This window comes from Chiloscyllium plagiosum, unplaced genomic scaffold, assembly GCF_037043375.1.
Source record: "Chiloscyllium plagiosum isolate Xiang-an unplaced genomic scaffold, Cpla_swu_hap1 HiC_scaffold_2, whole genome shotgun sequence".
NCBI classification, from domain to species: Eukaryota; Metazoa; Chordata; class Chondrichthyes; order Orectolobiformes; family Hemiscylliidae; genus Chiloscyllium; species Chiloscyllium plagiosum.
This window is the reverse complement of record NW_028270140.1, coordinates 144,993,415-146,065,914: the sequence shown is the minus strand read 5'-3', so window position 1 is coordinate 146,065,914 and position 1,072,500 is coordinate 144,993,415. Positions and strand designations below refer to the sequence as shown.

Sequence of the window (1,072,500 nt, the reverse complement as noted above, 5' to 3'; positions counted from 1 at the left end):
AAAAGGAAAAAGGTAGCTCACATAAGGTGGAGGTAGCTAGGGTCAAGCTCAGCTCTACAAGACTACAGGCAGGTGAGGAAGGAGCTTAAAAATGGTCTGAGGAGAGCAGGAGGGGGCACGAGAAAGGCTTGGCAGAACGGATTAGGGAGAACATAAAGACATTTTACACTTATGTGAGGAATAAGAGAATGGTCAAAGAAAGAGTAGGGCCGATCAGGGATAGCATAGGGAATTTGTGTGTGGAGTCCGAGGAGGTAGGGATGCCCTAAATGAGTTTTTTGCTTCTGTCTTTACGAAAGAAACGAACTTTGTAGTGAATGAAACCTTTGAAGAGCAGGTGTGCATACTGGAATGGATAGAGATAGAGGAAGCTGATGTGCTGAAAATTTTGTCAAACATTAAGATTGACAAGTCGCCAGGCCCCGACCAGATTTGTCCTCGGCTGCTTTGGGAAACGAGAAATGCAATTGCTTCGCCACTTGCGAAGATCTTTTCATCCTCGCTCTCCACTGGAGTCGTACCTGAGGACTGGAGGGAGGCAAATGTAATTCCTCTCTTCAAGAAAGGAAATAGGGAAATCCTGGCAATTACAGACCAGTCAGTCTCACGTCTGTCGTCTGCAAGATGTTAGAAAGGATTCTGAGGGATAGGATTTATGACCATCTGGAAGATCATGGCTTGATTAAATGCAGTCTACACGGCTTTGTGAGGGGCAGGTCATGCCTCACAAACCTTATCGAGTTCTTTGAGGATGTGACTGGAAAAGTTGATGAGGGTCGAGCTGTGGATGTGGTGTATATGGACTTCAGCAAGGCATTTGATAAGGTTCCCCATGGTAGGCTTATTCAGAAGGTCAGGAGGAATGGGATTCAGGGGAACATAGCTGTCTGGATACAGAATTGGCTGGCCAACAGAAGACAGCGAGTGGTAGTAGAAGGAAAATATTCTGCCTGGAAGTCAGTGGTGAGTGGTGTTCCACAGGGCTCTGTCCTTGGGCCTCTACTGTTTGTAATTTTTATTAATGACTTGAATGAGGGGATTGAAGGATGGGTCAGCAAGTTTGCAGATGACACAAAGGTTGGAGGTGTCGTTGACAGTATAGAGGGCTGTTGTAGGCTGCAGCGGGACATTGACAGGATGCAGAGATGGGCTGAGAGGTGGCAGATGGAGTTCAACCTGGATAAATGAGAGGTGATGCATTTTGGAAAGTCGAATTTGAAAGCTGAGTACAGGATTAAGGATAGGATTCTTGGCAGTGTGGAGGAATAGAGGGATCTTGGTGTGCAGGTACATAGATCCCTTAAAATGGCCACCCAAGTGGACAGGGTTGTTAAGAAAGCATATGGTGTTTTGGCTTTCATTAACAGGGGGATTGAGTTTAAGAGTCGTGAGATCTTGTTGCAGCTCTATAAAACTTTGATTAGACCGCACTTGGAATAATGCGTCCAGTTCTGGTCGCCCTATTATAGGAAAGTTGTGGATGCTTTGGAGAGGGTTCAGAGGAGGTTTACCAGGATGCTGCCTGGACTGGAGGGCTTATCTTATAAAGAGAGGTTGACTGAGCTCGGACCTTTTTCATTGGAGAAAAGGAGGAGAAGAGGGGACCTAATTGAAGTATAAAAGATAATGAGAGGCATAGATAGAGTCGATAGCCAGAGACTATTTCCCAGGGCAGTATAGAGGGGATATCAGAGGCGGTTCTTTAGACAGAGAGTTGTGAGAGCATGGAATGCGTTGCCAGCAGCAGTTGTGGAGGTAGGGTCATTGGGGACATTTAAGAGACTCCTGGACATGTATATGGTCACAGAAATTTAAGGGTACATACATGAGGATCAGTGGTCGGCACAACATCGTGGGCTGAAGGGCCTGTTCTGTACTGTACTGTTCTATGTTCTATGTTCTATACACACACACATACACATACACACACACAGACACACACACATTAACACACACACATACACACACACACATACACACACAAACAGGCACACACACATACACACATACAGACACACACAGGCACACGCACACACATATATACACACACAGGCACACACACATACACACAGACACACACACACACACAGGCACACGCACACACACATACACACAGAGTCAGATACACACACACATACACACACACAAACACACACAGGCACACACGCACAGGCACACACATACAGGCACACACACACATACTCACACACACACACACAGACAGACAGACACACAGGCGCACACACACACATACTCACACACAGACACACACACACACAGGCACACACACACACACATACACATACTCACACACAGACACACATACAGGCACACACACACACATATTCACACACAGACACACACACTCACACACAGACACACACACAGGCACACACACACGCACAGACACACATACTCACACAGACACACACATACTCACACACAGACACACACAGGCACATACACACACACACACACAGACACACACACACATACTCACACACAGACGCACACACACACATACTCACACACAGACACACACACTCACACACAGGCACACACAGGCACATACAGCCACACAGACGCACACACACACACAAATGCACACACACATGCACACGCACACACACAGACACATGTAGCCAGACACATGCACACACACAGCCAGACACATGCACACACACACAAACACACACAGACATATAAGTATACAGACATATACACACACAGACATATACAGCCACACACATGCACACACACAAATGCACACAGACATACACACAGACACACACACATTCACACAAACACACACACAGACAGAAACACACACAGATACACACAGTTATACACACAGTTATATGCACACACACAGACAGACACACACAGATACACACAGTTATACACACAGTTATACACACAGACACAGACACAGAAATGAACACAGACAGAAACACACACGCAGAGACACACACACAAAACACACTCACACACAGGCACAGACAGATACACACAGTCATATACACACTCAAACATACACGCAGTCATAGACACACATAGACAGATATACACACACATATACACATTGTCTAGACAATGGACAGGGCCATTGATCTCAGGATCTGAGAGGGTATTTTTACTTGTATTAATGAGAAGCTGATATGAGATCCATTGGTGATATCCCAAGAAATACTCTCTGCCCAGGATAGGAAAGTTGCCACAGGCAAGAGACTTCTGCATGGTGGGTATGATAAGATTTTGTAACTCAATCCTGGGACCTGTGTTCAAATCCTATTATGACAGACAGTGAAATCTGAAGACGATCTAGAATTAAGATTCTAACTGTGAGCATGAAACCAATGGCAATAGTTGGGAAAAACTCATCCGGTTCACTAAAATCCTTTAAAGAGTGAAATTTGCCGTCTGTACCTGGCCTGACCCACACATGGCACCAGAGCCACTCTTAATCACCCTCTGAATAATGATGGAATGGCAATAAATGATTCTCACATACCGTGAATGTATTTTAGAAAACAGCTGAGTGGTCTGATGTGTGATGCATCAAGGGAGCAGGGTGAGGACGAATCTGCAGTAGACAAAGCCATCACTACATGCTCCAGCCAGGGATGTGTGATAGGATTGGTCACGGGAAATCAGGCAGAGAGTTCATTCAGTAGAGTAGCCACCAGGAACAGTCTCCTTCACACGGGATCTCACTGAACAGTTGGTGTTGCAAAGATATACTATTGCCTTGTGAGTGCAGGAAGGAGTTCCCAGGAGGTAAAGGCTGCTTCCATGTTTTGTGTCATTGATACTTAGAGTAAGGGGTAAAGACGTGGGAGAGCTGGTTTAAAGCCTTACAAGATCATAACATTCTTGCAGTGTAGTGATGGGACAGTGTTGGCAACAGTGAACTAACTCTGACCTAACTTGTGTCTGTTATTTTCATTTTCAGGGGTGTGGGTGTCGCTGGCAAGTCCAGCATTTGTTGTCAGTACTCTGCATTCCTGTTACTCCTCCCAAAGTGAATCACCTCACACTTTTCTGCATTAAACTCCATTTACCACCTCTCAGCCAAATCTGCAGCTTATCTATGTCCCCCTGTAACCAACAATATCCTTCATCGCTATCCACAACTGTACCGACTTTAGTGTCATCCACAAATTTACTAACCCATCCTTCTATGCCCTCATCCAGGTAATTTATAAAAATGACAAACAGCAGTGGCCCCAAAACAGATCCTTGCGGTACCACACTAGTAACTGAACTTTAGGATGAATATTTCCCATCAATCACCACCCTCTGTCTTCTTTCAGTACTCCAATTTCTGATCTAAACTGCTAAATCATTCTCAATCCCATGCCTCCATATTTTGTGCAATAGCCTACCATGGAGAACCTTATCAAACACCTTACTGAAATCCATGTACACCACATCAATCGCTTTACCCTCATCCACCTGTTTGGTCACCTTCTCTATAAGGTTTGTGAGGCACAACCTACCCTTCACAAAACTGTGTTGACTATCCCTAATCAACTTATTCCTATCTCTTCTAACCCTTTTCAACACTTTATCCGCAACCAAAGTAAGGCTCACAGTCCATAATTACCAGGGTTGTCTCTTGAACAAGGGGACAACATTTGCTATCCTCCAGTCTTCTTGCACTATTCCTGTAGAAAATGACGACATAAAGATCAAAGCCAAAGGCTCGGCAATCTCCTCCCTGGCTTCTCAGAGAATCATAGGATCAATCCCATCCATCCCGGGAGACTTATCTATTTTTACACTTTCTAGAATTGCTAACATCTCCTCCTTATGCACCTCAATCCCACCTAGTCCAGTCGCGCACCTCAATCCCATCTAGTCCAGTAGCCTGTATCCTGATATACTCCTCGACAACATTGTCTTTTTCCAGTGCGAGTACTGATTCATTTAGCTCTTCCCTACCTCCTCTAACTCCAAGCACAATTTTCCCTTGCTATCCTTGATGGGCCCTAATCTTTCTCTAGTCATTCTTTTATTCCTGATATGCCTATAGAAAGCCAAAGGGTTTTCCTTGCTCCTATCCGCCAATGACATCTCATGTCCCCTCCTGGCTCTTCTTAGCTCTCTCTTTAGAACTTTCCAGGCTAACCTGTAACTCTCAAGCACCCTCACTGAGCCTTCACATCTCATCCTAACATAAGCCTTCTTCATCTTGACAACAGCTTCACCTTCCTTGGTAAGCCTGAACTCGACCATTTCCTCCCTCCCTGACAGGTACATATTAATCAAGGACACACAGTAGCTGTTTCTTGAAGAAGCTCCACATTTCAATTGTGTCCTTCCCCTGCAGTTTCCTTCCCCAGCCTGTGCATCCTGAATCTTGCCTAACTGCCTTCTTAAACTGCCACAGTCCATGTGCTGTGGGTTGACCATAATGCCTTTCAGGAAGGAATTCCAGGATTTTGACACAGCAACACTGAAGGAATGATGATATATTTTCAACTCGGGATAGTGAGTGGGTTGGAAGGGGATTGTATTGTTCCACTATGACCTTCCAGCTCCTGCGCCACAGTCATTTAATGGCAGGATGCTGTATGCCTTAATCTCCTGCTGTTTCTGGCCTGTCAGCATCAAGGAGTATTGTATCAGTCCCCTCTGTTCTGCACAATTTCCAGTCCATTCATCCCATCGTGCCTGTATTGGCTCTTCACATGAACATCTTACCTAGTGCCATTGTCCTGTCTTGCCCCCCTGTTACCATTGAATTCCCTTTCAAATGCTTCGACTGAACCTGCCTTCACCTCAGTTTCAGACAATGCATTCCAGACCCTAACCACTTGCTTCATGAAAAGTTGTTTCCTCCAATCTCAGTTTGGCTTCTTTTACCAATTGCTGTAAATCTGTGCCCTTTCATTCACAATCCTTCCAAGCCTGGGAACATCTTCCCTCTGTTTACCCTGTCTAGGCTTCTCATGATTTGGAAAACGTCCCTTCAGATCTCCCCTCAGCCTCTGAGGAATACAACGCAATGCTCCTCAGCATCCGGCCTTTCATTGTGCATTTCTTTGTCTTGTTTACCCGCCAAAGATCCATTCTTTGGAACCGATTGCCACCTCCCTGCCCTCCCTGTGGATGATCAGTCCATTGATAACTTCATCCCTTAGGGTCAACCACAATCTTGTTAAACACACCAACTCCACCTAAATCCAACCATGATGTGGAGGTGCCAGTGTTGGACTGGGGTGGGTAAGGTCAGAAGCCACACAACACCAGGTTATTGTCCAACAGCTTTATTTGAAAACACAAGCAGGACTTCACCTGACGAAGGAGCAGTGCTCCGAAAGCTTGTGATTTCAAACAAACCTGTTGGACTATAACCTGGTAACTGATGACCTAAATCCAATTAGTCATTGATAAAACACCATGAGCAGCAAGGGAGCTGGTTGGCACGGGCTGGTTGGATTGAAGAGTCTGTTTCTATGCCACACGATGACTCTATGTCCCTTTCTGTCTGAAAAGCAAACATTTCATCCAAGTTCCACCCTGCCCTCAAACTCATTTGGTCCATCTCAGATACCTCCCTCCCCCTTTCTTGACCTCACTATTTCCATCTCTGACGGACGTTTACTATCAAACCCACAGACTCCCATAACGACTTGGACTACACCTCCTCCCACCCAGTATCCTGCAAGAGTTTCATCCCGTTCTTCCAATTCCACCGCCTGCACTCGGACAAGGAGACACTCCACTCATGAGCATCCCAGATGTCCACCTATTTTCAACAATGTGCTTATATCCTTCTGTCATTGAGACAGCCCTCCACCGCACCACCTCCATTTTCCGTTCCACTGCTCTAAAAGATCCTTAAACACTTCTGCCTAGACCCCACCACTAAGAACATCTTCCCCTCCCCATCCCTCTCTGATTTCTGCTAAGAACGTTCCTTTCGACAATCCTTAGTTTGTGTCACTCTCCCCACCAACCCCCAGGTACCATCCCCCGCAACCAGAAAAGATGCAAAGCCTGCCAGCTCACCACCACCTCCCTCACCTCCATCCAGGGCCCCAAACAGTTCTCCCAGGGGAGACTGAGGTTCACCTGCCTCTCTTCCAACCTAGTAAACTTCAGGTGCTCCTGATGTGGTCTTCTCTACATCAGGGAGACCAAACATAAACTTAGGGAACGGTTTGCCAAGCATCTCAGCCGGGCCCGCAGGGGCTGACCGGACCTCCCAGTCACCGCCCAGTTTAATTCACATTTCCACTCCCTTTCCAACATGACCATCCTTCGCCTCTTCCATCTCCAAAATGAACCACAGTGCAAAATGGAGGAGCAACACCTCACCTTCTGCCTGGCAGCCGCCAGCCCCGAGGTCTCAACATTGAGTTCTCCAAGGTGAAAGTGAGGACTGCAGATTCTGGAGATCAGAATCAAGATTAGAGTGGTGCTGGAAAAGCACAGCAGGTCAGGCATCATTGAAGGAGCAGGAAAATTGACGTTTCAGGCAAAAGCCAAAAAAACGTCAATTTTCCTGCTCCTCGGATTCTACCTGACCTGCTGTGCTTTTCTAGCACCACTCTAATCTAGACATTGAGTTCTCCTATTTCAAATAACCTCTCTACCCATCCCCCGACTCCCTTTCCAAGCCTCTCCCCTCCCTTCCACTGTTCTCTGCCACCAACCAGATTCATCCCTCTCATCGACCAATCAGGTCATACCCTCTACCTGTGTTCACTTATCCCCATTTCACCACCCTGCCCCCATCAACCCCTTTACCTGCAGCTCCCCCCACACCCACCCCAGTCCTGAAGAAGGGTTACACCTGAAATACCGACCTCTCCACCTCCCGATGCTGCCTGGCTTGCTGTCTTCTTCCAGCCTCCTGCCTGCCTATTCTGGATTCCAGCATCTGCAGGTTTTTTTTTGTCTCTAACCAAGTTTTATTATCATGGCAAACCATTAAATAATTTTGTCTGTGAATATCAGTTTCAAAGTTTGACCACCAGCAGGAGCAAAGTAAGACAATAAGCTTCACTTAATGCTAGCTTTGGTTCATTTTAAATTCCTTATCGCACAAAAATCCTCTTGAGTCTCACCAATGCTCAAAGAATTTCCAAGAACGATTCACAAAACATTTCCCTGCATATTAAAGTGGGTTGATGCAATCTTCCTGCCAGAGAGAGATTCCGAAATAAAGTTTCCATTAGGAAGTGTAAAATGCTGGCTTAGCCATGAATGAGATCCTTCCTTTATCCCATCAAACGTCTCTTAACATCCAGATGAGGCTCGAGGGAATTGGCTGAATTTTCCACTGATAAACCTTGATAAAGACATGCATCGCAAATTGAAGGATTTTTCAACTTCAGACACAGTTTCAGCTCTGCAATGTCTCCAGCCTTCAGATGGTCTGCTGAATTACTCAGGGCCAAATTGCTTGCTTTGTTGAGGGAGATCGGAGGACTCTCTGTGGAATGGTCGTTTCAAGAATTTTCTTTTTGCTTTTCCATTTGAAGCTACTTAACTTCTGTTGGGGATGTGAAAAGACAGGCACATTAAACAGACACAGGAAAAGCTGGAGAAATTCTGCAGCATGGAGAGAGAGAGAGACAGACAGACAGAGAGACAGAGTTAACCTTTCGAGTCCAGTATGACGGTTCCTCAGAAATGAAAGTGGTTGTGAAATGGTGGCTCTTATACTTTTGACAGAGGTGGAGGAAGAGTGAGGGGAACAGATGGCATGGAGGCACAATGTGAAATCAAAGGGGTTGTTCATGGTGAAAAATATCAGAGACAAAAGTCAGTGAAGAGTTCCACACTCAGTCACTGACTGATTGTCCTTGTGATGTTCACTCAGGGGCAAGGGGCCATCAGAGTCAATCCCCTAATGCTCACTCTAACTCCCAGCTCATCACCTGGTCCTTCCAGGTCTAGTGTTAGGTGAAGGGGAAATGTAGGGGAATGGGTCTGGGTGGGTTGCTCTTCGAAGGGTCGGTGTGGACTTGTTGGGCCGAAGGGCCTGTTTCCACACTGTAAGTAATCTAAGTAATCTAATCTAATCTAATCTATGGCTCTAACTACATTTCTTAAATGACTGTGTTTGAAATGTTATATCCTAAAACAAGTCTATTCAATTTACATTTGAATAGACCTTTCCTCACCAGATCTCCTGGGGCGCTCCTGTTCCAGAGATTGACCAAGTACTCAGTGAATGGTCTCTCTGCGGATGAATTCAGGATCTGCCTCCTCATTATTAACCACCCTACCCTGCATTTTCATTGATCTTGCACTGATTGAGGGCATCATTGGCTCGCCCAGCATTTGTTGCCCATCCCTAATTGTCCTTGAGTTGCCACTTCCCAGAGCTGATGTGTATCAACCATATTGCTTGGCATGCAGATTGGTGTGGAGAACAGCCTGAGGAGAGAGAGGGAGAGAGGGAGAGATTTCCCTCCAAATAGCAGATGAGTGAGCCAGATTGGTTTCTCCAATAACTGATGAAAGGTGTTATGGTCATCATCACAGAGAGAGTAAAGGCACAATTTTCCAATCCCTGAGGAGGAGAGAATGGGTGTTATAACTTAATTGCTCAAAAATCAGAAATCTCACCATCAAGATAGCCTGCCTCCTGAGATAGCATCAGACAGTGAGAGGCCCATGTCCACGCATTTACAGCTCATTAATTATGCAAATCGCCTGAATTATCTTCCCCTTCTGATTTAATCTCTTGCCCAATCAAGAGTCTCGACAGAAACTGACTGGCTGGGCTAAATCCAAAGATGTGCAGGCCAGGTGGGTTGACCAAGGGAAATGTAGGGTTACAGGGAGCAGGTAACTGGGTGGTCTGGTTGGGATGCTTATTTGGAGGTGAGAGGTTGGCGCTGAAAAAGCACAGCCGGTCAGGCAGCATCTGAGGAACAGGAGAATCGACGTTTCGGGAGCCCTTCGTCAGGAAATCCCCCCCAGTGAGACCGATATGAGCAGGCCAATCCTGAGTCTCTCCCACACCCCCCCCTACTGGAGCTGCCTCCACACTCTCAATGAAGCCACAGACAGATCACTGAAACACCGCCCACTCGCCCCCACTCCCATCCTACCAACCTGAGTCTGATCTCCAGCGTCTACAGCCTTCACTTTCTCCTGGGCTAGCTATAGGCTAGGGGGTGGCTCATCGATTGGTCCAGTTTGTGTTCAGGGATCTGTTCAGTCCAGAGATTGGTCTCAGGGTCAGTCCTGAAGGGCAGAAAAAGTCAGTCCAGTTGTTGGCAGCTCTTCAGTCAGTGCCAGCTCCAAGGTTATTCATGGGCAGAGTTGCCATTGGTCAGGGCTGGGTTACAGTCAGTCAGGGTGGACAAGCTGGGGGAGGCTAGGAGGCCAGGGGGGTCATACCTAATTGATAGTGGGGGGGGGGGGGGGGTTAGGAGTTTCAGCGATCTTTCCATGGCTTCATCGAGAGTCTGGTGGCAGCTCCTTTCGGGGGGTCGGGTAGGATGGGCAGTGGGGTTGGCCTGTTCATATCAGTCTCACTGAGGAAATGGCTGCCATCATGGTGGCAGTGATGGGGGGGTGGGTGGGGAAATTGACTGACTGTGGTTGTGTGGGGTTCTGAGGGGGTGAAGGGTTATCGAAGAAACAGGAATGGTGCTGCAGCCAGAGACGTGAAGAACAGGGGGGAGGGGCAGGGTTGGGGGAGCTCACAAATCCCGTGGATGAATCTGAGGTCTGAAGCTCACGTATTGATTCAAACATTAATCACCTTCTGAAAGGGGGTGAGGATGGGGTGAGTAAACAGGACACATTTTTGGAAAGGGACAGATTTCACGCCAGGAATGGGAAATCACTAAAGGTTTGCCTCCAGTCGTCAGGAGCCCAGGGATTAGTCAACACGAACCTTCGATTCCTACTTAGACCGTGTGTCGACCCAGCTCACAGCACCCAGTCACTGGCCCACACAGGGTCGGCGTTGGGGCCACAGGGTGGGTGACTGGGGAACAGGTCCAATTTGGTTTCATGTCCTTTTAAAAGACCATCCTTTTACCTGCTGAAGATGAGGTATTGGGGGGTGCAGGGGTGATGGTGTGGTAAATCATGGGCCCCTCCTCGTGGTTCTGCTCCTGGCTGAGGTGGGGCTGTTCGCGGGGATCTCTGGGCCTAACTGCTCCATCCCTCTTTTATGGATACCACCATCCCCGTGCCCGGCTGGCCTTGGTGAGCAATGTGCTATGCCCACTCCCATGTTCTAGACTGATGGGCACTGCAGCGGGTGGAGTACTCACAACGATTCAATTTATGTTCATTTGAGGGCTTTTGTTTGGTTCTAGTGTTTTCTACACAGGCCGATGTACTTTAATTCAGTTAAAATGGATTTCATTGAATCATTACGGTGCAGTAGGAGGCCATTCAGCCCATAATGGCTGCACTAGTTCTATCCCTCAGTGCCAATCTCTTGCCTTTTCCCCATGTCCTTGAGCACCATTTCCATCCGAATAATCATCCAATGACCTCCTGAATGCCTCAGTTGAATCTGCCTCCACCACATTAGCAGGCAGTGCGTTCCAGATCTTTCCAGACGGGCTCACTGTGTGATAAAGGTTTCTTCCTCTCACTGCCCTGAGTTTGCTGATGCACGACTTAATTTTATGCGATGCATCATCCTACCATGTTGTGCTCTTTACAACAGGAGCAAGCAGGGAAGGGATGTGCTGAGAGAGTCTATAGGGAAGGGTGAGAGTTACTGGGCAGGAGGCACATCACCTTCAGAGTGCAGCTGTAATGGGCCAGACAGGACTTAACAGACAGCCAGACCCAGTCAATGAGGGCTGGGTGTACAGACCACTCACTGACTGCCAAAACTGTTGGCACTGACTCAGCACCCAGTCCTGAGAGGCACATTCAGCCTCTAATTATCCGATCAATTCTGGCGTCAGTGAGTAAAATGAATGATTTGAACATTCCCCTGTACCCGATCGTCCTACATTGTACACGCAGTTGGCTGGTCAAGGAGATGTGCCAACACTGTATGCCATGGGTGGTGTCGGTTTGCAGTTGCTGTGACAGTGAAGGGCAACTTTGAACTTGCCAATGCTTGACCGGGTGTGTAGCTATGGGTCAAAAATGGTGGGCCAGTGCCAGACAGTCAACAACACTGAGGACGTATACTCACAGGAAGTGAGAAAATCAGGCTACCATTGGACAAGAGGGGTACTATATTTTTATTTTATCAACCCCCACACTATTGCCAAACAGCGGTAGTGCTTATTTCCCCCAGCATCCATGTTGTGTGTGTGTGCGTGTGCGTGTGTGTGTGTGCATGCGCAGGTGTAAAGGGGGGTACTAGAGTAGTTAATTAATCTTGTTAACTTGTTTCATGTTCATTTACAGGATGAGGGCATCGTTGGCTAGGTCAAGATTTATTGCCCATCCCTAATTGCCCAGAAGGTAGTTGAGAGTCAACCACATTGCTGTGGGTCTGGAGTCACATAGAGTCATAGAGTCATAGCGATGTTCAGCATGGAAACAGACCCTTCGGTCCAACCTGTCCATGCTGACCAGATATCCCAACCCAATCTAGTCCCACCTGCCAGCACCTGGCCCATATCCCTCCAAATCCTTCCTATTCATATACCCATCCAAATGCCTCTTAAATGTTGCAATTGTACCAGCCTTCACCACTTCCTCTGGCAGCTCATTCCATACACGTACCACACTCTGCGTGAAAAAGTTGCCACTTAGTTCTCTTTTATATCGTTCCCCTCTCACCCTAAACCTATGCCCTCTGATTCTGGACTCCCCGACCCCAGGGAAAAGACTTTGTCTAGTTATCCTATCCATGCCCCTTATAATTTTATAAACCTCTGTAAGGTCACCCCTCAGACTCCGATGCTCCAGGGAAAACAGCCCCAGCCTGTTCAGCCTCTCCCTGTAGCTCAGTTCCTCCAACCCTGGCAACATTCTTGTAAATCTTTTCTGAACCCTTTCACGTTTCACAACATCTTTCCGATAGGAAGGAGACCAGAATTGCACGCAATATTCCAACAGCGGCCTAACCAATGTCCTGTACAGCCGCAACATGACCTCACAACTCCTGTACTCAATACTCTGACCAATAAAGGAAAGCATACCAAACGCCTTCTTCACTATCCTATCTACCTGCGACTCCACTTTCAAGGAGCTATGAACCTGCACTCCAAGGTCTCTTTGTTCAGCAACACTCCCTAGGACCTTACCATTAGGTGTATAAGGTAAAAACAATGACTGCAGATGCTGGAAACCAGATTCTGGATTAGTGGTGCTGGAAGAGCACAGCAGTTCAGGCAGCATCCAAGGAGCAGCGAAATAGACGTTCCGGGCAAACGCCCCTCATCAGGAATATAGGTGTATAAGTGCTGCTAAGATTTGCTCTCCCAAAATGCAGCACCTCGCATTTATCTGAATTAAACTCCATCTGCCACCTCTCAGCCCATTGGCCCATCTGGTCCAGATCCTGTTGTAATCTGGAGGTAATCCTCTTCGCTGTCCACTACACCTCCAATTTTGGTGTCATCTGCAAACTTACTAACTGTACCTCTTATGTTCGCATCCAAATCATTTACGTAAATGATAAAAAGTAGAGGGCCCAGCACCGATTCTTGTGGCACTCCACAGGTCACAGACCTCCAGTCTGAAAAACAACCTTCTACCACCACCCTCTGTCTTCTACCTTTGAGCCAGTTCTGTATCCAAATGGCTAGTTCTCCCTGTATTCTATGAGAACTAACCTTGCTAATCAGTCTCCCATGGGGAACCTTGTCAAATGCCTTACTGAAGTCCATATAGATCACATTTACTACTCTGCCCTCATCAATCTTCTTTGTTACTTCTTCAAAAAACTCAATCAAGTTTGTGAGACATGATTTTCCATATACAAAGCCATGTTGACTATCCCAAATCAGTCCTTGCCTTTCCAAATATATGTACATCCTGTCCCTCAGCATTCCCTCCAACAACTTGCCCACCACCGAGGTCAGGCTCACCGGCCTATAGTTCCCTGGCTTGTCTTTACCGCCCTTCTTAAACAGTGGCACCACGTTTGCCAACCTCCAGTCTTCCGGCACCTCACCTGTGACTATCGATGATACAAATATCTCAGCAAGAGGCCCAGCAATCACTTCTCTAGCTTCCCACAGAGTTCTCAGGTACACCTGATCAGGTCCTGGGGATTTATCCACTTTTAATAGGACAGGTAAGGATGGATGGGTTTTTCCTCACTGACAATTGATTCATGATTATTATTAGACTCTTAATTCCAATTTATTAATCAAACTCATATTCCACCATCTGCTGTGGTGGGATTCAAACCCAGAACACGATCTGAGTCTCTGGATTAACAGTCTAGTGATAATTCCACTAGGCCATCACCTCCCCTTAATGAAGTATGTTTGGAATGATAGTGTGTGAGAAAACTCACAAGGTCTTTGTGGAGAGAAACAGCCTCCCCCACAAATGAATCTCAACAAAATTGACATTTGGGCCGATTGCTGGAAAGAATGATCTGTTTGTCTTTAGTGCGTGTGCCCCTTTAAACGCTGCCCAATTGGTTAATCCGCTTTGACTGTTTTGTGAGCTGATCCCATGAAGTGGTGAACACTGTGGTCTGATTGACATCTGCTGGAGGCCGGGGTGGGGGAGGGGGGTGTCACTGACAGGGGGAAGGTGAAGGGGCAGGGCACTGTGGGAGACTATCACTCCACCTCCCTGTAGCTGCCTATCAGTACCAGCCCATCTGTTGAACAGGACGGGCCCTCGGACTGAGGCCGAGATAGTTCATTCCCCTATGGCTTTGAGGCCAAGTGTGGACAGACTCCTCCATCGTTCAGGCGAAAATGAGGACTGCATCTGATGAAGGGCTTTTGCCCGAAACGTTGATTTTCCTCCTCCTCGGATGCTTCCTGACCTGCTGTGCTTTTCCAGCACTGCTCTCATCTACTCCTCCATCATTCATTCCAGCTTGCATTAAATCCAAAGACCACACAACGTAGCAGCAGAAATGGGCCACTCAGCCCATCGAGTCCATTCAGTGAGATCAAGGATGATCTGATCATCCTGAGCTCCATTCTCCGGCCTTTTCCCCATAACCCTCAATTCCCTTACTGATTGATAATCTACCTCAGCTTGAATACACACAATAACCCAACCTCGGCAGCTCTCCTTGGTTAAGAATTCCACAGATTCACCAACCTCTGGGAGAAGATATTCTTCCTTATCTCTGTCTTAGATGAGTGACTCCTTCCTCTGAGAGGGCCCTAGTCTCTCTGGAGGAGAAAGTGAGGACTGCAGATGCGGGAGATCAGAGCTGAAAATGTGTTGCTGGAAAAGAGCAGCAGGTCAGGCAGCATCTAAGGAGCAGGAGAATCGACGTTTCGGGCATAAGCCCTTCTTCAGGAATGAGGAAAGTGTGTCCAGCAGGCTAAGATAAAAGGTAGGGAGGAGGGACTTGGGGGAGGGGCGTTGGAAATGCGATAGGTGGAAGGAGGTCAAGGCGAGGGTGATAGGCCGGAGTGGGGGTGGGGCGGAGAGGTCAGGAAGAAGATTGCAGGTTAGGAAGGCGGTGCTGAGTTTGAGTGTTGGGACTGAGACAAGGTGGGGGGAGGGGAAATGAGCAAACTGGAGAAATCTGAGTTCATCCCTTGTGGTTGGAGGGTTCCTCGGCGGAAGATGAGGCGCTCTTCCTCCAACCGTCGTGTTGCTATGGTCTGGCGATGGAGGAGTCCAAGGACCTGCATGTCCTTGGTGGAGTGGGAGGGGGAGTTGAAGTGTTGAGCCACGGGGTGGTTGGGTTGGTTGGTCCGGGTGTCCCAGAGGTGTTCTCTGAAACGTTCCGCAAGTAGGCGGCCTGTCTCCCCAATATAGAGGAGGCCACATCGGGTGCAGAGGATGCAATAGATGATGTGTGTGGAGGTGCAGGTGAATTTGTGGCGGATATGGAAACCATCTCTGTACATCTAACCCGAAGAACAGTGTACGTTTCAATAAGGTTCCCTCTGACTCTCTGAAATTTCAATGAGTTTTAACTTGAATTGAAATTGAATTTTAACTCCACCAGCTACCTTGGGGAATTCAAACCCCATTAAACTGGATATTACCAGGGACAGTGAGATTAACACAGCCCCTCCAATCACGCTCATCCAATGTTTCTGTAAATAAAATGGAGTTTCTGCAAAATGTCTCAGGAATAAAAAAATCAGGCAACTGTTGATAAAGTAAAAAGCACAATTAATTTGGCAATGAAGGGTTCTACCAAGCTGCAGGATGGTGCATCAACTTATGGCAATACCACCCCCTACTGTGCAAACAGGGAACTGAATGAGCAACAGTCTAACTGAGATGTCTTTGATTCAGACCAGTTTGTTTTACTCACTCAGCCTTCGCCCATCCCTCACCTCCCCTCACGCACCCTTCATTCACCCTTCACTCTTCCCCCTCCCGTTACTCTCCCCTCAACCCTCACCCCTCACTACTCCCTTATTCACCCCTCTCCCTTCTCACCCCTCACTCTCCCCTCACCCCTCACTCTCCCCTCACCCCTCACTCTCCCGTCACCGATCACTCTCCCCTCACCCCTCACTCTGCCCTCATGCCTCGCCTCACTCTCCCGTCACCCCTCCCTCTCCCCTCAGCCTTCACCCCGCACTCTTTCCTCTCTCCTTTTTCTCCCTTCACTCACCTCTCTCCTCTCACTCACCCCTCTCTCCCTGCACTATCCTTCTCACTCTCCCCCATACTCTCCCCCTTGACTTCCCCTCCCCTCTCCTTTCTCCCTCTCACTCTGCACTCACCCTCTGTTGGAAAGAGATATAAGGGTCTGAAAAGGTTAACACTGAGGGCTGGTACCTGGAAGGTCAATGCCCTCTTTGTAGTTTCCATAATAGTGTCAATCCCAGTGTGTAACCTCGACATTGTTAACCTGCAATAAACCACATCTTGGTTAAGGCCAAAGCCTGTTATTATTTCCCTCTACTACACCTTTGGGCTGTGTAGGTGCCCATCCAAAAGCAGCAAACCAACCCCACAGTGAGCTCCAACACTAACAGCCATATGGCACCTGGCAGTCAGTGATAAGAACTGCCCATTCAACATGGTGAGCAGAGGGAGAGGGAGAGAGAGAGGGGGAGAGAGAGAGAGAGAAAGAAAGAAAGAGAGAGAGAGAGAGAGAAAATGATAACTGCAGATGCTGGAGATCAGAGTCGAGAGTGTGATGCTGGAAAAGCACAGCAGGTCAGACAGCATCAAAGGAGCAGGAGAATCGACATTTCGGGTATAAGCCCTTCTTCAGGATTGTGGGCGGTGTTGTGGTTCTGTTCGCCAAGCTGGGAATTTGTGTTGCAGACGTTTCGTCCCCTGTCTAGGTGACATCCTCAGTGCTTGGGAGCCTCCTGTGAAGCGCTTCTGTGATCTTTCCTCCGGCATTTATAGTGGTTTGTCTCTGCCGCTTCCGGTTGTCAGTTCCAGCTGTCCGCTGCAGTTGTCGGTATATTGGGTCCAGGTCGGTGTGTTTGTTGATAGAATCTGTGGATGAGTGCCATCCCTGGCTGTTCTCTGTTCGGCTTGTCCTATAATAGTAGTGTTGTCCCAGTCGAATTCATGTTGCTTGTCATCTATGTGTGTGGCTACTAAGGATAGCTGGTCGTGTCGTTTCGTGACTAGTTGGTGTTCATGGATACAGATCGTTAGCTGTCTTCCTGTTTGTCCTATATAGTGTTTTGTGCAGTCCTTGCATGGGATTTTGTACACTACGTTGGGTTTGCTCATGCTGGGTATCGGGTCCTTTGTCCTGGTGAGTTGTTGTCTGAGAGTGGCTGTTGGTTTGTATGCTGTTATGAGTCCTAGTGGTCATAGTAGTCTGGCTGTCAGTTCAGAAATGTTTTGATGTATAGTAGTGTGGCTAGTCCTTGGGGTTGTGGCATGTCCTCATTCCATTGTCTTTCCCTTAGGCATCTGTTGATGAAATTGCACGGGTATCTGTTTTTGGCGAATACATTGTAGAGGTGTTCTTCTTCCTCTTTTTGGTGTACTGCAGTGTGTTGTGGCCCTTTTGAACAGTGTCTTGATGCAACTTCTTTTGTGTGTGTTGGGGTGGTTGCTTTTGTAGTTCAGGACTTGGTCTGTGTGTGTGGCTTTCCTGTATACCTTTCTGGTGAATTCTCTGTTCGGTGTTCTCTGTACCATCACGTCTAGGAATGGGAGTTGGTTGTCCTTTTCTTCCTCTCTAGAGAATCGGATTCCTGGGAGTGTGGAGTTGATGATCCGGTGTGTGTTCTCTATTTCTGTGTTTTTAATGATTACAAAGATGTCATCAACGTATCTGACCCAGAGTTTGGGTTGAATTTGCGGTAAGACTGTTTGTTCTGATCTTTGCATTACCGCTTCTGCTATGAGTCCAGAGATCGGTTAGCCTGTGGGTGTGCCGTTGATTTGTTCATATATTTGGTTATTGAATGTGAAGTGTGTTGTGAGGCACAGGTCCAGTAGTTTGAGTATGCCGTCTTTGCTGATAGGTTCACCGTCTTGTTGTCTGTTCTGTATGTCCAGCAGGTTGGCTATTGTTTCTCTGGCTAGGGCTTTGTCAATAGAGGTGAACAGTGCCGTTACGTCGAATGAGACCATGGTTTCTTCCTTGTCTATGTGTATATTTCTGATGATGTCCAAGAGTTCCTGTGTTGATTGTATAGAGTGTCTGGATCCGCTGATCAGGTGTTTCAGTTTCTGCTGTAGTTCTTTAGCCAGTTTGTGTGATGGTGTCCCTGGTAGTGATACTGTGGGTCTGAGTGGGATGTCTGGTTTGTGCACTTTAGGTAGTCCATAGAATCTGGGGGTGTTGTTGCTTTCAGGTTTCATTCTTTGTAGGTCCGACCTGGTTATCTGTCCGTTTTTTTGTAGGTTCCTCAGTGTGTTGTTTATCCTATTGGTGAGCTGTGGGGTGGGGTCAAACTCCCTCTTTTGGTAGGTGTTGGTATCTGCAAGTAGTTGTGCTTTCTGGATGTACTCTGCTTTGTCCAAGATGACCGTCATTCTGCCTTTGTCTGCTGGTAGTATGATTATGTTCTTATCGTTTCTTAGTGATTTTAGTGCTTCCCTCTCCATCTTCTAACTATGTTTTAAATGTTATGAGGGTTGCAGCTGGGACAGACTGGGGTATAAGGACTGCAAATCGAGTACTTTTTCTTTCTTTTTATTCTTATCTTAGATTTTGTTTATTAATATTTCAATTTTGTATCAAATACATAAGTATCTGTACCCAGGTACCCCGTATCTAAGATGACACCATAAGTGGCAATATTTTAAACTTTTTACAGCACCCATTAAGTGCATGTGACAATGAAGCTAATTTAATTCAATTCAGCCCAACCATCCAGTGAGTTCTAGATTATCACCACTTTCTGACTGAAAAATATCCTTCTTTAAACTTCCTGCACTTTACCTTAAATCTATGGTTTTTGACGCCTCTACTAAGGGGGAATGTTTCTTCTTACCTTCTCCATCTATCCCCTTCATAATTTTGTCTGCTTCAATCCAGTCTTCCCAAATTTTCCACATTTCCCTTGGTCTCATGAGGTGTTAGCCCCCAACCAGCCTGCGGTGAGAGAACTTATCAAAAGCCTTACCAAAGTCCATGCAGATTACATCCACTGCACTATCCTCAAAAGTACCTCCAGTCACCTCCTCAGAAAACTCAGTCAAACATCTCATGCATGATCATCTCCCCCTTGCTGATTATCCCTGATTCATCCTTACCTCTCCCACTCCTGACATTCTCCTTTGGGATGGCTCAGTGGTCAGCTAGGGACCTGGGTTTGATTCCAGCCTCGGGCGACTGCCTGTGTGAAGTTTACATGTTCTCCCTGTGTATGCGTGTGCGTGAGGGTGCTCTGGTTTCCTCCCAAGATCCAAAAGTGTGCAGGCCAAGTGAATTGGCCATGCTAAACTGCCCATAGCGTTCAGGGATGCATAGGTTAGGTACTTTAGTTAGGGGAAATGTAGAGTAATAGGGTTAGAAGGATGGCTTATTCTTTGGAGGGTAGTTGTTGGGCCGAAGGGCCTGTTTCCATGCTGTAGGGATTCTATTTAAAAAATCTGTCCCACAGACTGTTTTGCAATACTTACATTGTGGCTGAAATTTTTCCCACTCCCCTACAGTTCCCTAGTTTGTCCCTACCACCGTTCTTGAATAATAGTACCACATTAGCTGTCCTCCAGTCCACTGATAATTTTCCTGTGGGCTGAAAGGATCTGAAAGTGAATGTTGAGACCCCTGCTTTCCCCTTTCTTGTCTCCCATCTGGGCCTGGGGATCTGTCCAATTTTAAACCACGAATATTTCCTCCCTCCCAACCCTCATTATTAACTATCCAGCCCATCCCATGATACCCCACCTGTCTGATGCAGTGCCCGAATACTGAAATAGCTCACCATTCATTGGATTTTCGGGACTGGATCAGCATTCCTGGCGCCATGTTTAGAAGGCAATTGCTCGCCAGGCCGAGCACTGATGTTCTGAAACATCCGTGTGTGTTCTGTCACCTTCTCCCTGGACGCGGTAGATGAGTGGAAATTGGTGTCCCACCTTGCAGACAGGGTTCAGGAAGTCCTGTTCAATGGAGTGGGGCACAGGAAGGATGCCCTCTTTCCCTAGCACCAGCTGAGCAGGCCACCCCACCAGACGGCCAGATTGGGCTGATGTGAGGGTGCCCGTGTGGGACAGGGGTGGACAAACTCAGAAGTCATATGATACCGGGTTATAGTCCAACAGGTTTATTTGAAACCACACAAGTTTTCGGAGCGCTGCTTCTTCATCAGGTCCAGAATTCACCATCAGGATCAGTACGGTCTCTATAGTGCAGTGAAACACATAATACTGCCATGATCAACATCCTTGGGAGTTACCTTTGACTAGAAACTCAACTGGACACAATGGCTACAAGAGCCGGTCAGAGGCCTGGGATACTGCAGCAAGTAACTCATCTCCTGACTCCCCAAAGCCTGTCCACCATCTACAAGGCACAAGTCAGGAGTGTGATGGAATACTCCCCACTTGCCTGGATGGGGGCAGCTCCAACAACACTCAAGAAGCTAGACACCATCCAGGGCAAAGCAGCTGCTTGATTGGCACCAGATCCACAGATTCTGGATTAGTGGTGCTGGAAGAGCACAGCAGTTCAGGCAGCATCCAAGGAGCAGCGAAATCGACGTTTCGGGCAATTCCTGATGAAGGGCTTTTGCCCGAAACGTCGATTTCGAAGCTCCTCGGATGCTGCCTGAACTGCTGTGCTCTTCCAGCACCACTAATCCAGAATCTGGTTTCCAGCATCTGCAGTCATTGGTTTTACCTAGCATCCACAAACATCCACTCCCTCCACCACCCACACTCAGTAGCAGTAGCTCACTTTCTCCTACAAGACACACTGCAGAAATTCACCAAAGATCCTCAGACAGCACCTTCCAAACCCATGACCATTTCCATCTTGAAGGTCAAGGGCAGCAGATACATGATAACACTTCACTGTCATTGGGTCAAAATCCTGGAATTCCTTGCCTAAGGGCATTGTGGGTCAGCCACAGCAGGTGGAATGCAGTGTTTCAAGAAGGCAGCTCATCCCCACTTTCTCAAGGGTGACTCAGAACAGGCAGTAAATGCTGGGCCAGCCAGCGATGCCAATGAATGAATGAAACAACCACAGTGAAGAGGTAAAACCTCCTGTGGGCTCCCGATCCCTGGTGACTCTTGGCCATTGGCTGGTTGTGTGCTGTGCACCTCACTGTCCCAAACATTGCTGACCATTTCATTCAAGACCAACCCCTTTGGCCACTGAGCCTAGTGAAACAACAACTGAGGCCTTTGTAAAGACAACACAGACCTTGCCTACACATGGCCCCAGCAGCTTCTCAATCAGGTCTGGCTCCATTATGCATCATGTACCATCCAGGATGTCTGACCTGATAATGGGGACAGTCGATAACGGTTTTCCTTGTGTCCGGCAGCAGGGTAGAGATCTGTGAATTAGTGAGGGATGGTACCACACTATTGATTATGTTAACAGATAAACCATCCCCGGTAATCCCACTGAGTGAGAATCATCTCTTGACACTCGGATCTTCATCAGAGTTGGGCCCAACATCAAGATAGACCTCATTGGGCCTCTCACATGAATCTCCTGCCATAGCCCACATCGCTGTAAGATACCACCCACACAGCACTGACCAGGATATAGACATCCCCTCAAATACCAGCCGAAGAAGAATGGGCGGCAGTCCATCAACTGGTCGCCCCAGCTACGTATCTTAATGAAATTTCATAAGCAGCTCACAAAATGCCCGCAGAAGTTCCGTTACGGATTAAGAAAGGCCAGGCTAAAATGAGCCGGTGTTGTAACTGGTCTGGGTTATGTAAAGATGTGGCAAAATTTAGCTAGATGTGCCATACCTGTCAGATCGTGGGGAAACACCTATCGCCGCTCAGTTTAAAGCTATGTCCCCTTGTGCTAGCCATCACCATCGAGGAAAAAGCCTCTCACTGTCCACCCTATCTAACCCTCTGATTATCTTATATGCCCCCACTAAGTCACCTCTCAACCTTCTTCTCTCTAATGAAAACAAACCTTATTGAATTCTTTCAGATGGTGAGGGTAAAGCGGTTGATGTGGTGTCTATGGATTTCAGTAAGGCATTTGACAAGGTTCCTCATGGTAGGCTATTGCACAAAATATGGAGGCATGGGATTGAGGATGATTTAGCGGTTTGGATCAGAAATTGGCTAGCTGAAAGAAGGTGGTTGATGGGAAATATTCATCCTGGAGTTCAGTTACTAGTGGGGTACCACAAGGATCTGTTTTGGGGCCACTGTTGTTTGTCAATTTTATAAATGACCTGGATGAGGGTATAGAAGGATGGGTTAGTAAATTTGCGGATGACACTAAGGTTGGTGGAGTTGTGGATAGTGCTGAGGGATGCTGCAGGTTACGGGGGGACATAGATAAGCTGCAGAGTTGGGCTGAGAGGTGGCAAATGGAGTTTAATGTGGAAAAGTGTGAGGTGATTCACTTTGGAAGGAGTAACAGGAATAATGAGTATTGGGCTAATGGAAAGAATCCTGATAGTGTAGATGAGAGAGAGATCTTGATATCTATGTACACAGATCTCTGAAAATTGCCCAGATTGATAGGGTTGTTAAGAAGGCATATATGTGTTAGCTTTTATTAGTGGAGGGATTGAGCTTCTGAGCCATGAGGTCATCCTGCAGCTGTATAAAACTCTGGGGCATTGCGTACAGTTCTGGTCACCTCATTGTATGGAAAGGGTTCAGAGGAGATTTGCTAGGATGTTGCCTGATATGGAGGGAAGGTCTGACAAGGAAAGGCTGAGGGACTTGAAGCTGTTTTCATTAGAGAGAAGAAGGTTGAGAGGTGACTTAGTGGGGGCATATAAGATAATCAGAGGGTTAGATAGGGTGGACAGTGAGAGGCTTTTTCCTCGATGGTGATGGCTAGCACGAGGGGACATAGCTTTAAACTGAGCGGCGATAGATTTAGGACAGATGTCAGAGGTAGTTTCTTTATTCAGAGTAGTAGGGGCGTGGAATGCACTGCCTGCAACAATAGTAGACTCGCCAACTTTAACGGCATCTAGATTGTCATTGCGTAGACATATGGATGAGAATGGTAGGTTAGATGGGCTCCAGTTAGGTTTCACAGGTCAGTGCAACATCAAGGGTTGAAGGGCCTGTACTGCGCTGTAATGTTCTATAACATTCTAAGTTCAATGTAGGTTCTTGATTGTTAAGGGGATCAAGGGTTACTTGGAAAAAGCAGAAGAATGGGGTTGAGAGACCTACTAGCCATGATTGAATGGTGGAGCAGACTGGATGGGCTGAATGGCCTAATTTCTGCTGCTATGTCTTATGGTCTTCTGGTCTTAACTATTAGGTTCTGAATTAACTGTGTTGGACATCCAGCTGAAACCCAGATATAGGACTATGTATCAGTTAACAGCTATGGATGTGTTGACAGGACTCCATGACACAGCAACTTTAGCGAAAATTATGACAAAAAAAATGACAGCGGAAGCATTTGTTCATTTATTTTATTAGATGTGAATTAAAGAGAAATTTATAAAGCAAAGCTCAGAGACTATGCTTCCCAGTCTATGTTTCCAGTGTCATAGAAACTATTACCAAAGTATAAGAGATACAAAAGGCATTTGAAATGTCATGGAGTCAGAGTTTTTCTGACAGAGGCCCTTTGACCCATTGTGACTCTTCTGGTCATCAAATATCAATCAATTCTAATGACATTTTCCAGCATGTTTTCTAGCCTTGGGTGCTATGATGTTTCAAGTGCTTATCTAAACAATTCTGAAGTACTTTGAGAGTTCCTACCTCTACCAACATTTTAAGGCAGTGAGTTCCAGATACCCATAACCCTCTGGGTGAAAAAAATATATTTCCAAATCCCGACTAAAATCCTCTTCCAAACTTTCAAACCTGCTGCACCCCTCCCCCCCGGTTGTTGATCCCACCACTGAAAGGAAAACTGTCTCCTATCTACCCTATCCATGCCCCTCATAACATTGTACACCTCACTCAGCCACCCCTCAGCCTTCCCTGCTCTTAGGAAAACAACCCAGAGTATTGAATATCTCTTCATTGCTGAATCGCTCCATCTGAACAACATCTATCAAGCCAGATGCTGGAAATCAGTAACAAGAACAGAAATCACTGGAAAATCTCAGCGGGTCTGGCAGCATCTGTGGAGAGAAAGCAGAGTTAACATTTAGGGTCCAGTGACCCTTTCAAAGATATATCGCCCCTGAAGTCCATCCAGTGCAATCATACCCTTCCTGTAGTTTGGTCGCCAAAACTGCCCACAGTACTCCATGTCTGCAGAAGTGGCTACTGCAGATGCTGGAGATTAGAGTCAAGATTAGAGTGGTGCTGGAAAAGCACAGTAGGTCAGGTAGCATCTGAGGAGCAGGAAAATCAACGTTTCAGGCAAAAGCCCTTCATCAGGAATGGGCTTTTCCCTGAAACGTCGATTTTCCTGCTGCTCGGCTGCTGCCTGACCTGCTGTACTTTTCCAGCACCACTCTGACCAGTAACTCCATGTGTGTCTAACTAGTGTCTTATACAATTCGTAATCCCCCTGCTCCTATACTTAGTGTCTGGACTAATAAAGGTGAGTATCCTATCTGCCAATTTCACCACCTTATCCAGCTGTCCTTGAGCTTTCAAGGATCTGTGGTCATGTATTCCAAGTACTCTCTGGCTCTCTGTACCATCTCCCGTGCAACACATACTCCCTTGTCTTACCCGTCCTCCCAAAATGTATCACCCCCACCCAAATACAAGATTTATCACCAACATTGACATGAGTGAATTCAGAGAAGATGTGTGACTGCCATCAGGTCCTCATGAGAATTTTCTGGGGCATTCATGGAACAAGGTGCTTATGCTTTTGGATTTATGGCAGCAGTATAAAACACATTAAGCATTCATTTTCGCTTCAGTTGATTAAAAACATAAATCATCAGGGCCTTAGCTGCGAAGATTCAAGAGCTGAGTTCTGAAGCACGTTTCACTTTCTCTCCTAACAGCAGAGTCGAAATCCTGAGCGCATGCTCATCGTTGCTGAGGTCAAACCTTCCGACGTCAGGGATATTAGCTCCAAACGGCCTCGAACTTGCTTTGGTAGCTTCTGTGCAGTTGCTGGAATGCCATTACGACAGGGTCACTTTCATTGAGGCACAGGTCTTCGAGAGAGGTGCTGCCGAAACAGAACACCCTTGTGACTAAAAGGCATCAATGGCTACACCAGGAGTTACTTCATAGAATGGAATCGTAGCATCCATACAGTGTGGAAGCAGGTCATTCAGCCTGTTAAGTCCACACAAACCCTCCAAAGAGCATCCCACCCTATCCCTGTAACTCTGCATTCCCCATGGCTAACCCATCCAGCCTGCACACTCTGGGGTAATTTAACATGGCCATTTCATCGAGCCTGGACATCTTTGTGACTGTGGGAGGAAACCCACGCAGATACAGGGAGAACATGCAAACTCCACACAGACAGTCACCCAAGGCTGGAGTCGAACCTGGGTCCCTGGTGCTGTGAGGCAGCAGTGCTAACCACTGTGCCACCCTTGACATCAATATAGAGTTATAAGAATGTAATGTATAAGGGCAGGATACAGTCACCAGCCACTCAAACTTGTTCATTTTCAAATTGTTTCATGGGATGTGGGCACCACTGGCTAAGCCAACCATTTCTGCCTATCCCTAATTGCCCCAGAGAAGGTAATAGCGAGCTGCCTACTTGAACCGCTGTGGGTCCTTGAGGTGTAAGGGCTGTCTGGTAGCGAGCTCCAGGATTTTGTCAGTGAGCCAACAGTTATAGACGATTCAGTCAGAGGTGGTGGTGCAATGGTAATGTCACTGGAGTTGTGAGCCGAAAGGACCCAAGGTGATGATGCTCTGGGAAAATGGGTTCAAATCCTACAATGCCAGGTGGTCAAGTTTGAATTCAATAAAAGTCTGGAAGAGGATGATCTTTGATGTGAAGGGATTGTCCTATGAGCAAATGTTACACAGCTGCAACTCTACTTTCTGGAGCTCAGGAGCACCATCGAATAGAATCCCTACAATGTGGAAGCAGGCCATTCAGCCCATCGAGTTCCACACTGACCCTCCAAAGAACATCTCACCCAATCTCTGTAACCCGGCTCTTCCACCTGGCTTGCACATCTCTGGTCACTGCAGGGAAATTTAGTATAGCCAACCTACCTAACCTGCACACCTTTGGAGTGTGAGAGCAAACATAGAAAAAATTTGCAAACTCCACATAGACAGTCACGTGGGGCTGGAATTGAACCCAGGCCCCAGGCACTGTAAGGCAGCAGTGCTAAACACTGAGTCACCACGATAAGAGAGGCCATCACATTGCAATATATGGGATTCTTAAGGAGCTTGACAGGGTAAATGCTGAAAGGATAGTTCCCACCATGAGTGAGAGTAGGACCAGAGGGAATACTCTTGGAATTAAGGAGCACCAATTTAAGACTGACATGAAGAAGAATTTTTCCCTCTTAGAGGATTATATACTTTGGAATTCATTGCCACAGAGGGAGCTGGTGAGGGCAGAGTCCTCATGTATATTTAAAGCTGAGATTTTGTTTATTCACTCATGGATACGGGCAACATGACTCAGCATTTGTTACCTGTCCCTTGAGATGGTGGTGGTGAGCTGACTTCTTGAACCGCTGCAGTCCATGTGCACACTGCCCATTGGGAGGCAATTCCAGGAGATAGATAGGTCCTTGATCAGTCAGAAAATCAAGGGTTACTGGGAAAGGGCAGGAAGGTGGTTGTGAGGAGTGTCAGATCAGCCATGACCCACTTGAATGTCGGAGCGGGCTTGAGGGGCCGAATGGTCTATTCCGGTTCCTATTTGTCATGGTAGGAAACTAGGCTAATGGTAATCACTGCCGATTGTTAGAAAAACCCATCAGGTTCACTAATGTCCTTTAGGGAAGAAATCATCGTGGTTGACCCTTAACTGCCCTCAGGGCAATTAGGAGGGAACAATAAATGCTGGTCTATCTCCAGTGACACCCTCAGACCTTCAACAATTGAGAAATGAAATTTCCAATGCAGGGCTGGTGAGGGGCTTGGAATGTGCAGTGGGTAGTGCTCCCAAGTATCCGGGATCTGCTTGCCCCTGTCCTTTAAGGTGAGAGGTACCTAACCTGATCTCATGTGCCAAACCACGCCACCCCACAGGCCGCAAGGATATATTTCAGAAAACCTCACATAATTGTAAAAACTATGAAGATACTCACTAATGTTTAATGTCCATAAGAATATAAGATATAAGAGCAGAAACTAGACCATTCAGCCCATCAAGTCTGCTCTGCCATTCAATCATGGCCAACAGGTTTCTCAACCCCATTCTCCCTCTTTCTTCCCCATAATGCTTGATCCCCTTGATACCCAAAAGCCCATCTATCTCCATCGTAAATGGGCATCACGATGGCTCAGTGGTTAGCATTGCTGCCTCACAGCACCAAGGTCCCAGGTTCGATTCCAGCCTCGGGCAACTGTCTGTGTGGAGTTTGCACGTTCTCTCTGTGTCTGCGTGAGTTTCCTCCGGGTGCTCCGGTTTCCCTCCCACAGTCACAAAGATGTGTAGGTCAGGTGAATTAGCCTGGTTAAATTGCCTATAGCGTTAGTGGCATTAGTTGGAGGGAAGTGGGTCTGGGTGGGTTACTCTTTGGAGGGTCGGTGTGGACTGGTTGGGCTGAAGGGGCTATTTCCACACTGTAGGGAATCTGATCTAAATATAAATAATGACTTGGCCTCCACAGCCTTCTGTGGTGATGAATTCCATAGATTCACCACTCTCTGCCTGAAGAAGTTTCTCCTTATCTCCGTTCCCTTTACTGTAAAGCTCTGCCCTTGGGTCCTAGTCTGTCCTACCAATCTTCCCAACATCTCCTCTGTCCACGCCATTCAGTATTCGGATGTCCATCAATTTGAAATCAGTTTACTAACATTTTATGTACTTCAATTTCTTTTCCTCCTCTGGTTCATATGACCATCTCTATTTAAAATAGTTTTATTCATAGATACTGTCTAACTCTTCATTTTACAGAAGGTGAAAAAAATAGAAAAACATCTGGCCTGGTCAAAAGTTTTATGCTCTCCGAATTATTGAGATTTCTGAGATTGTCTGAGAAATGGATAACACAAGGTGTTGGGAGCTCACTGTTCCATTTTGTTCATTAAATAACAGTGCATTCACCAGCAATGACACTGAGTACTCACAGGACAAAGTTTAACCAGAAGCCACAGGAGACATGTAGATATAGGGAGGGGTTGGAGAGGTTGGGGCTGTTTCCCTTGGGACACAGCAGGTTGAGGGAGGACATGATTGAGCTATACAGGATTGTGAGGGATGGAGGAACCTGTTTCCTGTTGGCAGGGAGTTCAAAAACCAGGGGTTTCAGGCTATGTGGCAGAGACATTGGAGGGGATGTGAAAAAAAAATATTTTTACGCAGCAGATGGTGGGTATTTAGAATTTGCTGGGGGACACAGAGATCCTAAACTCTTTTAAAATTAACTGGATCCACACTTTAAGCTGCAGGGCTATGGGCCCATGTGCAGGGAGACGGGATTGGAAAGGGCATCTTGGTTACTTTGGTTTGGCATGGTCAAGGTGGGCCGAATGGCCCACCACTATGGTGTATCATTTCCGTGGTTCTGCGGTAAGATGCAGCATTTGTGAAGATCTCCCAATTATGTGGCACCATAAGAGAGGAGGATTGGAGCCATTCTTCAGTCCAGGGATGAGGCGGCCATTTCCATCTCCACACCACACTGATCGTCCATTTGCACTATGCCAGGTCCCACTGCAGCCCAACCCTGGCTTGGCAGAATGGAAATATGGAAGCTGCGCTGTGCCAGTCATGGTTACTATGTTGAGAGATGGCACAGGTTGGGCCGTATAAAACATTTTGCATATAAGGCCTGCAGGCTCTAAGACAGGATCCCTGATTCCAGGTGGCAGAGGTCTTGGGTTTGGGAGGTACTGACAAAAGAGTTTTGGTTTGCACCTTGGGGCGGCTCAGTGGTTAGCACTGCTGCCTCACAGTACCAGGAACCCGGGTTCAATTCCAACCTCGGGCGACTGGCTGTGTGGAGTTTGCACATTCTCCCCGTGTCTGCGTGGGTTTCCTCCGGGTGCTCCCATTTCCACTCACAGTCCAAAAATGTGCAGGTTAAGTGAATTGGCCTTGCTAAATTGCCCATAAGTTTCAGGGATGTGTAGGTTAGGTGCATTAGTCAGGGGCAAATGTAGAGTAATAGGGTAGGGGAATGAATCTGGGTGGGTTACTCTTCGGGGGGTCGGTGTGGACCGAAGGACCTTTTTCCACACTGTAGGGATTCTATAATTGTCAATGGAACGCACCACTGCTAAAAGTACACCGTGGTGGGAGGGAGTAAATATTCAAGGTAATGGATGGGGCATCAATCGAGTGTCCTGGATGGTGGATCCAGGCAAGTGGGGAAGGTAAGATCAATAACAAGAGTAAGTCATTCAGCCCTTTGAGCCTGATCCGCCATCTTACACAACCAAGACTGATCTCATCTGGCTCTCAACTCATTCCATAACCCATAACCCATTCTCCATAACCCGGCACGGTGGCACAGTGGTTAGCACTGCTGCCTCGCAGCGCCAGAGACCCGGGTTCAATTCCCGCCTCAGGCGACTGACTGAGCGGCACGGTGGCACAGTGGTTAGCACTGCTGCCTCGCAGCGCCAGAGACCCGGGTTCAATTCCCGCCTCAGGCGACTGACTGTGTGGAGTTTGCACATTCTCCCCGTGTCTGCGTGGGTTTCCTCCGGGTGCTCCGGTTTCCTCCCACACTCCAAAGATGTGCAAGTCAGGTGAATTGGCCATGCTAAATTGCCCGTAGTGTTAGGTAAAAGGGGTAAATGTAGGGGTATGGGTGGGTTACGCTTCGGCGGGTCGGTGTGGACTTGTTGGGCCGAAGGGCCTGTTTCCACACTGTAAGTAATCTGAAAAAAAAAACTGACTGTGTGGAGTTTGCACGTTCTCCCCGTGTCTGCGTGGGTTTCCTCCGGGTGCTCCGGTTTCCTCCCACAATCCAAAAGATGTGCAGGTCAGGTGAATTGGCCATGCTAAATTGCCCGTAGTGTTAGGTTAGGGGTAAATGTAGGGGTAGGGGTATGGGTGGGTTGCGCTTCGGCGGGGCAGTGTGGACTTGTTGGGCCGAAGGGCCTGTTTCCACACTGTATGTAATCTAAAAAACCCATTCCTAATCTCCTCCTCAAGTTAATTCGGCATCCCAGCATCCATCACAATCTAGGGTCCTGAATTCCATAGATTCACAACCCTTCAAGAAAGTAAGTTCTTCTCATCTGTCCTAGTTCTGTCACCCCCTTTTCCTCAGCCTATGACCTCTCATTCTCGGTTGCCTATGGGAGAACACCTGCTCTACATCTACTGTATCAATCTTCTTTACTATCCTATCTGCCTCGGTTAGATCTCCTCTCATCCTTCTAAACTCGAGCAAGTATTAGGCCTAAACTACTCGATCTCTTTACATAAGACAAGCCTTTCATCTCTGGAATGAATTAAGTGAGCATTCTCTGAACTGCCTCCAATACAATCACATCCTCCTTCAAGCAAGAGGGACAAAACTATACAAGGTATTCCAGACGTAGCCTTAGACAGTTGCAACACTTCCCTACTTTTATACTCTATTCCTTTAGCAATAATGCCACACTCCTGACTTGTGGATGGTGGACTGGTTTTGCGGAATCAGGAGCTGAGTTGTTTGATGCAGGATTCCTCACCACTGGCCTGTTCTTGTAACCACAGTGTTCAGTGTGATTCTGGCTGACCTTCTACCTGACCTTCCCTTCCTCCCTGCTTCCTCGTTTCCTCAAATCCCTTAGTTTTGAAGAATCCATCAGGCTTAGCCTTGGCTGTGCTCAATGACGGAGGTATTGAGTGAAATGGAACCAAGGGAAGTGGGGGAGTTTAGAATCAGATAACATGGAGGGTGAGCAGAGGGGAATCACCAAGATGTTGCCTGGGACCTCAAAGGAAAGGAGCCATTAGGAGGGAGTGACCATAATATGATAAGTTTTAATCTACAATTTGAGAGGGCGAAGGGAGAATCGGGAGTGCCAGTATTGCAGTTGAACAAAGGAATCTACAGAGCTATGAGGAAGGAGCCGGCCAAAGTTCAATGGTTCAATACCCTAGCAGGGATGGCAGTGGAACAACAAAGGCAGGTATTTCTGGGTATAATGCAGAAGGTGCAGGATCAGTTCATTCCAAAGAGGAAGACAGATCCTCAGGGGAGGCAGGGGCGGCCGTGGCTGACGACGGAAGTTAAGGACTGTATAAAGATAAAAGAGAGGAAGTATAACATAGCAGAGATGAACGGGAAGCTGGAGGACGGGGAAACTTTTAAAGAGCAACAGAGGGTAACTAAAAAGGCAATACACGGAGAAAACATGAGGTACGAAGGCAAATTGGCCAAAAATAGAAAGGAGGATAGTAAAAGCTTTTTTAGGTATGTGAAAAGAAAAAAAAATGGTTAAGACTAAGATTGGGCCCTTGAAGACAGAAGCGGGTGAATTTATTCTGGGGAACAAGGAAATGGCAGAAAAATTGAATAGGTACTTTGGATCGGTCTTCACTAGGGAAGAAACAAGCAATCTCCCAGATGTAAAAGTGGCTGAAGGGCCTAGGGTAATGGATGAACTGAAGGGAATTTATATTAGGCAGGAATTGGTGTTGGAGAGACTGTTAGGCCTGAAGGCAGATAAGTCCCTGGGACCTGATGGTCTCCATCCCAGGGGACTGAAGGAGGTGGCTCGAGAAATCATGACACATTGGTGATCATTTTCCAATGTTCTATTGATTCAGGATCAGTTCCTGCGGATTGAAGGGTGGCTAATGTTGTCCCATTCTTCAAGAAAGGAGGGAGAGAGAAAACAGGGAATTATAGACAGGTTAGCCTAACGTCAATGGTGGGAAAGATGCTGGAGTCAATTGTAAAACATGAAATTACAACTCATTTGGATTGCAGTAACAGAATAGTTCCGAGTAAGCATAAATTTACGAAGGGGAAATCGTGCTTGACTAATCTTCTGGAATTTTTTGAAGATGTGACTATGAAGATGGACAGGGAAGAGTCAGTAGATGTAGTGTACCTGGACTTTCAGAAAGCCTTTGATAAGGTCCCACATAGGAGATTAGAGAGCAAAATTAGGGCACATGGTATTGGGGGCAAAATACTGACTTGGACTGAAAAATTGGCTGGCTGACAGGAAGCAAAGAGTAGTGATAAACAGGTCCCTTTCGGAAAGGCAGGCGGTGACCAGGGGGTACCACAAGGTTCGGTGCTGGGACCACAACTGTTTAGAATATACATTAATGATATAGCTGAAGGCATTAAAAGTAAATATTAGCAAATTCGCTGATGACACAAAGCTGTGTGGTTAGGGTGAAATGTGAGGAGGCTGTTATGAGAATACAGGGTGACTTGGACAGGCTAGGTGAGTGGACAGATGCATGGCAGGTGCAGTTTAATGTGGATAAATGTGTGGTTATCCACTTTGGTGGCAAGAACAGGAAGGCATCTATCTAAAAAGACTCAAGTTAGGTAAAGGGGCAGTACAATGAGATCTGGATGTTCTTGTACATCAGTCAATGAAGGTAAGCATGCAGGTACAGCAGGCAGTGAAGAAAGCTAATAGCATGCTGGCCTTCATAACAAGAGGAATTGAGGATAGAAACAAAGAGGTGCTTCTGCAGCTGTACAGGGCCCTGGTGAGACCACACCTGGAGTATTGTCAGCAGTTTTGGTCTCCAAATTTGAGGAAGGACATGCTGGCTATTGAGGGAGTGCAGCGTAGGTTCACAAGGTCAATTCCTGGAATGGTGGGACTATCTTATGTTGAAAGATTGGAGCAACTGGGCTTGTATACCCTTGAGTTTAGAAGGCCGAGAGGGGACCTGATTGAGACATATAAGATTATTAAAGGATTGGACACTCTGGAGGCAGGAAGCATGATTCTGCTGATGGGTGAGTCCAGAACCAGAGGACACAGTTTAAAAAAGGGGGTAGGCCGTTTAGAACAGAGTTGAGGAGAAACTTCTTCACCCAGAGAGTGGTGGGTGTGTGGGAATGCTGTGCCCCAGAAGGCAGTGGAGGCCCAGTATATGGATACTTTGAAGAAAGAGGTGGATAGAGCTCTTAGAGATAGTGGAATCAAGGGTTATGTGGATAAGGCAGGAACAGGATACTGATTGTGGATGATCAGCCATGTCATAATAAATGGTGGTGTAGGCTCGAAGGGCCGAATGGCCTATTCCTGCACCTATTGTCTATTTAAGAGATGGAGAGATAGAGGCTGGATAAGCTCAGGTTGTTTTCTTTGGAGTAGAGAAGGTTGAGAGGGGACATGTTAGAGTTGTATGAGATTATGAGGGGTTTAATTAGGGTGGGTTCCCTTTAGTCAAAGGGTCAATAACAAGCAGACATAAATTAAAGGAGAAAAGCAAGAGGTTTAGAGGGGTTTGGACGGAAAGAAATTTCACCCAGAGGGTGGTGGGGGTCTGGAATGCACTACCTGGGAGGGTAGTTGAAGGCAAAAAAACTGCAGGTGCTGGAATCCAAAGTTGACAGACAGGAGGCTGGGGGAACACAGCAAGCCAGGCAGCATCAGGAGGGACAGGCAGGAGGTTGGGGGAACACAGCAAGCCAGGCAGCATCTGGAGGGACAGGCAGGAGGCTGGGGGAACACAGCGAGCCAGGCAGCATCAGGAGGGACAGGCAGGAGGCTGGGGGAACACAGCAAGCCAGGCAGCATCAGGAGGGACAGGCAGGAGGCTGGAGGAACACAGCAAGCCAGGCAGCATCTGGAGGGACAGACAGGAGGCTGGGGGAACACAGCAAGCCAGGCAGCATCAGGAGGGACAGGCAGGAGGCTGGGGGAACACAGCAAGCCAGGCAGCATCAGGAGGGACAGGCAGGAGGCTGGGGGAACACAACAAGCCAGGCAGCATCAGGAGGGACAGGCAGGAGGCTGGGGGAACACAACAAGCCAGGCAGCATCAGGAGGGACAGGCAGGAGGCTGGGGGAACACAGCGAACCAGGCAGCATTAGGAGGGACAGGCAGGAGGCTGGGGGAACACAGCGAGCCAGGCAGCATCAGGTGGGACAGGCAGGAGGCCGGGGGAACACAGCGAGCCAGACAGCATCAGGAGGGACAGGCAGGAGGCTGGGGGAACACAGCAAGCCAGGCAGCATCTGGAGGGATAGGCAGGAGGAACACAGCAAGCCAGGCAGCATCAGGAGGGACAGACAAGAGTCCGGGGGAACACAGCAAGCCAGGCAGCATCAGGTGGGACAGGAAGGAGGCTGGGGGAACACAGCGAGCCAGGCAGCATCAGGAGGGACAGGCAGAAGGCTGGGGGAACACAGCGAGCCAGGCAGCATCAGGAGGGACAGGCAGGAGGCTGGGGGAACACAGCAAGCCAGGCAGCATCAGGAGGGACAGGCAGGAGGCTGGGGGAACACAGCGAGCCACGCAGCATCAGGACGGACAGGCAGGAGGCTGGGGGAACACAGCAAGGCAGGTAGCATCAGGAGGGACAGGCAGGAGGCTGGGGGAACACAGCAAGCCAGGCAGCATCAGGAGGGACAGGCAGGAGGCTGGGGGAACACAGCGAGCCACGCAGCATCAGGAGGGACAGGCAGGAGGCTGGGGGAACACAGCAAGCCAGGCAGCATCAGGAGGGACAGGCAGGAGGCTGGGGGAACACAGCGAGCCACGCAGCATCAGGACGGACAGGCAGGAGGCTGGGGGAACACAGCAAGCCAGGCAGCATCAGGAGGGACAGGCAGGAGGCTGGGGGAACACAGCGAGCCACGCAGCATCAGGAGGGACAGGCAGGAGGCTGGGGGAACACAGCAAGCCAGGCAGCATCAGGAGGGACAGGCAGGAGGCTGGGGGAACACAGCGAGCCACGCAGCATCAGGACGGACAGGCAGGAGGCTGGTGGAACACAGCGAGCCAGGCAGCATCAGGAGGGACAGGCAGGAGGCTGGGGGAACACAGCGAACCAGGCAGCATTAGGAGGGACAGGCAGGAGGCTGGGGGAACACAGCGAGCCAGGCAGCATCAGGTGGGACAGGCAGGAGGCCGGGGGAACACAGCGAGCCAGACAGCATCAGGAGGGACAGGCAGGAGGCTGGGGGAACACAGCAAGCCAGGCAGCATCTGGAGGGATAGGCAGGAGGAACACAGCAAGCCAGGCAGCATCAGGAGGGACAGACAAGAGTCCGGGGGAACACAGCAAGCCAGGCAGCATCAGGAGGGACAGGAAGGAGGCTGGGGGAACACAGCGAGCCAGGCAGCATCAGGAGGGACAGGCAGAAGGCTGGGGGAACACAGCGAGCCAGGCAGCATCAGGAGGGACAGGCAGGAGGCTGGGGGAACACAGCAAGCCAGGCAGCATCAGGAGGGACAGGCAGGAGGCTGGGGGAACACAGCGAGCCACGCAGCATCAGGACGGACAGGCAGGAGGCTGGGGGAACACAGCAAGGCAGGTAGCATCAGGAGGGACAGGCAGGAGGCTGGGGGAACACAGCAAGCCAGGCAGCATCAGGAGGGACAGGCAGGAGGCTGGGGGAACACAGCGAGCCACGCAGCATCAGGACGGACAGGCAGGAGGCTGGGGGAACACAGCAAGCCAGGCAGCATCAGGAGGGATAGGCAGGAGGCTGGGGGAACACAGCGAGCCACGCAGCATCAGGACGGACAGGCAGGAGGCTGGGGGAACACAGCAAGCCAGGCAGCATCAGGAGGGACAGGCAGGAGGCTGGGGGAACACAGCGAGCCACGCAGCATCAGGACGGACAGGCAGGAGGCTGGGGGAACACAGCAAGCCAGGCAGCATCAGGAGGGACAGGCAGGAGGCTGGGGGAACACAGCGAGCCACGCAGCATCAGGACGGACAGGCAGGAGGCTGGTGGAACACAGCGAGCCAGGCAGCATCAGGAGGGACAGGCAGGAGGCTGGGGGAACACAGCGAGCCACGCAGCATCAGGACGGACAGGCAGGAGGCTGGGGGAACACAGCGAGCCAGGCAGCATCAGGAGGGACAGGCAGGAGGCTGGGGGAACACAGCAAGGCAGGTAGCATCAGGAGGGACAAGCAGGAGGCTGGGGGAACACAGCAAGCCAGGCAGCATCAGGAGGGACAGGCAGGAGGCTGGGGGAACACAGCAAGCCAGGCAGCATCAGGAGGGACAGACAGGAGGCTGGGGGAACACAGCAAGGCAGGCAGCATCAGGAGGGACAGGCAGGAGGCTGGGGTAACACAGCAAGCCAGGCGGCATCAGGAGGGACAGACAGGAGGCTGGGGGAACACAGCAAGGCAGGCAGCATCAGGAGGGACAGGCAGGAGGCTGGGGGAACACAGCAAGCCAGGCAGCATCAGGAGGGACAGGCAGGAGGCTGGGGGAACACAGCGAGCCACGCAGCATCAGGACGGACAGGCAGGAGGCTGGGGGAACACAGCAAGGCAGGTAGCATCAGGAGGGACAGGCAGGAGGCTGGGGGAACACAGCAAGGCAGGTAGCATCAGGAGGGACAGGCAGGAGGCTGGGGTAACACAGCAAGCGAGGCGGCATCAGGAGGGACAGACAGGAAGCATGGGAACACAGCAAGCCAGGCAGCATCAGGAGGGACAGGCAGGAGGCTGGGGGAACACAGCAAGCCAGGCAGCATCAGGAGGGACAGGCAGGAGGCTGGGGGAACACAGCGAGCCAGGCAGCATCAGGAGGGACAGGCAGGAGGCTGGGGGAACACAGCGAGCCAGGCAGCATCAGGAGGGACAGGCAGGAGGCTGGGGGAACACAGCGAGCCAGGCAGCATCAGGAGGGACAGACAAGAGGCTGGGGGAACACAGCAAGCCAGGCAGCATCAGGAGGGACAGGCAGGAGTCTGGGGGACCACAGCAAGCCAGGCAGCATCAGGAGGGACAGGCATGAGGCAGGGGGAACACAGCAAGCCAGGCAGCATCAGGAGGGACAGGCATGAGGCTGGGGGAACACAGCAAGCCAGGCAGCATCAGGAGGGACAGGCAGGAGGCTGGGGGAACACAGCGAGCCAGGCAGCATCAGGAGGGACAGGCAGGAGGCTGGAGGAACACAGCAAGCCAGGCAGCATCAGGAGGGACAGGCAGGAGGCTGGGGGAACACAGCAAGCCAGGCAGCATCAGGAGGGACAGGCAGGAGGCTGGAAGAACACAACAAGCCAGGCAGCATCAGGAGGGACAGGCAGGAGTCTGGGGGAACACAGCGAGCCAGGCAGCATCAGGAGGGACAGACAGGAGGCTGGGGGAACACAGCAAGCCAGGCAGCATCAGGAGGGACAGGCAGGAGGCTGGGGGAACACAGCAAGGCAGGTAGCATCAGGAGGGACAGGCAGGAGGCTGGGGGAACACAGCAAGCCACGCAGCATCAGGACGGACAGGCAGGAGGCTGGGGGAACACAGCAAGCCAGGAAGCATCAGGAGGGACAGGCAGGAGGCTGGTGGAACACAGCGAGCCACGCAGCATCAGGACGGACAGGCAGGAGGCTGGGGGAACACAGCAAGCCAGGCAGCATCAGGAGGGACAGGCAGGAGGCTGGGGGAACACAGCGAGCCAGGCAGCATCAGGAGGGACAGGCAGGAGGCTGGGGGAACACAGCAAGGCAGGTAGCATCAGGAGGGACAAGCAGGAGGCTGGGGGAACACAGCAAGCCAGGCAGCATCAGGAGGGACAGGCAGGAGGCTGGGGGAACACAGCAAGCCAGGCAGCATCAGGAGGGACAGACAGGAGGCTGGGGGAACACAGCAAGGCAGGCAGCATCAGGAGGGACAGGCAGGAGGCTGGGGTAACACAGCAAGCCAGGCGGCATCAGGAGGGACAGACAGGAGGCTGGGGGAACACAGCAAGGCAGGCAGCATCAGGAGGGACAGGCAGGAGGCTGGGGGAACACAGCAAGCCAGGCAGCATCAGGAGGGACAGGCAGGAGGCTGGGGGAACACAGCGAGCCACGCAGCATCAGGACGGACAGGCAGGAGGCTGGGGGAACACAGCAAGGCAGGTAGCATCAGGAGGGACAGGCAGGAGGCTGGGGGAACACAGCAAGGCAGGTAGCATCAGGAGGGACAGGCAGGAGGCTGGGGTAACACAGCAAGCGAGGCGGCATCAGGAGGGACAGACAGGAAGCGTGGGAACACAGCAAGCCAGGCAGCATCAGGAGGGACAGGCAGGAGGCTGGGGGAACACAGCGAGCCAGGCAGCATCAGGAGGGACAGACAAGAGGCTGGGGGAACACAGCAAGCCAGGCAGCATCAGGAGGGACAGGCAGGAGCCTGGGGGAACACAGCAAGCCAGGCAGCATCAGGAGGGACAGGCAGGAGGCTGGAAGAACACAGCGAGCCAGGCAGCATCAGGAGGGACAGGCAGGAGGCTGGGGGATCACAGCAAGCCAGGCAGCATCAGGAGGGACAGGCAGGAGGCCGGGGGAACACAGCAAGCCAGGCAGCATCAGGAGGGACAGACAGGAGGCTGGGGGAACACAGCAAGCCAGGCAGCATCAGGAGGGACAGGCAGGAGGCTGGAAGAACACAACAAGCCAGGCAGCATCAGGAGGGACAGGCAGGAGTCTGGGGGAACACAGCGAGCCAGGCAGCATCAGGAGGGACAGACAGGAGGCTGGGGGAACACAGCAAGCCAGGCAGCATTAGGAGGGACAGGCAGGAGCCTGGGGGAACACAGCAAGCCAGGCAGCATCAGGAGGGACAGGCAGGAGGCTGGAAGAACACAGCGAGCCAGGCAGCATCAGGAGGGACAGGCAGGAGGCTGGGGGAACACAGCGAGCCAGGCAGCATCAGGAGGGACAGGCAGGAGGCTGGGGGAACACAGCGAGCCAGGCAGCATCAGGAGGGACAGACAAGAGGCTGGTGGAACACAGCAAGCCAGGCAGCATCAGGAGGGACAGGCAGGAGTCTGGGGGACCACAGCAAGCCAGGCAGCATCAGGAGGGACAGGCATGAGGCTGGGGGAACACAGCAAGCCAGGCAGCATCAGGAGGGACAGGCATGAGGCTGGGGGAACACAGCAAGCCAGGCAGCATCAGGAGGGACAGGCAGGAGGCTGGGGGAACACAGCGAGCCAGGCAGCATCAGGAGGGACAGACAAGAGGCTGGTGGAACACAGCAAGCCAGGCAGCATCAGGAGGGACAGGCAGGAGTCTGGGGGACCACAGCAAGCCAGGCAGCATCAGGAGGGACAGGCATGAGGCTGGGGGAACACAGCAAGCCAGGCAGCATCAGGAGGGACAGGCATGAGGCTGGGGGAACACAGCAAGCCAGGCAGCATCAGGAGGGACAGGCAGGAGGCTGGGGGAACACAGCAAGCCAGGCAGCATCAGGAGCGATAGGCAGGAGGCTGGGGGAACACAGCAAGCCAGGCAGCATCTGGAGGGACAGGCAGGAGGCTGGAGGAACACAGCAAGCCAGGCAGCATCAGGAGGGACAGGCAGGAGGCTGGGGGAACACAGCAAGCCAGGCAGCATCAGGAGGGACAGGCAGGTGGCTGGAAGAACACAACAAGCCAGGCAGCATCAGGAGGGACAGGCAGGAGTCTGGGGGAACACAGCGAGCCAGGCAGCATCAGGAGGGACAGACAGGAGGCTGGGGGAACACAGCAAGCCAGGCAGCATCAGGAGGGACAGGCAGGAGCCTGGGGGAACACAGCAAGCCAGGCAGCATCAGGAGGGACAGGCAGGAGGCTGGAAGAACACAGCGAGCCAGGCAGCATCAGGAGGGACAGGCAGGAGGCTGGGGGATCACAGCAAGCCAGGCAGCATCAGGAGGGACAGGCAGGAGGCTGGGGGAACACAGCAAGCCAGGCAGCATCAGGAGGGACAGACAGGAGGCTGGGGGAACACAGCAAGCCAGGCAGCATCAGGAGGGACAGGCAGGAGGCTGGAAGAACACAACAAGCCAGGCAGCATCAGGAGGGACAGGCAGGAGTCTGGGGGAACACAGCGAGCCAGGCAGCATCAGGAGGGACAGACAGGAGGCTGGGGGAATACAGCAAGCCAGGCAGCATTAGGAGGGACAGGCAGGAGCCTGGGGGAACACAGCAAGCCAGGCAGCATCAGGAGGGACAGGCAGGAGGCTGGAAGAACACAGCGAGCCAGGCAGCACCAGGAGGGACAGGCAGGAGGCTGGGGGAACACAGTGAGCCAGGCAGCATCAGGAGGGACAGGCAGGTGGCTGGGGGAACACAGCGAGCCAGGCAGCATCAGGAGGGACAGGCAGGAGGCTGGAAGAACACAGCGAGCCAGGCAGCATCAGGAGGGACAGGCAGGAGGCTGGGGGAACACAGCAAGCCAGGCAGCATCAGGAGGGACAGGCAGGAGGCTGGGGGAACACAGCGAGCCAGGCAGTATCAGGAGGTGGAGAAGACAACATTACATCATCATTCCTTCTCGAGGCAGGAAACCTCACAGCCTTTAAGAATTATTTGGTTGAGCACACGTAATGTCATAGCATGCAAGGCTTTGGGCCTGGTGTGGGAAAGTAGGATTAATGTAGATTAGATGGGCCAATGGGCCTCTTCTGTCCTGTATGATTCTGTGTGATTCGATAAACCATGATCTAATTGTCTAGCAAGACAGTCTTAAGGAATGTTTAACCTCTTCTGTAGCTGTGCCTTATAATCCTGTTCCTTCCTATATTCCTACTTTCAATTCTGTTAATCATCCATTAAATATATTTAAAATAAAACAAAGTTAAATTAAATATGAATTAAATAACAGAAGGAGTCTTTCTAAATGGAAATGTTTTGGAAGAATGAAGATGTTTTACCTGATTGAAGCAATAACCAGCAAGAAATCTTTGATCAGATTGAAGGCCTCTCCTCGATTTAACCTGATCGATTGAAAAGGGAATAACAATATTACATTACAGTTGTTAAAAATGATAAGAACTTATATTTGTACAGTGTGTTCCATACAGTAGGAGTTATCATCAAAAACAATTTTGGACACATCAGGACATATTAGGTCTAACAGCCAGTGAAGAGTGAAGTGTGTCTTAAAGAAGGTAAGCAAGATAGAAAGAGATGGAGAGAGGTGAGTGAAGGATGTGGATCTCAGAGGTTAGACCTTTGACAACTGAAGGAATGGTATCAATGGTGGTAACTAAGACCAGTAATATACAGGATGTGGGAAATTAGGGCCTCAGCAAATTGTAGAGTTGGTTAAAGAACAACAAGGCTATGGGGCAATTGGAAAATAAGGAAGGGACTCTTGGCTGGATTGTGAGCAAGTGCAGGCCAGCAAGTATAGAGGCAATGGCTGTTGGTTGGCTCAATTGGCTGCCTGTGGAGTGATGCCAACAATGTAGGTTCAATTCCCACAACAGCCAAGGCCATCATGAAGGTCACACCTTCTCAACTTTGCCCCCTTGCCTGAGATGTGGTGACCCTCAGGTTAAACTCACTGCTGGTCATCCCTGTCTCTAATGAGGGAGCAGCCTATGAGGACGACAGGAAACAGCAATACTTGCTTTGAGCACTGTTCTGAGGAATAGAAACAGGTCAGATCAGTGTGTGTGTGTGTGTGTGTGTGTGTGTGTGTGTGTGCCACTTGCAAACTTCATGGGCTTCCTCTCCCCATCAGGGTTACCTTCACGATTGGGGAAGGAGACTGGTGCAGGTTAAGATAAGGGCAGAAGAGTTCTGGGTAAGTTCAATTTCATGGAAGATGGAAGGCTAACCAGGAGACTATTGAACAAGTCAGTCAATGAGTTAAGAAAGGCATGGAGGAGAGGTTTTAGCAACAGAGGTACTGAAGCAGGACAGTGATAGACATGCACAGTTTGCATTGATTAAGGTATCCAACGATGGGATTTTCTTTTTATATGGTCAAGGGATGTGGGAAGCTCTAGCTAGGCCATGATTTATTGCCTATGCCTCATTGTCCAGAGGGCAGTTAAGAGTCAACCACATTGCTCGAGGTCTGGATTCATATGTAGGCCAGAGCAGGTAAGGATGGCAGATTTCCTTCCCTCAGGGAAATTAGGGGACCAGATAGGCTTTTCCAAACAATCAACATTATTAGACTTTTAATTCCAGACTTCTAATCATTCCAAATTCCATCCATCTGCCGTGGCAGGATTTGAACACAGGTCTCCAGAACATTTGCTGAGTTTATGGATTAATACATGAGCAATAGTCCCACTAGACCACTGCCTCCCCCATATAGCCAACGAATACAGGGTGATATGTTGATTTGAATTCTATGTGACTTAAATAGTCACACTATAGCTTTCAAGGCATAAGGACTCTGCAGGCTGCTGATACGGGAGAGACAGCCAGTTCCGACACCATAGCCAGACCCAGTTCTCTGACATATTACAGGCTTATCAAGCTGCTACTGTGAACGTGTTCCCCTCACTAAAACATTCATACACAACTTCATTTGGTTCCTCATTCTATATAATACCTAAATAGACAATCATTACTCACCCATTATCGGTGTGTAGAGCATCTAAACAGCCATGCTTGTAGAAGTCAAGGGCATAAGCATTCAGGTGCATTCTCCTGCCTTGTTTGTCAAAGCACTTCAGTTGCAGAACCGGAATGTTGTTTGTATGAATTCCAAGCGTGCGGAAAATTATCTGGAAGTGGCAGAAAGTGCATCCACGTTGATACAATGTGAGGTATGATGCCTCGGGTGGCTGTTACATATTGGAGAGCTGCAGTGTGTAAGGCAGACACTGTGGGATCTCTCCCCAGGCGATACCCACTTACCAATGTTCTCTGTGTGTGGGTGCACAGCTACACATCAGGAGAAATAAACACATGTGCACCCCATGACTCGCTGTGGCTACACGCAGCCCAGGCCGTACTCGGTATTCATGCAGCGGTTTCCACGGGGATCGGGGACCCAGGTGCTGATCAAACTTAAGGCCGTTTAAGTGAAGCAGGGGTAAGTTAGCTCAGGGGCAAGTTAGCTCAGGGGCAAGTTAGCTCAGGGGCAAGGCAAAGAGGCCAGGCTGCAACTCAGAAGTTTTAGGATTGGGGAATTACCAAATGTGGGCAAAAGAGCTGAATTCCAACGGTGAGGTGACAGTGACAGATCTTGACATCAAGGCTGCATTCAACTGAGTGCAGCATCAAGGAACCTTCCTAAAACTGGAGCCAATGGGTATCGGGGCCAAAATCTCTGCTGGTTGGAGTTATACCTGGCATATTGGAAGATGGTCATGGTTACTAAAGGTCAGTCATCTCCGCTCCATGATCTGCCTGCAGGAGTTTTTTTAAATTTATTTATTTGCGGGATGTGGGTGTCGCTGGCTGGGCCAGTATTTATTGCCCATCCCTAGGTTCCTTCTTCAGAAGGTGGTGATGAGTTGCCTTTGCAAATTGCTATAGTCCACCTGCTTTGGGTACACCGACAATGTCCTTAGGGAGAGGACTCTCGGACTTTGACCCAGCAAGAGTGTAGGAACAGCAATATATTTCCAAGTCAGGATAGTGAGTGGCTTGGAGGGGAACTTGCAGGGGGTGGTGTTCCCATGTATCTGCTGCCTTGTCCTTCTAAATGGAAGTGGTCATCAGCTTGGAAGGTGCTGTCTGAGGATCTTTGGTGAATTTATGCAGTGCATCTAGTACACACTTCCTCAAGGAAATGTTCTGGGCGCAGCTGCTTCATCAATGACATCCCCTCCATCATAAAGTAAGAAATAAGGGACGTTTGCCAATGACTGCTCAGATATGGAAGCTGTCCATGTCCCTGTGCAGCAAGATCTGGACAATATCCAGGCTTGGATGGAAAAGTGTCAAGTAACATTTGTGCCACACAAATGCCAATGACCATCTCCAGTGAGAGACAATCAAACCACGGCCCTTTGACATTCAATGGTGTTGTCGTCACTGAATCCCTCACTGTCAATATCCTGGGAGTTATCGTCGACCAGAAACCCACATGGACTTGCCATATAAACACAATGGCTACAACATCAGGTCAGGGACTAGGGATATTGTGGTGAGTAAACCCCCTCATGACTCCCCAAAGCCTGCCCACCAGCTGCAAGGCACAAGCCAGGAGTGTGTTGGAATACTATCCACTCGCCTGGATGGGTGCAGCTCCAACAACACTCAAGAAGCTTGACACCATCCAGGACAAAGCAGCCCGCTTGATTGGCACCAGATCCACAAGCATCCACTCCTTCTCCTACCAACACTCAGTAACAGCAGTGTGTGCTATCCAGAAGGAAAAACAGAAGGCCACTCAGCCCCTCTAGCCTGCTTTGCATTGAATATGATCAATGTCCCAACTCCGAGAGCTGGCCTTGAACCAATAACCTTCTGACTCAGGTGAGATGTTTCCTGCTAACCCGAGGTAACATCTATTCTGGTCTTGGGTACAGTGAATTCTGCTCTGACAGTTATCGTTCCGACTTACTGATGTAGAGGTACAGTATCTCATCGAGTCTAAACAGGCACAGAGGGAGGTGTTTGGTACAGTGCCTCGGTTCCAGGTCTTACAATGAGCTCTGCAATCATTCCTTGGGAGTTTCTCACTTCTCAACTTCTGCCCCTGGTAATGTAGCTATTAGGTCCATAAAAATACTTACTGGATCGATATCATTCTGTACGAATAGGTCAAGGTCAGTGTGTCCAGATAAACAGACGAATGGTGACAATGCAGAACAATTCACTGTTTTGGCCAACTTCTTAGTGATGACACTGGCTTCAGGTAACTTGGGACCCATAAACGCTGGACCAAAAAACATGAATATTGATTTCAGAAATTCACCAGCAATTATAAACAAATACATAACTGGATTACTCAATGAGCCAGGACGTAGCTACAAGGAAGGTGTCACAAAAGGTATTCTATTCTCAAACATAGGAAACAGGAGTAGGCTCTTTGAGCCAGTTTCACTATGCAATACAATCAAGGCTGATCGCAAAACTCAATACCCTGTTCTCACTTTCGCCTCATAACCTTTGACCCTAAGAGAAAAAACAAGTTACTATAGGACAGTTGCTTAATAATCATTAGTGGGAAAACGTTGGAGTCTATTGTCAAGGATGTAGTAGCAGAGCATTTAGGAAAATGTGATACGATTGAGCATAGTCAGCTTGGCTCAATGATATAATAGTCAAGGCAGCTGGTAGTGTAGGCAGTGAACTTACTTCTCACCAGCTCATGCTCTCACCACTGCACAAGCAAGAGACGGGATATACAACAGAGGTGTTGCACAATGGGTCACTGAAGCGGAGTTAAAAATCACACAACACCAGGTTATAGTCTAACAGGTTTAATTGGAAGCACTAGCTTTCGGAGCACCGCACCTTCATCAGGTGGTTGTGGAGGACACAATTGTAAGACACAGAATTTATAGCAAAAGTTTACAGTGTTATAGTTTTGCTATAAATTCTGTGTCTTACAATTATGTCCTCCACAACCACCTGATGAAGGTGCGGTGCTCCGAAAGCTAGTGCTTCCAATTAAACCTGTTAGACTATAACCTGGTGTTGTGTGATTTTTAACTCAGCTTCAGTGACCCATTGTGCAACACCTCTGTTGTATATCCCGTCTCTTGCTTGTGCAGTGGTGAGAGCATGAGCTGGTGAGAAGTAAGTTCACTGCCTACACTACCAGCTGCCTTGACTATTATATCATTGAGCCAAGCTGACTATGCTCAATCGTATCACATTTTCCTAAATGCTCTGCTACTACATCCTTGACAGGATTGCAGGGTTACAGGGATAGGATGGGTTTGGGTGGGCTGTCCTTCAGAGGATCGGTGTGGACTCGCAGGGCTGAATGGCCTTTATCCGCACTGTATGATCTTAACTAATCAGTATAACAAAAGCCTGCGTCTGAACTGCATAGACTGAACCAGCTCTGGTGTTAATAAATAGAAATTCTTACATGTGCCTGAGAGAGGAAGCTTGTATTCATCTTCCAACCTGCACTGATTGGAGACAGAGAGCAGGAATTTCCCAAAGACCTGACGTGCTGTCTTGTTGTATTCTTCAATTGAGGCTGCAAACTCATCAGGAAGATCATCAAGAAATACCTAAAAATATAAATTCAATGAGATACTGTCTGTGATCAGAATCAAAGAAAGATGTCCATTTCTCCTCACTTGCAAGCTTACAGAAATTTTAAAGCGGTGAGGTACATAATTGAGCCAATGCAGGGTCTTCACAATTCAGGTTAATGGCAATTCTGTCATTCACTGTGACCGTTTGAAGTACTCCCTGACAACTAATGCACCTTAGTGTTAGAAAGAATATCTTGATAGGAAATGAAAATGACCCTTAAACATAACTATTCATTATTTATTCATTCACGGGATGAGGGCATTGTTGGCTGGGTCAGCATTTATTGCCCGTCCCTAATTACCCAGAGGCCAGTTAAGAGTCAATCACATTGCTGTGGGTCTGGAGCCACATGTAGGCCAGACCAGGTAAGGATGGCAGCTTCCTTCCTTAAAGTACATTGGTGACCCAGATGGTTTTTTTCCAACACTTGACAATGAGTTCATGGTCATCATTAGACTCCTTAATTCCAGATATTTATTGAACTCTGATTTCACTATCTGCCATGGCAGGATTTGAACCCAGGACCCCAGGACATTACCTGGGTCTGTGGGTGAATAGTCCAGCAATAATACCACTAATCCACTGCTTCCCCTTTTTCTTCAGGGGAGGTGTTCAAAATGCATAATATATTCTACATTTTGCAAATTGGATTTTAATGTAGAGACAAATGGGTGTGGGTATGTTCTGTAATATACTCTACATTTTGTAAATTGGACTTTAACATAGAGACAAATGGGTGTGGGTATGTTCTGTAATATACTCTACATTTTGCAAATTGGACTTTAACATAGAGACAAATGGGTGTGGGTATGTTCTGTAATATATTCTACATTTTGTAAATTGGACTTTAACATAGAGACAAATGGGTGTGGGCATGTTCTGTAGGTTTTACTTTCAAAGGTCAGAAATTCAATTTGGAACAGTGACAAAAACAATAATTTCTCTAAGATAGTATCTGACTGCAATTAGTGTGTTGCGTTAGTGACAGGCAGAGTTTACTTTTGACTTCAGAAAAGAATATTCAAAATATTTTGTTACTAAGAACTCAGAATTCACTTCAGATGAGAATAACCTTTCTCTTGGCAATAGGACTACATTTTCAGTTCATTTCAGTAAAATAAGTCACTTCAGAAAAAGTAATGTCTACTGTACGGAGCTTCCAAGATGGAAGAATCTGAATATTGAATATTTACATTCAGATTCTTCCATGTCCTTACCTTCCCCTCTCACCTTTAACCTATGACCTCTAGTTTTGCACTCCCCTACCTGGAGAAAAGATTGGAAAATTTGAGAGAGGAATGATATTTCTTCAGGATTGAGACCTGCAATGGATATTACTGGAGCGGGAGAAATGCAGGTCAGAAGCAATTGTGTTAAACTTAAATAAGGGTAATGAGAATGGACTGGGAGCACAGCTAACTGGAGAGGACTGAGCAAGGATATTAGGAACAAAAACCATTGAGGAACAATGGCACGTATTTAAGAAAATAGTTCATGGCTCATAGCAAAGTTGTGTCCCACTAAGAAAGAATGGCACTATGAAGGGAATAATGTAATTATGGTTAATGAGGGAACTTAAAGAAAGTATCAAATAGAAATTACGTACAATGTGTCCAAGATTGCTGGTAAACAGGATGAGCTAGCATTATACAGACAGCAAGAGCTCCTTAAATTAAAAAGTCAGAGAGAAGCCAAAGTGAACATAGGGCTCTTAGAGAATAATGCTGGAGAAATATAAATGGGGAACCAGGAATGGCAAACAAAATGAATAAATATTTTGCACTTGAGAAGGTACTAATAACACTCCAAAAGATCTTAATAATCAGGAAGTATAAACAGGAGTAAATAAATGTAATGACTATCACTAGAGAAAACGTACCAGAGAAACTAATGGGGCTAAAGACCGATAAACCACCTGGACCTGATGGAATGCACTCTTGGATTTTAAATGGAGTAGCTTCAGAGATCATTGTGGGATGGTATTAATTTACCAAGTATTCTTAGATTCTGGTAAAAATTTCAGAGGATTGGAAAACTGTCAATGCAACATCTTTATTCAAAAAGAGAATGAGATTAAAAATGATAACTATAGGCCAGTTTGCTTAACATCTGTTATTAGGAAATGTTAGAGATTATTATAAAGGATGCAATAGTATTTAGAAATATGCAACATAATCAAGCAGAGTTAGCAATGGCTTCACAAAGAGGAAATCGCATTTACTAGAATTCTTTTGAGGAAGCAACAAACAAGATTGATAAAGAAGAGGTAGTAGATGTAATATATTTTGAGTACCCGAAAGCATTTGGTAAGGAAGCTCACGTTTGGCTACTCAAACAAGTGCCCATGATGCTCAAGGTACTATATTAGCATGGATAGAGGATTAGAAAACAGAGAGTTGAGCTAAGGGTGCCAATTTCAGAAGGTTTTAACCAGTAGAGTGCCGCAGGGATTGGTGCTGGGACCACAAATATTGACAATATATATTAATGACTTGGATGAGGAAAGTGAATATACAATATTGAAATTTGCAGATGACACAAAAATAATTGGGAAGATAAATGGTGAGGACGACACAGAGTCGATAGAGGGATAAGCGAGTGGAGTAAAAACTTGACAAGTGGAATATAATGTTGGAAAATGTAAAGTCATGCACTTCAGTAGGTCGAGTAAAGCAGCTGATTATTAATTAAATGGAGAACGACAGCAGAAAGCTGCTGCTCTGGGGTGTTTGGGAGCTGTCATGTTTGATTCACAAAACATTAGCATGCCTGGTCAGCGGGTAATAGGGAAAGCAGGGGAATGTCAGCCTTCCTTTCAAAGGCAATGGACTATATCAATCGGGAAATCTTGCTCAAACTATACAAAGCACCAGTTGGACCACATTGGAATACTGTGAACAGTTCAGGTCTCCTTACCGAAGGAAAATTGTACTGGAATTGGAGGCAGTCCACAGAAGGTTAACTCGGATGATCCCAGGTATGGAGGGACTGTCTTATTAGAGACATTGAGTAGGTTGGGTCTGTACTCAATGGAGTTTAGAATATTGAGTGGGTGACCTTATTGAAATATGCAAGATTCTTAAAGGGCTTGACAGAATAGATGTGGATAGGTTGTTTCCCCTTGAGAAGAGGGAGAAATCTCAGACCAAGGGCCCATCAGTTAGAACAGAGATGGGGAGGAATTATGTTTTGTTCCATTCCACATCATGGTAGGTGCTTGTGCACGTGGTGTCAATCAAGTGGGCAGCTTTGTCCTGGAAGGTGTCAAGCTTCATGAGTATTGTTAGAGCTGCACCCATCCAGGCAAGTGGGGAGTATTCCATCACACTCCTGACTTGTGCCTTGTAGATGGTGGACAGGATTTAGGGCCAGGCTTTTCTCTCGGAGGGTAGCAAATCTTTGGAATTCTTTATCACTGTTGGTTGTCAACGTTGGGTAGGTAAGTGACTTTAAGGCTGAGACAGATGAATTTTTAATCAGAAATGCAATCAAGGATAAGGGGAAATGGCAGGAAAATGATTATCAGGTCAGTCAAGATCTCAGTGATTGGTGAAGCAGAATCAATGGGCAGAATGGCCTACTTCTGCTCTTCCCTCTTATGGTGTTAACTACACTTGAATGGTGGCAAAAGTGAGGACTGAAGATGCTGGAGATCAGAGTCTAGATTAGAATGGTGCTGGAAAAGCACAGCAGGTCAGGCAGCATCATTCCTGATGAAGGGCTTTTTGCCTGAAAAGTCAATTTTCCTGCTCCTTGGATGCTGCCTGACTTGCTGCGCTTTCCCAGCACCACACTAATCTACACTTAAATGGTGTCTCTCCAATGTCCTGAGCTCAAACCCTTTTGTATCAAAGGCCAACATAGCATTTGCTTTTCTGAACCTGCATGTTGGAATCTACAGTGAAGGAGCAGATCACCAAAAAAAAGAATTATAGTTCAATCAAGCAAAGTCAGCATGGTTGTTTGAAGTAGAAATCATGTTTGATGAATCAACAGCTGTTGTTCAAGTGTATAGCAAGCATGGTGAATAAAGGGAGGAGGTGTAGAGGTGGATTTTCAAAAAGCAATTGATGAAACATCAGAAAAAAAACAAGCTTTTGTTAGTGAGTGTGATCTATTGACATGTATAATTAAAAACACCACCTAACGTGAAATAGAGAGTCAGGACAACTGGGGAATTTATCAGATAGCAAACTAGAACAAATGGAGAGCTCCAGGAAAAATTATGGTGGGGGGGGGGCAGGGTAAAGCAACGATGGGGAACACAGCTCTTTGCTTTCAAGAAAACAAAGCTTTCCTTTGAAAACCCACCACCAAAATTGAAATAGCTGAACAGGAACAATTAAACACTGCTCACCAGGGGCAGATTGCTTAATCATCCTGTTCAAAGATGTGACTTCACACTTTAGAACAGATGGGACTTGTACCCAGGCCCTCTGGATCAGAGGTAAGGACACTACCACTACACTACACACCCTTCAAATTGCAATTTCTTCTCTCTCCTGCCCCCTCAGATGAAATGAGTTTCTACATGGCTACCATTGGGTTTAGCTTTATAATTCTAGTCTTTTAAAAAAAGTTGATTTCAAATTTCACCACCTGCAACGTCAGGACTGAACCCACAATGTTAATGTTAACCTGGGATGGATTACTGCTCATGCAATGATGTTCCCATCACATTCTCACTTGGCCTCAGATCCCAATCTGACAAAATGTTCTCACATAGCCAATTTCTTTCTCCCATCACCAAGTCACCCATGGTGCTTGCTCCATCTATTAACCATTGTCAGTAAATGTCCCCAATTTCCCAGTTGATTAATTCCAATTTCCCCTTAAGGATTTAGCAGAACACTAAAGATGAGGGAGAGGTAGGGAGATAGGGGGTGGGATGAATTGGATCCCAACAAATTTTTTTCTTAATTCATCGCAGGTTATAAACGTGGCTGGTTAGAGCAGCATTTATTGCCCTCTCCAAATGCCCAGTGGGCAGTTACGAGTCGGCACGGTGGCACAGTGGCTAGGGCGGCACGGTGGCACAGTGGTTAGCACTGCTGCCTCACAGCGCCAGAGACCTGGGTTCAATTCCTGCCTCAGGTGACTGTCTGTGTGGAGTTTGCACATTCTCCCTGTGTCTGCGTGGGTTTGCTCCGGTTTCCTCCCACAATCCAAAAATGTACAGGTTAGGTGAATTGGCCAGGCTAAATTGCCCGTAGTGTTAGGGGTAGGGGAATGGGTCTGGGTGGGTTGCGGGTCGGTGTGGACTTGTTGGGCCGAAGGGCCTGTTTCCACACTAAGTAATCTAATCTTAAAATAAAGAGTCAACCACATTGGCGGCTGTGAGTGTGCAGTCACATGTCAGTCAGACCTTGTAAGGACGGCAGTGTCCTTCCCGAGAGGACATTAGTGAACCAGGTGGGGCTTCCCAATAATTGACAATTGTTTCATGGTCATCATTAGACAGGTTTTTATTGGATCCAAATTCCACCATCCCACCTCATCCCATGATGAGATTTGAACCCATGTCTCGAAATGTTATCTGGGTCTCTGGTTTAATAATCTAGCAATTGTATCATTAGGCGATCAACTCCCACCAGAGCCAACTCATTTAATGCTTTTTTGGTTCAGATCTCAATTTTTAAAAAATTCATATTTCACCATTTCCATGGTTGGTGTCAAACCCATCTCCTATCAAATATTATCTGGGTGGTCTGGAACGTTAGTTTAGTGATGTTACCACTGCCTCAGTTCTGGAAACCTGACTCATTGTCTCTCTCTTTTTTATTTTTTTCTCTTCAATGTCCAGAAGTGCTCTTACACAAGTTGAACTTCCTTTTATCCCCATTGCCAAACTGCATTTTTTTTTTAAATTAACCACCACTTGTGTTTCCCAAATGATGAATTCATATGCAAAGCCAGTTCAAGACAAGGCAAGCCATCAAACATAAGAGAGAGGTAGGGAGAAGGGCAAGGGGATACATCAAAATGGAGTTGAAAGTTGGGAGGCATCCCATTTTTCAATTCAATGTACAATGAGCATAACCTGCTCTCAAACAAGTTTAGAGCTGTTCAGCTTGACCATATAGAGTCATAGAGATGTACAGCATGGAAACAGACCCTTCGGTCCACCCCGTCCATGCCGACCAGATATCCCAACCCAATCTAGTCCCACCTGCCAGCACCCGGCCCATATCCCTCCAAACCCTTCCTATTCATGTACCCATCCAGATGCCTCTTAAATGTTGCAATTGTACTAGCCTCCACCACATCCTCTGGCAGCTCATTCCATACACATACTACCCTCTGCATGAAAACGTTGCCCCTTAGGTCTCTTTTATATCTTTTTCCTATCACCCTAAATCTATGCCCTCTAGTTCTGGACTCCCCAACCCCAGGGAAAAGACTTTGCCTATTCCCTCCTCAGGTGACTGACTGTGTGGAGTTTGCACGTTCTCCCCGTGTCTGCGTGGGTTTCCTCCGGGTGCTCCGGTTTCCTCCCACATCACAAAGATGTGCAGGTCAGGTGAATTGGCCATGCTAAATTGCCCATAGTGTTAGGTAAGGGGTAATGTAGGGGTATGGGTGTGTTGCGCTTCGGCGGGTCGGTGTGGACTTGTTGGGCCGAAGGGCCTGTTTCCACACTGTAAGTAATCTAATTTATCCTATCCATGCCCCTCATAATTTAGTAAATGTCGATAAGGTCAACCCTCAGCCTCCGACTCTATGACTTGCATTTCTAAAATTGACATGGCACGTAGTTCCCAAATGAGGGCTGGGGCAAAGTGTTGTTTGAAGAGTACCTTGTTTAGAATCACTACAGTGCATAAAAGAGGCCATTTAGCCCATTGAGTTCACACTGACCCTTCAAAGACCATCCCAGCCCATCCTCTTAACCCTGCATTTCCAAATCCAACATCTTCAGTCCTCACTTTCTCCTCCCTGCATTTCTGATAGCCAATCCACCTAACCTGCCCAGCTTTGGTCTGTGGGTGGAAGCCAGAGCATCCCCACGCAGACAGGGGGAGAATGTGCAAACTCCAGACAGACAGTCACCTGAGGCGGGAATTGAAGCCAGGACCCTGGTGCTATGAGGCAGCTGTGCTAACCACTGTGCCACTCTGATATGGAAGCCCTTAACCTAACAGCCAAGCTTCCCTTAATTTCTGGTCCTTCTGTCAAAGAATTAACTTACGAGAGGGGCAGAGGAATGTATGCACGGACTGTTAACGACATTCCCACACCCACCACTCACCTTCGACTGTTCAAACGTAAGCTTCTCTTTTTCTAAGCAGGGTGGGAGATATCTTCTTCCAAATAGGTTTGCCAATATGAGAACTAAGGTTTCCATCACGTTTTCTGAAAACTGTTTTGAATCTGTTCATAGGATTAAATAGTAATCTTTTAAGTTGGAAGCTGCTATTAACACAGGCTGATGTCACATCATCAGTGAGACATCTCATCCATGATCAACTAAGACTGTGAAGAAGGATGATATCAAATGGAAAGAAAATATACACAATTTTTTTTTAGATTACTTACAGTGTGGAAACAGGCCCTTCGGCCCAACAAGTCCACACCGACCCTCCGAAGAGCGACCCACCCAGACCTATTCACATTTACCCCTTCACCTAACACTACAGGCAATTTAGCATGGCCAATTCACCTAACCTGCACATTTTTGGACTGTGGGAGGAAACCCACGCAGACACAGGGAGAATGTGCAAACTCCACACAGACAGTGGCCTGAGGTGGGAATTGAACCCGGGTCTCTGGCGCTGTGAGGCAGCAGTGCTAACCGCTGTGCCACCGTGCCACCCATGTGGTGAAACTTAACAGCAGCTCAGCAGTCCAGAAGGACCCTCACCAACCGTTATAAATGCACCACAGATTGATACGATAACTGCTCTGCCTAGGATCATAAGAAGCCAACCTCCCACCATCACAGAAGCCAACCTCCCACCCCCATGGACTCCATTTACACTTCTCGTTGCCATGGAAGGTAGCCAACACCATCAAAGGCCCCTCCCACCTTGGCTGCACTCTCTTCCATCATGCAGAAGCCACAAAAGCTTTAACACACGTACCAACAGGTTCAAGAACAGCTTCTTCCCCGCTGTTCTTGACTGGGTCCCTCAAATTTCAAATTTAATGTTGGTCTTGCTTCTGTGCACCTCCCGTGGAGCCATAAGCTTATCTGCCTCGTTCTGTCTAAGCACCCTGTGATTTGTATGTCCTTGTGTGTTATGATCTGCGTGTACTGCTCGCAAAACAAAACTTTCCACTATACTCAGGTCCATGCAACAACAATAAATCAAGTAAATAAAATAAAAGTTTGGTTAAGTTTTAGAAACCAGCAAAGGATGATGAAAATATAATAAAGTGGGAGAGCTGTAGGAGATAAAGTCAGCAAGAAATGTGAAAATGGAGAGTAAAAGCTTCTTCAAGTAAATAGAAAGGAATAGATTAACAAAAGTGAGCATTGGTTCCTTAGAAAGTGAGTCTGCTGAATGAATAATGGAAAGCAAGGAAATGGCAAAGGTTTTGAAGAGGCATTTTGTATCCATTTTCATTGGAGAGAGGACAAAAACAATTCCAAGAATGAAGAAGTCCTTTGATCTTAAAAACATCTACCTATCCACAATACAAATTCAAATAGAACATAGAACATAGAACAATACAGCACAGAACAGGCCCTTCGGCCCACGATGTTGTGCCGAACATTTGTCCTAGCTTAAGCACCCATCCATGTACCTATCCAATTGCCACTTAAAGGTAATGCAGCAATAAATTCTCAAAACTATGGAGAGTCATTCAAGCATCTTCATTTCAGTTCAATTTCACATCCTCGCCAATGCGCACTGATATTTTGGTTGTGTGCGTGCGTGTGCGTGTGTGTGTGTGTGTGAGAGAGAGAGAGAGAGAGAGAGTATCTGTCTGTGTGTGTGAGGGTGAGTGTGTGTGAGAGAGTCTGTGTGTTTGTGAGGGGGTGTATGGCTCTATGTGTGTTCGTGTGTGTGTGTGTGAGTGCGACTGTGAGTGTGTTTGTGTGAGAGTGTGCCTGTATGCATGTGAGGGTGAGTGTGTGTGTGTGTAAGAGAGTGAGTGTGCATGTGTGAGAGTGTGTGTGTAAGAGAATGTGTGTGTAAGAGAGTGAGTGTCTGTGTGAGAGTGTGTGTGTGTTTAAGAGAGTGAGTGTCTGTGTGTGTGTGTGTGTGTGTGTGTGTGTGTGTGAGAAAGAACTGGGCCAGCCCTTCCTAACTAAGACAGAGATCAATCTGATGGAATGCTTGGACCATGAATATGATTTGCCTGGTGGGGGGTTAGGATAGAAATTCTCAGGAATTCTGTTTTTCCCCTTTAATGGCTCTCCTCCCATTCTCCCCTTTTCTTGTGGGAAGTTACATGGAAGTCGAGTAATCTTCATTCAGAACACGCAGACCCTGACGATGCTGAAACAGCTTTGAGGGACCGTTTGAGCTCACCGGCGATCCCGATCTTCCAACATTCAGGAATATTTCTTCCGTGCTGTGCAGAATCTTGTTTGGCTCAGTCTCTAGCACTCATACCTTTTTGCTGAACAGATGATGTGTTCAGGTCTTGTCCAGCCAGGTTAGGGTTACTGCTGTGAGAGAGCTGCATTGCTGAAAAGGCACTGCCTTTGAGACAAGGCTACAATCTCAACCACATTTCAGGTTATCTATTCGATAGCCTGACCAGAAGCGGGGGAGGGCTGGGGAACAGATTCTCAGTTCAGTTACCCTTTCCATCCTTTTCCCATGGGGCAGTGGGGTGTGAGATGGAGACCTTAAAACACAGCAGGAGGCCATTTGGCCCGTCGTGACTGATAGAAACACCACCTAACACGTGCATGCAGTATTTCCAATAATGTGTTCCTTAGCCCATCCCCAGGAATTTCCCAACAACTGTTTTTAACTCACTTTTTTTCAGAGGCCTACAGATTTTGTGCAGCAGATGCTCCACCAGGAAGTGGATGAAGACAAAGTTGGCTGGTTCATGGTAGTGTGTGTGCATCAACAGGCCCGCAAATCCCTGAGGCTGACCCTCTCCATCCAGATAGCTCTGCAGTGACAAATCATTGAATTCAGATAGCGTCCCGTTAGCTCAAATCACAGTACTACTATTCACTTCGAATGTACATTTTCTCTGATCAAAAAGAGAAAGACTCAAAAAGAAGTGATATCCTAAAACATGTTCTAGCCAAAATTATGGAATCCCTACAGTGTGGAAGCAGGCCATTCAGTCCATCAAGTCTACACTGACCCTTAAAAGAGCATCCCAACCATGCCTAAGTCAGCTACTTTACATACACCTGGACAAATTAGCACAGCCAATCCACCTAGCCCACAAATCTTTGGACTGCGGGAGGAAATCAGAATAATAGAATCCCTACAGTGTGGAAACAAGCCCTCCAGCCCAACACATCCACACCAATCTTTCAAAGAGTAACTTACCCAGACCCATTCCCTTACATTTACCCCTGACTAACGTGTCTATCCGTGAACACTGGCCAATTCGCCTAAGCTACACATCTTTGGACTGTGAGTAGGAAACTCACACAGACATGGGGCGAATGTGCAAACTCCACACAGATAGACACCTGAGGGTGGAATTGAACCTGGGTCCCTAGCGCTGTGAGGTAACAGCACTAACCACTGAGCCACCATGCCGTCCAGCAATAGCCCATGCATATAGACAGTGACCCACAGCTGGTATCAAACCTGGGTCTCTAGCGCTGTGAGGTAACAGCACTAACCATTGAGCCAGTTTGTGCACAGCAAGCTCTCACATACTGCTTACACAAACTAGGAGAAAGTGAGGACTGCAGATGCTGGAGATCAGAGCTGAAAAATGTGTTGCTGGAAAAGCGCAGCAGGTCAGGCAGCATCAAAGGAGCAGGAGAATCGACGTTTCGGGCATAAGCCCTTCTTCAGGAAATCCTGATTTCCTGAAGAAGGGCTTATGCCTGAAACGTCGATTCTCCTGCTCCTTTGATGTTGCCTGACCTGCTGCGCTTTTCCAGCAACACATTTTTCAGCTGCTTACAGAAACTGGCTGAAAGAGCTGCCCAACATTGGCTGAGAAATAATAATACCCTGCTGGGGTACCAGAGATAGTTTCTCCCTTTCTTTTGTTGTGTTTTCACCGTTGTGTTTAAATAAATTGTATTTTACTTAACGTCGAGTGGTTTGACCAGTCGCATTGCATCAGGAGAAAGGCATTTCAACTCTACCTTTAAATAAGAAAATGTTAGGGTCTCAGCTGTCTTCTTAACATCTTCTGAGAGGATCTGATCTGGTCCATTACACCTGCCATCGGATTTGTAATGGTGTTGTACAAGTATACACAAGGTTTGGTCAATTGCAAACAATGGTGCAAAGATTGGGGTTTGGAGCTGGTGTTACGAGACTCATCCATCAGTGTGTTATTTACAACCTCATTTTCAGATGTAACGGACAAATCCGGGTTAACTCTAACTTTTGAAAGTGGCTTTCCCTCTTCAGAAGGGATTGAGAGGTAGTGTTACATTCACCTGGGAATTCTTGGAGCTGATGCTCTTGTCGCAGCTTTAACTTCACGGGAATGTTACATGAAGGATATTATTATGCTGGAGAGGGTTCAGAAGAGATTTACCGAGATGTTGCCGGAAATGGAGGGTTTGAGCTGTGAGGAGAAGCTGAGACTTTTTTCACTGGAGTGTAGGAGGCTGAGGGGTGACTTTACAGAGGTTTATAACATCAGGAGGGGTATAGTTAAGATAAATGGAAGGTAACTTTTCCCTAGCCTGGAGGGGTCCAAAACTAGGGGGCATATTTTTAAGGTGAGAGGAGAAAGACTGAGAAAAAGGACATGAGGGGCAACGTTTTTACACACAGTGTGGTTTGTGTGTGAATAAACCTTCAGAGGGAATGGTGGATGTGGTTTCAATTACAATGTTTAAAAGACACATGGACAAGAAGTGTTTGGAGAGAAATGGGACAGGAGCAGGCAGCTGGGACAAGTTCAGTTTGGGATTATGCTCGGCATGGACTGGTTGGACCGAAGGGTCTGTTTCCATGCTGGATGACTCCATAAGTGAGGAGATTGGGAATTTAGGTACATTTCCAGCAATGGAACACCAGGAATGGAAAGCATAATCCTAACTATTTGAGGCAGAGCGTTGCAAAACCCTGGGAAATCTGATGAGGTGATAGATTTTATGAGAAACTGATCAACTCACTTGTCTAAGCAGAAACTGCAGAGCGAACAGGAAGTAGAATTTAACAATATTCTGCTTTTTGGGTTGGTTGAAGGTCATCATAGAGTGTTGCAGGACTGAGAGTACCTGTCAGAACAAAAGATTATTTTAAAAATGAACACTGTAAGATAAACTTCACATTATTGAGAAAGACATTCAGTGTTTCACCAGTTTATCCCATTCATGACCTCAGCTGTCTTGTTCTCCTTCTGAACTCTTGTGGTTCCCACTACTCTTCCCTGTTCTCCATCCACCTATCTCCCCTCCTTCCTCCCATCCTGCTACTCATCCATAACCATCCTTTCATTCTTAGAAGTGCACTCACATTCAGACAGCAACTCTCATTCTTGCCTTCACTCCAAACTATTAGGCATCGAGGAACGAACAAGAGAAAGAGTGAGAGAGAGAGTGCGTGACAGTAAGACTGAGAAAGAGAGAGAGAAAATTGAAACACCCTCCCTGTTGGCATTATGAGTCAACCTATCCTATTGAACAGAACAGGAATGGCAAAGTGATAAATGTTTTAAAAATGTTCACTTTAATAGCACCAAAGGCAGCGCTGCAGAATTACCATAGATAAATGACCATTGACAGTCAGAATGCGAGAGGTAAAGAGTGCTGAAAATTAGCTCAATTAGTCTAGACACAGCAATTATAGAAAGTAGAATTACTTCAGACTAATGCATAGTGATAGGACACAAGGGGTACATATTCAATGTGTCATCACAATATGGAACAAATTGAAATAGCTTTATTGGTATTTGGGGGAAATTTTCTGCATTTGAATAGCAACTTTTCAGGTCAGCAGTGTATCCTCAGGGTGCTTTACAAGTGCAACAAATCTTTCCCCATTCATTATTTGTTCTATGTTGCGATGGCAATTTGAGTCTGTACACCTTATGTCCCATCATTATACATTGATCTGAAGTAACGTAAAGCCAACAAAGTACTTCCAAAGTCTGGTCACTGTTGTACAGCCCAAAGCAACCTCCAACATAGCTGGTTGTGTCAAAACCCTGGAATTCCCTCCCTAAGGGCGTTGTGGGTCTACCCACAGCACAGGGACTACAGCATGTTCAAGATGGCAGCTCACCACTAAAATAACTCCACATAGTATCCTGTCACCCAGTCACCCTTGACTTACACACGGAGAGTCCTTGACACAGATCCAGCTCCCTCCGAGCCAACTCTCAGAGCGAAGAGGGTCTCTAAATCTCCTGATCATTTCTGTAAGCTGGGGCTCCCTGATTGGACCAGGTTAACAGCCCCAATCAGGGAACTCACACTGTCTGAGGTCCACCTGGCTGACCATGTTACAATCACAACAACCACCATCTAGTTAGGAACAACTGCGGACAGGCAATAAATGCTGGCCCAGCCAACGACACCCACGTCCTCTGAATAAATTGTATAAAAAGGAAGTGTGAGCCTCAATCACTTGGCCTGATAGAATTAATTAGGAAGAAACAAAGAAACATACGAAGCAGAGAAAGGTCATTCAGCCCCTCATAACAGTGATGGTTAACCTGCAGCTTAGCTCCATCTGCCCAACGTGATTCACAGCCCTTAGAACCTGACCTGACAAAAATCCTTCAATTTCTGTTGAATTTACCCAAATTATGAAAGGGGTAGAGGTTTAATGTCACAACCAGTCCTGACTTGATCTTTATCTTCTGCACAAGTCCTAAACCCTAACCGTAAGACCATAAGACATAGGAGCAGAAATTAGGCCATTCAGCCCATTGACTCTGCTCCACCATTCAATCATGGCTAAATGGTTTTTCAAATTCATTCTTCTACTTTCAACCCATAACCTCTGACCTAACGACATGGTGGCTCAGTAGTTAGTACTACTGCCTCACAACGCCAGGGATCTGGGTTCAACTCCAGCCTTGGGTGACTGTGTGGAGTTTGCACATTCACCCGGTGTCCGTGTGGGTTTCCTCTGAGTGCTCCAGTTCCACAATCCAAAGATGTGCAGGTTGGGTGAATTGTCCATGCTAAATTGCTCATAGTGCTCAGAAATGTATAGATTAGGTGCATTAGTCAGGAATAAATGTAGGAGAATGAGTCTGGGTGGGATACTCTTCAGAGGGTCAGTGTGAACTTATTGGGCCAAACGACCTGTTTCCATACTGTAGGGATTTGATTCTATTCTAAACACCACTCTGTTTTAAACTTCATTCACTCAGTGGAAAACAATCTGTAATTATGCCATTTTTTATGGAGTGAATCAAGGCAAGTTGCTTCGCTAGCGTGGAGACAAATAAAATTTGGCACTAAGCCACATGAAAGGAATAGAGGAGTGAGATTGTGAGGCTTAAGGAGGGAATCCAAGGAGTTAGTGTCCAAGCAAAGATTGCAAAGGCAGAATGATTCAAAATGGAGATACTGGAATTGGAAGAGAGCAGAGGTGATGCTGAGCTGAGACTGGGAGATGGGGGCAAGGCCATGAAGGGATTTGAAAACAAGGAGAATCATAAAATTGAGGCTTACTGGACAGGGACCAGAGGCATGACAGGTTTTTTTTGGATTTGGTGATGGAAAAGTAGAAAGGGAACAGGAAAAGGACACGAACAGAAGGAGAGGAGCACTGAGTAAAATACCTTGGCCTGAGCATCCATCTTGTCATCAGCTCTAGCTGCTAATAACATGAGACGGAGCACAAACGTTATGCTCAGGGGGAACTGACCCTTCAGTTGAGGGACGTTAGCTTTTATCAGTCGCTTTACTTTAGGCAAAGGCACGTTCAGGAAAATGACCTTCCCGATATTATCCATACCACGACGCCCAGCTCTTCCTGACATCTGGAAAGTGAAGAAACATAATTATATTTCACACTTAGGTTGTGAGGGAAGAATAGTCATCAAGGATTGATATCTCCAAGCACATTTCTTCCCCTGTCGATGCTGGGTGTCTGTTGACCTGGGCTGGACAGACAAGACGAGTCATTGAGCTAGGGTAAGGAGCTGGCCATATGAGGAGAAATGTCTTCACTCAGAAGACCGAGAGTCTTTGGAATTCTTGATCCGAGAGTGCTGTTGATATTCAGTCACTGAGTAGCTCAGTCATTGATTCAGTTAGAAGAACAAGAACACAATGGAAGACCCCTAGGATTGGTCTAATCATTCACCTAGTGGGAAGAGGTATTTGGGGTAAAGAAGTAATCTCGGTGCCAAAAACCTAGTGAAACCTTTTGATGGGAAACATCAGGGTGAGAGAGGGTCAATACCACCTAGTGAGACCCAGAGAAAACCTGTATTGTTACCATGCACTCCACGGGCCCCATATTTTTATGTTGGGTCATACTAGAGATCTGTATTGGGCTCAGGACCATGCTTTAGCTGACAACCCTCCCCCATGTAGAAAATATCACTCTTCGCCTGCATTTAGGGGAGGCCATGGCACGGCTGCAATGTCAGTAACCCAGCATCCCCGAGGTCTGACCTAATTCTTGAGGGGGGACATATGTTCAAATCCCACCACGGCCAGTGGTGAAATCGAATTAACAAATATTGAATATTTGTTTTAAAAAATAAAATGGTCACAGTGACACTATTAATGACTGTTGTCAAAAAAAAAGTTTGACGCTAATGTATTCTATGAAGGAAATCTGCCATCCTTAGTTAGTCTGACCAATGCAATTCATTTTACCTGCCCGCTGGGCAATTAAGGATGGGCAGTAAATGCCCATAAATGTTGGGATAGCCAGTGACTCCCACAGTCTGTGGAGGAATAAAGAAATGATAATGATCTGACCACAACCTGTATCGCCTACCTGTCTGTAATTGAGGGAATCCAGATACATGGAATCTTGCAGAAAGACAGTGGTCTTGCAAGGCATATTAATCCCCAAAGCAAGTGTCGATGTAGAACTAACCACCTTAACAAAAAAAGAAACAGTTTTAACCATTTTCATTGATATGAAGATCTAATTGGCATCTTCTCAGAGCTTTGCATGAGTGAGTGGCTGTTTTCATCTATAAATTTAAGCTATTTCAGACAATTAAAAGAGTTCAGAGGCAATTATTGACTTTCTTGCAAAATAATTAGACAGAAGTTGCTGTAATTGCCAATAAATGTGTAGACAAATAGCTATTACTGTAACTAACTACACGTAGGCTCAGTGTCAACTGTACGGTGCAAGGTTATCAGTGAATTCAATTTTCAATGAAACTGATGGGCTGTAAGTTTTATCACACAGTGAGTAAAGTAATATATTCTAATGCCTCCCCAGCCCTACACTTTGCACTCTCTCTTCATGAGAAATTTACATGTCATCTTATTCAGACTTCATTTTCACAAGAATAACAAATGGGTACATAATGAAAAGCCTCCACAGTATGCTTCTTTTTTTCAGCAACTCAAGATCTCTGATGCAAGTCTCGATTAAAAATTAATATCACAAGCTAACCATCCCTTTGCACTTGGCCCTATCCAACCTTTCCCTAATGTTTTGTAATTCTCAATGCCTGAGGCCATTTTGTACGTTGTTTAAAGAATAACGGCGAGTTTTATTTCTCCATCAGTCAGCCTAGGAGATAAAAACACAGAAACAAATAAGATTGACAGACAAGGAAAGACTGATTCTTCTGACACACTGCCTCATGCTATGGTTCCTGGAGTATTGGTATGAAACAACAGCCATGATCCTCGAGCAGGCCCGAGGGGCTGAATGGCCTTACTCTTTTTGCTATTTCCCCCATTCCCCAAGACTCACCTCCCCAACCATCTCCCGCAATCACGTAATCTCCTGGGGAGCTGCAAACATACTGGAACAGCAGCAGGAATGTCTGCCATGTGCTTCCTCTAAGTGAGAGAGACAATTTACTCCAGGGACTGACTCGGAGCTGGGCTGGGCCCAGCGAGTGTACTGTGCACAAGTAAATAAAGGGTGACTTGGTGATGCGATACCAGCCTCTGTGTAGTTCTTTCACATATGAGGACCACAAATTATCCACTAGGCCACTCAGGTGATTAAAACTCATCCAGGAGATCACATTGACTAGGGCACTCATTACTTTACATGATGCTATCTTAAAGGGTAGTTTGAGCATGGAATGAACATCCTGGTTAAGTACATGAATAGGAGAGGTTTGGAGGGAGATGGGCCAGGAGCAGGCAGCTGGGACTAGTTTAGTTTGGGATTGTGTTCGGCATGGAATGGTTGGATCAAAGGGTATGTTTCCGTGTTGTATGTCTCTATGATTCTGATTTCTCTAGAGCAATGGCCTAGTGGTTTTATCGCCAAACTGTTAATTCAGAGATCAGGTAATGTCCTGGGGATCTGGATTCAAATCCCACTATGGCAGTTGGTAGAATTTGAATTCAATAAGCAATAAAATCTGGAATTACAATCCAACGATGACCATGAAACCATTGCCAATTGTCGGGAAAAACCCATGGGGTTCAGTAATGTCCTTTAGGGAAGGAAACTGCCATCCTTACCAGGTCTGGCTGACATGTGACTCCAGGCCCACAACAACGTGGTTGATTTTCTGGGTAATTAGGGCACAGGCAGCCATGCCCACATCCTTTAAATGAGAAAAGGAAACCAAGTCTGGCATTATCCTGAATGCAGGTGGAGAGTTAGCAACCATCACAGAACCAGCAGCTTACGTAAACACTCACGCACAGTCCTGGGAAAAAAGATCCCAATGTCCAGCCCAATCTTCCTCTTGGACGGGTGTGCCCTCTTAACTGGGAGTCAATGAGATCGATTCACTAATAATCCCAGAAACCCACGCTAAGGTTCTGGGGTCAAGGGTTCGAATCCATTTGCAAATGATGAAGATTAAATTCAACATAAAAATAAAATCTGGTATTTGAGGCTAACCCAACGATGACCATGTAACAATCATCGTAAACACCCTGTGGTTCACTGATGCTCTTTCAGGAAGGAAATCTGCCATCCTTATGTGGTCTGGTCCACAGAAACAGTACTGACTGTTAACAAACACTGACCTAAATGGTGACATCACATCCAAAGCACAAATGAGAAAGGAGCCAGTCGGTCCTCAGCCTGTTAGTCCGAGGGCCATCCATAACCCCTCAACACAAGAAAGGTTTTCAAATACTGCAACGTTAAATACTTACTGACCTTGATATAGCCTCGTCTGAATAACATCTCGACAGTTTGTTTGATCTTGTTATTCAGTGACGCATGATGACAGCCAATGCCTCGGAAAAACATTGCCTGAAAATATTTGGAACTGTTTGCTTTCCGCATACGGAAGAAGATCTTATCCCGGAACTACAAGAACAGAAGTGGGATTGTTTGATTAAACTTTGTTATTTAATTCATTGTTTGTTCCCTGTCCACTCCCCCACTGTCGAGCTACCATAAAGTTCCAGATCATCTCCCTGTTTCATTGACTCTTCTTCTTCCTGCTAATTCTATGGGTCTGAGATCTGGTCACAAGACACTCAGGTAACAATCCAGGATGCTCTCCTTGAATTGTCTCTTTTGTTGGTTGTTACCATACCCTTGGTGAGGCCAATATTTTTTAACCTGCCAAATCATTTCCCACAGGAAACCTGATTCACTCTCTAATTTGTATCACCACCACATTACATCCTCTCTACTGAACAAAGTCCATCTTCCTTCCCACCTATCCACTCACCCTCCTCTCCGACCTATCATCTTCACCCCCACTTTCATCCACCTATCGCCTTCCTAGCTACCTTGCCCCCCCAGCCCCACCCCCCTCCCATTTATCTCTCATCCCCCTTGGGCACTCCCCCACCCCCCACATTCCTAATGAAAGGCTTATGCTTGTAACATCGACTCTCCTGCTCCTCTGATGCTGCCTGACTTGCTGTGCTTCTCCAGCACCACACTTTTTGACTCCGATCTGCAGTCCTCACTTTCTCCCACTCCATGATTGGATCAAGGCCGTAATGAGGTCAGGAGCTGAGTGGCCCTGGTGGAACCCAAACTGGGCGTCACTGGGTGGGTTGTTGCTGAGCAGGTGCTGCTTGGTAGCTGTTGATGACACCCTCCATCACTTTACTGATGATCGAGAGTGAGACAGATGATGCGGCAATTGGCCCGGTTAGGTTTGTCCTGGTTTTTATATACAGGACATGTTGTCAGGGCCTGTAGCCTTCACAGTATTCAGTGTCTCAAACCATTTCTTGATATCATGTGGAGTGATGCTGGAGATCAATGGGGGAGAACGAGATAGATCATCTACTCGGTACTTCGGACTGAAGATTACAGTGAAAGCTTTAGCCTTACTTTTGCACTGATGTGCTGGGCTGTTCCATCATTGAGGATGGAGATATTTGTGGAGCCTTCTCCTCCAGTGAGTTGTTTAGACCAGACACTGGTTTTAATCTCCGTGAATACCTCTAATTACTATTTCCTTAATAATTAACTCCTCTGGAAGACAAATCTTATCAGCCAATATCAGTAACTAATTTGGTCCTGTGTCACTCAATATCTGTGATTCTAGTGAACCAGATGTGTTTTTATAACAATCAATAATGATTGACATTAAAACATTTTTGTACCCTGTTTTATTGAACACAACAGCTCCCATGGTGGGTTTTGAACCCATACTCCCAGAGCATTAGGCTTGTGATGTGTTAAGTTTAGCTCAATTGGCAGGATTGCTGGTTTACAGAGCAGTGTGATGCCAACAGTGTGGGTTCAATTCCCATCATTGGTTTGAGGTTACCATGAAGGACTCTCCTTCTTAAGGTCTGGTGGCCCTTGCTCTCATAAGAGAGCAGCCCCTATGGTCTGCTAAGACAATGGTGACACAACCACAGGCTTGAGATTCTGGATTATTCATCCAATGACATGACCAGTACAGCTTCACCTCCCCAGACCCTTTCAATGGTTCTACGTGCACTGTGAGGTTTCCTCCTCCATCACGATCTAGCCCATTACCTGCTCATCAGCTGTTGAAATCTCTGCAAAAGTACAGCCTGGTGGCAGCTCACAAAGTTTCCGATATCTTTGCTCCAACATGTCGTATTCGGTGCGGTAAAGCACGAGTTGCTCGCTTTGCTTTCGGGTGAGGTCAGTCCTTTCGAAACAAAAATGAACAAAGAACCAACCAGATGACCAAAGATCCAAGGCAAGGACTTGAAGTCAGCGATTTTGGTGGTTGAGAATTATGAGCAACCTCATCCATCAGAGTTTCACCTGCACTTCCACACATGTCATTTATTGTATCTATTGCTCCCGATGCGGTCTCCTCTGCATTGGGGAGACTGGACGCCTTCTTGCAGAGCGCTTCATGGAACATCGCCAGGACACCCGCACCAATCAACCCCACTGCCCCCTGGCCTAACATTTCAACTCCCCCTCCCATTCTGCCAAGCACATGCAAGTCCTGGGCCTCCTCCATTGCCACTCCCTCACCACCCAACGTCTGGAGGAAGAACGCCTCATCTTCCGCCTTGGAACACTTCAACCCCATGGCATCAATGTGGACTTCACCAGTTTCCTCATTTCCCCTTCCCCCACCTCACCCCAGTTCCAACCTCCAGCTCAGCACTGTCCCCATGACCTGTCCTACCTCCCTTCCCACCTATCCACTCCACCCTCCCCTCTGACCTATCACCTTCACCCCCACCTCCATCTACCTATTGCACTCTCAGCTACCTTCCCCCCAGGCCCACCCCCTTCCCATTTATCTCTCCACCTCTGAGGCTCCCAGTCTCATTCCTGATTAAGGGCTCCAGCCCCAACCATTGATTTTCCTGCTCCTCGGATGTTGTGCTTTTCCAGCAACACACTCTCGACCTAGTCTCTCCTACCAATGGAAACATCTTCCCAACATCCACTCTGTCCAGGCCATTCAGTATTCTGTATGTTTCAATTAGACCAGCTCCCCCCATCCTTCTAAACTCCATCCAGTATAGACCCAGAGTCCTCAAACGTTCCTCGTACGTTAAGCTTTTCATTCCTGGGACCATTCTCATGAACCTGCTCTGAACATGCTCCAGGGCCAGTACATTCTTCCTGAGATATGGGGCTCAAAAATGCACACAATACTCCAAATGTGGTCTGACCAGAGCCTTACGCAGCCTCAGTGGTACATCCCTGCTCTTATATTCAAGTCATCTCAAAATAAATGCCATCATTATATTGTCTTCCTAACTACTGACTCAACCTGCAAGTTTACCTTGAGAGAATCCTGGACTAAAACTCCCAAGTCTCTTTGCACTTCAGACTTCTGAATTTTCTCCCATTTCGAAAACAGTCCATGCCTCTGTTCTTCTTACCGAAGAGTATGACCTCATGCTTTCCATCTGTCACTTCTTTGCCCACTCTCCTAACCTGTCTAAATCCTTCCATGGCCTCCCCACCTCCTCAATGCTACCTGTCCCTCCACCTATCTTTATCTCGTCTGCAAACTTAGCCAGAATGCCCTCAGTTCCTTCATCTGGATCGTTAATATATAAAGTGAAACGTTGCAGTCCCAACACTGAGCCTTGCAGAACACCACTTGTCACCGGCTGCCATCCTGAGAAAGACCCTTTTTATCCCCACTCTCTGCTTTCTGCCCGACAGCCAAGCTTCTATCCATGCGAGCACCTTGCCTCAACACCATGGGCCCTTTTCTTACTCAGTCGCCTCCTGCCCAGCACCTTGTCAAAGGCCTTCTTGAAGTCCAGGTAGATAACATCCATTGACTCTCCTTGGTCTAACCTGCTTGTTACTTGCACAAAGAATTCTAGAAGGTTTGTCAGGCATGATGAAGCCATGCTGACTCTGCCCTATTTTACCATATACTTCCAAGTATTCAGAAATCTCATCCTTCACAATGGATTCCAGAATCTTACCCATGACCGAGGTTAGGCTAATCGGTCTGTAATTTTCCATCTTTTGCCTTACTCCCTTTTTAAACAGGAGTGTCACATTAGCGATTTTCCAGTCCTCTGGGACCCTCCCTGATCCTAGCGATTCCTGAAACTTCCCAAAAGTACATTAGAGAATCAGATAGGTTTTTCTGACAATTGATGATGGCTTCATGGTCATTATTAGACTGTTAATTCCAGATTCTTATTTAATTCAAATTCAACTTCCTGCCATGGTGGGACTTAACTATCTGAATTAGTGTTTGATTCCTTCTGGGTCCATAAATTGGTCAGATATAGGAGCAGAATGAGGCTATTTGGCCCATCAAGACTGCTCTGCCATTCGATCAAGGCTGATACGTTTCTCATCCCCATTATCCTATCTTCTCCCATAACCGTTGATCGCCTGACTAATTAAGAACCTATCTATCTCTGTGTTCAAAAGACTCAATGACCTGCCCTCCATATCCCTCTGTGGCAATGAATTCTACAGCTTCACCACCCTCTGGCTGAAGAAATTCCTCCTCATCTCTGTTCTAAAAGGTCATCCCTTCACTCTGAGGCTGTGCCCTGTCTCTCCTACTTATGGAAACATCTTCTCCATGTCCACTCTATCCAGGCCTCTCAGTATTCTGGAAGTTTTGGTAAGACTCCCCCCTCATACTTCTAAACTCCATTGAGTACAGACCCAGTATCCTCAACCAATCCTCATATGACAAGCCCTTCATTCCCGGGATTAGTTTTGTAAACCTTCTCTGGATCCCCACCATTGGCCAATACATCCGTCCTTAGATATGGGGCCCACAAAATTCTGACAGAGTCAGTGCTCCTGTTATATTCATCAACATCATCAAATTGTGACTTCAACTATGCCCAGTACCCGAGAAAACAGTAGGGGTGAATGTTTTCTCCAATAAAAGACTTACGAGGTATCTTCCTTCTCCACATGTTTTGCCAGCTTCCGGAGTTTATTTTCTAGTTTCTGTTTCTCCTTCGCATCATTTGGTTTCCTTTTGCTTTTCGTCTTTTCCATCAAGTGTGTCAGCAGCTCAGCGGCAAAGCCCTCAACCAACGAAATGTCAAATCTACAACAGTGAAAAGGCAAAGCAGCGTTTGAAACCAATATTACGCTGTCGTAGCAGCAGCAGGGGATGGTGGAGGTGCTGAAGAGTGAAACAACTTTCATTCACGGTGGCTCGGTGGTTAGCACTGCTGCCTCACAGTGCCCGGGGCCTGAGTTCGATTCCCGTCTCGGGCGACTGTCTGTGTGGAGTTTGCACGTTCTCCCCGTGTCTGCGTGGGTTTCCTCTGGGTGCTCCGGTTTCCTCCCACTATTCAAAGATATGCAGGTCAGGTGGTTTGGCCACGTTAAATTGCCTATAGTAGTGTGCAGCTTAGGTGAATGAACTATGGGAAATGCAGTGTTACAGGGATGAGTGGGATACCCTTCAGAGAGTCAGTGTGGACTCAATGGGCTGAATGGCCTGCTTTCACATGGTAGGGAATCTATGGTTATAACCTCTGGACATCCCAAAGCACTTTACAGCTGATCAATGCTCACAGTACAAGGGAGGCGTTCAGGAGTGTGAATCTGACCACAGAAGTCTTCAGGAGATCCAAGAAATTCGCCTATGAGAGAAGGTCAACCCCCACCCCAACTCCTTTATCTCCTTATCCTCATCCTGATAGGAGGTAAATAGTGCATCTCCAATCACTGACTGGTTCTCTCCAGTTCTCATTGCTGATAGGTTAGCCCTCAGCAACAAATGTGGGAGTCCAGAGAAGGTTCACTAGGCTGATTAGTCCACAAGGCCATAAGACATAGGAGCAGAAATTAGGCCATTCAGCCCATCAAGTCTGCTCCATCATTCAATCATGGCTGATAAGTTTCTCAACCCCATTCTCCCACCTTCTCCTGATAACCCTTGATCCTCTTGATATTCACGAACCTATCTATCTTAGTCTGAAATATAGTCAATTACCTGACTTCCAAAGCCTTCTGTGGCGATGAATTCCACAGATTCACCACTCTCTGGCTGAAGACGTTTCTCTTTATCTTCATTTTAAAAGGTCTTCCCTTTACTCGAAGGCTGTGCCCTCGGGTCCTAGTCTCTCCAACCAATGGGAACACCTTCCCAATATCCACTCTGACCAGGCCATTCAGCATTCTTTAAGTTTCAATTAGATCCCTCCTCATCGTTCTGCACTCCACCCAGTATAGACCCAGAGTCCTCAAATGCTCCTCATATGATCCCACATATGGGGGAAGATGTGAGGAGAGGTTGAGTAGACTAGGCCTGAGTTCATTGGAATGCAGAAGAATGAGAGGCAACTTTATTGAAACATAGAAGAGTCTTCGGGGACTTGACAAGGAATGCAGAATGATTGTTTCCTATTGTGGGGAGAGTCTAGGACCACAGGGTACAATTGCAGAGTAAGGAGTCACACATTTAAGACATAAGGAGGAGGAATTTCTTCTCTTAGAGTCTTGTGAATCTGTGGAATTCTTAACCTCAGAGTGCTGTCGAGGCTGGGTAATTGAGTATTGTCAAGGCGGAGATAGACAGGAAGGGAATCAAAAAGTCATGGGGAAAAGGCAGGAACAGTAGAGCTGGGGATTATCAGGTCAGCTATGATCTCATTGAATGGCAATGTAATTTGGATGGGCTGAATGGCCTACATCTGTCCTATGCCCTGTGGTCTGATTGGATGAGCAGTGGGAAGTTGGTAAGTAAGTGGTAGCAATGAGGTAGTCGCCAGTGAAGACGTAATCCAGAGGGCAGGAACAGCAGATAGTGGTTGGGTTGGGGTGCTGAGGGTGGGTGGGGGCGTGGGAGGTTTGAGGAATGCTCCCTTTGTTGAGCCTAGGATTGGGATCCATCTCAGGCCAAAAATGACTGACTATGAGGTGGGGAGTTGCCACTCAGTGATTCCATCCAGGCCTTTTGACAGATCTAGAGTCTCTCTCTGTCAGGTACTGGGGGATTGGGGGACGGGTGGGGGGAGGCATTATGGAGTGGGTGTTGATGGTGGAGAAAGCTACAAGAGGCGTTGGGAAGGGAATTGTGGGAAGGGATGAGGTAGGGATGGGGGAAAATGGAAGCTTAAGGTTTTAAAGAACATGGATTTAAGTTCAAATGATGCTGCTTGCCTGTCTCTTGGCATTCGGACAGCCAATCTGTGCCATTTATGTAACTGTGTTGGAGGCAGTTCAGGAAAGCTTCAATGGACCAACTCCCAAGGTAGTGGGTTTGTCTTATGAGCAGAGACTGAGCAATTCCCATGGTGAATCTGTCTAACCTGCATGTTTTTGGACTGTGGCAGGAAACCGGGGCAAACTCACACAGACACAGGGAGAGCATGCAAACTCCACACAAACAGTCCCTTGAGGCTGGAATCGAACCCAGGCCCATTCCCCTCTGAGCAACCGTGTGAGGGGTTTTGGAACAAGAGGCCACAGTTTTAGGATAAAGGTGGCAGATTTAAAACAGAGATGAGGAGAAATTACTTCTCACAAAGGGTCATAAATCTGCGCAATTTGCAGAGTGGTAGATGCTGAATAAATTGAAGAAAGAGATAGACAGATTTTTAAATTAGTAATGGGTTATGGAGAGTGGGTAGGAAAGTGGAGTTGAGGCCCAGGTGAGGTCAGTCATGCTTAATAAAATGGCAGAACAGATTCGAAGGGCTGAATGGCCTACTCTTACTCCTAATTCTTACATGGGATGGGGGGGGGGGGGGGATTGTAAAGCTGCCTCTGATCTTATGATGGACCAGCTGCCGAAGCCCCACAGAAATTCAGGCTCCACACACATTGTGAAATAAACCGCGTGTTTTTTTCAAACGGTGTTATCATTTCCCTCCAGCACAGCAACAATTCCATTGCCCCCCCCACCCCTCTCCGCCATGTGATAGTCCCAAGGTACTTACGCAAAAAATAAAGCAGGTAACAAATCCATCTTTTGAAGCGTTTCAACCACAAGTGGAAAGTTTCTCTTCTCATTGATCAAAAATGTCCCTTTAGCTTTCGGATTCAGTGAAAGCAGCACCCTCTCCACCTGGGATAAACAGCACAGACATTTCATAGCTTCAATGCAGATAAGTGTGAGGTGACGCATGTTGAGAGGAAGAACATTGAAAGACAATCTCATGTAAGAAGCACGATTGTGAAGGGGGTGCAGGAGCAGAGGGAGCTGGCTGTTATGTGTGCACAGATCATTGAAGGTGGCAGGAGAGCTGCAGAGCGTGACTAATAAAGCAAACCCTACCCTTGGCTTTAGGGACAGGGGTACAAGAGCACAAAGGTGATGCTCGACTTTGTGTAGGAGACATGGCGGACCTCAGCTGGAGTGTTGTGTACAGTTCAGGGTGCCACGCTGTAGGAAGGATGCGATCACGTTGGAAAGCAAGTTACAAGAATAATTCAAGGAGTGAAGAGTTTCAGTGATGAGAACAACTGAAGATGCTGGGACTGTTCACCTTGGAGAGAAGAAGGCTGAGAGAAGACTTGGTGGAGTTTCTTTTTAAAGAGTCTTCGGAGGGTGGTGTGGACTTGTTGGGCCTAATGGCCTGTTTCCACACAGTCAGGATTCTATGATTCTATGCTCTGGATGGAGTAGGGAGAAACTGTTGCTGTTTGTAAAGGGAACAAGAGCAGGAGTTGCATTTGCAGTAACCTGCAAAAAAGACAATGGTGATACGAGGAAAAATGTTTTCACTCAGCGAGTAGTCAGGGTCTGGGATACGCTGTCTGGAAATGTGATGCTTCAATTGAGGCCTTCAGGAGGGCAACGGATGGTTATTTGATTAGAAATAGTGTGTAAGAATATTGGGATAAAGCCAGAAATTGGCATTAGGTCACAATGCTCATTTGAAGAGGCAGTGTAGGCATGATGGGCCAAATGGCCTCCTTCAGTGTGGTGACAATTCTGTGATACATAACAATATGGCATCTCCAACTAGCAATCCTGAAGAGATGGGCCTTGTCTTCTCTGGAGACCCAAAATACACAAGACACCAAGGTCCATCTATCTTTCACTATCCTAGGAATCACATGATAAAATACAACGTGAATTAGAAGCAGGAATAGGCTACCTGTTCACGATGACCTACTCCATTGTTCAATAAACTCAACGATGATCTCATTGTGGTCTCAACTTCACATCTACTCAACACCCAATGGCTCTCTTGTTAGTCAAGAATCTATCCATCTCTGACACAGAAAAGTAGTTCAGGATGTTGTCTCCACCTCTGTCCCAACAAGCAACTTCCACAGACTTATAACCCTCTGAGCAAAAAGACATTTCTTCTCATTTCCACCTCAATTATTTAAGGTACCAACTCTGCTTAAGCATTTTCCCCAGAGGTTTCATCATATGGAACCATGGCACGGTTACAGCACAGAGACAGACCATTCAGCCTGCTGTACCCATACTGGCCCTCTGCAACTCTCATCGTCCCATCCCCAAGTCCCTCCCCTTTCAAATTGCAAATAGTTTCGTTTTTCTCTCTGCCAGGAATCCAATTTCAAATACAAGGGAAAGAACTGCAGATGCTGGAAAACAGAATCGGAAAACCAGAAATTGCTGGAGAAACTCAGAAGGCCTGGCAGCCTCTGTGGAGAGAGAAAGAGAGCAGAGTTAACATATCGAGTCCAGTGACCCCTCTGCAGAAAGGGAAGTTTTATAAAGAAAGGTTACACATTTTTAACTTGACAGTCCCTGTCTGGTTATTATATCAAAAAAGCTGTTTAGAAGAAGGGTTACAGTACCAAAAATGTTATCTCTGATTTCTCTTCTCAGATGCTGCTGGACCTGCCGAGTTTTTCCAGCAATTTCTGTTCCTGTTTCCAATTTTGAAATCTTCGGTAAAGTCTGAATTGCAGGAATTACACTCTAGACCCTAAATGCTTACTACATAAAAAGATTGCTGTTAATCTATTCACTTTCCTATGTGCGTCAGAACGCGGAACAATAATTAGAGATCACTGAAAGCAAATAGAAGCCTCTTCAAGGTAAATGCTATGGCACATGCTAGAAGTGATCCAAGCTGTCATCAAAGGGGTGAGACTTTGCGCTGAACTCTGAGGTGCAGAGGGACCACACTGAGCAGTTCACTGGGGGCCCATCGAAACATTCCCATTTTGGAAAGGGTTTGACAGGAAGGAGGATGAGACATTATTTCCACTGGGAAGATAAAGTATGGGCATCCAACCTCAGGATAAGGTGCTAATCATTTAGGACTGAGATGAGGAGAAATCCCTTCACACAAAAGGTTGTGTATCTTTTGACATTTTCTACTATCCACAGCCAAGGATGCCCCTTCATAAAAGCTTGAATACGTGCACCAACAGATTCAACAACAGCTCCTTCCCCGCTGGTATCAGACTTTGTCAGACACCAGGATTATAGTCCAACACGATCATTTGAAGTCACAAGCTGTTCCTTTGTCAGCACCACCCATCATCATTATTAGATTGCTGAATGGAGCTCGCAAATTTCACACCTAATGTTGATCTTGCTTTTTGTGCACCTTCTTTGCAGCCGTAAATTCATATTCCTCGCTCTGTTCAATCACCCAATGATTCTTTATATGGTATGATCTGCCTGTACTGCACACAAAACAAAACTTTTCACTCTACCTAGGTACATGTGACAATAATCAATCAAATCAAATGCACAAATCATTTGAGTTTGGGATAGTTGGACCTCTGACCTCTCAGGGAAATGGAGAGCAGATGGGAAGTTGGAGTTCAAGCCCAAGATCAGCCACGGTCGTATGGAACAGCAGAGCAGGCTCAAAGGGCTGAATGGCCTATCCCTTTTCCTATATCGGATATTTTGGGGATTTTATGTATTTGTAAGTAGAAAGAAAATGCTTATAGGGCAGAAGAGAGATCAAAGGTGGTCTATGTGTAATGTAAACGCAAACATGGGCCTTTTATACTGTTCATTCTAGGTATTGCTACCTAATGGGGAGATGGTGGTGGAGTGGTACCATTCCTTGCACAGTAATCTAGAGAGCACAAAGAATCCAGAGTAACAGTGGTTCAAGTCCCACACTGTCACTGATGAAGTTTAAATACAGTGAATAAATGTGATGCTACAGTCTCTGATGGTGGCTGTTTTGTTTTTACTTAAGCAAGATCTGGTGCACTAATGCCCTTTAGGGAAGGAAATCTGTCATACTTACCTGGTCTGGCCGAACTGTGACTCCCAACCCACAACAATGTGGTTGGCTCATACTTGGCCTTGTGAGTCACTCAGTTCAAGAGCCTTTGAGAATATTGACAAATACTGGCCTTGCCAGGGCGGCACACATTCTAAGAAAGAACATATTGAAATAATCACCTTGACAACGAGAAAACCTACTTTGTCTTTCCATCCTGCTTTCAACCATCCGACAAATTCTCTCTTCAGCTCAGCTTCATATTCCCTCACATCGCTCTTCCTGATGATGACTTTGTTCCTGAATGACTTGTATTCCTCGGGCTCAAATTCCTGAAATAAAACCAAGATCATAAACGAGAGGCAAAGACAACAGTGACCACGCAGTAGAGAATGGTTCTGCGGATGGTTAAAGGAGCAGAAAGAGAGTGTTTGGAAATTAATAACAGAGTCATGAACATTGCTGACAAGATACATAAGATCATCTTGTATTCGTTAGTATAATTCGCAAGGAGACAGATGTATAGGAGACAACGATAGTTAGACTCTGTTTGTGGCTAAGTGGTCTTTGATTAGTTAAGGAATTGCCATCTGAAGGCACTGGTGAAAGGTGGGTGCCAGTGAACTTCAGGCTTTGTTGAAATTTTAAGCTAGGCATGTTAACTCTAATTGCTCAAGGCATACTCAATGATTATGAGTATGTTGTTGAGTTGAAATAGATGCGTGCGTTTACATACTTCTACATCTGTGAAGAACAAGAATCTGTCTGTTAATAATGTAACATCCAGTACATGAAAGTGCCCTACACTACAAGCCTGACTGACAATCTGAAAATGGCTGCCAGCATAATTCTTCACACACTCAGGACTATTGAGCAAAATGCTCTCCAATTGCTGAATCATGTCTAATATTGGATAGTGTGCTGCAGGTTTTACAAGAGAAGGCTGATTGGGTATAGCTGGTAACATTTGAATCAATCAGCCAGTCTTTGTGATACATACATCAGCACTAAAATTCACATACCATTTTACTAATGTTATCACTTGACGTTAACATCCTGTTGGGTGAACACCACTCATATTATGGTTGCAGCATCTGTTGCTAGCGTCATCTGTTGCTCAAAATTCAGTGGGTTTTTCATGGCAACACCTCTACCAATCAGAATCCACTTAGCAACCAATCAGCACTCTCCTGTCATTTGATTCCCTCCCCCCACCCCCCCTCCACTTTTAAATCAGAATATGGCCCTGACAGATGCAACTTGCAAATCTTTGGCCAAATCTCTATATTATTTCAACAAATCTCACCCTCTGTACAACTAAACAATTACAAATGGAATCTGGCTGGAGTGTTAATGTTGGTTACAAATTCCACTTGATTTGAGTCTCTCGTGCTCGTCATGAGTTGAATGAAGTGAGGGGGAGGATAAATATCAGTCAGGAAATCAAGCAAATTCAGTAAGCCAGTCACCCACAGCACCCTCAAACAAAACTATGGGGCCAGATATCAACTTCAAGATATCAACTTCAACCTGAGAGAAACCAGGATCAGTTTCTTTTTAACATAGCATCTGCGGACACCAACAATCTGACACTGAATGCCCAATGGACTGGCTCCCCTTCCATTTCTTCAATCTGCACATACGCAACATTTTAAAAATCAATGAAAATTCTACTCTGTTGTTGAGCTATAGGGGGAGGCTGAATATGCCGGGGCTGTTTTCCCTGGAGCATTGGAGGCTGAGGGGTGACTTTATAGAGATTTATAAAATCACGAGGGACATGGATAGTGTAAATAAACAAAGTCTTTTCCCTGGGCTTGGGGAGTCCAGTACGAGAGGGCATAGGTTTAGGCTGAGAGGGGAAGCTTTAAAAAGGAACTAAGGGCAACTTATTCACACAGAATGTAGTGCGTGCATGGAATGAGCTGCCAGAGGAAGTGGTGGAAGCTGGTACAATTACAACATTTAAAAGGCATCTGGATGGGTATATGAATAGGAAGGGTTTAGAGAGATATGGGCCAAATGCTGTTAAATGGGATTAGATTAATTTATGATATCTGGTCAGCATGAATGAGTTGGACTGAAGGGTCTGTTTCCATGCTGTACATCTCCACGGCTCAATGACACTGAAGGAACAGCAAGATATTTCCAAACCAGGATGGTGAGGGGCTTGGAGGGGAACTTGCAAATAGCAGCATTCCCATATATCCACTGCTTTTGTCCTGTGGAATGGAAGTGGCCCTGGACTTGGAAGGTGTTGTCTAAAGATCTTTGGCGAGTGGCTGCAACACATCTTGTAGATAGTACACATGATTGTGACTGACCATTGATGGTGGAGAAAGTGGGTGTGATACCAAACAATTGGCTGCTTTGAACAAGTTTCTTGAGTGTTGTTGGAGTTGCACCCATTTAGGCAAATGACGGGTGTTCCATCATACATCAAGGAAGAAATTACTTTGGATAATGCAGCACTCCCTCAGTTATTGTATTCAAGACTCCATGTTGAGACTGCACACACATGACTGAGTTGATCTTGCAAGGTTTTGAATTTCATAGAATCCCTACAATGTGGAAACAGGTCACTGGTCCATCACCAACACTCTGAAAAGGATTCCACCCAGACCACCCCCCCAGCCTATAACCCCACATTTCCCCTGGCTAATGCACCTAACCTACACTTCCCTGAACACTATAGGCAATTCACCTAACCTGCAATCTTTGGATTGTGGGAAGAAACCCACACAGACGTGGGGAGAATGTGCAAACTCCATGCAAACAGTTACCTGATGGTGGAATCGAACCTGGCCCCCAGGTGCTATGAGGCAGCAATGCTAACTACTGTGCCGGTGAAGTTCATGTTAATGGCCATCAGACAGTTTTCACAATTGGAACAGTGGGGGTGGGAGGGTGATTTGAGAAGAGCAACATTGAATCCAATGGTTGATATCCAAGAGGCAAATATGAAACTACTAGTATTGTGCTGAATGCCCTCTCTCTCTCTCTTTTTCTCTCTCAGCAGTAAATTCTAAGTTTTGGACAATTCTGTGATGCACTGTTTTAAGATAATGTACCTGAACCACAGTAGATTGGTACCCATTTTTCACTTTTCATACCAAAATGTTTTTAAAAGGACTGCTCCAGAAAAACTGAGGATTTAAGTTCGTCACTTTCTGAAAAATCCCTGTGTGAAACGCAGGAACTGTCACACCTATAAGCTGTGAGAAAAACCTCAAAACAGGGAGAGACCAAACCAGAAGAGACAATGAGGGACGGTTCACTATCTCTGCCCTTCTCAGCAGAAAGCCACTTCTTACAGACATAGCTGTTTTACCTGCCAGCAATGCAGAAATACAAGGCCTAAAGAGATAGTTTCAACTCTACCAGAGTTGACTAGTGAGCCCAAGTGCTGTCACGTGTACCAGCCTGCATTCAAATATCAGTGCTCTGTGACAGTGTACCCTAATTAACCCTGTGTAGCAGGATTACAGAAGGAAAACCCTCTTCCACTCTGTGTGCTGCATTTATAGAAGAGCGATCAGGACAAAGAAATTCCAATCAGCTGACAAAACCACGAATGGCAAGGTCAATGCTGCTGAAAACTCTAACTGCAACATCCTTAATGTTCAACTATTCACTGTTCATCAACAATTCAAAATCTGATCTGTATATCTGTTTTTTTTAAAACTTTCATCTTTTTGGACTCGCGTCTTAATTCTAGAGAAACGGGTCTAATTTGTACAATCTTTCCTCATAACTTAACCTCTGAAGTCCAGGTTTCACTTTTGTAAGCTTGCATTGTACTCCCTCCAAGACCAATATGTCGTTCCCAAGGTGTGGTGTCCAGATCTGCGCACAGTACTCCAAGTGGGGTCTAACCAGGGGCTTGTTACTGGTTGGTCTCCCAATGGCTTGCCTGAGTAATCACCTTCACAGGCGTTTTTACGTATTTTGATCGGCTGTAAAGTTGGTTGATCCTTCTCATGGTTGCCCCTGGTAACGGCCTGGTGGAGGAAGCTCAATAAATAGATGAGTGGTTTTAACTATTTTATCGTGGTTTTTTTATCAGCTTGGATTTTATCTGTGTATTGATTTTAACTGCGATGACTGATTTTAGCTAATTCATTCCATTTCCAGAGTATTACTCTTTCCAGGTCGGCTAATATGACCTCGAAGAAATACAAGATGGCTGGTGACCTTATGGTCAATTTTTGTATCTGGAAATAACCCTTGTTGGAAGAATGGCGATTATGCTTAATTCTCCATTTTCCGGTTGGGTGGGAAACATAACCGTCCCGCCTGGTTGCTTTTGGCAGCACCGTGTGCCAAACGTACTTGCTAAACAAGGAAACAGTCATCCGTTGCTATGCAGATGGAAGAGGCCGTGAAGATACTCTCAGTCTGGCTGCCTTCGGGCAGTCACAAGGTAGCCCCGATGATGACCGAGAGAGAATATGAAAAGGAGGAACACCCTGGAGAGATGGCCCCTCCCAGATAGTCTTCTTAACACAAAGATGATTTTTTTAACACTAATTTTAAAGGCCATTTGATTTTAAGACAAACAAAGAGCATAAAAGTGTGGAGGCGTATACTTCTAGTGAGTCATTAATTGTAGAATCAATGCCTGTTAATAGCGGTAAATTAGATATTATTATCGAATACCCTTTAGATAATTTTAGATGTGATTCATGCCTAAATCTTTATAGCATGGTAGGGCAGTTTAGGAAACAATTGAAGAGTTGCAATGGAATTAAATCTGTAAGGGTAAGATGTAGTAAATGCAAATGGGAAGCAGAGTACCATGCAGTGGCATACCATTATTCAAAATGAAATGGTACTAAATATAATAATATAAATGAGACTTTTCAATGTGAAATTTGTCCTCTTAAATTTAGTTCAGCAATAGGCTTGGGGCAGCATGAAAGTCATAACCATTCTGCCTTTAGGAATAATAAGAGAATTCAAAATGCAAAAGTAAATAAGAATGATCATAGTAATCACAATAAAAATCGTAGTAAAAATAAACAAGGAATCTGGACTAAGGAAGAAACAGATAAACTGATAGAACTTGAGAAGAAATTCTCAGGAAGTAAATTTACCAATAAAATGATTGCTGAACAATTAAAGAGTAAAATCCCTAAGCAAATATCTGAGCAGAGAAGGTTGTTAGTAAATCAAAAGAATAAAGGCTATATAGGAAATGAATTAAGTTAGATAAACAAATAAGTAATCAAAAAGTAGTGGAATCAGATATGAGTGATAATGAAGGGGAAATCGAAAATGGTGAAGAAAATAAAAATAGGAAGGCAGAGGAAACATTATATGATAATAGTTATAAGAATAAAGAATCAATTAATGATCTTCCTGATCTAATAGAGGAAAATATTAATAATATTAAACGAAATAGAGCTAGTATAAATAACAGAATAATGGATGAGGTACTCAATAGAATGATGAAAAAGGAAGATAAGAAAAAGAAGCAGAAAATGATAGTTAAAGTAAATAGAAGGCCAATCAAGCAAGGACATAACTCTAGAATAAATAACGCTAGGAAGAGACACATTAAAAAGAAGTGTAAGTACAGAGAGGCTCAAGTTTTACTCAAATTTAAAAGACATTACTTAGCAAGAGAAATAATGGGAGCACCCACAAACCGTAATTGTCCCCTTAAAAAAGAAGAGCTAGAAGTGTTTTTCGCAAAACATTATCAATAGTGAATGATAGGTGCAGCATTAGAAACTTTGCTAAGTACAGAAAGGCAAATCAAGAAGGAACTTCCCTAATCGACCAGTAACTGCAGAGGAGATGAATCAATATATTTTAGCAATGGATCCAAAATCTGCTGCTGGACTGGATGGCATGGGAGTTAAGGATATAATTGCAGTGTTTAATAAAGATAATAACATAATACCCAGAATCTTCTCGATTTGGATAAAAATTAGCAATATTACGGATTGGACCAAAGTTAGTAGGTCTGTGCTCATTCCCAAATCAAATAATAAAGAAGGACTAAAGCACATAGATATTGGCCCCATCCTGCTCAGGATATTTACTAAAATAATGGCCAAATGATTAAGTCAGGTAATAAAATTGAATGAAAGGCAGAAGGAATTCCTGGAAGGAGTGTCCGGCTGTGATCAGAATATTAAAATTTTGAATAATATTACAGGAGCTAAAAGGAAGAAATGTGAGCTGTCTATAATATTCATTCATGTGGCCAAGGCATTTAACTCAATCGGATGCAAGCCTATTGCAAAAGCATTTAAATAGGATATCAGTACCAGTGGAATTTATTAAGTTAATAACTAATTTATATACTAATAATCATACAGTCATCAATGGGTTTAAGTGTAAAACAAATAAGATTGAGATTTTGAAGGGGGTGAAGCAAGATTCCTTGTCGCCGATTCTTTTTAATATAGCACTAGATCCACTAATAAACGCATTAGAAGAGAGTAAGAAAGGGGTGTTTTTAGATCCCAATGACAACAGGAGCCACCTCACTTGCCTTCGCCGATGGTATTGCTCTCGTCAGTAATACATAGGAGGGCATGGCAAATAATTTAAAAATAGTTTTAAAATGTTGTGAGAACACCAGTCTAGATATTAACATAAAGAAAACTAAAGGATTTCACTTCGTCTATACAAATAGGTCGATTATCTATAATAATAAAGAAAATTGTAAATTCAATGGAAATATAATAGAATGCATTGCGCCAGGTCGCATAGAAAAGCATCTGTGAGCAAAAATCAATCTATGGATAGGGGTAGCACCAACGAAATGGCTTGAGACACTTAGGAATTGGATGGAGAATTTAAAGAAATCATATTTAAAGACCATATAGAAAGCCGAATTATTTAAAACATATTTTATTCCAAGAATGAATTACTACCTAATACTGTCCAAGGCCCCTCAAAATTATTTAATGAAATTGGATGCAATGATTAGGGTTTTTATAAAAGATATTTTACATTTGCCGCAATCTATTACTGACGGCACATTATATGCCTGGAATAGAGAGGGGGGGGTGTAAGGATTAATAAATTAGAAACAATGATCCCAGTTGCAATTATCCGAAAATACAAGGCATATGAAAGATCTTCCGATGAAGTTTTAAAAGAATCATTTCGTTTTAGCGAGACTAAGATTTTAAATAAGATAGTAGAATTAAGTAATTTAAAAGTTTTATCGGAGGTTTGGAATCCTTGTTTAAATATTCAATCAGAGAGATCTATCATTTTGTGTAACGCAATAAATGAGGATGATATAAAGGATAATATTAGCAGTGATTATGACAAATGGAGAGAGGTGGCATTTAGGAGCTGGGTAGCAATGCCTTGCCAGGGAACAGGCAGTCAATATTTTAAGGGTGATAAATATTCAAATAATTGGATGAATATATGGACAAAAATGAAAATACCGAAGGTTATTAATACTATCCTTCTCAGAACTAACCTATACCCCATCAAATCCACTCTGTCGTATAGAAGACTTCTCAATAACAAGAATTGTAGAAGATGCAAGCTAACTCTGGGGACAATAGCACATATATCGGGATGGCTGTCAAAACTATGAGGATTAAAATACATTATAGAATAATATAAGTATTAGTAAAATTTGTTAAAAGGAACGGTTGGACCTGTTATATTGAACCTCGCATTAAGGAGAAGGAAGATAAGTTACGGATACCCGATCTAATCATAACAAAAGACACTCAAGTGATGGTAATAGACGTAACAGTTAGATTTGAAAACGACAATAATTCACTAGAGCAGGCATGGGAAGAAAAGACTGCGAAATATCAACATCTAAAGGAAGAAATTGTGGACTTAACAAAAGGAACTAATGCTATGCTTCATTATGGGTGCAAGACGAAAATGATACAGGAAGAATAACAAATTAATGAAATCGCTTGGGATAAAACATTTTAAAACTTTTTCCCAAAAAATGAGCAGTCTGACAATCTCCCTTACGTTGGAACGTCTACGGATTTTTATGGACTCTTAACTGGACTAATTTATGCTCCCTAATGTTTAGATTTATATAAGTATCTTTTTAATATTTTAAATAGATTGTTTAATTTTAATTATTTTAACTATTTTGGATAAGTATATAATTTTAAATTGTTTCAGTAATAAAGTTGATTGGTTTTAAGCACTGTAAGGGTGGAGGGTAGATTGGGTGTTAATATTAAATCTCACCAACTACACAACAAATGATGAGGAGAAAGTGAGGTCTGCAGATGCTGGAGATCAAAGCTGAAAATGTGTTGCTGGAAAAGCGCAGCAGGTCAGGCAGCATCCAGGGAACAGGAGAATCGACGTTTCGGGCATAAGCCCTTCTTCAGGAAGAAGGGCTTATGCCCGAAACGTCGATTCTCCTGTTCCCTGGATGCTGCCTGACCTGCTGCGCTTTTCCAGCAACACATTTTCAGCACACAAATGATGCTGACTAGTGGTTATTAAACTGTAGGTCCTGTAAGTCTGGCTCACTTCCCGTTTGGTGCATCTGCTGTGATGATAGGAACCATTCCCTGCTAAACAACACCTGGCTGTGGTAAAGCTAGATAGGGGTCACCAAAATACGTCAACAAGCGACATTTTAAAACTCGAAAAGAGGCATGAACCATTCATCGAGTGTTCATTATAGCATAACATTTGCATTTTTACTCTCCAGACCTTTAGATATCAAGCCCACCATTTCAACTTGGGGGTAAGTGATTTTTAAAATTCCATCATAGGATTGGTCATCGGTGGCTGTGCCAGTGTTTAATTCCCATCCATAATTTCACAAAAGGAGCAGTTGCGAGTCAACCAGTGAAATAAAGAGGAGCTGCTCCATTCTCCTTCACCCTGGGAGCTAAACAACTTGGGATATTCTATCTGGAACTGTAGCAAATTGAGGAATCTCACCCTGAGTCTGGCCTGAACCATTGTTTTACTTACCTGTGCTCTGGGCCACTCAGGGGACACAAGGACCATGACATCATAGAGTCTGAGAGACTCAGATGGAGTAAGTGCAAGGTCAGATGGAATCCCATAGCTTTCAATCTAAAAGACAAAAAGGCACCTTGGTTATAATTGCCAACAGGCACAATTGGATAAGCAATGTCACCATCTAATAAGGAGAATATAAGAACCAGGAGCAGGAGGAGGCCATTCAGCACCTCGAGACGGCTCTGCCATTTAATACGATCATGGCTGATCGCATCCTAGCCTCAACTCCACTTTCCTGCCCCGCTCTCCATAACCCTTCAACCCTTCACTAGTTAAAAATTGGTCTGTCTCCTCCTTAAATTTATTCAGTGTCCCAGCATCCCTCGCACTCTGGGATAGTGAATTCCACTGATTCCTGAAACTTTGAGAGAAATAATTCTTCCTCATTTTTGTTTTAAATCTGCTGGCTCCTATGTGAACACTGTGGCCTCTCATTTTCCCACATGAGGAGACACCCTCTCTACGTCCACTTTATCAATCCATCTTAGCATCTAATACTCTTCAATTAGACCTCCTCACATTCTTCTAAACTCCAGAGAATGTCGACCTACACTGCTCAATCTCTCCCCATAAGACAGATGTCTCATCGCTGGAATCAGTCTAGCAATCCTCTTAATGTCGTACTCCTTCAGAGAATCAGAGACAGTACAGAAGATGCCTGTCCAATTCCAAACTCACCTCCCTGCTCTTCTCATCAATTAAGTGACTGATAAAGGTAAAATGCCTTCTTAACCATCCTATTAACCTGTCCTGCTACCTTCAGGAATCTGTGGATAATCACCCCAAGACCCCTTGAGCCCAGTAGCTCAGTGGTTAGGACTGCTGCCTCACAGCGCCAGGGACCTGGGTTCGATTCCACCCTCAGACGAATGCCTGTGTGGAGTTTGCACATTCTCCCTGTGTTTGCTTGCGTTTCCTCCCACAGTCCAAAGATGTGCAGGTCAGGTGGATTGGCCATGCTAAATTACCCATAGTGCTCAGGGATGTGTCGGTTAGGTGGATTAGCGATTGGGAATATAGGGGTAGGGGATGGATCTGGGTGGGATGTGCTTTGGAGGGCTGATGCAGACTCATTGGGCTGAATGGACTGTTTCCCCACTGTGGGGATTCTGTGGTCATCCCAGAGTCCTGTCATTGATTGAGTACTCCCTTGTCTTGTTGCTTCTTCCAAGGTGCATCACCTCACACTTTTCAGGATTAAATTCATTCTGCCACTGACCTTCCCATCAGACCAATCTGCTCATGTCTTTACTTCCTTCAGTTAACGATAACCAGCCAATCGTTCACAAACAACAGTGCTCAGAATGAGTGAAAGAGTCTTGCCTCAGTTTGTTTCTCATGCTGCCTAATCAGCTCCCAGTCCATACAGTCGTAATGATCTGCTCTGTGGCATTTCAAACTAAATTGACATTGTCAAACCATTGCAGTGAGATACTAACTCCCATCCTTCTCAGACTACGTGTTTAAGGCCCGTGGATTACTAAAGCGGTATCGCAAAACAACATGTGATTATCAGTCCAGCCAATTTCAAACTTACATGGTTCACTGTTAAAGCAGCACAGGGGTGGTAGGGAATGAACTTGCATTCATTGTTTTCAAAGTCACAGAGAAATTTTTCAAGGTCATTGTATCGCTCCTCATATGTCACTGCAATTGGTTAAAAGACAAAGGAACAAGTCAAAGTTACAGAATAACACTCCTGCTGACATGAAAGAGGAAGAAAATGCCCATTACTTTTTGTTGAGTGCTTTTATGCCCATATCCATCCGTTTAAGTTCAAGACAGATCAGTCATTAAGAGGACAAGGTCAAGAATTGTCTTTGGGTTTGGATTTCTTTATAACACTATCAGAATCAAAACGTGTGGCGCTGGAAAAGCACAGCCGGTCAGGCGGCATCCGATGAGCAGGAGAGTCAATGTTTCGAGCATAAGCTCTTCATCAGGAATATGATGTCACAGAGCTGCTCCTCTTTGGAGATAAATAGTACAGTGTGGGTGGAGTTGGAGGAGAAACAATCTTTCCCCTCTCACCTTAAACCTATGCCCTTCAGTTTTCAATTCCCCATCCCTGGGAATGGGACTATAAGCATTTGTCCAATCTATGCCCCTATGAATTGATATGGATGATAAGTAGGTTCTTGGTGATGTATAGAGACATGAGTTGGCATGGAGGGCATAAGGAGTGCTGAAGTAGAGTTGGCATGGTGTGGGAAAGAGGGATTCCACTTCATGGGGCATTGGCATCAGTTTTGGAACAGAGGGGATCTGTACCGTTGGGACGGTCTCCACCTGAACCGATCAGGTACCAATGTTCTAGCGAAGAGGATAAATAGGGTGGTCAGTAGGACTTTAAACTTCTGAGTTGGGGGGAAGGGAAAGTGAAAGCAACAGGGAGTATGGAGGTAAATGGCAAGATTAGCAGCAGGATAGAATGTTTCCAGGCAGATTTAAAATTGAGGCAGACTCAGAATGCAGTAAAAAGCAAGGAGAACTTAGGACATATGACTTCCAACATCTCTAATGATAAGGAAGTTAGCATTAAGGCACTTTACCTGAATGCTCGTAGCATACATAACAAAGCCGATGAACTAATGGCACAGATAATAGTGAATGATTATGATGTAGTAGGCACCACAGAGACTTGGTTACAGGGGGGTCAGGACTGGCAGTTAAACCTCCATGGTTTTTCAACTTATCGAAAAGACAGAGAGGTGGGCAGAGGGGGTGGGGTTGCCTTGTTAGTTAAGAACAAAATTAAATCTATGGTATTGAATGACATAGCGTCGGATGATGTGGAGTCTGTGTGGGTGGAATTGAGGAACCACAAAGGCAAAAAAAACATAATTGGAGTTGTGTATAGACCTCCTAACAGTGGTCAGGACCAGGGACGCAACATGTACCGGGAAATAGAGAAGGCATGTCAGAAAGGCAAGGTTACATTGATCATGGGAGACTTCAATATGCAGGTGGACTGGGTAAATAATGTTGTTAGTGGATCTAAAGAAAGGGAATTCATGGAATGCTTACAGGATGGCTTTTTGGAACAGCTTGTCATGGAGCCCACAAGAGAGCAGGCTATTCTGGACCTAGTGCTTTGCAATGAACCAGACTCTATAAAAGATCTTAAAGTAAGGGAACCCTTAGGAAGTAGCGACCATAATATGATAGAGTTCAGTCTGGAGTTTGAAAGGGAGAAGGCAAAATCAGATGTAATGGTGTTACAGTTGAATAAAGGCATGTAATGGTGTTACAGTTGAATAAATAATATGAGGGCATGAGAGAGGAACTGACTAAAATAGACTGGAAGCAGAGGCTAACCGGGAAGACAGTAGAGCAAAAATGGCAGGAGTTTGTAGGTATAATTGAGGACACTGTACAGAGGTTCATTCCCAAGAAAAGAAAGATTAACCGGGGAGAGATTAGACAACCTTGGCTGACAAAGGAAGTCAGGAAATGTATTAAAGAAAAAGAGAGATCCTATAAAGTGGCTAAGAACAGTGGGAAATCAGAAGATTGGGAAGGATACAAAAGCAAACAGAGGATAACAAAGAGTGTAATAAGAAAGGAGAGGATCAAATATGAAGGTAGGCTAGCCAGTAATATTAGAAATAATAGTAAAAGTTTCTTTCAGTACATAAGAAACAAACGACAGGCAAAAGTAGACATTGGGCCACTTCAAACTGATGCAGGAAGCCTAGTGATGGGAGATAAGGAAATAGCAGGAGAACTTAACAAGTACTTTGCGTCAGTCTTCACAGTGGAAGACATGAGTAATATCCCAAAAATTAAAGGGTGTCACGGGGCTGAGTTGAGTATGGTTGCCATTACGAAAGAGATAGTGCTAGAAAAGTTAAAAAGTCTTAAAATTGATAAATCTCCTGGCCCCGATGGGATACACCCTAGAGTTCTGAGAGAGGTGGCTGAGGAAATAGCAGAGGCATTGGTTGAGATCTTTCAAGAGTCACTGGAGTCAGGAAAGGTCCCGGATGATTGGAAGATGGCTGTTGTAACCCCCTTGTTCAAGAAAGGATCAAGGCAAAAGATGGAAAATTATAGGCCAATCAGCTTAACCTCGGTTGTTGGTAAAATTCTAGAATCCATCATTAAGGATGAGGTTTCTAAATTCTTGGAAGAGCAGAGTCTGATTAGAACAAGTCAACATGGATTTAGTAAAGGGAGGTCATGCCTGACAAACCTGTTGGAATTTTTTGAAGAGGTAACAAGTAGGTTAGACCAGGGAAACCCAGTGGATGTGGTCTATCTAGACTTTCAAAAGGCCTTTGATAAGGTGCCACACGGGAGGCTGCTGAGCAAGGTGAGGGCCCATGGTGTTCGAGGTGAGCTGCTGGGATGGATTGAGGATTGGCTGTCTAACAGAAGGCAGAGAGTGGGGATAAAAGGTTCTTTTTCAGAATGGCAGCCGGTGACGAGCGGTGTCCCGCAGGGTTCAGTGCTGGGGCCACAGCTGTTCGCATTATATATTAACGATTTGGATGAGGGAACCGGGGGCATTCTCGCGAAGTTTGCCGATGATACGAAGTTAGGTGGACAGGCAGGTAGTACTGAGGAAGTGGGGAGGCTGCAGAAGGATCTTGACAGGTTGGGAGAGTGGTCCAGGAAATGGCTGATGGAATTTAACGTGAGCAAGTGCGAGGTCTTGCACTTTGGCAAAAAGAATAAAAGCATAGACTACTTTCTAAATGGTGAGAAAATTAATAAAGCCAAAGCACAAAAGGATCTGGGAGTGCTAGTCCAGGATTCTCTAAAGGTAAACATGCAGGTTGAGTCCGTGATTAAGAAAGCGAATGCAATGTTGTCTCTTATCTCAAGAGGGTTGGAATATAAAAGCAGAGATGTACTACTAAGACTTTATAAAGCTCTGGTTAGGCCCCATTTGGAGTACTGTGTCCAGTTTTGGTCCCCACACCTCAGGAAGGACATACTGGCACTGGAACGTGTCCAGCGGAGATTCACACGGATGATCCCTGGAATGACAGGTCTAACATATGAGGAACGGCTGAGGATACTGGGATTGTATTCGTTGGAGTTTAGAAGATTAAGGGGAGACTTAATAGAGACGTACAAAATAATACATGGCTTGGAAAAGGTGGATGCTAGGAAATTGTTTCAGTTAAACGAGGAGACTAGGACCCGTGGACACAGCCTTAGAATTAGAGGGGGTCATTTCAGAACAGAAATGCGGAGGCATTTCTTCAGCCAGAGAGTGGTGGGCCTGTGGAATTCATTGCCACGGAGTGCAGTGGAAGCCGGGACGCTAAATGTCTTCAAGGCCGAGATTGATAGATTCTTGTTGTCTCGAGGAATTAAGGGCTACGGGGAGAACGCTGGTAAGTGGAGCTGAAATGCGCATCAGCCATGATTGAATGGCGGAGTGGACTTGATGGGCCGAATGGCCTTACTTCCACTCCTATGTCTTATGGTCTTATGGTGAATGTAAGGAGCCAAGGGTGTGGGCTGGAATGAGGGGTATTAAGGACCATAAGGATTGGGTGAGAGGGGCATGAATTAGTCTGAAAGTTATAAAACGCCATGAGCAGGGCAGGTGGTATAAGAGATGGGAAATGTTATAACAGAGGCCCATCTCAGTACTTAACGCTGCCGACACTCTGCTTCTGGGTTTGGCATGGCCAGCACTAACCAGCATTGTGCCCACACCACCCAGAGCAATGATCACAACCTTTTCCCAATGCAGATCAGGAAATTTCCTGACCGAAACTTCAGTGACAAAAAAAAATCCAGGTCTCATGGAGTCACAACATAGGGTCTTTCCCTTGTGAAGTGGGATTTCCACTCATTATGAACAAAGTGACTGGTTCTGATGCTACGAAGTACGTTCACCACAGTGAAGTGCAAAGTAATGATGGGAAACATATTGACAAATTTGGGGAGGACTATTTTCCCTGAACATCAGAGGCTGAGGGATAACCTGACAGAGGTTCATAAAATCATGAGGGGCATAGTTAGGGTGAATAGCCAAGGTCTTTTCCCCGAGATGGGGGAGTCCAAAACCAGACAGTACAAGTTCCAGGTGAGAGGGGAAAGATTTAAAGGGGACCCAAGGGGCAACGTTTTCACACAGAGGGTGGTGCATGTATGGAATGAGCTGCCAGAAGAAGTGGTGGAGGTTGGTATAATGACACCATTTAAAAGGCATTTGATAAATGGGCTATTGAAAAGAAAAAGAAAAAGAAAACAAAAACAAAAGAAAAACTAAGACACCGTGGTTGACACGGTGGCTAGCACTGCTGCCTCACAGTGCCAGGGACCTGGGTTTGATTACCACCTTGGGTGACTGGCTGTGTGGAATTTGCATGTTCTCCCAGTGTCTGTGTGGGTTTCATCCGGGTGCTCCAGTTTCCTCTAACAATCCAAAGATGGGTATATGAACAGGAAGGGTTTAGAGGGATATGGGCCAAATGCGGGCAAATGGGATTAGATTAACGTGGGATATCTGGTGGGAGTGGCAAAATTGGGCTGAGAGGGGCGTGTTTCTGTGCTCGAGAGTGTGTTGCTCGAGATGAAGGGCTCCGGCCCGAAACGTCGATTCTCCTGCTCCTCGGCTGCTGCCTGACCTGCCGTGCTTTTCCAGCAACACACTCTCGACTCTGATCTCCAGCATCTACAGTCTTCACTTTCTCTGTGTTTCTGTGCTGTACAGCTCTATCCCCTCTGACCCTAAGTTATGCCTTCACTTTGAACACGTCCCTTGTGTCCATACCTAGTCTCACTTTGAAGGACTGTCTCCTTTTGTGAGCTTCAGTCTTTTGTCCTTTTTTGCTTTTCTTATTCATGTTTGTTGAAGCTGGTTTGTCTGAGCTGCTTTCCACCCCTTGCCAGTATGTCTTAACTGACTGCAGCCATCTGTTAATAAAAATCATCGCGTTAGAAAAGCTTTGTAAAATGTTCGTGTCCTTAACATAAAATTAACAGCACTTAGCAGCAGCAGAGTTTAAAGGAACCCGGAAGGCTACAGCTAAGGTGAGACAGTTTGTTTTAAAATTACTTAACGGTAGCGGGCAGCGGTGTTTTTTTTCTCTTCACAGAAAGAGCGGGAGCAGCAGGGGGAAGTGACGAAGACCAGAGGGGCTGCTGGGACCCGGAAGCAGGTATAGCATATGCTTACCTGGGTAGGTTTTTTCCCGATAAAAGCACGCAGGAGAAGAACCCGAGGCACTACAGAGGTAGTGCCTACCACCCGCCCTCCTCCTCTAACCTAAATAATAAGACCCGTTGTGGTAAGGAGGTAAGTGCTGCATTTTGCTTGTTCTATTCTTTAGACCCAGTTTTTTTTAAAAAAAAGGTTACTTTCAGAGGAATGGCAGTGAAGGCAGTGCAATGTTCCTCTTGCAACATGTTTGAGGTGAGGGATGCCACGGACGTCCCTGCTGATTACACTTGCAGGAAGTGCACCCATCTCCAGCTCCTCCAAGACCGTGTTAGGGAACTGGAGCTGGAGTTGGATGAACTTAGGATCATTCGGGAGGCAGAGGGGGTCATAGATCGGAGCTTTAGGGAAGTAGTAACTCCAAAGATTGCAGATAGATGGGTGACAGTGAGGGGGACTGGGAGGAAGCAGCCAGTGCAGGGACCCCCTGCGGCTGTTCCCCTCAAGAACAAGTATACCGTTTTGGATACTTGTGGGGGGGGGGGGAAACGACTTACCAGGGGTAAGTAATGGGGCCCAGGCCTCTGGCACGGAGCCTGTCCCCGTAGCTCAGAAGGGAAGGGTGGAGAAGAGCAGAGCAATAGTAATTGGGGACTCGATAGTTCGGGGCACAGATAGGAGGTTTTGTGGGGGCGAGAGAGACTCACGTTTGGTATGTTGACCCCCAGGTGCAAGGGTACGTGACGTCTCTGATCGTGTTTTCTGGGTCCTTAAGGGGGAGGGGGAGCAGCCCGAAGTCGTGGTCCACATTGGCACCAACGACATAGGTAGGAGGAGGGCTGAGGATGTTAGACAGGCTTTCAGGGAGCTAGGTTGGAAGCTCAGAGTTAGAACGAACAGAGTTGTTGTCGCTGGTTTGTTACCCGTGCCACGTGATAGAGAGTCGAGGAATAGGGAGAGAGAACAGTTAAATGCGTGGCTACAGGGATGGTGCAGGAGGGAGGGATTCCGGTATCTGGATAACTGGGGTTCTTTCTGGGGAAGGTGTGACTTCTATAAACAGGATGGTCTACACCTGAACCTGAGGGGCACCAGTATCCTTGGGGGGAGGTTTGCTGGTACTCTTGGGGGGGGTTTAAACTAACTCTGCAGGGGCATGGGAACCGAGACTGTAGCTTTAGGGTGCAGGATGTGGAGTTTAGGGAGATTAGGAACATGGCATCAATCTCAAAGGAGGGTGCCTGTAAACAGGAAAGTGGCTTGAAGTGTATATACTTCAATGCAAGAAGTATACGAAATAAGGTAGGTGAACTTGCAGCGTGGGTTGGTACCTGGGACTTCGATGTTGTGGCTATTACGGAGACATGGGTAGAACAGGGACAGGATTGGCTGTTGCAGGTTCCAGGGTTTAAATGTTTTAGTAGGGTCAGAGGTGGGGGTAAAAGAGGGGGAAGGGTGGCATTGCTGGTCAAAGATCGTATTACAGCGGTGGAAAGGACGATGGATGAAGACTCGCCATCTGAGGTAGTTTGGGCTGAGGTTAGGAATAGGAAAGGTGAGGTCACTCTGTTAGGAGTTTTTTTACAGGCCTCCTAATAGTCCTAGAAATGTAGAAGAAAGGATTGCGAGGATGATTCAGGAGAAGAGTGAAAGTAATAGGGTGGTTGTTATGGGAGACTTTAACTTTCCTGATATTGATTGGGAAAGCTATAGCTCTAGTTCGTTAGATGGGTCGGTGTTTGTCCAATGTGTGCAGGAGGGTTTCCTGACACAATATGTAGATAGGCCAACAAGAGGTGAGGCCATACTGGATTTGGCTCTGGGTAACAAACCAGGCCAGGTGTTAGAATTAGAGGTAGGTGAGCACTTTGGGGACAGTGACCACAATTCGGTGACTTTTACTCTAGTGATGGAGAGGGATAAGTGTGCACTACAGGGCAAGAGTTATAGCTGGGGGCAGGGAAATGATGATGCGGTGAGGCATGACTTAGGATGTGTGGCTTGGAAAAGTAGACTTCAAGGCAAGGGCGTAATTGATATGTGGAGCTTGTTCAAGGAGCAACTGTTGAGTGTCCTTGATAAGTATGTACCTGTCAGGCAGGGAGGAAAGGGTCGTGTGAGGGAGCCGTGGTTTAATAAGGAATTGCAATCCCTTGTTAAATGGAAGAGGGCGGCCTATGTAAAGATGAGACGTGAAGGTTCAATTGGGGCGAATCAGAGTTATAAGGTAGCCAGGAAGGACCTGAAGAGAGAGCTAAGAGCAGCAAGGAGAGGACATGAAAGGTCCTTAGTCGGTAGGATTAGGGAAAACCCTAAGGCTTTCTATAGGTATGTTAGGAATAAAAGAATGACTAGGGTAGGAATAGGTCCAGTCAAGGATAGTAGTGGGAAGTTGCGTGTGGAGGCTGAAGAGATTGGGGAGACACTGAATGAATACTTTTCGTCAGTATTCACTCAGGAACAGGACATTATTGCCAATGTGAATACTGAGTCACAATTAAGTAGAATGAATGGCTTTGAGGTATGTAGGGAAGAGGTGTTGGAAATTCTGGAAAGGGTGAAAATAGATAAGTCCCCTGGGCCTGATGGCATTTATCCTAGGATTCTCTGGGAAGCAAGGGAGGAGATTGCAGAGCCATTAGCATTGATTTTTATGTCCTCGTTGTCTAAAGGAGTAGTGCCAGAAGACTGGAGGCTAGCAAATGTGGTTCCCTTGTTCAAGAAGGGGAGTAGGGATAACCCTAGTAACTATAGGCCGGTGAGTCTCACTTCTGTTGTGGGCAAAGTCTGAGAGAGAATTGTAAGGGATAGGATTTATGAACATCTGGATAGGAATAATGTGATCAAGGATAGTCAGCATGGTTTTGTGAAGGGCAGGTCGTGCCTCACAAACCTTATTGAATTCTTTGAGAAGGTGACTAAGGAGGTGGACAAGGGGAAAGTGGTAGATGTGGTGTATATGGATTTTAGTAAGGCGTTTGATAAGGTTCCCCATGGTAGGCTACTTCAAAAAATACGGAGGTATGGCATTGAGGGTGAGTTGGAGGTTTGGATTAGGAATTGGCTGACTGGAAGAAGACAGAGGGTAGTAGTTGAAGGTAAAGATTCATCTTGGAGTGCCGTTACTAGCGGTGTTCCGTAAGGGTCTGTTTTGGGACCATTGCTGTTTGTCATTTTTATAAATGACCTGGAGGAGGGGCTAGAAGGTTGGGTGAGCAAGTTTGCGGATGATGGAGTTGTTGACAGTGAGGAAGGATGTGTCAGGTTACAGCGGGATATAGATAAGCTGCAGAACTGGGCAGAAAAGTGGCAAATGGAGTTCAATGTAGATAAGTGTGAGGTGATTCACTTTGGTAAGAGTAACAAAAAGATGGGGTACTGGGCTAATGGTCGGATACTTGGTAGTGTGGATGAGCAGAGGGATCTTGGTGTCCATGTACACAGATCTTTGAAAGTTGCCACCCAGGTAAATAGTGCGGTGAAGAAGGCATATGGCGTACTGGCTTTTATTGGTAGAGGAATTGAGTTCCAGAGTCCTGAGGTCATGTTGCAGTTGTATAAGACTCTGGTGTGGCCGCATCTGGAGTATTGTGTGCCATACTATAGGAAGAATGTGGAGGCACTGGAACGGGTGCAAAGGAGGTTTACCAGGATGTTGCCTGGTATGGTAGGAAGATCGTATGAGGAAAGGCTGAGGCACTTGGGGCTGTTTTCATTGGAGAAAAGAAGGTTTAGGGGTGACTTGATAGAGGTGTACAAGATGATTAGGGGTTTAGATAGGGTTGACCATGAGAACCTTTTTCCACGTATGGAGTCAGCTATTACGAGGGGGCATAGCTTTAAATTAAGGGATGGTCGGTATAGGACAGATGTTAGGGGTAGGTTCTTTACTCAGCGAGTCGTGAGTTCATGGAATGCCCTGCCAGTAGCAGTGGTGGACTTTCCCTCTTTATGGGCATTTAAGCGGGCATTGGATAGGCATATGGAGGATAGTGGGCTAGTGTAGGTTAGGTGGGCTTGGATCGGCGCTACATCGAGGGCCAAAGGGAGTGTACTGCGCTGTATTCTTCTATGTTCTATGTTCACTAAGCCAGGCCATTCGACGCCAATGTCGCAACATTTCACCTACTTCTCTAATCAATCTCTTCAGTGATGTCATTCCACATTTCTGGAGCAGATACACCTTGAACACAGGCCTCCCAATCCAGAATAAGGGACATTACCACTGCACCTCAAGAAGGCCCACTGTTGTACTTTGGTGCTTAGCTTCACATGACCCTTCTCACACCTTTGACCCTGTCAGCATCACATCCTCCAACATTCTGCCCCATCTTTATCTGGCTTCTTTCTTTACTGTAGATTCCCTACTGAATGGAAACAGGCCCTTCGGGCTAGCAAGTTCACAACGACCCTCCGAACAGTAACCCACCCAGACCCATTCCCCTACCCTATATTTATCCCTGACCTAACCACTATGGGACAATTTAGCATGGCCAATTCACCTTACCGGCACATCTTTGGACTGTGGGAGGAAACAGGAGCACCCAGAGGAAACCCACGCAGACACGGGGAGAACGTGCAAACTCCACACAGACAGTGCCCGAGGCTGGTATCAAACCCAGGTCCCTGGCGCTGTGAGGCAGCAGTGCTAACCACTTAGCCACCGTGCCACCTACAGTGTCTTAGTTTTTCTTTTGTTTTTGCTTTTCTTTTTCTTTTCAATAGTCCACTTATCAAATCACCCTTTTAACAAGGTAAACAATTAGTGGGAGGAGGGGGAAGGAGGGGAGGTTCAAATTAAAATGAAGCTGGAGTGGGAGACAATGCACTCCAGCCCCCACGGGGCCCATCTGTCTCTAAATACCCCGAAAGGTGTTGCTGGAATCCCATGCTCCTTCTCCAAGGATACCCGGGTGCAAGCATAGCAACAGAGATGGAGGCAGCTGAGTGGTTAGCCCTGCTGCCTCACAGCGCCAGGGATCCGGGTTCGATTCTAGCCTCGGGCAACTGTCTGTGTAGAGTTTGCACATTCTCCTCTTGTCTGCATGGGTTTCCTCCCACAGGCCAAAGATCTGCAAGTTAGATGAATTGGCCAGGTTAAATTACCCATAGTGCTCAGGGATGTGTGGGTTAGATGCATTAGTCAGGGGAAATGCAGGATAATATGGTAGGGGAATGAGTCTGGGTCTAGTCTTCGGGGGTTGGTGTGGACGTGTTGGGCCAAAGGGCCTGTTTCCACACTGTAGGGATTCTATGATTACTTCAGATCCTATCGACTCACAGTGTACAAAGATTTCTCATCATTATATCACCATTTCTCCTTTGTTGAGAGCTGACCTTATAGAGGTTTATAAAATAATGAGGGGAATAGATAGGATTAATGGTCATTGTCTTTTCCCTAGGATGGGGGATTTCAAGACTGGGGGCACATTTTAAAGGTGAGAGGGGAGAAGTTTAGAAAAAACATGAGGAGCACATTTTTAACACAGAAGCCAGTTTGTGTGTGGAATGAAGTTCCTGAGGAAGTGGTGGATGTCGGTACAATTATAATGTTTAAAACACAGCTGGATAGGTAAATGAATAGGAGAAGTTTGGAGTGAAATGGGCCAGGAATAGGCAGATGGGACTAGTTTAGTTTGGGATTATGCTCGGCATGGACTGGTTAGACCGAGCTGTATGACTCTATGACTCTATGGTTGTCAATCCTTCCACGTAGAGGAACAACTCTTTCTTTCCATGCTTCATTTTCACATTCCTGGCCTGGGTTCTGGAGGAGGTCATGGCAAGCTGCCTTCAGGGTCATAGGGTGGAGGAACCAGTGTTGGACTGGAGTGGACAAAGTTAAAAATCACACAACACCAGGTTATAGTCCAACGGGTTTATTTGGAAGCACTAGCCTTTTGAGAGCTGTTCCTTCATCAGGTAGCTGTCATCAGGTCACACCTACCTGATGAAGGAGCAGCGCTCCGAAAGCTAGTGCTTCCAAATAAATCTGTGGGACTGTAACCTGGTGTTGTGTGATTGTTAGCTTCAGTATCATAGAATGATCCAGCACAGTTGAAGACCTTTTGGCTCATTCAGTCTGTGCCGGATCTGTGAAAGGACTATCCAATCATTCCCGCTCTCCTGCCTTTCTCCAATCCTGCTTTAGATCTGATTGATTGATCGAATATTTTTCCAGTATCCTTTCAGCCAAGAATTCCAGATCACTGCAGGGCTGGGCACACTGGTGAAACCTGGGTAGTGAGGGCTTAATCCCTACTATGCAGATATGAAATGAGACATGAAATGGGGTAGCTAACTCTAGATGATAATGTAAAATGGTTTGTCGCGAAATTACTCAGTCAAATCTTCTGGATTGCTGATAGTTGCCGACAAAGCCAGAAAAGGACAACGGATCAAGGCCAAAAGATGTTCCCAGACTTCAGCACCAATCTCTCCACCCAAACAGTGAACCTGTAACACAAAAGTTTTCACATTTTCACATCACACAGTCAATGGTGAGGAAGCAACAAGAAAGATTCATGGATAATCTTGCGTAAGACTGTTAAGAAATACACAACTAAGGTTTTTCTTCTATTTATCCATTTGTAATATATAATTGTGGGCGGCACGGTGGCCCAGTGGTTAGCACTGCTGCCTCACAGCGCCTGAGACCTGGGTTCATTTCCCGCCTCAGGCGACTGACTGTGTGGAGTTTGCACGTTCTCCCCGTGTCTGCGTGGGTTTCCTCCGGGTGCTCCGGTTTCCTCCCACAGTCCAAAGATGTGCATGTCAGGTGAATTGGCCATACTAAATTGCCCGTAGTGTTAGGTAAGGGGTAAATGTAGGGGTATGGGTGGGTTGCGCTTCGGCGGGTTGGTGTGGACTTGTTGGGCCGAAGGGCCTGTTTCCACACTGTAATGTAATCTAATCTAAAAAAAAATCTAATCTAATCTAATTAATGACTTGGACGAAAATGTCTGACTAGTAAGACGACACTAAAATTGGTAGAGTTAAGGTGAGTGAAGAAGGTTGTCAAAGGATGTCAGTTGGAGAAATGGCAGATGGAGTTTAATCCAGATGCATTTTGGGAGGTTAAATGCAAGAAGGAAGTCTACAGTAAATGACAATATTCTCTGGGGCATTCATATACAGAGGATCATTGGGTGTAAGCCTATAACTCCTTGAAAGTGGCAACACAAGTGGATGAGGTGGTTAAAAAAGAAGTGTACAGCAAGTCATGTTGGCAAGTCATGTAGCAGCTGTACGAAATTATAGTCAGACCACACTTGGAGTACTGTGCGTGGTCCTGATCGCTGTGGCGAACGTAAAGGCTTTGGAGGTGGTGTCGGAGAAGGTGTAAAAGAGCTTTACCAGGATGTTGCCTGGATTGGAGCATATTAGCTACAAGGAAAGGTTGGACAAACCTGGATTGTTTTCAGTAAAGCTACAGCGACTGAGGGGGTGACCTGATAGAAGCACATAAAATTATGAGAGACATGGATGGGGTAGATAATCAAATACTTGGGGGCATAGGTTTAAGATGAGAGGGGAAAAGTGTAAGTTAAAAAAAGCAAAGAAAGTTTTCTACACAGAGGGTGGTAGGTGCCTGGAACACATTGGGAGAAAGTGAGGACTGCAGATGCTGGAGATCAGAGTTGAAAAATGTGGTGCTGGAAAAACACAGCTGGCCAGGCAGCATCCGAGGAGTAGGAGAATTGACGTTTCAGGCATAAGCCCTTCTTCAGGAATGCACATTGCCAGGGGAGGTAGTAGAAGCAGATAAAATAGCAACATGTAAGAGACATTTAGACAAACACATATACAGATAGAGAATAGAGGAATATAGACCAGGAGCAGGTAGATGGGGTTAGTTTAGATACATGGCTGGCACAGATATAGTGGACCGAACAGCCTATCCCTGTGTTGTCCTGTTCGATGTTTTATGTTATATATTAAGGCATCCCCAGCAAAACCAGCATTTATTACCCATGCCTAGTTGCCCTTGAGGGGGCGATGGTGAGCTGCCTGATTGGTCTGTTGCAGTCCATGTCATATAGGTTAAGCCACAATAAATTTGAGGAAGGAACTCCCAGTGATGTGTGAACATGTTTATGGGGAGGTAATGGCCTAATGGCATTATTGCTGGACTACTAATCCAGAGATCCTGGTAATATTCCTGGGATTCGGGTTTGAATCCTGCCATAGAAGATGGTAGAATTTGAATTCAGTTAAAGTCTGGAATTAAGAAGCTAATGATAACCAGGAAACGATTGCTAGGGGAAAAACCCATCTGGTTTGCTAAGGTCCTTTAGGGAAGGAAAATGCCATCCTTACCCAGTCTGGCTTAGATGTGAATCCAGACCCACAACAATGTAGTTGGTTCTTAACTGCTCTCTGCGTAATAAATGCTGGCCCAACCAGTGATGTCCACATCCCATGAATGAATTTTTAAAAATCTATTGGATGTTGATAGGTATGTGTAAATAACCTTTTTGATCAGAAACTATTATGTAGAAATAAGTAATTAGCACCTTATTATTGGCAGAAATAATACAATTTTTTAAAAAAATATAAAGTTAAAGCTGTATGGCACCTTTTGATGGGTACATCTCCCAGGCATGAATGAATACATGTTTAAACTGGTCTAAAGAGGAACTAAAGGTTAAAGGTCACTCTTTCAGAAGGATTATGAGAAAGAGCAGCAGTTACTTCTTTTTACAGAGATTTGTGACAGTGTGAAGGTAGCTTCCAGAATTAATGACTGAGGCAGAAACTGTAGCAAGAGAGTCAGGATTAGTTGGGAGAGATGGATGGAGCACTGAAGGTTGACCATGTGCAGGAATGGGGTTGGTAAATGGGGATTGGACCACCTGTAATCACCAACAAAACTGAGCTGTCTCTACAACATCTAGCAGGGTTTCAACTAAATGACTAGCAAGAGCAGGAATCCTGCCACATTTGACCCTCCCTCCCCTCGGGACATCAGTTGCTGCAATAACATCTCAGCTGAACAGAGCAAACTGAGCAGAGATCAGGAATCTCAAACAAAACTACTGTTACACACAACCAGAGCCTGACTGTTAGGAAAACTAGGAGTTACCTTCAATGGAGAAGACCAAATGAGCTGGAGCTATTTTCTCCAGTCAGGACCAGGATAAGGGTGACCCGATGTAGATTTTGAAAACTATGAAAGGGTTTTGATGCGGAGATGCCGGTGTTGGACCGGGGTGGACAAAGTTAAACATCACACAACACCAGGTTATAGTCCAACAGGTTTAATTGGAAGCACTAGCTTTCGGAGCGCTGCTCCTCCATCGGGTGGTTGTGGAGTTGTAGGTGACAGCGGAATATGGAAAGATAGTAGGCTACTGCAAAAAATACGGAGGTATGGCATTGAGGGTGAGTTGGAGGTTTGGATTAGGAATTGGCTGGCTGGAAGAAGACAGAGGGTAGTAGTTGATGGTAAAGGTTCATCTTGGAGTGCAGTTACTCGCGGTGTTCCGCAAGGATCTGTTTTGGGACCATTGCTGTTTGTCATTTTTATAAATGACCTGGAGGAGGGGCTAGAAGGTTGGGTGAGCAAGTTTGCGGATGATATGAAAGTCGGTGGAGTTGTTGACAGTGAGGAAGGATGTGGCAGGTTACAGCAGGATATAGATAAGTTGCAGAACTGGGCAGAAAGGTGGCAAATGGAGTTCAATGTAGGTAAGTGTGAGGTGATTCACTTTGGTAAGAGTAACAAAAAGACGGGGTACTGGGCTAACGGTCGGATACTTGGTAGTGTGGATGAGCAGAGGGATCTTGGTGTCCATGTACACAGATCTTTGAAAGTTGCCACCCAGGTAAATAGTGCTGTGAAGAAGGCATATGGCGTACTGGCTTTTATTGGTAGAGGAATTGAGTTCCGGAGTCCTGAGGTCATGTTGTAGTTGTATAAGACTCTGGTGCGGCCGCATCTGGTGTATTGTGTGCAGTTTTGGTCGCCATACTATAGGAAGGATGTGGAGGCACTGGAACGGGTGCAAAGGAGGTTTACCAGGATGTTGCCTGGTATGGTAGGAAGATTGTATGAGGAAAGGCTGAGGCACTTGGGGCTGTTTTCATTGGAGAAAAGAAGGTTTAGCGGTGACTTGATAGAGATGTGCAAGATGATTAGGGGTTTAGATAGGGTTGACAGTGAGAATCTTTTTCCACGTATGGAGTCAGCTATTACGAGGGGGCATAGCTTTAAATTAAGGGGGGGTAGGTATAGGACAGATGTTAGGGGTAGGTTCTTTACTCAGCGAGTCGTGAGTTCATGGAATGCCCTGCCAGTAGCAGTGGTGGACTCTCCCTCTTTATGGGCATTTAAACGGGCATTGGATAGGCATATGGAGGATAGTGGGCTAGTGTAGGTTAGGTGGGCTTGGATCGGCGCAACATCGAGGGCCGAAGGGCCTGTACTGCGTTGTATTCTTCTATGTTCTATTCTATGTTCTATAAATATAAGATAATGACTAACAAACCCCGTAGAGAATTCGGGAGACGCATCTTCACCCAAAGAGTGGTTAGAATATGATGCAGGAGCAGAAGTAGGCCATTCAGCCCATCCAGTCATCTCCATTGTTCAATGTAGACCTTGTCAACGCAGGGAGTAGTTGGATGAATTAACAGATGCAGTTTAGGGGAAGCTAAGCACAGAAAGGGGAAAGGATACATGGATGAAGTTAGAAGATGAATAGTGGGGTGGGAGAGGGGGAGAAGGGGGAGGAGGGTGAGCCTGATGCTATCCTTTAATACCAGCATGGACCGTTTAGACCAAACGGCTTGTTACTGTGCTGTGAATTCTTTGCAAACTTGATTCAGTGGATCCACACAGCTGTTCTTATTCTGGAAATTCACTGGTAAATGTAGGCCAGTACCTACTCAAACCACAGGATAGGAGGTGGCATTTTACCGGCAACAACAAATTAAGAGGCTGCCACTAGGACCTGTGTCCATCTGAGGAGGGTACCAGCACCACTGAACACTGCCAGCTCCGTCAGAGGCTGTTGCTACATAGGAAGCCATAACAGAGCCTTCAGGACAGGCAGTCTCTCAGAGCCGGTACAATTTATTACCGACTGTTCCGGGATCAAGAAGGTAGATTTCCTCCTCCACCCCCAATACCCCTTCCACCCCACCTGGATGTTGTCGGGGATGCTGGGGGTGTGCAGGAAAGGGGGCGCCATCCCAGGAAACCAACTGGGCGGCCATGATGGTTGTAAGACATAGGCAGGCAGAGGTAGGATATTCAGCCCATCAAGTCTGTTCTGCCTTTCGATGACACCATGGCTCATCTGATCGTTCTCAACTCGACTTTCCTGCCTTTATCCCCAAAGCCCTTGATTCCTTTCTCGAGTCAAAATCTGCCTGTCTCAGCCTTCAATATACTTAATGACCCAGCCTCAACAACCCTCTGCTGTAAAGAATCCCATGATTCACAATCTCGGAGGGAAGAAATTCCTCCTCATTTCGTTGTTTTTTTAAAATTCATGCCCCCCCCCCACTTATTCTGAGATGACGCCCTCTGGTCTTTGACTCTCCCACAGAGAGAGAGAGACAAACTTTCCACATCTCCCATGTGAAGTCTCCTAAGGATCTTGTGTGACTCAACAAAGTCCCCTTTCATTCTTCTATATTCCAACACGTTGAGGCCCAATCTCCTCATCCTTTCCCCATAAGACAGTCCCTCCATCCCTGGGGTCAGTTCCGTGACCCTGCTTTGGACTGCCTCAATGCCAGCACATCTCCCCTTAGATAAGGGGCCCAAAACTGTCCACAGGACTCCATCTGGGGTCCGATGTGTGCCTTGTACAACTTTAACATACTCCAAAAGACCAACATTCCACTTGTCTTTCCTTACCTCATCAAAGATGACATATTGAATCCTTTTAACCCAGTCCTGTAGATGAGGAGATAACAGGAGAATTTCTAGACACTGCGGGACTGTTACGAGGATCTGTAAGTAAAGGATATGTCAACACAGAGTTCATCATCGTTTACCACAAATCTTTCATTCTCCACAAAAAACAGGCTTGTGATCCAAAATAAGGAGTGAATACTCGTGGGATATTTGCAGAAAAGTTGCCCAGGTAAATAATTTGGATACACATAGGTTCAAACCCCAATATGGTTACCAGTAGAATTTGAATTCAATTGATACAATCCAGAATTGAAGCTCAACTCAGTAATCGTGATAGGCAAAGCATCGTTTAGACCAGAATGGTGCTGGAAAAGCACAGCAGGTCAGGCAACATCCAAGGAGCAGGAAAATCGATATTTCGGGCAAAAGCCCTTCATCAGGAATTTTCGGGCTTTTGCCCGAAACGTCGATTTTACTGCTGCTCGGATGCTGCCTGAACTGCTGTGCTTTTCCAGCACCACTCTAGTCTAAACTCTGGTTTCCAGCATCTGCAGTCATTGTTTTTACCCAGGCAAAGCATCACCAACCACTTACAAATGCCTTTTGAGGAAGGAAATGTTTAGCTAGTCTGATGGTGAAAGCCACTGAAAGCCAGGGGACAATAGGGCCACTCTCTCTTTAGAGAGAGAGAGAGAGAGAGAGAGAGATGACTCTCAGGCAAGGATCAAGGTTGAGAAGGTAAAGCCTTCATAGTGACCTTAACCAATGGAGAAATTGAACTGTGAATCACCTGTCAGCTTAATGACAGGCTGCCCTACACGTGACTCCAGATAGCCAGCGATGTGGTTGACTCTCAGCTGAACACTGAGCTTCTTTCCACTGGCAGGTGATGCTGGAACTAGAGGACATCGTCTCAAAATAAGGGGGAGCAGATTCAGGACTGAGCTGAGGAGGAACTTCTTCACCCAAAAGGTTGTGAACCCGTGGAATTCCCTGGGCAAAAGTGAGGACTGCAGATGCTGGAAACCAGAGTCTCGATTAGAGTGGTGCTGGAAAAGCACAGCAGGTCAGGCAGCATCCGAAGAGCAGGAAAATCAGCTGTTGAGGTTACCTCGTTGAATGTTTTTAAAGCTAAGATAGATCATTTTTTGAACAGTGAAGGAACTAAGGGTTATGACAAGAGCGAGGGTAAGTGTACCTGAGGTCACGAGAAGGTCAGCCATGATCCTATGGAATGGTGGAGCAGGCTTGAGGGACCAGTTACTACTGCTCCTGTTGCTAATATTCTAAAGCTCTGGAATGGCCAAGCAATCTACTCAGGTCAGAAAGGACCACACCTTGTTTTCCAACAGCCTCTTGCCCACCAAGCTTCACTCAACTCCTAGTCTCTGCAGACCTCCATTTCCCAATTCGGTCCTATGTTCTCAAGGCCCTCAGCATCTTCATGCTCTCAAGTTGTGCTGTCTCCTTTTTCAGGAGAAAGTGAGGACTGCAGATGCTGGAGATCAGAGTCAAAAGGTGGGGCGCTGGGAAAGCACAGCAGGTCAGGCAGCATCCGAGGAGCAGGAGGGTCCACGTTTTGAACGCAAGCCTCCTGATGAACAGCTTATGTCTGAAACATCAACTCTTCTGCTCCTCGGATGCTGCCTGACCGGCTGTGCTTTTCCAGCACTGCACTTTTTGACTCTTCTCTCTTCTTTCAGCCCGCCAAATAAACATCTCAGTTCGTGCAATCCTGGGGATCCCCTGCTTCCTTCAGCCAGCTGGGGCTGCAGATGCCCAGATCACAAACTTCGGAATTCTTCTCCAAAAATAAATTTCAAAGGGCACTTGAGAACGAGGAACTCACGGGGTTACTGATTTTAAAAATGGGGATTGGGGGTGGGGGAGCAATGGTGGATGGGCAGATTGACGTCCTTCTGTGCAATGCATTTCCAGGGTTCTAACTCACTCCTTACAATCGCTGTGATTGATCACCCCATTCTCATGGAACAGCAGGCGATGGAGAGTCAGGACTGCTGGAATGGTCTTTCACTGGGAAAGAAAAAATGCTTCTGGTGGAAAGGGAGAGTAGGTAGACAAACAAATTCCTCAGCACAATGCAACCTATATAATGGAAATACTGCTTTGTCATCCTTAAATCCCCTTCTGGTTTGTAATTACCTGGAGCTAGTGGAACATGGAAGCACTGTTTTGTGACCTTTTTACTTTTGTTATATTCAAATCTTCCATTAGATTAATGTCAAAAATTTGTCTGATCATACTGTTGTGAAGCATCATGGGAAGTTTGACTCTGGTAATGGTGTTATATGAAGGCAAGCTAATGTTATTATAGCTAAGGATTTATTACTATCATTGTACTTGTCTGTATTTTTATATCTATTAATCATCATCAGTAATTTGTGTTTTGTTTACACCACAGTGAAATTAGAAATAAAAGGCATGGCTGTTGTTGCCCAGAGGGTCAGCAACTCAGAGATCCTATGCTCATAATTTAAGATTACTAGGGCAAAATAACAACCTGATTGCTTAACAAGCCAGAGGTAGTTAATCCCTCTCCAGTCCAGATGTGCTCATGACTCCAGACCCACATGATAGGGGTTGAGCCCATGGCATCGCCATGGTACCGGTAGGATTGGGATGCACATACATGAGCAACTGTTGGCACTTCTCGGTCTGCTCCACCAATCCGTGAGATCAGTCAGCGAATAGTTCGGGTCTGGAATGCACTGCTGGGAAATATGGTGGAGGTAGGGTCAGTAAAGCAGGCATTGGGTGGTTATTGGATGTGTGACCGTATGGGGGGGGGGGGGGGGGGGGAGAGTAGGAGATTGGCAGGAGATAGCAGAGCAGGCAGAGTGGGCTGAATGGCTCCATCTCCAGTGTAACAATTCTGACCTGATCTTGGTCTTGACTCCTGCCAACTCTGATACCTTTGACCCCTTCCTTAGTCCCGATACATGTGGGTATGCAAAGCACAATTATATTCAAAGCGTAATTGGATTCGGAAGATTCTTCTACCTTTGGGAAGTTAGAACCATCCAACCGACTGTTGTGTTCTGTGTTAGAATCACGAACGCACCTGGCAATCATGAATATGATCACGATAATCTCTTGTGAAGTATCCACACACTACCATTCCACTGGGTAATGATTTGGTAAATCTTCCATAGACAGTTGCCACCACTTGATTGACAAGGGCCTAACAAAAGGAGGCAGATGATAGAGTCATAGAGTCATAGAGCTGCACAGACCCTTCGGTCCAACCCGTCCATGCCGACCAGTATCCCAACCCAATCTAGTCCCATCCGCCAGCACCTGGCCCATATCCCTCCAAACCCTTCCTATTCATATACCCATCCAAATGCCTCTGAAATGTTGCAATTGTACCAGCCTCCACCACTTCCTTTGGCAGCTCATTCCATACACGTACCACCCTCTGTGTGAAAACCTTGCCTCTTAAGTCTCTTTTATACATTTCCCCTCTCACCCTAAACCTATGCCCTCTAGTTATGGACTCCTCCACCCCAGGGAGACCTTGTCTATGTACCCTATCCATGACCCTCATGATTTTATAAACCTCTTTAAGGTCACCCCTCAGCCTCTGACGCTCCAGGGAAAACAGCCCCAGCCTGTTCAGCCTCTTCCTATAGCTCAAATCCTCCAACCCTGGCAAAATCCCTGTAAATCTTTTCTGAACACTTTAGGTATCATAACATCCTTCCAATAGGAGGGAGACCAGAGCTGCACGCAATATTCCCAAAGTGGCCCAACCGATGTCATGAGGAGAAAGTGAGGACTGCAGATGCTGGAGATCAGAGCTGAAAATGTGTTGCTGGAAAAGCGCAGCAGGTCAGGCAGCATCCAGGGAACAGGAGAATCGACGTTTCGGGCATAAGCCCTTCTTCAGGAATGAGGAAAGTTTGTCCAGCAGGCTAAGATAAAAGGTAGGGAGGAGGGACTTGGGGGAGGGGCGTCGGAAATGTGATAGGTGGAAAGAGGTCAAGGTGACGGTGATAGGTCAGACTGGGGTGGGGGCGGAGAGGTCGGGAAGAAGATTGCAGGTTAGGAAGGCGGTGCTGAATTCGATGGATTTGACTGAGACAGGGTGGGGGGAGGGGAAATGAGGAAACTGGTGAAATCCGAGTTCATCCCTTGTGGTTGAAAGGTTCCTAGGCGGAAGATGAGGCGTTCTTCCTCCAACCGTCGTTTTGTTGTGGTCTGACGATGGAGGAGTCCAAAGACCTGCATATCCTTGGTGGAGTGGGAGGGGGAATTGAAATGTTGAGCCACGGGGTGGTTGGGTTGGTTGGTCCGGGTGTCCCAGAGGTGTTCTCTGAACCGCTCCGCAAGTAGCCGGCCTGTCTCCCCAATATAGAGGAGGCCACATCGGGTGCAGAGGATGCAATAGATGATGTGTGTGGAGGTGCAGGTGAATCTGTGGCGGATATGGAAGTTTCCTTTGGGGCCTTGGAGGGAGGTGAGGAGGGAAGTGTGGGCGCAAGTCTTGCACCTCCTGCGGTTGCAGGGGAAGGTGCTGGGAGTGGAGGTTGGGTTGGTGGGGGGTGTGGATCTGACGAGGGAGTCACGGAGGGAGTGGTCTTTACGGAATGCTGATAGGGGAGGGGAGGGAAATATATCCTTGGTGGTGGGATCCGTTTGGAGGTGGCGGAAATGACGGCGGATGATGCGCTGTACATGGAGATTGGTGGGGTGGTAGGTGAGGACCAGTGGGGTTCTGTCCTGGTGGTGGTTGGAGGGGTGGGGCTCAAGGGTGGAGGAGCGGGAAGTGGAAGAGATGCGGTGGAGGGCATCATCGACCACGTCGGGGGGGGAAATTGCGGTCCTTGAAGAAGGAGGCCATCTGGGATGTGCGTTTTTGGAACTGGTCCTCCTGGGAGCAGATGCGGTGGAGTCGAAGGAATTGGGAGAATGGGATGGCGTTTTTACAGGGGGCAGGATGGGAGGAGGTGTAGTCCAGGTAGCTGTGGGAGTCAGTCGGTTTGTAGTAGATGTCCGTGTTGATTCGGTCGCCTGAGATAGAAATAGAAAGGTCGAGGAAGGGGAGGGAGGAATCTGAGACTGTCCAGGTGAATTTGAGGTCGGGGTGGAAGGTGTTGGTGAAGTGGATGAACTGTTCAACCTCCTCCTGTTCAACCACCTCCAAACGGACCCCACCACCAAGGATATATTTCCCTCCCCTCCCCTATCAGCATTCCGTAAAGACCACTCCCTCCGTGACTCCCTCGTCAGATCCACACCCCCCACCAACCCAACCTCCACTCCCAGCACCTTCCCCTGCAACCGCAGGAGGTGCAAGACTTGCGCCCACACTTCCCCCCTCACCTCCCTCCAAGGCCCCAAAGGAAACTTCCATATCCGCCACAGATTCACCTGCACCTCCATACACATCATCTATTGCATCCTCTGCACCCGATGTGGCCTCCTCTATATTGGGGAGACAGGCCGGCTACTTGCGGAGCGGTTCAGAGAACACCTCTGGGACATCCGGACCAACCAACCCAACCACCCCGTGGCTCAACATTTCAATTCCCCCTCCCACTCCACCAAGGATATGCAGGTCTTTGGACTCCTCCATCGTCAGACCACAACAAAACGACGGTTGGAGGAAGAATGCCTCATCTTCCGCCTAGGAACCCTCCAACCACAAGGGATGAACTCGGATTTCACCAGTTTCCTCATTTCCCCTCCCCCCACCCTGTCTCAGTCAAATCCATCGAATTCAGCACCGCCTTCCTAACCTGCGATCTTCTTCCCGACCTCTCCGCCCCCACCCCAGTCTGACCTATCACCCTCACCTTGACCTCTTTCCACCTATCACATTTCCGACGCCCCTCCCCCAAGTCTTTCCTCCCTACCTTTTATCTTAGCCTGCTGGACCAACTTTCCTCATTCCTGAAGAAGGGCTTATGCCCGAAACGTCGATTCTCCTGTTCCTGGATGCTGCCTGACCTGCTGCGCTTTTCCAGCAACACATTTTCAGCTCAACCAATGTCATGGCCCAACAGCCGTAACATGACCTCCCAACCCGTAAACTCAACTCTGACCAGTAAAGGAAAGCGTACCGAAGGCCTTCTTCACTATCTGAGACTCTACTTTCAATGAAAGTTTAATTGTGTTTAGATTAGATTACTTACAGTGTGGAAACAGGCCCTTCGGCCCAACAAGTCCACACCAACCCTCCGAAGAGCATCCCACCCAAACCCATTCCCCTACATTTACCCCTTCACCTAACACTATGGGCAATTTAGCATGGCCAATTCACCTAACTAGTACTTTTTTTTTGGACTGTGGGAGGAAACTGGAGCACCCGGAGGAAACCCACGCAGACACGGGGAGAATGTGCAAACTCCATACAGACAGTTGCCTGAGGCGGGAATTGAACCCGAGTCCCTGGCGCTGTAAGGCAGCAGTGCTAACCACTGTGCCAACCACACCGCCATAAGGCAAGTGTTTCTGCTGGGACTGCTGTTGAGGAGTATATGAGAGGAGCACCCAGAGGAAGTCAACGTTAATTTACCAGGGAGCAGCATTCCACTAAGTCATTTCCCCTGAGTGAGCCCCCAAGGTAAATTACGAAAACAAAATGTCAATACTGCGAGCAACACTGATTTGCCAACCAACATGCGTTGATCCCCGAGATTCACATACATTTGGCACAATATAGAGGGAACATTGCCAGGGAGTCAGCATCAGAGAAATGTGAGGGAGCAGCTCAGAACAGTAAGCTGTGTAGAGTGGCCATACCTTTTTGAGGCCGGCATCACTTACAGAGTTGGAGAGATTAAACCATTCAACTACATGCATCTGGTCTACTCTGAGTTCAAAGGGAGAGTAGAGAAAAAAACATTCAGGACATCACAGAAAATCTACAAAGTCATTGGTTGGGAAGACAGTGTTGTTCAGGACTGTTTTAGAACTGCTGCAAATGTTAGAAGTGTACTATTTTTAAAGAAAATTTCATTGAGAAACTCAAGAAATTAGGAAAAAAAGTCAGGGTGAATGTAATAAAATCATACAAGTAATCCGAAGTAGAGTAAAGTTAACATAATGGAAGTAATTGTAAGATATGGTAGCTCAGCTCAGTCGAGTGGAATGCATGGCCCATAATTAAATAGGAAGTCATGGATACTACCAGTGTCCTAGAAAAACGCTTGCTGCAGAAACATGGGATCCAGTTTTCAGAACTCGAGCAATAGCTAGAGACACCATGGTACGTCCGCCAGATTTAATGATGTGTGGACAGCATATTCAGAGAATACTAACAGCACAGCTCTTCGGAGAATTGGTGTGGATTCGACAGGCCGAATGGCCTGCTTCCACTCTGTAGGGATTCTACAATTCTCTGACTGAGTGTTAAGTATTCCTGGGTACAAGGTGATCAGCAAAGAAAGAAATATAAGGGGAAGGGTAGTTGTGTTGATTAGGGAGAGGACAAAGTTAAAAATCACATACAGGGTTATAGTCCAACTGGTTTATTTGGAAGCACTAGCTTTTGGAGCGATGACACAACTACCTGATGAAGGAGCGTTGCTCCGAAAGCTAGTGCTTCCAAATAAACCAGTTGGACTATAACCCGGTGTTGTATGATTTATAACTTTGTCCACCCCAGTTCAACACCAGCTCCTCCAGATCTTGATTGAGGAGAGCATAGCAGGCTGGAGAAAGAGGAAGTCCAAGAAGATTCAAGGACAGAATGGATTTGTCTCGAGCTAAGAAATGAAAAGCGTACAATTACATTGTAGTCCGTAGAGCACCCACTGGAGGAAGGATGTAGAGAAACAAATCTGCAGGGAAATTACTCCATTTCCTAGATTACAGCAATGACTGCACTTGGAAAGTACTTGCTGTAAAACACTTTGACTCATAAAAGCTCTTTCGCTGTCGCCCAGCTGTGTTTGGGAGGAGACTCCTTACCTTGGTAGGTGAAACGTACACCACAATGCCAGTGTCACTGCTCCTCAGTACTTTCTCCATACAGTAGTATGATGCGTAGGTTTTCCCTGATGAGGTTGGTGCTACAATCACTGCAGATTCATTGTTGTCCACAGCATCCAACAGCTCCCTCTGAAATCCAACCACAGAAACATCAGGGAACACTCAAGCTTATCACGCATCTTCACCACCCCCAGTGTGTCTGTCACAAGAAGGGAGATTCTGTTATCTTTTTATTAATTTGTGAGATGAGGTCATTGCTAGCCAAGCCAGCACTTATTGCCCATCCCTAATTGCCCAGAGGCCAGTTAAGAGTCAACCACATTGCTGTGGGTCTGGAGTCACATGTAGTCCAGACCAGGTCAGGATGGCAGTTTCCTTCCCGAATGGACATTTGTGAACCAGGTGGGTTTTTCCAACAATTGACACAGGATTCATGGACATCATTAGACTCCTAGCACAATTTCTTTTTAAAAAATCAAATCCACATTCCACCATCTGCCATGACAGGATTTGAACCTGAGTCCCCAGGATGTTACCTGGGACTCTGGGTGATTAGTCTAACAATAATACCACAGGCTATCGTTATATTCATGTTCTATGCTAGAAGCAGATATTTTTGTGGATGAGGTTTCCTTGATGTGAAGTATGTTTTAGAGGGAAGTGGAATTAGAGCCATTGCAAAGTTGGGGAAAGGGAGCAAACACATGATTTGAACAACTCAGTTTCTGCTCTCTGCAGAATAGTGCAATCTCCTGAAGTCCTTCACTCCTGGTAACAGTTTGGTCAATCTTCCAGCACCTGCCTCTTGTCATCATAGAAAAACATAGAAACCTGGAAGATAGGTGCAGGAGTAGGCTGTTTGACCCTTTGTTCCTGCACCATCATTCTATATGATCATGCAATCTCAGTATCCCTTTCTCACTTTCTCCTCATGCCTGTTGATCCCTTTAGCCACAATATCCAGCTCCCTCCTGAAAATATCTAATGAACTGGCCCCAACAGCTTCCTGTGGGAGAGAATTTCACAGGTTCCCAGCTCTCTGAGTGAAGACATTCTTCCTCAGCTCAGTCCTGAATGGTTTACCCCTTATTCTTTGTCTGTGACCCCTAGTTTCAGACTTCCCCAACATCAGGAACATTTTTCCCACATCAAGCCTATCCAGTCCAGTCAGGATTTTATACATTTCCATGAGATCATCCCCCAACCCCACAATTCTTCTAAATTCCAGTGAGTACAAGCCCAGTTGATCCAGTCTTGCCTCATATATCCGTCCTGCCATCCCAGGAATCAGTCTGGTGAACCTTCGCTGGACTCCCTCTACAGGAAGACTGTCCTTTCTCAAGGTACGAGACCAGAAGTGCACACAAAGGGGTGCTCAGGGCAGGAGATGTTGCTGGTCTCCACGAAGGCAGTGTGTTAGCAAGTTTCAGCCTAATTTTTGATTGAGCAGCAAAATTGGAACAGGGTGTTTCTGGGATCCTGAGATTTAGTCAAACTTCTGGATCCCGACCCCAAATTCATTCTTGCTACACTTTGTAATGGTATAATTCCAGGGTGTTGGGGATGGAGGTGGGGGTCTGGGTCTGGCAGGGATACGCATCGATGGGACAAATGGCCTTTTTCCACAATGTAGGGATTCTATGATTCTAATGAGGCAGGAGGTGAGCTCAAGAATCGCTTAGTGACTCTGTGCACCTCCAGGGGGTTTAGGAGCTGCCTGACCAATCCTAGCAGCCAAAGTAGACAGCAGCCATGTTGGGGACTCCTCAAATTCCCTTGTCAGTGATGGCCAAGGCCTTCAGTTGCCTTCAGAGTTCCCTCCCTTTCTGCCTTTTAAACTCTCTCTAAATAATATTCTGCTCCTCTGGCCAACATTTTCATGATCTGGCTGGGGATGTAGCTCAGTGTCAAAACCTGATTAATGATGATACTGTGAAGCACCTTGCAACAGTTTACAACATCAGGGATGTTTCACCTTTTTAATTCGTTATTGAAAATGGGCCTCAAACTTGTGAAATATGAACCACATACTGTTTCATCAAACAAGGAACGCCAACATTTATTGCAAACAGCAGGGCAGCTGAGTGAAACTCTCAGGAAAAATGCAGCAATTTGATTTTCTTTGTTCATCTCGAGTGGCGACTAATGTCCCCTACACCTGTTCAACTCCAGATGCTGTCGTTAACCCCGCTTAAACCACAATCAGAACCATCATTAAAAATCCATCCTGCAATGTGTTAAGCACCTGCCTGTTGTATGCGCACCTTATCTTTAAGAGAGGAATACAACACGAAAACTGACCCCTCAGTCCAACTAGTCCATGCCAACCATGTTCCCAAGCTAATCTAGTCCCACCTCCCTGCTCTTGACCCATATACCACCAATTACTTTTTTATTTATGGACTTATTCAAATGTTGTAACTGTACCTGTATCCACCACTTCCTCTGGAAGTTCATCCCACACACAAACCACTCAATGTGTAAAAAAGCTGCCTCTCATGTCCTTTTTAAATCTTCCTCCTCTCGCCTTAACTATGCAGGATTCGGTTATCTGTCTGTATCTACAATGCTGCGATACTGCCTGCCATTTGTTCCGCTATTGGATTGCAGTGCTGCATCCATAAAAATTACTGAGCTGTGGTAATGACTGCTTTATAATATACATTAGAGACATTAAATAACTAGGAGCAGGAATCGGCCATTGTGCCCCTCAAGCCTGCTCCGCCTTTTAATATGATCATGGCTGATCTCATCTCATCCTCAGCTCCACTTCCCTGCCCGCCCTCCATAACCCTTTAACCCATTACTAATTAAAAATCTCTGTCTCCTCCTTAAATTTATTCAGAATCCCAGAATCCCCGGGACTCTGGGGGAGCGAAAGCCAGAGATTCACGACCCTTTGAGAGACGCAATTTTTTCTCATCTCGGTTTTAAATCTGCTGCCCCTTATCCTAAAGCTTCCTTTTTCTCGTTCTACTCTGCCCCACGTGAGGAAGTGTGTCCTCTTTATAGCTACTTTGTCAATCCCCCTTCAGCATCTCACACACCTCCATTAGATCTCCTCTCATCCTTCCAAGCTGTAGTGGGTGTAGGCTTAACCTGCCCAAGCTCACCTCATGAGACAAACCATTTTATTTGCTGTTTTAAATAAAGTAACCCACAGAATGGATCAATCCTTGAGGAGCGATTGATATTTAGACAATTATCACCAACATGCTTCTATTCAGGTCACAACTCAGAAAGATTTTTGACTGTTCAAATGAGTGAGCGGTGGTTTATAAAAATGCTGTGCATTGTTCTACTGAATGCTGTACTTTACCTGCCATGAATCTGGTATAAAGTGCAGAACCCTTGGATCCGGATCTTTCCTCTCCTCCCGGAATAGATAAGGACCCATATTTTCCAGCTGAAAACGGGCTGCCCCCACACCGACTGGAAACCTGGGATCATTCTTCGATTTTGTTTTCATTTCTTGTTTCTGTGGTGAAATTTTATGAAGTGTGAGTTTACTGTGATCTGGATTGGCAAACAGAAACGCGTCAATGCCTTGTCTTTAATCTTCTGTGAGACATGAGCCAGCACTTGTTGTCCATCCCTGGTTGCCCTTAAACTGAGACATCATTTCACAGGGTTGTTAACGGTCAGTAGTTTGGTCTGGAGCCAGGTGTAGGCCAGACTGGGGTCAGGATGGCTGATCTCCTTCCCTTCACTAGAGGGCATTAGTGAACCAAAACCAAAACTGAAATTGCTGGAAAAGCTCAGCAGATCTGGAAGCATCGGTTGACAGAAATCAGAGTTAATGTTTTGGGTCCAGTAATGGGTCACTCGACCCAAAACATTAACTCTCGATTCCTCTCCACAGATGCTGCCAGACCTGCTGAACTTTTCCAGCCATTTCTGTTTTGGTTTCTGACTTACATCATTCACAATTCTGTCGGTTTTCATGGTTCTCTTTGATGGTTTTCAGATGGTTTTCTTTCCACATTCAAACTTTCACAGAATCAGCTTAAATTACACAATAATCGCTACTACAACATCATTTTTATTATCACAATCATTGAAGTTAAACATCAAGGATTTGAGCCTGTGGTGACATAATATTTGGGTTGCTAATCTAAGATTATAATCTATGAATAACTGTTATCCCTTTCAATTGCAGCTATAAAGACCATGTATTTTTATATTTGTGATTTCTGAAACTGAAATGAGAACAAATTGTTTTGAAACCCAGTGATTTACAAGGATGGCTTTGTGATTTGAAAGGAATTCAATGCTTATTGTGAACCCTGTCTGTGTAGCTGTGTTCCAGCAACGTGCAGACGAACTGGAGCCAATGGGTAGTGAAGCTGATTGGTTTATCAAAGAGGGGCCAGTTATCAATGACAAAGGGTCTTCTGCCTGGCAACAGCTATGTGATTGACTGTCAGGTAGCTGAGCAGGTTGGGCTGTGAGCAAGACAGACAGAAGCTCGTTCAGGCCAGAGGAGAACCCAGTAGATCTGTGGCAGCTGGGAACTCTCAGTTCTCTGTGATATGCCACTTTAAACCTGAAGAAAACCAGCTTATCTCTCCTTCAGCAGATGCTCCAAGCTGTAAGTTTGAGTTAGATAAATGAAAGATCTTTCATAAGTGACCCAGCTACCCCGTGCCTCTTACAAACAAGTAGAAACATTCGTAAAAAGGAAGGTTGAGGAAAAATCTCCGAATCAACAAAATCAACAGATCTTGTGAACAAAACCTAAGGAACTGTTTTACCAGTTTTCCCTCCACCCAAGTGTTTTTGTTTCTTCTCTGTGTGTGTGTGTGAGAGAGAGTGAGTGCATGTGTATGTATCAGTGTGTGTGCGTGTGGGTGTGTGCATTTGTGTGTTTGTATGTGGCTGTGTGAAAGTGTATGTATCTGTGTGAATGGGTGTGTATGTCTGTATATTAGAGTCTATGTGTGAGTGTGCATGTGTTTGTGAGAGAGAAAGTTTATAAGAGGTGATTTTCTTTTGTTGTGTTCTTAGAGAGAGCGAGTGAGTCTGTATGTATATGAGAGACAATGTGTCTGTATGTGTGTGAGTGTGTGTGTGTGAGAGACAGAAAGTTTACAAGAGGTGATTTTCTTTTGTTGTATTCTTTGCTGCCAGTTTATAATTGTGTACTTGTAGCTAGATTCCAATAAGCGTTATTAAATAGTGATTCCTGTTCAGTACAGAAACCTGATCTTTTCTCTCAACCTGGGTCTAAGGATCCAATAGTTTGATGAGTTTGAGTTTTTCTTTCAAAAAAACTTATCTGTGATGACTCCAGGAATATTGGGGGTTGATTTCCAGCACATTACCCAGTGAGGAGTGATACAATCTATGTACACAGGCTTCTCAGTCACTTTTAAGTTAAAATAACTGCCTATAAAGCAGTTAACTTAAGGGCCTAGTGGTAATGTCACTGGACTAACAATCCAGAACCTCAGGTTAATGTTCTTATTTAGTCTGGCCTACATGTGACTCCAGGCCCCCAGCAAGGTTGTTGTTTCCTAATTTCCCTCTGAACAATTTGGAATGGGCAATAAACGCTGCCCTAGCCAGCAACCCTCATATAGTGTACTAACAAATAAAATACTGGAGATTTGTTCAGAAACAAAATGATTAACATTTTGCGTCACTCTCTGGTTGTTACAGTAAAGTTTTCAGTTTGTTTTTAATGAGCCAATTTTGGGCAATTTACAGAGAGGAAAAGAACTGAAATTGAAGAGGTGACTGTGGTAGAGTTCAGAGTGGTGTAAATGAATAATATCGCCTGGAGGAGAAGATTATAACTGTTTCTCTGGCTGTGGTCCACTACTTCAAGATAGCCCATAGAGGCTTGAAGCCAACTAAACGATGACTACACATCAAGCTGGTAGAGTTAGGCTGTGGTAATAATGTAGTTGGACTAGTAGACATCACCACACGCTGCATCCGAAAGGCTAAGAGCATTGTGGAAGACCCCACACACCCCTCACTCAAACTCTTTTCCCTCCTACCATCTGGCAGAAGACACTGGAGCATTTGGTCTCTCACGGCCAGACTGTGCAACAGTTTCTTCCCCCAAGCCATTAGGCTCCTTAACATAGTTAGATCAGACTCTTTCCCATCTGAAATTCTTTGCATGACTTTGAATTGCTGCTAGAACAATGTCTATTATTAATCATTCTTCTATTACACTGTAACTTGTGTGTTTTGTACTTCTCAGGTACGATTCTGTAGTTTGTGCTGTCCATGCAGCACCCTCGGTCCTGGCGGAAAGTTGCCTCGTTTTTACTGTATCAGTTGTATACAGTAGAAATGACAAATAAAAAGCTACTCTCTCTCTCTCTCTCTACTCTCGTAACTTGTAGCCTCAAGAATTGAAGAGATGGGTTCAAATCCCACCAGAGCAGCTACTGGATCTCAAATCCAGTGCTGGCGATGAAGACCACAATCTATCACTGATTAATTTCGAAAGCATTTAGATAAAGGTGGCAAGGTGCTCAGTGGTTAGAACTGCCACCTCACCGTGCCAGATACCTGGGTTCTATTTCAGCCTTGAGTGACTGCCTGTGTGGAGTTTGCACATTCTCCCTGTATCTGCGTGGGCTTCCTCCCGATGCTCCCGTTTCTGCCCACAATCCAAAGATAAGCTGGTTAGGTGGATTGGCCATGCTAAATTGTCCCATAGCATCCAGGGATGTGCAATGGGTGGGTTAGCCATGGGAAATGCAGGGGTTACAGAAATAGGGTGGGATGCCCTTTAGAGAGTTGGCGCCAGATGTGATAGGCCAATTGGCCTCTATCTGGACTGTAGGGATGATATGAATGCAGGTCTTGCCGGTGGTAACCCTTATCCCAGGAAAGAAATTTAAGGAATGGGTTAGATAATCTGGCATTGTGGTAGCTGATGTTGAGAGAGACGTAAATATTGGCCAGAACATCAGTGATGCAACGCAATCTTTCATATCAAACTAAGAAAGCAAAAGGAGTCTCTTTTGTTAAATTCATTGCTGGGATCGCTGAGTAGATCAGCATTTATTGCCCGTCCTTAATAACACTGGAGACGATGATGGACAGTCATCTTTTTGAACTACTTTCATGTCAGAGGGCAGTTAGATGTCAGCCATATTGCTGTGGGTCTGGACTCACATGTAGGCCAGACCAGGTAAGGACAGGAGGTTTCCTTCTCCAGAGGACACTAGTGAACCAGATGTTTTTTAAATGACAATTTGCAATGGTTTCCATTATTCTAGATTAGAGTGGTGCTGGAAGAGCACAGCCAGTCAGGCAGCATCCGAGGAGCAGTAAAATTGATGTTTCGGGCAAAAGCCCTTCATCAGCCTTTATTCCTGATGAAGGCCTTTTGCCCGAAACGTCGATTTTCCTGCTCCTCGGATGCTGCCTGACTGGCTGTGCTCTTCCAGCACCACTCTAATCTAGAATCTGGTTTCCAGCATCTGCAGTCATTGTTTTTACCTAATGGTTTCCATTAGACTGGCGTTGTAGTCCAGAATTTTTGTTGAATTCAAGTTTCTCTGTCAGCCATGGTGGGATTCGAAACCACGTCTCGAGAACATTACTGCGGCATTCTGGATTAGTAGGCCTGTCATATTACCACTCAACACCACCAGCCCTCTGAGATACTGAGCATTACCTGTTCTTCGTCTATCATCTCCAGAACTGTATCTCTTAGGTTCAGGAATCCCAGATTTTTGAGGTAACGCGCCAATTCATTGAGTTCTTTAGGGCTCAGCTGATCCTTATGTCTGTACAGAACACTATGAATTCTTCGCATCAAATGCACTGCGATCTTCACATCTGTTGAAGCACCTGCACCTCAGGAGGAAGAAACAAATAGCATTAAGTTTGATTTGCTTTAAAATTCTGTGAGCTTTGGGCATCATTGACAAAGTCAATGGTTGTTATCCATCCCTTTTTGAGTTTGAACTGAGTGGCTTGCTCGGCCATTTCAGCCAAGAGTCAGTCACATTGCTGTGGGTCTGGAGTCATGTGTAGGCCAGACCAGGGAAAGGAAACAGATTTCCCTCCCTAAAGGGACATGGGTGTTTTGGATGACCGTCACGGAGACTAAATTTCAACTCCAGATTTTAGAAGTTAGAATTAGACTTAGAATTAGCTTTATTGAGTACAATGAAAAGCTTACAATGCTGCCTTAGGTACAAATTCCCTAGGTACAGATTATTCAGTGACAAAATCTTAGAAAAACAGAGAAATAAATAGTCCAAGCATTGCAGAAATAAACGTTTCAGAAGTATGGTCTTCCAACCCAACCACACTGGCACCAGGTCCACATCGGGTCTTGGCTTCAGATTATGCCAGGTTTTACCTGGAGGTTTGTGAGGCTGGGAGGTCACAGCTCAAGACTGGGAGACCATCCTGAGGCCACAGCAGCTCAAGATTTATTAATGGATTTAAATGTGACCAATTGCTGAAGTGGTATTCGGCCTCACCATGTGCACTGAATATTAGCCGGGCCCCTCTGGATTACTCGCCCCTCTCTAAAATCAATTCAACAGTCATTCAACAGCTTTTACTTCCCTCCGTCATTAGTCCACGCAATGGATGATATTATTGTGCTCGTCAATCTGAGGGTAGACTCCGAGTCTGATAGGGATTCCAGGATCATCCTACAGTCTCTCACCTCATCAGCAGGGCCCTGCTCTGTGAGAGGCTCAGTGAGCTCACTTGGCTGGGTTGTGATGGACAATGATGCCAGCAGCATGGTTTCTATCCCCATCGTCGGCGGAGGCTTCCATCAAAGACTCTCCATCTCACATGAGGCATGGAGACCCTCGGGTTAAATCAGCTGTCTCTCTGTCTCTGTCTCTCTGTCTCTCTGTCTCTCTCTCTGTCTCTCTGTCTCTCTGACGAGACAGCAGCCCCATGATCTGGTAGGACTCTACAAGTATCACCCGCTATCCGTAAAGCGTTCCTGTGAAACCTTTCGCAAGCCGAAATGACGCAAAGCAAAGAAGTATTCACTTACATGGGAAAGATTTCACCTTTTTTCATAAAAATAAAAATCCTCTTTGGATTTTTATCGGTTAGTGTTGGCCTTTCTTAATAACAAAGTGCCATAAAATGAACTTTCAAAAAGTGGGGGCTAACTGTACTTTTACAGGACAGAAAAACCATGAGTGTACTTGAAAAAGTATTGTTCCCTTGTAAAGATAAAGCATTTCTGTGGGCAACTCGCTTTATTGGGTGTAGAAATATCAGACCTAGGAATCAAGAGTGAGCCAATTTGATGCTAAAGGATCTAGTTGCTCTCCAATTGCTGTGAGTAACAGCGCACAAGTTTACAAACCCAGCGACTCCTCTGGTTTCCTTGACCACACTTCCTCACACTCTTCCTTCTCCAAAGATTCCATCCCGTTCTCCCAACTCGTCCCTCACATCTGTTGGAATGGTGCCACCTTCCAGGAGACTGACTTTCTCCTCAACCAAGATCCTTCCCCTCCCCAGTGTTATCGACCGGGTCTTTAGCCATGTCCAACTCATCTGCTGACCTTCTGCCCTCACCCCTTCCACTCCTTTCCAGGACAGCAACTGGGTTCCCCTGTTCCACCTCACTGGTCTATAGGATCATCCTCTGCCAGTTCCTGCGGGATGCCACATCCAAACACATCCCCCCCCCCAGCGCTGGTAGCATTTTGCAGGGGCCATTCCCTCGGTGACACCCTGGTCCATTCCTCCACCACCCCAAACATTTGCTCATCCCTCTGAAACACATTCCCGTCCAATCGTGCCCGTTCACCTCCGCCTCTTTGTCCAAGGCCCCAGACACACCTTCCAGGTGAAAGCAGGTTTCACTCGTACTTCTTTCAAACTAATCAAACTAATTTATCCACCACTCACACTGTGGTCTCCTTTCCATTAGCAAAACCCAGCACTGACTTTGTGATTGATTCATAGAATAGAATCCCTACAGTGTGGGAACAGGCCCTTCGACCCAACAAGTCCACACCGACCCTCTGAAGAGTAACCCACCCAGACCCAGCCCCCCCCACCTGATACTTACCTCTGACTAATACACCTAACCTACACATCCCTGAACAATATGGATAATTTAGCATGGTCAATTCACTAAGCTGTACATCTCCGGACTGTGGGAGGAAACTGGAGCACCTGGAGGAAACCTACGCAGACACGGGGAGAATGTGCAAACTCCACACAGACAGTTGCCAGAGGCAGGACTCGAACCTGGGACCCTGGTGCTGGGAGGCAGCAGTGCTAACCACTGAGTCACCGTGCCACCCCATTGAGCCACTGTGATGCCCACTGAGGCATCATGCTGCCCTGTGGAACACCCCCACTCTGTCGGAGTGACCCCTGACCTTCCGATATCAGTTTCTCCACCATGTGACCTGGAGCTTGACACTTGCAAGAGAATGTTTAGGGTTAAACCGAAACAAAAACACAAAGAACTTGCATTGCAGTAGCACCATTCACAACCTCACAACACGCAGGCCTTTGACGGCCAAGAAGGTACTTACAAGAAGAAAGCTTGGTTGCCATAGGAACCTCGGCAGCCATTTTACACAATATTACACATCATTGAAACCGAAGTGACTGTCGTTCTTACCTTTAGATCTGCAGTGTTCAGCCCAAGCCTTGTAGCAGTATTTACTCGCCTCCATCTCAGCGGTTACTTTCACACTATCACTGGCACAGGTCTGCAGGAACCTCTCCAGAGTCTTAATCCCTTTGTCGATATCATTGCTCAGCTCCTTCTGAATTGAGTCTTGCAGTGAGCTCCAGCGTTCCTTGGCCTTTCTCTCCTCTTCTTCCTTCTTCTTCTTCTCATGAGCTTCGATGATGAGTTCGGAACTTTTCTTCTTCTTTCTCAGAGAAAGTTTATACAAAGCATGTTAGTTAGAGGGGGCAAATTCATGGCTGTTAACATTAGCTTAACATGTAACAAAATTGTGGAGCATTGTGTAAACTAATGGCCCTTAAAAGAGTTAACCTTAATGTTGGACTAGCTCTACCCAATCTGATGGTATCATACACTGTCTTCGAGTGGGAAGAGGAAGTCCTGATGTTCATAAGGAGTAGATTTATTCAGGTAAGCTCCCAATGGCCCTTTGTAAATATGTCTCTCCGGTAATGTAAGTTGGCACTCCAGCCCGGCACCGCCTTCCTGACCTGCAGTCTTCTTCTTGACCTCTCCGCCTCCATCCTACTCCGACCTATCACACTCACCTTGACCTCTTTCCACCTATCACATTTCCAACTCCCCTCCTCCAAGTCCCTCCTCCCTACCTTTTATCTTCTCCTGCTGAACACTCTCTGCTCATTCCTGAAGAAGGGCCTGTGCCCGAAACGTCGAATCTCCTGTTCCCTGGATGCTGCCTGACCCGCTGTGCTGTTCCAGCAATAAAGTTTCAACCATGCAATAAACCATCTTGTTAACTAGGACAACTGCGCCTTCTGTTTGAACTCACCTGTGGCCTATTCTCTCACCACTGATTATTAGACAGGCCCCAGGCACGGTATTGACAAAGGAGGATTGGTGTCAGCAAACTATTTTAATCAACCTTTACCCTATGCTACAGTCCAGCAGAGATGACAGATACAATGAAGTGGGAGACTCAGGGCAAATATCCCATGGAGAAACACAGAGAGTGTGAAAAGGTGGATTGATAGAAGCCAAGGGCTAGGGCAACAGGCTTCATGAGACAGTGAGAGTCAGGCACAAGTCACTATGGGCTGTTATCCAGGGACAGGGCGTGTGTGTGTGTGTATAAATGGGTGCGTGTAAGTGAACGTGTAGAAGTGAGTGTGTGTAAATGAGTATGCAGAAGTAAGTCAACATAACATGTGTGTGTAAGTGAGTCTGCATAAGATGTGTGTAAATGAGTGTGTAAAAGTGAGTGTATAGGATGTGTGTGTGCATAAGTGAGTCTTTGTAAATGTGTGTAAGTCAATGTGTGTAAATGAATGTGTATAAGTGAGTGTGTGTAAGATTTGTGTGTGTGTGAGTGTGTGTAATTGAGTGTGTGTAAGTGAGTGTGTATAAATGAGTGCGTGTAAGTGAGTGTGTATAAGTGAATGTGTGCAAGTGAGTGGGTATAAGTGAATGTGCATGAGGCTGTACCTGTGCCAGTCTGTACCCCACATGTGTGTGTATGTGCACGTCAGTGAGGCACCATGCCAGCCCAGCTCCACGGAGATGATTTAATGGGTTTCTCTCTGACAATTGGCACAGGGTCATGGCTCCACCCCCTAACTGGGAGCAAGGTGTGTCTACATAAGCTGCAGGCCATTGCCAGCATGAGTGTTAATTGCCACTTGTCAGCCCGAGCCTGGATATTATCGAGATCTTGTTACTGAAGCAGCGCATGTTCAAATGTACGCGAGAAGTCGTGAATGGTGCTGAACGTTGTGCAGCAGCAAACATCCCATTTCGGAACATGATGGAGAGAAGGTCAGGGGTTTGACCTGCTTGTGATCGACTAACCAGCCTGGAGGAACGGGCGGAAGTAACCAATTGGAACTAGTTGTAGGGGCAACCATTGGGCATTGGTGACTGTCTAAGAACCCATCCTGTCCCTTCCCCAGCACTACCCTCTCCTCTAGCCCAGCTGGGCCATGTTGAGGACTCCAGAGTTTCTCTTCCTGCTTGTCCAGGTGGCAAAGGCATCATCTGCCTCTGGTACAATCCCAGCAATGATGGGGTGCGGTGGTCAACTGGGCATCAACTCACCACGTCAGCCTATCAGTTAGCTGAAGGGCGGGCAGGCCATCTAACAGCTCACCCAACACCAGCAGAACTCCAGCAGGAGGGAACTGAGTGATAGCCATGGCACATCTGCCATCTAACCTGATCTGACCTTACCCACCAAATGACCCCACCACTCTCACTTCTCATTTCTGCCCCACAGAACCCAACTACCCGGGAAATTAAATTAAATCAGGCCCTTTAATGTGTGAGAGTATGTGTGGGATGGGGGGGAGGAGGTATCTGTGTCTGTGTGTGTTTGTCTGTGTGTGTGTGTGTGTCTGTCTGTCTGAGTGTGTCTGCATGTGTGTGTCTGTGTGTGCGCACGTGTGTGTGTCTGTGTTTGTTGTGTGTCTGTGCTTATGTGTGTCCGTGTATGTATGTGTGTGTGTATGTGTGTGTCTGTGCTTGTTTGTGTATGTGTGTATGTGTCTGTGCTTGTGTGTGTCTGTATGTGTGTGTGTCTGTATATGTGTCTGTGCTTGTGTGTCTGTGTATGTGTGTGTGTTTGTATGTGTGTATGTGTGTGCGCTTGTGTGTGTCTGTGTATGTGTATACGTGTGTGTCTGTGTGTGTGCGCCTGTGTGTCTGTGTATGTGTATACGTGCGTGTCTGTGTGTATGCGCCTGTGTGTGTGTCTGTGCTTGTGTGTGCATGGGTGTGTCTGTGTGTGTGTGCCTGTGTATGTGTGTGTGCGTGTGTTTTTCTTTGTGTGTGTGTGTGCGCCTGTGTGTCTGTCTGTGTGTGTCTGTCTGTGTATGTGTGTGTGCGTGTGTGTACATGTGTGTCTATGTGCGTGTGTGTCTGTGCTTGTGTGTGTATGTATGTGCTTGTGTGTGTCTGTGAGTGTGTCTGTGCTTGTGTGTGTCTGTGCGCCTGTGCGTGTGCCTGTGTATGTGTGTGTGTGTGTATGAGTGTGCCTGTGTGTGTGTGTGTATGAGTGTGTCTGTGTGTGTGTCTGTGTGTGTATGAGTGTGCCTGTGTGTGTGCGTGCGCCTGTGCGTGTGCGGGTGCGTGTGTGTGTATGAGTGTGCCTGTGTGTGTGTGTGTATGAGTGTGCCTGTGTGTGTGTGTATGAGTGTGTCTGTGTGTGTGTGTATATGAGTGTGTCTGTGTGTGTGTGTATGAGTGTGCCTGTGTGTGTGTGTGTGTGTGTGTATAGGAGTGTGCCTGTGTGTGTATATGAGTGTATCTGTGTGTGTGTGTGTGTGTGTGTGTATATGAGTGTGCCTGTGTGTGTGTGTGTGTGTGTGTGTGTGTATGAGTGTGCCTGTGTGGGTGTATAAGAATGATATTGTATGTCTTGTCTCTTGCCTGTACCAGTGAATATGGCCTTTGCATTGAGTCGAATACCAGGCTTGGCTCTTTTGTCCCTCTATCATAGCCTAAACACAGTTTCAGGTCTTGCACACATAAGCGGTCACCCAGCAACCAGCCAAGCCCCAGCGAGGAGTCAATGCCTTTCAGGACAAAGGAGAGTTGAAGGGGAAATGGCCAGCGGGAGATGCTGGTGATTGACCTACCGCTGCTTTGCTGCCGTTTCCCTTTCTCGGCTGATGTTGCTGCTTTACCGAGTCATCAGTGACCGCCGACTGACTGGTGACAATTGTCACCGCTGCCTTTTCATCCAGGGATTCGGCATAAAATCGCTCAAATGCAACAAGCTTTTGCTGACTGCGTAGCTGGTTTCTCCATTGCTTTGGATCTTTAACAGATAATAAAGTGGGTAAGATTGGGTTAAATACAAAAGCAAGTCAGATGTTTGACTTGTTAGAAAACAGCATACACTGGACAGACACAGATCACAGCACACTGCCTTGTGCTGATTGACGGGAGAGAAACCTTTTTATCGTTCATTCATTCACTAGGCATGGGCTGGTTAGGCAAACATATCTGCCCATCTCTAACTGCCTTTCTGTGCACGATCAGAGAAAGTGAGGACTGCAGATGCTGGAGATCAGAGTCGAAGAGTGTGGTGCTGGAAAAGCGCAGCAGGTCAGTCAGCATCCAAGGAGCAGGAGAGTCGACATTTCAGGCATAATGTGATGGTGGACTTTCTTCTTAAACAGCTGTAGCCCACAGAAGGTGTACTCACTGCTTGCCACTTGTCAGCCCAAGCCTGGATACTGAGAACTATGAACTATACAAGTTCCTGGATTATTCAAAGAAGCCACAAGGCTTGAACATATCCCTTTTGTTTGTGGAGGACGGGTCCCTGCATATGAATGTGCCTCACCTCTAGAAAGTGTACATCAGCCAATTTACAAGATCCTCGACTTATCTTAAGTTGATTGGTAATTCAGTCGCAGCCAGATGCACTGTGCTATCATCGGGAGTCATATTTAGTAGAAAATACTGCTTTGCCCAAGGCAATGCTGTGGCTAATTGATTGGATTTGCTTTTTTGTTGTTAACTGTACCTAAGTACAGTGAGAGGTTTTGCTTTGCAAGCAGTATAGCAAATCCTAACCTACAAGGTCATACAGGTCACAGAGTGATTGAACGGAGCAAGGCATACAGAGTTACAGCTGTGCAGAAGGTGGACAAAAACAAGAACAACATTCGATTTGAAATTTGAGAGGCCCATTCAGAAGTCTAATAACAGCAGGGAAGATAACTGTTTGTTGATATGTGTCTTTAAGCTTTTGTTTTTTCTGCCTGATGGATAAGGTTGGAAGAGATTAAAACCAGGATGGGAGGGGTCTTTGAGGATGCTGACTGCCTTTCTGAGGGAGTGAGAGGTGTAGATGGAGTCAATGGATGGGAGGTTGGACCGGTCTGTGTGCACAATTCTCTGTAGTTGCTTCCTGTCCTGGGCAGAGTAGCTGCAGTATCAGGCTGAGGTGCATCCAGATAGAATGTTTTCTGTGGTGCATTTGTAAAAGCCAGTGAGGGTCATTGTGGGCATGCTGAAGTTCCTGAGCCATCTGAGGAAGAAGAGGCGTCGTTGTCCATCCCATCTCTATGGGTAGTCCAGGACAGATTGTTGGTGATCGTCACTCCTAGGAACCTGACACTCTCATCAGTTGCAGTTCTGTTGTCAACCAACCAGCATCCTTACTCCTTATAAACATTGTGATCGTCTGAAAAATTGGCATTCTTACATTTGAAGAGTACAAGGTGGAAAGTTTCAGCTTTGTCACTCTCTGCTCAGCAATGTTCATGTTTGCTATGACCAAGAGATTATAATATAAATGTATATACACATATCGAAGATAAATTATTTACTTCTCATTGGTTCCTTCAATTTCTCACGATGCTCTTCGAGAGTAGTTAAGATGGGTTTTTTGGAGTGCCAATGTAAAACCTCATCAAACTCTTTCAGCTTATACTGTGGTTCATGTTCCAGGTCCTCACTAAGGGCAGAGAGAATTATGGTTGGTTATTAAGGGTGAAAACACCAAACACAATATCATCAGCCAGTCATCTTTCATTTACCTGCTCAGTTGTGGCAATTGTTTGAGTAAATCCCCAATGAATTCTTCAACTAATGTTGACTTTATTGGTATTAACCCAGTGGTAGGAATTTTCTGCATGGATGCATCTGGATAAAGGAAAGCGAGAATGAGAGTTGTGACTCGTCACCATAGCGCAGAGTTCTAAGTCAAAGTCATCTCCATTTTTAAACTTATTGGGCTTTTGGAGAATTGGAGGTGACCTTACGCTATTCGCAGCAGCGCAGAAGCAGAAATTTCTGGTGAAACCCAGCAAGCCTGGCAGCTCTGTTGAGAGAGAAACAGAGTTTCATGTTCTGCCAAAGGATCACTGAACTCAGAGTCATGGTCATAAAGTCATATAGCACCGAAACAAACCACAATCCGAACTAGTCCCACTTGCCTGCAATTTGCCCAGATCTCGCCAAACATTTCATACTCATCAATTTATCCAAATTTGTTTTCAATGTTGTAACTGCACCCACATCCACCACTTCCACTGGAAGCTCATTCCACACACATGAAAAAAAAAATTGCCCCTCATGTCTTTTTTAAATCTTTCTCCTTTCACCTTAAAAATATGCCCCCAGTCATAGAGTCCAAGAGTCACAGCACAGAACAGACCCTCCGGTCTAACCTGTCCATGCCGACCAGGTATCCCAACCCAATCTAGTCCCACATGCCAGCACCCGGCCCATATCTCTCCAAACCCTTCCTTTCATATACCCATCCAGATGCCTCTTAAATGTTGCAATTGTACCAACTTCCACCACTTCCTCTGGCAGCTCATTCCACACCCATACCACCCTCTGCATGAAACGTTGCCCCTTAGGTCTCTTTTATATCTTTCCCCTCTCACCCTAAACCTATGCCCTCTAGTTCTGGACTCCCCCACCCCAGAGAAAAGACTTTGCCTATTTATCCTATCCATGCCCTTCATGATTTTATAAGCCTCTATAAGGTCACCCCTCAGCTTCCGATGCTCCAGGGAAAACAGCCCCAGCCTGTTCAGCCTCTCCCTGTAGCTCAGACCCTCCAACCCTGGCAACATCCTTGTAAATCTTTTCTGAACCCTTTCAAGTTTCAGAACATCCTTCCGATAGGAAGGAGACCAGAATTGCACGCAATATTCCAACAGTGGCCTAACCAATGTCTTGAAATCCCTCACCCTAGAGAAAAGATAACTACCATTCACCTGTCATGATTTTATAAACTTCTCCAAGTTTATTGCTCAACCTCCTACACTCCAGTTAAAAAAAAGTTCCACGCTGTCCTTACAACTCAAACCCTCCATTCCCCGCAACATTCGGGTAAATCTCTTCTGAACCTTCTCCAGTTTAATAATATCTGTGAAATGTCAACACTGTTTTTCTCTCAACAGATGCTACCAGACCTGTTGTGTTTGCCCAGAACTCTTGTTTTTATTTCAGATTTCCAGCATCTGCAATCTTTTGTTTTTATTTTAATATTCTTACAGTGTTGGAGAAACTCAGCAGGTCTGGCAGCATCTGTGAAGACAGAAACAGAGAAACTGAAACAGTTAACATTTTGAGTCCAGTAATCCTTCTTCAGGACAGGTTTATCTGTTCTACAGTGCATGGCCATGTGTAATAGTGGTGGCTCAGTGGTTAGCACTGCTGTCTCATAGTGCCATGGGACCTGGGTTCAATTCCAGCTTTGGACCATTGCCTGTGTGGAATTTGCACATTCTCCCTGTGTCTGTGCAATTTTGCTCTGGTTTCCCTCCTATAGTCCGAAGATGTGCAGGTTAGGTGAATTGGCCATGCTAAATTGCCCCTAGTATTCAGGGATGTGGAGGTTAGGTGCATTAGTGAGGGGGAATGGGTCTGGGAAGGTTACTCTTTGGAGGGTCGGTGTTGAGTTATAGGGCTTGTTTCCACACTGTAGGGATTCTATGCTTATATAATAGATTGAATCATTACCTCTCAGTAGCTACGAGTGACTCTTACCAAGTATTAGTGTAATTAACCAGTCTTAAGGCTTGTTCCTTAATAATATAAGTTACCCCTTGTGATTCTAGTATGTGCCTCTTCTGCTGAGAATATATTGGTGGTTAATTGACAGAATATATGAAGAGGTTGTTTCACCCTGTGGGAGCTTCTAGGACCAGGGGCATCAGTTCAGAATAAAGCTTCACACATTTAAGACTGAGAGGTGGAGGAATTTCTTTTTTCTAGTGAGTAATGAATCAATGGAATTCTTTACCACAGAGGGCTGCCGAGGTTGGGTCGTTAATGTATCCAAGGCTGCGATAGAGAGATTTTTAGTCAGGAAGGAAATCGAGGGTTAAAGGGCAAAGGCAAGAAAGTGGAGCTGAGGATTGTCAGATCAGCCATGACCTCATTTAGCGGCAGGGTAGACTCAATGGGCTGAATGGTCTACTTCTCCTCCATTTTCCAACCTTGTATTCACTCACGGGTGTGGGCATCGCTGGCTGGGCCCAGCATTACTTGCCCGTCCTCTAGTTCAATCAGTGGTGCTGAGCTGTCTTCTTGAACCAGGGAAGTCCAGACCTCTGTATACTCCAGTCAAATGCTGATTGGGAAGTGGAACATGAATAGTGTTGGGCAAGAGATACCTGCAGTTGACATTTGGCTATGCCAGGGTAGATCGGCTGCCATCAATTCTTCTTGTAATACAAATTGACACATGAGTACTCATATTAAATGGCGAACAATTAACCACTAATGTGTCCTGTGGATTCCCTGCCCAGTGAAGCAGTTGAGGCTAAGATAGCTGGATCTTTGATCAATAAAGGAATTAAGGGTTATGGTGAGAGGGCAGGTAAGTGGAGCTGAGTCTTTGAAAAGATCTTATTGAGTGGCGGAGCAGGCTTGATGGGCCAGACAGCCGACTCCTGCTCCTGGTTCTTATGCTCAGCAGAAGACCCATGCACTTGAATAACACAATGTAATTAATGATATAATATTAAGACAACTGCTTAAGACTGGTTAATTACATTAATACTCGGTAACAGACACTCTTATCCCCTGAGAGACAATGACTCAGTCTATTATACTTGGTCATAGACTGTATAACCAATTAACAGCTGGAACGGACCTGAAAAAGGGCTACTGGACTCGAAATGTTAACTGTTTCTGTTTCTCTGTTCTTCTCTCTCCACAGATGCTGCCAGACCTGCTGAGTTTCTCCAGTGATTTCTGTTTTTGCTTGATTCAGATCTCTGGCTTTTCTGTTTCTCTGTATTTCCCTGTTGAATTTATGAGTGGCTACTCCCGGCCTCTAGGTTTTATTTCAATATATAAACATGGGAGTAGGCCGTCTGGTCCTTCGAGCCTGCTCTGTCATTCAATAAGATCGTGGCTGATCTTTCGTGGCTGCGCTCTCACTGCATCCCTTAATTCTTTACTGTTCAAAACGTTAATCTACCATTGCCTTAAAAACATTCAACAAGGTAGCGTCAATAGATAAGATGGAAGCAGCGAGGTTATTTCCACTGGAGGGTGAAACTAGGACAAGAGGGCATGGTCTCCAAACTAGGGGGAGCAGGTTTCGGACTGAGCTGAGGAGGAACTTCTCCAACCAGAGGGTTGTGAATCTATGGAATTCCCTGCCCAGTGAAGCAGCTGAGGCCACTTCGTTGAATGGAAACCTCTCCTGTACGTCTGAGCTATTAAATGTTTTCTTGTTACCGTGAAATCTTGTATTACATCGCGCCCCCCCCCCCCCCCCCCCCCACTACCCCACCCTTCCCTGTGCTTCCTGAAATAAATCAATTACACTATCTTGTGTGATAACGCTTTTATGAATGAGATAGTTTACTATGTGACAGGGCAACGTTGCTATAGTTACTTGAGGAATCACGCACAGATGGGACTGTTTAGATGGCTTAGGGGGGTTGTTCTCCTGGATTTTCCTAGATTCCTAAAAGCAGTAAATTATACTCACTAAATGGAGTGTCTAAGGTTAATGAAAAGTAAGAGTAAGAGTGCTGTTAAACATACCTTCAGGCTTTGCTGGTTTCAGAAATACCGTTGAAGTACATGTCACTGGGAAAGCATGTCCTACATCGAGTTCAGGTGATATCTTAGCGACGGTTTCCCAGATATGTCTGTATTCACTTCCAATCTTACTGCCTAACTGGTCCTCTGTGTCTGTTAAACAGAAACCCATGTGAGGGCGATCATTATAATTGTACTGCAGTTACACCTCATCAATAAGCACTCCACACTAATCAGCAGGTATACCTCACAGGATTATTGAACCACTCCAACCACCTCACAAACCAATGTCACAGACAAAAAAAATCATGGCGGATTTTTGCAACCAGCAGCTGGTAATGTACAATGTTTGCGTGAAGTGTAGTCACAAGATTCATTAATGACTAGATGACTGGTGGGTATTTTCAGATGTTGGTTAAGGGTTAAGTCAATTGAATGCAGGACTTTAAACTCACACCATCTCAACTCAGAGAAGAGAGGGCTATCTCTGGGCCTGTAACGACGCTAGGCCACACTTGACTCTTCTGAAGGTGAATGTCCATTTATCTACATCGTATCCAACTCCAGCTCATGCTGGGAAATTGCCATCCATTATAGACCAGAACTAAACACTGTCAGATCCCTGACCTCCAATGAGAATGTTCTTCCATCTTGGATGGGAAATGGAAGGTGGGCAATATTTTAAATGATCGGTGATACTTGTTAACTTTAAGATTCTTGCACGAGTTGCGACACACTGTGTCAGCATCTATTGCCCGTCCTTAAATGCTCAAGAAGTTGGTTCGGAGATGTTTTCTTGAGCCACAGCAGTCCATTAAGTAGTAGGTAGACCCACAGTATAGTGATTTTGACCTGGTCACACTGAAGGATAAGTGAAATATTTCTAAATGAGAATGGTTGTGACTTGGAGGGGAAACTGGCAGAAGGTGGTGTTCCCATGAATCTGCCACCCTTGCCCTTCTCAGTGTTGGTCTAAGGAGCCTTGGTGAGTTATTGCAGTGCATCTCCTGGACGGTAAACACCGACAATTAGCCAATAATATTCTGGAGATCGGAGTCTGAATCCCGCCATGCCAGATGGTGACATTGGAATTTAATGATAATGTGGAATTTGGAGTTTAATGATGACCATGAAACCATACTTGATTGTCCATCTGGTTCTCAAATGTCATTCAAGGAAGGAAATTGGTGTCCTTACCTGGTCTGACCTAATGTGACCCATAGCTATGTAGTTGACTATAAACTGCCCTCTGGGGAGTTAGGAATGGGCCTCACCAATATTCATGAATGTTCCCACATTCCATAAATTATTTTTTGTTTAATTCATTAATGGCTGAGGGTGTTGTTGGCTGGGCCAGCATTTATTGCCCATCCCTAATTGCCCAAAGGACAGTTAATAGTCAACTACATTGCCGTGGGTCTGAAGTCACATGTAGGCCGGACCAGATAAGGCTGTTGGTTTCCATCCCTAGAGGACATTAGGAAACCAGATGGGTTTTTCATGGCAACTGACAATAGATTCATGGTCATCATTAGACTCCCAATTCCAGTTTTCTATCAAATTCAAATTCCAGCATTCATTGTGGGACGTTTCATACCCAAGTCCCCCAAACATTACCTGGGTGTGTGGATTAGTATCCCTCAGCCACTGCCCTCCCTGTGTATAAAGTTAGCTACAAAGTAAGTTTGGAGATGTTAGGGTTTCTCTCCTTAAGCGGGGATTGACAGCAGATCTGATAGAGGTGCAAGATTATGGCCAAGTTGGAGAAGAAAGGCTTTTCCCATTAGATACAAGGAGCAGAGATTCAGCTTTAAGGTTTAGGAGGAAGAGAAACTCAGTGAGTGGGTGGGAGGCGGAGCTCAATGCTTGGGTGGGAAGTAGAGAAGAAATCAGTAACCCAGTGTCTGGGAGATTTACCGGTACAACGTGGCATTTCAGAACACATTTTTGCGACAGTCCTTAACAGACGCCCATCGTTCAGATCACTCAGATAAGTCACGTCAACTTTCCATCCAGTGACCAGCAGTGTTTTCAGAATGCAATATTCTGCCAGTCTTCTCTGCAAAGAAAAGAAGTGATTTCCTGCTGGTTACCAGAATCTGGAGTACACTGTCTGCAGGAAGCAGATTCCATAGGAAGTTGTGAAAGGAAATGCAATAAGGAATTGAACAGAAGGACAGTTTCAGGTCAGGGCTAACAGCAGGGGGTCAGGGGCGGATGAGGTGTCAGTGCGAAGCTCTTTCAGGACAGAAACTTTACCTCTTTAATGAGGATCCCAACCTCATACTTAAAGGTGACGTGAACGCTCCCAGGATCACGAAGGAGATCGACACCTCACTGGCTACTTCTGAGGCTGCAGGCCCAATCAGGAGTCTGCAGACCTAGCAGGGTATCAGTTCCAATGGTGGAGGTAGGCACTGCTATGGCAGGAGGTGCTTGGGGAATGGTGGGCAGAGAGGGTGTGAGGGAAATATCACCCCCCCCCCCCCCCTCAATGGCCCAGAGACCAACCAAACCCCAAGGCCAGCGAGCTGTTGCAAGACACTTCCTGCTGTTGGCTTTCTGTGATATGATCCAAGCAGGAGGCCTGACCTGACCGCAAATGGAAACTTCATTATCCAACAGAGCAATCAGATGCTTCTGGCTAAGGAACTAATACACTTGTGAGACCCCCACCTCTCCCCTCCCCCACCAATGCCACCTCTCTCTGGTATGGTTGTCCAGTTGAGAAGGGGGGGGGGGGGATGGTGTGGTTTTCCCCTATCCTCACAGACATGAATCTCCTCACGTTCCCAATGACAACTACCAGGTTGGAGAGATTTCACCCTCAAAGAGCTGATACATGTGCAATTGTTCAAATGGTCACTCTCAGTGCATCATTTTCACGTGGGTGGTATGGTGGCTCAGCGGTCAGCACTGCTGCTTCCCAATGCCAGGGACCCAGGTTTGATTCCATCCTCAGGCAGCTGTCTGTGTTGGGTTCACATGTTCTCCCTGTGGGTTTCCTTCCACAATCCAACCATGTGCAGGTTGGATGGATTGCCCATGTATCCAGGGATGTGCAGGCTGAGTGGGTTAGCCACGGCAACATGTTGGGTTATAGGGCCTGGGTGGGATGCTCTTTGGAGAATTAGTGTGGACTTGATTGGCCTGTGGGAGCATGGAGCTCCAGTCCTGGAATGGAGCTCCAGTCCTGGCGTGGAGCTCTAATCCTGGCGTGGAGCTCTAGTCCTGGCGTGGAGCTCTAGTCCTGGCACGGAGCTCTGGTCCTGGCACGGAGCTCTGGTCCTGGCACGGAGCTCTGGTCCTGGCACGGAGCTCTGGTCCTGGCACGGAGCTCCGGTCCTGGCGCGGAGCTCCAGTCCTGGAGTGGAGCTCCAGTCCTGGCGTGGAGCTCTAGTCCTGGCGTGGAGCTCTAGTCCTGGCGTGGAGCTCTAGTCCTGGCGTGGAGCTGCTGGAGCTGCTGTCCTGGCGTGGAGCTGTTGTCCTGGCGTGGAGCTGCTGGAGCTGCTGTCCTGGCGTGGAGCTCTAGTCCTGGCGTGGAGCTCTAGTCCTGGCGTGGAGCTCTAGTCCTGGCGTGGAGCTGCTGTCCTGGCCTGGAGCTGTTGTCCTGGCGTGGAGCTGTTGTCCTGGCGTGGAGCTCTTGTCTCTGCATGGCTGTCTAAGCCTCGTTTTCTTGCGTCTCCCGATCCCTGGGGCCGTTAATTGATCTGTGAAGTTACCTCTTTTCCTTTTTATTTATGACTTCTACCATTAGCTTGGGTACCGCACTGTGGTGACATGTAAAAGATTTCATTGTCTTCTTTTTGGAAAAATACACGTGACAATAACTCGCTGTTCTGTTATCTCAGGAAAGATGTTGTTAACATCACGGGAATGCAACATAAGTTTAGCAGATCTGTACATGGGTTGGTGGGACTACCCTATGAAGAGAGATTGGGCCTGTTGTCTGTCGAGGTTTAAAGATCTGATTGAAACCAACAAAATATGAAAGCGATAGACAGGTCAGATACAGTTAAGCTGTAAGTTGAGAACCAGGGAGAACAATTTAAAAGTAAGGGGAGATGCTATTTACCCCATTACTGTGTTTTGTCCAGTGCCAGCACTTACCTGCAATAAGAAGTGGTCAGCAAAATCAGTCCACGGAAAATCTTTTTGGAGGGCTCTGTGGGATAAGGGTAGATTACGTAGCAGTGTCACATGGAGGCAGTATATCCTGCATAGGTCTGCTGCAGACTGAACAGCCAATTCGTTGCGTCCTTCCTGTTTCGAACACACAAGCAAGAGCAGTTGAAACTGAGTTCAATGTCCACCTCACCCTTTATAGAAGATGGTTCCAATGTAAATGTTCCTGTCCATCCACCATTAACAATAAAAGAGATGCAATCTGACCGCTCCCTCAGCTCACACATTGCCATTATCCGATGTTAAAGTGAACCCCACAAGTGACACCTCTATTGCAATCCGCCTGGATACAAAGGACCGATCTGAATGACACATTCATGGAGATATTCTGCGGCTTTGCAGGGAATGACCGCTTGATCTCCGCCTCATGTTTCTTGGAAAGTCTCACCCCCACACACACACACAGCAGTTCCAAGTCCCACCAACTTTCCACTCGGACCAACTCAGTTTCACAAGGGGGCGCTCTGTGGGAAGAACTGCGCAGGTGTCAAATGGAATTCACTGGAGATCTTGTGGAAGGCAAGCAACCCATGCAGCCCATCACATCCATGCCAGCCTAATCATTTATTTTGAAGCCACCTCCTTTATGTAGTCTTAGGCTCGGACATCACTGGAAAAGGTGACCAAAATTGCCAACCCTCAGTTGCTTTCTGAAGGTGGCGACAGGGGAAGTTTTTATTAGGAACATGGGAATTATTTGGCCACGATCCATCTGAGTCAAGATTAGTGTAGCGCTGGAAAAGCACAACAGGTCAGGCAGCATCCGAGGAGCAGGAGAATCAACGTTTCAGGCAAAAACCTTTAATCAGGAATGAGGCTGGGAGCCTTGGGGTGGGGGGGAAGAGATAAATGGGAGGGTGGGTGGGGCTGGGGGGGGGGGAAGGTAGCTGAGAGTGCAGCATGTGGATGGAGGTGGGGGTAAAGGTGATAGGTCGGGGAGGAGGATGGAGCAGATTGGTGGAAAGGAAAATTGACAAGTGGGACAGGTCATGAGGGTGGTGCTACAGGGCAGAGGAGATGACTCGGGGGGGGGGGGGGTGCAGTGAGGGAGATACTGAGATTCTTATTGACACAGGAGGAGAACTTCTTCAAGGTAGTTGGAAGAGGATGGTCTCTATGAAGTTGAGGACACTAGGGGACTTTAATACAGATAATACCCTGGAATAAAATGCTGATCATGTGAGCACTACTAATCTGAGTCACTAATGTCCTTAAGGGAAGGAAATCTGCCGTCATTATCTGGCCTGGCCTACATGTGACTCCTGACCCACCAATGTGGTTGACTTGAATAAAAGAAATGTGGATGCCGCAAATCAGAAACAAAAACAGAACATAGAACAGAAAACAATACAGCACAGAAGATGCCCTTCGACCCTTGATGTTGCACCGGCCTGAGAACTATTGTCAGCTCGTTCCCCTATCCCATCATCATCCATGTGCTTATCTAAGGATTGTTTAAATCTCCCTAATGAGGCTGAGTTGACTACATTAGCAGGTAGAGTATTCCACGCCCTTACCACTCTCTGAGTAAAGAACATGCCCCTGATGTCTGTCTTACATCTGACACCCCTCAATTTGTAGTTATGGCCCCTCGTACAAGCTGACGTCATCATCCTAGGAAAAAGTCTTTCACGGTCTACCCTATCTAATCTCTAATCATCTTTTATGTCTCTATCAAATCCCCTCTTAGCCTTCTTCTTTCCAATGAGAACAGACCCAAGTCTCTCAGCCTTTCCTCATAAGACCTGCCCTTCAGACCAGGCAACATCCTGGTAAATCTCCTCTGCACCTTTTCCAATGTTCCACATCCTTCCAGTAATGGGGTGACCAGAACTGTACACAATATTCCTAGTGTGGCCGCACCAGAGTTTTGTATAGTTGCAGCATGATATTGCGGTTCCGGAACTCAATCCCTCTACCTATGAAACCTAACACACCGTATGCCTTCTTAATTGCTGGAAAAGCTCAGCAGGTCTGGCAGCATCTCTGGAGAGAAATCAAAGTTAACATTTCAGGTCTGGTGGCCCTTCCTCAGAACTGATGGTAGCTCAGAAAATGTGAGTTTATAGGCAGGGGGTTAGTAAGGAATAAACAGTAGGTGGGGATAGAGCCCGAAGAGAGAGAGGAAGTGTCGGACAGACGAAGAAGTGGATAACGATCTGGTTTGGATGGTGAATAACTGTTAATGGGGATTGTTAATGACTAATAACAGGTAGTGTGTAATGGCAGGCTTTGTGTGATAACAAGGCTTGGTGTGTGGGGTAGGAAGCTAATACATGGGGGAGGTCAAGCCCCAAGTTATTGAACTCGATATTGAATCCAAGAGGCTGCAGGGTTCCCAAGTGGAAAATAAGGTGTTGTTCCCCCACCTTGCACTGAGCTTCATTGGAGCACGGCAGCAAGCCGGAGACAGAGATGTTGCCGGGGACCAGGGTGCTGTGTTAAAATGTCAGCAACTGGAAGCTCAGCGTCTTTGTTGAAGGCAGAGCATTGATGTTCTGCAAAGCGGTCACCCAATCTAAACTTCACTTCCCCAATGGAAAGCAGGCCACAGAGAGTCATAGAGTCATAGAGATGGACAGCATTGGGAGCAGCGATTGTAGTAGACTAGACTGTGTTAGGTGCTGCTTCACCTGGACGGTGTGTTTGGGCCATTGCACACTGAGCAGGGAGGAAGTAAATGCACAGGTGTTACCACCCCAGCGGTGGCAGGGGAAGGTGCTGTGGGGCTGTGGAGGAAGCACTTGGTGCCCTCCAGGGAGTAAATGCTAGCGCAACATGTTTTGTGAATGAATAGGTGGGAGGATTTGAAAACGAGGAGCAGGGCGGTGGGGTTGATAGCTGGATGGTGGCCATGCGGTAAGTTGGCGGGAATGTAGGACACACCATCCAGAGCTCCACTACTCCGCCCGTTCCTCTTCTCCTTTCTTTTTTGTCTTCATTCTCTTCCCTCCCGTCTCTCAGCCTCGGACTACCCAGCCCTGCCCTCCCACTGCCAGCCTCTGAAGTGAAGACAGCAGCAAGCCGTGGGAATGCCAGTGTTCCAGGGCAGAATGGAGGGGAGTGGTCTGGTGTGGAGTGGGGGGTGTGGTGTCCTAGTGCAGAATGGAGGGTAGTGGTCCGGTGTGGAGTGGGGGGTGTGGTGTCCCAGTGCAGAATGGAGGGGAGTGGTCCGGTGTAGAGTGGAGTGGGGGGTGTAGTGTTCCAGTGCAGAATGGAGGGCAGTGGTCTAGTGTGGTGTACTGCTCCAGAGCAGAATGGAGGGGAGTGGTCCGGTGTGGATTGGGGGGGGCTGTACTGTTCCAGTGCAAATGGAGGGTAGTGGTCCAGTGTGGAGTGAGGGGTGTTGTGTTCCAGTGCAAATGGAGGGTAGTGGTCCAGTGTGGATTGGGGGGGCTGTACTGTTCCAGTGCAAATGGAGGGTAGTGGTCCAGTGTGGAGCGAGGGGTGTTGTGTTCCAGTACAGAATGGAGGGTAGTGGTCACATGTGGAGTGGGGGGTGTAGTGTTCCTGAGCAGAATGTAGGGGAGTGGTCCGGTGTGGAGTGGGGGGAGTAGTGTCCCCGTTGCAGAATGGAGAGGAGTGGTCACGTGTGGAGTTGGGGTTATTGTGCTCCAGTGCAGAATTGCTGTTAGTGGTCCGTTGTGGAGTGGGGGGTGTAGTGTTCCAAAGCAGAATGGAGGGGAGTGGTCACGTGTGGTGTGGGGGCGGGGGGGGGGGGGGGTGTACTGTTCCAGTGCTGAATGGAGGGTAGTGGTCCAGTGTTGGGTGGGGGGTGTACTGTTCCAGTGCTGAATGGAGGGTAGTGGTCCGGTGTGGAATGGGGTGGGGGGGTGTTGTGCTCTAGTGCACAATGGTGGGGAGTGGTCTGGTGTGGAGTGGGGGTGTACTGTTCCAGAGCAGAATAGGGCGACTGGTCCGGTGTGGAATGTGGGGTGTACTGTTCCAGAGCAGAATGGAGGGCTGTGGTCTGGTGTGGAGTGGGGGGTGCCGTGTTCCAGAGCAGAGTGGAGGGTAGTGTTCTGGTGTGGAGTGGGGTGTGCAGTGTTCCAGTGCAAAATGGTGGGTAGTGGTCCGGTGTGGAGTGGGGGTGTGTAGTGTTCCAGAGCAGAATTGCCGGTAGTGGTCCAGTGTGGAGTGGGGGTGTGGTGTCCCAGTGCAGAATGGAGGGTTGTGGTCCGGTGTGGAGTGGGGGGGTGTGGTGTCCCAGTGCAGAATGAGGGGAGTGTTCCGGTGTGGAGTGGGGGGGTGTGGTGTCCCAGTGGAGAATGAGGGGAGTGGTCCGGTGTGGAGTGGGGGGTGTGGTGTCCCAGTGCAGAATGGAGGGTAGTGATCCGGTGTGGAGTGGGGGGGTGTGGTGTCCCAGTGCAGAATGGAGGGGAGTGGTCCGGTGTGGAGTGGAGTGGGGGGTGTAGTGTTCCAGTGCAGAATGGAAGGCAGTGGTCTAGTGTGGTGTGGGGTGGGGTGTACTGCTCCAGAGCAGAATGGAGGGGAGTGGTCTGGTGCGGAGTGGGGGGTTGTACTGATCCAGTGCAAATGGAGGGTAGTGGTCCAGTGTGGAGTGGGAGGTGTTGTGTTCCAGTACAGAATGGAGGGTAGTGGTCCGGTGTGGAGTGCGGGGTGTAGTGTTCCTGAGCAGAATGTAGGGGAATGGTCCGGTGTGGAGTGGGGGGAGTAGTGTTCCAAAGCAGAATGGAGGGGAGTGGTCACGTGTGGTGTGGCGGGGGGGTGTACTGTTCCAGTGCTGAATGGAGGGTACTGGTCCAGTGTTGGGTGGGGGGGTGTACTGTTCCAGTGCTGAATGGAGGGTAGTGGTCCGGTGTGGAATGGGGGGTTGGGTGGGGGTGTCGTGCTCTAGTGCACAATGGTGGGGAGTGGTCTGGTGTGGATTGGGGGTGTACTGTTCCAGAGCAGAATAGGGCGACTGGTCCGGTGTGGAATGTGGGGTGTACTGTTCCAGAGCAGAATGGAGGGCTGTGGTCTGGTGTGGAGTGGGGTGTGTAGTCTTCCAGTGCAGAATGGAGGGAAGTGGTCCGGTGTGGAGTGGGGGGGCGAAGTGTTCTAGAGCAGAATGGAGGGTGGTGGTCCAGTGTTGAGTGGGGGGGATGTAGTGTCCCAGAGCAGAATAGAGGGTAGTGCTCCAGTGTAGAGTTGGGGGGTGTAGTGTTCCAGAGCAGAATGGAGGGTAGTGGTCCAGTGTGAAGTGAGGGTTGTAGTATCCAAGTGCAGAAGGGTGGGTAGTGGTCCGGTGTGGAGTGGGGGATGCACTGTTGCGGAGCAGAATTGGGAGAAGTGGTCGGGTGTGGAATGGTGTGTGTAGTGTTCCATTGCAGAGAGGAGGGTAGTGGTCCGGTGTGGAGTGGGGGGTGTCGTGTTCCAGAGCAGAGTGGAGGGTAGTGTTCTGGTGTGGAGTGGGGGGTGCAGTGTTCCAGTGCAGAATGGTGGGTAGTGGTCCGGTGTGGAGTGGGGGGTGTGGTGTTCCAGAGCAGAATGGAGGGTAGTGTTCCGGTGTGGAGTGGGGGGTGTGGTGTTCCAGAGCAGAGTGGAGGGTAGTGTTCTGGTGTGGAGTGGGGGGTGCAGTGTTCCAGGGCAGGATGGAGGGTAGTGGTTTGGTGTGGAGTGGGTTGTGTAGTGTTCCAGGGCAGGATGGAGGGTAGTGGTCCGGTGTGGAGTGGGGGGGTTGTAGTATCCAAGTGCAGAATGGAGGATAGTAGTCCGGTGTGGAGTGGGGGGGTGCACTGTTCCGGAGCAGAATGGAGAGTAGTGGTCGGGTGTGGAGTGGGGGGTGTAGTGTTCCATTGCAGAATGGTGGGTAGTGGTCTGGTGTGGAGTGGGGGATGTAGTGTTCCAGAGTAAATTGGAGGGGAGTGGTCCGGTGTGGAGTGGGGGGTGTAGTGTTCCAGAGTAAATTGGAGGGGAGTGGTCCGGTGTGGAGTGGGGGGTGTAGTGTTCCAGTGCAGAATGGAGGGTAGTGGTCTGGTGTAGAGTTGGGGGAGTGTAGTGTTCCAGAGCAGAATGGAAGGTAGTGGTCTGGTGTAGTTGGGGGAGTGTAGTGTTCCAGAGCAGAATGGAAGGTAGTGGTCTGGTGTAGTTGGGGGAGTGTAGTGTTCCAGAGCAGAATGGAGGGTAGTGGTCCGGTGTGAAGTGGGGGGTTGTAGTATCCAACTGCGGAAGGGAGGTTAGTGGTCCAGTGTGGAGTGGGGGGATGCACTGTTGCTGAGCAGAATTGGGAGAAGTGGTCGGGTGTGGAATGGTGTGTGTAGTGTTCCATTGCAGAGAGGGGGGTAGTGGTCCGGTGTGAAGTGGGGGTGTGTGGTATTCCAGAGCAGATTTGCCGGTAGTGGTCTGGTGTGGAGTGGGGGGCGAAGTGTTCCAGAGCAGAATGGAGGGTAGTGGTCCGGTGTGGAGTGGGGGGTGTAGTGTTCCAGAGCAGAATGGAGGGTTGTGGTCCAGTGTGGAATGGGGGGTGTAGTGTTCCAATGCAGAATGGAGGGTAGTAGTCCGGTGTGGAGTGGGGGGTGTAGTGTTCCGGAGCAGAATGGAGGGTAGTGGTCCAGTGTGGAGTAGGGGGGTGCACTTTTCCACTGCAGAATGGAGGGTAGTGGTCCGGTGTGCAGTATGGCGGTGTAGTGTTCCAGAGCAGAATGGAGGGTCCTGGTCCGGTGTAGAGTGGGGGGATGTAGTGTTCCAGAGCAGAATGGAGGGTAGTGGTCCAGTGAGGAGTGGTGTGTTGTAGTATCCAAGTGCAGAAGGGTGGGTAGTGGTCCGGTGTGGAGTGGGGGGATGCACTGTTGCGGAGCAGAATTGGGAGAAGTGGTCGGGTGTGGAATGGTGTGTGTAGTGTTCCATTGCAGAGAGGAGGGTAGTGGTCCGGTGTGGAGTATGGGGTGTCGTGTTCCAGAGCAGAGTGGAGGGTAGTGTTCTGGTGTGGAGTGGGGGGTGCAGTGTTCCAGAGCAGAATGTAGGGGAGTGGTCTGGTGTGGAGTGGGGGGTCCAGTGTTCCAGAGCAGAATGGAGGGTAGTGGTCCGGTGTGGAGTGGGTTGTGTAGTGTTCCAGGGCAGAATGGAGGGTAGTGGTCTGGTGTGGAGTCGTGGATGTAGTGTTCCAGAGCAGAATGGAGTGGAGTGGTCCGGTGTGGAGTGGGGGGGTGTAGTGTTCCAGTGCAGAATTGCCGGTAGTGGTCCAGTGTTGAGTGGGGGGGTGGGGTGTAGTGTTCCAGTGCAGAATGGTGGCCGGGTATCCAGTGTAGAGTAGGGGGGTGTAGTGTTCCAGAGCAGAATGGAGGGTGGTGGTCCAGTGTGAATTGGGGGGTTGTAGTATCCAAGTGCAGAAGGGAGGGTAGTAGTCCGGTGTGGAGTGGGGGGACACTGTTCCGGAGCAGAATGGAGAGTAGTGGTCGGGTGTGGAGTGGTGTGTGTAGCGTTCCATTGCAGAGAGGAGGTTTGTGGTCCGGTGTCATAGTGGGGGGTGTAGTGTTCCAGTGCAGAATGGAGGGTAGTGGTCCGCTGTGGAGTGGGGGGGGGGGGTGTAGTGTTCCAGTGCAGAACAGAAGGTAGTGGTCCAGTGTGGAGTGGGGGTTTGTAGCGATCCCTTGCGGAATGGAGGGTAGTGGTCCGGTGTGGAGTGGGGGGGGATGTGCTGATCCATTGCAGAATGGAGGGTAGTGGTCCGGTGTTGAGTGGGGGGTGTCGTTCTCCAGTGCAGAATGGAGGAAAGTGGTCCAGTGTGGAGTGGGGTGGGCTGTCGTGTTGCAGAGCAGAATGGAGAGGAGTGGTCCGGTGTGGAGTAGGGGGGTGTAATTTTCCAGAGCACAATGGAGGGTAGTGGTCTGGTGTGGAGTGGGGTGGTGGTCTAGTGCCAAGCAGGGGCTCCAGTGGTTAGGCCATGTTGAGGTCACCTATGCTGATCTGCTGTGGAGAACCCTTGGACAGAGACTGGCAATCAAGAATCCATCTACCGCTGCCGTGAAAATATTTAAAAATTCTTCATCCAGTGCCTTTTGAGGATAGCAATTAAATGTATTTCCACATCACTGTTTTAAATGGGTTGGCCTCTCTCTTTTTTAATCTCCGACACCTATTTCTAGATGCTGCTGCAGGAGGGAACAGCATCGCTCCATCAGAAACAAAAACAGAAATTGCTGGAACAACTCAGGAGGTCTGGCAGCATCTGTGGAGAGAAATCAAAGTTATCATTTCAGGTCTGGTGATCCTTCCTCAGAAGATTACATCCAGCCAGTCAAGTCCCCGCAGGGTGCTGGATGTTTCAATTAGGTCACCTCTGACTTTGAAACTCCACAAGACCATAAAATGAAGGATTCTAGATTAGAGTGATGCTGGAAGAGCACAGCAGATCAGGCAGCATCCGAGGAGCAGGAAAATTGACATTTCGGACAAAAGCCCATCATCAGGAATACAGGCAGAGAGCCTGAAGCGTGGAGAGATAAGTGAGAGGAGGGTGGGGGTGGGGAGAAAGTAGCATAGAGTACAATGGGTGAGTGGGGGAGGGGATGAAGGTCATAGGTCAGGGAGGAGAGGGTGGAGTGGATAGGTGGAAAAGGAGATAGGCAGGTCGGACAGGTCCGGACAAGTCATGGGGACAGTGCTGAGGTGGAAGTTTGGAACTAGGGTGAGGTGGGGGGAGGGGAAATGAGGAAACTGTTGAAATCCACATTGATGCCCTGGGGTTGAAGTGTTCCGAGGCGGAAGATGAGGCGTTCTTCCTCCAGGGGTCTGGTGGTGAGGGAGCGGCGGTGAAGGAGGCCCAGGACCTCCATGTCCTCGGCAGAGTGGGAGGGGGAGTTGAAATGTTGGGCCACGGGGCGGTGTGGTTGATTGGTGCGGGTGTCCTGGAGATGTTCCCTAAAGCGCTCTGCGAGGAGGCGCCCAGTCTCCCCAATGTAGAGGAGACCCCATCGGGAGCAACGGATGCAATAAATGATATTAGTGGATGTGCAGGTAAAACTTTGATGGATGTGGAAGGCTCCTTTAGGGCCTTGGATGGAGGTGAGGGAGGAGGTGTGGGCGCAGGTTTTATAGTTCCTGCGGTGGCAGGGGAAGGTGCCAGGATGGGAAGGTGGGTTGTAGGGGGGCGTGGACCTGACCAGGTAATCACGGAGGGAATGGTCTTTGCGATGAAGGAGCAGAATTAAACCGTTCGGCCTGTCGAGTCCACTCCACCATGCAATCATGGCTGATGTGTTTCTGAACTGAAAATGTGTTGCTGGAAAAGCGCAGCAGGTCAGGCAGCATCCAAGGAGCAGGAGAATTGACGTTTCGGGCATGAGCCCTTCTTCAGGAATCAGTCTGTCTTAAGGACATTCAATGACTTGGCCTCCACAGCTCTCTGTGGCAATAGTTTCCACAGATTTACCCCCCTCTGGCTGAAGAAGTTCCTCCTCATCTCAGTTCTAAAGGGTCATCCCTTCAGCCTGAGGCTGTGCCCTGGGTCCTAATGTCTCCTCTTGGTGGAAACATCTTCTCCATGTCCACTCTATCCAGGCCTCTCAGTGTTCTACACGTTTCAATCAGATCCTTGTCATCTTTCTAAACTCCATTGAGTACAGAATCCTCAACCGCCCTATATATGACAAGCCCTTCATTTTTGAGCTTATTCTTGTAAACTTCCTCTGGACCTGTTCCATCAGAGAAGGTACAGAAGCCTGAACACACACACACACCAGCCGGTTTTGTAACAGTTTCTACCCTACTGTTGTTAGAATACTGAATGGACTCACGAACTCTTAACAGTCGCCTGTACCTGTGTTTTTGTTTTTGCTGCTGTTTACCTATTATTTACTTATCCATGCTACAAAGCTTTTCACTGTGCCTCGGTACATGTGACAATAAATTCAACTCAATCCAATTCAAATCCAAGCACAGCACATCCTTTCTTAGATATGGGGCCCAAAACTGCTCATGATATTCCGAATGCAGTCTGACCACAGCCTTCCATAGCCTCAGATTTTGTACATCCCTGTTTTTGTATTCTAGCCTTCTCGGACTGAATGCTAATATTGCATTTGCCTTCCTAATTGCCAAGTGAACCTATATGTTAACTCTCAAGAGAGTCTGAACTAGAAATCCCAAGTCCCTTTGTGCTTCAGATTTCCAAAGCCTTTCCCCATTTAGAAAATAGACTATGCCTCAATTCACAGCAACAATAGAATGCCAACTGTGTGGGAATAGAAGGTGAGGGAGAACGTGAGGACGGCAGATGCTGGAGATCAGAGTCAAAAAGTGTGGTGCTGGAAAAGCGCAGGAATGTTCCTGATGAAGAGCTTATGCTTGAAATGTCAACCTTCCTGCCCCTCAGATGCTGCCTGACCGGCTGTGCTTTTCCAGCACCACACTTTTTGAAACAGGCCATTCGGCCCAACTGGCTCATACCAACCCCAAACAGCATCCCACTCAGACCCATCCCCCTAATCTATATTTCCCATGGGGAGAAAGTGAGGACTGCAGATGCTGGCGATCAGAGCTGAAAAATGTGTTGCTGGAAAAGCGCAGCAGGTCAGGCAGCATCCAGGGAACAGGAGAATCGACGTTTCGGGCATAAACATTCGGGCATTCCGGAAGAAGGGCAACACATTTTCAGCTATATTTTCCATGGTTAACCCACCTAACCTGCACATCCCTGGACACAATGGGCAATTTCCCATGGCCAATCCATCCTAACCTGCACATCTTTGGACTGTGGGAGGAAACCGGAGCATCCAGAGGAAACCCACACAGACACAGGGAGCATGTGCAAACTCCACACAGACAGTCACCCGAGGCTGGAATCAAACCCAGGTCCCCTGGTGCTGTGAGGCAGCAGTGCTAACCACTGAGCCACCGTGGCGCCCATCTTCCTATCGAAGTGCATAACCTAACACTATCCCACACTGTAACCCACCTGACACCTTTTTGCCCGCTCTTCTAACTTCCACGTCCTCCTGCAGCCCCTCCCCTGCACCCTCAGCAGTACTTCTACCTTCGCCTGTCACTGAGGCCAAACCTGTCTAGCCTTTCCTCAGAAGGCAATCTGCTGGTTCCAAGTATTAGTCTAGACATCCTTGTCTGCACTGGTTCTGACTCTTCATTCTACGGGTGACCAGTACTAGGTGCAGTACTCCCTGTGCGGATTGAATCCCACCATGGTAATGAAATTGGAATTCAATCTGGATTGCTAAGGTCCTTTATGGAAGGAAGTCTGCCATCCTTACAAGGATGTGGTCTACATGTGACTCCAGACCAAAATGGATGCTTCTGAGCAGTTAGGGATGGACAATAAATGCTGGCCCAGCCTGGGATGCCCATGTTCCATGAATTAATTGAATGAATGACATTTTCCACGAACATGTGAATGTGGTTTCAACCTCTTAAAGCCAGTTATCCATCCAGGAAGCCAACCACTCCTTGAGGAACTTCTTGGTCCAAAAATATTTCTCAATAATTACAGGTCTCGAAAGGCAGAGTTACCTCGTGAGGTTCTGCCTTTCCACCTTTTTTGGCTGCAGACCCAACCATCGCCAACTCCTGAGCGTACATCTTCAGAGCCACTGAGCAGGACACAACGCAAAGAATTCTGCTGATGTCGGATCCCTGGGGCCATATACCTTTCAGCTGGGAGAAGCTGTGCTGAATCTGAAAGAATACAGAGTGTCGGTTTCTGACTGATGTGCGTGAAAGAGATTGTGCTCCCACTGTTAGTCAAATGCAGTAAATTAGATTACAGTCACAGTCATTGAGATGTACAGAACGGAAACTGACCCTTCGGTCCAACTCATCCATGCCAACCAGATATCCCGACCCAATCTAGTCCCATTTACCAGCACTTGGTCCATATCCCTTCAAACCCTTCCTATTCATATATCCATCAAGATGCCTTTTAAATGTTCCAATTGTACCAGCCTCCACCACTTCCTCTGGCAGCTCATTCCATACACGTACCACCCTCTGCGTGAAAACGTTGCCCCTTGGATTCCTTTTATATTTGTCCCCTCTCACCCTAAACCAAGCCCTCTAGTTTTAAACAAATTAAATAAATAAATGATGCATCAAGGAAACAGAACATTCACCTTATCTTTTTCTCCACATGAAGTGTCCAGCCTGATCATACTTTCCTGTCTGTCTCACACAGCCACTTGTCTTTCCTGGGCAATATTCCATTGAGATGACTGCTTTATCTCCAGGCTCCTGCCCCCACAATGAATCAGATGCTTCTGGGTTCAAGCTCCCAAATCAAGAAATCGGGCAAAACATTCCAGGGTATTCCCACCCGCCGCCACCCCCACCCCACACCCCCACCACCACCAATTCCCCTCACCCAGTTTGGTGACAAAATTCACCTCGTGTCCTGTGGGGAACATCAAAGATGCCGAGACATTGCCTCGAAGGAGTGAAAGAGAGTCCTTGCCCAGTGCTCTCAACAACATTTATCCCTCCAACAAAGTCACCAAGAGAGATCAGTCAAGTCTCTGTTCATGGGATCTTGCTGTACCTGACACTTACAGCTGTGTTTCTCACCTGGCAAGGTTGACTGCCCTTGGGCACTTGCACAGGGCTTGGAGGAGGTTAGTCTGAACCTGGGTCCCCTGGGCGCTGTGAGGCACCAGCACTAACCACTCAGCCAGTGTGCTGCCCATCTTCCTATCAAGGTACATAACCTCACACTTTCCCACACTGTAATCCACCTGACACATTCTTGCCCACGCTGCTAACCTCCAAGTGCTCCTGCAGCCCCTCTCCCGCACCCTCAACACTCCCTGTACCTTCGGCTATCGCTGTGGCTGAACCTGTCCAGACTTTCCTCAGAAGGCAATCTGCTGGTTCTGAGCATGAGTCCAGCCAGTCTGAACACAAACCAATAAGGAATGGAAACAGGCCCTCAAACCTGCTCCGCCAACCAGTAGGACCACACCCGATATATTAGCGCCTAAACTCCACTTGCCTGGCCCAGCCGCCCATAACCCTGCAATGCCTTCTCAATCAGCAGTCTGTTCGATTCAGACTCAATTATATTCAAGGGGAAGAAATTCCTCTTTATCCCTCCATCTAAGCTGCTGCTTGAGGTCACCTTGCAAGCTCAGGTGGAGTATCCCTACACAGGTTCGACAGAAAGGTTTACCAATCCTCACTGACACCTGCACTTTCTGAGAACTGCCAACAAACACTGGCCTTACCACCAGACGGAGTGGCATTGGCATTGCTGCATTGGCCCAGGGTGAGTAGTTGAGGCGCCCAGGCTAATGTTTTGGCGACCATGTGTTCAAATTGCTTGAAAAGCCCACCTCAATGATTTTACCATGGCTCTGTCATTTGTGCAAATTAGTAAGCCATTCAGACCCCTTCAGACTGCTTCACCGTTCAATAAGATCACGGTTGATTTGATTCTAACCTTAACTCCACACTCTTGTCTACCACAGATAACCTCTCATAACTCTGCACATCACCAATAATTGGGAAAACCCATCTGGTTCACTAATGTCCTTCAGGGAAGGAAATCTGCCATCTTTACCCAGTCTGGCCTACACATGACTCCAAACCCACAGGAATGTGACTGCTCCTTAACTGCCCCATGAAATGACCCTAGAAAGCTATTCAGTTCATGGGCAATTAGGAATGGGCAACACATTTCCCATGAAGGAATAGGTAAAGTGTGAAAATGAGAGCAAAACACAGACTGAAAGATGCAGAAAGATAATTCATAGAATCCCTACAGTGCAGAAACAGGCCATTCAGCCCATCAAGTCTAAACTCACCCTCCAAACACAATCCCACCCAGACCCACCCCCTCCCTGCATTTCCCATGCTCAATCCGCCTAACCTGCAGATCCCTGGATGCAATTGGCAATTTAGATTATATTAGATTCCCTACAGTGTGGAAACAGGCCCTTCGGCCCCACCAGTCCACACCGACCCTCCAAAGAGTAACCCACCCTGACCCTTTTCCCTCTGACTATTGCACCTAAAACTATGGGCAATTTACCATGGCCAGTTCACCTGACCTGCACATCTTTGGACTGTGAGAGGAAACTGGAGCACCAGGAGGAAGCCCACGCAGACACGGGGAGAATGTGCAAACTCCACACAGATAATTGTCTGAGAGTGGGATCGAACCCAGCTTCCTTGAGGCAGCAGTGGTAACTAGTGAGCCACCATGCCACCCCCATTGAAGGAATGTAACTTGACAGAGAATTATAAAGAAAGACTTGGACTTGCATCATACATATGAGGATCTTCGGATATCCCAAAGATCACCCAAGAGAAATTTGAGGCGAGTTATGAAGAAACAAGTGATAATGTTGAAGAAGAATGGGAGCAACCGTAGAGTATATGGGAAAAGAAAAGAGCCGTTTCTCAGATGCAAAAGATCTTAGTTTTAAATAACACAATTTTCATGCTTCAGTCAATGTTTCACAGTTAGACGGAGAGCAATCCTACCTCTTTCTGCACTTGTTTCACCAGTTTTTCTTTATTTGGGATACGAAACACTTGATTGTAGATGGAAGGGGCAACTTGCACCAGCCATTTCTGGGCACTTTTTAAATCGACTGCATGCTGCAGCATTAGGGAACGAAGAAAAACTCCAGTCAACTTGACAGCTCGGCAATGAAAAACACGTTCACTTGAAGCATGTACATTCTGAACAACACAACACTGCGGCGCAGAGAAAGAGGAGACAACTTACTTGAGCCTGAGAGACAAGAAAAACTCAGGTTGTTTTCCCTGGAGCGGCGGAGGCTGAGGGGAGACTTGATAGAAGTTTATAAAATTATGAGATGCACGGATAGGTTTGACGGTCAGAACGTTTTTTTCCCCCAAGAGTTGAAATGTCCAATACTAGGAGACATCCATTTAAAGTGAGAGGGGGAAGGAGATGTGAGGGGCAGGTTTTTTATACAGCGTGTGGTAGGAGTCTGGTGCTGGAGGCAATACAATAAAGGCTTTTAAGGGGCTTTCAGATCAGTACATGAATATGCAAGGAATAGAGGGATATGGACCCAGGGTGGGCAGATTTAACACCAGCTTGAAAACATGAATGAACAAAGCTGGAAATGAATGTTAATATCTGAAAAAAAAAAATGGCCATGAAGCTGTTAGATTGTTTCAATGGGCTGAATGGCCTACCCCTGTTCCTTTGCCTATGTCTTATGGCCTTCTTTAAGGAAAGCAGCCTGCCATCTTGGGCTGCCACCCAGGTTTTACCTCCTGATTGGCAATGCTTCTGTTAGCTCCCATAACATTAAAATCTGCATGGGTAACATGTTACTGAAAGATTCAACAGACACTTAGTACAGGTCCTGGTATATACAGATATTATACGCACAGACACTTCAGCATCTGGGTTAATACTGAGCTGTTCAGTTACAGACAGTAGTAGGCTCCCTTCAGTGTGTCACACTTCAGGTTATGATGGGGTCTGAGACCTTTACCCCCTTAGGTCACATGCACAGATACGGTGATAATTTCATGAACATGTCTCTTGAAGGTACACTGCGTGATAACTGTGAAACATAAAACAAAATTTACTTTCCTAAATCAGAGTTTTCATATGAAGATAGGAACAGGAGTAGGTCATTCAGCTTATACAGCGTGTCCTGTCATTCAGTAAGATAATGCTTTGCTCACGCTTTGATGTCTTTTACTCATCCGATCCACAGTATGCCACTGATAAGCAGAAATCTATCTAACCTTAAACACAATCGAAGACTAAAGCTCCACAGTCCTCAGTGGGAGAGAATTCCAAACTTTCATAACTCTGAGTAAGAACAATTCTCCTTCTCTCAGAACTAAATTAATTACATTAGCTTAAAATTGTGTCCCCTTGTTCCTGACTTCCCAAACGGCTCTATAAATGCCGGAGGAAACATCACAGAAGCGCTTCACAGGAGGTTCCCAAGCACTGAGGATGTCACCGAGACAGGGGACGAAATGTCTGCAACACAAATTCCCAGCTCGGCAAACAGAACCACAACAGGAAGAGATATCTTGCCTGAATCTACTGTTTATTTATTTTGTATTTTTAATCTCGCGTTCTTCGAAACTGTAGGGACTACATGCCTAGTTTCTCTTCAAGTCTGGTGAATCTTTGCTGCACTCCCTCTATGGCAATTATATCTTTGCTGAAATAAGGAGTTTAACACTACACACAGATTCGGTCTAACCAAGCTCCTATACAACTGGAAGGAAAAGCCACTACTCCTGTACTCAAGTTCCGATAAAGGGGAACATTCCCATCTGCCTTCCTGCGAGTTCAGTCCGACACCATCCTGGTGGAAAATGTATAATCCATCAGGTTAATAAACAAATAGGTACATAATTAAATCAGCTGGGAGAAAGTGAGGACTGCAGATGCTGGAGATCAGAGTCAAGAGTGCGGTGCTGGAAAAGCGCAGCAGGTCAGGCAGCATCCGAGGAGCAGGAGAATCTGCGTTTCAGGCAAAAGCCTTGATCTGGCATTCCTGATGGAGGGCTTTTGCCCGAATCGTCAATTTTCCTGCCCCTCGGATGCTGCCTGACCTGCTGTGCTTTTCCAGCACCGCACTCTTGACATAATTCAATCGGTCAGTCCTTTAATGGCTGGTAGGCAGAAGGAAAGGCAAAAATATTTCAGGATATTTGACATTTTCCTTCTTCTATACTAAGTAATAATTGACTTCCTGAAGTCCAAACCAGTCACTGAATTCTCTCAGACTGCTCCATCAACTGAAGAGGAAGACATCAGCGCCAATTTCTTAAGGTAAGATATCTGGAATTTCTGATGAAGGGCTTATCCTCCTTGGATGCCGACTGCGCTTTTCCAGCGTGACACTTTTTGACTCTGATCCCCAGCATCTGCAGTCCTCACTTTCTCCTAAGGAGCAGTGGGTATTGAATGCTGGCCGAGCCATTGATGTCTGCATCCCAAGAACAAATATATACAAAGGTGATAGGAGATAGTGAGGACTGCAGATGCTGGACAGCCAGAGTTGATAAAACATGGAAAAAGCACGGCCGGTCATGCACCATCTGAGGAGTCAACGTTTCAGGCAGGACCCTTCATCCAGACTCCCATATACAAAGGAGATATTGACTGGAGGTATTCAAAATCATGAGGGGTCATGACAGAATAGATAGGGAAAGTCATTCCTAATGGTCAGTAATACAGTATGCCTTTCAGAGACATCTTCACAAGGTCATCACCGCATATAGACCTAAAGGAATAAAGGTCTCAGACTCCATCTTAACTGGGATAACTTGAAGCTTGACCTATTATGAGAAACATGCTCTCCTGCAGTGACTTAATAGACTAATTGCAACTCAGACACTGATGTACCTGTGAATGTAGTAGCTAACTGCAATAACCATAAAAGAATCTCTGCAGTGTAGAAGCTGGCCATTCAGCCCATCAACCCTCCAAAGAACATCCCAGACAGACCCATCCCATCCTTGCATTTCCCATGGCAAATCCACCTAGCCTGCATATATCCCTGGATGCTATGGGCAATTTCCCATGGCCATTCCACTTAACCTGCACAAGTTTGGACTGTGGTAGGAAACCAGCACACTTGGAGGAGATCCATGAAGACACGGGGAGGATTTGCAAACTCCACACAGACAGTTGCCCAAGGGTGGAATTGAACCTGGTTCCTGGCACTATGTGATAATAATTGAACCACTATGTCACCCAACTGGATCTTTTAATACCACATTATCTACAACTAGTTTCTTATTCCACAAGAGGTACCGTGAGCACTGCTTCATCATGTGGCATACCCTAGCTTTCTACAAAGAAACAACTCCAACTGAAGGCTTGAGGAGGTAAAGTCAGAGATTGAAAGTCCTTATCAAAAGAAATAACGATGGTTCAAGCAGAAACCTGTTCACACAGCAGGGTGTGTGGTTAGGATCTGAAACGTGTAGCCAGAGAGTGTGGTGAAGAGGGAACTGGGCTATTGTCGAAAAATGAGAACAGCAATTTGCTACTGAGACTTTATAAAGCTCTGGTTCAGCCCCATTTAGAATACCGTGTCCAGTTTTGGGCCCCACACCTCAGGAAGGACATACTGGCACTGGAGCGTGTCCAGTAGAGATTCACACGGATGATCCCTGGAATGGTGGGTCTAACATACAATGAACAACTGAGGATCCTGGGATTGTATTCATTAGAGTTTAGAAGGTTGAGGGAAGATCTAATAGAAACTTACAAGATAATGCATGGCTTAGAAAGGGTGGACGCCGGGAAGTTGTTTCTGTTAGGCAGGGAGACTGGGACCCATGGGCACAGCCTTAGAATTAGAGGGGGTCATTTAAAATGAAAATGAGGAGACATTTCTTCAGCCAGAGAGTGGTGGGCCTGTGGAATTCTCTGGCACGGAGCGCAGTGGAGGCCGGGACATTAAATGTCTTCAAGGTAGAGATTGAAAAAATCTTAGATGGAAATGTGTTGCTGGAGAAGCGCAGCAGGACAGGCAGCATCTAGGGAACAGGAGAATCGACGTTTCGGGCATTAGCCCTTCTTCAGGAATGAGGAAAGTTTCCAAACTTTCCTCATTCCTGAAGAAGGGCTAATGCCCGAAACGTCGATTCTCCTGTTCCCTAGATGCTGCCTGACCTGCTGCGCTTCTCCAGCAACACATTTCCATCTCAGATCTCCAGCATCTGCAGACCTCATTTTCTCCCCATTGAAAAAATCTTAATCTCGCAAGGAATTAAGGATTACAGGGAGAGTGCAGGTAAGTGGCGTTCAAATGCCCATCAGCCATGATTGAATGGCAGAGTGGACTCGATAGGCCGAATGGCCTTACTTCCACACCTATGTCTTATGGCCTTATGAAAAATATGTACACGTTTGGCTTTACAACTTAATTTAGTTATGGACCTGTTTATATATATCAATCCCCTTAGTAATTAATAGATAGAAAGTTAAATATATATCGAGTCATAGAGATGTACAGCACAGAAACAGACCCTTTGGTCCCAACTTGTCCATGCCAACCAGATCGCCTAACCTAATCTAGTCCCATTTGCCAGTATTTGGCCCATATCCCCCCAAACCCTTCCTATTCATATACCCATCCAGATGCCTTTTAAGTGTTATAATTGTACCAGCCTCCACCACTTCCTCTGGCAGCTCATTCCATACCCGTCCCACCCTCTGTGAGAAAAAGTTGTTCCTCAGTTCTTTTTGAAAATCATTTCCCTCTCACCTTCAACGTATGCCGCCTTGTTTTGGACTCACCCACCCTAGGAACAAAACCTTGGCTATTTACCCTGCCAATGCCGCTAACGATTTTATAAACCTTTATAAGGTCACCCCTCAGCCTCGTACACACCAGAGAGAAAAGCCCCAGTCTATTCAACCTCTCCCTATAGCTCAAACTTTCCAACCCTGGCAGCACCCTTTTCTGAACCCTTTCAAGTTTAACAATGTCTTTCCAATAGCCGGAAGACCAGATTTCAATACAATTGTTGTTTACCGTCTGAAAACTCGATCTCAGGTATGAACTGCTGCAAATATGATACCCATAAACTCGGAGAATGTCCCAGCTCATTCCAGAAGAGAGGACGATGTTTATTCCTGCCCCTAGCGTGTGGAGCATAAAGATGTGGAACATTCCAGATGCACACTTGCTACTCCAACCACTGGTGAAAGCTTTGTCTGACATCACCACGAAATACGGATGGTTCTCAACCAAAAAGTCCTTCCATTTCGGATCAAAGCAGTTCGAGAAGTCTGTAAGGACTGGGATGTTGGTGTTGTGTTGAAGGTGGAGAATCAGTGCAGTCCTTACAGAGAGGCAAAGGCAACTTTGATTCCACATACATTCAGCATCCTATAAAGATACGGTGGGGAAAACCAAGATTAGTTAAATCAGGATTCTTTTCCTTTTGCTATTTATTCAGTGTCATTGGCTGCGCCAACATTTGTTAGGTGAAAGTGAGGACTGCAGATGCTGGAGATCAGAATAGAGAGTGTGGTGCTGGAAATGGACAGCAGGTCAGGCCGCATCCGAGGAGCAGGAGAGTCGACATTTCGGACATAAGCCTTTCATCAGGAATGTCATTAATTACCATCTGACCTGGCCCAGCAAGGCTGCTCAATCACTCGAAAGTCTCAAGAAAGGAATGAAACTGAGTGGACCACTTGCCATTGACCTAGGCATTGGAAATGACATCGGTGAACACATTCCTGTCAACACTGCATATGGGAAAAGAGCTGGGTTATAGAGTCAAAGAATCCTACAGCACAGAGCCAGGCTCTTTGACCCAAACTGGTCCGTGCTGACCAAAATATCCATCCACACCAACCCCATTTCCCTGCACTTGGCCTGTATTCTTGCTCTCAAATGGCAGCTTCTGAACTTGGAAAGGTTCCTCCTGTTGTGCTAAACTCCTGATTAAACCCCTGTAAATTGCTGAAAGCTTTTTCTTAATGCCTATTTCAAGGTTAGTCTTTTTAAACCTTGCACTCTTTCAAAAGCTACCTTCCTGTGAAGGCAGCTGAAACATTTGAATATTTTGAAGTGAACCTTTCCAACCCTAAGGAAAGGGAGCAGGCAAAGCAGTAGCCAAGGCACTATGGGCTGAGTGGCCTCATTCTGTAAGATTCTAATCCTGTGCAAATCCTTCATACGGTTCCCAGAACTGTGTCCACACTTATTTATATAAAACCACGCAAGTACACATTTCTTACCTTAAAGAACATAATGATAAACTTTGCCTTCTTCTGTGTCAAGTCAAACAAGAAGCTCTCCACCAGATAAAAGAAATGTAAATTTTGCCCAGGGACGAGGGTAGTCTCATGGATGTATGTCATCATTAAGGAGTCACCGTCAATGACAAAGAACTCAGACTCCACAAAGTCACGGAGCAAGCTCACGTTCCTGGTCAGAAGAGATAGCAACATGGAATCCACTTGTAAGAGCTCCAAACAAGAGCAGAGAATGAATGAATGATCTGTACCGTCTTCCATCCATAATCACACTCACAGTCACAATATCTCAGGATTGAATGCTACAGCAGGAGGCCATTCTGACCAAGAGCTATGCTAATTCCCCACCCTCTTCCCCGTAGCCTGTCAAAATCCTCCTTTCCAAGGATTTCTCATATTCCCTTTTGAAAGATGGGAAGAATTTGATGTGCCCTCCACCAGGGAAGAGGAGGCAATAAAATTCTCCCACTGTCTTTCCTGGTCCTTTCTGAGGCACCCCAAACCTGTCTTCAATGTTACTGTGGTCTTGTTGCCTACTGTATCAGTGAGTCTGATCCAAATCTTGATGGCTCTATGTAAAGAAGAGATCTCTTTCATCGGTTAATTTTTTTTTTCTAATTTAATTCTGAAATTATTTGTCCAGCAAATTGGAATAAACATTTTTCAGGACCAATCGGTTGAATACTGTTGACAAACTTTTTCTTTGCTATAAGCTCATCTCTAAGGCTTTCTCTTCTAGACAGCAGAGGCCAGATATCCCCATTTTCCACATTATTTAAGCCCCTTAAAGTCAGAGTTCCAGTTCCATGAGTTCTCTCTGCTCTGCCTCCGATAGATAAACATTTTCTATGTGCTGTGTCTCCTAAAGCAATGACAGTTGCCTAACATTAACGACCAGGTTTTGTGTGATTATCTGACAAAGCTTTGTTGTAAAGTGCATCACACTGAAACCTGCACTGTCAACAATAAAAAATAAGCTCAAAATGTAGGACATTTTATTCCAAATGTACCCAAAAGAGTTTAGTTTCAGCATCATTCCTGATATGTTTCCTTCTCCTTTTCAATGTGTTTAGTTTTCCATCTTCATGCCTTAACCTTCATCTAAAATTACTAGGGCTTGAGTGAAGGAAATCATCTATCCCTCCCTGGTCTGGCCCACATGTGATTCCTGACATGAGTATGGTTAATTCTTAACTACTCTCTGAAATTGCCTAGCAACCAATTCAGTTGTAATTAACCATTACAAAGTCCAAATAAAAGAATGAACATGGGTAGCTAACAGCAGTAAGGGCATCCCTACAGTCCAAAGACTGCCTAACGTTTGAAGAAAGTTGCCACCACCTTCACCAGGGTAACCAAGGATGGGAAAGAGCAGAGGATCATATCCTGTGGAATGGAAACTAAACTGCTCACCAGCTGCTTGCCCTGATATCACATCTTCTCTCAGTTTGGTTTCAATATGAAATCTGATCACACCACATTCTTACACTGTCACTAACACACACACACACATGTACACACACACACAATCTTACACTGCATTAGCACATAGTCACAAACGCTCACAATCTTACAGTGCCACGGACACACGCTCACACAATCTTACACTGCCATTAACATAAACACACACACACACACACTATCTTATACTATTAGCGATTTTGGAGAAGATTTGTAGCTCAGGTTGATAAGCATGCAAGTTAGCTTGCTGTGCTGGAAGGTTTCTTTTCAGACGTTTCATCACCATAGCCAGGTAACACCATCAGTGAGAGTCTCTGGTGAAGCGCTGGTGGTATGCCCCGTCTCTCTATTTATAGGTCTTGGTTTCTTAAGGTGGGTGATGTCATTTACAGGTAGATCGGATCTAAATCGATGTGTTTACTGATGGAATTCTGATTAGAATGCCATGCCTCTAAGAATTCTCGTGCGTGTCTTTGTTTCACCTGTCCTCGGATGTGTGTGTTGTCCCAGTCAAAGTGGTGTCCTTCTTTGTCTGCATGTATGGAAACTAGTGAGAGTGGGTCGTGTTTTTTGGTGGCCAGTTGGTGTTCATGTATCCTGGTGGCAGGTTTCCTGCTAGTTTGTCCGATGTAGTGTGTTTTACAGTTTTTACATGGTATCTTGTAAATGACATTAGTTTTCGCATATTATCTAGTGGATCCTTTCGGTTCATTAGTAACTGTTTAAGCGTGTTGGTAGGTTTGTGGGCTACCATGATGCCAAAGAGCCTGAGTAGTCTGGAAGTCATTTCTGATATGTCTTTGATGTAAGGAAATGTGGCTATAGTTTTTGGTTGCATTGTGTCTGCTCGTTTGGGTTCACTTCTGTGGAATCAGTTTATTGGTACCCATTTTTCTTGAAACCGTTGCATTCATATATTCTTCTGCTTTTCGTAGTTCTTGAGTGCTGCAGGTGCAATGTAGCTCGTTGAATAAAAAAGGAAGGAAACACACTTATTGCTCAAGAAAATAACACCTCAGGAATGCTTAAAGATGACAAAAACATGAAATAATTCCTGCAGAACAAGGGATACACGACCGTTATTTTAAACAAAACCAACTACCTTAAAAGGGCAAATGCTCTGCTTGCAGATACTGACACTTACCAACAGGTGGCAATAGACCAGACCCCACAACTACTAAACAGAACCTCATCCTTTCTAACAGGACTTCAAAACTCAGGAGAATTAAACAGGACAGACTTCCAAAATATGACACCAGATGGGTCCAAGACACCATGCTTCTGCAGATTACCAAACATACACAAACCTGCCCCCCCCCCCCCCCCCCCAGACCCAAACATACACAAACCTGGGCCCCCCCCCCCCTCAGACCCAAACATACACAAACCTGGGGCCCCCCATAGACCCAAACATACACAAACCTGGGGCCCCCCTCAGACCCAAACATACACAAACCTGGGGCCTCCCTCAGACCCAAACATACACAAACCTGGGGCCCCCCTCAGAGTCATAGTCTCCCTACCTGGTACACCAACACACAGACTAGCCAAGGAACTCCACCAAAATCTAAAACACCTAACTGAAGATTCACGCCACTCCATTCACTCCATCCAAGAATTCCTGAAGACCATCAAAGACACCAAGATAGAAGAGGATGAAATAATGGTCCTCTTTGATGTTACAGCCCTTTTCACATCAATTAACATCGACCTGGCCAAAGAAACACTGGCGATAAGAATCCAAAATCAGGAATTAGACTGTTGTCAGGAGTAACCATTTTATGCATGCTTTTATTAACCACAAAATGGCTTCTCAGTGCAGAGTAACATCACAAAATGGCTTCTCAGTGCAGAGTAACATCACAAAATGGCTTCAGGCTGCAAATTAACACTATGTTTAAAATGGCTTCTCACCCTGTGAAAAGCCGTATTCCTGCCTTGCTAAGCTAACTGAATCAAAAGATAAAGCAGACAATGGAGCCTTCACAGTATGGAATTAACGAGGCTCGATAGGATATTACTAACCATCTTAGCTAACCTTGAAAAGCAGATACAGTACAGTGAGATAATGTGTAGGAAACAATGTTGTTTCCCAGGAAGTATCATTGGGTTAACCTACTGTCCGTTATATCATTTTATTGGTTATATTCTACAATTACGGCTGTATTATTTCTTAAGAAACATACAAAAATTGCCTTTGTTCCAAATGAATTGCGCAGTTTCTCCAAGGAACACAGAAGCTTTTAACCTCTGTGTTGCTGGGCAAACCTGTGCCCGGCTGTTAAAGTGTGAAATCTTGCTAAAGCAGACCACACTCCTGTTGATTATTTGACTGATCGCAGAACCGAGAGACCCCTTCCGGGGGGTTGAGACCTTCAGCATCACTAATAGGAAAACCGGGACCACATATACCAGATGAACACCAGACATCAACAAAGACAACATCCTGAAGCAAGTGGACCTGTGCTTCACCACCCACTTCACATTCAATAGCAAAATCTACAAACAAGTCAACAGAACACCCATGGGATCACCCAATATCAGGGCTCAGAGCAGAAGCAGTAATGCAGAGACTTGAACAAACTGCCCTCCCATCTACCCAACCCAAACTTTGGGTCCGCGAAGTGGATGACACCTTTGTCATCGCAAAACGGAACAAGTTAGAAGAAACATACAACACCATCAACAATATCCTGACAGGCATAAAATTCACAGAAGAGGAGGAGAGTGACAACGGACTCCCATTCCGAGATGTGACAGTTGGACGTACAGTTAATGGAGAGCTTCAAACCAACGTCTACAGAGAAACAACAAACACAGACTAAATACTTAACTTCAGAAGCAATCATCTCAACACCCACAAACAGAGCTGCATCAAGACGTTATTTCATTGAGCTACATCACACTGCAGCACCCAAGAACTACAAACAGCAGAAGAAAACTATCTATGCAACATTTTCAAGAAAAACAGGTACCCAATAAACATAATCCGCCGATTCCTCAGAAACAAACCTGAACAAGCAGACACAATGCAACCCAAAACTATAGCCACATTACCTTACATCGATGACGAATCAGAAATGACTTGTTGACTACTCAGACCCCTTGGCATCATGGTAGCTCACAAATCTACCAACACACCTAAACAGTGACTAATGAGCCTAAAGGATCCATTAGATACCACCTGCAAAATTAACGCCATTTACAAAATACCATGCAAGAACCGTAAAAAACACTACTTGGACAAACTAACAGGAAACCTGCCACCAGGATACATGAACACCAACTAGCCACAAAAGACACGACCCACTCTCACTGGTTTCCATACATACAGACAAAGAAGGACACCACTTTGACTGGGACAACACACACATCCTAGGACAGGTGAAACAAAGACACGCACGAGAATTCTTAGAGGCATGGCATTCTAATCAGAATTCCATCAGCAAACACATCGATTTAGATCCTGTCTACCTTCCCTTGAAAAACAGAACTGGAAATGACATCACACACCTTAAGAAACCAAGACCTATAAATAGAGAGGCGGGGCATACCACCAGCGCTTCACCAGAGACTCTCACTGATGATGTTACCTGGCCATGGTGATGAAACGTCTGAAAACAAACCTTCCAGCTCAGCGAGCTAACTTACAGATTTATCTTATATTGTCATTAATATACACTCAACTGTACACTGCTATTAATATACACAGGCACACAATCATTAATACATACAAACACACACATACAATTGTACACTACCATTAATATACACACACATACACACGCACACACATCAGACCTTATACTGTCATTAACACAAAATACACACTGATGAAGGGGATACATTCCTGATGAAGGGCTTATGCCCAAAAGGTCAACTCTCCTGCATCTCAGGTGCTGCCTAACCAGCTGTGCTTTTCCAGCACCACACTCTTCAACACACACACATTCACCCTTACACTTCTATTAATGCACAAACACACACAATCTTACATTGCCATTAACACACACCGACACACACAGACACACATTCATATCCAACCTTATACTTCCATACCCAACTTTACACAACCATTATTATCACAAACACATGTAGATGCAGTCTCCACTCCCATACTGCTGTGCAGTGCCATTCACACACAGACTGGCTTGCCCTATAAACAATTGCATCTCCAATCGTTTTCAGCATAAGGCTTCTTCATAAATGTGCAGCTGGCCTTTGAATATAACCAACGTTTCACTTACCGGCTTTTTGTAAAGTTGATGAGCAATAACTGTGACAAATAATGTAAAGTCTTCTGAGGTTTTGATACTTCTGAAAAGTAATTAAAGAATGATGATGGTTATCTTCTGACATGCATTCAGTCAAATTCAGAATCAGAGTTAATGTAACTCCCCAAATTACGACTTAAGTACTTATGGAGGAATACAAATATTAACAGAACTAAACTTTACTGATTTCTATTATTGAATGAACCTGATTCAAGCAACTTTTAAACTCTTTTCAATCAACTCTGATTCTATGATTTCTATGGTTCAAGGCATGTTACCACACAGGTCTGTTGCAGCTGGGGCTTGAACCCAAACCTTTCAGGGCAGAGATAGAGTCTTAGAATAAAAACAGACCCCAACTTGTCCATGCCATCCAGTTGTCACAATTAAACTGGTCCCATTTGCCTGTAGATAGGGACATTACTGCTGTGCATTGAGAGCCCATTCAATTCACCTTTTAGCTGAGCCACATAGGGATGTATGAGAGGAGGCGGCTGAAAGTTTGGTCAAGCTAGATTTTAAGAAGAATCTTAAAGAAGGAAACCGAGGTGGATAGGAGGAAATTCCACTGGGCTCAGGGGAATGGATGCTGAAGAAGCCAGAGTAGGAGGAAGGCAAATAGCCTGGAGCTGTGTGAAACTGGAGGATATTACAGACATGGGAAGGACTAATGCTGTCGAGGAATTTACTGACAAATTCAGCAGGTCCAGCAGCATCTGCAGGGAGAGAGAGAGTTAATGTTTCTAGTCTAATATGACTTCTTGTCAGACCGCTCTCATTATAAAGTGAGCTTGAAGCCCCAGGCGTTAAAGGAGGAGTGATGACGTGAATGTCAGATTGGAGAAGCCATGACTGTTGGTGGGTTGTTGGTCTTCGAAGAGAGATGTACGTTCAATGGGGGTCAATGGGAATCCCTGGAGCTCTGTGGTATGTTAATGCATTGTTAGGTTGGAACAGTTTCTGTAACTCTCACAGACTGCTCGCTATAAAACTCTCTAAATCGAACATCACATTGATACCGTTGTCAGAACATCCCCTTACTGATTGCAAGAGTGCATCTCACTTTCCTGGATACTAGAATATTATTGTTAACGTTTATTGAACACAGTTTAGCTGTCCATTGCAGGATAGCCATTAGAACCAGGGCATTTTGCTCACATATATAAATAATCCTGATTCAAGAATGCAGGGTATCTTTGCAAAATAAATATGGTAAGCAAGGAGGAGGATAGTAACAAATTTTAACAGGGCACAGACAGTTTTCCATTGAATCATTGGACTGTCTCTCCCCTTACACACCTTTCAAGTTTCTCCAGCAATCTCTTTTTTCAGGTTGGCAGCTCTTTATTTTATTTTAGAACATAGAACATAGAACAGTTCAGCACAGAGCAGGCCCTTCAGCCCACGATGTTGTGCCGACCACTGATCCTCATGTATACACCCTCAAATGTCTGTGACCATATGCATGTCCAGCAGTATCTTAAATATCCCCAATGACCCTGCCTCCACAACTGCTGCTGGCAACGCATTCCATGCTCTCACAACTCTCTGTGTAAAGAACCCACCTCTGACATCCCCTCTATACTTTCCTCCAACCAGCTTAAAACTATGACCCCTTGTGTTAACAATTTTGCCCTGGGAAATAGTCTCTGGCTATCGACTCTATCTATGCCTCTCATTATCTTGTATACCTCAATTAGGTCCCCTCTCCTCCTCCTTTTCTCCAATGAAAAAAGTCCGAGCTCATACTGAAGAGTGACATAGCCAGAGTCATATAGCATTGAAACATGGCCTTCGGCCCACCATGTCTACACCGCCCAACAAACATCAAACTACACTAATCCTATTTACTTACACTTGCTCCGTAGCCTACTGTGCCCTGGTATTTTAACTGCTCATCCAGAGTGGCAAGAGTACCCACCCCCACCCTGGTCTCAGGCAGCGCGGTCCATATATCCACTAGCCTCTGGGTGAAAGCATATTGCCTCAGATCATCTCCAGACCACTCACACCTCATCATGTGTCCTCTTGTCTTCAACAAGTCAGCCAGGAAAAGATTCTCATGATCTACTCTGTTGGCGCCTCTCAGAATTTTGGTAGGACAATTGAATGAGATGAGACAATGGTTACAATTTTCAAGGGATTGTAGAAACAGAGAGGGTCCGTGAGTGCAATTCCAGAATCTTCAAGAGGTGCCAGGATAAACAAATCGAGAAGTTAAAATATGTGCGTGTGTTAAAGTATGTATGTACAAATTTGACTGAAGAAAGTACAAAAGCAAGAAAGCTGAGGAAGAGGGTGTTTCATAAACATCCCCATCCTCAACGATGCCAAAGACCAACAGATTAGTGCAAAAGAAAAGGCTGAACCAGTCGCAACAATCGTCAGACAGGACTGTCTCCTCCAGTGGAGACCAGGCATCGACCGATTTGATTCACTCCAGGTGATGTCAAGAAACAGCTGGAGGAACTGGAAAAGGCTACAGGCCCTGGCAGACTTCCAGCAATGGTGCTGAAGACATGTGCTCCAGAACTCGCCACATGTGGAGGCATCGCTCATACAAAGGAAGATGGCCGTAGTTGTTGGAGGTCAGTCATCTCAGCTCCAGGACATCTCTGCAGGAGTTCCTCAGGGTAACGCCCTCGACCCAAACATCTACAGCTGCTTTATCAGTGATCTTCCCTCCATCAAAAGGTCTGAACAGGGGATGTTTGCTGATGATTGCACAATGTTTAGCACCATTCGTTACACCTCAGACACTGAAACAGTCCATATTCAAATGCAACAAGGTCTGGACAATATCCAGGCTTGGTCTGACTATCGGCAAGTAACAGTCGTGCCACACAAATGCCAGATAATGACTACCTCCAATCAGAAACAATCGAGCTACTGCTCCTTGACATTTGATTGCAATGTCACCGCTGAATCCCCCACTGTCAACATTCGGGGGGTTACCATTGACCGGAACCTCAACCAAAAACATAATGGCTACAACAGTAGGTCAGAGGTTAGGAATACTGCAGCTAGTAACAGAGAGCATAGAACAATACAGCACAGAACAGGCCCTTCGGCCCTCGATGTTGTGCCGACCTGTGAACTATTCTCAGCTCATCCCCCTACACTATCCCATCATCATCCATGTACTTAGAGTCACAGAGTCAGAGATGTACAGCATGGAAACAGACCCTTCGGTCCAACCCGTCCATGCTGACCAGATATCCCAACCCAACCTAGTCCCACCTGCCAGCACCAGCCCATATCCCTCCAAAACTTTCCTATTCATATACCCATCCAAATGCCTCTTAAATGTTACAATTGTACCAGCCTCCACCACTTCGTCTGGCAGCTCATTCCATACACATACCACCCTCTGTGTGAAAATGTTGCCCCTTAGGTCTCTTTTATATCTTTCCTCTCTCACCCTAAACCCATGCCCTCTAGTTCTGGACTCCCCGACCCCAGAGAAAAGACTTTTTCTATTTATCCCATCCATGCTCCTCATATTTTTGGAAATCTATATAAGGTCAACCCTCAGCTTCTGACGTTCCAGGGAAAACAGGCCCAGCCTGTTCAGCCTCTCCCTGTAGCTCAGATCCTCCAACCCTGGCAACATCCGTGTAAATCTTTTCTGAACCCTTTCAAGTTTCACAACATCTTTCCAATAGGAAGGAGACCAGAATTGCATGCAATATCCCAACAGCGGCCTAACCAATGTCCTGTACAGCTGCAACATGACCTCCCAACTCCTGTACTCAATACACTGACCAATAAAGGAAAGCATATCAAACCCCTTCTTCACTATCCTATCTACCTGCGACTTCACTTTCAAGGAGCTATGAACCTGCACTCCAAGGTCTCTTTGCTCAGCAGCACTCCCTAGGACCTTACCATTAAGTGGATAAGTCCTGCGAAGATTTGCTTTCCCAAAATGCAGCACCTCACATTTAATCTGAATTAATATCCACCTGCCACTTCTCAGCCCATTGGCCCATCTGATCCAGATCCTGTTGTAATCTGAGGTAACCCTCTTCACTGTCCACTACACCTCTAATTTTGGTGTCATCTGCAAACTTACTAACTGTATCTCTTATGCTCACATCCAAATCATTTATATAAATGACAAAAAGTAGAGGGCGCGGCACCGATCCTTGTGGCACTCCACTGGTCACAGGCCTCCAGTCTGAAAAACAACCCTCCACCACCACCCTCTGTCTTCTACCTTTGACACAGTTCTGTATCCAAATGGCTAGTTCTCCCTGTATTCCATGAGATCTAACCTTGCTAATCAGTCTCCCATGGGGAACCTTGTCGAACGCCTTACTGAGATCCATATAGATCACATCTACTGCTCTGTCCTCATCAACCCTCTTTGTTACTTCTTCAAAAAACTTAATCAAGTTTGTGAGACATGATTTCCCATGCTCAAAGCCATGTTGACTGTCCCTAATCAGTCCTTGCCTTTCCAAATACATGTACATCCTGTCCCTCAGGATTCCCTCCAACAACTTGCCTACCACCGAGGTCAGGCTCACCAGTCTATAGTTCCCTGACTTGTCTTTACCGCCCTTCTTAAACAGTGGCACCACGTTAGCCAACCTCCGATCTTCTGGCACCTCACCTGTGACTATCGATGATACAAATATCTCAGCAAGAGGCACAGCAATCACTTCTCTAGCTTCCCACAGAGTCCTCGGGTACCCCTGATCAGGCCCTGGGGATTTATCCACTTTTAACCATTTCAAGACATCCAGCACTTCCTCCTCTGTAATCTGGGCATTTTGCAAGATGTCACCATCGATTTCCCTACAGTCTACATCTTCCATATCCTTTTCCACAGTAAATACTGATGCAAAATATTCATTTACTATTTCCCCCATTTTCCGTGGCTCTACACAAAGGCCGCCTTGCTCTTCTTTGAGGGGCCCTATTCTCTTCCTAGTTACCCGTTTGTCCTTAATATATTTGTAAAAACCCTTTGGATTCTCCTTAATTCTATTTGCCAAAGCTATCTCATGTCCCCGTTTTGCCCTCCTGATTTCCCTCTTAAGTATACTCCTACTGCCTTTATACTCTTAAGGATTCACTCGATCTATCCTTTCTATACCTGACATATGCTTCCTTCTTTTTCTTAACCAAACCCTCAATTTCTTTAGTCATCCAGTATTCCCTATACCTACCAGCCTTCCCTTTCACCCTGACAGGAATATACTTTCTCTGGATTCTTGCTATCTCATTTCTGAAGGCTTCCCATTTTCCAGCCATCCCTTTACCTACAAACATCTGCCTCCAATCAACTTTCAAACGTTCTTGCCTAATACTGTCAAAATTGGCTTTTCTCCAATTTGGAACTTCAACTTTTAGATCTGGTCTATCCTTTTCCATCACTATTTTAATACGAATAGAATTATGGTCGCTGGCCTCAAAGTGCTCCCCCACTGACACCTCAGTCACCTGCCCTGCCTTATTTCCCAAGAGTAGGTCAAGTTTTGCACCTTCTCTAGTAGGTACAACCACACACTGAATCAGAAAATTGTCTTGTACACACTGAAGAAATTCCTCTCCATCTAAACCTTTAACACTATAGTAGTCCAGTCGATGTTTGGAAAGTTAAAATCCCCTACCATAACTACCCTATTATTCTTACAGATAGCTGAGATCTCCTTCCAAGTTTGTTTCTCAATTTCCCTCTGACTATTGGGGGGGGGGGGGTCTATTATACAATCCCAATAATGTGATCATCCCTTTCTTAGTTCTTAATTTCACCCAAATAACTTCCCTAAATGTATTTCCGGGAATATCCTCCCTAAGTACGGCGGTAATGCTGTCCTTATCAAAAATGCCACTCCCCCTCCTCTCTTGCCTCCCTCTCTATCCTTCCTGTAGCATTTATATCCTGGGACATTGAGCTGCCAGTCCTGCCCATCCCTGAGCCATGTTTCCGTAATTGCTATGATATCCCAGTCCCATGGTCCTAACCATGCCCTGAGTTCATCTGCCTTCCCTGTTAGGCCCCTTGCATTGGAATAAATGCAGTTTAATTTATTAGTCCTACCTTGTCCCTGCCTGCCCTGACTGTTTGACTCACATCTGTTCTCAGCTGTACCACTCTCAGATCGATCTCTTTCCTCACTATCTCCCTGGGTCCCACCCCCCACCTTACTTGTTTAAATTCTCCCAAGCAGTTCTAGCAAATTTCCCTGCCAGTATATTAGTCCCCTTCTAATTTAGGTGCAATCCATCCTTCTTGTACAGCTCACTTCTCCCCCAAAAGAGATTCCAATGATCCAAAAATTAGAATCCTTCCCTCATACACCAGCTCCTCAGCCATGCATTCATCTGTTCTATCCTCCTATTCCTGCCCTCACTAGCTCATAGCACTAGAAGTAATCCAAATATTACTACCCGTGAGGACCTCCTTTTTAAATTTCTGCCTAACTCTCTGTAATCTCCCTTCAGAATCTCAACCTTTTCTCTTCCTGTATAGTTGGTTCCAATGACCTCCTGCTGGCCCCTCTCCCCCGTGAGAACATTCTGCACCCTCTCTGACACATCCTTGATCCTGGCACCAGGGAAACAACACACCATTCTGCTTTTTCTCTGCTGGCCACAGAAACGTCTGTCTGTACCTCGGACTACAGAATCCCCTAACACAATTGATCTCTTGGATACCGACGTACCCCTCGTTGCATTAGAGCCAGTCTCAATACCAGAAACTTGGCTGTTCGTGCTACATTCCCCTGAGAATCCATCACCCCTTACATTTTCCAAAACAGCATACCTGTTTGAAATGGGTATATCCACAAAAGACTCCTGCCCTAGGTGCCAACCTCTCTCACCCTTCCTGGAGTTAACCCATCTATGTGACTGTATCTGAGACTTTCCCCCCTTCCTATAACTGCCATCCATCACATACTGTTGCTGTTGCAAATTCCTCATCGCTTCTATCTGTCTCTCCAACCGATCCACTCGATCTGATAAGATTCACATCCAGCAGCATTTATGGCAGATATAATCCGCAGTAACCCTTAAACTCTCTTTAAACTCCCACATCTGACAAGAAGTACATATCACTACAAAGGCCATTTTTGCTCCTTCACAATCTACAGACCCAGAAAATAACACCATCTTATTCCTCTACAAACACTGCCCCAGGTTAAATTAATAGTTATGGCTTATATTTTAAGTTTAATCAAGAGACTTATCTCCAAAAACATATAATCAAGATAGAATCCACAATACTCACTACTACAGCCTCTCTCTTGGACAGACTTAAAACAACAATTAACTTATCTGATTCTGTGCTGTGAACTTCACCCAACAGTTCCTCCAAGATTAGTTGTGAATTTCACTGTTTGTTAAGTTTCCCAGATGCACTCCGATGTCCAGCAATACATGAATTCAAACAGCAAAGGCAGTAACTGTGCAGGTTCTCTCTCTCACTCTCTCCTGCACTGTCCTCACCATGTCCTTCCTTTGTCTGCTCTTCTCCCTTTAAAACTGCTGTTATTTTGACTTTTGTTTTCCAAAGTTCCAAAACAATGCAACAGTATATAAAACAGTAATTGCTGCTTCTGGAATTCGAGGAAATCACCTCCAACACCTAAAATACCTCAAAAAAAGGAGCAGCTCTTACAGCCAGAAATTTTTCCTGTCTTCCATCTTGGATTACCCAGAATCCTACTTATCCAAGGATTGTTTAAATCTCCCTAATGAGGCTGAGTTAACTACATTAACAGGTAGGGCATTCCACGTCTTTATCACTCTCTGAGTAAAGAACCTGCCTCTGATATCTGTCTTAAATCTATCACCCTTCAATTTGTACTTATGCCCCCTCGTATATGCTGACATCACCATCTTAGGAAAAAGACTTTCACTGTCTACCCTATCTAATCCTCTGATCATCTTGTATGTCTCTATCAAATCCCCTCTTAACCTTCTTTTGTCCAATGAGAACAGACCCAAGTCTCTCAGCCTTTCCTCATAAGACTTTCCCTCCAGACCAGGCAACATCCTGGTAAATCTCCTCTGTTTCCAATGTTTCCACATCCTTCTCCTGTACACTGGAACTACACCACGGGTTCCCATCCCCCTACTGAGCTAGTTTAAACCCACCCGAATAGCACTTGCAAATTTCCCACCCAGGATATTAGTGCCTCTCTGGTTCAAGTGAAGACCGTCCTGTTTGTACAGGTCCCACCTTCCCCAGAATGAGCCCCAATTATCCATATACCTGAAACCCTCCCTCCTGCACCATCCCTGCAGCCACATGTAGTCCCTGTTCCTCTCCTCATGTGGCACGGGTAACAAACCCATGATAACAACTCTGTTTGTTCTAGCTCTCAGCTTCCACCCTAGCTCCCTAAAATCCTGCCTTACATCCCTATCCCTCTTTCTACCTATGTCATTGGTACCTACATGGACCACGACTTGGGGTGGTCACCCTCTCCCTTCAAGACCCCAAAGATACAACCTGAGACATCACGGACCCTGGTACCTGAGAGGCAACACACCAACCGTGAGTCTCGCTCGTTCCCAACAAACCTTCTATCTGACCCTCTAACCATTGAGTCCCCAATGACTAACACTCTCCTCCTTTCCCTCCTTCCCTTCTGTGCAACAGGGACAGGCTCTGTGCCAGGGACCTGGGCCCCCACTGCATACCCCTGGTAAGTCATTCCCCCAACAGTATCCAAAGCGGTATACATGTTTTTCAGGGGAATGACCACTGGGGATCCCTCCACTGACTGTTTTCTCCCTCTTTGAACAGTCACCCAGCTTTCTTCATGCCTAGGAGTAACTACTTCCCTGTAACTCTTATCTATCACAGCCTCTGCCTCCCAAATGATCCGAAGTTCATCCAGCTCCCGCTCCAGTTCCCTAACACGGTCTCGGAGGAGCGAGAGTTGGATGCACTTCCGGCAGATGTGCTTGGACAGGACACTAATGGCGTCCCTCACCTCAAACATCATGCAGGAGGAACATTCCTCTCCCTGCACTGCCATCCCTGCTAGTCCCCTTATCACAAAGTAAAAAAGAAGAGACGCTTACCTGATGTGCCCCTGGCCTTTAAGGTCCTGACTCCCCAAATCCTATCCACAACCTACAAGGCACATGGACTGCAGCGGTTTGAGAAGGCAGTTCACCCCCATCTCTTCTTGAGGCACCCAGGGATGGGCAATAAATGCTGGCCCAGCCAGCGACACCCACGTTGTAAAAATGGCTTTTATAAGAAACCATCAATCACTGCTTTGGAATGAATTGGCGTTTTCACTTCAGGCTGCTGCATTTTAGAAAGAATATCCAGGCCATAGAGACAGTTCAGAGGAGAGTTTCTAAAATGACTCCTGGGATCTTTTAAGAAAATATAACTCTTTCATGGGCTGTGCGTACGAACCGCAGCGTTCTCTCTCAACTATGTACCCACTGGGAGCTCTGAGACTGGTGAAGGCAGTGATTCCTGGTACTGGATGTCAATGCTGCTGTCAAACACCACTCTTGAAATGTGGGAGTGACTGTGCGCATGGCCACCCTGCTCAGGGGGCTTGGTGGACAACTGGCAAACTCAGCATTTATAGTCCACCCATAATTGCCCTTAATCTGGGTGGCTTGCTCAGCTGTTTCAGGGGACAGTGAAACATTGAACATAAGAGCAGGAGTAGGCCATTCGACCCTTTGAGCCTGCTCCACCATTCAATATGATCATGGCTGATCATTCAACTCTGTCCCCTGTTATCACTTTCCCCCCCCCCCTCCCCCCCGACACCCTTTGATCCCTTTAACCCTAAGATCGATATCAAACTCCTTCCTGAAAACATTCCATGGTTTGTCCTCAACTGTTTTTGGTATCTGTGAATGCCACAGGTTCACCACTCTCTGGGTGAAGAAATTCCTCCTCATCAGAGAGCTCCCCTCTATCCTTGAGCAGTGGCTCTGGAGGCTCTGTCGTCAGCAACATCCTTCCTGTGTTTACTCTATCACATCCTGTTAGAGTTTTATAGGCTTCAATGAGGTGACCACCCACCCCATTCTTCAAAACACCTGTGAAGGTAATCCTTACCGATCCAATCTCCCTTCATTCGGCAGTCCCTCCATTTGGAATCAGTCTGGTAACCCACTGTCGCAAGCCCTCCATCACCAGAACACCCTTCCTCAGATAAGAAAGTACCTAAACCGGACTCAATACTCTGAGTCATAGAGGTGTTCAGCACAGAAACAGACCCTTCAGTCCAACTCGTCCATGCTGACCAGATATCCTAAATTCATCAAGTTCTATTTGCCAGCACTTGGCCCATATCCCTCCACTCCCTTCCTACTCAGATACCCATCCAAATGCCTTTTAAATGTTGTAATTGTACCAGCCTCCACCACTTCCTCTGGCTGCTCATTCCATACACGTACCACCCTCTGTGTGAAAAAGTTGCCCCTTTAGGTCTCTTTTATATCTTTCCCCTCTCACCCTAAACCTATGCCCTCTGATTCTGGACTCCCCGACCCCAGGGAAAAGACTTTGCCTATTTACCCTATCCATGCCCCTCATAATTTTGTAAACTTCTATAAGGTCACCCCTCAGCCTCCGACGCTCCAGGGAAAACAGCCCCAGCCTGTTCAGCCTCTCCCTGTAGCTCAAATCCTCCAACCCTGGCAACATGCTTGTAAATCTTTTCCAAACCCTTTCAAGTTTCACAACATCCTTCAGTTCAGGTATGGTCTCACCAGAGTCAACCATATGGCCAAACCAGGTAAGGATGCAGAATTCTGCCTTTCAAGGGCTTTAGTGAACCAGATGGGTTTTTAGTTTCATTCATTGTCACCATTAGAATCATAGAATCCCTACAGTGTGGATGCTGGACATTCAGCCAATGGGTCCACAGCAATCCTCTGAAAGGGCATCCCTCCCAGTCCAACTCCAGCCCCATCCCTGTCGTCTGCACTTTTTGCTTAAATGTATTTTTATTTTAAAAATTGTTTTAAAATAATACAACAAATACATCTTAGCACTGAGCACCCTCCTCTTTGTGTCGGATTTGGACGGATCAGTCAAAAGTGTAATTTTTTTTAAAATAAAATCCCCAACTTGAAAAGAAACGAAAGTGGTGCCTGTTAGCTCGTATTTCCGTGCTAACTGATCGAGGAACATCATTGTGTCTCCCTCAAATAAATCGCCCATGCAAGACACACCCCTAGCTGCCCAACGTTTAAATCCTGAATCTATCATCCCTGGTTGAAAATCTGGTATACCGACTACAGGTGTAAAGGAAGCTGTTTTGCCAATGTTGCCTTCCCTCTGTGGAATTGCCCTCCATGCTTTAACAGTATTGATAACTATTAGCTTATGATAATGTTCCCTAACTGTCCTCATATTGTCCAGAAACAGCAAGCTAGTAAGGGGACACCTTGCCTGGGAGGTTTCACTATCTAACCACAGGCCCAATCACTCACGTAGGACAAAAGCAAGCTTGGTTGGTAGCTTTTAATGTCCGGAAGATCCACTCCCCCCAGTCTGTGATGCAATTACAGTTTAGCTCATTTAATGAGGGGCCACTTACGATGCCACATAAAGGAGCTGAACCAGCTGTTCAGTCTCCAGAATATTTGCTTATTGAAAATCAGGGGAGCATCCGTATAGAGTATAGCAAACGAGGGTGAATATTCATCTTAATAAGCGATATCCGACCCAACCACGAGACCGGAAACGCCTCCCACCTTTGAAGGTCTTCTTTGATTTTGTCAAATAATTAAACAAAATTGGCTTTGAACAGCCAATCCAGAACTGTAATAATGAATGTGCCCGAGTACACAAAACCCCCCTGTGACCATCAAAATGGGAATCGATATTCGCCCTCAAGACCTAGCTCCTTCGTAAGACCACCACTGGCATAGACTCTGATTTTGCAAGATTAATCTTATACCCTGAAAAGGTGTCAAGCGTGCAGATACATTGTACACTGAGGCATCGAAACTGCTGGGTTTGACAAGAAAGTTCGGACATCGTCTGCACACAATGAAATCTTATGTAATTTTGATCCCACATTTGGAGCTGATATATTGGGATCCCTACGTGGGCCTCTGCCAATAGTTCAATCACCAACGTAAAAAGCAGTGGTGAAAGGAGACAGCCCTGCCAGCAGTCCCTGAAAATGGTAAAACTGCTTGATCGTACCCCATTGGTGACAACCACTGCCACCATAGAGAACGTTTACCCATCTTATAAAGACTTCGCCCAAGCCAAATTGCTTCAGAGTATAAAAAAGGTATGGCCACTCAACTCTGTCAAATACCTTCTCTGCATCCAGAGAAATCACCAATCCCTGTATCGACACGCTTGAATTACATTAAGCAGCCTCCCAACACGACTGGAGGATCTGCAGCCCTTTTAGATTAGATTAGATTCCCTACAGTGTGGAAACAGGCCCTTTGACCCAACCAGTCCACACCGACCCTCTGAAGAGTAACCCACCCAGACCCCTTTTCCTCTGACTAATGCACCTAACACTATGGACAATTTAGCATGGCCAATTCACCTGACCTGCACATCTTTGGATCGCGAGCCCCCGGAGGAAACCTGCACAGACACGGGGAGAATGTGCAAATTCCACACAGACTGTCGCCCGAGGCTGGAAATGTCCCTGGGACCCTGGTACGCTGAGACAGCAGTGCTAACCACTAAGCCACTGTGCCGCCCTGTAAAGCCTGTCTGGTCCTCTTGAACAATAGAGGTAATGCAGTCTCCAGCCTTAACGCGACAGTCTTAGAGAGGATTTTAAAGTCCACATTTAAGAGTGAAATGGGCCTGTATTAAGCACAGTCCTCCGGGACCCTCCCTTTTTTAAAAATAAGCAAAATATTGGCCTCTTTCAGAGATGGCGGGAGACGATCATGGCTGTATGAGTCATTAAACATATTGAGCATCAGGCCTGACAATACACTTATAAATTCCGTATAGAATTCGCTGGGAGGTCCATCAGGACTGGATGTCTTTCCACTCTGAAGCTGCTTCACAGCCTCCTCCACCTCTTGGGGCATTGAGAAAAGATTCTTGTTCAGGGGTCATGCCCAGGAGCTCCAGATCCTTAAAAAAAATTTAATTTTGGCCTGTCTCTCCTCACAACCCTCAGATTGGTATAACTGAGAGTAAAATCTCTGGAATACCCCATTAATCTTTTTGGAGTCACATGTTAGGTTCCCTAATCACCGTAATGGCTTGAGGGGCACTCCTTTTCCTGGCGAGATATGCTAGGTATTTGCCTGGCCTGTCACGATGTTCATATAACCTTTGCTTTGCAAGAGTAAGCTCCTTCTTTGATGACTGTGTGAGCACGGAACTGAATGCAGACCGCAGCACTGTAATCCTCTGTAGCTTGACCAACAAGGGCCTGTCAAAGTAAGCCTTCTCGGCTGCCTTCAACTGTGCTTCGAGGAGACCTTGCTGCTCACCATTCTGCCACTTCCTATTGGTAGAGTAGGAAATAACTAGCCCCCTGGCCTAGGCTTTGGCAGTTTCCCAAAGGACAGATGGGCTACTAACCGAGTCTGAGTTAATGTCTCCGCACGCCTGAAATGCCCTACAGAAATACTCCACAAACTTATTATCCTTGAGGATAGAGGGATCCATTTTCCAGTACCTCAAACCCACTGTAACGTCCTTAATCTTAACCAACAGGTACACTGGAGTGTGATCAGAGATAGTAATATTAACAATGTACAAGATGCCACCCAGTCCAGTGTTGCCACAGGGGTCAGAAAAAAATCAATCCTGGTGTGACATCTGTGTGGATTGGAGAAAAATGTAAAATCCCTGCCTGTAAGGTGGAGACGCCTCCAGACATCCACCAATCCTAACTCCACGCACAAATCCACTAATTGTTTAATTTGTACAGAGGGTATCGGAGGGCCTTTGGGCAACCTGTCTACTGTGGGATCCATGAGACAGGTAAAATCTCCCCCTGTAATGATGTGCCGGGACTTGAGACTTATCAATTTAGAAAATGCATCAACCAAAAATTTGAGGGGATGAGCTGGCGGGCAATAAATAGTTATAACATCATGTTCTTTCCCCATTTATCAGAGCTTAAAGAAGTACAAACTTCCCGAGTGTGTCTTTAGCAGACTCCATTAACTTAAATGGGATCTTCCTCCTAACCAATATAGCCACTCCATTACTACTGGTATTAAATGATGAAAAGTAAACCCAACCAATGCCATTCTGCTGTAGTTTCAAATGCTCCCTATCATCCAAGTGTGTCTCCTGTAACAAAGCAATATCCACCTTCTCCTTTCTAACACTCAAAAGTACTTTCTTCCTCTTAATTGGTGAGTGACTCCCCTTGATGTTCCAGGTATACCAATTAATCAAGTCATTAGCCATAATCTTCTCCAGTAACATTTAAATTCCAGAGAGGAGGAACTCAACCACAAATTGCTGAGCCTTAGTGTCATATGATCCATTGAACATAAAAACTACATAAACTAAAACCATTACATTTAACAAAACTACAAAACAATCAAAGATTAAAAACAACAAAAACCAAAAAAAAACAAACCAACATATAAAACACCAACAGCGCTGAATACAGGAACTCACCCCCGACCAAAGGGGGCAACTACCCATCCCAAACTGTCTGTAAGTAGGCATCTAGCCATCCCAACCATTTTCCCTCCTCCTAGCTAGAGCTGCACCACAAATACAAGCAGCAAAGAAAGTATGGAATAGCAATATGAATAACAAAAATATTTTTAAAAAGAAAAGGGGTAAATACCCCACCCATCCTCTGGTATAACTTAACTTAGAAATTGAAAGTAAACATCTCAACTGCCACCAAACCAAATTATTACTAATAATAAAGAAAAAACCCAACCAGACTTCCTGTTTTAATAAAAACAAAGACATACCCAAACAACACTACTATTTGTACATACTAAATTGATCAGATTAGGTTAGCTTGTCCACAAAGTTTCTTGTCTTCTCCGACATATCAAAGAGATGTATGGATCTATCTAAGGTGATCTAGTGTACCACTGGATACCTCAGAGAATATTGGGTCCCAAGCTCCCTCAGTCTTCTCTTGACATCATCATAAGATTTTATTTTCTGAATCACCACTGCTGAGAGGTCCTGGAAGAATATGATCCTACAGCCCTTGGAAATTAGGGACTTCGGTCCTTCCCCTGGATTCTGGAAGCTTCCATGATTCTCTCCTTTTCTCTGTAGTGATGGAACAGCACCAGGAGAGAAGGACATTGACCCAGACCTGATCTCCATGCCATGATCCAGTGAGCCCTCTCAAACTTCAAGCCTCTCATGCCAGCCTCCAAGTTAAGGAATTTTGGCAACCAGTCCTCAATAAATTCTACTGGCCACTCACCTTCCTAACCCTCTAGCAGACCGACAATCTGAATATTTTTTCTTCTGCCTCTGTTCTCAAAATTATCTGCTTGGTCATGCAAACTACAGACCTGCACCTCCAGGGCTTGGATCCTATCCTTGGAGGAACTGGGATCAATTTCTACCACTATGACCCTATGCTCCACCTCATCCATCCTCTTTTCCAGGTCGCCCAGCTGCTGTTCATGCTTCTGCAGCAAGATGGAGATCAGGGCCAGCTTCTCCTCTATCTGTTTACACAACATCTCACGAGATTTCATGAGCTCCTTCACCAGGACCTGGTAGGTAATCGAGTCCAAGGATCCAGCAGGCTGGGCCGTGGGCCAGACCTCGGACTCTCCTCCTCCCTTCTTCAGCATCTCTGGATGGCAAAACACAGTTTCCTGGGATTCCATGACCTTTCGAGAGCCTCAGGATATTGCGATGGTCTGGGATGGGCGGGTTAGAAACTTATCCAGCTTCTGCTGCAGTGCAGAGCTCCGCAACACGAACCTCCTAGATCGCCGCCATCTTGGATCCCCCTGCACTTTTTTAAATTTATTAATGGGATGTGGCTGTGTTGGCCAGGCCAGCATTTATTGCCCACTCCTAATGCCCAGAGGACAGTTAAAAAGCCAATCACATTTCTGTCGGTCTGGAGTCACATGGAGGCCAGATCAGGTAGGGGCATCAGTAAACCAGATGGATTTTTCCGACAATGGTCATCATGAGACTCAATGCCAGATTTTTGTCTTTTGAATTCAAATTCCGACATTTTGCCATGGGCCGGATTCAAATCCAGGTCCCCAAATCATCCTGTGGATCAATGGATTAACAGTCGAGAGTCTGATGAAGGACCTTTGCCCGAAACGACGATTCTCCTGCTCTTCTGATACTGCCTGACATACTGTGTTTTTCCAGCACAACACTCTCGACTCTAATCTCCAGCATCTGCAGTTCTTACTTTCGCCTCAATAGATTAACAGTCCAGCAACTATGCAATTAGATCATCACCTCGTCATGGCTAATCCGGCTAGCCTGCTCATCATTGAATCTGTGGCAAAATTTGATCCCAGATTTTTTTTTATTAATGGAATTGGAATTTTACCAGTTGCCTTTACCATATCCTGAGTTTGCATGTTACTGGTCCCAGTGTTATTCGCACTAGGAGGGGTCTGAGTTATGTGAAAGCCTGTGGGACAGGTCAATGGGAATGTTCAAAACCACCAAATCATGGAGGAAAAGTTTGAAAGGAACTTCCAACAACAGACTGGATAAACACTTAAAGAGGAATAGTTTACAGGAGGATGGGTCTGATTGGATAGCTCTTCCGAAAGACCCCACACTGACATATTGGGCAAAATGGTGATCTTCTGAGCAGCATCATACCAATCTATGCCTCCACCGGTCAAAGCAACCAATATTTCAATGGTAAAGGGCAAGTTACCATTGTTCCAGAGGACTATCTTATTCAAGAGACATGACTGGTGATGCGTTTGACCTGAGAGTCACCAATCTTCAGACAAGGGGTAAGACTTCAACAGCAGGATTTTCATGATAAGCTCATGTGCTATGGAAACTACACCCACTCCGTTGGCATCATTCTGCATTGTAAACCATCCAAGCTAACTGACCCCCCCCCCCCCCCCCCTCCCCTAGTTGGGCTAAGACAAAGTGCAGGGCCTTTGTCATTCCTCCTGCTGGGAATACGTCAGCTTCCATAGGGCATTCCGGTCAGTCCCATTCACCAGACCAATTAGCATAGCCCAACAAATCTCATTCCTTCATCACAGCATAGTATGGCAACTGCAGTTCCCAAGACCACAAGAAACAATGGAGAGTTGTGAACACAGCCCAGTCCATCACACAAACCAACGTTCCATCCATTGGCTCCATCTATAATTCCCGCTGCCTCGGGAAAGCAGCCAACATACTGAAAGCCCTTCCTTTCCATCCTCTTCCATCAGGTAGAAGATACAAAAGTTTGTACTCGTACAAACAGGTTCAAGAACAGCTTCTTCCTCACTGTTATTGGACTTCTGAATGGACCTCTCAAATTTTAAATTGAATGTTGATCTGGCTGTTTGTGCACCTTGCCTCTCACCGTAACATTGTATCTGTTCTATTACCCGATGCACTTTGTATAGTACGTATTGCATGCAAAACTAAACTTTTCACTCTACCTAGGTACAGGTGACAATGATAAATCAAATCAGGTGCCTATCCAATCCCTTTGAAATTGTTTGGCTTGTCCACTTTCTCAACCCTCTCTCGGAGCAGTAGGTTCCTGGTCGTTAACACTCACTGCCGAAACAGGTTCATTCTCACACGAGTCAAAGAGTGTGGTGCTTGAAAAGCACAGCAGCACAGGTAGTATCCGAGGAGCAGGAGAATCGACGTTTCAGGCATAAGCCCTTCATGCCTCTTATGCCTGTAATGTCGATTCTCCTGCCCCTTGGATGCTGCCTGACCGGCTGTGCTTTTCCAGCGCCACACTCTCCGACTCTGATCTCCAGCATTCTGCAGTCCTCCCTTTCTCCTCATTCCCACACTACCCAGCAACCCATCCTTCTCCCCAATCCCGCATCTCTCGCTCAAAGTTCAAAACTTGCGCCCTCCCAGATCAGTCTGATTGTCTCTGTCCGTGTGAAGCACAAGTGTCGTTGTTGCTGGGGAAGCCTGTATTGGAAGAGAAAGGAAGACGGATCTGTGTGGGAAGGGAATCCAGTAGGTGATGGGGCTGGGAAGAGAACAGAAACCAGAGCCTGGGGTAGGTGCTGTAGAACAGAGAATCTTCGGGGTTCAAAAATGTAACTCTTTGAAGTTTGCGTCACGTACAGATGGGATGGTTACAAAGACATTTAGCACACATGCCTTCATTGCTCACTTCTTAGAGTATAGGAGTTGGGACGTTATGTTGAGGGTTGTACAGGACGTTGGTGAGGCCTATCCTGTGTCTCGTTCTGGTCTCCCTGCTATAGGAAGGATATTATTAAGCTGGAGAGGGTTCAGAGGGGATTTACCAGGATGTTGCCGGGTCGGGAAGGTTTGAGTTATAAAGAAAGGCTGGGACATCTTTCACTGGAGCTTAGGAGGTTTAGGGGTAACCTTAAAGGGGTTTATAAAATCCTGAGGGGTCTGAATAGGATGGAGAGTAGGTGTCTTTTCCCTAGAATGGGATTTCAGGACCAAGGGGCACATTTCTAAGGTGAGAGGAGAGAGATTTAAGAAAGACAGGAGGGGCAAATTTTTCCCACAGAGGGTGGTTCACATGTGGAATGAACTTCCTGAGGATTTGGTGGACGCAGTCACAGTTGCAATGTTTAAAAGACACTGAGATAAGTACATGAGTAGGAGAGGTTTGGAGGGATAGGGACCAGGAGCAGACAGGCGTGACTAGTTTAGTTTGGGATTATGGTGGAAGTGGGCTGGTTGGACTGAGGGGTCTGTTTCTGTGCTGTATGACTCTATGACTCTGTGCTCCCAGCAACTGGACCATTGGAGATGGAATCTTGTAGCTGCAAGAGGTGGCTGACCAGACAGATGCCATTAAGAAGGAATATCTCGACATAATAGGACTCTTGTGATGCGCTGACTGTGTCCCTACCCACCTGCAGAGGCTAGGTTCAAGTCCCACCCCCTCTAGCAATGTACCTTAACATCCCTGACCTGGTTAATTAAAATAAAAATCTGCAGTAGCATGATGGATCTGCTTCTGGGCAAATAAAGCAAGGCTAATGATCTGAGATATATTTAAATCACCCTGTGGGCAATAGAGTAGGCATCCACAACCTCAAGAATGACTTTAGAAAGAAGAAATGTGTTGGTACACCTCCTAGCAAAGACCTTGATTCAATGGTTATAGGCACAGCAAATGCATAATAAATATTTGTGCTACCTGATAAGGCCTGGACGATGTGGACCATGGGTTGCACAATGCAACAAGACATTAATTGGATATCTAATATCGCACGTTCAAGCTTGTTGAAAGAGTTCTGCTTATCAGATTCACTGTGGAAATCTAATCGATTTGGACCATAATGGTTTGGAAAACAAACATGACCCGTGGAACAGGCGCCAAACTCTCAGACAGTTTATTACCTGCCCAGCGAGCCAACCCAATCAATAAGTCTGTTAGAAACAAACGTGGAAAAGTCACACCGGAGCAGTTCCTGACTGGAGAGAAACCAAAGGGTAGAACAAAAATATGTTTCCAGAGCCAACAGATGTGAGGCTGGAAAAGCGCAGCGGGTCAGACAGCATCCGAGGAGCAGGATGGTCAATGTCCCAGGCCGAAAACCTTCACCAGGACAGGGGAGGGTAAAGGAGCCCAGAAGTGAAGTAGAAAGGGAGAGGAGTGGGGCTAGGGAAGGGTAGGTGGGATGGTGATAGGTGAATGCAGGTAGAGGGTGGTTGTGATTGGTCAATGGGAAGGGTGGAGCTGATAGCTGAGTATGAAGGCTACATTTCCAGTGTGTCAGCTCCAATAGAATCATCAAAGGTAAGGACTAGGAGAGGGCCACTCAGCCCATTGAGCCTGCTCCACCATTTAATACAACCATGGCTGATCTCCTCTCGGCCTCAACTCCACTTTCCTGCCCAGCTCTCCATAACTCTTCAATCCATCACTAATTAAAAGCCTGCCTACCTTCTTCCTAAAATTGACTCAATGTCCCAACATTCACCACACTCCAGGCTGATACATTCCGCAGAGCCTTTCAGGAAATTCCTCCTCCTCACCGCTATATATCTACCAAACAATGGCCTCTCATTCTAGATGAAAATTTTAACACTTAATGAGGCCATTTGGTCCATCATATCCTTGCTGGCTCTCTTTTACCTCATTCCATTTGCTCACCTTCCCATGACCGTTCTTTTCCAATTCAGATAATCATCCAATTCCTGTGCAAGATGGTGTCAGGTAACTGGGCTGCATGTGGGATGTTGGCCAGGCCCCGCTGTTCCCACCTGCCTTCCTTGATTTTACCTTTGCCCCTATTCCTTTCTTGTGCTTTATTTTCCTTTCCTTTTGGTGTTGTTTCTTTGTTTCTGTAGTGGGTGTGTTGGCAACACGGACGTGGCAGTGACAGTGTGCCGCACCCAGAGTGGCGGACATGGCTCCTCCCAGTGATCTCAGATGGGGGGCAATGAGATCCTTTTCCTGGCATTCTCACGGGGCCTACAGTCCTCCAGCGATCGAGGACTGGGGAGCCTGGGTGGGGTAGCTGGGGCCTTTTCAAGATGGCGGCACTGGCAAGGTGACATGTGCAGCTGCAGTGGGACTCGTGGGCTGGCTGCTGGTGGCCTGGCCTGACCTGTTGTGGGCTTGAGTGTAGGTTCAGCAGCATCAGCCAAATAGGCCCACTGGCAAAGAGATGGCACCTAAAGTGGGTGGGCTTCTATATTGGTGGGTCGGAGGCAGGTAATGGTGAGGTGGTGGAGGTCTCTCTTCAGGGCTAGGTGCTGGCATGGGCTGGGTCAAAAAGACTGATATTCTAAACTTTTTGCTTCTTTATTTATCTAACTTATTCCCATGATCTATCATGCTGGACTGCATCAGCTCTGCTACAATACGTCTTTCATTAATACGAATTGGATGTAACGCAATTGGGTGAATAGAGAACACATTTCTAAAGCATGAACTTTTAAAGTGTGTGTTGGCTAATGCGGTTACAAGACCAACACTTTAAGTATATTTGTACTGCACAATGTTTGTATCACGCGGGGTCTCACAGGAACGTGTTCTGGAAGAACTGATTGTATTTATGTCTTTACTTTCCTAATTTTACTTTGTTTCCTAAGCATTTGATTTTAAGTGTCTGTATCCAGGTACCTTTGTCCCTAAGAGGATGTTGTAATGCTGCAATCGTAAACTTTTCACTGTACTGATTTGAGAACATGTGACAATAAAGCTCATCCAATTAATTTTTTTTAAGGCATAAAATGCAGATAGTGCAACCCAGATACAAACTGTTGCAAGAGGGGGATTTCCTCAGGCCAGTATCGTATATTAACATCCTTCTTGTCTTTATTTTACTGCCAATGGAAAGGGTGCTTAGCAACTCTATCCATATACTTTTCTGTCTCAGTTGGTTTTGTTCATTTGATTTGAAATCACATCGGATCACCAAATTGTTATGGCACAGCCGAATGCCATTGAGGCTATTGTGCCTGCTATTCCCCAGCACCAATTTCCTGCCTTTCCCCACCTCCCTTCATGCTAGTTCTACTCAAATAAGCTTCCAATGCCCCTCTTGAATGCTTTAACTGAACCTGCCTCACCACGTTTCCAGGCAGTAGAGTCGAGACACAGCCTACCCATGTTGTGAGGACGTTTTTCTCACATCACACCTGCTTCGCATGCACATCACGTTAGATCGATGTCATCCCCTTCTTGTTACTTTTACAATCGGGAACACTTTCTCCCTATCTATCCAGCCTACTCATGATTTAGAAATCCCCCATCCGATCTGCCCTCAGCTGTCTTCAAGTGTACAGTTTGTCAGATTGAACCCGGGCCCTTGTTTCTCATTCATTCACGGGATAAGGATGTCCTGGCTAGGCCAGCCTTTATTGCCCATCTCTAATTGCCCAGAGGGCAGCTAAGAGTTAATCACATTGCTGTGGGTCTGGAGTCACATGTCAGCCAGACCAGGTAATGATAGCAGATTTCCTTCCCTAAAGGACATTAGTGAACCAGATACAGACAGTCAACATGGTCATCATTCGACTCTTAATTGCAGAATTTTATTTGAATTCCAAGTTCACACTCTGCCATGGCAGGATTTGAACTCAGCTCACCAGATCATTGGCAGGGTCTGATGATAATGCTACAGAGCCATTGGTGCCTCTTTTACCCCAATTTGGAAACACTATTGATCTCCAATTTCTAACTCAGAACTTGGTAAAAAAACAGTTAAGGTCAGAACCTATTGCCTTCTTGCCCTGTGTTTCTTTCAGTCCAGATGAACAGATCTCTTTGACCAACCTGGTTTGATCTTTGTTTACTTGTGCAGTATGGGGGGGTGGAGGGGAGGTGGTGGAGTTGGTAGGTTGTTGGTGGGATGAGCTATAATGGCATTATCAGGATCTCTGGGCCTACATTCTAGTATTGGTTGAGGGCTCTGAAACCAGGGGATTACAATCTAAGGATAAAGGGTAGGCCTTTTAGAACTCCAGTGAGGAGGAATTTCTTAAAGTGAGGAGTATTATAATGTTGATGGCATGTATTATACCTTGAAGACAGAGTGAATACTGTTTCTCACTAAGAGCTTACAAGACCTGTCAAATGACTAGCTAGCAATCTCAGAGTGTAGTGGAAAATTGAAATTGCCTAACATTTGGCTGTAAATTGGATACCTGAGTGGGTTGCTGTTTTGACAACAATTCAAATGTAACCAATCAGTTTAAACTATGCCCCAGGATTCTAAAACCCAACCAAGTTTGAATTTATTGTTTTGCGAACATCAAACCAATGAGACGATCCAATGTTGGGGATATAAAAACGGCAGGCATTTTGAAAATCAGACAGAGCAACTGCCATCAACAGAGACCCAAGAAATTAGGAAACACTATCTATCAAAGGTACCTTTTCATATGAAATATATTCCCAGTAAAAAGAAAGAAGATGATCCAGAGATATTTTCAGCTGGAAGAAGAAAGACTTTGAAGATGACAGCCACTATACGATTTTGAAATTAAGTTGATGTTATTTTAACAAGTGTTTTATTGGAACAGTATATTGTTATAGAGTTAGAGACAGATAATAAGCAGTTAAGAGAAAGGGGGGCTTCGAACTGTGAATAGTTGTTGTTTAATGTTCACTTTTAGAGTTAAAGAGTAACTTGATATTTTCTTTAAATAGTGGAATTTCGAAGTTCTCTGTCACACATATCTTAACAGATTATGAGGCGAGGTGAGCTTTTCTGGGTGCTCGGTTTAATTAACAGAACGGTTCACCACGATGTCATAACAGTTTGGAAGCTTGGGTCCGTGACTTAGACAGGTTTGAACAGATTTGGGGTATGAAAGGTTCAGTAGATTTATACACTTGCCAATTAGTGCCCTAGATCATTAAATAAAATGTAGGTGACACAATTTTGTTTAATTTTGGTTACTTGTGGTTGGTTAAACTGAAAGTCAGTGAAATGGCTGTTAAGATTGCTAGAGGTTCTAGGGTTTGAAGATGCTTCCCAAATTTGCCAAGAAAGTTTAGAAAGACAGAGGAAGGATATACCTTTAGAATTAGCAAATAGTTTAGAATTGGGCTTAACCAGGGGCAAAAGGAATGCTGAAATTGTAATGGAGTTGGTCAAGCACTTAGGTTTGTCAGAGAAACAGACAGGTGCAGCAGAGTTAGAAAAATGTACTCTGCAATTGAGGCAAATGGAGTTAGAAGATAAAGAAAGGGAAAGAAGAGCCGTGACAGGAGAAAGAGAGAAAGAAAGAGGGGAAAAACGGAGAGAAGGTTCTTAGCTGAGCAAAGAGAGAAAGAAGAAAGAGAAAGGAAGAGAGAATTCGAACTTCAGAAGTTGCGAATCCGTCAGGAAACTCAAGTTAACAAGATGGAGATGAAGAGAGAAGGTAGTAATGTACACAAATATGTTACAATATTGCCTCATTTTGATAAGAAAGATGTCGAAGCTGTCTTTATTTTGTTTGAAAAATTGGCTAGGACTTGTGGGTAATGCTAGTTCAGACTAAGCTGGTCGGCAGAGCGAGTGAGGTATTTGCAGCGCTGTCAGATGAGGGATCAAGAGGTTATGAAGATGTCAAACAGGCTATTTTAAGTGCTTATGAATTAGTACCACAAGCATATGGACAGCAGTTCAGAAACATAAAGAAGGAACCAGGTCAGGCTTATGTTGAGTTTGAAAATACTAAACATAGCAATTTTGATAGATGGATGCGGGCCTTAAAAATAGCTAAGACCTGTGAGGCTCTAAGAGAAATTTTTCTGCTGTAGGGAGTTTAAAAACTCACTTCCAGAGATGAGATGAATTCATGTGGATGAACAGAAAGTTTAAGAAGTGAGAAGAGCAGCAGAGATGGCAGATGAATATTCATTGGTGCATAAGGCAAAGTTTAGCTTCTGGCAAGAAATTCGTCCTGTGAGGGATAGAAATTGGGAGAAGGGGAGATCCTACACTACAAAACAAAGAGTAGAGAACACTGGTAATAGTTTACCACAGCTGAAAGAAAAAAGCCCAACAAGGTGAAAAGGAGGTGAAAGGTCTCAGGTGTTTTCACTGTGGTAAGGTGGGACACATAAAGGAGAATTGACTATGCTGATGAAGGGCTTTTGCCCGAAACGTCGACTCTCCTGCTCCTCAGATGTTGCCTGACCTGCTGTGCTTTTCCAACACCACATTCTCGACTCTGATCTCCAGCATCTGCAGTCCTCACTTTCTCCTGCGACACGTAAAGTCACAGTGCTGGTCGTGAAAGAAAGGCACTATGGGAAAAGATATGGTAAAAGAGGCTAAGCCCTAGCAATAGTGCAAGTAGTAAAGGAAACTCCAAGAAATGTCAAGGAGCTGCAGGAGAGTGCACAGCCTAAGCAGGGGCTGGGTATTGAGTTAGTGCCCAATCTCTGTAAAGACTTTGCCTCTGTGGGTAAAATTTACTCAGGAAGAACAGGGTGAAGAACAAATTATAATTTTAAGAGACGCAGGATCTAATCAGCCTTTAATAGTGAAAGATTTGCATTCTTTCTGATGTGTTACCCGAGAGAGTGGTAATTTGTGGAATAGACGGACACAAATTTAGTATTTCCCCATGGAAGATCAAGACTTGGGAACTAACAGTGGGAGTGATTGACAGAGTGTCAGTTTCAGGAATGCACTTTGTTCTTGGGAACGATTTAGCAGGACCCAAAGTGGGAGTGACACCCCTTGCTGTGGAGAAGCCAAAGGAAGACCAGGGAACTGAGGACTTAAAAGAAACATACCTAGGAATATTTCCAGACGGTGTAGTATCAAGATCCCACTATCATTAGTCACAGCGAGAAGATAAAGGCGAAAGAGAAAGACAAAGAAGTTGAAGTTCAGTTAGCAACCACCGAGAAGTGAAGACACCCCTGGGACCACCAGGAGAAGATAGCCAGATAATCATCGCCACGTGGATCACAATGAAGATCCGGTGTGATGGGAAATGATCATCCAGAGTGAAGTTAAAGCACAAGATAGTTAATTAGATATATAGTGTAAAATGTTAGTTTATAGTGTATTTTGTTGTTATAGTATTAATTGTGACAAATAAATAAATATTATTGTTTCTCACTACAATAGAGTCACAGAGTCATAGAGATGTACAGCACAGAAACAGACTCTTCGGTCCAACCCGTCCATGCCGACCAGATATCCCAACCCAATCTAGTCCCACCCACCAGCACCTGAGCCACACCCCTCCAAACCCTTCCTATTCATATACCCATTCAAATGCCTCTTAAATGTTGCAATTGTACCAGCTTCCACCACTTCCTCTGGCAGCTCATTCCATACACATACCACACTCTGTGTGAAAAAGTTACCCCTTAGGTCTCTTTTATATCTTTCCCCTCTCACTCTAAACCTATGCCCTCAAGTTCTGGACTCCCCTACCCCAGGGAAAAGACTTTGTCTATTTATCCTATCTATGCCCCTCAAGATGTTGTAAACCTCTATAAGGTCACCCCTCAGCCTCCGACGCTCCAGGGAAAACATCCCCAGCCTATTCAGCCTCTCCCCATAGCTCAAATCCTCCAACTCTGGCAACATCCTTATAAATCTTTTCTGAAACCTTTCAAGTTTCACAACATCTTTCCGATAGGAAGGAGACCAGAATTGCACGCAATATTCCTACAGTGGCCTAACCAATGTCCTGTACAGCTGCAACATGATCTCCCAACTCCTGTACTCAGTACTCTAACCAATAAAAGAAAGCATACCAAACGCCTTCTTCATTATCCTATCTACCTGCGACTCCACTTTCAAGGAGCTATGAACCTGCACTCCAAGGTCTCTTTGTTCAGCAACACTCCCTAGGACCTTACCATTAAGTGTATAAGCCCTGCTAAGATTTGCTTTCTCAAAATGCAGCACCTCACATTTATCTGAATTAAACTCCATCTATCACTTCTCAGCCCATTGACCCATCTGATCAAGATCCTGTTGTAATCTGAGGTAACCTTCTTCGCTGTCAACTACACCTCAAATTTTGGTGTCATCTGCAAACTTACTAACTGTACCTCTTATGCTCACATCCAAATCATTTATATAAATGACAAAAAGTAGAGGTCCCAGCACCAATCCTTGTGGCACTCCACTGGTCACAGGCCTCCAGTCTGAAAAAAAACCCTCCACCACCACCCTCTGTCTTCTACCTTTGAGCCAGTTCTGTATCCAAATGGCTAGTTCTCCCTGTATTCCACAATATCTAACCTTGCTAATCAGTCTCCCATGGGGAACCTTGTCAAACGCCTTACTGAAGTCCATATAGATCACATTTACTGCTCTGCCCTCATCAATCCTCTTTGTTACTTCTTCAAAAAACTCAATCAAGTTTGCGAGACATGATTTCCCATGCACAAAGCCATGTTGACTATCCCTAATCAGCCCTTTCCAAATACATGTACATCCTGTCCCTCAGAATTCCCTCCAACAACTAGCCCACCACCGTCATCAGGCTCACCGGTCTATAGTTCTCTGGTTTGTCCTTACCATCCTTCCTAAACAGTGGCATCACGTTAGCCAACCTCCAGTCTTCCGGCACCTCACTTGTGACTATCAATGATACAAATATCTCAGCAAGAGGCCCAGCAATCACTTCCCTAGCTTCCCACAGAGTTCTCGGGCACACCTGATCAGGTCCTGGGGATTTATCCACCTTTATGCATTTCAAGACACCCAGCCCTTCCTCCTCTGTAATCTGGACATTTTGCAAGATGTTACCATCTATTTCCCTACAGTCTACATCTTCCATATCCTTTTCCACAGTAAATACTGATGCAAAATATTCATTTAGTATTTCCCCCATTTTCTGTGGCTCCACACAAAGGTTGTCTTGCTGATCTTTGAGGGGCCCTATTCTCTTCCTAGTTACCCTTTTGTCCTTAATATATTTGTAAAAATCCCCCTTTGGATTCTCCTTAATTCTATTTGCCAAAGCTATCTCATGTCCCCTTTTTGCCCTCCTGATTTCTTTCTTAAGTATACTCCTACTGCCTTTATACTCTTCTAAGGATTCACTCGATCTATCCTTTCTATACCTGACATATGCTTCCTTCTTTTTCTTAACCAAACCCTTAATTTCTTTCATCATCCAGCATTCCCTATAACTACCAGCCTTCCCTTTCACCCTAACAGGAATATACTTTCTCTCGATTCTCGTTATCTCATTTCTGAAGGCTTCCCATTTTCCAGCCATCCCTTTACCTGCGAACATCTGCCCCCAATCAGCTTTTGAAAGTTCTTGTCTAATACCGTCAAAATTGGCCTTTCTCCAATTTAGAACTTCAACTTTTGGATCTGGTTTATCCTTTTCCATCACTATTTTAAAACGAATAGAATTATGGTCGCTGCCCCCAAAGTGCTCCCCCACTGACACCTCAGTCATCCGCGCTGCGTATGATGAGTCAAAGCACAGTTTCAATGCTCAGAGTTAAACACACTGGGGTCCATGTAACCTGTTATTTGCACCTTAATGTTGTATATTCACCAAGGAAGGGATAGAATAACCAACCCACACCTACCTAGTGAAACAGTGCCTTGTTTACCCGAAGAAACATTGACATGCTCTCTGAAGCCCTTACCTCCCTTCTGTGAAGGGTCACGCTCTCTAGTCGTGGTCCTTTGGAGTAGCTCATCCATCCTCGCCTCCTCTCCAGCATCACTCAGCTGCCTCAACTTCATCTTCACCATGGCCTCCTCATCGAAGGGTTCTGCCTCATCCTCATCCAGACTGTCTTCCTCACTGAAGCTGACATTGGCTTCCTCGTCGGAATGGTCGCTCGCCTCCACGAGACCCTGCCATTGTTGAGCCTTACCCCTCCTGCGCATGATGGAGGGTTCTGACCTGGGGGGATGTTTCAGTCAGCTTCCAGACCCTCCCGTCAGCCCTCTTCCTCAACACGAATGTCACTTGGAGACTCAGACCCCCAATCCTGTCCAAGACTCCCCCTTTCCAACTGCTTCACCTCCTTATTAATTGCAGCAAGGACAGATTGCACGAACTTGCCTTGATTCTCCACTGTACAACAGTCAGCAATAGCCCCAGACTACACCCTCCTTCCTTCTTTGCTGACTGACTAATCCTGGTTATGCAAGCAGTGACTTTGCTGAGTACAGTGTGAGGGTTACTGCAGGAGTTAAATGCACTCAGGAAAATGAAACTGAAGCTGTTTACATAATGCATGATCTTCGTAAGTTTCGTTTCACTTCACCAGCTTCAACGATCCAATGTTGGGGATGTAAAAATGGCAGGCATTTTGAAAATCAGACAGAGCAACTGCCATCAACAGAGACCCAAGAAATTAGGAAACACTATCTATCAAAGGTACCTTTTCATATGAAATATATTCCCAGTAAAAAGAAAGAAGATGATCCAGAGATATTTTCAGCTGGAAGAAGAAAGACTTTGAAGATGACAGCCACTATACGATTTTGAAATTAAGTTGATGTTATTTTAACAAGTGTTTTATTGGAACAGTATATTGTTATAGAGTTAGAGACAGATAATAAGCAGTTAAGAGAAAGGGGGGCTTCGAACTGTGAATAGTTGTTGTTTAATGTTCACTTTTAGAGTTAAAGAGTAACTTGATATTTTCTTTAAATAGTGGAATTTCGAAGTTCTCTGTCACACATATCTTAACAGATTATGAGGCGAGGTGAGCTTTTCTGGGTGCTCGGTTTAATTAACAGAACGGTTCACCACGATGTCATAACAGTTTGGAAGCTTGGGTCCGTGACTTAGACAGGTTTGAACAGATTTGGGGTATGAAAGGTTCAGTAGATTTATACACTTGCCAATTAGTGCCCTAGATCATTAAATAAAATGTAGGTGACACAATTTTGTTTAATTTTGGTTACTTGTGGTTGGTTAAACTGAAAGTCAGTGAAATGGCTGTTAAGATTGCTAGAGGTTCTAGGGTTTGAAGATGCTTCCCAAATTTGCCAAGAAAGTTTAGAAAGACAGAGGAAGGATATACCTTTAGAATTAGCAAATAGTTTAGAATAGGGCTTAACCAGGGGCAAAAGGAATGCTGAAATTGTAATGGAGTTGGTCAAGCACTTAGGTTTGTCAGAGAAACAGACAGGTGCAGCAGAGTTAGAAAAATGTACTCTGCAATTGAGGCAAATGGAGTTAGAAGATAAAGAAAGGGAAAGAAGAGCCGTGACAGGAGAAAGAGAGAAAGAAAGAGGGGAAAAACGGAGAGAAGGTTCTTAGCTGAGCAAAGAGAGAAAGAAGAAAGAGAAAGGAAGAGAGAATTCGAACTTCAGAAGTTGCGAATCCGTCAGGAAACTCAAGTTAACAAGATGGAGATGAAGAGAGAAGGTAGTAATGTACACAAATATGTTACAATATTGCCTCATTTTGATAAGAAAGATGTCGAAGCTGTCTTTATTTTGTTTGAAAAATTGGCTAGGACTTGTGGGTAATGCTAGTTCAGACTAAGCTGGTCGGCAGAGCGAGTGAGGTATTTGCAGCGCTGTCAGATGAGGGATCAAGAGGTTATGAAGATGTCAAACAGGCTATTTTAAGTGCTTATGAATTAGTACCACAAGCATATGGACAGCAGTTCAGAAACATAAAGAAGGAACCAGGTCAGGCTTATGTTGAGTTTGAAAATACTAAACATAGCAATTTTGATAGATGGATGCGGGCCTTAAAAATAGCTAAGACCTGTGAGGCTCTAAGAGAAATTTTTCTGCTGTAGGGAGTTTAAAAACTCACTTCCAGAGATGAGATGAATTCATGTGGATGAACAGAAAGTTTAAGAAGTGAGAAGAGCAGCAGAGATGGCAGATGAATATTCATTGGTGCATAAGGCAAAGTTTAGCTTCTGGCAAGAAATTCGTCCTGTGAGGGATAGAAATTGGGAGAAGGGGAGATCCTACACTACAAAACAAAGAGTAGAGAACACTGGTAATAGTTTACCACAGCTGAAAGAAAAAAGCCCAACAAGGTGAAAAGGAGGTGAAAGGTCTCAGGTGTTTTCACTGTGGTAAGGTGGGACACATAAAGGAGAATTGACTATGCTGATGAAGGGCTTTTGCCCGAAACGTCGACTCTCCTGCTCCTCAGATGTTGCCTGACCTGCTGTGCTTTTCCAACACCACATTCTCGACTCTGATCTCCAGCATCTGCAGTCCTCACTTTCTCCTGCGACACGTAAAGTCACAGTGCTGGTCGTGAAAGAAAGGCACTATGGGAAAAGATATGGTAAAAGAGGCTAAGCCCTAGCAATAGTGCAAGTAGTAAAGGAAACTCCAAGAAATGTCAAGGAGCTGCAGGAGAGTGCACAGCCTAAGCAGGGGCTGGGTATTGAGTTAGTGCCCAATCTCTGTAAAGACTTTGCCTCTGTGGGTAAAATTTACTCAGGAAGAACAGGGTGAAGAACAAATTATAATTTTAAGAGACGCAGGATCTAATCAGCCTTTAATAGTGAAAGATTTGCATTCTTTCTGATGTGTTACCCGAGAGAGTGGTAATTTGTGGAATAGACGGACACAAATTTAGTATTTCCCCATGGAAGATCAAGACTTGGGAACTAACAGTGGGAGTGATTGACAGAGTGTCAGTTTCAGGAATGCACTTTGTTCTTGGGAACGATTTAGCAGGACCCAAAGTGGGAGTGACACCCCTTGCTGTGGAGAAGCCAAAGGAAGACCAGGGAACTGAGGACTTAAAAGAAACATACCTAGGAATATTTCCAGACGGTGTAGTATCAAGATCCCACTATCATTAGTCACAGCGAGAAGATAAAGGCGAAAGAGAAAGACAAAGAAGTTGAAGTTCAGTTAGCAACCACCGAGAAGTGAAGACACCCCTGGGACCACCAGGAGAAGATAGCCAGATAATCATCGCCACGTGGATCACAATGAAGATCCGGTGTGATGGGAAATGATCATCCAGAGTGAAGTTAAAGCACAAGATAGTTAATTAGATATATAGTGTAAAATGTTAGTTTATAGTGTATTTTGTTGTTATAGTATTAATTGTGACAAATAAATAAATATTATTGTTTCTCACTACAATAGAGTCACAGAGTCATAGAGATGTACAGCACAGAAACAGACTCTTCGGTCCAACCCGTCCATGCCGACCAGATATCCCAACCCAATCTAGTCCCACCCACCAGCACCTGAGCCACACCCCTCCAAACCCTTCCTATTCATATACCCATTCAAATGCCTCTTAAATGTTGCAATTGTACCAGCTTCCACCACTTCCTCTGGCAGCTCATTCCATACACATACCACACTCTGTGTGAAAAAGTTACCCCTTAGGTCTCTTTTATATCTTTCCCCTCTCACTCTAAACCTATGCCCTCAAGTTCTGGACTCCCCTACCCCAGGGAAAAGACTTTGTCTATTTATCCTATCTATGCCCCTCAAGATGTTGTAAACCTCTATAAGGTCACCCCTCAGCCTCCGACGCTCCAGGGAAAACATCCCCAGCCTATTCAGCCTCTCCCCATAGCTCAAATCCTCCAACTCTGGCAACATCCTTATAAATCTTTTCTGAAACCTTTCAAGTTTCACAACATCTTTCCGATAGGAAGGAGACCAGAATTGCACGCAATATTCCTACAGTGGCCTAACCAATGTCCTGTACAGCTGCAACATGATCTCCCAACTCCTGTACTCAGTACTCTAACCAATAAAAGAAAGCATACCAAACGCCTTCTTCATTATCCTATCTACCTGCGACTCCACTTTCAAGGAGCTATGAACCTGCACTCCAAGGTCTCTTTGTTCAGCAACACTCCCTAGGACCTTACCATTAAGTGTATAAGCCCTGCTAAGATTTGCTTTCTCAAAATGCAGCACCTCACATTTATCTGAATTAAACTCCATCTATCACTTCTCAGCCCATTGACCCATCTGATCAAGATCCTGTTGTAATCTGAGGTAACCTTCTTCGCTGTCAACTACACCTCAAATTTTGGTGTCATCTGCAAACTTACTAACTGTACCTCTTATGCTCACATCCAAATCATTTATATAAATGACAAAAAGTAGAGGTCCCAGCACCAATCCTTGTGGCACTCCACTGGTCACAGGCCTCCAGTCTGAAAAAAAACCCTCCACCACCACCCTCTGTCTTCTACCTTTGAGCCAGTTCTGTATCCAAATGGCTAGTTCTCCCTGTATTCCACAATATCTAACCTTGCTAATCAGTCTCCCATGGGGAACCTTGTCAAACGCCTTACTGAAGTCCATATAGATCACATTTACTGCTCTGCCCTCATCAATCCTCTTTGTTACTTCTTCAAAAAACTCAATCAAGTTTGCGAGACATGATTTCCCATGCACAAAGCCATGTTGACTATCCCTAATCAGCCCTTTCCAAATACATGTACATCCTGTCCCTCAGAATTCCCTCCAACAACTAGCCCACCACCGTCATCAGGCTCACCGGTCTATAGTTCTCTGGTTTGTCCTTACCATCCTTCCTAAACAGTGGCATCACGTTAGCCAACCTCCAGTCTTCCGGCACCTCACTTGTGACTATCAATGATACAAATATCTCAGCAAGAGGCCCAGCAATCACTTCCCTAGCTTCCCACAGAGTTCTCGGGCACACCTGATCAGGTCCTGGGGATTTATCCACCTTTATGCATTTCAAGACACCCAGCCCTTCCTCCTCTGTAATCTGGACATTTTGCAAGATGTTACCATCTATTTCCCTACAGTCTACATCTTCCATATCCTTTTCCACAGTAAATACTGATGCAAAATATTCATTTAGTATTTCCCCCATTTTCTGTGGCTCCACACAAAGGTTGTCTTGCTGATCTTTGAGGGGCCCTATTCTCTTCCTAGTTACCCTTTTGTCCTTAATATATTTGTAAAAATCCCCCTTTGGATTCTCCTTAATTCTATTTGCCAAAGCTATCTCATGTCCCCTTTTTGCCCTCCTGATTTCTTTCTTAAGTATACTCCTACTGCCTTTATACTCTTCTAAGGATTCACTCGATCTATCCTTTCTATACCTGACATATGCTTCCTTCTTTTTCTTAACCAAACCCTTAATTTCTTTCATCATCCAGCATTCCCTATAACTACCAGCCTTCCCTTTCACCCTAACAGGAATATACTTTCTCTCGATTCTCGTTATCTCATTTCTGAAGGCTTCCCATTTTCCAGCCATCCCTTTACCTGCGAACATCTGCCCCCAATCAGCTTTTGAAAGTTCTTGTCTAATACCGTCAAAATTGGCCTTTCTCCAATTTAGAACTTCAACTTTTGGATCTGGTTTATCCTTTTCCATCACTATTTTAAAACGAATAGAATTATGGTCGCTGCCCCCAAAGTGCTCCCCCACTGACACCTCAGTCATCCGCGCTGCGTATGATGAGTCAAAGCACAGTTTCAATGCTCAGAGTTAAACACACTGGGGTCCATGTAACCTGTTATTTGCACCTTAATGTTGTATATTCACCAAGGAAGGGATAGAATAACCAACCCACACCTACCTAGTGAAACAGTGCCTTGTTTACCCGAAGAAACATTGACATGCTCTCTGAAGCCCTTACCTCCCTTCTGTGAAGGGTCACGCTCTCTAGTCGTGGTCCTTTGGAGTAGCTCATCCATCCTCGCCTCCTCTCCAGCATCACTCAGCTGCCTCAACTTCATCTTCACCATGGCCTCCTCATCGAAGGGTTCTGCCTCATCCTCATCCAGACTGTCTTCCTCACTGAAGCTGACATTGGCTTCCTCGTCGGAATGGTCGCTCGCCTCCACGAGACCCTGCCATTGTTGAGCCTTACCCCTCCTGCGCATGATGGAGGGTTCTGACCTGGGGGGATGTTTCAGTCAGCTTCCAGACCCTCCCGTCAGCCCTCTTCCTCAACACGAATGTCACTTGGAGACTCAGACCCCCAATCCTGTCCAAGACTCCCCCTTTCCAACTGCTTCACCTCCTTATTAATTGCAGCAAGGACAGATTGCACGAACTTGCCTTGATTCTCCACTGTACAACAGTCAGCAATAGCCCCAGACTACACCCTCCTTCCTTCTTTGCTGACTGACTAATCCTGGTTATGCAAGCAGTGACTTTGCTGAGTACAGTGTGAGGGTTACTGCAGGAGTTAAATGCACTCAGGAAAATGAAACTGAAGCTGTTTACATAATGCATGATCTTCGTAAGTTTCGTTTCACTTCACCAGCTTCAACGATCCAATGTTGGGGATGTAAAAACGGCAGGCATTTTGAAAATCAGACAGAGCAACTGCCATCAACAGAGACCCAAGAAATTAGGAAACACTATCTATCAAAGGTACCTTTTCATATGAAATATATTCCCAGTAAAAAGAAAGAAGATGATCCAGAGATATTTTCAGCTGGAAGAAGAAAGACTTTGAAGATGACAGCCACTATACGATTTTGAAATTAAGTTGATGTTATTTTAACAAGTGTTTTATTGGAACAGTATATTGTTATAGAGTTAGAGACAGATAATAAGCAGTTAAGAGAAAGGGGGGCTTCGAACTGTGAATAGTTGTTGTTTAATGTTCACTTTTAGAGTTAAAGAGTAACTTGATATTTTCTTTAAATAGTGGAATTTCGAAGTTCTCTGTCACACATATCTTAACAGATTATGAGGCGAGGTGAGCTTTTCTGGGTGCTCGGTTTAATTAACAGAACGGTTCACCACGATGTCATAACAGTTTGGAAGCTTGGGTCCGTGACTTAGACAGGTTTGAACAGATTTGGGGTATGAAAGGTTCAGTAGATTTATACACTTGCCAATTAGTGCCCTAGATCATTAAATAAAATGTAGGTGACACAATTTTGTTTAATTTTGGTTACTTGTGGTTGGTTAAACTGAAAGTCAGTGAAATGGCTGTTAAGATTGCTAGAGGTTCTAGGGTTTGAAGATGCTTCCCAAATTTGCCAAGAAAGTTTAGAAAGACAGAGGAAGGATATACCTTTAGAATTAGCAAATAGTTTAGAATAGGGCTTAACCAGGGGCAAAAGGAATGCTGAAATTGTAATGGAGTTGGTCAAGCACTTAGGTTTGTCAGAGAAACAGACAGGTGCAGCAGAGTTAGAAAAATGTACTCTGCAATTGAGGCAAATGGAGTTAGAAGATAAAGAAAGGGAAAGAAGAGCCGTGACAGGAGAAAGAGAGAAAGAAAGAGGGGAAAAACGGAGAGAAGGTTCTTAGCTGAGCAAAGAGAGAAAGAAGAAAGAGAAAGGAAGAGAGAATTCGAACTTCAGAAGTTGCGAATCCGTCAGGAAACTCAAGTTAACAAGATGGAGATGAAGAGAGAAGGTAGTAATGTACACAAATATGTTACAATATTGCCTCATTTTGATAAGAAAGATGTCGAAGCTGTCTTTATTTTGTTTGAAAAATTGGCTAGGACTTATGGGTAATGCTAGTTCAGACTAAGCTGGTCGGCAGAGCGAGTGAGGTATTTGCAGCGCTGTCAGATGAGGGATCAAGAGGTTATGAAGATGTCAAACAGGCTATTTTAAGTGCTTATGAATTAGTACCACAAGCATATGGACAGCAGTTCAGAAACATAAAGAAGGAACCAGGTCAGGCTTATGTTGAGTTTGAAAATACTAAACATAGCAATTTTGATAGATGGATGCGGGCCTTAAAAATAGCTAAGACCTGTGAGGCTCTAAGAGAAATTTTTCTGCTGTAGGGAGTTTAAAAACTCACTTCCAGAGATGAGATGAATTCATGTGGATGAACAGAAAGTTTAAGAAGTGAGAAGAGCAGCAGAGATGGCAGATGAATATTCATTGGTGCATAAGGCAAAGTTTAGCTTCTGGCAAGAAATTCGTCCTGTGAGGGATAGAAATTGGGAGAAGGGGAGATCCTACACTACAAAACAAAGAGTAGAGAACACTGGTAATAGTTTACCACAGCTGAAAAAAAAAAGCCCAACAAGGTGAAAAGGAGGTGAAAGGTCTCAGGTGTTTTCACTGTGGTAAGGTGGGACACATAAAGGAGAATTGACTATGCTGATGAAGGGCTTTTGCCCGAAACGTCGACTCTCCTGCTCCTCAGATGTTGCCTGACCTGCTGTGCTTTTCCAACACCACATTCTCGACTCTGATCTCCAGCATCTGCAGTCCTCACTTTCTCCTGCGACACGTAAAGTCACAGTGCTGGTCGTGAAAGAAAGGCACTATGGGAAAAGATATGGTAAAAGAGGCTAAGCCCTAGCAATAGTGCAAGTAGTAAAGGAAACTCCAAGAAATGTCAAGGAGCTGCAGGAGAGTGCACAGCCTAAGCAGGGGCTGGGTATTGAGTTAGTGCCCAATCTCTGTAAAGACTTTGCCTCTGTGGGTAAAATTTACTCAGGAAGAACAGGGTGAAGAACAAATTATAATTTTAAGAGACGCAGGATCTAATCAGTCTTTAATAGTGAAAGATTTGCACTCTTTCTGATGTGTTACCCGAGAGAGTGGTAATTTGTGGAATAGACGGACACAAATTTAGTATTTCCCCATGGAAGATCAAGACTTGGGAACTAACAGTGGGAGTGATTGACAGAGTGTCAGTTTCAGGAATGCACTTTGTTCTTGGGAACGATTTAGCAGGACCCAAAGTGGGAGTGACACCCCTTGCTGTGGAGAAGCCAAAGGAAGACCAGGGAACTGAGGACTTAAAAGAAACATACCTAGGAATATTTCCAGACGGTGTAGTATCAAGATCCCACTATCATTAGTCACAGCGAGAAGATAAAGGCGAAAGAGAAAGACAAAGAAGTTGAAGTTCAGTTAGCAACCACCGAGAAGTGAAGACACCCCTGGGACCACCAGGAGAAGATAGCCAGATAATCATCGCCACGTGGATCACAATGAAGATCCGGTGTGATGGGAAATGATCATCCAGAGTGAAGTTAAAGCACAAGATAGTTAATTAGATATATAGTGTAAAATGTTAGTTTATAGTGTATTTTGTTGTTATAGTATTAATTGTGACAAATAAATAAATATTATTGTTTCTCACTACAATAGAGTCACAGAGTCATAGAGATGTACAGCACAGAAACAGACTCTTCGGTCCAACCCGTCCATGCCGACCAGATATCCCAACCCAATCTAGTCCCACCCACCAGCACCTGAGCCACACCCCTCCAAACCCTTCCTATTCATATACCCATTCAAATGCCTCTTAAATGTTGCAATTGTACCAGCTTCCACCACTTCCTCTGGCAGCTCATTCCATACACATACCACACTCTGTGTGAAAAAGTTACCCCTTAGGTCTCTTTTATATCTTTCCCCTCTCACTCTAAACCTATGCCCTCAAGTTCTGGACTCCCCTACCCCAGGGAAAAGACTTTGTCTATTTATCCTATCTATGCCCCTCAAGATGTTGTAAACCTCTATAAGGTCACCCCTCAGCCTCCGACGCTCCAGGGAAAACATCCCCAGCCTATTCAGCCTCTCCCCATAGCTCAAATCCTCCAACTCTGGCAACATCCTTATAAATCTTTTCTGAAACCTTTCAAGTTTCACAACATCTTTCCGATAGGAAGGAGACCAGAATTGCACGCAATATTCCTACAGTGGCCTAACCAATGTCCTGTACAGCTGCAACATGATCTCCCAACTCCTGTACTCAGTACTCTAACCAATAAAAGAAAGCATACCAAACGCCTTCTTCATTATCCTATCTACCTGCGACTCCACTTTCAAGGAGCTATGAACCTGCACTCCAAGGTCTCTTTGTTCAGCAACACTCCCTAGGACCTTACCATTAAGTGTATAAGCCCTGCTAAGATTTGCTTTCTCAAAATGCAGCACCTCACATTTATCTGAATTAAACTCCATCTATCACTTCTCAGCCCATTGACCCATCTGATCAAGATCCTGTTGTAATCTGAGGTAACCTTCTTCGCTGTCAACTACACCTCAAATTTTGGTGTCATCTGCAAACTTACTAACTGTACCTCTTATGCTCACATCCAAATCATTTATATAAATGACAAAAAGTAGAGGTCCCAGCACCAATCCTTGTGGCACTCCACTGGTCACAGGCCTCCAGTCTGAAAAAAAACCCTCCACCACCACCCTCTGTCTTCTACCTTTGAGCCAGTTCTGTATCCAAATGGCTAGTTCTCCCTGTATTCCACAATATCTAACCTTGCTAATCAGTCTCCCATGGGGAACCTTGTCAAACGCCTTACTGAAGTCCATATAGATCACATTTACTGCTCTGCCCTCATCAATCCTCTTTGTTACTTCTTCAAAAAACTCAATCAAGTTTGCGAGACATGATTTCCCATGCACAAAGCCATGTTGACTATCCCTAATCAGCCCTTTCCAAATACATGTACATCCTGTCCCTCAGAATTCCCTCCAACAACTAGCCCACTACCGTCATCAGGCTCACCGGTCTATAGTTCTCTGGTTTGTCCTTACCATCCTTCCTAAACAGTGGCATCACGTTAGCCAACCTCCAGTCTTCCGGCACCTCACTTGTGACTATCAATGATACAAATATCTCAGCAAGAGGCCCAGCAATCACTTCCCTAGCTTCCCACAGAGTTCTCGGGCACACCTGATCAGATCCTGGGGATTTATCCACCTTTATGCATTTCAAGACACCCAGCCCTTCCTCCTCTGTAATCTGGACATTTTGCAAGATGTTACCATCTATTTCCCTACAGTCTACATCTTCCATATCCTTTTCCACAGTAAATACTGATGCAAAATATTCATTTAGTATTTCCCCCATTTTCTGTGGCTCCACACAAAGGTTGTCTTGCTGATCTTTGAGGGGCCCTATTCTCTTCCTAGTTACCCTTTTGTCCTTAATATATTTGTAAAAATCCCCCTTTGGATTCTCCTTAATTCTATTTGCCAAAGCTATCTCATGTCCCCTTTTTGCCCTCCTGATTTCTTTCTTAAGTATACTCCTACTGCCTTTATACTCTTCTAAGGATTCACTCGATCTATCCTTTCTATACCTGACATATGCTTCCTTCTTTTTCTTAACCAAACCCTTAATTTCTTTCATCATCCAGCATTCCCTATAACTACCAGCCTTCCCTTTCACCCTAACAGGAATATACTTTCTCTCGATTCTCGTTATCTCATTTCTGAAGGCTTCCCATTTTCCAGCCATCCCTTTACCTGCGAACATCTGCCCCCAATCAGCTTTTGAAAGTTCTTGTCTAATACCGTCAAAATTGGCCTTTCTCCAATTTAGAACTTCAACTTTTGGATCTGGTTTATCCTTTTCCATCACTATTTTAAAACGAATAGAATTATGGTCGCTGCCCCCAAAGTGCTCCCCCACTGACACCTCAGTCATCCGCGCTGCGTATGATGAGTCAAAGCACAGTTTCAATGCTCAGAGTTAAACACACTGGGGTCCATGTAACCTGTTATTTGCACCTTAATGTTGTATATTCACCAAGGAAGGGATAGAATAACCAACCCACACCTACCTAGTGAAACAGTGCCTTGTTTACCCGAAGAAACATTGACATGCTCTCTGAAGCCCTTACCTCCCTTCTGTGAAGGGTCACGCTCTCTAGTCGTGGTCCTTTGGAGTAGCTCATCCATCCTCGCCTCCTCTCCAGCATCACTCAGCTGCCTCAACTTCATCTTCACCATGGCCTCCTCATCGAAGGGTTCTGCCTCATCCTCATCCAGACTGTCTTCCTCACTGAAGCTGACATTGGCTTCCTCGTCGGAATGGTCGCTCGCCTCCACGAGACCCTGCCATTGTTGAGCCTTACCCCTCCTGCGCATGATGGAGGGTTCTGACCTGGGGGGATGTTTCAGTCAGCTTCCAGACCCTCCCGTCAGCCCTCTTCCTCAACACGAATGTCACTTGGAGACTCAGACCCCCAATCCTGTCCAAGACTCCCCCTTTCCAACTGCTTCACCTCCTTATTAATTGCAGCAAGGACAGATTGCACGAACTTGCCTTGATTCTCCACTGTACAACAGTCAGCAATAGCCCCAGACTACACCCTCCTTCCTTCTTTGCTGACTGACTAATCCTGGTTATGCAAGCAGTGACTTTGCTGAGTACAGTGTGAGGGTTACTGCAGGAGTTAAATGCACTCAGGAAAATGAAACTGAAGCTGTTTACATAATGCATGATCTTCGTAAGTTTCGTTTCACTTCACCAGCTTCAACGATCCAATGTTGGGGATGTAAAAATGGCAGGCATTTTGAAAATCAGACAGAGCAACTGCCATCAACAGAGACCCAAGAAATTAGGAAACACTATCTATCAAAGGTACCTTTTCATATGAAATATATTCCCAGTAAAAAGAAAGAAGATGATCCAGAGATATTTTCAGCTGGAAGAAGAAAGACTTTGAAGATGACAGCCACTATACGATTTTGAAATTAAGTTGATGTTATTTTAACAAGTGTTTTATTGGAACAGTATATTGTTATAGAGTTAGAGACAGATAATAAGCAGTTAAGAGAAAGGGGGGCTTCGAACTGTGAATAGTTGTTGTTTAATGTTCACTTTTAGAGTTAAAGAGTAACTTGATATTTTCTTTAAATAGTGGAATTTCGAAGTTCTCTGTCACACATATCTTAACAGATTATGAGGCGAGGTGAGCTTTTCTGGGTGCTCGGTTTAATTAACAGAACGGTTCACCACGATGTCATAACAGTTTGGAAGCTTGGGTCCATGACTTAGACAGGTTTGAACAGATTTGGGGTATGAAAGGTTCAGTAGATTTATACACTTGCCAATTAGTGCCCTAGATCATTAAATAAAATGTAGGTGACACAATTTTGTTTAATTTTGGTTACTTGTGGTTGGTTAAACTGAAAGTCAGTGAAATGGCTGTTAAGATTGCTAGAGGTTCTAGGGTTTGAAGATGCTTCCCAAATTTGCCAAGAAAGTTTAGAAAGACAGAGGAAGGATATACCTTTAGAATTAGCAAATAGTTTAGAATAGGGCTTAACCAGGGGCAAAAGGAATGCTGAAATTGTAATGGAGTTGGTCAAGCACTTAGGTTTGTCAGAGAAACAGACAGGTGCAGCAGAGTTAGAAAAATGTACTCTGCAATTGAGGCAAATGGAGTTAGAAGATAAAGAAAGGGAAAGAAGAGCCGTGACAGGAGAAAGAGAGAAAGAAAGAGGGGAAAAACGGAGAGAAGGTTCTTAGCTGAGCAAAGAGAGAAAGAAGAAAGAGAAAGGAAGAGAGAATTCGAACTTCAGAAGTTGCGAATCCGTCAGGAAACTCAAGTTAACAAGATGGAGATGAAGAGAGAAGGTAGTAATGTACACAAATATGTTACAATATTGCCTCATTTTGATAAGAAAGATGTCGAAGCTGTCTTTATTTTGTTTGAAAAATTGGCTAGGACTTGTGGGTAATGCTAGTTCAGACTAAGCTGGTCGGCAGAGCGAGTGAGGTATTTGCAGCGCTGTCAGATGAGGGATCAAGAGGTTATGAAGATGTCAAACAGGCTATTTTAAGTGCTTATGAATTAGTACCACAAGCATATGGACAGCAGTTCAGAAACATAAAGAAGGAACCAGGTCAGGCTTATGTTGAGTTTGAAAATACTAAACATAGCAATTTTGATAGATGGATGCGGGCCTTAAAAATAGCTAAGACCTGTGAGGCTCTAAGAGAAATTTTTCTGCTGTAGGGAGTTTAAAAACTCACTTCCAGAGATGAGATGAATTCATGTGGATGAACAGAAAGTTTAAGAAGTGAGAAGAGCAGCAGAGATGGCAGATGAATATTCATTGGTGCATAAGGCAAAGTTTAGCTTCTGGCAAGAAATTCGTCCTGTGAGGGATAGAAATTGGGAGAAGGGGAGATCCTACACTACAAAACAAAGAGTAGAGAACACTGGTAATAGTTTACCACAGCTGAAAGAAAAAAGCCCAACAAGGTGAAAAGGAGGTGAAAGGTCTCAGGTGTTTTCACTGTGGTAAGGTGGGACACATAAAGGAGAATTGACTATGCTGATGAAGGGCTTTTGCCCGAAACGTCGACTCTCCTGCTCCTCAGATGTTGCCTGACCTGCTGTGCTTTTCCAACACCACATTCTCGACTCTGATCTCCAGCATCTGCAGTCCTCACTTTCTCCTGCGACACGTAAAGTCACAGTGCTGGTCGTGAAAGAAAGGCACTATGGGAAAAGATATGGTAAAAGAGGCTAAGCCCTAGCAATAGTGCAAGTAGTAAAGGAAACTCCAAGAAATGTCAAGGAGCTGCAGGAGAGTGCACAGCCTAAGCAGGGGCTGGGTATTGAGTTAGTGCCCAATCTCTGTAAAGACTTTGCCTCTGTGGGTAAAATTTACTCAGGAAGAACAGGGTGAAGAACAAATTATAATTTTAAGAGACGCAGGATCTAATCAGTCTTTAATAGTGAAAGATTTGCACTCTTTCTGATGTGTTACCCGAGAGAGTGGTAATTTGTGGAATAGACGGACACAAATTTAGTATTTCCCCATGGAAGATCAAGACTTGGGAACTAACAGTGGGAGTGATTGACAGAGTGTCAGTTTCAGGAATGCACTTTGTTCTTGGGAACGATTTAGCAGGACCCAAAGTGGGAGTGACACCCCTTGCTGTGGAGAAGCCAAAGGAAGACCAGGGAACTGAGGACTTAAAAGAAACATACCTAGGAATATTTCCAGACGGTGTAGTATCAAGATCCCACTATCATTAGTCACAGCGAGAAGATAAAGGCGAAAGAGAAAGACAAAGAAGTTGAAGTTCAGTTAGCAACCACCGAGAAGTGAAGACACCCCTGGGACCACCAGGAGAAGATAGCCAGATAATCATCGCCACGTGGATCACAATGAAGATCCGGTGTGATGGGAAATGATCATCCAGAGTGAAGTTAAAGCACAAGATAGTTAATTAGATATATAGTGTAAAATGTTAGTTTATAGTGTATTTTGTTGTTATAGTATTAATTGTGACAAATAAATAAATATTATTGTTTCTCACTACAATAGAGTCACAGAGTCATAGAGATGTACAGCACAGAAACAGACTCTTCGGTCCAACCCGTCCATGCTGACCAGATATCCCAACCCAATCTAGTCCCACCCACCAGCACCTGAGCCACACCCCTCCAAACCCTTCCTATTCATATACCCATTCAAATGCCTCTTAAATGTTGCAATTGTACCAGCTTCCACCACTTCCTCTGGCAGCTCATTCCATACACATACCACACTCTGTGTGAAAAAGTTACCCCTTAGGTCTCTTTTATATCTTTCCCCTCTCACTCTAAACCTATGCCCTCAAGTTCTGGACTCCCCTACCCCAGGGAAAAGACTTTGTCTATTTATCCTATCTATGCCCCTCAAGATGTTGTAAACCTCTATAAGGTCACCCCTCAGCCTCCGACGCTCCAGGGAAAACATCCCCAGCCTATTCAGCCTCTCCCCATAGCTCAAATCCTCCAACTCTGGCAACATCCTTATAAATCTTTTCTGAAACCTTTCAAGTTTCACAACATCTTTCCGATAGGAAGGAGACCAGAATTGCACGCAATATTCCTACAGTGGCCTAACCAATGTCCTGTACAGCTGCAACATGATCTCCCAACTCCTGTACTCAGTACTCTAACCAATAAAAGAAAGCATACCAAACGCCTTCTTCATTATCCTATCTACCTGCGACTCCACTTTCAAGGAGCTATGAACCTGCACTCCAAGGTCTCTTTGTTCAGCAACACTCCCTAGGACCTTACCATTAAGTGTATAAGCCCTGCTAAGATTTGCTTTCTCAAAATGCAGCACCTCACATTTATCTGAATTAAACTCCATCTATCACTTCTCAGCCCATTGACCCATCTGATCAAGATCCTGTTGTAATCTGAGGTAACCTTCTTCGCTGTCAACTACACCTCAAATTTTGGTGTCATCTGCAAACTTACTAACTGTACCTCTTATGCTCACATCCAAATCATTTATATAAATGACAAAAAGTAGAGGTCCCAGCACCAATCCTTGTGGCACTCCACTGGTCACAGGCCTCCAGTCTGAAAAAAAACCCTCCACCACCACCCTCTGTCTTCTACCTTTGAGCCAGTTCTGTATCCAAATGGCTAGTTCTCCCTGTATTCCACAATATCTAACCTTGCTAATCAGTCTCCCATGGGGAACCTTGTCAAACGCCTTACTGAAGTCCATATAGATCACATTTACTGCTCTGCCCTCATCAATCCTCTTTGTTACTTCTTCAAAAAACTCAATCAAGTTTGCGAGACATGATTTCCCATGCACAAAGCCATGTTGACTATCCCTAATCAGCCCTTTCCAAATACATGTACATCCTGTCCCTCAGAATTCCCTCCAACAACTAGCCCACCACCGTCATCAGGCTCACCGGTCTATAGTTCTCTGGTTTGTCCTTACCATCCTTCCTAAACAGTGGCATCACGTTAGCCAACCTCCAGTCTTCCGGCACCTCACTTGTGACTATCAATGATACAAATATCTCAGCAAGAGGCCCAGCAATCACTTCCCTAGCTTCCCACAGAGTTCTCGGGCACACCTGATCAGGTCCTGGGGATTTATCCACCTTTATGCATTTCAAGACACCCAGCCCTTCCTCCTCTGTAATCTGGACATTTTGCAAGATGTTACCATCTATTTCCCTACAGTCTACATCTTCCATATCCTTTTCCACAGTAAATACTGATGCAAAATATTCGTTTAGTATTTCCCCCATTTTCTGTGGCTCCACACAAAGGTTGTCTTGCTGATCTTTGAGGGGCCCTATTCTCTTCCTAGTTACCCTTTTGTCCTTAATATATTTGTAAAAATCCCCCTTTGGATTCTCCTTAATTCTATTTGCCAAAGCTATCTCATGTCCCCTTTTTGCCCTCCTGATTTCTTTCTTAAGTATACTCCTACTGCCTTTATACTCTTCTAAGGATTCACTCGATCTATCCTTTCTATACCTGACATATGCTTCCTTCTTTTTCTTAACCAAACCCTTAATTTCTTTCATCATCCAGCATTCCCTATAACTACCAGCCTTCCCTTTCACCCTAACAGGAATATACTTTCTCTCGATTCTCGTTATCTCATTTCTGAAGGCTTCCCATTTTCCAGCCATCCCTTTACCTGCGAACATCTGCCCCCAATCAGCTTTTGAAAGTTCTTGTCTAATACCGTCAAAATTGGCCTTTCTCCAATTTAGAACTTCAACTTTTGGATCTGGTTTATCCTTTTCCATCACTATTTTAAAACGAATAGAATTATGGTCGCTGCCCCCAAAGTGCTCCCCCACTGACACCTCAGTCATCCGCGCTGCGTATGATGAGTCAAAGCACAGTTTCAATGCTCAGAGTTAAACACACTGGGGTCCATGTAACCTGTTATTTGCACCTTAATGTTGTATATTCACCAAGGAAGGGATAGAATAACCAACCCACACCTACCTAGTGAAACAGTGCCTTGTTTACCCGAAGAAACATTGACATGCTCTCTGAAGCCCTTACCTCCCTTCTGTGAAGGGTCACGCTCTCTAGTCGTGGTCCTTTGGAGTAGCTCATCCATCCTCGCCTCCTCTCCAGCATCACTCAGCTGCCTCAACTTCATCTTCACCATGGCCTCCTCATCGAAGGGTTCTGCCTCATCCCCATCCAGACTGTCTTCCTCACTGAAGCTGACATTGGCTTCCTCGTCGGAATGGTCGCTCGCCTCCACGAGACCCTGCCATTGTTGAGCCTTACCCCTCCTGCGCATGATGGAGGGTTCTGACCTGGGGGGATGTTTCAGTCAGCTTCCAGACCCTCCCGTCAGCCCTCTTCCTCAACACGAATGTCACTTGGAGACTCAGACCCCCAATCCTGTCCAAGACTCCCCCTTTCCAACTGCTTCACCTCCTTATTAATTGCAGCAAGGACAGATTGCACGAACTTGCCTTGATTCTCCACTGTACAACAGTCAGCAATAGCCCCAGACTACACCCTCCTTCCTTCTTTGCTGACTGACTAATCCTGGTTATGCAAGCAGTGACTTTGCTGAGTACAGTGTGAGGGTTACTGCAGGAGTTAAATGCACTCAGGAAAATGAAACTGAAGCTGTTTACATAATGCATGATCTTCGTAAGTTTCGTTTCACTTCACCAGCTTCAACGATCCAATGTTGGGGATGTAAAAACGGCAGGCATTTTGAAAATCAGACAGAGCAACTGCCATCAACAGAGACCCAAGAAATTAGGAAACACTATCTATCAAAGGTACCTTTTCATATGAAATATATTCCCAGTAAAAAGAAAGAAGATGATCCAGAGATATTTTCAGCTGGAAGAAGAAAGACTTTGAAGATGACAGCCACTATACGATTTTGAAATTAAGTTGATGTTATTTTAACAAGTGTTTTATTGGAACAGTATATTGTTATAGAGTTAGAGACAGATAATAAGCAGTTAAGAGAAAGGGGGGCTTCGAACTGTGAATAGTTGTTGTTTAATGTTCACTTTTAGAGTTAAAGAGTAACTTGATATTTTCTTTAAATAGTGGAATTTCGAAGTTCTCTGTCACACATATCTTAACAGATTATGAGGCGAGGTGAGCTTTTCTGGGTGCTCGGTTTAATTAACAGAACGGTTCACCACGATGTCATAACAGTTTGGAAGCTTGGGTCCGTGACTTAGACAGGTTTGAACAGATTTGGGGTATGAAAGGTTCAGTAGATTTATACACTTGCCAATTAGTGCCCTAGATCATTAAATAAAATGTAGGTGACACAATTTTGTTTAATTTTGGTTACTTGTGGTTGGTTAAACTGAAAGTCAGTGAAATGGCTGTTAAGATTGCTAGAGGTTCTAGGGTTTGAAGATGCTTCCCAAATTTGCCAAGAAAGTTTAGAAAGACAGAGGAAGGATATACCTTTAGAATTAGCAAATAGTTTAGAATAGGGCTTAACCAGGGGCAAAAGGAATGCTGAAATTGTAATGGAGTTGGTCAAGCACTTAGGTTTGTCAGAGAAACAGACAGGTGCAGCAGAGTTAGAAAAATGTACTCTGCAATTGAGGCAAATGGAGTTAGAAGATAAAGAAAGGGAAAGAAGAGCCGTGACAGGAGAAAGAGAGAAAGAAAGAGGGGAAAAACGGAGAGAAGGTTCTTAGCTGAGCAAAGAGAGAAAGAAGAAAGAGAAAGGAAGAGAGAATTCGAACTTCAGAAGTTGCGAATCCGTCAGGAAACTCAAGTTAACAAGATGGAGATGAAGAGAGAAGGTAGTAATGTACACAAATATGTTACAATATTGCCTCATTTTGATAAGAAAGATGTCGAAGCTGTCTTTATTTTGTTTGAAAAATTGGCTAGGACTTGTGGGTAATGCTAGTTCAGACTAAGCTGGTCGGCAGAGCGAGTGAGGTATTTGCAGCGCTGTCAGATGAGGGATCAAGAGGTTATGAAGATGTCAAACAGGCTATTTTAAGTGCTTATGAATTAGTACCACAAGCATATGGACAGCAGTTCAGAAACATAAAGAAGGAACCAGGTCAGGCTTATGTTGAGTTTGAAAATACTAAACATAGCAATTTTGATAGATGGATGCGGGCCTTAAAAATAGCTAAGACCTGTGAGGCTCTAAGAGAAATTTTTCTGCTGTAGGGAGTTTAAAAACTCACTTCCAGAGATGAGATGAATTCATGTGGATGAACAGAAAGTTTAAGAAGTGAGAAGAGCAGCAGAGATGGCAGATGAATATTCATTGGTGCATAAGGCAAAGTTTAGCTTCTGGCAAGAAATTCGTCCTGTGAGGGATAGAAATTGGGAGAAGGGGAGATCCTACACTACAAAACAAAGAGTAGAGAACACTGGTAATAGTTTACCACAGCTGAAAGAAAAAAGCCCAACAAGGTGAAAAGGAGGTGAAAGGTCTCAGGTGTTTTCACTGTGGTAAGGTGGGACACATAAAGGAGAATTGACTATGCTGATGAAGGGCTTTTGCCCGAAACGTCGACTCTCCTGCTCCTCAGATGTTGCCTGACCTGCTGTGCTTTTCCAACACCACATTCTCGACTCTGATCTCCAGCATCTGCAGTCCTCACTTTCTCCTGCGACACGTAAAGTCACAGTGCTGGTCGTGAAAGAAAGGCACTATGGGAAAAGATATGGTAAAAGAGGCTAAGCCCTAGCAATAGTGCAAGTAGTAAAGGAAACTCCAAGAAATGTCAAGGAGCTGCAGGAGAGTGCACAGCCTAAGCAGGGGCTGGGTATTGAGTTAGTGCCCAATCTCTGTAAAGACTTTGCCTCTGTGGGTAAAATTTACTCAGGAAGAACAGGGTGAAGAACAAATTATAATTTTAAGAGACGCAGGATCTAATCAGTCTTTAATAGTGAAAGATTTGCACTCTTTCTGATGTGTTACCCGAGAGAGTGGTAATTTGTGGAATAGACGGACACAAATTTAGTATTTCCCCATGGAAGATCAAGACTTGGGAACTAACAGTGGGAGTGATTGACAGAGTGTCAGTTTCAGGAATGCACTTTGTTCTTGGGAACGATTTAGCAGGACCCAAAGTGGGAGTGACACCCCTTGCTGTGGAGAAGCCAAAGGAAGACCAGGGAACTGAGGACTTAAAAGAAACATACCTAGGAATATTTCCAGACGGTGTAGTATCAAGATCCCACTATCATTAGTCACAGCGAGAAGATAAAGGCGAAAGAGAAAGACAAAGAAGTTGAAGTTCAGTTAGCAACCACCGAGAAGTGAAGACACCCCTGGGACCACCAGGAGAAGATAGCCAGATAATCATCGCCACGTGGATCACAATGAAGATCCGGTGTGATGGGAAATGATCATCCAGAGTGAAGTTAAAGCACAAGATAGTTAATTAGATATATAGTGTAAAATGTTAGTTTATAGTGTATTTTGTTGTTATAGTATTAATTGTGACAAATAAATAAATATTATTGTTTCTCACTACAATAGAGTCACAGAGTCATAGAGATGTACAGCACAGAAACAGACTCTTCGGTCCAACCCGTCCATGCCGACCAGATATCCCAACCCAATCTAGTCCCACCCACCAGCACCTGAGCCACACCCCTCCAAACCCTTCCTATTCATATACCCATTCAAATGCCTCTTAAATGTTGCAATTGTACCAGCTTCCACCACTTCCTCTGGCAGCTCATTCCATACACATACCACACTCTGTGTGAAAAAGTTACCCCTTAGGTCTCTTTTATATCTTTCCCCTCTCACTCTAAACCTATGCCCTCAAGTTCTGGACTCCCCTACCCCAGGGAAAAGACTTTGTCTATTTATCCTATCTATGCCCCTCAAGATGTTGTAAACCTCTATAAGGTCACCCCTCAGCCTCCGACGCTCCAGGGAAAACATCCCCAGCCTATTCAGCCTCTCCCCATAGCTCAAATCCTCCAACTCTGGCAACATCCTTATAAATCTTTTCTGAAACCTTTCAAGTTTCACAACATCTTTCCGATAGGAAGGAGACCAGAATTGCACGCAATATTCCTACAGTGGCCTAACCAATGTCCTGTACAGCTGCAACATGATCTCCCAACTCCTGTACTCAGTACTCTAACCAATAAAAGAAAGCATACCAAACGCCTTCTTCATTATCCTATCTACCTGCGACTCCACTTTCAAGGAGCTATGAACCTGCACTCCAAGGTCTCTTTGTTCAGCAACACTCCCTAGGACCTTACCATTAAGTGTATAAGCCCTGCTAAGATTTGCTTTCTCAAAATGCAGCACCTCACATTTATCTGAATTAAACTCCATCTATCACTTCTCAGCCCATTGACCCATCTGATCAAGATCCTGTTGTAATCTGAGGTAACCTTCTTCGCTGTCAACTACACCTCAAATTTTGGTGTCATCTGCAAACTTACTAACTGTACCTCTTATGCTCACATCCAAATCATTTATATAAATGACAAAAAGTAGAGGTCCCAGCACCAATCCTTGTGGCACTCCACTGGTCACAGGCCTCCAGTCTGAAAAAAAACCCTCCACCACCACCCTCTGTCTTCTACCTTTGAGCCAGTTCTGTATCCAAATGGCTAGTTCTCCCTGTATTCCACAATATCTAACCTTGCTAATCAGTCTCCCATGGGGAACCTTGTCAAACGCCTTACTGAAGTCCATATAGATCACATTTACTGCTCTGCCCTCATCAATCCTCTTTGTTACTTCTTCAAAAAACTCAATCAAGTTTGCGAGACATGATTTCCCATGCACAAAGCCATGTTGACTATCCCTAATCAGCCCTTTCCAAATACATGTACATCCTGTCCCTCAGAATTCCCTCCAACAACTAGCCCACCACCGTCATCAGGCTCACCGGTCTATAGTTCTCTGGTTTGTCCTTACCATCCTTCCTAAACAGTGGCATCACGTTAGCCAACCTCCAGTCTTCCGGCACCTCACTTGTGACTATCAATGATACAAATATCTCAGCAAGAGGCCCAGCAATCACTTCCCTAGCTTCCCACAGAGTTCTCGGGCACACCTGATCAGGTCCTGGGGATTTATCCACCTTTATGCATTTCAAGACACCCAGCCCTTCCTCCTCTGTAATCTGGACATTTTGCAAGATGTTACCATCTATTTCCCTACAGTCTACATCTTCCATATCCTTTTCCACAGTAAATACTGATGCAAAATATTCATTTAGTATTTCCCCCATTTTCTGTGGCTCCACACAAAGGTTGTCTTGCTGATCTTTGAGGGGCCCTATTCTCTTCCTAGTTACCCTTTTGTCCTTAATATATTTGTAAAAATCCCCCTTTGGATTCTCCTTAATTCTATTTGCCAAAGCTATCTCATGTCCCCTTTTTGCCCTCCTGATTTCTTTCTTAAGTATACTCCTACTGCCTTTATACTCTTCTAAGGATTCACTCGATCTATCCTTTCTATACCTGACATATGCTTCCTTCTTTTTCTTAACCAAACCCTTAATTTCTTTCATCATCCAGCATTCCCTATAACTACCAGCCTTCCCTTTCACCCTAACAGGAATATACTTTCTCTCGATTCTCGTTATCTCATTTCTGAAGGCTTCCCATTTTCCAGCCATCCCTTTACCTGCGAACATCTGCCCCCAATCAGCTTTTGAAAGTTCTTGTCTAATACCGTCAAAATTGGCCTTTCTCCAATTTAGAACTTCAACTTTTGGATCTGGTTTATCCTTTTCCATCACTATTTTAAAACGAATAGAATTATGGTCGCTGCCCCCAAAGTGCTCCCCCACTGACACCTCAGTCATCCGCGCTGCGTATGATGAGTCAAAGCACAGTTTCAATGCTCAGAGTTAAACACACTGGGGTCCATGTAACCTGTTATTTGCACCTTAATGTTGTATATTCACCAAGGAAGGGATAGAATAACCAACCCACACCTACCTAGTGAAACAGTGCCTTGTTTACCCGAAGAAACATTGACATGCTCTCTGAAGCCCTTACCTCCCTTCTGTGAAGGGTCACGCTCTCTAGTCGTGGTCCTTTGGAGTAGCTCATCCATCCTCGCCTCCTCTCCAGCATCACTCAGCTGCCTCAACTTCATCTTCACCATGGCCTCCTCATCGAAGGGTTCTGCCTCATCCTCATCCAGACTGTCTTCCTCACTGAAGCTGACATTGGCTTCCTCGTCGGAATGGTCGCTCGCCTCCACGAGACCCTGCCATTGTTGAGCCTTACCCCTCCTGCGCATGATGGAGGGTTCTGACCTGGGGGGATGTTTCAGTCAGCTTCCAGACCCTCCCGTCAGCCCTCTTCCTCAACACGAATGTCACTTGGAGACTCAGACCCCCAATCCTGTCCAAGACTCCCCCTTTCCAACTGCTTCACCTCCTTATTAATTGCAGCAAGGACAGATTGCACGAACTTGCCTTGATTCTCCACTGTACAACAGTCAGCAATAGCCCCAGACTACACCCTCCTTCCTTCTTTGCTGACTGACTAATCCTGGTTATGCAAGCAGTGACTTTGCTGAGTACAGTGTGAGGGTTACTGCAGGAGTTAAATGCACTCAGGAAAATGAAACTGAAGCTGTTTACATAATGCATGATCTTCGTAAGTTTCGTTTCACTTCACCAGCTTCAACGATCCAATGTTGGGGATGTAAAAACGGCAGGCATTTTGAAAATCAGACAGAGCAACTGCCATCAACAGAGACCCAAGAAATTAGGAAACACTATCTATCAAAGGTACCTTTTCATATGAAATATATTCCCAGTAAAAAGAAAGAAGATGATCCAGAGATATTTTCAGCTGGAAGAAGAAAGACTTTGAAGATGACAGCCACTATACGATTTTGAAATTAAGTTGATGTTATTTTAACAAGTGTTTTATTGGAACAGTATATTGTTATAGAGTTAGAGACAGATAATAAGCAGTTAAGAGAAAGGGGGGCTTCGAACTGTGAATAGTTGTTGTTTAATGTTCACTTTTAGAGTTAAAGAGTAACTTGATATTTTCTTTAAATAGTGGAATTTCGAAGTTCTCTGTCACACATATCTTAACAGATTATGAGGCGAGGTGAGCTTTTCTGGGTGCTCGGTTTAATTAACAGAACGGTTCACCACGATGTCATAACAGTTTGGAAGCTTGGGTCCGTGACTTAGACAGGTTTGAACAGATTTGGGGTATGAAAGGTTCAGTAGATTTATACACTTGCCAATTAGTGCCCTAGATCATTAAATAAAATGTAGGTGACACAATTTTGTTTAATTTTGGTTACTTGTGGTTGGTTAAACTGAAAGTCAGTGAAATGGCTGTTAAGATTGCTAGAGGTTCTAGGGTTTGAAGATGCTTCCCAAATTTGCCAAGAAAGTTTAGAAAGACAGAGGAAGGATATACCTTTAGAATTAGCAAATAGTTTAGAATAGGGCTTAACCAGGGGCAAAAGGAATGCTGAAATTGTAATGGAGTTGGTCAAGCACTTAGGTTTGTCAGAGAAACAGACAGGTGCAGCAGAGTTAGAAAAATGTACTCTGCAATTGAGGCAAATGGAGTTAGAAGATAAAGAAAGGGAAAGAAGAGCCGTGACAGGAGAAAGAGAGAAAGAAAGAGGGGAAAAACGGAGAGAAGGTTCTTAGCTGAGCAAAGAGAGAAAGAAGAAAGAGAAAGGAAGAGAGAATTCGAACTTCAGAAGTTGCGAATCCGTCAGGAAACTCAAGTTAACAAGATGGAGATGAAGAGAGAAGGTAGTAATGTACACAAATATGTTACAATATTGCCTCATTTTGATAAGAAAGATGTCGAAGCTGTCTTTATTTTGTTTGAAAAATTGGCTAGGACTTGTGGGTAATGCTAGTTCAGACTAAGCTGGTCGGCAGAGCGAGTGAGGTATTTGCAGCGCTGTCAGATGAGGGATCAAGAGGTTATGAAGATGTCAAACAGGCTATTTTAAGTGCTTATGAATTAGTACCACAAGCATATGGACAGCAGTTCAGAAACATAAAGAAGGAACCAGGTCAGGCTTATGTTGAGTTTGAAAATACTAAACATAGCAATTTTGATAGATGGATGCGGGCCTTAAAAATAGCTAAGACCTGTGAGGCTCTAAGAGAAATTTTTCTGCTGTAGGGAGTTTAAAAACTCACTTCCAGAGATGAGATGAATTCATGTGGATGAACAGAAAGTTTAAGAAGTGAGAAGAGCAGCAGAGATGGCAGATGAATATTCATTGGTGCATAAGGCAAAGTTTAGCTTCTGGCAAGAAATTCGTCCTGTGAGGGATAGAAATTGGGAGAAGGGGAGATCCTACACTACAAAACAAAGAGTAGAGAACACTGGTAATAGTTTACCACAGCTGAAAAAAAAAAGCCCAACAAGGTGAAAAGGAGGTGAAAGGTCTCAGGTGTTTTCACTGTGGTAAGGTGGGACACATAAAGGAGAATTGACTATGCTGATGAAGGGCTTTTGCCCGAAACGTCGACTCTCCTGCTCCTCAGATGTTGCCTGACCTGCTGTGCTTTTCCAACACCACATTCTCGACTCTGATCTCCAGCATCTGCAGTCCTCACTTTCTCCTGCGACACGTAAAGTCACAGTGCTGGTCGTGAAAGAAAGGCACTATGGGAAAAGATATGGTAAAAGAGGCTAAGCCCTAGCAATAGTGCAAGTAGTAAAGGAAACTCCAAGAAATGTCAAGGAGCTGCAGGAGAGTGCACAGCCTAAGCAGGGGCTGGGTATTGAGTTAGTGCCCAATCTCTGTAAAGACTTTGCCTCTGTGGGTAAAATTTACTCAGGAAGAACAGGGTGAAGAACAAATTATAATTTTAAGAGACGCAGGATCTAATCAGTCTTTAATAGTGAAAGATTTGCACTCTTTCTGATGTGTTACCCGAGAGAGTGGTAATTTGTGGAATAGACGGACACAAATTTAGTATTTCCCCATGGAAGATCAAGACTTGGGAACTAACAGTGGGAGTGATTGACAGAGTGTCAGTTTCAGGAATGCACTTTGTTCTTGGGAACGATTTAGCAGGACCCAAAGTGGGAGTGACACCCCTTGCTGTGGAGAAGCCAAAGGAAGACCAGGGAACTGAGGACTTAAAAGAAACATACCTAGGAATATTTCCAGACGGTGTAGTATCAAGATCCCACTATCATTAGTCACAGCGAGAAGATAAAGGCGAAAGAGAAAGACAAAGAAGTTGAAGTTCAGTTAGCAACCACCGAGAAGTGAAGACACCCCTGGGACCACCAGGAGAAGATAGCCAGATAATCATCGCCACGTGGATCACAATGAAGATCCGGTGTGATGGGAAATGATCATCCAGAGTGAAGTTAAAGCACAAGATAGTTAATTAGATATATAGTGTAAAATGTTAGTTTATAGTGTATTTTGTTGTTATAGTATTAATTGTGACAAATAAATAAATATTATTGTTTCTCACTACAATAGAGTCACAGAGTCATAGAGATGTACAGCACAGAAACAGACTCTTCGGTCCAACCCGTCCATGCCGACCAGATATCCCAACCCAATCTAGTCCCACCCACCAGCACCTGAGCCACACCCCTCCAAACCCTTCCTATTCATATACCCATTCAAATGCCTCTTAAATGTTGCAATTGTACCAGCTTCCACCACTTCCTCTGGCAGCTCATTCCATACACATACCACACTCTGTGTGAAAAAGTTACCCCTTAGGTCTCTTTTATATCTTTCCCCTCTCACTCTAAACCTATGCCCTCAAGTTCTGGACTCCCCTACCCCAGGGAAAAGACTTTGTCTATTTATCCTATCTATGCCCCTCAAGATGTTGTAAACCTCTATAAGGTCACCCCTCAGCCTCCGACGCTCCAGGGAAAACATCCCCAGCCTATTCAGCCTCTCCCCATAGCTCAAATCCTCCAACTCTGGCAACATCCTTATAAATCTTTTCTGAAACCTTTCAAGTTTCACAACATCTTTCCGATAGGAAGGAGACCAGAATTGCACGCAATATTCCTACAGTGGCCTAACCAATGTCCTGTACAGCTGCAACATGATCTCCCAACTCCTGTACTCAGTACTCTAACCAATAAAAGAAAGCATACCAAACGCCTTCTTCATTATCCTATCTACCTGCGACTCCACTTTCAAGGAGCTATGAACCTGCACTCCAAGGTCTCTTTGTTCAGCAACACTCCCTAGGACCTTACCATTAAGTGTATAAGCCCTGCTAAGATTTGCTTTCTCAAAATGCAGCACCTCACATTTATCTGAATTAAACTCCATCTATCACTTCTCAGCCCATTGACCCATCTGATCAAGATCCTGTTGTAATCTGAGGTAACCTTCTTCGCTGTCAACTACACCTCAAATTTTGGTGTCATCTGCAAACTTACTAACTGTACCTCTTATGCTCACATCCAAATCATTTATATAAATGACAAAAAGTAGAGGTCCCAGCACCAATCCTTGTGGCACTCCACTGGTCACAGGCCTCCAGTCTGAAAAAAAACCCTCCACCACCACCCTCTGTCTTCTACCTTTGAGCCAGTTCTGTATCCAAATGGCTAGTTCTCCCTGTATTCCACAATATCTAACCTTGCTAATCAGTCTCCCATGGGGAACCTTGTCAAACGCCTTACTGAAGTCCATATAGATCACATTTACTGCTCTGCCCTCATCAATCCTCTTTGTTACTTCTTCAAAAAACTCAATCAAGTTTGCGAGACATGATTTCCCATGCACAAAGCCATGTTGACTATCCCTAATCAGCCCTTTCCAAATACATGTACATCCTGTCCCTCAGAATTCCCTCCAACAACTAGCCCACCACCGTCATCAGGCTCACCGGTCTATAGTTCTCTGGTTTGTCCTTACCATCCTTCCTAAACAGTGGCATCACGTTAGCCAACCTCCAGTCTTCCGGCACCTCACTTGTGACTATCAATGATACAAATATCTCAGCAAGAGGCCCAGCAATCACTTCCCTAGCTTCCCACAGAGTTCTCGGGCACACCTGATCAGATCCTGGGGATTTATCCACCTTTATGCATTTCAAGACACCCAGCCCTTCCTCCTCTGTAATCTGGACATTTTGCAAGATGTTACCATCTATTTCCCTACAGTCTACATCTTCCATATCCTTTTCCACAGTAAATACTGATGCAAAATATTCATTTAGTATTTCCCCCATTTTCTGTGGCTCCACACAAAGGTTGTCTTGCTGATCTTTGAGGGGCCCTATTCTCTTCCTAGTTACCCTTTTGTCCTTAATATATTTGTAAAAATCCCCCTTTGGATTCTCCTTAATTCTATTTGCCAAAGCTATCTCATGTCCCCTTTTTGCCCTCCTGATTTCTTTCTTAAGTATACTCCTACTGCCTTTATACTCTTCTAAGGATTCACTCGATCTATCCTTTCTATACCTGACATATGCTTCCTTCTTTTTCTTAACCAAACCCTTAATTTCTTTCATCATCCAGCATTCCCTATAACTACCAGCCTTCCCTTTCACCCTAACAGGAATATACTTTCTCTCGATTCTCGTTATCTCATTTCTGAAGGCTTCCCATTTTCCAGCCATCCCTTTACCTGCGAACATCTGCCCCCAATCAGCTTTTGAAAGTTCTTGTCTAATACCGTCAAAATTGGCCTTTCTCCAATTTAGAACTTCAACTTTTGGATCTGGTTTATCCTTTTCCATCACTATTTTAAAACGAATAGAATTATGGTCGCTGCCCCCAAAGTGCTCCCCCACTGACACCTCAGTCATCCGCGCTGCGTATGATGAGTCAAAGCACAGTTTCAATGCTCAGAGTTAAACACACTGGGGTCCATGTAACCTGTTATTTGCACCTTAATGTTGTATATTCACCAAGGAAGGGATAGAATAACCAACCCACACCTACCTAGTGAAACAGTGCCTTGTTTACCCGAAGAAACATTGACATGCTCTCTGAAGCCCTTACCTCCCTTCTGTGAAGGGTCACGCTCTCTAGTCGTGGTCCTTTGGAGTAGCTCATCCATCCTCGCCTCCTCTCCAGCATCACTCAGCTGCCTCAACTTCATCTTCACCATGGCCTCCTCATCGAAGGGTTCTGCCTCATCCTCATCCAGACTGTCTTCCTCACTGAAGCTGACATTGGCTTCCTCGTCGGAATGGTCGCTCGCCTCCACGAGACCCTGCCATTGTTGAGCCTTACCCCTCCTGCGCATGATGGAGGGTTCTGACCTGGGGGGATGTTTCAGTCAGCTTCCAGACCCTCCCGTCAGCCCTCTTCCTCAACACGAATGTCACTTGGAGACTCAGACCCCCAATCCTGTCCAAGACTCCCCCTTTCCAACTGCTTCACCTCCTTATTAATTGCAGCAAGGACAGATTGCACGAACTTGCCTTGATTCTCCACTGTACAACAGTCAGCAATAGCCCCAGACTACACCCTCCTTCCTTCTTTGCTGACTGACTAATCCTGGTTATGCAAGCAGTGACTTTGCTGAGTACAGTGTGAGGGTTACTGCAGGAGTTAAATGCACTCAGGAAAATGAAACTGAAGCTGTTTACATAATGCATGATCTTCGTAAGTTTCGTTTCACTTCACCAGCTTCAACGATCCAATGTTGGGGATGTAAAAATGGCAGGCATTTTGAAAATCAGACAGAGCAACTGCCATCAACAGAGACCCAAGAAATTAGGAAACACTATCTATCAAAGGTACCTTTTCATATGAAATATATTCCCAGTAAAAAGAAAGAAGATGATCCAGAGATATTTTCAGCTGGAAGAAGAAAGACTTTGAAGATGACAGCCACTATACGATTTTGAAATTAAGTTGATGTTATTTTAACAAGTGTTTTATTGGAACAGTATATTGTTATAGAGTTAGAGACAGATAATAAGCAGTTAAGAGAAAGGGGGGCTTCGAACTGTGAATAGTTGTTGTTTAATGTTCACTTTTAGAGTTAAAGAGTAACTTGATATTTTCTTTAAATAGTGGAATTTCGAAGTTCTCTGTCACACATATCTTAACAGATTATGAGGCGAGGTGAGCTTTTCTGGGTGCTCGGTTTAATTAACAGAACGGTTCACCACGATGTCATAACAGTTTGGAAGCTTGGGTCCGTGACTTAGACAGGTTTGAACAGATTTGGGGTATGAAAGGTTCAGTAGATTTATACACTTGCCAATTAGTGCCCTAGATCATTAAATAAAATGTAGGTGACACAATTTTGTTTAATTTTGGTTACTTGTGGTTGGTTAAACTGAAAGTCAGTGAAATGGCTGTTAAGATTGCTAGAGGTTCTAGGGTTTGAAGATGCTTCCCAAATTTGCCAAGAAAGTTTAGAAAGACAGAGGAAGGATATACCTTTAGAATTAGCAAATAGTTTAGAATAGGGCTTAACCAGGGGCAAAAGGAATGCTGAAATTGTAATGGAGTTGGTCAAGCACTTAGGTTTGTCAGAGAAACAGACAGGTGCAGCAGAGTTAGAAAAATGTACTCTGCAATTGAGGCAAATGGAGTTAGAAGATAAAGAAAGGGAAAGAAGAGCCGTGACAGGAGAAAGAGAGAAAGAAAGAGGGGAAAAACGGAGAGAAGGTTCTTAGCTGAGCAAAGAGAGAAAGAAGAAAGAGAAAGGAAGAGAGAATTCGAACTTCAGAAGTTGCGAATCCGTCAGGAAACTCAAGTTAACAAGATGGAGATGAAGAGAGAAGGTAGTAATGTACACAAATATGTTACAATATTGCCTCATTTTGATAAGAAAGATGTCGAAGCTGTCTTTATTTTGTTTGAAAAATTGGCTAGGACTTGTGGGTAATGCTAGTTCAGACTAAGCTGGTCGGCAGAGCGAGTGAGGTATTTGCAGCGCTGTCAGATGAGGGATCAAGAGGTTATGAAGATGTCAAACAGGCTATTTTAAGTGCTTATGAATTAGTACCACAAGCATATGGACAGCAGTTCAGAAACATAAAGAAGGAACCAGGTCAGGCTTATGTTGAGTTTGAAAATACTAAACATAGCAATTTTGATAGATGGATGCGGGCCTTAAAAATAGCTAAGACCTGTGAGGCTCTAAGAGAAATTTTTCTGCTGTAGGGAGTTTAAAAACTCACTTCCAGAGATGAGATGAATTCATGTGGATGAACAGAAAGTTTAAGAAGTGAGAAGAGCAGCAGAGATGGCAGATGAATATTCATTGGTGCATAAGGCAAAGTTTAGCTTCTGGCAAGAAATTCGTCCTGTGAGGGATAGAAATTGGGAGAAGGGGAGATCCTACACTACAAAACAAAGAGTAGAGAACACTGGTAATAGTTTACCACAGCTGAAAGAAAAAAGCCCAACAAGGTGAAAAGGAGGTGAAAGGTCTCAGGTGTTTTCACTGTGGTAAGGTGGGACACATAAAGGAGAATTGACTATGCTGATGAAGGGCTTTTGCCCGAAACGTCGACTCTCCTGCTCCTCAGATGTTGCCTGACCTGCTGTGCTTTTCCAACACCACATTCTCGACTCTGATCTCCAGCATCTGCAGTCCTCACTTTCTCCTGCGACACGTAAAGTCACAGTGCTGGTCGTGAAAGAAAGGCACTATGGGAAAAGATATGGTAAAAGAGGCTAAGCCCTAGCAATAGTGCAAGTAGTAAAGGAAACTCCAAGAAATGTCAAGGAGCTGCAGGAGAGTGCACAGCCTAAGCAGGGGCTGGGTATTGAGTTAGTGCCCAATCTCTGTAAAGACTTTGCCTCTGTGGGTAAAATTTACTCAGGAAGAACAGGGTGAAGAACAAATTATAATTTTAAGAGACGCAGGATCTAATCAGTCTTTAATAGTGAAAGATTTGCATTCTTTCTGATGTGTTACCCGAGAGAGTGGTAATTTGTGGAATAGACGGACACAAATTTAGTATTTCCCCATGGAAGATCAAGACTTGGGAACTAACAGTGGGAGTGATTGACAGAGTGTCAGTTTCAGGAATGCACTTTGTTCTTGGGAACGATTTAGCAGGACCCAAAGTGGGAGTGACACCCCTTGCTGTGGAGAAGCCAAAGGAAGACCAGGGAACTGAGGACTTAAAAGAAACATACCTAGGAATATTTCCAGACGGTGTAGTATCAAGATCCCACTATCATTAGTCACAGCGAGAAGATAAAGGCGAAAGAGAAAGACAAAGAAGTTGAAGTTCAGTTAGCAACCACCGAGAAGTGAAGACACCCCTGGGACCACCAGGAGAAGATAGCCAGATAATCATCGCCACGTGGATCACAATGAAGATCCGGTGTGATGGGAAATGATCATCCAGAGTGAAGTTAAAGCACAAGATAGTTAATTAGATATATAGTGTAAAATGTTAGTTTATAGTGTATTTTGTTGTTATAGTATTAATTGTGACAAATAAATAAATATTATTGTTTCTCACTACAATAGAGTCACAGAGTCATAGAGATGTACAGCACAGAAACAGACTCTTCGGTCCAACCCGTCCATGCCGACCAGATATCCCAACCCAATCTAGTCCCACCCACCAGCACCTGAGCCACACCCCTCCAAACCCTTCCTATTCATATACCCATTCAAATGCCTCTTAAATGTTGCAATTGTACCAGCTTCCACCACTTCCTCTGGCAGCTCATTCCATACACATACCACACTCTGTGTGAAAAAGTTACCCCTTAGGTCTCTTTTATATCTTTCCCCTCTCACTCTAAACCTATGCCCTCAAGTTCTGGACTCCCCTACCCCAGGGAAAAGACTTTGTCTATTTATCCTATCTATGCCCCTCAAGATGTTGTAAACCTCTATAAGGTCACCCCTCAGCCTCCGACGCTCCAGGGAAAACATCCCCAGCCTATTCAGCCTCTCCCCATAGCTCAAATCCTCCAACTCTGGCAACATCCTTATAAATCTTTTCTGAAACCTTTCAAGTTTCACAACATCTTTCCGATAGGAAGGAGACCAGAATTGCACGCAATATTCCTACAGTGGCCTAACCAATGTCCTGTACAGCTGCAACATGATCTCCCAACTCCTGTACTCAGTACTCTAACCAATAAAAGAAAGCATACCAAACGCCTTCTTCATTATCCTATCTACCTGCGACTCCACTTTCAAGGAGCTATGAACCTGCACTCCAAGGTCTCTTTGTTCAGCAACACTCCCTAGGACCTTACCATTAAGTGTATAAGCCCTGCTAAGATTTGCTTTCTCAAAATGCAGCACCTCACATTTATCTGAATTAAACTCGATCTATCACTTCTCAGCCCATTGACCCATCTGATCAAGATCCTGTTGTAATCTGAGGTAACCTTCTTCGCTGTCAACTACACCTCAAATTTTGGTGTCATCTGCAAACTTACTAACTGTACCTCTTATGCTCACATCCAAATCATTTATATAAATGACAAAAAGTAGAGGTCCCAGCACCAATCCTTGTGGCACTCCACTGGTCACAGGCCTCCAGTCTGAAAAAAAACCCTCCACCACCACCCTCTGTCTTCTACCTTTGAGCCAGTTCTGTATCCAAATGGCTAGTTCTCCCTGTATTCCACAATATCTAACCTTGCTAATCAGTCTCCCATGGGGAACCTTGTCAAACGCCTTACTGAAGTCCATATAGATCACATTTACTGCTCTGCCCTCATCAATCCTCTTTGTTACTTCTTCAAAAAACTCAATCAAGTTTGCGAGACATGATTTCCCATGCACAAAGCCATGTTGACTATCCCTAATCAGCCCTTTCCAAATACATGTACATCCTGTCCCTCAGAATTCCCTCCAACAACTAGCCCACCACCGTCATCAGGCTCACCGGTCTATAGTTCTCTGGTTTGTCCTTACCATCCTTCCTAAACAGTGGCATCACGTTAGCCAACCTCCAGTCTTCCGGCACCTCACTTGTGACTATCAATGATACAAATATCTCAGCAAGAGGCCCAGCAATCACTTCCCTAGCTTCCCACAGAGTTCTCGGGCACACCTGATCAGGTCCTGGGGATTTATCCACCTTTATGCATTTCAAGACACCCAGCCCTTCCTCCTCTGTAATCTGGACATTTTGCAAGATGTTACCATCTATTTCCCTACAGTCTACATCTTCCATATCCTTTTCCACAGTAAATACTGATGCAAAATATTCATTTAGTATTTCCCCCATTTTCTGTGGCTCCACACAAAGGTTGTCTTGCTGATCTTTGAGGGGCCCTATTCTCTTCCTAGTTACCCTTTTGTCCTTAATATATTTGTAAAAATCCCCCTTTGGATTCTCCTTAATTCTATTTGCCAAAGCTATCTCATGTCCCCTTTTTGCCCTCCTGATTTCTTTCTTAAGTATACTCCTACTGCCTTTATACTCTTCTAAGGATTCACTCGATCTATCCTTTCTATACCTGACATATGCTTCCTTCTTTTTCTTAACCAAACCCTTAATTCCTTTCATCATCCAGCATTCCCTATAACTACCAGCCTTCCCTTTCACCCTAACAGGAATATACTTTCTCTCGATTCTCGTTATCTCATTTCTGAAGGCTTCCCATTTTCCAGCCATCCCTTTACCTGCGAACATCTGCCCCCAATCAGCTTTTGAAAGTTCTTGTCTAATACCGTCAAAATTGGCCTTTCTCCAATTTAGAACTTCAACTTTTGGATCTGGTTTATCCTTTTCCATCACTATTTTAAAACGAATAGAATTATGGTCGCTGCCCCCAAAGTGCTCCCCCACTGACACCTCAGTCATCCGCGCTGCGTATGATGAGTCAAAGCACAGTTTCAATGCTCAGAGTTAAACACACTGGGGTCCATGTAACCTGTTATTTGCACCTTAATGTTGTATATTCACCAAGGAAGGGATAGAATAACCAACCCACACCTACCTAGTGAAACAGTGCCTTGTTTACCCGAAGAAACATTGACATGCTCTCTGAAGCCCTTACCTCCCTTCTGTGAAGGGTCACGCTCTCTAGTCGTGGTCCTTTGGAGTAGCTCATCCATCCTCGCCTCCTCTCCAGCATCACTCAGCTGCCTCAACTTCATCTTCACCATGGCCTCCTCATCGAAGGGTTCTGCCTCATCCCCATCCAGACTGTCTTCCTCACTGAAGCTGACATTGGCTTCCTCGTCGGAATGGTCGCTCGCCTCCACGAGACCCTGCCATTGTTGAGCCTTACCCCTCCTGCGCATGATGGAGGGTTCTGACCTGGGGGGATGTTTCAGTCAGCTTCCAGACCCTCCCGTCAGCCCTCTTCCTCAACACGAATGTCACTTGGAGACTCAGACCCCCAATCCTGTCCAAGACTCCCCCTTTCCAACTGCTTCACCTCCTTATTAATTGCAGCAAGGACAGATTGCACGAACTTGCCTTGATTCTCCACTGTACAACAGTCAGCAATAGCCCCAGACTACACCCTCCTTCCTTCTTTGCTGACTGACTAATCCTGGTTATGCAAGCAGTGACTTTGCTGAGTACAGTGTGAGGGTTACTGCAGGAGTTAAATGCACTCAGGAAAATGAAACTGAAGCTGTTTACATAATGCATGATCTTCGTAAGTTTCGTTTCACTTCACCAGCTTCAACGATCCAATGTTGGGGATGTAAAAACGGCAGGCATTTTGAAAATCAGACAGAGCAACTGCCATCAACAGAGACCCAAGAAATTAGGAAACACTATCTATCAAAGGTACCTTTTCATATGAAATATATTCCCAGTAAAAAGAAAGAAGATGATCCAGAGATATTTTCAGCTGGAAGAAGAAAGACTTTGAAGATGACAGCCACTATACGATTTTGAAATTAAGTTGATGTTATTTTAACAAGTGTTTTATTGGAACAGTATATTGTTATAGAGTTAGAGACAGATAATAAGCAGTTAAGAGAAAGGGGGGCTTCGAACTGTGAATAGTTGTTGTTTAATGTTCACTTTTAGAGTTAAAGAGTAACTTGATATTTTCTTTAAATAGTGGAATTTCGAAGTTCTCTGTCACACATATCTTAACAGATTATGAGGCGAGGTGAGCTTTTCTGGGTGCTCGGTTTAATTAACAGAACGGTTCACCACGATGTCATAACAGTTTGGAAGCTTGGGTCCGTGACTTAGACAGGTTTGAACAGATTTGGGGTATGAAAGGTTCAGTAGATTTATACACTTGCCAATTAGTGCCCTAGATCATTAAATAAAATGTAGGTGACACAATTTTGTTTAATTTTGGTTACTTGTGGTTGGTTAAACTGAAAGTCAGTGAAATGGCTGTTAAGATTGCTAGAGGTTCTAGGGTTTGAAGATGCTTCCCAAATTTGCCAAGAAAGTTTAGAAAGACAGAGGAAGGATATACCTTTAGAATTAGCAAATAGTTTAGAATAGGGCTTAACCAGGGGCAAAAGGAATGCTGAAATTGTAATGGAGTTGGTCAAGCACTTAGGTTTGTCAGAGAAACAGACAGGTGCAGCAGAGTTAGAAAAATGTACTCTGCAATTGAGGCAAATGGAGTTAGAAGATAAAGAAAGGGAAAGAAGAGCCGTGACAGGAGAAAGAGAGAAAGAAAGAGGGGAAAAACGGAGAGAAGGTTCTTAGCTGAGCAAAGAGAGAAAGAAGAAAGAGAAAGGAAGAGAGAATTCGAACTTCAGAAGTTGCGAATCCGTCAGGAAACTCAAGTTAACAAGATGGAGATGAAGAGAGAAGGTAGTAATGTACACAAATATGTTACAATATTGCCTCATTTTGATAAGAAAGATGTCGAAGCTGTCTTTATTTTGTTTGAAAAATTGGCTAGGACTTGTGGGTAATGCTAGTTCAGACTAAGCTGGTCGGCAGAGCGAGTGAGGTATTTGCAGCGCTGTCAGATGAGGGATCAAGAGGTTATGAAGATGTCAAACAGGCTATTTTAAGTGCTTATGAATTAGTACCACAAGCATATGGACAGCAGTTCAGAAACATAAAGAAGGAACCAGGTCAGGCTTATGTTGAGTTTGAAAATACTAAACATAGCAATTTTGATATATGGATGCGGGCCTTAAAAATAGCTAAGACCTGTGAGGCTCTAAGAGAAATTTTTCTGCTGTAGGGAGTTTAAAAACTCACTTCCAGAGATGAGATGAATTCATGTGGATGAACAGAAAGTTTAAGAAGTGAGAAGAGCAGCAGAGATGGCAGATGAATATTCATTGGTGCATAAGGCAAAGTTTAGCTTCTGGCAAGAAATTCGTCCTGTGAGGGATAGAAATTGGGAGAAGGGGAGATCCTACACTACAAAACAAAGAGTAGAGAACACTGGTAATAGTTTACCACAGCTGAAAGAAAAAAGCCCAACAAGGTGAAAAGGAGGTGAAAGGTCTCAGGTGTTTTCACTGTGGTAAGGTGGGACACATAAAGGAGAATTGACTATGCTGATGAAGGGCTTTTGCCCGAAACGTCGACTCTCCTGCTCCTCAGATGTTGCCTGACCTGCTGTGCTTTTCCAACACCACATTCTCGACTCTGATCTCCAGCATCTGCAGTCCTCACTTTCTCCTGCGACACGTAAAGTCACAGTGCTGGTCGTGAAAGAAAGGCACTATGGGAAAAGATATGGTAAAAGAGGCTAAGCCCTAGCAATAGTGCAAGTAGTAAAGGAAACTCCAAGAAATGTCAAGGAGCTGCAGGAGAGTGCACAGCCTAAGCAGGGGCTGGGTATTGAGTTAGTGCCCAATCTCTGTAAAGACTTTGCCTCTGTGGGTAAAATTTACTCAGGAAGAACAGGGTGAAGAACAAATTATAATTTTAAGAGACGCAGGATCTAATCAGTCTTTAATAGTGAAAGATTTGCACTCTTTCTGATGTGTTACCCGAGAGAGTGGTAATTTGTGGAATAGACGGACACAAATTTAGTATTTCCCCATGGAAGATCAAGACTTGGGAACTAACAGTGGGAGTGATTGACAGAGTGTCAGTTTCAGGAATGCACTTTGTTCTTGGGAACGATTTAGCAGGACCCAAAGTGGGAGTGACACCCCTTGCTGTGGAGAAGCCAAAGGAAGACCAGGGAACTGAGGACTTAAAAGAAACATACCTAGGAATATTTCCAGACGGTGTAGTATCAAGATCCCACTATCATTAGTCACAGCGAGAAGATAAAGGCGAAAGAGAAAGACAAAGAAGTTGAAGTTCAGTTAGCAACCACCGAGAAGTGAAGACACCCCTGGGACCACCAGGAGAAGATAGCCAGATAATCATCGCCACGTGGATCACAATGAAGATCCGGTGTGATGGGAAATGATCATCCAGAGTGAAGTTAAAGCACAAGATAGTTAATTAGATATATAGTGTAAAATGTTAGTTTATAGTGTATTTTGTTGTTATAGTATTAATTGTGACAAATAAATAAATATTATTGTTTCTCACTACAATAGAGTCACAGAGTCATAGAGATGTACAGCACAGAAACAGACTCTTCGGTCCAACCCGTCCATGCCGACCAGATATCCCAACCCAATCTAGTCCCACCCACCAGCACCTGAGCCACACCCCTCCAAACCCTTCCTATTCATATACCCATTCAAATGCCTCTTAAATGTTGCAATTGTACCAGCTTCCACCACTTCCTCTGGCAGCTCATTCCATACACATACCACACTCTGTGTGAAAAAGTTACCCCTTAGGTCTCTTTTATATCTTTCCCCTCTCACTCTAAACCTATGCCCTCAAGTTCTGGACTCCCCTACCCCAGGGAAAAGACTTTGTCTATTTATCCTATCTATGCCCCTCAAGATGTTGTAAACCTCTATAAGGTCACCCCTCAGCCTCCGACGCTCCAGGGAAAACATCCCCAGCCTATTCAGCCTCTCCCCATAGCTCAAATCCTCCAACTCTGGCAACATCCTTATAAATCTTTTCTGAAACCTTTCAAGTTTCACAACATCTTTCCGATAGGAAGGAGACCAGAATTGCACGCAATATTCCTACAGTGGCCTAACCAATGTCCTGTACAGCTGCAACATGATCTCCCAACTCCTGTACTCAGTACTCTAACCAATAAAAGAAAGCATACCAAACGCCTTCTTCATTATCCTATCTACCTGCGACTCCACTTTCAAGGAGCTATGAACCTGCACTCCAAGGTCTCTTTGTTCAGCAACACTCCCTAGGACCTTACCATTAAGTGTATAAGCCCTGCTAAGATTTGCTTTCTCAAAATGCAGCACCTCACATTTATCTGAATTAAACTCCATCTATCACTTCTCAGCCCATTGACCCATCTGATCAAGATCCTGTTGTAATCTGAGGTAACCTTCTTCGCTGTCAACTACACCTCAAATTTTGGTGTCATCTGCAAACTTACTAACTGTACCTCTTATGCTCACATCCAAATCATTTATATAAATGACAAAAAGTAGAGGTCCCAGCACCAATCCTTGTGGCACTCCACTGGTCACAGGCCTCCAGTCTGAAAAAAAACCCTCCACCACCACCCTCTGTCTTCTACCTTTGAGCCAGTTCTGTATCCAAATGGCTAGTTCTCCCTGTATTCCACAATATCTAACCTTGCTAATCAGTCTCCCATGGGGAACCTTGTCAAACGCCTTACTGAAGTCCATATAGATCACATTTACTGCTCTGCCCTCATCAATCCTCTTTGTTACTTCTTCAAAAAACTCAATCAAGTTTGCGAGACATGATTTCCCATGCACAAAGCCATGTTGACTATCCCTAATCAGCCCTTTCCAAATACATGTACATCCTGTCCCTCAGAATTCCCTCCAACAACTAGCCCACCACCGTCATCAGGCTCACCGGTCTATAGTTCTCTGGTTTGTCCTTACCATCCTTCCTAAACAGTGGCATCACGTTAGCCAACCTCCAGTCTTCCGGCACCTCACTTGTGACTATCAATGATACAAATATCTCAGCAAGAGGCCCAGCAATCACTTCCCTAGCTTCCCACAGAGTTCTCGGGCACACCTGATCAGGTCCTGGGGATTTATCCACCTTTATGCATTTCAAGACACCCAGCCCTTCCTCCTCTGTAATCTGGACATTTTGCAAGATGTTACCATCTATTTCCCTACAGTCTACATCTTCCATATCCTTTTCCACAGTAAATACTGATGCAAAATATTCATTTAGTATTTCCCCCATTTTCTGTGGCTCCACACAAAGGTTGTCTTGCTGATCTTTGAGGGGCCCTATTCTCTTCCTAGTTACCCTTTTGTCCTTAATATATTTGTAAAAATCCCCCTTTGGATTCTCCTTAATTCTATTTGCCAAAGCTATCTCATGTCCCCTTTTTGCCCTCCTGATTTCTTTCTTAAGTATACTCCTACTGCCTTTATACTCTTCTAAGGATTCACTCGATCTATCCTTTCTATACCTGACATATGCTTCCTTCTTTTTCTTAACCAAACCCTTAATTTCTTTCATCATCCAGCATTCCCTATAACTACCAGCCTTCCCTTTCACCCTAACAGGAATATACTTTCTCTCGATTCTCGTTATCTCATTTCTGAAGGCTTCCCATTTTCCAGCCATCCCTTTACCTGCGAACATCTGCCCCCAATCAGCTTTTGAAAGTTCTTGTCTAATACCGTCAAAATTGGCCTTTCTCCAATTTAGAACTTCAACTTTTGGATCTGGTTTATCCTTTTCCATCACTATTTTAAAACGAATAGAATTATGGTCGCTGCCCCCAAAGTGCTCCCCCACTGACACCTCAGTCATCCGCGCTGCGTATGATGAGTCAAAGCACAGTTTCAATGCTCAGAGTTAAACACACTGGGGTCCATGTAACCTGTTATTTGCACCTTAATGTTGTATATTCACCAAGGAAGGGATAGAATAACCAACCCACACCTACCTAGTGAAACAGTGCCTTGTTTACCCGAAGAAACATTGACATGCTCTCTGAAGCCCTTACCTCCCTTCTGTGAAGGGTCACGCTCTCTAGTCGTGGTCCTTTGGAGTAGCTCATCCATCCTCGCCTCCTCTCCAGCATCACTCAGCTGCCTCAACTTCATCTTCACCATGGCCTCCTCATCGAAGGGTTCTGCCTCATCCCCATCCAGACTGTCTTCCTCACTGAAGCTGACATTGGCTTCCTCGTCGGAATGGTCGCTCGCCTCCACGAGACCCTGCCATTGTTGAGCCTTACCCCTCCTGCGCATGATGGAGGGTTCTGACCTGGGGGGATGTTTCAGTCAGCTTCCAGACCCTCCCGTCAGCCCTCTTCCTCAACACGAATGTCACTTGGAGACTCAGACCCCCAATCCTGTCCAAGACTCCCCCTTTCCAACTGCTTCACCTCCTTATTAATTGCAGCAAGGACAGATTGCACGAACTTGCCTTGATTCTCCACTGTACAACAGTCAGCAATAGCCCCAGACTACACCCTCCTTCCTTCTTTGCTGACTGACTAATCCTGGTTATGCAAGCAGTGACTTTGCTGAGTACAGTGTGAGGGTTACTGCAGGAGTTAAATGCACTCAGGAAAATGAAACTGAAGCTGTTTACATAATGCATGATCTTCGTAAGTTTCGTTTCACTTCACCAGCTTCAACGATCCAATGTTGGGGATGTAAAAACGGCAGGCATTTTGAAAATCAGACAGAGCAACTGCCATCAACAGAGACCCAAGAAATTAGGAAACACTATCTATCAAAGGTACCTTTTCATATGAAATATATTCCCAGTAAAAAGAAAGAAGATGATCCAGAGATATTTTCAGCTGGAAGAAGAAAGACTTTGAAGATGACAGCCACTATACGATTTTGAAATTAAGTTGATGTTATTTTAACAAGTGTTTTATTGGAACAGTATATTGTTATAGAGTTAGAGACAGATAATAAGCAGTTAAGAGAAAGGGGGGCTTCGAACTGTGAATAGTTGTTGTTTAATGTTCACTTTTAGAGTTAAAGAGTAACTTGATATTTTCTTTAAATAGTGGAATTTCGAAGTTCTCTGTCACACATATCTTAACAGATTATGAGGCGAGGTGAGCTTTTCTGGGTGCTCGGTTTAATTAACAGAACGGTTCACCACGATGTCATAACAGTTTGGAAGCTTGGGTCCGTGACTTAGACAGGTTTGAACAGATTTGGGGTATGAAAGGTTCAGTAGATTTATACACTTGCCAATTAGTGCCCTAGATCATTAAATAAAATGTAGGTGACACAATTTTGTTTAATTTTGGTTACTTGTGGTTGGTTAAACTGAAAGTCAGTGAAATGGCTGTTAAGATTGCTAGAGGTTCTAGGGTTTGAAGATGCTTCCCAAATTTGCCAAGAAAGTTTAGAAAGACAGAGGAAGGATATACCTTTAGAATTAGCAAATAGTTTAGAATAGGGCTTAACCAGGGGCAAAAGGAATGCTGAAATTGTAATGGAGTTGGTCAAGCACTTAGGTTTGTCAGAGAAACAGACAGGTGCAGCAGAGTTAGAAAAATGTACTCTGCAATTGAGGCAAATGGAGTTAGAAGATAAAGAAAGGGAAAGAAGAGCCGTGACAGGAGAAAGAGAGAAAGAAAGAGGGGAAAAACGGAGAGAAGGTTCTTAGCTGAGCAAAGAGAGAAAGAAGAAAGAGAAAGGAAGAGAGAATTCGAACTTCAGAAGTTGCGAATCCGTCAGGAAACTCAAGTTAACAAGATGGAGATGAAGAGAGAAGGTAGTAATGTACACAAATATGTTACAATATTGCCTCATTTTGATAAGAAAGATGTCGAAGCTGTCTTTATTTTGTTTGAAAAATTGGCTAGGACTTGTGGGTAATGCTAGTTCAGACTAAGCTGGTCGGCAGAGCGAGTGAGGTATTTGCAGCGCTGTCAGATGAGGGATCAAGAGGTTATGAAGATGTCAAACAGGCTATTTTAAGTGCTTATGAATTAGTACCACAAGCATATGGACAGCAGTTCAGAAACATAAAGAAGGAACCAGGTCAGGCTTATGTTGAGTTTGAAAATACTAAACATAGCAATTTTGATATATGGATGCGGGCCTTAAAAATAGCTAAGACCTGTGAGGCTCTAAGAGAAATTTTTCTGCTGTAGGGAGTTTAAAAACTCACTTCCAGAGATGAGATGAATTCATGTGGATGAACAGAAAGTTTAAGAAGTGAGAAGAGCAGCAGAGATGGCAGATGAATATTCATTGGTGCATAAGGCAAAGTTTAGCTTCTGGCAAGAAATTCGTCCTGTGAGGGATAGAAATTGGGAGAAGGGGAGATCCTACACTACAAAACAAAGAGTAGAGAACACTGGTAATAGTTTACCACAGCTGAAAGAAAAAAGCCCAACAAGGTGAAAAGGAGGTGAAAGGTCTCAGGTGTTTTCACTGTGGTAAGGTGGGACACATAAAGGAGAATTGACTATGCTGATGAAGGGCTTTTGCCCGAAACGTCGACTCTCCTGCTCCTCAGATGTTGCCTGACCTGCTGTGCTTTTCCAACACCACATTCTCGACTCTGATCTCCAGCATCTGCAGTCCTCACTTTCTCCTGCGACACGTAAAGTCACAGTGCTGGTCGTGAAAGAAAGGCACTATGGGAAAAGATATGGTAAAAGAGGCTAAGCCCTAGCAATAGTGCAAGTAGTAAAGGAAACTCCAAGAAATGTCAAGGAGCTGCAGGAGAGTGCACAGCCTAAGCAGGGGCTGGGTATTGAGTTAGTGCCCAATCTCTGTAAAGACTTTGCCTCTGTGGGTAAAATTTACTCAGGAAGAACAGGGTGAAGAACAAATTATAATTTTAAGAGACGCAGGATCTAATCAGTCTTTAATAGTGAAAGATTTGCACTCTTTCTGATGTGTTACCCGAGAGAGTGGTAATTTGTGGAATAGACGGACACAAATTTAGTATTTCCCCATGGAAGATCAAGACTTGGGAACTAACAGTGGGAGTGATTGACAGAGTGTCAGTTTCAGGAATGCACTTTGTTCTTGGGAACGATTTAGCAGGACCCAAAGTGGGAGTGACACCCCTTGCTGTGGAGAAGCCAAAGGAAGACCAGGGAACTGAGGACTTAAAAGAAACATACCTAGGAATATTTCCAGACGGTGTAGTATCAAGATCCCACTATCATTAGTCACAGCGAGAAGATAAAGGCGAAAGAGAAAGACAAAGAAGTTGAAGTTCAGTTAGCAACCACCGAGAAGTGAAGACACCCCTGGGACCACCAGGAGAAGATAGCCAGATAATCATCGCCACGTGGATCACAATGAAGATCCGGTGTGATGGGAAATGATCATCCAGAGTGAAGTTAAAGCACAAGATAGTTAATTAGATATATAGTGTAAAATGTTAGTTTATAGTGTATTTTGTTGTTATAGTATTAATTGTGACAAATAAATAAATATTATTGTTTCTCACTACAATAGAGTCACAGAGTCATAGAGATGTACAGCACAGAAACAGACTCTTCGGTCCAACCCGTCCATGCCGACCAGATATCCCAACCCAATCTAGTCCCACCCACCAGCACCTGAGCCACACCCCTCCAAACCCTTCCTATTCATATACCCATTCAAATGCCTCTTAAATGTTGCAATTGTACCAGCTTCCACCACTTCCTCTGGCAGCTCATTCCATACACATACCACACTCTGTGTGAAAAAGTTACCCCTTAGGTCTCTTTTATATCTTTCCCCTCTCACTCTAAACCTATGCCCTCAAGTTCTGGACTCCCCTACCCCAGGGAAAAGACTTTGTCTATTTATCCTATCTATGCCCCTCAAGATGTTGTAAACCTCTATAAGGTCACCCCTCAGCCTCCGACGCTCCAGGGAAAACATCCCCAGCCTATTCAGCCTCTCCCCATAGCTCAAATCCTCCAACTCTGGCAACATCCTTATAAATCTTTTCTGAAACCTTTCAAGTTTCACAACATCTTTCCGATAGGAAGGAGACCAGAATTGCACGCAATATTCCTACAGTGGCCTAACCAATGTCCTGTACAGCTGCAACATGATCTCCCAACTCCTGTACTCAGTACTCTAACCAATAAAAGAAAGCATACCAAACGCCTTCTTCATTATCCTATCTACCTGCGACTCCACTTTCAAGGAGCTATGAACCTGCACTCCAAGGTCTCTTTGTTCAGCAACACTCCCTAGGACCTTACCATTAAGTGTATAAGCCCTGCTAAGATTTGCTTTCTCAAAATGCAGCACCTCACATTTATCTGAATTAAACTCCATCTATCACTTCTCAGCCCATTGACCCATCTGATCAAGATCCTGTTGTAATCTGAGGTAACCTTCTTCGCTGTCAACTACACCTCAAATTTTGGTGTCATCTGCAAACTTACTAACTGTACCTCTTATGCTCACATCCAAATCATTTATATAAATGACAAAAAGTAGAGGTCCCAGCACCAATCCTTGTGGCACTCCACTGGTCACAGGCCTCCAGTCTGAAAAAAAACCCTCCACCACCACCCTCTGTCTTCTACCTTTGAGCCAGTTCTGTATCCAAATGGCTAGTTCTCCCTGTATTCCACAATATCTAACCTTGCTAATCAGTCTCCCATGGGGAACCTTGTCAAACGCCTTACTGAAGTCCATATAGATCACATTTACTGCTCTGCCCTCATCAATCCTCTTTGTTACTTCTTCAAAAAACTCAATCAAGTTTGCGAGACATGATTTCCCATGCACAAAGCCATGTTGACTATCCCTAATCAGCCCTTTCCAAATACATGTACATCCTGTCCCTCAGAATTCCCTCCAACAACTAGCCCACCACCGTCATCAGGCTCACCGGTCTATAGTTCTCTGGTTTGTCCTTACCATCCTTCCTAAACAGTGGCATCACGTTAGCCAACCTCCAGTCTTCCGGCACCTCACTTGTGACTATCAATGATACAAATATCTCAGCAAGAGGCCCAGCAATCACTTCCCTAGCTTCCCACAGAGTTCTCGGGCACACCTGATCAGGTCCTGGGGATTTATCCACCTTTATGCATTTCAAGACACCCAGCCCTTCCTCCTCTGTAATCTGGACATTTTGCAAGATGTTACCATCTATTTCCCTACAGTCTACATCTTCCATATCCTTTTCCACAGTAAATACTGATGCAAAATATTCATTTAGTATTTCCCCCATTTTCTGTGGCTCCACACAAAGGTTGTCTTGCTGATCTTTGAGGGGCCCTATTCTCTTCCTAGTTACCCTTTTGTCCTTAATATATTTGTAAAAATCCCCCTTTGGATTCTCCTTAATTCTATTTGCCAAAGCTATCTCATGTCCCCTTTTTGCCCTCCTGATTTCTTTCTTAAGTATACTCCTACTGCCTTTATACTCTTCTAAGGATTCACTCGATCTATCCTTTCTATACCTGACATATGCTTCCTTCTTTTTCTTAACCAAACCCTTAATTTCTTTCATCATCCAGCATTCCCTATAACTACCAGCCTTCCCTTTCACCCTAACAGGAATATACTTTCTCTCGATTCTCGTTATCTCATTTCTGAAGGCTTCCCATTTTCCAGCCATCCCTTTACCTGCGAACATCTGCCCCCAATCAGCTTTTGAAAGTTCTTGTCTAATACCGTCAAAATTGGCCTTTCTCCAATTTAGAACTTCAACTTTTGGATCTGGTTTATCCTTTTCCATCACTATTTTAAAACGAATAGAATTATGGTCGCTGCCCCCAAAGTGCTCCCCCACTGACACCTCAGTCATCCGCGCTGCGTATGATGAGTCAAAGCACAGTTTCAATGCTCAGAGTTAAACACACTGGGGTCCATGTAACCTGTTATTTGCACCTTAATGTTGTATATTCACCAAGGAAGGGATAGAATAACCAACCCACACCTACCTAGTGAAACAGTGCCTTGTTTACCCGAAGAAACATTGACATGCTCTCTGAAGCCCTTACCTCCCTTCTGTGAAGGGTCACGCTCTCTAGTCGTGGTCCTTTGGAGTAGCTCATCCATCCTCGCCTCCTCTCCAGCATCACTCAGCTGCCTCAACTTCATCTTCACCATGGCCTCCTCATCGAAGGGTTCTGCCTCATCCTCATCCAGACTGTCTTCCTCACTGAAGCTGACATTGGCTTCCTCGTCGGAATGGTCGCTCGCCTCCACGAGACCCTGCCATTGTTGAGCCTTACCCCTCCTGCGCATGATGGAGGGTTCTGACCTGGGGGGATGTTTCAGTCAGCTTCCAGACCCTCCCGTCAGCCCTCTTCCTCAACACGAATGTCACTTGGAGACTCAGACCCCCAATCCTGTCCAAGACTCCCCCTTTCCAACTGCTTCACCTCCTTATTAATTGCAGCAAGGACAGATTGCACGAACTTGCCTTGATTCTCCACTGTACAACAGTCAGCAATAGCCCCAGACTACACCCTCCTTCCTTCTTTGCTGACTGACTAATCCTGGTTATGCAAGCAGTGACTTTGCTGAGTACAGTGTGAGGGTTACTGCAGGAGTTAAATGCACTCAGGAAAATGAAACTGAAGCTGTTTACATAATGCATGATCTTCGTAAGTTTCGTTTCACTTCACCAGCTTCAACGATCCAATGTTGGGGATGTAAAAACGGCAGGCATTTTGAAAATCAGACAGAGCAACTGCCATCAACAGAGACCCAAGAAATTAGGAAACACTATCTATCAAAGGTACCTTTTCATATGAAATATATTCCCAGTAAAAAGAAAGAAGATGATCCAGAGATATTTTCAGCTGGAAGAAGAAAGACTTTGAAGATGACAGCCACTATACGATTTTGAAATTAAGTTGATGTTATTTTAACAAGTGTTTTATTGGAACAGTATATTGTTATAGAGTTAGAGACAGATAATAAGCAGTTAAGAGAAAGGGGGGCTTCGAACTGTGAATAGTTGTTGTTTAATGTTCACTTTTAGAGTTAAAGAGTAACTTGATATTTTCTTTAAATAGTGGAATTTCGAAGTTCTCTGTCACACATATCTTAACAGATTATGAGGCGAGGTGAGCTTTTCTGGGTGCTCGGTTTAATTAACAGAACGGTTCACCACGATGTCATAACAGTTTGGAAGCTTGGGTCCGTGACTTAGACAGGTTTGAACAGATTTGGGGTATGAAAGGTTCAGTAGATTTATACACTTGCCAATTAGTGCCCTAGATCATTAAATAAAATGTAGGTGACACAATTTTGTTTAATTTTGGTTACTTGTGGTTGGTTAAACTGAAAGTCAGTGAAATGGCTGTTAAGATTGCTAGAGGTTCTAGGGTTTGAAGATGCTTCCCAAATTTGCCAAGAAAGTTTAGAAAGACAGAGGAAGGATATACCTTTAGAATTAGCAAATAGTTTAGAATAGGGCTTAACCAGGGGCAAAAGGAATGCTGAAATTGTAATGGAGTTGGTCAAGCACTTAGGTTTGTCAGAGAAACAGACAGGTGCAGCAGAGTTAGAAAAATGTACTCTGCAATTGAGGCAAATGGAGTTAGAAGATAAAGAAAGGGAAAGAAGAGCCGTGACAGGAGAAAGAGAGAAAGAAAGAGGGGAAAAACGGAGAGAAGGTTCTTAGCTGAGCAAAGAGAGAAAGAAGAAAGAGAAAGGAAGAGAGAATTCGAACTTCAGAAGTTGCGAATCCGTCAGGAAACTCAAGTTAACAAGATGGAGATGAAGAGAGAAGGTAGTAATGTACACAAATATGTTACAATATTGCCTCATTTTGATAAGAAAGATGTCGAAGCTGTCTTTATTTTGTTTGAAAAATTGGCTAGGACTTGTGGGTAATGCTAGTTCAGACTAAGCTGGTCGGCAGAGCGAGTGAGGTATTTGCAGCGCTGTCAGATGAGGGATCAAGAGGTTATGAAGATGTCAAACAGGCTATTTTAAGTGCTTATGAATTAGTACCACAAGCATATGGACAGCAGTTCAGAAACATAAAGAAGGAACCAGGTCAGGCTTATGTTGAGTTTGAAAATACTAAACATAGCAATTTTGATATATGGATGCGGGCCTTAAAAATAGCTAAGACCTGTGAGGCTCTAAGAGAAATTTTTCTGCTGTAGGGAGTTTAAAAACTCACTTCCAGAGATGAGATGAATTCATGTGGATGAACAGAAAGTTTAAGAAGTGAGAAGAGCAGCAGAGATGGCAGATGAATATTCATTGGTGCATAAGGCAAAGTTTAGCTTCTGGCAAGAAATTCGTCCTGTGAGGGATAGAAATTGGGAGAAGGGGAGATCCTACACTACAAAACAAAGAGTAGAGAACACTGGTAATAGTTTACCACAGCTGAAAGAAAAAAGCCCAACAAGGTGAAAAGGAGGTGAAAGGTCTCAGGTGTTTTCACTGTGGTAAGGTGGGACACATAAAGGAGAATTGACTATGCTGATGAAGGGCTTTTGCCCGAAACGTCGACTCTCCTGCTCCTCAGATGTTGCCTGACCTGCTGTGCTTTTCCAACACCACATTCTCGACTCTGATCTCCAGCATCTGCAGTCCTCACTTTCTCCTGCGACACGTAAAGTCACAGTGCTGGTCGTGAAAGAAAGGCACTATGGGAAAAGATATGGTAAAAGAGGCTAAGCCCTAGCAATAGTGCAAGTAGTAAAGGAAACTCCAAGAAATGTCAAGGAGCTGCAGGAGAGTGCACAGCCTAAGCAGGGGCTGGGTATTGAGTTAGTGCCCAATCTCTGTAAAGACTTTGCCTCTGTGGGTAAAATTTACTCAGGAAGAACAGGGTGAAGAACAAATTATAATTTTAAGAGACGCAGGATCTAATCAGTCTTTAATAGTGAAAGATTTGCACTCTTTCTGATGTGTTACCCGAGAGAGTGGTAATTTGTGGAATAGACGGACACAAATTTAGTATTTCCCCATGGAAGATCAAGACTTGGGAACTAACAGTGGGAGTGATTGACAGAGTGTCAGTTTCAGGAATGCACTTTGTTCTTGGGAACGATTTAGCAGGACCCAAAGTGGGAGTGACACCCCTTGCTGTGGAGAAGCCAAAGGAAGACCAGGGAACTGAGGACTTAAAAGAAACATACCTAGGAATATTTCCAGACGGTGTAGTATCAAGATCCCACTATCATTAGTCACAGCGAGAAGATAAAGGCGAAAGAGAAAGACAAAGAAGTTGAAGTTCAGTTAGCAACCACCGAGAAGTGAAGACACCCCTGGGACCACCAGGAGAAGATAGCCAGATAATCATCGCCACGTGGATCACAATGAAGATCCGGTGTGATGGGAAATGATCATCCAGAGTGAAGTTAAAGCACAAGATAGTTAATTAGATATATAGTGTAAAATGTTAGTTTATAGTGTATTTTGTTGTTATAGTATTAATTGTGACAAATAAATAAATATTATTGTTTCTCACTACAATAGAGTCACAGAGTCATAGAGATGTACAGCACAGAAACAGACTCTTCGGTCCAACCCGTCCATGCCGACCAGATATCCCAACCCAATCTAGTCCCACCCACCAGCACCTGAGCCACACCCCTCCAAACCCTTCCTATTCATATACCCATTCAAATGCCTCTTAAATGTTGCAATTGTACCAGCTTCCACCACTTCCTCTGGCAGCTCATTCCATACACATACCACACTCTGTGTGAAAAAGTTACCCCTTAGGTCTCTTTTATATCTTTCCCCTCTCACTCTAAACCTATGCCCTCAAGTTCTGGACTCCCCTACCCCAGGGAAAAGACTTTGTCTATTTATCCTATCTATGCCCCTCAAGATGTTGTAAACCTCTATAAGGTCACCCCTCAGCCTCCGACGCTCCAGGGAAAACATCCCCAGCCTATTCAGCCTCTCCCCATAGCTCAAATCCTCCAACTCTGGCAACATCCTTATAAATCTTTTCTGAAACCTTTCAAGTTTCACAACATCTTTCCGATAGGAAGGAGACCAGAATTGCACGCAATATTCCTACAGTGGCCTAACCAATGTCCTGTACAGCTGCAACATGATCTCCCAACTCCTGTACTCAGTACTCTAACCAATAAAAGAAAGCATACCAAACGCCTTCTTCATTATCCTATCTACCTGCGACTCCACTTTCAAGGAGCTATGAACCTGCACTCCAAGGTCTCTTTGTTCAGCAACACTCCCTAGGACCTTACCATTAAGTGTATAAGCCCTGCTAAGATTTGCTTTCTCAAAATGCAGCACCTCACATTTAGAACATAGAACATAGAAGAATACAGCGCAGTACAGGCCCTTGGGCCCTCGATGTTGCGCCGATCCAAGCCCACATAAACTACACTAACCCACTATCCTCCATATACCTATCCAATGCCCTCTTAAATGCCCATAAAGAGGGAGAGTCCACCACTGTTACTGGCAGGGCATTCCATGAACTAACGACTCGCTGAGTGAAGAACCTACCCCTAACATCAGTCCTATATCTACCCCCCCTTAATTTAAAGCTATGCCCCCTTGTAATACCCGACTCAATACGCGGGAAAAGGTTCATACTGTCGACCCTATCTAACCCCCTAATCATCTTGTACACCTCAATCAAGTCACCCCTAAACCTTCTTTTCTCTAGTGAAAACAGCCCCAAGTGCCTCAGTCTTTCCTCATACGATTTATCTGAATTAAACTCCATCTATCACTTCTCAGCCCATTGACCCATCTGATCAAGATCCTGTTGTAATCTGAGGTAACCTTCTTCGCTGTCAACTACACCTCAAATTTTGGTGTCATCTGCAAACTTACTAACTGTACCTCTTATGCTCACATCCAAATCATTTATATAAATGTCAAAAAGTAGAGGTCCCAGCACCAATCCTTGTGGCACTCCACTGGTCACAGGCCTCCAGTCTGAAAAAAAACCCTCCACCACCACCCTCTGTCTTCTACCTTTGAGCCAGTTCTGTATCCAAATGGCTAGTTCTCCCTGTATTCCACAATATCTAACCTTGCTAATCAGTCTCCCATGGGGAACCTTGTCAAACGCCTTACTGAAGTCCATATAGATCACATTTACTGCTCTGCCCTCATCAATCCTCTTTGTTACTTCTTCAAAAAACTCAATCAAGTTTGCGAGACATGATTTCCCATGCACAAAGCCATGTTGACTATCCCTAATCAGCCCTTTCCAAATACATGTACATCCTGTCCCTCAGAATTCCCTCCAACAACTAGCCCACCACCGTCATCAGGCTCACCGGTCTATAGTTCTCTGGTTTGTCCTTACCATCCTTCCTAAACAGTGGCATCACGTTAGCCAACCTCCAGTCTTCCGGCACCTCACTTGTGACTATCAATGATACAAATATCTCAGCAAGAGGCCCAGCAATCACTTCCCTAGCTTCCCACAGAGTTCTCGGGCACACCTGATCAGGTCCTGGGGATTTATCCACCTTTATGCATTTCAAGACACCCAGCCCTTCCTCCTCTGTAATCTGGACATTTTGCAAGATGTTACCATCTATTTCCCTACAGTCTACATCTTCCATATCCTTTTCCACAGTAAATACTGATGCAAAATATTCATTTAGTATTTCCCCCATTTTCTGTGGCTCCACACAAAGGTTGTCTTGCTGATCTTTGAGGGGCCCTATTCTCTTCCTAGTTACCCTTTTGTCCTTAATATATTTGTAAAAATCCCCCTTTGGATTCTCCTTAATTCTATTTGCCAAAGCTATCTCATGTCCCCTTTTTGCCCTCCTGATTTCTTTCTTAAGTATACTCCTACTGCCTTTATACTCTTCTAAGGATTCACTCGATCTATCCTTTCTATACCTGACATATGCTTCCTTCTTTTTCTTAACCAAACCCTTAATTTCTTTCATCATCCAGCATTCCCTATAACTACCAGCCTTCCCTTTCACCCTAACAGGAATATACTTTCTCTCGATTCTCGTTATCTCATTTCTGAAGGCTTCCCATTTTCCAGCCATCCCTTTACCTGCGAACATCTGCCCCCAATCAGCTTTTGAAAGTTCTTGTCTAATACCGTCAAAATTGGCCTTTCTCCAATTTAGAACTTCAACTTTTGGATCTGGTTTATCCTTTTCCATCACTATTTTAAAACGAATAGAATTATGGTCGCTGCCCCCAAAGTGCTCCCCCACTGACACCTCAGTCATCCGCGCTGCGTATGATGAGTCAAAGCACAGTTTCAATGCTCAGAGTTAAACACACTGGGGTCCATGTAACCTGTTATTTGCACCTTAATGTTGTATATTCACCAAGGAAGGGATAGAATAACCAACCCACACCTACCTAGTGAAACAGTGCCTTGTTTACCCGAAGAAACATTGACATGCTCTCTGAAGCCCTTACCTCCCTTCTGTGAAGGGTCACGCTCTCTAGTCGTGGTCCTTTGGAGTAGCTCATCCATCCTCGCCTCCTCTCCAGCATCACTCAGCTGCCTCAACTTCATCTTCACCATGGCCTCCTCATCGAAGGGTTCTGCCTCATCCTCATCCAGACTGTCTTCCTCACTGAAGCTGACATTGGCTTCCTCGTCGGAATGGTCGCTCGCCTCCACGAGACCCTGCCATTGTTGAGCCTTACCCCTCCTGCGCATGATGGAGGGTTCTGACCTGGGGGGATGTTTCAGTCAGCTTCCAGACCCTCCCGTCAGCCCTCTTCCTCAACACGAATGTCACTTGGAGACTCAGACCCCCAATCCTGTCCAAGACTCCCCCTTTCCAACTGCTTCACCTCCTTATTAATTGCAGCAAGGACAGATTGCACGAACTTGCCTTGATTCTCCACTGTACAACAGTCAGCAATAGCCCCAGACTACACCCTCCTTCCTTCTTTGCTGACTGACTAATCCTGGTTATGCAAGCAGTGACTTTGCTGAGTACAGTGTGAGGGTTACTGCAGGAGTTAAATGCACTCAGGAAAATGAAACTGAAGCTGTTTACATAATGCATGATCTTCGTAAGTTTCGTTTCACTTCACCAGCTAATACTGAACAGTAACCACATTGGTAAATGTCCAAAAGTCTTAAGGACAGACAAACTGAAGCACCAATCTTTTTTTGTTCAACATCACCCTTGCTTGTTTGTCTCGAAATGCACTGTTGATGTGGTTGTGAGGATGAGAAGACTGCTTATTGCAATCTGGAACTATTTCATGAGCAGAAATCCTCTACCATAACCACCCTATTATTCTTACAGATCACTTAAATCTGCTTGCAAATTTGTGTCTCAATTTCTCACTGACTATTCGGGGATCTATAATACAATCCCAATAAGGTGATCATCCCTTTCTTAGTTCTTAGTTTCACCCAAATAACCTCCCTGGATGTATTTCCAGGAATATCCTCCTTAAGTATGGCGGTAATGCTATCCCTTATCAAAAACGCCACTCCCTCTCCTGTCTTGCCTCCCTTTCTGTCCTCCCTGTAGCATTTGTATCCTGGAACATAAAGCTGCTAGTCCTGTCCATCCCCGAGACACGTTTCTATAATTGCTATGATATCCCAGTCCCATGTTCCTAACTAGGGAGGCAACACATCATTCTGATTTTTCGCTGCTGGCCGCAGATCGTCTGTTTGTGCCCCTGACTAGAGTGCTCCCTAACACAATTGATCGCTTAGAATCCAACGTACTCCTCGTTACATTAGAGTCAGTCTCTATACCAGAAACCTAGCAGTTCATACTGCATTCCCCTGAGATTCCATCATCCCCTACATTTTCCAAAACAGCATTTTGTTTGAAATGGGGATAGCCTACCTCTCCTACCTTTCCTGGAGTTAACGCATCTCTGTGACTGTATCTGCGGCTTTTCTCCCTCCTTATAACTGTCATCCATCACACCCCCTTGGTCTTGTAAATTCTTCATTGCCTCTAACTGTCGCTTCAACTAATCCATTTGATCTGATAGGATTCACAACCAACAACATTTAGTGCAGACGTAATCCTCAGTAACACATAAACTCTCCCAAAACTCCCACATCCAACAATAAGACCATAGTACTCTACCAACGGCCATTTTGCTCCTTCACAATCTACAGATTCAGAAAATAGCACCGTCTTATTGCTCTACAAAACACTGCTCCAGGCTAACCTAATAATTATGGCTTATACTTTTAAAATTTAATCAAGAGACAGATCTCAATAAAACATGTAATCAAAAAAGAACTCACTCTACTCTCTATTACAGATTTACAGAAAGCCTACACTTAAAATTATGCATTTATCTGTTTCTGTGCTGTGACCTCTCCCAAACAGTTTCCTCCAAGATCAGTTGTGAATTCCACTGTTTGTTAAATATTCCTAGACACACTCCGATATCCGAAGATACATGCAAAGGCAGTAACTGTGCAGGATCACTGCTGCGTCAGTTAGCAGTGTGGGTCTCTTTCTCTCTCTCTCTCTCTCCTTCACTGACCATGTGCTGCCTTTGTCTGACCTTCTCCCTTTTAAAAGTGCCATTGTTTTGACTTTCTTTCTCTCCAAGGTTCCAAAACAAAGCAACAGCCTATAAAACAGTATTTGCTGCTTCTGGAATGCAAGGAAATCACCTCCAACACCTAAAATACCTCAAAGAAGGAGCGGCTGCTACAGCCAGAAATTGTTCTCATCCTCCATCTTGGATTACCCAGAATCCACTTGCGCAATGAAAAGGGAGTGGCCAGTTCTCGCAGCTCAACTTTTCTCTGATTTGGTTTGGTTTTAGCAGGCAGGCAGTTGTGAAGCTGATGGACGCAGAGAAGCAGGTCCATGCTGACCCTCTCTCTCTCTGACATCTCTCCTGTAAGACACTATTTTTTGATTTTTCGTTTTCTTTGTGTGAAGGGATGTTTATTAGGATTGTTGCAAGTAGTCGGAACAGCATCATTAAGTTAGGATAGTCTATTGGGTTTTCAGATAGGTTAAACTATTTTATATCCTGCTCTCTTTTGTTTGTGTTTCATTCGATAATCTTGCAAATAAGTTGTTTTTTTTCTATTTTTTTCCACAAGTTTACAAAAGAAAACTAAAAAAAAGACCCAAGTATAAACTTTGATATACAGTTAAATGTTAAATAAATGATAACCAAAATCTATCAAACAAGAAAACAGAAATACCAAGAGAAAAACAAAGACAAAACTCAACCAACTACTCATCTAACTTACAGTTAACCAGAATGTATCATTAAAATTCTTACATTATTCAAGAGAAAAGAAATCCAATGGATTACACATAAATTGAGCAGTGATATATATGCTCGGAATGTGTTAACATCAGATCACAACAAAACCCGTATTTATCCAAAACATCCCGAGCATAGAGCATATAAAATTCACAAAAATAAAAGCTCTTTAGTACATTCAGATCAATATAATAAAAAAAACATTTCTAAATAGTAAAAAAAAGTATAAAACATATTTAAGTGGAGATCTTCCCCCTTATTCCCAGGGGGCATCACTTCCTTTTCAAAAAACCCATCATAACCTCTCCCAACCAGTGCTCCACCCTTGACCCAGGCACCCCACGATAGGACAAAGAAAATTAAAGTATACTACTGAACTAGAACTAACAGTGAGTACCCTATCCCCCATCCCCCTCCACCCACACCAACACCTGGATATATTTGGTAATGTTAATACCATATATGAACATATATGACTATAACATTACAGTCACAGCAAATAATAATTATATTTATACAAAATAACAGGGGAAAGCAACCCCGCTCCCAAGGACAAAGATAAAATAAAATAAGGTAGCCACCTTCCCCCCATTTACATTAACTAGAGCCCCTGGCCTATATATTAAAAAAAGGGGAAAAGGAAATCGCTAAATAAAGGATGAATAAATAAGCCCTTCTTCCCACCCCCCCCCCCGAGATAATATTAAACAGTAAGATAATGAAAGGAAAAAAAGAGGGGGGGGGGGGGGGGGGGGGGAGACCGGGGTGGGGATAGGGCAAAACAATATCAATTAACTCTTATAGTTTGTCTAAGAGAGTCCAAAAGTTCCTTGGCCTTCTCCAGTGATTCGAAGTTATACACGGACCCTTCATGGCTAAAGCGTAGTATGGCTGGATAGCGCAAGGAGTATTGAATGTTTAAATCCCTTAAACACTTCTTTGCTTCATCAAACGCCTTCCTCTTTCGAACCAAAGCTGGGGAAAAGTCCTGAAATAACATAATCTTGGAATGTTTATGAGTCATGGCTTGTGGATCTTTCCCAAGATTTCTGGAGGCTTCCAAAAGCATCTGCCTCACCTTATAGCTCTGCAGCCGGAACAGGACCGGGAGGGGGCACTGGTTCGAGCCGGGCCCGCGTATTGCAAGCCTGTAGGCCCATTCTATTCTAATCCAGCCTCCAGATTCAATAACTGCGGAAGCCACTGTTCAAGGAACCTTGTAAGCTGGCCTTCTTCTTCCCGTTTGGGAAGGCCCAGCAAACTAATACTTTTTCGACGACCTCGATTCTCGAGGTCATCAATGTGGTTCTCTAAGGTCAGGACTTGCTGCTCGAGAGTCCGGACCCGATCCACGGCCGATTCTGCAATGATCTCGGAGGTCGCAGCCTTTAGCTCCGCCCCTCCGACTCGGCATTCAATTTCTTCGATGTCTCGGGCGTGCTTTTGTAGAGCGGCCGAGAGTGAGTTCCACCGACTTCGGGACTCTTCTTTGAAAGCATCGATCTTCGCATTGAGTTTGGAGATTATTTCCGCGAGGCTCACCACCATAGGTAAGTCCCCTGGGGCGGCTGCGGACGCCTCTGCTGCAGCTGGGGAGGGTGGGGGAGGGGCTCCTTTCCCCCTAGTACTAAGCCACTAATTACATTAAATAAAAACTATTTTTAGTGGATTTGGTGAATGTGGTGGGGGTGGGTGACCCACTTTGCCTAGGTCTTGGGAGGAGCACTATAGACTCAGACTTGCTGAGTCGCCACTATCTTGGATCTCCCCCGCAAATAAGTTGTTTTGTATAACACTAAGTGGTTGGGCCAGATGTCTCCCTCCTGGAATATTCACATTACACCTGCTTAAACCAACTAACAAAGTTAGGGTCTGGGCTACTCTTTTGAAATGTTTTGAGGGGGCCTGGCCTGCTCCATAACAGATTGGGGTTCATCAGGATTTGTTCTCTAGTTCCAAATTGGGTATTAGACTTGCTGGACTTGAAAGCGGCGAGTGGTAGGTGTTAGTGTCTTTTATTCCAGGTGTTGATTTCGGTTGGTTTAAATGGTGCTTGGGATAGCAATGGCTCTTTCAGTCACCAAAAGCTTCCTGGGTGTAGAAGAAGTGACTTTGGGGTTTAACAAAAGGTGATTAAGGCCAAGCTGCTAGAATGAACAGATAAGCTGGGGTTTGAGCTTCCTCCTTCCGTGAGGAAAGGAGAGATAATTACAGCAATAGCTCAGCAATTAAATTTGCTGGAAACGCCACCAGAGTTTTTAGAGATGGCTAAAAATTAAACTGCGAATGAAACAACTTGAGTTAGAAGCAAATGAAAAGGAAAGGGCAACAGAAACGAAACAGTATGAATTATGATTAAAAGCAGAGGAGAGAGAAAAAGAACAAATCACTTTAGCAGAACAAAAAGATAAAATAGAGAAAGAGAGAGGAAAGGAAGAAAGAGAGGGAGTTTGAACTTCAGAAATTGGTGCTTAGACAGGACAGTCAGCTTAAAGGATGGAGATGAAGGCTGAAGGTAAGCTGAGTGAGGAAGAGAGTGAGGATGGACAAACCCACCGTACCCGAAGGTCTGGTGAGGAACTGCTTAAATATATTCAAGCATTCCCCAAATTTGATGAGAAGGATGTGAAACCCTTTTTCATCTCATTTGAAAAAAAAATGGCTAAACAAATGCAGTGGCCAATGACCATGTGGGTTTTGTTGATCCAAACAAAACTTGTAGGTGGAGCTAGTGAGGCATTTGCATCATTATCAGAGGGAGGTATCTGGGGTGCATGAGGAGGTGAAAGCCATCTTAACTGCATATGAGCTTATCCCAGAAGCCTACGGACAATATTTCAGGTATCTAAGGAGGGATCCGAGTCAAACCTACACTGAGTTTGAAACAAAGTAATTTTGACAGGTGGATAAGGGCATTAAAAATAGAGCAAACCAATGACGCTTTTAGAGAGACGATTATTTTGGAGGAGTTCAAAAATTCACTTCCTGAAGTAGTGAGAACTCATGTGGGAGAGCAGTGGGTTAAAACAGCAAGGTTAGCAGCTGGAATGGCTCATGATTATGAGCTTGTCCATAAGGCAAATATTGGCTTCCAGAATCAATTTCAACTCATGAGGGATAGAAACTGGAGCAAAGAGAAATCTTCACGTGGAAAGGGAAAGATAGGACTTAGTGAAGATCATAAGGATAATTTACCACAGGGTAAAAAGGAAACCCTTGAAGGGGACAGAGAAGTTAAAAAGCTGTGGTGTTTTCACTGCAATAAGGTAGGCCACATGAAATCACAGTGCTGGTCGATTAGGAAAAGCACTGGGAAGCCAGATGACGGAAAACAGGATAAACCAGTGAATTTTGTTGGAGTGGGGTAACAGAAAGCACAGTGGAGACTAGAAAGCTGCACCAGAATATACAACCTGGTCAGAGGTTGGTTAAGAGGATGTGCCAGATCTTCTTAAATCCTACACCTGCAAAGATAAAGAGGAGCAGCAAGTGAAGAGGTTACAATATTAAGACATACAGGATCCTCTCAATCTGTGATGTTGAAAGATGAGGATATGTGTACTTCAGAAGGACCATTGCCAGAAAAGGTACTAATAATGGGAATTCACGGTGAGACAAGAAGTGCTCAATTATGTAAAGTGAGGTTAGAGTGTTCAGTGAAGAGTGGAGAAGTCCTGGTAGGAGTCCTGGAAAAAACTCTCAATTCCAGGATTACAATTTGCCCTTGCTAATGATATAGCTAGTTCACAGGAAGGAGTGCTGCCTACTGTGGTTGAAACTGAAAATGTGTTGCTGGAAAAGCGCAGCAGGTCAGGCAGCATCCAAGGAGCAGGAGAATCGATGTTTCGGGCATGAGCCCTTCTTCAGGAAAGGTTGTTGAAAAGCCAGTGGAAACTCAGGCAACTGAACTATTGCAGGACACAGATCCTGAGAATTTTCTTGATGTGTGGTAACAAGGTCACAAAGTCACCAGTTGAAACAGGAGAGATCAAAGAGTACAGTTAAGAAAGTTGAAATGGAATTAGCAGAGACCCTGTTTGATCAGATGGTTGATACAAACCATGAGCAGGTAGATGACACAGCAGACATCTTCAGCTCAGATAAATTAACTGAGTTACAACAGAAAGTTGAAAATTTAAAGCATTTGTATCAAAAGGCATACATGGGCAAAGAATCCAAATGTATCCTTGAATGCTACTATCTTTAAAATGATGTATCAATGAGTAAATGGAGACCATCACATATTCAGACAGATGAGAAATGGGCAGAAATTCATCAAGTTGTTTTGCCAGTGGGTTATAGAATGGAAGTGTTGCATGTGGTGCATGAACTACCAGTAGGGGGTTACTTAGGAGTGAGAAAAACTCAAGCTAAAATACAAAAACATTTTCACTGGCCTGGACTGCACAAGGGTGTAATTGAATTTTACCAGACATGTCATTCATTTCAGGTAATCGGAAAACCGTAGGCAGTAATAAAACCTGCACCTTTAATACCTATTCCTGCATTTGAGGAACCTTTTACAAGAGTCTTAATTGATTGCGTAGGACCCCTACCTAAAACAAAAAGTGTGAATCAGTGTTTGTTAATAATAATGGATGTATTGACTAGATTTCCAGAGACCGTTCCATTACACAATATCATAGCTAAAAGGGTTGTAGAGGAATTACTCAAACCTTTCACTAGATACAGACTACCCACAGAAATACAACCAGATCAAAGGCCAAAACTTCACATTGAAATTATTCTAGGAAGTGATGGACAGCTCAGGAATAAAACAATTCAAATCTGGAGTATTCCATCCAGAGTCGTGGGGAGTGCTGGAAAGGTATCATCAGACATCAAAGATCATGTTGAGGGCTTATAGTGAAGACTGTCCAGCTGATTGGGATAAGGAAATTCCATTTGTACTTTCTGTCATCAGAGATGCACCAAATGAATTGACCCAAATTCAGTCCATTTGAATTAGTTTTTGGCATGAAGTAAGGGAACCATTAAAAATGATAAAGGAGAAATTGGTAAGTCTGAATTCATTTGGACTATGTGTCTAATTTTAAGAACAATTAAATGGAGCTGGGGAGTTGGCTAGGCAGCATTTAAAAGTATCGCAGCATACAATGAAACAGGAAGCAAACAAGAAATCAAAAACTCGAAATTTTGCGATCGGATAAAAGGTGTTAGTGTTATTTCCAGTGATGGGTGAGCCTTTCAAAACAAGCAACAGGAGGAGATGCTAATAACTACAACACAGACGGGAGAACCAAGTTCAGAGGATTCTGAATCAGGCATTCCTCAAATTAACTTGGACAATGAGAAGGCTGTCAAAAATTAGGATAATTATGGAGTTACCTTCCAGAGAAAAATCAAAATGATCTGAAAGAGTTATTACTGTCACATGGGGAGATATGTGGAAATAATCTGTGCAGTGCTAACCTAATTATGCATGATAAAGGGCGTATGCCCGATACAATGATTCTCCTGCTCCTCGGATGCTGCCTGACCTGCTTTTCCAGCACCACGTTCTTAAATAATTATGCATGGTGTAGAGAAAGGAAGTGTTTTTCTGAATAAGCAACATCCTTATGTGCATAACCCTCTAAAGTTGGCACTGGTTCAGAAGGAGATAGAGCGCATGCTCCAAGACTACGTAACCATAGTGAGTTATAGTGATTGAAGCTCACCCATTGTAAAATGGTGTCAAAACAAGATGGTACCCATGGTTATATGGACTATCACAAAGTCAATGCAATTACAAAGACTGATGAATATCCAATTCCACGGTTGGAAGACTGTACTGAAGAGGGGGGACAAGAAACTTACATTTCTAAGTTGGACTTACTCAGAGGGTACTGGCAGGTATCTTTATCAAAGAGCAAAGACAATTTTGGCTTTCATAATGCCAAGTGGACTGTATCAGTTTAAAATCATGCCATTTAATATGAAAAATGCACCAGCCATATTTCAGAGACTAATCCAATAAAGTCATTTCCAGATTACCCGACTGTGTTGTTTATATGGATGACCTTTTTAGTCACACGTGGAAGTAACAGTTACAACATTTATCAGAACAGTTCAATCGACTTCGGAAGGCAGGCTTGGTGATAAACTGGCTAAAAATGAAATTGCTAAAGCTCAAGTCACCTTCCTGGGCCCTGGTATTCGACATGGACAAATGGCCCCATAGGATGTGAAAACAAAAGCAACTGAGGATTTCCCATACCATCAACAAAAAGAGCGGTACTACGATTCCTGAGATTGAGTGGATTGTATTGAAAATTCGTACCAAATTTTAGCAGTATGACTGCTCCACTCACTGAATTGCTGAAGAAAGGCAAGAAGTGCCAGTGGACAGCGGACTGTCAGAAGGTATTTGACAGCCTGAAAGCTGTGTTAACCACTTCCCCAGTGTTAGCCACACTTAATTACGCAAAGCTATTCTTTTGATGCAAATGAATATGGGTATTGGTGCTGTTCTCTTACAGGAACGACAAGATGGAAAGACCTATCGAGTATTTCTCCAGGAAATTGAACATTCATCAGAAGAAATATTCAACAGTTAAGAAGGAGACTTTGAGCTTGGTGTTGGCATTGCAACATTTCAAAGTTTATGTTACCAGCAATATATTTAAGAAAATCATATACACTGATCATAACCCATTGAAGTTTGTGGAGAAATTTGAGGACACAATGCCAGCCTGTTTAGATGGAGTTTGTTGTTACAGCCATTCACTTTGACAATTGTGCATGTGGCAGGTTGAGAAAACACGATTGCCGACGCAGTGTTGAGAAAGAAACTGAGGCATTCGGGGGCAGGAATCAAACAGACTGAAACAAAATATAATAGTGCATGTTGGCATGATTGTTGTCAGCATAATGCATATTGGTGTCGGAGTGTGCTCACAATTTAAGATTAAGTGGTTTTAAAATGAAGCCGTCTTTGGATAGTGATGGTTCATTTTTTAAGGGGGTGGTGATGTGACAATGCTGATCCTTTAACAAGACTATGCTGCCCTTGGGTTTTTTTTTCAGAGAGGTTATAAATGCAACAATTCTGAAAGTGAAGGGTTTTAGGGCCAGTTTGATTATAGCTAACAGATACGGCCTAAGGCAAAAGGCTTTCAAGTTTAAAAACAGACACTTGTACCATGAAAGGGGAGTGGCCAGTTCTCCCAGCTCAGCTTCCCTCTGGTTTGGTTTGGTTTGGTTTGGTTTTAGCGGTCTGGCTGTTCACTGAAAGCTGTCAGTCAGTTGTGACCCAAAGAGGCAGATTCATGCTGATACCCCGTCTCTCGGACATCTATCCGATAAGAACCTGTGTTTGATTTTACCTTTGTTTGCAAAGGGGTGTTTTTTGGGATTGTTGCAAGCATTTGGAACAGCATAATTAAATTGGGATAGTCTATTGGGTTTTCGGATAGGTTAAGTTATTCAGTTTTCTGTTCTCTTTTGTTTGTGGTTCATGCAGTAATCTTGCAAATAAATTCTGTTTTTTTTTTAGAATTAAGTCATTAGGCTGGCTGTATCCCTCCGAGAACATCCACTCTACACATGCTTAAAACAATAAGCAAAGTTAGGGTCCACCCTGCTTTCTTGACATGTTGCAAGTGTGTGTGTGTGTGTGTGTGGGGCGGGGGGGGGGGGGGGGGGGTGGTCTGGTCCATAACAGATTGGATAGTCCTCACAGAAACCTAGTGTGTAAGTACGGAGTAATCAGGAAGTCAGATCGAATTTTAGCATTTATTGCTCAAGGATTAGAGTACAAAAGGAAAGAAGTGTTAATGCAACTGCATAACACATAAGTGAGACTGTATCTTAAGTATTGCGCGCAATTTCCATCCCTTTACTTGAGGAGGAATGAAGTTTTATTTGAGGCAGCTCAGAGAAGCTTCACTGAATTGCGTTCTTGATTGTCTTAGAATATAGAACATGCCTAAACATGTCCATGTCAACCATGGTGTCATTTTTAACAAATCCCAGCTGCCTGCACATGGTCTGTCTCCCTCGATTCCCTGCCTGTTCACTGTATCTGTTTAAATGCTTCTTTAAACGTTGCTATCATGTTTGATTTATTGTTGTCATGTGAATCGAGCCACAGTGAAAAAGTGTTATTTTGCATGATCTACAGGCAGATCATACCATACAAAGTGCGTCAGGGTAGCAGAACAGCCTGCAGGACACAGTGTTTCAGCCACAGAGAAGGTGCAGAGAGAGAGAGAGAGATTAACATTAACATTTGAGAAGTCCATTCAAATGTCTGGTAACAATGGGGAAGAAGCTGTTCTTGAATCTGTTCATTTGTGTATACAAACTTTTACATTTTCTGCTCAATGGAAGAGGGTGGAAAAGAGTATAACTGGGGTGGGAGGGGTCTTTGATTACGTTGGTTTCTTTCCCGAGGCAGTGGGAGGTGTAGATGGAGTCAATGGATGGAAGGCTACTCTGTGTGATACACTGGACTGTGTCCACACTTTCTGTAGTTTCTTGTGATCTTTGGCAAAGCAGTTGCCAAACCAAGCCGTGGTGCATCCAGAAAGAATGCTTCCTATGGGGCATCTATAAAAATTGTTGAGAGTCTTTGTAGACTCGCCAAATTCCTTTGTCTCCTGAGGAAGTGGAGGTGCTGTTGTGCATTCTTGACTGTTGTGTTGACGTGGATGAACCAGGACAGATTGTTGGTGATAGTTATTCCCAGGAACTTGATGCTGTCAACCACCTCCACCTCAGCACCTTCACCCAGCACCATGGCATGCCCTCAACCCTGCTTCCAAAAGTTAATGACCAACTCTTTTATTTTGCTGATGTTGATGGAGAGATTGTTGTCTTGACATCATGTCACCAAGCATTCAATCTTTCCTGTACTCTGTCTCATGGTTGTTTGAGTTCCCACCCACAATGGTGGTGTCGCCAGCGAACTTGGAAAAGGAGTTGGGGCAGAATTTGGCCACACAGTCATGAGTGGCCTTGTGTTCCAGGCACCTATCACCCTCTGTGTAAAAAACATCCCTCGCACATCAACCTGAAACTTCCCCTGCCCTTCACTTCAAACCTATGCACTTTAGTATTTGACCTTTCCATCCTGGGGAGAAAGACTCTGACTATCCACCCTGTCCATGCCTCTTATAATATTATATCCTTCTATCAGACCACCCCTCAGCCTCCAAACCTTTTGCAAAAAACAATCCAAGTTTGTCCAACCTCTCCCCGTAGCTAATACATTCCAACCAAGGTAACATCCTGGTAAAGCCTCCATATCCTTCCCAACTGCACACAATGCACAGAACTGCACACAATACTCCAAATGTGGCCTAACTAAAGGTTTATGCAGCTGCAACATGATTTGCCAACCTTTATACTCAGTGGCCTGACTGATAAAGACAAGTACACAGTGTACTTGTGCCTTCTTTACCACCTTATCCACTTGTATTGGCACAATGATCCCTTTGTACATCAATGCCCCGAAGAGTATTGCCATTTACTGTACACCTTCCCCTCGCACTTGACCTCCCAAAATGCATCATCTCACACGTCTAGATTAGATTCCCTATAGTGTGGAAATAGGCCCTTCACCCAACAAGTTCACACCAACCTTCCAAGGAGTAACCCACCCAGACCCATTCCCCCTACCCTATATTTACCCCTGACTATTGCACCTAACACTATGGGCAATTTAGCACGGCCAATTCACCTGACCTGCCAATCTTTGGACTGTGGGAGGAAACCGGAGCATCCAGAGGAAACCCACGCAGACGTGGGAAGAATGTGCAAACTCCGCACACAGTCACCTGAGGTGGGAATCGAACCCAAGTCCCTGGCGCTGTGAGGTAGCAGTGCTAACCATTGAGCCACCATATGCTTCACTTCCTAACTTCCTAACTGATCTGTATCTCACCACATCCTTCGACAACCTTCCTCACTACCCACAACTGCATCAATTTTGCAAACTTACTGATCTGATATTTTCATCCAAATTATTTATATATACATATACAGATATATTACAAACAACATTTGCCTATACCCTGTGCTTTTGTTTTTGCCGCTGTTTACATATTATTTACTTATCTATGCTACTTAACTCTGTGATCTGCCTGTATTGCTCACAAGACAAAGCTTTTCACTGCGCCTTGGTACACATGACAATGAATTCAATTCAATTCACTTGCCTGGGTGGGTGCAGCTCCAACAACACCCAAGTAGCTTGACACCATCCAAGTCAAAGCAGGCACATCCACAAGCAATTCACGCCCTCCACCACCGAGCTCAGTATCAGCAGTGTGTAATTCCTAGAGAAACTCAGCAGGTCTGGCAGCATTGTTGGAGAAATTGATTGGTTGATTGATTGATTTGATTTATTGTCATATGTACCTATATACAGTGAAAAGCTACAGCAGATCATAGTAATCAAGGACATTTTGATCATAAGGTGAAAACATCCTTGGATAGAGTGAGGTATGCAAGTTACACCACACAGGAAGGATGCGAGGCAAGATCGACTTTATTTGGAGTAAGAGAGGTCAAATAGCGGATGGGAAGAAGCTGTTCCTGAATCTGTTGGTGCGAGTGTTCAGGCTTCTGTACCTTCTGCCTGATGGAAGAGGTTGCAGGAGAGCATTACCAGGGTGGAAGGGGTCTTTGATGATGTTGGCAGCCTTTCCATGGCAACGGGAAGTGTAGATGGAGTCCATGGATGGGAGGTTGGCTTCCGTGATGGTCTGGGCTGTGCACACAAACTTCTATACTTTCTTATGGCCCTGGGCAGAGCAGTTGTCATACCAGGCTGTTATGCACCCAGGCATATACTTTCAATGGTGCATCTGTAAAGATTGGTGAGGGTCCTTATGGACATGTCAAATTTCTTGAGTTGCCTGAGGAAGGAAAGGTGCCGTTGTGTCTTCTTGACCTTCACTTCAACATGAGAAGTCCAGGACAGGTTGTCGTTGATCGTCACTCTGAGGAACTTGAAGCTGTCCAACCTCTCAACCTCAGCTCCATTGATATAGATGGAGACGTGTTCTCCATCTTTCTTTCTGAAGTCAATGATCAGTTCTTTTGGTCAGCCGACTTTCAGGGAGTCTGTTATCATTGCACCACGACACCCAGCCGTCTATCACCTCTCTGCATTGTGACTCATCGTTATTTGATATCCATCCTACCAGGGTGGTGTTGCAGATGGTGTTTGTTTGGACTTTGGCTACACGGGTATACAGGGAGTACCGTGGGGGACTGAGACCACAGCCTGGCCCAGTGTTGAGTATTATCGTGGAGGAGATGCAGTTCCTTACCTTCACTGATTGCAGTCTGTTTGTCAGGAAGCTGAGGATCCAGATACAGACGATGGAGTGAGATCTAGGTCTCGGAGTTTTGAGGTCAGTCTGGAAGAAATAATGCCATTGAAGGTGGAGCTGAAGTCGATGAGCAGGAGAGAAACAGAGTTAACATTTCAGGTCCAGTTGGTCAGAGTATCGAGTATCAGGGTTGGGATGTTATGTTGCGGCTGTACAGGACATTGGTTAGGCCACTTTGGAATATTGTGTGCAATTCTGGACTCCCTCCAATAGGAAGGATGTTGTTAAACTTCAAAGGGTTCAGAAAAATGTACAAAGATGTTGCCAGGGTTGGAGGATTTGAACTACAGGGAGAGGCTGAGTAGGCTAGGGCTGTTTTCCCCTGGAGCATTGGAGGCTGAGGGGTGACCTTATAGAGATTTATAAAATCATGAGGGGCATGGACACAAAGTCTTTACCCTGGGATGGGGTTTCCAGAACTAGAGGACATAGGTTTAAGGTGAGAGGGTTACGATATAAAAGGGACATAAGGGACAACTTCTTCATGCAGAGGATGGTAGTGTATAAAATGAGCTGCCAGAGGAAGTGGTGGAGGCTGGTATAATTACAACATTTAAAAGGCACCTGGATGGGTATATGAATAGGAAGGGTTTAGAGGAAAATGGACCAAAAGCTGAAAAATGGGACTACATTAGGATATCCAGTTGGCATGGAGTAGGACTGAATGGTCTGTTTCTGTGCTATACATCTCTATGACTGTATGACCCTTGCTATGAAAGTGTAGAGGTCCTGTACTTTTAAGAGAGTTGAAAAGCTAGCAAGGCTTGACGGACACAGCACAAAGTGTTCTGAACAAGGTAACAATGTAATATTTGGTTGAAACAGCTAGCAGTAGATGGGTTGCCATGAAACAAAAACAAATTCAAATTCAGGCAATCAGTTTAAATTATGCCCCAAGATACCAAACTCCGATCGCGTTTGAATTTAGTATTTTGATATTATTAAAACCAATTAAACTACCTGATGTTTTGGGGTATAAATATTGGACATTTTTGAACAGTTGAGAGAGAACTGTCAAAAGACCAACAGATTTAGGCTGCTAGTTTAAGAGTTCTCTGAGAGGTACCTGTCTGTGGAAGACGTTTGCATAGCAAAACATTGAAACCAACCTGGAGAGAATCTACAAAGAAGATTTGGCAAAGCTGACTGGTTTTGAAACGTGTCTTTTTATAAATCGTAATCGGGATTTTTAAAATCTGAATAGTATTGGAGAGTGGGAGAGGAAAGATAACTTTAAGAGGAAGGAGTTGCAAATAGTTGTTACTAAATATTCTCTGTTAAACTTAAAGAATAAAAGTTGTTTGTGTTTACTTTAACTAGTGACTTTTGGGATAGTGCTTTGTCTCTCGAATTTTAACAAATTACAGCACGGGGTGAATCTTTTCTGTGATGCTGGTTTAAATTAGCGGAGGGGTTTGCCTTGTGTCGTAAAACCCTTCTTTATAAGTTCTTCAGTTCCAGCTTGTAAAAGAATCGAGGACCAGAAGGATTTAAAGTGTTTTGCAAAAGAAGCATATGCAAGATGAGGAAAGCGTTTTTGCACAGCAAATAATCTTGATATTGTCAGCTTTTACTGCTACTTTCCATGATCTGTCAAGTTTGCCTTGAATATCAGTAACCTAAGTCTGTTCTAACAATGGGATATACCCAATGTTCTTCATTAAAGTGCATGATAAAATACTGCAAAAGCACTAATATATCATGCTTACCCATGCAATACTTGCACTCAAAAACAAAGTGGTTCACCGGGATTTGTCCAGGGATCAGACAGAAACAGGTGGTCACCCTCTGGCCGTTGATCAGACATCTTCCTGAGCTGGCCAACTGTGCTGTGAGACCAGCTTTCCTATATTCCCTGTTTCCACATTCTCAGGCTGTGCATTCAGCTTTAACACTGTCCAGTGATTTGATCAGGTTGACTGTATCACCAATGTGCCATCCATCATGGCCAATTTGGTCAATTACTCATTAGGAGTTGTTTATGCCTCCCTGGAAAGAGAGGCTAATCTCTGGGTTTTAACAAACTTTGACCTTATCGTTAGCTGGCTCACTTTGTTGCCACCTTGATGTCATCTGGTCAACTGTAGTGTATTTACGCAGTTCAATCCTCTGATCAAGCACTTGCTGTTTAGCTGATAAATAGTTACATTATCACACCTGATCCAATATGTCCTTTTTAAACAGAACCCTGTGACAGTGCATTAGATTAGATTTCCTACAGTGTGGAAACAGGCCCTTTGGCCCAACCAGCCCACACCGATCCTCCGAAGAGTAACCAACCCAGACCCATTTCCCTCTGACTAATGCACCTAACACTATGGGCAATTCAGCATGGCCAATTCACCTGACCTGCACATCGTAGGACTACGGAAGGAAACCCAGGCAGATAGGGGGAGAATGTGCAAACCCCACACAGACAGTTGCCCGAGGTTGGAATCGAACCTGGAACCCTGGTGCTATGAGGCAGCAGTGCTAACTACTGAGCCACCGTGCCACCCCTTAATCACTCTTGAATTGTAACACTTAGGTAAAAATGCCCACATCCCTTTAGAAACGGAAACATTAAGACTAGCAACATATCTAATCATTGGGTCATTGTCTAACCGTTGATTTTTCAGTATGTTTCATGTGTGTTTCTATTCATTTTATTTTGCCAACTCAGCAAATTTTAAATGCATATTTAGAGTCATAGAGATGGACAGCACAGAATCAGTCCTTTCGGTCCAACTCATTCATACCAAGCAGATATCCTAAATTAATCTAGTCCCATTGCCATTCATCTCTCTAAACATTTCGTATTCATATACCCATCCAGATGCCTTTCAAATGTTGTAATTGTACCAGCATCCACCACTTCCTCTGGCAGCTCAGTCCATATGCACACCATCGTGTATGTGAAAAAGTTACCCCTTAGGTCCGGTTTAAGTCTTTCCCCTTTCACCTTAAACTTATGTCCTCTCATTTTGGACTCAGCTACGCTGGGGAAAAGACCTTGTCTATTTATCCTATCCATGCCCCTCATGATTTTATAAATCTCTACAAGGTCACCCCCTCAGCCTCTGATGCTTCAGGGAAAATAACCCCAGCCTGTTCGGTCTCTAAAGTGTGCTTGGAGATGGGGTGGATACAGGTTCAATTGAGAGAGGGAGTCCATGTTGATTCGGTCACCCGAGATAGAAATGGAAAGGTCTAGGAAGGGGAGGGAGGAGTCTGAGGCGGTCCAGGTGAATTTGAGGTCAGGGTGGAAGGTGTTGGTAAAGTGGATGAACTGTTTAACCTCCTCGTGGGAGCACGAGGCAGCGCCGATACAGTCATCGATGTAGCGGAGGAAAAGGTGGGGGGTGGCGCCAGTGTAGTTGCGGAAGATGGACTGTTCCACATATCCTACGAAGAGGTGGGCATAAGCCCTTCCTGAAGAAGGGCTCATGCCCGAAACGTCGATTCTCCTGTTCCTTGGATGCTGCCTGACCTGCTGCGCTTTTCCAGCAACACATTTTCAGCACAGGTTCAATTGAGGCATTCAAAAGAGCATTGGATGATAAGTTAGATAGAAATACTGTGCAAGATTTGGGATAAAGCAGGAGATTGGCACTAAGTCATGGATATATACTTGAAGAGCCAGGAGAGGCAAGATGGCTGAAGAGTCTCCTTTTGTACAGTAACAATTCTGTCGCCCTGTGAAAAGTAAAGCACTCTGAGGTTTTAAATCAGTTACAGGGGACTGAAGGGAAATTGAACCTTTCCTGGTCTATAATCATCATATGAAATATGGGAAAAGGTTACGGAAATGAAATTAAAGAGGAAGCTCCCAGTCGAGAGCCAGGACAGTGCTCTTTGCTGTTCTGATGTTACAGTTTCTAACACATGGAGCTGATATTTACAGTTTGGGCACTAGATGGTATTGTGACTCAAGAATTTGTTGTCATCAAGTTTGAAATAATTCCAGATTCTCCCAGGAACTGATGTCAGTTTCTGTTTATCCAGGTTCAAGTCAGTACACCACCCTTTGCTTTTGTTCAAATCGATCCAGAGCAAACAGGGGAGTGAGTCCGGCACAAAGGCAGAGATTCCTTCTCCTTTAGTCTGTCACCAGGGTCACTCATTTTCAATAAGGCTGGCAACTAGGGGACAACTAGGGACGGGGCAATAAATACTGGCCATCAACATCAAATCTTACGACTTAATAAAATCAAAGATGATTGATGAATGCAGAACAGTGGGCAGGACAGGATCAGTGTTGGGGCCCCTGTGGTTTGTAATAAATACATAAATGATTTGGAGGAGCATGGAGTTGGTCTGATTAGTAGGTTTGTGGATGACACAAAGATTAGGAGAGCTACAGATAGTGAAGAGGGTAACCATAGGATACAGCAGGATGTCGATAGGGCTGGAGACTTGGGCAGATGGAATTTAATCCAGCCAGATGGGAGGTGATGCATTTTTGAAGGCTAATCCAGGAAGGAGGTATACAGTAGATGACAGAAGCATCAACATACAGAGGGATCTAGGCGTACAGGCCCACAGTTTCCTGATTGTGGCAACACAAATGGATCAGATGGTTAAGAAGGCATATGGCATGTTTATCTTCAACAGTTGGGGCATAGAGTGTACAAATGACAAGTCACATTGCAGTCATATACAGTATATAACTTTACTTAGGCCCATTTGGCATATTGTATACAGTTCTTGAGAAATTAAACCTCACAGTAATACATGCTTCTATGGAAAATCCATTGAACAATGGCTTGAGTGAGTTACACCAACTAACAGCTGATGGAATGTTGCACAAGTGATGGCATCATCTCTTCAATGAATAAGGGAAAAAAATGTCATCCATTTGGGTGTTTGTATTTAATTTTGCAAGTCATTCACATTACCAGGTTAGGATCTTTTTAATTCACTTCCAGGATGTTGCTGACAGCGCCTTGGCCAGCCTTCATTGTTTTTCTTCGCAAAAATCGATTTTATTCATAAAAAAATCTTTACCTACATTCACACGTACTAAAGCTGTTCTGTACAGTTCTCGTGTGTCATGAACAAACATTGGAATTTGACATTCCCTGCAGCTGCAGGAACCAAAGGCATTGAGAGACAAAGTGATGTATAACATGGAAAACAGACCCTTCGGTCCAACTCCAGACACTATTTGCGTACACTGAGGCTGGCATTCATCGCCCATCCCTGGTCACCGGGGAAAAGGTGGGGGTGAGCTGACTTCTGGATCCCCTGCATGTCGTTCTGGTAAACTCTCAGTGCTGACAGGATGACAGTTCCAGGACTTTGACCCAATGGATGAATAGTTACAGGGGAACCTCGATTCTTTCTATTGTCGTTGAGCACAAGGTTCTGATAGTCTAAGCGGCTCCACCATATTGATTTTGATTAAGGGTTGTGTGGATGACAGGCAAGGACATTGACTATGCAACACCTGCTGATGTAATGTGAGACTGAGTCAGACACAGGCAGGGAGTATTTCATTCAGTTAATCAAATTCCAGATAATCATGCCGGATAGCATAGTTTAACCAAGGATCAAGACCTTGCGATCTTACTGGATTCTCCAATATTTAGATAATTTATTGCCAGATAATCAAGGTTCCTCTGAACACGTGGCTACAGGGATGGTGCAGGAGGGAGGGTTTCGGGTTTTTGGATACCTGGAGCTCTTTCTGGGGTAGTTGGGACCTCTACAAGCAGGATGGTCTTCATCTAAACCAGTGGGGTACCAATATCCTGGGTGGGAAATTCAATAAAACTATTTAGGTGTATTTAAACTAATACAGCAGGGGGATGGGAACCAAAATTGTAGGACAGGTACAGAAGAGGATGAGAGTAGGGAGTTCCAAAATCAAGTATCTGATACTGGCAAGCGAGAACCTGGTTTGAAGTATGTGTACTTCAACGCAAGGAGTATCCAAAATAAAGTGGGTGAACTGGCAGCGTGGGACGGTACCTGGGACTTCGATGTTGTGGCCATTACGGAGACATGGATAGAGCAGGGACAGGAATGGCTGTTGCAGGTTCCGGGATTCAGATGTTTCAGTAAGAACAGAGAAGATGTTAAAAGAGAGGGAGGTGTGGCATTGTTGATCAGGGACAATATTACAGTTGTAGAAAGGATGTTTGGGGACTCGTTAACTGAGGTAGTATGGGCTGAGGTTAGAAACAGGAAAGGAGAAGTCACCATGCTGGGAGTTTTCTATAGGCCTCTGAATAGTCCCAGAGATGTAGAGGAAAGGATAGCAAAGATGATTCTCGATAGGAGTGAGAGAGGCAGCGTAGTTGTCATGGGGGACTTCAATTATCCAAATATTGACTGGGATCACTACAGTACGAGTACTATAGATGGGTCAGTTTTTGTCCAGTGTGTGCAGGAGGGCTTCCTGACAGAGTATGTAGATAGGCCAACAAGGGGCAAAGCCACTTTAGATTTAGTACTGGGTAATGAGCCCGGCCAGGTGTTAGATTTGGAAGTAGGTGAGCACTTTGGAAACAGCGATCACTATTCTGTCAGGTTTATTTTAGTGATGGAAAGGGATAGGTGTACTCCACCGAGCAAGAGTTACAGCTGGGGGAAGGGAAATTATGGTGCAATTAGGAAAGATTTAGGAAGTGTAGAATGGGGAAGGAAACTGCAGGGGATGAGCACATTAAAAATGTGGAGCTTATTCAAGGAAAAGCTCCTGTGTGTCCTAGATAAGTATGTACCTGTCAGGCAGGGAGGAAGATATAGAATGCGGGAGCCATGGTTTACTAAGGAAGTGGAATCCCTGGTCAAGAAGAAGAAGGCGGCTTATGTTAGGACAAAATGTGAACTCAGTTAGGGCGCTTGAGGGTTACAAGGAAGTCAGGAAAGACCTAAAAAGAGAGCTCAGAAGAGCCAGGAGGAGACATGAGAAGTTGTTGGCGGATAGGATCAGGGTTAACCCGGAGGCTTTCCATAGGTATATCAGGAATAAAAGAATGACGAGAGTTAAATTCGGGCCAATCAAGGATAATAGTGGGAAGTTGTGTGTGGAGTCAGAGGAGATAGGGGAAGCACTAGATAAATATTTTTCGACAGTGTTCACTATAGAAAATGAAAATGTTGGCGAAGAAGATACAGAGATACTTGCATCTAGACTAGAAGAGATTGAGGATCACAAGGAAGAGATATTAGAAATACTGCAGAGTGTGAAAATAGACTAGTCCCTGGGCCGGATGGGATCTATCCTAGGATCCTCTGGGAAGCAAGGGAAGAGATTGCCGAGCCTTTGGCATTGATCTTCAAATCATCATTGTCTACAGGAATAGTGCCTGAGGACTGGAGGATAGCAAATGTGGTTCCCTTGTTCAAAAAGGGTAGTAGAGACAACCCTGGTAATTACAGACCAGTGGGTCTCACTTCAGTTGTTGGTAAAGTGTTGGAAAAGGTTATAAGAGATAGGATTTATAACCATCTAGAAAAGAATAATCTGATCAGGGACAGTCAGCACGGTTTTGTGAAGGGTAGGTCGTGCCTAATGAATCTCATTGAGTTTTTTGACAAAGTGACCAAACAGGTAGATGAGAGTAAACCGATTGATGTGGTGTATATGGATTTCAGCAAGGCGTTCGATAAGGTTCCCCACAGTAGGCTATTATACAAAATGCAGAGGAATGAGATTGTGGGAGATATAGCAGTTTGGATTAGTAATTGGCTTGCTGAAAGAAAACAGAGGGTTGTAGTTGATGGAACATGATCATCTTAGTGGCCAGTTAATAGCAGCGTACCACAAGGGTCGGTGTTGGGTCCACTGCTGTTCGTCATTTTTATAAATGACCTGGATGAGGGCTTAGAAGGGTAGGTTAATAAATTTGCGGATGACACTAAGGTCAGTGGAGTTGTGGATAGTGACGAAGGATGTAGTAGGTTGCAGAGAGACATAGATAGGATGCAGAGCTGGGCTGAGAGGTGGCAAATGGAGTTTAATGTGGACAAGTGTGAGGTGATACACTTTGGCCAGAGTAATCGGAATGCAAAGTACTGGGCTAATGGTAGGATTCTTGGGAGTGCAGATGAGCAGAGAGATCTCGGTGTCTATGTACACAGATCCCTGAAAGTTACCACCCAGATTGACAGGGTTGTTAAGAAGGCATAAAGTGTTTTGGCCTTTATTAATAGGGGGATTCAGTTCCGGAACCAGGAGGTTATGCTGCAGCTGTACAAAGTTCTTGTACGGCCACACTTGGAGTATTGTATACAATTCTGGTCACCCCATTATAAAAAGGATGTGGAAGCTTTGGAAAGGGTGCAGAGGAGGTGTCTTAAGAGGAAAGGCTGAGGGCCTTGAGGCTGTTCTCATTAGAGAGAAGAAGATTGAGAGGTGATTTAATAGAGACATACAAGATAATCAGAGGGTTAGATAGGGTGGACAGGGAGAGACTTTTTCCAAGTATGGGGATGGCAAACACGAGGGGACACAACTTTAAAGTGAGGGAAGATAGATATAAGACAGATGTCAGAGATACTTTCTTTACTCAGAGAGTAATAAGGGTATGGAATGCTTTGCCTGCAACGGTAGTAGATTCGCCAAGTTTAAGTGCATTTAAGTCGTCATTGGACAGGCATATGGATGTACATGGAATAGTGTGGGGGGATGGGCTTCAGATTAGGAGAATCGACGTTTCGGGCATAAGCCCTTCTTCAGGAATGAAGAAGGGCTTATGCCCGAAACGTCGATTCTCCTGTTCCTTGGATGCTGCCTGACCTGCTGCGCTTTTCCAGCAACACATTTTCAGCTCTGATCTCCAGCATCTGCAGTCCTCACTTTCTCCTGGGCTTCAGATTAGTATGTCAGGACGGTGCAACATCGAGGGCCAAAGGGCCTGTACTGTGCTGTAATGTTCTATATTCTATGTATACGGTTCCACATCAGGATAGCGCACAACTTGGAGGGGAACCTGCAGTTGGGTCATCTTATAATTGATGTGAACTATTTGTTTTGTTTGAATTTATTCCTTCACACTGATCTATCTTGGATTTCTCTTCAGCCTAAGTCATGTTTGCACCTCAGTCCCTTGGAGATAACACGCCCCTCAAAGTCGACCTTGCGAAATTCAGTCTAAAAAAGTTGACGTTGACATGAATGAGCCCTGTTGCTTGCACACCAGAATTATTTTGAGGTGTGGTGCAGCATGGCAGGAGAGAGAGAGAGAGACATTGCCATCAACTCCAGGTTCACCTCTCCCGGTTCTATCGGTGAAGTTTCCAATGAAACCGTTGCTAAGTTTACCAATGCATATTAATTTAGATTAGATTACTTACAGTGTGGAAACAGGCCCTTTGGCCCAAGTCCACACCAACCCTCCGAAGAGTAACCCACCCAGACCCATTCCCCTACATTTATCCCTTCACCTAGCACTACGGGCAATTTACCATGGCCAATTCACCTGACCTGCACATCTTTGGACTGTGGGAGGAAACCGGAGCACCCAGAGGAAACCCACGCAGACACAGGGAGAATGTGCAAACTCCACACAGACAGTTGCCTGAGGCGGGAATTGAACCCGGGTCTCCGGCGCTGTGAGGCAGCAGTGCCTCACGTGATGAGACTACGTGAGTAAAGGCCAAAGGCGGCTTGGATTCATTTTTAAAGGGACAGGATTGAACAACAGAGCAGGTACACTAAACATGACTCATACTTGGGTGTGGACTATTGCTCTGCACATATGGCTAATAACAAAAACAGTTTGACAATGCTTTCCATCTTGCACTCATTAAGACATTTGTAAGAAATACCAGTGTCATAGGAAGCAACATTTTCCAATCATGTGTGAGAACAACCTGACCACTGTTTATCTTTATTCATTCACAGGATGAGGGCATCACTGACCAGGCCAGCATTTATTGCCCAGAGGGCAGTTAAAGGTCAACCACATTGCTGGGGGTCTGGAGTCACATGGGTTAGAACAGCAAACATCACGGAAGACAGCTTTTAAGTGGAAGACAGATAAACAGCCAGAGAAGAGGAAAATGCAAGGTTGGGCCAATGGGATACATTGAAAAAGTAGGAGAGAAGGGTCATGCCAGCACCATCATGGACCAATAGGCCCAATTACCAATTTCCGGGCTATAGATTCTGCATCATTTTCCATTCGGTCTGGTCTTGTCTGAAAGGTTTTCTTTCTATTGTGGTTGAGCACAAGGTCCTCATCAGTCTAAGCAGCTTCACCACATTGATTTTGATTAAGGGTTGTGTGGACAAGAGGCAAGAATCTTGCAGCACCTGCTGATGTAATGTGAGACTGAGTCAGGACACAGGGAAAGATCCCTGAGTCACAAAAAAGGAGAGCTTTCCAGGCCGTTAAAGTCCCAGGCCAAGGACATCAAACTGAGGTTTCAAAGAAAGGTTTTACATTTATATAGCACATTTCACAACATCGGAGATGTGCCAAAACACTTTCCAGCGTCCAAAGTACTGTTCTGAAGTCATCATTGTGTAATACTGGGAGCATGACAGCCGAAGTCTGCACAGCAAGAAGAGGTGACAGTGTGGGGATAGCCTAGTGGCATCTTTGCTAGGCTGGTCATTCCAGAGACTCAAGTAATGTTCTGGAGAAACAAAATCCGAAAGAACCACGGATGCTGGAAATCAGAAACAAAAGCAGTAATTGTTGGAAGTCGGTCTGGCAGCATTTTGGAAGAGAAATCAAGAGTTAATGTTTCAGATCCAGTGGCCCTCCCTCTGAAGCGTTCTGGGGATTTGGGTTTGAATCCTGCCACGGGAAGTGGTGAGATTTGAAACTGATTTGAAAACGAAGCCTGGTATTAAGAGTCGACCGATGACCACACACCATCATTGATTGTTGAGAAAACCCCACTTGGGTCACTAATGTCCTTCAGGGAAGGAAATCTGCCATCTTTACCCAGTCTGGTCTACATGTGACTCCAAACCCACAGCAATGTGGTTGATGCTTACTGGCCCTCTGGGTATAAGTGCAGGCCTAACCAGTTTCTGGGGCATAATAAAAGAAATCTGCCTTAGTATTGGTTAGGCTTCAGGGAGAACGCCCTTACTCATTTCAAAATTATGCCATGGAATCCTTTGAACCCACACCCCCTGGGCAGTAGCCAATGCTTCAGAGTTACCAGGCGAGAGACATGACCACTGCCCCATTCTCCCCACCTTACAGCACAACTCAGAAAGCAACAATGAGGGAGCATCAGATTTAAGAAATCCCAAGGATAATTCTGTAAAAATGACACTTCAATAAAGACTAAATGGGAAAAGAAACAGCTGATCTCAAACCTGGATCTTTAACCTGATGTTACGACACAGCAGCAAACCCCCTCGCTTAATTAAACCAAACACCCAGAAAAGCTCACCCAGAGAACTACCAAATTCCACTATTTAAAGAAAATAACATCAATTTGTTTTCTAACTCCAAAAGTGAACATTGAACAAAACAAACTATTCACAAATCTAAGCCTCTCTTTCTCTAAACTGCTCACTCTCCGACTCCACGTCTGTAACGATATGTTGTTCCAATAAGACACTTATTAAAATTAGCTTAATCTTGGAAACAACACAGTCTCTGTTTTCTTCTGTGTCTTCACTTGTCTGGCTGCTGATCTCCTTGAGTTGACTTCCTTCTTTTTACTGCGTGGATGTTTCACATGAAAAGTGTATTCTAATTTCTTGGAAAGCAAGATGTTAGATGGGCAATTAGCTTTCCAGCAGTTTCTCTCTCTATGGCAGTTGTTCTCTGGCCAATTTTCAAAATGTTCACAGCATCAAATCGTCTCATTGGTTCAATGTTGGCAAAACAATTTATTCAAACTTGATTGGATTTTAGTTTCTGGGGCATAATTTAAACTGATTAAATTTGAATTGTTGTCAAAACAGCATCCAAAACTCAGGTATCTATTTCACAGCCAAATGTTACATATTTTCAATTTTCCAGTACAGTCTGGGACTGCCATCTAGTCATATACACAGGGGCTTGTAATCTCTCAGTTCAGAACAGCATTCACTCTCTCTTAAAGGTACAGTATACGCTTTCAACTTAATAACACTAATCACAGAATTATTATAGCGCACAAGGAGGCCATTTGGCCCATTGTGCCTGCACTATTCTATCTCCTAGTGCCAATCTTCTGCCTTTTCTCCATACCCCTGCACATCATTTTGATCCAAATAACCATCCAATGCCCTCTTGAATACCCAGGGAGGAAGTGAGGACTGCAGATGCTGGAGATCAGAGTCAAAAAGTGTAGTGCTGGAAAAGCACAGCAGGTCAGGCAGCATCCGAGGAGCAGGAGAGTCAACGTTTTGAGTGTGAGCTCTTCATCAAGAATGATATTCCTGATATATGCTCAAAACATCGACTCTCCTGCTCCTCGGATGCTGCCTGACTGGCTGTGCTTTTCCAGCACCACACACCTCTTGAATACCCAGTTGTACCTGCCTCCACCACATTTCCAGGCGGTACATTTCAGACCCTGACTATTCCCTGAGTGGTAATGTTTTTTCACACAGCGCCCTTAGTTCGGTTGCACACATTTTAAATTCTGTCCTTTCTCCCCTCGAGCTATGATTGACAGGTGTGGCTTTAATAATTGAGCATGTGGGAGAGCCTTTAACTCTTGTATCTGACTCATTGCTGCTGTCACTTTTTCCCCACATGAGCTTTCCAATCACAATAAGCCACAGCTTCTGATAGCAGCTGTGATCGGTGGGACAACGTTCCGAAAATAGACTGCAGGAGATAACATCCCAGTCCGTCTGCCTGTGCCATCTCAGCACTATCCCGAGTGAGAACTGAACTGCCTTTAATCTGGCTCTTACTCCTGCGGCTGAAACACCCTTCCTAACAGTGGGCTCCACCTCTATGGGGTTGACCACTGACCAGCCCGCCAGGGAGTTGGCACACAGTGGGGACTAGCTCATCTTGGACCACCCAGTCCGTCCGCAAAGGAACATTGCAGAAGGTAAGGAGCTCATTCTATACTTGGAGTGCTGAACTAGAGGCGCATGTTATTATCTTTCAATTACTTCGTTAGAACATAATGAAGGACACAGGCTTCGCTATTTGGCGTGGCAGTGTTGTTGTTGGGGATGTTGCTTGTGGTTACAAGGGGATGTTTATTTCAGTAATTTGGCAGCACCTAACGGCCTCCCAAAGCATTAATTCCAAGTGCGGATGCAACTCCAGGCTGTAATCAGTCAGCTTTCATGTGTCCTACTCTGCTGTAGTTCACTGCTTGTTGTTCTGGTATATTTTTCCATTGATGGAGTACTCATTTCAGGCTCATCACTTGATCCCAGTAAATCCCAAGGATTCTTACAGCTGGAATTTTCCACTCAGATAACACCGATGTGAAGACCTTTCTTAGGGGGCTAACGTTTAGCTTCTGGTAAAAATAATTGCTCAATGATTAAAGCCACACCTGTCAATCAGAGCTCGAGGGGAGAAATGACAGAACTCGAAGAGATGTGCGACCAAAGTAAGGGCGATGTGTAGAAAAAGGTCATCTGTCAGGGAGGAGTCAGGGTCTGGAATGTACTGCCTGGAAATGTGATGAAACAGGACCAGAATGCATTGCCTGGGAGAGAGGTGAAGCTGAATTCTGCAGGATTCAGAAGAGAGCTGGATGTATATTTGGAAAGAATGAATTTTGAAGGTGATGGGGATCGGGATGGGTGACTCTTTTAGGAACCAGTACAATGGGTGGAATGGCCTCCTTCTGAACTGCAATTTTCTATGATTCGATCATTAGTTGAATTATCAATTAAATATAGCTAACTATGTTTTAGCATCTTGTTATCTGAGGAAGGTTGTACAAATGTAACCTTCTACTCCCCAGGTATCGAAGATCCATCGATCACTTCAGAGTGCTTAAGATCTTCAACAGAATTCACAACAAAGACACTGATAAATTATTTCCATCAAATAATGAATCTGGATCGAGTGATTTTGGATCTGATCGGTTGTAACTGTCATTTGGTAGTACTGAGGCTTTTCATTTTGTACCCATCAGGACACATGCAAGAGTGCCAATTTTCACATGACCCCGACAATTTAAACTGCAAGAGAAAACATTGCTGAGTGAATGAAAATTGGAACTTGAGTTATCTTGGGGATCCTCCTATGGCCCATTGCTTTCTGCATGGCAATCCTGCAGGTCAGTCAGGGCATACTGACAGATTAACCAACACCATTTTTTTTTGTGCTATAAATGGTGGCTGTTCTTTGAAATTCAGGCGTCTTTTGTTGATACTGGTGAGTGCAGGACAAACAGCTGTGGCAATGTATCTCCCTCTCAGCAAGAATCTTTGAATTAGCACTGAGACCATTCAGGAACAGATTCAGGATGTATTTTGAACAAAGGGCTATGGGGACTGTTACTGAACAGGAGGGGATAGGAGTTGTGGTGTAAGTCAGCCAAGTTCGAACTGAATCTTGGAGCAAACTCCAGAGGCTGAATGGCCATTACTGTTTCTCATGGGCCTATCACCCAAAACACCAACATGAGGACAGGACATTGGTGAGGCCACTTTTAGAAAACTGCACACATTTCTGGTCACCCTGCTTTAGGAAGGATGTTGTGAAAATGGAGAGGATGCGGAAAAGATATAGAGTCTGAGGATTAGGATTATTTGTCACATGTATTCGCAGTGGAAGGTTTGTAAGTTAACGCTTATGGTGTCATCTTAGGTATCAAGGTACAGATATTTAAGTACAAATTCTGAAGGAAAAGGATTAGCAAAATAAAGAAATAGAAAGCCCAGCATTACAGATACAAGGAATACATTTGAAAATAAAGAAATGAGAAAGTCAAAAGCGTATGCATTTGAACACAGTCCACACCGGTACCTAGCCTCTAGTCCTCACCGGTATCTAGCCTCTACTCCACACCGGTACCTAGCCTCTAGCCCACACCGGTATCTAGCCTCTACTCCACACCGGTACCTAGCCTCTAGTCCTCACCGGTATCTAGCCTCTACTCCACACCGGTACCTAGCCTCTAGTCCTCACCGGTATCTAGCCTCTACTCCACACCGGTACCTAGCCTCTAGTCCTCACCGGTATCTAGCCTCTACTCCACACCGGTACCTAGCCTCTAGCCCACACCGGTATCTAGCCTCTACTCCACACCGGTACCTAGCCTCTAGTCCACACCGGTATCTAGCCTCTAGCCCACACCGAACCTAGCCTCTAGTCCACACCGGTACCTAGCCTCTAGCCCACACCGGTACCTAGCCTCTAGCCCACACCGGTACCTAGCTTCTACTCCACACCGGTACCTAGCCTCTACTCCACACCGGTACCTAGCCTCTACTCCACACCGGTACCTAGCCTCTACTCCACATCGGTACCTGGACTCTACCACACACCGATACCTAGACTCTAGCCCACACTGGTACCTATAGTCTAGTACACACCGATATCGATCCTCTACTCCACACCGGTACCTAGCCTGTAGCCCACACTGGCACGTAGCCTCTAGTCCACACCGGTACCTAGAATCTAGTCCACACCGGTACCTAGCCTCTACTACACACAGGTACCTAGCCTCTATTCCACACTGGTACCTAGCCTCTAGCCCACACCAGTACCTAGCCTCTATCCACACCGGTACCTAGCCTCTGACACACGCCGGTACCTAGCCTCTAGCCCATACCAGTACCTACCCTCTACTTCATAACGGTACCTAGCCTCTACTCCACACTGGTACCTAGCCTCTACTCCACACTGGTATCTAGCCTCTAGTCCACACCGGTACCAAGCCTCTATTCGAGGCCAATACCTAACCTCAACTCCACACGAGTACCTAGCATCTAGCCCACACCAGTATCTAGCCTCTAGCCCACACCGGTACCTAGCCTCTAGACCAAACTGGTACATATTCTCTACTCCACACTGGTACCTAGCCTCTAGCCCACACAGTACCTAGCCTCTAGTCCACACCGCTACCTAGCCTCAAGTACATGTCGGTACCTAGCCTCTAACCTACATCAGTACCTAGCCTCTAGCCCACACCGGTTCCTAGCCTCTACTCCACACAGGTACCTAGCCGCTAGTCCACACTGGTACCAAGCCTCTATTCGAGGCCAATATCTAACCTCTACTCCACACGAGTACCGAGCATCTAGCCCACACCAGTACCTAGTCTCTAGCCCACCCTGGTACCTAGAATTTAGTCCACACCGGTACTTAGCCTCTATTCCACACCGGTACCTAGCCTCTAGCCCACACCAGTACCTAGGCTCTACTCCACACCGGTACCTAGCCTCTGGCACACACCGGTACCTAGCCTCTAGTCCACACCGGTACCTAGCCTCTGGCACACACCGGTACCTAGCCTCTAGTCCACACCGGTACCTAGCCTCTAGCCCACAGCAGTACCTAGCCTCTAGCCCACACCAGTACCTAGCCTCTAGCCCTCACAGGTACCTAGCCTCTAGTCCACACCGGTACCAAGCCTCTAGTCGAGGCCAATGCCTAACCTCTACTCCACACGAGTACCGAGCATCTAGCCCACAGCAGTAGCTAGCCTCTACTCCACACTGGTATCTAGCCTCTATTCCACACTGGTACCTAGCCTCTAGCCCACACCAGTACCTAGCCTCTAGTCCACACCGGTACCTAGCCTCTAGTCCACACCGGTACCTAGCCTCTAGTCCATACCAGTACCTACCCTCTACTTCATAACGGTACTTAGCCTCTAGTCCACACCGGTACCAAGCCTCTATTCGAGGCCAATACCTAACCTCAACTCCACACGAGTACCTAGCCTCTAGCCCACACCGGTACCTAGCCTCTACTCCACACAGGTACCTAGCCGCTAGTCCACACTGGTACCAAGCCTCTATTCGAGGCCAATATCTAACCTCTACTCCACACGAGTACCGAGCATCTAGACCACACCAGTACCTAGTCTCTAGCCCACCCTGGTACCTAGAATTTAGTCCACACCGGTACTTAGCCTCTATTCCACACCGGTACCTAGCCTCTAGCCCACACCAGTACCTAGGCTCTACTCCACACCGGTACCTAGCCACTAGCCCACACCAGTACCTAGGCTCTACTCCACACCGGTACCTAGCCTCTGGCACACACCGGTACCTAGCCTCTAGTCCACACCGGTACCTAGCCTCTAGACCACACTGGCACCTAGCCTCAAGTACACGCCGGTACCTAGCCTCTAACCCACACCGGTACCTAGCCTCTAGCCCACACAGGTACCAAGCATCTAGTCGAGGCCAATGCCTAGCCTCTACTCCACACCAGTACCGAGCATCTAGCCCACAGCAGTACCTTACCTCTAGCCCACACTGGTACCTAGCCTCTAGCCCACACCAGTACCTAGGCTCTACTCCACACCGGTACCTAGCCTCTAGCCCACACCAGTACCTAGCCTCAAGCCCACACCAGTAGCTAACTTCAAGCCCACACCGGTACCAAGCCACTACTCCACACCGGAACCTAGCCCCTAGTCCACACCAGTACCTGGCCTCAACTCCACACCGGTATCTAGCCTCAACTCCACACCGGTACCTAGCCTCTAGTCCGCACCGCGACCTAGTCTCTACTCCACACCGGTAACTAGACTCTAGTTCACACCAGTGTAAAAACAATGACTGCAGATGCTGGAAACCAGATTTTGGATTAGTGATGCTGGAAGAGCACAGCAGTTCAGGCAGCATCCAAGGAGCTTCGAAATCGACGTTTCGGGCAAAAGCCCTTCATCAGGAATAAAGGCAGTGAGTCTGGAGCGTGGAGAGATAAGCTAGAGGAGGGTGGGGGTGGGAAGAAAGTAGCATAGAGTATAATGGTTGAGTGGGGGAGGGAATGAAGGTCATAGGTCAGGGAGGAGAGGGTGGAGTGGGTATGTGGAAAAGGAGATAGGCAGGTAGGGACAAGTCCGGAAAAGTCATGGGGACAGTGCTGAGCTGGAAGTTTGGAACCAGGGTGAGGTGGGGGAAGGGGAAATGAGGAAACTGTTGAAGTCCACATTGATGCCCTGGGGTTGAAGTGTTCCGAGGCGGAAGATGAGGCGTTCTTCCTCCAGGCGTCTGGTGGTGAGGGAGCTGCGGTGAAGGAGGCCCAGGACCTCCATGTCCTCAGCAGAGTGGGAGGGGGAGTTGAAATGTTGGGCCACGGGGTGGTGTGGTTGATTGGTGCGAGTGTCCCAGAGATGTTCCCTAAAGCGCTCTGCTAGGAGGCGCCCAGTCTCCCCAGTGTAGAGGAGACCGCATCGGGAGCAACGGATACAATAAATGATATTAGTGGATGTGCAGGTAAAACTTTGATGGATGTGGAAGGCTCCTTTAGGGCCTTGGATAGAGGTGAGGGAGGAGGTGTGGGCACAGGTTTTACAGTTCCTGCAGTGGCAGGGGAAAGTGCCAGGATGGGAGGGTGGGTTGTAGGGGGGAGTGGACCTGACCAGGTAGTCACGGAGGGAACGGTCTTTGCGGAAGGCGGAAAGGGATGGGGAGGGAAATATATCTCTGATGGTGGGGTCTGTTTGGAGGTGGCGGAAATGTCGGCGGATGATTTGGTTTATGCGAAGGTTGGTAGGGTGGAAGGTGAGCACCAGGGGCGTTCTGTCCTTGTTACGGTTGGAGGGGTGGGGTCTGAGGGCGGAGGTTCGGGATGTCGACGAGATGCGTTGGAGGGCATCTTTAACCACGTGGGAAGGGAAATTGCGGTCTCTAAAGAAGGAGGCCATCTGGTGTGTTCTATGATGGAACTGGCCCTCCTGGGAGCAGATCCGGCAGAGGCGGAGGAATTGGGAATACGGGATGGCATTTTTGCAAGAGGTAGGGTGGGAAGAGGTGTAATCCAGGTAGCTGTGGGAGTCGGTGGGTTTGTAGAAAATGTCAGTGTCAAGTCGGTCATCATTAATGGAGATGGAGAGGTCCAGGAAGGGGAGGGAGGTGTCAGAGATGGTTCAGGTAAATTTAAGGTCAGGGTGGAATGTGTTGATGAAGTTGATGAATTGCTCAACCTACTCGCGGGAGCACGAGGTGGCGCTCATGCAGTCATCAATGTAGCGGAGGAAGAGGTGGGGAGTGGTACCGGTGTAATTACGGAAGATCAACTGTTCTACGTAGCCAACAAAGAGACAGGCATAGCTGGGGCCCATACGTGTGTCCATGGCTACCCCTTTGGTCTGGAGGAAATGGGAGGATTCGAAGGAAAAATCTGGCCTCGCAGCGCCAGAGACCCGGGTTCAATTCCCGACTCAGGCGACTGACTGTGTGGAGTTTGCACGTTCTCCCCGTGTCTGCGTGGGTTTCCTCCGGGGGCTCCGGTTTCCTCCCACAGTCCAAAGATGTGCAAGTCAGGTGAATTGGCCATGCTAAATTGCCCGCAGTGTTAGGTAAAGGGGTAAATGTAGCGGTATGGGTGGGTTACGCTTCGGCGGGTCGGTGTGGACTTGGTGGGCCGAAGGGCCTGTTTCCACACTGTAAGTAATCTAATCTAAAAAAAAAATTGTTAAGGGTGAGGACCAGTTCAGCCAAATGAATGAGAGTGTCGGTGGAAGGGTACTGTTGGGGACGTCTGGAGAGGAAAAAATGGAGGGCTTGGAGGCCCTGGTCATGGCGAATGAAGGTGTAGAGGGATTGCATATCCATGGTGAAGATGAGGCGTTGGGGGCCGGGGAAACTGAAGTCTTGGAGGAGGTGGAGGGCGTGGGTGGTGTCTCGAACGTATGTGGGGGGTTCCTGGACCAGGGGGGATAGGACAGTGTCGAGGTAGGTAGAGATGAGTTCAGTGGGGCAGGAGCATGCTGAGACAATGGGTCGGCCAGGCTGGTCAGGCTTGTGGATCTTGGGAAGGAGGTAGAACCGGGCAGTGTGGGGATCCCGGACTATGAGGTTGGAAGCTGTGGGTGGGAGATCTCCTGAGGTGATGAGGTTCTGTATGGTCTGGGAGATGATGGTTTGGTAATGGGGGGTGGGGTCATGGTCAAGGGGGCAGTAGAAAGAGGAGTCCTCGAGTTGACATTTGGCTTCAGCAGTGTAGAGGTCAGTGCGCCAGACTACTATATTTCCCTCCCCACCCCTTTCCGCCTTCCGCAAAGACCGTTCCCTCCGTGACTACCTGGTCAGGTCCACGACCCCTACAACCCACCCTCCCATTCTGGCACTTTCCCCTGCCACCGCAGGAACTGTAAAACCTGTGCCCACACCTGCTCCCTCACCTCTATCCAAGGCCCTAAAGGAGCCTTCCACATCCATCAAAGTTTTACCTGCACATCCACTAATATCATTTATTGCATGCGTTGCTCCCGATGCGGTCTCCTCTACATTGGGGAGACTGGACGCCTCCTAGCAGAGCGCTTTAGGGAACATCTCCGAGACACCCGCACCAATCAACCACACCACCCCGTGGCCCAACATTTCAACTCCCCCTCCCACTCTGCCGAGGACATGGAGGCCCTGGGCCTCCTTCACCGCCGCTCCCTCACCACCAGACGCCTGGAGGAAGAACGCCTCATCTTCCGCCTTGGAACACTTCAACCTGAGGGCATTAATGTGGACTTCAACAGTTTCCTCATTTGCCTATTCCCCCACCTCACCCTAGTTCTAAACTTCCAGCTCAGCACTGTCCCCATGACTTGTCCGGACTTGTCATTCCTGCCTATCTCCTTTTCCACCTATCCACTCCACCCTCTCCTCCTGACCTATGACCTTCATCCCCTCCCCCACTCACCCATTGTACTCTATGATACTTTCTTCCCACCCCCACCCTCCTCTAGCTTATCTCTCCAAGCTCCAGGCTCACTGCCTTTATTCCTGATGAAGGGCTTTTGCCCGAAATGTCGATTTCGAAGCTCCTTGGATGCTGCCTAAACTGCTGTGCTCTTCCAGCACCACTAATCCAGAATCTGGTTCACACCGGTACCTAGCCTCTACTCCACACCGGTACCTAGCCTCTACTCCACACCGGTAACTAGCCTCTAGTCCACACCGGTACATAGCCTCTAGTCCACACCGGTACATAGCCTCTAGTTCACACCGGTACCTAGATTCTTGTCCACACCAGTACCTAGCCTCTACTCCACACCAGTACATAGCCTCTAGTCCACACTGGTACCTAGCCTCTACTCCACACTGGTATCTAGCCTCTACTCCACACCGGTACCTAGCCTCTAGTCCTCACCGTTACCTAGCCTCTAGTCCATGCTGATAACTAGCATCTACTCTGCACCAGTACCTAGCATCTAGTCCACGCCAGTACCTAGCCTCTACTCCACACCGGTAACTAGCCTCTCGCCCACACCAGTACCCAGCCTCTATTCCACACCGGAACCTAGCGTCTAGCCCACACCTGTACCTATCCTCTACTCCACACCAGTACCTAGCCTCTAGCCCACACCGGTACCTCGCCTCTACTCCACACCGGTAAATAGCCTCCTGCCCACGCCGGTACCTAGCCTCTAGTCCACAGCGGTAACTAGCCTCTACTCCACACCGGTACCTAGATTCTTGCCCACACTGGTACCTAGTCTCTACTCCACACCGGTACATAGCCTCTAGTCCACACCAATACATAGCCTCTAGTCCACACAGGTATCTAGCCTCTACTCCACACCAGTAACTAGCCTCTAGTCCTCACCGGAACCTAGCCTATATTCCACAATGGTACCTGGCCTCTACTCCACACCAGTACCTAGCCTCTAGTCCTCAACTGTACCGAGCCTCTACTCCACACCAGTACCTAGCCTCTAGCCCACACCAGTATCTATCCTCTACTCCACACCAGTACCTAGCCTCTAGGCCTCACCTGTACCTAGCCTCTACACAACACCAGTACCTAGCCTCTAGTCCACACCGGTACATAGCCTCTACTCCACACCAGTATCTAGCATCTAGCCCACACATGTACTTATCCTCTACTCCATACCACTACCTAGCCTCTAGCCCACACCAGTACCTAGCCTCTAGCCCACACCAGTACCTAGCCTCTAGCCCATACCAGTACCTAGCCTCTACTCCACACCGGTACCTACCCACTAGCCCACACAGGTATCTATCTTCTACTCCTCACCGGTACTTAGCCTCTAGCCCACACCGGTTCCTCGCCTCAACTCCTTACCGGTACCTAGCCTCTACTCCATACCACTACCTAGCATCTAGCCCACACCAGTACCTAGCCTCTAGCCCATACCAGTACCTTGCCTCTACTCCACACCGGTACCTAGCCTCTAGCCCACACCAGTATCTATCCTCTACTCCACACCAGTATCTATCCTCTACTCCACACCGGTAACTAGCCTCTAGCCCACACCAGTATCTATCCTCTACTCCACACCGGTATCTATCCTCTACTCCACACCGGTACCTGGCCTCTAGTCCACATCGGTAACTAGACTCTAGTTCACACCAGTATGGAACCGATAAACCACACCGACACCTAGCCTCTACTCCACACAACTAACTAGCCTCTAACCCACACTAGTACATATCCTCTACTCCACACCGGTACCTATCCTCTAGTCCACACCTGTACCTAGCCTCTAGTCCTCACCTGTACCTAGCCTCTACACCACACCAGTACCTCGCCTCTAGTCCACACCGGTACATAGCCTCTACTCCACACCAGTATCTAGCATCTAGCCCACACATGTACTTATCCTCTACTCCACCCCACTACCTAGCCTCTACTCCACACCAGTACCTAGCCTCTAGCCCACACCAGTACCTAGCCTCTAGCCCATACCAGTACCTAGCCTCTAGTCCACACCGGTACCTAGCCTCTAGCCCACACCGATAACTAGACTCTAGTTCACACCAGTACCGAGCCTATGCACCACACCAGTATCTAGCCTCTAGCCCACACAGGTACCTATCCTCTACTCCACAACAGTACCTAGCCTCTAGCCCACACCAGTACCTAGCCTCTACTCCACAACGGTACCTAGCCTCTAGCCCACACCGGTATCTATCCTCGACACCACACTGGAACCTAGCCTCTAGCCCACACTGGTACCTAGCCTCTGCTCCACACCGGTAACTAGACTCTATTCCACACTGGTACCTAGCCTCTAGTCCACACCAGTACCTAGCCTCTAGTCCACACCAGTACCTAGCCTCTAGCCCACACCGGTACGTGGCCTCTGCTCCACACCGGTAACTAGACTCTATTCCACACTGGTGCCTAGTCTCTAGCCCACACTGGTACCTATTCCCTACTCCACACCGGTAACGAGCCTCTAGTTCACACCAGTACCTAGCCTATACACCACACCAGCACCTAGCCTCTACTCCATACCACTACCTAGCCTCTAATCCACACCAGTACCTAGCCTCGAGCCCACACCGGTATCTATCCTCTACTCCACACCAGTACCTACCATCTAGACCACACCGGTACCAAGCCTCTAGCCCACACCAGTACCTAGCATCTAGTCCACACCGGTACCAAGCCTCCAGCCCACACCAGTACCTAGCCTCTAATCCACACCGGTACCTAGCCTCTATCCCAGACCTGTATCTATCCTCTACTCCACACCGGTAACTAGCCTCTAGCCCACACCGGTACCAAGCCACTACTCCACACCAGTACCTAGCATCTAGTCCACACCGGTACCAAACCTCTAGTCCATGCTGGTAACTAGCATCTACTCTGCACCAGTACCTAGCATCTACTCTGCACCAGTACCTAGCCTCTGCTCCACGCCAGTACCTAGCCTATACTCCACACCGGAACCTAGCGTCTAGCCCACACCTGTACCTATCCTCTACACCACACCGGTACCTAGCCTCTACTCCACACTGGTACCTAGCCTCTAGCCCACACCGGTACCTAGCCTCTACTCCACACCAGTTACTAGCCTCTAGCCCACACCGTACCTAGACTCTAGTCCACACTGGTATCTCTCCTCTACACCTCACCGGAACCTAACCTCTACTCCACACCGGTACCTAGCCTCTAGCCCACACCAGTACCTAACCTCTACTCCACACCGGTACCTAGCCTCTAGCCCACACCAGTACCTAGCCTCTACTCCACACCGGTAACTAGCCTCTCGCCCACACCAGTACCCAGCCTCTATTCCACACCGGAACCTAGCGTCTAGCCCACACCGGTATCTATCCTCTACTCCACACCAGTACCTAGCCTCTAGTCCTCACCTGTACCGAGCCTCTACACCACACCAGTACCTCGCCTCTAGTCCACACCGGTACATAGCCTCTACTCCACACCAGTATCTAGCATCTAGCCCACACATGTACTTATCCTCTACTCCACACCACTACCTAGCCTCTAGCCCACACCAGTACCTAGCCTCTAGCCCACACCAGTACCTAACCTCTAGCCCATACCAGTACCTAGCCTCTAGTCCACACCGGTACCTAGCCTCTAGCCCACACTGGTACCTAGCCTCTAGACCACACTGGTACCTAGCCTCTAGACCATACCAGTACCTAGCCTCTAGCCCATACCAGTACCTAGCCTCTAGTCCACACCGGTACCTAGCCTCTTCTCCACACCGATAACTAGACTCTAGTTCACACCAGTACCGAGCCTATGCACCACACCAGTATCTAGCCTCTAGCCCACACAGGTACCTAGCCTCTACTCCACAACGGTACCTAGCCTCTAGCCCACACCGGTATCTATCCTCGACACCACACTGGAACCTAGCCTCTAGTCCACACCGGTACGTGGCCTCTGCTCCACACCGGTAACTAGACTCTATTCCACACTGGTGCCTAGTCTCTAGCCCACACTGGTACCTATTCCCTACTCCACACCGGTAACGAGCCTCTAGTTCACACCAGTACCTAGCCTATACACCACACCAGCACCTAGCCTCTACTCCATACCACGACCTAGCCTCTAATCCACACCAGTACCTAGCCTCGAGCCCACACCGGTATCTATCCTCTACTCCACACGAGTACCTAGCATCTAGTCCACACAGGTACCTAGCCTCTAGCCCACACCAGTACCTAGCATCTAGTCCACACCGGTACCAAGCCTCTAGCCCACACCAGTACCTACCATCTAGTCCACACCGGTACCAAGCCTCTAGCCCACACCAGTGCCTAGCATCTAGTCCACACCGGTACCAAGCCTCTAGCCCACACCAGTACCTATCCTCTACTCCACACCGGTACCTAGCCTCTATCCCAGACCTGTATCTATCCTCTACTCCACACCGGTAACTAGCCTCTACCCCACACCGGTACCAAGCCTCTACTCCACACCAGTACCTAGCATCTAGTCCACACCGGTACCAAGCCTCTAGTCCATGCTGGTAACTAGCATCTACTCTGCACCAGTACCAAGCCTCTGCTCCACGCCAGTACCTAGCCTATACTCCACACCGGTAACTAGCCTCTCGCCCACACCAGTACCCAGCCTGTATTCCACACCGGAACCTAGCGTCTAGCCCACACCTGTACCTATCCTCTACACCACACCGGTACCTAGCCTCTACTCCACACTGGTACCTAGCCTCTAGCCCACACCGGTACCTAGCCTCTACTCCACACCAGTTACTAGCCTCTAGCCCACACCGTACCTAGACTCTAGTCCACACTGATATCTCTCCTCTACACCTCACCGGAACCTAACCTCAACTCCACACCGGTACCTAGCCTCTAGCCCACACCAGTACCTAGCATCTAGTCCACACCGGTACCAAGCCTCTAGTCCATGCTGTTAACTAGCATCTACTCTGCACCAGTACCTAGCCTCTGCTCCACGCCAGTACCTAGCCTCTAGCCCACACCGGTACCTAGCCTCTACTCCACACCAGTTACTAGCCTCTAGCCCACACCGTACCTAGACTCTAGTCCACACTGATATCTCTCCTCTACACCTCACCGGAACCTAACCTCTACTCCACACCGGTACCTAGCCTCTAGCCCACACCAGTACCTAGCATCTAGTCCACACCGGTACCAAGCCTCTAGTCCATGCTGTTAACTAGCATCTACTCTGCACCAGTACCTAGCCTCTGCTCCACACCAGTACCCAGCCTCTACTCCACACCGGAACCTAGCGTCTAGCCCACACCTGTACCTATCCTCTACTCCACACCAGTACCTAGCCTCTAGCCCACACCGGTGCCTCGCCTCTACTCCACACCGGTAAATAGCCTCCTGCCCACGCCGGTACTTAGCCTCTAGTCCACAGCGGTAACTATCCTTTACTCCACACCGGTACCTAGATTCTTGTCCACACCGGTACCTAGTCTCTACTCCACATCGGTACATAGCCTCTAGTCCACACAGGTATCTAGCCTCTACTCCACACCAGTACCTAGCCTCCAGTCCTCACCGGAACCTAGCCAATATTCCACAATGGTACCTGGCCTCTACTCCACACCAGTACCTAGCCTCTTCTCCACACCGGTAACTAGACACTAGTTCACACCAGTACCGAGTCTATACACCACACCGGCACCTAGCCTCCACTCCAAACAGTATCTAGCCTCTAGCCCACACCGGTACCTAGCCTCTACTCCACACTGGTGCCTAGCCTCTACTCCTCACCAGTACCTAGCCTCTACACAACACCAGCACCTAGCCTCTAGCCCACACTGGTACCTAGCCTCTACTCCACACCAGTACCTAGCCTCTAGCCCACACCGGTATCTATCCTCTACTCCACACCAGTACCTAGCCTCTAGTCCTCACCTGTACCTAGCCTCTACACCACACCAGTACCTCGCCTCTAGTCCACACTGGTACATAGCCTCTACTCCACACTAGTATCTAGGCTCTACTCCACACTGGTATCTAGCCTCTACTCCACACCGGTACATAGCCTCTAGTCCACACTGGTACCTAGCCTCTACTCCACACTGGTATCTAGCCTCTACTCCACACCGGTACATAGCCTCTAGTCCACACTGGTACCTAGCCTCTACTCCACACTGGTACCTAGCCTCTACTCCACACTGGTATCTAGCCTCTACTCCACACCGGTACCTAGCCTCTAGTCCTCACCGTTACCTAGCCTCTAGTCCATGCTGATAACTAGCATCTACTCTGCACCAGTACCTAGCATCTAGTCCACGCCAGTACCTAGCCTCTACTCCACACCGGTAACTAGCCTCTCGCCCACACCAGTACCCAGCCTCTATTCCACACCGGAACCTAGCGTCTAGCCCACACCTGTACCTATCCTCTACTCCACACCAGTACCTAGCCTCTAGCCCACACCGGTACCTCGCCTCTACTCCACACCGGTAAATAGCCTCCTGCCCACGCCGGTACCTAGCCTCTAGTCCACAGCGGTAACTAGCCTCTACTCCACACCGGTACCTAGATTCTAGCCCACACTGGTACCTAGTCTCTACTCCACACCGGTACATAGCCTCTAGTCCACACCAATACATAGCCTCTAGTCCACACCGGTACATAGCCTCTACTCCACACCGATACATAGCCTCTAGTCCACACAGGTATCTAGCCTCTACTCCACACCAGTAACTAGCCTCTAGTCCTCACCGGAACCTAGCCTATATTCCACAATGGTACCTGGCCTCTACTCCACACCAGTACCTAGCCTCTAGTCCTCAACTGTACCGAGCCTCTACTCCACACCAGTACCTAGCCTCTAGCCCACACCAGTATCTATCCTCTACTCCACACCAGTACCTAGCCTCTAGGCCTCACCTGTACCGAGCCTCTACACAACACCAGTACCTAGCCTCTAGTCCACACCGGTACATAGCCTCTACTCCACACCAGTATCTAGCATCTAGCCCACACATGTACTTATCCTCTACTCCATACCACTACCTAGCCTCTAGCCCACACCAGTACCTAGCCTCTAGCCCACACCAGTACCTAGCCTCTAGCCCATACCAGTACCTAGCCTCTACTCCACACCGGTACCTACCCACTAGCCCACACAGGTATCTATCTTCTACTCCTCACCGGTACTTAGCCTCTAGCCCACACCGGTTCCTCGCCTCAACTCCTTACCGGTACCTAGCCTCTACTCCATACCACTACCTAGCATCTAGCCCACACCAGTACCTAGCCTCTAGCCCATACCAGTACCTTGCCTCTACTCCACACCGGTACCTAGCCTCTAGCCCACACCAGTATCTATCCTCTACTCCACACCAGTATCTATCCTCTACTCCACACCGGTAACTAGCCTCTAGCCCACACCAGTATCTATCCTCTACTCCACACCGGTATCTATCCTCTACTCCACACCGGTACCTGGCCTCTAGTCCACATCGGTAACTAGACTCTAGTTCACACCAGTATGGAACCGATAAACCACACCGACACCTAGCCTCTACTCCACACAACTAACTAGCCTCTAACCCACACTAGTACCTATCCTCTACTCCACACCGGTACCTATCCTCTAGTCCACACCTGTACCTAGCCTCTAGTCCTCACCTGTACCTAGCCTCTACACCACACCAGTACCTCGCCTCTAGTCCACACCGGTACATAGCCTCTACTCCACACCAGTATCTAGCATCTAGCCCACACATGTACTTATCCTCTACTCCACCCCACTACCTAGCCTCTAGCCCACACCAGTACCTAGCCTCTAGCCCATACCAGTACCTAGCCTCTACTCCACACCAGTACCTAGCCTCTAGCCCACACCAGTACCTAGCCTCTAGCCCATACCAGTACCTAGCCTCTAGTCCACACCGGTACCTAGCCTCTAGCCCACACCGATAACTAGACTCTAGTTCACACCAGTACCGAGCCTATGCACCACACCAGTATCTAGCCTCTAGCCCACACAGGTACCTATCCTCTACTCCACAACAGTACCTAGCCTCTAGCCCACACCAGTACCTAGCCTCTACTCCACAACGGTACCTAGCCTCTAGCCCACACCGGTATCTATCCTCGACACCACACCGGAACCTAGCCTCTAGCCCACACTGGTACCTAGCCTCTGCTCCACACCGGTAACTAGACTCTATTCCACACTGGTACCTAGCCTCTACTCCACACCAGTACCTAGCCTCTAGCCCATACCAGTACCTAGCCTCTAGTCCACACCAGTACCTAGCCTCTAGTCCACACCAGTACCTAGCCTCTAGCCCACACCGGTACGTGGCCTCTGCTCCACACCGGTAACTAGACTCTATTCCACACTGGTGCCTAGTCTCTAGCCCACACTGGTACCTATTCCCTACTCCACACCGGTAACGAGCCTCTAGTTCACACCAGTACCTAGCCTATACACCACACCAGCACCTAGCCTCTACTCCATACCACTACCTAGCCTCTAATCCACACCAGTACCTAGCCTCGAGCCCACACCGGTATCTATCCTCTACTCCACACCAGTACCTAGCATCTAGACCACACCGGTACCAAGCCTCTAGCCCACAACAGTACCTAGCATCTAGTCCACACCGGTACCAAGCCTCCAGCCCACACCAGTACCTAGCCTCTAATCCACACCGGTACCTAGCCTCTATCCCAGACCTGTATCTATCCTCTACTCCACACCGGTAACTAGCCTCTAGCCCACACCGGTACCAAGCCACTACTCCACACCAGTACCTAGCATCTAGTCCACACCGGTACCAAACCTCTAGTCCATGCTGGTAACTAGCATCTACTCTGCACCAGTACCTAGCATCTACTCTGCACCAGTACCTAGCCTCTGCTCCACGCCAGTACCTAGCCTATACTCCACACCGGAACCTAGCGTCTAGCCCACACCTGTACCTATCCTCTACACCACACCGGTACCTAGCCTCTACTCCACACTGGTACCTAGCCTCTAGCCCACACCGGTACCTAGCCTCTACTCCACACCAGTTACTAGCCTCTAGCCCACACCGTACCTAGACTCTAGTCCACACTGGTATCTCTCCTCTACACCTCACCGGAACCTAACCTCTACTCCACACCGGTACCTAGCCTCTAGCCCACACCAGTACATAACCTCTACTCCACACCGGTACCTAGCCTCTAGCCCACACCAGTACCTAGCCTCTACTCCACACCGGTAACTAGCCTCTCGCCCACACCAGTACCCAGCCTCTATTCCACACCGGAACCTAGTGTCTAGCCCACACCGGTATCTATCCTCTACTCCACACCAGTACCTAGCCTCTAGTCCTCACCTGTACCGAGCCTCTACACCACACCAGTACCTCGCCTCTAGTCCACACCGGTACATAGCCTCTACTCCACACCAGTATCTAGCATCTAGCCCACACATGTACTTATCCTCTACTCCACCCCACTACCTAGCCTCTAGCCCACACCACTACCTAGCCTCTAGCCCACACCACTACCTAGCCTCTAGCCCACACCAGTACCTAGCCTCTTGCCCACACCAGTACCTAGCCTCTAGCCCACACCAGTACCTAACCTCTAGCCCATACCAGTACCTAGCCTCTAGTCCACACCGGTACCTAGCCTCTAGCCCACACTGGTACCTAGCCTCTAGACCACACTGGTACCTAGCCTCTAGACCATACCAGTACCTAGCCTCTAGCCCATACCAGTACCTAGCCTCTAGTCCACACCGGTACCTAGCCTCTTCTCCACACCGATAACTAGACTCTAGTTCACACCAGTACCGAGCCTATGCACCACACCAGTATCTAGCCTCTAGCCCACACAGGTACCTAGCCTCTACTCCACAACGGTACCTAGCCTCTAGCCCACACCGGTACGTGGCCTCTGCTCCACACCGGTAACTAGACTCTAGCCCATACCAGTACCTAGCCTCTAGCCCACACCGGTACGTGGCCTCTGCTCCACACCGGTAACTAGACTCTATTCCACACTGGTGCCTAGTCTCTAGCCCACACTGGTACCTATTCCCTACTCCACACCGGTAACGAGCCTCTAGTTCACACCAGTACCTAGCCTATACACCACACCAGCACCTAGCCTCTACTCCATACCACGACCTAGCCTCTAATCCACACCAGTACCTAGCCTCGAGCCCACACCGGTATCTATCCTCTACTCCACACGAGTACCTAGCATCTAGTCCACACCGGTAACTAGCCTCTAGCCCACACCAGTACCTAGCATCTAGTCCACACCGGTACCAAGCCTCTAGCCCACACCAGTACCTACCATCTAGTCCACACCGGTACCAAGCCTCTAGCCCACACCAGTGCCTAGCATCTAGTCCACACCGGTACCAAGCCTCTAGCCCACACCAGTACCTATCCTCTACTCCACACCGGTACCTAGCCTCTATCCCAGACCTGTATCTATCCTCTACTCCACACCGGTAACTAGCCTCTACCCCACACCGGTACCAAGCCTCTACTCCACACCAGTACCTAGCATCTAGTCCACACCGGTACCAAGCCTCTAGTCCATGCTGGTAACTAGCATCTACTCTGCACCAGTACCAAGCCTCTGCTCCACGCCAGTACCTAGCCTATACTCCACACCGGTAACTAGCCTCTCGCCCACACCAGTACCCAGCCTGTATTCCACACCGGAACCTAGCGTCTAGCCCACACCTCTACCTATCCTCTACACCACACCGGTACCTAGCCTCTACTCCACACTGGTACCTAGCCTCTAGCCCACACCGGTACCTAGCCTCTACTCCACACCAGTTACTAGCCTCTAGCCCACACCGTACCTAGACTCTAGTCCACACTGATATCTCTCCTCTACACCTCACCGGAACCTAACCTCTACTCCACACCGGTACCTAGCCTCTAGCCCACACCAGTACCTAGCATCTAGTCCACACCGGTACCAAGCCTCTAGTCCATGCTGTTAACTAGCATCTACTCTGCACCAGTACCTAGCCTCTGCTCCACGCCAGTACCTAGCCTCTAGCCCACACCGGTACCTAGCCTCTACTCCACACCAGTTACTAGCCTCTAGCCCACACCGTACCTAGACTCTAGTCCACACTGATATCTCTCCTCTACACCTCACCGGAACCTAACCTCTACTCCACACCGGTACCTAGCCTCTAGCCCACACCAGTACCTAGCATCTAGTCCACACCGGTACCAAGCCTCTAGTCCATGCTGTTAACTAGCATCTACTCTGCACCAGTACCTAGCCTCTGCTCCACACCAGTACCCAGCCTCTACTCCACACCGGAACCTAGCGTCTAGCCCACACCTGTACCTATCCTCTACTCCACACCAGTACCTAGCCTCTAGCCCACACCGGTGCCTCGCCTCTACTCCACACCGGTAAATAGCCTCCTGCCCACGCCGGTACTTAGCCTCTAGTCCACAGCGGTAACTATCCTTTACTCCACACCGGTACCTAGATTCTTGTCCACACCGGTACCTAGTCTCTACTCCACATCGGTACATAGCCTCTAGTCCACACAGGTATCTAGCCTCTACTCCACACCAGTACCTAGCCTCCAGTCCTCACCGGAACCTAGCCAATATTCCACAATGGTACCTGGCCTCTACTCCACACCAGTACCTAGCCTCTTCTCCACACCGGTAACTAGACACTAGTTCACACCAGTACCGAGTCTATACACCACACCGGCACCTAGCCTCCACTCCAAACAGTATCTAGCCTCTAGCCCACACCGGTACCTAGCCTCTACTCCACACTGGTGCCTAGCCTCTACTCCTCACCAGTACCTAGCCTCTACACAACACCAGCACCTAGCCTCTAGCCCACACTGGTACCTAGCCTCTACTCCACACCAGTACCTAGCCTCTAGCTCACACCGGTATCTATCCTCTACTCCACACCAGTACCTAGCCTCTAGTCCTCACCTGTACCTAGCCTCTACACCACACCAGTACCTCGCCTCTAGTCCACACTGGTACATAGCCTCTACTCCACACTAGTATCTAGCCTCTACTCCACACTGGTATCTAGCCTCTACTCCACACCGGTACCTAGCCTCTAGTCCACACTGGTACCTAGCCTCTACTCCACACTGGTATCTAGCCTCTACTCCACACCGGTACCTAGCCTCTAGTCCTCACCGTTACCTAGCATCTAGTCCATGCTGATAACTAGCATCTACTCTGCACCAGTACCTAGCCTCTACTCCACACCGGTAACTAGCCTCTCGCCCACACCAGTACCCAGCCTCTATTCCACACCGGAACCTAGCGTCTAGCCCACACCTGTACCTATCCTCTACTCCACACCAGTACCTAGCCTCTAGCCCACACCGGTACCTCGCCTCTACTCCACACCGGTAAATAGCCTCCTGCCCACGCCGGTACCTAGCCTCTAGTCCACAGCGGTAACTAGCCTCTACTCCACACCGGTACCTAGATTCTTGCCCACACCGGTACCTAGTCTCTACTCCACACCGGTACATAGCCTCTAGTCCACACCGGTACATAGCCTCTACTCCACACCGATACATAGCCTCTAGTCCACACAGGTATCTAGCCTCTACTCCACACCAGTAACTAGCCTCTAGTCCTCACCGGAACCTAGCCTATATTCCACAATGGTACCTGGCCTCTACTCCACACCAGTACCTAGCCTCTAGTCCTCAACTGTACCGAGCCTCTACTCCACACCAGTACCTAGCCTCTAGCCCACACCGGTATCTATCCTCTACTCCACACCAGTACCTAGCCTCTAGGCCTCACCTGTACCTAGCCTCTACACAACACCAGTACCTCGCCTCTAGTCCACACCGGTACATAGCCTCTACTCCACACCAGTATCTAGCATCTAGCCCACACATGTACTTATCCTCTACTCCATACCACTACCTAGCCTCTAGCACACACCAGTACCTAGCCTCTAGCCCATACCAGTACCTAGCCTCTACTCCACACCGGTACCTACCCACTAGCCCACACAGGTATCTATCTTCTACTCCTCACCGGTACTTAGCCTCTAGCCCACACCGGTTCCTCCCCTCAACTCCTTACCGGTACCTAGCCTCTACTCCATACCACTACCTAGCATCTAGCCCACACCAGTACCTAGCCTCTAGCCCATACCAGTACCTTGCCTCTACTCCACACCGGTACCTAGCCTCTAGCCCACACCAGTATCTATCCTCTACTCCACACCAGTATCTATCCTCTACTCCACACCGGTAACTAGCCTCTAGCCCACACCAGTATCTATCCTCTACTCCACACCGGTATCTATCCTCTACTCCACACCGGTACCTGGCCTCTAGTCCACATCGGTAACTAGACTCTAGTTCACACCAGTACGGAACCGGTAAACCACACCGACACCTATCCTCTACTCCACACCTGTACCTAGCCTCTAGTCCTCACCTGTACCTAGCCTCTACACCACACCAGTACCTCGCCTCTAGTCCACACCGGTACATAGCCTCTACTCCACACCAGTATCTAGCATCTAGCCCACACATGTACTTATCCTCTACTCCACCCCACTACCAAGCCTCTAGCCCATACCAGTACCTAGCCTGTACTCCACACCGGTACCTAGCCTCTAGCCCACACTGGTACCTAGCCTCTAGCCCATACCAGTACCTAGCCTCTACTCCACACCAGTACCTAGCCTCTAGCCCACACCGGTATCTATCCTCTACTCCACACCAGTACCTAGCCTCTAGTCCTCACCTGTACCTAGCCTCTACACCACACCAGTACCTCGCCTCTAGTCCACACCGGTACATAGCCTCTACTCCACACTAGTATCTAGCATCTAGCCCACACATGTACTTATCCTCTACTCCATACCACTACCTAGCCTCTAGCCCACACCAGTACCTAGCCTCTAGCCCATACCAGTACCTAGCCTCTACTCCACACCGGTACCTACCCACTAGCCCACACAGGTATCTATCTTCTACTCCTCACCGGTACTTAGCCTCTAGTCCACACCGGTACCTCGCCTCAACTCCTTACCGGTACCTAGCCTCTACTCCATACCAGTATCTATCCTCTACTCCACACCGGTAACTAGCCTCTAGCCCACACCAGTATCTATCCTCTACTCCACACCGGTATCTATCCTCTACTCCACACCGGTACCTGGCCTCTAGTCCACACCGGTAACTAGACTCTAGTTCACACCAGTACGGAACCGATAAACCACACCGACACCTAGCCTCTACTCCACACAACTAACTAGCCTCTAGCCCACACTAGTACCTAGCCTCTAGTCCACACCGGCTCCTAGCCTCCAGTCCACACAGGTTCCTAGCCTCCACTCCATACCGGTACCTATCCTCTACTCCACACCGGTACCTATCCTCTACCCCTCACCAGTACCTAGCCTCTACACCACACCAGCACCTAGCCTCTAGCCCACACTGGTACCTAGCCTCTAGCCCACACCGGTACCTAGCCTCTTCTCCACACCGGTAACTAGACTCTAGTTCACACCAGTACCGAGCCTATGCACCACACCAGCACCTAGCCTCTAATCCACACCAGTACCTAGCCTCGAGCCCACACCGGTATCTATCCTTTCCTCCACACCGGTACCAAGACTCTACTCCACACCAGTACCTAGCCTCTACTCCACACCGGTACCTAGCCTCTATCCCAGACCTGTATCTATCCTCTACTCCACACCGGTACCTAGCCTCTAGCCCACACCGGTACCAAGCCTCTACTCCACACCAGTACCTAGCATCTAGTCCACACCGGTACCAAGCCTCTAGTCCATGCTGGTAACTAGCATCTACTCCACACCAGTACCTAGCCTCTGCTCCACGCCAGTAACTAGCCTCTACTCCACACCGGTAACTAGCCTCTCGCCCACACCAGTACCCAGCCTCTATTCCACACCGGAACCTAGCGTCTAGCCCACACCTGTACCTATCCTCTACTCCACACCGGTACCTAGCCTCTAGCCCACATCAGTTCCTAGCCTCTACTCCACACCGTTACCTAACCTCTAGCGCATATCGGTACCTAGCCTCTAGTCCACACCGGTAACTAGCCTCTACTCCACACCAGTTACTAGCCTCTAGCCCACACCGTACCTAGACTCTAGTCCACACTGGTATCTCTCCTGTACACCTCACCGGAATCTAGCCTCTACTCCACACTGGTACCTAGCCTCAAGCCCACGCCAGTACCTAGCCTCTACTCCACACCAGTAACTAGCCTCTAGCCCGCACCAGTACCTAGACTCAACTCCACACCAGGTACTAGCCTCTAGCCCACACCGTACCTAGACTCTAGTCCACACTGGTATCTCTCCTCTACACCTCACCGGAACCTAACCTCTACTCCACACCGGTACCTAGCCTCTAGCCCACACCAGTACCTAGCTTCTACTCCACACCGGTACCTAGCCTCTACTCCACGCCAGTACCTAACCTCTACTCCACACCGGTAACTAGCTTCTAGCCCACCCCAGTACCCAGCCTCTATTCCACACTGGTACCTAGCCTCTAGCCCACACCAGTACCTAGCTTCTACTCCACACCGGTACCTATCCTCTACTCCACACCAGTACCTAGCCTCTAGCCCACACCGGTACCTCGCCTCTACTCCACACCGGTAAATAGCCTCCTGCCCACGCCGGTACCTAGCCTCTAGTCCACAGCGGTAACTATCCTCTACTCCACACCGGTACCTAGATTCTTGTCCACACCGGTACCTAGTCTCTACTCCACACCGGTACATAGCCTCTAGTCCACACTGGTACATAGCCTCTACTCCACACCGGTACATAGCCTCTACTCCACACTGATACATAGCCTCTAGTCCACACAGGTATCTAGCCTCTACTCCACACCAGTACCTAGTCTCTAGTCCTCACCGGAACCTAGCCTATATTCCACAATGGTACCTGGCCTCTACTCCACACCAGTACCTAGCCTCTAGTCCTCAACTGTACCGAGCCTCTATTCCACACCGGTAACTAGACACTAGTTCACACCAGTACCGAGCCTATACACCACACCAGCACCTAGCCTCCACTCCAAACAGTATCTAGCCTCGAGCCCACACCGGTACCTAGCCTCTAGCCCACACTGGTACCTAGCCTCTACTCCACACCAGTATCTAGCATCTAGCCCACACATGTACTTATCCTCTACTCCACACCACTACCTAGCCTCTAGCCCATACCAGTACCTAGCCTCCAGCCCACACCGGTACCTACCCACTAGCCCACACAGGTATCTATCTTCTACTCCTCACCGGTACTTAGCCTCTAGTCCACACCGGTTCCTCGCCTCAACTCCTTACCGGTACCTAGCGTCTACTCCATACCACTACCTAGCATCTAGCCCACACCAGTACCTAGCCTCTAGCCCATACCAGTACCTTGCCTCTACTCCACACCGGTACCTAGCCTCTAGCCCAAACCAGTATCTATCCTCTACTCCACACCAGTATCTATCCTCTACTCCACACCGGTAACTAGCCTCTAGCCCACACCAGTATCTATCCTCTACTCCACACCGGTATCTATCCTCTACTCCACACCGGTACCTGGCCTCTAGTCCACACCGGTAACTAGACTCTAGTTCACACCAGTTGGGAACCGATAAACCACACCGACACCTAGCCTCTACTCCACACAACTAACTAGCCTCTAGCCCACACTAGTACCTAGCCTCTAGTCCACACCGGTTCCTAGCCTCTAGTCCACACAGGTTCTTAGCCTCCACTCCACACCGGTACCTATCCTCTACTCCACACCGGTACCTATCCTCTACTCCTCACCAGTACCTAGCCTCTACACCACACCAGTACCTAGCCTCTAGTCCACACCAGCACCTAGCCTCTAGCCCACACCGGTACGTGGCCTCTGCTCCACACCAGTTACTAGACTCTATTCCACACTGGTGCCTAGTCTCTAGCCCACACTGGTACCTATTCCCTACTCCACACCGGTAACGAGCCTCTAGTTCACACCAGTACCTAGCCTATACACCACACCAGCACCTAGCCTCTACTCCATACCACTACCTAGCCTCTAATCCACACCAGTACCTAGCCTCGAGCCCACACCGGTATCTATCCTCTACTCCACACCGGTACCTAGGCTCTAGTCCACACTGGTACCTAGCCTCTAGTCCACACCAGTACCTAGCATCTAGTCCACACCGGTACCTAGCCTCTATCCCAGACCTGTATCTATCCTCTACTCCACACCGGTAACTAACCTCTAGTCCACACCAGTACCTAGCATCTAGTCCACACCGGTACCTAGCCTCTATCCCAGACCTGTATCTATCCTCTACTCCACACCGGTAACTAGCCTCTAGCCCACACCGGTACCAAGCCTCTACTCCACACCAGTACCTAGCATCTAGTCCACACCGGTACCAAGCCTCTAGTCCATGCTGGTAACTAGCATCGACTCTGCACCAGTACCTAGCATCTACTCTGCACCAGTACCTAGCCTCTGCTCCACGCCAGTACCTAGCCTCTACTCCACACCGGTAACTAGCCTCTCGCCCACACCAGTACCCAGCCTCTATTCCACACCGGAACCCAGCGTCTAGCCCACACCTGTACCTATCCTCTACTCCACACCGGTACCTAGCCTCTAGCCCACATCAGTTCCTAGCCTCTACTCACACCGTTACCTAACCTCTAGCCCATATCGGTACCTAGCCTCTAGTCCACACCGGTAACTAGCCTCTACTCCACACCAGTTACTAGCCTCTAGCCCACACCATACCTAGACTCTAGTCCACACTGGTATCTCTCCTCTACACCTCACCGGAACCTAGCCTCTACTCCACACTGGTACCTAGCCTCTAGCCCACACCAGTACCTAGCCTCTACTCCACACCAGTAACTAGCATCTAGCCCGCACCAGTACCTAGCCTCTACTCCACACCAGTAACTAGCCTCTAGCCCACACCGTACCTAGGCTCTAGTCCACACTGGTATCTCTCCTCTACACCTCACCAGAACCTAGCCTCTACTCCACACTGGTACCTAGCCTCAAGCCCACACCAGTACCTAGCCTCTACTCCACACCGGTATCTAGCCTCTACTCCACGCCAGTACCTAGCCTCTGCTCCACACCGGTAACTAGCTTCTAGCCCACCCCAGTACCCAGCCTCTATTCCACACTGGTACCTAGCGTCTAGCCCACACCTGTACTTATCCTCTACTCCATGCCGGTACCTAGCCTCTAGCCCACATCAGTTCCTAGCCTCTACTCCACACTGTTACCTAGCCACTACTCCACACCAGAACCTAGCCTCTAGTCCGCACTGTACCTCGACTCTAGTCCACACTGGTATCTCTCCTCTACACCTCAGCGGAACCTAGCCTCTACTCCACACTGGTGCCTAGCCTCAAGCCCACACCAGTAACTAGCCTCTACTCCACAACGGTACCTAGCCTCTAGCCCACACCAGTACCTAGCCTCTACTCCACACCAGTAACTAGCCTCTAGCCCACACCAGTACCTAGCCTCTACTCCACACCAGTAACAAGCCTCTAGCCCGCACCAGTACCTAGCCTCTACTCCACACCAGTTACTAGCCTCTAGCACACACCGTACCTAGACTCTAGTTCACACTGGTATCTCTCCTCTACACCTCACTGGAACCTAGCCTCTACTCCACACTGGTACCTAGCCTCAAGCACACACCAGTACCTAGCCTCTACTCCACACCGGTACCTAGCCTCTAGCCCACACCACTACCTAGCCTCTATTCCACACCAGTAACTAGCCTCTAGCCCGCACCAATACCTAGCCTCTACTCCACACCAGGTACTAGCCTCCAGCCCACACCGTACCTAGACTCTAGTCCACACTGGTATCTCTCCTCTACACCTCACCGGCACCTAACCTCTACTCCACACCAGTACCTAGCCTCTAGTCCACACCAGTACCTAGCCTCTACTCCACACCGGTACCTAGCCTCTACTCCACGCCAGTACCTATCCTCTACTCCACACCGGTACCTAGCCTCGACTCCACGCCAGTACCTAGCATCTAGTCCACACCGGTACCAAGCCTCTAGTCCATGCTGGTAACTAGCATCGACTCTGCACCAGTACCTAGCATCTACTCTGCACCAGTACCTAGCCTCTGCTCCACGCCAGTACCTAGCCTCTACTCCACACCGGTAACTAGCCTCTCGCCCACACCAGTACCCAGCCTCTATTCCACACCGGAACCTAGCGTCTAGCCCACACCTGTACCTATCCTCTACTCCACACCAGTACCTAGCCTCTACTCCACACCGGTAACTAGCCTCTCGCCCACACCAGTACCCAGCCTCTATTCCACACCGGAACCTAGCGTCTAGCCCACACAGGTATCTAGCCTATACTCCACACCGGGACCTAGCCTCTAGCCACATCAGTTCCTAGCCTCTATTCCACACCGTTACCTAACCTCTAGCCCATATCGGTACCTAGCCTCTAGTCCACACCGGTAACTAGCCTCTACTCCACACCAGTTACTAGCCTCAAGCCCACACCGTACCGAGACTCTAGTCCACACTGGTATCTCTCCTCTACACCTCACCGGAACCTAGCCTCTACTCCACACTGGTACCTAGCCTCTAGCCCACACCAGTACCTAGCCTCTACTCCACACCAGTAACTAGCCTCTAGCCCGCACCAGTACCTAGCCTCTACTCCACACCAGTTACTAGCCTCTAGCCCACACCGTACCTAGACTCTAGTCCACACTGGTATCTCTCCTCTACACCTCACCGGAACCTAGCCTCTACTCCACACTGGTACCTAGCCTCAAGCCCACACCAGTACCTAGCCTCTACTCCACACCGGTACCTAGCCTCTACTCCACACCAGTAACTAGCCTCTAGCCCACACTAGTACCTAGCCTCTAGTCCACACCGGTTCCTAGCCTCTAGTCCACACAGGTTCTTAGCCTCCACTCCACACCGGTACCTATCCTCTACTCCACACCGGTACCTATCCTCTACTCCTCACCAGTACCTAGCCTCTACACCACACCAGTACCTAGCCTCTAGCCCACACCGGTACGTGGCCTCTGCTCCACACCAGTTACTAGACTCTATTCCACACTGGTGCCTAGTCTCTAGCCCACACTGGTACCTATTCCCTACTCCACACCGGTAACGAGCCTCTAGTTCACACCAGTACCTAGCCTCTACTCCATACCACTACCTAGCCTCTAATCCACACCAGTACCTAGCCTCAAGCCCACACCGGTACCTAGCCTCTAGTCCACACCAGTACCTAGCATCTAGTCCACACCGGTACCTAGCCTCTATCCCAGACCTGTATCTATCCTCTACTCCACACCGGTAACTAACCTCTAGTCCACACCAGTACCTAGCATCTAGTCCACACCGGTACCTAGCCTCTATCCCAGACCTGTATCTATCCTCTACTCCACACCGGTAACTAGCCTCTAGCCCACACCGGTACCAAGCCTCTACTCCACACCAGTACCTAGCATCTAGTCCACACCGGTACCAAGCCTCTAGTCCATGCTGGTAACTAGCATCGACTCTGCACCAGTACCTAGCATCTACTCTGCACCAGTACCTAGCCTCTGCTCCACGCCAGTACCTAGCCTCTACTCCACACCGGTAACTAGCCTCTCGCCCACACCAGTACCCAGCCTCTATTCCACACCGGAACCCAGCGTCTAGCCCACACCTGTACCTATCCTCTACTCCACACCGGTACCTAGCCTCTAGCCCACATCAGTTCCTAGCCTCTACTCACACCGTTACCTAACCTCTAGCCCATATCGGTACCTAGCCTCTAGTCCACACCGGTAACTAGCCTCTACTCCACACCAGTTACTAGCCTCTAGCCCACACCATACCTAGACTCTAGTCCACACTGGTATCTCTCCTCTACACCTCACCGGAACCTAGCCTCTACTCCACACTGGTACCTAGCCTCTAGCCCACACCAGTACCTAGCCTCTACTCCACACCAGTAACTAGCATCTAGCCCGCACCAGTACCTAGCCTCTACTCCACACCAGTAACTAGCCTCTAGCCCACACCGTACCTAGACTCTAGTCCACACTGGTATCTCTCCTCTACACCTCACCGGAACCTAGCCTCTACTCCACACTGGTACCTAGCCTCAAGCCCACACCAGTACCTAGCCTCTACTCCACACCGGTATCTAGCCTCTACTCCACGCCAGTACCTAGCCTCTGCTCCACACCGGTAACTAGCTTCTAGCCCACCCCAGTACCCAGCCTCTATTCCACACTGGTACCTAGCGTCTAGCCCACACCTGTACTTATCCTCTACTCCATGCCGGCACCTAGCCTCTAGCCCACATCAGTTCCTAGCCTCTACTCCACACTGTTACCTAGCCACTACTCCACACCAGTACCTAGCCTCTAGTCCGCACTGTACCTCGAATCTAGTCCACACTGGTATCTCTCCTCTACACTTCAGCGGAACCTAGCCTCTACTCCACACTGGTGCCTAGCCTCAAGCCCACACCAGTAACTAGCCTCTACTCCACAACGGTACCTAGCCTCTAGCCCACACCAGTACCTAGCCTCTACTCCACACCAGTAACAAGCCTCTAGCCCGCACCAGTACCTAGCCTCTACTCCACACCAGTTACTAGCCTCTAGCACACACCGTACCTAGACTCTAGTTCACACTGGTATCTCTCCTCTACACCTCACTGGAACCTAGCCTCTACTCCACACTGGTACCTAGCCTCAAGCACACACCAGTACCTAGCCTCTACTCCACACCGGTACCTAGCCTCTAGCCCACACCAGTACCTAGCCTCTATTCCACACCAGTAACTAGCCTCTAGCCCGCACCAGTACCTAGCCTCTACTCCACACCAGGTACTAGCCTCCAGCCCACACCGTACCTAGACTCTAGTCCACACTGGTATCTCTCCTCTACACCTCACCGGCACCTAACCTCTACTCCACACCAGTACCTAGCCTCTAGTCCACACCAGTACCTAGCCTCTACTCCACACCGGTACCTAGCCTCTACTCCACGCCAGTACCTATCCTCTACTCCACACCGGTACCTAGCCTCGACTCCACGCCAGTACCTAGCATCTAGTCCACACCGGTACCAAGCCTCTAGTCCATGCTGGTAACTAGCATCGACTCTGCACCAGTACCTAGCATCTACTCTGCACCAGTACCTAGCCTCTGCTCCACGCCAGTACCTAGCCTCTACTTCACACCGGTAACTAGCCTCTCGCCCACACCAGTACCCAGCCTCTATTCCACACCGGAACCTAGCGTCTAGCCCACACCTGTACCTATCCTCTACTCCACACCAGTACCTAGCCTCTACTCCACACCGGTAACTAGCCTCTCGCCCACACCAGTACCCAGCCTCTATTCCACACCAGAACCTAGCGTCTAGCCCACACCTGTACCTATCCTCTACTCCACACCGGTACCTAGCCTCTAGCCCACATCAGTTCCTAGCCTCTATTCCACACCGTTACCTAACCTCTAGCCCATATCGGTACCTAGCCTCTAGTCCACACCGGTAACTAGCCTCTACTCCACACCAGTTACTAGCCTCAAGCCCACACCGTACCGAGACTCTAGTCCACACTGGTATCTCTCCTCTACACCTCACCGGAACCTAGCCTCTACTCCACACTGGTACCTAGCCTCTAGCCCACACCAGTACCTAGCCTCTACTCCACACCAGTAACTAGCCTCTAGCCCACATCAGTACCTAGCCTCTACTCCACACCAGTTACTAGCCTCTAGCCCACACCGTACCTAGACTCTAGTCCACACTGGTATCTCTCCTCTACACCTCACCGGAACCTAGCCTCTACTCCACACTGGTACCTAGCCTCAAGCCCACACCAGTACCTAGCCTCTACTCCACACCGGTACCTAGCCTCTAGCCCACACCAGTACCTAGCCTCTACTCCACACCAGTAACTAGCCTCTAGCCCGCACCAGTACCTAGCCTCTACTCCACACCAGTTACTAGCCTCTAGCCCACACCGTACCAAGACTCTAGTTCACACTGGTATCTCTCCTCTACACCTCACCGGAACCTAGCCTCTACTCCACACCGGTACCTAGCCTCTACTCCACACCAGTACCTAGCCTCGACTCCACACCGGTAACTAGCCTCTACTCCACACCAGTTACTAGCCTCAAGCCCACACCGTACCGAGACTCTAGTCCACACTGGTATCTCTCCTCTACACCTCACCGGCACCTAACCTCTACTCCACACCGGTACCTAGCCTCTAGCCCACACCAGTACCTAGCCTCTACTCCACACCGGTACCTAGCCTCTACTCCACGCCAGTACCTAGCATCTAGTCCACACCGGTACCAAGCCTCTAGTCCATGCTGGTAACTAGCATCGACTCTGCACCAGTACCTAGCATCTACTCTGCACCAGTACCTAGCCTCTGCTCCACGCCAGTACCTAGCCTCGACTCCACACCGGTAACTAGCCTCTCGCCCACACCAGTACCCAGCCTCTATTCCACACCGGAACCTAGCGTCTAGCCCACACCTGTACCTATCCTCTACTCCACACCGGTACCTAGCCTCTACTCCACGCCAGTACCTATCCTCTACTCCACACCGGTACCTAGCCTCGACTCCACGCCAGTACCTAGCATCTAGTCCACACCGGTACCAAGCCTCTAGTCCATGCTGGTAACTAGCATCGACTCTGCACCAGTACCTAGCATCTACTCTGCACCAGTACCTAGCCTCTGCTCCACGCCAGTACCTAGCCTCGACTCCACACCGGTAACTAGCCTCTCGCCCACACCAGTACCCAGCCTCTATTCCACACCGGAACCTAGCGTCTAGCCCACACCTGTACCTATCCTCTACTCCACACCGGTACCTAGCCTCTAGCCCACATCAGTTCCTAGCCTCTATTCCACACCGTTAGCTAACCTCTAGCCCATATCGGTACCTAGCCTCTAGTCCACACCGGTAACTAGCCTCTACTCCACACCAGTTACTAGCCTCAAGCCCACACCGTACCTAGACTCTAGTCCACACTGGTATCTCTCCTCTACACCTCACCGGAACCTAGCCTCTACTCCACACTGGTACCTAGCCTCTAGCCCACACCAGTACCTAGCCTCTACTCCACACCAGTAACTAGCCTCTAGCCCGCACCAGTACCTAGCCTCTACTCCACACCAGTTACTAGCCTCTAGCCCGCACCAGTACCTAGACTCTAGTTCACACTGGTATCTCTCCTCTACACCTCACCGGAACCTAAACCCTACTCCACACCGGTACCTAACATCTAGCCCACACCAATACCTAGCCTCTACTCCACACCGGTACCTAGCCTCTACTCCACGCCAGTACCTATCCTCTACTCCACACCGGTACCTAGCCTCTACTCCACACCGGTAACTAGCTTCTAGCTCACCCCAGTACCCAGCCTCTATTCCACACTGGTACCTAGCGTCTAGCACACACATGTACTTATCCTCTACTCCATGCCGGTACCTAGCCTCTAGCCCACATCAGTACATAGCCTCTACTCCAAACCAGTACCTAGCCTCTACTCCACTCCAGTTCCTAGTTTCTAGTCCACACCAGTACCTATTCTCCACTCCACACCGGTACCTAGCCTCAAGCACACACCGGTACCAAGCCTCTACTCCACACCAGTAAATAGCCTCTAGCCCATACCGGTACCTAGCCTCTAGTCTACAGCGGTAACTATCCTCTACTCCACACGGTTACCTAGCTACTACTCCACACCAGTACCTAGCCTCTAGTCAACACCAGTTACTAGCCTCTAGTCCACACCGTATCTAGGCTCTAGTCCATACTGGTATCTCTCCTCTACTCCTCACCAGAACCTAGCCTCTACTCCACACCGGTACCTAGCCTCTAATCCATGCCGGTACCCAGCCTCTAGTCCACACTGGTATCTAGCGTCTAGCCCACACCGGTACCTATCCTTTACTCCATACCGGTACTTAGACACTAGTCCACACCGGTACCTATCCTTTACTCCACACCGGTCCTTAGACACTAGTCCACACCGGTACCTAGCCTCTAACCCACACCAGTACCTAGCTTCTAGTCCACACCGGTATATATCCTCTACTCCACACCAGTACCTAGTATCTATCCCACACCGGTACCTAGACTCTAGTCCACACCGGTACCTAACCTCTAGTCCATACCGGTACCTAGCCTCTACTCCACACCAGTACCTTGCCTCTTGCCCACACCGGTACCTAGCCTCTGCTCCACACCGGAAACTAGACTCTAGTTCACACCGGCACCTAGCCTCTATTCCACACTGGTATCTAGCCGCCAGCCCACACCAGTACCTAGCCTCTACTTCACACCGCTACCTAGCCTGTAGCCCACACCAGTACCTAGCCTCGAGCTCACACCAGTACATAGCCTCTACTCCACGCCAGAACCAATCCTCTACTCCACACCGGTACCTAGCCTCTAGCCCAGACCGGTATCTATCCTCTACACCACACCGGAACTTAGCCTCTAGTCCACACCAGTACCTAGCCTCTACCCCAGATCGGTATCTATCCTCTACTCCACACCGGTATCTATCCTATACTCCACAACATTTCCTTGCCTCGAGCCCACACCGGTATCTATCCTCTACTCCACACCGGTACCTAGCCGCTAGTCCACAGCGGTACCTAGCCTCTACCCCAGACCGGTATCTCTCCTCTACTCCACACCGGTAACTAGCCTCTAGCCCACACCGGTACCAAGCCTCTACTCCACACCAGTACCTAGCATCTAGTCCACAGGTACCAAGCCTCTAGTCCATGCTGGTAACTAGCATCTACTCTGTACCAGTACCTAGCCTCTAGTCCACACCAGTTACTAGCCTCTACCCCACGCCGGTACCTAGCCTCTAGTCCACACTGGTATCTAGCGTCTAGCCCACACCAGTACCTATCCTTTACTCCACACCGGTACTTAGACTCTAGTCCACACCGGTACCTAGCCTCTACTCCACACCGGTACCTAGCCTCTAGCCCACACCAATACCTAGCCTCTAGTCCAGACAGGTATATATCCTCTACTCCATACCGGTACCTAGTATCTATCCCACACCGGTACCTAGACTCTAGTCCACACCGGTACCTAGCCTCTAGTCCACACGGGTATCTATCCTCTACTCTACACCGGTACCTAGACTCTACTCCACACCGGTACCTCGCCTCTACTCCACATCTGTACCTAGCCCCTACTCCTCACCGGTACCTAGCCTCTACTCCACACCGGTAGCTAGCCTCTACTCTATACCTGTACCTAGCCTCTACTCCACACCGGTACCTAGCATCTACTCCACACCGGTACCTAGCATCTACTCCACACCGGTACCTAGCCTCTAGACCACACCTGTACCTATTCTCTACTCCAACAGCGGTACCCAGCCTCTAGCTCACAACGGTAACTGGCCTCTAGCCCATACCGGTACCTAGCCTCTAGCCCACAATGGTACCTAGCCTCTACTCCACATGGTTACCAAGCCTCTAGCCCACACCAGTACATAGACTCTAGTCCACACCGGTATCTATCCTCTAGTCCACCTCGGTACCTAGCCTCTAGCCCATACCGGTACCTAGCCTTTACTCCACACCGGTACCATCCTCTAGCCCACACTGGTACCTAGCCTCTAGCCCACACCGGTACCAAGCCTCTACTCAACACCGGTACCTAGCCTCTAGTCCACACTGATATCTATCCTCGGCTCCACACTGGTATCTATCCTCTACTCACACCGGTACCAGCCTCTATTCCACACCAGTATCTAACCTCTACTCCACACCTGTAACTAACCTCTACTCCACTCCGGTACCTAGCCCCTACTCCACACCGGTACCTAGACTCCAATCCACACCCGTATCTATCCTCTACTCCACACCGGTCCCTCACCTCGAGCCCACACCGGTACCTAGACTCTAGACCACACCAGTTCCTATTCTCAACACCAACACCAGTACCGAGCCTCTAGCCCAGACCGGTACCTAGCCTCTAGTCCATACCGGTACCTAGCCTCTACTCCACACGGTTACCTAGCCTCTAGCCCATACCAGTACATAGACTCTAGTCCACACTGATATCTATCCTCTGCTCCACACCGGTACCTAACCTCTACTCACACCGTACCAGCCTCTATTCCACTCCGGTACCTAGCCTCTACTCCACACCGGTACCCTGCCTCTCGTCCACACTGGTACCTAGCCTCTACTCCACACCGGTACCCTGCCTCTCGTCCACACCGGTACCTAGCCTCTACTCCACACCGGTACCTAGCCTCTACTCCACACCGGTACCCTGCCTCTCGTCCACACAGGTACCGCGCTTCTAGTCGACACCGGTACCTAACCTCTATCCACGCCGGCACCTAGTCTCTACACCACACCAGTACCTAGCCTCTAGCCTACACCGGTACCTAGACTCCAGTCCACACTGTTACCTAGCCTCTACTGCACACCGGTAGCTAGCCTCTAGTCCACACCGGTACATAGCAACTACTCCACACCAGTACCTAGCCTCTACTCCACACCAGTGCCTAGTCTCTCATCCACACCGGCACCTAGCCTCTAGTCCACAACGGTGCCTAGCCTCTACTCCACACCGGTATCTAGCCTCTACTCCACACCGGTACCTAGCCTCTAGTCCACACTGGTACCGAGCATCTACGACACACTGGTACCTAGCCTCTAGTCCACACCAGTACCTATCCTCTACTCCACACCGGTACCTAGCCTCTACACCACACTGGTACCTAGCCTCTAGACCACACCGGTACCTAGCCTCTACACCACACCGGTACCTAGCCTCTAGACCACACCGGTACCTGGCCTCTACTCCACACTGGTACCTATTCTCTACTCCACACTGGCACCCAGCCCCTAGTCCACACCAGTACCTAGCCTCTACTCCATACCGGTACCTATTCTTTACTCCACACCGGTACCTAGCCTCCAGTCCGCACCAGTACCTATCCTCTACTCCACACCGGTACCTAGCCTCTACTCCACACCGGTACCTAGCCTCTAGTCCACACCAGTACCTAGCCTCTACTCCACACCGGTACCTAGCCTCTAGTCTGCACCAGTACCTATCCTCTACTCCACACCGGTACCTAGCCCCTACTCCACACCGGTACCTAGCCTCTAGACCACACCGGTACCTAGCCTCTACTCCACACCGGTACCTAGCCTCTACTCCTCACTGGTACCTAGCCTCTAGTCTGCACCAGTACCTATCCTCTACTCCACACCGGTACCTAGCCTCTACTCCACACCGGTACCTAGCCTCTAGCCTACACCGGTACCTAGCCTCTACTCCACACCTGTACCTAGCCTCTACTCCACACCTGTACCTAGCCTCTACTCCACACTGGAACCTATCCTCTAGCCCACACCGGAACCAAGACTCCAGTCTACACCTGTATCTATCCTTTACTCCACACTGGTAACTATCCTCTACTCCACACTCGGTATCTAGCCTCTCGTCCACACCTTCATCTATCCTCTACTACACACTGGTACCTTGCCTCTAGTCCACACCAGTATCTAGCCTCTACTCCATACCAGTAACCTATTCTCTACTCCACACCGGTACCTAGCCTCTACTCCACACTGGTACCTAGCCTCTACTACACACCGGTACCTAGCCTCTATTCCACACCGGTACCTCGCCTCTAGACCACACCTGTACCTATACTCTACTCCAACAGTGGTACCCAGCCTCTAGCTCACAACGGTAACTAGCTTCTAGCCCATACCGGTACTTAGCCTCTAGCCCACAATGGTACCTAGCCTCTACTCCACACGGTTACCTAGCCTCTAGCCCACACCAGTACATAGACTATAGTCCACACTTATATCTATCCTCTGCTCCACACCGGTACCTAACCTCTACTCACACCGGTACCAGCCTCTATTCCACACCGGTACCTAGCCTCTAGTCCACACCGGTACCCTGCCTCTCGTCCACACCGGTACCTAGCCTCTACTACACACTGGTACCTAGCCTCTAGTCCACACCAGTACCTATCCTCTACTCCACACCGGTACCTTTTCTCTACTCCACACCGGTACCTAGCCTCTCGTCCACACTGGTACCTAGCCTCTACTACACACGGTTACCTAGACTCTACTACACACCGGTACCTAGCCTCTAGTCCACACCAATACCTAGACTCTACTCCACACCTGTACCTATCCTCTACTCCACACCGGTACCTAGCCTATACTCCACACCGGTACCTAGCCTCTACTCCACACCGGTACCTAGCCTCTAGTCCACACCGGTACCTAGCCTCTCGTCCACACCGGTACCTATCCTCTACTCCACACAGGTACCGCGCCTCTAGTCCACACCGGTACCTAACCTCTATCCACGCCGGCACCTAGTCTCTACTCCACACCGGTACTTAGCCTCTAGCCTACACCGGTACCTAGCCTCTACTCCACACCTGTACCTAGCCTCTACTCCACACCGGAACCTAGCCTCTAGACCACACCTGTACCTATACTCTACTCCAACAGCAGTACCCAGCCTCTAGCTCACAACGGTAACTAGCTTCTAGCCCATACCTGTACTTAGCCTCTAGCCCACAATGGTACCTAGCCTCTACTCCACACGGATACCTAGCCTCTAGCCCACACCAGTACCCAGCCTCTACTCCATACCAGTACCTATTCTCTACTCCACACCGGTACCTAGCCTCTAGCCCACACCGGTACCTAGCCTCTACTCCATACCAGTACCTATTCTCTACTCCACACCGGTACCTAGCCTCTACTCCACACTGGTACCTAGCCTCTACTCCACACCGGTACCTAGCCTCTAGTCCACACCAGTACCTAGCCTCTATTCCACACCGGTACCTAGCCTCTAGTCTGCACCAGTACCTATCCTCTACTCCACACCTGTACCTTGCCTCTACTCCACACCGGTACCTAGCCTCTAGACCACACCAGTACCTTGCCTCTACTCCACACCGGTACCTAGCCTCTAGACCACACCGGTACCTAGCATCTACTCCACACTGGTACCTAGCCTCTAGTCTGCACCAGTACCTATCCTCTACTCCACACCGGTACCTAGCCTCTACTCCACACCGGTACCTAGCCTCTAGTCCACACCAGTACCTAGCCTCTACTCCACACCAGTACCTAGCCTCTAGCCTACACCGGTACCTAGCCTCTACTCCACACTGGAACCTATCCTCTAGCCCACACCGGAACCAAGACTCCAGTCTACACCTGTATCTATCCTTTACTCCACACCGGTAACTATCCTCTACTCCACACCCGGTATCTAGCCTCTCGCCCATACCGACATCTATCCTCTACTCCACATTGGTACCTAGCCTCTACTCCACACTGGTACCTAGCCTCTACTACACACTGGTACCTTGATTCTAGTCCACACCAGTACCTATCCTCTACTCCACACTGGTACCTAGCCTCTAGACCACACCCGTACCTGGCCTCTACTCCACAATTGCACCTAGCCTATACGCCATACCTGTACCTAGCCTCTACTCCACACCGGTACCTAGCCTCTACTCCACACCGGTACCTAGCCTCTACTCCACACCTGTACCTAGCCTCTACTCCACACCTGTACCTAGCCTCTACTCCACACCTGTACCTAGCCTCTACTCCACACCTGTACCTAGCCTCTACTCCACACCTGTACCTAGCCTCTACTCCATACCTGTACCTAGCCTCTACTCCACACCTGTACCTAGCCTCTACTCCACACCTGTACCTAGCCTCTAGACCACACCTGTACCTATACTCTACTCCCCCAGCGGAACCCAGCCTCTAGCTCACAACGGTAACTAGCTTCTAGCCCAAACCTGTACTTAGCCTCTAGCCCACAATGGTACCTAGCCTCTACTCCACACCGGTACCTAGCCTCTCGTCCACACTGGTACCTATCCTCTACTCCACACCGGTACCTATTCTCTACTCCACACCGGTACCTAGCCTCTACTCCACACCGGTACCTAGCCTCTAGTCCACACCGGTACCTCACCTCTAGTCCACACCGGTACCCTGCCTCTCGTCCACACCGGTACCCTGCCTCTCGTCCACACCGGTACCTATTCTCTACTCCACACCGGTACCTAGCCTCTACTCCACACTGGTACCTATCCTCTACTCCACACAGGTATCGCGCCTCTAGTCCACACCGGTACCTAACCTCTATCCACGCCGGCACCTAGTCTCTACTCCACACCGGTACCTCGCCTTTACTCCACACCTGTACCTAGCCTCTACTCCACACCTGTACCTAGCCTCTAGACCACACCTGTACCTATACTCTACTCCAACAGCAGTACCCAGCCTCTAGCACACAACGGTAACTAGCTTCTAGCCCATACCTGTACTTAGCCTCTAGCCCACAATGGTTCCTAGCCTCTACTCCACACGGATACCTAGCCTCTAGCCCACACCGGTACCTAGCCTCTACTCCACACTGGTACCTATTCTCTACTCCACACCGGTACCTAGCCTCTAGACCACACCCATACCTATCCTCTACTCCACACCGGTACCTAGCATCTACTCCACACCTGTACCTATTCTCTACTCCAACAGCGGTACCCAGCCTCTAGCTCACAACGGTAACTAGCTTCTAGTCCACACTGGTATCTCTCCTCTACACCTCACCGGAACCTATCCTCTACTCCACACGGTTACCTAGCCTCTAGCCCACACCAGTATATAGCCTCTAGCCCGCACCGGTACCTAGCATCTACTCCACGCCGGTACCTCGTCTCTCGTCCACCTCGGTACCTAGCCTCTAGCCTACACCGGTACCTAGCCTCTACTCCACACCGGTACCAGCCTCTACTCCACACTTGTACCTAGCCTCTACTCCACACCGGTACCTAGCCTCTACTCCACACCGGTACCTATCCTCTACTCACACCGGTACCTAACCTCTACTCCACGCCGGTACCCAGCCTCTAGCCCACACCGGTACCTCGACTCCAGTCCACACCGGTATCTATCCTCTACTCCACACCGGTACTTAGCCACTAGCTCACACTGGTACCTAGCTTCTACTCACACAAGTACCTAGCCTCTACTCCTCACCGGTACTTAGCCTCTAGCCCACACCAGTACCTAGACTCTAATCAACACCGGTAACTATCCTCTACTCCACACCCAGTATCTAGCCTCTCGCCCACACCGGCACCTATCCTTTATTCCACACCAGTACCTAGCCTCTAGTCCACACCGGTACCCAGCCTCTAGTCCACACCGGAACCGAGCCCCTAATCCACACCAGTACCTAGACTCTAGTCCACACTGGTATCTAGCCTCTTGTCCACACCGGTACCTAGCCTCTAGTCCACACCAGTGCCTAGCCTCTAGCTCACACCGGTACCTAGCCTCTAGTCCACACTGATACCTAGCCTCTAGCTCACCCCGGTACCTAGACTCTAGTCCACACCGGTACCTAGACTCAAGCTCACCCCGGTACTTAGACTCTAGCCCACACTGGTACCTAGACTCTCGTCCACACCGGTACCTAGCCTCTAGTCCACACCGGTACCTAGACTCTAGCCCACACCGGTCCCTAGCCTTTAACCCACACCAGTACCTAGCCTCTAGCATACACCGGTACCTAGTCTCTAGGCCACGCTGGTATTTCGCCTCTAGCCCACATCGGTCCCTAGCCTCCAGCCCACACTGGTCCCTAGCCTCTAGCCCACACCGGTACCTAGCCTCTAGCCCACACCAGTCACTAGCCTTTAGCCCACACTGGTTCCTAGCCTCTAGGCCACACCAGTACCTAGCCTTTAGCCCACACCAGTCCCTAGCCTCTAGCCTACACCGGTTCCTAGCCTGTAATCCACGCCAATATCTAGCCTCTCATCTATGCCACACCTTGACTCCAGATTGGTCCAGGCTTCACCTTAATGCTCTCAAGAGCTGCAGTCCACTCTGGAATCATCTCAAGGCCGGAGTTCCACACCATGCGGAGCAATCACCATGGGCCACTGAGAGACCGTCATGCCAAGTGCACACTGAGGGTGGGTACCTGGGTCCCTGCTGAGGCCGAAGGTTCATTACAAGAATGTTGCACGGACTAGAGGTTCTGAACTATGGGGGAGGCTCAAAGGCTCCAGGAATCCCTGGAGCTTCGGGGGCTGATCGATGACCTTATAGGGGCATAGATAGGGTGAATCTGTTCCCTGAGGTGGAAGAGTCTAAAACTAGAGGACATAGGTTTAAGGTGAGAGGGGAAAGATCATAAAGGGATCTAAAGGTGACCTTTTCACGCAGAGGGTGGTGCGTGTATGGAATGAGCTGCCAGAGGAAGTGGTGGAGGCTGGTACAATAGCAACATTTAAAAGGCACCTGGATGGGAATATGAATAGGAAGAGTTTACAGGGATAAAGGCCGGGTGCTGGCAAATGGGACTAGGGAAGTTTGGGATCTCTGTTCAGTGAAGACGAGTTGGACGGAAGGGTCTGTTTCCATGCTGTATGACTCTGTCTCTGACTACCTCAGTTGTTGAAGATATTCATCTGGCATCCATCAGGACTTTCCCAAGAATACTGGGTGCAACACCTCTACTGTATGAGCAGAGAGTTCTGATTGGTTGACAATTGATTGGGAAAGGAATTTCAATGGCAAATGCACCAGTTGGCCGATGACTGACACTTAACTGCCCGGTTTTGTTTAAATTTAAATCAAGAATGATTACTCTAATTGGTCAGGGAGTGAGGAGTGTTTAGGGTGAGAGGGGAAAGATATAAAAGAGATCTAAGGGGCAACATTTTCATGCAGAGGGTGGTACGGGTATGGAATGAGCTGCCAGAGGATGTGGTGGAGGCTGATACAATTGCAAAATTTAAGAGGCATTTGGATAGGTATATGAATAGGAAGGGTTTGGAGGGATATGGGCCAGGTGCTGGCAGGTGGGACTAGATTGGATTGGGACACCTGGTAGGCATGGACAGGTTGGACCAAAGGGTCTGTTTCCATGCTGTACATCTCTATGACTCTATTTAAGCTGAAAGAGGAACAATGCGGTTATATGATCTTACTGCAAAGAAAGGGGGCCCTGTGATTTAACATACTGTTAATTAATTTATAGCTTCCTGAGGAGAACATCTCTTAAGGCTCACACTATATTGACATCAATTTTGATTTCCCAGAAGCCCTCCATTTCCTCGCAAGGAATGAAGGGTAAAGAACTTTGAGCCCATTATCCAGTTTTAGCCTTCACTCACAACTTGTTGTATCCAGCTGCATTTGGAACATGTTGACATTTTTTTGGCATCACTTCCCGATCTGGTGAGTGATCCGAGTCAGTGTTGACGATTGGAAAGGATTTTGTTGGGCCCACACTCCCCGGTTTACTTCCATGAACGTCCACCCCCTGACTGTTCTTTGTTCTGTTTCTGACGTTGGGATATTTCAGTCGATGATATCTTCACCTTTGACTTCAATATTCTGCACCCACCCAAACCCGCTCCCCCCCCAAACCCGATCCGTCAGAAAGCCAAAACTAAGCATGCAGAACTGACCTTTCGGCAGTGATCATTTTAGGTCATAGAGTCATAGAGATGTACAGCATGGAAACAGACCCTTCGGTCCAACCTGTCCATGCCGACCAGATATCCCAACCCAATCTAGACCCACCTGCCAGCACCCGGCCCATATCCCTCCAAACCCTTCCTATTCATATACCCATCCAAATGCCTTTTAAATGTTGCAATTGTCCCATCTTCCACCACTTCCTCTGGCAGCTCATTCCATACACGTACCACCCTCTGCGTGAAAAAGTTGCCCTTTAGGTCTCTTTTATATCTTTCCCCTCTCACCCTAAACCTATGCCCTCTAGTTCTAGACTCCCCGACCCCACAGAAAAGACTTTGCCTATTTACCCTATCCATGCCCTTCATAATTTTGTAAACCTCTATAAGGTCACCCCTCAGTCTCCGCGCTCCAGGGAAAACAGCCCCAGCCTGTTCAGCCTCTCCCTGTAGCTCAGATCCTCCAACCCTGGCAACATCCTTGTAAATCTTTTCTGAACCCTTTCAAGTTTCACAACATCTTTCCGATAGGAAGAAGACCAGAATTGCACGCAATATTCCAACAGTGGCCTAACCAATGTCCTGTACAGCCGCAACATGACCTCCCAACTCCTGTACTCAATACTCTGACCAATAAAGGAAAGCATACCAAACGCCTTCTTCATTATCCTATCTACCTGCGACTCCACTTTCAAGGAGCTATGAACCTGCACTCCAAGGTCTCTTTGTTCAGCAACACTCCCTAGGACCTTACCATTAAGTATATAAGTCCTGCTAAGATTTGCTCTCCCAAAATGCAGCACCTCGCATTTATCTGAATTAGACTCCATCTGCCACTTCTCAGCCCATTGGCCCATCTGGTCCAGATCCTGTTGTAATCTGAGGTAACCCTCTTCGCTGTCCACTACACCTCCAATTTTGGTGTCATCTGCAAACTTACTAACTGTACCTCTTATGCTCACATCCAAATCATTTATGTAAATGACAAAAAGTAGAGGGCCCAGCACCGATCCTTGTGGCACTCCACTGGTCACAGGCCTCCAGTCTAAAAAACAACCCTCCACCACCACCCTCTGTCTTCTACCTTTGAGCCAGTTCAGTATCCAAATGGCTAGTTCTCCCTGTATTCCATGAGATCTAACCTTGCTAATAAGTCTCCCATGGGGAACCTTGTCGAACACCTTACTGAAGTCCATATAGATCACGTCTACTGCTCTGCCCTCATCAAGCTTCTTTGTTACTTCTTCAAAAAACTCAATCAAGTTTGTGAGACATGATTTCCCATGCACAAAGCCATGTTGACTATCCCGAATCAGTCCTTGCCTTTCCAAATACATGTACATCCTTTCCTCAGGATTCCCTTGGGTGATATCACTGGGAAATGCATTACACACACTCCATCCCCTGCATTAGATTCAAATCTGACTGGATTGCAACATTGATATCCTTGTTTGCAAATCTTTCCAGGGCCTTGTTTCTCTCTCTCTCTCTCTCTAATCCCGTCCAGACCCAATACACCCAGGATCTCAGCCATTTAGGCCCATGATCTCAGTGATCTAGGCCCAGGATCTCGGCGATCTAGGCCCAGGATCTTGGAGATCTAGGCCCAGGATCTCGGCGATCTAGGCCCAGGATATCAGCAATCTAGGCCCAAGATCTCGCCGATCTATGCCCAGGATCTCGGTGATCTAGGTCCAGGATCTCGGCGATCTAGGCCCAGGATCTCGGCGATCTAGGCCCAGGATCTCGGCGATCTAGGTCCAGGATCTTGGCGATCTAGGCCCAGGATCTCGGCGATCTAGGCCCAGGATCTCGGCGATCTAGGTCGAGGATCTCGGCAATCTAGGTCGAGGATCTCGGTGATCTGAGCCCAGGATCTCGGCGATCTAGGCCCAGGATCTCGGTGATCTAGGCCCAGGATCTCAGTGATCTGAGCCCAGGATCTCGGTGATCTAGGCCCAGGATCTCAGTGATCTGAGCCCAGGATCTTGGCTATCTCGGCCCAGGATCTCGGCAATCTAGGCCAGGATCTAGGCGATCTAGGTCGCGGATCTCGGCGATCTAGGTCGAGGATCTCGGTGATCTAAGCCCAGGATCTCGGCGATCTAAGCCCAGGATCTCGGCGATCTAGGCCCAGGATCCCGGCGATCTAGGCCCAGGATCACAGCCATTTAGGCCCAGGATCTCGGCGATCTAGGTCGAGGATCTCGGTGATCTGAGCCCAGGATCTCAGCAATCAAGGCCCAGGATCTCAGCATTCTAGGTTGAGGATCTCTGCGATCTAGGCCCAGGATCTCGGCGATCTAGGCCCAGGATCTTGGCGATCTAGGTCGAGGATCTCAGCGATCTAGGTCGAGGATCTCGGCGATCTAGGTCCAGGATCTCGGCAATCTAGGCCCAGGATCTCGGCGATCTAGGCCCAGGATCTCGGCGATCTAAGTCGAGGATCTCGGCTATCTGAGCCCAGGATCTCAGTAATCTAGGCCCAGGATCTCGGCGATTTAGGTCGAGGATCTCGGCGATCTAGGTCGAAGATCTCGGCGATCTAGGCCCAGGATCTCGGCGATCTAGGTCGAGGATCTCAGCGATCTAGGTCGAGGATCTCGGCGATCTAGGTCGAGGATCTCAGTGATCTGAGCCCAGGATCTCGGCGATCTAGGCCCAGGATCTCAGCGATCTAGGCCCAGGATCTCGGCGATCTAGGTCGAGGATCTCGGCGATCTAGGCCCAGGATCTCAGTGATCTGAGCCCAGGATCTCGGCGATCTAGATCGAGGATCTTGGTGATCTAAGCCCAGGATCTCGGCGATCTAGGCCCAGGATCTCGGCGATCTGGGCCCAGGATCTCAGCCATTTAGGCCCAGGATCTCGGCGTTCTAGGTCGAGGATCGCAGTGATCTAGGCCCATGATCTCGGCGATCTAGGCCCAGGATCTCGGCAATCTAGGTTGAGGATCTCTGCGATCTAGGCCCAGGATCTCGGCGATCTAGGCCCAGGATCTCAGCATTCTAGGTCGAGGATCTCGGTGATCTAGGCCCAGGATCTCGGCGATCTAGGCCCAGGATCTCAGCATTCTAGGTTGAGGATCTCTGCGATCTAGGCCCAGAATCTCGGTGATCTAGGCCCAGGATCACAGCATTCTAGGTCGAGGATCTCGGTGATCTAGGCCCAGGATCTCGGCGATCTAGGCCCAGGATCTCGGCGATCTAGGCCCAGGATCCCGGCGATCTAGGCTCAGGATCTCGGCGTTCTAGGTCGAGGATAACGGTGATCTAGGCCCAGGATCTTGGCGATCTAGGTCCAGGATCTCGGCGTTCTAGGTCGAGGATCTCGGTGATCTAGGCCCAGGATCTCGGCGATCTAGGCCCAGGATCTCGGCGTTCTAGGTCGAGGATCTCGGTGATCTAGGCCCAGGACCTCGGCGATCTAGGCCCAGGATCTCGGCAATCTAGGCCCAGGCTCTCGGCGATCTAGGCCCAGGATCTCGGTGATCTAGCTCGAGGATCTCGGTGATCCAGGCCCAGGATCTTGGTGATCTGAGCCCAGGATCTCGGCGATCTAGGTCCAGGATTTCGGCGATCTAGGTCCAGCGTCCTCAACTTTAATTGCTCCACTATTGGCCACCATGCCTTCAATTCTTGTTTCTAAGGTCTTGGGCTCTCTTCACAAAGCTCCCTGCCTCAAAGAATCACTCTCAAACCTACCTCTTTGATCAGGGCTATTTTTTTAATAATCCTGTCCTTTTATCACTTTGTCCAGCTCAGACTGAAGTGCACTGGGTGCATCACCACCCTCAGACAGATGTTCTGTGTTCAATTAAAGACATGAGAATCCAAACCAGGAGCAGGCATAGGCCATTCAGCCCCTTCAGTCTGCTCCTTCATCCAATAAAGATCATGGCTGAGCAGTTTGTGGCCTTGACACTAAATTCCCACCTACTCCCAATGAATTACACTGAATTTTGAATTGAATTAGCTTTATTATCACATGTGCTCAGGTGAGTACAGTGAGAAATTTACAAGTCACCACTTGTGACACCATCTGAGGTCCAAAGTTACCTGAGTCCAGAAGCTTCAGCCCAAGTTCTGAGGAGAAACATGGGAAAAGAAAGAAATAAAATGCCTAGCATTACAGATTGTAGGAATAAATCAGAAAATAGAGGAATAAGAAGTTCAGAACAACGGTCCTCCCAACCCAGTCCACGTTGGCGTCCAGTCTCTAGGTCACATCCAGCCTGGACTCCAGACCGTGCCAGGCTTCACCTCAAGGTTCTCAAAGCTGGGAGACCACTCTGGAATCCCCTCGAGACCAGAAGTCCACATTGAGGCCACACCGGGCCTAATGACCGCTGTGGGCCACTGAAAGACCACCACATTGGGCCGGGTGACTGCCACATTGGGCGAATAGACCCTTTGAGTTTTGACCTTTGACTTCCTGGTTAGTCCAGAATTACTGCCCTTAAACATATTCAGTAAGGCCCCCCCCCCCACCCCACCCCACCCCCATTCCTGTTCGGGGAAGAGTGAACTCTCAATTTCTGCCCCAGGACTTTATTTTCTTTTATTCGTTGACAGGATATTGGGGTTGCTGGCAAGGCCAGCATTTATAGCCCATCTCTAACTGCCCTCAAACTTTGGGTGGCTTGCTGAGCCATTTCAGAGAGCAGTTAAAAGTCATCCATGTTGCTGCAGATTGAGAATCTTTTATCGGTCAGATCAGGTAAGGAGGGCAGATTTCCTTCCCTAAAGGGCATTGGGGGAACACAAGTTTTTATGATAACTGATGATTGTCATCCTGGTCCCCACAGCTGTGATGCAGTTTCAAAACAAGATTTTATGATTGAATTTAAATTCTACCCGATACTGTATTGATACAGAGAACTAGCCTGAGGCTTGGATTACTAAGCTATTGACATTACCTCCACATCCAGCTCAGTTGGCTGGATGACTGGTGAGTGATGACAACAATGTGGTTTCAATTCCCGCAGCAGCTGAGGTTACCATGACAGACTCTCCTTCTCAACCTCTCCCCTCGCCTGAGGTGTAGTGACCCTACAGTTAAACCACAATCAGTCATCTCTGTGTTTTTCTCTCTCTCTCTCTCTTGCTCTCTGAATGTGGTGACAACATTTACCATTACAACGCTACCTCTCCCTCACTCTTCCAACAAATCCCTACTTAGCGATCAGATGTCGATGGAGGATAGGAAGCTTTGTTTTTGGAGTCATAGAGATCTGCAGCACAGATAGGCCCTTCAGCCCATCACATGTTTGTGCCAGTCAAACACAGGCTCCTAACTATTCCAATCCCAATTCCTAACACTTGGCTCATAGCCTTGTATGCCTTGCCACGGCAAGTGCACATCTAAATACTTCTTAAATGTTGTGAGGAGATGGGTGAAAAATTTTTTTTTCCTCATATTTCCTCTAAATCTTCTGGCTCTTTACCTTAACTCTATCCCCCTGGTCATCGATCCCTCCATCCAGGGGAAAGGTTCCTCCCTGTCTACCCTACCTATGACCCTTAGAACATGTTATACAGCTCAATCATATCCCCTCTCAGTCTCCTCCGCTTGAAGGAGAGCAATCCCCAGTCTGTCCAGTCTCTCTTCATGACTGAACCTTACCAGCCCAGTCAACATCCTGCTCTCGTTTCTTCACATAACTCTGGTTTCATAGGATTGGGGGAGCCTTGCTGACACACAATTATAGAGTCATAGGGTCATACAGCACAGAAACTGACCCTTCAATCCAACCAGAACATAATCCCAAACTAAACTAGTCCCACCTGCCTGCTCCTGGCCCATTGCCCTTCACGGGTTAGCATGCTGCCTCACAGCACCAGGGACCTGGGTTCAATTCCCACTTCGGGCAACTGACTGTGTGGAGTTTGCACGTTCTCCCTGTGTCTGCGTGGGTTTGTTCCGGTTTCCTCCCACAGCCCAAAATGTGCAGGTTTGGTGAATTGGCCGTGCTAAATTTCCCGTAGTGTTAGTGCATTAGTCAGGGGGGAATAGGTCTGGGTGGGTTGCCCTTCGCAGGGTCGGTATGGACTTGCTGGGCCGAGGGGCCTGTTTCCCCACTGTAGGGAATCTTAAAAAAAGACTTTCCTGTCTAAGTGTCTTTTAAACATTGTAATTGTACCCACATCTACCACTTCCTTTGGCAGTTTATGCCACACAGGAACCACTCTCTGCGTAAAAAAATTTCTCCTCATGTCTTTTTAAAATCTCTCTCCTCTCAACTTAAAAACATGCCCTTTAGTCTTGAAATCCCCCATCACAGGGAAAGGAAACTTGCCACTCACCTTATCTATACTGGCAATGATTTTATAAACCTCCATTAGGTCACTTCTCAACCCCCAGTGAAAAAAAGTCCCAGTCTTTCTTGTAACTCAAACCATCCTGGGCTGAAGAGTGTGGTGTTGGAAAAGCGCAGCTGGTCAGGCTGCATCAAAGGAGCAGGAGAATTGACGTTTCGAGCATAAACCCTTCAGTAGGATTGTTGATTTTCCTGTTCCTCCGATGCTGCTTGACCTGCTGTGCTTTTCCAGCACCACTCTCTCGACTCTGATCTCCCGTCCTCGCTTTCTCCCGGCAACATCCTGATAAATCTCTTCTGAGCCCTGCCCAGCTTGATAAAATCCCTCCTGTGACTGGGCCTTCAGAACTGGGCACAGTATCCAGAAGAGGCCTCACCAACGTCCTGTACGATCTCAACCTGACGCCCCAACTCTTGTACTCAAAGGACGGAGGAGTGAAGGCGGGCTCGTGATCACCCGCCCCTCTGCATGTGGGGTTCTCTTCACAAAGTGTGCCTGGGGGCTGTCAGGGAGTTCAGGCGCCCACCCCACACTCACACACCACCCTCCTCCCCGCCCCCCCCCGGATCTCTCTACCCGGGAGCTCCAGCCACAGCGAGAACTCCTGATGCATGCATTCCAGTGAAACCTGATCCCAGTCGCCAGATATAGCTGACTTCAGAGAGGGTCTCCATAGCAGCTGGGGCAGCCGACGACTGGGAGCTCACTGCTGTAGGTTGTGAGCCTCGGAGAGTCACCCCGAGGAGGTAAAGAGGAGCCCCGGAGGGAAGAGAGTCACAACCCGATGCTGTGCCGCCCAATCACTGACACCACGCCAAGTTACTTGCGCTCCCGGCCTTCTGCTTCACCATCGTCTTTGCCATCGTCTGGAGCAAGAAGCAGAGGTAACGGCGTTTCGAATCCACATCGGCTTCAATCCATCTCGCTTTGCAGGGAGCTCAGCCCTGCCCGCCTGTCAGCCCAGCTAAGTAGCCGAGCTCCGTGACTAAGCCCAGGCACTGGCAGGGAGAAGGGATATCACACAGTTCCTTTCAGGAGTTTCCCATTGACACGCGAAAGCTGGTTGTGGTGAGGGAAGGGAGGGGATGTGTGTGTGTGTTTGTGTTCGCGCGCGTCTGCGTGTTTGTGTGTGCATGTGCGTACGTGAGAGTGTGTGTGCGTGAGTGTATGTGTGTCTGTCTCTGTGTGTGTCTGTCTGTCTGTGTGTCTGTGTGTGTGTGTGTGTCTGTGTGAGTGTGTGTGTATGTGTCTGTTTGTCTGTGTCTGTATGTGTGTGTCTGTGTATGTGTCTGTCTGAATGTGTGTATGTGTATGTGTGTGTATGTGTATGTGTGTGTATGTGTGTGTGTATGTGTGTGTGAGTATGTATGTGTATGTCTGTGAGAGAGAGAGTGTGTGTGTATGTGTCTGTGAGAGAGAGAGTGTGTGTATGTATGTGTGTGTGTGTGTCTGTGAGAGAGAGTGTGTGTGTGTGTGTATGTGTCTGTGTGTGTGTTTGTGTGTGTCTGTGAGAGAGAGTGTGTGTGTTTGTGTGTGTCTGTGAGAGAGAGTGTGTGTGTGTGTATGTGTCTGTGTGTGTCTGTGAGAGAGAGAGTGTGTGTGTCTGTGAGAGAGAGTGTGTGTGTGTGCGTGTGTGTGTATGTGTCTGTGTGTATGTGTCTGTGAGAGTGAGTGTGTCTGTGTGTGTGTGAGTGTCTGTGAGAGAGAGTGTGTGTGTATGTGTCTGTGTGTATGTGTGTGTCTGTGGGAGTGAGTGTGTGTGTCTGTGAGAGAGTGTGTGTGTGTGTATGTGTGTCAGTGAGAGAGAGTGTGTGTGTGTATGTGTGTCAGTGCGAGAGAGAGTGTGTGTGTATGTGTGTGTGTGAGTGAGAGAGTGTGTGTCAGTGAGAGAGAGAGTGTGTGTGTATGTGTGTGTGTGTGTGTCAGTGAGAGAGAGAGTGTGTGTGTGTGCGCTCTTAAAAATAAACCTGTTTCATGAGGAACATTTCAGTCAGTGGGTCGTCCTGTCTGACATTCGCTGGTTATTTTTCCCCGTTTCAAGGAGGGAAAAGGTGGAAGTTTCTGTCCAGCATGGACCACGAAAACCGAACAAGGATAGCTTTTGAAAGGGGGCTGGATAAGTCCTGGTAAACTAAAGACTTAGTGGGTCAACGGGGTGAGGGGGAGCGGGGGGACTAATTAGGGAGAAAACCTTCAGACACTGATGCATTAGAAACATAGAAAATAGGAGCAGACCATTCGGCCCTTCGAGCCTTCTCCACCTTCCAGTATGGCTGATCGTCCAACTCTGCTCCCAATTTCTCTCCATTCCCTTCGATCGCAACAGAAACATTGAAAATGCAATGAATGGCCAGCTGTTGTGTTCCACCATTCACGATCAGCAGCTTTCTCTCCTTTGAAAAGGTCAATTCTTCCCCATGGTTGAATAAAATTGCTGTTATCTTTGGCTCCAAGGATTTACCAGCTGGGCGGCTGAACAAGGGCCCAGATTCCCAAGATTCAGCTTTGACTGAGACGGTTGGGATTCGGGAAAGTGACATGGCTGCAGGGGGGACAAATGCACCTAGATCCAGGGACCGCATTTGGGGAAGAATGCAATGGTATCAGAGAGGGTGCAGGAAGGATTCCTGAGTCCCAAAGTGGAGGAGGTTCTAGACTGAAGATGTTGGGACTGTTCCCTTGGGGAAGGGAAAGCTTGACATTAGTGGAAGGCGGGATGGCGGAATGAGGGGGAATGATTTCACCCAGTGAGTGGCTAGGATTTAGAAAGCCCTGCCTGAGCTGGAGATGGGGGCAGGTTCAACCTAACGACTCAAGAGGGCACTCAATAAATGTTTGAAAAGTAGGGAAGCACAGGGGTCTGGGGAGAAAGACAGAGGAGTGCCACCAAGTAAATTGTCTTCTTGGAGAACTACCACAGCCACTACCAGACAAATGACCCCCTTCAGCCTGCAATTGTCCCGGGATTCTACACTCTGCCATTAGATAGTATCACCGGTCCACTGCCCCACTCTTCAATTACAAAGTACAGGCATCAGCTGAGGACAAACTTCTGTTCAGTTGTGTTTGGCCCCTATAGCTCAATAAACTGCTGGCTATAACAGGACAAGGTAAGCGATAGTGGTTGGCATTTCATAGTTGAGCGTGTTTATCCAATAGGGAAGTGGGGACGCTTGAGTGACCATGGCTTAAGCAGGGGCACAACTGACCATCCTTCACATTCCTGTTTGCTATCCAATTCTCTGGCCTGGTGCTGCTTGTCTCTGGACTGTCACCTGTAATAGGAGTAGGAGAACTGGGAGTTGGAAAGGAGGGAGTTACTTAGGATTAGTAATCAACGAAAAGAGATGGAGAAATATCCAAGAGATGAGAATCGGGGTAGTGGAGATATCAAGAGGACCAGTAATAGAGTTGAAAGAGTTAATATAAAGGTACCAAATAGGAGGGAGAGAGGGAGAAGAGGGAGAGACGGATAGAGAGAGAGAGAGATAAACTTTTATTTGTCATTTAATGGTGGTACGGTGGCCCAGTGATTAGCATTTCTGCCTCACAGCGCCAGGGACTCGAGTTTGATTCCAACTTTGGGCGACCGTCTCTGTGAAGTTTACACATTCTCCCCGTGTCTGTGTGGATTCCTCCGGGTGCTCCTGTTTTCTCCCACAATCCAAAGATGTGCAGGTCAGGTGAATTGGCCATGCTAAATTGCCCATAGGGTTAGGTGCATTAGTCAGGAGTAAATGTAAGGGAATGGGTCTGAGTGAATTACGCTTCAGAGGGTTGGTGTGGACTCTTTGGGTCAAAGGGCCTTTTCCCACACTGTAGGGTATCCACTCTAACTTCTATCGTATACAACTGATATACTAAAAACAAGGCAGTGTTCCTCCAGGACCGAGAGCGCTACATGGACCATCCATCCCTCGATGCAATCGCAGTTAATCGTTTTGAGTTTTCAATTCCACCTTCCCTATTGCCCCAATAACACCCCCCACCCATCCAGTCAACAAGAACTGAGTTCTGACTCAACAATATTCAATTACCCCGCCTCCACTGCGTTTTGCCTCCCAGCATCACCCAATCTCCAAAGAGAAGAAAAACATTCTCCTCATCGCTGACCTGACAGGGTGACCCTTGACTTTAATGTCTCCCCTAGTTCCAGTCAAGAGATGGGGATAGGGGCAAAAGCTTTCAATTTGAGACATTGCAAGATTTGGGGTGGCGGGAGGGCTGGGGGGGGGGGGGGGGGGGGGTGTAATGTATGTCAGTGAGGGTGTGGATGATGCGTAGATGGGACCACAAAGTGAGACCAGGTCAATGGAACTTCGGACAGTGTGGGTTTGGGGATAGGGCGAGGATATAATATGGGAGGCCTAACCAGAGAACAAAGGAATTGCTGAGTCAGGACAAGGAGAGAGAAGTAAATGAAGCTAGCTTCTTTTTTATTTAGAATGTAACTATTGTTGGCTAGGTTAGCATTTATTACCCATCGTTAATTGCCTAGAGGACATTGCTGTGGGTCTGGAGTTACATGCAGACCAGGTGAGGTAAGAATGGCAGATTTCCATCTGGAAGGGACATTGATGAGGGCAGTTCAGAGTCAACTGTGAGCCTGGAGTCACATGTAAGCCAGACATGGATGGCAAATTTCCATCTCTAAAGGACACTAGTGAACCTGATGGGATTTTATGACAAGAAACTGGGCTTGTTTGTCACTATTTAGCCATTTTTAATTGAATGTGAATTTCTCCATCTGCTGTGACAGGATTTGAACCTGCCCTGAGAGTGTTAGCCTACATACCTGAATCAATAACCCAGCTATCATGCCAAAGGCCTGAAGTAGAGTCATAGAAGGCTGCAGCATGGGAAAAAGGCCCTTCAGAGTTGAAACTTTATTGCTGGAACAGCACAGCAGGTCAGGCAGCATCCAGGGAACAGGAGATTCGACGTTTCGGGCACAGGCCCTTCAGTTTCCTGAAGAAGGGCCTGTGCCCGAAACGTCGAATCTCCTGTTCCCTGGATGCTGCCTGACCTGCTGTGCTGTTCCAGCAATAAAGTTTCAACTTTGATCTCCAGCATCTGCAGACCTCACTTTCTCCTCCAAAAAGGCCCTTCAGCCCATTGAGTCTGTGCTAAGTTGGTTGGAGGTGGAAGCAAAGGCAGGATATTCTCTTTGGAATTGAACAAGGCATTGAGTGTTTTCCAGACTGGATATTGGATGTTACCTGTATTACTGCCCAGAAAGGGAGTAATGGATACTGTGTTCATTGATAAGAAACCCAAAGTGGTCAACTCTAATGCAGCCATGCTCTTCCTTGGGTTTACTAGTCCCTACTGTATGTTCTCATGAATTTAATTATCCATGACCTTACCAAGTATACATGTTAATGTCAAAGGATGGTGTGAAGTCAGAACAGTTTTCTATTTGTGACCAACATATAAACATCCAGGGCTCACACCGACCAGCTAATACCCACTCACAGCGAGACGTGTATTTTAATGGATGTAGTTGGCTCTGATTGAAGAAATTGATCTCAATATTCCAAGTGATATCACATGGTCCAGATCCAACTATTCATTGAGAGCATTAGCCAAGCTTGGAGTGGAACATGAGACGGCGATCTCTTAGCCATTGTTGAGAGACGTCATTCACATCCGAATCTTATTCTAGCTTCAGCTGTGGGTCAGGATTCCATTTTGCTTCCTTCTGATTTCAGTATAAGTGCAGATTATTTTCAAATATGAGGCTGCAACGAGTTTGATTTTGGGGGGGCTCCCACCTCTGACACGGGAGACGGTGGGTCTCCAGACTTGAGGCTTGAGCAAGGAACATATGCTAATCCAACCTGCCCATACTCATTGGGACACCACCGCAAAGTAAGTGCGACTTGAACCAGGGCCTCATGGCTCAGAGAGATGCGCACTACCCTCTGTAGACGCAAGAGCCCCAGCAAAGATAACTGGGTTTGATCTCGCTGGATGGTTTCCCAGCCAAGACGATCCTGCCTACCTTCCAAGAGGAGGTGTTTCCAGACTAGTAGACATCTCAGGCTGATTGTTGGGATTGAACAAGGAATTGAAGAAGACCATCCCAATATGTTACCAAGGGAACACTGCACTGGAGAAGAGGATAAATCAGGAGATAATTAAGGCTTGGGAGAAAAGGCAGTACATTAATCATGAGTGACGTTAATCTTTATGCTGATTGAGATAGTCAGATCGGCAGAGGTAGCCATGCAGAAGGTTTCACAGAATGTATTTGGGACAGTTTCCTGAAACAATATGTTGGGAATCCAACCAGGAATCGGGTTATGGTGAGATGCAGTGAGACAGGTTTCATAAGTAATAGCAAAGCGATGGATTCCCTTGGAAATAGTGACCATAACATGGTAGAATTTGGCATTCAGTTTGAGTGGAAGACTGAGTCAGAAACAACCTTGTTAAGCTTAAGTAATGGGCAGGCTGGGAAAAGGGTTTAGCTGCAAAGATTCTTGAGGAACAATGGCAGACATTTCGGGAGATAGCTCATGACACACGCCAAAGATAATCTCAACAAGGAAAAAGGATTCTAGGAAGGAGGTGAGTCAACTACGGTGAACCAGGGAAGTTAAGAATCCCACCACATTGAAAGGAAAATCATACGATCTGGCATGGATTATTGGTAAACTAGAGGATTAGGAAATTTCTAAAAATGTATTTAAAAAAGAGCAAAAATAGCACAACGAGGAAGAAGAAAAACAATGAGGGTAGGCATGTAAACAATATCAAGATGGACAGCAAGAGCTTCTTTAAGCCCATAAAAAGAAAAAGAGAGGCCAAAGTGAACACAGGCCCCTTTGAGAACGAGGCTGGAAAAAAATATAATGGGAAACCAGGAAATGGCAGAGGAGTTGAATAAATACTTTGCATCAGTCTTCCCTGTAGAAGACATTAATATCATTCCAAAATTATTCAATACAGAAGGAGCAAAAGGAGGAGAGGTAATAAATACAATAACTAGCACTAGGGAAAAAGTGCTAGGACACGAGTGGGAGGAAAGACTAATGAGTGCCCTGGACCTAATGGGATGTAGCCAGTTGGGATCAGCCCAGCGCAGGGCAGAGTGAGACCATGTGTGGAAAGCCCCCAGTGTGGAGCGACTCAAGGCTATAGAAGGGCTGTGATGACTTTAACTTTTAACTTTTAACTTTATGTCTTTGTTTTCCTAATATATACTATGAAGAACTGTAATGTAGAACTAGCAGCTTTTTTTTCTTTACCTCTGTACCTAACTTATTTTTATACTGAAGATTTGTAACTAGGTATTTTGTACCCAAGATGAAGCTGTGTGTGGCAACATTATACACTTCTCACTGTATTCCTGTACTTGAGTACACGTGACAATAAACTTAATTCTAATTCTAAGATCGTAATAGGAGTAGATACAGAAATAGCAGAGGCAATGGTAGTAATCTTCCAAGAATCTTTTGATTCTAGAAAAGTGGTTAGGAAAATTTGCTAATGTCACACCTTTATTTTTAAAGGGAAGGAGTCATAGAGTCCTACAGCACGGAGACAGGCCCTTTGGCTCAAACTGCTCCATGCTGACCAAAATGTCCATCCACACTAACCCCATTTCCCTGCACATGGTCCATTTCCTTAGAATCCTTTCCTATCCATGTATTTGTCCAAATGCCTTTTAAATGTTGTTAATGTACCCACCTCAACCACTTCCGCTGGCAGCTCATTCCATGTGCACACCATCTTCTGTGTAAAACGTTGCCCCTCAGGTTCCCTTTTATTCTTTCCCCTCTAACCTTAAACTGATGCCCTCTAGTCCTCGATTCTCCAAGCCTGGGAAAAAGAATGAATGCATTTTCACATTCCATGCTTTCATGATCTTATACATTTCTATAAGATTCCCCCTCACTCAGTCACTGACACTCGAAAGAAAAAAGTCCTAGCTTGTCCAACCTTTCCCTATAACTCAATCCTTGGAGTTCTGGCAAAGTCCTTATAAATTTCTTCTGCACTGTTTCCAGTTTAATAACATCCTTCCTATAGCATGGTGACCAAAACTGAACACATTATTCGAAGTGCAGCCTCACCAACGTCCTGTACAGCTGTAACATAACTTCTATACTCAATGCCCTGACTGATGACGGTAAATGTGCCAAAAGCCTTCCTTAATGCCCTGTCTACCTGTCACTCCATTTTCAGAGACCCATGCACGTGAACTCCGAGGTCCCTCAGTTCTACTACACTCTTAAAGCCCGACTATTCACCATGAAACGCCTACCTTTCCAAAATGCAAGATCTCACACTTAGAGTCATAGAATCATAGAGATGTACAGCACGGACACAAATCCAAATCATCCATGCCGACCAAATATTCCAACCCAATCTAGTCCCACCTGCCAGCACCCGGCCCATATCACTCCAAACCCTTCCTATTCATATACCCATCCAGATGCCTTTTAAATTTTGCAATTGTACCAGCCTCCACCACTTCCTCTGGCAGCTCATTCCATACACGTACCACCCTCTGTGAGAAAAAGTTGCCTCTTAGGTCTCTTTTATATCTTTCCCCTCTCACCCTAAACCTATGCCCTTTAGTTCTGGACTCCCCAACCCCAGGGAAAAGACCTTGTCTATTTATCCTATCAATGCCCCTCATGATTTTATAAACCTCTATAAGCCTTCGATGTTCCAGGGAAAACAGTCCCAGACACAGTGGCTCAGTGGTTAGCACTGCTGCCTCACAGCGTCAGGGGCCCCAGGTTCAATACCAGCCTTGGGTGACTGTGTGGAGTTTGCACATTCTCCCTGTGTCTGTGTGGGTTTTCTCCCACAATCAGGATGTGGAGGCATTGGAACGGGTGCAGAGGAGGTTTACCAGGATGTTGCCTGGTATGGTAGAAAGATCGTATGAGGAAAGGCTGAGGCACTTGGGGTTGTTTTCATTGGAGAAAAGAAGGTTTAGGGGTAACTTGATAGAGGTGTACAAGATGATTAGGGGTTTAGATAGGGTCGACAGTGAGAATCTTTTTCCACGTATGGAGTCAGCTATTACAAGGGGGCATAGCTTTAAATTAAGGGGGGGTAGGTATAGGACAGATGTTAGGGGTAGGTTCTTTACTCAGCGAGTCGTGAGTTCATGGAACGCCCTGCCAGTAGCAGTGGTGGACTCTCCCTCATTATGGGCATTTAAGCGGGCATTGGATACGCATATGGAGGATAGTGGGCTAGTGTAGATTAGGTGGGCTTGGATCGGCGCAACATCGAGGGCCGTAGGGCCTGTACTGCGCTGTATTCTTCTATCTTCTATCTTCTATCTTCAATCCAAAGATGTGCAGGTCAGGTGAATTAGCCATTCTAAGTTGCCCATAGTGTTAGGTGCGTAAGTCAGAGGGAAATGGGTCTGGGGTGGGTTACTTGTTGGGCCAAAGGGCCTGTTTCCACACTGTAGGGAATCTATTCAGATCTCCCTATAGCTCAAATCCTCCAACCCTGGCAACATTCTTGTTTTCTGAACCCTTTCAAGTTTCACAACATCTTTCCAATAGGTAGGAGACCAGAATTGCATGCAATATTCCAACAGTGGCCTAACCAATGTCCTGTACAGCTGCAACATGACCACCCAACTCCTGTACTCAATACTCTGACCAATAAGTGAAAGCATACCAAACTCTTTCTTCACTATCCTATCTACCTGTAACTCTATATTTCAAGGAGCTATGAACCTGCACTTCAAGGTCTTTTTGTTCAGGGCCTGACCTTTAAGTGTATAAGTCCTGCTAAAATTTGCTTTCCCAAAATGCAGCACTTCACATTTATCTAAAGTAAACTCCATCTGCCACTTCTCAGCCAATTGGCCCATCTGATGAATATCCCATTTTCACCTGAGGGAACCTTCTTCACTGTCCACTACACTGTCCACTTAGTAACTATACCTCTTATGCTCGCATCCAAATCTTTTATATAAATGATAAAAAGTAGAGGACCCAGCACCGATCCTTGTGGCACTCCACTGGTCACAGGCCTCCAGTCTAAAAAACAACCCTCCACCACCACCCTCTGTCTTCTACCTTTGAGCCAGTTCTGTATCCAAATGGCTAGTTCTCCCTGTATTCCGTGAGATCTAACCTTGTTAACCAGCCTCCCATGGAGAACCTTGTTGAATGCCTTACTGAAGTCCATGTAGGTCATGTTCACTACTCTGACTTCATCAATCCTCTTTGTTACTTCTTCAAAAACTCAATCAAGTTTGTGAGACATGATTTCCCACGCACAAAGCCATGTTGACTATCCCTTATCAGTCCTTGCCTTTCCAAATACATGTGCATCCTGTCCCTCAGGATTCCCTCCAACAACTTACCCACCACCGACGTCAGGCTCACTGGTCTATAGTTCCCTGGCTTGTCCTTACCACCTTTCTTAAACAGTGGCACCACGTTAGCCAACCTCCAATGTTCCGGCACCTCACCTGTGACTGTCGATGCTACAAATATCTCAGCAAGAGGCCCAGCAATCACTTCCCTAGCTTCCCACAGAGATCTACGGTACATCTGATCAGGTCCTGGGGATTTATCCACCTTTATGCATTTCAAGACATCCAGCATTTCCTCCTCTGCAATATGGACATTTTTCAAGATGTCAACATCTATTTCCCTACAGTCTATATCTTCCATGTCCTTCTCCACAGTAAACACTGATGCAAAATATTTGTTCAGTATCTCCCCCATCTCTGTGACTCCACACAGAGACCGCCTTGCTGATCTTTGAGGGGCCCTATTCTCTCCCTAGTTACCTATTGTCCTTAATGTATTTGTAAAGCTCTTTGGATTCGCCTTAACTCTATTTGCCAAAGCTATCTCATGTTCCCTTTTTGCTCTCCTGATTTCCCTCTTAAGTATACTCCTACTGTCTTTATACTCTTCTAAGGATTCACTCGATCTATCCTGTCTGTACCTGATATATGCTTCCTTCTTTTTCTTAACCAAACCCTCCATTTCTTTAGTCATCCAGCATTCCCTATACCTACCAGCCTTCCCTTTCACCCTGACAGGAATATACTTTCTCTGGCCTCTCATTATCTCATTTCTGAAGGCTTCCCATTTTCCAGCCATCCCTTTACCTGCGAACATCTGCCCCCAGTCAGCTTTTGAAAGTTCTTGCCTAATACCTTCAAAATTAACCTTCCTCCAATTTAGAATTTCAACTTTTAGATCTGGTCTATCCTTTCCCATCATTATTTTAAAACTTATCTGAATCAAACTCCATTTTTCATTTCTCGGCCCACTTCCCCAGCTGAGTAAGATCCTGCTGCAATTTCTGAGAACCTTCCTCACTGTCCATAATACCGCCTATTTTAGTGTCATCTTCAAACTTACTAATCTGGCCTTGTACGTTCTCATCTAAATCATTGATAGTGATAACAAACAGCACTGACCGTTGTGGCACTCCACTAATGACAGACCTCCAGTTCAACAAGCATCCTTCCACTATTACCCTCTGCTTCCTACCAAGAAACCAATTGTGTATCCAATTTGCCAGGTCCCCTGAATTCCATGCGATCTAACCTTACAGAGTGGCCTGCCATGTGGAACCTTGTCAAGGCCTTACTGAAATCCATTTAGGCTACATCTACCTCCCCGTCCTCATCAACATTCCCGGTTACTTCATCAAAGAACTCTAACAGATTTGTGAGGCATGATCTCCCATTCACAAAGCCATGTTGACTACTCCTCAGAGGTTAAAACTTTTAGGCTGGTTAGCTTAACATCTAACAGTGGGAAAATATTAGAGACGATCATAAAGGGTGTAATAGCAGTGTTTAGAAATGCATTATATGATTAATCAGGGCCAGCATGGCTTCACGAAGTGGATATATCATATCTCTCCAAACTGAGAAAGACCCATTTGTACCTACTCTCTTCTTCCCATTAGCCAGCCATTTGTCTGTCCATATCAATGCACTACCTTCCATAACATGGGCTTCTATTTTCCAAAAAAAACCCTTTGATGTGGCAATTTATTAAATGCCTGCTGGAAATCTAAGAAGTGTACATCCACCAGTAGTATGCAGAGCATGTTATTCATTCATTTCTATTTGTCCTATCGGCTCATCAATTTTGTTTGGAATGTTATCTGCAATCAGATACAGAGCCTTAGTTGTTTTTTCTTGTAATCTCCAGCTTACCTGATGATTTACTCTTAGATTTGTACTCACTATATTTTCCTGTCACAATCAGTTTCTCATTTCCTATATTAGTATCTTCATCTCTTGCCTTGTCTCTATTTGCTGAATTATCAAATTTTCCCACATTTGATACCATTCCCTCACTACTTAGTTGGAAGCCCTCTCTACCTCCCTCTGTGTGTATCTCACTGGAACACAGGCCCCACCACAGTTAAGATGAAACCAATCTCTCACCAAACGGAACCCATCCCTCCCACATCAGTTTTTGAGCCATACATTCGTGACCCTCATCTTATTTGCCCTCTGCCAATTTGAACAAGCCTCAGGTAATGATTCAGTGATTTTTTAAAAATTCACTCATAAGATGTAATCATCACTGGCTGTGCCAGCATTTATTGCCTGAAACTAATTGCCCGGAGGGTAACCACATTTCCTGTTGGTCTGGAGTCACATGCAGGACAAACCAGGTAAGTTTCCCTCCCTAAGGGACATGAGTGAACCACATGGGAATTTCCCAATAATTGACAATGGTTTCAGAGTTGTTATTAATCTATACTTTTATTGAATGTGTGGTCAGCATGCATGAAGAGTCTGTGTCCATGTTGTAAGATTCTATGATCCAAAAGCTGCCAGACTTTCTGGGTTTCTCCAGTAATTTCTGTCTTTCTGTTGCAGTACTTTGTTTTAATTTATTCCTTGCATCTAGTTGTTCAGCCCTGTTAGAATTTGATACACTTCAGTCAAATTCTCTATCACCCTTCTGAATACAGGCCCAGTCAAACCAATCTTTCCTCATAAAAAAGTCCCAGTATTGACCCAGTGAACCTCCACTGCACTCCTTCTACGGCAATTATATCCTTTCTTCAGTAAGGAGACCAAAGTTGCATGCAATACTCCAGATGTGGCCTCACCAAGGTCCTATCTGACTGCAATAAAACATCCTGATTTCTGACTTTAAATCTTCTTGCAATGAAGGCCAATTTGCAACTGACTGACTACTGGTAGTGATTGTAACGAGATCAGGCAGGTGGACCTCATAGAATAGGAGTTCACTGATTGGGTCCAATCAGGGAGCCCTGGCTGACAGATATAAACAGGAGTGCAGCTGGCTCTGAGGGAGCTGGATCAATGTGAGGGAATCTCCACAGGTAAATAAAGAAAAAAAAAGAAGAAAAAAAGACAAGCAGGAATATCAGCAGTTCTGTTCACTCTGAGGAGCGGCTCTAAGGCAGCTGGACCAGTGTCACATACAATGCACGTGTAGATAAAGGGGGATTTGGTGACTGGATACCACTCTTTGTGGAACTATTTCAACCACTTTCATTTATTAATGTAGAAGGAAACCCAGATCACATTGTACATTCACATTTCACAATATAGCACCATTTAAATATTACTCTACCTTTCTGTTCTTCACACCAAAGTATATACCCCACATTTACCCATATCATACTGCATCTACCATGTGTTTACCTTCTCATTCAAATTGTCTAGATCACCTTGACTCATCCTTCTCACAACTTACAATCCCACCATCGATCTGTCACTAGCAAACTGGAAAGATTCCATTTGGTCCTTTCATTCAACATGTGTCATGAGTAGGTGACGTTCAGCACTGAATCCTAGTCATTGGCTGCCCCAAGAATTAGACCTGTTCACTCTTTTTCCACTCTGTCAACCAATTCTCAATCCATGCCAGTATCTTACCCCCAATTTTGTGTGCTTTAATTTTGCCCTCTTGTGTAGGATCTAATAAAAGTTCCTTCTTGAAATCCAAACATCCACTGTTTTCCCCTTATCTATTCTACCAGTTACATCCTAAAAAACAAACTCCAGTAGATTCATTACACATGACTTCCCTTTCATAAACCCACGCTGGCTTTGCCTGATCTCATTGATGCTTTCCAACTGGTACAAAATGTGCACATTAACGCAGTGGCTCAGTGGTTAGCACTGCTGCCTCACAGCACCAGGGTCCCAGGTTCGATTCCAGCCTCCAGTCTGTGTGGTGTTTGCACATTCTCCCCGTGTCTGCGTGGGTTTCCTCTGGGTGCTCCAGTTTCCTCCCACAGTCCAAAGATGTGCAGGTCAGGTGAATTGGCCATGCTAAATTGCCCATAGTATTAGGTGCATTAGTCAGAGGGAAAAGAGTCAGGATAGGTTACTCTTTGGAGGGTCGGTGTGGACTGGTTGGGCTGAAGAGCCTGTTCCCACACTGTGGGGAATCTAATCTAAACTTTCCATTGTCCTGATGTTTTGTGAAGTCTGTAGCTCAACCTCCAGCTCAATGACTCTTCATCAAATCTTGATCCACAAGCATTCACAGCAGACATGTTGACTCAGGAGCTCCAACATGCTGCAGCCGTGACACATCGAGTCATCAGCACGGAAACAGACCCTTCGGTCCACCCAGTCCATGCCAAACATAATCCCAAACTAAACCAGTCGCACCTACCTGCTCCTGGGCCATATCCCTCCTAACCTTTCCTATTCATGTACTTATCCAAATGTCTTTGAAACATTGCAACAGTACCCACATCCACCACTTCCGCAGAAGTTCATTCCATGTGTGAACCACCCTCTGTGCAAAACATTTGCCTTTCATATCTTTTTTAAATCTCTCTCCTGTCACCTTAAAAATGTGACCCTCTTGTCTTGAAATTGCCCATCCTAGAGAAAAGACAACTACCATTAACACTAAATGTACCCCTCACTATTTTATAAACCTCTGTAAGGTCGTCCCTCAACCAATCTAGTGGAAAAAGTCCCTATTCAACTTTTCTTTGTAGCACATACCTTCTGCACTTGGCAACATCCTGGTAAATCTCTTTTGAACCCTAAACTATCAACCTTAGTGGGTTTAATTAACTATTTAATTATTTTTATTATTTATTTTCCTATTTGGTAGATTTTATTAGCCTTGCCTACACTATTTTAAACCTTAGGAGTCGATTTTTTTGAAAATGAATTGGATTTTTATTGTCACGTGCAATTTGCAGTAAGAATACAACAAAATACAATGAAGAGCTTTCATTTGTCACCATGATACGGCACCATTTTGAATAATTTAAGAATAAGGGAATAAAAGAAAGATGTGGTTTGGAGAGAGTCCATCCACCCTGAGCCAGCTCATCACCATCAGTGATGTCTGCACCACCATCTACAACGAACCCAACCAATATCGAAGTTGCCAATCCTCAGCATCATCTTTGACGGTGGATCCATTCTCCTCCATCACCGCCTCGCCACCTCCTGTGCCAGACCAGCCAACATCAGAGTCGCATCTCTAAACGCTGGGCCCACCTCATCGCTGTTGCCGTGACGCCCTTCCCTCACCGGAATAGACCTTAAATGTTTATCAGACACTCACTGAACATTGAGCTTCCATGTGCGAACAGGAATAAGAGCAATTTCCTGTAGAGGGAACAATTTATAATTCCATTAATTCCATTAATTCCCATAATCATCCAACTCCCAGCTCTCTGCTCAATGTCACACTTGGTAGGAAAACACTCTGAAATGCCTCTCTTTGCTTAGAGCTCACCCAGCCCCAGCTAGATTAAAAAGCTGGTATCCTTTGGTAATTGAGTTAAAAGTCACACAACACCAGGTTATAGTCCAACAGATTTGTTTGGTAGCACTAGCTTTCGGAGCACTGCTCCCTCATCAGGTGGTCGAGAGCTTGGACGTTCCTGTCTGAGCTTTGACGGAATCTCGAGCTTAATCAGCAAGCTGGAGTGAAATGTGTTTTCCTTATCCACCCAGCTCTCAGCATTTTACTTGACGCAAAGGGAGAATGAGGGGAAGACTGAGGAGACGTCCTCTGTGTAATAATCCAGAGGAAGACAAGGAAGATCAGAATACAGGCAAAACCTGGAGGTTTAAAGTCAGATACAGAGCTCTCGGATTTTTTTTAAGAACCACTGATAAGTGTACCCCATGTAACTGGAAAAGAAAGACTGCTGCATGATGAATAGCTGACAAATATTTTTAGCGCAAGAAATGTAATTCGATATTTGGCTAGGAGTCTGTGTGAGTGTTGTTGTTGCATCTGCTGCCCCAGAGGGAAAACACAGCAGGTGGTAGATGGAGCATTTTAGTTCAGAATTGTTTGCTGATTTTATTTATTCACAGACACATTCATTTGGAGCTCCAAAACAAATTTAAGCAGAGACGTCAACACATCAGGGGTACTTTCCATAACTTCACGCGTCACATTGGTCACACCAGAGCTCCTTGACTGTTTGCAGAATGTGTCGCAATTTGTGGCCCCAGGAGCTCTTATTAATAACTGCAGGGTTACCAAGGTAACATCAGAAATTAATGGGGAGGTTTTCAATGTCACATGCATGATGTAGCACTGCAGGGGCAGTGACAGACTAATGGTAACATCGCTGGGCTATTAAACCACAGGCTCTGAGGTCTCTGGTTCAAATCCTGACTTAGCAAATGGTGGAATTTGAATTCAATAGTGAAAGATTGGAATTATCAGACTATTAATTAATGATAACCATGAACTAATTGTCAGGGGGTATGGGAAGTCCCCTTTGGTTTGTTAATGTATTTTCAGAAAGGAAACTACCTACATGTGATTACAGACACACAGCAATGTGGTTGCACCTTCACTGCCCTCCAGGCAATAAATGTTGGCCATGCCGGGAACATCCCCATCCAATGAACGGAAACAAAAACTTCCTTTTGATTACTATACAGGTTTATAAAATCATGAGGGGCATGGATAGGGTGAATAGCCAAGGTCTTTTTCCCAGGATAGGGGAATCCAATACTAGAGGTCATAGGTTTGAAGAGGGGAAAGAATTAAAAGGGACCTGAGGGGCAACCTTTTCACACAGAGGGTGGTGCGTGGGTGGAATGAGCTGCCAGAGGAAGTGGTGGAGGCTGGTACAATTGCCACCTTGAGAAAGCATTTGGATGGGTATATGAACAGGAAGGGTTTAGAAGGACACAGGCCAAATGAGATTAGCTCAGATTGGGATGTCTGGTCAGTGTTGACGAGTTAGACCAAAAGGTCTCTTTCTATGTTGTATAACTCGATGACTTTATGACTCTATATCGGTGGCTATTTGTTGGATTGGCAGATCTGAACAAATTGAATAAGGGAACAGGCTTGAGGGGCTGGTTGGTTTCCTCCTGTTCCTACACATCTCCATGGTAACATAACCCAAACTGATCCAGTCTCTCAATATTGTCCAGGAACCCTTCCAGGTTGATGCAATCCAGCATTTTAATTCTTGGATTCACTTCACTGACTCTTAAAAATAACAGTCAGCATTAGGAGACAAATTGATTCCAGATGATGGACTTTGTGGCCAAAGTATTGGTTCATGAACATTTTCTTTCCTCTTGATGAAGGTTACAGCTTCAACAGAAACTCTGCTTTCTTACAGATGTGGACCTGTCCTTCAGCAGGAACTCCATTAGCTCAGTCAGCAAGAAGCTGAGACCATCCATGTGGGTTTAATCTCTGTAATTAGCTGCAGTCACCATGAAAGCTAGTTGAGGAGACGGAACTTGCAAATTAAAGTCATCCACCGCCTCCAGGGGCCCTCTGTTGCCCGTCTGGATAAGAAAAAGAAGGAAGCATATGTCAGGTATAGACAGGATAGATCGAGTGAATCCTTAGAAGAGTATAAAGAAAGTAGGAGGATACTTAAGAGGGAAATCAGAAGGGCAAAACGGGGACATGAGATAGCTTTGGCAAATAGAATTAAGGAGAATCCAAAGGATTTATACAAATATATTAAGGACAAAAGGGTAACTAGGGAGAGAATAGGGCTCCTCAAAGATCAGCAAGGCAGCCTTTGTGCAGAACCACAGAAAATGGGGGACATACTAAATGAATATTTTGCATCAGTATTTACTGTGGAGAAGGATATGGAAGATACAGACTGTAGGGAAATAGATGGTGACATCTTGCAAAATGCCCAGATTACAGAGGAGGAAGTGCTGGATGTCTTGAAACGGTTAAAGGTGGATAAATCCCCAGGGCCTGATCAGGTGTACCGGAGAACTCTGTGGGAAGCTAGAGAAGTGATTGCTGGGCCTCTTGCTAAGATATTTGTATCATCGATGAGGTGAGGTGCCAGAAGACCGGAGGTTGGCAAACATAGGCCAATGTTTAAGAAGGGCGGTAAAGACAAGCCAGGAAACTATAGACCGGTGAGCCTGACCTCGGTGGTGGGCAAGTTGTTGGAGGGAATCCTGAGGGACAGGATGTACATGTATTTAGAAAGGCAAGGACTGATTAGGGATAGTCAACATGGCTTTGTGTGTAGGAAATCATGTCTCACAAATTTGATTGAGTTTTTTAAGAAGTAATAAAGAAGATTGATGAGGGCAGAGCAGTAGATGTGATCTATGTGGACTTCAGTAAGGCATTCGACAAGGTTCCCCATGGGAGACTGATTAGCAAGCTTAGATCTCACGGAATACAGGGAGAACTAGCCATTTGGATACAGAACTGGCTCAAAGGTAGAAGACAGAGGGTGGTGCTGGAGGGTTGTTTTTCAGACTGGAGGCCTGTGACCAGTGGAGTGCCACAAGGATCGGTGCTAGGTCCTCTAATTTTTGTCATTTACATAAATGATTAGATGCGAGCATAAGAGATACAGTTAGTAAGTTTGCAGATGACACCAAAATTGGAGGTGTAGTGGACAGCAAAGAGGGTTACCTCTGATTGCAATGAGATCTGGACCAGATGGGCCAATGGGCTGAGAAGTGATAGATGGAGTTTAATTCAGATAAATTCGAGGTGCTATATTTTGGGAAAACAAATCTTAGCAGGATTTATATACTTAATGGAAGGTCCTAGGGAGTGTTGCTGAACAAAGAGACCTTGGAGTGCAGGTTCATTGCTTCTTGAAAGTGGAGTTGCAGGGTAGATAGGATAGTGAAGAAGGCATTTGATATGCTTTCCTTTATTGGTCAGAGTATTGAGTACAGGAGTTGGGAGGTCATGTTGCGACTGTACAGGACATTGGTTAGGCCACTGTTGGAATATTGCGTGCAATTCTGGTCTCCTTCCTATCGGAAAGATGTTGTGAAACTTGAAAGGGTTCAGAAAAGATTTACAAGGATGTTGTCAGGGTTGGAGGATCTGAGCTACAGGTAGAGTCTGAACAGGCTGGGGCTGTTTTTCCTGGAGCGTCGGAGGCTGAGGGGTGACCTTATAGAGGTTTACAAAATTATGAGGGGCATGGATAAGATAAACAGGCAAAGTCTTTTCCCTGGGGTCAGGGAGTCCAGAACTAGAGGGCATAGGTTTAGGGTGAGAGGGGAATGATATAAAAGAGACCTAAGGAGCAACATTTTCATGCAAAGGGTGCTACATGTATGGAATGAGCTGCCAGAGGATGTGGTGGAGGCTGGTATAATTGCAACATTTAAGAGGCATTTGGATGGGTATATGAATAGGAAGGGTTTGGAGGGATATGGGCCGGGTGCTGGCAGGTGGGACTAGATTGGGTTGGGATATCTAGTCGGCATGGACGGGTTGGACCGAAGGGTCTGTTTCCATGCTGTACATCTCTGTGACTCTATCTCTTCACTCTCTCTGATTAGAAACAAATGTATGGTCCCCTGGAATTAGGGCAATTTCACTCTCCTTTTCCCTTCAGTCTAGGCCAAGAACTGTTACCGGCAATAACTAATCCTAGAGAGTTTTGAGAAGATTTGTAGGTTGAGGTTCTAGATGTAGATTTTCTCGCTGCGCTTAGCGGTTCATTTCCAGATGTTTTGTCACCATACTAGCTAACATCTTCAGTGGGCCTCAGGCAAAGCACTGCTGAAAATTCCTGCTTTCTATTTATATGTTTAGGTTTCTTTGGGTTGGTGATGTCATTTCCTGTGGTGATGTTATTTCCTGTGGTGAAGTCACTTCCTGTTCCTTTTCTCAGGTGGTGGTAGGTGGAGTCAGAATGCCATGCTTCTAGGAATTCTCGTACATGTCTTTGGCTTGTCCTAGGATGGATGTGTTGTCCCAGTCGAAGTGGTGTCCTTCCTCATCCGTACGTAAGGATACTAGTGAGAGAGGGTCATGTCTTTTTGGCTAGTTGGTGTTCATGTATCCTGGGTAGACCCCATCCATGACCCCCTTAGAAAAGGAAGTGACTTCACAACAGGAAATAACATCACCACAGGAGATGACATCACCAATGCAAAGAAACCCAAATATATAAATAGAAAACAGGAATTTTCAGCATTCTAGCTGGACCTCTATCAACAAACACATCAATTTAGACTCCATCTACCACCTCCTGAGAAAAGGAACAGGAAGTGACTTCATCACAGGAAATAACATCACCACAGGAAATGACATCACCAACCCAAAGAAACTCAAACATATAAATAGAAAGCAGGAATTTTCAGCAGTGCTTCGCCTGAGGCCCACTGAAGATGTTACCTAGTAGGATGATAGAACATCTGGAAATGAACCTCCAAGCTCAGTGAGTGAGCATACATCCAATAACTGATCCATTCTTCTCCTTCTAACATTCTTTTCTCAATTTTTGATTTTCAGTATGCAAGAAGGGTCCTCTGAGCATGCAGTGGCCCTCTCTCAGATGCTAAAGGAAGCTTACTCTTGTGGGGAAATGGACGGTTACCGTGACGGCAGGATGTCGGAGGCGTCCTCACATGATGTGTACTTTGACTCTCTGACTGACCTCCAGGAGGATGGGGAAGATGGCAGCCCCCCTCCAGCCGAGCTCTCGGCCTTCCTCAGCCAGGAGGAGATGTGCAAGAGCCTCGATCTCGCCCGGGTGGCCATCGCCGAGAGCTCTTCAGAGGAGACGGAGCCTGAGCCCGAGATGGAAGATATCTCCCGGTATATCCGCCACCGGGCCCTGGCCAGTCTCCCAGAGGACTCGCCTCCGGCTGGATCCCATACTGCTCCAAGGTCGGGTAGCCCGGCGACGCTTGTGAAGAGGAACGCCGAGTCAGGAAGCTCCACCCCGAAGATTGACCAAGGCACAGATGGCAGCCATATCCACCGGGCCACCAGCCCTGCCCATCGGGCCACCAGCCCTGCCCACCAGGCCACTAGCCCCACCCAGCAAGCCACCAGCCCCGCCCACCAGGCCACCAGCCCTGGCCAGCCAGACATCCCAGGCACCGACTCATCCTCTGAGGACCTCGAGCTGCAGCCTCCAACCAACCCCGAGGAGGCAAATCCCACCCCCACCCCCAGCTCCAAACGGAAAGGGATACCTATTTACCAGAGCGAGAGCTCGGCGAGAAATGAGTTCTGCACCAAGGCCGTGTCGTTCATCGAGGAGCTGTCCTCCATCTTCAGGACGGCGAGACCGAGGAACTATGGCCAGGGAAATAGTAAGAGCCATGAAGAAGATAGCTCATCACCCGACAGTGGTTATCTCTCACCGAAGAACAACCTCAAAGTGAGCACCACTTCCACCAGGAAAGCTGCGCCATTGGAAACCAAACTGGCGGCCACGTCTGACTTGGAAGCGCATGCTGAGGTTGGGCGGGGCCGTGAACCAGACACACTCCCCAAGGGTGATGAGAAAGTCCTCACCGGCTCCGCACCCCGCTTCGTTCAAAAGCTAAGAAGTCAAGAGGTCGCTGAAGGAAGCACGGTACGTCTGGAGTGCCGGCTACTGGGCCATCCTTGCCCCACGGTCAGGTACGTCTGAGGCATTTCTTGATCTGGTCTGTTCCTTCATTTCCATAAGTTATTGTACACCACCACTGGGCTCACTGGAAATTATGTGAATGACACACATTAATTAACAAGGTCAGGCAGGTTGAAGTGCCGCTCCATCAGTTGGTCAGTGCTGATGCAATGGGCTTCACCCCACTACAATTTGGGACATTTAACCCATACAGTGAGGGAAGTCAGGAGTGAGATGGAATACTCCCCACTTGCCAGGATGGGTGCAGCTCCAACAACACTCAAGCAGCTTGTAACCATCTCGGACAAAGTAGCCACATCCACAAGCATTCACTCCCTCCACCATTCACACTCAGTCACAGCAGTGTGTGCTTTTTACAAGACGCACTGCAGAAATTTGCCAAAACTCCTTAGACAGCATCTTCCATGATCACTTCCATCTTGAAGGGCAAGGGTGTTAGCTATGTAGGAGCACTACCACCTTCATGGTCCCCTCTAAGCCACTCACCATCCTGAATTGGAAATATATCACATTCCTCTAGTGTCACCAGGTCAAACTTTGGAAATCCCTACCTAAGAGCATGGGGGGGGAGGTCAACCTACAGCACAGAGACTGCAGCAGTTCAAGAAGGCAGCTCACCACCTCTTCCTTCTCAAGGGGAAACTAGGATGGGCAATAAATGGTGGATCAACCAGTGGCTCCCACACAATGTGGGTGAATAAAAGATTTGGAAAAATATGAAATGACATTTGAGCTTTGTTAACTTGGTAACTCAGCTCCAAGATTGGAATATGCTTACTGCCCTCAATTCTGACCACTGGCCAGCTGGTGCAAAATAAATGGCAGGCAACTTGCAGATTGTGTGGTCTGAGACAGATGTGTGCCAACCGGTGGTTTTTAGAATGTCAAGCATAATTATACTTCACTGCTTATTTTAAAGAATTAGAACATGGTAAACTTTGACTTTAAATACCGCGACGACACTGTTAGTTGAGGGCTTTACAGAAATGTATCCAGTGTCTAAAGTCCTACTCAGTGGGAGGTGTAAGAGAGAGGTGCCTCACCATTAGGAGTGCTAACGATGAGGTGAAACTGCACAAACACTCTTGTCTAGATGTCTGAGAGGGTATCAGGGCTGCTGGCTAGAATAGTGAACAATTTCCATTGACCGTGTTCTAAAGTGCAGCGTAACTTCATGACTTCTGTATTTCTTCCATTCTGTTTCTGGTGGACAGTTAAGAAGGCTCTGAGGAGATTGGAATCTGAAGGATGGGTCATTTGCTGCAGTCAGAGATGATTATGCTTGAACATTTTATTAAATATTTCTGACTGTAAATACATTCAGATGAAATCTACTTGGATACAGATTCTGTTTCTACTACTATTTTTATTATTTACACGTGGAACGTGAGCGTCAGTGGCTGGGCCAACGTTTATTGCCCCTCCTTAGTTGCCTTTGGGAAGGTGGTGGTGAGCTGCCATCTTGAAATGCTGCAGTTCCACGTTCTGTAGGTAGACCCACAATGCCCTTGGGCAGGGAATTCCCGGGTTTTGACCCAGCGACACTGAAGGAACGGTGATATATTTCCAAGTCAGGATGGTGAGTGGCCTGGAAGGGAACTTGCAGGCGCTGATGTTCCCATGTATCAGCTGACCTTGCCCTTCTAGATGGAAGCGGTCATGGGTTTGGAAGGTGCTGAATGAGGATATTTGGTGAATTTCTGCAGTGCGTCCTGTAGATAGTACACACGACTGCTACTGAGCATTGCTGGTGGAGGGAGTGGGTGCTTTATCAAGAGGGCTGCTTTATCCTGGATGATGTCAAGCTTCTTGAGTGTTGTTGGAGCTGCGCCCATCCAGACAAGTGGGGAGTATTCCATCACACTCCTGACTTGTACCTTGTAGATGGTGGACAGGCTTTGAAGAGTCAGGAGGTGCATTACGCAGTATTCCTAGCCTCTGACCTTGTGGCCATTGTATTTATGTGGCAAGTCCAGTTCAGTTTCTGGTTAATGGTAACCCCAGGGTGTTGATAGTAGGGAACTCTGTGATGGTAATGCCAGTGAATGAAAAGAGGAAATTGTTAGATTCTCACTCGTTGGAGTTAATCATTGCAAGGCACTTGTGTGGCTCAAATGTTATTTGACACTTGTCCAAGCCTGGACATTGTCAAGGTCTTGCTGCATCTGGACATTGACAGCTTCAACATATTCCCATGTCCAATATATTCACAGATTTAGAATTCTCATCTTTGTTTTCATGTCTTCTCTGAAGCCATGATCATTTGTAACTTCAGTTCCGTAGCCTTTGGATTTCTCTGCACACCCTCCTCCCTCAAAAGAAACTCTGGCCTCCTATTTATCACTCAATATTAATCGTTCCACTGTTGATAGCCAACTCAGCATGAGATTCAGGAATTTCTTCCCCAAAACTCTCTGTCCCTCCTTCTGTAAGTTCCTCTTCAAACCTCTCTCCTCGCCCTACCTCTCCTCATCATCGTGTGGTTTGGTGCTCGGTCTCCTTTGGTAATGTTCCTGTGGAAGGCCTGGACTATATTCAGGGAGCCCTGAAAATCAAGTAATTGTTGTTTTTTCTTATAAGGAACACTTTCACTATTTTATGCTCATAACATAAAGAATTGTGAATCTGTAAAACCGGCTCATTATTTACCAGATCAGATGAAACTCTGAATGGAAATGTTGACTATTTGAGTAAATCATGATTCAGAGTCATAGAAATGTGTACAGCACCAAAACAGACCCTTCGGTCCAAATCGTCCATGCTGACAAAATATCCTAACCTAATCTAGTACCATTTGACAGCACTTAGCCCATATCCCTCTAAACCCTGTCTACCCATTTACCCATCCAGATGCCTTTTAAATGTTGCAATTGTCCCAGCCTCCACCACTTCCTCTGGCAGCTCATTCCATACACGTACCACCTTCTGTGTGAAAAAGTTGCCCCTGAGGTCCCTTTTATATCTTTCCCCTCTCACCCTCAACCTATGCCCCCTAGGTTTGAACTCTCCTACCCTGACAGAAAGATCCTGGCAATGCATCCTACCCCATCATGATTTTATAAACCTCTACAACGTCACTTCTCAGCCTCCGACGCTCCAGGGAATAAGGATAAAACAATTCCTTATTTCATACATTAGATCTGAACATTACCGATGGGATCATCCCTAGTAACCCCTTGAGAAAGTGCTTTCTTGAAGTTCTGCAGTCCATATGTTGTAGGAACACCCACAGTGCTGTTAGTGAAGGAGTTCCAGGATTTTGACCCAGCAACACTGCAGGAACGCCAATGTATTTCCAAGTCCAGAAGGCAGTGTGGCTTGGAAGGGAACACCATATCCAACATACCACAGACCATCTTAAGAAACTGCCTCACTGAGCCATTCCCTACTCTCCCAAACTCCAGTTTAGTTTGCCCATCTCAAGCAATATTCCAGTGTCTGGCAGCACAGCAACTTCCACTTCAAATAAAACTTTACGTGAATCAGTGGAGTGCAAGCTATGATTCCAAGTTCCAAATTTGGAAACAGCCGTTGTGTCCAAACACAGTGGCTGCTGTTCTCCTCTATCTTTGTCCATTCAGACCTCATTAACAATGCACTGTCATACACACTGCGGGGAATTCCAACAGCATTACCTCACAGACCTGTTCCATTCTCCTCATTGTATTGCCCTCAGAGGCTGACATGATAGGTAAAGCAATAGAATCCTACAGCACAAATGAGACCATTCAGCCCCTCATGCCTTTCACTTCACTGATTGCAAACTATCAGCTCTCTCCTTGTAGAACTGAAGGTGTTTTCTTAGTTGCATGTTTATGAATCTTTCTTCCAATGTACAACTGAATCTGCTTCCACCGTCTCCCTGTTATATCAAAAGAAAGTCCTTCACACATCCCCTCAACTCCACCAGTCCAACATCGGCACCTCCACTATCTTCTTATATCTTGGCTCAAATTAATGACAAAATGAATGTGGTGCTGGTGGAACTTAAAAGAGCAAGGGGTAATTTAATTGAAGTGTACAAGGTCCTGAAGAAGGGCTTATGCCCGAAACGTCGATTCTCCTATTCCCTGGATACTGCCTGACCTGCTGCGCTTTTCCAGCAACACATTTTCAGCCCTGAATGGTCTTGACAAGATGAATGGGGAAAGGCTGCTTTTGCCTGTGGGAGGCAATGGTCTAGCAGTATTTTCACTGGGCTATTAATCCAGGCACTCTGCCTCTATTCCTGATGGGTTTTTGCCCGAAACGTCGATTTTCCTGTTCCTCGGATGCTGCCTGAACTGCTGTGCTTTTCCAGCACCACTCTAAGCTAGAACCTGTTAATCCAGAGACCTGAGGGAATATTCTGGGGACCTGGGTTTGAATCCCACCACAGTCAGTGATGAAATTTAAATTCAGTTCTAAAACTCTGGCTTTAAGAGTTTAATGATGACCATGAATCCATTGTCAATTGTAGGGGGGGGGGGGGGGGGGGGGAAATCCCATCTGGGTCACCAATGCCTTTTGGGAAGGAAGCTGCCATCCTTGCCTGGTCCCGCCCACATCTGACTCTATACCCACAGCAACGTGGTTGACTTTCAATTGTCGTCTGGGTAATTAGGGATGGGCAATAAATGCTGGCCCAGCCAGTGATGCCCTCATCCCTTGAATAAATCAAAACAAGTCCAGAATTAGGGAATCACTGTATTAGGTAAAAACAATGACTGCAGATGCTGGAAACCAGATTCTGGATTAGTGGTGCTGGAAGAGCACAGCAGTTCAGGCAGCATCCAAGGAGCAGTAAAATCGACGTTTCGGGCAAAAGCTCTTCATCAGGAATAAAGGCAGTGAGTCTGAAGCGTGGAGAGATAAGCTAGGGGAAGGTGGGGAGAGAGTAGCATAGAGTACAATGGGTGAGTGGGGGAGGAGATGAAGGTGATAGGTCAGGGAGGAGAGGGTGGAGTGGATAGGTGGAAAAGGAGCTGGGCAGGTCGGACACGTCCGGACAAGTCATGGGGACAGTGCTGAGCTGGAAGTTTGAAACTAGGGTGAGGTGGGGGAAGGGGAAATGAGGAAGCTGTTGAAGTCCACATTGATGCCCTGGGGTTGAAGTGTTCCGAGGCGGAAGATGAGGCGTTCTTCCTCCAGGCGTCTGGTGGTGAGGGAGCGGCGGTGAAGGAGGCCCAGGACCTCCATGTCCTCGGCAGAGTGGGAGGGGGAGTTGAAATGTTGGGCCACGGGGCGGTGTGGTTGATTGGTGCGGGTGTCCCAGAGATGTTCCCTAAAGCGCTCTGCTAGGAGGCGCCCAGTCTCCCCAATGTAGAGGAGACCGCATCGGGAGCAACGGATACAATAAATGATATTAGTGGATGTGCAAGTAAAACTTTGATAGATGTGGAAGGCTCCTTTATGGCCTTGCATAGAGGTGAGGGAGGAGGTGTGGGCACAGGTTTTACAGTTCCTGCGGTGGCAGGGGAAAGTGCCAGGATGGGAGGGTGGGTTGTAGGGGGTCGTGGACCTGACCAGGTAGTCACGGAGGGAACGGTCTTTGCGGAAGGCGGAGAGGGGTGGGGAGGGAAATATATCCCTGGTGGTGGGGTCTGTTTGGAGGTGGCGGGAATGTCGGCGGTCACTGTATTAGGGCAGAGATGAGGAGAATTGCACAACAGACAGAGCGTAGTAAGACTTTGGAACTCTCTATCTCAGGAGATGATAGTGGCTGAATATTTTTAGGACAGATTTGTGTTCAGGCAGAGGAATGAAAGGTTATCGAAGGTTGATGGGAATGTGGAATTCTAAATAACAAACAGATTCTTATTGAATGGAGGAATGGGAAAGGACTGAATCAGAGAGATCCTGATCTCATAAAAAGGCCCTTCAGCCCATCGAGTTTGCACCAGTCAAAAACAACCCTAAATATTCTAATCCTATTACCCAGCGCATGGCCCACGACTCTGTACTCCTTGGCATCAGCAAAGCCATTTCTGTTCCTAATTCATATGTTCCAACGTCTGTTCTTTTGGTAACATAGAACATAGAACATAGAAAAATACAGCGCAGTACAGTCCCTTTGGCCCTCGATGTTGCGCCGATCCAAGCCCACCTAACCTACACTCGCCCACTATCCTCCATATGCCTATCCAATGCCCGTTTAAATGCCCATAAAGAGGGAGAGTCCACCACTGCTACTGGCAGGGCATTCCATGAACTCACGACTCGCTGAGTAAAGAACCTACCCCTAACATCTGTCCTATACCTACCCCCCCTTAATTTAAAGCTATGCCCCCTTGTAATAGCTGACTCCATACGTGGAAAAACTTTGACTGTTACCTGAAATCTGTGTACGTTGTTTATCATCATTCCTGGGAATGGGAAATCTTAGTTTTGCTCCATCTGCCTGATCAAAACAACTGGCCTTGAAATGGTTTACATTTATTTATGTCCTGTGACAGAGACAGCGTCTGAACAGTTCCAAACTCTTCTGGCAGCCCGCCATGGGCTACATGTGGCTGGAACTTTCCAGCTTAAGTTGTGGCACTTTGTATCGACAGGCACAGATCCCTGTAGGTCGCTCCTGCACATTGTGGGATCGCCAACATTAGCAATGCAGGGATCATTATCTATTGGTTGATGAATTCGGTCTGTGGGGTCGGTATTTCATTATTAGATTTTACATTCAGCTGCAAAGTGACAGTGCTTGATGTGCACGGAGCGAGTGAAACAGCACAGTGTCCTTTAACTGGGATTTATACTCTTTATCCATTCATGAGATGCAGGCATCACTGACAGGATCAGGATTGATTGCCCATTCTAAGTTTCCCCTGAACCGCATGGCTTGCTAAGTTATCGGGTGGCACGTTGGCACTGCTGCCTCATAGCACTAGGGACTTGGGTTCAATTCCAAGCCTTGGGCCACTGTCTGTGTGGAGTTTATACATTCTCCTCGTGTCTGCGTGGGTTTCCTCCGGGTGCTCCGGTTTCCCTCCCACAGTCCAAAGATGTGCAGGTCAGGGAGAATTGGTCATGGGAAATGCAGGGATAGGGTTGGGGGATTAGGCAGAGGGGTGTCCAGGCAGGATGCTGTTCAGAGGATGGGTGTAGATTTGATGGGCTGAATGGCCTGCTTACACAAGTGTAGGGATTCTAAGATTCTAACGGAAAGACTAGCAAAGAGTGAGGTGAGTAAGAGAGACTGCTTTCAGAGAGGGAGAAAGGGTCTGTAAATGTTGAAGCTAGTCTTGTATATACGCAGAGCTATTTGTGAACTCATGATTTTGAATACTTCAGTCAGATAGAATATAGAACATAGAATGTAACAGCGCAGTACAGGCCCTCCAGCCCTCAATGTTGCACAGACCTGTGAAAATAATCTGATCCCCATCTAACCTACACCGTTCCATTATTATCCATATGTATGTCTAATGCCCATTTGAATGCCCTTAATGTCGGTGAGTTCACTACTGTAGCAGGCAGGCCGTCCCACGCCTCTACTACTCTCTGAGTGAAGAGACCACCCCTAATATCTGTCCTAAATCTATAGCCCCTCAATTTAAAGCTATGTCCCCTCATGTTAGCCTTCACCATCCGAGGAAAAAGGCTCTCATTGTCCACTCTATCCAACCCTCTGATTATCTTATATGTTGCAATAAAGTCACCTCTCAAACGTCTTCTCTCCAACGAAAGTAGCCTCAGTTCCCTCAGCCTTTCCTCATTTCCCTTCCTTCCATACCAGGCAACATCCTAGTACTCTGCATTCCTCTAACTTCTTCCAAAGTGAACTACCTCACACTTTTCCGCATTAAACTCCATTTGCCACTTCTCAGCCTAGCTCTGCATCTTATCTATGACCCTCTGTAACCCACATCTTTTGGCACTATCCACAACTCTGTCTACCTTTGTGTCATCTGCTAATTTACTAACCCATCCTTCTACGCCCACCTCCAGATCATTTATAAAAATGACAAATAGCAGTGGGCCCAGAACATATCCTTACGGCACACCGCTGGTAACTGAGCTCCAGGATGAACATTTCCCATCAACCACCTCCCTCTGTCATCTTTCAGCGAGCCAATTTCTGATCCAAACTGCTAAATCGCCTTCAATCCCCAAACTCCGTATTTTGTGCAATAGCCTACCATGTGGAACCTTATCAAATGCCTTACTGAAGTCCATATACACCACATCAACCACTTTACCTTCATCCACCTGTTTTGTCATCTTCTCAAAGAACTCAATAAGGTTAGTGAGGCACAACCTACCCTTCACAAAACCGTGTTGACTATCCCTAATCAGATTATTCCTTTCCAGATGATTATAAATCCTATCTCTTAAAACCTTTTCCAACACCTTACCCATAACTGAAGTAAGGCTCACTGGTCTATAATGACCAGGATTGTCCCGACTCCCCTTCTTAAACAAGGGAACAACATCCTCCAGTCTTCTGGCACTACTCCTGTCGACAATGATGACGTAAAGAGCGAAGCCAAAGGGGTCTGCAATCTCCTCCCTAGATTCTCAGAGAATCTGAGGATAAATCCATCCGGCCCAGGGGACTTATCTACTTTCAGATCTTCAAAAATTGCTAAAACCTCCTCTTTGTCACCCTCAATCCCATCTAATCCAGGAGCCTGTATCTCCGTATTCTCACTAACATTGCCCTTTCCCAATGTGAATACCGACGAAAAGTATTCATTAAGCGCTTCCCCTATGTTCTCAGATTCCACACACAACTTCCCACTACTATCTTTGATTGGCCCTAATCTTACTCTAGTCATTCCTTTATTCCTGTTATACCTATAGAAGGCCTTAGGGTTTCCCTTGATCCTATCCGCCAACATCCTCTCATGTCCCCTCCTGGCTTTTCTTAGCCCTCTCTTTCCTGGCTAACGTATAACCCTCTCGCCCCCAACTGAGCCTTCATGCGTCATCCTCACATCAGCCTTCTTCTTCCTCTTGACAAAAGCTTCAAATTCTTTAGTAAACAATGACTCCCTCTCTCGACAGCTACCTCCCTGCCTGAGAGGTATATACTTATCGAGGACCTGCAGTAGCTGTTCCTTGAATAAGCCCCACATTTCAAGTTTCCTTCCCCATCCTATGCATCCTAAATCTTGCCTAATTGCATCATAATTGCCTTTCCCCCAGTTATATCTCTTTCCCTGTGGTATATACCTATCCCTGCCCACTGCTATTGTAAACATAACTAATTTATGGTCACTATCGCCAAAGTGTCACCTACCTCCACATCTAACACCTGACCGGGTTCATTACCCAGTACCAAATCCAATATGGCATCGCCCCTTGTAGGCCTGTCTACATACTGTGTCAGAAGACCCTCCTGCATACACTGAAAAAAAACTGACCCATCTAAACTACTTGAACTATAGTATTCCCAGTCAATATTGGGGAAGTTAAAGTCCTCCATAACAACTATCCTGTTATTCTTGTTCCTATTGAGAGCCATCTTTGCTATCCCATCCTCTACATCCCTGGAACAATTCGGAGGCCTATAGAAAACTCCCAACAGGGTGACCTCTCCTTTCCTGTTTCTAACCTCAGCCCAAATTACCTCAATAGATGAGTCCTCAAATGTTCTCTCAGCTGCTGTAATCCTACCCTTGATTAACAATGCCACACCTCCCCCTCTTTTACCATCATCTCTGTTCTTGCTGAAACATCTAAATCCCAGAATCTGCAACAACCATTCCTGTCCCTCCTCCAGCCATGTCTGTCCCTCCTCCAGCCATGTCTCTGAAATGGCCACAACATTGAAATCCCAGGTACCAACCCATGCTGCAAGTTCACCTACCTTATTCCAGATGATCCTGGCATTGAAGTTCACCCATTTCAAACCAACATCCTTTTTGCCAGTGCCCTCTCAGGACCTTGTGAACCTATCCCTGACATCACTACCCTCAACCTCCTGTACACTGGAACTACAAATCAGGTTCCCATCCCCCTGCATTAGTTTGAACCCCCCAGAAGAGCCTTAGCCCATTTCCCCCTCACACTATTGGCACCCTCTGGTTCAGATGATGACCATCCTGTTTGTAGAGGTCCCACCTTCCCCAGAAAGAGCTCCAAATATCCAAGAATCCAAAACCCTCCCTCCTGCATCATCTCTGCAGCCACGTGTTCAGCTCCACGCTCTCCCTATTCCTCACTTCACTAGCACATGGCACAGGCAACAAACAAGAGCTAACAACTCTGTTTGTTCTCACTCTATGCTACCACCCTAGCTGCCTGAATTTCTGCCTTAGATCCCCATCTCTCTTCCTACCAATGTCATTGGTGCCTTTGTGAACCACGACTTGGGGCTGTTCCCCTTCCCCCTCAAGGATACCGAAAACACAATCAGAGACATCACGAACCCTGGCACGAACCCAGGGGGCAATACACTAACCATGAGTCTCTCTCGTTCCCACAAAACCTTCTATCTGTCCCCCTGACAATGGAGTCCACAACGACTAAAGCTCTGCTCCTCTTCCCCCTCCCCCTCTGAACAGCATAGACAGACTCTGTGCCAGAGACCTGTGCCCCATTGCTTACCCCTGGTAAGTCATCCCCCCCCAACAGTATCCAAATTGGTATACTTGTTGTTGAGGGAACCACCATCGGAGATCCCTGCACTGCCTGCCAGTTCCCTTTCCCACCCCTGATGGTAACCCATCTACCTTCTTCATGTGGCTGTGGAGTAACTATCTCCCTGTAACTCCTCTCAATAACCCCCTCCGCCTCCTGGATAATCCAATCTCTTGGCAGCTTGCTCCTCTCAAGGAGGGCAGCTCCAGCATCTGCAGTCTATCTTCACAACTGCAGTTCCTTATCTCTGGAGCCATTCTCTTCTGTACTCTCTTCAAAGCCTTTCACATTCTTGGACATAATCCTCCAGCTATCACATACATGTTTAACATAAACTCCTTGTCTTGTACTCTCAAAGAATCCATAAAGTGTGGAAAGAGGCCATTTAGCCCATCAAGTCTGCACTGACCCTCCCATGAGGATGCCACCTAGACCCAGCTCCCCCCAACCTTATCACCTTAATCCTACACTTACCATGGCTAATTCACCTAATCTCACATCTTTGGACCATGGGATGAAACCCACTCAGATATGGGGAGAACGTGCAAACTCCACACAGGCAGTCGCCCAAGGGTGGAATCAAACCCAGGTCTCTGGCGCTGTGAGGCAGCAGCGCTAACCACTGAGCCACCGAACCACTCTCTCCAGCCCTATTAATAAAGCCTAGGCTACCGCATTTGCCAGCCTTAATTATCCATCAACACTTTGAAGCCAGACTTGAACCCATAACCATCGCGCTCAGAAACATGAGTGTCACCACAGAGCAGAACTCTAAAAGGATCACAGTTGAATTTTAAAGCCATTCTGTGAGTTCATCTGGGTTTTATTGACAAAGAAGTTCAAAAGTAATTGTGTCCATCTGTGAAATAGAGGTTTTAACTTGTATCACATGTGAGAAAAAGTGTGGGACAGAAAAAGAAGAGTTGGACCTAGCTGTTCCTCATTCTAACTCATTTCTGTTGAACATGAATTGCAGGCTAAGCCTGTTTGATGGAAGTTGGTCAGAACAAAGGTCAGATGGGGAAGGGGAAGAAGAAAATTAGTTTGGGGGGGGGGAGGGAGGGACGAGACTCAGCGTCCTTCCATTAGCCCTCTGAGGAGGTGACAGAAAATTTAGGGAGCAGAAGGTGGAGAAATAGATTCAGTTAGAGCAAAGAAAACTGGGGAGAAGGTTGGGGTTTGAAGTAAGTAGTTCAAACATGAAAGTTTGGGATACAGATAGCTGTGTGGAAGGGATGGGAGGGGGCATGGATTGGAAGTGCAGTTTCAGTGGGAGGAGGTGTTGACCTAGTGGTAGTATCCCTCTGTTAGTAGCTGAAAATGTGTTGCTGGAAAAGCGCAGCAGGTCAGGCAGCATCCAGGGAACAGGAGAATCGAGGTTTCGGGCATAAGCCCTTCTTCAGGAAGCCACCGAACCACTCTCTCCAGCCATGGCTTATGCCCGAAACCTCGATTCTCCTGTTCCCTGGATGCTGCCTGACCTGCTGCGCTTTTCCAGCAACACATTTTCAGCTCTGATCTACAGCATCTGCAGACCTCACTTTCTCCCTCTGTTAGTAATCTAACAACTTAGAGGAGGTAATGGGCAAGAGTTATTACCGGGTGGACATGCTAATTCAGAGGCGTAGGTAATGTTCCAGGGACCTGGGTTTGAATCCTGTCACAGCAGGATGGAATTTGAATTCAATAAAAAAAACTCTGGAATTAAGAGTCTGGCGATGACCATGAATCCATTGCTGTTTGTTGGGAAAACCCATCTGGTTCACTAATGTCCTTTAGAGAAGGAAACAGCCGTCCTCCCCTGATCTAGTCCGGATCCACAGCAATGTGGTTGATTCTTAACTGCCCTCTGGGCAATTAGGGATGGGCAATAAATGCTGGCCCAGCCAGCAACACCCACATCCCATAACAAATTTTTAAAAATGAATGTTCAGTCTGGAAGTATAGGCTCAATTGCCATGAGGCAGCTGATGGAGTTTCTAATCAGTTAATAAAATCTGGAAAGTGAGGCCAGTGAATGCCTTTTAATAGGGCCTCCAAGGGATGTGGAGCATTTTGGGAAAATCTCCGAATTCATAAATGCTAGTATATCAATACAATTCCTGGTTTCTTTTTCCCTCACTTATTCAAGTTTCCATTACACCAATCAAAGGAACAATGTTTGAACTGTTTAATCGTACAAAATCTAAACAATACTAACCATTGTCCTTTAAAGGCATCAGGAATATACCCTCACATGAACGCTCCTATTTTAATGAGGAAAGACAAATGGAGATTTCTGATGCTCCCTGTGGCAATGCCCTGACCAATCAGAATATGTTTCCTGGTTTGAATTTGATTTTGCAGCATCTGTGGAGAGAAATCAGAATGTTTTGGGTCTTCTGACCCTGTTCTGAGGAAGGGTCACTGGGCCTGTTACATTAACTCTGATTTCTCTCCACAGATGCTGCCAGACCTGCTGAGCTTTTCCAGCATCCGCAGGTCTCTCAGTTTTTATTGAATTTGATATAGTTTATTATAGTCACATGTACCGCGGTGCAGTGAATAGTATTGTTTTGAGTGCTATCCAGGCAAATCATACCTTATGTAAGTTTACTAAGTTTACTCAGAACTTAATAAGTTTACTAAGATTGACAGTTAACAGTCCCTGTTGTGTTTCCATGTTAATCAAAGTCAAACCAATCAACACCACCCCCTCAACGTCACTGTGTAAATTGATGTTGCCCTCCTAAATTTGCTTCTTTTACACTTAGACATTGCAAGACAATGATATTCAATTCCCGTTTCTGTTTCGGCAATATTCAAGGAATGCTTTTCTGGAATTTATTTGCATCTTTCAGTTTTGACACAAGAGATAAACTTAGAATTCTGTAATAGCAGCCTTTACTTCCTCCAACACCACTTCCTTCCATCACTGACCAATCAGCTGTCAGAGTGCATCAAGTCAGAGGTGACTTCATGTGCTAATCAGGAAACATGACCTCAGGATTTGACACCCCTCTCCTATATCAATTCCGTCATAAACACGGATAGAGTAAGATCTTTTTGTAAGGGCTTGGGATGCTCTGTAAGGTTTATCCTTTCAGGTTTCTCCCAGGATTAGGTTTGATGTTCTGACGTTAGCAGTTAACTGTAACATGACGAGGTGGGAAAGTAAGCGGTAAGGAGAATACCAGAATGATGCAAAGCAAGCCAGACAGGATGCGGGAACGGTCAAGATCATGGAAGTATGATCAGAGAATCCCTACAGTGTGGAAACAGGCCTTTTGGCCCCAATAAGTCCACACTGACCTTCTGAAGAGTGATCCACCCAGACCCATTCCCCTTCCCTATCACTCTACATTTAGCCCTGACTAATGCACCTAACCTACACATCCCTGGACACCATGGACAATTTTAGCATGGCCAATTCACCTGACCTGCACATCTTTGGATTGTGGGAGGAAACTGGAGCACCCAGAGGAAACCCACACGGACACGGGGAGAATGTGTAAACTCCACACAGACAGCCGCCCAAGGCTGGAATCGAGCCTGGGTCCCTGGCACTGTGAGGCAGCAGTGCTAACCACTGAGCCACCGTGCCAACCATGATGTCGTGCAAAGTTCTCTAATTTAGGAAAGATAATACCACAATATTTTTGTTAAAATGCTGAGTGACAGGGAAAAGTTGGTGAATGTATTGTAGCAAGTTAATACAAGGGAAAGCAAGTTTTCTGGCCAAGACTAAAGCCCAGGGGCCCCACACACAGTGTGTCTTCATCCCTCACCTCACACATGCTGCTCAGAGTTCTACTCCAAGTGATAAAAGCTAGTGCACACACTGGGAAGCTGACCTGCAAATACGGAGCCTGACCTTAATCCCAAACAGCAAGCCAGAGACTCAGTGACATTCTCGGGATGAATGGAAGTCCCACCTTACTGGTGACTTTCTTGGATCCCATGGTCAGACATCCAGCTCACTTTTGGGAACCCTCAACTTTGTGCATTTTCCTGTAACTTCAACATTACCTCTTCCCAGCTCCCCAGCTCCTGTGATTATGTTTTTCACTCTTCCACGTCCAATTCTCCTGTTTTCCAAAGATAGAATCCAGTCCCTTTTGTTCCTTTCACTCACTAATCAGCCTCAGTATAGAATCCAGTTCTGGGCACCACGTTCTAGTAAGAACAGGAAGTCTTTGGAGACAGTGTAGAAGAGGGCTACGTCAATGGTTCCAGGGATGATGAACCTCAGCTCTGAAGATGGACTGGAGAAGGTGGGACTGTTCTCCTTGATGCAGACATGGCCAAGAGGAGATCTGACAAAGTTCTCCAAGATTGTTGGGGGTCTGGACAGAGTGGATATTGGGAAGATGTTTCCATTGGTAGGAGGGACTAGGACCCAAGGACACAGCCTTAGAGTAAAAGGAAGAACGGAGATAAGGAGAAACTTCTTCAGCCAGAGAGTGGTGAATCCATTGAATTCATTGCCACAGAAGGCTGTGGAGGCCAGGTCATTGAGTATATTTAAGACTGAGATAGATGGGTTCATGAGGATCAAGGGGTTCAAGGATTACAGGGAGAAAGCAGAAGAGTCGGGTTGAGAAACGTATCAGCCATGATTGAGTGATGGGCTAAATGGCCTAATTTCTGCTCCTATGTCTTCTGGTCTGGACAGAGTGGGTCGGGGGAAATGGTTCCCATCTGTGAAAGGATCAAGTACTTGCGGGCACAGATTTAACATAACTAGTGAAAGAAGTAAAAGCATCAGGAGAGAAAACATTTTCATGCAGTGAGTAGTTAGAAGTCTGGAATCCACTGCTCAAGAGTGCGGTGGAGGCCGATTCAATCGAGGCATTCAAGAGGGCATTAGATGGACATTTGAAAATGAAGAAGGTTATGGAGGCAGGAGAGCTGACACAGACATGATAGGCCAAATGACCTTCTGTCTTGTAACAATTCTTGAAAACCTGCATTGTTGGCAAAGGTAATAATTATTTCTCATCCCTATTGGCCCCTAAAGAGAAACCTAGGGGTTCAAGTGCATAATTCTTTGACGTTTGCATGACATATAGACAGGTTGGTTAAGACGGCATTTAGCACACTTGTCTTCATTGCTCAGACTATTGAGCATCAGACTTGGGATGTCATATTGAAGTTGTCCAGTTGGTGAGACCTCTTCTGAAGTACTGCGTCTAATTCTGTTCAGCCTGCTATAGGAAGGAATTTATTCAACTGGAGAGAGTTCAGAAGAGATTTACCAGAATGTTGCCAGGAATGCAGGGGGTTTCTATAATAAGGAGAGGCTGGATAAGCTAGGACTTTTATTCACTGGAGCATAGGAGATTTAACGGTGACCTTATAGAGGTTTATAAAATCATGATGAATAAGGTGAACAGCGGGGGTCTTTTCCCTAGAGTCAGGGATTTCAAGACTTAGGGGGCATATTTTTAAACTGGGAGGAGAAACATTTTAAAAAGGCATAAGGGGCAACTTTTTTACACAGAGTGGTTCATGCATGGAATGGGCAGCCAGAGGAAGTGGTGGATGCAGGTACACTTGCAAAATTTAAAATACATTTGGATAAGTACATGAATAAGAAATGTTCGGAAGGATATGGGCCAAGCGCAGGATCTAGTTTAGTTTGGGATTATGGTTGGCCTGGACTTGTAGGATCGAAGAGTCTGTTTCTGTGCTGTATAACTTTGACTCTGAATGGGTCTTCAGAGATGATGCCAAGAGATAAGGATCTTCTGTGATTTGGAAAGACTGGGAATCTTGTGCTGCTCTTCAAACACGGAAACTTTAGGAGGCATTTAATCGAGACATTTAAAATCATGAAGCATTTTTTGTGAAACTGTTCCCATGGGTTAAAGGATCCAGAGGGACATAAATATAAAATGAACAAGTCATACTTGCTACAAGGAGAAAGTGAGGGCTGCAGATGCTGGAGATCAGAGCTGAAAATGTGTTGCTGGAAAAGCGCAGCAGGTCAGGCAGCATCCAAGGAACAGGAGAATCGACGTTTCGGGCATAAGCCTGAAGAAGGGCTCATGCCCGAAACGTCGATTCTCCTGTTCCTTGGATGCTGTCTGACCTGCTGCGCTTTTCCAGCAACACACTTTCATACTTGCTACAAGGCAAATTATTTTAATTCTGAGAGCTTTGTGATACAGCAGTTGAATTGAATTGAATTGAATTCATTGTCACGTGTACCGAGGCACAGTGAAAAGCTTTGTCTTGTGAGCAATACAGGCAGATCACAGAGTTAAGTCGCATAGATAAGTAAATAATATGTAAACAGCAGCAAAAACAAAAACACAGGGACAGGCAAATGTTCAGAGTTTGAGTCCATTCAGTATTCTAACAACAGTAGGGTAGAAACTGTTTTGAAACCAATGTGTGTGTGTGTGTGTGTTCAGGTTTCTGTACCTTCTCCCTGATGGTAGAGGTTGTAGAAAAACATTGCCAGGGTGGGATGGATCTTTGAGAATGCTGGTGGCCTTTCCTTGACAGTGGGCCTGGTAGATGGATTCTATAGATGGGAGGTTGGCCTTTGTGATTGTCCGGGCCGAGTTCACTACTCTCTGTAACAATCTCCGATCTTGAATGGTATAGTTGCCATACCAGGTAGTGATACATCCAGACAGAATGCTCTCGATGGTGCACCTATAAAAGTTGTAAGGGTATTCGCTGTCATGCCAAACTTCCTCAGCTGCCTGAGGAAGGAGAGATGTTGTTGGCCTTTGTAACCAGTGCATCTACATGAAGAGTCCAAGAAAGCTTGTAGTGGATGACCACTCCCAGGAGCTTGACACTCTCCACTCGTTCCACCTCTGTGCTGTTAATGTGTGGTGAGGTGGGGAGGGGGGGAGGTAGGTGAGGGGGGTGTTCATGAATTGTTTTCTCTGGAGAAGAATAGGTTGAGAGGAGAAGCCTTCAAAATCCTGAGGGGTCTGGACAGAGAAACTGATCCCATTAATGGGAGGATCAAGAACAAAGAGGCAAAAATTGACAAAACAAGCAATAATGACATGAGAAATTTTATTTTTAAATGCAGTGAATGGTAAAGAATACTTGAGGGGTGTGATCGAGAAGGATACAATCATTGCTTTCCATAGGATATGGAATGATTATCCGATGAGCACAAAAAAATCAGGTAAAGGCATGAAACAGGGAAGTAGCTGAGGTAATCTTGCAGAGAGCCAGTATTGAAATGATAGGATGAATGGCCTTATGCTGTACTGTATCATTCCATGATTCTGCATCAAATGGTGATGGAAAAATTTTCAATAATCACTTTTCCAAGAGATTTGGAGAAATAGCTGAAGGATTAATGTTCGCATGTCCATGAGGAGAGAGTGGATTGTTTGGATGGGGCTAGTATAGGTAGAATAGACAGAATGGCCTGCTTCTGTGCTAAGCCAATCTGTGAGGAAGCTTGAGATGATTTAGATGCTTTGTTAGACCAGTTAACAAACAGCTACTGTGTAGGTTTAGGATAGGAGCCCTGTGTGAGGGTAGCAGGTTTTTTTCCCATCATCCCCCCCCATCAGCCTGTGCCCACACCCAAAGATGCTGAAAGGTCCCCTTGGCCTGTCATTGCAGTGATCAGGAACAGCTCATGTGTGGCACCCCAACCCTGCAGAGAGAAACCGAAATCAAAGTGGTTCAGAGAGCTGGGCGATATTGAAGGAGGAGGGAGGTGAATGGTGGAAGAGTGGGTCTCCCAAGCTCCTTCTGCTTGTCCAGCATCCCCCAGCAAAGAGCTAGGCAGGGACGGGGGAATTAGATGTGTCCGAGATCAAGGTGACCTTGCCAACAATAATTCAAGCAAAGAGATACGTGAAAGGTTCCATTGAATCCCGATGGGTACCACAACCATTGCCTTGACAGTAATACTATCAAGGATTCCTGTGGACATCCATACACACCCCTCCCCAGTAGAGATTCTCCCCATTGGATAATTCAATTAACACAGGGAACATGCTCACCTCCCTCTCGTACACCTTGCATCCTCCTCCAATATTTTCAGGGAGTAGTTTGTCTGAATACCAGTCGCCCTCTGATCAATGAATATTTCTTCACCTGCAAGTGAAAGTCATTTGTTTCTCTTTGATTCACTTGTGAGTCGTGGGCATCGCTGACTGGGTATATTGCCCATCTCTAGTTGCCCTTGAGAAGGTGGTGATGAGCTGCCATTTAAAACTGCTGCAGTCCAAATGCTGTAGGTTGGCCCATAATGCCCTTAGGGAGGGAATTCCAGGGTTTTGACTCAGCGACACTGAAGGAACGGTGATATATTTCCAAGTCAGGATGGCGACTGTCTTGGAGGGGAACTTGCAGGTGGTGGTGTTCCCAAGTATCTGCTGCCCTTGTCCTTCTCGATGTTATGGATATGTTTTTTTTTCTGTATTCATTCAAGGGAAGAGAGTGTCACTGACTATGCCAGCATTTATTGCCCATCCCTAATTGCCCCAGAGGGCTGTTAAGAGTCAACAATGTTGCTGTGAGTCTGGAGTTTCATGTACGCCAGACCAGATAAAGATGGTAGTCCACGTCCCTAAAGGGTATTAGTGAATTATGACAGGAACCAGGATAGATTATTGCTATGTGCCTTATCAAACCTCAACTACCTTCACATGCCACACCAATGACCTTCTTTCCATCACAAGGTCAGGGTGAAAATTTCCTCACCCAGGGAGTAGGGAGTCTGTGGAATTCTCTGCCACAGAAAGTGGTTGAGACCAAAACATTGAATGTTTTCAAGAAAGAGGTAGATATGGTTTTTGGGACAAAGGGATCCAAGGGTGTGGAGGGAAAGTGGGATACTGAGTTGGATGATCAGTCAGGATCATATTGAAGGGCAGAGCAGGCTCGAAAGGCCGAAGGCTCCTATTTTCTATCTGAAACATCCCCCAGTACCAAAAGCGCCATAAGTAGCACATATGGCACGACAATAGCAGAACAGTTTAGGAGCTTAAAGGAGTAAAAACTAACATTTGCTGTTAGGGTGGCACAGTGGCTCAGTGGTTAACACTGCTGTCTCACAGCACCAGGGACCCAGGTTCGATTTCACCCTCGGGTGACCGTGGAATTTGCACATTCTCCCTGGGTTTCCTCCCACAGTCCAAAGATATGCAGGTTACATGGATTGACCATACGAAATTGCCAATAGGGATGTATGGGTTAGCTGGAGGAAATGCTGGGTGAGGGGGTGGGTCTGACTGGGATGCTCTTCAGAGGACTGGTGCCGACATGATGGGCTGAATGGCCTGCATCCACATGTAGGGGATCCTATGATTCAAAGTCTGGAGAACAATGGGGGTATTCCAAAGACCACATTCTCGTCGGGGGCCAGGAAAGACTGGAGTGACACATTCGGATCGAGTAAAATTCCAAATGCCACAAATTCAAAGAGAATTAGGTGGGAAAGTGAACATTCTCATGGGTAAATTCCCAGTGTCTGGAACGTTCTACAAAGCCCCTTGAAGTAAAAAGATTCTGAGGGTTCTGACTCACTGAAGCTTAGTGGATGCCCAGGGATAAAGCTTTAGCAGCTGAGGAAGTCTGCCCATTCTGGGCAGTTAGACTTCAGCTTAGCCCAGCCAGTGCTGTACAACAGGGCATAGTGCCCATGAAGCTTGCCTTCACTGCTAGGTTTGTGGATTTCTAATCTGGTTCACCACGTGAGGGCCCTGAAATCTCCAGTGCATAAGTCATGTCAAGGCAAGTGGGTAATTTTTAATTGGATCAAGGTTAGAAAGAGAGATCCCATCCTGTCTGGAATATCCATGCCACCAATGTACCCTGTAACTAGATGCTAACATGAACTGAATTATGTCATGTATTTGAGCTGCTTCAGCATCTGAGGCACGGCAAATGTGCAGTCATTGGTGAACATCCCCACTTCGAAAGGAAGGTGATGGAGGAAGGTCATTGATGAAGAAGCTGAAGATGATTGGGCCTAGGACACTACCCTGAGGAACTCCTGCAGAGATGTCCAGGAGCTGAAATGACTGACCTCCAACAACCACAGCCATCCTCCTTTGTGCCAGGCATAAGTCTAACCAGCAGAGATCTCTCCTGGTTCCCATTGACTTTAGTTTTACTAAAGCCCCTTGATACCACACTCAGTCAAACATGACCTTGATTTTAACAGCAATTACTCTTATCTCAAGTCTATGTTGGGACAAAGGATGCAGTGAAGTCAGAAGAAGAGTGCTCCTGGCAGAACCTAAACTCTACAGTAACGAGCAGCGAATTGGTCTGCATTCACAACTTCCTAGCACTGTTTATGACACCTTTTATCACTATGATCAAGAGTTAACAAGGTCAGGTCAGAGATGAGGAAGAGTCAAGAGTGAGGTGCTGGAAAAGAACAGCAGGTCAGGAAGCATCTGAGGACCAGGAGGATCGACATTTCCATCAAGAATGGGCTTTTGTCCAAAACGTCGATTCCCCTGCTCCTCTGATGCTGCCTGACCTGCTGTGCTTTTCCAGCACCACACTCTCGACTCTAATCTCCAGCATCTGCAGCCCTCACTTTTGCCCCACAGAGATGAGGAAGCCTGTACTGAAAACATGGGATAGTAAGAATAAGAGTAGCCCATTCAGCCCCTCAAACCTATTCCACTATTCGATGAGATCATGGCTGATCTGTGGCCCAATGCCATTTACCTACCTTTAGTTCATATCCCCGAATATGTTTGCTTATAAACCTCTGGTTTATAATTAACAACTGTTCTAAAGTCCACTGCCAATTGTGGAGGAGAGTTCCAAATCCCTAATACCCTTTGTGTGCAGAAGTGCATTTTAACATCTTTCCTAAATAGTCTAGCCCTAACCCTCAGACTATGACCTCCAGTTCTGAGTGAATAACTCACGCCCTTACTCCCCAAAGCCTGTCCATCATCTCCAAGGTACAAGTCAGGAGTGTGATGGACCATTCCCCCTTTTCCTGGATGGGTGCATTCAAGAAGCTTAACACCATCCAGGGCAGAACATCCACAAACATCCACTCCCTCCACCACTAACACTCAGTAACAGCAGTGTGTACTGGCTACAAGATGCACTGCAGAAGTTCACCAAAGATCCTCAGACAGCACCTTCCAAGCTCACACCCACTCACCAAGCCACTCACCATCCTGACTTGGAAATATATCTATGTTCTTTCAGTGTCCCTGGGTCAAAATCCTGGAATTCCCTCCCGAAGGGCATCGTGGATCAGCACATGGACTGAAGCAATTTTTCCATTATAGAATCCTTACAGTATGGAAGCAGGCCATTCAGCCCATTGAGTCAACACCAATGCTCCAAAGAGCATCTCACCCAGACCCACCCCATCCCTGTAACCCTGCTTTTCCCATGGCACATCCCTGGGCACTACGGGCAATTTAGCATGGCCAATTCATTCACCTGTACATCTTTGGAATGTGGGTGGAAAACCGGAGCACCCAGAGGAAACCCATGCAGACATGAGGAGAACATGCAAACTGCACACAGACAGTCATCTGAATTGAACCCAGGTCCTTGGCGCGGTGAGGCAGCAGTGTGAGTGTCTGAGGAACCCAGGTCCTTGGCGCGGTGTGGCAGCAGTGTGAGTGTCTGAGGAACCCAGGTCCTTGGCGCGGTGAGGCAGCAGTGTGAGAGTCTGAGGAACCCAGGTCCTTGGCGCGGTGAGGCAGCAGTGTGAGAGTCTGAGGAACCCAGGTCCTTGGCGCGGTGAGGCAGCAGTGTGAGTGTCTGAGGAACCCAGGTCCTTGGCGCGGTGAGGCAGCAGTGTGAGTGTCTGAGGAACTGTGTCACCCTAAGTTCAAGAGGGCAGCTCACTACCACCTTCTCAAGGGCATGGGTAATAAATGCTGGCCCAGCCAATGGTGCCCACATGCCTTGAATGCATTAAAAAACTGTCGGGGTGATAATTGGTCAGGTCGGATTTGGTCTGTTTTTTGTGTACAAGACATACCGGGTGACTGTCCACATTGTTGGGTTGGTGCTAGTGTTGTAGCTGGACTCAAACAGCTTGGAGCACATCTACCCTTGGAGCAGAAGTCAACAGGACTATGACCAGAATATTGCCAGGGCTGATTGTTGCCATGGCATCCTTCAGTTATAGAGCAGGTGGAGTGAATCGAATTGACTGAAAACTGGAATAATCCGCAATGCTGAGGAACTGAGCTGGATTGTCCACTTGGCAATTGTCACTGAAAGTTGATGCAAATACTTCAGCCTTATCTGTTGCCCTGATGTGCAGGCTTCTGCCCTCATAGAAAATATTTGCCCTCATCTCCACCCTCCTCCCCCCCCCACCCAGTCAGTTAATCACCCACCACCATTCAGAACTGAATATGGCAGATCTGGCATCGATCATCTCTGTGTGTAACCAATTCACATCAAAGACGTTCACAATCTCGGGACATTCTAATTAATTTTAAAGACAATAAAGTACGCTTGAAGTGCAGTATCATTGCAAACGTTTTAAAGTAGGAAACATACCTTAGAGAGAGCAAGGTACCACGGAGATATGAGATGATAGTCGCTTAGTTTGGGCTTGTTGCAGTGTTGCTTAGCTCAGTTGGCTGGCTGGTAGACTTGGGATAGGCCAATAGCATGGGTTCAATTCCCACACCAGCTGAGGTTATCATGAAGGACTCTCCTTTTCAACCTCTCCCCTTGCCTGGAGCAAGGTGACCCTCAGGTTAAAGCATCGCCTGTCATCTCTTTGATGAGTGCTACAGTGGCTTCCCCTTTAGAGGGGTAAATATTGCACATGAAACAATATTCATAAGGATGTTGTCAGGGTTGGAGGGTTTGACTTATAGGGAGAGGCTGAATAGGCTGGGGCTGTTTTCACTGGAGTGTCAGAGGCTGACCTTATAGAGGTTTATAAAATCATAAGGGGCATAGATAGGGCAAATAGACAAAGTCTTTTCCCTGATGTGGGGAGGTCCAGAACTAGAGGGCATAGGTTTAAGGTGAGAGGGGAAGGAATTAAAAGGGACCTAAAAGGCAACTTTGAGAGTGGTGCGTGTATGGAATGAGCTGCCTGAGGCAGTGGTGGAGGTTGGTACAATTACAACATTTAAAAGGAATCTGGATGGGTATATGAATAGGAAGGGTTTGGAGAGATGTGGTCTAAATGTTGGCAAATGGAACTAGATTAATTAGAATATCTGGTCGGTACTCCAGTTACAGGCTCCACACCAACACCGGGTCCCAGCTCCCAGCCCTGCCGAGCTTTCACCATCCCTCTACACCTCCATCCGCCATGACCAAGGTCTCCAAGCCCTCTGTTTCTTCCTCTCCCGACGTCCCCAACAGTGCCCTTCCACCGACACTCTCATTCGTTTGGCCGAACTGGTCCTCACCCTTAACAATTTCTCCTTCGAATCCTCCCACTTCCTCCAGACCAAAGGGGTAGCCATGGGCACCCGTTTGGGCCCCAGCTATGCCTGTCTCTTTGTTGGCTACGTAGAACAGTCGATCTTCCGTTATTACACTGGCACCACTCCCCACCTCTTCCTCCGCTACATTGATGACTGCATTGGCGCCACCTCGTGCTCCCGCGAGGAGGTTGAGCAATTCATCAACTTCACCAACACATTCCACCCTGACCTTAAATTTACCTGGACCATCTCTGACACCACCCTCCCCTTCCTGGACCTCTCCATCTCCATTAATGACGACCGACTTGACACCGACATTTTCTACAAACCCACCGACTCCCACAGCTACCTGGATTACACCTCTTCCCACCCTACCTCCTGCAAAAATGCCATCCCGTATTCCCAACCTCCGTCTCCACCGTATCTGCTCCCAGGAGGACCAGTTCCACCATAGAACACACCAGATGGTCTCCTTCTTTAGAGACCGCAATTTCCCTTCCCACGTGGTTAAAGATGCCCTCCAACGCATCTCGTCCACATCTGCACCTCGGCCCTCAGACCCCACCCCTCCAACCGTAACAAGGACAGAACCCCCCTGGTGCTCACCTTCCACCCTACAAACCTCCACATAAACCAAATCATCTGCCGACATTTCCGCCATCTCCAAAAAGACCCCACCACCAGGGATATATTTCCCCCCCACCCCTTTCCGCCTTCCGCAAAGACCATTCCCTCCGTGACTACCTGCTCAGGTCCACGCCCTCCAACAACCCACCCTCCCGTCCAGGCACCTTCCCCTGCCACCGCAGGAACTGTAAAACCTGCGCCCACACCTCCTCCCTCACCTCCATCCAAGGCCCTAAAGGAGCCTTCCACATCCATCAAAGTTTTACCTGCACATCCACTAATATCATTTATTGTATCCGTTGCTCCCGATGCTGTCTCCTCTACATTGGGGAGATTGGACACCTCCTAGCAGAGCGCTTTAGGGAACGTCTCCGGGACACCCGCACCAATCAACCACACCGCCCTGTGGCCCAACATTTCAACTCCCCCTCCCACTCTGTCGAGGACATGGAGGTCCTGGGCCTCCTTCACCGCTGCTCCCTCACCACCAGACGCCTGGAGGAAGAACGCCTCATCTTCCACCTCGGAACACTTCAACCCCAGGGCATCAATGTGGACTTAACCAGTTTCCTCATTTCCTCTTCTCCCACCTCACCCCAGTTCCAAACTTCCAGCTCAGCACCGTCCCCACGACTGTCCTACCTGCCTATCTTCGTTTCCACCTATCCAATCCACCCTCCTCTCTGACCTAACACCTCCATCCCCACTCCCGTTCACCCATTGTACTCTTTGCTACCTTCCCCCACCTTTCTCCCTGACCTATCACCTCCATCCCCACCTGCACTCACCTACTGTACTCTATACTACCTTTCTCCCCACCCCCACCCTCCTCTCATTTATCTCTCCACCCTTCAGGCACTCTGCCTGTATTCCTGATGAAGGGCTTTTGCCTGAAACGTTGATTTTTCCTGCTCCTCGGATGCTGCCTGAACTGCTGTGCTTTTCCAGCAACACTCTAATCCAAGACCATGGATGAGAGGCACCAAAGTGTCTGTTTCCGTGCTGTACATCCATATGGCTCTACAACTTCTCCAAAGCATCAGCCTCAAATGTTCTCCGTCTATTTGAGGGGTCAGCTGAAGCCATGTTCTACCATCTCCATGAAACGTATGTACAGTTAGCAATGTAACACTCCCTCAGTATCGCACAGGAACACTGAGGACAGCTGAGGAATCATTTATCTCCTCTTGACATGTGCGAACATGCGATCGCCATCATTCTGGGAACTCTGAGAACCAGTTGCACGACCCATAATGCCACAGCACATGGCAACAACTAACTCGACAGAGTCCAAGATGGTGGAGGCAGGGTCAGAATGGGGTGGAGGAGGTGGGGGGGGGGGGGGGGGGGCGCGCGGAGGAGTAGGGCATTAGAGACGGTTAAAATCTTGAACTTCAGCAGGTGCTCGCAGTTTGGTTACACTAGGAGAATCATTCAGCTGGAATATGGGTCAGTGAGTTAATTAAAGCCAGAGAGTGGAGCCAAGAGCCACAATTAGCTGGTTACTAAATTTGCTGTATCATGCCCCATGGCTATTAATACCCAGGTCAGAGGGCGAGTCTGCAAACCTCTCAGCTTTACATTTTCAGCTCTTCCTTCACCTCCGCCATGTAAAGGTTTGGGAAGATGGATCAAAACATCGTATCAAATTTCCGTGCCACCTACTCCAGCCACAGCATCGGTAGGAGTTTAACAGCAAGCGTTTAACGATTAAGACAACCAGAGAAAAGGAGATTGTGAACATTAAAACTGTGGTGGAAGCTGAGCTTTAATTTTGGCCGAGACCCTAAACACCATGATAACAAATTATTTTAGAATAAGGGGATAAGAAATAGGAAAAGATCTGAAATGTGTCCCCTACTGAAAATTGCTTTGTAGATTGTTTTTCCACTGGAGGCCTTCATACACAAAGGTGCCAGCAGAGGAAGTCCACTGGGTTAGTTAGAGATAAAAAAAAACTACATATATTGGGGATACCACCTTAGTTAGAGATTTAAAACCTGCAGATACTGTGGATACTATCTTAGTTAGAGATAAAAATGCTGCATATGCTGGAACCCAAGGTAGACAGGCAGGAGGCTGGGGGAACACAGCGAGCCAGGCAGCATCAGGAGGGACAGGCAGGAGGCTGGGGGAACACAGCAAGCCAGGCAGCATCAGGAGGGACAGGCAGGAGGCTGGGGGAACACAGCGAGCCAGGCAGCATCAGGAGGGACAGGCAGGAGGCTGGGGGAACACAGCGAGCCAGGCAGCATCAGGAGGGACAGGCAGGAGGCTGGGGGAACACAGCAAGCCAGGCAGCATCAGGAGGAACACGCAGGAGGCTGGGGGAACACAGCGAGCCAGGCAGCATCAGGAGGGATAGGCAGGAGGCTGGGGGAACACAGCGAGCCAGGCAGCATCAGGAGGGACAGGCAGGAGGTTGGGGGAACACAGTGAGCCAGGCAGCATCAGGAGGGACAGGCAGGAGGTTGGGGGAACACAGCGAGCCAGGCAGCATCAGGAGGGACAGGCAGGAGGCTGGGGGAACACAGCGAGCCAGGCAGCATCAGGAGGGACAGGCAGGAGGCTGGGGGAACACAGTGAGCCAGGCAGCATCAGGAGGGACAGGCAGGAGGCTGGGGGAACACAGCAAGCCAGGCAGCATCAGGAGGGACAGGCAGGAGGCTGGGGGAACACAGCAAGCCAGGCAGCATCAGGAGGGACAGGCAGGAGGCTGGGGGAACACAGCAAGCCAGGCAGCATCAGGAGGGACAGGCAGGAGGCTGGGGGAACACAGCGAGCCAGGCAGCATCAGGAGGGACAGGCAGGAGGCTGGGGGAACACAGCAAGCCAGGCAGCATCAGGAGGGACAGGCAGGAGGCTGGGGGAACACAGCAAGCCAGGCAGCATCAGGAGGAACACGCAGGAGGCTGGAGGAACACAGCGAGCCAGGCAGCACCAGGAGGGACAGGCAGGAGGCTGGGGGAACACAGCGAGCCAGGCAGCATCAGGAGGGACAGGCAGGAGGCTGGGGGAACACAGCAAGCCAGGCAGCATCAGGAGGGACAGGCAGGAGGCTGGGGGAACACAGCGAGCCAGGCAGCATCAGGAGGGACAGGCAGGAGGCTGGGGGAACACAGCAAGCCAGGCAGCAACAGGAGGGACAGGCAGGAGGCTGGGGGAACACAGCAAGCCAGGCAGCATCAGGAGGGACAGGCAGGAGGCTGGGGGAACACAGCAAGCCAGGCAGCATCAGGAGGGACAGGCAGGAGGCTGGGGGAACACAGCAAGCCAGGCAGCATCAGGAGGGACAGGCAGGAGGCTGGGGGAACACAGTGAGCCAGGCAGCATCAGGAGGGACAGGCAGGAGGCTGGGGGAACACAGCAAGCCAGGCAGCATCAGGAGGGACAGGCAGGAGGCTGGGGGAACACAGCAAGCCAGGCAGCATCAGGAGGTGGACAAGTTGATGCTTCCAGTTATACCCAAAACGTTGACTTCTCTACCTCCTGATGTTGCTCGGGATAGCACCGTGTCGCCATGCACTGAGTAAGGAGCCTTCGGCAGCTTGGTGGCTCAGAGGTGAGCATTGCTGCCTCACAGGGACAGGCAGCAGCACAGAAGGCAATCAGCATTGGCACTCCCTCACAGAAAAGGAGGACTCTCCCCACTCTCAGGGTGAGTCTGTAGGTGGCTGCACAGACTGATTGGGGCTACCACAGGCTCTGTTACACTTGGGGCTGAAGGTGGTCACAGGAAGGGGAGGGTGGGGTGCTGGGGTGACAGCGTGCTCCCTGCGCTGTTTTCTCCTGGCTTCTGCTTTTCCCCGATGGCAAGTCTCAAGGTGCTCACTTCCCTCCTGGACGCTCCTCCTCCATTTTGGATGGTCTTGGGCCAGTGATTCCCAGGTGTCTGTGGGAATGCCGCACTTCGCCCAGTGAGACCTTGAGGGTATCCCTGAAGAGCTTCCTCCATCCACCATGGGGCTCGCCTGCCATTTCCGAGCTGGGAGTAGAGCACCTGCTTAGGGAATCTTGTGTCGGTCATATGGACAACGTAGCCAGCCCATCACAGACGATCGGGGTGGGGGGTTGGGTCATTGCCTTGATGCGAGGGATGTTGGCCTAGTCGAGGACGCTGGTTTTGGTGTCTGTCTTCCCAGTGGATTCACAGGAGCTTACGCAGGCAGCGTTGGTGGGACTGCCCCTACACCTTGCGGTGTCTGCTATGGACAGACAGAAGACAAACTGTATCACTGGCTGATTGCTGAACAGGTACAGTGGGCAGTACAAAAAGTAAACTCTATGATGGCCTTCAAGGTGAGAGGATTCGAGTACAGGAGCATGGGTGCAATTGTTGCAATATACGGGGCATTAGTGAGGCCACACCCAGAATATTGTGTCTAGTTTTGGTCTCCTTATCTGAGGAAAGATGTTCTTGCCACAGAGGGAATGCACTTCAGGTTTCCCAAGTTGATTCCTGGGACAGTAGGACTGACATTTGTAGAGAATGTTGAGTCGGTTAGGATTGTATTTAGTCGAGTTTAAAAGAATGAGGGCGTTTCTCATAAAAACCTATAAAATTCCAGCAGGTCGAGACAGGCGAGATGCAGGAAGGATATTCCTCATGCAAGGGAAGTCCAGACCCAAAGCTCTTAGTTTAAGGACAAGAGATTAACCTTTTTGTAGGACTGAGATGGGGAGAAATGTCTTCACCCAGAGAGTGGGGAGCCTATGGAATTCACCACCACAGGAAGTGGCTGAGACCAAAATACTGCGTGTTTTCAAGAAGGAGACAGATATAACTCTCGGGTTGAAAGGGATCTGGGGGAGGGGAGGGTTAGAGTATTGAGTTCAATGATCATATAAAGAGACAGAGCAGGCTCAAGGGGCCGAATGGCCTACTCCTGCATATTGCGACCAGCTGCAGTTGTGAAAACTGCTAACTGAGAAATAAGAAAGGGATGATCACCTTATTGGGATTGTATTGATACCCGAATAGTCAGAGGGAAACTGAGAAACAAACTTGTAGGGAGATCTCAGCTATCTGTAAGAATAATAGGGTGGTTATGGTCGGGGATTTCAACTTTCCAAACATCGACTGGGACTGCCATAGTGCTAAAGGTTTAGATGGAGAGGAATTTTTTAAGTGTGTACAAGACAATTTTCTGATTCAGTATGTGGATGTACCTACTAGAGCAGGTGCAAAACTTGACCTACTCTTGGGAAATAAGGCAGGGCAGGTGACTGAGGCGTCAGTGAGGGAGCACTTTGGGCCCAGTGACCATAATTCCATTAGATTTAAAATAGTGATGGAAAAAGATAGACCAGATCTTTAGTTGAAGTTCTAAATTGGAGAAAGGCCAATTTTGGCGGTATTAGGCAAGAACTTTCAAAAGCTCATTGGGGGCAAATGTTCGCAGGTAAAGGGATGGCTGGAAAATGGGAAGCCTTCAGAAATGAGACAATGAGAATCCAGAGAAAGTATATTCCTGTCAGGGTGAAAGGAAAGGCTGGTAGGGACAGGGAATGCTGGATGACTAAAGAAATTGGGGGTTTGGTTAAGAAAAAGAAGGAAGCATATGTCAGATATAGACAGGATAGATTGAGTGAATCCTTAGAAGAGTATAAAGGCAGTAGGAGTATTCTTAAGAGGGAAATCAGGAGGGCAAAACGGGGACATGAGATAGCTTTGGCAAATAGAGTTAAGGAGAGTCCAAAGGGTTTTTACAAATACATTAAGGACAAAAGGGTAACTAGGGAGAGAATAGGGCCCCTCAAAGATCAGAAAGGTGACTTTTGTGTGGAGCTGGGGAGATACTAAATGAGTATTTTGCATCAGTATTTACTGTGGAAAAGGATGTGGAAGATGTAGGATACAGGGAAATAGATGGCGACACCTTGAAAAATGTCCATATTACAGAGGAGGAAGTGCTGGATGTCTTGAAATACATAAAGGTGGATAAATCCCCAAGACCTGATCAGGTGTACCCGAGAACTCTGTGGGAAGCTAGAAAAGTGATTGCTGGGCCTTTTGCTGAGATATTTGTATCATCGATAGTTACAGGTGAGGTGCCGGAAGACTGGAGGTTGGCAAACGTGGTGCCACTGATTAAGAAGGGTGGTAAAGACAAGTCAGGGAACTATAGACCAGTGAGCCTGACCTCGGTGGTGGGCAAGTTAGAGGGAATGCTGAGGGACAGGATGTACATATATTTGGAAAGGCAAGGACTGATTAGGGATAATCAACATGGCTTTGTGCGCGGGAAATCATGTCTCACAAACTTAATTGAGGTTTTTGAAGAACTAACAAAGTGGATTGATGAGGGCAGAGCGGTAGATGTGATCTGTATGGACTTCAGTAAGGTGTTCAACAAGGTTCCCCATGGGAGACTGATTAGCAAGGTTAGATCTCACAGAATACAGGGAGAACTAGCCATTTGGATATAGAACTGGCTCAAAGGTAGAAGACAGAGGGTGGTGGTGGTGGAGGGTTGTTTTTCAGACTGGAGGCCTGTGATCAGTGGAGTGCCACAAGGATCGGTGCTGGGTCCTCTACTTTTTGTCATTTATATAAATGATTTGGATGTGAGCATAAGAGAAACAGTTAGCAAGTTTGCAGATGACACCAAAATTGTGTCCTTTTTGCCCTCCTGATTTCCCTCTTAAGTATACTCCTGCTGCCTTTAGACTCTTCTAAGGATTCACTCGATCTATCCTGTCTACACCTTACATATGCTTCCTTCTTTTTCTTAATCAAACCCTCCATTTCTTTAGTCATCCAGCATTCCCTATACCTACCAGCCTTCCCTTTCACCCTGACAAAATTGGAGGTGTAGTGGACAACAAAGAGGGTTACCTCAGATTACAATACCTAGAGCCAGTGGATGGCACTGCTGCCTCACAGCGCCAGAGACCCGGGTTCAATTCCCGCCTCAGGCGACTGACTGTGTGGAGTTTGCACGTTCTCCCCGTGTCTGCGTGGGTTTCCTCCGGGTGCTCCGGTTTCCTCCCACAGTCCAAAGATGTGCAGGTCAGGTGAATTGGCCATGCTAAATTGCCCGTAGTGTTAGGTTAGGAGTATGGGTGGGTTGCACTTCGGCGGGTCGGTGTGGACTTGTTGGACCGAAGGGCCTGTTTCCACACTGTAATGTAATCTAAAATCTAAAAAACAACAGGATCTTGACCAGATGGGCCAATGGGCTGAGAAGTGGCATATGGAGTTTAATTCAGATAAATGCGAGGTGCTGCATTTAGGAAAGGAAATCCTAGCAGGATTTATACTCTTAATGGTAAGGTCCTAGGGAGTGTTGCTGAACAAAGAGACCTTGGAGTGGATGTTCATAGCTCCTTGAAAGTGGAGTCGCAGGTAGATAGGATAGTGAAGAAGGCGTTTGGTATGCTTTCCTTTATTGGTCAGAGTATTGAGTACAGGAGTTGGGAGGTCATGTTGCGGCTGTACAGGACATTGGTTAGGCCACTGTTGGAATATTGCATGCAATTCTGGTCTCCTTCTTATCGGAAAGATGTTGTGAAACTTAAAAGGGTTCAGAAGAGATTTACAAGGATGTTGCCAGGGTTGGAGGATTTGAGCTATAGGGAGAGGCTGAACAGGCTGGGGCTGTTTTCCCTGGAGCGTCGAAGGCTAAGGGGTGACCTTATAGAGGTTTGCAAAATTATGAGGGGCATGGATAGGATAAATAGACAAAATCTTTTCCCTGGGGTCAGGGAGTCCAAAACTAGAGGGCATATGTTTAGGGTGAGAGGGGCAAGATATGAAAGAGACCTAAGGAGCAACGTTTTCACACAGAGGGTGGTACGTGTATGGAATGAGCTGGCAGAGGATGTGGTGGAGGCTGGTACAATTGCAACATTTAAGAGGCATTTGGATGTGTTTATGAATAGGAAGGGTTTGGAGGGAAATGGGACTAGTGCTGGCGGGTGGGACTAGATTGGGTTGGGATATCTGGTCGGCATGGACGGGTTGGACCGAAGGGTCTGTTTCCATGCTGTACATCTCTATGACTCTATCTGTGGAAAGCTAAAGGAAAGGGGTCATCACAAAGGTCATGACATTACGCCTATGTCCTCATGGCTGTTTGATGTCTCCCAGCATTCTATCTCTCGACCCTGGTTTTGATTTCCCCCTTCTGAAAATCTTTCACACTCACTGATAATGGCCAGTCCTCCCTAATCTTTCAAATTCCAATGCCCCACGGAACATTCTTTAAGGGACACCAGAAATCCTCGGAGATATGAGGCTATTTCCAGCAGTAAATGATTCATGAGACCCACTATTTAAATGGCACAGATTGACACTGCTGTGGTAGGCTCCACATAAAGTTTTATTCTGTTGTTTATAGCGACAGGAATTTGAGCGATTTATATTGTGCAGTGAGAGATCCAAACCTGAAAGCTGAAACAAAGCTCTTTTTTAGCAGCGAGTGATAAGGGCTATAATCAGCTGCACGATTTCTTCAGCGTTTACTCCATGTATGGCCAGTGATATCGGCACTCATTCTGTGTGCCTGTCGATATCGTGCAGCCCCCAATTACAGACAAGCCTTTGACCTTTAACCCCAAGCTTTTAACATCGAGCGGTCTCCGTTCGGAGCGGCCCTTGGACACAGCCCTGGTCGAGATGAGTCCGATCGTGAGATTGCCCCCCCCCCGCCCCAAGGAGGTGGGACGCACCTCCATCATGGTGGCTGTGTTCTCGTGATGAGCCAGCAGTCGTGAATCACTTGCGAGTCTTCGGGAACTGGGGAGATAATTGATCCTGGCACTAAGCTAGCAATCCAGAGGCTCAGGCAGCCATTCCAGGAAACTGGTTCAAATCCTCCCGCGGAACTCAGATTCAAACCCAAATCATGCTGTACAGAAGAGGCAAATCAGGTCATTGAGTCTGTACCACCAAAAATATACTGCCACGTGCACTAGACACACTTTCCTGCCCTAGGCCCAAAGCCTCAAGTGTTCATCCAATTTTTTTTTTTGGAATTCAAAGCTAACTCCTGTAATAGTGACCGTGAAACTATCATTGATTGTTGTAAAAACTAACTGCGTTCCCTAGTGTCCTTTAAGGAGGGAAATCTATCATCCTTACCATGTGACTCCCAACCCAGTTTCATGTGGTTGGCTCTTAGCAGCTCTCTGGAATGGCCAAACAAATCCCTCAGTTCAAGGGTAATTAAGGATGGGCAAATGCACCAGCCTCACCAGGCTCAACCCACATCCCATCAACCAGTAAAAGGGAGAGAACACCATTTTGTTTTGTTGTGATTCCCAGCATTTCCTCAGCCATTGACTCCATCACCTTCCCAGGCCACGGCCCCAGGCAGAACCCCAGTGTTTGATCCTCCTTCACCTGGCGCTGTGTTGAGTTTCCAAATCCTGTCCATCACCATGACCACCAACCTCTACGCCATCAACGTCCCATCATGGCTGATGTGTTTCGCAACTCCTGCCTTCCCCCGGTTACCCTTGACCCCCTTATGAGTCACTAACCTGACTATCTCTATCTTAAATGCACTCAATGATCTGCTGTAGTTGGACTGAAGTGAGACAAGTTTGTGATTGGTGAGTATGTCTCTCTTGTCGCTTGTGGACATTGATTTAAGTTTAAACGAGAAGTGCAGCTTAAAAACTTCACATAGTTAATTAATAACGTTAGAACTTCAAACAGAGAGGATTGTGTGACTTTGGAGAGGGAAGTGCAGGTGGTGATGGTGTACCTATGCAACAGATGTCCTTCGAGATGGTGGAGAGTTTGACACTCTGTGGAGGGACTGTCATGGAACCAGACAATATTCAGACAACCACTGAATTGCTACAGTGCAGAAAGGGACGATTTGGTCCTTTATCCTTGCAAATGTGAATCACTTCCCAGTTCCAATCTCTTGCCTTTTCCCCATATCTTTGCGCATTATTTCAAATACCCACCCAATGCCCCTCTTGAATGTCTCAATGGAATTTGCCCTGCACCAATTTTCCCTGCCTCTCTTCCAACCGACTGATGTGACATTCTCTACGTTGGGGAGACCAAACGTAAACTTAGGGAACGGTTCACCGAGCATCTCAGCCAGGCCCACAGGGGCTGACCAGACCTCCCAGTAACCGCCCATTTTAATTCCCCTTCCCACTCCCTTTCCAACATGACCATCCTTGGCCTCCTCTATTGCCACGAGGAACCAAACCACAAATTGGAGGAACAACACCTCACCTTCTGCCTGGGCAGCCTACAGCCTGGAGGACTAAACATTGAGTTCTCCAATTTCAAGTAACCTCCCTTCCCTGGCCCCCTTCCCAGCCCCTCCTCCCCCCTTCCACTCCTCCCTGCCACCAACCGGATTCATTCCTCTCATCGGCCAACCAGGTCATACCCTCTACCTGTCTTCACCTTATCCCCACTTCACCCTCTTTATCTGCAGCACCCCCTACACCCACCCCCAGCCCTGAAGAAGGGTTGCATCCGAAGCGTTGACTTCTCCACCTCCCGATGCTGCCTGGCTTGCTGTGTTTTTCCAGCCTCAGGCCTGTCCACCAAATTTCCAAGCAGTGTATTCCAGATGCTAACTATCCGTTATATTTTCCTCACTTCACCCTTGCTTCATTCGAACGTTCCCCCTCATTCCTGTTCCTTTCACAAGCGGGAAAAGCAACTCCTTATCTACTTCCTCCAGCTCACTCATGAATTTGAAAACCTCCATCAAATCTCCCCTCAGCCTTCCTGTCTCCAGGGTCAAAGTCATCAATCTATCCTCACTCTGAAATTTCTCATCCCTGGACCCATTCACATAAAATGCTTTTGCACTGTCTCCAACGCATTCACATCTTTCCTAAACCATGATGCCCACAACTCTACACCAGGTAGAAGAAGACAGCTTTATTCTGTGTTGACTCTTTGTAACTCAGACAATCCCATTCCCCTGGCTTTTTCCTGTAACCTTGCAAATATTTTCTCTTCAGGTTCACTATCAGGTTCTCTTTTGGAAAGCAGGTCCTGCCACACTCTCAGGCTGTTCATTCCAAATCTTAAGCACTCATCGAGTAAAAAAGACTTCCTTGGTATCATCCCAGTTCTTTTGACAATCACTGAGGGTCGCAAATCCTTAGAATTCAGGATCTCCTTATTTCAGGAAGTCATGATTTGGAGGAACCGGTATTGGACTGGGGTGGACAAAGTTAAAAATCACACAACACCAGATTATAGTCCAACAGGTTTAATTGGAAGCACTAGCTTTCGGAGCGCTGCTCCTTTGTCAGGTGGTTGTCTTATCTCAGGAAGGGTATCATTGCCAAAATGGGATTGCAATCGATGTTCATTATCCTTGTTCCCAGGATGTTCTTTAAAGAGAGATTAGGGGAACTAGATCTGTTTTCTGTACAGTATCGAAGAACGAAAGGTGATTCCACTGAAACGTACAAAATACTGAAAAGGATAGATGGGGTAGATGATGGTGAGATGTTTCCCCAGGTCGGGGAGTATAAAACCAGGGGCCACCATTTAAAATAAGATGGATGCCACTTAGCTGCGAGATCGAGGAAAGTTTGATTATTGAGTGTTCTGATACTTTGGAATCTCCACCACTGAAGGCTGACATTGATAGATTTCTGATTACCAGTGACATTATGGGAATGGGTGATAAAAGATATGGGAGTGTTCGATCAGCTGTGATTGTTTTGAGTGGCTCAATGTATTGAGCTTACTCTTGTTTACTCTTGTTCCTACTCCACTCTCAGTCATTCGGCAGAATTTTCTGTGGTTTGGCTTTTCTGCAGTCAATGCTAGCGTCTTCTTTATAGCCACTGGGGGGCGGTGTTGTCTTTAGCGACCAAGGCTAATCATGAACAAGGGTTAACCGTGTTATAAACAGGAATCATGATTTGGAGGTGCCGGTGTTGGACTGGGGTGTACAAAGTTAAAAGTCACACAACACCAGGTTATAGTCCAACAGGTTTAATTGGAAGCACACTAGCTTTCGGAGCGCTGCTCCTTCATCAGGTGGTATTGGACTACCATCTGATAAAGAAACGTCGCTCCAATAGCTAGTGTGCTTCCAATTAAACCTGTTGTACTATAAACAGGAATGTTTGAATGTATTGTTGATCGGTCTCTTTATTTTATCCCTGTTGGTCAATGACCTTTGTTTCTTGATTGCTAACTGGAGTGAACTGGAGTAGGGGTGACTAGATATCAGAGTTCCACATTCAATAGTCATGTTTCCCCAGAGTGGGGGAGTCCAAAACTAGAGGATAGAGGTTTAAGGTGAGAGGGGAAAGATATAAAAGAGACCTAAGGGGCAACGTTTTCACACAGAGGGTGGTGTGTGTATGGAATGAGCTGCAAGAGGAAGTGGTAGAGGCTGGTACAATTGCAGAATTTAAAAGACATCTGGATTGGTATATGAATAGGAAGGGTTTAGAGGGATATGGGTCAAATGCTGGCAAATGGAACTAGATTAGGTTAGGATATCTGGCTGGCATGGATGAGTTGGACCAAAGGGTCTGTTTCAATGCTGTACAATTACATGACAATGTCTACTTTTAACAAAAGCAAATTAAGGAAAATATTGGCTTGGCATGCCACTATAATCACAGAGTTTCAAAATGCAACAATTTACAAAGGAACTGTGTCTTTCTTTTTAAGGAATCAACATGCTTAGGATTCCCAAGATTCACTCAGCAGAAACAGATTCACCTTTAACCTCCCTCGCACTCCCCTGTTGATGGAGTATTTCTAACAGGAACCATTTCTCTGATGAGCTATAACTCTGCTCTCTGTGCCTTAACTCACAGCAACTTTCATTCATCCATCAGCCCTGTGCTCACTCTCCACATTGACTGCTGGCCCACCAATACCTCAAGTTCTAAAATTCTTATCTCCTTGTTTCCAAGTGCCTCTCTGTCTCTAATGGCCCTATAACCTTCTGAGGCATCTGCACTGATCTGATTGCGCTGTCTTGTCCATCCATTTTATGCAGACCATCATCGGTGACCATCTCCTCAGTTGACTGGGCACTAACTTCTAGAATTGATTCCCCACATCTCCCTGCTTCCTTCTCCTCCCTTAAAGCACTCAAGAATTAGGTGCAGCTAAATCTGAGGCTTCTTTTATTCTCTCATGGGACATGGGTGTTACTGGCTGGGTCAGTATTTATTGGAGAAAGTGAGGTCTGCAGATGCTGGAGATCAAAGTTGAAACTTTATTGCTGGAACAGCACAGCAGGTCAGGCAGCATCCAGGGAACAGGAGATTCGACGTTTCGGGCACAGGCCCTTCTTCATCAGTATTTATTGCCCGTCCTTAGTTGCCCCTTGAGAATGTGGTGAGCTGCCTTCTTGAACCGCTGCAGTCCATGTGCTGTAGGTTGACCCACAACACCCTTAGGGAGGGAATTCGAGGATTTTGACCCAGTGACAGTGAATGAACTTCCCAATCAGGATGGTGAGTGGCTTGGAGGGGCACTTGCAGGTGGTGGTGTTCCCATGTATCTGCTCCCCTTGTCCTTCTAGATAGAGTCAGACAGCACGGAAACAGACCTTTCAGTCCAACAGGTCCACGCTGACCATAATTCCAAACTAAACTAGTCTCACCTGCCTGTGCTTGGCCTATATCCCTCCAAACCTTTATTCTCCTCCCACCTTAAATCTATGCCCCCTAGTCTTGAAATCCCCCACCGTAGGGAAAAGTCACCTGCCTTTCACCTTATCTATGCCCCTCATGATTTTATAAATCTCCATAAGGTCATCCCTCAACCTCCTACCCTCCAGTGAAAAAAGCCCCAGCCTATCCAGCCTCTCTCCTTAATTCAAACCTCCCTTTCCAGCAACATCCTGGAATTTTTTTCCTCAACCCTTTCCAGCTTAATAATACCCTTCCTATAACAGATGGAAGTGGTTGTGAGTTTGGAAGCTGCTGTCTGAGGATCTTTGGTGAGTTACTGCAGTGCATCTTGTAGGTGGCACACACAACTGTTATTGAGCGCCGGTTTTGGAGGGAGTGGGTGCTTGTGGATGTGATGCCAATCAAGCGGGCTGCTTTGTCCTGGATGGTGTCGAGTTTCTTGAGTGGTTGTTGGAGCTGCACTTCCTCACTTCCGAGGCAAGTGGGGAAGAGAGATCTAAACCCTCTTTGTCTTGCCAGTCCTCACCTACACCTGATTGCCATCCAGCAAAGCCTCGATTCGAAAATTCGCATTGCCCAGGGACTTGACCCATCCTAGCTGTGGCACCACATCCAGCTCTCCCTGTCTCACAGATGTCAGTGCTCTATTTGTGAACGCTTGCACTTTTTGATTTGCGCCTACGGCTGTTGTACCAGCATCTTCCAGGTCCCTTGCATTCTCTCCCTCTCTTCCTGCAACTCTGATGAACCGTTAGATATTTTCCTAATCAGACTGTCTTTGGAGCTGTTATGACATATCCTTTGGAGCAGGTGGGACTTGAACTCAGTTGCTCCAAGGCTCCTCAGAGGCTAGGACACTACCACTGAACCACAAGAGCCCCCGACAACAGCTGAAGAATGTTTATGTCCTTATCTGTGGCTGACTGACTGACTCAGCTGTGAAATGCCTAATGTTAGGAGAGACACAAAAGCAAAGAAATCTTTAGGGGAATGAAGAATGAATGATAATGCATTAGTATGAGGAAACGTTCGTAGAATCCCTACAGTGTGGAAACAGGCCCTTCGGCCCAACAAGAACAACACCAACCCTCCGAAGAGTATCCACCCAAACACATTCCTCTACATTTACCCCTGATTAATGCACCTAATCTACACATCCCTGAACGCGATGTGCAATTTAGCATGTGCACCTGACCTGCACATCTTTGGACTGTGGGAGGAAACCGGAGCACCCGGAGGAAACCCACGCAGACACGGGGAGAATGTGCAAACTCCACACAGACAGTCACCCAAGGCTGGAATTGAACTGGGAACTGTGAGTCATAGAGTCATAGAGATGTACAGCATGGAAACAGACCCCCTTGGTCTAACCTGTCCATGCCGACCAGATATCCCAACCCAATCTAGTCCGACCTGTCAGCCTCTCCGTGTAGCTCAGCTCCTCCAATCCTGGCAACATCCTTGTAAATCTTTTCTGAACCCTTTCAAGTTTCACAACATCTTTCCGATAGGAAGGAGACCAGAATTGCATGCAATATTCCTACAGTGGCCTAACCAATGTCCTGTACAGCCGCAACATGACCTCACAACTCCTGTACTCAATACTCTGACCAATAAAAGAAAGCATACCAAACGCCGCCTTCACTATCCTATCTACCTGCGACTCCACTTTCAAGGAGCTATGAACCTGCACTCCAAGGTCTCTTTGTTCAGCAACACTCCCTAGGGCCTTACCATTAAGTGTATAGGTCCTGCTAAGATTTGCTTTCCTAAAATGCAGCACCTCGCATTTATCTGAATTAAACTCCATCTGCCACTTCTCAGCCCTTTGGCCCAGCTGGTCTAGATCCTGTAGTAATCTGAGGTAACCCTCTTCGCTGAGGGAGCAGTGTTGACCACCCCGAAAGTTGACAGACTAACCACTGAGATAGAAATAGTAACAAAACAGATTACTCAGTGGTGATACATTTCAGGCTGTCTTGATGCGACGAAGGGCCTGGTTATACTATGCTTTGTCCTCTTGGTTAATGTCTTCATACTAAGGCTGATGTTAATTTGGAACTGTCCCTCTGAAAGGCTGTGTACGTCGGTTGAAAAGTTCTAGACCAAGACAGGAAAGGTTTTGTTAGACAGAGGATATTTTGCCTTGAGGATCCAAAGCAAATAGGGAGAGATAATGTATCTCCATTATACCCCGGTTTAATTAAGTAACGGAATAAGCTGGAGAGACTGACTTCTGTCCCCAGTCTGACTGTCAGTCATTGTGAAAAGCAGCATTATGGAGTCACAGAGTTATACAACATGGAAACAGGCCCTTCGGTCCAACTGATCTGCACTGACCAGACATTCCAATCTGACTTAGTCCCATTTGCCAGCACTTGGCCCAGGTCCCTGTAAGCCCTTCCTGATCATATGCCCATCCAAATGCATAGAATTATAGTCTGTGAAAGTCACGAGTTTCATTAAATCATAGAATCTCTACAGTGTGGGTAGTCCATTCAGCCCTTTGAGTCCACACCGACCACCCTAAGAGCATCCCAATTAGACCTACCCCCCTACCCTATCCCTGTAACCCCACATTCCCCGTGGCTCATTCACCCAGCCTTTTAAATGCTGTAATTGTACCAGCTTCCATCACTTCCTCTGGCAGCTCATTCCACACACGCACACACCACCCTCCGCATGAAAAGGTTGCCCATTGGGTCCCTTTAAGTCGTTCCTCCCTTCACCCTAAACCTATGCCCTCTAATGTCAGAGTCTCCCACCCCAGGTAAAAAGCTGCTTTGCTGTGCTGGGGGGGTTGAAGGGGATGGGGTCAATCATCTGACTTGTGCACCACTGCGTAATCCCATCTGAAACACATTCCTGACTGCAGCATTAGCAGGAACATCATATTTCCGCCGGGCTGCAACATGACAAACATTTATTAACGATCAAAAATTCAACAACACAGCAGCTGCTTCACTGAAAACAAACTCAAGCATGAATCAAAGTTGGAGGGGGGGGATGTGAAAACACGAGGAAGGGGGGGCAGGATAATTGTCTGCAAGGCATGGTGAGAAATCTTAATTAGCTCTGAAGTGGCTGTGGTGTTGTGCATCTGTCTATTATTTTTGGACCAGGAAAATATTTACTGACCAGGATCCAAAGAGTGGGGATAAGTGTGAGTGCAGGCAGCAACACTTACCTTCAGGGGCAACATCATCATGGAAGTGCTTTGTAAAAGTTCATTTGTACATAATGGCATCTCATTAACATGTCATTAGTCAGAACTAAGTTACAACTCAGTTGCATCAATGAGGCTCGATCTAACATAATTGCTTCACCACCATCCCCGATATCCAGGGAGAGCCAGTACGCTGTCTATTTATTTTTGAAGGAGGATTGAAGGGGCTGGGTGATCTTGCAGCCATTGGGCCCCATTGAATTGCAGGCACAGCAGCTGCTGCTGCCTCGTGTGGGATTGAGACTGCACTTGGCTGGCTGGAGCTCCAGACTGCAGGAGATAGGTGGCTCTGCTTCTGGTGCATGCTGGAACAACGGGAGGAGGCCAAACGTAGGGTCTGCATTACCACCGGCTGTCAATCTGAATGGAAGGAGCCCGTTGCACCTTTGGAATGATGCCCAACGTTCCGAGGTGGGCTATTTTGCATCACAGAGTGGCACCAGCAGCAGGGAGTTTGATTCCTGCATCAGCTGAGGCTACCATGAAGGGGTCGCCTTCTCAACCTCTCCCCTCACCTGAGGTATCATGGCCCTCAGGTTTAACCACTGTTTCTCTCTAGTGAGAGAGTGGCTCTATGCTCTGGAAAGATTTACTAACTACCATTTTACTGAGAGAGCAATGACTGGTTTAACCTAAGGGTCACCACCCAACAGACAAGGAGGGTGGTTGAGAAGGACAGTCCTTCATGGTAACCTCAGCCAATATGGGAATTGAACCCAAGGCATCACTCTGCCTCACAGACCAATCAACCAGTTACTGTAACTGACTGACTCGCTCCAATGGGAGAGCAGAGCTGAAAAATATGTTGCTGGAAAAGCGCAGCAGGTCAGGCAGCATCCAAGGAGCAGGAGAATCGATGTTTTGGGCATAAGCCCTTCTTCAGGAAGCCTTTCCTGCTCTGATCTCCAGCATCTGCAGTCCTCACTTTCTCCAATGGGAGAGCAACCCTATGATCCTTTGGGAACATTGGTGACTCCTTTAAAGTAAATAACACAGAAAATATTAAAGGGGAAGCCACATAAGGTGGGAAAGATTAGAAGATTATGTTGATCGGATGAGATGAGTAACTTGGTTGAGGCCCACGTGGGGTGCACGTTTCTGTTGGGCTGAATGGCCTGTTTCTCTGCTGTAAAGTTCTACGCAACAAAATGTCATCATAAAGGTGATGGATTGGGAATGGGAGAGGTGCAATGAGACCTGGGTGTCCTTGTAGAGAGGAACCTCAATTATCCGGCATTCGATTATCCGAATATTGGATTACCCGGCAAGATCGCAAGATTCTGATGCTAAACTGTGATATCCGGTATTCGATTTTCCGAACATTCGAAGATTATTCAACAAAGTACACCTCACCTGCATCGTTCCGATAATTGAGGTTCCTCTGTACACCAGTCACTGAAGGTAAGTGACTTCTAGACATTACAGATTTATGGAGTTAGTGTTGGGGCGGTGGAAATCGTGTTAGGGCAGAACAGGTTTGTGAGGTCAAATGGCCTACTTCTGTTGCTTCTCCGAATTTCCCATACACTACGCTCTCGTACTGAGGGTAAACCACATTGCCTTTGAATTCAGGCATCTCTGACGGTTAGGCTGAAGAAATTTGTGGAATGTAATATCCTGAGGATCCGGTAAAGGAACTATTAAGATCTCATGTAGAAATAAAGCATGGATTAGCAAAGAAGGCCATTCAGCCCATTCCTGCCAGCCCTATGGAAGTCCTTTCCATTAATTGTCATGCTCCTTCCATGTCGTTGTGATTTGGAAGTTGGTGAAATTCATCTGGGGGACACAGTTTCTGTGGAGAGAGTTTATTGACTTCCTCAGTTTAACCCCTCTCATTCCATACAGGTTGTTCTGCTATAACACAACTGTTGTGTTCCCCTGTAACCTCGTGCTATAGAAAATCATGCTATGGAAAGCCACTATAGAAAATCACGCTATGGAAAGTGCTATAGAAAATCACGCTATGGAAAGTGCTATAGAAAATCATGCTATGGAAAGCCACTATAGAAAATCACGCTATGGAAAGCCACTATAGAAAATCACGCTATGGAAAGTGCTATAGAAAATCACGCTATGGAAAGTGCTATAGAAAATCATGCTATAGAAGGGCACTAAGAAAAAATTTCTGTACCCATTCAGTAGAATGTTCATGTTAACCAAACAACATCCACAATTCGTCAATCACATTTCAACCAATGTGTGCTGATGAAGCGTATGTGATACTAGAATGTCCTGTCGTTGGTTTCACAGGCGCTGCTACAAACTGCAACGCAGAAGTGAGCCTTTTCACTCCATTTTCCCCTTTCTAAATAATCTAGCATCCAAATTATTGTCATCTCCCAACTGCATCCCCTTTATTTTCTCTCAGAATATCTCCTTTTGGACATTGTCAATGTACTTCTGCAGATCTACGAATATTGCACCAAGTAGGTACGGGCAATAAATGCTGGCCAGCCAACAACCCACATCCCACGAATGGGTTACAAGACAAAGTTAGTGCACCTGCTATCTATTACTCCCACAACCTTCAGGGGGATTTTCGACCTGTGAAAGGGCAGTTGGGACAATTGCCAACGTCGTCTTCAAACTACAATTTTGATTAGGCAGGTAAGGTCTCCTAAGTGGATACAATACAGTCCAAATTGTGTAAGCTGTAAACCCACTGCTCCCCAAAAACAGTCGTCTCGTCATGTTCCATTTTCAAAGATTCCCAACAGTGTAGAAACAGGCCATTCGGCCCAACTGGTCCACACAGACTGTCTGAAGAGTATCCCACCCAGACCCATCCTCCTACCCTATATTTCCCATGGGTTACTCAACCAGCCTGAACATCCCAGAACACTGTGGGCAATTTAGCAAAGCCAGTCCCCCCTAATCTGCACATTTTTGGACTGTGGGAGGAAACCGGAGCACCCGGAGGAAACCCACCCAGACACGGGGAGAATGTGCAAACTCCACACAGACAGACAGCCACCCAACAGACAAATCAAACCCAGTTTCCTAGTGTCATGAGGCAGCCATGCTAACCATTGAGTCACCGTCCGCTCAGTTTCATTTGAGCAATTATCCTAGATAGCCATTCACCAATGAGGTCATTTCACTTGGTATCATGTCCCTACAAAGAAAGTGGTTTACCCATAATTGCTTGACTTGGAATCATCATTCTTTTCAGAGTGCAGTGTGCTGTCATCGCCATATGTGAAACATGCAGAACTCTCAATCTCCTTGACCTTAATTTGGTTCTCGTTGTGTGGAGAAGGTAGGCCACATTTTAACAGATCCAAACCACACATTGTGGACGTTCCCCCACTGTCCAACGCAGCGTAATGGACTGAGTCTGAGAGTAGGACATTCACAGACTGGAGCTTCTTGTGAACAATTTCTTCCCTGATCAGTATCACCCTGTTCCTCTAAGCCTTCCACGTTGTGTGTTATTTCAAAATCGTTGACATCCTTTTAGGACCACTCAGTGCGCAATGACAATTGGAATCACAACTGAAACCCCTGTTGACCATTCCCCAAGCACTCCTGGAGTTCATCCCCCTTGTTACCTTGGTAACTCCCAAAGATGTCTACCTCTTCACCCTTTTGGTTATGATTCTTTTCTTCATATTGACTCTTGCACACCACGTCTGGATGGTTTCAAAATGCTGGGAGCATTATATCCTTGATTCTTTGTTACTGCTGCATATCCCAATGATGATAAGAAAGCTGTTGGAGCTAAATGTTTACCCAGGACATATTTAAACCTTCCAACTACTGTTTGTTGTGAAAAACCAATTCCAGTTCATACAAGGAGTCTATCCATGTTCAGTACCTGAGCACCATCCCCACAATTTAAGCACTGAATTAGGAAGCTCCAAATAAAGTCTGCATATAGGTTGCACAGGTCCATTCTATAGCCCAAGGACTGCAGTGGTTCATGAAATCAGAAGTCACACGACACTAGGATATGGTTGAACAGGCTTATTTGACATCATAAGCTCACTTCACCTGACGAAAGAGCAGCATGCTGAACGCTTGTGATTTCAAATAAACCCGTTGGACTATAACCCGGTGTCATGTGACTTTTGACCTTGTCCACCCCGGTCCAACACCGGCATCTCCACATTGTGGTTCAACAAGGCAGCTCCACACCACCTTCTCCAGAGAAGTTAGGGATGAGCAATAAACACTGGTCCAGCCAGTGATGCCTACGTCCTTGGAAGTATTTTTTAAATTATTCTACAGTACACACATTCAAAACTTATCAAATATTGGCTGTCCATCACATACATTTAATAGGTTGTCTTTCTCATAACCTTCCTCAGCGTCACAGTCTAAGAATAAGGGGTAAGCCATTTAGGACTGAGATGAGGAAGAATGTCTTCACTCAGGCAGCTGGGAACCTGTGGAATTCTCTCCTACAGGAAGCTGTTGGGGCCAGTTCATTAGATATATTCAAGAGGGAGCTGGACATAGACCTTGTGGCTAAATGGATCAAGGGGTAGAGGAGAAAGCAGGAATATGATACTGAGACTGCATGATCACATAGAATGGTGGGACAGCTCAAAGGGCTGAATGGCTTACTCCTGCACCTACTTTCAAAGTTTCTGTGTATCCAAATATTGAATCTCTGCCTTGGTGAATATTTCATACCCGGTCACACTTTGAGTACTAAGTGACAGTACCAAGCCCAAATCTTGCCTCTCTCTTGACAAAGGTGGAACCCAAGTACACAAATCTACTTCACTTTCTATTGATCATAACATTCAGCTTTGTAAAGCAACAGTGGGCATTTTTAATCAACTTGTTCAGCAGTGTTATGCTACCCTTCTGGAACAAGTGGGGACTTGACCCCAGACCTCCTTATTCAGAGGTAAGACACTACCACAGTGCCAGACAATTCCTCAGTAGAATCTTTCATTCCTGATATTGTATTGTTTTCGTCCATTCTCCGTAGTAACTCCGATTACAATCTTTTATCCGAAAGAAATTTAATTTCCAATCTTCAACTTTAGAATGTTATCCACTGCTACATTGTTAATAGAATCTAAACCTGTCAGTGAGGGGTTTATTTACTTATTATACTTGCCTTTATGTGCCAAGACATTGAGCTTAAGAGCAGGGAGTTTATGCTAGAGCTGTATAAAATGGACACAGCGGCAGTATTGTATGCATTCCTGAAATGCATATGATAGCACGGGAGAGGGTACAGAGGAGATGCTGTCTGGGTTATCTACCTGACAAAGGAGCAGCACTCCGAAAGCATATACTTCCAAATAAACCTGTTGGACTATAACCTGGCATTGTGTGATTTTTAACTTAGAGCAGAAGAGATTGTGAAGGGACATGATTGAGATGTATAACATTATGAGGGGCATTGATAGGATAGACAGGAAGAAGCGTTTCTCCTTGATAGAGGGATCAATGACCAGGGCATAGATTTAAAGTAAGGAGTTTGAGGTTTCAAGGGGATGTGAGGATAAATTTCTTCACACAAATGGTAATGGGAATTTATAACTCACTACCTGTAAAAGTGTAGAGTAAGAAAACCTTATAACATTTAAGAAGTATTTAGAGGCTATGAGGCTATGAGGCAAATGTTGGGAAATGAGATTAGAGTGGTTAGGTGGGGTTGTTTCTGACCAGAGCAGACTGTATGGGCCAAAGGGCCTTTTTCAATTCTTTGGATCTCTCTGACACCTTCTATCCCATCCCCAGTGTCACATCTGCTCTCTATTTGTATGTGCTCCACGTGTTTCTCTGACCCTTGAAGAAACACATTACCCTGCAACGGGGGGGGATGATGGTATCATGGCAATGTCACTTGGGCAGTAATCCTGAACTCCCAGGCTTATGTTCTGGGGGCTGTAGGTTCAAATCCCAACCATGTCAGATGGTTAAATTTGAATTCAACAAAAGAAAACCTGGAGTTAAGGGCTATCTTAATTGTGAATGTGCCTCAGTATTGGCCTTCAGGGGAGCAAATCTGCCAGTGTCCTTACTTGACCTGAACTATGTGTGACTCCAGACCCAAAGCAATGTGGTTGACTCTTCACTACCCTCTGGGCAATTAGGGAGGGGTAATAACTCCTGGCCTAGCCAGTGACATTCACATCCTGTGAATGAATTTAAATCAAGCTAACTGAGCAATATCATTGCCAGAAGTTAGCAATCATGCTCAGAATGTGTACTCTGTCTGAAGGCTGATAGTAATCTTTCTGTGTCTCTCTCTCTCTATCCCGGACCAGCCTTTAAATTTATTCAGAACTCCTTCCAGTTTTACAGCCCATCCAACATTGCTAATCTCTTCCTTTTCGCCTTCTAGACTTCTTTGCTCTGTGACATCTCTTACAGGCCTGCTTCCTCTGAGAATGTGGACGCAGACTCTACGCAGACTCTCTACCTGTTCTTCAACAGGGTTTCAGTGGGTGGAGAAAGTGAGGTCTGCAGATGCTGGAGATCAAAGTTGAAACTTTATTGCTGGAACAGCACAGCAGGTCAGGCAGCATCCAGGGAACAGGAGATTCGACGTTTCGGGCACAGGCCCTTCTTCAGGAATGAGCAGAGAGTGTTCAGCAGGAGAAGATAAAAGGTAGGGAGGAGGGACTTGGAGGAGAGGAGTTGGAAATGTGATAGGTGGAAAGAGGTCAAGGTGAGGGTGATAGGTCGGAGTAGGGTGGAGGCGGAGAGGTCAAGAAGAAGACTGCAGGTCAGGAAGGCGGTGCCGGGCTGGAAGGATCCGGCTGAGACAAGGTGGGGGGAGGGGGGATGAAGAAACTGGTGAAGTCCAAGTTCATCCCCTGCGGTTGGAGGGTTCCCAGTCGGAAGATAAGACGCTCCTCCTCCGACCGTCGGGTTGTTGTGGTTTGGCGGTGGATGAGTCCAATGATCTGCATATCCTCGGTGGAGTGGGAGGGGGAGTTGAAATGCTGTGCCACAGGTTGGTTGGGTTGGTTCGTCCGGGTGGCCCAGAGGTGCTCTCTGAATCGCTCCGCAAGTAGGCGGCCTGTCTCCCCAATATAGAGGAGGCCACACCGGCTGCAGCGGATGCAGTAGATGATGTGGGTGGAGGTGCAGGTGAATCTGTGGCGGATATGGAAGTTTCCCTTGGGGCCTTGGAGAGAAGTGAGGGGGGAGGTGTGGGCGCAAGTGTTGCACCTCCTGCGGTTGCAAGGGAAGGTGCCGGGAGTGGTGGTTGGGTCGGTGGGGGGTGTGGATCTGACAAGGGAGTCGCGGAGGGAGTGGTCTCTACGGAAAGCTGATAGGGGAGGGGAGGGAAATATATCCTTGGTGCTGGGGTCTGTTTGGAGGTGGCGGAAGTGACGGCGGATGATGCGCTGTACATGGAGATTGGTGGGGTGGTAGGTGAGGACCAGTGGGGTTCTGTCCTGGTGGCGGTTGGAGGGGCGGGGCTCAAGGGCGGAGGAGCGGGAAGTGGAGGAGATGCGGTGGAGGGCACCGTCGACCACGTCGGGGGGGAAATTGCGGTCCTTGAAGAAGGAGGCCATCTGTGTTGTACGTATTTTGAACTGGTCCTCCTGGGAGCAGATGCGGCGGAGACGAAGGAATTGGGAGAATGGGATGGCGTTTTTACAGGGAGCAGGATGGGAGGAGGTGTAGTCCTGAATCAACACGGACATCTACTACAAACCTACCGACTCCCACAGCTACCTGGACTACACCTCCTCCCATCCTGCTCCCTGTAAAAACGCCATCCCATTCTCCCAATTCCTTCGTCTCCGCCGCATCTGCTCCCAGGAGGACCAGTTCAAAATACGTACAACACAGACGGCCTCCTTCTTCAAGGACCGCAATTTCCCCCCCGACGTGGTCGACGGTGCCCTCCACCGCATCTCCTCCACTTCCCGCTCCTCCGCCCTTGAGCCCCGCCCCTCCAACCGCCACCAGGACAGAACCCCACTGGTCCTCACCTACCACCCCACCAATCTCCATGTACAGCGCATCATCCGCCGTCACTTCCGCCACCTCCAAACAGACCCCAGCACCAAGGATATATTTCCCTCCCCTCCCCTATCAGCTTTCCGTAGAGACCACTCCCTCTGCGACTCCCTTGTCAGATCCACACCCCCCACCGACCCAACCACCACTCCCGGCACCTTCCCTTGCAACCGCAGGAGGTGCAACACTTGCGCCCACACCTCCCCCCTCACTTCTCTCCAAGGCCCCAAGGGAAACTTCCATATCCGCCACAGATTCACCTGCACCTCCACCCACATCATCTACTGCATCCGCTGCAGCCGGTGTGGCCTCCTCTATATTGGGGAGACAGGCCGCCTACTTGCGGAGCGATTCAGAGAGCACCTCTGGGCCACCCGGACGAACCAACCCAACCAACCTGTGGCACAGCATTTCAACTCCCCCTCCCACTCCACCGAGGATATGCAGGTCATTGGACTCATCCACCGCCAAACCACAACAACCCGACGGTCGGAGGAGGAGCGTCTTATCTTCCGACTGGGAACCCTCCAACCGCAGGGGATGAACTTGGACTTCACCAGTTTCTTCATCCCCCCTCCCCCCACCTTGTCTCAGCCGGATCCTTCCAGCCCGGCACCGCCTTCCTGACCTGCAGTCTTCTTCTTGACCTCTCCGCCTCCACCCTACTCCGACCTATCACCCTCACCTTGACCTCTTTCCACCTATCACATTTCCAACTCCCCTCCTCCAAGTCCCTCCTCCCTACCTTTTATCTTCTCCTGCTGAACACTCTCTGCTCATTCCTGAAGAAGGGCCTGTGCCCGAAACGTCGAATCTCCTGTTCCCTGGATGCTGCCTGACCTGCTGTGCTGTTCCAGCAATAAAGTTTCAGTGGGTGGCTCTACTCCTCCAGTCTCCTCAGCCCTTCATCATGTCCTTTTCTGCCCCAGTTCTCCTCCAAACCCACATTTCAAAACTCTTCACCATGTTGAGCCAGTATCAGGGCAAGGTGGATTAACTCAGAAGCACATAGCTCTTCCATTTTGAAGTGACGTTTCATGTAGGACGTTGTGGAAAGGTGAAGGATGTTTGTAGCAAGCTAACATACAGGGCAGATACCGACCATATCAGACTGGCGGGAGTGCTTCACAGCAGGGGCAGGCAGCAAAGGGGAGCTGAACTCACAATCAGATCAGCTGTGATCTCAGGGGAACCTGAATCGATGGGCCAAATGGCCAGCTCCCACTCGTGATCGTACATTCTTACATGTAAAAGCACAAGAAGGAGGGGAACAGTTCAACTGAAGATAGTCGTGTGCAAGAGGCATGAAGAGACATACAAATGAGGCCTGTTTTCTTTCACATTTGGAGGGTTAAGGTGCGGTCTGATCAAAGTTTTCAAGATATTAACAGGAAAAGACAAGGTAGATAAAGGTAAATTATTTCCACTGTTTGGGGATTCTAAAACTAGGGGGTATAGTCCAGGAATTAGGGCCAGACCATTCGGGAGAGAGGTTAAGAAGCACCTCTGCATACAGTTAGTTCTGCTATAACGCACATTGCTTCAACACGAATTGGCTATAACAGGATGACATGGTGGGCTCAGTGGTTAGCACTGTTCACTCACCGCGCCAGGGGCCTGGGTTCGGCTCCAGCCTCGGGCGACTGACTGTGTGGAGTTTGCACATTCTCCCCGTGTCTATGTGGGTTTCCTCCGGGTGCTCCGGTTTCCTCCCACAGTCTAAAGATGTGCAGGTCAGGTGAATTGGCCGCGCTAAATTGCCCCATAGTGTTCAGGAATGTGTAGGTTGGTGCTTTAGCCAGGGGAAAATGTAGGGGAATGGGTCTGGGTGGGTTACTCTTCAGTGTGGACTTGTTGGGCTTAATGGCCTGTTTCCACACTGTAGGGATTCTATGAAAACACAATTAGAGTTTAGAGCATTATTTGAAGAACGTGAACCTTCCTTACCTGTATTGGCTACAACACGATTCTGGCCCTGTTGTTTTAAATGGCATGGCTATTACATGATTTTCTTACAACCCAGAATCGCGTCGGAACGGAACTATCATGCTATATAAGGACAGATTGGACTAAGAACATTAGCGGTTTGGAACTCTCTTCCACAAACAGTACTGAATGCAGGATCAGTTGTTAGTTATAAATCTGAGATAGATACATTTTGTTAAGTAAAGGTATTAAAGTGTGGGTTACTCTTCAGAGGGTTGGTATGGACTTGCTGGGCTGAATGGTCTGTTTCCACACTGTAGGGATTCTAAGATTCGACAATCTGGGCCAAAGGCAGGTATATGGGGTTAGGCCACAGATCAGCCATGATCTCATTGAATGGTGGAACAGGCTCGAGGGACTGAATGGCCTGCTCCTGTTGCGATGTACCTATGGGTACGGGAGAGTTTTGCCTGGGAGTACAGTGACAGACAGCTTTTATTTCCAGTAATACCGTGATAATGTTGGCAATCTGGCCCTGTCTCCAGAGACTACGAATTTGTAGATTGTTTTCCAAAAGGATATTTATTCGCTCGAGGTTAAGTTAATTAATTTAAGCGACGTGTGCTGTTCCACATAAATTATGTGTACAGCTGTGTTGTATTTCCTGGCCTTAATCATTCAATTACTTCCATACATATATATAAAAAAAAAGCCCTCGTTACATTGGACTGCTGGTGAATGCAGTAAATGTTCTGAGAAAACAGCGAGTAACTTATTTAATCTGTTCCCTGTCCAGGATTAATTTGAAAAAAAGAGATCCATCTGGTGATATTGAGCACCCTTAGCGTTTCAGATTGGTTGCTGATTCTGACAGTGGTAGGAATCATGTGGGTAAAGAATTGCATTTCCCACCAACCCCTCTCTCAATCTCCCTGGCAGGAGACCTCAGAGATAAAAACAAGGAACAACAGCAGGCCATTCGGCCCTTCACACCTACTCTGCCATTCAAAACGATCATGGCTGATTTGACTTTACAGATGCCTGTGCATCCCCTCTAAACCTTCATAGAATCCCTACACTGTGGAAGCAGGCCATTTGGCCAATCAAGTCCACACTGACCCTCCGAAGAGCATCCCTCCCAGTGCCACCTTATCCCTGTAACTCTGCATTTCCTATGGCTAGCATACCATGCCTACACATCCCTGGATACTTCAGGGAATTTACCATAGACAATACAACTAACTTTGGATTGTGGGAGGAAACCGGAGCACCCAGAGGAAACCCACGCAGACACGGGGAGAATATACAAACTCCACACAGTCAGTCACCCAAGGTTGGAATCGAGCCCAGGTCCCTGGCGCTGTGAGGCAGCAGTGCTAACCATTGAGCCACCATGCTGCCCTTCATCCCCATGGTAATCAAGAATCTATCTGCCTCTGCTTTAAAACTATTTAAAGATTCTGCATTCACTGAGGAAGAGAATTCCAAAGGTGTACCGCCCACTGATAGAAAGCATGTTTCCTCATCTTTGTCTTCAATGGGATTCCCCCTGTTTTTAAACTGTGACCCCTTATTCTAGAATTTTCCCACAAGAGGAAATATCTTTTCCACATCCATCCAGTCAAGTCCCATCAGGATCTTATATGTTTCAATTAAGTAATCTCTGACTCCTCTAAACTGCAGAGGATACAGGCAAAGCCTGCCTAGCCTTTCATTCCAAGTGTAATCATTCCAGGTGTTAGTGTAGTAAACTTTCTCTGCACTGCTTCCAAAGCAACCAACATCCTTCCATTGGTACAGCGACCAGTGCTGGAAACTGCACTCCACATGTGGTCTCACCATGGATAACTGAAACATACCCTCCCCTTCCTAGGGTGGGGGAGTCCAAAACTGAAGCTCATAGGTTTAAGGTAACAGGGCAACTTCTTCACGCAGAGGGTGGTGCGTGTTTGGAGTGAGCTGTCAGAGGAAGTGGTGGAGGCTGGTACATTTACAACGCATCTGGATGAGTATATGAATAGGAAGGGTTTACAGGGTCCAAATTCTGGCTAGACGAGATTAATTTAGATTATGATTATTTACAGCGTGGAAACAGGCCCTTCGGCCCAACAAGTCCACACTGACCCTCCGAACAGCAACCCACCCAGACCCATTCCCCTATATTTACACCTTCACCTAACACTACGGGCAATTTAGCGTGGCCAATTCACCTGACCTGCACATTTTTGGATTGTGGGAGGAAACCGGAGCACCCGGAAGAAACCCACGCAGACACGGGGAGGATTTGCAAACTCCACACAGACAGTTGCCTGAGGGGAGAATTGAACCCGGGTCTCTGGCGCTGTGAGGCACCAATGCTAACCACTGTGCCACCGTGCCGTCCGTTAATTTAGGATATCTGGTCAGCATAGACGAGTTGGACCAAAGGGTCTGTTCTATGCTGGACATCTCTATGACTCTTTCATTCAACTCTCCTTGCAATTGAACATAATATTCCCCTAACCTTCCTGATTACTTGCTGTACCTGCACACTAACCTTCAGTGATTCACCCAAATCTCTCTCTGCATCAATGATTCCATACTCGAAGCCCCATTGGATAGACACAGGGCAGCACATCATTGAAACAGTGAGAAGGTGGGAGAATGGGGTCTTTGGCATTCAGATCAGTAATTAACACAGGGATCATAGGGTCATACAGGGGAGAAAATCGATGTTCCTTTGCCTAGTATTTTAAAACTAATGTTCCGTCTAAGGTCCAGATGTCACTACCATGTAGCAGCCTCAGAGGTCTGCACAGTTAGTGAGACAGTTAGAGAGAACATCATTTATAACTTCAGTAGTTTGAAAAGCAAAACTTGACCTACTCTTGGGAAATAAGGCAAGGCAGGTGACTGAGGTGTCTGTGGGGGAGCACTTTGGGGCCAGCAACCATGATGGGGGTGGAAGTGACATCATCAATCAGCGTAGGGGTGGCAGCTGCATCAGCCACATGGCTAATGGCGTCTGAGTAAATTCCGAGGCCAGGGGTATCTTCTGGAATGTTTGAGGAGCGCTGGTTATGGAGGTGGGTAGATAAAAGTTTGTTGTACTTACAGTTTTTGATGTTTGAGATGGAGTTGAAATACTGTTTGTTGAGAGTATGAATTCTCCTGAGGATTTCCCACTTCCTCCAGACTAAAGGGGTAGCCATGGGCACCCGTATGGGCCCCAGCTATGCCTGTCTCTTTGTTGGCTATGTAGAGCAGTTGATCTTCTGTAATTACACCGGCACCACTCCCCACCTCTTCCTCCGCTACATTGATGACTGCATTGGCGTCACCTCGTGCTCCCGCGAGGGGGTTGAGCAATTCATCAACTTCACCAACACATTCCACCCTGACCTTAAATTTACCTGGACCATCTCTGACACCTCCCTCCCCTTCCTGGAACTCTACATCTCCATTAATGACGGCCGACTTGACACTGACATTTTTTACAAACCCACCGATTCCCACAGCTACCTGGATTACACATCTTCCCACCCTACCTCTTGCCAAAATGTCATCCTGTATTCCCAATTCCTCCGCCTCTGCCGTATCTGCTCCCAGGAGGACCAGTTCCACCACAGAACACACCAGATGGCCTCCTTCTTTCGAGACCACAATTTCCCTTCCCACGTGGTTAAAGATGCCCTCCAACGCATCTCGTCTACATCCCGGACCTCCGCTCTCAGACCCCACCCCTCCAACCGTAACAAGGACAGAACACCCCTGGTGCTCACCTTCCACCCTACCAACCTTCGCAGAAACCAAATCATCCGCCAACATTTCCGCCACCTCCAAACGGACCCCACCACCAGAGATATATTTCCCTCCCCACCCCTTTCCGCCTTCCGCAAAGACCGTTCCCTCCGTGACTACCTGGTCAGGTCCACGCCCCCTACAACCCACCCTCCCATCCTGGCACTTTCCCCTGCCACCACAGGAACTGTAAAACCTGCGCCCACACCTCCTCCCTCACCTCCATCCAAGGTCCTAAAGGAGCCTTCCACATCCATCAAAGTTTTACTTGCACATCCACTAATATCATTTATTGTATCCGTTGCTCCCGATGCGGTCTCCTCTACATTGGGGAGACTGGGTGCCTCCTAGCAGAGCGCTTTAGGGAACATCTCCGAGACACCCGCACCAATCAACCACACCGCCCTGTGGCCCAACATTTCAACTCCCCCTCCCACTCTGTCGAGGACATGGAGGTCCTGAGCCTCCTTCACCGCCGCTCCCTCACCACCAGACGCCTGGAGGAAGAACGCCTCATCTTCCGCCTCAGAACACTTCAACCCCAGGGCATCATTGTGGACTTCAACAGTTTCCTCATTTCCCTTTCCCCCACCTCATCCTAGTTCCAAAGTTCCAGCTCAGCACTGTCCCCATGACCTGTCCTACCTGCCTATCTCCTTTTCCATCTATCCACTCCACCCTCTCCTCCCTGACCTATCACCTTCATCCCCTCCCCCACTCACCCATTGTACTCTATGCTACTTTCTCCCCACCCCCACCCTCCTCTAGCTTATCTCTCCACGCTTCAGGCTCACTGCCTTTATTCCTGATGAAGGGCTTTTGCCCGAAACGTCGATTTCGAAGCTCCTTGGACGCTGCCTGAATTGCTGTGCTCTTCCAGCACCACTGATCCAGAATCTGGTTTCCAGCATCTGCAGTCATTGTTTTTACCACATGAAATAGTTTTGGCAAATAGAATTAAAGAGAAACCAAAGGATTTTTACAAATACATTCAGGACAAAAGGGTAACTAGAGAGAGAATAGGGCCCCTCAAAGATCAGAAAGGTGACTTTTGTGTGGAGCTGGGGAGATACTAAATGAGTATTTTGCATCAGTATTTACTGTGGAAAAGGATGTGGAAGATGTAGGATGCAGGGAAATAGATGGCGACACCTTGAAAAATGTCCATATTACAGAGGAGGATATGCTGGATGTCTTGAAATGCATAAAGGTGGATAAATCCCCAGGACCTGATCAGGTGTACCCTAGAACTCTGTGGAAAGCTAGAAAAGTGATTGCTGGGCCTTTTGCTGAGATATTTGTATCATCGATAGTCATAGGTGAGGTGCCAGAAGATTGGAGGTTGGCTAACATGGCCACTGTTTAAGAAGGGTGGTAAGAACAAGCCAGGGAACTTTGGCCCATGAGCCTGACGACGGTGGTGGGCAAGTTGTTGGAGGGAATCCTGAGGGACAGGGTGCACATGTATTTGGAAAGGCAAGGACTGATTTGGGATAATCAACATGGCGTTGTGCGTGGGAGATCATGTCTCACAAACTTGATTAAGTTTTTTGAAGAAGTAACAAAGAGGATTGATGAGGACAGAGCAGTAGATGTGATCTATATCGACTTCAGTAAGGCGTTTGACAAGGTTCCCCATGGGAGACTGGTTAACAAGGTTAGATCTCACGAAATACAGGGAGAACTAGCCATTTGGATACAGAACTGGCTCAAAGGTAGAAGACAGAGGGTGGTGACGGAGGGTTGTTTTTCAGACTGGAGGCCTGTGACTAGTGGAGTGCCACAAGGATCGGTCCTGGGCCCTCTACTTTTTGTTATTTACATAAATGATTTTCGTTGCGAGCATAAGAGTTTAATTCAGATAAATGCGAGGTGCTGCATTTTGGGAAAGCAAATCTTAGCAGGACTTATACACTTAATGGTAAGGACCTCGGGAGTGTTGTTGAACAAAGAGACCTTGGAGTGCAGGTTCATTGCTCCTTGAAAGTGGAGTCGCAGGTAGATAGGATAGTGAAGAAGGCGTTTGCTACGCTTTCCTTTATTGGTCAGTGTATTGAGTACAGGAGTTGGGAGGTCATGTTGCGGCTGTACAGGATATTGGTTAGGCCACTGTTGGAATATTGTGTGCAATTCTGGTCTCCTTCCTATCGGAAAGATGTTGTGAAACTTGAAAGGGTTCAGAAAAGATTTACAAGGATGCTGCCAGGGTTGGAGGATTTAAGCTATAGGGAGAGGCTGAACAGGCTGGGGCTGTTTTCCCTGGAGCGTCAGAGACTGAGGGGTGACCTTATAGAGGTTTACAAAATTATGAGGGGCATGGATAGGGTAAATAGGCAAAGTCTTTTCCCTGGGGTCAGGGAGTCCAGAACTAGAGGGCATAGGTTGAGGGTGAGAGGGGAAAGATATAACAGAGACCTAAGGGGCAACGTTTTCACACAGAGGGTGGTACGTGTATGGAATGAGCTGCCAGAGGATGTGGTGGAGGCTGGTACAATTGCAACATTTAAGAGGCATTTGGATGGGTATATGAATAGGAAGGGTTTGGAGGGATATGGGCCGGTTGCTGGCAGGTGGGACTAGATTGGGTTGGGATATCTGGTTGACATGGTTGGGTTGGACCGAGGGGTCTGTTTCCATGCTGTACATCTCTATGACTCTATGACTACTTAATGTCTAATTAAGTACTTTCTAAGTGTCGACACTGTTATGATTACATCATACGGTTTGGGAAGATGTTGGGTAAGGACAGAATGAGAATAATTATTTGCGGAATAGCCATCTTCAATGGGGCAAGAAAGTCAGACAGACTGGAGCAATAGACTGATTGCCAACACCACACTGATCCCAGGGTTGGCGGGACTGATGTATGAAGAGAGACTGTATTAGTTAGGGCTACATTAGCATTAGAAGAATGAAGGGATGTCATAGAAACCTATAAAATTCCAGCAGGACTAGACAGGTAAATGCAGGAAGGATGTTCCTGATGACTAGGGAGTCCAGAACCAGGGGTCGCAATTTAAGGATATGGGGTATGCTACCTGGGACAGAGATGAGGAGAAATTTCTTCATGGAGCCTGTGGAATTAATTGACACAGGAAGTGGTTAAAGCCCTCCTGATTGCATATCACTGAGCTGTCATCTCTGCTGAGTCTGTCCTGTGGGATTGGGCAGGATCTACCCAGCGATGGTGATGGTCTTTTCTGGGACATTCTCAGTCTGTTTTTAAGGCACAATTCCATGGGTATCACGAGGTCAGGCTGTTGCTTCCCTCGGTATTGGTTTTCCCTTCAGCCAATTTCAGTCATGTGATGACAATATCGATGGATTCCAATGCCCATACACAACTGGGTGAAGCTGATGTCACTGAGGGACACTGTGGAACATTTGGTAATCCATCAGCACCCCAGCTTTGACCAGTCTCCTGAACCAGCTTCAGTTGAAATTCCACCATCACGGGACTGAGAAGTCTAACATCCATTATTGTTTTAAGTCTCTTCTATTGAAAGGGTCAGGGCCACTTGCGCTTGACATGGGGACCAGGAGTAGGACCAGTGTTGTCCAGTCACAGGGTAACACAGGGACTCAGATTTCTATAGGCTCCTGTCCATCGGTGCAAAAGTCATCTGGCTTTCTGCAGTACATTTTGCACAGATCCAGTGTCCATATCCCAGTGAAAATTTTCCACCGCCCATTAAGCTTTATGGTATCACTGTAATGTGACAACTGGAACTCTTCAAAGAACTAAAGGTGTTATTGTTCATCTGTATCTAGTACATGACCTGATGCGCCAAAAGACCTCAGACTTGGTTGTAGAAGTACCATAAGGTTATGATCAATGATTCTCTCCCAGAGGCTGCACAGTTGATATGATGCTACATAAGGGACTTGTATACCAAGTGGGAACTCATGGAAAGAAGGAGAAAGCAGTGACAATGATAGGAAGTTGGCTGAGTACCAGGAGGCAATTAGATTTGTCCTTGAGAAGGGCAAACATCCAGGGGGTAAGGGGTGAAGTGGGGGAGGGGGGAGTGTCTCTGGATGAATTGCTCATTCAGACTGCAGCACATGGTGGGCTGAATGGCCTCCTCCTGTGCTGCGGAACTATTGTGTGACCCTCTGATCCTTCCTCAGGATCTCCTTCTTGCCAGATATCATGTTGGTCTGCTCCATGAAGCAAGGCTTGCCCTGAAAGGAGTGCAACGTCATTTCACAAGACTCCGGACTTGTTCTGAATGAGGAGATTATCCTGTGATAAAGCTCATGTGGGCAAGACTTAAACCCCTTGGAACTAAGTACTGATCTAATTATCTGGTTTGATCAGGTAATTTTGAGGAAAATGTTTTTCCTTTGGCTGGAAGATATAGAACATTGTGCCATGGACTCAGAACAGGGAAGACATAGAAACATCTGCACACAGATGGTTAGTGTGAATTGTTTTAACACTCTGTCCCATAGATCCTGAGAGGTTCATATATTGAGTACATTCAAAACAGGGATTGATACATTTCTGAGTGTGAAATGAATTAAGGGATTCAGGGATAACTGCAAAAAGTAAAGACTTTGGTTGTGGGTTTGAGTTAAAGGGAGAGGCTGAATAGGCTGGGCCATTTTTCCCTGGAGCATCAGAGGCTGAGGGGTGACCTTATAGAGGTTTATAAAATCATTAGGGGCATTGGTAGGGTGAATAGACAAGGTCTTGTTCCGGAGGATGGGAGAGTCCAAAACTAGATGGCATCGGTTTAAGGTGAGAGGGAAATGATTTAAAATAAAAACTGAGGGGCAACTTTTTCATGCAAAGGCTGTTGTGTGTATGGAATGAGCTGCCAGAGGAAGTGGTGCAGGCTGGTACAATGACAACATTTAAAAAGCATCTGGATGGGTACATGAATAGGAAGGATTTAGAGGGATATGGGCCAAATGCTGGCAAATAGCACTCAATCAGATTGGGATGTCTGGTTGGCATGGATGAGTTGGACTGAAGGGTCTGCTTCCGTTCTCTCTGATTCTATGATTTATTGTTTTGGATGCTGTGAGATTTATAAAGACTCCCCACTAAATTCTCTGCTTTTATCTCCTGTATGATATCTGCAGAAGAGATCATTTTGTTGTTAATTGTTGTACCTCATTAACATATTTTTGAGACTAACTGCATGATCTTGAGCTGCTCTGTAATTGTGTCCAACTTCAACATATCTTTTGGAAGTAACCTATTCTTTTACAGATGAAGCATTTGGATAGAGTAACTGGGCATGTTTTGTGCATTTGAGGCTTTCTTGCTCCACTGACCTTCAGCATCTGCTGTCGGGCCTATCATTTGTGTTGTCATGACCCATGAGCCTTTACGGTTCCTGAGCCAGTAGATTTCATGTGATAAGGGTGATCATCTTAGTGGGTGGCACGGTGACTCAGTGGTTAGCACTGCTGCCTCACAGTACCAACGTCCCAGGTTCGATCCCAGTCTTGGGCAGCTGTCTGTGTGGAGTTTGCGCATGTCTGTGTGGGTTTCCTCCGGATGCTCTGGTTTCCTCTCACAGTCCAACGATGTGCAGGTTGGGTGAATTGGCCGTGCTAAATTGCCCATAGTGTTAGGTGCATAGGTCAGGGTGGGTTACTCTTTGGAGGGTTGGTGTGGACTGGTTGGGCCGAAGGGCCTGTTTCCACACTGTAGGGAATCTAATCTTCTCTTGGGACTGATTCAGGAGAGAGAGTGGCTTTTATTTGTCATTTCAACTGTATGCAACAGATACAGTAAAAATGAGGCAGTGTTCCTCCAGTACTGAGGGTGCTACATGGGCAGCACAAAATACACAATCATACACGGCATAAAGTACCTAAGAAGTGCAAAGCACACAAGTTATAGTGTAATAGAAGAATGATCAATAATAGACATTTTTCTAGCAGCAATACAAAAGAATACCTGAACATAATCCTCCAAAGTCAAATCTTCCTAATAATAAATCTGACAAAGATTTATTAGCAATTCCAACAATGGTTTTGTCTCTTATGAGTTCTGATTTCAAATCTCCAAAACCACATAATCTGTAAAAATCATAAATTGAATTATTGAGCAATTCCCCTCGATGCTGAACTTTACTGTTAAGCCTTGATCTTCAAGAATTTTATTTGTTCCCAGATTAAACCAATTGTCAAAAGCTTGTAGGATACCTTCAAGTTATCTGTCTTGGCAAGCTATAATGTCGGCAGCTATCATCCCAATGGAGTATAGATGTGCGCTTACTTGTTCACATACTTGTTACTTCTGATTTACTGTCGCGTTTGGAAGAAATTCTGCTCTTGAGAACTATTTCAATATTCTGTTCCATTTGGCCCATTTCTGAAATCAAGTCTTCCTGCAATATTATGTCATTTCTTCCCAGTGCGATTATTTATTCTTAGTTTTTAATTCTGCAATATCTCAATGTTGCTTTTTTTTTGGTGTTTCAAAGATTTGTAGTCCTGACAAAGATTCCCTTTGCCTGAAAACTTTGAAATGCTTAATGGCAATGTTGTTTCACTTTCCTTCCCTCAAAAACTTTCAGCTCTTTACTACAGCAATGCAGTTTCGCTTTACCATTCACTGGAAGATTTTCTTCGAATGTTTATGGTCAAAATGGAGGTTTCTTGCCATTTTGTAAGCAATATAGAAGATTTCCAGCCTTTCATGGCCTAATAAACAAGGCTTATCCTTTTCCCCAATTTGACAAATAAAACCAGCTACCTGCAACCTTTATAATGAATCCTTTTTGATTATCAGCCTTCCCTCAGTGATTCCTTCATTGTCTACTATGTTTGTAATGATGGCTGCCATTTCTGAACGAATTCCTAGTCATTTCTACGATTTCTCCAAAAGATTCCCACTTCTGCGATCAGAATGAATTCTACCTTGAGAAGGATTGTACTGACACTGGAGGGGGTGCAGAGCAAGTTCACGAGGTTGATTCTGGAGTTGAGAGGGTTGGCTTATGAGGAGAGATTGAGTAGACTGGGACTATGCTCGCAGATCGAGGGGGAATCTTATTGAAACATATAAAGTTATGAAGGGAATAGATAAGATAGAAGCAGGGAGGCTGTTTCCACTGGACGGTGAGACTAGAACAAGGGGGCACAGCCTCAACATAAGGGGGAGCAGATTTAGGACTGAGCTGAGGAGGAGCTTCCTCACCCAAAGGGTTGTGAATCTAAGGAATTCTCTGCCCAGTGAAGCAGTTGAGGCTACCTTGTTGAATGCTTTTAAGGCAAAGCTTTTTGAACAGTAAAGGAATTAAGGGATACGGTGAGAGGGTGGGTAAGTGGAGCTGAGTCCATGAAAAGATCAGCCATGATCTTATTGAATGGCAGAGCAGGCTCAATGGGCCAGACGGCCTACTCCTGCTCCTACTTCTTATGTTCTTACCTGCCTTAACAGTTGCCTCTACTCTAGACCGCCCCGCAGACACAATAACCTCTTTAATTTCTTCTTCCACTTGACTCTGCTTAAGCTTTTAAATTGCCCTGTTTTAGCTGTAAGTCTGACTTCTCAACACTCCTGATGTTGCAACTATGGCTTAGGTTGCTTCTACAGTCCTTGATTTTTTACTGTAGCTGTGTCTTGCGGTGTCCAAGATTGAGGTTATTGCAGGATAGTAACCAAGTTATATTGGTAAGATGGACAGTGTTATTCATACGATTGGGAGTTAAAGGGATACAGGTCTGTCCCCTTTGCGATTTTATGTTGTCTTGCCTTTCCACACCCAAGTTCTGATGACCTTATCAGACTGGATAGGACTTAATGCAGTCTTTGACACAAAGCTGGGTGGCAGGGTGAAACGTAAGGAGGATGTTAGGGGAATACAGGGTGACCTGGACAGGCTAGGTGAGTGGACCGATGCATGGCAGATGCAGTTTAATGTGGATAAATGTGTGGTCATCCACTTTGGTGGCAAGAACAGGAAGGCAGATTACTACCTAAATGGAGTCAAGTTAGGTAAAGGAAGTACAACGAGATCTAGGTGGTCTTGTACATCAGTCAATGAAGGCAAGCATGCAGGTACAGCAGGCAGTGAAGAAAGCTAATAGCATGCTGGCCTTCATGACAAGAGGAATTGAGTATAGAAGCAAAGAGGTCCTTCTGCAGCTGTACAGGGCCCTGGTGAGACTGCACCTGGAATATTGTGTGCAGTTTTGGTCTCCAAATTTGAGGAAAGACATTCTGGCTATTGAGGGAGTGCAGCGTAAGTTCACGAGGTCAATTCTCGGAATGGCGGGACTATCTTACGCTGAAAGATTGGAGCGACTGGGCTTGTATACGCTTGAGTTTAGAAGGCTGAGAGGGGATTTGATTGAGACGTATAAGGTTATTAAAGGATTGGACACTCTGGAGGCAGGAAGCATGTTTCCGCTGATGGGTGAATCTTGAACCAGAGGACACAGCTTAAAATAAGGGGTAGGCCACTTAGAACAGAGTTGAGCAGAAACATCTTCACCCAGAGAGTGGTGGGTGTATGGAATGCTCTGCCCCAGAAGGCAGTGGAGGCCAAGTCTCTGGATACTTTCAAGAAAGAGTTGGATAGAGCTCTCAAGGATAGTAGAATCAAGGGTTATGGGGATAAGGCAGGAACAGGATACTGATTAGGAATGATCAGCCATGATCATAATGAATGGTGGTGCTGGCTCGAAGGGCAGAATGGGTCGAGGCTGGGTCCTGTTAAGTCTTTCAAGTTTTTGATAGATTGATTGTTAATCAGTAATCGAGAGTCCTGGGAAATAGGCAGGACAGTGGAGTTAACAATTATCAGATCAGCCATGATCTCATTGAATGTGGAAGCAGATTGGATGGGCTGAATGGTCTACTTCTGCTCCAATGCCCCATGGCCTTATGGTCTCATTGCCAGAGGTTTTTATTTTATTTGAGTATGTCACAGAGAGATAGATTCTTCATTTTTAAAGAGAGCCTGACCAGCGAAGTGTTATGAAATTGCTGGAATGAGACACTGCCAGAAACACAGTCACATCTTGTACTGCACTCTGGAATTTGATGAGATTAATCTCTGCTTGGGATTTTTATTGTATTACACGGGCCAAATTTCAATAGCCACAGTGCGGAATGAACCAAAAGAGATTTCCAAATCATACCTAAGCAGTGAGGTCAGACCCCAGAACAGTAAAGACTGGAGGTAAAAATGGATCTAATCTAACAGCAGAGTTTTATCAGTCTCCATGTCCAGATATCGAAAGTGATTGCTTACAGATAAACATTTACATCCAATTTCTTCCAATTTTGAGATTAGATGGCATTATCAAGCTTGGCATCATCTCGTGCCTCGATACCTAAATGGCTGTGGTCAAATGGTACGCAGAACCAGATGTTGCTGTGGTCATTAATTTGGAAGCACTTCCAAATTACCCTGTTGGACTATAACCTGGTGTTGTGTGATTTTCAGCTTTGTCCACCCCAATCCAACACCGGCACCTCCAAATTGTGGTCATGTATGGAATCACTCTGGCCTGTGTGAAAGGACACTGGTACTAGGGACCTCAGTGCAAAAGTCCAAGTGTTCGGTGGGATACTGAGAGAATGCCGCGCTATCAGACTTGCAATGAGGTATCAAACACTGGCACTTTTTGCCCAGTCAGGATGTGAAAGGCTGAAAGGGAAATAGTATAGCTGATCCAGACTTGGATCTCCTCGTCAGTGATAGCTCTACTAGACAGGGATTCTGCCAAGGGTTAGGACACCTCTCCTGTTAGCAATATCCCACGGTCAGATATATGGAAACACCACCAGCTCTAAGTTCTCCTCCAAGCCACTTGTTATTCTGACTGAGAAGTATAATCGTTAAAGATCGCACAACGCCAGGTTATAGTCCAATAGTTTTGTGAGTTTTGTGATTTTTAACTTTGTCCGCCCCAGCCCAACAGCACCTCTTCATTATACAAGTATATAGCATTCTTTTATTGTCACTGATCAAAATCCCAGAACTCCCTTTCCTAATAACACTGTGAGTGGAATATATGTTTGGTTAAAAGATTAATAAATATTCCTCAGCTCTGTACATTAAATCCTTCCAGCCCAGCTATATGCTTAAGCTGAGAAATTAGCACCCAGGAGAAAGTGAGGACTGCAGATGCTGGAGATCGGAGCTGAAAAATGTGTTGCTGGAAAAGGGCAGCAGGTCAGGCAGCATCCAAGGAGCAGGTAAATCGACGTTTCGGGCATGAGCCCGAAGAAGGGCTTATGCCCGAAATGTCGATTCTCCTGCTCCTTGGATGCTGCCTGACCTGCTGCGCTTTTCCAGCAACGTATTTTTCAAATTAGCACCCATCCTGCCTCACACTGCAGACAGCTGTGTCATATTAATCCATCTCTGCATCCTGTTTTAGGCATGTTTCTTCTCAGCATGAGTTAAACCCTAATATTGGGACCATATGCAGATCCTGAACTCCCAGTGGGAGCAACCTTGTCACTATAGAATCCCTACAGTGTGGTAAGAGGCCATTCGGCCCACTGAGTGTGTACCAACCATCCAAACAGCATCCCATCCAGACCCAGCCCCCTCACTCCAGTAACCTGCATTTACCCATGACTAACCCATCCAACCTGCACAATTCAGCCTGGCCAATCTACCCAACCTATGCGTCTTTGGCGTGTGGGAGGAAACCGGAGCAAACGTACGCAGATACGAGGAGAATATGCAAACTCCATACAGACAGTTGCCCAAGGCTGGAGTTGAACCCAGGTCCCTGGCCCTGGGAGGCAGCAGTGCTAACCACTGAGCTACCGTGCCGTCCCCAGTAGGTAGCCCATGGGGCTCAATATCCATTTGTGGGCATCAGGTTGGCTCACCACATTGTTGTCACAATCAATCATGAGGCGGCCAATGTTTATTGGGGCTATAAGGGGTAGGAGAGGGTACCCTTATTTTGAGGCACTCTGACAAAGGCTGTTTTCTCTGGCGGTCTGGGGTGTCTGTCATTGCATTTACCCCCTTCCATAACAGTGGCCTACTCCTCCACTGGCACCCAGATGCCCGTCAATCAGGCTTCTAATTGGACTCCAGCCTCCAGGGTTCAGTACACTCCCCCTCCTCTCCCTGACATTACCATCTTTGGTAAATCGCCCCAGAAGTAATAGAACATCAGGAACCATCCCATTGTAGGTTGCTGCCATTTTACTAAACCCCCCCCCCTACACCCACCTCCCCTAACTCGCTCTGACACCATTGGTTGGTAGCATCTTGCCCCCATTATGTGGTGCGACGTGAAGCAACAATTCCAAGTCGTGTGAATGGATAATGACAAACAGACGTCAGTGTCCAACATCATGTTGGGTTTGCCAACCCATCCCTGCGGCAGATTTCCAATGTGTTTCCTCAACTGGGCACGTGTCCAACTGGACACCCGTCATGAAAGCTAAGCTCAGCACCTCCAGCCAACCAGGCGAGCGGATGGGGTAACGGAAGGAATAGACTTTGGTTCCGTGCTGTTGCAGAGAAAACAGAGCGACTGTGGGTCCTTCTGCATTCCTGTGGAACAATTATGGATGCTCCCATGAATGCCGTTTGCATGCAACACTCCCATTCCAATCACGAGAGCCAAACATTCGTTGCAAAGTGGTTGCAAGGTCACATTTTGTCATTGGAGAATAAGGCAACCTTAAAGCACAGAAGGAGATCATTAGCACCTCTCATAATTGCTCTATTGAAAGTCCAGTTATGTTAGCATCTCATACAGCCCTTTTGCTTTTTAATCATACCTAAGGTGTGGGCGTGGCAAAGCCAGCATTTGTTGCTCAATTGCTAAATTCCCCTAAACCAGTTGGCTTGCTAGAATCATAAAAGTCAAACCCCTGCCCATTACTGGAGTCACGCACAAGCAAGACTTGTTAAGAACAATGGATTTCTTTTGTCCCTTCACAGTCGCTGGGTGAAAATCCTGGAATTCCCTCCCTGACGTCGTTGTAGGTCAACCCACAGCACATGGACTGCAGCGGTTCGAGAAAGCATCCCACCCCCACCTTCTCAAGGGGTAACTAGGGACAGGCAATAAATGCTGCCCCAGCCCAACAACACATCCCATAAATGAATTTTAAAATGTTACTATTACTAAAGGGTGGGCCAGATGGATGTTTGCAACAGTAAGTCATTAACCAACATAGTCATTATTCAGCTAGATTTTATAGAGTCATACATGAAAACAGACCCTTCAGTTCAACCCATCCATGCTGACCATGTATCCGACATTAATCTAGTCAGCATTTTAATCAAATACAAGCTTTACTACTGTGGGACTTGGACCAATGTTCCCAGAACATTAGCTAGGAGTTCTGCGTTACTAGTCCATTGATATGTTCACTACACCATCATGTGCACCCTGCAAGCAGTACACCCACAAGTACCTCTCCATCTCACTTTTCAAACTTTTCACAGAATCAGTCTCGACCTTTCATTAGTGTCACAAAGCTGGTCCTTTCTTTCTCAAAGCTGTTCCTTCTTCTCACGGATACCGAGTCTTTGATTGTTTTTCAGAGGGGTCGAAAAACCAGCCAGGCTCCGAATCGGCTGAAGTGGTACAGAGATGAAAGGGGTTACTGAGAGGCTTTTTGTTCATGTGTAGGCCAAAGTTTAATGATTTTAGAAGTAACCTGTATGTGTGGCCACCTCTTGAGCTGCGCAGTTATGGAGTTATAGATTCATAGAGATGTACAGCATGGAAACAGACCCTTCAATCCAACCTGTCCATGCCGACCAGATATCCCAACCCAATCTAGTCCCACCTGCCAGCACCCAGCCCATTTCCCTCCAAACCCTTCCTATTCATATACCCATCTAAATGCCTCTTAAATATTGCAATTGTACCAGCCTCCACCACTTCCTCTGGCAGCTCATTCCATACATGTACCACCCTCTGCATGAAAAAGTTGCCCCTTAGGTCCCGTTTATATCTTTCCCCCTCACCCTAAACATATGCCCTCTAGTTCTGGACTCCCTCACCCCAGGGAAAAGACTTTGCCTATTTACCCTATCCATGCCCCTCATAATTTTGTAAACCTCTATAAGGTCACCCCTCAGTCTCTGACGCTCCAGGGAAAACAGCCCCAGCCTGTTCAGTCTCTCCCTGTAGCTCAAATCCTCCAACCCTGGCAACATCCTTGTAAATCTTTTCTGAACTCTTTCAAGTTTCACAAAATCTTTCCAATAGGAAGGAGACCAGAATTGCATGCAATATTCCAACAGTGGCCTAACCAATGTTCTGTACAGCCACAACATGACCTCCCAACTCCTGTACTCAATACTCTGATGAAAAAAGGAAAGCATACCAAATGCCTTCTTCACTATCTTGTCTACCTGCGACTCCACTTTCAAGGAGCTATGAACCTGCACTCCAAGGTCTCTTTGTTCAGCAACACTCCCTAGGACCTTACCATTAAGTGTATAAGTCCTGCTAAGATTTGCTTTCCCAAAATGCAGCACCTCACATTTATCTAAATTATACTCCATCTGCCACTCCTCAGCCCATTGGCCCATCTGGTCCAGATCCTGTTGTAATCTGAGGTAACCCTCTTCACTGTCCACTACACCTCCAATTTTGGTGTCATCTGCAAACTTACTAACTGTACCTCTTATGCTCACATCCAAATCATTTATGTAAATGACAAAAAGTAGAGGACCCAGCACCGATCCTTGTGGCACTCCACTGGTCACAGGCCTCCAGTCTGAAAAACAACCCTCAACCACCACCCTCTGTCTTCTACCTTTGAGCCAGTTCTGTGTCCAAATGGCTAGTTCTCCCTGAGATTCCATGAGATCTAACCTTGCTAATCAGTCTCCCAAGGGGAATCTTGTCGAACGCCTTACTGAAGTCCATATAGATCACATGTACCGCTCTGCCCTCATCAATCTTCTTTGTTACTTCTTCAAAAACTCAATCAAGTTTGTGAGACATGATTTCCCATGCACAAAGCCATATTGACTATCCCTAATCAGTCCTTGCCTTTCCAAATACATGTACATCCTGTCCCTCAGGATTCCCTCCAACAACTTGCTCACCACCGAGGTCAGGCTCACCGGTCTATAGTTCCCTGGCTTGTCAGTCCAGAACGTTTGTTCGTTCAGTTCAGTGGCAGTGTGTGTGTGAAGAGAGGCTACTGGAGTCAGTCAGTTGAGACTGGAACTTCTCTCTCTCCTTCTGCCTTTCTATCTTTGACCTTTAAGCTTCTGTTTCAGTTTTACACTTTGTTTAAGGGAGATGTTTATTGGGACTATTGTGTATTTTTGGTACAGCATAATTAAGTCTAGTTTGGATAGGCTGAGGTTTGTGGGTATTCGAGATTCTGTTCTTTGTGTTTCATTCCATAATTTTATGAATAAATTTTTGTCTGTTTTAAAACCTGGTAGTCAACCTAGCTAACTTACACCAGGTAATTGTCACTGTACACTTAATGAAACAAATTGCAAAGTTACAGTCTGGGCTGCCTGCTTAAGAATGTTTTGAGTGGTCTGGCCTATTTCACAACAGTAGAACAATTCCAAATCATGACAACTAGCTTTTCTTCATCTTCCCTCTACATCCAAACCATAAGAAATAGGAGCAGGAGTAGGCCATTCGGCCCTACGAACCTCCTTCACCATTCAACAGGATCATGGCTGATCCAACATTCCTCACATCCACTGTTCTGTCCTTTCCCCCTAAAGTTTGATTTCCCTGACTGATTGGAGATTTATCTATCTCAGCCTTGCAGAAGGACTCTACCCACACAGCTGTCTGTGGCAAAGGGGTTCCAAAGACTCTCAACCCTCTGAGGGAAGAAATTCCTCCTCATCTCAATCTTAAATTGGTGCCCCTTTATTCTGAGATAATGTCCTCTGGCCCTAGACTCTCCCATGTCGACTCTCGCCATTGTTTCAAATGTATAACCTCTGCTGACCCATTCACCAGAGAGCATAATTATTTTCTCAACCTATGACTCTATAAAATCTAATTGAATAATGACTGTGTTGGTTAATGACTTACTGTTGCAAACATCCATCTGGCCCACTCTTCAGTAACAGTAACATTATAAAATTAATTTATGGGATGTGGGTGTTGCTGGCTGGGGCAGCATTTATTGTCCGTCCTTAGTTGCCCTTGAGTTGCCCAAATTAAATGCTGGCATTCATAAAACATGGCAACCAAATTCTCCAAAGTGACTCGCAGCCAATTAAATGCTTCTTGAAGTTGTAAAGTAGGACTTGTATACAGCAAGATCCCACAGATATCAACATGATAAATGAGGCCGATATTTTTCTTCTGTGTCATGTTGACTGGGGGAGTGATATTGGCCTGGAGACCAAGGCCAGCTGTCATGCCCTTCCTCAGAATGGGATCTTTTACATCCAGCTAAGCAGACAGGAGCTTGATTTTCTTTTCCCAAAGATACCACCTCCAGCAATGGTTAGAGACAAAACAAACCTGCAGAAGGTAGACAGGCAGGAGGCTGGAAGAACACAGCAAGCCAGGCAGCATCAGGAGTTGGAGGAGTCAACGTTTCTGGTGTAATCCACCTCCAGTCCTGAAGCAGGGTTACACCCTAAAAGTCAAATTCTCCCCCTCCTGATGGTGCCTGGCTTGCTGTGTTCTTCCAGCCTCCTGCCTGTCTACATCCAATAATGGAGCACTCCCTTGTTACTGTACTGGAACATTGACATCCTGGAGAGGGACCAAGACCCAGATCCGTGTTACCAACTGAGCCTCAGCTTTCACCTCAAGCCACATTCCATCTAGGAAGCTTCTATTAGATCATCTCTTCTGCTCCAAGGAGAACAGACACCCTGAATTTTTCTAACTTCTCTTTAGTGAAGTTCCTGAGCCCTGGTCATGAGACACATAGATAGGTTAAATAGCCAGACTCGGGGACTCTAAAACTAGAGGGCATAAGCTTAAGGTAAGAAGAGAAATATTTAAAAGAGAGGTTAAGGGGTAACTTTTTCATGCAGAGAGTGTTGTGTGTGTATGGAATGAGCTGCCAGAGAAAATGGTGGAGTCTGGTACAATTGCTCATACAAATGCTGGTACATTTAAAAGGCATCTGGATGAGTACATGAATAGGAAGGATTTAGAGGGACATGGGCCAAATGCTGGCCAAATCTGGTTGGCATGGACAAGTTGGACCAAAGGGTCTGTTTCTGTGCTGTACATCTCTATGACTCTATGACTATGAGACTGGGATACCTGGTTGGCATGGACTAGTTGGACCAAAGGGTCTTTTTCTGTGCTGTACATCTCTATGACTCTATGGTAACATTCTGGTAAATCTCCTCTTCTGAGGCTTCTGGGATGGAGGTGTCACTGACAAAGCCAACATTTATTGCCCTTTGCTACTTGTCCTTGAAGCATTGACAGTTAAGAGTCACAGTGGCTCAGTGGTTAGCACTACTGCCTCACAATACTAGGGACCTGGGTTCAATTCCACCCTCAGGTATGGGGTTTGCACACTCTCCCCCTATCTGTGTGGATTTCCCCTGGGGGCTCTGGTTTTCTCACACAGTCCAAACCAGTGCAGATTAGGTGAATTGGTCATGCTAAATTGCCCATAGTGTTCAGGGATGTATAGGCTAGATGCATTAGCCATGGGAAATGTAGGGGGATAGGTTTGGGTGGGACACACTTCAGCAGGTTGCTGAGGACTTGTCTGGTGGAATGGCCTGTTTCCACACTGTGGGGATTCTATGAATCAATTCTAGTATTCCACGGCCTGTAACCTTCCTCCCAGGTCTGTCATGTGGCACAACATCAAACGTCTTTTGAATGTCCACATACTACACACCAAAGACCTTACCCTCAGTAACTCTCTCAGTGACATCATAGAGATGTACAGCACGGAAACAGACCCTTCAGTCCAATCCGTCCGTGTCAACCAGATATTTCAACCCAATCTAGTCCCACCTGCCAGCACCCGGCCCATATCCATCCAAACCCTTACTATTCATATAGCCACCCAGATGCCTTTCAAAAGTTGCAATTGTACCAGCCTCAACCACATCCTCTGGCAGCTCATTCCATACACGTACCACCCTCTGCATGAAAAAGTTGCCCTTTAGGTCTCTTTTATATCTTTCCCCTCTCACCCTAAACCTCTGCCCTCTAGTACTGGACTCCCCGACCCCAGAGAAAAGACTTTGCCTATTTACCCTATCCATGCCCCTCATAATTTTGTAAACCTCTATAAGGTCACCCCTCAGTCTCCGACACTCCAGGGAAAACAGCCCCAGCTTGTTCAGCCTCTCCCTATAGCTCAAATCTTCCAAACCTGGCAACATCCTTGTAAATCTTTTCTGAACCCTTTCAAGTTTCACAACATCCTTGCGATAGGAAGGAGACCAGAATTGCATGCAATATTCCAACAGTGGCCTAACTAATGTCTTGTACAGTCACAACATGACCTCCCAACTCCTGTACTCAATACCCTGACCAATAATGGAAAGCATACCAAACACCTTCTTCACTATCCTATCTATCTGCGACTCCACTTTCAAGAAGCAATGAACCTGCATTCCAAGGTCTCTTTCTTCAGCAACACTCCCTAGGACCTTACCATTAAGTATATAAGTCCTGTTAAGATTTGCTTTCCCAAAATGCAGCACCTCGCATTTATCTGAATTAAACTCCATCTGCCACTTCTCAGCCCATTGGCCCATCTGGTCCAGATCCTGCTCTTCGCTCTTCGCTCTCCACTACACCTCCAATTTTGGTGTCATCAGCAAACTTACTAATTGTACCTCTTATGCTCGCATCCAAACCATTAATATAAATGGCGAAAAGCACTGATCCTTGTGGCACTACACTGGTCACAGGCCTCCAGTCTGAAAAACAACCCTCCACCACCACCCTCTTCTACCTTTGAGCCAATTCTGTATCCAAATGGCTAGTTCTCCCTGTATTCCATGAGATCTAACCTTGCTAATCAGTCTCCCAAGGGGAACCTTGTTGAATGCCTTCCTGAAGTCCATATAAATCACATCTACTGCTCTGCCCTCATCAATCTTCTTTTCTTCAAAAAACTCAATCAAGTTTGTGAGACATGATTTCCCATGCACAAAGCCATGTTGACTATCCCTAATCAGTCCTTGCCTTTCCAAATACATGTACATCCTGTACCTCAGGATTCCCTCCAACAACTTGCCTACTACGAATGTCAGGCTCACTGGTCTATAGTTCCCTGGCTTGTCCTTACCACCTTTCGTAAACAGTGGCACCACGTTAGCCAACCTCCAGTCTTCCGGCACCTCACCTGTGACTATCGATGATACAAATATCCCAGCAAGGGGCCCAGCAATCACTTCTCTAGCTTCCCACAGAGTTCTAGGGACACCTGATCAGGTCCTGGGAATTTATCCACTTCTTTGCATTTCAAGACATCCATCACTTCCTTCTCTGTAATATGCACATTTTTCAAGATGTCACCATCCATTTCCCTACATTCTAAATCTTCCATGTCCTTTTCCACAGTAAATACTGATGCAAAATATTAATTTAGTATCTCCCACATTTTCTGTGGCTCCACACAAAGGCCGCCTTGCTGATCTTTGAGGGACCCTATTCTTTCTCTAGTTACCCTTTTGTTCTTAGTGTATTTGTAAAAACCCTTTGGATTCTCCATAACTCTACTTGCCAAAGCTATCTCATGTCCCTTTTTGCCCTCCTGATTTCCCTCTTAAGTATTCTCCTACTGCCTTTATACTCTTCTAAGGATTCACTCGATCTGTCCTGTCTATACCTGACATATGCTTCCTTCTTTTTCTTAACCAAACCCTCAATTTCTTTAGTCATCCAGCATTCCCTGTACCTACCAGCTTTTCCTTTCACCCTGACAGGAATATACTTTCTCTGGACTCTCGTTATCTCATTTCCGAAGGCTTCCCATTTTCCAGCTGTCCCTTTACGTGCAAGTATCTGCACCCAATCAGTTTTTGAAAGTTCTTGCCTAATACCGTCAAAATTGACCTTTCCCCAATTTAGAACTTCAACTTTTAGATCTGTCTGCCCTTTTCCATCACTATTTTAAATCTAATAGAATTAGTCCAACCAATTAGTTAGACATGATTTTCCCTTAACAAATCCAGGCTGACTGTTCTGAATCAATCCATATTTTTCCGTACAACTCTTAATTTTAAACGTAATAATTGTTTCTGGAAGGGCGCCACTGCTGAAAGTTTAACTAATGGGTCTGAAATTGTTGGCTCTCTCTTTACAATCTTTCTTTAAACAAAGGTGCAATGTTTGCAGCTCTCCAATCCTCCAACACCAACGCCCATGCCTAGGGAAGAATGAAAGATTATGGCCAGGGTCCCTGTCATTTCCACTCTCACTTCCATCAATGGGTAGGTCACATCTGGACACAGAGTCTTGTCAAATGTAAGCATGGACATGGTTGGCATATCTGGTCAGCATGGACAAGTTGGATCGAAGGGTCTAAATCTCTATGACCCCATGACAGCTTATCCACATCCCTATTAATGTTAAGGCCTTCCAGTGACTATCTTCTTATGCTGCCATGACATGTGCAGCATCTATCTCATAGATAAGGGCAGTATTCATCGAGTACTTCAGCTTCTCTGTGTAAATGTCCTTTTTAATTCTGAATCAGCCCTGTTTCTCCTCTTACACTCTTCCATTAAGAAAGAACTTATAATACACTGGTTAGGCCTCAGATGAGGGGAAGTGAGAGCCTAGTGGTTGTGCTACTGGATTAGTAATCCAGGAGCCTAGGTCAATTCTTTGGAGGCACAGGTTCCACTGCAGCTTTTGGGATTTAAATTTCATTAATTAATAAATCTGGATTGAAAGCTAGCCTCCATAACAGTGACGTAAAAACAATGACTGCAGATGCTGGAAACCAGATTCTGGATTAGTGGTGCTGGAAGAGCACAGCAGTTCAGGCAGCATCCAAGGAGCTTCGAAATCAACGTTTCAGGCAAAAGCCCTTCATTAGGAATAAAGCCTTTATTCCTGATGAAGGGCTTTTGACCAAAACGTCGATTTCGAAGCTCCTTGGATGCTGCCTGAAACTGCTGTGCTCTTCCAGCACCACTAATCCAGAATCCATAACAGTGACATTAACCTATCATTAAAAACCCATCAGGCCTTGACTAACAGGAGTCTGCTGTGGCCTATGGAGCATCTTGTTCAGGCAGAGGATGGTGTGTGTATGGAATGAACTGCCAGAGGGACTGGTGGAGGCTGGTACAATTACAACATTTACAAGGTGCCTGGATGGGTATAGGAAAGGTTTGGAGGGATATAGACCAAGCGCTGCCAAATGGGGCTAGACTAGGTTAGGAAATCTGGTAGGCATGGACGAGCTGAATCGAAGGGTCTGTTTCTGTGCTGTATGTCTCTATGGCTCTATGCTGTGCTTACCCCTGGTCTAGCCTACACATGACTGCACACCCACAGCAATGTGGTTGATTCTTAACTGCCCTCTGAAACGGTCGACCAGACCACTGAGTTCAATGGTATTTAGGGATGGGCAACAAATGTTAGCCTCATCAGTAACATTCACATCCTGTGATAAAACACGTATCAATTCACACTACTCTGCAGTGTACTGCTGCCATTTAGCTATCCATAGAAACCAGGAGTAGGCCATTCAGCCTTTCGAACCTGCTCCACCATTCAATGTGACCAATGCTGATCCTCTGTCGCAAATGCCATCTCTCTGTTTTCTCCCCATACCCCTTGCTGCCTTTAACATCTAAAATCCATCTCTCTTTCCTGAAGTTGCTTAGTGACTTGGCCACATTTGCTTTGACTGACCTCTCAGCCCATTCCTGATGAAAAGCTTATGCTCAAATTGTCGACTCTCCTGCTCCTCGGATGCTGCCTTCTCCAGCACTACATCTTTTGACTCTCAGTCCAAAATGGCCTACCCCATATCCTGAGCCTGTGTCCCCAGCTGGAGTGGGGCGGGGCGGGGGGGGGGGGGGGGGGGGGGGGGAGGGGAGGTGATGGTGGAAACATCCTCCCTGTATCCAGTCTGTCCAATCCTGAACTCTACCAGGGAGAAGCTAAAGACTGGGGATGGTGAACTGGGCTGGTGACCTCACCAGCAAAGTTAAGAATGCACTGAAGATTAACAGCTTTTCCCAGACTGCCAGAACCCAGGTTGATTTATGTCCCACTGAAGCCTCACCTCCTCCAAACTGCGCCCCCCCCCCCCCCACCCCACCCAACACCCAACTCTGTCAGCAAGAAATGTCGTAATCGTGATGTCCCTGTTTCCATGATTCACGGGTCACCAATGGAAGCAGTGAGTTCCACAACTAGTTCCGCTGATGTTGCAATTACTTCAGAAGTGATGCCTGTGGTTATGAAACATTTAAGACTGATATCACCAAACAGCAGGAGACGTGCATGGGGCAAGGCAGAAATAGTTGTGGGCAATTTCTGTGTTTTTTCACTAAACTGTGTTTAAGATGTTCTCTTTCTCTTTCCAAATTTGTACTTGCTGGATGCAGTTCAGCCTTCAGGGAGCACTTCCAACTTGACTATGTGCATACCGATGTCCCCCTCTCAGACAACATGTCTATGCCACAAGTAAAGCATTTTCAAAAAGCAACTGCTGTACTCTGCCTGTGTGTAACCTAGTTTCAAAATCACCTGAAATGTTCCTCAAAAAGCATATTGAGCCATTTAATGGGTTCAGTGTCCAATTTGTCAGTAAATCAAAGTTTTTTTTTCAAAGAAAAGACATCTAAAAGATGCCTCCTTAACTGGGACACATACTGCCCTTGGAGGGGGTTTACAAGTGGCATCCTGGGGATGAAGAGCTTGTCATATGAGGAACGGTTGAGGACTCAGGGTCTGCACTCTATGGAGTTTAGAAGGATGAGAGGGTATCTGATTGAAATTTCCAGAATACTGAGAGACCTGGATAGAGTGGACATGGAGAGGATGTTTCCATAAGTAGGACCCAAGGGCACAGCCTCAGACTGAAGGGATGACCCTTTCGAACTGAGATGAGGAGGAATTTCTTCAGCCGGTGCTTGTGAATCTGTGGAACTCATTGCCTCAGAGGCCTGTGGAGGCCAAGTCATTGAGTGTAGTTAAGACAGCGTTAAATAGGTAAGGGAATCAAGGGTTACGGGGAGAAGGCAGGAAATAGGATTGAGAAGCATATCCGCTATGACTGAATGGTGGAGCAGAATCAATGGACCAAAAGGCCTAATTTTGCTCCTCTATCTATGGTCTTGTGGGCTTCCCAGTAAATTGCAAGATCTCACAATTTCACCTGGGCCTTTTGTCTATTGAGACCACATTATGCTGCAAAGACAAAGTCACTCAATATATTTAAGGAAGAAATTGATAGACTTCTAGAAGTTAAGGTGCTAAAAGTTTTGGGGATAGTGTGTGAGTATGGGATTAAGGTAGATACTCAGCCATGGTCATGTTGAAGGGCAGAGCAGGTTCTCTGGACTGATGGCTTACTCCTGTTCCTGGTTTTCCATATTTCCGTGTTTTCTTTCAACTTCCACACTCTTTAAAGAGATTAATGTAAAATTTCAGAAGCACAGTCACTTTGCAGCATGCATTTTAAGTGGAGATACATTTCAGTTCGACAACAGGAAGGTAAAGATCTGGGAAATTCGTTCAGGTAACCGAGGATAGGATCCATCCAGTCTCTTGCTAACAGTGTGTCTGAGAACTCTCTGTCAATGTGCAAGTCTACCATAGACCTAGCTGTTGGTTTCCCAAGGTCAGTGAGACACATTTCACCTTTCATTCTGAGGAAGGGTCACTGGACTTGAAACATTCACTCTGATTTCTCTCCAATGATGCTGCCAGACCTGCTGAGGTTTACCAGCAATTTCTGTTTTTTTTAGATTAGATTAGATTACGTTACAGTGTGGAAACAGGCCCTTTGGCCCAACAAGTCCACACTGACCCGCCGAAGCGCAACCCACCCATACCCCTACATTTACCCCTTACCTAACACTAGGGGCAATTTAGCATAGCCAATTCACCTGACCTGCACATTTTTGGAATGTGGGAGGAAACTGGAGCACCCGGAGGAAACCCACGCAGACACAGGGAGAATGTGCAAACTCCACAGTCAGTCGCCTGAGGCGGGAATTGAACCCGGGTCTCTGGCGCTGTGAGGCAGCAGTGCTAACCACTGTGCCACCGTGCCGCCCACTGTGCCACCTTGCCACCCACGGTGTCTAGTTTTTGATTTCACTGGCACTGGTGTCCATGGGGCTTGTCCTGCCACATACAGTGGGTTCTGTTATAATGTGTGTCTCTTCAGCACGAATCGTCTATGACCGATTAAAGAGTTTAGACCATTATTTATAGAATACCAACTTTCCTTACCTGTATGGGCTCTAACGCAACTCTGGTCCCATTGGTGCTGCAATTGCGTGATTTTCTTATAACCCAGGATCACAAAGGAACGGAGTTATCACATTATATCCGATCAGACTGTAATGTCCACAGACAGTAATTGTTGGCAAGTTACTGAGGGACTGGAGTAGGGGTGGTCACCACGATGCCGTATCTTTACTCAAATACAGTGCCACAATCAGCATCCTTTTGTTCAAATCTGTTTCCTGTGTCCTGGTCCTGATGAGTGCAAGACAAATTGCTTTCTGAAATGTTAAATCTCTGTATTACTAAACGCTTACTTCAAACATATACAGAGTTTACAAGGCTGGGGCAGGAGACCAAAAGCAACGTGCAAAGAATGGCTTGGACGGCAGGAGAGATTAAATCATGGCAAATTGGTGAATGGTGCAAGGGAACACTAGTGGCAATTGACAAGTCGTGAACAACAAGATTGGATGTAAAACACCTTGGGATCTTACATACTGTTGTGAAAGGCTCTATCTCAAAGCAAGCTCCTTGCTGAGTCATCATATTTCCTGTACATATACAGTGCAATCTGAAATATTGAGTACAGGAGTTGGGAGGTCATGTTGCAGCTGTACAGGACATTGGTTAGGCCACTGTTGGAATATTGCGTGCAATTCTGGTCTCCTTCCTATCGGAAAGATGTTGTGAGACTTGAAAGGCTTCAGAAAAGATTTACAAGGATGTTGCCGGGGTTGGAGGATTTGAGCTACAGGGAGAGGCTGAATAGGCTGGGGTTGTTTTTCCTGGAGCGTCGGAGGCTGAGGGGTGACCTTTATAGAGGTTTACAAAATTATGAGGGGGATGGATAGGGCAAATAGGCAAAGTCTTTTCCCTGGGGTCAGGGAGCCCAGAACTAGAGGGCATAGGTTTAGGGTGAGAGGGGAAAGATATAAAAGAGATCTATGGGGCAACTTTTTCACACAGAGGGTGGTATGTGTATGGAATGAGCTGCCAGAGGAAGTGGTGGAGGCTGGTACAATTGCAACATTTAAAAGGCACCTGGATGGGTATATGAATAGGAAGGGTTTGGAGGGATATGGGCCGGGTGCTGGCAGGTGGGATTAGATTGGCTTGGGATATCTGGTCGGCATGGACGGGTTGGACCGAAGGGTCTGTTTCCGTGCTGTACATCTCTATGACTCTATGACTCTAAATGGAGGCAGATCCATTCAATAGGGCGGCATGGTGGCTCAGTGGTTAGCACTGCTGCCTCACAGCATCAGGGTCCTGTGTTCGATTACTGCCTGTCTGTGTGAGTTTGCTCCGGTTTCCTCCCACAATCCAAAGATGTGCAGGTCAGGTGAACTGGCCGTGCTAAATTGCCCATAGTGTTAGTCAGGGGTAAATATAGGGGAGGGAAATGGGTTTGGGTGGGCTTCTCTTCAGAGGGATGGTGTGGACTTGTTGGGCCGAGGGGCCTGTTTCTACACTGTAGAGAATCTAATAACGTGGTGCCTGATCTGATTGTATTCTGAGTTCTGTATTCCCAACCAGCCCTGACACCCTTCGATTCCCTCGCCGAATGAGAATCCATCCATCTCCACCTTGGAAGTATTCAGTGACCTCCATCTCTGTCACCTCCTGAGGCAAACATGCAGCCATCTGAGTGACGAAAGAACTTTTCCTTATCTTCGTGTTCAAAGGAAGAGACCCCTCGTTTTGAAACTGTGCCCATGCCTGTTCCAGATTCACTGGCAAGATGAAACATCCTCTCCACATCTTGTGAAACATCAGTCAAGTTAACCTCTCACTCTTTCAAACTTGAGTGGAAATAAACCCAGTCTCATAGCCATAGAGTCATAGAGCTGTTCAGCATGGAAACAGTCCCTTCTGTCCAACTGGTTCATGCTGACTCAGTATCCTAAACAATTTCTTTCCTTTCTTTCAGCTTGTTATCATGTCCTCCCTCACCCATCCCCGTTCCTGTCCTTTAAGTCTGGCAGGAGACACCCCATTGTTCTGCCATTGTCATATCCCGATCACTTAATGTAAAATACTAACATCTTCTCTCCACCGACACTCTACACCCAATATCCCCACTGCCACCAACCGAACTATAGCATAAATGCTGTCCCCTCCACAATTCACACCAGCTCTGACTCGAAAGGTTAGCCTGCTCTCTCTCTCTCATACAGAACTCAGAATGCTGTCTGGCCCGCTGTGATCGCCAGCATTTGTTGTTTTCAGCACAGGTTCCAGCACGTACAGCAATTGTTTCTAAATTGTGTGGTGGTTCAGTGGTTAGCACTGCTGCCTCACAGCGCTAGGGACTCAGGTTCAATTCTAGCCTCGGGTGACTGTCTGTGTGGGGTTTGTGCATTCTCCCCGTGTCTGCGTGGGTTTCCTCCCGCAGTCCAAAGATGTGAATTGGACATAACTAAATTACCTATCGTGTTAGATGCATTAGTCTGGGTGGGTTACTCTTCAGAGGGTTGGTGTGGACTTGTTGGGCTGAAGGGCCTGTTTCCACACTGCAGGGGAATTTAATCTAGTTCCATTTGGCCCATATCCCTCTAAACCTATTCGTATACCCATCCACATGCCTTTTAAATGTTGAAACTGCATCAGCCTCCACCATTTTGTCTGGCAGCTTATTCCATACATGCACCACCCTCTGTGTGAAGAATTTGCCTCTTAGGTCCCTTTTACATTTTGCCCCTCTCACCTTAAACCTATGCCCTCTAGTTCTGCACTCCCCTACCCTGGGAAAGAGACCTTGTCTATGCACTCTATCTGTGCCCCTCACGGTTTTATAAACCTTCAGCCCCTGACGCTCCAGGGAAAACAGCCCCAGCCTGTTCAGCCTCTCCCTATAGTTCAAACCCTCCAACCCTGGCAACATCCTTGTAAATCTTTTCTGAACCCTTTCAAGTTTCACAACATCTTTCCTTCAGCAGGGAGACCGGAATCAGTCTGGCCAAACTATCCTCGCTGTTATGCTCAGCTGTAAAAGAAAAGGCGTATTTCCAATGTGTGATGACAGATGACCTCATGGTGAAGTTAAAGAACATCAGTCTCTGTGTGATACAAGAGGCAGATCCAGATTCCATTGCCTGATATGTAATGTGCTGTTTCAGGAACAAATGCTAGTCCACTAGGCTCCTTTTATCAAGAATTCTCCATTTGGTTGACAGGATGGATATGCCTGTCACTGAATGAATGGCTGCCAGAAGAAATCACAAACTACTCAAAAATGAACTAAATATAGACAACTTAGTCCCAAAGGGCTCATTGACTTTAAGCAATGGGCAGCTGGGACCACTTAGCCTGAACATCTGAGGTTGGATTCCACCAATCGTGCTGACTGAGCACAACAGGCTCAGCAATTTTAATCTCATCTTTTTCACAGCATTGTTACAGCACAGAAGGAGGCCATTCAGCCCATTGTGCCTGCACCAGTCTATCCACTGGTGCCAATCTCCTGCCTTTTCCCCATGTCCTTGCACACCATTTCTATCCAAATAACCCTCTTTGATGCCTCAATGGAACCTGCCTCCAAGTGAATTTTAGGGTCGCTCAGTGGCAGAGTGGTTAGCAATGCTGCCTCACAGCACCAGGGGCCCAGGTTCAATTCCTGTCTCAGGCAACTGTCTGTGTGGAGCTTGCATGTTCTCTGCATGGGTTTCCTCCTGTTTCCTCCCACAGTCCAAAGGTCAGGTGAATTGGCCATACTAAATTGCAGGTCAGGTGAATTGGCCATACTAAATTGCCCCAAAGTGTTAGGTGTAGGGGGAATGGGTCTGGGTGGGTTGCTTTTCGGAGGATCGGTGTGGACTTGTTGCACCTGTTTCCACACTGTAGGGAATCTCATCTAATTTCCAGGCAGTGCATTCCCCACACAAGGGCAACTGGGAGTGGGGGGATAAATGCTGGCCTGCCAACATCCCATGGATAAATGAAAAAAAACTACTCGCTGTGTGAAAATGTATTTCCTTGTTTCAGTCGCACCCCTCTTTAAATCTATACCTCTGATTCTTTTCCAAGCAAATTTTGTCTTCTTTTACTCAGCAATCACCTGAATTGACACCTGCAATCCCAGTGACCTCCAGGTGGAGGTGCTGTGCTGGTTCCGGTGCTGTATTGAAGGTCAGCTCTGAAATTAAGGTTCATTCTGCCCTTTCATGGGGACCTTCAAATATCCAACAGCACTGGTTGGAAGAAGCAAAGGTGATGCTTTGATTCCAGCCCGATATTTAACCTCCAACCAAAATCTTCATCACATTGCACCTGTAGGATTTGCAAGTACACAAATCATCTGCTGTGCTTCCAAAATTAAAGTGATGACAACACTTCGAAAGTACTTCAAAGGTACTAAAATGCTTTAGGATTACCTGCGACATGGAATTTTGCAATTTAAGGTTCTGGAGGGTGTTGGTGCGAGCACGTCTGCAGCTTTGGTTTTCCCGTTTGAACAAAGATAGACATTACGGCAGGAGGCAGACAGGAGTCACATATCCGGGACATGCAGGTGGCCTGACATAGCTCACTCCCCAGGGAACTGCCCTGGACATTGAAGTTGGCAATTACCCGACACGCGGAAGTTTCCAGAAAAGTCTCCATGTTTGAGTTAGAGTCACGGACGTCAGAGGATTCTGACAGGCTTAGCTTAAAGGTTACCCAGACAACTTTAGAGCAACTAAACCTCCTTCTAACTCTGAGGGAATTATTAATCTAAACCCCAAGGCACCACTGGCACCTCCCTCCATCCACTCCCCACCCCCACCTTCGATGGACAGCAGTGCACACGGCCTCACCCCCATCCCAAACCTGATTCCCCCCTCCAACTCCAACACCCTGACCCTACCTGGCCCGACTGCAACCCCCTCCCTATCCCCAAGACCACAGCTATCCATAAACCTACTGTACATAATCACCCCTCCACCTATAATCTTGCCTCCCTGCTACTTACCCCTCACCGCACTCCCAACCTCACTCACCTGTCACCCTAACCCTTACCTGCCCCTCAGCTGCCCACACCCACTCACTCACCTGACATAGAAACATAGGAACAGGAGGAGACCATTCAGCCCCTCAAGCCTATCCCACCATTCAATGAGATTATGGCAGGTCGGTGGCCTAACTCCATATACCTGCCTTTGCTTAACAAAAAAATTATATGTTTCAGGTTTAAAACTAATAACTGATCTTGATCATCAACCGTGGAAGATAGTTCCAAATCTCTCCCATCCTTTGTGTGTTGAAGTGCTTCCTACCATCTCTCCTGAACGGTCTGGCCCTAATTCTCATACGATGCCCCTAGTTCTAGAATCCCCAACCAGTGGAAATAGTTTATCTTTATCTATCTTGACTTTTTCTGTTAATATCTTGAAGACTTTGATCAGATCACCCCTTAATCTTCTGAATTCTCGAGAAAACAGGCCCCATTTGTGTTACATCTCCTCATAACTTAATGCCTGAAGTCCAGGTCTCACTCTTGTAAACCTACAATGTGCTCCTTCCAAGTTCAATCTATCCTTCCCAAGGTATAGTGCCCAGATCTGCTCACAATGCTCCAAGTGGGGTCTAACCTGGGGTTTGTATAACTGCAGCGGAACTTCAATGTCCTTGTAATCCTGTCCTGTGGATATAATGGCCAGAATTCCATCAGCTTTATTGATTATTTTCTGCCACCAACACCTTCACCCACCTGCTACCTCACCTCTCACCCCACCTGCCTCCCACCCCTCACCCACTTGCCTCATATCCCCTTACCTATTTGCCAATGCTACCCACTCACCATCGGGCACTGAAATCCTCTCATCTACAACATTACCTAGCCGAATCCCTCAACCACCTGCCCACCACCCCACCCCCCCACCATGCCACACCCGCACATATGGATGAGTTGTCTCGCACAGACCTGTGCATTCATTCCCCAGGATTGCTGTTCTGTTTTACTATGTTTTCTCTTCCATTGTTTAAAGAGTCAGGTCCCCACCAGGTTCCCATGGCAACCGGGTTGGAGGGTGGGGAGGGGGTAGCAGTCACTAGCTACTGATATTTGCAACTGAAAATGTGTCGCTGGAAAAGCGCAGCAGGTCAGGCAGCATCCAAGGAGCAGGAGAATCGACGTTTCGGGCATGAGCCCTTCTTCGGGCATACCCCCTGCCCCCCATCCCCAGGGGGAAAAGCAGAATACCCCCTGTCCCCCAGCCCCCGGGGGGTAAAGCAGAATTCCCCCGTCCCCCAGCCCATGGGGTTAAAGCAGAATACCCACTGTCCCCCAGCCCCCAGAGGTAAGGCAGAATTCCCCCTGTCACCCAGCCCCCAGAGGTAAGGCAGAATACCCCCTGTCCCCAGCCCCCACGGGGTAAAGCAGAATACTCCCTGTCCCCCAGCCCCCAGGGGGTAAAGCAGAATACCCCCGTCCCACAGCCCCCAGGGGGTAAAGCAGAATACCCCCTGTCCCCCAGCCCCCACGGGGTAAAGCAGAATACCCCCTGTCCCCCAGCCCCCACGGGGTAAAGCAGAATACCCCCTGTCCCCCAGCCCCCAGGGAGTAAAGCAGAATACCCCCTGTCCCTCAGCCCCCACGGGGTAAAGCAGAATACCCCCTGTCCCCCAGCCCCCAGGGGGTAAAGCAGAATACGCCCTGTCCCCCAGCCCCCACGGGGTAAAGCAGAATACCCCCTGTCCCCCAGCCCCCAGGGGGTAAAGCAGAATACCCCCTATCCCCCAGCCCCCAGGGAGTAAAGCAGAATACCCCTTGTCCCCCAGCCCCCAGAGGTAAGGCAGAATACCCCGTCCCACAGCCCCCAGGGGGTAAAGCAGAATACCCCCTGTCCCCCAGCCCCCACGGGGTAAAGCAGAATACCCCATCCCACAGCCCCCACGGGGTAAAGCAGAATACCCCCTGTCCCGCAGCCCCCAGGGGGTAAAGCAGAATACCCCCGTCCCCCAGCCCCCAGGGGGTAAAGCAGAATACCCCCGTCCCACAGCCCCCACGGGGTAAAGCAGAATACCCCCTGTCCCCCAGCCCCCACGGGGTAAAGCAGAATACCCCCTGTCCCCCAGCCCCCAGGGGGTAAAGCAGAATACCCCCGTCCCACAGCCCCCAGGGGGTAAAGCAGATTACCCCTTATCCCCCAGTCCCCAGGGGGTAAAGCAGAATACCCCCTGTCCCCCAGCCCCCAGGGGGTAAAGCAGAATGCCCCCTGTCCCCCAGCCCCCAGGGGGTAAAGCAGAATACCCCCTGTCCCCCAGCCCCCAGGGGGTAAAGCAGAATACCCCCTGTCCCCCAGCCCCCACGGGGTAAAGCAGAATACCCCCGTCCCACAGCCCCCAGGGGGTAAAGCAGAATACCCCTTATCCCCCAGCCCCCAGGGGGTAAAGCAGAATATCCCCTGTCCCCCAGCCCCCAGGGGGTAAAGCAGAATACCCCCTGTCCCTCAGCCCCCAGGGGGTAAAGCAGAATACCCCCGTCCCACAGCCCCCAGGGGGTAAAGCAGAATACCCCCTGTCCCCCAGCCCCCAGAGGTTAAAGCAGAATAACCCCTGTCCCCCAGCCCCCAGAGGTTAAAGCAGAATACCCCCTGTCCCCCAGCCCCCAGGGGGTAAAGCAGAATACCCCCTGTCCCCCAGCCCCCACGGGGTAAAGCAGAATACCCCCTGTCCCCCAGCCCCCACGGGGTAAAGCAGAATACCCCCTGTCCCCCAGCCCCCAGAGGGTAAAGCAGAATACCCCCTGTCCCCCAGCCCCCAGGGGGTAAAGCAGAATACCCCCTGTCCCCCAGCCCCCAGGGGGTAAAACAGAATACCCCCTGTCCCCCAGCCCCCAGAGGTAAGGCAGAATACCCCCTGTCCCCCAGCCCCCAGAGGTAAGGCAGAATACCCCCTGTCCCCCAGCCCCCAGGGGGTAAAGCAGAATACCCCTTATCCCCCAGCCCCCGGGGGGTAAAGCAGAATACCCCCTGTCCCCCAGCCCCCAGGGGGTAAAGCAGAATACCCCTTGTCCCCCAGCCCCCAGAGGTAAGGCAGAATACCCCCTGTCCCCCAGCCCCCAGAGGTAAGGCAGAATACCCCCTGTCCCCCAGCCCCCACGGGGTAAAGCAGAATACCCCCTGTCCCCCAGCCCCCAGGGGGTAAAGCAGAATACCCCCGTCCCACAGCCCCCAGGGGGTAAAGCAGAATACCCCCTGTCCCCCAGCCCCCAGGGGTAAGGCAGAATACCCCCATCCCCCATGGGGTAAAGCAGAATACCCCCTATCAGCTATGTCCAGGGGTAAAGCAAAATGCCCCCGTCCCCCAGTCCCAGGGGGTAAAGCAGAACACTCCAACCCTTATACCCCCAGGGGGTAAAGCAGGACACCCCATCCGTTATACCCCCAGGGGGTAAAGCGGGACACCCCATTCCTTATCCCCCCAGGGGTAAAGCGGGACACCCCATCCCTTATCCCCCAGGGGGTAAAGAAGGACACCCCATCCCTTATCCCCCAGGGGGTAAAGCAGGACACCCCATCCCTTATCCCCCAGGGGGTAAAGCGGAACACCCCATCCCTTATCCCCCCAGGGGGTAAAGCGGGACACCCCATCCCTTATCCCCCAGGGGGTAAAGCGGAACACCCCATTCCTTATCCCCCAGAGGGTAAAGCAGGACACCCCATCGCTTATCCCCCAGGGGGTAAAGCGGGACACCCCATCCGTTATCCCCCAGGGGGTAAAGCAGAACACCCCATCCCTTATCCCCCCAGGGGGTAAAGCGAGACACCCCATCCCTTATCCCCCAGGGGGCAAAGCGGGACACCCCATCCCTTATCCCCCCAGGGGGTAAAGCGAGACACCCCATCCCTTATCCCCCAGGGGGCAAAGCGGGACACCCCATCCCTTATCCCCCAGGGGGTAAAGCGGGACACCCCATCCCTTATCCCTCTGAGGGCAAAGCGGGACACCCCATCCCTTATCCCCCAGGGGGTAAAGCGGGACACCCCACCCCTTATCCCCCAGGGGGTAAAGCGGGACACCCCATCCCTTATCCCTCTGAGGGCAAAGCGGGACACCCCATCCCTTATCCCTCTGAGGGCAAAGCGGGACACCCCATCCCTTATCCCCCAGGGGGTAAAGCGGGATACCCCATCCCTTATCCCCCAGGGGGTAAAGCGGGACACCCCATCCCTTATCCCCCCAGGGGGTAAAGTGGGACACCCCACCCCTTATCCCTCAGGGGTTAAAGCGGGACACCCCATCCCTTATCCCCCAGGGGGTAAAGCAGGACACCCCATCCGTTATCCCCCAGGGGGTAAAGCGGGATACCCCATCCCTTATCCCCCAGGGGGTAAAGCGGGACACCCCATCCCTTATTCCCCCCAGGGGGTAAAGCGGGACACCCCACCCCTTATCCCCCAGGGGTTAAAGCGGGACACCCCATCCCTTATCCCCCAGGGGGTAAAGCAGGACACCCCATCCCTTATCCCCCAGGGGGTAAAGCGGGATACCCCATCCCTTATCCCCCCAGGGGGTAAAGCGGGACACCCCATCCGTTATCCCCCCGGGGGTAAAGCAGGACACCCCATCCCTTATCCCCCAGGGGGTAAAGCAGGACACCCCATCCGTTATACACCAGGAGGTAAAGCAGGACACCCCATCCCTTATCCCCCAGGGGGTAAAGCGGGACACCCCATCCCTTATCCCCCCAGGGGGTAAAGCGGGACACCCCATCCGTTATCCCCCCGGGGATAAAGCAGGACACCCCATCCCTTATCCCCCCAGGGGTAAAGCGGGACACCCCATCCCTTATCCCCCAGGGGGTAAAGCGGGACACCCCATCCCTTATCTCCAGGGGGTAAAGTGGGACACCCCATCCCTTATCCCCCCAGGGGGTAAAGCAGAATACCTCCTGTGCCCTAACCCTGTCCCCGAGTGTGAAACAGAACACTCCCTATCCCTTACCCCCCACCACCCCATCCTCAGGGGGTGAACCAGAACCCCCCTTGTCCTTTATCCCCCCGCCCCCATGGCAGGGCAGGGGGGGTGGGAGGTGATGCAGAACTCCCTCCTGTCCTTTACCCCCTGTAACCTGAATGCTGAAGTGAACGAGACTTGCTTTGGTTAATAACTGTCTCATCACTGGAACAGCCCGAACCAAATAACAATGACCGTTTCTCTGATACCGATCTATCCATCACAACATTGTTGAGGGAATTTAAAAGGAAAACAAATTTTGAGAAATGAAATATTGTCCAAATAAACACACAAGGTGACAGGCGTGTTATGGTCTCATTGGCCTGATCCAAGTTCAGGCTGATTGTTTACTTTGTCTTTATGACAGCCCAGAACTTAACAAATGTCTTCATTCTCCGTCCTCCAAGTTAACTTGGTGAAATCTGAACTCCTGACCTCTGCTCCTCACTGTCAAAGTCACTGCAATATAAACCGCAGATGACAGTTGTTTATTTATCAGCTAAACATTGAATGTCTTTGCATACCATTCCTCTGGTCAGTGTTTTAGCAACTGCTGTTAATCAGGCTATTATAGAGAGCAGCCTGAGGGAATAGCATCAGGGAAAGGCCATTCAGTCCCTCGAGCCTGTTGTACTTTTTACTTGGATAATGACTGGACACAACCTCAACTCCACTTACCCCTCTTCACTTGATGCCCAAACGTTTCCTCAGCCAATTGTCCAAGCATCCACAGGGGAGAGAGTTTGCACCTGGGTTTCTTCTCCCTAAGAGTGTCTTCTGATTTCCTTCTTATCATCAGACGTTAATTCTAGAGGAACACCTTTCCCCTGGCAGTGCTGGGGAAGTGCAACTTACTACTACTGAGAAAGAAGAAGCTAATAGGAACATATCGAAGGGCTGATGGTTCTGTGAATGTGGAGTCACAGGGTAGTGAAGAAGGTGTGCTTGCCTTTATTGGTCAGTGCATTGAGTATGGGAGTTGGGAGGTTATGGTCTTCATTAGAGTGGTGCTGGAAAAGCACAGCATTGGAGGAGCAGGAGAATGGACAAAAGCCTCGGAAGTTATGTTGAGGCTGTACAGGACATTGGTTGGGCCACTTTTAGAGTACTGCTTTCAATTCCGCTAGAGGAAGGATGTTGTAAAACATGAAAGGGTTCAGAGATGACTTATGAGGATGGTACCAGGGTTGAAGGATTTGAGCTATAGGGAGGGGCTGAATGGGTTGAATATGACTCTATGACACATACTGGCATTGGATCCCTTGGGTGTTCTGCTCTGTGAATCCCACTTAATTCTATCCCAAGATTTCTTTTCCTCTTCTGTGTTGGTTCCTAACCCACAGAGGCAGCTTCACTGCCACATCCATTTTAAAAATGTTGCTCAGATCACCCCTTCGTTGCAATCTCTCAGTGGAACACACGTCAGGCTGATACAGCTGCTCTCAGCTTAAGCCTCAAGCCTCTGACCTGCTGTGTCCCTCCGAGACAGTATTCCACTATCTGTCCCAGGCCACAGGCTTCGCCACAGGAACTGCTGTTCGCTATTCCACACTCTCATCTCTCTGTTTTCTTTTAAAGCTGTATGGAAATTCTCAGCTGTCTCATTAGAGTATTTTCTGGAACCTTCTTTCCACCTTTCCAGCTGGCTGCTGTCGATAGTTATTTATCAAACACTATGCAGATTCCGTAATGGTGACATACACAGGTCCGTTCCTCCATTTTTATACCCATCCCCCCCCCCCCCCCCCCCCCACCTGCCTTGGTGAAAGGAGTTGGATTCTGGAAGACTAAAACAAACAAAGTTAAGGATGGGAGCTCAGGATATCAAGAAAATCAAGATTGGAGTTGTGAGGTAATCAACAACCTATCTATTCAAGACAGGGACAGATGGCTTCTTGATTGGTAAGGGGATCAAACATTATGGGGAGAAGGCAGGAGAATGGGGTTGAGAAACAGATCAGCAAAGATTGAACGGCAGAGCTGACTCGATGGGCCAAATGGCCTAATTTTGCTCCTATTTCTTATGCTCTTATGGAAACTTTCACTACTTGACCTGCATTCATGAGAAAGTATCCTTTTAATAACTTGCTCATTTTTTTTCCATGGGACTTTGTCATTGGTCAGACAATATATGTGAACAGGTAAGGTTTAGAGAGATAGGAAAGGCCAGGAGCAAGCAGGTGGGACTAGTTGAGTTTGAGATTATGTTCGTCATGGATTGGTTGGACCGAAGGGTCTGTTTCCAAGCTGTATGACTCTAATATGTTTGCTTGCATGTAATGACATTCCCCTTAAGGGGGTGCTTGTGTTGCCCACACCTAATTGCCCTTGCTGGGCCATTACAGAGGGCTGTCAAGAGTCAACCACCTTGCTGGAGTCACACATAAGTCAGATCAGGTAAGGATGGCAGTTTCCCTTCCCCTAAATAAGTGTGTTTTTACAATGCTTGATGATAGTTTTTGTAATCAGTGGGCACACTTTCAATTGTTAATTTTATTAATTGAACTTGAAGTTTGTCAACTGGCAGGGTAGAAGTGGAACCTGTGTATCTAAAGCATCGTTGTGATCTTCGAGATTACTAGGCCAGTGACAACACAATAACAACCCTATCACCCTGAGAATCTAATTACCTCTGTGCCCAGAGAGAAGACGTGGTGACAACAGACAATTATAAGGCCTTGCCCTATGGGCCTACCAAGATAAGGTTCTTCATTTATAGACTGGAAGTAAAATCATTGCTTAGTTTGTAAATTTCCCTTTGGTTTCGTTGAAGTGTTATGTAGCTTGCTGCGGTTTGATTTGATCACATGCTCGTTTATTCTGGTGCTGGTGCCCTCAAAGGAGGTAACTCTGCTACTGGTTGTAAGGGTGGTCCAACCCAAGTTATGTTTAACTTAATCTCACGGCTTTTGAAATCCGTTCCACTGAAAATGATACCCAGGGATTTGTTTCTACATTTAATTATACAGCGCTTCAATGGGTGGTGACTATTGAGCCCATATTGACAAATGGAGAACAATGAGGGAAAGTGTGAACTCATCCAGTTTGGCAGAAAGAACATTTTAAAAAGCATTTTATCTAAATGGTGAGAGGTTACAGAGAGAGCTGGTGTCATGGTTTTTTAGGTTAGCTTAGATTCCCTACAGTGTGGAAACAGGCCCTTTGGCCCAACCAGTCCACACCAGCCCTCCGAAGGGTATCCATCCCAGACCCATTTCCCTCTGACTAATGCACCTAGCACTATGGGCAATTTAGCATGGCCAACTCACCTGACCTGTACATCTTTGGATTGTGGGAGGAAACCAGAGCACCTGGAGGAAACCCACGCAGACACGGGGAGAATGTGCAACCTCCACATAGACAGTCGCCCGAGGCTGGAATTGAGCCTGGGACCCTGGTGCTGTGAGGGTGCTAACCACTGAACAATGGATGGTGGCCATTGAGCCCATATTGGCAAATGGAGATCAATGAGGGAAAGTGCAAACTCATCCAGTTTGGCAGAAAGAATTTTTTAATAAGCATTTTATTTAAATGGTGAGAGGTTACAGAGAGAGCTGGTGTCGTGGTTTGTGGATCACAGTAGATTAAAATGCAAGTGCAGTGAGTAATCAGAAAGAATATCAGAATCTTATGGTTTATCGCAAGGAGAATTTAGAGTCATTGAGTCATAGAGCTATACAGCATGGAAACCGATCCTTCAGCCTGTGGAGGTGATGGCCTAGTGGTATTACCGCCCGTTAATCCCAAAACCCGAGTAATGTTCGGGGGGGGGGGGCTGGGGTTCAAATCCTGCCATGACAGATGGTGGAATTTGAATTCAATTTTAAAATATCTGGAAGTAAGGGTTGACTGATAACCATGAAGCTATTGCCAATTTTTGGAAAAACCCATATGGTTCACTAATGCCCTTTAGGGAAGGAAATCTGCCATCCTTACCTGGTCTGGCCTACATGTGATCCCAGAGCCACAGCAATGTAGTTGACTCTCAATTGCCCTCTGAAATGGCCCAGCAAGCCACTCAGTTGTACCAATTTCTAGGACGTCACAACAAAGAGATTGACAGACCACCTTGGAACCAGAAAAGACAACAGCAAAAACACAAATAGCCTTGTCGACCATGCAAAGTCCTCCTTACCGACATCTGGGGGCTCGTGCCGAAATTGAGAGAGTCGAGAGTGTGGTGCTGGAAAAGCACAGCAGGTCAGGCAGCATCCGAGGAGCAGGAAACTCGATGTTTCAGGAAAAAGCCCATCATTCAAGCATTTGCCCGAAAAGTAGATTCTCCTGCTCCTGGGATGCTGCCTGACCTGCTGTGCTTTTCCAGCACCACACTCTTGACTCTAGTCTCCAGCATCTGCAGTCCTCCCTTTTGCCGTAATTGGGAGAGCTGTCTCACAGACCAGTCAAGCAACAGCCTGATATAGTCATAATCACAGAATCATACCTTACAGATAACACCCCAGGCACCACCATTACCATCCCAGGAGATGTCCTGTCCCACCGGCAGGACAGACCCAGCAGAGGTGGTGACACAGTGGGGTACAGTCCGGGGGGAGTTGCCTTGGGAGTCCTTGACATCAACTCCGGACCCCATAAAGTCTCATGGCTGCAGGTTAAACATGGGCAAGCAAACCTGTTACTGGTTACCACATACCATCCTACCATTGGCTGACGAATCAGTACTCCTCCATGTTGAACAACACTGAGAGAAAGCACTGACGGTGGCAAAGCTGCAAAATGTACTCTGGGGTTGGAGGATTTCAATGTCCACCATCAAGAGTGGCTCAGCAGTAGCATTACTGGTCGGGGTCTAACAGATATAGACTGGGTTTGCGGCAGGTGGTAAAGGAACCAACAAGAGGGAAAAGCATACTTGAGTTGCTGAACAAAGAGACCTTGGAGTGCAGGTTCATAGTTCCTTGAAAGTAGAGTCGCAGCTAGATAGGATAGTGAAGGCGGCGTTTGGTATGCTTTCCTTTACTGGTTAGAGCATTGAGTAAAGGCGTTGGGAGGCCATGTTGTGGCTGTACAGGACATTGGTTAGGCCACTGTTGGAATATTGCATGCAATTCTGGTCTCCTTCCTATCGGAAAGATGTTGTGAAACTTGAAAGGGTTAAGAAAAGATTTACAAGGATGTTACCAGGGTTGGAGGATCTGAACTACAGGGAGAGGCTGAACAGGCTGGGGCTGTTTTCCCTAGAGCGTCGGAGGCTGAGGGGTGACCTTATGGACGTTTGCAAAATTATGAGGGGCATGGATAGGATAAATAGGCAAAGTCTTTTCCCTGGGGTTGGGGAGTCCAGAACTAGAGGGCATAGGTTTAGGGTGAGAGGGGAAAGATATAAAGGAGACCTAAGGGCCAACTTTTTCACGCAGAGGGTGGTATCTGTATGGAATGAGCTGCCAGAGGAAGTGGTGGAAGCTGGTACAATTGCAACATTTAAGAGGCATTTGGATGTGTATATAAAAAGGAAGGGTTTAGAGGGATATGGGCCGGGTGCTGGCAGGTGGGACTAGATTGGGTTGGGATATCTGGTCGGCATGGACGGGTTGGACCGAAGGGTCTGTTTCCATGCTGTACATCTCTATGACTCTGTGATCTCATCCTTACTAATCTGCCGGCTGGAGAAGCATCTGTCCATGACAGTATAGGTAAAAGTGGCCATTGCATTGTCTTTCTGGAGACCAAGTCCCGCCTTCACATTGACAATTAAATAACTCATTGGAGGAGGAGGGTCCACAAATATCCCCATCCCCAGCAGCACATCAGATAAGGCTGATGCATTCGCAACAATCTTCAGTCAGTCATGCCGAGTGGATGATCCAAATGGGCTGCTTCTGTGGTCCTCAGCATCACAGATACCAGTCTCCAGCCAATTCAGATTCGCTCCATGTGATGTCAAGAAACGGCTGGAGGCATTGGATGCTGCTAAGGCAATGAGCCCTGATAACATTCCAGCAATAGTATTGAAGACATGTCTTCCAGAATTTGCCGCCAAACAATCCCAATACAGTTACAACACTGGCATCTACCCGACAATGTGGAAAATTGCCCAGGTTTGTCCTATACTCAAAAAGCAGGACATATCCAACCCGGCCAATTACCGCCCAATCAATCGCCACCATCAGTAAAGTGATGGAAGGGGTCACCAACATCACCTGCTCAGCAATAACCTGCTCAGTGACACCCAGGGTCACTCAGCTCCTGACCTCATTACAGCCTTGGTTCAAACATGGACAAAACAGCTGAATTCCAGAGGGGAGGGAAGAGGGACAGCCCTTGACATCAAGGCTGCATTCCACTGAGTATGGCATCAAGGAGCTCTGGCAAAACTGCAATCAATGGGAATCAGGGGACAAACACTCTGCTGGTTAGAGCCATACCTAGCACAAAGCAAGTTGATTGTGGTTATCGGAGGTCAATCATCTCAGCTCCAGGACATCTCTGCAAGAGTCCCTCAGGGTAGTGTCCTAGGACCAACCATCTTCAGCTGCTTCATCAATGACCTTCCCTCTGACATAAGGTCATAAGTGGGGATGTTCGCCGATGTTTGCACAGTGTTCATCACCATTCGCGACTCCTCAGATACTGAAGCAGTCTATGCTCAAATGCAACAAGACCTGAACAATATCGAGGCTTGGACTGACAAGTGGCAAGTAACATTCACACCACACAAATGCCAGACAATGACCATCACGAACAAGAGACACTCCAACCACTCCCCCTTGACATTCAACGGTATTACAATCACTGAATCCCCTACTGTCAACATCCTTGGGGTTATCATTGACCAAAAACTCAACTGGACTCACCACATAAACACAGTGGCCCCTAGAGCCAATCAGAAACTAGGGATACTGCGGCGAGTAACTCACCACCTGACACCCCAAAGCCTGTCCGCCATCTCCACGACACAAGTCAGGAATGTGATGGAATACTCCCCACTGTCTGGATGGGGGCAGCTCCAACAACACACAAGAAGCTTGACACCATCCAGGACAATGTAACCCGCATCCACAAGCATCCACTCCCTCCACCACCAGTGCTCAGTAGCAGCAATGTGTACTAGCTACAAGACGCACTGCAGAAATTCACCAAGGATCCTTACAGAGCACCTTCCAAACCCACAACAACTTCCAGCTGGAAGGACAAGGGCAGCAGGTAGTTGGGAGCACCACCACCTGCAAGTTCCCCTCCAAGACACGCACCATCCTGACATGGAAATATACTGCTGTTCCTTCACAGTCCTTGGGTCAAAATCCTGGAATTCCCTCCCTCCCGGCATTGTGGGTCAACCCACAGCAAGTGGACAGCAGCGATTCAAGAAGACAGCTCACCACCACATTCTCAAGAGCAAATAAGGATTGGCTATCAGTGCTGGCCAGCCAGCGACGCCCAAGTCCCACTAGTGAATAAAAAAAAAACTCGTCCATACCGACCAGATGTCCTAAATGAATCTCATCCCATTTGCCAGCACTGGGTCTACACCTCTCCACAGAGGAGCCTCGATTATCCAGCATTCAATTATCTGAATATGGAATTAGCCGGAAAAATCACAAGGTCCCGATGCTCGGCTAAACTATGTTATCCAGCATTCGATTATCCAGAATTCGATTAACCAAACAAAATACTCCTGCCCGTGTCCTTCGGACAATTGAGGTTCCTATGTAAACCCTAGTTGTACACCCACCCAGATTCCTTTTAAATGCTGTAATTGTACCAGCCTCCACACTTCCCTCTGGCAGCTCATTCCATACAAGTACCTCTGTGTGAGGTTAGGCGTTACCCTGTTGGGAGTTTTCTGTAGGCCTCCGAATAGTTCCAGAGATGTAGAGCAAAGCATAGCAAAGATGATTCTCGATAGGAGCAAAAGTAACAGAGTAGATGTTATGGGGGACTTTAACTTTCTAAATATTGACTAGGAATACAATAGTTCAGTTACTATAGATGGTTCAGTTTTTGTCCAGTATGTGCAGGAGGGTTTCCTGACACAGTATGTAGACAGGCCAACAAGGGGCAAGGCCACATTGGATTTGGTACTGGGTAATGAACCTGGCCAGGATTTAGATTTGGAGGGAGGTGAGCACTTTGGTGAAAGTAGGAGAAAGTGAGGACTGCAGATGCTGAAGATCAGAGTCGAGAGTGTGGTGCTGGAAAAGTGCAGCAGTCAGGCAGCGTCAGAGGAGCAGGAGAATTGTCGTTTCAGGCAAAAGCTCTTCATCAGGAATGAGGCTGGGAGCCTTGGGGGTGGAGAGATAAATGGGAGGGGGGGTGGGGCTGGGGAGAAGGTAGCTGAGAGGGCACTTGAGAGTTACAAGTTAGCCAGGAAAGACCTAAAGAAAGAGTTAAGAAGAGCCAGGAGGGGACATGAGAAGTCTTTGACAGACAGGATCAAGGAAAACCCTACGGTTTTCTACAGGTATATCAGGAATAAAAGAATGACAAGAGAAAGATTAGGGCCAATCAATGTCAGTAGTGGGAATTTGTGTGTGGAGCCTGAGGAGATAGGAGAGGCACTAAATGAATATTTTTCATCAGTATTCACATTACAAAAAGACAATGTTGTCAAGGAGAATACTGAGGTACAGGCGACTGGACTAGATAGGATTGAGGTCCACAAGGAGGAAGTGTTAGCAATTCTGGCAAGTGTGAAAATAGATAAGTCCCCTGGGCTGGATGGGATTGATCCTAGGATTCTCTGAGAAGCCAGGGAGGAGATTGCTGAGCCTTTGGCTTTGATCTTTATGCCATCATTGTCTACAGGATTGTACCAGAAGACTGGAGAATAGCAAATGTTGTCCCCTTGCTCCAGAAGGGGAGTAGAGACAATCCTGGTAATTATAGGCCAGTGAGCGTTACTTCGGTTGGGGGGTAAAGTCTTGGAAAGGGTTATAAGAGACAAGATATATAATCATCTAGAAAGGAATAAGTTGATTAGGGATAGTCAACATGGTTTTGTGAAGGGTAGGTCGTGCCTCACAAACCTTATTGAGTTCTATGAGATAGTGACTGAACAGGTGGTTGAGAGTAAAGTGGATGATGTGGTGTACATGGATTTCAGTAAGGTGTTTGAGAAGGTTCCCCATGGTAGGCTATTGCACAAACTATGGAGGTTTGGGATTGAGGGTGATTTAGTCATTTGGATCAGAAATTGGCTAGCTGAAAGAAGACAGAGGGTGGTGGTTGATGGGAAATATTCATCCTGGAGCTCAGGTACTAGTGGGGTACCACAAGGATCTGTTTTGGGGCCACTGCTGTTTGTCATTTTTATAAATGACCTGGATGAGGGTGTAGAAGGATGGGTTAGTAAAGTTGTGGATAACAATAAGGTCGGTAGAGTTGTGGATAGTGACAAGGAATGTTATTGGTTACACGGGGACATAGATAAGCTGCAGAACTGGGCTTAAAGGTGGCAAATGGAGTTTAATGCAGAAAAGTGTGAGGGGATTCACTTTGGAAGGAGCAACAGGAATGCAGAGTACTGAGCTAATGGTAAGATTCTTGGTAGTGTAGATGAGCAGAGAGATCTCGGTGTCCAGGTACACAGATCCCTCAAAGTTGCCACCCAGGTTGATGGTGTTGTTAAGAAGGCATACAGTGTGTTAGATTTTATTCATGGGCCATTGAGTTTCAGAGCCATGAGCTCATGCTGCAGCTGTGCAATACTCTGGTGCTGCTGCACTTGGAGTATTGCGTGCTGGTTCTGGTCACCGCATTATAGGTAGGATGTGGAAGCTTTGGAAGGACTTAGAGGAGATTTACTAGGATGTTGCCTGGTATGGAGAGAAGGTGCCTACGGATTATCTGAATATTGGATTATCTGGCAAGATCACAAGGTCCCGATGCTCGGCTAAACTACGTTATCCAGCATTCGATTATCCGGAATTCGATTAACCAAACAAAATACTCCTGCGTCGAATAATTGAGGTTCTTCTGTCAACCCTTCCTAGTCATACACCCATCCAGATTCCTTTTAACTGCTGTAATTGTATCAGCCTCCACTCTTCCCTCTCTGTGTGAAAAAGTTGCCCCTTAGGCCCCTTTTAAATCTTTTCCTTCCCACCTTCCCAGGCTCTCACTGTCCACCCGATCTAACCCTCTGATTATCTTATATGTCTCAATTAAGTCATCTCTCAACCTTCTTCTCTCTAACGAAAACTGCTTCAAGTCCCCAACAGGCCACCGCACCCCACAACCCCTATCCTCTTACACTCAAAAAATTGCATTGTAAAATCATGAGGGCCAAGGGTAGGCTGAATAGTCAAGTTCTTTTCCCAGGGTGGGGGAGTCCAAAACTAGAAAGTATAGGTTCAAGGTGGGAAGGAAAAGATTTAAAAGGGACCTAAGGGGCAACTTTTTCACCTCAATAGACGAGTCCTCAAACATCCTTTCTGCCACCGTAACACTGTCCTTGACTAACAATGCCACACACACACACCGCCCCACTTTTACCAGCTTCTTTGTTCTTGCTGAAACATCATGGGCGACACGGTAGCACAGTGGTTAGCACTGCTGCCTCACAGCGCCAGAGACCCGGGTTCAATTCCCGCCTCAGGCGACTAACTGTGTGGAGTTTGCACGTTCTCCCCGTGTCTGCGTGGGTTTCCTCCGGGTGCTCCGGTTTCCTCCCACAGTCCAAAAATGTGCAGGTCAGGTGAATTGGCCATGCTAAATTGCCCGTAGTGTTAGGTAAGGGGTAAATGTAGGGGTATGGGTGGGTTGTGCTTCGGCGGGTCGGTGTGGACTTGTTGGGCCGAAGGGCCTGTTTCCACACTGTAAGTAATCTAATCTAATCTAAGTAATCTAATCTAAATCCTAGAACCTGCAGCAACCATTCCTGTCCCTGCTTTATCCATGTCTCTGAAATGGCCACAACATCAAAATCCCAGGTACCAACCCATGCTGCAGGTTCACCCACCTTATTCCGGATGCTCCTGCCATTGAAGTAGACACACTTCAAACCAACATCCTGCTTGCCAGTGCCTTCTTGTGATCTTGAAACCTTATTCCTGCCCTCACTACTCTCAATCTCCTGTATACTTGAACCACAATTTGGGTTCCTATTCCCCTGCGAGATTAGTTTGGCAAAGAGCATAGGATAGCAAAAGAGAGATGGATGGAAAAAGGATGTTGGGAGGAGGGTCACATGCCCAGCACAGGGTCAGAAGGGCTGAATGGCCTGCCACTTCTGTGTGTCTCAGCCATTCTGTGTAGGGGCCTATTCTTTCTGCAGTTGCTCACCATAACTGCTGCCCATTGACCTCCTCATCATGTTGGGCCGAATGGCCTGTTTCTGTGCTGTAAATATTTTCTATAGTTTGCAACATTGCAATAGAATCATGCAGCCCAGATGGAGGTTTGTTGGACAATGGGCCCTGTGCTAGAACTTTAGGATATCTGTCTAATCTATCGCACTTGCTCACTCTTTCACCGAAACCATGTTTTGAAGTTTTTATCCAGCTCCCTGTTGGAGGTTATAGAGTCATAGAGATGTACCGCGCCGAAACAGACCCTTCAGTCCAACATATTCATGCTGACCAGATATCCAAACCCAATCTACTTCCATCGTCCTTCTGGTCAGCACATTCCAGACCAAGACAATTCACCACATGAAGAAGAAAAAAAACTTCTCATCTCCCCTTGGCTTTGGTGCTGATTGTCTTGAAATCTGTACAAAAGTGTTGCTGCAGACCCTTCATCCCATTTGCATTCCTGCAATCTCGAGAAGGCCGAGATAATGGTACAGTGGTTGTGGCCTTACCTCTGGGCTAAGAGGTCAGGGTTCAAGTCCCACTTGCTCCAGAGCTGTGATCATAATATAACTGAACATGTTGATTCAAACTATCGAGACAAATAGTTGAGAGAGAAAGGAGTGGAATCGTTTAGAGTAGAGTTAGATCTCTGATCCTGACTGAAACAGGTTGTCAGGAGAGATAGGGCAACATTTTGCAGCTGGTTTATAATCATCTGTTCTTCTGACATTCAACTCATAAATACAGCAGATGATAAAAGACCACAAATATGTGAATCCTTTGAAAGTTACAAATTGTGACTGAAGTTACATTTGATGAGATCATGTCCCGTGAATTATTTTTGGCTCGGGGGCTGAATTCTAAGTGATGTGAGGTTAACAAAAAGAAATGTTCCGAAGTTACATTTAGAGGCATTTTCACCGCAAGATATTCCTGACTTTCAGAACTCTACGTGTTGTTGGAAAAGTCTCCACAGCAGACTGAGGCTCAAAATGCAACATTACCTCAGTGCTCCAGTGAAGAAGGAAGCCGGTCATCGATCCACCCCCACCCCCATCAAGCCTTTCATCATCCCCTACACTTTCTCATATGATAAAGCTCAGGATCAAAGCTAGATCCCTACAAGTTTTTTCAGCCTTCCATGGGCTGTGGTTATGACAAGTCTATTTGTTTTGTCATTCTTAAACGGATTAACTTGCTCAAACACTTCAAAGGGCAGTTAGAAACCACAAGACCATACACAATGGGAACAGGAGTAAGCCATTCAGCCCCTCGAACCTGCTCCACCATTCAACAGGATCATGGCTGATCCAACATTCCTCGCTTCCACTTTCCTGCCTTTTCCTCTAACCTTTGATTCCCCAACAGATCAAGAGTTTATCTCTGTCAGCCTTAAATATACACAACAACTCTGGCCCCATAGCTCTCTGGGGCAAAACTCACAATAATCTGACAGAAAAATTTCTCCTCATCTCAGTCTTAAGGTAGCACCCCTTAATGTTCAGACCGTTATTTGGGAAGCTTGACCCATTCATAGAACATAGAACATAGAACATAGAAGAATACAGCGCAGTACAGGCCCTTGGGCCCTCGATGTTGCGCCGATCCAAGCCCACCTAAACTACACTAACCCACTATCCTCCATGTACCTATCCAATGCCCTCTTAAATGCCCATAAAGAGGGAGAGTCCACCACTGATACTGGCAGGGCATTCCATGAACTAACGACTCGCTGAGTGAAGAACCTACCCCTAACATCAGTCCTATATCTACCCCCCCTTAATTTAAAGCTATGCCCCCTTGTAATACCCGACTCAATACGCGGGAAAAGGTTCATACTGTCGACCCTATCTAACCCCCTAATCATCTTGTACACCTCAATCAAGTCACCCCTAAACCTTCTTTTCTCTAGTGAAAACAGCCCCAAGTGCCTCAGTCTTTCCTCATACGATTTTCCTTTCATACCAGGCAACATCCTGGTAAACCTCCTCTGCACCCGTTCCAATGCCTCCACATCCTTCCTATAGTATGGCGACCAAAACTGCACACAATATTCCAGATGCGGCCGTACCAGAGTCTTATACAACTGCATCATGACCTCAGGACTCCGGAACTCAATTCCTCTACCAATAAAAGCCAGTACGCCATATGCCTTCCTCACCGCACTATTTACCTGGGTGGCAACTTTCAGAGATCTGTGTACATGGACACCAAGATCCCTCTGCTCATCCACACTACCAAGTATCCGACCATTAGCCCAGTACCCCATCTTTTTGTTATTCTTCCCAAAGTGAATCACCTCGCACTTAGCTACATTGAATTCCATCTGCCACCTTTCTGCCCAGCTCTGCAGCTTCTCTATATCCTGCTGTAACCTGCCACATGCTTCCTCACTGTCAACAACTCCTCCGACTTTCGTGTCATCCGCAAACTTGCTCACCCAACCTTCTAACCCCTCTTCCAGGTCATTTATAAAAATGACAAACAGCAATGGTCCCAAAACAGATCCTTGCGGAACACCGCTAGTGACGGCACTCCATGAAGAAACTTTGCCATCAACTACTACCCTCTGTCTTCTTCCATCCAGCCAATTCCTAATCCAAACCTCCATGACAGTCCTGTCATTGAAGACTGGGCCCAGTGTGTGGAAAGAGTGCATTATTTTTTCCAGGGCAGATGAAAAGCAATGAATAATTCTCCAGACAGCTCGTGGATATGCAGCTTTGTTGGTTATTAGGAGCCTAACTTTCCCTGAGGCACCCGGCACTAAGACCTTTAAAGAATCCCTACACTGTGGAAACGGGCCATTCAGCCCAACAAGTCCACACCAACTTTCCAAAGAGCATTCTACCCCACCCTATCCTTGCAACCCCCATGGTTAATCTGCCTAACTTACACATCCCAGACACTGAATGATTTAGTATAGCCAATTCACCTTACCTGCACATCTTTGGACTGTGGGAGGAAACCAGAGTACCTGGAGGAAACCCGTGCAGACACACAGAGAACATGCAAACTCCACATAGACAGTAGGCTGATGCTGGAATTGACCCCAGGTCCCTGGTGCTGTGAGGGAGCAGAGCTAACCACTGAGCCACCAGGTTTAGTTAAAGAATATTACAACTCCAAGCCACCTCTAATTCTGAGATGCTATCAGTTTTACTTGGCAGTTCAAGAACCAGGGGAATTCATGTCTGTGTTTTTGACGAGGTTAGAAGGAATCTACATCCAGAACCTTAACCTGAGCTACAAACCTTTTCGAAATCTAGTACTATGCATGTGTAAGTAAAGGATTACTTGGTGACAGCCATTGTGGAGTTTTACAATGCCCTCTGGTCCTAAACTATCCCATGAGGGGAAATATCCTCTCAGTATTTGCCCTGTCAAGTCCCTTAAGAATCTTATATATTTCAATAAGATCACCTCCCATTCTTCGAAACTCCAGTGAGTAGAGTCCCAAACCTGTTCAACATTTGCCCATAAGACAATCCCTCCATACCGAGGATGATCATCCTGGTGATCTTTTTTGAAAGGGCTCCAGTGAAATAATATCATTAGTTAAATAAACATTGCAGTGAATCTGGGCTCAGCTATCAGCCAGACCAGGAAAAGATGGGCAGATTTCATTCCCTAAAGAGGCAAGTGTGAACCAGATGGATGGTATTTTCATGGCTCCATTTCTGAAATTAGTTTTGTAATAAATATTAATTTATTATTAATTTCATTTTAAACTCTGCCAGTTGATCTTTGAACCCATGCCATCACAGCATTAGGTTGTGCAGTGAAATTATTACACCAGCATCTTCCCAAATGCCAATGTTTGAAGGATAATAGAGGGATGTTGATTATTCACCAATCCATTTATCCTACATATAAACAAAAGGAGGCCATTCAGCCCCTTTAACCTGTTCTACCATTTGCTTAGCATATGACTGGTCCATACCTGAAGCATTGTTCCCTCTCTTCATGCTGAGGAGGTTACAGTATTACTGCCTTGTTACACAAAAAGGAATTACTGGAAAAATTCCATTGGAGTTTCTGATTTCCAGTATCCGCAGTTCTTTGATTTATTTTCCACTAACTTGTACAAGGGAAGCTTGCATTTTTAAAAGTTCCCAAATTTTCCCTAGCATTGCAGGCAGCTTGTGCATATCAAGGCATTAAACCTTCATGAAGCCTCTGTGCACTGGCTATGAGAGAGATTTTAATGTGAAGTGACTGGGGAAGTTGGATTTGCTCTCCCTGTGCCAGAAAAGGTTAAGGGAGAGGATTGTTTAAAATTATGAAGAACGAATCAAGAGAAAATGTTTCCCAAGGTTGGTAACAAATGAATACGAATGTTTAAAAAGTGAGGAGAATTTACATTTTACAGAACTAGAGGGCATAGGTTAAGGGTGAGAGGGGAAAAATATAAAAAGGACCTAAGAGGCATTTTTTTCACGCAGAGGGTGATGCATGTATGGCATGAGCTACCAGAGGGAATGTTGTGAAACTTGAAAGGGTTCAGAAAAGATTTACAAGGATGATGCCAGGGTTGGAGAATTTGAGCTATAGGGAGAGGCTGAACAGGCTGGGGCTGTTTTCCCTGGAGCGTCAGAGGCTGAGTGGTGACCGAATGGAGGTTTACAAAATTATGAGGGGCGTGGATAGGATAAATAGGCAAAGTCTTTTCCCTGGGGTCAGGGAGTCCAGAACTAGAGGGCATAGGTTTAGGGTGAGAGGGGAAAGATATAAAAGGGACCTACGGGGCAACATTTTCACGCAGAGGGTGGTACGTGTATGGAATGAGCTGCCAGAGGAAGTGGTGGAGGCTGGTACAATTGCAACATTTAAAAGGCATCTGGGTGGGTATATGAATAGGAAGGGTTTGGAGGGATTTGGGTCAGGTGCTGGCAAATGGGACTAGATTAGGTTGGGATAGTTGGTCAGCATGGACGAGTTGGACCGAGTGGTCTGTTTCCATGCTGTATATCTACATGACTATATGACATAGCGTCCTGTATTCTGGAACAAACTGCTTTAAAAGGACAATGGAAGCAGACTCACAAGACCTCTTCCCAAAAGCATGGATGAATATTTGAAGAGAAAAGCAATGTAGGGATGTGCAGGTAGGACTGGGAAAGTGGGACTGGCTGGATAGCTCTGTCAAAGGGCTGGCACAGCCAGGACGGGCCAAAAGGCCCATGTCGAGGCTGTACAAGTTCTCAATTTGATCATTTTTGACCTTTGCAATTCAGGTCTAGGCTGTCTCTCCATCTTAGAGTTTTGGACAATTTATTGAGCTGAGAGAATCTGGATCAATAACCCATGACACTGGCAAGGCTTTGGAGGTGGGATTTTCAAAATGTTATGGACAGCGGGTGTTCTACTGCAATCACAGGGTTCATACCCTGCTGCTCAACCACAACCTGAGGGGACATTAGCAGCTGTGAGGGTTACAAACCTGCGTCATTCTGTAATTACAAAGGAAATAGTCAATTCCATCACCCTGAGCACTAGCAAAATAAAATAATGCTTTTCCTCACAGGCTTTCTTAATACCTGTGAGAACCAAGCTGCCTCTGAATGAAGCTCTGCGTTAACCCCTTGTTAGAAAAGCCAGAAACTTCATTGATGTCACTGGTCACCAGCCAAATCCATGGATACTTGTATCATTTATAATGTATTCCAGTAGCCTTTGCCCTTGGCTCTCCCTGTATTGGCTCATATAATTGCCTCCCTCTCTTTGAGCCAACAATGGTGAATTCAGTTCCCTTAGCAGAGTCATAACCCAAGGCTCGCCACTCTCCAAATGCACTGCTGGAGGTGTGCTGCCCTACCAGTGGTGTCCTCGTTTGGTTGAAGTATGGGCCCTCTCAGTGGGATGTCACAATTCGAGAAAGATAGATAAGCAGGAGGCTGGAAGGACACAGCGAGCCAGGCAGCATCAGGAGGTGGAGAGGTCGACGTTTCGGGTGTAACCCTTCTTCAGGACAATTTAAGAAAGAACAGAGTTTCCCCCCGGTGACCTGGACCAGTATTTATCTCTCAGCCAGCACCACTTTGAAAACAAAGAGACCATGATCACATTTCCATGTGTGGGAGCTTGCTGTGCATGAATTGGTTTTCACATTTGCTACATTACAACTGGGGCATCATTGACTTGAAAGCCACCTGTGTTTGTGAAAGATACGTGGCTTCAAGTAGACAGGGCCTGGGAAATGAATAATCAAGGATACACGTGCTATTGTAAGGACAGACTGATGGGCAGAGGGGGTGGGGTGGCTTTGTTAGTAAGGGACGATATTCAGTCCCTTGCGCGGGGGGACCTAGAGTCAGGAGATGTAGAGTCAGTGTGGATAGAGCTTCGAAATACTAAGGGTAAAAAGACCCTCTTGGGAGTCATCTACAGGCCCCCAAACAGTAGTCTGGATGTCGGATGTAAGTTAAATCAGGAAATTGGCCTGTCGCAAAGATGTCACTACAGTTGTTATGGGGGATTTTAACATGCAGGTAGACTGGGAGAATCAGGATGGTATTGGGCCTCAAGAAAGAGACTTTGTGGAGTGCCTCAGAGATGGATTCTTAGAGCAGCTGGTGCTGGAGCCGACCAGGGAGAAGGCAATTCTGGATCTGGTATTGTGTAACGAACCAGAATTGGTCAGAGACCTCGAAGTGAAGGAGCCATTGGGAAGTAGTGACCATAATACAATAAGCTTCAATCTGCAATTTGAGAGGGAGAGGGTACAGTCGGAAGTGACAGTACTTCTGTTGAATAAAGAGAATTATGGAGCTATGAGGGAGGAGCTGGCCAAAGTTCAATGGTGCAATACCTTAGCAGGGATGACCGTGGAGGAACAATGGCGGATATTTCTGTGTATAATGCAGAAGTTGCAGGATCAGTTCATTCCTAAAAGGAAGAAAGATCCCAGGAGGAGGCAGGGGCGGCCGTGGCTGACGAGGGAAGTAAAGAAACATATAAAGTTAAAAGAGAAAAAGTATAATACAGCTAAGATAAGTGGGAAAACTGAGGACTGGGAAGCTTTTAAAGAGCAACAGAGGATTACTAAGAAGGAAATATGCAGAGGAAAAATGAGGTACGAAGGTAAACTGGCCAAGAATATTAAGGAGGATAGTAAAAGCTTTTTTAGGTATGTGTAAGGCAAAAAAATGGTTAGGACAAAAATTGGGCCCTTGAAGACAGAAACAGGGGAAAATATTACTAGGAACAAAGAAATGGCAGAGGAATTAAATGGGTACTTCAGATCTGTGTTCACTTGGGAAGACACAAGCAATCTCCCTGAGGTAACAGTGGCTGAAGGACCTGAACTTAAGGAAATTTATATTTGCCAGGATTTGGTGTTGGAGAGACTGTTAGGTCTGAAGGTTGATAAGTCTCCGGGGCCTGATGGTCTACATCCCAGGGTACTGAAGGAGGTGGCTCGGGAAATCGTGGATGCGTTGGTGATTATTTTCCAGAGTTCAATAGATTCAGGGTCGGTTCCTGAGGATTGGAGGGTGGCTAATGTTATACCACTTTTTAAGAAAGGTGGGCGAGAGAAAGCAGGAAATTATAGACCAGTTAGTCTGACCTCAGTGGTGGGAAAGTTGCTGGAGTCTATTATAAAGGATGAAATTACTGCACATCTGGATAGTGGCAACAGGATAGGACAGAGTCAGCATGGATTTATGAAGGGGAAATCATGCTTGACTAATTTTCTTGATTTTTTTGAGGATGTAACTATGAAGTTGGACGAGGGAAATCCAGTAGATGTAGTGTACCTAGACTTTCAGAAAGCTTTTGATAAAGTCCCACACAGGAGGTTAGTGAGTAAAATTAGGGTGCATGGTATTGGGGGCAAAGTACTAGATTGGATTGAAAATTGGTTGGCTAATAGGAAACAAAGGGTAGTGATAAACGGCTCCATTTCGGAATGGCAGGCAGTGACCAGTGGGGTACCGCAGGGATCCGTGCTGGGACCACAGCTTTTTACAATATATGTTAATGATATAGAAGATGGTATCAGCAATAACATTAGCAAATTTGCTGATGATACAAAGCTGGGTGGCAGGGTGAAAAGTGATGAGGATGTTAGGAGATTACAGGGTGACCTGGACAAGTTAGGTGAGTGGGCAGATGCATGGCAGATGCAGTTTAATGTGAATAAATGTATGGTTATCCACTTTGGTAGCAAGAACAGGAAGGCAGACTATTACCTCAATGGAATCAATTTATGTAAAGGGGCAGTACAGAGAGATCTGGGTGTTCTTGTACACCAGTCAATGAAGGCAAGCATGCAGGTACAGCAGGTAGTGAAGAAGGCTAATAGCATGCTGGCCTTCATAACAAGAGGAATTGAGTATAGAAGCAAAGAGGTGCTTCTGCAGCTGTACAGGGCCCTGGTGAGACCACACCTGGAGTACTGTGTGCAGTTCTGGTCTCCAAATTTGAGAAAAGACATTCTGGCTATTGAGGGAGTGCAGCGTAGGTTCACGAGATCAATTCCTGGAATGGCAGGATTACCTTACACTGAAAGACTGAAGCGACTGGGCTTGTATACCCTTGAGTTTAGAAGACTGAGAGGGGATCTGATTGAGACGTATAAGATTATGAAAGGATTGGACACTCTGGCAGTAGGAAACATATTTCCACTGATGGGTGAGTGCCGAACCAGAGGACACAGCTTAAAAATACGGGGTAGACCATTTAGGACAGAGCTCAGGAGAAACTTCTTCACCCAGAGAGTGGTGGCTGTGTGGAATGCTCTGTCCCAGAGGGCAGTGGAGGCCCAGTCTCTGGATTAATTTACGAAAGAGTTGGATAGAGCTCTCAAAGATAGTGGAATTAAGTGTTATGGAGATAAGGCAGGAACAGGATACTGATTAGGAATGATCAGCCATAATTATATTGAATGGCGGTGCAGGCTCGAAGGGCTGAATGGCCTACTCCTGCACCTATTGTCTATTGTCTATTGTCTATATCTTTTAGTGCCTCTTTCTCAGTGCTGTCTGTCCCCTTCGAAAGCCTCCATGGATATACTTTTGGCCAATTATGGTCGTAATTCAATCTTGCTTCCTTACCATCACAAAAGTAATAACAACAGTTAATACTTGTGCAACATCTCTCATGTAGAAATGTCCGTGTAGTTGCTTGGTAGCACAGAACCTGGTGTTGCTGACAAAAAGAGGGACTTGTTGTCAAAGAGTTTTGTCTGCACGCACCAGAACAGATGAAAGAATATCAATTTCAAAGGAAACAGCAACTTATACTGCAGGACAGACAGGACATTGATTGGTTTGCAAGTGAACGATGATTGATCAAGAGCATGTAACAACAAACAGTCTTCCCCAAGCTTTTGTTTAATTGATAAGTCACGATATCTGGACAAATTCAGGATTGAGCCTGCCCATATGTAGCTTCTAGCAAGCCACATTACCTGATTTGTAACCTTAAGTTTATTGTTAGAGTATAATTTGTCACACACTCAGGGATTTTCAGTAACTCTAATCAATCATGGAATCACAGAGTCACTGCTGTACAGCATGGAAACAGACCCTTCGGTCCAACTCATCCATGCTGACCAGATATCCCAAACTACTCTAGTCCCATTGTCCCTCTACTCATATACCCATCCAGGTGCCTTTTAAATTTGTAATTATCCCAGCCTCCACCAATTCCTCAGGGAGCTCATTCTATAAACACAATATCCTCTGTGTGAAACTGTTGCCCTGTAGGTCCCTTTTTAAATCTTTATCCTCTCATCTTCAACCTATGCCCTCTAGTTCTGGACTCCCCCATCCCAGGGAAAAGACTTAGAACATAGAACACAGAAAAATACAGCACAGAACAGGCCCTTTGGCCCACGATTTTGTGCTGAGGATTAATAACTTAACCTACGCACCCCTCAACTCACTGCTATCCATGTGCATGTCCAGCTGTCTCTTAAATGTCCCTAATGACTCTGCTTCCACCACCACAGCTGGCAACGCATTCCATGCATTCACAACTCTCTGTGAAAAGAACTTACCTTTGACGTCTCCTCTATACCTTTCTCCTAATATCGTCAAACTGTGATCCCTCGTACCAGTCAATCCTGCCCTGGGGAAAAGTCTCTGGCTATTGACTCTATCCATGCCTCTCATTATTTTGTACACCTCGATCAGGTCTCCTCTCTTCCTCCTTCTCTCCAGAGAGAAAAGTCCGAGCTTATTCAACCTCTCTTCCAAAGGCAAGCCCTCCAGTCCAGGCAGCATCCTGGTAAACCTTCTTTGCACCCTCTTCAAAGCCTCTGTATCTTTCCTATAGTAGGGAGACCAGAACTGGACACAATATTCCAAGTGTGGTCTCACCAGGAAATTGTAGAGCTGCAGAAAAACCTCGTGGCTCTTAAACTCGATCCCCCTGTTAATGAAAACCAAAATACCATAATGCTTTCTTAACAACCCTATCCACTTGGGTGGCAACTTTGAGGGATCTATACACTTGAACACCAAGATCCCTCTGTTCCTCCACACTGCCAAGAATCCTGTCTTTAATCCTATATTCAGCATTCGAGTTCAACCTTCCAAAATGCATCACTTCACATTTACCCAGGTTGACCTCTATCTGCCATTTCTCAGACCAGCTCTGCATCCTGTCTATGTCGCACTGCAGCCTGCGATAGCCCTCGATACTATCAATAGCACCTCCAACCTTTGTGTCATCTGCAAATTTACTAACCCACCCCTCAACCTCCTCATCTAAGTCATTTATAAAAACTACAAAGAGCAGAGGCCCAAGAACAGAGCCCTGCGAGACCCCACTCAACACTGTCCTCCAGGCAGAATACTTTCTATCTATAATCACTCTCTGCCTTCTGTCAGACAGCCAATTCTGAATCCAGGGAGTCAAATCTCCTTGTATCCCATACTTCCTGACTTTATGAATGAGCCTACCATGGGGAACCTCATCAAATACCTTGTTGAAGTCCAAATACACCACATCCACTTTGTCTATTTACTCTATCCATGCCCCTCATGATTTTATAAACCTCTATAAGGTCACCCCTCAGCCTCCAACACTCCAGGGAAAACAGCCTCAACCTATTCAACCTCTCCCCATAGCTCAAACCCTCCAGCTCCGGCAACATCCTTGTAAATCTTTTCTGAACCTTTTAGGTTTCTTTCCTATAGCAGGAAGACCAGAATTGAATACAGTATTCCAAAAGTGTCCGCTGCTAAACATTATATCCAGGGTTTGCAAACATGGGTCATGGTACATTCAGCACTCTGCCTGTTGTGAACAGCTGAAGACACTATCCACCAGAAGTTATGGCCTACACACCTATTTTTTTACTGGCATTGGAATTCATATGCCACATTGCTCATGTGTGTAGAGGTAGCTCTGCTACAATGTAATAGTTGCGTTCTTGTGTGATCCCGTGCTATACAAAAATCACACAATAAAAGTAGCACTTAAAGTGTTGGCGATGCAATCGTGTTATAGCAACCCATGTTTTAAATGTTTACGCTTGAGAAACAGCGTTCTCTATTCATCAATTCCACGACAGCCAATTTGCGTTGACGAAACGCATGTTAAAGCAGAACGACCTGCATTAGGCAGAATGGTCTTTTCTTTTTAGCTTATTGACAGATTCTTACTAGCCTCACTCCGCTGACATTTTCGAGATGTCCTCCCTTTGCGACAGACCAGGCACTGTTCAGGACTGAAAGTCATGGCTTTAGGGTCACTCATGAGCTGATGTGAGCTGACCAGATTAGCCATTATTGTGCAGGATAGCTCTGGTATACTCTATTTAAGCATTGACCTTACACGGTGTCTATTTAACCTTTTTCTGTAAAGTAGATGTTAAGCCAACTGGCCTCAGTTTCCTGTTTTCCCTCTCCCTCCCTTGAATAAAGGAGTTACATTAGCTACCGTCCAGTCTAATAGTCCTCGAAGCTGGGGCATTTTGGAAAGTTAAAACCAATGCATCAAATATCCCACTGGTCACTTTTTTTTAGAACCCTAGGGTATGGTCCGTCAGGGCCCAGGGCTTGTTAGCCCAACAATTTTCATCCCCTGTCTAGGTGACATCCTCAGTGTTTGGGAGCCTCCTGTGAAGCGCTTCTGTGATCTTTCCTCCAGCATTTGTAGTGGTTTGAATCTGCCGCTTCCGGATGTCAGTTCCAGCTGTCCGTTGCAGTGGCCGGTATATTGGGTCCAGGTCGATGTGTTTGTTGATAGAATCTTGACAAGCAACATGAATTTGACTGGGACACCACTACTATTATAGGACAAGCCAAACAGAGAAGAGCCAGGGAATTCCTAGAGGCATGGCACTCATCCACAGATTCAATCAACAAGCTCATCGATCTGGACCCAATATACCGGCCACTGCAGCGGACAGCTGGAACTGACAACCGGAAGCGGCAGAGACAAATCGCTATAAATGCCGGAGGAAAGATCACAGAAGCGCTTCACAGGAGGCTCCCAAGCACTGAGGATGTCACCTAGACAGGGGACAAAACGCCTGCAACACAAATTCCCAGCTCGGCGAACAGAACCACAACAACAAGCACCCGAGCTACAAATCTTCTCCCAAACTTTGACCAACAATTTTCACTTTGGTGGTCATTGTGATTTTCACAGAATCACTCCAGTGTGGAAGCAGGCCAATCGGCCCATCAAGTCCACGAAAGAGCATCCCTCCAGTACTATCCCTGCTCCTGTAACCCTGCAGTTCCTATGGCTAATCTACTTAGCCTGCACATCTTCGGACTATGGGAGGAAACCGGAGCACCCAGAGGAAATCCACACAAACACAGGGAGAACATGTAAACTCCACACAGACTGTCGTCCAAGGCTAGAATTGAATCTGAGTCCCTGACGCTCTGAGGCATCAGAGCTAACACTGAGCCACCATGTTGCCTCACAGAGTTTTGGAGTTCCTCCCTCCCTTCTATTGTCTGATTTATTGGTGCTTATGGATGTTACTTGTATCCTCTATAGTGAAGACTGAAGCAAAATACGTGTTCAATTTATCTGTCATTTCCTTATTTTCTATTATGAATTGTCCAGTTGCATTTTCCATTGGACCAACACTCATTTTGTTACCTCCTGTCTTCTTTAAATATTTATAGAAACTCTTACAACATTTAAAAAATATTTTTAGCTAGCTTTCTCACATACTTTAACATTTCCCTCCTTAGTAATTTTTGGTCATTCTTTGCTGGGGTTTTTTCTGACAGTGCAGCATTCACGCAGAATTTCCTGAATAGAATAAACCCAGCAGCATCTGACCCAGAAACAGAATGGCACACTTGCCTTTACTGGTCAATGCATTGAGTATTGGAGTTGGGAGGTCATGTTGGGGCTGTACAGGACATTGGTTAGGCCACTTTTGGAATACTGTATTCAATTCTGGTCTCCATGCTACAGGAAAATGTTGTGAAACTTGAAAGGGTTCCAAAACGATTTGCATGGAACTTGCTAGGGCTGAAAGGTTTGAGAGGCTGAGTAGGCTGGGGCTGAGGAGTGACCTTATAGACGTTTATAAAATCATGAGGCGCATGGATAGGATAAATAGACAAGGTCTTTTCCCTGGGGTAGGGGAGTCCAAAACTAGAATGTATACATTTAAGGTGGAGGGGAAAGATTTAAAAGGGACCTAAGAGACAACTTTTTCGCACAGAGGGTGGTGAGCGTAGAGAACGAGCTGCCAGAGGCAGTGGTGGAGGCTGGTACAATTACAACTTTTAAAAGGCATCTGGATGGGTATATGAATAGGAAGAGTTTAGGGGGATATGGGCCAAGTGCTGGCAAATGGGATTAAATTAATTTAGAATATCCAGTCGGCATGGACAAGTTGGACTGAAGAGTCTGTTTCCGTGCTGTATATCTCTGTGACACTATAACCACGGCTGATAGATTAGTGAAAGGAATAAGAAATTAGTGTAGACAGGTCAGTGAGGACTGGATGGGCTGAAGGGCCTCTGTGCTGTGCAGACCCCATGAATCTAAAACATTTAAGGTTTTGAGGGAACGAGTGTGGACGAATGAAAAGAACAAAGGCTTGCATTGATATAACTGAAAGTGAGTTATAGAGGTTTACAAAATCATGAGGGGCGTGGATAGGATAAATAGACAAAGTCTTTTCCCTGGGGTTGGGGAGTCCAGAACTAGAGGGCATAGGTTTAGGGTGAGAGGGGAAAGATACAAGAGAGACCTACGGGGCATATTTTTTCACGCAGAGGATGGTACGTGTATGGAATGAGCTGCCAGAGGATGTGGTGAAGGCTGGTACAATTGCAACATTTAAGAGGCATTTGGATGGGTTTATGAATAGGAAGGGTTTGGACGGGTTGGACCGAAGAGTCAGGCTCATCAGGCTCAATTTCTCGTGGGCGGCACGGTGGCACGGCAGTTAGCACTGCTGCCTCACAGCGCAGGAGACCCGGGTTCAATTCCCGCCTCAGGCGACTGACTGTCTGGAGTTTGCACAATCTCCCCGTGTCTGGGCGGGTTTCTTCTGGGTGCTCCGGTTTCCTCCCACAGTCCAAAAATGTGCAGGTTAGATGAATTGGCCAAGCTAAATTGCCCGTAGTGTTAAGTGAAGGGGTGTAAATGTAGGGGAATAGGTCTGGATGGGCTGCGCTTTGGTGAATAGGTGTGGACTTATTGGGCCGAAGGGCCTGTTTCCACACTGTAGGTAATCTAATCTAATCTAGTCTGTTTCCGTGCTGTACATATCTATAAGTGTAGCTGCTGTTGTAATGTGACAGAATATTAAAAGATAACAGGAAACAAGCAGAGGGGGTGAAGATATTTGGATGGAGATTCATCAGTCGAGTCACCAGCACACACTTTGATACAATGGATCACATCAATTCAAACTGCACTGAAATTGAATGGTACATTCACATATTGTATTGTGAATGCTGACCCATTTCAACTGTCTCGTTGTTCCCTGTTCTCATACTAACTGCATTGTGTAGTCAAGTTTCAGTCTCTTTTGTACTGGCGCACTGGAATTTTCCAGTCAAGTTTCAGGTCTGCAGGGCCAGGCCAGGCTGCCTCACTGTCGGCTGCAGGCCAGAACAAGAACAGGTTGGTGCTCTGAGCTTGCTGGAGTGAGAAATATAAGACAGCGCCATTGAAGTGACAAGCAAGAACAACAGTTCCCTGTCTCAGGGGAGCAGGAATCCCGAGCCGTGGTGGACCCGCTCTCTGTCCAGTGCAAGTATCTCGTGCGTGAGAGACCGTTCTTGAGCACATGGAGGGTTGATGTCCCTGCAGCCACAATGACAGCTCCCATTCCCATTGCGTATTATACCACAGGGAAGTGATTCTCAGACTGGGGTAAGTGCAGCTTGACTGAACTGGTGCCTGGCCCCGGCAGGCCACCACCACCAAATCTCCAACCTGTTAGTGATTTGGAGGATCCCAGTGCCAGAACCTCAGATGGAAGAGAGACATCCCTTTTGGAAAGTGCTCTTTTTAATTCATTCGAGGGATGAGGGTATCATTGGTTAAGCCGGCATTTATTACCCATCCCTAATTGCCCAGAGGCAACCACGTTGCTATGGGTCTAGAGTTGCATGTAGGCCAGACCAGGTGAAGGTGCAGTTGCCTTCCCTAAAGGGCATTAGTGAACCAGATGGGGTTTTTTTTCCATCAATTGCCATGGTCATCATTGGACCCAGAATTCCATTGAATTCAGATTCCACCGTCTGCCATGGCAGGATTTGAACCCTGGTCCCCAGAGCATTACCTGGGTCTCTGGATTAACAGTCTAGTGACAATACGTATAGGCCATTGCCTCCCCTAACTACACTTGTGCTGCAAACCTTGCGTCCTTTATTCCACTGCTCCCCCTCTCGACAAATTTCAGTATTTGTTGACCTTTACTGGTGCGTCGTGATGAGTGAGGGCCATCAAGAAATGGGGAGCAGGAGCATTGTCGGGAATTCCCTCTGGAATTTTCTCCTTGGTAATAGATTCGGAGAGAAATTGAGTGAGGGGCAAAAGTCTGGCAGATAGGGTATTGTGTAGAAAAACGTGAAGTTGTTCACTTTGATAGGAAGAATGTAAAAAAAGCAGATGGAAAATAGCCACCGAATTCTGAGCTGTCAAGAGATTTAGATGTTCCAGTATATGAGTCATGGAAAGTTAATACAGAGGTCTACAGCGTACAGGGTTATTGAGATGGAGATGAGTAAAAGACATTGACGTGTTTGATCATCTATGATCGTATTAAATGGCAGAGCAAGCTCAATGGGCTGAATAGCCTAACTCAGTCCCTATATTTCAATGTACAGCACAGAACAAAGAGTGCTATCCTTCATTAGGACAGGAATTGATCAGAAGTAGCTATGGTGTTCCTGAGCTGTTCTGAAAGTAAGATTGATCGATTGATTTATTGTTGTCACGTGTACCGAGATACAGTGAAAAGTGTTGTTTTGCATGCTCTACAGGTAAATCGTACCACACAAAGTGCATCAGATAGCAGAACAGAGTGCAGAATACAATGTTACAGCTGCAGAGAAGGCACGGGGTGGGGGATCAGAATTAACATTTGACAGGTCTGTTCAAAAGCTTGATAGCCTCAAAAGCGGGGAAGAAGCTGTTCTTGAATCTGCTCATACATGTATTCAAACTTTTATATCTTCTGCCAGATGGAAGATGGTGGAAGAGAGTATAACCGTGTGTGTGTGTGTGTGTGTTGATGGGGGGGGTGGGGAGGTGTGGGGGGAATGTGTGCTTTGATTATGTTGGTTGCTTTTCCAAGGCAATGAGAAGTGTTGATGGAGAGGCTGGTTTGTGTGATGGACTGGGTTGTGTTCATGACTCTCTGTAGTTTCTTGCTGTCTTGGGCAGAGTAGTTGCCATACCACACTGCGATGCATTCAGATAGGATGCTTTCTATGGAGTATCTATAAAAATTGGCAAGAGTCCTTGTGGACAAGGATGTTATACTTCAGTTATACAGAGCATCAGTGAGAGCACATCTCAAATGCAGTGTGCAGTTTTGTTCATAAGGTTTCATATAAATTGAATGAAGACCATTCAGAACAGGGTTATTCGATTGGTCTCTGAATTGAATTGAATTGAATTGAATTAATTGTCCCGTGTACCGAGGCACAGTGAAAAGCTTTGTCTTGTGAGCAATACAGGCAGATCACAGAGTTAAGTAGCATAGATCAGTAAATAATAGGTAAACAGCAGCAAAAACAAAACACAGGTACAGGCGAATGTTCAGAGTTTGTGAGTCCATTCAGTATTCTAACAGTATGGTAGAAACTGTTTTAAAACCAGCTGGTATGTGTGTGTGTGTGTGTGTTCAGGCTTCTGTACCGTCTCCCTGATGGTAGAGGTTGTAGAAAAACATTGCCAGGGTAGGATGGATCTTTGAGAAGGCTGGCGGCCTTTCCTTGACAGTGGGCCTGGTAGATGGATTCTATAGATGGGAGGTTGGCCTTTGTGATTGTCCGGGCTGCATTCACCACTCTGTGTAACCATCTCCGATCTTGAATGGTACAGTTGCCATGTCAGGTAGTGATACATCCACACTGAATGCTCTCGATGGCGCACCTATAAAAGTTGGTAAGGGTATTCGCCATTAATCTTCTGGAATGAATGGGTTATCTCATGAGGAAAGGTTGGACAGACTGGACTTGTCTCCATTGGAGTGTAGAAAAGTGAGAGATGATGTGATTGATATCTATAAGATCCTGAAGAATGTTTCCTCTTGGGGATCCGTCCAGAACATTTTTATTATAAAATTAAGCGTAGCCCTTTCAGGATAGAGACGAAGGGATTTTTTTTTTTCTCTGAGGCTTGTGTAACTTTGGAACTCTTTGCCTCAGAAGGGAGTGAAGGAATATTCTTAAAGCTGACGTGTACAAATCCTTATTTAGTGGAATGATCAAGGGGTACCTGAGCTAAGGCTGGCACTGACCAGAGAGCAGAACCAGAGCCCCAAAGGCAGGCAGAGAGTGCTACGTCACTGCATTATAAACTCCTTCCCTCCTCTGTCTTTTCAGTTTGTCATTTTCTCAAAAGATCGCAATGTCACCTTGCTCTTCAAACATACGGAGGAGCCTATAGAAGATTTTTTAAAAATATGTATTCATGGATATTTAAACAACATGATCTGGATAATATCCAGGCTTGGGCTGAGTAGTGGCAAGTCACATACGTGCCACACAAATGTCAGGTTTACGATCATCTCCAGTAAGAGACACTCTAACCACCGCCCCTTGACATTCTCTGGCATTACCATCATCGAATCCCCTACTGTCAACATCCTAGGTGTTATCATTTATCAGAAACTCAGCTGAACTCACCACATAAACACAGTGGCTACAAGAGCAGGTCAGAGGCTAGAAAGGGCAGCACGGTGGCACAGTGGTTAGCACTGCTGCCTCACAGCACCAGAGACCCGGGTTCAATTCCCACCTCAGGCGACTGTCTGTGTGGAGTTTGCACATTCTCCCCGTGTCTGCGTGGGTTTCCTCCGGGTGCTCCGGTTTCCTCCCACAATCCAAAGATGTGCAGGTCAGGTGAATTGACCATGCTAAATTGCCCGTAGTGTTAGGAAAGGGGTAAATGTAGGGGTATGGGTGGGTTGCACTTCGGCGGGGCGGTGTGGACTTGTTGGGCTGAAGGGCCTGTTTCCACACTGTAAGTAATCTAATACTGCAGTGAATAACTCACCTCCTGACTCCCCAAAGCCTATCCATCGTTTACAAGGCACAAGTCAGGAGTGTGGTGGAATACTCCCCACTTGCCTGGATGGGTGCAGCTCTAACAACATTCAAGAAGCTTGACACCATCCAGGACAAAGCAGCCAGATTGATTGTCACCAAATCCACAAGCATCCACTTCCTTGACCATTGATGCTCAGTAGCAGCAGTGTGTACTCTCTATAACATGCACTGCTGAAATTCACCTAACATCCTCAGATAGCACCTTCCAAACCCCAGACTACTTCCACCTACAAGGACAGGAGCATCAGGTATATGGGAACACCACCACCTGCAAGTTCCCCTCCAAGTCACTCACCATCCTGACTTGGAAATATATCGCTGTTCCTTCACTGTCGCTGGGTCAAAATCCTGGAATTCTCTCCCTGAGGGCATTGTGGGTCAACCCACAGCACAGGGACTAGGTCACTGGCCCACCAATGACACCCACATCCCAGAAATGAATATAAAAAGATATCCTAGTTGCCCTTGAGAAGGTGATCGTGAGCTGCCTTTTTGAACTGCTGCAGTCCACATGCTGTAGTAGACCAACATCTGAAACTGCCTCTGATTTCCCACCTCTGATTCAGAACTTTGAGAGTACAAATCCCACTCCAAGGACCTGCTCACGGGTCAATCAATGTTTGCATTCCCAATGCCAGTTCTGAGGGAGTGCTACAGAGACAGAGGTGTCTTTTTTCCCATGAAGTGTGGCGCTGTCTGGCATCACACAGAGGGATGCGAAATATGGCAAGGCACTATTTCAGAGAGGAGCAGGTAACGTCCTTGGGGCCTTGCAACTAGTACGATTCCCTCAATCAACATTACAAAACCAGAGCAGGCAGTGGCTCAGTGGTTAGCACTGCTGCCTCGCAGCACCAAGGGCACAGGTTTGATTCCAGCCTCAGGTGACTATCTGTGTGGAGTTTGCACATTCTCCCCCTATCTGCGTGGGTTTCCTAACATGTGCAGGTCAGGTGCATTGGCCACGCTAAATTGCCCAGAATGTTAGATGCATTACTCAGAGGGAAAGGGGTCTGGCTGACTTACTCTTCGGAGGGCTGGTGTGGACTTGTTGGGTCAAAGGGCCTGTTTCCACACTGTAGGGAAGCAAGATAAGGCAATCTGACTCTTCAGAATGTGTTGCTTTTATTTCCAATGTATCTGCACAAGTTTGCTGCTGTCACTGAAACAGATTCTCACATTGCTGTGCACGGGAATTTGTTGTGTGGGAGTGAGCTGTGACAGTGTTGCAAGGAGCATCAGAGGGGGTAATAGCTGGATCAGTATTTGTCCCTCAGTCAACAATGTGAAAGTAGCTTCTGTGGTCAATGTCTCAGTGCTATTTACGGGAACTTTCTGTGCACAAATTGGTTTCCAGGTTTCATACATTACGACAGAGACCACACTTCCGAACTATTTCATTGGCTGGGAAGCTTTGTGCATGTAATCATGAAAGGCGCTATATAAATACAAGTCCTTGTTTCATCTGACAGTGTGTGACAAACATGAAATCTGCTTCCCGAGACTGAATTGGAAATAAATCTTACCCCAGTTACCGTAACTGAAAGTTGAAGGCACAGTTTGATAAAAGTTGGGGGTCTCAGACGTTTCTGGGGTCCTGGTGAAATGCAGCTACATAGAGCCTTGCATTTAGCTAGGCTCGGTTCTTCAGAGCTGGGCTCCTCCAATCAATCAGAGCATTTGTTTGCAGAGCAAGTACAGTGCCATCAATAACTCAGGCTGACTGGTTCAATACTCACCATGGTTAGGCTGCCAAGTCATGACAAAAGCGAAGATTTTTGTTTTGTTTGGTTATTTATTGAGCTCTTTAACGCTGACCACAAACCCTTCCACGTTATTGTACAGCAACTGTTTAGACAGGATAAAATTTACAGCACGCTCGGGTTCAAAGTTGCCCCGCAGGGATGAGGCAGTCTTATCTCTGGAACTCTTTGGATTGTGGCCCTGATGTGAATCAAGTATCTCTGACTTCACCTGAGCTGCTGAAGTGTGATTTTGTTAACATGCTTATTCCTCCAGCCATCCCTTAGCGCCTGTGATTGGAATCAGAGCAGGCCATTCTGCATATTCCGAAGATAGAACTCAAGAACGAGGAGCAGGAATAGGCCATTCAGCCCCTCAAACCTGATCCGCCATTTAATACAATCATGACTGATCTCATCTCGGCCTCAACTCCACTTTCCTGCCCACTCTCCATAACCTTCTAACTCATTACTAATTCAAAATCTGTCTACCTCCTCCCGAATTGTGTTCAGTGTCCCAGTCTCCTTCGCAATCTGAGGCAGTGAATTCCAGACTTTCAATCCTTTCTCCTCATCTTAGTGGGTGGCACGGTGGCACAGTGGTTAGCACTGCTGCCTCACAGCGCCAGAGATCCGGGTTCAATTCCCGCCTCAGGCGACTGTCTGTGTGGAGTTTGCACGTTCTCCCCGTGTCTGCGTGGGTGTGCTCCGGTTTCCTCTCACAGTCCAAAGATGTGCAGGTCAGGTGAATTGGCCATGCTAAATTGTCCGTAGTGTTAGGTAAGGGGTAAATGTAGGGTATGGGTGGTTTGCGCTTCAGTGGGTCGGTGTGGACTTGTTGGGCCGAAGGGCCTGTTTCCACACTGTAAAGTAATCTAATCTCTGTTTTAAATTTGCCCACAATCCAAAGATGTGCAGGTCAGGTGGACAGGCTGTGCGAAATTGCTCAGAGTGTACAGGAATGTGCAGGCTGGGTGGTTTAGCCAAATGGAATGCTGGGTACAGGGATAGGGTATGGGGTGGATCTGGGTGGGATGCTCTTCAGAGGGACGGTATGGTCTCGATGGGCCAAGTGGTCTGGTTCCATACTTTACGGACTCTATGATTCTACCTCATCCTAAAACAATTACCTCTCATTCTAGATTGCCTTATAAAGGGAAACATCCTTTCTAAATTTACTTTGTTAATCTCCTTTAGCATCTGATATACCTAAATGAAATCATCTCTCAGTCGGCTAAACTCTAGTGAGTATCAGCCTAAACTGCTCTTTCTCTTCTTATAAGACGACACTTTCATCTCTGGAATTAATCAAATGAATCTTCTCTGAACTGCCTGCAATTCAATTACATCCTTCCTCAAGTAAGGGGAGAGGGGTGTGGGGGAGAAAGAACATGCCGGAAAGAAATCTGGTTATCAGAAAGAAAAATGACACTAAGCCAAAGGAGATGATATTAGGACAGCTGGCTAAATATTTAGCTCATGAGGTAGGTCTTCAGGAGCAACATGAAGGGCAGTAGTGAGAGTGTCGAGGTTTAGGGAGCGAATTATAGCGACTAGGCCTCAGGAGGCATGGCCGACAGTGGTGGAGGAATCAAAACTGAGCATGCTCAAGAGACTAGAGATTTTCTCGCAGTCAACATAAAGACAATGGCCATTCGTACCCAATCCACATGCTGACATCTGTCTGTACTTCTTCATCAAAGCGTTTTGGTTGGAAATAAGGGTACCACTGGTCTGATGTGGGTGAGCTGGCAGAGTGCCCCGAGGGAAATCTAACCTCCACACGTGGACATCCCAACCTCTCGGAATAACTGCTGAATATGGAAGCTGCCTCCCCCAAACCTTTGTATTTCCTTCTCTACACCGTAGAGAGGAGGCAACGAAAGGAAGAACTCAGAGAGGTATATAGTATATCAAATAGCCTGAAGTGAGTTCAGTTCATTTACATTTCTTGATTAGGGACCTTGCTAAATGGGGAGATGTGGTCACTGTTTTTGATTCCAATGATGTTTGATTCTGCTATTTTGTGCTCAGCAGATGTCAGGAGATAGCAGAATTCCAAATTTGTTTACAGTTCTGATGTAGACATGAAAGAGTTATTTGTAAATAACTGGGAGGGATAGCTTTTCCTGTCAGTAGTTAGATTTGGCAATAGCCAATTGAGAGCTTATTTCAGATAAACAGGAGACAATTCATCAAAGGAACAGCAAGCACTGGGCATTAGTGTGTATCTGAGCATGTACATCTGTGTGTTTGTGTGTGTGAGTGTGTGTATTTGTGCATGTGTGTGTGTGTCTATGCATGTGTGTGTCAGTGTGTGTCTGTGTGTGTGTCTATGTATGTGTGTGTAAATGTGTGCGTGGGTGTGAGTGTGTGTGTGTGTCTGTGCATGGTGTATCGGTGTGTGAGCCAGTGTATGTGTGCATGTATGTGTGCGCGCGTGTGTACCTGTATCCTGTGGCAATGTCGAGTACAGGCACCTGTTTGTCTGTGTGTGTCACTCTGTGTGTGTCTAAGTGGGTGTGGTGTGTATGTGTGTGTACAGGGCTTGAGAGATTTGAACCCATTCAAAACTACTGCACATCCAACAGGGGCCCACATATCTGAAGTACAATCATACCAGAGTCGAAAAGTTGACTCTGTTTCTCCCTCACCAGATGCTGCCATACTCGCTATTTTTTATTATTAAAGATCTCTGGCATCCGCAGAACAGAATCTGTTTGTATCTTTCGTGTCTGTCTCCCTAGTTGTATGTCTGTGCAATAAGTGGGTCAGCTCCCTGACTGACAGCGTCGAGAGAGTGGTGCTGGAAAAGCGCAGCAGGTCAGGCAGCATCCGAGGAGCAGGAAAATCGACGTTTCGGGCATAAGCCCTTCATCATAAGCCCTGACTGACAGCGCAAGGTAGAGCACAATCATTGAGTCATAGAGTCATACAGCACAGAAACACACCGTTCAGTCCAACTCATCCATGGTGACCAGATTTTTCAAACTAAACCAGTCCCATTTGCCTGCGTTTGGCCCATATTCCTCTAAACCTTTCCTATTCATGTATCTATCGACATGTCTTTTAAACGTTGTAACTGTATCTGCATCTACCACCTCTTCTGGCAGTTGATTCCACACATGTACCACCCTCTGTGTGAAAAGATTGCCCCTCAGGTCCCTTTTAAATCTTTCTCCTTTTACCTTAATAATATGCCCTGTAGTTCTGAATTCCCCGAACCTGGGGAAAAGACCTTTGATCTGATATAAAACATGGTGCATGAATGGAACAGCTGACTCCCCCCTCCCTTACTCACCCTGTGCACTAGCAACTGATAAAACAAGGAATCCTGAGTCACTACTGAGTCAAGGCGAGAGACAGCTGGGGAAGTGTGGCCCCCCATCTCTGTGCTCCCAGCACCCACCCCTCAATGGACTCCTCCTTGCAAGAGGTTTCACAGGTGGTAAAGGTTATTTCTGTTGTGCAAGTGGGAGATGAGAGAGCTACCCTCAATCTCATTGCTGGTGACACAGCTCCTATGTTGCTGAAACAGTTCCAGACTTGACTACTCTGAATGTTATAGTTGTGACTGAACTGATGTGCCGATAATCAAACTCCAGCATGGGTGTAAATTTGTGGTTCAACCCAGAAAGATGTCCAAATAAATCCATCTCCTCCAGCTTCTTTCACACAGTCCATTAATACAGATATGTGTCTCTGCCACAGCATTCCACCTCACTCCTGGCTACTTCTCCACATCATCCACCCTCTGCCACTCCTGTTCAGACTCATGCCGAGTTCTCTTCTCCCCCTTCAGCCCCGTGTTCACGGATCTGCATTGGCTTCCAATGAATCAACAATCTGTTATTAAACTTTGATTTCAAATCCTAACAAGTTCTTCCCCTGTCCTATCTTCATCGAATGCTCAACTCAATCAGGAGAAAGTCCTCACCCTTAACAACTTCCCCTTCTAATCTTCCCACGTCCTCCAAACCAAAGGGGTAGCCATGGGCACCCCCATGGGACCCGGCTATGCCTGCCTCTTTGTCAGGTAGGTGGAACAGTCCATCTTCCATAGTTACACAGGCACCACCCCTCACCTGTTCCTCCGCTACATCGATGACTGCATCAGTGCCACCTCGTGTTCCCACGAGGAGGTTGAACAGTACATTAACTTCACCAACACCTTTCACCCTGACCTCAAATTCACCTGGACCATTTCGGCACCCTCCCTCCCCTTGCTGGACCTCTCCATCACCGTTTCTGGCGACCGACTAACCACAGATACATACTACAAGCCCACCGACTCCCACAGCTACCTAGACTACACCTCCTCCCACCCTACCTTCTGTAAAAATGCCATCCCTTTCTCCCAATTCTTCCACCTCCGTCGCATCTGTTCTCAGGATGACCAATTCCACCTCAGAGTCCCAAGTGGCCTCCTTCTTCCAAGACTGCAATTTCCCTTCCCACGCAGTCAAGAATACCCTCCAGCACATATCCTCCACTTTCCACAGCACCACCCTCAAACCCCACCCCTCCCAACGCATCAAGGACAGATGGTCCCCTGGTCCTCACTTGCCACTCCACCAACCTTCACATACATCGCATCATCCTCCTCCACTTCCGCCACCTATAAATGGACCGCACCACCAGGGATACATTTCCCTACCCACTCCTATCAGTGTTCCAGAGAGACCATTCCCACTAGGGACAATTTAGCATGGTCAATCCACCTAACCTGCACATCTTTGGACTGTGGGAGGAAACCGGAGCACCCGGAGGAAACCCATGCAGACACAGGGAGAATGTGCAAACTCCACATAGACAATCACTCAAGGGTGGAATCAAACTTCAATCCCTGGCGCTGTGAGGCAGCAGTGCTAACCACTGAGCCACTGTGGTGCCCAGCGGTTGTTGTAGGTACAACATTAAGAGGGAGTGACTTAGGTTTTGCGTCTCCCATGAACTGACTGTGTAGATGGTGGTGTCAGGCTTATTACACGGAAACCAGTGTGACACCTTAGTGCTAAAGGCATTAGAAAACAGCCAATCCTCTAGAATCATTCTGAAGACTTCAAGATACAAAAATTGAACTCAGTGACTCCAGTGCAGGAAGCAAACATGAGGGCAAATAACACTATGGCTTTGATTGGAGGATGATTTGAGTACAGGAGTTAGGAAGTCTTTCTGTAGCCTTAGTGAGACTGTACCTCTCATATTGTATACAGTTTTGGTCTCTTTAATTAAGGGAGGATATACTTGCCATACAATAACTGCGCTGATCCATGGCATGGCAGTATTGGCCTACGTATGAAACTGGGCCTTTACTCTTTAGGGTTTAAAGAAATAGCAGGTGATCATGTTGAAGCATCCAGAGTCCTTGTGGGGCTCAATAGGGGATATTCAGGAAGGAAGACTTCCTCTGATTGGAAAACCAGTGGGCACAATTTCAGAATAAAGGGCAAGCCGTTTAACACTGAGATGAGGAGGAAATTCCTCACTTACAAGCTGGGGACTCTGTGCAATTCTCCACCTCAGAGGATTGTGGAAGTTCAACATATTTACGACAGAGATCAATAGATTTCCAGATATCAAGGTTATCAAGGGATATAGGGATAGAGTAGGGAATTGGCAAGGGTGTGGATGATCAGCCATAATCTCTTTGAAGGCGGATTAGGCTTGAAGGGCCAAATGACCTGCTCCTAACATCTCCATGACACATTTTTCCTCCTCGTACTTTTAATCAATCTGTTAAGATGTGTTATGACATACCTCTGGAGCGAGTAAGACTTGAACTCTGGCTTCCAGCCCAGAGGTAAGAACATTACCATACATCACAGGGTAGGCATATCCACAGGTCCCTAAAGGTAGCAGGGTGGATTGGTAGCTGGTTGACAAGGCATATGGAATTCCTGCCTTCTTACAGATGCATTGATACAATGGATAGTCAGAGCCTTCCTCCCTGGGTAGAAATATCGATTACTCGGGGGCATAGGTTTAAGTGAAAAGGGGGAAGTTGAAAGGAGATGTGAGAGGCAAGTGGGTGGTAAAGGCCTGGAATGAGCTGCCAGAGGTGGTGGTGGAGGGGGATACACCTAGCAATTTTTAAGAGGCATCTTGACAGATACATGAAAATGCAGGGAATAGAGGGATATGGACCATGTAGAGGGAAAAGGTTTTTTGTTTTGGAAAATTGTCATGTGTTGGCAGGCCATAGGGCCTGTTCCTGTTAAAGTGTCACAGAGTCATACAGGTGTACAGCATAGAAACAACCCAACAGTCCAACTCGTCCATGCCAACCAGATCTCCTAAATTAATCTAATCCCACCTGCCAGCACCCGACCCATATCCCTCCAAACCCTTCCTATTCATATACCCATCCAGATGCCTTTTAAATGTTGTAACTGTACCAGCCTCCACCACTTCCTCTGGCAGCTCATTCCATACACACACCACCTTCTGTGTGAAAACATTGCCCCTTAGATCCCTTTCAAGTCTTTCCCCTCTAACTTTAAACCTATGCCTTCTCGTTCTGGACTCCCTGACCCCAGGAAAAGATCGCGGCTATTCACCATATCCATGTTCTGTGTATTCAATCAGTCTGATTTAATGGCACATCTCTGGAGCAATTGGGGCTTGAACCTTGGCCTCCTGGTTCAGATGTCAGGACACTACCACACAACTGATCGACTTTCCCACCACCCTATATCGCCTGGGATAGCCAATTAGAAGTTTACATGCAAAGCCAATTACTGACAATCTAGAGTGAGGGGGGGAGGAAGGGAGAGTGGGAAGGGGCTAAATGAAATGGAATTGGAGAGGGGGGGCATCCTCCAGTATCTTTCTTTGTTTTTCATATTTCTCCAACATTTTCTTTTTTTTTGGCCTGGTGAAGATCTTTATTGCACAGGTTTTAAAATGCCCTCCAACGTTTTGAGCAGAGGATAATTGGATAAAGGTGACCGTTGATCTATAACTGATTAAGGGTTTAAGTGCATCCTGTCCAGTTTCCTATCCAGACTCTCAGTGGTTAACTGTTGTATGTCACAAGCTGCCTGGAATGATTCCCAATACACAATGAGAGCCAAACAAGCTGTTGTGATGATGGATGAGCTGATAGAGATGAGCAAAAACCCAGATTCCAAACTTCAATTACCCAAATTGGGCCAATTTAGTCTAATTTGCTAAATTGGGCCTAGTTTATCGTTTTGAGATTGTTTAAAGGAGCAGTGCTCCCCTGAATAAATTTCCATTTGTTTTCCAATGTAGAAGTGTTAGTGTCAGGGAGAAGTGAGATTTTTCTCCAATGGAGTGAAAGTTTCAGTGTTCAAACTTAGGACTGTCTCTGGTACAGGAATAAAGCAGGCACTGTTTTCAATGGCATAAAGATAATCATTAAAAGAATCAAACGGGGTTTACGTGGACATTTATATCCAAGTGTTCTGGAATGTGCAGAATCCATTGTAACTTCCAAAAAGGAATTATATGCATTTGAAAAAAAGAAAGATTTGCTTTCTTAGGGGCCTCACCCCTCCCTTTACCTGTCAGCTGCGCCTCAACATCCTTGTCTTGGAGGCTGGCAAGTTAGCTCCCACTCCTTGGGAGGATAGGAAGTTGAGAGGTGACCTAATAGAAGTTTATAGCATAATGCGAGGTTATTGATAGAGTTAATGGTAGATGTCTTTTCCCTAAGATGGGGGATTTCAAGACTAGGGGGTATATTTTTTCAAGGTGAGAGGAGAGAGATTTAAAAAAGATATAAGAGGCAATTTTTTTTACGCAGAGGGTGGCTCACATGGAGAATGAACTTCCTAAGGAAGTAGTGGACTTGGGTACAATTACAACATTTAAAAGACATTAGGATAGATAAATTAGATTCCCTACAGTATGGAAACAGACCCTTTGGCCCAACCGGTCCACACTGACCCTCTAAAGGATAACCCACCCAGACCCATTTTCCTCTGACTTATACACCTAACACTATGGGCAATTTAGCATGTCCAATTCACCTGACTTACACATCTTTGGACTGTGGGAGGAACCCCACACAGACACAGGGAGAATGTGCAAACTCCACACAGACAGTTGCCTGAGGCTGAAATTGAACTTGGGACGCTGGCCCTGTGAGGCAGCAGTGCTTACTGCTGAGCCACCATACTACCCTCGAAAGGTCTGGAGGGATATGGACCAGGAGCAGGGACGTGGGGCTAGATTAGTTTGGGATTACGTTTGGCATGGACTGATTGGAATGAAAGGTCTGTTTCTGTGCTGTATGACACTATGACTCTGTATACCATACCTGAAGCCATGTGGACGCTCCCAGTGGACTGCCAAGGAAGTGCTGCATTGTTGGAGGTGCTGAGTTTCTGGTGAGATGTTGAACCGAGGACATATCAACCCTCTTTCAGTAGATCCCATGGGACATGGTTGAAGAGGAGCAGGAGAATTCTCTCTGGTCTCCTGGACAATATTTAAATGTTAATCATTGTCATTACAGTGGTTGATCTGGTTATTGTCACGTGGCTGTGAAACATAGGAAATGAAGTCGGCCATTCAGCCCTTTGAATACTGCCATTCAACTCGACTTTCCCCATAGCCCTTGATTCCCTGACAGATTAAAAATCTATCTCAGCTCCGAAGACACTGAATGACCCAGCCTCGATGGCCATTTGTGCTAAAGAATTCCAAAGGTTCACAACCTTTCAGAGAAGAAATTCCTCCTCATCTCTGTCTTAAATGGGTGACGTCTCACTCTGGGATGATGCCCCATGCTTTCACAAGGGGAAACAACATTTCCTCACCTGCTGAAGGTTGTGATTGCACAGGAGGTGTACAAAGTAAGATCAACATTAGATTTGAAATTTGAGAGGTCCATTGCACATTCTGATAACAGCCGGGAAGAAGCTGTTCCTGAACCTGTTGGTGTGTGTGTGTTCAAGCTTCTGTATCTTCTGTCTGATGGAAGAGGTTGTAGGAGAGCAGTACCGGGGTTAGAAGGGTCTTTGATGATGGTGATGTCAGCCTTTCCGAGAAGCGTAAATGGAGTCAGTGGACAGGAACTGGGTGGTGTGGTGGCTTAGTGGTTAGCACTGCTGCCTCACACCATTAAGGTTCCCAGGTTCAATCCCAGCCTTGGGTGATGATGTGTGTGGTTTTAAAAGTGTTCCTGATGAAGGGCTTTTGCCCGAAATGTCAATTCTCCGCCTCCTCGGATGCTGCCTGACCTGCTGTGCTTTTCCAGCACCACTCTGATCTAAACTCTGGTTTCCAGCATCTGCAGTCCTCACTTCTGCCTCTGTAGATGTGAAGTTGGCTTCCATGATAGTCTGGGCTGTGCACATTACCTTCCGTAGTGTCTGGGCAGAGCAGTTGCCATACCAGGCTGTTATGCATCCGGATGGAATGCTTTCTAGCATGCACCTGCGGCAGTCAAATAAACCTGTTTGACTATAATCTGGTATTGTGTGACTTCTGACTTTGTCCACCCCAGTCCAACACTGCACATGCACATCTTGATTACGAAGGGGATGAAAGATTGTCAGAAATATACAGGAATGCAGAGTTGAGGCGAAAACCAGATCAGATCTTATTGAATGGCGGGTCAGGCTGGAAGGGCCGAATGGCCGACTTGTATTCCTTGCTGGCAGTGCTTGTGATTGTAACATATGTAGATACCAAACGCTGTGACAAAAGTTCATTGAATCTTTCAACATTACCTTACTCAATTCTAGTTCTTAGGTTACTGGAGCTAACACAAATACTGCCCCCTCAGATGGGGAGGGGCAAATAACCTGCTGGAGATTATATTTTTTTTAAAAAATCACAGGTCAACTCTGAGGGTGGACCAGAAAAGGTGACAGCCCTTAACGTGTTCTCTCAGAGAAGCCGCTGCTTAAACTGTGACAGGACCTCAGAGACATGCGATACTTGCAAAGCCCTATCACTCAATCGTTTCGCCAATATTATTTTTAGATTAACGCAATCCCCTCCCTCCCCACCACTGACTCGGTTCACAAGGACAGCTGGTCTGCAGCCAGAAAATGTAAAGCCAGTCTTCCCTCCCTCTCTCTTTCTGAGAGCTCTGTTCTTTGAACCAAGTCATACGTCTCTCTGGGGCTTTTCGGTGCACTCTGCATCAAACAAAACATCTCCAACTTCGCGGGGGGGGGCTCGTATTTTAGAACAGGAGACAGAGAGCCAGCGTGTCTCTGATCCAGCCTGGGATCTGTGTGCTCGGGGTGAACAACCCGATGCAGGGAGCAAGTCTAACTGCACGTTTTGCTGGGATTCAAGACTGCAGCTGAGGGTGAGTGAATGCACTAACTCATAGAAGCAACCAGAGCTGGGTTTGTTTCAGTTGTTTAACTGTATTTGGGGAGCATTCCTGTTGCAGCTCGTTCATGGCTTGATTAGATTTCGCGCTGGCTCCCTTCAGCGGGCGGAATCCAGTGGATCTCAGCGATCACTTGCTCAAATGGTGACGAGATTAAACGGGAGCTGCGGGGGTGGAGGGGAATCCGCTGCGCCCCTGTCTTTCCCAAACAGCGAGAGGGCTAGTATCCACGCGGCGGGCAGAGTGGCCGGATCCTGGCTCTGGGATCCAGCCCTGAGAATTCCCCACCTCCCAGGTTGGAGGAGGTCAGTTCGTTTTATTCCCGGGGGGGGGGGAGGACATGGGGGGCAATTACAGGGTTCCAGATGAAGGTTTGAGTTGGTGCATGAGGTATCTCACCTGAGAGTTGAATAGGACCAAGTTCAGGCCCCCTTGGGGGAACTGTTTCCACCCTTGGGAGGTGGTGGGTGGTGGAGGGGAAGTCAGACTGAGGTGGGCACCCCCCACTGGCTGTTACAAATCCAATATTCCTCCTCCTGCCAGAACCCGACCCCCTCTCCTCCAGCCAATGGTCATCCCATTGATGTTTGTGGGAGTTCTCTGTGCAGACACCATCCACCACGTTTCCCACAACAGGACACTTCCACAAATTCCGTCAGGATGATCTGAGATTGTGTGAGGTGCTGTCAGTCCGGGGAAAGAGCTGGAGCAGTAGGCCACGCTCCTGTTGGCACAGTGCCCTCCTCCTGCTCTGCGCTGTTCCAGTTTACAAAGGCATAGAATCATGAACTTGAACCTAGTCAACTCTCAGGTGAGATACCTCATGCACCAGCCCAAACCTTCACCTGGAACCCTGCAATTGCCCCCCATGACCCCCTCAGGTATAAAACGAACTGACCTCCTTAAACCTGGGAGTTCATTTGGCTCCCGACTAAATCCTCAGGGTGCAAGGGCTGGATCCCAGAGCCAGGATCTGGTCACTCCACCCACTAGGGAGGCACGGTGGCACAGTGGTTAGCACTGCTGCCTCACAGCACCAGGGGCCCAGGTTCGATTCCAGCCTCAGGTGACTGACTGTGTGGAGTTTGCACGTTCTCCCCGTGTCTGCGTGGGTTTCCTCCGGGTGCTCCGGTTTCCTCCCACAGTCCAAAGCTGTGTCGGTCAGGTGAATTACCCATAGTGTTAGGTGCATCAGTCAGGGGCAATGGGTCTGGGTGGGTTACTCTTCAGAGGGTCAATGTGGACTTGTTGGGCCGAAGGGCCTGTTTCCATACTGTAAGAAATCTCATCTTAAATCTAAAAATCAAGCACTGAAACACACCCTTTGGTCCAACTCATCCATGCTGACCAGATATCTTCGAATCCCTACAGTGTGCAAACAGCCCTTCAGCCTAACAAGTCCACACTGACCCTCCAATAAGTAACCCCCCGACTAATGCACCTAACCTACACATCCCCAAACACTATGGGCAATTCACCTAACCCATACATCTTTGGACTAGGGGAGGAAACTCACACAGACATGGGGACAACATGCAAACATCACACAGACAGTCACCCGAGGCTGGAATCAAACCCACGTCACTGGTGCTGTGAGGCAGCAGTGCTAACCACTGAGCCACCGTGCATCCTATATTAATCTAGTCCCATGTGCCAGCATTTGGCCCTTATCCCTCTAAACCTTCCAATTCATACACCCATCCAGGTGTCTTTTCAATGTTGTAATTGTACCAGCCCCCACCACGTCCTCTGGCACCACCCTCTGCGTGAAAAGGTTGCCCCTTTTAAATCTTTCCCCTCTCAACTTAAAAATGTGCCCTCCAGATTTGGGCTCACTTACCCCTTGTCTATGTACTTTACCCACGTCCCTCATGATTTTATAAACCTCTATAAGGTCCCCCAGCAGCTGCTGACGCTCCAGGGAAAACAGCCCCAGCCTGTTCACCCTCTCCCTGTAGCTCAAATCCTCCAACCCTGGCTACATCCTTGTAAATCCTTTCGGAACTCTTTCACGTTTCTCAACACCTTCCCTCTCTTTAGGTTTTTTTAAGGGCCCAGTTCAGTGTGAGGGTGGGCGAGAGAGCAATGGAGGGCTGTCCTGTTACTCAAGGGATGGCAATCAAATAGGTGGCCTTCCTGAGGGCAGTTATAAACGAGGCAGTAAATGTTGATGCGCCCATTGAGCCATGCTTCTGTGGAGTGAAGTCAAAGATTGTCCCAAAGATGCAAAGACTTTTCTTCCATCGATGTTGCCCTGATTTCCAATTGCCAAGTGTCCTGTGAGATTCACAGTTGACTTCGGTGAACAGGGCGGTATATCACAATCGAAATTACTCCGACTCCCTGACCGTTTTCACTCGAGCAGAAGTGGAATTTTAATAAGGCCTTTTATAAAGAACTCTGGAATGTTTTAATGAGGTGAAGAAGAAAATATTATTTCCTCCGACTGGGGACCTGATGACGGTGAAGTGGGGGAAAGGGAGATCACTTATTTAAATTAGTCCCTGAGAAAAGGAATCAGAGAAATTAGACAAAGGCTTGTTGGGGTATGGAATACTTTGCCACGGGGAGTAATTAAGGTGGATGCCAAAGCATCTTTTTAAATGAAAGCAAGAATGGATAAAGGTTTAACCCAGAACTGTGGTGGGAGAGAGCAACCAGGGAGAGGGAGAGTGGGAGAGAAAGAGAGAGAGAAAAACCAATTGGATTAGTTTAAGGATATATCCGACAGACGGTTGTCATGGACACAGTCGACTGAATGACTTCTGTACACATTGGAAACTAAGGGGTGTCGATAGGGTGGACAGGAAGGAACTTTTCCCCTGGTAGGGGGATCGATGACCAGAAGCATTAAGGTACAGGGCGGGAGGTTTAGATTTAGATTTAGATTTTATTGTCATGTGTACTCAAATACCGTCACACGCAGCATCATATTAGGCACAAAGGAACCTAGATACAAAACATTGAGGCACAAAGCAGGCAAAGAAACAAAGTTTAAAAAGTTAAAATAGTTCGCAGAGTAAGTATTGAAAAGATTATAACACCCAGAGTGTGAGAGAATCTGGAAGTCACTGTGTCTCTAAGAGTGACACAGACAGAAACCCTCATCACATTTCAGAAGTATTTAGATGTGTCCTTGTTATGCCGAAGCACACATGGCTATAGGTCGGCAGCTGGAAAACGGAATCAGAATAGGGAAGTGGTTTTCGACCAGTGCAGACTCTGGGTATTTTAATTCACTCATGGGCATCACTGGCTGGGCCATCATTTATTGCCCATCGCTAGCTGCCCTTGAGTTAGGTGGGTGTGAGCTGCCTTCTTGAGCAGCTGCAGTCTATCTGCTGTGGGTTGACTCACAATGCACATTCACTCTGTGTCTGTGTGGGTTTCCTCCGGGTGATCCGGTCTTTGCCCATAGTCCAAAGAAGTGCAGGTTGGGTGAATTGGCCATGCTAAATTGCCCACAGTGTTCAGGGATGTGTAGGTTAGGTGCATTAGTCAGGGGTAAATGTAGAATAATATCGTAGAGGAATGCGTCTGGGTGGGATACTCTTCAGAGGGTAGGTGTGAACCTGTTGGGCCAAATGGCCTGTTTCCAGACTCTAGGGAGTTCTGTGATGCCCTTTGGGAGGGATTTCCAGGATTTTGACTCGGTGACAGTGAGTGATTGGCAATTTATTTCCAAGTCAGGATGGTGAGTGGCTTGGAGACGAACTGGCAATTGGTAGTGTTCCCATGTATCTGTTTGTGTATGTGGTGCCAATCAAGCGGGCTGCTGTGTGCGGGATGGTGTCAAACATCTTGAATGTTGTAGGGGCTGGACCCATCCAGATAAGTAGATACTATCCCATCACACTCCGACTTGTGTCTTGTAGATGGTGGACAGTCTTTGGGGAGTCAGTATTCCTCACCTGACCTGCTCATGTAGCTGCTATGTTTGTGTGATGGATCCAGTGGAGTTTCTGGTTAATGATAGCCTCCAGAATGTTGACAGTGGGAGATTCAGTGAGACTAACACTGAAGTCAAATGGCAGTGGATAGATTGTCTCTTGTTGGAGATGCTCATTGCTTGGCATTTATGTAGTGTGAATATTACTTGCCACTTGTCAGCCCAAGCCTGGATAATGTTCTGATCTTGTTGCATTTGAAAATTGACTGTTTCAATGATGGAAGAGTCACGAATGGTGCTGAAAATTGTTCAATAATCACCTGATGAAGGGGCAGCGCTCTGAAAGCTTGTGATTTCTAATAAACCTGCTCGACCATAACCCGGTGTTGTGTGACTTCTGACTTATGGTGGAAGGAATGTCATTAATGAAGCAGCTAAAGATGGTTGAGTCTAGGACACTACTCTGAGGAACTCCTGCCAAGATGTCCTGGAGCTGAGATGACTGACCTCCAACAACCATGACCACCATACTCTGTGCCTGGCGTGACTCCCACCAGCAGAAAGTATGCCCCCTCTCCCCCCTCTCCCCCCATATCTATTGATACTGTTTTTTTTCTTGGGCTCCTTGATTCCTCACTTGGTCAAATGTGGCCTTGATGTCAAGGGCTGTCACTCTCTCCTCATCTGAAATGTGAGTACAGGTTGAGGGGTCATTTTTCCATGCTGCGCTGTATAGATGTGTTATTCTAAACTTTGGATTTCTAGAATATATTTTGTTCACCAGAAGGCAAGGTAGTGAAACAGAAAACACATGGAATTCCCAAATGGGGATTAACTAGCAATCGCTGTGAACAGTTTTAGATTTAGATTTTGTATTTAGATTTTAGTTACATGTGTACTCAAGTACAGAGTGCAGTGAAAAGTATCAAATGTCACCACACATGGCACCATCTTAGGTACAAAGGTATGTTGGCACAAAAGAGTTAGGTACAGAGTAATAAAAGAAACAAAGTTTTAAAAAGTTAAGCATTACAGACCTTCATAGGATAAGTAGGAAGTAAGTAAATAAGGTAATATTCACATTAAAGTCCTTCTTAATTTAAACTAGAAAAATAAAGGAATTGGGTAAAAGGTTCAACAGTCTTTGATGAGCACCCCCCCCCTCCCCCCCTTAGCTCGTTGTCCAGGAGATTTCAGCTGTCTGTTCTCAACACTGCCACCGAGGGGGAAACCTCCCTCACCACTCACTCTTTCCGCCTTGGGCTGTGATGCAATTCGTTGCTGCTGAAGCTGCCCCCGTCTCCTTCTGCCTGCAGAACATGCCCAGGCACACATTGTGGGAGACCGCTACAGGCTGCTAAGAGACTGCCATGGGGCACCGAGTCACCAGGCTGACAGACCACCATGCCAGACTGACAGACCACCACGCCAAGCCGACAGATGACCACGCCAGACCAAGAGACTGCCATGGGCTACTGAGAGACTGGGCCGAGACACCAGACCAAGAGACCGCCATACTACGCTGAGAGACCGCCATGCCAGGCTGAGAAACAGCCATGCCAGGCCAAGAGATTGCCATGGGCCACATAGAGGTTGTGTCAAGGTATCAGTCTGAGAGACTGCCATGGGCCACTGAGACACTGGGCCAAGGCATCAGGCCAAGAAACCACCATGCCAGGCCAAGAAATTGTCCACCCCTACTCCAGCCTATCACCCTCACCTTGACCTCCTTTCACCTATTGCATTTCCAACGCCCCTCCCCCAAGTCCCTCCTCCCTACCTTTTATCTTAGCCTGCTGGGCACACTTTCCTCATTCCTGAAGAAGGGCTTATGTCCGAAACGACGATTCTCCTGTTCCTTGGATGCTGCCTGACCTGCTGCGCTTTTCCAGCAACACATTTTCAGCTCTGATCTCCAGCATCTGCAGTCCTCACTTTCTCCTCTAAGAAACTGTCATGCCAGGCCAAGAGACTGCCATGGGCCACTGAGAGACTGGGCCAAGGCACTAGGCTGAGAGACTGCCATGGGCCACTGAGAGACTGGGCCAAGGCACTAGGCCGAGAGACTGCCATGGGCCACTGAGAGACTGGGCCAAGGCACTAGGCCGAGAGACTGCCATGGGCCACTGAGAGACTGGGCCAAGGCACCAGGCCGAGAGACTGCCATGGGCCACTGAGAGACTGGGCCAAGGCACCAGGCCGAGAGACTGCCATGGGCCACTGAGAGACTGGGCCAAGGCACCAGGCCGAGAGACTGCCATGGGCCACTGAGAGACTGGGCCAAGGCACCAGGCCGACAGACTGCCATGGGCCACTGAGAGACTGGGCCAAGGCACCAGGCCGAGAGACTGCCACGCCAGACTGAGAACCGCCACAGCAACCGGACCTGGCTGAGAGGACACCTCATCGGGTCTGTGCTGAGGCTGAGGGTGATAAAAAGAGAAAGAAATGGACAAGAGTGGATGATCTCCATTTGAAGTGCCGCATTCTGCCGCCATCTTGGTAATATAGTGCTGCCACCTGGTGTCTGACAGGAACGGGTCCTGAGGCACTCAAAGGTTCAAAAATGATTCGGTTAAATGATAGCTGAACTGAGACATTGTTGCAACTTGGTAAGATTGACTGGACCTAGGTGAAGAAAAGGGAATGCTGATGAGGGGGTGAACTGAAAGAGCTCCTGAAAGGGTTTGTTAGGGTAGACTTGTCTTTATTCTTTCTTGGGTTCTCTTGTTTTTCTTCACTGCCCACGCCGACATTGACTGCTCAGCCCTCATTGCCCTGGAAGAGGTAGTGGTGAGCTGCCTTCTTGAAGCGCTGCAGTCCTTGTTGTGCAAGGACACCCACAGTGTTGGAAGGGAAGGAATTCCACTATTCTGACCATGAAGGAGTGTGCCTTGGAAGGTAATTTACTGGGGGTGGTGTTCCCATGTATCTACTGTCTTTGCTGTTCTGGGTGGTCAGCGTTTGGAACCATGCTGTTGAAGAGTTTCTGCAGTGGGTTTTGTAGCTAGTAGCTTCTGAGCACTGGTGGTGGAGGGAGTGGATGTTTGTGGATGTGGGTGCCAATCAAGAGGGCTACATTGTCCTGGATGGTATCCAGCTCCTTGAGTTGTTACAGCTGCACCTATCCAGGAGAGTGGGAGTATTCCATCACACTCCCTGACCTGTGCCTTGTAGATGGTGGCTATGATGTTGAGGACTGGGGTGGACAAAATCAGGTGTCACATAACGACAGGTTTATTTATTTGCTCTGAAAGCTTCTGATTCCAAATAGACCTGTTGGACTATAACCTGGTGTCGTGTGAATTCTGACTTTGTAGACAGTGGACTGGCTTTGGGGAGTCAGGGGGTGAGTTACTCATTACAGGATTCCTAGTCTCTGACCTGCTCTTGTAGCCACTGTATCTGATTGAGGGAAGGTATTTCTATTTGTAGGTTGAGTGGGGATTTGGAGACCAATACTGTTAGTCTTTAAACATGCACTCAGGAACCCGGGAGAAACCTCCTCATCGGACAGTGGTAAGAATGTGGAGTTGGCTACAACAATGGACCAAATAGTGTAGACCTCACATCTGAGGGGACATGAGACAACAGCAGGACTGATTACAGTGTAGGAAGTGCTGAAAATGTGTTGCTGGAAAAGCGCAGCAGGTCAGGCAGCATCCAGGGAACAGGAGAATCGACGTTCTGGGCATAAGCCCTTCTTCAGGCCTGAAGAAGGGCTTATGCCCGAAACGTCGATTCTCCTGTTCCCTGGATGCTGCCTGACCTGCTGCACTTTTCCAGCAACACATTTTCAGCTCTGATCTCCAGCATCTGCAGACCTCACTTTCTCCTACAGTGTAGGAAGAGGCTGTTCAGCCCATCGCATCTGTACTAGCTCTCAATGAGGTCAATTTAGCTCGTTTCCCTGTACCCCTACAAATCTCTTTATCTGTTCACCCTTTTTCGGAGCTATGTTTAAATCAGCTAAAGGTAACTCTCTTCCCTCTTTATAGACGTAAAGGCCTCTCTTATGGTGTTAGTATGGGCTGGTTGGCTGTATTGTCCAAGCTATAAATCCTGTAGCATGAGGTAAATCAGTGGAAAATTAAACAGAGTGTACAGTGTGAATTTGGGCGATGCCCTGATTATTCACAGCTGAGTGGTGAACTTGGAGAATGGTCCCTCCGATAAGTAACATCGATCCGCCCAAACCAATTGTATCCATTCATTAAACACCTGAATTTTTTATCAGTTGCTTTCAGCAAAGAAATGCAAGCTCTTTCCGTTATTGGAAACTGTTAATAATTCACCTGAGCTAAGATAGGAGTGGTTATATTCCCACCTGTTGTATTCTTTCACCTGCCCTGCCAATCCAGACTTCAGTGCTTGCTCCACTGTACTCTAAAGGTGTTGCCAACAGACCGTCTCGTTGACGCTGTTTTGACGACAGCAATGTGCATCAACAGTGGATCATTCTGCCCATGCACATTTCCTCTGCTCAGAGAGCCGTACAGCAAGCACAGAAACCGACCCTTTGGTCCAACTCATCCACGCTGAACCAAGATTCCCAAACCAAACTGGTCCTGTTAGCCCGCGTTTGGACCACATCCCCCTCGACCTTTCCCCTCCATGTACCTGTCCAAATGTTCCTGATCTCCTGAGCATAGAAAAATAGAAGATACCAGCAGGAGGAGGCCATTCAGCCCTTCGAGCCTGCTCTGCCATTCGTCACGATCATGGCTGATCCTCCAACTCAGCAGCCTAATCTTGCTTTCTCCCCGTAACCTTTGATCCCATTCACCCCAAGTGCTGTATCTACCCATGTTCCCATGTATCTACTGCATTTGCTCTTTTAGATGGTCAGTGTTTGGAAGATGCTGTTGAAGTAATCACAGTGAGTTTCTGCAGTGCATCTTATACACTGCTGCGACTGAGCGTCGGTAGTGGAGGCAGTGGATTCATTGTTTTGGCATCAACTGCTCTCTGTGATAATGAATTTCACAGGCTCACCACGCTTTGGGTGAAGAAATGTCTGTTCCTCTCCGTTGATTGTTGAAAGCCCAAAGGCTGGTTGAAACCATCTGTGCCACCCTCTCACTGACCCGTTCTACGATAACCCTCCTCCTACCCACCTGCCATTTAATGCCTCATCGGGAGCATCCTCCCTGAGCAGGATCCACCAGCACACAGCCTGAGAACAGGGAATGGGAAATGCACAGTCTCCAATCAAGTTGCACATGTCTAATCCTGTGTGGCGAATGGGGAAGGCTGTGAAATGCTGTGGTGAGAGTGGTCTTTGCTGAACAGGTTCAAGGGAAGCCCTTCACAGCCAACATACAACTCTGGGGCCATTCCTTAGGCCACTTGTGGAACACTACATTCAGTTCTGGTCTCCCTCCTAAAGGAAGTACGTTGGGAAGGGTTCAGAGAAGATTGACAAGGATGTTGCCAGGGTTGGAAGGTTCGAGCTATAGGGAGAGGCGGAGTAGGCTATTTTCCCTGGAGGGTTGGTGGCTGAGGGGTGACCTTGTAGAGGTTTATAAAATCATGAGGGGCATGGGTAGGGTGAACAGCCAAAGCCTTTTCCCCAGAGTAGGGGAGTCCAAAACGAGAGGACATAGGTTGAGGTTGAGAGAGGAAATATTTAAAAGGGACCTAAGGGGTAAGTTTTTCACGCAGAGGGTGGTGCGTGTAGGGAATGAGCTGCCACAGGAAGTGGTGGAGGCTGGGACAATGACAACATTTAAAAAGCATCTGGACGGGTATATGAATAGGGAAGGATTTAGAGGATTTGGGCCAAGTTCTGGTAAATGGGACTAGGATATCTGGTCAGCATGGACGAGTTGAATTGAAGGGTCTGTTTCCATGCTGTACATCTCTACGACTCTGTGACTCTATCACTCAGGTTTATCATGCAACTCAGTCCCTTATTCTTACTTTCTCCCTATACCCTTTAAACCCTTTAGCCTTAAGAACCAAAGCTATTTCTTTCTTGAAAACGTTCAATGTTTTGTTCGCAGTGCTTTCTATGACAAATGTCAAAGTGTACAGGGTCAAGCTCCAACAGCAGAGTTGTGGTTAGCTGGCTGGTAGACATAAACTCAGTCAAGAGACGAAAGGTTGTTGACAAATGGTCTTCAGTGCAGTCTGGGTTATTTGTGTTTCAGTTGGAAAAAACACAAGTTAGACCACGTAGCGACAGAGTCACTACGATCACCTGCAAACATTCTTGACCATGCCCTGGTACATCTAGATGGTCCAGGAGGACAAAACAATTGGACTCCCCTAAATTAAGTCAGATGGTATTGAAGTAGAAGATCAGATGTGGTCTCATTGAAGGACAGAATGGTGTCAAAGGGCTGAATGGCCTACTCCTCCTCCTGTTGCTTAGTTCTGATTACCAAATGAGCCTTGCTTCAGGCTGCCAGGGAACAGACGGTTAAGGGACAAGCTGTCATCAGCTACTTATTGATATCACTGAGGAAAACCCAGATGACCATTTCACTTTAGATCGAGAAAATACGCTCAGAGGAGATGAAGGGAATTGAGTGATAAACAGCTAATTTTGGCAGTGGTGGGGAGAGGGGAGATCTTTCCGTAACTGAGGAATGACTGCAGACAATTTCCCAGCAGCGGAAATGAAGGAAAAAACAAACTGTAATGGGAGAGTTAAAGTATCAGATGAATGGTTTCAATCAACCTCTACAGGCTTTTCCTGTGTTAGTCTAAAAATTCAAACAATGTTGCTTCAGCTGTAAAGACTTGCAGGTAGTGTACCAGTGACAGCTGTAAGTGGTACAGGTTAGGGTCAGGGACTAGAGACCTTGGGACAGCTGGTACTGGCTGCTTTGAGCTCACTTGGCTATATGACTCTCCAGCAGACTGATGTCCAGAAACTTCCCATCTTCCACAATCCCACTGTCCTAAAGTCTGTTCGCTGCAGTATGTGTCCTCATTGACCTTCAGCAGCCACCGATTGCGATAATACAGTTTTAAGAAACAAATGCCCCTTTCTTGTTTGCCAGTCCCTTCCCTCTCTCCTCACTCCCCAGCTCAGTAATCTCCTCCGGTTCTGCAGCATTCCGAGATCTCGACATTCCTCCAATGCTGGCCTTTCGTACATCTGTGGGTTTTAAAGACTCCATCATGAAAGGCCGTGCCTTCAGCTGCCTTGCATTCCTTCTCCATCTCTCTCGTCTTTTTAAGATTGTGGTATTGTACATATCTGTGACCAGGCAAGATCTACCTTTTGTAAATAGAGTTAAATGAAGACATCACTAAGATTCCTGTCCAAAAGTCTGCTTGGTCTTGAATACGTAATGTTGTGTTCTATCAAGAATGTTCACTCATTACCTCACTGAGCCCAGGCCTTACTGATGACTGTGACTGACCTGTAATGTATTTAGTTGCTTTGTGAATAAATTTCCCTCTTCTGACATTTTTTTCTCAGTGTGAACCCAAGTCTCATGTTCCTATTTTTATTTTCTCATTCACGGGACGTAGGCATCGCTAGATAGACCAGCATTTATTAACGATTCCTATTTATCCTTTGATCTGAGCGGCCATTTCAGAGGGTGGTTAAGAGTCAATCATGTTTGCTGTGGGTCTGGAGTCACATGTAGGCCAGACCAGGTAAGGATGGCAGATTTCTTTCCATAAAGGACAAGAATGAACCAAATGGATTTTTTGTGACAGTTAACGATGGTCGAGATGTCACCAGTTTTTGATGATGGTGGCCATTTGACCAGTTTTTGACAATGGTCACCATGTGACCTGTTTTTGGTTCCAGACTTTTTTGTTGTAATCAAATTACGCATTTGCCCGAGTGAATATGATAGAGAACTTTAAGCCTTCCTTTAAAACCTACCTCTTCTTCCAAGTTACCTATTGCTTGTCCTTGTCCCTCAATGCATGGGTCCATGTGACATTTTGCCTGATGACACCTCTGTGTGACACTCGTCAGTTTTACATTCGTCAGAAGCTGTCTACAAATGCAGGTTGTCCCTTTGCATTCAACAAGTTTCATTCAGAATGAAATGAATACACAAGAGGTCAATGGGATTGAAACGTGACCGATCAGTGGCTGGGTTAACATTCCACTGGCTTCCTGGCAAACTTTAACAAAATGAAACCACTATGTGATTAGGCCAGTTTTTATTCTCTGGAAATCATTTGGAACAATGTTTGTAATTTGGTGACATAGAAAAATGTGTGGCTGTACAATAGCAACTGAACCATGCAAATCGATAAGAAATGCAATAGGATTTATCTACACTGCAGGAGAATCTCTACAGTGTGGAAACAGGCCATTTGACTCAAAAGGTCCACTCCGAATAGTATCCCACCCAGACCCATTGCTCTATATTTCTCCTGACTAACAGAGCCTACACATGCATGAACACTATGTGTAATTTAACATGGCCAATTCATCTAACCTGCACATCTTTGGACTATGGGAGGAAACCGGAGCAAACCCACGCAGACACGGGGAGAATGTGCACACACCACACAGACAGTTGCCCGAGGCTGGAATTGAACCTGGGCCCCTGGTGCTGTGAGGCAGCAGTGCTAACCACTGAGCCATCATGCCACGCCAGTCACTAATAATTTCAGACTGGGTGACTGCAGGGGGAAACTGCATTGTGTTCGGTGTGCAGGAAGAAAGGGGAGATAAAGAATCCATGAGGTGTTCCCTTTCTCCCTGTACAGTCTAATTTATCTCCTTTATTCTTTTGTGTCTCAACCGTACAAGACGATGGTCACTGTTTTACTTCTGCTTTCTCCTCTCATGGGATATTTGGGGTTATCGTTATGAGAGCCATGCTCCAATTTCTCAGGAGGTTCATTCCACACGTGAGCCACCCTTTTAGAGTTTGCTACAGTGGATGCTGCTACTGAGTGGTGGTGGTGGGCGGAGTGGATGTGGTGCCAATCTCACGGGTTCCTTTTCAGGAAGGAGCTGAGGCTGTAGATCTGAAAGGCCACAGGTTCAAATCCCACAGACTGGAGTGCAAATTTTCAGCCTGACTCTGCAGCATAGGGGGAGTGCTGAGTTGTCCGACATGCTGTGTCTCAGGAGAAAGTAAAAGGCTACAGTCACTAGTTTGAAGAAAAGTTACCCTGGAGTTCAGGCCAGCTTTTATCCTTCAGTCAATAAGAGTTTTGTGAAAAAGAAAGGATTATAATTTGCTCCGAAACAAAGAGCTGCCTTGCTTTCGTAAAAGTAGAGAGGTGTTGTTTTGGGTTTTTGTTTAATTTCACTCATGACGTGTGGGCATTGCAGGCTAGCAAGTGTTAATTGCCCATCCCTCGTTGCCCTTGAGAAAGTTGTAACTGTGTAAAACATTAGTGAGATAATCAGAGGGTTAGATAGGGTGGACAGGGAGAGCCTTTTTCCAAGTATGGGGATGGCAAACACGAGGGGATACAACTTTAAAGTGAAGGGAGCTAGGTATAAGACAGATGTCAGAGGTAGTTTCTTTACTCAGAGAGTAGTAAGGGTATGGAATGCTTTGCCTGCATTGGTAGTAGATTCGCCAAGTTTAAGTGCATTTAAGTCGTCATTGGACAGGCAAATGGACGTACATGGAATAGTGTAGGTGGGATGGGCTTCACATTAGTATGACAGGGCGGCGCAACATCGAGGGCCGAAGGGCCTGTACTGCGCTGTAATGTTCTATGTTCTATGTTCTGTGCATCTGGAATATCATGTAAAGTATTGCACACAAATCGGAGAAGGTTCACAACATTTCCCAGGGCAGAAATGGCTAACATGAGGGGTCATAGTTTTAAGCGGGTTGGAGGAAAGTATAGAGGGGATGTCAGAGGCGGGTTCTTTACACAGAGAGTTGTGAGAGTATGGAATGCGTTGCCAGCAGCAGTTGTGGAAACAAGGTCATTGGGGACATTTAAGAGACTGCTAGACATGCATATGGTCACAGAAATTTGAGGGTGCATACATGAGGATCAGTGGTCGGCACAACATCGGGGGCTGAAGGGCCTGTTCTGTGCTGTACTGTCCTATGTTCTAGAGTCATAGAGTCATAGAGATGTACAGCACGGAAACAGACCCTTCGATCCAACCCATCCATGCCGACCAGATATCCCAACCCAATCTAGTCCCACCCACCAGCACCCGGCCCATATCCCTCCAAACCCTTCCTATTCATATATCCATCCAAATGCCTCTTAAATGTTGCAATTGTGCCAGCTTCCACCACTTCCTCTGGCAGCTCATTCCATACAAGTACCACCCTCTGTGTGAAAAAGTTGCCCCTTAGGTCCCTTTTATATCTTTCCCCTCTCACTCTAAACCTATGCCCTCTAGTTCTGGACTCCCCAACCCCAGGGAAAAGACTTTGCCTATTTACCCTATCCATGCCCGTCATAATTTTGTAAACCTCTATAAGGTCACCCCTCAGCCTCCGACGCTCCAGGGAAAACAGTCCCTGCCTGTTCAGCCTCTCCCTGTAGCTCAAACCCTCCAACCCTGGCAACATCCTTGTAAATCTTTTCTGAACCCTTTCAAGTTTCACAACATCCTTCCGATAGGAAGGAGACCAGAATTGCACACAATATTCCAACAGTGGCCTAACCAATGTCCTGTACAGCCGCAACATGACCTCCCAACTCCTGTACTCAATACTCTCACCAATAAAGGAAAGTTATGAGGAGAGATTGAGCGGTTTAGGACGATACTCATGTTGGTTTAGAAGACTGAGAGGAGGTCTAAATGGGATGCTAAAGGGATGACAACGTAGACATAGAGATGTTTCCCCTTCTGACTCTGGACTGAATGGCCTAAACCTGTGGGCAATCTAGCAAATGAGGTCATAGTTTTAGGATAAGAGGTGGCGAATCTAAAACCGAGATGAGGCAAAATTAGTTCTCTCAAAGGATCGTGCACCTGTGAAATTCACTCTCCCAGTGCACGGTAGCTGCTAGGACAGTGAGTAAATTGAAGAAGGAGTTCAACAGATTTTTAATTAATAATGGATCGAGGCGGCATGGAGAGCAGGCAGGAAAATGGAGTTGAGGCCAACTTGAGATCTGCCATGATTGTGTTAAATAGCAGAGTAAGCTCGAGGGGCCGAAAGCCCACTCCTGCTCCTAGCTCTTATGGGAGAAAGTGAGGACTGCAGAAGCTGGTGACCAGAGTCAAAAAGTGCGGTGCTGGAAAAGCACAGCCGGTCAGGCAGCATCCGAGGAGCAGGAGAGTCGACGTTTTAAGTGTAAGCTTTTCATCAGGAATCACCACATTCCTGATGAACAGATTATGCTCGAAACATTGACTCTCCTGCTCCTCGGATGCTGCCTGACCCGCTGTGCTTTTCCAGCACCACACGTTTTGACTCCTAGCTCTTATATTTTGGGAGGCTTGTTATATTTCCCACATTAGAAGTACACTGTATAAAGGTCAGCATTTATGGCTGCTCAGATACCTGGGCAATATCCAGGTCTGGGCTGTTTAGTAGCAAGTGACATTCACATCAAACATTGATCATTTCCAACGAAAGAGAATCTAGTCATTGCCCGTTGATGTTCAATATCATTGCCATCTCTGAATCCCACCACTTTCTACATCCTGCGAGTTGTCATTGGCCAGAATCTGGACTAGCTGTATAAATACAGTGACTACAAGAGCAGGTCAGAGACTGAGTGGCCTACTTCTGTTGCTGTTTTCAATGTTTTCTCACCCTGTAGTGAATAATTCACCTCCTGTCTCCTTGGATCCTATTGAGGCACAAGTCAGGAGTGTGTTGAAATATTCCCCTCTTGCCTGGATGCGTTGAATTGAATTGAATTGAATTGAATTTATTGTCCCGTGTACCGAGGCACAGTGAAAAGCTTTGTTTTGTGAGCAATGCAGGCAGATCACAGAGTTAAGTAGCATAGATAGTAAATAATAGGTAAACAGCGGCAAAAAGAAAAGCACAGGTACAGGTGAACATTTAAGAGTTTGTGAGTCCATTCTGTATTCTAACAAAAGTAGAGTCATAGAGATGTACAGCACAGAAACAGACCTTTCGGTCCAACCCGTCCATGCCGACCAGATATCCCAACCCAATCTAGTCCCACCTGCCAGCACCTGGGGTAGAAACCGTTACAAAACCGGCTGGTGCGTGTGTTCAGGCTTCTGTACCTTCTCCCCGATGGCAGAGCTTGTAGAAAAACATTGCCAGGGTGGGACGGGTCTTTGAGTGCCACTCCAGCAACACTCGAGGGCCCTCAACACCATCCAGGATGACGCAGGAGAAGTAAGGATTTAATAAAAATCAGTAGAACTTGGAAATGATAGTAGAAGAGCATTATTCTGAAGGATACATAACAAGGCAGACCCGAATGGGTCATTCGCAAGTTATATTCACTTTTTTCCCTTCTTGGAAGGCAGCCTGTGAGATTGCCACCACATCCACTCCATCCACCACCACCACTCAGTAACATCTACAAGATACAGTGACTCACTAAGGCTCCTTAGGTCTCCTAGTCAAGGATGGACAGTCTTCCTGTAGAGGGAGTCCAGTGAAGGGTCACCAGACTGATTCCCAGGATGGCCGGACTGACATAAGGAAAGTCTGGATCGAATGGGCTCATACTCGCTGGAATTTAGAAGAATGAGGTTGGGGCGGGTGGGGGGGAGGGGATGGGGGGGATCTCATAGGAACATTAGGAACATATAAATGTTTCTGATGTTGGTGAAGACCCGAACTAGGGGTCACAGACTAAGGATAAGACGTAAGCCATTCAGGACTGAGATGAGAAAGAATGTCTTCACTCAGAGAGCTGGGAACCTGTGGAATTCTCTCCCACAGGAAGCTGTTGGGGACAGTCCATTGGATATATTCAGGAGGGAGCTGGATATGGCCCTTGTGGCTAAAGGGATCAAGGAGTGTGGGGAGAAAGTGGGAATGGGATACTGAGATTGCATGATCAGCCATGATCATATTGAATGGTGGGGCAGGCTCGAAGGGCTGAATGGCCTTATTTCCTATGTTTCTAATACCTTCAGAACATGCAGCTTCTATCATCTAGAAGGGCAAAGATAACAAATATATAGGAACCATCACTCCCTACAAGTTCTCATCAGAGGTTAGGATAAGCGCTATTTAAATGCAAGGATGTAAGATTTTTGTTTACTTAAGAGTTGGACAGTCTGTGCCTAATTTCCCACATTGCTACTTGCCTGAAGGGTGGTGAACACTTTAAAATCCAAGGCACATTTGAACACCTTGTCTTGTCTGTCAGAATTTCACTAAAGGTTTGTTCAAACGGTTGAAAAGGGATACGTGTACACTGTGGTGCTCACACTTTGCAGCTGATTTTGGGGTTATAATGTGGAGACAGCATGAAAGTTAGTCAGACAACGATCAGTGAATCTGTTTTGTTGAACTCCCTGCAATTTATCCATTAACCATTGATTAGAATCTTCATGCTTACATACCAATGCCTGCCTTCCTACTTATCAAAACAATGAGAGCTTCCAATGTCTGGACGGTCTCTTCAATTCATTAGCCACCAACAACACCAACTTGACATCACATGACCCAGTGTAGGTCAGAGGGCACTAAAGTGATATGGAAGTGTGACTCACCTTTTACTGTTTGCTGAGGTTTCGTTTTACTGCCAAGATCATGCCTAGGCAAATAAGGTTCTCAAACTCTCTGGGATTTTCTTGAATATTTTATCCATTCATGGGATAGAACAAAAAACAAAGAAAATTTACAGCCCAGGAACAGGCCCTTCGGCCCTCCAAGCCTGAGCCGATCCAAATCTACAGTCTAAACCTGTCGCCCAATTCCTAAGCATGTGTATCCCTCTGCTCCCCACCTACTCATCTGTCCAGATGTCTTAAATGAATCTACCGTGCCTGCCTCTACCACCTCTGCTGGCAACGCGTACCAAACGCCCACCACCCTCCGTGTGAAGTACTTGCCACATGTATCCCCCTTAAACCTTCCACGTCTCAGCATGAAAGCATGATCTCTCGTTATTGAATCCTTCACCCTGGGAAAAAGCTTGTCTCTATCCACCCTGTCTATACCCTTCATGATTTTGTAAACCTCAATCAGGTCCCCCCTCAATCTCCTTTTTTCTAATGAAAATAAACCTAACCTACTCAACCTCTCTTCATAGCTAGCACCTTCCATACCAGGCAACATCCTCGTAAACCTTCTCTGCACCCTTTCCAAAGTGTCCACATCCTTTTGGTAATGTGACGACCAGAACTGTACACAGTATTCTAAATGCGGCCGAACCAATGTCCTGTACAATTTTAACATGACTTGCCAGCTCTTATACTCAATATCCCGTCCAATTAAGGTAAGCATACCATATGCTTTCTTGACCACTCTATCCACCTGTGCAGCAACCTTCAGGGTACAATGGACCTGCACTCCCAGATCTCTCTGTCCATCAACTTTTCCCAAGGCTCTTCCATTCATTGTATAATTCGCTCTGGAATTAGACTTGCCTAAATGCATCATCTCACATTTGTCTGGATTGAAAACCATTTGCCACTTTTCCGCCAAACTCTCCAGTCTATCTATATCCTCCTGTATTCTCTGACAGTCTCTTATGCTTTCTCCCACTCCACCAATCTTTGTGTCATCTGCAAACTTGCTGATCATACCAACTGCCCTCTGGACAAGGCCAGTATTCATTGCCCAGAGGGCAGTTATGCTGGTATTTGATCTTCAAGCTAAGTTCTGCTGAGCTTTGCTGCACATATCTCCTCTTCCCACCCCTCTCTCTGTGGTGCCACCTTCTGTGATCTTTTCACCACTGGAATACTGTTACAACACAGGGTAAACCCCCTCTGTTAAGTTAAACCAGCAACAAGAAATGATTTATCCCGTTCAGTAATCTGTGAAGGTTTGAGAGGCCAAGAACTATTTAAAGTAAAAGGTAACAACTTTATTTCTTATAGTGTAACAGAGAATAACTAACTAACAACTATTTACATCTCCTTCCCCTAACCTATCTGTTACTTTCTCCTCTATAATACTAGTCTGATAAAACCCCCGAGTAAGTTTTACCAAAAATTCAAAATTCAAAACCAGGCTGCTGTCGAATCTTCCCTTTGTATTTTCCTCTATAGACTTTCTTCTTCTTAGGGATTTCTCTGTTTCGCAGGTCATTGATAGATAACAGTATCTTTTAAGAGAGCTGTGTTTCAGGCAGTCTGTACATGCTGGTGGCTTGGCAGTTCTCTCTCAACTGTTCAAATTTTCCCGGTCGTATAGCCCCAAAGCATCGGATTGTGTCATTGGCTTATAAGATTGTCAATACACTAAATTCAAACTTGATTGGAGTTTGGTATTTTTTGGGGTATAATTTAAGCTGATTGACTGCATTTGAATTTGTTTTTGTATCCAGGTGACCAGCTACTCTAGCTGCTGGACCACATGTTATAGTGTAAACTCTCCAGCACTCAGTGTGCCTCTCTAGGTCCTTCACTGTCTTAAAGGTACAGTGCACTTCTACACCTTCATAACAATACACTGGGATTGGAGTAGGGTGTTGAGATGGATGGAAAATTAGCTAGCAGGCAATAAATACAGAACAGGAATAAATGGGCCTTTTTCAGAAAGGCAGACAGTGACTAGGGATTGGTACTAGGACCCCAGCTATTCACAATATGTGTGAAAGATTTGGATGAGGAAACTACATGTAACATTTCATGATTTGGAGATCCGGTGTTGGACTGGGGTGTACAAAGTTAAACATCACACAACACCAGGTTATAGTCCAACAGGTTTAATTGGAAGCTCTAGCTTTCGAAGTGCTGCTCCACCTGATGAAGCTAGTGCTTCCAATTAAACCTATTGGACCCTAACCTGGTGATGTGTGATTTTTAACTTTGTAACATTTCAAATTGTCCAGCTGGGTGGGAGGGTGAGCTGTGAGCAAAATGCCGCAATGTTGCAGTGTGATCTGGACGGGTTGAGTGAGTGGGTTAATGCAGGTACAGTATAATGTCGAGAAAGGTGAGGTTATCCATTTGGGTGGCAAAAAGAGGAATTATTTTTCGAATGGCTGTAAATTGAGAGAGGGGAAATGTTCGAGGAGCCAGTTGCTGAAAATAAGCGTGTAGGTGCAGCAGGCAGGAAAGAAGGCAATCTGTACGTTGACCTTCATTCAAGTACAGGAACAAGGATGTCTTGCTGCGATTAGAACATAGAACATAGAAAAATACAGCGCAGTACAGGCCCTTTGGCCCTCGATGTTGCATCGATCCAAGCCCACCTAACCTACACTAGCCCACTATCCTCCATACAGGGCATTGGTGAGAGACCACACCTGGAATATTGTGTGCAGTTTCACCTCCTTACCTGGGGAAGGATGCTCTTGCTATAGAGGTAATGCAACAAAGATTTACCAGACTAATTCCTGGGATGGCAGAATTGATATATGAGGAGAGATAGAATCCTAAATGACTCAGTTCGCTAGGGTTTAGAAGACTGAGGATTAACTCAGAGAAACCTATAAAATTTTAACAGGACTAGCCAGGTTAGATGCAGGAAGGATGCTCCCAATAATGGAGGAGTCCAGAACCATTGGTTATTGTTTAAGGATACGGAGTAAGCCATTTGGGACTGAGATGAGGGGAAATGTCTTCGCTCAGAGAGCGGTGAGCACGTGGATTTCATTACAGAAACATGACGTGTTTCCGAGAAGGATACAGATATAGTTCTTGTAACTAAAGGGATTAACGGATATGGGAGGCAGATGAGATGACGGGATTGAGCTCAATGATCAGCCATGATCCTATTGAATGGCAGAGCAGGTTCAAGGGGCCGAATGGCCTACCCCTGTTCCAACCATCGATCTTTCAGCCTCCTCAATTTTCATCGGCCTCTTTCTCTTCCATAATGTCTTCTTCAAACTCCCTTTCATTCAGACTCTGACCTGAGCAACATTACACATGCTGAGTTTTGCCACATCAGGGGCATGGTTGGAATGTAAGTCACTACAGCACGTTGCTGTTCTCCTGGACGTCTGGATAAGTGAGGGGGACAAAGTAAAATGGAGATAGCCCCGCTGACTCCAAATGAGGGTAATGTCATTTCAAATGGACAGAAGGAAGAATTCCTTCACTAGGAGAGTCTTTGAAAACCGCTATCCCCAGAGGCCTATGGGAGTTCAGTCATTGAGCACATTCAAGACAGTGGTTGATATCCAGTTACTAATGATGTTGTTATGTTGGGTAATAGGGGAAAATATCATTGAGGTATATGATCAGTCATGATCTAACAACACTAGAAAAGGCTTGTGGGGCTAGAAGGCCTACTCCTGTTCCTGTTCCTCATGCATATAGCATGCCTGCCTTTATTGATCGGAGTATTGAGTACAAGAGTCAGGATGGTCAGACTTTGGTTAGGCCACACTTAAAAGTATTGTGTTCAATTCTGGTCACCACATTACAGGAAGGATATAAGGGAAGGGGGTGCAGAAGAGGTTTACCAGGATGCAGCCTGGATTAGAAGATATGAGCTGTAAGGAGAGGCTAGAAACACTTGGTTTGTTTTCTCTGGAGTGGCAAAGACTGAGGGGAGATTTGATAGACGTCTATAAAATTTTGAGATGCACAGATAAGATTGATGGTCAGAATCTTTTTTTCCCCAGAGTTGAAATGTCTAATGCTAAGGTGCATCCATTTAAGGTGAGAGGGGAAAGTTCAAAGGAAATGTGAGAGGCAAGGTTTTTGTTTAAACAGAGAATGGAAGGAGTCTGGAACGCACTGCCAGGGATGGTGGTGGAGGCAAGTACAATAGGGGTATTTAAGGGACTTTTAGATAAACACATGAATATGCAAGGAATGGAAATATGGACCAATGGCAGGTAGAAGGGATTAGTTTAATTTGACATCATGTTCCTCACAACATCGTGGGCTGAAGGGCCTGTAGCTGTGGCTGTACTGTTTTGTGCTCTATGTTCTAATGACTCCGATTCTTGGCTGCATTGGGAATTTAGTGTCCCTATGACCCCCGATATTTCTGAGATCCTCTCCATCCGACCACCTGAGCATTCCAGATTTTCATCGCTCTGTCATTGGCAGCTGTTCCTTCAGCTGCTGAGGCCCTGAGCTCTGAAATTCCCGAAACCTCTCTAGCCCTCTCCTTTAAAGCTGGTGTGATCATACTTTTGATCATCTGTCCGAATATGTCTTCCCCTGCAAGCTCGGTATCGAGTCTTATTCTATGAAGCTGTTTTGAAACCCTCTACATCTCAGTCCCAAATGGCCTACCCCAGCTCCATATACAAATGCAACTTGTTGGGCAGCTAAGGTGCAGTGGGTTGCTGTACGGGTAAAAGCAGGAATGACTTTTGTTTATAACCATCCCACTCATGGCAGACAATGGTTTCAAGGAGCTTCCCAGGCTTATGCAGGACAGAAGTGACAGCCACTTTGTTTCCCAAATGCTAAGGCGGTGAACAAAGGATGAATTCATTTGTTGGGAGACTTCACGGTGGGACGCAGTGTCACTAGGAACTCCGAGGAAGTAGCCACTAGCGGTGCCAGGACATACTTGTTCGGGTCCTGGAATGGGCAGAAGGAGCCTTCACTTAATGCCTCACATGGTTATGTGATTCTCTCCTTTCAGTCTACTTGTATGAAATTTCCTTTCTATTCAGTTTTACATGAGGACCTCTCATGCCACACCAACTCAATAAGCGTTTGTTAGCATTTTTACAATGGCCATGTTCGCTGGGAGCTGTACTGAGATTACACAGAATCTACTGAGATGTGCAGGTTGGCCATGTTAAATTGCCCATAGTGTCGAGGGATGTGCAGGTTGGATGGATTGGACAATTTAACATGGCCATAGTGTCCAGGGACATACAGGTTAGGTGGGGATTGGCCATGGGAAATGTTGGGTTACAGGGATCTGGGTGGGATGCTCTTCAGAAGGATAGTATGGACTCAATGGGCCAAATGGCCTGCGTCCACTCTGTAAGGATTCTACAGCAGAAGAGTAGGCCCAATCCCCCTGTGCTGTTGTTTGTGCGTCGTACTAGATTTACCCCCTCCCCGTCCTTTCCATCTCAACATTTCACCATGTCTTTCCATTCTTTTCCCTCTCGTGTACTCTGTTTATATCCTTGTGCAAACATCGAAGATATTTCCCCAATCACTTCCCGTGGTGACCATTCCACATTTTCATCACACTTCTGAGTAAAGAAAGCTCTCTGCATTCCCCTTTGGATTTTATTTTTAAAACATTCCGTGAAGGAATGTATGTGTCACGAGCCAGACCAGGATTTATTGCCCAGCCCTGGAGGTAGTGGTGGTGGGAGCTGCTTTCTTAAACCACTGTAATCCTCGAGATGTAGGGAGACCCACAATGCTGTTAGGGATGGCCTTCCAGGATTTTGACCCAACGACACTTGAGGAAAAGGTTCACCAGGATGTTGCCTGGTCTGAGGGATTTTAGCTGTGAAGAAAGGTTGGTGAGACTGGGTTTGTTTTCACTGGAGGTTGAGGGGCGACCTGATCGAAGTTTATAAGATTGTGAACGGCATGGACAGAGTGGAAAGTATGCGGCTTTTCCCCCAGGGTGGAGGGTCAATTACCAGCGCGCACGGGTTCAAGGTGCAGGGGGTGAAGTTTAAAAGAGATGTGAGAGGCATATTTTTCACACAAAGGGTGGTGAGTGTCTGGAACACGTTGCCAGAGGAGGTGGTGGAAGCAGACACAATAGCAGCATTTAAGAAACATCTAGACAAATACATGAATAGGAAGGGAATAGAGGGATATGGATCCTGTAAGTGAAAACAGTTTTAGTACGGAAGGGCAAAATGTGTCAGCGCAGGCTTGGAAGGACGAAGGGCCTGTTCCTGTGTTGTATTGCTCTTTGAAGGGTGATTATTTCCAAATCTGGGGATTAAATGCTGGCACAAACTGTGATGCCCACATCCCACAAGTGATTTTTTCAAATAAAAATCAAGATGGAGTGTGATTTAGAGGGAAAGGTGAGGTTGGTTGAGCTCCCATGTATCTGCTGTGCTTGACCTTCCAGGTGGTAGAGGTCGTAGATTTGGAAGGTGCTGTCAAAGGAGTCATTGTGAGTTGCTGCAGTGCATCTGCTGCCCCTGTGGTTATGACAGAGTGAGTGCACGTTGACGGTGGTAAATGGGGTGCCAATCATATGACCTGCTTTGTCCTGGATGTTCTAAAACTTCCTGAATGAATGTTATTGGAGCTGCACATGTCAAGACAAGTGGGAGTATCCCATCACACTCCTGACTTGTACCTTGCAGACAGTGGACAAGATTTGGGAAGTCAGGAGGTGAGTTAACTCGCTGCAGGATTCCCAGCCTCCGACCTGCTCTTGCAGCTATTTTGTATATGTGGCTGTGTACAATACAGTAGTACAATTTGGAACCAATTGTTAGTTGAGCTTAACAGGGTTCGGCCTCAAACATGGGTGATCAAGCTGTGTTATTATATCATCCACTTCTACCCCGTCCCTAATAATCAAATGAGCATTGGAGAAAGGCAAAAACAGAAATTGCTGGAAAAGCTCAGCAGGTCTGGCAGCGTCTGTGGAGAGAAATCAGAATTAACGTTTCAGGTTGAACGATCCTTCCCAGAACTGTTGATAGCTTGGAAAGTGTTGATTTATGTGTAGAAGATAGGTTGGAGGGAGGAGGTAAAGAGTCGACATTGGGTGAGGATAGAACCCAAAGAAAGAGAGGAACAGTTGGACAGACAGAGGAGTGGATAAAGATCAGGCTGGAAGAGTGAATAACCCTGGGAGGGTGAATATCCCACCAATGGTGGACTCCTTACTCCCCCCACCCCCTGACAGGGCAGCATTTTTGTCTCTCAGCAGGTTTTAGACTTTGATTTTATTCACATGTACTCAAGTGCAGAAGTACGGGAGGTCAGTGCAAAATGTCCAACATCGCTCCATCTGGCAGCGTCTCCGGTACCAAGGTACAAAACACTGAGGGATAAAGTAATAAAAGAGACAAAGTTAAAAAAGTTAAGCCTTACTTTCATAAAAAATAAAGAAATAACGTGGTAGTTAACATTAAAGATCTGCTTAATATAAACTAGAAAAAAATAAAGGAATTAAGTTAAAAGTTCAGCAGCGTTTGATGACTCCTCCCCTTATTTCACTCTCTGGGAGATTTCTGCTACCTGGTCTCGATACTGTCACCGCAAATACCGGGGAGGGGCAGAGCTCCCTCACTGGCTGCTGTACCCGTGTTGAGCCGCAGTGCCATCACTGCCTCTGAAGCTGCAGCCTTTCCCCATCTCCCCCACTGCCTCCGGAACAAGCCTGGGAATGTCCTACTGGCACACCGAAATACCGCCACACCAGGCCGAGAGACCGCCACACCAGGCCGAGAGACCACCACACCAGGCCGAGAGAGACCACCACACCAGGCCGAGAGACCACCACACCAGGCCGAGAGACCACCACACCAGGCCGAGAGACCACCACACCAGGCCGAGAGAGACCGCAACACCAGGCCGAGAGAGACCGCCACACCAGGCCGAGAGAGACCGCCACACCGTGCTGAGATACCAGCACACCAGGCCGAGGGACCGTCACGAGAGAGCGGGCCAAGGAGAAACCTCACCGGGTTCTCGCTGAGGCTGGGGGTGAAGAAAAGAAACACCAAGAGAGGCAAAAAAAAAGAACAAAAAGAGAAAGAAATGAGAAAGACCAATGGTGTTAAAACAATACCCGATCATTCTTTCTTTGTAGTTTTTGGTAGCTTGTTGTGCAGTTTGGCTGCAACTTTCCTTACATTTCCTCAGTGACTACACTTTGAAAGTTGGCGGCAAAGGATGTCCTGAGGTTGTACAGTCAGTGAAGTGCTGCAAAATTGCAAACCCCTTTCTTCTTAACACACAGAGTGAAAAACAGAACTAACATTCCCATTGCACTTTTCATGACCTCTGCATGTCCCAAACCACTTTACAGTCAACCAAGTATTTTTGCAATGCAGTCACTGGTTTAATGTAGGAAACGTAACGTAGAGTCCAGGAGAAAACGTATTGTGAAGTCTATCTGACTTCACGATGCAGAGACAAACATTTTTGAGTACTGTTAGCTGTTACTTTGTCTTCCATTGAGGACTTGGTGTAAAACCCCATGTAATTAAAGAGCAGGAGGCCAAAATTCTTGTGGCCATAGGAACATCAAAAGCAAGTAACCACCATGTCTTGTGGAGGATAATGACAATACCATGGCCACATTTATTTTTACTCAGTAACATTTCCTTTCTTCCAATGAGCTTTTCTCTCCAAAGATCATGTCGATACAAAGGCTCAAAAGCTTTGTCTATTCAGTTGACTAGCTTTCTCCTGACTTTCCCACACAGACGATACTTGTCTTCCGAGTGCAATGTTGCCAGTGGTATACCAGAACACGAGTCAGGCTGTGAGCACACGTGTCTAATATTAACGTACCTTTGCGTAAAAGGACTCTGTTCGATGCTGTGGTATTTGTCTTTCACTCATTATGCTGAGGTGTTAGATTTTGGGATTCAGCATCACAGTTGTCCAAGGTAGACAGTCCATTGTCATAAATAATTATCTGATGGTTTATAAAGGTTTAAGAAGCACGGCTAAGATAGCTATCTGCCAGGCACCATCAACCAAGGAGGATTTCCCTCTAATTCTGAGCCCTTAATGGTATCGGCAGCATGGTGGCTCAGTGGTAAGCACTGCTGCCTCATGGCACCAGGGTCCTGGGTTCAATTCCAGCCTCAGGTGACTGTCTGTGTAGAGTTTGCACATTCTGCCCATGTCTGTGTGGGTTTCTTCCAGGTGCTCTGGTTTTCTCTCAAAGTTGTACAAGTTAGGGTGAATTGGCCATGCTAAATTGCCCCACAGTGCCCCCATAGATGTAGGCTAGGTGCATTAGTCAGGGGTAAATGTTGGATAATGGGGTAGGGGAATGGGTCTGGGTGGGTTACTCTTTGGAGGGTCAATGTGGACTTATTGAGCCTAATGGCCTCTTTCAGCACTATAGGGATTCTAGCTCAGATATTATACATGAGATAATTAGATATGAAAGAGCATTGCGCTATTGCAGTGAAGGCTGGTTCACTGATACAAGAGGTTGTCAGTGCAGAGTGTTTCAATCTCGTTAAAGTTGTAAACATACCATCCTGATGAAGGTAGCTACCTGTCAGGGACATCAACCACAGAGGATTTCCCCCTGACTCTGAACCCTTGATAATGTATTTTCTATCCAGGGGCTGGTAATTTGCATAATGTCAATCACCCCTTTGAACTCTTCCATCTAGTGGAGACAGGACAGTACTCAGAATCCTTGTTCACCCACCTCCCAGACCAAAGTCTTTTTCTTCACACAACCAACATCTCCTGCTCTTTCTGAACACTTTGACAAGAGGCTTTTATGAACCCAGAAGGTCAACATGAACACCTGACCCCAAAAACCAGACGCTTCCAGGCACTGATTTTAACATTGTTTATGATGGTAAGACAGTTAGTCTGAAAGAGTTAACTCAGAAGCTTTGAAATAGCTCCACCCAGCGTATACAAATGGCTGCCTCTAGGGCATGCTAGTCAGTTGTAAACTAGTCAATTTATTGTTGTTAGTCAGTCTACAGCCATGTAGCTTAGACCTAGTTACTATGTCTTCAGAGATGACAATGTTCCTGACCTACTGTTAATATAATCAGTCTTAAGCAGTTGGAAATAAAGGGACAGAAGTAGGCCATTCAGCCCCTTTGAGCATGCATCAATTAATATGATCATGGCTGATTGAACACTTCAATGTCTTTTACCTGCACTATCTCCACCTTTTACATCATTGACAGTCAGAAATCTGTCAATCTCCACCTTAAACACGCTCAAAGACTGAGCCTCAGTGGAAGAGAGTTCCAAAGGTTCATGGCACCCTGAGTGAAATAATTTCTCCTCATTTCAGACCTAAATGCCATTCTCCTGGTATTTATATTGTAGCTCTAGACTCTCCACCCAGGGGAAACACCTTACCTGCAGCCACCCTGTCTAACACTTCAAAACTCTGGTCCAGTTTGTTCAGTCTCCCATCGTCCCAGGAACAAGCCTGGGGTGGACCTTTAGTGCACTGCCTGTATGCAATAATGTCCTTCCTGAGGTAAGGAGTCCAAAACTGCTGCTATACTAAATGTGGTCTAATCAAGTTTTTATAGAGAACCAAGACTTTAGTACTCCTATATGCAAATCCTCTTGCAGTAAACACAGACATTCATTAACCTTCCAAATAGCTTGCAGCACCTGCATATTAGCCTTCAATAACTTCTTGACAGGGACACCCGCATTGCTTTGTATTAACCTCTTAATATTTAAGGAATACTTAGTGCATCTGTATCTCCTACTGAAGTTGATAACCTCATATTTTTCCACATTATATTTCTGTCTGTCATATTCTTGCCCATACTAAGCCTGTCATGAAACCAATCCTTTACTATATAGGAAATACCTGTTTAATTGAATGTCCAATTCCTTAGAGGCCAGGAGACAGGAGGACAGATGAGAATCCCAATATTATAGTCATTAAGAGCCTTCATTGGCCAATGTTGTTATTCCAGCTACAGTTTTTGCTCATTCCAGGCGCCATGCTGAGTGTAATCTTTACACCGTCACCTCAACAACCTCTTTCTGCCATGTTACAATCATCCCAGCATCCTTCACTTCCAGTTAGCCACTTGTGACCAGCCAAGACAGAATGGCCCAGATAGTCCAATGGCCAAAGGGTCATTAGAGCATGGTAGCCTGGAGCTTTGCTCAGGACCTTACAAATAGGGTCACCCAGCGGGGAAACAGACCCTTCAGTCAAATCAGTCTATGCCGACCATAATCCCAAACTAAGCTAGTCCCACCTGCCTGCACCTGGCCCATATCCCTCCAAGCCTTTCCTATTCATGTATTTATCCAAATGTCTCGGAAACACTGTAACACTATCCACATCTGCCACTTCATCTGGACATTCATTCCACACATGAGCCACACTCTGAGTAACAACAAATTTGACTTCATGGGAATTCCTGTGAAATTGAGTATTCTAATGGGCAATATATTAAACTATCGAAAACAGACCAGTAAATTTGGAGGAGCTGACTCACTGCAGCTTAATAGATATCAAGAAAATGTTGCAGGATTTGAAAAACAACTCCACCTCCTGGGTAATGATTAAACTGGAAACCCCCCAACCCCCTCCCCAAACCCCTTGGTGAGTCCAAATTGCTGTGGTAACATACACTTTTACATGCATGTTGCAGCCTGGAGCTGTGGATGGTGAAACTGGAGCCTCTGTATTCCTGCCAACGTGTGGCTGACCAGGAATCTCTGCCACTCTTGCTCCCAGCCATTAGCCCGTGTTGGAAGGAGCTTGTCCCCTGCCATTAGCACATGTTGGAAGGAGCTTGTCCCCTGCCATTAGCACGTGTTGGAAGGAGCTTGTCCCCTGCCATTAGCTCGTGTTGGAAGGAGCTTGTCCCCTGCCATTAGCACGTGTTGGAAGGAGCTTGTCCCCTGCCATTAGCACGTGTTGGAAGGAGCTTGTCCCCTGCCATTAGCTCGTGTTGGAAGGAGCTTGTCCCCTGCCATTAGCTCGTGTTGGAAGGAGCTTGTCCCCTGCCATTAGCCCGTGTTGGAAGGAGCTTGTCCCCTGCCATTAGCCCGTGTTGGAAGGAGCTTGTCCATTGCCATTAGCTCGTGTTGGAAGGAGCTTGTCCCCTGCCATTAGCACGTGTTGGATGGAGCTTGTCCCCTGCCATTAGCTCGTGTTGGAAGGAGCTTGTCCCCTGCCATTATCACGTGTTGGGAGGAGCTTGTCCCCTGCCATTAGCTCGTGTTGGATGGAGCTTGTCCATTGCCAATAGCTCGTGTTGGAAGGAGCTTGTCCCCTGCCATTAGCCCGTGTTGGAAGGAGCTTGTCCATTGCCATTAGCACGTGTTGGAAGGAGCTTGTCCATTGCCATTAGCTCGTGTTGGAAGGAGCTTGTCCCCTGCCATTAGCTCGTGTTGGAAGGAGCTTGTCCATTGCCATTAGCTCGTGTTGGAAGGAGCTTGTCCATTGCCATTAGCTCGTGTTGGAAGGAGCTTGTCCCCTGCCATTAGCCCGTGTTGGATGGAGCTTGTCCATTGCCATTAGCTCGTGTTGGAAGGAGCTTGTCCCCTGCCATTAGCTCGTGTTGGAAGGAGCTTGTCCCCTGCCATTAGCTCGTGTTGGAAGGAGCTTGTCCCTTGCCATTAGCCCGTGTTGGAAGGAGCTTGTCCCCTGCCATTAGCCCGTGTTGGAAGGAGCTTGTCCCCTGCCATTAGCTCGTGTTGGAAGGAGCTTGTCCATTGCCATTAGCTCGTGTTGGAAGGAGCTTGTCCCCTGCCATTAGCCCGTGTTGGAAGGAGCTTGTCCATTGCCATTAGCCCGTGTTGGAAGGAGCTTGTCCATTGCCATTAGCACGTGTTGGAAGGAGCTTGTCCCCTGCCATTAGCCCGTGTTGGAAGGAGCTTGTCCCCTGCCATTAGCTCGTGTTGGAAGGAGCTTGTCCATTGCCATTAGCTCGTGTTGGAAGGAGCTTGTCCTCTGCCATTAGCTCGTGTTGGAAGGAGCTTGTCCATTGCCATTAGCTCGTGTTGGAAGGAGCTTGTCCCCTGCCATTAGCCCGTGTTGGAAGGAGCTTGTCCATTGCCATTAGCACGTGTTGGAAGGAGCTTGTCCATTGCCATTAGCTCGTGTTGAAAGGAGCTTGTCCATTGCCATTAGCTCGTGTTGGAAGGAGCTTGTCCCCTGCCATTAGCCCGTGTTGGAAGGAGCTTGTCCATTGCCATTAGCTCGTGTTGGAAGGAGCTTGTCCCCTGCCATTAGCCCGTGTTGGAAGGAGCTTGTCCCCTGCCATTAGCCCGTGTTGGAAGGAGCTTGTCCCCTGCCATTAGCCCGTGTTGGAAGGAGCTTGTCCCCTGCCATTAGCCCGTGTTGGACGGAGCTTGTCCCCTGCCATTAGCACGTGTTGGAATGAGCTTGTCCATTGCCATTAGCTCGTGTTGGAAGGAGCTTGTCCCCTGCCATTAGCACGTGTTGGAAGGAGCTTGTCCCCTGCCATTAGCACGTGTTGGAATGAGCTTGTCCCCTGCCATTAGCTCGTGTTGGAAGGAGCTTGTCCCCTGCCATTAGCCCGTGTTGGAAGGAGCTTGTCCCCTGCCATTAGCCCGTGTTGGAAGGAGCTTGTCCCCTGCCATTAGCACGTGTTGGAAGGAGCTTGTCCCCTGCCATTAGCACGTGTTGGAAGGAGCTTGTCCCCTGCCATTAGCTCGTGTTGGAAGGAGCTTGTCCCCTGCCATTAGCACGTGTTGGAAGGAGCTTGTCCCCTGCCATTAGCCCGTGTTGGAAGGAGCTTGTCCATTGCCATTAGCACGTGTTGGGAGGAGCTTGTCCCCTGCCATTAGCACGTGTTGGATGGGGCTTGTCCCCTGCCATTAGCTCGTGTTGGAAGGAGCTTGTCCCCTGCCATTAGCACGTGTTGGAAGGAGCTTGTCCATTGCCATGAGCACGTGTTGGAAGGGGCTTGTCCCCTGCCATTAGCACGTGTTGGAAGGAGCTTGTCCCCTGCCATTAGCCCGTGTTGGAAGGAGCTTGTCCATTGCCATCAGCACGTGTTGGAAGGGGCTTGTCCCCTGCCATTAGCACGTGTTGGAAGGAGCTTGTCCCCTGCCATTAGCCCGTGTTGGAAGGAGCTTGTCCATTGCCATTAGCACGTGTTGGAAGGAGCTTGTCCCCTGCCATTAGCACGTGCTGTAAGGAGCTTGACCCTTGCCATTAGCACGTGTTGGAAGGAGCTTGTCCCCTGCCATTAGCACGTGCTGTAAGGAGCTTGTCCCCTGCCATTAGCACGTGTTGGAAGGAGCTTGTCCCTTGCCATTAGCTCGTGTTGGAAGGAGCTTGTCCCTTGCCATTAGCTCGTGTTGGAAGGAGCTTGTCCCCTGCCATTAGCACGTGCTGTAAGGAGCTTGACCCTTGCCATCAGCACGTGTTGGAAGGAGCTTGTCCCCTGCCATTAGCACGTGTTGGAAGGAGCTTGTCCCCTGCCATTAGCTCGTGTTGGATGGAGCTTGTCCTCTGCCATTAGCCCGTGTTGGAAGGAGCTTGTCCCCTGCCATAAGCACGTGTTGGAAGGAGCTTGACCCTTGCCATTAGCACGTGTTGGAAGGAGCCTGTCCCCTGCCATTAGCACGTGCTGGAAGGAGCTTGTCCCCTGCCATTAGCTCGTGTTGGAAGGAGCTTGTCCCCTGCCATTAGCTCGTGTTGGATGGAGCTTGTCCTCTGCCATTAGCCCGTGTTGGAAGGAGCTTGTCCTCTGCCATTAGCTCGTGTTGGAAGGAGCTTGTCCATTGCCATTAGCCCGTGTTGGAAGGAGCTTGTCCATTGCCATTAGCTCGTGTTGGAAGGAGCTTGTCCTCTGCCATTAGCTCGTGTTGGAAGAAGCTTGTCCATTGCCATTAGCCCGTGTTGGAAGGAGCTTGTCCATTGCCATTAGCCCGTGTTGGAAGGAGCTTGTCCCCTGCCATTAGCACGTGTTGGAAGGAGCTTGTCCATTGCCATTAGCACGTGTTGGAAGGAGCTTGTCCCCTGCCATTAGCCGGGTTGGAAGGAGCTTGTCCCCTGCCGTTAGCTCGTGTTGGAAGGAGCTTGTCCATTGCCATTAGCTCGTGTTGGAAGGAGCTTGTCCCCTGCCATTAGCCCGTGTTGGAAGGAGCTTGTCCCCTGCCATTAGCTCGTGTTGGAAGGAGCTTGTCCCCTGCCATTAGCTCGTGTTGGAAGGAGCTTGTCCCCTGCCATTAGCACGTGTTGGAAGGAGCTTGTCCCCTGCCATTAGCTCGTGTTGGAAGGAGCTTGTCCCCTGCCATTAGCTCGTGTTGGAAGGAGCTTGTCCATTGCCATTAGCTCGTGTTGGAAGGAGCTTGTCCCTTGCCATTAGCACGTGTTGGAAGGAGCTTGTCCCCTGCCATTAGCACGTGTTGGATGGAGCTTGTCCATTGCCATTAGCACGTGTTGGATGGAGCTTGTCCATTGCCATTAGCCCGTGTTGGAAGGAGCTTGTCCCCTGCCATTAGCACGTGTTGGAAGGAGCTTGTCCCCTGCCATTAGCTCGTGTTGGAAGGAGCTTGTCCCCTGCCATTAGCTCGTGTTGGAAGGAGCTTGTCCCCTGCCATTAGCTCGTGTTGGAAGGAGCTTGTCCCCTGCCATTAGCTCGTGTTGGAAGGAGCTTGTCCATTGCCATTAGCTCGTGTTGGAAGGAGCTTGTCCCTTGCCATTAGCACGTGTTGGAAGGAGCTTGTCCCCTGCCATTAGCACGTGTTGGATGGAGCTTGTCCATTGCCATTAGCACGTGTTGGATGGAGCTTGTCCATTGCCATTAGCCCGTGTTGGAAGGAGCTTGTCCCCTGCCATTAGCACGTGTTGGAAGGAGCTTGTCCATTGCCATTAGCCCGTGTTGGAAGGAGCTTGTCCATTGCCATTAGCCCGTGTTGGATGGAGCTTGTGCTCTGCCATTAGCACGTGTTGGAAGGAGCTTGTCCATTGCCATTAGCCCGTGTTGGAAGGAGCTTGTCCCCTGCCATTAGCACGTGTTGGATGGAGCTTGTCCATTGCCATTAGCCCGTGTTGGAAGGAGCTTGTCCTCTGCCATTAGCTCGTGTTGGAAGGAGCTTGTCCATTGCCATTAGCCCGTGTTGGAAGGAGCTTGTCCATTGCCATTAGCCCGTGTTGGATGGAGCTTGTGCTCTGCCATTAGCACGTGTTGGAAGGAGCTTGTCCATTGCCATTAGCCCGTGTTGGAAGGAGCTTGTCCCCTGCCATTAGCTCGTGTTGGATGGAGCGTGTCCTCTGCCATTAGCACGTGCTGTAAGGAGCTTGTCCTCTGCCATTAGCTCGTGTTGGAAGGAGCTTGTCCATTGCCATTAGCCCGTGTTGGAAGGAGCTTGTCCATTGCCATTAGCACGTGTTGGATGGAGCTTGTCCTCTGCCATTAGCCCGTGTTGGAAGGAGCTTGTCCTCTGCCATTAGCCCGTGTTGGATGGAGCTTGTCCCCTGCCATTAGCACGTGTTGGATGGAGCTTGTCCTCTGCCATTAGCCCGTGTTGGATGGAGCTTGTCACCTGCCATTAGCTCGTGTTGGAAGGAGCTTGTCCATTGCCATTAGCACGTGTTGGAAGGAGCTTGTCCCTTGCCATTAGCACGTGTTGGAAGGAGCTTGTCCCCTGCCATTAGCACGTGTTGGAAGGAATTTGTCCTCTGCCATTAGCCCGTGTTGGAAGGACCTTGTCCCCTGCCATTAGCTCGTGTTGGAAGGAATTTGTCCTCTGCCATTAGCCCGTGTTGGGAGGAGCTTGTCCCTTGTCTTTAGCTCATGTTGGAAGGACCTTGTCCCCTGCCATTAGCACGTGCTGTAAGGAGCTTGTCCTCTGCCATTAGCACGTGTTGGGAGGAGCTTGTCCCCTGCCATTAGCACGTGTTGGAAGGAGCTTGTCCCCTGCCATTAGCACGTGTTGGAAGGACCTTGTCCCCTGCCATTAGCTCGTGTTGGAAGGACCTTGTCCCCTGCCATTAGCTCGTGTTGGAAGGAGCTTGTCCTCTGCCATTAGCTCATGTTGGAAGAAGCTTGTCCATTGCCATTAGCTTGTGTTGGAAGGAGCTTGTCCATTGCCATTAGCTCGTGTTGGAAGGACCTTGTCCCCTGCCATTAGCACGTGCTGTAAGGAGCTTGACCCTTGCCATTAGCACGTGTTGGAAGGAGCTTGTCCCCTGCCATTAGCACGTGCTGTAAGGAGCTTGTCCCCTGCCATTAGCTCGTGTTGGAAGGAGCTTGTCCCCTGCCATTAGCTCGTGTTGGATGGAGCTTGTCCCCTGCCATTAGCTCGTGTTGGAAGGAGCTTGTCCTCTGCCATTAGCACGTGTTGGGAGGAGCTTGTCCCCTGCCATTAGCTCGTGTTGGAAGGAGCTTGTCCCCTGCCATTAGCTCGTGTTGGATGGAGCTTGTCCCCTGCCATTAGCCCGTGTTGGAAGGAGCTTGTCCCCTGCCATTAGCTCGTGTTGGAAGGGGCTTGTCCCCTGCCATTAGCCCGTGTTGGATGGAGCTTGTCCACTGCCATTAGCTCGTGTTGGAAGGAGCTTGTCCTCTGCCATTAGCCCGTGTTGGAAGGAGCTTGTCCTCTGCCATTAGCTCATGTTGGAAGAAGCTTGTCCATTGCCATTAGCTCGTGTTGGAAGGAGCTTGTCCTCTGCCATTAGCTCGTGTTGGAAGAAGCTTGTCCATTGCCATTAGCCCGTGTTGGAAGGAGCTTGTCCATTGCCATTAGCCCGTGTTGGAAGGAGCTTGTCCCCTGCCATTAGCACGTGTTGGAAGGAGCTTGTCCATTGCCATTAGCACGTGTTGGAAGGAGCTTGTCCCCTGCCATGAGCACGTGTTGGAAGGAGCTTGTCCCCTGCCATTAGCACGTGTTGGAAGGAGCTTGTCCATTGCCATTAGCACGTGTTGGAAGGAGCTTGTCCATTGCCATTAGCACGTGTTGGAAGGAGCTTGTCCATTGCCATTAGCTCGTGTTGGAAGGACCTTGTCCCCTGCCATTAGCTCGTGTTGGAAGGAGCTTGTCCTCTGCCATTAGCACGTGTTGGAAGGACCTTGTCCCCTGCCATTAGCTCGTGTTGGAAGGACCTTGTCCCCTGCCATTAGCTCGCGTTGGAAGGAGCTTGTCCTCTGCCATTAGCTCGTGTTGGAAGGAGCTTGTCCCCTGCATGAGCTCGTGTTAGAAGGAGCTTGTCCCCTGCCATTAGCTCGTGTTGGAAGGAGCTTGTCCTCTGCCATTAGCTCATGTTGGAAGAAGCTTGTCCATTGCCATTAGCTTGTGTTGGAAGGAGCTTGTCCATTGCCATTAGCTCGTGTTGGAAGGACCTTGTCCCCTGCCATTAGCTCGTGTTGGAAGGAGCTTGTCCTCTGCCATTAGCACGTGTTGGAAGGACCTTGTCCCCTGCCATTAGCTCGTGTTGGAAGGACCTTGTCCCCTGCCATTAGCTCGTGTTGGAAGGAGCTTGTCCTCTGCCATTAGCTCATGTTGGAAGAAGCTTGTCCATTGCCATTAGCTTGTGTTGGAAGGAGCTTGTCCATTGCCATTAGCTCATGTTGGAAGGAGCTTGTCCTCTGCCATTAGCACGTGTTGGAAGGAGCTTGTCCATTGCCATTAGCTCGTGTTGGAAGAAGCTTGTCCATTGCCATTAGCTCATGTTGGAAGGAGCTTGTCCTCTGCCATTAGCTCGTGTTGGAAGAAGCTTGTCCATTGCCATTAGCCTGTGTTGGAAGGAGCTTGTCCTCTGCCATTAGCCCGTGTTGGAAGAAGCTTGTCCATTGCCATTAGCCCGTGTTGGTAGGAGCTTGTCCTCTGCAATTAGCTCGTTTTGGAAGAAGCTTGTCCATTGCCATTAGCCCGTGTTGGAAGGAGCTTGTCCATTGCCATTAGCTCGTGTTGGAAGAAGCTTGTCCATTGCCATTAGCTCATGTTGGAAGGAGCTTGTCCTCTGCCATTAGCTCGTGTGGAAGAAGCTTGTCCATTGCCATTAGCCCGTGTTGGAAGGAGCTTGTCCTCTGCCATTAGCCCGTGTTGGAAGAAGCTTGTCCATTGCCATTAGCCCGTGTTGGAAGGAGCTTGTCCTCTGCCATTAGCTCGTGTTGGAAGAAGCTTGTCCATTGCCATTAGCCCGTGTTGGAAGGAGCTTGTCCATTGCCATTAGCCCGTGTTGGAAGGAGCTTGTCCCTTGCCATTAGCACGTGTTGGAAGGAGCTTGTCCCCTGCCATTAGCACGTGTTGGAAGGAGCTTGTCCATTGCCATTAGCATGTGTTGGAAGGACCTTGTCCTCTGCCATTAGCTCGTGTTGGAAGAAGCTTGTCCATTGCCATTAGCCCGTGTTGGAAGGAGCTTGTCCATTGCCATTAGCCCGTGTTGGAAGGAGCTTGTCCCTTGCCATTGGCACGTGTTGGAAGGAGCTTGTCCCCTGCCATTAGCACGTGTTGGAAGGAGCTTGTCCTCTGCCATTAGCTCGTGTTGGAAGAAGCTTGTCCATTGCCATTAGCCCGTGTTGGAAGGAGCTTGTCCATTGCCATTAGCCCGTGTTGCAAGGAGCTTGTCCCTTGCCATTAGCACGTGTTGGAAGGAGCTTGTCCCCTGCCATTAGCACGTGTTGGAAGGAGCTTGTCCATTGCCATTAGCACGTGTTGGAAGGACCTTGTCCCCTGCCATTAGCTCGTGTTGGAAGGAGCTTGTCCCCTGCCATTAGCCCATGTTGGAAGGAGCTTGTCCCCTGCCATTAGCACGTGTTGGAAGGAGCTTGTCCATTGCCATTAGCACGTGTTGGAAGGAGCTTGTCCCCTGCTATTAGCCCGTGTTGGAAGGAGCTTGTCCCCTGCCATTAGCTCGTGTTGGAAGGAGCTTGTCCCCTGCCATTAGCACGTGTTGGAAGGAGCTTGTCCATTGCCATTAGCTCGTGTTGGAAGGAGCTTGTCCCCTGCCATTAGCCCGTGTTGGATGGAGCTTGTCCTCTGCCATTAGCACGTGTTGGAAGGGGTTTGTCCATTGCCATTAGCACGTGTTGGAAGGGGTTTGTCCATTGCCATTAGCACGTGTTGGAAGGAGCTTGTCCATTGCCATTAGCACGTGTTGGAAGGGTTTTGTCCATTGCCATTAGCCCGTGTTGGGAGGAGCTTGTCCCCTGCCAATAGCACGTGTTGGAAGGAGCTTGTTCCCTGCCAATAGCACGTGTTGGAAAGAGCTTGTCCATTGCCATTAGCACGTGTTGGAAGGAATTTGTCAATTGCCATTAGCTCGTGTTGGAAGGAGCTTGTCCCCTGCCATTAGCTCGTGTTGGAAGGAGCTTGTCCCCTGCCATTAGCTCGTGTTGGAAGGAGCTTGTCCCCTGCCATTAGCTCGTGTTGGAAGGAGCTTATCCCCTGCCATTAGCTCGTGTTGGAAGGAGCTTGTCCCCTGCCATTAGCACGTGTTGGAAGGAGCTTGTCCCCTGCCATTAGCACGTGTTGGAAGGACCTTGTCCCCTGCCATTAGCACGTGTTGGAAGGAGCTTGTCCCCTGCCATTAGCCCGTCTTGGAAGGAGCTTGTCCCCTGCCATTAGCCCGTGTTGGAAGGAGCTTGTCCCCTGCCATTAGCTCGTGTTGGAAGAAGCTTGTCCATTGCCATTAGCCCGTGTTGGAAGGACCTTGTCCATTGCCATTAGCCCGTGTTGGAAGGAACTTGTCCCTTGCCATTAGCACGTGTTGGAAGGAGCTTGTCCCCTGCCATTAGCACGTGTTGGAAGGAGCTTGTCCATTGCCATTAGCATGTGTTGGAAGGACCTTGTCCTCTGCCATTAGCTCGTGTTGGAAGAAGCTTGTCCATTGCCATTAGCCCGTGTTGGAAGGAGCTTGTCCATTGCCATTAGCCCGTGTTGGAAGGAGCTTGTCCCTTGCCATTGGCACGTGTTGGAAGGAGCTTGTCCCCTGCCATTAGCACGTGTTGGAAGGAGCTTGTCCTCTGCCATTAGCTCGTGTTGGAAGAAGCTTGTCCATTGCCATTAGCCCGTGTTGGAAGGAGCTTATCCATTGCCATTAGCCCGTGTTGGAAGGAGCTTGTCCCTTGCCATTAGCACGTGTTGGAAGGAGCTTGTCCCCTGCCATTAGCACGTGTTGGAAGGAGCTTGTCCATTGCCATTAGCACGTGTTGGAAGGACCTTGTCCCCTGCCATTAGCTCGTGTTGGAAGGGGCTTGTCCCCTGCCATTAGCCCGTGTTGGAAGGAGCTTGTCCCCTGCCATTAGCACGTGTTGGAAGGAGCTTGTCCATTGCCATTAGCACGTGTTGGAAGGAGCTTGTCCCCTGCTATTAGCCCGTGTTGGAAGGAGCTTGTCCCCTGCCATTAGCTCGTGTTGGAAGGAGCTTGTCCCCTGCCATTAGCACGTGTTGGAAGGAGCTTGTCCATTGCCATTAGCTCGTGTTGGAAGGAGCTTGTCCCCTGCCATTAGCCCGTGTTGGATGGAGCTTGTCCTCTGCCATTAGCACGTGTTGGAAGGGGTTTGTCCATTGCCATTAGCACGTGTTGGAAGGGGTTTGTCCATTGCCATTAGCACGTGTTGGAAGGAGCTTGTCCATTGCCATTAGCACGTGTTGGAAGGGTTTTGTCCATTGCCATTAGCCCGTGTTGGGAGGAGCTTGTTCCCTGCCAATAGCACGTGTTGGAAGGAGCTTGTCCCCTGCCATTAGCTCGTGTTGGAAGGAGCTTGTCCCCTGCCATTAGCTCGTGTTGGAAGGAGCTTGTCCCCTGCCATTAGCTCGTGTTGGAAGGAGCTTGTCCCCTGCCATTAGCACGTGTTGGAAGGAGCTTGTCCCCTGCCATTAGCACGTGTTGGAAGGACCTTGTCCCCTGCCATTAGCACGTGTTGGAAGGAGCTTGTCCCCTGCCATTAGCCCGTCTTGGAAGGAGCTTGTCCCCTGCCATTAGCCCGTGTTGGAAGGAGCTTGTCCCCTGCCATTAGCACGTGTTGGAAGGAGCTTGTCCCCTGCCATTAGCACGTGTTGGAAGGAGCTTGTCCCCTGCCATTAGCCCGTGTTGGAAGGAGCTTGTCCCCTGCCATTAGCACGTGTTGGAAGGAGCTTGTCCCCTGCCATTAGCTCGTGTTGGAAGGAGCTTGTCCCCTGCCATTAGCACGTGTTGGAAGGACCTTGTCCCCTGCCATAAGCACGTGTTGGAAGGAGCTTGTCCTCTGCCATTAGCCCGTGTTGGAAGGAGCTTGTCCCCTGCCATTAGCTCATGTTGGAAGGAGCTTGTCCATTGCCATTAGCTCGTGTTGGAAGGAGCTTGTCCCCTGCCATTAGCTCGTGTTGGAAGGACCTTGTCCCCTGCCATTAGCTCGTGTTGGAAGGAGCTTGTCCATTGCCATTAGCTCGTGTTGGAAGGAGCTTGTCCATTGCCATTAGCTCGTGTTGGAAGGAGCTTGTCCATTGCCATTAGCTCGTGTAGGAAGGAGCTTGTCCATTGCCATTAGCTCGTGTTGGAAGGAGCTTGTCCATTGCCATTAGCACGTGTTGGAAGGAGCTTGTCCCCTGCCATTAGCTCGTGTTGGAAGGGGCTTGTCCATTGCCATTAGCACGTGTTGGAAGGAGCTTGTCCCCTGCCATTAGCACGTGTTGGAAGGAGCTTGTCCCCTGCCATTAGCTAGTGTTGGAAGGAGCTTGTCCTCTGCCATTAGCTCGTGTTGGAAGGAGCTTGTCCATTGCCATTAGCTCGTGTTGGAAGGAGCTTGTCCATTGCCATTAGCTCGTGTTGGAAGGAGCTTGTCCATTGCCATTAGCTCGTGTTGGAAGGAGCTTGTCCATTGCCATTAGCTCGTGTTGGAAGGAGCTTGTCCATTGCCATTAGCTCGTGTTGGAAGGAGCTTGTCCCCTGCCATTAGCTCGTGTTGGAAGGAGCTTGTCCATTGCCATTAGCTCGTGTTGGAAGGAGCTTGTCCATTGCCATTAGCTCGTGTTGGAAGGAGCTTGTCCCCTGCCATAAGCACGTGTTGGAAGGAGCTTGTCCCCTGCCATAAGCACGTGTTGGAAGGAGCTTGTCCTCTGCCATTAGCCCGTGTTGGAAGGAGCTTGTCCCCTGCCATTAGCACGTGTTGGAAGGAGCTTGTCCCCTGCCATTAGCACTTGTTAGACGGAGCTTGTCCCCTGCCATTAGCTCGTGATGGAAGGAGCTTGTCCCCTGCCATTAGCACGTGTTGGAAGGGGCTTGTCCCTGCCATTAGCACTTGTTAGACGGAGCTTGTCCCCTGCCATTAGCTCGTGATGGAAGGAGCTTGTCCCCTGCCATTAGCACGTGTTGGAAGGGGCTTGTCCCTGCCATTAGCCCGTGTTGGAAGGAGCTTGTCCCCTGCCATTAACTCGTGCTGTAAGGAGCTTGTCCCCTGCCATTAGCTCATGTTGGAAGGAGCTTGTCCCCTGCCATTAGCTGATGTTGGAAGGAGCTTGTCCCCTGCCATTAGCACTTGTTAGACGGAGCTTGTCCCTTGCCATTAGCCCGTGTTGGAAGGAGCTTGTCCCCTGCCATTAGCTCGTGCTGTAAGGAGCTTGTCCCCTGCCATTAGCTCGTGTTGGAAGGAGCTTGTCCCCTGCCATTAGCTCGTGTTGGAAGGAGCTTGTCCCCTGCCATTAGCTCGTGTTGGAAGGAGCTTGTCCCCTGCCATTAGCTCATGTTGGAAGGACCTTGTCCCCTGCCATTAGCTCGTGTTGGAAGGAGCTTGTCCATTGCCATTAGCTCATGTTGGAAGGACCTTGTCCCCTGCCATTAGCTCATATTGGAAGGAGCTTGTCCCCTGCCATTAGCTCGTGTTGGAAGGAGCTTGTCCCCTGCCATTAGCACGTGTTGGAAGGAGCTTGTCCATTGCCATTAGCCCGTGTTGGAAGGAGCTTGTCCATTGCCATTAGCTCGTGTTGGAAGGAGCTTGTCCCCTGCCATTAGCACGTGTTGGAAGGGGCTTGTCCCCTGCCATTAGCCCGTGTTGGAAGGAGCTTGTCCCCTGCCATTAGCACGTGTTGGATAGAGCTTGTCCTCTACCATTAGCCCGTGTTGGAATGAGCTTGTCCTCTGCCATTAGCACTTGTTGGATGGAGCTTGTCCCTTGCCATTAGCTCGTGTTGGAAGGAGCTTGTCCATTGCCATTAGCTTGTGTTGGAAGGAGCTTGTCCATTGCCATTAGCTCGTGTTGGAAGGAGCTTGTCCATTGCCATTAGCTCGTGTTGGAAGGAGCTTGTCCATTGCCATTAGCACGTGTTGGAAGGAGCTTGTCCCCTGCCATTAGCTCGTGTTGGAAGGAGCTTGTCCCCTGCCATTAGCTCGTGTTGGAAGGAGCTTGTCCCCTGCCATTAGCTCGTGTTGGAAGGAGCTTGTCCATTGCCATTAGCTTGTGTTGGAAGGAGCTTGTCCATTGCCATTAGCTCGTGTTGGAAGGAGCTTGTCCATTGCCATTAGCTCGTGTTGGAAGGAGCTTGTCCATTGCCATTAGCACGTGTTGGAAGGAGCTTGTCCCCTGCCATTAGCTCGTGTTGGAAGGGGCTTGTCCCCTGCCATTAGCACGTGTTGGAAGGAGCTTGTCCCCTGCCATTAGCTCGTGTTGGAAGGAACTTGTCCTCTGCCATTAGCTCGTGTTGGAAGGAGCTTGTCCATTGCCATTAGCTCGTGTTGGAAGGAGCTTGTCCATTGCCATTAGCTCGTGTTGGAAGGAGCTTGTCCATTGCCATTAGCTCGTGTTGGAAGGAGCTTGTCCATTGCCATTAGCTCGTGTTGGAAGGAGCTTGTCCCCTGCCATAAGCACGTGTTGGAAGGAGCTTGTCCCCTGCCATTAGCTCGTGTTGGAAGGAGCTTGTCCATTGTTATTAGCTCGTGTTGGAAGGAGCTTGTCCCCTGCCATTAGCTCGTGTTGGAAGGAGCTTGTCCATTGCCATTAGCTCGTGTTGGAAGGAGCTTGTCCCCTGCCATTAGCTCGTGTTGGAAGGAGCTTGTCCCCTGCCATTAGCTCGTGTTGGAAGGAGCTTGTCCATTGCCATTAGCTCGTGTTGGAAGGAGCTTGTCCATTGCCATTAGCTCGTGTTGGAAGGAGCTTGTCCCCTGCCATTAGCTCGTGTTGGAAGGAGCTTGTCCATTGCCATTAGCTCGTGTTGGAAGGAGCTTGTCCATTGCCATTAGCTCGTGTTGGAAGGAGCTTGTCCATTGCCATTAGCTCGTGTTGGAAGGAGCTTGTCCATTGCCATTAGCTCGTGTTGGAAGGAGCGTGTCCCCTGCCATAAGCACGTGTTGGAAGGAGCTTGTCCCCTGCCATTAGCTCGTGTTGGAAGGAGCTTGTCCATTGTTATTAGCTCGTGTTGGAAGGAGCTTGTCCCCTGCCATTAGCTCGTGTTGGAAGGAGCTTGTCCATTGCCATTAGCTCATGTTGGAAGGAGCTTGTCCCCTGCCATTAGCTCGTGTTGGAAGGAGCTTGTCCCCTGCCATTAGCTCGTGTTGGAAGGAGCTTGTCCATTGCCATTAGCTCGTGTTGGAAGGAGCTTGTCCATTGCCATTAGCTCGTGTTGGAAGGAGCTTGTCCCCTGCCATAAGCACGTGTTGGAAGGAGCTTGTCCTCTGCCATTAGCCCGTGTTGGAAGGAGCTTGTCCCCTGCCATTAGCACTTGTTAGACGGAGCTTGTCCCCTGCCATTAGCTCGTGATGGAAGGAGCTTGTCCCCTGCCATTAGCACGTGTTGCAAGGGGCTTGTCCCTGCCATTAGCACTTGTTAGACGGAGCTTGTCCCCTGCCATTAGCTCGTGATGGAAGGAGCTTGTCCCCTGCCATTAGCACGTGTTGGAAGGGGCTTGTCCCTGCCATTAGCCCGTGTTGTAAGGAGCTTGTCCCCTGCCATTAGCTCGTGCTGTAAGGAGCTTGTCCCCTGCCATTAGCTCATGTTGGAAGGAGCTTGTCCCCTGCCATTAGCTGATGTTGGAAGGAGCTTGTCCCCTGCCATTAGCTCGTGTTGGAAGGAGCTTGTCCCCTGCCATTAGCTCGTGATGGAAGGAGCTTGTCCCCTGCCATTAGCACGTGTTGGAAGGAGCTTGTCCTCTGCCATTAGCTCGTGTTGGAAGGAGCTTGTCCCCTGCCATTAGCTCGTGATGGAAGGAGCTTGTCCCCTGCCATTAGCACGTGTTGGAAGGAGCTTGTCCTCTGCCATTAGCTCGTGTTGGAAGGAGCTTGTCCCCTGCCATTAGCACTTGTTAGACGGGGCTTTTCCCCTGCCATTAGCTCGTGCTGTAAGGAGCTTGTCCCCTGCCATTAGCACGTGTTGGAAGGAGCTTGTCCTCTGCCATTAGCACGTGTTGGAAGGAGCTTGTCCCCTGCCATTAGCTCGTGTTGGAAGGAGCTTGTCCCCTGCCATTAGCTCGTGCTGTAAGGAGCTTGTCCCCTGCCATTAGCTCATGTTGGAAGGACCTTGTCCCCTGCCATTAGCTCGTGTTGGAAGGAGCCTGTCCCCTGCCATTAGCCCGTGTTGGAAGGAGCTTGTCCCCTGCCATTAGCACGTGTTGGAAGGAGCTTGTCCATTGCCATTAGTCCGTGTTGGAAGGAGCTTGTCCATTGCCATTAGCTCGTGTTGGAAGGAGCTTGTCCCCTGCCATTAGCACGTGTTGGAAGGGGCTTGTCCCTGCCATTAGCCCGTGTTGGGAGGAGCTTGTCCCCTGCCATTAGCACGTGTTGGAAGGAGCTTGTCCCCTGCCATTAGCCCGTGTTGGAAGGAGCTTGTCCCCTGCCATTAGCACGTGTTGGATAGAGCTTGTCCTCTACCATTAGCCCGTGTTGGAAGGAGCTTGTCCTCTGCCATTAGCACGTGTTGGATGGAGCTTGTCCCTTGCCATTAGCTCGTGTTGGAAGGAGCTTGTCCCCTGCCATTAGCCCGTGTTGGAAGGAGCTTGTCCCTTGCCATTAGCACGTGTTGGAAGGAGCTTGTCCCTTGCCATTAGCTCGTGTTGGAAGGAGCTTGTCCCCTGCCATTAGCACGTGTTGGATGGAGCTTGTCCTCTACCATTAGCCCGTGTTGGAAGGAGCTTGTCCCCTGCCATTAGCACGTGTTGGAAGGAGCTTGTCCCCTGCCATTAGCACGTGTTGGAAGGAGCTTGTCCCCTGCCATTAGCTCGTGTTGGAAGGAGCTTGTCCATTGCCATTAGCACGTGTTGGAAGGACCCTGTCCCCTGCCATTAGCTCGAGTTGGAAGGAGCTTGTCCCCTGCCATTAGCACGTGTTGGAAGGAGCTTGTCCCCTGCCATTAGCTCGTGTTGGAAGGAGCTTGTCCTCTGCCATTAGCACGTGTTGGAAGGAGCTTGTCCCCTGCCATTAGCCCGTGTTGGAAGGAGCTTGTCCCCTGCCAATAGCACGTGTTGGAAGGAATTTGTCAATTGCCATTAGCTCATGTTGGAAGGAGCTTGTCCCCTGCCATTAGCACGTGTTGGAAGGACCTTGTCCCCTGCCATAAGCACGTGTTGTAAGGAGCTTGTCCCCTGCCATTAGCTCGGGTTGGAAGGAGCTTGTCCCCTGCCATTAGCTCGTGTTGGAAGGAGCTTGTCCCTTGCCATTAGCTCGTGTTGGAAGGACCTTGTCCCTTGCCATTAGCTCGTGTTGGAAGGACCTTGTCCCCTGCCATTAGCCCGTGTTGGAAGGAGCTTGTCCCCTGCCATTAGCTCGTGTTGGAAGGAGCTTGTCCCCTGCCATTAGCCCGTGTTGGAAGGAGCTTGTCCCCTGCCATTAGCTCGTGTTGGAAGGACCTTGTCCCTTGCCATTAGCTCGTGTTGGAAGGACCTTGTCCCCTACCATTAGCCCGTGTTGGAAGGAGCCTGTCCCCTGCCATTAGCTCGTGTTGGAAGGAGCTTGTCCCCTGCCATTAGCCCGTGTTGGGAGGAGCTTGTCCCCTGCCATTAGCTCGTGTTGGAAGGAGCTTGTCCCCTGCCATTAGCCCGTGTTGGAAGGAGCTTGTCCCCTGCCATTAGCACGTAATGGAAGGAGCTTGTCCATTGCCATTAGCTCGTGCTGTAAGGAGCTTGTCCCTTGCCATTAGCTCATGTTGGAAGGACCTTGTCCCCTGCCATTAGCTCGTGTTGGAAGGAGCTTGTCCATTGCCATTAGCTCGTGCTGTAAGGAGCTTGTCCCCTGCCATTAGCTCGTGTTGGAAGGAGCTTGTCCCCTGCCATTAGCTCATGTTGGAAGGAGCTTGTCCCCTGCCATTAGCTCGTGTTGGAAGGAGCTTGTCCCCTGCCATTAGCTCGTGTTGGAAGGAGCTTGTCCCCTGCCATTAGCCCGTGTTGGAAGGAGCTTGTCCCCTGCCATTAGCACGTGTTGGAAGGAGCTTGTCCATTGCCATTAGCTCGTGCTGTAAGGAGCTTGTCCCTTGCCATTAGCTCATGTTGGAAGGACCTTGTCCCCTGCCATTCGCTCGTGTTGGAAGGAGCTTGTCCCCTGCCATTAGCTCCTGTTGGAAGGAGCTTGTCCATTGCCATTAGCTCGTGCTGTAAGGAGCTTGTCCCCTGCCATTAGCTCGTGCTGTAAGGAGCTTGTCCCCTGACATTAGCTCGTGCTGTAAGGAGCTTGTCCCTTGCCATTAGCTCGTGTTGGAAGGACCTTGTCCCCTGCCATTAGCACGTGTTGGGAGGAGCTTGTCCCTTGCCATTAGCACGTGTTGGGAGGAGCTTGTCCCTTGCCATTAGCACGTGTTGGAAGGAGCTTGTTCCCTGCCATTAGCTCATGTTGGAAGGAGCTTGTCCCCTGCCATTAGCTCGTGTTGGAAGGACCTTGTCCCCTGCCATTAGCACGTGTTGGGAGGAGCTTGTCCCTTGCCATTAGCACGTGTTGGAAGGAGCTTGTTCCCTGCCATTAGCTCATGTTGGAAGGAGCTTGTCCCCTGCCATTAGCTCGTGTTGGAAGGAGCTTGTCCCCTGCCATTAGCACGTGTTGGAAGGAGCTTGTCCCCTGCCATTAGCTCATGTTGGAAGGAGCTTGTCCATTGCCATTAGCACGTGTTGGAAGGAGCTTGTCCCCTGCCATTAGCTCGTGTTGGATGGAGCTTGTCCATTGCCATTAGCTCGTGTTGGGAGGAGCTTGTCCATTGCCATTAGCCCGTGTTGGAAGGAGCTTGTCCCTTGCCATTAGCACGTGTTGGAAGGAGCTTGTCCCCTGCCATTAGCACGTGTTGGAAGGAGCTTGTCCATTGCCATTAGCACGTGTTGGAAGGACCTTGTCCCCTGCCATTAGCTCGTGTTGGAAGGAGCTTGTCCCCTGCCATTAGCTCGTGTTGGAAGGAGCTTGTCCCCTGCCATTAGCCCATGTTGGAAGGAGCTTGTCCCCTGCCATTAGCACGTGTTGGAAGGAGCTTGTCCATTGCCATTAGCACGTGTTGGAAGGAGCTTGTCCCCTGCTATTAGCCCGTGTTGGAAGGAGCTTGTCCCCTGCCATTAGCTCGTGTTGGAAGGAGCTTGTCCCCTGCCATTAGCACGTGTTGGAAGGAGCTTGTCCATTGCCATTAGCTCGTGTTGGAAGGAGCTTGTCCCCTGCCATTAGCCCGTGTTGGATGGAGCTTGTCCTCTGCCATTAGCACGTGTTGGAAGGGGTTTGTCCATTGCCATTAGCACGTGTTGGAAGGGGTTTGTCCACTGCCATTAGCACGTGTTGGAAGGAGCTTGTCCCCTGCCAATAGCACGTGTTGGAAGGAGCTTGTTCCCTGCCAATAGCACGTGTTGGAAAGAGCTTGTCCATTGCCATTAGCACGTGTTGGAAGGAATTTGTCAATTGCCATTAGCTCGTGTTGGAAGGAGCTTGTCCCCTGCCATTAGCTCGTGTTGGAAGGAGCTTGTCCCCTGCCATTAGCTCGTGTTGGAAGGAGCTTGTCCCCTGCCATTAGCTCGTGTTGGAAGGAGCTTGTCCCCTGCCATTAGCTCGTGTTGGAAGGAGCTTGTCCCCTGCCATTAGCACGTGTTGGAAGGAGCTTGTCCCCTGCCATTAGCACGTGTTGGAAGGACCTTGTCCCCTGCCATTAGCACGTGTTGGAAGGAGCTTGTCCCCTGCCATTAGCCCGTCTTGGAAGGAGCTTGTCCCCTGCCATTAGCCCGTGTTGGAAGGAGCTTGTCCCCTGCCATTAGCTCGTGTTGGAAGAAGCTTGTCCATTGCCATTAGCCCGTGTTGGAAGGAGCTTGTCCATTGCCATTAGCCCGTGTTGGAAGGAACTTGTCCCTTGCCATTAGCACGTGTTGGAAGGAGCTTGTCCCCTGCCATTAGCACGTGTTGGAAGGAGCTTGTCCATTGCCATTAGCATGTGTTGGAAGGACCTTGTCCTCTGCCATTAGCTCGTGTTGGAAGAAGCTTGTCCATTGCCATTAGCCCGTGTTGGAAGGAGCTTGTCCATTGCCATTAGCCCGTGTTGGAAGGAGCTTGTCCCTTGCCATTGGCACGTGTTGGAAGGAGCTTGTCCCCTGCCATTAGCACGTGTTGGAAGGAGCTTGTCCTCTGCCATTAGCTCGTGTTGGAAGAAGCTTGTCCATTGCCATTAGCCCGTGTTGGAAGGAGCTTATCCATTGCCATTAGCCCGTGTTGGAAGGAGCTTGTCCCTTGCCATTAGCACGTGTTGGAAGGAGCTTGTCCCCTGCCATTAGCACGTGTTGGAAGGAGCTTGTCCATTGCCATTAGCACGTGTTGGAAGGACCTTGTCCCCTGCCATTAGCTCGTGTTGGAAGGAGCTTGTCCCCTGCCATTAGCCCGTGTTGGAAGGAGCTTGTCCCCTGCCATTAGCACGTGTTGGAAGGAGCTTGTCCATTGCCATTAGCACGTGTTGGAAGGAGCTTTTCCCCTGCTATTAGCCCGTGTTGGAAGGAGCTTGTCCCCTGCCATTAGCTCGTGTTGGAAGGAGCTTGTCCCCTGCCATTAGCACTTGTTGGAAGGAGCTTGTCCATTGCCATTAGCTCGTGTTGGAAGGAGCTTGTCCCCTGCCATTAGCCCGTGTTGGATGGAGCTTGTCCTCTGCCATTAGCACGTGTTGGAAGGGGTTTGTCCATTGCCATTAGCACGTGTTGGAAGGGGTTTGTCCATTGCCATTAGCACGTGTTGGAAGGAGCTTGTCCATTGCCATTAGCACGTGTTGGAAGGGTTTTGTCCATTGCCATTAGCCCGTGTTGGGAGGAGCTTGTCCCCTGCCATTAGCTCGTGTTGGAAGGAGCTTGTCCCCTGCCATTAGCTCGTGTTGGAAGGAGCTTGTCCCCTGCCATTAGCTCGTGTTGGAAGGAGCTTGTCCCCTGCCATTAGCTCGTGTTGGAAGGAGCTTGTCCCCTGCCATTAGCACGTGTTGGAAGGAGCTTGTCCCCTGCCATTAGCACGTGTTGGAAGGACCTTGTCCCCTGCCATTAGCACGTGTTGGAAGGAGCTTGTCCCCTGCCATTAGCCCGTCTTGGAAGGAGCTTGTCCCCTGCCATTAGCCCGTGTTGGAAGGAGCTTGTCCCCTGCCATTAGCACGTGTTGGAAGGAGCTTGTCCCCTGCCATTAGCACGTGTTGGAAGGAGCTTGTCCCCTGCCATTAGCCCGTGTTGGAAGGAGCTTGTCCCCTGCCATTAGCACGTGTTGGAAGGAGCTTGTCCCCTGCCATTAGCTCGTGTTGGAAGGAGCTTGTCCCCTGCCATTAGCACGTGATGGAAGGACCTTGTCCCCTGCCATAAGCACGTGTTGGAAGGAGCTTGTCCTCTGCCATTAGCCCGTGTTGGAAGGAGCTTGTCCCCTGCCATTAGCTCATGTTGGAAGGAGCTTGTCCATTGCCATTAGCTCGTGTTGGAAGGAGCTTGTCCCCTGCCATTAGCTCGTGTTGGAAGGACCTTGTCCCCTGCCATTAGCTCGTGTTGGAAGGAGCTTGTCCATTGCCATTAGCTCGTGTTGGAAGGAGCTTGTCCATTGCCATTAGCTCGTGTTGGAAGGAGCTTGTCCATTGCCATTAGCTCGTGTAGGAAGGAGCTTGTCCATTGCCATTAGCTCGTGTTGGAAGGAGCTTGTCCATTGCCATTAGCACGTGTTGGAAGGAGCTTGTCCCCTGCCATTAGCTCGTGTTGGAAGGGGCTTGTCCATTGCCATTAGCACGTGTTGGAAGGAGCTTGTCCCCTGCCATTAGCACGTGTTGGAAGGAGCTTGTCCCCTGCCATTAGCTCGTGTTGGAAGGAGCTTGTCCTCTGCCATTAGCTCGTGTTGGAAGGAGCTTGTCCATTGCCATTAGCTCGTGTTGGAAGGAGCTTGTCCATTGCCATTAGCTCGTGTTGGAAGGAGCTTGTCCATTGCCATTAGCTCGTGTTGGAAGGAGCTTGTCCATTGCCATTAGCTCGTGTTGGAAGGAGCTTGTCCATTGCCATTAGCTCGTGTTGGAAGGAGCTTGTCCCCTGCCATTAGCTCGTGTTGGAAGGAGCTTGTCCATTGCCATTAGCTCGTGTTGGAAGGAGCTTGTCCATTGCCATTAGCTCGTGTTGGAAGGAGCTTGTCCCCTGCCATAAGCACGTGTTGGAAGGAGCTTGTCCCCTGCCATAAGCACGTGTTGGAAGGAGCTTGTCCTCTGCCATTAGCCCGTGTTGGAAGGAGCTTGTCCCCTGCCATTAGCACGTGTTGGAAGGAGCTTGTCCCCTGCCATTAGCACTTGTTAGACGGAGCTTGTCCCCTGCCATTAGCTCGTGATGGAAGGAGCTTGTCCCCTGCCATTAGCACGTGTTGGAAGGGGCTTGTCCCTGCCATTAGCACTTGTTAGACGGAGCTTGTCCCCTGCCATTAGCTCGTGATGGAAGGAGCTTGTCCCCTGCCATTAGCACGTGTTGGAAGGGGCTTGTCCCTGCCATTAGCCCGTGTTGGAAGGAGCTTGTCCCCTGCCATTAACTCGTGCTGTAAGGAGCTTGTCCCCTGCCATTAGCTCATGTTGGAAGGAGCTTGTCCCCTGCCATTAGCTGATGTTGGAAGGAGCTTGTCCCCTGCCATTAGCACTTGTTAGACGGAGCTTGTCCCTTGCCATTAGCCCGTGTTGGAAGGAGCTTGTCCCCTGCCATTAGCTCGTGCTGTAAGGAGCTTGTCCCCTGCCATTAGCTCGTGTTGGAAGGAGCTTGTCCCCTGCCATTAGCTCGTGTTGGAAGGAGCTTGTCCCCTGCCATTAGCTCGTGTTGGAAGGAGCTTGTCCCCTGCCATTAGCTCATGTTGGAAGGACCTTGTCCCCTGCCATTAGCTCGTGTTGGAAGGAGCTTGTCCATTGCCATTAGCTCATGTTGGAAGGACCTTGTCCCCTGCCATTAGCTCATATTGGAAGGAGCTTGTCCCCTGCCATTAGCTCGTGTTGGAAGGAGCTTGTCCCCTGCCATTAGCACGTGTTGGAAGGAGCTTGTCCATTGCCATTAGCCCGTGTTGGAAGGAGCTTGTCCATTGCCATTAGCTCGTGTTGGAAGGAGCTTGTCCCCTGCCATTAGCACGTGTTGGAAGGGGCTTGTCCCCTGCCATTAGCCCGTGTTGGAAGGAGCTTGTCCCCTGCCATTAGCACGTGTTGGATAGAGCTTGTCCTCTACCATTAGCCCGTGTTGGAATGAGCTTGTCCTCTGCCATTAGCACTTGTTGGATGGAGCTTGTCCCTTGCCATTAGCTCGTGTTGGAAGGAGCTTGTCCATTGCCATTAGCTTGTGTTGGAAGGAGCTTGTCCATTGCCATTAGCTCGTGTTGGAAGGAGCTTGTCCATTGCCATTAGCTCGTGTTGGAAGGAGCTTGTCCATTGCCATTAGCTCGTGTTGGAAGGAGCTTGTCCATTGCCATTAGCACGTGTTGGAAGGAGCTTGTCCCCTGCCATTAGCTCGTGTTGGAAGGAGCTTGTCCCCTGCCATTAGCTCGTGTTGGAAGGAGCTTGTCCCCTGCCATTAGCTCGTGTTGGAAGGAGCTTGTCCATTGCCATTAGCTTGTGTTGGAAGGAGCTTGTCCATTGCCATTAGCTCGTGTTGGAAGGAGCTTGTCCATTGCCATTAGCTCGTGTTGGAAGGAGCTTGTCCATTGCCATTAGCACGTGTTGGAAGGAGCTTGTCCCCTGCCATTAGCTCGTGTTGGAAGGGGCTTGTCCCCTGCCATTAGCACGTGTTGGAAGGAGCTTGTCCCCTGCCATTAGCTCGTGTTGGAAGGAACTTGTCCTCTGCCATTAGCTCGTGTTGGAAGGAGCTTGTCCATTGCCATTAGCTCGTGTTGGAAGGAGCTTGTCCATTGCCATTAGCTCGTGTTGGAAGGAGCTTGTCCATTGCCATTAGCTCGTGTTGGAAGGAGCTTGTCCATTGCCATTAGCTCGTGTTGGAAGGAGCTTGTCCCCTGCCATAAGCACGTGTTGGAAGGAGCTTGTCCCCTGCCATTAGCTCGTGTTGGAAGGAGCTTGTCCATTGTTATTAGCTCGTGTTGGAAGGAGCTTGTCCCCTGCCATTAGCTCGTGTTGGAAGGAGCTTGTCCATTGCCATTAGCTCGTGTTGGAAGGAGCTTGTCCCCTGCCATTAGCTCGTGTTGGAAGGAGCTTGTCCCCTGCCATTAGCTCGTGTTGGAAGGAGCTTGTCCATTGCCATTAGCTCGTGTTGGAAGGAGCTTGTCCATTGCCATTAGCTCGTGTTGGAAGGAGCTTGTCCCCTGCCATTAGCTCGTGTTGGAAGGAGCTTGTCCATTGCCATTAGCTCGTGTTGGAAGGAGCTTGTCCATTGCCATTAGCTCGTGTTGGAAGGAGCTTGTCCATTGCCATTAGCTCGTGTTGGAAGGAGCTTGTCCATTGCCATTAGCTCGTGTTGGAAGGAGCTTGTCCCCTGCCATAAGCACGTGTTGGAAGGAGCTTGTCCCCTGCCATTAGCTCGTGTTGGAAGGAGCTTGTCCATTGTTATTAACTCGTGTTGGAAGGAGCTTGTCCCCTGCCATTAGCTCGTGTTGGAAGGAGCTTGTCCATTGCCATTAGCTCATGTTGGAAGGAGCTTGTCCCCTGCCATTAGCTCGTGTTGGAAGGAGCTTGTCCCCTGCCATTAGCTCGTGTTGGAAGGAGCTTGTCCATTGCCATTAGCTCGTGTTGGAAGGAGCTTGTCCATTGCCATTAGCTCGTGTTGGAAGGAGCTTGTCCCCTGCCATAAGCACGTGTTGGAAGGAGCTTGTCCTCTGCCATTAGCCCGTGTTGGAAGGAGCTTGTCCCCTGCCATTAGCACTTGTTAGACGGAGCTTGTCCCCTGCCATTAGCTCGTGATGGAAGGAGCTTGTCCCCTGCCATTAGCACGTGTTGCAAGGGGCTTGTCCCTGCCATTAGCACTTGTTAGACGGAGCTTGTCCCCTGCCATTAGCTCGTGATGGAAGGAGCTTGTCCCCTGCCATTAGCACGTGTTGGAAGGGGCTTGTCCCTGCCATTAGCCCGTGTTGGAAGGAGCTTGTCCCCTGCCATTAGCTCGTGCTGTAAGGAGCTTGTCCCCTGCCATTAGCTCATGTTGGAAGGAGCTTGTCCCCTGCCATTAGCTGATGTTGGAAGGAGCTTGTCCCCTGCCATTAGCTCGTGTTGGAAGGAGCTTGTCCCCTGCCATTAGCTCGTGATGGAAGGAGCTTGTCCCCTGCCATTAGCACGTGTTGGAAGGAGCTTGTCCTCTGCCATTAGCTCGTGTTGGAAGGAGCTTGTCCCCTGCCATTAGCTCGTGATGGAAGGAGCTTGTCCCCTGCCATTAGCACGTGTTGGAAGGAGCTTGTCCTCTGCCATTAGCTCGTGTTGGAAGGAGCTTGTCCCCTGCCATTAGCACTTGTTAGACGGGGCTTTTCCCCTGCCATTAGCTCGTGCTGTAAGGAGCTTGTCCCCTGCCATTAGCACGTGTTGGAAGGAGCTTGTCCTCTGCCATTAGCACGTGTTGGAAGGAGCTTGTCCCCTGCCATTAGCTCGTGTTGGAAGGAGCTTGTCCCCTGCCATTAGCTCGTGCTGTAAGGAGCTTGTCGCCTGCCATTAGCTCATGTTGGAAGGACCTTGTCCCCTGCCATTAGCTCGTGTTGGAAGGAGCTTGTCCCCTGCCATTAGCCCGTGTTGGAAGGAGCTTGTCCCCTGCCATTAGCACGTGTTGGAAGGGGCTTGTCCCTGCCATTAGCCCGTGTTGGGAGGAGCCTGTCCCCTGCCATTAGCACGTGTTGGAAGGAGCTTGTCCCCTGCCATTAGCCCGTGTTGGAAGGAGCTTGTCCCCTGCCATTAGCACGTGTTGGATAGAGCTTGTCCTCTACCATTAGCCCGTGTTGGAAGGAGCTTGTCCTCTGCCATTAGCACGTGTTGGATGGAGCTTGTCCCTTGCCATTAGCTCGTGTTGGAAGGAGCTTGTCCCCTGCCATTAGCCCGTGTTGGAAGGAGCTTGTCCCTTGCCATTAGCACGTGTTGGAAGGAGCTTGTCCCTTGCCATTAGCTCGTGTTGGAAGGAGCTTGTCCCCTGCCATTAGCACGTGTTGGATAGAGCTTGTCCTCTACCATTAGCCCGTGTTGGAAGGAGCTTGTCCCCTGCCATTAGCACGTGTTGGAAGGAGCTTGTCCCCTGCCATTAGCACGTGTTGGAAGGAGCTTGTCCCCTGCCATTAGCTCGTGTTGGAAGGAGCTTGTCCATTGCCATTAGCACGTGTTGGAAGGACCCTGTCCCCTGCCATTAGCTCGTGTTGGAAGGAGCTTGTCCCCTGCCATTAGCACGTGTTGGAAGGAGCTTGTCCCCTGCCATTAGCTCGTGTTGGAAGGAGCTTGTCCTCTGCCATTAGCACGTTTTGGAAGGAGCTTGTCCCCTGCCATTAGCCCGTGTTGGAAGGAGCTTGTCCCCTGCCAATAGCACGTGTTGGAAGGAATTTGTCAATTGCCATTAGCTCATGTTGGAAGGAGCTTGTCCCCTGCCATTAGCACGTGTTGGAAGGAGCTTGTCCCCTGCCATAAGCACGTGTTGTAAGGAGCTTGTCCCCTGCCATTAGCTCGGGTTGGAAGGAGCTTGTCCCCTGCCATTAGCTCGTGTTGGAAGGAGCTTGTCCCTTGCCATTAGCTCGTGTTGGAAGGACCTTGTCCCTTGCCATTAGCTCGTGTTGGAAGGACCTTGTCCCCTGCCATTAGCCCGTGTTGGAAGGAGCTTGTCCCCTGCCATTAGCTCGTGTTGGAAGGAGCTTGTCCCCTGCCATTAGCCCGTGTTGGAAGGAGCTTGTCCCCTGCCATTAGCTCGTGTTGGAAGGACCTTGTCCCTTGCCATTAGCTCGTGTTGGAAGGACCTTGTCCCCTACCATTAGCCCGTGTTGGAAGGAGCCTGTCCCCTGCCATTAGCTCGTGTTGGAAGGAGCTTGTCCCCTGCCATTAGCCCGTGTTGGGAGGAGCTTGTCCCCTGCCATTAGCTCGTGTTGGAAGGAGCTTGTCCCCTGCCATTAGCCCGTGTTGGAAGGAGCTTGTCCCCTGCCATTAGCACGTAATGGAAGGAGCTTGTCCATTGCCATTAGCTCGTGCTGTAAGGAGCTTGTCCCTTGCCATTAGCTCATGTTGGAAGGACCTTGTCCCCTGCCATTAGCTCGTGTTGGAAGGAGCTTGTCCATTGCCATTAGCTCGTGCTGTAAGGAGCTTGTCCCCTGCCATTAGCTCGTGTTGGAAGGAGCTTGTCCCCTGCCATTAGCTCATGTTGGAAGGAGCTTGTCCCCTGCCATTAGCTCGTGTTGGAAGGAGTTTGTCCCCTGCCATTAGCTCGTGTTGGAAGGAGCTTGTCCCCTGCCATTAGCCCGTGTTGGAAGGAGCTTGTCCCCTGCCATTAGCACGTGTTGGAAGGAGCTTGTCCATTGCCATTAGCTCGTGCTGTAAGGAGCTTGTCCCTTGCCATTAGCTCATGTTGGAAGGACCTTGTCCCCTGCCATTCGCTCGTGTTGGAAGGAGCTTGTCCCCTGCCATTAGCTCCTGTTGGAAGGAGCTTGTCCATTGCCATTAGCTCGTGCTGTAAGGAGCTTGTCCCCTGCCATTAGCTCGTGCTGTAAGGAGCTTGTCCCCTGACATTAGCTCGTGCTGTAAGGAGCTTGTCCCTTGCCATTAGCTCGTGTTGGAAGGACCTTGTCCCCTGCCATTAGCACGTGTTGGGAGGAGCTTGTCCCTTGCCATTAGCACGTGTTGGAAGGAGCTTGTTCCCTGCCATTAGCTCATGTTGGAAGGAGCTTGTCCCCTGCCATTAGCTCGTGTTGGAAGGAGCTTGTCCCCTGCCATTAGCACGTGTTGGAAGGAGCTTGTCCCCTGCCATTAGCTCATGTTGGAAGGAGCTTGTCCATTGCCATTAGCACGTGTTGGAAGGAGCTTGTCCCCTGCCATTAGCTCGTGTTGGATGGAGCTTGTCCATTGCCATTAGCTCGTGTTGGGAGGAGCTTGTCCATTGCCATTAGCTCGTGCTGTAAGGAGCTTGTCCCTTGCCATTAGCTCATGTTGGAAGGACCTTGTCCCCTGCCATTAGCTCGTGTTGGAAGGAGCTTGTCCCCTGCCATTTGCTCGTGTTGGAAGGAGCTTGTCCATTGCCATTAGCTCGTGCTGTAAGGAGCTTGTCCCCTGCCATTAGCTCGTGCTGTAAGGAGCTTGTCCCCTGACATTAGCTCGTGCTGTAAGGAGCTTGTCCCTTGCCATTAGCTCGTGTTGGAAGGACCTTGTCCCCTGCCATTAGCACGTGTTGGGAGGAGCTTGTCCCTTGCCATTAGCACGTGTTGGAAGGAGCTTGTTCCCTGCCATTAGCTCATGTTGGAAGGAGCTTGTCCCCTGCCATTAGCCCGTGTTGGAAGGAGCTTGTCCCCTGCCATTAGCACGTGTTGGAAGGAGCTTGTCCCCTGCCATTAGCTCATGTTGGAAGGAGCTTGTCCATTGCCATTAGCACGTGTTGGAAGGAGCTTGTCCCCTGCCATTAGCTCGTGTTGGAAGGAGCTTGTCCATTGCCATTAGCTCGTGTTGGGAGGAGCTTGTCCCCTGCCATTAGCTCGTGTTGGGAGGAGCGTGTCCCCTGCCATTAGCACGTGTTGGTTGGAGCTTGTCCCCTGCCATTAGCTCGTGTTGGAAAGAGCTTGTCCCCTGCCATTAGCTCGTGTTGGAAGGAGCTTGTCCCCTGCCATTAGCACGTGTTGGAAGGAGCTTGTCCCCTGCCATTAGCCCGTGTTGGGAGGAGCTTGTCCCTTGCCATTAGCCCGTGTTGGAAGGAGCTTGTCCATTGCCATTAGCACGTGTTGGGAGGAGCTTGTCCCTTGCCATTAGCTCGTGTTGGAAGGAGCATGTCCCCTGCCATTAGCTCGTGTTGGAAGGAGCGTGTCCCCTGCCATTAGCACGTGTTGGATGGAGCTTGTCCCCTGCCATTAGCTCGTGTTGGAAGGAGCTTGTCCCCTGCCATTAGCTCGTGTTGGAAGGAGCTTGTCCCCTGCCATTAGCACGTGTTGGAAGGAGCTTGTCCCCTGCCATTAGCCCGTGTTGGAAGGAGCTTGTCCATTGCCATTAGCACGTGTTGGGAGGAGCTTGTCCCTTGCCATTAGCTCGTGTTGGAAGGAGCTTGTCCATTGCTATTAGCTCGTGTTGGAAGGAGCTTGTCCATTGCCATTAGCACGTGTTGGGAGGAGCTTGTCCCTTGCCATTAGCTCGTGTTGGAAGGAGCTTGTCCATTGCCATTAGCACGTGTTGGAAGGAGCTTGTCCCCTGCCATTAGCACGTGTTGGAAGGAGCTTGTCCCTTGCCATTAGCTCGTGTTGGAAGGAGCTTGTCCATTGCCATTAGCACGTGTTGGAAGGAGCTTGTCCCTTGCCATTAGCACGTGTTGGGAGGAGCTTGTCCTCTGCCATTAGCTCATGTTGGAAGGACCTTGTCCCCTGCCATTAGCACGTGTTGGAAGGAGCTTGTCCATTGCCATTAGCACGTGTTGGGAGGAGCTTGTCCCTTGCCATTAGCACGTGTTGGAAGGAGCTTGTCCCCTGCCATTAGCCCGTGTTGGAAGGAGCTTGTCCCCTGCCATTAGCACGTGTTGGAAGGAGCTTGTCCCCTGCCATTCGCTCGTGCTGTAAGGAGCTTGTCCCCTGCCATTAGCCCGTGCTGTAAGGAGCTTGTCCCTTGCCATTAGCTCATGTTGGAAGGAGCTTGTCCATTGCCATTAGCACGTGTTGTGAGGAGCTTGTCCCTTGCCATTAGCTCGTGTTGGAAGGAGCTTGTCCATTGCCATTAGCACATGTTGGGAGGAGCTTGTCCCTTGCCATTAGCTCGTGTTGGAAGGAGCTTGTCCCCTGCCATTAGCACGTGTTGGAAGGAGCTTGTCCCCTGCCATTAGCCCGTGTTGGAAGGAGCTTGTCCCCTTCCATTCGCTCGTGTTCGAAGGAGCTTGTCCCCTGCCATTCGCTCGTGTTGGAAGGAGCTTGTCCCCTGCCATTCGCTCGTGTTGGAAGGAGCTTGTCCCCTGCCATTCGCTCATGTTGGAAGGAGCTTGTCCCCTGCCATTCGCTCGTGTTGGAAGGAGCTTGTCCCCTGCCATTAGCTCGTGTTGGAAGGAGCTTGTCCCCTGCCATTAGCCCGTGTTGGAAGGAGCTTCTCCCCTGCCATTCGCTCGTGTTGGAAGGAGCTTGTCCCCTGCCATTAGCACGTGTTGGAAGGAGCTTGTCCCCTGCCATTAGCTCGTGTTGGAAGGAGCTTGTCCCCTGCCATTAGCCCGTGTTGGAAGGAGCTTGTCCCCTGCCATTAGCACGTGTTGGAAGGAGCTTGTCCCCTGCCATTAGCTCGTGTTGGAAGGAGCTTGTCCCCTGCCATTAGCACGTGTTGGAAGGAGCTTGTCCCCTTCCATTAGCTCGTGTTGGAAGGAGCTTGTCCCCTGCCATTAGCACGTGTTGGAAGGAGCTTGTCCCCTTCCATTAGCTCGTGTTGGAAGGAGCTTGTCCCCTGCCATTAGCTCGTGTTGGAAGGAGCTTTTCCATTGCCATTAGCTCGTGTTGGGAGGAGCTTGTCCTCTGCCATTAGCTCGTGTTGGGAGGAGCTTGTCCTCTGCCATTAGCCCGTGTTGGATGGAGCTTGTCCTCTGCCATTAGCACGTGTTGGGAGGAGCTTGTCCCCTGCCATTAGCACGTGTTGGATGGAGCTTGTCCTCTGCCATTAGCACGTGTTGGAAGGACCTTGTCCCTTGCCATTAGCACGTGTTGGATGGAGCTTGTCCCTGCCATTAGCTCGTGTTGGAAGGAATTTGTCCCCTGCCATTAGCCCGTGTTGGAAGGAGCTTGTCCCCTGCAATTAGCTCGTGTTGGAAGGAATTTGTCCTCTGCCATTAGCACGTGTTGGGAGGAGCTTTTCCCCAGCCATTAGCCCGTGTTGGAAGGAGCTTATCCATTGCCATTAGCACGTGTTGGAAGGACCTTGTCCCCTGCCATTAGCTCGTGTTGGAAGGAGCTTGTCCTCTGCCATTAGCTCATGTTGGAAGGAGCTTGTCCATTGCCATTAGCTCGTGTTGGAAGAAGCTTGTCCATTGCCATTAGCTCGTGTTGGAAGGAGCTTGTCCCCTGCCATTAGCTCGTGTTGGAAGGAGCTTGTCCATTGCCATTAGCTCGTGTTGGAAGGAGCTTGTCCTCTGCCATTAGCACGTGTTGGAAGGAGCTTGTCCATTGCCATTAGCTCGTGTTGGAAGGACCTTGTCCCCTGCCATTAGCACGTGTTAGATGGAGCTTGTCCCCTGCCATTAGCTCATGTTGGAAGGAGCTTGTCCTCTGCCATTTGCTCGTGTTGGAAGGAGCTTTTCCATTGCCATTAGCTCGTGTTGGAAGGAGCTTGTCCCCTGCCATTAGCACGTGTTGGATGGAGCTTGTCCCCTGCCATTAGCTCGTGTTGGAAGGAGCTTGTCCCCTGCCATTAGCTCGTGCTGTAAGGAGCTTGTCCCCTGCCATTAGCTCGTGTTGGAAGGAGCTTGTCCCCTGCCATTAGCTCATGTTGGAAGGAGCTTGTCCATTGCCATTAGCACGTGTTGGAAGGAGCTTGTCCCCTGCCATTAGCTCGTGTTGGAAGGAGCTTGTTCATTGCCATTAGCTCGTGTTGGGAGGAGCTTGTCCCCTGCCATTAGCTCGTGTTGGGAGGAGCGTGTCCCCTGCCATTAGCACGTGTTGGATGGAGCTTGTCCCCTGCCATTAGCTCGTGTTGGAAGGAGCTTGTCCCCTGCCATTAGCTCGTGTTGGAAGGAGCTTGTCCCCTGCCATTAGCACGTGTTGGAAGGAGCTTGTCCCCTGCCATTAGCCCGTGTTGGGAGGAGCTTGTCCCTTGCCATTAGCCCGTGTTGGAAGGAGCTTGTCCATTGCCATTAGCACGTGTTGGGAGGAGCTTGTCCCTTGCCATTAGCTCGTGTTGGAAGGAGCATGTCCCCTGCCATTAGCTCGTGTTGGAAGGAGCGTGTCCCCTGCCATTAGCACGTGTTGGATGGAGCTTGTCCCCTGCCATTAGCTCGTGTTGGAAGGAGCTTGTCCCCTGCCATTAGCTCGTGTTGGAAGGAGCTTGTCCCCTGCCATTAGCACGTGTTGGAAGGAGCTTGTCCCCTGCCATTAGCCCGTGTTGGAAGGAGCTTTTCCATTGCCATTAGCACGTGTTGGGAGGAGCTTGTCCCTTGCCATTAGCTCGTGTTGGAAGGAGCTTGTCCATTGCTATTAGCTCGTGTTGGAAGGAGCTTGTCCATTGCCATTAGCACGTGTTGGGAGGAGCTTGTCCCTTGCCATTAGCTCGTGTTGGAAGGAGCTTGTCCATTGCCATTAGCTCGTGTTGGAAGGAGCTTGTCCCCTGCCATTAGCACGTGTTGGAAGGAGCTTGTCCCTTGCCATTAGCTCGTGTTGGAAGGAGCTTGTCCATTGCCATTAGCACGTGTTGGAAGGAGCTTGTCCCCTGCCATTAGCACGTGTTGGAAGGAGCTTGTCCCTTGCCATTAGCTCGTGTTGGAAGGAGCTTGTCCATTGCCATTAGCACGTGTTGGAAGGAGCTTGTCCCTTGCCATTAGCACGTGTTGGGAGGAGCTTGTCCTCTGCCATTAGCTCATGTTGGAAGGACCTTGTCCCCTGCCATTAGCACGTGTTGGAAGGAGCTTGTCCATTGCCATTAGCACGTGTTGGGAGGAGCTTGTCCCTTGCCATTAGCACGTGTTGGAAGGAGCTTGTCCCCTGCCATTAGCCCGTGTTGGAAGGAGCTTGTCCCCTGCCATTAGCACGTGTTGGAAGGAGCTTGTCCCCTGCCATTCGCTCGTGCTGTAAGGAGCTTGTCCCCTGCCATTAGCCCGTGCTGTAAGGAGCTTGTCCCTTGCCATTAGCTCATGTTGGAAGGAGCTTGTCCATTGCCATTAGCACGTGTTGCGAGGAGCTTGTCCCTTGCCATTAGCTCGTGTTGGAAGGAGCTTGTCCCCTGCCATTAGCCCGTGTTGGAAGGAGCTTGTCCCCTGCCATTAGCACGTGTTGGAAGGAGCTTGTCCCCTGCCATTAGCCCGTGTTGGGAGGAGCTTGTCCCTTGCCATTAGCCCGTGTTGGAAGGAGCTTGTCCATTGCCATTAGCACGTGTTGGGAGGAGCTTGTCCCTTGCCATTAGCTCGTGTTGGAAGGAGCATGTCCCCTGCCATTAGCTCGTGTTGGAAGGAGCGTGTCCCCTGCCATTAGCACGTGTTGGATGGAGCTTGTCCCCTGCCATTAGCTCGTGTTGGAAGGAGCTTGTCCCCTGCCATTAGCTCGTGTTGGAAGGAGCTTGTCCCCTGCCATTAGCACGTGTTGGAAGGAGCTTGTCCCCTGCCATTAGCCCGTGTTGGAAGGAGCTTTTCCATTGCCATTAGCACGTGTTGGGAGGAGCTTGTCCCTTGCCATTAGCTCGTGTTGGAAGCAGCTTGTCCATTGCTATTAGCTCGTGTTGGAAGGAGCTTGTCCATTGCCATTAGCACGTGTTGGGAGGAGCTTGTCCCTTGCCTTTAGCTCGTGTTGGAAGGAGCTTGTCCATTGCCATTAGCACGTGTTGGAAGGAGCTTGTCCCCTGCCATTAGCACGTGTTGGAAGGAGCTTGTCCCTTGCCATTAGCTCGTGTTGGAAGGAGCTTGTCCATTGCCATTAGCACGTGTTGGAAGGAGCTTGTCCCTTGCCATTAGCACGTGTTGGGAGGAGCTTGTCCTCTGCCATTAGCTCATGTTGGAAGGACCTTGTCCCCTGCCATTAGCACGTGTTGGAAGGAGCTTGTCCATTGCCATTAGCACGTGTTGGGAGGAGCTTGTCCCTTGCCATTAGCACGTGTTGGAAGGAGCTTGTCCCCTGCCATTAGCCCGTGTTGGAAGGAGCTTGTCCCCTGCCATTAGCACGTGTTGGAAGGAGCTTGTCCCCTGCCATTCGCTCGTGCTGTAAGGAGCTTGTCCCCTGCCATTAGCCCGTGCTGTAAGGAGCTTGTCCCTTGCCATTAGCTCATGTTGGAAGGAGCTTGTCCATTGCCATTAGCACGTGTTGCGAGGAGCTTGTCCCTTGCCATTAGCTCGTGTTGGAAGGAGCTTGTCCCCTGCCATTAGCCCGTGTTGGAAGGAGCTTGTCCCCTGCCATTAGCACGTGTTGGAAGGAGCTTGTCCCCTGCCATTCGCTCGTGCTGTAAGGAGCTTGTCCCCTGCCATTAGCCCGTGCTGTAAGGAGCTTGTCCCCTGCCATTAGCTCGTGTTGGAAGGAGCTTGTCCATTGCCATTAGCACGTGTTGGGAGGAGCTTGTCCCCTGCCATTCGCTCGTGTTGGAAGGAGCTTGTCCCCTGCCATTCGCTCGTGTTGGAAGGAGCTTGTCCCCTGCCATTCGCTCAAGTTGGAAGGAGCTTGTCCCCTGCCATTCGCTCGTGTTGGAAGGAGCTTGTCCCCTGCCATTAGCTCGTGTTGGAAGGAGCTTGTCCCCTGCTATTAGCCCGTGTTGGAAGGAGCTTGTCCCCTGCCATTAGCCCGTGTTGGAAGGAGCTTGTCCCCTGCCATTAGCTCGTGTTGGAAGGAGCTTGTCCCCTGCCATTAGCACGTGTTGGAAGGAGCTTGTCCCCTGCCATTAGCACGTGTTGGGCGGAGCTTGTCCCCTGCCATTAGCTCGTGTTGGGAGGAGCCTGTCCCTTGCCATTAGCCCGTGTTGGAAGGAGCTTGTCCCCTTCCATTAGCCCGTGTTGGAAGGACCTTGTCCCCTTCCATTAGCTCGTGTTTGAAGGAGCTTGTCCCCTTCCATTAGCCCGTGTTGGAAGGAGCTTGTCCCCTTCCATTAGCTCGTGTTGGAAGGAGCTTGTCCCCTTCCATTAGCACGTGTTGGAAGGAGCTTGTCCCCTTCCATTAGCTCGTGTTGGAAGGAGCTTGTCCCCTTCCATTAGCCCGTGTTGGAAGGAGCTTGTCCCCTGCCATTAGCTCGTGTTGGAAGGAGCTTGTCCCCTTCCATTAGCTCGTGTTGGAAGGAGCTTGTCCCCTGCCATTAGCTCGTGTTGGAAGGAGCTTGTCCCCTGCCATTAGCTCGTGTTGGAAGGAGCTTGTCCCCTGCCATTAGCTCGTGTTGGAAGAAGTTTGCAGATTTAAGCTTCCCCTTTCTGACCTTCTGTAGCGCTCAGCCCCTGGGGTGGGACTTGGACCCAGTGCCTTCTTTACCAGAGAGCAGCGACCGTTTCTTGATGCACCATGAGAACAGAGCCCAGAGTACCAGTACGTACTGCATAACAGGTTACGGCCCAAATACAACTTCGACTGACTTTGTAGGGAGAGTTGAAGCTGACCTGCTCAGATACTCGTAAAGAGCAACTTGAGGTGAGGAAGTGATCCTCACCTGGAAGTGACCCACAGAGGCAGGAATTGGGAAGGATGGTATTCTCATCCTGCCTCCCGTTTCCAGGTTTTGTTGCCAGACTCCTGGAATCGTAAAGGTTTACAGCAGGGAAGCAGCCCTTCTGCCCAAATTGCTGATGCCATCCAGTTTTCAGAATTGAACTTGTCCCGTTTGCCAGCGTTTGGTCCGTATCCCTCCATTACCTATCCCGTCCATGTGCCTGTTCAAACGTTTCTTAAGTGACAAAGTTGTACTCATCTCCATCACTACCTGTGGCAGCCCGCACCAGAGGCTCACCACCCTCTGTGGGAAACAAATTGCAACTCTGGGCCTTTTTTTGTATCTCTTCCTGGACCATTAGTTGACACTGATGCTGAGTGCTGGGTGGAAGTGGAGGGAGGACCAGTGCAGATGGAGTTTGTTAAAAGGCTCACCTTCATTCATGCCTTATGGGGGTTGGACCGTCTTACTCATCAAGCTAACAGTTTCAACTGTGTTGGGAGAAAGTACTAATTGTTGATAGCAGTCTGGTAACTATTTGTTGGAGTAAGGTTTTCAAACACTTTGCCCGTTCTCATTTGTGTCTTCTGATTGTAGCAGTTACAATTTCCAAAATTTGAACTGCTGGCAAGCCTCTGATTGGACCCATTTTGCTTTACTGTAGATATTGTGGATCCCAACTTGGTTGAGAATGTTTAGGGAGGAGGTCGTGGTTCAGTTAGACGTTCTGGTGACCCAGAGACTAATGCTTTGGTACACAGATTGAAATCCCACTCCAGCAGTGGGTACTGTTTAACGTCAGTGTATCGGACCCGGAGTTGAAAAGCAGGCGCAGTAACGGCGACCATGGAAGTATCGTGCATCCTTGTAAAACTTTATTTATTTTTCTACTTTTATGCTACGAAAACTGTATTGCTGAACTTTTTAATTATTTCTTTATACATCTGTTTCTGTCACTAAAGCTTTGATGAAGAGTCATCTAGACTTGAAACCTTAGCTTTCTCTCTCTGTCTCTCCATGGATTCTGTCTGACCCACTGTGATCTCCAGCATTTTGTGTTGATTGTACTTAGGTGCTTGTACCAAAGATGGCACCATATGTAGTGGCATTGAGTACACAAGACAATAAAACCCACATCTAAGTCTAAAAACCCATCTGGTTCACAATTGTCTGGTCTGGCCCTACATGTGACTCTAGGCCCACAGCAATATGGTTGACCATTTTCTGAATTGGTTTTAGCAAGCCAATCAGGAATGGACAACCAATGTTAGTCTTACAGGTGACAATGCCCACATTTTTTTTAGATTCCCTACAGTGTGGAAACAGGCCCTTTGGCTCAACGAATTCACACCAACCCTCCGAAGAGTAACCCACCCCGACCCATTTCCCTCTGACTAATGCACTGAACACTATGGGCAATTTAGCGTGGCCAATTCACCTGACCGGCACATCTTTGGACTGTGGGAGGAAACCGGAGCACTCGGAGGAAACCCACGCAGACACGGGGAGAATGTGCAAACTCCACACAGTCAGTCACCCGAGATTGGAATCAAACCCAGGTCCCTGGCACTGTGAGGTAGCAGTGCTAACCACTGAGCCACCGTGCCACCCCTATGACACGAAAGAATAAAGAAAGAAGTCACCCCGCCATGGAGAAGGTTAATTAGCTGCTTCTAATAATGCAGTCGGTCCGAGGGCCATGACTCTGATTTCCCTGTTTCTGATCTGACTTTCCTGAGGAAAAGTAATTGATTTCCTCACACTTGTTTGATTCACTCTGACCATGGCTATTAAGGGGCTGCTGACATTGTCCTGCCTCTTTGCTGACTTACTTCAAGTTTCCTTCAGTTGACATCTCAATGTTATCTACCAATCTGATCTTTACCCTCCATTTCTCCTTTGGTTTCTTCACTTGGCTATCTTTTTTATCCGTACTCCGCAACCCTTCTAGACTCCTCAAATTATGAAGATCTCAGTCAGTCTCTCTCTCACAAAGATCTCAGTCTCTCTCTCAAAAAAATCTCAGTGAGTCTCTCTCTACAACAAAGATCTCAGTCAGTCTCTCTCACAAAGATCTCAGTGAGTCTCTCTCTCAACAAAGATCTCAGTCAGTCTCTCTCTCACACGAAGATCTCAGTGAGTCTCTCTCTCACAAAGATCTCAGTGAGTCTCTCTCTCAACAAAGATCTCAGTCAGTCTCTCTCTCACACGAAGATCTCAGTGAGTCTCTCTCTCAACAAAGATCTCAGTCAGTCTCTCTCTCACACGAAGATCTCAGTGAGTCTCTCTCTCTCAACAAAGATCTCAGTCAGTCTCTCTCTCACACGAAGATCTCAGTGAGTCTCTCTCTCAACAAAGATCTCAGTCAGTCTCTCTCTCACACGAAGATCTCAGTGAGTCTCTCTCAACAAAGATCTCAGTCAGTCTCTCTCTCACACGAAGATCTCAGTCAGTCTCTCTCTTACAATGATCTCAGTGAATCTCTCAACAAAGATCTGTTAGTCTCTCTCACACGAAGATCTCAGTCAGTCTCTCTCTCTCAACAAAGATCTCAGTCAGTCTCTCTCACACACAAAGATCTCAGTCAGTCTCTCAACAAAGATCTCAGTCAGTCTCTCTCACAAAGATCTCAGTGAGTCTCTCAACAAAGATCTGTCAGTCTCTCTCTCACGAAGATCTCAGTCAGTCTCTCTCAACAAAGATCTCAGTGAGTCTCTCTCTTAACAAAGATCTCAGTCAGTCTCTCTCTCACGAAGATCTCAGTCACTCTCTCTCTCTCAAAGATCTCAGTCAGTCTCTCTCAACAAAGTTCTCAGTCAGTCTCTCTCTCTCTCTCTCTCTCACTGCAATGCCAAGGTCATCTCCTCTGCCCTGAAGCTCTTCAACCATATCCTGAAACAAAGATCTCTCCTCAAATTGCAACCCTTAACTACAAAGGATCAGACCAACATTTTCCATGTCTCTTGTGGATGGAGGTACTTGTACTTCAATGGCCAATCCACTTAGCTTTTTAGCGCCAGTGATTCCTGATGTTTCCTCAAGTCCAGTTACCTCACTGGAACCTCCATGGAAAACCAGGTTTAAAAGATAGCAAGGTGACATTTGGAGATGAACGCTCTGGTGATACTGGACCTCCATTTTCAATGCATAGTATGAGGCAAGCCAGTATGTCCCATTGACCAGTTTTACTGGTTTCTCCTTTTGGGAATTGGGGACAGATTCCTAATGAGCCAACGCTGATGTTATGTGGTTCACTAATCAGAATATAGAACTTGGAGCAGGAGAAGACCACTCAGCCCCTCGAGCCTGCTCCACAGTTCAATACGATCAAGTCTGATCTCATCTCAGCCTCAACTCCATTTTCCTGCCTGCTCTCCATAACCCTTTAACCCAGTAATAATTCAAAATCTGCCTGCCTCCTCCTCAATTTAGTCAGTGTCCCATCATCCTCCACACTCTGGCACAGTGATTTCCACAGATTAATGATGCCCCCCCGGGAGAAATAATTCTTCTTGATCTCTGAAATCGAAGCCTAAGACTATGGCCTCTCATTCTAGATGGCTCCACAATTTATTTTTATTAATTTGTAGGATGCAGGCATTGCTGGCTGGCCAGTATGTATTACCAGTCCCCAGTTACCCTTGGAGGGGCTTTTTAGTGATTGTTTTACAAGGCCGTTTCCGAGGGCAATTGAGGGTCAGCCATGTCGCTGTGGATCTGGAGTCACATGTAGACCAGACCAGGTGAGGACAGTAGTTTCCTTCCCAAAAGGACATTAATAACCCAGATGAATTTTTCTGACAATTGACAATGGATTGACGGTCATCATTACATTGTTAATACCAGATTTTTTAAAAATTGAATTCAAATTCCACCATTTGCCATGGCGGGATTTAAATCTGGGTCTCTAGCTGAGCTTCTGGACTGATAGTCTGGTGATGATACCACTCAGTGATCACCTTCCCTTGAGAGAAACATCGTCTCTATATCTACTATGGTGTCTGCTGTCCACCCGCACCCTCTAAGCCAATCTGAAGCTGAGGAAACCTGTGGAGGTGTAGGATGTGAAGTCAGGTCACAGAGCTGACTGGCCAAATGGCCTCCATTAGTGCTGTAAGTTTGTTTTGTCTTTACCTCCAATGGTGCACCTTTCCTTGGAACGTATCTTTTACAACGGGCATGTCAGAGAAGTGCTCAATCACTTAAACAGCTCAATTATGTTTCTTAATAACGTTGCTCAGGGCTAAATGGGAAGCTGCTGAAAATGTTTCATTACAGTTTACTGCAACCTGCCACTGCTTAGTTGCTTTGCCAGAGTACAATGTCCTAAAGCACTTCATTAAAGCGAGACCCTGACTTGCATTGGTGGAGGTAATGAATCTGCGATCAAAGACGGAGAGAGGGAAGGAGGGTGGTCTGTTTGCAGTTTAGATGGAGATGCTCCAAGACTCTTTTAAAGTTGGTTGATGAGACAATGATGAGAGGCCATCAATCTAGAGCTGTCACGAAATCCAGATGATGAGTTCAGCAGAGATCATGAGGGCCGCAGGTTGTAGGAGGATGAAATCCTAAGTGTTCACGAAGCTGACGTGACTGCAGGTTCCTCAGAAAAACTGGGACGGTATCTAGAAGCTGGGGATAATACAGGTCCAGTGGGGGAAAGTGGCAGCAGGAACCTGATCTGGTCTCGTGTAAAGAGCTGGGATAGGCACATGGGCAAAATGGCCTCCTGGATGCTATAAACATCCATTACTTTTTTTTTCATTCCCTCATGGATTGAGGGCATTGCAGGTTGGGCCAGTCCCTAGTTGCCCCTTGAGAAGGTGGTGATGTGCTGCCTTCTTGAACCGCTGCAGTCCATGTGCTGTGGGTAGACCCACAATGCCTTTAGGGTGGGAATTCCAGGATTTTTCCAAGTCAGGATGGTGAGTGGCTTGGAGGGGAACTTGGAAGGTGGTGGTGGTGCTCCCATGTATCTGCTGCTCTTGTCCTTCTATACGAAAGTGCTGTTGGGTTCGGGGAGTGTTTTCAAATGAATCTTGGTGAATTTCTGTGGTGCATCTTGTAGATAGTACACACTGATGCTACTGAGCGCCGGTGATGGAGGGAGTGAATGCCTATCTGGTGTATCTGGTGCCAGTTAACTGGGCTGCTTTGCCCTGATGGTGTTAAGCTTGTTATGGTCTAGGCCAGACCACTCAAAACATTCTTAAGCCGGCAGCGCAGACCATAACTTCGCAACTCGTTTCAGTAGGTGTAGTGAAAATTATCTGGAGTAAGTTAGCCAGGTTGACTATCAGGTTTAAAACAGACAAAAAATGTATTCACTAAATTACCCAATGAAACACAAAGAACAGAATAAAGAACCCTCACAGAACTCAGTCTATCCAAACTAGACTTAACTATACTGTTCCGAATATATAGAACAGTCCTAATAAGCAAACTCCCTTTAAAACACAATACAGAAAAGGGTCAGATGCTTACAGGTTGAGGTTAGAAGGGCAGAAGAGAGGATTTGTTTCCACACAGCTCACTGTTGAACTCCCAACTAGTTCTGGACTGAACTAAACTCAGCTAGAGAGCTGACCACTCCCCTTTCATTATACAGGTCACTTCTAAAACATGACCACTTTGGCCTGAAGTCTCATCTGTTTACATACAAACAAAAGGCCTCTCAAAATCCTTTTTAGCTCTGCACTAAACCAGACTGATTGGAGTCCCACCTGGTTTATTGCCCCGCTGAAAAAAATCAAGGACAGAGTCTCCTTAAGAAAAGGAACAACTTTTAGGGAAAAAAGGACTAGTTTTGTGGCAGGCTTCTTGAGTGATGTTAGAGCTGCACCCATCCAGGCAAGTGAGGAGTATTCCATCCCACTCCTGACTTGTGCCATATTGAGAGAGAATAGAATCCCAATTCTCAGTGTTTTTGTAATCTGGAGGGGCTAAATGGTTTGGATAGATTTCCCAGCACCGAAACAGGCCATTCAGGCCAATGTTTCGAGACTGGTGTTTCTTTCCTTGTGACCGTCCACCTATCTCTGTGCAAATTTCCCGATCATCATATCCGTCTGTTCCTTTCTCCCTCATTAAGGTCGACTTATGTTTCCCATAAACACATGCATTATTTTTCCCTCAAGTACTTCTTGTGGCAAGTTTCACTTTCCGGGCACTCTCCAAAGTCCTTACTCCGATTGGATTTATTGGCGGTGATCTTATTTTTATATTCCCCAGTTTTTGATTACCCCACAAATGGAACAACCATCAGGCCCCCCTCTCAGATCATGTGCCCATGGCCTTCTGTATTCCTGGCGGAAGGGTAAAATCTCCATAATCTCTGAGGACAATAGGAAGATGGAGAATAGAAGGAGGCCATTCAGCCCTTTGAGCCTGATCTGCTAGCGTTTATGGTTACAGCTGATCATCCAACTGTTTCTGCTTTTACCTTATATCCTTTTGGTCCCATTATCTCCCAATGCTATATCAGACTGCTCCTTGAAATCCTCAATTTCTTTCTGTGGCCGTGAATTCCACAGGCTCCCCATTCTCTGGGTGAATGAAATTTCTTCCCATCTCAGTCCCAGATGGTTTGCCCGGTATCCTCAGACTGTGACCTCCCAGTTCTCCCTCCAACATTGGGGACATTCCTCCTGCACCTACCTAATAGAGGTGCTGGCACTCTCTCTCACCATTTAGAGAGTAGCAAGTTTAACCCGAGGCTCACCACACCCAGAGTGGGAGGAGGCAAGGTACACATCTGTGGTGACCCCAGCCAGCCCAGGATGAGCTCTCCAAGCTGCCCCTTTCATAGTCATTAGATCCTGACAAGTCAGGTAGAGGCCAGTCAGCCCATCGCGTCAGCACTGACCCTCCAAAGAGCATCCCACCCTTATCTCCACATTTACCACGTCTAACCATCCTGGACCTGCAGTGTGGAAGCAGGTCATTCGGCCCATCGAGTCCACACTGACCCTCCGAAGAGCATCCCACCACACTCATGTAACCCTGCAGTTCCCATGGCTAACTCACCAAACTTGCACATCCCTGGACACCAGAGGGAAATATATCAAGGCCAATCCACCGGCACATCTTTGGACTGTGGGAGGAAACCCACGCAGACATGGGGAGAACGTGCAAACTCCACACAGAACATAGAATATAGAACAATACAGCACAGAACAGGCCCTTCGGCCCACGATGTTGTGCCGAACTTCTAACCTAGATTAAGTACCCATCCATGTACCTATCCAAATGCCGCTTAAAGGTCGCCAATGATTCCGACTCTACCACTCCCACGGGCAGCGCATTCCATGCCCCCACCACTCTCTGGGTAAAGAACCCACCCCTGACATCTCCCCTATACCTTCCACCCTTCACCTTAAATTTATGTCCCCTTGTAACACTCTGTTGTACCCGGGGAAAAAGTTTCTGACTGTCTACTCTATCTATTCCTCTGATCATCTTATAAACCTCTATCAAGTCACCCCTCATCCTTCGCCGTTCCAACGAGAAAAGGCCGAGAACTCTCAACCTATCCTCGTACGACTTCCTCTCCATTCCAGGCAACATCCTGGTAAATCTTCTCTGCACCCTCTCCAAAGCTTCCACATCTTTCCGAAAGTGAGGCGACCAGAACTGCACACAGTACTCCAACTGTGGCCTAACCAAAGTCCTGTACAGCTGCAACATCACTTCACGACTCTTGAATTCAATCCCTCTGCTAATGAACGATAATACTCCATAGGCCTTCTTACAAACTCTATCCACCTGAGTGGCAACCTTCAAAGATCTATGTACATAGACCCCAAGATCCCTCTGTTCCTCCACCTGACTAAGAACCCTACCATTAACCCTGTATTCCGCATTCTTATTTGTTCTTCCAAAATGGACAACCTCACACTTGGCAGGGTTGAACTCCATCTGCCACTCCTCAGCCCAGCTCTGCATCATATCTAAGTCCCTCTGCAGCCGACAACAGCCCTCCTCACTGTCCACAACTCCACCTATCTTCGTATCATCTGCAAATTTACTGACCCACCCTTCGACTCCCTCATCTAAGTCATTAATAAAAATTACAAACAGCAGAGGACCCAGAACTGATCCCTGCGGAACTCCACTTGTAACTGGGCTCCAGGCTGAATATTTACCATCTACCACCACTTTCTGCCTTCGACCGGTTAGCCAGTTTTCTATCCAATTGGCCAAATTTCCCTCTATCCCATGCCTCCTGACTTTCCGCATAAGCCTACCATGGGGAACCTTATCAAATGCCTTACTAAAATCCATGTACACTACATCCACTGCTCTTCCCTCATCCACATGCTTGGTCACCTCCTCGAAGAATTCAATAAGACTTGTAAGGCAAGACCTACCCTTCACAAATCCGTGCTGGCTGTCCCTAATCAAGCAGTGTCTTTCCAGATACTCATAAATCCTATCCCTCAGTACCCTTTCCATTACTTTGCCTACCACAGAAGTAAGACTAACAGGCCTGTAATTCCCGGGGTTATCCCTATTCCCTTTTTTGAACAGGGGCACAACATTCGCTACTCTCCAGTCCCCTGGTACCACCCCCGTTGCCAGTGAAGACGAGAAGATCATTGCCAACGGTACTGCAATTTCCTCTCTTGCTTCCCACATAATCCTAGGATATATCCCGTCAGGCCCGGGGGACTTGTCTATCCTCAAGTTGTTCAAAATGTCCAACACATCTTCCTTCCTAACAGGTATCTCTTCTAGCTTACCAGTCCATTTCACACTCTCCTCTTCTACAATACGGTCCCTCTCGTTCGTAAATACTGAAGAGAAGTACTTGTTCAAGACCTCTCCTATCTCTTCCGACTCAATACACAGTCTCCCACTACTGTCCTTGATCGGACCTACCCTCGTTCTCGTCATTCTCAGGTTTCTCACATACGCATAAAATGCCTTGGGGTTATCCTTGATCCTATCCGCCAACGATTTTTCATGCCCTCTCTTAGCTCTCCTAATCCCTTTCTTCAGGTCCCTTCTGGCTATCCTGTATCCCTCCACTGCTCCGTCTGAATCCTGTTTCCTCAACCTTATGTAAGCCTCCTTCTTCCTCTTTACCAGACATTCAACCTCTCTCGTCAACCAAGGCTCCCTCACACGACCATTTCTTTCCTGCCTGATAGGTACATACATATCATGGACACGTCGTATCTGCTCTTTGAAAAAGTTCCACATTTCCACCACATCCTTCCCTGACAGCCTATGCTCCCAACGTATGCTCCTCAAATCCTGCCTTACAGCATCGTAATTTCCCTTCCCCCAATTATAAAATCTACCTTGTTGTGCGCACCTATCTCTCTCCATAACCAAGGTGAAAGTCACAGAATTGTGGTCACCATCACCAAAATGTTCACCCACTAACAAGCCCACCACTTGTCCCGGTTCATTACCGAGTACCAAATCCAATATGGCCTCCCCTCTGGTTGGACAATCTACATACTGCGTTAGAAAAGCTTCCTGGACACACTGCACAAACACCGTCCCATCCAATCTACTTGATCTAAAGAGCTTCCAATCAATATTTGGGAAGTTGAAGTCGCCCATGACTACGACCCTGTGGCTTCTGCACCTTTCCAAAATCTGTTTCCCAATCTGTTTCTCCACATCTCTGCTGCTATTGGGGGGCCTATAGTAAACACCCAACAAGGTGACTGCACCTTTCCTATTTCTGACTTCAGCCCATACTACCTCCAGAGGCAGATCCCCCTCGAACTGCCTTTCTGCAGCTGTTATACCATTTCTAATTAGCAATGCCACCCCCCCTCCTTTTTTCCCACCCTCCCTAATCTTACTGAAACACCTGTAACCAGGAACCTCCAACAGCCATTCCTGTCCCACATCTATCCACGTTTCCGTGATGGCCACAACATCGTAGTCCCAGGTACCGATCCACGCCTTAAGTTCACCCACCTTATTTCTGATACTCCTTGCGTTGAAGTATACGCACTTGAGCCCATCTCTGTGTCCGCAAGTAGTCCCTGTCAGTGCTACCTTCTCCACAGCCTCCCTACAGTCTTGGGCATCCTGACAAACAGCTAACCTACTTGCTGGACTACAAGTCCGGATCCCATCCCCCTGCCAAATTAGTTTAAACCCCCCCCGAAGAGTGCTAGCAAACCTACCCCCCAGGATATTGGTGCCCTTCTGGTTCAGGTGCAACCCGTCCTGTTTGTACAGGTCCCACCTTCCCCAGAATGCAGTCCAAGCGACAGACAGTCGCTTGAGGCTGGAATCGAACCCAGGTCCCTGGTGTTGTGAGGCAGCAGTGCTAACCACTGAGCCACCGCGCCGCCCCTAAATGGGCGGGATGTGCAGAGAAGAATGACAAAGCCAGTTTGAGAAATTAGGACAAAGTTAAAATGGAAGTCGGCCGACAGTGTGGCAGAATGCCACAGATGCTTAGTAATGTTTGTTATATTTACATAGGCAGTTCAGAATGCTTACATTGTGTGTAAAGTTTCCACGTCTCCCTCATTCAGCAGAAATTGGTGTTGATTTGAATGGTGTGGATGATTGATGTTAATAACTGGAGGAATTAGTAAATGGCAGTGTGATGATGGATGAGTGAGAGCAGCTAGTAACTGAGGCCAAATACAGTAGCTTGACTGATAGGGTAAGACTGCCTGTTGCTGGCATCTTTCGATTAGATTAGATTAGATTCCCTACAGTATGGAAACAGTCCCTTCGGTCCAACAAGTCCACACCGATCCTCTGAAGAGCCCCAGATCCCAATTATCTGACACCATATTGCAATCCTGCTGTAAAATCACTTTTTTTTTTCTTAAAAAATGATAAAGGAGTAGAATAAATTGCATTTATATATTTATATCACAGACACAGGATGTCCCAAAAACCCTTTACATCCAAAGATATGTAGAGTTGTTGTTGTAAACACAGATCCCATGACTAGCATTGTGACAATCAGTTTGATGTGATGCCGCTTGCTGGATTAATACTGGTCAGAGCGACAGAGGTAATTTCATCTTTCCCAAAGTGGTGGTATCTTTGGCCTCATCCTGAGAGGGTTCATTTTGCCTCGATAGAGCATGCCTTCAAAAAGGCAGTACCTCTGACAGTGCAGTACTCCCCTCAGTGCTGTGTGGGAGAGTCGACCTGGATTTATCTGCTCAACAGTCCTGAGTGGGATTCATCTCATGAGCGGGTAACAAAGGTACACCACCAGTTGGTTATGCAGAGTCATTGCCTGCTTTGAAGCCTAGGCCACTCAGGACACCCAGATGCACCTTCATGCATGAGCTATAAAGATCCTGGAATGATCAAGGATGATCTCTCGCATTCTGACCGGCTGTTCACTTCCCCTCTGCTCTGAAACCACCATCACTCTTTGTTTCCAATTCCTCAGGAGAAATTCATTGGCCGGGCATTTGTCACCCTTTTCACCAAGAAAGTGACTTCCAGGCAGTGAGAGCTGGTGAGACTTTCAGTGACATGGGACTCAATCCTGCCCATCACCTGGGGTCCCTCTATTTGAGAAGGGGGCAAAGAAGGGGGAAACAGCTCCATCTGACTAGGAGCCATCAACTTTCTGAGAGTCAACGGGAAGGACGTTCCTGCTGACCGGGGAGTCCAGGGGCAGAGGTCACAGTCTAAGGGTGTGCACTTAGGACCAAGATGAGGGGAAATGTCTTCACCCAGAAAGTAGTCAGCCTGCCACAGGAAACAGAATGGTGGTGAAGAAGGCAAAGGCTACAATGGCGTACGGAGAGGAATCCAAGACAGGAGGAGGGTTGTCTTGCTGCAATTGTACGGGGCCTTGGTGAGACTACACTTGGAGTCCTCTGTGCAGTTTTGGTCTCCCTATCTGAGGAAGGATGTTCTGGCGATGGAGGGAAGTGCAGTGAAGGCTGATTCCTGGGATAGCAGAACTGACATATAGAGACTGGATCAAGGAGGACTCTCCTCAATGCAGTTTAGAAGAATGAGCAGCAATCCCAAAGAAACTTCTAAAATTCTAACAGGAATAGACAGGGTAAGCGCAGGAAGGATGTTTTCAATATCCAGAGAGTCCAGAACTGGGGGTCATAGTTTAAAAGTACAGGGTAGGCCATTTAGGACTGAGATGAGGAGAAATTTCTTCATCTAGAGCGCGGTGAGTCTGGAGAATTCTCTGCTAGAAAACGGTTGAGGCCAAAACATTGAATGTTTTCAAAGAGTCAGAGAGAGTGTTTAGGTCTAAGGGGATGAAAGGGTATGGGAGAAAGAGGAATCAGGAGTCTGAATTAGAGTCGTAGAGATGTACAGCACAGAAACAGACCCTTCGGTCCAACCCGTCCATGCTGACCAGATATCCCAACCCAATCTAGTCCCACCCACCAGCACCCGATCCATATCCCTGCAAACCCTTCCTATTCATATAGCCATCCAGAATTGGAGTGATCATATTGAATGGCAGAGTATGACTTACCCCTGCTCCTATTTTCTATGTTGAAACTTTATTGCTGGAACAGCACAGCAGGTCAGGCAGCATCCAGGGAACAGGAGATTCGACGTTTCGGGCACAGGCCCTTCTTCAGGAATGAGCAGAGAGTGTTCAGCAGGAGAAGATAAAAGGTAGGGAGGAGGGACTTGGAGGAGGGGAGTTGGAAATGTGATAGGTGGAAAGAGGTCAAGGTGAGGGTGATAGGTCGGAGTAGGGTGGAGGCGGAGAGGTCAAGAAGAAGACTGCAGGTCAGGAAGGCGGTGCCGGGCTGGAAGGATCCGGCTGAGACAAGGTGGGGGGAGGGGGGATGAAGAAACTGGTGAAGTCCAAGTTCATCCCCTGCGGTTGGAGGGTTCCCAGTCGGAAGATAAGACGCTCCTCCTCCGACCGTCGGGTTGTTGTGGTTTGGCGGTGGATGAGTCCAATGACCTGCATATCCTCGGTGGAGTGGGAGGGGGAGTTGAAATGCTGTGCCACAGGTTGGTTGGGTTGGTTCGTCCGGGTGGCCCAGAGGTGCTCTCTGAATCGCTCCGCAAGTAGGCGGCCTGTCTCCCCAATATAGAGGAGGCCACACCGGCTGCAGCGGATGCAGTAGATGATGTGGGTGGAGGTGCAGGTGAATCTGTGGCGGATATGGAAGTTTCCCTTGGGGCCTTGGAGAGAAGTGAGGGGGGAGGTGTGGGCGCAAGTGTTGCACCTCCTGCGGTTGCAAGGGAAGGTGCCGGGAGTGGTGGTTGGGTCGGTGGGGGGTGTGGATCTGACAAGGGAGTCGCGGAGGGAGTGGTCTCTACGGAAAGCTGATAGGGGAGGGGAGGGAAATATATCCTTGGTGCTGGGGTCTGTTTGGAGGTGGCGGAAGTGACGGCGGATGATGCGCTGTACATGGAGATTGGTGGGGTGGTAGGTGAGGACCAGTGGGGTTCTGTCCTGGTGGCGGTTGGAGGGGCGGGGCTCAAGGGCGGAGGAGCGGGAAGTGGAGGAGATGCGGTGGAGGGCACCGTCGACCACGTCGGGGGGGAAATTGCGGTCCTTGAAGAAGGAGGCCATCTGTGTTGTACGTATTTTGAACTGGTCCTCCTGGGAGCAGATGCGGCGGAGACGAAGGAATTGGGAGAATGGGATGGCGTTTTTACAGGGGGCAGGATGGGAGGAGGTGTAGTCCAGGTAGCTGTGGGAGTCGGTAGGTTTGTAGTAGATGTCCGTGTTGATTCGGTTTAGATTCACCTGCACCTCCACCCACATCATCTACTGCATCCGCTGCAGCCGGTGTGGCCTCCTCTATATTGGGGAGACAGGCCGCCTACTTGCGGAGCGATTCAGAGAGCACCTCTGGGCCACCCGGACGAACCAACCCAACCAACCTGTGGCACAGCATTTCAACTCCCCCTCCCACTCCACCGAGGATATGCAGGTCATTGGACTCATCCACCGCCAAACCACAACAACCCGACGGTCGGAGGAGGAGCGTCTTATCTTCCGACTGGGAACCCTCCAACCGCAGGGGATGAACTTGGACTTCACCAGTTTCTTCATCCCCCCTCCCCCCACCTTGTCTCAGCCGGATCCTTCCAGCCCGGCACCGCCTTCCTGACCTGCAGTCTTCTTCTTGACCTCTCCGCCTCCACCCTACTCCGACCTATCACCCTCACCTTGACCTCTTTCCACCTATCACATTTCCAACTCCCCTCCTCCAAGTCCCTCCTCCCTACCTTTTATCTTCTCCTGCTGAACACTCTCTGCTCATTCCTGAAGAAGGGCCTGTGCCCGAAACGTCGAATCTCCTGTTCCCTGGATGCTGCCTGACCTGCTGTGCTGTTCCAGCAATAAAGTTTCAACTTTGATCTCCAGCATCTGCAGACCTCACTTTCTCCTATTTTCTATGTTCCTACTTCCTCAGGGTTTGAAATAATTGTCAAACGAGCCAACGAGGGGCTGAAAAGACTTGATTTTTTTTAACGCAGCGAGTTATTAAGGTCCAGAATGTATTGCTAGAAGTGATGTCTGGAGCAGATTCAACAGTAATCTTCAATGGGGGGGGGGGGGGGGGGTGGGATAAATTCTTGACGGAGGTGATGGTGGTGGAAATTGCAGGGCTCCAGGGAAAGAGCAGGGCTTTGGAACTCAATGGATGACATTGCCAAAGAACATTATGGGGTTACAATTACATCTAGACCTGCGATTATGCTGCAAATGCCACCCTCCCTCAGCAAACAAGCCTAGACCTGGCCCAATTTGGAGCCTTGTTCATATTTCATCACTGAGCTACTCCTGCTGCTGTTTCATCTTCAGATAGTTCATCCTATGGCCTACTGAATGTTAGTGTCATAAACACCTCTCTCCCTTTTCGAGCAATGGCTGGAGAGTTAGGGTGGGGGTGTGAGATGGGGAAAGGTGCAGGCCTAGAGCACGCAATAGGAATGTGGGAAAATTGTGAAGGGCGATTCCACAGGAAGAGACTTTTAAAAAACCTAGTGTGTGAAAAATATTTACTATCACTGAAACCCCCACAATCAATATCCAGGGGGAGGTTACCATTGACGAGAAAATGAATGAGACTTGCCAAATAAACACAGCGTCTTCAAGACCAGGTCAGAGGCTAGGAATCTTGCAGTGAGTAACTCACCTCCTGACTCTCCAAAGCCTGTCTCTAGGATTATTATTACTATATTATTAATCCAAGGTTACAGATAATGTTAAAAGTTCAATCCCACCTTGCTCATAAAACCGTCTAGAATTAAGAGTCTAATGATGACCATGAACCCATTGCCAATTGTCAAAAAAACCCATCGGATTCACTAATGCCCTTGAGGGAAGGAGATCTACCATCCTTACCTGGTCTGACCTACATGTGACTCCAGACTCTTAACTGAATCCTGGCCCATTAGGAATGGATAACAAATGGTGGCCTAGCCCACATCTTGTACATGAGTAAAAGATTTAAGTCAGGCATGTGATGGAATACTCACCACTTGCCTGGATGGGTGCAGCTCCAACAACACTCAAGAAGCTTGACACCATCCAGGACAAAGCAACCCACCTGATTGGCATGAGGTCCACAACCAGCCACTCCCTCCTCCACCATCCATGCTCAGTAGCAGCAGTGCGCACTATCTGCAGGATGCCCTGCAGAAATTCGTCAAGGTTCATTTGAAAGCACCTTCCAAACCCACGAGTACTAACACATAGAAGGACAAGTTCAGCAGATACATGGGAGCACCACCAGCTACAAGTTCCCCTCCAAGTCACTCACCATTCTGATTTGGAAATATATCGCCTTTCCTTCAGTCAAAATCCTGAAATTCCCTCCAGGATGGTGTTGTGGGTGTCCTCACACCACAAGCACTACACAGGTTTCAGAAGGCAGCTCACCGACACCGGGGAATAAAGGAGTCAGGGAGGGTAATACATTCTAGCCTAATCAAGGATGTTCGTTTCCTGTGAATGAATCAAAATAAGGTCAAATCTTTTTTGAAGACAGATGTTAGGGCCTGAGAAGGACGCTGGGTGCGTTCTATCTTTCATCACTGCCCAGTTTCTCTTTGGGCTAACCAGGCCTTAGGCTCTTTATTTGTATATTTCAGGGATATATCCCATGCTTCCCTGTGCATGATGACCACCCCTTTTAGGAGGTTGCCAGGCAACCCCCAATTTAAGCCACTACTTGAAGAACGGCTCGACTCCATTCCAGGCTTGTCAAAGTCATGGTTTTCTGGAGATCCAGGCCTTAATTAACCAGTGGAATGCATTCTCTTCCATCAAAGCGCAGTCAGGTGAAGCAAAGTAACACGTCATGTCAGAACCGCTCTCATGAAGGATGACATGTTCACTCTGCTTTTCTCTCTTTGCCAACGCTGACTCACTGGCTGAGAGTTTCCGACACATTAGACCTTTATGTCTCGGCTTTCTAGCATGCGCTGTGTGTTGTATTTCACTCGCACCTCTCCCTCACCCCCCCCTCCGGGGGTACACGCCCCAGGGAGTAACCAGTTTCTTGGGCCACTTGTTCAACATGGGGTCAGGCACTATGTGCCAATTCACCACTAGGTGGAGCTTCACACCACAGGGCTGGTTTGTTGACACAACCTTCATGATGTGGATTGTGCCAGTGTTGGACTGGGGTGGACAAGGTCAGAAGTCACACGACGCCAGACTATAGTCCAACAGGTTTACCTGAAATCACAAGCTTTTGGGGTGCTGCTCCTTCGTCAGGAGGTGAACCTGATGAAGGAGCAGAGCCCGAAAGCTTGTGATTCCAGATAAACATCTGGCATCATGTGACTTCAGACACAATATTCAACAAAAAGGGGAAAAGAAGTCCTCAAGCAATAATGACTGGATGAACAGCTCCTGATTGAGGGATAAATATTTAATCAGGACACCGGGGCAAATTCTTTTGCTCCTTATTTTGAAAATAGAGTCATATCCCCCGAGATGGAGCTTTGAACACTCATTCAAGAGGAACTGTCTCCAACAGCGCACAGCTCACTCAATGCCTGAAACTATTAAAGCCTTTCTTAAAGTATTAACCATTGACGAGGCTGAGGAACACGGTCATCAGTTGTATAACCTGGTATTGTGTGATTTTTAACTTTGTCCACCCCTGTCCAACACCGACCCCTCCACATTATAAACAAATCAAAGGCATCTCTTTCTTATAGAGGGCGATATTTATATGCGTTTGAAGTGCCAGGAAGGTCCGATACCCAAACAGACCCCATTGACCTTCAGCAGGAAGACTCGGACTGTGGTCCTTCCCCACTGCCCCAAGCTTTAGTACGTCCCTCAGCACATAGTCCTGGACCTTGGAATGTGCCACCCTGTAACCCTCGGTCAGGGTCAACTCCTTGTTCTGGTAGAAGTCTATATTGATGGACTCAACAAAAGGCTCCATACAACACGCAAACAAGACAGGAGAGGGTGGGCAGCCACACTGCGTGCGAGTCAGAAACCCTTTCAGTTCATGGTGACTTTCTCAAGGCGAGCCCCAGTCAGACTGTGGGACTAGATTGGGCAGCTCCAGCTGGCAAGGCTGGGAAGGGCTGAATGGCCTCCTGTGTTGCTCCAAAATGGGAGTGTAGCACCAGGGTGGAGTTCCCCTGTCCTTTAGCAGGGCATGTGTGCTTATGAAGAAGGCCTGACTGTCAGTGTGATGAGTCTGTCAGTCTAATGTGTGAAAACAGGAAACCCCTGGAGCAGATTAAATTCCATTTCCCATTGCGGAGGCCCAGCATCAGCCTTACCTCAGCCAAACATGACACATCACATAAATGTTATAGAAAATAAAACCCGAGACAACAATGGAGTGACCACCACAGCAGGGAGTGGGTCAATACAATTCAAACCTGCCACTTGCAATCAAAATAGTTTAGCAGCTGGCTTTAGTTTCACATTCATCCTGCTATGTGTCGGTCAGACTTCTACAGAGCTCCTGTAGCAAGGCTGCTGTACAATTCTGACTCTCTCTCTCTCTCTGTCTCTATGTTCCGGCAATACAGCCTGCTCCCCAAAGAGCTGACTTCTTTGTGTGTGTGTCTGTGTGTGTGTTTCTGAATGCTTTAAGTTCCTGACTTCAGCACTTTAGACTGTGCTGAGTGTGAAATGGGTCCCGTTTCTCTGACTCTTGCATAGCTTCTTGCTTTGACAAATGACTTCCTGTCCGCCGCCAAAGTGCAGGGAATATCTGAACTCTCCCTCCCACACACCCTCATTGCTTTTTTGTTAAATCAAACCAAAGATATCTGGCTGGATTTACGCAGAGGGAAGGGGCAATCTGTGGTGGACACAGCTCGAGGTGAGAATTGGTGCCTGCCACTGTACATTTACAAATGCTTCGGTGAGCGTTGTGTAGACAGGGAGTTGCGAGAGGTGTGTCGAGGAAAAGGGCACAAGCAGCATTCATATAGCGCCTTTGGCAACCATAAGGATATCCAAAAAGTGCCTTGCGATCCCAGAAGGTTCCTGAGTGTAGTCATTGTTGTAACGAGAGGGACTTTTCCCCCATGTCCCTGCTCATTATTCCCACTGAACCTGCCTCCACCACATTTCCACAGTGCATTCCAGACCTGAACTACTCATTGTGTGAAATCAATGCCATCTTTTTCCTTTCCTTATATGAGTGGAAACAGCTTCTCCCTCTCTACTCTGTCAAGCTCCTAGGTGCAAAAAAGATTTACAAAGATGTTGCGGGGTTGGAGGGGTTGAGCTATAGGGAGAGGCTGAGTAGGCTAGAGCTGTTTTCCCTGGAGTGTCAGAGGCTGAGGGGTAACCTTATAGAAGTTTATAAAATCATGAAGGGCATGGATAGGGTAAATAGACAAAAGATATTTTTTCTAGGGTGAAGGCGTCCAGAAGGAAAGGACATAGGTTTAGGGTGAGAGGGGAAAGATTTAAAAAGGAGCTAAGGGGCAACCTTTTCACGCAGAGGGTGGTGCATGTATGGAATGAGCTGCCAGAGGACATGGTGGAGGCTGGTACAGTTACAACATTAAAAAGGCACCTGGATGGGTACATGAATAGGAAGGGTTTAGAGGGAGATGGGCCGGGTGCTGGGGAATGGAACTAGATAAGGTTGGGATATCTGGTCGGCATGGACGGAGTTGGACTGAAGGGTCTGTTTTTGTGCTGTACAGCTTGATGACTCTAAATGGTAATAGGCAGATGGCCTTTTTTTTTGTGACATGGATTGAGAAATGAGTATGAGTTCAGACAAAGGGCACAACATTCCTGCTCTTCTTCGAAGCAGAGGGTATAGACTCTTTAATATTTACCCGAGAAGGCAGAGAAGGTCTCACTTGTAACATTTCATCTGAGAGTGCGATGTAATAGTGCCATGATACAGTGGGCGTACCTGTGTTTTGTAGAGTCAGGAAGATGTTTTAATAGTAGTGGCTGGGGACCCTGGACGGGTGTTTCCTACCCCACTTTGGACAGGGTCAGTATTTTCTCCCCTCAAAGTGAAGAGCACAAGGCACGATCCTCACTTCAGCTCAATCCAAACTGAGCAGGACCATTTCAGATGACTGCAGAGTTGAAAGACACCCCAGTTTGGCTGGTCCACAGGCCTGAACCCAACAGCATTGTGTCACAAGTTTACATCGTGGGCAGAAATAAGGCCAGTTTAAATGTCATGACCTGAAACTACTTTTTAATAATATTCCACTCTTTAACGAAGAAGGAGAAACAAGCTGATATTGAGCGTTATGAGACAAAATAATTCACTCAACTGATTTGATTGACAGGCCATCTGGTTTACATTAGAAAAAAATAAATTACCATTACCTTGTACATTTCCAATGGGAGTTTTTTTTTTACTTTTTCCAAAGGGCATTCTGAATGATGTGTTGAATTTTAAAAGCTTTTGTTACAATTATAAATAATTCTTTGGTAGCACAGAATCTAAACATAGCTGAAAGGAGACAAGAAATTGAAACTTTATTGTCCTGTAGGACTCATCTGTTCCTGATGATGATAAAATGAATCCACTTGTGTTCTGATGTGCTGGGGTGGACAAAGTCAGATGTCATATGCTCCATCATCAGGTAAAAGTGACATTCTGAACTCCCCCCATCTGCCTGGACATGCCAAAGTAAAGGCAGTCTTCCATATACTCTGGAGTCTCACCTTCAATCTACATTGGGAAATGCAATATTTTGCTGACCAGCCATTCTTTGATGTAAAAGTTTTCTTTTGGCAACATGAAATAAGAGGTCAAGTCTTTTTTCTGTGCAAAATTGAAGAGACAGAGATGCTTTGGAAAGTTGGTGCAGAGTGGGTATTGTAACTGTAGTCACCCATTGACTGGCGATCCTGCTTATCTGTGGCTCCGTTAACTTATGGCACAGAGGTGACTGAGGTTAAAGATTTTTTTTTTCTGAGCAGTATTGAGTACCCACACCAGCAGGCTGTTGGTGTTTGCTGAGGTGAATAATCGCTGTCGGGTAGATTGAAACTAGTCCAGGTGCTATCACACAACCCTGTGTGACCCCAGGCTGGAATTGAAAAGAGTCGGGTTCAGAGCTCCTACTGGAGACATTGTGAAGCAGTTGCAGATTTGCGATGAGGTTTCCTGGATCTCCAAACCTGTGGGCTTTGTAATTCCCTGAACTAAAGGCTTGGATCAGGTCAATGAAGGGAGTGAAGTGAACTCCTTAGCTACCACGAAGAGGAAGGCCAATTAAACAGAAGGCCAGAAAGGAATTGGAGGGTATTCTGATGTGTTTAGGTGAAGAAGAGGCTTTTGTTGAACAAAGCAATGCATAGACAAGTCAGGCTGAATTTCCTTTCACAGAATCCCTGCAGTGTGGCCCAATAACTCCACATAGACTTTCCAGAGGACATCCCCCTCCCCGACTCACTACCCTGCATTTCCCATGGCTAATCCACTGAACTTGGACACTTTGAGAAATTTAGCATGGCCAATCCACCTAACTTGCATATCGTTGGACTGTAGGAGGAAACTGGAGCACCCGGAGGAAACCCGCACAAACACAGGGAGAATGTGCCACCTCCACACAGACAGTTGCCCGAGGCTGGAGTCGAACCTAGGTCCCTGGCACTGTGAGGCAGCAGTGCTAACCACTGAGCCACCATTCCGTGTCTGTATATTTAATGCCTGAAGTGCAGAGGAAGTGAGTGTCAGTGACACTGTACAAGTAAGTGTCCCTGAGGGCAGATAGAGAAACCTTATCAGCCAAATGGCACCTCCTGAGATTGGAAGAACCCATTGGCTTTTTCCCAAGATGTCGAGACATCGCAGCCTCGAAGGGCCAAATGGCCTACTCCTACTCCTCATTTCCAGTTGGATTGGAACACAGGAGTAGCAGGGTGGAGGCTTCCTTTTCACATGGAAGCTGTTGCTGGTTTCTATTCTTTAATTTAAAATCACTCTGGAATATTATATGCGAGACTCCAAGCAGCGTCTTTTTTTTTCTTCAATGTTGATTGCATTCCTGAAAGGAAAATGGACACAATGGAAAAAGCACGCGATTACATCTCAATGCTCACACAGTGCTGGTGAAAATAATGATCACCTTCCTTTCATAAGGCAGGGCTCTGGAGCCAATCACTGTTGTGAAACCACATGTAACCCATGATTGAAACTGAAAGAACAAATGGTTTGTTTTTGTAGTTTGAACTTCGGGGCAGATGACCTTTTTTTTTCCTTATTGACGCTCAATTCCCACATGATTAATAAGAATGTGGAGCAGGAGGAGGCCATTCAGCCCCTCCAGCCTGCTCTGCCATTTAATACGATCATGGCTGACCTCATCTCAGACTCAATTCCATTTTCCTGCCCTCTCCCCGTAATCTTTCAACCCATTACTAATTAAAAATATTTCTATTTCCTCCTACAATGTAGTCAGTTTCTGGAATCGAGTGCACTCTCTGGGAGTGAATTCCACAGATTCACGATCCTTTGAGAGAAATAATTTCCCCTCCTGTCCGCTTTAAATCCACTACCCCTTATCCTAAATCTCTGACCTCCCGTGTAAATTACTCCACACAGAGAAACATCTGCTCTATTTTGTTAATCCCTTTTAGTATTTTATATCCCTCAATTAGATCTTGTCCAATTCTTCTAAACCCCAGAGAGCAGAGAGCCAAGTTGGAACGTCATATTGCAGGTGTGTAGAACATTGATTAGGCCACTTTTAGAATACTGCGTTCAATTCTGCTCTCCCTGCTACAGGAAAGCTGTTGTTAAATTTGAAATAGGACAGAAAAGATTAACAAGGATGTTGCCAGCGTTGGAGGATTTGATTTATAGGGAGAGGTTGAATAGGCTAGGGCTGTTTTCCCTGGAGTGTTGGAGGTTGAGGGGTGACCTTATGGAGGTTTATAAAATCATGAGGGGCATGGATAGGATAAATAGGCAAAGTCTCTTCCCTGGGGTGGAGGAGTCCATAACTAGAGGGCATAGGTTTAAGGTGAGAGGGGAAAGGTATAAAAGGGACCTAAGGGGCAATTTCTTTCACACAGAGGGTGGTGTGTGTGGAATGGGCTGCCAGAGGAAGTGGCGGAGGTTGGTACAATTACAACATTTAAAAGGCACTTGAATTGGTATATGAATAGAAAAGATTTAGTGGGTTATATGCCAAATGCTGGCAAATGGGACTAGATTAGGTTAGGCTATCTGGCCAGCATGGACAAGTCGGACCAAAGATCTTTATGACTCTAAACTGCTCAAACTCTCTTCATACGGAAAACCCCTCATGTTTGGAATCAATCTAGTCAACCTCCTCTGAACTGCCTCCAGTGCAACTACTTCCATCCTCAAGTAAAGGGACCAAAGCAGTATGCAGCACTCCAGATGTAGTCTCACTTACACCTTGCACTGTTGCAGAGACATTTCCTGACTTTTATCATCTATTCCTTGAACAATAAATTCCATTTATATTCTTCTATTACCTGTTGTACCTGCAATCGAGTTTTCTGCAATTCTGTCACAAGGATACCCAGATCCCTCTGCACCAAAGCACTCGGACTTTTCTTGCCACGTAGATAGTAGGTTCCCGTTCCCTCAGAGAGGCTGTAAGCTATATCCACTGACTCCACTGAAATTGCAGGGCATTTGGAGGGGGGTGCAGAGAGGGAAGGTTTAAGCAACCCATCTCAGCTGTGGAGCCTGGAAGGGTGGGATTGCCGTGTGCTGACTGACTGCACCTTTACCGTGCAAAACTCCAAACTGCCGAAAACTGGAATGCGACAGGAATCCCGGAATCGGTTTTGAAGGGCTCGAACCACACCATTGTACCTCAGCAAAACTCTGGGCCATACGTGTCGTAAAACTGGCAGGAATATGGCTGGCTCTAGTTGGGAAGCTTGTCTGAACAGATCTAGGAAATAAAAACAGGGAGAGAGCAATCTTCATAAATTAAATGGCAAGAAAATACAAATGAGGGAAGTCGGGAGCTGGAAAACCTGTGCCTTCCTGTTCGACCTCCTCATAATTTTGATTTGAGTTGATTTATTGTCATTACATTCCGATATACAGTGAAAAGTGTTGTTTTGTGTGCTATACGGGCAGGTTGTACCATACAAAGTGCATCAGGGATGCAGAACAGTGTTACAGCCAAAGAGAAGGTGCAGAGAGAGAGAAGAGAGAGAGATCAGAATTAGCATTTGAGAGGTCCATTGACAAGTCTGATAACAGGGAGGAAGAAGCTGTTCTTGAATCTTCTCGTACGTGTTTTCAAACTTTTATGCTCAATGGAAGGAGGTGGTAGAGAGTATTTGTTTGATGGACTGGACTGTGTTCATGACTCTCTCTGTAGTTTCTTGCTGTCTTGGGAAGAGGAGTTGCCATACCACGCTGTGATATATCCAAATAGGATGCTTTCTATGGTGTATCTATAAAAATTGGTAAGAGTGTTGGGAGAGTATCGGAATACTGGTAATTAATCCGCTGGACTGAGCCACAACCTGTTTCCCATCTCTGGTTGAAAGCAGGTACTGGAGATTTTGGCCCATGGCTTTTGACCTCTGACTGCCCTGCCCCACATTGCTGTGAATGGCTTGCCCTTTCTCCAACCCGATTGGATGATTCTTCATTCTCAGTCCAACACAATTCTTCTGCTTTATCCCAGAACTGTTATGGTACAGAAGGAGTAACTCTTTGCTACCTTTTCCCCAGCCCCACCCACCCCCCCATTTATCTCTCCACCCTGGAGGCTCCCTGCCTCCATTCCTGATGAAGGGCTTTAGCCCAAAACGTCGATTTTCCTGCTCCTCGGATGCTGCCTGACCTGCTGTGCTTTTCCAGCACCACTCTAGACTTTGGTTTCCAGCATCTGCAGTCCTCACTTTTGCCTATGGCACAGCAGGAGGCCACCCTGCCCATTGTGCCTTATATGAGCCTCATTATCTGGTGCCAACCTCCTATTTCTGTCACTGCACATATCACCACTGTTCCAAGCAGAGCATTCCTTACCCTAACTACTCGCTGTACGTGAAAAAAAATTCTCTCATCACATTTGCTTTGTCAGCACATCATCTGTGCCCTTGTTCCTTTTACAAGTAGGAACAACTTCTCCCGATCCACTCTATCCAGCCCACTCATGATTTTGAAACCCTCTTTGCTGTCTTCTCTCCCAGGGGAACAAAGCCAACTTGTCAATCAGACTTCCCATCTATTTATGAATCAAAGTGTTCAATCCCTAGGAATCGGGGAAGAAAGCACAATTGTCTGTGATAGATCTTTCTCATGGGTCTTTGCTCTTTGTGGTTGCCCGGGAAATTAAAACTCCAGCTCCTGGAGATTCCAGAGCATTCCTGGAGGTTTCGTAACCCTCAGGCACAACGTTGACAGCCAGTGGATCGTCTGACATTCCTTCGTTGATTTTGAAAACAAGGCAACACCTGCTTTTTCTCTCTCTCCTTAACAAGCGGTGGATTTGAAGCCACAAAAGATGTGAATTCGGAGAATGCAGTTTCCTTAACGAGGCATTAATTAAACAGAGTGGAGCATGGGGGGGCATCCTGTTGTGGCGCAGTCTCCCTTGGACTGGGAGGTCTGAGTTCAAGTCCCACCTGCTCCAGAGCTGTGGAATAACATCTCTGAGCAGGTAGATTAGCAAAATAGGTGATTTTTTTTTAAAATTACTGAATGGAGTGTAGGAATTCTCATGATTTTCATTTGAAAAACAGTGCCAAGCCCTTACGATGCCATCTTTGGAACAGTTACTGAACCTAATGTTGGTTTTTCTTTCCCCTCATGTACATGTCAAGGTCAGGATTGTCAAAGAGTAAATAAGACACTTGGCACAACAACACTAATACCTAAATGTTATACCTCTATGCCAACACTTGAATGAGTTGCAAGCCACAGAATCATAGCATGGAGATGGGTCCTTAGAACACAGTGCAGAACAGGCCCTTCGGCCCTCGATGTTGCGCCGACCTGTGAACTTATCTAAGCCCATCCCCCTACATTATCCCATCATTTTCCATATGCTTATCCAAAGACTCTTTAAATGCCCCTAATGTGGCTGAGTCAACTACGTTGGCAGGCAGGGCATTCTATGCCCTTACCACCCTCTGAGTGAAGAACTTGACATCAGTCTTAAATCTGTCACCCCTCAATTTGCAGCTATGCCCCTTTGTACAAGCCAACGTCATCAACCTAGGAAAAAGACTCACATTGTCTACTCTATCTAATCCTCTGATCAGCTTGTATGTCTCTATCAAATTCCCTCTTAGCCTTCTTCTCTCCAGTGAGAACTGACCCAAGTCCCTCAGCCTTTCCTCATAAGACCTTCGCTCCAGACCAGGCAACATCCTGGTAAATCTCCTCTGCACCTTTTCCAATGTTTCCACATCATTCCTGTAATGGGACGACCAGAACTATACACAATATTCCAAGTGTGGCCGCACTAGTGTTTTGTACAATTGCAGCGTGACATCATGGCTCCGGAACTCAATCCCTACCAATAAAACCTAACACACCTTGTGCCTTCTTAACAGCACTGTCAACCTGGGTGGCAACTTTCAGGGATCTATGTACATGGACTCCAAGATCCCTCTGCACATCCACACTACCACCCCATTGAGCACTACCACCCTTCAGCCCATTGTGCCTGTACTGGATCATTGAAAGGTCAGTGGAATTAGCCTCATTTCCCATTGCTTTTATGCCCATAGCTTCATTCTTCCTCAACGACTAATCCAATTTAGATTTCAAGACTCGGATTGAATCCACACAACGTCTCCATAGCAGCATCCGTCTCAGCAACCAATCGTGTGCATCCTGCTGGTCCATCCAATTGAACACCACCTGCTGTGGCACAGAAACCACGCTTTGGTTCGACAGCTGTGTCATTTTTACTCCTTTAGCTATTTCTTCAAGCACAGAGGCAGCACTGATGAGTCCAGCATTTATTGCCCGTCCCCAGTTAGAATATAGAACGATACAGCGCAGAACAGGCCCTTCGGCCTTAGATGTTGCGCCGAGTTGTGAACTGTTCTCAGCTCGTCCCCTTACACTATCCCAAAAGCATCCATGTGCTTATCGAAGGATTGCTTAAATCTTCCTAATGTGGCTGAGTTGACTACATTAGCAGGTAGGGCATTCCACGCCCTTACCACTCTCTGCGTAAACAACCTGCCTCTGACATCTGTCTTAAATCTATCACCCCTCAATTTGTAGTTATGTGCCCTTGTACACACTGACGTCATCATCCTAGCAAAAAGACTTTCACTGTCTACCCTATCTAATCCTCTGATCGAGGTTAAGCCCTCGAGAAGGTGTTGGTAAGCTGCTTTCTTGAACTGCTGCAGGTGGATCTGCTGCAGTCTGTGTGCTGTAGGTGGATCACAATGTCCTTACAGAGGGGGAGAGGTGGTGAGAGAGCTTGGAGTTCATGTTCGTAGGTCATTGAAGATGGTAGGACAGGAAGAGATGGTGATAATGGCGGCACGGTGGCTCAGCAGTTAGCATTGCTGCCTCACCAGGGTCCCTGATTCAATTCCAGCGTTGGGCAACTGTCTGTGTGGAGTTTGCATATTCTCCCCGTGTCTGCGTGGGTTTCCTCCGGGTGCTCCGGTTTCCTCCCACAGACCAAAGATGTGCAGGTCAGGTGAATTAGCCACGCTAAATTGCCCATAGTGTTAGGTGCATTAGTCAAAGGGGGAATGGGTCTGGGAGGGTTACTCTTTGGAAGGTCGGTATGGACTGGTTGAGCAGAAAGGCATGCTTCCACACTGTAGGGAATCTAGTCTAATCTAAAGAAAGAATATGGAATGTTTTCCCTTATTGGATGAGGTGTAGAATACAAAAGGAGGGTAGTAATTGTTGTTCGCTCACAATTGAAATTTTGTAAACATTTTGTAAAGTTTTGTAGTCTCTACATAATTTAGCTTTTGTTCATTCAGGGATCTGTATCACTGGCTGGTCCAGTATTTATTGGCCGTCCCTAGTTGCCCTTTGAGAAGGTGGGGGTGGGCTGCCTTCTTGAGCTCTTGCAGTCCCTGTGCTGTGGGTAGACCCACAATGTCCTGAGGGAGGGAATTCCAGGATTTTGACCCAGCGACTGTGAAGGGACGGCGATATATTTCCAAGGCAGGATGGTGTGTGAGGCTTGGAGGGCAATTTGCAGGGTAATGGGGCTCCTGTGTATCTGCTTCCCCGTTGCCTTCGTGATGACAGAGATTGTGGGTTTGGAAAGTGTAGCAGAGGAAGGGCTGAGGAGGTAAACAATTCTCTGACTCGTGTTTTCTTGGAGCCCTCAACTTGCTCAGCCACATCAGAGAGTAGTGAAGGGTTAACCACATTGTGGGTTTGGAGTTTTGTACTGACCACACCATGTCAGACGAACTTCCCCAAAAGGGCATTAGGGAACCAAATGGGGCTTTTCCTCACAACAATCAATGACCGTTTCACCATTACTGAGAATGAATTTCGATTCCAAATTGATTCAATTCTACCAGCTGTGCTGGTGGGATTTGCACATTCTCAGGAGATTAGTCTGGACCTTTAGCTAACAAGCACAACTGAAACTACCGCTGTGCCAATATCTTTTATTGGGTTATGGCGGAGAAGCATTGGCCAACTCAGTAGAAATGACTGTCAACAATGTATTGAATAAGAACCTTTGCTCTCTATGATAAAATAAGCACAAGGTGATAGCAAATATTGCAGGAGCTAGCATCCTTTCATTTGGAAAAATAACCAGGTGCAGGTGGACTGTCTCCTCGGGCTGCTAAAGGAAACCAGGAAAGAATTAGCAGATGCTTTTGAAGATAATTTATCAACCCTCAGTAAGATTGAAGGTCTGCAAATGTTGTACCGGTTTTTAAAAAGGGCACCATCTCTACTTTCTGCTGCTTCAGGAAAGCAACCAATATCATCAAAAAACCCTCCCACCCCAGTTGTACTCTCTGTCACCCTCTTCTGTCGGGCAGAAGTTATAAAAGTTAGTGTAAATGTACGGATACATTCTGAATGGACCTGTCAAATTTTAAATTTACTGTTGACCTCGCTGTCTGTGCACCTTCTCCACAACGGTAACATTGTATTCCTCGCTCTGTTCCGTTACCCTAATACACTTTGTATGGAACGATCTGTCTGTACAGATATAATATTTAATGTGTGTTTCATTGCTGCAAGTTCACGATAACACAGTTAACGAATTGGAAACACTCTTTCTATAGCATGACTTTTACATCATTAATTGGTTATAATGTGATTCTGTTCCATTAGTTTATATGGTGCTGTTATTACGCGATTTTCTTACAGCACGGGATAGCACAAGAATGGAACTACCCTGTTATAGCAGAACTGACTGTACTGCATGCAAAACAGAACTTTTCATTGTACTTAGCTACATGTGACAATAATAAGTCAAATCAAATCAAATCAAGCAAGGAATGCATTAAATAACTAAAGGCTGGTCATCCTGACTTGGCTGGTAGGCAAATTATTAGAATCAACTTGGAGAGATAGGAAAGGGAGGGGCAGATTAATCAGGAACAGTCAGCATGGTTTTGTTAAGGGAGGCTATTGCTGGAACAGGTATTAATTTTAAATCTGAGATCAAGTTTTGTTAAAGGCATGCGGGATATGGGGCAAAAGGCAGTTATATGGAGTTAGGTCACAGAACAGCCATGATTTTATTGAATGGTGGAACAGGCTCAAGGAGCTGAATGGCCTCCTCCAGTTCCTATAAAGTTGTTTCTGACTAGCATAGATTTGAGGAAATAAGAAGAAGAATTGAAGAGGGCAGTGCAGTGCATATTGTCTCTGTGTAGTTTGAGAATGTGTTTGACAAAGTCTCACATGGAAGGCTAGGTAGAAATTTAGGATATAGGGGATGGTTTGGATCTAGAATTGGCCAAGTGACAAAAAACAAAGGATAACGGGTCTTTTAGCAAATAGAAAGTGGTTTCCAGTTGTGTTCCACAGTGTTCAGTGTTGGGTACCCTGCTGCTTACTAGACTTAAATTTGGGAGGCAAGACTGAAAAATTTGTAGGTGACACAAACGTTTTAAACAGTTTCTGCCATGTCTGTTATTTTGCTCGGAGTCTACACCCAGGCTAAACCAATCAACCAATCAATCACATAATCAGACCCTCATTATCAGACACAGAGCAATCGAGCACCACAAGGATTTTGGCGGATTAGCTGATGGCCTCCAGCGCTAACTCAGTACTGATTGGCAGGAGTCCGAAATCTCAGCTCCTTGCAAACCAGGTCAAACGAGACTGAACTTTGGCAGGCAGATTCAGAGCTTACAAGAAGAAAAGTCTGGACACAGAATCGTTTCTCATTGAGAGTTTGAGTTTCTCAGAACTGTCAGAGAGCGAGCAGGTCAACCCCTCCCACTGAAAAAATGTGGATGCTAGCATTAAGCCGTGGCACTGGCTCCTAGTGTGCACTGATTACACTCATTGCCAACTAATAGCATTGCTCTATACTGTACTTTGCTATGTCTATTATCTAATCACCCCGTTTTTCCTGTGCTCTGATTGCAATCGGAGACTGCCACTCTCCTTTTAATTACTATCCAGTTTTTTTTTTAAGGAACCGCCCAGATAAGTTGTCTTCAGTTTCAGTTCAACCCTCATTATCATAAAGAAAATGTGTATATTGTCAATATTCAGAAGGGTGTGTCTGGTGAAGTACGCTATAGATCTCTGTTCTGTTAGGAGGGTGAGCCTGAAGTTTCCTTTACGTTGCCATTTGCCCCATGTAGGTTGTCGAATTAACTCGCCCCGTACATTTGAGGGTTTCACAGTGGCCTCTCCAAGAGCTGTTCACCCTCCGACTAGGGATAGCTTTCACTTTCAAGTTGCTTTTCTCTTCCTGACTGCAAGCTTTCAAAATCTAATCGGAAGGCAGATGTAATTTTCTCCATCTCTATTTGCCTAAATCCACAGATGGTCCTGTGAGGGAAAGGAGTTGGAGAATTCCCCAGACATCCAGGTATCCCAGGATGGTGATCTCTATACTTTAGCTATTGCTGAAGCCTTTGAGGACGACACTGGGCGCTACACCTGCACAGCAACCAACTGCTTCGGTTCAGACACTACATCCGCGGAGGTCTATATTGAAGGTAGGTGACATTTTTTCAACCCTGTGCTGCTCAGGAACAGTCTGATAAATGCACGCTTACTGCTTTAAGATCATCCCAATGTGTTCTCCATTCTGAGCAACCCGCTTAAAGGTATCGTGTATCCTCCAAAGTTTGATTGCTTTGTTTTCGGGGAATGGGTTCATAGAATCCCTATAGTGTGGAAGCAGGCCGTTCAGCCCATTGAGTCCATATCAACTGTCCAAACAGCATCTCATCCTATCCCTGTAACCTTGCATTTCCCATGGCCGGTCCACCTAACCTGCACATCTTTGGATTGTGGGAGGAAACCAGAGCACCTGGAGGAAGCCCACGCAGACACAGGGAAAATGTGCAAACTCCACACAGTCGCCCGAGGCTGGAATGAACCCAGGTCCCTGGCGCTGAGAGGTAGCAGTGCTAACCACTGAGCCACCATGGCAAGCTGTATTCTATAAATCCCAGGCTCCTGGAGATACCAGGAAGACTGACATGGAAATGTGTGAGGAAGAAGCCACAAAGAGAGATGATGAACCTACAATGGTGCTATATCTTTGATGACATTAAAACATCCCAAGGTGCATTGCTGCAATGTTTTGTGGACAAAATTTGACACCAAACAGTTCTTAATTTGTGTATGGGATGTCAGCATCACTGGCAAGCCTGGCATTGGCTGCCCGTCCCTAATTACCCTTAAGCAGGGCTCCAGACCACTTCAGAGGGCAGATAAGAATCAACCACATTCCTGTGAGTCTGGAGTCACATGTAGGCCAGATTTCCTTCCCCAAAGGGTATTCGTGAACCAGATGGGTTTTTCTGGCCATCAGCCATCATTAGACTCTTAATCCCAAATTTTTAATTGAATTCAAATTCTGCTATCTGCTGTGGTGGAGTTTGAACCAGGGTGTCCAGAATGTTATTTGGGTCTCTAGATTAACAGGCCACTGCTCCCCTTTAATTATTGAATAAAAGTGTCGCCATCTGCCATGATGAGATTTGAACACACATTCACCAAAACATTACACTGGGTTTCTGGATCAGTAGTCCAGTGACAATCATCACTTGTCCATTGTGCTACCACTTCCTCAGGTCTAGTGATCCAAATTGTATGGACGTAGGAACAGGAATAGGCCATGCAGCCTGCCACCTACCCCCCCCCCCCCCAATCTCCCCGGCCTATTAACTCATTGCCACTCTAACGTCTTATCCCCTAATGGTGTTAGTCGCCGGATTGAGTGTCCTATTCCCTAATGGTGTTAGCCTCCGGTTTGAGTGCCCTATTCCCTAATGGTGTTAGCCTCTGGATTGGGTGTCCTATTCCCTAACGGTGTTAGTCTCTGGATTGAGTGTGCACAGCCCTCTGAGGTACGGAATCCCAAAGATTTACCACGCCCTGAGGGAAATAATTCATCCTCCTCCATCACCACCTTAAATTATCTACCTCACCAAAGAGCTGAAAGAGGAGTTCCTGAACTGAAGGCCAATGGAGTGGTGAGGGTTAGGGTTCAGATTTGGAAGGCAGCACGAGATCTCAGAGGGCTGTACAACTCGAGGGCATCACAGACGTTAAATCATAGAAGGCTGCAGTGCAGAATGAGGCCATTCAGCCCTCCCCTTTAGTGGTAACAATACAATCTCTCTCCACTGGGGGTCAGTACAATCCACATCCTAATGAAACATAGAGTGGAACAGAGTAGTTATTTATTGTCACTTGTATTTCTTACAAACAAAACAGTGAGAAGCATTGAAGATGCCATACCAGGGCACCTATATTAATGGCAGGAGATACAAAAAGACCATTAAGACAAAGCCCATCTTCGTTCAGTTCATGGCTCTTGGGTTTGGGAAAAGACAGTATGACCGACACGCCAGGCCACTGGGATCCAGGGCAGAAGCAGCCACAAGGACCAATCTCATCACTGATCCCGGGAAGGAGGACATTGCAAAAGCCTCCCAACGGAACTCCGACTAGCCGGATACAGGGCTGAAACTGCCTCAACGCTGCTGGCCTCTGCTGATGGAGCAGCCAATAGCAGGTCCCTGTGCTCGCCCCTCCGCCTCCTCAACGCAGAGTCCAACACTGGACTCACCGGCTACCAGCATACTTACTGACAAAGACACCGACCTGGGGTCTACCACATTGGGAGATGTGCATCCCTTTAAGGCCAGGAAGTATTTGCAATATGTGAATCTGTGCAAGTAGCAGGCAGTAGGTATTCAGGGTCAGGGCCATGGAGCAGTATTTTGTTCCTTACTTTTTTTTGGAATGTGAGGTACAGGAGCTTCATGGTAGTGAACAGGTTGAGTGCGTTAGAGAGACCGATACCGGGTTACACGGAGACACTAGGTGGTTGAAGGACTGAAACATTATAGTGTTTAGCACAGTGTGCTGTTTTACCAAAGTACAGCAGTGCTCACTGTGTTCTGTATCTCCAAGATGACAAAAACAAACTCAGCAAATTCTGTGCTTGTTAAAGTTTAAGCCCTATCAATGATGAAGTCACTGCACTTGGGAATTTCCTGCCAGTAAATACCAGTAAAACATTGGCTTATCTGTCCTGATACTTCCTTCTGTGACTCAACAACAAATCGTATTTCACAACCATCCTGTGAAGCGCGTTTTGCGATGTGGAAGGCGCTATATGAATGCAGGTAGTTGTTGCTAAGTTAGCTCACAGCTTTAACAGTTAGAATCCAGGTCGAAGAAAATCGAGAGAAAATGAGTCCGTTATTTTTTTTTCCTGGTGATACAGAGAGTCTATCCCTCACTGTTCCCCTCATACCCTATCTTCCCCATTTTATTTCAAAAAGGACCAAAAGACTCCCACTCTGGTAAGTAGTTTCCACCTGCATTGATTTTTTCACCACTGTGTAAAGGCAAGAGATGAGTGGCCTGGCAAAGGTGGAGGGAGATCTGGTAACTCTGTTTTAAATCAGTCTTTGGAAACTAAGTGTTGCTAGCAAGTTCAGTATTTCATCATAGAATCCCTTCAGTGTGGAAATAGACCATTTGGCCCAAGACATCCACACTGACCCTCCAAAGAGTATCCCACCCAGACCCATCCCCCTACTCTATTACTGTATATTAGCCCTGACTAATGCACCTAACCTACACATTCTTGGACATTATGGATAATTCAACATAGCCAATTCACCTAACCTGCACATCTTTGAACTGTGGGAGGAAGCCGGAGCACCTGGAGGAAACCCGTGCAGACACAGGGAGAACGTGCAAACTCCACACAGACAGTCGGCCAAGGCTGGAATTGAACCCAGGACCCTGGCGCTGTGAGGCAGCAGTGCTAATCACTGAGCCACTGTGCCGCCTGTTCCTAGTTCCAAATCTGAAGGTAGGGATGAGCTGCCTTCTTGAACCACATCCATGCATTTGGTAGAGGGACAATTTTGGGAATAGAGTTGTGGTTAGGAATAAGGAGGGAATTCCAGGATTTTGACCCAGTGACACGAAAGGAACAGCAACGTATTTCTAAGTCAGGATGGTGTGTAGCTTGAAGGGGAACATGCATGTGGTGGCATTCCCATATGTCTGCTGCCCCTTCTCCTTTCTCAATGAAGGTGATGGCCTACTGCTTATGTTGCCCAATATTAATCAAAAATATTTATATTACTCACCAGCTACCGGTGAGTCCAGTGCGGGACTCTGCGTTGAGGAGGGGGCTGGTGGAGGGGCGAGCACGGGGACCTGCTATTGGCTGCTCCATCAGCAGAGGCCAGCAACATTGAGGCAGCTTCAGCCCTGTATCCGGCTAGTCGGAGTTTCGTTGGGCAGCTTTTGCAATGTCCTCCTTCCCGGGATCAGTGACGAGATTGGTCCTTGTGGCAGCTTCTGCCCTGGATCCCAGCGGCCTGGCGTGTCAGTCATACTGTCTTTTCCCGAACCCAGGAGCCGTGAACTGAACGAAGATGGGCTTTGTCTTAGTGATTTTTTTTCTTATCTATGCCTTCTGTCATTAATATAGGCGCCATGGTATGGCATCTTCAACACTTCTCACTGTTTTGTTTGTAAAAAATACAAGTGACAATAAATGACTACTCTGTTCCACTCTATGTTCCATTAGGATGTGGGTTGTACTGACCAGTGGAGAGAGATTGTATTGTTACCACTAAAGGGGAGGGCTGAATGGCCTCATTCTGCATTGCAGCCATTCTATGATTGTGAGTTGTACAGCCCTCTGAGATCTTGTGCTCTCTTCCAAGTAATACAATAATGTTCTGGGGACCTGGGTTCAAATCCCTTGGTGGATAATGGAATTTGGACTCTGGAATTAAGCATCTATTGGTCGACCAAGAAACCACTTGTCAGGAACACCCATCTGGAATCTACCATCCTTACCTCGGCCTGGCCTGCATGTGACTCCAGACACACAGCAATGTGGTTGACACTGGGAACGTTGGCCCAGCCAGCGATATCCACATCCTGTGAGTGAGTGGGAACTAAGTGGTTGTAAGATTGGAAGGTGCTGTGGGAGGAGTCTTGGTGAGTTACTGCATGTGCATCTTACAGAAGCTCGTTGGTATTGAGCCTTGGTAGCGGAGGGTGTAGGTAGGACTCTGATGAAAGGGAGTGCTTTTTTTCCCTGGAAGGTCTAGAGTGCTGTTGGAGCTGCACCCATTCTGTAATGCACGCTATGCCTGACATGTGAAGAGTATTGGAGAGCCACTCAGTGCAGAATTCCACAGAGAAATGGCGAAGGGAGTGCTGGAGTCAGGGAGGGAGAGGTGGGCTCTGACTCCGTTGAGATACCATTCCCCCCCCCCCCCAGTGAGTTACAGCAGTGCTGTGCAAACCTTGTTCAGTGGCAAGGACCCCTTTCACAAAAGGAGTTACCACAGAGCCCTTCGAAATTTCGACCCTTAATCCTGAAACATACTCCCGTTTTAGTAATGTTTTTGAGGAAGCAGTTTGTCCAAGTGTCAGTGAGGTGAATAGACCTGTTTCACCCAGGGGCATCTGTACACAATTTGTGTATATATTTATTGCATAGATACATCTGCCTGTATAGATTGAACTTGGTGAAAAGTGAGGACTGCAGATGCTGGAGATTAGAGTCAAGATTAGAGTGGTGCTGGAATGAGGGCTCCTGCCCGAAACACCGATTCTCCTGCTCCTCGGATGCTGCCTGACCTGCTGTGCATTTCCAGCACCGCTGTAATCCTGCCCCTGTATAAATTGAATCCCTTGTATATAAGACAGACAGCCACATCTGTTTTGCCAATGTCAATAGATGTGAGGCTGGAAAAGCACCATTAGATTAGACAGTATCCGAGGAGTAGGAAAATGGGCTGAAACGTTGACTTTCCTGCTCCTCGGATGCTGTCTGACCTGCCGTGCTTTTCCAGCCTCACATCTGTTGACTCTGGCTTCCAGCATCTGCAGTTCCTCACTGCCTGCATTGTCAACGCAGTGGTTAGCGTGTACTCCCTGCTCCGAGCTCTTAACTCCTCCTGCTGTTTCAATGTTCAGGAAACATTTTGACACTATTCTGCAGACTGCCTCCCCACTCCTACAGGCACTTAAAAAGAATCTCTGTGGACCCCAAAGTGTCTAAATTCCTCCCCAGTGTCGCCAACTTTGAGAAGCTGTGCCCCGAAGGAGTTTTTGTTCCGTGAGAATTCCATGTGTAAAGTGATCCACCTTTCCTCCGCACCTTACCCCCAGCCCTTTCAAATGACTGTGTTAACTCTCCAGACCCTGCCTTTAATGTAGACCGTAACAATGTTCAAGGATTGTCTGCAGACATTGTGTTTACACAGCCAGCGAACACCATTAGTCATCGCATCACCCTCAACTATGCAGACAAGTCTGTACTGAATCAAAAAGCATTTGTGTTGTCCAACCCTTGAACTCACAATGTGGTTCCCATTATCTTGGATTTACCTCTGATACTCTCTTGATGCACTTGACAGATTGAATTATAATGTCGATGTGACAAACCTCTTCTCTCCTCCTCGCTAAGACGTGGTTCCACAGCTTTTGGTATTGCCTCTGGCTCCTGTCTCAACTGATCAAAGAGTGGCTTTTATTTCTGTGTGTGTGTGTGTGTGAGAGAGAGAGAGAGAGAGTCTGTGTGAGTGTAAGAGAGACTGTGTGAGTGTGTGTGTGAGAGAGAGAGAGAGAGAGTCTGTGTGAGTGTAAGAGAGACTGTGTGAGTGTGTGTGTGAGAGAGAGAGAGAGAGAGTCTGTGTGAGTGTAAGAGAGACTGTGTGAGTGTGTGTGTGAGTGAGAGAGAGAGAGAGTCTGTGTGAGTGTAAGAGAGACTGTGTGAGTGTGTGTGTGAGAGAGAGAGAGAGAGAGTCTGTGTGAGTGTAAGAGAGACTGTGTGAGTGTGTGTGTGAGAGAGAGAGAGAGAGAGTCTGTGTGAGTGTAAGAGAGACTGTGTGAGTGTGTGTGTGAGTGAGAGAGAGAGAGAGTCTGTGTGAGTGTAAGAGAGACTGTGTGAGTGTGTGTGTGTGTGAGTGAGAGAGAGGCTGTATGTGTGAGAGAAACTGCGTGTATGTGCGTGTGAGAGAGAGAAGCTCTGCATGGGTGTGAGAAAAATTGTGTATGTGCATGTGTCTGTCTATGTGTGCGTGTGTTTGTGTGTGTATGTGTATCTGTGTGTGTGTGTATGCGTATCTGTGTGTGTGCGTCTGTGTGTGTATGCATATCTGTGTGTGTGTATGCGTATCTGTGTGTGTCTGTGTACATATACACGTGTCTGTGTATGTGTGCATGCATCTGTGTGTGTATGCGTATCTGCCTGTGTGTCTGTGTACATGTGAATGTGTCTGTGTGTATGCATATCTTTGTGTGTCTGTGTGCATGTGTCTGTGTGTATGCAAATCTGTGTGTGTCTGTGTGTATGCATACCTGTGTGTGTCTGTGTGCATGTGTCTGTGTGTGTATGCGTATCTGTGTGTGTCTGTGTATGTGTGATTGTGTCTGTGTATGTGTGATTGTGTCTGTGTGTGTATGCGTATCTGTGTGTGTGTCTGTACGTGTGCCTGTGTATTGACATCATTTGTTTTGCCTACACTACAGATTTCCACAGGAAGGTGGCAAGGACAGGGTGGAAATTGGCGTCAGGGAGGGTGGGTACGTTGGGGACGAGAAATGCAATATCTGCATTTATGTATTTCTGCATTTCGCGTCATTAACTTACAACAACAACTGGCATTTATGTAGCAGCGTTACTTCAGTGCGTCATCCAGCCGGGTTTTGCAGCAGCAAGTCAGATGAGGAGCTTTTGCGAGCAGGTGTCTGTTTGTTGTTTATGTGAACATAGGAATGGACAGAGGCCATTTGGCCCTTTTGAGCCTGTTCCACCATTCAATTTGATCTTGGGTTATGTTATGAGCAGCTACCGTGAGCTACCGTGAGCAGCCAATGAGTTCCCCTCATTGGCTGTCAGCTTAGGCCACAGACTGTCTTGATGGTTCTGAAAAATTGTTGGCTCTCTTGTGTTCTTTCTCCCCAGCACGTGTTCTCCATGGGGTGGCTTTCATGCAGTGATGTTGTCTTCAGATCGGTGTCAGACTGCCACAATTCTCTCAAGCTGTGGCTGCATTTCCAGTTAGCAAAATGATTTTATGCCTGAGCCGGATGAGATTGAGTTTCTCTTTGGTCGGTTTTGTTGAAGCAATTTGTGCTGTTTCCTAGCAGCAGGACTCTGGGACCTGTTGGCAGATATTTATTGTCCTTCACTTTATGATCACCCAGGCACCGAGGGGCAGATGGGAACTGCCGGGGGTGCTGGAAGGGCCTCAGTGATTAAACAGGAGCTGCCTCTCGGGTTCTGTGATGTTCCCGTTTCCTGTGTCATTGCTTCTGTTGCCCCTCACTCCACTATTTGGGGCCCAGGATGGTGGAGATGGCAGGTGAAAGGCAGTGGTCCAGCAGTGGACCTTATGTGGACAATGACGTGGTTGAGAAGGTGCTAATGCTTGGATTGTGAGCATCACCGTGCCATTTGCACCTGTCTCGCTGGTCGTTGGTTACAGCCAGGTTATGTTGCAGATGTTTTATCAGGAACAGAGCTCCATTGGAGTTTGAATTTGGGTGTCGGACACACCCTCCTGCAGACTGGCATCCTTCCAGACTATGGTCATGAACTTCTTGAGGAGGACCAGTCTATCACTCATCAAGGTCCTCTATTGGAGCTTGGCATTCTCAAGCATCCAGGGAGAATTGCAGTTCCTAATGTCAATGAACTGATGGCAATATGAGTCCCAAAGGAAGTCACAAGCCTGTGCCTCTGGAGTATCTGAAGATCCCTGACCTTGTGGTGGAAGGATCCTGGCCCCGTGTAGGGACTCAGTATGTCTTGGAGCCTCTTTGTGTGACACACACGACCCCATGACCTGGGACTTGACTTGTATCCAGAACGTTTGCTGCAGTTCTCTGTCATTTACGTCTCACCATTTACATTAACTTGCCTGAACTCGATGTATGGAAGCACTTCAACTATGAAATACAGGAAGGTTTGTAATCAGGGCCTGATGGCTTAATGGATTGTCGCATCCCAAAACAAAATCGGGCTGCTTCCCATGCTTATGCTCTTCATCTGCTCCCTGGCAACCCCAGATGCAGTGAAAGTGTTCACTTCTCTTTAATAACAAGCCACTTGCCCTACCAATGATAATTCCACCATTGTTACTTGGGCTGGAACTTACAAGAAAATTGACAGTATCATAACAACGCATACTGTTATTAAAGAGAAAATTAGCTGGCAGACATAGGGTGTGAAGAAATGGTGAGGAGTGATATACATTAAGAGAGTGTTGAGTTATAAATCTCCAGAATTTCCAGTTCCATTTACATTCTTCTGTGGTTGTTTTAGACAAACAGTAGCTTCTCTTCCTCCTTTAAGCACTGTCTATATTTGCATATTAAATCAGCCGCAAACACTTTAATTAATGCAAGTGTCTCTCTCGTGATGAGCTGATTGTTAACAATGTGGATCAACGTTGTGTTTCATTAGCTGTTGGGAAACTGCAAGCCAAACGTACCAAATGATCTCCAAAGAAGAAAATACCAACAAGGCTTTTATGCAACACTTACTTTAACACCAAACAGGATCAAAGTAAATTACACATGAACCTACAAGCAAATGATACTACAAATAGAAACTTAAGTGCCACTTAAAATAGACTACACAACAAAGTTATGACTTACACAACCACAAGAATTCACTTAACTACCCTCAGAAATGGCAATATATAGATACACTGCATAGCAGTATTCAGGCAAGGTAACTCTGGTGCTCTATCCAACAAATGCTTTTGTTTTAAAGTTTCGTGCATAAGACCCACTTCCACAAATCACCCCTCCTCTCGGTGGTGTAGCTTTTCAGAGTTCCCGTTCAATTGAACAACCAGTACCACCCCCATTCATAATCTGGCTAAACATCCAGCTTTCTAGATCTTAGATTTAGATTAGATTAGGTTACAGTGTGGAAACAGGCCCTTCGGCCCAACAAGTCCACACCGACCCGCCGAAGCGCAACCCACCCAGACCCATTTCCCTACAATTACCCCTTCACCTAACGCTAAGGGCAGTTTAGCATGGCCAATTCACCTAACCTGCACATTTTTGGATTGTGGGAAGAAACCGGAGCACCCGGAGGAAACCCACGCAGACACGGGGAAAATGTGCAAACTCCACACAGAGAGTCGCCTGAGGCAGGAATTGAACCCGGGTCTCTGGTGCTGTGAGGCTGTAGTGCTAACCACTGTGCCACCGTGCCGCCCATACTAGCTTGCACAGTGTCTTCAAGAGCTCCCATCTCCTTTTCTGTCAAAAGGGAATACTGAGTTGTGATTTATTTCTCCTTTCTTCAATAGTTCTCTGCACATAAGGGAATTCCTATTTCCCTGGGGATACCTGGAGATCACTGCAGGTCAGGCAGTATCCATGGAGAGAAAGCAAGCTAAAGTTTTGAGTCTGGATTACTCCATTACTTTCTCTCCATGGATGCTGTCTGACCCGTTGCAATCTCTGGCATTATTTTGTTTTCAGTATAGTTTCCAGCATCTGCAGTAAATTTACTCCTCGATCTCTGTCAGCTTTGTCTCTGTGTCTGCATCTGTCCACTGATGGCCTTCACTCTGTGTGCAGCTCCTCTGCTTGTAGTTTGCTTTATACCTGAAGTCGTTCTGTTTGTCTGGCCACATAGTTTATGTCCTAACTTCCTTCCATTGGTTCTGCCTCCAGTTCACGGAGCTCACCTGGACCAGTATTTTTGCGTGTCCTCATAGATCACAAATGATTCCTGATACAAACTCCTGGAAGTGAATTTTAAAACATTGAGAAAATTCTTTTGAAACTGTGTTGTTTTTGAGAATATTTGCAATTGTTTTACTGCCCTGCTTTTGGGTCAAATATTCTGACACTTTCCAATAAGACAGTGAACAGCGTTATCAGTGGCATCGCATTGCTTCAAGTTGTGATTTGTTATTGAAAGTATCCAAAGTTTTAGATCTTACGGTTTTGTTTTAGCTAACTCTCTTTTTTGAGTCGTTTTGCCTCTCTTTCTTTCACTTTCTTCATTTGATTTGAGTGTAATTTCCCTTCATTCTTCAACCTTCTCTTCGTTGTGGGTATGTTCCCTGAGCTGGGAAGTTGATTTGCAGACATTTCGTCCCCTGTCTAGGTGACATGTTCAGTGCTTTGGAGCCTCCCGTGAAACGCTGCTGTACTGTGTCTTTGGAAATTTATTTGGTTCCATTCCTGCTGCATCTGGTTGTCGGTTCTGGTAGTTTGTTGCAGAGGCCGGCCTATTGGGTCTCGGTCTAAGTGTTTGTTGATGAAGTCTATGACTGAGTGCCATGCTTTTAGAAATTCTATGGCTGTCATATGTTTAGCTTGACCTATCATCATTATGATGTCCCAGTCGAATTTGTGGTCCTTGTGTGTGTGGCTACTAGGGACAGCTGGCCATGGGATTTAATGGCTAGATGGTGTTCGTGGATGCGGATTGCTAGTTGTGTGCCTGTTTGCCTGGTATAGTGTTTTGTGCAGTCTTTGCATAGAATCCTGTAAATTACCTTAGTCTTGCACACCATGGGTATAGGATCAGATACTTGGAAGACACTTTTGTAATCATTAAGAGACCAGAAATCGAGAACACACACCGGATCATCGACGCCATACTCACAGGGATCAGATTTACGAGAGATGGGGAAACCAACAATCAACTCCCATTCCTGGATGTGATGGTACAAGGAACACAGAATGGTGAATGCAGCACAAAAGTGTGCAGAAAAGCCACACACACACGCACACCGACCAGGTCCTGAATTCTAACAGCAACACCTGAACACACGCAAGAGAAGCTGCATTAGGACCCTGTTCAAAAGGCGTACAACACACTGCAGCACTCCCGGCCTACCAAGGGAAGAAGAGGAACACCTCTGCAGAGTATTCACCAAGGACGGATATCCCCGCAACTTATCCGCAAATGCCTGACAGACATACAACACGACAGGGACATGCCACCACCTAACTCACTAGTCACACTACCTTATATGTAAAAAGTGTCAGAGCCAACAGCTAGATTTCTCTGACCACTCGGATAAACCGATAGCCACACTCAGACAACAACTCACCAGGACAAAAGACCCTCTACCCATGGTGTGCAAGACTAAGGTAATTTACAGGATTCCACGCAAAGACTGCATGAGATACTATACAGGGAAAACAGGCACACAACTAGCAATCCACGAACACCAACTAGCCCCTAAACCCCACGACCAGCTGTCCCTAGTAGAAACACAGAGATTACAAGGACCACAAATTCGACTGGGACAACTCAGCAATCATAGGCCAAGCCAAACAGAGGAGAGCCAGAGAATTTCTAGAAGCATGGCAATCATCCACAGACTCCATCAACAACACATAGACCTAGAACCAATAGGCCAGCCTCAACAAGGAACAACAGGAACTGGTAACCAGATGGAGCAGGAACGGAACCAAATAAATTCCCAAAGACACAGTACAGCAGCGTTTCACAGGAGGCTCCAAAGCACTGAAGGTGTCACCTAGACAGGGGACGAAATGTCTGCAAATCAACTTCCCAGCTCAGCGAACATACCCACAACGACAGCAAACTGCACCCGAGCTAAACATGTTTACACAGCCCTTTGTCCTTCTCTGTTAATATCTTTGAAGTCACTGGGAGGTCTGGCAGCATCTGTGGAGAGAAATCAGAGTGAATGAGGAAAGGTCACCAGACCCGAAACATTAACTCTGATTTCTCTCCACAGATGCTGCCAGACCTCCTGAGCTTTTCCAACAATTTCTGTTTCAGTTGTAAAAGTTACAGTCTGTCTCTCACTACTGACTGAGCCCTTAGATGCCTCTTTGTGTTCACTTTGCCGTTATAAATACCCAATATCACAAAGTCAGGTCACAACAAAGGGTTTTGAACTGAATGGTGCGTAAACATTCTGGAGGAGAAAGTGAGGACTGCAGATGCTGGAGATCAGAGTCTAGAGTGTGTTGCTGGGAAAGCGCAGTAGATCAGGCAGCATCCAGGGACTTCCTGAAGAAGGGCTTATGCCCGAAACGTCGATTCCCGTGTAAACATTCTGACCAACTGTGTCTACTGCAAGTTGCCTCTCTTCCCCCAAGATTTGGTTGTGGTTTAACTGAAGTGCAGAAAGGAAGAATCTCACTTCCTGATAAATTAAATCCACAAAGTTTTTAATCCTCTTTGTTGTGGAGTTGAAAGAAAATCTAAACATTTCTGGGAACTATTGCACCAACTGTTTTCACATTATTGTCAAGCTTGGTGACAGAAGTCACGGTTCCCAAGAAAGAGATTTTTATTTTATTTGTTGGTGTTGCCAACATCTGTTGCCCATGCCCAGTTTTCCTGGGAAGGGCAGTGGACAGCTGTCTTTTTGAACATCTTTGAGGTGTTGGTGCTCCCGCAATGCCCTTGGGGGGAAAATGCTCCAGGATTTTGACCCAGTGTAACTGAGGGAACGGTGATATATTTCCAACTCAGGATGGTGAGTGGCTTGGAGAGGAATTTGCAGGGATGGTGTTCCCATCTGTCTATGCCCTGGTCCTTTTAGATGGCAGTGTTTGTGGGTTTGGAAGGGGCTGTAGTGAATTTCTGCTGGGCATCTTGAGTGATTGAATGTTGATGGCAGATCAAGTGGGCTGCTCTCTCCTGGATTTTGCCAACATGTTAAGTGTTATTGGGACACCACCAAGAAAGATGTGACTCTTTGCATTTCTATTCCTCAGGAAGCAGCAGGTTTGAGTATCTTTAAGGAAGAAATAGACAGATTCTTAGTAAACAAGGGGTGGGGCTGAAATGTTATTGAACGTAGGCGGATTTAAGGTTACGGATATGATCAGCGATGATCTCATTGAACGGCAGAGCAGACTCATGGGGCTGAATGGTCTCTTTGTTTGAATGTTTCTGTCCTGCTGCCACCACCCCCCTCAGAGTTCACATGCACTGTTCATGGGTTCAATATATATTCTTTCTGTTTGCACTGGTGTACTCTCAGGCTGTTGTGTGAGTTTAGCTGATGTGTTTTGTTTGTCTGTCCGGAACTTGACAGGAATTAGTTGCTGTGTATAATACAGGATTCCTTCATCACCAACACTGACTTAACTTCCATGCCTCATTAACTGTAAAAGACTTCATGACATCCTGTCAAAAAATGCCAAGTAGTTTCTTTCATTTTAGGTCAACTGTGATACCTGTGTGGATCTTACGCAAGGTCTGTCCTCTCTGCATTTGCAGGGTTAGCGCTCATAGAGCTGAGAGGGTTGGGAGGGGATCTAACTGAAATCTATAAGATTACAAGGGGCAGGGAGAATAGAAAACAGTGTTCCCTTAGTCAGAGGGTCAATAATGAAGAGACATAATTTTAAGGTGAAGGACAGGAGGTTTAGTGAGGGTTTAGGTAACCTTTCAAAAGTACTTGGATGAACGCTTGAAGTGTTACAACATTCAAGGCTTAGGGCTAAGTGCTGGAAAGTGGGATAGGTTGGTGCAGACCCACGCAGTCATAGAGATTTAAAATGTGGAAACAGGCCCTTCAGCCCAACTTACTCATGCCACCCCAAATTAAACTGATCCCATTTGCCTACATTTAGACCATATCCCTTCATACCTATCCCATTCATGTGTCTGTCCATGTAGCTGACTCGATGGGCTGAAAGGCCTTCCCTGTGCTGTGACAGGAAGCAATCCCAGGTGTGCTGATGCAATCCTGTATCGCGGACAATGAAAGGAGATATCCAGTGACATCTCTCTGTTCCTCTTGTTATTCTCCAGATGACTTCATGCCAGGTTAGCTTTCAGACTTGTCTTTGTCCTCCTACCTATCTCTACCTGGTGTGAGTGTGTCCACATTAAGGAGCAGCACGTTTGGCTGTGTTTCCCATTGTGCCTGGAGTGCCTCAGCTTACTGGGGTGGGCTCGATTGTGAGGGGTCAGGGGGTAGGATGCGGGCCTGTACTTCATGACAGTTTCACAAGGCCTACCAGCACAGCTGCAACATTGACCGATTGTCACAAAGAAAACTCCAACAGCACCTCTAATTTCATAACACCCTTTTGAAAGAGTAAAATATGCCCAAACCCCTTCGCAAGAAAGTTATGTGACAACATTTGACAACCCAGCCAAAAGGTAGAAGAGACAATCGAACGATTGGCCAAAGCTTTTGGAAACGAAAGTTGATTTTCAGGAGCGTCTTAAAGAAAGAGAAGAGATAGAGAGGTAGAGGAGGTTTATTGAGTGAATTCCAGAGCTGAGGGTCTTGGTCAGTGGGAGGACTGGGCACCAAGGGGTAAGGTGAGGAACAGCAGAAATCGTCCAGAGCACAGAGGGCGTTAAGAACGCTTACCTTCATTGCTCAGACCTTTGAGTATAGGAGTTGGGACATTAGGGTGGCACAGTGGCTCAGTGGTTAGTGCTGCTGCCGCATAGATCCAGACACCCAGGTTCGATTCCAGTCTTGGGTGACTGTCTGTGTGGAGTTTGTAAATTGTCTGCGTGGGTTTGCTCCGGTTTCCTCCCATAGTCCAAAGGTGGACAGGCCTCCACAGTCAGGTGGATTGGCCATGTTAGGTGGGCTAGCCATGGGGAATGCAGGGTTGTAGGGGCTGGGATGCTTTTTGGAGGGTCGGTGTGGACTCAATGGGCCAAATGGCCAGATTTTAAAAAGACAATGAGGGGCATTTTTTTTTTTACACAGAGGGTGGTTCGTGTGTTGAATGAACCTCCAAAGGAAGTGATGGATGTGGGTACAATTGAAATATTTAAAAGACATTTGGATGGAGACATGAATAGGAAAAGTTTGGAGGGATATGGGCCAGGAGCAGGCAGATGGGACTAGTTTAGTTTGGGATTATGTTCGGCATGGACTGGTTGGATCGAGGGGTCTGTTTCCATGTTGGATGACTCCATGACAGTGTGACCGGAGAAGGTGTCAAGGATGCACAGGGACATACGAATCAGAAACAACAGGAGAGGGTCACTTGGCCCCTTGAGCCTGTGACAGCAGTCAGAAAAATAATGGCTGATCTGATTGCTTCACATTTCCACCCACCCCGCCGTAACGTTTCACCCTCTTGCTTTTCAAGAATCGCTTTAGCTTTAGCCCCAAAAAGACCCTGCTCCCACTGCGTGAACATCCCCCCTCTGCAGCATCGACAGTTACATGGACTCTGACAAATCTGAGAGCTGGAGAGGAGAGTCAGGGCAGGTGAACCAAATAATATTTTAGGAAATGAAGGCTGCAGTCCAGCAGGTAGGAACAGAAAGAAAATCCAAAGGTTATATCAACATTCAAGGCGAGATGTTACAAAGAGTACAAAACGTCAAAAACTAAAGGCTATGTTTCTGAATCTGTGCAGCATTCCCGATAAAGTAACTGAACTGACTGAGCACATAGAGATGAGAAATAACCATTATGAAGATGTGGACACAGAATGATCTGGACCAGGTCCTGAACACTGAGGAGTGTCTAACACTCTGGGAGAATAGAAAGCTCAGTATAAGTGGAGGGTGTTAATCAAGGATGACCTTGGTTTAAGCAATCAGGATATAGATCCGGTTCGGGTGGAGATGAGGAATAGTATAGGAAATAAATCACTGGTGGGAGTGGTTTCCAGGTCACGAACAGAAAGTACAAGATGAAGAATCACACTTTAGATTACTTACAGTATGGAAACAGGCCCTTCGGCCCAACAAGTCCACACCGACCCTCCGAATAGCAACCCACCCAGACCCGTTCCCCTATATTTACCCCTTCACCGAACGCTACGGGCAATTTAGCATGGCCAATTCACCTGACCTGCACATCTTTGGACTGTGGGAGGAAACCGGAGCATCCGGAGGAAACCCACGCTGACACGGGGAGAATGTGCAAACTCCACAGAGACAGTTGCCTGAGGCGGGAATTGAACCCGAGTCTCTGGCGCTGGGAGGCAGCAGTGCTAACCATTGTGCCACCATGCCGCGCTGTACGTGACTGAGTATTCAGCATAAACAGACAGAGTCATATAGCTGTACAGCATGGACACAGACCCTTCAGTCCAACTCATCCATGCCGACCAGATATCCAAAATAATTCTAGCCCCATTTGCCAGCATTTGGCCCATTCCATACACGCACCACTCTCTGGGTGAAAATGTTGCCCCTTAGGTTCCTTTTAAATCTTTCCCCTCTCACCTTAAACCTATGCCCTCTAGTTTTGGACTCCCCCACCCCAGGAAAAAGACCTTGTCTATCCACCTTATCAATGCCCCTCATGATTTTATAAACCTTTATAAGGTCACCCTTCAAGATCCAACACTCCAGGGGAAATTGTCCCATTCTATTCAGCCTCTCCCTACAACTCAAACCCTCTAACCCTGGCAACATCCTTGTAAATCTTTTCTGAACCCTTTCCAGTTTTACAACACCCAGGAAAACCAGAATTGCACACAATATTCCGAAAGTGGCCTAACCGATGTCCTGTACAGCTGCAACATGACCTCCCAACTCTTATCTCCCCTTCCTAGACCTTTCCATTTCTATCTTGGACATTTACTATAAACTGACCGACTCCCACAGCTACCTAGACTACACCTCCTCCCACCCTGCCCCCTGTAAAAACGCCATCCCATATTCCCAGTTCCTTCGTCTTCGCCGCATCTCCTCCCAGGAGGACCAGTTCCAAAACCGTACAACCCAGATGGCCTCCTTCTTCAAAGACCACAATTTACCCCCAGACGTGGTCGCGATGCCCTCCACCGCATCTCCTCCACTTCCCGCTCCTCCGCCCTTGAACCCCACTGGTCCTCACCTACCACCCCACCAACCTCCATATACAGTGTATCATTCGCCGTCATTTCCGCCACCTCCAAACGGACCCCACCACCAAGGATATATTTCCCTCCCCTCCCCTATCAGCGTTCCGAAATGACCACTCCCTCCGTGACTCCCTCGTCAGGTCCACACCCCCCACCAACCCAACCTCCAATCCCCAATCCCGGCAACTTCCCCTGCAACCGCAAGAAATGCAAAACTTGCGCCCACACCTTCCCCCCTTACTTCCCTCCAAGACCCCAAGGGATACTTCCATATCCACCACAAATTCACATGCACCTCCACACACATCATTTATTGCATCCGCTGCACCCAATGTGGCCTCCTCTGTATTGGAGAGACAGGCCGCCTACTTGCGGAACATTTCAGAGAACACCTCTGGGACACCCGGACAAACCAACCCAACCACCCCCTGGCTCAACACTTCAACTCCCCCTCCCACTCCACCAAGGACATGCAGGTCCTTGGACTCCTCCATCGCCAGACCACAACAACACGACGGTTGGAGGAAGAGCGCCTCATCTTCCACCTAGGAATCTTCCAACCACAAGGGATGAACTCAGATTTCTCCAGTTTCCTCATTTCCCCTCCCCCCACCTTGTCTCAGTCCCAACCCTCGAACTCAGCACCGCCTTCCTAACCTGCAATCTTCTTCCTAACCTCTCCGCCCCCCCCCACCCCACTCCGGCCTATCACCCTCACCTTGACCTCCTTCCACCTATCGCATTTCCAACGCCCCTCCCCCAAGTCCCTCCTCCCTACCTTTTATCTTAGCCTGCTGGACACACTTTCCTCATTCCTGAAGAAGGGCTTATGCCCGAAACGTCGATTCTCCTGTTCCTTGGATGCTGCCTGACCTGCTGTGCTTTTCCAGCAACACATTTTCAGCTCCCAACTCTTATACTCAATGCACTGATCAATAAATGCAAACATACCAAATGCTTTCTTCACTATCCTGTCTACCTATGACTCCACGTTCAAGGAACTTTGAATCTGCACTCTAAGGTCCCCTCCCAGGACCTTATCATTATGTGTATATGTCCTGCCCTGATTTGCCTTTCCAAAATGTAACACCTCATTTTTATCTCAATTAACATTCATCTCTTCGGCCACTCTTCGGCCCATCTGATCAAGGTACCATTGTACTCTAAGGTAATCTTCTTTGCTGTCCACTACGCCTCCAATTTTGGCATCATCAATTGGATGTAGAGATGCTTTTGAGAGAGTTTCTTAGAGTAGTATATTTTGGAACTGACCAGAGAACAGGTTACATTAAACTTGTTGTTGTGTAATTTGACAAGGTTAATAAATTATCTCAGCGTCAAGGTCCCCCTAGGTAATAATGACCATAATGTAGTTAAACTTTACAACCTGTTGGAAAGAGAGAAGTGGATCTAAAACTGGTGCTCTAACCTTAAATAAGGTCAGCTATGATGAGGCTGTGGGAGCTCAGCTCGCTAAAGTGTACTAGGATGCTCAGAGATAGTTTGATGGAAACACAGTGGCTGTTATAGTTGGATATTTCAGAAGATCCTGAGCATGTATACTCTTAGCGAAAAGTTCTAAGGGAAAGACCCACCATCTGTGGCTAACCACAAAAGTTAAGGAAAATGACAGGCTTGAGGTAAAAGGATATAACAGTGCGATGGTGAGTGGCCAATCAGATGAGCAGTCACAATGGAACAAACAGCAGAGAAATACTAAAAGGTTAATCAGGAGGAGGAAATTAAGGTTTGAGAGAATGTTGTTGAGGATGGTAAAAGCATTTAGCAAGAGTATGTACAGGTGTTTATCTATAAGTATTTAGAAAGGAAAAGAGTAAGTAAAGATGAGGATTGGGCCTGGTAGAGAGTGAGAATAGAGAGTTAATAACAGATAATATAGAAATGGTGGATGAAATGAATGATTCTTTTACTTCTGTCTTCACTTTCGAGAACAGAAGAGGATTTCCAGTAAGAACATAAGCAATTGGAGCCAGAGTGGGTGATCTGGCCCATTGATAAGATCATGGCTGATCTCTTGGTAGACTCAGGCCCACTTTCCTGCCCCCTCACCAAAACCCTTAATTCCTTTACTGTTCAAAAATCTACCTTTGCTTTAAAAACCGGTTGCCTCAACTACTTCCCTGGGCAGGGAATTCCAGAGATTCACAACCCTTTGGGTGAGGAAGCTCCTCCTCAGCTCAGTCCGAAACCTGCTCCCCCTAATGTTGAGGCTGTGCCCCCTTGTTCTAGTCTCACCGTCCAGTGGAAATAACCTATGTCTATCTTATCTATTCCCTTTATAATTTTAGATGTTTCTATAAGATCCCTCCCTCATTTTTCAAAATTCCCATGAATATGGGCCCAGTCTATTCAATAAACCAACTCCATCAACTCTGGAATCAATCTGGTGAACCTCCTCTGCATCCCCTCCAGTGCCAGAAACATCCTTTCTCAAGTAAGGAAACCAAAACTGTACGCAGTACCGCAGATAGAAGGGAGAGAGGGACTTTGTCAATTAACAACCACAAGAGAAGCAGTCCAGAGCAAACAACTGTGGACTGACAAGTCGCTGGCTCCTCAGGGGCTAAATCTTAGGGTCTTTAAAAGAAGTGGCTAATTAACACAATAGTAGGTGCATTGGTTTTAATTTTCCAAAATGCGCTAACTTCTGAAAAGGTTCCATCAGACTGGAAAGTAGCCAATATAATCCCTCATTCAAAAAAGTAGACAGAAAGCAGGAAAGTATTGCCTGACTAATTTGATGGATGTCATGGGAAAGGTGCTAAAATTGATCATGAAGGAAAATATAAATGGTAATCGGGAAGAGTCAGCGTGGTTTTGTGGAAGGGAATCACTGTAGCAATTAATTGGAGATCTTTGAAAAAGTAAGATGCTGTGGATAAAGGGTAGCCAGTAGATGTACTATACTTTGATTTTCAGAAGTCACTGACAATGTGCCACACAAAAAAAGATTATTGCGCAGATTACAGACTTATGGTATAGGGGTTAAGATGTTATCTTGAACAGATGATAGGGTTGTGACAATGAACAGAGAGCATATATATCAATGGATCTTTTTCAGATTTGCACAATGTAATGAGTAGGATCCAACTGGTGTCTGTGGTGGAAACTCAGCTTTTCACAACTTCTATCAATGACACGGATGAAGGAAGGAAAGGTATGGGAATTAGTTTTGCAGATGACACACAGATAGGTCAGAAAGTTAATCAGTGGACATAAGAGGGTTGCAGATGGACAATATGGGTTGAGTGAATGGGCAAAAACCAGGCAGATGAGACATAATTCAGGAAAATGTGAAGTTATTCACCTTGTCTGGAATAATTTTTAAAAATCAGTGTTACTTAAATAGAAAATGACTGCTGAGAATTCTGAGGTGCAGGGGGACCATATTGTTCAGGAGTATGAGTTACAAACGTTAGTATGCAAGTTCAGTAAGCGATCTGTAAAGTTGATTAAATGTTATTCTTTGTTACGAGAGGAATTGAACATAAAAGTACGGATGTTATGCCTCAGTCTTACAGAGCATTGGTGGGACCACGTCTCAAATGTCTTGGGCATCTCCGATCTCTTATTGAAGGGACAAGTGGAGACTTTGGAGACAATTCAGAAGAGATTTACTAAGATTGATACCCGGAGTGATGGGTTGTATGATGAAGAAAGATTACACAGGTTGAAAGAGTTACAGTTGGCTTGATTGAAGTGTATAAGATCCTGAATGGCTTTGACAAGGTTAACATGGAGGGAATGTTTTATCTTGTGTGTGAGGCCAGAACTAGGAATCACAGAGAAGTATTTTCTGATTCCCCAGAGCATTGTGTGGCTTTGGAGCTCTCTGCCTCCGAAGGTGGGTTTTTTTTAAGGTGGTGGAACGTGGATTTTTGTTTGGCAAGGGGGTTGAGCACTATCGGGGGTCGATGGGAATGTGAAATGTGAAGGGTAGACAAATCAGCCATGACCTTATTGAATGGCGGAGCAGGCTTGAGGGGCTGAATGGTCTACTCTTGTTTTGAATTTGCATGGTCATATGATGAGGAAGAGAGTTCCAAATTTGTCCAGCCCTATGTGAGAAGAAACATCTCCTTATCTCTGTCTTATACAGTCTGCTTTTGATTTGAAACAGTGATCACTCCCATGCCCAGTTGTAAATTCTCCTGTAAGAGTTAAGACCCTCTCCATATGCACCCTGTCACGGCTCCCTCAGGATTTCTATCATGTGGAGTTTCTCAACATGGCAGCTTCTGCAGTCCCATGGCATAAATTAAGACCATAAAATATAGGAGCTGAATTAGGCCATTCAGTCCATTGAGTTTACTTTGCCATTCAATCATGCCAATATGCCCCATCCTCCTGCCTTTTCCCTGTAACCCTTGAACCCCTTACTAATCAAGAACCTATCCATCTCTGACTTAACTACACTCAATGACTTGGCCTCGACAGCCTTCTGTGGTAATGAGTTCGACAAATTCAACACTCTCTGGCTGAGGAAATCCCTCCTCATCTCCATTCCAAAGGGTCATCCCTTCACTCTGAGGCTGTGCCCTTGTGTCCTAGTCTCTCCTACCCGGAAACATCTTCTCCACCTCCACTCTATCCAGGCCTCTCAGAATTCTCTAAGTTTCAGCCAAAATCCTTCTAAACTCCATCAGGTACAGACCCAAAGTCCTCAACCACTCCTCGTGGTGAGACCTTCATCCCTGGGATCATTCATATAAATTTCCTCCAAGGGCAGCACATCCTTCCTTAGAAATTGGGCGAAAAACTCCAATTACCAGCCAATTCTTAAAGAGAGGAGAAGGTTATTCAGCACGTTCCAGGCAAAGCAGTGCAGTGAATGCTCAGCTCTCATTCTGACAAATACTGGTCCAGGAACTCCAGACTAGGCTGATGTGAGGCATTGCTGGCATTCAGTGCCCTTCCCAAGTTTTCCTTGAGAAGATAACCATCACCTTGAATCGCTGGTTGTGGTTTGACTCAGCTGATTAGGTCGCATGGGGAGTAGTGAGGAGTGAGGCAGCCAATCGAGACCACTCACTCATGTTTACTTCAGTACCTTCTTTCCCTTTAAAGCCTCTACTGTAACTCTGCCGTTGGGGCAGCACGGTGGCTCAGTGGTTAGCACTGCTGCCTCACAGCACCAGGGTCCCAGGGTTCCAGCCTCTGGCGACTGTCTGTGTAGAGTTTGCACATTCTCCCCGTGTCTGCGTGGGTTTCCTCCGGGTGCTCCGGTTTCCTCCCACAGTCCAAAGATGTGCAGGTCAGGTGAATTGGCCGTGCTAAATTGCCCATAGTGTTAGGTGCATCAGTCAGAGGGAAATGGGTCTGGGTGGGTTCCTTTTCGGAGGGTCAGTGTGGACTGTTTGGGCCAAATGGCCTGTTTCCACACTGTAGGGAATCTAATCTAATCTAATCAAAAAAAATGCGCAACGTCTTTGAGATTGTCCTCGCTCTCACTCAGCATCAGCTGCATGGGGAGCAAAACCTTTGTACTCTCACTGCCTTCTAAAGGAGGCACTCCGAGCAGAAACTGAGGACCGCAGATGTTGGAGATTCCGAGTCGAGAGTGTGGTGCTGGAAAAGCACAGCAGGTCAGACAGCATCCGTGGAGCAGGAGAAATGGTGTATCTGGCATAAGCCCTTCATCAGAAATGTGGGGGTGGGGGAAGGGGGCTGGGGGATGGTAGCTGGGAAGGCGATAGGTGGATGCAGGTGGAGAGGTGATGGTGATAAGTTGGAGTGGAGGGTAGAGTGGATAGGTGGGAAGGAAGATGGATAGGTCAAGAGGGCGGTGCTGAGCTGGAGGGTTGAATCTGGGATAAGATGGTGGGAGGGGAGATTTGGAAATGGATGAAGTTGATGGTAATGACGAGAGGTTGAAGGGTCCCAAGTCTGAAGATGAGGCGTTCTTCCTCAGTTGTCAGGTGGGTTTGATTTGGCAGTGGAGGAGGCCCAAGACTTGCATGTGATTGGGGGAGTGGTGGCGTAGGGGAGTTGAAGTGGTTGGCCACAGGGCAGTGGGGTCCCAGAGATGTTCCCTGATGCTCTGCGAGTTGGTGTCCTGTCTCCTCAGTGTAGAGGAGACCACATCGAGAGCAATAGACTCAGTAGATGAGGTGGGTGGATGTGCAAGAAAATCTCTGCCAAATCTGAAAAGATCCTTTGGGGCCTTGGAGAGGTGTGAGGGGAGAGGTGTGGGTGCAGGTTTTACACTTCCTGCGGTGGCAAGGGAAGGTGCTCGGTGTGGCGGGGATGTTGGTGGGGGGGCATGGATCTAACACGAAAGTCACAGAGGGAGTGGTCTCTGCGAAACGCAAATAGGGGTGGGGAGGGAAATATATCCCTAGTGGTGGGGACTGATTGTAGGTGGCGGAAATGAAGCAGGATAATGCACTGTATGCGGATCTCCTGCAAACAGACCCCACCACCAGAGAGATATTTCCCACCCCAATCTGTGACCCTGAAACATCAGCTTCTGCTCTTTGGATGCTGCCTGACCAGTTGTGTGTCTCCAGCACCACCCTTTTTGACTCTGAGAGGAACTCCTAGCAGGCTGACTTACTGTGGGTCACAGAGCTCGCGGCTATAGAACCTTTCAGTTCAACTCCTGGAAGAATACTTGTGCGAGTTTACACAAAAAGTCCTGCCAGGTCTTTTCCTTGACCCCTGGTAAGATATTGGGAAACAGATTCTGTTGGACTTTGAAGATCACGGCAGATGAATTTGACTATGTTGCTACAATAGATTTTGCTTCTGGCATAGAACAAACAAACTGAGCTCTTAATCACAGTGTCTGAGCAGAACTGTTCCTCATTAGTGTGTAGTTGTGTTGAAGAGTGAATGTAGAAGCATTAGGGAGAAATAGTGATTTAGTGCCTTCAGCAGAACCCCCCCCCCCCCCATTGCTCATCTCAGCAGCAAGCAACCCTCCCCTCTTTCATCTAACAGCTGGAATAGCCCAGAGGCTGTGTGTATGTGCCAATGAGGTTAGGGGTGTGCCACACTGTTATACATTTATACAACAGCTCTGTAATTGGATTGAATTTCTCACACGCATAGACTGGTTATTACAAGCAGCGTTAAACATTGATGGCCAGCTGCCAAGGCTGAGGCTATCACAAACCAGAGATGCAAGCTCTCATCCTCCTCTGTGCTCCCAGGAAAGTCGAACTCCTCTCTAACTCTGCTCTTCTTCCCTAGGGGCTTCTTCCACAGACTCGGAGGGCGAGAGGGACATGTTCAAGCCGCATGCTGGAACCATGCCTCAGTAAGTGTGCAAAACGTGTGTGTGTTTGTGTGTGTGTGTATGTATGTGTGTGAGTGTGTGTGTGTGTCCAATGTAAAGTGTGCATTAGTTTAACAGCAAGTGAAGATCCGATTGGAGTTGGGTATCTATCAAAAGCTTCAGGCACCAATGCGCAATCCAATGGTCGATTTTACAACATGTAGACTCTGTGTGTCGTTGCATCTTGTGGTATTGTGCCACTTAGTGTTGACAGAGGGTGCCAGGTACTGACTTGCGAGGGAATAAAGGTGTTGGAGGCAGTGTACGTTCACCATGTTGTAACTTAGCTCTTGAGCTGACTTACAAAGCAATTGATCCTTTGACAGCTTATATTTGTCGCATCTTGAAATAATACTGACGCGCTTCTCAACTGCGTTGAATTTAATATGTCGATAGAATGCTAGTCCAATGTCCTTTCTGTCTTTATTCATTCACGGGATGTGGGGATTGCTGGTAAGGTCAGTATTTGTTGCCCATCCCTAATTGTTCTTGAGCTAAGCGCCTTGCTAGGGCCATATCAGAGAGCATTAAGAGTGAACTGCATTGCTGTGGGTCTGTTAGATTCATAGCATCATTCCTGAAACTTGTTTTCGAGTTTGGGCTTTATTGACTGAACTTAAATTTCCCCAGTTGCTGCTGGGTTTGAACCAGTGATAATAACTCATTATTCTGATTACTAGTCCAATAACATTAAGGCTACGTCACAACGTGCCCTTACAGAGCTCCTGTACACACCGTGCCTGTGTTTGGTGGTGTCTCCTGCAGGTGGCCAGTGGGATTAAGGGTGGAGACCAGACAATCCCTGAGAAACATCATGTTGTTATTGCCTGTGTCTCCCCGCTTCGGACAGGCTTGGAATAAGCCATCGAATACTGGTCTTGCCAATGCCACACACTTCCCATGAAGTTAGTTCTAAAAATTAATTTTCGCAAATTTTCTGAATAAAAGGAACCCTCAATTGGTCAGATTGAGTTGTTGATGGCCACGAAAGGTGTGAATGAGAAGGGTTGGTGTTGGAAGTTATATCACTAGCAAAATAGCATGCCGAGAGATGCCCAGCATTGAATGTCAAGGGAGGTTCAGTAGGCTGAATGGCCTACCTGTCGTTCTGTTTCCTATTTCCTGAACATCCACAGGTTTGCACATTGGTTTCAACAGCTGAGGGAGGGCATTTTACAACATCCAAATTTTTTTTGTGTTGTGTAACGTAGAATCACCTATCCCAGAGCTTGGACAGGGAGCACCAGTGATAGAGGGCTTTAGTTCATGTAGAGACTCAAGAAGGTGCAACTGTTCCCCTTCAAGCAGATCTTTAATGAGATCTTCAAAATCCATGGCTATTCAAATAGGATAGAGTTAGGGGACTAGACATGTGTAATAATATCGCTGAGTGGGTTGATTGGAAAATATCTAGACAGTGAGAAAATATTCCCTGACTGAATATTTTCTCACTGACAGGTGTCGGTAACCGCAGGGGACACCCAATTTAAGTTAATTGGCAACAGAACAATCAAGTTGAAGAGAATGTTTTTGATTTTTGAGGTTATGATTGGGAACATGCTGCCTGAAAGTGCAATGAAAACAAATTCACTAATAACTCCTAAAGGAAACTGGATTAAAAGACAGTGGGGAAAAGAGCTTAGGGTGTGGAACTAATAGGATGGGTCTTTTAAAGAGGCATCGTGGCACAGACAGAATGGGCCAAATGGCCTTCTTTGGTGCTATTCTATGAAGAGATCTTTGTATTATCTGCTTAGCTGTGTATAACTTGCAATGCACTGCAATTGGAATGAATTAGAAGGATTGAATTGTTACACCTTCATTATTGTTGCATCCCAATGTCACGCAACACAGAGAGCCTCGTGTTCTGCAGTACGGCTCCCTATTCCATGCCAGCTCACCGCGCATTTTATTTATGGATGTCATCACGCCAAGTTGTTCCCCGGTCCGTTAGGTTTTTAACAACCAGCTACAGAATTTATCAATGAGCCACCAACTTCAGTTAAAAGTTACCAACTGCTGCACGCACTTCCTGGTGTGAAATGGAAACCTGTGGCTGATTTCTGTGGAGCCAGGGAGGGAATGTGTTGCTGGCTGCTCTCTTGGCACCCTTGGGGCGGTGCTTAAAAATGTGTTGCTGGAAAAGCGCAGCAGGTCAGGCAGCATCCAAGGAGCAGGAGAATCGACGTTTCGGGCATAAGCCCTTCTTCAGAAATGCCCGAAACGTCGATTCTCCTTCTCCTTTGATGCTGCCTGACCTGCTGCGCTTTTCCAGCAACACATTTTTAAGCTCTGGTCTCCAACATCTGCAGTCCTCACTTTCCACCATTGGGGTGGAACACAGCTGGGCTGCAAACTTAGCGAACAGGAGAGGAATGAGGTCGTATTTATCCCAGTGCTTTTAAATTAAATGAGTATCACTACCAGTGAAGAGCAGAGCTAGTTTTTACCTCATTCAAGATTGCGCCATCCTGCAAACCATTCTCTAACTTTCCTACAACAAACACTTTCACCCATATAGCACCTTTCACATAGTAATACATTCTGAGTCACTGTCCCAAATTGTAATGATCTATATTGATTCTATCATAAAGGATGGGATTGAATAGCACCTGAAAAGGAGATGAAAGGGCGGCATGGTGGCTCAGTGGTTAGCACCGCTGCCTCACAGCGCCAGGGACCCAGGTTCAATTCCAGCCTTGAGTGACTGTCTGTGTGGAGTTTGCACATTCTCAACACCTGTGTCTGCGTGGGTTTTCTCCGGGTGCTCCGGTTTCCTCCCACAGTCCGAACGTGTGCCGGTCAGGTAAATTGGCCATGCTAAATTTGCCTGTAGCGTCAGATGCATTAGTCAGAGGGAAATGGGTCTGTGTGTGTTACTCTTTGGAGGGTCAGTGTGGACTGGTTGGGCTGAAGGACCTATTTCCACACTGTAGGGAAACTAAACTAATCTTAGGAGTTGGGGAACAGGCAGTGAAATTGGTATTGAGTAGATTAATTATATAATGGAATTACCACTAGAATAAACATGATTGGCCATGATCCTTTTGTAAAATATATTTGATTTAATTGCTGGGGAGAGGTCTGGAGGGCAGATTTCCACAAGAGGTAACTCTTGGGACCACCTACATACCTATAGAAATAAGGAGGTGCATTTCCCCGTCTTGAAATGGGACAATTTTCCTCTTGATAGCCTTGATTGCTCCTGTCTCTCTCAGGAGGAGAGAGTCTCTCTTGACAAAGCCCAGGATGCCCGAACCATACTGGGTCAGCTTGAGCTGACAGGTGGCAAACAACATTGGTGATCACACTCTCTCAGGCTGTGCCTTCCAGATCCTCACACATTTCTCACCACTGCCGTTTTTACCGTCTGTGCCTCCTCATTCTCAATCCTTCCATCAATAGGGGCTGTTTTCTTTTTCTCTATCTCCTCTGATCAACCTCCTCCTGATTTTGAACTCTTATCAAATCGGCTCTTGACCTTCTCATCTCTTTGAGATGTATATTGCCAAGTTTTCCAATCCATCCAGTAATTCATCCCCTAACCACATTCATAAATGTTTTCTGCATCCTCCCCCATGTCTTCTCATCCATCTGAAAGCACTGTGCACTGCTCTGGGTGAGTCCAAGCCAGTGTCTTATGGAGGATTACTATAACTTTCTCACTTTTATACTCCATGTCTCTCTTGACAAAGCCCAGGATGCCCGAACCATACTGGGTCAGCTTGAGCTGACAGGTGGCAAACAACATTGGCGCCACACAAATACCAGTCTATGACCACCACAATCAGAGACAATCTAACCACCGCCCATTGACATTCAATGGTGTTACCATCGCTGAATCCCCAGCTATCAACATCCTGCGGGTTACCATTTACCAGAAACTGAACTGGACTCACCACATAAATACAATGGCTACAAGGGTAGGTCAGAGGCTAGGAATACTCTCCACAGCCTGTCCACCATCTACAAGGTGATGTGTGATGGAATACTCCCCACTTGCCTGGATGGATGCAGCCCCTACAACACTCAAGAAGTTTGTCACCATCCGGGACAAAGTAGGCCGCTTGATTGGCACCACATCCACAAGCATCCAGTCTCTCCACCAGCAATGCTCAGTGGCAGATACAGGGGAACACCAGCCCCTTTAAGTTCTCCTCCAAGCCACTCACCATCCTGACTCGGAAATGTTTCACTGTTCCTTCACTGTCACTGGGTCAAAATGCTGGAATCCCTCCCTAATGGCATTGTGGGATATCCCACAGCAGGTGGACTGCAGTGGTTCAAGATGGCAGCTCACCACCACCTTCTCAAAGGGCAACTAGGGACGGGCAATAAATGCTGGCCCAGCCAACAGCACACAGGTCTCATGAATGAATTTTAAAAAACTTTCTCAATAATTCACTCACCTTGTTCTGCCAATTTTAATGCCTGATTTACATATACCCCTGGTCCCTCTGCTCCCTTTAGAGTTGTGCCTTATTTTCATATTGACTCATCGCACTCTTCAAACTGAAATGAATCACTTTATACTGCACAATAAAATGTATCTGCCACGTGTTCGCACATTTCAATAGCTGTTTATATTCATTTTGCATTCTACACTGTCCGTCCCATGGCTCACAATACACCCCTAAGAGGTAAAAACAGAAGTAAGCCATTCGGTCCATCAAGTCTGCTCCACCATTGATCTGCTAATCCTCAACTCCACTTTCCCCATAGCCCTTGATTCCTTTACTAATTTAAAATCTGCCCATCTCAGCCTTGACTATCTTTAATGACCCAGTGTCTGCAGTAAAGCATTTCACAGATTCACAATCCTGTAAGAGAAGACATTCCTCCTCATTTTTATCTTAAATGCGCAATCTCCTATTCTGAGATTATGCCCTGTGATCTCAGAGTCTGCCATGAGGGGAAACGACGTCTTTGCATCTACCCTATCAAATCCCTTGACTGTTTTGCATGCTTCAATAAGGTTGTATATTTCCAATGAGTATGGGCTCAAACTACTCAGTCTCTTGTCATAGGACAGACCCTCCATCCCTGGCATCAATCTCATATGCCTTCTCTGGACTGCCTGTAATGCCAATGCATCTTTCCCTACATAAAGGGAATAAAACTGTCCACAGAATTCCAGCTATATTCTGACTAGTAACTTGTATAGTTTTAACAAGACCTCCTTATTTTGAATCCTCCATTGCCTCTGGAATGAAGGCCAACACTCCATTTTCCTTCCCTGTTATCTGCTGAATTTGGAAACTAGCTTTTTGTGATTCACAGACAACCGCGCCCAAACCCATTTGTGTTGTAACCCTTTGCAGGCGTTTTGCTTTTGAATCATATTCCGCTCCTGAATCATATGCCAAATTGCATAACCTCCCAATTTTCCATGTGTACTCCACTCGCCAAGTTATTTGTTTCATTCCTGTGACCTGCTTATATCCCTGTGTGTACTCCTCGCATCATCCTCACTACTTGTTTTCCCACTTGAATTTGTATTGTCTCCACGCACTTTCCTCATCTTAGTCATTTGTACATCAAGTAAATAATTGAGATCCCAGCACTGATTCCATGGCAGTCCATTTGTTGTAGTTGCCTTTTTGAAAATGCCCACCTTCTCCGAACTCTCTGTCTTCCATTCGTTAGCCAGTTCTCCATCCATGTCAATATATTACCTCCAACACAGGGGCTCCTATTTTATTAAGTAGCCAAACATGTTGTGCCTATTCAAGGTATGTTCTGCTATTACATTCTTTTATAGTAGGTATATAGTTCTTGATGAAGGGCTTCATCCTTCCTCATGAAGGGCTTTTGCCCGAACCATCGTTTTTCGTGCTCCTCGGATGCTGCCTGACCTGCTGTGCCTTTCCAGCATCCCACGCTTCTCCAGGATCTGCCGTCGTCACTTTTGCCTGTATATAGTTCTTCCGTTACCCCAAAAACAGACATTAGCTGACTGACTAATGGTGACCTTTTTTTTCACTTCTTCCTATTTAAAAAATGGTGGTACTTTGGCAGTTTTCCAATCCTGTGGGACTTTTTCAGAATCTGAGGATTCTTGGAATGTTACTCTCCACTATCTCTCCACTATCTCTGATAGTCAAGGCTGAGATGGGCTGATTTTAAATTAGTAAAGGAATCAAGGGCTATGGGGAAAGCATCACATCAGCTCAATTGGACCGATCTGTTTTAGCCCCATTATTTATCACTTTTGAGTCATTATATTTGTTTCCTCTCTTCCTTTTGCCCTTTTGAGTATTTAGTAATTTTGGAATGTTCTTAGTGTCTTCAGCCATGAAGATTGATGCGAATTATTTATCCAAATCCCCTGCCATCTTCCACTTTTCCATTATTTCCCCAGCCTTGTTGTCTAAGGGGCCTATTTTCACCTTGGCTTCACTGTTTTTATATATTTAAAGAAGGTATTGCTATCTGTCTTGGTATTATTTGTAAGTTTACTCTCAACGTTTATCTTCTCCCTCTCTTACCACTATTCTTTGCCACATTTTTTTCTTGAAAATGGATGCTATCCATGACTTGGAGAAAGTGAGGACTGCAGATGCTGGAGATTAGAGTCGAGAGTGTGGTGCTGGAAAAGCACAGCAGGTCAGGCAGCATCCGAGGAGCAGGAAAATCGAAGCTTCGGGCAAAAGCCCTTCATCTCCTGCTCCTCAGATGCTGCCTGACCTGTTGTGCTTTTCCAGCACCACACTATCCATTACTTGCCTGGTTAAACATGGTTGGATTATCACCTTCCAAAAACCCTTAGAATCCTAGAATCCTTCTTCCTCACTAGGATTCAATTCCTATGTCACCTGTAAATTTTGCAATAGTGTTGTATATACCAAGGTAAAAACAAGGACTGCAGATGCTAGAAACCAGAGTCTAGATTAGAGTGGAGCTGGAAAAACACAGCAGGTCAGGCAGCATCCGAGGGGCTGGAAAATCGAAGTTTCGGGCAAAAGACCTTCATCTGGAAGGTCTTTTGCTCGAAACGTTGATTTTCCTGCTCCTCGGATGCTGCCTGACCTGCTGTGCTTTGCCAGCCCCACTCTAATCTTGTATATATGAAGGTCTGGGCTTTTAATATATTTGAGGAAAAACAGAAGTCCTAATACCAACCTCTGGGACTGCCTCCTTTCTCTTTTCCAACGATTGACCCTTCACTGTTACTCTGTTTCCTGTCACCCAGACAGTTACATATCCACGATGCTACTGTCACTTTTATTCCATGAGCTTTAACATTGTGCACACGTCTATTTTGCAGCAAAGTCTCATGAAATTTCATGCATTAACTTCATCAGCCTTTTCTGTTCCTACATCAAAGGTATCAAGCAACTTAGTTAAACACAATTTCACCTAAACAAATCCATTCTACTTCTCCTTCATTAACTCAAATTTGGCAAAATTGTCTGTCTTAATTCTGTCCTGAAATTACATTCGCAAAATGCTTCCCACCACTGAGGTTAAACTGCAGCTGCTCAATTTATCTTTATACCTTTCTCTGAACAACAGTGTAACATTTGCATTTCCCCTCTGACACCACTCCTGAATCTAAGGGGGATTGAGAAGTTATGGCCTGTGCTTCTCCAGTTTCTTCTCTCTGTAGCCATGGATGTATCTCCCCCAGTCTCGTTAGCCTTGATGAGTAAAGGCAACCATTCCAACATAGCGGTATTATTCACAAGACTGTCAACCCACAGACTCACGTAATGTCTGGGCGCGCAGGTTCAAATCCTGCCACAGCAGATGGTGGAACTTGAATTTAATAAGAATATCTGGAATTAGGAGTCTAATGATGACCATTAGTCCATTGTCAAAATTGCCATCCTTACCTACATGTGACTCCAGACCCACAGCAATGTGGTTGACATTTAACTGCCCTCTGGGCAATTAGGGATGGGCGATAAGTGCTGGCTAGGCGAGCGATGGCCTCATCCGTGAATGAATAAAGATAAAGATAATATCCTCCTTGTCAGTTTTACGCTGTGTCTGAACTACCTTCTCTTACATGTGGCCTGGGAAAAATCTTCTTCCTTGTTAAAGATAGATGCCAAGCATTCACTTAGTATTTCTGGCATATCTCTTCCCTTATTGGTGCCAAATCCTGTCCACCCCTCCTCTTACCACTCTTTTATTGTATACATGCCAATTGCGTGCATTTTGATCCCTTTTTATTATAAGAAAATAACAACTAGGAGCAGGAGGAGGCAATTCGGCCCCTCAAGCTTGCTCTGCTACTTAACACAATCATGGCTGATCTAATCTTGGACTCAACTCCACTTTCCTGCCCACTCCCCGTAACCCTTTAATCCATTGCTAATTAAAAAAACCTCTTCCTTAAATTTATTAAGTACCACAGCATCCACCGCACTCCGGGGAAGTGAATTCCAAAGATCCATGACCGTTGGAGATAAATCATTTCTCCTCATCTCGGTTTTTAATTCCACTACCCACTTTGCTAAAACTGTGACCTAGATTGCCCACATGAGGAAACAGCTGCTCTGCCTCTACCTTCTCAATCCCCTTTAGCATTTAAACACCTCAATTCTACTATTCTGTACCTGGGTACCTTTATACCTAAGATGGCACTCTAAGTGGTAACTTGTTAACTTTTCACTGTACTCATGTGCGTACATGTGACAATAAATCTAATTAAATTGAATACAGTTCAATTCCTCGTATTCCTCTAAAATCTAGAGAGTCTAGATGTAAACTGTTTAATCTGTCTTCATTTCATTTCTGGAATCAATCTAGCAAACCTCCGCTAAATGTCCTCCACCGCAAACACATCCTCCTCAAGTAAGGGAGTCAAAACTGTCCACAACTTCATGTACCAGTCTCTTCATCTTTGTTTCCCTCATTTACTTGTCCAGTTCTCCTCTGAATTTCTTTTTTATTTATTCGCTTATAGAATGTGGGTGTCACTGGCTGGGTCAGCATTTATTGCCCGTTCCTAGTTGCCCTTGAGAAGGTGGTGGTGAGCTGCCTTCTTGAACTGCTGCAATCCACCTGCTGATCCACGATGCCATTAATGAGGGAATTCCAGGATTTAGACTCAAGGGCAGTGAAGGAATAGTGATATATTTCCAATTCAGGATGGTGAGTGGCTTTTAGGGGAACTTCAAGGTGGTGGTATCCCATGTAACTGCTGTGCTTGTCCTTCTAAATGGAAGTGGTTGTGGGTTTGGAAGGTGCTGTCTGAGGATTTTTGGTGGATTTCTACAGTGCATCTTGTAGAAAGTACACACTGCTGCTACTGAGCGCCAGTGGTGGAGGGAGTGGATGTTTGTGAATGTAGTACCAATCAGAATATTCTGCATTCAGTCTAATTCTTAATTGTATTATCTGCTTGATATCTGTCAAATGCACAACTCTCTTGCTACTTCATCCTTAACTCCTTTGTCAACAAGGGAGTCTGAATTTGTTTGCCCTACCTTTCCCCTTTGTGTGAATAAACCTTGACTGCACTTGAATGAATTATCACACCTTTTAAAGGCAGCCCATTGTTCGAGGTGATGTATGGCCTATTTCTGATCCTGCTACTGATGCTTTTAGATAAATATATCTTTTTGACCAAGTGTTTGATCACCTGCCCTGACACGTCTGACAATATTATCTGCTGTGCCCTTCTCAAGGGAAGTGCCTTGGAATATGTTAAAAGTGCTATCTAAATACAAATTGTTTTTCCAGTCCAGTGCTTTCAGTGTACATGCAGGCATCATGGGTCCAAACGGCCTCCCTCTGCACTGTAACCATTCTGGGTTACATTCCGGGGGGGCGGGCGGGGGTTGAATTTGACCCAACTCCTCATCCCATTGGTTGTTCCATTGTGAGTAAACTTCAGGGCTTCCACTTGGACCACGGGCCAATGGACAAGGAGAGTTCCCACTTTAAAGGGGAGTCTTGACATGGTTTGGGTGAAGTATTGCTCTCACAAAAGTATTCTATTTATCTCCATAAATCCGTCTGCCATTCCTTTTACTTATCCATTCAATGTCCCTCTCTCTTCCATTATTATAATTGTACCACAGAGCTTGGTTTCAAATAAGGACTCCACTAGCACATATGATTTCATTTATTGTTGTCAAGTGTAACTAGGTACAGTGAAAAGTTTTGTTTTGCATGTTGTACAGGCAGGTCATAACATACGAAGATTATAGGGTGATTGTACAGAGCCAAGAGTACAAAGTTACAGCTGCAGGATAGCAGGGTTAGAAATGAGGTTTGAAAGTACAGAACGATTGTAAGAAATGTGAGAATAAGGTCTGCTGTAAAAAGCTTACAAACCATCGCCCCATGTCAACACCATGTTGAATCCAATTGCAAATGAACACATGGAGTTCATGAGGGAAGTAACATGAATGCATTTAAGCACATGAGGGAGAAAGGAATAGAGTGGTATGTTGTTGGTGTAGGAGTCTGATGTGGAACAAAATATACAATTGGGTTTTGAACTAGTGGCATATGGTTTTTGGTTTGTGTCTATGGTTTGGTTTAATCATTTGCTTATCAAGCCTTTTGATGGCATGATTTTTTTATTTAAGTTTAAAATAAGCAGCTCCTGGAGTGTAATGGGATTTTGTTTGTACTGGGAGAGTTTTTACAATCACAGGGTTAACAGTGTAATGCATCAGGCTGCCAATTAGAAGGATCCAGAATTTTTTTTATTGCTTAGGGGAAGCAAATATAGATTGGAAGCCTTTTGCTTTCTGTTTGTTGAAGTTATATGTGTAAAACAGTTTCTTCTGAAGAAGGGAAACTGTTCAGAACTGTTAAGAAATAGGTTGTTTCAACGTAAGGCATTTATTTGTAAAGTTCCTGATCAGAAGAGTTTTGTTAGAATCCTGAAGAGGTTACTTGAAGCTGTGAAATTCTAAGCTCAGTTATGTGAATATTCCAGAAAGAAGCTAAAAACGTCCCAAGGCTGGGAACGGAAACTCCCAGTTAAGTCAAACCTTATAGGTGTGAGAGAGAAGGGAACTTTTTCCTGTTTAAATGCTACTAAGAGGTGCGGTTGAAATAAATGGAATATTCTATTTTAATGCGTTTCAACTTCTTGAGAAACACAGGAACAAGAGTAGGCCATTCAGCCCATCAAGCCTACCACACCATTCAATACGATGATGGCTGATTGGACAATTTTATGCCTTTTACCCACCCCATCCTCATTAGCCTGTGCATTACTGGTAATCAACAATCCATTAGTGTGTACCTTAAATATACTCCCCTTTGTGGTAGAGAATACCACAAGTTCACAAATGTCTGAGAAATATTTCTCAACATCTCAGGAATCTCCCTTATGTTTTTTTTAAAATATATTTTTATCCAAAAAAAGGAATTTTTTTTTCTTTTGAATATAACAACAAATACAAAACCAAACAATTCAAACCAATATCAAAAAACAAACCCGCTAAGTACATAAATAAATAATAACTAAAAACAAAGGCAGAAAAGGAAGATCGTTGCAATAATAATAATGATAATAACACAGCTCAGTAAAACAAAGCAATAGCCCTCAATCATCAAACACATAAGTTTATACATTTTAATATGTTCATAGTTCCTCCCCTCCAGATACCAGGTTCATTACACTGAATTGCCATGGCTATATAAAGGCTCTTATTAGTATGGCGGGCAAATCTGTACCCAGGTAGACCAAAAAGGGCCGTCATGTCTTATGGACATTCTCAGTTTTATAGTGCACTGTACTTGTCGCCAAGTCCAACTTTTTTTGGTGTGCGCATCTAATGAAAGTGAATTAACAAAGTCAAGAAGAAGAAATACCGGATCCATCTCCACCTCCCTCCCCAAGGCCTTCTCTATTTCACCGACCACAGCACTCAGTATGCCCACAGTCTGTGGCAAGACCAAAAACAATGAGTAAGTGTGCTCCCCCCCCCTCTTCATTTTACATTTCGGATACATTGGAGATGCTCTTGCTTTAAATTTAGGGAATTGGTCTGGGGCCAGATGGACCCTATGGAGAATCTTCAATTGCAAGGTGTGGGTCTTGTTGCAAATCGAGATCTATAAGACCATAAGACATAGGAGTGGAAGTAAGGCCATTCGGCCTTAATCATGGCTGATGGGCATTTCAACTCCACTTACCCGCATTCTCCCCATAGCCCTTAATTCCTTGTGACATCAAGAATTTATCAATCTCTGCCTTGAAGACACTTAGCATCCCGGCCTCCACTGCACTCCGCGGCAATGAATTCCACAGGCCCACCACTCACTGGCTGAAGAAATGTCTCCGCATTTCTGTTCTGAATTTACCCCCATGGGTCCTAGTCTCCTCGCCTAATGGAAACAATTTCCTAGCGCCCACCTTTTCCAAGCCATGTATTATCTTGTAAGTTTCTATTAGATCTCCCCTTAATCTTCTAAACTCCAATGAGTACAATCCCAGGATCCTCAGCTGTTCCTCGTATGTTAGACCTACCATTCCAGGGATCATCCGTGTGAATCTCTGCTGGACACGCTCCAGTGCCAGTATGGATCTTTCTTGCATTTTCCCAGATATCCTCCTATATTTGAAGAGATCTCGACATCCAACTCCCTCTCCCATACCTTACAGAGCCATTTGGTCTCATCTGAGGGCCCCTCTCCCAAAAGATGATAAGCATTGCTAACAGATAATGTACCATCAGCATTCAACACCCTCTTCTCCATGTCGGACCGATAAGGATCGGTTAGAAGTGTGGTCTCTTTTTGTATGAAGTTTCTAATTTGAAAGAAATGAAAGAGGTTCCTACTGGGCAATTCATATTTCTGAGCCAACTGGTCAGAGAACATCAATATATCCCCTTCGGAAAAATAACCCAGGCAAGACACACCCCTAGCTGCCCATAGTTTAAACACAGAGTCCATCATCCCTGGCTGAAAGCCCAGCATACCAACTGTGGGTGTCAAAAGGATGTTTTGGCAATACTGCCCCCACCCTGATGCATTATCCTCCATACCTTGACAGTATTAATGACTATTGGGCTGTGGCAATGCAGAGGAAACTTGATTATCCAAATACCAATTATCCAAAAATCGGATCATCTGAAGGAGATCTCGAGGTCCTGATAGAAACATTACGTCAAAGATGTTTTTCCATCAGTGATCGCGTCTTTTGTTTACAGTGATTAAACATGCACTGTCTCCAGATGACTGACCCCCCCCCCCCACCCTCTCTCTCTCCCAACACTTTCCTTGGAGTTCTACAGAGGCGTGTACCCTAACCACCCCCGCCCGCTTCCCCAGGAATAATCTCTCCAACATTGTCCTGAACAAAGCGAACATGGAACCTTTCAAAACGTTGCAGTAAAAAGTTGTGTGTGTGTGTATCTGTGCGCTATTTGGTGACTTACCCCACAAAGACAGCAGCAGCAGTGTTGTTGTTGTTGGGGGTGCGGGGGTTGGACAGGTTTGGGAGCGGGGGACGGGGTTGAACCAGGTTGGGGGACAAGGTTGAACGGGTTTGGGAGCGGGGGATGGGGTTGAACCAGGTTGGGGGACAGGGTTGAATGGGTTTGGGAGCGGGGGACAGGGTTGGATGGGTTTGGGAGCGGGGGATGGGGTTGAACCAGGTTGGGGGACAGGATTGGATGGGTTTGGGAACAAGAGACGGGGTTGGATGGGTTTGGGAGCGGGGGACGGGGTTGAACCAGGTTGGGGGACAGGATTGGACGGGTTTGGGAACAAGGGACGGGGTTGAACCAGCTTGGGGGACAGGGTTGGATGGGTTTGGGAGCGGGGGATGGGGTTGAACCAGCTTGGGGGACAGGGTTGGATGGGTTTGGGAGCGGGGGATGGGGTTGAACCAGGTTGGGGGACAGGATTGGACGGGTTTGGGAACAAGAGACGGGGTTGGATGGGTTTGGGAGCGGGGGACGGGGTTGAACCGGGTTGGGGGACAGGATTGGACGGGTTTGGGAACAAGGGACGGGGTTGAACCAGGTTGGGGGACAGGGTTGGATGGGTTTGGGAGCGGGGGATGGGGTTGAACCAGGTTGGGGGACAGGGTTGAACGGGTTTTGGAGCAGGGGACGGGGTTGAACCAGGTTGGGGGACAGGGTTGAACGGGTTTGGGAGCGGGGGATGGGGTTGAACCAGGTTGGGGGACAGGGTTGGACGGGTTTGGGAGCGGGGGATGGGGTTGAACCAGGTTGGGGGACAGGGTTGGATGGGTTTGGGAGTGGGGGACAGGGTTGGACGGGTTTGGGAGCGGGGGACGGGGTTGGATGGGTTTGGGAGTGGGGGACAGGGTTGGACGGGTTTGGGAGCGGGGGACGGGGTTGAACCAGGTTGGGGGACAGGATTGGACGGGTTTGGGAGCGGGGGACGGGGTTGAAACAGCTTGGGGGGACAGGGTTGGACAGGTTTGGGACTGGGGTCGGGTTTGGACCAGGTTGGGGGACAGGGTTGGATGGGTTTGGGAGCGGGGGACGGGGTTGAAACAGCTTGGGGGGACAGGGTTGGACAGGTTTGGGACTGGGGTCGGGTTTGGACCAGGTTGTGGGACAGGGTTGGATGGGTTTGGGAGCGGGGGACGGGGTTGAACCAGCTTGGGGGACAGGGTTGGATGTGTTTGTGAGTGGGGGACAGGTTTGGACGGGTTTGGGAGCAGGGGACGGGGTTGAACCAGCTTGGGGGACAGGGTTGGATGGGTTTGGGAGCGGGGGACGGGGTTGAAACAGCTTGGGGGGACAGGGTTGGACAGGTTTGGGACTGGGGTCGGGTTTGGACCAGGTTGGGGGGGGCGGGGACTCGTGCACTTTGTGCTGGGGAGTGGGCGCAGTGCTGGATCGGGTTGGGGATCGGTTTTGGACGGGGGGGGGGGGGGGGGGTGGGACGAGAGGGGGCCGTGTTGGAGGTGAGGTTTCACACGCTGTGCCGCTGCTTGCAGTCTCCTGAACGTGGAGCAGACTTTAAAACTCCGAGCCCCAGAGGAAAGGCATTTAATCGAGTCACCGAATAATCAATTATCTGAACGAAATAGTGCCTACCCATCACATTTGGATAATCGAGTTTCCACTGTATTCCTTAACTGTTCTCATTTTGTTTAAGAAGAGCAGGCCAATAAGGGGGCATCTCGCCCAAGGTGCTTCGATGTCCAACCAAAGTGAGTGAGGCCGCCCCCACCCCAAGCCCAATCATTCAAGTAAGATAGCATCGAGCTTAACTGATAGTTATTGATATCTGGGAAGCCAATTCCTCCCAGTCTATAAGGGAACTGCAATTTAGTCAATTTAATTAGGGGTGGTTTGCGATACCAGATAAAAGAACTAAACCAGCCGTTCATTCTTCTAAATATTTGCAGAGTAAGTAGCAGAGGAAATGTTCGCATAGGATGCAACAGACAGGGAAGAATGTTCATTTTAATGAGGGCTCTCTGACCTAACCAAGAGATTGGAAGTGCCTCCCATCTAGGAAGGTCCTGCTTGATTTGGACGAATAAATGGGCAAAACTGGCTTTAAATGGCCAATCAAAAGCGGAAGTAATAAATATATCTAAGTAGGGAGAGCCCTCTACCATTTAAAGGGGGATCTGAGATCCACCTTCAGGATCAGGTACTCTTCAGAGACCACCCATGCGCATGGCCTCTGACTTTGCAAAATTGATCTTACAACCCGAGAAGCCACCAAATAAGTTGATGCATTGTATCAGGCACTGAGTCTTTGGGTTTGATAAGAAGACAAGAACGTCATCCGCATACAGTGCGATCTTATGTGACATCAGCCCCAGGTCCGGGGGGAGCGGTTATATTGGGATCCCTGCGTATTGCCTCTGCCAGCCGTTCGATCACCAGTGTGAAAAGAAATGGTGACAAGGGACAGCCCTGTCGACTGCCCCTACAAATATTAAGACTGCTTGACTGTACACCATTGGTGAGGACCATGGCAAGAGGATCACTGTACAAAACCTGCACCCACCTGATGGAGGTTTCTCCCAGGCCAAACCGCTTCAAAGAATGAAAAAGATATGGCTACTTGACCCTGTCAAATGCCTTTTCCGCATCTAAGGTGATCACCAGTTCCTATACTAATTGCTGTTGACATACTTAGATCATGTTAAGTAATCTCCTGATATTATCCATCGATCTGCGACCTTTTATGAACCCCATCTGGTCCTCCTCAATGATGGAGGGCTGTACAGTTTCTAACCTTAATGCCAGAGTCTTGGATAGGATTTTGAAGCCGACATTCAGGAGTGAGATGGGCCTATAGAAAGTAAAGTCCTCCGGGGCCTTCCCTTTTTTAAGAATGAGAGAGATGTTCACCTCTTTTAGAGATGGTGGGAGGAGGCCATGACTATGTGAGTCATTAAATATACTAAGCATCGGCCCTGACAATATACTTATAAATACCTTATAGAACTCACTGGGGAGTCCGTCAGGACCCAGCGCCTTTCCATTCTGGAGCTGCCTCTCAGCCTCCTGCACCTCTTGCTTGACATTGGGGCATTGAGGAGAGACTCTGTTCAGGGGTCACTCCTGGAAGGTCCAAATTCTTAAAAAAGCCTCCATCCTAACCCACCCACTCCCACAGCTTCAGATTGGTATAATTCAGAGTAAAATTTCCAGAATGCTGCACTAATCCTTTTAGAATCGTAGGTCAAATTTCCAGTGTCTTCTCTGATCAAGGTAATGGCTTGGGGGGGTGGGGGGGGGCAGTCCTTTTCCTCGCAAGGTATGCTAGGTTCTTGCCCGGCTTATCCCCATGCTCAAATAGCAAATGTAAGCTCCCTCTTGGTTGTCCGTGTGAGCATGGAGTTCAGTTTAGACCAAAGTGCAGTGATCCTCTGCAGTTTAACCAGCGAGGCCCGGTCAAAATATGTCTTTTCAGCTACTCTTAGATACGTCTCGAGCAAGCATTGCTGCTCACCCGTCCGTCGCTTCTGACTGGCTGAATAGGAAATAACCAGCTCCCACAGCATAGACTTTAGCTGTTCCCAAAAGATGGATGGGCTACTGGCCAAGTCTGAATTAATATCTTAAAACAAACCCTGAACTCAGTAGAAGATAATTCAATAAACTTGCTATCCTTGAGGATGAAGGGGTCCAGTCACCAGTGCCTCGAGCGTACCACTGTACCCTTACTCTTGGCCATTAAACACACTGGGGTATGATGGGAAATAGTGAGATTGCCAATTGTACAGAAAAAGATCAGTCCTGGTATGGCATTTATGTGAAGTCCCTGCCAGCAGGGTGAAGGTGCCTCCAAACATCTGCCAACCCCAATTCAGCGCACAGATCCCTTCATTGTTTAGATCACAAAGAAGATATTGATGGGCCTTTGGGCAATCTGTCTACCGTAGGGTCTGTGGGACAATTGAAATCCCTTCCAGCAATGATATGATCAGATGCAAGATTAACCAGTCTAGAAAGTGCATCTGTCAAGGATTTAAGAGGATGGGCCAGAGGACAGTAAACATTAAAGATCCCGTATTCTTCCCCATGTATCAAAGCTTTAAGGATTACAAATCTCCTGTGGGCATCTTTAATGCGCTTTAATAACTTAATTGGGAGATTCTTTCTAACTGAAATGGCCACCCTTCAACCCCTCGAATTGAAAGATGGAAAATAAACCCAGTCATACCCATTCTGTCGCAGCTTCAAATTCTCTGCATCATCCAGGTGTGTTTCTTGTAATAAAGCAACATCTACCCTCTCCCTTTTAAGGCTGGAAAGTACCTTTTTCCTCTTGACAGGTGAATGACTCCTCTTAATATTCCAGGTGCACCACTTAAACACATCCTTAGCCATAACCTTGCACAGCACCATCTCAACTGCAGATCGCTGAGCTTTAATGCAATAGAATCCACAAAACCCAAAAACTACACAGACTAAAATAACTACAGCCAACAAATCTGCAAAACTTACTAAAACTATACACAGCAAAAACGGAATAACAAACAATCACCAAAGGCACTGATTGGAGGAATTTACCCCCCCCATTCAAAGGGGGTACCGAGACATCCTCCAACCCTGCTAACCATCCTAACCGCTCTCCCAACTCCTACCAGCTAGGGTCACGCCACATACACCGACCACCAGGTAGCGATTTAAAAAAAAAACACCCAAGAGCCAAGTTAGTACTATAGACAAGTAAACTAAAAATGAATATGTCACCCATCCCTTAACATAGCTTAGAGATTAAAAATAAATACTCCATCCATCCTCGACATCATTTCATACCAGAAAGAAGACTCGACCAAGTCCTTTTTAAAGGAGAGCAAACCCGAACCGCTCTGTCCTCTACGCCTATTCGGCCGTTCGACTTAAGTCAACGTGTCCACAAAATTCTTTGCTTTCTCTGACGAGTTGAACAAAATGTATGGATCCATTATGATTGATCCGAAGCACAGCTCGATATCTTAAAGAATACTGGATCCCAAGCTCTCTCAATCCCCTTCTTGACGCCATCATAGGGCCTCCTTTTCCAGACCACTATCACCAAGAAGTTTTGAAAAAACATGACCCTGGAGACACCACATATCGACACCCTCGGTCCCTCGTCTGGGCTGTAGAGGCATCCATGGCCATCTGCTTGTCTTTATAATGATGAAACCTCGCCAGGACAGGGCGTGGGCACTGATCCACACCTGGCCTTCGTGCCTCGTTATGGTGGCTCTTTCAATTGTTATCCTTCCCTTCTCAACCTCCAAACTAAGGAATTCTGGGAACCACTTCTCAAAGAACTCCACTGGCCACTCACCTTCTGTCCCCTCCAAAATCCCAACAACGCGTAGGTTCCTTTTTCTGCCCCTGTTTTGAAATCGTCTCCCAGATCCAACAGACCCTGGACCTGTGTTTCCAGGGCTTCAACCCAGCTCTTGGGGGAGTCAGTCTCTGCCTGTACACCTGCAGCCAGGCGCTGAAGCTCATCCATCCTTTTCCCCAAATCCTGCAGCATAGCAGATACAAGAGCCAGCTTTTTCTCGATTTTATTTAGTGGATCTGCCTCCCCAGGCCCTTGTGAGATTTGGCCAGCTCCTCATCCAGGGTCTGGTGAGTAAGCAAGGCCGCTGCTTCAGAGGGCCAGGCCATGGGTGAGCTTCCTCTTTTCTTCAGTATTCTCCAGCTACAAGGACAAAGGTAAGTAGATTTTTTTCAGGTTCTAGCTCCCTTACTGTGTTTTTATTCACAGTAAAGTGTTTGGGATGGGTTCTGGCTCTGTCGGGTCAGTGTTGCAGTGCGGAGCCCAGCAGACACCATCCTCATAGGACATCGTCATCTTGGATCCCAGGAATCTCCCTTACTTTTAAATTGTGTCCCCTGGTTCTAGACTCCCCGACTGGGAGAAACATCTACCCTGTCAATTCCTTTAAGCATTTTGTGCTGCATATAAACAGCTTGGTTCACTTAATTTTGTCTTCTTTCTTTTCTGTAATAAAGTTCTTTTTATTGTTAAAACCAGATGTACAGCATTGTATGCCAGTGTTTCAGTGAAGGATTGCCTTGTTAAATTTGAAAAAACAAACAAGATATGGTCTATCAAGCCAGATTTCAGTCTGGGATCTGACTTGTCTATTAGTGACATCAACCAGGATCATGACACAAGATTGGTCAGTTGAGCTAATTTGACGTGGGACCTTTGTTTATGCTATAGCTTCTGTGTTCTACAATATGATTACAACAAGGAACAGAAATAGCCCATTCTCTTCTTCAAACCTGTCCCCCTATTTAATTAGAAAACAATTGCCATTGTTTCCCCCCCACCCAACTCGTTCTTGCTCCATCTGGCAAGTTACACCAATTGGCCATATTGTAGATAATTGTTTCAATTTTTTTCTCTCTCTCTCTCTCTTCTTAAACACAAGGGCCCAGAAGAAGACCACGTCAGTGTCCCTGACAATAGGATCCCCTCACTCGAAGGGAGCAGCAGGTTCCAATGAAGTGCAGCAAGTCCGTTCTACACTGGTTCAATCCATCTCCATCCCAGCCCCACAGGTACAGTGAGCGACAGGGTACATTGTGTTTGATGTGAGCTAACTTTCTACGGGTCTTCCGTTGCCTGTTTTGTATTTTTTTAGTCACTGATAAAAATTATATTTGTATATTTGTGTGTTTTGTGTGTGTGCATATGTGTGTTTGCATGTGTGGGTATGTGTTTGCACATGTATTTCTGTTTGTATGTGTGTGTGTGTCTGTGTGAGCTTGGTTAGCTCAGTTGGCTGAATGGCTGGTTTGTGATGCAGTCAAGAGTGTGGTGCTGGAAAAGCACAGCAGGTCAGGCAGCATCCGAGGAGCAGGAAAATTGACATTTCGGGCAAAAGCCCTTCATCAGGAATGAGACTGGGAGCCTTGGGGGTAAAGAGATAAATGGGATGGGGAGTGGGGCTGGCGGGGAGGTAGCTGAGAGTGCAATAGGTGGATAGATGTGGGGGTAAAGGTCGGAGGGGAGGGTGGCATGGATAGGTGAGAAGGAAGTCAGGTGGTTAGGGAGTGGTGATGGAGAAGGCTCAGGACCTGCATGTCTTCGGCAAAGTGGGAGTTGAGGTGTTCACCATGGGGCAGTGGGGTTGGTTGGTGTGGTGTCCTGGAGAACCCATCGCCACTCCCTAACCACTCAATGCCTGGAGGAAGAATGCCTCATTTTCTGCCTTTGGACCCTCCAACCCCAGGGCATCAATGTGGATTTCACCAGTTTCCTCATTTTCCCTCTCCCCACCTTACCCCAGTTCCAACCTTCCAGCTCAGGACTGCCCTCATGACCTGTCCCACTAGTCAATCTTCCTTCCCACCTATCTGCTCCACCCTCCTCTCCAATTTATCACCTTTACCCCCACCTCCACCTACCTATTGCACTGTCAGCTACCTTCTCCCTAGCCTCACCCCCCATCCCATTTATCTCTTCACCACCAAGGCTCCCAGCCTCATTCCTGATGAAGGGCTTTTGCCCGAAACGTCAATTTTCTTGCTCCTCGGATGCTGGCTGATCTGCTGTGCATTTTCATGCAGAGGGTGGTGCCTGTAAGGAATGAGCAGAAGTTGCAGGAGGCTGGTACAATTATTACATTTAAAAGGCATCTGGATAGGTAAATAAATAGGAGGGGTTAGAAGGATATGGGCCAAGTGCTGACAAATGGGACTGGATTAATTTAGGCTATCTGGTCAGCATGGATGAGTTGGACCGAAGGGTCTGTTTCCGTGCTGTACAGCTTTATGACTGTGAAATTTTAAAAGGAGTCTAGATCTGCTCCTGAAACTGCATAGTGTGCAGGGACAGGGACCAAGTGCTGAAAAGTGGGTTTAAAATGGATGGCTAACTTATTCCGCCACTGCTGAGGTGCGATAGGTCTCTTCCTATGCTGTAAATTTTCAAAGATGTCCTCTGCTATTGAGTTATCCCACATCAAGGTTTTTAGGCTGGGTAATGTTTGCTGACGCTGAGACTCCTCCTACGTCCTCACTTGGAAAAGTACACACAGGCCCTGGATTGGGCACTAGCTCACTGGTGTTATTGCTGGACTGTTCAAACCTGGCTTTGAATCCCATCACGGCAGATGGTGGAATTTGAATCCAACTTTTTTTTTTAAATCCAGAGTTAAGCATCTACGATAGGCCATTGTCAATTGTCAGAAAAACCCAACTGGTTCACTGATCCCCTTTAGGGAAGGAAACGGCCAGCCTTACCCACTCTGGTCTCCATGTGACTCCATAGAGATGTACAGCACGGAAACAGACCCTTCGGTCCAACCCGTCCATGCTGACCAGGTTTCCCAACCCAATCTAGTCCCACCCGGCCCACATCCCTCCAAACCCTTCCTATTCATATACCCATCCAAATGCCTTTTAAATGTTGCAATTGTACCAGCCTCCACCACATCCTCTGGCAGCTCATTCCATACACGTACCACCCTCTGCGTGAAAACGTTGCCCCTTAGGTCCCTTTTATATCTTTCCCCTCTCACCCTAAATCTATGCCCTCTAGTTCTGGACTCCCCTAACCCAGGGAAAAGACTTTGCCTATTTATCCTAACCAATAACCCTTATCATTTTGTAAACCTGTATAAGGTCACCCCTCAGCCTCCGACGCTCCAGGGAAAACAGCCCCAGCCCGTTCAGCCTCTCCCTATAGCTTAAATCCTCCAACCCTGGCAACATCCTTGTCAATCTTTTCTGAACACTTTCAAGTTTCACAAGATCTTTCTGATAGGTCTCCAAGGTCTCTTCGTTCAGCAACACTCCCGAGGACCTTACCATTAAGTGTATAAGTCCTGCTAAGATTTGCTTTCCCAAAATGCAGCACCTCACATTTATCTGAATTAAACTCCATCTGCCACTTCTCAGCCCATTGGCCCATCTGGTCAAGATCCTGTTTTAATCTGAGGTAACCTTCTTCGCTGTCCATTACACCTCCAATTTTGGTGTCATCTGCAAACTTACTAGCTGTACCTCTCATCTGAATAATTTATGTAAATGACAAAAAGTAGAGGACCCAGCACCGATCCTTGTGGCACTCCACTGGTCACAGGCCTCCAGTCTGAAAAACAACCCTCCACCACCACCCTCTGTCTTCTACCTTTGAGCCAGTTCTGTATCCAAATGGCTAGTTCTCCCTGTATTCCGTGAGATCTAACCTTGCTAACCACTCTCTCTTGTCACATGCTTTACTGAAGTCCATATAGATCACATCTACTGCTCTGCCCTCATCAATCCTCTTTGTTACTTCTTCAAAAAACTCAATCAAGTTTGTGAGACATGACATTGTCAGACCCATAGCAATGTGGTTGACTCTCAACTATCCTCTGTGCAATTGGGAATGGGTAATAAATGCTGGCCTGGCCTGTGATGCCCAACCCAACCCAACACTTCTCTCTCTCTCTCTCTCTCACACACACACACACACACACACACACACACACACACACACACACACACACACACACACACACACACACACACACACACACACACACACACACACACCTTGGGATCCCTCAGGGTCCCAATGTCTTCCCTCCTCCCAGTTCATCATCCACAGCCTGCCAGTTCATCGTCCCCTCCCCCAGTTCATCACCTCCACCACCCCCCCACTCCTCCCAGGATCCCAATCTCCTGAAACCTTGCAACAAAACACTTCAATGAATCTCCCTCGAGTGTACTGCACATGCTCCTGGTGTCAGCAATCACAGTCTCTTTGTTTACCTTGTTTTACCTGACTGGACCTTCCCCGACTCTGTATTCACATGACAGAAATCATTGAACTCTATCAGGACTGAAGCTATCAATTTAACATTGGCTTTTAGAGAATGTATTTCTCTGGTTATCTGACAAATAACCTCAGGTTTCTGACTCCCCTGGAAGTGGAAATGGGTTCTCATTATTTACTCCAGCAGCATCACTTCCTCAGCTCCCCTCATAAATGTAGTCCAATCCTTCCTTAACTTTCTCTGATCTGAGGAGAACAGCCTCAATTTCTCATCTCTCTCCAGCCTCTTAAACACCTCTGGATATTGTACTTTGGGAAAGGTAATAAGGCCATGAGAAAAGATTTCTGAAATTGGGACTATTTTCAGAGGAACAGCCAGAGACCATTCAGCCCATCTAGCCTGATCAGCCATTCCACATGATTATGGCTGATCCAGCACTTTATGCCGTTGATAATCATTGATCACTGATTACTGATAATCAACCTCTGCTTTAAACACCCACCCAGACCCATTCCTCTACATTTACCCCTGACTAATTTACACCTAACCTACACGTTCCTGAACACTATGGGCAATTTAGCATGGCCGATTCACCTAACTTGCACATATTTGAACTATGGGAGGAAATCAGAGCACCTGGAGGAAGCCCACGCAGACACAGGGAGAGCATGTAAACTCCACACAGACAGTCATCTGAGGCTGGAATCGAACCTGGGTCCCTAGCACTGTGAGGCAATAGTGCTAACCACTGAGCCACCTTGCCGCCCGCTCATAGAATCCCTACAGTGTGGAAACAGGCCCAACTTGCTTAATTGCCCATGGTGTTCAGGAAAGTATAGGTTAGGTGTAAATTAGTCAGGGGTAAATGTAGAGTAGTAGGGGAATAGGTCTGGGTGGGTTATTCTTCGAAGGGTCTGAGTGGGTTTGTTGGGCAGAAGGGCCTGTTCCACACTGTAAGGATTTTAATTCTAATTCTAAATCACCATTTACATAGAACATAGAAGAATACAGCGCAGTACAGGCCCTTTGGCCCTCGATGTTGCGCCGATCCAAGCCCACCTAACCTATACTAACCCACTATCCTCCATATACCTATCCAATGCCCGCTTAAATGCCCATAAAGAGGGAGAGTCCACCACTGCTACTGGCAGGGCATTCCATGAACTTACGACTCGCTGAGTGAAGAACCTACCCCTAACTTCAGTCCTATATCTACCCCCCCTTAATTTAAAGCTATGCCCCCTTGTAATACCCGACTCCATACGCGGGAAAAGGTTCACACTGTCAACCCTATCTAACCCCCTAATCATCGTGTACACCTCAATCAAGTCACCCCTAAACCTTCTTTTCTCTAATGAAAACAGCCCCAAGTGTCTCAGTCTTTCCTCATACAATCTTCCTTCCATACCAGGCAACATCCTGGTAAACCTCCTCTGCACCCGTTCCAGTGCCTCCACATCCTTCCTATAGTATGGCGATAAAAACTGCACACAATATTCCAGATGCGGCCGCACCAGAGTCTTATACAACTGCATCATGACCTCAGGACTCCGGAACTCAATTCCTCTACCAATAAAAGCCAGTACGCCATATGCCTTCCTCACCGCACTATTTACCTGGGTGGCAACTTTCAGAGATCTGTGTACATGGACACCAAGATCCCTCTGCTCATCCACACTACCAAGTATCCGACCATTAGCCCAGTACCCCATCTTTTTGTTATTCTTCCCAAAGTGAATCACCTCACACTTAGCTACATTGAATTCCATTTGCCACCTTTCTGCCCAGCTCTGCAGCTTCTCTATATCCTGCTGTAACCTGCCACATCCTTCCTCACTGTCAACAACTCCTCCGACTTTCGTATCATCCGCAAACTTGCTCACCCAACCTTCTAACCCCTCTTCCAGGTCATTTATAAAAATGACAAACAGCAATGGTCCCAAAACAGATCCTTGCGGAACACCGCTAGTGACGGCACTCCATGAAGAAACTTTGCCATCAACTATTACCCTCTGTCTTCTTCCATCCAGCCAATTCCTAATCCAAACCTCCAACTCACCCTCAATGCCATATCTCCGTATTTTCTGCAGTAGCCTACCATGGGGAACCTTATCAAACACCTTACTAAAATCCATATACACCACCCATCTACTGATTTACCCTCGTCTACCTCCTTAGTCACCTTCTCAAAGAATTCAATAAGGTTTGTGAGGCACGACCTGCCCTTCACAAAACCATGCTGACTATCCTTGATCACATTATTCCTATCCAGATGTGCATAAATCCTATCCCTTACAATTCTCTCTAAGACTTTGCCCACAACAGAAGTGAGACTCACCGGCCTATAGTTACTAGGGTTATCCCTACTCCCCTTTTTGAACAAGGGAACCACATTTGCTATCCTCCAGTCTTCTGGCACTACTCCTGTAGACAAAGAGGACATAAAAATCAAGGCCAATGGCTCTGCAATCTCCTCCCTTGCTTCCCAGAGAATCCTAGGATAAATGCCATCAGGCCCAGGGGACTTATCTATTTTCACCTTTTCCAGGATTTCCAACACCTCTTCCCGACATACCTCAAAGCCATCCATTCTACTTATTTGTGTCTCAGCATTCACATCGACGACAATGCCCTGTTCCTGAGTAAATACTGAAGAAAAGTATTCATTCAGTGTCTCCCCAATCTCTTCCGCCTCCACATGCAACTTCCCACTACTATCCTTGACTGGACCTATTCCTACCCTAGTCATTCTTTTATTCCTAACATACCTATAGAAAGCCTTAGGGTTTTCCCTAATCCTACCGACTAAGGACCTTTCATGTCCCCTCCTTAGGTCCAAGATGATTAATTTTGTTTTACTCGTGGGTGGTGAAACATTGGAAATCTCTCCCACGGAGAGCTAAGGAGTCTTATATTAGAGGGTGTTTAAAGCAGAGATTGATTATCAGTAATCAGTTATCAATGATTATCAACAGCATAAAGTGCTGAATCAGCCATAATCATGTGGAATGGCTGATCAGGCTAGATGGGCTGAATGACCTCCTGCTGTTCCTCTGAAAAAGTCCCAGCCTTTCCAGTTTCTCCAGGTGATTGAAGTTCCACATCCCTGGATTTGAAGTTCACACCAGACCCAATCCCCTACCCTATTACTTTACATTTTACCCCTGATGAATCCACCTATCCTGAACACTACGGGGCAATTCAGCATGGCCAATCCACCCTAACCTGCACATCTTTGGACTGTGGGAGGAAACCGGAGCACCCGGAGGAAACCCACGCAGACACAAAATAAATATTACTATTGATAATTATTGATGGCCATCTGTGGCGCAGACCCATCGAGTGTAGGAGTTATCATATTAGGTTGTGTTTGTCCAGGTGAGAGTATTGCATGCAGTTCTGGTCACCCTGCGATAGAAAGATTATTATTAACTTTGAGAGGGTTCAGAAAAGATTTACATGGATTTTACCAGGTCTGGAGGGTTTGAGCAATATGGAGAAGCTGGATAGGCTGAGACTTCCTTTTTCACTGGAGCAGAGGAGATTGAGGGGTGAATTATAGAGGTTTATAAAATCATGAGGAGCACAGCAAAGGTCTTTTCCCTGGGGCAGGGGAGTTCAAATCTAAAGGGCATATTTTTAAGGTGAGAGGAGAAAGAGTTAAAAGGGACCTGGGGGCAACTTTTCACACAGCGGGTGGTTCATATGTGGAATGATCTTCCAGAGGAAATGGTAGATGCAGGTGCAGTTACAATGTTTTAAAGATGTTTGGACAGGTGTTTGAATGGGAAAGGTTTTAAGGGGTACGGGCCATAAGCAGGCAAATTAACACAGAATACAGTGCATAGAACAGTGCGGCACAGTACAGGCACTTCAGCCCCTGATGTTGTCCAGACCTTTTATCCTACTCTAAGGTCAGACTAGCCTACATAGCCTTCATTGTACTTTCATCCATGTACATATCTAAGAGTCACTTAAATGCCCCTAATGTACCTGACTCTGCTACCCCTGCTGGCAGTGCGTTCCTTGCCCCCACCACTCTCTGAGTAAAGAACCAACCTTTGACAAAGTTAAAAATCACACAACACCAGGTTATAGTCCAACATGTTAATTGTCTTGAAAGCTTGTGCTTCCAAACAAATCTGTTGGACTATAACCTGGTTTTGTGTGATTTATAACTTTGTCCACCCCAGGCCAACACCAGCCCCTCCAAATCATGACCACCTCTGACTAGTTTAGTTTGGGGAACTTGGTCAGCATGGACGAGTTGGACTGAATCCCTGAAGAAGGGTTTATGCCCGAGACATCCATTCACTGTCTCCTCAGATGCTGCCTGACCTGCTGTGCTTTTCCAGCACCACACTCTTGACTCTGATCTCCAGCATCTGCAGTCCTCACTTTCTCCGAGTTGGACTGAAGGGTCTGTCTCTGTGCTGTTTCCCCAAAGGGACACCAAATCACGATATAAATTGCCTCCACTAGCCCGGCAGTTCTGTCTTGTAATTGAGTAAGGTGAGTGTGGTTAGCCTCTGTTGTACGGTTAAGGCACAGTTCATAACTGAGAGGCCCCAGAGCTCTCACTGCACTTAAATCAGTCAGGCTTCGAATGAGAAGGAAATTCCAGCAGGTGCTATGTTGCTACAAATCCTTGCCGAGGAAAGATGCAGTTTATAATCCGTGACCACTTGGCTATAGATCATGCTGCATTAGATCTTTGTGTAAACTGCTTTGTCTCAAGTTATTCCTGCCTGTTCATGAGCCATCATTAAGTTGTTTGCAGTGAAGAGCTGTCTTGCACCGACGTCTCTTAAACGTGTAATTGTAGTTAACAAACCAACTCTCCAGGCACCAGCTTGTAGCCTTTCTTCTTGCTGACTGCCTTAAGTGCACCAGCAGATGTGGAAAGCTTCCTGTCTGTAAATAACAAAGTACCAGCGCTGGCTGCTATCGGAAACTTAACAATCCCCTCTGTGCGTGTGGTGCAGCCTGAAATCGCTTTGGCAGCAAACACAACACTTTAATTCATGTTTGTTCCTATTTTGTCTCAAATTTAAGGTGCAGAGTCCGACGGCTTGCCTGCAGATCCAAGATGGAGTCTCCCCACCTGTGTTTACAAAGGTCAGCCTTTTATGACCCATGCAACCAAATGATTGAGGGGTGTCGTGGTGGGGGTGGAAATAAAAAATACAAAATTGTCTGATTTTTCACAGCCACTTGGGGAGGTCAAGTGTTCTAGCTTCACTGGGAATTGGTTTACCCAGGGTTACAGACTCAGCGAGGGAGCAGGGAGCAGGTGGTAGGAATCGATGTGACATTGCTTTGTTCCATTTTATTGTACACGTCAGCAATAAAGTGTTTTAGTGAGCACTCTTCAGTCACACCTCACCCAGCACGTGAGTGCCTGGTCAGTAAGCATGACCAACAATTGAAGAAGGGTCATTGGACCCTGTTATGGGCCACACTAAAGTCCCTCAAACTATATTAACACAGACAAAGTTAAAAATTAACCAGGCGAAAGTGAGGACTGCAGATGCTGGAGATTAGAGTCAAGAGGTGGTGCTGGAAAAGCACAGCAGGTCAGGCAGCATCCAAGGAGCAGGAGAGTTGACATTTCGGGCAAAGGCCATTCATCAGGAATGAGGCTGGGAGCCTCGAGGGTGGAGAGATAAATGGGATGGGGGGTGCGGTTGGGGGAAGGTAGCTGAGAGTGTGATAGGTGGATGGAGGTGGGGGGAAAGGTGATAAATCGGAGAGAGGGGTGAAGTGGATAGGTGGGAAGGAAGATGGACAGGTGGGACAGGTCATTAGGGCAGTGCCGAGTTGGAAAGTTGGAACTGGGATAAGGTGGGGGGAGGGGAAATGAGGAAACCTGTGAAATCCACATTGATGCCATTGGGTTGGAGGGTCCTGATGCAGAAGATGAGGCATTCTTCCTCCAGGTGCCGGGTGGTAAGGGAGTGACGATGGAAGAGGCCCAGGACTTGCATGTCCTTGGCGGAGTGGGAGGGGGAGCTGAAATGTTCAGCCACGGGGCGGTGGGGTTGATTGGTGCGGGTGTCCCGGAGATGTTCTCTGAAGCGCTCCACTAGGAGGCATCCAGTCTGCCCAATGTAGAGGAGACTGCATCGGGAGTAACAGATACAGTAAATGACATATGAAAGTGCAGGTAAAACTCTAATGGATGTGGAAGGCTCCTTTGGGGCCTTGGATGGAGGTGAGGGAGGAGGTGTGGGCTCAGGTTTTGCACTTCCTGCAGTGGTAGGGGAAGGTGCCGGGACGGGAGGGTGAGTTGTTGGGGGGCGTGGACCCAACAAGGGAGTCGCAGAGGGAACGGTCTTTGCGGAAAGCGGATGGGGCAGGGAGGGAAATATATCCCTGGTGGTGGGGTCCGTTTGTAGGTCGCGGAAATGGTGGAGGATGATGTGATATATACGAAGGTTGGGGGGTGGGAGGTGAGGACCACGGTAAGTTCTAGCTTTCGGAGCACTGCTCCTTCATCAGCTCGTGATTCCAAATAGACCTTTTAGACTATAACCTGGTGTTGTGTGATTTTTAATTTTGTCCACCCCAGTCCAAAACTGGCGTCTCCACATCATTTTAAGACAATAGCCTAGACCCTAACTTTCTCTTATTTTAAAGCCAAGTGCCAGGCGTTGTGTTACGGATATAACTCGATTGGTCAAACTACCAGTCTTGAAGCAAAGCACACTTTATTCATACACTATAGTTAAAATACAAAAAAGAAGAAATTGTAAAAAACGTAACTCTATTGGAAAACTTAACAGAATGACAGATTATTTAACTACTAAACAGTAACTGTTCCAATATAGCATTATCTCATAATGCTTGTCAAAGGCAAATTCAGTAAAATACATTGTCTCACAGGTAATTTTCTAATCCAGGGCGAAAAAAATCATCAAGAGAAAACTCAGAGAGAGAGAGAATACCAGGGAGAGATATACTGCAGCTTTTCAAACCCAGTTCAAGACTCCAGCAACTGCTGAAAGCTAAAACTAAAAGTCTTAGTTCTGTAGGAGCTTGCCCCCACCCCTTCAGGTTGCTTCTATTGTTGCAGCTTCTTTTAAAAAAAACCCAAGGCCTCACAGACTGTTTACTTTATTTGCTTATAGACCAATTGACACCTCTGTCTCAACCCTTTATTGCTTAAAAAAACACATCAAAATCAACCTCTTAAAGCCATAATATCGTCACAACCTGAAATATTAACTTTGCTTTCTCTCTCTCTCTCCATAGAGGCTGCCAGACCTGCTGAGTTTCTCCAGCATTCTCTGTGTTTGTTTCGGATTTCCAGCACCTGCAGTATTTTGTTTCTACATAACAAACGCAATTTGAAGTGCACTCAGTGGTGTGATATGGGATTGAGACATCCTTGTTTTGGGGAGGGCTGAGAGCAGGTGAGTTAGAGTCATAGAATCCCTACAGTGCAGGCAGAGGCCATTCAGCCCATCGAGCCTGCACCAATCCTTTGAAGAGCATCCTACCCAGACCTACCCCATATTTCCCATGGCCAATCCACCCAACCTGCACATCTTTGGACTGTGGGAGGAAACTGGAGCACTCAGAGCACCACGCAGACATGGGGAGAATGTGCAAACTCTGTACAGTTGCCCGAGGGTGGAATTGAACCTTAGTCTCCAGTGCTGTGAGGCATCAATGCTAACCACTGAGTAATTCAGACATCGTCAGTGTTCCTGCTTCTAAACCTATTTTCAGAAACTGTAAGCCATTGTTTAATTTCCAGCTTTCTTGCTAGAATACAGATGTTTTCTATCAGCATGGGAATATCTGTTAACCATGGTTCTAACAGGAAGCCAGTTTCTGCAGGTTGGTATTGGAAGCTACAGAGCTCTCAGAACACCTCAATGAAACTGAGCAGGAGGGGACATAATCTCCAACCTGCAAAACATCTTCTGCAGAACAGGGCTGGTAACACAAACAATGCCACCTTTGTCCTCAGCTCGAATTCCATGCTGGGGAGTCAGTTCCTGCCTTGGCACGTTGCCTGATACCTTTCACCTCCACAAAACTGCGGTTTCTCTGTGGGCTGCTTTGCTCAGCTCCACATCCATCATGTCAACCTTCGGCAAAGCCTGTCTGAGTTGTGGCTCCGGCTCTGCCCTGTCAAATTGGCTGCCTGTTCTGCACAAAGCTTGCCGTCAATCGCTGTGCTTTTATTCGGGACGCTCGGATTTCAACCTCCCTCCCCCCCCCCCCCCCCCCCCCCCCACCACCACCACCATTACGGTACAGCCCTAGCTGCCTGATATTGAGAAAGAGTTTACAGACCTTTCCAAGTGTTCAATCTAATATTGGAGGGATCCTTTCCACTGCGCTCACCATGGGCAAAGTGGTACATAGTTATGTCAATTCCTTCAGGCAGTGCACTGGGGCACAGGGTCGCAGGAAGGGCAATAGTCTAGTGGTATTATCGCTGGGCTCTTAATCGAGAAATCAAGGTGATGGTCTGGTGACCCTGGTTCAAATCCCATTATGGCAGACGGTCAAATTTGTATTCAATAGAAATCTGGATTTAAGAGTCTCGTGCTAGCCAATGAATCCATTGTCAATTGTTGGGGGGAAGTCCCATCTGATTCACTAACGCCCTTCAGGGAAGGACATCCTTACCTGGTCTGGACTACATGTGACTCCAGACCCACAACAATGTGGTTGACTCTTAACTCCCCCTTCTGGGCAATTAGGGATAGGCAATAAATGCTGACCGAGTCAGCGGTGCCCTCATTCCGTGAATGAATAAGAAAAATTGAGGGTGGTAAGTTTTCAAAACCAAACAATATCAGAAGTGCATAGGGTCCCATTTTGGATGATGGGCCTGTGACTTCAGCCCGATACTAAGGGGGGGTCAAGAAAACTGGTCAGAAAAAAATGTTGTAAGTACATTACAGCTATCTTAAACTCGTGCATCCAAAATTTGTTCCCACTGTGACCCCATTTTCAACCTTTGAAAGCTATTGCAACTTTCTGGTGGCACGTATGAAAGGGGAGGGGTAAGACAGGAGGGGTGTGGAAGGGAGAGCTCGAGGAGCAAACATGGCTGTCTCAGAACTCTCATCTTCAAAATTCCCACAGTTGGGATCCCTTCCCACACTTGGGATCCCTTCCACCCACTTTGGGAAGCCCTGTCCTTGACTCTAAGCTCTGGAATGTCCTCTCTAAATATCTCCGGGGTGTCTGTCTCTCCATCTCCTTTGTAAAATGCACTCCTTAAAGCCTGCCTTTTTGACTAATGTTTCCCCATCCATGGTGGTTTGTATTGGTTTGTATTTTTATTTTGTAGTCTAGACCGTTTTGTGGTGTTTTACTGCATTCAAGGTGCTACGTAAATGCAGGAGTGGGTAATGACGATAGACTTCATCTGTGGTCTACAGCCTAATGGGTAGATCCATTTACTCAGCAGGAACGTGTTGAGGCTAGGCAGGAGTATGAATTTGAGGTCAAAATCAGATCCACCACTATCTTATCAAATACCAGGGCAGGTTTGAGGGGTATATGTGGATGTACAGCAGCCACACCCCAGTTCTATACTGGGAGTAAAAACCAAAAGAATTGGGGATGCTGGAAATCAGAAACAAGAACAGCAATTGCTGGAAAAGCTCAGCAGGTCTGACAGCATCTGTGGAGAGAAACCAGAGTTCTGAGGAAGGGTCACCGGATCCAAAACGTTAACTGATTTCTCTCCACAGATGCTGCCAGACCTGCTGAGCGTTTCCAGCATTTTCAGGTTTTCCCTACATTGGAAGTTTCAGTCGAGATTATGTGCTCAAGTTTCAGAATTGAGGTTTGAAACATTATCACAAAAGTAGACCACTCAGCCCATTGAGTCAGCACTGCCATTGAGTGGGATCATGGCATACCTGATAATCCTCAATTGCATTTTTCTGCTTGAGTCCTTTACTGATTCAAAATCTGTCTATCTCAGCTTTGGATATACCTAATGACCCAGCCTCGACAGCCCTCTGTGGTAACGATTTGTATAACGAGGGTGTTAAGTGAGTAGAACATAAGAACTAGGAGCAGGAGTAGGCCATTCGGCCCATCTCGCCTGCTCTGCCATTCAATAAGATCGTGGCCAGTTTTTTTTTTTCTATTGTTTTTTCACCCTGTTTATGGCCAATTTGGCCAGATAATCTTTTCATGGACTCAGCTCCACTTACTCGCGTTTTCACCATATCCCTTAATTCCTTTTTTTTTAAAAGTATCTACCTTAGCTTTAAAAGCGATTACTGAAGTTGCGTCAACTATTTCCCTGGGCAAGGAATTCCATCGATTAACAACCCTCTGGGTGAAGAAGGTCCCTCTCAGTTCAGTTCTAAACCTGCTTCTTGAGGCCATGCCATCTTGTCCTAGTCCCACCTACCAATGGAAACATCCTCTCTATTCCTATTTTATCGATCCCCTTCTTAATTTTATATGTTTCTATAAGATACCCCCTCATTCTTCGAAATTCCAATGAATATAATCTCAATCTACTCAGTCTCTCCTCATACGCCAACCCCTTCAACTCTGGCATAAACCAGGTGAAACTCCTCCGCACCCCCTCCAGTGCCAGTACATACTTTCTGAAGTAAGGAGACCAAACCTGCACACAGTAGGATTTAAGTATCGTGTTCCTGGGGCGGGAGGTTTGTGGGTTTGGCTGGAACCTTGAGAGTCACCTCGGACAATTAAGTAGTAACCAGAGCAGGAAAGGTGGTCCGTACAGATAACACTTGTCTCCCTGCAGGTGCTGCAAGACATCAATGCTTCTGAAGGTCAGGTCGTTGCCCTGGAATGCCGAGTTAAAGGCACACCTCCTGTCAAAGTGCACTGGCTGAGACAAGGAACAGAGATCGAAGATTCTCCAGACTTCCGAATCCTTCAAAAAAGTAATGAACACCTCGCGGATTCCACTCGGTTCTGGCAGTATCATTTGGCGCAGTATTTCTGAAGATTTTATGTAGAAGTCAGGTTTCCACAATCTCTGATGCTAGCTTTAAAACTATTCTCTTAGAACCGAATCGATCACAGCCCCAAGTCAAGTATGTTACTGTGGCAGGTTTTCGTTTACTGCACGATCTTGTTTTGCAGGATTTTGGGAGGAAGTGCAAAAACTTATAGGTTTTGCTCAACACAAGGATACCAACAGGAGCATTTTCAACCCTGTCCTTTTTTAAACCTTTCCCAAGAAACTGACTCTTGTACATTAGTTTCATGAGCATTGTGTTTCTTTTCTAAGTCATGTTCAGTTAAGGTTGCTTTAACTGCATAGAAAACAGGAGCAGGATCAGGCCAATCGGCCCATTGAGCCTGCTGGTGCTGTTCCGATATGGTCATGGTCAATCAAACCTAATGAGCTAGACATGACCTGAGGATGCGCCTCAATGCACAGCAAAGTGTTCTTCAGATTGAATGTGTTTGCTGTCCTAAATATAATAAATATTTTTTAATATTTCTAAATGCCCAATCATTGAGAAAGAAAGACATTCTAAAAAGAAATTTGAGATGCTCCAGTTCATGAGTGGTACAGTGGTTGGCTGAGCTAACTGCTACCTTGCAGCACCAGAGACCTGGGTTCGATTCCAGTCTGTGTAGAGTTTGCACATTCTCCCCGTGTCTGTGTGGGTTTCCTCCCACAGTCCAACGATGTGCAGGTTAGGTGAATTGGTCATGCTAAATTACCCATAGTGTTCAGGGATGTGTAGGTTAGGTGCATTAGGCAGGGGTAAATGTAGAGTAATAGGGTAGAGGAATGGTTCTGGGTGGGTTTCCCTTCAGAGGGTCGGTGTGGACTTGTTGGGCTGAAGGACCTATTTCCATACTTTAGGGAATCTAATCTCATGATAGATTTTACGTTCCGCAGAATGTGAATGAATTTGAGTGGAAACTTGACAATGCTTCTTGCAATCTCATGCAATTTTGGACATTCTTTCAGTGTGGATTGTGCCCAGAACAGCAGCTCTGTGTTGTAAGAGTTGAACTGGTTCTCTTGGAAGGGACCAGAGCTAATTTGCTGTCTCTGTTTTTCTGTTCCACGGTACCTCTGTCCCGGTGTGATGCTCAGAGCCTCGAACAGCCACCGAGCCTGGTAAGGTCCTGCAATTATCATCAGCCTACATATAGCAGAGTTCCTGAACCTTGGTAGAGTCTGCCTATTGTCTTATGTTCTTTGCGAGCTCGCTCTGTACAGTGTACTTACCCACCATGGACTTCAAGTGTTCAAGAAGGCAGCTCACCATCACCTGCTTAAAGGGTAATTAGGGACAGGGAATAACCATCAGCTGAGTCACCAATGCCCCCGGTCCCTGAATGATTAACCAACAATGACTCAGTTTAGGAAACCTGGTCGGCATGGAGGAGTTGGGCCGAAGGGCCTGTTTCCGTGCTATATGGTTCTGTGACTGTATGGTGTAGCAACACTCAGAGTACTGTTGGATAGAGGATTCCTGGATTTTGACCCAATGACAGTAAAGGAATGGTGATCTGGTCACTAGTCAGGATGGTGTGAGGTCAAAGTGCATGGTCAGGCTAGTTTCATGTTTAATTTTGTTCAATGAAGGCCAGTGACTTTTTAGACTATTCAAGGAGCAGTAAGAATGGACTGCATTGCTGTGCTTTTGTAGTGCTTGAGCATAGACAGTGAGTTTCAAATTAATGTAACAGAAATTGCCAGACAAACTCAGCAGGTCTGGTAGCATCCGTGGAGAGAAAGTAGGGTTACCATTTCAAGCGGCCCTTCATCAGAATTCAGTTTCTGGGTTTGTTTCACATCTCCACGGTTCTGTACTTTATTCAAATTTATGTACTGGCTGACTTAAGAACAAAGAGAATAACAGAAGGAGTAGGCTACTTGATCCCTTAGACCTGCTTGACTATTTCATAAGGTAACCTTTTACAGCAGCTCCACCTTCCTACTCCAGCTCCACAACCTTTGATTGAGTTCACAATTCCAAAGATTTACGACCCTTTCAGAGAGGGCATGCCTCCTCAACCCAATCTAAGATGGCCAACATTTTATCCTGAATCTGTGATCCTTCACTCTCGAGTCCCCAGCCAGCCAGGAAAAGCACCCTCCCAGCGCTTAACCTGTTGAGCCCTCTCTGAGTTCAATATAAGTATCTCCAATTCTCCAAAGATCATAGACCTGATATACCCAATCCCTCCCAAAAAGGCAGTCCTCTGATCCCAGAACTCAACCACACTGCCTTTCGTTTAGTCAACCTGTTGTGGGCTACAATACAGTCAGTTCTGATATAACGTGATCGTTCTGTTCATGTGCGATCTCGTATTATAAGAAAATCACGTGAACGCCGCGCCATTTAAACTAATTGGGCCAGAATCGTGTTATAGCCAATACAGATAAGGAATGTTCACAATCTACAAATAACAGTTTATATTCATCACTGCGCTAAAGTCAATTTGTGTTGAAGGAACGTGTTATAACAGAACAGACTGGATATCAAATTTTACTGTTCAATGTCTTAATTGATCTGTGTCTGATCATGTTAATATGTTGACTGATCTGTGTTAACATTGCTTGATGGATTAAACATGGAAGTAGTCTCTGAGAGCTAAACGACCTGAGAAGCCAGACCTATGAAGATGCCTTGTGATCACTGAAAGCCCTGTAAATAAACCGAGACTTTGCATTAGTACCTCAGCACTGCTCTGAGGTAAATCAAATTTATAAAATATGCAACAAACTGGCGAATACACAATGCATTTGTTCACAACAGTCACCACATCGTTGTAAATCGTTATTGGTACGCCAGATGATATTCAAATTCAACTTTCTTTTATAAAACCTAGTGGGCTTTATCATTGATTGCTGGCTGGGATCCTGTCATGAGTAGAACATTAACGTGCAGAAGTCGCAACTCAAAAACAATTGTCTTGATACTTTCAGAAGAAGAAATCTGCACTCTGGTGATCGCCGAAACCTTTGTGGAAGATGCCGGAACGTTTACTTGCACAGTTACCAACTCCTTTGGCACTGTGTCTTGTAGTGCCCAGCTCACACTCAGATCAGGTGGGTGAAGTTGGTGATGGCTTAGACGGGAGAACAGAATGAGAATCTGACCTAGCCGAGTCATAGAGACCTGACCATGTGTGTGTGGTGCAGACATTGAAGCCACATCATTGAGGGATAGCCCAATTTGAGAGTTCTAATAGGGGGTGGAAAGATAATTATTGTCTTGCATGGAAGGTGGGGTGTAGGGCGGTACCTAGATGAAAAACAAGCCAAGAATCTAAATATTTTTCTGCCTATCTGTGTCTATCCATTTATTTAAAAACAGAAAATGCTGGAGAAATTCAGCAGGTCTGCGGAGAGAGAAATTGAGTTAACGTTTCAATTCCAATATGTCACTTTTTGTCAGTGAAAAGCCATACAACACCAGGTTATAGTCCAACAGGTTTATTTGGAAGCACGAGCTTTCGGAGCAATGCTCCTTCATCAGGTGGTTGTCTGTTTATCTGCTTATGTATATCGGTGACTGTCAATCTCAATCTAATTACCTGCCTAACTCCTCTATTTATCTATCTCTATTTCACAAGGACATAAGAATGAGGAGCATGATGAGGCCATTCAGCCCCCGTTTATCAAAATGTCTTTGACTTCTCATGTGCAACAGCCTCACCTTCCAATCCACTCAATACTCAGATGCCTGATCCCATACGTGACACTGTGTTAGAAGTGTAAAACATTCTATAAAATATACCCAACTGCTACACAGGCCTGCTTTCAAGGCCTCTGGAGCAGTCACCTCAACCACTAGATACTGCCTGATAATGACCACATATTCTGAGGACATGAATTCGAATCCCCACCATGGCAGATAAAAATCCAGAGTTAAAAAATAAAGCTAGTCTGATGATGACCATGTAACCACTGTCAATTGTTATAAAAATCTATCTGGTTCACTAATGTCCTTTAGGGAGGGAAATTGCCATCCTTACCTGGTTGGGCCGACATGAGACTTCAGACCTACAGCAATGTGGGGTTGACTCTTGGCTGTCCTCTAGGCAATTGAGTCAAAATTTATACAGGAAGCAGACCCTTCGGTCCAACTCATCCATGCTGACCAGATATCCTAAATTGATTTAGTCCCATTTGCCAGCACTTGGCCCATATCCATCAAAGCCCTTCCTATTCATATACCCATCCAGATGCTGTTTAAATGCTGTAATTGTACCAGCCTCCACCACTCCCTCTGGCAGCTCAGTCCTTACATGCACCAGCCTCTGTGTGAAAAGGTTGCCCCTTAGGTCCCTTTTAAATCTTGTCCCCCTCACTCTAAATCTATGCCCTCTAGTTTTGGACTCTCCATCCCAGGGAAAAACACATTGACTCTTCACCCTTTCTATGCCCCTTATAATTTTATAAACCTGGATAAGGTCACCACTCAGCCTCTGATGCTCCAGGGAAAATACCCCCAGTCTGTTCAGCCTCTCCTTATAACTCAAACCCGAGCAACATCATTGTTAATCTTTTATAGAACATAGAAGAATACAGCGCAGTACAGGCCCTTGGGCCCTCGATGTTGCGCCGATCCAAGCCCACCTAAACTACACTAACCCACTATCCTCCATATACCTATCCAATGCCCTCTTAAATGCCCATAAAGAGGGAGAGTCCACCACTGTTACTGGCAGGGCATTCCATGAACTAACGACTCGCTGAGTGAAGAACCTACCCCTAACATCAGTCCTATATCTACCCCCCCTTAATTTAAAGCTATGCCCCCTTGTAATACCCGACTCAATACGCGGGAAAAGGTTCATACTGTCGACCCTATCTAACCCCCTAATCATCTTGTACACCTCAATCAAGTCACCCCTAAACCTTCTTTTCTCTAGTGAAAACAGCCCCAAGTGCCTCAGTCTTTCCTCATACGATTTTCCTTCCATACCAGGCAACATCCTGGTAAACCTCCTCTGCACCCGTTCCAATGCCTCCACATCCTTCCTATAGTATGGCGACCAAAACTGCACACAATATTCCAGATGCGGCCGTACCAGAGTCTTATACAACTGCATCATGACCTCAGGACTCCGGAACTCAATTCCTCTACCAATAAAAGCCAGTACGCCATATGCCTTCCTCACCGCACTATTTACCTGGGTGGCAACTTTCAGAGATCTGTGTACATGGACACCAAGATCCCTCTGCTCATCCACACTACCAAGTATCCGACCATTAGCCCAGTACCCCATCTTTTTGTTATTCTTCCCAAAGTGAATCACCTCGCACTTAGCTACATTGAATTCCATCTGCCACCTTTCTGCCCAGCTCTGCAGCTTCTCTATATCCTGCTGTAACCTGCCACATGCTTCCTCACTGTCAACAACTCCTCCGACTTCCGTATCATCCGCAAACTTGCTCACCCAACCTTCTAACCCCTCTTCCAGGTCATTTATAAAAATGACAAACAGCAATGGTCCCAAAACAGATCCTTGCGGAACACCGCTAGTGACGGCACTCCATGAAGAAACTTTGCCATCAACTACTACCCTCTGTCTTCTTCCATCCAGCCAATTCCTAATCCAAACCTCCAACTCACCCTCAATGCCATATCTCCGTATTTTCTGCAGTAGCCTACCATGGGGAACCTTATCAAACGCCTTACTAAAATCCATATATACCACATCTACCGCTTTCCCCTCATCAACCTCCTTCGTCACCTTTTCAAAGAATTCAATAAGGTTTGTGAGGCACGACTTGCCCTTCACAAAACCATGCTGACTATCCTTGATCACATTATTCCTATCCAGATGTGCATAAATCCTATCCCTTACAATTCTCTCTAAGACTTTGCCCACAACAGAAGTGAGACTCACCGGCCTATAGTTACTAGGGCTATCCCTACTCCCCTTTTTGAACAAGGGAACCACATTTGCTATCCTCCAGTCTTCTGGGACTACTCCTGTAGACAAAGAGGACATAAAAATCAAGGCCAATGGCTCTGCAATCTCCTCCCTTGCTTCCCAGAGAATCCTAGGATAAATGCCATCAGGCCCAGGGGACTTATCTATTTTCACCTTTTTCAGGATTTCCAACACCTCTTCTCTACATACCTCAAAGCCATCCATTCTACTTATTTGTGCCTCAGTATTCTCATCGACAACAATGCCCTGTTCCTGAGTGAATACTGAAGAAAAGTATTCATTCAGTGTCTCCCCAATCTCTTCCGCCTCCACACGCAACTTCCCCCTACTATCCTTGACTGGACCTATTCCTACCCTAGTCATTCTTTTATTCCTAACATACCTATAGAAAGCCTTAGGGTTTTCCCTAATCCTATCTACTAAGGACCTTTCATGTCCCCTCCTTGCTGCTTTTAGCTCTCTCTTCAGGTCCTTCCTGGCTACCCTATAACTCTCAATCGCCCCAATTGAACCTTCACGTCTCATCTTGAGATAGGCCGCCCTCTTCCATTTAACAAGGGATTCCAATTCCTTATTAAACCACGGCTCCCTCGCACGACCCTTTCCTTCCTGCCTGACAGGTACATAATTATCAAGGACACTCAATAGTTGCCCCTTGAACAAGTTCCACATATCATTTACACTCTTGCCTTGGAGTCTACTTTTCCAAGCCACACATCCTAAGTCATGCCTCACCGCATCATAATTTCCCTTACCCCAGCTATAATTCTTGCCCTGCAGTACACACTTATCCCTCTCCATCACGAGTGTAAAAATCACCGAATTATGGTCACTATCCCCAAAGTGCTCACCTACCTCTAATTCTAACACCTGGCCTGGTTCGTTACCCAGAACCAAATCCAGTATGGCCTCACCTCTTGTTGGCCTGTCTACATATTGTGTCAGGAAACTCTCCTGCACACATTGAACAAACACTGACCCATCTAACGAACTTGAGCTATAGCTTTCCCAATCAATATCAGGAAAGTTAAAGTCCCCCATAACAACCACCTTATTACTGTCACTCATCTCCTGAATCACCTTCCCTATCCTTTCTTCAATGATTCTAGGACTATTAGGAGGCCTGTAAAAGACTCCTAACAGGGTGACCTCACCTTTCCTATTCCTAACCTCAGCCCAAACTACCTCAGATGGCAAGTCCTCATCCATCGTCCTTTCCACCGCTGTAATACTATCTTTGACAAGCAATGCCACACCTCCCCCTCTTTTACCCCCACCTCTGACCCTACTAAAACATTTAAATCCCGGAACCTGCAACAGCCAATCCTGTCCCTGTTCTAGCCATGTCTCCGTAATAGCCACAACATCGAAGTCCCAGGTACCAACCAACGCTGCAAGTTCACCTACCTTATTTCGTATACTTCTTGCATTGAAGTATACACACTTCAAGCCACTTCCCTGTTTACAGGCACCCTCCTTGGAAATTGATGCCATGTTCCTCACCTCCCTACACTCCAGGCCCTGCACCCTGAAGCTACAATCTAGGTTCCCATGCCCCTGCCGAGTTAGTTTAAACCCCCCCCAAGAGCACTAGCAAACCTCCCCCCAAGGATACTGGTTCCCCTCAGGTTCAGGTGTAGACCATCCTGTTTATAGAGGTCCCACCGTCCCCAGAAAGAACCCCAGTTATCCAAAAACTGGAACCCCTCCCTCCTGCACCATCCCTGAAGCCACGCATTTAATTGTTCTCTCTCCCTATTCCTCGAATCTCTATCACGTGGCACGGGTAACAAACCAGAGACAACAACTCTGTTTGTTCTAACTCCAAGCTTCCAACCTAGCTCCCTGAAAGCCTGTCTAACATCCTCAGCACTCCTCCTACCTATGTCGTTGGTGCCAAAGTGGACCACGACTTCGGGTTGCTCCCCCTCCCCCTCCAGGACCCGGAAAACACGATCAGAGACATCACGTACCCTTGCACCTGGGAGGCAACATACCAAACGTGAGTCTCTCTCGTTCCCACAAAACCGCCTATCTGTGCCACGAACTATCGAGTCCCCAATTACTACTGCTCTGCTCTTCTTCACCCTTCCCTTCTGAGTAACGGGGACAGGCTCCGTGCCAGAGGCCTGAGCCCCATTACTTACCCCTGGTAAGTCATCCCCCCCACAAGTATCCAAAACGGTATACTTGTTCTTGAGGGGAATGGCCGCAGGAGGTCCCTGCACTGGCTGCTTCCTCCCAGTCCCCCTCACTGTCACCCATCTATCTGCCATCTTTGGAGTTACTACTTCCCTATAACTCTGATCTATGACCCCCTCTGCCTCCCGAATGATCCGAAGTTCATCCAACTCCAGCTCCAGTTCCCTAACACGGTCTTGGAGGAGCTGGAGATGGGTGCACTTCCTGCAAGTGTAATCGGCAGGGACGTCGATGGCATCCCTCACCTCATACATGTTGCAGGAGGAACATTGCACTGCCTTCACTGCCATCCCTCTAAAGCTAACTGTTTAAACAAAAACTGTGTCTAAATAATACAAGCAAAATTCAGCACTTACCTGCTTGCCACAACAGATGTTATTATTAACATCTGAACCCTTTCAAGTTTCACAACATCTTTCCTTTGGCAGGGAGATCAGAATTGAATGCACTATTCCAAAAGTGGCCTAGCCAACGTCCTGTACAGCTGCAACGTGACATCCAAGTTCCTACACTCAATGCACTTCACTATCCTGCCCACTTGCGACTCCACTTTCAAGGAACTATGTATCTGCACCCTTAGGTCCCTTTGTTCAGCTCCCCAGGGCCCTACTATTAAGTGTATAAGTCCTACTCTGAAAGTGGAGTCTTTCCAAAATGCAGCACCTCATATTTATCTAAATTCAACTCCATCTGCCACTCCTCAGCCCATTGGCCCATCTGATCGAGTTCCTGTTACACTCTGAGATAATCTTCTTCACTGTCCACCACACTACCTATTTTGGTGATGGACAATAAATGCTGGCCTAGCCAGTGATGCCTCCATTCTATTGATGAATTTTTAAACAAGCTGACAGATTGTAGGGATGTAACAAGTGGAACTCACTTTGAGTGACAAAATAGTCACAAATACTGATGGCAACACCTCATTCTGAGAACCTCTGAATGGTTTGGTTCATATCTTCTCCAAATAACAGGCCCAACAAACAAATACCTACTGTACATATGCAGCTAATAAAGCCCCTGTTTGAGCTTGATCTAACCGAACTTAGAATCATAGAATCCATACCGTGTGATAGCGGGCCATTCGGTCCATCTGGTCCACACTGACCCTCCTAAGAGCATCCCACCTCTCTACTCTATCCCTGTAACCTTGCATTTCCCACGGCTAATCTACCTAACCTACACATTCCTGGAGACTATGGGCAATTTAGCATGGCCAATCCACATGACTGCACATCTTTTGGACTGTGGGAGGAAACCCACGCAGATATGAGGAGAATGTGGAAACTCCACATATACAGTCTCCCGAGGGTGGAATTAAACCCGGGTCCCTGGCGCTGTGAGGTAGCGAACCACTAACCCTCATGCGACACAGATTTTACGCCATCTTGGTGCTTGTGAGTGTTGTTTTGGGGATGGTTAGATTAGATTCCCTACAGTCTGGATACAGGCCCTTCAGCCCAACCAGTCCACACTGACCCTCCGAAGAGTAACCCACCCAGACCCATTCCCCTCTGACTAATGCACCTAACACTAGAAGCAATTGAGCACAGCCAATCCACCTGGCCTGCACACTGTGGGAGAAAACCGGAGCACCCGGAGGAAACCCACGCAGACACGGGGAGAATGTGCAAACTCCACACAGTCGCCCGAGGCTGGAATCGAACCTGGGACCCTGGTGCTGTGAGGCAGCAGTGCTAACCACTGAGCCACCGTGCCGTGTGGAGGAATTGTTGAGTTCTTCCAGAGACAGCGAGATGACTGTCATGCCTTTGAGGAAAAGAATGGGAAAAGGAGGCTGGCATTCCTTCAGCCAGTGCTCGGTGCACCTGGTTGTGGCCAAGAGATCATGTGATATCTGAAGGCCACCTCACAGCTGGCCCAATCGGAAATAAGATTCAGGTTAGGTGTGGCTGGGATTTCCTCCTCATCCTTTCTTTTGCCCCTTTTCCTGCATAAACAGCACCACACTCTCCAAAATCCAAATTTCTGTGTGAGAGAACGTTGGGCGATATGCCTCGTGGCTTAAATATTTCTGATCACTGAGGAGCCCTTAGTTACACAACAGCCTGCAGTGGCCACGTCTTGTTCTTCCACTCCTGCTGATCACAGATCAATTCCGGAGAGATTTCCATTCAGGTGGAAAAGAGAACACAGTTGGGTAAGCAATCTCCAATATTGACCCAAATTTTCCGATGGCCAGATAGTCTCTCCTCTGGAATCCCACCTGCAGCTGACTCCGTGGAAATTCCCAGGAAATTACGTTTTACAATAAGACAGGAAGAAATAGAAGCAAGAGTCGGCCATTCAGCCCCTTGAACCTGCACCGCTATTCAATATTCCCCTGTGCCTGGAATTCCTCTAAGGTGAGAGAATTTGGACAGTAGCCAGGAAAAGCCTGCTTCCAAAGGCACCCTCTAACTGAGGAACGGGCATATGCAATTTAGCCGTAAACCTGACTCTCAGTCAAGTGAAGCGATAGACTCACTGTCCTGTGTTGTGGAAATCTGGAATTCTGTCCCACCACCCCTCGAGAACAAAAGCTGTTGAGTTTGGGAATCAGTTGTAGATTTCCCAACTGTGACCGAGAGATTTGTCCACTGTGTGATGTGGAACCCAGGCTGGGTAAACAGGGTTAAGGTACAGATCAGACGAGGTCTCATTCATAGTGGAGAACAGGATTGGTTAGGAGTGGGGGTGGGGGGTGGGGGTGTTCACGTGACCAATTCCTCAGCCTCTCTTTGTCTGATACTGTGTCTGTCAAAAAAAAAACCCAGACCTCAACTTAAAACCCAGACAGATTCAAAGTGGGACCTCAAACCTAAAGTGCGTTGTCAAACTGGAGATATGTCCCCTTGTACGTTGATACAACCTTCAATTATCTAGGGGCAAAGTCTTGAAAGGAATCTGGATTTTGCATTTTAATCAACCATCTACCTCCTAACTGATTAAAGGAATCAACAAGGATAAGGCTAGTTTTAAAGTTTTTAACTTTTTGCTTATAAATGAGTGCAGCATGGTGCCTCAGTATTTAGCATCACTGCCTCACAGCGTTAGGGATCCGGGGTCAATTCACATTCTCCCCGTGTCTGCGTGGGTTTCCTCCAGGTGCTCCAGTTTCCTCCCACAGTCCAAAGATGTGCAGGTTAGGTGACCTGGCCACGGTAAATTGCCCATAGTGTTCAGGGATGCGTAGGTTAGGTGTGTTAGTCAGGGGTAAATATAAGGTAGGGGGAATGGGTCTGGTGGCTCTTCGGAGGGTTGGTGTGGACCTCTTGGGCCAAAGGGCCTGTTTCCAAACTGCAGGGATTCTAATGTAAAAACAGGCCTGAGGAAGCAGCTGAGCAATTTCAAATAAACCCGTTGGATTATAACCTGATGTTGTTTGATTTTTGAGCTTGTCTACCCCAGTCCAACTCCAACATCTCCACATCATATACAAACTAAGGCAGATAACTGTTCAAGCGATCTAGTGTTGCTGGAACTTTCTCTTACTGTACGGGACAGCGGGGTAGAAATACAGAAGAATTTTCGAGTTACATTGTGAGATGCCAAATAAAACTCTTTGAACTATCACTCAGGTAGAAACTACATTCTTTTTAGTATCCGTGAGGAGGAGTAATTGGTACTGGAAAGTATTTCCCTTAGGCCTAATGCCCCCCCCCATTTCAATGGGAAATCACTGACAGAATATACAGAAAGAGGAGGTTTGTCTGCAGGAGCAGTGAACACCTGTGATGGTAAACTGAAATATTTCTGCTGGCACGTGGCCCATGCAACATGCCTGTGTGGGAATCCAGGTGTCCTTATGACAATGGAATATGGTCTGTGTCTGGCTGCTCTGGAGCAGCAGGTGACGTTACTGCTGTCAGGTGAACACACAAAGCAGCCCACTTGATCAAATACCTTCACCCCTCTGTCACTAACACACCCTGGCTGTGTGTGTACCATGCATCGCAACACCTCGCGGAAGGTCCTATACCTGAACTTCACAAATCTGTGACCACTGACCACCTCAAAGGGCAGGGGATGCAGATACACAGGAACACCACCCCATGCAAGTTCCCCTCCACTTGCCGTCCTGACTTAGAAATATATCGCCGTTCCTTCACTGTCGCTGGATCAAAATTTCTTTTTTGAATTCATTCGTGGGATGTCTCTAGCATGGGCAGAATTTGTTGCCCATCTTTCATTGCCCTTGAACTGAGTGTGGCTTGCTGGGCTCTTCCAAAAGACATTGGTTAACAAATGTGATTTTACAACATCGTGACAATTTGAATTCCAAATTTTACGAATTGAATTCAGACCTCACATAGCTGCCCAGATGGGATTCGAACCCACTTCGCAGGAAAGTTACCTGGGCTTCCGGATTAATGTTTGAGTGACAATGTCACTATGCTAGCACCTTCTCTCAAAAATCATGGAATTTCCTTTCTGACAACACTCCGAGTTTTCCGACACTATGAGTGGTTTGAGAAGGTTGATCACCAGCACCTCCTCCAGGACAGTTAGAGAATGGCATAACAAACAGGAGCTTGGTACCCTTCGGTTTCTAGGGAGGCCTGTAACTGGAATCCACACTTCAGGCTGCCACATCTACGTTAGCTCTTGACAAGAGAAACTCCAATAATCCCACTCTCCCCTCCTTCTCCCCACATTCCCGTCAATCCTTTTTCTTCAGATAATTATCTGATTCCTGTCCAAAGCCGTGATTGGAGCTGTCCTCCCTCATCCCACGTTCTCAGGCAGTGCGCTTGTCAACATTAACCACAGATTTCCAACGTATAAACATTTTACCTCATGTCACCTTTGCTTCCTTTGGCAATCTCTTTAAATCTGTGTGTTCTTCTGCTTCTGGGTCCTTCCACAAAATGGGAACAGTTTCACCATATCCCAGATCCAACCCTCCAACTCGGCACTGCCCTCTTGAATTGTCCTACCTGTCCGTCTTCCTTCACATCTATCCACTCCACCCTCTGCCCTGACCTATCAATTTCACCCACACCCACCTTCATCGACTGATTGCATTTCCAGCTATCTTCCCCCTAGCTCCACCCCTCTCCTATTTATCTCTCCGCTCCCTTGGGGCCCCACCCCCACTTCCTGACAAAGGCTCTTCAGATGCTGCCTGACCTGCTGTGCTTTTCCAGCACCACAGTCTCGACTACAGTTGAGAGCCCATTATGGTGTCAGAGTGGGTAGGTCCCTACACATCTCTCCTCCCCGCATTACTCAGGGCCGAGGGTTATAGCGTCCTCACCTGGCACCCTCTCAGCTGTTCCTGCCACCTCCACCATCTCCACAGAAAGCTAGCGTGAAATTCCACCCAATCAATTCAACTTCACAACTTCTACAACTTGCATTGGCCAGGATTCGAACTCTTGATTGGAAACAAAGAACTGTGGAGATCAGAAACAAAAGCAGAAATTCCTGGAGAAACTTGGGCAGCATCTGCGGAGAGAGAGAGGTCAGAGTTAACGTTTCAGGTTCGTTGCCTCTTCATCAGGACTGAAGGTGCTGCCTGAGTTTCGCCAGCAATTTTGCTTTTTGTTTTGAACTCCCGAGGAGAGGTTGCTAACATGAGAAGTTTCAACTCTGTTTCTGTTCTGACAGATGCTGCCTGACCTGCTGAATGTTTCCAGCAGTCTGTGCTTTTATAGCCAATGGGTGTGAGGCTGGAAGAGTACGGCAGGTCAGAGCATCCGAGGAGCAGGAAAGTCGGGCCGAAACGTTGACTCTCCTGCTCCTCAGATGCTGTCTGACCTGCCGTGCTTTTCCAGCCTCACATCCATTGACTCTGAAATCCAGTATCTGCAGTCCTTCCAGTCTCCTAGTCTATGCTTTTATCTCGGGTTTCCAGCATCTGCAGTCTTTTCTGTTTTGAACCTGTGAACTCTGGGTTGCTAGTCCATCAGTACAAACACTGAGCAAAGAGCACGTTGATTTACTGAACTACTGTAAGTCCAACTCTCTCTCTTTCTCTGCAGGAGATGAAGGTGTTCCAAATAATGGGAATGGTTTAGTGGATAATCTTATGCCACTGCCTCAGAATGAAATCAGTTCATTGGAATTGCCTCCTAAGAGGACTGTTGACCCAGTCCAGGTGAAGCGCCTTGAGACCAAGCCCAATTTAGCCGCCTTCGAACTGCAGCTCAGTCCTGCCGAGAAGTTACCCAATGGTAGTTCTGCGAGCCAAGAGATCAATGGACCAAGCCAAAGGCAATGCCCACAACCTGCAGCCGCACCGCCATCCCCGGCAAAGGAACCACCGCCTGTAGCTGCCAAACCCAGGCTGTAAGTACAGCAGATTACTCAATCTCATCTCAGCCCTCCTTAGTTTTCAACAGAGGGTCTTCGGTTCGGCGCTATCAGGGGAAAAGTTTGCTTCAGTCATGTTTTAATGTAAAAGCACATTTGGAGCACGGAGCACAACACAGGTTTGACAGACTGATATCCATATGTTGAATTGCAAAAGACTTTCAGATACTTACAAGGGTTTTATGGCCAGTTTATAATTTAGCACGTTCTCATCCTTCTCTTCTGAACACTTTCTGATTTGATTTGATTTATTATTGTCACGTACTTAGGTACAGTGAAAAGTTTTGTTTTGCTTGTAGTACAGATGGATCATTCCACACAGAGCGCATGAGGGTAATAGAACAGAGCAAGGAATACAATGTTATAGCTGCAGAGAAGGTGCACAAAGGGCGAGATCAACATTAAGTTTAACATTCGAGAGAGCTATTCAGCAATCTAATAACAGCGGGGAAGAAGCTGATCTTGAATGTTTTGGGACATGTGTTTAAGCTTCTGTATCTTCTGCCTGGCAGAAGAGGTTGGAAGAGATTATAACCAGTGTGGGAGGGTTTATTGATGAAGTTGGCTACCTTCCCAAGGCATGAGAAAGAGAGTTGGAGTCAGTTGATGGAAGGTTGGTTTGCGTGATGGTCTGGGCTGTGTCCACTACTCTCTGTAGTTTCTAACAGTCCTGGGCAGAGCAGTTGCCATACCAAGCCGAGATGCATCCGGACAGACTGCCTTGTGTGGTGCATCTAGTAAGAGTCATTGTGGACATTCTGAATTTCCTTAGCCTCCTGAGGAAGTAGAGGCATTATTGTGTTTTCTTGGCAGCATCTGAAGAGCCTTTGTCAACGTGGGTGGACCAGGACAGATTGTTGGTGACCATTACCCCCAGGAACTTGACACGGTCAACCATCGCCACCTCAGCACTATTGATACAGACAGTGGCGTGGCCTCCACTCTGCTTCCTGAAGTCAATAAGAAGCTCTTCAGTTTTGCTGTCTTTGAGGGAGAGATTGTTACCTTTACACTACACCACCAAGCACTCCATCTCTTCCCTGTATTCTGTCTCGTCGTTGTTTGAGATCCAGCCTCCAACAGTGGTGTCTTCAATTAACCTGTAGATGGAGTTAGGACGAAAGTTGGCCACACAGTCATGAGTGTACAGGGAGGACAGTAAGGGGCTGAGTACACAGCCTTGTGGGGGAGTGCCCTGCATTGAGGGTTTTGGGAGGGATGGTGTTGTTGCCTGTCCTCACTGCTTGCAGTCTGTGGGTCAGGAAATCAATGATCCAGTGGCAGAGGGCAGAGTAGAGACCTGGGACTTGGAGTTTGGAGATTAGTTTGGTTGGGTTTTATAGTGTTGAAGGTGGAGCTGTGCATAGATCAAGAATTTGTTTCCATTTGTTGGACAGATCAAAAGATGAGGCCATGAATACAAAATAATGACGAGTAAATCCAAGAGGGAATTCTGCAGAAACTTCTATGCCCAGAGAGTGATGAGAATGTGGAATGCGGTAGCATGAACATCAATTGAGACTAATAACAAATCTAGGTGCCTTTAAGAGGGAAGTAGATGTGTGTGTGAGAGAGAGAGAGAGAGAGAGATAGCAGATGATGCCAATGGGAGGAGATGGGACTTGAGCACAGGTTAAACTCTGACCTGGAGCAGATGGGTCAGCTGAGCTGTTGATTCTATGCTTGCAATCTTCAGTCTTGAGGCTGGACTGGGAGAAGATTTGGGAATAAGAACATTGGGTCATCTTGCCAAAGTATTCCCACCTTTCTGCAATCATACCAGGTCAATACAGCAGTGGCTATCCCTCCACTGGGAACAGGTAGACAATTAGGCCCAATGAGATGATGGCAAAGAGTTCATTAAATAAGTTACACCATTAATGTGTAAGATTAAGTGACTAAATCGAGGTTAAGATTAACTTGAAACACCAGAGATGGTTCCTTTAGGCTTCTTTGGTCTGTCAGATTTACTGTAGGTCATCCCATTGGTGTCTGGCTGTAGCAGACTGTTGACTTATAGGACAATGTCTTGTTCTATGGTGTACATTTGGGCTGTCATTTTGTTTCAACATGTAGGATGTTTGCACATGCCACCAGGAAAGGGCTGAAGGGTTTGTTCAGCTCAACACCGATAAAGCCAAGTTAATTAGCGTAGCATTTCAATCATTTTATTAATCCTGTCCCATCAACATGATCTAGTTCATTAATTGTTCTACATGAATTACCTGCGTGTTCAGCTAACAACTTGAGCCACTCCCCCGCTCTAAAATAGTTGCGGTGGAAGGCATTTGTTCAAACTGAAGTGATTGGTATGTTCATTTGGCAGGATAGCAGAAAGCTGCATTGAGTGACTGAATTCATATGTGAGGATGGGTGTGCATGTGTGCTCACGCTTAAATGTGACCGTCTGTGTGGGTGCGTGCAAGTCTGTGTGTGTTCCTGCACCAGTCACTGTATATGTCTCTGTACATTCCCCTCCCACAGAGATACAGTATACTGGACACCTGTCGTAGCATACAAACACTTAATGTTTCCTCTACTTCAAAGGATGTTTAGCCCATTTAAAACAAATAATTTTAAAGGTGGTTAGTACTGCTGCCTCACAGTGCCAAAGACCCGGGTTCAATTCCTGCCTCAGGCGACTGACTGTGTGGAGTTTGCACATTCTCCCCGTGTCTGCATGGGTTTCCTCCGGGTGCTCCGGTTTCCTCCCACAGTCCAAACATGTGCAGGTTAGGTGAATTGGCCATGCGAAATTTCCCGTAGTGTTAGGGGCAGGGGTAAATGTAGGGGAATGAGTCTGGGTGGGTTGCGCTTCAGTGGGTTGGTGTGGACTTGTTGGGCCGAAGGGCCTGTTTCCACACTTTAAGTAATCTAATCTAATCTAATCTAATTTAAAATTCAGGGGATGTGGGGTTTTGCAGGCCTAGATGACCTTGAGAAAGTGATGATGAATTGCCTACTTGACCTGCTCTGGACTATTTGATACAGGAAGAAGTTCCGGGATTTTGACCTAACAACACTGAAGGATCAGTGATATATTTCCAAATCAAGGTGTGAGTGGCCTGGAGGGGAAATGCTGTGTCTGTTGCCCTCGTCCTTTTAGATGGAAGTGGTCACGGGTCTGGAAGGTGCTGTCTAAAGAATTTTGATGAATTTCGGCAGTGCAGCTTGTAGAGAGTGCACACTGCTACTACTGAGCATCGACAGTGGAGGGAGTGGACGCTTGTGGATCTGGTGCCAATCAAGTGAGCTGCTTTGTCCTGGATGGTGTCAAGCTTCTTGAGTGTTGTTGGAGCTGTCCCCATCTGGGTAAGTGGGGAGTACTCCATCACACTCCTGACTATGTCGTGTAGATGTGGGACATTGTTAGGGGAGACAGCATTCCCAGCCTCTGAACTGCTGTTGTAGCCACATATTGCATACATGGCTAGTCCAGTTCAGTGTCTGGGCGAAAGTGAGTACTGCAGTTGCTGGAGATTAGAGTCAAGAGTGTGGTGCTGGAAAAGCAGAGCAGGTCAGCAGCATCCGAGGAGCAGGAAAAGCGACATTCAGGCAAAAGCCCTTTATCAGGAATGAATCCTGATTGTGAATATTTCTGTTCAAATCCTAAGGACAGTAAAAATGCCTCAATACTTGAACAGTCTGGAAATCCTTCCCGGAGACTTTAGATTAGATTACTTACAGTGTGGAAACAGGCCCTTCGGCCCAACAAGTCCACACCGACCCGCCGAAGCGTAACCCACCCAGACCCATTCTCCTACATTTACCCCTTTTCCTAACACTACGGGCAATTTAGCTTGGCCAATTCACCTAACCCCTGCACATTTTTGGATTGTGAGAGGAAACTGGAGCACCCGGAGGAAACCCACGCAGACACGGGGAGAATGTGCAAACTCCACACAGAGAGTCGCCTGAGGCGGGAATTGAACCCGGGTCTCTGGCGCTATGAAACAGCAGTGCTAACCACTGTGCTACCGTGCCGCCCATTAAGGTGCTGAAAATCCAGCATCCAATATCTTCCCTTCTTGCGTATCTCTTGAATACAGTGTAAATAGAAATCGGCCAGCTGACTGATGTTTATCAGATATGGTGTTTAATTCTGGCAGGGCCGGATGCTCAAGAGCTGTTTAAACATGTGTGTAAGTCAGAGTCACAAATGACAGATAAGGCTTCAATACTCAGCCCAAACCACTGAGGATGGTGCAAAACTGAAATAAATAAAGCACACCAATAAATAGAGAAACCCGGGAGGTCTTGCAGCATTTCTGGAGAGAGAAGGAGAGTGAACATTTTGAGTCCAATCCAACTTTTGTTCAGAACAGGAGTTCAGCAATGTGCAATAGGAACTACTGCACCTTTCAAAACCTGTGGCCATCTCGGAATCTCTTTACAGCTATCAGAGTAAAGTTAATGCCATACACTTTTGTCAATTTTTTAGAATGTCATGCATGTGACAACCAGTTTGTGGACAACTCCATTTTGTAGTTTGCCATGTCACTGCGTTTCCCTCAAAGCCTTGGGCCTCAGGGCCCTGGCCTTGTTTTGTAACCCAACCAGAATAAACCATCTGTATTTAATCCTTTCGCCCAGCTGAGATAAACCCTATTGTTTATATCAGGTCTTGTTTTAGCACCATTGCCCAGTATGTTATGCACTTTAGCCACAATTGGGGTCATTGGGATGGGAACGCAGAGGAGGGGAGGCGCTGTAGGGCGGGGAGTTGGGAGTCGGAGGGGGAAGGTGCCATTAGGGATTGTGTGTAGATGTATAGACTCGTACCCACCTCTGCCATTGCAAGCAATGGCTTGTCAGGTCTTTAACAAAGGAAAACCATGTCTCTGATTGAATAACATAATGATACAGATTAAAATATGTTAATGGGCCATGCATTCCAAATCCTAATTAGTTGTTGCATTAAAACTTGTTTTTTGCTCATGCCCTCTCTGATGCTTTTGTCCCCTGTGGTCCTTCAGTCAGCAGAAACTACGTCTTCACTTTTAAACTATCTAAACTCGCATGATACTTTTATCAAATCTTCTCTTCTCGCCATCATTTTTATTAAATCTTTCACAGCGTGTGGCCGTTGTTGACTGGGCCTGTTAAGAAGGCTCATATGTTTATAAATAGAAAATAAAACTAAAAGGGAGTGATGCTATACCTCGAGAAATCATTGATCAGAATATATTTGGAATATTGTGTACAGTTCTGGTCCCCATATTTCGGGAAGGATGTGGAAGCATTGGAAAAGGTGCAGAGGAGATTTACCAGGATGTTGCCTGATCTGGAGGGAAGGTCTTATGAGGAAAGGCTGAGGGACTTGAACATGTTCTCATTGGCAAGAAGAAGGCTAAGAGGGAATTTGATAGAGACATACAAGATAATCAGAGGATTAGATAGGGTAGACAGTGAAAGTCTTTTTCCTAGGCTGATGACGTCAGCTTGTATGAGGGGGCATAACTACAAATTGAGGGGTAATAGACTTAAGACAGATGTCAGAGGCAGGTTCTTTATGGATTGCCCTACCTGCTAATGTAGTCATCTCAGCCTCATTAGGGAGATTTAAACAATCCTTGGATAAGCACATGGATAATGATGGGATAGTGTAGGGAGACGAGCTGAGAATAGTTCACAGGTCGGCGCAACATTGAGGGCTGAAGGGCCTGTTCTGCGCTGTATCATTCTATGCTCTATGTTGGAGGAGAAAGTGAGGACTGCAGATGCTGGAGAATTCCTGAAGAAGGGCTTATGCCCGAAACGTCGATTCTCCTGTTCCCTGGATGCTGCCTGACCTGCTGCGCTTTTCCAGCAACACATTTTCAGCTATGCTCTATGTTCTAAAGCCCTGTAGACAGTGCAAAGGAGATTTACTGGAATGATACCAAGGATGAGAGATTTTAGATACAGGGAAGGATGTAAGAAATGGGTCTCATTCTCCTTGTAGGAGAGAAGATTAAGAGATGACCCTACTGAGGTGCTGAAAATTATGAACAATTTTGACAGGATAAAGAAGGATATTCTATATCCACTAGTGGGTATGTCAGTAACGAGGAGTCACAATTTCAAGATGTTCAGCAAGAGAGCTTGGAAGGTGATGAGGAGTAACTTATTCACTCTGAAAGTTGTTAGGATTTGGAATGCACTGCCTGGGAGAGTGGTGGAGGAAGATTCCATAGGAGGTTTCAAAAAAGATTGATGGGGACATACAGTGTGGAAACAGACCTTTGATCCAACTCGTCCATGCCAACCTGATATCTTAGATTAATCTAGTCCCATTTGCCAGCACCTGGCCCATATCCCCCTTCCTATTCATATACCCATCCAGATGCCCTTTAAACGTTATAATCATACCTGCCTCCACCACTTCCTCTGGCAGCTCAGTCCATACACGCACCACTCTCTGTGTGAAAACGTTGCCCCTTTTAAATCTTTTGCCTCTCACCTTCAAACAATGTCCTCTAGTTTTGGACTCTCCACCATTATTTGTTTGAAAGTGATGAAGGGCTACAGAGTTAGGGCTGGAGAGTGGGACTGGCTGGGCAGCTGTTTCCGGAGCTCGTACACACCCAATGGGTTGAATGGCCTCCTATACCGTATATTCTTGATTCTAACACAACTGAATGTCAAGAGAAGATGATCTCTCTTAGTTTCTCCAGTTTATCCAAGTACTAGATTGGTCAGAGTATTGAGTACATGAGTTGGGAGGTCATGTTGCAGGAAGTTAGGCCATTTTTGGAATATTGCGTGTAATTATTGGTCCCCTTCCTATCAGAAGGATGTTATGAAACTTGAAAGGGCTCAGAAAAGATTTATAAGGATGTTGCCAGGGTTGGAGGATTTGAGCTATAGCGAGAGGTTGAATAGGCTGTTTTCTCTGGAGCATCGGAGGTTGCGGAGTGACCTTAATAGAGGTTTATAAAATCATGAGGGACATGGATAGGGTAAACAGACAAGGTCTTTTCCCTGAGGTGGGGGAATCTAGAACTAGAGGGCATAGGTTTAGGTTGAGAGAGGGAAGATATAAAAGAGACCTAAGGGGCAACTTTTTCATGCAGAAGGTGGTACGTGTATGGAATGAGCTGCCAGAGGAAGTGGTGGAGGCTGGTACAATTGCAACATTTAAGAGGCACCTGGAGATGTAAATGAACAGGAAGAGGTTGGAGGGATAGGGGCCGGGGTGCTGGCAGGTGGGATTAGATTGGGTTGGGATACCTGGTCGGCATGGACAGTTGGACCGAAGGGTCTGTTTCCATGCTGTATATCTCTATGACTCTATGACTCTACTGACAAGCCTACCTCCTTGCTTGCATTACAATCAATTTCTCCTGTAAATAATGGCATCACATAAAACAATATTTTCAGTTATGGATCTGAGTGTTTACCTTAATGTGCTTGATGTTTCCCTGGTGATCAGGGCCTTTAGGATTTTGAAGTGCTGTGCATCTTCTTTCTCAAGCCCCTTCAGTCCCTCCAGAACCTCCTAGCCCGTTCCTCTACAGCAATAACCTCAAAGAAAGACAAGCCAGTTGGACAGGATTCTGGATTTGAAATACTTCACAAATAGACGTTAGCCATCGAGAGACACTAAATGCAAGACTTAACTTTGATTGATGGTCATGATTTGGAGATGCCGGTGTTGGACTGGGGTGTACAAAGTTAAAAATCACACAACACCAGGTTATAGTCCAACAGGTTTAATTGGAAGCACACTAGCTTTCGGAGCGACACTCCTTCATCAGGTGATAGTGGAGGGCTCGATCGTAACACAGAATTTACAGCAAAAGTTTGCAGTGTGATGTATCTGAAATTATACATTGAAAAATTGATTGTCTATACAATTTTTCAATGTATAATTTCAGTTACGTCAAACTGCAAATTTTTGCTATAAATTCTGTGTTACGATCGAGCCCTCCACTATCACCTGATGAAGGAGCGTTGCTCCGAAAGCTAGTGTGCTTCCAATTAAACCTGTTGGACTATAACCTGGTGTTATGTGATTTATGGTGTACTCATAGATGTGAGAGGATTAGCACACCCAGACCAAAGGATCCATTTCCAAACTTACAAAACAAACTCCAGCTGCAGTATAAAGACAAATGGTGCCCTGTACAACTGTCCTCAAACTGGCCCACGTACAATTTGCTTCAAACTAGAGCCACGTGCAAGTCCCTTGAGCAGGGTGAGCAACTTTCCAGGATTTTACAGGACCACCTTATGTTAGAGATAGTTGTCCTATGTGCTGAGTTGTTTGGTTTTGGGATGTCAATTGTCATGTCTTTTCTAATGGTTGATATCTGTACTTATGTAGTACGCACCTGTGTTCTCAGAAACTCAGAAAGATAAGAAGTCGGAGCAGGATTCTGGGCCCCAGAGCTCCCAAAGTCCCACAAACCAATGGGCAGCTGCTCACATACCAGCCCTCGCATTCTGTTTGTTTGGCTGCCATGCCAAAGTGTCCATAAATTTTCTCCTGCAGTTATTGGTCACCCTGCCTAAAACTGGGTCAGCTAAAAAGAGACCTAGCGGTGCAGAGTCGCAAATAGACGGGATAGTGAAGAAGGCGTTTGGAACACTTGCTTTTATTGAGTGTAGGAGTTGGGATGGAATGTTGCGACTGTACAGGACATTAGTTGGGCCACTTTTGGAAAACTGCATTCAATTCTGGTCTCCCTGCTACAGAAAAGATGTTGTGAAATTTGAAAGTTTCAGACAAGATTTACAAAGAGGTTGCCAGGGTTGGAGTGTTTGAGTGATAGAGAGAGGCTAAATAGGCTGGGGCTGTTTTCCCTAGAGTGTCAGAGGTTGAAGGGTGACCTTATAGGGGTTTATAAAATCATGAGGGTCATGGATAGGGTAAGCAGACAAGGTCCTTTCTCTGGGGTGGGGGAGTCCAGAACTATAGGGCATAGATTTAGGGTGAGAGGGGAAAGATATAAAAGGAACCTAAGGGGCAATGTTTTCATGCAGAGTGGTATGTATATGGAATGAGCTGCCAGGTGGAGGCTGGTACAATTACAACATTTAAAAGACATCTGGATGGGTATATGAATAGAAAGGGTTTAGAGGGATATGGGCCAAAAGGGATTAGATTAGTTAAGGATATCTAGTCAGTATGGACGAGTTGGACCAAAGGGTTTGTTCCCGTCCTGTCCAACTCTATGACTCCATGACACAGTACCTTTAAAACTGTGTTCCCAATGTAAGCAGCTTAAAACTGGGCTCATTATTCAAACATCTCAAAACTCAGTTATTTGCCTGTGTGCAAATATCTGAGTACTCAGCACTTTTGGCATTGATAGCCAGCTTAGTGCGGACAGTCTGTGGTTTCTGATTCACTCTGTGCAGAACCTGTCAAACCCCTCTATATTTCCTGCCTGGCTCTCCAAATGAAGTTTATACTGACCTTTCCAAACACTTGAGCTGTGTCAGTGTAGTTGATAGTATTTCTGTGAAGGCCAGTCAAACACACACACACTTGTATTGCGAGAACTTGCATTGATATAGCGCCTTTTACATTGGTCATGCTGCTGGGGAGGTAAACAATCAAAATTTCACACTGATCCAAATAAAGTGATATTAGGACAGGTGATCAAAAGAAGCAAATTTAAAAATGAGAGCAAGATAAGAGGTTTAGGGATGCAATTCCGGAGTTTGCTGAATACCATAAGATGTAGGAGCAGGAAATAGGCCATTCAGCACAATGAGTTTATTCCATCATTTAATGAGGTCATGGCAGATCTGATAGTACGCAACTCCACTTTCCTGCCTTTTCCTCATAATCTTCGATTCCTTTCCTGATTAAAAATCTGTCCATCTCAGCCTTGAATATACTTAATGACCCAGGAATGAAAGGAGATGTTAACCTACAGGCTGCAGTCTCATTGTTACTTGGTAAAGTCATGATCTGTCTGCACAGCAATATAACTGCAGATTGGTGTGGATTGGGTGACATGTTGTAGAGTGACAATTTGTTTTGAGAAAGCTCCTTCGAAGTGAAGGCTGAGAAATAAAAACTAAAGGCAGAAGGTAGGGGCGGCAAGGTGGCACAGTGGTTAGCACTGCTGCCTCACAGCGCCAGGGACCCGGGTTCAATTCCAGCCTCGGGCTACTCTCTGTATGGAGTTTGCACATTCTCCCCACGTCTGCGTGGGTTTCTTCTCAGGGATGTGTAAGTTAGGTGCATTAGTCGGGGAAATGTAGAGTAATGGGGTAGGGGAACAGGTTTGGGTGGGATACTGTTAGGGCGGCACGGTGGTTCAGTGGTTAGCACTGCTACCTCACAGCACCAGGGACCCGGGTGCGATTCCAGCCTCGGGTGACTGTCTGATTACATTACAGTGTGGAAACAGGCCCTTCGGCCCAACAAGTCCACACCGACCCGCCGAAGCGCAACCCACCCATACCCCTACATTTACCCCTTACCTAACACCACGGGCAATTTAGCATGGCCAATTCACCTGACCTGCACATCTTTGGACTGTGGGAGGAAACCGGAGCACCCGGAGGAAACCCACGCAGACACGGGGAGAACGTGCAAACTCCACACAGTCTGTCGTCTGTGTGGAGTTTGCACATTCTCCCTGTATCTGCGTGGGTTTCCTCCGGTTTCCTTGCTCCAGTTTCCTCTTACAGTCCAAAGATGTGCAGGTTAGGTGAATTGGTCATGCTAAATTGCCCTTAGCGTTAGGTGTATTAGTTAGGGGGAATGGGCCTGGGTGGGTTTCTCTGCAGAGGGTCGGTGTGGACTTGTTGGGCCAAAGGTCCTGTTTCCACACTGTAGGGAATCTCATCTAATTCTAAAATATTGCTTCAGAGGTCTCGAGCAGGATTCAGTGTGGCTGGCTTCACAGACAGAATTATATGACTCAAAAAGCAGACGGCCTGAATGCACAGAATGCAGTCAGTGAGAAGTGTAGGTCACAACATCAGCTTCCCATTGGCGCTGGGTGTGAGCACCTTGCTATGACATGGGCAGGATGAGCTTTCCATTGGCGCTGGGTGTGAACATCTTGCTATGACATGGACAGAGCTGGAAATGTGTTGCTGGAAAAGCGCAGCAGGTCAGGCAGCATCCAGGGAACAGGAGAATCGATGTTTCGGGCATAAGCCCTTCTTCAGGAATGGGCTTATGCCCGAAATGTCGATTCTCCTGTTCCCTGGATGCTGCCTGACCTGCTGCGCTTTTCCAGCAACACATTTCCAGTTCTGATCTCCAGCATCTGCAGACCTCACTTTCTCCCCTATGACATGGACAGGATGAGAATCCCATTGGCGCTGGGTGTGAACACCTTGCTGTGACATGGGCAGAATGTGCTTCCTATTGGTGCTGGGTGTGAACACTTTGCTATGACATGGGCAGGATGAGCTTTCCATTGGCAATGGGTGTCTCCATCCAGCCCAAGGTTAGTGAACCCTGATGTGTCACAACAGATACTGTTCCCATCATCCCCTTTCACATAGGGTACGGTGCAGTGGGATTGAGGGATTTTAGATTCTGAGAATGCAAAGGTTCTTTCACCAACTGCACATTTTCTGTAGCAGTAGAAATCAATGCCCTTATATACAAAGGCAAGAATTCAGAACAGAGGAAGGACACTCAGCTCCTTGAGCCTGCCTTGGTTGGTCTAATAATTCCACATTCCTGACCACCCTCAATAATCTCTCACCCTCTTGTTTATCAACAACTGCTCCCTCCACCACCGACACTCAGTAGCAGCAGTGTGTACTATCTACAAGATGCGCTGCAGAAATTCACCAAGGCTCCTTAAGAGAGCACCTTCCATCTAGAAGGGCAGCACATACATTAGAACACCATCACCTGCAGGGGTCCCTCCAAGCCACTCACCATCCTGACTTGGAAATATATCGTTGTTCCTTCAGTGTCACTGGCTCAAAATCCTGGAATTCCCTCCCCAAGGCCTTTGTGCGTCAACCCACAGCAGGTGGACTTCAAGAAAGCAACTCACTACCACCTTCTCAAGGGCAACTAGGAACGGGCAATAAATGCTGTCCGAGACACCGTGCCTTTAATGATTTTTTAAAAATCTATCTACCTCTGCCTTAGAAAGGTAGAAGGACTTTGTTTCTACTGTGTTTTGAGGACAAGAGTTCTAAAGACGCACAGTTCTCTGTCAGAAAAGGATTTTCCTCAACTCTCTCTGATATTGGCAAGTTCTGACTTTTACCAAGTAACCCCTGGTTCCAGGTTGTCCAAATGTCCCTTTCTTGCTGTGAGGACCACTCAGGGCCTTTTGTGATTCAATCCTATTGCCTGTTACTCTTGTAAACACCAGCAGTTACAATCTTAGTCTGTCCTATCTTACCTCATGTCAAACTGCCCGTTCCAAGTAGTAATCCAATAAATCTTCTCTGAACTGTTTCCAGCACATTTACACCCTTTCTTAAATCAGGAGACTGCCACCGTCCAAACTACCTCAAATAGAGCCTCATTAGTGTATAACTGAAGCAGATCCTCCATTCTTTTGTATTCACCTCTGCCACAATAAATTGGACTGACTATTAGTTTTGGTGTTGTGAGTCAAAGTCCTGGAATTCCCTCTGTAAGAGCATTGTGGGTGTTCCTGAACCACATGGAGTGGTTCAAGAACACAATTTCCACAGGGACGCTACATTCTATACATGATATTCTTTTTTTAAAAGACAAACTTGCATCTAGATTATAGTAAAACATTTCAAGGCACTTCACCAGAGCATTGACACTGAGCCAAGTGTGGAGATATTAAGATGGGTGACCAAATGTTCATCCATAAAGGGTTAGCTGTTCAGGAATGCCTTCAAAGAGGAGTGCTGGCTGGATGGGGCTTAGGGAAGGACTTGGGCCTGAAACACTTAGTGACTAAAATCCGAGGGATACATAAGAGCCCAGAAATGAGGATACACAAGGGCCATGCTTATGGAACATTGTCCTTCGAATGTAACCTGGAAGTGCTGGCAATCTTCACAGGATTTTGTATGAGTCTGGATCACACCGGGAGCACTGCATTGTACCATCTTTTGAAGGAAACATTAACACGTGGCCCCACCTGTCATTTCTTTGAAGCCGGTAACAATGATCCACTTGTGCCTTACACAGTGGAGCTCCCTTCTTCTAGCTTCCTGGTCAAAGTCCCACCTTCAACAAACAGTGTCAATAATCCAGATCAACTGGACCTTGGTCTTATTCACTGCCAGTGGGACCTTGACATAAACTTCCGCAGTTATTAATTGATAGCAAGCTGCTTTTGTACTTCCCAGGGATTTGCAAAATGTTCTTCAGGTTCTCTTTCTAATTGCGAAAGGTATAATTTCTCCCCCTCAACAACAAACAATTACCCCCTCTCAAAAACAAAAAATTACCCCCTCATAACCACAAACAATTCCCCCTCTCAACAACAAACAATATCCCCCTCTCACCAATAAACAATTCCCCCTCTCAACAACAAACAATTCCCCCTCTCAACAACAAACAATTACCCCTCTCAACAACAAACAATTACCCCCTCTCAACAACAAACAATTCCCCCCCTCAACAACAAACAATTACCCCCTCTCAACAACAAACAATTCCCCCTCTCAACAACAAACAATTCCCCCTCACAACAACAAACAATTACCCCCTCAACAATAAACAATTACCCCCTCTCAACAACAAACAATTACCCCCTCTCAACCACAAATAATTACCCCTCTCAACAACAAACAATTCCCCCCCTCAACAACAAACAATTACCCCTCTCAACAACAAACAATTACCCCCCTCAACAACAAACAATTACCCCCTCTCAACAACAAATAATTACCCCTCTCAACAACAAACAATTCCCCCCCTCAACAACAAACAATTACCCCTCTCAACAACAAACAATTACCCCTCTCAACAACAAACAATTACCCCCTCTCAACAACAAACAATTCCCCCCCTCAACAACAAACAATTACCCCCTCTCAACAACAAACAATTCCCCCTCTCAACAACAAACAATTCCCCCTCACAACAACAAACAATTACCCCCTCAACAATAAACAATTACCCCCTCTCAACAACAAACAATTACCCCCTCAACAACAAACAATTACCCCCTCTCAACAACAAACAATTACCCCTCTCAACAACAAACAATTACCCCCTCAACAACAAACAATTACCCCTCTCAACAACAAACAATTCCCCCTCTCAACAACAAACAATTACCCCTCTCAACAACAAACAATTACCCCTCTCAACAACAAACAATTCCCCCTCTCAACAACAATCAATTACCCCTCTCAACAACAAACAATTACCCCCTCTCAACAACAAACAATTCCCCCTCTCAACAACAAACAATTACCCCCTCTCAACAACAAACAATTCCCCCTCTCAACAACAAACAATTGCCCCCTCACAACAACAAACAATTACCCCCTCACAACAACAAACAATTGCCCCCTCACAACCACAAACAATTCCCCCTCTCAACAACAAACAATTCCCCCTCTCAACAACAATTACCCCCTCTCAACAACAAACAATTACCCCCCTCAACAACAAACAATTACCCCCTCTCAACAACAAACAATATCCCCCTCTCAACAACAAACAATTCCCCCTCTCAACAACAAACAATTACCCCCCTCAACAACAAACAATTACCCCCTCTCAACCACAAACAATTCCCCCTCTCAACAACAAACAATTCCCCCTCTCAACAACAAACAATTGCCCCCTCACAACCACAAACAATTCCCCCTCTCAACAACAAAAAATTACCCCCTCACAACCACAAACAATTCCCCCCTCAACAACAAACAATTACCCCCCTCAACAACAAACAATTACCCCTCTCAACCACAAACAATTCCCCCTCTCAACAACAAACAATTACCCCCCTCAACAACAAACAATTCCCCCTCTCAACAACAAACAATTCCCCCTCTCAACAACAAAAAATTACCCCCCTCAACAACAAACAATTACCCCTCACAACCACAAACAATTCCCCCTCTCAACAACAAAAAATTACCCCCTCACAACCACAAACAATTCCCCCCTCAACAACAAACAATTACCCCCCTCAACAACAAACAATTACCCCCTCAACAACAAACAATTACCCCTCTCAACCACAAACAATTCCCCCCTCAACAACAAACAATTACCCCCCTCAACAACAAACAATTACCCCCCTCAACAACAAACAATTACCCCTCTCACAACCACAAACAATTCCCCCCTCAACCACAAACAATTACCCCCTCTCAACAACAAACAATTACCCCCCTCAACAACAAACAATTACCCCTCTCAACCACAAACAATTCCCCCTCTCAACAACAAACAATTACCCCCTCTCAACAACAAACAATTACCCCCTCAACAACTAACAATTACCCCCCTCAACAACAAACAATTACCCCCCTCAACAACAAACAATTACCCCTCTCAACCACAAACAATTCCCCCTCTCAACCACAAACAATTCCCCCTCTCAACAACAAACAATTCCCCCTCTCAACAACAAACAATTACCCCCTCACAACCACAAACAATTACCCCCTCGCAACCACAAACAATTCCCCCTCTCAACAACAAACAATTACCCCCCTCAACAACAAACAATTCCCCCTCTCAACAACAAACAATTACCCCCTCACAACCACAAACAATTACCCCCTCACAACCACAAACAATTCCCCCTCTCGACAACAAACAATTACCCCCTCACAACCACAAACAATTCCCCCTCTCAACAACAAACAATTACCCCCCTCAACAACAAACAATTACCCCCTCTCAACAACAAACAATTCCCCCCTCACAACCACAAACAATTCCCCCTCTCAACAACAAACAATTCCCCCTCTCAACAACAAACAATTACCCCCTCTCAACAACAAACAATTCCCCCTCTCAACAACAAACAATTTCCCCCTCACAACCACAAACAATTCCCCCCTCACAACAACAAACAATTACCCCCTCTCAACAACAAACAATTACCCCCTCACAACAACAAACAATTACCCCCTCTCAACAACAAACAATTACCCCCCTCAACAACAAACAATTACCCCCTCTCAACAACAAACAATTCCCCCTCTCAACAACAAACAATTACCCCTCTCAACAACAAACAATTCCCCCTCTCAATAACAAACAGTTACCCCTCTCAACAACAAACAATTCCCCCTCTCAACAACAAACAATTACCCCTCTCAACAACAAACAATTCCCCCTCTCAACAACAAACAATTCCCCCCTCACAACCACAAACAATTCCCCCTCTCAACAACAAACAATTCCCCCTCTCAACAACAAACAATTACCCCCTCTCAACAACAAACAATTACCCCTCTCACCAACAAACAATATCCCCCTCACAACAATAAACAATTACCCCCTCTCAACAACAAACAATTCCCCCCTCACAACCACAAACAATTCCCCCTCACAACCACAAACAATTCCCCCTCTCAACAACAAACAATTCCCCCTCTCAACAACAAACAATTACCCCCTCTCAACAACAAACAATTACCCCCTCAACAACAAACAATTACCCCCCTCAACAACAAACAATTACCCCCCCAACAACAAACAATTCCCCCTCTCAACAACAAACAATTACCCCCTCTCAACAACAAACAATTACCCCTCTCACCAACAAACAATATCCCCCTCACAACAATAAACAATTACCCCCTCTCAACAACAAACAATTCCCCCCTCACAACCACAAACAATTACCCCTCTCAACAACAAACAATTCCCCCTCTCAACAACAAACAATTCCCCCTCTCAACAACAAACAATTACCCCCTCTCAACAACAAACAATTCCCCCCTCACAACCACAAACAATTCCCCCTCTCAACAACAAACAATTCCCCCTCTCAACAACAAACAATTCCCCCTCTCAACAACAAACAATTCCCCCTCTCAACAACAAACAATTACCCCCCTCAACAACAAACAATTACCCCCCTCAACAACAAACAATTACCCCCCTCAACAACAAACAATTCCCCCTCTCAACAACAAACAATTCCCCCTCTCAACAACAAACAATTACCCCCTCTCAACAACAAACAATTACCCCCCTCAACAACAAACAATTACCCCCTCTCAACAACAAACAATTCCCCCTCTCAACAACAAACAATTCCCCCTCTCAACAACAAACAATTACCCGCTCTCAACAACAAACAATTGCCCCCTCACAACCACAAACAATTACCCCCTCTCCACAATAAACAATTACCCCCTCTCAACGACAAACAATTACCCCCTCTCAACAACAATTACCCCTCTCCACAATAAACAATTCCCCCTCTCCACAATAAACCATTACCCCCTCTCAACAATAAACAATATCCCCCTCTCACCAATAAACAATTACCCCCTCTCAACAATAAACAATTACCCCCTCACAACAATAAACAATTCCCCCTGTCAACAAGTTCCCCCTCTCAACAACAAACAATTGCCCCCTCACAACCACAATTACCCCCTCACAACCACAAACAATTACCCCTCAACCACAAACAATTACCCCCTCACAACCACAAACAATTACCCCTCAACCACAAACAATTACCCCCTCACAACCACAAACAATAACCCCTTCTCAACAACAAATAATTACCCCCTCACAACCACAAACAATTACCCCCTCACAACCACAAACAATTAACCCCTCTCAACAACAAACAATTTCCCCCTCTCAACAACAAACAATTACCCCCTCTCAACCACAAACAATTACCCCTCTCAACAACAAACAATTACCCCCTCACAACCACAAACAATTACCCCCTCACAACAACAAACAATTTCCCCCTCTCAACAACAAACAATTACCCCCTCTCAACCACAAACAATTACCCCTCTCAACAACAAACAATTACCCCCTCACAACAACAAACAATTTCCCCCTCTCAACAACAAACAATTACCCCCTCTCAACCACAAACAATTACCCCTTCTCAACCACATACAATTACCCCCTCACAACCACAAACAATTACCCCCTCTCAACCACAAACAATTACCCCTTCTCAACCACATACAATTACCCCCTCACAACCACAAACAATTTCCCCCTCTCAACAACAAACAATTACCCCCTCACAACAACAAACAATTTCCCCCTCTCAACAACAAACAATTACCCCCTCTCAACCACAAACAATTACCCCTTCTCAACCACATACAATTACCCCCTCACAACCACAAACAATTACCCCCTCTCAACCACAAACAATTACCCCTTCTCAACCACATACAATTACCCCCTCACAACCACAAACAATTACCCCCTCTCAACCACAAACAATTACCCCTTCTCAACCACATACAATTACCCCCTCACAACAACAAACAATTTCCCCCTCTCAACAACAAACAATTACCCCCTCTCAACCACAAACAATTACCCCTTCTCAACCACATACAATTACCCCCTCACAACCACAAACAATTACCCCCTCTCAACCACAAACAATTACCCCTTCTCAACCACATACAATTACCCCCTCTCAACCACAAACAATTACCCCTTCTCAACCACAAACAATTTCCCCCTCACAACAACAAACAATTACCCCCTCTCAACAACAATTACCCCCTCTCAACCACAAACAATTACCCCCTCTCAACAACAAACAATTACCCCCTCACAACCACAAACAATTACCCCCTCTCAACAACAAACAATTACCCCCTCTCAACAACAAACAATTACCCCCTCACAACAACAAACAATTACCCCCTCTCAACCACAAACAATTACCCCCTCTCAACAACAAACAATTACCCCCTCACAACCACAAACAATTACCCCCTCACAACAACAAACAATTACCCCCTCTCAACAACAAACAATTACCCCCTCACAACAACAAACAATTACCCCCTCTCAACCACAAACAATTACCCCCTCTCAACAACAAACAATTACCCCCTCACAACCACAAACAATTACCCCCTCACAACCACAAACAATTACCCCTCTCAACAACAATTACCCCCTCTCAACAACAAACAATTACCCCCTCACAACAACAAACAATTACCCCCTCACAACAACAAACAATTACCCCCTCACAACAACAAACAATTACCCCCTCTCAACAACAATTACCCCCTCTCAACCACAAACAATTACCCCCTCTCAACCACAAACAATTACCCCCTCTCAACAACAAACAATTACCCCCTCACAACCACAAACAATTACCCCCTCACAACAACAAACAATTACCCCTCTCAACCACAAACAATTACCCCTTCTCAACCACAAACAATTACCCCTCTCCACAATAAACAATTCCCCCCTCCACAATAAACAATATCCCCCTCTCAACAATAAACAATATCCCCCCTCAACAAACAATATCTCCTCTCAACAATAAACAATAACCCCCTCTCAACAAACAATATCTCCTCTCAACAATAAACAATATCCCCCTCTCAACAATAAACAATTACCCCCTCACAATAACAAACAATATCCCCTCTCCACAATAAACAATTACCCCCTGTCATCAACAATATCTCCTCTCAACAATGACCAGGCCAAAGCTTTGAGACTGAAGCCACAGCACAGTAGAAGCTCTACCCCTCTTGAAGCTGTACAGATATATTTCCTAGTAAGAGGTCCCAGGAAATGACAGTATGTGTGCCAGATGTCAGAGCAGGACAGAGAGAGCTGTGGTTAGTTGCTGGCTTCTGTGAAAAGCAGTTTACCTAAACCTTAGTTCCTTACTGTTCCCAGTGATGGCTGCAGACACATGGTGAGTCATGCAGACTCTCCAAGTCCGCTGTATAAACAAACACTTAGTCACCAAAAGCAGGCTAAATTCATGTGCTTTGCTTCCCGAGGTGAACTTTGCAGCTAATCGCTGTAAATGTTGCATCCAACCATCCTTTGTGTAAATTTTAGCTCGGTTTGATTCGATCCAGGGGCTGATAACCATCTGGAATCTCCGCACTCTGCAAGTTGAGGCCTTGAGTGGATTCTTGAGTGGATTTCATCCGGCCACCACTGGAGTTCCTGCTTTCAGCTGCTGGCGCCGACTTATTAGAATGCCCTCCTGAAAATAGCTTAAACTCTGTCCGCCTTTCCTGCACTCAAAACCTAACCTTTTAACCAATCACCTCTCCTTACCTTCTCTTTATGTGATTTAGTGTCAAAATTAGATTGATAGCATTCCAGGGAAGCACTCTGGGTCATTTCCTTTCTCGTTAAAATTGCTATATAAACGCCCCCTTCCCTCCCCACTCTCAATCTGCCCCCTCCAACGCTCCCATTCCCATCTCTCCACCCCTCCCCACCTTGATCCCAATCTCTCCCCCAACTCCAACTGCGTGTGTGTGTGTCCGCGCCTCCACCAACACCCCCACCCCCACCACATCTAAGTGCGTGCAGGTCCAATTCAAAATGGCACCCGGTGCATGTGCGTTGGTGTCTACAAACATAGCCGAGATAGATTCCCGATCGGATGGGGAATCAAGGTTGCTGGGGAGAAGGCAGGACTGTGGAGGTGAGGATTGAGGGATGCCAGAGCAGCCATGATCCTATCGAAAGACGGAGCAGGCTTGAGGGGTCGAGCGGCCTACTCCTGTTCCTATTTCTTTCTTTCTAACTTAATACCGGTGAGCTAGCTCCTGCCCATGTACACGGCCTGAGAGGATGATCGAAGCAGATTAAAGAGTAACTCTTACACGTATTGTAGTGACAGCCACTACCAGCTGGTGCTTAGAGAGGTTTGGTACTACCTTCAGTATTCATTGCCGTGGCCTTGAGGCCATACTCCGGTTTGGAATCGAGGGGAATCAGCAGGACGTCTTAATGAGAAGATGTCGTTCCTTGATGGACAAAATGACCTACTCCTGCCCCTATTTCTGATGGTCTTATAAAGAAAGGCACTCACACCGAAAGAAAATCTGCCTCCCACATTTTGCTAAAGTGATGACTCTCCACACAGCCGAATGAGAAATGGGTGAAGCGTGTTGGCAGGCTTGTTTGCAGATCCCCCAAATCTGTTTCTCTCTGAAGCCATGGCTGAAGGAGTGCCATTTTGTCCCACTTACAGATCGGCTGTAAGAACCAAGGACTCACGTACACGAGGCACAATGGCTCAGTGGTTAGCACTGCAGCCTCACAGCACCAGGAACCCGGATTTGATTCCAGCCTCAGGCAACTGTGTGGAACCTGCATTATTCTCTGCATGGGTTTCTTCTGGGTGCTCCGGTTTCCTCCCGCAGTCCAAGGATATATAAGTTAGGGAGGACTGGCCATGCTAAATTACCCCATAATGTGCAGACCAGGTGGGTTACCTATGCTAAATGTAGGGTTACAGGGATAGGGTGGGAGGTTCTTCAGAGGACTGGTGCAGACTCAATGGTCTCTATCTGCACTGTAGGGATTCTATGGTTCTATTCAATGTTAAAGATGCTACAGGCATTATATTGCAAAAGAGGAGGGAATATTTCCCTAAATCACTAATAAACAGATGATCTGGTGACTGCTGAGGAGCTTGCTGTGTGTGAATTGGCTGCATTTCTTGCATTCCTCCGTATGTAATTGCCTGTCTGATGCTACGGTGGTATCTGGAGGTTTGAGTCATAGAATCCCTACAGTGTGGAAACAGGTCCTTCAGCACAACAAGTCCACACCAACCCTCTGAAGAGTATCCCACCCAGACCCATTCCCCTCCTACTCTACATTACCCCTGACTAATGCACCTAATCTACACATCCCTGAACACCACAGACAACTTAGCACGGCCAATTCACTTAACCTGCACTTCTTTGGACTATGGGAGGAAACTGGAGGACCCAGAAGATACCCACACAGACGTGGGAAGAATATGTAAACTCTACACAGACAATTGCCTGAGGATGGAATCAAACCCGGGTCCCTGGTGCTGTGAGGCAGCAGTGCTAGCCACTGAGCTTCCGTGCCTCCCACGACTGTAGGTTAGGAGTGTACTTTCTTTCAGTGGAAGTGGAGGGCGGAGCTGGCACTCAGCAATTGTTCCTCCCTCAAGGTCACACCTTTGTCATATGTCTGGTTTTTCCTGAGGCCTGAAGGACACCGATGTCAGGGTCAGATGGGAATCCCTGGCGCCCATGCTTACCAGGAGCCGGATTGTGGGAAGCAGATGTCCCACAGGTGGCGCCAGTGGGCTTATCAATGTATTGAGGACACCAGGCCACATTGCAGTGCTGCCCCCTGAAGAGTTTCGCTGTGCCCCTCTGCCCAAGATGGGTGTTTTATTTGACACTGTTGACATTTGAGACCGGCCAATCCACATTCTGGCCTGCCTTAGGAGAACCTCCTGTGAGGCATCAGGGAGACATCCTGATTGGTACTTACCCTCCCAGCTCGGTGTTCACTATTCAAGGGTAGGCCGAGAAAACTCCGACTGCGATGTGGGACATTGAGCCTACCTGGAATTTTCTATAATTCACTCTTCTTTGAGAGAGTATTTTGCGGGAGTAGGGATGATAGGTTATCTTTTGTTTGTCCCCAACCTTGACAGATAAAGTCACCATAATCTTAACCAGTCTGCTCTCTTTTAGAGTCATAGAGTCATATAGCACAGAAACAGGCACTTTGGTCCAACCCAGTCCATGCCAACAATAATCCCAAACTAATCTAGTCCCACCTGCCTGCTCTTGCCCCATATCCCTTCAAACCTTTCCAATTCATGTATCCATCCAAATGTCTTTTAAACATTGTAATTGTACCTGCACCCACCGCTTCCTCTGGAATGCATTCCACACAAGAGCCACCCTCTGTAAAAAACTTGCCTCTTATGTCTTTTCCTAATTTCTCTGCTCCTACCTTTAAAATGTGCCCCCTAGTCTTGAAATTCCCCTAGCTGGGGAAATGACAACTCCCATCAACTCTATCTACATCTTTCATTATTTTATAAACTTTATCAGGTCACCTCTCGATCTCCTACACTCAAGTGAAAAAGTCCCAGCCTATCCAGCCTTTCTTTGTAACATAAACCTTGGCAACATTTTGGTAAATCTCTTCTGAACTCTCTCTAGCTTGATCATATCCTTCCTATAACAGGGCAACCAGAACTGAACACTGTATTCCAGAAGAGGCCTCAACATAACATAATCAGAGTCAAGATTATATTGGTGCTGGAAAAGCACAGCAGGTCAGGCAGCATCCAAGGAGCAGAAGTGATGAAAGGCTCGTGCCTGAAACGTCGATTTTCCTGCTGTTTGGATGCTGCCTGACCTGCTGTGCTTTTCCAGCACCACTCTAATCTTAACCCCAACATAACATCCCAACTCCTACACTGAAAGGACTGAGCAATGCAGATAAGTGTGCCAAATGCCTTTTTAACCACCCTGTTTATATATGATGCAATCTTTAAAGAATCATATACCTGCACCCCTAGGTCCCTTTGTACTCCCCATTACTCATTACATTCTCATTAGAGTGTGTGTGTGTGAGAGAGAGAGATGATTAGTGGTTTAACCTGAGCATCACCACACCTCAGGAGAGGTTGAGAAGATGGGACCTTCATGCTAGCATCTGTCCATGCAGGAATTGAATGCATAAGATTGATATCACTCACTAGCTGTCCAACCAAGGTAAACCCACCCCAACCTCAGCAATCCATCATGTCTGACCCCTGCTATCACAGAATTGTGGAATCCTTTCAGTGTGGAAGCAGGCTAATTGGCCCATCGAGCCTGCACCGCTCCTCTGAAGAGTATCCCGCCCAGACCCTCCATCCGACCCTATCCCTGTAATCCTGCATGGCCAATCCACCTAACCTACATATCTTTGGAATGTGGGAGGAAATCCGCACAGACATGGGGAGAATGTGAAAACTCCACAGAGACAGTCGCATGAGGGTGGAATCGAACCTGTACCCCTGACGCTGTGAGGCAGCACGTTATGGATGAAGCCTAACCATTTTTCTGAAACTGCAGTTCTTGGTTTCCTTCACACCGAAGGGGCAGCGATTGTTCCCAGTCCCTCAGCTCGGACTTGATTTTTACTTCCTACACGGGATATGGGTGTTGCTGTCAAGGCCAGTTACAGCAGCTTGTGAGACCACTTGCAGAGGGTCAATGTCCTTCTATGAAGGGCATTAGTGAACATTAGCACAAGCAGAGCTAGTTTCATGCTCACCGACTGTCAATTCTAGATTTATTTATTGAAATTAAATCCTACCAGATACTGTGATGGGATCTAAACCCCAGTTTCCAGAGCAGATTCTCCAGATCACTCAACCAGCCACATTCCTGAAATAACTCTACTGAGGCCAATCTCCCATCACCAAGGCATTCTTTATTTACACATGAACTGTCCCTGACTTTAGACCTGCCTTCTCCCAGAATGTCAGTATCTCTGACATTTCCCTTTTTATCTGTCAGCCAGGGCTCCCTGATTGGACCACATTACCAGCCCCAATCAGGGAATTCGTATTCTATGAGGACCACCTAGCTGACGTCATTACAGTCACTTACCAGGGGTGGGATAAGGCAGTGAAGCAGTACTTAGATGTGCACTTCAGGATATCTACTACAAGCCCTTCATCCCTGCGATTGTTCCTGTAACCCTCCAAGGCCAACATGTCCTTCGTTAGACACAGGGGACCAAACTGCTCACAATATTCCAAACGCTTTCTGAGCAAAATCTTATTCAACCTCAGCACTACCTACTGGCTCTTTCGAAATGAATACCAACATTACATTTACCTCCCTAACCACCGATGAGGGGTTGTGGGGGCATGTGAGGGTGGGGGAGTGGGAAAGTGTATGGATGGACCCTTCACAGTTGGGCATCGGGCAGGGGAGGGGAGTGGTTAGCGCCACGTCCCATCACCCTGCTCTCACCTCTTAAGTCTTCCAAGCCCCCCAATTCCCTTGGGTGTGGGGCCCCTCAGCAACACTCAGTGCCTGGCGTGTGTGTGTGTGTTACCACTAGCAACCACTGCTCCCACCTCCCAGTGGCGATGGGAATGTTTCCAGTTTCCGATTGGCCAGTAGATCTCCGGACCTCAGCCAATGAGGACCCCCGTTAATGAGGGGGTAGGGGGTTTGTGATTGGCAAATTGATGCAGGCTGGCAGGATGCCAGGCTGATGTGTCATCACTGGGATGGACCTATAAACTGCCCAGCAGTGTCTGCGCTGTGGACGTCTCATTACATTCACAGAGTTCAACAGCCTTTGTTCCCCTGAGTTTCAGTTACTCACATTCCAATATAAGTCTCAGGAATTCTGTGATTTGTCATTCCACAACCTTGGAACTGAAATGACAGCTTGGCTGCATTGAAACAGTAATCAGTCCAGCCTTGACAGTAATTCACTTATCCTTTTGTCCAGCACTTAAATTATGACTCACCGTTTTCCCCTCGGTGAGACTTCACAGTGAATTTATTTGTGGGTGAGTTCAGGAAAAGGAATATATTTCAGGGGAATGCACTATGTACTTTTTAATTATCGTGACAGCATCAGTAACTCCCAAACACACAAAAAAAGTCTTGCATTTAAATAGCATCTTTCAAAACCATGGGGTGTGCCAAAGGTCTTTAGAGTCAGTGAAATACTTTTGAAGTGCAGTTCTTAAGACCGTAAAAAAAAGGAGTGGAAGTAAGGCCATTCGGCCCATCGAGTCCACTCCGCCATTCAATCATGGCTGATGGACATTTCAACGCCTCTTACCCGCACTCTCCTAATATCCCTTAATTCCTCGCGAGATTAAGAATTTGTCAATCTCTGCCTTGAAGGCATTTAACGTCCCAGCCTTAAATGCGCTCCGTGGCAATGAATTCCACAGGCCCACCAGTCTCTGGCTGAAGAAGTGTCTCCTCATTTCCATTTTAAATTGTTGCCCTCTAATTCTAAAGCTGTCCTATGCTCCCCCCCCCCACCCCGCCCCCACCCCACCAACGGAAACAATTTCCCAGCATCCCCCCTTTCTAAACCATGCACTATCTTGTAAGTTTCTATTCGATCTCCCCTCAACTTTCTGAACTCTAACGAATACAATCCCAAATACAGTCCCCTTGTCCTGTCAGATATTTGATTTGACTTGATTTATTGTTGTCACATGTACCTAGACACAGTGAAAAATATTGTTTTGCATGAAATGTAGACAGACCATACCATACCATACAAAGTGCATTAGGGTAATGTAACAGAGCGAGGATTACAATGTTACAGCTGCAGACAAGGTGCACAAACAGTGAGATCAACAGTAAATTTGAAATTTGAGAGATTCATTAATCAGTCTATTAACAGCAGGGAGGAAGCTGTTCTTGAATCTGTTGGTACGTGTGCTTAAGCTTTTACATCTTCCGTCTGACAGAAGAGGTTGGAAGAGATTGTAACTGGAGTGGAACAGATCTTTGATGATGGGTGGTGCTGGAAAATCACAGCAGGTCAGGCAGCATCCGAGGAGCAGGAGAGTCGACGTTTCGGGCAAAAGCCCTTCATCAGGAATGCGTCGGTTTTCCTGCTCCTTGGATGCTGCCTGATTTGCTGTGCTTTTCTGGCACCGCTCTGATCTAAACTCTGGTTTCCAGCATCTGCAGTCCTCACTTTTGCCGAGGTCCTTGATGATGTTGGCTGCCTTCCCAAGGCAGTGAGGACTATAGATGGAGGGAAGGCTGGTTTGCGCAATGGACTGGGCTGTGTTCAAAACTCTCTGTGGTTTCTCATGGTCTTGTGCAAAGCAGTTGCTGTGTCAAGTCATGATGCATCTGGATATAATGCTTTTGATGGTACAACAATAAAATCTGGTGAGAGTCTTTATCATCATGCTGAATTTCTATAGCCTACTGAGGAGGTAGAGGAAGTTGTTGCGCTTTCTTGAATGTAGCGGCAAAGTGGGTAGACCAGCACAGATGATTGGTGGTCAACAATATGTGACAACTTACTCTGTTATTAAGGTTTTGAAGCAAACTCTTTTTTTATAAACAGTATGACACAGTTGATGTGGGCACTCTGTTGCCCTCGCCCAATTCCCAACTTGGTGGCCGTGAATATGTAACAAGAGCAGGAATTGCTGGAGAAACGCAGCTGCCTCTGCGGAGAGAGAAACAGGATTAGCGTTTCGGGTCTTGGCGTTCTGAAGAAGGGTGACTGGACCCGAAATGTTAACTCTGCTTTCTCTCTCTGTAGATCTGCTGAGTTTCTCCAGCAATTTCTGCTCTTGCTGAGTTTCTCCAGCATTTTCTGATTTCCAACATCTGGGGTTCTATAGGGGCTTTTCTTTGTTAAACAAGGGAAGTGACCCTACATTTCCCAGCCCATTGATTGCCATCGTGAAGAATGGGAGGCTGCTGCTCCCTTCCTTCCCCTCGCTCCCCCAGAACAAGCCTCCACTGAAGACCTCATCTTGCTGGGCACCTGAAACCATGATTACCCAGGGCAAGATCATTCAATCGGGGCCACAAGTTGATTCCCCAGGAACCGGGCACAAGCAGATGGTGCCTGAATCACACTGAAAGTCTGTCGTGGAACAGAGTTTTGAGATGAGGGGGGGTTGCTAACTCAGCAAGCTGCATCTGAGCAGCAGAATGTGGGTCCAAATAGTTCAACAAATCCCGGTGCGGCAGATGACTGGGTGGGACTTTTATTGATTGATCTGCAGAGCGTGCACGCCCCAGTTGTAAGAAAACGTCCAAGAGTTGATCTCAAAAATGAAGCAGCAACATCAGGACTAATGCCCAAGGAAGTGCAATTGAGCAAAGAACTGCAGATACTGAAGACCTGAAGCAAAAACTGAAATCGCTGAAGAAACAAGTCTGGCAGCCTCTGTAGAGAGAGAAATAGAGTTAACGCTTCAAGGCGAGTGACCCTTCTTCAGAACTGATAGTAGCTCAGAAAATGTGCTGACGGTAGGGGAATGGGGGAGAAGGAGTGGGGAGATAAATGGAAACAGAGCCCAGAGAGACAGCCAGGGAAGAGCACAATCTAATAATGGGGCTAATGAGTAGGTGAAAATAGGTTGACCTTGAGGTGACATATATACATAGACAAATTTCAGAGCCGTGTGCAAGGATGCCTGCCTTATACACAAGGATCTTGCTATCAGCACGGATGTCATGGTCATCGAAGGTCATCTGGTCCTTAGATGTACGAAGGCAGTGATCGTAGCGAGGATGTGATGTTGGATCTCTGCATCAATGCCAGCCACAGATGATTTAGAGATGCCGATGTTGGACTGGGGTGTACAAAGTTAAAAATCACGCAACACCAGGTTATAATCCAACAGGTTTTGTTTGCAAACACTAGTTTTCGGAGTGCTACTCCATGACAACCACCTGATGAAGGTGCAGTGCTCTGAAAGCTAGTGCTTCCAATTAAACTTGTTGGACTTTAACCTGGTGTTGTGTGATTTTTAGCCATAGATGAGTTGGGGTGTCAGGAGACCACGAGGGAATTATTGCAGTTGTCGGGCGATGTTTATTATGGCAGACATGATAAAAGGAATGCAGTCTCATGAAATCAGAAATGCAGCTCCAATAGTTCACTTCTCTTGACCACTGCAGCTGAATAACAAGCGTTTCCTTCGCTTCTGGTTTTCAAAAAGCAATCAAAACCAGAAATATGTTTTGACTTTGAAGTGACCCGACAGTAACCAGAAAGGAGCTGTAAAATAATGAATTGTAGTGTTACCGAGGGCTGTTTGTCACGAACAAACTCCACTCGCACGAAGGTGATGCTGTACAGGTGGATGGACAGGACTGTAACTTTAATACTTCAGTGAAACTCCAAGAAGAAAATAACCTGATTTGTTTAAAAGATACATCACTGTGCTTACCTTATAAGTGCTAATAAACTATAAAACAGTTGTTGGTTCTATAAATTCAACACCTAAGCTTTAGTTAGCCTTATAACCAGATGCTGAGCTGAACATTTTCCACTGACTGTGGAATTTCACCCTTCAAACATTCCATTCCACTTCAAGGGGCATTCACTCAATGAGCTGCTGTCTTTTGCTTTCAGACTTGACCATATTTCAGCAATGAGAACATAAAAGTGCTAGAAAGTAGGAAATAAGGACATGGGTAGGCCATTCAGCCCTTCAAGCCCGCCCTATCGTTGAATAATATACTCGCTGAGCTTCCACTAAGTACCATTTTCCTGCTCTGTCCCTTAAGCTTGATCTCTGCCTTGAATGCACTCAACAACTAAGCCTCCAAAGAATATGAAGTAACTGCCCAGAGGCCGGTATCCCATCACCAAGTCACCCTTTATTTACTTGTGTACAGTACGCTAGCTGTGGCCAGCCAGCTCAGAGTCAATTGCCTGAACTGAGGAGATTCTAAATCCCCTGGTTGTACAGGTATAGGTCCCTATAAGATGGCAGCAATGGAGGAGGCAGCGTCCAGGCTCCAGTGCCCGAGCCTGTCCTCTTTGTCTGCTGTTTTTCTTTTTTTCTCTTTTTCCTTCTTCCCATTTGTTATTCTCAAAGTTACCAGATATGGAGAGCTCTTCGGTTGGAAGGTGGCTCCGTTGAGCTGCCAAGCGCCATCTTCGGAGGCAGTGTGGCTGCAGAGTCGGTTGGTCCGGCCTGGGAATCCTGGAGCAGGTCTCTTGCTTCCGCATGGAGTGGGTCCCTGGCGGCAGCAGTGTGTGGGCTCGGAGGCCCGGAGCAGGACTGTAGCTGCGGAGAAGGAGAAGTCAGACTTTCTCTTTAAGTTAGCTTTTTTTAAATCTTATTCTAAGGGAATGGCGCCTGTGCACGGCAACAGGGCACACTTTTCACTGTATTTTATATTGAATACACGTGGCAATGGATGATAAAGTTCTGTCAGCCAGGGCTCCCTGATTGGCCCAGGTTAACGACCCTAATCAAAGATCTTGTACTCAAGAAGATCCACCTGGTTCCAATCACTACAGAAGGGAAGTCGAAAGATTCACCACCATCTGGGTGAAGAGGTTTCTCATCTCAATTTCCAAACGGCTTGTCTCTTATTCTGAGACTGTCCCCTGGATCTCAGCCCATCTCCTTTCACCTGAGTTATAACCTCGGATCAGATTGAACTAAAAGTCTTGGGCAACCAGATGCTTTATTTTCTCTTCTGTGCTCCCAGTGCCAGTGCTGAGGGAATGCCGCACTGTCAAAACTAACTCCCAACTGAGAGAAACCCAGGAGGACTTGGGAAATCCCATGGCACTGTTTGATATATAAATGACCTAGAGATAGAACATAAAACATGGAACAGTACAGCACGATAACTTCAGGGTATGCTGACAGCATGAAATTTTATGAACTGAGAGAAACAAAATACAGAACTTCGAGAAGACAGTGATGGTTTGATGGAAAGAGTGTACAAATGGCAGATGACATTTAATGCAGAAAAGGCTAAAGGAATTCATTTTGGTGTGAATAGAGAAAGGCAGAATGAAGTAAAGGGTTACAATTCTAAAAGGAGAGCAGGTGCAGGAGCAGGAGCAGGAGGACCTGGTTGTACCTTGATTATACGATCAAAACAGGCAGGGGGTATTTTGTTGAGATAGCCGAATGTTTGAATAATCGAATGTCAGATAACACAGGTTAACCAAGCATCAGGACCTTGCAATCTTGTCTGGGTAACCCGGAGTTTGGATAATCAACATTCGGATAATCAAGGTTCCTCTGTGCACACAAGTCGTTTATAGAAGCAAGGCAGTTTAAGACTGGTTAATAAAACATTGTGGGCTTTATTAATACAATGCCGGGTCATTGCCTGGCATTTGTGAAGCGCAAATGTCATTTTGACTCACCAGCCCAAGTCTCACCATCACCAATAAATAAAAGCAAAATACTGCAGATGCAGAGATCTGAAATAAAAACAGAAAGTGCTGGATAAACTCAACAGGTCTGTGGAGAGAGAAACAGACTGAATGTTACGGGTCTGATGTGACTTCTTCAGAACTGCAAGGAGCTGGAAAAGGGTGTATTTTATACTGTGGACAGCAGGGAAGGAGGAGTGAATGGAACAACTGGTGAGGGTGCTGAGAGCAAAAGACAAAGGGAGAGCTGGTAGTGGAAAATGTGAGAGTGATATGAAAGATAAAATATGTGCCAGTAATTGGTGTGCATAGATATGGTATATGGATTCACTTTGCAGAGAGCAAATCCAATAAGACACAAACCGGACCAGGGGAAAAGGGGTCAATATTAATTTGCTAGGTTAGCCAAAATGAAATGAAATTAAAGGAAGTAAAATATATATGAATCCTGGAGATGACCTAATGGTTAGAAAGGTCACTGGTTTTGCTGCATTCTGTGTTTGGAAAGAATGTATGTGCTTATTGAGTGTCTTAATATAATGGGCGAACTGTGACAGTGGATCTAAGAAAACCTGGAGTCTTGTTTAAAAACAGAAACAGTAAAATTAGATGTAATGTTGGGGTGGCGATGGTGGTTCTGGAATACTATCCACTGACAGGTAAGACTGAGGTGAGGGGGAACTCCTTCTTTCAGAGGACTGAGAGTCTTTGGAACACTTTGGCACAGAGAGCTGTGGGAGCAGAGTGCTTGTGTGTATTTAAGGCTGAGAGAGATAGATGCTTGATCAGTCAGTTCAGATTGAACAGTAACTGTTCCTTGTGTTGTGGTGACAGTCACTACCAGCTGGTGGTTTGGAGGTTTCCTGTCACTTTCATTACTCATTGATGTGTTCGAAGATCATACTTCGGTTCATAATCGTGGGGAACCACTCAAAGAGGCTTTTCTCTTAAACAAGACGTAGTTGTTGCTCAATAGCAACTGGTCCAAGTGTCATTGGTAAGTTCAACATTGTTTCAAAGACCATTGGGACACTATGGACACAGGTCTTCAATCTGTTTTTTTTTTCCAAACAAATTCTAACCTGTTTTGTTTTTTCTTATGACCTCATCAGAATGTGTAGAGCTCAATGCAGTCTCCAACATTAACCATTTCAGAAACGTAACCTTAGAGAACAGCAAAGTATAAAAGCAAAGTGAACAAATACTTGAAAATAACATTGTCAACTTGCATTTATGCAGCGCCTTTAACTTGGTAAAAATCTCCCAACGTACCTTCATAAGAGATTTATCAAACAATATTTGACACCGGGTCTCATAAGAAGCAAGGGCAAGAAAGCTGATACAATCTTAACATTAGTTAAGGTGTGGTCAGATAGCTCAGTTGACTGGACAGTTGGTTTATGTCACAGCGTGGGTTCTGTTCCTGCACTGGTTGAAAGTGCCATCTTCTCAATCTCTCCCCTTGCCTGAAGTGTGGTGATCCTCAGGTTTTCTCTCTCTCTCTCTCTCTCTCTCTCTGTCTCTCTCTCTCTCTCTCTCAGAATGGAACAGCCCAAAGGTCTGCTAGGACTCTGGCTATCTTATGTTTTTCCAATAACATTTTTTTTAGCTGAAAATCTGCTTATAGGAGCTTCCTTTATTATTGAAAATCCATTAATTGTCAGGATGTGGGAGTTGGTGGCAGGACCTGAAACTATTGCCCATCTTTAGTCACCCATGAAAAGGCAGGGATGAGCATTGGACTTGGATTTGGAGAAGGATGTAGGACAGAGGATGTAGGCCAATCTCCCTTCCCACCTATCCACTCCACCCTCCTCTCTGACCTATCACCTCCATCCCCACCCCCATTCACCTATTGTACACTTTTCTACCTTCTCCCCAGCCCCACCCACCCCCCATTTATCTCACCACTCTGCAGACATCCTGCCTCCATTCCTGGTGAAGGACCTTTGCCTGAAACGTCAATTCTCCTGCTCCTCAGATGCTGCCTGACCTGCTGTGCTTTTCCAGCACCATTCTAATCTAAACTCTGGTTTCCAGCATCTGCAGTCCTCACTTTTGCCCTGTAGGACAGAGGAGGCCATTTGGTCCATCCTTTTTGCATTGGCACTGTGGTTCATGATTCCTATGTAATGCTTTGATGCAACGTAATGCCATGTTAGGCTACATCAAGGAGTATTTAAGATTCAACGACATTGGTGTAAGCATGAGAGTCATGTAACAGGGTGAGAACAGTGGCTTTCCCTTTCTAGAGTCTATCAGTAAACCACAGAGGGATTTGGCACCAATATGGCTGCTTAATTGTCACTTTTTGCCAAAAACCAGTGGTTTATTTCCAAGTCTTTTTTGGGAAGGGCTATGCAGAAACTGAAAGACCACTAAAGCTTGAGCCATAACTCTTTGCGAGTTGGAGTTGGAGTGCATGTTGAGGCTGTACAGGACATTGGTTAGGCCACTGGTCTCCCTCCTATCCCTGTTGTGAAACATGAAAGGGTTCGGAAAGGATTTACAAGGATGTTGCCAGCATTGGAGGGTTTGAGCTACAGGGACAGGCTGAATAAGCTGGGGCTATTTCCCCTGGAGCGTCGGAGGCTAAGAGATGACCTTATAGAGTTTTACAAAATCATGAGGGGCATGGGTAGAATGAATAGCCAAGGTCTTTCCCCCAGTGTAGGGGAGTCCAAAGCTACAGGGCATTAGTTTAAGGTGAGAGACCTAAGGGGCAACTTTTACACACAGAGGGTGGAATGAGCTGCCAGAGGAAGTGGTGGAGGCTGGTATAATTACAGCATTTAAAAGGTATCTGGATGGGTACACGAATAGGAAGGGTTTGGAGAGATATAGGGCAAATGCTAATAAAAGGGACACGATTAATTTAGCATACCTGGTCGGCATGGACGAGTTAGACTGAAGGGTCTATCTCCGTGCTGTACATCTCCATGATTCTAAGAATTGCATTTCCTGTTGGAGAGATAAAGGCAAACACTGTGTGGATGTTGGAAACCCGAAATAAAAACTCAAAATGCTGGAACAGCTCAGCGTCTGTGGGCTCGTTGTGAAATGCTGAAAGGCAGCTAGTTTCTTTCTTCATAGTTTCGGCTCCTGTGCTATTTATGTTGTGAGTCAGTGGGAGAGAGAGATAGAGGGTATATGACTAATTTAGAAAGTTAGAGTCATAGAGTCCTAAGTATAGAGACAGGCCCTTCAGCCTGAACTGGTCCATGCCTACCCAAATGTCCATCAACGCTAACCCCATTTCCCTGCACTTGGCCCATATCCTTCTAAGTTGAAACTTTATTGCTGGAACAGCACAGCAGGTCAGGCAGCATCCCTGGATGCTGCCTGACCTGCTGTGCTGTTCCAGCAATAAAGTTTCAACTTTGATCTCCAGCATCTGCAGACCTCACTTTCTCCCCATATCCTTCTAATCCTTTCCTATCCATGTATTTGTCCAAATGCCTTTTAAATGTTGTTAATATTCCCACCTCAACAACTTCCACTGGCAGCTCATTCCATATGCGTATCATCCTCTGTGTAAAAAAAAAGTTCCCTTTTATTCTTTCACCTCTAACCTTAACCTGGTGCCCTCGATTCCCCAACCCTGGGAAAATGACTGAGTGCATTCACCCTATCTATAAGATCCCCCCTCAGTCTACTGCACTCTAAAGATAAAAGTCGTAGCTTGTGCAACCTCTCCCTATAACTCAGACCCTTGAGTCTTGGCATCTCTTACACCGCACTATACCCACTTAAGGGACAAAGGCTTGTTTGTCCCATGAATATTTTCATTAAAAGGTTTGTCACCAATTCAGAATGTTTAATCATCTCTGTCACTGCAATTCATTGCTGTTTGGCTCATGGTGAAAATCTTTCTGCAGATGTTTCAACATATCTTTATATTAGAAGGGTTCAGAGGTTATTCCTAAGAAAAGGAAACTTTATCAGATTCGGTTGCAATGAGACAAGCCTTCCGGATGTCCTGTTCCAGTTTAGAATCCATAGAATCCCTACCATGCAGAAGCAGGCCATTCAGCCCACCGACTCTCCAAACAGCATCCTACCCAGACCCAGCCCCTCTTCCCTATCACCCTATAGCCAATCCACCTAACTTGCACATCCCTGGGACCTATGGGTAATTTAGCATGGCCAATTCATCAAACCTGGACATCTTTGGACTGTGGGGGGAAACCAGAGCACCGGAGGAAACCCACACAGACACTGGAAGCACATGTAGACTCCACACAGACAGTCGCCCTAGGCCTGGAATCGAACCCAGGTCCCTGGTGCTGTGAGGCAGCAGTGCAAACCGCTGAGCCACCGTGCTGCACTTGAGGAGGAGCAGAGGTGGCTTGTGTCCTCTCTGGATATTGACGAGTACAATCCAAGCAGCAGATAGCTCAATCTGCCGAGTCCAAATGAAAGCTGTCTCTAAGGTGAGTGACAGTACAGCTGTAATGCTGATTAAGGGTTAATCCTGTTTAAATGTGGCTTCTGCATTATGTCTGAGAAGAGACATCATCATTCAGATGTTCCGTCAATGTGTTTTGGCCGTCTGACTTATTATGAGTGATGATTTAAACTCTTTCCCTGATTTTGTACTTTTTAAAAAATTTGCTGACAGCAACTGCAGCATTTTGTACCCATCCCTGCCACGTCATGCTGTCTGATCTCTAGTGGGAAGAATTGAGAACCAGGGGTCATAGCTTAAAGATGAGGAACGCCCATGTAAAACAGAGAGGAGGAAACCGTGTTTTTCTCTCAGAGGGTTGTGAGTGTTTGAAACTCCCTTCCTCAGAAGCCAGTGGATGCAGAACCTTTCAATATTTTTAAGGTAAAGATAGATAGATTCTTGCTGACTGAGGGAGTGAAAGATTATCGGGGATATGCAGGAACGTGGAGTTGAGGTTAAAATCAAATCAGGCGTAATCTTATTAAATAGGCTCGAAGGACAAAGTGGACTACTCATGTCACTGGGCTTGTAAACAAGAGGCTAATGCTAATGGTCTGGGGACACAAATCCCAACCTGGTAACTGGCATAATTTAAATTCACTTGATACATCCGGAATTGAAAACTAATCACAGTAACAGTGACACAAAATAACCAGCGATTATTGTAAAGGCCTGCCCAGTTTTCATATTTTCTTATTTTATGGGCAGGGACATCTGTCATCCTTGTTTGGACTGACCTCCATGTGACTCCAGACCCACAGCAATGTGGTTGACAGTCAATTGGCATCACAATTTGAAAATAAAATACTTGGGATTGCTATGGGCAACCCCTCCCCCCCCCCCCCTCAAAATATCTAATGGAAGGTAGCCCAGACCCTAACTTTGCTTACTTTGAAGGAAGATGTGAAGTGGATATTCCAGGTGTGATGCAGCCGGTCAAACCACTCGGCTTTAAGCAAAACAGAATTTATTTAAACACTAAAGAAAGTGTAATTTAGAGTAACTTAACTATGGGAAAACTTAATCAAACCAATACGATAATTATTATTAATTAACTGTTCCAATACAGTAACATCCCATAGACACACCCCTTGACAAAAAAGGAAATTCCAACACAGAATCTTATAGGCAGGAGGGAACAACATCCAGAGAGAGCGAAATTTTGTCAGGAATCCTTTACTGAATCTTGCAACTCCCCTGGACTCTCACATTTTGCGAGTGCTACAGCTGAAACAAACTAGAAAAGTCCTGAATTGGCAGAACTGATCACTCGCCTTCCATAGTTTAGCTGTTACCCCTCAGACTTTTCTGCATCTTTGCCTTTACAACCTCTTTTAAAAAAAACAAAATAGGACAAAATGACCTTTTTAAAGTGGCAGCATCGTCACAGGGATGTATGCCTCTGGTACCATAACCCACAGGGCAGTGAGTCAAGACCCAAAACCAGGTACCGGGACAGGGGGAAAAGGTAAATTGACACTCAGCAATAAAACTAGTGCTGATGGGTTGAATGGCCTTCTTCTGCCCCATAACAATTCTGTTATTCAGTGAAGAGCTTGAAATTAGAGTCATGCAGCACTGAGGCAGACCCTTTGTCCCAACTCGTCTGTACCAGCCAGATTTCCTAAACTGAACCATTTGCCTGCATTTGGCCTATCTCCCTCTAATCCTTTCCCTTCTATGTACCTGTTCAGATGCCTTTTAAATGTTGTAATTGTACCAGCCTCCACGACTTACTCTGGCAGCTCATTCCATGCACGCACCACTCCCTTTTACCTTAAACCTATGCCCTCTAGCTTTGGTCTTCCCTACCCTGGTGAAAAGCTACTCCCCCTATGCCCATCTTAATTTTATAAACTTCTATAACGTCACCACTCAGCCTCCAACGCTCCAAAGAAAGTAGCCTCAGCTATTCAGCCTCTCCTCAAACTGAAACTCTCCGGTCTCATTAACATCCATATAAATCTTTTCTGCACCCATTCCAATTTAATAACATCCTTCCTATAACAAGTCGAGTTGTATGCAGTACTCCAAATATGGCTTTACCAATGTCTTGTACAGCCATAACATGACATCTCAACTCCTGTACTCAAAGCAAGCTTGCCAAATGCTTTCTGCACCAAGCTTTGATGCCACTTTCAAGGAGCCATGTACCTGCTCTCCTAGGTCTCTCTGTTCGACAGTACTCCCCAGGGCGCTGCCATTAACTGTGTTTGTCTTTCCAAAATTAAACTCCATCTGCCACTCCTCAGCCCACTGACCCAGTTGATTCGGCTGTACCCTTAGATAACCTTCTTCACAGGTCACTATACCCACCAACTTTGGTGTCATCCAATTCATGATGTGGCTGGGTAGTTGCTTTTTGGCTGTCCCACCCCATGATGGGCTGAATGGCCTTCTGCCGGAGGGTAATTTCTAATGATTGCCAACATGATGGGAGGCACATGTCTAGCACTTCATTGCTGAGCGTATACTGTGGGTGTCAACTAGGGTCTCGTTTCTGAGCCTGTGTCACTGGGCCACAGGTCAGGCCATTGACATGTTGAGATTGAATGTTTCCCCTGATATGCAAGACTTGAATGGCGCCAGGATAATGGGCGGCACGGTGGCACAGTGGTTAGCACTGCTGCCTCACAGCGCCAGAGACCTGGGTTCAATTCCCGGCTCAGGCAACTGTCTGTGTGGAGTTTGCACATTCTCCCCGTGCCCGTGTGGGTTTGCTCCAGTTTCCTCCCACAGTCCAAAGATGTGCAGGTCAGGTGAATTGGCCATGTTAAATTGCCCATAGTGTTAGGTGAAGGAGTAAATGTAGGGGTATGGATGGGTTGCGCTTCGGGTCAGTGCGGACTTGTTGGGCCGAATGGCCTGTTTCTACACTGTAAGTAATCTAATCATATCCTCAGTCTTAGGCTCTCGTCCTTTGCTGGTGCTGCTTTATCTGTCACTGAGAGAATTGTAAGTGTGGGCCATTGTGTTTTTATAATGGCCCATTTGCCATTGATTAGCTACTTGGAACTACCCTGTAATCGATGTACGACTTTACGGTTGTGGAGGGTTTGGCCAGCTGCTTTTCATGAGAGCTGCTCACTTTTGCTCATCATGAATCAAGTTATCTTGTTTTCCACGGAATTAGAAGTTACATTTTCTCACAAGGGTTTGCGGCTGCCTTGCCCAACTCTGTGCATTAGTGACGTCTAAAGTATGAATGGCATACTAAGCCTTTCCTACACCTCGCAATTGGGTTAAGAAATGGCTGTTCGGTAGTTCAGACTGTTAAAAAGCGTATTTTGCTGAACCTTTTTGCCTTGGACTGATTTGAATATTTGTGAGAATTACAAGGTAAAGGGTGACAGCATTTTTATATTCAAGAAATTATCGTACTGCTTAGTTGGCAAGTGGACCCTGAATAGTAGGGGTGGAGAAGGCACCAGTTCAATGATAACTGGTAGATAACTGCTGAAACGTGTTTCAATTTAAACCAGGCAGTTTGATTCTGATTGGCCAAGGGCATTGTTCTGAGCAGTCACCGAGAGATTACCTGTTCTTTATTGTCGTAAGTTGAAACGGGAGCAATGTGTTCCACCTCTCTCTCTTTCTGACTGTTTTCAAGGAGGAGTTGCATCTCTGAAAGTGCACTCACTTTAACCTGGGCACTTCATGTTCCTTGCAATGTGTTCGATCCTCGTTCTAAAATGAAAGCAAGTTATTGTTGAGGTTACATGACTATGGAGCAAGCCTGAATTAGAGTTCTAGATCTATACAGCACAGAAACTGACCCTTCAATCTGGCTAGTCCGCCCTGACCAGATATCTTAAAATCTGGTAGTATTTGCCAGTATTTAGCCCATATCCCTCTAAACCCTTCCTATTCATAGAGTCATATATTCATACATAATGGTCCAATCAGTCCATGCCAAACATAATCCCACCTACCTGCTCCTGGCCCATATCCCTCCAAACCTCACCTACAAATATTTTTTAAATGTTGTAATTGTACCCGAATCTACCACTTCATCAGAAAGTTCAATCCGCATACAAACCACTGTCTGTGTAAAACATTTGCCTCTTATGTCTTTTTTAAATCTCTCTCCCCTCACCTTAAAATGTGCCCCTGAATCTTGAAATGTCCCATCTTTGGGAAAAGACAGCTATAATCAATTCTATCTTTACCTCTCATTAGTTTATAAACCTCTATCAGGTCACCTCTCAACCTCCTGTGCTCCAGTGAAAGACATTCCAGCCCATCCATGTACCTAAGCAGACAGCTTGTAAACATTGTCATTGTACCTCCACCACTTCCTCTGGCAGCTCATTCCACACACGCACCATCCTCTGCGTGAAAAAATTGCCCCTTGAGTCCCTTTTAAATCTTTCCCCTCTCACCTTCAACCTATGCCCTCTAGCTTTGGACTCCCCTCCCTGGGAAAAAGACAGGGTCTGGATTTGCTGTCTCCAGACAGTCACTTTTCACACATTTAATGGTCTGACAGTAACTGGGTAATGGTAACTCTTTGTGTTTGACAAGTAGCCTCCTGTTGAGATACAAGAGCGGTTTTTCCATTGGGAAGCATCAACCACCTTACTCAGGGATGGGTGGACAAGGTTAGAAGTCAACGGTTAGAGGGCAAAAGGCTTATTTGAAATCACAAGCTTTCGGAAGGGGCAGCTATCTGAAAGCTTGTCCTTTCAAATAAACCTGTTGGACTATGACCTGGTGTTGTCTGACTTCTGACCTTGGCCAACCCAGTCCAACCCATCGGGGGGACGGTGCATTGCAATAATTGGGATTAGTGTTTCAAAACAGGGAAGTGAAAATGCTTTAATGAACAGTGATCATTACGTACACCAACAGCTCTCTGTAGTGCTGGATGATAATTGCTCCTTTGTTGATGATATTTGTAAAAGAGGATGTCAACCTTCCCTCGTTCTTCTTTGAGTAGTGTCAGGAAGTCGCCATCATTAATTTCAGGAGAAAAGAATGAACTTGCATTAATGTAATTCCCATCAGGAAAAGACTGGATAGTTGGAGACAGAAAGCAGGAAACATCAGCCCGTTTAGCTTAATGTCTGTCATCGGGAATATATATTAAAAGGGTGCTTACGTAGGCTCAAGGTGATTAGGCAGAGTGAATATCTGAATGGGAAATTATGTTTAACCGATCTATTTCACGTTTAGCCAAACAAATCTAATGTTGATCGTGCCTTCTTTGCAGCTGTAACTTTGTATTGCTCACACTGTTCAATCACCCTGTGTTCCACCTGTACTGCACACAAAGCAGAACTGTTCACTGTAATTAGGTACATATAATAGTCATAAGTCAAATCAAGTCAAATATTAGTATTCTTTGAGGAACTAATAGGAGCTGTGGACACAGGGGATTTGGTGATTGTACTCTTCTTAGATTTCCAGAAGGCATTTAGAGTCATAGAGTCATAGAAATGTTAGTATGGAAACTTTGATCCAACTCATCCATGCTGACCAGATATCCCAACCTAATCTAGTCCCATTTGCCAGCATTTGGCCCATACCCATCCAGATTCCTTTTAAATGTTGCAATTGTACCAGCCTCCACCACATCCTCTGGCAGCTCATTCCATATATGCACCACCCTCTGCTTGAAAAGGTTGCCCCTTTAGGTCCCTTTTACATCTTTCCCCTCTCACCCTAAACCTATGCTCTCTAGTTCTGGACTCCCCGACGCCAGGGAAAAGACTTTGTCTATTTATCCTATCCGTGCCCCTCATGATTTTATAAACCTCTATAAGGTCACCTTTCAGCCTCCAATGCTCCCGGGAAAATAGCTCCAGCCTCGATAATGTTTCACATCAGAGCTTTATTATAGAAAGTAAAAGTTGTGGTGTAACAGAGAAGATCATTGTGTGCAGTTTTGGTCGCCATACTATAGGAAGGATGTGGAGGCACTGGAAATTGTGTGCAGTTTTGGTCGCCATACTATAGGAAGGATGTGGAGGCACTGGAACGGGTGCAGAGGAGGTTTACCAGGATGTTGCCTGGTATGGTAGAAAGATCGTATGAGGAAAGGCTGAGGCACTTGGGGTTGTTTTCATTGGAGAAAAGAAGGTTTAGGGGTGACTTGATAGAGGTGTATAAGATGATTAGGGGTTTAGATAGGGTCGACAGTGAGAATCTTTTTCCACGTATGGAGTCAGCTATTACAAGGGGGCATAGCTTTAAATTAAGGGGGGGTAGGTATAGGACAGATGTTAGGGGTAGGTTCTTTACTCAGCGAGTCGTGAGTTCATGGAATGCCCTGCCAGTAGCAGTGGTGGACTCTCCCTCATTATGGGCATTTAAGCGGGCATTGGATAGGCATATGGAGGATAGTGGGCTAGTGTAGGTTAGGTGGGCTTGGATCGGCGCAACATCGAGGGCCGAAGGGCCTGCACTGCGCTGTATTCTTCTATGTTCTATGTTCTATCATCTGGTGAACAGGAAGCAGAGAATGTACCTTCTTCTCAGCTGGGCAGGAGGTAGCAAGTGGTGCAGTAAAATTACAACATTTAAAAGACATTTGGATAGATACATGAATTGGAAAGGTTTGAAAGGATAAGGGCCAGGAATAGGCAGGTGGGACTAGTTTAGTTTGGGATTATGTTCGGCATGGACTATTTGGACTGAAGGGTCTCTTTCCACGCTGGATGACTTGTATAACTCAGGGATCAGAGCTGGGATCTCAACTGTTCACAATTTATTATAAATAACTTGGATGATGAGATGGAAGATATGATTGTCAAATCTGATGATGACGCACAGAGATAGCTAGGAAAGTAAGTTGTGAAAAGGACATATTGAGACTAGAAAAGATAGGCTGAGTGAGCAGTTAAAGAAATGTGTGGGAAAATGTGAAATGATCCATTTTGACAGGAAGAACAATTAAGAAGCTTTTAGTCTGAATAGCTTGAGATTGCAGAGCTCTGAGAAGCATCTAAAGGGATCACTAACTCACAAAAAGTGTAGACACAGGCAGTAACTGGGAATTGATGAGTCAGGGTGATATGCTTCAGTTATACAGGACACTGGTGAGACCACCTCTGGAGTACGGTGTGCACTGTATGGGGAAGAATGGTGAAGTGGTAATGTCACTGTCAAGATTAGAGTGGTGCTGGAAAATCACAGCAGGAATCCTGATGAAGGGCGTTTGCCCGAAACGTCGATTTTCCTGCTCCTCGTCTGACCTGCTGTGCCTTTCCAGCACCACTCTAATCTTGACTCTGATCTCCAGCATCTGCAGTCCTCACTTTTGCCTTGTTATGTCACTGGGCTAGACAGCCTAGTGTCTGGACCATTGGTTCAAATCCCAGTATGGCAGATGATGAAATTTGAATTCAGTAAAATCTGGAATTAAGAGCTGGTCTAAGAGTGACAATGTAACCACTCTAGATTACAACAAAATTACCTGGTTCACTAATGTCCTCTGGGGAGGGCAATCTGCCATCTTTTCCCAGTCTGGCCTACATGTGACTTCAGACCTTCAGCAATACCCTTTGCATAATTAGAGATGAGCAATATGTTCTTAGCCTAGCCACGCTTGCCCATGCTCTGCGAACAAACTTTGAAAGAAGCATTGGTCACCTTCTTAAAAGACGTAAATGTCAGAGAAGTTTTATCAGATGAATACTTGGTTGTTTTCCTACGAGGGAAGGTTAGGCCTACATCCAATGGAGTTCACACATACAGTGGCTAGGGCGGCACAGTGACACAGTGGTTAGCACAGCTGCCTCACAGCACCAGGGATCTGGGATCGATTCCCAGCCTTGGGTGACTGTCTTTGTGGAGTTTGCACATTCGGATGATTTGGCCATGCTGAATTGCCCAGAGTGTTAGGTGCATTGGTCAGAATAAATGTAGGGAAATGGGTCTGGGTGGGTTACTGTTTGGAGGGTCGGTGTGGACTTGTTGGGCCAAATGGCCTGTTTCCACACTGTAGGGAATCTAATCTATTCTTGACTGAAATATGCAAGATCTTGAGGTGCTTCAGGATGGGTGTTACATCTTATGGATAATCTTGAACTAGATTCAGAAAAGAATCGTAGAGCCCCTACAATGTGGAAGCAGGCCATTCAGCTCATGAAGTCCAAACCAACTCCCCGAAGAGCTGACCTTTGCAACCCTGCATTCTCCATGGCTAACACACGCAGCCTCCACGTCCCTGTCCACTATGGGCAGTTTCCAACGGCCAATCCACCTAACCTGCACACCTCTGGATTGTGGGGAGAAACCAGAGCACCCGTTGGAAACCTACACAGACACAAGGAGAATGTGCAAGGGTCGCTGTTTAAAAATAAGCAGCTGTCCACTGAAATCAGAAATAAGGTGACATTTCTCTCTGAAGTTTGAGAGTCTTGGGAGCTGTCTTCCTCAAAAGGCCATGAAAGCCAAGTCTTTAACTATTATTAAGGCAGATGTGTACAGTTTCTTGTTAAGCAAGAGGGTGAGAGTGAAGTGAATATCAGATCAGTGGCACAGGCTCAATGGGCTGAATGGCCTTCTCCTGCTCTTTGCTTGCATGTCCCAGTATGCTTTGCGGCCTGTGAAACATCATTGTTGTAAAGGAAACTTGGACAGCCAATTTATACATAGCAGGCACCCACAAAGGGTATTGTGATAACTTGTTTTTATGATCATAGTTGAGCATTAAATACTCAAGGGGTCAGTGGGCAGAACTTCACTTTGTTCCTTCAAAAGTACAACACAGAAAGAGATTCTTCATATTCCCCCCCCCCCCTCATTGAAGGACAATGCAGTTCTCTCCCTGCACTGGCAATGCCAGCCTGAATTTTTGTGTTCGTTTCTCTGAACCCACAAAGAGGGAGGCAAGGACATGGGCATCACTGGCCAGGCCAGCATTTACTGCCCAACCCTAATTGCCCAGAGGGCAGTTAAGAGTCAACCGCATTGCTGTGGGTCTGGAGTCACATGTAGGCCGGACCAGGTCAGGATGGCAGTTTCCTTCCGTAAAGTGAATTAGTGACCCAGATGGGGTTTTCCCTGATAATCAACAAAAGGATTCATGGCCATCATTACATTTCCAAGGCAGTAGACGGGAGCAAGTAATTTATTGAATTTAAATTCTAACATCTACAACAGCAGGTTTCAAACTCAGGTCTCCAAATTATCGGTCTAGGGATAATGCCACTAGGGCCAACAACTTCCTAGCGATGCTCCCCACCAAATTTTTAGGGGCGGCATGGTGGCACAGTGGTTAGCACTGCTGCTTCACAGTGCCAGGGACCCGGGTTCGATTCCGATTGTCTGTGTGGAGTTTGCACATTCTCCCCGTGTCTGTGAGGGTTACCTCCGGGTACTCCGGTTTCCTCCCACAATCCAAAGATGTGCAGGTCAGGTGAATTGGCCATGCTAAATTGCCCGTAATGTTAGGTGCATTGGTCAGGCGTAAATATAGGGCAGGGGTGGGTTACTCTTCAGAGGGTCGGTTTGGACTTGTTGGGCTAAAGGGCCTGTTTCCACACTGTAGGGAATCTAATCTAATCAAGTGACAATGAAGCAGGGCTTCAGTATGAGACATCAATTGAGCATGTCAACAGCTAGCACATCAAAACAATGTAGTGCTCCACTAATATTGCGGGATAGCGCTGGACTAAGCTGTAAAAGAGCTGCCTGTACAAGCATACAAGTTAGGACCTGGAGCTTTTTCACACACTGAGAATGGAAATGTGGTGGAAGCAAGTTCAACTGAGGCATTGAGAAGGGACGTTGAATGACTATTTGGCAAGAAGTAGTGTGTAATGTTTATTGGGGGGAGAGCAGGTGATTGGCCCTGGTGAATGATGCAGGTTTAAAGGGCTGGTGCAGGCATGACGAGCCAATGGAATGGCCGCTGTCTGTTTGCTGTGACAGCTGAATTGATGAGCTCATGACCGTGTTAATCATGTGACTGGCTGAATCAGCTGATTGCTATTGTGTTTCCACCAGCTAACAGTATAATCAGGACTGCAGTCCCAATAAGCCTGTTATCACAGCTAACCTTGGAGCGTGTTGATGTTTCAGGATAAATTTACAAAGTATTTCAAGTAATCTGTGTGGAATGCTGCTGGAATGGCTTTGCACTGTCAAGCTAATTTATTGGGAATACACGAGGCTGATGCTAGATCCAAGAATAGGCTTGTGAATAAACCTTTCCAGCCTGCCAAATTCCTTCATGATTGTTGTCTGCAGTTGGTTGCTAAAACAAGTTTAGCGTGCTGCGTGTTTTCTGCAGACTTTTAAGAGATGCACTGGCCTGATCCAAATGTGGATGTTTTAGGTTCATTTCTTTGACAGCCCATGTCTCGTTTGCTTCGCTAACTCCCTTTCCAGAAAGCAGTGCTAACTCCTTGCTGATTGAGGGCTTTATGGTATGAGTCAAGAAAAACTGAATTCTATTTACGGCATCTCTTCTTCTTCTTTGATCCTTTCTCTCCTACTGTTGTCACAGAGACCAGCAGGACTCACCCATTACCACAGCGTGAAAACCGCAAACCGATTTTAATGAAGCTGAATAATTACCCTCTGCGCCAGGTCCAGTATATGTTGAGTCAGAGATGCAAAAACACTCCATTTGCCATGTTCTGTCAATGCAGGTCACTGCAAACTGAGAAAGACACCCCTGTACTACACCAGTACGCCTCTTGCTATCCTTGTGATCCTGAAGAGATTTTGCCAAATTATGGGCAGGTCAGTTTACACTTTGTGCTGTCCTTTTACGTGTGATCAAGGAACAGGCCACTCGGCCCTTTAAGCCTACTTTGCTATTCTATAACTTCGTGGCTGATATGATTTTAACCCCAACTCTGCATTCCTGCATGTCCCCGATAATCTTTCATCCCCTCGGTTGTCAAAAATCTATCTTTCTGAGGACATCTCTATGACTCCATGTGACCTCAGACCGACATCGTTGCGGTTGATTCTGAACTGTTCTCTGGGTCAGGCAATAAATGCTGGCCTAGCCAGCGATGCCATCATCTCGTGAATGAATTTTTAAAGAATTGAGCAAACCAAGTTCACTGTAATAATGTGGAGGGTAAATTATTGGAGTGCATTCAAAGTAGTTTCCTGACTTAGAATGTAAAGCAACAAACTGGCCAACAGGTCCTTTTCGATCCTGTACTTTACAATAAGATACTGGTAATTATTACTCTGAAAATGTGTTGCTGGAACAGCGCAGCAGGTCAGGCAGCATCCAGGGAACAGGAGAATCGACGTTTCGGGCATAAGCCCTTCTTCAGGAGAAGGCCTGAAGAAGGGCTTACGCCCGAAACGTCGATTCTCCTGTTCCCTGGATGCTGCCTGACCTGCTGCGCTGTTCCAGCAACACATTTTCAGCTCTGATCTCCAGCATCTGCAGATCTCACTTTCTCCTCACTGGTAATTATTAATCTTGTATTAAAGGAGTGGCTGAGGAAGAGTGATCATAATACAGTAGACATTTCTATCAATAGTTTGAGAGTGGTTTGATTAAGCACAAAACTAATGTCTTAAATGTAAACAAAGTGAAGTAGATACAAATGAGGGATACGGGTTGTCTTACATAGATTGGGGAAGAAAATTAAAAGGCATGATAATGAGGATGACCTAATAAGTATTTAAAGAGTTCATAACTTGTAACTATAATGCAGTGAAAGAGTCAGAAATGTACAGCACGGAAGCAGACCCTTCAGACCGACTCGTCCATGCTGACCAGATATCCAAAATTAATCCAGCACCTGGCCCATATCCCTCTGAACCCTTCCTATTCAAATGCCCATCTAAATGCCTTTTAAATGCTGTAATTGTACCAGCCTCCACCACAGAGTCATAGAGATGTACAGCATGGAAACAGACCCTTCAGTCCAACCCGTCCATGCTGACCAGATATCCCAACCCAATCTAGTCCCACCTGCCAGCACCCGACTCACATCCCTCCAAACCCTTCCTATTCATATACCCATCCAAATGCCTCTTAAATGCTGCAATTGTACCAGCCTCCACCACTTTCTCTGGCCCATACACGTACCACCCTCTGTGTGAAAACGTTGCCCCTTAGATCTCTTTTATATCTTTCCCCTCTCACCCTAAACCTATGCCCTCTAGTTCTGGACTCCTCGACCCCAGGGAAAAGACTTTGTCTATTTATCCTATCCATGCCCCTCATAATTTTGTAAACCACTAGAAGGTCACCCCTCAGCCTCCGACGCTCCAGGGAAAACAGCCCCAGCATATACTATCCTCTATGTGAATACGTTGCCCCTGAGGTCCCTTTTAAATCTTTCCCCTCTCACCTTAAACCTATGCCCTCTAGTTTTGAACTCCCCCACCCCAGGGAAAAGACCTTGTCTATTTACCATATCCATGCCTCTCATGATTTTATAAACTTCTGTAAGGTCACCCCATAGTTTCTGACACTCCAGAGAAAACAGCCCCAGCCTATTCAGCCTCTCCTGGGCAAAAGTGGGTCCTGCAGATGCTGGAGTTTAGAGTTTAGATTAGAGCTCAACTCCTCCAACCCTGGCAACATCCTTGTAAATCTTTTCTGAACCTTTTCCAGTTTCACAACATCCTTCCTATAACAGGAAGTCCAGAATTGCAAACAGTATTCCAACAGTGGCCTAACCAATGTCCTGTACAGCCGCAACATGACCTCCCAACTCCTGTACTCCATGCACTGACCAATAAAGGCAAGCATACCTTAAGCCTCCTTCACTATCCTAACTATCTGTGACTCCACTTCAAGGAACTACAACCTGCACTCCAAGGTCTCTTTGTTCAGCAACACCCCTCAGACCTTACCATTTAGTGTGATTTGCCTTTCCAAAATGCGGCACCTCACATTTATCTAAGATAAACTCCATTTGCCACTCCTCAGCCCACTAGCCCATCTGATCAAAATCCGGTTGTAATCTGAGGTAACCTTCTTCATTGTCCACTACACCTCCAATTTTGGTGTCACCTGCAAACTTACTAACCATGCCTTCTATGGTTGTATTCAAATCATGTATGAGAATGATGAAAAGCATTGGTCTAGCACCGATCCTTGTGGTACTCCACCCGTCACAGGCCTCCAGTCTGAAAAACAACCCTCCACTAACACCCTCTGTCTTCTACCTTCGAGCCAGTTCTGTATCCAAATGGCGAGTTCTCCCTGGGGGAAAGTGAGGACTGCAGATACTGGAGATCAGAGTCGAAGAGTGTGGTGCTGGAAAAGCACAGCCGGTCAGGCAGCATCCGAGGACCAGGAGAGTCGACTTCATCAGACTCGTTCTCCCTGTATTCCGTGAGATCTAACCTGGCTAACCAATCTACCTTGTCAAATACCTTACTGAATTCCATATAGATCACATCCACTGCTCTGCCCTCATCAATCCTCTTTGTTACTTCTTCAAAAAATTCAATCAAGTTAAATGTTTGGCTTGACTGGTGTTGGAACAATGCTAAAACTTTTTTATTCAATTGGTTGGAGAGTCTAGAACTGGGAATTATTGTTCCGAGATAAAGAGTTTACTATTCAGGATAGCGATGAGAGGAAATTCCTTCACTCAGGCAGTTTTAAGTCTTTGGAATTCCCTAATCACAGAGGATTGCGACTGTGCAGTCACTGAGTATATTCAAGGCTGGGGTTGGCTGAGGAAGGGTCACGAGCATTCACTCTGATTTCTCTCCACAGATGCTGCCAGACCTGCTGAGCTTTTCCAGAAAATTTCTGTTGTGGTTCCCTGCAATATGCTGGTCAGTATTTGAACATAGACCAACACCTAGAACGAGTGGGATAAAGTGGGGTCTGCAGATGCTGGAGATCAGAGTCGAGAGTGTGTTGCTGGAAAAGCACAGCAGGTCAGGCAGCATCCGAGGAGCAGGGGAATCAATGTTTCGGGCAAAAGCCCTTCAACAGGAAAAGCCCTTTGTCAGCCCCACCCCCCTGATGAAAGGCTCTTGCCTGAAGCATCAACTCTCCTGCTCCTCACATGCTGCCTGACCTGCTGTGCTTTTCCAGCAACACACACTCAACCTAGAACAAGTGACCTGGTAATTTCCCTCATTACTGCTTAGCAGAGCTTGCTGTTTGCAATTTGCCTGCCAAGGCCCCTACATTACAACACTGAGTACATTTCAAAAATACTGTAAAAATGTCAGAGCCTTTGAAGAGCACTGTGAAATGTAAGTTCTTTTCTCTTAATGGGAATTATAACTGAGTCTAGCCCTGTCCTTATACGCATCATATTCACATACTTTGCAGTAAGGTTACCAGCTAGTAAATCTGTTTTACTGGGGCCAATTGGTGCATAACAATCTTTCCTCCAACTGAGATAATTCAACACAGATTGGGACACGATGCTTCACTGCAAGACACTTTTATTCTTCAAGGCCACCAGAGGAGCCTAATGATCCTACATTTTATAATTTTGCCCTCGTTTTCAATTCCTTCCAAGCCTCATTCCTCTCAACCGCTGACACCTACTCCAGAACCAACAGCTGTCATATATGTTTCAAATATTCATTCAGTTTGCGTTTGAGTTTGATTTATTGTCACTGATTTATTGTAACTCCACAGAGGCCAGCATCCTGTCACTAAGTCACCCTTTATCTTCACGCGCATAGTACACAATACTGACGCAGCTAGCTCGGAGTGAACAAAACCTCTGACACTCCTGTTTATATCTGTCAGCCAGGGCTCCCTGATTGGGGCTGTTAACCTGGTCCAATCAGGGAACTCACATTCTATGAGGTTGACCTGGCTGCCCATGTTCCAATCACTACAGTTGCACGCACAGAGATACAGTGAAAAGTGTTGTTTTGTGTGCTATCCAGGCAGGTTGTACCATACAAAGTGCATCAGGGAAACTGAACAGTGTGTGGAATATAGCGTTACTACCACAGAGAAGGTGCAGAGAGAGAGAGAGACAGATTAATATTTGAGAGGTCCATTCAAATCTTGAAGGAAGCTGCTGATCATTTGAGATGTGTTCCAATAGGTTAGATTCCCTACAGTGTAGAAACAGGCCCTTCAGCCCAACAAGTCCACACCGACCCTCTGAAGAGTCACTCACCCAAACCCATTTCCCTTTGACTAATGCAATTTAGATTAGATTAGATTTCCTACAGTGTGAAAACAGGCCCTTCAGCCCAACAGTGGAGGATTTGAGCTATAGAGAGAGGCTGAACAAGCTGAGGCTGTTTTCCCTGGAGCATCAGAGGCTGAGGGGTGACCTTATAGAAGTTTACAAAATTATGAGGGGCATGGATAGGATAAATAGACAAAGTATTTTCCCTGGTGTCGGGGAGTCCAGAACTAGAGGGCATAGGTTTAGGGTGAGAGGGGAAAGATATAAAAGACACCTAAGTGGCAACGTTTTCACACAGAGGATGGTATGTGTATGGAATGAGCTGCCAGAGGATGTGGTGGAGGCTGGTACAATTGCAACATTTAAGAGGCATTTGGATGGGTATATGAATAGGAAGGGTTTGGAGGGATATGGGCTGGGTGCTGGCAGGTGGGGCTAGGTTGGGTTGGGATATCTGGTCGGCATGGACGGGTTGGACCGAAGGGTCTGTTTCCATGCTGTACATCTCTATGACTCTATGATTCTATAAGTCCACACCGACCCTCCGAAGAGCCATTTCCCTCTGACTAATGCACCTAATACAATGTGCAACTTAGCATGGCCAATTCACCTGACCTGCACATCTTTGGACTGTGGGAGGAAACCAGAGTACCCAGAGGAAACCCACGCAGACACGGGGAGAATGTGCAAACTCCACACAGGCAGTCGCCCGAGGCTAGAATTGAACCGGGGTCTCTGGCGCTGTGAGGCTGCAGTGCTAGCCACTGAGCCACCATGCTGCCATGAAACAGGATGTGGTGGAGGCTAGTACAATTGCAACATTTAAGAGGCATTTGGATGGGTATATGAATAGGAAGGGTTTGGAGGGATATGGGCTGGTGCTGGCAGGTGGGACTAGATTGGGTTGGGATATCTGGTCGGCATGGACAGGTTGGACCGAAGGGTCTGTTTCCATGCTGTACATCTCTATGACTGTATAAGTCCACGCCGATCCTCTGAAGAGCAACCCACCCAGACCTGTTTCCCCTCTGACTAATGCATCTAACACTATGGGCAATTTAGCATGGCCAATTCACCTGCCCTGCACATCTTTGGATTGTGGGAGGAAACCGGAGTACCCGGAGGAAACCCACGCAGACACGGGGAGAACATGCAAACTCCACACAGACAGTCACCCAAGGCTTAAATCGAACCTGGGACCCTGGTGCTGTGAGGCAGCAGTGCTAACCACTGAGGCACCGTGCCGCCCCTTGTCTGACAACTGCGGGGAAGAAGCTTTTCTTGAATCTGTGTATTCAGACTTCTACATTTTCTGCCTGTTGGAGAGGGTAGAAGAATTTGAAAAGTGTCATTAGCTAGACCAGCAATTATTGCCCAGAGGGCAGCTTCGGTCAACCACATTGCTGTTGGTCTGGAGTCATGTAGGCCAGGCCAGGCCAGGTAAGGATGACAGATCTCCTTTCCGAAAGGGCATTAGTGAACCAGATAGATCTTTATGATAGTGAAGAAGGCATTTGGCATGCTTGCTTTTATTGGTCAGTGGATGAATACAGGAGTTGGGAGGTCATGTTGCGGCTGTACAGGACATTAGTTCAGCCACTATTAGAATACTGCATTCAGTTCTGATCTCCCTGCTATGGGAAGGATGTCGAAAAAGTTGGAAGAGTTCAGAAAAGATTTACAAGGATGTTGCCAGGGTTGGAGGATTTGAGCTATAGGGAGAGGCTGAATAGACTAGAGCTATTGTCAGAAGTTGGGGGATGACCTTAAAGAAGTTTATAAAATCATGAGGAGCATGGTTAGGGTGAACAGCCAAAGTGTTTTCCCAGGGTGGAGGAGTCCAAAACTGGAGGACACAGGTTGAAGGTGAGAGGGAAAGACTTAAAAGGGATCTAAGTGTCAAACTTTTTCACACAGAGGTGGTGTGAGCTGCCAGAGGAAGTGATGGAGGCTGGTACAATTACAGCATTTAAAAGGCATCTGGATGGGTATATGAATAGGAAGGGTTTAGAGGGATATGGGCTAAATGCTGGCAAATGGGACTAGATTAATTTAGGATATTTGCCTCCTACTGAATTTCAAATCTTCCAATGTGCCGTGCCAGGAATTGAACCATTAGCCTTGGAAGATAAGCCTGTGGCTTTGGATTGCGAACTGAGTGACAGTACCTTCCCCTTCCCCATCTGTCACCTTTCTCTGAATGCTGGGCCGAGCCCTTGAATAAATGGAAAGAAGCTCCAGCGATGATCACATGTGGCCGCTGGGAATGGAGGGATTTTGTGTAGACGGGTTGGGGTGGTGGTGGGGGTGGGGGGGGGGACATCTTTCAGATGAGCCAATGGAAGACGTGCACGTACAAATGGAAAAAGAGGGAGAGAGCTCTGCCACTTTGAGTGTGCTCTTTAACAAGGAGGGAGGGAAGGAGGTAACTGTAGAGACATATAGTTGTGATCGACATGGCCCCATGCCAAATGGGCAATGCTGTTAGCTTGAAGCAAGTCATTACGAGCTCTCACATACTTGGGGTTAGAAACGTCCTGTAAGTATACAGCAGTGAGGATGATAGATTGGCTCAGCTTCTACTGACAGAACAGAGAAGGGAAAAAAAAAACTTTTTCCTTTAACTTCCACGGTCTTTGTTCTGCACACAGGTCCGACCTTAAAACATAATGCCGACAAGATTAATACAGATTAGGAGTGATTAAGAAGCTTGTGGGATGGCAGGGAGGGGGAGTTGGTGAGAGAGATTTAATTTGTGGTTTGAGAACCAACTCAGTCACGCAAAGTCGCCAAAAGTGCTGGCAAAGCTTTTGCTGAACAGTTCCTGTAAGAGCTCATTACCCTGATTTGTTTTCTGAAAAAACAGATTTCCTACAGTCCCTTGAGAGCCCATTTAGTACAGTGAGGAAACCCTGCCCTTTTAGGAAACATAGGAACAAGAGGAGACCATTCGGCCCCTCGAACCTGGTCCACTATTCAGTTTGATCACGGTTGACCTGTATCTCCCACCCAGTTGCTGTTCTTTGTCCAGGTGCCCTTACTGCAGCAAAAGAAAAATCTGTAGTTCTCAGTTTTCAATTTTCCAATTTTTTTAGGTGATGTGGGATGTGCTCCAGTTTTTCACTCTGGGGCTGGGTTTCAATCGAGTCTGACCCACGCAGTGCCCTTAGAAATGGCAGCTGGAACCCAAATCTAATTCTTTTAACCAGGCGCCAAATTTTAACCGCTCCTGGGGCCTACTCACCTCTGCCTCAAGATGTAGAGTTCCCCTGCACCCCTCCCCCTACCTCCCCATGGTCCTTTCCACCACTTTAAGTCTCTATTTCTTCTCCTTTAAAACTTTCCTCAAAACCTCCCACTTTGCTGAAGTTTCATTACCTGGTCGAATTTTCCTTACACGGCTTGGTGTTCAGTTTTGTTTCCTCGTGCTGCTGTGGGGTGGCATGGAACATTTTACTGAGTTAAATAAGCTACGTAAATGTAGGTTGGTTTTGTTGTCCAAAAAAGGAACTACACTGTAAAAGAGGCATGAACAGCATGTGGACAATTGGGGCTATGAAAGCATGTTCTATAAAGGGAAGGCAGCACAACCAAACACAGACCATGGCCACACTCAACCTGTAGGGGGCCACACACAGCCTGTAGGGGGCCACACCCAACCTGTAGGGGGCCACACTCAGCCTGTAGGGGGCCACACTCAGCCTGTAGGGGGCCACACTCAGCCTGTAGGGGGCACACTCAGCATGTAGGGGCCACACTCAGCCTGTAGGGAGCATACTCAGCCTGTAGGGGGCACACTCAGCCTGTATGGGCCACACACAGCCTGTAGGAGGCACACTCAGCCTGTAGGGAGCACACTCAGCTTGTAGGAGGCACATTCAGCCTGTAGGGGGCCACACACAGCCTGTAGGGGGCTATACTCAGCCTGTAGGGGGCCACACACAGCCTGTAGGGGGCACACGCAGCCTGTAGGGGGCTATACTCAACCTGTAGGGGGCCACACTCAGCCTGTAGGGGGCCACACTCAGCCTGTAAGGGGCCACACTCAGCATGAAGGGGACACACTCAGCATGAAGGGGACACACTCAGCCTGTAGGGACCACACACAGCCTGTAGGGGGGCACACACAGCTTGTAGGGGGTACACTCAGCCTGTAGGGGGCATACTCAGCCTGTAGGGGGCCATCTTAGCCAAGCCCGCACACGGAACGGGGCTATGGTCTAAATCACCCCTGCAGTTTTCGGTGTTTAACAGTGTCATCAAACAGTGAATGAGGGCCACGCGCATGCATTCACACACGCACACACTCCTCTCTCTTTCACACACACACGCACACGCACACACTCCTCTCTCTCACACACACACGCATACATACACACACACACTCCTCTCTCTCTCTCACACACACACACACTCCTCTCTCTTTCACACACACGCACACACACACACTCCTCTCTCTCTCACACACGCACATATACATACACACACACTCCTCTCTCTCTCACACATACACACACACTCCTCTCTCTTTCACACATACACACACACACACATTCCTCTCTCTCACACACACATATGCATACACACACACACTCCTCTCTCTCTCACACACACACACACTCCTCTCTCTCTCACACACACACACAGACACACGCACACACACACACACTCCTCTCTCTTGCACACACACACACTCCCCTCTCTTTCACACACACACACACACACTTCTCTCTCTCTCACACACACACACACACACAGACACACATTCACTGGCATGCACTCATGCACAAAGACTCATACTCACACTGATGCACACGCACTCACACAGGGATACACACACACGTACATTCACTGATAGGTACTCATGCACATTCAGACATACTCACACCGACACACACTCACAAGTGCACGTGCACACACACACACATTAGTTTCACCAGGATGTTCCCCTGGATAGAATGCTTCAGATATGAGGAGAGACTGGATAGGCTGAGTTTGTTTTCCATGGAGCAGAGGAAACTGAGGGGAGACTGATTTAGGTATAAAAAATTTATGCAAGGCATAGACAGTGTAGCTGTGAGAATCTTTTCCCCATGGCAGACGTGTAATGGACCAGACGGCATAAGCTTAAGGTGAGGAATAAGTACTTTAGAGGAAATCTGCGAAAAATTATTTTAGCCCAGAGGGCGGTTGGAATGTGGAAGGTACTGCCTAAGTGAGGTAAATATTCTCGCTACAGTTAACAAGCACCTGGATGAACACTTCAATTGCCAGGGCATAGTATGTTATGGATAAAGTGCAGATAAATGGGATTATTGTAGTTTCGTGTTTATTGCTTCACATAGACATGGTGGGCCAAAGGGCCTGTTTCTATGCTGTATGACTCTATGACTATGACACAGATACACTGCGCACATATGCACACATCACATACATACATGTGCAACATGCAGCATGTGTATTCCAGAAGGATTCAGCAGTACCAGCAGTGCTGAGTTCCCTTATATTCCCCTGAGGAATCCTAATTTATGTTAGTGCCTTCCCTTTGGCGGGGGCGGAATTTGCCGTCTTCACCTGACCTTTCCTACACGTGACTCCAGACCCAAAGCAACGTGGTTGACTCTCAGCTACCCACTGACTCTTGTCAAGAGCAAATCGAGAGGGCTAGAATGTTGACTTTGCCAGTGATCACACTTCCCGTGAAATAATTTTCAAAAGTCCATTTGTGCGTATGTTCACAGCATGGGACAAGGTGCAATTAAATCAAGCTCGTTTTAATCTGAAATGGTGTGATATAAATGCAAGGGTATCTGTTTCAAATTCTTGTCTGCTCGTTGCTCACTTCTTCCGTATTTCGGAGGTAATTAGGAATTGGCGCAGGCTTGCTGGGGCAGCAGAGCCCGTTCCTGTGACGTATTTTATCATATTGTAATTAAAACCTTCCACATTGACCAGATTGTTCTCAGAAAATAACATTGTGGGACACAGCATCTGGGGAGGCTGTGGTTAATGGTAATGACGCTGGACTAGGGTTCCAGACTGGGACAAGAGTTCAAATCCCACCGCAGTAGATAGTGAAATTTCAATTCAGGAAGGAATCTGGAATTACAAAGCTAACCCAATGGTGACCGTCGCTGGAAGTGCCCAATGTTCAGCGAGTGCAGAACCAGGATTCACGGTCTAAGGATACATGATAGGCCATTTCTGACTGAGATGAGGAGAAATGTCTTCACCCAGAGAGTGGTGAGCCTGTGATATTCTCTGTCATAGAAAGTGGTTGAGGCCGAAACATTGAATGTTTTGAAGAAGGAGTTAGATATAATTCTTAAGGCTAAAGGGATCAAAGATATGGTGAGACAACAGGAACACGGGGCATGGTTAGATGATCATCTATGATCCTATGAATGGCAGAGCGGACTGCACTCCTGCTCCTATATTTTTATGTTTCTATAAAAACAAACATCTTTTTCACTGATATCTTCAGGGAAGAATATTTGCCATCCATTCCTGCGCTATATGGTTTATAGAATAATGAGAGGCATAGATAAAGGGGTGGCACAGTAGCTCAGTGGATAGCACTGCTGCCTCACAGCACCAGGGACCCGGGTTCAATTCCAGCCTTGGGTGACTGTGTGGAGCTTGCACATTCTCCCTCTGTGAGGGTTACCTGCAGGTGCTCTGGTTTCCTTCCACAGTCCTGCAGGTTAGGTGGATTGGTCGTGCTAAGTTGTGTGTAAGTTAGGTGCATTAGTCAGGGATAAATGTAAGGGAATGGGTCTGGGTGGCTTACTCTTTGGACGGTCAGTGTGGACTTGTTGGGCCAAATGGCCTGTTTCCACACTGTAGGGATTCTATGATAAGGTGAAGAACCAAGGTCTTTCCCCAGGGTAGGGGAGTCCAAAACTAGACGGCATTGGTTTAGATGAGAGGGGAATGATTTAAAAAGGGGAGCAACGTTTTCACAGAGAGTGCTGTGTGTATGGAACAAACTGCCAGAGGAAGTGCTGGAGGCTGGTACAATTACAGCATTTAAAAGACGTTTGGACAGGTAGATGGATAGGAAGAGGAGAGAGGAGTATGGGCCAAATACAGCTAAATGGGACTAGGAATGGGTTTAGGAAACCTGGTCAGCATGGACGAGCTTTTTACTTTGTATCAGTGTTCACTAAGGAGAGGGACATGATGAATGTTGAGATTAGAGGTAGACGTTTGATTAGTCTGGATCGCATTGACATAAGTAGGGAAGATATGTTGGGTAGGCTAGAGGTTATTAAGGTGGACAAATCCCCAGGACCAGATGGGATCTAACCCAGGTCGCGGAGGGAGGTGAGAGAGGAAATAGCTAGGGCCCTGACAGATATCTTTGTGGCATCCTTAAGCACAGGTGAAGTGCTGGAGGACTGGAGGGTTGCTAATGTTGTCCCCCTGTTCAAGAAGGGTAGTAGGGATATTCTGGGTAACTACAGACCAGTGGAAAAGTTGCTGGGGAAGGTACTGATGCATAGGATCTATTTACATTTAGAAAAGAATGGACTTATCAGTGATAGGCAACATGGTTTTGTGCAGAGGAGATCATGCCTTACCAACTTAATAGAAGTCTTTGAGGAAGTGACCAAGTTGATAGATGATGGTAAAAACAATGCCTGCAGATGCTGGAAACCAGATTCTGGATTAGTGGTGCTGGAAAAGCACAGCAGTTCAGGCAACCAGTTGATAGATGAAGGAAGGGCTGTTGATGTCATATACATGGACTTTAGTAAGGCGTTTGATAAGGTTCCCCATGGTAGACTATTGGAGAAAGTGAAGTTACATGGTGTGCAGGATGTTCTAGCTCAGTGGATAAAGAACTGGTTGAGCAACAGGAGACAGAGAGTAGTAGTTGAAGGGAGTTTCTCGAAATGGAGAAAGGTGACCGGTGGTGTTCCACAGGGGTCAGTGTTGGGGCCACTGTTGTTTGTAATATACATAAATGATCTGGAAGAGGGCACTGTTGGTATGATCAGCAAGTTTGCAGATGCCATGAAGATTGGTGGAGGAGCAGAAAGCATAAGGGACTGTCGGAGAATACAGGAGGATACAGATAGACTGGAGAGTTTGGCGGAAAAGTGGCAGATGGTTTTCAATCCAGACAAATGTGAGGTGATGCATTTAGGCAAGTCTAATTCTAGAGCGAATTATATAATGAATGGAAGAGCCTTGGGAAAAGTTGATGGACAGAGAGACAGGGAAAACTGAGGACTGGGAAGCTTTTAAAGAGCAACAGAGGATTACTAAGAAGGAAATACGCAGAGGAAAAATGAGGTACGAAGGTAAACTGGCCAAGAATATTAAGGAGGATAGTAAAAGCTTTTTTAGGTATGTGCAAGGCAAAAAAATGGTTAGGACAAAAATTGGGCCCTTGAAAACAGAAACAGGGGAATATGTTACCAGGAACAAAGAAATGGCAGAGGAATGAAATGGGTACTTCAGATCTGTGTTCACTGGGGAAGACACAAGCAATCTCCCTGAAGTAACAGTGGGTGAAGGACCTGAACTTAAGGGAATTTATATTTGCCAGAATTTGGTGTTGGAGAGACTGTTAGGTCTGAATGTTGATAAATCTCCGGGACCTGATGGTCTGCATCCCAGGGTACTGAAGGAGGTGGCTCGGGAAATCGTGGATGCGTTGGTGATTATTTTCCAGAGTTCAATAGATTCGGGGTCGGTTCCTGAGGATTGGCGGGTGGCTAATGTTATACCACTTTTTAAGAAAGGTGGGCGAGAGAAAGCAGGAAATTATAGACCAGTTAGTCTGACCTCAGTGGTGGGAAAGATGCTGGAGTCTATTATAAAGGATGAAATTACTGCACATCTGGATAGTACTAACAGGATAGGACAGAGTCAGCATGAATTTATGAAGGGGAAATCATGCTTGACTAATCTTCTTGAATTTTTTGAGGATGTAACTATGAAGTTGGACGAGGGAAATCCAGTAGATGTAGTGTACCTGGACTTTCAGAAAGTTTTTGATAAAGTCCCACACAGGAGGTTAGTGAGTAAAATTAGGGCGCATGGTATTGGGGGCAAAGTACTTGATTGGATTGAACATTGGTTGGCTAATAGGAAACAAAGGGTAGTGATAAACGGCTCCATTTCGGAATGGCAGGCAGTGACCAGTGGGGTACCCCAGGGATCCGTGCTGGGACCACAGCTTTTTACAATATATGTTAATGATATAGAAGATGGTATCAGCAATAACATTAGCAAATTTGCTGATGATACAAACCTGGGTGGCAGGGTGAAATGTGATGAGGATGTTAGGAGATTACAGGGTGACCTGGACAAGTTAGGTGAGTGGGCAGATGCATGGCAGATGCAGTTTAATGTGGATAAATGTATGGTTATCCACTTTGGTGGCAAGAACAGGAAGGCAGACGACTACCTCAATGGAATCAATTTATGTAAAGGGGCAATACAGAGAGATCTGGGTGTTCTTGTACACCAGTCAATGAAGGCAAGCATGCAGGTACAGCAGGTAGTGAAGAAGGCTAATAGCATGCTGGCCTTCATAACAAGAGGAATTGAGTATAGAAGCAAAGAGGTGCTTCTGCAGCTGTACAGGGCCCTGGTGAGACCACACCTGGAGTACTGTGTGCAGTTCTGGTCTCCAAATTTGAGGAAAGACATTCTGGCTATTGAGGGAGTGCAGCGTAGGTTCACGAGGTCAATTCCTGGAATGGCGGGATTACCTTACACTGAAAGACTGAAGCGACTGGGCTTGTATTCCCTTGAGTTTCGAAGATTGAGAGGGGATCTGATTGAGACGTATAAGATTATGAAAGGATTGGACACTCTGGCAGTAGGAAACATATTTCCACTGATGGGTGAGTGCCGAACCAGAGGACACAGCTTAAAAATACGGGGTAGACCATTTAGGACAGAGCTCAGGAGAAACTTCTTCACCCAGAGAGTGGTGGCTGTGTGGAATGCTCTGCCCCAGAGGGCAGTGGAGGCCCACTCTCTGGATTCATTTAAGAAAGAGTTGGATAGAGCTCTCAAAGATAGTGGAATCAAGGGTTATGGAGATAAGGCAGGAACAGGATGCTGATTAGGAATGATCAGCCATAATTATATTGAATGGTGGTGCAGGCTCGAAGGGCTGAATGGCCTACTCCTGCACCTATTGTCTATTGTCTATCTGGGTGTGCAGGTTCATTGTACCCTGAAGGTTGCTGTACAGGTGGATAGTGTGGTCAAGAAGGCACTTAGTATGCTTTCCTTCATCGGACGGGGTATTGAGTATAAGAGCTGGCTGGTCGTGTTAAAATTGTATGTGATGTTGGTTCGGCCACATTTAGAATACTGTGTACAGTTCTGGTCGCCACATTACCAAAAGGATGTGGATGCTTTGGAGAGGGTGCAGAGAAGGTTTAGGAGGATGTTGCCTGGTATGGAAGGTGCTAGCTATGAAGAGAGGCTGAGTAGGTTAGGTTTATTTTCATTAGAAAAAAGGAGATTGAGGGGGGACCTGATTGAGGTTTACAAAATCATGAAGGGTATAGACAGGGTGGATAGAGACAAGCTTTTTCCCAGGGCGAAGGATTCAATAGCGAGAGGTCACGCTTTCAAGGTGAGAGGTGGAAAGTTTAAGGGGTTTACATGCAGCGAGTACTTCACACAGAGGGTGGTGGGTGTTTGGAACACGTTGCCAGCAGAGATGGTAGAGGCAGGCACGGTAGATTCATTTAAGATGTGTCTGGACAGATGCACAAGCAGGTGGGGAGCAGAGGGATACAGATGCTTCGGAATTGACTGACAGGTTTAGACTGTACATTTGGATTGGCTCAGGCTTGGAGGGCTGAAGGGCTTGTTCCTGGGCTGTAAATTTTCTTTGTTCTTTGAGCTAGGCTGAAGGGCCTCTGTCCATATTGTATGACTTTCTGTCCTATGTGTGTGTAAAGCATTGTTAAGGTTATTAATACTTTATAAACATTGCACAGAACTGCAAAGAAGTTTCAACACAGCAACAGGCTTTTCAGCTAATCTGATCTGAGGATTCTTCTCTCCATTGTTACTGAATCGTATCCTATCAATAAATCCTCCTTTGTCTTTCGTGTCTTTGTCCAGCTTCCCTTTCAATGCATTTATGTCGTGCACCTCAACTAATAAGTTTGCAAAGTCCCACATTATAACCATTTTGTTGCTCAGGACTGTTTTCTAAATTCCAGTTGCAATTATTAGTGACCAGAATGTATTGATGGTCCCTGCACAAGTGGAAACTATACAAAACTGTGCACTTATTCAAGATCCTGGTTAGAATCAAAAAGTGTGGCGCTGGAAAAGCGCAGCAGGTCAGGCAGCATCCGAGGAGCAGGAGAATCTACATTTCAGAGATAAGCCCTTTATCAGAAATGGCTAATGCCCGAAATATTGACTCTCCTGCTCCTCGGATGCTGCCTGATCTGCTGTGCTTTTCCAGCGCCATATTTTTTGACTCTGATCTCCAATATCTGCAGTTCTCACTTTCTCTAAGATCTTGGTTAGACCCCACTTAGAGTCATAAGAGATGTGCAGCACAGAAACAGACCCTTCGGTCCAACTCGTCCATGCTGACCAGATATCCCAAACCAATCTAGTCCCACTGCCAGCACCAGGCCCATATCCCTCCAAACCCATCCAGGTTCCTTTTAAATGTTGCAATTGTACCAGCCTCCACCACTTCCTCCGGCAGCCCATTCCACACACGCACCACCCTCTGTGTGAAAGAGTTGCCCTTTAGATCTCTTTTATATCTTTCCCCTCTCACCCTAAACCTATGCCCTCTAGTTCTGGACACCACACCCCAGGGAAAAAACCTTGTCTATTTACCCTATCCATGCCCCCCATGATTTTATGAACCTCTATAAGGATGCTCCAGGAAAAACAGCTCTAGCTTATTCAATCTCCCTATAGCTCAAATCCTCCAACCCTGGCAACATCCTTGTAAATCATTTCTGAACCCTTTCAAGTTTTACAACATCTTTCTGATAGGAAGGAGACCAGAATTGCACACAATATTCCAAAAGTGGCTGAACCAATGTCCTGTACAGCTGCAACATGACCTCCCAACTCCTGTACTCAATACTCTGACCAATAAAGGAAAGCATTCCAAACGCCTTCTTCACTATCGTATCTACCTGCGACTCCACTTTCAAGGACCTATGAACCTACACTCCAAGGTGTCTTGGTTCAGCAATACTCCTGAGGACCTCACCATTAAGTGTATAAGTCCTGCTAAGATTTGCTTTCCCAAAATGCAGCACCTCGCATTTATCTAAATTAAGTTCCATCTGCCACTTCTCAGACCATTGGCCCATCTGATCAAGATCCTGTTGTAATCTGAGGTAACCTTCTTCACTGTCCATTACACCTCCAAATTTGGTGTCATCTGCAAACTTACTAACTGTACCTCATAAGCTCACATTCAAACCATTTACATAAATGACGAAGAGTAGTGGACCCAGCACCGATCCTTGTGGCACTCCACTGTCACAAACCTCCAATCTGAAAAACAACCCTCCACCACCACCCTCTGTCTTCTACCTTTGAGCTAGTTCTGACTCCAAATGGCTAGTTCTCCCTGTATTCCATGAGATCTAACCTTGCTAACCAGTCTCCCATGGGGAACCTTGTCAAACGCCTTACATGAAGTCATATAGATCAGGTCCACCGTTCTGCCCTCATCAATCCTCTTTGTTACTTCTTCAAAAAAACTCAATCAAATCTATGAGACGTGACTTCCCATGCACAAAGCCATGTTGACTATCCCTAATCAGTCCTTGCCTTTCCAAATATATGTACATCCTGTCCCTCAGGATTCCCTCCAACAATGTGGCCACCACCAATGTCAGGCTCACTGGTTTATAGTTCCTTGGCTTGTCCTTACCATCTTTCTTAAGCAGTGGCACCACGTTAGTCAACCTCCAGTCTTCCGGCATCTCACCTGTGACTAGCAATGACACAAATATCTCAGCAAGAAGCCCAGCAATCACTTCTCTAGCTTCCCACAGAGTTCTAGGGTTATACCTGATCAGGTTCTCGAGATTTATCCATTTTTGTGCGTTTCAAGACACCCAGCACTTCCTCCTCTCTAAAATGGACATTTTTCAAGATGTCACCATCTAATTCCCTCCATTCTATATCTTCCATGCCCTTTTCCACAGTAAATTCTGATGCAAAATATTCATTTAGTATCTCCCCCATTTTCTGTGGCTCCACACAAAGGCCACCTTGCTGATCTTTGAGGGGCCCTATTCTCTCCCTAGTTACCCTTTTGTCCTTAATATATTTGTAAAAACCCTTTGGATTCTCCTTAATTCTATTTGCCAAAGCTATCTCATGTCCCCGTTTTGCCCTCCTGATTTCCCTCTTCAGTATACTCCTACTTTCTTTATATTCTTCTAAGGATTCACTCAATCTATCCTGTCTATACCTGCCATATACTTCCTTTTTCTCAACCAAACCCTCAATTTCTTTCATCATCCAGCATTCCCTGTACCTACCAGCCTTTCCTTTCACCCTGACAGGAATATACTTTCTCTGGATTCTCATTATCTCATTTCTGAAGGCTTCCCATTTTCCAGCCATCCCTTTACCTGCCAACATCTGCCCCCAGTCAGCTTTTGAAAGTTCTTGCCTAATACCCTCAAAATTAGCCTTCCTCCAATTTAAAACTTCAACTTTTAGATCTGATCTGTCTTTTTCCATCACTGTTTTAAAGCTAATCGAATTATGGTCACTGGGCCCAAAGTGCTCCCCCACGGACACCTTAGTCACCTGCCTTGCCTTATTTCCCATGAGTAGGTCAGGATTTGCACCTTCTCTAGTAGTTACATCCACAGACTGTATCCGAAAATGTTCTTGTACACACTTAACAAATTCCACTCCATCTAAACCCTTAACACTATGGCAGTCCCAGTCTATGTTTGGAAAGTTAAAATCCCCTACCATAACCACCCTATCATTCTTGCAGATAACGGAGATCTCCTTACAAATTTGTTTCTCAATTTCTCTTTGACTATTAGAGGGTCTATAATGCAATCCCAATAAGGTGATCATCCCTTTCTTATTTCTCAGTTCCATCCAAATAACTTTCCTGGATATATTTCCGGGAATATCCTCCCTCAGCATAGCTGTAATGCTATCCCTTATCAAAAATGCCACTCCCCCCTCCTCTCTTGCCTCCCTTTCTATCCTTCCTGTAGCATTTGTATCCTGGAACATTAAGCTGCCAGTCCTGCCCATTCCTGAGCCATGTTTCTGTAATTGCTATGATATCCCAGTCCCATGTTCCTAACCATGCCCTGAGTTCATCTGTCTTCTCTGTTAGGCCCCTTGCATTGAAATAAATGCAGTTTAATTTATCAGTCCTACCTTGTTCTCTGCTTTGTCCCTGCCTGCCCTGACTGTTTGACTCGCCTTTGATCTCAACTGTACCAGTCTCAGATTGATCTCTTTCCTCACTATCTCCCTGGGTCCCACCACCCACCACCTTACTAGTTTAAATCCTCCTGAGCTGCTCTAGCAGATCTCCCTGCCAGTACATTAGTCCCTTTCCAATTTAGGTGCAAACCATCCTTCTTGCACAGGTCACTGCTACCCCAGAAGAGATGCCAATGATCCAAAAATGTGAATCCTTCTCCCATACACCAGCTCCTCAGCCATGCATTCATCTGCTCTATCCTCCTTTTCCTCCCCTCACTAGCTCACCAGGAGTAATCCAGAGATTATTACTCTCGAGGACCTCTGCAAGCAGATCTGGGCACCACACCTTAGGAAAGACATATTGGTCTTGGAGGGAGTACAATGTAGGCTTACAATAACGATATTGGGAATTTAGTGGTTCGGTTGTAAGGAGTGATAATACAAATTAGACCCATTTTCTCTCGAATTTAGAAGGTTAAAAGGTGACCTGATCAAAGTCTTCAAGATATTAACAGGAAAATACAAGGTAGTTAAAGAAAAACGATTTTACTGGGGATTCTAGCATGAGCGGCCACAGTTTGAGAATTAGGACCAGGAAATTCAGGAGAGATGTTAGGAAACACTTCAACACACAAACTGTGGGAGAGATTGGGAACACTCTTCCATAGTTGATCAAGATCGGTTGTTAGTTTTACACCTGAAACAGATGTTTTTTTGTTAAGCAAAGGTATTCAGGGATAGGGGCAAACACAAGTATAAGAAGATTGGCCACAGATCAGCGATGATCTCATTGAGTGGTAGAACTGACTCGAGGGGCTGAATGGCCCCCACTTGTTTCTATGTTCCTATATTTTCCTTAATTCTACCCTCTAAACTCCATCAAAATGTTAAGCTCCTGTCAGTTCTCCAACTTTATTTTTTTCTTTTCTGCTTCAGATTTTCCCAATGGTTATAATTTTCAATTCTGGTGTCATCATTGTAAATTTGGCACTTTCTACAGTGCCCCGACATCCTTTTCATGTTATCCACTTGAGGACTAAAACCACACTGTGCAAATATGACCAAGGAAATGCTTTATGTAATTCATTAAAAATATTCCTTTGTCTGCTGTCTTAATGAAGTCTTCAGCTCTCATTTATTGTAAACACCAAATTGCAGCTAATGTAAAATTTGTTCTACTATAAACAAAGTGCTCCTCTGAAAAAGAACTGGTCTAGCTACTTTTAAGTGTAAGTTTTCAGTGGAAAAGACGACTTGATTATCTGGTTATTTTAAGATCAGGAATAAATCAGAAGTGACAAACAGTGTGAAAATAGCTCTGATAGCAGATGCTGGGGATCAGAGTTCAAAAGTGTCACGCTGGAAAAGCATTGCCAGTCAGGCAGCATCTGAGGAGCAGGAGAGACGACGTTTCGGGCATAAGCCCTTCATCAGGAAAATAGCATCAATTGGGAAATATAAGCAGTAAATGTAACCAAAGGTGTGTACGCATCTTTGAAAAATATTTGATGTATAATGACTCATTAAACCTCTGGAACCTAGTGATGTGCTCTCCACAGTCAATAACATGTTTTGAAGTTATAAAAGTTGTGTTCAGAAAGTGGGACTGGTTACTGTTTCCAGCAGACTTCCTGCAGTGAGACAAATGACCAGTTTTTTTTTGATTGATCTGGTTGAGAGGAGAGTTAGTCAGGACGTCAAGAATGGGTATAGTTGTCTGCCCTCTTGGGTGGACGTGAAAGTTACCACAGCCACATGAAGCATGGAAATCATCACCAGTGACCTGGCCAATATTTATCCCTCAGTCTCCAGCACAGAAACAGATTGTCTATCCATTCGAACATGATTGGATGTGAATGTTTATTGTGTTTGAATTGACTGCCATGTTTTCTACATTAATAAAGAGATTACACTTCAAAAAGTAGTTAATTGGCTGTAAACTGGTTTGGGACATCCTGAGATTTTGACAGGTGCACTATAAATGCACCTCTGTGTATTATCAGAATCATGAGGGATTGCAGAGCTCTGTGATGCAGAGGGATCTGGGTGTCCGGGTTCATGAGTCACAGGTTCAGCAGGTAATCAGGAAAGCTAGTAGGAGATTGTTGATTATTGTGAGGGGAGATTGAAGATGGAAGCAGGGAGGCTATTCCTTAGTTATACAGGATGCTGGTGAGACCCCAAATGTGCACAGCATTGGTCTCCTTATGTAAGTCAGAAGTAACACGACACCAAGTCATAGTCCAACAGGTTTACTTAAAATCACAAGCTTTCGGAGTCCTGCTCCTTCATCAGGCGAAGTCACTTCATCAGACAAAGGAGCCATGCTCCGAAAGCTTGCAGTTTCAAATAACAGGTTGGACTATAACTTGGTGTCATGTGACGTCTGACTTTTGTCCACCCCAGTCCAACACCAGCACCTCCACATCAAGGCTCCTTGTTTAAGAACGGATATGAATGCGTTGTAAATAGCTCAGAGAAGGTTAACTAGACTAAAGCTGAAATAGGTGGATGATCTAATGAGAGAAGATCAGACAAGCTGGGCTTGTATCTGCTGGAGTTGGGAAGAGTAAAGCAACTTGATTGAAACATGTAAGACCCAGAGTGGCCTTGGTGGAGTGGATGTGGAGGGGATGTTTCCTCTTGTCTGAGAATCTAGAACTGGCAAATACATGGGAACACAGTCATCTGTAAGATCCTGTTCAAGCCACACACCATCCTGACTTGGAAATAAATTACCGTTCCTTCAGAGTTGCTGGGTCAAAATCCTGGAATTCCTTCCCTAAGGACATTGTGGGTCTACCACAGCACATGATCTGCAGCTGTTCAAAAGGGCAGCTCATCTCCCCCTTCTCAAGGGGCGACTAGAGATGGACAGTAAGTACTGGCAATAAATTTAAAAAAAGCCAATATTTAAAAATAAGGGATTGGCCATTAAGACGGAGATAATGAGAGCTTTGATTCTTTGAAATTCTCTTCCTCCGAATCAATAGTGGCAGATTCTCTTGAATATTTTTAAGGCGAGGGTTGTAGATACTTGATAAGGAAAGGTTTGAAAGGTGATCAAGTGTAGACAGAAATGTGGAGTAAATAGGTCAGCCATATTGAATGATGGAGCAGGTTCAAGTGGCCAACTTCAGGTCCTGATTCTATGTGTGTACACATTTTAATACACATGCTCAGGGCCTTGAAAGCCAGCAAAGGATTATCATTTCTCTTGTAATGTAAGGGAGCAGTATTCCAAATTGACACCAATTGTTCTGACACACTGCTCATGTTGATAATCAACCGCATGTTAGACTCATGTCAAGACCTTCTGAACAAAATTAGTCCAACTCCCTCTTGATTCTTGTTAACAATGTTTCTGCCTTCAGGAAATGGTATTGACATATTGAAATTGCTAAGTTATCTTCTGCAGCCTTCAGGTTTGTGACCTAGTTGCTGATGGGAGCAGTTTCCTCTTGTCAACCCCACAGCCTGCAGCACACAGCCTGCATTGTCTGATGGACAGACTTCTTGCCAAGTGTCTTCATTCTCCCCCCAGAGGGGATGTTAAAGCAAGGTGTCCAAGAACAACGCACATTTACCTAATGCCTTTCACAAGAACCCCACACCTCCAAACACGTTGCAGCCAATGAAGTGCTATAAGAAAGACGTTAGACTTGAAAGGGCATGCAAAATATTTACAAGGATGTTGCCAGGAACTATAAGGAGAGGCTGGATAGACTGGGGTCTTTTTTCCCCTGGAGCATCGGACGCTGAAGAGTGAGCTTTATAAAATCATGAGGGGCATGGATAGGGTGAACAGCTAAGGTCTTTTTCCCAGGGTAGGGGAGTCCAAAGCTACAGGTTTCAGGTGAGAGGGGAAAGATTTAAAAGGGTTGAGGCTGGTACAGTTACAACATTTAAAAGGCATCTGGATGGGTATCTGAATAGGTAGGGTTTAGAGGGATATGGGCCCAATGCTGTCAAATGGGACTAGATCAACTTAGGATATCTGGTCAGCATAGACTAGTTGGACCAAAGGGACTGTTTCTGTGCTGTACATCTTTTAAGTACATTTGAAGACACGGTCACTTCATAATGTAGGAAACATGGAAACCAACTGAACACAGAAAGCTGCAGGAAATATCATTGTGACAATAGCAGATAATGTGTTTTTGTATTTTCTTTTGAAGCGGAGATATTGGCCAAAATAACTCAGAGAACAAACACTGCTTTTCTTTGAAAGATTGAAATCTTATGTTTCCACCTGGGAGGGTAGTAATTGAAAGATGATACCTACTTGAGTATGCTACTTTGTTGGTAAAGTCCAGAGAGTCACTGCATGGAACTTGAATCTTCTGACTCAGAGGCAAGGACACTACCAACCCAGCTACGGCTAACCTTTCCTATTGAACGAAACCATTATTTTGAACAAGTTTGGGGAATTCTCCATTGGGTTCTGGATATTATCTTCTCTCAGCCAGCATCAGTAAAACATATCCTTGTTGGAGAAGCAACCCTGTGTCTGGTTAGGATCTCGTTGCTGTTGGTTAACACTGGTTGGCTGGCTGCCACTTTTCCTGCAGTCGTAGCCAAACTGCATTTGCTGTGAGCTGTTTGAGGGAAGACCATATAAATACAAGACACTTATTCACTGGGGAGCAGATTACAAAGGGGATAAACCAGAAACTAGAAACAGAAGAACAAGAAGCACAGAGATGTCAGAGGTTCCAGGGACTAGGGAAATTCTGGTGATAGTGAGAGTTGCAGGGAAGGTCAGACAGACCGGGAAAGTTTTAGGGCTGGATGGATGATTCATTGATAGGGAATGTTACACAATCTAGAGGAAGTTACAGAGGTAGGGAGGGTTTGAGGGGATAGAGACGGTACCAGAGACAGGAAGAGCTGTAGGGGCTGGAGGAAGTTACAGAGACAGGGAGGGTTTTAAGGGATAGAGAAGGTGCCAGAGACAGGAAGAGCTGTAGGGGCTGGAGGAAGTTACAGAGATAGGGAGGGTTTTAGGGGATAGAGAAGGTACCAGAGACAGGAAGAGCTGTAGGGGCTGGAGGAAGTTACAGAGACAGGGAGGGTTTTAGGGGATAGAGACGGTACCAGAGACAGGAAGAGCTGTAGGGGCTGGAGGAAGTTACAGAGACAGGGAGGGTTTTAGGGGATAGAGAAGGTACCAGAGGCAGTAAGAGCTGTAGGGACTGGAGGAACTTACAGAATTAGGGAGGATTGTATAGTCTAGAGGAAGTGAAGAGATAGGGACAGTTGCAGGGGCCAGAGAAGGTAATAGAGATAGGGTTGGGTTATAGGGGCTACACAAACAGGAGGAGTTGTAGAAAGTTACAGAGATAGGGAAAGTTATAGCGATTGAAGGAACTTACAGAGATAGTGAAAAGTTGTAGGGACTGGAGGAGCTTACCGAGATAAGGAGGGTTAGATTAGATTCCCTGCAGTGTGGAAACAGGCCCTTCGGCCCAACAAGTCCACACCGACCCTCCAAAGAGCAACCCACCCAGTCCCACCTCCCTCTGGCTAATGCACCTAACACTATGGGCAATTTAGCATGGTCAATTCGTCTGACCTACACATCTTTGGACTTGTGGGAGGAAACCGGAGCACCCAGAGGAAACCCACGCAGACATGGGGAGAATGTGCAAACTCCACACAGTCAGTCAAGGCTGGAATCAAACCTGGGACGCTGGTGCTGTGAGGTAGCAGTGCTAACCACTGAGCCACCGTGGTTGTAGGGGCTAGAGGAAGCTACAAAGATAGGGAGGATTATAGAGGTTGGATGAGTTACAGAAATAGGGAGGGTTATGAGGGCTGGATGCCAAAGTAATTCACCAAGTTTATACCAGGCCTGGAGATTTGAAAGCTGGCTTGGTTTTGGCTGCTGCTTTTTGTTAATATAACATAAGCTGTCTGCCTTCCTCACAGCCATTCACAGACACTTGCTGATGCTCTGGGTTGCCTTTCTTTCATTATCAGTAAGCAACACAGAATATGTAGTATGGAATCAGTTTAATTGAGAATCTCACGGTGCTTTATTAACTATGCAGACTACAACTTGTAGTCAGCTACAGCATCCTCCTACTAACTTGCTGCTACTGCTGGAAGTAGGTCATGTGGATATTAATCCCGGCCCTTGGATTGTGAGCATATCCAGCTCTTAAAGTAATAACTCAACACTGTGTGCACGCATATCTGTGTTGTGAGGCCCAACAAATTACACAGCAGGATCTCCCCATAGTAAAGTTTAATTCTCTTTCTGGCAAAGATTTAGAAACCGTTTCAACTGCTCTCACTTTAACAAGTTGTGCCATTAAAGCGACGCTACTATAAGGCATAGGAGCAAATGTAGGCCATTCAGTCCATCGAATCTGCTCTGCTATTGAGTGAGATCACAGTGATCTGATAATCCTAACTCCACTTTCCTGCCTTTTCTCTATGACCCTTGATTCCCTTTCTGACTAAATATCTGCCTCCTCAGCCTTGAATGTACTAAGTGAACCAACCTCGACAGCTGCTAGGTGAGGGTATCTTGTGCTGCAGTGGTAGTGTTCTACCCCTGGGCTGGAAGGCCCACATTCAAGTTCCACCTGCTCCACCGATATGAACTAACATCTCTGAACAGGTTGGTTGGAAAAGTAAGTTAAATTTTTAAAAAATATATAATTCCCGAATAAAGAGAAGAAATTCTTTATTGTTACTGCCATAAATGTGTGACCCCTTATTCTTAAATGATGCCCTCTGGTCCTAGGTTCACCCACAAGAAGTAACATCCTTTCTGAATATATCCTGTCAAGTCCTGAAAGAATGTTGTAGTTTTCAATAAGATGAGAGTGGTGCTGGAAAAGCACAGCAGTTCAGGCAGCATCCGAGGAGCAGGAAAAATTGACATTTTGGACAAAGGCCCTTCATCAGGAATGAGGCCTCGACTTTTGCCCGAAACGTCGATTTTCCTGCTCCTCGGATGCTGCCTGACCTGCTGTGCTTTTCCAGCACCACTCTGATCTTGACCCTAATCTCCAGCATCTGCAGTCTTCACTTTCACGTAGTTTTCAATAAGGATATCGCTCCTGCTTCTCCACTCCAGTGAGTACAGGCCCATCCTACTCAACCTCTTCTCATAAGGCAGTCTCTCCATACCTGACATTAACCGAGTGAAGGGCCAAACCTCATAATTATGACAGCTTTGTACCTCTCCTCATTATTCATCTATCTATTATGCCCGTCCTGCTACCCATGCCTTAATTGAATGATTTAGAATTGGAACAAAACAATTAGTCATTTCCTTCCATGTTTCTGCCCAGGCAGCTCTTCTGGCCTTTTGCCTTTCAGCTCCTCGTTTGGTCTGTCTCTCTCTCTCTGTACACACACACACGGGTTCCGAAAAGATTTACAAGGATGCTACCAGGGTTGGAGGATTTTGAGCTATAGGGAGAGGCTGAACAGGCTGGGGCTGTTTTCCCTGGAGCGTCGGAGGCTGAGGGTGACCTTATAGAGGTTTACAAAATTATGAGGGGCATAGGTAGAGTAAATAGGCAAAGTCTTTTCCCTGGGGTCGGGGAGTCCAGAACTAGAGGGCATAGGTTTAGGGTGAGAGGGGAAAGATATAAAAGGGACCTTAGGGGCAACTTTTTCACACAGAGGGTGATACCTGTATGGAATGAGCTGCCAGAGGAAGTGGTGGAGGCTGGTACAATTGCAACATTTAAAAGGCATTTGGATGAGTATATGAATAGGAAGGGTTTGGAGGGATATGGACCGGGTGCTGGCAGGTGGGACTAGATTGGGTTGGGATATCTGGTCGGCATGGACAGGTTGGACTGAAGGGTCTGTTTCTGTGCTGTACATCTTTATGACTCTATGACTCTAACGTGTAACTAAGCAGCCTTAGTGATGGCTCCTTCAGAATCACAGCGAGGGCTATTTGTTACAATGTGTCCCTTGAAACAATGGGCCAAATGGCCTTCTTCTGGGCTGTAATACTCCTGAAAGTGAATGTGCTGGCCTTGGAGATGGGGTCCTCAGTTAGCTCAGTTGGCTGGATAGCTGGCTGCAGTGTAGAATAATCCTAACAGCTGAGTTCAGCTAACAGCTAACAGTTCAATCCCCACACCAGCTGAGTTTACCAGGAAGGACTCTCCTTCTTAACCTTTCCCCTCATCTGAGGTATGGTGACATTCAGGTTAATCCATCCCCAGTCATCTCTCTTTAATGGGAGAGCAGCCCTATGGTCTGGTAGGACTGTGATTGGGGAAGCAATGTCCTAGTGGTATTATTACTGGACTGTTAATCTAGCTACCCATGTGACATTCTGGGGACCTGGGTTTGAATCCTGCTACAGCAGATAGTGGAGTTTGGATTCAGTTTTTAAAAATCTGGAATGAAGGCTCTAATGGTTGCCATGAATCCATTGTCGATTGTCGGAAAAACCCATCCGGTTCACTAATATCCTTCAGGGAAGGAAACTGTCATCCTTACTTGATCCACAGTTACTGCCAGACCTGCTCAGTTTTTCCAGCAATTTTCTGTTTATGATCCTTACCTGGTCTGGCCTACATGTGACTCCAGACTCACAGCAATGCAGTAGACTCTCAACTGCCCTCAGGGCAATTAGGGTTGGGCAATAAATGCAAGACTAGAGTGGTACTGGAAAAGCACAGCAGGTCAGGCAGCATCCGAGGAGCAGGAAGATCGACGTTTCGGGCAAAAGCCCTTCATCAGGAATAAACGCAAGACTAGCCAGTGATACTCTTATCCCGTGAATGAATTAAAAAAAGCTTTGTTGACAGCTGATATCTGATAGGCAAAAGTGAGGACTGCAGATTCTGGAAATCAGAGTCTAGATTAGAGTGGTGCTGGAACAGATGCAGAAGAGTTATGACAATAGGCAATGACTTCCTTCTTTTACTGGAAAGTATGTATTTATGCTGAATTACCTTTGATCTGTGTTCTCTGATTTACTGACCCTTCTGCTCATGGAACAGTTTGAAAGGAGATATTTGCAAAGCTATGGGGGTGGGTGGGAGAGCAGCAAGAGTGGGCTTAATTGGGTAAGGCTTTTAATGAGGCCCACCAGAGAGAGTTAGCTTCCTCCTTTGCTGTACTGTTCGAAATATTGATGGTAAAGCTGAAAACGTTAACAGAGCCCCTCCATTTTATTTTATGTCAGAGGAGATTGCAGGGCAGCACTTAAGTTTCTTTTGAGGTTACAAATGTAATGTTTGCCACAGCCGGGAACTGATTGGGATGAAAGAGAAAGAGGAAATTTGAGGAAGCTTTGGTATTTTATATTTTTTTCTTTAAAGATTTCACTGTCCAGTCAGAACAGAGAGCAGGAAGAGACAGAAAGAGATACAATAAACAACAAGCCGTGGTCTGCAATAAGGAAAGGCACTCCTTAAATGGGCAGGAGAATTTTGCAGCATTGGATTATGATTTTTTTTAAAAAAACAAAGGAGGCTGAGTCAGGCTGACCTCCCACTGCCAGACTTTGGGGGTTTGTCCAGAATGTTTGAACAAGGCTGAATGCAGCTTTAGCAGGCTACCAAATAAGGAGTTGCTGCAGAGTCTTTCAGAATAGTAGTAATTCCACTTAATCCTGTTCATTTTTAACCACAGGACTGACTGTTCCCGGTACCATCAGAGACTGAACATTGAGTTATCGGTGGATTCGTACTGCTCTGTTAAGGGCGGGGAGGAAGAAACTAATTGTGTTTCCTCATCTTTTGTTCAAATTTCTCCCATTTAGGACTGTAAGACGTAAGAGCAAAAGTAGGCCATTTGGCCCATCGAGTCTGCTCCTCTGTTCATGACTGGTCTAATAATCCTAAACTCCCCTTTCCTGCCCTTTCTCCATAACCTACCATCCCCTTACTGATTAAAAGTCTGTCTCTGTTAGCCTTAAATAGACTTATTGACCCAGACTCTACTGTCCTCTGCAATAAAGAACTCCACAGGTTCACTACCCACTGAGGGAAGAAATTCCTCCTCATCTCTGGCTTAAATTGTGAGATGATGACCCTTTGGTCCTAGACTCTCCCACAAGGGGAAGCAACCTTTCTGCATCTACTTGGTCAAGTCCCCTAAGAATCTTTCAATAAAGTCGCCTCTCATTCTTCTACACTTCAGTAGCGACGGGCCAAACCTACCTCATCCTCGCCCTACAAGACAGTGCCTCCACCTCGGGATCAGCCGAGTGAACCTTCTGTGGACTGCCTTCAGCTCTCCCCATGATTACTTTCATAAATAGACCGAAACAAACCATTCAGCATAATCCACTGGAGCACAGTGCACTCAGACTTGCAACTCCTCAGTCCCTTTGTCAATGTTTCCTTTCTCTGTTTATTGGGCTTGGCTTTAAATGTCTTGACGCTGTCCCCCTGAATTAATGCAGAAGGTAGTGAGGGCCATGTTCTCTTGGCAGAGAAACCTTTCCTCCAGATCGGGCTCACAACGTTAGAACAAGGGATTGGCAGGTTCAATCTGGGATGGGGAAGGAGTACTTTCCCTCAGTGCTTAGTGAATCTGTAGAATTCTGCATCCCTGTGAAGGCTTGGGTCATTGTGTATGTCCACACAAACCGAGGTTGACAGAGTTCCGGGACGTGAGGGGAGAGTGGCAAGGAGGAATTCTATGTCCAAGTTCACCCAGGACCTTTCTGACTGACAGATCTGGCTAGAAGATGGACGACTGGGATCTGACCAGCTGCAGCTCTTCATTCTGATGTTGCTATAGGTCTATGACTGACTGCCCTTTATTTGCGGCTCCTGGTTTTGGATCGCCTGCATTGAGGAAGTTGGCCAAGTGTCATTCACCATAATAGGGGAGGATTAAACAAAAGTGTCCTGTTTGTAAGGGAAAGCTAATAACTGGCAAAATCAGAAGTCCAGCAGTCAGAAATAGAGCAACAGGAACTGCTTTTGTATATTGATATTTGTATCAATGAAACAAGCCAGTGCTGAAGAGCGTGTTGCTAGGAAAGCACAGCAGGTCAGACAGCATCTGAGGAGCAGGACAGTCGACCTGTGGGGCATAAGCCCTTGATAAGGAATCGGGCTTATGCCCGAAATGTCAACTCTCCTGCTCCTCAGATGCTGCCTGACTGGCTGTGCTTTTCCAGCGCCATACTTTTCAACTCTGACTCTCCAGCATCCACAGTCCTCTCTCTCAACACCATCAGTGCCCACTATTTGTGAAACCAAAGGATGTGGTTCCTCATTGCCATGTGTCTGTAAACAGTGGGCTTTAACCTAGAGTCACAGAGATGTACAGCATAGAAACTGACCCTTCAGTCCAGCTCATCCATGCCATCAGATATCCTAAGTTAATCTAGTTCTATTTGCCTGCATTTGTCCCATATCCCTCTAAATCCTTCCTATTCATGTATCCATCCAGATGCCATTTAAATGTTGTAATTTTACCAGCCTCCACCACTTCCTCTGGCGATTCAATAGGTTCTGACTTAATTATAACCTTCAGCAGAAAATTGCTGGAGAAACTCAGCAGGTCTGGCAGCATCTGTAGAGAGAAAGCAGAGTTAACATTTCAGATTGAGTGACCTTTCTTCAGAACTGTTATTGGCGAGGAAAAGCTTGCTGATGATGGGGTGGGGGAGGGAGGAGGTGTAAATGATGGGTAGAGATAAAGCCCAGAGAGAGAAAAGCAGTTGGACAGACAAAGGAATAGGTAACAGTCAACCTGGGAGAAGGAGTAGTTGCTAATGGAGACCATTAGTGGCTGACAATGGGTGGTTTGAAGTAGCAGCCCATGTGATGATAAGGTGTGAGGGGGTTGGACTAAGAACATGGAAGAAGGTGCTGAGGCCTATCGAACTCAATATTGAGTCCTGAAGGACATTGTTGGTTCTTTGGTTTTCCGGAACTTTCAATGATGCCCATTCCCGTTTATTCTTATTGGACAGTTGGAATCAAAGCAACGACCCAACAGCCAAGGTTCGAGAGGTTGATTCCTGCTAATGTTGATATGATTAATCAGTGTGTGTGCACAAGTACTTCCTTTAAACACCTGGGACAGATTCTACTGCACTCACACTGCCTGGACTTCAGCACAGGAGGAGGAAGAACGGCCTGGCATTGATGTAGCGCCAACCTCTAAACATCCAAAAGACCTTTACAGCCAATGATAAACTCTGAAATGACAGACGCTGTTGTAATGTGGTGCTGGCAACTTTGTGCGCAGCAAGCTCCCCCAATGTGATGACAAGTTTTGTGTGGGGTCAAAGGGTATGTATTAACCAGGGAGAATTCCCAAAGGTCTCTGAGAGTGTCCCACTGAAAATACAAAGGATGATCAGGGTCTTTCATCTTCAGCCGATTGCTGGTAGCATTGTCGCAAAGTGACAGCGCCGAACGTATTACAAGGGTATTTAGAAATATTAGTTTAGTTCCTTTAAATAATGCCCCATAAATTCAGAATATTGTTAAATATACTGAACAGCCCATCATCTCCACAAGTTCCTGAATAAAAGCGAAGCACCATGTACGTTGGAAATATGATTGTTGAAGAAACTCGGCAGGTCAGGTAGCAACTGAGGAGAGAGAAACAGTTATGAGAAAGAGTCATATCACATTCAAAATGCTAACTCTGATTCTCTCCCCGCAGATGCTACCAGACCTGCCAGGTGTCTTTGGCACTGTCTGTGTTCGCACCATGATTTTACCTGCCTGTACCCTGACTCTGCCCACTGCCCACTGCCCACGTGCAGAGTAACCTCCCCTTGCTTTCTGTCCAGCCACTCCTCAGTCCTAAACTTCCTAATTTTCTTTTCTTTCCAGCCCCTTGGGGACCTCATTTTTCCCCTGTCTCTGGAGCCAACTCCAACCCGTACAACCCTCTGAAATGTCTGTGTCCCCTCTGATTCCGATTGGCCGTTCGTGTATCCCTGGATTTCATTGCTGGGTCAGTGACGGCTGTGTCTTCAGCTGCTGTCTGAGTCATGGATTCCCTCACTAATCCTCTCCAGCTCTCTCTCTCTTTCCACCACCAACTACCTAGCCCCCACCCAACCCCCACACCCCACCTCCCCAGCCTTTAAGATGTGCTTTAAAATCTCCCTCTGACACCAAAATCCTGATAACCTAAGTGACTTGCAATTATAGAATCCCTATAGTGTGGAAGGAGGCCATTTGGCCCATTGAGTCCACACTGATCCTTTGAAGAGACTCACTCACACAAACCTTTGGAAATTCTCCCCGGTACCTTAGTCAATATGTACTTGGTGTAACACTTACTTTCATAACAATCTAGTTTTACGACATTCAAAGTGCCATAAAGATAAAAGTTGATTTTAGTGATTCCTTGGCATCTTTGAAGATCAATGCATTGAGCAGTTTTGTCTCATACGTTGCTGTATTATAATTGAGGCAATTTTATTGCACTGATTCATGTTTATGACCTTCTTGATAGTAGATCCACACAAAACAAATGTACAACACTATACAAAGTTACCAAAAATTCCCTTCCATTATTGAATGGTGTTCCTGAATAAGTGGAATTGAAATCTTGGGGTGGGAGAAGGGATGCCAGAGGGTTTTTTTTCATTTAGCCTATTTCTCTAATTAATCTCTTCAGAGGTATTACTCCACACCTCTGGAGCAGCTGGGATTTAAACCTGGGTCTACTCATTCCAGGAGTAGGAACACTATCTCTGCACCACAAGGGAGCCCCAGGATGTAGGTGTTCGATGACATAGTTAACCTGTCACTTATTGTCTGGTTATGGGGCAGAATGTCCTTTATTGTGTGTGACTGGGTGTGCAGAAGGAGTCGGACTCTGTGCTGAGCAGGGATACTTTTATTTTGAAGTGATTTACCAGGCTCAGGCGGTAGAATCACTGAGTCATGAAGTGGAATTCTGTCATTCTCAGACTGCTGTGTATATATTGTTGAATACCTGCTGGACCCGCTGCATTTTGTTCAAATGTCCCATTGCTGCCGTATCCTGCTTTCCTGAACCATCCCTTTGTGTGTGTCTCTGAAGGGCAGCTGAGAGTCATATTTAGTAGGCGTTTGAGGAGGTAAGGAGCCACAAGTTTTCTTTGGAAGCTGTTTTTTTTTTAATTGTTTTACACTTCTTTGGCAGCTGTATCCTAGAATACTCTGCAGGTTTTCATGTTCCGATCCTGGGTGTATTGCTGATGGGGGTTTTCCACATGCTCATCCCCAGTTCTGGTTCCTGGAGTTATTCTAAAGTTGAGCTGAAGTCAATGGGTGACCGCGAACTGTCAGTGAGTAAAAGTGGAACAGCAACCCCTCAGGAGGTATCGAAGTGGGGAGACATTTGCAGAGGATGATAATCAGATTGTTAGAAAACAATGGAAATGGGTTAGTGCGGCATCGCTAGGGTGGTGCAGTAGACATGTTGCCGTGTGTTGAGGATTATATTTCGACATGTTGCAACCTGAGGCTCCCTTCTAAGAGGTTGTTCAGCCCCATCTAGTACCACTGTCAAACTCAAGCATTCTCTGAAGACTTGTGGTGCTCTCAGTGAGGATGCTGATGAAAGGGGCTTGCCTGCCTGTATATTGCCTCCCCCCACCTTGTCTCAGTCCTAACCCTCGAACTCAGCACCACCTTCCTAACTTGCAATCTTCTTCCTGACATCTCCGCCCCCACCCCCACTCCGGCCTATCACCCTCACCTTATCACCCTCACCTTAACCTCCTTCCACCTATCGCATTTCCAATGCCCCTCCCCCAAGTCCCTCCTCCCTACCTTTTATCTTAGCCTGCTGGACAAACTTTCCTCAATCCTGAAGAAGGGCTCATGCCCGAAACGTCGATTCTCCTGCTCCTTGGATGCTGCCTGACTGACCTGCTGCGCTTTTCCAGCAACACATTTTCAGCTCTGTATATCAAAAAGTCCCATGTTTATGTGCGTGACCCTCTTAATCATCACCATTTGGATTGCCATGATTCACAATTGTTTACGCTCCCAAGTAGGATACTTGGGATTATTCTGGAGTCTCCAGGAATTTAAGAATTAATCTGTAGAATTGTTAAAAAAGAAAGACTTACTTTTCAAACCCACTGTACATCTCAAAGCAATTTGCCACCAGTTACCGTAAATCGTGGCATATAAGTCAGCTCAGCATGTAAGGCAACCTTTCTTTCCCCTGGCTGCAGTAGTCTGTGTTGGCATATAAATTGACCGCCCCCCCCCCCCCCCCCATTCAGCCCCAGCATCTTATTGTCAGCCTACGTCTCTCATCCCGGAAAGATGCGTTCTACTTTATGGTACTTTATAACAGGCGCATGAACCAAGAAGGCGAGACAGATTGTGTGAATTGTGCTGTGAAGATGTGTGTGAAATTATGACACATCCATTCTTTGTGTCGGATGACATTTCAAAATGGCAGCTGCCCGCGCCCGTGCTGAAGGTTCCCGTTTATATTCGACGTATAAAGGAGTTGTGTGAGAGAGAGAGGCTCCTTCAGACCACCAAGAGAGTGGTTTTCAAAGGAATTGTTTGTGTTCGCACAGGACAAGTTATAGGTCAACGTCGAGAGTAAATCATTTTTGACCTGTAGGTATCACTGTAATGTAGGAAGGCTGGCAATGGCACGGTGGATACCTACACAAAGAAACAAAATCTTCCCGTTTCCTTTCAAGATGTTTCCACTGGTGATTAAGCGACCTTCCCACTAATTGTCTTGTTTTATTCTGTGTGGATCTTGGTGCGTGGCAGCATCTTTGGGAATGCTGTGATTGCCATCAGTGGGTAAACTACCAGGCGTGGCTCCTCACGCCCCCAGACACGTGGCTTAGAGCAGACACTGCTTGGTAAGAGGAGGTCATATGGTACAGCGGCAGAGTTCTTGCCTCTGAGCCAACAGCCCCAGTCATGACTTGATGACAGCAGGAGATTGGTTAGTGGCAGACGTGTTGAGTATCGTCTTGTAAACACATCCAGTGGACAGCAGGAGAGACTCGAAAGGAAATTAAAATGTCAACGATCACACACAGATAAAAGTGCATGTTGCCACAGCGACTCAGACTCCGTGAAGGGGATTGTGGTAAATTTGGCTCCCTCGGCTAGAGAGCCAGCATGGATCAGAATGGAGCTAACAGCCGAGGGTCAGATCCCCCTTTGCCCTCATCGTGTGGGTGGGTTCCTGGTGCTGCTGTCAGACCCATCTTCAGACGCAGAGGAAGGGGAAGTTCCAGTAATATTGGCTAATACCAGAAACATGTCCAACCAGAGCTAGCAACGCCATTCCCAAGTGGGGACGAGAGGGGGGGAATGCTCAGTGATTCACTCAGCCGTCTTCGTGATGTGTAAGTCCCTGTGCCGATCAGACAGAATTAGAACACCATTTGGCTGAACCCATCTGCGCCAGAAATAGAAGTCCTGAAGTACTATGAGTAGAACAAGAGTTATCATTCTGAAATGTTCCCTTTTTTTCTCTCTCCACTGATGCTACCTGATCTGCTGACTTTTTCCAGCATTTTCAATTCTCATGCGAAGTTTCCTTGATCTCTGCAGTGCTTTGCTCTTGTGTTGTGGCCCCTGCCACTCTCTTGGTGGTCTGAAGGAGTCTCTCTCTCACACAATTCTTCGTCGAATCTTCTGGGACAGATGGAGGAAATACTATTCCATTACAACTTCAGACCTCTGCAATAAAAAAGTCAGTCTAACAGAGTTAACTATGTACTGCATTGCCTTCCACAGAAAAGGCACGTCTCCAAACAGATTGGAAGTAGCTGCAAGTTGAGACTGATCACGTACGTGACAAAGTTTTGGGGTCCACATACTAACTCTACTAAAACTCTACAGTAGTCCTTTGTGTCTTGGGACAATCCTCTTTTTGTGGCACATTCTGTCTTTCATTTTTGTGCAAGTGTTTTATTTGTCAAAACCCCTTTTCCATGAATGAAGTGCTCTACTAGACTTCGTCATTCAGTCCTGAGACAGGCATTGAGCTCCAGAACCTTTTCTGCTGAGGCTATAGAATTGTAGTGCAATGAATGTTGGCAATTATACAAGACAAGCAAGTCTCTTTCCCAGGAGACTTCTAGTGTTGTCATGGCAGCAGACAAGGTAAAGTTTTCCTTTTGGGAGAATTGTGTGTAATAGAAATTGGAATAGAATGGACTTTTACATGAAAAATGTTTTATAATTTGACACACCATGGCACCTATATTAATGACAGAAGTCATGCATCTTAATAATAAAGTAAAATTAAGACAAAGTTCATCGCAGTTAATGCCTCCTGGGTGTGGGAACGATGGAATACTCTGAAGACGCAGCCAGGATGAGACTGCCGTTCTGGGACGAGAACATCATGCCAGGCTGCTGGAAAACTTGGACGGCAGCTCTGCTGAAGGAGACTGCCACGCCAAGCCGAGACTCCCACGTCAAGCTGAGACTCCAATGCCAGGCCAAGACTCCCATACCAGGCTGAAACTCCCTCGCCAGGCCGAGATCACCACACTAGGTCTAGACTCCCATCCCAGGCTGAAACTCCCTCGACAGGCCGAGATCACCACACTAGGTCTAGACTCCCATCCCAGGCTGAAACTCCCTCGCCAGGCCGAGATCACCACACCAGGCCTAGACTGCCACGCCACGCCTGGACTGCCACACCAGGTTGAGACCGCCACTTCGTCGGTGGGCCAGGTGAATCCTCCTGCTTCTCTTCCGACCATCCTGCAGACACTACCACTGATCTGCCACCCATCCCTTGCGCCAATGCTTCTGCTCCTCCAGGCACCTGGGCCTAGCTGCAGACCTGGAGCCTCAGCCTAGGGAATCAGCCCAGGACCTGCTTGTCATTCAACGGGAGACCCATAGTGGAGAGTGGATGATGTGACCATTCTCAACATACAATTGCAGGTTTGATTCAGCTCAAACTCCATCACAGACACAATGAAAGAGCAAGAGGAGAATCATTGTGAACTACACTTAACAATTGATGAAATATTTGAGGCACTGCATTTAAATTCCTGCCTTTTCTTTGGAGGACATCCGCACTCTCCTTAATATCTTCTGTCTCTGATAGAAGCTATTACTTTCCAATTACTTCACTGTCGTTAGGCATTTCACCTTTGTTCTGCCTTGCACAGAGCGATCTCACTGTCCCTGTTGGTTCCCAGACCCTCAGCTGTCAATGAATACGGCATTAAAAGATGCACAACTGAATATGCTTAATTTCCAGTGAATATCTTTTAATGCTCATGGTGATTGAAAATATGGGTAGGTGGGAGCAGTAAATTTGTAAGAGGGACTCCTAATAAACATTGGCACAGTCAGACAGCACTCTCACCCCCATACGCATTCCCCACCTCCAATCTAACAACCGAAAGATGAGCATTAAATCCCCTGTGAAATGATTTTGTCTCTGTGTATAAATAGGAAAGGAAAAGGAAAGTTTTGCATTTAAATAATGTCTTTAATGATCAGTAGATATCCCAAAGGACTTTGAAGTCAAATGAAGTGCTTATGAAATGTGGCCATTGTGTGATTAACCCATGCTCATCTGTTTTGTGGGATAGAGTCATAGAGATGTACAGCATGGAAACAGACCCTTCAGTCCAACCTGTCCATGCCAACCAGATATCCCAACCCAATCTAATCCCATTTGCCAGCACCCGGCCCATATCCCTCCAAACCCTTCCTATTCATTTACCCATCCTGATGCCTTTTAAATGTTGCAATTGTACCAGCCTCCACCACTTCCTCTGGCAGCTCATTTCATACACGTACCACCCTCTGTGTGAAAACGTTGCCCCTTAGGTCTCTTTTATATCTTTCCCCTCTCACCCTAAACCTATGCCCTCTAGTTCTGGACTCCCCCACCCCAGGGAAAAGACTTTGTCAATTTATCCTATCCATGCCCCTCATGATTTTATAAACCTCTATAAGGTCACCCCTCAGCCTCCGACCCTCCAGGGAAAACAGCCCCAGCCTGTTCAGCCTCTCCCTCTAGCTCAAATCCTCCAACCCTGGTAACATCCTTGTAAATCTTTTCTGAACCCTTTGAAGTTTCACAACATCTTTCCGATAGAGAGGAGACCAGGGATCTCAGTTTTTGATTAATATTGGTCAGGACACAGGACAGAGCTTTCCCATTCATCTTTGAAACTCTGTTGTAGGATCCTGTCCATGTACAAGTGAGAGCAGCAAGGGCCCTCTGTTCATCATTTGATCCAAAGGACATGATGGTGATCGGATCAGCCATGACCTCACTGACTGGTGAAGCAGACTTGATGGGCTCAATGGCCTACTTCTGCTCTTACCTCTAACTCCCTCAGTATCTCTATGGACCAGCAACAGCCCCTGACTTGGAAATGAACCGACAGCCTTCTGTCTTAGAGAGTGCTACTCACCGATCCACCGGTGAAACCCACAATTTTCTGCATTCAGAGATTTCTCAGATCCACATTTTCTCATGCCTCCCATTCCCTTATTAATGTTGGGTAACCAACACCTCACTGTAATATGACCAAAGGGGCATTGGCTACATGTACTGCCATTGGATTAAGTGTTGCATTGCTTTGTCACTGCTGCCATCAGGCATGTTGGAAGGCTTTACAGTCTGACTATCAGGCTGCTTGGCCATATTATGAATGTTCCTTCCATGGCCAACAAGTGGGAATTGAATTCCAATCTTCTGGCCCAGAAGTTGGGATGCCACCACTGCACCCCAGGACTTCCATTGGGTCCATTAAAAATTGTGTACGGGGCACATTTCTTTCATTTATTCTCTCATGGGATGTGGATGTCACTGGCTGAGCCACCATTTGCTGCCCATCCCTAATTGCCCATGAACTGTTTTTTCAGCATTTGAAAGGTCACATAAGAGTCAAGCTGAAAGACATGGGTCAAATGTAGACCAGGTGAGAGTCGTAGAAACCCTAATGTGTAGAAGTAGGCCATTTGGCCTATCGAGTCCACACCAACCATCCGAAGGTCATCTTACCCAAACCCACACCCCTCGCCTACCCTGCATTTCCCATGGCTAACCCACCTAGCCTGCACATCCCTGGACACTGTGGGCAATTCAGCATGGCCAACCCACCTAACCTGCACAGCTTTGGATTGTGGGAAGAAACCATTGCACCCAGAGGAAACCCACACAGACGCAGGAGAATGTGCAAACTTCTCACAGTGACCTAAGGATGGAATCGATCTCCAGTCCCTGGTGCTGCGAGGAAACAATGCTAACCACTGAGCCACCATCAGAGAACATCCTGATTGAAACAGTTGAGTTTTTACAAAACGACACTGATAGTTTCATGGTCATGATTACTGAGACTGGCTTATAATTGCAAATTGAATTTAATTTCTATCCTTTGTCCTGGCCATATTTGAACCTGTGACCCTGGAGCATCATTCCTGGGCCTCTGATCCATTGACATTACGACTATGCCACTGTCATGAGATAACTGCCCCAAGTGAAAAAGTACTAGGGAAACTAATTGGGTTCTAGGATGAGTTACATTGTGGATTTTAAAGGTAGTAGCTACAGACAAAGTGAACGCACAGGAAGTCATCTTCAAGGAATCCTCAGCTTCTGGAAGAGTCCCAAAGGATTGCAAACCTGACATCATAACACCCTTTTTCAAACACAGAAGGAGGCAAAGAGCAAGCAACTATCAGCCAGTTAGTACAAGGTCTTTTGACTTGAATTGAATTTATTGTCATGTGTGACAAACACAGTGAAAAGCTTTGTCTTATTAACATCAGGGAAAATATTTTCAGCGTGGCAACTTGTAACGAATGATGTGCGATAGGGAACAGTACTGGGGGCAGCATTATTTTTAACAGATATTAATGACATGGGTGAGGACAGTGAATGCACTATAGTCAAGTTTGCAGATGAGACGGAAATAGGTCAGAAGTCAAGTGCTGAGGATGACTCAGTCTGTAAAGGGATATAGACAGGCTGCGTGACTTGGCAAAAAAATGGCAAAGGACATACAATTGGCGAGGTTATGCATTTTGACAGGAAAAATAGAGGAGCTGAATATTGTTTAAATTGGTAAGGACTGCAGAAAGCTGCAGCTCAGAGGGATTTCTCAAGAGAACCACAGCTAATGGAGATAAGGCAGGAAACTGGGGATTATCTGATTAGCCATGAGCTCATTGAGTGGCTGAGCAGACTCAATGGGCTGAAGGGCCTACGTCTGCTCCAACATTTGACGGTCTTGTTTCTCAATCGTCATTGTCTGGTCATCATCACATGGGAGCTTGTTGTGCATAAATTGACTCATGGCAAGGAATCACTGAAACTACAATATCAATGAGTTTCATCCCACCATCAGACTTACCATGGGCTACTCTTCAGAATCAGTCTCATTCTTGGACGCATGCATCTCCATCAAGGACGGACACCTCAGTACCTCACTCTACCGCAAACCCACGGACAACCTCACCATGTTACACTGCTCTAGCTTCCACCCTAAACATATTAACGAAGGCAGCCCCTAGGAACAAGCCCTGGATTGTCAGTTCCTGGGTACTCCTCTGGTACATGGGCTCATGTTGTCCACGTGCTCTTTCAGACCTAGACGGAAAATTGTAGGGAAAGAAATTAATGAGGGGAATCCTGTTGTAAATCACCCTCTAGCTTCATGACATGGTCCAGTGAGATTAGATGTGTTTGATTAACCCACTATTCCCATCATTGCTGGATTAATTATCAATTAGGTATGTTTTCTAATCTCGTGGTTAATGTGTCTTTAGTGAAATCTTTGATCTATAAATTACTTAGATAGTAATGGTATTTTGCTTTTGAGTACATGACATTCCCAGTTCAGTGGTAGAGTCAGTAGGATTCTGCAAAGCCAGGAATGATAATTGTGGTTCATTCAGCTGTTCCCGGAAAGAAAACATGTTGTAGTCAGATATTCAGGAGACCATTTGGCATGTGTGACAGAGAAAGACAATGTGTGTGAGAGTCAGAATGCGTGTGAGAGAAAATGAGTGCATATGTATGTGTGAATGAGAGAATGAGTTTGTATGTACGCAAGAGAAAGTGTGTGTGTGTGTGAGAGAGAGAGAGTGTGTCTGTGAGAGAAAGAGTGTGTTTGTGTTATGCAAGAGTGTGTGTGTGCAAGAGAATGAGTGTGTGTGAATGCAAGAGTATGTGAGTGTGTGTGTGAGCATGCACGCGTGTGTTTGTGTGTGTGTACGAGAGAGAGAGAGACTGTGTGTGTGTGTGTACAAGAGAGAGACTGTGTGTGTATATGTGTGTGTGTGAGAGAGAGATTTTCTGCTTTTTCCTTATAATTTATTTGTAAGAACAAGAGAGACAAGAGAGTTTTGGAAGGAAAGGCAAGGGCCTAAACGAATGCTGTGGAACTGCCTCGCTAGCAGCTGGTGAAAACTTCATTCAGTTCATAAAATCTCAGATTAACCTCAATGATCATCACCATAAACGTATGGTCGATTGCTGAAGAAAACCCCATCTGGTTCACTGATGCCATCCTTACCTGGTCTGCCCCCCCCCACGCGACTCCAGACCCACAGCAATGAGGTTGAAGCTTGTGGCATTGTGTTAGGGCAGTTAGAGATGGGCATGCCCTAGTCACCTTGCATTTGTGGGAGACAGGGGGCAGTGGTGTTGTGGTAATGTCATGTGACTACTAATACAGAGACCCATGCCATATTTTTGGGGGATGTGGTCCAATCACACCATGGTAACCGGTGGAATTAAATTCAATGTCTGAAACCTGGAAATGACAGCTGCTCTCAGCAATGGCCATTGGATTGCTTGTAAAAACCCATCTGGTTTGGTATGCCCTCGAAAGAGGTAAATCTGCTGCCCAGTCTTACAGTAATGTGTTAACTCTGAACTGAGTGGCAGCTCAGCAAAGATAAGCACAAATCCACTGGTGGTGATCAGGTGGACACTTAACCTTCCTGTCTGAGATCAAAGAGTTCTCCAGGTATCCTCCTACATGGAGAATAATCAATCTGTTCAGATGTGGGAATATGTGAAGTTGTTCATTGCAAGGGAGAACAAGAGGACAGAGTATTATTTAAATGGTGAAGAACTACAGAAAGCTGCAACACCAAAGCGATGGGGGGTACCTGTGCACGAAGCACAGAAAGCTAGCACACACACGCAGTAGGGAATCAGGAAGGCGAATGGAATGTTGGGCCTTATTTCAAAGGGGTTGGAGTTATCAGAGTAAGGAGGTCTACAAAATGCTGGGGAGGCCACATCTGGGAGTACTGTGAGCAGTTTGTCTCCTTTTTACGGGAAGATTTCATTGGAGACTGTCTAGCGAAGGTTCACTACAATGATCCCTGATGTAGAGGGATTGTCTTCTGAGTAAAAGTTAAACAGTTTGGGATTCTACTCACTGGAGTTTAGAAGAATGAGAGTTGATCTCATATCGAATTCTTTGACAGGGTAAATGCTGAGAGGATGTTTCCCCTCAGGGGAGGGTCTAGGACCAAAGGGCATGGTCTCAGAATTAAAGGCACACCAATTTAAGACTGAGATGGGGAAGGAGCATCGTCTCTCAGAGGGTTATGAACATTTGGATCTCCTGGCCACAGAGAGCTGTCAAGCAAAGAGTCCCTGTAAGGCTGAGCAAGATAGACTTTTGGTCAGTCGGGAAATCGAGGGTAACAGAGAAAGGACAGGAAAGTGGACATGAGGAGTGTCGGATCAGCCATGAGCCAACTGAATGGCGCAGCAGGCTCGAGGGGCCGAATTGCCTGTTCCAGTCCTGGTCTGAAAGCAGCCTGCAGCAGCATGGTAGGGCCTGGGCTGTGGGGCTGTCAGAAGGATGTGGAGGAAGATGTTCAGGCCCTACTGAACTTGGCTCACTACAGACTCTGACCAGTCCAGGCTGATGCTTCGATGTAGCCCTGAGGGAAATGCTGGGTTGTTGGTCATTCTCACTCCAAGCTGAAGTGTGAAAGCATGTTCCTGCCTTGGTAGTTCAAGTTGACGTCATCCTATATTCCTAACGAATTCCCCGGCCAACACTCCTCCCTTAACTGACATCTGCAAATCACATAGATTAATTAACTCAGTCATGTGCCTCTTCTCCCTCCACCCTTGCTGGGATCTTGCTGTGCATAACTTAGTTGCTGTACCTGGCTCTTATTTAAAATCAGGATCTCTAGAATGTCATGTGGGTAGATTCAGGTGCATGGGGTTTTTTTCATGAAGAAAATCAACATGTCATTTTAAAAGGTTCTGAAGATGTCTTCTGAAACATTTCCCCCCATTTTGCAGTGACCTGTTTATTAAGCTGTACTTGGCTGCTATGGCAATCTTCCAAACCATTTCTTTCCCTTAATTCTCGGGACTCTGACTGCACTCTGTTTTCCTGGATCGAATTTCACCAAATATCACAAGAATGACTATTCTGTTTTCAGCAACGTCAACTAAATTTAGCAACACCAGGGGTTACTGCAAAAGGAGATTAGCTGCCAACGCAAGGATGTTTTTTTGCAGTGGGAATATATTTCAGTAATTACTCCTGTTCCCCTTTGTTTTTAACCTAAACAGATTCTTGCAAGTAAGTTGTATCTGATTCAAGGTTTTCTCCCTCATTTTAACTCGCCTGCTTCTCCAGTTTTGGTCAACTTGCGGTTTCTCACACATTGGATGACAAGTAATATGAATGATTTGGAGGTGCTGGTGTTGGGGTGTACAAAGTTAAAAATCACACAACACCAGGTTATAGTCCAACAGGTTTATTTGGAAGCACTGGCTTTCGGAGCGCTGCTCCTTCATCGGGTGGTTGTGGAGAATAAGATCGTAAGACACAGAATTTATAGCAAAAGTTGACAATGTGATGTAACTGAAATTAAATATTGGAAAAGATCTGGATTGTTTGTTAAATCTCTCATCTTTTAGAATAAACTTGTTGGTTTCAATATTTTCTTTTGTAAATCGCAGAACTTTTTTAAGGTTACATTCTCAAGTGAATTTTAACAATTGGTGTCATGTCGGCCCAGATGATACATTTAAGGTGTGAGGTGCCCTCGGTGAGACTGTCTGTGCTCCAATGTTCAAACTGATTCTAATCTAAAAAACGGATTTACAGAATCTTACACGGATTCATGCAGCTTTTGAGCAAAATAAAATGTAATCCTGCTAGTACAATTACGCTGCAGGCAAGGATGCCCTGAGGCATGGTACATTGGTGAAACCGAGCAGAGGCTACGGCAACGGATGAATGGGCACCGCACAACAATCAAATGACAGAGTGTTCCCTCCCAGTCAGAGAACACTTCAGCAGTCCGGGACATTCGACCTCGGACCTTGAGATGACCATCTTCTAAGGTGGACTTCGGAACAGGCAACAATGCAAAGTGGCCAAGCAGAGGCTGATAGCCAAGTTTGGTTCCCATGGAACTGACCTCAACTGAGACCTTGGGTTCATGTCACAGTACAGGTGACCCCACTACACTACACACAGACACACACACACATACACACGCACACACATACACACACACACACACACACACACAAACACACACACACATACGCACACACGCAAATACACATACAAACACACATACATACACACACGCGCACACACACACATACACACGCACACACACGCACATACACACACACAAACACACATACAGACACACACACATACACACAAACGCACATACACACATACACACACAGACACACACACTCACATACACACACACTTACATACACACAAACACACATACACACACACATACTCATACACACACACACACACACGCATACACATACATACACACACTCACACACACGCATACACACACACATACATATACACACACTCACTCACACATATGCATACACACACACACTCCTACACAGAGACTCCTACAGATACACTCATGCAGACCCACTGTCATACACAAGCTCTCTCATACGCTCATACCTACATACCCACACTCACACCCACACAAGCACCCTCTCACAGACTTATACCCCTTTACACTCACACTCACACACATACACAGAGTCTCTCACAGACACTCATAACACCGCCCCCCCCCCCCACACACCCACACACACACACAAACAAGCATACATACATACAAAAGCTTGTGGGGTGAATGTGTACTTGCGGAATTACATTTTACTTTTGTCAAAAACTGCATGAATCCATGTAAGATTCTGTAAATCCATTTTTTAGATTAGAATCAGTCTGATCATTGTGGCATAGACAGTCTCACACAGGGCAGCTCACACCTTCCATACATTATCCGAGCTGACACGGCACCAATTGTTAAAGTTCACTTGAGAATGTAACTTTTAAAAAGTTCTGCAATTTACATATGAAAGAACCGAAACCAACATGTTCATTCTAAAAGATGAGAGATTTAACAAACAATCCAGATCTTTTTCAATATATAATTTCAGTTACATCACACTGCAACCTTTTGCTATAAATCCTGAGTCTTACAATCTTACACTCCACAACCATCTGATGAAGGAGCAGCACTTCGAAAACTAGTGCTTCCAAATAAACCTGTCAAGAAATGAATGTAGTTTTAATAATCCCTTCAACTTGATGAAGGAATAACTTCAGCCAAACCATTGAAATTATTCTTTGTCCCCTCTTGTACCATCCTCATAAGCAGCGAACTCCAGATCATTATGCAAACCATGTCCATCCCACAATCCTCCATCTTTTGCCAAACACCTGAAACCTATCACCTAGTCTTTTTACCATCACCTAATTTGAGTGGATTTCCTTGTCATAACCAAATCTCCCTCCAATCTCTTGTCTTCCAAGAAGAATAAGCTTAGCATTTCCTAAGTCACCTTGTAACTAAGCCTGCCAATCCCAGGAGCCTTTCTGATAAACCTTCTCAGCAGCCTCTCAAGAAATGTCACCTTCTTCCCAAAGTGTAGTGACCAGTTGTTCAGCAGAGCTACAACAAACAGCCTAGCTCTCATCACCCAGGTACTCCTATATGGAGGCTCACAGTTGAGTCAAGCTCCCAAACAAAGTAGCAGCAGCAGTAGACCATTCAGTCCGTCAAGTCTGCTGCACCATTCGGTGAGGTCAAGGCTGATCTGATCATCCTCAACTCCATTTTCCTGCTTTATCCCCTTGAACCTTTGATTCCCTTACTGATTAAAGATCTCTTTCAGCCTTGAATATGTTGAATGACCCAGTCTTGACAGCCCTCAGCAGTAAAGAATTCCACAGACTCACTACTGCCTGAGATAAGAAATTCCCCCTCTCATCTTAAATGTGTAACCCCTTACTCTGAGATCATGCCCTTTTGCTCCTAGACTCTCCCACAAATGAAACAACCTCTTCACACCTACCCAGTCACGTCCCCTAAGAATCTGTATATTTCAAGAATGTTGCTTTTCATTCTACATTCCAATGAGTACAGGGCATCTTATCATTTAGTTAATCCAACTATATTACCTCAGCGCTCTGCACAGATTCACAACTCTCGGAGAGAAGCAATTCCTCCTCATCTGTCTTAGATACACAACTTCTTATTCTGAGATTATACCCTCAGATCCAAGTTGAGAACTTGGAACTCAAAATTCACAGTACATTGGACCAGGCCCTAATTTAGCATGTCAGAAACCCTAATGATACCACTGTAACAGTGTATGTTTATCTGTGGGACAGCGTTGACATTCATAAAAGATGTTAAGCAACATTTCATTAAAAACAGGAGTATTTAAATACCAGATGTTGTTGGAATTCCTGCTAATCTTTTCAGCAGCTGGGCAAAGTGAAAAATTCACTGCTGATGGCCTGATCAACAATTTGAAGAGGGAGAACTGAAACAAATATATTGCTTTCAATCTGAGGGAAAGTCTCTAGAGCCCTTTCAAAATCAAAGGATCCCTACAAGCCATCAAGCCCACACTGACCCTCTGAAGGGCATCCCTCTCAGACTCACCCCACTAACCCGATCCCTGTAACCCTGCATTTCCCACAGCTAATCCATCTACCCTGTACACTGTGGGCAATTGAGCCTGGCCAATCCACCTAACCTGCACATCTTTGGACTGTGGGAGGAAACCGGAGCACCCGGAGGAAACCCACGCAGAGCGTGTGCAAATTCCACACAGACAGTTGCCCAAGAGTGGGATTGAACCCGGGTCCCTGGCGCTGTGAGGCAGCAGTGCTAACCACGGTGCCACTGTGCCATCTCAAGAGTGGCATCTAGAAAGTACAATATGAAACGGCAGTGGAGGTTGCTGAGACACGTAGGAGAACACGGAAGTACAATGGAGATGGATGATCCAAAAAAGAAAATGCATGGTGCCGGAGTCAGGCCATCTCTGTGGGACATTGGAGTGGGGGAGGAGAGGGGCTGGTGGCATTGCCATGGGAACAGACTGCAGCTGGCAGCCATGGCTGGTCATACCTCGAGGCCTCCATGCCAAGGTAAGGAAGTAGTGGGGCAGAGGGGTTTCCACAGTGGTGGGGAGTTGGGGCAGACGTTAATGGCCCACCTCCTCCAGAAGGAGTTAGATATCATTCTTGGGGCTAAAGGATGTGGGGGAGAAAGCAGGAACAGGAGACCAAGTTGGATGGTCAGTCATGGTCATATCAAATGATGGTTCAGGCTTGAAGGGCCGAATGGCCTACGTCTATTCCTGTTTTCTATGTTTCTATTTCTGCAACAAGCAGTGGTCTGCTGCGGTGAGATGGATGTTGTATTTAAATGAGAGTGTTTGAGGGATAAGGCCAGGGCACTGGGCAGGACCTGACTGATTTTCTTTGAGATAGTGGGCTGCTTCTTCTTCCCGGCTATAGTCTTGGCTTAACGCTCCATTGAAAATCTGATGTCTGCAGCAACGCCCCACTACCATTGAACCTTTACTGAGTTTAATTAAAAAGAAAGTTTCTGCTCCCAGTACCTGACAAGCTCAGCAATGGATGATTGCTGGTGTCTCTCTGTTCATCTGTTTTTCAGTGACGCCTCGTTCCTCCTCCTCCTCCTCCAAGGGTGAAAGCTGGTGCCCTGATGTCTGCTTCCTGCAGTATTGTTTCATACTCTCATTCTGTTACCCATCAACTGCCATCTTTATAATGAAACGTCAGCCTAACTTTCCCACATAAGATGCCTTAACTTGCAACTTCCAAAAAAAAAAGAAAACCAATCTGAAGTGAAAGCTACTGGGCGAGTTTCAGAAGGATTTGGAATTCTAAAGAATGTTTGTTTTTTTCTCGCAAGTGCTCCCTACAGTCCAAGCATGCAATCTTCAGAAGGCTTCCAATATCCCCCTTGGAGCAATCCCATTGACTGATGAGGGGACAGAAGGAAATGCTTGGCTGGATGAGTTCATTGCTGAAAAATGTGTTGCTGGAAATGCGCAGCAGGTCAGCCAGCATCCAAGGAGCAGGAGAATCGACGTTTCGGGCATAAGCCCTTCTTCAGGAATGAGCCTGGATGAGTTCATTGTCCAGATTATAGAATAACGAAAGAAACATGCTCTCAGCCCTCTCCTCAACCCCATTTCTCTGATTGTACCCTCAATCTTCCTCCCATTTGTTTTTTCTATCATTGCGCTCTGCATTGATCCCGTGGCTTGATGGTAATGGTTGAGTGGGGTATATACCGGCTCAGGAGGTTACACATTGCACGGGAGTACAATTCTGCTGCTATTGATGGCCCACGGTGCCTCATGGATGCCCAGTCTTAAGGTGCTAGATCGGTTTGAAGTCTGTCCCACTTAGCATGGTGATAGTGCCACACTGCACGATGGAGGTTATTCTCAATGTGAAAGCCTGACTGCCTCCATAATGTCGGTGTGGTGTCACTCCTACCAATACTGGCATGGACAGATGCATCTGCAGCTGGCAGTTTGGTGAGGTTGTGATCAAATATGTCTTTCCATATTGTTGGTTCCCTCACCACCTGCTGCACAGCCAGTCTAGCAGCTATGTTCTTGAGGACCCAGTCCAACTCGATCAGTAGTAATGCTGTTGAGCCACTCTTGGTGACGGACATTGAAAACCCCCACCCTGTGTCCTCGCCATCGTCACTGCTGTTCAACTTGAAGGTGCTCTGCTTCATCATATTGATATGGACGGCAGGAGGTTTCTTTGTTGATGTTCAACCTGAAGACATGAGACTTCATGAGATCCAGCATCAATGTTTAGGACTCCCAGGGCAACTCCTCTCCTCCCCCCCCCCTGCTGTGCTGCCACCTCTACCAGGTGTGTCCTGCTAGTGTGCCAGGGCATATCCAGGGATGGTGGTGCCTGGGGCAATGTCTGTGAGGTATAATTCCATGAGTATGACTGTGTCAGGCTGGTGCTTGACTAGTCTGTGAGACAGCTCTCTCAATTTTGGCCCTCGCCCCGGATATCAGGGAGGAGAAGGCTGCAGGGTCGATAGGACAATGTGTGTTGTCAATGCTCAGTAGTGTTTGCTTTCAGTCCTTCTGTGGTTAGTAACAGCTCAGTCCCTGATCAGTCCATTTCAGAGGACAGTTATGAGTCAGCCACATTGCTGTGTGTCTGGAGTGACCTGCAAATGGAGTATAAAAACTTCCTTCCCCTAAATGAGATTAGGATTTTCTAAAAATTGACAGCATTTACATATTGATCATTAGATATATTATCGCAGACTTCACCATCTGCCCATGGTGGGATGCAGACCCATGTCGGCAGGGTAACACCATTCTTACGTGAACTTATTGAGAAACACCAATGACGTGCCTGTCACTTCCGAGATCCAGAGCTGTTGTCCCACTTTCCACACCCAACCTTGGATAATGGCATCAGGTTGGGTGGAATTTAATACAGTCTCCAACATTAACCCTTTCAGAACTGTCACTTTCTCCAACATCATGCAGTCATCAGCGAGTGGGAGGTAGTTTCCTTACCCATCAGAGACACTTGCGTCCCAAAATCATGTTGCACACCAGCCCCAACTATCCCTTTATGAGCTAGACCCCTGTGTGTAAAGACAAAAGTTCCCTTTATGAAGTTGAATGGAACTTGAAAGGGTTCAGAAAAGATTTACAAGGATGTTGCCAGGGTTGGAGGGTTTCAGCTATATGGAGACACTGAATAGGCTGGGGCTGGAGCATCAGAGGCTGACGGGTGACCTTCTAGAGGTTTATAAAATCATAAGAGGCATGAATAGGGTAAATAGACAAAGTCTCTTCCCTGGGGCGGGGGAGTCCAGAGCTAGAGGGCATAAGTTTAAGGTGAAAGGGGAAAGATTTAAAAGGGACCTAAGGGGTAACTTTTTTCATATAGAGTGTGGTGCATGTATGGATTGAGCTGCCAGAGGAAGTGGTGGAGGCTGGTACAATTGCAACATTTAAAAGACATCTGGATGGGTATATGAATAGGAAGGGTTTGGAGGGATAGGGGCTGGATGCTGGCAGGTGGGACTAGATTAGTTTGGGATATCTGGTCGACATGGACAAGTTGGACTGAAAGGGTCTGTTTTGGTGCTGTACATCTCTATGACTCTATGACTGTAAGTGTGAGTTGTTTGCAAATACAGGCCCAGGAGGGGATACCAGCCTGAGAAATACTCTTCCCAATGTCCAGACTGACTGCAATCTTGGAGAACAATCATTTTCAAATCCTCCTTAACTGGATACAGTACTCTTCTGTGGGCTACGAAAACTGCACCTGGATGATTCATTTAGCACGAGTGAAAAATTACATTCCTTCACATTATAGCCTTGGATACTCTTACCTCGCAGAACTTAATTTAAGGATATTAACCTGACTTTATGATGAGCATGGCATCCTATTAATGTTGAAAATGTTTCCACATTCCTGTTTGCAAAAGAAATATTTTCCTTTGTGTAGTGTTCACTGAACAGCCCTGTGCCTCCTGACCTATTTTGCCTCCTGGTTCACCGATGTCTCAATTGGTAAAATTCTCCCTTTTACCTGCGCCTCTCCCCTCCCATCTCAATCAAGTCCTCCGGCCTTAAAGCCCTCCTCCATTATAGTACCTTAATGCCTTCCCGGTTGCAATGCTTCCACAATTAGTGGCCATGCCTTTAGTTTCCATTGTCCCAAGCTTGAGAATGACCAAGAGATGTCTCTCTCAACAATAAGGGTGCATTCATTGTGAACGTGTGTGTGTGTGCATCATGATGAGCTGACTCACCAGCCAAGTCTCCATGTCTGCCAACAGCCATTTTATCATCTGGCTCCTCCTTAAACAGCGATGGTGGGGGGTGGTGCAAAGTGTGATGAGACATAGAAGCACAGAAAACAGGAGTAGGAGTAGGCCATTTGGCCCTTTGAACCTGCTCACCCATTCAATATGACCGTGGCTGATCAACCAACTCAGTGCCTCTTCCACCTTTCTCCCCCATTCCTTTTGATCCCTTTAGCCGTTAGAACTACACCTTATTCCTTCTTGAAGGAGTAAGGGCAGCACAGTGGCTCAGTGGCTAGCACTGCTGCCTCATAGCGCCAGGGACCCAGGTTCGATTCCACCTTCAGGTGCTGTCTGTGTGGAGTTTACACATTCTCCCCGTGTCTGCATGGGTTTCCTCCGGGTGCTGCGGTTTCCTCCCACAGTCCAAAGATGTGCAAGTTAGCTGAATTGGCCATGCAAGTTTAAGTCAGACCAAAGAGTGCCTTCCACTGAGTTGCTGATCTTCCAGGTGCAGTCAATGGTTGTCACGGTGTGTGTCTCGAGGAACAGAATGTAGAGCACCAAGGCCGGTGACACGGAGCTGTTTGGGATGAACTTGGGCAAAAGCCCCTGAATCTCTTTCCAGCCATCTTTTGCAAAGGCACATTCCAGAAGGAGATGGGGAATATCTGAGGAGTGGGACTTGAACTCCCAAATGTCAAACACATGGGCAAGCCTACTCTCTACTGAGGTCATGGTGGATCACACCACAGCCTGCTCCAGCAGGTCAACATAGAGTCATAGGGATGTACAGCACAGAAACAGACCCTTTGGTCCATTTCGTTCTTGCTGACTTGATATCCTAACTTAATCTGGTCCCATTTGCTAGTTTTGGGCCCATATCCCTCTAAACCCTTCCTATTCATATACCCATCCAGATGCCTTTTAAATGTTGTAATTGTACCAGCCTCCACCACTTCCTCTGGCAGCTCATTCCATACACCCACCTCCCTCTGTGTGAAAACGTTGCTCTTTCAGTCCCTTTTAAATCTTTCCCCTCTCACTTTAAACCTATGCCCTCTAGTTCTGGACTCCCCCACCCCAGGAAAAAGACCTTATCTATTTACCCTATCCATGCCCCTCATGGTTTTATAAACCTCTATAAGGTCACCCCTCAGCCTCCGACGCTCCAGGGAAAACAGCCCCAGCCTGTTCAGCCTCTCCCTGTAGCTCAAACCCTCCAACCCTGGCAACATCCTTGTAAATCTTTTCTGAACCCTTTTAAGTTTCACAACATTCTTCTGATAGGAAGGAGACCAGAATTGCACACAGTATTCCAAAAGTCACCTAACCATGTACAGCGACAACATGACCTCCCAACTCCTGTACTCAATACTCTGACTAATAAAGGAAAGCATACCAAATGCCTTCACATTGCAAATCTGACCAGAAAACCAAGAATATTTTCAAAATACTCAGCAAAGTCAGTCAGCCGCTGTGAAAGTCATTGGTAAAGTTCGCTTTGAAGACCTTTTGGTCAGTCCTAAAATGATTGGCCAAGTGAACCACGAAAGTACTTCCTGTCTCTTATTTAATGTCCTGAAAACATTTGACAATGGCTCAAACATCCAACCCGTTAATTCGAAGTTAGGACATCTGCCCTGTGTGAGACCTTGGCAGATTAGGAACATAGGAAAATAACTAAACTATTCAATCCATCAAGCCTTCCCCACTATTCATTACAATCATGGACTACTCTATTACAGTCACTTTGGCCAGAAGAGTAGACAAGTCGAGTATTATTTAACGGAGAACGACTGCAGAATTCTGAGGTGCAGAGGGATCTGGGTGTTCTAGAGTAGGAGACCCAAGAAGTTAGTATGTAGGTATAGCAAGTGATTAAGAAAGGTCATGCGAAACTATCCTTGATTACAAGAAGTGAACGTCAAAACAAGGAGGCAATGCTGCAGTTATCCAGAGAATTGATGAGACCACATCTCAAAACTGTGCTCAGCTTTGATCTCCTTATTTAAGAAATGATATTCATGAATCAGAGGCGGTAAGGAGGAGGTTTACTAGGTTGACACCTGGAATGAGCAGGTTTTATTGTGAAGATAGTTTGGGCAGGCTTGCTCCTATTCACTGGAGTTTAGAAGGGGGAGAGGTGATTTGATTGAAGTGTATAAGGTCCTGAATGGTCTTGACTGGGAGGATGTGGTAAGGATGTTACCTCTTGTAGGTCGGTTAGTATATCTTAAAATGAGGACTCACTCTTTCAGGACAGAGATGAGGGGTGCAATTTTCTCTGACAATTGTGAAACTTTTGGAACCCCTCGTCTTAAAAGGCATTGAATATTTTTTAAGGCAAAGGTAGATCGTTTTTTATCAGACAGAAGGGTCAAAGGTCAATGGGAATGTGGAATTGGGAAAAAAATGTGGAACTCAAATAAATGAACTGTGATCTCATTAAATGGTGTAGCAGGCTCGAGGGGATGAGCTGCCTATTCTGATCCTATTTCATGTGTTTGCATTAAAATGCTAAATAAATGCACAGATGTCAGGACTTTTTCTGACATTCAGTGATATCAACTCCATTTAAAATGCAGGAGATCAAATCTGAATGGATAGTGGGAGGACAGTGTATAATACCAAAAACAGGTGGCCAATATATTTAAGTACAGTCTGGACTTTCTCATCTCAGTTTAAAGTTTCTAAAGCGCTCTACTCTTCATCTCTGGCCTCCTGCTCTATGCTGAGATGAGAAAAGGGTTGGTGTCTAGAACTCGGTGCAGTGTTCTGTTAGGGAGCGGGATGGGCCATTTCTTTACCTTCTAGTTCATTCCTTTCTCACTCTTGCTGCAAAAAAAACATGTTGCCCTTTACATAATAAAGTGAAGTGGGATGGTTACGATCGTTTCAATGATTGTGAATGATACACACTGCTGTTCTGTGCGTCGGTGGTGGAGGGAGTGGATGTTTGTGGATATGGTGCCAGTCAAGCGGGTTGCTTTGTCCTGGATGGTGTCAAGCTTTTTGGGCGTTGTTGGAGCTGCACCCATCCAGGCAAGTGGGGAGTGTTCCATCACACTCCTGACTTATGACCTTTGGGTTTGGGGTGTCAGGAGGTGAGTTCCTCACTGCAGGATTCCTAACCTCTGACCTGCTCTTGTAGCCACTGTGTTTTTATGATGAGTCCAATTCAGTTTCTGAACAATGATAACCCCACTTCACAGGATGTTGATGGTGTGGGACTTGGAGATGGTAATACTATTTGACAAAGCCTTTGCTGTTACAGGTACAGATATTCTTGCAGGGTATGAATCCTGCTTGGTGGAATGCTTGGTTTCCTCTACATTATATCAAAGCAGGTGTTATTTTGAAGAGAAACCCTCTCCACTCGCACAAGAGTATCATCAATCATATTTCCTAGCTTTGTTTCTTGGATGAAAAATGTTCTCCAATGTCTGATTTATTGTAGTTTTGTAGATTCATTGTCAGATTGCACAAGTTGGATGTTTTACAAGTTCCACATCTGTTCCGTCCTCGTAACTCTCCAATTATTGCCGATTTGTCAGGAACATTCAATATTTATCAATTAAGGAAAAAATACTTATTTTGGCAAAGTTGGCGTTATTTTGATTATGGTGGCAGGGTTCCCTGAGCACTGATTCCATCTCTCTCTCTCTCTCTCTCTCTCTCTGTCTGTCTCACATGCACTCTCTCTCACTCACACTTATTCTCTCTCTTTCTCTCCCTCTCTCTCTGTCACTCACACACCCTCTCTCTCTCTCTCTCTCTCTCTCTCTCTGTCTCTCTCTCTCTGTCTTTCTCTCCCTCTCAAGGCTGAACCAGACTCTTTACAACCTCCCAGTCCCTGGTTGACTCTCTGTCAACTTCTAAACCACCGAAAAGGCCACCTCTATCGAAACCTTCATCCACGCTTCTCACTACATCCAACTATTCAATGTTCCACTGCTTCACTGCTCAGACCAAATTGTCCCCACCCCACCCCTGCATCCCGGTACCAGTTAACTCGCATTGGTTCCCATTGCAGGGAGGGATGCTCACTCAATGGCATTGCTCACTATGTATGTAATTCTAGGCTGGGGTCATGAGTTCAAATCCCACTATTGCAGCTGGTGGAATCTAAATTTAATTAATAAATATGGAATTTGAAAGCTGGAAAGCATGCCAACTATCATTTTTCATTTAAAAATTATAGAAAATCTGGTTTATTAACATGCTTTTTTTTTGTTAGTCCATGGGATATAGGAGACACTGGCAAGGCCAGCATTTATTGCCTACCCCTAATTGCCCAGTTAAGAGGGTCAACCACATTGCTGTGGCTCTGGAGTCAGGTACAGGCCAGAGCTCCTTCCTTGAAGGGCATTAGTGAACCCAATGGGTTTGTCCAACAATGGTTGCCGGGAGGTTAGCTTCTATTTCCAGATTTTCATTATGTTCAAGTCTCCTCCCTCAGCTGTGGTGGGATTCAAACACAGTTCACTAGAACGATATCCTGGGGTTATGGATTACTAGTCCAGAGATATTACCACTAGGCCACTACCATCCTTGGGTAGAAGTCAATTGTCCTTATCTGGTCTGGCCTATGTGTGACTCCAGACCTACATCAGTGTGGTTAGCCCTACAAAGTGGCTGAGCAGTCTCTGCCCAAGGGTGATTAGGGATGAGCAACACCTACTAATCTGACCAATGACATCCACACCCCATGAAAGAAAAATGGAAACCACCCTGAAAATGCTCATACTTGTGTTCAAATCTCTCCATGATCTTGGCAACCTCCTTGAAAGATAAAATGGTCAAATGAGGTCCTTCTGTGCTATATGATAGTGACTCAGTAACCTAACCACTATATTCCCAAGCTTTCAATTCTCTAAATCCCTTTCCAGTGCTTGCACCTTTGCATACATAATCAGTCTTTTTTTTAAATATGGCTAGTTACACTGGTAACATTTTTTCCACCAAAGCTCATTTTGACTGAAGTGGTCTCTGGTGGCGCAATGCCATCATGGAATTCCACAACAAACCTCACCACAAACTGGTAACCTGGTCAAGCAACTGAACACATTCAGAAAATGATGGTGGGATTTTCCATAAAAGACATGTCAGCCTCGTTTTCTTAACCCTTTCCTATCAATGTTTAAAACGGGAAAGGGAAAGACAAGGAATGCTTCCCTAAAACCTCAGCTGTTTCAAGTTGGGGTCCATCTTTTTTCTCTAATCGTGGTCACACGGTTTCCCAAGGGATTGGTGACTTTATAAAATAAGAACAAGAGAAATAGGAGCAGGAGTAGGCCATTCAGCCCATCATGCCTGCTCTGCCATTGGTGTTGGCTAATCTGACTGTTCCCTCAACTCCACACACCTGCCTGACCCCAAAATCCTTGACTCTCTTGTCCATTAAAATTCTGGCCAATTGAATATATTCAAATATATTCCACTGCTTGCTGGAGAAAATTCCAAAGATTAATGTTCCTTTGGTGGAAGAAATTCCTCCTTATCTCCAACCAGAGATCCCTAATTTTAAACTGTTCTGTCTCGTTCTAATTCCCCGTCCAACAGGAAATTTCTCCCCTGTATCCAGTCCCATCCACTCAGAATCCTATATATTTCAATAAGATCACCTCTCATTTTCCTAAGTTCTTAATAACCTTGGGCTGAAATTGCTCAATGTCAATGATAAGGGTGCTATTTCATACCATGTAACAGCTTGATGAATCTTCCCTGAACTGTTTCCGCTGTGTCTAGATTAGAGTGGTGCTAGAAAAGCACAGCAGGTCAGGCAGCATCCGAGGAGCAGGAAAATCGACGTTTCGGGCAAAAGCCCCTCATTCCTGATGAAGGGCTTTTGCCCGAAATGTCGATTTTCTTGCTCTTCGGATGCTGCCTGACCTGCTGTGCGTTTCCAGCACCACTCTAATCTAGACTCTGGTCTCCAGCATCTGCAGTCCTTGTTTTTGCCTAGCAAGCTTCCACAGTCAATCAGACCATCACCCTTTCTGATATCAATTAAGTCAAAGGCACTAGGATCTCCCCTGGGCATTCTGGAATCATTCTTTTAATTCATTTGTCGCACATGGGTGTGGCTGACTGGGCCAACATTTACTGCCCGTCCCTAGATTCCCCTTGAGGAGGTGGTGGTGAGCTGCCTTCTTGAACTGCTGCAGTCCGGCAACGTCATGGGACCTTTTGCAGTGGCCCCAAAAGGCACTGCTTAACGTCTCTGATCTGAAAGGCCACACCTCTGACAGTGCAGCACTACCCTCGGTACTGTGCTGCAGTGACAGCCCTGGTTTCATGCTCAGGCCCTGGACTGGGACTTGAACCTGGAACCCTATGACTCTGAGGCGAGAGTGCTGACCACAACGTCTCAGTCAAAGAGGGGCTTAAAGCCCCTTGGAGGGAGGGGGGGTGGTGAGGATTGGGAATTGGGTTGGCGGTTGGGGGGAGGGGCTGTTGGAGGAGGCGGTTCAAGCCAATAGATAATCATTTTCCAATCCAAACTAGTGTGTTCCAAGTTGGGCCCAGAGACACTAGCAAATAGGAACACCAACCAGTGTGGGGAAACCACATGTCTTAGGGCCCCGCCATCAAGGGCTTGCCCTCACCTCCCCTCCTTCCCCTTCCCCCTTCCCCTCATCTTTCCCTCTCCCTTCTCTGTCCCTCTCCACTCCCCTCCCTCCTCTCCCCCCACTTCATCTATCCTTTTCCCACACCCCTCTGTCCCCTCTCCCACTTCCCCTCCCCCTCAATCCCCCATCTTGCTCCTTCCTCCCCGTCATCCCTCCCCACTACGCCCTCCCTCATCCCTCCCACTTCCCCTACCTTTTTCCCGCTCCCCTCTATCCCCTTTCCCACTTCCCCACCCCGTCAATTCCCCATCTTACTGCTTCCTCCCCCCTCATCCCTCCCCACCACCCCCTCCCTCCCTCTATCCCCTTTCCCACTTCCCCACCCCCTCAATTCCCCATCTTACTCCTTCCTCCCCCTTCATCCCTCCCCACCACCCCCTCCCTCCCCTCTCCCCCTACCCTTTTCCCACTCCCCACTATCCCCTTTCCCACTTCCCCCCCTCAATTCCCCATCTTACTCCTTCCTCCCCCCTCATCCCTCCCCCCTCCCCATACCCTTTTCCCACTTCCCACTATTCCCTTTCCCACTTCCCCACCCCCTCAATTTCCCATCTTACTCCTTCCTCCTCCATCATCTCTCTCCACTACCCCCTCCCTCCCCACTATCCCCTTCCCCACTTCCCCTCCCCCTCAATCCCCCATCTTACTCCTTCCTCCTCCTCATCCCTCCCCACCGCCTCCTCCCTCCCCCTCCGCCTACCCTTTTCCCACTCCCCACTATCCCCTTTCCCACTTCCCCCCCTCAATTCCCCATCTTACTCCTTCCTCCCCCCTCATCCCTCCCCCCTCCCCATACCCTTTTCCCACTTCCCACTATTCCCTTTCCCACTTCCCCACCCCCTCAATTTCCCATCTTACTCCTTCCTCCTCCATCATCTCTCTCCACTACCCCCTCCCTCCCCACTATCCCCTTCCCCACTTCCCCTCCCCCTCAATCCCCCATCTTACTCCTTCCTCCTCCTCATCCCACCCCACCACCCCCTTCCTGCCCCCTTCCCCTACCCTTTTCCCACTCCCCTCTGTCCCCTTTCCCACCTCCCTCCTTGCTCTCCGCTCATCCCCCTCCCTCCCCTCCACCCCTTACCCATCCTCTCTCCTCCTGCCCCCAAAGCTCCTTTCTCCCCATCCTCTCACCCTTCCTGCCCCGTCCCACCCTCCTCTTCCTCCCCCCACTTTGGCCCGTATAACGCTGGTTGCTTTGGAGCTGCCCTGTACTATTCAGCATGGCCTGCAAACCTTCAGCTTTCTACAAGGTTGCCTCATTCAGAAAGAAATCCCTTGAGTAATGGTCACCTCTGTCAAAAGCTTTCCATTTAAGGAGGGGGGGGTGATGTCAGGCTGAATGGATTTTAGCCAGTATTCCCTCTGGTTTTATTTACATTAACGACAAGGCAGTGGAGGAGAAGAATGAGCTCAGTTATATTTACCACAGCGGGGTCAAGTCTTTCAGGGCTGTGATGTTGTCAGAATGCTATTCATCATTTGAGTGGAAATGTTTTGAGAGAGAAGAGAAAAGAGTTGTATTTCCAAAAATGGTGGCAATTTATTTTTAGAAAGTGTGTGTTTTGCATCCAGCCTTTTACCCCTCTGTTCATTCCCTCCCCAACCCTTGAGGGTAGAGCGGGAACTTTGCAGCTCAGGAACGTTCTCGAGAGGTAGAAATAAAGATACAAGAAACGACAGACAGAAGTTAGCTTGCTTTCGAAGCTGCTTTTAAACGCAGAATGGAAGTCTCCCTCCTGCATTTTTGGAGTCGGGAACATTTGCACGGTATGTGAGTAATATCGAAGATTGCATATTTAGATATCTGAGGATCTGAGGCACACAAATTGCGAGTTCACTCAGGAGAGACACAACGTTGGCAGTTTTAAATTAGCAATTATAAGAAGAGGTTGCATAAGTTGCAAGTACCGCTAAGGGTATCCACTCAGTGAGCTCTCCACATATGGAAACTATTCGGAATAAGTTTTCCTAACTGGAGCAGGAGGTGAATTGGGTGCATTCCAGCTACGTTTTAATAAAAAAGGAAGAATCTGCTCTTTTCCTCACGGAATTAAATTTAAAGTAAAACCACTGCTTTATTTTGATTGCAGTTTGACTAAAATTTGCGATGGAAGGTTTGTTTTTACTGTTTTTCCGAGCGGTCTTCTGTTCCCTGCTCGATCGTCGGACTCATTTCTAACATCTGGATGGGTTTGTGAATAGGAAGTGTTTTGAGGGAAGTGGGCCAAATGCTGGCAAAGGGGACTAGATTAATTTAGGATATCTGGTTGGCATGGACAAGTTGGACTGGAGGGTCTGTTTCTGCGCTGCCCGTCTCTATGACTCCATAACACTCCTCACGATGCCCCAACTCAATGCATCTCCGCACCCCCAATCCTCACAGCACAGAACTGTGCTCCTAATAAGTCACTCTCCAATCCTGTGTCAGTCTGAAAGCACAGTACAGGCTTTTGAGAGGACAGGGAAGCAGAAAGAACATATTGAGGGACTCACTTTTCAAACGGGCTGACCTTTATTTATTTGTTTGTTCAAGGGACCAGGAATTCATTGTAAGTGCCAGAATTTGTTTGCCATCCCTAGTTGCCCTTGAACCTGAGTGTCTTGCTGGGTCTTTTCAGGGGGCAATTGAAAGTCAACCACATTGCTGTGAGTCTGGAGTCACTTACAGGCCATACTGGGTAAGAATGACAGATCTCCTTCTCGAAAAGGCATTAGCGAACCGGATGGCTAGCTTTCTGCCCCAAACATTTTAGTTGACTTTAACCTCCATCAGTTGCCATTGGTGAGATGTGAACCCATCTGTGTGAGCCTCCTGAGTTAAAGGTGACGTTATCTTGTCCAAGGTCAATGAGATGCAAGAGACGAAATGAGGAGCAACTTCCTCACCCAGAGAGTGAAGAGCCTTGGGAATTCTCTGCCACAGAAAGTGGGTGAGGCCAAAACATTTCAAGAGGGAGTTAAAGGGATCAAGGGTATGGGGAGAAAGCAGGAACAGAGGGCTGAGTTGGATAGTCAGCTATGATCAGATCGAATGGTGGATAAGGCTCAAAGGGCTGAATATCTTGATCCTATTTTCTGTGTTTGTGAATGGATCAAGAAACAAAATATGCAGCTAGCGGAGAGGCACAAGGGTCATTAATAGATTCATTACCACTTTGCCATTTGCCAGGTGAAGTGCAAACTACTAATCTCAATGTGACCTTGGGGTATAAGTATACCTTTATATCGTTGGTTGACAGAGCAACGTTCCTCCAGCTAACAGGATGAGGCTTTACCACCACATACGTAAAGTTGGACACTTGCTTATTTCTTAACGTATCTGCCTTTATCCTCTAAGTTTTGGTTTCTGTTTCTCAGGAACCGGAGAGTGGGGGGACACCATACAATACTTGTCACTGTATTTTGTAACAAGATACATGTGACAATAAATAAATCAAAGCCTTTAACTGAAGCTGCCCTGTCAGAGCTTGTCAACAGCTCCTCTCAATCTCGCTGTAGGCCTGGAGTCACATGTACAGCAGTTAAGACCATAAGACCATAAGAAATAGGAGTGGACATAAGGCCATTCGGCCCCTCGATTCCACTCCGCCATTCAATCATGGCTGCTGGGAATTTCAGCGCCACTTATCCGCAATCTCCTTGCAAGATTAAGAATTTATCAATCTCTGCCTTGAAAACATTTAACATCCCGGCCTGCACTACGCTCCATGGTAGTGAATTCCACAGGCCCACCACTCTCTGGCTGAAGAAATGTCTCCTCATTTCCATCCTAAATTGTCCCCCTCTAATTCTAAGGCTGTACCCATGGGTCCTAGTATCTCTGCCTGAGGGAAACAATTACCCAGCGTCCATCCTTTCTAAGCCCTCAACCTTCTGAACTCTACTGAATACAATCCCAGGATCCTGGGATGGCAGGTTTCCTTCCCGACTGAACCAGATGGGTTTTCCGTCAACAATCAGTGGTCACCATTTCTAAGACTACGTTTCAGTCCCATGTTGATTCACTGAAGTCAAACTCCACCCAGCTACTGTGGCAGGTAATGAACCCCACCCCATTACCGCCACGCCACTGCCATTCGCTGCATCCTCCCATCACCTGCATTTATGTAGCACTGTTTTGGTTGCTCATCAGACTGTCACACGTACATAATTCGTAAATGGATGCAGTACTAAGGAAGGAGGCATTAGGACTGGTGACCAAAAACTCATATAGTCATAGACTCATAAACCTTTACAGCACCAAAAGAGACTATTTGATCCATTGTGTCTGTGCCAGACCACAGCAATCTGACTACACTGATCCCAATTTCTGGCTTTTGGCCCACAGCCCTGAAGGCAAAGGCAATTCAAGTGTACATCCAAGTACTGTTTAAATGTCACAAGAGTTTCTGACTCAACCACCATTTCAGGCAGTGGGTACCAGATTCCCACTCTTGTCGGTGTAAAGGAATCTTCTCTCAACTCTTCATTTAGACTTCTATCTCTTACTTTCAACCAATGCCACCCTTCTGCTGTTGCCCAAGTACTGGGTCTAGAGACTGCGTGGGCAGCGTCAGGAGTGAGATAGAGTATAAAGTACTTACTTTTGTCATTATAGTTTGTTAGGAATACAGAGTGCGAGAGAAAAACCTGATTTTTGGTGAATAGTGGTTAAGGTTGTATAATTGGCTCCTAGATTATTGTCTGTAGTTCAAAACGGCAGGAGAGCTCGGCCCTATAGAATACTCCTTCGATAAAGTGTAGGAAATCGGTGACACTTCCAGTCTCCATGGTGGCCACATATGCAGGAAGGGTGGTTAGTTGCAGCTCCTTATTTTCTATATGGAGCTCCTGGAGGGCGAGTGGACTCACTATGGAGCATCCGTCAGACTGAGAATGGCATGGGTAGCACATCCAGTGAGCTGGTCACACCACCAGGAAGGGCTACTCCGACAGAGAAGACCTCCGGGATGCCCGGTCACCATTCCCCTCTCAAACAGATATCCTGTGTGGATACCGCTGGGGTGGGAGAAGGGGGCACTGTCATGGGAGGATGGCACCCAGATCAGTGGCACTATCTTTGGCACTGTTGTACAGCAGGGAGGGTCAAGGTGTAGGCAAAGAGTAGTGATGGGCGACTCTATAGCCAGGGGCACTTCACCATTTCAATGGCCAGGAACGAGACTCCAGGATGGTGTGTTGTCTCCCTTGTGCCAGGATCAAGGATGTCTTTGAGAGGGCACGACATATTCTGAAGAGGGAGGGGGAGCAGCCAGAGGTCCATTTTGGTACAAATGACGTAGGCATTTGACATGAAGTCCTGCAAAAGGATATAGTGCATCAGTAGATTGTTGAACTGAAGGGTCTCCAGGGTTATAATCTCAGGATTATTCCCTGTGCTATGCGCCAGTGAGGCTAGAAACAAGAAGATAATGCAGTTTAATCCATGGCAAAATGGCTGGTGTAGGAGGGAGAGCTTTCAATATCTGGATCAATGGGATCTCTTCCGGGGCAGGTGGGATGTGTACAAGAAAGACATGTGGCATCTAAATTGGAGAGGCACCAATATCCTGGTAAGGAAGTTTATTAATACCATTCAGGAGGGTTTAGTACGGACAGGCAGCTGGGTAGTAGGTCAGCATGTCTTGTATATAAAGAGAAGAGAGAGGTAAATCAAGTAATCAACTATTAGGAAGAACAGGCAGGGCCAGATTAATAAGCACAGTGGGGCTGGCGATCTGATGTGTATTTACTTTGATGCAATGTGTATAGTAGATAAGGCAGAGGAGCCTACACCCTAGATTAGTACATGGAACTATGATCTTGTACCGGAGCCTGGTTGAGAGAAGGAAGGACTGGCAGCTGAACATTCCAGCATTTAGGTGTTTCAGGTGAGATAGAGGGGGTGTAAAAGGGATGGGGGAGTTGCATTACTGGTCAGGGAGAATGTCACAGCTATACTAAGAGAGTTCATCTTGGAGGGCTCTTCCAGCAAGGTCATATGGGTACAATTTAGGAATAAGAAAGGTGCAATCACTATGATGGGGTTGTTCAATAGGCCACTCAATAGCCAGTGGGAGACAAAGGAACCAATATGTCACCAGATCACAGAAGGATGTAAAACAACAGGATTGTTGCCGTGGGTAATTTAAATTTCCCCTGTGTTGACTGGGACTCCAATAGTGCCAGGGCAGAATTTGTTAGGTGCATCCAGAAGAGATTCTTGAAACAATATGAAGATACTCCAATTAGGGAAGGGGCGTTTTAGACCTCGTATTGAGCCTGGCCAACTTGTCAAAGTTTCAGTGGAGAAGCACTTTGGGAGCAGTGATCATAACTCTGTAAGTTTTAAAATCGCTATGGAAAAGGGTAAGGCTGGTCCTCATGTGAAAGGGCTTAACTGGGAGACGACTGAACTCAACAGTATTAGGCAGGAACAGGAGAATTTGGACTGGGGACAGCTGTTTGAAGATAAGCCAACATCTGACTTGTGCAGGTCTTTTAAAAGCTGGTTGACCAGGGTTCACGACCAGCATGTACCTATGCAGACGAAAGATAAGGATGGCAAGATTCTTGGATGACGAGAGCTGTTGTAAGCTTAGTGAAAAAGCAAAAGGAAGCATATGTAAGGTTTCAAAAACAGAAATCAAACAAGGCTCTTAAGAAACAAAAAGGAAGCAGAAAATAACTTTGTAAAAATTAAGGGAGTGAGAAGCTGCCAGGAAATGTCCTTGACAAGTAAGATTAAGAAAAATTGCAAAGCATTTTATACATATATTAGGAGCACAAGGATAGCTCAGGAAAGAATAGGTTCACTCAAAGACAAAGGAGGGAATTTATGTGTGGAACCAGAGTAAGTGGGTGAGATCCTTATTGAGTACTTCCCAACAGTATTAACCAAGGGGAAGGACGTGGATGATGGTAGGATTAGGAAAGTGTATGTTGATATTAAGAAGGAGGTGATGTTGAATATCTGGAAACACATTGAGGGAGATAAATTCTCAGGGCCTGATGGGATCCATCCCAGGATACTGACGGAAGCAAAGGAGGATATTGCTGGGGCCTTGACAGAGATCTTTGTCTCCTCTTTAGCGATAGGTCCCAAAAGTTTGGAGAACAGTCATTGTTGTTCCTTTGTTTAAGAATGGCAACAGTGATAATCCAGGAAATTATAGGCCGGTGAGCCTTATGTTAGTGATAGTGAACTTATTGGAGAAGATTATAAGGGATAGGAATTATTTACATTTGAAGAAGAACAGACTTATTAGGGACAGTCAGCATGATTTTGTGGAGCGGCGGGGTCTTGTCTGACAAATTTGGTTATGTATTTTGAGGAATTGATGAAGATGATTGATGAGGGTAAGGTAGTGGATGTTGTCTACATGGACTTTACTAAAGCATTTGACCAGGTCTCTCATGGTAGACTGGTCCAGAAGTTTAAGTCACATGGGATCCATGGTGAGTTGGTAAATTAGATTAGAATTGATTTGGAGATGCCGATGTTGGACTGGGGTGTACAAAGTTAAAAATCACACAACACCAGGTTATAGTCCAACAGGTTTAATTGGAAGCACACTAGCTTTTGGAGCGTCGCTCCTTCATCAGGTAATAGTGGAGGGCTCAATCCTAACACACAGATATAAATTCTGTGTGTTATGATTGAGCCCTCCACTATCACCTGATGAAGGAGCGATGCTCCGAAAACTACTGTGCTTCCAATTAAACCTGTTGGACTATAACTTGGTGTTGTGTGATTTTTAACTAGATTAAAATTGGCTTGGTTATAGAAGACAGAGAGTAGTTGAGGAGGGGTGTTTTTCTGACTGGAGGTCTGTAACCAGTGATGTTCCTCCAGGTCAGTGCTGGGACCTCTGTTGTTTGTATTACATGTCAATGATTTGGATGAAAATGTACTTTATAGATGATACAAAAATTAGTGGGGTTGTGGATGGTGAGGTAAGTTATCGAAGGATATAGCAGGATATAGATCAGGTGGAAGAATAGGCAGAGATTGGCAAATGGAGTTTAATCCAGATGAGTCTAAAGTGACATTCTGCGAGGTCAAATGCAAGATAAAAGTGTATGGTAAATAGCAGGACCCTTAGGAGCACTGATATATAAAGGGATCTCGGGGTCCAAGTCCATAGCTCCTTGAAAGCAGCAACACAAGTGGATAAGGTGATAACGAAGGCATAAGGCATGCTGACATTCATCAGCCAGAGCACTGAGTATAAAAATGGACAAGTCATGTTGCAGCTGCATAAGACTCTGGTCAAGCCACATTTGGAGTGCTGTGTCCAGTTCTGATCGTTGCACTATGGGAAGGACATGTACGCTTTGGAGCAGAGATTTAGCAGAATGTTGCCTTGATTGAAGTATAGTAGCTTCAGTGAGAGACTAGACAACTTGGATTGTTCTTTGCTAAAGTGTCAGAGGCTGAAGGGTGACCTGATAGAAGTATGTAAGATTTTGAGAGACATGGATAAGGTTCATTGCCAACGGCTTTTTCCCAGGGTGGAGATGTCAAATAGAGGGCATAGATTTAAGGTGAGAGAGGGAAAGTTAAAGGAGATGTGCGAGGCAAATATTTTGCACAGACAGTGGTAAGTGCCAGAAACACGTTGCCTGGGAAGGTGGTCGAAGCAGAAATGACACGTTTAATATTCAAGAGAGTCAGTGAGGGGGAGGTGCACAGGTGAGTATGATGGCCATCATCACCAAGGAGAAGGTGCTAGAAAAATTGAAAGGTCTAAAGGCAGATAAATCACTTGGATCAGATGGGCTACACCCCAGAGTTCTGAAGGAGGTAGCTGAAGAGATAGTGGAGGCTTTAGTGGTGATCTTTCAGTAATCACTGGAGTCAGGGGGGGTCCCAGAAGACTGGAAAATTGCTAATATAACCCCACTGTGTAAGAAGGGAGTGAGGCAAAAGATGGGAAATCATAGGCCCATTATCCTAACCCTGGTCTTTGTTCAGATTTTGGAGTCCATTGTGAAGGATGAGATTTCTGAACTACTTGGAAATGTATGATAAAATAGTGCAAAGTCAGCATAATTTCATCAAGGGGAGATCATGCCTGCCAAATCTGTCAGAATTCTTTGAGGAGGTATTGAGCAGGTTAGTCCAAGGAGAGCCAATGGATGTTATCTACTTGGACTTCCAGAAGGCCTGTGACAAGGTGCCACACAGGAGGCTACTGAGTAGGGTAAGGGCCCATGGTGTTAGAGGCGAGGTGTGAGCATGAATAGAAGCTTGGCTGTCTGGCAGAAAGCAGAGAGTGGGGATAAAAGGGTCTTTGTCAGGGTGGCAGTTAGTGACAAGTGGTGTTCCACAAGGCTCAGCGTTGGGACCACAATTTTTCACTTTATACATTAACGATCTAGATAAAGGAACTGAGGGCATTCTGGCTAAGTTTGCAGATGATACAAAGATAGGTGGAGGGACAGGTAGGATTGAGGAGGCGGAGAGGCTGCAAACAGATTTAGGCAAAAGTGAGGACTGGAGATTAGAGTCAAGATTAGAGTGGTGCTGGAAAAGCACAGCAGGTCAGGCAGCATCTGAGGAGCTGGAGAATCGACGTTTCAGGCAAAAGGGGGCCGAAATGTTGGTTTTCCTGCTCCTCGAATGCTGCCTGACCTGCTGTGCTTTTCCAGCACCACTCTAATGCAGAAGGATTTGGACAGGTTAGGAGAGTGGGCAAAGAAGTGCAGCTGGAGTACAACGGGGAAAGTGTGAGGTCATGCACTTTGGTAGGAAGAATAGAGGCATGGATTATTTTCTCAATGAGGAAAAAATTCAGAAATCTGAAGTGCACAGGAACCTGCGAGTTCTAGTCCAGGATTCTCTCAAGGTAAACTTGCAGGTTGAGTTGGTAGTTAGGAAAGCAAATACAATGCTGTCATTCTTCTCGAGAGGATTAGAATATAAAAGCAAGGATGTACATCTGAGGGTTTACAAGGCTCTGGTCAGACTACATTTAGAATACTGTGAGCAATTTTGGGCCCCATACCTCAGGCAGGATGTATTTACCCTGGAGTGGGTCCAGAGGAGGTTCATGGGAATGATCCCAGGGATGAAAGGCTTAACATTTGAGAAATGTTTGAGGACTTTGGAGTTTAGAAGGCTGGTGGGGGTATCTAATTGAAACATGCAGAATACTGAATACCTGGACAGAGTGGACATTGGGAAGATGTTTCCATTGGTAGGAGAGACTAGGACCCAAGGGCACAGCCTTAGAGTAAAGAGAAGACCCTTTAGAATGGAGATAAGGAGACACTTCTTCAGCCAGAGAGTGGTGAGTCTATGGAATTCAATGCCACAGAAGGCTGTGGAGGCCAGGCCATTGAGGTATTTAATACGGAGATAAATAGATTCTTGAGTATCAAGAGGATCAAGGGTGACGGGGAGAAAGCGGGAGAATGGGGTTGAGAAATTTATCAGCCATGATTGAATGATGGAGCAGTTTGATGGGCTGAATGGCCTCATTTCTGCTCCTATATCTTATGATCTTATATGCTAGCAATGTTTAAGAGGCATTTAGATAGAAACATGAACAGGCGGAGATGGATGCGAACTATCCACAGGCAGATATTATTAGTTTAGAAAGGGTCTGTTTCTGTGGTGTACTATTCCATGTTCAGTGTACATAAAATGCAATGAACCGTTATTGTTTATTGAGATTGAACCTCTTTCTCGCTGATGACATAGTCGGGACATATTTCCTCCCGAATTGGCAGCAGTGAATGTACCCATGGATCCCAGATGGTTCATGTAGGTTTAACCCTGACTCCACAGGAAAGAAGCAACCTTTATAAGAGGAGCACTTGCTGGCAACATTCCTGAACAACTCAGCTCCAACTGTAAGGATGTTCCTGCTAATTCTGAAGTCCCAGCATCAGGGAAATAGTTTTGGTCTGTTCGTGTTTTCTGAATGCGGCCTCTGAGAAGTGGGAAAATAGAGCTGCATGTGTGCTGATAACACTGCAGCCTGGTACAGATGGACACATACTGAGGTTTGAAGTGTATTGTCTGCTGGATCTAATTACTCATGATCGATTGCCATGTAAATTACGATGGATGAATTTAGAAGAGCCATATGTTGTGTTCAGCTGTGAGACACGCACTTGTGGAGTCAGGATCTATTACGACTGATACTGAGGATGGAAGCAGCAGCTATGTATATATAGAGCTGTCACACCCAACAGGAGTAGACTTTCCTATGTGCACCTTGACAATAATGGACCATTAAATAGTGATGGGGCTGAGCTGGAAGAAATTAGGACATTGGGAACTACTGTAGACAGTGCTAATAGGTGAAGAATAAATAATTATACCCCTTTTTCCAACAGAATAATTTGTTTGTGTTGTCCAGACCACAGATACTTCTAAAGTCACAGTCAATCATCACAATCAGAAGCTACACTCAGCTGATTCTTAACTCCTGATATTTATTTTAAAATTCCTTTGCACCCAAAAAGGGTTATTATATCCTTTGGGATGAGTTGAATGATCAGGCTGAATGACAGAGCAGGCTCAAAGGGCCAAATGACCTACTCCTTCTCCTATTTTCTACATTTCTATTTATCTACAGATTGTAAGTGTGACATCAAAGTTTTACGGGACTGTTTAGTTTGAATTGTTACTGTGCAGTCCAGAATAGTCCCAGCGAACCAGGTTCAATGCCCATCCTAGTCAGAGGAGATGGCTGACCTGACTCCTTATCCCTTTCCTGAGGGTGCAAGGCATTGAAAAACCAACCCCCAACAACAGCAGACAGCTCAGGATAAAGCAGCAGCAGGTAATGGCCCAAAAGCTTGGACCAAGCAAGCATAGACTGGTAACCCAGAGGCCTGGGCCACTGCAGGTGGTGGAATATCAATTTCCTTTTCCCTTTGTTCATTTGCGGGATTTATTGCCCAGAGTGCAGTTAAGAGTCAACCACATTGCTATCGGTCTGGAGTCACATGTAAGCCAGACCAGGTAAGGATGGCAGATTACTCCCCGAGAAGATAGTAGTGAGCCTGATGGGGCTTTCCCAACAATCAACAATGGATTCATAGTCATCATTAGACTGTTAACCATCATTAGGTGGGTCATGGTCATCATTAGACTGTTGAGGAGAAAGTGAGGACTGCAGATGCTGGCGATCAGAGCTGAAAATGTGTTGCTGGAAAAGCGCAGCAGGTCAGGCAGCATCCAGGGAACAGGAGAATCGATGTTTCGGGCATAAGCCTGAAGAAGGGCTTATGCCCGAAACGTCGATTCTCCTGTTCCCTGGATGCTGCCTGACCTGCTGCGCTTTTCCAGCAACACATTTTCAGCTCATCATTAGACTGTTAACCATCATTAGGTGGGTCATGGTCATCATTAGACTGTTAACTCCAGGTATTCAATGAACTAGGATTCCACCATCTGCTGTGGCAGGATTTGAACCCGGGTCCCCGGAACATTATTTGGGTCTCTGGGTTAACAGTCTAGCTACAATATGACCTGGCCACCACCTCCTCATTCAGAAAATAACTCTGCAATGGTGACTGTGATAACTCTCATCAATTGTTATAACAACCCATCCAGTTCAGTGAAGTCCTTCAGAGAAGGAAATCTGACTTCCTTACCTGATCTGGTCTATGTGTGACTCCAGGCCCAGAGCAATTTGTTGACTCTTAACTGCTCTGTGAAGCAAGGCACCCAGTTCAGGAGGCAGTTAGGGTCAGGGAATAAATGCTGGCCTTCTTGTTGAAGCCCACATCCCCTGAAAGAGCAAATATTTTAAAAAGTTTACATAAACATTCATTGCCCATTGATTGGAGACAGCACAACACTGTCTGAGGAATCGGATGTTAAGTGTTGGGATTGTGTTGCTGGAAAAGCAGAGCAGATCAGGCAGCATCCGAGGAGCAGGAGAATCGACGTTTCGGGCCGGAGCCTTTCATCAGGAATCCAATCAAAGTTCGGACAATAGCCCAAAATGTCAATTCTCCTGCTCCTCGGATGCTGCCTGACCTGCTGTGCTTTTCCAGCACACACCCTCAACTTTGATCTCCAGTATCTGCAGACCTCACTGTCTCCCGATTGGATGTTAAACCCATCAACCTAGCCCTCTGCTCTCTCGGGTGGAATTGTTGGGAAAAAGAGCAGGGCAGATTTCCCTGCGACCAGTGTCACAAAAACAGATAGACGGGTCACTATCTCATAATTCTCCGATGGGAGCTTGCTATGCACAAATTGGCTGTCCAGTTTCCATTATTACTGCAGCAAAGACACTTTTTAAAATACGTTCATTGGTTGTCTGCCTTGTTGGGTGCCTTGTGGTGGTGTGAGGTGCTATGTGAATGGAAATGCTTTCCTTTTGTTTGTTCATAGAATTGATACGGTGCAAAAGGAGACTATTCAGCCCATCATGCCTGCACTAGCTCTTCAAATGAGCATCTCCTTGTGCCCATCTCCTGCCTTTTCGCTATATGCCCGCACACAATTTCTATCCAAATAGGCATCCAATACCTCAATTGAAGCTGTCTCCCTGACATTTCCAGACAGTACATTCCAAACCCTAACTACTCACTGAGTGAAAAAGTTTTATTATCTCACATCACCCTTGCTCTGTTTGCATTTCACTTTAAATCAATATCCTGTTATTCTTGTTTCTTTTACGAATGGGAACAGCTTCTCCCTATCTATGATTTTGAAACCCTCTGTTAACTCTCCTCTCAGTCTTCTTTCCAAGGAGAACATTCCCAACTTACAGTCATTCAGCATGGCAACAGACCCTTCGGCCCAACTTGTCCATGCCGACCAAGTTTCCGAAACTAAACCAGTCCCATTTCCCTGGCCACGTCTCCCTAAACCTTTCCTATTCATGTACCTATCCACATGTCTATTAAATGTTGCAACTGTACCTGCATTACCACTTCCTCTGGCAGTTCATTCCACATACGGAGCAGCAAAAAAATTGCCTCTTGGGTCCCTTTTAACTCTTTCTCCTCACAGCTAAAAATATGCCCTCTAGTTTTGAACACCCCCTAACCTCGGAAGAAGACTTTGTCTGTTTACCCTGTCCATGTCCCCTCATGATTTTCTAAACCTCTATAAGGTCACCCCTCAGCCTCCAATGAAAAGAAAGTCCCAGATTATCCAGCCTTGCCTTGTAACCCAAACCCTCCAGACCTGCTCAATCTTAACCTATCCTCATCACTGAAGTTTCTCATTCCTGGAACCATTCTTGCTTCGCACAAATCTGTCCAATGTCGTCACAACTTTTCCAGTGAATTATGTGCTGATTAATTAAGAAAACTTGCCTGAGGCATTTGAGGTATCATAGTCGCTATTTAATCCACCTGAGCATATCTCAACACAACCCTGTGATGGGCAGGACTTGAGCCCAAACCTTTTGATCCAGAGAGTGGGAGGGACACTGCTCCTCAATGCTGATTGGCTCCCTGCAAGTTATGTGGGCAGTTGGCATGCAGGAAAATAGGAACAAAAGAACTGGAGTAGGCAGTTCAGCCCATCAAGTCTCCTCTGCTATCAATATGATCATGGCCAATCGTTTATTAGAATTGGCGAGCAGGGAAAGGCAAGAGACTGGGAATAGACAATAGAGATCGACACTCAGATGGGCACAGGTCAGAGCATGATGGGTCAAATGGTCTCCTTCTGCACAAACATGCTTCTGTGATTCATCCATTTCCACTTATATTGTCCCATGCTATCCCTTTTATGTCATTGGTATTCAGAACTGTATCTAAGCTTAACGTTAAACTTGCTTAACATCCGAGCTTCCCCAGCCCTCTGGGATAAAGATTTCCAAAGATTCACCGACCTCTGAGTGAAGACATTCCTCCTTTTCTCAGTCCGAAGTCCCTCTTTTGAAATGGTCTGCCCTTGTAATGAAAGCGTCGATCCTTTTCTGTGGCTGATATGCGAAATGAATGAATTCCCATGTGGTCTGTAATGTGAGAGTGACTTCTGGGAATATGGCCTTTCCGAGAGTCACAAAACCTCACCCTGGAGGTGGAAACGATAGACAGTTCCAGCGTCTTCATTTCTAACAAGCTTAGAGTTTGCAAACTATAGTCTGGGGAGATGAACAAATGACATGGCAAATGCAGCAGATTTGCAGTAGGAAATCTAGCTTCTAGAAAGACAACAGTAACGTTTTAGTATTAAATTGCATTTGAGATTAGTGTCCTATATGAATATAGGAGAAAGTGAGGACTGCAGATGCTGGAGAGTAAGAGTTGACAAAGGGTGGCGCTGAAAAAGCACAGCAGGTAAGGCAGCATCCGAGGAGCAGGAGAGTCGATGTTTCGGGCATAAGCTCTACATCAGGAATGTGGGGATGGTCTAAGGGGGCTGAGAGATACATTGGAGAGGGGTGGGGCTGGGGCAAGGTAGCTGGGAATGCGATAGATGGATGAAGGTGGGGGTTGATGGCGATAGGTCACAGAGGAGGGTAGAGTGGATAGGTGGGAATGCGATAGATGGACTGTTCAAGAAGAAGGGTTGGATCTGGGATAGGGTGGGGGGAGGGGAAATGAAGAAACTGATGAAATCCACATTGATCCCATGTGGTTGGAAGGTCCCAAGCCCGAAGATGAGGCATTCTCCCTCCAGGCGACGGGTGGCTAAAGTTTGGTGGTGGAGGAGGCCTAGGATCTGCATGTCCTTGGAGGAGTGGGAGGGGGAGTTGAAGTGTTCGGCCACAGGGCGATGGGGTTGTTTAGTGCGTGTTTCCCGAGATGTTCTCTGAAATGTTCTGCAAGTTGGCATCCTGTCTCCCCAGGATGTCTCCTGTAGGGGAGGCCACACCAAGAGGAACTGACACAGTAGATGACGTGTGTGGAAATACAGAAAAATCTATGTCGGATGAGGAAGGACCACACGTTTCAACATTGAAGTTTAAGTTTGATGGCTGCTTATCAGATTGAACAAAGGACTTGTTAAGATAATTAGGGACAACCTATCTGAAGTGGAAGAATGCACAGTGTTATGAGAAAGTGAGAGATTGGCATTAAGTGAAAAACTCATTCAGAGAGCTCACTCAGATACCATTTTCTGGATCAGTGGTGCTGGAAGAGCACAGCAGTTCAGGCAGCATCCGAGGACAGGCAAAATCGACGTTTCGGGCAAAAGCCCTTCATCAGGAATAAAGGCAGAGAGCCTGAAGCGTGGAGAGATAAGCTAGAGGAGGGTGGGGGTGGGGAGAGAGTGGCATAGAGTCGAGTTTGTTTCAGGACATGGTTGAAGAGCTTCAGGGCTGAGGAAATGACCTGGGAGTTGCAGTGAGAGAGAGACTCCCTGAGATTCTTGTAGAGAGAGGAGGAAAACTTCTTCAAGGCAGGCATCCTTGCAAGAGGATTCGCAGTAGGGTTAAAATCAACGAGGTAAAAACAATGACTGCAGATGCTGGAAACCAGATTCTGGATCAGTGGTGCTGGAAGAGCACAGCAGTTCAGGCACCTTTGGCCAGCCAAGGTTATTGAGTCAAAGTAGGTACCTAGATTGAGGTATATAGATTACCAAAGATCTCACTAAATGAGCAGACTGTGTCTGAGGGGCTGAGTGGTCTTATTCCTCTGATTCCTCGGTCCTGTCATTACAGGAGATGTTGAGTCATTCTGATGAAGGGTCTGTAGGCTAAAGCGTTCATGTACCCTTTCTACTTCCAGTGTTGCCCTTTGCATCTCGGGTATGCTGCTTTTCAATGTCTGACTGACACAAGCATTGCTGAGGATGAGGCGGCTGTTATTTTCATGTGCACCTATGGAGCTGGGCTGAATTTGAGGAATGTGTGGATGTGTTGGAATGTGCAACTGTCAAAAGAAAGCAGGTGTGAGTGCCTTTGTGTGTGTATTTAAATACAGGCCATTACCTAAACTCATTAAAGGAACAATCCTGTTTTTATAAATAGTCCACACACTCACTCTTACACACACATATATACACACGCACACACACATTCACTCACTCACGCACACATTCACTCACTCACTCTCTCTCACACACACATACACTCTCACACAGTCATACTCACTTTTCACATGCACACACACTCACACTCACTCTGTCACTCAAACTCACTCACTCTGTCTCACACACATACAGATACAGACACACACATACACATACAGACACACAAGCACAGACACACACACATATACAGACACACACATACACAACAGACATACACATACACATACATATACAGACACACACACACATACAGACACAAAGACACAGACACACTCACTCTCTCACTCAAACTCACTCACTCTGTCTCTTGCATGCACATACACATATAGACATACACACACACAGATACACACAGACACGCACGCACACACACACACACACACACACACACTCTCTCATGTACACACACCAGGAATGCTTGAATAAAACAAAGAAATGTGAATGCTGGGGTCACTGGGCTCGAAATGTTAACACTGCTTTCACTCTCTGCTGGACTTGTTGAGTTTCTCCAGCAATTTCTGTTTCGGATTGTGATAAGGAGTGCTTGCCTTCGGCTGCCTCTAGTGTTGAGATGTAGGTCCCTCTGAATCAGAGTGCAGCAGAGTTGTGATGGGTCCAATAGGGTCAGGAAGGAGACCTGTCACCCAAAACAAAGAGGAACCCACAAGCTTCAGTGACCAACCCCAGGGAGCTGCCGTGAGGATGGGAGGAGATGGAGTGGGATGTCAGGATGGATCCCAATCTGATTGAATGTGTTTCAACACTCCTCTGTAAAATCGCATGGTGGGCCTTGAACCCTGATTTTCGGACACAGAGCGAGGGACACTAACTCCTGCACTGGAAGCTTGCCTGCTGTTGTGATGAAGCCACTTATAGTGTTTAAAGCAAGAGGGTCACAGCGGACTCAAGACATTCAATCTACTTTCTCTCCACAGATGCTGAGTTTCTCCATGTTTGTTTAAAGAGTTTGTTAGGGAGCTCTCTTTAGACTCTTGGCAAATATTCGCAGGAGACAAGCAGCCCCTCTTAATACAGGCTGACTCGGGGCTGGTGGAGGTAAGGTTAGGCTGCATTTTGTGTGCAGAAAATCAGTTCCAAAGTGGCACTGAAGAGGTTCGGGGTTTGGGGCAGGGGGGAGCCTGAACTCCATTGCAGCGTTTCTCAGACAAAGCTGAACAAATTCCCAAAGTCTTTTCACTTGGTGGTGCAGAACCTGAGCGTTGCTGGGAAAGATAGAGACATGCTGTCAAAGCCGTTTTTGACTTTCTCTTCTTTATTTGTTCATGCACAGCGGGTGTCAGTGTTGGGGGCAGGGGTTGCACGGTGCCTCAGTGGTTAGCACCGCTGCCTTACAGCACCAAGGGGCTTGGGTTCGATTCCTGCCTCAGTCGAATCTGTGTGTGGAGTTTGCACATTCCCCCTGTACCTGAGTGGGTTTCCTCCCACAATCCAAAGATGTGCAGGTTAGATGGATTGGCCACGCTAAATTATCCATAATGTCCAGGGATTTGCAGGTTAGGTAGATTGGCCATGGGGAATGCAGTTTACAGGGATAGGGTAGGGGGGTTTGGGTCTGAAAGGGATGCTCTTCAGAGGGTCAGTGTGGACTAGATGGGAAGCATGGCCTGCTTCCACACTGTAGGGCATTCTATGATTTATGGCCTGTCCCTAATTATCTAGAGGTAATTCAACCACTCTGCTGTGGGCCTGGAGTCACATTTGGGCCAGACCAGGTAAGGATAGCAGTTTCCTTCCCTGAAGGTCATGAGTGAATTAGATGGGCATTGCAAGCATTGGACAATGGCCATCAGTAGGTTTCCTGCAGTAAAGGATATCAGTGAACCATGCGTGTTTTTATAACAATAGTTACATAGTCCCTGTTAGGCTGCTTTTAATTCCAGATTTTAATTGAATTCAACTTGAACCATCCGCCATGGTATGATTTGAATGTGTAGCTTGCAGTTTTTACATTGTTTGCCCAGGGACAATGGCAGTACCATTATCATGGTCTTGGCGAGGGACTATGTAGTGTGCACCAGTACCCTCAAAGCTTCTCACCATAGATGGGCTCCACAGGGGCAGGGGTGCATTATTTACCCCACTGACGATTTTTGGACCCGGTTCCCTTTTTGATTTTTGGGGCTTTTCTTGTTACAGTAACCCTGATGAGTAGTGTGTTTATCAAGAGGTGTTTTGTTAATTTGTTAATTGGGTTACTGATTTAAACTGCTTTGCCTACATTTAATGTGGTGTGCAAAAGGAGCAAGGATAATGTGGGAAAAAAACTTTATCCCCCAGTAACTTTGGGTCGAGAATGCACTGCCTGAAAATGTGGTGGAGACAGATCCAAATGAGGCATTGAAGAGGGTATTAGATGGTTATTTGGATGGAAATACACGCAGGAATATGGGGGAAAGCAGGAGATTGGCAGTAGGGCCAAATGATCTCCTTCTGCAACGTAAAACACCTATGATTGGGTTTCTTTTTAAAATGATCTTAATATATGAAACATATGTTATGGTGAGCGATGCTGATGCCCTTGACCTAGTGATTGAGAGGCCCACAATATAATCTGGGAACATGGGTTCAAATTCATTAATACTTCAACTCGTTCATAAATTCAAAAACGAAATCTGAAATTTTAATCTTCCCTTGGTGATGCATGGATATAAAAACCCAACTAATGCCCTTTCGGGAAGGAAATCTGCTGTCTTTCCATGCCCTGACCTACATTGTATTTTATTCATTTGTAGAATGGAGGTATCACTGGCTGGCCAGCAGTTATTGCTCATCCCCACTTGCCCTCAAAGCAACTTTGTAGTGATCGGGACAACTGAATGGTTTGCTGGGCCATTTCAGAGGGCAGTTAAGAGTCAACCACATTGCTGTGGGTCTGGAGTCACATGTAGGCCAAGTCAGGACAAGCAGGAGGCTGGAAGAACACAGCAAGTCAGGCAGCATCAGGAGGTGGAGAGGTCAATATTTCAAGTACTGAAGGTGGGGGAAGGGGGCAGCTGCAGGTGAAGGTGGGGGCAGAGGTTTGGGTGCAGAAGATTTCCTTCCCTGATGGGCATTAGTGAACCAGATAGGTTTTTCTGACAACGGATTTGTGGTCAAATTCCAGATATTTGTATTTTGAATTCAAATTCCACCATCTGCTGCAGCAGGATTCAAACCTGGGATCCCAGAACATTAGCTGAGTATCTGGACTAACAGCCGAGCGATAATACCACTAGGCTCTCGCCTCCCCCAACCCCCTGTGACTCCAGATGCAGAGCAAACCTCCCCCTGAAATGGCCCAGCAAGCCACTCAGTTCAAGGGCAGGCAATAAGTGCCAGTCACACCCCCATATACTTTTAAAGAATTAGAAAAAGAGGCAGTTTCCTTAGTTGGCGAATCAAAGCACAGTTTTACAAAGTGGCCTAGGGAAAAGAGGAGGGGTAATGTTTTTTTTTATTTGCATTGAATGAGAAATAAGACTTTTGATGGGTTTCTTCCCTTGTGGTGAAGGGAAATTTGATTGCATTTCTCTGGAAAGTATTTACTGGAAATCAGCTGTCATCAGTGCCTGAGCACTTCCAATCTCTTTAGCATTTAAATGAGATGCCTGTGGGATGGTACATTTCTGCAAAGAGCCCCAGTGACTGGGGACACACTGCTTGTGGATCTGACCAAGCAGGATCTGAATTTCCCAGCCTCTGACTACAACCTCCGTTCAGTGTCTATTACCATGCCTGCAATCCAGATGAGGAGCTGAATTAAGGGTGAGGAATGCAGTATGTGAATTCTCTTTCTCTCTCTCTCTCTCTCACTCTCTCTCTCTCTCTCTCTCTCTCTGTTTCTTTTGTATTTAGTCCTTTATTTTGTATTTGACGTAGTCCAAACTTGACAATGTTTACCTGACGAGACTTGCCATATCATGCAATGCACAGTGCGTACAGGGGTTAAATGAGAGGCGTTTTAGCCAAATAAGTTCATAATATTTATCTGTTAAATAATCTCAGACATCTTTGCACAGCCAAACGACTCCACATTAAATTCCCTCCCCCTACTTTTTAACTAATTAGACACAAGGGACGAGGTTTAAGTTAAGATCATGTAGGAAGCTCAGTTAGATCCTGTGATTTTCAAAATGTTCTTCATTTATCACAGTTAATGCCACTGGAGCAGAAATCCAGACCCAGGCTAATGCTCTGCTGACAGTGGTTAAATCCCACCACAGTACTTAGTGGAATTTAAATTCAATCAATAAATCTAGAATTAAAAGCTGGTCTCAGTCAATGATAACCATAAGACTATCGTCAATTGCCATAAAGACGGTCAATTGCCGGTTTATGAATATCATTCAGGGAAGGAAATCTGCTGTCCCTCCCTGGTCTGACCGTCACATGACTCCAGACCCATGGTGACTTGGTTGACTCTCACCTGCCCGCTAAAGTGGCCAACAAGCCTTTCATTTTAAGGGCAATTCAGGATGTGAAATGAATGAGGCCAGGCCCAACATACCCTCCATGAATGTAGAAAAAAGCACATTCAAGCCAAGAACGGTGGGTCAGTCTCGTCTCGACCTTGGGATGGTGGCTGAACGTTGAGGGTTACAATCACACTGTGGAGCTGAGTACAGCCAACTCGGCTGACTCAATACTGGGTGATGAATGCAGTATGTGAATTCTCTTTCTCTCTCTCTCTCTCTGTCTCTTTTGTATTTAGTCCTTTGTTTTGTATTTGACGTAGTCCAAACTTGACAATATTTACCTGACGAGACTTGCCATATCATGCAATGCACAGTGCGTGCAGGGGTTAAATGAGTCAGGCTGCGCGATGGTGGATTAACAGAGATGCATAGATTGAGCCTCAGGCCATTGTGAATGTCAAAGATTGGGGGTGTCTCCTCCCTGTCAATACTCTCTTGCATTTATATAGCTGTCTGCCTGTCTCCAGGGAGGCCTGGCGACACTTGGGGCATCCATCTGAATGCCCAGGTTGCCTTCTGGTCAAAGAAGGCATGAGCATTGAAAGATGGCACCGCGAAAGGGGCTGGAACCCCCAGATTCATCTGGGGCCGTCTGGTTCCTGCATTGAAAATTCAGTCCCAGACCACAGAAAAGAGATGTTTGGACAGGCAACCAAATCTTAATCAGGGAGTTGAATCTTAAAGAGTATCCTGAGAGGAAGTGGGAAGAGTTTTAGATAAGGGAATTGAGATCTCAGTCTGTCATATGGTGGTCGTCTTCAATGAAGTTGGGTACACTTTAATACTGAAGAGAGGTTTCATGGAATTGGAAGTATTTTTTCAGTTAACTATTCATTCACATTCTAATAACCATATACAGAACAATCTCGATTAACCGAAAGAGACGGGTATGGAGTACTTTGTCCGGATAACTGAGAGTTTCGACAACGAATTGTTCGGATAATGGATAGCGTTTTTACGGGACCTTGAGATCTTGTTCAGATAACCCGAAATTCGGATAATTGATGTTCAGATAGCCAAGGTTGTTCTGCACACTTAGCATAAGGTCTACTCTGTTACATCTCTCTTTGGAGTCTTTCTAACACCACAACCGATGTTGCTTATGATGAATGTCGTCACTATTACCCCCTTACCTTCAGGACAAAAAGGTACAAGGTGGAGGAGTAGGCTATTCGGCTCCTCAGGCCCTGTTCTGCTATTTACTATGATGATGGTAAATCTGATCTGATTACTCCACAGTGCTGCTTACCCTGATAACCTTTCACCCACTTGCTTTACAGGAATCAATCAACCTCAGGCTTTAAAAGTATTCACAGCATTAGCTTCTTGAAGAAGAGTGTCCCAAAGACTCACGACCCACTTATGCAACTCCTGAGAAAAGATTGTGTGCATGTGCACACACCCCCCTCCCTGTTCTAGAAGGCAGATGCAATGTTATAATCACTGCCCCATCTGGATGGGTACATGAATAGAAAGAGTTTTGAGGAATATGGACTGGGTGCTGGCAAATGGGACTAGATTAATTTAGGATATCTGGTCAGCATGGATGAGTTGGACCAAAGGGTCTGTCTCTGTGCTGTACATCTCTATGGCTGGCACTATTTATTTTGGCTCTCAGGGTCACGTTCCAATTCCTTTTACCAAATAAAATAATAGGATCAATTTGGAGGAAGTAGCAACAGCGATCCTGGTTAAGCAGGTCTTTATCATTTTAAAAGGGGGAATTCCAGCTCTAGTACTCTCATCTCCTCCGGGTGCGGAAGTAAATAAATCACTTGAACCTGCTGCCACTGTTGGGAGAAACATAGAATCTAGGAGCAAGACTAGGTGCTTCAAGCCTGCGCTGCCATTCAACATGATCATGGCTGATCCTCTATCTCAACAGCGTCTTCCCATGTCCTCCACATGCCCCTCGATGCCTTTAATATCTACAAATATGTATCTATCAGTCAGTGGAGGACCAGGTTTTTAAGGTCATTCGGCAGGTGAGCCAAAGGAGAGATGGGGAGAATTTTGTTCTTATGCAGCACGTTGTGTGATCTGGAACGTGCTGCCTGAAAGGGTGGTGAGAGCAGGATCATTGAGTCATTCTCAAAAGGAGCTTGGATAAATGTTCTTAAAAAGAGAGTGAAGGGCAATGGGGAAAGAGCAGACATTGGGGGCACTCAGTTTGTACTGACTCAGTGGTAGCAGGATGGCCTTTGAATTCGAAAGTTCCTGGTCCGAATCACACTCCAGGTCTCCCAGCACAAGGACAGAGAGGAAAACGTGCAAGAACTGTGGATGCTGTAAATCAGAAGCAAACATAGAAATTGCAGGAGAAGCTCAGCAGGTCTGGCAGCATCTGTGGAGAGAAATCAGAATGAATGTTTCAGGTCCAGTGACCCTTCCTCAGATTGGAGACTGCCACGTTACTGCTTTTGTGAGGGAGTGCTGCACTGTCTGAGGTCCCCAGGCATTAAACTGGGGCACTGCCTGCCTCCTTAGCTGGGTATATAGGATCCCACGGCATTCTTTTAGAGAGGAGAAGGGGGCATTACTCCTATCTGCTACTCCTCCCTCGGAAACGTCGCAGGAAGAAGAAAAGTAGATGATCTGCTCGCTGTAGCGCGTGGGAACCTGCACTTGTTACACCGCCCCGGTGACTGTCTTTAAACAGAGATGGTCAAGCACTTTGAAACATCCAAAGGTTGTGAGAAACACTGCCTAAACACATGGCTTCATTGGAAAGCTGTTTAAAGTCACCGGTACAGGTATAATGGGCTAAATAGCCTCATTCAGTGTTGTAGGGTTTTGATTTAGTGGATGTGTTTAATTGACATAAGAGGGGTCTTCATTCCTTGTTGCCGAGACAGTACCACAAAGCACTATAACAGCGCTTGTACTTTTAAAAATTTTAATAGTAATTTATTGTCACTTGTTTTTTTGCAAAAGATACAGTGAGAAGTGTTTTAGTCACTATATTCTGGTACCTATATTAATAGCAGAAATCATAAATTTAAAAAACTTAAGACAAAGTCCATCTTTGTTTAATTCACATTCTTCACTGCTGCAGAAAGCCAACACTGAAGCCTCTGGAATTCCGGCACGGTGGCTCAATGGTTAGCACTGCTGCCTCACAACGCCAGGGACCTGGGTTCGATTCCAGCCTCGGGCAACTGTCTGTGTGGAGCTTGCACATTCTCCCCGTGTCTGTGTGGGTTTCCTCGGGGTGCTCGGGTTTCCTCCCACCATCTGAAGATGTGCAGGTCAGGGTAGTTTGGCCGCCGGACCCACCAAGTCACTGAAGCTCCAGAAGCAGACCACATTCTGCAGCACGAGGCTGCAATGGCCAGGAGGAGTGGATCACACAGCCATCACTGCTGCAACAGCCTTAGCCGACTGCTACCTAGTGACAAAAGGCTCATGGGTGTACAAGCTGAACGCTGGCTGTGATATGCCTCTAGAGTTGAACAGCTCGCTGATGCATATCTTGAATATTGAGTACCCATAGGATGAACTTTCACAGCTGGAGAGGGAAACTCCAAGCATACAGTCTAATTTGGAAAGTCCCTTTCAACATTCTCATAATTCCACCCTATTTAAAACGTTGGCGTGTTGTAAGTTTTGGCCACACCTCAGATTTTGTTTTGATATACAGTATTGTTACCCTTCACTGGGGTAAGGCACTGGAAATCAAGACCCACTATCTGATTTTCAGACTCAGATTGATGGAAATTATGGATCAGGTTTGTTCAATTCTAGCTACATTTAAATAATTAAACTGAATTAATTCAACTCTGCAAATTAAACCTCTGAACCCTTTATAAACAACTCACACATGCGCACACAAACACTTAAGGAGACATACGCAGATACATACAAACATACACAAACACGGACTAGCACAAGCACACAGACACAAACGTAAACAAGGGGGTAAAGTGCACATTGGCAAAGGGAAAACTGGTAAAACAGTTCCCTGGTCCTTGTTCACCAGATCTGCTGGGTTAGTTCTTGCTGATCTGAAGGTTTATCCTCAACTTTCCTTTTTGCAAATGTTTCTCCTTGCTTTCAAGAGGCACAGGGTGGCTGGGTCACTTATGAAAAGTCTGTAACTTATCAAATTCAAACTTACAGATTGTAGTATATGCTGAAGGAGAGATAAGCTGGTTTTCTTCAGGTTTAAAGTGGCATACTGCAGAGAACTGAGAGATCTCCTCTGGTCTGAACTAACTTCTGTCTGTCTTGCTCATAGGAGAAAGTGAGGTCTGCAGATGCTGGAGATCAAAGTTGAAACTTTATTGCTGGAATAATTCTGTATGTCTTGCTCATAGCCCAACCTGGTCAGCTACCTGACAGCCAATCACATAGCTGTTGTCAGGCAAAGGACCTTTGTCATTGATAATTGGTCCCTCTTTGATAAACCAGTCAGCTTCACTTTCAAACAACCCCTCAGCTCCAGTTTGTCAGCACGTTGCTGGAGCACAGCTACACAGGCAGAGTTATTGAATTCCTTTACTTTCAAATCACGTAGCAATCCTCATAAACTGGTTTCAAAAAGTGCTTTCTCATTTCTGTCTACAGTTTTAAAAAGGCATGTTTGTTGCAGCCTGCCTGGAGCGTGTGATCTGGTGTCACTGAGTCAGCTATAATATTACATCCATCTCCCAAGTTGTTTCCTGTAAAACAGGAAATGTGTCAGTCAAATACTTTGTTCTTAGGCTCTCACAAACAGCAATGTGACAATGACCAAATCATCTCGTCTAGTCAACGATTATTTGGAACTTTGGAACAGTATCTTTTAATTCAAAGCCTCATCCAAAAGATAATCCACTCCCTGAGTACCGTACTAAGGTATTGGCCGTGGTTTTGTGTTCAGGTCTCTGGCGTGGGGCTTGAACTTTGAACTTTCTGATTTAGTGTCAAGAGTGTGACCCACTAGGCCATGGCTAACAGATTACTTTTTTATCAGACCAGGCTAAGTAACTCACCTACTGACTCCATCTACAAGGCACAAGTCAGGACTGTGATGGAATACTTGCCTGGGTGGGTGCAGCTCCAACGACACTCAAGAGGTTTTACACCATCTGAGACAGAGCTACTGTTTGATTGGCACTCCATCCACCACCTTCAACATTTACTCCCTCCATCACCAGCAAGGCTAGAAGTGCCTAGCATCTACAAGATGAACTGCAGCAGCTCCTTCAACAGCACCTTCTAAGCCTAAGGCCACTAACGAGGGCAGGAGGTTCCCCTGCAAGCCACATATCATCCTGGAGGTGACTGACCTTGTGTCAAAATCTTGGCTCTCCTTCCCTGTTGTATTCCTGTACCCCAAAAACCACAGCGGTCCCAGAGAACAGCTCACCGCCAGCTTCTCAAGGGCAGTTGGTGATTGGTAGTAAATGCAGACCTCTCCAACAAGGTCCACATCCCACCCAAAAAAGTAATCAATAAAAAGGCTGAATGAGGGAATCTTCACAAAAAACAAAATGCTGTGGATGCTGGAGATCTGAAAGAGAAACCGAGGGAGAAACTCAGCAGGTCTGGCAACGTCTGTAGAGAGAAACAGAGCCAACGTTATTAGTAGTCTGGTTTGGCTTTTGTTCGGAACCCAAAGGTGAAAGGGATATTTAAAAAAAAACTGCAGGCCCAAGTAAAAGACCAGGAGACTGTGGGACTAATTGGGTTGCTGTCACAGAGAGGAGGCGTTCTGGGCTAACAGACCTGTAAGTGATCCACTCTCGTAATATTGCATCAGTTTTGGTTGCAGATGGAATTTAATGCTGGTAAATGTGAGGTTTGGATACGCTTTGGAAGAAGCAACACACTATGAATGGCAGATACCAGGAAGCTCAGAGGAACAGAGGGATATTGGAGGTTATTGCCTACAAAGCCCTGAAGGTGGCAGGACAGGTTAATAGGAGGGTATTCAGGACACTGCTGTTTATCAGCTGAAGCATGGAGGAGGGAGGTCATGTAGGAGCTATACAGGACTGTAATGAGGTCTCAGCTGGAGCAGTGTGTGTAGTTCTAGTCACTGCAGGAAGGATGTGATTGTACTGGGGGGGGGTGGGGAGGGGATTCACCAGGATGCTACCTGGGATGGAGAATTTTGGTGTTGAAGGGAAGCTGGATAAGCTTGAGTTGTTTTCTATAGAACTGAGCAGGTTGATGGGGGACCTGCTTCAGGTGTGTAAGATTATGAGGGGCATGGACAGTGTGGATAGAGGGCAGCTGCTTCCTTTAGTCAAAAGGGCAAGAACAAGGGTGCATAATATTAAAGTCAAAGGCAAGGGGTTATAGGGGATTTGAGGAAAAACCTGTTCACCTGGAGGGTAGTGTGGGTCTGGAATGTACTGCCTGGGAGTGTAGTTTAGGAGGAAAACCTCATAATCCATTTAAAAAAATGGATGAGCGCTTGGAGTGTCATAACATTTGAGGCTGTTGGCCTAGTTCAGGAAAGTGGGCCTGGTGTAGGCCGCAGTATAGTTTTCATGGTGCAGACTTGATGGGCTGAAGGGCCTGTTTTATGACTCAATCCACAGGCTCGCACTGGACTCATCAATGCTGTGCATTATCAGTGCTAGGACGGAACAAGGGCCCTGCGGTTTTGAAAATTTAAGCTTTTTTTGGCATAAAGACGGCAAATTGTTGATGGATTCCAGCTGATGTTTGCTGTCAGGAAGCTCAGACAGTTGGTGATAATTTGCAATTGCAGTGCCCACTGTCATTGTGGTTGGAAAATATGTACGAACAGGAAAGGCTTTTATAACATGCTGTAAATTGATGCCTTTTAAAAAAAATGCTAGTTAGCAAAGTTCATCAGCATTGCATCTAGTCACAAATTTTATTGCTATCCACTGAAAGTTGTTTTCTAGTGAATATCAAAGTAAATTTCTCAGTATGGCTATCCCAATGCAACTAATAGGATATAGTATCCGGTCCGATTATGAAATTTTATTGCAGCTGACTGCCGTCAGAGCCATAATTGTAATTATTTATTATTGTTTGATTGTGCAGAAATTGTGGAATTATGAAAAAAGAGAAAAGCTGTCAAATTCTCTTCGATTAGCACTGATCAGGACTGAATCGCAAGAATACCAAATTTCAAGGAGAACAACAATGCATGAAAAGAGAATGCTGATTGTTTGAGGTATTACCCGGAAGAATACACCAGGGAACACACAACTATACCACACTATTGTTTAAATTTAAACCAGGCAGGTGGACTCTGATTGATGTAGGTGCTGCCATATGAAAGGTGGCAGGGAATAGATTAGATTAGATTAGATTAGATTACTTACAGTGTGGAAACAGGCCCTTCGGCCCAACAAGTCCACACCGACCCGCCGAAGCGTAACCCACCCATTCCCGTACATTTACCCCTTTACCTAACACTACAGGCAATTTAGCATGGCCAATTCACCTGACCTGCACATCTTTGGACTGTGGGAGGAAACCGGAGCACCCGGAGGAAACCCACGCAGACACGGGGAGAATGTGCAAACTCCACACAGTCAGTCGCCTGAGGCGGGAATTGAACCCGGGTCTCTGGCGCTGTGAGGCAGCAGTGCTAACCACTGTGCCACCGTGCCGCCCATCAATAGTGGACCCCAAGCTTTTGTTCAGTGGCAAACTATGCAAAGCCTGCACATGTTCTTTCTGTTTGCTTGTTCTCCCCATTGAGATTTGGTGTTCTTGCAATTCTGTCCTGAGAGCTACAAGATGAAAAGCTGCAACAGCATGTCTCTTATTCAGCAATAATTTGTTGTCTTGTGAACTCCTCTGAAACGTGCTGTATAAATAGACCTTCTTTGTTTCCTTCCCTCCTTATTTCCACGCTCACTGAAAGCTTAAAGTAACAAAACAATTAAACCATGAGTTATCTTTGGCCAGAACGTATCACCACTCTGATGTTTGCAAAGGTCAGGAGCAAGGATCATTCCTGGCCAGGGGCCAGAATAGGCCATTCATCCCCTTGGCCTGCTCCCCCTTTCAGTTAGCACGTGGCTGATCGTAGAATCATAGAATACCCACAATATGGAAGCAGGCCATTCAGCCCATCGAGTCCACACCAACCCACTGAAGAACATCCTACCTAGACTCACTGCTCAAGTTGACATCCTGTCATACTACTAGTTGTGTCTAGTCTGCTATTATTCAATGTTTTGATTGAACTGAGTTAAAAATCACAACACCAGGTTATAGTCCAACAGGTTTAATTGGAAGCACTAGCTTTCTGAACGCTGCTCCTTCACAACCACCTGATGAAGGAGCGTTGCTCCGAAAGCTAGTGCTTCCAAATAAACCTGTTGGACTATAACCTGGTGTTGTGTGATTTTTAACTTTGTACAGCCCAGTCCAACACCGGCATCTCCAAATCGTGATTGAACTGGATAGGGAGTTCAAGACTAATAGCCTACCACAAACACGTGCTTTGAGATGAACAATTCTATGTGGTAAAATATTTCCTATTGTTGTACAGACCCATTCCTGAAAAGGCTAGCACTCTCACTAGATTATTCTTTTCTTTGAGTGTTTCTGCCCCACTCTATATCACTTCCCAAACCAAAACAAATCTCATCCCCATCCTGAAACCTCTAATTGCCTGAGTACATCCAGGACTTCATTTTGCATGAGGAAGCTTTTCCTGCTTATCTCTTCAGCTCACCTTTTAAGAGAACTTGCTCAACTTTGATTTTCTCTCTGCCTTTCCTACTCAGGTCCCTCAATCCAATCACATCTCCATCTTCCATATTTAGCATCCCATCTGCAGAAGCATTTTGTTGTCGTCCTGTCTTCTCTAAACTCCACAATTCAGTGCCTTCGTATTTTACATTGTTTCCAACCTCTTGGCTGTCCATTGGTCCCATCTTATTTTCTCTTTAATTTGTTAATGGGATGAAGGCACATCTGGCTAGGCCAGCGTTTATCGCCCTATATCCTTAACTGCCCTGAAAAAGGTGGTGGTAACATACCTTCTTGAGTCCTTGGAGTACAGGTTCACCCTCAGTGTCGTTAGGGAGGAGGTTCCAGGATTTTGACCCAGCAGCAGTGAAGGAACAGCCCTATATTTCCAAATGAGGATAGTGAGTGACATGGACGGGACTTGGTAGTGTTCCCAAGTATCTGCTGCCATGTTCTTGAAGATGATAGGAAAGTGGAAAGTGCAGTTGAGGGAGATTTCAAATTCTCAATATATTCTCATCCTGATTTATTTGCATTGCTTCTTATGAGCAGTGATAGTTGGTATAGTTACCATAATAAAATCTAGAAACAGTAATGATCATTCAATATCCTTTAATGAAGGAGATCTGTCATCCTTACCTCGGCTGACCTTTATACAAATCCAAATCATATATTTCCTTACAGTGTGGAAACAGGCCCTTCAGCCCAACAAGTCCACACCGGCCCTCTGAAGAGCATCCCACCCAGACCCATTCCCCTGGTCTGTCACTGCATTTCCAATGGCCAATCCATTTGGCCAACACGCTGTGGGCAATTTAGCCTGGCCAATCCACCTAACCTGCACATCTTTGTGGGAGGAAACCAGAGCACCAGGAGGAAACCCACGCAGACATGGGGGAGAATGTGCAAACTCCACACAGACAGTCACCCGAGGGTGGGATCAAACCGGGGTCCCTGGTGCTGTGAGGCAGCAGTGCTAACCACTGGGCCCCAAAGCGAATATGTTTGAATCTTCACTGTTCTGTGAAACAGCCCAGGAAATTGTAAAGACGGTTCACCAACACTTCTTAAGGGCAATTAGGGACATGCAATGAACATTCGCCTTTCCAGTCTATAAGTGAATAAATGAAGGCAGTGGTATACTGTTGGAAATTTAGTCAAACTATTTGTTGTCTGGTCGACGAACCTGCAATGTTTTGATTGAATTTGATTTGGAATTCAAAACCAATAGCCTGGTACCAACACATCCTTTCAGATTAGCAATTCTATGTGGTGAAATATTTTCTGTTGCTGTAAATAACCATTTTCTGAAGGGGTTAAGACTCCGCACTAAATAATTCTTTTCTTTGAGTGTTGAATTGGCTGTTTTATTGATAAAGCTTCTCATCACCGATAAGGAGTGCTGTGTAAATTGAACCCAAGATCAACAGCTGAGCTCGCTGTCTGGACTTGACAAGAAGTCAGTGCTGGTTTGGTTACTCGATTTGCCACAACCCCATGACTCAGAGGCAGACGTGGAGACAGTAAACTCCTGTCTCAGAGCTGGGTTCACTGAGATTTGAGACTACACTGACTCAGTAGAGAAGCACATAATCCAGAATGATAAAACCAGTGCAGTAATAATGGGGAGCTGCAGTAATGATAATACCAATGCAGTACTGATGTGGAGCTGCAGTAAGGGTAATACCAGTGTAGTACTGATGGAGAGCTGCAGTGAGGGTAATACCAATGCAGTCCTAATGGAGAGCTGCAGTGAGGGTAATACCAGTGCAGTACTGATGGAGAGCTGCAGTGAGGGTAATACCAGTGCAGTACTGATGGAGAGCTGCAGTGAGGGTAATACCAATGCAGTACTGATGGGGAGCTGCAGTGAGGGTAATACCAATGCAGTACTGATGGAGAGCTGCAGTGAGGGTAATACCAATGCAGTACTGATGGAGAGCTGCAGTAAGGGTAATACCAATGCAGTACTGATGGAGAGCTGCAGTAAGGGTAATACCAATGCAGTACTGATGGAGAGCTGCAGTGAGGGTAATAGCAAGGCAGTACTGATGGAGAGCTGCAGTGAGGGTAATAGCAATGCAGTACTGATGGAGAGCTGCAGTAAGGGTAATACCAATGCAGTACTGATGGAGAGCTGCAGTGAGGGTAATAGCAAGGCAGTACTGATGGAGAGCTGCAGTAAGGGTAATACCAATGCAGTACTGATGGAGAGCTGCAGTGAGGGTAATACCAATGCAGTACTGATGGGGAGCTGCAGTGAGGGTAATACCAATGCAGTACTGATGGAGAGCTGCAGTGAGGGTAATGCCAATGCAGTACTGATGGAGAGCTGCAGTAAGGGTAATAGCAAGGCAGTACTGATGGAGAGCTGCAGTGAGGGTAATACCAATGCAGTACTGATGGAGAGCTGCAGTGAGGGTAATACCAATGCAGTACCGATTGGAGAGCTGCAGTGAGGGTAATAGCAAGGCAGTACTGATGGAGAGCTGCAGTAATGATAATACCAATGCAGTACTGATGGGGAGCTGCAGTAAGGGTAATACCAATGCAGTACTGATGGAGAGCTGCAGTGAGGGTAATACCAATGCAGTACTGATGGAGAGCTGTAGTAATGATAAGACCAATGCAGTACTGATGGAGAGCTGCAGTAATGATAATACCAATGCAGTACTGATGGAGAGCTGCAGTGAGGGTAATAGCAATGCAGTACTGATGGAGAGCTGCAGTAAGGGTAATACCAATGCAGTACTGATGGAGAGCTGCAGTGAGGGTAATACCAGTGCAGTACTGATGGAGAGCTGCAGTAAGGGTAATAGCAAGGCAGTACTGATGGAGAGCTGCAGTAATGATAATACCAATGCAGTACTGATGGGGAGCTGCAGTAAAGGTAATACCAGTGCAGTACTGATGGAGAGCTGCAGTAATGATAATACCAATGCAGTACTGATGGGGAGCTGCAGTAAGGGTAATACCAATGCAGTACTGATGGAGAGCTGCAGTGAGGGTAATACCAATGCAGTACTGATGGAGTGCTGTAGTAATGATAAGACCAATGCAGTACTGATGGAGAGCTGCAGTGAGGGTAATACAAATGCAGTACTGATGGAGAGCTGCAGTAAGGGTAATACCAATGCAGTACTGATGGAGAGCTGCAGTGAGGGTAATACCAGTGCAGTACTGATGGAGAGCTGCAGTAAGGGTAATAGCAAGGCAGTACTGATGGAGAGCTGCAGTAATGATAATACCAATGCAGTACTCATGGGGAGCTGCAGTAAGGGTAATACCAATGCAGTACTGATGGAGAGCTGCAGTAAAGGTAATACCAGTGCAGTACTGATGGAGAGCTGCAGTAAGGGTAATACCAGTGCAGTACTGATGGAGAGCTGCAGTAAGGGTAATACCAATGCAGTACTGATGGAGAGCTGCAGTGAGGGTAATACCAGTGCAGTACTGATGGAGAGCTGCAGTGAGGGTAATACCAATGCAGTACTGATGGAGAGCTGCAGTGAGGGTAATACCAATGCAGTACTGATGGAGAGCTGCAGTGAGGGTAATACCAATGCAGTACCGATTGGAGAGCTGCAGTGAGGGTAATACCAATGCAGTACTGATGGAGAGCTGCAGTAATGATAATACCAATGCAGTACTGATGGGGAGCTGCAGTAAGGATAATACCAATGCAGTACTGATGGAGTGCTGCAGTGAGGGTAATACCAATGCAGTCCTAATGGAGAGCTGCAGTGAGGGTAATACCAATGCAGTACTGATGGAGAGCTGCAGTAAGGGTAATACCAATGCAGTACTGATGGAGAGCTGCAGTAAGGGTAATACCAATGCAGTACTGATGGAGAGCTGCAGTGAGGGTAATACCAATGCAGTACTGATGGAGAGCTGCAGTGAGGGTAATAGCAAGGCAGTACTGATGGAGAGCTGCAGTAAGGGTAATAGCAAGGCAGTACTGATGGAGAGCTGCAGTAATGATAATACCAATGCAGTACTCATGGGGAGCTGCAGTAAGGGTAATACCAATGCAGTACTGATGGAGAGCTGCAGTAAAGGTAATACCAGTGCAGTACTGATGGAGAGCTGCAGTAATGATAAGACCAATGCAGTACTGATAGAGAGCTGCAGTGAGGGTAATACCAATACAGTACTGATGGAGAGCTGCAGTGAGGGTAATACCAATACAGTACTGATGGAGAGCTGCAGTGAGGGTAATACCAATGCAGTACTGATGGAGAGCTGCAGTGAGGGTAATACCAATGCAGTGCTGATGGAGAGCTGCAGTAATGATAATACCAATGCAGTACTGATGGGGAGCTGCAGTAAGGATAATACCAATGCAGTACTGATGGAGAGCTGCAGTAATGATAATACCAATGCAGTACTGATGGGGAGCTGCAGTAATGATAATACCAATGCAGTACTGATGGAGAGCTGCAGTGAGGGTAATACCAGTGCAGTACTGATGGAGAGCTGCAGTAATGATAATACTAATGCAGTACTGATGGGGAGCTGCAGTAAGGATAATACCAATGCAGTACTGATGGAGAGCTGCAGTAATGATAATACCAATGCAGTACTGATGGGGAGCTGCAGTAATGATAATACCAATGCAGTACTGATGGAGAGCTGCAGTGAGGGTAATACCAGTGCAGTACTGATGGAGAGCTGCAGTAATGATAATACTAATGCAGTACTGATGGAGAGCTGCAGTGAGGGTAATACCAGTGCAGTACTGATGGAGAGCTGCAGTAAGGGTAATACCAATGCAGTACTGATGGAGAGCTGCAGTAAGGGTCATACCAATGCAGTACTGATGGAGAGCTGCAGTGAGGGTAATACTAGTGCAGTACTGATGGAGAGCGGCAGTAAGGGTAATAGCAAGGCAGTACTGATGGAGAGCTGCAGTAATGATAATACCAATGCAGTACTGATGGAGAGCTGCAGTAATGATAATACCAATGCAGTACTGATGGGGAGCTGCAGTGAGGTTAATACCAATGCAGTACTGATGGAGAGCTGCAGTGAGGGTAATACCAGTGCAGTACTGATGGAGAGCTGCAGTGAGGGTAATACCAATGCAGTACTGATGGAGAGCTGCAGTAATGATAATACCAATGCAGTACTGATGGAGAGCTGCAGTGAGGGTAATACCAATGCAGTACTGATGGAGAGCTGCAGTAATGATAATACCAATGCAGTACTGATGGAGAGCTGCAGTGAGGGTAATACCAATGCAGTACTGATGGAGAGCTGCAGTGAGGTTAATACCAAGGCAGTACTGATGGAGAGCTGCAGTGAGGGTAATAGCAATGTAGTACTGATGGAGAGCTGCAGTAATGATAATACCAATACAGTACTGATGGAGAGCTGCAGTGAGGGTAATACCAATGCAGTACTGATGGAGAGCTGCAGTGAGGGTAATACCAATGCAGTACCGATGGAAAGCTGCATTAGTGGTAATACCTGCAGTACGGCATTTCCTGAATTGCCAGACATTAAAATGAGACATTGTTTTGATTTAGGTTTGTGTAAATTGTGAAACTGAACAGAAAGTCATTTCTTGTTAGTTTCTTACCCTTGGATCACAACATTATATATGTTTTCCTCTCATCTAATTCCCCTGTTTCCCAGCACTCATGTTTTTTAATATTATCAATTGAAACTAAATCAAACCCGTGTAAAATATGATAGCCCCCTTAGATGGTCACTGTAACAAAGATCAAAATAGATATGAAACATCGAGAATTTTAAATTAAAATTGGTCTTCAGGAATGATTATGTAGCCTTGCCCCTGTGTATGTATTGGTCATGGAAGTCTAGAGTCAACGGTATCCTTTTTAATGTGCTTGTTTAGACCATAGGCCTTGGTCTGTATAGCATATAATTAACATAGTGTTGATACAGTACACTGTTCTGATGAAGCATTGGGAACTGTATCAGATAACATTTATGACTTTAGCAACATCAATAATACACATTATCAACGTGTGATTAATTTACTGATTGAAGGACTTTGCTTCTGTAACCTTTTAACATGACCAAAATAAGTGCATGACAAAAGTACTGAGCTGACAGTAAAGTTGTAAGAAGGTGAAAGGGCTTCAGAAGAACAATGAAAGACAAAATAAAATATAGAGGGTGCAATTCCACAGAGAGTGCAGGAGTAGAGGGACTTGAGTGTATATGTGCACAGATCATTGCAGGTGGCAGGACAGATAAAGAGTAGTTAATAAACATATTCGCCACTTTTATTTAATATAAATGATTTGGATGTGAACATAGGAGGTATGGTTAGTAAACTGGCAGATGACACCAAAATTGGTGGTGTAATGGACAGCGAAGAAGGTTACCTCCGTTTACAATGCTATCTTGATCAGACAGATCGATGGATCGAGGAGTAGCAGATGGAGTTTAATCTAGATATGTGTAAGGTGCTACATTTTGGAAAGGCAAATCAGGCTGGACTTATGCACTTAATGGTATGGTCCTGGGGAGTGTTGCTGAACAAAGAGACTTTGGAGTGCAGGTTCATAGCTCCTTGAAAGTGGGGTCACAGATAGGCAGGGTAGTGCATTTGGTGTGCTTGTCTTTATTGAGTATAGGAGTTGGGAGGTCATCTTGCTACTGTACAGGACATTGGTTAGGCCACTTTTGAAATACTGCCCAAAAGGGTTTAGAAAAGATTTACAAGCATGTTGCCAGGGTTGGAGGATTTGAGCTACAGGGAGAGGCTAAACAGACTGGGGCTGTTTTTCCTGGAGCATTTGTAGCTGAAGGATGACCGTATAGAGGTTTATAAAATCATGAGAGATATGGATAGGATAAAAAGATAAGGTCTTTTTCCCAGGCTAGGGGAGTCCAAAACTAGTGGGCAGAGGTTTAAGGTAAGAAGGGAAAGATTTAAAGGGGATCTAAGGGGCAACCTTTTCATGCAGAGGGTGGTGTGTGTGTGGAATGAGCTGCCAGAGGAAGTGATGGAGGCTGGTACAATTGCAACACTTACAAGGTATCTGAGCGGGTATGTGAATAGGAAGCATTTAGAGGGATATGGGCCAAATGCTGGCAAATGGGATTAGATTAGGTTAGGATATCTGGTCAGCATGGATGAGTTGGACCGAAGGGTCTGTTTCCATGTTGTACATTTCTTTGATTCTATATAGAGTTCTTAGCTTTATTAATTGGGTCAGAGAGTACAAGAACGAGGAGGTGATATTAAACCCATATAAGACACTAGTTAGACCTCAGCTGGAGTAATGTGTACAGTTGTGGGCACCAAATCACAGGAAAGATGTGAACACACTGGGGAGAGTGCAGAAACGATTTACAAGAATTGTTCCAGGAGTGAGAAATTTAGATTGAAGAAATTGAGACTGTTCTCCTGGAAGAGATGAAGACTGAGAGGAAATCTGATGGAGGTTTTCACAATCATAAGAGGGCTGGGTAGAGTAGATCAGGAGAAGCTGTTTCGCTTGTAATAGTAAAAACAAGAGAGGGAATAGATTGACAGTGGCACACAAACAAAGTGAGGGTGATGTGAGGAAAAACCTTTTCGCCTAGCAAGCAGTTAGGCTCTGAAGTGTGCAGCCTAGTAATGTGGTGGATGCAGGTTCAATTGAGGCATTCAGGAGGGTATTGGATGGTTATTTGGATCGAACTGATGTGCATGGACATGAAAAAGCAGAAGATTGTCATTAAGCAACAGAACTGATGGGCCGAGTGTCCTCCTGCCCGTACCAATAGGCGTTTCTACTCAATAAATGCAAGTTCCTTCATTGTTAATTTGTAAGATGTTGCTGTTGTGGACAACCACATGCCTGTGAAGCAGCCATTTGTTGAAACGACACACTGAGATATTGATGTAGGAGATCTTCACATTGAGCGGTGGGATTGATGATGGTTTCTTGTGTCTGTTCCTTCTGTTCCAGGGACCCCTTGAAACTGCAGCAGCTGCAGAACCAGGTTTTGGCGGATCAGCAAGGCGGAGGTGGTTGGCCCAGTCAGCAGACGTTCTGTTTCCCACAGTGCTCGCCGCCCTCGAACCAGCTCACCCCTGCCCCCATGAGTGTGCTAAACCCCCACACTCCCGCAGCCATGCAACAGACAACCAGCTTCAATTACGCCCGACCCAAGCAGTTCATTGCCGCCCAAAGCCTTCCATCTTCTGCCGGCTACCTGTCTCCTTCCTCTGGCTCGTCAGGGTCTAACCTCTCCTCCCCCCTCTCCCCCCCAACCATGCACAAGCCCTTTAACCGGGTCACCCTACCTCAGCCCTGCCCGTCTGACTCCGACCAGCGCTACCTCACCTCCCCTTCCACACTGAGCCCCTCCTCCTCCTCGCCTCCCCTCCCTCCTCCACCGCCAGTTCTCACCCCTCCTGCTTTCTTCCCTCAGGACCCTTTCCCTCTGCCACCCCCGCCCCCGCCTCTCCTCGCTTCCCCCTCCCAGCTTCCCTGCCCGCCCTCCTCAGCGGGGAGGGCCTCCCCTCACTCTAGCCAATCGCCCAGTGCCTTCCTCAGCTCCGTGTTGCCGTCACAGGCCATTGTGTCACCCGTCAACGCATTGGGTCTTCCGAAGGGAGCCGTCGCCATGTAAGTAAACCTCAAGGTGCTCTCTCAGCACTTTATAATGTGTCTTCTGTCTGTTGTCCAACATTCCTGTAGGTAATAGATGAACAGTGCTCCCTCAGGGAAGGCAATGACCCTTGGTACAGTCACTGGGTTAGTAATCCAAGGGACCGGGCTGATGTAGCAACTTAGTCTAGATTAGAGTAGTGCTGGAAAAGCACAGCAGTTCAGGCAGCATCCGAGGAGCAGTAAAATCGACATTTCAGGCAAAAGCCCTTCATCAGGAATACAAGCAGAGAGCCTGAAGGGTGGAGAGATAAGTGAGAGGGGGTGGGGGTGGGGAGAAAGTAGCTTAGAGTACATTAGGTGAGTGGGGGAGGGGGTGAAGGTGATAGGTTGGGGGGGGGAGGGTGGAGTGGATAGGTGGGAAAGAAGATAGGCAGGTAGGACCAGTCATGGGGACAGTGCTGAGCTGGAAGTTTGGAACTGGGGTGAGATGGGGGAAGGGGAAATGAGGAAACTGTTGAAAGTCCACATTGATGCCACTTGAGTTTGAATCTCACCACGGCAGATTTAAATTCAATAAAAATTAGACATTAAAAATCCCTTGATCACAGTTGGTTATTGTAAAGTGCCCTGTGGGAAGGATATCTGCCAACGCTATGTAACTCCAGGACCCACAGGAATGGTCTTGACTCTTAACTGCCGTCTGCAATTTGAGATGGGCAAACGATGTTGGCCAAGGCAGACCTCTTCAAACTGTCAATCAACTCAGCCACTTTATAAGAGTTGTTTTTGATATTTTGAAAGCATTCAGTATGGGATCAACGAAGTTAACAGCCCTTGGGAAATGTTGCCATCAAAGCCAATAGAAACTGCAGGAACAGATGGTTACTTTTTTCCCCTAAGCTACACCAGATGGCCTGTCAATCAGAACCCTCCAGCAGCAGGTAACTGCTTTTCCCACTCAAACTGAAAACTGCACATTTTCTTTCTGAATTTGTCAGGGCTGAGGATTTAAATTCCTTCAGATGATCACCCATAATTAGAATTTTATCTATCCTTCATAAATATTCTATGTACATATGTGGCCTACGCACTACAAGTTAAGCCCTTGGAACAGTGAAATGAAGTTTGTTGAACTCAGCAGTAATTACAAATGGCTGTGCTGATTCCCAACTTACACCCTTCCCTCTGAAGACAAGACTGGGATCTGTCGGATTCCTCCATTTATAAAGGCCTCTGGAGTGCCTGAAATTCTGGGCTAAAGTGTCAAAGAAATGAAGTTGAGGCTGCCCATCTCCTCTGAAGAAGATCTAACCTTTCTGTGTCCTGCAGAACCCCGCAGAGTCTAAAGAGAAACAGCCGAACCTCTCGCCTGGCAACAGATGAGGAAATTCAGGGAACAAAGGACGCGGTCATTCAGGATTTGGAAAGGAAGCTACGGTTTAAGGATGACCGCTTGAGCAATGGCCAGGTAGGACTGTGGATTGGGAACAAAATACTCATGTTGCTGAATTTTCCAAACGGTATTCCACCTTGATGTCAGCTTCATCTTCAATCTTCAAACCTTCAAGGGATTGGAGTATTGAGTGGACTCCATTGAGCTATATGAAATAGAAGCACCATTCAGCCTCATTCCTGATGAAGGGCTCCTACCCAAAACGTCGATTTTCCTGATCCTCGGATGCTGCCTGACCTGCTGTGCTTTTCCAGCACCACTCTAATCTTGACTCTGATCTCCAGCATCTGCAGTCCTCACTTTCGCCCATTCAGCCCCTCCAGCCTTCCCCGCCATTCAATAAGATCATGTTTTGATTTCCACATTGCCAGCTAACCCCCCTCTCCCCGATAACCCTTGACCCTTCCCCAACACCTGACAAGAATCTTTCCATCTCTGCTTGAAACGTATTCAGTGACCTTGCCTTGTGCTGCCTTCTGAGGCAGAGAGTTCCCAAGTCACACGTTGCTGAGTGATGATTTTACTCCTCAGGCTCCTTGCCCTAAAATACATTAGTCTTGCTAAACTCAGTTAGAATTATAGAACCTTACAGTACACTCCTTCGACCCAGCGTATCTGTACTGCCAGAAATATACCACTATCTCCACAAGTCACACTTGCCCGCCAAGGACTTGAATGCTCATCCAAGTCCTTTTTATAAAGGTTGTGAGGTTTCCCACCTCTTAGGCAGCACATTACAGACTCCCACCACTCTTAAATCTCCTCAAAACCTGCTGCCTTTCACTTTAAAATGACCTTTTGACTAAGGGGAACACTGCTCTCACTCTAGTCTGTCCATGACCTCCAGCCTTATACGCTTGAGGCAGTTCTCCTGAAACATGCCATTTTGGAATCATCCCGTTAAATAGCCCAAAAGCCCTCTTCGCTCTGGTGTAACTTGCAATCAGCTGTAAGAAAAGCAGAAAGTGCTGGAGAAACTCAGCAGGTCAGGCAGCATCTATGGAGAGAGAAACAGAGTCAGTGTTTTGCGTCTGGTGTGTCTCTTCATCAGAACTCAAGCTATAAAAGAATCATGTCAAAAATGCAACATTAATTCTGTCGCTCGCTCCACAGATGCGGGCAGACTTGCTGATGGTCTCCAGCACTTTCTCTTTTTGTTTCAGATTTTCAGCATCTGCACTTTTTTGTTTTACTTTTGTGAACCCGTTGTTTCTGGGATCATTTTTGACCACCAGCTGTACCTTGCTGGCGGAAACACAATATTTTCATTTGTGCAAAAAGCCATGAGCCCATCCATTTTTTTAATCCCCTAACGTTCTCTTTGAAACAAAACACATCTCCATCTCCTCAAGCTTGCTTGGCAACGTTATTGAAGAGAATTGGGTTAACTCAATGCCAGCCCCATCGTCAGGGTCTACGTAGACATTGCCTGTCGCCAATTAGTCCAAATGAGGGTGAAATGAGGAAGTTCACTCAGAGGAGGTAAGAAATACGATTGCAGGAAATTAAAAAGCGGGGATGTTTTTCAGTTTGTAGTGCATTGTATGAATCTTGAAGAGCAATGCAAGGAGCAGATATATTTGAAGGACAATGTACCCGTTTTTCGCCTTGTACTTGGAGCAGTTTGTGTAGTGACAGTCGCCCCTCAATGGGCTGTGTCAGGACGTGAAGGGAAAATGAACCCAGCTGCCACAGTCAGACCCAAAATTAAACTTTGTAAAGATGACAACATGTATTTATCCAGTGCTGACCACGGACCACCCTGTTAAATGTCTGAGAACCATTTGGTGAAGGGAGATGGAAGGAGCCAATCCTTACTTGGGTTTAGATTTCCACTTGAAATGTGTTGCTGGAAAAGCGCAGCAGGTCAGGCAGCATCCAGGGAACAGGAGAATCGACGTTTCGGGCATAAGCCCTTCTTCAGGAAACTAGAGGGGCTGAATGGGCAACCCCTCTTCCTTTTTTGTGTGAGGCACTCTGTGCCCCTCTAGCTTCCTGAAGAAGGGCTTATGCCCGAAACGTCGATTCTCCTGTTCCCTGGATGCTGCCTGACCTGTTGCGCTTTTCCAGCAACACATTTCCAGCTCTGATCTCCAGCATCTGCAGACCTCACTTTCTCCTTTAGATTTCCACTGTACCTCCAGGAGCTGAACACCACACCCACCAAGGCGAAAGGGGCAGTTGTGCCCACACACACTCACACCTTGACAGCGCACATGCGACTGTTCCTGACACCTGGCTTGATGGAATTCCTGGCCTGTTCTCCCAGGAAAGCTGGAGAATAGTGAGACAGTTTAGTCAGGGATCGAAAGTGAATGGACACAGAGTGCCTCACACAGAAAAGGAAGAGGGGTTGCCCATTCAGCCCCTCTAGCTTGCACTACTATTCTGTAACATCATGGCTGACCTGTCTATTCTGAATTCCGCCTATTCCCAGTAATGCTCGATTCCCCTGCCTAACAAACGTTTATCCATTTCTTTCCCAAAACAAATTCAATTATGCTTTCTTAGGTAGAAAGTTCCCAAAGTTGCTTAACTCGCTGAGTGAAAAAAGTCTTCATCCCTGTCCTCTACGTTGGAGCACCATCCTCTCAGAATTGATGACCTAGTGGTGTTTTCATTAGACTATTAACCTTGCAGTGCAGGCAGTGGCCTGGGCTCCAGGTTCAAATTCTGCCATGAATGTTTGCTAGCACTTGGCCCACAATCCTCTAAATCTTTCCTAGTCATATATCTGTACAAATGTATCTTAATTGTTGTAACTGTCCCTGCATCTAGCAATTCATTCTACACACATACCACCCTCTGTGTGAAAACATTGCCCCTCAGGTCCCTTTTTATAGCTTTCTCCTCTCACCTTAAAATTATGCCCTTTTGTTTTGAACCCCCCCCCCCCCCCACCCCACTCCAACCCTGGGGAAAAGACCTTTGCTATTCACCTTATCTATGCCCCTCATGATTTCATAAATCTCTATAAGGTCACCCCCCACCCCAACCTCCTATGCTCCAGTGAGAAATGTCCCAGCTCTCCTGATAACTTAAACCCTCCAGGCCCAGTAACATGCCAGAAAATCTTTTCTGCACCCTCTCCAATTTAGTAATATCCTTCCCATAGTAGGCCAGCCAGCATGTTGTAAAAAGCAAACCAATGGTCACATTCCCTACCTTTTCCCTACACAGATCTGTAGTCTTCAAGCACTTATCTAATTCCCTTTGCAAAGATTGAATCTTCCTCTACCATTGTCTCAGGCAATGCATTCCCGATCATGCATTGGAAAGTTTCTCCTATGTTGCCATCGGGACTTCTTCATCTTAAATCTGTGTCCTCTTATTTTCAACCAATCCATGAGTGGGAACAATTTCATAGAGTCATAGAGATGTACAGCACAGAAACAGACCCTTCGGTCCAACCCATCCACGCCGACCAGATATCCCAACCCAATCTAGTCCCACCTGCCAGCACCCGGCCCATACCCCTCCAAACCCTTCCTATTCATATACCCATCCAAATGCCTCTTAAATGTTGCAATTGTACCAGCCTCCACCACATCCTCTGGCAGCTCATTCCATACACGTACCACCCTCTGCGTGAAAAACTTGCCCCTGAGGTCTCTTTTATATCTTTCCCCTCTCACCCTAAACCTATGCCCTCTAGTTCTGGACTCCTCCACTCCAGGGAAAATACTTTGTCCATTTATCCTATCCATGCCCCTCATAATTTTGTAAACCTCTATAAGGTCACCCCTCAGCCTCTGATGCTCCAGGGAAAACAGCCGCAGCCTGTTCAGCCTTTCCCCATAGCTCAAACCCTCCAACCCTTCACTCCATCAAATTCACTCCATCTACTTTGTCTACACCAGTCAAGATTTTGAATTCTTCAATCAAATCTTCTCCAATCCCTTCTCAAAGGAGAGCAGTATCAGCTTCTCCTATTGACTCTCCACACTTCTCTCCACCCTCAGCCTCTCTCTCACTAATCCCAGAGGTGGTCACCTGACCGTGAAAAGAGAGATGAAAAGGTCAATTGGGGATGACTTACCGGCCTCAATTTGCCATTGCCCCCACTTCCCGTCTCCCTAGCAAGTGACAAAACTGGGTGGTGACCTGTCTGCCAGATTTGCCCATTGGGGTGTGGGGGCGGGTTCCATTTTCCCAAATCAGGAGGCATTCATTGGCATGCATGACAGCAGAGGGGTGGCCTCTGAAAGCCACTTCCTGCCCTGCACTCCAATCCCCTCCCTCCATGACCTCCAACACACAACAGGCAAATGAAAAGCACTAGGTGATGGCCTGGTAGTATTGTTGCTGTACTATTAGTCGAGAGACCCAGGTAATGATCTGGGGACCTGATCACAGCAGGTGATAAAGTTTGAATTCAATAGAAGTCTGGGGCTCAGTATCTACTGGTGACTGTGAAGCCATTGTTGATTGTGGGAAAAAAACCCATCCGGTTCACTAATCTCCTCATTACCATCCTTACCTAGTCTGGCCTACATGTTTTCCAGATCCACAGAAATCTGGTTGACTCTTAATTGCCCTCTGGGGAATTAGGAGTGGGCAATAAATGCTGGCTTAGCCAGAGATACCCTCTTGCTGTGAATTAACTTTTTAAAAATCTCTGAGTCATAGAGATGCACAGCACAAAACAGACACTTCAGTCCAACTCGTCTATACCAACTAGATATCCTAACCTAATCTAGTGCCGTTTGCCAGCACTTAGCCCATATCCCTCTAAATTCTTCCTATTCATATACCCATCCATGTGCCTTTCAAAAGTTGTAATTGTCCCAGCTTCCACCACTTCCTCTGGCAGCTCATTCCACACATGCACACCATCTGTGTGAAAATGTTACCCCTTAGGTCCCGTTTAAGTTTTTCCCGTCTCATACTAAACCTCTGCCCTCCAGTTTTGGACTCTTTCTCTGATATAAAGACCTTGTCTATTTATCTTATCCATGCCCCTCATGATTTTATAAACCTCTGTAAGGTCACCCCTCAGCCTCCAATGTTCCAGGGAAAATAGCTCCAGCCTATTCAGCCTCTCCCTATAGCTCAGACCCTCCAACCCTGGCAACATCCTTGTAAATCATTGCTGAACCCTTTCAAGTTTCACAACATCGTTCCGACTGAATCCCCTGACAAATAGGCCCCAGTCGATGGCATTTAGGACCTCTGATTGCATGGTAGCTTCTGTCAAGGCAGGGCTGGGATGGTCTGGGAAACTCAGATGTCAGTTCTTAAATGTCCCATGATCCATTGAGTTAGAGGGCAAGGCCAGCAAGTCAGCCTCCACTGAGCACACTCACACCCACACTTTGGTATCATGCAGAAACGGGTATGGAACCTTCCTCTGGGTCAGGACATGCGTTGGATGGTTTCGAGATTTTTGTTTTAAGAAGTTTAGATACTGAGTTTGTCAATGTTGAGCAACGATATTAAGATCTAAATCAATTCAAGAAAATCTCCTGTCCATCGATCACTGAACAAAGTCTCCACTGATGGAAAATTGGTTGCTCTTCTTTGGGAGCTTGCTGTGCACAAATTGGTTGCTGTATTTCCTGCATTACAGCGGTGACTATCCTTCAGAGGATACGCCATTAGCTACAAAGCAGCGCCGGGAGATCCCGGAGTTTGTGGGAACATCTGTGCGGAGGCAATCCCATCTTTCCCCAGCTTTGGTAGCGATTCCTTAATCCGGAAACATTCTGGAATGCCATATGCTCACTCGTTGATCGTGCATGAACTGTGACTGAGCTGCCCTTTCTTTCCTTTATTCCCACCTTGGCAGAGATTGACCTATGAGGAAAAGATGGCCCGCAGACTCCTGGGAGCAGACAATGCCGCCACTGTCTTCAATTTCCAGGAAGCAGAGGATGACCCTGTGGTCCAGGTAGTCACCATTTTCTTTTTTTTGGAAAAGCATCACAATTCATCCTTCTGAATTCCATTTCATGTAAGAAAGCGCTTCTAATGAGTGAACTAAACTGATTTGATCCATACCTCAAAAACCCCTGCAACATTCAGCGAGGTTTTCCGATCCAGTTTTGCATCCCAGCATTTCCCAATGGCAATACCAAGACAGTAGGTCTGCAGCAGAACAAAGCATGCATTCTTTAGGGGAATCATTGATACCTGAATTAGAATTAAGATATCAGATTCTTTCCTTTCTGTTATTGTTTTACTTTAGTGGAACAGGGCAGAGGGGGTGTGGGGGGGGAGACACAAATGAACAACAGGAATGAATTGCCTCACATTAGACAGAACATTTTACCAATTTTCTTTTAATTTAAGATTTGGACTGGGCTGTTTTCACTTAAATGTGGTCTGGAGTTAACAAAACAATTTCAGATCCCCAGCATCCTCAGTACTTGGCTTTTGTTCTGAACTAGGAATAATGTAAAAGTTTTTGACACTGATCGGACTAATATGTTCACCAGATTTATGCTCTTTCCATTCCAAATGGCAGTTTTTTTTAAATTTGTTTCTCCTTTAGTTTACTTGAATAGCTCAGCAACTTTTCTCAGGAGAGATTGACATGAAATATCTGTGGTGTTAAAATAAATTGTTTGTACTTTAGGCTCAACCATGAAGTGCGAACTGGGTGGTCTGCGACACAGTCCTTTCAAAACTATTGCTTTTTTAAAATCAAATCTCCGTGTAAAGGAAAACAAAACGTGCTGGAGAAACTCAGCAGGTCTCTGTGGAGAGAGAAACTGAGTTAGTGCCAATTGATTCTTTGTCAGAAGAGGTCAATCAGCTCGAACTATTGACGGTTTCTCTCTCTTTCTGCAGATGCTGCAGAATTTCTCCAACATTTTAGTTTGTAGTTATTTTATTTCATGTCTCCAGTAACCACAATTGTCTTTCATATTGCTCTGACATCTTGCAGTATTTTTACTTTTGATTTACAAGCTGTACAAACATACACTTAGAATTGAATTATCGTTTTTTTCAATCACCCATAGGAGTGGGCACTGCTGGCCCCTTCCGACTTGCCCTCAATTTGATTTGATTTGATTTTTCTTGTCACATGTACTGAGATACGGTGAAAAGTATTGCTTTGTGTGTTAAGCAGACAAACCACACCTCACATAAGTACATCAGAGTAATAGAACAGAATGCGGAACATAGTGTTATAGCTACAGGGAAGGTGCAGAGAAGGATCAGCTCTTACTGTATGAGAGGTCTGTTCAAAGATTGATAGCAGCCGGAGAAGAAACTGTTCTTAAATCTATCGGTACATGTTTTCAAACTTTTGTATCTTCTGTTTGACAGAAGAGAGTGGGGCAGAGAATAATTAGGGTGGGAGGGGTCTTTGATTATGTTGGCTGCTTTCCCAAGGCAGTGGGAAGTATAGATGGAGTCAATGGAAGTAATGCTGGTTTTCATGATGGACTGGGATGTATTCATAACTCTCTGTAATTTCTTGCAGTCTTGGGCAGAACAGTTTGCCAAACCAAGCAGTGAGGCATCCAGATGGGATGTTTTCCATGGTGCATCGAAAAAAAATTGGTCAGAGTCATTGTGGATATGCCAAATTTCCTGAGCCTTCTAAGGAAGTAGAGACATTGGTGTGCTTCCTTAACTGTAGTGTCGATGTGGATAGACCAGGACAGATTGTGGGTAATATTTACTCCTAGGAACTGGAAGCTCTCGACCACCTCCACCTCAGCACCATTGATACAGACAGGGGCATGTCCTTCAATCTGCTTCCTGAAGTCAATGACCAGCTCCTGTTGTTGTCTTTACATCATGCCCCTGAGCTGTCTATCCTGTACTCTGTCTCGTCATTACTTGAGATCTGAGCCACTACAGTGGAGTCATCAGCAAAATTATAAATGGAGTTATAGCTGAATTTAGCCACGCAGTCATGAGTGTATAAGGAGTGTAGTAAGGGGCTGAGTACGCAGTCCTGTGGGCTACCAGCCCTGAGAAGGTGGTGGTGAGCTGCCTTCTTGAACCGCCACAGTCCATATGTTGTAGGTTAACCCACAATCCCATTAGGCAGGGAATTCTAGAATTTTGATCAAGTAAAAGTGATGGAAAGTGATATATTTCCAAGTCAGGATGGTGAGTGGCTTGGAAGGAAACTTGAAGGTGGTGGCGTTGCCATGTATCTGCCACCCTTGTCCATCTAGATGGTTGTGCGTTTGGAAGGTGTTGTCCAAGATCTCTGGTAAATGTTTGCAGTGCATCTTATAGATAGTACACACTGCTGTAACTGAGTGCCGGTGGGGGAACAGATTGGGTGTTTGTGGATGTGGTGCCAATCAAGCAGCTGGTTTGTTCTGGATGGTGTCAAGCTTCTTGAGTGTTGTTGGAGCTGCCCCCATCCAGGCAAGTGGGTTCACTTAAGTTATATCCTCCTTATTCACACTTGAACCACTGTCTGGAGTAAAGGGTTTTTTTTTCCGAAATTCCCATTGTAAATTTTTGAGAAGATTTGTAGCTCAGCTTAATGATAAGTGTGTAAGTCAGCTCGCTGAGCTTGAAGGTTTGTTTTCAGATGTTTCGTCACCATGACTAGGTAACATCATCAGTGAGAGTCTCCGGTGAAGAGCTGGTGGTATGTCCCGCCTCTCTATTTATAGGTCTTGGTTTCTTAAGGTGTGTGACGTCATTTCCAGTTCTGTTTTTCAAGGGAAGGCAGATGGGATCTACGCTGTGTGTTTATTGATGAAGTTCTAGTTAGAATGCCATGCCTCTTAGAATTCTCGAGCGTGTTTTTGTTTCACTTGTCCATGGATGTGTGTGTTGTCCCAGTCAAAGTGGTGTCCTTCTTTATCTGCATGTATGGAAACCAGTGAGAGTGGGCCGTGTATCCTGGTGGCAAGTTTCCTGCTTGTTTGTCAGATGTAGTGTTTTTTTCAGTTCTTGCGTGGTATTTTGTAAACAAAGTTAGTTTTGCTGGTATTATTTAATGGATCCTATAGGTTCATTAGTCACTGTTTAAGCGTGTTGGTAGATTTGTGGGCTACCATGATGCCAAAGAGCCTGAGTAGTCTGGAAGTCATTTCTGATATGTCTTTGATGTAAGGAAATGTGGCTGTGGTTTTTGGTTCTGCTGTGTCTGCTTGTTTGGGTTTGTTCCTGAGGAACTGGTGGATTGTGTTTATTGGGTACCTGTCTTTCTTGAACACATTGTACAGTAGCGCCTCGACTTACGAACTTAATCCATTTCGGGACCCGGTTCGCGAACCGAAAAGTTCATGAACTGAATCAATTTTTCCCATTGTTCGGATAGCGTAAGAATGCTTGGACGGCTGTTCACAGCGCACGCGCCAAAGACGAACTGAATGGGACCACGCGGGGCCCCGAGAGCTTTTGCATTCAACAAGCGCGTAGCAAAGCAGAACAATGAAACCACGTGGTCGCACACAGGCTTTTTGCGTTCGTACCTTCGTTCATACCTTGAATTTCGTACGTACGTTGAAGCAAAATTTTACGTACAATCCTGCTCGTAAACCAATTTGTACGTGAACGGGGTCATTGGTATGTCGAGGCGCTACTGTATAGATATTTTTCTTCTGCTTTTTGTAGTTCTTGGGTGCTGCAGTGTGATTTAGCTCGTTGAAATAATGTCTTGATGCAGCTCTGTTTGTGGGTGTTGAGATGATTGCGTCTGAAGTTAAGTATTTAGTCTGTGTTTGTTGTTTCTCTGTAGATGCTGGTTTGAAGCTCTCCATTAACTGTATGTCCAACTGTCACATCTCGGAATGGGAGTCCGTTGTCAATTCTCCTCCTCTTGTGAATTTAATGCCTGTCAGGATATTGTTGATGGTGTTATATGTTTCCTCTAATTTGTTCCATTTGTGATGTCGAAAAGAACTGGAAATGACATCACCCACCTTAAGAAACCAAGACCTATAAATAGAGAGGCGGGACATACCACCAGCGCTTCACCAGAGACTCTCACTGATGATGTTACCTAGTCTGGTGACGAAACATCTGAAAATAAACCTTCCAGTTCAGTGAGCTAATTTACATACTTCCCATTGTAAATGTTGTCTTTTGAGCCTTATCTCAAGGCTACGTATTTTGTATTCCCTCATAACCTTCAAATGGAATTCATTGAGAATTTTCTAGAAGATCTTCCCATCAGGTTTGCCTGTTCTCAGGAGAAGTCAGACGAAACAGTAACAGTCTGGGATACTCACCAGACCTCTGTACTCATCCTCCTCCTTTTACAGCGCTGATAGTGTTATTCTTTCTTTTTAAGGAGTACAAGGTCTCCAGCTTTGAACAAAGGCTGATCAATGAGATTGAGTTTCGTCTGGAGCGGTCCCCGGTGGACGAATCTGATGACGAGGTCCAGCATGATGAGGAACCTGACCATGGCACAGCCCCACTCTTCGAGAGGAAGCTGAAACACATCAAGCTGTTCGAAGGGTCACCAGTAACGTTCACTTGCAAAGTGACCGGAGATCCCCTGCCAAAGGTACGGGCTGCAAAAGCTGAATCTTCCAGCACTCAAGGAGGCCATTTGGCCCATTGTACCTCTGCAGGCTCTTTGATAGGGTTCTGGAAAAGGGTCACTGGGCCTGAAACGTTAACTCTGCTTTCTCCCTCCACAAATGCTGTGAGACCTGCTGAGTTTCTCCAGCAGTTTCTGTTTCTGTTTTTGTCTTTGATAGAGTTGTTACATTAATTCCATTCTTCCGCCATACTCTGATAAATTCTTTTTTTGTAGGATGTAGACACACCACAGGATGGGAGGTGATGGCATAGTGGTGTTATCACTGGGCTATTAATCCAGAGGCCTAGCTAATGTTCTGGGACCTTGGTTCAAATCCTGCCATGGCTAGAGAGTGGAATTTACATTCAATTTTTTAAAAATCTGAAATTTAGAGTCTGATGATGGCACAGCAGCTCAGTGGTCAGCATTGCTGCCTCACAGCGCCAGGGACCCGGGTTTGATTCCAGCCTCGGGCAACTGTCTATGTGGAGTTTGCACATTCTCCCCGTGTCTGCATGGGCTTCTTCCAAAGATGTGCAGGCTAGGTGGATTGGCGAGGGATGTGTAAATTAGGTGATTTAGCCATGGGAAATGCAGGATTATAGGGAGATGGAGATCGGTCTGGGTGGGGTGGTTTTAGAGAGTTGGTACAGGCTTGTTAGGCTAAATGGCCTTTTTTCTACACTATAGGGGATTCTATGAAACAATTGTTGGAAAAACCCATCTGATTCACTGATGACCTTTAGGGAAGGAAACTGCCATCCTTACCTGGTCTGGCCTACATGTGAATCCAGACCTACAATGGTTGACTCTTAACTGCCCTCTGGGTCATTAGGGATTGGGAAATGCTGGCCTGGGCAGTGATGCTCCCATCCCACGAATGAATTAAATAAAACATAGAAAATAGGAGCAGGAGTAGGCCATTCGGCCCTTTGAGCTTTCTCCTCCAATCGATAAAATCATTGCTGACCATCCACCTCAACTCCCTAATCCCACCCTCCCTCCATTTCCCTTGATCACTTTAACCACAAGAGCTATGTCTCCCTACAATGCTTTGGCCTCAACCATTTTCTTTGGTGGTGAATTCCTCAGATTCACTGTCTGAGTGAAGAAATTTCTAAGTGTGTAGAAATATAGAAGTATAGAAAGTTATGCAATCATAGTCCATCGAGCCTGTTCCACCATTCAATATAATCATGGCTGATCTTCTAACAATGGCACATTCCAATCCTTTTCCCATGCTCCTTAACACCTTTATCCTCGAAAAATCTTGTTTCTGAAATTTATTCAGTGACTTTGCATCAACAATCTACTGTGGTAGAGATTTCCACATGCTCACCACCATCTAAGTGAAGACATCTTTTGCCATGCCAATCCAAAATGACTTACCCTATATCCAAAGACTGTGACCCTTTGTAATGGTATCCCACCAACCCAGAGCAGGGGAACATCATTCCTGCGTGCAATTTGTCCAGCCCTTTCAGAACTTTATACATTTCATGATTGTTATCCATATAAATTATTTATTCATTGATTGTGCACATCACTAGCAAGGGCAAATTTATTGCCCATCCTATCAGCACAATGGCTCAGTGGTTAGTACTGCTGCCTCACAGCACCAGGGACACAGGTTTGATTCCAGCCTCAGGCGACTGTCTGTGTGGAGTTTGCATATTCTCCCCGTGTGTGTGTGGATTTCCTCCGGGTGCTCCGGTTTCCTCCCGCAGTCCGAACATGCGCAGGTCAGGTGAATTGACCATGCTAAATTGCCCATAGTGTTAGGTGTAGGGGAATGGGTCTGGGTGGGTTGCTCTTCAGAGGGTCAGTGTGGACTTGTTGGGCCGAAGGGCCTGTTTCCACACTGTAGGTAATCTAATCTAAATTGTCCCAGGATGTGTAGATCAGATGGATTGGCCATGGGATCTGCAGGGTTACCGCGATATGGGAGGAGGCTGGGATCTAGGTGGAATGCCCTTCAGAGGGTCAGTGCTGATGTCTTGGGCCGGATGGCCTCCTACCCCTCTGGAGTGGCGCTGAGTTACCTCCTTGAACTGTTGCAGTCTATGTGGGTTCAATAATCACTGTCTTCACAATCATGGTGTTTATTTCTGAGGACTATGTGTGCACAGCAATCCAGCATGGTCATTCCGACCCTGGAGAAAACACAAACCCACCTCCTGTCTGCATGAATTACCCATACGGAGGCAACTGTGCTTGGACCCCAGCCCTGGTTAATTGCTCCACTTTCTCACGCGAAACCTCTCCCTGGCAGGTCTACTGGTTCAAAGACGGCAAACAAATTTCCAAGCGCAGTGAGCATTACCAGATTAGGCGAGAGGCAGATGGAACTTGTACCCTCCACACTGAAACTGCGACACTAGATGATGACGGGAATTATACCATCATGGTAGCCAACCCACTGGTAAGTGGAGCCATTTTATGGTTTGTACTTGGGTATTTGGAGGGAAAATATATGAACTGCCTGTGAATGGTGCGTGTAGCAAAATTGAGTTTTGATATTGTGACTAGACTTCGGAGCCGACGAATCAGTTAAAATCTCCAGTCACTATTCACCATCAGTTAACATCCCAAAGTCACATACTTCAGCTCTCAGACTCGCGGGATGTTAGGGTTTCAATCTGTTTCTGCAAGGAGTGATGTGCTGCTGAAGTCTTTCACCTCGCAATGGTCAGGAGCAAGTGCAAGAATGCGAAATCTCAACCAAGCACAACAATTTATAATACAAGGGAGGATGGCATTGATTGGCTGGCAAGCCAATTCTAATTGGATGAGGTGTTGCCAACTAACCAGGTTTGACTTGCCAAATAGTCAGTAACCTTTTTCTCCTTTGGCATAAATTGTGATTGTTTGAAATTTGAGGTTTTTGCAATTATTTGGATGACCGCTGGATGACATTCTTCAGTAACATGTCTGTATTTCTGTGTTCTCACATGGGATGTGAGCGTCACTGACTGGGCCAGTATTTATTGCCCATCCCTAGCTGCCCTGAGAAGATGGTGATGAGCTGCCTTCTTGACCCACTGTAGTCTAGATGCTATTTGTAGGCCTTAAGGAGGGAATTCCAGGATTTTGATCCAGCGACACTGAAGGAAAGGCGATATATTTTCAAGTCAGGATGGTGAGTGGCTTGGAGAGACACTTGATGATAGTGGTGTTCCCATGTATTACTGCCCTTGTCATTCTCGATTTTTGCGGTGCATCTTGTAGGTAGTGCACACTGCTGCTATCAAGCAGTGGTGGTGGAGGGAGTTGATGTTTGTGGATGTGGTGCCAATCAAGCAGCTGCTTAGTACTGGATGAGTCAAGCTTCTTGAGTGTTGTTGGAACTGCACCCATCCAGGCAAGTGGGGAGTATTCCATCACACTCCTGACTTGTGCCTTGTAGACAGTGGACAATATCCGAGCAATATTCAAGTTATGTGTAGCTACAGTACAGTTTTAATCTGCTTTTTAGGTTTTAGTTTCCTTTCCTTCTACCCTATTACATTCAGGTCATTTCTCATGAATTGAGCTTTGAATCATAAAGCGAACTCAATGGTCAATTTAGGCAATGGAGTTTTTTTTTTCCTCAATGTGCTTTCAAAATCTGTAAGGAGAAACTGTGGTTAAAAATGATTCTGTAGCGAATTCTCCAGGTTGAGGTTTCGTATTAATATGATGAAAAGAACAAGACAGAAAAATCTGTTCAGTTGAAAACCAGGGGAAATGGTCTGTTTACATAGTTTCGGTGAGTATGCAGTTATGTTTTATGAATCCACTCAAGTTCCTGTTTGGTCTACGAAATCAAATGCAGAATGAGTGAAGAGCTCCAGTCCAACAAAATTGACCTGAAGTAAAATATTAAACGAAAAGAAAAATGCCTTTGAGGTGTGGATAATCAATCAGTCAAGCCTGTTCAGACCTAACAGAGTCTGACTGATGGACAGAATGAGGAATTCGAGCTGCATACTGTCTACAGCCAGATCCCTCGTACAAGCACACGTTTCCTTATGGCCCTTAGCTTATCTTGCAATCACCAACCACCGTCAACCCCCAACCCAAATCCATAAAATCATTCAGGCCACAAGACCATTTGGCCCCTTTGTCCCTGTGCCAGCTCTTAGAAAGAGCTATCCAATTAGTGTCACATTCCTATCCCCATATCCAATTCATCATGAACTGCAGCCAGATGTTAAGAACAAGGAATCCTGGAGAGAGGGGGAAAACATAGAACAGCATTGCTCTCACACTGGACATGAAACATTATTCTGTCATTCAGTCAGAAACTGTTTCCATTTTCTGATCTGTGCCATTGATGGGAGAGGCTGCTGAGTTCAATAACCACAGAGCCATAGAGTGATGTAGCATGGAAACAGGCCCTTCAGCCCAACTTGTCCATGCCGACCAGATTTACTAAACTGAACTCATCCCACTTGCCCGCATTTGGCCCATATCCCTTTCCTATCCATGTACCTGCCCAAGCTAGAGTGGATCCAGAAGAGGAAATAGGCTGGGACTTTTTCACTGAAGCATAGGGGGTTGAGGGATGACCTTATAGAGGTTTATAAAATAATGAGGGATATAGATAGGATTAATGGTAGGTGTCTTTTCCCTAGGGTGGAGAATTTTAAGACCAGGGGGCACATTTTTAAGGTGAGTGGAGAGAGATTTTAAAAAGACAAAAGAGGCAATTTTTTTACACAGAGGATGGTTTGCGTGTGGAATCAATTTCCTGAGGAAGTGGTGCATGTGGGCACAGTTACAACGTTTAAAAAACATTTAGGTAAGTACATGAATAGGAAAGGTTAGGAGGGATATGGGCCAGGAGAAGGTAGGAGGGACTAGTTTAGTTTGGGATTATGTTCGGCATGGACTAAAGGGTTGCCATGCTGTATGACTCTATAACTCTGGCGGTTCATTCCATACACTCATTACTTACTGTGTGAAAAGGTGCTCCTCAGGCTCCTTTTAAATCTTTCCTCTCTCACTTTAAACCTATGCCCTCTAGTTTTGGACTCCCCCATCCTGGGGAAAATACCTTGGCTATTCACCTTATCTATGCCCCTCATGATTTTATAAACCCCCATAGGGGCATTTCTGAGCCTCTGAAGCTTGAGGGAAAGAAGTGCCAGTCTGTCCTGCCTCTCCTTATTACTCAAACCCTCCAGACTCAATAACATCCTTGTCAATCTTTTTGCACCTTTTAATAACATCCTTCCTACAGCAGCATTGTACACAGTACTCCAACTGTGGCCTCACCAATGTCTTGCCATTCAGGCAGCATCCGAGGAGCAGGAGAATCGATGTTTCAGGCACAAGTCCTTCATCAGTAAGGGCTTATGCCTGAGACGCCAATTGTCCTGCTCCTGGGATGCTGCCTGACCTGTGTGCTTTTCCAACACCACTCTAATCTAGACTCTGCTCTCCAGCATCTGCAGTCCTCAATTTCTCCTCACCAATATCTTGTCCAGCTGTAACATGATGTCCCATCTCCTGTACTCAATGCTCTGACTGATGAAGGCAAGCTTGTCAAATGCCTTCTTCACTACCCTGTCTACCTGTGACACCACTGCCAAGGAACTATGTGCCTGCACTCCTCGATCTCTCTGTTCGACAACACTCCCCAGGGCCTGACCATTAACTGTGTAAGTCCTCCATCCCTGAACAACATCAAAGCAATTCAGAGTTTGAGTCAGTAGCCATCAAACTGTAGAGTGAAACGTAGATATTCCGTGATGTTGAATGAGTTTTCAGTTGGGACGATTGCAGACATATTTCTTGTTGGGCCCAACTCACTGCCTCAGTTCAGACTTGCCTCCAGAAAGTTCCCAGTTCAAGTCCCAATCCAGAAATACTCCAGCGCAAACGTCAAGGCAAACTCTCCCGGGGTTGCAGAGATACCACATTCTCCATTCCAGAACAAAGGTCCACCTTGCCCTCTCTGGTCCCTTGGTGCTGTTCTGAAGCAGAGGACCCCAGCATCTCGGTTCAATCATAATCAATGCCCGATTTTCCAGTTGTTGTCGCCTGTCAGTGTGAGTTCCGTGCACTGATGGGCTGCTGTCAACACCTCCGTTACAACAGGGGACTACACCACTTTGGGCTGTCTGCTGGTCATGTAAGGCTATATAAATGCACATCTTTCTTCTGCATTGTCTGAGAAATATCTATCAGCCTGGACATATGATCACAGTTTAATGTCACATACAGCATGCTGTAGAGAAACAAGTCATTCAGCCATCTCCAATCTGACTTTACTTCTTAGAACAGGACCTTAGAATCACAGAACAGTAACAGAACACGGGCTTAATCTCCTGTCACTCTTGTCTAAAATAATTCTTTTACCAGATGTGTGTCTCACTGGCAAGATCAGTATTTCTTGTCCATCACTATTAGCCCTTGAATTTGAGTGGCTTGCTTGGCTTGTCAAGGGGATCAGTTAAGAGTCAACCACATTGCTGTGGGTCTGGAGCCACGTGTAGACAAGACTAGGTAAGGACAGCAGATTTCTTTTCCTGAAGAACATTACTGAACCTGGTGGTTTTTGGAGGAATGAACAATGAGTGTAATGGGTGTCTTAATGACCTTCACCAGCTGCTGTGGTGGAATTGAACCCCTGTTTTGGGGAAATTAGCCTAGGCTCTTCCATTCCTGATGAAGGGCTTGTGCCTGAAATGTCTACTCTCCTGCTCCTCGGATGCTGCCTGACCGGCTGTGCTTTTCCAGCACCACACTTTTTGACTCTGATCCGCAGCATCTGCAGTCCTCACTTTCTCCTCTTGCATTACCAGTCAGACCACTGTAAAATTAGCACATTACTTGGCACTAAGAGATTTATGAAGAAGAAGCATCTTCCCTTTAATCAGGTAGTTTCATATGGATTCCTGTCTATTAGGAGTTGTTTAGCTCAGTTAGCTGGATGGCTGATTAGCAATATAGACTGATTCTCCCCTGTCTAGTGAGAGAGTAGACCTATGGATCTATAGTGACTTTACATTTTATTATCAGAAGCCAGTAATCATGGGGAAGGGATGGCCTAGTGGTATTGTTACTAGGTCTGTTAGTCCAGAGACATAAGTTTTGTGCTGGGGACATATCCTACCATAGCACCTAGTGGAAGTTGAATCCGATAAAACTCTGCATTTAAGAGTCCAATGATGACCATGAAACTGTTGTTGACTGCTGGAAAAATCACTAATAGCCTTTGGGGAAGGAAATCTGCCAGCCTTACTTGGTCTGGGCGAAGTGTGACTCCACACCACAGCAATGTGAATGACTCTTTAATGGCCTCTGGGTAATCAGGGATGGGCAATAAATGCTGGCCTCGGCAGCGATGCCCTCATCCCATGAAAGAATTAAAATAAAGTCTGTCAAAGAACCAGGCCCTGTCCTGAGCAGACTGACATGTCACTCCGCAAAAGGAGTTTTGATTTGCATGCTTTTTTTTAAACAAATGTTTTAGATTGGACTGGGGTTTGCTGACTCCACCGACATTTACATTCGATAGACCAAACAGGAACTTCAGCGGCTTGATGAAATGTAACCACAAACAGCACAGCAATATGTAAATGGTTCAGTTCCTTAATTTTTCGAAGCTTTCTGTTTTGCTTTTTAGGAAAAGGCACACGGAATCCACATACCCCGGCGTGTACCTTGTCTGAAATAGCACAGACGGGTTTTAGCGTGATCTCCTCACAGATCTGGTACAGCTCGACTGTGTGGTTTAAGTTACAAGTTGGCTTGTTCTTCAACACAAATTCTTCTCTGGACTGAGTGATTTAAACCAGCGACTGTACCTCAAGGCGCAAGGTTCAATTTCCCCAAGGCCTGAACAGTTATGCTCCACTGCCTGGTTATGAGCTCCTGTCTGTGTAATCTGATTATTCCGAAATGGAATTGCTCAAGGCCAGCAATGGGAAACATAGTGCAAGTGAGTCAGTAGCCTGTTTGACACTGTGCAACCTTCTCCTTCCCAATGACTTAAGAAATGTTACCACGATCCAATCACAAATTTGCACAAAGCATCAATTGCCCTTTCAGTCCATGGTGGCTACCATCCACTCCCACACTCCAGCTGTCTGCCTGCGGCCCTGTAATAGTGTGGTGCCTCACAGCACGACGGATCTGAGTTCGATTCCAGCCTCAGGTGACTTTCTGTGCGGAGTTTGCACGTTCTCCCCATGTCTGTGTGGGTTTCTTCTGGGTGTCCTGGTTTCCTCCCATAATCCAAAGATGTGCAGGTTCAGTTGCCCATCGTAGGAGAAAGTGAGGACTGCAGATGTTGGAGATCAGAGTCAAGAGTGTGGTGCTGGAAAAGCACAGCAGGTGAGGCAGCATCTGAGGAGCAGGAAAATCGACACCTCAGGCATAAGGCCTTCATCAGGAAGGGGGGGTGGTGGCCCAAAGGGGCTGAGAGATACATGGTAGGGGGTGGTTAGGACCGATGGAGGGGAGGAAGATAGCTGAGAATGCGATAGCTAGATGAAGCTCGGGGGGTGATGGTGATGGATCGGAGTGGGTCTGCTTCAGGATGTGGCTGAAGAGATTCAGAGCAGAGGGGATGACCTGGTTGACCATAGTGTCCATGGCTAGGTGGATTAGCCATGGGGAATGCAGGGGTGGGTCTGGGTGGGCTGGTGGGTTGGTGTGGACATGATGGGCTGAATGCCCCGCTTTTACACAGGAGGGATTCTGTGTAGCCACCAGTGTTTCTTAGTCCTCATCGAGCACCATGAGACGTAGGTTGCTGGGATTCTTGAAGTACTTTACTGCCGAAGTGGTATTTTTCAAGAGTAGCTACTGTTCTAGGGCAGGGCAATGCAGCAGCCAGTTTGTGCACAGCAAGCTCCCATACGCAGCAAGCAATCGGTTTTCTGAAGCCTGCCCTGTGCATGTTTAATTTCCGATAACCAATTGGAACTGGATTGTGAGCATTGCTCATCATGGTTACTAGGAGAAAGTGAGGACTGCAAACGCTGGAGATCAGAATTGAAAAAATGTGGCACTGATGTAGGGTTTATGCTCGAAACGTTGACTCTCCTGCTCCTCGGATGCTGCCTGACCGGCTGTGCTTTTCCAGCACCACACTCTTCGACTCAGCACGGTTATCCATTCCTGATGAAGGTTATCCTCATTACTGATGAAGGGCTTTTGCCCAAAACGTCGAGTTTCCTGCTCCTCGGATGCTGCCTGACGTGCTGTGCATTTCCAGCACCACTCTAATCTTGACTCTGATATCCAGCATTTCACCATGGTTACCCATACCACCAACAAGTGTGGTCAAGAGCAGTCTGCTTTTCATGTTATTAATAAAAAAAATCAATAGTGAGGCAGTGGAGGAGGGGCAGACGACATTTACAAGGACATGAGCTGCCGGAGGAAGTGGTGGAGGCTGGTACAATTGCAACATTTAAGAGGCATTTGGATGGGTATATGAATAGGAAGGGTTTGGAGGGATATGGGCCGGGTGCTGGCAGGTGGGACTGTATTGGGTTGGGAAATTTGGTCGGCATGGACGGGTTGGACCAAAGGGTCTGTTTCCATGCTGTGCATCTCTGTGACTCTATGACTCTATGGTACAGTGCAGCATGAGACCATTCAGCCCCTCGTGTCTGCATCCACTCACTGAGGGAACATCCTTGCTTTGTGCCACTCTTGCATATGAACATACAACAAGGGACAAGACTAGGGCCACTCAGCCCTTTGAGCCCATTCAATAAGATCGTGTCTGATCTGATTTTAACCTGATCCTTACATTGTTAAATATCCCTGGTAATCTTTCATCCCCTTGGTAATCTATCTGCGTCTCTCAGTGAACCAAATCCCCTCTTAGCCTTCTTCTCTCCACAGAGAACCATGCCAAACTTTCCAATCAATCTTCGTAACAGAACTCTTTCATCCCTGGAAACATTTTTGTAAACCTCATCTGTCCTCTCGCACGTTTATATTCTTGCTAAGGTGGTGGTACCCAGATTTTTACACAGTACTCCAGCTAGCATCTCTTAATAAAGTATCCCTGAATGAACATAGAACATAGAACATAGAAGAATACAGCGCAGTACAGGCCCTTTGGCCCTCGATGTTGCGCCGATCCAAGCCCACCTAACCTACACTAGCCCACTATCCTCCATATGCCTATCCAATGCCCGCTTAAATGCCCATATTGAGGGAGAGTCGACCACTGTAACTGGCAGGGCATTCCATGAACTCACGACTCGCTGAGTAAAGAACCTACCCCTAACATCTGTCCTATATCTACCACCCCTTAATTTAAAGCTATGCCCCCTCGTAATAGCTGACTCCATACGTGGAAAAAGGTTCTCACGGTCAACCCTATCTAAACCCCTAATCATCTTGTACACCTCTATCAAGTCACCCCTAAACCTTCTTTTCTCCAATGAAAACAGCCCCAAGTGTCTCAGTCTTTCCTCATACGATCTTCCTACCATACCAGGCAACATCCTGGTAAACCTCCTCTGCACCCGTTCCAGTGCCTCCACATCCTTCCTATAGTATGGCGACCAAAACTGCACACAATACTCCAGATGTGGCCGCACCAGAGTCTTATACAACTGCAACATGACCTCAGGATTCCGGAACTCAATTCCTCTACCAATAAAAGCCAGTACGCCATATGCCTTCTTTGGAAGGCATAATAATGATTTGTTATTAACCAGCTGTCCCATCACCTTCAATGTCTTATGAGGGAAGACCTTACTGAAACATATAAGACTGCAAGACAGGGAAAGATTTGACATAATTTGGGTGTGTTTTCAGCATGACTCAAGTTCTGTCCAACCACATAACAAAGTTCCATGCTGTGAGCTGAACATGGGAGTGTGACCAGAATTTTGGAAAATTGTGTGTCGGCTGTGTGTTCATGTATGTTCAGCTCAGGTTGCCTGTTGACTGTTGGTACGAGACTTGTGGATGGTGTTCACCAACAGTTCCTTTTGATTACAGCATTAACCAGTGATCATCACATAATGTGTGATTCAACAATTAAACCATTCTGATTTTAACCATTTAAATAAATCAACTGGTATTTGTACAGCACCTTTCAGATGGTAAAAAGGGGGTTCAAAGAAGTCATTATTGAACAGGATTTGAGTCAGACCCCGTCCTGAGGAGATATTAGGACATGGGATCAAAAGGCTTGGTCAGAGAGGTTGGCTTTAAGAAATGGATTTCCAGTGGTTAAGAATGAATTAAGAATGGTTAATGGCCAAAGAGACCTTGGAGTGCAGGTTCATAGATCCTTGAAAGTGGAGTCGCAGGTAGACAGGATAGTGAAGAAGGCGTTTGGTATGCTTTCCTTTATTGGTCAGAGTACTGAGTATAGGAGTGGGGAGATCATGTTGTGGCTGTACAGGACATTGGTTAGGCCACTGTTGGAATATTGTGTGCAATTCTGGTCTCCTTCCTATCAGATGGATGTTGTGACACTTGAAAGGGTTCAGAAAAGATTTACAAGGATGTTGCCAGGTTTGGAGGATTTGAACAAGAAAAAGAACATTGCAGCACTGGATCAGGCCCTTCGGCCCTCCAAGCCTGAGCTGAGCCAGATCCTCTATCTGAACCTGCTGCCTGTTTTCTAAGGGTCTGTATTCCTTTGCCCCCTGCCCATTCATGTATCTGTCTAGCTACATCTTAAATGATGCTATCGTTCCCGCCCCTACCATCTCCGCTGGCAACGCATTCCAGGCACCCACCACCCTCAGCGTGAAGAACTTTCCACATATATCTTCCCTAAATATTTCCCCTTTCACTTTGAACTCGTGACCCCTAGTAATTAAGTCCCCCACTCTGGGAAAATGTTTCTTGCTATCCACCTGTCTATACCTCTCATGATTTTGCAGGCCTCAATCAGGTCCCCCCTCAACCTCCTTCCTTCCAATGAAAATAATCCTAATCTACTTAGCTCTCCTCATACCTAGCCCCTCCATACCAGGCAACATCCTCTTAAACATTCTCTGCACCCTCTCCAAAGCATCCACATCCTTTTGGCAATGTGGCGACCAGAACTTTATGCAATATTCCAAATGTGGCTGAACCAAAGTCTTATACAACTGTAACATGGCCTGCCAACTCTTGTACTCAATAACTGTCCAATGAAGGAAAGCATGCTGTATGCCTTCTTGAGCACTCTACTGACTTGCGTTGCCACCTTCAGGGTACAATGGACCTGAACACCCAGATCTCTCTGTACATCAATTGTCCCCCAGGACTTTTCCATTTACTGTGTAGTTCACTCTTGAATTGCATCTTCCAAAATGCATCACCTCGCATTTGTCCGGATTGAACTCCATCTGCCATTTCTCTGCCCATCTCTCCAATCTATCCATATTCTGTTGTGTTCTCTGACAGTCCCCTTCACTATCTGCTACTCCACCAATCTTAGTGTCATCTGTAAACTTGCTAATGAGACAACCTACACGTTCCTCTAAATCATTTATGTATGTCACAAACAACAGTGGTCCCAGCACAGATCCCTGTGGGACACCACTGGTCACAGGTCTCCATTTTGAGAAGCTCCCTTCCACTCCTACTCTTCTCTGTCTCCTGTTGCCCAACCAGTTCTCTATCCATCTAGCTAGAACACACTGGACCACATATGACTTCACCTTCTTCATCAGCCTACCATGGGGAACCTTATCAAACGCCTGACTAAAGACCACGTATAATACATCTACATCCCTACCCTCATCAATCAACTTTGTCACCTCTTCAAAAAATTCTATTAGGTTTGTAAGACATGACCTTCCCTGCACAAAACCATGCTGCCTATCACACATAAGCCCATTTTCTTCCAAATGGGTATATATCCTATCCCTTAGTATCTTCTCCAGTAGCTTCCCTACTGTATATCAGGCTCACAGGTCTGTAATTACCTGTACTATCCCTACTACCCTTCTTAAATAAGGGGACAACATTAGCAATTCTCCAGTCCTCTGGGACCTCCCCCATGTTCAAGGATGCTGCAAAGATATCTGTTAAAGCCCCATCTATTTCCTCTCTCACTTCCCTCAGTACCCTGGGATAGACCCCATCCGGACCTGGGGAGTCCACCTTAACGCCTTTTAGAATACACAACACTTCCTCCCTCCTTATGCCAACTTGACGTAGAGTAATCAAAAGATCTATCCCTAACCTCAGCATGGTGAACTCGGCCCAGACTATCACAAAGGCCAACCTCCCATCTCTCGAATCCAACTACCAGGCCCGCTGTCAAGGAAAGGCCGCCAGCCTTCTCAAAGATCCATCCCACCCTGGCAATGTTTTTCTACAACCTCTACCATCGGGGAGAAGGTACAGAAACCTGAACACACACACCAGCCGGTTTTGTAACAGTTTCTACCCTACTGTTGTTAGAATACTGAATGGGCTCACAAACTCTTAACATTCGCCTGTATCTGAGTTTTTGGTTTTGCCGCTGTTTACCTATTATTTACTTATCTGTGCTACTTAACTCTGTGATCTCTCTGTATTGCTCGCCAGACAAAGCTTTTCACTGTGCCTCAGTACACACGACAATAAATTCAATTCAATTCAATTCAATCCGCCATGTCCCGCTCCTTGATGAATACCGATGCAAAGTACTTATTAAGAATTTGAGCTAAAGGAAGAGGCTGAATAGTCTGGGGCTGGTTTCCCTGGAGCGTATAAAATCATGAGGGGCATGGATAGAGTGAATGGACAAGGTCTTTACCCTAGGGTGGGTGAGGCCAGAACTAGAGGGTATAGATTTAGGGTGAGAGGGGAAAGATATAAAAGAGACCTAAGGGGCAACTTTTTCACAAAGCAAAAGTGAGGACTGCAGATGCTGGAAACCAGAGTTTAGATCAGAGTGGTGCTGGAAAAGCACAGCAGGTCAGGCAGCATCCGACCTGATGAAGGGCTCCGGCCGGAAACGTCGATTCTCCTGCTTCTCGGTTGCTGCCTGACCTGCTGTGCTTTTCCGGCAACTTTTTCACGCAGAGGGTGGTACGTGTATGGAATGAGCTACCAGAGGAAGTGGTGGAGGCTGGTACAATTGCAACATTTAAAAGGCATCTGGATGGGTATATGAATAAGAAAGGTTCACAGGGATATGGGCCAGGTGCTGGCAAATGGAACTAGATTAGGCTAGGATATCTGATTAGCATGGAGGAATTGGACCGATGGGTCTGTTCATCTGTGACTCTATTAAAGAAGGAAAGAGGTCGACACGTTTGGGTGAAAATCAGTTTAGGGCCATATTGGACATCTGAAAAATATGGCCATGAATGGTGGAGGCTGGGGAGGAGGGGGTTGTTATTGGAGATGCTGAAGAGGCCAGAATTGAAAGATGGCAGAGTTTGCTGAAGCTCACTGGTTCATTGGACATGCCATTAATTGTTCCTTCTCTCTTTCCACAGGGTAGGACCAGCTGCACAGGCAGACTAATGGTCCAAACTATAAGCCAGAGAGGACGCTCACCCCGCTCTCCAGCCGGACAGTCACCTGGGCGAAGGTAATGTCCTTTTGTTACACGGGAAGTGAAAGATGTCTACTTCAATCTCAAATACATTCATGGAAAGTGCAGCGTTGAAACAAGCCATTTGGCCCAAATCATCAACATTGGTGTTAACCCTCCACAGGAACCTCATTCCTCTCTTCCTCTCCCCTTATCCACACAGTCTTCTCTCCCTTCTACCTTCATCTGTTTTGCGATCTTCCTATTAATGCACGTATAATATTCACCTCAATGACCTCTTGTGGTTGAGAGTTTCACCAATCTCTGGGTAATAATTTGGAGACCTGAGGTATTGTGTATGGTTCTGGTCTCCTCATCTGAGGAAGGACGATCTAGCAATGGAGGGAATGCAACAGTGGTTTCCCAGACTGATTCCTGGGATGATATATGAAGAGAAACTAGATTGTTTAGGACAATATTCATTGGAGTTTGAAAGAAACCTACAAAATTCTACTAGGACAAGACAGGGTAAATGTAGGAAGGATGTTCCTGATGGCTAGAGAGTTCAAAACCAGGGTCACAATCTAAGAATGTGCGGTAGGCCATTCAGGACGGAGATGAGGAGAAATTTCTTCACCCAGTGAGTGGTGAGCCTGCGGAATTCACTCCGACAGAAAGCAGGTCAGGCCAAATTATTGAATGTTTTCAAGAAAGAGTTAAATACAATTCTTATGGCTACAGGGGTCAAAGGGTATGGGGAGAAAGTGGGAACAGGGGACTGAGTTGGATGATTGGCCACGATCACATTGAATGCTGGAGTAGGCTCGAAGGGCTGAATGGCCTACGCCTGCTCATGTATTTTTATGTTTCGTTTTATTTCTGAGTTGCTCCTGAATTCCCTACTGGGTTATTTAATGCCTGTCCCATCTGCATGGCACCTAGTTACAGTCAGCCCCACATCTACCTATTCACTTGCTTCTTAATCTTAAAAGAGCAGTACAGGCATGCAAACAAGGAACAGAAGGAAGGAATTCAGCTCCTCGAGTCTGCTCTGACATTTAGTCAGATCATGGGCCATGTCCTCTCCACATCGACCCTGTCAAAACCTCTCTACCTCAATCTCTCACGCTTCTGTTCCACCAAAAAAAAAGCCAGAGCCAGTTGGGTTCATTTTTCTGGTCAGTCTCAGCTCTGGTTAGCATCCTTGTCAATCTGGTTTTACCCAATGTCCCCTGTGGCCATTTTGTAAGATAGAGACCCAAAGTCTGCACAGCACTCTTGATTGTGGTCCCACCAAAGTTCGGTGCAAGTTTGACATTTCATTTAATGTCTTGGTCGTGCGGCTAAAGCTTTTCATTTTAAATGAAGTGGAAAGGATCTGGGAGGAAAACAGCACAGAACACAAAGCCCTGTTTGTATTTCATCGTGACTCTGAGGGGACTGGCCCTGTCAGACTGATATTTGACCATCAATTGTGATGGTTTCCCTCTCTCTCGGTCTCTCCCACTAATCTCCTCTCAGTTACTAAGAAGTTGGCCGTACTTTCCTAAGGTGGACAGGTTTAAGGACTGGCTTGATTACAGAGCTAACAGAAGTGGAAATGGACATCTGTAGCATGTCTTTAGTTTCTCAGGGTTTGTTTTCTCGATCTCAAGATTACCACCAAAGCTTAAGAGCTCACGAAGCGATAATCCAGTTACCGAGCGGAGGGGATTTGTAAACCATATTTTGAAAAACAACTTACATTGATGAACTCCCCAGTTCTCAGCCCACGTGCCGGTCGGATCCACAGCACCTTGATTACCACCGTTGCTGTGGGGGAGGGGAGGTTGGGAGGTATGTCCCAAAAACAGCCCAGCTTCCAACCCCGCCCCAGCTGGAGCACGGATTGAACCCTATGGTGTTGGCACCAAGCTAAGCCCACTCCACACTTCCGGTCAACTCAGCCCCCACCTCCCCCACCATGATGAGTCCGTGTTTCTGTAACAACGCTTTTACATACACATTGTAGCCTGGAACTATGGATGGTGATGGGTAGAGGCTTCAATTTCTTGTCCATCATACAACGGACCAGGAATCTGTCACATTCATAACGTCCGCCACTCAGGATTCTCTAGTTTGGCCAGAAAATGAATGTATTTCCCTTGGCCTTGTTTTAATGTAGCTCCTTTCAGTATATTAAACATTACAGGCTACTCCGCAGAAACATAGTCAAGTAGAATTTGATATCCAGCCTCATAAGGAGACATTGTGACGAATGACCAAAGACTTTGTCTAGACGCATGTTTGAAGATGGGTTTTACAGGAGATTGGAAGGGGAGGAATTCTGGATCTTGGGCCTCAGTAGCTAGAGGCCTAGACAGATTCCAGAGTTTGGAGCCCAGTGCATGAAAGAAGGGAACTCCAGATCATAGAATTATAGAATCCCTACAATGTGGAAACAGGCCCTTCAGCCCAACAAGATGTTTAGACCTAGGCAGTTGAAAAGTCTGAATTCTGGAGCATGGAACCTAAGCAGATAAAAGGAGGGAATTGCAGAGCCTGGAGCCTAGGCAGCTGGAAGGGGGAATTCTGGAGCCTGGGGCCTAGGAGCATGGAAGGAGGGAATTCTGGTGCCTCAGCCTTAGGCAGTGAGAAGGAGGGAATTGCAAAGCCTGAGGCCTAGGCAGATGGAAGTACAGCAGCCATTCTGTCTGTCTCTTTCTGAAAAATATTCTGGTCTTCCACAGTCGGAGTCAAGAATCCACCATCTCAGCTGAAATGTGCGGATATTAAAATGGTGGTGGTCTCTGGTGCAACCAGAGGTTCGTCACCTGTGACAACCTCAGAACGCCCCCAGTCATTTTACAGCCAATGTAAAATATAGACAGTGTGTAAAGGAAACAGGGTATGGCCTAGAGATCAGAGCTGGAGAAATTCAGGGACCTTGGAGGCTTGGAATGGCTGGAGGATGTTACAGAGTTGGGGAAGACGGACGCCATGGAGGGATTAGGATACAAGCACAGATTCAAAGGTTCACACTTGTTCAAATTTGTGAAGCAGTAACCCGTGCACATTAATCCATTCCTGAGTTTGTTGGGAACTCATCCAATGATTTTTAGCACAGGAAAGTAAAGCACTTCCCCATGCTAAATTGGAAGATCACAATCCTTTCCAGTGAGATTTGACCACATAAAATTGAATAAAGTGACGTACATTTTCATCGTATTAGGATTAGCTATTTCTATCTTTGATGGAGAGTTACTTTGGGATTCAGACTGCTCAGGGCTTCTTTTGATCAGGATTTTTTTTTGTGTGTGTGTGTGTGAAGTGTTCATATCAGTGACAACTCAGTAGCCGTGGCCCTTACTCCTTACTCAAATATTTGTGGGTTTAAGTCTCACACTGGAGGCTTCAGTACATCGTCCAAACTAACACTTCACTGCAGTACTGAGAGAGTGCTGTTCTAGCTGTCAGACTGAGACATTAATCCAAGAACCCTGTCTACCCACCCAGGTTGACAAAAGAACTACATCGATAGGAATAGGGGAGTTACCCCTGGTGTCCTGACACTCACACAAGCATTGCAGAAACTGGTCATTATCATGTTTTCGTTTCGGATCTCACTGTGCACAGATTAGCTAAGTTACAATACTGTCTATATTTTACATTGGCTATAAAATGATTGGGGATGTTCTGAGGTTGTCACAGGTGTCATTTTAATATCCGCACATTTCAGCTGAGATGGTGGATTTTTGACTCAGACTGTAGAAGACCAGAATATTTTTCAGAAAGAGACAGACAGAATTCTGGACCATGAAGCTGTCAAGGGATATTGGGGTTGGGTCGGGGGACAATATTCTCTTGAGATAGAGGATCAACCATGATCATATCTGAGTGAACCTGATGCTCCTATATCAAGGTAAGTTTTTTCATCTTTGAGTAACTCACTGATGGGTCTGGTTGTCAGCAAGTGTAGATAAATAGCATGATCATTGCCATAGGGCTGCTGTCTCATTAGAAAGAGAGAGAGAGAACTGGTGGTGGTTTTACCTGAGGGTCACTACACCTCAGGTGAGGGGAGAGATTGAAAAGAAGAGACATTCATGGTGATCTCAGCCAACTCTGGAATTGAACCTACACTGTTGGTGTTGTTACTCTGCACCAGAGACCACCACCCCATGTCATCAATATCCATCTCGATATTGAAACTAAAGGGGAAGCCTGTCGTTGACAAATCTTGATTGGTTGGATGGTGGAGTCCCACGGATTAATTACCACAGATAGAGGAGTAGGCGTTCGCTGGATCACACATGAGGCAGCTTTTTGTTTCTTAATCCAACTCCTTTCCTAAGTTACTTCAATTTCCCCTCCTCTTCCTTTCAGGCAGCACATTCCAGATCATCACAACAGCCTGTCTTTACATAGCACCTGTCACTATCGTGGTACGTCACTGCTTTTTTAAGGAAGTCCCTCTCTTCTCACATCTGGCTTAGTGCTGTGTCCTCTCACCACTGCAGCAGTGAGTCCAGGAAACGCCCTTTCATTGCTGAGCTGTAGCTGTAGCTGTAGCTGTGGGTGGTGTGGAAATTAAATGGAGCGGGCCTGTTATTACCAAAGCATCTGCTCCTTCAAACAACTTAATCAATATCTTTAATTCAAACTTGGATTCCTGCAGCAGTTTACAGTATCGAGATGTCTGAAAGCCCTTCTTTCTGAGGTGAAGTGGTGCTAATCAGGGTGTTGTTTAAGATAGAAAGGTGAAAGATCCCAGGACTTCAGATCAAATACTACACTCCCACTTCTCTTTTCACTATATCCACATATAATCTTAAATCTGAAAGTACGTAGTCACAAAGTGTTCCTGAGTAGCTCAAAGGGTACGTGTTTTTGGCACAGTTTAACAATTAAAGAGCTTTTCAATGATGAGGTGTGTGTGTGTGTGTGTGTGTGTGTGTGAGATAATTGTATATGTGTGTGTGAGGGAGTGTTATATGAGAGATTACTGTGTGAGAGTGAGTGAGAATTTGGGTGTGATAGACTGAGAGTGTATGTATGAGAGTGCTTGTGGCTGTGTGTGAGTGTGTGTGAGAGTGAGTGTGTGTAAATGCATGTGGCTGTGTGTGTGTGAGTGGGTGTGTGAGTGCATGTGGTTTTGTGTGAGTGCATTGGCTGTGTGTGTGAGTGGGTGTGTGAGTGCATGTGGTTTTGTGTGAGTGCATTGGCTGTGTGTGTGAGTGTGTGTATGTGAGAGTGCATGTGAATGTGTGTGCAAGAGTGTATGAGTATATGTGAGAGTGTTTGTCTGTGAGAGTGCATGTGGTGTGTGTGAGTGTGAGAATGCATGTTTATGTGTGCAAGCGTATGAGTGAGTACGTGTGAGAGTGAGTGTCTGTGAGAGTGCAAGTGGCTGTGTGTGTGTGTGTGAGAGAGTGCATGTGGTTGTGTGTGACTGTGTGTGTCAGTGTGTGTGTGTGAGAGTGCAAGTGGCTGTGTGTGAGTGAGTGCGTGTGTGTGTAAGTGTGAAAGTGCATGTGGCTCTGTGTGGGGCTGAGTTGAGTTCATGCTGTTTGCAATAACAATTGTGGTGGTGGGGGGTGGGGGAGCTGGCCTTGAGCTCAAACAAGCGATTCTTTCAGAAGAGCATTTCTGGAACATTGCAGTAACCATTGACTGGGGTCTGCCCTTCACAATCAATGCCTAATTTTTTTGACAGTCCAGCTGGAGTTGGTAACCAAATGTCTTGTCAAAAGACCCAGCTCATGTTTCACTGAGAGCAGGCGGATGCTTGGGTACATTTAAGACTGAGGGATAATGTTTTCTTTTAAGGAAGTTTGACTCATAAACTCAGTAAGCCAGCCCCGTTTCTTCAGCCGGGCTTTATTGCTGTAAACTGATCGTGAAATTTTAACTTCCTCAGTCGTTTCATGAAAATGTGAACCATTAAATCTCTGTGCCACAGTGTCTGACTAACCCAGTGAAACCTCCAAGGCCGAAGAAAAGAAAGACTTCCATTTATCTAGCACCGATCACAATCACTGGACGTCTGAACGCTGTGTGGCAGATTAAGTAGTTTGTAGATGGGGCATTCACAGTGCCTGTCTTGGAATTTGAAGCAGAAATAGACCATTCGGCCCATCGAGTCTGTTCCACCCATTCGATCAGATCATGGCTGATCTGGTTATCCTCAGTTCCACTTTCTTGCTTTTTCCCCATAACCCTCAATACCCCTACAGATTCAAAGTCTATCTTAGCCTTGAATATGCTTAATGAACCAGCCCCTTCAGTAAAGCATTCCACGAATTCCCTCAAAGAAAAGCAATTCCTCCTCATCTCTGTCTTAAATGTACAACCCCTCGTACTGAGATGATGCACTCTGGTGCTAGACCCTCCCACAACGGGAAACAACCTTTCCTCATCGCTGCTTTCAAGTCTCCTAAGAATCTCGTTTGTTTCAGTATGTCACAGTAACTCACCTGTATCCCCTGGAAGGACAAGGGTACCACCACCTGCAAGTTCCCCTCCAAGCCACTCACCATCCTGGCTTACTGTTTCTTCAGTGTAGCTGGGTCAAACTCCTGGAACTGCCTCCCTGACAACACTGTGGGTGTCCCTACCTTGAAGACTGCAGCTGCTCAGGACGAAAGCTTACCATCACTTTCCGCAGAGCAATTAGAGACAGGGAATAAATGCTTGCCCAGTCAGACACGCTCGCGTCCCATGAATGAGTAAAGTGTCAGCTTTCCAAAATGCCACTGAAATCAGCACTCCACCTCAAGGCCATTCAGCCCCACGGGTCCATTTTGATGTTTCTATTTCAAATGAACGTTGATGAAATTTGCCCAAATTGCTCACCGTGCGACTGAGTCTCCAGTGTCTGGCTGAAGTTGTTATTCCTGAATTTCTGATCAGACAGGTAGGTTGATATTTGTGATGGTTTAGCTCAGTTGGCAGGATGACTGCTTTGTAATGTAAAATGACACTTAAGTTGTGGGTTCGGGTTCAGCTCCAGCACCAGTCTCAGGTTACCATGAGCAGTTCCTCTTCCCAGTCACCACTAGGTTAAACCAACACCATCTCTCTCTTGCCACTTTGAAAATAGCCCCATTTTCTGATAAGACAAATGGCGCCTTTGCCTTTTTATTTATAGTCGTTAATTCTGGTCTCACTCGCCAGTGGAAAGGTCAACTTCATGTCTCCCCATCAAACTCTTTCACCAACTTAAAAACCTTGAGCCTCCAAGTCTCTTCGTAATCCTCTGTTTCCAAGGGAACAGAGCACCAGCTTGTCCAAATTGTTCCTGATAGCTGGATGGTTGTGGTGTGATGGTGCTATACTGATAACACATTGAGTTAGACCCCATCTACCACTCCTTGAGAAAAGAAATAGGAAGTGACTTCACCACAGGAAATGACATCACCAACCCAAAGAAACCCAAACGTATAAATAGAAAGCAGGAATTTTCAGCATTGCTTCGCCTGAGGCCCACTGAAGATGTTATCTAGTGAGGTAACGAATGTCTGGAAATTTGAACCTTGCAGCTCAGTGAGCAAACCTACATCCAAAACCTCAACCTGAGCTACAAATATTCTCAAAACTCGCGAAGTGATAACGTTGCTGCACTAGGGTCCCAGACCAGTGCCCTGAGAGGCAGAGGTTCAAATCTGGCTGTGGAAACTGATGGAATTTTAATTTTATCAATAATTCTGGAATATAGAAGCCTATAAAATTCCAACAGGACTAGACAGGCAAACGCAAGAAGAATATTCCCAATGACCAGGGTGTCCAGATCCAGGAGTCGTTGTCAAAGGATAAAGGTTAGACCATTTAAGGCTGAGATCAGGAGAAATGTCCTCACCCCAGATAGTGGTGGGCCTGTGGAATTTCCTCTCCCAGGAAGCAGCTGAAGCCAAAACATTAAAGGTTTTCCAGAAGGAGTTAGATACAGTTCTTAAAGCTAAACGGATCAAGGGGGCTGGGGAGAAAGTGGGAACGGGGACTGAGTTGGATGATCGGCCGTGATCACATTGAATGGCGGTGCAGGCTCAAAGGGCTGAATGGCCTACTCCTGCTCCTGTTTTCTGTGTTTCTCGAATTGAAAACTAGTCTCAGCCATAAGATCGAAAGAACCACGGTTGCTGGAAATCGGAAACCAAAGACAGAAATTGTTGGCAACGTTCAGCAGGTGATCTGTGGAGAGAAATCAGAGCTAACATTTCGGGTCCAGTGACCCTTTTTCAGTAGTTAGGAAAAGGATGATTTTTATACAGGAGATGGTACGGTTGAGGGGGGTGGGGGTGTGTGGGGGACGAGAGTCAACTAATGTCAGTCATGGTGATCATAGTGCAACTACTATGAATTGTTTTTGAAACCCACCTGGTGACTTATTATTGAGGGGAGGATTATCTACTGTCCCCACATCCTCTGGCAGACCCCTAGCAGTGTAGGCGTTTACTTCCTGTCCCTATGACACTGCCTAGAAAGCCACACAGTTCAAGGGTCATTAGAGATGGTCAAGAAATGGTGACCCTATTGCCAATTCCCACATCACATGACAAGCCTCTCAGTTCTAATCTTGGCATTAAATTGAACGATGGTATTGTAGCAGGGTGAACTGGGGCCAGTAGATGATAAACTGCAGGGGGAGGCGATGCCTTAATGGTTTGATCATTACGCAATTACAGTCAGTTCTTCCATAACACAATGGTTGTGTTCTTGTGCAAACCCACATTATAGAAAAATCGCACTTAAGAACCAGCGCTTAAAGCATTGGCGATGTAATTGCGTTACAGCCAACATACGTTGTAAAAGTTTGCACTTGAGAAACAGCGCACCCAATTCGCCAATCACGAGTGTTATAACAGAACAACCTGTAATCCAGAGACCCAGGTAATGTTCTAGAGACATGCATTTGTATCCTGCTATGGCAGGTGGTGGGACTTGAATTCAATTAAAAATAAAAATCTAGAATTAAGAGTTTCATGATGACCATGAATCCATTGTCAGGAAAACCCCATCTGATCACCGATGTCCTTCAGGGAAGGAAACTGCCATCTTTACCTGGTCTGGCCTACATGTGACTCCAGACCCACAGGAATGTGGTTGACTCTTAACAATTCTCTGGGCAATAAATGCTGGCCTAACCAGTGACGCCCTGATCCAGTGAATGATTTTTAAAAAGTGGAGCTGTAATCTGAGCTAGCCTCAGTATATTTTTCCCATATTCTCCAAACGAAGGGGTTATTAAAAATCTGCTCCGTTCAATGGAATGTTTTTGTGTCGGCTCTAGGCCTCGGTCCAGGTCCCGGGACAGTGGAGAGGAAACTGAAGCTATTCAGCAGCGCTTCTTCCGACCTCACTTCCTGCAAGCGCCAGGAGACATGATTGTCCAGGAGGGGAAGCTGTGTCGAATGGACTGCAAGGTAAACAGAAACACATTCAGAGGCACAGAGTAACCACCAGCTGTGGTGTTCTTTGGCCACGGGCCAAAGAAGTTAGAAGATTGTGGTTTCGAGTTCCACTCCAGACTTTGACACAATAATTGAGATATTTTCTAATCAATCTGTTCAGAGATGTTAAAGCACACCTGATTTAGGATAACCTACTGTCCCCACTTCCTCTGCGGGGATGAGAAATATAGGAGGCACAGTTGGTATGTGTGCAGATGACACCGAGATTGGTGGTATAGTGGACAGTGAAGAAGGTTACCTAAGATTACAATGGGGATCTTGATCAACTGGGCCAGTGGGCAGGTGGAGTTTATGTGAGTTGTTGCATTTTAGTAAGTCAAACAGGACTTACAGAGTTAATGGTAGGGTCTTAAAGAGTGTTGTTGAATGGAGACACCTAACGGTACAGATACATATTTCTTTGAAAACAGTACCACAGGTCGACAGGGTGGTGATGAAAGCGCTTGGTATGCTTGCCTTCATCAGTCAGAGCACTTAGGTACAGGAGTTGGGACGTCATGTTAAGGCTGTGTGCAATACTGATAAAGCCAAATTTGGAGTACAGCGTATAATTCCAGTCACGCTGCTAAAGGAAGGATGTTATTAAACTGGAAAGGGTGCAAAAAAGATTGACAAGCCTGTTCCTGGAGGGTTTGAGTTATAAGGAGAGGCTGGACAGGCTGGGGCTGTTTTCCCTGGAGCATAGCAGGCTGAGGGATGGCCTTAAAGAAATTTATAAAATTATGGGGGGCATGGATAGGGTGAAGAGCAAAGGTCTTTTCCCCAGGATAGGAGAGGCCAAAACTAGAGGGCACAGGTTTAAGGTGAGAGGGGAAAGATTTAAAAGGGACCTGAGGGGCACAGAGGGTGATGCAAGCTGCCAGAGGAAGTGGTGGAGGTGAGTACAGTTACAACATTTAAAAGACATTTGGATGGGTATGTGGTTGAGAAAGCTTTAGAGGGATATGGGCCAAATGCAGACAAATGGGACTAGTTTAGTTTGGGAGACCTGGTCAGCATGGACCCGTTAGGCCAACGGTCTGTTTCCATGCTGATCTATGACCTCTGGAGCACATGGCACTTGAACCCAGCCCTCTGGGCCCAGGAGTATGGCCATTTTAATGTGCCGCAAGCAGGCTGGCACTTCCAGTGCAGTACTCAGGGAGTGTCACACTGTCCTAGGTGTCATCTTCTACCTGCAAGTTCACGACAAACTTCACGATGGTGATATTCAGCCAAGGTGTGGGGTCTGCAGAAAACTGTGAGATGCACCAACACTGGCATTGACACAGTGGACTGGATGAGCTGGAACTTCTGATCCCATCATCTTTGACCTGGATGAGGTCCTATATTCCTGCCATCATGCATATAAATCAATTGTGCATTGAGTTTTAGCATCAGTCCATAGTTGAATCTTTGGCATCTGTTGTTATTTTGTTGGAGGCATCAATGAACAGGGGACATAGATTTAAGGTAAGGGGCAGAAGGTTTCAAGGGAGAAATTTATTTTTCACCCAGAGGATGGTGGGAATCTGGAACTCACCGTCTGTAGGAGACCCATGTAACAGTTACGAAGTATTTAGATGTGTACTTGCAATGCCAAGGTATACAAGACTATGGGCCAAGTGCTGGAAAATGGGATTAGGTTTTTTTTTAACCAATATGGAGTCGATCAGCCAAAAGGCTTTATGTTTGCTATAACACCATAATACCATAAGATATAGCAGCATAATGAGGCCATTCGGCCCATTACATTATGAGTGAAATGTAATCACAAAAAAAACATTGTCCTGCTTGACCTTGATCCCCTTACTGGTCAAGAACCTATCTAACCCTGTCTTAAATACACTCAATGACTTGTCCTCCACAGCCCTCTGTGGCAATAAATTCGACAGATTCACCACCCCCTGGCTGTAGAAATTCCTCCTCATCTCAGTTGAAAGGGTCATCCCTTCACTCTGAGGCTGTGTCCTGGAGTCCTAGTCTCTCCTACTAGTGGAAACATCTTCTCCATGTCCACTCTATCTCGGCCTTTCAGTGTTCTGTACATTTCAATCAGATCCCCTTTCATCCTTCTAAAGTCCATTGAGTACAGACTCAGAAACCCCAACAACTCAATGGAGGACTGTGGCTGCGGAAGCTGCTCCTTCTTTGAGGTATTTTAGGTGTTGGAGGTGTATTGTGTTCGAACTTTGGGAAAAAAAGATTAAAACAACGGCACTTTTAAAAGGAGGAAAACAAATTAAAGACAGGGACCACACGGTTAATGAAGGAGAGAGAGAGAAAGAAACCCACACTGCTAACTCACGCAGCAGCGAATCTGCACAGTTACCACCTTTGCTGTTTGAAATCATGTATCACTGAACATCGGAGTGCGTCTGGGAAAATTAACAAACAGCAAAATTCACAGCTGACCTTGGAGGAATCTGTATGGGAGAACTCACTGCACAGGAACATATAAGTGCATAGTTTTTAGCGTGTAACTTGCTGTAGGTCTACAGTAGTGAGTAGAGTGGGTTCTTTATTGAATGATACATTTTATTGAGATCTGTCTCAATTAAATTTTAAAAATATAAACCATAAGTACTAAGTTAGCCTGGAGCACTGTGTTTTTAGAGCAGTAAGATGGTGCTATTTTCTGGGTCAGTGGATTGTGAAGGAGCAAAAATGGCCTTTAGTAGAGTGATATGCTCTTCCTGTCGGATGTGGGAGTTGAGGGAGAGTTTCCATGTTACTGATGATTATGCCTGCAACAAGTGTCTTTGGTTGCAAATCCTATCAGTTCACATGGATTGGTTGAAGCAGCAGTTAGAGGCAAGGAGGAATTTACAAGAGCTAGGAGATTTGATGGATGGCAGTTATAGGAAGGAAGAAAAGCTGCAGATGGAGTCAGGTTAACTCTAGCAAAAGTAGGAGGGGTAGGTTGGTAGTGAAGGAGTCTCCTCCGGCTATCCCCATTTCAAACAAGTATGCTGTTTCAGAAAACGTAGGTGGTGATGGATTCTCAGGGTAATGCAGCACGAGCAGCCAAATTTCTGGTATCGAGGCTGGCTCTAATGTAATGAGGGGTACGTTGGGGTCCAAGCATTCGATTCTGATAGGGGACTCTCTAGTCAGGGGCATAGGCAGACGTCTCTGTGGCCAGCAGCGAAAAAGCAGAATGATGTGTTGCTTCCCTGATGCCAGGATCAAGGATGTCTCAGAGAGGGTGCAGAATGTTCTCACGGGGGAGAGGGGCTAGCAGGAGGTCATTGTACGCATTGGAAACAATAACATAGGAAGGGAAAAGGTTGAGATTCTGAAGAGAGAATATAGAAAGTTAGGCAGGAATTTAAAAAGGAGGTCCTCAAGGGTAGTAATATCTGGATTACTCCAAGTGCTACAAGCTAGTGAGGGTAGGACTGGGAGGATAGAGCAGATCACTGCGTGGGTGAGGAGCTGGTGCAGGAGGGAAGGATTCACATTTTTGGATCATTGGAATCTCTTCTGGAGTAGAAGTGACCTGTGCAAGAAGGATGGGTTGTACCTGAATTGGAAGGGGACTAATATACTGGCAGGGAGATTTGCTAGAGCTGCTCGGGAAGATTTAAACTAGTAAAGTGGGGGGTGGGACCCAGGGAGATAGTGAGGAAAGAGATCAATCTGAGACTGGTACAGTTAAGAACAAAGGCGAGTCAAACAGTCAGGGCAGGCAGGAACAAAGCAGGCAACAAGGTAGGACTGATAAACTGCATTAACTTCAATGCAAGAGGCCAAACAGGGAAGGCAGATGAACCCAGGGCTGGTAAGGAACCTGGGACTAGGATATCATTGCAATTACAGAAATGTGGCTCAGGGATGGGCAGGACTGGCAGCTTAATGTTCCAGGATACAAATGCTACAGGAAGGATAGAAAGGGAGGCAAGAGAGGAGGGGGAGAGGGATAAGGGATAGCATTACAGCTGTGCTGAGGGAGGATATTCCTGGAAATACATCCAGGGAAGTTATTTGGGTAGAACTAAGAAATAAGAAAGGGATGATCACCTTATTGGGATTGTATTATAGACCCCCTAAAATAGTCAGAGGGAAATTGAGAAACAAATTTGGAAGAAGATCTCAGTTATCTGTAAGAATAATAGGGTGGTTATGGTAGGGGATTTTAACTTTCCAAACATAGACTGGGACTGCTGTATTGTTAAGGGTTTAGATGGAGAGGAATTTGTTAAATGCGTACAAGAAAACTTGCTGATTTAGTCTGTGGATGTTCCTACTAGAGAAGGTGAAAACTTGACCTATTCTTGAGAAATAAGGCAGGGCAGGTGACTGAGGTGTCAGAAGGGGAGCACTTTGGGGCCAGCGACCATAATTCTATCAGTTTTAAAATAGTGATGGAAAAGGATAGACCGGATCTAAAAGGTGAAGTTTAAATTGGAGGAAGGCTAATTTTGACAGTGGTAGGCAAGAACTTTAAAAAGCTGATTGGGGGCAGATGTTCACAGGTAAAGGGATGGCTGGAAAATGGCAAGCCTTCAGAAATGACATAATGAGAGGCCAGAGACTGTATATTCCTGTTTGATGAAAGGAAAGTCTGATATGTGTAGGGAATGCTGGATGACCAGAGAAATTGAGGTTTTGGTTAATGAAAAGAAGGAGCATGTATTAGGTACAGACAGGATAGATGAAGTGAATCCTTAGAAGACTATAAAGGCAATCATAGAGTCATAGAGATGTACAGCATGGAAACAGACCCTTCAGTCCAACCCATCCATGCCGACCAGATATCCCAACCCAATCTAGTCCCACCTGCCAGCACCCAGCCCATATCCCTCCAAACCCTTCCTATTCATATACCCATCCAAATGCCTCTTAAATGTTGCAATTGTACCAGCCTCCACCACATCTTCTGGCAGCTCATTCCATACACGTACCACCCTCTGCGTGAAAAAGTTGCCCCTTAGGTCTCTTTTATATCTTTCCCCTCTCACCCTAAACCTATGCCCTCTAGTTCTGGACTCCCCGACCCCAGGGAAAAGATTTTGCCTATTTATCCTATCCATGCCCCTCATAATTTTGTAAACCTCTATAAGGTCACCCCTCAGCCTCCGACGCTCCAGGGAAAACAGCCCCAGCCTGTTCAGCCTCTCCCTGTAGCTCAGATCCTCCAACCCTGGCAACATCCTTGTAAATCTTTTCTGAACCCTTTCAAGTTTCACAACATCTTTCCGATAGGAAGGAGACCAGAATTGCATGCAATATTCCAACAGTGGCCTAACCAATGTCCTGTACAGCCGCAACATGACCTCCCAACACCTGTACTCAATACTCTGACCAATAACTTCACTATCCTATCTACCTGCGACTCCACTTTCAAGGAGCTCTGAACCTGCACTCCAAGGTCTCTTTGTTCAGCAACACTCCCGAGGACCTTACCATTAAGTGTATAAGTCCTGTTAAGATTTGCTTTCCCAAAATGCAGCATCTCGCATCTGAATTAAACTCCATCTGCCACTTCTCAGCCCATTGGCCCATCTGGTCCAGATCCTGTTGTAATCTGAGGTAACCTTCTTCTGTGTCCACTACACCTCCAATTTTGGTCAGAGTATACTTAAGAGGGAAATCAGGAGAGCAAAAGGGGGACCTGAGATAGCTTTTTTACAAATACATTAAGGACAAAAGAGTAACTAGGGAGAGAATAGGGCCTCTCAAAGATCAGCAAGGTGGCCTTTGTGTGAAGCCGCAAGAAATGGGCGAGATACTAAATGAGTATTTTGCATCGATGTTTACTGTCGAGAAGAACATGGAAGATATAGAATGTGGGGAAATAGATGATGACATTTTGAAAAATGTCCACATTACAGAGGAGGAGGTGCTGAATGTCTTAACATGCATAAAGGTGGATAAATCCCCAGGACCTGATCAGGTATGCCCTAGAACACTGTGGGAAACTAGGGAAATGATTGCTGGGCCCCTTGCTGAGATATTTGTATCATCGGTAGTTACAGGTAAGGTCCCGGAAGACTGGGAGTTGGTCACTATTTGAAGAAAGTGGTAAGAATAAACCAGGGAACTATAGAGCAGTAAGCCTGACATCAGTGATGGGCAAGTTGTTGGAGGGAATCCTGAGGGACTGGATTTACATGTATCTGGAAAGGCAAGGGCTGATTAAGGATAGTCAGCATGGCTTTGTGCATGGGAAATCATGTATCACAAACTTGATTTAGTTTTTTGAAGAAGTAACAAAGAGGATTGATGAGGACAGAGCAGTAGATGTGATCTATATGGACTTCAGTAAGGCATTCAACAAGGTTCCTCATGGGAGACTGGTTAGCAAGGTTAGATCTCATGGAATACAGGGAGAACTAACCATTTGGATACAGAACTGGCTCAAAGGTAGAAGACAGAGGGTGGTGGTGGAGGGTTGTTTCTCAGTGGAGTGCCACAAGGATCGGTGCTGGTGCACTGCTTTTGATCGTTTATACTAAAAATTTGGATGTGAGCATAGTAAGTTTGCAGATGACACAAAAATTGGAGGTGCAGTGGACAGCGAGTTACCTCAGAGTACAACTGGTTCTTGATCAGATGGGCCAATGGGCTTTGGAGTAGCAAATGGAGTTTAATTTAGATAAATGTGAGGTGCTGCATTTTGGAAAAGTGAATCAGAGCAGGACTTATACACTTAATGGTAAAGTCTTGAGGAGTGTTGCTGAACAAAGAGATCGTGGAGTGCAGTTTTTAGTTCTTTGAAAGTAGATTCGCAAGTAGATAGGATAGTGAAGTAGGCGTTTGGTATGCATTCACTTATTGGTCAGAGTATTGAGTACAGGAGTTGGGAGGTCATGTTGCAGCTGTACAGGACATTGGTTTGGCCACTTTTGGAATATTGTGTGCAGTTCTGGACTCCTGTCTATCAGAAGGATATTGTGAAACTTGAAAGGGTTCAGAAAAGATTTACAAGGATGTTGCCAGGATTGGAAGATTTGAGCTATAGGGAGACGCTGAACAGGCTGGGGCTGTTTTCCCTGGAGTGTTGGAGGCTGAGGGATGACCTCATAGAAATTTTAAAAATCATGAGGGGCATGGATAGGGTAAATAGACAAGGTATTTTCCCTGGGGTGGGAGAGTCCAGAACTAGTAGGCATAGGTTTAGGGTGAGAGGGGAAAGATGTAAAAGAGACCTAAGCAGCAACTTTTTCATGCAGGGAATGGTGCATGTGTGAAATGAGCTGCCAGAGGATGTGGTGGAGGCTGGTACAATTACAACATTTAAAAGACATTTGGATGGATATATGAATAGGAAGGGTTTGGAGGGATATGGGCCAAGTGCTGGCAATGAGACTAGATTGGGTTGGGCTATCTGGTCGGCATGGCCATATTGGACCAAAGGATCTGTTTCCATGCTGTATATCTCTATGACTCTATGACTGTCTCTGAAATGCCCATCATTTCCAGGGTCATTCTTGTAAACCTCCTCTGGACCCACTCCAAGCCCAGCACCTCCTTCCTTGGGTACAGGGCCTAAAACTGCTCACAGTATTCTAAATACAGTCTGACCAGAGCCTGATACAGCCTCAGCAATACAGCCCAGCTCTTGTATTTGAGCCCTGCTGAAATGAATGCCAGCATTGTATTTGCCTTCCTAATTGTCAACTGAACTTTCATGTTAACCTGAAGAGAATCCTGAACTAAGACTCCCAAGTCCCTTTGGGTTTCAGATTTCCAAAGTCTATTCCCAGTTAGAAAAATAGCCTACTCTTCTATTCTTCCTACCAAAGTGCAAAACCTCACAGTATTCCATCTGTCACTTCTCTGTCCACTCTCCTCGCCTATCCAAGCCTTTCAACTGCCCCCTCAACACTACCTGTCCCTCCACCTCTCTTTGTGTCATCTGCAAACTTAGCAACATTGTCTAGATCATTAATGTAGAGCGAGAATAGTTATGGTCCCAACACTGACTCCTGCAGAACTCTATTAATCGCCAGTTGCCATCCTGAATAAGATCTCTTTACCCTCACTTTCTTCTTTCTGCCAGTCAGCCAACGATGCCACCATGGACTCTTATTCAACAACCTCGTGTGTGGCACCCTGTCAAAGGCCTTCTGGAAATCCAAAAAAACCATGTCTCCTTTGACTAACTTGCTCGTTATCTCCTCAAAGAATTCTAAAATGTAGACCTCCCTTTGCAGTAGACATCTGTGACTCTGTGACTATGACTGTGATAGCAATAATCTGTATTCATCCACAATGCGTAAGGTTTCTAGGTGGAGCTGTGAGCCTTTGACTATTTGATGATCGCATGTACACCAATGTTTTTATTTTCCCTGTGTTTTAGTCATTGAAGTGTCCCACTTTGTATTAGAAGAGATATTCGGTTTTTTTAGAAGATAAACCTAAAATAGGCCAAGTATGCTTATCTGTTGCTTATACACAGAGGAATTACAGAAGATGTGCAACTCAACTTGTCTAATTTATGCGCACTGATGTTTTACATTCTGATGTGGTTTCCAATTGCTAACACGATAAAGTTTCCCCCATACACAACGTCTCTGATTTTTCCAGGTAGCTGCCTACTTTGGGTTAAACAAAATCGCATAGTCTTACTAGATCATAGGGCGACTGTCTCATTACAGACACAGAGAGAGAGACATGATTGGTGGTGGTTTAACCTGAGGCTCACCACACCTCAGATGAGGGAAGAGGTTAAGAAGGAGAGTCCTTCATATTAACTTCAGCCAGTGAGAGAATTGATCTCATGCTGTTGGCATCACCCTGCATTGCTGCCAGCTGTCCAACCAACTGAGCAGATTGACCCTCATTGGAGACAAAAAAATCTGCAGATGCTGGAATCCAAGGAAGACAAGCAGGAGGCTGAAAGAACACAGCAAGCCAGGCAGCATCAGGAGGTGGAGAGGTCAGGACCTGAAGAAAAACCACACCCGAAACATTTACTTCTCCACCTCCTGATGCTGCCTGGCTTGTTGTGTTCTTCCAACCTCCTGCTTGACCCTCATTGGGCTAAAAATGTGCAGGTTAGGTGGATTGGCCATGCTAAATTAACAGTGGTGTCCTGGGATGTGAAGGGTGGGTGGGTTGGTCATGGGAAATGCGGGTTACAGGGATGGGGAGATGGGAGGTGGGTCTGAGTGGGATGCTGTTCAGAAGGTTGCTGCAGACCTGATGGGCCGAATGGCCTCTTTTGCACTGTAGCGTTCCTGCGATTCTAAACAGCGTTGACTGTTTGCCATCAGTCAATTGTAAACAGACCCCTCCTGGCTTCATGATCCAGACCCAATTCCAGGGAAGTTAGCAAACGTGCTCAGGTTCCGAGAACAGGTGGGGATGAGGTGTGGGGAAATAGGCACGGGTTGGAGCTTTACTGTCCAGTGGAGTGCTTCCGCACATTTTCCAAGTTGAAGACATGCCTTAATGGCAATTTTTAAAACAAAACATGGAACAATGCATCATGCAGGTGAAGCAGCCATTGAGGCAAAGACAAATCCCTTTGGAGAGATAAATGGAATTCCTCCAGCATTGGGAATTCCAGGAAGGGATATGTTTCAGTTTAACTCAGGAGGTCCCAGTTGTTATGCCAATATCCACTTTCAGATGCATATTGCAGCCGAGAGTTATAGATAGTGATGGGAGCGGTTCCAAATTTCTTTCCATCATGTGACTGACCACGAATCCTGAATTCACCAGTTTCCAAATCTCCCTCCCCACCGACCCCATCCCAGATCCGACCTTCCAATTCAGCACCGTCCTGTTGACCTGTCCTACCTGATCATCTTCCTTCCCACCTATCCATTCCACATTTCCCACTGACCTGTTGCCCTCTACTGACTTTCACCCACCGATCGTCGTCCACCCTACCTTACCCCAAGCCCCACCCCCTCCCCAGTCCTGATGAAGGGTTTATGCCTGAAACGTCAACTCTCTTGCCTCTCAGATGCTGGGTGACCTGCTGTGTCTTTTCCAGCGCCACACTCTATCAACTCTGCTGTTACGACCTTCCATTGGAGTATGTTGGATGGGTTTATAATTCACTGATTAACTTGTTCGACTACATTGTGACCACTCCTTCCATGAGACCTGAAACTGGAGTATCTGACCCTCTGGGAGTTGGGTGGGTCCATCCTGTGATGAGTTACAGTAAATATACTGCAGTAAGTGGTAATAAAATCCGAAAAACTACCAAATAGACTCCTGTTAGACAAGGGAACGCAAAGTGATTGAGGTTAGATGGGAATGTGGAATTTGGATTCCCAAACACATCTTATTGAATGGTGGGTCAGGAGTGATGGGCCGAATGGGCTATTTCTGCTCCCAGTTTGTGTGTTTAGCGCAGCATCTTGCCCAGCCTGTTGCCAGTTTCCGACATTCTCTGTTTTAGTCTCTGACCTCCGGCATTGACAAAACTATGTTTTTATTCTCTAACTCACTCAGTGTGCATCAGGATTCTGAGGTTTAAGTATGAAATGACTGTTACAGTTCACTGCTGTTAGGGGCTGAAAAATCTTCTTATTTTCCTGATGCTTATAACCACTTTGGTAAAATCCTGCCATGGCAGCTGGTGGGGTTTAAATTCAATTAATTAGTCAGGAATTGGAAGGTAGTTTTGTAATGTGACTAAGATGACTTATCCTTCATCGGGTGGTTGTCACCTGATGAAGAAGCAGCGCGTTGAAAGCTAGTGCTTCCAAATAAACCTATTGGACTATAACCTGGTGTTGTTGTGATTTTTAACTTTATACACCCCAGTCCAACACCGGCATCTCCAAATCAAGATCACTTATGAAATCCATCAGGTTCATCAGTGTCCTTCAACAAATAACAAATGGATGAGTATATTTCAATAGGAAGGGTTTGGAGGTATATGGGCCGGGTGCTGGCAGGTGGGACTAGATTGGGTTGGGATATCTGGTCGGCATGGATGGGTTGGACTGTACATCTCTATGATTCTAAATGAAATCAGCTATCCTTAACCAGTTTGGCATAACTGTGACTCCAGAAGGCAATTGACTCAGAATCTGTGGAGTTCTTCACTACAGATGGCTGGGTCATTATATTCAAGACTAAGATTGATTGATTTTTAATCAGTAAGGGAAGCAAGGGTTATGAGGAAAAGGCAGGAAATTGGAGCTCAGGATTATCAAATGAGCCATGATCTCACTGAATGGCAGAGTGGTTACAATGGGCTGAATGGCCGACATATAAGGAACTATTAATTACCTTCTGAAATGACGGAGCAATGTCGCTCAGTTCAAGGGATGACTGACAAGCTTGTCAGTTTAGTCCACAACTAATGAAAGAATAAATACATATTTGAAAGCTACTCTGCCTTTGTTTTTGTAACAATGAAGGTAGAGGGAGTTCCATTAGCCTTTGAAGTTCAGGTCACCTCAGACTGGATTTCAGTCACATTTTTAAACAGTAGATTATAGTGAATTACAGGCCTGAACGACAGACAGAATCTTAATGCAATAGCCTTGAGGCATTTCTGACAACAGCTCTCAATAGACATTACACAGGCGTGTGTAATCTCCACTGTGATAACACCCGTTAAAATATGTAACATCAGACACTTGAGGTCAGATCCAGTCTGGGCTGAGTCACATTGTTTCAGCTGCATGTGTCAAAGCCAAGTTGAAGATGTGTAATTCAGCTGTCTGCTTTGAGCAATGCTGACTCCGAACTGCAGTGTAACGTCACACAGATTCCCAGCTTGTGGTGCAAATGTGCACTGCTGAGGCCATTGTATTAGTATCAGCCCATTGGCATTCCCGAACAATTGCCATAAAACTGAGTGCCATCAGTTTAAAACATCCTCTTTCAAACCGTGCAATGGTGTGCAGGTGCGGGTGTTGGACTGGGGTGGACAAGGTCAGAAGTCACACGACACCAGGTTGTAGTCCAACAGGTTTATTTGGAATCACACGCTTTTGGGGCGCTGCTCCTTTGTCAGGTTCTGAAATGTGATTCCAAATAAATTTGTTGGACTACAACCTGGTGTTGTGTGACTTCAAACGATGTAATGGCCAATCATGACGTAGACAGCCAAACTTATTCCTAAAAGTGAAAACAGAAATTGCTGGAGAAACTCAGCAGGTCTGGCAGCATATTAAGTCATAGAGATGTACAGCACGGAAACAGATCCTTCCGACTTGTCCATGCTGACCAGATATCCTAATCTAATCTAGTCCCATTAGCCAGCACTTGCCCCAAATCCCTCCAAACCCTTCCAATTCATATACTCGTCCAGATGCCTTTTAAATGTTGTGTTGTACCAGCCTCCACCACTTCCTCTGGCAGCTCATTCCATACATGCACCACCCTCTGTGTGAAAAGGTTGTCCCTTAGGTACCTTTTATATCTTTCCCTGTCACCTTAAACCTATGCCCTCTAGTTCTAGACTCCCCCACCCCAGGGAAAAGCAAATATATGGAAGGAAAGCAGAGTCTGGTAACTCTTTGTCAGATGCTGCCAGAGCTGTGGAGTTTCTCCAGAAGTTCCCGTTTTTTTCAGAGCATCCGCAGTTCTTTGTTTTATTTTAATTTCTTAAAGCGTTGGCCTAACAAGCACATGATGCTGTGTCACTTGAGTATAGCGAGTGCCATTTGGGCTAGGCCTCTGCTCAACATGTAGCCCAGTGCACAGCTCCAGGTCCACTATCAAGCTTGAATCTGTTTACCTTCTTGCATGGGATCCTTACAAAGCGTGTTCCTTATCTCCACATCTCCTCTGGGTGTGGGTGTTTTCCCATGGGAAACTTTCTCATGCTTATGATTTTGTTTTAAATCACCTTTTGTTGCTGAAGGACATGCAGGTTGGATATACATCGACATGTTTTGCAAAGTCAACAATCTGAGCGAGCTAGCAGGTCCAGCAGATGTACTTTGCACCATATTGTGCAGGAAAGGGAGGGTAACAGTGTAGTGACTGTATCACTGGGTGAGCCAATGAGAAACTCTTAGGTTCATATTCATGGCAGTTGATGGAACGTCAATTCAGTTACTCGATCTGGAATTGAAATCTGGTCTCATTAATATGCTGAGCATGATAACTATCATTGATGTTTGTTGCAAAAACCAACTGTTTTAATTTTTGTTTCATTTATGGAATGAGGGCATTTATTGCCCATCCCAGAGGGTAGTTAAGAGTCAATCACATTGCTGTGGGTCTGGAGTCAAATGTAGGCCAGACCAGGTAAGGATGGCAGTTTCCTTCCCTAATGGGGCATTAGAGAACCAGATGGGTTTTTACAACAATAGATTCATGGTCATCATTGGACTCCTAATTCTGTTTTTATTTCAATTGAATTCCAAATTCAACATCTGCCATGGTGGGATTTGAACTTGGGTCCCCAGAACATTCCCTGGGGCTCTGGATTCACAGTTTAGCAATAATACCACATGGCCATTCCCTCCACCTAAAGTGGACTTTAGTGAAGGAAATTTGCCATCCTAACTTGGTTTACAGCAGGGAAACAGGCCCTTCGGCCCAACTAGCCCATGCCACCCAGTTTTCACAAATTAAACTGGGCCCATTTGCTTGTGTTTGGCCTATATCCCTCCATACCTATCACATCCAGGTGCCTGCCTAAATGTTTCTTAAATGACTAAGTTGTACTTGACTCTACGACTACCTCTGGCAGACATCCATCACCTTCTGTGTGAAAAAAACTGCCCTTCCAGACCCTTTTGTATCTCTCCCCTCTCACCTTAAACCCATGCCCTCCAGTTTTAGACTCCCCTAACATGGGAAAAACCTGTTTGCTATCGTGTGACAGCACTGTTGATGGTGCCTATCCATCATGTTACTGATGCTTGAGAGAAGAATGATGCGGTACTAATTATTTGAGTTGGATTTGTCCTGCTTTGTGGCATTTTCCACATCATTGCTGATGGCACAGGGTAGACACACAGTGAATTCTGGAGCAGATGGGTTCAGAATTGTTGCCTCTCTTTAATTTCCTTCATGGGAATCCATCACTGACCAGGTCAGCATTTATTGTCCATCCCTAGTCAGAGGGCAGTTAAGAGAGAACCACATGACCATGGTTCTGAGACCAGACGAGATAAGGTCGGCAGAGTTCCTTCCTTAAGGAGCTGTAGTGAACCAAATAAGATTCTTCCCCAATGCCCTGCTAATTGGTGATGGTCATTATTAAACTCTTCATTCCAGATTTTTTTCTTTAAAACAAAATCCAGAGTTGACTCTCTGCCGTGGTGAGATTTGAACTCAGGCCCACAGACCATTAACTGGGTCCATGGATTATTAGCCTGGTGATAATATCACCAGGTCATGGCTCCCACTTTTCTTAGGCTTCATGGCTCCCCACGTGTTTAGTTGTTGCTTGATATTAAATGGAGTGAATTGAATTGGCCGAAGACCCTTGTTGGGTTGTATTTGGAGTATTGTGTACAGATTTGGTCACCACCCTAGCGGGAGGACGTGGAAGCCTTGGAGAGAGTGCAGAGAAGGTTCACCAGGGTGTTGCCTGGTCTCGAGGGCATTGGCTGTGAAGAAAGGTTAAAAAGACGAGGATTGTGTTCACTGGAAGGACGGCAGCTGAGAGGAGACCTGATGGCGGTCTACACAATGACGAGAGGCATTGATAGGGTGGATAGTCAGAGGCTTTTTCCCAGGGTTGAGCTTTCAATTACAAGGGGACACATGGTCAAGGTGAGAGGGGGAAAGTTTAAGGGAGATGTGCGAGGGAAGTTTTTCACACAGAGAGTGGTAGGAGCCTGGAACGCATTGCCAGAAGATGTGGTGGAAGCAGGCACAATGGTGACATTCAAGAGGCATCTGGATAGTTACATGAATAGAGAGGGAATAAAGGGATACGGACTGAATAAGGGCAGAAGGTTGTTTTTTTAGTTTAGTTAGGGCATGGCGGTCAGCACAGGCTTGGACGGCCGAAGGGCCTGTTCCTGTGCTGTCTTTATTTTTGTTCTTTTGTTTTTTAAGACTGGAATCTCAATTTCTGACTAAAGGTACTTGCAAACGTAGAGCCTTTAAGATTCTTCAAATGGACCAGTGTAATTTTTTTCCCAACAAGAGAGGATAAAAGTGGCTAACATGAAATAAAAACAGAAAGTGAGGGAAAAGCTCAGCGGGTCTGGCTGCATCTGTAGAGACATAAGGAGTTCACGTAGAACATAGAACATTCCAGCGCAGTACAGGCCTTTCGGCCCTCGATGTTGTGCCTACCTGTGGAACCAACCTGAAGCCCATCTAACCTACACTATTCCATTCTCGGTCATATGCCTATCCAGTGACCTATAAATACCTATAAAGTTGGCGAGTCTACTACTGTTGCAGGCAATGCAATCCACACCCCTACCCTCTGAGTAAAGACATCCGCCCTAAATCTATCGCCCCTCGATTTGAAGCCATGCCCCCTCGTGCTCACCACACCATCCTCGGAAAAAGGCTGTCACTGACCACCCAATCCAACCCTCTGATTATTTTCTATGCCTCAATTAAGTCACCTCTCAACCTTCTTCTCTCTAACAAAAACTGCCTCAAGTCCATCAACCTTTCCTCGAAATTCCTTCCCTCCATACCAGGCAACATCCTAGTAAATCTTCTCTGAATCCTTTCCAAAGCTTTCACATCCTTCCTATAATGCGGTGACCAGAACTGCACGCAATACTCCAAGTGCGGCTGCACCAGAGTTTTGTAAGCTACAGCATGAGCTCATGGTTCCAGAACTCGATCCCTCTACCAATAAAAGCTAACATACTGTATGCCTTCTTAACAGCCCTATCAACCTGGGTGGCAACTTTGAGGGATCTGTGTACCTGGACACCGAGATCTCTCTGCTCATCTACACTACCAAGAATCTTACCATTAGCCCAGTACTCTGCATTCCTGTTACTCCTTCCAAAGGGTATCACGTCACACCTTTCCGCATTAAACTCCATTTGCCACCTCTCAGCCCAGCTCTGCAGCTTCTCTATGTCCCTCTGTAACCTACAACATCCTTCGGCAAAATCCACAACTGTACCGACCTTAGTGTCATCCGCAAATTTACTAACCCATCCTTCTACACCCTCATCCAGGTCATTTATAAAAATGATAAACAGCAGTGGACCTAAAACAGATCCTTGCGGTACACCACTGAACTCCAGGATGAACATTTCCCATCACCACCACCCCCTGTCTTCTTTCAGCTAGCCAATTTCTGATCCAAACTGCTAAATCACCCTCAATCCTATGCCTCCATATTTTGTGCAATAGCCTACCATGGGGAACCTTATCAAACACCTTACTGAAATCCATAGACACCACATCAACCGCTTTACCCACATCCACATCTTCATATCTGAGGAACGATCACACCAGACTAGAAACATTTACTTTGTTTCTCTCATCATAGATGCTGTCAAACCTGCTGAGTTTCTCCAGCATTCTCTGTTTGTTCAGGATTTCCAGCATCCGCAGTATTTTGCTGTTATTAGGGGCTAAATAGGGCCTCATCAAAATCACGGTACCTCTGGCAGTGCAGCACTCCCTTGGTACAGCAATGGCAGAATCCCCTCCAATTTTTATTTGTGTGCATTGTTCAAGTCTCTGGTCTGCAAACACAACCTCAAAAACTCAAGAGATGTGAGTTCCACCAGCCAGGTTCAGACTGACACCTGGCTTGCAGAGTGCTCAGGAATGTGATGGTCTAGCAGCAAGACCAACCTAGCATCTGTTTCGCAACAAGCTACACCAAAGGTGCCTGAGGTGAAGACTGACGAGGTTTTGCACTTGTGTGTTCTTACAGGTCAGTGGCCTGCCCACCCCAGACCTCATCTGGCAACTGAATGGGAAGCAGATCCGATCAGACAGCAGCCACAAGATGCTCGTCCGTGAGAATGGAGTTCACTCCCTGGTCATTGAGCCTGCTACTGCTAGGGATGCTGGGATGTATACATGCATTGCCACAAACCGAGCTGGACAGAACTCTTTCAGTCTCGAGCTAATTGTCGCAGGTATAACATTAGCTTCTCTCCTTTCCAACCCTCCCCAGTAGAATTCCTACAGTGTGGAAGCAGGCCATTCAGCCCATCGAGTCTTCACCAACCCTCCAAAGATCATCCCAACCAGACCTACCCCCTTACCCTGTAACCCTGTATTTCCCATGGCCAATCCACCCTGACCTGCACATCTTTGGACTGTGGGAGGAAACCCCACACAGGCACGGGGAGAATGTGAAAACTCCACACAGGCAGTCATCCGAGGCTAGAATTGAAATCAAGTCCCTGGTGCTGTGAGGCAGCAGTGCTGACCACTGAGCCACCATGCAATGAGAGAAATGAGAGTTCCTCTACTATTTCAGAGTGCAGACTAATGTTGTACCCAACATTGAAGTATGACAGTCTGTGACGTGACCAGGTTAGAGGCTGTGAGGCACAGTGCCAACTGGAACATAGCTTTCCACGGCAGGACTAGTTTCCAACAGGGCTGACAATCCAAGCGTATGGATTGGATGTTATGTGCTCATGCTAGGTGTGTTTTTGGTCTATGTGTAGGAGCGATGTTGGGGAGTAGAAGGGAAATACAGTCAATGTCCAGCTCACTCCATTCCCCCAGCTCATTCCCACGAGGATGGGGTGCTGCTGAAATCATCAAACTGTCGACCCCTATAAATCAATAATTATAGGATCATTCATGCCTGTGAGAAGCCCATCACCCATTTGGGTCTTGGCTGAGAGCTGTGTTGGCGTTGGTTAGCTCAGTTGGCCATACAGTTGGTTTGCAATGCCAACAGCACAGATTGATCCAACGTCGATATTTCACCTCTGGATGTTCACCATCTGAGTGCCTTCCTTTGAGAGAGGAAATACTCACTGTTTTTGTCTGGCAGTCCTAACCTAACTGTTGGGATCTCTACCTCCAGCTGGGAATGAGGCATTGATTCATGTTCTTTCTCAAGGTGATTGGAAAATGGGCAGTAACTTGGAATGTAGTTTGATACAGTAAAGTAGGAGTCCTTTGTCTCTGGTTTGCTCTTCCCCCACAGCTAAAGAGATGGTCAGAGCCCCAGCGTTCATCGAGAAGCTGCAGAACACTGGGGTGGCCGAGGGCTATCCGATACGGTTAGAATGTCGCGTCTCGGGTGTGCCATATCCGCAGATCTTCTGGAAGAAGGACAACGAGTCCCTCACCCAGAACACAGAGAGAGTAAGGTGAGTGAGTTTGTGATTCCTACAGAACGGCAAATTGACTGTTCTGATGTTTGTGTGCCTTTAAGGGGGTATATAGATTCAAGCATTATAGGAGAGGACCTTCAGCCCATTGAGTCAGCACCAACCTCACTTCCCAGCACATACTCGTCATCCGTGTACACGAGGGTTTCGTTTCTGAGAAACTCCACACACGTGATGAAATTTGTCAGTGCGGAGCTCATTACAAATATGTTAAACATCATGGATACGGGAGTTCAGCCCATAGATGTTGTTTTCTGTTGTTATTTATTTTTGGCAAGGATAGGTACAATCGTGATTTTGCGGATACGGAGGATTTACTGCACATTAAACTGCTGGAATCAAACCCCCACCCGAGGAAAAAGATCCTGATTATTCTCCTGATCCATGCCCCTTATGATTTTATAAACCTCCATAAGGTCACCCCCCAACCTCCTACCCTCCAGTGTAGTCCCAGCCTACCCAGCCTCTCCTTATAACTCAAACCTTTCATTCCTGGCAACGTCCTGGTAAATCTATTCTGAACCATCTCCACCTTAATAATATCCTTCCTACAACAGGGCGACCGGATCTAGACACAGTACTCCAGAAGAGACCTCACTAATGTCCTGAACAACCTCAAGATAACGTTCCAACTCCTCATGGTCTGAGCAATGAAGGCAAACGCGCTAAACGCTTTCTCAATCACCCTGTCACGGAGCCAGAGTACTCTAAACTAATACACACCCTTTTAGTTAACTTATAAAACTGAATCGAATTATAATCCGCAGGAGGTAATTTATTTTCTGGGTGATGAATCAATGCGCTTTTTTTGATCCTACCAGAGATGACAGTTCAAAGACTTGTGATGCTTTGTGGTGAATCTGCAGCTCCTCGTGTTAAGTAGCGATTAATCCATACACCAGAGAACAATGGTTCCTTCTTTTGCACTGACAAAAGACAGTTTTGTTTTAACTTTAAAAATTCCCTGCCTATTACCAGATAAATTGAATGGCTAGGTTCATGTCTTCTGTAAACAATCAAATTCCACCGATTCCAACTCCCTGCTCAACTGTAACCCTTGACTACAGTAGCCCTTCATCAGATGAGAAGAGAATAAGTTTATTTAAACCCTTCAATTTTGAAGCTGTAGCCATTGAAAGATAAAAATGATAGCCAAGGCTTCTCTTTTAGAAAAGGAACATTGGTGCGAATAACATTTCTGTTACTAAAACACACCCATTTTCTTACTTTGCATTGTACGTCCCGATGCACGTGTAGTCATTATCAACTGTAACTTTCAACATGGTATCTTCCTCACTATCCACTACACCCCCAATGTTCACATCCTCTCACTAACTATATCTCCTATGTTCACATCCAAATCATGTATATAAATGACACAAAAAAACAGTGGACCCTGCACAACGCTGGTCACAGGCTTCCATTCTGAAAGGCAACCGCCCACCATCACCCTCTGTCTCCTACCATCAAGCCAATTTTGTATCCAAATGGTTAGCTCTCCCCTGGATTCCATTTGATCTAACCTCGCTAACCAGTCTAACTTGTCGAATGCCTTCTTAAACTGCATTGCCAAGTTCTAGATTCCCACTCCCCACCACATTCCCTCCACCACCATAAGGAGAAACATGCTGCTGGTATTCATCCCATCCGGTCCTCCCAGGATCTTATTTACTTCAATGAGAATTGTAAACTATAGCATTCTAACAGGACTAGACAAGAAGGATGTTACCATTGAGTGGGGAGTCAAGAACCAGGGGTCACAGTCATAGAACATAGAACATTCCAGCGCAGTACAGGCCCTTTGGCCCTTGATGTTGCGCCGACCTGTCATACTAATCTGAAGCCCATCCCACCTACACTATTCCATGTACGTCCAAATGCTTGTCAAAGAATACAGGGTAGTACACTGAGGACTGAGATAAGGAGAAATGTCTTCACCCAGAGAGTGGGGAGTCTGTGGAATTCTCTGCCATGGAAAGTAGTTGAGGCCAAAACATTGAATATTTTCAGGAAGGAATTAGATACAGTACGAAAGGGGTCAATGGGTGTGGGGAGAAATTGGAAATTGGATGATCAGCCAAGATCATGTTGAATTGGCAGAACAGGCTTGAAATTCCCTGTAAAGCTACAGTACTGTTACCTTCCATGCCATTTGCAATAAACATCAATATTCTCCTTATTTATTATTCACTCCCTCAATGCTGACCCTATAATCAACTTATAATCCGCAGGAGGTAATTTATTTTCCGGGTGATGGATCAATGTGCTTTTTTGATCCTTCCAGAGATGACAGTTCAAAGACTCGAGATGCTTTGTGGTGAATCTGCAGCTCCTCGTGTTAAGTAGCGATGAATCCATCCACCAGAGAACAGTGTGTGGCAGATGGAGCTTCAGCTTAATGTCTGATCTGAAAGATGGCACCTTCAGACAGTGTAGCACTTCCTCAGTGTGACATTAAGATTTGTTGGTCTCTTCTAGGGATTTATAAGTTTGAATGGGGTTACCCCATTGGACTGAAACCTGCATTCTCCACTGAATTAGAATTTTGACAACAATTAAGAGCTCTCATGTCCTTATTAACCTTCTAATCATGAGCCAGATTTCTGTTCTCAGTGTTAAAAAGTGGAGATAGAGGCACTGTAAATGGCAAAAATAAGATTGTGATGTGGAGGTGTCCATGTGGGACTGCCAGTACAGCGGATACATAGGACAAAGAATTTATAAGTAAAAGATCAAAGTGTCATACAACTGATGCGGTGTATTAGACAAATCTTGATTGCTAGATTAGAGTGGTGCTGGAAAAGCACAGCAGGCCAGGCAGCATCCGAGGAGCAGGAAAATCGACGTTTCGGGTAAAAGAAATCTTGATGGCTGTTGAGTCTTTAATCACTTAGAATGGAACTGTGGGTTTTGATTGATTAATATGTAAATTCCAGAATTTCTTTCAAGTCACAGCCCTGAGAAGGTTTTATCAGTATATAAAAAAGGGTGACATCTCAGCTCAGACAATGCATTAAAGATGTGAAGTTAAAGTCTGTCTGTATCCCAATCTGGAGTCAGACTGGTTTTATTTCCAAAGTAGGAATTTATAAAATGTCACGTTGGAAGAAAATGCTGTCAGTGCCGGCTGAAGAAGGGCAATTGGAAGCTTTATAGGTGCATAACAACAAGTCTTAAGATCATCAATAAGCCATTCAGCCCATCAAGTCCACTTCACTTTCAATGAGATCATGACTGATCTGATAATCCTAAACACCACTTGCCTAGATTACCCCCATACACCTTAATGATTCCCTTAATGATTGGAAACCTGCCCGCAGGCATTGCCAAGTTGTCCAAATGGGCTGTTTCTGTGCTTTCAGTTTGATGTAAAGTTGAGTGATTCCTCGCTGAAGTTCCATTGTGTCTGAGTGACCTGAATCTGCCTTTCATTCCTCAGCATGCACCATGATAACAAAGGTTACATCTGCCTGCTCATTCAACCAACCACGAAGGAGGATGCTGCATGGTACACTGTATCAGCTAAAAACGAAGCCGGAATAATATCCTGTACAGCCAAGCTGGATATTTACTGTGAGTCAAACTCTTCCTGTTGAATTCTCATTCATTTTCTCCCTCACTCCTTTATGGGATACGGGCATCACTGGAAGGGTCAGCATTTGCTGCTCATCTCGGATTGCCTTTCACCTGAGGGGTTTGATCAGATACGTCAGAGGGTACTGAAGATTTAAGCATATCACAGTGTCTCTGGAAGGTCAGATCAGGACAGCAGATTTCCTTCCTTGAAGGGATTAATGAAACAAATATTTAACAACCACTGCTGGCAGCTTCCTCGTCACCATGACTGAAGCTAATGTTACATTTCACACTTAGTAACAGAGTTTAAACTCTAACCAGTTGCCATCTTGGACTTTGAACCCATGAGTATTAGCCTGGGTCTGTACAATTACCAGGCAAAAGTGAGGACTGCAAATGCCTGAGATTAGAGTCGAGAGTGTGATGCTGGAAAAGCACAGCAGGTCAGGCAGCATTTGAAGGGGCAGGAGAATCAAAGTTTTGAAATGTCAATTTTCCTGCTCCTCAATGCTGCCTGACTTGCTGTGCTTTTCCAGCACCACACTCTTGACTGTACAATTATCAGCCCACAGTTATTACAGCTACATCATCATATGCCCCCTGAAAGCATATTCTTTCCACTTATTTGAGGAGAAAACAAGAAAAAAGGAACTTGCATTTTTAGGAGAGACCGAGCCTCAGTTAACATCTCATTTGAAAGACTGCACCTCCAATACTGCAGCACAGCATCTGAACTGCTTTGGAGCAATGACATTGATTCTGTGCTCCACATTCTGAATGCATGAGCTTCTGGATTTGTATAGCACCTGTTAAATCCTCAGGCTGTCTCAAAGCACTGCTACACCCAATGAGGTACAAAGGTGTAGAAAGACGATTACTAGAGAGACCTGATTGGAAAGCCTAGAAGTGAGTTTAACATGAGAGCAACGAAACTGGCAGATTGTTCTGTTGCTTAGCATCTATCCCAATGTCCGAACATGCCTTACAGATGTTAAATCTGTTTGATGTGTGGTGACAGTTATGGATGCGATGTCTTGACTGTGGTGGTCCAGAAATGACTGTCAAGCCTTTGTCAAAAGCACAAAGTTTCCTCTCAGCTTAATAATGCATTGTAATTTAGAGGGAAGGCTGGTGTTGGTGTAGAGATAATGTTCCAGAGCTAGATACCCAGCAGCCCCCCTGGGCTAACGTCCTGAGGACATAACCTCAGATCCCACCAGCACCACCACAGCAGCTGCTGGGATTTAAGGTCAGTTAAATAATCAAGCATTGAAAGCTAAATAGTGACCATAAAACTATCTTCAATTGTTGTTTAAAAATACCCATCTAGTTCACCAGGAAGGAAATCTGCTGCCCTTGTGGGTAGCACGGTGGCTCAGTGGTTAGCATTGCAGCCTCACAGCACCAGGGTCCCAGGTTCAATTCCAGCCTTAGTCTGTGTGGAGTTTGCATATTCTCCCCGTGTCTGTGTGAGTTTCCTCCAGGTGCTCCGGTTTCCTCCCACAGTCACAAAGATGTGCAGGTCAGGTGAATTGGCTATGCTAAACTGCCCATAGTGGTAGGTGCATTAGTCAGAGGGAGATGGGTCTGGTTGGGTTACTCTTCAGAGGGTCGGTGTGGACATGTTGGGCCAAAGGGCCTGTTTCCACACTGTAGGGAATCTAATCTAATCTTACCTGGCCTCGCCTTCCTGTGACTGCAGAGCCACAGCAACGCAGTTGACTCTGAAATACCTCAAGGACTTCTCAGGTAATTCGTGTCCAATGAAAGATCAAAGGTTAAATACTATCCCAACCAATGATGTGAGCTCACTCTTGTACAATATGGACAGTCTGCTCAGGCTTTGGACCAGGTAGCTCTGTTGATTGTTTGGCTGGTTTGCAATGCAGAGAGGTGCAGGTACAGATGCTGTGCCAATAGAGGTCTCTATAATGAGAGATCAGCCTCTAGAAATACAGCAACTTGTGCGAAGCAAAGTTTTGCATTTATAGAGCTCCTCTCATGACCTCTGGGAGTCCCAGAGAGCTCTGCAGAAGGCGGGGAGACTTTTTTTTTTGGATATTTTCTGATGTCCTTCTTTTCCTGTTTTCTAACCTGCAGCCCCTCAGTGGCACCAAACCCCCAGCTCCAAACCAAAGAAGGTGCGGCCTTCCGCCAGTCGCTACGCTGCACTTACCGACCAAGGACTCGACATCAAGTCGGCATTCCTGCCTGAGGCGAACCCCATCCATCTTGGCCCCCAGTCTGACCTGGTGGAGAGCGACGACCTGTAGCTAAACCCTCGGTGGGAGAGAGAGCAATGCGGAGGTTTCAGGGTTTCAGGCAGATGGGGGAGAAAACTGCCTCACGTCAGGAGCAAGTACATCCAGACCATCAGGCCACCAAGTCCATACACACTGAAAGCTTATCCAAACATATATATATAATATATATATATATATATATATTATACACATACTTTTTTTAATGTGCAACAATACAAGAACCTTAAGCATGAGATAAGATGAAGAGATTTTGAAATACAAACGGGGAGAAGGCATTGGTAGTCAAGCGAGCATTGGATAGAATTGGATTTGACACATGCACATATTCTGATATCCATGTGCCACCTTGCATGGCCGGATTATAAAGTAGGTATTCTGCTACACAATGGCTACCATTTATTATAAACCATTATATACACATTGTTAAAGAATATATATTCTGGAAAATCAGCATCACCTAAGTGCCTGAGCTAAAACTGTATGATTCAGGTTGCCTTCAGACTTGAGCATGATGTATTCTGTTTGTGATAATGTTCTGTGGGAAGGGGGAGGAGGGGATTTGGGGCAGGGGGGGGGAGGGTGGGGAAAAGTGTTGGGTTTTTTTTCTTTGGAAATGGGTTGCAGTAAGGGACAAGATGTGTGGTCATGTGTGCCTCTGAAGGCTGCATTGCTTTCTGGGAGTCCTGATTGACATCAAACTGTCTCTCAAGACACAGGGGGGCTGTCCTGTCAACACATATGGTGAAAGAACGCATTGAGGCAGTTAGTGCGGCCTTTGGCAGACTATGGTGTGTGGCTCCACCAACCTCACTTGAGTCCTCGCTGTCTCCTTCTCACCTTCTCTTAATTCGAGCTGCTGAAGTCACAGATCGCAGTGACAGTTTTGACAAGGCTCTTTGAAAGCAGAAATGTTAACCCAGTTGGCCACCAGTGTAGTACTTTCACTGATTAGATTTGAGCCAAATGTGATGTTTACCGGCCTACAGAGGCCTAGCAGTATTTGAGGTGAACCATACCATAGCAGAACGGTTGTAGTGTTTGTCTCTGGAAGAGCTGGTAACAGGTCTCGCAGTATTGAGTCATGTTCCGATGAGGTATTGGGGTGGCTCTGTGTGAGTGAGGGTATGAGCTCTGAGCTCTCCCTCTGAGGCAGCTGATGTGTCAGCACTGCTAACTCTTCGTTCACCAGGCCTTGGCCAATGCTCTGACTCGGGATGAGGCTCTCCCTCAACCCACGGCCTTTCCTCGCAGCAGATTGATCTGTACGCAGAGGATGGTGTGTGTGTGTGGAATGAGCTGCCAGGGGAAGAGGTAGAGACTGGTACAGTTACAACATTTAAAAGGTGGGTACATGGATAGGAAAGGTTTAGAGGGAAATGGGCCAAACACAGGCAAATGGAAAGAAGGCTGTTTGACCTTTGAGTCCCACTCATGACCCAGTGCAGGCCTGGCCTCCCAGTTGAAGAAGCCAAGCAGAAACCATCACTGATAGACAGGAACTGGAGGTAGGGTCATTGCTGTCATTCTCCTCCATAGCTAGTTTGACTTCAACTGCTGTGTGTCTCTCCTTAAACACCATTTTTTTTAAACTTAAATCCCAGGAAGACTTTGGGAATTTTGTCGCCTACAGAGCTCCTTGGTGTGGTTTGGTTGTTTTACCGAGGAGGCAAACTTCAGGCTGAATGTATCAGTTGATTTTGGTGGGAGATGGGCTGTTGTTAGTGCCTTTTAATTGCCTTTTCCAATTTGGCATCTGGATGGTATGAGAAGGTGTCAGTGGTTTGAGTTTGTCAACTGGGATAGTTAATAAACAGGTGGACACATTGAAGGCGGTGAGATCTCACACTGTGGTTGCAGCATTCACTTCCCTGGGCACAGTTTGTTATTGTGAAGTGATTTGGGAGCCAAAGTTAATCACACATAAGCTGTGACAGGAAGTCTAGCCTAATGCATTGCATTAAAAGGATAACATTGTATTTAAAGTTAATTGGACAGGAGGCAACAGACACACAAACAAACACAAACACACCCCTCCCGGAATGCATTCCTGGCTTCAGGTTTCTTTAACCAAAAACAATACGTGCATAAGATGGGCATAAATTGCGTTTTAATCATCATTTGTTTGATTGCAGTGGTGATGTGGCAAGTAGGAGCATGGCCACCCAGACTGGTTTCAGACCCAGTAAACCACGGCCTTTCCAAGTAATATATAGATGGCACACCAGAGTAGGCTGAGACGTGCTGGAACCAGCTGCCTGGTGCTCAGCGCTCTGTCAATCCTCTCGTGCCCACATCCTGATTGCTTTCCATTCGCCGACCCCAGTAACGTAGCCTCACCAGTCAGGGGTTGGTGGGGGGGGTGGGGGTGGGGAGGGAGGAAGAATCCTGAAGGTCCTCTCAGAGAGACAGCTGGCTCAGGGGACAGCAGCGGTCAGGCAGGGCAGAGGGAACGAGTAGGAGGACATTGGAAGCTGGTTGTCATTTCGTCCTACGGTGAAATGGACTTACCGCCGAAGCAAACTGAAAATAGCCCACACCACATTGGCAACTTGAAATGTGCAAGCGTTAAGTGTCTAAACTTAGCTCAGACCTTCTGATTAATCCACCTTTGTTTTTGTTGCTTGAGGTATTATGTTGAAAGAATTGAATCTGTTGCTATCTGGTACTGTATAACCCAGCATTTTAACTCCACAATACTATATAGAGAGATTCTGTAAGCCTAGGCCACTGGTTTAGCTAATAGTTTTAAAGTTAACGTTAGGGTTGAGGCTGCAACTCAGTGGTTGGGAACCAGGAGGATGCAAGTGGCATCAGTACAGGTGGAAGTGCTGTACCTGATGGTGCCTTTTGCTACAGCGTCTGTGATTCTCTTCTTCGAATCTTGTATCTGCATCCAACTTTTTGAATGTAGCTGTGTATTCTTGCGAGCTTCACTTTAACCTGGGCTGACACTGCTCACCTCCTCAATACTGGGGCATATTTTTAACGCAAAAGCTTATTTTTTTCCCTGTAAAGTTATTCCCGAACGCGAACCATTTTTTCTTGGATTGTTCTACTGAGATTTTCCTCTTGGGGTTTATAAATGTAATAAAAATGTTGGAACAATTTGAGTCTGGGTGTCTTGTTTTCCAACATAGAGCTGAGCACCTAGCTTTGGCTGTCGTTCAACCCCTCACGAAACAGATCGCCAAATAACGTCCCAGGTTTTATCCACAGACATATCGCGCCCGTGCTCATTGGAATTTAGAAGAATGAGAGATGATCTTATTGAAAAATTCTTCGAGCACTTGACAGGGTAGATGCAGAAACGTTGTTTCCCCTTGTGGGAGAGTCTAGGACCAGATGGCATCATCTCAGAGTAAGGGGTCATGTATTTCAGACAGAAATGAGAAAATTCTTCTCTCAGCGGGAAATGAATCCGTGGAAGCCTTGTGTCCATCTGTCTCTGTTGAGGTTTACCAGCAGTGAGGTAAGAACTGAACCCCTTAAGTGACCGGTAATGGTGTCTGTGGTCTCTTTCCACTGACATTGGGGTGAAAGGCAGCATGGTGGTTCAGAGGTTAGCACTGCTGCCTCACATTGCCAGGCACCCAGGTTCGATTCCCGCCTTGGGCGAATGTCTGTGTGGAATTTGCACATTCTTCCTGCGTCTGCATGGGTTTCCTCCCATAGTCCAAAGATCTGCAGGTTAGGTGGATTGGCCATGCTAAATTATCCTGCAGTGGTCCAGGGATGTGCAGGCTGGGTGGATTGGCCCTGGGAAATGCAGGATTACAGAGCTAGCAGAGCAGGTGGGAAGCTCTTCGGAAGGTTGATATGATTTTGATGGGCTGAATGGCCTATTCTAAGAGAGGACCCCAGATGGGGAGGGGTGCGGTAGTGGACAATTTCTTTTTATATTTATTCACAGATGGATGGTGGGCGTCACTGACTGCAACAACATTTATTGCCCAAGCCTACCTCCCCTTGAGAGGTGGTGGTGAGCTACCTTCTTGAACCTCTGTAGTTCCTGGGATGTTGATTCACTCACAGTGAGGTCGTTCCAGGACTTTGACGGAATGGCGATATTATTTCCGAGCCGGGATGGTGTCTTGGAGGGGAATTTCTACTTTGCTCTTCGAGGGTGGTACGGTTGGTGAGTGCTGTCAGAGGAGCGCCCCCCCCTACTGAACAGAGACATCCGCGATGAATACCTCTCCCCCACTGCCACCACCACCTCCCTCCCACAGCTTCACAATCACCACCCTGCCCTTTCACTGGGGCCTGACTTGCCCCTTCTAGCCCTCCAACTCACATCAACCCAATGTAGAAGCAAGGCCATTCAGGGCCCCAAACTTGCCCACCACTCGATAAGGTCCATAAGGCCATAAGACATAGGAGTGGAAGGAAGGCCATTGGGCCCATCGAGTCCACTCTGCCATTCAATCATGGCTGATGGGCATTTCAACTCCACTTACTCGCATTCTCCCCGTAGCCCTTAATTCCTTGTGACATCAAGAATTTATCAATTTCTGCCTTGAAGACATTTAGCGTCCCAGCCTCCACTGCACTCTGTGGCAATGAATTCCACAGGCCCACCACTCTCTGGCTGAAGAAATGTCTCCGCATTTCTGTTCTGAATTTACCCCCTCTAATTCTAAGGCTGTGTCCACGGGTCCTAGTCTCCTCGCCTAATGGAAACAATTTCCTAGCGTCCACCCTCATAACTGATGTTGTTATAGCCTCAGCTTCACCTTCCTGCCTGTCCTCATCTACCCCAGACACCCAAAACCCTTGAGTTCTTTTAATTTCTTTCAAAGAGAATGCAGTATAAAAATAAGGAAGTTTAGTTGAAACTACACAAGGCACTAGTCAGATCAGAAACGGAATAATGTGTACAGTTTGAGTCCCTCATCTAAGGAGAGACGTACCAGCATTGGAGACAGTCCAGAGAAGGTTCACTAGGGCTGATACTGTCTTATGAGGAGAATTTGAGTAGATTGAGTACGTACTCATTGGAATTTAGAAGAATGAGAGATGACTTTATTGAAAGATTCTTCGAGCACTTGGCTGGGTAGATGCAGAAACGTTGTTTCCCTTTGTGGGAGAGTCTAGGACCAGAGCATCGTTACCTCAGAGTAAGGGGTCACCCATTGAAGACAGAAACGAGGAGAAAATTCTTCCTTCAGAGGGGAGTGAATCTGTGGGATTCTTTACCGCGGAAGGCGGTCGAGGCTGGGGCATTAAGGATATTGAAGGTCAGGATAGATTTTTAATCAGGAAGGGAATCAAAGGTTGTGAAGAAAAGGCAAGAAAGTGGAAGTGAGGATTATCAGAACAGCTGCAATCTCAGTGAATGGAAGAGCAGACTTGATGGGCTGAATGGCCTACTTCTGTTCCTATTAAATTCAAGTCCCTTCTCAAGTAATGGTGTGAAACCCGTTAACTAAATGCAAGCAAGGAAGGCTAGAAACTGCTTTGGGTAATGGGACCCTCTGGTTCTCTTTCTGCAAGTGATTGAATCAAATTCATATCCCTGTATTGATCCCACCTCAGTCTCTCTTTCTCCCTGGATGGAGGTGTTGGGAAGGTGGGGATGGATGGGTGAGGAGAGATTGGAGGCCAAGAATACAGGAGTGTCAGGACAAGTAAAGGATATCTCAGGGATGTCTTTAATCCTCCCTCTCCTAATCCTCTTGGATTGACTTCAATATAGAGTCATTCATTCAGATGTACAGCATGGAAACAGACCCTTCTACCCAACTCGTCCATGCCAACCAGGTATCCTAAATTAATCTAGTCCCATTGACCAGCACTTGGTCCATATCCCTCCAAACCCATCCTGTTCATATACCCATCCAGATGCCTTTTAAATGTTGCAACTACCTCCACCACATCCTCTGGCAGCTCATTCCATACACGTACCACCCTCTGTGCGAAAAAGTTGCTGATCTTCTGCAATATGTATCAATCTCACTTTAGTGCACTGGTCTGAGAAGTCTTTAATCCAGTGGAAATATAAAGCAGACTGAGAGAGAGAGAGAGAGAGATACACACACACACAAACCAAAGTTCCTACATCTGCTAACACAAGAAACTGACACTGATGAGTGAGGTTCACTCCTCTGAGCAACAAGGAGGGAGCAGAGCTGCCTGTTGCCCAGTTGTAGTCTGTATTCTCACTATCCCCTTTGAAATGTCCTTAAATCATGGAGATTTCCTGGAGTAGTATGTTTCACACCAACCTGGGGCCAGGCAGTTGGCAGGCTCCTCATACAACATCCCAAAAACAATCCCTCCAAATTCTATACCTCCATTTCCAGTTTTTTCAATAGTGTGCCTGTAGGTCACACAACCTCCAACTGTACACAGAGTCATAGAGATTTACAGCACAGAAACAGATTCTTTGGTCCAATTGTCCATGCTCACCAAATATCCTAAATAAATCTAATCCCATTTGCCAGCACTTGGCCCATATCTCTCTGAACCCTGATTCTGGATCAGTGGTGCTGGAAGAGCACAGCAATTCAGGCAGCATCCGAGGACAGGCAAAATCGACGTTTCGGGCAAAAGCCCTTCATCAGGAATAAAGGCAGAGAGCCTGAAGCGTGGAGAGATAAGCTAGAGGAGGGTGGGGGTGGGGAGAAAGTAGCATAGAGTACAATAGGTCAGTGGGGGAGGAGATGAAGGTGATAGGTCAGGGAGGAGAGGGTGGAGTGGATAGGTGGAAAAGGAGCTGGGCAGGTCGGACAAGTCCGGACAAGTCAGGGGATCGTGTTGCTGGAGGTCAGAAACTAGGATGAGGTGGGGGAAGGGGAAATGAGGAAGCTGTTGAAGTCCACATTGATGCCCTGGGGTTGAAGTGTTCCGAGGCGGAAGATGAGGCGTTCTTCTTCCATGCGGCGGTGGAGGAGGCCCAGCACCTCCATATCCTCGGCAGAGTGGGAGGGGGAGTTGAAATGTTAAGCCACGGGGCGATTTGGTTGATTGGTGCGGGTGTCTCGGAGATGTTCCCTAAAGCGCTCTGCTAGGAGGCGCCCAGTCTCCCCAATGTAGAGGAGACCGCATCGGGAGCAACGGATACAATAAATGATATTAGTGGATGTGCAGGTAAAACTTTGATGGATGTGGAAGGCTCCTTTAGGGCCTTGGATGGAGGTCTCTCTGAACCCTTCCTATTCATATACCCATCCTGATGCCTTTTAAGAGTTGTATTTGTACCAGCCTCACCACTTCCTCTGGCACCTCTTTCACTCAGAAGCTGGTACGTGTATGGAATAAGTTGCCTCTAAGATCCCTTTTAAATCCTTCCCCCTCACCTTAAACCTATGCCCTCTAATTTTGGACACCCCTACCCTGGGAAAAAGACCTTGTCAATTTACCCTATCTATCCCCCTTATGATTTTATAAACCTCTATAAAGTTACCCCCTCCCCCCCAATATCCAAGTGCTTTTCAAATACTGAGTCTTATTTATTTATTTATTTACAGACTGTGATTGTCTCTGAATATGGCAACACCTATTTACCAAAATATAGTTGAGGATCAACCAGGATGGCACGATGGTTAGCACTGCTGCCTCACAACGCCAAGGGACCCAGGTTTAATTCCACCCTCTGTGTAGAGTTTGCACATTCTCCCTGTGTGGGTTTCTTACAGGTGCTCTGGTTTCCTCCTACTGTCCAAAGATATACAGACTGGGATGCATTGGCCATGCTAAATAGTGTCCAGGCATGGTCATAGGGTAGGGGGAGGGGGGAGGTGGGTGGGTCTGGATGGGATGCTCTTTGGAGGGTTGGCATGGGCTGAATGGCCTGCTTCCACACTGCAGGGATTCTATGTCACTGGGGTTGCAAGTAGGACAGACCAGGTCAGGACAGCAGATTCCTTCCCTCAAGAGCATTGGTGGATCAAGTGGATTCCCTTCCCCAACAATTAACTCAAATTCTAGATAGATTTTTTTATTGAATTGGATTCAAATTCCATTCACATTGAATCCTTCCATCTTGACTTTAAATCCATGACTTGGATATTTTTACATTAATATTATCTGCTCTATTCACTTGTCACCATCCTCTTGTAAATGCATCCACAATCTTGTTACGACACAGGGTAAACCCCTCTGCTCATTTAAACCCAACACACAGAGAAGCTCACCCTCCACTGTAATCTGTTAAATTTCAAGGGGCACAGAGCCATCCCAGAGGATAAAATAAAATAAATAAAAATTAACGATTTTATTTGTGAGTTTTGAGAAGATTTGTAGCTCAGGTTGAGGTTCTGGGTGTAAGTTTGCTCGCTGAGCTGGAAGGTTCATTTCCAGATGTTTTGTCATCCTACTAGGTAACATCTTCAGTGTAAGGATACTAGTGAGACAGGGTCATGTCATTTTGTGGCTAGAATGGTGGTACCCTTACATACAGATAAGGAAGGACACCGCTTTGACTGAGACAACACATCCATCCTAGGACAAGCCAAACAAAGACACAGACGAGAATTCCTAGAAGATGGAATTCCAATTGGAACTCTATGGACGAACACATCGAGTTCGACCCCATCTACCAACCCCTGAGAAAAAAGAACAGGAAATTACATCACCACAGGAAATGACATCATCAGTCCAAAGCCATCCAAACATATAAATAGAAAGCAGGAATCAGCAGCAGTGCTTCATCTGGAGGCTCACTGAAGATGTTACCTAGTAGGGTGACGAAACGTCTGGAAATGAATCTTGCAGCTCAGCGAACAAACCTACATCCTTAACAATTTTTTTCTTTAAGTCCAAAAGAGAACATTAAAACAACAACTCATTTCACTACAACCTTTTACCTCCCACTCTGCAATACTGGTCCAATTAAATAAAAACCCCACAACATCGGATCATTTCATTGGTTTCATGTCATCAAAACATTAAATTTGATTGGATTTTGATATCTGGGGCATAGTAGGCCATTCGGACCTTCGAGCCTGCTCCGTTTTTTTAATATGATCATGGCTGATCATCCAACTTAGTCCCACGTTCCTCTCTCTCCCCATACCCTTTAACTTTAAGAATTATATCTCACTCTTTTCCGAAATGGCCAGAGAAGGCAGACGGTAGGTTGTGTTGAGGAGGTCAGTTATTGAACTTGAACATTGTTGAAAAGAGATACATATTGTAGAAGCTTTTTGTCTTGTACTCATCAGGACACTTTGCAAGAAATACCAACGTATTATTGGCTCAGCTGGCATTTTTTTGCCCAGAGGGCATTTAAGAGTCACCCACATTGAACTGGAGTAACCTGTAGGCCAGATTTGCTTCCCTAAAGGACATTAATGAACCAGATGAGTGTTTCCAACAACTAACGATGGTTAACATTAAGCCAGTTCTTTATTCTAGAGTTTACTGAATTCAAAGATCACCATCCGCCAAACTGGGATACAAGCCCACATCCCCCACAGGATTAGCCTGTTCCCTTAGATTACAGCCCAGTGAGATGACCACTACGTCACTCTACATGCAGGACACAGATTTTAACTGCTTTTACTGCATTATCAATCAAGGAACATGACCAATCCGGGGCAGAAAGTGTTCACAGAAGGTCCCATGCTGCGAGGAACGAAAGTGGGGGAAGGGTTCGGAAAAATCTCAGGAAAATAAATGAAAGTAACTTCTGGCTCAGCCACTATCACGATGATTGGCAGGCTCGAGGGGCCGAATGGTCTTCTAGTTTCGCTGTCTCCCAGGATTTTGTTTTGTGAGGTTGGGGTCAGAGATAGTCTCAGGACAGGATCATGGCCCAGTAAGGGGAAGACAATTCGACAGATGCGACTCCTGCTTGGCTACTCCAGGGAGTACTCTGTATGGAGTCCCTGCTCCTTCATCTCATTATATAAGGAAGAACACCTTACAGTTACCTAGCGCCTGTCACAACTTTAGGAGACCTTTTCCTCCCAAAATAATATTTCATCCATTAAAAACAAAACTCGTAAAATTACATCCATAACATTCCAGAAGGTGAGACATTGGTAAGTCAAGCAGGGATGTTCCTGGAATAATGATCTAGTCAATGTTTTCGGTGTTCATGTTCAGGGGTTCAAACCCCACTACGGCAGGTGGTGAAATTTAAATTCAAATATCGTCTGGAATTAAAAGCTAATCTCAATAATGGTGTCCTTCTAGATGGAAGACGTCATGGATTTGAAAGGTACGGTCTACGGATCTTTGGTGAATTTCTGCAGTGCATCTTGTAGATAGTGCACACTGCTGCTGCTTGAACGTCAGTGGTGGAGGGAGTGAACATTTGTGGATGTGGTGCCAATCAAGCCGGAAGCTTTGTTCTGGATGGGGTCAAGCTTCTTGAGTGTTGTTTGGAGCTGCACCCACCCAGGCAACTGAGGAGTGTTCCATCTTGACTTGTGCCTTGTAGATGCTCGACAGGCTTTGGGGAGTCAGAGGCTGAGTTACTCCCCACAGTATTCCTGCATTACCATCCAGAAGGATAGGGGCAGCAGATACATGGGAATCCCCCTGAGTTCCCCTCCAAGCCACTCACCATCCTGACTTGGAATATATCACTCTTCCTCCAGTGTCGCTGGGTCAAAATCCTGGAACTTCCTCCCTAAGGGCATTGTGGGTCAACCCACATCACGTGGGCTGCAGCAGTTCAAGAAGGCAGCTCACCCCTGCCTTCTCAAGGGGCAACTAGGAATGGATAATAAATGCTGGCCCAGCCAGTGATGCCAACATCCTATAAATGAATAAACTCTTCAAACATTTTTAGGTAATTGCAACTTTTTTTTAAATAACCAGATGAGTTTTCTCCATGATTGCTCTGGGGCATGTCCTGGAGATTCCAGAACATTCTTCGAGAGTTGGGCCTGCAAAATCACATCTTCAGTGCTGAGGACACCCATCATTGCTCAAGTCGGTTTTCCAGTTAGACGTGGACATTGCTATGGGTGACCTCGTTGATAAGTATCGATGTTAACAGAACACAGACAACAACCGACAGAATCAGCCATTGTGTTCATCTCTCCCAAACTATTGGGCTCCAGCAATATGTGAAGCAGGTTGTCAAAGGCTGCCACCTACTGTTAGTCCTGGTGTGGAGGAGCCGGTGTTGGACTGGGGTGTACAAAGTTAAAAATCACACAACACCAGGTTATAGTCCAACAGGTTTATCTGGAAGCACGAGCTTTCAGAGCGCTGCTCCTTGACAACCACCTGATGAAGGAGCGTCGCTCCGAAAGCTAGTGTTTCCAAATAAACCTGTTGGACTATAACCTGGTGTTGCGTGATTTTTAACCTACTGATAGGCTGATGTAACTCCAGGTAAGATCAAACAAAACTGACAATCATTCATGGTCATTGAAGAAGCACTACCTTTCTTTCTGCCAGAAAGCCGATTGTAAAGATTAGTCCTAGAGCCAGTCTGTACTGGGCTGTTACCAGAAAGGGATATTTGCACCACACAAGTATCAGGCAATGACCATCTCCATCATGAGGAGAATTGAACCACCACCCCTTGACATTCACTAGTGTTTCCATCAGTGAATCGCCCACTATCAACATCCAGGGTGTTACCATTGACCGGAAACTCAACTGCACGGTGGCTCAGTGGTTAGCACTGCTGCCTCATGGTGTCAGGGACCCACGTTCGATTGGCTGTATGGAGTTTACACATCCTCCCCACGTCTGCGTGGGTTTCCTCTGGGTGTTCTGGTTTCCTCCCACAATCCAAAGATGTGCAGGCCAGGTGAATTGGCCATGCTAAATTGCCCATAGTGTTAAGTGCATTAGTCTGGGGTAATATAGGGTCGGGGAATGGGTCTGGGTGGGTTACTCTTTGGAGGGTTGGTGTGAACGTGTTGGGCCAAATGACCCGTTTCCATACTGTCAGGAATCCAGTCTAAAAAATAACTCACTATATAAACACAGTGGCTACATCTCATGCTCAAGTCTCACCCACTCCAGAGATGTGTCTTAACATACCTATCAATGCAATGGCTACAAGAGCAGACGAGGTACTGTCAGTTCCGCAATGAGTAACCCACTCCCCAAAGCCTCTCCAGTATCTACAAAGCACAAGTTAAGAGTGTGATGGAATATTCCCCACTTGGCTGGATGAGTGCAGCTCCAACAACATTCAAGAAGCTTGACATCATCCAGGAGAAAGTAAACTATTTGATGGGTGCCACACTCACCACCTTTAATATTCGTTGTCCACACCAATGATATTCAGTAGCCAAAGTGCCTGCCAGCCACAAGATACGCTGCAGCATCCACACTGCCTCAATGGCATGTTCCAAATCCCAGCCCTCCTACATCCAGACATCAAAGGGCAGCAGATACAGGGGAACACCACCCCCTGCAAGTTCCCCTCCAAGCCACATACCATCCTGACTTAGAAATATATCGCTGTTCCTTCAGTTCCTTCCTGCTTCAGTGTTCCTGGGTCAAAATCCTGGGACATTGAGGGTCAATCTACAGCAGGTAGACTGCAGTGGTTCAAGAAAGCAGCTCACCACCATCGTCGCAAGGGTAACTAGGGACGGTCGCTAAGTGCTGGCCCAGCACCTCCCATCCCCTAAATGAATAAGAATGCAGCCTAATAATTATTTTGAGTGAAATCTTGCAAGCATCTTCCTCCCCTTCCCAGGCAGCCCTTCAGGGGTTGAAAAAGATCGGTTTCCACTTGGGTCCAGTGGGTTCAGAGATTGCTGATAAGTCAGTGAACAAACTGCAACCCGTGCTCCATACAGGCTGGGGGTGACACTCAGGGGGTCAGGTAGGGTGGTTGTTTGGAGAGATGCCCACTCCCTCCGACATTTCAATTTCACCTCTACAGGATCCTGACAAAGTCTCTCGATGATTTGAGCAGATCACGCCCCCCCCCCCCCTCACAGGTCATAACTGGTAACTGCACCCTGATATCAGTGCGTCTCTCTTTACATCCGCTCAAGTGAAAGCCTTGATGTGAAATTGGGAAGGCCTCCCAAGGACTCTTATTGCTGTTAATTCAGATGGTTGGAAAGTGTGATCAAAGAAGTAGGTTTCAACAAGTCCCTTAAAAGAGGAGAGAGAGCATGTAGGACTCCAGGACAGTATTCCAGAAGTTGGCAGTGAATGAGTGAGGAAAAAGGAGGAAATATCCTGGATGGGAGTGAAGAACATCCAGCATTTTGATTGGAGACCCAGCAAGGAAAGACTGCCACCTACTGTTAATAAACAAGCATTGCAACCAGAGATAGAAATTCTGATTGTTTCAGACCGATAATGCCCTTGAGTCATATTGTGTTGTGATATTACAGCACTTCACTTGTGCAGCTTATAGCAAAATGGGCAGTTTTGTTAAATCACACAAGGGAAAGAATTTTGGCCATTAAATTGGAGAGGGTGCAGAAATTATTTACAGGATGTTGCCGGTGAAGAGGGAGATGGCACAGGGCAGGGTGACACTAAGCACACAGACACACAAGATGGCCGCTGAGCCATCAGTTGGCCAACTTGACACACAAGATGGCCGCTGGATCACAATATGGAGAGAAACAGCAGAGCAGATGCAGACACTGCCTGGGGCCACCAGAATGCCAGCACAATGCCCTCACAACCAAGTTGATTAGTTTAAGACAGGTGGGGAGAGAATATACATGAGTAACGAACACTGACCACCAAAGTATCTGGGTTCAGCCAACACCTCTTATAGAAATGCTAACAGCTTGATACAGGCTCAATACAAAATGCTAATAGCCAGGTCTGCAGTAATGCAACAATTTGATTTCAGATAGTCAACATGGTTTCATCAAGGGCAGGTCGTGTCTCACAAACCTCATTGAGTTTTTTGAGAAGGTGACCAAGCATGTACATGAGGGTAGGGCAGTTGACATGGTATACATGGACTCCAGTAAAGCCTTTGATAAGGTTCCACATGGTAGGCTGTTGGAGAAAATGCAGAGGCATGGGATTGAGGGTGGTTTAGCAGTTTGGATTAGAAACTAACTTTCTGAAAGAAGGCAGCGAGTGGTGGTTGATGGAAAATATTCAGCCTGGGGTCTGGTTACTAGTGGTGTGCCACAAGGATCTGTTTTGGGTCTACTGCTGTTTGTCATTTTTATAAATGACTTAGATGCAGGCATAGGTGGATGGATCAGTAAATTTGCAGATGACACTAAAGTCGGTGGAGTAGTGGACATTTGGAAGAATGTTACAGGTTGCAGGGGGATTTGGATAAACTGCAGAATTGGGCTGAGAGGTGGCAAATGGAGTTCAATGCAGCTAAATGTGAGGTGATGCGCTTTGGGAAGAATAACAGGATGGCAGAGTACTGGGTCAGTGGAAAGATTCTTGGTAGTGTGGATGTGCAGAGGGATCTTGGAGTCCATGTGCATAGATCCCTGAAAGTTACCACCCAGGTGGATAGTGCTGTTAAGAAGGCATACGGTGTGTTAGGTTTCAGTGGCAGAGGGATTCAGTACTGGAACTGCAATATCATGCTGCAACTATACAAAACACTAGTGCGGCCACACTTGGAATATTGTGTACAGTTCTGATCGCCCCATTATAAAAAAGATGTGGAAATATTGGAAAAGGTGCAGAGGAGATTTACCAGGATGTTGCCTGGTCTGGAAGGAAACTCTTATGAGGAAAGGCTGAGAGACTTGGGTCTGTTCTCATTGGAAAGAAGAAGGCTAAGGGGGGAATTAATAGAGACATACAAGATGATCAGAGGATTACACATGGTAGACAGAGAAAGACTTTTTCCTAGGATGATGACGTCAGCGTGTACGAGGGGGCATAACTACAAATTGAGGGGTGATAGATTTAAGACCGATGTCAGAGGCAGGTTCTTTACGCAGAGAGTGGTAAGGGCGTGGACTGCCCTACCTGCTAATGTAGTCAACTCAGCCACATTAGGGAGATTTAAACAATCCTTGGATAAGCACATGGATGATTTTGGGATAGTGTAGGGGGACGAGCTGAGAAAAGTCCACAGGTCGGTGCAACCTCGAGGGCCGAAGGGCTGCTCTGTGCTGGATTGTTCTATGTTCTATGTTCTAATTGCCCTTCTCAGGAAGAGCGATTAGCGCCCATTACTACAGCAATGGATTTCCATGCAGGCATTGAAACTGACAATGTCTACACTGAAACTGACAATGTCTACACTGAAACTGGCAATGTCTACACTGAAACTGACAATGTCTACACGGAAACTGACAATGACCACACGGAAATTAACAAAGGCTGAGGTGGAACTGACAAAGACTGTATCGAAACTATCAACGATTCTACAACGATTGCCATAAACGAAGCATGTTACAAAGACAGCAATCTCATCACTGACCTATTGTATCACAAGATGTATAAAAGTTTCTTGGCCTATGCTGTTGGTGTCTTTCTCTCCCTGGAGCTCCGGTATTTCCCTGTGCAATAAACTCTAACATTGAACCCCGACTCTGACTCTGAGACTGGTGCTTTCCCCGCCCCCAACACCAGGAACACAGGGTTTGAGTTATGAACATAAGAAGGAGGAGCGGGAGTAGGCTGTTCGGCCCATCAAGCATGCTCCACCATTCAGTAAGATCATGGTTTGTCTTTTCATGGACTCAGCTCCACTTACCCGCGTTTTCACCATATCGCTTAACTCCTTTATTTTTCAAAAAAGTATCTAGCTTAACTTTAAAAGCATTCACTGAAGTAGCGTCGACTCTATTCCTGATGAAGGGGCTTTTGCCCGAAACGTCAATTGTCCAGCCCCTCGGATGCTGCCTGACCTGCTGTGCTTTTCCAGCACCACTCTAATCTAAACTCTGGCTTCCAGCATTTGCAGTCCTTGTTTTTACCCAATGTCAACTACTTCCCTGGGCAAGGAATTCCACAGATTCACAACCCTCTGGGTGAAGAAGTTCCCTCTCAGTTCAGTTCTAAACCTGCTCCCTCTAATCTTGAGGCAATGCCCTCTTGTTATAGTCTTAGCTGCCAGTGGAAACAGCCTCTCTATTTCTATTTTAATGATTCCCTTCATAATTTTATACGTTTCTATAAGATCTCAATCATTCTTCTCAGTTCCAATGAATATAATCCCAGTCTGCTCAGTCTCTCCTGATAAGCCAACCCCCTCAGCTCTGGAACCAATCTAGTGAACCTCCTCTGCGCCCCCTCTAGTGCCAATACATCCTTTCTCAAGTAAGGAGACCAAACCTGCACGCCGTTTTGGACTCCTTACTTGGGATAAACATTCTGATCAGCTGAAGTTAACTTCTCCTTTTAGCTCTGAATCTCTGCTTTCTTCCAGATATTCTCCACTGAATTCGAAATACATCACTCCTGCAAGTGACACTGTTTTTCCATGTAAACCGCCCATTCTTCATCAGTGATCAGCGAGAGAGGGAGCAGGCAGACAGAGGGAGGGAAAGAGAGGGAGAAGGCAGACTGAGGAAGGGAGAGAGGCAGCAGGCAGACTGAGGGAGAGAGAGATGGAGCAGGCAGACTGAGGGAGAGAGAGAGGGAGCAGGCAGACTGAGGGAGAGAGAGAGGGTGCAGGCAGACTGAGGGAGAGAGAGAGTGCGCAGGCAGACTGAGAGAGAGAAAGATGGAGCAGGCAGACTGAGAGAGGAATAGAGTGAGCAGGCAGACTGAGGGAGGGAGAGAGAGAGCAGGCAGACTGACGGAAAGAGAGAGGGAGCAGGCAGACTGGGGGAGAGATAGAGGGAGGAGGCAGACTGTGGAAGGGATAGAGTGAGCAGGCAGACTGAGGGAGAGAGAGGGAGTAGGCAGACTGAGGGAGGGAGAGAGGAAGCAGGCAGACTGAGGGATGGAGAGAGGGCACAGGCAGACTGAGGGAGAGAGGGAGAGAGGGAGCAGGCAGACTGAGAGAGGAATAGAGTGAGCAGGTAGACTGAGGGAGGGAGAGAGGGAGCAGGCAGACTGAGGGAGAGAGAGAGGGTGCAGGCAGACTGAGGGAGGGAGAGAGAGGAAGCAGGTAGACTGAGGGAGTGAGAGAGAGGGAGCAGGCAAACTGAGGGAGAGAGAGTGGGATCAAGCAGACTGAGGGAGGGATAGAGTGAGCAGGCAGACTGAGGGTTAGAGAGAGGGTGCAGGCAGAATGAGGGAGGGAGAGAGAGGAAGCAGGTAGACTGAGGGAGTGAGAGAGAGGGAGCAGGCAGACTGAGGGAGGGATAGAGTGAGCAGGCAGAATGAGGGAGGGAGAGATGGAGCAGGCAGACTGAGAGAGGAATAGAGTGAGCAGGCAGACTGAGAGAGGAAGAGAGTGAGCAGGCAGACTGAGGGAGGGAGAGAGGGAGCAGGCAGACTGAGGGAGGGAGAGAGGGAACAGGCAGATTGAGGGAGAGATAGAGGTAGGAGGCAGACTGAGGGAGGGGAGAGGGAGCCGGCAGAGTGAGGGAGGGAGGGAGAGAGGGAGCAGGCAGACTGAGGGAGAGAGTGGGAGCAGGCAGACTGAGGGAGAGAGAGAGGGAGCAGGCAGACTGAGGGAGAGAGAGAGGGAGCAGGCAGACAGAGGGAGGGAGAAAGGGAGCAGGCAGACCGAGGGAGGGAGAGAGGGAGCAGGCAGAGTGAGGGAGGGAGAGAGGGAGCAGGCAGACTGAGGGACGGAGAGAGGGAGCAGGCAGACTGAGGGACGGAGAGAGGGAGCAGGCAGACTGAGGGAGGAATAGAGTGAGCAGGCAGACTGAGGGAGGGAGGGAGCAGGCAGACTGAGGGAGGGAGGGCTAGATGGAGCAGGCAGACTGTGGGAGGGAGAGCGGGAGCAGGCAGACTGACGGAGGGAGGGAGAGAGGGAGCAGACAGACTGAGGGAGGGTGGGAGCAGGCAGAGTGAGGGAGGGAGAGAGGGAGCAGGTAGACTGAGAGAGGAATAGAGTGAGCAGGTAGACTGAGGGCGGGAGAGAGGGAGCAGGCAGACTGAGGGAGAGAGAGGGTGCAGGCAGAGTGAAGGAGGGATAGAGGGAGCAGGCAGACTGAGGGAGGGAGCAGGCAGACTGAGGGAGGGAGGGAAGGAGCAGGCAAACTGAGGGAGGGAGAAAGGGAGCAGGCAGGCTGAGAGGGAGAGCGGAGCAGGCAAACTGAGGGTGAGAGAGAGTGAGCAGGCAGACTGAGGGAGAAAGGGAGCAGGCAGACTGAGAGAGGGACCAAGGGAGCAGGCAGGCTGAGAGGGAGAGAGGGAGCAGGCAGACTGACAGGGAGGGATAGAGGGAGCAGACAGACAGAGAGAGAGAGAGAGAGGGAGAAGGCAGACTGAGGAAGGGAGAGAGGGAGCAGGCAGACTGAGGGAGAGAGAGATGGAGCAGGCAGACTGAGGGAGAGAGAGAGGGAGCAGGCAGACTGAGGGAGAGAGAGAGGGTGCAAGCAGACTGAGGGAGAGAGAGAGTGCGCAGGCAGACTGAGAGAGAGAAAGATGGAGCAGGCAGACTGAGAGAGGAATAGAGTGAGCAGGCAGACTGAGGGAGGGAGAGAGAGAGCAGGCAGACTGACGGAAAGAGAGAGGGAGCAGGCAGACTGGGGGAGAGATAGAGGGAGGAGGCAGACTGTGGGAGGGATAGAGTGAGCAGGCAGACTGAGGGAGAGAGAGGGAGAGAGGAAGCAGGCAGACTGAGGGATGGAGAGAGGGCACAGGCAGACTGAGGGAGAGAGGGAGAGAGGGAGCAGGCAGACTGAGAGAGGAATAGAGTGAGCAGGTAGACTGAGGGAGGGAGAGAGGGAGCAGGCAGACTGAGGGAGAGAGAGAGGGTGCAGGCAGACTGAGGGAGGGAGAGAGAGGAAGCAGGTAGACTGAGGGAGTGAGAGAGAGGGAGCAGGCAAACTGAGGGAGAGAGAGTGGGATCAAGCAGACTGAGGGAGGGATAGAGTGAGCAGGCAGACTGAGGGTTAGAGAGAGGGTGCAGGCAGAATGAGGGAGGGAGAGAGAGGAAGCAGGTAGACTGAGGGAGTGAGAGAGAGGGAGCAGGCAGACTGAGGGAGGGATAGAGTGAGCAGGCAGAATGAGGGAGGGAGAGATGGAGCAGGCAGACTGAGAGAGGAATAGAGTGAGCAGGCAGACTGAGAGAGGAAGAGAGTGAGCAGGCAGACTGAGGGAGGGAGAGAGGGAGCAGGCAGACTGAGGGAGGGAGAGAGGGAACAGGCAGATTGAGGGAGAGATAGAGGTAGGAGGCAGACTGAGGGAGGGGAGAGGGAGCCGGCAGAGTGAGGGAGGGAGGGAGAGAGGGAGCAGGCAGACTGAGGGAGAGAGTGGGAGCAGGCAGACTGAGGGAGAGAGACAATGAGCAGGCAGACTGAGGGAGAGAGAGAGTGAGCAGGCAGACTGAGGGAGAGAGAGAGGGAGCAGGCAGACAGAGGGAGGGAGAAAGGGAGCAGGCAGACCGAGGGAGGGAGAGAGGGAGCAGGCAGAGTGAGGGAGGGAGAGAGGGAGCAGGCAGACTGAGGGACGGAGAGAGGGAGCAGGCAGACTGAGGGACGGAGAGAGGGAGCAGGCAGACTGAGGGAGGAATAGAGTGAGCAGGCAGACTGAGGGAGGGAGGGAGCAGGCAGACTGAGGGAGGGAGGGCTAGATGGAGCAGGCAGACTGTGGGAGGGAGAGCGGGAGCAGGCAGACTGACGGAGGGAGGGAGAGAGGGAGCAGACAGACTGAGGGAGGGTGGGAGCAGGCAGAGTGAGGGAGGGAGAGAGGGAGCAGGTAGACTGAGAGAGGAATAGAGTGAGCAGGTAGACTGAGGGCGGGAGAGAGGGAGCAGGCAGACTGAGGGAGAGAGAGGGTGCAGGCAGAGTGAAGGAGGGATAGAGGGAGCAGGCAGACTGAGGGAGGGAGCAGGCAGACTGAGGGAGGGAGGGAAGGAGCAGGCAAACTGAGGGAGGGAGAAAGGGAGCAGGCAGGCTGAGCGGGAGAGCGGAGCAGGCAAACTGAGGGTGAGAGAGAGTGAGCAGGCAGACTGAGGGAGAAAGGGAGCAGGCAGACTGAGAGAGGGACCAAGGGAGCAGGCAGGCTGAGAGGGAGAGAGGGAGCAGGCAGACTGACAGGGAGGGATAGAGGGAGCAGACAGACTGAGGGAAGGAGGGAGCAGGCAGACTGAGGGAGGGAGAGAGGGAGCAGGCAGACTGAGGGGGGGAGAGAGGGAGCAGTCAGACTGAGGGAGAGAGAGAGGGAGCAGAAAGACTGAGGGAGAGAGAGTGGGATCTGGCAGACTGAGGGTGTGATAAAGGGAGCATGCAGACTGAGGGAGAAGAGAGAGGGAGCAGGAAACTGAGGGAGGGATAGAGTGAGCAGGCAGACTGAGGGAGGGAGAGAGAGGGAGCAGGCAGACTGAGGGAGGGGGGGAGAGAGGGAGCAGGCAAACTGAGGGAGGGAGAAAGGGAGCAGGTAGGCTGAGAGAGGGAGAGAGAAAGGGAGCAGGCAGGCTGAGAGGGAGGGATAGAGGGAGCAGACAGACTGAGGGAAGGAGGGAGCAGGCAGACTGAGGGAGGGAGAGAGGGAGCAGGCAGACTGAGGGGGGGAGAGAGGGAGCAGTCAGACTGAGGGAGAGAGAGAGGGAGCAGGAAGACTGAGGGAGAGAGAGTGGGATCTGGCAGACTGAGGGTGTGATAAAGGGAGCATGCAGACTGAGGGAGAAGAGAGAGGGAGCAGGAAGACTGAGGGAGGGATAGAGTGAGCAGGCAGACTGAGGGAGGGAGAGAGGGAGCAGGCAGACTGAGGGAGAGAGTGGGAGCAGGCAGACTGAGGGAGAGAGACAATGAGCAGGCAGACTGAGGGAGAGAGAGAGTGAGCAGGCAGACTGAGGGAGAGAGAGAGTGAGCAGGCAGACTGAGGGAGAGAGAGAGGGAGCAGGCAGACCGAGGGAGGGAGAGAGGGAGCAGGCAGAGTGAGGGAGGGAGAGAGGGAGCAGGCAGACTGAGGGACGGAGAGAGGGAGCAGGCAGACTGAGGGACGGAGAGAGGGAGCAGGCAGACTGAGGGAGGAATAGAGTGAGCAGGCAGACTGAGGGAGGGAGGGAGCAGGCAGACTGAGGGAGGGAGGGCTAGATGGAGCAGGCAGACTGTGGGAGGGAGAGCGGGAGCAGGCAGACTGACGGAGGGAGGGAGAGAGGGAGCAGACAGACTGAGGGAGGGTGGGAGCAGGCAGAGTGAGGGAGGGAGAGAGGGAGCAGGTAGACTGAGAGAGGAATAGAGTGAGCAGGTAGACTGAGGGCGGGAGAGAGGGAGCAGGCAGACTGAGGGAGAGAGAGGGTGCAGGCAGAGTGAAGGAGGGATAGAGGGAGCAGGCAGACTGAGGGAGGGAGCAGGCAGACTGAGGGAGGGAGGGAAGGAGCAGGCAAACTGAGGGAGGGAGAAAGGGAGCAGGCAGGCTGAGAGGGAGAGCGGAGCAGGCAAACTGAGGGTGAGAGAGAGTGAGCAGGCAGACTGAGGGAGAAAGGGAGCAGGCAGACTGAGAGAGGGACCAAGGGAGCAGGCAGGCTGAGAGGGAGAGAGGGAGCAGGCAGACTGACAGGGAGGGATAGAGGGAGCAGACAGACAGAGAGAGAGAGAGAGAGGGAGAAGGCAGACTGAGGAAGGGAGAGAGGGAGCAGGCAGACTGAGGGAGAGAGAGATGGAGCAGGCAGACTGAGGGAGAGAGAGAGGGAGCAGGCAGACTGAGGGAGAGAGAGAGGGTGCAGGCAGACTGAGGGAGAGAGAGAGTGCGCAGGCAGACTGAGAGAGAGAAAGATGGAGCAGGCAGACTGAGAGAGGAATAGAGTGAGCAGGCAGACTGAGGGAGGGAGAGAGAGAGCAGGCAGACTGACGGAAAGAGAGAGGGAGCAGGCAGACTGGGGGAGAGATAGAGGGAGGAGGCAGACTGTGGGAGGGATAGAGTGAGCAGGCAGACTGAGGGAGAGAGAGGGAGAGAGGAAGCAGGCAGACTGAGGGATGGAGAGAGGGCACAGGCAGACTGAGGGAGAGAGGGAGAGAGGGAGCAGGCAGACTGAGAGAGGAATAGAGTGAGCAGGTAGACTGAGGGAGGGAGAGAGGGAGCAGGCAGACTGAGGGAGAGAGAGAGGGTGCAGGCAGACTGAGGGAGGGAGAGAGAGGAAGCAGGTAGACTGAGGGAGTGAGAGAGAGGGAGCAGGCAAACTGAGGGAGAGAGAGTGGGATCAAGCAGACTGAGGGAGGGATAGAGTGAGCAGGCAGACTGAGGGTTAGAGAGAGGGTGCAGGCAGAATGAGGGAGGGAGAGAGAGGAAGCAGGTAGACTGAGGGAGTGAGAGAGAGGGAGCAGGCAGACTGAGGGAGGGATAGAGTGAGCAGGCAGAATGAGGGAGGGAGAGATGGAGCAGGCAGACTGAGAGAGGAATAGAGTGAGCAGGCAGACTGAGAGAGGAAGAGAGTGAGCAGGCAGACTGAGGGAGGGAGAGAGGGAGCAGGCAGACTGAGGGAGGGAGAGAGGGAACAGGCAGATTGAGGGAGAGATAGAGGTAGGAGGCAGACTGAGGGAGGGGAGAGGGAGCCGGCAGAGTGAGGGAGGGAGGGAGAGAGGGAGCAGGCAGACTGAGGGAGAGAGTGGGAGCAGGCAGACTGAGGGAGAGAGACAATGAGCAGGCAGACTGAGGGAGAGAGAGAGTGAGCAGGCAGACTGAGGGAGAGAGAGAGGGAGCAGGCAGACAGAGGGAGGGAGAAAGGGAGCAGGCAGACCGAGGGAGGGAGAGAGGGAGCAGGCAGAGTGAGGGAGGGAGAGAGTGAGCAGGCAGACTGAGGGAGGGAGGGAGCAGGCAGACTGAGGGAGGGAGGGCTAGATGGAGCAGGCAGACTGTGGGAGGGAGAGCGGGAGCAGGCAGACTGACGGAGGGAGGGAGAGAGGGAGCAGACAGACTGAGGGAGGGTGGGAGCAGGCAGAGTGAGGGAGGGAGAGAGGGAGCAGGTAGACTGAGAGAGGAATAGAGTGAGCAGGTAGACTGAGGGCGGGAGAGAGGGAGCAGGCAGACTGAGGGAGAGAGAGGGTGCAGGCAGAGTGAAGGAGGGATAGAGGGAGCAGGCAGACTGAGGGAGGGAGCAGGCAGACTGAGGGAGGGAGGGAAGGAGCAGGCAAACTGAGGGAGGGAGAAAGGGAGCAGGCAGGCTGAGAGGGAGAGCGGAGCAGGCAAACTGAGGGTGAGAGAGAGTGAGCAGGCAGACTGAGGGAGAAAGGGAGCAGGCAGACTGAGAGAGGGACCAAGGGAGCAGGCAGGCTGAGAGGGAGAGAGGGAGCAGGCAGACTGACAGGGAGGGATAGAGGGAGCAGACAGACTGAGGGAAGGAGGGAGCAGGCAGACTGAGGGAGGGAGAGAGGGAGCAGGCAGACTGAGGGGGGGAGAGAGGGAGCAGTCAGACTGAGGGAGAGAGAGAGGGAGCAGAAAGACTGAGGGAGAGAGAGTGGGATCTGGCAGACTGAGGGTGTGATAAAGGGAGCATGCAGACTGAGGGAGAAGAGAGAGGGAGCAGGAAACTGAGGGAGGGATAGAGTGAGCAGGCAGACTGAGGGAGGGAGGGAGAGAGGGAGCAGGCAGACTGAGGGAGGGGGGGAGAGAGGGAGCAGGCAAACTGAGGGAGGGAGAAAGGGAGCAGGTAGGCTGAGAGAGGGAGAGAGAAAGGGAGCAGGCAGGCTGAGAGGGAGGGATAGAGGGAGCAGACAGACTGAGGGAAGGAGGGAGCAGGCAGACTGAGGGAGGGAGAGAGGGAGCAGGCAGACTGAGGGGGGGAGAGAGGGAGCAGTCAGACTGAGGGAGAGAGAGAGGGAGCAGGAAGACTGAGGGAGAGAGAGTGGGATCTGGCAGACTGAGGGTGTGATAAAGGGAGCATGCAGACTGAGGGAGAAGAGAGAGGGAGCAGGAAGACTGAGGGAGGGATAGAGTGAGCAGGCAGACTGAGGGAGGGAGAGAGGGAGCAGGCAGACTGAGGGAGGGAGAGAGGGAGCAGTCAGACTGAGGGAGGGAGAGAGGGAGCAGGCAGACTGAGGGAGAGAGTGGGAGCAGGCAGAATGAGGGAGGGAGTGAGCAGGCAGACTGAGGGAGGGAGAGAGGGAGCAGGGAGACTGAGAGAGGAACAGAGTGAGCAGGTAGACTGAGGGAGGAAGAGAGGGAGCAGGCAGACTGAGGTAGAAAGAGAGGGAGCAGGCAGACTGAGGGAGGGATAGAGGGAGCAGGCAGAGTGAAGGAGGGATAGAGGGAGCAGCAGACTGAGGGAGGGAGGGTGAGAGGGAGTAGGCAGACTGAGGGAGGGAGAGAGGAAGCAGGCAGACTGAGGGATGGAGAGAGGGCACAGGCAGACTGACGGAGAGAGGGAGAGAGGGAGCAGGCAGACTGAGAGAGGAATAGAGTGAGCAGGTAGACTGAGGGAGGGAGAGAGGGAGCAGGCAGACTGAGGGAGAGAGAGAGGGTGCAGGCAGACTGAGGGAGGGAGAGAGAGGAAGCAGGTAGACTGAGGGAGTGAGAGAGAGGGAGCAGGCAAACTGAGGGAGAGAGAGTGGGATCAAGCAGACTGAGGGAGGGATAGAGTGAGCAGGCAGACTGAGGGTTAGAGAGAGGGTGCAGGCAGAATGAGGGAGGGAGAGAGAGGAAGCAGGTAGACTGAGGGAGTGAGAGAGAGGGAGCAGGCAGACTGAGGGAGGGATAGAGTGAGCAGGCAGAATGAGGGAGGGAGAGATGGAGCAGGCAGTCTGAGAGAGGAATAGAGTGAGCAGGCAGACTGAGAGAGGAAGAGAGTGAGCAGGCAGACTGAGGGAGGGAGAGAGGGAGCAGGCAGACTGAGGGAGGGAGAGAGGGAACAGGCAGATTGAGGGAGAGATAGAGGTAGGAGGCAGACTGAGGGAGGGGAGAGGGAGCCGGCAGAGTGAGGGAGGGAGGGAGAGAGGGAGCAGGCAGACTGAGGGAGAGAGTGGGAGCAGGCAGACTGAGGGAGAGAGACAATGAGCAGGCAGACTGAGGGAGAGAGAGAGTGAGCAGGCAGACTGAGGGAGAGAGAGAGTGAGCAGGCAGACTGAGGGAGAGAGAGAGGGAGCAGGCAGACAGAGGGAGGGAGAAAGGGAGCAGGCAGACCGAGGGAGGGAGAGAGGGAGCAGGCAGAGTGAGGGAGGGAGAGAGGGAGCAGGCAGACTGAGGGACGGAGAGAGGGAGCAGGCAGACTGAGGGAGGAATAGAGTGAGCAGGCAGACTGAGGGAGGGAGGGAGCAGGCAGACTGAGGGAGGGAGGGCTAGATGGAGCAGGCAGACTGTGGGAGGGAGAGCGGGAGCAGGCAGACTGACGGAGGGAGGGAGAGAGGGAGCAGACAGACTGAGGGAGGGTGGGAGCAGGCAGAGTGAAGGAGGGAGAGAGGGAGCAGGTAGACTGAGAGAGGAATAGAGTGAGCAGGTAGACTGAGGGCGGGAGAGAGGGAGCAGGCAGACTGAGGGAGAGAGAGGGTGCAGGCAGAGTGAAGGAGGGATAGAGGGAGCAGGCAGACTGAGGGAGGGAGCAGGCAGACTGAGGGAGGGAGGGAAGGAGCAGGCAAACTGAGGGAGGGAGAAAGGGAGCAGGCAGGCTGAGAGGGAGAGCGGAGCAGGCAAACTGAGGGTGAGAGAGAGTGAGCAGGCAGACTGAGGGAGAAAGGGAGCAGGCAGACTGAGAGAGGGACCAAGGGAGCAGGCAGGCTGAGAGGGAGAGAGGGAGCAGGCAGACTGACAGGGAGGGATAGAGGGAGCAGACAGACTGAGGGAAGGAGGGAGCAGGCAGACTGAGGGAGGGAGAGAGGGAGCAGGCAGACTGAGGGGGGGAGAGAGGGAGCAGTCAGACTGAGGGAGAGAGAGAGGGAGCAGAAAGACTGAGGGAGAGAGAGTGGGATCTGGCAGACTGAGGGTGTGATAAAGGGAGCATGCAGACTGAGGGAGAAGAGAGAGGGAGCAGGAAACTGAGGGAGGGATAGAGTGAGCAGGCAGACTGAGGGAGGGAGGGAGAGAGGGAGCAGGCAGACTGAGGGAGGGGGGGAGAGAGGGAGCAGGCAAACTGAGGGAGGGAGAAAGGGAGCAGGTAGGCTGAGAGAGGGAGAGAGAAAGGGAGCAGGCAGGCTGAGAGGGAGGGATAGAGGGAGCAGACAGACTGAGGGAAGGAGGGAGCAGGCAGACTGAGGGAGGGAGAGAGGGAGCAGGCAGACTGAGGGGGGGAGAGAGGGAGCAGTCAGACTGAGGGAGAGAGAGAGGGAGCAGGAAGACTGAGGGAGAGAGAGTGGGATCTGGCAGACTGAGGGTGTGATAAAGGGAGCATGCAGACTGAGGGAGAAGAGAGAGGGAGCAGGAAGACTGAGGGAGGGATAGAGTGAGCAGGCAGACTGAGGGAGGGAGAGAGGGAGCAGGCAGACTGAGGGAGGGAGAGAGGGAGCAGTCAGACTGAGGGAGGGAGAGAGGGAGCAGGCAGACTGAGGGAGAGAGTGGGAGCAGGCAGAATGAGGGAGGGAGTGAGCAGGCAGACTGAGGGAGGGAGAGAGGGAGCAGGGAGACTGAGAGAGGAACAGAGTGAGCAGGTAGACTGAGGGAGGAAGAGAGGGAGCAGGAAGACTGAGGTAGAAAGAGAGGGAGCAGGCAGACTGAGGGAGGGATAGAGGGAGCAGGCAGAGTGAAGGAGGGATAGAGGGAGCAGCAGACTGAGGGAGGGAGGGTGAGAGGGAGTAGGCAGACTGAGGGAGGGAGAGAGGAAGCAGGCAGACTGAGGGATGGAGAGAGGGCACAGGCAGACTGAGGGAGAGAGGGAGAGAGGGAGCAGGCAGACTGAGAGAGGAATAGAGTGAGCAGGTAGACTGAGGGAGGGAGAGAGGGAGCAGGCAGACTGAGGGAGAGAGAGAGGGTGCAGGCAGACTGAGGGAGGGAGAGAGAGGAAGCAGGTAGACTGAGGGAGTGAGAGAGAGGGAGCAGGCAAACTGAGGGAGAGAGAGTGGGATCAAGCAGACTGAGGGAGGGATAGAGTGAGCAGGCAGACTGAGGGTTAGAGAGAGGGTGCAGGCAGAATGAGGGAGGGAGAGAGAGGAAGCAGGTAGACTGAGGGAGTGAGAGAGTGGGAGCAGGCAGACTGAGGAAGAGAGACAATGAGCAGGCAGACTGAGGGAGAGAGAGAGTGAGCAGGCAGACTGAGGGAGAGAGAGAGTGAGCAGGCAGACTGAGGGAGAGAGAGAGGGAGCAGGCAGACAGAGGGAGGGAGAAAGGGAGCAGGCAGACAGAGGGAGGGAGAAAGGGAGCAGGCAGACCGAGGGAGGGAGAGAGGGAGCAGGCAGAGTGAGGGAGGGAGAGAGGGAGCAGGCAGACTGAGGGACGGAGAGAGGGAGCAGGCAGACTGAGGGAGGAATAGAGTGAGCAGGCAGACTGAGGGAGGGAGGGAGCAGGCAGACTGAGGGAGGGAGGGCTAGATGGAGCAGGCAGACTGTGGGAGGGAGAGCGGGAGCAGGCAGACTGACGGAGGGAGGGAGAGAGGGAGCAGACAGACTGAGGGAGGGTGGGAGCAGGCAGAGTGAGGGAGGGAGAGAGGGAGCAGGTAGACTGAGAGAGGAATAGAGTGAGCAGGTAGACTGAGGGCGGGAGAGAGGGAGCAGGCAGACTGAGGGAGAGAGAGGGTGCAGGCAGAGTGAAGGAGGGATAGAGGGAGCAGGCAGACTGAGGGAGGGAGCAGGCAGACTGAGGGAGGGAGGGAAGGAGCAGGCAAACTGAGGGAGGGAGAAAGGGAGCAGGCAGGCTGAGAGGGAGAGCGGAGCAGGCAAACTGAGGGTGAGAGAGAGTGAGCAGGCAGACTGAGGGAGAAAGGGAGCAGGCAGACTGAGAGAGGGACCAAGGGAGCAGGCAGGCTGAGAGGGAGAGAGGGAGCAGGCAGACTGACAGGGAGGGATAGAGGGAGCAGACAGACTGAGGGAAGGAGGGAGCAGGCAGACTGAGGGAGGGAGAGAGGGAGCAGGCAGACTGAGGGGGGGAGAGAGGGAGCAGTCAGACTGAGGGAGAGAGAGAGGGAGCAGAAAGACTGAGGGAGAGAGAGTGGGATCTGGCAGACTGAGGGTGTGATAAAGGGAGCATGCAGACTGAGGGAGAAGAGAGAGGGAGCAGGAAACTGAGGGAGGGATAGAGTGAGCAGGCAGACTGAGGGAGGGAGGGAGAGAGGGAGCAGGCAGACTGAGGGAGGGGGGGAGAGAGGGAGCAGGCAAACTGAGGGAGGGAGAAAGGGAGCAGGTAGGCTGAGAGAGGGAGAGAGAAAGGGAGCAGGCAGGCTGAGAGGGAGGGATAGAGGGAGCAGACAGACTGAGGGAAGGAGGGAGCAGGCAGACTGAGGGAGGGAGAGAGGGAGCAGGCAGACTGAGGGGGGGAGAGAGGGAGCAGTCAGACTGAGGGAGAGAGAGAGGGAGCAGGAAGACTGAGGGAGAGAGAGTGGGATCTGGCAGACTGAGGGTGTGATAAAGGGAGCATGCAGACTGAGGGAGAAGAGAGAGGGAGCAGGAAGACTGAGGGAGGGATAGAGTGAGCAGGCAGACTGAGGGAGGGAGAGAGGGAGCAGGCAGACTGAGGGAGGGAGAGAGGGAGCAGGCAGACTGAGGGAGGGAGAGAGGGAGCAGTCAGACTGAGGGAGGGAGAGAGGGAGCAGGCAGACTGAGGGAGAGAGTGGGAGCAGGCAGAATGAGGGAGGGAGTGAGCAGGCAGACTGAGGGAGGGAGAGAGGGAGCAGGGAGACTGAGAGAGGAACAGAGTGAGCAGGTAGACTGAGGGAGGAAGAGAGGGAGCAGGCAGACTGAGGTAGAAAGAGAGGGAGCAGGCAGACTGAGGGAGGGATAGAGGGAGCAGGCAGAGTGAAGGAGGGATAGAGGGAGCAGCAGACTGAGGGAGGGAGGGTGAGAGGGAGTAGGCAGACTGAGGGAGGGAGAGAGGAAGCAGGCAGACTGAGGGATGGAGAGAGGGCACAGGCAGACTGAGGGAGAGAGGGAGAGAGGGAGCAGGCAGACAGAGAGGAATAGAGTGAGCAGGTAGACTGAGGGAGGGAGAGAGGGAGCAGGCAGACTGAGGGAGAGAGAGAGGGTGCAGGCAGACTGAGGGAGGGAGAGAGAGGAAGCAGGTAGACTGAGGGAGTGAGAGAGAGGGAGCAGGCAAACTGAGGGAGAGAGAGTGGGATCAAGCAGACTGAGGGAGGGATAGAGTGAGCAGGCAGACTGAGGGTTAGAGAGAGGGTGCAGGCAGAATGAGGGAGGGAGAGAGAGGAAGCAGGTAGACTGAGGGAGTGAGAGAGAGGGAGCAGGCAGACTGAGGGAGGGATAGAGTGAGCAGGCAGAATGAGGGAGGGAGAGATGGAGCAGGCAGTCTGAGAGAGGAATAGAGTGAGCAGGCAGACTGAGAGAGGAAGAGAGTGAGCAGGCAGACTGAGGGAGGGAGAGAGGGAGCAGGCAGACTGAGGGAGGGAGAGAGGGAACAGGCAGATTGAGGGAGAGATAGAGGTAGGAGGCAGACTGAGGGAGGGGAGAGGGAGCCGGCAGAGTGAGGGAGAGATAGAGGTAGGAGGCAGACTGAGGGAGGGGAGAGGGAGCCGGCAGAGTGAGGGAGGGAGGGAGAGAGGGAGCAGGCAGACTGAGGGAGAGAGTGGGAGCAGGCAGACTGAGGGAGAGAGACAATGAGCAGGCAGACTGAGGGAGAGAGAGAGTGAGCAGGCAGACTGAGGGAGAGAGAGAGTGAGCAGGCAGACTGAGGGAGAGAGAGAGGGAGCAGGCAGACAGAGGGAGGGAGAAAGGGAGCAGGCAGACCGAGGGAGGGAGAGAGGGAGCAGGCAGAGTGAGGGAGGGAGAGAGGGAGCAGGCAGACTGAGGGACGGAGAGAGGGAGCAGGCAGACTGAGGGAGGAATAGAGTGAGCAGGCAGACTGAGGGAGGGAGGGAGCAGGCAGACTGAGGGAGGGAGGGCTAGATGGAGCAGGCAGACTGTGGGAGGGAGAGCGGGAGCAGGCAGACTGACGGAGGGAGGGAGAGAGGGAGCAGACAGACTGAGGGAGGGTGGGAGCAGGCAGAGTGAGGGAGGGAGAGAGGGAGCAGGTAGACTGAGAGAGGAATAGAGTGAGCAGGTAGACTGAGGGCGGGAGAGAGGGAGCAGGCAGACTGAGGGAGAGAGAGGGTGCAGGCAGAGTGAAGGAGGGATAGAGGGAGCAGGCAGACTGAGGGAGGGAGCAGGCAGACTGAGGGAGGGAGAAAGGGAGCAGGCAGGCTGAGAGGGAGAGCGGAGCAGGCAAACTGAGGGTGAGAGAGAGTGAGCAGGCAGACTGAGGGAGAAAGGGAGCAGGCAGACTGAGAGAGGGACCAAGGGAGCAGGCAGGCTGAGAGGGAGAGAGGGAGCAGGCAGACTGACAGGGAGGGATAGAGGGAGCAGACAGACTGAGGGAAGGAGGGAGCAGGCAGACTGAGGGAGGGAGAGAGGGAGCAGGCAGACTGAGGGGGGGAGAGAGGGAGCAGTCAGACTGAGGGAGAGAGAGAGGGAGCAGAAAGACTGAGGGAGAGAGAGTGGGGTCTGGCAGACTGAGGGTGTGATAAAGGGAGCATGCAGACTGAGGGAGAAGAGAGAGGGAGCAGGAAACTGAGGGAGGGATAGAGTGAGCAGGCAGACTGAGGGAGGGAGGGAGAGAGGGAGCAGGCAGACTGAGGGAGGGGGGGAGAGAGGGAGCAGGCAAACTGAGGGAGGGAGAAAGGGAGCAGGTAGGCTGAGAGAGGGAGAGAGAAAGGGAGCAGGCAGGCTGAGAGGGAGGGATAGAGGGAGCAGACGGACTGAGGGAAGGAGGGAGCAGGCAGACTGAGGGAGGGAGAGAGGGAGCAGGCAGACTGAGGGGGGGAGAGAGGGAGCAGTCAGACTGAGGGAGAGAGAGAGGGAGCAGGAAGACTGAGGGAGAGAGAGTGGGATCTGGCAGACTGAGGGTGTGATAAAGGGAGCATGCAGACTGAGGGAGAAGAGAGAGGGAGCAGGAAGACTGAGGGAGGGATAGAGTGAGCAGGCAGACTGAGGGAGGGAGAGAGGGAGCAGGCAGACTGAGGGAGGGAGAGAGGGAGCAGTCAGACTGAGGGAGGGAGAGAGGGAGCAGGCAGACTGAGGGAGAGAGTGGGAGCAGGCAGAATGAGGGAGGGAGTGAGCAGGCAGACTGAGGGAGGGAGAGAGGGAGCAGGGAGACTGAGAGAGGAACAGAGTGAGCAGGTAGACTGAGGGAGGAAGAGAGGGAGCAGGCAGACTGAGGTAGAAAGAGAGGGAGCAGGCAGACTGAGGGAGGGATAGAGGGAGCAGGCAGAGTGAAGGAGGGATAGAGGGAGCAGCAGACTGAGGGAGGGAGGGAGAGAGGGAGCAGGCAAACTGAGGGAGGGAGCGAGGGAGCAGGCAGACTGAGGGAGGGAGGTAGGGAGGGAGCAGGCAGACTGAGGGAGGGAGAGAGGGAGCAGGCAGACTGAGGGAGGGAGAGCGGGAGCAGGCAGATTGAGGGAGAGATAGAGTGAGCAAGCAGACTGAGGGTGAGAGACAGTGATCAGGCAGTCTGAGGGAGGGAGAGTGGGAGCAGGCAGACTGACGGATGGAAAGAGGGTGCAGGCAGACTGAGGGAGGGAGAGAGGGAGCAGGGAGACTGATGGAGGGAGTGCGAGAGGGCACAGGCAGACTGAGGGTGAGAGAGAATGAGCTGGCAGACTGAGGGAGAGAGAGAGAGAGAGCAGGCAGACTGAGGAGGGGATAGACTGAGCAGGCAGACTGTGGGATGGAGAGAGGGCGCAGGCAGACTGAAAGAGGGATAGAGTGAGCAGGCAGATTGAGGGAGGGAGAGAGGGAGCAGGCAGACTGACGGTGAGAGAGAGTGAGCTGGCAGACTGAGGGAGAGAGAGAGAGCAGGCAGACTGAGGGAGGGATAGAATGAGCAGGCTGACGGTGGGAGGGAGAGTGACAGGGCGCAGGCAGACTGAGGGAGGGAGAGAGAGAGCAGGCAGACTGAGGGACGGAGAGAGGGAGCAGGCAGACTGAGGGAGGGAGGGAGAGAGCAGGCAGACTGAAGGAGGGAGAGGGGAGCAGGCAGACTGAGGGAGGGAAGGAGAGAGGGAGCAGGCAGACTGACAGAGGGAGGGAGACAGGGAGCAGGCAGACTAAGGGAGAGAGGGAGCAAGCAGAGTGAGGGAGAGAGAAAGGGAGCAGGCAGACTGAGGGAGGGAGATTTGAGTGGGAGCAGCGGCCGAGTTGAGGTGAACCCGGGAGACTACAGCTAAGGTAAGAGTTTTTTTCAAAATTACTTACCTGTAGCGGGCATCGGTGTTTTGTTTTCTCTCTCCTTCACAGAAAGAGCGGGAGCAGCAGAGGAAGTGACGGCAAGCAGAGGGACAGCCGAGACCCGGAAGCAGTTGGTGTAAGCTTAGCTGGGTTAGTTTTTTCCCCCTTTAAAAGCGTGAAGGAGAGGTGAGGGATGCCATTGACGTCCCTGCCGATTACACTTGCAGGAAGTGCACCCATCTCCAGCTCCTCCAAGACCGTGTTAGGGAACTGGAGCTGGAGTTGGATGAACTTCGGATCATTCGGGAGGCAGAGGGGGTCATAGATCAGAGTTATAGGGAAGTAGTAACTCCAAAGATGGCAGATAGATGGGTTACAGTGAGGGGGACTGGGAGGAAGCAGCCAGTGCAGGGACCTCCTGCGGCCATTCCCCTCAAGAACAAGTATACCGTTTTGGATACTTGTGGGGGGGATGACTTACCAGGGGTAAGTAACGGGGCTCAGGTCTCTGGCACGGAGCCTGTCCCCGTTACTCAGAAGGGAAGGGTGAAGAAGAGCAGAGCAGTAGTAATTGGGGACTCGATAGTTCGTGGCACAGATAGGCGGTTTTGTGGGAACGAGAGAGACTCACGTTTGGTATGTTGCCTCCCAGGTGCAAGGGTACGTGATGTCTCTGATCGTGTTTTCCGGGTCCTGGAGGGGGAGGGGGAGCAACCCGAAGTCGTGGTCCACATTGGCACCAACGACATAGGTAGGAGTGCTGAGGATGTTAGACAGGCTTTCAGGGAGCTAGGTTGGAAGCTTGGAGTTAGAACAAACAGAGTTGTTGTCTCTGGTTTGTTACCCGTGCCACGTGATAGAGATTCGAGGAATAGGGAGAGAGAACAATTAAATGCGTGGCTTCAGGGATGGTGCAGGAGGGAGGGGTTCCAGTTTTTGGATAACTGGGGTTCTTTCTGGGGACGGTGGGACCTCTATAAACAGGATGGTCTACACCTGAACCTGAGGGGAACCAGTATCCTTGGGGGGAGGTTTGCTAGTGCTCTTGGGGGGGGTTTAAACTAACTCGGCAGGGGCATGGGAACCCAGATTGTAGCTTCAGGGTGCAGGGCCTGGAGTGTAGGGAGGTGAGGAACATGGCATCAATTTCCAAGGAGGGTGCCTGTAAACAGGGAAGTGGCTTGAAGTGTGTATACTTCAATGCAAGAAGTATACGAAATAAGGTAGGTGAACTTGCAGCGTTGGTTGGTACCTGGGACTTCGATGTTGTGGCTATTACGGAGACATGGCTAGAACAGGGACAGGATTGGCTGTTGCAGGTTCCGGGATTTAAATGTTTTAGTAGGTTTAGAGGTGGGGGTAAAAGAGGGGGAGGTGTGGCATTGCTTGTCAAAGATAGTATTACAGCGGTGGAAAGGACGATGGATGAGGACTTGCCATCTGAGGTAGTTTGGGCTGAGGTTAGGAATAGGAAAGGTGAGGTCACCCTGTTAGGAGTCTTTTACAGGCCTCCTAATAGTCCTAGAATCATTGAAGAAAGGATAGGGAAGGTGATTCAGGAGATGAGTGACAGTAATAGGGTGGTTGTTATGGGGGACTTTAACTTTCCTGATATTGATTGGGAAAGCTATAGCTCAAGTTCTTTAGATGGGTCAGTGTTTGTTCAATGTGTGCAGGAGAGTTTCCTGACACAATATGTAGACAGGCCAACAAGAGGTGAGGCCATACTGGATTTGGTTCTGGGTAACGAACCAGGCCAGGTGTTAGAATTAGAGGTAGGTGAGCACTTTGGGGATAGTGACCATAATTCGGTGATTTTTACACTCGTGATGGAGAGGGATAAGTGTGTACTACAGGGCAAGAATCATAGCTGGGGTAAGGGAAATTATGATGCGGTGAGGCATGACTTAGGATGTGTGGCTTGGAAAAGTAGACTCCAAGGCAAGAGTGTAAATGATATGTGGAACTTGTTCAAGGGGCAACTATTGAGTGTCCTTGATAATTATGTACCTGTCAGGCAGGAAGGAAAGGGTCGTGCGAGGGAGCCGTGGTTTAATAAGGAATTGGAATCCCTTGTTAAATGGAAGAGGGCGGCCTATCTCAAGATGAGACGTGAAGGTTCAATTGGGGCGATTGAGAGTTATAGGGTAGCCAGGAAGGACCTGAAGAGAGAGCTAAAAGCAGCAAGGAGGGGACATGAAAGGTCCTTAGTAGATAGGATTAGGGAAAACCCTAAGGCTTTCTATAGGTATGTTAGGAATAAAAGAATGACTAGGGTAGGAATAGGTCCAGTCAAGGATAGTAGGGGGAAGTTGCGTGTGGAGGCGGAAGAGATTGGGGAGACAATGAATGAATACTTTTCTTCAGTATTCACTCAGGAACAGGGCATTGTTGTCGATGAGAATACTGAGGCACAAATAAGTAGAATGGATGGCTTTGAGGTATGTAGAGAAGAGGTGTTGGAAATCCTGGAAAAGGTGAAAATAGATAAGTCCCCTGGGCCTGATGGCATTTATCCTAGGATTCTCTGGGAAGCAAGGGAGGAGATTGCAGAGCCATTGGCCTTGATTTTTATGTCCTCTTTGTCTACAGGAGTAGTCCCAGAAGACTGGAGGATAGCAAATGTGGTTCCCTTGTTCAAAAAGGGGAGTAGGGATAGCCCTAGTAACTATAGGCCGGTGAGTCTCACTTCTGTTGTGGGCAAAGTCTTAGAGAGAATTGTAAGGGATAGGATTTATGCACATCTAGATAGGAATAATGTGATCAAGGATAGTCAGCATGGTTTTGTGAAGGGCAAGTCGTGCCTCACAAACCTTATTGAATTCTTTGAAAAGGTGACGAAGGAGGTTGATGAGGGGAAAGCGGTAGATGTGGTATATATGGATTTTAGTAAGGCGTTTGATAAGGTTCCCCATGGTAGGCTACTGCAGAAAATACGGAGATATGGCATTGAGGGTGAGTTGGAGGTTTGGATTAGGAATTGGCTGGATGGAAGAAGACAGAGGGTAGTAGTTGATGGCAAAGTTTCTTCATGGAGTGCCGTCACTAGCGGTGTTCCGCAAGGATCTGTTTTGGGACCATTGCTGTTTGTCATTTTTATAAATGACCTGGAAGAGGGGTTAGAAGGTTGGGTGAGCAAGTTTGCGGATGACACGAAAGTCGGAGGAGTTGTTGACAGTGAGGAAGCATGTGGCAGGTTACAGCAGGATATAGAGAAGCTGCAGAGCTGGGCAGAAAGGTGGCAGATGGAATTCAATGTAGCTAAGTGCGAGGTGATTCACTTTGGGAAGAATAACAAAAAGATGGGGTACTGGGCTAATGGTCGGATACTTGGTAGTGTGGATGAGCAGAGGGATCTTGGTGTCCATGTACACAGATCTCTGAAAGTTGCCACCCAGGTAAATAGTGCGGTGAGGAAGGCATATGGCGTACTGGCTTTTATTGGTAGAGGAATTGAGTTCCGGAGTCCTGAGGTCATGATGCAGTTGTATAAGACTCTGGTACGGCCGCATCTGGAATATTGTGTGCAGTTTTGGTCGCCATACTATAGGAAGGATGTGGAGGCATTGGAACGGGTGCAGAGGAGGTTTACCAGGATGTTGCCTGGTATGGAAGGAAAATCGTATGAGGAAAGACTGAGGCACTTGGGGCTGTTTTCACTAGAGAAAAGAAGGTTTAGGGGTGACTTGATTGAGGTGTACAAGATGATTAGGGGGTTAGATAGGGTCGACAGTATGAACCTTTTCCCGCGTATTGAGTCGGGTATTACAAGGGGGCATAGCTTTAAATTAAGGGGGGGTAGATATAGGACTGATGTTAGGGGTAGGTTCTTCACTCAGCGAGTTGTTAGTTCATGGAATGCCCTGCCAGTAACAGTGGTGGACTCTCCCTCTTTATGGGCATTTAAGAGGGCATTGGATAGGTATATGGAGGATAGTGGGTTAGTGTAGTTTAGGTGGGCTTGGATCGGCGCAACATCGAGGGCCCAAGGGCCTGTACTGCGCTGTATTCTTCTATGTTCTATGTTCTATGAGATGGAGAGGGAGCAGGCTGACTGAGGGAGAAAGTGAGCGGGCAGACTGAGAGAGGGAGAGAGAAAGGGAGCAGGCAGACTGAGGAAAGGAGCAAGGGAGCAGGCAGGCTGAGAGGGAGAGAGGGAGCAGGCAGACTGACAGGGAGGGATAGAGGGAGCTGACAGTGAGGGAAGGAGGGAGCAAGCAGACTGAGGGAAGGAGCGAGGGAGCAGGCAGACTGACGGATGGAGAGAGGGAGCAGGCAGACTGAGGGAGGGAGAGAGAGAGCAGGCAGACTGAGGGAGGGAGGGAGAGAGCAGGCAGACTGAAGGAGGGAGAGAGGGAGCAGGCAGACTGACGGAGGGAGGGAGAGAGGGAGTAGGCAGACTGAGGGAGGGAGGGAGCAGGCAGAGTGACGGAGAGAGGGAGCAGGCAGACTGAGGGAGGGAGGGAGCAGGCAGAGTGAGGGAGGGAGAGAGGGAGCAGGCAGACTGACGGAGGGTGGTAGAGAAGGAGCAGGCAGACTGACGGAGGGAGGGAGAGAGGGAGCAGGCAGACTGAGGGAGGGAAGGAGCAGGCAGAGTGAGGGTGGGAGAGAGGGAGCAGGCAGACTGAGGGAGGGAGGGAGCAGGCAAGGTGAGGGAGGGAGGGAGAGAGGGAGCAGGCAGACTGAGGGAGGGAGAGAGGGAGCAGGCAGACTGAGGGAGTGAGGGAGGGAGCAGGCAGACTGAGGGAGGGAGAGAGGGAGCAGGCAGACTGAGGGAGGGACGGAGAGAGGAAGCAGACAGACTGAGGGAGGGAGAGAGAGAGCAGGCAGACTGAGGGGGGGAGAGAGGGAGCAGGCAGACTGAGGGGGGGAGAGAGGGAGCAGGCAGACTGAAGGAGGGAGGGAGAGAGGGAGCAGGCAGACTGAGGGAGTGAGGGAGGGAGCACGCAGACTGAGGGAGGGAGAGAGGGAGCAGACAGACTGAGGGAGGGAGGGAGAGAGGGAGCAGGCAGACTGAGGGAGTGAGATGGCAGACTGAGGGAGGGGGAGAGGGAGCAGGCAGACTGAGGGAGTGAGGGAGAGAGGGAACAGGCAGACTGAGGGAGTGAGGGAGGGAGCAGGCAGACTGAGGGAGTGAGAGAGGGAGCAGGCAGTCTGACGGAGGGAGAGAGGGAGCAGGCAGAATGAGGGAGGGACGGAGAGAGGTAGCAGGCAGACTGAGGGAGGGAGGGAGAGAGGGAGCAGGGAGACTGAGGGAGGGAGCAGGCAGACTGAGGGGGAGAGAGGGAGCAGGCAGACTGAGGGAGTGAGAGAGGGAGTAGGCAGACTGAGGGAGGGAGGGAGCAGGCAGAGTGAGGGAGGGAGGGAGAGAGGGAGCAGGCAGACTGAGGGAGAGAGTGAGAGCAGGCAGAATGAGGGAGGGAGAGAGGGAGCAGGCAGACTGAGGGAGAAAGAGAGGAAGCAGGCAGTCTGACGGAGGGAGAGAGGGAGCAGGCAGAATGAGGGAGGGACGGAGAGAGGTAGCAGGCAGACTGAGGGAGGGAGGGAGAGAGGGAGCAGGGAGACTGAGGGAGGGAGCAGGCAGACTGAGGGGGAGAGAGGGAGCAGGCAGACTGAGGGAGGGATAGAGGGAGCAGGCAGAGTGAAGGAGGGATAGAGGGAGCAGGCAGACTGAGGGAGGGAGGGAGCAGGCAGAATGAGGGAGGGAGGGAGAGAGGTAGCAGGCAGACTGAGGGAGGGAGGGAGAGAGGGAGCAGGGAGACTGAGGGAGGGAGCAGGCAGACTGAGGGAGGGATAGAGGGAGCAGGCAGACTGAGGGAGGGATAGAGGGAGCAGGCAGAGTGAAGGAGGGATAGAGGGAGCAGGCAGACTGAGGGAGGGAGGGAGCAGGCAGAATGAGGGAGGGAGGGAGAGATGGAGCTGGCAGACTGAGGGAGGGAGGGAGAGAGGGAGCAGGCAAACTGAGGGAGGCAGAAAGGGGGCAGGTAGGCTGACGGACGGTGGGAGAGAGGGATCAGGCAGACTGAGGAAGGGAGTGAGGGAGCAGGCAGACTGAGGGAGGGAGGTAGGGAGGGAGCAGGCAGAGTGAGGGAGGGAGAGAGGGAGCAGGCAGACTGAGGGAGGGAGAGCGGGAGCAGGCAGATTGAGGGAGGGATAGAATGAGCAGGCAGACTGAGGGTGAGAGAGTGGGAGCAGACAGACTGAGGGAGAGAGAGAGGGAGCAGGCAGACTGACGGATGGAAAGAGGGTGCAGGCAGACTGAGGGAGGGAGTGCGAGAGGGCGCAGGCAGACTGAGCGAGAGAGAGAGAGCAGGCAGACTGAGGGGGGGGATAGACTGAGCAGTCTGACTGTGGGATGGAGAGAGGGCGCAGGCAGACTGAAAGAGGGATAGAGTGAGCAGGCAGATTGAGGGAGGGAGAGAGGGAGCAGGCAGACTGACGGTGAGAGAGAGTGAGCTGGCAGACTGAGGGAGAGAGAGAGAGCAGGCAGACTGAGGGAGGGATAGAGTGAGCAGGCAGACTGAGGGAGGGAGAGCGACAGGGCGCAGGCAGACTGAGGGAGGGAGGGAGCAGGCAGACTGAGGGAGGGAGCGAGGGAGCAGGCAGACTGACAGGGAGGGATAGAGGGAGCAGACAGACTGAGGGAAGGAGGGAGCAGGCAGACAAGGGAGGGAGAGAGGGAGCAGGCAGGCTGAGAGGGAGAGAGGGAGCAGGCAGACTGACAGGGAGGGATAGAGGGAGCTGACAGTGAGGGAAGGAGGGAGCAGGCAGACTGAGGGAGGGAGCGAGGGAACAGGCAGACTGAGGGAGTGAGAGAGGGAGCAGGCAGACTGAGGGACGGAGAGGGAGTAGGCAGACTGAAGGAGGGAGAGAGGGAGCAGGCAGACTGAGGGAGTGAGAGAGGGAGTACGCAGACTGAGGGAGGGAGGGAGCAGGCAGAGTGAGGGAGGGAGAGAGGGAGCAGGCAGACTGACGGAGGGAGGTAGAGAAGGAGCAGGCAGACTGAGGGAGGGAGCAGGCAGACTGAGGGTGGGAGAGAGGGAGTAGGCAGACTGAGGGAGTGAGGGAGGGAGCACGCAGACTGAGGGAAGGAGAGAGGGAGCAGACAGACTGAGGGAGGGAGGGAGAGAGGGAGCAGGCAGACTGAGGGAGGGACGGAGAGAGGAAGCAGACAGACTGAGGGAGGGAGAGAGAGAGCAGGCAGACTGAGGGGGGGAGAGAGGGAGCAGGCAGACTGAGGGGGGGAGAGAGGGAGCAGGCAGACTGAAGGAGGGAGGGAGAGAGGGAGCAGGCAGACTGAGGGAGTGAGGGAGGGAGCACGCAGACTGAGGGAGGGAGAGAGGGAGCAGACAGACTGAGGGAGGGAGGGAGAGAGGGAGCAGGCAGACTGAGGGAGTGAGATGGCAGACTGAGGGAGGGGGAGAGGGAGCAGGCAGACTGAGGGAGTGAGGGAGAGAGGGAACAGGCAGACTGAGGGAGTGAGGGAGGGAGCAGGCAGACTGAGGGAGTGAGAGAGGGAGCAGGCAGTCTGACGGAGGGAGAGAGGGAGCAGGCAGAATGAGGGAGGGACGGAGAGAGGTAGCAGGCAGACTGAGGGAGGGAGGGAGAGAGGGAGCAGGGAGACTGAGGGAGGGAGCAGGCAGACTGAGGGGGAGAGAGGGAGCAGGCAGACTGAGGGAGTGAGAGAGGGAGTAGGCAGACTGAGGGAGGGAGGGAGCAGGCAGAGTGAGGGAGGGAGGGAGAGAGGGAGCAGGCAGACTGAGGGAGAGAGTGGGAGCAGGCAGAATGAGGGAGGGAGAGAGGGAGCAGGCAGACTGAGGGAGAAAGAGAGGAAGCAGGCAGACTGAGGGAGGGATAGAGGGAGCAGGCAGAGTGAAGGAGGGATAGAGGGAGCAGGCAGACTGAGGGAGGGAGGGAGCAGGCAGAATGAGGGAGGGAGGGAGAGATGGAGCTGGCAGACTGAGGGAGGGAGGGAGAGAGGGAGCAGGCAAACTGAGGGAGGCAGAAAGGGGGCAGGTAGGCTGACGGACGGTGGGAGAGAGGGATCAGGCAGACTGAGGAAGGGAGTGAGGGAGCAGGCAGACTGAGGGAGGGAGGTAGGGAGGGAGCAGGCAGAGTGAGGGAGGGAGAGAGGGAGCAGGCAGACTGAGGGAGGGAGAGCGGGAGCAGGCAGATTGAGGGAGGGATAGAATGAGCAGGCAGACTGAGGGTGAGAGAGTGGGAGCAGACAGACTGAGGGAGAGAGAGAGGGAGCAGGCAGACTGACGGATGGAAAGAGGGTGCAGGCAGACTGAGGGAGGGAGTGCGAGAGGGCGCAGGCAGACTGAGCGAGAGAGAGAGAGCAGGCAGACTGAGGGGGGGGATAGACTGAGCAGTCTGACTGTGGGATGGAGAGAGGGCGCAGGCAGACTGAAAGAGGGATAGAGTGAGCAGGCAGATTGAGGGAGGGAGAGAGGGAGCAGGCAGACTGACGGTGAGAGAGAGTGAGCTGGCAGACTGAGGGAGAGAGAGAGAGCAGGCAGACTGAGGGAGGGATAGAGTGAGCAGGCAGACTGAGGGAGGGAGAGCGACAGGGCGCAGGCAGACTGAGGGAGGGAGGGAGCAGGCAGACTGAGGGAGGGAGCGAGGGAGCAGGCAGACTGACAGGGAGGGATAGAGGGAGCAGGCAGACAAGGGAGGGAGAGAGGGAGCAGGCAGGCTGAGAGGGAGAGAGGGAGCAGGCAGACTGACAGGGAGGGATAGAGGGAGCTGACAGTGAGGGAAGGAGGGAGCAGGCAGACTGAGGGAGGGAGCGAGGGAACAGGCAGACTGAGGGAGTGAGAGAGGGAGCAGGCAGACTGAGGGACGGAGAGGGAGTAGGCAGACTGAAGGAGGGAGAGAGGGAGCAGGCAGACTGAGGGAGTGAGAGAGGGAGTACGCAGACTGAGGGAGGGAGGGAGCAGGCAGAGTGAGGGAGGGAGAGAGGGAGCAGGCAGACTGACGGAGGGAGGTAGAGAAGGAGCAGGCAGACTGAGGGAGGGAGCAGGCAGACTGAGGGTGGGAGAGAGGGAGTAGGCAGACTGAGGGAGTGAGGGAGGGAGCACGCAGACTGAGGGAAGGAGAGAGGGAGCAGACAGACTGAGGGAGGGAGGGAGAGAGGGAGCAGGCAGACTGAGGGAGTGAGGGAGGGAGCAGGCAGACTGAGGGAGGGAGAGAGGGAGTACGCAGACTGAGGGAGGGAGGGAGCAGGCAGAGTGAGGGAGGGAGAGAGGGAGCAGGCAGACTGACGGAGGGAGGTAGAGAAGGAGCAGGCAGACTGAGGGAGGGAGGGAGCGGACAGACTGAGGGTGGGAGAGAGGGAGTAGGCAGACTGAGGGAGGGAGGGAGCAGGCAGGGTGAGGGAGGGTGGGAGAGAGGGAGCAGGCAGACTGAGGGAGTGAAGGAGAGAGGGAGCAGGCAGACTGAGGCAGGGAGAGAGGGAGCAGGCAGACTGAGGGAGTGAGAGAGGGAGTAGGCAGACTGAGGGAGGGAGGGAGCAGGCAGACTGAGGGAGGGAGGGAGAGAGTGGGAGCAGGCAGAATGAGGGAGAGAGTGGGAGCAGGCAGAATGAGGGAGGGAAAGAGTGTGCAGGCAGACTGAGGGAGGGAGAGAGGGAGCAGGCAGACTGAGGGAGAAAGAGAGGAAGCAGGCAGACTGAGGGAGGGATAGAGGGAGCAGGCAGAGTGAAGGAGGGATAGAGGGAGCAGGCAGACTGAGGGAGGGAGGGAGCAGGCAGAATGAGGGAGGGAGGGAGAGATGGAGCTGGCAGACTGAGGGAGGGAGGGAGAGAGGGAGCAGGCAAACTGAGGGAGGCAGAAAGGGAGCAGGTAGGCTGACGGACGGTGGGAGAGAGGGATCAGGCAGACTGAGGAAGGGAGTGAGGGAGCAGGCAGACTGAGGGAGGGAGGTAGGGAGGGAGCAGGCAGAGTGAGGGAGGGAGAGAGGGAGCAGGCAGACTGAGGGAGGGAGAGCGGGAGCAGGCAGATTGAGGGAGGGATAGAGTGAGCAGGCAGACTGAGGGTGAGAGACAATGATCAGGCAGTCTGAGGGAGAGAGAGTGGGAGCAGACAGACCGAGGGAGGGAGAGAGGGAGCAGGCAGACTGACGGATGGAAAGAGGGTGCAGGCAGACTGAGGGAGGGAGAGAGAGCAGGCAGACTGAGGGGGGGGATAGACTGAGCAGTCTGACTGTGGGATGGAGAGAGGGCGCAGGCAGACTGAAAGAGGGATAGAGTGAGCAGGCAGATTGAGGGAGGGAGAGAGGGAGCAGGCAGACTGACGGTGAGAGAGAGTGAGCTGGCAGACTGAGGGAGAGAGAGAGCAGGCAGACTGACGATGAGAGAGAGTGAGCTGGCAGACTGAGGGAGAGAGAGAGCAGGCAGACTGAGGGAGGGATAGAGTGAGCAGGCAGACTGAGGGAGGGAGAGCGACAGGGCGCAGGCAGACTGAGGGAGGGAGGGAGCAGGCAGACTGAGGGAGGGAGCGAGGGAGCAGGCAGACTGACAGGGAGGGATAGAGGGAGCAGACAGACTGAGGGAAGGAGGGAGCAGGCAGACGAGGGAGGGAGAGAGGGAGCAGGCAGGCTGAGAGGGAGAGAGGGAGCAGGCAGACTGACAGGGAGGGATAGAGGGAGCTGACAGTGAGGGAAGGAGGGAGCAGGCAGACTGAGGGAGGGAGCGAGGGAACAGGCAGACTGAGGGAGTGAGAGAGGGAGCAGGCAGACTGAGGGACGGAGAGAGGGAGGAGGCAGACTGAAGGAGGGAGAGAGGGAGCAGGCAGACTGAGGGAGTGAGAGAGGGAGTACGCAGACTGAGGGAGGGAGGGAGCAGGCAGAGTGAGGGAGGGAGAGAGGGAGCAGGCAGACTGACGGAGGGAGGTAGAGAAGGAGCAGGCAGACTGAGGGAGGGAGGGAGCAGGCAGACTGAGGGTGGGAGACAGGGAGTAGGCAGACTGAGGGAGGGAGGGAGCAGGCAGGGTGAGGGAGGGTGGGAGAGAGGGAGCAGGCAGACTGAGGGAGTGAGGGAGAGAGGGAGCAGGCAGACTGAGGGAGGGAGAGAGGGAGCAGGCAGACTGAGGGAGTGAGGGAGGGAGCACGCAGTCTGAGGGAGGGAGAGAGGGAGCAGGCAGACTGAGGGAGGGAGGGAGAGAGGGAGCAGGCAGACTGAGGGAGGGAGGGAGGGAGGGAGAGAGGGAGCAGGCAGACTGAGGGAGGGAGCAGGCAGACTGAGGGAGGGGGAGAGGGAGCAGGCAGACTGAGGGAGTGAGGGAGAGAGGGAACAGGCAGACTGAGGGAGGGAGAGAGGGAGCAGGCAGACTGAGGGAGTGAGGGAGGGAGAGGGGGAGCAGGCAGACTGACGGAGGGAGGGAGACAGGGAGCAAGCAGACTGAGGGAGAGAGGGAGCAGGCAGAGTGAGGGAGAGAGAAAGGGAGCAGGCAGACTGAGGGAGGGAGATGGAGAGGGAGCAGGCTGACTGAGGGAGAAAGTGAGCGGGCAGACTGAGAGAGGGAGAGAGAAAGGGAGCAGGCAGACTGAGGGAAGGAGCAAGGGAGCAGGCAGGCTGAGAGGGAGAGAAGGAGCAGGCAGACTGACAGGGAGGGATAGAGGGAGCTGACAGTGAGGGAAGGAGGGAGCAAGCAGACTGAGGGAAGGAGCGAGGGAGCAGGCAGACTGAGGGAGGGAGCGAGGGAGCAGGCAGATTGACAGGGAGGGATAGAGGGAGCAGACAGACTGAGGGAAGGAGGGAGCAGGCAGACGAGGGAGGGAGAGAGGGAGCAGGCAGTCTGAGGCAGAGGGAGAGAGGGAGCAGGAAGACTGAGGGAGAGAGAGTGGGATCAGGCAGACTGAGGGAGGGATAGAGTGAGCAGGCAGAATGAGGGAGGGATAGATTGAGCAGGCAGACGGAGGGAGAGAGAGAGTGCACAGGCAGACGGACGGATGGAGAGAGGGAGCAGGCAGACTGAGGGAAAGAGAGAGGGAGGAGGCAGACTGAGGGAGGGAGAGAAGGAGCAGGCAGACTGAGGGAGGGAGGGAGCAGGCAGACTGAGGGATGGAGAGAGGGAGCAGGCAGACTGAGGGAGGGAGAGAGAGCAGGCAGACTGAGGGAGGGAGAGAGGGTGCAGGCAGACTGAAAGAGGGATAGAGTGAGCAGGCAGACTGAGGGAGGGATAGAGTGAGCAGGCAGTCTGAGGGAGGGAGAAATAGAGCAGGCAGAGTGAGGGATGGAGAGAGGGCGCAGGCAGACCGAAAGAGGGATAGAGTGAGCTGGCAGACTGAGGGAGAGAGAGAGAGAGGGAGCAGGCAGACAGAGAGAGGGATAGAGAGCAGGCAGACTGAGGGAGGCAGGGAGAGAGCAGGCAGACTGAGGGAGGGAGAGTGGGAGCAGGCAGACTGAGGGAGGGTGGGAGCAGGCAGACTGAGGGAGGGAGGGCTAGATGGAGCAGGCAGACTGTGGGAGGGAGAGCGGGAGCAGGCAGACTGATAGGGAGGGATAGAGGGAGCAGACAGACTGAGGGAGGGAGGGCTAGATGGAGCAGGCAGACTGTGGGAGGGAGAGCGGGAGCAGGCAGACTGAGGGAGGGAGAGAGGGAGCAGGCAGACTGAGGGAATGAGAGGGAGCAGGCAGACCGAGGGAGGGATAGAGGGAGCAGGCAGACTGAGAGAGGTAGAGAGGGAGCAGGCAGAGTGAGGGAGGAAGAGAGGGAGCAGGCAGACTGAGGGAGGGAGGGAGCAGGCAGACTGAGGGAGGGAGGGCTAGATAGAGCAGGCAGACTGTGGGAGGGAGAGCGGGAGCAGGCAGACCGATGGAGGGAGGGAGAGAGGGCGCAGGCAGACTGAAAGAGGGATAGAGTGAGCTGGCAGACTGAGGGAGAGAGAGAGAGGAAGCAGGCAGACAGAGAGAGGGAGAGATAAAGGGAGCAGGCAGACTGATAGGGAGGGATAGAGGGAAGGAGGGAGCAGGCAGACTGAGGGAGGGAGAGAGGGAGAAGGCAGACTGAGGGAGGGAGAGAGGGAGCAGGCAGACTGAGGGAATGAGAGGGAGCAGGCAGACTGAGGGAGGGATAGAGGGAGCTGACAGGCTGAGAGAGGGAGAGAGGGAGCAGGCAGAGTGAGGGAGGGAGAGAGGGAGCAGGCAGACTGTGGGACGGAGAGAGGGAGCGGACAGACTGAGGGAGGGAGAGAGAGCAGGCAGACTGAGGGAGGGAGAGAGAAAGCAGGCAGACTGAGGGATGGAGAGAGGGTGCAGGCAGACTGAGGGACGGATAGAGTGAGCAGGCAGACTGAGGGAGGGATAGAGTGAGCAGGCAGACTGCGGGAGAGAGAGAGAGAGCAGGCAGATTGTGGGAGGGAGAGGGGGAGCAGGCAGACTGAGTGAGGGAGAGGGGGAGCAGGCAGACTGAGAGAGGGAGGGAGCAGGCAGACTGAGGGAGGGAGAGGGGGAGCAGGCAGACTGAGAGAGGGAGGGAGCAGGCAGACTGAGGGAGGGAGAGGGGGAGCAGGCAGACTGAGAGAGGGAGGGAGCAGGCAGACTGAGGGAGGGAGGGCTAGATGGAGCAGGCAGACTGTGGGAGGGAGAGCGGGAGCAGGCAGACTGACGGATGGCGAGGGAGCAGGCAGACTGAGGGAGGGAGAGAGTGAGCAGGCAGACTGAGGGAGGGAAAGAAGGAGCAGGCAGACTGAGAGAGGGAGAGAGGGAGCAGGCAGACTGAGAGAGGGAGAGAGGGAGCAGGCAGACTGAGGGACGGAGAAAGGGAGCAGGCAGACTGAGGGACGGAGAAAGGGAGCAGGCAGACTGAAGGAGGGAGAGAGGGAGCAGGCAGACTGAGGGAGTGAGAGAGGGAGTACGCAGAGTGAGGGAGGGTGGGAGCAGGCAGAATGAGGGAGGGATAGAGGGAGCAGGCAGACTGACGGGGATGGCGAGGGAGCAGGCAGACTGAGGGAGGGAGCAAGGGAGCAGGCAGAATGAGGGAGGGAAAGAAGGAGCAGGCAGACTGAGAGAGGGAGAGAGGGAGCAGGCAGAGTGAGGGAGGGAGCGAGGGAGCAGGCAGAATGAGGGAGGGATAGAGGGAGCAGGCAGACTGCCGGATGACGAGGGAGCAGGCAGACTGAGGGAAGGAGAGAGGGAGCAGGCAGACCGAGGGAGGGAAAGAAGGAGCAGGCAGACTGAGAGAGGGAGAGAGGGAGCAGGCAGAGTGAGGGAGGGAGAGAGGGAGCAGGCAGACTGAGGGAGGGAGAGAGAGAGCAGGCAGACTGAGGGAGTGAGAGAGGGAGCAGGCAGACTGAGGGAGGGAGAGAGAGAGCAGGCAGACTGAGGGAGGGAGGGAGAGAAAGAGCAGGCAGACTGAGGGAGGGAGGGAGCAGGCAGAGTGAGGGAGAGAGAAAGGGAGCAGGCAGACTGAGGGAGGGAGATGGAGAGGGAGCAGGCTGACTGAGGGAGAAAGGGAGCAGGCAGACTGAGAGAGGGAGAGAGAAAGGAAGCAGGCAGACTGAGGGAGGGAGCAAGGGAGCAGGCAGAATGAGGGAGGGATAGAGGGAGCAGGCAGACTGACGGATGGCGAGGGAGCAGGCAGACTGAGGCAGGGAGAGAGGGAGCAGGCAGACTGATGGAGGGAAAGAAGGAGCAGGCAGACTGAGAGAGGGAGAGAGAAAGGAAGCAGGCAGACTGAGGGAGGGAGCAAGGGAGCAGGCAGAATGAGGGAGGGATAGAGGGAGCAGGCAGACTGACGGATGGCGAGAGAGCAGGCAGACTGAGGGAGGGAGAGAGGGAGCAGGCAGACCGAGGGAGGGAAAGAAGGAGCAGGCAGACTGAGAGAGGGAGAGAGGGAGCAGGCAGAGTGAGGGAGAGAGAGAGGAAGCAGGCAGACTGAGGGAGGGAGAGAGAGAGCAGGCAGACTGGGAGGGAGGGAGAGAGCAGGCAGACTGAGGGAGGGAGAGAGGGAGCAGGCAGACTGACGGAGGGAGGGAGAGAGGTAGCAGGCAGACTGAGGGAGGGAGGGAGCAGGCAGAGTGAGGGAGGGAGAGAGAGAGCAGGCAGACTGAGGGAGGGAGGGAGAGAGCAGGCAGACTGAGGGAGGGAGAGAGGGAGCAGGCAGACTGACGGAGGGAGGGAGAGAGGGAGCAGGCAGACTGAGGGAGGGAGGGATCAGGCAGACTGACGGAGGGAGGGAGAGAGGGAGCAGGCAGACTGACGGAGGGAGGGAGAGAGGTAGCAGGCAGACTGAGGGAGGGAGGGAGCAGGCAGAGTGAGGGAGGGAGAGAGGGAGCAGGCAGACTGAGGGAGGGAGGAGGCAGGCAGACTGAAGGAGGGAGAGAGGGAGCAGGCAGACTGAGGGAGTGAGAGAGGGAGTACGCAGACTGAGGGAGGGAGGGAGGGAGCAGGCAGAGTGAGGGTGGGAGAGAGGGAGCAGGCAGACTGAGGGAGGGAGGGAGGGAGGGAGCAGGCAGACTGAGGGAGGGAGGGAGGGAGTAGGCAGACTGAGGGAGTGAGAGAGGGAGTAGGCAGACTGAGGGAGGGAGGGAGCAGGCAGGGTGAGGGAGGGAGAGAGGGAGCAGGCAGACTGAGGGAGTGAGGGAGGGAGCACGCAGACTGAGGGAGGGACGGAGAGAGGGAGCAGGCAGACTGAGGGAGGGAGAGAGGGAGCAGGCAGACTGAGGGAGTGAGGGAGGGAGCAGGCAGAGTGAGGGAGGGAGAGGGGGAGCAGGCAGTCTGAGGGAGTGAGGGAGGGAGCAGGCAGACTGAGGGAGGGAGCGAGCAGGCAGAGTGAGCGTGGGAGAGAGGGAGCAGGCAGACTGAGGGTGGGAGAGAGGGAGTAGGCAGACTGAGGGAGTGAGAGAGGGAGTAGGCAGACTGAGGAAGGGAGGGAGCAGGCAGGGTGAGGGAGGGAGAGAGGGAGCAGGCAGACTGAAGGAGTGAGGGAGGGAGCAGGCAGACTGAGGGAGGGAGAGAGGGAGCAGGCAGACTGAGGGAGGGACGGAGAGTGTGAGCAGACAGATTGAGAGAAGGTAAGAGGGAGCAGGCAGACTGAGGGAGGGAGGGAGGGAGGGAGGGAGTAGGCAGACTGAGGGAGGGAGGGTGCAGGCAGGGTGAGGGATGGAGGGAGAGAGGGAGCAGGCAGACTGAGGGAGTGAAGGAGGGAGCACACAGACTGTGGGAGGGAGGGAGCAGGCAGACTGAGGGAGGGAGGGAAAGAGGGAGCAGGCAGACTGATTGAGGTGGAGAGGTAGCAGGCAGACTGAGGGAGTGAGGGAGGGAGCAGGCAGAGTGAGGGAGGGAGAGGGGGAGCAGGCAGTCTGAGGGAGTGAGGGAGGGAGCAGGCAGACTGAGGGAGGGAGCGAGGGAGCAGGCAGTCTGAGGGAGGGAGGGAAAGAGGGAGCAGGCAGACTGAGGGAGGGACGGAGTGAGGAAGCAGGCAGACTCAGGGAGGGAGCGAGAGATGGAGGGAGGGAGGGAGAGAGGGAGCAGGGAGACTGCAGGAGGGAGAGAGGGAGTAGGCAGACTGAGGGAGGGAGGGAGCAGGCAGGGTGAGGGAGGGATGGAGAGAGGGAGCAGGCAGACTGAGCGAGTGAGGGAGGATGCAGGCAGACTGAGGGAGGGAGAGAGGGAGCAGGCAGACTGAGGGAGTGAGAGAGGGAGTAGGCAGACTGAGGGAGGGAGGGAGCAGGCAGACTGAGGGAGGGATAGAGGGAGCAGGCAGACCGACGGATGGCGAGGGAGCAGGCAGACTGAGGGAGGGAGAGAGGGAGCAGGCAGACCGAGGGAGGGAAAGAAGGAGCAGGCAGACTGAGAGAGGGAGAGAGGGAGCAGGCAGAGTGAGGGAGAGAGAGAGGAAGCAGGCAGACTGAGGGACGGAGAGAGGGAGCAGGCAGTCTGACGGAGTGAGGGAGGGAGCAGGCAGACTGAGGGAGGGAGCGAGGGAGCAGGCAGTCTGAGGGAGGGAGGGAGAGAGGGAGCAGGCAGACTGAGGGAGGGACGGAGTGAGGTATCAGGCAGACTCAGGGAGGGAGCGAGAGAGGGAGGGAGCGAGAGAGGGAGGGAGGGAGACTGCAGGAGGGAGAGAGGGAGTAGGCTGACTGAGGGAAGGGAGCAGGCAGACTGAGGGAGGGAGAGATGGAGTAGGCAGACTGAGGGAGGGAGGGAGCAGGCAGGGTGAGGGAGGGATGGAGAGAGGGAGCAGGCAGACTGAGAGAGTGAGCACGCAGACTGAGGGAGGGAGAGAGGGTGCAGGCAGACCGATGGAGGGAAAGAAGGAGCAGGCAGACTGAGAGAGGGAGGGAGAAAGGAAGCAGGCAGACTGAGGGAGGGAGCAAGGGAGCAGGCAGAATGAGGGAGGGATAGAGGGAGCAGGCAGACTGACGGATGGGAGGGAAAGAAGGAGCAGGCATAATGAGGGAGGGATAGAGGGAGAGAGAGAGCAGGCAGACTGAGGGAGGGAGAGAGGGAGCAGGCAGACTGACGGAGGGAGGGAGAGAGGGAGCAGGCAGACTGAGGGAGGGAGGGAGCAGGCAGACTGACGGAGGGAGGGAGAGAGGGAGCAGGCAGACTGACGGAGGGAGGGAGAGAGGTAGCAGGCAGACTGAGGGAGGGAGGGAGCAGGCAGAGTGAGGGAGGGAGAGAGGGAGCAGGCAGACTGAGGGAGAGAGGGAGCAGGCAGAGTGAGCGTGGGAGAGAGGGAGCAGGCAGACTGAGGGAGGGAGCACGCAGAGCGAGGGTGGGAGAGAGGGAGCAGGCAGACTGAGGGTGGGAGGGATGGATGGAGCAGGCAGACTGAGGGAGGGAGGGAGTAGGCAGACTGAGGGAGTGAGAGAGGGAGTAGGCAGACTGAGGAAGGGAGGGAGCAGGCAGGGTGAGGGAGGGAGAGAGGGAGCAGGCAGACTGAGGGAGTGAGGGAGGGAGCATGCAGACTGAGGGAGGGAGAGAGGGAGCAGGCAGACTGAGGGAGGGACGGAGAGAGGGAGCAGGCAGACTGAGGGAGGGAGAGAGGGAGCAGGCAGACTGAGGGAGGGAGAGAGGGTGCAGGCAGTCTGAGGGAGGGACGGAGAGAGGGAGCAGGCAGACTGAGGGAGGGAGAGAGGGAGCAGGCAGACTGAGGGAGGGAGAGAGGGAGCAGGCAGACTGAGGGAGGGACGGAGAGAGGGAGCAGGCAGACTGAGGGAGGGAGGGAAAGAGGTAGCAGGCAGACTGAGGGAGGGAGGGAGCAGGCAGAGTGAGGGAGGGAGAGAGGGAGCAGGCAGACTGAAGGAGTGAGAGAGGGAGTATGCAGACTGAGGGAGGGAGAGAGGGGCAGGCAGACTGACGGAGGGAGGGAAAGAGGTAGCAGGCAGACTGAGGGAGGGAGGGAGAGAGGGAGCAGGCTGACTGAGGGAGTGAGAGAGGGAGTATGCAGACTGAGGGAGGGAGGGAGCAGGCAGAGTGAGGGTGGGAGAGAGGGAGCAGGCAGACTGAGGGGGGAGGGAGGGAGTAGGCAGACTGAGGGAGTGAGAGAGGGAGTAGCCAGACTGAGGAAGGGAGGGAGCAGGCAGGGTGAGGGAGGGAGAGAGGGAGCAGGCAGACTGAGGGAGGGATGGAGTGAGGTAGCAGGCAGACTGAGGGAGGGAGCGAGAGAGGGAGGGAGGGAGAGAGGGAGCAGGGAGACTGCAGGAGGGAGAGAGGGAGTAGGCTGACTGAGGGAGGGAGCAGGCAGACTGAGGGAGGGAGAGATGGAGTAGGCAGACTGAGGGAGGGAGGGAGCAGGCAGGGTGAGGGAGGGATGGAGAGAGGGAGCAGGCAGAGTGAGGGAGTATGCAGGCAGACTGAGGGAGGGAGAGAGGGTGCAGGCAGACTAAGGGAAGGAGGGAGAGAGGGAGCAGGCAGACTGAGGGAGGGTGGGAGAGAGGGAGGGAGGGAGAGAGGGTGCAGGGAGCCCTGGGTCAGTGATGGGGTGGGGGGGGGCGGGGTGGAGGTTGAGCTTTTGTGAGGAGTGAGAGCCCAGCTTGGCCAGGCGTTTCCAGACTGTGATGTTGAACCGTTAACTGTGTTTCTTTATTTTTCCATGTTTTAGTAAGAAGGACTTTAATGCTTAATTTCCTAACTTGCTTGTTTTTCTTTTTTCTGCTTTGTTCCAACGTTGTGTGCCTAGGTACCTTGTACCTAAGATGGCACTGTAAGTGACATTTGTAAACATTTCACTGTACTCATGCGAGTGAGCCCGTCACAATAAAAGCTAACTCAATGCGCTCTGGGAGTAATGCCGGGATTACAGCATTCGAGGTCCTACTTACTAATGTTCTCCCTCGCTCACCTAATTCTGAATTGAGGACCTTCTTACACAAATCATTGGCACCAACATGGACCATGACCTTTGCTTGTTTACCCTCTCCCAGAATGCCCTGTAGCCACTCTGTGACATCTTTTGACCTTGGCACTAAGGAGGCAACATACCATTGAGAGTGAGAAACGCCTGTCTGTTCCCCTGAATAATGAATCTCCTCTCTCTGTCGCTGTGGTTCTCTTCCTCTTTCCCTCGGGCACAGTCAGGCCACTTGGCTTTGTATGCACTCCCTCACCAGTATCCTTATCAGTTTGCAAATTGGAAAACGGATTTGTAAGCTAGACCCCAGGGGACTCCTGTGTACTATCCCTGATTCTCTTTGACTGCGTACTGGTCACCCATTCCCTTCTATCCATCATCCAATGAGCTTGGGGGGGTGACCACCTCTAAACCACAACTATCATCATGTTCCACATTAACAATCTGGGCATAGGAGCTGAGGGCATTGATGCTAAGTTTGCAGGTGACACCAAGATCGGTGGTGGGACAGGTAGTGGTAAGGAACTGAGGAGGCTGCAGAACATCTTGGACAGGCTAAGAGAGTGGGCAAAGTAGTGGCAGATGGAATACAATGTGGGAACGTCAGAGCTTGTGAACTTTGGTATGAAGAATAGAGGCTTAAACTATTTTTTAAATGGGGAAGGGGCTTTGGAAATCTGAAGCCGAAAGGGACGTGAGAGTCCTTATTCGGAATTCCCTTAAGGTTAACATGTAGGTTCAATTGGTCGTTCGAAAGACAATTACCATGTGAGCATTCATTTCAAGAGGGTTGCAACACGAGAGCAGAAATGTATTGCTGAAGTTGTATAATCTTAGACCACAATTCGAATATTGTGAGCAGTTTTGGGTCCTGTATCTAAGGAAGGATGTGCTGGTGTTGAAGGGGATCCAGAGGAGATTTACAAGAATGACCCTGGGGATGAAGGGCATATGCCCGAAATATCAACTCTCCTGCTCCTCGGATGCTGCCTGACCGGCTGTGCTTTTCTAGCAACACACTCTCGACTCTGATCTCCAGCATCTGCAGACCTCACTCTCGCCATGAAGAGCTTGTCATTGAGGAGCAGTTGAGGACTCTGGGTGTGTGCTCGATAGAATTTAGAAGGATGAGGGGTGGGATCTGATTGAAACTTACAGAATACTGGTGGGTCTGGATGGTGTGGACATGGAGAAGATTTTTTTCATGAGGAGGAGAGAGTAGAACCTAAACGCACAGCCTCAGAGTGAAGGGATGACCCTTAAGAACTGAGATGAGGAGGAATTTCTTCTGCCAGTGGGTGCTGACTCTGTGGAACTCGTTGCTACAGAGAATTGTGGCGGCGAAGTCATTGAGTGTATTTAAGACAGAGATAGATAGGTTTTTTGATTAGTAATGGGATCACGGGTTACGGGGAGAAGGCAGGAGAATGGAGTTGAGAAACTTATCAGCCATGATTGAATGATGGAGCAGACTTGATGGGCCGAATGGCCCAATTCTGCTCCTATTTCTTGGTTGTTATGGTCTAAACATGCTACTTTTTGCCCGAAGCATCGATTTCGCTGCTCCTCGGATGCTGCCTGAACTGCTGTGCTCTTCCAGCACCACTAATCCAGAATCTGGTTTCCAGTATCTGCAGTCATTGTTTTTACCCACATAACCCTCAACCTTCTGGATGTGCCACACTGTCTGTGATTCTGTTATATGTAGATGGCTTGGTTTGGTTTATTTTGTAGGCGAAAGTGGGTACTGCAAATGCTGGAGATTAGAGTGGCCATTCCTGATGAATGGGGGCTTTTGCCTGAAACGTTGATTTTCCTGCTCCTCGGATGCTGCCTGACCTGCTGTGCTTTTCCAGCACCACTCTAATCTAGACTCTGGTTTCCAGCATCTGCAGTCCTCGTTTTTACCCATCTGTAAATGGCGTCAGCTTTCAGTCAGCCAGCAGAGGGTGCTTGATGTCCACATCAAGTGCAGCATCCAGTGTAAATTTTGCAAGTTTTTTTTGAATCACAGGTAAATGTACACTTTAATTCACGAGGCATTGGAACCTACAATTTCTTCTGCGATTAAGGAAATAATGAAATGATCCCGTGCATTCTGCTCTTCAAAGAACATGTTATGAAGGTGGATTGGTTCTGTTTTGAATTGTATTGTTTTGTACTTGTCGTAATATTAAAAAAATCTATTTTTTCCAATAAAAATATATTTAAAAAAAAGGTGCTGTACAATTCTGCATCTTCATAACGAAGTTGATTTCTAATTTGCAAACAGGCTTTTCAACTCTGACTCTCCAGCATCTGCAGTCCTCACTTTCGCCTGCCTGATTTTTAACTATGTATACCCCAGTCCAACACCGGCGTCTCCAAATCATAACGTTTGGCTTGTTGGAGTTGCCATGTCTGCTCAACTCTATCTCATTTAGCACGATGGTAGTGCCACACAATACGACGGAGGTCCTTAATGAGGAGATAGGACTTTGTCTCCACAAGGACCATGTGGCAGTTACTCCTCAGGCACTGACATGGACGGTGACAGCTGGTGGACACTGAGAACATTGTCATGTTGGTTTTTCCGCCTTGTTCACTCTCCTCACCAGCTACTGCAGTCCAGCTGTGTCCTTCAGACCAGTATTGCTGCTGCTGCCTGAACACTCTTACCCCACCCAGAGTAGATGTTATGCGCTTGCTACCCTGAGTGCCTCTTCCAAGTGTTGTTCAACATGGTGGAGTACTGATTCATCAGCCATGGGAGGGCGGTATGTGGTAATCAGCAGGAGGCTACCTTGACCTCAGGTAACTGTACACCACTGTGTCATGACATCTGGATCACTGCTTCTAATGAGTCTGCCCTGTTAGGGACGGAAATTTCTGGCACACTGTATAATCCTCAGAAGGATGTGCTGGTCCTGGCGGGGGTCAAGAGGAGGTTTACAAGAATGTTCCTAGGCATGAAGGGCATGTCGTATGAGGAGCAGATGAGCATACTTGATGCAGTTTAGAAGGATGAAAGGTGACCTGATTGAATCCTATGGAACATGGAGAGCCCTGGATAGAGCGGACATGAAGAAGATGTTTCTGCCAGTCGGACAGACTAGGATCTGAAGGCACAGCCTCAGAGTGAAGATGAGGAGGAATTTCTTCAGCCAGAGGGTGGGGAATCTGTGGAACATTGCCGCAGAGGATTGTGGAGACCAAGTCATTGAGTGTTTCTTAAGACAGAGATTGATAAGTTCTTAACCAATATAGGGATCAAGGGTTATGGGGAGAAGGCAGGGGAACGGGGTTGAGAAACTTATCAGCCATGATTGAATGGCGGAACAGACTAGATGGGCTGAATGCCCTAATTCTGCTCCTTTTTCTTATCGTCTTATAATTATGCAAGACTGTTGTTTGACTGGTCTCTGGGGTAGTGCTTCCAAATTTAGCACAGGCCTGCAGCTATTAGCAAGCTGTTCAAGAAAATGTCCGTGCTGAGTGGTGACATCTTCTTTCATCGTTTTCAAATTTCACAGAATCCTAGTATGGAAACAGGCCATTTGGCCCAAGAAGTCCATACCAACCCTCCGAAGAGTAACCCAGTCAGACCCATTCCCCTAACCTAAATTTCCCCTCACTAATGCACCTACACATCCCTAGACACCGAGCAATTTAGCACAGCCAATTCACCTGACCTATATGTTCCTGAACACCAAGGGCCAATTCACCTAACCTATACATTCCTGAACACTATGGGCCAATTCACCTAACCTATACATCTTTGGATTGTGGAACTGGAGCACCCGGAGGAAACCCACGCAGACATGGGGTGACTGTGCAAACTCCACACAGACAGTCGCCCGAAGGTGGAATCAAACCCGGGTCCCTGCCACCTTGACGCTCCTGGATTGATACAAACGAGTGGTTTGAAGGCTATCCCCACCCTGGTGGGATTTGTATTTAAGTCCCTAGATGCTCAGTTTGGCTCATGGATGACTCAGACACTGATATTGCCATTGTATCATGCTCTAGTGGAAGCAGAAAGGAGGTTTCATGTGAGTGTGTGTTCCTACGTCACCAGTGTTGTCCAACCCCACAGCCCCGTGGCTGAACACTTCACCTCCCTCTCCCACTCCTTCCGGACATGCAGGTCCTGGGCCTCCTCCATTTCCAAACCCTTACCACCCGCCTCATGGAGGAAGAACGCTTCATATTCTGCCTTGGGACCCTGCAACCACACAGGATCAATGTGGATTTCAACAGTTTCCTCACTTCCTCTCTCCCCCCCTCCCCCACCCCACATTATCCCAGTCCCAAGCCTCCAACTCTGTACCGCCCTCCTGACCTGTCCATCACCTTTCCCATCTATCCACCCCACCCGCCTCTCCGACCTATCACCTTCTCCGCGCCCCCCACCTTCATCTACCTATTGCATTCTCAGTTACCTTCCCCCTAGCCCCACCCCCCTCCCATCTGTCTCTCAGCTCACCCCCGGGCCCACAACCCTCATTCCTGATGAAGGGCTTATGCCCGAAACATCGATTCTCCTGCTCCTTGGATGCTGCCTGACCTGCTGCGCTTTTCCAGCACTACACTCTCGACTCTGATCTCCAGCATCTGCAGTCCTCACTTTCTCCCAGTAGGACACAGCCATCAACACTGGGAAACAGCGTCTTGTTAAGAAGATTCCTGAAACGGACTCAGATTACAGTTACGGAAATCTCCGTGTGCCAAGATGTTACAAAAGGTGGTGCTCCAAAATTGTCTTGGAGACATTGAGGATCTGCATTAATTCTCTCTGTCTCTGCTGAACAGGGTTTGTCATCACAGAGATGTACAGCATGGAAACAGACCCTTCGGTCCAACCCGTCCATGCCGACCAGATATCCCAACCCAATCTAGTCCCACCTGCCAGCACCCGGCCCATATCCCTCCAAACCCTTCCTATTCCTATACCCATCCAAATGCCTTTTAAATGTTGCAAATATACCAGCCTCCACCACTTCCTCTGGCAGCTCATTCCATACACATACCACCCTCTGAGTGAAAAAGTTGCTCCTTAGGTCTCTTTTATATCTTTCCCCTCTCACCCTAAACCTATGCCCTCTAGTTCTGGACTCCCAGGAAAAGACTTTGTCTATTTATCCTAGCTATGCCTCTCATAATTTTGTAAACCTCAATAAGGTCACCGCTCAGCCTCTCCCTATAGCTCCAGGGAAAACAGCCCCAGCCTATTCAGCCTCTCCCTATAGCTCAAACCCTCCAACTCTGGCAACATCCTGATAAATCAATCATAGAGTTTATCCTTTAGCAGAAAACTGTGAAATAATGGACTCCAATCACATTGGCCCAAGTTTAGTGAATATCCAAGCCTGCAGTCTGCTGTCTGAGATTATATGTGGGGTCTAGGTTAGAGTGGTGCTGGAAAAGCACAGGAGGTCAGGCAGCATCGGAGGAGCAGGTAAATCAACATTTCGGGCAAAAGCCCTTCATAAGATTATATGACAGTCTCAGAATCGCTTTATTTTGGCAATTGCTATTCACGGTGGATGTTCTGCGTTGTAATGGTGCAGCTGTAAGTGTTAATCTGGCTGTTTACAGAATTATACCAACACGAATAGCCCCAGCAGTCGTGACTCATCTTGCAGTTCATACAATAAATAATTCCTACCAAGGAAAAGCAGGTTATAAAACAAGTTAATTAAAATAAACTGCAGGTTAGCTCCTTGACAGATTGACAGCTGAACACAGCGGAGGTCACGAATGGATCACAACATCTGCAACCTGACTTTGTAGATACGGCATTTCTCAGTTAATTGCCACCCTTGACATTGCAGCACTCCCTCAGAACGGTCTTAGTCTGTCATTGGTCCCGGTCTGAATAGGCAATTAAGTCCAGGAGAGATGACACTGGTAGCCTTCCCAATTGCGAGACAAAAGAATTCTGCTGCTCAAGAAAGCAGAATCACACTGCCTGATTGAGGGAATGACATACAATGGGGGGAAAAAAAAGGAACTGCTGCAGATATTCCAAATCAGAAACAAAAAGCAGAAAACACTGCAACATACTCAGGAGGTCAGGCAGTACTAGTGGAGAGAGAAATAACACTAATGTCTCATCTAAAGGCCTTTCATCAGCGCTGTAACTCTGCATTTCCCATGGCTGATCCACCTAGCCTGCACATCTCTGGACACTACAGGCAATTTAGAATGGCCAACCCACCCAACTTGTGCATCTTTGGGCACACAGAGTCCTAGAGCATGGAAACAGGCCCTTCGGTCCAACCGGGTTTCCCAAATTAAACTAGTCCATTTGCCTGCACTTGGCCCATATCCCTCTAAACCTTTCCTCTTCATGTACCTGTCCAAATATCTTTTAAAACGCCAGCCATGATCTGGAGGTGCCGGTGTTGGTAGGGGGGTGGACAAAGTTAAAAATCATACACCAGGTTATAGTCCAACAGGTTTATTTGGAAGGACTAGCTCTACCTGACAAAGGTGCAGCGCTCTGAAAGCTCATACTTCCAAATAGACCTGTTGGACTATAACCTGGCGTTGTATAATTTTTAACTTTATGCACCCCAGACCAACACCAGCACCTCCAAATCAGGACAATAACCTGGTGTCTGAGATTTTGTTTTAAAATGTTGTAATTGTACCTGCATCTACAACGCGCATGTCTCATAAATGAATAAAACATACCCTCACTTGCATTCCTGCCCAAGCCTTCTGTCTCTAGCTTGCTTGGAGTCACCCAGAACATTAACTGTTTCTCTCACAGATGTTGCCAGACCTGCTGAATTTCTCCAGCATTGTGTGTGTGTGTGCGTGTGTGTGCGCGTATTCGTGTGTGTATGTATATATCACAAATGAGAGACCGGTCATAGGGTGGACAGTGGGAGCAATTAAAGTGGCAGGAGGGATGATAGCGACAAAGGACAAGACAAAAGGAACCATGAATGTATGGTTCGGCAACTGGTTTTGATTTTAATATTATTTGATTTTGATTTTAAGATTATTCCAAATTATGTCATTAAAATAATGCTTTTATGACTGCACCTCAACACCTCTAAATGGACAAAATTATCATCATTACCCTGCCTCTTAAGTCATAGAGATGTACAGCACACAAACAGATCCTTTGTTCCAACTAATCCATGTTGACCAGATATCCTAAGCTAATCTAGTCCCACTTGCCAGCATTTGGCCATATCCCTCCAAACCTTTCCTATTCATTAACCCATCCAGATGCCTTTTAAATGCTCCAATTGTACCAGCCTCTACCATTTCCTCTGGCAGCTCATTCCATACATGCACAACCCTCTACATGTAAAAGTTGTCCCTTAGGTCTCTTTTATATCTTTCACCTCTCACCCTAAACCTATGCCCTCTAGTTCTGGACTCACCCAGCCCAGGGAAAAGACCTGGTCTCTTTACCCTATCCATACCCCTCATGAATTTGTAAACCTCTATAAGGTCATCCCTCAGCCTCCAACGCTCCAAGGAAAACAGCCCTAGCCATAATCAACCTCTCCCTGTAACTCAAACCCTCCAACCCTAGCAACATCCACGTAAATCGCTTCTGAACCCTTTTAAGTTTCACAACATCTTTCCAATAGGAAGGAGACCAGAATTGCATGCAATATTCCAAAAGTGACCTCACCAATGTCCTGTACAGCCACAACACGACCTCCCAACTCCAATACTCAATGTTCTGACCAATAAAGGAAAGCACTTCGGCGGGTCGGTGTGGACTTGTTGGGCCGAAGGGCCTGTTTTCACACTGTAAGTAATCTAATCTAACCTAATCTAATCTAATCATAACCAAATCTTCACTATCCTTGACTTTAACAAGCATGTGGATTGAAAATGAACACACAATGCTGGAGAAACTCAACAGATCTGGCAGCATCAGTGGAGGCCGAAAGGGAGTTAATGGTTCAAATCACTGTTCTCCAGAACTTTTATCTTCTTTTGAAGAATCAGTGGGCGGCACGGTGGCACAGTGGTTAGCACTGCTGCCTCATAGCGCCAGAGACCCGGGTTCAATTCCCGCCTCAGGCGACTGACTGTGTGGAGTTTGCACGTTCTCCCCGTGTCTGCGTGGGTTTCCTCCGGGTGCTCCGGTTTCCTCCCACAGTCCAAAGATGTGCAGGATCAGGTGAATTGGCCATACTAAATTGCCCGTAGTGTTAGGTAAGGGGTAAATGTAAGGGTATGGGTGGGTTTCGCTTCGGCGGGTCGGTTTGGACTTGTTGGGCCAAAGGGCCTGTTTCCACACTGTAATGTAATCTAAACCGTTTGGAATTGGCCACGTGAAGTGAGGCTCCACCTTCTTAGAACACCTGATTCTAACTGCCCCTTAATACAAATTTATCCAAAGTCTTGACCAAATAACCAGAGTTCTGTAGACAGCGAAGTCACTACCAGGTCACAATAACAAGGAGGAAAACACTTACTGAAAGAGACTGCCGAGGCTGGAGAGTCAGAATCGAAAAGTGTGGTGCTGGAAAAGCACAGCAGGTCAGGCAGCATCCGAGGAGCAGGAGAGTTGACGTTTCAGGCAGAAGTCTGGAAAACACTTACCACCACCTGCATAACCTGGCCCAGTGGACCCAGCCCCAGGCTGATCTGGAGAAAGGTGACTGGAATCTAAACCTTCCGTGTTATCTCTTTGCAAATGCTGAGACTTTTCGCGTTTTATTTCAGTCAGGGACCACGGCTGGCTTGGTAGAGCACAAACATCAGGATCACTTCCCCTTTCAGTCTGGCGCAAAGGCTAATTTAAGAGTAGCGTGACCCGATTCAATAGCTGTAACAAAGCACTTTTAATGGGGTTACATCCATCAACTACAAATGACGGATTTATTACAACTAGCATTGTGTGTTTGAGATTTTTCAGGAATAAGTCACCTCTGTCTCACTGGCATTAACAATTGGAGTCAGAATTGCAGTTAACAATCAACCATAAGCTTCATTCTTCAAACAGAGGTACATTCCCTCCCAGTCTTGTTGCCATTTCTCAAGCAAAATTAGAACTCCTGTGCTTGGAATAAGACCATGGTCAGTCTTTCCAAGACATGTTGAGCATGGAGCCACTGCCTGTTCCTCGGATGGACAAAAACTATCCCGAAGTCCTATTCAAGGAAGACTCTGCCCCCCACCACTCGGTATTCTCACACATAAGCAACATCATTAAAAGTGATCATTACAGTTATTTCATTGTTGCCACGTCTTCCAAACTGGCTGTCATACTCCTCCTGATACACATCAATGGCTATTAAGCACTTTGGAAAGGTGCATTACAAATGCAAGATTTTATTTTCATTAACTGGACCAGACACTATTAATCCTCCAACATTGACAAAGGTACATAGATTTGCACTTGTGATGTCAAGATATACGAGTCTATGGGAAAGGTGTTGAAAAACGAGATTATAATAGTTCGGCACTTTTGCTTGCTCTGGATGAGACAGGCCGAAGGGCCTGTTTCTGTGCCGTAGATGTCTAGACACAACCAGCACATTTCCTTAGGGTGGATACAGAAACAGATAATCTCTTCACCCAGTTTCACAAGTACACCCTGCTGCTATCCTTTTTCCATCTGGTAAACGAGCTATCTTTGTGAGCCCTCGTATTCAGTGCTAAGTGACAGGTGACTAGGTTTGTGCACTGGGTCCATGGCAACAAAGAATTAGGTGGAGGCTGTTGCCGGCTGCAACTCCTCTTGCTAGGTCTGCTGGCACGATACACCACGCTCGCCTGTCTGCTGCCATGTTCATTTCTGCATTTTTATTGCAATCTCAGGATTGAGAAGATAGTGTTGAAATAAGGGGAGGCGACAGCCTAGGGGTATTATTGCTCTACTGTTAATTCAGGGACCCTATAATGGTCCAGGGAACTGGGTTCAAATCCAGCTACGGCAGGTAGTGGAATTTGAATTCAATAAATATTTGGAGTTAAGAGTTTAACGATGACTGTAAATCCATTGTCAATGGTTGTAAAACCTACCTGAGTCATTGATGTCCTTCAGGGAAGGAAACTGCCATCCTTTCCTGGTCTGGACTACATGTGACTCCAGACCCACTGTGGTTGACCCTTAATTGCTCTCTGGGCAATTAGGGATGGGCAATAAATGCTGGCCTGGCCAGTGATGCCCTCATCCTGTAAATGAATATAAGTAATTTGCTAAACGCTGTAATTTGCGCTCTGTGGCTCCCCACAAACAACTCTAATTCTTAATGGCTTTTAACAACATTGGCATTTTAGTCAGAACACTGGAAGCAACCCTGCTTTTCTGTGAACTGCCTTGTTAATGGTGACCTGGAGGTCACTTAGAGGTGACCATGCAATCCACTAAGCCATCAATAAAAATCCTGAGACCAGAGAAAGTGGTGGCTGAAGTAACTCTGCTAATGAGATTGTGGCTGGTCTGAAAATCCTTAACTCCACTTTTCTCATAACCCTTGAAAGAGATTTTTAAATCAGTGAGGGAATTAACGTCGAGTACAGTTCCTGCTCATCCTCAACAGTCCTCTGTGGTAAAGAATTCCATCGTGTAACTATCTTCTGAGAGAAGAAATTCCTCCTCATCTGCGTTTTAAATGTACAACTCCTCACACCCTCTGGTCCTGGACTCTCCCACAAGCAGAACAATCTCTCCACCGTCCCGCTGTCAAGACCCTTAAGAAGCAAGATCTCCACTCATTGAAACATAACAAGTACTTTGTGGACAAATGAAACATTGGCGACAACAGGAAGTGATGTGTTACTTTCACTGATTCAGCCAATCATCTCCCCACTTTATAATCAGATGACCTCAATTGTGAGCATACCTTCAATGTGCCTTTGCTGACAGGGGTTCATATCCTCTTTCAAAAACTTCACTGACCCAAACATGCAGTGCTAAGAATTGGACATAAAATTCCCAGGTAAAATCTTTTATGAAGTTCATGAACTCCTTGCCTTTGTTAATATTGTGCATTTATTCACAAAGAACAGGATCCTACATGTCTTTTTTAACCAGTTGTAACAAGGTAAACAATGTGGATAAAACCTTCTGACAACTGTTGGAGTAAAAGGAGTTTCGTCCACAGAGGGCTACGCAAAGTAGCAGCGGAATGCGAAACCAGCATAAAGGAAGTGGGAATAAAATGCTTTTGAAAAGAGCTGAAGTGCTCTTGGTCACGTACAACAAGATTTGCCTGTGTAAGGATCGATCACAACAATGCAGGTCACCTTCCACAATCCAAAGGTCTTTCGTCATGTGGACTACAGAACAGGGAGTTTGTGAGCTCTTGTACACCTGCACGTAACAAACTGTCATCACACCCTTTGGAGCTCTGCCCTCTCTCTATCTCTCTGGTTTGCTTGTTGACACAGCTTGGTTAGCTTTAACTGATACAGGTTTAGTATCCCATTAACTGCTGCTTTATTGCAATATTGCCCCAAATGATATGGTCATTGACAGGAATTGATTTTGAGCCAAAGTAAAATTGCTTTCACATTGTCTATGTTGGCCTGCCTGGAGCAAAAGCTGTTGGGAGGTAATCTCTCCTTTTAGATAGAGTACTTGAAAACATAGCTGAAAATGTGTAGCTGGAAAAGCGCAGCAGGTCAGGCAGCATCCAAGGAGCAGGAGAATCGACGTTTCGGGCATGAACCCTTCTTCAGGAATCCTTCCTGAAGAAGGGTTCATGCCCGAAACGTCGATTCTCCTGCTCCTTGGATGCTGCCTGACCTGCTGCGCTTTTCCAGCAACACATTTTCAGCTCTGATCTCCAGCATCTGCAGTCCTCACTTTCTCCTACTTGAAAACATAGCCTAGGGGAAACTTGGTCATAGAAATGTACAGCATAGAAACAGATCCTTAAGTCCAAATGGCCCATGCTGACCAGATATGCGAAATTAATCTAGTCCCATTTGGCCCAAATCCCTCTAAACCCTTCCTGTTCATATACCCATCCAGATGCTTTTTAAATGCTGTGATTTTACCAGCCTCCACCACTTCCTCTGGGAACTCATTCCATACACGTACAACTCTTTACTTGAAAATGTTGCCCCCCCCCTTAGGTCCCTTTTCAATCTTTCTCCTCTCACCCTAAACATATGCCCTCTAGTTCTGTACTCCCTCATGCCAGGGAAAAGACCTTGGCCATTCAAGCTTTCCATGTCGATACTGGTTAGATACAAATGCAGCACTCCACTATATTTGGTGTTTTGTTCCGTTATGGTGAAAAGTGGAGGGAACTCCAAGTGCTCATTTCACTCACATCACTACTACTGGAAAACATAGTACAAAAAAGGACTTCAGTCCATCAAACCTAGTCTGCCATTGTCATTTACATTGGGTATCACATGTGGTAAAACACACTCAAAATAGTTGTGTATGTGTTGCTGGAAAAGCACAGGTCAGGCAGCATCCGAGGAGCAGGAGAATCGACGTTTCCGGCTGGAGCCCTTCATCAGGTCAGATGCTGCCTGAACTGCTGCGCTTTTCCAGCAACACACTCTCAACTCTGATCTCCAGCATCTGCAGACCTCACTGTCTCCATACGCAAAAGGAAAACAGGCAAGGCCAGGATACATCAACTATTTCATCTGCTTGGGGATTCTAGAACTAGGGGCATAGTCTGAGAATTAGGTGCCGAACCATTCAGGAGTTGTGTTAGGAAGCACTTCTATACACACACACACACACACACACACAGAGTGTTAGATGTTTGGCACTCTCTCCCGCAAATGGCAGTGGATAGAGAATCCATTGTTATTTTTATATCTCAGAGAAGTTTTGTATTAAGTGAAGATATTAAGGAATAAGAGGGCAGGTATATGCAGTTAGGCCACAGATCAAACACTATCTTACTGAAACAGACTCAAGGGGCTAAAAGGAATCTCTCTCACAGGAACAGGAATGGGCCAAAGTGTTTTTAGCTCCATAACAAACCAGATGATAACTAAGACTGCTGAATGAAAGGCTAGGTATGTCTGCACTCTCCGACATGTGCTAATATTTGGAAAGTGCACCCCGCACTTTAAAAAATCAAACGATGATATCTTGATGAGATTGGATAAATAAATCTGAAGCTCTGAACATGGAATTACAATGAACTGGCAGATTTAAAATGAACAGGAGAAAAGCATCAGACAAGCATTCCCAGACATACATCTGACATACAGACAGCACCGAGTAACCAGAACCATTCGACTGGACAATGACAGCGTTTCCCTCTCAGTTTCACCGATGGAATGGTAGCACAAGGGACTACCTTCCATCCCACAAAAAGTCATAAAAATCTGTTCACCGTGTGTAACAAAATTTGACAGTTCAAGAGATATAACTCTGGCATGATTGTGCATGTTAGAAACACTCACTGCATTTGTGCAACATGCAACATCCTCTCAATGTGTGGGAGGAAATGTTAAGTGCATCCACATTGTGCAGTCATTAAGGGTAGTGCTTTATTTATGAGACAGACATTCAAGACAGACCCATGAGCCCACATTTGAGATTTGCAAATTCTTACAGTTCAGGTTTCAGATTTGATTTATTGTTCCCGTATAATATGTTACGGTTATTCTGTGAAATACCAGAATCTATCAAGATACATCTTCAATCTGCAGAGGCCAAATATCAATGCAGTCTCTCCAACTACAGCAATTTTCAGACATAAGGAGAAAAATCCAGGTTAAGGTATGCGACAATTACTCATTTAATTTCATTCAAGTACACAAAGAGATTTTGTGGGTAAGTCTCTAAAAGAATCATCAAAGAAAGGTTGGTCACATCATTATTTTTCAAGGACATTGTGTCTATTATAGCAAGTTGTTGTCCATGCAGTGCTGTAGGTTTAAAGACCTGGAACCAATTGACTTGAGCCAGTGGCACACCTCAGATCTAACACATTCAAAGGCATAGCACTGAGGGGTGAGGGTGCTGATGGAGTGGGGTGGATTGGGCCCAGGACCAACAAAACTGAAAACTGCAATGACGAGAGAATTTTGGAGGGGAAGTAGTTCTGCACCATTATACACGGCCAAATGGCATCGGTATAAAATTCTGATCTCTAGGCCGGAGGTTAACACTTGGATAGCTAGCTCAGAGCAGTGACTTGGAAGATATGACTTGGAGGTGCCAGTGTTGGATTGGGATGGACAAAATTAAAAATCACACAACACCAGGTTATAGTCCAAAAGGTTTATTTGGAAGCACTTGCTTTCGGAGCGCCGCTCTCCTTCATCAGGTGGTTGTGGAGGTTAAGATCATGCTCACAGAATTTGTAACCAAAGGAGTCCTGTGTCATGGAGATGTGATACAGTAAACAATCTGAGATTAAACCTTTCATCTTTTATAATGGGATATGCTGGTTTCTGTTCTTTGATATGTAAATCCCAGAACTTCTTTTCAATTACATTCTCAAGATAGCTCAGGTTGTGTGGCGAGTACTCACGTGACTCGGCCAACGTTGTCTATCTCATACGCTGCAGGCAAAGATGCCCTGAGGCATGGTACATTGGTGAGACCGAGCAGAGGCTACAATAATGGATGAATGGACACTGCACAACAATCAACAGGCAGGAGGGTTCCCTCCCAGTTGGGGAACACTTCAGCGATCCAGGACATTCAGCCTCGGACCTTCGGGTGACCATCCTCCAAGGCAGACTTTGGGACAAGCAATAATACAGAGTGGCTGAGCAGAAGCTGATGGCAAAGGTTGGTGCCCACGGGAATGGCCTCAACCGGGACCTTAGTTTCATGTCACACTACAGGTAACCTCACTGCACGATACACTCACTCGCACTCCTACATACTCACACACCCACACAGAACCGCCCCCATTCACAGTCTTGAGTGCAGGGGTGTATGCACACTCATACACTACCTGCACTCACCCCCTCACACATACCACATCTCTCACACACACACACACTCATTCGGTCACTCCTACATGCGCACACTTAAACTTATGGGGTGAATTTGTTTTTGCAGAATTACATTTTATTTTGCTGCATGAATCCATGTAAAGCTCTGTAGAACTATAGAGGATTTGTTAGCCTGACATAGCATTGGGACACAGACAGACGTCACACCATTAAGTCCCACCACTATCGGATGAAGGAGCGGTGCTCCAAAAGCTAGTGCTTCCAAATTAAACCTGTTGGACTATAACCTGGTGTTGTATGATTTTTAAAATTTGTACACCCCAGTCCAACACCGGCACCTCCAAATCAAGACTTCACACCATTGTTCAAAAAGCTGAACGCCCTTGAGAATGTAATTGAAAAGTAGTTCTGGGATTTACATATCAAAGAACAGAAACCGCATATCTCATTATAAAAAGATAAAAGTTTTAATCTCAGATTGTTTACTATATCACATCTTCATGACACTGGACTCCTTTGGCTATAAATTCTGTGAGCATGACCTTAACCTCCACCACCACCGGATGAAGGAGCAGCCCTCCGAAAGTTAGTGTTTCCAAATAAACCTAGTGTTGTGTGATTTTTAACTTGGAAGATAGGCTTGCATGCACAGTTTGAACCACTGTATGAACAAGGGAGAGCAGACTCTTGGTCTTCTACACTCAAGTCAAAAATCAATTTTTAAATTGTCACATGGATTAACCAGGTTGTCACAAGGACCCCCTGCCAGTGCTTTGCGAATCATACTTGGCTATCTCATTCACTTCCTCTGTGCAAGCTACAAGTTCAGGCCTTGATCACAATAAAATGAATGGTAAGAAGAATTGAGAACAGATGATTACAGAGTGGAGACTTCCTCTCATTCACAAACGGCTTTCCAGTTTTAAATTACCACTTCACAGCTTCTTTCTCGAGGTTGCCTTAATGCCATGTCTTCCACGGGGGCCCCTCCACACAAAACTACGAACTGAGCTCCCAAACCACTGCAATAGACAGTACAGGTCAACACCATAACATACCTACACTGGCTGCAACACGCAGAACCATCGTACAAAATTACAACTCCGTGCTCAAGTCCTCGATAACAATTTTCTATAAGTTCACTAAACCAGCAATCAGTAATGGAGTTAAAAGGGCTGTGTACGAAGAGGTACCATGTCGAACTGAATTATGAGGAGACAATCCAGCTTCCCCTCTCATATAATAACACTTATAAATTATACAATTTTCAACATTTGACATTATAGAACTTTTACTTTACATGAAGAATCAAGGACTTAAAAAAAACTAATCCAATAAGTTACAAAGTTTTCTCTTAATTATAGCCTCTTTGTAAACAGTTGATCTCATTTAGGTGCCAGAGAGTAGCTCAGGTGTTTGTGATTCAGTGAGGAGGATGAAGATTAGCTGATGACAGACCAAATGACAGTGAAAGGCACAGAGTGAATCATAAATAATCACACAAACTGTACACACGAGGAGTCGTGTCACCGGTGAACATCACTGAGCTGCTGCTGTACCTCTGGAAACTCAACAAACAAGAAGAAACATAAATCCAAACAGCTGTTGCCTTTTGCTATCTTAAACCTCCATTTCAGCTGTTGTTAGGGCTACTCTGCACAATAGCCGGTGCTTGAGATTGTTGTGTGTGCTTTATAAACCTCTCTGTTGAGAATCGTGTGCGCGTGCTTTATGAAAGGGTCCTCAGATGCTCTCGACGAAACTGCCAGGGAACAGGCCAGTTTTGCCATTGCGCTGCAGGGTACCCTTGAACCAGCCGTCCTCTCGTTTCTTGTGCACAAATACAATGTCACCATCTTTTAGTTCCAGCTCAGCCTCGCTCTGCGGAGGATAGGATACGACAACTCTGTACCTGTTTGTAAAAGAAATGTGCATTACCATCGAGATCTCAGTTGAAGCACTGTGCCTAGTTTTGTATACCTTTCGTTAGGATGGCCACATCTTAAACAGCGTACATAATGGAACTGTTCCACAGACAATAGCCTTAGACGATGTAGATAGGCTGTGATGATATGAGGTAGAAAACCCTGTTTTCACAAATGTGAAACAAACTTGGCAAGATCACACCTGGAGTAGTATGTGCAGTTTTGGTCTCCACATTTAAGAAAGGCAGCACATTGAAGTTTCACTAAATTTGTCCCTGGAATGAAGGGTTATTCAATGAGAATAAATTAGGCTTAAATTCTCTGCTGCTTTAGATTAATGAGAGGCAATCAAATTGAAACATTCAGAATTCTGAAGGGACTCAGTAGTGTGGATGTTGAGAGACCGTTTCCATTGGTGATAGAATCTGAATTTACAATGGTACAGAATTTAGGGCTGATCATTTGGCCTGAGGTAAGGAGACATTAATTGACTCAAACGGGTGGGAATCTTAGGAATTCTCTACCCCAGAGAGTTGAGGATTTTTTTTTCCCTCTTTATTCATTCACGGGATGAGGGTGTCGCTGGCAAGACGAGATTGCTCACCCCTAATCAGCCACATTGCTCTGTCATTGAATATGTTTAAGGCTGGGACTGACAGATTTTTGGCCCTTGAGAATCAAGGGATACAGGGAGGCGCGGGGAAGGAAGTGGAATTGAAGCCAACAGATCAGCCGTGATCATCTTGATCAGAGCAGCAGGCTCGATGGACAAAGTAGTCTATAATCCTGCTCTTATTTCTGGTGAACTGCATAAATACTTGCAATTAATACATTTTCAATGCTAGGGGGCAAATGGAATTAAACTGGTCTCTCAGAGGACACAGGAAATGTCTCTCCTGGCTCACAAATTGCACACAGTTTGATGACTTAAGCCAAAGGAAGGATCCAGAAAAGCGCACAGGTTTTTACAACTACATTAGCCTGGATACGCACAACAGGATGAAAAGAGTAATATGCATATTTATGACTGAGAGAAAAGGTAGATTTGTTTGAGGTGGGCGGTTTGAATCTGGAAAGTCTGCAGCACACACCAGGTCCCTTGCCTGAAATATTCTGGGTACATGTAGAAAAACACCAATTAAGCAGACAGCAAGCAATTAGCAGTGCGGGAACACGAGGTTTCTTTCACCTGTTCCTGTTGCAGCTGGGATGTGTTAAAGCCAACCTCAATCCAATCAGTCCTGGAGCAAAACCACACAGAGTACTTCCAATTAAACAGCACTTTCCAAGCTCGTTTAAAGAATTGAATTGAATTTATGAAAGACCATGCAGATAAGGTTATACACTGCAAGGTGTGGTATGCCACTTATTTTAACTGTGGCTCATTTGTCTCCTGCTTGTCTGCCTGCATTTTACAGCTTTTCAAGTAAAGCTGAACTTCACTAACTTTCTCCAAATTGTCCCAGGATTTTGGGCTGAAATTTCATTGTTCTCGGTAGATTTTCTCATAATGGTGAATCCTTTTTTAAAATTGTAAACACAGAATCCACCTCCCACAGCAAATTCCCTCCCACCTTCCCTTAGCTCAGGTCTTCCATATCAATTGAAACGGACTTGAGATGATTCTCAATTACAATTTCACAACTTTACCCAAGCAGCTCTAAAGTAAATACCCACTTTCTGTTAATTACCCAACAGATACATTCCAATACCATTACAAAGACACAAAGTACTAAACTGCTGTCCTGGAGGGACTAATAAAGGTCAACATGCTTTATGGTTTACTGATACAAAACAGAGCTTTTCTGGCCTTTTTTCAGATCAGATGACAAAGTGATGTGTTGCCTCATGTGTCGATACTGGTTAGACCATCATGTGGTGCCAATTGTGAGGAACAGCGTCCTCACTCAATATTTATCCTTCAACCATCAATAAAAAATGATCCAGCTGCTATCATTCAAGCTGGAAAGGAACACAGTAATGACTAACAATTGGTAGCGAGCTCCTCCGAAGTAGAGTCAGTCAGGCTGAAGATACAAAAGCTTGCACATACCAACAGCTTCTTCCCTTGTTGCTATTAGACTGCTGAATGGACCTCTCGAAATGTGAAATCTAAATGTTGATCTCGCTTTGTGCCCCTCCTGTGCAGCCGTACCCCTGTAAGTCTCGCTCTGTCTAAGCACACTGTGGCCTGTACATCCTTGTTTGCTACGATCTGCCTGTACTGCTTGCAAAAGAAAACTTCTCACTGTATTGAGGCACATGTGACAATAAATCAAACCACTTGCACATCAAGCTGCAACATGCATCTAGTCTAAACACCTGAATGAGGCAGGGCGCCAGAAGGGGATTAAAAAAAAGGAAGCAAATTCCTGCAACTGGAGGCCACTACCTTGGGTGCACCCTTTCCTTTGCGCTCAAAGATCTACAGGTAAGGAATCTATCTGTTTAGTCCCATGATTACACGTGGCAAAAACTGGAGAGCGCCAATTGTTCTCTGTGATCTTGCTGTGTGGAAATTTGTTGTTGCATTTTCCATTTTCCAGTAGTGAGTACATTTCAGAAGTATTTTGGAATGGCCTAGGGTCATGAAGGATGCTGTATCAATGCAAATCTTTCTTTCTCTTTCTCAGGTCGGTGTGTTTTGGCTCTGCTGCTCACTATGATGTGCCTCACCAAACAAGAACAATGTTTGGCTCAGTCACAAGCAAGACTAGAGCTGATCTCTCAGCCAGTCTGTTCCCATGGAAACCCTTAGCTGAATCAAAATAAACCAAAGTTATTTGGTTTTGCAGTTGCTGCTTTACTGAAAGGCCACATGTTTAATGTGGAAGTCAAAAAAAGGAAAAGCGTAAACAAATAGTATTTGCAATATTCTGAATGGTCTCCACAACTAATATTAAGAATAGCCCATAGAAGGCACCTTTGTCGAGAAAGACTGGTATTTATTTGTGACGATCACATCCTTCCTAAAGACTGGGGCCCAGAACTGGATGCAATACTCCAGGCAGAACTGGTGTCTTATATCAGTTAAACATAATATCCGTGCTCTTGTACTCTATGACCCTGTTAATAAAGCCTTGGATACTGTGTGTTTTATTAATCACACTCCCCAACCTATCCTGCCATCTTTAATTATTATGCACATACACACCCAATTCCCTCTGCTCCTGCACCCACTTGAAAGTTAATTAATTCTTTCATGTGCTGTGGGTATCACTGGCCATTCCTAACTGCCACTGAACAGAGCTGTTTGTTAAGACTCAACCACTGAAGAAGACACATGTAGCCTGGACTAGATAAGGATGGAAAGGTTTCCTCTCCTAAAAGCAATTTGTGAACCAGTTGCACCACGATTACTAAGGCCTTATGTGGGTCTACCTATAGCAGCTCACCAACACCTTCTCAAGGGCAACTTGGGATGGGCAATAAATGTTGGCTCAGCCATTAATGGACAAGTTCCCTGAATGAATAAAAAACCCTTATGCTACTGTTATGCTATCACCATTATGCTACTGTTTCACAGAGTTAGAGTCGTACAACACGGAAACAGACATTTCAGTCCAACTAGTCTATGACAATCAGATATCCTAAACTGAACTAGTCTCATTTGCTTGCATTTGGCCCATATCGCTCCAAACCTCTCTGACTCACTTACCTGTCCAAATATCTTTTAAATGTTGTCAGTGTATCCACCTCTACCACTTCCTCTGGCAGCTCATTCTACACACCCATCACCATGTGTGTGAAAAAATGCCCCTCAGGTCCCTTTTAAATCTTTGCTCCCTCACCTTAAACCTTTGCCCATAAACCTTATATCGTAATCTCTCCATGTTCTTCCTAGTAAAATGATTCATCTCACATTTCTCCACATTGAACTTCTCCTGTTGACCCATCCTACGATTATGTCTAAGTCCTTATCAAACCATTCACCCCACTATTCACAGTAGTTTAAATTTTGTATCATCCAAAAATTTTGAAATTGTACACTAAGGTCTAGGTCATTTGTGATTTCATGGTTACTATTGTTGAGATTAGCTTTCAGTTTTAGTTTTATGGTCTAAATTTAAATTGTACCAGATGTTGACGTGGCATTTGAACCCATGCTATCAGCTCCCTTGAAATCTGGCCAATATTTCATTGGTCTTTCTGGTTGCTTTCTGTACCGTTAAGGATTTGGAAAGCCAACTCATTTCATGCCTCTCCAGTAGCTTTGCATTTAAAATCTTTTTTTTTCTTGAATCCACAGTGGTTGACTTCACACATCACAAAGTACAACTCCAACTTTTACTGTTAAGTGCACTAATTTCCATCTGTCAATATCTTCACCAGAAGTTTAGGAAGCATTCTGCTGGAGTGCTCAAAATTTTAAAAGTTCTCGCTGATTGAGGCAACCAGAGTCATAGAGATGTACAGCATGGAAACAGACCCTTCGGTCCAACTCGTCCATGCCGACCAGATATCTCAACTCAATCTAGTCCCACCTGCCAGCACTTGGTCCATATCCCTCCAAACCCTTCCTATTCATATACCCATTTCTTAAATGCTGCAACTGTACCAGCCACCACCACTTCCTCTGGCAGCTCATTCCATACACAGACATATATTTAAACACGTCACAAAGACAATGAAGAAATCATAGAATTCTTACAGTGTGGAAGCAGGCCATTGGGCCCAACAAGTCCACAAAGACCCTCTGAAGTGTAACTCACCCAGACCCATTCCCCTCCCCTATTACTGTAGATTTACCCCCAATTAATGCACCTAACCTACACATCCCTGAATACTATGGACAATTTAGCATGGCCAATTCACCTAACCTGCACATCTTTGGACTGTAGGAGGAAACTGGAGCAAACACGGGGAGAACGTACAACTCCATACGGACGGTTGCCCGAGTTGGGAATCGAACCCGGGTCCCTGGTGCTGAGAGGCAGCAGTGTAAGCCTCTGAGCCACTGGGCCATCCTCAGAAAGGGACAAGATTTGTTTTCCTCTTTGCTTAAAGCACAGGTGTCCCAGCTGAAAAAAATGGCGCAAGCAGTTTCAATAAAGGTTTTCAAGAGAGGAAGAGAACATTTTGAAAAACTCAGTAGGTATGTAGGAATAGTGCAGGAGAAGGCAATTAAGTAACATCTTTCTGAGATGAGGGATGTGTATGAAGGGGCAAGTGACCACCTTCTTCTTCTGGAATGAACTACAATTCTGCATCTTTGGTTTCACATTCACGCTGAGAGAGTGATATTTCCACCTCTCTGTTACATGCTGCAGCTGAAGTTACTGATGGCCTGCGCACACGGTTGTGATGAGATTAGTAAAGATGATGGAGCGGTGAGAGACTGGAAGAGAGACATTAAGCAGTCTTCACTTTCCAAAGCCTCAGTGCAAAACTCCCAATCACTATCGGTTTTCCCAAATACATTTTCTGACTTTCTTTTTCATTGATATCGTTTCCATTTTGTAAAAAAGCACTTCTGGTAAATGAATAACTACACCACACTGTTAATGATTAGCTGTTGCTAATGGGTTTCTTTCACAATGTCTAAACATCAGGATATAAATACAATCAGATGATTCAGCAGCCACTTTTGAGCATAGTGTTGCCAACAATGACTTTGTTAATGATTCATCAGTTCTCCACTGCTCTCCCAAAACAGGCGAGCCACAGGGAAAGGGAGAGTCAAAGAAGTGCAAGAGAAGAAAGAAAAATGAAGAGAACCAGAGTGACAGATAGAGGTCAGCAACTTGCGAGAGGAGGGGATTAAAGTGAGGACGGAGGCAATGGTAGACAGAGAATTACTCTTATTTTCATGCCACTTAGGGGTTTAATTCACAATGAAAGTTTCAGGGTCATGAACAAGCAAAGCTGAACCCTTTTTTAAAATGGACCAACACTTCGGTGAAGATGAGATTACGGAGCAAACAGCATGCAGTCTACATTTATTCTCCCTCTTTGTAAAGACTGTACCAAAGCAAAGTGAAATGAATACCTTTCACATGGTACGGATTTGGATTCCAGTTGAACTGAAGCCATGGATGAACACGGTTGCCTGGGAGGAGGAGCGATTGGAACGCCAGAATCTAAAGAAGCTGTTTTTCGATGGAGTGTTTCCAGTGCTGTTCCTTGGGCCTCTGTGTCCACGGGGCAGGATCCGGCTCTGCCGTGGCTGATACTTGAAGGGACTTCTGGACCCACAGCCCCCTGGAGCAATGTCTCTGAAGCCGCCTGTTCGGATTCTAAAGTGGGCGAAGATGGGGGTGATGGCCGAGACTTGCGCTTGGTAGACGCACCTGACAGGAGTTTCAGGAAACCTTTCTTCTCCTTCTGTAACAATTAATGAGTTTGAAACTATAACTTTCAACTATAACCAACATTTACACTGAACTGACACGCGAGATTCAGCAGGGAAAATATCTGTTGGTCAATACACAGCAAAACTAGATGTTCTCCTGCGTGTAAAGTTCTATTAAAGAACTTTCCATTAAATCAGTCTTTATCTGCTTCCACTTTCAATCAATTTTCTTCTTGTACCTCTCAAAGGTATTACCATCATCACTACAAGAAGTGCCGCAGAGTTCCCTGGATGCTGTTAACACTCAAATGGCCATTTGTCATGTAAAAGCCCCATCATTAGGGCTGGCAGCCTTTCTTTATAAGAGGTGTCACTATGGAGACTCACCTTGTCCTCTAACAAACTACAATATAAACACCGGAGTTGGCCATGGATGGAAACTGGGAGCAGGAAACCCAGTGAACCATCTCCTGCCCAACACTGAGGTATAGTTAATTGTAGCTTCCTGGCTGCATCAATAACCATCCGTGTCGACCAAAACACCAAAGATTTGCTTTCTCTAGATGACAAAAAGAAAATACCTAATACATCAGCTAAATAAATAAGCTAATTTATGGGTACCCTAATGCCTGTCTTTCAGTTTAAATAGAATTAGTTGCAAAATATCTCTCAACAACTTGTGATCGATTGGAATCCGGGTCAGCTGTGATTCTAATTAAACCCTTGAGTGCAGGAGCTGTGTGACTACTGCGGTGTGGGCAACCACTTTTACTGCCCTTTCCAAGCTGTCCCGAGGCATTAGTGACCCACCACCTTAGTCTTTGTTTTATCTGATAATACTCAGCTTGCAAGTGCTCAGGGACAATGCTCCAACATGAATTAAACATCGGTTAAATCAGTGAGGTTCCTTCCCAAATAAAGACAGAAATGATGTCATACCAAATCGTCCACTTCATGACCATGGTATCAGATTTATATTTCTCCACCTTAAAAAAACGGATTAAAATTTTCAAGCTACCACAATGTGATCTGAAACAATTTTCTGTGCGTTACTGCACTTGTCCTGTGTCTCACCAGTGCAACAACATTGCACTGTGGGAATTAAACTCAACACCCTACTTACACAACCTTTCAGTTGTAATGCAAGTTTGTAGGACAGGAATGTTTGAGAAAGAAAGTTTGGAAAGGAGGCAATGGTTAAGTTAGTTAAGTTTAGTCAGCAAACAAGAGACCATCAAATGTCACCTCTGATAGGAACAGAGTCACTGGGACAAATCTCAATTGTCAATTAGCATGTTTTGTTTCAGTTTGAAAATCATTGAAAGAATAATATCTCAATTATCATATTCATTTAACTTTACAGTCAATTGTTAGGTTGTCCTTGCAATTATATGTCACTTTCCCCACTCCATTCAAACAAAGCACCTTACAGAAAACAACTTCCAGCTCATATTGACCAGTGTCACTCGGGGGTAAGATAATAGGAAACCAAGATGCATCATCAGGAGATTGGTCTGCTCTCAACAACAACCCATTTTTCTGCCCAATGCTCCCAGATTTCAGCAGCCTTCCCTTGTCACATGCCCCATGTTGCCATCTCCCTTTGCTGCTACATTTTTGTCATTTATACCTGCTTTGGACCCAGAAGAACATAGGAGCCAGAGCAGACTATTCCAGCCTTCAGTCCTGCTTCACCATTCAACATGACCCTTCAAAACCTGTCCAACATCCACAAGGCACAAGCGAACTAATAGAAGACAGAGTTGGGAAAAAAGGAACATTTTCAGGATGGCAACCTATAACCAGTGGTGTGCCACAGGGATCAGTGCTGGGCCATAATTATTCACAACATATATTTATGATTTGGATGAGGAAAGTGACTGCATTAAGCCATGTTTTTAGATGACTCAAATATTTGGCAGGAAGGCAAGTGGTAAGGATGACACAGAGTCTACCACAAGATATGGACAGGATAAGTGACTGGGCACAGCATTTGGCAGATAGAATATAACTTGGGAAAATGCAGGTTCTAAACTTCAGCAGGAAGAATAGAGAAGCTGTTATTTAAGTGGATAAAGCAGAGCAGAGTGACCAGACTTGAAGTTAATTCTGCTTTCTTTCTTCAGATGCTGCCAGCCATGCTGAATTTTGCCAGCAATTTCTGTTTTTGTTTCCGATCTCCAGCTTCAACAGTTCTTTGTTTTATTTCAGCTAAAAATGGCAAATTTCCTTCCCTAAAGGATATTAAAGAACAATATGGGTTTTTTCCAACGATTGGCAATGGTTTCATGGTTATCATTATTCTCAATTCCAGATTTTTATTAAATTCAATATCAATCATCTGCCCCAGAACATCACTTGGGGCTTTGGATTAATAGTGATAATACCATAAGGCAATCATTGCCCTGGAGTGTGATGGAATATTCCCTACTTGCCTGGATGGGGGCAGCTCCAACAACACTCAAGAAGTCCGACACCATCCAGGACAAAAGCTGCCTGCATCACTGGTGCCATATCCACAAACATCCACTCCCTACATCGAGGCTCAGCAGCAGGAGTGTGTACTGTCTACAAGAGATGGTGCAGACATTCACTAAAGCTCTGTAGACAGCACCTTCCAAACCAGGAACACTGCCAATGAGAAGAAAATGGAGGCAAGTAGATGGGAATACAACCAAGGCCCCCTCCAAGCAACTCAGCATCTTGACTTGGAAATATATCACTGTTCATTCAGTGTCACTGGGTCAAAATCCTGGAATTCCCTCCCTAAGAGCATTGTGGGTCTACCAACAGCACAGGGACTGTACTGGTTCAACAAGACATTCACAACCACTTTCTCAACAGCACCTAGGGATGGGGCAATAAATGTTGGCCCAGCAATACCCACTTCCCGTGAAAGAATAAACATAAGCTTGACATCATCCAGGACAAAGCAGAATACTCAATGGCACTCCAGCCACAGTCATCAATATTCACTCCCTCTGTCACCGACATACAGTTGTGAGAAACTGCTACAATAAGCAGAACAATAATTCACCAAGGTTTGTTCCACAACACCATTCAAAACTGGGATGTTCACTGCCTAGAGTGGATAAAGACAACAGATGCATGGGAACATTCTCCCCTCCATGTGCCCTTCAAGTCACACAACATCCAGAGTGGGAATTATGTCACGATTCCTTGACTGTCATTGGGTCCAATCTGTGATGTCCCTTCCTAACAGTGCCAAGGGTGCCTCTCATCTCAGAATGCAACCGGATTTTGATCAGATGGGCCAAAGAGCTGAGGAGTGGCAGTTGGAGTTTAGTTTAGATAAATGCGAGGTGCTGCACTTTGGAAAGGCAAATCAGGGCAGGCCTTATAAACTTAATGGTAAAATCCTGGGAAGTGTTACTGAACAAACAGACCTTGGAGTACAAGTTCACAGTTCCTTGAAAGTGGAGTCGCAGGTAGATAGGACAGTGAAGGTGTTTGGCATGCTTTCCTTTATTGGTCAAAGACACGGAGTATAAGAGTTGGGAGGTCATGTTGAGGCTGTACAAGACATTGGTTTGGCCACTTTTGGAACCTTGTGTACAAATCTGGTCTCCTTTCTATAGAAAGCATGTTGTGAAACTTGAAAAAATTTACAAGTATTGGACTGTTTGAGCTATTTGATGGTTACCAGGGTTGGACGGTTTGAGCTACAGTGACAGGCTGAATAGGCGGAGGCTGTTTTCCGGAGCGTCTGAGGTTGAGGGATGAACTTAAGACATTTATAAAATCATGAGGAGCATGGATAGGGTGACCAGACAAGGTCTTTTCATTAGGGTGGGCGAGTCCAGAACTACAGGGCATAGGTTTAAGGTGAGATGGGAAAGATTTAAAAGGGACCTAAGGGACAACTTTTTCATGCAGAAGGTGGTGCACGTATGCTGGAACTGCCAGAGGAAGTTTGGAGGCTGGTACAATTACAACATGTGAAAGGCATCTGGATGGGTCTAGGAATAGGAAGGGTTTAATAGAGATATGGACCAAATACTGAAAAGTGGGACTAGATTTATTTAGGATATCTGGTCGGCACGGATGAGTTGGGCTGAAGTGTCTGTGTACAGTTCTATGACTTTATGCTGACAGCGCTGTGGATGCCTCTACGGACTGCAGTGGTTCAAGTCGACAGTCCAGAAGCATTTTCTCAAAAGATAACAACAAATGCTAACCTAGCCTGTGATACCCACATCCTTGAACAAAGCTAAAAATTATATAGTAGTTCTGATTGTCATCTCAATTTCACTTTGCGGTCTGCCCCACAATCATGGACTTGCTCCCCCCCTCATTAAAATTTATCTGTCCTAGCCTTGAACAAATTGAATAAGCACCCTCCACTGTTTTGAGGAAAAGAATTTGAAATAATAACGACTCATAGAAAAGAAAGTTCTCCTCACCTCCATCTTAATGAGGACTCATCTTATTTTTCAAGTATGTCTCCTAGTTCGAACTTCTCCAAGTCCATTGCAGTATATCCCCCCAGGACCTTACATGTTTCAGTAAGATCACCTCCCATTCTCCTCCATGCTATGATAAAGGGTCCACCTGCTCACCTTCTCCTCATAAAATACCCATTCACTCCAGGAATTAGGCGACTGAACCTTGCCTGAACCACTCTTACAGCGATTATATTGTTTTTCAATTAAGGAGACCAAAACTGTGCACAGTATTCCAGCCTGGTCTCACCAACAGCTTGTATAGCTGCAATAAGCCTTCCTATTTTTACATTCCATTTCCCTCACCACAAATGCGACAACTCCACTGACCTTCCTAATTATTTATTTTACTGTAGTGGTAAAAGTAACTGGAAGATTATTCCAGAACCTCAAGCAAATGCCTGTTGAAAAATGTTCCAAATCCCTCCACAGCAGACGATGAAATCAATGAAAATCTGGAAAAGCTAATCCGAAGGTGACCAAGTAAGCCTTGTCCATTGTTGTCAAATTCCATCTTGCTCTCAATGTCCTTACTTTTATTTGCCTTCATGAGATTCCTGACCCAAAGCAATGTGATTGACTACAGTTGGGGATTGGCAATGAATGTTGGGTTAGCTGGTGATGCTCATATCCCACGAATGAATTTTTAAAAAATTGCATCAAAAGTTTCGCAGAAAATAACTAATTTCTTGTGCTCAACTAATTTAAGCAAGACAAAGTCAAGCTGCATGAGGAATCTGGGTACGACGAGAAGCTGGCCACCTCCAATCAGACCCCACCACCAAGGATATATTTCCCTCCCCTATCAGCGTTCCGGAAAGACCACTCCCTCCGCGACTCCCTAGTCAGGTCCACACCCACCACCAACCCAACCTCCACTCCCGGCACCTTCCCCTGCAACCGCAAGAAATGCAAAACTTGCGCCCACACCTCCCCCCTCACTTCCTTCCAAGGCCCCAAAGGATCTTTCCATATCTCTCACAAATTCACCTGCACCTCGGCACACATCATTCACTGCATCCACTGCACCCAATGTGGCCTCCTCTACATTGGGGAGACAGGCCGCCCACTTGCGGAACGTTTCAGAGAACACCTCTGGGACACCCGCACCAACCAACCCAACCGCCCTGTGGCTGAACATTTTAACTCCCCCTCCCACTCCGCCAAGGACATACAGGTCCTTGGACTCCTCCATCGCCAGACCATGGCAACACGACGCCTGGAGGAAGAGCACCTCATCTTCCACCTAGGAACCCTCTAACCAAAGGGATGAATGCAGATTTCTCCAGCTTCCTCATCTCAGTCCCAACCCTCAGCACCGCCTTCTTGACCTGCAATCTTCTTCCCGACCTCTCTGCCCCCACACCCTCTCCGGCCTATCACCTTCACCTTAACCTCCTTCGACCTATCGCATTCCCAACGCCCCTCCCCCAAGTCCCTCCTCCCTACCTTTTATCTTAGCCTGCTTGGCACACCCTCCTCATTCCTGAAGAAGGGCTCATGCCCGAAACGTTGATTCTCCTGCTCCTTGGATGCTGCCTGACCTGCTGCGCTTTTCCAGCAACACATTTTTCAGCTCTGATCTCCAGCATCTGCAGTCCTCACTTTCTCCTGGTTTTATCGAAGCCCTATTATACCGAGCAGTGGGATACTCAGCAGTCGGATGAAACTGACTCACAAAGCTAATACATTAGGATCTTCATAAATTGAGTGAAAGAGGTTTGGCAGAAGAACTCGTTTTGGCAAAAAACATTGTTGGAGGTGCTCAAATGGTGTATTGATTATTGGACGCTAAAACACCTGTGGGGGAGGAAGGAGATTTAAAACTTTACTCCAACAAAGTAGAGTTGTGAAAGATTTTGGAAACGGTACTTAGTGCCATATTACTTGAGAATCAGCCAGCAAATCGGAGGCTTAACTTTACCATATTAGCTACTTATAGTTAACTTATAGGTTCTACTGCATACAATTTTGCCGGTAGTTCTGGCATGCTCTATGCTGATTTAGGTTCGGTGGTCACAGTAAAAATTTTAAAGCAAGAATTTTTATACCATTTGTTTCTTCGTTGAGTTAGAGTCACACAGTCCTACAGCACTTTGGTGCAAACTGATCAATGCAGACCAAAAACGTCCATCCACACTAACCCCATTTCCCTGCGCTTGGCTCATAACCTTCTCACCCTTTCCTAAATAGGTATGGGTCCAAATCCCTTTTAAATGTTGTTAATGTACCCACCTCAATAACTTCCACTGGCAGCTCATTCCATACTTGTAACAATTTTTTCCCCAAGAATCCCTCCAGTGTGGAAACAGGCCCTTCGGCCCAACGAGTCCACTCCGCCCCTCTGAAGTATAACCCACCCAGACCAATTCCCCTACCCTATATTTACCCCTGATTAATGCACTTAACATCTCTGAACACTATGGCCAATTTAGCGTGACCAAATTTACCTATCTGCACATCTTTGGACTGTGGGAGGAAACCGGAACACCCGGAAGATACCCCCGCAGACACGGGGAGAACATGCAAACGCCACACCACACAGTTGCCCAAGGCACAAATCAGACTGGGTCCCTGGCGCTGTGAGGCAGCAGTGCTCACCACTGAGACACCGTGCCGCCTCCTCTGTGTAAAAAAAAGGTTGCCCCTCAGGTTCCCTTTTATTCTTTCCCCTCTAACCTTAAACTGATGCCCTCTCATCCTCGATTACCCAACCCCGGGAAAAAGAGTGAGTGCATTCACCCTATCCATGCCTCTCATGATCTAATACACTTCTCTAAGATGCCACCCCCTCAGTCTACTACCCTCTAAAGAGAAAAGTCCTAGCTTGTCCAGTCTCTCCCTATAACTCAGGCTATTTAGTCTTGGCAACATCCTTGTAAATTTCTTTGGCACTCTTTCCAGTTTAATCTTATTTTCCAGCATCTGGTACGTAACTTTAAATGTTATGATATTTCAACTGCTCGTCCACATATTATTTTTTATAAAGGCACTGAGGATTCCTCCCTCTACTGCCCTCCCAGGCAGTATATTGCTGATACCCTCTGGGTGAAAAAGATTTTCCTCAAATCTCGTAAAATCATACATTCCCTACAGTGTGGAAGCGGCTCCTTCGGCCCAACAAGTCCACACTAACCATCCGAAGGGTAACCCACCCAGACCCATTCCCCCTACCCTTTGTCTAACCTGATTAGTGCACCTAACCTACACATCCCTGAACACTACTGGCAATTTAGCATGGCCAATTCACTTAACCCACATGTCTTTGGACTGTGGGAGGAAACCAGCACACACAGAGGAAACTCATGCAGACACGTGGAGAATGTTTCTGGAGTTTGCGCAGTCATGGAGTCCCTACAGAATGAAAACAGGCCATTTGGCCCAACAAGTCCATACCAACCCTCTCAAGAGTAACCCACCCAAACCCATTCCCCAACCCTACTACTGTACATTTACCCCTGACTAATGCACCCAACCTGGATGACCCTGAACACTATGGGCAATTTAGCATGGCCAATCCACCTGACCTGCACATCTTTGGACTGTGGGAGGAAACCCACGCAGACACAGGGAGAATGTCTGTGTGGAGTTTGCACAGTCACCCGAGGCAGGAATTGAACCCGGGTCTCTGATGCTGTGAGGAAGCAGTGCTAACCACTGAGCCACCGTGCCACCCCTCTAAACCTCATGCTTTTCACCTTAAAATTATGACTCTCATTATTGACCTTTTGACTGAAGGGAACAGCTGCTTCCTATCCACCCTGTTCTACGCCCTCAATTCCATACACCCTCGATCAGGTCTCCACTCGAAAGAAAACAATGCACACTCATCCAGCCTTTCTTCATGGGTGGAGTGATCCATCCCCAGGCAACATCCTGGTGAATATCCACTGCAAAAGATCCCCAAACTCCAGTGGCATCATATCCTTTCGGTAGGAAGGTGACCAGAACTGCACATAGTAGTCCAGCTCCACCCTGACCAAAGTTTTGGCACATATGTATTTACGTAGCACCTTCCACAACCCCAGGGATCTTAAAGTACTTTAGAACCAGTAGAGCACTGACACCTTTTGAGGTGTAGTCACTGGTGATGCAGTTGAAATATCATAACGTTCAAAGTTACATGCCAGGATTAGTGTAGATAGGTTAGCATGGATTCAATGGGTTGTATGACTATATGATTCTATGACTCTAAATGGATAGGATATGGTTGTCGATTGAAAACCTGAAGCACAGATCTTTGCTAAAGGACCCAGACTTCAGCATATTCTCTCACACAACCTTGCACGGTGCGCTCTGGTATAACAACAGTGGTGTTCCTCTGCAACCTCAAGCTATAGACAATCACGCTGTAGAAGAAATTGCTATACCAGTTCAGTAGAAAGTTCATGTTATCCAAACTGTGCTCACAATTCGTTCATTGCACTATAGTCAATTGACACTGACAAAACATGTGTTACACCAGAATGGCACTGTAATAATAACCAGGTTTTTGTATTTCAGGACATTTAAGTATTGGTCAGAACCAGCTTTTCTTTAAACGAGTGCACCTGGGATCACAGAACTCCCCCCAGTGAGAGGAAAGACGGGGCCAAGGTTGAACATCTCACCCAGAAGTTGAAAGCTCCGACAGTACAGCACTCCTTCAGTGCTGCATTGAAGTACCAATCTGGAGTTTTGTAGTACTCAAGTCTCCAAAGTGGGGATTTAACTCTAAACCTTCGAACAAAGATTTATGTGCCACTTTCAATAACAATTTTAAGAAAAAAAAAACTCTCTCACCTTCTCTCTGCTCTCCTTGTCAAATTTATTAGCAGCTGAGGCTGTTGCAGATGAGATGGCTATGCCCAACGACTCCCCCTCCAGAGCGGTGGCACTGATGTTTGGAGGGGTTATAGCAGCAGTTGCCGAGGTCAGAGCGACAGTGGGCCTCGTTGCTGTGGGAGCAGCGACAACGGTGAAAGGAGTGACGACCTGCTGTGGAGCCGCTGTCGTGGCAGGGCTGGGGGAAGCTGGGCTGTGAGCCTGGATTGGAGTCACTGCTGCAGTCGGTCTCTCCTGGCCCTGGACAGCAGCTGTTGGTGAAATGAGATGTCACTGTAGTGATGTGACTGAACTACAAAGCAATAGGTGGGAAATGGTGGGGGAGAAATGTAATAAATGTGTTCAAAATGATGGAGAATTTTGATAGAGCAACTAAGCGCAAACTGTTTCATTTGTAGGAGGGTAAGAAGACACTGATCAAAGGCAATTGTCAAAAGGCTAGTGAAAGGTAAAGAGCATTTATTTTATGCAGTGTGTTATAATCTGGAATGCGTTGTCTGAAAGGACGGTCAAAGAATGCCCAACAGAGGACTGGATAGGTTTTGAAAAGAGAAAGTTGCAGGGCAGTGGAGAAAGAACAGAGGGACAGTATTGAAATTGTTACCCTACCAGACCTCCTTCCCAAGTTCAAATCGATGATAAAATTCCCAAGCAAAAACACAACAGGAAAAGTTCTTCTGGTCAGTATCCAGATCCACAGCATCATGCCAGTGAAGACAAAAGCAAATGATGACATCAAGAGAAACTACTGCTTTTAGTGTGTTTCAGGGGGGCAGAATAAATGGGTACAGCATTCAGGGATGATGTTTACATGCAGAAACTTGTAAAATTCCAAACCATCTCCCACACAAAGCCAATAAGGCCGTCTGTTAATAACTGAGACTGTCCTTAAGGTTTTAAAGGATGAGGAAATGAAAGTAGGGAGAAAGGAGAGGAAATGGAATTCAAATGGAGATCAGGCTTGATTCAACTGAGTGACAGAACAGGCTGAGGGGCCGAATGGTCACCGTCTGGTCCTAAGTTTTTAAACTCAACCTGCTATGGAAAAATATAACCAATTACAGAAATTTAGATTTAAAACAAAGGCAGGACGGCGCTAACGTTGCAACTGGGAAAGGTGAAGAGACAAGACGAAGTTGGTATCACAGAAAAAAAGATTGGATATTGCTCCTGGTTGAAACTATAAGTCAGTGGTGAAGGAAATGCAACAGTGAGAAAGTCAGAGAAGGTAACTCTTGCCTTGTGACCCACCAGAATAGTTTGAGTCACATGGATGAATAGCTGCAATAATACTGAGCTGGACTCACCCGTCCGAACAGCATTACGAGCTTGGTTAACTGTCATCTGACCCGTCATGTGCATCAGAACCTTGGCCTGTGGGTTGGTAGCCTGTACGTGTGCCCCTGATATGACTGCGGTGGGGACTGGCGGCGTCGGGCTGACTGGTCTGCTCAAATCCAGGCCGTTACTGGGAGCTTTGGGCTGGGGTGTCACCGCTGGCACGGGCACCACTGTGGTCACTCCTCGGCCAACTTGTGCCGTCACCACTACAGGCAACTTAGACTGCCCTGCTGCAGCTGGAGCCCTGCAAACAATTTAAAATAGCAAGATTGAAATAGCAATATGAATATGGGCAACAGAAAGAGAGGACACTACAGAAGGCGGGGGGGAGCGCGCGGTTGAGAGCGAGAATGAGAGAGAGAGAGAGAGAGAGAAAGAGAGAGAGAGAAAAAAAGAGAGAGAGAAAAAAAGAGAGAGAGAAAAAAAGAGAGAAAAAAAGAGAGAGAGAGAAAAAAAGATTTGAAGATGCCGGTGTTGGACTGGGGTGTACAAAGTTAAAAATCACACAACCCCAGGTTATAGTCCAACTGGTTTAATTGGAAGCACACTAGCTTTAGAAACGATGCTCCTTCATCAGATGATAGTGGAGGGCTCAATCCTAACACAGAATTTATAGCAGAATTTACAGTGTGATGTAAATTAAATTATACATTGAAAAATTGATGGTCTGAGAGAGAGAGGAAAAAAAAGAGAGAAAAAAAGAGAGCGAGAGGGGAGAGAGAAAGGGAGAGAGAGAGAGAGAGAGAGAGAGAGCATTTGTGCTGGGGAGCAGGAGAAGGAGGGAAGAGATAGAGACAGAGAGAAGCAGTGTGAATGTTACAGGCACATGGCCTTCCATCAGGCTGATTAGGAAGCCTCTCTTTTCGCAAAAAAAAATTCTACAGACCCTTCTGCTGAACAGTTCTTTCTCAAGTCTAGTGTTAGTTGAGGCTGAGCTAATTTAAAAAGAGTTGTATTATTTAATTAGCAATGCAGTTGTGAGCTAATCTACCAATTAAGAAAATAAATTATCAAGCAACATGCCAGTGCTGCTACCCTGCCAGGATCACAAATTTACAAGGGGATGAGCAAGCTGTCCACCACACAGCTTTACGTCTGTCGCACCACCTGATCTTCAGTGAGACAGAGCTCAAGTGGCCAGATGCATGTTACAGCGACCAAGATAAATGCAAGCCCCCTTTTTTTTAAAAAAAAATCAGCTCCCCTCGTTTTCTGGATATATCAAAGTACAGCAGAAGGTCCATCTGCACGTTACACAAAGGTTCCCCACTGGGGTTAACGGGAATGCGTGAGGACAGGCAATGAGAGTGATGCCAAGATGACAAACAAAGAGACAAAGGGAGAGATGGCACAACTGCACAGAAAAAGGCTTTCAAGTGGCTTCTCAGAGAGGGAAGAATTTTCAGAAGGTAATGTAGTTTAAGAGGAATATTGTAAAAGGCAAGAAGTAGGAGAACAAGTCTCCAAAGTAGGAATAGGCTGGCAACACAGATTTATATGTCCATAAATTTGCAAGAAACTAAGTCAGGGATTTACTGAGAAATGTTGAAAAAATGACTCAATTTGTTAAAATTTTTCTCCTTGCATTTATCAATTTGCCAGAAATACATAAATACATACTTTCAAGTCAGAAATAACTTCTATTTTTCAAATCTAACGCAAAAACCCAGAAATTGAGGGAAATTTGAATACTTCATAATAATACATCAGCTATAGCCCTAGCCACATCTAAGCTCTGAGGATGAATTCCATCTTATGAATTCTTCATGGCAACATCTTCACCAAAGTCGATAAGTCAATCAATCAGTACATTTTCCTTACACAGCATAAAATGCTGTTTTCCTTTTACATTAGTATTTCTTGCAAATTGCTCTGATAAGTTCAAGTTCTTCAGCAATACCTGAAATCTGTATCAGCAAATGATTTGCTGAGATGGCCCAAAAAGAGCTTCAGACCAACATACAAAGACTCTCTTCTCGCCCCACTGACTCCAACCCTTAAATGCGATACCACAACCTAGGCAGGTTTTTATTATAATCCAGAACAATTTGCTTACTAATCCAACTCAAACTGGAGCAGATTTATTTGTGGGATGTTTTCTTCAACAAATTCATGTAACATCAAATTTAATTCACACTGTATCTTTACATAGTTACACATCCCATTGTGTATAATCTGACAAACAAAATCGATATAAAGTATAAGAGGATGAAACTAGGACAGATGGCCAACAGCTCAGACACGGAAGTTGGCTTTTAACTAATGTTTTCAGCGCTCATTCCACACACTCTGCATGAAAACATTGTCCCTCAGGTCCTGGGAATTCACCTCCCATTCCAGTTGCTTTCCTAATCATTTTAGCAAGACACCCAGTTGCTTGAGGAACACCGAGTTCTGCAAATTCCCTCCCATTTAAATATAATACCGCTCTTCTATGCTTCACCCAAAAGTTCACATTTTTCTACATCGCGTGCCATCTGCCAATTTTTGCACACACAATGAACTGGTCTACATTGTTTTGTAAACTCTCTGCCTCCTTTTGAGAACTTACTTTTCTACCTGTCTTGGCTTTATTGACAAATTTGGCTAACACACATTCCAGTTATATTGATTGTTCTCAGAGTTGAGGACCCAGTGACTAATCCCTTAGCCCCTTTTGCCGAACAGAAAATGACCCATTTATCTCCACTATCTGTTCCTTGTTGGTTTACATTCCTATATCCATGCCAATATGTTACATCCTACACCATGTATCCTTATTTTGAGAAGCAACTTTTGATGTGACACTTATCAAATATCATTTGATATTTCAAGAGCAGCACACCTACAAATTCCCCTCTCCCCAGAGTACTACAAAACTCCACTGCATCTGTGAAACATAATGGCCCTTTCCCAGAGCCATGTTGGCTCTGTCTGATCACATCATGGTTTTCTAAGTAACCTATATGACTTGTTTAAAAATGGATTGACACTTTCCCCATCACAGACACTCCCTTTCTGCTTTCTGCCTCCCTCCTTTCTTAAGTAATGGTGGTATACTTAATATTTTCCAAACTGCTGGTACCTTTCCAGAACGGAAAGAATTTTCTAAGATTATGACCATCATATCTACTATCACTTTTTTCAAGATTCTAGGATGCAAGTCTGTGGAATATCAGTTCTTTAACATAACGACTACATTACAGAGGAGTACAGTGGTGCAATATAATACAGTATTCTGAAGTAGATTAGGGTCTGAATTACTGACCTTGTTACAGGAGCCATATAGTTCCCAGGAAAAACACCAATTTTGCCAGTATGCATAGATGTTCCCTTGAACCATCCATCTTGGCAGCGTTCAAGCACAAGAAATATCTCTCCCTTTCGCAATTCAAGCTCATCCTCTTTTCGGGGAGTGTACGGATATAAAGCAACATACCTACAGAAATAGGGAGATTATTAGCAAATTTGATCAGTAATATAAACATGCAAACTGACAAAACAATGGCTTAATCCAACCATGCATCATTTAACATTGAAATATGCAGAATATTGTTCACATTTAATCATCTCAAACTCATTTGGAGACATCTAGCTTCCTCAGGAATTCACGTACCCATGCATTATGTTTTGTATTAATGATGTGGTGGTCTTATGTGGGACTGGGGTGAACAAGGTCAGAAGTCACATGACACCAGGTTATAGTCCAACTGGTTTCTTTGAAATCACAAGCTTTCAAAGCACTGCTCTTTCATCAGGTGACAAGCTGACTTCACCTGACGAGCGAGCAGCGTTCCAAAAGCTTGTGATTGCAAATAAATCTGTTGGACTATAAAACTTGGTGTCTTGTGACTTCTGACCTTTTCTTAAGTAGACAACTCGAGCACAAGGAATGCAGTGCAAAGGCATCCTGACCAACAAACCTGCAGGTAAGCAATGGGGTGAAGAATTTGCTGAAATTAGCACATCATTAGAAAAATAAACCTGGAAGTGATCTGAAAGTATTCAGACAAAATAAACAACACCAAAAAGGATAGATATGGAAATCTTGCTCCCACTGATGGGAGAGTCCAAAGCTAAGGCCATATTCATGAGATAGTCAAAATTAAATTCAATTGGGAATTCACAGGAATCTTATTTACTTTGACTGGTTGGAAAGTGCTTGAGGCAAATAGCATAGATGTATTTCACAGGACTTAATTAAATGCACGAGGGAGAAATATACAGAAGTATTTGGTGAAATAAGAGTGAAATAAAATAGTTGGAATGACAAGACTCATATGGAACATAAAGATGAAGACAGTTCAGTGGGATAGATGGTCCACTGTTGAGTTGTAAATTCCATATTTCACTGGGGACTCCTGCCAATTCCACAACAAGAAATTGTTAGAGTTTAAAACAAGTGAAGAGTTCATTCAATGGAGTGTGTGCAATACCACAACACTGTTCGCTCAACATTATTTCATTGAAGCAACTCTTCCTGAGGTTTCTCTCTGCCTGTCTGGTGCTCTGTAATGACAAAGTAAACTACAAATCTTGTTATTAAGAGTGTCCATCTCACTTAGGAACCTTCAAAGCAACTTGCTCTGAAATTCCTGCTCACATTTTGACAGCTGTGAGAAATTACAGCAGAGCAGCGGAGACATCGGCAACATTCTGAATCAAAAGGAGAAAGTTTCCTGAAGAAGGGCTTATGCCCGAAACGTCGATTCTCCTGCTCCTCGGATGCTGCCTGACCTGCTGTGCTTTTCCAGCACCACACTCTCAACAACATTCTGGTTCAGCCAAACTACAACATTTGAAAGAAAAGTTCACTTGCCCCACTTTCCAATATTAATAGAACTTTTTAAAAAAAAGGATGCAAATCTGGGTCTTGGCCAAAAATTCATTGTAGGCTACACTCTGTCTGCACACATTAAAGTTCACTGAAATACATCCATTAGTTTTCAAGATTAAATATTTACAAATAAATTAACGAATGGGAGAAAACATCACCACCACCTTCTGTGGTGAAACTAAAAAGGGCTGCTATTTGGAAGTGCAAAGGCTAATTTCTCAACAGGAGCCAACCAGGAGGTTCAGGACATTGCTTTTAATATTCATTCATCTTACATATTTGGCCGCGCTTGAGGCCTTGAATGTGCCACCTGGTCTGCTGGTGCCAATGTTGGCCGTGGAGCACTAGATGCCGAGGTGGTTACGACAGCATTCGAAGGTGGTGGAGGCAGCGGTGGGTAATTCTCCTGCAGAAACACAAGGCGTCTGTTAGGCTTGGATATTGACACAGCAATCCAGGTCAGAAACAGATTACTGCAATATGCCAAGTTTTAAGCTCAACAAAAATCTTCTGTTCCTTATTTCAATACTGGAATATACTTCCTTCCACTCTCCCTCACATATGTAACTAGCCGTTCCTTGAATGCAATCACACTCTCCTTTTGAAAAAAAAACTTTTTGTGGTCGCACAATCAATGCGGAAACATGATTGGATTGGTTAGTTCTTATTTTGTACTTGCATCCAGTTTTGAAAACCTCATATTTGATGACCCTCACACCGCTTCCTGGTCCTTCTTTACACTTTCATCACTGAAGTGGGTGAAGAATATTTCTGTGGTTTTGTATGCATGTGTGTTTTGAAGAAGAAATGGAGACAATTTGGTCAGTTTTTACAGCCTGACAGGATAGAGCAGATTGAAAGTAGACCAGTTTGGCCTTTCTGCCAAACAAAGAAATTCCACAGCACAGGGTAATTATCTCATTTTATTTGTGCTATCTTGTTCTGCTTTTCCAAAACTGACCTAATTTTCTTTCTCTGGTCCCCCTTGGAAACTGTACGATCATGGGCAGTGAGGAAAGGAGAGCAGGGAATAGTGGGCAGAGGTTGCGGTGATTGTGTGTGCAATGCCAAGACAATGTAACACACGATAGGTTTCTACGTGCCTAGTCTCACACTGCATGTTCCAGCAACTCATTGAAAGGCAGTCAGCAGGAAAAAATAAGCTTGGTTTTCAAACAGTAATACTTCTCAGTGCAAGATACTCATGAACATTTAGAAAGCAGGTTAAACACTAACTAACATCTCAAGGACAACAAAATATTGTGGGCAACTGCAGGGATACCAGTTTGCTGCACTGCCTTCCAGAGCTTGGAGGTAGATTAGCTGCTTTTCACCCAGAACTGGAGCCTCGTATACAAACATTAAAGCAGAAGATTAAAAATAAAAATCCTTTGACTCATTTTCCTCCAAAAGAGACTCACATCCAATTTTAATGAGCCTGAGAACCATTGCTACACTGATCATTTAGGTCACATCCTACTGCTTAAAATCCTTAATGTTGCCAAGCTCTTAGCAAATGCAACAGCAGTTGTCAAGAATTGCACATTCGTATGCTAAACTTTCCAATGTATTAAATTTTTAAAGAGGGCTGAATTTTACATCAACGAAAAATGAATTACCAGCAAAGTATATTAGAGAGAATTAATGACATATTTTTCATTTATTCTTCCTGCCTCCCAAGGAAATCATGAGTGGAACCAACTCTCCATGTCCGCCACCCGTTCTCAGAGAGGTACAGCATGGAGACAGGCCCATCGAACCAACTTGTCCATGCCGACCAGATATCCTCAATTAATCTAGTCCCATTTGCTAGCATTTGGCCCATATCCCTTTAAACCCTTCCTGTTCAAATACCCACCTGATGTCTTTTAAATATTGTAATTGTAGCAGCCTCCACCACTTCCTCTGGCAGCTCATTCCATATATGCACCACCTTCTGTTTGAAAAAGTTGCCCCTTAAGTCCCTTTTAAATTTTTCCCCTCTCACCAAACCTTTCCCCCTCACCTTAAACCTATGCCCTCTAGTTCTGGACTCCCCTACCCCAGGGAAAAGACCTCTATTTACCCTATCCATGCTCTTTACAATTTTATAAACCTCTATTAGGTCACTCCTTAGCCTCCAACGCTCCAGGGAAAACAGCCCCAGCTTATTCAGCCTCTCCCTATAGCTCAAACCCGCAAATATCACTGTTAATCTTTTCTTGTTTGTTCTAGATTTCCTAGCTAAGGGAGTATACCACCACGGTACCTGAACAATCTGCTCATTTGAAGGTAGCCCATTGTTCAGTTTCTGTTTCTCATACCAATTTCTAAATCCAGTCAATCCTGCCTAGCTCTTATCTTGCCCCAGCCTATTCAGCCTCTCTTGGTAGCTCAAGCCCTCCAACCCTGGTAACATCCTTGTCAATCTTTTCTGAACCCTTTCAAGTTTCACAACATCCTTTTGATAGGAAGGAGACCAGAATTGAGCGCAATATTCCAACAGTGGCATAACCAATGTCCTCTACAGCTGCAACACAATCTCCCAACTCCCATACTCAACGCAATGACCAATGAATGCAAGCATATCAAATGCCTTCTTCACCATCCTATCTATCTGTGACTCTACTTTCAAGGAACTATGATCCTGAACAAGGTCTCTTTGTTCAGTAACATTCCCCAGGATCTTACCATTAAATGTATAAGACTGGCCCTGATTTGCTTTTCCAAAATGCAACAACTCACATTGATCTGAATTAAACTCCATCTGCCACTCCTCAGCCCACTGGCCCATCTGATCAAGATCCTGTTTTAATCAGAGGTAACCTTCTTGGCTGTCCACTACACCTCCAATTTTGATGTCATGTGAAAATTTACTAACCATGCCTCCTACATTTACATCCAAATCATTTACATAAATAATGAAAAGGCAGTGGATCCAACACAGATCCTTATGGCACAATATTGGTCACAGGCCTCCAGTCTGAAAAGCAACCCTCCACCACCTTCTACCTTTGAGCCAGTTCTGTACCAAATAGCTAGTTCGCCCTCTATTCCATGTGATCTAAACTTGCTAACCAGTCTCATGAATAACACAGCTGAATGCCTTACTGATAGGTCACATCCACTGCTCTGCTCTCATCAATTCCCTTTCTTACTTCTTCAAAAAAAAACTCAATCAAGTTCATGAGACATGATTTCCCATGCACAAAACCATGTTGACTAACCCTAATCTGTCACGGTCTCTCCAAATACATGTAAATCCTGCCCCTCAGGATTCCCTCCAACAACTTGCCCACCACTCATGCCAGGCTCACTGTGCCAAAGTTCCCTGGCTTTTCCTTACAACCTTTCTTAAACAGTGGCACAACATTAGCCAACCTCTAGTCTTCTGGCTGTGGCTTTCAATGACACAAGAATTTCAGCAACGGGTCCAATAATCTCTTTCCTAGCTTCCCACAGAATTCTAAGGTGCACCCTGGTCAGGTCCCAGGGATTTATGCACCTTTATGTGTTTTAAGACATCCAGCACCACCTTCTCTGTAATACGGACAGTTTTCAAGTTGTTGCTATTTATTTCGCCACAATCTCCAACTTCCATGTCCTTCTGCACAGTAAATACTGATGCAGAATACTTGCTTAGTATCTCCCCCATCTCCTGCAGTTCCACACAAGGTGGCCTTGCTGATTTTTAAGAGGCCCTAATCTCTCCCTAGTTACCCTTTTGTCCTTAATGTATTTGTAGAAGCCAGTTAGATTCTCCTTGACCCTATTATGAGCAGGGAGGTTACGTCAGAACTACCTGAAAATGGGACAAGTTTGACCATAGCTACAGCCCTACATACAGTTATGGTCGCCACATGATAGGAAGGATGAAATCACTCTACAGAGGGTAATGAGAAAGCCCATAAGGATGTTGCCAGGAATAGAGAACTTTAGATAATCAGGAGGACTGGGTCGGCTGGGATTGCTTCCTTTGAAAGCGGAGGGAATACTAAATAGGTCTATCAAATTTTGGCACGTAATTATGAGTGGGTGAAAAGGACCTATTTGCCTGAGTAGAGAGCAATCAATAAAATAATTCATGTTAACTAATTTCAAGTAATGGATTGTTTTACAAAATGGATGGTGGGAACATTGGAGGGGAAAGAAGTGAAAAGGAAAGCTTAGAGATCATAGGTGGTTGGGTTTTGCAACGCACTAATTGAAAGGATGATGGGAACTGAAACTGTAAAAGATTGCAGACCAAAACATGAAAATTCCATAAAATCAGATGGTTCCCTTGCACCAGCACAGACAGAATGAGCCAAACAGACTCCATCTAGAGAGGAAAACAAGTTGTCAGAAGTAGATAGGTTGAGTTAGCAGGCAAACATCTGTCAGATGGAGTATACTGCGCAAAGTTGTGCACATGTTGTCTTGTCAGGAAGAACAGAAAAGCATGCTGTTTAAACAAAAAAAGAGATTGGTACAGAGGATCTGGATCCCCTGTAACATGGGTCACAGAAAGTTAGGGTGCAGGTACAGGAAGTGGCTAGTAAAACAAATGAAAGGTTGTCGATTATTTTAAGGGGAATGGAATATAAAAGTTGTGATGCGTTGCTACTGTTGTACAGAGCATTGATGAGACCACTTAAGAATAGATATAACTGCATTAAAAGTAAATCACAAAAGGTTAATTCACCTCAACCCTGCGATAAAGGACTTATTTCTTCTAAGTCTTCTCTGCACTAAGGCCTTGAAATACTTCTAAAGATCTGTTGCCCAGAGTTGAACAACATACTCCAGCTGAGATCTAGCAGTGATTTCAAAGGTTTTGCAGAACTTTATTCACACAGGAATACAGTACAAAAGTAGGAAAGTCAAGGATCCCATAGGTTTTTCTTGTTAAACAGTCTTCTCAATTTGGCCTGGCACCTTCAAAGATTTGTGTACATATTCACCAACGTCTTTCCTTTCATCCACCTTTGACCAGTACCAGTTCGTTCATAATGCTTCTTACCAAAATGGATCACATCACACTATTGTGTTAAATTTGCATGTCGATATCACCAGTCTACATTGTTCTGTAGTCTATTGCTACCCACTAATTGCAAGGATTGCACCATCTGTAAACTTTGAAACTATGCCCCGTATATCCAAGGGAACATTCCTCATCATTGTACTGGATATTCCAGTGTGACCCCTGGGCATGCCCACTGTAAACTGCCCTTGGTCACACGTACACTCTGCTTTGTCCGAGCAATTTTTTCATCCATTGTCCCAACCTTTTAAGTTTTGTGGTTCTTATCTTGGCTGATAAATATATTAATTAGTACATAACTACATGTCTTTTTGAAGTCAACAGTACAGATCACCCACACACTTTCATTAACTTGGTCTTTTACTCCAAAGAATTTAGATTAGATTAGATTATTTACAGTGTGGAAACAGGCCCTTCGGCCCAACAAGTCCACACTGACCCGCCGAAGCGCAACCCACCCATACATTTACCCCTTCACCTAACACTATGGGCAATTTAGCATAGCCAATTCACCTGACCTGCACATCTTTGGACTATGGGAGGAAACCGGAGCACCCGGAGGAAACCCACGCAGACACGGGGAGAATGTGCGAACTCCACACAGAGAGTCGCCTGAGGCAGGAATTGAACCCGGGTCTCTGGCGCTGTGAGGCAACCTAAGTTGGAAAAACTGAATTTTGCTTTAACAAATCCGTGCTACTAAATTAAGATTGTTCCAGGCTGTTGCCGCTTGTCCATCACCAAGATTAAAGTCAAAAAGTGTGGTGCTGGAAAAACACAGCCAGTTACGCATCATCCGTGGAACAGGAGAGTTGACATTTCGAGCGTAAGCTCTTCATCAGCTCATGCTTGAAGCGTTGACTCTCCTGCTCCTCAGATGCTGCCTGCCCTGCTTTGGTTTTCCAGCACCATACGCCTTGACTCGGATCTCCAGAATGTGCAGACCTCACTTTCGCCCACCATCAAGATTAAGCTGAGTGGCCACAGTGGTCAGGCTTATCCTTCTCTTTTTAAGTAACATTTATAAACAGGAGTGGAATTGGACTCTCACTTTGGTTAAATTGGAGAGGAGAGACAAGCTCCCTTCCTTGAAGGACACCAGCAAGCCAGTTGGATTTTTAAACAATAATTACTTTAACTAATACCTGAAGAAGGGCTTATGCCTGAAACGTCGATTCTCCTGCTACTTGGATGCTGCCTGACCTGCTGCGCTTTTCCAGCAACACATTTTTCACCTCCTTTAACTAATACCTACCAACTTTTTATTTAATAAAGTCAATTCACATTCTCAAACTATTTAACCTCTTTCTATTTACCTAATCTTCAAGAACTGCAGATATTAGAAATCTGAAACAAGAAATGAAAGAGGATCGGTGGAGCAGAAACATTCATTCGGTTTTCTCTGCACAGATACCAGCAATTTCTCACTTGGTTTTTGGAACACAATTCCACTAAGTTTTAATGTGGACAAAATGTGTTGAAAGTGTAACCTATTAGAGTGTCAGTTCAGTCAATGAATTGTGAAAGTAAAAATGAGAAACATATGACCTTTAAGCTAATATACTACTGTGTGGAAATGTGCAATTGTCCTACAGTCAAGTTCATCATTACAGAGATTCCAGATTTACTTAGTCATCCCAGTTGCTAATCTAAGTATTATTAACATGAGTAAAAATGTAACCCAATGCAACAAAACATTTGGCCTTCAAGTGTAACCTAATGCACACCCTAATTCAAATGTTCCACACCCAAGAGACAAGGATGAAACCTATCCATTCACCACCTGGCAGCAGGCTTTGATACGCAGCACAATGAAAGCCATGACACGCTGATCACAATGACTGGCCTATCATTGTCCTTTTCAATGCCTTCATTAACATGCAGGAGGCTTTGAAGTTATACCATCATGAGGGTCAGCAATCAGACCTGAATAATAGTGACTCATGAATAGCTGTAATCCTTTGTTATGCCACTTTGTCTACATGAATGAAGCTCTTTTAATAAGAATAGTTCAGTTATAGTTGCTGATTAATGTAACCACTTGCTGATTAAGAACAGATTTCCCTCACCACTCCAGCTCTGTACACTGACACTCCTGGGAAATCTGACACACTAATATAAATGTGTGCGCATACACCACCAAATTACCTTGCAGGAAGCATGAAGCCAGGCATGAATGTGTCAACTGTAACCTTTTAAACATTGCAAAGAATTCAAATTACAAAGATATGAAATTAACAGGTACGAAAAGACCAACTGGGTCCATTAGCCTGCCCCAGATTGCTATAGTTGGAGCATCACAGCTAAATACTACTTTCTCTTCCACCCACACAGCTCCCCACTGCCACTCAATCTCCTGGGAGTTGAGAAAGGCAGGGAAATATCTCTCCAACTTCCCCAGGCAATCAAACCATCCAGGAGAAAACACAAGTTTTCTCTATTTTTGTGCCAGCAAAGTAAAAAGCTACGTGATGGACATAATATTTTATATAGAGTCTCTGCTTTCTGCATTACTTACAGCAATAGAAATCAAAGCAAACATATCAATTGATATATACATTTGATGAAGCAGGTATTCTGCACTCACTGACATTTACCTAAAAAAAACTTTAAAGGGACATTTTAGTTTTGCTTTGAGACTGGTATTAGAAATCTTCCTCAAACTCGCATTAGATTAGATTAGATTACTTTACAGTGTGGAAACAGGCCCTTCGGCCCAACAAGTCCAAACCGACCCGCCGAAGCGCAAACCACCCATACCCCTACATTTACCCCTTACCTAACACTACGGACAATTTAACATGGACAATTCACCTAACCTGCACATCTTTGGACTGTGGGAGGAAACCGGAGCACCCGGAGGAAACCCACGCAGACACGGGGAGAATGTGCAAACTCCACACAGTCAGTCGCCTGAGGCGGGAATTGAACCCGGGTCTCTGGCGCTGCGAGGCAGCAGTGCTAACCACTGTGCCACCGTGCCGCCCACGGTGTTCTCAGTCTGGATACCCACACTATCCTTGTACTGAAAAAGGCCACAGAAGCCCCTAACTCCAATTACCCAGCATTTCTGCACTGTCAACGTGTCTTGTAAAATGTTTGCTTGAGAAAGCAATGTTAAAGACAGAAGTATGTGATGCTGGGACAATCTCCAAAATGGCAAGTTCCTTCAGGAGAGAAATCCGTGTAAATCAATAAGTTGTCACTTTGTTAAAGAATCAGTTGGAATGTGCTTAGCATTCACTGGTGACAATCATTCAGCAATAATGTTTTTTAACTGCTGGCTGCCAACATTACCCAATGCCAGTGTTGATTCTTCACACCATGAGATGTCTGACAACAAAGAACCTGCTGCTCCAGACTGTGCAATCTCTGAATTCTAGTCACTTAAACTTTCTGTGCAAGTCTGCTGGGTCAGGGAATACAGCACAGTCTTAATGTACATGTATATTGGACATGGATGAATTACCAGCTCATGATGACTGTAGTTTGCCATCCTTGACATAACCCCGATGATTCTGTAACACCTAGTCTTTAATTATTGGTCAATGTGAAGCTTCGTATAAATTCAAAACCATTTAACTCTTGCAGTTGATGTTGCATTTGTGAAATCTAAAATTTATTTGTTGCGCATCTCAAACTGTCCTTGAAGATCAGGTACAAATGACAGATTTCCTCACCTATTGGACAACAGTGCACCAGATGTGTTCTTATGACAATGTCACCATTAGGCTAGTTCTTTTTTAAGTTCCAGATTTTTATTTCACTTTCACCACCTGTGGTGAAACGGTTAAAAATTATGTCCCAATACATGTGTGAATCTAACCGGAATGGAGGTGTTGCTTAGTCCCGTGTGAATCTTATTACACACCTCCCCGTGTGAATCTTCTTATCTGTATGTAACCAGAATGGAATGTGTTTTTTAGCCTTGCTCTGCTGTTCACATGAATGTTTATATCTGGAAAAGAGTATATCAGCTGGAAAAGTCTCCAGTTCGGTGAGTCTGCTCCGGGGTTACATTTAACCGCCGAGCGTGGGTTGTTGGCAACCGCTCTACGAGAACTGACGGCTCCCAGTTCCGGTAACATGTAGAGTGAGTATAAGCCAGACCCGTTGTGGCGACGCTGCGGGGAATAAAATGCCCATATTCTAGCAGACTCGCCTCTTGGTCGTTTGTTCTGTGTCAGACTACTCTCCTACGAACCTGACCTTGAGAATTTTTTAAAACATTTGGCGTAGTCGGCAGGATCAATCGCAATTGAGGAGAGATTTTGATACAGAACAATGTTTTGGAAAAAGACTAAGAAACCAGAAGAACAAACTGTGGAGGTCCCGACCGTCCCGGGATGGCATGGATGTGGGCATGTACGTGGCAGTTTGTTTGAGAGAGGATCCCAGTCCTGCCGAAGAACCCCTTGCCTGGGGTACAGCGGAGGATGTGGGCATGTCCAAAAAGCTGAAGCGGAGTTAACAGAATTGAATGGGATTGAACCGAACTGAACTGAGTGGAACTGAAGTGAATCAAATTGAACGGAACAAAATGGAACTGAGCTAAATTGAATTGAAATGGACGGAACTGAATTGAACACAATTGAATTGAACTGAACAGACCTGAACTGAGCTGAATTGAACTACACTGAATTGACTGAACTGAAATTAACTGAAACGAATTGAACTGAATTAAGCATAATGTAACACATGTATTGGGCCAAGCAGTGGAATGTGGTGAAACGGTTAAAAATTATGTCCCAATACATGTGTGAATCTAACCGGAATGGAGGTGTTGCTTAGTCCCGTGTGAATCTTATTACACACCTCCCCGTGTGAATCTTCTTATCTGTATGTAACCAGAATGGAATGTGTTTTTTAGCCTTGCTCTGCTGTTCACATGAATGTTTATATCTGGAAAAGAGTATATCAGCTGGAAAAGTCTCCAGTTCGGTGAGTCTGCTCCGGGGTTACGTTTAACCGCCGAGCGTGGGTTGTTGGCAACCGCTCTACGAGAACTGACGGCTCCCAGTTCCGGTAACATGTAGAGTGAGTATAAGCCAGACCCGTTGTGGCGACGCTGCGGGGAATAAAATGCCCATATTCTAGCAGACTCGCCTCTTGGTCGTTTGTTCTGTGTCAGACTACTCTCCTACGAACCTAACCTTGAGAATTTTTTAAAACACCACCTATCATGGCTGAATTCAAGTCCACCAACACCTAGGGCTCTGGCTTACTTGTTCACCGGTGTTAGCCCTATAACAATGTCTGCCCTATCACTTTTTAATAAAATCACAGAATGATACAGCACGGGAGGCAGCCATTTGACATATTCTGCCTCTTTGGTGGAGCTTCCCTGCACTTTCTGCATTGTCTTGTCATTTATTTTCCTCAAATAATTCATCCAACTCCCTTTTTAAAGTTAATTACAATATGTCAGACAGCCCAAGCACTGCAGCAAGACGAGACGACAGCTCATCATCATCATCCTCCCCAGGGCAATTTAGGGGAGGTAATGCATTGTGATAATGTCACTGGACTAGTAATCCAGAAACCCAGTACAATCCTTTGGGGACATGGCTTCAAATCCTACCATGACAGAGAATGAAATTTAAACTGAAGGTTAATCTGGAATAAGAAATGCTGGTCTAATCACCATTAACTGTCACAAATAAACATCTGGTTCACTGAGGTCCTTTAGAGAAGGAAATGTGCCATGCTCACCTGGTCTGGCCTATACGTGACCTCTGCAAGGTTGTTGACTCTTAACTACCCCATGGGTACTTAGAGACAATCAATAAATGCTTCATTTTGCTGGTGACATCCATATCCCATTAACAAAAAAAAATTCATAGAATAAAATTCCTACAGTGAGGAAGGATGCCATTTAGCCCATCAAGCTCACACAGATCATCCTAACCTCATTCCACCCAGACTCCACCCCCCCCACCCAAAACCAAAATCTCTGTAACCCTGCATTTTCCACATCCAATCCATCTAACCTGCACATCTTTGGACTATGGGAGGAAACGTTGGGGGGGGGGGGGCAATGTGCAAACTCCACACAGTCGCCTCAGGGTGGAATTGAACCCCGGCCCCTGGCACTGTGAGACAGCAGTGCTAACCACTGTGCCACCGTGCCATGTCCAGATCACAACACGATGCTGTGTAAAGAAATGTTTTCTCATGCCGTCTCTACTCTGTTTGCCAAATCATCTGCACATTTAGGGAATCCAATGGAAGTTGAAAAGGAGGAGGGAGAGGAGCAACATTACCACCAAGGACCCCGTCACAATTCCTCACCGTACTTTGGCATGAATTACCATGCAAAAACAGAGGAGGTCAGATGGAAGCAAAAAAGGACTGAGGTCTTTCAAATGATAAGTCAAGCTAATACTTCTGCCTTTTGTCTTTATTGCTGTGAACATGAAGAATTTCTGATTCTTTATGTGATTCAAATATAGTGTACAAAAGTAAACCCTGGAAATTCCTACATTACAATTGACACAAAGTTCAGGAACATAGTCACTGAGACAAACTATTATTTTGGCACTTCAAACACATTTGCAAAAGCAATTTAAATTAAATCTTGCCTTCTCAACAATTCCCAGGAGCAGTGACAAGTCTGTCACTTCAAACACTGTCATATTTCTCCCACTTCAGTTGTTGCAATGCTTCAGTCCTATTTACCCACAGACACTATGACAATCAACTAGTCAGAAGGCTTCAATTTAATACCTTTTCACAATGATATATGTTTAAACCTGACAGAGCTCGGAATACTTGCTGTCTAATTAGGTTACCCTTTAATCAGGCATTGCTTGTTAAAAACACCTGGGTGTCTTGCTGATCAGCTGACTGCAGCTTATCATTAGAAAGCTGGAGCATTAACTGTGAACACAGGATGTAATCTAGTTAAATATTTATCCTACCTCTTCAGTGAGTGCTGGCAGCTGGTGGCTGGTTCACATGACTCTCCACTCTGCCCACTCCAAAGGCAGTTCATGCTTAGCTGAATCTTTCAGTCAACCGTAACTTAAATTCATGCCAAAACTCAAAAATTTTACTTTAGAAAGAAGTATGAAATAAACTAATTAGGACCTCATTTGAGGTGAGATTCATCAGCATATCTTAAGGCAGAGGAAATAGAAGGCTGTAGAAACAGTAAAAGGCAGAGGTGAGAGGAAAAAAAATCAAGGGCAAAGGATATAATGAGTACAATGATAAGAAGTGTATAAAACTAAAGCAAGGAATCAGATTAAGAAAGTGACTAGCAGAAATGATCCGAAATGGGTTTCTTACAGGTGAAGTGCTGAGAAGTATAATGCATGCACTTCTTGGAATCAGTGCACTTGCAATTGGTGTCAGCCCATCCCTAAAGGCAATGAAAAGTTGAAGCAGGAAAGAGAAAAATCAGATGGATCAGGTAAGGTCAGGAATGGGAAATTTGAAACCTAGCGAATAAAGTCATTGATGCACTACTAATTGCAGAAAAGGTGCATTCCAACAGACCTGAAATAAAGTCTACTTGGCATAACATAGATGTAACAAGGATCCACGTGAAGTCACACAGTTCTAAACAGTGGATGCCAGTGAGCAGAGCTGAAGGAGAATCGATCCATTGTTCATCTCATGTTATATGACCAAGTGTATCGTGCCAAACCCTCCCTTATTTCCAAAAGGACTTGCCTGCTCTGACACCTACTCTCTTTTCATTAGTACAAGATATATCACAATTGGCCATTCAGAAAGTGTCCAAGGTGTTCCCTGAGAACCCAAGATACCCAACCAGCCTCACCATAAATATACTCAAGGCTGGAGCACCTGCAACTCTGTGGAGTAGAAAATCCCAAAGATTCACAACTCCACAGTGGAAGACAAATCACAGATTAGGTGGTCTCTTTATTGAAGAAGATAAGGAATAGGAGGAATGCGCCATTTGGCACCTCCAACCTGTGTCACCATTCAGTAAGATTTTGGCTGATCGGATTGTGGCCTTCGCTCCACTTTTCTTTCTAACTCCCAAACACACTCACTGTCATCAATTGTAACTGAAATCTTCTTCAGCTGTTATTTTAGATTTGATTTCTACTCCCAATGCAACTTCTTTCCTTGGCCTTTCTAACTGTTGGAACAGCATCCAAACTGATCATTGGACATTTGGAATCTTGTGGCCTGAATACTGACTCCAATAATTTCCAATCTTAACTTTAGCTCTGATTTTTTTTTTGATGGGATTTTGGTGACTGTACATTGGTCTCCAGAGTCAGTTTGTTCAGCTCCTATGTATGACCAACTCTGCTATTCACATATTTTCTGCCTCATTTATTTAGTTTCTCTCAATATCCTTTATCCCATCATTTCAGGTGATATTATGTTAGTCATTTTAGCATTACCTTGACTCATGAAGCAATTTTGTTTTTTTGAACATATTCATGAAATTCCTTCCATCTCCCATTTGTCTTAATTGTTACTTATAGGTTATATTTTCTAGTTGAGGGGACGAAATTGCAGGAATTTGGAGACACTTTGCATCATAAACCAGGGTTAACGTTTTGAGTCCATCGTCCTTCACTTTTTACCTCAGATGCTGCCTGATCTGCTGCGCATCACCAGAATCTCTGTTTGTTTCATATTTCCAGGATCCGCAGTTCTTAAAAATAAAGACAAAGAACTGCAGATCCTGGAATCTTAAAAATAAAGATTCTGAAGTGATTTGATAGGGTCACTGCTAAGAGTTTGTTTCTGTTGATCAGATAATCTAAATTGCTGGGACACATTCTCAGGATAAGGGAGTAATCATTTCCAACTGAGACAAAGAGGAATTATTTCACAAGTTGTGAATCTTGGAAATTCTCTACTCCACAAAGTTGCAGATGCTTCAACCTTGGATATATTCATGGCTGGGATGGATGGGTATTTTGGGTTCTCAGGGAACAGGGATATGGGGAGCTGGCAGGAAAGTGGAGTTGAAGCTCAACATCAGCTGCAAAGGTGGAGGAGGATCAATTTCCTACTCCTGCTATATATTGTGTTATAGCTACATTGTTAACTCATCTGCCTGACCTGCTGAGTGTTTCCAACATTTTAGTTTTGTTTCTTCAGGATTAGGATTAAAATTATAAGAGATTCCGTTTAAAAAGACTGAACTTGTATGCGACATGGTCGCTCAATGGTTAGTACTGCTGCTTCACAGCGCCAGAGACCCGGAGTTCACTTCTCACCTTGGGTGACAGTCTATATGAATTTTGCACGTTCTCCCCAAGTCTATATGATGCTCCAGTTTCCTTCCATAGTCCAAAGATGTGCAGGTTAGGTCAACTGGCAATGCAAAATTGCCCATGATGTCCAGGCATGTGCAGGCTATTGGATAGGCCACGGTAAATGCAGGGTTATGGGGATAAGGCAGGGAGCTGGGTCTGGATGGGAAGCTCTTCAGAGGGTTAGTGCAAACATTATGGGCCAAATGGCCTTTTCCCAACACTGTAGAGATTATATGACAGTGCTGAATATAGTCATGCAAATGAATCATGAGAAATACCATCTACAGACAGAAACAAGGACAGAGGTAAGGAGAACGGTGAGACAGCATAAAATAAGCTTTTGCCAGTAATGCGAGCAGAAATAGAAGCGGTTTGTATAAATCAATCATGAAAATCAATTAGCTAAGCCGAGACCACAAAAAGTAACATCAGACTATTATGGTAGAGAAGGAAATAGCAGTTGCTTAATGAATACATTGCTTCAATGTCTGCACAGATTGAATGAAATCTTCAAAAGGCATAAGGACTAGAAGTGAAACAGGAACTGATAAATGCACACATTAATAAGGAAATGACTATTAATGGGTACGAAGCATTAACTTTTGATGTCCTGTACCATAGAGTACAGAAGTAAAAACAGCCGAGAGACAAGGAAGAACACTTAGGTTTATTACATGATAGCTATTGGTTTCTCACAGCCAGAATGTGGGAAATGCAACAGCACTTAACACAGCAAGGTCCATTAACAGCCACAATCATGACTAGATAACTTATCTATATCTCAAGATAAGGTGAATGGCAGGTGTCTTTTCCGTCAGGTTGGGGATTTCAAGACTAGACGACATATTTTTAATGCGAGTGGTGAAAGATTTAATAGGACACCGTCGCAAGTTTTTTTTTTATGGAGAGTGGGTCGTGTGTGGAGTGAGCTTCCAGATGAAGTGGTGGTTGTGGGTACAATTACAATAATTAAAAGACATTTCGATAAGTACATGAATAGGAAAGATTTGGAGGGATATGAGCCAAGTACAGGCAGGTGAGACAAGTTTAGTTTGGGATTATGGTTAGCATGGACTGGGTGGACTGAAAGGTCTATTTCTATGCCTTATGCTTTACGACTCTATAGCATCTCTGATCATGTAGCAACACTTATAAAATCATGAGAGGCAGAGATAAGGTGAATAGCCAAGGTCTTTTCCTCAGAGTAGAGAATATGGATTTAAAGTGAGAGGAGAAACACTTAAAAATGACCTGGGGTCAACTTTTTCACGCTGAGAGTGATATGTATATGGGACGAGCTGCCAGACGAAGTGGTAGGGATTTAAAAGACATTTGATAGGAAAAGACTAGAGGGATATGGGCCAAATGCAGGCAAATGGGGCTAGTTCAGTTTCGGAAAGCTGATTGGCCTGGACGAGTTGGGTCGAAGGGCCTGTTTCCATGCTCTTGGCCTCTATGACTCAATAACAGGTTGGATGGAAGGCTTTTTTTTCCTCCTCTTGTCCTCCCCTCACACAAGAAATAGACAATGCTTCACCAAGAGGTTACTGAAACAGAGACTGTCACATCATCCAAACGAAAACCACCCAAGTATTTAAGAAAATAGATTATGGTTTTTGTCAGGTTTTCCAATATCCTTCTATCAGTCTGCCAAACCCACATTTTCATGTATTCCTTCCCAAGGCTGGATAGCATGTGCTACGTAGGAGAAAAGTCTGAACAGTTTCCACATTTGTTGTTTCAGATGAATCATCAGTATCACTTTACAGGAAAAGGTCACCAACTCAGATTCTGGAGTGAGCTAATACTACCAATACACACCCAAATCAACAATGTCTGCAATATTTATCAGCTGGATGATGGCTGCATACCAAAAGACCTTCTACAGTACAACCTCGATTATCCAAACATCAATTATCTGAATTTCGGATTATCCAAACAAGGTCTTGGTGTGTAAAAATGGCATTAGGCAACTCAGCATTCAGTTATCAGTTAAACAGCATTATGGTGCGCATCGCCGGATAACAGAGGCACTCAAATTACCGCTTGTTTACGATCAGATCAGTTCGGAGTTAAACAGCATTATGGCGTGTATTGGCGGGTAACCGAGACATGTTTGGATAACCGACACTCATGAATTACTGCTTATTTACCATCAGATCAGTTATCAGAGCGATCAGTTATAGAATCATAGAGATGTACAGCATGGACAGGTTGGACCGAAGGATCTGTTTCCATGCTGACCAGATATCCCAACCCAGTCTAGTCCCACCTGCCAGCACCCGGCCATATCCCACCAAATCCTTCCTATTCATATACCCATCCAAATGCCTTTTAAATGTTGTAATTGTACCAGCCTCCACCACTTCCTCCGGCAGCTCATTCCATAGACGTACCACCCTCTGTGTGAAAAAGTTGGCCCTTAGGTTTTTTTTATATCTTTCCCCTCTCACCCTAAACCTATGCCCTCTAGTTCTGGACTCCACCACCCCAGGAAAAAGACTTTGTCTATTTATCCTATCCATGCCCCTCATAATTTTGTAAACCTCTATAAAGTCACCCCTCAGCGTCCAATGCTCCAGGGATGACAGCCCCAGGCTGTTCAGCCTCTCCCTGTAGCTCAGATCCTCCAACCCTGGCAAAACTCTTGTAAATCTTTTATGAACCATTTCAAGTTCCACAACATAGGAAGGAGACCAGAATTGCACGCAATATTCCAACAGTGGCCGAACCAATGTCCTGTACAGCTGCAACATGATCTCCCAACTCCTGTACTCAATACTCTGACCAATAAAGGAAAGCATATCAAACGCCTTCTTCACTATCCTATCTACCTGCAACTCCACTTTCAAGGAGCTATTAACCTGCACTCCAAGGTCTCTTTTTGTTCAGAAACACTCTCTAGGACCTTACCATTAAGTGTGTAACTCCTTCTAAGATTTGCTTTCCTAAAATGCAGCATCTCGCATTCATTTGAATTAAACTATATCTGCTAATTCTCAGCCCATTGGCCCATCTGATCAAGATCCTGTTGTAATCTGAGGTAACCTTTTTCGCTCTCCACTACACCTCCAATTTTGGTGTCATCTGCAAACTTACTAACTGTACCGAACAAAATACTCCCCACCCGTCTCATTCGGATAATCAAGGTTGTACTGTATATGGAGAAAGTGAGGACTGCAGATGCTGGAGATCAGAGCTGAAAATGTGTTGCTGGAAAAGCGCAGCAGGTCAGGCAGCATCCAAGGAACAGGAGAATCGACGTTTCGGGCATAAGCCCTGAAGAAGGGCTTATGCCCGAAATGTCGATTCTCCTGTTCCTTGGATGTTGTACTGTACTGTATATGGTCAATCAGAGAAGAGGTCATGGCCTCTTAGACATCCATTTCTCTTCTAGAACACCTGTAAATGAGCTACGAAGATGATGGGCAGTGACAATTTGGAGATAGTCACTGCAAGTCATGACTTCAGGAGTCCGAGGGGTCGAAGGACCATGAAACAGGCCGGCAGAAACAAAAAGCTAGCTAGCCGAGGGGTTCAAATAAAACAGGCCAATGAATTGTGCACCTTGTCAGCTCAACATCAAATTCAACATTGTCCTCGACAGTCAGAGTAAAGCTCCTGAACCACAGCTTAACACAGTTGTAAAAAGGAAAGCGGCCATAGTCATACTGGACCATATAGTCTCTCTCTCTCTCTCTCTCTCTCCTTAGAGATGGGATGGTATAGCGAGGGTCAGGGGAGAGGTTGTGAAGTAGAGTCCTTCATAGTAACCTCAGCTGGTGTAGGATTTGAATCAACTCATTTATCTTTTAACACCGTTGCCCACCACAGCACAAAGCATTATGCTATCAACCTGAGTACAGCAATCATTTATGGGGTCCTGCACTCTTCTTAAGAGACCATCTTAAATAGATTATTCACAATGAAAGACTTGTATCACAAAATCCAACATACCTCATCAAGACTTGATTCCATTAGATTGATCATTCTAATTTAGTACTTTATTACTTATTGATTCATTGCACATAACACTTACCCCAGGAGCAGAGTAGGTACCCTCCAGAGGGAAGGCACAGGGAGCTACTGTATTCACAGGACTGCTGGGAGGTGGTGTCACTATTAAACCGGTAGTACTAATGTGGACCTGTTAGTAGAGAGAGAGGGTGTTTTATATCAGACGAAGTATCACATTGCAACATCTGCAAATCACATCTCAAGATATCAATGATTTCAGTAACGTGCAAAGAGCAGATCTATTGGAAACAAAAACATTAGGATCATATTAATCCTTCCGCAACATTAAAACACCACCTAAAATTTACTTGGAGATACTGGCATGCTTAACAAATTCAACGAATTCTGAAAGAAATGGCTGAGAAGAAGCTCTGCTTAAGTAATAATTTCACGAGGAGGGCAGATAATCTCAAAACTAACCCTGAACAAAGCTCAAACTGTTCATCTTGCGTGGAAATTGCAATCCAAGAGCTGAGTGGACCATAGGTACACAAGTGATTCTATCATTGGAAACTAGAGCAACCTAAAATTCAAACATTTCTCTTTTTATTTAAACGTACATTTTTCTACCATCAGAAAAGCTGGAATTGATAAATAGACCATTGGGAGTCTCATTTGGAAAGTAGAGGTAATTTTTTCAGCCTCATATGATACAGTTTTAAAAGGAACCTACTCCTATCCTTCCACTTCAAAGCTATTCCAATTTGGAGGGGATCAAGTCTTGCAAACTCCAATTGAATCCAGTTTGTGACAAAAGACAAAAAGCTACAATTCAGACTTTTTGTAGTCTTTAGAGCCAAGCTCAATATTTGAGAGCAGGAGGAATAAGACAGAAACATTCCCATATTCAAGAACTCAAAAACCATAGTTTCTAACTTGGAAGAATCTGTTGGTGATACAGTCAAACTGACAAATTCAGAAATGGATAATTAAAACATGGCAATTCACTTTTAAGAACTCAAAATTAGGGATTTTGCTTCATGAAACCTGGTGCATAAATGTGTTGAAATAACAAATTTTAGAGAACTATACCTTAAGTTTTACCTTGCATATGCCATGATGATTATCATTATCTTAATAAACAATGATTTGGCAGTACAGAAAGCAAAGACACAGGTTGTTGAAGTTTTTTGTCTTGCACCCATCAGCACCCTTTGCAGAAGTACCATTTTAAGGGAGAAACATAACATTTATACTGCAGACAGTGATACTTGTTTGGCAAATCGACTCTAATTGATAGAGGCATTACCACGAAGGATGTGCCAGTTAATGATGACTGACAGTTAACTGTCGGGCTTTGTTTACATTTTAAACCAAGTTGATTCCGATTTCTCAAGACAGTGCCCTGAGATATTATCCAGGAGGAGGGGAGTAAAAATTAGAGAAGTCCAATTAAGATCATAAACAATGAGTTGCTTTATTTTGGGCACTTTTGATTCCTTGCAACCTTTTACTGACGTTGTAAGGTTGTGGATATGCCAATTTTTACACTTTTATTCACTGTTTGATGATTTGCCGTATTATTATCTCTGAATTAAGTATTGCCTTTCTTTCAACAGGAAACTGAACATCCATTCGTACACCGTACAGACAAACTGGAACCATTCTCCTACAAGTGCTCGAGCCAGCAGCTGTGTGAAGTCTTTTCCCTTTTCAGTCCATAATCAGAAATACACAAAATCTTAATAGCAAATCCCTAATAGCAAAATCTCTACAGGTCTCGCGGGTGAGCAGATCAGAGAGAAAGGTGAAAGAGAGTAACCAGCTATTAGCAAAACAAAACCAAAAGAACAGTGGATGCTGGAAATTGGAGAAAAAAAACAGAAATTGTTTGCAGTAATTTAGATTAGATTAGATTACTTTAGATTAGATTATTTTAGATTAGATTACTTACAGTGTGGAAACAGGCCCTTCGGCCCAACAAGTCCACACCGACCCGCCGAAGCGCAACCCACCCATACCCCTACATTTACCCCTTTACCTAACACTATGGGCAATTTAGCATGGCCAATTCACCTGACCTGCACATCTTTGGACTGTGGGAGGAAACCGGAGCACCCGGAGGAAACCCACGCAGACATGGGGAGAACGTGCAAACTGCACATAGTCGGTCGCCTGAGTCGGGAATTGAACCCGGGTCTCTGGTGCTGTGAGGCAGCAGTGCTAATCACTGTGCCACCGTGCCACCCTACTAACTACAGAGTAATACTAACTCTGTGGAGAAAAATCAGATGCTGCTAGACCTGTAGAGATTTTGCTATTAGGGATTTGCTATTACTGCTCACTGCTGCCACTGTGCATTGGTAATGGAGGACAGAATATTAAGATTGGTGGAGGAACTGCTGAGCATGCAGGGTGCTTTGCTTTAGATGATATTGAGCCTCTTGAGTGCACATGGGCTGCACTCAATCAGGCAACAGCGTATTCCATTATACTCTTGTTTTTTGCCTTGCATACACTGGACAAGCTTTGGGGGAATCAGAGAGGCTTTTTCACTATCAATTTCCTAGTCTGAGATTGGCTCCAGAAAACATATTTGTACGGTGGGTCGAATTCTGTTTCTAATCGATGTTAACCCCTGGAATATTGATATGAGAGGATTCAGTGACGGTAATGACATTGGATGTCCAAGGACTGATGGTCAGATTTCCTTTTTGTTCAAGATGGTCATTGTTGGACACAATGATAAGTTGCCACTTATCAGCTCAAGCTTGAATCTTGTGCACATCTTGCTGCATGTGGAAACCTGCATACTCTACTAAACACGATGCAAACCCTCTCATTTTGGCCTTATAATGAAGTGAGGGGAATTTATGAAGCAGCTGAAGATGACTTCTGAAAAAGTCAGATTGGATCCAAATTATCACCCGACGGGAAAAAATAATTTTGCAAATACAGATAGACGTGAGTTGCAGTGCCAATCGCTGGGCAATTCCATTGTTGTGGATTTATCCTTCATCATAATTTCAGATATTCCTAACTCAAGACACAAAGTGCTCAGTTCTGTCATGTCCTTAAAGAGAGAATTAGCATATCTTTCTGTTTTATTTCAGCTGAAGGACACTGCCCAGAGGAATTCTTAGTGATGTCCTGGGAGGTGAGAGAATTGGTCTCCATCTTCCTGTGTGTTAAGTATGACCCCAACCAATGAAGTACTTTGTTCCCAATTCTTATTGACTTCAGTTTTGTTAGCTCTTCTTGATACCATATTCAGTCAAATACAGTGGCTTCCACCAAATCAATTCAGCTCTTTTGGCTATTTGGATCAAGGCTGCAACAAGGTTATAAACCTAGCAGCCCTGGCAGAAGCCACACGGAGTCATTGTGAATTAGCGCTCACAAAATGCTATTTCAATAACACCTTCTTTCATGTTGCTAATGAGAGAAGAAGAATTGGATAGTAAGACTGGGACTGCCATAGTGTTAAAGGTTTAGATGGAGAGGAATTTGTTAAGTGTGTACAAGACAATTTTCTGATTCAGTATGTGGATGTACCTACTAGAGAAGGTGCAAAACTTGACCTACTCTTGGGAAATAAGGCAAGGCAGGTGACTGAGGTGTCAGTGGGGGAGCACTTTGGGGCCAGCGACCATAATTCTATTTGTTTTACAATTGTGATGGAAAAGTATAGACCAGATCTAAAAGTTGAAGTTCCAAATTGGAGAAAGGCCAATTTTGACAGTATTAGGCAAGAACTTTCAAAAGCTGATTGGAGGCAGATGTTCGCAGGTAAAGGGATGGCTGGAAAATGGAAAGCCTTCAGAAATGAGATAACAAGAATCCAGAGAAAGTATATTCCTGTCAGGGTGAAAGGGAAGGCTGGTAGGGACAGGGAATGCTGGATGACTAAAGATATTGAGGGTTTGGATAAGAAAAAGAAGCATATGTCAGGTATAGACAAGATAGATCGAGTGAATCCTTAGAAGAGTATAAAGAAAGTAGGAGTATACTTAAAAGGGAAATCAGGAGGGCAAAACGGGGACATGAGATAGCTTTGGCAAATAGAATTAAGGAGAATCCAAAGGGTTTTTACAAATATATTAAGGATGAAAGGGTAACGAGGAAGAGAATTGGGCCCCTCAAAGATCAGCAAGGTGGCCTTTGTGTGGAGCCACAGAAAATGGGGGAGATACTAAATGAATATTTTGAATCAGTATTTACTGTGGAAAAGGATATGGAAGATATAGACTGTAGGGAAATAGATGGTGACATATTGCAAAATGTCCAGATTACAGAGGAGGAAGTGCTGGATGTCTTGAAATGGTTAAAAGTGGATAAATCCCCAGGGTCTGATCAGGTGTACCCGAGAACTCTGTGGGAAGCTACAGAAGTGATTGCTGGGCCTCTTGCTGAGATATTTGTATCATCGATAGTCACAGGTAAGGTGCTGGAAGACTGGAGGTTGGCAAACGTGGTGCCACTGTTTAAGAAGGGCGGTAAAGACAAGTCAGGGAACTATAGACTGGTGAGCCTGACCTCGGTGGTGGGCAAGTTGTTGGAGGGAATCTTGAGGGACAGGATGCACATGTATTTGGAAAGGCAAGGACTGATTAGGGATAGTCAACATGGCTTTGTGCGTGGGAAATCATGTCTCACAAACTTGATTGAGTTTTTTGAAGAAGTAACAAAGAAGATTGATAAGGGCAGAGCAGTAGATGTGATCTATATGGACTTCAGTAAGGCGTTCGACAAGGGAGACTGATTAGCAAGGTTAGATCTCATGGAATACAGGGAGAACTAGCTATTTGGATACAGAACTGGCTAAAAGGCAGAAGACAGAGGTTGGTGGTGGAGGGTTGTTTTTCAGACTGGAGGCCTGTGACCACTGGAGTGCCACAAGGATTGGTGCTGAGTCCTCTACTTTTTGTCATTTACATAAATGATTTGGATGCGAGCATAAGAGGTACAGTTAGTAAGTTTGCAGATGACACCAAAATTGGAGGTATAGTGGAAAGCGAAGAGAGTTATCTCAGATTACAACAGGATCTGGATCAGATGGGCCAATGGGCTGAGAAGTGGCAAATGGAGTTTAATTCAGATAAATGCGAAGTGCTAAATTTTGGTAAAGCAAATCTTAGCAGGACTTATACACTTAATGGTAAGGTCTTCGGGATTGTTGCTGAACAAAGAGACTTTGGAGTGCAGGTTCATAGCTCCTTGAAAGTGGAGTCGCAGGTAGATAGGATAGTGAAGGCGGCGTTTGGTCTGCTTTCCTTTATTGGTCAGAGTATTGAGTACAGGAGTTGGGAGGTCATGTTGCGGCTGTACAGGACATTGGTCAGGCCACTGTTGGAATATTGCATGCAATTCTGGTCTCCTTCCTATCGGAAAGATGTTGTGAAACTTGAAAGGGTTCAGAAAAGATTTACAAGGATGTTGCCAGGGTTGGAGGATCTGAGCTACAGGGAGAGGCTGTACAGCCTGGGGCTGTTTTCCCTGGAGCGTCGGAGACTGAGGGGTGACCTTATAGAGGTTTACAAAATTATGAGGGGCATGGATAGGATAAATAGGCAAAGTCTTTTCCCTGGGGTCGGGGGGTCCAGAACTACAGGGCATAGGTTTAGGGTGAGAGGGGAAAGATATAAAAGAGACCTAAGGGGCAACGTTTTCACGCAGAGGGTGGTATGTGTATTGAATGAGCTGCCAGAGGAAGTGGTGGAAGCTGGTACAATTGCAACTTTTAAGAGGCATTTGGATGGGTATATGAAATAGGAAGGGTTTGGAGGGATATTGGCCGGGTGCTGGTAGGTGGGACTAGATTGGGTTGGGATGTCTGGTCGGCATGGACGGGTTACCGAAGGGTCTGTTTCCATGCCGTACATCTCTATGACTAAGTGGCCAGATTAAATAGTCCTGCTCCTTGTCAACAAGATATATGCAAACAATTATCCCCATTGTCAAACAACTGTTCCATAGACAGTTCCATATACAGAAGGGAAAGGTGGAGAAGAGCAGAGCAATAGTTATTGGGGACTCGATAGTTCGGGGCACAGATAGGCGGTTTTGTGGGGGCGATAGAGACTCACGTTTGGTATGTTGCCTCTCAGGTGCAAGGGTACGTGATGTCTCTGATCGTGTTTTCCGGGTCCTTAAGAGGGAGGGGGAGCAGCCCAAAGTCGTGGTCCACATTGGCACCAATGACATAGGTAGGAGGAGGGCTGAGGATGTTAGGCAGGCTTTCAGGGAGCAAGGTTGGAAGCTCAGAGTTAGAACAAACAGAGATGTTGTCTCTGGTTTGTTACCCGTGCCACGTGATAGAGAGTCGAGGAATAGGGAGAGAGAACAGTTAAATGCGTGGCTACAGGGATGGTGCAGGAGGGAGGGATTCCGGTATCTGGATAACTGGGGTTCTTTCTGGGGAAGGTGGGAACTCTATAAACAGGATGGTCTACACCTGAACCTGAGGGGCACCAGTATCCTTGGGGGGAGGTTTGCTAGTGCTCTTGGGGGGGGTTTAAACTAACTCTGCAGGGGAATGGGAACCGAGACTGTAGCTTTAGGGTGCAGGACCTGGAGTGTAGGGAGGTTAGGAACATGGCATCAGTCTCAAAGGAGGGTGCCTGTAAACAGGAAAGTGGCTTGAAGTGTGTATACTTCAATGCAAGAAGTATACGAAATAAGGTAGGTGAACTTGCAGCGTGGGTTGGTACCTGGGATTTCGATGTTGTGGCTATTACGGAGACATGGGTAGAACAGGGACAGGATTGGCTGTTGCAGGTTCCAGGGTTTAAGTGTTTTAGTAGGGTCAGAGGTGGGGGTAAAAGAGGGGGAGGTGTGGCATTGCTTGTCAAAGATAGTATTACAGCGGTGGAAAGGACGATGGATGAAGACTCGCCATCTGAGGTAGTTTGGGCTGAGGTTAGGAATAAGAAAGGTGAGGTCACCCTGTTAGGAGTTTTCTACAGGCCTCCTAATAGTCCTAGAGATGTAGAAGAAAGAATTGCGAGGATGATTCAGGAGAAGAGTGAAAGTAATAGAGTGGTTGTTATGGGGGACTTTAACTTTCCAGATATTGACTGGGAAAGCTATAGCTCAAGTTCGTTAGATGGGTCGGTGTTTGTCCAATGTGTGCAGGAGGGTTTCCTGACACAATATGTAGACAGGCCAACAAGAGGTGAGGCCATACTGGATTTGGTTCTGGGTAACGAACCAGGCCAGGTGTTAGAATTAGAGGTAGGTGAGCACTTTGGGGATAGTGACCACAATTCGGTGACTTTTACTCTAGTGATGGAGAGGGATAAGTGTGCACTACAGGGCAAGAGTTATAGCTGGGGGCAGGGAAATTATGATGCGGTGAGGCACGACTTAGGATGCGTGGCTTGGAAAAGTAGGCTTCAAGGGAAGGGCGCAATTGATATGTGGAGCTTGTTCAAGGAGCAACTGTTGAGTGTCCTTGATAAGTATGTACCTGTCAGGCAGGGAGGAAAGGGTCGTGTGAGGGAGCCGTGGTTTAAGAAGGAATTGGAATCCCTTGTTAAAGGCAAGAGGGCGGCCTATGTAAAGATGAGGCGTAAAGGTTCAATTGGGGCGATTGAGAGTTATAAGGTAGCCAGGAAGGATCTGAAGAGAGAGCTAAGAGCAGCAAGGAGGGGACACGAAAGGTCCTTAGGGTTTTCCCTAATCCTACCAATTAAGGCTTTCTATAGGTATGTCAGAAATAAAAGAATGGCTAGGGTAGGAATAGGTCCAGTCAAGGATAGTAGTGGGAAGTTGCGTGTGGAGGCTGAAGAGACACTGAATGAATACTTCTCGTCAGTATTCACTCAGGAACAGGACATTGTTGACGATGTGAATACTGAGTCACAATTAATTAGAATGGACGGCTTTGAGGTATGTAGGGAAGAGGTGTTGGAAATTCTGTAAAAGGTTGAAAATAGGTAAGTTCCCTGGGCCTGATGGCATTTATCCTAGGATTCTCTGGGAAGCAAGGGAGGAGATTGCAGAGCCATTGGCCTTGATTTTTATGTCCTTGTTGTCTACAGGAATAGTGCCAGAAGACTGGAGGATAGCAAATGTGGTTCCCTTGTTCAAGAAGGGGAGTAGGGATAACTCTAGTAACTATATGCATGTGAGTCTCACTTCTGTTGTGGGCAAAGTCTTAGAGAGAATTGTAAGGGATAGGATTTATGAACATCTGCATAGGAATAATGTGATCAAGGATAGTCAGCATGGTTTTGTGAAGGGCAGGTCATGCCTCACAAACCTTATTGAATTCTTTGAGAAGGTGACTAAGGAGGTAGACGAGGGTAAAGCGGTAGATGTGGTGTGTATGGATTTTAGCCATAAGGTTTGATAAGGTTCCCCATGGTAGGCTACTGCAAAAAATACAGAGGTATGGCATTGAGGGTGAGTTGGAGGTTTGGATTAGGAATTGGCTGGCTGGAAGAAGACAGAGGGTAGTAGTTGATGGCAAAGGTTCATCTTGGAGTGCCGTCACTAGCGGTGTTCCGCAAGGATCTGTTTTGGGACCATTGCTGTTTGTCATTTTTATAAATGACCTGGAGGAGGGGTTAGAAGGTTGGGTGAGCAAGTTTGTGGATGATACGAAAGTCGGTGGAGTTGTTGACAGTGAGGAAGGATGTGTCAGGTTACAGCGGGATATAGATAAGCTGCAGAACTGGGCAGAAAGGTGGCAAGTGGAGTTCAATGTAGGTAAGTGTGAGGTGATTCACTTTGGTAAGAGTAACAAAAAGATGGGGTACTGGGCTAATGGTCGGATACTTGGTAGTGTGGATGAGCAGAGGGATCTTGGTGTCCATGTACGCAGATCTCTGAAAGTTGTCACCCAGGTAAATAGTGCGGTGAAGAAGACATATGGCGTACTGGCTTTTATTGGTAGAGAGGAATTGAGTTCCGGAGTCCTGAGGTCATGTTGCAGTTGTATAAGACTCTGGTGTGGCCGCATCTGGAGTATTGTGTGCAGTTTTGGTCGCCATACTATAGGAAGGATGTGGAGGCGTTGGAACGGGTGCAGAGGAGGTTTACCAGGATGTTGCCTGGTATGGTAGGAAGATCGTATGAGGAAAGGCTGAGGCACTTGGGGCTGTTTTCATTGGAGAAAAGAAGGTTTAGCGGTGACTTGATAGAGGTGTACAAGATGATTCGGGGTTTAGATAGGGTTGACCATGAGAACCTTTTTCCACGTATGGAGTCAGCTATTATGAGGGGGCATAGCTTTAAATTAAGGGGGGTAGGTATAGGACAGATGTTAGGGGTAGATTCTTTCCTCAGCGAGTCGTGAGTTCATGGAATGCCCTGCCAGTAGCAGTGGTGGACTGTCCCTCTTTATGGGCATTTAAACGGGCATTGGATAGGCATATGGAGGATAGTGGGCTAGTGTCGGTTAGGTGGGCTTGGATCGGCGCAACATCGAGGGCCAAAGGGCCTGTACTGCGCTGTATTTTTCTCTGTTCTATATACCTATTGGAACAGCTTTGTAAGAACCGGTTTTATTTTACTTTGTTGACACAATATACCTTTTATTTGATTGCATCTCTACTCCTGTAGCAACCTTTAGTCACAAGCTCTTCACACATGCAGCTTCCTTTACTGAAAATCCTTTATAATCTACTTATTAATATTCTAAGAGTTATGGTAGGATTCACAACATTATTTTAATACATTTTGAAAGATCAAAGGATAGACCTGGGAGAGGAAGACCATTTTTAGATGTTCCAGCCAGATAGCCTACAGTTCTCTCTCATCACAATATCCAGCTAATTCTTGCAAATGTTCCGATCCACCTGCCTACCCAGAGAATAGGTCCATAAATTGGCACATGTCCAAATTCTGGCTATTAGCAACTGACATCTGTGCCCTTAGAGGTAAAAACAATGACTGCAGATGCTGGAAACCAGATTCTGGATCAGTGGTGCTGGAAGAGCACAGCAGTTCAGACAGCATCTAGTCCTACTAGATTCAAACACCACCCTGTTGAAGATTTATCTTTTCCGCAAGATGTACTACTTTAAATACACCTCAATAAACAACATTTTGAACAATCTATTTCCAGTTCTGAAAAGCCGGAGTTCGTTTGAGATTAGTTGTATGACATTTGACTCCATTTCATGGGAATTCTCCACACTGCTTCGAGGCTTGAACATCTCCTTTGTGGTTTAGTGAGCAAAGGTAGACAGTACTCGGGTGGTCTCACTAAATATTGTACAGTTGAAGCTTGGTTTTTCTTCGAGTATACATTTTGACTCTATGCTCCTCTACGAGTGTGGCTCATCAGTCCAATTGTTGTTTCACAGTGAACACTGAGAGAGCTTTGTCATAGAAACAATTAGAAACAGTTCAAATATAGAAATAGCCCATTCAGTACAACTAGTTGTGGTCCATCCCTCTTCGCTGCAACAAAATGGAATTAAGCCCATCTGTTTGCATTCATGTCCCATTCCACCCCAAGCTGAGTTTCTGATCTCATGGTACCATCAGTAAACCTACCTATTTCAGCCTCCATTACACTGCCTGATTTTGTCCCTGTCTCAGCCCATCTGCTGCTGAAGTTCTCATCCATGTCTTTGTTCTCTTACGATACTCCAACCCAACACATTTCTGGGTGGTTTTCCACATCTTCCTTTCCATAATCTTGAGGCCTGTGAGATAACTTGCAGCAAGTTCCACCATTTCATCTCCTCTGCACACAGTGAGTTGAGCATTGTTTGACTAGGAGCTAATGTATGGCTTTTAAACTGGTTTCAAATCCTTCTGTGGCCTTTGAAGTCACTCCCTATCTCTGTAAACCTCCTCCTTGCCTCTGAGAAGTATGCATTCCTCCAGTTCTGACCTCTTGTTCCATCACTCATTTTAATTGCTCCACCATGACTCTGAAGCTCATGACTGGCTGTTTAAAAGGCAGCATATGAAGCCAACCACTAAGGAAAGGGTGTATTGGGACTGTTATAGAGTCAAAGAGCTGTACAGCATGGAAACAGACCCTTCGGTCCAACTCATCCATGCCTACCCGATATCTAAATTAATCTAGTCCCATTTGCCAGCATTTGGCTGCACCTTCATGTACTTCAGCCCCACAATCTGGAATTCCCTCCCTGCACCACCTCAGTGTACTGTCTTTACGCACACATTAAAATTTACAACTTGACCAAGTTTTTGGTCATTTGTCCTAACAATTCCGTATGTGGCTCAATGTGATACTCTGTTTAATGATATCCTCAGTGTGGTGCCTTGCATCATTTTATTATGTGAAAAGCACTAGATAGTTTCTTTTATTGTAATGCTGTTGCTAAGCAAAACCTTTGGATTTGCAGTTGCACAAGGATAAACTTTTCAGAGTAACTTACAGGACTGGATGATGACTGCACTTGTTCTAGTCTCACAGCCCACCAAGATTTTTTTAAAAATAGATTACATATGAATTAAAGCAATTGACATTTAAAGTTGAACTATTCATTCAATTACCAATTGTATCCTTGTAGTTCCCATCAGTTTTGCTTTTCTCATAATGGGTGGACAGGCAAGACTTGATCCCAAGCTGGGAGCTGCACCATTGCCATTAGAAGCCAGAAGGGTCAGAATGAGAACATCAGTAATTCAAAAAAATAAATACAAACATTTGAATTAAGAGCAGAAGTAGGCCATTTGGCCCTATAGATCCTGCTCCACTATTAAACAAGTTTGTAGCTAATATAACTACTCCATATTCTCATCTACAGTGATGACCTTTTACCCTTTTGAACATCAAGAATCGACCTGCCTTAAAAACAAAGACCTCTCTACCACCACCTTTTGAGGAATGTAATTTCAAAGACTCACCACCTTTCAAAGAGAAAAAATACTTTGTGTTTCTGCTTTATATGGGTAACTGCTTTTTGTAGGTTCTCCCACAAGAGACAACCTGGTTTCCATATCCATCATGTCAAGAAACCTCAGAGTCTTAACTGCTTCAATGTCAAGACAACATGAGGCACTGCAAAGACTCTGAAAATCATAAGTGGCTGTTTAAAAGGCAGTATATGAATCAAACCATTCTGGAAAAGGTGTAATTTGGACAGTTAAATAAGGAAACAAAATGTAGAATCATTAAGCACAGATGGTGGTCATTCAGTCCATTGCATATCTGAAAGATCTTACATGGAACCATCCAATTAGTCCCACTTCGTTGTTCTTTTCCCTTAGAAATGGCAATGTTTATTTTCCAAAGAATATTTAATTCTTTTTGAAAGCAACCATTGAATTGGTCTTCCACCTCCCCTCAGACAGTGCATTTCAGATCACAACAATAAAACAATATCAAGCTTATGATCACAACAGAGTTCTGTGGAACTACCAGGCTTGTTACCTGAGAAGGAGCGCTGCAGGAGAGTCCACCCAATTCAGTGATGCGAGCAGCAGCTGTCGGGTTACTGGAGCTTATCAGGACAGGAGGGCTGATCTCCATGGAGTGGCGGTTTTGAGATGACTGAGACGCTTTGTTAGACATGGTTAGTGAGGTGAATGAGTGCCGTTTTTTGGTGTTCTTCTTTGTGATGTCCAAGGGTTTCTGGGCAGAATTGTTGTGTACAGCCCCTGAGTTACTGCTGCTACCTTCTCCTGAATCGCCACTTCCAGAATTGGAAGTTGAAGGCTTGTCCAGCTGTATCAGATGTTTGGCTGTTGAGTTGAACTGAAAATATACAAAAACATTCCCAAATCATAGAAATAACCTTTATATAAAGTACTGTTATATAATGCTACTGTTGGGTATACAGGATTGTATTTAAAAGAACTCCACTATTGATACTTGTGTCTGTGCAAAACCAATGTTAAGCCAAATGTTTGAAATTCAGTGTCCTGCTGCATAAACAGGCTCAAATTTTAATTTTGAATGCAATCCAAATTAAAGTTTTAAGCATCATTGCCATTAATCTATATTTAGTTACTCAAAACACCTCAAAAGGTTTGCAGTTTGGTGTCATGAAGTTGTCTGCACACAATGAGAGGGAAGCAAAATACTGCTGTTGCTGGGAATCTGAAATAAAGGAGGAAAATGCTGGAGAAACTCATCAGGTCTGGCAGTCCCTGTGGAGGGAAGAGCAGGGTTAATGTTTCATGTGTGGTATGACCTTTTCAGATGTGGAATAGAACAGTTCTGAACAGGACATATTGTACTTGAAACATTAACCCTGCTTTTCTCTCTCCACAAATGTTGCTAGATTTCTCCAGCAAAGAACGAAAGAACACAGAAAATTTACAGCCCAGGAACCCGCCCTTCAACCCTCCAACCCTGAGCCGCTCCATTTTCTCTTTTAATGATTATGGAATTTGCTTTCCAATTTTCAGCATTGTAACATTTAATTAAGAGTAAGAATTGAGAACCATTTTGCCAAATGAGTTTACAGGCTGGAGTATAAGTTAGCAGTGGGAATCATATGTATAGAAATGCAAAACTAGTCACTTGGTCATAAAGAATGCTGGAAAAAAGTGATGTCAAAGTCTTTCACCTTATGCTCATCAGGACAAATGCAAAAATGCCAAATTTTAAAGAAACCACAATTTCTGCTGGAAGACAAAAGGATGCCGACTGTTTGGCAAGTTGACAATAATTCTTCAAGATGTTGCTATGGAGAATGCACCATTATGCAATGCTTAATACCCATACATACAGGCACAAACATGATAGGTACAGGTACAATGAGAAATAATGAGGGGGTCAGAGGAACATAGAGGATTAATCGCTATGGAGAAAAAGACAGTTTCAGTTGAAGGACATTTCATCAGATTTGCACATATACATCCCATTTACCAAAAGTGATTACTCACCTCAACATAGGAAATTGGGAATATTCCTATCTTGTCTCCCAACACTCCTTCAGCCCAATTTTCATCTACTCGGCGTATCACTGTCAAGATATCATCCTGAAGCAAAAGATTAATTAGTCACTTAGTAAAGCAGGATTACTGGTTTCCTAAGTAAACAATCTCAAGCTCAAAAGATAGGGTTAGGATTTAGAAGTTGTACTTTCAGTGATTAACTATGTCTCATTGAGTGAAAAATTATTTAGTTGACTTTAATGATTCCTTGTGTGATAGAGACTGAGTCACCACTGTCTGTGGTTTTAAAGCAAACCATAAGAGAATTGGCACTGACCTGACATAACAAAACCATTTTCTGATCTGTATGATATAGCACTGACACATCCACAGCACTGAAACACGCCTCAGTATTCACATAAAGCTATACAGTTTACGAAGAACGCAAAGTTTCTCAGAAAATACACAGGACATGAAATTGGTATTTTGAGGAACAAAGGAAAACTACTTCTCAAAAATGTTGTAATTTATATCTGGACAGGTACTTGAATAGCTTGGGCAAGAAATGATACATGAAAAACCCTTGCAAAACGACGTAGAAGTGTGCCAGCACCTTTTTAGGGCAATTAGAGATGAGCAATAACATCTGCCTCATCGACTCTGACATCCCATGAACAAACTAAAAAAGGAAGACCTCACCTTTGAGAACGGCAAGCAGTCTTTATCTGCTTCCTTGTCTTTTACTTCAAAGTCATAAAGTGCTTTGCACTGTGGAGGAGGCTGAGGTAAAGGTTTAATAATCTGAACAAAGTTGGTGGGGAAAAAGCCATGGACACCATTGACTTCCCCATGGTACCAGTTTTCATCTACTTGTCTTCGCAGGATAATGACGTCACCCTTATTGAACTTGAGATCACCGGGCTCTTTTCCTTCATAGTTGTACAATGCTTTAGCACATGGCAGTTGAGGTATACCCTGAAAAACAATAAAAGTACAATTTTAACAAATGCAATTCGCATCACCAGTGATTAGATAACAGACCACAGACAGTTTTCAAGATCATACAGAAAAGGTGGTTCTATTTTTGAAGGACATGATGTGACGGAGCCAGTGTTGGACTGGGGTGGACAAAGTTGAAAATCACACAACAGGTGTGTTTGGATATACTGGCTTTCGGAGCGCTGCTCCTTCATCAGGTAGCTGTGGAATGGGATCATAAGACACAGAATTTAGAGCAAAAGATTACAATGTCATGCAATTGAAATGATATGTTGAACAAACCTAGATTGCAATATCATTTCAGTTGCATGACATTGTAATCTTTTGCTCTAAATTCTGTGTCTTATGATCCCATTCCACAGCTACCTGATGAAGGAGCAGCGCTCCGAAAGCCAGTATGCCCAAACAAACCTGTTGGACTATAACTCAGATTTGTGTGACTTTTAACTTTGTCCACCCAAGTCCCAACACCGGTTTCTCTATATCTTGTCCGAGGTTGTGCAAGGCACACAAGGAAATCTGTTTTAGCATTGATTATGCCTGCTGGAGCTTCCTCTAATTCGTCCCAACAATCTTTCACATGGAGCAGTTCTGAATTTGTTTGTTATTCTAAATTAGTGATCTGTACAGTCTGAGCAACAGACTGTTCTGTGACGTTGGTCAGTACTTGTGTTAATAATGCTTCCCAAACTTAACTCAAATCAAAATTCTCAACATGACAATCATCTCAATAAATTGGGCTGGATTACAATACAGCTCACAAGAAGGAAAAATACATTGATCTAATAACTAGTGTCTAGCTCATTGTATCACTCAGTCCATCATCAACAACAAATTACTTTCCAAAATATGAATCCTCAAAGCACACTGATGTGTTTGAACAAGATCCAAAATTTACCAGACATCATAAACTATGTTAATGCTTCAGGTCCAGTGACTCTTCCTCAGAACTGAGCAAGGATCACTGGACCCAAAACATTAACTCTTGATTTCTCTCCACAGATGCTGCCAGACCTGCTGAGTTTTTTCCAGCAATTTCAGATTTTGTTTCTGATTTCCAGCATCCACAATTCTTTCCATTTTTAACATAAACTATGTACTCGCAAACTAAATAAGTAACATCTAAAATTTACTGTCAAGACAATTTCAGCTGTACAGAACATTAGTTAGGCCACATTTGGAATATTATGTGCAGCTCTGGTTGCCACACGACCAGAAGGATGTGGAGGCTTTGGAGAGGGAACAGAAAATGTTTACCAAGATGTTGCTTGATTTGCAGGGTATTAGCTATGGAAGAGATTGGACAAACTTGAACTTCAGAGGCTGAGGGGCAACCTGATAGATGTTTACAAAATTATGAGGGGCGTGGATAGAATGTTGGAATCTTTTTCCCAGGGTAGAAATGTCAGTTACTATGGGACATGGGTTAAAAGGGGGGAAAGTTTAAAGGAGATGTGAAGAAGTGAGTATTTTTACAGAGGGTGGTAAGTGCTTGAAATGTACTGCCAGAGGATCTGGTGGAAGGAAATACAATAGCAACATGTAAGAGGCATCTTGATAGATGCATGAATAGGCAGGGAATAGAGGGATGTGGACCACATGGGGAGAAAAGGTTTTTAGTTTAGGAAAGGTGTCATGTGTCAACACAGATTTGATGGGTCGACAGGTCTTATACTACTCTTTGTTTCTTGACTGAATAGGATCTTGTAATTGTATGTCTACACCTCATCACCACAGTCTTCAGACAGCTCCAAATGTCACTAGAATCAAGGTGACTTTCGCACATAAGGATCTCACAGTAAGAGATAAAATGATCCAATGCCTCGCAGCAAAGTGTTGAGATATCAGGCGCATCATAGATTTGAAGTGAATCGTATGTAAACCTTTGGCTGCTCAAGATTACGATGGCGACGGCACACAAGGAACTCAGCAAGTTTGGGACTGGCCATAAAACGCAGGAGTAGGAAGTTGGCCACTTAGCTCCTGTGAGACTATGGCTAACCTTTAACTAAATTCTACACGCCCACTTTTGCTCCACATATTGATAGCTAAAAGCATTATCAACTTCAGAATTAAAAGAAACAACTGATCTAGCAGCAACTGTTTGGGGTAAACTTATGTTTTCCTAAATTTTCTCATTTAGATTATGCCCCTGATTATGGCAAATATCTCCAATCACCCTCAAATCATATGCTAGTGTAAATTCCAGACCATACAGCCCTAATTAATCTCTTCATAATTTAACCCTCATTCTTCAACTTTTGAAATCTCTGAGAATTTTCAAAGAAGTTTGAGATTTGATGCATGAGGATTGGAGGCAACAAATATAAGAGTAAGCTGATATATGCGCAACTTGGAGAAGATACTGGTTCAGCCTTGATAAAGCATGGCGCTGGAAAAGACACAACAGGTCAGGCAGCAACCAAGGAGCAAGAGAGTTGACATTTCGGGCAGGACCCTTCCTCAGGACTGGGCAGGGGGAAAAGGGGTTGAGAGATAAATGGGGGGGAAGGGGGTTGCGGCTAGGAGAAAGGTAGACTATAGGTGGTCAAGGGTCGGTGGTGATAATAGGTCGGTGGGAAGGCCGGAGCTAATAGGTGGGAAGGAAGATGGAGGACAGGTAGGTCAGGTTAGAAGGCTGGATGTGAGTCAGAAGTTGGATCTGGGATGGGATGGGGGGAGGGGAGATTTGGAAACCAGTGAATTTAAATGTTCTTGGCGTGTGATTGCAGTCTCCCGAGGTGGAAATTACACTAATATATGAGTTGAGGATGCTTGGAAGGAAACTATTTCCATAGTAAGGGCAAATTCTAAATGAGAATGCTGAAAGATGAGGAAAATACTTGTACACATAAGGGATGGTAGAAGTTTACCCCAAACAGTTGCTGCTAGATCACTTGCTTCTTTTAATTCTGAGGTTAATAATGCTTTTTAACGAACAATATGTGGAGCAAATGTGGGTGCATGGAATTCAGTCAAAAATTAGCCATGGTCTCTCGGGGAGCTAATATTGCCAACTTCCTACTCCTGTGTTTTTAAAAATGCAATGCCAGCACCTGCAGTCCCAACTGCCTACCGGTTCAGCCTTAACTGGAATACTGCATCCAGTTCCAGATTTGGCGAGTGATGGTCTAGTGATATTGGACAAGTAATCCAGAACTCCAGACTAATGGCAACATGCATCTGAACCCCGTGAGATGGTGAAATCTAAGTCGCTGCCTAAAAGTCAAATAATGATAACTATTGGGAGACAGTGAGGTCTGCAGGTGCTGGAGATCAGAGTTGAGAGTGTGTTGCTGGAAAAGCACAACAGGTCAGGCAGTATCCAAGGAGCAGAAAAAAATCAATGTTTCGGGCCAGAGCCCTTCATCAGAAATGGCTACTTTTAATGACAGCTACTGTCAATATTGCAAGATCCCAGCGGCTTCACTAATGTCCTCAAGGGAAGGAAATCTGTCATCCAGACCTGGTCTAGCCGACATCAATGTGGTCAACTTCTGACAGAGCTCTGAGCAATAACCACTGGTCAAGCCACCAATACTCACATCCCATCGATGAATTTTTAAATAGTTGGGCACTGCACTTTAGGGAGGATGTGAAGACATTTAGAGTGTGCAAGAAAGTTCACGAGAATGGTTTCACAGACAAGAAGCTCCAGATATAAAGATACATTGGAGACGTTAGGACTGTATTCTTTGGAGTAAAGTAGACTGAGTGGGGATTTGACAGATATATTAACAAACATGCAGGGTCCAGACAAAATAAATAAGGATAAACCTTTCCCACTCAAGAAAGGAATTAAGAGAGCATTAATACAGAGTTAAAAAGGTAAAACAAGCAAAAGTAATCCAAGGAAACATTTCTTTTTGTGCAACAAGTGCTTCAGGTCTGGAATGCAGTGTGCTTGCTGGAGACAGGTTCAACTGAATTCAAAAGGCAATTTAGATTGTTATCTGAAAAGGAAGAATGTGCAGAGTTATAGCGAGAGGGCAGGAGAATGGCACTAAGCAAAATTCTCATTTGTACATCAGATGCAGACACAATAGGCCGAATGTGTCTCCATCTGCTCGGTAACAATTCCGAGAAAATGAAAATATGCAAACAAGGACAATGACAGACATTTAGGCGTGATAACAGTTTATCTCCTGTTTCATTCTGCACACCTTTTTTATTGCAAACAAATGACACCTTCTGTTTGGAAGCCAATTCTTTCACATTGCCATATTTCATTTTACAGTCCTCTATCTAAATGAGACATGTGCATGTCAGCATGAATTATAGGTGGGAAACAGTGAGTTGGCAATGCAAAAAAAGCTGGCGGCAAATCCAAGCATTCAGCCCAATTATGATTTGCATAAATCAGAACATCTTAAGTCTGCGCTGGTGACAAGTATTTCAATAGACGGTGCTGCCAAATAATTCCAGACATATAAGAAAACGTGCTGTAACACTGTATTGTAAAGTTCTGAACATTATTACTTTTTAAGTATCCAGAAATGGGACAATTCATCTCTGCAGTAGTCACTGAAATAGACCAAAACAAAAAGTCACAAAATACTCCACTTTATAAGCATAAAAGCAAATTTATTCAAAAAGGCCTTGTTTTATGAAGAAAGAATGATCAGATTCAGGCCCTGTGCTGGAGGAGAGGAGAGTGAGGCAAGCTCTTCGTGAAGCAGAAAAGATTGAGGGGATATGATAGGGTGAATATCAGTCAGGTATTCCCTCTTGTGGGGTACACTAGAACTGAAACTTAGAATTTAAGAATAAACTACTTAAAAATTGCCCTTCTGAGCCGAGGAGACTCTTGTTTATTTCACAGGTTTGTTCGTCTGTGCAATTTCTCTCTCCCAGAAAGTAAAGCAGGCTGGGGTTTTGAATTTATTCAAGAAAGTTAAGGATTATGGCTGCAGAAAGGAAAGCAGAGTTGAGACCACAGCCATGATCTTATGAAAGGCAGTGCAGGCCTACCCTTGTCCTTACGCAACCTCTTTTGTGAGCAGGTAAGTGGACCAAGCAAGCCATTGACTTTCGACTGAAATTGGTTTTATGCAAATAAGAAGTCACAGTGCACAAAGCTTATTAAAAATAATTACTTGCAACCAAATCATTTTGGCAAGCCACAATGTGATGAGGTTGGGAAACAAAAGAAGGGCACGATTAATCATGTGATAGTGAGGCTGACAGTCTTTCGCTTATCCACTGCTTTAAATTTATCCACAGTGACCCAGATTGTTCAGCCTCAGGAAACTGGACAGCAAACAAAGCTAAACATTGCTGGATCCAGCACATTTATTTTTGCCTTGCCCTTGCAAACAGGCAGGGCGGCACAGTGGCACAGTGTTCAGCAGTACTACCTCACAGCGTTAGGCACCAGAGTTCGATTCCAGCCTTGGGTGACTGTGTGTGGAGTCTGCATGTTCTCCCAGTGTCTGCGTGGATTTTCTTCGTAGAGTCCAGGGATGTGCAGATTCGCTGGCTTAGCCATGGTAAAAACCCCATGTGTGAGATGGTCACAGGGTGGGTGTGGATGGGATATTCTTTGGAGGGTTGGTGCAGACTCTATGGGCCAAATGGCCTCTTTCTGCATTGCAGGGATTCCAGCATTACCCATTCCTTACCTTTGACCTATATAATCTCCCCTCCCAGTATATACACTAGTTCCTGATCCCTCAAACCATCAAAATTCCAGCACTCCTCAAATCAAAAATCTCTACTGGTGAAGTTGTCGTAACCAAGGTTCACTGGAAGATTTCTTCATCACTCAACTGAGGTTTCTGTGTGTATATGCTCGGCACTCATTGGTGCATTACTGGATAAATGTTACCCGAAGACACAGGAACGTTCGACTACTATGCTATCTATGGACACCAACTTTCATTGCTTTTAGGCCTCCCACAACCCTTAAGCAGCTGCATCCACTTCATCTCCTTAAACTGTGAACGAGTTCAGTGGCACCATTATTCAGTGCTTCCCGAGATCCCTCCTCCAGAACAATTCTTTTTAAAGTTTTATTTTCCCTAACAACATTGATTTGCAGCGATGGATCCAAAGATGCTTGGAATCCTGCACTTCTGTGGTGTAGCCATTATTCATGAGAGACCCGGACCAGGGAAACGTACAAGATGGTTTTGATAACGAAGGAAGACATTGCGCTATCTAGTCCTGAATATCCTTAACTTAGCAGGTAACTCAATTTTAAACCTATGTACATAAACGGAAATCAGTGCTCACTAAGTTCTGTGCTGCAGACCTAATGTCATGAGAGCTGTAATTCTGCTAAGCTGCAACTCTCACCCTATGACAAGTATGTGGAGATTGCTTGCAAACTGTTCATTGTGCAATATTGTGTCATACTGTGTTCTAACATTTTTTTCACTATGGTTCAAAAGATAAACAAAACGCAATAAAACCCTGAAACATTTTAAAACAATATAAAAAGCACACTGTAAGCTGTGATAAAATTTGGTGAAATTTGCAGTCAATATAATCCACCTGACAACGGACCAAGATTTCTTTACAGAATTGTAACTGCAGTTGAGTCAATGCCATCAAACTGTGGGATGTCACCTGAACAAGGCCATCACAGTATGACTGAATGTAATTGTGCGGTAAATTACACCTTTTGATATTAAGCTGCAATGCTGATGTCACCAAATAGAAGTGTTGAGTGTGTAATGAATACACGGGTGGTGACAAATGAGGTTTAAGTTACTAATTAAAAAATATGTAAAGTAATCAGCATCAGGTGAGAGTTACCTTTTAATAAGCTACAATGTACTTAAGTGTGTCAAAGCAATCTCCTGACACGAAGCAAACTATAATTCAATGTCGACTAAATATTAATGAGTTGAGCACACTGGTGCCTTGGTGATGCAGCAAGGTTATACAATTATCTTTTAACTTTTGATGCTTTGTTTTAAATCAATTAAATTTCCTGCTTGTTTGAACAGTTCCAAAGAAAGAAACAGTTTAGGGTCAGTTTTAACATTGCTCCTGATGAGTGCAAGTCCACAATTAAAGATTTTGCAAATAATTCATGCTAAATGGGCCATCTCACTTGGGAGCAGCTGGTGTGAGCAAACAAAGTCTTGCGCTGCAGGAAACACTGATCTCACATGGGAGACTGTGCACATGTGCTTCAAGAAAACGAGAATTCTGCTCAATATCCAGGACGATGCTGTACCTTCCCTGAAAAGTAGTGCACTCTCAGTATTGATAATACAGAAGAGGAAGAAAATCAAAAACTTTCTTTGTGAACGTATGAAATTAAATATGGTGAGGAGCACAAGATAGTACCACATCCAATCTCAAACGCACAAATCCATCCCAAACATGCTATCTCTTCAAATAAATCAAAGCAGGCAAACACTTTGGGCAAATAGTTTCTCCCACTTCTATGCTCCAGGAGATGACTTGTATGATTCCTTACAAGAACAATTGGTCTTCTCTGAAAATTGCCTTTCAAAAAGGCTGCTCATATTGGCCACATCTCTGTGGGACTTTCTTACTTCACCTTCACATTAATGCACACTGTAATTGAAAAGGGTTTCATATGGAAAATGAAAAACGGAGACATGAATTCCTGTCTGGAATGGCTAACTACTTATCTGAAGTTATTAGGGCCATTAACAATACCCAGGAGTTTCTGAAATACTGTCAAGCAATTTGTACTCCACCTCACAATCGCTGCAGCAGGAACACTGCTTAGAATGACATTTTGTTAAATGTTATATTGCTGTTGCACTTTTCTCAATAGTGCATCTCACATAGTTCATTAAGGGACAGTTTAAACAGAGAGGGAACATGGCCTCGTGATCAAATTGTTGGTGTAGTCAAACACAGTCCAAGTACTCCTGTGTGACAGTTGGTATAATTCACTCTATTGCTCACTTACTTCCTCAATTTATTGTTAATTTCTACCATTCTTCTATTTCAACATAACGATTGAATCCAAAGGCTCTGCAATCTCCTCCCTATCTCTCAGAGAATCCGAGAATAAATCCATCCGGCCCAGGGGTCTTATCTACTTTCAGATCTTCCAAAATTGCTAAAACCTCCTCTTTGTCACCCTCAATCCCATCTAATCCAGGAGCCTGTATCTCCGTATTCTCACTAACATTGCCCTTTTCCAATGTGAATACTGACGAAAAGTATTCATTAAGCACTTTCCCTATGTCCTCAGATTCCACACACAACTTCCCATTACCATCTTTGATTGGCCCTTATCTTACTCTAGTCATTCCTTTATTCCTGATATACCTATAGAAGGCCTTAGGGTTTTCCTTGATCCTATCCGCCAATAACCACTTATGTCCCTTCCTGGCTCTTCTTAGCCCTCTCTTTACATCTTTTCTAGCTAACTTATAACTCTCACGCCCCCTAACTGAGCCTTCATGCCTCATCCTCACATAAGCCTTCTTCTTCCCCTTGACAAGAGCTTCAACTTCTTTAGTAACCATGGCTCCCTCTGTCAACAACTACCTTCCTGCCTGACAGGTACATACGTACCAAGGATCCGCAGTAGCTGTTCCTTGAATGAGCTCATATTTCAAGTGTGTCCATCCCCTGAAGTTTTCTTCCCCATCCAATACATCCTAAATCATGCCTAATCGCATAATTGCCTTTCCCCCAGTTATACATCTTCCCCTGCGGTATATACCTAACCCTGCCCACTGCTATTGTAAACATAACCGAATTATGATCACTATCTCCAAAGTGCTCATCTACCTTCACATCTAACACCTGGTCAGGTTCATTACCCAGTACCAAATCCAATATGGCATCTTGCCTTGTAGGCCTGTCTACATACTGTGTCAGAAAACCCTCCTGCATACACTGAAAAAAAACTGACCCCTCTAAACTACTTAAACTATAGCATTCCCAATCAATGTTGGGGAAGTTAAAGTCTCCTATAAAAACTACCCTGTTATTCTTGCTCCTATTGAGAATCATCTTTGCTATCCCTTCCTCTACATCCCTGGAACAATTCGGAGGCCTATGGAAAACTCCCAACAGGGTGACCTCTCCTTTCCGGTTTCTAACCTCGGCCCAAACTACCTCAGTGGGCGAGTCATCAAGCGTTCTCTCAGCTGCTGTAATACTACCTTTGATTAATAATGCCACACACTGCTTCCCCCCACCTCCCATCATGCTGAAAGTTCACCCATCTTATTCCAGATGATCCTGGCATTGAAGTACACCCATTTCAAACCAACATCCTTTTTGCCAGTGCCCTCTCAGGACCTTGTGAACCTATCCCTGACCTCACTACCCTCAACCTCCTGTACACTGCAACTACAAATCAGGTTCCCATCCCCCTGCTGCATTAGTTTGAACCCCCCGGAAGACATTAGCACATTTCCCCCGCAGGATATTGGTTCTCTTATGGTTCAGATGATGACCATCCTGTTTGTAGAGGTTCCACCTTTCCCAGAAAAAGCTCCAATTATCCAAGAATCCAAAACCCTCCCTCCTGCATCATCTCTGCAGCCACGTGTTCAGCTCCACGCTCTCCCTATTCCTCACTTCACCAGCACATGGCACAGGCAACAAACAAGAGCTAACAACTCTGTTTGTTCTCACTCTATGTTTCTACCCTAGCTGCCTGAATTTCTGCCTTAGATCCTCACCTTTCTTCCTACCAATGTCATTGGTGGCCTTTGTGGACCACGACTTGGGGCTGCTCCCCCTCCCCCTCCCCCTCAAGGATCCCGAAAACATGATCAGAGACATCACAAGCCCTGGCACCTGGAAGGCAACAAACCAATCATGAGTCTCTCTCGTTCCCACAAAAACACCTATCCATCCCCCGACTATGGAGTCCACGACGACTAAAGCTCTGCTCCTCTTCCCCCTTCCCCTCTGAGCAGCATAGACAGACTCTGTGCTGGAGACCTGTGCCCCATTGCTTACCCCTGGTAAGTCATTTCCCCCCCACCCAACAGTATCAAAAACAGTATACTTGCTGTTGAGGGGAATCACCATAGGAGATCCCTGCACTGCCTGCCAGTTCCCCTTCTTACCCCTAACAGTAACTCATTTACCTTCTTCACGTGGCTATAGAGTAACTACCTCCCTGTAACTCGAAGACTGGAGGATAGCAAATGTTGTTCCCTTGTTTAAGAAGGGGAGTCGGGACAATCCTGGTAATTATAGGCCAGTGAGCCTTACTTCAGTTGTGGATAAGGTGTTGGAAAAGAGATCTGATTTATAATCATCTGGAAAGGAATAATTTGATTAGTGATAGTCAACACGGTTGTGAAGGGTAGGTCATGCCTCACTAACCTTATTGAGTTCTTCAAGAAGGTGACAAAACAGATGCATGAAGGCAAAGTGGTTGATGTGGTGTATATGGACCTCAGTAAGACATTTGATAAGGTTCCACATGGTAGGCTATTGCACAAAATACAGAGTTACGGGATTGAAGGCGATTTAGCAGTTTGGATCAGAAATTACCTCGCTGAAAGACAACAGAGGATGATGGTTGATGAGAAATGTTCATCCTGGAGCTCAGTTATCAGTGGTGTGCTACAAGGAACTGTTTTGGGGCCAATGCTGTTTGTCATTTTTATAAATGATCTGGATATAGGGGTGGAAGGATAGGTTAGTAAATTTGCTGAGGACACTAAGGTAGGCAGAGTTGTGGATAGTGAGAATCGACATTTCGGGCATAAGATTCTCCTTCTCCTTTGATGCTGCCTGACCTGCTGCGCTTTTCCAGCAACACATTTTTAAGCTCTGATTCCCCAGCATCTGCAGTCCTCACTTTCTCAGAGTTGTGGATAGTGCCAAAGGATGTTGTGGGTTACAGAGGGGCATAGATAAGATGTAGAGCTGGGCTGAGAAGTGGCAAATGGAGTTTAATGCGGAAAAGTGTGAGGCAGTTCACTTCAGAAGAAGTAAGAGGAATGCAGAGTACTGGGCTAATGGTAAAATGTTTGGCAGCGTAGATGAAGAGAATTCTAGGTGTCCTGGTACATAAATCCCTGAAAGTTGCCACCCAGGTTGAAAGGGTTGTTAAAAAGGCATATTGTGTAGGCCTTTATTGGTAGGAAGATTGAGTTTCGGAGCCACAAGGTCAAGCTTCAGCTGTTCAAAACACTGGTAAGGCCGCACCTGGAGTATTAGATGCAGTTCTGGTCACCGCATTATAGGAAGGATGTGGAAGCTTCGGAAAGGGTTCAGAGATTTACTAGGATGGTGCCTAGTATGAAAGGGACCAAGGAAAGGCTGAGGGAACTGAGGTTGTTTTTGTTGGAGAGGTGACTCAATCGAGACACGTAAGATAATCAGAGGGTTAGATAGGGTGGACAGTGAGAGCCTTTTTCCTCAGATGGCAAAGGCTAACACAAGGGGACATAGCTTTAAATTGAGGGGTGATAGATTTAGGACAGATATTAGAGGTAGTTTCTTCCCTCAGAGAGTAGTGGGGGCATGGAATGGCCTGCCTGCAACAGTAGTAGACTCGCCGATATTAAGGGCATTTAAATGGGCGTTGGATATACATATGCATAATAATGGAATGGCGTAGGTTAGATGGGCATCAGATTAATTTCACAGTTCGGCGCAACATCAAGGGCCGAAGGGCCTGTACTGCGCTGTAACGTTCTATGTAGCATTAACAGGCTCTTCACAGATACAATATAAAATCAAATAAGATTCTACACTACATGAGGACAGATTAGGTCAGATGACCAAAACTTACAGGGAGGCAGACTTTAAAGCATGCCTTAAGGGAGAAAATAGGCATACAGGACAGAGAGGTTTTGGGATTTCCGGATCTGAATGTATGAAATTAAATATGGTAAAAACAACGAGATAATATGACATCAGTCATCCAATCTCAAACGCACAAATCCATCCCAAATAAGCTATCTCTTCAAAGCAGCAAATAAATAAAAGCAAGCAAACACTTTTGGCAAATAGTGTCTCCCACTTCTACCGGGGGTCAGAGACCCCAAAGTGGAGGTCTGGGGCCAACGATTCCAAAGGGGAGATAAAGGTGAGGTTGCAAGCTGAAACTCTATGTAGCTGCGAGGCAGCAATGGCTGCTGTGGAGGTTCACTTGAGTTGCAACAGCTCTCCTCCTGCACTAACAGGTTCCCGCTCTCGTTTTCCCGAACCCCATTCTTGCAGTTCTCACTAAGGCGCTGTGACAATATTCACGTCTCAAATAGGGTTACTACAAGAAAAAAATTTGGGAAGCCTTATCTTTGGGCCTAGACAGCTGAAAGCGCAGCCACACAAGGCAAAATATGTGAAATCAGGTTGGTCAAAAGGCCAGATTTAGAAGGTCGCGGGGATCTCAGAGGGAGCAGGACATTACCGAGACAGGGTCTGAAAGCAAAGTTGAGCATTTAAAAATCAAGATGTTGTTTAACCAAGAACCAGTCAAGATCTGCAAACATGGGAACAGGTGAATGGTACTTGCTGCAAGGATAATACATGGCAGCTGACGCAATGATGACCTCCAAGTATACAAAGAACTATTAAGATGGTCAAAACTGGAGGCAACACAGACAACTGACCTGAGGTATGGCCAGAGTAAATTGATGTTTCTAAGGTGGAATTTCACAGTTTTGGTGATGGCGTGAGCAAGTGGTTGAAAATGGTTAGAAACACAATCTGGTTCAACTTCTAGGGAGAGAGCTGGAATCAGTTATGAGGGGGTAGAGTTTCTGGGGCAAGACTGAAGACAATGGTTTTTCTTGTCCCAATGTTTAATTTCAAAACTGCATAAGCAGCAAGTACACAGCAAAGTGGACAATGTCAAAAACACAGGGAAGTAATCTCCTGGAAAATTATCATTCTAAGAACTGCTGGAATATGGTTAGAGCAATGTAAGGTGTGTAATTTGTATATACTTCACAATCATTTTCTTGTGTGTTGGAATATTTTGAATTTTGAACGAGAAGAAAATGGAGGTTGTGCCTCTCTGAAGGAGTTTAATGATTAATTTGCAAGTATATCTGTACTCTTGGTGACTTGTGTAAAACTTGCTGGAAAGAGATCACCTCCACGAACAAAGTCCACAATATAGTACATTCGGCTCCATGATGGAAGATTCTAGGCTGTGTTTTCAAATCAAGGAGGATGGGTAACAGGTATAGGTTGCAGAGAAATCAGTTTTAGTTTCAGTTTGGGGCAGTTCTGCAGGATTCTTGACTGAAGCTGGATATGTAAAGTAGTTGCAACTGAGAAAGGTTAAAAGAAAGATGGTTAAATTTGTTTGAGAAGTAAATTATCTCAGACTAAGGAGCTTGCTTATTGTTACTTCCCAGAAGCGTTCGGATAAAACATTGAAAGGATTCTTTTTTGAAGTTGAAAATCTTTAAACTCAAGGACATGAAGGTTCCAGGAAGAATCTAAGATTGTCTCCACTGAAAATTGAAATTACAGTTAAATTAAGCGTATGCGGGTAAGAGAGAAGCAGATTCTCTCTGATGGGAGTACTGTAAAGGTGCTTTTCGGGTGTGTGAAGGAATGTTCTGGAATTTGATTTTTGCAGTAATAACATGGTCTAGGACAGTAACAGTCTGCAGAAGTGACCAACCAAGTTTGAAAATAGCAGATATAGAAATCAAATACAGGTAGTTCTCCTATAACACTATAGTTGCACTTCGCGAAACCCTAATAGAACAACACAGAGACGTCAGCGTGGACACTAGTACATGCACAGAATGGCATGGATATCTCCACATGCGCAGGATGGAGCGCCCAACTGAACCCCGTTGAAACCGTGCTACTGCAAACAGAAGTAAGCGTTCTCAAAAATACCAATCCCTAATTCTTCAGTGACGTTGTAGCCAAATCGCTCTACCAAAACGTGCGTCATCCCAGAACTACTTGCAATTTGGAGTGAATAAGACGTCATTCAGAATTGGAAATGTATTTGTTCACTGTTTCTGTCAAAATCTAAGAACTCTGCTTAACAGCATTGTAAGCATCTTCTCAAGGATTGCAGTAGCTCACAGCCATCTTTTCAAGCACAACTCGGAATTCATCGAGTTGATATTAACCTCCAGTCCAAATGGATGAACGTGTGCAAAACATGGAACACAGTAAACACATCACTACTGACCAACCAGCAAACGTATTGGGCCCCAATCTCACTTGAAGACAACTGACTCTTAACCTATTCCACATAGGTGGTAGCATTGTAAATGCCCTTTGTAAATGGAAAAGGAAGGAGGATCCAAAATGTGATTTGGTCTTCAGCCTCAGAGCTCACATTAAGCCATTCTACTGATATCGGATGCAGGAGGCAAGTCAGTAAGCCAACAAATCTTTAGCCAAAATAAGCAGCACATCATGAGCTTCTTCCAATGTATGAAAGTAGTATATTGAGTCATTTTTGGAAAAGCCCTGAGCTTGCTCATGGCTATTTCAAGTTAGAAAACTTTACTTCAGAAACATGCTAAGCAGCACACAAGTTAGGGAATCGATTCAAAGATGGGCGAATACAACAAAAATCTATTTTGTAACGTCCCAACACTTTATAACCAACTACAGGTCAGTTTAGCAAGCCTCTTCAGTAACATAACACCCTGACACATATGTACAGTGCTCACACAAGCCAAGGGCTCAATCCAGTTTCTGTTGGAAGCTTTTGCTGAAAGTGACGAGAATGAAATGACTGAGTTGTTAAGGAATGTGGTTTCATTTTCCCCTTTTTGGGCAGGGAAACGTTCAGGTAAATATGACACCTGCAGCATACTGACACACCTCACACACACAGTCAACTAGCTCGCCATGTCGACAAGGTTCACGAGCTATTTGTGTTAAGGTGCAACTTATTTGCTGAGCTTCCCTGCAACAACCACTCTCATTGATCCCCTTGACCTGGGAAAATATCCCAAGCACCTCAGAAGAGCATCATACAGAACAGTCAAGTCTGGTATCCAAACATTTGACCACACAGGTAGAGTGTGAGCCGACATTTTTTTGAAGCTGCATTTAGGTACAGTTACGACGTTGAAAAGACATTTGGCTAAGTACATGAATAGGTAAGATTTGAAGGGATGTGGGCCAAACGCAGGCAGGTGGGACAAGTTTAGTTTGGGAACATGGTCGGCGTGGACTAGTTGGACCGATGCTACCCCTTTAACAAAGTTATGTTGCCCTTGGCTTTTTCCAAACAGGGGTTGTAAAAGCAGAGGTGCCGATTTGTCTGGAAATGGTTACTTTGAACAATGGCAGGGGAGTGGCCAGTTCTCCCAGTTCAGGTTTTTTTCCTAGTTTTTTTTAAAGCAAGCAGTCAAAAACTGCTGGGTACCTAGAGAAGCAGCTACAATGAAAAGAGGCTCCATGTTTCAACAGACGTCTTGCCTGAACTTTCTGCCTGTAAGAACCAGTGTTTGAATTTATCGGTGTTTATGGGGTGTTGTAGGGACTGGAACAGCTTCGTTAAGTTGCAATATCATGTTGGTTGGGTTATGAAATAAGTTAATTGATCCTAAATTCTGTTTTCTTTTGTTTGTGTTTCTTCCACAATATTTAAATAAGCTTTGTTTTGTTGACAGCTGAGTGGTTTGGCCAGCTGCATCATTCCTGGGATATCCACTTTATATCTGTTTAAACAAATAAAAAAGTTAGGGTCTGGGCTACCTTAAGATGTTTTGAGAGTGTCTGGCCTAATCCATAACACATGCTGTATGATTCTATGTTTGAGTATATCTGCTCATGGGATGTGCGCATTTCTGACAAGGCTAACTTTGATAAACCATCCCTTGTTCCTCTTGGTGCAGTTAAAACTCAACCCTGATATTATGGAATTGGTGTCACAAACAGGGCTGAAAAGGGAAGGATGGCAGGTTACCTTTCCAAAGGGCACTGGTGAACCTGCTGATATTTAAGACAACCTGACTATTTTAAACTGATACCAGCTCACTTTTGAAACTGATTAAGTTCCCAGATTGTTAGGATGGGATTTGTTCAGAAGTCGTTTAATGTTAACCTCTGAATCATTTGTCTGACCTCTGCATCACCACCGGTGCCACAAGTTTCCCAGATTGAAACCAAACATGTTCCAAATTTAAATTAATGCTCATGCCCGAGAACACCTCTTCATACCTGACCAGAAACTGGTGTGAACTAGATGAAGGCAAAGGAGAATTCTTAAGTCAAGAGACGTCTGGGTATACACCAGTTTTACGGAGAATCTGCGATTGCCAGGTGAAGTCACCACCCACGTCCACTTTCAAAAACAGCATAATCCTTCCCTAATATCCAGAGTTTCATAGCGCAAAGCCTTCACTGAGAAGCAGTCTCATTAAAAAATACATTTTTGTTTTTTGCATTTTATTTCCTTGGTGAATGGTACATGTTGTTCCTTTTGTTACCTACATTGCAATGTATTAATCCTCTTGAAAGTACTGTGGAACCAAATGTGTTTAAGAATATAAGTTTAAAACCCTTTATTCACTGTACTAGTGGATCCTTTGCTCTACACCCCTCCATCACACTGCCGAGCGTAGCTTCCATTTTATTTTCAATACGTCAAGATTAAGAAAAGCACTTAGCATGAGATGTTATGTTAGTAAAAATGTATGGCATATTTGTTACAGATTAACTATCAGAATGACAGAAATCAACCATACTTTGAATGAAATGGATGGTTAATGGATTGAACAAAATGGACTGATATTCATTGAAGTTTAGCAGAATTGAAGCAAACTTAGAAACACAGGAGCAGGAGTGGGTCATTCAGACCCTCAAGTATGCTCTGCCATTCGAGATCATACCAGATCATCCGTTGTACCTCAGTGACTATCCTCCATCCCTCAAAGTCATGAGCAGCTACAAAGACATCGACCTCAGGCTTGAACATAATAAATAATTAAGCTTCCACAGCTCTCTATAGCAGAGAAGTTCAAAGAGTCACTTTCCAATTAGTGAGGAAATCACCCCTTACCCTGAATGGCTTCTCCTTTATGATAAGGTTGTGTCCCTGACCGAGTGAATGACTGAAGTGAACAACAAGATGGGCGCTGCTCTACCCCAGCCAGAGATCTCCTGGTTAGCAGGTCCCTGGCTTAATCCCTTGGTACAGATCAGCAGGCTGAGCTGAGGCTGCGAGTCCATGGCAAGGCCCAGACACCTGACAGCAGAGACAGTGATGGCAGCAGGTTTGGTTCCAGTGCACCAGCGGTGGCTTCACTGCTGAGGTTGTGGTGGAGGTGACGCCAGAAAGTGGTAACTCTTTGGTAAAGTGCAGTTACAGCAGTGCCATCGATTAAGCAGCATGGACTCAAGGTGTCAGGGTAGAGGAGCCTGGATCCAGGAGCACACTGAGCTAGAAGCAGGAGGTATTGCAAAAACCAAACTTTACTTTTTACTTTATCCCCACACTACCGCCTAACTGCGGTAATACTTATATTTTCCCCAGCACCCATGTTGTGTGTGTGTGAGACACAGTGAAAGACAACAGTGTACAAATCTTTATTCAATTTCCAGCACCTGGAAGAAAGGAAACACCCAAGTGGCCAGTGACATGAGATAAAACTATAAAATGAACTTGATCGTTTTATTTTTCTGGCTTTATATTCTGTGTTTTAAGATGGTGCCGGAGAGTAGCGACACCAAACAACACTTTTCACTGCAATCAAATTCAATCAAGCTAGGAGAAACATTCTTCCCACATAACACCTTTTGAGCCCCTGAAGAACTTTTAATGTTTCAACAAGATCACCGCTCATTCTTCGGAATCCTAGGGTACATAGGTCAAGTCTCCTCAATTTTTCATCATCAGCCATCCCAGGAATTAGTCTGAACTGCAGTCCCTCTACAGCAAGTCTACTCTTCCTAAGGTAAGGGGAGCAAAACTTCATACAGTACTCCCAGTGCAGTCTCACAGAAGTTTTATATAATTGAAGTATGAATCTTAACTCTTATATTCAAACCATCTTTCAATAAGGGTCAACAAAACATTTGCCATTCAAAATTAGCCAGTTTGACTGTTGCCCGGATCTAGAATTTTGTACCGTGAGCTGGTTCAATAGAGGCACACATTACACCCTTGTGCACAGCAGTGTCCCAAGACACAAACTTGTAATTCGGTTTGCGATTGGCTGCAAGAGAAATAGACACTGAATAGTGCCTTGCCAACACTGGCATAATAAAGCCCATCTCCGAACCAAGCAGCTGCACAGCTCACAGGAGGTGTCCTTGGGCTATTGTTGATGCTCAGTCAGCCGTACAGAAAACTGAGTGAACTCATATACAAAAGAAGAATGGAAACTAGATTTCACAAAAGAGATAGAAATGTGAATGGCAAGACACCCCTGACGAAATGAAAAGAAACATCTGAGTTCTTTGAAGAGATTCCCTTTCGTAGATTGCAACAATCCGCGACAACGCAAGCTCTCTCTCTGCATATTTTCTAGTTGGCCCCCTTAATTACCAGCTTTCCCTCTAGAAAGCAGCATACATACTTTGGTGCAACACAAGCACAATTTTTTTTTTTAAAAACATTGAACAGAAAATGAATTTCAAGAACATCTCGTCTCAGGCCCTCCTACTTGCAACCCGGGCACCTACAACAGAACTTGTCTTACTGACCTACAATCGGCATCTCCAAATCATGACTACAATCAGATCAGATTTCTGATACAGCATGAGGTAGAATGACTGCCAGACCTAGCTCTCACACAAGTCTATCGCATACAGGGATTTCCAAGATTAAAGTACTTTCCAAAGATATGTACAGGTTTGTGTGATATATTTGAAAAGAAAATTACCCAGGACTAACATTTAAAATGTACAGCACAGAATCAGGATGTTTGGGCCAGTAAATCTATGTAGTTATTAATGCTCCACATCAGCCTCCCTCTCGTCACATTGTAACTCATCCTATCTGTACATCCTTCTTACCCCACCTCTCATTTATTTATCTGGCGACCCCCCCCCCTTACTGGTTTGACTACTATTCGACTCACAAAGAAAGTGAGGACTGCAGAACCTGGAAAGGCAGAGTCAGAGTCAGAGTGGTGCTGGAAAAGTACAGCAGGTCAAACAGCATCCGAGGAGCAGAACAGTCGACGTTTCGGGCATAAGTCCTTCATCTGTTTGACTCACCTAAACCATCCCCTGTGGCAATGATTCCAAGTTCACACCAATTTCTAGTTAAAACGCTGAACATTGGAATGGAATTAATAAATGACATCAAACTGTGATGCCATGCAAAATTCAATCTCAATTAACCTCAATACATTTTCAAGGTTTAATACTTTTTTTTCTCCACTGACATTTATCATGTCAGTGGAGAAAAAAAGTATTAAACCTTGAAGCTTAGCGTTTTTATAATTATAGCTGAAAATGCGTTGCTGGAAAAGCGCAGCAGGTCAGGCAGCATCCAAGGAGCAGGAGAATCGACGTTTCGGGCATAAGCCCTTCTTCACGAATGAGGAAAGTGTGTCCAGCAGGCTAAGATAAAAGGTAGGGAGGAGGGACTTGGAAAATGCGATAGGTGGAGGGAGGTCAAGGTGAGGGTGATAGGCCGGAGTGGGGTGGGGGCAGAGAAGTCAGGAAGATGATTGCAAGTTAGGAAGGCGGTGCTGAGTTCGAGGGATTTGACTGAGACAAGGTGGGGGGAGGGGAAATGAGGAAACTGGAGAAATCTGAGTTCATCACCCTCACCTTGACCTCCTTCCACCTATCGCATTACCAAAGCCCCTCCCCCAAGTCTCTCCTCCCTACCTTTTATCTTAGCCTGCTGGACACACTTTCCTCATTCCTGAAGAAGGGCTTGTGCCCGAAACGTCGATTCTCCTGTTCCCTGGATGCTGCCTGACCTGCTGCGCTTTTCCAGCAACACATTTCCAGCTCTGATCTCCAGCATCTGCAGCCCTCACTTTCTCCTTTTTATAATTATACCCTTCTCATCCCCTATTCTGTATTTTGCAAAAAAGAAAATCAGCATTTTGGGACCATCTCACTCTGAATGGCAAATGCTCCTTTCTAGAGGAACAGCTGACTATTTTCGAAGGAGGTAAAGACTAGAGAACAATGAGCAATAAAAAATTGTGTCACAGCAAGTCAATAATGTTGTGGAGAGGAATCTCTAAAGGAATCAAACACAAAGCATCGGAGAACCTCAAAGGGTGTGGCAGCATCTGTAGAGAGATAACATTTTGAATCCCATATGACCCCTCTTCAGAACTGAAAGGTGTTGGAAAATGCTCGCTTTTATAGTTATTTCAGGCGGAGGAGAAACGAGAGAGATAATGGGGGGGGGCCCAATATGAAAGATGAAGGTGCTGTGGTGAAAGAGGAAGAGAAATGTAAAATGGGGATAAATTAAGGCATGGAAGGAGAATGTTGGTCTGCCCTGCTGAGAGAAAAATAAACAAGACACAAGCAGGGAGATTTGGGGGAATGGAAGGAAAATGGAGGACAGATGTCATCCACTCAAGCTCTGAAGTTCTGGAATCACTGTGGTGTCCTTGAGGTTGTAAAGTGCCTCAGCAGAAAATTTGGTGTTATCCCTCAAACTTGCCTCATGCTTCATTGGAACGCTGCAGTAGGCTCAGAACTGAAATGTTAGCATGACAGCCAGGAGATCAGGGTCATTCAGAGAGATATAGCGCGGGTGTTCCATAAAGTGGTCACACAGTTTGCATTTGGTGAATATCTTGGTGTCATTTGCCATTGCGGAGATACAGGAAGAATTAATATACATTTATATAATTTTGCATCTTAACGCACCATCAGGACTTGCCAAAGTACAGTCATTGCAGCCATGTTGGCAAACATGGCAAGCATTCTGCAGACAGTCAAATTCCAAGAACAGCTAATCTATTTCAGCGATGTTGGACTTTTTTCTTCTCTGATATCACCTTAATAGATTCCCGCTTTCCGGAAACTGAATACAAAATGACATTTGGTTCCAATCCAATTCCCTTGTCCAACGGCTCTCAAATCTTCTCCTTTTGCACATATGTTGCTCCACTCTCACCATGTAAGCACTTTCACTTGCATGCAGCTCTCCTGGAACAAGCTTCCTCTGTATTTAAAGTGCAGTGATTGGACCAGGTGGATCTTATTGACTTAAGTCTGTCCAAAAGAAAGGCTGCAGTAGTGAGTATAGTGGATTCTATCTTGATTATATGATTTTGGAGATATGTCTCTTGATTAAGCCTAAAATATAAGCCATAGCTATTAATTTAACCTGGGGCAGTGTTTGTAGAGGAATAAGATGGTATTATTTTCTGGGTCTGTACATTGTGAAGGAGCAAAAATGGCCTTTGCAGTGATATGTACTTCTTGTCAGATGTGGGAGTTTAAAGAGAGTTTAAGGGTTACTGCGGATTATATCTGCCATAAATGCTGTTGGACGCGAATCTTATCAGATCGAGTGGATCGGTTGGAGAGACAGATAGAAGCGATGAGGAATTTGCAATAGCAACAGTATGTGATGGGTAGCAGTTATAGGAAGGGGGGAAGTCTCAGATACAGTCATATAGGTGGGTTAACTCCAGGAAAGGTAAGAGAGGTAGGCAGGTAGTGCAGGAGTCTTTTGTGGATATACCCATTTCAAACAGGTATGCTGTTCTGGAAAATGTAGGGGGTGATGGATTCTCAGGGGAATGTAGCACGAACAGCCAAGTTTCTGGTATTGAGACTGGCTCAAATGTAACGAGGGGTACGTCGGCTTCCAAGAGATTAATTGTGTTAGGGGATTCTGCAGTCGGAGGTACAGACAGACGTTTCTGTGGCCAGCAGAGAAAAAGCAGAATGGTGTGTTGTTTCCCTGGTGCCAGGATCAAGGATGTGTCAGAGAGGGTGTAGAATGTTCTCACGGGGGAGGGGGGCCAGCAGGAGGTCATTGTACACACTGGAACCAACGACATAGGAAGGGAAAAGGTTGAGACTCTGAAGGGAGATTACAGAGCGTTAGGCAGGACTTTAAAAAGGAAGTCCTCACGGGTAGTAATATCTGGATTACTCCCAGTGCTATGAGCTAGTGAGGGCAGGAATAGGAGGATAGAGCAGATGAATGCAACGCTGAGGAGCTGGTGTATGGGAGAAGGATTCACATTTTTGAATCATTGGAATCTCCTTTGGGGTAGAAGTGACCTGTACAAGAAGGACAGATTGCACCTAAATTAGAAGGGGACTAATATACTGGCAGGGAAATTTGCTAGAACTGCTTGGGAGAATTTAAACGAGTAAGGTGGGGGGGTGGCACCCAGGGAGAGAGTGAGGAAAGAGGTCAATCTGAGACGGGTACAGTTGAGAACAGAAGTGAGTCAAACAGTCAGGGCAGGCAGGGACAAGGTAGGACTAATAAATTAAACTACATTTATTTCAATGCAAGGGGCCTAACAGGGAAGGTAGATGAACTCAGGACATGGTTAGGAACATGGGACTGGGATATCATAGCAATTACGGAAGCATGGCTCAGGGATGGGCAGGACTGGCAGCTTAATGTTCCAGGATACAAATGCTACAGGAAGGATAGAAAGGGAGGCAAGAGAGGAGGGGGAGTAGCACTTTTGATAAGGGATAGCATTACAGCTGTGCTGAGGGTGGATATTCCCGGAAATACATCCAGAAAGTTATTTGGGTGGAACTGAGAAATAAAAAAGGGATCACATTATTGGGATTGTATTATAGACCCCCCCCCCCACCCCAATAATCAGAGGGAAATTGAGAAACAAACTTGTAAGGAGTTCACTGCTAGATTAGATTAGATTACTTTACAGTGTGGAAACAGGCCCTTCGGCCCAACAAGTCCACACCGACCCGCCGAAGAGTAACCCACCCAGACCCATTCCCCTACATTTACCCCTGCACCTAACACTACGGGCAATTTAGCATGGCCAATTCACCTGATCTGCACATTTTTGGACTGTGGGAGGAAACCGGAGCACCCGGAGGAAACCCACGCAGACACGGGGAGAATGTGCAAACTCCAGACAGTCAGTCGCCTGAGGCGGGAATGGAACCCGGGTCTCTGGCGCTGTGAGGCAGCAGTGCTAATCACTGTGCCACCGTGCCGCCAACGATGCTATCTGTAAGAATAATAGGGTAGCTATGGTAGGGGACTTAACATTTCCAAACATCAACTGGGACTGCCATAGTGTTAAAGGTTTAGATGGAGAAGAATTTCTTAAGTGCATACGAGACAATTTTCTGATTCAGTGTGTGGTTGTACCTACTAGTGAAGGTGCAAAACTTGACCTACTCTTGGGAAATAAGGCAGGGCAGGTGACTGAGGTGTCAGTAGGGGAGCACTTTGGGGGCCAGCGACCATAATTCTATTCGTTTTAAAATAGTGATGGAAAAGGATAGACCAGATCTAAAAGTTGAAGTTCTAAATTGGAGAAAGGCCAATTTTGATGATATTAGGCAAGAACCTTCGAAAGCTGATTGGAGGCAGATGTTCGCAGGTAAAGGGATGGCTGGAAAATGGGAAGCCTTCAGAAATGAGATAACAAGAATCCAGAGAAAGTATATTCCCGTTAGGGTGAAAGGGAAGGCTGGTAGGTATAGGGAATGCTGGATGACTAAAGAAATTGAGGGTTTGGTTAAGAAAAAGAAGGAAGCATATGTCAGGTATAGACAGGATAGATCGAGTGAATCCTTAGAAGAGTATAAAGGCAGTAGGAGTATACTTAAGAGGGAAATCAGGAGGGCAAAACGGGGACATGAGATAGCTTTGGCAAATAGAATTAAGGAGAATCCAAAGGGTTTTTATAAATATATTAAGGACAAAAGGGGTAACTAGGGAGAGAATAGGGCCTCTCAAAGATCAGCAAGGCGGCCTTTGTGTGGAGCCACAGAAAATGGGGGAGATACTAAATGAATATTTTGAATCAGTATTTACTGTGGAAAAGGATATGGAAGATATAGACTGTAGGGAAATTTATTGGTGACATCTTACAAAATGCCCAGATTACAGAGGAGGAAATGCTGGATGTCTTGAAACGGTTAAAGGTGGTTAAATCCCCAGAACCTGATCAGGTGTACACGAGAACTCTGTGGGAAGCTAGAGAAGTGATTGCTGGGCCTCTTGCTGAGATATTTGTATCATCGATAGTCACAGGTGAGGTGCCGGAAGACTGGAGGTTGGCAAATGTGGTGCCACTGTTTAAGAAGGGCAGTAAAGACAAGCCAGGGAACTATAGAGCGGTGAGCCTGACCTCGGAGGTGGGCAAGTTGTTGGAGGGAATCGTGACGGACAGGATGTACATGTATTTGGAAACGCAAGGACTGATTAGGGATAGTCAACATGGCTTTGTGCGCGGGAAATCATGTCTCACAACCTTAATTGAGTTTTTTGAAGAAGTAACAAAGAAGATTGATGACGGCAGAGCAGTAGATGTGATCTATATAGACTTCAGTAAGGCGTTCGACAAGGTTCCCCATGGGAGACTGATTAGCAAGGTTAGATCACATGGAATACAGGGAGAACTAGCCATTTGGATACAGAACTGTGTCAAAGGTAGAAGACAGAGGGTGGTGGAGTGTTGTTTTTCAGACTGGAGGCCTGTAACCAGTGCAGTGCCACAGGGATCGGTGCTGGGTCCTCTACTTTTTGTCATTTACATAAATGACTTGGATGCGAGCATAAGAGGTACAGTTAGTAAGTTTGCAGATGGCACCAAAATTGGAGGTGTAGTGGACAGCGAAGAGGGTTACCTCAGATTACAACAGAATCTTGACCAGATGGGCCAATGGGCTGAGGAGTGGCAGATGGAATTTAATTCAGATAAATGCGAGGTGCTGCATTTTGGGAAAGCAAATCTTAGCAGGACTTATATACTTAATGGTAAGGTCCTTGAGAGTTTGCTGAACAAAGAGACCTTGGAGTGCAGGTTCATAGCTTCTTGAAAGTGGAGTCGCAGGTAGATAGGATAGTGAAGGCGGCGTTTGGTATGCTTTCCTTTATTGGTCAGAGTATTGAGTACCGGAGTTGGGAGGTCATGTTGCGGCTGTACAGGACATTGGTTAGGCCACTGTTGGAATATTGCATGCAATTCTGGTCTCCTTCCGATCGGAAAGATGTTGTGAAACTTGAAAGGGTTCAGAAAAGATTTACAAGGATGTTGCCAGGGTTGGAGGATCTGAGCTATAGGGGAAGGTTGAACAAGCTGGGGCTGTTTCCCCTGGAGATCGGAGGCTGAGGGGTGACCTTATAGACGTTTACAAAATTATGAGGGGCATGTATAGGATAAATTGACAAAGTCTTTTCCCTGGGGTCGGGGAGTCCAGAACTAGAGGGCATAGGTTTAGGGTGAGAGGGGAAAGATATAAAAGAGACCTAAGGGGCAACTTTTTCACACAGAGGGTGGTACGTATATGGAATGAGCTGCTAGACGAAGTGGTGGAGACTGGTACAATTGCAACATTTAAGAGGCATTTGGATGGGTATATGAATAGGAAGAGTTTGGTGGGATATGGGCCGGGTGCTGGCAGGTGGGACTAGATTGGGTTGGGATATCTGGTTGGCATGGACCAAAGGGTCTGTTTTCATGCTGTACATCTCTATGACTATGAGATCCTTAATTGAGCTTGTTGACCTGGGCCAATCAGGGAGCCCTGGGTGACCGAGATAAACAGCGGATTCACCTACGCACACACAACATGGGTACTGGGGAACAAAAATCAGCACTACCGCATTTAGGTGGTATTGTGGGGGAAAAAAAAGAAAAAAAAAACAGGAGTGTCAGAGGTCCTGCTCACTCTGGGAACTCTCTCTGAGGGAACTGGACCAGTGTGTGAAGGGAAAGACTCTGCTCTTTAAAGAGAAGAGGAGAATTATGTTTTTGTTGGTTTCTTTGCATTAAGGAGGAGTTTATTTTGAAGTTCTTGGGAAAAAAAACAATGGATTCTCGGAGAGCTGGCCCTGAGGGAACTGGATCAGTGCCAAGGACTCTCCATGTGTAAATAAAGGGCAACTTGGTGACAGGATGCCACCTTTATGGGGTTATTTAATCTGCCACACTTCCAGGCAGTGCGTTCCAAACTAGAACCTCTTGCACCACAACAATGTTTTTTGTGTGTCATATTTACTTATTGTGTAAGTCAGTTTAAGCTTGTTCCAGTTCTTTGTTTGAGTCAGAGCTCGTGCTCCCTGCATACCCTGTCCAGACCTCTCATACAATCGTAGACTCATACAGTGTGGAAACATACTGTAAGAACATAATTCCCAAACTAAACTAGTCCCACCTGACTGTTCCTGGCCCATATCCCTCCAAACTTTTCCCATTCATATACTTATCCAAATGTCTTCTAAATTTTGTAAAAGTACCCACATCCATCACTTCCTCAGGAAGCTCATTCCATAGTGAGCTACCCTCTGTGTTAAATAAAACAGTGGATTCCAAAGGCAGGGAATTCCTGACCTTGGGACTTTAGTGACCAAAGGCAAGGTAAATTAAAAAAAAGTGGATTGGAGGGGGTTGTGACGCAACAGTAGTGTGTCTGACTCCAGATCAGAAGGTTGCGTGTACAAATCACATCAGGCTCGTGGTTCTTTACAGATGTCTCTCTCCCCGAATAGGGCTGAAGGGCCTGTCTTAATACTAGGAATTCTAATTCACAAACAGACATTGGGCTGAATGTTCATGTTTCGCTCAGTACCATTCAAATTCATTGTGTCCTACACCTGCACCCACACGACATGTGTGCTGGGGAAAGGTAAGTACTACCACTTTAAGTATGGGGGAAAGAAAAAGGAAAAACAAAAGGACAAAAATAAAAGTGGATTTAGAAGGTCACCTTATTCTAGGGACTGGCTCTGAGCTGGCGGGTCACTGCCAGTATACTATGCACATATAAATAAGGGTGACTTGATGATGGGAGATGAGCCTCTCTGCAGTTATTTCACCAAGTTAGAAAAAGAAAGAAGGGTTCTTACTAGAGTCATAAAGTCAGAGATGTACAGCATGGAAACAGACCCTTTGATCCAACCTGTCCATGCCGACCAGATATCCCAACCCAATCTAGTCCCACCTGCCAGCACCCGGCCCATATCCCACCAAACCCTTCCTATTCATATACCCATCCAAATGCCTCTTAAATGCTGTAATTGTACCAGCCTCCATCACTTCCTCTGGCAGCTCATTCCATACACGTATCACCCTCTGCATGAAAAAGTTGCCCCGTAGGTCTCTTTTAGATCTTTCCCCTCTCACCCTAAACCTACGCCCTCTAGTTCCAGACTTCCCCACCCTTTGTCTATTTACTCTATCCATGCCAGTCATAATTTTGTAAACCTCTATAAGGTCACCTCTCAGCCTCTGACGCTCCAGGGAAAACAGCCCTAGCCTGTTCAGCCTCTCCCTATAGCTCAAATCCTCCAAACCTGGCAACATCCTTGTAAATCTTTTCTGAACCCTTTCAAGTTTCACAACATCTTTCTGATAGGAAGGAGACCAGAATTGCACGCAATATTCCAACAGTGGCCTAAACTATGTCCTGTACAGCCGCAACATGACCTCCCAACTCCTGTACTCAATACTCTGACCAATAAAGGGAAGCATATCAAATGCCTTCTTCACTATCCTATCTACCTGCGACTCCACTTTCAAGAAGCTATGAACCTGCACTCCAAGGTCTCTTTGTTCAGCAACACTCCCAAGGACCTTACCATTAAGTGTATAAGTCCTGCTCAGATTTGCTTTCCCAAAATTTAGCACCTCGCATTTATCTGAATTAAACTCCATCTGCCATTTCTCAGCCCATTGGCCCACCTGGTCAAGATCCTGTTGTAATCTGAGTACAACATGCCATAGAAACAAAGGCAGTAGACAATTTTAGAAATCTGCCAATATTTGGCCCATCGAATTGTGTGAAGTTACTCACTTTGGTTATAAGAATAGGAAAGCATAATATTTGTAAAAGGTGTGAAAATTCCAAGTATTGACATTCAAAGGGTTTTAGGTGTACTCAAGATAGGTATAAAGGACACAAAAAAAACAGCAAGCTGACACAACAATGGTGAAGGTAAACATAAATGATGTATTCTATCGATTCATCTGTGTAAGGCGCAATACGAAAAGATCTAGCTCAGGAGTACACTCAGCTTTAACAGTGTCTGGTCTGCACAGTTGAAGGAGCTCCTGGACAGACAGGAACAAAAATCAAACAAATGTACAAGTGACGGAGATTATAAAAATAAGTTGACATTTAGTAGGAAATCTTTAAACAATATGCTTTAGAAAGGCCAAGCAATTCTCACACCATGTTCCAAGGCACTGTACGTATTAAACTGGCTAAACTATCACATAAATCTTGCTACACCCACCAGGAAATGTTTGCAAGAAAATGGAGAGCTGCGAGTGTACGCCTAAGTGTTTTTCTCCAGCAAATACTTCCCCTGCCCTGTGGCACAGGTTGAATTGGCAAACCTCTTGGGTGGAGCAATAAATCACACTTCATACTTCTGTTTACCGATATCGAGGTACTGCTGACAATAACAAACTGCTTAGGTTTCTTCACATTGAAGTTCTCAGGGTCCCCATGGGAAAGTCAAGCTTCGAGATACAACAGTAACCAGCAGTTGATACACAAACAAGCAAGCCCTTTAAAGAATACAGATACAAACAGTTGGGAATGCAGCGCGAAGTTGTAACATAACTGTCGGAGATCGAATTACGCATGAATTGAAAAAGGAAAGCTCACTATATCAATACGATTTGAACCACAAAATTATGTTCTCACTCTGCTATTCTATCGAAAGCAGCAGCCCTATAACTACATAATCTGTGGTTCGTGACCTTTGAAAGCTCCAAGTTACTGAAAGGTAAACTTGATAAACCATTCAGGAGACTTCTTGGGCAGTTTTCAAGACAGTCAAGTGATCTGTCATTGCAAGAAAACGACTAGGACAGGACTCTAAAGAGCAGCTGAAACAAGCAATGAAATTTGTGTTTGGTATGACATATTCAGCAGGCAAATGCAGAGTGAAAGCAGGGGCTCATTTTTCTCCTTTCGTTGGTACAATACCTAGGTCAGAAACCATATGCTCCAATCAGAAAGGAAATCCTTGCATTTACATACTGTCTTTTACCAGCATAGGAAATTGCAAATGAAGTGTTCTGAAGAAGCCACATCAAACTCACAATGTTAACTCCTGTTTCTCTTTCTGTAGATTTTGCCAGGTCAGCTGAACTTCTCCAGCATTTTCTGTTTCTTGTAAGAGATTTCAAAGTGCTTCACAACTAACAAAGCACTTTTTTGTTTTAAATGGAGGGTCATACTGCAGTGAAGGCACAATCCAACTGTGCACGCACCAGGTACCCACAAACAGATTACAACAAAAATGACAAGATAAACTCTACTCAGAGATGTTGATTTGGAGGAGCCAGTTTTGGACTAGGGTGGACAAAGTTAAAGATCACACAACACCAGGTTATAGCCCAACAGGTTCATTTGGAACCACTAGCTTTATAACCACTGCTCCTTTATCAGGTTGTTATGCATGATGTTGCACCAACTACCCGATGAAGGAGCAGCGCTACGAAAGCTAGTGCTTCCAAATAAACCTGTTGGACTATAACCTGGTGCTGGGTGATCTTTAACAGCGATGTTGACAAAGAGATAAATGCTCACCAGGGGGAACCCCTCAGTTCTTTTTGCATGGTACCATGGGTGGCTGAAAGATAATAACTCTTTAACAGTGTAGCACACCCTCAGTACCGCTTGGAATGTCAGTTGAGATGGCACAGTTAAGATGCAAGATCCAATGGCAATGTTCTGACAAAGAATAAAAGGGTTTCCTCCTGGTGTTCTGGCCAATACTTAATCACGCAACTAACAATGAATAATGCTATCAGTTCATGAACACATTGCCATCTGTGTATCTTCCTGCATGCCAATTTGCAGTCTGGTTCCTAAATAACAGTGACTGTAAGTGAATGTCCTCATGAAACCCATGCGTTTCTTTTTTTCAGCAAGATGTTGCTGATGAGAAACTAGCTTTAATCAGCTAATAAGACTCGCCACCAACTCTAATTTGGCAGAAGTCACCACTGAGTATGCTGTTTAAGAAGCACTGTCAGTACTACTTGACTCAAAAAGGCTTTTCAAAAAGAGGAATATTGATCTTTTTGTTTATTTATCACCATTTAAGTTAGCACTGATTTGATAATTTCGCTCTCAGCCTTGTTGATTAGGCACTTAAATCTTAACATTGCAACCTGACAATTCAGCAAACATCAGTAAACGTTTTGTGGAAGAAACTAGAATAAGTAAACTTTTCAAACAGCATTCATAAAATTGTTAGCTATTCTCACCTCTTAAACTCAGCTCTTTTCAGACATCAACTCCTCAATAGCCTGTATCTAATTTACTGAATAATCTAAATTAAGGACTGAAGAGAGGATTGAAATTTGCCCTCACTTACACAGCAACTTGTTTTTATTTTGTGCTTTCAATGCTGTGAAGTCTCTACGTGATGAACAAAGTTGGACACGTCAAATAAGGAGGTGTAAGAAAGGTGGCCGAAAGCTTGATGCAGACCTGAAATGACATTTATAGAAAAGAGGGAGGATGACAAGCAAAGAGGTTTAGTGAGAGAATTCCAGAGCTTATCACACTGCCAGCTGAAGGCTCAGATACCAATGGTTTATTGATAGAAATGAAGGGATAAGCAAGAGGCTATTTGTAATCTTTCTCTTCGAACTGATTTCTGACTGTGGGACTACGACAGCACGATTTTCAGATTATATCACTTTGGCATCTACCAAAGTAATTCCCATTAATTTCCCAACAGCACACTAGCACCATAAAAACCCAAGATTCTTTCCCCCACAAATTATCATTCCCAAATACTTGAAGAAATTGGATTTATCGGCATCATTTCCCTTTGAGTACATATATCCTCCTGGGTAACATCGTTTAATCATCATTATGCCATGACTAAAGTGTACGTGGATAATATACATGCAATGCAAATATGTCCAAAAAGCAGATTCACTTACAATTTACATCATTTAAACAAGTCAGTGCTGGGTTTTCTGCTCCACTCGTCTCCTCCCAACTCAGTTTCATCTAATCCTATAAAATTAATCTCCTATTCCTTTTGCACTTGTCTAAGTATCACACTCGCTCTTATTTGTCAGAACAATGCTTGTGATAGTGTGTTTCACATTCAAACCAGAGTAAAGACATTTTTCCTGAATCAGTTACTGGATTTATTTACAACAATTTCATGTCCATGCACAGAGGTATGGTCTTTCCCACAATTAGAAACATCTTCCCCAGACCTATTCTATCAAATGTCTTCATAATTTGCAAACACTTCCCCACCACCACCAAAAGTCTGTTCAAGCTTTTGTGATAGTATTCTCTGGAATCCTCCTAGTCGATCTTTGCTGCACTTACACTACCGCCTCTACATCCTTTCATAATAGGACCAGAACATCACCAACCTGTCCTGGTTTATCCACGTTGACACGATGGTCAAGAAAGCACACCAAAAACTCTCTTTCCTCAGGAGGCTAAGGAAATGCGGCTGATCTACAATGACTCTTACTAATTCGAAAGATGCCCCATAGAAAGCATCCTACCCGGAGACATCACAGCACGGTATGGCAACCGCTCTTCCCAAGATCACAAGAAATTAAAGCGAGTTGCGAACACAGCGCGATCCATCACGCAAGCCAACCTTCCATCCAGTGGCTTCATCTATACTTCCCATTGCCTCAGGACAGCAGCCAACATAATCAAAGAAACCTCCCACCCCGGTAATACACTCTTCCACCCTTTTCCATTGGGCAGAAAATATACAAATTTGAATACACATACCAGCAGATTAAATAATCGCTTGTTCAACCATGTTTAAATTTTCACTTTCAAAAGATGCATGCAGCCCCCTCACTATTCCAGCTAACATGCACAATCTCACACTTTCCATGTGCCATTTGGAACAAAATTGAAAGAAAACCTTGCAATATTTACAGAACTGACAAGAGGTCTTTCAAAGCAGGCCAGAGCAGGGGTTCACTTACATTGCCCCCAAAAGAGTCCTTTCAGAATGTTACAGAAGTTGTGTGTTTTGAACAACCTGATGTGCCAAGGTAAATGTACACATGCACTGCACAAATCAAGGGGCTTTCTAAAGCACCAAGAAAAGCCAGGACACAGTTAATCTGGAAAGAAGGTGTTTTTTAAATCTGACCTGGACAAATTTTGAAATGAATACATCTAAACTTACTGTGCATTCCAGACAGGTTTCCCATTGTGCACAGCCTTCTGATTAATGCCACTAATCTCTTGAAAATGATTTTTAACAGTTTTAGTTACCCTGAATGAAGGATCAATAGCATTTGGGACGCCTGCCACAGCTGTGTGTGGAACCATGTTTAATGAATTTCATGTTATACTCCAAATTACCTAATACTGCACCAGTGAATTATACTGAACAACCATTATTCATTTCTTAGTCTTGTTCATTTTCGTTTCCCCAAGGTGAGATTTACATTTTTACGTGGCTGAGGGGACTGCATAATTACAAGCACAATACAAAGACTATGTATTTATGTTCATTATAGCTATCAAGCCATAAAAACAATACTTACTGTAAATGTAAATTCCTCCACACTTGCCGAAAGAATATGTGGCTTTTCATGAATTAAAGTGACTACCTATCGGTCTGGCTCATTAAATCCGTTAACCCCCATCTGACAACACGGCTTGTACAGCTAAACAATAAACGGAACAATTTGGAAAGCAACCCCATGCTCCTTTTCCAAGGCTTTTAGTCTGGTTAGCAGCCTTCCATATGGAATTGGTTCAAATGTCATCTAAAGGTCCAGGTAATCATAGGAGAGCTCACCAATCTTTCAATGAGAGAGAACAGGAAAATTCGCACCTTCACATATCTCACTGGAATCCTGTAGGAATTGGTGAAGTTGTTATTCACCATAAATTGTGGTCCCTCTCTTTTGGTCTGTCTCAACCTATCACAACATGGTTGTCAACTCACACATTTGTGACTCATTTTTTTCTATTCAGTTTGTCATACTGACATCACGTGACTGCAATATTAAGCCATTCAGTAAAACATTGTTTAACTCAGAACACTTTAAATAGTAGTTGCTGGAATTGCTTCAAACAGTGCTAGTTTGAAAAAAAAACAATTTTCAGTTGTTATCCCTTCCGACAATGCCTGGAGTATTCGTGTTCAGTAACTGCTGCAGGAACAGCCAAACAATACAAAAAGCTGAAAGCTCTTGGAATTTATGCCTTAAGTTTGCCTTCTAAAAACTTTCATACTTTGTATCAGACAGGTTCCCAGCTTTCACAACATATCAAGTATTAGGAGACCCATGCATACTGCACTAACCTTGTGTCAATCTGCTGACCTACCCACCAAAATACACAATCCATTAGTAGCTTTTATTTTTGCCTGCGATTGTAGGCATATAACCTTTATACTAGCCTGAAATAACTACATGCTAACTTGGGTTACTTCACCGCAAATCCTTGCTTTTTCCCTTGAATACAACACTCCCAATGGCAGAGTGCCAGGAGATAGTCAATGCAAAACCAAGCACCAATACAACAGTCATGAGACTATCCCAATCAACAGAGCTGCTGTGGAAATCTCTCTTTCATGTGATCTGCTGCTCAAATCTTCATTCATGCCTTTGTTACCTCTACCTAATTTAACACACTGTGTGGTCTCCCATACTCTACTTTCCACAATCTGGAGCATCCAAAATTACAACCTGGACATCCTGATCTTACTAGCTCCTATGGATTCACTGACATGCATTAGCTCTTGATCAAGTAACACCTTAATTTGAGAGTTCTCATCCTTGGTTTGAAAATGTCCTCTGATCTCCCAACCCAGGTTCCTCTAATGCTGGCCACTTGAGAATGCTTGAATGTGACTCATCCACTTTTTAAAAATTTGTTCAGGTGATGTGGGCATCACGGGCTGTAAACAGCATTTATTGCCCATTCCTAATCAACAGCATAACGTGGCAGCTACCCACGTATTTAAACAGGTGTAGCTCATGTGGTATGGGTGCACCTACAATGCCAGTAGGGAGGTAGTTCCAGGCTCTGACTGAGACACTGAGAGAATGGTGATATATGTCCAAGTCCATGTGGTAAGTGAGTTGGAGGGGAACTTGCAGGTGGAGGATTCCATATTCCACTTAACTTTTCTTACTGGTGTGTGGACCTCCAAGATCTGCATGCAGCAGGAACTTCAACATGTGCATCAGCCCAAGCATGACTAAGCATCTGTACCATCAAATGTTGGTAGCGTTCCTATATACATGTCTGTTTTCCCTTGACCTTAAGAAATAGGAATAGGAGCGGTCCATTCAACCCCTCAGGTCTGTCAGCCATTCAACAGGATCATGGCTGATCCAATTTTCCTCACTGCCACTTTCCTGCCCTTTCCCCCAAACCCTCGATTCCCCTACCCATCAATAATCTATCTCGGCCTTAAATATACAGCAGGATTCTGCTCCCACAGTTCTGTGGCAAGTAGTTCCAAAGGCGGAAACCTCACAAGAAATTCCTCCTCATCTCAATCTTAAATTGGCACCCCTTCATTCTGACACTATGCCCTCTGGTCCTCAAATTTCCCAAGAGGGAAAACAGCCTCGCAGCATTTACCCTGTCAAACCCCTTAAGAACCCTAGATGTTTCAATGAGATCACCTTTCATTCTTCTAAATGCCAGTGAGTAGATTACCAACCTGTTTAACCTTTACAATCCTCTGTACCACAGATCACACTAACGAATGTTCTCTGAACTGCCTCCAATGAGCCAATATCTTCCTTAAAAGGGGGACCAAAAATACTCTCAGTACTCCAGCTGTGTTCTCACCAGCACCTTGTACAGTTGCAGTAAGACTTCCCTACTGTTATACTTCAGCCCCCTTGAATTAACAGCCAACATTCCATTAGCCTTCCAGATAATCTGCTGGCCCTGTGTGCTAGCTACCTGTGTTTCTTGCACAAGTATTTGCAAGCCCCTTTGTGTAGCAAGTTTCTCGATTTTTCTCCATTTAAATAACATGCTGTTCTTTTGTTCTCCTTTCCAAAATGAAGAATGCATTTTCCCACATTATACTCCATTTACCAACTCTGAATTTCTGCAGGTCACCTTGTAGATGATGCATACTGTGGCTGTAATGTATTAGTAGTGATGCCAATCAAGCAGGTTACTTTGTTCTGGGTGACGTCAAGTTTTGTTGGAACTGCACTCATCGAAGTAGTGTGTGTGCCATGTCGATGGTGGACAGGCTGAAGAGAGAGACAGGAGGCAAGGTCCTTACTTCAAGATTCCTAGCCTATAGCACGTCTTCAGCTGCCTTCAGCCCAAGCTCTGGTGTTCACCCCTTTGAACTTCTCAAGACTCTTTACCTCTCCTTCTTTCTTTGAAACACTCAAACTTACTTCCTGAACCAATGACCTAACATTGCCTTAACATGATCTAAAACCTTTGCAATGTGTTATCACTTTAAAAGTGCTCTCTAAATGTAATGTTACAATCAGACATTGTATGAAATTCTTTCACAAAAGCAGCTAGTTAAATTCCAACCCTATATTTCACTGGATAATTATGACGATAGCTACAGACAGAATTTTGAAACTGCTATTTATCCTGTAAAGGATAGCAAGCCAGATCTTAATAATAGGAGGGGATAGGTAAGAGTTTCCATGACTTTATTAGGTTATCTTTTGGACGAGGGTGAGATGGGATTAATGTTAATCCCTGCAATGGCTGAATATATCCTACCAGGAAAGGAGCAGTTTGATGCCTTCCTTTGCCTCATATTTTAGAGCACAGACTAAAATTGCCTGAGAGATTTGGGACATTTAATTTGCAACTTGAGAATGGAAATCTAAAAGCTCATTCATAGAAATCATGTGATATTAAGAGACTGCAGAATGAGGTAATGTTGGCAGGGTTTACTCTGGCATAAGAGGGGAATTAGACTTGTTTGAGCAATTATATTGGCTTTGCCTCAAACAAAGCAACAAATTTCAAGAATAATTATTTTCGCAATACCCTTACCATGAATTTTCCCACCAGGTCTCGCAAACTTTAACGCTTCCGTACCTAAGGCCACAACTTCAGAGATAGTGCTATCTCCTCAACACGTTGACTGGTTCTCATAGGTGTAAGCTCCTGCACTAGGTATTGGCCAACTACTCAATGAGGAGATGGGTACAAACAGCTTAACTTGAGCTTCAAACTTTTCACTTAGATTTAAATTAAGATCATAAAAAATGAGAAAAACAGTATTGGATGCCTTTGCCTCCCCCATGCCTCACCACTCCCAATAGATCCCAGCTACTGACGTCTCAGCTGAAATCAGTGAGCTCAAATTAGGATGAAATTTAGGTCTTCTTTGTTTTTGATATCTCAATGCTCACGTGTTGTTAAGAATTCACATGTATATTTATTGACCGTGTGGAAAAACTGGAAGCTACTGAATTGTCTGAATACTTTCCAGACTAACAATGATTTTACTAAGAAGTTGAATGAAACCCTTGTGGTTTGTTGGAAACTAGAGCAGCAGTTTAACGTGGCAGTGATCGGCCTGTCGATTAGAAAATGGCAAACAGCTATGGAAAATAGCCAAGCAAAACTTTTATAGAGATCATAGGTTTATTACCTTTAATTACTCAAAAACCTGGCTCTGGTAGAGACTATGGGATGCTCTGAGCTAGTAGTTGCCTAGCAATGCTCTGTTTCACATATATTCATAACGATAAAAATCTCCAAAATTGCTTCCTTTCTCACTTCAAGTAGTTGGGAACCTGATAAAGTTTCCATTTCTCCATATTTGGACTGTGTTACAAACCCTGAGAAGCTGAATCGTGACCACCACCCAAAGCTTTGGAATCAGATTGAATTTCATACAAACCAAAGCCTGTTTGGAATATATTCCATCTTTCCATGGTTGTCAGCAATTCGATTTCATCAACAAGAAACCTGGTTGACTGTGAAAACTCACCAAATTCTACATTTTGTTTTTCAGATCATTGGCCAAAAAGGGTGTTTCCTTTTATCCTTTTTAAATATGAATCTTTGTTGTCATGTGTTGCGAGAATGTGCTTGCATAGGATTAAAGGGAATAATTCCAGAATATAACTTAGACATTAATTAGTTTAGCTATTTGTCTTCAAGGATGAGTTGTGCTTTATAGCAAAGAGATTACTTTGAACTTATTGAATAAGCGTTGTGAAAGTCTCTTTTATTCTGGATAGCAGAATAAAAGGAAAACAAGTGGCAGTTTTTGTGATTGAATCAAAACTGTAATACAAATGAGACAACTTTGGAGTAGTGGAGTTTGATAACCAGCACATATCCCATTACAGTTAGATTAGGGTTGGTCAAAGGAGTGGCAACACCAGCATTAGTTTTCGATGTAGCTATTCTCTAAGTTTCCCATGTCACAAGGTGATTCACTATTCAACTAATGGAATACAGGTCCTATGTGGAAGTCTGACGTGCTATGTTGGAAGTACTTGTTCTGTCTGGATATTAAGAACTTTCATATACAACCAATTGGAAATCACTACATCAGTTGGGGCCAATTTCTGTGAAATGGCAGATCCCTGTAACTGGAAAATATGAGCACTTCTGTCAACATTAATCCTGGCGTTAAGTTGCTGAAGACCCCTCGACTTTGATGGGATTGACATTTAGTAGTAACCACTGTACACCCCAAGTAACCCCAATACCCAGAGTCTGGCTGTATGCATTGCAGCAGTACATACCTCTGCCATGTTTCTGTCTCAAGCTGATAACCATAAGACAATACGATTAACATCCTATTAAGTAATTCAAGCCTTCATGCAAATTTGATAAACTTTCACTCAAAGTCACAATGTCACAAAATAAGATATGCACAGAGGTGGCAGGTATTTGCTTTTTGGTGTTGATTTTGCATGCACTGTATTGTATTCTAACAGTAGAATACACCTTTAAAAATTATTCATTTATGAAATATGGGCTTCACTGGCTGGGCTGGCATTTATTGCCATCCCTACTTCCTCTTGAGAAGGCAGTGTTAAGCTGCTTGCTTGAACCACCAAAACCCATTTACTGCAGGTATTTCCAGGATTTTGACCCAGCAACACTGAAGGAACAGTGATATATTTTAAAGTCAGGATTAACAGCTGCATGGAAGGGATCTCACAAGTGGTGGTATTCTATTTATCTTTTGTCCCTGTCCTTCAAGATGGTAGCGATCATGGGTTTCGAAGGTGCTGTGTAAGGAGCTGAGGGGATAGTTTCTGCAGTGCATTGTGTAGGGATGATACACACTGCTGCAACTGATGGTCAGTGGTGGAGGGAGTAATTGTGTGTCGCTTTGGTGGCAAAGAGGCAGCTTTGTCTTGAATGGTGTCCAGCTTCTTGAGTGCTGTTGGAGCTGCACTCATCCAGACCAATACAGAGAATTCCATCACACTTGTACCTTTTCAGGCTTTAGGGAATCAGGGGAAGAGTTGTTCACTGCAGGATTCCTATCCTTCGAATGCTCTTATAGCCACAGCATCTAAATAGCTAGCTCACTTCAGTTTGTGGACAATGGTAACCCAACGATGATGATCGTGGTGGATCCAGTGATGACAAAGGGCAATAGTCAGATTTTCTTGTTGCAGGGTCATTGCCTAGCACTTGCAATGGTGTGAATGTTACTTTAAATTATAGTTCCATGACATATAATATGATTCATAACCTGAGAACCCACATCAATTGAAAAACAAAGATAACCTAACCTATTTTGTCTCATCTACTATCATACATGGACAGTAGTTACTGAGGTAAGAGAGGTAACAAACCCTCTCCAGCCTGATAAGATGACTGTGAGATTTTTCAAGAAAGTCCATTATAAACTAAACACTTTATTTAAATACAGCTTTCATAGACAATAGACAATAGGTGCAGGAGTATGCCATTCTGCCCTTCGAGCCTGCACCACCATTCATTATGATCATGGCTGGTCATCCTCAATCAGTATCCTGTTCCTGCCTTATTTCCATAACCCTTGATTCCACTATCCTTGAGAGCTTATCCAACTCTTTCTTAAACGAATCCAGAGACTGGGCCTCCACTGCCTTCTGGTGCAGAGCATTCCACACACCCACCACTCTCTGGGTGAAGATGTTTCTCCTCATCTCTGTTCTTAATGGCCTACCACTTATTTTTAAGCTGTGTCCTCTGGTTCGGCACTCACCCATCAGCGGAAACATGTTTCCTGCCTCCAGAGTGTCTAATCCTTCAATAATCTTGTATGTCTCAATCAGATCCCCTCTCAGTCTTCTAAACTCAAGGGTACACAAGCCCAGTCGCTCCAATCTTTCAACATAAGATAGTCCCACCATTCCAGGAAATGACCTCATGAGCCTACGCTGCACTCCCTCAATAGCCAGAATGTCTTTCCTCAAATTTGGAGACCAGAACTGTACACAATATTCCAGGTGCGGTCTCACCAGGGCCCTGTACAGCTGTAGAAGAACCTCTTTGCTTCTATACTCAATCCCTCTTTGTTATGAAGGCCAGCATGCTATTAGCTTTCTTCACTACCTGCTGTACCTGCATGCTTGCCTTAATTGACTGGTTTACAAGAACACCCAGATCTCTTTGTACTGCCCCTTTACCTAACTTGACTCCATTTAGGTAGTAATCTGCCTTCCTGTTTATTTGGAAAAGACTCTTACTCTCAGTCATTCAGTAGCCAAGCTGGAGCCAGCTCCATCATATAGACACACACACGACCAAAGCCATCAACTCAGAATATATTTCCACACTGACCAACGAAAGCAAAATAAAAACTTTTGGTCATGTGTAATGAATCATAGAAGCCCTACAGTGTGGAATCAGGCCATCTGGTCCATCAAGTCCACACTGACCTTCTGAACAGCACCCCACCCAGACCCAACCACCCCAACCCTATCCCTGTAACCCTACATTTCACATGGCTAATTCATCTAGCCTGCACACTGCTAGACCCTATGGGTAATTTAGAATGGCCAATCCACCCAACCGGCACATCTTTGGACTGCTGGAGGAAATCGGAGCACCCAGAGGAAAACCACACATTCACAGGAAAACGTGCAAACTCCACAAGGACAGTCACCCGTGGGTAGAATCAAACCTGGGTCCCTGTGAAGCAGCAGTGCTAACCAATGAGCCACCAGGCCACCCTTTCTGGGAAGTGTTTCCCCGCAGAACAAGGACAAGGTTTATAAACAAAGAACAAGTAAGTACAGGAATAGGTCCTTCAGCCCTCTAATGTGCCATTTTGCCCTTCTGCATTAAAACTGTCTTCACTTATAGGATCCATATCCCTGTATTCCCTTCCTATTCACGTATTTGTCCAGATGTTTCTTAAATGCTGTTATTGTGTCTGCTTCCACCACCACCTCTGGCAACGTGTTCCAGACACTCACCACCCTTTGTATCAAAAATGTGCCTTGCAAATCTCTTTTAAATTTCCCCCGTTGCACCTTGAACCTGTGCCCCCGAGTAACTGAGCCTTCCAGCTTGGGGAAAAAGCCTCATTCTTTCCATTCTATCCATGCTATTCACTATCGTATAAGCTTCCATCAGGTTGCTCCTCAACCTCTTGCGTTCCAGTCAAAACAGACAGTCGATTCAACCTTTCTTCACAGCTACAGTCCCCTATACCAGACAACATCCTGGTAAACCTTTTCTGTGTCCTCTCCAAAGCATCCATATCCTTCTGGTGGTGTGGTGACTAGAACTGAATGCAATATTCCAAGTGTGGCCCAACTAAAGTTCAATAAAGCTGCAGCATAACTTGTCTATCTTTATACTCAATGCTCCTTTAAATGAAGGCAAGCATGCCATAAGCCTTCTTTTTAGCTACCTTATCTCCTTGTATTGCCACCTTCAGTGATCTATGGACCTGCACACCCAGATCCCTCTGCATATCAATACTCCTAAGGGTTCTGCCATTCACTGTATTGTTTATATAAGGCAATTTTTTCCCCATAAGTATGTCTTGTCCCCAGAATTTGTGAAGATCAATACACTTCCCTTCAAATGTAGCCAGCCACATATTACAATGCTGATCAAATACAGTACGTGATTCTTCGAAGTGCCTCACTTCATTTACAAACAGCATCGACATTTGCATTAGTAAACAATGATTCATACGTAGAGCCCCAAGGGTTTTGGATATTTTAATCAATATGTTCAGAGAAGTTATGGCATTCCTATGGAGCTGACAGAACTTGAACCTGGGTTTCTGGACTAGGATAGGAATACTTGCACTGTAGCACAAGATCCTAAGAGGGTTTTACACTGGTTCCAGTCCCTTTGTGCACTATAATGGGAGGACTCAAAAAAGTGCCCAATCTAATTTGAGACTCCACAGTGGCTACTGCAAGAATACCTCAGCCCATCATCATGGATGTTGGAACGTACAGAATTAGAAAACCAACCAGCTTTGTCCAGATCCTCTAGGGGAGAGGATGATGTTGATGATGATGATGATGTAGTAATACGAACACTGGACCTGCAATCCTGACATCCAGCTAATGATCTCAGAACATGGGTTCAAATACCACCACAGCAGCTGGAGGAGTTTGAAATTCAACAAATCAATCTGGAATATAATGCTAGTATTTGTGATGGTGACCAGGCCAACTCCTATCATTGTTCCAAAAACCTAACTGGTTCATTAATGTCCGCGAAGGAAGGAACGCTGCCATCCTTACCTAGACTGGCCTACATTTAACTCCGTTCCCATGGAAATGTGATTGATCCTTAATTAGCCTTTGAAATGGTATGTCAAGTTATTGAATTCAGGGGAATGTGAGACAGACAAATGTTGGCCTCATCAGAGACAACTAAGTCCCACAAAATAATAAAAGAAGAAAAAAACTCAGCAGCGTCATTCCCTAAGGTGATGGCTTTCTAAAGGCAGGTGATGTTCGTCCCACTCTGCACTTCAGTAGAGCAGTGATCTCTGGTGTCATGGAGCTGCTTGGGATAAATCATGACAACGCTTTTTCCAGACATTCGTTGTAAATGCACATTTCAGGAGAAGGACAATGGTCTCTTCCCCAGTCTCGTCAGCTCAAAGACAAGGTGTGGTGGCACAGAGACCCTAGGTATGCATGAAGGAACGGGGGAGGAGGATCCTTCTTACCACTTCTCCGGTGTTTGCTTAAAAGTTTGGCACTTTATCACAGTAATAAATGTCCATCAACGTTGAGACTACATTAAAACTTTTCATGGCACTGTTCACAATAAGACAAATGTTTATGATAAGCTTAAGAATGGGGGATCAGAGACAGTGGGGGAGAGAAGGAGCTGCTGTTTAAGAACAGTTAATGTAGCTACTTCAGAACTTGAGAGACGTTGCTGACACGTGCTCAACAGTGCTTTGTTTCAAACTGGTTTTCGTAAATTGGAGTCAAGTGATACACACAAACTCGTTACAACATGTTTGTGACAAATATATGTGTTTTATTTATTTAAAGCCTGAACTGTGATGTACCAAGTAAAGAACTAAACCTTTTAATGACCAAATCCCTAGCAAGTGTTATCTCGCAAGGCTGATGTAGCTCTCCAAACCAGACACTTCTTGATGGGCAGTGGATGCTTTAGAGTCATTATTCGCCCATCATTTAGGCACATTAGGCAATCTGGCAAACTTCATTCCAACTCTGACAAATGGATTTTGGAAACATGCCACAAGGGAACCTGACCCATCAACTACGGCTGGAAAACCAACGATACAACCATTACATTGCAAGCCTACTACCTGACATCTCAATTGTGCAACCTTGCCTCGAGGAACTCTTTAGGGCATTACGGGAACCATTAACAAACGTCAAAATCAGCAAGATTCAGTCGTGCTAGGTAGTAGTCCTGGGTGTACGTCCAGTAAGTTAAAGTTAAACAGTAACAGGGCCTATAGCAGGGCCAGCCTACAGCTACAGTACAATACAAAACATTTTCAACAAGTACCTTATTCCAAATAACTAGATGCATAATAAAAAATTCAAGCATAAAGTAAATATTGGAAATCTCATACAGCAACTTGTCAGGAATCTGTCAACTTGTAGCAAGATTCAAGTAACCAGGTGTCAGTCAATATGTCATTTTGGAAGGTGGGGAGCTCAGGAGAATAGTGGGGCAACTGCGGAGAGGGAGAGAGTTTGTTTGGAAGGTGGTGGTGGTGGGAGCTGAAGGAAGGTTGAAGTTCAGTTGCTGGGCTGCTCTAACCTGGAAGTCAGCACGGAAAATGAAATGTCATCTACCTCATTACTCCAAACCAAACTGTTCGATGCATCAAGTTGCATCTTGTCAAAACAGTTGTTACTGCAATAGCATTTGCCTTCCACATAAATCCAATTATGTTGCTAAGGGAAAAGAACAACTCTGTGCAAGACAGTCATGTTTCAGATAGTAGAGCCAACAAAGATATAGTCGCACAAATTTCATTATTCTGTGGCTTCAAACACTATTTATTTTGGTCTCAAAGGTGTGTTGGGAATCACAAAGATTGAAGCTATTTGTTATGTACACACCTCATATTGCTGAAAAACAAGTTTTGTATTGGGTCTCAGGATTTATCTCATGGAGAAGCAATAATGCCAAGATGTACCCATTGTGAAAACTTCAGCTTCTTAAAATTCAAGCTGAACAAAATCAAACATCAAGCAACTGCGATAGGACTCAGCTGCTACAGCTTCATGGGGTGCACCACCAACATTCAGAGGGCAACAGACTAAATAATCATTTAAATTTGGCATCAATGCCAAGCATGGAGGTGGGTAAGAGGAGATAGGGAAAGCTACTACCAGCCTATTTTTGCAAACCTTGAAGCAACTAACAGAGGAACAGTGCTGGGTGGAAGGATTACACGCCAGAGCTTACTACAGCAGAAGGTACCATAGCCAAACTTGCAGAGCACATTAAAATAGGTGGGAAAATATGTTTCAATAAAGAAATAAATTCACAAATGGTTATGGGTAGGTTAGATGAGTCAGCTGAAATGATGACCATGTTTATTTATTAATTTTTAGAAAAAAAGTTAATATGGAGGAATAGTTTGATTGGAAATAGATTTAGTCAGGAAAGTAGAGTGAAGACCAAGGTGAGATCAGCCACGTTTGTATAAAATTGTGGAGCAGGGTTGAGGGGTAGCATTACCTCCTACTCCATGTTCTTACGTTCTTTGTTTAATGTGCAGTAATAGGTACAATCAATGATAGCAGTCAACACAAGAATGAGTAAAGGAGTGGGAAGTTCAGCCTTCAAGCCTGCTCCACCATTCAACATGATCATGGTTGATCTCAACTCGGCCTCAACACCACCTTTTTGCTCCCTTGCCATAATGTATGAACTTATTACTACTAACAATCTGTCCATCTCCTCTTTCAATTCAATCAATGTACTGGCATCCACCACACTCAGGTTAGGAAGTCCACATCTTCACAACTCTTTAATAAAAGTACTGCCTCCTCATCTGTTTTAAGTCTGCTACTTCTTATCCTACAAGTATGACCTCTTGTTCCAGATGCCACACAAGGAAACATACTTTCTGCACCTAATTTAGTAGGCCACATTTGCAACTTACCTACCTCTGTTAGATCTCCACACATTTTTCAAAACTCCAAAGTGTATAGTTCTACATTGCTCAATTTGTCTTCATAAAACAAACTCGTCATCTCTGGAATGAATCGAGTTAATTGTTTCTGAACTGCCTCCAACGCAACTATATACCTCACGTCAAGGACCAAAACTACACGAGTACTCAAGGTGCCGTTTCAGTAATCCTTAATGCAGCTGCAACCACATTCTGTTCTTCCTTTAACAATAAATGCCAACATTTCATTTGCCTTCCTTATTGCCTGCCATACCTGCACGGTAGTTCTTTGCAATTCATGTACAAAGCCACCCAGATCCCTCTGCACCAAAGCACCTGAAGTTTCTCTTCATTCAAATAACAAGTTGTCTTTCTATCTTCACAACCAAAATGCTTATCCATGCTAAACACTATCTGCCAAATTTTGACCCATTCACCTAAAGTGGCTTTATCTATTTGTAAATATATTTCTTTACTGAAACGTACTTTCCCACCTATTTTAGTGTCGTGTGCAAATCTGGCTATACTACATTCTATCCTTGCATCCACTTCATTAATATAAACTGTCAGAAGTGGACCAAACCCCATGGCACCCATTTCACCCTATGCCAATTCTCTATCCAAGCTAACAAATTACCCCAATCCCATATCATCTTACCCTGCATATCAACCATTTGTGCAGTGCCTCACCAAATACCTCCTGGAAGTCACTATATCGACAGGATCCCATAATTCACTTTGTTTATTCCATCTACGAAGAACTCTAGCAAATTAGTCAAACATGATTTAATCTTCATAAAACCATGTTGACTATGATGGATTAAATTTTGAATTTCAAATGTCCGGTTATGACTTTCCTAATCATGGTTTCAGCAATTTTCCATGATAGATGTTAAACTCACTAATTCTTATTTTCTACCTCCCTACCTTTTTGATTAAGAGCATTATTTTCGCATTTTTCTAAACCACTGCAGCCTTTCCTGTTACCAGGGAATTTAGAAATATTATAACTAGGGATCCACTATCGATGCTATCATTTCTTTGAAAGCAGAGCCATCAGGCCCTGGGAACTTGATTGACTTCAATCCTAAGGGCCTGTTTCCACACTGTGGGGAATCTAATCTAATCTAATCTAATTTAGCAGTGCCTTGTCACAAAAATGATTTTCAACACTGTTTAAGAAAATCATTGGCTTTATAAATCAACTCAAGAGGAAATCAGAATTGGCGTGTTAATTGGGATTTTTCCAGTATCTTAGCAAAACTCTGAGCTTATCATAAAGGTAAAGAACGCCTGTATTTTAAACAAACATGACACCCTGGTGAAAATCATTCAAAAACACTATTTAGCTAATTTCTAATTAGCTAATTAAGTAGTGTTGCAAACTCCAAGGTCGCAAAGGCCACTGGAGTTTTCATACATTGTCACAGGTCTCATCTCCCCATCCCCTGCTCTCTTGTATCTTCCCCATTTCCCCGTCTATCTTACACCTCCTCATAGTTGTCACCAAGTGATCACAGTTTTCAAGTTTTGCAATAGGATCAAGTAGGAAAAAGCTTGGGAAACACTGATCTCTATCCATAAAGGTCAAACGTTTACAAATTAAAATTAATGGCTAAATGGATTGGACGCAATAGAGATTCGGGCACAGTGAGGGATAAAGAAATAAGTGGAAGACAGAGTTATGCTGTGGTGCGTCACCAGTGTCAAGTGCTGAACTTCATTCTGTCTGCCACCAATTCATGATGGATGAGTATGCTTCAGAGGCTGGATCTTGGGTGCTCTATCCCAACCTCTCAAAGAGACAGCACATGATTAATCCATTTCCCCGATGTTCCACTTACAGATATTGTATGAGTCAAGGCTTTGATTGTTTCATTTAACTTGCAAGGTTCTGAGTGACAGAATGCCCAATTATCGCAATTGTTTAACACCAAGACAGGTGGTCAATAATTCTCTAAACCTGCTCAACCTTGTTCTGTACATAACACAAATAAAACAGAATCAGAGGATAAACTATTTCCTCAACAAATTACAACATGGACACAGAAGTATTCTATTTTTTGACTTGAAACTGATGACCAGGAAGTGGAGTTAATTATTTTTTCTTCAGAAGCCGGTGACTAGTGAACAGTGCAATGTGCATGAAATAAAAAACATTAAAACTCAAAGCATGAATTTTCTATGTTGTACTAAATTAAATGAATAATTATAAAGAGCATGAAGTGTCTCGTCTGGATTAACCTCCTTTAAGATAGTTCAAAAGTACCCAGTTTTCTTTGGACAGTGAGTTTACCTAGTTTTGTATTTGCAGGCATGAGGAGACAGAGGTATTTAACACTTCTTCAATTCATGTTCATAGTATTTAATTTTCTAAAGTAATAGCAAAGGCTGCACTCCAAGACTAATTACAGCGCGACAGAATAACACACATGGAGGAATGGTGCTTTTATGGAAATGGTCTATTGATTCAAGGGATTGTGAATTCAAATCTCACGATGGTACATGTTTGAAATCTGAATCTATTGGACAACACTACAAAACAATGGCAATACACACCATTAGTAAGTTGCGCAAGCCCAATCAATTTGGTAACAATTATTTAGCAAAGTATACCTACCAGAGCTATTAGGTCTGGAAAATTGCCATATTTCACTAACCAATATGACAATTAGTATCAGAAGGTATCTGAGGTAGCCAGGCCAGCCATTGTATAAAATGCATATGCAAGATGACAACATACCATTTTACAATGACTACAGTGTGTTAAAGGTTTATAATATATTAAAATCCAAATTCCCCAAATGATGATAACTTAGAAGAAAATGGGTTTTTGGTTTTAGTTATGTGAAAGCAATTTGTCTTTTCCTTTTAAAAAGGTCAGAAAGTCACTTTTTAACAGAGTTCAGACATCATCTCCAAGTCTGATCAACAGTGTGTAATATCATAGTTTCAATTTGAATTATTTTGAAAAAACACAGGTCGATGTGGGTTTTTGCTGTGAAGTTTTTTTTTAAGAAAGGCAGCAAGTAATTGTTGATTAATGACATAAATCCAACATTGCTCAGAAAGTATGTGACAGCAAACCCCTATGGTGTTAATGGAAAGATTTTATACTGCTGAGTTTGACAGATTGGGCGAACATTTTTAGGCCATTAGCTTTGTTTTCAGTTCAATTCAGACAATGCCAGAGTTGAAATAGCAACTCTTCAGTTCAATACAAAGGAAGCCAAACACCCAAACACAAGTGTGAAGCTTCCATGCTAGGCATTTATACTGAAATCTGCTAGTTATTAGAATTCAAAGTTTAGGCTTCCACATTTGTTAATACTTCATGTCAGCAGATTAGGAAAGGAATCAAACTGTTCTCACAATCCATGAAAAAGGACACAGAAATACAAGCTAAGTACAAACCTAAAGTGTTGAGTTAGGGGTCCTCTGGATTCACTGGAATCAAGTCTCGAATGGATGGCAAAAACTTGTGTTGTCTCTCCTCATCCTTCCTACCCAAGTGCATCAACTGGTAGTTTCGACATTGTATTTCACCTCTTCAATGGTTCCACTAGCTGCCTTCCTATATATTGTTCAACCCTTTCACCATCCTCCTCACTCTGAGAACTGCAGATGCTGTAAATCAGAAACAAAAATAGAGATTGCTGGAAAAGCTCAGCAGGTCTGGTGGCATCTGTGAAGAGAAGAGTTAACGTTTTGGGTCCAGGGACCTTTCCTCAGAAGATTTCTCTTCGCAGTTGTTACCAGATCTGCTGAGCTTTTCCAGCAATCTCTATTTTTGTCTGTAATGGATGGTGTTGGGAAACAGTAATATGCCGGTCTGAAAATGTGTTGCTGGAAAAGCGAAGCAGGTCAGGCAGCATCCAAGGAGCAGGAGGATCGACGTTTCGGGCATGAGCCCTTCTTCAGGAATGGCTCCTGAAAGAGTCCTGAAGAAGGGCTCATGCCCGAAATGTCGATTCTCCTGCTCCTTGGATGCTGCCTGACCTGCTGCGCTTTTCCAGCAACACATTTTCAGCTCTGATCTCCAGCATCTGCAGTCCTCACTTTCTCCTAGTAATATGCCAGTTCAAAGTTATCAAATCCACTTACAGTTTCTTGTGGTGTGATGTTTGTTTCCCTATCTCTGACTCAGGAGGTCTGGATCCATATCCTATTTGCTCCAGAAGTGTGTCATAGCATCTCTGAACAGGTCGATTTAAATAAAATACCACAATAATTTTAGTTAGTGCTTTCCAAACCAATGAAACAGTAGGTAATACAATAGACAAAAGAGACAGGATTTCCTAGCAAGAGGAAATGAGTTGACAGGTCTTCCTAATTTTCACTTAGCATTTGATCCCCGATGAACATCAGCTCATTGTGCAAAAGCACAAACATACATTACTAGGTGAAAGGATAAAAGCTGAATCCTTCCCTTGGAGGATTTCATTCATAACTCATTTCATTCATAGAATCATTGTTTGAATGAACTTACACTGTTGCCAGACTGGTGAGCTATATCGGTTAAGCACAGTGTGAATATAGTCAAAGTTGAGAGTTTATTGCTAGTATTGGCCACCCACACTGCTTGAGACAGCTTTGTATGAAATGCAGCAATTCTTGCTGTTGAGGGCAATTCCAGAATCAACAGATGACATCACGTGAAAGTGTCGGAAACTGTGAGGAGGATGGTGAAAGAATTGAATAGAATATAGGAAGGCAGCTAATGGAACCATTGAAGAGGTGAAATACAATGTCGAAACAACAAATTGATGCACTTGAATAGGAAGAATGAGGAGAGACAACACAAGTCAAACACCAAAATTTTAAACAGTGTAGAGGGGGATCTTATGGGAGGGTGACAGTTGCTTTGCCATAAATCTTTGAAGATGGCAAAATTGCCCATAGGTTACAAAAACTAAATATTGACCTTTGCTGGAGTTTTATATCTGATTTTGGGCATCCTTTGGTTGTAACACACTTGAAGGGGGAATTCAGTACTTCCGACAAAGTACTGAAGATATCTACCAGAATGGTTTCAGGGACAAGGGACTACGTCCTGTTCTGTTGGTAGCTAACTCCGATCAGGAGATCTGCTGTCATGGTGCGTCAACTTGATTTGTGCCATCCATGCACATCCAGTACAACTCAACTGCAATTACTTTGTCACTTTCATTATGTAACTGCACCATGTCATTTCTTCTTTCTGCTGCCCTCCACTTTGTTGTCTCCAAGAGATCTCTGTAGCTTTTCAACTCAGATCCAATAATTGAAAGAACACACAATTTCCTAGGTGTCACTTTTTTGGATTTTCTTTTGCATCCACAATTTCAATGACCTTTTCATTTGTGACGGTCAGTGTATGAATTCTTGAATTTTCACATGCATCTTTTAAAGGCCTCTATTTTCTTCCACGGATCTTTACACATTGCCCAAATTTCAAACACGTCCAGGAAAATGGTTATAACGGAGCCTGTCACAACTTTAAATTTTGTTAACACATACATCATCTCTGAATTGCTTCTCACGACCTCTTCTATCCTTCTTCTGACATTTGAGCTCCTTTGACCATCTTTTGTAAACATCTGTCCCAAGTGGGCAAATTTATTCACTTGCGCCACTGTAACACATATCCACATCAACCTTGACTACTTTTTTTGCCTTTATCCTTTCTATTTAACATTGTTTTGTGTGTTTATTGTTCATGCTAAAATCATATTCTAAACTTCTGGATTTTATTTGCACCACAATATTGTGGGGCCTCTCTGAATCTGTCGGAAGTACTGCGTCAACAGCATACCGCAGGTTTGTCACATTCTTGCCTCCAAATTCTTTGTCACGTCCCTTGGGTCATTAATCAGAAGGTACTTACTAATTTAAGATGACTTGCAAAAGAACTGGAGATGAGGATACAAGATTCAGCTTTCAGAATTGAACTGAATAAACCCTTGAGGAAAAACAAATTGCGATATAGAAAAGAGCTGAGAATGGGCCTATCTGGATTGCTCTACCAAATAGTCAGCACAGAATCGATTGGCCATTGTGAGCTATATTCTTCTACAGGAAGGTCATGAGAATGTAAGAACTAGGACCAGTGAGCATGCCAATCAGCCCCTCGAACCTGCTCCAGTCACAGCTGACTTGGTCTCAGCCTCAACCCCAATTTCCTGACTACTCTCCATAATCCTTTAACCGGTTACTTGTTAAAAATCTGTCTGTCGTCTCCTTGAATTTATTGAATGTCCCAAGGTCCAATGCACTCTGGGGTAGTGAATCCCATAGATTCATGATCCTTGGTGAGAAGTAATTCCTCCTCGTCTGTTTTAAATTTGATAGTCCTTATCCTAAAACTATGGCCTGTCAATCCAGATTGCCCCAAGTGAAGAAACATCCTCAGTAAGCCTACTCTGTCAATCTCCTTTAGCAAAGTATATATTTCAATTAGATCTCCTCTCACCCTTCTAAACTCAAATGAGTATCGGCCTAAATTGCTCAATCTGCCCTCATAAAACATGGAATTAATCTCATGAACCTTCTCTGAACTGCCTCTAATACAATTACAGTATATCCTTCCTCAAGTAAGGTGACCAAAACTACATGCATTACTCCAGATACAGTCTCACCACTGGCTTATTTGACTGCAACAACACTTCTATACTCTTGTACTCCATTCCTTTTGCAACAAATGCCAAAATTCCATGGTTCCTTCCTAACACCAGCTGTACCTGCAGATGAGATTTTCATACAAGCTCATGAACAAAGACGTCCAAATTACTCTGCAACAAAGCATTTTGAAGTTTCGCACCATTTAGATTCGTTGCCTTTTTGTTCTTCTGAACAAAATGGGCAACCTCCCCCTTATCCACATTGAACTCCATCTGCTAAACTTCGGTGCATCCACCTAACTTATCCATATCCACTTGTAAATTTCTTCTTTCTTCATTGCAACGTATTTTCCCACCTATTTTACTGTCACAATATGCTTTCAAACAATGGCAGCTAAACTCAAAATAAACCATTTCCGAAATGTGGTCAATAAACCTTTAACCATACTGCTATGCACTGATAGCAACGCAATTACAATCTATTTTCAAACTTCATTTGACTGAGCCAACAGATAGCTGTCCCATAAACTATTTCATTGTACTGTATTAAATTTAACCTTGTATTGCACCTTTAACCTAAACATTTAACATTCTGGTATATGGCCTGTTGAGATTACAGCCAAATGTTACTTTGATTAACATCACCTTTTTTCTTAATCTGGTGCCTTCATCTCAGAAGCCACATGCACAGCACAAATTGACATTTGGTCTGTTAAACCCAACACCACACATTACATCTTAGTAGCGTGCTAATTGAATGCTACATTTGCAGCTGCATTGTGGAACAACCAAACAAATCAAGCCAAAAGGTGAGCAAACATCAGAGTAGGGGGCTTTCCACGCATTTCACAGGCAGCTTGTCAGGTGGTCAGCAGCTGAACACTGCTTTTTAAATTCAAAGCCCAGGGATCCTTATGTTCAGCATTAGTTACATGTCAATATGCTTCTAACACACTGAACACATTGCCTAAATAAATCTTTTGCAAACGACTGTCCAGTGAATACTGCTAAGCAACAATTATTAATAATTTAAACACAGAATATTTCAGTATATAGTTTTACAAACCATCCAAACACTTTGCCTCTGCACTAATAAACTGTTCCCTGATTTGACAAATATTGAATTCAGATTTCAGACAGATACTCTATCGGTCTCATTTATGGGCTGTATTAGACAACGAGATTGACTGCAACAATACAGCAGTGAACAGACAGATCTGGAAGGTTTGAAAAGCCTTCTTCTGACGCTTACATAAACAGAAAGAAAGGCTTCTGGTCAACTGGGACTGGGGGGCGGGGGAGGAATTCCAGGTCAAAAGGGCAGCAACCCTTTAGCAGCTTTGTTTACATACTGAATGGCTCAAAAGCAATATATTTTCTTTGAAAGAAACAGGATTCAGCTCTAAGAAAAATCAGCAAAAAAGCTTGATAATGGAATTTTTCAATTTCCTTGGTAGCCTAAAATGGTCTTCAACAAAATTACAATAAAAGCAAATTCACAGGCAATGTAGACTACAATCAGCCCATTTAACTCTTCCTTTGACGGCAATACATCAAAAATGTGAGGAAGCAAGAGAGATGATTTTTGGTCAATTCTTTGTCCATTCAGGACTCATGTATACCGTTACTGATTTAAATGACCGAAGTTATAGGATAGTTCTTATTAAGTTCGCTTGAATTGGTACAAGAGATACATTCCTTACAAGCATCAGCTCTATTCTGATTCATGGGCTAATGAGTGTGCTATTTTGATCAATGCTTTCCAGAACTGCAGGGAGTAGATTTAATTTCAGCAACTTGCTACCTACTATGCTCTTTCGTCAGGCTGCATTTGTGACGATATACCCAAGCTTCAATCAAATACTTTTATTAAATCAAAGGTCTGATTGAATAAAGGGTGATTGAAACAAGATAAGAGACTCTGTTTTCTACATGGGGATGCTGCTCTAAATCCCTAACTGAATAGTCTCCGTGCTGGATAACTTTCAATTGCAATAATAACACAAATAATTGGAAGTTGCCTGGCTGGACTGCTGTTTCACCTTGATGAAAGAGAGAAGGTGCAAAACTTGACCTACTCTTGGGAAATAAGGCAGGGCAGGTGACTGAGGTGTCAGTGAGGGAGCACTTTGGGGCCAGCGACCATAATTCTATTCGTTTTAAAATAGTGATGGAAAAGGATAGACCAGATCTAAAAGTTGAAGTTCTAAATTGGAGAAAGGCCAATTTTGACGGTATTAGGTAAGAACTTTCAAAAGCTGATTGGAGGCAGATGTTCGCAGGTAAAGGGATGGCAAGAAAATGGGAAGCCTTCAGAAATGAGATAACGAGAATCCAGAGAAAGTATATTCCTGTCAGGGTGAAAGGGAAGGCTGGTAGGTATAGGGAATGCTGGGTGACTAAAGAAATTGAGGGCTTGGTTAAGAAAAAGAAGGAAGCATATGTCAGGTACAGACAGGATAGACCAAATGAATCCTTAGAAGAGTATAAAGAAAGTAGGAGTATACTTAAGAGGGAAATCAGAAGGGCAAAACGGGGACATGAGATAGCTTTGGCAAATAGAATTAAGGAGAATCCAAAGGGTTTTTACAAATATATTAAGGACAAAAGGGGTAACTAGGGAGAGAATAGGGCCCCTCAAAGATCAGCAAGGCGGCCTTTGTGTGGAGCCACAGAAAATGGGGCAGATACTAAATGAATATTTTGCATCAGTATTTACTGTGGAAAAGGATATGGAAGATATAGACTGTAGGGAAATAGATGGTGACATCTTGCAAAATGTCCAGATTACAGAGGAGGAAGTGCTGGATGTCTTGAAACGGTTAAAGGTGGATAAATCCCCAGGACCTAATCAGGTGTACCCGAGAACTCTGTGAGAAGCTAGAGAAGTGATTGCTGGGCCTCTTGTTGAGATATTTGTATCATCGATAGTCACAGATGAAGTGCCGGAAGACTGGAGGTTGGCAAACGTGGTGCCACTGTTTAAGAAGGGTGGTAAGGACAAGCCAGGGAACTATAGACCAGTGAACCTGACCTCGGTGGTGAGCAAGTTGTTGGGAGGGAATCATGAAGGACAGGATGTACATGTATTTGGAAAGGCAAGGACGGATTCGGGCTAGTCAACATGGCTTTGTGCGTGGGAAATCATGTCTCACAAATGATTGAGTTTTTTGAAGAAGTAACAAAGAAGATTGATGAGGGCAGAGCAGTATATGTGATCTATATGGACTTCAGTAAGGCGTTGGACAAGGTTCCCCATGGGAGACTGATTAGCAAGGTTAGATCGCATGGAATACAGGGAGAACAAGCCATTTGGATACAGAACTGGCTCAAAGGTGGTGGTGGAGGGTTGTTTTTCAGACTGGAGGCCTGTGACCAGTGGAGTGCCACAAGGATCAGTGCTGGGCCCTCTACTTTTCTTCATTTACATAAATGATTTGGATGCAAGCATAAGAGGTACAGTCAGTAAATTTGCATATGACACCAAAGTTGGAGGTGTAGTGGACAGCGAAGAGGGTTACCTCAGATTATAACAGGATCTAGACCAGATGGGCCAATGGGCTGAGAAGTGGAAGATGGAGTTTAATTCAGATAAATGCAAGGTGCTGCATTTTGGGAAAGCAAATCTTAGCAGGACTTATATACTTAATAGTAAGGTCCTAAGGAGTGTTACTGAACAGAGAGACCTTAGAGTGCAGATTCATAGCTTCTTGAAAGTGGAGTCGCAGGTAGATAGGATAGTGAAGGCGGCGTTTGGTATGCTTTCCTTTATTGGTCAGAGTATTGAGTACAGGAGTTGGGAAGTCATGTTGCGGCTGTACAGGACATTGGTTAGGCCACTGTTGGAATATTGCATGCAATTCTGGTCTCCTTCCTATCGGAAAGATGTTGTGAAACTTGAAAGGGTTCAGAAAAGATTTACAAGGATGTTGCCAGGGTTGGAGGATCTGAGCTACAGGGAGTGGCTGAACAGGCTGGGGCTGTTTTCCCTGGAGCGTCGGAGGCTGAGGGGTGACCTTATAGATGTTTACAAAATTAGGAGGGGTATGGATAGGATAAATAGACAAAGTCTTTTCCCTGGGGTCGGGCGTTCGGAACCAGAGGACATAGGTTTAGGGTGAGAGGGGAAAGAGACCTACAGGGCAACTTTTTCACGCAGAGGGTGGTATGTGCATGGAATGAGCTGTCAGAGGAAGTGGTGGAGACTGGTACAATTGCAACGTTTAAGAGGCATTTGGATGGATATATGAATAGGAAGGGTTTGGAGAGATATGGGCCAGATGCTGGCAGGTGGGACTAGATTGGGTTGGGATATCTGGTCCGCATGGACAGGTTGGACCGAAGGGTCTGTTTCCATGCTGTACATCTCTATGACAAGAACTCATGGTGTTGGGAGTGATAAATTAGGGGATTGGCTAACAAGCAGAGTTGGGATAAATAGGTCATTTCTGATAGGAGAAACTAGTGGAGAGCCACTAGGTTAGGTGAATTGGCCATGCTAAATTGCGCGTAGTGTTAGGTGAAGGGGTAAATGTAGGGGAATGGGTCTGGGTGGGTTGCGTTTCGGCGGGTTGGTGTGGACTTGTTGGGTCGAAGGGCCTGTTTCCACACTAAGTAATCTAATCTGATCTTAGTCATATAGCATCTTTGGCCCATTGTATCTACATTGACCTATCTACACCGATCTCAGTTTCTACCACTTGGCCCACTGTACAGAAGCCTCACTATTTATCATCTATCTTAATTACTTGGGGGAAGGGACTGACTGTATCTGAGCCAAAACCTACTATGATACAAAGGTTGGTAGGAAATGTAATTGAGAGGAGAATAGAGTCTGTCAAGAGATTCCAATAGGCTGAGTGGGCAAAACACTATCAGGCTTATACATGAGAAAATGAGAGGTTACCTAGTTTAGCAGGATTAGAAAAGCAGAATATAAATTAAATGAAGATTGCAAAAGAGGGATCTGCATGTCTTTCAACTTTAATCACAAAACGTTAAATGTAGGCAAAGCACGTAATTAGGAAGGTAAATGGAACATGGACCTTTATTACAAGAGAAATGGAACAGAAAGTTCTCAATGTTAAAGCAAAATACTGCTCGAAATCTGAAGCAAACACAGGAAATGTTGAAGAACTCAGCAGGTCTGGCAGCATTTGGAGAAAGAATCAATGAACATTTATAGTCTGATATGACTAAGTCTGAAGAGGGGTTGAAATTTTAAACCTGTTTCTCTCCTATAGATGCTGCCAGACCTGTTGAGTTTCTCCAGCATTTTCTGTGTGTATATACTAAAGTGAGGGGGGTCTTGCTAAAACTGTACACGGTACAGTGCGACTGCACCTCGAGTACTGTGAATAGCTTGGAAGCAGTTCAGATAACCTGCTCCATGCTAATTACTGAGATGAAGGGATTGTTGCATGAGGAAAAATGGAGCAGATCAGTTTAGAGGAATGAGAGGTGATCATTTGAAATAGGTAAGATTCTGAGGTGTTTGATGGAATAAATGCACTGAGAACATTTCCAGTCGTGGGGAATGTTGGAATGAGGGACCGCTGCTTTAAACTAAGCGACCCCCCCATTTTAAGACAGGGATGAGATCTTTCTTCTGAGTTGTTAGGTTTTGAAGGTCCACAGAGAGCAGTGGAGAGTGGATCTTTAAATCCATTTAAGATTGATTTAGAGTTTTGATCAACAAAGAAGTTTGGGTTTGTGGAGGACAGATGGACAAAAGTAGAGTTCAAACTACACTCAGATTAGCCGTGATTTTAATGAAGCAAGGAGCTTGATGGCCTACCCTTGTTCCGATTTATGTTCAGAAATGATTTTTTTCAAACAAAATACGCGTGAATCTGACGGCAGTCCAACAGGTGAACCAATCATTAGATGCCTTTGCACTTTTCTAAATCACTCTCCAACAGCGTCTGATTCCACCGATTCAGGCTGAAAATTCATGTGGGTTCCATGTAACATTTGGCCCCACAGCACGATGGATGAGTTACTAGAATTGTTTCGAAATTTGATCTTGTTGAATATTATACTGGAATGTTGAAATCTGACCAGCAAAAGATGGTTTCACCTTGATGTACTGTAGTTTGCATTTGACAGCTGGATTAATGTCAGAGCAATGCATGTTGCATTTAGAGTCATAGAGATGTACAGCATGGAAACAGACCCTTCGGTCCAAACCATCCACACCGACCAGATATCCCAACCCAATCTAGTCCCATCTGCCAGCACCCGGCCCATATCCCTCCAAACCCTTCCTATTCATATACCCATAATTTTGTAAACTTCTATAAAGTCACCCCTCAGCCTCCAATGCTCCAGGGAAAACAGCCCCAGCCTGTTCAGCCTCTATCTGTAGTTCAGATCATCCAACCCTGGCAACATCCTTGTAAATCTTTTCGCTCCATTGAGAAAAGCCCTAGTTCCCTCAACCTTTCTTCATAAGACATGCCCTCCAGTCCTGGCAGTGTTCTGGTAAATGTCCTCTGCACCCTCTCTAAAGCTTTCACATCTTTCCTATAATGAAGCGACCAGAACTGAACACAATATTCCAAGTGTGGTCTAACCAGGGCTCTATAGATCTGCAGCACAACCTCGCGGCTCTTAAGCTCAACTCCCCTGCTAACGAAAGCCAACATGCCATGCACCTTCTTGACAGCACTATCAACTTAATGACAGCATTATCAACTTTGAGGGATTTATGGACATGGACCCCAAGATCCCTTTGTTCTTTCACACTGCCAAGAATTCTGCATTCAAATGTGACCTTCAAAAGTGAATCAATTAACACTCTTCCAGGTTGAACTCCATCTGCCACTTATCAGCCTAGTTCTGCATCCTGTCAATGTCCCGTTGCAATCTACATTAGCCCTCCACACTATCCACAACTCCACCAATCTTCATGTCATCGGCAAATCCTGGAACTCCCTTCCCAATGGTATTGTGGACGTCCTTACACTCTCAGGATTGCAGCATTTCAAAACGACAGCTCACCACCACCTTTCCAACGTAATTATGGATGTGCAATAAATGTTGACCCCGAGACAAAAACAAAATTATGATTTAAACTGCATTTCAGCAGATATTTAGGGATATGTAAAGGCACCACAATTCTAGAGGACTATTGGGCTGCTCTCTCATTCAAGGGAGACAACGGGTGCTGGTTTAACCTGAGGGTCACCACAACTCAGACGAGAGAAAAGATTCAGAAGGGCGGTCCTTCATGATAACCTCAGGGGGTATAGGAACTGAACCCAGGCTTTTGGCGTCACTGTGCGTCACAAACCAACCGTCCAGTTAACTGAGCAACCAAATCAGTCCCCAATCTGGGATAACACTTCTCTTGAGCTGCAATGTTGATACTGCTAAAATCCTGCATAAAATCCTGTGACACCAGTTGGACAGCAAATTTCACCTGGCATCCAAGCCAACATTCATCACTGCCCCCAACATTATCAAAGTAGAATAAGTCAACACAAAAACACAATGCTGGAGGAACTCAGCAGCCCTGGCAACATCTGTGGAGAAAATAAAAGTCAAAGACCAGGTAACGGTTTTGCCAAACACCTCTGCTCTACTGTAAAAATGACCCTGAGCTTCCAGTTGCTCGTCACTTCAACATACCTTCCTGTTCCCATGCCAACACTTTTATCTCAGACTTGCTGCAGTTTTCCATTAAAGCTCAATACAAACTGAGAGTTACAACATGTTATCTTCTCCCTGAGGACACAATACGGAGTTTAACAATTTTAGAGTGTGAACACTTCCCTCCATGTTTGTTATCCATCTCTGCATCCCCAGATCCTGTTCTGTATAGGTTATTCCCAGCACAGCCCTCTCATTTTCAACCACAGTTCCCTTTATCACCCCTTCAGCATTAACTTCTTCCCCACTTTACTGTCAGCACTCCTTTGGTATGCTTCCCTTGTTCTCTCTCTGCACAGTGTCTTCATCTATCTGTCTCGATCCCTCACCCCCAGCTTCCATCTTCAGCAGAAATATCACATTTTCCTAGCTATTTTCAGTTCTGAAGAAAGGGCACTAGACTTAAAACAGTCTTTTCCTCTTCATACACGATGTCAGACCTACTGAGTTTCTCCAGCACTTCCCGCTTTTGTTTCAGATCTCCAACATCCGCAGTTGTTTCATTTTAGTACAGAACATAGAAGAGTACAGCACAGTACGGGCCCTTCGGCTTTTAATGTTGTGCCGACCTTTTATCCTATGCTAAGATCAAACGAACCTACATACCCTACATTGTACTATCACCCACGTGCCTATCCAAGAGTTGCTTAAATGTCCCTACATTTATCTCATTGATACTTGTAACTTCTGTGGCTAATTTGCTGGCATGCAATTCATCAATTGTGGAGAGCTCTGGGAAATTCCAGGGGAGACGTTATTGGATAGACACAGGTTCGTTTCTTCCATCATCCGTAATGAGGTCGATGAGTTGATCACATTGTAACTATAGTGACTGACAACTTCCAGAATGAGCTCAAGCCTGACGTTAATGCAACTGGTTCATTGCACATCTCCACGTCAAAGTGATGGCAAGTCAGAGCTGGGTGCTCTCTGGAAAGGATAATAAATACTACAAAGATTCTAACAGCTTCAAAATGAATCTTTTTATACTTCTATTTCTACACTTGATACTAATGTCCTTGCCTGATGATTGTTATTTCACAAATGACAAGAGAGCCATTGTAACAAATTGTGGCAAAACTACTACCAAAGCCGTGGATTTGCTTACGTAATGCATTTGGATTAAGTTTTACAGGCCGCCCTCATTTTCTTTGTCGCACAAGAGAAGTAATTCATTCAGACGGGAAGCTGCCTTGCCAATACACCTACTTTGTTTCCCTTTAGGCACCTACACAATCAGCCTTTTAGTTTGACTTTGAGAACACATTCATCCATTATAGACCTACTTTCCTTTACAGCTGCTCTTTGCTAAAAATAGTCCGTCGATCAGTAGTGAAGGAAGAGCTAATTCTTTCAAATGAGCGAGGACAACCACTTGCTAAGTTCAGATACTCAGTGCCAGTATTGGCTGGAGCATTGAAACGTACTGGTAAAGAAGCAAGTGGGGGGCACAGAGGTGGATTATAGAGTTCAGAAAAAGTAAACTCTGTTCATAAATTTCACTCACTTGGAAGGCTGGGTGTTTCTCAGGTCTTGGCACCACATGAAAATACCTACTCTTATTTCCCTGGTTACACTTTGTTGTTCACTCAACACAATCACTGTAGGAGTCAGCAGGAAGAAAGTACCAGAGACAGATTGCTTCATCTTTAAACAGTTGCTTATTTCAGCTTAAAGTCCAAAATCAAAACTTCCAAAATTAATTTTTTTTTTACTGTGTAAGTCCATGCTGCTCAATACATTGCAAATAACTGATCAGGTGTAAGGGCAGAGTGAGGTTATATTGAGTTTAGATTTTCTAGAATGGTAGCAGGGATGAAAGGTCTCAGTTATATGGCAAAGACCATGTTCACATCACTTCCCTTCATTTCAACTATCGTTGTTCAATTGCCTCATTGCCATTGGTGGAATCTTGCTGTGCAGATACAGGTTGTTTTATTGGCTTGAACTGCAGCAGTGACCGCTTTTGGAGAACTTCACTGGCTGTGAAGCACTTTGCATATTCTAAAGTCATGAACAGAGCTAGATAAAGCTTATTTGTTTAATGAAACCACATTATGTAACATACATGTCACACAAACACCAGACAACGACCACCTCTAATGTGAAACAATCTAACTACAGTCCCTTGTCTTTTAATAGCATTACCATAATCGAATACCCCAGTATCAACATTCGTTGGGGAGGGGGTGGTTAGTCATTACTGATCTGGACTCACCAAATAAATACTTTGGCAACAAGAGCAGACCAGGGGTGATAAATAGTGCAGTGAGTTGCTCAGCACCTAAACTCCACCTTCTGTTATCTCCACTACATTTTTAAACGGACAATGGCTCTCATTTTACCTCAAATACAATGGGCCTTTAGTATTAAGTCTCTCTTGTGACTCCTTCAGAACATCCAAATACACATCAACTGCATTCGTTTCATCTATATTAATAGTAATTTTCTGGAAAAAAGCCCAAGTGATTAAAGCATGACCTTAAGTTTACAAACCCACAGTGAGCATTTCTGATTACTTAATCTTTTTCCTTAAGCTCACAGTTCAAAACAGGGAGGGAGATAAAAAAAGACATTGTTGATCTGATTCTTAGCCTGTTTACTCATTACACATAATTTGATGTTCTCGATTGTACAAAACATTAGAATATGCTTGCACAAAGGCACAACATTAAAGAGTTAAGTGATTTCAGCAGAGACTAGTAAATAGATAAAACAAAGAACTTCAATACTGGGGATCTGAGATCCAAACAGAAATTGCTGGAGAAACTCAAAAGATCTGGCAGCTCCTGTGAAGAGAAAATGTTTTGATCTGGTGTCACTTCTTCAGAATTGAGTAAACAAATAAATATTTGATTGGCATCACATCCTCCCCAAAAAAAATCACTCCCTCAACCACCAACATTCAGTAGCAGCAGTGCGTACAATCCAGAAATCACCAAGGTTCCTTCCACAGCACTTTCCGGCCCACCACCTCTGCCATCGAGCTTGACAAGGGCAGCAGAGATATGGAATACGTAATACCACCCGCCTGTTAGTTCCCTCCAAGTTACTCACCGTCCTGACTTGAAAATATCTCACCATTCTTTCACTATTGTTTGGTCAAAACCTTGGAGCAGAGTTCTGAATGGTCTTATGAGTATACCTTCCCCTGCATCATAGAATGTCTACAGTATGGAAGCAGGCCATTTGGCCTATCAAGTCCACAGTGACTCTCTGAAGAGCAGCCCACCAAGACTCATCCCCTTACCTTAAAAGCATGCATTTCCTGTGGCTAATCCACTTAGCCTGCACATGTCTGGACACTGTGGGCAATTTTGCATGGCTAATCCAACCTGCATCTTTGGACTGTGGGAGGAAACCAGAGTACCTGGAGGGAACCCATGTCGATATGGGCTGAATGTGCAAACAGACAGTCCCCAAAGGTGGAATCAAACCCAGGTCCCTGGCGCTGAGGCAGCACTGCTAATCGCTGAGCCACTAGACCGCTCAATGGACTGCAACAGTTCAAGAAGGTAGCTCACCACCAGCTTTTCCAAGGGCAGTTAGGGATGGGCAAGAAATACTGGCCCAAAAAGTGAAGTCCACATCCCCTGAATGAATTACAAAACATAAGGCATTGAACAATTAGAAGTGATGGTCTAGATGCCGGCAGGAGCCAGATTAGCAACTGTCTAACATGGAGCCCCAAGTCAAAACGGTTGACACTCCCGACAAATCTAATATTCAGTTTGTAAAATAATAGAATCAGTTATCATGAGTAAACTCAAAAATGATCTGTGCAACAATCAAATGAACAGCAGAATGGATTCAGAAGTGGTAGGCCATTCTGGACCAACCTTGACATCTCTGAGTAAGTGACATCACAGGTGAACTATAGAAAGGCCTCCAACACTTCTGCATCTCAACATCCAAAAGCAGTTTACAGAGATCCAAACAAAATCATGGCTATGCAGGGTATGGAGCTGTGGCCAGTCATCTTTGAGGCAAATAGCACGTCACTGGTCATTTGCTTTATTGCTGGAATCTTGCTAATGCACAAATTGACAGCTATGTTTTTCTAAATTGCAACTGTAATGATACTTCAGGAATGAATTATTCAACCTGTTCCAAGCACTTTGGAATATCTAGATGCTGCAAAAGGTGTTGCTATGTAAATACGATTGCTTTTCTCCCCTCTTTGATTTGACTGGGTTAGATGCATTTGAGGGGAAACTGAAGGAGGAAAACGAACAGAAGGTTATGATACTGAAGTTAGATGAAGAAATGGGAGGTGGGTCATACGGAATATAAACATCAGCATGGAAACATGACGGGGGACTAAAATATTAGTTTTCTGATTCTTTCCATTTATCTTGGCTAATCTGCTAAATTCTTCAGGCCAGGAGTGATCTCTGTACCTGCTTGCTTATACAAAAACACTAAACACCCCTGTGAGCCATTAACAGGGATGATAAAACAGCTCAGTCTTTCAACATTTAAGTCAATTGTAGACAACTACATACAGCTTCAACACTTGTCTTTGGGCTATTTTTCTAGCTGGGTGCTACAATGGAGATGCACACCTATTGTTCCAGACCGAAGCATTGATAAACCATCTCCATCAGTGATAGTTTACCATTGTGCTGTATTCTCTCAATCCAGATTAATGAAGACTTGGAGGTGCCAGTGTTGGACTGGGGTGGACAAAGTTAAAAATTACACAACACCAGGTTATAGTCCAACAGGTTTATCTGGAAGCATTAGCTTTCAGAGCGCTGCTCCTTCATCAGGAAGAACTACTGAGTCAGCAATTGCTCAATTTTAATGTTGAATTTCTTAATATAAATGCTGCTCATTCAAGTTTTACAATCACATGCGCCTCTTTCTTGACCCAGTAGCATATTTCATTATAATACAACGCACTTTTACTCAAGTTAACAGCTCCTTGCTGTTTATATCCTTGGTACCTTTTAACCAAGACCTTGTTTTCCTTCAATGATTCCTTTAAAAAAAGTCTTGCTGCATTAGTTCAAAAGCAAAATATATCAAATGCTGGATCTGTGAAATAGAAACAGGAAGTGGTATAAATACCTAGGACATACTACAACAATTCTTCAGGGCAATGGAAACTTCCATCAGAATCCACCAACAAGAAATGTTAACTCTTGTGATCTTTAAAATTACAAAGGCACTTCAAAGGGTGCATTAATAGATTATGTTGTCATCTGTAAGTGGAAACCGAAACTCAGGGTCATAAATACAGGATAGCCGTGAGCAAAGCCAACAGGGAAATCAGGTCAAGCGTCTTTAAGCACTGAGGAAATCTTCACTTAAGGAGTTAAGTGAATAGCATATATAATAACATATGAATTAGAAACAGGCCATTCAACTTCTCTAGCCTGCTCTGCCTTTCAATATGATCATGGTGGATATGATTGTGCCTTCAATTCCTCAACCCTGTCTATGACCACCAAACATTGATTCCCTTTTTAGACAGGATATCTTTAAGGGATAGTTAGAAAAGTTAATGAAGCAGAAAGGAATAGAAGGATATACTAATAGGGTGAAACAAAGTGTAGTGGCAGAAGGTTTATGTGGACGATAAACACCAACACAGAACAGCTGGGTTGAACACCCTGTTGTGTTGTTGACTGCACGATAGGGAAAACACAATTGCTCTAATTCCAAAGTCGGCAGAATTTTCCAAAATAAATCATGTTACATAACATTGTCAGTTCCAATTTGCATTATCTGCTGACTGGCCTCAAAAACTGAAGTCATTTTAGCAGCATACATCCATAAACAGGAAACGTAAGGCTGAATAGTGTACGCATTAATACACATATATATAAATAACATATGGTCTTTTATTCAAAACATACACTGTAAATTATAACATTTCAAGCCATTTGAAAGATGGCATCTTAATTCTATTTGTTGCTGTTCAGTCTCCCAAGAGTTTATGAATAAAGTTTGAATCTCATGTCTTTATCATGGTTATTTCCAGCAATTACATTTCCGATGGCAGTGTTTCATTTTGCCAGCTGAGCCTGCACATGACTATGTAATGCCAACAAGACTGTTCACTCAAAGATCTCAACTCTCCTGCTGTTTCCAACAATAGTCTTGCAGATGTACCTTCTAAGCAATCAGCATGGTGCAAACTGTAGTCTGTGATCTAGCAGAAACTGAGTCCAATTTGAGACAGCTGTCATGCTGTCGTGTTCCAGCATTTTGCCAGAAAGGGAATTAAAAGTGTCCAGAACGTACATGACAATCAAATGTTCATAACTTTGAAACAATTCATTTAAGTATAATCTGAAAACTGGCAACAACGCTCTATTAAAAATCTAACTTTCCATCAATGAAAGAATTCAAATCCCTTTTGGATTTCTGAAACTTCACTGCATTGTCTATTGAAACTGAAGCATCAGACATCATTGGATCAGTAGGGTGTCAAAACATGACACTGTGAATATCTGAAGGCAGTCTAGGGAGAAAGAGGTGTTTTCTTTTCAATGAAGTATCAAAATCACAGTTTATGACACAGAACAAGTAAAACAGGAGAATCTATTATATTCCAAAGAGGTAACTCAACAAGGCTGTGACAGCATCTTCCAAAGTTGGAGCCTCCGTCACCTACAACAGAGCCTCCTAGGGCACAGTAACATGCTGAATATTTTGGGGTTACGAGCTCTGAAGATGCAATGTTTGAAACACACTGCCCCATCCCTGTCTTTCTTTCCCTCTTTCACCTCCCATCAATGAGGCATCACAATTTTCAATCCTCAAAATGGAGGCAATGTTGGATGGCATTGACCTTGAAGGACAAGGGCAGCAAATATATGGGAACAGCACCACCTGCAACCTGACCTCCAACTCAGTCAACATCCTGACTTGGCACAATAACACTACTCCTACACCGTCGCTGGGTCAAAATCCTGACAGCTTCCTCCCTAACAGCACTCAGAGTGCCCCGTATCCTAAGGACTGCAGTGGTTCAAGCCTAAGTGGGAATGGGCAATAAATGTTGGCCCAGCCAGCACCACAGACATCCTATGAAAGAATTCAACAAATAATATTACATTACAAATCACGACGTAAATTTTCACTGCTTCTGCCATTTTTTTCCCCTCCCATACAGCTGAAACATAGAAATAAAGCAGCCCCTTCTTCGCTCCAAATCTAGCTCACTAACCCAGTAAAACAGCAGGCTCTCTGTTCAAGGTTGTGCACAAATCAGTAGTATGGTCCACTGCCAGACAGACTGGGAACTCATTACAAGCAGGTTCATTCAGTCACTGTCCAGCAACTTATTTTATATCCGTCTGCCTTCCCAAGCTTAGAATACCTAACCCCACTGGATTCTGCAAACACTCAAGCTTTACAAATGCCATCTCAAAATTGGCATGACGTTTTGACACCCACTCACTCCATAAAGGAATTCTAAAACAAGCCCGAATATATGTCAAAAAATTTAAATTGAATCAAATAACAAAATAAATTTGTTTTAAAAAGTCAGTCAAGTTAAAAATTCTACGTTGCTCTAGCTTTGTTTGCTAATGCTGGATAAAATCCTAACCCTGGATATTTATCTTAATTTGCAGTTAGTAAGGCAACCATAAAATGCCTTCTAATAGACTGTCTGTTCCCACCATTCACTACCTTATTGGTTTGGAAAACATTTTGCTGAAGGACTTTTATTCAGTAGCCTTTCAGTTAGCTCTTCGATTTTATTTCCTGCCACCGTCTCAACTTTTCTATTTGAAGTGACAGAAGTGGTTATGCTCCTGGAAAAGTAATCTGTTAGTCATCGAGATCAAATACCAAACTGTGAACTTGAGTTCTGGAATAAAAGCAGACAAGAAAGTTTTCAAAAAAAAAGACAACAACAGGTTCATTGATTTTCTTCAGGAAATGGAATCTGACCTAAAAATGACCATCACAAAATAACTGCTTGGCTCTTGCTTCCCTTTCAGGTGGCCTAGTAAGATGACCAGTTTTAAAAAGATTGTTCAGAGACAAGAAAGCATCTTTCTGCAACTCCATTTCTGCACAAATTAATGGTGGGAGAAAGAATAGTAGTGTACCTAATCCCATCGTCTCTGTCCTGCAACCACACCAAAGCAGAACCATATTTACGTTTCAGTGTAGGTAGAATCAGTTCCCAATTCTACAATTAGACTTGGCACTGCAAGAGGAGATGAAAATCATAGACACAGAGCATAGGAGGTGCCCACTGTGCTTGCAATGCTTCTCTGCAACAGCATTATTGCTCAGCCCATACACACCCAACTTTTTAAAGATCTTACGGCACGGTAACTCAGTAGTTAGCACCGTTGCCTCACAGTGACACGGTCCCAGGTTCAATTTCAGCCTCGGGCGACTGTCAGTGTGGAGTGTGCATGTTTTCCGGGCGCCTGGTGGGTTTTCTCTGGGTGCTCCGGTTTCCTCCCACAATCCAAAGATATGCAGGTCAGGTGAATTGGCCATGCTAAATTGCCCATAGTTTTTCAGGGATGTGTAGGTTAGGTCCATTAGTCAGAGGAAATGTAAAATAATTGGGTTGGGGAATGGGTCTGGGTGGATTACTCTTTGGAGGGTCGGTATGGACATCTTGGGCCAAATAGCCTGTTTCTACACTGTAGGGATTCTACAATAATCCTGAAATATTGACATCCTCAATTAATTGTTCAATATTTTCTTTAAATGGTTAAAACGTTTCCACCACTTCTTCAGGATCAGTGTGTTCGAGGTCCTCTCAACTCCAAGGCTCAACCAATACTTGTAAAATCAATGGCCTTTCATTATTGACTGTACACAACGCCCTTCAGTCCACCCAAATCATGCCAGATTTCTGTGGAACAATCCTGTCAGTTCCATTCCCATGCTCTGTCCCCAAGAGGAATGAGACTGATTGGATTGTTCTGCCAAGTGCCAACTTAGTTCCAATACAACAGTGGGAGTAGTACTTCAGAGGAAAGAGGAGGAGGAGGCCATCTAGTCTACCAAGCCTGCTTCACCTTTCAAGTGTGCATCAGATTTATCTTCTATCTCAATGCCAATTTCCCACACCATCACCATTTCTTTGTTTGTGTTTCTTTCGAGAAATCCATCAATCTGTCTTGAACATACTCATGACTGAATCACCAATCTGCTGAGGGAGATAATTCCAAAGATGCACCGCCCTCAGTGGGGGGTGGGGGGGGAATCCTTATCTCAGTCCTAAATACCCTGCTCCTTATGCTGAGAATGTGACACCCCCCAGACAGGAAATATACTTCTCCACACACAGACAGACAGACAGACACACACACACACACACACCTACACACACACCTACACACACACCTACCTTTAACTCTTCATGCTCCAACAAGCTCAAATCCCATTGTTCTAAATTCTGGGTAAGTCTGGTGAACCTTCACTGTACACCCTCAATGGCAAGTATATCCTTCTTTCGGGAAGGAGACTAAAATTGTACACATGCGAGACCTGCCAAGGTTTGAACAAGTCTCTTTATAAACTCTATTTAAACCTCTCAGTTTGAAAACAATTTTTCGATCACCCCTTAACCTCTTTAGACCCAATGCAAACAACGCTGACCTTTGCAGCCACTGCTTGAAATGCCTTCTCCCTGGTGAGCAGCTGTTCATGTCTAGTTTCTTTCTGTGATCAATACTCAGCAACTCCTGCTGCCAATGCTTGTCAACACATTGCTGCAGAGAGCACAAGAACATGGCTCTGGTGCCTCCATCCTCGCTGCTGGCAACTGAAAAAGCAAACTCATGTTGAGTTTGAAGACACTGAGGTCTCACTGAAGAATGAGCAGGAGTGGGAAGAACCTAAAGAGGAATACAACTGGTATAAGAAAAAAAACATTGCATTCAGTAGATTGTATTCCAGCATTGTAGTCAAGTTCATCTGTGAAGGACTCAAACTGGAGGCAAAAGAAAGGGGGATTAATGGATAAAAGTAACACACTCGAACTACTTAATTTCTTATGAACCACTTAACTATCTAAGCCATTTCCTCATTCGACCCTATTAAACAAAACATTGCACAGTTTCTCTTAAAAGACTGACAGAAATTTTTTTTAAAACAGAGAGGGTGAGATTTCTCATCTAATAACTTAAGCTAACATTTCTGCCTCAACGCATCTCAGGAAAAATTAATTTTATCACCATTGCTTTCATCTACACATTTCCATTATGAATGAAGCCTTCCTGATTTCTAAATTTCATCTGATAGTAAAAGCCACAGCTACTAAGATCCTCAGTCAATGTTTTAGTGGGAGGAGGAGGCTTAGGCTTTTGGTGTGTACTTGAACTGAAATCAAATTAAATTCCATTTGAAAGCGATGACAGATTTATCAAAGTAGTTCTTCCAATGTAAAACAAATTACACCCAACTTAAATTATTTGCTGTTGGAAATTTTACGCTGGAGAAAATCTCTTTTCCCACACAGAAGACAGACTTTGCTGGACAAACAAGGAGAAAACAGAGAAAATAAACTTGACAGCTATAAGCAATCTCCTCTTGCTCTGCAGCATAAAATAGTTTTGCCAGGTTAGTAACTGTGGAAAAGAGGTCAGTATTAATTTGACGTGACAGAGACTATCGTGGTAGCACAATACAACTGTCATAACCTTTTGGTGACACAAGCGATTTACAGAACTATGAGCCTTGCCTTCAGCTTGCAAAACAAACAGCAGCACCCAAGGGCCATCCCAGCTCTGTTACATCTTGTGCTTGCCAGAACGAATCAAGCCCGTCTCTTGTGCTGAGGACAGCTGACAAGGTTGAAAATAGGCACAAAATCTATCATTGTTGTCTAAATCATGCATTGAGGCCATGTGACTAAATCAGGACAGCTCTCAGGATAGATGGTCTTAAAACAAAAGCAAAGACCAGTGAAAAATAATGCTGGCCTACTTTAAGCAATTATGACAAGCTATTCCATGGGCATTGCTCATGGGAAAACTTCTTAGAAAATTAGGAGTCGCCATCACAAAAAGCTGCTGGAAGCAGCTCATTTCCTATTCTTCCCTTTTAATTTCATACTTTTCCAGTTGCTTTAGATGTTAGCTGTGTTTTGACGCATCAAGATTGTTTCCAATGTCTGTTGTATTATTTTTTGCTTTCAATTAACATTCCTTGATCCCTTTAGATTTGGTCTGTCTTGAGTTTAGTATATTATAATTCTAAAACAATGAGGCTTTTCTCAGCATGATCTTTCACATTATTTCTAAGGCTGGATTTAAACTATGAGTTTACACAAACAGTGTCAACTGTAATTCTGAGCATGCCACTGAGTCAGAAAATTGTCAGCTTCGGAGGCAAACTCAATTTTGAGAATTCACACTCCAATGCAGTGCTTGGGGAGTGCTGCACTGCTGCAGCAGCTGTCTTGTTATGAAAGTAGTCCCTGTTTCAAGTCAGATGGTCATACATAATCTGGTCAGGCTGTACTCAAATGGAGCATTCTCCCAAGCATTCTTGCCCAAATTTATATCTCAATCAACAACTGAATCAGGTGTGCAATTTGATTTACAAATGACAGCTTGCAGGAGTTTGCTACAGACATATTGGCCACTGCATTTCCAACAAGTGGCTGCACCTGAAAGTACTGAACTGGCCAAAAATTGCTTTGTGTAATGTCCTGAGGGCCTGGAAAGCAGAGAGAGAGAGAGAGAGAGAGGGGGAGAGAGAGAGGGGGAGAGAGAGGGGGGGGGGGGGGGGGGGAGGAGGGGGGGAGGGGGGGAGGGGAGGGGGGAGGGGAGGGGGGGAGGGGAGGGGGGAGGGGGGGAGGGAGGGGGGGGTGGGGGGGTGAGAGAAGCAGGCATCATACTGCAGGTAAAAGCTGGGGGTGCAACTCTGAGCAATTTTTGAAGACTGCCAGATTCAAGAGTACAGCTGACAACCAGAAAGGCAAGAATAATTACCCAACTAATTACTTTCCGATCAGTGCACCCCAACCTGTGCAAAATGCTGAAATCCAGCTCAAAAGCAGAAGCGCAGAAAATCTTCCATTTGCTTTAAATTTAATGTTATTGGCACTTATTGCTCAATTCTAGTTGCCCAGAGGGAAGTTAAGGGTTACCTGAAAGCCTGGATTCACACATAGGCCATACTAAGTAAGGATGACAGATTTCCTTCCCCAAAGGACATTCAAGAAACAAATGGGGCTTTATAAAAAAAAGATCAACAACTAACATTAACTCAGCTCTCTATTCCTGATACTCTTCAGATTGAATTTAATTGTCTTCATGTAAGATTCGAACACGCGTACACAGATCTTTGGCCTGGATTCTGTATTGCCAGTCCAATGACATTACCACAACAGCACCACCCCACCCCCGGATCTCTTTACAGATGCTGCCAGACCTGCTGAGTTTCTTCAACATTATTTTTATTTCTGATCTCCAGCAACTGCAGTACATCGCTTCTATTTCAAAATTTTCTTCAGCCCTGGGCTGAGACTAGCCCAACAGCATTTACCACCTAACGAGTAAAATGCTGCAAAGTTTAGTGTCACATGAGAGCTTAGACAAATGCTGTTACAACTTGTAGAAGGGTTACAACTTGTGGAAGTGCTTCTTAGATTTTTTTTTAAAAAATTGTCAAATTCCTCACATAATCAGCATGAGTGCCATTCTAAGGAAACTTTTCTTCAGTCATGTAACTTTTCATCATTATGTAGACATACAACACACTTTTTCACCAGTCTGACAGTCATTTCAGAATTGGAGATGGTGGCGCAATGGTCATGTTACTTGATTAGTAACCCAGAGGGCCAGGTTAATTTCTTGGGACAGAGGTTCAAATTCTACTATCGCAACTACTGGAATTTAAATTCCTTTAGTAAATCTGGAGCTAAAACCCCATCTTGGTAGCAGTGATTATCAAACTGTCACAGACTATGGTTCAGGCTGATCTGGTTCACTCATGTCCTTTAGGGACATGTCCTTACCTGATCCTACATACAGGTGACGCCAGACCCTCAGCAATGTAGCTGACTCTTAACTGCTCTCCAAAATGGCCAAATAGTCCACACAGTTCAAGGACAATTAGGGATGGACAGCAAATGTTCGTCCTGTCAGCAACCCCAGAGTTACTATGTTCATTGAAAGAAGCAAGCAGCAGAAACCAGAACTCAGGACTAAAGAAACAAATTATTTTTGAGCACTCTTCCCATTCTTTTGTTGATAAGTTAAATATAATTGCCTAGATATCTTACAATCAGACGACTTTCATTAGAGGTTTTCCAACCAGGACCTCCCTGGCACCTCTGTATTAACTGCATGTTGCTCAAGGGCAACATTTTATGGAATTCATCTCAGATTTTATGAAAAACTTCAGTATTTTCTAACTGTTTCTGCAGCACCAAAATGAAGCCCTTGAGCAAGTGTGTTGGCATGCAGATATGATTAATATTACTCACTTTGATGAGCTCCAGTTTACAAGCATTTTGCTCAGCATGTTCTCATGCATTAATCAAGATGAATACACAATCAAATTTCTTCAGGAACACTAATTAAACAATTTGGCCTGGTAGAACAGTATAGATATTTCAGAATCCTGTTTTTTTTAGGGTTTTTTTGTTGTTCTGAATGACAATTAGAGAGAATTAAATTCCACTGGTAGCTCACTCTCCCTCAGCAACATCTGGGATATTTCAAAGGCTCTGGAACTAATCTGTCCCCCACTGAGCACTTCAATTTTGAGTTCTGCCCATAAAGCAGGGTAACAGCTTGTCGCTGTGAACTCTAAATCAATGGATCCGCAGTACATAAATGCATGCTATTACTTTACTGGGATCTAGTTAATTGTCAAATTTCATTTCATGTTACAGAAGGGTGTTTACAACGAGCTGAACGTGCTCTCTCCACACATTTTACTTGGCTTCTGTTTGCAAATGCCACTGCATCGGTTGTGGATCAATCAGTAGTGCTTTTGCCTTGGAGTCAAGCTGCCCCATTTCAGAGACTTGACACTTCTACTGCAACAGTGAGGAAGTGATGCAGTTTCATAGGCTTTGGCTGTTGAATGAAAAGCGATAAACTGTAGCAAGACTAGTACATGAAATAATTAAAAGCTACACGAGAGATCTGGCATAGAATTTATCAGTCATAGAGCTGTACAGCACGGAAACTGACCCTTCACACCAACTTGTCCATGCTGGCCAGATATCCTAAATTAACCTAGTCCCATTTTCCAGCACCCAGCCCATATCCCTCTTAAACCCTTCCTATTCATGTATCTATCCTGATGCCTTTTAAAACGTTGTAATTGTACAATCTCCTCCAGCAGCTTATTCCATACACGCACCACCTCTCTGTCCTTTAGGTCCCTTTTAAATCTTTCCCCTCTCACCTTAAACCTATGCCCTCCAGTTTTGGACTCTGCCAAATAGACAGTTTCAGTTCCCATTATCCTTTCAGGTAATAAGTTCCCAAAACCCAACCACCTATTTGCTCTAAAACTTTCCTCTTCACCCTATCCATGCCTCTCATGATTTTATAAACCTCTATAAGGTCACCCCTCAGCCTCAGAGACTCCAGGGAAATCAGCCTCAGCCTATTCAACGTCTCCTTATAGCTCACACACTCCAATCCTGGCAATATCCTTGTAAGTCTTTTCTGAACCCTTTCAAGTCTCACAACGTCCTTCCTATAGAAGGGAGTCCAGAATTGCACTTAATATTCCAACAGTGGCCTATCCAATGACCTGTACAGCCGCAACATGACCTCCCAACTCCTGTACTCAATACTCTGACCAATAAAGGCATGCATACCAAGCACCTTCTGAACTATCCTATTTATCTGCAACTCCACTTTCAAAGAACTATGCACTTGCACTCCAAAGTCTCTTTATTCAGCAACACTCCCAAGGACCTTACCATTAGGTGTGTACGCCCTGCCTTGATTTGCCTTTCCAAAATGCAGCACTTCACATTTATCTAAATTAAACTCCATCTGCCACTCCTCAGCCCATTGGCCCACCTGATGAAGGAAACCTATAGGAGTATAACATAGTGTTGTGTGATTTTTTTAACTTCGAGGATTTTAGATAATCCGGAGAACTGGCTAGGCTGAAATTGCTTTCTTTGAAAGCGGAGGTTGAGGGGATACTAAATTAGGTCTATCAAATTTGGGCATGCGCCTTGAGTGGATGAAAAAAAGGACCTATTTGCCCGAGCAGAGAGCAATCAATAAAATAATAATGAGGCATAAATTTCAAGTAGCTGATAGACTTTTTTTTACAAAATGGACAATGGGGACGTCGGAGGGGAGAGAAGTGAAGAGGAAAGTTTTAGAGCAAATAGGTGGTTGGGTTTTGGGAACTTATTACCTGAAAGGATGATGGGAACTGAAACTGTACAAGATTGCAGACCAAAACACTGAATTGAATTGAATTGAACTGAATTTATTGTCATGTAACTTGCATAAAATCAGATGGTTCCCTTGCACCAGCACAGACAGAATGGGCCAAACAGACTCTATCTAGGGAGGAAAACAAGTTGTCAGAAGTAGATAGGTTGAGTTAGCAGGCAAACATCTGTTAGATGGAGTATACTGCGCAAAGGTGTGAATATGTTGTCTTGTCTTGTCAGGAAAAACAGAAAAGCATGCTGTTTAAACAAAAGAGATTGGTACAGAGGATCTGGATTGAGTGCCTGTTGCTGGAAAAGCACAGCAGGTCAGGCAGCATCCGAGAAGCAGGAAAATGAGCCTGATTCCTGATGAAGGGCTCCGGCCCAAAACATTGATTCTCCTGCTCCTCGGATGCTGCCTGACCTACTGAGCTTTTCCAGCAACACACACTCAGCTCTGATCTCCAGCATTTGCAGACCTCACTGTCTCCACAGAGGATCTGGATCCCCTGCAACATGAGTCACAGAAAATTAGGATGCAGGTACAGGTTAGTAAAGCAAATGAAAAGTTGTCAATTATTTCCAAGGGGAATGGAATATAAAAGTTGTGATGCTTTCCTACAGTTATACAGGACATTGATGAGATCACTTAAGGAAAGATATAACTGCATTAAAAGTAAATCACAAAAGGTTCATTCACCTCAATCCTGCGATGAAGGACTTATTTCATAGAGAAAGGTTGAACAAGTTAGGCCTATACCCACTGGAAGGTAGAAGAATGAAGAATGAGGTGAATCTGACTGAAACATACAAGATCCTATGGGAACTGATCAGGTGAATACCTGGAGGACATTTCCTTCTTTGGGGAGATTAGAATGAGTGGATGCAAATAGGCACAGAACTTTTGTTTCTCTCAGTGTTGCTAGTTTGTGAAAATTTGCCTCCCCAGCTTTGTGATTTAATTTATTCAAGGTGGAGTTTGATTGATTTTTGACAGATAAGGGAGTCAAGGCTCATGCAAGGGCCGACAGGAAAGTGGAACGAAGTTTAGCCATGACCTTACTGAATGACACAGCAGTCTCCTGCTCAAATAGCCTGCTCCCAAAGTCTTATCTTCCAAACTGTGCCGCAAACATCTGATTGTATAATCTGTCCGCTCAGGTGAACATGAAAGAAAATAAACTACAATCCTATTTTGCATAGCCGTAAGAAAACAGTGCTTACTAGTTATCCCTCAAACAACACCTAAAACAGATTATCTGGTCATCGCATACATTGTGGTTCCTTGTTGTAGGTGAATTCATTGCGGCATTTCCAGCACATTTGAGCACACTTCAAAAAGAAGTTCATTCACTGCAAGGTGCTGGAGGACACGCCAACATCTGAAATTGGCTCAATTAAACAGCAAGTTATCCACCAGAATGGCTTCGAATTTCCAAGATAATTACTACACAATCTAAACAAGACCATCCCACCAATCTAGTCCCACTTGCCAGCACCCGGCCCATTTCCCTCCAAACCCTTCCAGTACTTTTTTTCTTCCTCTTGAGACAAGAGATCCCAATACTCAGCTTTTTCTTGGCCATTGGGACCAATTTAGTTCCATCAACATTGAAAGGAAAAGATAACAGAGACAGCCACCTGCTTCAATTCAAGCTTAGCCTTATTAACATATCAGAATGCTTTTGGAATTCCTTCTGGTCTTGAAGATTAGAACAATGTAAATAGATAATGCACTTCGGTGCAACAACTAGCTCAGGAAGAGGGGGGGGGGGTCTAGATTAGAGAGGTGCTGGAAAAGCACAGCAGGTCAGGCAGCATCCAAGGAGCAGGAAAATCGACATTTCGGGCAAAAGCCCTTCATCAGGAATGAGGCAGGGTGCCTGCAGAGTGGAGAGATAAATGTGAGTGGGGTGGGGGTGGGGAGAAAGTAACAGAGTACAATAGGTGAATGGGGGTGGGGATGGAGGTGATAGGTCAGAGAGGACAGTGGGGGAATGTAGCAAAGAGTACAATGGGTGAATGGGGGTGCTCAGGGAGACAGTTTTCAAAGCCTGGACTTCCATTTTCACTGTACTCAAAACAATCCACTCACAGTGATCATACTCAACTCAGTGTTATCAGACTGCAAATGTCCACCCTTAAATCCTACCAAAAAAAGCGTTGAGAAAAACTGAAATTCAAACTCTTCCATATTAAAAAAAATCATTGCCATTTAACATTCACACTTCAATCAGAAAGGTTTAACCTCCCATGATCTGAAGACATCACATGGACTAGAGAGCCAGGGGTGAGGAATGAAACTGGAGTTTACACTTACAGAAAGCCAGCTCAGACTTAACAGGTTAAATGGCCACATTCTGTGCCACAGCCATTCCTTGATACAGATTGAAAGCACTGCCTTTCTACATTTGGATAGGTATATGAATAGGAAAGGTTTGGAAGAAAGGCGAGAAACAGGCAAGTCGAACAAGTTTAGTTTGGGATTATGTTAGGTATGGACTGGTCAGTCTGAAAGGTCTGTTTCGGTGCTGTATGACTCTATGGCTACTTTAGATTTATCAATACAAATGCACTTTAGACTACAATAACAATACTGCAAAAGCAAGTGAAGTTCCAAAATCAGTTGAGCTTCCTAATGAAAATTGAAAATAAAAGCTCATCACTGAAATGGAACACAATATTTAAAACAAGGAAGCATTCCTATTGAATGTTTATGAATAACCAGGAGCTGACAATAGACAATAGTAGGAGTTCTCCAGGCAGCTAAATGAGCACATGTTTGGCCAAGCAGGCATTTTAGAGTGTGTTTGTTTACTCTCTTACTGTCGTGTTGGTGCAAAGTGGTTTCACATTCCATCGATGCCACGATTGTGTACCAAACGGAGTGGAATCTGGCACCAGGATCCAACCTGACACAGGACTGAACTATCAAGAGACATGAAACAAACACAGGCTTCACATTCAATTTAATATTCGAGATTGCCATCAGTGTGGTGGCTGTATCTTCATCTTAAACTGGGTGGACAACGACAGAACGGCAAAAGTGACCAATACAGAGATGCATAGTGAAGTTCACAATAGCATCCAATGAATAAATAAAATGTCCAGGATCCATCGGTCAATAAACTGATAAGAAAATTAAGATCCTTCAGGAGATTAAAAGAAAGGATTGAAAAATACTTTACAGCACAGATAATTGTCAACACATGCTTTATTCAATACTTGTGACCCAGTTCCAGCTATTGTCAACATTAGGATTTAATTAGAAAGGAGTTAGCCAAAACAAAAAGCAGTTTTATGCACAAATTAACTAGTTCATAATAAAATCAAAGGCAGGAGCTTAAGCCTCCTGGATAAACCACTAACTGCAAATACCGTTCTCATTTCCTTAGCAGTATTGAAGATAGCTGCTCAGTTAAGAGTTTGAAGCTTGTTTCCTCAACTATGGCAACATAGTGGAGCCAAATGAGCATATGTTGAACAAACCAAAGACAATGCTGGTGAAACTGAGCAGGTCTGACAGTATCTGTGGAGAGAGGAACATAGTTAATGTTAGGTCCAGTACTACTTCTGAAGAAACGTCATATCAGACTCTAAATATTAATTCTATTTCTCTATCCAATGATGCTGCCAGACCTGCTGAGTTTGCAAAATTCTTAATGCATAATTAAGGTTTCTTTCACCCCATTTGTTGGTGTGCTCTCCCTCAAGTTGCCAGGTGTACCTCCACATTTCTGAAAATACAAATTGCAATATGATAAAACTGAATTTACTGCAGCCCAACTGGTACATTTTATTATAATAGTGCTCATTCCATTTGCTAACAAAACTCAATCCTTTATCCTCTTCAGAAATGAGACACATTCAGCCTTATATTAACCTGCCCTAACCTCCCACTTGTGTATGGTACTGGAAGTGAACTGGTTACTGCTTTTGAGGTTCTTGCCAATTGATTACCTGACCCACTAAATTCTAACTGAAGGATCACATCATTCTTTCTACTTATGCCACTGATATTGATATGAACCACAGCCACTGGCTGTTTACGCTTTCCCTCAAGGTGTTCTGCAGCTTTTCAGTGATTTCCTTGACCCTTGTGCCTGGGAAGGCAATATACCATCCTGAATTTACATTTGCAGCAATGGAGTCATTTGTTCCCACTACTTTCTGCATCTCCTAATAGAGTCATAGAGATGTACAGCATGGAAACAGACCCTTCGGTCCAACCCGTCCATGTTGACCAGATATCCCAACCCAATCTCGTCCTAACCCTTTCTATTCATATACCCATCCAAATGAATCCTGCTGCTCTTCCTTCCTGCCCTGTACAACTGAGCCAATGCTGGAGCCACTGATTTGGCTCTGGCTGCCCATCCTTTGAGCCATTTCTTTCACCAGTATTCAGAAAAGCACACTAATTGTACAGCGATTTGCACTTAAAAGACTCCTGAAATCTTTTGATGGCTGGTGGTCACTCATTCTCTGTCTGCTTGCATATTCTTAAGCTGCTGGGTGACATTTATAAACATTCATCCACAAAGCCGTCAGCTTCTCTCATTCACCACCATGATATCAGCTGCTGTTCAAGATCTGAAACACAGAATTCAAGTTCCTGCATCTGACATTTTCATCACACATGGTTATTTAGGATACACAACATGCCCAGGAGTACCCACATTAAACAGGACGGGCCCTCCAGGGGCTTCAAGCTGCCTTGCCATTCTCTTAATAGAAAATAAAAATGACAACTTTTAAAAGAAAGACTCGCCACTTTGCTTCACTTCAACATAGCCAAGTTCATTGAAACCCTCCATCGTCATTAATAGAAGAAAATGCAAATTTTTAATTTCCCAGTCCCTTTCCTGGAGAAAGGGAAATTAAATTATAATAATTAACAGCCAGCCAACGGGCTGGGATATCAGAATGTGAAGTTATTTCCCTCTCACTTGGGTGATGTGTTTTTATTTCAACTTTTAATTTTTAAGAACGCTTTAGGTAAGGGAGATTATGGTCAAAAAGCGTAGCAATGGAACTTTACAACTCTGACTCTCCAGCATCTGCAGTCCTCACTTTGTCCTAGGGAGATAATGGTGCTCATCATGTCAAAAATATGAAACACACTCCGAGATGAAATAGAGATACAACTACTTCAATCCTGTTTATCCTGGACAGGTTCTATGTGAAGAAAATGACACCATTTGCCATCACCATGGGCACCAACGAGAAAGACATCATCGGAGCCACAACTTATCAATTACCTTGGACAGCTGCTGTAGTTGCCCACCGTTTGTTAAAGAACTAACCCAGCTCTCCAATAGTAAAGGTGAAGCATACCAGACTCTCTCTCTTTCTTAGATCATTACTGGGATACTTCGACAAAGGATGAATGTTCCCCCACCCCTGGAGCTTTTAACATGTGCCACTGCACACAATGAGCAAAGAATGTTGAATCAGTTGCAGCAAGTACTTAAGATGACAAATGGAATTTTGGCCTTTATCGCTGGAGGGATGGAGTTTAAAAATAGGCAAGTCTTGTTGTGACTGCACAGAGTGTTGGTAGGCTGCACCTGGAGTACTTTGTACAGTTTTGGTCCCCATTGTTAAGAAAGTATATACTAGTATAACGCAATAGTTCTGTTCCTGTGTGGTAAGAAAATCACGTAACAACAACATAATTTAAACCAATGGGACTAGAATTGTGTTGTAGCTAAGGAAAGTTCACGTTCCACAAATAATGAACTAAATTCTTCAATTGCATTATAGCCAATTCGTTCTGAAGGAACACGTGTTATAGCAGAACCAACTGTATTGGAGGCGATGTGAAAAAGATTCACAAGACTGATTTCTGGGATGAAGGGGTTGACTTTGAAAGAACCGGTTAGACCCATATTTAGAGGAATGAGAGGTGATCTTATTGAAACATACAATATTCTGACAAGGCTTGATGTCAAAAGGATGTTTCCAGTTATGAGGGAATCTTGAACCAGAGGGTACAGTAACAGAATAAGGGGACGTTCATTTAAAACTGAGACGAGAAGGAATTTCTTCTCCCATGTCTGGAATTCTCTACCCCAGAGACTTGTGGGAGGCTACATCACTGGAAGTATTTAAAGAGCTAGATGGATTTTTGAAATACAGTAGCGCCTCGACTTACGAACTTAATCCGTTCCGGGACCCGGTTCGTGAACTGAATCAATTTTTCCCATTGTTCGGATAGCGTAAGAATGCTTGATCGGCTGTTCACAGCGCACACGCCAAAGACAAACTGAATGAGATCACGTGGGGCCCAAGAGCTTTTGCATTCAACAAGCGCGTAGCAAAGCAGAACAATGAAACCATGTGGTCGCACACGGGCTTTTTGCGTTCGTACTTTCATTCGTACCTTGAATTTCGTACGCACATTGAAGCAAATCTTTATGTACAATCCTGTTGGTAAACTGATTTGTTCGTGAACGGGGTCGTTCGTATGTCGAGGCACTACTATAGAGGTATTGAAGACTATGTGTAGCTAACACAAAAGGGAAGTTGAGACACAAGATGGATCAGCCACAATCTTGAAAAGTGGGCAGGCTCAAGGGGCAAAATGACCTACTCCTGTTATTTATGGTCCTATGGAAAACCAACTCATCGGATACAAGGAATGTGGAGCGTGCAACTGTTTTGTTGAAGCAGTGGTTGGGGTATGTGGCCAACATCAATCAGGTTAAGTTTATTGTCCCATCCTTAACTGTTCTGAAATGGAGATGTTTCTCAAGTGCTGTAACCAATGCAGTAAGGATTATGCAATGCAACTAATGCAATTACATGGTTTAACATAGAGAACACAAAGACATCTACACATCATGTCCATGTAACACTGCTGTTCATATCCTACTCAACGTCAGAGATTCCAATACGCAATTCAATTGCCTAGTCCAGAACAGACCTGAGGCAGCTAAGACAATTCCAAATAAGAAATGTTTGCCATATTTCACTAATTTATCTTAGCAGCCCATACCAGGGAAGGAGAAAGACAACAAGCCTAACTGAAATTCAGCGGCAGTCACTGCACATTTCAGACACACGGATTCTGGGTGATAAGAGAAGAGCCTCCAAAGTCAATTAACCTGGTGACCATCTCAGTTTTAAATTCAATCTTGCAAATGGATGCAGACTGCAGATTAGCTGAAGACTATTGAAGCATACAGGCATGAATCAGCATCTTTTGCAGGCAGGCTAGCTAAGGTTAGTAAATTAGACATAAAACTTAACAGAAAAGCAAGGTGGAGAGAAAAACAGAGCTAGTGAAGTTCTGAAGAGTTATAATGGGGACTAAAACATGAACTGTTTCTCTCTCCACAGATGCTGTCAGACCTGCTGTGTTTCTCCAGCATTCTCTGTTTATTTCAGGTTTCCAGCAGTGGCAATACAGAGGAGCCTCCATTATCCGAAAGACACGGGCAGAGAGTATTTTGTTCGGTTAATCGAATTCAGGATAATCGAATGCCAAGTAACATGGCTTAGCCAAGCATCGGAACCTTGTGACCTTGATAATCTGATTTTTGGATAATCGAGGTTCCTCTGCATTTAGCTTTTACTCAAAACAAAAAAGGTGAAAGACAGCCAGCCTGACAGACTGGCAGTCTCCACCACATTATGCAATGCACTGTTGTTTCCTTTAAATACCAAAAGTATTTCATACATATTGTAAATAAACCAGCTAAAGCTCACTAACAACCAACATTTTGTTGGATATTAATGACACTGACAAAGAAAGGATGCCTTCCTCTTTCAAGACACTCACAAAAGAGACATCTGAAAGAGATCTATCCACCTTTACGAATGCTCCCACCGCAAACCTAAACTGGTTACGTTTACCTCCTTCATGAGAAACTGCCTCATCTTTGGGAGTATCAAGATGCAACTACGTAGGCCACTACCTTGCATTAGGCCAGCAGTGCTTCCTCACCCAATCAGTTTAGGGCTGGGCTCACAAAACAGGTGAAAGAACATTAAAGCAACTGGAAAACATTCAGACAAAAGATCTTGACTTAACAAGTTGAAAGGTAAAACATAGATAAAATATAATTCCCAGGAAGTTCAAAAGTTTGATTAAAACCACAAGCAGGATGCCTCAGCTTTCCAATAAAATTCTACTCAAAAGCTAATAGGTCCTCCAAAACTTACAATTATTTTCTTATTTTTTAATTATTGAAACAAACTTCACACAAAAGCATTTACTTGAGCGGTTTTGATTTTTAATTTAGATTCGACTGACACTATTCACGGTAGCATTTCTCTTCCCACTGCCAGGACACCTTCACTGGATCTATACAGAACAGAGTAGCTTTTCATGGGAACTGACTGCACCCAGCTTAATTACATGGAAGCGGCTCTTCACATCACGAGGCTTATTTAGTACAGAAGCTTCCTGCTGACTAAATACGTTCCTCACAAACACAGAACAGTGATTGATCTGTGTTCTGGCCTCTGACGAACATTCACTTCACACAGAAATTCCTTCAGCTATCCCTGGAATTTAGTTTATGTTTCTCTGTCTACCTTTCCTTAACTCAGAAATCAGTCACTCCCACATTCCCCAAGGGTCAACTACTAAAGAGATTTCTCTATACAACAAATTTGTTCAGGATCATGCAACCTGGCTGCAATGTACCCCAAAGCAATAAGCTCTGAATAAGGTGAATAACAGATTGCATGGCGAAGTGTGTTGGGTGAAAATGCAAATATCTACATCTCTCACACCTTGCTGGCAATCTAGTTCTGGATTACTGCCATTAGATTTCTAACAGTTACTAACAATTATTTTTGCCATTATTAAGCCAGTACACAAAAGACTAATTGCTGCTGCCATTTGTGGGACCTTGCTATGTTTTTTTTTAAATTTTATTTTAGAATCCCCACAGTATGGAAACAGGCCCTTTGGCCCAACAAATCCACAATGACCCTCCAAAGAGCAACCCACTCAGACCCATTCTCCTACCCTAGTGCCCAATGCCCGCAGTGTTAGGTGAAGGGATAAATGTAGGGAAATGGGTCTGGGTGGGTTGCGCTTCAGCGGGTCGGTGTGGACTTGTTGGGCCAAAGGGCCTGTTTCCACACTGTAAGTAATCTAAAAAAAAAAACTTACATTTACCCCTGACTACGGGCAATTTAGCGTGGCCAACTCACCTGACCTGCACATTTGGATTGTGGGAGGAAACCGGAGGACCCGGAGCAAACTCCACACAAACAGCCACCCGAGGCAGGAATCGAACCCGGCTCACTGGTGCTGTGAGGCAGCAGTGCTAACCATTGAGCCACCATGCCTCCATGTATAAAATAGCTCCCACATTTGCTTACAAAATAACAAGCCTGTTGCAGCACTTCTTGACAGCACTGATGTTTGAAAAGGCCCAGTACTTTTCTCAGCATTGTATCATGGGCACACAATGCACATGTCCAGTTCTGGGCATGGTGACACTTCCCTCCCAATATAGTTTGTCCACCTGGTTTTGAATTTTTGACAAATCTCAAAATTCTTCAATCCAAATAATGGGACTCAGGTTCAGATGAAAATAATCACTTGTGGAGACAAAAACTCTTAATTTATCCTTATAGTAACAAAACATATCAAACCAAATCTTGCCTTGCACTGAGTCCTGCTCATCATTAATCACACCACTGCCCATTTACAACCCAATTTAGTTCCTTTGCTGCTGAAACTCTCTGAAGCCTCCAGAGATTACTCTAACCCTTCCCTTCCATCTATTCAAGCAAAACAAAAAGTCCACTACATCTCCTGTGCTCAGTCCTTGGGGTCCCAATTTTGATTGGTAACATTCCTTTGTAGTGCTTCATGATGTTTCATATTCAGGATGTCAATTAGCAATCCCAGAATGCCTGTAGTTCTTGAGTCCTGTGTTCAAATCTAATCATGGCTAATGGTTGTAATCTGAATTCACTGAAAAGCTGAAATTAAAAGCACCTAGCATAATGGGGACCATGTAACCATTATTGATTGTCATATAAACCAAACTGGTTCAGTAATACCTTTAAAGGAAGAAATCTGCCATCCTTACCTCATCTGATCTGCATGTGACACAACAGAACATTACCTTCTGGGCAATCTGGGATGGACAAGAAATGAACAATGCCAACATCCCAAGGAGGATGTTAAAAACATATTACATAAACACAAGCTGTTTGTTGTATCAAGTTGTGTAGTTAAGACACACTGGAGTCATGTTCCTGAAAGCATGTACTGTAATGGTTTCAGTAAGAACAGAGAAAATGATAAAAGAGGGGTGGTGTGGGACAATTGGTCAAGGACAGTATTACGGTTGCAGAAAGGACGTTTGAGGACTAGTCTACTGAGGTAGTATGGGCTGTGGTTAGAAACAGGAAAGGAGAGGTTACCCTGTTGGCAGTTTTCTGTAGGCCTCCAAATAGCTCCAGAGATGTAGAGGATAGGATAGCATAGCAAAGATGATCCTCGATAGGAGAGAGAGTGACAGAGTAGTTGTTACGGGGGACATTAATTTTCTAAATATTGACTGGGAATACTATAGTTTGAGTACTTTAGATGGGTCAGTTTTTGTCCAATGTGTGCAGGATGTATGTAGACCAGCCAACAAGGAGCAAGGCCACATCAGATTTGGTACTGAACCCGACCAGGTGTCAGATTTAGAGGTAGGTGAGCACTTTGGTGATAGTGACCACAATTCGGTTAAGTTTAATTTAGTGATGGAAAAGGATAGGTATATACCGCAGGGCAAGAGTTATAAGCTGGGGGAAAGGCAATTATGATGCAATTAGGCAAGATTTAAGATGTATAGGATGGGGAAGGAAACTGCAGGGGATGGGTACAGTGGAAATGTGGAGCTTTATCTACAACTGACATAAGGCTCACAGCTCTATAATTTCCAGGGTTGTCTCTACTCCCCTTCTTGAACAAGAGGACAACGTTTGCTATCATAGAGTCATAGAGATTTACAGGACAGAAACAGACCCTTCGGTCCAACTCATCCATGCCGACCAGATATCCCAACCCAATCTAGACCCACCTGCCAGCACCCAGCCCATATCTCTCCAAACCCTTCCTATTCATAATACCCATCCAGATGCCTTTTAAATGTTGCAATTGTACTAGCCTCCACCACTTCCTCTGGCAACTCATTTCATACATGCACCACTCTCTGCATGAAAACGTTGCCCCCTCACCCTAAACCTATGTCCTCTAGTTCTGGACTCCCCACCCCAGGGAAAAGACTTTGTCTATTTATCCTATCCATGCCCCTCATAATTTTGTAAACCTCTATAAGGTCACCCCTCAGCCTCCGACGCTCCAGGGAAAACAGCCCCAGCCGATTAAACCTCTCCCTATAGCTCAAATCCTCCAACCCTAGAAATATCCTTGTAAATCTTTTCTGAGCCCTTTCAAGTTTCACATCCTTCTGATATGAAGGAGACCAGAATTGTATGCAATATTCCAAAATAGGCAGATGACACCAAAATTGGAGGTGCAGTGGACAGCAAAGACGGTTACCTCAGATTACAATGGGATCTTGATTTGATGGGCCAATGGGCTGAGGAGTGGTAGATGGAGTTTAATTTAAATAAACTCCATTTTGGGAAAGCAAATCTGAGCAGGACCTATTCACTTAATGTAACGTCCTAGAGAGTGTTGCTGAACAAAGAGACCTTGGCGTGCAGGTTCATAGCTCCTTGAGAGTAGAGACACAGGTAGATAGGATAGTGAAGGCGGCGTTTGGTATGCTTTCCTTTATTGGTCAGAGTATTGAGTACAGGAGTTGGGAGGTCTTGCTCCAGTTGTACATGACATTGTTTAGGCCACTTTTGGATGGTTAGATGGGCTTCAGATTGGTTCCACAGATCGGCACAACATTGTGGGTTGAAGGGCCTGAACTGCACTCTAATGTTCAATGTTCTTATGTAATTGAAAATCTTGTTCTCCAAACCCCTCACTGGTCTTTCCCTACCCAACCCTTCAACAGCCTTTGAACTCTTTTCATTTCTAGACCCTTCCATCTCCTGGTTCTGGCCTTTTGAAAATCTGTACCACCCCTTTCCCAAAACTCCCCCAACTACCCTACCCACCCCACCCCCTCAGCCATTTTAGCCTACCCAGATGGTGTTCCCAAGATCAAACCCATACACCTTGAAATATTCCATACATGACATGGACATATAGTAGTTCTCCTACAACACTGTAATTGCATTCCAATGAAACCTTGCTTAATAGAAAATCGCTTCATAGAAATAACAGGACCAATGTGGAAAATAGAGTTGGGCTGACCAGCAAAATAAAAATCACACACGATCGCTCAAAAATCACCCAAAAGTCTAATGCAAAGAACACAACCTGAATGAAGGTTGAAATCATATTTATTAACACAACAAAATTAAACACCATACATTTAGAAAATGTAAGAAAGCTGCTCCCTGTACAGTGCCTCTCACAGAAAGCTGCTCTGTCGGCAGCTGACACCGGCGCACGTGCAGCACAGCACAAAGACTGGTGCTGGCATTACGCAGGCGCACAACAGCCCGGACATCAGCGCATGTGCAGAGTTGCACAGAGGCTTCTGCATGGACATCAGCGCATGTGCAGAACGAAGCACACAAAGTGATTCCCACTGGACATAAGTGTTCTTAAAAATACCATTCTTTAGCGATGTTATAGCCAAATCACACTGCCAAAACATGTGTTATCCCAGAACTGCCTGTATATACATAATCATATTTTTGCATTCACATTTGAGAATGGACCCATTTCATCTCGGGCTCTGCATCGAGTTTGGCTTTGAGTACGGAATGCCTGTCCTAATGATGTAAAGCAGGAGTGTGTCACACTGCTCAGCAAGACTGAGTGGACAGGATAACTCGAGATATCAAACTGCAATACACATTCCCCACTGCTTCCTGCTGAGGTTAAGGGGGAAGCTACAATGCTCAGTGATACAGGTGACTGACACTAGATTAGAGTGGTGCTGGAAAAGCACAGCAGTTCAGGCAGCATCCGAGGAGCAATAAAATCAACGTTTCGAGCAAAAGCCCTTCATCAGGAATACAGGCAGAGACATAAGTGAGAGGAGGTTGGGGTGGGGAGAAAGTAGCATAGAGTACAATAGGTGAGTGGGGAAGGGGATGAAGGTGATAGGTCAGGGAGGAGCGTGGAGTGGATAGGTGGAAAAAGATGATAGGCAGCGAGGACAAGTCATGGGGACAGTGCTGAGCAGGAAGTTTGGAACTAGGGTGAGGTGGGGGAAGGGGAAATGAGGAAACTGGTGAAGTCCACATTGATGCCCTGGGGTTGAAGTGTTCCGAGGCGGAAGATGAGGCGTTCTTCCTCCAGGCGTCTGGTGGTGAGGGAGCGGCGGTGAAGGAGGCCCAGGACCTCCATGTCCTTGGCAGAGTGGGAGGGGGAGTTGAAATGTTGGGCCACAGGGCGGTGTGACTGACACTGGCATGTCTCAGCTTGAGAAGAAAAAAAATTGTGCCTTCAATCAGTTTCTGCAAGATCAGCTGGACATTAGTGAGGCTGTGTCCAAAGACAGTGAGGCAGGGTGGAAGAGCCTATCGTAAATGAAAAGAACATATTTTCTGAGGCCACGTTGTTCTCATAGATTAATTAGACCTTTAGGGCAGTAATGAAAATTACAGGAAGATTTAACAGAGAGAGATTCAAAATTATGAAGGGTGGAGTTGATAGGGAGGCCGATGAGCAGGGAAAACAGGTTTAAAGCTTAGAGACAAAAATCCAAGCAGGATAAAGTTAAGATTCTCTCTTTTTAAAAACACAAAAGCTATCATGACCTGGAATGCACTGACTGAAAGGCTGGTGGAAGATAATTTAATAACAACCTTTAAAGGGGAATTGTATAAACACTTCAAAAGGAAAGAACTAACAGGGCTATGGGAAAAATATCACAAGAAGCGGACTAATTAGATTGTTGCTTCAAAGAGTCAGGAAAGACCAGATGAACTGAATGGTCTGATTTTGCCAGATGTTCAATACGGTGCTGATCTAGCCTGAATCAACATTCTCACAGATCCATCAGGTAGCTGGAAGCGATGCCTCGAGAGGGCAATCAGATGGTCAGAGGAGAGTACAAACCAGTTGATCTGTCACTGTAACCAAAACAAATCTCTGCTGTAATTGAGACCATCTCTGGGAGTTTGTCTTTCACTGCCTAAATGGCTGACACACTTCCTCTCAACTTTGCAACTGGTTGTCTCTGACTCATTTGCTCCACTGACTTCTGCATTTCCCACTCTCTTTGTGCAATTCAGCATTTCTTTTGCATAAACCTAGATTTAGAAACATCTGTACTCTTATAAATAAATCATTCCTGAGCTAAGTGATGGTTTTGCAAAATTCTATAACATTCTCTTCAACTATCCATGTTAGTCCTTGCATTATGCCCAGCACTCTTGCTGGTTATTTTCGCTCTTTTGGATAATCTTAAAGGGAATTTTTCTTGCTTGCACCAATTGTGCCCCAACCAGATAACCTACTTGAATAATGTTGGGCAAGGGATAAATATTGGCAAAGATGTGTAATCTTGCACTTTTTCAAAAGTTATTGCCTCAAGATCTTTGTATCAATTCTGTTGGAGACAGCACATGGAACCTCTGTTTAAGTCACACCCCAAAAGACAGGATTCCCCCATGCAGACTCCTTCGATACAGTACAGGCAGTTTTCCTATAACGCCGTAGTTGCATTCTAGCGTGGCTCAGCGGTTAGCAGTATTGCCTCACAGCACCAGGGTCCCAGGTTAGATTCCAGCCTCGGGTGACTGTCTGTGTGGAGTTTGCGCATTCTCCCTGTGTCTGCGTGGGTTTCCTCTGGGTGCTCCGGTTTCCTCCCACAGTCCAAAGATGTGCAGGTTAGGTGAATTGGCCATGCTAAATTGCCCATAGTGTTAGGTGCATTAGTCAGAGGGAAATGGGTCTCGGTGGGTTACTCTTCGGAGGGTCGGTGTGCACATGTTGGACCGAAGGGCCAGTTTCCACACTGTAGGGAATCTAATCTAAACTAATCTAATCTAGCGAAAACTTGTTTAATGGAAATAATGGAGCCCATGGGAAAAGTGGGTTTGGGGGCAGACCAGCAAAAGACCATCACTCACAGTCGCTCAAAAATCACCCAAAAGTCTAATGCAGAGTATAGCACAGCCTGAATGAAGGTTGAAATCATACTTATTGACGAAACAAAAGTATATTTAACACTGTACATTTAAAAAATGTAAGAGAACTGTCCTCTGTACAGTACCTCTCATAGAAAGCTGCTTTGTCAGCAGCTGATATCAACGCTTGGGCAGTACAGCACAAAGACTGACACTAGCATTGCGCATGCGCAGAACAGCACAGAGACATTGGCACGTGGGCAGAACGAACCACGCAAATCGATCCCCACTGAATTCACACTATTGCCAACAGAGGTAAGCGTTCTCCAAAATACCATTCCCTAATTCTTCAGCGACATTATAGCTGAAACACACATTATCTCAGAACAACCGGATCTAGGAGAATCAGCCTTGAATTGGTGAAGTTGCTGGAGCATAACTTCAGCCTACAAGCCTTTCGACTCAGAGTCTAAATGATAGCATGCAAGCAGAACATTCAGCCCACCTGTTCCAAGATGGTGTTTATATTCCACATATGCATCCGAATTATCATTTTGCATTCTGCCTCTATATTCCTCTCTCGTTGCCTCTTTCAACCTTTGCTTAACATGACTCTATCTATCTTTTCCTTAAAAACATTCAAGGACTCTGCTTCCACACCTTTTGGAGGAAGAGCATTTGAAAGACTCATGACCCTCTGAGGCGGAAAAAAAAAAGCCTCATCTGTTTTACAGAACATAGGGGGTATACAGGCTTATCGTATCAAATGGGTCCTTTGTCTGCTCTCAGACCATTTTAAAATCTAAGCATGTTGTCTTTTCACGTCAGTTCATGCTTCACAAAGCCTTTGAATTCGGTAACAATTCTCACAGATGTTTGCTTGCTTGTCTTTAGAACAATGGCCTCGTATTCAGCCATCACCAGCCCTCTTCGCCTACCCCTAACTTTTCAGAACTGACAGGAGGAATGTGCAAGGAGAGGTCAAAAAATTCTTAAACACAAACATCCTCAGGGTGAGATTACCACACCTGAAAATAATGAGCCAGGACAGAGAGTTCTACTATTAACTTCGTAACAACAACCAAACCCCTTCCTTAAATGAGCACATTATAGTTTAACCCCTCTGGAACCTGTCGCCCAGAGCTAGCTGGTTTGTATACGAAACAGATGACAGCTAATCTTTGCAAACTTTTTGGATTTATAGCATTAAGTAAAAACCAACCCCTAACTAACAATGGGTGGTGCTGAAATGGATACTGTTCCATGAATTTGCGATCAAAGCCTTGGGTACATTACAGTTGTATATTAAACAATAGGCTACTGTTGCTCAACATCAGCTTCCCATCCTTCCTAACGCAGTGACCTCCAAAGAAACTGCACAGTAAAATAAAGTTAAAAGAATCTCTGTTTACACCTTTTGGTCTTTCATATGTCATTCTACAGCACAGAGGCTTGTAACCACAAGTTCACTCCTGCAGATCAACAGCTTTGAGGTTAATAAAGAACTAGGTTATGGAAGGCGCCTTTGCAAGACCTCATGATATCCCAGAGCTTGTTAAGTGTAGTCACTGTTGTCACATGGAGAACGGCAGCCACTTGCACATGGCATGCTCCCACAAAGCAATGAGATTTAAACCAGATAAATCAGCTTTTAGCAGAGTAGAATATTATATTTTGACGCAGGGTACTACAAACACTTGCTGCTCACCTGATATAGTATTTTACAATCAACTGCATCCGTCCAATTTAATAACCCATCTGAAGGAAGCCATCTCAGGTATCAAGTGCTCCCTCACTTCACTAGAGCGCTAGCCATACTAGAGTCTAGGTCAGAGTGGTGCTGGAAAAGCACAGCAGGTCAGGCAGCATCTAAGGAGTAGGAAAATTGACATTTCAGGCAAAAACCCTTCATCAGGAATAGAGGGCTTTTGTCCAAAATGTTCATTTTCCTGCTCCTCGGATGCTGCCTGACCTGCTGTGCTTTTCCAGCACCACACTGATCTAAACTCTGGTTTCCAGCATCTGCAGTCCTCACTTTTGTCTGCTAGCCATACTATTCATTCTCAAATCTCCATTTGAATTCTGAGGAGTAAGGCAGTCAGTCCCTCAGGCCAGTGCCACCATAACTGACCCGATGGAATCTCAAATCCATATTCCTGCCTGCTGACCTTCAACAAGAATCTGTCTTGAAAACGTTTACAGACTCTTCTTCCATCGCCTTTACAATAAGGAGGCTCCAAAGACTCCTGACCCACCAAGAGAAAAAAATTTTCACCTCATCTGTTTTTAAGAAATGCCCTTGATTTTTAAATAATTAACCCGAGTTCTAGATTTTCCCATAGAGTCATACAGCATGGAAACAAACCCTTTGGTCCAACCCGTCCATGCTGACCAGGTATCCCAACCCAATCTAGTCCCACCTGCCAGCCCCCAGCCCATATCCCTCCAAACCCTTCCTATTCATATACCCATCCAAATTCCTCTTAAATCTTGCAATTGTACCAGCCTCCACCACTTCCTCTGGCAGTTCATTCCCATGAAAGAGCATTTTCTTCACATCCAGCCAGTCAACACTCCTGAGGATCCTGTACACTTCTAAACTCCATTGGATAGATACAAGTCTAACCTGTGCCAATCTTTCCTCCCATTTCAGGTGAGAGTCTGGGAAAACTTTGTGTGAAGCACCTCCAACACATTTGCATATTTTCTTAAGTGTAATGCACAATACTCCAGGAGAGGCCTCACCAGTGCCCTGTATAACTGAAATCACAACTTCCCTACTTTTGCACTCAATTCCATTGCAATAAATAGTAATGAACTTGCTAACCTAAAACTTGCTATCCCTGCATACTAACTTTTTACAATTCATCTATTTTCCCCTGACACAAGCACTCAATGTCAGGACAACATTCATACACAGGAGGAATAAGGTGAAATCTGGACTTGGACACCAACATACTAGTTTCACAGGTGAAAGCATGGAACAACCTTTGCAAGATGACAGGCTATTATGGAAAATAGGTTTATTAATGTCATGTACATGGAGGACCTTTCAAAACAAGCAATTTTCTTTTTTCACTTCCAGAAGTAATAGTGTGTGTGTGGTAACAGGTGAACCATAAAAGGGGCCATCAGTTCTGGCCACTCTAAGCACAACTCCGCATCCTAGCCTAACGTTCCCACAGCTCATCTGCAAGATTCACTCACGAGAAACCAAAGTCAAAACGTGTGGCACTGGAAAAACACAGCAGGTCAGGCAGCGTCCGAGGAGCAGGAGAATCGACGTTTCGGGCAGAAGTCCTTCATCAGGAATGTGGGGACTTCACCAAGTAAAAGCTGCAACTTCCAACCACGTCTTATTCATTATCGATTTCCTTCCTTGTATTTCTGAACTGTTAAATCTGCCTCCACAATATAAACAAGGCAGTTTCAACATCACCAGGGCTCTTCAGGCAATAATTCAGGGTCAAGTCTTGAAGTGCTTCGGCAATAACTAACAAATGTGTCCAAGTATCAGCACAATGAGAAGCCTGGGAGCAAGTCACCCACCCACTTGGCCACAGGTGTGTGGTCTGACATGAACAAAAAGACAGGAACATCTCATGCAAGAGTTCAAAGATGTCCTATCTATTACTTGATCCTCCTGCTATTTAAATTCATTTGAACAAGGAGCAAATAACAGTTTGTTTTTAAGAAACATTAACAGGAGGAGAATGTTCAAGGTATCAGTGCCTGCAATATGATATTCAATTGTCCAGGTGTTTTAAATTGAACTTTTAAATGTTACCTATTTTGTTTGGGCATGCTGGTAGCTCAAGTTGGGGAGAAAAGTCAAATACCTGCATTCCATCTTATCGAGCTCACGTATGTGTGAGCAAACACGTATACCCTGCTTTTTGAATGTTCGCTTTACACCACTTCATTATTACGCAAGAGCTACATTAGTACCTGTTTTCATGAATCCGAAGAAAATTTTTGCTTTTATGAAAAATAGCAAAATTTATCCCATATAAATCATGCATCTTTACTCTATGCCATTTTCAGCTTACGAAAGGTTTCCGGATAACGGGGAATATTCAGTGTTTCAAACATTTCTTCACGTTTATGGCAGTTTTTTTTTGCTCAGTACATTTTCTTTTCAGTAACTGAAGTAAACAATCCTGCATTTGTGAAGGGTAAAACTGTGCAGCAAACCTCAAAAAGAAATCAGTGTTGCCGAACCTGAGCCACAAGCTAACCAAGAGTTGTGCTTACCGTATGTCAGCTGTTGTTCAGTGGGCTACACTCTTACCTGCAAGTCTTAAGGTTATGGATTCCAGAGACTTGAGTGTATTAAGATGTGTTTCAAACAGTACCAAGTGAGACCTCCACTATCGAAAGCTTCATCTTAAACACCGAGCCAAGATCCCAAATGCCTTAACGGATGGCCATGAGAAACACCACACAGCATTCTTTCAAAAAGGTGCAAGGAAGTTTTTGGACTTTCTTTTAAGTCCATAAACCAGTATCTTCAGAAGATCAACCAATCCTTAACATCTTCTGCTTGCAAGGCCACTGTGTCTAAATTGGCTGCTGTGTTCTCCACATTACAATAGTTGCAATACCTAAAAAAAGTACCTCATTTATTGTAAAGCACTTTAGGAAGTCCTGAAGACATGCACTAGGAATGAAATTTTTTCTTTCACTGAACCTCCACCATGTATATAACAAGCAGGGACCATGACAGGACAGGTGGGCTTGTCAATTTGGTACTGTCGAGGATATCCCACGGCTAGCCTGGCTTGAAGCATTGGCCATCAAACTGGTCACTCTTGATGTTGTTCTAATCAAGCAGAAAGTGAGGCCTGTTCTAATCAAGTAAACCCAACTATTTACACTTCTCCAGTAATTTTTCAATCATAACCCCATCTCGTGCATGTTCTCATGTACAGTAAACCACTTATTATTAATGAGTCTTGATGCAGACAATTAACTAGTTTCTGTACATTTACTGAATTGTCGTCAAGGACCTGCATCCACATGGCATCTTAAATACAGTTAGGTATTTCACAGGAAGATTTACCATCAAAATTTGATATTGAGCCAAAGGCAGAGATAATAAGGCAGGTGAACAAAACTGTGTCAAAGAATAAGGAGCAGAGAGAGGTAGAAAGAAATAGAAAATTTTAAGGAAATTTATGTGCAGCATTTTGACAATCTATTGAAGCAAAGCTACAATGCTTATCATCCTACAACAGTTAACTATCCAGATGGAGCACATCTGTTACAACCAACCATTATGCTAGGATTGAATTTTGAAGACATGGACATTGCCTTTCAGTCCTGTTTCAAATGTTACCAAAAGAGAAAATGCTGGAAAATCTCAGCAGGTCTGGCAGCATCTGTAAGGAGAGAAAAGAGCTGACGTTTCGAGTCTAACTGATCCTTTGTCAAAGCTTTGACAAAGGGTCAGTTAGACTCGAAATGTCAGCTCTTTTCTCTGCTTACAGATGCTGCCAGACCTGCTGAGATTTTCCAGCATTTTCTCTTTTGGTTTCAGATTCCAGCATCCACAGTAATTTGCTTTTATCCAGTGTTTCAAATGTTGTTTCGTCCCAGAGACTTTATGTCAAACCAAGGAGGCTGGAACGTCTGTATCATTGAAAACCACCCATTTGTAAATACAGGTACTTATATCAATAGCTGTAGCTCATTGTCCATATTTCTTTCAAACCTTATGTGATTGAGGTGTGGTTGAGGTGTAGTATGACTACAAATAGACAAACAATGCCTTTCATGCTGTTAAACAGAAACCACGAGAATGGGCTGTTGGCTCCAAATAGCTTTGCTGAGGAAATCGAAAGTTTGTGACTCAATCCTATTGGATCTTTGCAGACAACCTTTATCCACTTAACCCACTGTCCAGAATGAAGAAATAAAAGAGCTGTGATCTCAAGCTACACAACTTTATTTGTTAATATAAAAAGATAAATTGAATAACTATTCTCATCCCTTTTGGGATGAATGTTAAACCGAACCACCCACCTCAAGTTTTAACAGCTAATTAAACACTGTACTAAATTTCAAAAGTATAGTTTAATTGCCAAAAACAACAGCATTCCCTTTCTGTACAAACTGTTCCACTTGATATGAAGGAGGGTTGGAATTAAATAATACATATGGCTGCTATCCAATTCACTCAACTCTCAATACACGTTTCACCAAACTAGAACAATTTAAGTTAAAATATCTGTAAATATTGCACAAATGCCATTTTGGTCAGATTTTCTCAAACTCAAAATTATACAACAGTGACGGAAAAATTAATAACTGCCAGATGCATATGGATTCCTAAAGGTCTGAAGAGCATTTTGGCACACCACTAAAAACCTCATTTCTGCAGATAGACAGGCAACAAAAGTTCACAGACAAACCAATCAAGATGACCTCAAAATGGTTTAGTACAGTTCACATCTTAAACTGTGCCATGTTTAATTTGTAAGAGATTTGGACTGTTTCCTCAAAATCTTCACTGTTTAGAGTAAATGACCTAACTTGTGTTGGTAGATACATCTGGTGAAGCAATCCCAATTTGATGACGTTTGAGTCAATGGAAGAGTATTGGACAGGTAGAATAGCTGGCTCTCGAGGACAATTGATTTCCAGATAAACCATTCAATATAGCATGACTGCCTCAATCCATGAATGAAAAGTCTCAATGCAGAACAGGAAACTAAATTCTGAACCTTATCAGCCTTAACTTGCTGGTATAAAAGTATTTCTAGGTGCTTCACAGTAGCATTAGCTGACAACACCTGATGCTGAGCTGCTAAGCACCACCTTCTCAGGGGTAATTAGGGTCGGACAAGAAATGACGGCCCAGCCCACAAATACACACCGTCTGAATAAATCAACAAAATCAGGTCAGGTTACCAAGAGACTTATTCTGTCATACCAATAGCATCCCTGCATTCAACTTCTAAGATGCTAAAACTGAAATTCTATCCTTAAACTACTATGGTACTTCACCTTGTGCTCTCCCTTTATAACTTTGCTGTGTCCAAGTTTTTGGACATTCAGGTGTTAAATTTGTCTGACTGCATGTCAAAGCAGCTCTTTGGGGATGGCCTACATTTAAGGATTTCTATGAACGAATATAGGACTCTCACGCAAGCACTTACAAAGCAAATGAACCGCCAATGAAAACCTGCAGAATGGAAGGTTACTGCAGCAGCCAAACACAGAAACAAATGGGCAGTCCATTCACACCACACAATTAAAGAGACAATTTATCCTCAGCTTACTACTGTGTCACCAACTGCTTCAGCAATGGGATTTTGTTGAGGTGTTTAAACACCACAGGAAGTTCTGCAATACCAGGAAGAAAATCCTTGACCAATTCTGTTTCTGCCTCTTGTTAACAGCAACACATTTATACTTGTGTTTATACTTGAGGATTTGAATAAAAACCAGCTTCAATACAAACCCTTTCGAGGAATGCTGAATTCGTAAAATCTCCAAAATGTGACTGTGTAGGAGGAGACCATTCACCTATTATGCCTCCAACCAGCGTGATTAAGCACTACAGATCGGCACGGTGGCTCAGTGATTAACACTGCAGCCTCACAGTGCCAGGGACCTGGGTTCAATTCCAGCCTTGGGTGACTGTGTGCATGGAGTCTGCACATTCTCCCCGTGTCTGCGTGGGTTTCCTCCGGGTGCTCTGGTTTCCTCCCAGAATCCACAGGTTAGATGGATTGGCCCAAGTTAAATTGCCCATAGTGATAGGGGAATGGGTCTGGGTGGGTAACTCTTCCGAGGGTTGGTGTGGACTTGTTGGGCCGAAGGGCCTGTTTCTGCATTGTAGGGAACCTAATCTACACTCTTGCACGTTACTTTTAGATTCTGTTGAAAAGAGCAAAGCTCTTTGGTTCCTGTTTACGTACATTTCCAGCAGCAGTGGGACTGGATAAGATACCCTATTATTGCAGTGTGGAGCCTGAAACAGTTATACTGTCTGGAAAGAGGAATTCACAGCAGGGAGCTGCTTTACACCAGTTTGTGTGCTGCTGAAGCTTCGGTCATGGAGAAATCGGAGAAATCCCACCCCAGGAAGAAAATGTGGGAGTGTGGTGACTGCGGGAAAGACTTCAGTGTCCCATGTGCCCTGGAGACTCATCGGCGCAGTCACACCAGGGAGAGGCTAATCTCTTGCCCCGAATGCAGGAAGGGCTTTACCCAGGCCTCCAACCTGCTGGCCCACCGGTGGGTCCACACTGGGGAAGAGGCCGTTCAGCTGTCCCGAGTGCAGGAAGGGCTTCATCCACTCCTCCCATTCGCGGCGCCCACCAGTGGGTCCACACAGGCGAGAAGCCCTTCAGCTATTCCTCCGCCCTGCTGACTCACCAGCGAGTCTATACCAGGAAGAAGCCGCTCGCCTGCTCAGAGTGTGGGGTGGGCTTCACCCGCTCCTTCCACCTCCAGACGCACCAATGAGTCCACATGGGGGAGAGGCCCTTCCCCTGCCAGAGTGCAGGAAGGATTTACCCAAGCCTCCTAACTGCTGGTCCACTGGATAGTCCACACTGGTGAAAGGCCATTCACCTGCCCTCAGTGTGGGCGGAGGTTCACATTGTCCCGCAATTTGCAGAAGCACCAGCGGGGGCACCAGTGCTCCCAACAGTCAGATTCTGCCGGTGACACTGCTGTGGATCACCCCCAGGACTGAACCTCCTCCCTTTTCTGACGGTGGGAGAGTCGGTGGGTTTGTTTTGTTTTCTGCTGGACTGCAACGGTCCCACCCCCAGCCCAACCTCTCAGCGGCTCAGGGGCTGCACGGTGGCTCAGTGGTTAGCACCGCAGCCTCACAGCGTCAGGGACCCTGGTACGATTCCAGCCTCGGGTGACTATCGGTGTGGAGTTTGCACATTCTCCCTGTGTCTGCATGGGTTTCCTCCAAGTGCTCCGGTTTCCTCCCACAGTCCGGAGATGTGCAGGTTAAGGTGGAGTGGCCAAGCTAAATTGCCCCATAGTGTTTAGGGATGCGTGCATTAGTCAGTGGTAAGTGTACAGTAATGGGGTAGGAGACTGGGTCTGGGTTGGTTACTCTTCGGAAGATTAGCGTGGACTTGTGTGTGGGTTGAAGGGCCTGTTTCCACACTGTAGGGATTCTACGAATGCTTCAATTGAACCTTCCAGGCACAGCATCCCACAACATAAGCACAGTGTGTTAAGAAATATTGTCTCATAACACCCTTGCTTCTTTTTGCAAACCACTTCAAATCTATGCACTCACCCCTTTTACAATCTGGTATTGTGAATCCCATCAGGATGAAATCCAAAGGGATTTGTTTTAAATGGCTCATCCCAGTTTCTATAAAAATGGACCTTTTATATTTTAGGGAAGAACGAGACAGATAGGTGAGCAAAAGAAAAAGCAAGTGCCTAAATTGATGGAGTGAATATTGCCTGTGACCATTCAAAGCCAAGAATTCAGGTGCTAAATAATGATGTGACTTACTTTAATTGATCATCTCTATAAATGTGTGCGCAAAGAGTTACTCCAGCATTAAATCGAGAGGTCCAAAAGTTATCTGCAGTCTTTGTAAGGAAAGCCAAGACAATATTTTTTTTGCACTGCTACAGTATTCCTTGAATCTATAAAAAGGTTCTACATATGACTAAATATCACCGTATACTGCCTATGTTTTAAAATCAAACATATCCAAGAAGCAAAGTAGCAGCAAAATTAAGATAATGGTAGTAAACCCAGGGGGGTGGGGGAGAAACAAGATTTTTTTAAATTTAAAGCAGCACATTCTGGAATGGAGTGCCTAAAGAGGTGCTGGAAGCAAATTCAATTAATAATTTCAAAGGAAAACGGGATAAAAATTTGAAAAGGAAAACTTTTCTGAGAAATTTAACAACAGCAGTGAAGTAGATTGGATAGCTTATTCTCAATGCCAACACAGGGTTCAAAAGGCCAAAATTGTCTTTTTGTTGGGTAGGTGGTCAGGCGTTACAAAAACTAATTGTTTCAGCGAGGTTGGCACTGATCAATAGGAGGCTGATGGCCAAAGGGGAGCATGCTCATTGAATTAAGTTCATTTCCACTCTGCCAATGCTACAACTTTGAAATTCTGATCCTTATTTTCAAATCCCCCATGGTCTTGCCTTTTCTTATTTCTGTCACAACTCCAGCTCTACCGTCTCCAAGAATCTGCACCTTTCCAACTCTGACGTCTTGCACATGCCTAATTTTAATCACTATACGAGTGGCAGCCCCCAAGCTCTGGAATTCACTTTGCCTCTCCCTCCTTTCTTCTGGCACTCCTTAAAAACCAAGTCTTTGACCAAGTTTTTTTTTATTTCAAGTGGCTGAGTGAAACCAAGTTCAGCTGTCAAGTCTTATGGGACATTTTATCACATTAATGGCATGATTAGAACGTCAACTGAAGTTGCACAGACTGCAAATTAAAGGAACAGAGGATGCAGTGCTGCAACACATCGTAGACAGGCATAAGAGAAGCAACAATACAGTCTCCTGTGAAAAACACAAAAGTTGCCATTAATGCAAAGCCCGGAGGCATTGTTATTTTTAAGTGCTGCCATTATCTCCAGTGTTATAAAGAAGTAGGAAACAGGAAATAAATCTGATTAGAGTCTGAGAAGAACACTTCCTCCTTTACATTAGTATTTGCAGTAAGCAACTGAATCATTATTTCCCTCAGAGCAGGAACGGCAATATTGACTGGTAGCCTCATGACAACCTAATAATTACTGCAACCACAGGTTCAAGAGCTTATTCCATTTAATCTATTTTGACAATAGATTTTTTCTGCTAAAAAAGGTCAACACCAATACTCAGCTGCCACTGCGATGTTGGAGTGCAAGACGGAGAACTGCAGATACTGGAGGTCAGAGTCAAGAGTGGGGTGCTGGAACTCCATAGTGAAGTGTTTGCCTTACTAGTTCCTTCATGGCTGAGCAGGTTTCAGGTGCATCTGCCTATTATTTATCCTGTCCAGTGAAGATGTTTCTCAAACAAACAATCTGAGCGAATGGAACACATAACAGATCTATCGATGTAGGTTCCAGCATCAAGGATCTACCGTCAGAGACAAAGCCAAAACAACATCCTTCCAGGAACTAAACTTGAGAAGCGTTAAATTCCATACACTTCAAAAACATGGTTCAGCAATGGTGTGGTTCTTCACCATTCCCCTGCAAAGTTATTTACACAACTCAAGATTTCCACTTCCATTGTTTTTGCAATAAATAGCCAGACTGTGCCTTGCACATCAATAGAAACATGTACTATTGATAGTAAATTTATTTACACCAACTATATTATGATTCTTGAAGTAGCTGTACACTTGCCTGAACGGTTTTTCTTCATAAACCTTTTGTACAATGCATACAGTCAGGATCCTAACCGCAGAAGTATGCAAATAGCTTTACTGTTTCGGAGTAGCTTCAGAAATCACTGCCATCCAGTAACATGAAAACATTTGCAGTACCCAAACATGTGGATTTCAGTTTCAAAGCCAGTAGTGCTCAAATACCTCGGAATATTAGTTGCTGGAATATTTTGCTTGGGAGTGTTTGAAGGTGGAACTGCTATTTTTAAAATGCAACCATGGATTTCACTCCACACAGTGTTTAATTACGTTAGAGAAAATGGCCAGACAAATTAAAGGTTGACATTAACGTGAAATCTGCTAATCTATAAAGAATGTCGAGAAAGAATGAGTGTCGTGTGTGTGGGGGAGGCAAGTGCCCTTTCTATTGTTTCAATTTCTGATCGGGCATAATCCACTATGACAGACACTCTGTATTTGCCACCTGTTCTTGTGAAGGGTAGGGATCTTTGGGGATCATGCATACCGATATAGTATTGATCAGGTGAAGACAATGAGGAGCTTCTGCTGAAATGCCTCTGCCACTCGCTCATATAAACAATATGCTCAGACATGTACCACTACAATCTCCCTAAATTAAAGAATATATATCAAAAGGGACTCTAAATATTCAGACTTGAAAAATATTTAAGAACATTCAAGATCACCAAATCTGTCTACTTTCACCTCTAATATTATTTGTGTGACTCTGTCCCAGCTCACATGCCACTGAATTTCTTCCCTGCCATTACTAGACTGCTGAATGGACACTAACTACAAATAATGTTGATTTTGCTAATGTCAACCTTGTTTTGTACACCTCCTGTGCAGTTGTACCGTGTATGCCTCACTCTAAACACCCTATGATCTATGTCCTAGTTTACTATGATATGCTGTCAAAACAAAACTTTTCACTGTACTTAAGTACATGCGACTACAATAAATAAAAAAAAACATTATCTCTAGTTTTGTCTATTTCAATGCTCTCCAATCAAATGTTAACTCATCCAAAACACTATTGTGCTAAATTCTGCTATGTTCTCTGAACATATTGTCCAAGTGTACTGACTTACTTTGGGATGCCAGTCATAAAATTCCCATCCTTCTAGCCAAACACCTCCATGATCTCACCTCACCCATTCTCCAACACCAGAACCCCCAGATATCTGTGGACTCCAATACTTCAATTGAACACCCCCATTTGTACTGCTCAACCACTGGTGAGCATGCCATCAGCTCTTTGACTTTAATTCCTCCTAAATCTCTCCATCTTTTACCTCTCTCCATTACAAGATGCTCTCTTTGTCCAAGCGTTTGGTCACCTATCCTAACCTTGCATGTGATTTAATGTGATTTCATGAAATTTTATTTAATGATTGCTCCTGTAAGCACTCCGAGACATTTTGCTTCTTTCACGGTGCTTTAGAAATGCAAGTCATTGTAGCAAAGGTGTCTAAAATGTGAATATATCTTGTAATGGATTATGTCCTGCATTGCTCCTTAACTGATATGTTGGTACAGTATCTCAAACACTCAACACGTTTGGAAACCTTGGTAACAAAAGCAAGAACTTTAGATTGGACGATCTGAGCTATAGGGAGAGACTGAACAGGCTGGGGCTGTTTCTCCTGGAGCGTCGGAGGCTGAGGGGTGACCTTATGTAGAGGTGTACAAAATTATGAGGGGCATGGATAGGATAAATAGGCAATGTCTTTTCACTGGGGTCGGGAGTCCAGAACTAGAGGACATAGGTTTAGGGTGAGGGGGGAAAAGGTATAAAAGAGACCTACGAGGCAACTTTTTCACACAGAAGGTGGTAGGTGTATAGAATGAGCTGCCAGAGGAAGTGGTGGAGGCTGGTACAATTGCAACATTTAAGAGGCATTTGGATGGGTATATGAATAGGAAGGGTTTGGAGGGATATGGGCCGGGTGCTGGCAGGTGGGACTAGATTGGGTTGGGATATCTGGTCGGCATGGACAGGTTGGACCGAAGGGTCTGTTTCAATGCTGTACATCTCTATGACTCTTTAACTTCATTTCTCCAAACGTACCAGCTTATTCACAGCACATAAATTCAGGATGTGACCAGTCAACACACCTGCAAAAGCTGCCACTAATGGTGGTATAAGTTTGTTTGACCTCTGCATTCGATACCCAGTCTTTAAAAAGACATTGAGAAAATGGTCTAGACCAGAGGGCAGGGATTTTGGTTTAAGGCTAAACTGGTACAACTGTCTTTCAATGCATCACATGGGTCTTCTTATTTGAATCCAGAGTTCCACAGGGCATTTTGAATGATTGGTGGAGCTATTTGGACAGGTTCAGGCATCTCACTGATTGCGAGAGCCCAATCTGAGATTGAGAAAGAATTTGCTGGAGTGAATTCTGTTCTACCTGGTCCTCTGTTTTTCCAAGGGAGAACACTGCTACCTTTCCAGTAAAATCTGAAAAGGAATTTTATATTTTCACGCAGGTTTTTTTTTTGCTTTATTCACACGAGTTGCATTGGCTGGGCCAGTGTTTCTTGCACATCCCCGTTTACCCTTGAGGTGGTGCAGTGAGTGCCATCATGAACTGCTGCAATCGATGTGGTTTACTGTACACCTGCAACCAGATTAGGGAGAGGATTCCAGCTCTATCCTGGATGGTAGTGGTGGTAGGTTTGGAAAGTGCTATCTAAAAAGCTTTGGTGAATTTCTGCAGTGCATCGTGTAGATGGCTCATGCTGCTGCTACTGAGCTTCAGCAGTGAAAACAGTGAATGTGAATTCAGTGCCAATCAAGCGGGCTGCTTTGTCCGTCAGGTTTCTTGACTGTTATTGGAGCTGCACCCATCCAGGCAATTAGGGAATATTTGATTACACATGGTGGACAGGCTTTGGGGAGTCAGGTGGTGAATTACCCACTTCTGGATCCCTAGCCTCTTGTAGTTTTGCTCCCATTTAGTAATTAGATGCCTGACCAAGTTCTGCTTCAGGTCAGTTTCCAGGATTTTGACAGTGGTGCACTGAGAAGTTCTCCAATTTACACTATTACCCTGCAGCATGATCAAATGTGAGGTGCTGGGCAGAAGCACAGGTAGATTTCGACTGCTGTTAAAACAGTCGGCGAGTATGCATTACTAATAATGGTGAGGTCCACAGGTTCTTCATCCACTGTCCTTTTCGAAATGTAAATACAGCTGTAGTCAGGCTAAAAGGGGACTCTCAATGGGTAACCGTGAACTCTCTCTAAACTGAAATTCTTGCATCAAAGCTTACTTTTGCCTGTGGCATTGCTGTCAATCAGGAGATCAGAGGACCAAAACTTGCTAATAAAAAAAATGCAGGAACGCAGCTTCCATCTGAAGGTGCTGAGGCTTTTATACTACAGGTGCTGAACCTTCCATTGGTGACACTATGAAACTACCTGTGAACACACACTGCTGCAGTACTCAACTTCCACCTAGTCGACACTGCAGTCTAAAAATTACTTTTGAGTGATATTTGTGCACGTTTTTTAAACATTCACATCACGGTCCTGAAATGAATCATTTTTAACTTCCAATCTGATCGCACAGGTAAAACAGGTAACAACCATTCTCATGCAAATATTGGTCATAGTTTCTCAGCTTGTTTTAAATAAATTCTTGCAGACAGATTCCACAACACATGCCGTTTCCCCAAAGGGATAAAAGGGAACATTTTCCAACCACTGGCGATAAGCCTATCATGCTAGTTCCCTCTGGATGTCAGGGGAATATTTTCATCAGAGCTAGATAAAGACATGAGATGTTAATCACACCCAAGGCATTTTCAAAGTCTGTTTGCACACAATGTTCAGTCTGGGACAGGCACACAAAGCAAGCTAATTCTGTATTCATCAATTTAGCTGGTGAAATAGAAGGTAAGGCACTGTGTTTCTGGAATAAGGCAATCCCAGTCTTAGCTGCAAGGTCAGGGGTGCTAAACCCATAGCTCTTTCAGATTTAATAAAGCATGGAGCCATTTATTGAGATTTGAAGGCCCACTCAGGCAGGGACAGTAATTGAATAGAGCCGTTGATCCATCTGACCAAAAATTGCAAATCTTGGCACAGAAACATGCATTCAAAACGCAAGAGATTGGGTCACTTCCCTCAGGCTAGATCACACATACTGATTACAATATTCATTGACATATCTTGAACTCCATAACTCTGGTAAGAAGTGCATGAACCGTAGCAGAGATAAACATCACTGTATAACAGTACTCAAATATTGCATGGTTTACAAATTGCAGCTTAGCAGCTGCAAGTCACCCTTGGGTTTTTACAGGAGTTGAAGTGCACGGTTCTCAGTGGATTCAGTAGTCTATTAACCATCTGATCACTAGTGCCAAAAGACACACAAATTAACAGTCAGTCGGAAGCTGAGCAGATCAGCAAGCTTTGCTGAATCTATGAGATGCAGTTTTGTTGATTAGCCAGCCAGTTTCACTCAAAGTACATAGAATTGAGAATGATATTTCTCAGGGCTGAATAAATGGGAAATCATTAGTGGCAACATCCCACTGATGAACTGCATCAAATGGGGGAACGGTGTTGCTTACTATTTTTAGTAGAATGGCTGATATGGGAACTTTAATGGGAGAGATATCCATTTCTCAAATTGCCCAGTCACAAGTAAGTTGGGACATATCCCGTCTGCACAGTGATTGCTGAGTGCAGCAATGCCAGCAACAAAGATAATTTTCATAGGACTGGAAGGAAGCGGGTAGAGTGCCCATCTCCTGAAAAATGTGTTGCATCTTAAACTGGCTGGGAGTTAAAAGCTGCCAGTCAAGCTCTCTCGACTGTTTCATTTTAAGGTTAACCTCGAGAAGAACTGCATGTGCTGCCATGCAAAAACCCAAATGTTCCCTTGGACGGTGGAGCTGCAGTTCAAACTAACCGGCGTAAAGAGAGCACTGCCTACCTTAAAACCACAATGCAGCAAGGAGGCTCTGGGAACATGCTGTCCTAAAGTTTAGCTGTTCAAAACCACAGAGCCAGATCTACATTCGATGCACATATGCAGCAGCAGCACAGATAAATTATGGTTGGATTTGATGAAGTTAAAGGAATTATTAATGCCATGCGCTTTTGAACAAACACTACGTTAGCAGTGTTTCTTGATCACAGTCGAGTCTGCAATCTTACTAAATGACAGAACAAACTTGGAGCCCGAATTGCATTTCCCTGTTTTTATATTTTAGGTTCATTAATTTCTTATGCTTATTTGACCAGTCACACCTCAAAATGCAAAGAGCGATGGTTTATAAGCATGCACTCTTGTCCCAAAATGACTAGCGAATGGTCAAAGTTTCAACACGCAAGCACTCTGCATCCCCCAAAGGTTTAGCATTAATCACACACACATTAACGTGGCGTGCAGCCACAAACCAACCGTTAACCTACCCTGACTGGGGGGCTACGTGCCTGCACTCGGTGAATGCTCTGAAGATCCCGCAACGTGGTGCCAGAGTTGGGAACAGTAATGGCTCCGTTGTTTTGGACTCTGGCAGTGCCATTGACATTGTTATTGCCGTTGACACCACCGCCGGGTCTCCTCGGCCGGTGTTTGATACCGTCCAGTAGCCGGACCAGCAAGATGTTGGTGGGGAGTTCGTCAACGCCACAGTCCACCAGGGTTCGGCACTCTGGGCAGCGCAGTTCGCTCCTGGAGTTTAAGATGCCCTGCAGGCACCGCCGGCAGAAGGTGTGCTGGCATGGCAACACTTTGGCAGTGGCATCCAGCCGCTCTAAGCACACAGGACACTCCAGCAGGTCCAGCAGAATGGATTCGTCCATTGTTTTGCGCTCTGATTCCAAAGCTTCAGTCTGAGTCAGGTCTCCAAAGAAGCCTCATCGCAACAAAGGTCCCACTGAATGATGAACAACTTGATATCCAGCCAAGCTCAGTCACGTCACATCCATTCCCTTTCACTCCAACTTGAAATAACTATCAAAAAGCAAACAGACACGTAAAAACGCTGGGATATATCAGAATGCACATTTTAAAGAACTTAAAATTCCTGGCCCCCAAAAACAAATTAAGGACAATGATTATTCTCCCCAATTTACTGCAACAAGCTCGCACATAACGATCTATCCTTCCTCAACAAAAAAATCTACAAAGACGTCCCTCCTAAATAAACAATATAACCAACAGCTCTGCTGCACAGCGTTAGCAAAAAATGCTGCACAGATTAAGCCAAAACGCAAGCTACTTTTTAGTCCAAAATAATCTGTGCCTAAAAGTAGTATGGGGGGGAATTGTGAACGGCAGTACAGTGGGACTAATCGTTTAGCTCCTGGGAAAAAGCCGACAGAAGTAATTGGGTGGGCCGAATGGTTCCGGAGAGGCGCTCCGGCCCCTTGTACTGAGCCGGGCAGACCATCCAGGCTGGGGGGGGGGGAAGCCCTGTACAGAAGCAGAGAGACACCAACCACCTACCCCAGTGCGGAGTGAGCTGCGAGTGTGTGCTGCAGCTCGAACAATATCCCAGTCTTTACAAGAGCCTCCTCCCCACCCCACATCCACAGGAGCTCCAATCCCAAACCAGCAACCGCAGGCAGTGACATGACGCCAGCGCGAATTACTCACTCTCCGATTTGGGGGGGTGGGGGAGGAAATACGGCCCATCTCAGCACCACAACCCCGCCCCCCACCCAAGGCAAAAGGGCTCCAGATTCCCAGGCAGCTACAAGGGCGAGTGTAGGGGGGGGGGGGGGGGGGGTAAACTCAGCAGATTAAAAGGTGCAGAAGAAGCAGCCGGCTTTTGCTTGGGGTCCGTCCCTGCAACCTCTCAGAGGCGGCTGCACACCGACAAATTGCCCGAGGGCTGAACTAACTCCCACATTCATTCACCCAGTTCCGAGTGAGACGACTTTTCCAAATTAAGGTACATTACACACAGGGCTTTAGAAAAAGGGTTTAAACACACTGCACTAGGAGTGGAATTAAATTTGTGCATTCTCCGTTTCGAGAACAAAAATCATGTCTTGGAAATATTTCCAAACTCACGGAGATAACAACCAATCCTTTGGGAAATGAGACCCGAAAAATATTATTTAAAAGCCTGGCAGTAATGTGTTTGCTAATCATTGGGGCTGAGTGATGGGCTTTCACATCTCCTGTCTGTCCCTCTGTACGCCTTTCAGCACACACTGTCGAGCTGTCACTGGGGGTTTGGGGGTCTGGTTTAGGAAGGACAGTGTCCCAAAGGGATTG

At 46.2% G+C, this 1,072,500-nt stretch overlaps 3 protein-coding genes across 12 annotated transcripts in view; 1 reads left to right on the top strand and 2 right to left on the bottom strand.

Moving 5' to 3' along the window:
• Positions 1–24,075: 24,075 nt before the first annotated feature.
• LOC122539550 (putative ATP-dependent RNA helicase DDX60) lies at positions 24,076–191,282 on the bottom strand. 3 transcript variants are annotated; one of them, XM_087974154.1, is made up of 37 exons: positions 190,830–191,282; positions 162,652–162,721; positions 156,926–157,115; positions 155,709–156,065; positions 150,691–150,807; positions 147,727–147,891; positions 136,189–136,341; positions 133,996–134,137; positions 132,082–132,231; positions 128,100–128,205; positions 127,890–128,017; positions 126,186–126,367; positions 122,524–122,779; positions 119,572–119,753; positions 115,246–115,404; positions 111,906–112,055; positions 107,050–107,169; positions 103,968–104,063; positions 98,439–98,554; positions 91,712–91,854; positions 86,510–86,619; positions 84,922–85,026; positions 76,182–76,310; positions 72,742–72,869; positions 69,738–69,896; positions 66,893–67,031; positions 65,096–65,248; positions 62,774–62,878; positions 61,602–61,802; positions 58,978–59,082; positions 56,678–56,819; positions 53,992–54,113; positions 46,567–46,714; positions 45,260–45,402; positions 43,146–43,297; positions 41,483–41,545; positions 24,076–25,768 (listed from the first exon to the last, which is right to left on the bottom strand). In XM_087974154.1, exons 1-37 carry the CDS (start codon positions 191,074–191,076, stop codon positions 25,663–25,665), a joined length of 5,439 nt encoding a protein of 1,812 aa, XP_087830280.1. In that variant the 5' UTR covers positions 191,077–191,282; the 3' UTR covers positions 24,076–25,662. The 3 variants fall into 3 exon arrangements, with proteins under 3 accessions (XP_087830280.1, XP_087830286.1, XP_087830287.1); XM_087974160.1 differs by having other exon boundaries at positions 119,572–119,747; positions 190,830–191,281; XM_087974161.1 differs by lacking the exon at positions 147,727–147,891 and having other exon boundaries at positions 190,830–191,281.
• Positions 191,283–271,728: 80,446 nt separating this feature from the next.
• On the top strand, positions 271,729–842,112 carry palld (palladin, cytoskeletal associated protein). 6 transcript variants are annotated; one of them, XM_087974116.1, is made up of 21 exons: positions 271,729–271,886; positions 341,300–342,421; positions 566,326–566,501; positions 591,037–591,103; positions 610,935–611,064; positions 619,326–619,388; positions 625,033–625,174; positions 626,350–626,373; positions 628,192–628,314; positions 639,362–639,668; positions 781,132–781,794; positions 783,109–783,247; positions 789,021–789,122; positions 793,452–793,670; positions 795,961–796,110; positions 808,085–808,179; positions 817,391–817,523; positions 834,304–834,511; positions 835,543–835,708; positions 839,169–839,302; positions 841,406–842,112. In XM_087974116.1, exons 2-21 carry the CDS (start codon positions 341,301–341,303, stop codon positions 841,576–841,578), a joined length of 4,335 nt encoding a protein of 1,444 aa, XP_087830242.1. In that variant the 5' UTR covers positions 271,729–271,886; position 341,300; the 3' UTR covers positions 841,579–842,112. The 6 variants fall into 6 exon arrangements, with proteins under 6 accessions (XP_087830242.1, XP_087830234.1, XP_087830251.1 ...); XM_087974108.1 differs by lacking the exon at positions 271,729–271,886 and adding an exon at positions 321,298–321,469; XM_087974125.1 differs by lacking the exons at positions 271,729–271,886; positions 341,300–342,421 and adding an exon at positions 472,565–472,749.
• A 64,354-nt stretch (positions 842,113–906,466) lies between these two features.
• Positions 906,467–1,072,500, bottom strand: part of sh3rf1 (SH3 domain containing ring finger 1) — a 166,164-nt gene continuing 130 nt past the window's right edge. Inside the window, exons 1-12 of one of the 3 annotated variants that reach the window (XM_043703578.2) lie at positions 1,071,724–1,071,763; positions 1,070,685–1,071,228; positions 964,289–964,564; positions 963,599–963,694; positions 962,139–962,462; positions 949,860–949,967; positions 931,843–931,973; positions 929,999–930,169; positions 926,718–926,995; positions 925,369–925,661; positions 915,821–916,155; positions 906,467–909,818 (exon numbers count right to left, since the gene is read on the bottom strand). In XM_043703578.2, coding sequence (XP_043559513.2) covers positions 909,650–909,818; positions 915,821–916,155; positions 925,369–925,661; positions 926,718–926,995; positions 929,999–930,169; positions 931,843–931,973; positions 949,860–949,967; positions 962,139–962,462; positions 963,599–963,694; positions 964,289–964,564; positions 1,070,685–1,071,077 — 2,574 coding nt within the window. In that variant the 5' untranslated portion in view covers positions 1,071,078–1,071,228; positions 1,071,724–1,071,763 and the 3' untranslated portion in view covers positions 906,467–909,649. Of the gene's footprint in view, positions 909,819–915,820; positions 916,156–925,368; positions 925,662–926,717; positions 926,996–929,998; positions 930,170–931,842; positions 931,974–949,859; positions 949,968–962,138; positions 962,463–963,598; positions 963,695–964,288; positions 964,565–1,070,684; positions 1,071,229–1,071,723; positions 1,071,764–1,072,500 lie in introns of those variants that run through there. The other 2 variants (XM_043703596.2, XM_043703587.2) reach the window with 2 other exon arrangements.

What these genes read in the sequence shown, in the direction of transcription:
- LOC122539550 (XM_087974154.1), bottom strand. Translation starts at nt 191,076, where the DNA reads ATGCGCAGGAGGGGTAAGGCTCAACAATGGCAGGGTCTCGTGGAGGCG. An exon ending in TGACCCTTCACAGAAGGGAG is followed by an intron (nt 162,722 to 190,829) that starts GTAAGGGCTTCA and finishes ATTACTTTTCAG; the next exon opens with AAGTATCAAAACCTCAGAAG. An exon ending in GCTTCCTCTCTCAGGCACAT is followed by an intron (nt 45,403 to 46,566) that starts GTAAGAATTTCT and finishes TTTTTGGTCCAG; the next exon opens with CGTTTATGGGTCCCAAGTTA.
- palld (XM_087974116.1), top strand. Translation starts at nt 341,301, where the DNA reads ATGCAAGAAGGGTCCTCTGAGCATGCAGTGGCCCTCTCTCAGATGCTA. An exon ending in TCTCCATCCCAGCCCCACAG is followed by an intron (nt 611,065 to 619,325) that starts GTACAGTGAGCG and finishes CTCAAATTTAAG; the next exon opens with GTGCAGAGTCCGACGGCTTG. An exon ending in CTTCCGAATCCTTCAAAAAA is followed by an intron (nt 625,175 to 626,349) that starts GTAATGAACACC and finishes TGTGATGCTCAG; the next exon opens with AGCCTCGAACAGCCACCGAG.